General features: G+C 32.7%; 11 protein-coding genes and 1 long non-coding RNA gene across 20 annotated transcripts; 5 read left to right on the top strand and 7 right to left on the bottom strand.

Moving 5' to 3' along the window:
• The first annotated feature begins 269,059 nt into the window (after positions 1 to 269,059).
• Positions 269,060 to 791,271, top strand: LOC126886036 ((11Z)-hexadec-11-enoyl-CoA conjugase-like). Of its 2 annotated transcripts, XM_050652874.1 has the most exons (6): positions 269,060 to 269,070; positions 749,855 to 749,944; positions 763,650 to 763,869; positions 777,347 to 777,683; positions 784,391 to 784,573; positions 790,800 to 791,271. In XM_050652874.1, the coding sequence occupies exons 3-6, from the start codon at positions 763,656 to 763,658 to the stop codon at positions 791,176 to 791,178; spliced, it is 1,113 nt and encodes a 370-aa protein (XP_050508831.1). In that variant the 5' UTR covers positions 269,060 to 269,070; positions 749,855 to 749,944; positions 763,650 to 763,655; the 3' UTR covers positions 791,179 to 791,271. The 2 variants fall into 2 exon arrangements, with proteins under 2 accessions (XP_050508831.1, XP_050508836.1); XM_050652879.1 differs by lacking the exon at positions 784,391 to 784,573.
• On the bottom strand, positions 549,484 to 550,645 carry LOC126886052 (uncharacterized). Its single transcript, XM_050652894.1, has 2 exons — positions 550,206 to 550,645; positions 549,484 to 550,025 (listed from the first exon to the last, which is right to left on the bottom strand). The coding sequence occupies exon 2, from the start codon at positions 550,017 to 550,019 to the stop codon at positions 549,522 to 549,524; it is 498 nt and encodes a 165-aa protein (XP_050508851.1). The 5' UTR covers positions 550,020 to 550,025; positions 550,206 to 550,645; the 3' UTR covers positions 549,484 to 549,521.
• Positions 634,651 to 678,654, top strand: LOC126886043 (cytochrome b5 reductase 4; the record flags this gene model as incomplete). Its single annotated transcript, XM_050652885.1, has 7 exons — positions 634,651 to 634,815; positions 655,460 to 655,621; positions 662,316 to 662,746; positions 664,926 to 665,227; positions 671,743 to 672,043; positions 674,044 to 674,133; positions 678,265 to 678,654. Coding segments are annotated over 7 exons (1,686 nt in total), but the record flags the coding sequence as incomplete, so codon positions are not given.
• LOC126886059 (threonine-rich protein-like) lies at positions 685,095 to 692,688 on the top strand. Its single transcript, XM_050652904.1, has 3 exons — positions 685,095 to 685,256; positions 690,992 to 691,117; positions 692,424 to 692,688. Exons 1-3 carry the CDS (start codon positions 685,199 to 685,201, stop codon positions 692,639 to 692,641), a joined length of 402 nt encoding a protein of 133 aa, XP_050508861.1. The 5' UTR covers positions 685,095 to 685,198; the 3' UTR covers positions 692,642 to 692,688.
• LOC126886020 (nucleolar pre-ribosomal-associated protein 1) lies at positions 693,221 to 737,600 on the bottom strand. Its single transcript, XM_050652860.1, has 9 exons — positions 737,363 to 737,600; positions 722,173 to 722,900; positions 719,584 to 719,747; positions 717,771 to 717,984; positions 703,954 to 706,778; positions 700,504 to 700,835; positions 700,288 to 700,446; positions 696,241 to 697,076; positions 693,221 to 693,252 (listed from the first exon to the last, which is right to left on the bottom strand). Exons 1-9 carry the CDS (start codon positions 737,475 to 737,477, stop codon positions 693,229 to 693,231), a joined length of 5,397 nt encoding a protein of 1,798 aa, XP_050508817.1. The 5' UTR covers positions 737,478 to 737,600; the 3' UTR covers positions 693,221 to 693,228.
• On the top strand, positions 733,045 to 735,291 carry LOC114332685 (uncharacterized). Its single transcript, XM_050652867.1, has 3 exons — positions 733,045 to 733,385; positions 733,618 to 734,121; positions 734,187 to 735,291. The coding sequence occupies exons 1-3, from the start codon at positions 733,286 to 733,288 to the stop codon at positions 735,239 to 735,241; spliced, it is 1,659 nt and encodes a 552-aa protein (XP_050508824.1). The 5' UTR covers positions 733,045 to 733,285; the 3' UTR covers positions 735,242 to 735,291.
• LOC126886066 (uncharacterized) lies at positions 752,534 to 753,540 on the bottom strand. Its single transcript, XR_007698562.1, has 2 exons — positions 753,112 to 753,540; positions 752,534 to 753,024 (listed from the first exon to the last, which is right to left on the bottom strand). It is a non-coding gene; the product is annotated as an uncharacterized LOC126886066 (long non-coding RNA).
• A 1,923-nt stretch (positions 791,272 to 793,194) lies between the features above and the next one.
• LOC126878578 (60S ribosomal protein L29-like) lies at positions 793,195 to 793,411 on the bottom strand. The gene has a single exon (XM_050641379.1). It carries the CDS (start codon positions 793,348 to 793,350, stop codon positions 793,195 to 793,197), a length of 156 nt encoding a protein of 51 aa, XP_050497336.1. The 5' UTR covers positions 793,351 to 793,411.
• A 389-nt stretch (positions 793,412 to 793,800) lies between these two features.
• On the top strand, positions 793,801 to 944,135 carry LOC126886001 (acyl-CoA Delta(11) desaturase-like). 4 transcript variants are annotated; one of them, XM_050652851.1, is made up of 6 exons: positions 793,801 to 793,959; positions 799,016 to 799,241; positions 804,769 to 805,105; positions 815,746 to 815,928; positions 819,770 to 819,993; positions 942,803 to 944,135. In XM_050652851.1, the coding sequence occupies exons 2-6, from the start codon at positions 799,022 to 799,024 to the stop codon at positions 942,943 to 942,945; spliced, it is 1,107 nt and encodes a 368-aa protein (XP_050508808.1). In that variant the 5' UTR covers positions 793,801 to 793,959; positions 799,016 to 799,021; the 3' UTR covers positions 942,946 to 944,135. The 4 variants fall into 4 exon arrangements, with proteins under 4 accessions (XP_050508808.1, XP_050508801.1, XP_050508794.1 ...); XM_050652837.1 differs by lacking the exons at positions 793,801 to 793,959; positions 799,016 to 799,241; positions 804,769 to 805,105; positions 815,746 to 815,928; positions 819,770 to 819,993 and adding exons at positions 840,393 to 840,560; positions 907,405 to 907,633; positions 914,341 to 914,677; positions 936,430 to 936,612 and having other exon boundaries at positions 942,579 to 943,331; XM_050652840.1 differs by lacking the exons at positions 793,801 to 793,959; positions 799,016 to 799,241; positions 804,769 to 805,105; ... (1 more) ...; positions 819,770 to 819,993; positions 942,803 to 944,135 and adding exons at positions 840,407 to 840,560; positions 850,561 to 850,786; positions 854,267 to 854,603; positions 871,748 to 871,930; positions 877,660 to 879,436.
• A 20,269-nt stretch (positions 944,136 to 964,404) lies between these two features.
• LOC126885993 ((11Z)-hexadec-11-enoyl-CoA conjugase-like) lies at positions 964,405 to 1,006,997 on the bottom strand. 2 transcript variants are annotated; one of them, XM_050652836.1, is made up of 5 exons: positions 1,006,903 to 1,006,997; positions 999,969 to 1,000,191; positions 978,851 to 979,187; positions 975,016 to 975,198; positions 964,405 to 965,047 (listed from the first exon to the last, which is right to left on the bottom strand). In XM_050652836.1, exons 2-5 carry the CDS (start codon positions 1,000,183 to 1,000,185, stop codon positions 964,672 to 964,674), a joined length of 1,113 nt encoding a protein of 370 aa, XP_050508793.1. In that variant the 5' UTR covers positions 1,000,186 to 1,000,191; positions 1,006,903 to 1,006,997; the 3' UTR covers positions 964,405 to 964,671. The 2 variants fall into 2 exon arrangements, with proteins under 2 accessions (XP_050508793.1, XP_050508789.1); XM_050652832.1 differs by having other exon boundaries at positions 999,969 to 1,000,197; positions 1,006,903 to 1,006,996.
• A 30,855-nt stretch (positions 1,006,998 to 1,037,852) lies between these two features.
• Positions 1,037,853 to 1,108,689, bottom strand: LOC126885982 (acyl-CoA Delta-9 desaturase-like). 4 transcript variants are annotated; one of them, XM_050652819.1, is made up of 5 exons: positions 1,108,624 to 1,108,689; positions 1,058,722 to 1,058,947; positions 1,053,546 to 1,053,882; positions 1,044,932 to 1,045,114; positions 1,037,853 to 1,038,356 (listed from the first exon to the last, which is right to left on the bottom strand). In XM_050652819.1, exons 2-5 carry the CDS (start codon positions 1,058,939 to 1,058,941, stop codon positions 1,037,969 to 1,037,971), a joined length of 1,128 nt encoding a protein of 375 aa, XP_050508776.1. In that variant the 5' UTR covers positions 1,058,942 to 1,058,947; positions 1,108,624 to 1,108,689; the 3' UTR covers positions 1,037,853 to 1,037,968. The 4 variants fall into 4 exon arrangements, with proteins under 4 accessions (XP_050508776.1, XP_050508778.1, XP_050508784.1 ...); XM_050652821.1 differs by lacking the exon at positions 1,108,624 to 1,108,689 and adding an exon at positions 1,071,337 to 1,071,386; XM_050652827.1 differs by lacking the exon at positions 1,108,624 to 1,108,689 and adding an exon at positions 1,062,488 to 1,062,509.
• Positions 1,071,913 to 1,108,757, bottom strand: LOC126885976 (acyl-CoA Delta-9 desaturase-like). Its single transcript, XM_050652814.1, has 5 exons — positions 1,108,624 to 1,108,757; positions 1,105,252 to 1,105,477; positions 1,092,513 to 1,092,849; positions 1,089,639 to 1,089,821; positions 1,071,913 to 1,072,423 (listed from the first exon to the last, which is right to left on the bottom strand). The coding sequence occupies exons 2-5, from the start codon at positions 1,105,469 to 1,105,471 to the stop codon at positions 1,072,036 to 1,072,038; spliced, it is 1,128 nt and encodes a 375-aa protein (XP_050508771.1). The 5' UTR covers positions 1,105,472 to 1,105,477; positions 1,108,624 to 1,108,757; the 3' UTR covers positions 1,071,913 to 1,072,035.
• Between the last annotated feature and the right edge of the window lie 44,676 nt (positions 1,108,758 to 1,153,433).

Here is a 1,153,433-nt window from a genome sequence, read left to right as displayed (position 1 = left end):
CCATAACTCGGAAAATATCGACATCACGAAAAAAATTATAATACACGAAATTATAGAAAATCGCATTTTCAATAATTTCAATTTTTACACTTTTTGTCAAAAAGTTGAAAATGGCGGAAAGATTGAGCAAAAACAGTTCTCGTTTAAAATCAAGATGGCGGCTAACGCAACGGTCAAATTCAGTCGAGGTTTTAAATTTATACTACTATTGCCTCCCCCTAAAGATTAGAAAAATAAAATTTGGGGCAGCTCGTAATGCAAGGTCAAATGCTATCCCGACTGGGCTATTATCTACACATTTTAAAAGCTTTTAAATGTATGTTTAAATCTTGTCGTTTTTGCGTCTAAAACTTGTTTTTAGCCATTATGAATGTTTTTACCTCATCTCCCGTAAGCCTAAATACATCCATTAGAGCTTAACAAGCTTTCCTTCGAAAATACGTTATCCCACATCCTTTCTAATCCCATTGTTGTGTTGCCCTTGTTTGGACTTTTCAATATTCATATTCATAAGCTTTTGGCACAGTTACTTTAGTCTGGGTAAGTTACCGAAAAAGGCCATTCTTGGGAAAAGTTTTTTAGCAGTTATAGGGGTATAGGGGAGTATATTTAGCAATTAGAACGAAAACATGCATTGTTTCGGAAAAATTCAAACAAGCTTATATTTTTCTAAAACTTTTTTTGTTAGTTTATATACTTGTTAAAGTAAAAAGTTCTACTCGCGGATTTGGCCGCTAATTGTTTATTAATTGTTTAAACAATAACAATTGTTTTGTATTAATAATTTTAAAAATATCGTTAAATTCATCATTTTACTTTGATCAAATATGTTTCTATTTTGTTTTTGATTATACTGAATCCGAAAAGGCATTGCAATTTGAAAATTCTTATACAGAAACTCTTATACAGTATGTCTGCGTAGCTAGGAACCACATGGAACACTTTTTTAATATCAATTTTACGAAAAAAAGTTATTCTTCATAAAATGCTCTGGATAGTCAAAAATCTAAAACTCAACCATCAGATATCAAATTTTATCAGTTTTATACGAGTTATGTCAAAAATATGAATTTCGTTAAAAAGTAAAGTACCTTTATATTTCAGAATATCAAAAAATGCTATTATGAAAAGTTGTTTGAAATTAAAACTATGTTTAAATATACAATTACATTATTCTAATCGAATTATGATAACTATTTTATTATCACTTTTACGAAAAAAAGTTATTCTTCATAAAATGCTCTTCCTGGTCTAAAATCTAAGATACAACCATCAGATATTAAACTTTTTTTAATTTTATGCGAGGTATGTAAAAAATATGAATTTTTCTTAAGAGTTGAGTGCCTTTATTATTCACAATATTTTAATTAGAAGGATGTAATTGAACACTAAAACAAATTTTTTAATTCCAAACAACTTTTCTTAATAACAATTTTCGATATTGTGAAATTTAACGATACTTTACTCTTGAGTGAAATTCATATTTTTTTACATACCTCGTATAAAATTCATTAAATTTGATATTTTATGATTGCATCTTAGATTATATACGATGCAGAGTATTTTATAAAGAATAACTTTTTTTCGTAAAACTGATAATAAAAAAGGTATCAATAGGTTCCAAGTTACGCAGACATACTTTATAGAGCTAAAAAAGAATGTGTGTGTACTTTGTACGCACGTAAGAAGTTATACTTCTATGATTTAAACAAAATTAATATACTTTTTATTTATATTTTGTTTAAATATTAAACTAATTTATACTTACTACTTCTCAAACATTTTTATTAGAACAGTGCCAAAAATTAAAATAATAAAAGAATAAAACACACACAAACAAGCCACAAATGATGTCTGAACATTAATTGTCGAAAATTTTTTTAACTAAATACGTATTTTCTGAAAATACAATTATACAGGGTGGTGAATCGGAAAACGGGCCATAGGAAACTCAATGTAGAATTTTAAACTGTTGAATTCCTGCTTCCCTAATTATGTTACATCAAAAGTCATGAGAAGTTATTTGTAGAGGATTGAAATCTGTATTAAAAACAGAAGTTACAATTGTTGTACGATTTAAACACATTCCAAAATTTTGAAAAATATAATGTAATTACCGCAGTAGGTATGTGTGGGCATGTTAGGCCACACGTTACTATTTAACTGACAGTGAGCACACTATTGACTAAAGAAAATATCTTTATTATTAATACTTTCTCCTTAACTGAGGGTATCTGATCAACTTTATTGTGTTTTAAAGAATAAATGATAAAATAAATAAAGAAATTGACAGTTCAAATTGTTAATATAATAAATTCATTGTCACCGAATGCAATCTTATACACATTATTGCACTGTGTGTGGCGTAACTTTGGCGTATTTCTCTGAAAATTGTATTATATTTTTACAAAATTTTGAATAATTATTGTTTGTAGAACAATATTAACAGTCGTTTTCAATACAGATTTCAATCCTCTACAAATAGTTTCTAATGTCTTTTGATGTAAAATAATTAGGGAAGCAGGAATTCAACAGTTTAGAATTTTACATTGAGTTTCCTATGGCCCGTGTTCCAATTCACCACCCGGTATAATAAATATACTTACAATCATAAAATGTATTAAAAAAACAAAAAAGAAAGTTTCTATTGGGACTCGAACCAGCGCTGATAAGAGCGGTTGGTATTGGAATTCATTCGCCTTCTCCGCTTAGCCACGGACACTATGTGTCATTATTTACGAAGATCGACTAACTAAACGGATTAAACTTGTGATATTTTGATATTTTGAAAATTGATCAAATTATTTTAATTTTGAATTGAAATGATTTAGAATTGAAAAAATACAACAAAACATAGAGTAAAAAAACAATATATTAGGTGAATATTGATAGAAATTTTGATGGTAATCAAATTATATAAATAAAAGTATTACATACTATGTATTTTGGCAGATCAAATAGGTAGGTTTATACCCATGATACATTAACAATTATTACGTACCTGTTGCTTTTAAAAACTATTTAAAAGTCACTACAATATTATAAACTTTTTTGTTTCTGTCCTCACAACAATAAAACTAATATATTATACATTTGTTTACCTTTACCTTTACCTCCAGACCACAGCTGCTATATCGGATAATTTTTGACATGTCATTTGAACATCCAATCAGAACAAAGTTATAATGCGCATGCGCCGGGCTGATAGGTTTTAACATATAAAAAAATCACCCTCTATCGCCGGTAAAGAAGTATAACTTCAAAACAATTTTTTTGCTGAACATTTATTATTGTTGAAGTTTATTATTAAATGTATTTTAGGTAAGTTTTACAGAAAAAAGTTTTGATCACTTTATATAAACATTTTTTTAGCTGGTAATTTTCGGTTTTTGTATTACATTTTTGTTATCTTTCTTAATTTTCTCAAAAAGAAATAGTCTATTTCATTTATAAAGTAAAATAATTTAGTGCATTTTAAATATTACATCCTAAGCTTTAAAAAAGCACTTATAAAACTGTAATAGATCTGTTCAAACTTGAGTAATACCGTCTTAAAGTGGTGGTAATTCTATAACACTACGAAGATTTTAAAAATTACATTTTTTACGACGTCATATCATTTGAATTAAATTTTTGAGATTGTTTTTGAATGAAACATCATTTAGTACGATGCTTGAAAGATAAGTTGTGCAAAATTGAGGGTTTTATAAGAAAAATTGTATTAGTTACAGATTTTTAAATCATTTTTAAACAAAATTCATGTAAGGCTCACTTTCCGCCCCCACCGTACTTATGCCCATACATTTTATTTCTTCTTATTATAACCATAGGATAGCTGAATTATTCTTTTTTTAGGTTCAATTTGTAAAATTTCATGTGATCCATTAGTTAAAGAATTACATTAAAATAACTTAACCGTGCACTTCGCCGTACGCTAGTTTACAGTGCGCCAATATTTGTAAGAAGGATGACTTTAGCGTTATAAATAAAAAATTATAGAAGATACAGATTTAATTTTAGAGAATTCTTTATATAAGGTTTTTTAGTAAAATTTTCTGAATTTTTCAATGGTCAAGTCACTTTTGTTCTAAAATTTATATTTTCGGAGTTATTTAAAAAACATCAAACTTCGTAATTCATTTGTTTAATAAAAAATGAAGCACAAACTTCTCGAGTAGAACTTTTTGATATGTTGTTTATTAAACACTTCTTAATGAACTTACAAAAAGTTCTATCTTGTTTGATTTTTTCCGAAGTGAAAATCTATATGCACTCCCCTATTATTTAGTGCCGGAATCTAATTTTAATATTGTATAAATACAGAGTGGGTCAAAGAAAACAGTCCACCTCGATATTTGGAAATGAAGAAACAGGTCGATTTTTGATCTAAAGGGAACACATTTTTACGGTACACACATCTGTCATTTGCCAACCCCCTCCCTTCCACTTCCCCCACCCCTTATTTTTAAATAGGTAAAATGGGTCCCCTTATTTGAAAGATAATTCAATTCTCTATTTAGTAATATAAACATTAACATAATTATTTATACAGGGTGCCCCAGAAAAAATTTTTTAATTAAAATAATTGACACAAAAAGAAGAATGTATGTAATTTATTTATTTCAAAATACATTCTACTGCTGTCACAGAACAGAAAAAAATGTTTTTTGATAAATAAACATTGCTTTTCGCTTAATTTGAATGTTCAAGCTGCCTCTTAAGGTTTAATACTGAATTTAAGCAACAAACAATGTTTATTTATCAAATAAACATTTTTTCTGTTTTCTGTCAGCAGTAGAATGTATTTTGAGTTAAATAAATTACATACATTCTTCTTTTTGTGTCAATTAATTTAATTCAAAATAATTGTTCTTCGACATCCTGTATAAATAATTATGTCAATAATAATATTACTGGATAGAGAATTGAATAACCTTTCAAATGAGCCAGCACACGATCCCTATTCCCTATTTAAAAATAAGGGGGTGAGAGTTGGAAGGGAGGGTGTTGAAAAATGACCGATGTATGTACCGTAAAAATGTGTCCCCCTTTGATCAAAAATCGACCTGTTCCGTCATTTCCTTAAAATCTAATAAATACTGCAAAATATCGAGGTGAACTGTTTTCTTTGGCCCACTCTGTATATATTATACACTAAGCATCAAAATTAACGCAACACCTTAAAAATGGGACATTTTCGATGTCTCGTATTTCCTAAACCTGTTGTCCGATTTTAGTGATTTTTTTAATGTGTTATAGCTTTATTCTTCAAGAAGATTGGTGTAATAACATTGTTGCTAAACAGGTAAGTGTCATTGTATACCGGGTGTAACAATGATAGTGTATTTTTTCCCCAAAGTTTGGAACACGCTGTGGAATATTCTAGCGTATATAAAATATCGAAATTAAAACTCAACCGTAGCCTTAGCCTTTCTTAACATTTTGCTTTTTGATTCATTCGCTTATATTGGATAATAAAAAAGTTAGGTACTTACTTTAACAACTAGCAACGTTCTTCATCAATACAGGGTGTTTCTAAATAAGTGCGACAAACTTTAAGTGGTAATTCTGCATGAAAAATAATGACCGTTCGCTTTATAAACATATGCCCGCAAATGCTTCGTTTCCGACATACGGGATGTTAAATTTTTTCTTAAAAACTGACGATTTATTTATTGCTCTAAAACCGGTTGAGATATGCAAATTAAATTTTGTAGGTTTTAAGAGGTAGTTCTTGCGAATTTTTTTACATACAATTAAGAATTTTATATTCACCATTGGCGTGCATACGGGTCATATTACCCGCTCATATTGCCCGTATGCACGCCAATGGCGAATATAAAATTCTTATTTGTATGCCAAAATATGCGCAATAACTACCTCTTAAAACCTACCAAATTTCATTTGCATATCTCAAGCGGTTTTAGAGCAATAAATATATCGTCAGTTTGTAAGAAAAAATTCAACATCCCGTATCTCGGAAACAAAGCATTTGCGGACATACGTTTGTAAAGCAAATGGTCATTATTTTTTCATGCAGAATTACCACTTAAAGTTTGTCGCACTTATTTAGAAACACCCTGTATTGAAGAAAAACTTTTTTTTAACTAAGTTAATGGCACTGGCATAACCAGTCATGTTTTCTTATAGTTTTATCAACCATTGCTTACTTACATTTATATATGTGGTACATTGAGTAACAATAATTTGTATACAATACGATAATAGTGTGTTAGTAAATGCCTAAGGATTTTGTTTACGTATTTTTATTTTTTTATGTATTTTTTTTTCTTTTTTTAAATTTTTTTATTTCTCTTCGTTTTATTAGGATTTATGTATATTTTTTGTTTGTTTTGTTTTTATTATTATTATTATTATTATTTTATTTTTTAGTACATATTTTTTATGTTGTTTTTTATTAATTTTTTAATTATTTTTTCGTTCTAGGCTTACAATAAAATTTTTTTGTCTGCCGCAGTACTGCTTACAAAGTAATGTTAGTAGATTTCACATACTGATATGTAATATTATAAATACTATTATCCTCTAATGTCAATAGATTTGACACATTTATTGGAAATTTCATGTTGTAAGATATTAAATTTTGATAAAGCTTGTCAATTTCTAATTTTTTAAAGGACATTCTAAAAGAATATGTTGTAAATCGGCAATTTCATCACACAGGCATTTATTATTATCTAACAAACCTATTCTACATTTATACACTGGAAATAAGGCATGGTTACAGCACATTCGACTTATAATCCAAATAATTGAACGATTACATAAATTCTCAAACCATGGTTTGTCCCTTATTTTTGGTTGTATATTTTTAAGAAACTGTCCCTTCTCTCCTAATTCATATTTTAGCTGCCAATTTTCCTTTAGTTCCTTTCGAAAAATTGAAGAAGAACGTTGCTAGTTGTTAAAGTACCTAACTTTTTTATTATCCAACATAAGCGAATGAGTCAAAAAGCAAAATGTTAAAAACGCATTAGGCTACAGTTGAGTTTTAATTTCAATATTTTATATACGCTAGAATATTTCACATGGTATTCCAAACTTTGAGGAAAAAACACACTATCATTTTTACACCCGGTCTACAATGACACTTATCTCTTTAGCAACAATATTATTATATGGATAGTTTTGAAGAATAAAGCTATAACATTTAAAAAAATCACTAAAATCGGACAACAGGTTTAGGAAATACGAGACATAAAAAATGTCCCATTTTTAATGTGGTGCGTTAATTTTGATTCTTAGTGTAGAATGCGTCCCTTTTAATTCCATTGTTGTGTTGCCCCTCTTTGGATTTTTCAATATTCATAAGTTTTGGCACGGTTATTTTCGGAGGAACGTGAGGCTCTAAATTTATTTTTCATTCATGAAAATGCATTTTTAAAAAGGTCACATACGCTTTCTAATGCTCGCTGCCAGCGAGCTGAGAGAGGTACAGACGTCGTCGTCGAGAATTATTCAGGAGTAGGATAATAAGTCGAAGTGAAGTTATTAAAAAGTCACGACGTAGAGGTGAGGTACGTTGAACTGGAATTGCTGAGTCATTTGTTGAATTTGGATTCTGTTAAATGATGTTTTTATAATTTAAATAAATATATTTTTTCTACAACCGTGTTAAAAATGCAATTTTTAGCACTCCATACGAGCGTTAAAAATGCTACTTTAAGGCACTAGTGCTTTAAAAAATTTTTAATGCACTGCAGTTCGTATTGACCGTATATGCAATTTTGATGTAATGTCAAAAAAATATAAAATTGGAATCTCAGTCAAGTTGAAGTAAAAGTTTTTGTAGATATTGTCCTGTAATTACGTTTGTGGAAAAAATATTGTATGATATGCGTGTTAAAAAGTACATTTTTAAGGCACTCATGTGAATTGCAGAACTCGCTTTCGCTCATCCTGCAAACTTTCACATGCGTGCCTTAAACGTGTACTTTTAACACTTACATCATAAATAACTATTAAAGTGTTGATTAATAATTTAACATAACGTGGTGTTAATAAAAACTTATCTTTTCATCAAAAGTACGTACTAATACATAATACAACTGTATGTTGCGATAACAATACATCCAAATACACTGGAAATACATTTATTTCGTTTTATATATTTATCATTTTTTTTATATTTGCTCTATTAAATCTTTAATAAGTTATTCCTCCTTTTCCTGTTCTTCTTCTCTGTGCTTATATCTCGAGATCCTGACCACGGTGTGGTGAATGGCTATAATTTTTGTCACACTTTATGATTTTGATATCAAAAATCGTTTTTTTGCTCTGCTTAAGAATTTTGCATTTGGCGGTTGCGTCATTCTTCTTCTGAAGCGGCGAATTTGTCCTCAAACAACTTCTTGGGCCTTTTCTATAAATGCTTAGAGTTATAAGTTTTATAGCGGGAAGAAAGGTCAAAAACAGATTACTAATAGCATAGGAATGTTAAAATCATTATAAATTGTATGAATAAAAAATATATATAGATAGAAAAGTAAGCCTAACTTTTGTTTTTATTGTATCCCTATGAGCATTCGAAAATCTGGTCAAGTTTGGAGCGCTGTAAAACCTATATAAATAAATAGAATTGAACAAATTTATAGTGGAAATTGTTCGCTGAAAAACCCTCTACAAAATTGCTATAATATTATTTTATTTTAAAATGAACTGAAAAAAAGTTATAATATCCAAAAGGAAACTTGTTAAAAAAATTTACGTATTTTTGGTTATATCTTTTTTGTTGGTCACTTGACGATAAAAAGTAATAGAAACAAAATTGTGGAAAATTTCATTTGCTACATTTTATGTTTGAATAGATTTTCCGTAGGGTTGGTAGTTTACGAGATATAGCGCAAAACCCCTTTGCACCCCGTTTCCAAGATGGCGACCGGGGGACAAGGATGGCGACCCCAAAAACTTGAACTTAAGCTTCTACTGATCCCCTCTACACATTAAAGAAATAAAATTGACTCCTCTAAGAAATGCAAGGTACGGCCTAAAAAATGTAACATTTTAATGGACTATTAATGTTATTCTTTTTTGGTACTCCGCTCCAGTGCATTCATGCACTATGCACTCGTTGCTCCCGTTTCTTTTTAACTGTCCAAAATTCAGTTCCAAACATCATATATCGCGGATCTATAGAATGTCCCCTTCAGGTTCATTGAAATCTTTCTGTTATACAACTCGCTTCCTTCCACTTCATCCATCCTACCCTAATTTAACCTACCCAATTTCACCCTAGTTATTTAAAAATATTAGATTTCACAATAATTTTACCATCCAAATATATAATTTTATTTTGAATTCAATCTTTAAACAAACGTTACAAATACTCTGTTTTTTATTTTCTTCCTGTATTTGTCCATCAGCTACCTTATAATGAAAATTGAATCTTTTGTTGACCTGCCTTGCATAAAACGAAAGTAATTATCGAATATTTCTGTTTCTTCACGTATCCGTCTGTCCTTTTCCTGTCATATTCTTCCTTTCTACCATTTTCTGTTCTCTCCCTGTAAATATAAAATATCAGCGTAGATACTTCTCTGAAACTTATATACAGTATGTCCCTGTAAGTTGTATCCATATGGAAAACTTTTTTATTATTAATTTTACGAAAAAAAGTTATTCTTCATAAAAGCTCTGCTTGGTCCAAAACCTAAAATTTAACCATCAACTATCAAATTTTTTGAATATTATACGAGGTATGTCAAAAAGTTTGAATTTCACTCAAGAGTAAAGTAGAATTATTTTTCACAATATTGAAAATTGCTATTATGAAAAGTTGTTTGGACTTATAAACTATATTCTAGTATGCAATTACATCCTTCTAATAGAAAAAAAAATTTTGAAAATTTTTGGATAACTAACATTATTTTCAGTTATTTTAATTCAGATAACTCTTTTATTATTAATTTTACGAAAAAAAGTGATTCTAATAAAAAGTTCTGCCCGGTCTAAAACCTTAAATACAACCATCTTATGTTAACATTAATAATAAAAGAGTTATCAGAATTGAAATAACTGAAAATAATGTTGTTATCCATAATTTAAAAAAAAAATTTTTCAATTAGAAGGATGTAATTGCATATTAGAATATAGTTTTTAATTCCAAACAACTTTTCTTAATAGCAATTTTCAATATTGTGAAAAATAAAGCTACTTTACTCTTGAGTGAAATTTAAACTTTTTGACATACCTCGTAAAATATTCAAAAAAATTTATATTTGATGGTTAAATCGTAAGTTTTGGACCATGCAGAGCTTTTTATGAAGAATAACTTTTTTCTGTAAAATTAATAATAAAAAAGTTTTCCATATGGATACAACTTACAGGGACATACTGTATAATATATTTCACATCGAATATGTTTTACTTCTTCTTCAGAAGTTTTAGGAGAAGCCAAACTTCTTCGGCCTTTGCCTTTCTTCCCAACTCAACAATTTCTCCCACTTACAAGTAATTAACGTTTCATAATAACATTTTTAATCCTTTTGGATAAGCTAAAGTTTATTAAACTAGGGTACATACCCAACCACTGGTATTTTCACTAGTAATACCACTAGAGGTCAAATTATTTCCGGAAATTTTTTTGAGATCATGAATATTTTGAAAATTTCCCGAGTCGCAGACGAGGGAAATTTTCTAAAAATATTCATGATCAAAAAAAAATTTCCGGATATTAATTTGACTTCGCGTGGTATTCGGTCAGAAAATTCCACACCAAATTTGCATTTGAAAATCCAAAGCTGCATGAACAGATTAATAGCGCGCCATAGCTTTGTCAGCAATTATTTAGGCTTTCAAATTCGTAATTTCTACTCATTGTAGTTGCATGGGAATACCATTTCAAGATAGAAAATAGTATATTCTTCAATTTTACATAAGTTTTGAGTAACTACAAGTGATAGAAAATTATTTTTTGGCGTTTTTAAAACTAAACTACGCAAAATTGAAAGTACTGAATGGGAAAAAGGTAAATAAATTAGTGTCTAAATATTATATATATTTTATTAGACATAGAAACTTAATTGAAAACATTCAAAGTCCTGAATTTTCGCCATTAAGAAGAGAGGAGATGTCCGAAGAATATAGAAAACATCTTAGCTTTGTAACTAAAATGAATCAAAACTAAATTATGTAAACAAATAAAAACCAGTCTGTCAAAAATGTTCTGTTATTGTAAACGTCAAAAAATTTCCACTATAATTCGCTGTTGGGTACCCCACGAGCATAAAATTTCCGATAAAATACCTCCGTTGCCATGGTGATCTGTCAAAATAACGTATTTTGATTGGTTCAAAATTACAGGTGTGGAATTTTCCTTTTTATTTATGTATATTGTCATTCATTCAGAACTAACTCACTGATTCAACTCACGAACCTGTCCCAAAATATTTAAACGTCTAAGAGAGACCGCTCTCTCTAATACGAAACATGCCAAAAGGAGCTCTTTTGACCTTAATGACTTCTCATAAATCTATAGAAGTTTTTTTTAAATTTGGTGTGAACCGTCGACATGAGATACGTTATATATCCGTGTAAGCCGTAAAAAACTTTATATGAATTTGTGTGAAACGTGCTGTAGCAATAAAACTAAGGTGTATTGTCGAGACAGTTCCTATTACTCAAGTTAAATGTGCGTGGGAGTTTACGGCACTCGCTGTAGGTTTCTCGATAGCCTTTATTTTTTATAGACCATTCCAGGATGACGTCATTTGACAGCGCGGCAATACTGTCTGAAGGACAAACATCACTTGTAAACAAAGTTAGGTACGTTTAGTGCAGAAAACCATTGTTTAATTTAAGAATATCATTAAATGGGACCGTGCAAGTTCGGAAAAGCGACACCTATTTCTACGCTCTGTACTTTTATTCGCACTTTTGATTATATTGGCCAATCATATGGTCCTGGTTACTGGATAATTGTCAAGGCCATAGTCCAAAAAAATAATAAGAAGAAAAAATAAGATTTAGGTTATGTTATTTAAACGTAAACAATTGTATGTAGAAAATAAAATTAGTTATTAAAATGCAGTACTGCAAGCAAAATACAATTAATTAAATTTACCTTTATAATAATTGCATATCATATTTAATATTGTGGAGCAATATATAATTTTTCTTCTTAAATGACAATAGGTATGAAATGTACGCCAATTTGACAATTTCAATTGACAATATGAATTATTTAAGAAAGTTGCAATATTTCGCCGCTATTCGCGCACGATCGTTTCGCGTATCCCTTCCAAGTACTTGCACACCGCCAGTCAATGGGAGCAATAATAGGATATTACCTCCGAATTCTATCCTACTGCATGGATTTTAATGAAATTTTGGGCCTAGCCTCTAGTTATCTCCTAATTCAAAGTCTACCTTATGCCGATGTGTGCTTTTATCTTGGGGGTGGTTCCCACCCCTTCTTAGGGGTGGAAAATTTTTTGGTTAAAATTACCACGGAATTCGCTAGAGAACCTAATTCTAAGCAAAAACTGTTCTATATTTTTTTTTTGAAAACTCAATACTTTTTGAGATATTTGTAGTTGAAAATTGGTCATTTTTATTGAACGGTTTTTTGCGAATACCTTAAAAACTATGCATCTAATTAAAAAAACTATATTAAACATTTTTGTAGGTTATAAAAACAAAGAGACACTTGCGTTCATAAATCTTCTAGTTATAATACAAAAAGAGATATGGTAGGTGAAAATAGTTTGTTTTTTGGTACATTCTCAAATTGGTGTATTCAACTTGAAATAACAGAGAAACGGTCGATTTTAGATGTATAATGCTATTAACACCTTTTGTAGTGCTTGATAATACCTTTAAAATGAGTCCAATACATTAAAACTAAGCGAGATATGCTGCAAACAAAATTGATAACTAATGTATTTTAAGAAAAAATGAGAAGTAATTTTAACCTCCATCCACCAAAATGTAAATGCATGGTTTTCCTTCTACAATACCTTTTATTATAGTGTTATTTCTACGTTCAAAAAGTTCAAAAGGGACGGGTTTAAAATGAATGGTTTTTGAAAAAAAAGATCAAATTATAGAGCGCATTTTTAAATTTTCTTAAAAATCTTCCTTTTTCTCCATGTAACTTGAAAATGATAAGAGATACAGTAATGAAAAATAAAAAGGAAATTTTTATCTGAAAAAGCCCTACATTTTTGTGTGGTATCTTTTTTTCGTATCCTTTATCTTTATCGAGTTACATGGAGGAAAAGGAAGATTTTTAAGAAAATTTAAAAATGCGCTCTATAATTTGATCTTTTTTTTTTCAAAAACCATTCCTCTTAATCCAGTCCAACTTTTTGAAAATAGAAATAACACTATAATAAAAAGTATTGTAGAAGGAAAACGATGTATTTAAATTCTGATGGATGAGGGGTTAAATATACTTCTCATTTCTTCTTAAAATACATTAGTCATTAACTTTTTTGCAGAATATCTCGCTTAGTTTGCATGTAATCTACAATTAGTATTGCTCATTTTAAAGGTCTTTTCATGCACTACAAGAGTTATTAGTATCATTATACACCTAAAATCGACAGTTTCTCTGTTATTTCAAGTTGAATACACCGGTTTGACCATGCAGCAAAAAAACAAACTCTTCTTACCTACCATATCCCTCTTTGTAGTGTAACTAAAATATTTATGAAGTTACGAATCTCTTTGTTTTTTTAAATCCTATGGAAATATTTTATATAGTTTTTTTGTTAGATGCATAGTTTTTAAGGTATTCGCAAAAATCCGTCCGAAAAGATGTCATTTTTCAATGAAAATGGCCAATTTTCAACCACGAATAACTCAAAAAGTATTGAGTTTTCAAAAAAATAATCATAGAGCAGTTTTTGCCATTCCGTGGCTATTTTAACCAAAACATTTTTCACCCCAGAGAAGGGGTGGGAACCACCCCCAAGATAAAAGCGCACATCGGAATAGGGTAGACTTTGTTTCTTGAGCTATTCCCTACTTACTGTGAAAATATCAAGTAAATCGATGTAGTAGGATGGAATTCGGAGCCAATTACCCTCATTGACTGCCCTATTATTGCTGTAAAGTGTTCCAGTAGAGGTGAAAAAGATAAAGTGAGTTTTTTTAGAATACCTGCCGCATTTAAAGATCGAGAAGATATTTTAAATGCACTGATGCACTAAAAATCATGATATCGTGAATCATGATTTAATAGGCAAGAAAAATGTCAGAGACGAATACAGAAGACAGAGAAATATAGTTAAAGAACTAGTAAAGTATGCGAAGAAGAGCTGGAAGGAATTCTGTGAAGAATTGAACGAAGGTTTTTGGAATAACAATAAACAATTTTGGAATAAAATAACAAGCATGAAAGGAACAAAAAGGAAACAAATAAGAGGAATTACAAATGAGCGAAATGAATTGAAAACAAACACAAGACAAACTAACCATATGGAATAAGCACTATAAAGAAACATTCGAGGCAAGCAACCGACAAAATGACGAGAGAGGACAGCAGGAAAGAGAAGAGGATAGGGACAATCGAGTAGACGAAATTCATATCAAAGATATTGAAGAAGGATTGGCAAGAATAAAGATTGGAAAAGCGGGAGGTGCCGGTGACATAGATCCGGAGATGATGAAGTACGTGGGAGAACGAGGCAAACTTTGGCTACTGGAAATAATGAGGGAATCATGGAGAACAGAAACGATACCGAAAGACTGGGAAGAAAATGTATTGATACCAATACACAAGAAAGGAGATGAAGCGGAATGTGATAACTATAGGGCTATATGCTTATCATCAGCGGCATATAAGGTCTCTTCTTCTTCACGTGCCATATCCGAATTATCCGACGTTGGCGATCACCATTGCGAAGGCTTCTCGATCTTCTGCAATATGGAATAATTGTCCAGCATTTGGTATCTGAGTCCATTCACGAATGTTTTGGTTCCTTTAAGGATCAGTTGTAATATTTTATATCGACTTCCCCTCACTATATGTCCCAGATAAGACATTTTTCGATGTTTAACATATAAGGTCTACACCGGGATAATAGAACGGAAGCTCAGGAAAGAACTGGAAGGAAAACTAGAAGAAGAACAGCGGCTTTTAGGAAGGAAAGAGGAACAACAGATAATATATTATTGTGTTTTCAATTTATCAATCAAAGGCAAAATGAAAATTAAATTAATTTTTTTTTAAATAACGAGGGCACATAAATTTAATACACCCTGTATATTGATCTGTAAATATTTATTAGAATTTAGTTTGGATGTAAGTGGATTTCTTTTTTAATGAGCTTTCCGATGAACCATTAAAGACTTTTGTGAATAATTAAAGTGAAAAGGACGATGTATTTAGATTTAAAATGGAAAAAGATTGTTTATTACGGGAACTATAGAATCCACAGGTAGAGGTAATTATTATTTTCTAGAAAAATGGTTTAAAAGAAAGTTTGGAATTTTAATATCTTTGTTTCAACCCGAGTAAATATTGTAGGGTTCCCCGAAAGTAATTAGGATGGTCGGAATAATTTTGAAAATGACTGTTTGTTTGTCGAATGGAAAAGAGAAATGTTTATGATTCTTGGCAAGTTGGAAGGGGAAAAGTGGTTTGAATGTTGAGTGAGTTTGAAAAAGAAGTTATTATGTTTTTGGCATCGCTGAGGAGCAGTTCGACGTTTTCGTGGATAAGTAGTTAGCAAGTACCAGTGGTTGTTTGATAGTGGAGAATAGTGCTGAAAAGTGGAACGAGAGACAGATCAAATTGAGACGAAATACCTCTTTGGTTCTGTATTATTGTGAGAAGGAGAGCAGAGAATTTTTGGAGTTTGTGTAAATCGAGTACTGGTCAAAAGAGGCTTTGGCTCGTTGGAGAATTGGTGCTAATATGCTGATAGTTTTGAAGCTGGAGAACGGAGAGGGCTTTGATGAGTAGCCTTTAACATAGTCAACGAGGGAGAGCTGTTTTTGGGTCACGAGAAGACATCAGAGTGAGTGAAGCAAAAGGTCAGTCAATTTATGTGAAAGATATTTTTATGTTCGGAAACTAAAAGTTTGAGTAAAAAGCATATGAATTAAAATTCCAATATTTCAAAAAGTAAATAGGAAGTATAGGTAATTTTGCAAATACATAATTTGGTTTTGTTTATTTTGTTGTACCAAAGTCATCGGGAACAAACCGATAAATTTTTTTTTAACTAGAATAAATTTAAGTGGTAAAAATTTCATTCGGACATCTGTGTCCACAGGTTTTAGATTTGATAGATTTTTAGAGTATTGATTTTGATAAATAAAAGACAATTCTGTATGTTTATTTTATATTTTTCCTTTATTTCTTTTTCCTATTTTATCCCGATTAAGATCAACTAAGAGATACTGAAACCACGAGAGAAGATAAGTATAACGTAAGATAATTTAGACATTTTTTAATATTATAAAAAGGCACCCTGAGATTTTTTTATTCATTTTTTATGTATGATTTGCGACAATTAAATAATTAATCAAATAAATAATAATTAATATAAAATTAATAAGAAGCGGATCATAACAATATACATACTGAGAAATATAATTGAAAGGAAAACGAAATAGGAATTGGCTTATATATTACGTTTAAATATATGAAAGCTGCTTTTGATTCTATAAATAGAGAAGTAATATGGTCAGTAATGGAAGACCTGCAAATGCCGCAAAAGATAGTAAGCGTGGTAAAACGTACATATCGATGGTGAAAATTCCCAACCTCCTATGTCAATTTTTGGCTATTTTATTTTGTTACCCTAAATTAAAGAAAAATATGTATTTTTACTATATACATCTTCTATGTCGTTATTTCATAATTGGCTTATATATGGCCATATATGAAATAACGACATAGGAGCTTGTAAACAGTAAAAATATATGTATTTATCTTTAATTTAGGGTAACAAAACAAAATATCCAAAAATTGACATAGGAGGTTGGGAACTTTCACCATCGAATACAAACGTACTCGCTAAAGTACAAATAAACGGAAACAGATCGCCAATAATTAACCTAAGGAGAGGAATAAAACAAGGGGACAGTCTCAGCTCAGTTTTATTTATATTAGTAATGGATAGAGTAATGAAGAGCGCTAAAAGAAGGTCAAGGCAATTGCAGTCAACAATAGAGTATAGCAATTTAGTACCAGTGAGAATGGAGGGATTACTATATGCAGATGGCCTAGTAATAATAGCAGACGATAAAGAGAAAATGCAAACATTAATCGATATCGGGGTGGAAAGAAATAGAAAATTTGAAAATGGAGGTAAATGTTAAGAAAACGAATACCATGATAGTAACCCAAAAGAAAAGGGAAGAAATAAACCAAACGATATTTAGATGCAAAAACGAAATAACAAAAACAGTCTCGACGTTTGAATATCTGGGAGTAATAATATCAGAGGATGGAAAGCTAGATCAAGAAATCTCATTGCAAGAAGAAAGCAAATAAGATGCACTAAATAAAACAATATTTGGAAAGGAGGATATAGATAAAGAAAGAAAACTGAAGGTATACAATGCAATATCTGTAACAACTTTAATATATGCAAGTGAGACATGGGTAAACAATGCACAACTAGACAGTACAATAAACGCAGCGGAGATGAAGCAGCTGAGAAAAATAGCAGCAAAAACGAAATTGGACAGAATAAGAAATGAAGATATTAGAAAATGACTGAAATAGAAATCGATAATAACCAAGATCCAAAAAAGAAAATTAAAATGGTATGGACACATTAAAAGAATGGACCAGGGAAGACTACCAAAGCAAGTGATGGAATTAAAGAGATATGGTAAAAGAAGGAAAGGGAGGCCAAGGAAAAGATGGATCGATCAGATTATAGAAATTGGACAGGAAAAAGTAAAAACACATCAACAAATGAAAGAGTTAGCAAAGGACCGCAAGAAATGGAAAATATGGATAGATGAATAAAATTTCCGACGCCCCTGAGGGGCATAACGAGAAGAAGAAGAAGAAGAAGAAACATGTCATTATCCAGTCTCTTGTATTTTGTGAAACTTAACTTGGAAGTACCATCACTGCAATTGTCTGATGATGCATATAAGGGAAAAAGTACTCACAATCTTTGAGCTGGAAAGCAGATTAACTGGAGTTAGCCTCCTGTGTAGCCACTTCCTGGATACACGTGGAATTCCATGTTCAGCAGGGGAGAACTCTATATATAATCAAGGCATAACCTGAGACTAACTGGGATTACTTGAATTTACGTTCCACACTGGATTGGCCGTGATTCAACATGTGGAATAATCTTCAGATCACGGCGGACTAAATGTTCTACCAATATTGGACTCCAATTAAATGAGAAAAAGGCAAATATATGGAATACCAAACGATGAGAAATATACAGAAGGTATCAAAAAATATCTTACCCTTTACAAGGGTCTTTAACCAAAGAAGACTAGTCGAACTCCAACTAAATAGTTGAACTACTAAGTGGAAAATAAATTTAGATCGTGAAGATATTTCTTTATATAGAAACGGAAAAATACAGTTATTCTGTGCATGTGGTATGTCTTTGGGAACATTTAAAAACATGATAAAACTGAAGTTGACCAAATAAAGGGAAAATAAAGGATTAAAACAGACCGACGACAGTCTAATTGCAAACAAAGAATCCACGACAACTTTAGTCAAAATAACGTAGTTTAAGTTAGCTGAAGGACCACAAAAATAAAAAGGTTCAAATGAAACCTTCGATGCATAAAGTATTAGAGCATTATTTTGAAAAGGCTTTTATTACAGTTGAACTTAACGGTTGTTTTATTTGGAAGAATTTCAGCATACAATTATTTCATGAGAAAATATTTATAAGGATTAAAATTTATGTGCAGGATGAAATAGGATTTCGTTATTTTATAAAAAAATAATCACAACCGGCAACAGTGTTGTCGTTACAACTCAATTATCATTTCTCAGAATTTAGTGTCTAGAATTTTGGTATTATATTATACCAAATTTTTTTTCTGTTTTCGTAATCTCGTGCAAAAATCTGAATTTCAAATAGAAAGTATAGACACATTCTCTCACCTTCCGCATACATTTTTCTTAGGCTTACACCCGATTTATCAATGTTATCGCATACGTTTCGGCGGTATTCATGTAATCTTCCGTTATTTACATACGCTTCGTCAGGGGGTGATTTTGCCCTTGAATTATCCCCTTAATTAGAATAACGAACAGAAACCATAATGTAGGGCCCTCCTGTGGGTCATCTAGCTCGGAGGCAATTTACAAATCCTTTGAAATTTCGTCGTCGAATAGCTTTATACAGTTTCCCGATTCTACAGGAAGGGTAAAGTTTTTTGAGTTTAAACTCAAAGTTTCTAATTCTACATTCAAAGTTCTACAGATTTGTTCGTGCATTGTATTAACTGTTTTATTGGGAACTAACTAGAAATTTAATATTGCAGATACTTTATTTTTGTTTTTCATTCTCCAAATCTGTAGTCGTTTTAATAATACCAGTGTTGTTTCGTATTTAAGGGGATCGGTACAAAATTTCGGCCCCAATGCTATTTAAATGGGATTCAATTTTTTCGAATCCTGAGAAAACTAATAAGTATTTTTGAAGAATTTAAACGCAGCATGAAAGATTACGTTCTTACCGAGGGAACTTTTATAATGTTTATTTTAATAAGTTACAGGGGTGAAAAACTAAGAGAAAATGTAGTGTGATTCTTAATTTCAAATATCTCATTCAAAAGAAACTTTTTATTTATTCTCGGGATTTTCGGACCTCGATAATAATTTAGTCTTTCATTCTGCGTTTAAATTTTTTAAAAATATTGATTAGTTTTTCAGGATTCGAAAAAAATTGTGATATTTTACAAATCGAATAGAATATGATGACAAAAAAGTGACAATTTTATATATTTGACATGACATCGAGAATATTTTGAGTTGTTGATTAAATAATATTGATAGTATATTTGATAAATAATGGATTTAAGACTGAACTTAATAAAAAGTTATTTATTGTTTCTTATTTATGGAAGATCCAAGTAGAGAATACACCAGGATAATATATTCTGTGATCCAAGTATTTTGTTGTTAAAGATGTTCAAAATTGTAAGCGTTCCATAGTAACAATATATTATTAAAAAATTACTTTATCACTTTTCCTCTTATCTCGATTGAGTATTAGTTTTTGTTGTACAGTATATAAATTATTACAATCACTGAATACATAGTTAGTGAAAAAAATTATATTAATGAACTGAATTATATGAATTATACAAGGAACAGTTATCCAGGATCATTCAAAAGCCATCACTTTAAAGTTAATGATGACATTGTCAAGTAATGTTTACATATCCATACCAGTGAGAATTTTACTACACGTAATTTGCCGTGCAAAGACAGAAACAGTAGGGATAGCCGTAAAATATTTGCGCCTACACTCTTATAACTTTTAAACATAGAAAAAGAGAAATTATTTATTGTTCTCTTCATCTTTTTTTTATCTTTTGACACTTCTAATATATGGACAAGTGCCTAGAGGTAAAAAAGGCCTTTTGTCAAATCTTGAGTTCCTATTTCTGACACTTATTAGGTAGATGTTTAGTTCCCTAACTAGAGTTGCACAAGTTTGACTTGAATGTTTGAACTTGACTTAATTTCAAGTCAAACTCAAGTCAATCCTTCTGAAAAATATTTTAAGTCAAGTCAAACTGGTCAATTGTACAGATTTGAAAATTCAAACTGTTTGTCAAACTAGTTTGAAAGAGTTTGAAAAATAATTTATTTAGTAGATATATACTTTTTTGTCGAGATAGACATGTTAGCTGCCAATTAAGATAAGAAAATTAATAATACAATGAGTGCCACATAAAAGTCAAATTTTTCAATGTGTTTTAATTGAAAACTTTTAAATGTAGATATTTATTTTTTTCGAATCCTGTGAAAACTAATAAGTATTTTTGAAAAATTTAAACGCAGAATGAAAGGTTGCGTTATTACCGAGGGCCGAAAGTCTCTTAGAATAAATAAAAAGTTTCATTTGAATGAAATATTTGCAATTAATAATAACACTAAATTTTCCTTTTTATGTTCACCCCCGTAACTTATTAAAATAAACATTATAGAAGTTTTCAGGGATGTTCTTCCCTCAGAAATAATGTAATCTTTCATGCTGCGTTTAATTTTTTTTAATTCTTATTAATTTTCTCAGGATTTGAAAAAAATTAATACATTTAAAAAACATTGAACATTTTGATAAGCGACATGTTACGCCTATGCCCTTATGGATTACAATAATATAAGACTATTTGGTTTTTCAATGGACAGCTCAAAATAAAATGATTTGGAATTTTTATGACTTTCTTTTATTAAAAAAGGCATTTATTTATCTTAGGGCCAGTTCGAAAAAACATGTGGTACCAAGCTGCTAGTTCACTCGAAAATATGTACCACAATACAAAAGTTAGTATTGCTGTATATTCCTTGGCATTTCTTTAAAATTCAAAACTAACCATAGGGTTATTACACCTGGATCCCGCGTACCAAAAAAAGTTGATTAATAGCAAGCTGAAAATTTGTTAATAGCTTAACGGTGTCTAGTCGGACAAACTTTGATGTACGGGAACACTGGAACAGGGGAAGTTTTATTTGTAGAACAGTTTAAAAATTTGGAACGTCAGATCACGAAAACGTCCCATGTATTTTGTCAGTCATAACATTAAATTGATTTGTTACCCTTTCATTAAACTCTCATGCAAAAATCAGACTGCTATTACTAACCAACATGATTCCTGTCATTTGACATGTTCTTCGTGTTCCACTCATTAAAATGCCCAGTTGGTGATAAACACCAGTCTGATTTTTGCATGAGAGTTTAATGAAATGGTAACAAATTAATTGGAAGTTCTGCCCGACAAAATACATGGAACGTTTACGTAGTCTGACGTTCCAAATTTTTAACCTTTTTCACAATTAAAACTTCTTCTGTTCCAGTGTTCCCATAGTTACATCAAAGTTTGTCTGACTTTTTTTGGTACAAGGGATCCAGGTCTATATGGTTTTATATCTACAATTTAAATTTTTTTCGGATACAGGCTAAAAATGTTGGGTTTAAATTAAAAAAAAAATAATGTATAAAATGTGCATTAAGCTTTCTTAATAATTATCCTAACTGGCGTGTTTATTGGGTTTTATTTGTCTGTCTGCGGTTTAAATATCGTATCAGCCAATACATTTCTAAGTTTATTGAAATTTGTCAAAGAAAATTTTTTTTGACCTTGTTGGGAGAGGGGGTGGGAATTTCCCCTACCCCACCCCCTCCCCCCGTTGATCCGCCACTGAACAAATAAAGGCGTAGGCGGTCTCATTTAAAATTGAAAATAAACACGTTGCGTAATATTCAAACTTTTCAAACTGTTTGAAGATGTTTGAATTCAAGTCAAACATAAAGATATCGAAATCAAGTCAAGTCAAACTTTTTTATACAAAAAGTTTGATTTTCAAGTCAAGTCAAGTTTGTTGAGTAAAATCAAACTAGTTTGACTTTATGCATCTCTAGTCACGTTTATTCCTTCAAGGTATCCGTTCTAGGACAGTTCCTTTAGAGCTCTCTTTTGTAACTGGTTTTTTTCTCTGCGAAATGCTGCATTCCTCATTTTTCAGAGCTATTGTAATTTTCTTTTTCTCGTCATTGGTGGCGGCCTTCGTCTTAACTTTACCTTTAACTCCTTTTGCCAACTTTGCTTGTGCATTTTTATTACCTCTAATTATTATTTTCTTCAGTTTTAGCTGTAACTTTCTTGTCCACGTCCACAAAGGAGGTAGAAATAGAGCTTTTTTTAGCAATCTTTTTTCTTGGATATCTTCTAATAATTCTTCTTCCTGTATCGCTACGTGTATTTTGTATCTTTTATAATTGGTTGCATTTTGGCTTGTATGTATTCTTTCCACAGTTTTCTCTTTTCTTTTATTTCGATTTTTACCTCTTGCTTCCACCATTGTGTCCGTTCCTGTTTTTGCTGCGTTTATCGTTGCGTTTATAAGTTTTTCCCATTAATCTTCTACTATTTCTGTCATTTTTACTTCATTGTCCATTTCCTTTTTTAACTCTTCTTTGTATCTCATTTTCGTTATTTCTTCCTTTAATTTGTCTATTTTAATTATTTCCTTGTATTTTTATTCTTGTCCTCGGTACTTTTTAGTTCCATTTTTTGCTGTTAAAAGTAGTTCCAGTAGGTAGTCTGGTAGGTTTCCACTATCTATTCCATAGCCTCTTGTCACTCTTACGTTTCTTGTCCCGTATATTATCTAACGAATAGTAAATAGTACAATATAGAAACTATTTAAAAAGTAATAGAGAAGAATGAAAGCTAAAAATTATTGAGAAGAAATCTAGCTAAAGGAACAGTAGACGTTTATAAACTTCATTACTCAGAAGGAGCAATAATATCAGAAAAAGGAAAAATGACGTATCAAATATTTCAAACACCTTGAAATCAGAACTCTGAAATTTACTGGAAAATTACTATTGACTTACCAATGTTATAACGAGCAAACTAAGCCATTCTACCCCCGTCACAAAACGCTCAAAAATTACCAGAATGAACCTTAGATTTTGGCGGAGGTGCCAGTGTTAGTTCTTATGGTCGCATTCGCCAAATCTAAGTGCAGGTCCGGTATCAGTGTTACCTGACCACCGAGGTACGCTTAAAAATCCCGTATATGAACAATATGTGAGTCGTATTGTAACATCCTGATCATAACAAGACCAGGGCATTAAGCAACACCACACTGCTGGGAGAAACGAGGGGAGGAATTCCTCGAACATCCCTTAGGATATTCAAAAGAAAAACGTCCACCGTTCCATCTATCAGAACGGTGTTCTGCCCGACTGCTCAGCCCTGGGTTCGTTTCCTGTTCATTCTTCCTTCACACCCATCCCAGAAAGGTACAGGAAATAAAAAGTCTACCTAATCATTTTAAATACACTATTTCTTCAGATATAAAAAAAAACTTACAAAAATCATTTTATTGTATACAGACAACCAAGTTAATTTTCTGAGCCTGTGACCGAGACCCTGCTGGTAACCGGTATAAAAGTTATAAAGATAAAAAATGTACTCAGCTTTAAGTCTTCCCGTCACAGTTCCTAAAGGAGGTCCCCAATCCCTGCAGAATTTGTCGTCGCCGGCAGTTATGGGAAGTCTAGGGCTACCTTGTTGGGCTGTCTTGTCTCTGTAGGGCTGTCTTGTCTAATTCATTCTACTGATGCATCAGGATACGTTTGTAAGCCAGTTCCGCTCTCCAAGGTAGTGTGTTTTCTTTTCCAGGTAGTGCTTGACTAAAGTCTTCTTCCCGAGGTAGGGGCTAGAAAAATTCAAACAAGGATCAGTTTTCTCCCAAAAGAAAAGCCCGATCAGAAATAAAGCTGAGTATTGAAAGAAACACGATCTCAGCAAAATCTCTGACCACGGCGTGGTATTATTAAAAATAAAAAGAAACTAAAAGAATGTACAGGAACTATGAACAGGAAAGAAAGTAATATACTATAATATATCAGAGAAAAAGAAATAAAATTAGAAAAGTTTTTAAAGCTTATTTTAAGGAAGAAAGTAGGTATCTGCTGCGCAAAAGAAATTAGTAAAAAAAACTGTGGCTAAAACTAGATAATCAAACTTACCCATTGTTTAACGGCCTACACACAAACACGATAATGTATGCCAATATTGTGCCTGATTTACGTGGCAATGGCAAAAGAGCAAGTACAAATTTGTATCGGATTAAATACCTTCGAAGAGATGTACTAATTGACTTGACGATAGTAGGGTCGCTTGTAGAAATATATAGTCCAAGGAACAAATACCAAGCGGAGCTTGGTGTAGCGTTCAATCGGCTGATTGAAACGTTACAGTATTTAACAGGATTTTACAAGCAAAACACAAGCGAAATCCCTATGGAACATCATATCTCAGTATGTACTATACATAAAAAGACTAGGCAGACAGTACTATACATCACAAGAACAAGTAGGATTTCGTAGGAGTCGATTCACTATTGACCAGATTTTCTCTTTAACCCAGATAATAGAAAAAAAAGATGGCACGGAATCAAGATATTCGTATGTTTTCCGTCGATCTACGTAATGCCTACTAAAGCCGTCAAAGTACTATACAATCAGCACATAAAAAAATTAAACAAGAACACAAATAACAACAGAATTTGTAACATCAAAAGGATTAAATCAAGGATGTTGCCTGTCCCCCATTTTATTTAAAATATACCTCGAAAGTGCTTTAAAAAGATGGAAACAAAAATGTGAAACAATGGGGATACCACTCACCAACACTATGGTATATACCCTCAACTTTGCAGACGATCAAGTAACAACGGGTCAAGAGTATAATGACTTAAACTATATGGCCCGAAAATTAATTTGAGAGTAAGATATATGGGGTCTAGAAGTGGATAAACCGAATACTTGTGCATTGGAGGAAAACAAAAAGATCTCATATCGATGGGTTTTTGACAAAACATCTTAACCGACAAAACGCACATTTTACAGGAGACGACTTTTTCTTCTACCGACTTTTTGGTTAATATAATTAAAACTTTGAAACTATGATAAATTAGTACATAAAAAAATATTAATTTAAGAAAAAAACTGTAATATAACCTTTTTTTTCTTAAATTATGTCTTTAAAATACGATACTTTGTTAGACCTTGTCTGTGTAAATTTTAGATGAAGCTTGCCGCTTAAGATAAACATACGATAGTAGCCCAGTAAATGAACGGGAAATTCGGCGATACCGTGTAATTTTCAGGGGCAACTCCGAATTGCATGAAAATTTGGATTTAGGTTCTACTTACCCTCCACTTCAAAGTTGAAATTGTTCCACTGATTGCTTTTAATTGGGGGGTGACAGTCACCCCTTCTCGGGGGTGAAAAAACATACGTTCAAGAAAAGACCGGAAATGGATAAACTGACTGATTTTAAGCAACTTTTGTTCTATAGAGTTTTTACTTAAGTCAATACTTTTCGAGTTACATTGAAAATGTTGATTTTTCGACAAAAAAACTACGTTTTCAGACGGTTTTTCGCAAATAACTCAAAAAGTAAATATTTTATCGAAAAAATATCCCAAGCAAAAGTGTAGCTCATAGAAAACCCAAAAAAATGGTATATCAGTAAAGTCTATCAATTAAATAAAAACAAAGTTGTAGCTCATGAAAAATACGTTCTTATTCGTCTAATTCCTAATCGAATATTTCAAGGTGAAATCACAGAAAAATTAAGCACTTTTCGGGAAAAACCCATTTAAACTTTTTTAAAGTGTTTATAAAAAGCTTTGTTTTAATTGTTAACAAAAGTTTTATCATTAAAAATAAGCTAGTTACGCTCAAAATAAAGTTGGCCCTCTTTTTTTTTGTAAAAAATCATGAAAATCTCGCCGTGTTTAGCTCTCCAAATGAAATTAATCGCTACCGCTTTATAAACAATTTACTTACCTATCTATTTTTTATATGATCTGTCAGTCTCACTGGTTTAAAGTGTTTATTTTTGAAAGGGTTATAGTTGAGAAAGCTTGAATGGGTCACTAATCACGAGTGTATGCAAATTTTGAACAGCCATATCGTAACCAATTTTTGTCTTACGGAGAAACAAAATGAAACTAGTATATTTATAATAGAAAAACCTACATTTTTTTACTCTTTAAGATTTTTCTTATCACTAATACTTTTTAAGTTATTTTGAAAAAATGAAATTTTTCAAAAATTTTTAGAAAATTTTTTTTTACTATAAAACCAAATGTTTTCAAAAATAAGCACTTTAAACCAATCAAACTTACAGATCATATAAACAATACACATACAGTTAAAATAGATGGTAAAGCCAAACGATTAATTTCATTTAGGGTGCTAAATAGAGGGAGGTTTTCACGATTTTTTTTAACAAAAAAAAAGGGGCCAACTTATTTTTTTCAGTGTAACTCGTTTATTTTTGATGCTGTAAATTTTTGTAAAAAAACAAATAATAAGCTTTTTTTTGATACTTTAGAAATGTTTATAAGGTTTTCCCGAAAAACGCTTCTTTCTTCAGTGATTTCGCGTTGAATTATTCGATTTGGAATTAGACGAATAAGAACGTATTTTTCATGAGCTACAACTTTGCTTCTACTCAATTTGTAGACTTTACTGGTACACCATTTTTTTCGTTTTTTTATAGGCTACACTTTTGTTGAACATATTTTTTTCGATAAAATATTTACTTTTTGAGTTATTTGGAAAAAACGGTCTGAAAACGTAGTTTTTTTGTCGAAAAATCAACATTTTAAATCTCGAATAACTCGAAAAGTATTGACCTACGTAAAAAACTTTATAGAACAAAAGGTGCTTAAAATAAGTCAATTTATCCATTTCCGGCCTTATTTTAAACACGCGTTTTTCACCCCCCGAGAAGGGGTAAATATCACCCCCAACTAAAAGCAACCAACGGCACAATTTCAACTTTGAAGTGGAGGGTAAGTAGAACCTGAATCCAAATTTTCATGCAATTCAGAGTTGCCCCTGGAAATTACACTCCAAAACGGTCATTTATTGGGCTATAGTTCCAAGGTATCAATCTATAGATGAATATTCATAATTAACGTAATTATCTTTACAGAAGAAATATTTTTAATAATAAAATCGAGAAAAAAAATAAAATTTAATACGTATATTAATCTGTGACACTCTGTGACATTGTACTGAATGATGTTCTATTCAAAAAAATCTCAAAAATTTAATTCAAATAATACGACGTCCCAAAAAATGTAATTTTTGAAAACTTCTTCGTTTTACAGAATTACTACCACTTTAAGAGGGTATTACTCAAGTTTGAACAGATACAACTTCTTTTTGAGAAAATTAAAAAAGATAAAAAAATGCAATACAATAACCCAAAAATATCAGTTAAAAAAAATGTTTGTACAAAGTCATAAAACCTTTTTCTATACATCTTACCTAAAATATATTTAATAACAACCTTAAAAAATTATAAATGTAATTTTTTAAACTCTTATACAGTATGTCTGCGTAACTTGGAACCTACTGATAAAATTTTATTATCACTAGTAATACCACTAGAGGTCAAATTATTTCCGGAAATTTTCTAAAAATATTCATGATCAAAAAAAAATTTCCGGATATTAATTTGACTTCGCGTGGTATTCGGTAAGAAAATTCCACACCAAATTTGCATTTGAAAATCCAAAGCTGCATGAACAGATTAATAGCGCGCCATAGCTTTGTCAGCAATTATTTAGGCTTTCAAATTCGTAATTTCTACTCATTGTAGTTGCATGGGAATACCATTTCAAGATAGAAAATAGTATATTCTTCAATTTTACATAAGTTTTGAGTAGCTACAAGTGATAGAAAATTATTTTTTGGCGTTTTATTTTAAATTATGTAAACAAATAAAAACCAGTCTGTCAAAAATGTTCTGTTATTGTAAACGTCAAAAAATTTCCACTATAATTCGCTGTTGGGTACCCCACGAGCAAAAAATTTCCGATAAAATACCTCCGTTGCCATGGTGATCTGTCAAAATAACGTATTTTGATTGGTTCAAAATTACAGGTGTGGAATTTTCAGTTTAAAAAAACTGTCAGATATTAAATTTTATTAATTTTATACGAGGTACATATGTCAAAAAATATGAATCTTGTTCAAGAGTAAAGTAGCTTTATATTTCACAATATCGAAAATTGTTAATAAAAAAAGTTGTTTGGAATCAAAAACTATGTTTCAATATTCGTTCTATATTGACTCCCCTACATTTGTTTCGGGTTTCAGTGAACTTACTACAAGTTGATATATTTTTGTTGCAAATATAATATTTATGATATTTGCACAAGAACGACTAAAAACCATAGGTTGTCATTTCCAAATTAGTAAATTAGACTTAAAATGATATTAAAAAGACAATAAAACATAAAAACAAGTATTAAAAACTTACCGCATCTATTGAATAAGAGGTTTTATCAAAACTACCACTATTTTCGTTTTAAATTGTTCTAATGAAATAAAATTTGCACTGAGTTCTAACACATTTAAGATAACACTGAGTAATCCTAACGATCATTTTGTTCATTTAATCTTATCGTAAGCGGCAAAATATGCAAACGTAACCGACAAGATTTATGGCGTTTACTATCATCTGTCGGTACTACCTTGCCGTTTACGATACCAAAGGCACAAAATGAGGTTGAAATGGGGTGGTTACGATAAAAATTAAATTAAATTTTAGACACTTAGGATGTTATTATAGGAAAAATAATTTTGAATCAGCTGTAAACTATCGTAAGGAACCATTTAAGATAAAAATCCCATTTTCGGAAAATTGATGCTTACGATGTTTTGTCAAAAACCCGTCGACATTAGACGACATGACCACGATAAAGCACTGCTTCGACTACTAATCTCTACGTATCAATATCTCGCAGTATGAAACATTAGATAAAGCTATAAAAGAAAGAAATAGGTTAGGTAGAGCAGCCATCACAATGTTAAACAGTATTTTATGATTTTATGAGACCAACCTATCAGCAAAAAAATAAAAAGAGGATATATCGTCAGCTTACTGCCAAAACCAACCAACTCCATTTTTAAAAGTTTTGAGAAACCTACATTTAAACTTTAATTTGAAATGAAAAATCGTCTGAATTTAAATAATGATTTAATAATTGAAAAGTATGACAAAACTATTTTTCAGTTATTAAATAATTTTTTTAAATTCAGTCGATTTTCAATTTCAAATTAAAGTTTAAAAGGTAGATTCCCAAAACTTTTAAAATGGAGTTGGTTGGTTTTGGCAGTAAGCCGACGATATGAGACTATAGTGAAAAGTAGCACTCTATATAGCTGTGAGGTATGGTCACTGAAAGAAAGAACACTGACAACGCTGAAAGCAACGGAAATAGATTGTTGGAGAAGAGCAGCAGGAAGATCTAGAAGAGAAAGGATTACCAACGAACGCAATAGAGAAATAATGGCAATCGAACGAACACTCACGGACGACTTAGGCTGGTCGTCCATTGGAAGCGTAGTCGCGCGACTCGTAGGTAGCGCGTATTCGCGGTGTGCAAGTACTTGGAAGGGAAACGAGAAACGACCGTGCGCGAGTCGCGGAGAAATATTGCAACTATCTTAAATAATTCATATTGTCAAATTGTCGTATATTCAATGAACTGTCAATACGGATGGAATAGGCACAAAGACAACTAGTGCAGCCACGATACAAGAGAGAGGTTCTAGAGAGAGACAGACAAGGTGGTGGAAACTTTGACAGGCCGTGTAATTTGAGTTGCCTATATCAACTTAAATTGGGGAAATATAAAAGTAAAATTCTAAATATAAAAGTAACATAAAAACATAATCAAGGACTTCTTCACTTTATATAAAACAGTCACTAATTTAGTATTTAAATAGTTTTAAAATTATTTAACTCCCAAATACTTTAGGAAAGTAGGTATTTGTTTTGATAAATACAAATAACAATTCTGAAAAGTATTTAAACTGATTTAAACACCAAGTATGTTACTCTGTAAATACAAAACATATTTAAATTTTGAAATATGTACTGCCAATCAGCCCTGAAAGTTAAAATATGAGGTCCATTCAACGAACTGTCAATACTGATTCAATCGGGTCCATTTATGTAGGCAACTCAAATTACACGGCCTGTCAAATTCTCCAACACCTTGTCTGTCTCTTTCTAGGACCTCTCTCTTGTATGTTGGTGTCAATCTTGCTTCACTATTTGAATGGCACATGGCCATTCCATCCGTATTGACAGTTCATTGCGTATATTTCATAGCTTCTGTCATTGAAACAGAAAAATTATATATTGCTCCACAATATCGATATGATATGCAATTATTATATAAAGGTAAATTTAATTAATTGTATTTTGCTTGCAGTACTGCATTTTAATAACTAATTTTATTTACTACATACAATTGTTTACGTTTGCTTAACATAACCTGCATCTTATTTTTTCTTCTTATTATTTGTTTGGACTATGGCCTTGACAATTATCCAGTAACCAGGACTAATATAATTGGCCAATATAATTAAAAGCGCGAATAAAAGTACAGAGCGTAGAAATAGGGGTCGCTTTGCCGAACTTGCACGGTCCCATGCGAGCATGCGACTGAGCGACTGGTATCATCCACTGCAGGCGACTGTATACTACTTAGTTCGCGACTGTCAAATACTGTCATCATCAAAAGAAAGTGTATTTTGTGAATAGTGTGTAAAATATACATAGAAAGCATAGTTTGCAAAGGAATAATTTATTACACAAATACGTATGTTATTTATTATTAACTTTAAAAAGGTTGGTACCTTTGTACAATGGCCTCCCCTTTAATGGGAATCGACTCTTCCATAATATATTGTTAGCGATTCACATTTACACGAAATATTTACTATACTTTATCAGTATTTAATTACATTTTTTGCCAAATTGAAAAAAAAAAAACATTAAGTAATTTGTTAATAAAAATAATTTAAAGATTTATGTAATTTTATATTTACTTGGTTTAGATGTCAGACGTTTATTATTGTAAAATGTCAAATAAAAATTCTTTCGAAAATTTGTTAATCCTAAAGCTATAAGAAGTACTTATTCACTTCTGTCAGCACTTTGCAAGTGCCACGCTCTATTTTTTTTATTTTTCGTTTACATTTTAATTATATGTTATAAAATAATAATATTGAAAAACTCTTTTCGCTAGCACCTACTTCTTCTGCAACTTTCGACCACAATTTCCCTTGAACATCACGTAAATGATATCTCTTGTCTTTCATGTTCCACAACGGATACTTTTTATAAACGGCATTAATCAGTTTTTCGTTATCAATTTCCATATCGAAAATAACACAATTATCGAAAATTAATACAATATTAAAAATACCTGCACAGATATTTATTGAAAAACCAGTGTAGCATCAACGTGCGATTACCAGCGACTAATCCCATTCTAGATCGGTCGTCAGTCGCTTGTGGTCGGCCGAGCCCAGTCGCTCAAAGTCGTTTGCAGTGGACGTTGTTTAGTCACATTTTATTTGTTAGGATTAGCCGCTTCTATACGAGCGTAAAACAATTTATCTGGTTCGGAAATATACAAAGAATGGATGGACAGCAAATACCAAAGGAAATACTAAAATGGCAACCAGAAAGATATTTATTGAAAAACCAGTGTAGCATCAACGTGCGATTACCAGCGACTAATCCCATTCTAGATGGGTCGTCAGTCGCTTGTGGTCGGCCGAGCCTAGTCGCTCAAAGTCGTTTGCAGTGGATGTTGTTTAGTCACATTTTATTTGTTAGGATTAGCCGCTGCTATACGAGCGTAAAACAATTTATCTGGTTCGGAAATATACAAAGAATGGATGAACAGCAAATACCAAAGGAAATACTAAAATGGCAACCAGAAAGATATTTATTGAAAAACCAGTGTAGCATCAACGTGCGATTACCAGCGACTAATCCCATTCTAGATGGGTCGTCAGTCGCTTGTGGTCGGCCGAGCCTAGTCGCTCAAAGTCGTTTGCAGTGGATGTTGTTTAGTCACATTTTATTTGTTAGGATTAGCCGCTGCTATACGAGCGTAAAACAATTTATCTGGTTCGGAAATATACAAAGAATGGATGGACAGCAAATACCAAAGGAAATACTAAAATGGCAACCAGAAAGATATTGATTGAAAAACCAGTGTAGCATCAACGTGCGATTACCAGCGACTAATCCCATTCTAGATCGGTCGTCAGTCGCTTGTGGTCGGCCGAGCCCAGTCGCTCAAAGTCGTTTGCAGTGGACGTTGTTTAGTCACATTTTATTTGTTAGGATTAGCCGCTGCTATACGAGCGTAAAACAATTTATCTGGTTCGGAAATATACAAAGAATGGATGAACAGCGAATACCAAAGGAAATACTAAAATAGTCCATTCTTTCACGGTTTTTGCTCTAAATTTTAAAGAACCGCTTGGATTGACATGAAATTTTACATACGCATAGCTTACATGTCAAAGAAAAAAAGTGATATTGTGCCGATGTGTGCTTTTGCCCTGGGGGTGACTTTCACCCCTCTTGGGAGTGAAAAAATATATGTCCAAAATAAGTCCGGAAATGGGTAAACTGACTAATTTTAAGTAACTTTTGTTATATAGAGCTTTTTCGCCAAGTCAACACTTTTCGAGTTATTTTCGAGTGAATATGTTCATTTTTCAACAAAATAACCACATTTTTAGAGGTTTTTCGCAAATAACTCAAAAAGTAAGTATTTTGTCGAAAAAAACGTTCGTAGCAAAAATATAGCCTATAAAAAAATAAAAAAATGGTGTACGCGTTAGGTCTCTGGATCTCGCAGAACCAGAGTTATAGCCAATGAGAAATAGAGTCATATTCACCAAATTTCAAATAGAATATTTCTACGCGAAATTTCCAAAAAATTAAGCACTTTTTGGGGAAAACCCGTTATAACTTTTTTAAAGTGTTTAAAATATTATTTCTGTTTTTACAAAAAGTTTCTAGCATTAAATTTAAGCAAGTTACGCTCAAAATAAAGTTGGTCCCTTTTGTTTTTGCAAAAAAAAAATCGGGTAGACCACCCCCTAATTTGCAACTTAAATGAAATTAATCGTTGCCGCTCCACCAATTTTTTTACTTATGTTGTATTTATATGATCTGTAAGTATCATCAATTCAAAGTGCTTATTTTTGAAAAAATTTGGTTTCAAAGTAAAATTTTTAAAAATTTAAATTTTGAAAAATATCCTTTTTTTTCAAAATAACTTGAAAATTGTTAGAGATACCAAAAATCTCGAAAAACAAAAAAAAATTGGATTTGCTTTTCTGAATATCATGTATTTTTTTGTTTTTCTGTTAGACAAAAATTGATCAAGATTTGGTGTTTCTAAATTTGCATACATTCGTGATCAGTGACTCGTTCAACCCCTTTTATCTACAGCCCTTTCAATAATAAGGACTTTGAACCGATGAAACTTACAGATCATATAAACAATATATACACGAGTCAAGAAACTTATGAAGTCGTAACGATTAAGTTCATTTATGACACTAATTAGGGGGTGATTTACTCGATTTTTTTACCAAAACCAAAAGGGACTAACTTTATTTTGAGCGTAACTTGTTTAGTTTTGATGCTAGAAATTTTTTTATAAAACAAAATTGAAGTTTTTTTTAAAACACTTTAAATAAGTTGTAATGAGTTTTCCCCGGAAATGTGCTTCATTTTTGGTTATTTCACGTTAAAGTATTCCATTTGGAATTTGACGAATATGAACCTATTTTTCATTAGCTATAACTCTGCTTCTACTAGGTGTAGAGACGTGATATGTACACCATTTTTTTTAAATTTTTTATAGGCTATATTTTTGCTCACAATATTTTTTCGACAGAATACTTACTATTTGAGTTATTTGCAAAAAACCGTCTAAAAGCGTGGTTATTTTGTTGAAAAAGGAACATATTCACTGCCAAATAACTCGAAAAGTATTGACTTAGTGAAAAAACTCTATAAAACAAAAGTTACTTAAAATTAGCCAGTTTACCCATTTCCTGACTTTCTTTGGACGAATATTTTTTCACCCCCAAGAGGGGGTGAAAACCACCCCCAGGGCAAAAGCACATATCGGCACAATATCACTTTTTTTCTTTGACTTGTTAGCTATGTGTATGCCAAATTTCATGTCAATACAAGCGGTTATTTAAAATTTAGAGATTTTGCAATATTTTACCGTTAAAGAACGGACTAAAATGGCAACCAGAAAGAAAGAGAAAAGCAGCTAGACCGAAGAAAAGTTGGAGCGAAGGAATAGACAAAGAGCTGAGAGAAATAAACATACAAGAGAACCTAGAACAACCGGACGAAGTCATAAACCGACATATAGTAGTATTTAAAAGAACTTAGTAAAATATATAATTATTTATTTGTTTAATTAAAATTATAGTATTGCTTGGACCATCCTGTCAGCTTGCACGGAAATGAAGCAAAACAGCCTTGGATAATCATGTTTGTCCTTGAAAAACATTTGTGGAAACCGCTTTGTGTTTCCAGGCAACACCAACTATGTACCTTAATAATTGTGTTTACACAGACAACAATATTAATTTTCTAAGCAGCTGCGAATTTATCGAGTAATCATCGAGTGTATCAGTACAAAAAAAGCTCCAGGGTATGACCTGATCAACGGGAAAGTACTGCAGCAATTGACATGCAAAGTTCTGAAAATGATAACGCAAGTATTTAATGCAATATTTTGGCTAGGTTACTACCCAGAACAATGGAAAGTTGCTCAAATTATTCTCATACCTAAGCCAGGGAAAAATAAAACTCAGGTGACTTCATACAGACCAATAAGCCTGCTACCTGTTCTATCAAAAATTTTGGAAAAACTTCTCCTTAAACAATTATCCCCAGTTATAGAAGAAAGGAAGCTAATTCCCCAACACCAATTTGGGTTCAGAACACAACACGGAACGATAGAACAGGTACATAGACTGGTAAAACACATCAGGAGTGATCTAGAAAATAAAAGGTATTGTTCTGCTGCGTTCCTGGACATTGGTCAGGCCTTCGACAAGGTATGGCATGCTGGTATGCTCTTTAAACTAAAGAAAAACCTTCCCCATCCTTTTTATCAAATCCTAAAAAGCTATATTTCCAACCGACATTTCCTAGTCAAGCAGGATAATGAATACACAAGCCTAAGACCAATAAAAGCCGGAGTACCACAAGGAAGTGTCTTGGGACCGATATTGTACTTGCTCTACACTGCTGACCTACCCACAAGTAACAAAACAACGTGTGCAACTTTTGCTGATGACACTGCTGTACTAGCCTCTCACCATGATCCAAATACAGCATCCAGAATCCTTCAGAAAGACCTTAATAATATACAAATATGGCTTAAAAAATGGAAGATAAAGGCGAATGAGAGTAAATCCATCCATGTAACCTTTACCATGAGAAGACAAACATGTCCATCTGTAACACTAAATGAAACGCAACTCCCACAAACTGATACTGTCAAGTACCTAGGAATCCATCTTGATAGGAGATTAACTTGGCAAAAACACATTTTTACAAAAAGAAAACAACTAGGAATAAAATTTCGAGAAATGTACTGGATCATCGGTCGTAAATCTCAACTATCACCTGAAAACAAACTGCTGATATATAAAACTATATTAAAACCAGTGTGGACCTATGGTATCCAACTTTGGGGGACAGCCAGTCAAACTAACCTAGAAATATTGCAGAGATTCCAAAACAAAGTCCTTAGAACAATGCTGAATGCCCCTTGGTACGTGCCAAACTATGTGATAGAGCAAGACCTCAATGTGCCATCCATAAAAACAGTAATAACGGAATATTACAAAAATATTCCAAGAGACTAGAATCTCATCCAAACGAGTTAGGCAGCAACCTCACTGATGACCACAATGATGTACGACGCCTGAAGAGATTCAAAGTAGTGGACCTAGCAAGAAGATTCGAATAATCTGTGATAACTAAACTTATTTTAATTTGTTTTAATTTAATTTATGTAAAGAGGGTGATCACTGGATCTCCCTGTACAGGTCAAATTTTCAATTTTTGTCAAATAATTTACCTATTGTTCTTAGTTGAGGACAGATTGTAAATATTACAACATTAAAAAAAAATAAAATTATAGTATTGCTTGGACCATCCTGTCGGCTTGCACGGAAATGAAGCAAAACAGCCTTGGATAATCATGTTTGTCCTTGAAAAACATTTGTGGAGACCGCTTTGTGTTTCCAGGCAACACCAACTATGTACCTTAATAATTGTGTTTACACAGACAACAATATTAATTTTCTAAAAGGTTTTTACTAGAAGGCAGCTGCGAATTTATCGAGTGAGTCGAAATTTTAGCGAAGTGTTCATTCGAGTACCAACTTCGAGACAAAAACAGGATTAAGTTTCAGTGAAATAATGCTTTCTAAGAGACTTTTGGTGTTGCAGTGTTTGGGCTGAAATATGGTAATGGTTTCGTTTTTGTGTCGGCTGTTTTAATCGATTATTGTGGCGACGAGAGTTAATATATCGTTGATGGAGTCGACTGACTCTTGATAAAAACTCATTTTATAAATGAAAAATTGAAAGCTCTCCATAATGATGTAGGGTGAAGTACAAAATGAAGTAAATACTCAACAAAACATATATGCTGGAATAATTTTTTTGATCCTGCTTTCGCTGCGTTTTGAGCCTACAATTCAAGCAGCGCTCAAAAACACATTAAGTAACAGTTTGAGGACAAAACATTTTAAGATTTTTTAAACATATTCATTGTAATGTAATTCAATGTACAAGAGCGGGAATAACGATTTTCTTCGATGACCCTAGGATGATGGAAAACGACAAATAGAGCAATGTTTATTTTAAACTGACGATGACTGAAAATAATTCAAAAATAGATGAATTAATCTTGGAGCCTTAGTAGTAGTTATAAAAAATATATTGGAAGTGATTTTATTTATAGTACTTGAGAACAACAAACAAACTCGTCGTATTGGACGTTAATGGACGGAAAGGGCCTACTCTCGAACTCAGGAAAAAACACTGATTCTACACTATCTTTTATTTTTGAATATACACGTACATGATCGTAGGGCTTACTGAGGTGTCGCTTTACATTATGCCGTTCAGATAGCCATTTCGAACAATAATAATTATAATAGTCCCCTTCTTAAAATACAGTGAAACCTCTATACTCTGGGTATAGAGATTTTGAAGAGAAGAATGACGAAATATGGGGAAAATAGGAGCGAAGAGATTTAAGACAAAAAGAAGAGGGGCTTAGCTCAGAAGGGAAAAATCAAAAGGGCAGAGAGACACTAAATCTCAAGTGAGTATTCGGGCTAGCTTCAATACACCGAATATTGGCTTTGGAGATATGAAAAAAATTTGATAATGAAATGATAGTAACTAGGAAGAAAATGAGACCTGTTAATACAAAAAGTTAATACAACTAGGTAAGACCACTGGAGAGAGATCGAGATAAAAGGGACGATAAAGAGAGAAGAAAATGGGCGCCAACTCGGACAGCTCAACTTCTGGGCTACAATATTTGAAAGCTTACTCTACTTAAATGTAGCGAAAAAGAAAAAACTAAGTTTTGGGCCCAGAATTTGAACAGCTCGAGATTTTTGAAGTAACGAACAACAGGAACTAAATGACACTGGTTACGACCACCTGAAATACAAAATACTAAATACTAATCTTGTCTTGCTATGTTATATACGGGTAATACAGACTGAAATAAAACATCAACCTTAATACATACAAATATATTAATAATAAATATGTTATATATATTACAAGTTACATATAACTCCCTAAACACAACAACAGTGGTAGTGGTGGTGTAACGGTCAAACAGGACCCAAAAAGCCACTAACATGCAATTAACCACTACACACTGCGCTAAGTAAAGGTATTAATAGAAAATCAAAATCAAAAGAACGTTGGAATAGCACAAAGTCCTTACAACTAAAAAGTTAGTAATTATTCCCTAAATTGAACTAACCTAGAGTGAAATACACACGACTAGAATGCTACGGTTACCAAAAATTAAGTATTTCACCTAGCAAAATATTAATAATTATATAATGAGTTATATAAATGAGTTGGTCAGTGACTCTTTATATCATATTTATACAAACAAACCTACCAGATATATTCCCTATTTAAAAACCTCGACAAAATTTTAACAACCCCTTCCCTATCAAATTTTTAAGATACAATTATTTATAATGATTATTGAACAAGACCTAATTTTATTTATTTGAAACTACTACTTATATTGCATCAAGGAAAAAAAACAACGACCTAATACCCTATCTATCAAGAAATATGTACCTAGTTTACCCGATTGTATGCATACAATAAATTTACACTGCAAGCAACTATAGAGTACCCAAAATATGTAAATAATAAAAGTAAACAACTTATCTTAACCACAGTTCCTATTTAAAAAAGTGTTGTCCAGATAAAAAAAGTCCAGATAGGAATGAATTTCCTATCCCATACCCGAGTTGCTAACAGTTACTGGCACACAATTAAATGATGTAGTTTTTCCCCATACAGAGTGACTAAGTGTCTATGTGACTAAGTGACGGAATCTAAAATAAAGTTTATTTAAATTAATTATTATGTATTTCAACAAGGGCAGCAGTACAGATTGAACAGGCCCAAACAAAACATTAAATATTAGGTTAGGTATCTTATGTCATGTCAAAACTTTCTGAATCTACCTTCAATAAAGTCATGACAGACTTGCGCGAAGAATGAAAATGCTCAGAAGACAGAAGGCTGTATAGTATTTGTAAAAACTTTCCATAAATCACATATAAAAAAAACTTACTGAAAAAGCCTAATGATAAAGTATAAAATGTATTGGAATTTAGGTTTGACACTAGAAAAAAACGACCTTCAATGTTCTTGGCAAATATTTAAAGGATATTATGCTCTAATTTGGAATTTATGTGGTTCCTTTAACCAAAATTAATTCCTAAAGAAATAACTACAATGATGAATTGGATTTCACAACGAAGGAATGAGAGATATCTAAATGTATTATGTACTTACTGAAACGCAGACACGTCCCGGCCAATCCTCTTCTGTTATGTGGAGAATTCCAAAGGATAAATTTAGTTCTGATAGAATAACAGTTAAAAAAATTACTTGGCTATTGTTCCTTGCTCTGGGTTATATATGTTTCGTTCTTATACCATATTTTATGTTTCAAATTCCGTCACTTACAATGAGAATAAATTCTCAGACGTGTCCGCGGTGAGTTCACTGACCTAACTACCGGTATTTCGCTCGATATCGGAAATCGAACGTGGCACGCAAGCCCTCTGATGGTAAAAATACTTTCTAATTTTATCTCTGGCGGCACGAAAAGAAATTTCTGGAGGGATAGTACTTGTTAATTTTATTTATTAATTTTAATTGAATTAATCGAAAATCAGTGTAATTAATTTTAAATGGTCCGTAGCATAACTGCTACAACAGTCGTCTTTTATGTTTTCTTCATATCGAATGCTTTCTACTGCAAGGTCGTGTATACAAATAAATGGTACACCAATTTAAAATAACCACCAGAAAATTTAACATGTTAATTGTACAAAAAGATAAAATGAATAGCTATAACAGCAAATCAAATGAGAGGTAAATTGGAGCTGGAGGGTCAAATAACAGGAAAAGTGATGGAGTTTAAATATCTACAGAGCACACTATCTAGCTACGGAAAGCTCGAAACAGAAGTGGAAGATCAAGTGAATAGAGCAAACAGAGCCGCAGGTTGCCAGAGTGACACAATATGGAGAAATAAAAATATCGGAAAAGAAATGAAACGCAGAATTTACAAAACAGTCATCAGACTAATAATAACATACGTGGCAGAAACACGACTTGGGACAGACAGGACAAAAATATTGCTGGAGACAGCGGAGATGAAAACCGTTCGAAACATCGATGGTAAGACAATATGGGACAAAGCTAGAAGTACAGATATACGACGGAGATGCAAGGTGGAGAACATTAATAACTGGTTAAGAGACAGAAGAGTAGAATGGAATAATCACATGATAACAAATAGAGTAGTAAGGACGGCGAGAGACGGTTCCCCAATAGGAAGACCATCAGTGGGAAGACCACGAAAACGATGGAACGACAACTTACTAGAGGCACATTGAAAAAATAGACAGAGTCATGTGTATACAAAAAGAAGAAGAGGAAGAATATGTCAAAATTTCGTCCAAAGAACCTCGTGCCCAGTAACAATTTAAAAATTTAGAAAGAGTAGAAATTAGAGCATGATTAAAAATACATATACCTTGGGCGAATTGAGACCAAGAACAGATAAACGCAACAGAGGAATACCACCTATATGATAACAAAATGATCTCTGACAGATGATGAAAAATTGGATCCATACTGCACAAGATCGTGCACTCTGGGGAGGGCTATGTCCTACAGTGGACTAAAAAAGGGCTGATGAAGCTGATGATGATTTTATTTATAACATGTAAGGAAGACAACCACATGATGCTCAACTGAGGCAGGCTCGAATTACCATCGCATTCTCCTATATACTCTTATGCTCTGTATTTCTCTCTTTTTATGAGATTGATCAGCAAATTCTTATTTTGATTAATTGCTTAATTATTTTAATTATTACTTATGTAAAACAAAACCAAAATTAAATTGAATTTTCTAATAAATTTTATTCTCAGGGCTATTTTAAATTTAATGCATTACCTTATGTTTGTGGCTTCTAGTATTTCTAGTTGCTTACTTCATCCAGGGACAAAATAGGGAAATTAAACATACTCGATGTCATATAAACGTTATAAATATTTTTTATTTATCCAATATACCATAAATATAAGATCTAAAAATTATACTAAAATTCAATTCTGTTGCAACTTTTTCTCATCTAATAAATTAAACTTTAATTCTGATATTTCCTTTGTTTTAACAAAAATTTTATTTAAATAATTCGTTAGACTATTCTTACAAAAAATACTAAAATTTACTTTTTTCCTTTTGAATTGATTACTTATCTCTTCTTTAAATTTTGGAATGACTAAATTATGCTATAGAAATGTTCAATACAAAAATAAACAAATATGGTGTGGATATAAACAAACTCTCTCCGTTTCACAAAAATTTTGACTAACCTTTTTGTTTCTTCTTTACTTCTTCTTCCTGAATTGCGCAGTCCTCGATTCTCCCACACTTGCTCCTAGGATGTAGCGAAAGGTCCTTCTCGTCCAAATTGCTTCACCAACAGACAAACAACGGGACTCGCTAATCTCTATTTAGTCGAGGAAATGAAGCTGAAAAAATGGCAAAACCTCGCAATTTTTTCGTCCAGCATCGATTTGTACAAAAATTTGGGATTAGGCTCATTACGCCCTCTAGTTCATTTTCTATATTGAGCCGTTGTACGCTTTTGATTTTTTAAGGGTGAAAACTACCCCTAATTGTAAAAAATTATAAAATAACATTTTAAACTTTAATATTGTCAACATTTGGTTCTTATTAGTTACATAATGATTGTTTTATGCTTTAAGATATACTGTCATAATATTTCAACCCTTAAAACCACCCTTGTTGGAGCTATATATAAAAAATTTACTTATCCTAAAAGAATAATTTCAGCTTGCATCGATTTACATAAAAATTTGGGATTAGGATCATCTCACACTGTACTTCATATTCTATATCATGCTTAAGGGCGTTGATTATTTTTAGGGGTGTAAACTACCCCTTATTGTCAAAAATTATATAAAAATATTGTAAACTTTAATATGGGTAAAATTTGGTTTTGATTGGTTAAATAATTATTGTTTTATACTTTAGGATATAATATTATAATATTTCAATCCTTAAAAACCACTCTTAATAACATTACAGTTTTTAGAAGTAGATATTTTAATAGATCTATACAGAAAAAAGTAGAATTAAAGAATTACAAAAACATTTATTTACACAAAAATACGAATTTACAAATATGTACAAATACAAATACAAATAGTTTTTTAGTCATCTTCCAGTATACGAACCGGTTCTGTGGTATTATACATACATTGAAAATTATTCATAAGCGGACTATCCGAATTTTTCGAAAAATAAAATTGTTTTATAAACATAGCTCCTTCATTTTTGGCGATAAAAAGTTTTTTCAAAAATGACTTTGTAGGATTTTTGAAGAGTTATAAGACTGTGTAAACTAAATTCCGTAAGATCCCTTAGTTTTTATTTAGGGTGGGTTTAAAGGGCTCGAATAAGGGGGTGTTTGCTCACTAACTATTCACTATAATGAAAATCTGTGCAAAAGAGAATTTTAACTATTAAAAAGGCTACAATTTAGTAGTCAATCATTTTTTTCGTATCTCCAGTATTTTCGGAGATATTTTGAAGTAAAAGGTAAAAAATGGGAAATTCCAAAAAATTAATTTTTCTTTAAACTCCAATTTTTCTAAAATTAGTCATTTTAAATAGGTCAAACTTCTCGGGTGTATTGATAATACAAATAGAAAAGGTATGACAGAAAGGTGAAGACCAATTTTTAATTAGGATGGTAGTTAGGGGGTTGTTTTCACTGATTTTTTCATAGAGAAAAGCAGGTACCGACCTTTTTTGATCATAAGTTGCTTAACTTTTAGGCTAGAAACTTTTTATTATTATTTTTGAAAGGGCTAACTATATACTTAAAAAAAGACTTTATAAGTTTTCCTCGAAAAATGCAAAGTTTTTCCGTTATTTTACTTTGAATATTTCAAATTATGCATTTGACGAGAAGAGCTAACTTTAACATGCCGTATCTCGGTTTGTATTGGTCTTAAAGATATTACAGAAAAAGAATTTGATTTGCGTTACTAAAAGATACAATTTTGGTATCTACAGTTTTTTTGATTCAATGCATATTTTTCGAGGTATTCTCAAAAAACCCTCTAAAAAAGTCGATTTTCATCGAAAAACTGTTACTTTCAAGCGCGAATAACTTGAAAAATATTAATTTTACGAAGAAAATGTAATAAACATTTTTTTCCTAGAATTACTTTTTACATCGATTTACATGGTTAAAATGTAATAAAAAATTCCCGCCCCCGAGATGGGGTAACAACCACCCCCAAGGTTTTAGCGTACAGCGGCATGATATAGAAAATGATCCTTGGACTATTCCCTACCTTCTGTGAAAATTTCAAATAAATCCATGGTGGACGAAAAAATTGCGAGCCAAAATGCTTCATTTCCTCGACTAATTCAGTTTTCTCTCTGCTCGATATCTTGTGCAAATTGATACCTCGGTCTCATGAATTAACCTTCCTGAATTAACTTCTCAACTCGGTCAACGATTTCGTTTCACCACGATTCTGCTCGCAAAGGCCACTTTCACCACATTACACCGACTTATCACTTTTTAAAAACTGGACTGTACTCTCCAGATATTCATTACACAGTGACCATTTTTTCTCTCAAAACCAGACCCAACACTCTTATCCCCACCATCTATCTTTCTCCGCCAATCACAAACATCCTGTCTACCCACTACATCCATATTTTCATTTCTTAAGAACCAATTTATTTTGTATACAACTTTTCCATTTTGTTAAATTCTAGGAGACACCAAATTACTTTCGTTGTTTCAAAATGCTAAACAAAAAACCTTATATTCTAAACTCAATGAATTTGGTTACTGCCTATCCTTCTAAGAAACATTTATAAAACGTCATTGTTCATTCCACAGCGAAATAAATGTACTTTCTAATTTTTACCGCATAATTGTATGTCCGTTCAAAGAAAACATTAACAAATCACTTAACGATTTCGCTTTCCGCGAAAACACTGTCTACTAACTAAATTATAATATTTACAACTTTTGGTCATATACAGGGCGATGAAAATCTATGATCTCGTGGTCTCTGATATAAATTTATTTTCTAAATTTTTCCCAAAAAGAATTATACAACAATACCTACAAAAACTTTATCAGACCTATTGTCGAATACAGTGTGAGACTACCCTAAATTAAACAAAAACCATATGAACAACTCAATAGCAACATAGAGGCAAATCCTGAAGAGAACCGCTTAAAAGGCGTAATAAATTATATAATATTTAATCTTTAAAACTGCAACTCAAGCGTTTTTTTGGTAAATACTTTTGTGGTATATATTTTTGCGTTTTAATAAATTTTGTGGTGTGACACAGACATGTGAATAATTCATAAACAAGTGGTTCTCAAATTTGATGAAAACAATATGAATATAGCTAATTTTCGATAACAATAAATTAAATAAGGTCATATTTTGTTAATAACATTAAGAATAATAAAAATAAAATATTTAAGTAATACTAAATACTTTTCCAAACCAGCACTTATATATTTTTTTTTCTACAACCACTACTCAAAGTGCACTTTTCTGCACGGTTTTATGTTAGCAAACTTGATATTTTCTCACAGTATAAGATATTTGACATTAGTGTGCAGAAAAGTGACGTTTCTGTGCCGCAAAGTGACGTTTCTGTGCCGCAAAGTTCTTTTCTGCACAGTTGACTACCTCATTCTGAGTAACGTTATATTCTGTTTACATCCGTGGACTACCGCATTCTGAGTAACGTTATATTCTGTTTACATCCGTGGTTAAACTTTAGGCAAATATATAACCTATAAGACAATTATTATATTTAACTATAGCATAGAAACTAAATTATGGATGTTACAACTGTTTTATTTTACAATTTTATTCTTATTAAACATTTTATAATTATCAAATAACCAATAAGGATTTAGCAACCTGTGCAAGAGACGTCGAATGAAGTAGGTTTTGTGTATATCCGTGACTGCATAAATATGATGTCAATAATGTGTAATAATTGTTTAAATTTAAACAAATTAAGGCAGTGCATTAATTTTTTAACTGATTTCTGTGCAATTTATTTAGGTATAAGGAATTTAAATTGATTAGTAGGTATTAATTAAATACAGTTTAAAATTTATCACATAGGTACCTATTATAATTAATCGTCGTTTGGAAATTGTGATTTTTATTTTTAGGAAAAACTGTACTTGTAGAAAAAGTATAGTGTGAAACACGTGCAGAAAGGTAATTTCTCACTCGTTTGAATTGCGGCACTCGCTTGCGCTCGTACCGCAACTTTTCAAACTCGTGAGAAATTAGTACCTTTCTGCACTTGTTGCACAATATACTATTATTTCGTACAATAGTACTGTTCGGGAATCCTTATTTCTTTATTTTATGTTGACTATCATTTTATATTTATTTATTTCGGGTAGAATAAGTTTTGATAATTTAATAATTATATTTAGTTACTTTTGTCTGCCCCCTGTAAAGATGATGCAGAATAACCTTGTGTGTCTTCTAATTTAAATAAATGCTTCATATCAATTTACATTATCCACAAGCACAAAAATCGCTATGCGCATATACCTATACAGTTGGACATGGTCCGTTAAGTACCTTTAGGAAAAAAAGGTACGACTCTACGACTTCGCTTAAAACCTTCAACGGTGAAAGTACTCCCGAATTCCGAACTTTTCGTGATGTTTGACGGTACCGTCGGCTTGGCACGTGCATCGGGAGTTTCATGGAAGAAGTCCATTAATCGTCACCCTTGGGTCTGCAAGCATAACCAAATCTTAAAGAAAACCAATTTTGAGGTAAGCGATTTGTGCAAAACTTGTGGAACCGTATTATTTTAAAATCGACTTTTTTTCAACTTAGTTTTCATATTTTCTGCAGTTTTCATACAAGTACATTCTTTCACGGTTTTTGCTTTTTGGTAAATTTTAAAGAACCGCTTGGATTGACATGCAATTTGGTATAGGCATAGCTAACATGTCAAAGAAAAAAAGTGATACGGTGCCGATGTGTGCTTTTGACCTGGGGGTGAATTTCACCTCATGTCGGGGGTGATAAAATATATGTCCAAGATAAGTCCGGAAATGGATAAACTGACTAATTCTAAGCAACTTTTGTTCTATAGAGTTTTTCACGAAATCAATACTTTTCGAGTTATTTGCAAGTGAATATGTTTTCGCAAGTAACTCAAAACGTTAGCATTTTGTCGAAAAAAATATTCTTAGCAAACCTATAGCCTATAAAAAGTGAAAAAAATGGTGTATATATTAGGTCTCTATACCTAGCAAAAGCAGAGTTATAGATAATGAAAAATAGGTTCATATTCGAAAAATTCCAAATAGAATAATTCAATCTGAAATATCCAAATAATGAAGCATTCTTGGGGAAAACACATTACAACTTTCTTAAAGTCTTTAAAACAAGCTTTATTTTTGTTAAAAAAAAATCTAGCATGAAATGTAATCAAGTTACGCTCAAAATAAAGTTGGTCCCTTTTGTTTTGGCAAAAAAAATCAGGAAGATCACCCCCACAATTAGTAATTTAAATGAAATTAATCGTTACCGCTTCACAAGTTACTTTACTTATGTTGTTTTTATATGATCTGTAAGTTTCATCGATTCAAAGTGCTTATTTTTGAAAAAATATGGTTTTAAAGTAAAATTTTTAAAAATTTTAATTTTGAAAAAAATTATTTATTTTTTTCAAAATAACTTAAAAATTGTTAGGGATACCAAAAATCTTGAACAATAAAAAAAGTCGGCTTTACTTTTCTGAATACTTTCTATTTTTTTGTTTTTCTGTAAGACAAAGATTGGTTAAGATTCGGTGTTTCTAAATTTGCATACACTCGTGATAAGTGACTCGTTCAAGCTCTTTTAACTACAGCTCTTTCAAAAATAAGGACTTTGAACCGATGAAACTTACACATCATATGATCAATACATACGCGAGTAAAAAACTTGTGAAGTGGTAACAATTAAGTTCATTTGAAATGCTAATTAGGGGGTGATTTTCCCGATTTCTTACCAAAAAAAAGGACCAACTTTATTTTGAGCGTAACTTGTTTACTTTTTAGGCTAAAAATTGTTTTTAAAAAACAAACATAAGCATTTTTTAAACACTTTAAAAAAGTTAAAATGAGTTTTCCCCAAAAAAGTGCTTCGTTTTTTGGTTATGGCACGTTAAAATATACGATTTGGAATTTGACAAATATGAACCTATTTTTCATTAGCTATAACTCTGCTTCTACTAGGTGTAGTGACCTAATATATATGTTATAGTCAAAGCCCGAATTTCAGGCACTCCTAGGTTTGACTAGGCAATCCTCAGGTCTGACTGACGGTCTTAGTCAAAGCTCGAAATAAATTACAGTTCCGGCCTTTGACTAGTCAAACCTAGGAGAGACTAAGTTGATCAGGCAAAGGTCGAAATTTAATTTTATTAAATCGGGGTTTGACTAGTCAAACCCCGATCAACTATTAAAATGTCGTAATTTGTTAGATTAGGTTTAATAAAACGTATTTTTTTAATTTTAATGTTTATGATTTTTATATTGTCGTAATTAAAATAAAAAAATTAGTGTTTATTCTCACATGTTGAGGCATTATAGCATTTAGAGTTGCACAATACGTTAGTTAGACTATATAAACTTACGTAATTTCAAAGAGCATTTCGTATTGCAGTAGCAGTTTATAAATACTTGTCCCCCAAATTTAGAATCTTTTGTACTAATTTCTCTTAGAGACAGAGACAACTTAACCTCTGGAACATCTTCAAAATTAGGAAATTTCTTTTTGCATTCTCTATATAAACCGTCCAACTCTATATAAACCGTCAATTATTTTGTCTTGTATGCTACTCAAAATATTTCGAGCATCCTCTTTGGCTCTATCAAAGCTGGGGATTGGTATTGTTAAAGTTTTTCCGATCGAAATTGGAGGAATTTTTTTTTCACTTAATTGCTTCATAGCATTAGCCTGGGCATGAAGACCTTCAATCGCATTTCCTTTATTTATTTTAATCATTTCTGTCTGTGCACAACGCATGCTCGAACGAGTGCCAAGGAGATGCTCGAAATATTTTGGGTAGCATACAAGATAAAACAATAATTGACGGTTTATATAGAGTTGGTACGAAATACGGAACAATAAACACACTTTTTTCAAGAAATCAAATAAGAGAATGCAAAGAGAATTTTCCTAATTTATTTCGAAGATGTTCCAGACGTTAAGCTGTCTCTAAGAGAAATTAGTACAAAAGATTCTAAATTTGGAGGACAAGGATTTATAAAATACCACTGCAATAATGCGTGCTCTTCAAAATCATGTAAGTGTAAAAGGTCTAATGTATTGTGCAACCCTAAATGCCATAATGCCTCAACATGCGAGAATAAACACTATTTTTTTATTTTAATTACGACAATATAAAAATAATAAACATTATAATTAAAAAATGACGTTCTATTAAACGTAATCTAACAAAATACGACATTTTAATAGCTGATCGGGGTTTGACTAGTCAAACCCCGATTTCATAAAATTAAATTTCGACCTTTGCCTGACCAACTTAGTCTCTCCTAGGTTTGACTAGTCAAAGGCCGAAACTCTAATTTATTTCGGGCTTTGACTAAGACCGTCAGTCAGACCTGAGGATTGCCTAGTCAAACCTAGGAGTGCCTGAAATTCGGGCTTTGACTATAACATATACACCATGTTTTTCACTTTTTTACGTGCTATATTTTTGATAAGATTTTTTTTCGACCAAATACTTACTTTTTGGGTTATTTGCGAAAAACCGCCTGAAAACGTGGTTATTTTGTAGAAAAATTAACATATTAATTTGCAAATAACTCGAAAATTATTACCTTGGTGAAAAAACTTTATAGAACAAAAGTTGCTTAGAATTAGTCATTTTATCAATTTCCGGACTTATTTCGAACCTATATTTTTCACCCCCAAAAGGGGGTCAAACTCACCTCTAGGGCAAAAGTACACATCGGCACAGTATCACTTTTTTCTTTGACTTGTTGGCTATGTCTGTGCCAAATTTCATATTAGTCCAAGCGGTTCTTTAAAATTTAGAGGTTTTGCAATATTTTACCTTTAAAGAACGTACTACAAGTAAAAAGGAACCATGGCATGCTTTTTGCTTACATATTATACAGTTTTTGAATATTTGGAAACATCATTAATCACTTACTTGAATATTGTTATTTTCTCACTTTTTTATCACTCCTAAAAAACCGCAAAAGGATTTTACTTCAGATTTGTGGCTTTTTACCTCTTGTAAAGACGAACTTGTGGGTAGAAAAATACTTTTGCAGCATATCCAAAGCTAATAAAATACCGGATCTTGCAGTGCTTAGTTTCTGAAGGATTATAAATTTCTAATCTACGGTTCTCAAATATCTTTAATCCTAGAGAAGTCCCACTAAAAATCCGTCATTTGTCATATAAATCAATATCCTCAGCACACATAACCTTTAAAGAGAAGAGAAACCCATTTCTCGGGGATTTATTCGAGTTCCGAAGTACTTTTGTTTGAATAGGCGGCCCTAAAATTCAACTAGATTATAAACTTCGCGAATTCACATAAGTATTATCATAAAGATTCTTCAAATATTGGCATCGATCCCCCATAGAGACGTTTTTCGGGGAAACCGGAGTTAGTGACAGGTATTTTTTGTCGGTTGCGAAAGCAGAGCGTGTTCAAAAACTTTAGATTGATTTTTAAATTGTCGATTTTGTGATTTAACTTTTCTTTTTCGTGCTAGTTTACTTCTGTTTTCTGATACTTTTTGGGTATTTTGTATACGAGGCTTGAAACAGGCACAGAACTTATAAATACCCATTTTAAAGGAACAAAAAATAAAGATTTAGGTTTTAATAATTTAATTTTAATTCAAACTAGACACAGATTGGTAATTTGTATTGGAGAAATTACAAACACTCATTAGCATCAAACTAAAAGTCTTGACAGATCAAAATTACGACGATCCGCGAAAGTTCAGTTTAAACTTGCTAGAATCAGGGATGAAACATAGTACATTCTTTCACGGTTTTTGCTGTAAATTTTAAAGAACCGCTTGGATTGACATGAAATTTGGCACACGCATAGCTAACATGTCAAAGAAAAAAAGTGGTATGGTGCCGATGTGTGCTTTTGCCCTGGGGGTGAGTTTCACCCCATCTCGGGGGTGAAAATATATATGTCCAAGGCAAGTCCCGAAATGGATAAACTAACTAATTTTAAGCAACTTTTGTTCTATAGAGTTTTTTCACCAAATCAATACTATTCGAGTTATTTGCAAGTGAATAAATATGTTCTTTTTTCATCAAAATAACCACGTTTTTAGACGGTTTTTCCCAAATAACTCAAAACGTAAGCATTTTGTCAAAAAAAAAATATTCCTAGCAAAACTATAGCCTATAAAAAAATGAAAAAACGGTGTATATATTAGGTCTCTATACCTAGCAAAAGCAGAGTTATAGCTAATGAAAAATAGGTTCATATTCGAAAAATTCCAAATAGAATAAATTCAATGTGAAATATCCAAATAATGAAGCATTCTTGGGGAAAACACATTACAACTTTTTTATAGCGTTTAAAAAAAGATTTATTTCTGTTTTTTTTTTTAATTCTAGCATCAAATGTAAGCAAGTTACGCTCAAAATAAAGTTTGTCCCTTTTGTTTTGGCAAAAAAGAATCACGAACATCACCCCCAATTAGGAACTTAATAGTTATTTATGATATAAGTGTTAAAAGTACACGTTTAAGGCACGCATGTGAAAGTTTGCAGAATGAGCGACGCTATTCTGCAATTCACACGAGTGCCTTAAAAATGTACTTTTTAACACGCATGTCATACAATATTTTTTCTACAAACGTAATTAGAGGACAATATCTGCAAAAACTTTTACTTGAACTTGACTGACATTCCATTTTTATATTTTTTTGACATTACATCAAAATTGTCTATACGATCAATACGAACTGCAGTGCCTTAAAATTTTTAAAGCACTAGTGCCTTAAAGTAGCATTTTTAACGCTCGTATGGAGTGCTAAAAATTGCATTTTTAACACGGTTGTAGAAAAATCAAATTAATCGTTACCGCTTTACAAGTTACTTTACTTATTATGTGTTTATATGATCTGTAAGTTTCATCGATTCAAAGTGCTTATTTTTGAAAAAATGTGGTTTTAAAGTAAAATTTTTTAAAAATTTTAATTTTGAAAAAAATGCTTTTTTTCAAAATCACTTAAAAATTGTTAGAGATACCAAAAATCTTAAACAATAAAAATAGTCGGCTTGGCTTTTCTGAATACTTTGTATTTTTTTGTTTTTCTGTAAGAAAAAAATTGGTTAAGATTCGGTGTTTCGAAATTTTCATACACTCGTGATAAGTGACTCGTGCAAGCGCTTTTAACTACAGCTCTTTCAAAAATAAGGACTTTGAACCGATGAAATTTACAGATCATATGATTAATACATACGCGAGAAAAAAACTTGTAAGTGGTAACAATTTCTTACTAAAAAAAAGGGATCAACTTTATTTTGAGCGTAACTCCTTTGCTTTTGATGCTAAAAATTTTTTTTAAAAAACAAAAATAAGCATTTTTTTAAACACTTTAAAAAAGTAAAAATGAGTTTTCCCCAAAAGAGTGCTTCCTTTTTTGGTTATGGCACGATAAAATATTCGAATTGGAATTTGACGAATATGAACCTATTTTTCATTAGCTATAACTCTGTTTCTGCTAGGTATAGTGACCTAATAAATACACCATGTTTTTCACTTTTTTACGTGTTATATTCTTGATAAGAATTTTTTTTCGACCAAATACTTACTTTTTGAGTTATTTGCGAAAAACCGTCTGAAAACGTGGTTATTTTGTAGAAAAATTAACATATTAACTCGCAAATAATTCGAAAATTATTAATTTGGTGAAAAAACTTTTAGAACAAAAGTTGCTTGGAATTAGTCATTTTATACATTTCCCGACTTATTTCGAACATACATTTTTCACCCCCAAATAGGGGCCAAACTCACCCCTAGGGAAAAGTACACATCGGCACAATATCACTTTTTTTCTTTGACTTATTAGCTATGTGTATGCCAAATTTCTTGTCAATTTAAGCGGTTCTTTAAAATTTAGAGGTTTTGCAATATTTCACCTTTAAAGAACGTACTAATATGGCTTGTTGGAATTGTAAAGGATTTGTGTTAATGGAACAAAATAAACGACGAACTAAATCTTATAACTAAACAACTAACATATTCGCTCTTTCGAAATCTCTCGAATATGTCAGGTTGGAACCGTTATTTGCGATCGGTCGAAATTAACTCTTTCGTTACAGTATAGTACTATCTACGCTCCAATTTTTACCTAGAAGTTTTTCCCTTTCAACGTTTCTCTTGCGACATTTGAGGAATTGGAATTCCCAGCACTCTGACACACCCTGTGTATTAAAAATTGCACGTAGCTATAAGACAGGAGATAAAGTATTAAGCTATTTCATTCGACCAAGGGTGTCTGTTACCGTCAGGTTAAAGGGTCTCTTCATATTTCATTCTACTTCGTGTTTATGTGCCTAATGTTTATTTTAGAACACACGTTTTCTAGCTTGTACGTACTTATTAAAATTCCCAAAGACTTGCTAGTTCCCTTTGACCAAACACGAATCCTTCTAAGTAATTCGGGACGTGTTCCTTTATAACTGTCACTCCATAACGCAACGTGACAGAAATTCGACTGAAACATCACGTTTTTCCTTACGGTTTCACCTTTTTTCATATCATGACACCTTTTGAAAAAGTGGAGGTAAATTTGGGTCCTTAAATAGGTTACAGAAATCCGAAGGATATTGAGTTAGAATCCAGCAGGTAATACACCTTCACGGTTCGGCCTAGTTATACCCTTTTAATGGAGCCCTACGAGGGACGAAAGATATTTAAATTCATGAAAAAATATATTAAGGAAAACCGTTGACCAGAAAAAAGAAAGTTATAGATCTAAAGTTTGTGCTTGCGGTGTTTTAAATTCGAAGAATATTACATACAGTATGTCCCTGTAAGTTGGAACCATATGAAAAACTTTTTTTCAACGAAAACATTTCGTTTATAAATTCGCAAAAGTGTGTGTGTTATTGCGTTGCCGCTCCTGCAATACTCAGATCAGATTTATCGATGGATTCTTATGTAGTTTTTTTTCTGAATCCAAATCTGAAAACGGCATTTCGATATTTCTTACCGTCTTCGAGATAATCGACCTCAAAGTCTAAAATGTGACGTCACAATCGTTTTATTTTCTTCCGACACACTACACGTCCAGCTGAAATCGTTGCTATTAAGTAGGCTAGTTTTTTAATCTCGATTTGTTATGCAAAGCATAGGTTATTTACATTTGAGTTTGACACTTCGTGAATGTCAAACTAAATTTTAAATTAAGTATTAATAAAACATCATTGACATTTTATAGTGAATTTAATTATTATATAAAATAAATAAAATGTTCAAAAATACAATTTGAGTATATTTTAAAAGCAATAATTTATTAACAGCTTTAAAAAGGTTTATACGAGTATTCGGCCTCCCCTTTATGATAAATGGACTGTTCCATTTGCTATGAAATTAAAGTATAGTCGGTTCGCTAAATTCGACACAACTGGCTAGTGATTTTAGTAGGTAATTTTTTTGTTTTTGCGAATTTTGCCAAAATTGACAAAATTACTAATTATTTAGTAATTCAAATGATGAAAGGGTTGCCAATGCGAGTCCATTATACAATTGGATATAGTAATTGAATCAATACTCGCAATCTTTAGTTTGTATTTTTATTAGTTGTTATATAATCATGGGGCAACCGGTTTCGAGTCTTACAATATATGACTCATCATCAGGCCCAGTACAAAAAGTCTTCTCAATACAAACTACAAGCTAAAAACACAAAACGAATCTGTTTTTTTGTCTTGGTTTCAATCACACACAACAAAGCCAAGCAACTGTATAGTATTGAACTCAACAGTCTATAGCATGTAAAAATGAGACACTTAGTCATTGGGAGCGACCAATCTGATGAAAAGTGCTTGGTGTATAATTTGATATATATATACTACCATCAATCCTTAACTTGTCAAGGGTTGATGGAGTCCTGATAAGATAGTATGCGATTAAAAGACATAATACAAAGTTTTTAGTGATCGGTATGTACTTACATAATAGCCATAGAAACTGTTCCGCAGCTAAAGATGTACCTAGGAGTCACCAGCCCCATCAGAAGAGATGACCAATCAAACAGCCCTTAGTCTCTTAAATTGTTATTTATGTTCAATTTGGAAACTGGCAAAAAACTTTTTTGTTTCTGTGTTCCCAGTGGTGTATGTTGTTTATCATCAACAGTTGTTTTTGTCTGATTTAGCAGTTGTTTTTGTATGTTTTATTTTGCAAAAGTGTAAAAACATTTAATAATTAAATAATGGGACATCACTCACAAAATTTTCACATGCACAAATTTTAAAATTGTTTTTTGGTTGCCAGAGACTTTTTGTTATTTTTTATGTCATATATGAGGTTGTGCTGTCAGATTTCCCAGAAAAATTTTTAAGATTGACATGTCTTCTACTTTCTTTGAGGAGCTGGTCACTACCGGTCTTATATATTTTAGGTTGTACAGTCAACTATTTCCTTACTGATACAACGTAATGAAACGTTAATGAAAATGATACAACGCGGATTTTTAGCTCGCCAACCCCCTTACCCCTCCCCCACAGTCAAAAACGTAGATTTTTAGATTTTATTTTATTTAGTTGGGTTGCAATTGATTTAAAAATTTCAAAAAATTCACACGTGTAGCTGAGGCTTTTACAAAACATGTCCATTTTTTATGGACCCTTAGGTCGAGTGTACATAACCTCAAATTTTTTTTTAACTTTTTTAAAACCTATAACTTTTGTTTGGAGGGGGCTGCAGGTCCAATTTTTTGGATTTTGTGTATTTTATCAAAAGCTATCTCTCTGATTTTTTTCAGATTTTTCCGTCAGGTGTGCCATCTTGAAAAATTCGGAAAACTGTTTTTTAGGGGGTTTTGGGGATTTTCTCCATTTTATAGACTGCAACATAGATCAACTCAAGGTTTTGTTAATAGATTATGTATAATTTGAAATAACTGAGTATATTAGGATATTCAAAAATTGGGCGAAACACTTTTAAACCCCGCAAAAACCATGTTTGTTTAAAGTTTTGTAAGGGTTTTTGCGGGCTGATATTTTTGATGATCGATACAGCCTGAATTTTTTTTTCATTTTTTTACGTTATATGTGAATAAAAAATAACGACTAATCGCATTTTTAGCACACCACCCCCTCCCCCTGCCCCCACAAAAACGTCAATTTTTTTATTTTTTTTTTTGTTTAAAGTTGCAATTAATTAAAAATTTTTATGAGGCTTCTACAAAACATATCTATTTTTTATAGACCCATGTAGGTCGAGTGTACAATACAATGTATTATGTATTGTACACTCGACCTACACGGGTCTATAAAAAATAGATATGTTTTGTAAAAGCCTCATAAAAATTTTATGTCATATAACCGCAAAATTCCTTTTTTATTTTTTTAAAACGTATTTTTGACTTCCAATCGATATTTTTTTAAAACGTCAAATGAATATTGTACATCTCTCTCTCTCTCTCTCTCTCTCTCTCTCTCTCTCTCGCGGACGCGGTCGCGGCCGCTTCAATACATGCTTAGCGCTCATTTTTAATTATTAAAAACTTTGAGTTGGGGGGGGGGGGGCTTTAAACTTTGAGTTGGTCACTTTATGTCTTTCATAATAATAATTTTTAATCGAGTTATTAAGCCTTGAAAATGGCCATTTTCACGTTTTTCAAATTTGAAATTGCATGTAACTCGACAACAGTCAATTTTATAGAAAAATCACAAGATACCTTTTTTGCTCAGCTTGATCCAGAAAATCTAAAACAAATTTGTCCGAAGTGAAAAAATAGATTTTTTGAATTCGTTTAAAAAAATGTTAAAAAACAATTTTTCGACCGCGGTACTGCCTGGCACCTTGTGGATTTGTTATAAGGACCTGTTTTTGAGTAAGTTTGTGCAAAAAATTAATCGGAATAATTTACCTAACGGGACAAGCATACAGCGTGGACTATTTGCATTAGGAGCCAAACGTAGATGGTTTGTAAATTACACAAAACACAAAAAAATTAGCAGCCATCGCCAAAAAAAGTTATACGTACCTATTAAAAAACAAAAAAAAAATGAGGTTATAATATCTCGACCTTCGGGTCCATAAAAATAGACGTTGTGTAAAAGTCTCAGCTGTGCGTGTGAATTTTTTGTAATTTATAATTTAAGAATTACTAACTATTCTAAATGCGACATAAGCCACAATTTGACTAAAAAATGATTTTATTAACGTTTCGACGTCCACCACGGACGTCGTTGTCAAAATACAAAATATTAATAAATTAAACAAAAATGTTGTTTGATAAAAAAATCTTCTAATAATTAATTTAATCTGACTTATTTATATAGATCGTCCCAAACCATTTTTTCAGTGCGTCACAGATTATCGAATTCTCTCTATCGCATTACAGATGGAAAATAAAATCATTTTTCAGTTAAATTGGGGCTTATTTCCCATTTAGAATAGTTAATTACAAAAATGCCACAAAGAAATAGCTTCAGAACAACATTTATAATCTAATTGCAAACCAACTTAAAAAAAAATAAAATTGAAAAATTGACATTTTTGGTTGTGGGGAAGAGGGAATAGGGGAAGTGGGCTAAAATTGCGGTGAGTCCTAATTTTTTAAAATCATATAGAACGTAAAGAAATAAAAAAAATATTCAGGCTGTATCGACCTCAAAAAATATAATTAGACCCGAAAAAATCCTTACAAAACTTTAAACAAACATGGTTTTTGCGGGGTTTAAAAGTGTTTTGCCCAATTTTTGAATATCCTAATATACTCAGTTATTTCAAATTATACATAATCTATTAACAAAACCTTGAGTTGATCTATGTTGCAGTCTATAAAATGGAGAAAACCCACAAAACCCCCCTAAAAAACAGTTTTCCGAATTTTTCAAGATGGCGCACCTGACGGAAAAATCTGAAAAAAAAACAGTGAGATAGCTTTTGATAAAATACACAAAATGCAAAAAAAATTGGACCTGCAGCCAGCTTCAAAAATAAGTTATAGGTTTTAAAAGGTTAAAAAAAATTGAGGTTATGGACACTCGACCTAAGGGTCCATAAAAATGGACATGTTTTGTAAAAGCCTCAGCTACACGTCTGAATTTTTTGAAATTTTTAAATCAATTGCAACCCAACTAAAAAAAATTAAATCTAAAAATCTACGTTTTTGGCTGTGGGGGGAGGGGTAAGGGGGTGGCGAGCTAAAAATCCGCGTTATCTCATTTTTTAATTGCACAGAACGTAAAAAAATTAAAAAGATTGAATTCTGAGAGTGAGGGCATTTTGCCTATCTTAAAGGGGGGTACCCTTTATTATAAATTAGTTAAATCCAAAATTAGGTTATTCTGCAAATTAAAAAAAAATAAGAGTGTCCTGTAGAGAAAACAAATACCTTTCAAATGATGTGCCACTCGACTACACTTGCTATTTAAAAAAACTGTGGGCTGATGCGGCGCAGGGAAAGGGGGACGAATTTAGCATGAAAATTCGTCTCTTTCTTAATCTAAATTGACATGTTTTTTTTTATTCAGAAAAAACTCTTGGTTTCTGAGTTACTGGGATGGGGGTCAAATTTTCGTTGGAACACTCTGTACATATATTTTTATATTCTTTAAATATTGCAATGTCATTTTCGTCAAAAAATTAAAAATGAGTGGATCCTCCTTGGTGTTCTATATATATTCTGGCATTTTATGGGGCATTGATCCAATTAAGTGGTCTTTATCATATTGCAATATAATTATCCAGATTTTTCTTATGGCATACAACATGTCTTCTAAGTTTGCTGGAGGACGTGGAGATCAATTAATGTTTCGATTTACTATATCCCACACATGTTCGATGGGTGACAAATTAGCTGATCTTGATGGCCACTCCAAAGTCTATACCAGATTCTTGTATGAACTCCATAAAAAGTAATGCCAAAAGCATCTTATCAAATCCACCTAAACAAAACCTAGATTCGTCACAGAGGCAGACAATTTTGTCATTAAAAAACATTCTTAAAAAAAGAATGTGTGTGTACTTTGTACGCACGTAAGAAGTTATACTTCTATTATAATATAATCTAACTTCGTATTATGCTTTCAACGAAATCAGTATATCTACTTTAAACAGTTTTTTTGTATTGTATTTAAATATTAAACTAATTTTAGAAACAACTAAAAGAATACCAAAAATTAAACAAAAAAAATATGACTTTGTCCGGATTTGAACGGGGACCTCTCGCTCCGTAGGCGAATGCTCTACGGATGAGCTACCACCGTTGTGTATACAATTAATTATCTCATTAATCAAACAAATCAAACATAAATAAATTGTAAATCTCAGGGCTAAATTATGCTATCAATACTTACTTTCGTGGCTTCAAAATATTTCTCAGTGGCTTCCTAATAGGGATAGATAAAAGAGAATAAAATAATACACATATGAAGGGCACAGGCGAAAAACCCCGTTAGTCAATTTTTTCATGAAATGGGCTCATGACGCTATCGAGTGGCTTCAAACGAATAGTTTTTAAACATTTATTAGCTTTTGTGCAAAACACCGTCAATCTACTAAAAATCCACGTTAGAAAATATGAGGTACTGGGGAAAAACCCCGTCAGTCATGGCGCGTGTATGGAAGAACCCCATGAGTCAAATAATATTGTAGTAATCCCTTACCGGCATTTTGTGTTGTACACTTTTGTCAGTCTGTTAGTTCTTGTTCAGCAACAAAGCTGTTTCTTTGTATTGTTTATTTTTACTGCAACAATATTAACAAAATTGTCAAATAAATAATTAAATTTTTTTCTATACGTTTATTGTTTATTTTTGACGAGAATTGACTTCAGACCGTTTTTTTAATAATTTTAGGTTTTACTCTGGTTTTATACTGCAAAAATATTAACAAAATTGTCAATAAATTAATTAAAACGTTTTCTATACGTTTATTGTTTATTTTTTTAGCCTCCAGAATTGAAAAAATTTAAATGGCTGTTTTCTCGAAATTTACTTTTTTTGACTGACGGGGTTTTTCCCCTGTGCCCTTCATATGAATTTCAATTAGAAATTATAAAAGTCGTTTATTTTATCAAACGGAAATAAATGTTTAATATTGCAAATTTTATTTATTCTTCATTATCTAACAATTATGAAAATAGGAATCTTATTTCTTTTTGTCTCCAAATTTGTTTTTTTTTTTAATAATTAACTATGATTCTCTCTACCTCTGCTATACAGGATGTTCTACCTGTTCTAATTTTTTTGATATAAAAATTTTATTTTATCAATATTATTGTATATAAAAAAAATCAACTATAATGTGTAGTTCAATATGCACTGTGGTATTTAATACGCAAAACCATACATTCATGTCTCAACAAACAAAATAAAACTGACCTTTGCTGATGATTCGACAATGTCTTCACACAAAACATGTTTCCTTTTTTACTGATGTTGCGATTAAAAGAACTCGTCCACGTTTTCCTATAATGTCCCTGCTCCTCTGCAAACTCGTTCTCCCTTTCCTCACTATGCCTCGTACAGTACTCGTTCCGGCTTTCTCCTGATGCAGTATTCCAACTTTTTGAAATACTGAAACAAACACTGGATACTTTAGACTCAAGGAGTTAAATAATCTCTTGACTTGGCCTATTACTAGTTCCACGATATGATGCTTGTCACTTTTCCAAAAACCAACCGGCGTTTTACTTTTTTTTACACTACCCTCAAAAACTGGACTCTTCCTTTCGATCCAACAAAACAGACTGACTCTCTCTCCTCATTCATTCTCATCCTTCCAAATCGTTCCCCTCCAGAATTAATTTCCCAACGAATCAAAACAACTTTCAATCATGTCGTATTTACCAAAAAACTCTTTTCTTTTTCTAAACATGTCTTTATGGATTTCCAGGAAAAAATAATATTCCGACTATTTTAATTCTATTTTCTACATTAATCATATTTTTATCTATGTTTAAAAATCTTAATACACAGGTATATTTTAACTATCTATTATGTACCATGCGGCTAATGAATTACCTACCCGCCTATCTTGAAGAACTTGATGACCTCTATTCTTTTGTTTAATAAAATATATTGTCCGTGGTTTTGATAAACAACTCAAAGAACACTTTCTTAAACCAGCACCCTAATTGCTTACTGAAAATTCATTGTTCATGGGGCTAGTAAACAATTCTGCGAAAACACTTTCTTAAAAACAAGCTATAACTATTTTTACAAAATTTGTCTTATACAGGATGTTCAAAATTAATATGCTCATGGTTGAGAAATATGAAAATTTTTATTTTAATTTGAATTTTAAATATAAATATAGTCTTTTATTTCTCATGTCAAATAGGAATATAACAATACATACAATCATTTCTCGGACATAATTACAATCACGGTGACAGATAGATTAATTGAAAATAAAAATTTTCAATAAAACTTATTACGAGGAAGACAAATCCACAGACACAAAAATTATATTAAATATATTTACTAAAAACACTAATAATATATTCTTTTCACGCACACCTTATTTGCGCTACATAACTTAAAAGATGTAGCGACTAATACCATACTGTCGGTGTGCGCATGCGCCCAGAAAAATATAAATTCACCCTCGTTCCTAAAGAAGTATAACTTTAAAAACTGTCTTCCGTACTATAAAAAATAGTTTGCAGACTTGGGATCTGTATAGACGTTTCTGTGATTATAGCTACATCTACTGCTAATCGACAAAAAATTCAGATAACATTTGTTTTATCTGAATCACGTAGAATTTAATCTCTAATGAAAAATGGGTGGTTGATATTTAAGATTTTAAAGTTACCCCCTTACTTTACCTCCAAGGGGTGGAGTGTGGAGTCGTCTTTGGTGTCATTCGATAGATTTTTGAAAAATATTAAACATGTATTTTTCAGATTTTCGATCCGATGTTCATTTCGCGAACTATTCGACCGTCTCGCTACTTTTGAAACACCCTGTATAGGTTATTTATTTAGGAACAGCTGTTAGTTCTGTTCTGCAGGGTGAGTCATGAGGAACTGTACATACTTCTCTTATGTACAGTACTTCTCGTATGTACATACTTCTCTATACGAGGCCCCATAGGGGCCTCTATACGAGGCCCCTATAAAAATAAATATGCCATTTTAATTGCCTATTTGTCTAATTTGTCAAATTCATATTAGAGTTTTCAAAAAGCGTATACAGGGTGAAATTTTTTCTAAGCCCAAAACGAACTAATTTTTTAAATCCGGGGCTGATTTTTTTCTAGTTTGAATAGGGTGGTAACATAAATTAAATATTTGTCAAAAAAAAATTATTTTTTGTAATAAAAGTTAATTTTTTTAAATCTATGGTTCACTTTACCAAACTTTTAATTATTCATAGTCAAATTTGTTTATATAAAAATTATATAAAAATTAATTGCCTATTTGTCTAATTTTTAAAATTCATATTAGAGTTTTCAAAAAGCGTATACAGGGTGAAATTTGTTTTAAGACCCAAACGAACTAATTTTTTAAAGCCGGACCTGATTTTTTCTAGTTTGAATAAATCAGTTGATTAGGTGGTAATAGTGTAACGATTGACCAAAATAAGAGACACATCATAAACATTTTGGTCAACTGATTTATTCGAACTAGAAAAAATCAGGTCCGGCTTTAAAAAATTAGTTCGTTTGGGTCTTAGAAAAAATTTCACCCTGTATATGCTTTTCGAAAACTCTAATATGAATTTTACAAATTAGACAAATAGACAATTAAAATGGTATATTTATTTTTTCCCCACACGATTACTTAATTTTTTATTAAAAAATCAAATTTGTCAAAATCGCAATTTTACCATAAAAATAAAAAAAATTAAACAACGTTATTCTTACAATTAAAAGTTTCACAATTTTTTTTCTATAACATTTCTAGATCTAAAACTCCCCACAACACTTCTCTTTGAACTCTATAGTTTAAGATATACGTGATCAAATAGATAAATTATAAATTTTTTCACTTAATCTTTGCGATTTAACTTTGCAATTCACGAATCTGCAGCTTTTATTTTTTTAAATTTATAACTTTTACTAGAAGAAGACTGAAAGTCTACAACAATTTTTATAGTCTTCACAATGGTAATTATATGTACTGTAAAAATTTCAGAAAAAAAAATATTAAAATGGAACAGAGTTATAGCGAGTTAAACCGTGATTTCATTTTTTTTTTCATTTTTAGGTTAAAATTCCGATTTTGACAGATTTGATTTTTTAATAAAAAATTAAGTAATCGTGTGGGGAAAAAATGAATATGCCATTTTAATTGCCTATTTGTCTAATTTGTAAAATTCATATTAGAGTTTTCAAAAAGCGTATACAGGGTGAAATTTTTTCTAAGACCAAAACGAACTAATTTTTTAAATCCGGGGCTGTTTTTTTTTGTAGTTTGAATAAATCAGTTGATTAGGTAAGAGACACATCGACCTGACCGTTCAAAAATTATGACAAATACAAATTTCTGTCAAAATGCGAAACTCGCCCTGTATATTATTAAACAATGAGAGCAGACACTTTTTAATGGTCATTTAATGGTTATTCCCCATAGGAGCCTCTATACGAGGTAGGAGTATGTACAGTTCCTCATGACTCACCCTGTATTATTTATAATATATTTAGCAATAAATTGTTATGGATATGATGAAGAGATGTAAAAATTAGTGAACAAAATTTTGGTCGTGTCATCCGATTATGCAAATAAAATTCAAAAACCACGCCAAACAAGCAATAAAGTAAAGAGATATATTACTCATTAAAATGTTAGCCAAGTTTGCATCAAAATATGATAATAGCAACTGGATAGCACTAATAACTTCTAAATTGCAATTACTTCTTGAAGTTATGTCTATTATCGCCATTAATCGGTACCCATCCTTAAAATGAGACACTTTTAGTTAAGATTCGATCGCTAGCGAGAAGGTATTGGGGTGAAAATTACGGAAGAATTATTTACCGACGCTTCAGGGGATAATTCAATGATCGAGATTTTGTGTCGTAGAGTAGGAGTAGGAAAAAAGTTGCAGTTCGGGAGTTCTCCGTTTTACCTAACGACCGTTAATTTAATCGCTAATAGAAAATCGAAATTGGGTAATGAATTTTATGTCAATTACTGGGTTTATTTTGGTAATTACGATGAAAATGTGTCCTAAAAAAGGAAAAAATTGTCGATTCGATCGATATCTAATGATAATTAGCCTAATAAAATAAAAAAAGTCAATATGTACATTCGTACAGGTTAAAACAAATTTTATATCAAAGTTTAGGTTGGTACAAAAGATATTTTCAAGAAAGTATCCAAATCAGACAAGGGGATCATTGTTTAAATAATTAAAAAGGGGTCATTTTTGTAAAAAAATTACTTTTTTAACTGCTGAGGTCATTCAATTACTAATGAAGGTCTGTGGTATTTTTTCCGCAAAGTTAAAGGGTAAATATTTTACATAAGACCTACTAAATTAAATTCGACCCCCTATTTATTTAAATAATTATACATAAAGCTTTAAAAACAGATTTGCAAAAAAATATTTTTAGCGTTTTAAATAAGCACTATAAAATATATTATTTTACAGACTAAGTTGGACCATGTTACCAGTATTAAGCAAAAAAAATTGGTCAAAAATATTTAACATTTTTTGAGATATTGAATTTTTTTATTAAATGTTACTCTATTTTCAATGGCAAAAGCGCGGTTGTTGCCAAAGAAATTTTCAGCTGTATTAAATCTTATTATTTTTATTTTTATGTATGTTTTCGATAAATGTATTGATAAATTCAAATTTTAATTAAACTTCCCCCTAAAATGGCATTTGAAAATTAATCAAATTTGTTTATAATTTGTTTTTTTAATAACGTCGCGGGGATTTAGTATTTTGAAATGCCGTTTCGATAATTGGGTTCCTGGGAATTTTTTACTAATTAACAAAATTTTTTTGTCGTTTTTTCCTCTTCTTTTTTTTCGTGGAGTTATATTACTACGGGCCCTTTTAGGCTTAAATTTTATTAAGAATATCGAATCTCTGAGTTGTAGATTCTAGACATAAAAATATTAAGATTTAACTAAAATCTCTTAAATAAAATGTAGCTATTTACTGAGTTAAAGGGCGTTTTATTTAAAAATTTAAAAATTATTGTTACCAAGTACTTTAAAACTATTTGACGTATCCTTATCATACTTGGCAGAAAGTGTGCCTATTATACATCCTACTAAATTGTGAATAACAAACGTTTCTAGCTAGTGCCAGAGGCGTACGACAGGGGATAGTGAATGATTGACCCTTCCCAAATTCTACGCCACTGAGTGAATTACTATTGTAGAGAAATTTTTCGATTCTCCAATACTTTGTATGTAAATAACTTTATTGGCTTCGATAAAGTCATTAGTTTGAGAGATATTGGAAGTTTAAAATGAATGAATGAATGTATCAAAATAACTATGCCGTTTCATTTTTAACGTCCAATATCTCGAAAACTAATGACTTAATCGTTACCAGTAAAAAGTATATTATTTAAATAGAAAGTATTGGAGAATCGAAAAATTTCGCTAAAATAGTAATTCCCTCAGTGGCGTAGAATTTGGGAAGGGTCTACCATTAACTGACCCCTGTCGTACGCCTCTGGTGGTAGCTAGAAACTTTTATTTATCACAATTTAGTAGACTGTATAGTACCCACACTTTGTGCCAAGTATGATAAGGATACGTCAAATAGTTTGAAAGTATTTGGTAAAAATAATTTTTAAATTTTTAAATAAAACACCCTGTAACTCAGTAAGTAGCCACATTTTATTTAAGTGATTTTAGACCAATCTCAATATTTTTAGGTCTAGAATCTACAACTTAGAGATTCGACATTCTTAATGAAACTTAATCCAAAAGGGCCCGTAGTAATATAATGCCAAGAAAAAAAAAAGAAGAGAAAAAAGACAAAAAAATTTGTTAATTAGTGAAAAATTCCCAGTAACCCAATTATCGAAACGGCATTTCAAAATATATAATCCCCGCGACGTTATTAAAAAAAAAGAAATTATAATCAAATTTGAATTATTTTCAAATTCCATTTTAGGGGGAAGTTTAATTGAAATTTGAGTTTATCAATACATTTATCGAAAATATACATAAAAATAAAAATAATAAGATTTAATACAGCTGAATATTTCTTTGGCAAGAACCGCGTTTTTGCAATTGAAAATAGAGTAACATTTAATAAAAAAATTCAATATCTCAAAAAATATTAAATATTTTTGGACCAATTTTTTTTATGAATACTGATAACATAGCGTAACTTAGTCTGTAAAATAAGATATTTTATAGTGCTTATTTAAAACGTTAAAAATAATTTTTTGCAAATTTGTTTTTAAAGTTTTATGTATAATTATTTAAATAAATAGGGGGTCAAATTTAATTTAGTAAGTCTTATGTGAAATATTTACCCTTCAACTTTACAGAAAACAATCCTATAGACCTTCATTAGTAATTGAATGACCTCAGCAGTTAAAAAGTATTTTTTTGCAAAAATGACCCCTTTTTAATTATTTAAAGAATGATCCCCTTGTATGATTTGGATACTTTCTTGAAAATATCTTTTGTACCCACCTAAACTTTAATATAAAATTTGTTTCAACTTGTACGAATTTACATTTTGATTTACATGTAGTGTAATTTTATTTTACTAGACTAAATTCATGTTATAAACAAATCAGTGAACATTGCTTCAGATTAATTATTATACAGTGGAGGACGGGGACTATGATTTTTTGGAATATATATCATACTAGTAACGTATGAAGATACGCCTTGCAGTGGCTTCTCTATTTCAAGACACCTAAAGGCTAGATAGCTCATTGTCTGGAGAAACTATAAACCTACGAGTATGACATTCGCCACCGAGCGGGAAGAAGTCATCAAAATACCGACGGCCTCTCGAAAAAAACATGCAAAGAGAGGAACTGCCGATTCTGCGAGTACCAAGAAGAACGAGAGGGCCAGATTCTACAGTTAACCCAAGAGCAGTCGCTCCGTGAGAAAAAATCTCACATCTGATCCTTTTCCATGATAACTTAATAGACCAGGCAGTATAGTCACCCCCGCTAGCAAAATTATTCCGACTCGATTTTTGTGCACAAACTTACCCAAAAAGAGGTCCTTATAACATATCCACAGGGTGCCGGGCGGTGCTGTGGTCGAAAAATTGTTTAAACAATTTTCTTTAAACAAATTCACGAAAATAATTTTTTCATTTCGCACAATTTTTTTTAGATAATTTGGGTCATTCTGAGCAAAAAAGGGTTCTTGTCATTTTTCTCTAAAATTGATTGTTGTCGAGTTATATGCGATTAAAAATTTGAAAAATGCGAAAATAGTCATTTTCATGGCTTAATAACTCGATTAAAAATTATTATTATAAAATTCAATAAGTAACCAAATCAAGTTTCAACCCCCTTCTTTAAGGTCCTAAAGAGATTTTTGTCATTATTTTATCACAAAGCTGTTATTTTTAATTATTAAGAATTAGCGCTATAGTCCAGGATGTATCGTCGCCCCCGTTAGTGAAATTTTTCCGATTCGATTTTTTTGCACAAACTTTCTCAAAAGGAGGTTCTTACAACATATTCACAGGGTGCCAGGCGGTGCCGTGGTCGAAAAATTGTTTAAACAATTTGAGATATTTGGGACCTTCTGAGCAAAAAAGGTCTCTTGCGATTTTTCTCTAAAATTGATTGTTGTCGAGTTATACGCGATTTAAAATTTGAAAAATGCGAAAATGGCCATATATCTCGACAACAATCAATTTTAGAAAAAAATCACAAGATACCTTTTTTGCTCAGAATAATCCAAATTATGTAAAAAAATCGTTCGCAAGGAAAAAATTATTTTTGTGAATTTGCTTCAAAAAAATTTTTAAATAATTTTTCGACCACGACACCGCCCGGCACCCTGTGGATACCTCTTTTTCAGTAAGTTGGTGCAAAAAAATCTAATCAAAATAGTTTCGCTAACGGGGGCGACGATACAGTTGGACTATAGCGCTAATTGTTAATAGTTAAAAATAGCAGCTTTGTAATAAAATAATGACAAAAATCTCTTCAGGACCTTGAAGAAGGGGTTTGAAACTAGATTTGGTCACATTTTGAATTTCATAATAATAATTTTAATCGAGTTATTAAGACTTAAAAATGGCCATTTTCGCATTTTCCAAATTTTTAATCGCATATAACTCGACAACAATCAATTTTAGAGAAAAATGTCAGGAGACCTTTTTTGCTCAGAATGACCCAAGTTATCTGAAAAAATATTGATCGAAATGAAAAAATTATTTTTGTGAATTTGTTTAAAAAAATTGTTTAAACAATTTTTCGACCGGCACCCTGTGGATATGTTATAAGGACCTCTTTTTGAGTAAGTTTGTGCAAAAAAATCGAATCGGAATAATTTCGCTAGCGAGAGCGACGATACTGCTCGGTCTATAATGAACAATTTTTCAACATTGCTTTCCACTCGTAAGTGCCTCGAGAAAGTAATATGCGTGCCTCGTAGTAATGCGTAAAAATTTTTTTTAATTTTTTTTTAATTTTTTAATTTTTTTTGTGAAATTTATAGCTTTGGTGGGAACTAATTAGCTTTAAAATTGTTGTAAATATACATTTTTAACATAATAAGTAAATACAAATATTATAAAATATAATTTTGATTTAAATTCGCATTTAAATTAGTATTCTGAAATTTTTTCTCTACGCGCGACTACTTACATTACAGAAGTGAGCGCGACTGCTCCCGGGTTAAAAATTATACAGGACGGAAGTGACGAAGAAGCTCCAACTGAAGAAAACCTCCAGGCTGAACAAAAGAAAGGTCCAGATCTAAAGATAATGGGTGATTGGCTGGACACTACAGCTAGGCCACAGTGGAAAGAGATTGGCAAGTATTGACAAGTAGTGAAGGATTATTGGTTTTAGTGGGATTCCTTGTACCTGCGAGATAACGTGATCACTCGTAAATGGGTGTCCAGATGGAAAAAAGCATGTCCCAAGTTATTCTTCCAAGGACATGTGCAAAGGATGTGCTTGCAGAACTCCACGATAGCCACTCCGGGGGACATTTTGGAATCAATAGTGTAGCAGATGGATTTCTACTACAATGTTTTATAAAAAATATCCATTAATTTTATATCCTATCCCAAGAAAAATATTTATTTTTCTATTTTATTTTGTGAGTTTAAATATCTTTAAAATTTCTAAACCGTCCCTGCTTATGCGTAATACCGTTTGTTTCACAACATAGTAAAATCATAGGAAATTTCCTGTTTACTTGTATAAACATTTATTGTTCTGGAAGGATCCGTTAAAAAATCCCAGTATATTTCCCTCAAGTTTTGAGCGCTAAAAACCCTATGATATTATTGGTCTGAATTTTGAAAGATCCTTGAGTTGTAGTTGACGATTGGTCAATAGTTTTGGTCGAAAGATCGAGAAGAAATGCATCCGTTGGACGCGACAGAGACGTGACGATGCAAGGCAGTTCTAAAAGTACAGTAGTTCCAAAAACATGTTCGAAGATTAAACATCTTTTTGTGTGGAACTCAACTAACAGACTCACAAAGAAACGCACTTTGCCGGCTTTTGAAATGGTTTTCTTTTTATGGTAAAAGAAGTGAAGGACTGGCAGTTTGTCCAGTAAATGTCAAGGAATATTATTACAATAGTTTCACAACATTTTACATGGATATATTCTTGTGAAACACTATTATTGTTATGCAGTTTGGTTTGCCGGCGGTAAAAAGAGAAAGTGCGTGGTTTCCTGGTTTCCTGTTTTTATGATGTTATGGTAACATTCCTGTATTGAAGTACCCCGATTATATTTGATTTGGTATCAATTTTATCCTGTATCCTGTTTGGTTCAAAATTGAATGTCTTCCCTCCCAGCCCCGCTTAGAATGGAAAATTTTGGATAAGTTTTCGACGTGTGACATGGATTTTTGTTTTAAGGTATGATAATGTTTATTTTAATTAAATTCCAAGTGGATTAATTTGGTAAAGGTTTTACATATTTTAATAATTTGTTTTCAACATGGAAAATTTTATTGTAAAGTAAATAAAAAATGGCAGTGACTTTTGACAGCCATGTCAAATTTTTGTTTTGGTACACTGCTAAAAATAAGGTTAAGAATTGTAAAATCATGTATTTGTTTTTATTATTCATTTCTTTTTTGAGAATATGTTTATTCTCAAAGTAAGGTTTAAATAAACATTATAAAATGTACACATCTTTATTTCTGTAACCTCTTTCTTCAAAAAAATTATTAACCAGATAACTAATACAAGCAAATTAAGTTTTAGAATAGAAGAAAATGATATGGCATAGAAGCCATATGATGATAATAGATAGCCCAGTTTAACCCCAACGAGGAATCTACGATGAATGTCCCCCAGTTGGTTTCCAGTAAGTACTCAATATGAGAATTTGAGGATTTTTCAAACGGCGTCCCAATTTGTTTAAATAGTAGGAAAGTCCTCAAGTCTGTGTAAGTATCCTTTGCTTATTTGGTTATGTAGTTAGTCTTCTTTAAACCCTCCTACCCCTCCCAACGAATCTACGACCCGCCACCGCACAAAAAATGAGCTGTCGTTCGCATGAAGGTTTGCGTGTCTGTTCCTTCTACTAGCCCCATTTCGACTCCTCAGTATCTTAGTAGATAGTCTTTCCTTGATCCCATTAGAGCAGACATTTTAAATGCATCAATAGAACTCTAGCAGAGTTCGTGAGAAGTCATCATCATCATCATCATTCAACCCGGATCTATCCACTGCTGGATATAGGTCTCCCTCGGTCTTTTTCATTCCTGTATTCCTGTTTTGTACTGTTTGCATCCAATTTTTGTCGATTAGACAGAGTATTATTCGCTGTATCCATCTGTTATTCGACATTCTAGCTATGTGCCGCGCCCAGTTCCACTTAAGGGTCATAATTCTTTCTATGGCATCTGCCAGTCCTTCTCTCCGTTTTATTTCCTTGTTCGTAATCCGATCCCTACGAGAAATGCCTAACATCGAACGTTCCATGGCTCTTTGTGTAACATAAATTTTATTTCTGATTAAACGCTTTTCTTTACTTCAATAGTTGGCATCAAATCTTTAGACGTTAATTTGACTGACTTTTCTTCAATGCAAATGAATGAAAATTTATAGACATATGCATTCGCATGAACAATACACGAATAGTCAATAAAAAAATTATTAAATTATTGTTTAAATTATTGTTTAAATTATTGTTTAAATAAAAAAAAAAACGATTTTAATGAAAAATGCTTAAATTCTATTGTTTTTTACAATGTAGAAACATGAAACTTTTACGGATTGTAGCTAATGATATGAACTATACATAATTTCACTTTTTACGTTAATTGTTTATGTTATACTTCATAAATAAACAATAAAGTTTCAAATTTTGAACGCTCATATATTTGTTTATACAGGGTGTCCCGAAAAGAATGGTCATAAATTATACCACACATTCTGGGGTCCAAAATAGTTCGGTTGAACCTAACTTACCTTAGTACAAATGTGCTCATAAAAAAAGTTACAGCCCTCCGAAGTTACAAAATGAAAATCGATTTTTTTCAATATATCGAAAACTCTCAGAGATTTTTTATTGAAAACGGGCATGTATCATTCTTATGGCAGGACCACCTTAAAACAAAATTATAGTGAAATTTGTCCACCCCATAAAAAATTTATGGGGATTTTGTTCCCTTAAACCCCCCCAAACTTTTGTGTACGTTCCAATTAATTCATTATTGTGGTACCATTAGTTGAACACAACGTTTCTAAAACTTTTTTGCCTCTTAGTATTTTTTCAATAATCCAGTTTTTATCGAGATGGGGCTTCTTTTTTACTATATTTACATACAAAATTTATGGGGGTTTTGATCCTTTAAACCCCCCAAATGTTTGTGTACGTTCCAATTAAGCTATTATTGTGGTACCATTAGTTAAACACAGTGTTTATCTAATGGTATCTAAACTTTTATCGAGATATGGCTTCTTTTTCAAAATATACCAAAAAATTTAAGTTATAAATAAATTTTCAGATTATTAACAGGTGTCTATAATCATACTTAACCATATACAAATATGTGGTGGATACGACAAATATTCAAAATATCTCGATAAACACTGGCTTATCAAAAAAGTACTAAGAGGCAAGAAAATTTTAAAAATATTGTGTTTAACTAATGGTGCCACAATAATAATTTAATTGGAACGTACATTAAAGTTTGGGGGGTTTAAGGGAACAAAACCCCCATAAATTTTTTATAGGGTGCACAAATTTCACTATAATTTTTTTTTAAGATGTTGCTGCGACAAAAATTCCTTATGTCCATTTTCAATAAAAGACCTCTAGGAGTTTTCGATATATGAAAAAAAATCGATTTCCATTTTGTAACTTCAAAGGGCTGTAACTTTTTTTGTGTGCACTATTGTATATAGGTAAGTGAGGTTCAATCAACCTATTTTTGACCCCAGAATCTGTGTTATAATTTATGACCAATCTTTTCGGGACACCCTGTATATAAATCGGCGTTTATTCGTGTCAAATTTCAAAACGATACGAAACAACTTCAACCAAAACTCGAACTCAAAAAATGCGTGTTTTTATCGTAGTCTTAGAAAAACCACCGGTAGAGACGATTTGTGCTACAATTAACATTAGAATTCGTTTTGTCGTATTAATTAATTAAACTCTTTTCTTTAGTTCAATCGTTTGGGTCAAATCTTTGGACGTTAATTTGACTGCCTTTTCTTCAATGCAAATGACTAAAAATTTGCAGACATATGCATTCACGGGAACAATACACGAATAGTTAATAAAACATTTTTTTGTTTATTAATTGTTTAAATAAAAAAACGATTTTAACAGAAAATGCTTCAATTCTCTTGTTTTTTACAATGAAGAAACTTGAAACTTTTACAGATTGTAGCTAATTATATAAACTATACACAATTTCACTTTTTACGTTAATTGTTTACGTTATGCTTCATAAATAAACAATAAAGTTTTAAATTTTTTGCTGATTTCGACTACTTTTCATGTTTGTACATCATATGTTTTATGCATATTTTAATAAACATGACGTTATATTTTAATGTTTGAAAAGTGTAAGACTAAAAAGTAAAAAATAAAAAAATTTGAAAAAAATATTTTTAAGAAACGCTTTTCTTTAGTTACAAGTGACTAAAATTAAACATATTACAAAAAAATCAACTGAGAAGCAAAAAATAAAAAAAATTGAAAAAATCTAACACATTCGTTAAAGAAAAGCGTGGTGCGAAAACCGTTTATTTGATGAAGACGCGTCACGCTTTTCTTTGACAAATGGGTTAGATTTTTTCAATTTTTTTTAATGTTTTGCTTTTTGGTTGATTTTTTATAATATGTTTAATTTTAGTCACTCGTAACTAAAGAAAAGCGTTTCTTAAAAATATTTTTTTCATATTTTTTTATTTTCTTGGTTACTGTTAAAATTTCTGCACCATATGTAAGTAATGGCAACACACACTGATTAAAGACTTTTTTTTGAGACACATAGGCAGTCCTAACTTAAAGACATAGCTCAGCTTGCCGAATGCCACCCAAGTGAGTCCTATGCGGCGGCTTAGTTCCCACGTTTGATTAACTTTTCCTATGAGTATCTCATGCTCTAAGTACTTATAAGATATGGTTTCTTTAATATGCATGCCATTTTTCTGCCGCAAAAAGTTTTACTGGATTAATTGTCGTCAAGACGTGGAAGAATGATGCAAGCGATGTGACCTGCGTGCACCCATTAACGGATCTAAAACTCCAGAGGCTAAAAAATAGACAAAGGAATTATTGACACCATAAAGAATAAAAAATTGGCTTACTTCGGCCACACTATTCGTAATAATAAATATCAACTTCTACAGTTGATTATCAAGGCAAAACTAAGGACAAGAAAGGCTCTAGATGCAAACGTTTATCCTGGTTAGCTAATTTTAGGAAATGGACCGGTCTGAGGTCAACTGATCTATTTCGAGCTGCTCTGAATAAATACGTTGGATCAATATGGTCGCCAACATCACTAGAAGACAGGCATCTTTAGAAGAAGAATATCTCGTAGTTTTCAATATAGTTCTTGCAGATGTTCTCAGATTGACAGGCAATGACATCTATCAAATTTCTTAAAATTCGTTAACATTTGAAATCAGTCTGTAAAGTATTTCATAAATTTATGAACAAAATGATTAATCCACTCTTATAACTACTTAATTTGTTTATGTTAAGAAATAAATTTCATGGACATCATGATGCTCGTATTCTATTCTGCTCGCCGCTTTGCGGCTCGTGTCTTATCCGTCATAATCGCATCATAATGACCATCATTAAATGCTCATTACATACTAATGTATTGGATGTAATACAAGTCCTTGCTTGACATACTTTTTTTTTGTTAAATACTTTGTAAAAATCATTATCGGGATTATTAAAAAAAATAGCAACCAAAAAAACACAAAAATCTATACAGATCAATTAACTCTCATGTATCTGAAATATAATGATTATATCGTTCATATCAATATTTACTCAGTATTCCGAAAAGCTTGTTAAAACTTTTCAAACGTGCCTATTAACAAAACAGAACTTTCGTTCGTGCAGTTTTGTGGAAAATTAGTAAACTTTTAAATTATGTGAAATATTTTTAAAAAAGCTCATTGGCACTCGATGCGATGGTTTTTGACATATCTCTAACGATGTTGTTTATTGAATTCGATTGGTTTTTAAGTAGATTTCACAAAATTTTTAACAAAATAGTCTGGTAGACGATTGATGATAATTATTTAATAATAATAATGCACTATTAGTCGTCTTAGTTCTTCCAATGAAGCAGGAATGACATTATAAATCTTGCTTTTTAAATAAACTCATAGGAAGTTCAGGAGAGTTAAATCGGGGGATCTTGCTGGCTATTCAATAAAACCTTTTTGTCCAATCCATTGCCTAAGTAACCGTTGGTTTCCATGCATAAATGTTTAATGCATTTATGCTATAATGCAGAGGGGTACTGTCTGTAAAAACATATCATCTAAGTATCTGTTTTAATTTTCGATTATATTTGTCAAAATCGGTTCAACTGTGTTCTCTAATAAGTCTGGGTATGCTTCTCCGTTGAAATTTTGCTGCTCAAAGAATGTCTCAACAATACGATCGCCATAAAATCCTGACCATACACTTAATTTCAATAGCTTTTGGGTATGTGTTTCGTGAAAAACTCAAGGATTTTCATCAGCTCAATAACGAAAGTTGTGTTGATTTATAGTACCGTTTAAAAAATATAACATTCGTCCGAAAAACAAATATTAAATATAAAGTTTTCACTACTATTTATTCTCTCAATAATTATCTCACAAAACTGTAGTTGCTTGTCTGGATCATCTTCATTTATTTTCTGTACCAAGTGTATTATTTTTTAGGGATAACAGAGATACAAATCCCAATAAATATCGCCAAATATCGGGGTTGGACTCCCTTGAGTCGCCAACCATGTATTGAGAAATGTTAAGAAATACCGGTAGTATATAGCATCATAAATCATAAAGTGGAAAATAATGGGATGTTCCCTCATGTGGCCACCTGATCACAGGTTTAGAGTTTCAGTGCCTTCTTATCAACTGATTGATAGTGTAATTCGTTTAAATTCTGTAGAGGAAGCAATTGGACATACTTGTTTTTATTGTATATTGTAATATTTATACCGGACGACATTTTTTTGGTGTCCTCTATATATATGACAACATTCGACAAATATTGTGAGAGAGAAGCATCGGACCCCATAATTTGATCTGCCCCTTCCTTATTACAGGCCTTAGGCATTTATTTCCTCTTCCCGTATCTTTCAAATCTTCCAACACTTCTTCCTTTCCGTTTCTTCTTCTTAAGGTACTCTCTCCTCATAGTCTAAGAGCTATAGCCGAAAAATCATCGTCATAAGTAATATGGAGTTTGGCATGTGAAATGTGTCTACTGTCCCTTTCAGGCTGACACCTCAGTGAATACAGGAAGTAGCAATAAGGGATGGAAGGGGAAAGTTAGTGTAGTCTTTAAAGGTTTTCACCTCCTATGTTGTTAAACCTCCATCGATTTGCGTGAAAATTGAAGCAAAAAAGGTCTGTTGTGATTTTTCTCTAAAATTGATTGTTGTCGAGTTATATGCGATTCAAAATTTGGAAAATGCGAAAATGGCCATATAACTCGACAACAATTAATTTTAGAGAAAAATCACAAGAGACCTTTTTTGCTCAGAATGTCCCAAATGATGTAAAAAAATGTGTACGAAGTGAAAAAATTATTTTTGTGAATGTGTCTAAAAAAAATTGTTTAAACAATTTTTCGACCACGGCACCACCCGGCACCCTGTGGATATGTTATAAGGACCTCTTTTTGAGTAAGTTTATGCAAAAAATCTAATCGAAATAGTTTCGGTAACGGGGGCGACGATGTAGTTAAACTATAGCGCTAATTGTTAATAATTAAAAATAGCAGCTTTGTAATAAAATTATGACAAAAATCTCTTCAGGACCTTGAAGAAGGGGTTTGAAACTTGATTTGGTCACTTTTTGAATTTCATAATATAATTTTTAATCGAGTTATTAAGCCTTGAAAACTGCCATTTTCGCATTTTTAAAATTATTAATCGCATATAACTCGACAACAATCAATTTAAAAGAAAAATGACAAGTGACCTTTTTTGATCAGACTGACCCAAATTATCTAAAAAAATATTGTTCGAAATGAAAAAAATGTTTTTGTGAATTTGTTTAAGAAAAATAACGACCATGGCATCTCCCGGCACCCTGTGGATATGTTATAAGGACCTCTTTTTGAGTAAGTTTGTGCAAAAAAATCGAATCGGAATAATTTCGCTAGCGGGGGCGACGATACAGCCCGGTCTATTTGGGCCAGAACTAGTAAACTGAAGAGGGCTTCACTCGTTCCCATTCCAGCTCTGAATCCAAACTGATCTTTTCCGATGATTGTTTCTCACATTTTATAGATTCGGTTTTGTACGACTTTTAATAGGACTTACTGCATGACTCAAGGATTATTAGGCCGCACCTATATTGGATCCGTTTTTCTCCGATCAGATCAGATCAGATCCGATCCGATCCGATAGGCGGCACCTACATTGGATCTGTATTTCTCCGATCAGATCAGATCCGATATAGATCGATTTTCCGGCGAGGGTGCCTACATTGGTTCCGTTAACTTCCGACCACCGACCACCGACAATGAGTTCCGATGAAGATGTGTTGGCTGTTGTTGGATTACGTTCTTAAAAGACGTAGAAAAAAACGTAGATGGATGCATAAATTTAATAAAGACAGATCTTCAGGAGAATTTAATATAAACAAATATCTAGGTAACTATCCTGATAAATTTAAGATCCTATTTTTTCGTCACAAGAATGTAAAATAATTAATGAGAAAAGAAAAAATACATTGATTTATTACAAACTAGCCTTGTGTTGGCACGTATTAAAAAAGAATGTGTGTGTATTTTGTACCCACGTAAGAAGTTATACTTCTATTATTATGATTTCAACGAAATTAATATACTTAACAGGTTATTTGTATTGTATTTAAATATTAAACTAACTTTCTTTACCTACCACTTTTTTTATTTTTTTATTAAAACGATACCAAAAATATATATAAAAAAATAATATGAATCGTCCGGGATTTAAACCCGGGACCTCCTGATCTCCGGTCACACGCTCTACCACTGAGCTATATCCCTTTTGCTTTGACAGGTTACAAGATTTCTCATACATACTGACAAATTTAATAGACCAAGTGGTATACAAAAATACTTTAAATATACGTACTATCATTATAAAATATCTTATTCCCGAGGAAGACAAATCCTAAGGCACAAAAATTATAATAAATAATACATTTACTAAGAACATTAATATATCCTTTTATATGATATAATATGACTTATTTGCGCTGACAGCGCTGATACATACATAATATCTTGAAAGATTAGCAACGAAATAAATACGGTCTGTGTGCGCATGCGCCCGACATTATAAAATTTCACTCTCGATCGTAAAGAAGTATAACTTCAAAAATATATAAAAAGATATAGTAACACATAATAGGTAGTATAATAATTATACTTCCGGTTTTATCACAAATTGAGCAGTAATAAACTTCGGTTCTCTTTGTAAGGTTTTATCCAATGAAATTTTGGCAATTTCAAAGACACGTAGTACCCGTTAGAATTTTATAACCAAAGTTAAATTGACCATCCCAATAAAACTATTTACCTAGAGGGACAGAATAGGAAACAATAATTGTTTCCTATTCAGAATAGACAGAATAGGAAACAATAATAGTTGTGTGCTAGAGGTATTAATAGTCCGTTCTTTAACGGTAAAATATTGCAAAACCTCTAAATTTTAAAGAACCGCTTGGATTGACATGAAATTTGGCATACATATAGCTAACAAGTCAAAGAAAAAAGTGATATTGTGCCGATATGTGCTTTTGCCCCGGGGGTGGTTTTCACCCCCTCTTGGGGGTGAAAAATATTCGTCCAAAGAAAGTCAGGAAATGGATAAACTGGTTAATTTCAAGTAACTTTTGTTCCATAGAGTTTGTTCACTAAGTCAATACTTTTCGAGTTATTTGGCAGTGAATATGTTCATTTTTTCAACAAAATAACCACGCTTTTAGACGGTTTTTCGCAAATAACTCAAATAGTTAGTATTTTGTCGAAAAAACATTCGTATCAAAAATATAGCCTGTAAAAAATTTTAAAAAATGGTGTATATATCACTTCTCTACTCCTAGTAGAAGCAGCGTTATAGCTAATGAAAAATAGGTTCATATTCGTCAAATTCCAAATGGAATACTTTAACGTGAAATAACCAAAAATGAAGCACATTTCGGGGAAAACTCATTTCAACTTATTTAAAGTGTTTAAAAAAAGCTTAATTTTTGTTGTATAAAAAAAATTTCTAGCATCAAAATTAAACAAGTTACGCTCAAAATAAAGTTAGTCCCTTTTGGTTTTGGTAAAAAAATCGAGAAATTCACCCCCTAATTAGTATCTTAAATGAACTTAATCGTTACGACTTCACAAGTTTCTTGACTCGTGTATATATTGTTTATATGATCTGTAAGTTTCATCGGTTCAAAGTCCTTATTTTTAAAAGGGCTGTAGTTAAAAGGGGTTGAACGAGTCACTGATCACGAATGTATGCAAATTTAGAAACACCAAATCTTAATCAATTTTTGTCTAAGAGAAGAACAAAAAAATACATAATATTCAGAAAAGCAAATCTGACTTTTTTTGTGTTTCGAGATTTTTGGTATCTCTAACAATTTTTAAGTTATTTTGAAAAAAAGCATATTTTTCAAAATTTAAATTTTTAAAAATTTTACTTTGAAACCAAATTTTTTCAAAAATAAGCACTTTGAATCGATGAAACTTACAGATCATATAAACACAACATAAGTAAAATGATTTGTGGAGCGGTAACGATTAATTTCATTTAAGTTGCTAATTAAGGGGTGGTCTTCCCGATTTTTTTTTGCAAAAAAAAGGGACCAACTTTATTTTGAGCGTAACTTGCTTAAATTTTATGCTAGAAACTTTTTGTAAAAAGAAAAATAAATCTTTTTTTCGACACTTTAAAAAAGTTATAAAGGGTTTTCCCCAAAAAGTGCTTAATTTTTTGGATATTTCACGTCGAAATATTCTATTTGAAATTTGGTGAATATGAATCTATTTTTCATTGGCTATAACTTTGGTTCTACGAGATCCAGAGACCTAACGGTTATACCATTTTTTTACATTTTTATAGGCTATATTTTTGCTAAGAACGTTTTTTCGACAAAATACTTGCTTTCTGAGTTATTTGCGAAAAACCGTCTAAAAATGTGGTTATTTTGTTGAAAAATGAACATATTCATTCGCAAATAACTCGAAAAGTGTTGACTTGGCGAAAAAGCTCTATAGAACAAAAGTTACTTAAAACTAATCAGTTTACCCATTTCCGGACTTATTTTGGACATATATTTTTTCACCCCCAAGAGGGGGTGAAAGTCACCCCCAGGGCAAAAGCACACATCGGCACAATATCACTTTTTTTCTTTGACATGTAAGCTATAAGTATGCCAAATTTCATGTCAATCCAAACGGTTCTTTAAAATTTAGAGCACAAACCGTGAAAGAATGGACTATAAATTGTATACCTACAAATAAAGAGATTCTGTAAACCTTATATTCAAGACAACATTATAAAATATCTATCTTGTAGATACACATATTACAAAATTAAATATTAAGATTTGGAAGCTATTTATTGTTGATTCATTTCATGAAATATTAAAACAAAAAATTAAATTACTTATAAATATGCAAAAACCGGAATGAAACCAAATACTTCTCGATGAAAATAGGAGAAGCTACTCCCGACGTCGGCCGATATCGGATCTGATCTGATCTGATCGGATCGGAGAAAAACGGATCCAATGTAGGTGCGGCCTTAGACTGAACTCATTGCAGTATTGTGGGTTTGGCTTTTTTGGTAGTGGGATGGATATTGATTCTAGCCAGTGTTAGGGTATTTTTCATGTATCATAAATGCGATTGTATACAAGGACCAATATTTCGATGTTTCCTTCGCTGATTAATTTTAAAGTTTCTTTTAACGAGATTTAATATAAACTACATAAAAAACTTAATTATTGTTGACCATAAATGGGAACCATTATTGTACATGAATAATTAAAAAACTCGTAAGTAAGAAATGTGTTTTCAGAATTTATTAGTTTACAACATTTTTTCTTTTTGTTTTTTAACGTAGTCTTGACTCGACGTTTATTTATTCCGCTTATGAAAATAATGTTATTTCCTCTTTTAAATTCAAAACTTGAAAAGGAATGGGAAGGAAATTAACATTTTAGTTGAAATTCAACTTATTTCCGACTTTATTTCAATTTACTTTATGAAGTAATCAGGACAGTTTCAATATACATATTTGGTTTTATCTCGAGTCTAACCTCATTTAAAATAATATAAATATTTCAATTTGTTTTTTCGCATTAGTTTTAAAGTATCATTAATTTCGAATTAGTGTTGAAGTAAGTAATATAGACCAGTAGACGTGGAATTACTTTTAGTATTTTTCAAGTTTTCTAAATTTTCACAATCTTTAATTGTTTATTTGGAAAATATGGTGGACAATTGTAACGATTTAAAAGTAACTTTTCAATTTTGTTTTAATCCCGTCTTATTCAGAAGCAGTCACTTTTTTAATTTCGTTTAAAAATTTTTGTGGCACTCAGTATACATAGTATCAAACATCAATGTTATTCCGGAACAGCTTCAAACACTTAGTTGTTATGAGATCGAAAGATTTTTTTTTATTTATTTTTATTTAATGTCGTCCGAACCACTGGTAGTGGAGTCACTGAAGGTTTTCACCTCCGATTTCGTTGAACCTTCCTCGATTTTCATGAAAATTGGTGAGTGGTTAGAAGATCCTTCAAGGAACAAAGGTGACATGATGCCAACTTGCGCTTTTACCCCGGGGGTGGATGCCACCACTTCTCGGGGGTTAAATTTTTTTTATTAAAAATAATACGAGAAATCGATAGAGGTTCAACTTCTAAGCAAAATTTGTTACATAAAGTTATTAACATAAATCAATACTTTTTGAGTTATTAAATATCAAAGATTTTATTTATTCTTAAAAAAATGCATGTTTTAAAGCTGATTTTCACGTATTACTCAAAAACTATAAGCTTTTGTAAATAAGCTATTATTACCAAAATTAAAGATAATAAAACATTTAATGCACTCCCCACTTAAAGAACTAAACTAATGTTATTTCAAAGTAAGTTATGGGTAATTGAATGTATATTTTTTTCGACGAGTACTCAAATCTAAGTATTCAAGCTTGCATAACGGGAAAAAGATGCATTTTATAGAATATACTTATTGAGCACTTGTCAAAGTACTTCGGAATCCTTATCAAATGAGCTCCAGTAGAAGTTAATAGAATCAAAATTAAGCAAGTTATGATGAAAATAAGAGAACACTTTCGATTTTTTTAGGAAAAAGTGAAAAATAAAACATACGCCATTTCCACAAAAATTAAAATTTGTAGTAATCCTCACAAGAATTTCTTTAGGTTAACATAGTTAATGATTTCAACAATTTTGACCGGTTTAGAATGCATATTTAAAAAAAAAAATAATTTAAAAAAAATCAGAATTATTAAAATTATCGTACTTTTCATTTTCTTTTGATAATAACTCCAAAAATACTCAATATACGTAAAAAAGGATATATAACTAAATTTTAGCTTTTCTGTTCCAAATACTTTATACCCATTTTACTATTTCCGTAGAGTAAAAAATAACCGAGATAGAAACGTTTAAAATTTCAATTTTGCTGCGAGAACCATGTAACAGGGACCATTTAACCTTTTATTATAAACATAGTAAGAGGTTTAAAAGACTAATTTCGACGTTTTTTAATAGCTCTTGGAATCAACTTTTAATTAGTTTTTAGGTTAACCTGATATCTTAAAAATTAACGGAGTTATTTACAAAAAAACAATAACATTTTTTGGAAAATTTTTTAAAAGATACATTTTGAAACATTTTTGGTGCATAAATTTTAATGCTATCAACTTGTTCGAGGGCTTATTTGATAGATATTTCTATGAACTTTGACAAATGTTTAATAAGTTTATGTTATAAAATCATCATTTTCCCGGTATCTAAGCTTGAATACTTAGATTTGGGTACTCGACGGAAGAAATATACATTCAATTACCTATAACTCACTTTTAGTTAACATTGAAAGGTTTTTCTAGTAAGGGGTTTATTTGGTTTTTTATTAGCCTCAATTTTGATAATTATAACTTTTTTGTAAAAACTTATAGTTTTTGAGTTATTTATGAAAAATCGGTTAAAAACATGCATTTTTCTCACGAAAAATTAAAATCTTTAATCTTTAATAACTCAAAAAGTTTTGATTTGTTTTAATAACTCTATATAACAAATTTTGCTTATAATTTGTCCCTCTATCGAATTGTGGGGCTATTTTTAATGAAATAATTTTCACCCCCGAGGAGGGGTGGCCTCCACCCCCAGGGTAAAAGCGCAAGTTGGCACCATGTCACCTTTGTTCCTTGAGGTATTCTCTAACCACTCACCAATTTTCATGCAAATCGATGGAGGTTCAACGAAATCGGAGGTAATAGCTCATATCCACCTTCAGTGACTGCACTATGGGGTTATAAACGACAACAATCGAAAATACATTTTTAAAAATAAACAGTGATTACAATATTAAGTATATACATAATATGAACTAACAAAAAGGAGACCTGTAAAATTTGTGGTACAATTAAATGTCTTTTACTCCTATATCCGTTAAAAACTTTATGATATTGTTGATATTTTTATCGTCTCCAAGAAGCTCAGATATAGGCTATTGATTATATTCAAAATAAGATAGCTAAAAGGAACTACAACGTTAACGGGGTTTTATTATTTCATATGGTCAATGGAAATCTATGTATGAAAAAACCGCGGAGTGCTACCATTTAAAGCGGTGAGTTTTTGAGAAATGGCTGAATTAGTCCCTGGGCACAGGTTACATTAGGGTGAGTTCCATGCACTTTTGGTACAAACATACCTACATAAAAATTGTTCCTGGATAAATTTCTTATCTAAATATCACTTTTTAAAGTCAATGATACTTTTTTTTACAAAAATATATTCAAAAGAAAAAGCACAAAGAAACCCAAAAGAAAGAAATTTTGTTTTTTGTCCCATAACTTTTGTCCACGAGGATATAGGTATATACATTGCTTTACAGAACAAAAACCTACATATTTCTTCTTGTAAATGTTGTTTAGTAGAGGTAATTAGAATTTATAGTTTTCGAAATATGATTTTTCAAATTTCGTCACTCACAGCAATTTTGGGCAATTTTTCTTGTTATTTCGCAAATATTGTGCTGTAACTTTTTAAACGCTTTTATTTAGTTCAATAGTTTGCGTCAAATCTTTAGACGTTAATTTGACTGCCTTTTCTTCAATGCAAATGAATGAAAATTTGCAAACATATGCATTCACGGGAAGAATACACGAATAGTCAATAAAAAAAATTTCATGTTTATTAATTATTTAAATAAAAAAAAAAACGATTTTAATGGAAAACGCTTAAATTCTCTTGTTTTTTACAATGTAAAAACTTGAAACTTTTACGGATTGTATAGCTAATGATATGAACAATAAATAATTTCACTTTTTACGTTAATTGTTTACGTTATGCTTCATTAATAAACAATAAAGTTTCAAATTTTTTGCCGATTCCGACTACTTACTTTTCATCACATAGTACATCATATTATGTTTTATACATATTTTAATAAACATGACGATATATTTTAATGTTTGAAAAGTGTAACACTAAAAAGTAAAAAATAAAAAAATATGAAAAAAAATTTTTTAAGAAACGCTTTTCTTTAGTTACGAGTGTCTAAAATTAAAAATATTATAAAAAAATCAACAAAAGCAAAAAATAAAAAAAAATTGAAAAAATCTAGCACATTCGTTAAAGAAAAGCGTGGGGCGAAAACCGTTTATTCGATGAACACGCGCCACGCTTTTCTTTGACGGATGTGTTAGATTTTTTCAATTTTTTTTTATTTTTTGCTTTTTAGTTGATTTTTTTATAATATTTTTAATTTTAGTCACTGGTAACTAAAGAAAAGCGTTTCTTAAAAATTTTTTTTTCATATTTTTTTATTTCTATGTAACTTTAGGTATATGAAAAGAATTATACGAAAGAGTGAACTTTGAAAAATCATATTTCGAAAACTGTAAATCCTAATGACCTCTACCAAACATCAATTTAAAGTGAAAATATGTAAGTTTTTTTTCTGTGAAGCAATGTCTATACCTACATCCCCGTGGACAAAAGTTATAGGACAAAAAACAAAATTTCTTTCTTTTTGGTTTCTTTGTGCTTTTTCTTTTGAATATATTTTTGTAAAAAAAAGTATCTTTGACTTTAAAAAGTTATATTTAGATAGGAAATTTAACCAGGAACAATTTTTATGTAGACGTATTTGTACCAAAAGTGCATAGAACTCACCCTAATGTAACCTGTGCCCAGGGACTAATTCACCCATTTCTCAAAAACGCACCCCTTTAAATGGTAGCACTCCGCGTTTTTTTCATATATAGAGATTCATTGACCATATCAAATAATAAAACCCCGTTAACGTTGTAGTTCCTTTCTATAGTACATAATCAATAGCCTAATATGTTCTCGTTTGCTTGTATTTTTGACAGTCGGATAATATATATGTTTAATTGTTACATTTGTTTGACACTGCTGGCAGAATGGAGGATTGTCTCTAGTTATTTTGTAGAGATGTGTATGACGGGTGTGACCAAGTCGGAGCCGAGTGAAGATAACTTGTTTTTTTCTAGGTAAAGAAAAGGTCTGTTTTTGTACAGCGTTGCCTTTAATTTGTTTTAGTTTTTCGGAACACTACGACCACTTGTTGTGCCACGCACAACTAACTACGTTTTTAAGACACAATTTCACATCACTTGGCACAATTTTATTTAGATGAACCTGATCACTTGTTGCTGCTTCGTGAGCTAGGCGGTCACAACCTCGTTACCGTGTACTCCAATATGGGATGGAACTCAGATTAATAATACCACGTGTTTGTTTTCCTTTGCAGCATGCTGAAGTTCTGGATAAACGTCTTTATGAATAGGGTTGCAGGAAAATATGTTTTGAATGTCACAAAAAGCGTTTATTGAGTCCGTTATGATTATGTAATTTCCCTGGTTCAATTGGTTAATGAATTTTAAAGATTCAAGGATTGCATACAGCTCTGCATTGGAAATAGTCCAGTTGTTATGCAGCTTAAATTTAGCATTATGGGTATTGGAGAAAATTGCTGCCCCCACTCCATCCGCTGTTTTTGACGCATCTGTGTATATCTGTTGGTAGTTGCTAAATCTATCCATAATCTCTTTGAAATGATTTAATATTATGGTTGGATGGGAATAATGTTTATTAAATCTTGACAGATCAGTAATAATTCGTGGTTTATTTACAGTCCATGGAGGAGGAGGGTTATCGGTAGGATGGTATATGGTCGGGAAGCATTGAAAGTTCTGTTTGTTTAAAATATAGCCCGTAATGCTTCTGAGATTTGCCGATCACAATTTAGAAGGAGTAACGATATAGCATGATGGGTTTTTTTGTGATTGGCGGAAGAAATCTTTCGATGACAGAAGTGTATTGTCGTGTCCTAATTCGATTGGCTGGTAAAAAATTATTCGACGTTTGCTTGCTAGGCAAGTTATTGAAGAATACATTGCTTGAATAATATTGTTTGAAATAAACTGCAACAACGAGAAGCTGAACTACCTGACTTGACAATGTAAAGTGCGACCTTTGCCTAAACGTTGTAAAAATATTGGTTTTTTTAAAAACCTAAGGTATTCAATACGGAGTCAAAACTGAATTATATATCTATATACCTAAATATATATTTACATTATGTATATAAAAATATAAAAGTCAGTCTATAATTTATGAGATATATTCGTAACAATTCGACATTGCAATTTCCTCTATAAACCCATAAATCATTTACAATAAAACAAACAAAAGAGCCGTTCATTTTCATTATATCAAAGTCAAAAAATGTTTCAGTAAAAACAGTAAACATAACATATAATACAGATGATAATAAATAACAATGCAATAAATTGTTCAGCGACAGTCAGCACACAATAAATACATTGCCGTAGAAAACAGTAAACCCAAAAACTCAAAATCTACGTATACAAGCATGGAGAAAAATATAGAATATTTATGTTATGGTGCAATAATTTAAAATAATTACAAATTAAATAATTACAAATTATCTGGCTAAACTTATTATTTGCCGATAGTATTCACTGTGTCTAATGTGTGACCAATCTAACAACCCAATCCAATAGCCCGGATTTAATTTAGATAGAGCATTTGTCTTCTTCTTTTTGTGCCACTCCTATCGGAGATTCGAAATCATCAAGGCTATCCTGCCTTGTTTACAGCTGACCTGAAGAGTTCATTAGTGGTGCAGCCAAACCACTCTCTCAAATTACGCAACCATGAAATTCTTCTACGGCCTGTATTCCGTTTTCCTTCTATTTTTACTTGTATTATATTTTAAAGTAATGCGTATTTATGTCCTCTCATCAGGTAACCCAAATATTAGAGTTTTCTTCGTTGTATCATTAACAAAATTTCTGGGTATTTTCCTATCCTTCGTATTACTTCAGGGCTTGTGACTCTTTCATCCCAACTTATCTCAGCATTCGAGGGCAGCACCACATCTCGAAACTTTCAATATTTTTTATGTTGGTCTGTTTGAGAATCCAGGCCTATACACCGTATAATAGCGTGTTAAATACGTAGCTTCTTAACATTCTTAATCGTAGAGGGATGCTTATATCTCTGTTGCAGAAGAATTTTCTCATCTTTATGAAGGTGGTCTGGGCAGTTTCGATACGTCTTTTTATTTAATTGATTTGGTCTCCAGTTTCGTTTATTAAAGTTCCCATTTGTAGCTTACCCCCCTCTGTGGCTCAGTGGTAAGAGCGCCTACCGTTGGATCGAAAGGTCCGAATGGTCGTGAGTTCGAATCTCACCAGGGTCAGAAATTTTTTAAATTTTAAAAGTTATTCTTTTAAAATAATGAATATTTGCTAATTGCCAATACACGCCTCATACATTTTTTCAACAATGACGACTTTATTTACATTCAGAGTCTACCGAATAAATCACTAATTTAACAGACGTAAATATTTTTTTTCTACAACCGTGTTAAAAATGCAATTTTTAGCACTCCATGCGTGCGTTAAAAATGCTACTTTAAGGCACTAGTGCTTTAAAATATTTTTAAGGCACTGCAGTTCGTATTGACCGTATAGACAATTTGGATGTAATGTCAAAAAAATATAAAAATGGAATGTCAGTCAAGTTCAAGTAAAAGTTTTTGTAGATATTGTCCTGTAATTACGTTTTTAGAAAAAATATTGTATGATATGCGTGTTAAAAAGTACATTTTTAAGGCACTCATGTAAATTGCAGAATTCGCTATCGCTCATTCTGCAAACTTTCACATGCGTGCCTTAAACGTGTACTTTTAACACTTATATCATATAGACTAGTAAGGATCTGTTTTTAGGTGGATGTGAGAGGTGGCATTCAGATTTTTGCGGATAAAGTTAGGTGATAACTTCGTTAATAATAATTGATTTATGCTCCTTCTCAAATATGCCCGGAACATTGATAAAAAAAATAAAATATTTAAAAATTTCAAAAAATTTCGTTTTTTTTTCTACTTTTTTTGCTTATAACTTTAAAACGATTCATTGTGGAATAAAGTCGTATAGGAATAAAACAAAGATAATTAAATTTTCTATCAGATGCGACTGGTTAAAAATTTCTTAATTTATCACCCTTGCTGCAAAATAGCAATAAATATAAAATAAGGGGGCAAAACAAGCCTGTCCTTATTCAATGATTTTCCATCACTTAGGTTACACTTAAAAACCTTCCTAATTCGCTTAGAAAATTTTTGTAATGTGCTAAAACCGTACACCAAGTTTGATTAAAATTGACTTACTAGATTTTGAATAATAATTTTGCAATCTAAATTTTTTTTAAAAATTAAAATTTACCCAAGACTTACCCAAGATTTTTATGTATTTTTTTGACCCGTAGAACACGATTTTTTTGGGTAACAGTTGATACGGATGTCGATAAGATTGTTATAAACAAAGAACTTGAAGAATTACATAACATCGATTTTTCGCAAAATAAAATATTTTTTTGTACTTCTTGGGTAATTATAAGCAAAAAATGTTCTTATAAGTTTTTTCGTAGGATGCATTGTCGAGATAAACGCAGTGGAACTTTCAAAATTCGAAAAATTGCAGTTTTTGAACACGAATAACTTTTGATTAAAAAATAAAATAGCAATTCTGCTGACAGCATTTGAAAGTTTAAGTCAAATTATACCGGTTTTAATTATTTTCATTGCTAAAAATTAATTTTTTTATTATTAAACAAAGCTATTTTTTTATAAGCCAAAAAATTGTTTATAAGTTTAAAACATTGCTGAGGCCCCTTAAATAATCCGATTTTAATTCTGTAAAGTGTATTAGATAGGTAGAGCACCTCTTTATATGTAAAAAAAGTAGACAACTTCTAAATGGTCTACTTTTTGTTCAGAAAGATTTTAAAAAAATTGAACTTTTTTAAAAACATTTAGATTGCAAATTTATTATGCAAAATCTATTAAGTCGATTTTAATGAAATTTGGTACACGGTTTAAGTATGTTACAAATAATTTCCTAAGCGAATTACTAAGGTTCTAAGTGCCACCAAACAACAGGCGTATTTTGCCCCCTTATTTTCTATTTATTGCTATATTGCAGAAAAGGTAATACGTTAAGACATTTTTGCCCAGTCGTATATCATACAAAATTCAATTATCTTTATTTTATTTCTGTACGACTTTGTTCCAAAACGAATCGTTTTAAAGTTATAAGCACAGAAAGCAGAAAAAAATCGACGTTTTTCGAAATTTTTAAATATTTTAATTTTTTTATTAATGTTCCGGGCATATTTGAGAAGGAGCATAAGTCAATTATTATTACTGAAGGTGTCACCTAACTTTATCTGCAAAAATCCGAATGCCACCTCTCACATCCAAAAATAGACGTTTTTTCACAGATCCTTACTGGTCTAATAAATTACTATTAAAAATTGCGTTAAAAGTGACAAAATTATATTTCTGAGAATAATACACGACCATAATCTCATATATTCTAAGAAAAGCGCACTTAAATGCATTTCTTCCAGATTCCTCCGCGCGTTCCGCTCTATCCAGCCAGTTTCCATAAATTACCTGTAATTACTATCGCTGTACTCTGCCTCCACTTCCTCCATCTCACCAACAACGACCTCCTGACAACGACTACGACCCAGATATTGCTCCTAATTAATAAAGGTGTTGAGTATTAGACCTCGGCCGATCACAGATAAAGGGCCGTAATTTCGCAGCAGGAACTGGCAAAGTAGCGTAAATAATTACGAATTCCTCTAAATTACATTCAGGCAAGTAACAATCAAATTTACAAGCCGTCGAGGAACAAAGAAACCAATAGCTTCGGTTATAATTGGAATATTGATTCCGGATTTTTTCCGATGTTCTCTAACGCGGTTCGTCATTTGCGTTACATACGCTGTTTGAAGCTATTCGTGTGAGTTATAATTGATTTGGGCGTACTTGTGACGGCTTTGGAAATTCTATAAAATTTAGAGTAGGTACGGGAACGTAAATTACAATTTTATTGTCTTAACACCGTTGATTGTATACTATTAATATCCTAACAAAAATTAATAAACTACAGTAGGGATTAAATAATTGCTCCTTTTTTATATTAATTAAAAAATCAACGACAATTCTAAACTTATAGCATTTTTATTTTTCTTAAATTTAAAATTTTGGAATGCTTTTCAATTACTAGTTGAAACTATAAGTAGTCAAATATCCATGATTTCATTTGATTTCATAGTTTACTGTCACCATGTCTGCTGATGTTAATATAAGTTTTTGTAGTGAAAACTCCACGCTGTGGTAAGTCTTGAATTATTTTTTAACAGTTTATTTTAATTCATTTACACAATTTAAAGCGTAAAATCATTAGAATTTCGTCGGCACCCTACCTGTTTCTACTGTTCTACCCCCTAAAACTGTTTATACCTGTTCGTCTGCTTAAAATACCGAGAGGTTAGTGGCTTGATATGTGTTTTTCGTCGAGTTCGTCAACTGTTAATTTATTGAGGTCTTTAGTAGTTCATGACCCATTAATATTACTCTGGGCTAATTAGCAAAATACAAGGAATCGAATCTTGTCATTGTATAAATTAATAATATAGGTATGCAAAGTCCACAGATAGTGTGCTACTTTTTTTATAAACAAAATGACGCCCGAAAATCGCGTTTTTTTTCAATTTTTGCTCTATTACTCCAAAGATTTTAACTTTACACCAAAAACACCAAAATAAAAATTTACCGTAATTAAATTCTGCATAGAGACGTGTTTGTCCCGATTTACTTCGACGAAAATTTTCCCCGGGAAATGCCGGTTTTTCCAACAAAATCTTTAATTTTCAACTAAAATTGTAGATAAGTAATTGTTTATCAATAATTAAATAAATATCTCGGTAATATAAAGGCTCTTTTCGTATAGATTATAATTCCAGATGCCGATGGAAATTGAATGAACAGTTTAGCAACAATTCAGTTGTTAACTAAAAGTTTATGGTCGCTATAATAACCACAATAATTACGACACATAAGAATAACTATGATTTTTGTATAAAAAGACACCGTACCTATCTAATGTACGTTACAGAATTGAAATTGGACTATTTAAGCGGCCACAGGAATATTTTAAAATTATAAACAATTTTTTGGCATATAAACAAATAGAACATGTCGGGAAATATTAAATTAAATAATGAAAACGATATTGGAAAAAAAGAGTGGTTCCTGAGATACAACCGGTCAAAGTTAACCGGCATTTACGGCAAAGATATAAACAATAGGATCATAATTTTCTAACCATCACCTTTTTATTGTTGTTCTGAAGCTATTTCCTTGTGGCCTTTTTATAATAAACTATTTTTAATAGGAAATAAGCTACAATTTTATATATAAACGTTAATAAAATCATTTTTTTGGTAAAATTGTGGCTTATTTCCCATTAAAAATAGTTTATTACCTTTTTATTTTTGTCCTCTTTCTCCACACCAATTTTCATATCTCTAAAACACTCATAACATGTATGATTATAATAAAAACTATCGATATTGCGAGTGAAAATTGCAAAAAATAGCAAAATTCCAATCACAAAGTAGGTTGGAGAAAATGCAATCTCAAAGTTCAAAATCGGTATAGGTACGTTATAAAAATGCATTTTCTCGGTTTCCCATGGAGAAATTTTCTTCATTCTTCTTTTTTTTTTCAAGTAACTCGAGTAGAACCATCTAACTAACGCATTATTAAATGTCAAAGTTGCTTCTATTTTGTTATAATAGATTAATGTATTTATAAGAAGAGAAAACTACATATTTTTTAAAGTTGTAGACTTTTTTTACATAAACTTACTACAAGTGTACCCTTTAAGGTTAAAAACACAAATATTCTCATTTGAAAGCTGTATAATTATTTAAACAATCTTTATTTAAACAAATTAAAAAATTTTGTTATAATAAATAAATTAATTTATTATAACAAAACAAAAGCTACTTTGACATTTAATAATGCGTTAGTTAGATGGCACTACTCGAGTTACTTGGGAACAAAAAAAGAATGAAGAAAATTGCTCCATGGGAAGCCGACAAAATGCATTTTTTTAACGTATACCGATTTTGAACTTTGAGATTACATTTTCTCCGACCTAATTTTTGATTGGAATTTTGCTATTTTTGGCAATTTTCACTCGTAATATCGATAGCTTTTATTATAATACTATATGTTACGAGTATATTAAAGATATGAAAATTAATGTGGAGAAAGAGGACAGAAATAAAAAGGTGATGGTTCAAAAATTATGATCCTATTGTTTATATCTTTGCCGTAAATGCCGGTCAACTTTGACCGGTTGTATCTCAGGAACCACTCATCACAATTAAACGTTTTTTCTTTTAAAAGAAGCGTCCTGCCGCTTTTTTTCCAATATCGTTTTCATTATTTAATTTAATTTAATATTTCCCGGGATGTTCTATTTGTTTATAAGCCAAAAAATTGTTTATAATTTTAAAATATTCCTGTGGCCGCTTAAATAGCCCAATTTCAATTCTGTAACGTACATTAGATTGATACAGTGTCTTTTGATGCAAAAATCATAGTTATTCCTGTGTATCATAATTATTGTGGTTATTAAAGCGACCGTAAATTTTTAATTAACAATTCAATTGTTGCTAAATTGTTCATTTAATTTCCATCGGATTCTGGAATTATAATCTATACGAAAAGAGCTTCCATATTACCAAGTTATTAAATTATTGATAAACAATTATTACATATCTAAAATTTTAGTTGAAAATTAAAGATTTTGTTGGAAAAACCCGCATTTTCCGGGGAAAATTTTTGTCGAAGTAAATCGGGAAAGACACATCTCTATGCAGAATTTAATTACGGTGAATTTTTATTTGGGTGTTTTTGGTGCAAAGTTAAAATCTTTGCAGTCATAGAGCAAACATTGAAAAAAACACGATTTTCGGGCGCCATTTTGTTTATAAAAAAAGTAGCACACCATCTGCGGACTTTGCATACCTATATTATTAATATATAGAATCATAAGATTCGATTCCAGCAATAAAATTGCTGGTAAATAACTTTTTATAATAACTTAATATATAACTGAGATGATAGAAATTATTTATATGATTAAATAAAGAAAATTTTAATGACGTCGTTGCATTAGAGACCAATAATAAGCAGGAACGTTATTATACCCCCCAATAAAGCTTCTGACTCTGAGAAACGAGGCCTTAATATCTTCTTGGTATACGATCGGATTGCTACCAACTGAATTCACTCCTTGGTTCAAGTAAGGGAAATTATTGTTCTTATCTTTTCTTTTTGGCCCTTATGACTTTTCTGCCCTCCGATCGCTATAAACCTATTAAAGTTTTTGATCAGAATAACACTCAGTTATAAAGTAATCTATTTATTTGATGGTTTTGGAATCTTAAATAGGCCAGAACCGATAATTTTTAAGGAAGAAAACATAACAAAAACTAAAGAAAATATTATTTAAGGGCGATCTGTGGTCGAACTGAAATGGGGTGACTTTTTAAGGGTGAAAACGGTTTTTTAGGGTGAAAAATTTCCGACGGAAAAAAATTAAAAGGCAAAGATGTTGGCAATAAAAAGATCTGCTTTTTTATTTACATTTTTTTCACATAACCTTAAAATTTATGCAAAAAATGATAATAACCAAATGTTTAGTTTTTTGTTTTTAGTCATGAATACAACTGTATTTAGAAATAATTCTTCGTCTAATTCTAATATCTTTATCTAAATATTTTCTAAACTGTGCTGTTCACTTTGACAAGTTGAAAAATGTGTGTCACATTAATTGGGATCAATGTCACTGAATAATCCTTTTATACAAAGACTGGAATTTTATATGTAAGTAATAAAAAATAACCTTACGAATATCACACGACATTAAAATAAGAAAATAATGCTCCACTTTTTCTTAAACTGGTTCTTCTTCTTCATGTACCATGTCCTTTCAGAACGTTGGTTACCATCATAGCTATCTTAATTGTATTCACTGCTACCCTAAATAGCATGCTTGTATCAACACCAACACCGCAAGTTCTTCAACCATGACGTTCTTCTTCGTCCTGGGCTGCGTTTGCCTGCTATTTTTCCTTGTATGATATTTTGTAGCAACCTATATTTGGGACCTCTCATTACATGTCCGAAATACTCCAGCTTTCTCTGCTTGATGCTTTTTATGATCTCAGTAGTCTTGCTGAGACGTTCTAGTATTGTGGAGTTTCGAATCTTCTCCATCCTGGAAACTTTTAAAATTCTTCTATAAAACCACATTTCGAAAGCGTCAAGGCGATTTAGATCGATTTTATTAACAGTCCAGGACTCGACACCGTAAAGTAAGACCGAGAACACGTAGCAGCGAAGTAGGCGGATCCTCAATGCCAATTTTAGGTCTTTGTTACATAACACCTTGGACATCCTTCTAAAAGCGGCTCTAGCCTGCTCTATCCTAGATCCAATTTCGCCGTGACTTTCTGCGTTACAATTTAATTGCTATCCAAGGTAAACGATTTTATCAACTTGCTCAAGTTTGGTATTATTTACAGATATAGACGGTTTTATATGCTGTTGTTTACTTATTACGAGTATTTTGGTTTTCCGTATGTTCAGATCCTGACCTGCCTCCCTACAGCTCTCAACGACACTATCAAGTAGTGTTTGCAGATCTTCTTGAGTAGAAGCTAGGAGTACTGTATCGTCCGCATATCGCAAATTATTGATGACTTCACCATTCACAAGTATTCCTTCTTGTTTTTCAGAAAGTGCTTTTCTGTGACAAGAGGCATCCCTGCCGTACTCCTCTTTTAATATTAAGAGCCTGTGATTCCACAAGATCTACTAAAACTGATGTTGTTTGATTCCAATATAAATTTGCAATTATTTGAACATCTCTGCCGTCCAAGCCAATGTCTTTTAGAGCTTCGATCAATATAGAATGCTTAACACGATCAAATGCCTTTTGGAAGTCAATAAAACAACAGTATATGTCTACATATATATCTCGACATCTTTGAGCAAGTACCTACGTTCATTCCAAACAGTACCTCTCTCGTTCCAAACCCGTTACGGAAACCAAACTATGTGTCATCCAGGTATTCCTCGCATTTATTGTAGATACGACCATGTATTATCTTCAGAAAAATTTTCAATAAATGGTTTAATAAACTGATGGTTCTATAATCAGCACAGGTTTTTGCTGTTGTCTTCTTAGGTAGAGCTATAAACAGTGAATTAGACCAACCATTAGGTAGTTGTCCGCTGATATAAATGGTATTGAAAAACGAAGTTATAGCCTCTAAAACCTTCTTATCATTTATAAGCTTGTATATTTCAGTTGGAATTTCATCAGGACCAGTCGCTCTGCCATATTTTGATGATTGTATGGCTTTTATTACCTCAGAGCGTGTTATTAGGGGTCCGTCGCAGTTAGTAATATCGGGAGGTGAACTACTCCTATCGTCTTCGAATAGTAGTCCATTCTTTCAAAGTTTTTGCTCTAAATTTTAAAGAACCGCTTGGATTGACATGAAATTTAGCATACGTATAGCTTACATGTCAAGGAAAAAAAGTGATATTGTGCCGATGTGTGCTTTTGCCCTAGGGGTGACCTTCACCCCCTCTTGGGGGTGAAAAAATATATGTCCAAAATAAGTCCGGAAATGGGTAAACTGACTAATTTTAAGTAACTTTTGTTCTATAAAGCTTTTTCGCCAAGTCAACCCTTTTCGAGTTATTTGCGAGTGAATATGTTCATTTTTCAACAAAATAACCACATTTTTAGACGGTTTTTCGCAAATAACTCAAAAAGTAAGTATTTTGTCGAAAAAACGTTCTTAGCAAAAATATAGCTTATAAAAAAGTAAATAAAATGGTGTACGGGTTAGGACTCTGGATCTCGTAGAACCAGAGTTATAGCCACTGAAAAATAGATTCATATTCACCAAATTTCGAATAGAATATTTCGACGTGAAATATCCAAAAAATTAACCACTTTTTGGGGAAAACCCATTTGAACTTTTTTAAAGTGTTTAAAAAAAGCTTTATTTCTGTTTTTACAAAAAGTTTCTAGCATTAAATTTAAGCAAGTTACGCTCAAAATAAAGTTGGCCCCTTTTGTTTTTGCAAAAAAAAATCGGGAAGACCATCCCCTAATTAGCAACTTAAATGAAATTAATCGTTACCGCTCCACAAATTATATTACTTATGTTGTGTTTATATGATCTGTAAGTTTTATCGATTCAAAGTGCTTATTTTTGAAAAAATTTGGTTTCAAAGTAAACTTTTTAAAAATTTAAATTTTGAAAAATATGCTTTTTTTTTCAAAATAACTTAAAAATTGTTAGAGATACCAAAAATCTAGAAAAACAAAAAAAGTCAGATTTGATTTTCTGAATATCATGTATTTTTTGTTTTTCTGTTAGACAAAAATTGATTAAGATTTGGTGTTTCTAAATTTGCATACATTCGTGGTCAGTGACTCGTTCAACCCCTTTTAACTACAGCCCTTTCAATAATAATTACTTTTAACCGATGAAACTTACAGATCATATAAACAATATATACACGAGTCAAGAAACTTAGTGAAGTCGTAACGATTAAGTTCATTTAAGATACTAATTAGCGTGTGATTTTCTCGATTTTTTTACCAAAACCAAAAGGGCCTAACTTTATTTTGAGCGTAACTTGTTTAATTTTGATAATATAAATTTTTTTATAAAACAATAATGAAGCATTTTTAAACACTTTAAATAAGTTCTAATGAGTTTTCCCCGAAATGTGCTTCATTTTTGGTTATTTCACGTTAAAGTATTCCATTTGGAATTTGACGAATATGAACCTATTTTTCATTGGCTTTAACTCTGCTTCTACTAGGTGTAGAGACGTGATATATACACCATTTTTTAAAATTTTTTACAGGCTATATTTTTGCTAAGTTCGACAAAATACTTACTGTTTAAATTATTAGCGAAAAACCGTCTAAAAGCGTCGTTATTTTGTTGAAAAATGAACATATTCACTGCAAAATAACTCGAAAAGTATTGACTTAGTGAAAAAACTCTATAGAACAAAAGTTACTTAAAATTAGCCAGTTTATTCATTTCCTGACTTTCTTTGGACGAATATTTTTTCACCCCCAAGAGGGGGTGAAAACCACCCCCAGGGCAAAAGCACATATCGGCACAATATCACTTTTTTTCTTTGACTTGTTAGCTATGTGTATGCCAAATTTCATGTCAATCCAAGCGGTTCTTTAAAATTTAGAGATTTTGCAAATATTTTACCGTTAAAGAACGGACTATAGGTTCGTAACGTAATTCTCCCATTCTTTAAGTTTGTCCTCTACTTCGAATATTACTTTACCATGTTCATCCTGTAGCAATGCAGTTTGTTTCTTATTGAAGATACCAGCCGCTTCTTTCACTTGTTTATACATGTTAAACGTGTCGTATCTGTTTTCAAGTTCTTCAATGTCATGACACTGTTTGGCTAGATGTTGACTCTTTGCTTCTCGTATTTTACGTCGAATTTCTTTTTGTATGCTGTTATAAAGTATTTCGTTGTTTTTCGCTAGTCGCCGTTGTTCCATCAAATCCAATATGTCTTCTGTCATCCAAGCCTGTTTTTTAGCTTTGACCTGCCGTGTTTTCTTTTACTGTTGTTACGATTTTATTTAAGCCCTCGTCGACATTCTCACCGATATTTTCCCAAATTAAATTTTCGTTCAGTTGTCTTTGAACTGATTCCTTAACTTTCTCGTCTTGTAATTGGGCTGTATCAATAATTTTGTGAGGCTTCTTTTTGATCACCCATTTTAATTTTAATTGGGTTACAGCTACTATGGGATTGTGATCAGACCCAATGTCAGCACCTGGATAAGTTTTAACTGATTTGATGCAGTTTCTAAATCGATTTTTTATTAGAATGAAGTCGAATTGGTTCCCAATAATTTTCTTTAAACTGGTTGCCATTGGGAAATAGCCACTCAATTGCCAGACAGGTTTTCGAAAAATTGTCGCATTATTGTCAATTTATTCTCACTCTCTTGTGATATTAACGCCGATAATTCCTGGTAGCCTCAGAGCTAATAGTTTGTGTCGCTGAAAGCAAAATTATTACACTAATTCAGCCGTTGTCGATTGCACACTATAATACCCTTCGATGCGTTAATCACGAACAGGTGGATTATTACAGGCTCTACGGATCCATTAAGCAAGAGGTGGTTCGGCAGGCCAATGCGTCTGATGTACTTGGTCTTGAATTAATGCTACCCGAAGATGATAATCCCAATTAAAGCAATACATGTCTCCTTATACATAATGTATTTATGACTACATAATTCTAAATTGACACAAATTGGAATGTATAACTTGACACTTAACGGCAAACCTCCTACAGTTTGTAACGAGTAGCTCTGTTAGACACCATCAGTAAAACACAAGTTTAATTTAAAATAAAAATGTATTTTTAATAAATAATTAACAAAATTAAAATTTTCTCTTTTTTGTACAATAAGAAATAAAAAGTAACATTCAATCCTGGTGAAAGTATCCATGACGCAATGATCCCCGTTTGATACCTATGAACAATCACCCTCTCTCTCTCTCTCTCTTGTTGTTTCCCCATTACTGAGGATCGTGATTTCTTCCAATATTCTCAACAATGTTTCTCCATTGGTCTCTATCTTCAGCTGCTCTAAGAGCTTCGCAGAATGAGTTTCCAGCTGAATGATTTATTTGGTCAGACCATCTAGTTGGTGATCGTCCTCTTGATCTTCTCCCCGGAACGTTTCCAGAAACAATTAATCTCTCCAAACTGTCGTCACCTCTGCGAACCACGTGATCAAAGAATTGCAGAATTCGTTGCAGACATATTGTGGACAGCCTTTTATTAATATTGAGTTAGTTTAGAATGTAAACGTTTGTCCTATGAGCTGTCCAAGGTATGCGCAGCATTCTTCTCCAGCACCACATCTCAAGGCATCAATTTTTTGGCGCTCGCATGTGCGAAGAGTCCAAGTCTTTGCTCCATATAGAAATATTGAGAATACAAGGGCATTCACCCATCTACTGTGAACAATAAATACAGTTAATTGAAACCAAAAGCGTTAGTTGGTATACCCACACATCAAGAAGAGAGAACGATCGGAGCTTGTTCTGGACTAGAGTTGAATGGGTCGATCAATACTAAATCCCATAAGGAACGGGAAGGCGACCAGTCAATACTTGGTCGCCGCACCATTACGGTTTGACCTTAAATCAACAAACCGATGCTAAATCAATAATTTAGCAGAGGATATTGGCTTTCAGTCAATACCCTTTGAGCCAATGTAGTTGTTACCAGTTCAACGTTCTGTGTGGGAAGTTCTCAAAGGTGGGAGTGTGTGTATACGTAGCGCTGGAAGCCAGTGCGCGAATTTGGTGGCATACAAGCGTTACAAGTTCCTCCTTTCTTTCGATTTGTAATTCCCATTTGCTTCCATTTTGTTATGCATTGTTTAATTTATTTATTGTTCAATTCAATATTTAGTTCTTTTCTTAGGATTTTGTGTGTATTGTGGGTATTTCTGTTGAAGGCAATGCCTTCAACAGACAACAGTAAAGAGGGCCATTGAGCAATTTTCGTTGAGTGATAACCAAATGATGATTGCTTTCAATGTTAATTATGTTGTAAAATCTATGAGAGGCAAATGCTTTACACTTTAACTTCTTCTAATTTTATTAATCAACACCTCCCTTAGCTTTATTTTATACTCATACAGCTCAAAAGGAAAATCTTTGACCAGTATGTGTTACCTGCACTCATTGATTTAGCGAAAACGTTAATACTCACAAGAAAGGTAGTAAACAATATTCGCGTGACACATAGGACTATGGAGCGTCAGATTTTGGGTGTCTCTCTGAGGGACCGAATCCCAAACGAAGAAATACGTCGTAGAACAAAAACAGCAGGCGCGTTGCCAGATTATCAGGCAATTGATGGACAAAATGTGAAGTGGAACCCAAGGTAAGAAGCACTGCGGAGCAGAGAACGCCCAATAAACAGATGGACTATCAACCTGAAGCGTGTTAGCAGTAACTGGACGCAACCTGCGTAAGACAGAGACGGACAAAATGAGCTGAGAGAGACCCAAGTCCATCAGTGGACGAATACAGTTTTATGATGATGATGATGGATATTGATCTCAGGTTTTTTCTTAGTGCCTTAGTTTATTCACTGATTTAGTATAAACTATTTATTGTAGGGGAGCCCAAGCGGGGATTTTTGCAGTTACTCGAGCGCGTCATATTATCACATGGGGAGAAACCTTGTAATTTAAACCTTGCAAATGTACTTCTAACATATATTAGCTCTTAATACAGGGGAAAAATATATCCTTAGAAAAGGTCGAAATCGTAAGATTAAGATAAGGTAAGTTAAGTACTGAGAGAAAACTGAGAAAACTGAGTCATTTAAGATATGCTGACGACATTGTAATATTCGCTACAAGTTTCGAAGAATTACAGACCATGATGACGCAACTATTTCAAGCTTCGGAAAAAGTAGGTCTTAAGATGAACTTGGAAAAAACAAAAGTAATGACGAATACACCGAACATTACAAAAATAACGTTGAATGACATAGATTTAGAAACAGTAAGCGAATACATCTACCTGGGACAGATAATGAAAGTTAACAAAGAAAATAAAACTGAGTTGGATCTTGAAAAACACTAAAATAGAACAATATTTGAGAACCAGAGTTTATGATCAGTGTATCCTCCCTATACTTACGTATGGTTCACAGACGTGGACACTCACCAAGGCCAATATGGATAAAATAGTAAAGGCACAGAGAGCGATGGAAAGATCAATGTTCGGGGTGAGGCTCATAGACAAAAAAACAAATACATGGATTAGAAGCAAAACCAAAGTAAAAGACGCAGGAGAACATGCTGCCAAATTAAAATGGAGCTTCGCAGGACACAATGCCCGAATGAAGGATAAAAGATGGAATCACGAAATACAACAATGGAGACCGTGGTTAGGAAGAAGAAGTAGAGGAAGGCCACAAATGAAATGGGCCGATGACATAAAGAAATTTGTAGGACACAACTGGAAACAGGTGGCGCAAAATAGACAACACTGGATTGAATTGGGGGAGGCATATGTCCAAAGTTGGATTACTGAAGGCTGAAGAAGAAGAAGAAGAAGTTAAGTACATGTAAAAACAGTGTACAGTCGAACCCGCTTATTAGAATCCCTGTTATAGGAATATCCCGGTTTATGGAATATAAATTCAAGTTCCCGAAACATTTCCATTTACTCCTTAATAAATTTATCTGTTTATTGGAATAGGATCTAACTAGATAATACCGCTTATTAGCATATTTTGCAGGTCAAAGAATATTTTTTTTTTACAATTTAGTAAAAATTTAAATTATGTTTGGTATTATGGTTTGTCGTCAACTGCCTGTAGTACTGGATTAGATATTATTAGGGTAATAAATATTTATTACTTTGTTACGAATACCAATTCGATCTTTAGCATGGCCGACAAATGCATGGGTCATAAAATAATTTTTATTTGTCTACACAAAGGCACTGTTACCTGTTATAAAATTGTTAGAAGCAGTTTATTTAGAATTCACTCAGAGAGTAGGCTACTTGTTTACAAGATGCGAATTATGGCTTTGTTAAATTCGAAAAGAAGGGAAAAGAACAAGAATGTAACAATCCATTTCTTGACGCCAATAAAACTTCTATTCAACCAATGGATTAAGGATTAAGGATAACCACACGGATTAACAACGAAAAAGCTATAATTACCAATAATTTCTCAAGAAAAAAAAAGTAATTTTGTTATATATGCATTTTAATAAGAAAATATGTATTTACATATCTACATGTTGCATACATTTCATATTAATTACCTAATGTATTCATTCACATACATGTAATGTAATTTGGTATTTAACACATACATAGATAAGTACTAGTTACACTACTGTATTATTGACGTAAAAAGACCTAAAACAATTTACATACACTGATTATGTACGTACATATATGATATACATATTGGCATAGTATGTAATAAAACTACATATTGGCATAGTATGTAAAACTACACATTGGCATAGTATGTAAATAATATTATTACGTATATTCGGTAACACTTATTTCAACTAGCCACCAATGATCGGTTATTAGAATATCCCGGTTATAAGAATATTTTTGCCTTGCACAAAGGCTATTCCAATAAGCGGGTTCGACTGTATATGTATTTCAAAAACCTAACGATTTGAGCGGGGCGTAAAGAAATGGGTGAGTCACAAAGTTTCACAAAATAAAAGCGAATGTTTCGCGAAATGAACGTCAGATCGAAAAACTAAAAAATACGTGCTCAATATTATTCAAGAATCTATCAAATGATACCAAACACGACACCACACGGAGAGGGGTGGGAAGTAAATTTAAAATTTTAAATACGAACCCCGCGATATTTCGCGAAATGAACATCAGATCGAAAAACTGCAAAAAGCACGTATTCAATATTTTGAATACGTAATAGTCCAAGTAATGAAGCTTGAAATAGGACAAAACCTCGCAATTTTTAGAGAATGGATCGATTTGCTTGAAAATTTGAGAATAAGTAGTGGATAGTCCAAGGATCAAAATCTATATGATGCCGAAAGGCGCTTTTACCATGGGGGCGGTTGTCACCCCATCACGGGGGTGGAAATTTTTTATTATATTTTGACCGCCAAAGTTAGTAAAAATATTCATTCTAAGCAAAAAACGTTCTATACAATTTTATGATAAAATTAATAGTTTTCGATTTATTCGCTATCGAAAGTGTTAGTTTTATATCGAAAAAATCAATGTTGTTAATAAGTTTTCGGCTAATAACTCCTAAAGTTTTCGTTTTATCAAAACAACTTTACTTAACAAAAATGTACCTCTTGAAACAATAAACAAAACCGTTTCTTTTAGTTTTTTAAGACCAATAGTAATCCAGCTATACATTATTAAATGTTAGCTCTTCTTCGTCAAATGCTAAATACTGTAGTTTCAAAGTCAAAAGACGGGAAAAGTATGCATTTTTCGAGGATAACTTGTCCAAACTAATTTAAAGCATTTTAAAATGTCTATCTCCAGAAATAAAAACAAAGTCTTTAGCTCAAAAATTAAGTGACGTATATTGAAAAGAATGTTAGTCCCTACTTTTTTCAGCGAAAAAGTGATCCGAAGCAACCTCCTAATCACCACTCTAATAGCCACTTTACACCATGCAACTAATTGCGCAATTAATTGCACAATTTCTTGCAGCAATAGAAATTGCATCGTGTCATACGCGAATTGCACAGAAAAGCTGCAACTCCTTGCTGCAAGAATAAGTTGCAGCTAAATAGAACATGTCCTATTTTTCATGCAATTTTTTCTGCAATTTGGTTATATTTTTAGTAACTTTTAAGGCTACAGTGTTTGTTTTGACTTTTCTGCTGTCAACAAATAAAAGATTTTGATGACATTGAACTTCTGTCATCTTAAATTTCAAACCAAACAATTTATTAACAAAACTAGAGGAACTTTTTACCAATTTCACGCTTCACAGATAATATTATTCAGGTGAATAACTTTAATTATGCAACATAGGGATTAAAAAAAACTATTTTATTTCTTACAACTTGTTTCCTTTTGTAAATGAATAATATGTATTACATACTTGGATTAGGTATTAATTGATTTTGTTATACTTAATACATAATATTATAATTTTCTCAAATTATAATCTAACATCTTTAATCTAATATCTGATGATTCTACTCAAAAAATTACATTTAATTTGTAAAAACAAACATAACCTAAAATTTATGCTATTTTGTCAAAGTTTCTGTCTATTTCATGTCAGTTTATGTTTGCACCGTGTAATCACTTTATTGCAGAAAGTTAGTTGCAACTTATTGCACAAGTTCTTGCGCAAGAAATTGTGCAATTAATTGCGCAATTACTTGCATCGTGTAAAGTGGCTATAATTAAAATTAGTCATTAGCCTTATTTGGTCTTCTTTATTTTTATATTATTAATAGGTTCTAGAAGTTTGACCGGCTTAGAATGATTAGTTTAAAAAAAAATGGCATTAGAAGCGAATAACAAATTTTTGTGGTTTGGAAAAAAATGGCCTTTTCTTCAGAATAGAACGATTAGCATCAGAGATACGAAAAAATGTTTAAATATGAAATTGTAGCTAATTTAATTCTCAAGAAACTGGTTTACAAAAAATTTTACTACAGCAAAAATTGAGTGAGCTATTGATAATTAAAACTTGTAATAACATGCAAAAACCACCTTTACCAACCCTTTCAAAGTCACCTCTTTTTGCGACTGAGGATTTTAAAAAGAATTAATATTAATAGGCTTATAGACCTTATAACAACCTACAAAATTCTTTTTTGCCAAACTTTCTAAGATAAAAAATAGAAAAGTTGCGGTTAAAAAATCAATATATTTTTTTGAAAAAAAAAAGGAGAAATCCAATTGAAAGCATAATAATGTAAGTTAGCGATGTTTTTAGTCATTGGCCGTATTCATTCTTCTTTATTTATGTATTATTAATAGATTCTAGAAGTTTGACTGGCTTAGAAAGATTAGTTTTTAAAAAACTGGATTTTAAAGCGACTAACGAATTTTTGTAGTTTGGTAAAAATGTCGATTTCTTCAGAATAGAAAGATTACCATTAGAGATACGAAAAAATGTTTAAATATGAAATTGTAGGTTATTTAATTCCCAAGAAATTGGTTTGAGAAAATTTTTTCTACGGCAAAAATTGAGTGAATCGTAAATTAGTATATTATTGAAAAACACTTATTTTTTCGATATAAAACTAACACTTTCAATAGGGAATAAATCGGAAACTATTCATTTTATTAAAAAAATGTATGGAACATTTTTTGCTTAGAATGAATGTTTTTATAAATTTTTGCGGTCAAAATATAATATAAAATTTCCACCCCCGGGATGGGGTGGCAACCACCCCCATAGTAAAAGCGCCTTTCGGCATCATATAGATTTTAATCCTTGGACTATCCACTACTGGTTCTCAAATTTTCAAGCAAATCGATCCATTCTGTAAAAATTGCGAGGTGAAAAACTTCAACTTGTTATGTTAAAAATATCTATTTCTAACAATTTTAAAGCTAATTGGTTTTCACCAAAACCATAAATTCCACAAAAAAATAAAAAAATAAAAAAAAATTCACACGAATTACTACAATCTTCCTCGAGGCACTTACGAGAGGAAAGTTATGTTGCAAAATTTTTCATCAAGTTATCACGGAAAAGGATAAAATATTAGATTTTTTCTAAGGGCGCGACTACCCCCGGGTTAAAATCTTAAATAGGAGCCCCCATTTTTTATTGCAAATTTGGATTATTTACGTAAAAATAAGTAACTTTTATTCTAGACATTTTTTCAAATTATCGATAGATGGCGCTATAAGCGGAAAAAGCGGTTGTTGGAAATGCAAATTAAATTAAAAAAATGGAAAGTCGCCTACTTTGTGGAAAACTTAATTTTTTTGGTCTAAGGACCTAATCTTTACAATCCATTAGGTCCCCATAACGCTCGAGTAACTGCAAATTTAGCAAACTTTCCTCCCCTACTATTATTTTAATTATCTTTAATACTCATGTTTCTCTTTCGGTTACCACTAACATTATCCTGTTTATCTTTACAGATATGTAAATAAAATGTTTTGGTAATTTTCAGAAATACACGAACATTTTTAATACTACATATTTACATATTGGCACACTTTCTATATTCATGAAAGAATTTTTTAATTACTTTTTCACGGTTCAAAAATTCAATCTACAGAAAAGGTGAACCTTTTCAATAAACAGTAGAGTGTTTCAAAAATCCAATTTGCAACTTAATGAAAATTTTCAAGTCGTTCCTGAAAATGTGACGCGTTTCTACATTTCGATAAACCGGTTATGCGCTTACAGAGGAAAATGGCACTCATTAACAGAATTGAAAAAGTAAAATAGTAACATTTGAATCGTATGCGACGGAGAATAATTAAATAGTAAATGAACTGCTGGAACAGCAGTTCATTTTTCAATTTTTACAACAAACATTAACGAATAAAAAAACTTTTCTGCCTGTCATTGAGAAAATATAGCTACTTGATGACTACTCAGTCATTGCAGAATTGAATAATTGGACAAAAATGAATGCATTTAAAAAGCGTTGTAGTCGAAATTTTGGGCCTACCCCCTTAATAACTAGCAAAAATTGTGTATATTTTTACTTATATTTATTTGTCACCAGAAATCTACCCATTTTTTTTCTCGAGACGCCCTATGATTAATTTTTAATAACTGGAATCAATTATATGTGTAACATGAGTCGACATATTTCTTCCGAAAATTTAATTAAGTTAATATTTATTTACAAAAAAAAAACAGAACTTTTAAAGCTTTATGATTAACTTTATTTTTTCTTTTTCAGGTAAAATATTCCTACTAATATAGTCCGCACCTAACAGTTTATTTTTATGAAGAAAAAAACATACAGGTAAGTCAGTACACGTAAGATAGATAATAACACTAATTTAGTCTACTTTGAAACTATATTTTGATTATCATTTTTAATATTTTGAACTTATGGCGAAAGCGCCGTGTCTCCGCCAATTTTTTTGAAATTATGGCGCAGGGGATACTCCACCACTATTTTCTATGATCGCGAACTCCCATGTTCAGAAATCATAATAAGCCAAAATACGAAACAAAATAACAAAGATAAAAATTAATAAGGAAACACCTATCATTATCACTTTCTTTGCCTTATTCCTTCTCGGGGTCGTCTTCCACAATTTCATTTTTCCATAGTTTCTATCTTGGGTCATACCAATATCAACCACCTTTACCGACATGCCCAGCCTAAGTATGTCCCCCAGGTCTTCTTTGGTCTTCCTCTTCTACTCCTCTCAGGAACCCGCAGATTAGCAATTCTTCGTATTTAACGATTAGAACTTCTTGACTTTGAACATGACCAAACCATCTGATCCTATGCTGTCTGATTTGTTCATCAATAATTAGTCATGCTTCTTATACAGTCGAACCCGCTTACTAGAGTACCGGTTATAGGAATATCCCGGTTTAAGGAATAGAAATTTGAGGTCCCGGAACGTTTCCATTTACTCCTTAATAAATTTATCCGCTTATAGGAATACGTTTTAATGAATTGATATCGATTAATAAAATATTATTCAAGTGGAAGAATACCTTTTTATTTATATATTCCAAAAAAATTTAAATTATGTCTGGTATATTATTATTTTTCAGATAATAAATACTTTATTACGCACCAGTTGGACCCTTTTACGAAATACAACAGGCCATTAAATACCTACTTTTACTTATCTCACAAAACTTGTAAACATTTCTATTGCGACCCACCTCGTTGCAGTCATAAATTTTATTGGTTAATGGTTTATTGACTTCGACAATACAATGGCAGACAAGAATAGAAATGTTCTCTTAGTTATTGATAACCGCCATGTCCATAAACCTGACATGAGTTTGAATATTTTAACAATCCGTTTTTTGCCTGCCAATTCATCAAAACGCAGAATTCGACAAAATAAAGAACGAATATTTTTAAGAGTTGTTTCTTTTAACGATAATTTATCGGTTTTCGAAGATACTGAACATTCAGAACAAAACATTTTTTTCGATTTTTTCGATTTTGTGGATATTTCATCCAATTTGGCAAGTCCTAACCGTTTGTAATATTATAAAAAGATTTCTGGAGGGCAAATTCAATGTAATTTTTTTTAATTTGTATAACTTCAAGATAATTGTAATATTTTTCAAAAAAAAATGAGAAGTAATTTTGGCGTATGCATTTTAAATAAGATAATATATAAATGTCTACATATTGCACACATTTCATGCTTATTAATGGATTTATGCACAGAAAATGTAATTTGGTTTTTTAGTAAAATGAGTTACACTGCTGTATCATTGACATAAAAGGACCTAAAACCATATAAATATAATGTAAATGTAGGTACATACATAGTATGTACTATTATTATGTAGGTCTATTCAGTAGGTACACTTATTTCTACCAGCCATCAATGATCGGTTATTAGAATATCCCGGTTATAGGAATATTTTTGCTTGGCACGAAGGCTATTCCAATAAGCGGGTTCGAGTGTAATAAACTGATTCTTATTTATCCCTTTTTGTCACTCCACTCATATATCTAAGCATTCTCATTTTCGTCACATGCATTCGTTGGTCCTCTTTTTTTTCTAACTACCCAAAATTCAGTTCCCTCGATCACAGCTGGTCTTATGGCTGTTTGCTAGAATTTTCCCTTCAAGATCATTGGAATTTTTCTGTAACACATCACTAGCATCCTTTCAGTTCATGCATCCAACCCTAATTCTACTGATTGATTTTACCCCATTACTCTGTGATATCGATCTTAGGTACTCAAAACTTACCTTTTCACAATTATTTCACAATTTTAATAGATAAAAGTTTTACGCATAGGTTTTAAACCTTTTTCCGAAAGAGATTGTCATTAATGTTTCTAGTTTTTGTTCAAAATTGCTGTCATTATTTCCTACTAATATTACATCCTCAACATACATTATGCACTAGGTCATAATTGATAATGACGGGGTAATAACACAGGTAAAATCGTTCAAGGGTCTAAAAGCACTTTTAGTGAAGAAAAAAGAAAACGAAGATTAGGATTGGAAAAATATTTGTAGATCTAGCAACGTATGAAAATAAAGTGTAGACTTTAAATGCTAAAGCAAATAAAAAGTATGTATTTGAGATAGACTACCTTCGAAGGAGCGCCAGAATATGAAGACGCAAGAGAATTACGAGTGAAACCATTACAGATAGATTAAATACCACAGAGACGTTAACTGATAGAATAAAAAGAAAGAGAGTATTAAATGGCTTTTATATCTGCGGCGGACGGAAGAAATTAGATGATCTAGTAGAGTAGGTGGCGTCCGCCAGCAAGACATGGGAAGGGCAAGACAGGCCAGTAGTGGAAATATGAGAATGGCATTGGAGCACAGGAATTTGGAGGAAGGGGACGCTCCAGACTGGCCAGCATGGCGAATAGGGTTGGGAATGCGACGTTAACTGTTTAAATCCCCTAATATACAGTAACTGTCACTCTACTAGACACACGGGTACATTGAGGTAATACATTTCTGGGCCCTTCACTTGTTGCACTGTTTACTTTTATGTCTACTAAAGAAAAAGTCAGAAAATGTATAGAAACCAATATAAATATAGAAAGATGACAGTTAATAGATAGAACAGTTGTATTTGAAATTTTTAGTTGTCATTCTACTAATGGTCCAAGAGCTGTGAGACATTTTTGAGTAGGTATTTTTAGGCAATCTGAATATTTTTCAGGTGACTCTACCATGATAGCCTAACACAAAAATGCCGGTCTAGCTGGAGGGTAGCGGTTATTTTCCCCAAAAATCCCCCCAAAGTTAAAAAAAGGATAAAAATTGTTATTACAAAAAATATCATTGACGTGCCTTTAAAGTAAATTTAAATATCCAAATATAAAGAAAATAAACAGGCCAGGCGATTTGAGGGCAATTTTAACTCTGAAATATACTTGCATGGGCAAGTATCTTTTCTTGAGCGAACGCCAGCTACAACAGAGGACGCAAACAGCTATCGGTATACGCTCTTTCTCACACTGCTGCTTACCTATAGAGATTTTCATTTATATGCACGCGTAATTTGTTTGATCATCTGGCAGTTAAAAAATTTCACCAAAAAAAACCTATCTTGTTTAGAATATTTATTTTTAATATTAAAAAATACCCTGTCAAAATAACAATTGCACCTCCCTGTCCGGAAGGAATGTACATAGCTATGCATGCATAGTTGTATATTTTATATTCGTTAATAGTATGTACAGATTCAGATGCAATCTTCTGAAGTTCAGATGCATCCCCTGAAAATAATCCTGGGGCGCCCATGCAAGTATCTTTCAGTGTTAAAATCGCCCTCAAATTGCCTGGCCTGTTTATTTTCTTTATATTTGAATATTTAAATTTACTTTAAAGTCACGTCAATGATATTTTTTGTAATAACAATGTTTACCCTTTTTCTAACTTTGGGGGGGATTTTTGGGGAAAATAACCGCTACCCTCCTGCCAGACCGGCATTTTTGTATTAGGCTATCATGGAAGAGTCACCTGAAACATTTTCAGGTTGCCTAAAATACCTATTCAAAAATGTCTCACAGCTCTCATGCTATAACGTTGTAAAAGTTATGAAGTATTGTAATATTGTAAGTGTTTGAATAAAGTGTTTTTAAAGCAGAGTAACAATATGTAGTATTAATTAATCTATTTTGCGTTTACTGTATATGCAAACGAAAAATCAGAAACAGAAATTAAGTCAAATAAACCGCTTTAAAAATAAACTATATCTACAGCATATAGGTTAAAATAAACCAAATACCTCGCAGTATTCGTTTAATTGAAAGCCTAAAACATTCACATGGATAATCACAAAAGCTTCTTGATGAAAATTTTATTAAGCAACATTCGAATGCAAACAAGCTTCAAGCGGTTCTTTGAAGTTGTATAGCTCTATCTATATACAGGAAATTAATTATGTTAGCGACGGTAACGGAACTGCCTCCGGTCTGTAAACGGTTTATATGCAGCTTTAAAATGTTGACGTAAAATTTCCGGTTGTAAATTACAAATACGTTGTCAACAGTTTGATTTGTATAGATATTGCTGTTTAGTATTCACTGAGAGTCTAAAAGATACTTTTAAACTGTAACGATATACGATACAAATTACGTGAGAGTTAGTGGTGTTGCATAAACTAGCATGTATTAGTTTTAGGTTTAGAATTTATGAGTGCATTTACGAGTTTGTATTTTTACTAAGAGGTCTATTCATTTTCTATAGTGAAATTACAGTACAGTGGAACCTCGATAACTTGGATTAATCGGGATCACGGCCGATCCGGGTTATCGAAAATCCGGGTTAGCCGGAGAATATGGCAAAAATGAATAAAATACTGTACCACCCACAATACGGTCACAATCGGAACGATGTTATGTTATTTAAGAATAGTGGATACCAAGACCATTATTTAAAAAAGAAATTTTTAAATAGTTAAACTTTTTTAAACAATGCTAAGACAGTTTGAAATAAATAAAGGAATAACAGGTGCCTGTTGTTTCCGATAATACTAGCTAATGAACGTCGCTCTGCCGCCGTGTGCCATGAGTCATTTTTATTATCGTATAGTTCAAATTACACAAATACTCATTATATCTCCAATATTATTAACTATTTTCTATGGGAAATAAGCCACAATTTTACTAAAAAAATGAATTTATTAACGTTTCAAAGCCCAAATCGGGTTTCGTTGTCAAAATACAAAATACTTCTAAAATAAACAAAAATGTTGTTGCTAAGTAAAAATTATTCTTCTAATAATTTATTTAATCTGACTCATTTATATTGGCAATTCAGACGTATATTATACATTTTAAAGTAGAAGACTTTAAAATGATATCGCCAATATTTATGAGTTGCGTTCCTGGGACGACTTTACTAAAAGATAGTTCATTCGATTACATGAAATCAATCCCAACTCAAGAATATCCGTCGCAAAAAAGTCATAGCATGTGATCTGTCTTTAAAAGACAACCAAATGCAACGATGACAGTAAAATTCTTGCGTTAGAGATTTCATAGTAAATCACGAGGGAAAACCAGGAAAAAACCTCGTGATACTATCCCGACATCGTAAGTATTTGGTCTTACATTTAATTTACCTTCAAAAAACTAATATCAAATTCTGACTTTATATATTTAAATTATAAATAATATTAATAATACATAGATATACAATAAGTAATACTAAAATATAAAATTTGTGCTAACTCGATATGTTATTGACTTACTAATCGTGGTATTTTCTTTCTATTGACTTCCTGGGTAACGACATCCTACTGCATTCTACCGAGGAAATTGCGACACAATTGGTTTCATTTAGCATAATTAGAGCCAATATTATATTACATACATTTTTATTGTTGAAATGTTTTTCTGATAAAAATCGGGGTTCCACGTACCTATTTTAAACATATATATTCTTTCTTTAAATTCGGTTGTTTAAATACAATTTTTAATAAGTAAGTTGGGTTCATCGAATATGAAATAAAAGTGTTTTACACCTAACTAAATAGAGCACAGAAATAACAAAAACAATAAAAATTCGAAAGCTACAATATTTCGGTCATGTAATGACACATACAGCGAAGTATAATCTGCTACACCTTATAAAACAGGGCAAGATCGCCGGAAGAAGAGGCCCAGGCCAAAGAAATGTATCATTGCTCTGAAATCTCTGAGAGTGGTATCAACAGACCACTGCTAATCTGTTTCGAGCTACCATATACAAAGTTATTATAGCCAATATGATCGCCCACTTTCGATAATCGAACAGGGTAATGAAATAAGAAGAAAATAACCAAATGATAAAAGCTTTCCCGCGTGCTTATCCGATTTACACTGTAACTTCCACTTACACTGGTTTACACTTCAAGCATTTATTTCTCTTACATTTTAAAATTGCTTGTTTTCGTATATGAATCGTTAGACCATAAAAACAATACCTACAAGACTTCCTTTACTATGACAACAAACATGTAAGTCCTTTTAGTCAAAACATGTTGTTTTCTGTGTGCGTATATACTTCCACATTTCCAAGTCTTCCAATCATGCTAATACCTGGCATAATCTCTATATATCTACAGAAATCGCAACAGAGAATCGAAAACATGACCCGGTTTCCAACGGTCCTTTTCCCAAGTGTTTACTTTTTACGATTCTGATCAGGATTTGGAAGTACGGTTGACAATGCGAATCATACAAATTCGGTTGGAGAATCCCGCAGGAGTAGTAGTGAGGTAGGGTAGGATCCTGTGGCCGAGTGTTGTGAGTAAATCAGGAAAGAAAAGCACTGGACAGTTCGATAAGAGTGTGTGCGAAAGAGTAAAGTAGTCGATGGTGTTTATAGTCGAAGCAATAAAGGATTGAACCTCCGGAAAAAAAAAACGACAAGACGGATCTTAATAATTCTTTTTGCATTCGATTCGGGAATGCGCCAGGAATCTTTGTGACCCATAGCCATAAGATAATATTGAAAAACTGCATTTGTATATACAAAAAATGCATTTTTAAAGCGCATTTCAAACAGACAATAAAACAATTCAGAACTCGTCAATTATCGGCGGAAATGAGTTCCGAATTTCCTTTAAGAATGCGTTTTTTGTATGCACAATTGCAGTTTTTCAATATTATCTCATGGCTATGTGTCACAAAGTTTCCGGGAGCATTCACAAATTGAATGCAAAAATAATTATTAAGATCCGTCTTGTCGTTTTTTCTTTCGGGGGTAAGGCCGATTTTAGTGCTTTATTGCCTCGCCTATTAAAATAATTGTGTACTCGATTAAAACAAGTGCAAGTATAGTTATTGTTACAAAATGGCTTATATTAAGTAACAATTTTGTCTCCTATGTCAACAAGGACATAGTATGTTATGGTTCTTCTTAAATAATTTACCTAATGGTGACCAATAATTATGATCCATTTCAAATAATACAATCAATAGTGGAGTTCAGCAAAACACTACACATGTGACTTCAACTACCCATTATTCAGCTTTACCATATTTTAGTCAAGTTACTGAAAAACTGTTAATATTGCTATAAAAAATTCTGAAACAGTTCAACAAAGCTGTTCTCTAGAAATAAAAGACCTCTGGAACAAATGAATGGTGTTTATCATGCACCTTGTGCTGATTGTAACTCATGTTATATAGGTCAGACTGGGTGCTCACTTAAAGGTAGACTAAACTCTCACCGGAGTGACATTAATTTATTAAAGCATTCTTGGGCCCTCCCTCAACATGCAATTAATTTTAAACATAAGGTGGACTTTGATGAATTTAAGATTCTTTGAAACAAACGCTACTATACTAAAAGCAGTTTTTAGAAATGTGTTACATACTTAAACACCCTAATGCATTGAATAAGGGAACTGACATCTGTAGCCTGAGTCAAACCTACCATGCCTTGATTTCTCATAATTAGGTTGTATTTTGTATTCATTTAATATGCTGTTAATTTTTTCAGTAATTTCCATAAGTCAATACCACTGATTTTTGATTAAATATTTTAATAACGAAATATTTTAAATAAATAATAAATAAATTTTACAAATAACATTTTTTTAATATTTCTTACATAGTTCTTAATTTGATTGGTGTAGTGAACCTCATATTAACTCGACGGATATTGAATTGTTTTTCAAATAGCTGGTTATCTGTATGAAAGCCATAACCTAGTTGATTTTTAAATAAGCTTATTTACTTCAATTTAAAAATCTTTTAGTAATATTTTTAATATTTTCAATATTATTAATTTTGCTATTAGGATTGGAAACTAACTTTATCTTTCAATTGCCAGATGACGCTAGTCACCTAATACCTTCACTTCGGTTGCAATGGGTGGGAAAAACTTTCGACGCTAGTCAATTGGGGTATGGAGAACGGTGCCTACGTTGTTTCCGATGAGGCTCCAATAAGAGCCGAAAATCGCGATTCAGAGGACTGGACTGCTCTCCGTATTCTAATTGAAAAGTAAGATTGTTTTGCCTTCACATTGCAACTGAATAAAAATGGTATACATTTTTATCTTATTTACTTACTTCGTAAGTATTTGTTTCTTATATTGATTTCGCTTACTTTAACTGGAGTACATTGGTATACTAACACTTCTTCGAAATTAATTACATAATTAATTCAACACAATTCTTAATTACATAGCGGACTCAGATATCATCTTTCATTCCTGCTAACTTGAAGGCCACTAACTGACAGGAGTGGGTTTGCGTTGTACATCCGCTTTCTTTGGCTTCATTTTACCTTCTGCCTTGACCTGCAGCTTACGGCCGGTTTCACAAAGTAAAGTTAACTTGTGGTTAAGAGATAACCAGAGGTTCCCCCATTATAATATATTGGGGTGACCTCTGGTTATCTCTTAACTTGACTTTGTGAAACCGGCCGTTAGTGAAATAATAACAAAGATTTTTCTTTTAATATTGCCTACCATACCAACTAATTATAATAATAATTGTAAAATATCATTGAAGTGTCGATTCTGGTCTGTGCTCTTTTTTACATTCATTTTTTGTGCCATACACCATTTTTGTTACCACGTGTCTCTGCTGTTCATTTTTTAAATGTTAGCTATACTTAGTTTTACCAACTTAATGTGTTACATCTTTTTACAACTTTTAAATGGTGCATTTAATAAGCTACTCTTTACATACCAAATGCTCTTTTAGTTCTCTATAGATATTTGTTCTTATAATACTCATTTGTAGATGAACTGAGGTTGTTAACTGATTACTAAAACAACGTCTTCAATTAATAGATGACGTAGCCGAAGTCCGGCTAACCCGGACCGATTTTCATCAAACATTTCAACAATAAAAATGTATGTAATATAATATTTGAGAGATAATGTGTATTTGTGTAATTTGAACTATACGATCGTAAAAAAAATACTCATGGCACACGGAGGCAGAGCGACGTTCATTTTCTCGGATTATCGGAAACAACAGGCACCTGTATTTCTTTATTTATTTCAAACTGTCTTAGCATTGTTCAAAAAAGACTAAAAGACTATTTAAAAAAATCTTTTTTAAACAATGGTCTTAGTCTCCACTGTTCTTAAGTAACATAACATTGTTCCGATTGTGACCGTGTTGTGTGTAGTACAGTCGTATTTTTCGCTTCCGGTCTGTAATCGTGATTCAGATAGGTTTGTGTTTGCGTGTTTTTTGTCTACGTATGAGTTTTTTACCAAGAAATAAACAATACAATCTATGCTCTATAAGTAATTTAGATGTGTACTGTTCATATATATTTCCTGTTATTTCAATTATAATGGAGTTTGTCTGTAAGTATACCGTGTTTTCGTGATTTCTACCATATTCTCCGGCTAACCCGGATCTTCGATAACCCGGATCGGCCGCGGTTCCGATTAATCCGAGTTATAGAGGTTCCACTGTATTATAATATTAGTGTATCCAGTGCTAGTCAAAAGTCCGTACCCCTCTCGTATGAATGGTTATACCTATAATAGTCAAATTTAAAGGGAGGAAATAAACGGACGTAGGCTTCTTAACTAGTCATGTCAGGTGACGTAATAGTGACAGATGACTTTACAGCGCCACTGTGACAGATAATTTTAAATGGGACCTTATGGTAAGTGATACCTCGTTTGAAAGGTATTGAAAATACCTATTCAGTCATACTAATTTTGTTTGAGTTTAAGTTAATTTTGATGAATAAATGAAATAAATAGAAAATTGTAGTTTCGCATTTAATTAGTAAAAATTCAAAATTCCGCCTATGACTACTTGTCAAAAAGTTTGAAGTTGACGTAAAAACTATAGAGAATTGAAAAACGTCAACTTTTTTAACAAAAAAACCATAGGCGGACATTTGAATTTTTATTAATTAAATGCGAAACTAGAATATTATATTTATTTACTTTATTCACCAAAATCAAAATCAACTTAAACTCAAAAAAATTAGTATGACTGAATAGGTATTTTGAATACTTTTCAAACGAGGTATCACTTGCCATAAGGTCACATTTAAAATTATCGGTCACAGTGGCTCTGTAACGTCATCTGTCACTATTACGTCACCTGTCATGACTAGTTAAGAAGCTTACGTCCGTTTATTTCCTCCCTCCTAATTTCACTGTTATAGGTATAACCGTTCAAAAGATACGAGGAGGGTACGGACTTTTGGCTAGCACTGTATATAATATTAATAGAATGAAAATGACAAAGCCATTTAAAAAAACTGTATCTATAAAAAAATTCGGTAGAAATGAAGACCTAAGACCTCTGCCTATATAGCTCTCGTTATTTTAATGAAAACTCCGAATTTTCCGGCCCTCTTAACTTGTGCCGTAACAGTCGCTTTTAAAAATATTTGACTTTAAACAAAAACCTCTTGGAAAGCTCACTGCAAAACTCACAACTCAGTTGGTAGCATTATATTATTCAAAAGTTTTTGCTTTGTGAGTCTACATAACGACGGCAATTCGACGAGTTTTTCCTAAAGTTCACGAGTCTGGGGATAAATATGAGAAAGTTTGTTATTAAGCCAATATTATATCGGACTATGGATTAAATTCTTCTTGAATTTGGGCCTGTTTATTTAGAGGGTGGAAGTTAATCTGAAAGTTTTCGCAATAAAAACATTATCGAGGAATGTTACCAGTTTTTGTATCGCAAGTTTTCGGCTGTTTTATGGAAAAAGTATGCTGAACTTATTCTATAAATATGAGTCGAAATTATGTATATGATATCTACTCATGAAAAGCTCTGGTTACTATTTTTTTGTCACAAAAACCAGTTATCTGTGCAATATTTTTTTAATTTATTATTATTTCCAGATTTAGCCATACGGCTCGCACTCCCTCTAAGGGAAAAATTTACTCATCCCGGATACCTACGGTATCAAAAGGATTGAGCTCTTTCCATGTTATCGAGCCCTAGGTGACTTGATATGCAGGTGTATCTCCCAAAAATTTTCGTACACTTCTGGCCGTCGCGATTAGTACAGCTGTCTGCATGGTCTTATAAAGATTTTCATTGAGACCCAGCTTTTTATGCTTTCGAGGAGGGTCTTCGGAATGACTCCAGTAGTAGACATAATAATCGGTATTGTCTGGGTACTTTCCATTCTCCATTGTCTCCGTATTTGAATTTCCAGATCTCTGTACTTGGCGATCTTTTCAGTAAATTTACTACGTAGATTATTGTTGTTATTTATCACCACATCAATTAGTGTTATTATTTATTATTATTATTATGATTTTTAATAAAAAACATCTGGAACATTTACAGAGACAGATTAAATCAAACAAACCACGGAAATTAGAAAAGATCCTTTATTATAACAAAAATTTTTAATTTGTTTAAATAAATATTGTTTAAATAATTATACAGCTTTCAAATGAGAATACATATTTGTGTTTTTAACGTTAACTTGTACTAAGTTTATCTAAAAAAAGTCTGCAGCTGGAAAAATATGTGGTTTTCTTTTCTTATAAATAAATTAATCTATTATAACAAAACAAAAGCAAGTTTGACATTTAATAATGCGTTAGTTAGATAGCTCTATTATAGTTACTTGGGAACAAAAAGAATGAAGATAATTATAATTGCTCCATGGGAATCCGAGAAAATGCATTTTTTTAACGTATACCGATTTTGAACTTTGAGATTACATTTTCTCCAACCTAATTTTTGATTGTAATTTTGCTATTTTTGGCAATTTTCACTCGTAATATCGATAGTTTTTATTATAATAATATATGTTATGAGTATTTTAAAGATATGAAAATTGGTGTGGAGAAAGAGGACAAAAATAAAAAGATGATGGATTGAAAATTTTGATCCTATTGTTTATATCTTTGCCGTAAATGCCGGTCAACTTTGACCGGTTGTATCTCAGGAACCACTCATCACTATTAAACGTTTTTTCTTTTAAAAGAAGCGTCCTGCCGTTTTTTTTTCAATACCGTTTTCATGATTTAATTTAATTTATTATTTCCTGAGATATTCTTTGTTTATAAGCCAAAAAATTGATTATAATTTTAAAATATTCCTGAGGCCGCTTAAATAGTCCAATTTTAATTCTGTAAAGTACATTAGATAGGTAGAGTGTCTTTTTATACAAAACTCATAGTTATTCTTATGTATCGTAATTATTGTGGTTATTATAGCGACCGTAAATTTTTAATTAACAATTCAATTGTTACTAAACTATTCATTCAATTTCCATCGGCTGCTGCAATTATAATCTATACAAAAGGATTTTTTACATTACCAAGTTATTTAATTATTTTAGTTAAAAATTAAAGATTTTGTTAGAAAAACCCGCATTTTCCGGGGAAAATTTTCGTCTTAGTAAATCGGGAAAAACACGTCTCTATGCAGAATTTACTTATGGTGAATTTTTATTTGGGTGTTTTTGGTGTAATCTTAAAACTTTTGGAGTTATCGGGCAAAAATTGAAAAAAACACGATTTTCGGGCGCCATTTTGTTTATAAAAATGTAGCCTACTATCTGCGGACTTTGCATACCTATATTATTAATATATACAATCATAAGATTCGATTCCAGCAATAAAATTGCTGGTAAATAATTTTTCCTTGTATTTTGCTAATTCTTCTTCTTCTTCTTAGCCTTCTATCGTCCACGTTTGGACATAGGCCTCTCCCAACTCCTTCCATCGGTCTCTATCCTGAGCAACATATTTCCAATTCGTTCCGGCTACTCTTTTCATATCATCAACCCATCTCATCTGTGGTCTTCCTCTCGGTCGTTTACTTTGGTAAGGTCTCCAATGTTGTATCGTGGCATTCCAACGTTGGTCTTTTTGTCTAACAGTGTGGCCTGCAAAGCTCCATTTAAGTTTGGCAACTTTTGTTGTTATGTCCTCGACTTTTGTTTTTGATCTTACCCAGTCGCTCCTCTTTTTATCTGACAGTCGTATACCTAACATTGCTCTTTCCATAGCTCTTTCTGTTGTAGCTAGTTTATTCATATTTGCCTTGGTTAGGGTCCAGGTTTGACACCCATATGTCATGATAGGAAGGATTCACTGGTTGAACACTTTGGTCCTCAAATATTGAGGTATTTTGCGGTTCTTAAGTATCCAACCAAGTTTTCCAAATCCTGCCCATGCTAGTCTTGCTCTCCTATTAATTTCCGCACTTTGGTTTTCTTTGCCAAGTTTCAGAATTTGGCCTAGGTAGATATATTCCTGGACTTTTTCTATCTCACTGCCATTTATAGTTATGCGTCTGGGGTCATCTGTGTTTGTCATTATTTTTGTTTTCTTCATGTTCATTTTTAGACCGACATATTGGGAGCTGCCTGCGAGTTCCTCTATCATAATTTGCAGTTCCTCGAATGAGCTCGCTATAATCACAATGTCGTCAGCGAATCTGAGGTGATTTAGCTTCTTGCCATTAACGTTAATGCCATAGGTTGACCAATTTGTCGTTTTGAAGACGTCTTCTAGTGCTAGGTTGAAAAGCTTTGGCGATATTACGTCTCCTTGTCTCACGCCTCTCTTAATAGGGATGGGATTTGTATTTTCGTCTAGTTGTACTATCATAGTTGCATTTTCATATATATTATGTATTAGTTGTCTATATCTCGAATCTATTCTACAATTATTAATAGCTTGTTCTATGGCCCACATCTCGATACTATCAAACGCTTTTCATAGTCTACGAAGGCAAGAAATACGGGTAGTTGGTATTCATTTGCCTTCTCTATCAATGTTCTCATTGTCAGCAGATGGTCCGATGTACTATATCCTTTGCGGAAGCCAGCCTGTTCCACTGGTTGGTAATTGTCCATTTTGTAGGTCAACCGGTTGTTAATAATTCTCATGAATAGTTTGTATACTTGACTGAGCAACGATATCGGTCTATAATTCTGTAGGTCACATTTGTCCCCTTTTTTGTGTAAAAGTATTACTAGACTTTCGTTCCAGTCTTTAGGGATCTTGCTATTATGGAGACATTTATTAAATAGCTCTGTTAGTATAGGGATTGTTACTGTCTTGCTTGTTTTCAAGAGCTCGGCAATTATACCGTCCTGTCCTGGAGCTTTATTATTTTTTAGTTCTTTTAAAGCTCTTTCTATTTCGAATCCCTTTATATTTGGTAGTACTTCTGATCCCACGTTTTTTATTTTTCTTTTGACGTTCTCCTTTGTTGATTCATTAGGCTGGCTTTGCGAGCTGTACAAGCTTTTGTAGAAGTCTTCGACTATTTTTGTTATTTTATATTTGTCCTTCTCTTCCTTACTATTGGCGTTTTTAATATTAATGATTTTTTGAACACCCAATGCGGGTCTTAGACATTTAAGCCTCTGTTGTTTTCAATGACTCGCTCTATTAAGTTCTCGTTCCATTTTTGTAAGTCGCGTTTTAGTTCTTTTCTAATTGTTTTATTAAGTTCTATGTATTCTTGAGTATGGCGTTTGTTTTGCGTTAGTAGTTGTCGTCTTTCCGTCATTAGTTGTTTAGTTTCGTTGCTTACTTTGTCTTCTTTAGTACTTGTTTTCTTTGCGACCTGTAGTCCGGCTTCGAGAAGGTTCTTATTGATGTTTTTGTTAATTTCGTCAATTTCATCTTGATTATGTGAAGGATCATATTTGAACTTATCCGCTAAGACCTCTCGGAATTGCTCTTCATTTGTTTTTACTTTAAAGGCATCTATTCGCGTTGTTTTTTTAAATATTCTTTTCCTCTCTTCTTTCATGTTAATATTTATTTTTGCTCTAACTATACGATGGTCACTACCCGTTGTTACGTTGTTTATTGTTGTTACGTCTTCGAATATTCTTTTGTTGTTTGAGAGAAAATAGTCTATTTCATTTTTGGTGGTTCCGTTAGGTGCAACCCATGTCCACTTTCTGTTAGGTTTCTTTTTGTAGAAGGTATTCATAATATACATGTTTTCTTGCTAATTAGCCCAGAGTAAAAGTCAAAAGTCGATAAACTAAAAAAACTCGACGTCGGTCGTTACCTTGAAAAACTCATAAGCTAATAAAATATGTTTAATTTTTTTACCATGATCCAATGATGAGTTCTCATGTCCATCGCAAAATTCATTATACATATTTTGAGGTGTCTTCAAAAATTTGCCACCGTTGCCTTATTTTCCAATATTTTTCCTAGAATTTTTTCTTGAATAATCTATGAATTATACTGAATATGCCTGTTTAGTTTGAAAGTAAAATAATTCTACCATACTTTCAAAAAATGTGCTTGAAATGTTGATTTCAACCCCTACGGCCTTAGGAAGCTATGACACGATTTTGATAGGCAACAAATGCTAGAAATATTTGTCTACGTATGAAATTTAAGAGAAAACAAGCTGAAAATGCGAGCATTGTCATAACGAAAACTTTGTATATTTACGTATTTTAATTCATAATATGGAAAATTTCTATTATGAAAAGTAGTTTAGAATTAATAATTATGTTTTAATGTGCAATTATATCATTCTAATTTAAATGTTATGAACTATAAAGGTAGTTTACTCTTGATCGAAATTCATATTTTTTATATACCTCGTATAAAATTAATAAAATTTTATACAAGGTGTCCCAAAAGTAGTGAAACGGTCGAATATTTCGCGAACTGAACATCGGATCGAAAAACTGAAAAATACGTGTTCAATCATTTTCAAAAATCTATCCAATGACACCAAACACCAACCTCCACTACACCCCCTTGAGGTGGGGTGGGGGGTAACTTTAAAATCTCAAATGGAAACCCCTAGATTTTCTTGCAGATTTGGATTCGTTACGTAAAAGTAAGCAACTTTTATTCAAGACATTTTTTCGAACTGTGGATAGATGGCGCTATAATTGGGAAAAACGATTTATCCTGATACCATGGGTAAATTATAGAAACGGTCTAATATCTCGAGAAATACACTTCCAAATGAGAAACCAAACAAATTTTTTTAATACTTTTCGAAAACCTATCGAATAACACTAAACATGACCCTCCAACCCACCCGCCTGGAGGTGGGGTGGGGGGTAACTTTAAAATATTAAATAGCAACCCCCACTTTTTATTACAGATTCGGATTTGTCATGAAAAGCTATGCAACATTTATTCGAAACATTTTTTAGAATTGTTGATAGATGGCGCTTGAATTGGAAAAATACGGTTTATTAGCGCCATCTATCAGCATTTTTAAAAAATGTTTCGAATAAATGTTGCTTAATTTTTCATGACGAATTCGAATCTGCAATAAAAAGTGGGGGTCTATTTAAGATTTTAAAGTTACCCCCCACCCCACCTCCAGAGGGTGGGTTGGAGGGTCATGTTTAGTGTTTATCGATAGGTTTTCGAAAAATATTAAAAACCTGTTTTTTGGTTTCTTATTTGGAAATGTATTTCTCGAGATATTAGACCGTTTCTATAATTTACCTATGGTATCATGATAAACAGTTTTTCCCAATTATTGCGCCATCTATCCACAGTTCGAAAAATTGTCTTGCATAAAAGTTGCTTACTTTTACGTAACGAATGCAAATCTGCAAGAAAACTAAGGGTTTCCATTTAAGATTTTAAAGTTACCCCCCACCCCACCTCCAGGGGGTGTAGTGGGAGTTGGTGTTTGGTGTTATTGGATAGATTTTTGAAAATGATTGAACACGTATTTTTCAGTTTTTCCATCCGATGTTTAGTTCGCGAAATATTCGATCGTTCCCCTACTTTTGGGACACGGTTGCATCATAAATCTTAGAACAAGAAGAGCTTTTTATGAAGAATAACTTTTATTTGTCAAATTAAAAATAAAAGAGTTATAAATGAAAATGTTCTTGGTATCCATAATTTGAGAAAAATCTTCAAATATTTTTTTCCATTAGAAGGATGTACACAGACACAATACTGGCTAGTGATTTTAGTCAATAATTTTGCCAATTCGACAAAAAAATAATTTCTAAATAGTTAATAATTATTACTAAATAATTAGTAATTTTGACAATTTCGGCAAAATTCTCAAAAAACAAAAAAATTACCTTCTACAATCACCAGCCAGTTGTGTCGAGTATAGGGAACGACTAGGTATACATAATATTTTAATTTTATAGCAAATGGAACAGTCCATTTATCATATAGGGGAGGCCGTATTTATACCGGTATAAACCTTTTTAAAACTGTTAATAAATTATTGCTTTTAAAATATTTATACTCAAATTGTATTTTCGAACATCTTATTTATTTTATATAATAATTAAATTCACTGTCAAATGTCATTGATGTTTTATTAATACTTAATTTAAAATTTAGTTTGACATTCACGAAGTGTCAAACTCAAATGTAAATAACCTATGCTTGGCAAATCGAGATTTAAAAAAAAGTAGCCTACTTCCTAATCAACCATTTGAGCTGACGTTTAGTGCGTCTGTAGGAGATAACCGGATTGTGACGTCACATTTTAGACTTTGAGGTCGATTATCTCGAAGACGGTTAGAAATATCGAAATGCCGTTTTCAGATTTGGATTTAGAAGAAAAAACTACATAAGAATCCATCGATAAATCTGATCTGAGTATTGCAGGAGCGGCAACGCAATAACACACAGACTTTTGCAAATTTATAAACGAAAAAAAAAAAAATTTTCGTTGAAAATGTTTAGTCAGGAAAGCAGATGGGTATAGATCGACCTATATTGGGATCTTAGACTATTCTATTAGCTTGAGCAATACTGGTTTCGGCAATACTTTTCAACCAATTCGTTGCTATTTCTCGCAACTTTTATTCCCATAAGTTGCATGCCCTTTAAATTGTCTGTTAATATTATGCTTCTTTCGATGCGCCCCCTTACTTCGACTGACTATTAAACGACCATCAGATCTGGGCATTTTTTTTCGATTTTCAAAACAATAATTTTCGATAAATTTCAATAATAATAAAACACGTGTTCCCTCTGTAAATTTTAAAATCCAATCGACTGCAGCTGCACAGGTCCGTCTTTGCACGCGTTGTTGTATATAAACGAGTTTTACCTCAGGTAGGTATCGTTATAAATACAGCTATAACTTCGTTTCTGTTTTGAATTTTTAACAAAATTTTAAGAAAGTATTTCTATGATAGGTAAAAAATGTTATTACGTAAAAAAACAAACATTTATTTTTAAAATTTAGAAAGTGAAATTCCATTGAAAACTTTCCATTTTTTGAAAGCTTTTTTAAAATTACAAAGATTATACGAAAATTATTAAAGGAATATAATGGTAGGGGAGCAAAGTATGCTAAATGTGCAGTTACTCGAGCGCTGTGGGGACCTAATGGGTTGTGATTATTAGGTTGTAAAACCAAAAAAAGTTAAGTAAAATTTTCCATTTTAGTGGGGACTTGCCATTTTTTAATTTGATTTTCCATTTCCAACAATCTTTTTTCCGATTATAGCGCCATCTATCCATAATTAGAAAAAATATTTCGAATAAAAGTTGTTTATTTTTACGCAAAGAATCCAAATCTGTAATAAAAATTTGGGGCTCCTACTTAAGATTTTAAAGTAACCCCCCGTGTTTGGTACCATTCGATAGATTTTTCAAAAATATATAATAAGTGTATTTTGCAGTTTTTCGATTTGACGTTCATTTCACGAAATATTTGCTTTTTTTGTGAAACTTTTAGACTCACCCATTTCGTTACGCCCCGCTCAAATCGTCAGATTTTTGAAATGTACACTCTTAATGTCCCCCTTAACGAACTTCCCTGTGTTAAGAGCCAATATATGGTAGAGGTACATCTGCAGGGTACCAGGTTTCTTCCCATATGATAATCTGACGCGCTCGAGAGTAACTGTAAAAAGCCCCGCTTGGGCTCCACTACCATAATTAAGGTTGTTCTAATGAAAAAATATTAACAAATGACAAGCTTTATAATGTACGTAACGAAGGCAAAAGAAAATAATTTACTTGCTTTTTAAATAAACATCAGTCTCCGCTTTAAATCCAAATTATCTTAAAAAAACACTTTCAGCGACAGCTTGAATTTAGTTGGCACTGCTCGAGTAACGTATTCGCCGGAGACTCTAAAAACATGGAAACGAACGTGGAGAGTAGCTGCAGTTTAGGAAAATCGAGTTATCTGGCGAATCGACCGATAATTACGCTCTACAGCAAGAATATCAATTTTCCAAATATTCAGCGGCCAATCAGCGATCCATTAATTAGTTGGGAGGATAGGATAGATCGATGCACTATAAAGCTAGGGCGCGCTACTGGGCATTTTCCAATGTCATTATTTAATTCTAGTCTTTTTAGACTCATCATCATCATTATCATTTCTCAATCTCTTGCTTCCACCAGAGCCGTGCTGTACATCTTAATATGATGCAAGTCTTCGAAATGCCGCCCCTTATAGAGGGTGTTTCTAAATAAGTAACATAATTACATGTAATTATAGCCACAACTTTGTTGATGTTTGTTATTACTGTTGAAAATTTTTAGAAAATCTTTTATTACAATTAGTTGGCTGTGGTAATACGTCTACGTCACGTTGTCGGTTTGTCTTTTGACACCTTTCAGAAACATCGCTCATTTTGCATTTAGTTGCCATTAAGTCATTGGAATGTAAACAACTCAATTTGGATCCCACGTGTTGGGAAATTTCAATACATTACCTTAGGGCATTATCCAAGTTGCCATGTGACCATCATAAGGCATTTTATTAGAGTATGCACTTTTAACGCATCTATTTTATATTTAAAGGGTTTTTACCCAAATATTTTTCTTTGGTGGCTCAGCTAGGATCCAGTTTGTAAGTATAACCAACTTGCTCTAACCTTAGTCAAAATTGAAATACCAACTTTACATTCATTAAATCGGTTATACTTATTTTTAGATCTGACACTGATGATGAATTTTTATAAAAATCGAAAACGTTTTGTTGTGATGTAGCCCTTTAAAGGGATTTTAATAAAATTGTATACCTTTTACAAAGGATTTTTTCCAATTTTTGTGATTGATGGTATACAGTCAACTACAGGAAAAACATTTTCTTTTCCTTGTGGATTTTATCCATTTGCTTTTTTAACATTAGATTTGTTTTTACTTTTTCTAGTATGCAGGTAAAATACAGTCTTTGTCTGTTTATATAAGATATGCCCACGATACGGTATTAATTTCCGGAAGCGAACAAGGGCTACAAAATCTGCTTAGTGGTATCTATCCAAAACCACCCCCTGGTTACGCCTATGATACTTGCACAATACAAAAAGAATGTGTGTGTACTTTGTACGCACGTAAGAAGTTATACTTCTATTATATGATTTAAACGAAATTAATATACTTTTATTTATATTTTATTTAAATATTAAACTAATTTATACTTACTACTTCTCAAACATTTTAATTAAAACAGTGCCAAAAATTAAAATAATAAAAGAATAAAACACACACAAACACATTAAAAAATTCCACAAATGATTTCTGAACAATAATTGTCGGAAATTTTTTTAACTACATACGTATTTTCTCAAAATAAAATTATATAATAAATATACTTACAATTATAAAATGTATAAAAAAAAATAAATAAATAAAAGTTTCTATTGGGGTTCGAACCCGCTTATCAGCACGGTTGGTATTTTGATTCGTTCGCCTTAAACGCTTCGCCACGGAGACAATGCGTCATTATGTGCGAAGATCGACTAACTAAACGGATTAAACTTTTGACAGTTTTGAATTAAATCAAATTATTTTGATTTTGAATTGAAATGATTTAAAATGATTTTGATTGAAAAAATACAACAAAACATAGAGTAAGAAAACAATATATTAGGTGAATATTGACAGAAATTTTGATGGTAATCAAATTATGTAAATAAAAGTATTACATAGTATGTATTTTGGTAGGTTCAAATAGGTAGGTACCTATGAAATTTTTTATTAGTATACTGAAATATTTACAATTATTACGTACCTGTTGCTTTTAAAAACTATTTAAAAAGTCACTACAATTATAAACTTTTTTGTTTCTTTCCTCACAAGAATAAAACTAATATATTATACAATATTTGTTTACCTCCATATTGTCAATCAGAGCCCGTAGAACGACTAATACCATACTGTCGGTGTGCGCACGCGCGCATATTAATAATAAATAATCACCCTCAATCTCAATCGCGCCTAAAGAAGTATAACTTCAAAAACTTCTAACATTTGGCATGTGTTCACCGTTCCATTTCTAGAGCTTTTCATCTATTATAAATTACCTTATTTTGACCTCTTTGTGCCTCTCCTCTTAAATTTACACGATTCTCTTTACATACCACACTTCGCCGCTTAGTTTTTCTTTGCTTATTCTTACCTTTCACATTGCATATTACAAAAATTTATACCATGTGGCATGTGTTTACCGTTCATTTCTAGAGCTTTCCATCTATTATAATTTACTTCATTTTCGACCTCTTTAAGCCTCTCCTCTTAAATTTACAGTATTTTCTTTACAGGCCACACTTCACTGCTATACAGCAACGCTGGCCTCTCCTCGGTCTTCAATATCTTTCCTTTCAACCCTTCTCCAATTATCACAGAGTAGCCTGCTGTTAAATAACCAGTAGGGTGGGCCGAAAAAACTAAAATTATTTTTTTCAAGTCGTAATACCGCAAAAAAGTTGCGAATGTATGAGGCTAAAAAGGGGTAAGAATTTAAAAAATATCGGTTTATATCTTCCGTTCGCGCATGAGCCATAAACTTTGCCGAAATTGCTAAAAAACTGATTTTTTGCGATAATTTTTAACAGATTAAATTTAGCGTGGATACGTTTGTAATAGCTCATTTTCTTATTATTAATAACCATACTAACTAAATTTAACCGTGTTATTAAAATCTCTTAACATTTTCCGTTCGCGCATAAGGCATCAAAATAGCCAAAATGTGACAAAATTGCATATTTCATACACGTTTAATTTTTTGTAATTAAGAGTTTAGTTGAATGAAAATAATACTCACATATACATTTTGTTGAACTTCTGTTGAGAACACTTAAAATAAACATACTTTAAACACATCATTTTCAGAACTTTAGTAGACTATTATTTAAAAATATTGTTTGTGAATATAGAAAAAACCAAATTTTTTTACGAGATGCAAGTTTTCAATTCGAGAATATGGTCCAATGTCCACCAGGTCCAGTCCATCTTGTATTATTTTAACACCTTTTTGCTATTACATAGTAGAAGGCCCTTTGAACTGTGATTTCTGTGTAAAGTCCGGCATTGCAGACCTTGATAACAATGTTGTTCTTATGAAGCAGTCGCGATTCTCAGCTCCGCAAACTTTTCCAGCGGCTTCTGTTATAAGTTTTACACATCGTTCTACTGCCTGTGTATGAACAGGAAATGACTTTAATATTACATCCCAGTTAGGGGCTGAATCACTCTGAATAAATAATGTTATTTCGGGTTGTTGTTAATGTTATTTCGTCAACAGAACATAAACATTAGAATATTCAAACTGCCAAAACTAAATTTTGAATATCGAGACTATTCAGAAATAATTCATTGGTTAGACTGTGAGTTATCTTCTCCTCCATTATTAAAAGATATAAATGATGATGAAATAACATTAATTATTCAGAGTGATTCAGCCCCTAACTGGGATGTAATATTAAAGTCATTTCCTGTTCACACACAGGCAGTAGAACGATGTGTAAAACTTGTAACAGAAGCCGCTGGAAAAGTTTGCGGAGCTGAGAATCGCGACTGCTTCATAAGAACAACATTGTTATCAAGGTCTGCAATGCCGGACTTTACACAGAAATCACAGTTCAAAGTGCCTTCTACTATGTAATAGCAAAACGGTGTTAAAATTATACAAGATGGACTGGACGGACAATGGACTGGTGGACATTGGACCATATTGTCGAATTGAAAACTTGCATCTCGTAAAAAAATTTGGTTTTTTCTATATTCACAAACAATATTTTTAAATAATAGCCTACTAATGTTCCGAAAATGATGTATTTAAAGTGTATTTATTTTAACTGTTCTCAATATAAGTTCAACAAAATGTAAATGTGAGTATTATATTCATTCAACTAAACTCTTAATTATGAAAAATTAAACGTGTATGAAATATGCAATTTTGTCACATTTTGGCTATTTTTATGCCTTATGCGCGAACGGAAAATGTTAAGAGATTTTAATAACACGGTTAAATTTAGTTAGTATGATTATTAGGAATGAGAAAATGAGTTATTACAAACGTATCCACGCTAAATTTAATCTGTTAAAAATTATCGCAAAAAATCAGTTTTTTACCAATTTCGGCAAACTTTATGGCTCATGCGCGAACGGAAGATATAAACCGATATTTTTTAAATTCTTACCCCTTTTTAGTCTCATACATTCGCAACTTTTCCGCGGTATTACGACTTGACAAAAATAATTTTAGTTTTTTCGGCCCACCCTAATAACCAGCCAGCCTGTATCGTTGTGTTGGCAGTGTCTCGATCTAATCTTCCATTTTCCATTATGTAGGAACTAAAGTATTTAAAACGTATAGACCCCCCTTTATTGGTCCTTCTCCAACCCTGTATATATCTGTATAAATCTGAAAGTAGGTAGTGATTCAAAATAAACAGCTTAGTAAATGACATACTAATTGAATAAGTTGAAAAGTTCAATTATATGATTAGATATACCATGATAAAATGCTATATTTATATACAGGGTGGGGCATTAGTGTGACAAAGTCCAATTACTCGTTTGTCGTAAGAGATACGAAAAAAAGTTATTTAGGTAAAAGTTGGGGCACACATAGTACCATAATCTAAAAATATTTACAAATATACAAGGGCGTTCGTGTTGACAGGGTAACACAAACTTAGTTTTTTTTTTAATGGAACACCCTGTATATTTTTACATTTTTGATTCTCCTCAATGTTTCCTTTCTTAAAATGTATGGTTTTGTAATATTATACGAGGTAGTTTAAAAGTTAATTACGTTTTTTTGTTGATTTCGTAGCAACATCTACACCCTGTAGAATTGTAGTGATTTGACATCAAATTTTCTATTTATATTCAAACAATTTTTAACACAGTCTACTACTGTTAATCATTAACAGTATAGCGAAATGTTTAATTTTAGTATACAGGGTGGGTCGAAACTCGGAGTATTTTCTGAGTTTTCTTAAATGGAACACCCTGTATTTTAGTATTGTAATGAAATGATATTTTATGGTACTTTTTTATTTCTTAAGCATTCCCTATACCTAAGTGCTTTAATTTGTAAGTTATTCGTGATTCTTTAAGCCAAACATTAATTGCAACAAAAATTACGTGAAATTTTATTAGGAAGCCGTGAAATTATCCAATCAAAAATAATTTTTCGAAAAAAAAATACATAATAATCTAGTCTGATCCTTAATTTATTACTGTTGGATGAGATATCCAAATACATTCGTAGTTAAGGTTGTTGGTGCTTAAAATATTAATCAGACATACAAAATTCTCCCTACTTGCCAGTTGGCTATGACACAAAATTTGCTTAAACATTTGACATTATACTTAGTTTCAGTTGATTTGTTACCATTACTAATATTAATTTTTCTAATGAGGAACTGATTAAAATGGCTTTGTGCTAGGAGAGTATAACAAAAATGAGCTACTTGCAATAAAAATTTATCATCAGCAATTCCCTTATAGACGACAACCAAAAAGAAAATCTTTTGAAAGTATACTAAAACGGTTTCAACAGACTAGATTACTAGATACTTAGATTGTAAGAACGGTTGTACGTACTAATATGCAGATCCTCAGTGACACTAAGGATTACATTTAATTCCTGTTTTCTTCACTTACAATAGTTTTTGTTCGATCAGATTTATCATAATCTAAGTGTCCAGTCCGTTGAAACCGTTCTAGTATATTTTTAGCGTTTCTTTTCTTAGTTGTCGTCTATCAGGGAATTTCTGATGAAAAATTCTTATTGCTAGTAGCACATTTTTGTTATACTCCACTAGCACAAAAATCTTATTAATCAGTTCCTCGTTAGAAAAATTCATATTAGTAATGGTAACAAAGCAACTGGAACTATAAAAATAGTATATCAAATTTTTAAGGAAATTTAGTGTCATAGGCGACTAGGTAGAATATGTATGTTTTTATTAATATTTTGCGCACCAACAATCTTAACTACGAATTTATTTGGATATCTCATCCAATATTAATAAATTAAGAATCAGGCCAGATTATGATGTATTTTTTTTTCGAAAAATTATTTTTATTGAATATTTTCACGGCCACCTAATAAAATTTCACGTAATTTTTCTTGCAATTAATGTTTGGCTTAAAGAATCACGAATAACTTACAAATTAAAGCACTTAGGTATAGGGAATGCTTAAGAAATAAAAAAGTACCATAAAATATCATTTCATTACAATACTAAAATACAGGGTGTTCCATTTAAGAAAACTAAGAAAATACTCATTCCGAGTTTCGACCAACCCTGTATACTAAAATTTAACATTTCGCTACACTGTTAATGTTTAACAATAGTAGACTATATTAAAAATTGTTTGAACGTAAAATAAAAATTTGATGTCCAATCACTACAATTCTACCGGGTGTAAATGTTGCTACGAAATTAACAAAAAAACGTAATTATCTTTTAAACTACCTCGTATAATATTACAAAACCATATATTTTAAGAATGGAAACGTTGAGGAGAATCCAAAAATGTAAAAATATACAGGGTGTTCCATTTAAAAAAACATAAGTTTGTGTCACCCTGTCAATACGCACGCCCCTGTATATTTGAAAATATTTTTAAATTATGGTCCTATCAGTGCCTCAACTTTTACCTAAATAACTTTTTTTCGTATCTCTTACGACAAACGAGTAATTGGACTTTGTCATACTAATGCCCCACCCTGTAGAGTTCCCTACCACATGAAAGCCTGAAAATTGACAATTAGCTTGTCACGACATCGACACCTGGAAAACTTTGAGGATGTAGGTAGACACTTTGTGGCATATTAAAAATAATTCTGATTGACAATATTAGAAATCACGATGTTCTAAGACATATGAATTGAAATTATGAACATGTAGAATGTATTAAAAAACAGAAAACACTTTATCTTGGACATATGTACGACGCACGAGATATTCAGACACGAGAGATACTTCCTTCAACCAATAATAAAAGGAAAAATAGAAAGAGAACGCAGTCTTGGCAGATGGCTGCGTAACATCAAGGTATGGATAGGAGTAGACCTCCAAACCTTGATAAGAAATCCCAAAATAGTTATGAATGTGCAGAAGTGTTTGCTAATCTCCATTATGATTCAATCAAATTGTGTTTTGACTAGGAAAGTTTTGGGGTAGTTCTGATTGCTTTCATTATATCTGGATTTTGGGCTGCTGAATCCGAATATGAGGTTTGCGGACAAAATTTCTTGCCGAAACATTGAAAAAACCGCGAAAAAAGCGAAAAATTTCAATTTTTTTCCGTTTTTTTTTTCTCAAATCTCGAAACTATTAACTTTTAGTAAATAGTCTGGTAACAGAAATTAAAGTACTTAAAATTATCTACAAATATCAGTATTTACTTTTTTTTCAGACGAACCGTTCGGTCTAAAGTACAAGTTGAAAATTGCCAATTTTTATTAGAATGCTGTCATTTGATAAATTTCTCTTAGTTTTCTGTACCAATAATAAATGTTAGTTCATAGGTATGGTATGTCTCTTGTTACAGCTTCCATGAGTCCATTCCGTCCTAAGAGGCCGGGAATGTCCCTGCTTTTCCCTTAGAAGATCAGGCACAGATGGAGTCACAGTTTCAGTTGGTGTTAACATTTCCTTCGGATCTGTTATCTTAATTTCTGATAAACCTTGAGGTTTTGTCCTTTTAAAATGAATTAGTTGAACAGCTCCCTGACTTCCATAAACCTCAGGCGCGGGTTTCTTTTTTATCCGAGAAATGGATTGCTTAGGAGCTACTGCATGTTTTGGTGCAATACAAGAAAAGCCACATATGACGTGAAAAGTGTGGTATTCGTCGATTGTATGTACCGGGTGTCCCAATAAGAATGGCTCTCGGCCATATTTCAGGAACCGTTTATAGTAGAGCTTTGAAATAAAAAATTTTATAACAAAAGTTGCCTCAGGAAAAGCCTGGAAATTATTTTCATAATTGTGGGTCCACCGCTAGAGGGCGTAATTGAATATCAAAAATAAAAAAATCTAAATTTTACAAAATTTTCCTAATAAAGGGGCACTGGAAATCCGATTATTGTATTCTTCATCAAATTCTGCGCATATTTGATTTAACAAGTTTAACTCTACCTTTGCAAATAAGAGGTGGGGGTGAGTGGGAACCTTGTTATGAAAAAATGGCTGTAAGTCCGGTTCTGCTAAATCAAATTTTGAAAACTGGGTCTTGTTGAAGACAGATCTTTTTCTTCAATGTAAGCGTGATAATTTTGAACCATCCTAATAAGTAATAAGCCAGCTGGGAGACGTTATTTAATTTTTTTCAGAAATCTAGTTTTCTTTGTAAAATATTAAATACAAGTATGCATTTTTAATCATACTTTATAAAATTAGATTAAATTAGCAATAGAATAGCGAAAACCGCATGTCGGTACCTTTTTTCTATCTCAAGATATCTCGAGAAACGTGTAAATTTTATACATAACTGTTACTATCACCGGTAAACTAAGTTAATGAAAAGTAGTGTGCCGTGGAAAAAAACAAAATAACATTTTCCAGATGTCAACGTATAAAAATATAATTAATTAAAACAACAATATAAAGAGAAGCAATACTATTAAAATTAAATATAACACAGAACAAAAAGAACTACTTAGTGACGACCTAAATATTCAAATTGTTGCCCATCATACACTACTCTAGAATACATTATCCAGAGAATACTAAACGCCATTCAAAGCATATCGAGAGCAGAAATTGAGACTGCTGTTCAATCTACTCTTGAAAGAGTAAATGTTTGCAACGAAAATGATGGGCAAAAATTTGAATGTTTATGTCCTCACTAAATAGTTGTTTTTATTTCTTTGTAATAGGGCTTTTCAACGCTTCTCATTTGTTTCGAGCCTCTGTCATATGCCGTATAATCCGTGTATAATATTAATATACGAGATATGAACGAGGCTCGAAACAAATGAGAAGCGTTGAAAAGACCTAATATACGTTGAGAGCTGGAAAATGTTTCTTTGTTGTTTCCATAGCACACTACTTTTAATGAATTATTTCGTTTACCGGTGACAGTAACAGTTATGTTTTTAAATTTACACGTTTTGTAAGATATCTCGAGATAGAAAAAAGGTATTAACATGCGGTTTTCGCTATTCTGTTGCTAATTTTGTCTAATTTTGTAATATGGTATTAAAAATGCATGTTTGTATTTAATATTTTCCAAGGAACACTAGATTTCTGAAAAAAATTAAATAACGCCTTCTAGCTGGCATATTACTCAGTAAGTTGATTCGAAATCATAACTTTTACATTGATGAAAAAGATCTATCTTCAACAAGACCAAGTTTGCAAAATTTGATTAAGCAGAACCGGACTCACAGCCAGTTTTTCATAACAAGGTTCCCACTCACCCCTACCTCTTATTTCCAAAGGTAGACCTAAACTTGTCAAATCAAGTATGCGTAGAATTTTATGAAGAATACGACGATCGGATTTCCAGTGCCCCTTCATTGGGAAAATTTTGTAAAATTTAGATTTTTTAATTTTTGATATTCAATTACGCCCTCTAGCGGTGGTCCCACAATTATGAAAATAATTTCCAGGCTTTTCCTGAGGCAACTTTTGTTATAAAATTTTTTATTTCAAAGCTCCACTATAAACGGTTCCTGAGATATAGCCGAGAGCCATTCTTATTGGGACACCCGGTACATTAAAATCAGCGTTATCGTAGACCTGCACGGCAGGTCAATTTTCTGCGGATCGCCTGCGAAAAGTTAATAGTTTTCGAGATTTGAGCAAAAAAGCGGAAAAAATCTGAAATTTTTCGATTTTCTCGCGATTTTTTCAATGTTTCGTCACGAAATTTTGTCCGCAAACCTCATATTCGGATTCAGCAGCCCAAAATCCATATATAATGAAAGAAATCAGAACTACCCCAAAACTTTCCCACTAGGGGGCTCGTAGAGTACAAATTGACTGAATCATTAGAGAAGAAGTTCAGAACAGGAACCCGAAGCAAAATATATTAAATGCTTAAATAAACAAATCCTAACTAAAAGGTCTACATAACGATATTAATAGATAGATTTAGTACTTATATATTAATTTAGTTAATGCTCTACAGGTCGTATTTGTTTTAATATGCGAAATAGCATAACTGTAAGCGCAATATCCTCCAATGCAGATAATAAATAAAGTTAAAACATGAAATACAACACGAATAGTAACACCAAAATTTACCGGCCATTATGTACGTACAAATTGTGAAAAATGTCGTAAATAGCCATTTCTATCGTTGCCATAACTTCTGATTTCTTACAGTTGCAGGTCCTTTAAATTGTAGAAAACTGCTGCCATTAATTTCCATGAAATGCTTGCGTTTCGTTTGTAAACTTTTCTTGCTATTCCAAACAGTCGTCTCGTTAAATACAGAAATTGGCTTTACCAACAACTAAAAAGCTAGTTCTTGTTTATTTCCTACATGGATAGTAGCTACTGAATGAATATTAAACACCAAATAGTAGAAAGTTAGTAAAAAGTTTTAGATTTTTAAGCGAACAGTTATTTTTTACTTGTTTTAAGTTATTCAGTTGGTTTCAGAGACTGGCTCCCTTTGCTGACTGGTTTTCCTTACAACGGGAAGAGGAATAGTTTTAAGCAAGTTCTTTGTCATTAAAAATAATTTTTTTTCTAGTACCGACTCCACTAATAAAGATTGGCAATAACAATTGCAAATTTGTCTTTATCTTCTGCTTTTCTGCACTCAATGAAAAAGGTACGTAATACAGTGGAACTTGGATATTACGGCCTCGGTAGTTACGTCATCTCGGTTGTAACGTCAATTTTTAATATGTCCTGTCAAACACTATTAGAAAGATAGGAAAAAAAAGATAGGAAGTAAGATTGAAGACTCTGAAAGCAACATTGGAAATTTTGGATTCGGCACAAGAAACACAAGGGGAGAAAAACTTATGGAATTTCTGGAACAAGAAAACATGTATATTATGAATACCTTCTACAAAAAGAAACCTAACAGAAAGTGGACATGGGTTGCACCTAACGGAACCACCAAAAATAAAATAGACTATTTTCTCTCAAACAACAAAAGAATATTCGAAGACGTAACAACAATAAACAACGTAACAACGGGTAGTGACCATCGTATAGTTAGAGCAAAAATAAATATTAACATGAAAGAAGAGAGGAAAAGAATATTTAAAAAAACAACGCGAATAGATGCCTTTAAAGTAAAAACAAATGAAGAGCAATTCCGAGAGGTCTTAGCGGATAAGTTCAAATATGATCCTTCACATAATCAAGATGAAATTGACGAAATTAACAAAAACATCAATAAGAACCTTCTCGAAGCCGGACTACAGGTCGCAAAGAAAACAAGTACTAAAGAAGACAAAGTAAGCAACGAAACTAAACAACTAATGACGGAAAGACGACAACTACTAACGCAAAACAAACGCCATACTCAAGAATACATAGAACTTAATAAAACAATTAGAAAAGAACTAAAACGCGACTTACAAAAATGGAACGAGAACTTAATAGAGCGAGTCATTGAAAACAACAGAGGCTTAAAATGTCTAAGACCCGCATTGGGTGTTCAAAAAATCATTAAAATTAAAGACGCCAATAGTAAGAAAGAGAAGGACAAATATAAAATAACAAAAATAGTCGAAGACTTCTACAAAAGCTTGTACAGCTCGCAAAGCCACCCTAATGAATCAACAAAGGAGAACGTCAAAAGAAAAATAAAAAACGTGGGATCAGAAGTACTACCAAATATAAAGGGATTCGAAATAGAAAGAGCTTTAAAAGAACTAAAAAATAATAAAGCTCCAGAACAGGACGGTATAATTGCCGAGCTCTTGAAAACAAGCAAGACAGTAACAATCCCTATACTAACAGAGCTATTTAATAAATGTCTCCATAATAGCAAGATCCCTAAAGACTGGAACGAAAGTCTAGTAATACTTTTACACAAAAAAGGGGACAAATGTGACCTACAGAATTACAGACCGATATCGTTGCTCAGTCAAGTATACAAACTATTCATGAGAATTATTAACAACCGGTTGACCTACAAAATGGACAATTACCAACCAGTGGAACAGGCTGGCTTCCGCAAAGGATATAGTACATCAGACCATCTGCTGACAATGAGAACATTGATAGAGAAGGCAAATGAATACCAACTACCCGTATTTCTTGCCTTCGTAGACTATGAAAAGGCGTTTGATAGTATCGAGATGTGGGCCATAGAACAAGCTATTAATAATTGTAGAATAGATTCGAGATATAGACAACTAATACATAATATATATGAAAATGCAACTATGATAGTACAACTAGACGAAAATACAAATCCCATCCCTATTAAGAGAGGCGTGAGACAAGGAGACGTAATGTCGCCAAAGCTTTTCAACCCAGCACTAGAAGACGTCTTCAAAATGACAAATTGGTCAACCTATGGCATTAACGTTAATGGCAAGAAGCTAAATCACCTCAGATTCGCTGACGACATTGTGATTATAGCGAGCTCATTCGAGGAACTGCAAATTATGATAGAGGAACTCGCAGGCAGCTCCCAATACGTCGGTCTAAAAATGAACATGAAGAAAACAAAAATAATGACAAACACAGATGACCCCAGACGCATAACTATAAATGGCAGTGAGATAGAAAAAGTCCAGGAATATATCTACCTAGGCCAAATCCTGAAACTTGACAAAGAAAACCAAAGTGCGGAAATTAATAGGAGAGCAAGACTAGCATGGGCAGGATTTGGAAAACTTGGTTGGATACTTAAGAACCGCAAAATACCTCAATATTTGAGGACCAAAGTGTTCAACCAGTGCATCCTTCCTATCATGACATATGGGTGTCAAACCTGGACCCTAACCAAGGCAAATATGAATAAACTAGCTACAACAGAAATAGCTATGGAAAGAGCAATGTTAGGTATACGACTGTCAGATAAAAAGAGGAGCGACTGGGTAAGATCAAAAACAAAAGTCGAGGACATAACAACAAAAGTTGCCAAAGTTAAATGGAGCTTTGCAGGCCACACGGTTAGACAAAAAGACCAACGTTGGAATGCCACGATACAACATTGGAGATCTTACCAAAGTAAACGACCGAGAGAAAGACCACAGATGAGATGGGTTGATGATATTAAAAGAGTAGCCGGAACGAATTGGAAATATGTTGCTCAGGATAGAGACCGATGGAAGGAGTTGGGAGAGGCCTATGTCCAAACGTGGACGATAGAAGGCTAAGAAGAAGAAGAAGTCAAACACTATTCGATAACATTATTAAAAACCCGGTTTTATCGGCTAAAAATAAAGTAACCCTCGTCTATAGCGTCATAAAATTTTAGAGTAGGCTGACTTTTATTTTATGAAGAATAAATAGCAATGCGTTTCCGGATTTGCGACATTGTTTCTTCTAAGAATGTGAGAAAGATTATCCCGTCTTTGTACAGTTGTGACGATGACAGTTCTATGATTTTTCATTTATCAGTGCCATCCTAACAGTCAACTTTTCTGTTTAAGAACAGTCTGCTTAAATTTTCGCTACCGTGAAATTGTGTTCGGCTCGTTTTGTTTTTAATTAGCTTTTTATTTTTTAATATGGAAAAACTGTAGTACTAGAAGGAAGTACTACTTTCATTTTTCGCTACCTCTTTTATAACGTCACTCTGATATAGCGTCATTTTTTTACTGGACCCTTCAATAACGCTATAGCCAAGTTCCACTGTATTAATAAAAATGTTTTCAGACAACATCAAATTTTCAGACAACAAAAGCAATACTTAAAATTGGTCTAATTCTTGGTTTTATTGGAACAACAAAGCGATGTTCATCAATTCATTATGTTTGTTAGTTTATCCAATGTATTACGTTTATTGAATGGATGAACATCCATTTATTAATATTACGAACACTGTTCACTGAGCCAACGAACACTATTCATTGAAACAACAACGTCGTTAATTGACCGACGAAGACTATTCGTTGTGTTAATAACAGTGTTATTTTTATCTTTTTCACCCCTTTGACTTATTAAAATAATCATTATAGAAGTTCTCAGGGACTTCAGACCCTCGATAATACTGTAATATTTTATTCTGCGTTTAAATTTTTCAAAAATACTAATTAATTTTCTCAGGATTCGAAAAAAATGAATACGATAATAGACACACGAAAACTTCTTTCCAGTACGGACTACAGTTGGAAACGAAATGAAATTATTCGGCGCTTCGGCAGAGGTAACAGCATTGTTTAACAAAGAACGATAAGGAAAATCTGTTACATTTCAAATGGTCAAGCAAAACATTTATTGTTTCAACAACTTCGTTTATTGTTACCATTTACGCATTAATTGTGGTTATTAAACGCAGTAGTAGATTGATTAATGCATTCGTTGTCACACAATCAGTTTACATCTATGGAATAATCAAATATTACTCTTTATTAACAACATTTGTACATTGTTTTAATGAAATATGTACGTTGTCACGATAAACCAAGGTAATTACTTATCATCTACGAAATCAAGACAGTGCTTTGCTGCCAGAATTACCATTATTTATTAAATATACGAAACTAAATTATTGTCCGAATAAATTTAGTGTTATTGATTAATGTACTCTAGTTATTTTCACAATTATTATTCAATAATTTTGACAATAACCAAATATATTGATCAATGTCTAAAAGTGCGTTGAAACAAAAAATTAAATTGTTGTTTTTTTGAGTGTGACAAGCGTCTTTATGTTTAACCCGATCCAGTCGTGAATGTTTTTCAGCCAGGATATTTGTCGTCTTCCAGGACCCCTTCTTCCTTCGATTTTACCATTCATAATCAGCTGTAATAACTCTTATTTATCATTTCTAAGTATGTGCCCCAAATATGCTGTTTTTCTCCTTTTAATGGTGGTCAAAAGTTCTCTCTGTCTCTTCCCATTCTGTGCAACACCATTTCGTTCGTAATATGATCGGTCCACGGAATTTTCAAAATTCTCATAAAAAGCCACATCTCAAAATCTTCCAGCTTTCTCATTAAGTCAACATTCATAGTCCAAGCTTGCAGGTCACTTTACGAGTATTAGCCAATAATTTTGCTTATTTATATTTATACTCGATTATTCAACATCATATTATTTAATAATGTTATGGCTTTTCATTTCCTCAGGTAGCCTTACCTCCTTAGTCCAGATAATAAGGATTTTCTCGGGACACTCAAAGATCCAGGTAGCTGACTATTTTTTTAGTTATTGTACACCTATAGGAAGAAAACCTACCTGTTTCCTGCTTAGAGTTCGTGTCCGTTTTTTAATTATGTATTAACCATTAAGTGCAAATATCGCGATTTTTTCGATTTTTTGCAGTCCATTCAAATGCTAAATAGTTGACATAAAATTACAAAATTCAGTTTTTTAGAACATTGAAAAACCTTCAAAATGCCGATTTTTGAAAGTTAAAAAGTTAATTTGTTGCTATGCAAACTGCAAAATAAGTGAAAATCGTTATTTATTAATAACTTTTACTAAAACTACCTTAGAACTTTAGTGTTCCACCCAAAGTTGGGTATTGGCGTACTTGACAAACCTTCAAAATTTAAGACCGATTCATTAATTAGTTTAAGAGTTATTCTATTTGTTTATCCCAGAGACCTTTATTTTGCAATAAGATAAGACAGAAAATAATAAAGACAGGGCAATTCTGAGTATGCCAAATGAAAGTAGAAAAGTGATAGTATCAAAATGTATTAAAAAAGATAAAAAATAATTAATATAGTCAAAAATCCTAATGCCAAATTTTTGAAATTTTGCAGTTTATAAACAACTAGAATAACTTTAAGAATGTTGTCCGTAGAAACGATCTTTTTATATATTCGAAAAGATATTATTTTAACACGAATTTTCAAATAAAAAAATTTAGCCTGGGTTGTGAAAGAATGGGATTTGTGTTTTTTTTTTAATTTGCACAAACATTGTACCTTTACAGCACCCTCTACGATTTTTCAAAAATGTAGTTCAAACGATTACTGGGGGGAACCTACAAATCCACCTAGTTAAAATACCGAAAAAGCAATTTCAAACGAATATAATTTTCTGTATCTCCGGATCAACTGAATGGATTTTGATCTTTCTTTTTTTAATTTGTATGTAATTTCTACGTACGTTACAAATATGCAATTTGGTTATAAATTTATTAATTAATACACAGTCTAATATGTTTAAACAATTCTTGAAAAAATATTTTTTTTACAAAAATCTAATTTTTTTAATCATAGTATCATTAATGATCATAGAAAAAGTTAAAGTACACTTTAATAAATAAATGATTTTTATTAGATAATTATTTATTGAAGATAATTTATTTAATAAAGTATACCTTAACTTTTTCTATGATTAATAACGATAGTATGATTAAAATCATGGATTTTTGGGAAAAAATTATTGTTCAAAAATGGTTTAAACAAATTAGACTGTTTATTAATTAATAAATGTATAGACAAATTGCATATTTGTAATGTACAGAAAAATTACATACAAATTAAAAAAAGAACGATCAAAATATATTCAGTAGATCCGGAGAAAATGATAGTTTTAAGTTGCCCTTTTTAGTTTTTGAACTCGTGCATTTGTCGGCTCCCCCTTCACTTACCCCGACTAGTCACCAATTGAACTACATTATTAAAAATTCGTGTAAAATGCCAGATTTTCTAATATGTAAAATGATTTTTTCTACGGACAATATTTTTAAAGTTATTCTAAATGTTTACAAACTATAAAATTTCACAAATTTGGCATTAGGATTTTTGACTATATTAGATAATTTATTATCTTTTTTTAGTACATTTTGATATAGTATAGCATCAGTTTTCTACTTTTATTTGGCATACCCAGAATTGCCATATATTCATTATTTTCTGTCTTATGTTATTACAAAATAAAGGTCTCTGGGATAAACAATTAGAATAACTCTTAAACTAATTAATGGATCGGTCTCAAACTTTGAGGGTTTGTTAAGTATCCCAATAGCCAACTTTGGGTGAAACACTAGAGTTCTAAGGTAGTTTTAGTAAAAGTTATTAACAAATAACGATTTTCACATATTTTGCAGTTAGCGTAGCAACAAATTAACTTTTTAACTTTCAAAAATCGGCATTTTGAAGGGTTTTTAATGTTCTAAAAATTCAGTTTTGTAATTTTATGTCAACTATTTAGTTTTTGAATGGGGTGCAAACAATTGTTAAATTGTTAATAATTAAAAAAACGGACGCGAATTCTAGGCAGGAAACAGGTAGGTTTTCTTCCTATAGGTCTACAATAACTAATAAAGTAGTCAGCTACCTGGATTTCTGAGTGTCCCGAACATGGTCTATTTCTAGCTTATTAACCTGGAGTACCTTGGCAGTGTTAGTTGTAGCCTTGCTTTATGCGGGTCATCTAACAATATGACCAAAAATGGTAACATTGCTCCTGTAGTGATCCTTTTACAAGTTAACATACAACTTTTTTAACTTGCTACACTATACTGAATAAAGAAGAATTAGAATGGGTATCTAGAACATTTTACCATCTGATATCTTTATACACGGTGAAACTATAAAAACTTAGGAAGTTAAGATTAATGTGAGATTACAAATTAATGGACTAATTTGTGATTGAACAGATCGAATAAGCCTGCTAATAGACATCCTTAAATTTTTCTATATCTTTATTGATGAAAGCAACATAATAATTACTTACAAGCTTTAGGCAAAAAACGCTCAGCAATTTACTTTACACTAAAATAAAAAAGAGATAACAATAACGTTAATTAACGAAAGGTAATAATAACATGCCATTTATTAATTGGTTTTTTTCGTAGCCGTCCTGCATTTTTATTTAAAATTCCTGCTGTGCTGAATCTTAATTAAAAGAAGATTAACCTTAATGATTACAAACTGAGGTTGGGAAAACATAGGGATTTTTATTTTAAGGCAACATGACCTTTTAAAATTACATGAAATTTTAATCTGGCTGCCATGTTTTATAAATGAGATATTACTTTAATTAGTCGGTTAGACGAAGAATTAATTTTGTCTTCTTTGAGTGTTGTATCTATTCAAGTATTAAGAGGAAACAGTAGCGATCAACAGGTAACGAAAACGCGTTCCAAGATTGCGGCTGTATTTTTAAATATTTTTTCGAGATATTTGGCACACATATTCGTAATATAATAAAGAATAGCGGTACAGAGCCCAATTTGAAAAATATATTAATATGTGGAAATTACTCTGTAATTAAATACAATATTAAAAAAACGAGCCTGTACCGCCATTAAGAAGAACAAAAAAATACACTTTCTTCAAATAAACTTTTTTATCCGATGCCTAGATTTTGTGTCATTTTAGAACTACTAATGAAATAAAAAAATTTAGTAGTTCCAAAATTACACAAAATCTAGGCATCGGATAAAAAAGTTTACTTGAAGAAAGTGTATTTTTTTGTTCTTCTTAATGGCGGTACTGGGCTCGTTTTTTTATTGTATTTAATTACAGAGTAATTTCCACATATTAATACATTTTTCAAATTGGGCTCTGTACCGCCATTCTTTATTATATTACGAATACGTGTGCCAAATATCTCGAAAAAATATTCAAAATTACAGCCGCAATCTTGGAACGCGTTTTTGCTACTTGTTGATCGCTACTGTATTACCTTAAGGACTCGCTTAGAATTGCTTGAAATAATGTCGTTGTTTGTACGCTGTCTGTACGATAACTCCTTAACGAAAGTTCTAAAGTCTTGAAACTTGGTACATATTTTGGCGTCTTTGGCGATACCCTTTGGCGTCTGTATATCAAAATTCACCAAAGTACTTTAGGACATAAATACGTGGTGTGTCAAATTTGTAACAGATGAAAGTCATAGATCATGATTCTATTGTGTCCTTGACACTCGTTTGTATTTATTTATTGTATTGGCGATCACCATGTGATTGATTGCTGCTCGGGAGAAGTTATTTGTGGACCCTCTTTCTTATTATTTTTAAATTTTTTTCTTAAATTATAGACGAAACAATAATATGTACTTTTTTGATTGCCTTGATTGCAAAAAATGCCCTAGAGTGGAATCCCCAAGGAAAGAGAAAAAGAGGTCGCCCAGCACAAACTTGGAGAAGATCCATCATGGACGAGATAAGAAGTCAAGGAAAGTCTTGGAATGAGGTGAAGGCCCTAGCGCAAAATAGAACCCGATGGCGCGTTTTCACTGAAGCTCTATGCTCCACTTAGGAGTTCAAGAACATTATATATATATTTTGATTGCCTTATACAAAAAATATATGTTAACAATTGTTTACTGTCTCCTTACCGAAATTGCCAAAGTTTTAAAGCTTAGTACATCAATAATTATTCTTGTGGTCTTTATTTATCGCCATCATTCTCTTCACCTTTATCTCTATGCGGGGCCTGTTTCCCTAATTATATTTCTCCACAGCTTTTTATCTTAGATCATATTAATATCAATCTCCTTTATCGACATATCCTGAATGAGCGTCTTTCCTCAGATTTCCTTTGGCCTTTCTCTCCTACTCCTTCCAGGAATCCGCTGATCAGCGCTTCGTGTTAGGGGATTAACGTCTTGACGTTGAACATGACCAAACCATCTTGACTTAGGCTCTCATTTTGGCATCAATTGGTACCGTATTTTATACAGGGTGTTAGTAAATAAGTATTTAAAATTTTAAGGGCTAATCCCATATGAAAAATTAATACCAGTTTGCTCTATAAACATATGTCCGCAAATGCTTAGTTTCGGAGATACGGGGTGTTGAAATTTTTATTTTAAACTGCAAATTTATTTATTGCTCTAAGACCAGTTGAGCTATGAAAATGAAATTTGGTGAGTTCTAGGAGGTAGTTATTACGAATTTTTTGACATACAATTTAGAATTTTGTATTCATCATTGGCGCGCCTACGGGCAATGGTCTAAATTTTTTTAAAGAAAAAAATAGTACACCACTGAGATATTTCGAATTAAAAATATTTTTAAATTTCACGTCTAATTTATGATAAAAAACCTTTCTTGCCTTTTTTTCATATGATGCACCGTTTTTATGCAGAAAAATAAAATATCTTGGCGCGTATTTTTCATTTCTTAATATATCATATATAATACATCATCAAGAACTATCCAATATAATAATACTAAACTAGAACAATAACAGAAAATATTACTAATAAGATTTCAACTAGGTGCAAAGCTGCAAAAACTGTTTAAAATGATCTCCTTTACAGATAACAGAAGAATTTTATATTCATCATTGGCGCGCGTACGGGTAATGGTCTGAATTTTTTGAAGAAAAAAATAGTACGCCACTGAGATATGTCAAACTAAAAATCATTTTTGAATTCGTCGTTTAATTTACGACAAAAAATCTTTCTTTCCTTTTTTTCATACGAGGCGCCGTTTTTATACAAAAAAAAAACATCTTAACTCTTATCAAGTATTTGAGGTAGTTTCCATATGCATAGAAACTTCATAGTTCAAATACTTTGTAAACTTTAAGATGTTTAATTTTTTTGCATAAAAACGGCGCCGCATATGAAAAAAAGGCAAGAAAGATTTTTTGTCGTCAATTGAACGCGGAATTAAAAAATGATTTTTAGTTTGACATATTTCAGTGGCGTACTATTTTTTTCTTCAAAAAATTCAGACCATTACCCGTACGCGCGCCAATGATGAATATAAAATTCTTCTGTTACCTGTAAAGGAGATCATTTTAAACATTTCTTGCAGCTTTGCACCTAGTTGAAATGGTATTAGTAATATTTTCTGTTATTGTTCTAGTTTAGTATTATTATATTGGATAGTTCTTGATGATGTATTAAGAAATGAAAAATATGCGCCAAGATGTTTTATTTTTCTGCATAAAAACGGTGCATCATATGAAAAAAAGGCAAGAAAGGTTTTTTATCATAAATTAGACGTGGAATTTAAAAATAATTTTTAATTCGAAATATCTCAGTAGCGTACTATTTTTTTCTTTAAAATATTTCACACCATTGCCCGTAGGCGCGCCAATGATGAATACAAAATTCTTAATTGTATGTCATAAAACTCGTAATAACTACCTCCTAATACTCACCAAATTTCATTTTCATAGCTCAACTGGTCTTAGAAAAATAAATAAATTGGCAGTTTGAAATAAAAATTTCAACACCCCGTATCTCCGAAACTAAGCATTTGCGGACATATGTTTATAGAGCAAACTGGCATTAATTTTTCATGTAGAATTAGCCCTTAAAATTTTTCACACTTATTTACTAACACCCTGTATATCTTTGTTTCTCCTTCCCTGGTATGAAGTTGATCGTGCGTGTGTCAGCCAAATGGAATAAATTCAATAGTTCAAATACTAATTGTTTTTTTTTTTGAAAAATGCTCAGATCTGTCGATGAGTATTTTAAATCTAAATTTTTTACGTACAATAATAATGTATACAGGGTGTCCCAATTTAGAAATTTGATGTTATTTTTTATTAGCTTGTAAATGGTAAGGAATAAAAATTTGATATTTTATAGTTATGTATAACTTTACACACCCTATCAAAATAGCTATCAAAATGACAGTGTTGCCATTTAAGAAAATCCAATGATGACGTTATATCTCTAAATTGGAACACCCTGTATACATTATTATTGTACGAAAAAAGTTTCCATTTGAAATACTAATCGACAGATCTAATCATTTTTCAAAAAAACAATTAGTATTTGAACTATTGAATTTATTCCAAATTACAGACATGACTTTGTTATTTTTTATTATCTTGTAAATGGTAAGGAATAAAAATTTGATATTTTGCAGTTATGTATCACTTTACACACGCTATCAAAATAGCTATAAAAATGATAGTGTTGCCATTTAAGAAAATCAATGATGACGTCATATCTCTAAATTGGGACACCCTGTATACATTATTATTGTATAAAAAATTCCACTTGAAATACTAATCGATAGGCTTAAGCATTTTTCTAAAAAAACAATTAGTATTTGAACTATTGAATTTATTCCATTTGGCTGACACACAGTGTATATATTTGTATAAGCTTCTGGTTTAACTTTCAAAGATGATTAGTTATTTTATTTTCAATCAGAAAAGAAGAATTACATTAATCAACATGTTAGCTGATGGATAGTCTGAAATAAAATGACCGTTGTGGCACTGTTTTTGCGCTTTCACACTTTGTGTTATTTCGTCTAGAAACAGCTATGTTATGTATAGGAATTGTTAAGCCAAAGCTACTTCTAAAAGTAAATATAGAGCGCAGACCAAACACAATAAATTTTTAGATATTGGACTAAAATCCTCTTGTTTATTGAGTACACTTCTCCGTGCTGTTTCTCAGTTTATTGTGTTTACATCCCTACGCTACCGTAAATTTAGCACCCCGAATGCAACGCCTCACGTATTCGACAAGTTTGTTCTGTAAATTGGAAGACTACATACTCAATGTCTCTTAATGTTCCAGACTTAGAGCTCGAGATGAATTGTGGTGTGTTTGTCTTTTTGTTGTGCCGTGAAATAGATGAGAAGTGTCGCTTTATTGAGACCTAACCTAAATTCGTGTGGTTGAAAGAGCTAATAAAACTTAAAGTACCGAAAGAAACGAATTTTGTAGAGATATTACATTGTATACGGGACAATAACGAATTGGATTGAGAGATGTTTATAAATAGTACAGTCACTCAAACATTTAGCCACTGATTGACGTGAAATTTGTTCGAAGAAACAAAAGTTATATAGTAAATATGTGTACTTTTACCCTAGAGGTTGGGGTTACCCTTCCTGGGAGTTGGAAATATTTTTATAAAAAATAACCTCACTATTCGATAGTAGGATAATTTTAAGCAAACAATTTTCTATAAGAATTTTTTGAACAGTCTATACTTTTGAGATATTGGCGCCTAACAAATGGTCGTTTTAGCCCAACACATGCATGTTTTTCAGCGAATTCTTAGCCAAAACTAACAACCAGCTAGCCAAAAGCTATGCCATCCACCAACCAATTGTAAAAAGCAATACAGGTGAAGGTGAAGATATAACATCGGCACAGGAACAAGTCAAAAGGTGGCATGATTATTTCTGTCAGTCTCTAAGTGCATTCCCAACACTACCAGAAGACGCACAAAATATAAATCCCAATATTAACAAACTAAGAATTAACACCAATAAACCAATAACGCAAGAAATAGAAATGGTCTTCAAAAAATTGAAAGCGCACAAAGCAGCCGGCCCCAACAATATTCTACCTGAGTTTGTAAAAGCTTACCTAAGCACAGCAACAGAGCTAATCAAACCACTGTTGCAAACTGCCTGGAGAGAGGAAAAGTTTTCCAAAGAATTGAAAACGAGACTTATAATAAAGATACAAATAATGGTGACAAAAGGTATTGCGAAAACTGGAAAGGAACCACACTCCTGAATACCATAAATAAATTAACAGAAATAATCAACCGATGGATAAACCAACGTTAAGGAAGGAACAAGCCGGCTTCAGTCCAAAACGGTCTTGCAAATTATTAAATTAACGAACTTCGAGTAATAGTAGAACAGTCGCCTAAATTCAACTCTCATCTCTCACTCATATAGCCATATAGAAGGCACTACAGCAAACAGGAATACCAGAAAAAATAATACATCTCATCAAAAAACTCTACAATGATTTAGAAAGTAAAATCCTACACAATGGCACAACATCTGACCTACTAGTTGTGTTAAATGGAGCAAACCAGGGCTATGTTTTATCTCCCCTACTATTTACCATTGTACTGGACTCTGTACGAACAAGAGAAAACTCTAATAGAGGAATTTACTAGGGATTAACAAACAGACGTGAAGGCCTAGATTACGCTGATGATAGATGCCTCTTGGCACATACCAAACATGCAACTCCAAGTAAACAGACAGACTGTTAAACCTTACCACGAACATACCTCTTATCTTCCCTTTATTCTCTTACCGGTACTAGCCTATCCTGCTATCAAAAATCTACCCTATACGATCTAGAGTCCCTCACGGTACTGTTCTGGGTCCTATATTATATTTGATACTTACACACGACATACCAACAATTGAGAATGTAACGAGTACACCATTCGCAGATGATACTCATATGTTACTCGAAGATGATAATCCCGCAACATCTACCTAATCTTTTCAAATACCTATTAGGGACATTGAAAAGTGGAGAAAGAAATTGCGAATAAAGATCAATGGATCTAAGTCACAACATATCATATTTACAGAATGTCGCAAAATATCGCCTAATATAGAAATAAATACCAAAGCAATTCCACAAGCTGAAAGCGTTAAATATCTTGGAATGCACCTGGACAAAACTTTGAATAGAGAACCCATATATGGAAAAAGCGCCAACAGTTTAACTTAAAATGTCGTAAACATTAGTGGGTATATGGGCAGAATATCGAAATTGTATATTTGTAACAAACTGCTGGTATAAAGTACAATACTCAAACCGGTCTGGACCTATGGGGTCCACCTATGGGGAACAGCAGTAAAATCCAACTTATCTATAATAGGGCAGTCAATGAGGGTATTTGGCTCCGAATTCCATCCTACTACATCGATTTACTTGATATTTTCACAGTAAGTAGGGAATAGCTCAAGAAACAAAGTCAACCCTATGCCGATGTGCGCTTTTATCTTGAGGGTGGTTCCCACCCCTTTCAAGAGGTGAATAATTTTTTGGTTAAAATTACCAAGGAATTCGCTAGATCACCTAATTCTAAACAAAAACTGTTCTATAATTATTTTTTGAAAACTCAATACTTTTCGAGTTATTCGTGGTTGAAAATTGGCCATTTTCATTGAAAAATGACACCTTTTCGGACAGATTTTTGCGAATACCTTAGAAACTATGCACCTAACAAAAAAACTATATAAAATATTTGTGTAAGTTATAAAAAAACAAAGAGATTCGTTCCTTCACAAATCTTCTAGTTAAAATACAAAGAGGGATATGGTAGGTAAGAAGAGTTTGTTTTTTTGCTGCATGCTCAAATCGGTGCATTCAACTTGAAATAACAGAGAAACGGTCAATTTTAGGTGTATAACGATACTAATAACTTTTGTAGTGCTTGAAAAGACCTTTAAAATGAGCAACACTAGATGTCGATTATATTCAAACTAAGCAAGATATTCTGCAAAAAAGTTGATGATTAATGTATTTTAAGAAGAAATGAGAAGTATATTTAACCCCTGATCCATCATAATTTAAATACATCGTTTTCCTTCTACAATACTTTTTATTATAGCGTTATTTCTATGTTCAAAAAGTTGGACTGGTTTAAAATGAATGGTTTTTGAAAAAAATAGGATGAAATTGTAGAGCGCAGAAAATGATAAGAGATACGAAAAAAAAAGAGACCACACAAAAATGTAGGGATTCTTCAGATAAAAATTTTCTTTTTATTTTTTTTTTTTTTTTTTTTTTTTTTTTTTTTTATTTATTTACGCTGTAACCACAGGGGTTATTAGCGATCTAAAAAATATAACAAAAGTAAAGTTAATAAAAATTACAATAGGTGATACAGTCCAGAGTCTTTAAGATAATTTATTGTGTTTTTAACATTCATGTTTACTCCTAAGGCTTCCTTTATATTCATTGGGATGGTATACTTGTTTCTTATTGTTTCATATGTTTTGCACTCAGTTAATATATTAATACAGGCAAATTAAACCGTAAATCATAAAATAAACAAAAAATTGCGAAGTGGCTGTAACTTTCTACACTCATAAACAAACACATTCTTTTGAAAAATCCGATGAGTCCCGAGCATTAAATGTTGTGCTCGACCCGAAATCCAGGTATAAAGACCCCGGTGCTCCCCTCCACAATAATCATCGTTTGATTTGAAAAGTATATGCTTTTTTGTACGGAAAAAATAGATGAAGCTTTAAAAAAAACAGAAAAAATTACCGGTAAGCAGAAGAATGTCAATCACTACTGTCGACAATGTAAGTACCCAAAATAGTATTATAAAACACGCTAATGAGAGAAATGACAAATGGGGAAGAGATGTCAAGGGGCGTATAAGTAACGCAATAGATTTGGTCCCAGAAAAAGCTGTATACCACGATAAATGCTACCGAGAATTCTTTCGAGTAAAACGAGAGAAAAGTATCAAGTGCCCCTTGTCAGAAGACGTAACATCTGCTATGGAAACGATTTATAATTATTTAGAAAATAGCGACGATTGTTAATTCTCATTACACGAGTTAATAAATCAAATCGAAGGTTATGTACCACATGAAACAACTATAAAATATAAATTGAAAGAAAAATATGGAGATGACATAATTATAACAGTGAACCGTAAACAAACTCCCACTGTCTGCTTCCGAAATATTGGACATGCTATTTTCAGTGACCATTGGTATGATTCACGAAAAGTCGATGAAGTTGAAGAAAAACTCTGAATTGTTAAAAAAAAGCAGCTGAAATCATAAAATCTGACATCGTTGATTGTATTTATGAGAAAAAATCTTATCCTCAGAGCACCGAATTTTTGATTAACATTGAAGACAACGTTCCTGATTCCCTAATGTTTTTTTTTTGGAAAAAGCCATCATGGATAAACGAAAATCTAAATCGCAGTTACTAAAAAAAATGTGTTACGATAGGACATTCTATAATATCTGCAGTTAAGCCCCGTTCTTTTAATTCTCCTTTACAACTAAGTATTGCGTCATTTATTTATAAAAAGATGGGTTCCAAAAATTTAGTGCAAATGCCGTCCAAGCTGGGCTTTTGCTCCAGTTATAATGACGTGCAAATCCTCGAAGCATCACTAATAATGGCTCCACCAGAAGTAATTGAGCCTAGAGCATTCTGCCAATTTGTTTTTGATAACTGCGATTTCAACGTTAATTCAATTGATGGTTACAATACGTTCAATAACATGGCTGGTATTCAATGCATAACCCCGGCTACCTCGATAGCATACTCTTCAGATGTAATTGAGCGAAGCAAAAAGTTAAAGAAGTCTGCAATGGTCGATAAAAAAGGTATTGTTGAACTTCGTGTGTTTGAAAAAAAAAAAGACGGAATGGGATTGAAGAACCCTCTTTTTGAGAATTTAGATGATCTGTTTCCTTCTAAAAAATACGATGAAGTTCCAAGTGTGTATGATGTATTGTGGATGTGCGGAAAATGGAAAACATTCGAAAATATTGCTGGATGTCAAGGATATATGGAAACAATCACGTCTACTGAATCTTTTGACCAGACAAAAATACAATGATTGCCGTTTATAATAGCTCCACCAAGTGATTACAACACCGTTTACACGTCCCTAATGATAGCTGTTGAAAAATCCATGGAACTGCAAATTCAGACCACGTTTGTCACGTTTATTACACATTATGTCACATTATTACCACCAACATCAGAGGCAGCTGCACAACATTCATCACGAGTTTTCTACCAAATTCAGTTATGGCTTGGCAATAACAAAAATCCGGAACAGTGGGGATGGAAGAAAATCAACGGTTCGTTGCAACCTATTACAACACTTTTTCAGCCAGCACCTGAATCGATACTACAACTTATTTCCTGCAACTGTACATCTGATTGTTACTCGAGATGTGGGTGCAGAAAAGCAGGGTTAAGATGCTCGGAAATTTGTAGACACTGTCAAGGAACGCAGTGCCTCAATGCATAAAGTATCAAAAGTAATCGAAACAGACCTCGAAAACCCCAGAGTACGAAATTTCAATTTATAACTTTTTATATTTTTTGAAAAATTAAATTCATTTAAATATTTTTCAATTTTGTTTGTTTATTTCAACAATATTATTAACAGAAACAAAATTATGGTACTGTATCTTTACTTACTACTTTAGATCTTAGGATGCTAAATTTACCAAACTTGTCAATATTGATAGTGATTTACTTAAAAAAAATCACAAAATTATATTACTTCTTATTATTTTAGATCTTAGGATGCTAAATTTACCAAACTTGTCGATATTCATAGTGATTTGCATAAAAAAATCAAAAAAGTATACTATTTACTTGTGGGTCTCTGAGAGACCCGTTGTACTGCAAAAGGTTAAGCGTGGTCTTAAATGGTCCAGCACACCCTTTATGGCTAGGGACTCCTTGGTTTCTTGAAATATATACATTTTCAAAGGTCTATACCAAGTTACAGCCACTTCGCAATTTTTTTGTTTATTTTGGACAATTTTATTGGACTATATGTTTCACGGAGAGTGTTGTTTCACAGTTTTCACACATAGGCGGCACAGTTCGCGTAAAGAGATGTTTGTGTGTTAGGTTGCTGTGTCCCAGCCGTAAACGTGTTATTTTCACTTGGTCGGGTCTGTTCGCTATTATTTGCGGCCACGGTTTCACTGATTGTTTGATTTCCTTGAGTTTATTTTGCGACGCACTCCATTTATTTTGCCACGCACTAAACACTTTATATTTTATTTCTGACTTCAGGTCATCGGAAGAAACCTCGTTAATAAGGATGGAGTCCTGGCTGAGGGATGCTGAACGGGCTAGTAGATCTACTTCCTCATTTCCTTGTATACCTGAGTGTGATGGGACAAACATAAAGTCGACAGTGATCTTATTTTTATTTAGGATCGCTATTTCTGATTGGATATGTAAGGCAATTGGATTATTGGTGTAAAGACGTTTGATAATGTTAAGTGAGCTGAGTGAATCGGTTATTATGAGAGACGGGGATTGTTTCGACTCTTTTATGTGGATCAGTGCTTGTAATATTGCATACAACTCTGCAGTGAAAGACGACGTAATAGGCTTGAATTTAAATTTTAATGATGTATTGGGTGTGAGGATGGCTGCACCAACACCGTCTGATGATTTGGATGCGTCAGTGTATATCTTGTAGTGATTTTTAAAGGTTTCCATTTCTTTTAAGAATGATTGTTTGATTAGGTCTGTTATGGTCTCACTTTTTTTGTATATACTAAGGTTAGTATTAATTTTGGGAATTGGTATTAACCAGGGTGGAGAAGTTGGGAAATTTGTTGGGATAATTTCAGGAAATTGAAGATGTAGGTCATGAAGGTTTCTCCTAATTCTTTCGTAAAATGGTGGATCTAATCTTATTGCAGAGAAAGTGCCTTGAAATCGATCTGTGAATGTATTGGTATAAGTAGAGTGTTCTTTATTACTGGCTATTTTAGAAGCATATGAGAGAGAAAGATATTTGCATCGTAAACTTAGGGGTGGTTCTCCTGTTAAGCATTGTAAACTTTCAACTGGTGTCGTTCGAAACGCACCTGTAGCTATTCGTAGAGCCGCGTTTTGAACAGTTTCTAAGGTTTTCAATACTGACATTTTGCTTGATGAATAAACTATCGTACTATAGTCGAGTTTGGATCTGACTAAAGATTTATATACGTGTAATAGTGTATTTTGATCTGCTCCCCAGTTTTTGCTGGAAATAGTTTTCATAACATTTAATCCTGCTTGGCATGATTTTTTAAGTTCTTCTGTATGTTTTTTCCATGATAACTTTTGATCGAAAACCATACCTAAAAATCGGACATTATTTGTGAAACTAAGGGTTTGGTTATATAGCTTCAGATGCGGAGTTCGAGTGTTATGTTTTCTTGTGAATAGAATACATTTAGTTTTTGTCGGTGAGAATTGTAATCCGATAGACCTAGACCATGTTTCTAACTGATTGATTGTTTGTTGTAAATGTTTTTGTATAGATGTAGAGTTTTTTCCTTTGGCAAATAAAACTAAGTCATCAGCGTATAGTCTTCCTTTGACAATTGGTGAGCATTGTTGAAGTATATCGTTTATGGCTATTAGGAAAAGGGTTGAGCTTATAACTGATCCTTGTGGTACTCCGTTCTTTTGAACTTTTTTATCTGAGTTAACGTTGTCTGATCGAACTATGAAGCTGCGAGATTGAAGAAAATTTGATATAAATTTTAACATGTTTCCTCTGATATTCCAATTATGCAATTTCGTTATGATATTGAATCGCCACACAGTATCGTAAGCTTTATTAATATCAAAGAAGACTGCGATACAATCTTGCTTATTTGCAAATGCTTCATGTATGCCTGACTCTAAGTCTATTAAGTTGTCTACAGTGGATCGATTTTGCCTAAATCCGCTTTGCTGTGGGATAAGAAGTTTTTGTTGTTCTAAATACCATCTCAGTCTTTTATTTATCATTTTCTCTAGCACTTTACATATAATATTGGTTAAAGATATTGGTCGATATGATTCTGGTGATGTCCGGGATTTATCAGGTTTGAGAAGAGGTAGTATTATTGCTTCGGACCAGGTTGAAGGGAAAACCTGGTTACTCCAGATTGAATTATAAAGGTCTAATAATAAATAGTTCCCATTGTCTGGAAGATGTAGTAGAAATGCTAGGGGAATACCGTCTGGTCCCGGGCTTGCATCTTTCGAAGAGTTTAAGGCTTCGGCAAGTTCTATTAAGGAAAAAGGAACGTTAAGGTTGTGAATCTCATGTTCGTCAAATCCCAGTATGTTTTTTTCTACGTTGTTTTTATGCATTTTGAAATCGTCAGTATAATTTTCATCACTGGAATTTAACTCGTATTGGTCTGCTAACATATCTACGATTTCTTTTCTATCTCTAATTATTTTGTTATTTTTTGCTAGAAAAGGAATTTTATATGGTTGGCTTTTACCAGAGATTTTTCTTAAGTTTCTCCAAACTGTACTTATTGTTGAAGAGGTATTTAGAGATGAGATGAATTTTTTCCAGGATTCTTTTCTATTCTTTTTTAGAATGTATCTTGCCTCAGCTCGTCGTTTTTTGTATTCCGTTGTGTTTTCGTCTGTTTTGTGACGCTTTAGTTTATTGAAAGCTTTCTTATACTCTCTCGTAGCTTGGCTGCATTCAGGTGTCCACCATGGAAGAGGCTTATGTTTCTTTAATATTTTTGTTTTTCCTACATATGTCATGGCGGCATTAGTGATCATTTGTAAAAATGTACTTAAAAATTTGTCTATGTCGTTTGATGATGTGAAGTTGGTTTGGTTAATGTCCTGTTCAATTTGTTTGGTAAAGTTAGTCCAATCAGCGTTTTTAATATTCCACTTTATGATAGATGACTCAATATTTATTGTGCTCTGATGTGTTAAAGAAATTATAATGGGGTAGTGGTCACTACCGTATAAATAGGGTAGTACGTCCCATGTTAATGTGGTGGACAAAATTGGGTCACACAGAGAAATATCAATTGCCGATGTTGTGCCATTTTGGATGTTGAATCTGGTTGGTCTTCCGTCGTTAAGTAGATTCAGATTTTGGGATGTTATTATATCTTCTATAATACGACCTTTCGAGTTGAGTTTTATGGAGCCCCACATCGGATTGTGGCCGTTAAGATCTCCGACGATAATTCTAGGTGAAGGAATTTGTTCCATAATAGCTATTAAATCTTCTTGGGATATGGATTGATTTGGTGGGATATACATATTACATATATAAATCTTTTGAGGTATATTTATTGAGATAGCTATTAATTCAATATTATTTGAAGTCACTGTTAACTGTGTGCTCATGAATTTTTCATCTACGTAAATTGCTACTCCTCCACTGGCAATATTTTGGTTTAATCTGTTTTTGTAGAAACATGAATAATTACGAAAGTTATATACGTGGCTTGAATTTTTGAACTTTGTTTCCTGTAGGCAGATAATAGATGGGTGGGTTTCAGAGATAATATGTTTAAGTTTTTCGAAATGGGTATAGAACCCATTTAAGTTCCATTGAAGTAGAGAAGTGAATTTAATTATTCTTTAGAAGAGCTTATAGACGAGTCGGAGTCTTCTCCCGAGAATGAAGTTTTTAAACCAATGTATTTGCCAAGTTTTTTCCTTAATCTGGTGCTTTTGTTTTTCATTCTTTTGTCGGTATAATATGGATGTAATTCTGTTAGAAACTTTATAAGTGCCTGAGAGTCATCTGAGTATAATTTTGTTATGCTGATTATGTCTTTTGCTCCTTGTATATTTTCAAATAAATCCACTACTTGATCAAAGTTTAACAATTGTGTTTCGCTTTTTTCTAGATATTCTCGAACTGGTTCTAAAAACGTTTTAAGATTTGTTATCTCATCTGTTAAGTTTTTGTCGTCAGTTTTGGTTTTTTTCATTAATTGAAGTTTAGGTTTTTCGAATTCGTCTTCGGCGGGTGGCGATGTTGCATCTTCTAAGGTTCTTTTTCCTGTTGTTTTATCCGAAGTTATCTGGGGTTCGTGAGTATTCATCTGTGTATTTTTGTTTAGAGGTAAGTTTTGACTTGCTTCGGGTGAGGTTGATTTTTGTTTTTGGATATTAGAGGATGACTCAGACGATGTAGGTGTTGCGATTGTAGTGTTGACTGAAGACGTGGTTAAATGTATGGATGTATTTTGTAGTGGTGGTTGTTGGGTTGTGTTTATTGATAAATGCGGGATGGCTTCTGTTTGCGATGTGGTTTGAGAAGACATGGTAGGTGTGGAGGGAATGGTATTTGAAATTGTGGGAGTATTTTGCGGATTATCTTGTTGAGTATGATTTATTGGTAAAGTTTGTTTCATCTCTGTTTGCACTGCATTATCATTGTAAGGATGGCTATGAGATGAAATATTTGGACAATTAGCTGCCTGGTGTCCAGTTAATTTGCATTTGAAACATGTATCGTTTTGGGCTATAAATATGCGGTATGATGTTTGTTCTAACTCGACAAAAAAAGATTCAGGTAATACAAAGTTGTCTGGCAGAGGTGAAATGAAAATTTGTCGTCGGAAGCTTAGAATGTGACTGAAAGCAGGATTGGTTGCTCCTATTCTTAGGTATGATATGTCTGATAGAGGATTTAGACCTAGTTTTATTAATTCGTCTTTAATTAAGTTCGAAGGTATACTTGGACATACACCGGACAGAATTAAGCGGACTGATGGAGTTACTAATCTTCTTGCTTCTAGTATATTTCCATTTACTTTTATCTTCTTTGTTTCTGTTAGGAATTTGTCTACTAAGTTTTTAGATGATAGATATATGCATATTCTACCGTTTGATATACGGGATGCGAAAATTATATTTCTTGGTTCTATATGCTGACTCAATCCTTCAAGATAGTCATTGATTGTACAATTCTCTAGAGTGTTAAATACAATGGCTTGATCTCTGTCTGGAGTTAATATATTGCGTGGTTGGCTAACTGCTTTTGAATATGATGCAATTTGTTGTGGTTGACTGGAAGATGACATCTTTTAAATTTATTTAAAATCCAACTCCGGTGCTGTCTCACAGCTTTCGCTGTGACACCCGTTCATGGAATTGGATAATGTAGAGATAATTGTCGTGATTTATTGAAATATTCAATCCAAATAGACACAAATAATAAATTTCATCTACTTACAATTAAAATATTCCGTATACAAATCACTTTCACTAGTACTTTTATATTATAGTACTTTTTATTTTAATTACTTTTAAATATGTTTCAGTAATTACTATTTAACTAGCTCGATAACCAAAAACACTTGTTCATCGGTAGCTGTCTAAACATCGAATCCTTTTTATTTTTTGTTACTGTATCTTTTATCATTTTCAAGTTACCAGAAAAAGGAAGATTTTTAAGAAAATTTAAAAATGCGCTCTATAATTTGATCTTTTTTTTTCAAAAACCATTCATTTTAAATCCGTCCACCTTTTCTAACATACAAAAAACACTATAATAAAAGGTATTGTAGAAGAAAAACGATGCATGTACAGTTTGGTGGGTGGGGGTTAAAATTACTTCTCTCATTTTTTCTTAAAATACATTAGTTATCATATTTGTTTGCAGCATATCTCGCTTAGTTTTAATGTAATGGACCTTTAATATAGCTTATTTTAAAGGTATTTTCAATCACTACAAAAGATATTAGTGGCATTGTACACCTAAAATCGACCGTTTCTCTGTTATTTCAAGTTGAATAGACAATTTTGAGAATGTACCAAAAAACAAACTATTTTCACCTACCATATCTCTTTTTGTATTATAACTAGAGGATTTATGAAGGCAAGTGTCTCTTTGTTTTTTTATAACCTTCAAAAATTTTTGATATAGTTTTTTAGTTAGACGCATAGTTTTTAAGGTATTCGCAAAAAGCCATTCGAAAAGGTGTAATTTTTCACTGAAAATAGCCAATTTTCAACCACGAATAACTCAAAAAGTATTGAGTTTTCAAAAAATAATTATAGAACAGTTTTTGCTTAGAATTAAGATATCTAGCGAATTCCGTGGTAATTTTAACCAAAAAATTTTTCACCCCTTGAAAGGGGTGGGAACCACCCCCAAGATAAAAACACACATCGGCATAGGGTAGACTTTGAATTAGGAGATAAGTAGAGGCTAGGCCCAAAATTTCATTAAAATCCATGCAGTAGGATAGAATTCGGAGGTAATATCCTATGCTTGCTCCCATTGACTGGCGTATAATGGAATGAATACAATCCAAAGTTTTGTATTCAGACAATATAGTTATTTTCCTAACAAGTGCAGAAAGTCATTCTTTTCCGCACGCGACTGCAGTTTGCCGAACGACGCGAAGCGGGACTTCGGCAAGCAGTCGAGTGCAAAAAAAGAGACTTTCTGCAAGAGTTAGGAACAATATTTTTTCTAAGGGTCTTTAAAAAATTAAGAAATCTTAATCAATTAATTTAATTAATATGATTATTTCATTCATAGGAGATTCTGACCAATAGAAAGCTACAGAAATCTGAATTAAATCGATAATTTTTGATAATCTTCCGTCGTTAAGTATGCACTCGACCTCTGAAATTAATATAGAATTTTTGCTCTCGTGACACTTTGACATAATTGCACTCGGGAAAAATTCAATAATTTCAAAGCTATTGTGCAATTACTACTGAAAATACATACACAAATTAATTCTTTGACAAGGTTGTCAAAACCAAACTTTCAATATAATTAGTTAGCACGACGACGATCTTGGTTTCCATGACGATGGTTCATAACGACTATTATTGTCTACCGATTTGACTTTCGAATATTATGTCAAAATAATTTTATTTCATCGAATTGTCGCGTTAATTTCATTAAAACAGGAACACAATAAGATATATTTGAAATAACTTAGTAAATAATATCTAAATATTAGTTTATTGCATGTATTATAATTACTTTAAGGCCATATTAACATATCTAAATTAACACGTGTGCGGAAAAGTAAAAACCGCGTGCGGAAAAGTAACACGCATGCGGAAAAGTAAAAAACGTCTGCGGAAAAGTAACACGCGTGCGGAAAAGTGAAACTTCTTAAACTAAAATGCGTGCGCGAAAGTAGACATTTTTGCACGCTCGTAGAAAAAATAAATTTTCGCTTTGTAAGAAAAGTTTCATCGCCCCGTATCTTGGAAATGACACATTGGCGGACATTTATAGAGCAAAATGTAATTTTTTCATACAGAATTACCCCTTAAAGTTTTCTGTACTTATTTAAAAACATCCTGTGTAGAATAAAGACTAATTTACTAATAGATCAGCTCCGAAAAAACTTATCCTGGCTCTTGCATTTCACTTAAACGAAAACAATTATAAATCATATAATCTTTTTACAGTTTGCCGAGCTGGGCTACATAAAATATATGGTAGGTCCCATGAGACATATTTATGACTGTTTATCGTTGCTGAGTATGCCACATCACAATCTCGACTTCCCGTATCAGAAATTTAGGTCATATCTCGGAAGTGCTGAGCTCGTTAAGTTTGACCAAACGAGCAATCAGGTTAAGATTATAATCTTAAATTGTTCAAGATATGTACGTTGTTTACCAAACTGCTGGTTTATTAATTAGGTCTTGTTAAACTCTTGAGCTAACTTAATGCAAACTTTAAGGTTAATTGTTGCTAAGTGCCGACATTTGACGGAGGAATATGCGAAAATTACGGCTTTATTGACAAGCAGCTCATGTACTAATTAAGTATACAGCATAAATCTTTTTCAAATTGAACAAAACAAAATTTAAACAGACCAATGATATGGCAGATGTAAAAATTAATGTGCAACAACTAGTTTTATTATAAAGATGAGAATGTATAAAACCTTAATTCGGCCAATAGCATGCTATGGCGAAGCATGGGTCCTGAAAGAAACATCCAAAAACAAACTCGACACATTCGAAAAGAAAGTACTGAGGAGAATACTAGGACCTGTGAGGGAAAACGGAATCTTCAGAAGTCGATACAACAACGAGCTTTATCAACTTTATAAGGAAACACCCCTGTTAGACTTCATTAGAATACAAAGATTGCAATGGGCCGGACATGTGATAAGAATAGGAGAGGATAGGCTAAAAAAAGAGCACTGAATGCTAGAATGCAGTGAAAGAGACCGGTTGGAAAGCCAAGAAAACGCTGGGAAGAGACAGTAAACAGCGACGCACAAGCCCTCTTAGTAGTATGTGTATGGAAAAGAGCAGCCACAGATAAGCAAGGGTGGAGGCAAAAAATAAAGGAGGCCAAGGCTCAATTTGGTCTTTAGTGCCGTAGAAGCAGAAGAACTAGTTTAATCATGATACTAATAGGGACTTATAATTTGGTACAAATTCAAAAATATCAATTGAATAACTGCACTTTTAGTACATAAATATTTATTGTGTATTTATTCTTATGTAAGTAATTATACAAAGTTTCCTGTTTTTCTATATACCAGGTAGAGATAGTTAATTTTCTTACACTAGGGGCCGGTTGTTCGAACGCTAATCAACAATGATCACTATCAGATATTTAATTACTGTCACCAACTGTCAATATCAACTTTGATTGGGTTGCTGAAAACGTAATTGATTATAATTATGAGATTAGTTAATCAATTAACATAACAATTATTAATATAATTGATTAACTAATTTCATAATTGTAGTCCATAATTATGTTTTCAGCAACCCAAACAAAGTTCACATTGACAGTTGGTGACAGTAATTAAATATTTGATAATGATCATTTTTGATTAGCGTTCGAACAACCGGCCCTAAGTCTTTGAGCTTGGCAATTTTGCTGAGTCACTTACTAGACCAGGACTAATCTTTAAAAAACGTGTATTTTTGGATGTGAGAGGTGGCATTCGGATTTTTGCAGATAAAGTTAGGTGACACCTTCAGTAATAATAATTGACTTATGCTCCTTCTCAAATATGTCCGGAACATTAATAAAAAAATTAAAATATTTAAAAATTTCAAAAAACATCGATTTTTTTCTGCTTTCTTTTAGTCCTGTCGCCAGGGGGGGTACAACGGCCTCGTTAATTCAGATGGACTTACCCAAGTTTTTTTTATGTATTTTGACCCGTAGAACACGAATTTTTTGGGTAACAGTTGATCCGGATGTCGATAAGATTGTTATAGACCAAGAACTTGAGGAATCAAATAACAGCGATTTTTGGCAAAACAAAACAATATTTTGTATTTTTTGGGTCATTTTAAGCAAAAAATATTTCTACAAGTTTTTTAGTAGGATGCACAGTTTTCGAGATAAACGCGGTTGAACTTTCAAAAAATCGAAAAACTGCAATTTTTAAACCCGAATAACTTTTGATTAAAAAATAAAATAGCAATTCTGCTTAGCGCCTTTGAAAGTTCAAGTCAAATTATGTCGGTTTTGATTATTTGCATTGCTAAAAATTTATTGTGTTATTGTTAAACAAAGCTACAAACCACTAGTGCGTGAGTGATGTTTCTATGATTTCTCATTTAAAATCGAACGAGTAGGTAGAATAGGTACTAGTGCAATCAAGACTATTTCTACGTTACATGCGTTAAAACGCATGTAAAAGCACGGGAAACCCTACGTGTTTATAGCTTTGTTAAACAATAAAAAAATAAATTTTTACCAATGCAAATAATCAAAACCGATATAATTTGACTTAAACTTTCAAATGCGGTAAGCAGACTTGCTATTTTATTTTTTAATCAAAAGTTATTCGGGTTCAAAAATTGCAATTTTTCGATTTTTTTAAAGTTCAACCGCGTTTATCTCGAAAACTGTGCATCCTACGAAAAAACTTGTAGAAATATTTTTTACTTAAAATGGCCCAAAAAATACAAAATATTGTTTTGTTTTGCCAAAAATCGCTGTTATTTGATTCCTCAAGTTCTTGGTCTATAACAATCTTATCGACATCCGGATCAACTGTTACCCAAAAAATTCGTGTTCTACGGGTCAAAATACATAAAAAAAACTTGAGTAAGTCCATCTGAATTAACGAGGCCGTTGTACCCCCCCCTGGCGACAGGACTATTTGCTTATAACTTTAAAACGGTTCGTTTTGGAACAAAGTCGTAAAAAAATAAAATAAAGATAATTGAATTTTGTATGATATACGGCTGGTCAAAAATGTTTTAAGGTATTACGTTTTCTGCAATATAGCAATAAATACATAATAATGGGGCAAAATAGGCCTGTTGTTATTCAATGTTTCTTAACAACTTTGGTGGCAATTAGAACCTTAGTAATTCGCTTAGAAAATTCTTATAACTTACTTAAATGGTCTACCAAATTTCGTTAAAACCGACCTAATAGATTTTGCATAATAAATTTGCAATATAAATGTTTTTAAAAAAGTTCAAATTTTTTAAAAGCTTTCTGAACAAAAAGTAGACCATTTAGAAGTTGGCTAATTTTTTTACATATAAAGAGGTGCTCTACCTATCTAATACACTTTACAGAATTAAAATCGGATTATTTAAGGGGCCTCAGTAATGTTTAAAAATTATAAACAATTTTTTGGCTTATAAACAAATAGCTTTGTTTAATAATTAAAAAATTAATTTTTAGCAATGCAAATAATTAAAACCGGTATAATTTGACTTAAACTTTCAAATGCTGTCAGCAGAATTGCTATTTTATTCTTTAATCAAAAGTTATTCTCGTTCAAAAATTGCAATTTTTCGATTTTTTGAATGTTCCACCGCGTTTATCTCGAAAACTATGCATCCTACGAAAAAACTTGTAAGAACATTTTTTGCTTAGAATTACGCAAGAAATACAAAAACATGTTGTATTTTTCTGCGAAAAATCGATGTTATGCAATTCCTCAAGTTCTTTGTTTATAACAATCTTATCGGCATCCGTATCAACTGTTACCCAAAAATTCGTGTTCTACGGGTCAAAATACATAAAAAACGTAAGTAAGTCCATCTAAATAAAGGAGCCCGTAGCACCCCCTCCTGGACACAGCACTAATTTGTTTATAAGCCAAAAAATTGTTTATAACTTTAAAACATTGATGAGGCTGCTTAAATAATCCGATTTCAATTCTGTAAAGTGCATTAGATATGTGGAGTGCTTCTTTATAATATGTAAAAAAATTGACAAATCTTTGTACGTTCTAGTTTTTGTTGTGCAAGATTTTAAAAAATTTTAATTTTTTAAAAAAAGTTTAGATTGCAAAATTTGTATGCAAAATCCAGTCAATTTTAATGAAATTTGGTGGACGGTTTTAGCACATTATAAAAATTTTCTAAGCGAATTAGGAAGGTTCCAAGTGTAACCAAGTGATGGAAAAACATTGAATAAGGACAGGCTTGTTTTGCCCACTAATTTTATATTTATTGCTATTTTGCAGCAAGAGTATTAAATTAAGACATTTTTAGCCAATCGTATCTGATAGAAAATTTAATTATCTTTGTTTTATTCCTATACGACTTTGTTCCAAAATGAATCGTTTTAAAGTTATAAGCAAAGAAAGTAGAAAAAAAACGAATTTTTTTAAATTTTAAAATTTTTTTTTAATAATATTCCGGGCATATTTGAGAAGGAGCATAAGTCAATTATTATTAACGAAGTTATCACCTAACTTTATCCGCAAAAATCCGAATGCCACCTCTCACATCCACCTAAAAACAGATCCTTCCTGGTCTATACGGGCAGCTAACTTATGAATACTATACATGAGAACAAAGATGAGGTAATTGCACATATGGCTCATGGGCTGCAATAGCGACACATCTCAAAAAATTATGTTTTAAGATAAATGGGTTTTAAACTTTTCAGTGCTAAGGAAACATAGGTCCCATTTAAAATTATCGGTCAAAGTGGCTCTGTATCGTCATCTGTTACTATTACTTCACCTGTTATGACTATTTGAGAAGCTTACGTTCGCTTATTTCCTCCCTCCAAATTTCACTATACACTGTATATTATACAGGGTGATTGATTAGTGGGGTATAGCCCAATAGATCCCCTATAGTAATAGATAGCAATAAAAGTTAATAACAAAATTGTAGCCAACTTTGATCTTCACATTACAAAATTAGTTAGAATGTTACAGGTTGTTTGTTCGATAACACAGTGGCAGACCAAACTTATGTTTTTTTTAAATGGAACACCCTATATTTTATTTTATATTCGAAATCCTCAGTTCAACTCCCTGTATAAATAATAATAATCAAAACAGCAATGGTTTATTAATGCCATATTTTTAACGTATTGTCAAAATTTTCAAGAATGATTGATATTGCTAATTTTCTTTATATCAAATACAGGGTGACTCAAAACGCAAGTACATTATTTTCTCAGTAATTTTAAATGGAACACCCTGTATTTTATATCACTATTGAAAAGTACCATTACCGTACTTTAATTTCTATATAACATTCCCTATGTCTAAATTTATTAGTTTTCGAGATATTTTCATTTTTCAATGGACCAGTAGCGTGGCCACCCAAATCACCAGAATTTAATAAATTGAACTGATTTTTTGGAGTTACGTTAATAATGAAGTTTATAAAATACATCCAACAACAAGGGATGAGATTAAAAATAGAATACAAAGTGTATTTCGATGTGTTAATTTACAAATGCTTCGTAGAGTAAGTAGCTCATCCAATGATCGTTTTTAGGCGTGCATAAATGTGTTGGAGGTGATTTTGAACACCTTATGTAAATAAATATTAAAAATATTTTATTAAAAGTAGCTTCTAATTTTTTCAAACATGTCTTTTTTTGCACAATGTATTACTGATAAATTATTTTTCGTTCTTTATTTGTTACATTGTTACATTTACCTACAAAAGTAGTGTAATTGTCTTCACAAAATGTAGTATTTTGTGTTTGTGTGTTTTTTGTAAAATTTATTACTAATTTTCTTTCTTTATTTCTTACATTTACCTAAAAAAGTAGTTTTTAATTGTTTCAAAAATGTTGCATGTTGTGGTTGTGTTTTTTTTTTGTAAAATGTATTACTAATAAATGATTTTTATTTCTTTATTTGCTACATTTTTACATTGATTACCGGATTGATAATCAGTAATCGTCAATTGTCAATTCAGTCATGGCTTACTTAAAATTTAGATAAATTTAGACTCCTAAAATAATTTGCTCTGAAAAATGAAAATATCTCGAAAACTAATAAATTTTGACATAGGGAATGTTATATAAAAATTAAAGTACGGTAATGCTACTTTTCAATAATGATATAAAATACAGGGTGTTCCATTTAACATTACTGAGAAAATAATGTACTTGCGTTTTGACTCACCTTGTATTTGATATAAAGAAAATTAGCAATGTCAATAATTCTTGAAAATTTTGACAATAAATAAAACAATATGGCATTAATAAACCATTGCTGTTGTGCTTATTTTTATTTATGCAGGGAGTTGAACTTGGTACGATTTTCATACAAAATTGGTTATAACTTTGTAAATACCCTGTATAACATAACAAACCTTTATATTTTTGTAATGGAGAAATTAACAGGATTTCGAATATAAAATAAAGTATAGGGTGTTCCATTAAAAAAACATAAGTTAGGTCTGCCACCGTGTTATCGAACACCCTGTAACATTCTAACTAATTTTGTAATGTGAAGCTCAAAGGTGGCTAAAATTTTTGTTATCAACTTTTGTTGCTATCTATTATTTATAGCGGATCTGTTGAGCTTTACCCCACTAATCAATCACCCTGTATGGCTCATGGGCTGTAATAGCGACACATCTCAAAAAATCATGTTTTGAGATAAATGGGTTTTAAAGTATTCATTGCTAAGGAAAAATAGTTCCCGTTTAAAATTATCGGTCAAAGTGGCTCTGTAACGTCATCTGTTACTATTACGTCACCTGTTATGACTATTTGAGAAGCTTACGTCCGCTTATTTCCTCCCTCCAAATTTCACTATACACTGTATATTATATAGGGTGTCCCAAAAGTAGTGGAACGGTCGAATATTTCGCGAACTAAACATCGGATCGAAAAACTGAAAAATGTGTTTAATTATTTTCAAAAATCTATCCAATGACACCAAACACCAACCCCCACTACACCCCCTAAAGGTGGGGTGGGGGGTAACTTTAAAATCTCAAATGGAAACCCCTAGTTTTTCTTGCAGATTTGGATTCGTTACGTAAAAGTAAGCAACTTTTATTCAAGACATTTTTTCGAACTGTGGATAGATGGCGCTTCAATTGGAAAAAACGATTTTTCCTGATACCATAGGTAAATTATAGAAACGGTCTAATATCTCGAGAAATATACTTCAAAATGAGAAACCAAAAAAGAGGTTTTTAATAGTTTTCGAAAACCTATCGATAAACACCAAACATGACCCTCTAACCCACCCCCTGGAGATGGGGTGGGGGTAAATTTAAAATCTTAAATAGCAACCCCCACTTTTTATTGCAGATTCAAATTCGCCATGAAAAATTAAACAACATTTATTCGAAACATTTTTTAAAATTGCTGATAGATGGCGCTGATAAATCGTATTTTTCCAATTAAAGCGCCATCTATCAACAATTCTAAAAAATGTTTCGAATAAATGTTGCTTAATTTTTCATTACGAATCCGAAGCTGTAATAAAAAGTGGGGGTTGCTATTTAAGATTTTAAAGTTACCCCCCACCCCACCTCCAGGGGGTGGGTTTGAGGGTCATGTTTAGTGTTATTCGATAGGTTTTCGAAAAGTATTAAAAACTCTTTTTTTTGGTTTCTGGGACCGTTTGTATAATTTACCTATGGTATCAGGATAAATCGTTTTTCCCAATTATAGCGCCATCTATCCACAGTTCGAAAAAATGCCACCTCCAGGGGGTGTAGTGGGGGTTGGTGTTTGGTGTCATTGGATAGATTTTTGAAAATAATTGAACACGTATTTTTCAGTTTTTCGATCCGATGTTTAGTTCGCGAAATATTCGACCGTTCCACTACTTTTGGGACACTCTGTATAAACTTTCACCTCATTGTCATTGTTAAAACAGCGATGCTTTGTACACATTATTAGTTTTACGAAACTCGAGAAAATACCAAACTATATAATAAAATACAAAGAGGAACTCTTCAGAAGTTACGACATCATTAAAACTAAGTTTTAAAATGAATTTATGAAGTGAATATTATATAACAGCTGTTAAAGCTTTGTCGATGTCATCTTTGTTTTTTGATTCAATGAAGGACTTCGGTGAACCGAATGGCTTTTTAAATGAAATTAGAGATGAGGTTTGTTTGACACTGGAAGTTCTAATTTAATTTACTTTATGATTTTGTTTTGATGTCGTAAAGTTGGATATATGGAGCACTTCCCGTATTACAAAGTTTATAGCATGAAAAATTGTTAGAAGGAAGGCTTGAACGATTATTTTTATAGTGGGGTCTTAAGGATATATTTATAATGCAATAATATACAATTTCTATTTTATATACTTTTTTATCTTTTAGTTCCATGACCGTTATAGATCCTTGGATCATTTTCATTATCATATCCGCTATCGTGACTTTATTGAAGTTATACTTCTTTACGATCGAGAGTGAAATTTTATAATGCCGGGCGCATGCGCACACAGACAGTATGTATTTCGTTGCTAATCTTTCAAGATATGTATTGTTGTAATCTTATTTATTTATATGTGATGATATTCTTATATGTAATTTAATTTAATTAATGCATTAATGATAATCTAATTAATCAACCAGATCACATATCAATATGTTTTCAATCTCAGGGCGAATTATAAAATTACTTACTTACTTTCGTGACTTCTAAGTATTTCTCAGTGGTTCCTAATCGGGATAGGAAAAAAGAATAAAATAATACACACATATGGATTACAATTATAAATAAAAATTTTGTTTATTTTATATAAATGGCAATTACTGCTTAATATTTGTTAGATCTTATATTTATTTAATACAAACATTTAAAAATGGGAATCTTATTTCCTTTTGGTTTCCAATTTAAAATTTTTATTAATAATGAACTATTAGGCTTTATTAGCAACAAATTGATTTAAGTTTGATGAAAATCTTCTGATATTAGCGATTATGTTCTTCAATTTTTAATGTGGTATTTAATACAAAAAACCCATACATTCATGTCCTGACAAATGAGACTGACCTTTATCTGGTGAACTGCGAATGTCCTCACACAAGACCCGTTTCCTCCTACCCTTGGTTGCGATGAAAAACTCGTCTTGGCCTCCAGTAATGTTCTCCTTTGAAAACTACCTCGTATCGCTCTCGTTCCTGCTTTTCTCGTGATGCCGTGTTCTAACTTTTTCTAACCACTTCAATCAGCTACCGGGACACTCTTTGCTCAAGGAGATTCTTTTCTCTCGACTCGGCCTACCTCTCGTTCCGATGGGTACTCAACACTCACGGAACTATACCGGCTTTTTCACTCTTCGTACACTACCGTCTACCACTGGACTTCACCTCTCTACCGCTCAAAATATTCTGATCTCTCATCCTCATTCATTTCCCTACTTTCTAAATATCCCTTCCAGATTCAAAAATCAACATTCCACCACAAATTTTAATTCGCCGTATTCCTCAATACCAACTTTTAATCTTTCTAAATATGTTTAATGGATTTCAAGAAAAAATAATCATTTCCCAATTTAAACTTACTTTCTACTTTTTACAAAACTTAATGACCTATTATCTATTTCACTGAGTCTTATTTAGCGTAGGCTAATGATCGAATCTTCCGCGAACACTATAATGGTCCGCGTCACTCAAACTTGTTTATCTTAGGCGCATTGTTACCGAGTTTCGTACGCTTCTTCGAATCACTTTCTTAAAAACTAAATATAATAATTTGTTGTATACAGGTTGTTCTAAATTTACATGCCCGTGGTTGAGAAAATTGAAGATCTTTTATATTAATTTGAATTTTGCTTATAATTATAAATTTTTAATTCTCCTATCAAATAGGAATATAACAGTATGTTTCAGCGCTGTCAGCGCAAATAAGTCATATTATATCATATAAAAGGATTTATTAGTGTTCTTAGTAAATGTATTATTTATTATAATTTTTGTGTCTTTGGATTTGTCTTCCTCAAGAATAGGATATTTTATAATAATAGTAAGTATATTTAAAGTATTTTTGTATACTTCACTTGGTCTATTAAATTTGTCAGTATGTATGAGAAATCTTGTAACTTGTAACCTGTCAAAGCAAAGGGAATATAGCTTAGTGGTAGAGCGTGTGACCGGAGATCAAGAGGTCCCGCGTTCAAAACCTTTTTTTTTATATATATATTTTTGGTATTGTTTTAATAAAATTTTTTTAAAAGTTGTAGGTAAAGAAAGTTAGTTTAATATTTAAATAAAATACAAATAACCTGTTAAGTATATTAATTTCGTTGAAATCATAATAATAGAAGTACAACTTCTTACGTGCGTACACGGTACACACACATTCTTTTTTGACATCAGCTGTTAATTAGCTAAGACCTCGTTTCTCAGAGTCGGGAGTTTTATTAGGGGGGCGGGGTAATAATGTGACTAATAAAATAACAGACGGATATCAGGTAGATCACAATTAGGTAACAGTTTGACACAAGAAAACACTAAATTCTAGGAACTGCAAAATCATAGGGCGCCAATAAGTCTTGAAAATGTATAAAGGACTCAAAATCGTCAGAAAACATATCAAAGAATTACATAAGCAAAACTACTAAATAATTCAAATAGACATCAATATCTTATAACTAAATAGATTGCGGTCCTTAATAAAATCGAACTAAATTATGATTCAAAATTAATTATTGAAGCATCGTGATCATAAACCTATCTTTGATTCAAATATATCGTTATCTAACTGTAATTCAATTATATACAAAAACTTCTATCTTAAATGTCTTTTCGCACGTATCGGAGCAAATTATCGAAATTGCAGGTTAATGATCCAAGACGTCCGTTTAACCTTATGGCATGTAGTTCTAAGCAAAAAAGGGCAGTAACCCTCAGGTCGAATCCCCTTCTTTTCTTACCTCGTCGGCAAAACGTTGATAGTGACACCAGTAAGTGACTGCCAGTCTTTATGTTGTAACGGGAGTGACAAAGAATTTCTGCTTACTACTTTAAATACGAGTTCCCGATGACACAAGATTCTATAAATTTACGTCAACAGACATCGCGAGAGTAAACTATAAGATGAACTAAAATCGGGAGTTGGCTTCTACTAGAAAAGAAAGTGGGTATCGGTCATAAGTATTATACATTTTTCCAACTAGATTAAGCACACGCAAGTTAATGATATAAAAACTCAACATATAATGTGGCTGAGTACAGTAGCCAAAACAAGTGTTATTATTTATTAACCAAAACAAGGGCTAAAATGATTGCCAATTTTGATATCAGTAGTCTATTGCACGAAATATTTCTTGAACAGTAACATCTGCCAAACAAGAGTGTCTTCTCCCCATTTCACCATTTATTAATTCTCAAAAAAAAGTGATTCGTGAGTATAAACGAGCTTCGGCTATGAAATTGTTTCTTAAAAGGCACAGCAGGCGGTGTTCCAATTCATTAAAAGGTAATTGAAAGTAAAACATCGCCCATTTGGGAAATCTAATTAAAATTCGGGTAGATTTATTATTTCTATTGACATATTTCGTAGGCGGCGTGCTCCCCAACGAGCTGGTAATTGGTCGATGAAAATATACTGCTTCATATAATTAAGGGAGCGGATAGAGTTCCTTAAACAACAGTACACCGAACTGGCTAAGAAATATTACACCTAATTTATTCAAATGTAGCAGTGAGAAACTGTGTACTGTACAGGGTAGGAACTATTTAGTACATTCTTTCACGGTTTTTGCTCTAAATTTTAAAGAATCGCTTGGATTTACATGAAATTACATGTCAAAGAAAAAAAGTGATATTGTGCCGATGTGTGCTTTTGCCCTAGGGGATGACTTTCACCCCCTCTTGGGGGTGAAAAAATATATGTCCAAAATAACTCCGGAAATGGGTAAACTGACTAATTTTAAGTAACTTTTGTTCTATAAAGCTTTCTCGCCAAGTCAACACTTTTCGAGTTATTTGCGAGTGAATATGTTCATTTTTCAACAAAATAACCACATTTTTAGACGGTTTTTCGCAAATAACTCAAAAAGTAAGTAATTTGCCGAAAAAAACGTTCTTAGCAAAAATATAGCCTATAAAAAAGTAAAAAAAAGGTGTTTGCGTTAGGTCTCTGGATCTCGTAGAACCAGAGTTATAGCCAATGAAAAATAGATTCGTATTCACCAAATTTCAAATAGAATATTTCGACTGAAATATCCAAAAATTAAGCACTTTTTGGGGAAACCCCATTATAACTGTTTTAAAGTGTTTAAAAAAATCTTTATTTCTGTTTTTACAAAAAGTTTCTAGCGTTAAATTTAAGCAAGTTACGCTCAAAATAAAGTTGGTCCCTTTTGTTTTAGCAAAAAGAATCGGGAAGACCACCCCCTAATTAGCAACTTAAATGAAATTAATCGTTACCGCTCCACAAATTATTTTACTTATGTTGTGTTTATATGATTTGTAAGTTTCATTGATTTAAAGTGCTTATTTTTGAAAAAATTTGGTTTCAAAGTAAAATTTTAAAAAATTTTAATTTTGAAAAATATGCTTTTTTTCAAAATAACTTAAAAATTGTTTGAGATACCAAAAATCTCGAAAAACAAAAAGTCAGCATTGCTTTTCTGAATATCATGTATTTTTTTGTTTTTCTGTTAGACAAAAATTGATTAAGATTTGGTGTTTCTAAATTTGCACACATTCGTGATCAGTGACTCGTTCAACCCCTTTTAACTACAGCCTTTTCAATAATAAGGACTTTGAACCGATGAAACTTACAGATCATATAAACAATACATACACGAGTCAAGAACCTTGTGAAGTCGTAACGATCAAGTTCATTTAAGATAATAATTAGGGGTGATTTTCCCGATTTTTTACTAAAACAAAAAGGGGCCAACTTTATTTTGAGTGTAACTTGTTTACTTTTGACGCTAGAATTTTTTTTTATAAAACAAAAATGAAGCTTTTTTTAAACACTTTAAATAAGTTGTAATGAGTTTTCCCCGAAATGTGCTTCATTTTTGGTTATTTCACGTTAAAGTATTCCATTTGGAATTTGACGAATATGAACCTATTTTTCATTAGCTATAACTCTGCTTCTACTAGGTATAGAGACGTAATATATACACAATTTTTTTAAATTTTTTACAGACTATATTTTTGCTAAGAATGTTTTTTCGACAAAATACTTACTATTTGAGTTATTTGCGAAAAACCGTCTAAAAGCGTGGGTATTTTGTTGAAAAAATGAACATATTCACTGGCAAATAACTCGAAAAGTATTGACTTAGTGAAAAAACTCTATAGAACAAAAGTTACTTAAAATTAGTCAGTTTATCCATGTTACTTTGGACGAATATTTTTTCATTCCCAAAAGGGGGTGAAAACCACCCCCAGGGCAAAAGCACATATCGGCACAATATCACTTTTTTTCTTTGACTTGTTAGCTATGTGTATGCCAAATTTTATGTCAATCCAAGAGGTTCTTTAAAATTCAGAGGTTTTGCAGTATTTTACCGTTAAAGACGAACTAATTAAAAATGGATATGCAAGAGATCTATCTTGTTACGCCTACTAGCCCGATCACGGAACACAAAATTTTACGAAAACCTCCCAAGAAATAAAGGAAGGATGAACATTTGGGAATAGGTAGTTGAAATTGTCTATTATTATATAAGAAAAAGTTTACAATTCTACACACTCTCCATTTTACAAAAATTGGGAAATACGGGGTGAAAAATATTTTCTCGGGGTGAAAAAATATACGTTCAAAATAAGTCAAAAATTTAATAAAATGACTAATTCTAAGTAACTTTTGTTCTATAGATTTTTTTCACTAAGTTGATACTTTTATTTGCGAGTGAATATGTTCATTTTTAACAAAAAAAAACATGTTTTGGACGGTTTTTCGCAGATAACTCAAAAAAAAGTATTTTATCGAAAAAAATATTCTTGGCAAAAATATAGCTTATAAAAAACTGAAAAAATGGTATATGCATGAGGTCTGTAGGCCCAGTAGAAGCAGAGTTGTAGCTAATGAAAAGTAGGTTATTCTTCGTCAAATTCCAAATCGAATATTTCAATTTGAAATAACCCAAAAACGGAGAACTTTTCGGGGAAAATTCATTTCAACTTTTTTAAAGTTTAAAAGTTTAAAAAAAAGGGTTATTTTTTTAGTACAAATATCTTCTAGATTATGGAAAAAGCTTTAAAATGACGTATTACAAAGTTTGATATACTCATTTATTGTTAAAACTTATGTTATTGCAAAAAAATGCTCTCTGGGATAAACAATTTGAATAAAATTTAAACAATTAAATGAATCGCTTCGAAATTTTTATCACATATTAAGCACCAAAGAACCCTCATTTGACAAAAATTTCAAGGCTGTACACTAATTTTTACAACAGTTATTGAAAAATTATTTTTTTTTGCAATTCCGACCTTTTTTCGCAATTATATTAACAATAAATGAGTATATCAAACTTTGTAATACGTCATTTTTAAAGCTTTTTCCATAATCTTGAAGATATTTGTACTAAAAAAATCATAAGTTTCACTGTTTTCCGTTGATTTGAAAAAACAGGGGAAATGACATTTTTTGACAGTTAATTGTTTATAAATAAAAATAGCCGCCAGATCCTACGCAGGAAATAGTTATAATTTGTTCCTATACATATACCTGTCGAAAAAACGTTTCAGTACCCTGGCTGCTAAAGTGTCACGAACAGGGTATATTTTTGTCTTATTACCCTGGCCTAATCGTATTTGCCGGGTCAACGTAATAATGACATATGTTTTTACGTTTTTCACCTCTAAGAAAGATCCCGCCAATAATCTACCCTGACTGAGTAACGGAACTTTCGAGCTTTTTATGTACCGGTGTTCTAAGATTAATGCTTCTTAATCTAGATCACCTTAGCATGGTACACTAAATTGGCGCCCACCGTGGTGTTACACTAAGTTAGCGGTTACACTAAATTGGCTTCCAGAGCGTGAGATCTTGTCTTGTTTATGGTTTCTTCATTTTATATATTTTCTTTAGCAATTTTACTTTTGTTTTATGATTTATCTTCCGTCTTAAACTGTAGGCCCATTATACTTTAACCTTCCGATGACCAACCTTTTTTTGTTACACAGATGACCAACGGGGTTAAAAAATGACCCCAGGTCAAAAATGACCTGGAATGAATGTTTTCAGCATTTAAATCTTCATCTAACAATACATCCTCGTTTTCTGATACTATTTCATCTTCTATATCATCATAAAAATCGCTACCAGTAACAATTTCCTGTAACTCAGCCTAAGTGAGATATTTGCGGGCCATATCTTATATGTACACAAAATACTAAGATACTATAATCATATACGCCAGGAAATAATAATAATGACTAACTGTAGCAGACAGGAATGTCTTGATTCGTACATAACATGCACCACAGTCTAAAGATAGATTTTGATAACGCGCAGTGTAAAACTACTTGGAATTCCACATAATAGACGGTATTTTACTAAACATCAACTTCAGAATATATTTTTTATTCGTAAAATATAGGGAATTTTTTTATTTCAAAATATGAGGATATCTAGAATGATATTAAAGTCAAATAAAAAATAATGAGTTAAAAATTGAAAATACTTTTTAATTTATTAAAGAAAAACATACGCTGGGGTCCACATTTACCTTCCTTGGTCATCCAAAGGTTAAAGAACTTAGATGGTTCTAGTTCTGGAAACTGGCACATGAAGGATGTGAAACCCTTCTATTCATATGAGGTTCAGATCAATAGTCTTCAGACTCTGACTAAATGGTGCTTTGATGATGCGTATAAGAAGCAGATTTTGAACTATATGAACCACTGGAAATTAGACATTGTTATGCAGAAGAATAACACCATCAATAAGCTTTTGGGTAAGCTTCATTCTTGATTCTTATAGGTCTTAATGCTTATACTTTGATTTATCCTATAACACTTAAGCGAATAATTGTCATCAAAACAAAAAAACCCCAAGTTACATAAACTTTTACCTAAAATGTTATTCCATATCCTGATTCAGCAGAAACACAAAAACCCAACATCTGTTTGTGCCTGTGCTTAGTATTTGTGCTTTCCTTTAGACCCTCCCCCTATTCAAATTCTAATTTAAATCCCGAATACCCGGACAAACACAATATGAGGAGCATCCATCCTGTTTCATACAGTTGCACAAAGATCTATTGTTTTATTGAAAATTCAGGCTGTCGAGTAAGATAAGGGTATCGGATTTGCCGGGTCAACGTAATAATGACATCTGCAGGTTCGGTCATAACGTTCCCGACTCACAGAATGCTCCAGCAACACGGCGATTGTTATACGATAGCTCGTCAAACCGGGAACTGATCGATTACCGGGATGATTACAAATTGAGAATATAGCGTACAGGAAATAATGGGATAAAATATGTGGTTAATAGCCCGCATCAACGTGTAGTCGATGGAGAAACGAATACCAGGTGTGGAAATTAGTCAAACACGGATCTATAAATATTTTAGCTTTTTATTACGCAGTGCAGCACTAAAACCTTTTCAAGGAGTGTAGTCTTTTACAGCCGGTGCTTTTAATGCTACATTGTATTCGTGTATACAGGGTGCGCCAAACCTCTGGTTTTCTTTGATTACGGCTAAATTATGGGATATATAAAAAATGTTTTTAACAAAATTAATGTATATCGAAGCTTTCTATAATTTTAAATTATTTTAGATTATACAGGGTGAGTCAGAACGACAGTAGGAACCAAAGTTGTGTTTTTTAAATGGAACACCCTATATATTAAATCATTTTTGAATCTATTTTTTTTAAATATTAAGAATTTGTATAAGCTATTATAGGCCTAAAGTTAACAATTTTCGAAATATTTACACTTTTATTGAGAATAATGGTAATATTCAAAGGGCTGTGAATTAGTCTTTCAAGGTAATAAAAATTTTAATGTCGTGTCAAAGTATTTTTAGTATACTGATATGTTTAAATAAATTAACACATTTGACATAATATATCCTGTATATTAGTATTGCCGTTTGTAGTAAATATTACAACCTTTCTTTTGGTATAAGGTTGTATGCACCTAGCATGTTTCGTTTTGTAGATATTTAAAAAAAAACTATAGATTTTACGTTTTTGCGGAAAATTTTTTTGCAAAAAAATAATTATAATCTGGTTTTAGAAACATACATTAAAATATCAAATATGAAAATAATAACGTAATTAAAGATTAAAATAAATCGTATACTAGTACAATTAAATTGAATTTAGTAACTTAAAATTATTTTACAAAAAAAATTTTACCGTACTAATGAATGTATAAATTAGTAACTAAATTAAATAAACAACCAAATTTTTGATTATCTAACCTAGTAATTTTTCTATCACCGCAACTTTCTTGTACCAAATTAATTGTTATTGTATTTACGAGTAAGATCAGTTAAACTTTTAATTTACCTTTTAAATTTACTTACATCTTGAGAACATAATTATAAAGTATGCTTTGAAACAAATGAATGCTAAATGTATCAACCAAATTATTTATTAATATAAATAGTATTTACTGATGTCACAAAAGCTGGTAATACTTTTGTAGTTGAAATTTTTCTAACAATTTTTTATATTTTAAATTTTAATTTTTCAACCGAACAATTGGTGGATATGCCATTTGTTTTGGGCGAAACCATTAGAAATTATTACCAGCTTTTGTGACACGACTACATAGATACTATTTACTTCATAATATTATACTTCTATAACGTTCCTTTGTTTCAAAGCATACTGTATACGTTCTCAAGATGTAGGTAATTTAAAAAGTTATTAACTGATCTTACTCGTAAATACAATTTAACTACCAAAATTGGGCAGAATAAAGTTACTAGGGTAGAAAAATATCTAGGGTAGATTTTAAAATTGGTTGTTTAATTTAATAATTAATTTATCCATATTAATTACTTATTAGTATGGTAAAATATTGTTTGTAACATAATTTTAAAGTTATCAAATTCAATTAAGTTGCACTTGCATACGTTTTATTTTAACCTTTAATTACGTTTTTATTTTCATCTTTGATATTTTAGTGTATGTTTCGGAAATTAGATTATAATTTTTTTTTCAAAAAATTTAATTAAAATTATCGCGGATATAAAATATCCGCGAAACTTAAAATCTATAGTTCTTTTTAAATATTTACAAAACCAAACACGCTATGTACATACACCCTTATATCAAAAGAACTGTAATATTTACTACAAAATGCAATACTAATATACAGGGTGTTCCATTTAAAAAAAAATGAGAAAATTTTTTATTGGCAAATAGTGATCACACTGTATATTTTATGGCTATAAGTAAAAGATATTAAATTATTTAAAAATGATACTATATTATAAAAACTTTGACCTACCACTTAAATTTTTATTACCTTGGAAACATAATCCACATCCCTACAAATATTACCATTTTTCCCAATAAAAATGTAAATATTTCGAAAATTATTAACTTTAGGCCTATAGGACCTTATACAAATTTTTTATATTTTTAAAAAATATATTCAAAAATCATTTAATATATAGGGTGTTCTATTTAAAAAAATAAAACTTTGGTTCATACCGTCGTTCTGACTCACCCTGTATAATCAAAAATAATTTTAAATTATAGACGGTTCTGATATACATTAGTTTTGTTAAAAACATTTTTTTGTGTATCCTATAGTTTAGCCGTAGTCAAAGAAAACCAGAGGTTTGGCGCATCTTTTATACATGGAGTTGATTGGATATTATTATTAGATATTATTAGATATTATTAGTGTTTTTCTGGCTTTTAATATGAAACTGCGAAAGACGTTATTAACAATTCCAATCACCGCTCTCAATAAAAAGAAGGGGCATAAAAGACATTTGAAAAGAACCGCTATACTCCAAGGAACGTCAAGCTACCTATACGTGTGTAGTGTTGCAGTGTTCGTCTTCACACTAGATCTCGACAGGGCTTAGATTCAATATCTTCTCCCAAGAAAACACAGGTATAACTTCTTGCTTTTTGGGGTCACTGAGCACGAACACGACCTCAGAACCGACCACCGGAGTACCTGGTTCCCAGGGCCACTGCTAAGGCACGTTATCTTTTGGAGTTTCAGTTACAAATTGAGAATATAGCGTACAGGAAGTAATGGGATAAAATATTGGTTAATAGCCCGCATCAATGTGTAGACGATGGAGAAACGGATACCAGGTGTGGAAATGAGTCAAACACGGACACAGCCAATAAATATTTTAGTTTTTTATTACGCAGTGCAGCACTAAAACCTTTTCAAGGAGTGTAGTATTTTGCAGCCGGTGCTTTTTAATGGTACATTGTATTCGTGGTATATACTGAGTATTGTTGCCCAAAATCGGTCTTGGTCTTGCAGTCTTGGTCTTGTTCTTGCGTTTTAGCAAGACCAAGACCAAGACCGCCTTATTTTAGCAAGACCAAGACCAAGACTGACCGTGCAAGACTTGAGCAAGAACAAGACCAAGCCTGCGAGACTCTTGCGTCTTGCAGTTTGAGTGTCGTTTTATGGAATAATACAGGGTTTAACAAAAATACAGGTCATAAATTTAATCACATATTTTGGGACCAAAAATAGTTCGATTGAACCTAACTTACCTTAGTACAAATGTGCACATAAAAAAATTACAGCCCTTTAAAATTACAAAATGAAAATCGATTTTTTCCAATATATCGAAAACTATTGGAGATTTTTTATTGAAAATGAACATGTGGCATTCTTAAGGCAGTAGTATCTTAAGAAAAAATTATAGTGAAATTTAGACACCCCATAAAAATTTTATGGGGGTTTGGTTCCTTTAAACCCCCCCAAACTTTTGTGTACGTTCCAATTTGATTATAATTGTAGTACCATCAGTTAAACACAATGCTTTAAAAACTTCTTTGCCTCTTGGTACTTTTTCGAAAAGTCAGTATTTGTCGAAATATTTTGCATATTATTTGTCAAATCCACCACATATTTGTATATGGCCACATATAATATGTTCTGTTCATCTGTGATATGGCTAAGTACGATTATGGAGACTTGATAATAATAGGAAAATTTATTTATGATTTACATATTTAGGTATATTTTAAACCATATTAAAAAAGAAGTCACATCTCGATAAAATGTGCCTTATCGAAAAAATACACAGAAGCAAAAAAGTTTTAAAAACACTGTGTTTAACTAATGTTATCGCAGTAATAGTTTAATTGGAACGTACACAACCATTTGGGAGGTTTAAAGGAACAAAACCCCCATAAAATCTCTACGTAAACATATTAGAAATAAAGCCGCAACTCGATAAAAATTGCCTTGTCGAAAAAATACTAAGAACCAAAAAAGTTTTAAAAATATTGAATTTAACTAATAGTATCACAATAATAATTTAATTGGAACATACACAAAAGTTTGGGTGGGTTTAAGGGAATAAAACCCCCATAACATTTTTATGGGGTGCACAAATTTCACTATAATTTTTCTTTAAGATATTCCTGCCATAAAAATGCCACATGTCCATTTTCAACAAAAAAATCTCTAATAGTTTTCGATATATTGGAAAAAATCGATTTTCATTTTGTAACTTCAAAGGGCTGTAACTTTTTTTATATGCATATTTGTACTAAGGTAAGTTCGGTTCATTAGAACTATTTTTGGTCCTAGAATAGGTGATTTAATTTATGACCTGTATTTTTGTTACACCCTGTATATTAGTTCGGGTATATGCTTAGAGACTATGAGATACAAAAAAATATGTAACAAAAATTTGGAAAAATGGATTTATCCGCATTATGAACAATACGATGAACATACATACCGAATTAAAAATATGAACACTTATTTATTGCATACGTACTCAGGGGTCATAATAAATTATTATACAATGTAAAAATAAAATATTTCATTCTTTCCTAATATCAGACGACGCCTTCGCTCCGAAATTAATTACAATTGAGCAATTGTCTAGATTTTGAGAATAGCAACCTTTCATAAAATAATCTTCTTGTGTTGTGTGTATAACAATATCGCATTGAAACTTTTAAAGAAATATGTCGCCTATAAGGTGATAAAAATATAATACGAATACCATATTCACTGTTACGGACAACCACTCAATTGTTTTTCCTTATCCATATCGTAAAGACTAAACATCCTACTTTTTGCAGGGTGTGCAATTAGATATTAGATCAATCGGCCAAACAAATTTTTTTGCTGAAAAAGAACTAGATAAGATAATGCCTGGCTACCATGTATAGTCCATTCGCGCACGGTAAAATGTTACAAAACCTTCAAATTTCAAAAAAAGAGATATTTATTATTATATAAAAAGAGATATTGGCCGATGTGTGATTTTGCCATTCTTTTTTTTTTATTGTTAATGAAGAACTTATGAGAGAAGAACTTAAAAACTAAAAAACAATGTTTTTTAAAATGAAATAAACTAATTACTTATCGACAACTGATAAATAAAGTTTAAACTTCAGTTTAGGCACTTCGAGATTTCGAAAATAATATTTTTTTCCACCTACCTCTACCGAAAGTATACTTTTCCGGACCTGATTGTAGGGAGCAAAGTTGTACTTTTCCTCCCTAGGGAAGAAAAGTAAAAGTAACGTCATGGTATGTCATTCATGAAATATAACTTATTGACGCCCATTTATAATATCTATTTTCTATTACGTAAGTATCTATACATTTTAACATTTATTTATAAAACACTCTGTATTTTGCAGAATGGTAAAAAACAGTAAATTGTTATTTTGATTTAACAATGTTTGCATTAATAATTTGACTTATATTTGACAGTTGACAGTTATATTGTACCTACTTGTTAGATTTAGTTCTAATAAATTTTGTTGGTTAGTTACATAAAATAAATTAAGTAAAATTGAAAAAATGACTTGTTATTTGAGGAAGGTGGAAAAACCATATGTATAACATGGGAGTAAAGTGCCTTTTCCTCCCTTCAATGATTACTGCCCTCCGCTACGCGTCGGGCAGTAAACCTCATTCTCGGGAGGAAAATAGCACTTTCCTCCCTTGTTATACAAATAGCTATTACTTGTGTTTGTGAGCCTTGAAGATCGTCATTTTTCGATTTTTTTCAGTTTTAAATTGTTTATAACTCGGAAACGAATAACTTTAGACAAATACTACAAAATACCTTTTTTGTTCCATATGATTCAAAGAACATAAAATAAGTCTGCCAGGGCTGAAACAATGAATTTTTATAATTTTTTTTTTAAATAAATATAGAAATAACTCAGAAATTACGGCATTTCGCTATAGGAAATATGACATGAAAATTAATTAGTAGTTATTATGGTTCAAAATGCAAAAATATACAGGGTGTTCTATTCGAAATACTAAAGTTCATTATATTTTCAAAAAAAACGCAAGATCTGGTAACAATCTGTAATTACCACTATAATATCGGCCGCATTAGAAGACCTTTACTCACCAAATTCTATAAAAATCGTTCAAGTCGTTTCCGAGATATTTGAGGCGTTCTATACATAAAACTCACTCTGTATAAATGTTATTTAATTAAACTGCGTGTATTACTTTGTATTAATTCTTATTAAAAAAAGTCAATCTTAAAATTTTCAACTAATAGCAAACAAAAATTATCAACTAATAATAGTGTCAAAGCTATTGCGTACTGTGCTGTAATTTAATTTGTATTTTTTTATTTTTTATTTGAATAAATGGCAAATTGTAGAACTCTTTTATTCCATTTCATTTCATATACCTAATGTGAGAGTCCATCAATCCCTTTCTAGACAGATAATGTTCTTTAAAATACAGTCTAGATAAGTTTATGTCATTTGTTTGTTTTTTTTTTGTGTTTTCACCATGTTTTAGCACATGTCAGGTTATTAAATGCAAACGTTTATTAAGAAACAGACTGACTCCCGTGGGACATGGTAGATAGCCCAGTTAGTTAGAGTATAGGCAGGGATAGTTTAGATCGTGGGTTCAAACCCACCTAATGTGAGTTGTTTATTAATAAATAGCAATATGCTAGTGGGTAACTGCGAGACTTGCAAGACTCTTGCTGCAAGACCAAGACCAAGACCAAGACTGGGAGTGCAATACCAAGACCAAGACCAAGACCAAGACAAGGTGTACTGGTGCAAGACCAAGACCAAGACTGTCCAAGTCTCGTCTTGGTCTTGCATTTGGGCAACACTAATACTGATTTGTCTACAGTTGTCTTAGACTGGCAAAATTGAAAGGGTTGGCGATTAGGAATGGAAAGGCGTATTATGCGAAAAACCATCTTAATGATAAAAATTTTCGAAAGGAAAATTGCTAATAGTTCTCGCTAATTAGTTAGTAGTTATGAAATGTAATTATTTTGTACACAACTTTATAAAAATTGTACTTTGATTTTGCCAGTGGGTAAAATCTTTCTTGTCCTTAGTCAATGTAATTACTTTTGTTTATTGTTAACACTCAACAGATTGCAAAATACTTTTAAATAAAAAAAAGGAAAATTTTCATCTAGTTATAAAGGGTACTTTTAGAGAGTTCATTTAGAGGTATTTTTTTCGAAAAGAAAAAACAATCAAAAAATTTAGTTTTATTTGAAAATCTTTATTGTCGTACAAAATATCCATTCTTTACAATTACTTCTTAAAGATCATTTCTATCAAATGTTGACCGTGACTGAGGTTAAGGTGGTCCATTCCAAAGTTCCAATTCTTGATGAGTTCGAGCATTTCGATTGGTATTGGACCAATAACTCAAGTATTATAATAACATTGGCCTCCAATGCTTCAATTGTAGCCGGTCTATTCATGTAGACTTTGGACTTTAGGTAGCCTCAAAGAAAAGCGTCTAGAGGTGCGATGTCACAGGATATAGGCGGCCAATTCACTGGTCCGAAGCGTGAAATGAATTGCTCACCGAATCGTTGTCGCAGTATATCCATGCTTTCACGGGCTGTATGGCAATTGGCGCCATATTTTTGGAACCAAATGTCATTGAAACTACGAGCTTCAATTTCTGGCACCAAATAATCCGTTGTCATGGCGCGATAACGGTCTCCATTCACAGTAACATTCTGGTGGGCCTGTTTTAAAGACATATTATGCTGACGACTCCACCGGCCCATAAACCACACCAAACAGTTGTTATTTCTGAATATAATGGCAATTTTTAAACCTCTTCGGGTTGCTCATTAACCCAAATACGGGCATTTTGTTTATTCACGTCCCCATTAAGCCAAAAATGGGCCTCATCGGAAAACAGTGGATTTGTTTTCGAACCCCACTTTTTTTTTCGAAAACAGTGCATTTTCTGCAAGCTTATCAAGAACACTTCGACTAAAACGGTGACGACTTGAAAGGTCGATCGGCCTCAGATCTTGCACTAATTGAATTTTGTAGGCTTTTAAATCAAGGTCCTTACGTAATATATGCCAAATTGTTGCATACAACAAGCCAAGCTGTTGGGAACAGCGATGAATGGATTCTTCGTTATTTTCGCGTACACCATCCGCTACCGTCGCTATGTTTTCTTCAGTAAGTGCTGAATGTATTTGGTTATTTGTTATCCAGTAATGGAAACTGGGTTTCAAACTTACTGATGGAATAACGATTTGCTCTAAGCGCGCGAGATACATTCCTCATCGAATGCCTATTTTCGTAATACAGCTAAATAATTTCTAGACGTTGTGCTGAGCTAAGTCTTTTCAGGATGAAATGTCAAACAATACTGAATAAAAAAAGCAACGTCAGGTGATACGATTCATGCACGGTCGCACATCAAATCTACATCATCATCATTCTCTTTGCCTTATCCCTATGCGGGGTCGGCTTCCCTAATTGCATTTCTCCACACAATTCTATCTTGGGTCATATCAATGTCAATCCCCTTTACCAACATATTCTGCTTAATCGTCTCCCCAGGTCTTCTTTGGTCTTCCTCTCCTACTCCTTCCAGGAATCTGCACTTCAGCTATTCTTCGTATTGGGTGATTAACGTCTCGACGTTGAACATGACCAAACCATCTTAACCTATGCTCTCTCATTTTGGCATCAATTGGTGCCACACCTAGACTTCCCCTAATATACTCATTTCTAATTTTATCCTTCTTTGTCACTCCACTCATCCATCTAAGCATTCTCATTTCCGCCACATGCATTCGTTGTTCCTCTTTCTTCTTCACTGCCCAACAATCAGTTCCGTACATCATAGCCGGTCTTATGGCTGTTTTATAAAATTTTCCCTTCAGCTTCATTGGAATTTTTCTGTCACACAACACACCACTCGCTTCTTTCCACTTCATCCATCCAGCCCTAATTCTACTGCATGCATCTCCATCTATTTCTCCATTACTCTGTAATACCGATCCCAGGTACCTAAACCTGAAACGGTATATATTGCTTTTTACAATCAGTTCACCATCCAAAGATACCATTTTATTGGTAGTAACTCCATCTTTAAATGAACATTCCAAATACTCTGTTTTTGTCCTACTAAGTTTTAAACCTTTTTCCTCCAGAGCTTGCCTCCACTGTTCCAGTTTTTGTTCTAAGTATTTTTCACTATTTCCTACTAACACGACATCATCAGCATACATTAAGCACCATGGAATGTTACCCTGTAGTTTCGCTGTTATCTGGTCCAAAACTAATGAGAATAAATGCGGACTAAGCACAGAGCCTTGGTGCAATCCTACTTTCACATGGAATTCAATCTCTCCCACACCTGTCCTAACACTAGTCGTTACTCCCTCATACATATCCCTCACAATCTTTACATATTCGCCAGGGACTCCTTTCTGATTGAGTGCCCACCACAAAATCTCTCGAGGAACTCTATCATATGCTTTCTCAAGATCAATGAATACCATATGAGCGTTGGTCTCTTTATTCCTGTATTTTTCCATCAACTGCCTTATAATAAAAATTGCATCTGTTGTTGATCTGCCCTGCATAAGTCAAAATTGATTCTTGGATATTTCGCTCTCTTCGCACGTATCCTCTATCAATTACTCTTTCCCATATTTTCATGGTGTGGCTAAGCAGTTTTATAGCCCTGTAGTTTGTACATTGTTGTATATCTCCCTTGTTTTTGTAAACAGGCACCAGTATACTGCTTCTCTATTCGTCTGGCATTTGTCCAACTTCCATAATTCTATTAAATAGACCTGCTAGCCACCTTGTTCCTGTCTCTCCCAATGCTCTCCATACTTCCCCAGGAATATCATCTGGTCCTACCGCTTTTCCTTTCTTTATTTTTTGAAGCGCTTGAGCCACTTCTTCGTTTGTTATTTTGGTGACCATTGCTGCTACTGTCTCCGTTGACTCTACAGGCTGTCTGTCAAATTCTTTATTTAATAAGCTGTCAAAGTACTTTCTCCATCTCTTTTTGACATCCCTTTCGTGAACTAGTATTTTATTATTTTCATCTCGGATACATCTAATCTGATTAAAATCTTTTGCTTTCTTTGCTCTCTGTTTGGCTATTTTATATATCTTCGTTTCGCCTTCCCTGGTATCAAGTTGATTGTATAGGTTTGAATACGCTTCTGTTTTGGCTTTTGCTACGGCTACTTTGGCTTCCTTTCTCGCCACCATATAGTTTTGAAGATCTGTGTCGGATCTGGTTTCTTGCCACTTTTTATATAATTTTCCCTTCTCTTTTATTTTTCCTTGCACATCAAATTTACATATGCAACAGAAATCGAAGCATTCTTAGTTCTAATATGCAGAAACGCGACTTTTCACTCTTTCAGCTCCGGTGACGCATACGCGCGTCCAATATAAACATAATGCAAAAAGTTGCAAGTTTCTAGATGCTGTATTTAAAAATCGATTTATTTTGTGCTAAAAGCCCTTGTCTAATAATAAATTTTGACAATCTAGCAAAAAATCTTAATGCTGTGGTATACATACACACTCGACGACAGCCAATTCATATAAATCATAACGAATATTATCTTTTGCGGTGTACAAACTCTTACGGAAGATGATTGATGTGTTCAGGATGGTGTATCTTTCCCAGAAGTAATGTAGAGAAATGGCCCGGGGGAACTTAAACTCCTAGATCGAAACTTTTTCGGCGAACGATGTAGAAGTATGTAAACAAGCTAGAGTTCTGCCAAAAAGTAAAATATGGCTATATAAACACGACAGGGGATTTATTTTAATAAGATTTAGTAGAGTGTACACTAAAAAGTTATATAGTTTTGGGTTGTGAGCTTAATATGTTTAATATAGATATACATCGTCAAGAAACTTTAATGGAAGTTATACCGGATTAACAGTAATTTTCCAACTAGATCAAGAACTCGAAAAGTCTTATTAAACAAAGATTATGATGAATCAAAAGTAATACAAAATGAGTAAGAGTTAAAAAGTATAAAAAAAAAATAAATTGAAAATGAGAGACATCCTATTAGGCGAGGGGCAGCAACCCCTACAATTACGTTATACCGACCACGAAAATCAACTTTGAGGTGAATGACCAATTTTAGTCATTCTTTATGTTCTCGAGGTCGCTGAATCCGACTATGAAGTTTATTTTTATCTAGAATTGGTGACGCATGTTCAAAAATCAAATTTTATGCAAAAATGCGAAAAATCAATTTTGATGATTTTTCAACTTTACCTCGCTGTATCTCTGGCCGCTGTAAATATTTCCTTTTGAAAGTTTTACTGTGTCATCTTTGAAGTATTTACATAACAATGAAATTTGTCCAAAATGTTTAAACAGATCAAAAGGGGAGTTGTTTATTTTTAAACATTTTGTCGTCAGATTTCGTTAGTTTCATGTTTACTTAAAAAAGTTGAGAGACAAACTTTTTAGTTTGTAATTTTAATGAACACAGTAATAAAACAAAACATAATTCATGAAGAAGTTTGCTGGAAAACTTTTCAAGTCAAAATAGGCAATAGAAAAAAAGTTATGTGGCTTTATAGACGAGCGACACATCCCAAAATACGCTTATTTCTCTAGATACTAACCACGGGGTAGAGAAAGGCTAATTTTGGTCATATTTTATGTTTTTGATGGTGCTGAAAACGAAAATTAGGTTTATTTTGAATTTCACTTGGGGGAACATTGTCAAAATCGCAATTTTACCCTAAAAATAAAAAAAAATGAAATCACAGTTTTTTGCGTTTAACTCGCTACAACTCTGTTCCATTTTAGTACTCTTTTCTGAAATTTTTATAGTATATATTCCTCACTTTTTTGGACACAATGGGGCATGTTTCAATCTTTGGTAAAATTGGTAAAAATAAAAGGTGCAGATTCCTGAATTGCAAAGTTTAATCGCAAACGTTGAGTGACAAGATTTGAAATTTGGCTTTTTAATCAAGTTTATGTTAAAATATAGAGTACAAAGAACAAAACGTTTTATAGAAAAAAAAACATGGTGCATCTTTTAATTTTAAGAAAAACGTGATCTCATTTTTTATTTTTAGGGTAAAATTGCGATTTTGACAATGTTCCCCCATCTAAAAATCAAAATAAACCTCATTTTATTTTTCAGTACCATCAAAAACATAAAGTAAGTACAAAATTAGCCATTCACCACACCGTGGTTAGTATCTCGAGAAATAAGCGTTTTTTTGGGGGGAGTGTCACTCGTCTATAAAGTCACATAACTTTTTTCCTATTGCATATTTTGACTTGAAAGGACCAGGCAACACTCCTTATGGAAAAGTGGTCCCGGTCAAATTTGATGAAAGTTTGGTCAATGATACTTCTTGATGTGTAGATAAAAAAAGTCCATGGCACCTGGGTCTGAATAACTACTATTCTTGAGTTACAGCCTTCTGAAGTTATTGGATTCGAGTGCTCGGTTTACGTTAAGTGCACTAATTTACGGTCAAGTGAACGAAAATATTTATTATTAGAAGAAGAGAAACTCATGTTCTTCGTACATACTTGCGTGTTGTATATGAATTCGTGGTCAAAAATAGTTGGATCGTATTTTAGTCTTCAGAAAACCTCCGAAAAGTCTTCAAAAAACTAAAGAAGTGCGGTATAAAAGGTGCTGCTAGATCGATATAAGCATTATCATGATTTTATGAATGCTTCAGTTATGGAATACCAGCAAAACTACAGTTCCGCCTTATCTTTAGAAAACTACTGAACAGTGGCGGATCTAGGGGGTACGGGGGTAATTCCACTCGTAACATGTTCCAGAATAATTAAAGAAAATATTGTTGAAACATAAAAAAATACATTAGTTGACATGAAACTTGTGCCGCATATCAGATATAAGACAGGTAGAGAACATGGATTTGATTTCAATACAAAAAAAAATAAATTAAATGGTAGTTTGTAAATGCTAAATATTAATTACAATTGTCTATGGAAAAATCGGGTTTAAATCATCTTCGACTATTCGTATGTTAACATTTTGCTGATATCGGTTAGATGCATCATACGTCGTGTTAACTAATGATCTATCAGGATACTTAACGTTGGGTTGATATCTTGCAAAGCCTAAAAACCATAACGCACTGGTGATATGAGCACAAGTACCTACAGTTCTCGCACCAGATTGACAGGTACAGTAGTACCCGTTAATCGGTTCTTCTACAGGCTCATCTTCATCATTATCTTCATCAACCGTATAGGAAATGAATACTTGGTGTTTTGTTGCTTGCCGAAACCTAGAAAATATTCTAACTCTTATGAATCCCGGTTCATCCATATTCTCATCAATTTGAAACTCTTCGTCATTTTCTCTTATTATTTTATCTTGTATGTAAGATGGTGCCAGTTTAATTTGATATATCCCAATCGTAAGGTCTTTTAGGTAGTCTAAGTCGAAAACAGGAAAGTTAGTAAAATCATGATTATGAAGCCTTCTCCATTGACCATTTCTTCTATATGATTATACCTAAGTATGAATATTATAGTTGTTATAAAAATAACCCTACAAAATTATTCTCCATAATATTTTGTATTAAAAAGCTCATCTTCATTGGCTGTAGAAGCCGTTCGAGAATCAGCTTCCATTCCATTCTATCCTTCGCCTTGGTTTTCCAATTTCGTACTCTTAACACCCGTAACTCATCTTCGCTGGTCCTTAAATCGTACTCTGGGCCATGGGCAGAGGGGGGGGGGCGTGACCTCCCTGGCTTTTCGGGTGCTTTGAATTATATATGGTTATTCAAAGTATACAAAATATAATCTGCAACATCTTCACGTTTGCCACCCCCCTAAAAATTTTTATATGGGCGTCCGTGTTCTGGGCTTACGTCTTTTCGTCACACTATCCGCTCTTTGGTTATAAATGTGTTTTGATGGCTCCATCTCGTTCATTTTCGTTAAATAAAGTTATTTTATGAATTCTGAAACATGTTACCGGTGGAATTACCCCTATCACCCCTAGATCCGCCACTGTTCAGTAGTTTTATAAAGATAAAGCCGAACTGCAGTTTTACTGGTATTGCATAACTGAGAAGCATTCATGAAAACATGATAATGCTTATATCGATCTAGCAGCACATTTTATACCGCACTTCTTTAGTTTTCTGAAGACTTTTCGGAGGTTTTCTGAAGACTAAAATACGATCCAACTATTTTTGACCACAAATTCATATACAACACGCAAGTATGTATGAAGAACATGGGTTTCTCTTCTTCTAATAATAAATATTTTCGTTCACTTGACCGTAAATTAGTGCACCTAACGTAAACCGAGCAGCCGAATCCAATAACTTCAGAAGGCTGTAACTCGAGAATAGTAGTTATTCAGACCCATGTGCCATGGACTTTTTTAATCTACACATCAAGAAGTATCATTGACCAAACTTTCATCAAATTTGACCGGGACTACTTTTCCATAAGGAGTGTTGCCTGGTCCTTTTCCAGAAAACTTCTTCATGACTTATGTTTTAATGCTGTGTTGATTAAAATTATAACCTAAAAAGTTTGTCACACAATTTTTTTAAGTAAACATGAAACTAACGAAATCTGACGACAAAATGTGTAAAAATTAACAACTGTTCTTTTAATTTGTTTAAACATCTCGAACAAATTTCGTTGTTATCTAAATTCTTCAAGGATGACACAGTAAAATTTTCAAAAGGAAATATTTACAGCGACCAAAGATACAGCGAGGTAAATATGAAAAATCGTCAAAATTGATTTTTCTCATTTTTGCGTAAAATTTGATTTTTGAACATGTTCCACCACTTCCAGATAAAAAATAAACTTCATATTCGGATTCAGCGACCTCGAAAACATAAAGAATGACCAACATTTGCCATTCACCTATCATGTTCCCTTTTTAGGTTTTGTAAGCCTTAAAAATGGGGTGTGCCGCTCGCCTATATATTTCAATTCGTTCAGAGAGGACCATAAACCCCTTACGTATATTTCACCCTTATTTTGATTCATCGTTCCAAATACGATCAGGGAATACAAAATTTACGAAAACCTCCAAAAAAATAAAGGAAAAATGAAAATTTGGGGATAGGTAGTTGAAATTGTCTATTATTATATAAGAAAAAGTTTACAATTCTACATCCCCTCCATTTTACAAAAATTGGCAAATACGGGGTGAAAAATATTTTCTCAGAAGTGAAATATAGGCCCGGAATTGGATAAAGTGATTAATTCTAAGCAACTTTTGTTTTATAGAGCTTTTTCACTAAGTCAATAGTTTTCGAGTTATTTGCGAGTGAATATGTTCATTTTTAACAAAAAAAAAACATGTTTTTGGACGGTTTTTCGCAGATAACTCAAAAAGTAAGTATTCTAGCGAAAAAATATTCTGAGTAAAAATATAGCTTATAAATAACTGAAAAAAATGGTGTACGCGTGAGGTCTGCAGACCCAGTAGAAGCAGAGTTGTAGCTAATGAAAAGTAGATTCTTCTTCGTCAAATTCCAAATCGAATATTTCAATGTGAAATAACCAAAAAACAGAGCATTTTTCGGGGAAAATTCATTACAACTTTTTTAGTGTTTAAAAAAGGTTAATTTTTGTTTTTTAAAATGAACTTCTAACAATAAAAATAAGTGAGTTACGCTCAAAAAATTGTTGGTCTCTTTTATTTTTTGGTACAAAAATCGCGAAAATCACCCCCTAATTAGCTTCCCAAATAAAATTAATCGTTACCGCTTCACAAGTTACTTTACTTATCTATTGTTTATATTATCTATAAGTATCATTGGTTCAAAGTGCTCACTTAAAAAAAATGAATGTGTGTACATTGTACGCACGTAAGAAGTTATACTTCTATTATATGATTTTTTAAAAGTAAATATACTTTAAGCAGTTTGTTTTAATTTTTTTTAAACACCAAACTAATTTTGTGCTTACCGTTTTCAAAAAAATTAAAAAAAAAAGTATAGGATTGCACTGGATTCGAACTCAAGACCTCGCGCCAAACACGCTACGACGACTCTGTCTGTATCGGTTCGGACATACCTAATGACAATTCACGGTAACAAACAGACAAGGTGTGAAGTATAATAAATATACAATAAAATGTTTTAATAATAGTCATCTTACTCCTGAGGAAGACAAATCCAAAGACACAAACATTATAATAAATATATTTACTAAAATATTCTTTTTTTACACTAGCTTTTTTACACTAAATATTTACACTAATATATTCTTTTCACACCTTTTCTTGCACTGATATATTTATACATAACTTGAAAGATTTAGCAACTAAACGCCATACTGTCTGTGTGCGCATGCACGCAGTGTTATGAAATTTTACTCTCAATCGCGCCTAAAGAAGTATAACTTCAAAAAATTGGGTTTAAAATAAAACATTTTTTTTAATTTGAAAGAAAATGGAACTGTTCATGGAATTAACTTAAAAATTATAATACCAAAAATCTTAAAGAGTAATAAAATGTACGTTTTGCTTTTCTGGATATTTTTGCTGTTTTGTTTTATTGTTAGACAAAAATTGGTTATGCTATGGTTGTTCAAAATTTGCCTAAACTCGTGATTAGTTACTCGTGGCTTGACCATTTTAACTAGAGTTTTTTCAAAAATAAGCACTTTGAACCGATGAAACTTACAGATCATATAAATAATACATAAGTAAAGTAACTTTTGAAGTGGTAATGATAAAATTTATTTGTGATGCTAATTAGGAAGTGATTTTCGCGATTTTTTTTACCAAAAAATAAAAGGGTCCAACAATATTTTGAGCGTAACTCACTTACATTTAATGTTACAAGTTTTTAAAAAAACAAAAATAAACCTTTTTTAAACACTTTAAAAAAGTTGAAATGAATTTTCCCCGAAAAGTGCTTCGTTTTTGGGTTATTTCACAGCGAAATATTCGATTTGAAATTTGATGAAGAAGAACCTACTTTTCATTAGCTACAACTCTGCTTCTACTGGTCGACATACCTCAAGAATACACCATTTTTTCAGTTTTTTATAAGCTATATTTTGCTAAGAATATTTTTTTCGCTGAAATACTTACTTTTTGAGTTATCTCCGAAAAACTGTCCAAAACATGTTTTTTTTCTGTTAAAAATGAACATATTCACTTGCAAATAACTCGAAAAGTATTGACTTTAGGAATAAACTCTATAGAACAAAAGTTGCTTAGGATTAGTCATTTTATCCACTTCCGGACTTATTTTGAATGTATATTTTTCACCTTCGAGAGGGGGGTTTTCCCCTCCATTTTTGTAAAATGGAGGGGATGTAGAATTTTAAAATTACCTATTACCTATTAAATTACCTATTCCCAAATTTTCATCCTTCCTTATTTTTTTTGGGGTCAGTTTGTTCTTTGATCGGGCTAATTAGAAACCACGAATATATGCGTAACCAGAGTATGGTCTCAAGAGAATTGTTTTTTCTCTGGTTATTTTTTTATGATTTTAACTTCCAATCGTGTAGTAAGATTTTTCATCACGTGTTTAATTCTGTCCAATCAGATTACTATTATGTTGTTCTGAAGCTATTTTCTTGTGGCATTTTTGTAATTTACTAATTTTGATGGAAAGTAAGCCACACTTTTACTAAAAAAATGATTTTATTAACGTTTCGACGTCCAAATTGGATGCCGTTGTCAAAATAGAAGAAATATTATATTAATATTAATATAATAATAATATTGGGAATATGTTTAGGTAGATTGTTTCTGTTTAATTACAACGGAGTTCCTAGCTTTGACAACTGTCACATTTAAGAAAATGAATCATAATTAACTTTTAATTTTGCATCTAATGTCAAATTGTCACGAGGACAACACAAATCGGCAATTGTAAGCGCTCGTGTGTACTTCGGTAAGATTATTTCATGAACAAAACTGTATGAATAAATAATTTTAACTAATATTTTATTGATATCTTCATCTGAATATTTGCTAAACTGTTCTGTTCACTTTGACCAGTTGAAAAATGTGTGTCACATTAATTGGGATAAACGTCATTGATTGTTCTATGTAAGTATTAAAAAATAACCTGTCGAATATCACACGATAATAATAATAAATAAGAAAATAATGTTCCAATTTTTTTCTCAAACTTGTTTCCATTCGGCAATAGTCACTCAACCTCTCCGGGCGCTCGTGTCTATTGCCAGGTAACAACTTTTCGAACAATTGTCACGTTATTATTAATTTATTTTCACTCTCTTGTGATATTAATGTTGGAAATAAAATTTCGAATTGTATAAAAAATAAATCTTTATTTTTTCTCAACAACTCTGAACTTCCTATGAGCTAGGGGCGAAGTGATAAGGTATGTCATTGCCTTCAACCTCAGCCTTCCTCTTATTCTTGTATGACATGGTTTTTGTGATGTTGATGTGAAGCTGTCTTACCACCTGTTGGGGGAGTCTTCCTAGTAGTCTTTTTATATTGAGTTTATGTCTTTTTGCCCATATAGCGATACTTCCTGAGTCCATTCGGTCGTCTTGCGGCGTCGTACTTGTGTCCATCTCACTACATCCTAAGCTCCAGTTTCTCTTAATTTATCCTCATTCTATCTCTGAGATAAATTCCTCGTTAGAGACAAATGAAGAAACAGATTATCGGATATTTCGCTTTCTTTAATTATCTGTCTATCAAATACTCTCTCCCATATTTTTATGGTGTTACTAAGTGGTTTAATGTTCTGTAGTTTGTACATTGTTTTATGCCTCCCTTGTTTTTGTAAACAGTTACTAATATACTGCTGCAGTATACTGCAGCCTTGAAGATCTATGTCTGACCTATTGTTAAGTATCACACTGTATAAAGGAAATATTTATTATGAACAGGTTATAGTTCATTTATTATGCACAGGTTAACTTATTAAACACAACATTAAAATTAACAACAAAAGTGATAACAAACAAGTTAAATGAAATTATAACATTAGCAGAAGAACAACAAGGTTTTAGGTCGGGAAGGTCATGCACTGACGCTATATTTATAATGAGGCAAGTTCAAGAGAAATCGTTGAAATACAACAAACCGGCATATTTATGTTTCGTGGACCTTAAGAAAGTATTTGACAGGGTCACATTAAAGGACGTTATCCACTTGTTATACTCGAGAGAGGTACCTCTGGGAATAATGAAAACGATAGAAAACATCTACCTTTTTCTTCAGGTGCCATCTCCGCTACGGAGGTTGGCAATCATCATAGCTATTTTAATTTTTGAGGCAGTAGCTCTAAATAGTTGTTTCAAGCTGCATCCAAACCACTCTCTCAGGTTCTTCAACCATGAAATTCGTCTTCTTCCGATGCTTCTTCTGCCATCTATCTTTCCCTGCATTATGAGTCGCAGGATACCATACTTCTCGCCCCGCATCACATGTCCGAGATACTGTAGCTTCTTTTCTTTAATTGTAAGTTCAACTTCCTTTTCTTTACCTATTCTTCTCAGTAACATCTACCAGAACAACACAATAAAAGTAAAAGTGTAAGAACTAAAAAAGGATACCAAATGGGAGAAAAACAACTTAAAATAATCTACTATGCGGACGATGCAATATTAATCTCTCAAAGTGAAGATAATTTACAACGTATGCTGCACCAATTCAACATAATCCCCAGAAAATTTAATATGTTAATTTCCTCAAAAAAGACAAAATGCATGGTTATAACAGCAGATCCAATAAGATGTAAATTGGAGCTGGAAGGTCAGATAATAGAACAAGTGATGGAGTTTAAATACCTAGGTATCACACTATCTAGCTACGGAAGGCTCGAAACAGAAGTGGAAGATCAAGTGAATAGAGCAAACAGAGCCGCAGGTTGCCTGAATGACACATTACGTAGAAAAAAAAATATTGGAAAAGAAATGAAAGGCAGAATTTACAAAACAGTCATCCGACTAATAATGACATACGCGGCAGAAACACGACCCGACACAGAGAGGACAAAAATATGGCTCGAAACAGCGGAGATGAAAACCCTTCAAAAAATCGATGGTAAGACTCTATGGGACAGAGCTAGAAGTACAGATATACGACAGAGATGGAAGGTGGATAACATTAATAACTGGGTAAGAAACAGAAGAATAGAATGGAATGACCACATAAGCCGAATGACAACAAATAGGATAGTCAGGACAGCGAGAGACGGTTCCCCAATAGGAAGACGATCATTGGGAAGACCACGAAAACGATGGAACGACAACTTACTAGAGGCACATTGAAAAAACAGAGTCATGCCTAGACAATAAGAAGAAGAAGAAGAAGAGGTTATAGTTCAATTATTTCCCGAATGGTGAACGAACTAACAAATCCACGACCTCTCTAGGAATGTAAATCATTCTTCTTCTTCTTCTTCAGGTGCCGTCCTCGTTCCGAAGTTTGGCTATCATCAAGGCTATGCGTATTTTTGATACCGTAGATCTAAATAATTGGCAGCTGCTGCACTTGTACCAATCTCTTAAATTCTTCAACCATGAATGTTTTCTTCTGCCAATGGATCTTTTACCTATTATTTTTCCCTGAATAATTAATTGTAGTAGCTGGTACTTTTGTCCCCTCATTATATGTCCTAAGTATTGCAGTTTGCGCTTTTTAATAGTAAGCGCAAGTTCTTTTTCTTTCTGCATCCTTCGCAACACTTCCATGTTTGTCACTCTCTCTGTCCACGATATTCTCAGTATCCTGCGGTACATCCACATCTCGAATGCTTCTATTTTCCTTGTATCGATCTTTTTCAGTGTCCAAGCTTCCATTCCATAGAAAAGAACTGACAGCACGTAACATCTCATCAGGCGAATTTTAAGATTTAAACTTAGCTCGTTGCCGTTGCGAGTTGTCGTTTTCATTAATCACAGTTCCCAGGTAATTATATTTTCTAACACGCTCAATTCTTTGATCATGTACGGTTATGTCAGAAAAATTTTGTGGAGATTTCGACACCATCATTATTTTTGTTTTTTTGATGTTAAGTGATAAACCGAACTTTTCGCTGCACTCTACTATTCTGTTTATCTGTGTTTGGAGATCTTCCGGGGTTTCTGCTATTAATACTGTGTCATCAGCGTATCTCAAATTGTTTATTAAAGTGCCATTTATTTTAACTCCTATATCGTGGTCAGCAACAAATCTAACAAATCCAAAGGAACTAACAAGTCCACGACCTCTCTAGGAATGTAAATCATTGCCCTTCTTCTAATGGATTCCAGAGGTATAAAAGATTACGTTAAAAAACGATTAATGTCTCGTTCGAAATACACGGCCCTCACTCTCATTTATCAGGTCGCAAACAGATCGGCAGATGGAATCTGCAGGTCAGCAAAAAGGGGGAAACACAAACCGAAAGCGGGCGGATTTTGCATTAGCTAGACACTCCTAACATGGACGATGGGTAATGATGGAAGTGTCTTTAATGACCCTCTTGATTTTGGTGTATTGTCCGCATGCGAAATGTGGGTCGAATGTTCGCATTTGTTAGAGGAGGAACATTTCTGGTTCAGTGATTCTCAAACAGACGTTAAGGGTTAAATGATTAAATGATTGCATAACAATAATATAAACTTTCCACATTAACTTCACGATTAATTACAAGTCCTAGACACTAAAGTTGTCAGTGGCTATAAGGGGTCATTAATCAGATCAAAAAAGTTTTTAACATTTGAATAAATAATTGACAATTACAATTTTTATGCCCCTTTAAATCTCAAACAGCTTACAATAGAAATTACAGTAAGACATTACAAGAATAAAAAACCGCTAAACGCCGTAAAAATGAGTGGCGCATACAATATTCCAGTTACAAAAGATCTGATATGAATATTACGTGGCGCGAAAATGTATTTTCATTTTGATGCTAAACAAAATTCTAGTTTTATTTTAAAAGATTTTTCCATAATATTTGCTCAATTTGAAGTAAACGCGCCACAAAAGAGTAACTTTGATACAGTTTGAATTTTGAAACTCTTTTGTGGCGCGTTTACTTCAAATTTAGCAAATATTATGGAAAAATCTTTTAAAATAAAACTAGAATTTTGTTTTGCATCAAAATGAAAATACATTTTCGCGCCACGTAATATTCATATCAGATCTTTTGTAGCTGGAATATTGTATGCGCCACTCATTTTTACGGCGTTTGGCGGTTTTTTATTCTTGTATCAGGAGTTTTTAAAAGTTATTTATAAATTAAATGTATGAAGTTGAATGCAATGTTCCTCTATTACACGTTAAGCTTTATAAATGGTCACCTTTGTTGCATTATCTCCTAAATGATCTAGTGTCCATCGAATGTACACTAGATTTTTTTCTATTCGAAATAGATTGAAAAAAATATTGAGATGGCCGGTAAATGAAGTCGGATTGCCCGCTGCCAGATCAAATTTAACGTCGTAACCACTACAACTACATAAACCATTTCGGGAATAATCGTTAATTGGATTATACTTTTGTAGCTTAATAACTTGTAAACGGCTTAATCGATTTTGATCAGTAAACATGAGTTTGAAACGTATCGGCCAGTAGTATCTGATGGTTCTAGGTCAAGTATGATAACTGAAGCTATTACAGGAATTATTAAGCTTGAGAAACCGTTTTTCCCATAGGAAATAGATTTGATCATACTTATGAAGCCCATAACTTAAAAATTCGAATTTTTCCGGATATGAGGTATACACCGTTAGATTCGTCTAGAGTCCTTCTACAAACGCTCAGTTATTGGCGCAATTCGTAGGTTGAAATTTTGAGTAATTGTCGAAAAACCAAAATTTTCAAAGTTTAGTTTTTCAGTTTTTCGGCTATACTGAGCCGTGTGTATGTCTGATCCTGACGGCTTAGACACCATTTGAAAGCTTTTGATTTGATGTATTTGCGGTTCTCCTGTCTCTTCTTAATCCGAAGATATATACCCCCAAAAAATATGCCGTTTTGTACCTACCAAGTCCTATAGCTGGCTTATGGGTGGTCAAAAGTCACAAACTACACCGGTTCTGAATCGGCCCTGACCCCCTCTTCAAACACAGAAAAAAATTCAACTCGGTTTAACTTTTCCACACACATACATACATACTCACAAACATTTTCCCTTTTTTAAATAAAAATTGAGTCATATTTCTGAGCTCAGTAACTTTCGAATGGTATAACCGATTTTCAAAATTAAACATGCGTTGGAAAGGTAATGATCAGTACTATCAGAAGCCGCAAAGGCCGGACTTAAATTATTGAAGTTTTTGGGAGTTTTGGGGACGAGAACGAAAAACAGACCCTAAATAGGAAGGGCCGTAAAATCCACACCCTTGGACCAAAATGGATGGTTAACATATGAATGGGTGAGTCTTTTCCTGAACTTTAAGATGGGAGTTGGCCCAATTTTCAATTCAGTCAGATTTAGAAAATCGAAAATTTCGTGTACATATAGTGTCGCATGTAGGGGGGTTTGGGTGTGCGCCACTGGCGAGAACTGCCGTTCTCTGGTAATGAGGATGTAACTCCTTCCTTCATTAGAAAATTTAATGGCCTTTCAAAAATTAAAATTGACATATTTTATATTTGGTTTTAAAGTCGTCTGTTTCTGTTTGTCTGCCTGTTTGAAATAATGAATGTATTCTATAGATTTGCTTCATACTGTATATCTACTTTGATTTCTATTGCAAAATATGTATGCTGTTCAATTTTTCACAGGTAAAAAATATTTTAATTTTTTACTATATAAAACCCGTAATTACAATCTTTAGTTTTAAATGATTCTTAAGCCAACCCTGACTAACAGTTAGTATCTAGTTTTCATCCCTACCTAGTTTTATACCGACCCAATACAGACAATTTGTTGAGACATTTTGTGAATTGCAAACGAACTCTCTCCACTATTGACCAGCGAAGGCAACACAAATGCAAATATATCTCTCCTGTGTTAGCTTTCATTGGCAACACATCTATCCGGCCTCTAAGTACGCGGACCTTCCTCTGGGTTCAAATATTATCACGAACTTTTCTCTGGGTTCAATTATCGCTGAACAAACGCTTTTTCTCTCTGCGCAATAATATAAGACGCTAATCCGATATAGACAAACCGCTAATCCGCTAAAAACAATTACACCTTGTACGAGAAGTAACCGCATGTGAAACTGGCATATGTGTTTGATCGAGACGCGGGTGAACAGTGACTTGGGTAAGCTTTTTTATAAACTTATAATATTGTCTGTCGTATTTCCTTTCTGATCTACCTTAAACCAACAACCTAAAAACATGCAGTCCGCGTAACTCTGAAAATATATTATTACAAACTGACTTGACTCTTCTATGATCTTTTAGGCACTAATGTTTAAATTTAGGTTACTTTATTTATTTTTAATAACTTACTTCTAAACAAATGAAAAACACTGAATCTATATCCTTGATTTTACAAACTACGATATCTATTCTAATAATATTTATTACACCAAATCTACTAATTTATCCAATTACAAATTCAAAAATTATACCGCGCCCGTTACATATCAAAGTACACGGATGGTCTCAAATTTACAACTGACTTACTAATTCCAAAAACCCCTATTTATACATTATTACAATGTTCCAGAATAAGAAAGATTATTACGGAAGAATTTATCTTATTCTACAATAACAATCGAAGGGTTATTTACATAAATATCAAATAAGCATTTTCTAGAATGGAAAAGAAATATCGAGGTGCGTACCTGTTAAAAAGGTCCCCCTTTTAAAAGCATTCACAAACAAATAGGGTCTGTTAAATTATAATAAATAGACCAGGAGCTTAAAACAGTCGGGTGACATAATTATGTCACAATATTAATAATTTCATATATGTACAGCTGGTTCCTAAAAAATTTGATACGACTCTTAAAGCGCATTTTGTAGAAAATTGAGCAGTGTATTTTGAAGGATAAAATTTGTTATTTACATACTGTCATGTCACTGCCAAATCTTAAAATTTGTCAGATAACTTATTCTATTCAACCTCAAAAAAATGGCTCCACATGCTAGCAAAGAACTAAAAGCAAGAGTTATTAGAAGGTGTTAGAAATTAGAATATGTTTGGTCACTATCTGCCATAGCGAATCATTTTAACAGAACAACAGTTTTTTAGCAGAACAGAATTTTAGCAGAACAAGTTTTAAAACAATTCTTACTTTAATATATTGTTGAGTTAAGTCGTTTGTTTTATTCCTTAATTATATTAGAATAATAATAACAACCCTATTTTATGTAAAAACTATCATTTATAGACTCTTTATAAAATGCAGGAATTTAAAATATGTAATATCAAAATTTAGACCTTAATAATGATTACAATTTATGAATTAACATATTATGTAATCAGCTGTTTGTTGTTTGTTTGTTTATTTTATTATTTGTTTGTCATAATAAATATAATATAATGTCAGACCAATCAAAATTTGATTGGTCGGTATTTAATACACTGCTCAAAATGATCAAATCTTACTAAAAGTCGTATCAGTTTTTTTAGGAACCAGCTGTACATGCCTTGTACATATGAAATATGTAAAAATGTCTTTTTCACTCTCCACAGTGAAAACAATGACGTGATACACTTGTACTTTTTGCCAAATCTCAATTATCCGCCGTAACAAGTGTCATATTGATTCTTCGAGAAAAGAAACATTTCGCTGTAGTTAAAATCTCCCGCCTGCAGAAAGCCGATTACGGTTTGAGCTAAAATTGGAAACAAAATGAATTCCTAGGATAAAGGACATGTTGTTTCCCGAGGATTAATGTCATATTAGAGATACAGTCTCTCCCAGAATCAGTTAAAGTTACAACAAAAGAGAAAGAGTCTATTTTACCAGCGGAGCTTTTATTCATTTTAATCTAGGGACAATAGGAATAAAGTAAATGGGAGGATATATTAGGTTTTTAAAAAACGGTTTATTTTGAAACTGTCTTATTTCATTTTATAAAGGGCCGGGTTAACTAGTATTAAATACACTGCACATAATACGTTCATAATTCTAGACTAACATGTTGTTTTTCAAAATACTTAAAAACAAATAATATGTACAGTTTATCCGCTGGCAGCGTTAACTATAATCATAGGACACGTGATACACTCTGACGTCGCAGGGGACGATCTTATGTTATATATGCTATACAAAAACAAGAGATTATTTAAAATGTTACTATTAATTTTGTGCTATGGGCCATTCCATGAACATACGCCTCTTTTGGATTACTTCGACAACGAATATTTTAGTGTACAACATAAGAAGTACGAAAGTAAATGGCGCTAATAATTATTCCAATAAACAAGAATGTAATTTGCAATCTACTTTCGTTCTTCTTATTTTGCACAGTAAAATATTCGTTATCGAAGTAATCCAGAACAGTCGTATGTTCGTGGAATAGGGTATAATGTATCAATACATGATTACTTTGCTATAAATACTCTATATGATAGAAAATGTCTGATGTAATACATAAATATAATTTAAATATAGATAAATATGAAGAGATTTTAAGACTAACAGCCGAAGTGTGACGTCACGACTATCATATTGTTATTTGTAAACAAAGGTTGAAAAGCCAGGATTAGGCCAATCTTAAGCATTTTTAATTCCTATAAATTTGATATTTTGCTTCATCTGCTGCTTCTTCTGCTTAAATATAGTGTTTTTAAGATAATACCACCATAATTCTGTCTTAAATTTCTATGAAATATAGTTTTTTAGTGATATTCACCAAGCAAAGGTTAGGAACTTTTGTGAACCATTGTATTTTGTGTAATAAAAATGGTAATGTGATTTGCCCCGGGTTGTAAACGCTATAGTGAAATAGGGATATGTAGTTTATTTGTATTTCCAAAGGATCTGATTGAAAAGAAGAGGTGGATTTCTTGGTGGTGAAGTTAATAAAATATAGTGATGAAAAGAACCGAATTTATCGCCCGTGGGGAACGGCTTACAAATTATGCCTATGATAACCATAGCTAGGTGTTTTGAACATGTCGATAATTATCGCATACTTTTCTTGACAAATCTGACAGTTTCTACAGTTGTATTCAGCCAAATGTAAAAAGGTTACAACTTTACTAACTACATCGCAGCTCAAATCATCATAGCATTGCAGCTCAAAGCTGCTATTTGGCGTAACCTAGAAACTTCCTTTTATGTGGTTTTCTTGCAAAGGATTTAAAAGAACGGTCCCTTTGAAGACTCTAGCAGTAATCGACAATCATGTGACTGTCTTATTTCCCCTGATACCCACATATGTTCCATCGTTTTGATATCTTGGTGGAATCGTTTTTCTCTTTCCTCACTAAGGTCACCAACATTTTCTGGGAAACGATCTAAGTAACTGTGAAGGTAATGAACTTTGATGCTCGTATATATGACAGTATTTCTCAATAGTTATTTTCCTAACAAGTGCAAAAAGTCATTCTTTTCCGCACGCGACTGCAGTTTGCCGAACGACGTGAAGCGGGAGTTCGGCAAGCAGTCGAGTGCGGAAAAGAGACTTTCTGCAAGAGTTAGGAACAATATTTTTTCTAAGAGTATTTAAAAAATTACCAAATCTTAATCAATTAATTTAATTAATATGAAAATACATACACAAATTAATTCTTTGACAAGGTTGTCAAAACCAAACTTTCAATATAATTAGTTAGCATGACGACGATCTTGGTTTCCTTGACGATGATTCAAATCGACTGTTATTGTCTACTGATTTGACTTTCGAATATTATGTCAAAATACTTTTATTTCATCGAATTATCGCGTTAATTTCATTAAAACAGGAACACAATAAGACATATTTGAAATAAATTAGTAAATAATATCTAAATATTAGTTTATTTCATGTATTATAATTACTTGGAGGCCATATTAACATATCTAAATAAACACGCGTGCGGAAAAGTAAAAACCGCGTGCGGAAAAGTAACAGGCGTGCGGAAAAGTGAAACTTTCTAAACTAAAATGCGTGCGCGAAAGTAGACATTTTTGCACGCTCGTAGAAAAAATTTAGAAGATTTATTGTTTACAAAAAAAATGCTGCGCAACTTGTAAGACAATAACACCATGCACTTAGACTCAATTTCAGTCATTGATTCTATTTAACAATTAACAATATTAATTAACAAAATCATAAAACACAATAAAATACCGGAAGAATGGAGAACGAGAGAACTAATTCTACTATTCAAAAAAGGAGATAAAAGCAGCCAGAAAACTACAGAGGTATCAACTTGTTAAATACTACCCTAAAACTTACAACTAAAAAGACGTAATGAATCAGAGGATAAGTTTAGCAGATGAACAACAGGGTTTTCGTACTGGAAGATCGTGTACAGATGCAATAAAGCAAATTACTGATAAATCACTAGAGTATAATAGACCAGCATTTCTATGTCTGATTGACTTAAAGAAAGGATTTGACAGAGTAAGACTCAAAGATGTAATCCATCTTCTGTATAATAGAGAAGTCCCTCTAGATATCATAAAAACTATTGAGAACATTTACCAAAACAACAAAATGGAAGTCAGAATAGATGGACAACTTACAGAACCTATAGATATAGGCAGCGGAATAAGACAGGGAGACTCAATGAGTCCTATGCTTTTCAATTTAATCATGGATGAAATCATCAAAAACGTCAACAAAGGAAGAGGATATAGAATGGGAAACAAAGGAGTAAAAATACTCTGCTACTCAGATGACGCAATATTGATAGCCCAAGATGAAGATAGTCTGCAAAGATTAGTCCACAGATTTAACATAAGAGCAAAGAATTCAATATGACAATTTCATCTCAGAAATCCAAAACAATAGTAATCAATAAAGAACCAATCAGATGCAAAATAGAAATTGATGGTATCAGTATTGAACAAGTAATGGAAGTAAAATACCTTGGAATTACATTGTCAAGTTACGGAGACCTAGACAAAGAAGTAAGAAATCAAGTACAAAAAGCAAATATATTGGCAGGATGCCTTAATAACACTATATGGCGAAACCGACATATTAACACGGAGATACAGTCAAGAATTTATAAAGCCAGTGTAAGACCAATAATGGCATATGCATCAGAAACCAGACCTGATACAGTCACAACACAAAGACTACTGGAAACGGCAGAGATGAGAGTACTGAGAAGAATTACAGGTAATACACTGAGAGATCAAAAGAGGAGCGAAGATATTAGAAGACAATGTAACGTACAGTGTATAAACGAATGGACACTAAATAGAAAAAAAAAGAATGGAACAACCACATAACCAGAATGGGGGAGACACGTGTGGTAAAAATAGCACGAGATAAATCACCAATCAGTAGAAGTATCGGCCGACCGCGCAAAAGATGGAGTGACAACCTTCCATAGAGGTATCAATCCGCCAATGAACAAGCAGAATTGCTTATAAACAGGAAGAAGAAGAAGAAGAAGATTCTATTTAAATCATTGAATCATTGATATATATTTATAATTTGTTTTATCTGAGTCCCATCAAATATTCCGGCTTACAATTTGTCTGTACTAGGGAATTTGCTGAACGAGTATTCAAGACAAGGAACATTCTTCTCTAAGGCCTTTACAAATTGTTTCATGAGCCGTAGTTTAATATGCGACGGAGGTTATATTATTTTCTCTCGTTCGGTCATTGATTCATTAATTATGTTAGCTTGCTATTGAACTAAAGTATCTCTAGTATTTTGTTTAACTCCAGTGGTGGTCCTTAGCCCTGCTACACAAAAGACAAAAGAAACGTGGATATTTTGTATAGCTACCTTATTATCATAGAAGAAAGTTTACCATCTTGAAATAAATACAGGTCACCTACTGATGTTGGCTATAGTTGATGTTTTTTAGCATCAGCGATATTGTTTTATATTCTTTTATTTTTGTAGAATGCCCAATTGGTGTACTTTTTGATACAGTACATTCTTCTTAGAATTTGTTAAGACTTTCGATAAACATATTGCAATTATAATACAGAAATATAAGAATATTTTTTTAAATATTTCATGAGTATGTTATAGTATCGCGAAAACTAGAGCTGATACAGACAAAAGCATAGTGTTTTTGGAATCAGCACAGTTAATTGATTAAAAATCAATTGCTTTATTTTCGGCAGCAGGACAACTTTTTTTGGTTTTGTAATGTATATAGATAATTAATATTTAGCTTATATCGCAAATTTCCCTACATTTTTCTTAAAAAAAGTTGCCGCTTAAAACGGCATCTACAATCTAAGCAGGAAATACTTAAATTTTTGCTCCTTCGAAAATATTTCATGAAAATGTTTAACAAAAAGGGTTTATTTAAAATATTTCCATCTTTTATATCCCAAATTATCATATTTTACCCTTTTGAAATAGTAATCTTTAGTATCTGTCAGCGGGTGAGTAGAATAAAAAAGCGTGTTTGCCTCTCAAAGAATGAAAGAATGTCCCTTATTATTCTCAAGACCTTAATTAAAATGCTAGCAAGAAGGGCAGGAGAATTTTTGGCACGCATTTTTGCGCCGTTCATTTAAAAATATTAGTTCAGCAGTTCCCAAACCCTCATTTATTTGAAATTGAAAATGTTTCGATGGTGCCTTAAGATTTCTGTGTAGCTATTTGAAGTAGAGAACAAAATAAGTGTTAGCAAGGTTATGAAACTTTTTTCTTGTGGCATGTTTAATTTAGTATGATAATGTATGTTTAGATTTATAAAAAGAAAGGAAAAGGACAATCAAGATTAGGCGAATATATACTAATCTACAGTGGAGTAGCAAAAGAAAACAGGGCCAAAGAAGGTGTGGCATTACTAATACATACATCAAAAATACCAAAATCACATCAAAGAGTGTCAATATATATCGTAAAGAATTGTCACAGCAAAAATTAGAATGGAAAAGGAAGACCTGAACATCATCGGAGTATACGGCCCAGAAAATAACAAGCCTCAAACAACAAGGGAAATCTTTTATGACGAAGTACAAGTAGTAGATCAAGTTAGAGGGAAGATGATAATACTGGGGGATTTTAACGCTTGAATAGGTAACCAAGTAATACCCGAAATTAAGCAAAAATACAATGAAAATGTTAAAAACGAAAATGGAGAACTGATAATAAACTTCTGCACAAATAACGAACTTAGAATAAACAACACATTTTTTGACCACAAAGACTAACACAAATATACATTCAATAACACCCGTGGACAAAGATCTATGATAGATTATGTTGTAACCAACAGAGATATACATCCATCAAAAATAATCGACGTAAGATGCTTCAACTCAGCAGATGTAGGTAGCGACCATAGCCTAGTATTATGTAAAATAGGAATCATTATGAAATATTTCACACCTTAGAGGGCAACACCAACACAAACAAAAATCAAAGTCGAAGGACTACATACGGAATCCACGGAATACTTATACAGGAAACGAATATCAGAGAAGATTGCTGAGAATGGAATATTAGAAAAAGATAACATCGAGGAAAGCTGGCAAAAACTCAAAACTAACATAATCGACGCTGCAACAGAATCACTTGGAGAGAGAAAAGTAACGAATACTCACATATTAAAGAAAAACCCCGTGGTTTAGAGAGGAAGTTAAGGTAAAATGTGAAGAAAAGAAGAAAGTCTTTTTACAATACAGAACGAAACAAACACAACAGGCATACAAACACTACAAACGAATTAGAAACGAAACGAATACTTTAGTGAGGGAAATAAAAAGGGAGCACTGGCAGAGTTTGTCAAAACAGATGGAACACGACTTCTACGGAACACAAAAACAAGTATGGAGAATGATCAGAGGGCAAAGAAAGTTGATGAACGAATTAACAAAAGCAAAACACATTCAGAAGGAAGCATGTGCAGACTACTTCCGATCTCTATTTGCTAAAGGCGACGATAATGAACCACCAACATCTGAAGTTACAACCAACGAAGAAATAAACATCGAGGAGGGAGAGGTAAAGGAAGCATTAAGATTAAAAATAGAAAATCTCCAGGAGAGGACAGAATATCGAACGAACTCATAAAGTACGGAAGACAAGATCTAACTAAACAACTATTAAAACTAATACAAAAAATAATAGAACAAAACAGAATACCACAAGAATGGAGATCAAGCATCCTAATACCTCTCTTCAAAATAAGAGACTAATCTGACCTGGAGAATTACAGAGGAATTAACTTATTAAACACAACAATAAAATTAACAACCAAAGTGATAACAAACAAATTAAATGAAATTATAACATTAGCAGAAGAACAACAAGGTTTTAGGTCGGGAAGGTCATCCACTGACGCTATATTTATAATGAAGCAAGTTCAAGAGAAATCATTGGAATACAACAAACCGGCATATTTATGTTTCGTGGACCTTAAGAAAGCATTTGACAGGGTCACATTAAAGGACGTTATCCATTTGTTATAGTCGAGAGAGGTACCTCTAGGAATAATTAAAACGATCGAAAACATCTACTAGAACAACACAATAAAAGTAAAAGTGGACGATAAATTAACTGACCCAATTGAAGCCGGCAATGGGATAAGACAGGGGGATTCCTTAAGTCCTTTATTGTTCAACCTGATCATGGACGAAATAAAAAAAAAGTAATAACTAAAAAAGGATACCAAATGGGAGAAAAACAACTTAAAATAATCTGCTATGCGGACGATGCAGTACTAATCTCTCAAAGTGAAGATGATTTACAACGTATGCTGCACCAATGCAACATAATCGCCAGAAAATTTAGCATGTTCATTTCCTCACAAAAGACAAAATGTATGGTTATAAGAGCAGATCCAATAAGATGTAAATTGGAGCTGGAAGGTTAGATAATAGAACAAGTGATGGAGTTTAAATACCTAGGCATCACACTATCTAGCTACGGAAGGCTCGAAACAGAAGTGGAAGATCAAGTAAATAGTGCAAACTAAGCCGCAGGTTGGCAGAATGACACAATATGGAGAAATAAAAATATCGGAAAAGAAATGAAAGGCAGAATTTACAAAACAGTCATCAGACCAATAATGACATACGCGGCAGAAACACGACCCGACACAGAGAGGACAAAAAGATGGCTCGAAACAGCGGAGATGAAAACCCTTCGAAAAATCAATGGGGCAGAGCTAGAAGTACAGATATACGACGGAGATGCAAGGTGTATAACATTAACAACTGGGTAAGAAACAGAAGAATAGAATGGAATGACCACATAAGCCGAATGACAACAAATAGGATAGTCATGACAACGAGAGACGGTTCCCCAATAGGAAGACGATCGGTGGGAAGACCACGAAAACGATGGAGCGGCAACTTACTAGAGGCACATTGAAAAAACAGACAGTCATGTCTATACAAAAAGAAGAAGAAGAAGAAGAAGAAGATTATGAAGGGTAAAATCAAAGGAAAAGAGGTCCTGGTAGATTATAAATATCCAGGCTGAAAAACATTCGCTACTGGACCGGGTAAAACACACAGATGATTTTAAGAAAAGCAGAAGATAGAGACGAATGTGCAATGGTTATAGCCTACCTTCATTAGTGCAGTCGGCACTAGAAGAAGAACATACAAAAAGGAGCGAAACAAGGAGATAGCTTGAGCATTCTACTATTTATAATGTTCATGAATAGATTCATAAACAATATGAGATCTAGAACGAGGTAAAGTATGGAGGAAAATAATATACAATACCAGGAAAGGCAGGAACAGAAATGATCAAATCAGAAAATAACTAGATCAAGAATCCATAATAAGTAAAATAACCAGAAAACAATTGGAATAAGTGAAATTAAAATAGTAAATAAACTTAACAGGAGGGTCAAGAAATGGCTGCATAAATAAAATTATAAAAGCAGGCAAAGTCAGAGAGATAAACTACAAGGAAATGAAAATGATATCGGGAAACAACAGGGAATTGAAACAGAGAATAGACCCCAACACAACAAAAAATCTGACACCATAGTGGGTAAAAACAGTTTAAAGAAGGAGAATAAGAAGAAGAGGAGGAAGAAGAAGAAGGTCTCATGAATTCTTTATTCAAAAAATAATATTAGTTTAAATTTGCTAATCCTAGTTTTCGTTTTACTAGCAGCAACCTGTATATGTTTTTTCAATTTCAATTTTGTCCTAAATAATATTATTGTCAAACACGCCATTTTAAATAAGAACTTCCATCAAAAGTTAAAAACGACATTATTTGCTTGATTTGTCTCAACGTTGGAGAATTCAATTTCTCGGAAACACTTTTCTGTTTAGACATGATGATCATGACATTCAACAAATATTCTTATCTACAGAAACAGAACGTCATCGTCTTTGATGTACGTGTCTCACGCGATCGCTCAAAGGAAAACGAAATATCGCTCCTCAAAAAAATGGATAAAAAGAAGTGGGTATACTCATCCTAATAACCAGGGGAAGGCGCCCGCGTTTTTTTCAAGGAGTTGGGAATAAAATGAGGATGTTACTGGGTTAATTTAGATAGTAAGACTCTTCTGAAATAAATTCATGTATTGAGGACGTAAAACTGGCTAAAATAAATGACATGTATATATACCGAGTTGTGAATCTTCAAACAGGCCGTATGTAACTCAGTGGCAAATTCTTCTTCTTATTCTGCTTCTTCTTCATCCTCGTAAGCAATTTTACTTGTTTATTGACGGATTGATACCTCTCCATCTTTTGCGCAGTCGACCACTACCTCTGTGATTTATCTCTTGCTATTTTGACCACACGTGGCTCTTCCATTCTGCTTATGTGGTTATTCCATTCGTTTTTCTATTAACTGTCCATTCGTTTATACACTGTACGTTACATTTTCTTCTGTGTTCACTTCTCTTTCGATCTCTCAGTACAGCCAAATACCATGTAATTCTTCTCAGTACTCTCATCTCCACTGTTTCCAGTAGTCTTTCTTTTGTGCCTGTATCGGGTCTTGTTTCTGATGCATATGTCAGTACTGGCTTTCAAATTCTTGACTTCTTCTGTGTTAATACAGTGGAACCTCGATAACTCGGATTAATCGGGACCGCGGCCGATCCGGGTTATCGAAAATCCGGGTTAACCGGAGAGCATGGTAAAAATTAATAAAATACGGTATACTTATAGATAAAGTCCGTTATAATTGAAATAACATGAAATATATATGCACAGTACACATCTAACTTACCTATAGTTCTATTATTGTTCGTTTCTAGGTAAAAAAACTCAGTCAGTTTCGTCTGCAATCGAATCGATGTTATGTTATTTAACGACGTTCTACACCTTCGTTGCGGGGTATGGTCTCAGAGGAAAGGGGGAAACTTATATGCAAGCGAAAGTTCGTAACAATGCATTTATAGCAGAATACTCAAATCATATGTTTCAGTATTGAATACTTTATAAAAATAAATTATAATAAATTACGGAAATTACGGAATAAATTACGGAATTGATTATAATAAATAAATTAAAAATAAATGGTACGGTAAACAATCCTCATTTTTTAATATGTTATTCCTTACAAAAAAACCTTTAATTTAAGCACAAATAATTAAAAATCGTAAATTTGGGTCAAAAGTTATTAACTTTTTAAAAATTACCATAAGAGCCCATGTTAAAACTTAACTTTGGCCCTTAATAGTAATTAAACGGCATGATAAAACAATTTTTAAAAAATCAAGTCTTAGTTTTTTGAAGTAAACTATAACATACTAAAATTTCATGCAAATCCTTAATTCTTTGCCGAAGGTGTAGAACGTCGTTAACAACAGTGGCTCTTTCATTGTTTAAAAGACCATTGTTTAAAAAACAATTTTTTAAATATTCTATTAGTCTTTTTTTAAACAATGCTAAGACAGTTGGAAATAAATAAAGGAATAACAGATGTCTGTTGTTTCGGATAGCCCGAGATAATGAGCGTCGCTCTGCCGCCGCCGTGTGCCATGAGTCATTTTTACTATCGTATAGTTCAAATTACACAAATACCCATTATCTCTGAAATATTATATTATGGTCGAAGCGAAGATTGGTGGGATATGCGCATTTTATCAATGAAATTCGATATTTTTAAGACATTCCAGAAGCGGCTACAGATAAAATGTTTTAACATAATACATACGTTTTTATTGTTGAAATGTTTGTCTGATGAAAATCGGTCCGGGTTAGCCGGACTTCCGGGTTATCGGGGGCCGACTTAACGGGGTTCCACTGTATGTGTGTTCCACCATATGGTGTTATTAAGGTATACTGCTAGTCTTTTTTGTATTTAGACATAGAAAGGAAAACGAAATATCGCTCCTCAAAAAATGGATAAAAAGAAGTGGGTATACTCTCGTAATAACCAGGGGAAGGCGCCCGAGTTTTTTTCAAGGAGTTGGGAATAAAATGAGGATTTTACTGAGTTAATTTAGATAGTAAGACTCTTTTTAAATTAAATTCATATATGGAGGATGTAAAGCTGGATGAAATATATGACATTTATTATGGTATATAATGATACCGGGTATGGTCAAACGTCATTCGATAGTTCTAAAAAAATATGGAACAACAATTAATAAAAACAAACAAAAGTTATGGTGATAGGAGAGAATGAAGAAGAAGAAAACATAAATATAAAAATAAAAGAAGTAAATATCGAACAAGCACGATACTTCCAATACTTGCAAGTAGAATTAGAAGACGAGATACAGGAAACGGATATTAATAATAGAATTCAAAAAAGATGAACCTATACCATGCAATTAATAATAAATTCGTAAACAAAAATTAAATATAAGAAAAATAAAAATTAATGTTAGTATGGTATAGTTAGACCCAAACCCAGACATCCAAAGTGAAAGTTATCCTCCAACACCAAATTGTTCTATATGGTCCACATAATGTTCAGAAAAAAGTCACACCATTTTGAGCGTCGGGTTTGGGGGGAGAGGGGGGAGAAATCTGCAAATTCGTAGTTTTTTACGTTTTTCGTCAATATTTCTAAAACTAAGCGGTTTAGCATGAACAAACCTCTACACAAAATTGTTCTACATTAAATTTGAAATAAAAAAGGCCCTGTGAATAACCCTTCTAAAATGAACGGTTCCAAAGTTACGGAGGTAGTATAGTATAATTGGTCCAAAAAAAAAGGCCTAACCCAGACATCCAAAGTAAAAATTTTCCTTCAACACCAAGTTGTTCTGTATGGTCCACATATTGCTCAGCAAAAAGTTACACCATTTTGAGCGTCCGGTTTAGGGGGGAGATGTGGGAGAAGTCGGTAAATTAGTAGGTTTTTTACGTTTTTCGTCAATATTTCTAAAACTATGCTTTAGCGTAAGGAATGTTCTATAGAAAAATGTTCTATATAAAATTTAAAACAAAAAAGGTTCTATACATAATTGTTATAAAATCAACGGTTCCAGAGTACGGAGGGTAAAAAGTGGAGGTTTTCGATACATACTTTTTATATTTACCGATTTCTCCCCCTCTCCCCCCCAAACCCGACGCTCACAATGGTGTGACTTTTTTCTGAACATTATGTGGACCATATAGAACAATTTGGTATTGGAGGATAACTTTCACTTTGGATGTCTGGGTTTTTGGTATAGTTATATCATAAATATTGCCCAAAAAATATAAAAAGTATCGAAAAAATCGACTTTTCACCCTCGGTAACTCTGGAACCGTTGATTTTATAACAATTATGTACAGAACATTTTTTGTTTTAAATTTCATGTAGAACATTTTTGTATATAACATTGTTTACGCTAAAGCATAGTTTTAGAAATATTGACGAAAAACGTAAAAAACTACTAATTTACCGGCTTCTCTCCCATCTCCCCCCCAAACCGGACGCTCAAAATGGTGTAACTTTTTACTGAACAAAATGTGGACCATATAGGATATTTTCGTGTTGGAGGAAAACTTTTACTTTGGATGTTTGGGTTAGGCCTTTTTTTGGACCAGTTATACTATACTACCTCCGTAACTTTGGAACCATTCATTTTAGAAAGATTATGCATAGGGCCTTTTTTATTTCAAATTTAATGTAGAACAATTTTGTATAGAGGGTTGTTCATGCTAAACCGCATAGTTTTAGAAATATTGGCGAAAAACTTAAAAAACTACGAATTTACCGATTTTTTCTCCTCCCCCCCCCCCCCCGCAAACCCGACGCTCAAAATGGTGTGACTTTTTTCTGGACATTGTATGGACCATATAGAACAAGGATATATATTGAAGGATAACTTTCACTTTGGATGTCTGGGTTATGCCATCTTTTGGATCAACTATACTATACGATGTGTTCAAGTCAATATATTAGGATTGTGTTAACCTTTGGTTGCGAATCGTGGGTTCTAACAGAACGACAAAAGAGTAAAACACAAGCAGTAGAAATGAAATATCTGAGACGGGTTCAAGAAGTTACCAAAAGAGATAGATATTGTTCTGAAGCTATTTCTTTGTGGCATTTATGTAATATACTATTCTAACTCAGAAATAAGCCACAATTTATCTTGAAAAATATTTGTACTGAAATTTCCACTTCCACTTCGGACGTTGTTATCAAAAAATTGAAGAAAAAAATTTTCTGTGTAAATGGTATATTTATTTGATTATTTCATTTATAGGAGATTCTGACCAATAGAAAGCTACAGATATCTAAATTAAATTGATAATTTTTGATAATTTCCCGTCGTCAAGTATATTACGTCAGATGCCCTTCGGTGCTACGAAAAAATACATTCAGTGACATTAATGACAATTAATGTTTTAAAAATTATAAAAGTGATGACTTTCAACCGTAAAATATTTATAACAACTGTGTGTTTAATTGTACTAATTTGTACTTACATAAATAAATTACAATAAAATTTTAGTTTTGAACAGTTTTATTCATGAAATAATCGCAACAAATTGCACTCGAAATTAATATAGAATTTTTTCCCTCGTGACACTTTTGACATAATTTCACTCGCCTTCGGCTCGTGAAATTAAAACTGTCAAAGTGTCACTCGGGAAAAATTCAATAATTTTAGAGCTCTTGTGCAATTACTACTGAAAACCCCAATAAGGGGCTACATTAAAAACAGAACGTTTTCGCTCTAAAGAGAGCATCATCAGTGTTCTTAGCCTAAAATAAGCATAACTATAATTAGTGAAGACAAAAGTAAAAAATTTAAAGGTTGACAAAGATAAAAAATTAGGTTATACTCACAAGCTCTACATGCTAAGCCACCACAAGTACATGGGTTAAAACCCTTAAAATGTCGACTAAAAGTCTTACATTGACATGTTGTATACTAAATTCTGGCGATGGATGAAATTTAGAGAGATATCTCAAAGCACTATATGACTATTCCACGAAGCATGTGGGTGGTTGAGTCGATTTCTCTGTCTTCACAAAGAGAAAGGTGAAAGCCAACTGATTACAGGTGACAGGTGTGAAAGCGTTTCTGACTAATGACAGTACGAGACAGACAGTGTAACTTGAAATTTTGTGAATTGATATGTACTATATTACCTTGAGTTTACAGTTTGTGTAGTTGAACTTATTGTAGTGGTTACAAATCTGCTTTTTTTAATTCTTAGCTAAAAAGTGTTCTTTAGGTTGACTGGAACATTTCCTGGAGTTTTCACTTTACAAAATTTAGGGAAAACATTGTTGTTTATGCATTGGAAGATGAACCATACATCAAATTTAAGAGTGCATCTTTTAGTGGCTAAGCGCATATATTGTTGAGCCAGGTTGACCATACCGTCAATATTAAAATCCATAATGATTTATGGATTCTTATCAGAATACAAAATAATAAAAATAAATTAAACAAAAATGTCGTTGCTTAGTAAAAAAATTCTTTTAATAATTTATTTAATCTGACTCATTTATATCAGCAATTCAGACATATATTATACATTTTAAAGTAGCAGACTTTAAAATGATATTGCTACTATTTATGAGTTGCATTCCTGGGACAACTTTATTGAAAGATAGTTCATTCGATTACATAATTCTACTTCGATAACTGAACTAATGTCCAAGCCATTTTGAAGAGGAACGAATTCCATCCATATATCATACTATTCCTGGAGAAACTTAATGGGGATTATTATGACCACCGCGTCGTTTACAGTTTTGTGAAATAATCAGTGAGCGAGCAGTGTTCGATACACAGTTTCGCTTTATTATTTTTTCTCAATGGATTCATTTTATTTTCATTAATGGTTCTGTAAATTGTCAGATGGCGTTATTGGTCTGATTAAAACCCTAGGATATTCCACGAGATCCATACAGAGCAACTGCAAATATTAAATTTATGGGAGGATATTTTTGGTAATCGACTGGTGGGACCACTATTTTACCTGACATTTTGACTGGCGCAATTCTGTCTTGACTGATGGTTTTGAAAATGCTGAACAATATCTATTATGAAGATCCTTGGATTATTTAACACGACAGTACTCCTCCACAGTACTCCAAAGGATTACATATTATTCATTCTATCTGTGTCGCTGTTTGGAATTCAGGAAAATGGCCATCTGATTGGTGTACCTCAATTTATATCCCACTACACAAAAAAGGAACTACTACCAGATGTGAAAACTGCCGCACACTGTCACTTATAACACATGCTAGTAAAATCTTGTTGCATATCATCAAAAACAGATTAAAAACCTATCTACATTACCAAATACCTCAGCAACAAGCGGGGTTTGTAAAGGGTAAAGGTACAAGGGAACAAATCCTGAACCTGAGACAACTCATTGAAAAGTCTAGAGAATTTCAAGTACCTATGATTATATGCTTCGTTGACTACCAAAAGGCATTTGATTGTGTAAGATGGATAAATCTGTGGTAAATTTTAATAGAAATGGGCGCACCAATGCACCTGGTGACACTTATTAAAAATCTGTACCAGTCTAATATAACGACAGTACGACTAGATCAGAAGTTCTCCAACCAATTTAAGACCGAGAGAGGTTTTAGACAAGGATGCGTGTTGTCACCTGACTTATTTAACATTCATGGTGAACATGTCATGAGGATGGTTTTAGAAGGATGGGCCGGTGGAGTAACAGTAGCTGGTAGGAAAATCTCCAATTTAAGATTTGCTGATGACACTACACTTATAGCAGTAAATGAGCAAGAAATGTTTGATCTTCTGCGAACAGTTGAGTACGAAAGCAGTAAAGTTGGTCTGAAAATCAATAAAGCTAAGACAAAAATAATGGTGGTCGACAGATTCGACACTATTAAACTGACTAACATGTTACAGGAATACCAGATAGTAAACACCTTTGTCTATATCGGGTCTAGTATAACTAGCGATGGTAACTGTGAAGCAGAAGTTCGGAGACGTACTGGTATGGAAAAAAATGCGATGAGTCGCCTAACTAAAGTTTGGCAAGACATATCTATCTCTCAAAATATCAAGATGAGACTGATGAATTCCCTTGTATTCTCAATATTTCTATACGGGGAAGAGACTTGGACTCTTCGCGCATGCGAGCGCCAAATAATTGATGCCTTTGAGATGTGGTGCTGGAGAAGAATGCTGCGCATACCTTGGACAGCTCATAGGACAAACGTTTCCATTCGAAACCAACTCAATATTAAAAAAAGGCTGTCTACAATATGTCTGCAACGAATTCTGCAATTCTTTGGTCACGTGGTTCGCAGAAGTGACGACAGTTTGGAGAGATTAATTGTTTCTGGAAACGTTCCGGGGAGAAGATCAAGAGGACGATCATCAACTAGATGATCTGACCAAATAAAGCAGTGGTTCCCAACCTTTTATGTCTAGCGACCCACCTTCTGATGTTTTTTCGTATTCACGACCCATCCCTCACCCATGATGATACATAATGTACGCTTTTCAGCTACTGTGAGGGTCACGCCGCAACCCACCTGAAATCTGCCGGCAACCCACTAGTGGGTCGCGACCCACCGGTTGGAAAACGCTGAAATGAAGCATTCAGCTGGAAACTCATTCTGCGAAGCTCTTAGAGCAGCTTAAGATAGAGACCAATGGAGAAACATTGTTAGGAATATTGGAAGAAATCACGATCCTCAGTAACGGGGAAACGACAAGAGAGAGAGAGACTCCTCCACGTTCTGCTTAAATTTTCCACGGCGTTGGATAGGAAGGAGAGGCAGCATTGAATGGCTTCCCCAGTCACCAGATCTATCTCCCATTGATTTTTTTTCTGGGGACCCCTAAAAAGTAAAATTTATAGAACATCACCCGACGTCATCATCCAGCCCTTTGCGTTCACTGCTGGACATAGGCCTCCCTCATTTTTGTCCATTGTGCTATATTTTAAGCACTTTGCATCCAATTTCTAGATATTTTCTTGAGATCGTCAGTCCAACTAGTAGGTGGTCTTCCTCTACTTCTTTTGTCTAATCTCGGCCTCCACTCTTCGTCCATCTTCCATCACTGATTCGGGCGACGTGTCCGGTCCAGTTCCATTTCAGGGTGGCAATTGGGTGGTAAGGAAATGGGTGAGTCAAAAAGTTTCACAAAAAAGGGGAATATTTCGCGAAAGGAACGTCAGATCAAAAAACTAAAAAATACGTCTTCAATATTTTTCAAAAATCTATCGAATGGTACTAACCAGGACCCCCACGGAGAGGGTGGGGAGTAAATTTAAAATTTTAAATACAAACCCCGCGATATTTCACAAAATGAACACCAGATCGAAAAACTGCAAAATACACTTTCAAAATGTTTTTGAAAAATCTATCGAATGGTACCAAACACGACCCCCCACGAAGGTGGGGTGGGGGGTTACTTTAAAATCTAATGGGACCCCCAAATTTTTATTGCAGATTTGGATTCTTTACATAAAAATAAGCAACTTCTATTCGAGACATTTTTTCGAATTATGGATAGATGGCGCTATAATCGGAAATAACGATTGTTGGAAATGGAAAATTAAATTAAAAAAATGGAAAGTAACCACTAAAATGGAAAACTTTACTTAACTTTTTTTGCTTTTAGGACCTAATAATCACAACCCAATAGGTCCCCATAACGCTCGAGTGACTGCAAATTTAGCATACTTTGCTCCCTACCATTATAATTGTAAAGTAAAATAATCTAAAATACCAGAAATTAATCAAAAATCTGTCAAAAAGCAATCTATCTGACGCTGGGTTTTAAAAAAATTTGTCTTAGTGTCTGATAATTACTCTGTTTCGTTTCCATCCAGCCACCCTATATATAGTATCGATAGTATTTACTTCTAGCAGAGATATGAGCTCTGCTTATTCTAAATCTTTCTTCTGAAAATCATAAATTTAGCAGAAAGGAAAATTTCAAAAATATCTCGAACTGTATTTTATTCCCTGAAGTTCACATTCTTCGCAACGACATCAAATATTCATGAAAATACAATTTAATATCGGTTGTATTGCGCCATTTGTGTCTCGAACGGAATATTTAAATAACCTCTCAAAGTTTTCGGTACCTTGGAAAATTTATCTAGAAAATTTTATACAAAATAACTTTTCCGGACACGACGCGAAATATAATTATACAGTTCCGGGTTGTTTTTGTCTGTTTTTATTAATTCGGAAATGTCGTAAAAATGAAGTAAATTTTATCCGAAATCTAGTTTAGCCATAAAGAAAAATAATAAAAAGTATTTTGTGGTTACAATTTACTATTCATAAGGATTCGATTCTACTTAAATTTATTTATTTGAACCTAAATAAACAAATGTTAATGTAGACCAGGACTAATCTGTAAAAAAACGTGTATTTTTGGATGTGAGACGTGGCATTCGGATTTTTGCTGATAAAGTTAGGTGACACCTTCAGTAATAATAATTGACTCTTGCTTCTTCTCAAATATGCCCGGAACATTAATAAAAAAATTAAAATATTTAAAAGTCTCGAAAAACATCGATCTTTTTCTGCTTTCTTTGCTTATAACTTTAAAACGATTCGTTTTAGAACAAGGTCGTAGAGAAATAAAATAAAGATAATTAAATTTTGTATGATATACGACTGGTCAAAAATGTCTTAAGGTATTACCTTTTCTGCAATATAACAATAAATACAAAATAAGGGGGCAAAATACGCCTGTTGTTACTCAATGTTTCTTAACCACTTTGGTGGCACTTAGAACCTTAGTAATTCGCTTAGAAAATTCGTATAACTTACTTAAACGGTCTACCAAATTTCATTAAAATCGACCTAATAGATTTTGCATAATAAATTTGCAATGTAAATATTTTTAAAAAAGTTCAAATTTTTTAAAATCTTTCTGAACAAAAAGTAGGCCATTTAGAAGTTGGCTAATTTTCTTACATATAAAGAGGTGCTCTACCTATCTAATACACTTTACAGAATTAAAATCGGATTATTTAAGGGGTTTCAGCAATGTTTTAAAATTATAAACAATTTCTTGGCTTATAAACAAATAGCTTTGTTTAATAATAAAAAAATTAATTTTTAGCAATGCAAATAATTAAAACCGGTATAATTTGACTTAAACTTTCAAATGCTGTCAGCAGAATTGCTATTTTATTTTTTAATCAAAAGTTATTCTCTTTCAAAAATTGCAATTTTTCGATTTTTTTAAAGTTCCACCGCGTTTATCTCGAAAACTATGCATCCTACGAAAAAAATTGTAAGAACATTTTTTGCTTAGAATTACCCAAGAAATACAAAAAAATGCGTTTCATTTTGCGACAAATCGATGTTATGTAATTCCTCAAGTTCTTTGTTCATTACAATCTTATCGACATCCGGATCAACTGTTACCCAAAAAACTCGTGTTCTACGGGTCAAAATACATAAAAGAACTTGGGTAAGTCCATTTAAATAAAGGAGCCCGTAGCACCCCCTCCTGGACACAGCACTAATTTGTTTATAAGCCAAAAAACTGTTTATAACTTTAAAACATTGCTGAGGCTGCTTAAATAATCCGATTTCAATTCTCTAAAGTGCATTAGATAGCTGGAGTGCTTCTTTATATGTAAAAAAATTGATAAATTTTTGTATGTTATAGTTTTTGTTGTGCAAGATTTTAAAAAATTTTAATTTTTTAAAAAAGTTTGGATTGCAAAATTAGTATGCAAAATCTAGTAAGTCAATTTTAATGAAATTTGGTGGACGGTTTTAGCACATTACAAAAATTTTCTAAGCGAATTAGGAAGGTTCCAAGTGTAACCTTAGTGATGGAAAAACATTGAATAAGGACAGGCTTGTTCTGCTCCCTTATTTTATATTTATTGCTATTTTGCAGCAAGGGTGTTAAATTAGGACATTTTTAACTAATCGTATCTCATAGAAAATTTAATTATCTTTGTGTTATTTCTGTACGACTTTGTTCCAAAATGAATCGTTTTAAAGTTATAAGCAAAGAAAGTAGAAAAAAAAAGAAATTTTTTGAAATTTTTAAGTATTTTATTTTTTTTATTAATGTTCCGGGCATATTTGAGAAGGAGCATAAGTCAATTATTATTAACGAAGTTATCACCTAACTTTATCCGCAAAAATCCGAATGCCACCTCTCACAACCACCTAAAAACAGATCCTTCCTGGTCTAATGAGCTACAAAACAAAGGCCAGCCAAAGAGTGTATACTACAGTCGTCAGAGATATGTTATAAAATCCAGATAAACCAGTTAAATTTTGCCGCTGATGTAATAATAAAGTTAATCTATCTACTTCAGCACTTACTACTATTACTAGACTATAAAAACTATGGAATCGTTTTCCAAAGAGATTAAAACGTTTGACATAAATCATTTCAAAAGACCGAACTCTCTCGACAGTCCATTAAAACTTCTCTACGTAATATTAATTCAGAAAACGGTTAATTCTTTTAACTAGCTACCTCTTCAGATACATGGTAATGAGGTTTCCAGTTAAGCTATGCTAACTAGAAGTTTTTTAAAATGGTTTATTTCTGTTAAACTAATAATTAAATGGAGAAATTGTGAATGCTTGTTCTTCGTATATTTCCGTGTCATTAGCTAGTGGACTAAAATTTAAAAAATTCTTAAAACTGTATCCTAGTATTTATTATAGCCAAAAACCTTTTTGAAGTTACTTCAACTTCTTTAGGCGCGATTGTGAAACATGTTGAGAGTGAATCTTTATAAAAACGACTGTCTGAACTACGTGCGCAGAGATAGCATGAAGTTAGTTGCTAAATGTTTCAAGTTACGTATGTATCAGTTCAAATAAAGTGTGAAAATAATATATTGGTGTTTTTAGTAAATACAGTAAGGTCTCGCTTCTACAGAAATGCGCATATAAAAACATCGCATAAAAAAATACTTTACTTGCATTGAAAAAGTAGGGATACGTTCTAGACAAGGCGAAAACGGCGGGTTCTTTGGAGAAAATATTCCCATGAGATTTTTTTGCATAATCAGATTCGTGAGACATTCTAGAATAAGATTCAAGAAGTCGCCCATGCGAAAAGTGGTCCAAATTTTTTTTAACAATTTTTTTAATCAATTTGCAAAAATCAATATTTTTGGCCAGGATAATTTTTTAAGTTTTTTTGGACCATTCTGGATAAAAAAGGTCTCTTATAATTTTTCTCTAAAGTTGATTGTTTTCGAGGTAAAAGCATTGTAAAACTGAAAAAAAAACGAACAATGGCGATTTTCAAGGCTTAATAACTCGGTTAAAAGTTATTACTATGAAAGTCAGAAAGCGACTAAATCAAATTTTAAATCTCCCCCTACAAGATCCTTAAGAAATTTTTGTCATTATTTGATTAATAAGTTGATATTTTTAAGTTATAAAAATGAGCGCCATGCACGTATTAGGCGGCCGTCCATGATGAGTGCGAAAGAGATGCCTTTCAGGCAGTCCAATGGCGAATCACACTCGCACTCACATTTACAGCCGCGTCAATACGATCTTATCGCTCATTATTAATAATTAAAAATAACAGCTTAGTAATAAATTAATGACACAAATTTCTTCAGGATCATGTAGGGGGGGGGGGGCTTTAAATTTGATTTAGTCACTTTCTGACTTTCTAAATAATAATTTTTAACCGAGTGATTAAGTCTCAAAAATGGCCATTTTCGCGTTATCCAAATTTTAAATTGCTTATAACTTGAACACAATCGACTTTAGAGAAAAATTACAAGAGACCCTTTTTGTCCTGAATGGTCCATAAAATCTAAAAAAAATTGTCCGGGCCGAAAATATTGATTTTTGCAATTTGAATAAAAAAAATTGTTAAAAAAAATTTGGACCACTTTTCGCGTGGGCGACTTCTTGAACCTTATTCTGGGGTGTCTCACGAATGTGATTATACAAAAAAATCTCATGGGAATATTTTTTTCAACGAACCCGCCGTTTTCGCCTTGTCTATTCCGTAGTTTTCTAAAATCACATAAAATGGTGGACGTTTGTCCACCAAAAGTTGTATGTGTTTGATGTTTTTTTTTTCTCCATTAGGCCAAATAAAATCTTAAAGAAGGAATTAAAAACGCAGACTAACGATATTGAAATTGCAAAACCTCTTTTAATGAAACATAAAACTTGACAATTAATTAAACGTTTCAATACAGAAATCAAAATGTGTTGTTTATTATATACTGCAACTTGAAATCAGCAACATTTAAACTCTTAAATACTTAAACATTTAAATTTAATTTCAAAAGTATTACAGGTTATACCTTTCAATGCGAAACTCAGATTAATGTAATAGCTACATGCTACATCCTGTAACAAGGGGAATACCCGAATTGCAAACCCTCAGATTAATGACATCTGGATGGGAATAGTTAATATTAATTAGTATACTAGTTATTAATAATAGACATTTTTGGATGACATACAAACCGCATAACTTCAAAATCGCATTAAAATAATTCGCATAAAAAGAGACCTGACTGTATATTTATTATAATTTATGTGTCTTTGGATTTGTCTTCCAATAAGTATTAAAATATGACGAAAATAAGATTAAAAAGCAGTGTTAATATTATTTGTACATTCTGTCAGAATAATTCATATTGGTATCGATTTTACGGCCATAGTACACTTACGTACACGGTTGCCGCCGATAACCGTAATCAAGCCGTGTTTACTGCGGTTATGTTTAATGCTTTAAGAACACCTCATGTTGTTGCCTTGCTTTACATTTTTTTTTTAATTTTTCGTATTGTTTTAATAAAATTGTTTGGAAGGTAGTAAGTATTAGTAAGTTAGTTAAATATTTAAATAAAATACAAATAAACTATCTAAAATAAACTTATTTGGATGGATACAATTCTTACAGATATGGATTTTGGCACAGTATGACTCCCCACAAGGCACGGGGGTTGCTTATCTAAAGGATATGTCGTTACATTACGGACGGTGGGTAGCAACTACCCTAGGTTCATAGTACCCTCGGTTCGTGTTAAGGGTATATCTCTCAGACAAGCAACCCACATGCCTTTTGGGGAGTCATACGATGCCAAAGGCAATATCTATAAGACTTTTATCCATCTCTTGGATTTATCAATAATAATGTAATTTATTGTGAGCTGAATGTAGGATGAGCATGTGATTAGCCTGTATCAGCACTGGTGACGATCTTTTTAGATCGAAAACGTTGTGTGATTTAGATGTAGCTACAGCTTTCAGGGTTTTTAATAAATACATACCTATACGCCAGTCAATGGGAGCATGGATAGGATAGTACCTCCGAATTCTATCCTACTGCATGGATTTTAATGAAATTTTGGGCCTAGCCTCTACTTATCTCCTAATTCAAAGTCTACCCTATGCCGATGTGTGCTTTTATCTTGGGGGTGGTTCCCATCCCTTCTTAGGGATGGAAAATTTTTTTGGTTAAAATTACCACGAAATTCGCTAGAGACTAATTCTAAGCAAAAGTTATTCTGTATTTTGTTTTTGAAAACTCAATACTTTTTGAGATATTCGTGGTTGAAAATTGGCCATTTTTATTGAATCATAATACCTTTTCGATTTCGGTTTTTTGCGAATACTTTAAAAACTATGCATCTAACTAAAAAAATTATATTAAACATTTTTGTAGGTAATAAAAAGACAAAGAGACACTTGACTTCATAAATCTTCTAGATATAATACAAAAAGAGATATGGTAGGTGAAAATAGTTTGTTTTTTGGTACATTCTCAAATTGGTGTATTCAACTTAAATAACAGAGAAACGGTCGATTTTAGGTGTACTAATACCTTTTGTAGTGCTTGAAAAGACCTTTAAAATGAGCTATATTAAAGGTCCATTACATTAAAACTAATGTATTTTAAGAAAAAATGAGAAGTAATTTTAACCCCCATCCACCAAAATTTAAACGCATCGTTTTCCTTTCACAATACCTTATATAGTGTTATTTCTATGTTCAAAAAGTTGGACGGGTTTAAAATGAATGGTTTTTGAAAAAAAGATCAAATCATATAGAGCATTTTTAAATTTTCAAAAATCTTTCTTTTTCTTCAGGTAACTTGAAAATGATAAGAGATACAGTAATGAAAAATAAAAATGACATTTTTATCTGAAAAAGCCCTACATTTTTGTGTGGTATCTTTTTTTTTTCGTATCTGTTATATTTCTCGAGTTACATGATCTTATTTCTTTCAAAAACCATTCATTTTAATCCAGTCCAACTTTTTGAACATAGAAACAACACTATGATAAAAAGTATTGTAGGAAGGAAAACGGTGTATTTAAATTTTGATGGATAAGGAGTTAAATATACTTCTCATTTCTTCATAAAATACATTAGTCATCAACTTTTTTGCAGAATATCTCGCTTAGTTTGAATGTAATCGACATTTAGTATTGGACATTTTAAAGGTCTTTTCAAGCACAACAAAAGTTACTAGTATCATTATACACCTAAAATCGACAGTTTCTCTGTTATTTCAAGTTGAATACACCGATTTGAGCATGCAGCAAAAAACAAACTCTTCTTACCTACCATATCCCTCTTTGTATTTTAACTAGAAGATTTATGAAGGAACGAATCTCTTTTTTATAACCTAACACGTTTTTTTATAACCTACAGAAATATTTTACAGTAGAAACCCGATAAGTCGGCCCCCGATGACCCGGAAGTCCGGCTAACCCGGACCGATTTTTATCAGACAAACATTTCAACAATAAAAATGTATGTAATATAATATTTGAGAGATAATGGGTATTTGTGTAATTTGAACTACATATACGAGAGTATATAAAAATGTAAGTAAATGTAAGTCTGACTTTTATTTCTACAACCCATATAAAAAAAAGTCGTAACAATACGGTGTTACCTACGACGCTCTTCTCTTCATCAGTTCTCATTTCCATCCTCCTCGTTACTTTGATTAAACATCCTACACAAGAAAACTAATCAATTTACTCCAAATCCCCTCCAACTGTCAAATCAAATTCCCTTTTAAAGTTCCAGTGTATAAATTTAATGGTATTTTCTTGTTTAAATGAGACAAGACACTTAAAGTTTATCGAATAAGTTTTGTGGGCGTCCTGACTGAAAATAATATATGATGCAGTTGTTCAGGTGTTACTAAAGTTAAACAAAAAGCGACAGCACAACAAAGTTGTGAGAAAGAAGAAGTGAGAACGAGTATATCAGACGTAGCTCCAAGACGACACTGTTTAATGAAACAATATATTACTGCAAAATACTTTGTAATTTTCAGGAATTTCTTTATTTGTTCGAAATTGTATTTCAGACGCAAACGAAATAAACTGCTCGTCAAAAGTTAGGGATATAGAAAATTATGCTGATTTTTTCGAGAACAGATGGATTCCGCTATTTTTTTTATTTTAGATTTTTCTTTAGTATTTACACAATTGAGAAAAGGTTTACTCAAACTTATTTTTTGTACTTATACCGGGTGGAAGAAAAGAAATGTTTTTGTTATGTTTGAGACACCCTGTAGGGAGAAAAAGAAAAAAAAACGATGAAAAAAAGGAAGAATGGACTAACTATATAAAAGAGCTCTTCCTGGATACGAGGCCACCACTTAACACCACAAAGTATACGAATACTGGTCCTAGCATTTTAAAAGCGGAAGTAGAGAAAGCCATCAAACAGAGCAAAAATGGGAAATCTCCAGGCCCTGACCAAGTACCATCAGATTGGCTCAAACTTCTGGATGACGACAATGTCTCACAACTAACAAACATTTATAACCATATATACGAGACTGGAATGATGCCACAGATATGGTTAGAGTCTACATTTATTCCACTCCCAAAAAAACCTAATACATCATCATGTAAAGACTTTAGACTAATTAGTCTCATGAGCCACTCTCTCAAGCTACTTCTTAAGATAATTCTTAATAGAATCAAGCAGAAATGTGAAGAGACAATGGGAAACAAACAATTCGGTTTTAGAGAAGGATTGGGAACAAGGGAAGCTTTGTTCTCAATGTTAACATTACTTCAACGATCATGGGAAGTACAGAAACCAATTTACGTCTGCTTTATAGATTTTGAGAAGGCGTTTGATAGAGTTCAACATGATAGGTTGTTTCAATATCTAGAAATGATTGGAATAGATGATAAAGATCTGAGACTTTTACAACATCTATATTGGAATCAAGAAGCTTCTATTCTGGTAGACGGCAAAGAAACAGACAAAATTTGCATTCAAAGAGGTGTCAGACAGGGTTGTGTGTTATCCCCAACTTTGTTTAACGTATACTCAGAAATAATTTTTAATGAAGCCTTGGAAGGACAATGTGGAGTTCGAATCGGGGGTGAAACTATTAACAACATCAGATATGCAGACGACACCGCGATCATGGCTGAAAACATCGAAGATCTTCAATTCCTTATAGATCGAGTCACTAGAGAATGCTCCAATAACGGACTTAACATAAATGCAACAAAGACAAAGTTACTTGTGGTTAGTAAACAAGACGTCGGCCCTATGCAACTAATTGTCAGTGATGAATCAATAACAAAAGTTAACCATTTTAAATACCTAGGATGTTAGATAAACGAGACACTAAATCCGGATGAAGAAATTAAAACTCGTATAGAAATTGCAAGAGGAGCATTTATGAAACTTAGATTTATTCTGAGCAACTCTCAGCTGAACTTACAACCAAGAATCAAGTTCCTAAAATGTTATGTGTATCCTGTATTACTATATGGATGTGAAACCTGGATCATGAAGGTTAACATGATGAACAAATTAGAAGCCTATGAGATGTGGTCATATCGTAGAATGCTCAGAATATCTTGGGTTCAACGCAACAGAGAAGTCTTAAACAGAGTAGGACAAGGCGAAGGTGACTTAATGAAGATGATAAAAAAGAGAAAACTTGAATATCTGGGCCATATAATGAGAGGTAGCAGATACAGGATGCTGCAGTTAATACTCAATGGAAAGATCGACGGAAAAAGAGGAATTGGTCGAAAGAAATATTCATGGCTCCGAAACCTTCGTCAATGGACTGGCTTATCGGCAGATCAATTGTTACATGCCGCACAAGATCGAGAACGATATCGGCAAATTGATATGGAAGCTACCCACGCCTAAAAATTTGGGCACGGTACTTAAAGAAGAAGGAGTAGGGAGAACGAGGTACAAATGTGAGTATACATCAGAATCGTATTGTAGTCTTATGTTTTGTGAACATGCTGTTGATTGAATGTCCCTGATATCTTTAGAAAAAAAAAATAGACGGTTTTGTAATTTAACATGTGTTTTAAACGAAACAAAAGTTTGAGACACTTTGTAGGGAGAGAAAGGCACAAATGTGAGTATACCTCGATATTATATTGTAGTCTCGTATTTTGTGAATATTTTATTTTTTTAATTTCTCTGATATCTTTAATAACAAGGAAACTAGACGGTATTACTCTTTAATATGTGTTTCTATGTTTCACATGTGTGATGTGATGCATGTCGTCAGTTAAAACACATATTCAAGAGTAATACCGTCTAGTTGCTTTGTTATTAAAGATATTAGAGAAATTAAAAAAATAAAATATTCACAAAATATGAGACTACAACATAATATCGAGGTATACTCACCTTTTTGCCTTTTTCTCCCTACAAGGTGTCTCAAACTTTTGTTTCGGTTAAAACACATGTTAAATTACAAAACCGTCTATTTTTTTGTTTCTAAAGATATCAGGGACATTCAAAAAACAAAATGTGCACAAAACATAAGACTACAAGACGATTTCGATGTATACTCACATTTGTACCTACAGGGCGTTTCAAACTTAACATAAGAAAAACATTCCTTTTCTTCCACCCGGTATAAGTACAAAAAAAAGTTTGAGTAAACCTTTGCATAACTGTGTAGATACTAAAGAAAAATCTAAAATAATAAAAAAAAATACGGAATCAGTTAATCTGTTCACGAAAAAATCTACTATGAAAATTCAGCAGAATTTTCTATATCCCTAACTTTTGACGAGCAGTTTATTTTCCAACAAATAGAAAATATGAAAAATTAGGTCCAATCTACACAATAATTGTACAGCTGGTTCCTGAATACTGATACGACTCTTAGTAAGATTTGATTATTTTGAGCAGTGTATTTGATTGGTCTGACATTATATTATATTTATTATGACAGACTGTCAAAGTCAGTTAAAATAAGCAAACAACTGATTACATAGTTATACAGGGTGTAACAAAAATACAGGTCATAAATTTAATCACATATTCTGGGACCAAAAATAATTCGATTGAACCTAATTTACCTTAGCACAAATATGCACATAAAAAAAGTTACAGCCCTTTGAAGTTACAAAATGAAAATCGATTTTTTCCAATATATCGAAAACTATTAGAGATCTTTTATTGAAAATAAGCTTGTGGTATTCCTATGGTAGTAGTATCTTAAGAAAAAAATATAGTGAAATTTGGACACCCTATAAAAATTTTTTGGGGATTTTGTTCCTTTAGACCCCCCAAACTATTGTGTACGTTCCAATTTAACTATTATTGTAGTACCATTAGTTAAACACAATGTTTTAAAAACTTTTTTACCTCTTAGTACTTTTTCGAAAAATCAGCTTTTATCGAGATATTTTGAATATTTGTCAAATCCACCACATATTTGTATATGGCTAAGTACGATTATTATGAAAATTTATTTATGATTTACATTTTTAGGTATATTTTGAACCATATTAAAAAAGAAACCACATCTCGATAAAAGGTGCCTTATCGAAAAAATACAAAGAGGCAAAAAAGTTTTAAAAACAATGTTTTTAACTAATGGTACCGCAGTAACAGTTTAATTGGAACGTACACAAACATTTGGGAGGTTTAAAGGAACAAAACCCCCATAAAATTTTTATGTTAACATATTAAAAAAGAAGCCGCAACTCGATAAAAACTGCCTTATCGAAAAAATACTAGGAGGCAAAAAAGTTTTAAAAATATTGAATGTAACTAATGGTACCACAATAATAATTTAATTGGAACGTACACAAAAGTGTGGGGGGTTTAAAGGAACAAAACCCCTATACAATTTTTATAAGGTGCACAAATTTCACTATAATTCTTTTTTAAAATGTTCCTGCCATAAGAATGTCCCATGTCCATTTTCAATAAAAAATCTCTAATAGTTTTCGATATATTCAAAAAAATCGATTTTCATTTTATAACTTCAAAGGGCTGTAACTTTTTTTATGTGCATATTTGTACTAAGGTAAGTTAGGTTCATCCGAACTATTTTTGGTCCCATAATATGTGATTTAATTATTTATGACCTGCATTTTCGTTACACCCTGTATATTATGTTAATTCATAAATTATTGTAATAATTATTAAGGTCTAAATTTTTATATTATTTTTAATTTCTGCCTTTGGTAAAGAGTATATAAATGATAGTTTTTACATAAAATAGGGTTGTTGTTATTATTTTTATTATTATTAAGGAATAAAACAAACGACTTAACTCAACAATATGTCAAATTAAAAGATACCTGGGCACTACCAGAGGCAGCAAAACATTTTTACATAAGCAGAACCACAGTTTTTCTATTAATAAAAATGGAGGGAACAAGAAACTCTTGAAAGAAAGCGAGGGTCTAGAGTCTAGAAGACCAAAACTATACTAAATTTAGGTATGCAAAAATAAAATTATTATTTTGTAATATCTCCATCAGCAGTGATAACAGCTTGTAGTCTTCGGTCCATCTGCGTGAAAGGAATAAGGAACTATGAAATTGTCCTCTTCAGAGAGCTCTTCCCAAACCTTGCTTTCTTTCGAGAGTTTCTTGTTCGTCCATCTTTTATTGTGACCAACCATCTTCTAATTTCGTTACAATTCTTGATTTTATTTCTTTGCCAGCATGTGGAGCCATTTTTTGAGGTTGAACAGAATAAGTTATCTGACAAATTTTAAGATTTGGCAGTGACAGTGACAGTATGTAAATAAAAAGTATTTATCTTTCAAAATACACTGCTCAATTTTTTACAAAATATGCTTTAGGAGTCGTATCAGTTTTTTTTTTGGAACCAGATGTACGTAAATTCATATAATATATGGTTAAAAAAGTTCCTCGTAAGGAAGCTTTTCTTCCTTAATATTCGTTATATTTTGTCTTCGACAAAATTCTCAAGTAAATGGGAATAAAGAAAATAAAAACATATCTTTAACAGTAGAATTGATTTCCGTCTTGGGCATCATCTGTATTTAAAGTTTTTTGGTGCTTTTACATTTCTATTACTTTTCTGATTACACTTTTGGTCATATTTTCAATATTTACTAGCGTCGTTGTTTCACATCCTGTTTATTACATCCATACCAGCCACGGTTCTTGTACATTTACTACGGTTGCCTATTTCGTCTAACCAATGAACATTAAGACTGCGATTACGTCACGAGAGTACAGTAATTTGAATCGTAATGTGATTAATCGGTATTTTTATGTCTTTGATGTATGTAAAATAGTAAAGATAGTTGTGAAATAAAGATGTTTAGTGGCTTATAATACCTACACTCTAATTTACTTACCGTTGCACGTCATTATCTACGTTAGAGATCTAAGTTGACATTGTTGCCCAATTACAAAAAATTCTTGAATTCATTTTAAATCAAATACATCATACAATTTTTGCGGAAGTGGATTATACAGCAAAACAAATTAATATTCAATGTAAATAAATAAAAACTTTAGAAATAGAAAACAAGAATTAAGTTATAATCTTACGTTAAAGTACATAATAAAAACAGTAAATATAATTAAACAAATACTTATAGTAAAGAATATAAACAAATATGAAGTGTCATCACCGCAACTCTCAAATAAATGTTACCAATCTATGCCAAAATATCACCTTCGTTCGATTATAGCTACAGTGTATTCCGAACAAATGTGCTTCATAAAAACGCTTTATAGTCCATTTATACAAATTAAATGAAACATATTATTGTGTATTTCTTTAAGTCAACATTAATAGAAATCTTTAAATATTATTTCTACGCGTATATAATAAAATATGTCTAGTGGCTGTAATGCCAGTGTACTCGGCCAAGTGATTCTAAAAAAGAACATACCTACCGCCTAAATATTTCGTGTTGGTATCATGTGACTTCACGGGCTATGACACGGAGTCAAATTAGATGGAGTATATGTAATTATGGAAAACTAATTATGGAAAAACATATTTGGGTGGTTTGGTACTTAAAATTAATCAGTACCGCTTGTTCACGTTTATCCAACGGTTAATGTAAGATTTACAGAAATCTAGGACTTTAGTCTCCATTCTACACTGAAAATTTTTCGTTTGTACTGAATTTCCATCAATATTGGATTAACTATTAAATACGTACCGTCCTTAGAGGTAAGCTAGGATTATGTGAATTAAAATTACTTGTATCATTTATTGTAAGAATTTAAATAATAGGTAATAAATTTGGCCACACTACAGCCTGTACCTGGCATTATAAAATTTCATCAACATTATTATTACGTTAATAAATAATTAAATTTTAAATATTGAATGGGTTGCATATGTGAGTCCATATTAAATGAAGTAAAGAAACACAGACTTACTCTTAAATGATTGTGAGTAAGTCTGTGTTTCTATACTTCATTTAATTAAATTTTAAGTCAAGTCTCCCCAGCACAGTCGTAGTAGGCAACCGTAGTAAATGTCTAAGAACCGTGCCAGCACTGTTGTGCTGGGGATGACGTCTTTTGTTTTTTTTCTTTTGGCTGGCATTTCGATGTTCTTCTCGTCTAACTGTATTCTTGGATTGGTCTGTCCGTTGTAGGATTTGTCGTAGTCCTCACAAGGGATCTTGTATACTCCTTGATTTTTCAATGCATTTTTTGCTTGTGTGGTGTGTACGGTTGAGATTTACCTATTGGTGTTAAATATAGTCTCTATTTTGTAGTAATAATAATAACAATAGTCTCCCGTTTAAAATCTTCAGCAAAAAGTACGAACACACCTCACAAAAGCACAAAAACACCACCCTAAAAGTGATGTAGAACGAACGACATTACCGAGGTATTTAGGAGGAAGAGGACTTATGGATATAGGTGAGCAATTAGATAAACAGATTGCTAATTTAAGGACTTATTTTCAGATGCAGGCTGAGACATCTACTCTACACCGCGCTATTTGCGCAGTAGATGACACAACACCGATTATACTGAGGGAACCAGAAATGCGCACAAACCACCTTACCAAGGACGAAAAAATGCACACCTGGATGGGCAAACCTCTGCACGGGCGACATCCGAATGAGGTCAACCAAGACTATGTCGACAATACGGCATCGAACTATTTGTTGACATCAGGAAAGATGTTCCCTGAAACAGAAGGTTCATTATTGGACATTCAGGATCAGGTTATACCAACTAAAAATTACCTGAAATATATCATCAAAGACCCTCAGATCCAGAACGATAAATGCCGACATGGATGCCGAACCCAAGAAACCATCCAACATCTTACAGGGGGCTGCCAGGCATTTGCTGCAACTGAATACAAGGAACGGCATGACGCAGTGGGAAAAATCCTTCATTAAGAGATAGTTTTCAAGCTGGGACTTCTCCAAACGGACCATTTCCCATATTATCAATACGTCCCTGAGAGTATGCTTGAAGATGGTAACTACAAGCTATACTGGGACCGTACTGTGCTCACAGACCAAACAGTGGCACATAATAGACCAGATCTCGTACTAGTTAAGAAATTAACAAGACAAACAACACTAATTGATGTGGTGATACCTAACAACAATAATCTACATAGTAAATTTGCTGAAAAGATCGCCAAGTACAGAGATCTGCAAATTCAAATAAGAAGACAATGGAGAATGCAAAGTACTTAGACGATACCTATTATTATATCTACTACTGGAGTCATTCCGAAGAACCTCCTCGAAAACATAAAAAAGATGGGTCTAAACGAACACCTTTATAAGACCATGTAGAAAGCTGTACTACACGCGATGGCCAGATGTGTACGAAAATTTCTGGGAGATACTCCCGCATGCCAAGTCACCTAGGGCTCGATAACGCGGAAAGAGTCCCACCGGAGCTCAATCCTTTTGAGGATACAGTAGGTATCTGGGATGAGTCAATTTTCCCCTTAGAGGGAGTGTGAGCCGTATGGCTAAATCTGGACACTTTGAGAGACCAAAAGAGCAGTACCTTCAAATTACCCTTGATTAGGTCTCTGGGTCTCCCGTTTTATACCACTTACGCGGCTTTGGGATTATAGCAGGTTAGTCTGCTATCTCTAGGGCCTACCGTATACAAGGAACGTAACAGGGCCACTACTACGCTTCCATCGCCTATTATTAACCCTAGTTTTACCCAAGTTACTCATTTCAAAAATGTCTAGATTTTATTGCCGGCGCTGGGATTCGTTCCCAGGCCTACTTGCGTTTCTATTTTGTTTGTTTTTACAATAGTACGTTCTTTAAAGGTAAAATATTGCAAAACCTCTAAATTTTAAAGAACCGCTTGGATTGACATGAAATTTGGCATACACATAACTAATAAGTCAAAGAAAAAAGTGATATTGTGCCGATGTGTGCTTTTGCCCTATGGGTGCGTTTCACCCCTTTTGGGAGTGAAAAATATATGTTCGAAATAAGTCCGGAAATGGATAAAATGACTAATTCTAAGCAACTTTTGTTCTATAAAGTTTTTTCATCAAAATAATACTTTTCGAGTTATTTGCGAGTGAATATGTTAATTTTTCTACAAAATAACCACGTTTCTAGACGGTTTTTCGCAAACAACTCGAAAAGTAAGTATTTGGTCGAGAAAAAAATTCTTATCAAAAATATAGCACGTAAAAGTGAAAAACATGGTGTATACATATATTAGGTCACTATATCTAGTAAAAGCAGAGCTATAGCTAATTAAAAATAGGTTCATATTTGTTTAATTCCAAATCGAATATTTTAACGTGCATTAACCAAAAACGAAACACTTTTTTGGGTAAAGCTCATTTTAACTTTTTTAAAGTGTTTAAAAAATTCTAATTTTTGTTTAAAAAAAAATTTTTTTGCATCAAAAGTAAACAAGTTATGCTCAAAATAAAGTTGGTCCCTTTTTTTGGTAAGAAATCGGGAAAATCACCCCCTAATTAGCATTTCAGATGAACTTAATTGTTACCACTTCAGAAGTTTTTTACTCGCTTACGTATTGATCATATGATCTGTAACTTTCATCGGTTCAAAGTCCTTATTTTTGAAAGAGCTGTAGTTAAAAGGGCTTGAAAGAGTCACTTATCACGAGTGTATGCAAATTTAGAAACACCGAATCTTAACCAATTTTTGTCTTACAGAAAAACAAAAAAATACAAAATATTCAGAAAAGTAAAGCCTACTTGTTTTATTGTTTAAGATTTTTGGTATCTCTAACAATTTTTAAGTTATTTTGAAAAAAAGCATATTTTACAAAATTAAATTTTTTTAAAATTTTTCTTTAAAACCAAATTTTTTCAAAATAGTTTAATCACTTTGAATAGATGAAACTTACAGATCATATAAACACAACAAGCGCAAGTAAAGTAACTTATGAAGCGGTAACGATTAATTTAATTTAAGTTAGTTGCTCATTGGGGGGTGATCTTCCTAATTTTTTTTGCCAAAACAAAAGGGACCAACTTTATTTTGAGCGTAACTGGCTTAAATTTGGAGCTAGATTTTTTTTTCAAAAACAGAAATAAAGCTTTTTTAAACACTTTAAAAAAGTTGTAATGTGTCTTCCCCAAGAATGCTTCATTATTTTACTATTTCACATTAAATTATTCTATTTATAATATGAACCTATTTATTATAACTCTGCTTTTGCTAGGTATAGAGACCTAATATATACACCGTTTTTTTCACTTTTTGATAGGCTATAGTTTTGCTAAGAATATTTTTTTCGACAAAATGCTTACGTTTTGAGTTATTTGAGAAAAACTGTTTAAAAACGTGGTTATTTTGTTGAAAAATGAACATATTCACTTGCAAATAACTCGAAAAGTATTGATTTGGTGAAAAAACTCTATAGAACAAAAGTTGCTTAAAATTAGTCAGTTTAACCATTTCGGGATTTATCTTGGACATATATTTTTTCACCCCCGAGATGGGGTGAAACTCACACCCAGGGCAAAAGCACACATCGGCACCATATCACATTTTTTCTTTCACACGTTAGCTATGCGTATGCCAAATTTCCTGTCAATCCAAGCGGTTCTTTAAAATTTACAGCAAAAACCGTGAAAGAATGTACTACAACCCTGTTGAATTTATTCAAGCACTAATTCAGAGGTGTGCAAATACTTTTAAGCGCGGGCCAAAATGAAGTTTTCAAAATGTTTCCCGGGCCGGAGGACTATATATCACGTACGTAGTCTGCGCTGTGTACACGCGAATGTTTTTGGTGGAATTTTTCTCTGCCAAGAAATTTTTTTGACAACAATTATTCTTCTTCGTCTCTTTGTATACACAGGACTCCTCCGTTTTTTCAATGTGTCTCCAGTAAGTTGTCGTTCCATTGTTTTCATTGTCTTCCCACTGATCGTCTTCCTATTAGGGAACCGTCTGTCGCTGTCCTCTATTTGTTGTCATTCGGCTTATGTGGTCATTCCATTCTACTCTTCTGTTTCTTATCCAGTTATTAATGTTCTCCACCTTGCATCCCCGTCCTATTTCTGTACTTCTAGCTCCATCCCATAGTGTCTTACTATCGATATTCGAAGGGTTTTCATCTCCGCAGTTTCGAGCAATCTTTTTGTCCTCTCTGTGTCATGTGTTTTTACCGCGTATGTCATTATTGGTCTGATGAATGCTTTGTAAATTCTGCCCTTCATTTCTTTCCGATATTTTTATTTCTCCATATTGTGTCATTCAGGCAACCTGCGGCTCTGTTTGCTCTATTTGCCCAATTTACCTCTTATTTGATTTGCTGTCATAACCATGCATTTAGTCTTTTTTGGTGAAATTAACATGTTAAATTTTCTGGCGGTTATATTAAATTGGTGCAGCATATGTTGTAAAGCATCTTCACTCTGAGAGATTAGTATTGCATCATCCGCATAGCAGATTATTTTAAGTTGTTTTTCTCCCATTTGGTATCCTTTTTAGCTTTTTACTTTTTTTATTATTTCGTCCATGATCAGGTTGAACAATAAAGGACTCAAGGAATCCCCCTGTCTTATCCCATTGCCGGCTTCAATTGGGTCAGTTAGTTTGTCTTCCACTTTTACTTTTATTGTGTTGTTCTGGTAGATGTTTTCTATAGTTTTAATTATTCCCAGAAGTACCTATCTCGAGCATAACAAGTGGATAACGTCCTTTAATGTGACTCTGTCAAATGCTTTCTTAAGGTCCACGAAACATAAATATGCCGGTTTGTTGTATTCCAACGATTTCTCTTGAACTTGTCTCATTATAAATATAGCGTCAGTGCATGACCCTCCCGACCTAAAACCTTGTTGTTCTTCTGCTAATGTTATAATTTCATCCAATTGGTTTGTTATCACTTTTGTTGTTAATTTTTAATGTTGTGTTTAATAAGTTAATCCCTCTGTAATTCTCCGGGTTTGATTTGTCTCCTTTTTTGAAGAGAGGTATTAGGATGCTTGATCTCCATTCTTGTGGTATTCTGTGGTATTCTTGTGGTATTCTTGTTCTATTATTTTTTGTATTAGTTTTAATAGTTGTTTAGTTAGATCTTGTCCTCCGTACTTTAGGAGTTTGTTCGATATTCTGTCCTCTCCTGGAGATTTTCTATTTTTTAATTTTCTTTACCTCATCGATGTTTATTTCTTCGTTTGTCGTAACTTCAGGTGTTGGTGGTTCATTATCGTCGCCTTTAGCAAATAGAGATCGGAAGTAGTCTGCCCATGTTTCCTTCTGAATGTGTTTCGCTTTTATTAATTCGTTCATCTCCTTTCTTTGCCCTCTGATCATTCTCCATACTTCTTTTTGTGTTCCGTAGAAGTCGTGTTCCATCTGTTTTGAGAAACTCTGCCAGTGCTCCCTTTTTATCTGCCTCACTAAAGTATTCGTTTCGTTTCCGATTCGTTTGTAGTGGTTGTATGCCTGTTGTGTTTGTTTTGTTGTGTATTGTAAAAAGTCTTTCTTCTTTTCTTCGCATTTTATCTTAACTTGCTTTCTAAACCGAGGGGTTTTCTTCTTTAATATGTGAGTATTCGTTACTTTGCTCTCTCCAAGTGATTCTGTTGCAGCGTCGATTATGTTATCTTTGAGTTTTTGCCAGCTTTCATCGATGTTATCGTTTTCTAATATTCCATTCTCAGCAATCTTCTCTGATATTTTTTTCCTGTATAAGTATTCCGTGGATTCCGTATGTAGTCCTTCGACTTTGATTTTTGTTTGTGTTGGTGCTGCCCTCTGAGGTGTGGAATATTTCATAATGATTCCTATTTTACATAATACTAGGCTATGGTCGCTACCTACATCTGCTGAGTTGAGGCATCTTACGTCCATTATTTTTGATGGATGTATATCTCTGTTGGTTACAACATAATCTATCATAGATCTTTGTCCACGGGTGTTATTGAATGTATATTTGTGTTGGTCTTTGTGGTCAAAAAATGTGTTGTTTATTCTAAGTTCGTTATTTGTGCAGAAGTTTATCATCAGTTCTCCATTTTCGTTTTGAACATTTTCATTGTGTTTTTGCTTAATTCCGGGTATTACTTGGTAACCTATTCGAGCGTTAAAATCCCCCAGTATTATCATCTTCCCTCTAACTTGATCTACTACTTGTTGTAATTCGTCATAAAAGATTTCCCTTGTTGTTGGAGGCTTGTTATTTTCTGGGCCGTATACTCCGATGATGTTCAGGTCTTCCTTTTCCATTCTATATACTCTGTATTAGAGTACAAAATGACCACGTTTCATATAAGTAATCTGCGACGCATTATTGGAATGTTCTCCTAACTGTGTACCTCGGTTAACAGATTACTTGATTCGTGGTCGAAATTATATTTCACTCATTTTTACTTCTTTAAACGTTTCTCTATCTTTTGCAACGTGAAATATCTGTTCAACACTGAGATTAGTCAAAATCTCTCGATATTCCTTAGCCAAGATTTCTTCTTTCTTCCCAAGCTTCTTCTTCTCTCTACTCTTCCTTGCATCATGACGTGTAGCAGAGAGTATTTATCGTTTCGAAGTACCTATGTGGCCCAGACACGATGTTTTTCTTATTTTAATTGTATTCGTAAGCTTTCATTACTTTGATGAGAATACCGCTGATAGGTAAATTTGTTTAAAAACAATCGGCTTCCTCCTACTGAAAATTTAGAATTAATGAAACCACAGAAAAACAAATTTTACTCCGGGGTTTCGAAATTTTGTTTGGTTGCCAACAAAAAAAACATAACTCTATACAAAAATGTACGTCGAGAGCTTTTGAAATACTCACTTTGTGTTCCAATTTGTGTTAACCCTCTTTGTTAGAGTTATGAATTTGCTGCGAAATTTCAGTATGTACTTATCGGACAACCCCGCATTCTTCGGCTATTTCATGGGTTGCTCCGGTTTATATTTAAACGAAGAATTTTAAAAAAGGACAACATTAAATATTCATGAGCTTAGAACTTTGTATCACTGCTGTTGCATTTTCCAGACGAATTTAGTTTTCTTATAAAGAATATTTAACTGGAGCTTAGTAGTCACTGCAATACTGATTACCTAATAAATCTAGGGTTTTAATAGTTTTGTATTTTCTTGATCTCGAGAAGGGGACAGGGAGTATTATTAAACTAATAGTACAGTCACTCTAGCATAATATGGTTACCATTTTTTTCGGATGAGATGGATTAGTTTGAAATTTGAATTGTAGCTAGGAAGTAGTTCAAGAAAGAAAAGTTTTGTTATGTCTATGTTTGCTGCTAATTGTAGAGTGGTTGAAAACTCTTCTGAGTGTTGGAAATATTTGAATACAGGAACAAATTCTAAACAAAACATGTTATTTAAGAATATCGCTCATTTACCAGAATAACGTGATATTATCACAAAAGGTACAATTTTACAGGAGAACACTTTTTATGTTTCAAAAAATCAAACTGGCAATGACTAAATTAATTGGCTTGAAATTGTAATCGGAGTATAGATTAACTATTAGCTTTGAATAAAATTAGTCATTTTACATAGATTTTATCATTATACTTATACAAGGTGTCCCAAAAGTAGTGGAACGGTCGAATACTTCGCGAACTATACATCGGATCGAAAAACTGAAAAATACATGTTCAATCATTTTCAAAAATCTATCCAATGACACTAAACAACAACCCTCACTACACCCCCTGGAGTTGGGGTGGTGGGTAACTTTAAAATCTCAAATAGAAACTCCTAATTTTTCTTGCAGATTTACATTCGTTACGTAAAAGTAAGCAACTTTTATTCAAGACATTTTTTCGAACTGTGGATAGATGGCGCCATAATTGGGAAAAACGATTTATCCTGATACCATAGGTAAATTATAGAAACGGTCTAATATCTCCAGAAATACACTTCCAAATGAGAAACCAAAAAAAAAGGTTTTTAATACTTTTTGAAAACCTATCGAATAACACTAAACATGACCCTCCAACTCACCCCCTGGAGGTGGGGTGGGGGGTAACTTTAAAATCTTAAACAGCAACCCCCACTTTTTATAACAGCTTCAGATTCGTCATGAAAAAATAAGCAACATTTATTCGAAACATTTTTTAGAATTGTTGATAGATGTCGCTTTAATTGGAAAATACGATTTATTTGCGCCATCTATCAACAGTTTTAAAAAATATTTCGAATAAATGTTGCCTAATTTTTCATGACGAATTCGAATCTGCAATAAAAAGTGGGGATTGCTATTTAGAATTTTAAAGTTACCCCCCACCCCACCTCCAGGGGTGGGTTGGTGGGTCATGTTTGATGTTTGTCGATAGGTTTTAGAAAAATATTAAAAACCTGTTTTTTGGTTTCTCATTTGGAAGTGTATTTCTCGAGATATTAGACCGTTTCTATAATTTACCTATGGTATCAGGATAAATCGTTTTTCCCAATTACAGCGCCATCTATCCACAGTTTGAACAAATGTCTTGAATAAAAATTGCTTACTTTTACGTAACGAATCCAAATCTGCAAGAAAAACTAGGGGTTTCCATTTGAGTTTTTAAAGTTACCCCCCACCACATCTCCAGGGGGTGTAGTGGGGGTTGGTGTTTAGTGTCATTGGATAGATTTTTGAAAATGATTAAACACGTATTTTTCAGTTTTTCGATTCGATGTTTAGTTCGCGAAATATTTGACCGTTCCACTACTTTTGGGACACCCTATATAATTAAGACATGCAAAAAAAATGAACATTCACATTCTGAAAATATAGAAAGAAAGTAATGCAATAAATTAACTTGTAACATTGTAGATGACAAAATTTTCTGGCTTGAGGTAACTTAAATAAATAAAACACATGGTTCTTATTCATATGTTTATTGAAAGTTTTTTAAAATATTTTAAAATAAATTGTAATAACGATCATTCATGAATATTCTTTGAACACCAGAAGTAAAAAAATGCTGTAAATGAACAATTAAGTAGATAATAGTATTATGAGTATTAAGTAATTAAATCAACTTTCAGTATTGCTTTTATGTACTCTCTAACTCCATTCTTTATGTTTTTATCTAACTTTAAATATTAGTATTTTTATTCTTTTTTTCTAAAGCTGTTTCGATTGGACCGTTGTTAATACTGAATATGTTTTTAAAAAAGGTTTTATCTTACAATAAAACACTGAAAACGTTTGTTTTCTATACTTCCACAAAATTTATTACAACCATGTGACTGACTACAGCTGTTTCGGCAGAGTGTCTTTCTCAAGGGATTTAGTTTACTATATGTTTGCCTTTTTAAAGTCTTTAACTGAAGAGGTTGAGCGTTGGTCTCTTTATTCCTGTATTTTTCCATCAGTTGCCTTACAATGAAAATTGCATGTGTTGTTGATCTGCCCTGAATAAACCCAAATTTATTATCGAATATTTCGGTTTCTTCACGTATCTGTCTATCAATTACTCTCTCCCATATTTTCATGGTGTGGCTAAGTAGTTTTATAGCCCTGTAGTTTGTACATTGTTGTATTGTTGTATGTCTCCCTTGTTTTTGTAGACAGGTACTAATATACTGCTTCTCCATTCGTCTCGAATTTGTCCATCTTCCATAATTCTATTAAATAGACCTGCTAGCCAACTTATTCCTGTCTCTCCCAATGCTCTCCATACTTCCCCAGGAATATCATCTGGTCCGACTGCTTTTCCTTTCTTTATTTTTTGAAGCACTGGATCACCTTCCTCGTTTGTTATTCTGGTAACCATTGCTGTTACTGTCTCCGTTAACTCCACAGGCTGTCTGTCAAATTCTTCATTTAATAAACTGTCAAAATACTTTCTCCATCTCTTCTTGACATCCTTTTCATGAATTAGTATTTTATTAAGACTAAGTTTTCACTCTAATGGCATATAAAACAACATAATGCTATTCTACACCCCACCAGAATGAAAACAATGGGAACCTTCCCTGGTTACACCTCCGAGGCTTCTACAATTTGCAAGCCATATCTACATTTGTAACCAGAGAAGGTTCCCATTGTTTTCATTCTGGTGGGGTGTAGAATAGCATTATGTTGTTTTATATGCCATTAGAGTGAAAACTTAGTCTTTTTGCTAGCAGTTGCCGCTAGGGCATCTATGCCATTTCGTTCGTTGCAATCCGGGACTGCACGCTGGGGTTTGTTTTGTTTGGATCGGGGAGAGCAGCATATGTGCCTCCTGATGAGAGACTAATAAGTTTCGAAACCGTTAGGGGTGCTTGCAGCACTCTCTGATTGGACTAGAATATGGTTCGGCTGTGTTTTCGTTTTGCAACGAAATTGAAAATGGTTAATCATTTTTAGTATTTTATTATTTTCATCTTGGATACATCTAATCTGATTAAAATCTTTTGCTTTCTTTGCTCTCTGTTTGGCTATTCTATATATCTTTGCTTAGCCTTCCCTGGTATCAAGTTGATCGTATAGATTTGAATACGCTTCTGCTTTAGATTTGCTACTGCTACTTTCGCTTCCTTTTTGGCGACCATATAGTTTTGAAGATCTATGTCCGATCTGGTTTTTTGCCACTTTATATAATTTTCCCTTCTATTTTATTTTTCCTTATACTTCATTTGACCCCCACCAAGTCTCTTTATCCTCAAACTTCTTTCCTGACATTTTCCCAAGTATTTCAATAGCCGTCTCTCTAATAATATTGGCCATTTTTCTCCAAATTGTGTTAGGGCTTCCTTTCATGTTGCAACATATTTTTTCTACTATTCTTTGCCTGAATAGACCTTCTTTCTCATCTTTTAGCATCCACCACTTGATTTTTTGTGGTCCTCTCCGACATTTTTGTTTAGTTTCGCTTTTTACTTCGATGTCCAGAACAAGCAGCTTATGTTGTTGGCTTACTGTCTCACTAACTATTACCTTGCAGTCCTTGCATTCACGTATGTCTTCTTTCCTTATCATGAAGTAGTCTATTTGGGATTGATGTTGTCCACTTTTGTAGGTAATAAGTTGAGTTTCTCTCTTTTTAAAGAATGTGTTAACAATCGCCATATCCATAGCTGTTGCTAATTCAAGCATGTCATCTTCAGCTTCATTAGTTCCAAAGCCTAATCCCCCATGTATTGTTTCATATCCTGTCTTGGCTTGGCCCACATGTGCACTGAAATCACCTCCTATTATAACTTTCTCCCCTGCTGGAATATCACTCAGTACGTCTTCTAATTGGTCATAGAAAGCTCTTCTTTCATTCTCACCCAGACCTGTTTGAGGAGCATACACACACACAACATTCAATACCTCTTTATCAATTACAAATTTCACTGACATCATTCTATCACTCGTTATTACAACTTCTACTACGTTATCTTTCATTTCACTATCAGCAATTATACCAACTCTATTTCTAGTGTTACTACTCCCTACATACCACAATTTGTATCCTTCACCTAGTTCTTTCGCCCTTTGTCCTTTCCACCTAGTTTCTTGAATACAAGCAATTTTAACTCTTCTTCGTTTGAGCGCATCCACTAACTCCAGACTCTTACCTGTAAGACTACCAAGATTCCAAGACCCTATCCTGATTTTTCTAACCTGTAATGGTGTTCTCCTGAGATAGTCCTTACCCGGAGATCCGAACGGAGGCTCATTTTACTTCCGGAATATTTTACCTCATGAGATGCCATCATTTCAGTATAAGTTTTTATTGCGTTGGAGAAGGTCTTTTCATTATTATGGCCTGAAAAGATTTTTTGGATATTTGATGCCTGAATGCCTTTTCTATCAGCACCATACCCTGCCCTGCCCTGCACGTTTAGCCAATACACTACCAATGCAACGAAAGTGCACTATTACCCCACACCCGCCTGCATTTTTCTGTATAGGCCAGGATCCCTACTGTAAGGACTGCCCTATAAGCCAATGTATTGTTTCCCGTATGCCGCCACTAGGAGGCACGTACTTTATTCGGGATACTAAAAAATTCCTCTAAATTGCTCCTTTTGGTAAATTTCATGATTTTGGAGTTCTGGGGCTTATGGTTAAGTCCGACATTTGAAGTTCATTATGTAAATACAGTCAGATTCTGTTGCATTCTATCTTCTTCTTTAAATGCCATCTAAGTGACGGAGATCGGCAATCATCATCCGCTATTCGGACTTTAGAGACGGCTGCTCTGAAAAGCTCATTTGATGTACATCTGTACCATTGTCTCAGATTGTTTAGCCACGATATTCTACGTCTCTCTATGCTTCTTTTTCCCGGAATCTTACTCTGCATAATCAATTGGCGCAAGTTGTTTCTTTTTCCACATGCAATATCTCCGTGATATTGCAATTTTCTGGTTTTGATGGTATTTAAGATTTCCATTTCTTTATTCATCTTTCTCAGAACCTCTTTGTTTGTGACGTGTTCTGTCCACGATATTTTCAGAATTCTTCTGTACACCCACAGCTCGAATGATTCAAGTTTTTTCATGGATGCCGCACTCATGGTCCAAGCTTCCATTCCATAAAACAAAGTCGACAACGTAGCACCTAGCCAACCTAACTCTTAGCTCCAACTTTAAATCTCTGATGCAGGGCACTTTTCTCATTTTGTTAAAATTGGCTCTTTTCTTTGCTATTCTGATTTTGATTTCCTGGAAGTAATCATTTGTGGAGTTGATCATTGTTCTAAAATATGCATATTGGTCTACTGGTTTGACATTGGTTCCGTTCTGAATGCCTTATACATTATTGCATTATATACATTTCAGTTATTTTGCTAGATCAACTATTTGTGAGACCACCAGTACATAAATGATGAAAGGTACAAGTTGTATTGATGAAAAAAAAAAAAAGAATGTGTGTGTACTTTGTACGCACGTAAGAAGTTATACTTCTATTATTATATGATTTAAACGAAATTAATATACTTTTTATTTATATTTTATTTAAATATTAAACTAATTTATACTTACTACTTCTCAAACATTTTTATTAAAACATTGCCAAAAATTAAAATAATAAAAGAATAAAACACACACAAACACATTAAAAATGCCACAAATGATTTCTGAACATTAATTGTCGGAAAATTTTTTAACTAAATACGTATTTCCTGAAAATAAAATTATATAATAAATAGACTTACAATCATAAAATGTATAAAATAAAAAAATAAAAGTTTTTATTGGAATTCGAACCAGCTATCAGCGCGGTTGGTATATTGGGGTTCATTCGCCTTAAACGCTTCGCCACGGAGGCAATGTGGCATTATGTGCGAAGTTCGACTAACTAAACGGATTAAGCTTTTGACATTTTTGAATTAAATTAAATTATTTTGATTTTGAATTGAAATGATTTAGAATTGAAAAAATACAACAAAACATAGAGTAATAAAACAATATATTAGATGAACATTGATAGAAATTTTGATGGTAATCAAATTATGTAAATAAAAGTATTACATACTATGTATTTTGGTAGGTTCAAATAGGTAGGTACCTATGATATATTTACAATTATTACGTACCTGTTGCTTTTAAAAACTATTTAAATGTCACTACAATTATAAACTTTTTTGTTTCTGTCCTCACAACAATAAAACTAATATAATATTATACATTTGTTTACCTTCATATTGAACAATTATTTATTATTGACAGATCACTTCAACACCCAATCAGAGCTCGTATAACGACTAATACCATACTGTCGGTGTGCGCATGCGCGCAGATCAATATAAATTCACCCTCAATCTCAATCGCGCCTAAAGAAGTATAACTTCAAAAATTCAGTTATTTTATTTAACTTATATTATGTTATTTAAGTAACAAGAGTACTTTTTGTTTCAGGTAAGAAGTTCCTACCAACTATAATTTTTAACTAACAACACAAACCTATTGGTAAGCTTTTATCAAAAATACTTTACAAAAACAAAACTAAGTTCTCAAACCAGTAGTAAAGAAAACGACAATAAATATCGTTCTCATACCACTAGATTGACAACAGATGGAAACTCTCTAGTTACTACCTCCGCGACTTTCAAAAATTATAAAGCATACGGGTGCCGAGACGAACAGTAAGATGAGGGAATTTTAAATAATTCACGTCCCATCTGCTCAGCGTGGTAAAGTTCCAACGAGAAGATTTCCTAAGTACTCCTTAAGTACTTTTTTTTTCTTTTTCTTAGCATATGTCGCTACCATATCCGTGACCTCTCTTTCTTTGCAATCAGGGAAGGCACAGATCGAGGTACCTGGTTGAATTGGAGAAAAGAGGATATGAGACTACCGATGAGGGGAAAAATCCCCGAAACCGGTATAGACTCTTCCTGTACTCTCCGATTTAACTAGAGTATAATGCTGCTGCATTTTCAGGTTGCAAAGAAATTGAAAATTTTTATACATTTCTAAAAATACTTATCCTAAATAGCTTGTCGAAATTTTGGCGGGAGCGACATCGAAATTTTGGCGTGCGAGCATTGCGCTCCCGCCAGATTTTTGGTCTCCTGTGATAAAAAATGTGACAAGAAAACGACGTTGTTTCTAGTATGGCCGGCCATATAAAAATAATGAACAGATAAATTGGTACTAGAAGCAGTCGAAGATTAATCCCTGAACTGGTATGGTATGTCAACGTTGACCCAACAAAATTTAGTTTGACAACTTTACCAATATTGCAATCGGCGCACGGAACTGTCCAGCTATGAATTCTCCTGTTTTCTACAGTATTCTCAATTGACCTACGACCATTGTACGTGAGGGGGACTGTTTTTTTGAAAACTTAAGTTTTCAATTAACTATTTTTAATGGGAAATATTTTTTTTGTATTTTGACAACGTGATCCGATTTGGACGTCGAAACGTTAATAAAATCATTTTTTTAGTAAAATTGTGGCTTATTTCCCATTAAAAATAGTTAATTGTAAAAATTCCACAAGAAAATAGCTTCAGAACAACATTAAGTTTTCAAATAATTTGAAAGTACAAAACACCCTAGACTTTTTGACATTTTGACTAAAATTCTTAATTTTTTATTTCTTTTTTTACAGGACGAACATAAATAAGTTGGAAAAAAAGTATTTAATCAAAGTGGCGTTTTTAAATATTTCTATTATTATTTTGTTAACCATAGTTTTTGTGTCAATGTGCATAAAAATGCAATGTTTATGTTTAGTTCATAATAATAAGGATTATAATCCCTGTATACATTTATTTTCTTGTTTACATTTTTCCTAAACGTTTAATTAATAAAATAATCTTACAACATTACATATTTCACACATATCTAAACACGTGCAGGATTTATAGCGTCGTGTTACATATTTAGCACATATGTAAAAACGCACATTACCTATTTCGCACATATGTAAAAATGGTACATTTTACAATATAACGTTACGTATTTCGCACATATGTAAAAACGTTACATACTATTTCACATTTCATTATAACATTTTGTGCAGTCATTGAAGCGTAAAATAGGTTTTTACCTCCGAAATTTTTTACTATAAACCGATTTACATGAGATTTTGGAATTAGACTTATTTTACCCTTAACTTCAAAAGTGATATTGATCCGAATTCCTTTTTTTATTTTTAAGGGGTGAAAACAACCCCTTAATGGAAAAATTGACATTGAGCCATTTTATCGCCAGAAAACGTGTTTATTAATAAAGAGTGACATTGTGAAGTGTTTTCTAACACAATAACCTCATGTTAAACTCATTTTCATCCCCCTGAAAACTGTACAACCCTTGCAAACAACCCCTAAATCGAAAAAAATTTACAAAAAATTAATTTAGTGTGACATAAAAAGATTTAAATATAGAGTAAATGATATTTTACGTTCTCTATCTTAATTATTATATTGTTTACCTCCTTTCAACCCTTAAAAACAACCCCTAAATAGAAAAAAATTACATAAAAATCATTTGGATTGACAAAAAGGCTTACGTATAGAGCAAGTAATATTTTACGTTCTCTATCTTAATTATTTAATTGTTAACCCCTTTCAACCCTTAAAATCAACCCCTGGATTAAAAATTGTATAAAAAATTTCTTTTGATAAACTAAAAAGATTTAAATCTCGTTCCACGTTCTCGAAAAAGCTATGATGGAAAATCATATGCTCAAGTCCTTTAACCCTTAAAACTACCCCTAAATTAAAACATTGAATATGTATGATTATACATTTCAAAATAATTCAATTATAGAGTAAAAAATTACCATTTATTATGTTTAGTTTACTAAGGGTCGGTATTTCCAACCTCACTTAAGCCAAAGCTTACTTTAAGCCTTTGCTTAAGCTTAGATGCCTGTATTTCCACTTCAGTTTGAGGCTTAAGCCTAGGCTTAAACCAAATAATTTTAAGCTCGCGCGGAGTTGGTTTAAGCCTTTGCTTAAAATTTGTTTTCTGTTTTTTGAGGTTATTTCTATAGAATATTAATTATAGAGTTGTTTTGAAAACCAACTTTTAAGTAATAACGTTATTATTGGAGTATTAAATAATAATCTATTAATTTATTAATCGTAATAACGATTATTAAAATTCTTACTACTTTTGGAAGGTGTAGGCACATGAAAATTGTTTATTTCTACAATGCTTGGTAGATATATTTATTTTACAAAAATAAACTTACATTCCAATTTGATATTTTAAGGAATATATCCAATAAACAAAAGGACGGATCTATTGCTTATGCAAAATAACAATAAAAATATTTTTTTTTGTTTTGTTTTGATTCTGGCCTTGGTTTAGAACATTTAGCCACGTAACTACATAATAAAAATATAACCAGAGAAAATATAGACAGTAAACTAAAAACACATGTACCATGTACACAAAATTAAGTGAAGTAAAAATAACATTGATACAGATGACAAGATAAAATTAAATGTCAACAGTAGTGGTTTTTACCTCAGAACAGTTAGCTCTGGCACTTTGACGTATTCAGAGGTACCAAACCAATTAACTTTACAGCTGAGCATCAGTTTAGTTAAGAGAATGATGGAAATACGGCACCCAGCTTAAGCTTCTCCTTAAATTTTGACACAGGCTTAGCTAAGCAAAAGCTTAAGTAGCTATTGAAATACCGGCCCTAAGTAGAATACGATTAGTTTTTGGGCCATAACTACTTCAATTTTGAAGCTAACACAACTTATGACAGGGGTGGCCAAGCTCCTTAATAGTCCGAGCCACTTTTCACAAGTTGAAGTTTTTCGCGAGCCGCAATTAAATACGTATTCAAAAAGTATGTAAAAAGGTATTTACAATTTTTTTAACAGAACTTTTACCTACTGAAAACCGAAATAAAATTACGAAATATTAAAACTTAATTACATTTTTGTTACAATTTACTCTTTTGATAATTCTTTACAATTTGGTGATTAATATGTGGCAGTACTTCTCTTTTAGATGCTGGTTAGTTAATACTGATAGGTGTTAGGATTTCACGAATTATAAAATGGAACAAAATGGTCCACACAAGTACGTGTTCCTAATATGGAAATAATTCGACAAGCATCCTTTTTTATGGTACCTACTTGGATTCTGGTACAAATTTACAAAATTCGGTATTCAGCAATGTCGGCGTCGATTTATAGTTTTATCTTCGAGCTTGATCTTCTTGCGCCTCTAGGAATTTTAATTCTCCAGATGTTGTTTGGGTCATATGTATATTGGTAATAATAAAAAATTCACCTTATGAACTATGTTCATTTCAAATGAATTTAGAAAAAAATGAAGAGACGATTTAACATATTTTAAGTCTTCAAATCTATTTTTGAGTTCGGTCAATATTCCTTCCGGCTTTTTATATACCTACTCGTTAATATTTTCTAGTTTAATATTGTAAAAATTTTTTTAAGTCGAGCAAAATGACTATATGTAATGTAAAATGTGTACCTAATCCAAATTACAAATTACATCCGTAGCAAGAGTTATGCAAATATCGGTCTGGATTCGGTTGATTACTAACTTTTACATTGCGCCACTCTTATGTAATGTTCGTTAGCGCAGTTTTCGATGTGTCCATATCATTATTATCTTGGATGGAAATGGAATTTGTTACAAAGTCTTTCATGTTTGTTGTCAGTAATTTAAAAGACATTTTGAAACACATATGGAACGATAATAATTTTTTAAAATCATATCTAATACAAAATTGAAAAATAGCTCGGGTACAATTGAGAGCCACAAGTAATCCTTCAAAGAGCCGCATGTGGCTCGCGAGCCGCAGTTTGGCCACCTCTGACTTATGATAAACCGTTTTGAAGGTAAAAGAGCTACAACTTTTTTCATTATAATATGTAGTGAAAAACCTTTTATTTTGAAACGGTGAAGGGTTAAAGGGCTTGAGAGAGACTGTGGTTGCGCTACCGCGCGCTCTTTAATCAATCATATCTTCGTCAATTTTTGTGTAATAGGAAAAACAATCAAACCAAAATGTTTGTTAAAAAAACCTATTTTTTTTATTATTACACTTTTTTACGCATCTTTCATTATTCTTGAGATATTATGAAAAGAAGGTGGCTTTTTAAAAATTCGAAAATTTTTTTTCTTAAAATCGTGATTTTTTCAAAAAATATGTTTTTCAAAGCAGCGAAACTGCTAGAATCCATCAAACTCTTTATGCTAACGTTGATTCCTGACGGAATACGATTAATTTTAATTTTGGTGGAAATGGCACTTACGAAATCCATTGATTTAAAAAAAAACATTAGATGATCCTCTTTTTTTCATTACAGCTAACTCATTTTATGTACAGAAGACTTTTAACAGTGCTCATTTTAAAGCTGATTTTAAGCACTATAAAATCCTTTCTTATTATCATGCATAAAATTTATTCACTCTCCGCTAGATGGCATTGAATACATCGATTAAATTTCACACAAAATAAAAAACGGCTTTGATCTTCAATATCTCGCTTAGGGCGATGCCACATTATGCGTTTTGACCGGATGCCTTTCCACCGCATCCAGTCAAAACGCATAGTATGACAGGTGGTCCGGTTGCGTTGGAAACAGATGCGTTTTGAGACATCGTTACGCGCTTACAAACTGCATCAGACAATGCATAGTGTGACAGGTCGGTCCGGTTGCATTGGAAACGCATGCGTTTCCACCGCATCCGGTCAAAACGCATAATGTGACATCGCACTTAATATTGCACTTAAAACAGTCTTTACAAAACCGATTTGTTTATTTTTTTTACCTGCTACAATTTTGTTCATTATAATATTATCGTTAAAATGCATATTTTTGGAGATATTTGCCAAAAACTGTTGAAAATCGTGAGAACATTTTCAATCGCGAATAACTTGAAAAGTATTGGGTTTTTGAAAAAACTTTATACATTTTCTGCTTAAAATTAGGTCTTATATCGATATCTGAGGTTATTTTGAAAAAAAAAAAATCGACCACCGAAAAGGGGTGGCAATCACCCCCAGGGTGAAAACGGAGTTCGGGTCAATATCACTTTTGAAGTTAAGGGTAGGTAGATAAGCCTAATTCCAAAATTTCATGTAAATCTGTTCATAGTAAAAAATTTCTGAGTTAAAAAGCTTCAAGGACTGTACTATTACGTATTTCGCACATATGTAAAAACGTTACATATTTTATATTTCATTATAACATTACGTATTTCGCACATATGTAAAAACGTTACATATTTCATATTTCATTATAACATTACGTATTTCGCACGTATGTAAAAACGTTACATATTTCATATTTCATTATAACATTACGTATTTCGCACGTATGTAAAAACGTTACATATTTCATATTTCATTATAACATTACGTATTTCGCACGTATGTAAAAACGTTACATATTTCATATTTCATTATAACATTACGTATTTCGCACATATGTAAAATCGTTACATATTTCATTATAACATTACATATTTCGCACATAATATGTAAAAACGTGCAGGATTTATAGTCGCGGGTCACCATTGACCCAACATACCTTAGATAGTTAACTAAATCACCATACCAGTTAAGGGTTAATGGATTAACCCAGTAACCATAGCAAGACTGTTAAGAGGTGAAGAAAAACGAACCATAGATGTAAGAAATTAAACAATAATCAGCATAAAAACCGAATTAAAAATATAAATATAAATAAATACACAAAAAGACACAAGAATAAATATCCGGCCGATATTTATTGTAATACTTTTATTTTTCAAATTAACAACATGCTGTTTATTTCCGTACAGTTAACCTTAATGCCCTAGTTGCTTAATTTCACCTGCACCGTTTATTTACTAGTTTTACGGTCTCTACCTCCTTCCTTGACTACTACTTTATGTGCCACTTTGATCAGCTTCCTCCCAACGCCAACGACGCTAACTTTACGGGGGTTAGTTACTCGCTCGACGAATCTTTCACGTCGCTAAAACTCTTTGACCGAAGATAAATCGCGCTTCGTCTACCAAGATTTTTTGTTCGGAAAAACCGACGGATATTTTCTTTGACACTGTCAAATTGAAAGTTCATAGTCGCAATTTTGTTCGACTAATGGAGGACGGTTTTTCAGCGTAAGGTTTTTGTTGCTTGCTTGATAGTTTAGAAAATTACAGTACAATGAGATTTTCAAGTAGAGTAATGGTATCGAAATAAAAAGCTGAAAACTTTGTTCAACAATACGTACAGTTTTCACTTATACTCTGGGCTAATTAGCAAAATACAAGGAAACGTTATTTACCAGCAATTTTATTGCTGGAATCGAATCTTATTATTGTATGTATTAATAATATAGGTATGCAAAATCCGCAGATAGTTTGCTACTTTTTTTATAAACAAAATGGCGCCCGAAAATCGTGTTTTTTTCAATTTTTGCTCTATAACTCCAAAGATTTTACTTTACACCAAAAACACTCAAATAAAAATTCACCGCAATTAAATTCTTCATAGAGACGTGTTTTTCCCGATTCACTTCTACGAAAACTTTTCCCGGAAAAAGCGGGTTTTTCCAACAAAATCTTTAATTTTCAACTAAAATTTTAGATAAGTAATTGTTAATCAATAATTAAATAACTTGGTAGTGTAAAAGACCTTTTCGTATAGATTATAATTCCAGAAGTTGATGGAAACTGAATGAACAGTTTAGCAACAATTGAATTTTTAATTAATAATTTACGGTTTCTATAATAACAACAATAATTATGATGCATAAGAATAGCTATGATTTTTTCATAAAAAGACACTAAACCTATCTAATGTACTTTACAGAATTGAAATTGGACTATTTAAGGGGCCTCAGGAATATTTTAAAATTATAAACAATTTTTTGGCTTATAAACAAATAGAATATCTCGGGAAATATTAAACTAAATTAAATTGTGAAAACGGTATTCGAAAAACAGCGGCAGGACGCTTCTTTTAAAAGAAAAAACGTTTAATTACGACGAGTGGTTCCTGAAATACAACCGGTGAAAGTTGACCGGAATTTACGGCAAAGATATAAACAATAGGATCATCATTTTCAAACCATCACCTTTTTATTTTTGTCCTCTTTCTCCACACCAATTTTCATATCCTTAAAATACTCATAACATATATTATTATAATAAAAACTATTGGTCCAAGAGCTGTGAGACATTTTTGAGTAGGTATTTTAGGCAACCTGAAAATTTTTCAGGTGACTCTTCCATGATAGCCTAATACAAAAATGCCGGTCTGGCTGGAGGGTAGCGGTTATTTTCCCCAAAAATCCCCCCCAAAGTTAAAAAAAGGGCAAAAATTGTTATTACAAAAAATATCATTGACGTGACTTTAAAGTACATTTAAGTATTCAAATATAAAGAAAATAAACAAGCCAGGCGATTTGAGGGCGATTTTAACTCTGCAAGATACTTGCATGGGCGTCCCAGGATTATTTTCAGGGGATGCATCTGAACTTCAGGAGATTTCATCTGAATCTGTACATACTACTAACGAGTATAAAATATACAAATATACATACATAGCTATGTATATTCTATCCGGACAGGGCGATGCAATTGTTATTTTGACAGGGTATTTTTTAATATTAAAAATAAATATTCTAAAGACAGGTTTTTTGGTGAAATTTTCCAACTGCCATGTCATCAAACAAATTACGCGTGCATATAAATGAAAAGCGCTATAGGTAAGCAGCAGTGTGAGAAAGGGCGTATACCGATAGCTGTTTGTGTCCTCTGTTCTAGCGGAGCGAGTCGGTTCGCTCGAGAAAAATCACGTGACCTGGCGATACCCATGTTGTTGTGCCTCGAAACGTTAGAGTAATTATTATATATTATAGTTTTTTAAGTAACTTTTTGTTAATTAAAGGAAAATAATACGTACTATACCTACAATAGATTTTGCAAATATGATAGAAAAAGACAAATTTATTATTATAAATATATAGGTAGAAAAGTATAAAAGGATAAGCTAAATAAATTCGGTGTCCGAATCTTGTACATCTTCTTCAAACCCCTCATCTGAGCTTAAATATTCATTCTCTTCTTCTTTGTCAGACTCGTCAGTCGAAGCCTGCACAATCACGGGCGCATCTGAAGAAAGACTTGCCATTGGTGAGATGTGGTGTTATCGAATAATGTAAAAAATATCATGGACACAACACATAGCAAACACGGAAACATTAAGAAAGATGAAGAAGGAAAAAGAAATACTCAACACTATGAAGGAAAAAAATGGGCTACTTTGGTCTTATACTAAGAAATAAAAAACCTGATGTGATTGGTTATATAAGGAAAAGTATTAAGTATTGGTTATATAAGTAAGAATACGTAGCAACTCAATTAATTAATCACTAATTAATTAACTCTAAATACATATTACAACTATTTACAGATCAGGTAGAAGAGGAATCTGAGTCTCGAGTGGAGTCTGACAAAGAAAAAGAGAATGAATATTTAAGCTCAGATGAGGAGTTTGAAAAAGAAGTACAAGATTCGGACACAGAATTAATTTAGTTTATAGTTTTATACTTTTCTACCTATATATTTATAATAATAAATTTGTCTTTTTCTATCATATTTGCAAAATTTATTGTATAGTCCGTATTATTTTCCTTTAATAAAAAAAAGTTACTTACAACAACATGGGTATCGCCAGGTCACGTGATTTTTCTCGAGCGAACGGACTCGCTCAGTTACAACAGAGGACCCAAACAGCTATCGGTATACGATCTTTCTCACACTGGTGCTTAACTATAGCGCTTTTCATTTATATGCACGCGTGATTTGTTTGATCACATGGCAGTTGGAAAATTTCACCAAAAAAACTGTCTTTTTTAGAATATTTATTTTTAATATTAAAAAATACCCTGTCAAAATAACAATTGCACCTCCCTGTCCGGAAGGAATGTACATAGCTATGCATGTATAGTTGTATATTTTATACTCGTTAATAGTATGTACAGATTCAGATGAAATCTTCTGAAGTTCAGATGCATCCCATGAAAATAATGCTGGGACGCCCATGCAAGTATCTTGCAGAGTTAAAATCGCCCTCAAATCGCCTCGCCTGTTTATTTTCTTTATATTTGAATATTTAAATTTACTTTAAAGTCACGTCAATGATATTTTTTGTAATAACAATTCTTACCCTTTTTTAACTTTGGGGGGGATTTTTGGGGAAAATAACCGCTACCCTCCAGCCAGACCGGCATTTTTGTATTAGGCTATCATGGAAAAGTCACCTGAAAAATTTTCAGGTTGCCTAAAATACCTACTCCAAAATGTCTCACAGCTCTTATACTATATCGATAATACGTGTGAAAATTGCCAAAAATAGCAAAATTCCAATCAAAAATTAGGTGGAGAAAATGTAACCCTCAAAGTTCAAAATCGGTATACGTTAAAAAAATGCATTTTCTCGGCTTCCCATGGAGAAATTTCCTTCATTCTTTTTTGTTCCCTAATAACTCGAGTAGAGCCATCGAATTAACTCATCATTAAAAGTCAAACTTGCTTTTGTTTTGTTATAATAGATTAATTTATTTATAAGAACAGAAAACTACATATTTTTTCCAGTTGTAGGCTTTTTTTAGATAAACTTACTACAAGTGTACCTTTTAAAGTTAAAAACATAAATATTCTCATTTGAAAGCTGTATAATTATTTAAACAATTTTTATTTAAACAAATTAAAATTTTGCGTTATAATAAATTAATTAATTTATTATAACAAAAAAAAAGCAAGTCTGACATTTAATAATGCCTTAGTTCAATGGCTCTACTCGAGCTACTTGGGAACAAAAAAAGAATGAAGGAAATTGCTCCATGGGAAGCCGAGAAAATGCATTTTTTTAACGTATACCGATTTTGAACTTTGAGGGTTACATTTTCTCCAACCTAATTTTTGATTGGAATTTTGCTATTTTTGGCAATTTTCACACGTATTATCGATAGTTTTTATTATAATAATATATGTTATGAGTATTTTAAGGATATGAAAATTGGTGTGGAGAATGAGGACAAAAATAAAAAGGTGATGGTTTGAAAATTATGATCCTATTGTTTATATCTTTGCCGTAAGTTCCGGTCAACTTTCACCGGTTGTATCTCAGGAACCACTCGTCGTAATTAAACGTTTTTTCTTTTAAAAGAAGCGTCCTGCCGCTGTTTTTCGAATACCGTTTTCACAATTTAATTTAGTTTAATATTTCCCGAGATACTCTATTTGTTTATAAGCCAAAAAATTGTTTATAATTTTAAAATATTCCTGAGGCCGCTTAAATAATCCAATTTCAATTCTGTAAAGTACATTAGATAGGTATAGTATCTTTTTATGAAAAAATCATAATTATTCTTATGCATCATAATTATTGTCGTTATTATAGCGACCGTAAATTTTTAATCAACAATTCAATTGTTGCTAAACTGTTCATTGAATTTACATCGGCTTCTGGAATTATAATCTGTACAAAAAGGGCTTTTACATTACCAAGTTATTTAATTATTTATTAACAATTACTTATCTAAAAGTTTAGTTGAAAATTAAAGATTTTGTTGGAAAAACCGCTTTTTCCGGGGAAAGTTTTCTTCGAAGTAAATCGGAAAAAACACGTCTCTATGCAGAATTTAATTGCGGTGAATTTTTATTTGAGTGTTTTTGGTGTAAAGTTAAAATCTTTGGAGTTATAGAGCAAAAATTGAAAAAAACACGATTTTCGGGCGCCATTTTGTTTATAAAAAAGTAACACACTATCTGCGGACTTTGCATACCTATATTATTAATATATACAATCATAAGATTCGATTCCAGCAATAAAATTGCTGGTAAATAACTTTTCCCAAAAATGGCCCATTCTCCGAAAATCAGCCCAGACTATTATCAATTCTTGATATACTTGGATTGATAAACTGCAAATTTGTTTATTACACTGAGCAACAAAAAATATACTTTTCTATATAAATACAGTGGAACCTCGTTAACTCGGATTAATCGGGACCGCGGCCGATCCGGGTTATCGAAAATCCGGGTTAACCGGAGAAAATGGTAAAAATTAATAAAATATGGTATACTTTCAGATAGTTGGCGTATTCCATGACGTTTTTTCCATCTATCCAGCCAGCCTTAACTCGCAGTGAAATTTGGTTCACAATCAGGCTGATTGTGAACCAAAACATTTTGGTTCACATTTTATTCAGCTTGAGTGCTGATTCTTGAATAATTGGTCCAGAAACTGGTAAACCACGTTCGCGTTCCGCACAAAACCACACATACAAAGCGTCGTCGAGAGTCTCATTTTTATCTTTATTAGCTTTGCACCGATTGTCCAAACTGTCTGTTGTTATCATTTTGAAACAAAATTCTTCGATTTTAGTTATATTTTTCTTCCAATCCGATACTGTAGATGTACCGAAACCATATGATGCTGCAATTGTTTTTAAATATTCGCCTTTATCAATTCTATCTAATGCTTCTAGTTTCTTTCCATTGTCGCTACAACATTTTTACGTTTTGTTACCATTACGTAGACAAAAAACACGCAAACACAAAATCTGAATAGATTTACGAACGATTACAGAACGGAAGCGAACAATACGACTGTACTACACACAATACGGTCTCAATTGCAACGATGTTATGTTATTTAATAACAGTGAAGACTAAGATCATTGTTTAAAAAATAATTTTTTTAATAGTCTTTTAGTCTTTTTTAAGCAATGCTAAGACAGTTTGAAATAAATACAGGATACTACAGGTGCCTGTTATTTCCGATAGCACGAAAATGAACGTCGTGTGCCACGAGTCATTTTTACTATCCTTTATGTAGTTCAAATTACATAAATACCCATTATCTCTCAAATATTATATTACATACATTTTTATTGTTGAAATGTTTGTCTGATAAAAATCGATCCGGGTTATCGGGGGCAGACTTACCGGGGTTCTCTAAGGAAATGTTGAAGGGTTGGTACACAATTAACCCTTATAGTCCTTATTTAAATAATTACTAGTTCGAAGTGTATTATAAACAATAATATTATATCAGCCAAACCATGTCGCAATTCTATGTACAATAATATAAATCGTTCTCCCGTGTTTTGTCGTCTATTTTATATTTTATTCTTAACTCAAAACAACACGTCTTATGGGTTCACCTGCGGTCCTTGTCACTCCACTAATACATATCTTATAAGGTTATTTAAAATTAACTTAAAACATATTATTCTATACAGATTGTCCTAAAGATATTACATCTCCCTGTTTTAAAATGAGATATATTCCTCATCGCCTTTTAGGAGATACCTTATATCACTTTATAGTTAAGGTCCTATATCGGCCGCTATAAGACACTTAACAAAAATCCTATTATACACAAAAGTTCATCTTTTCCCTATACTCTGGTATTTTATAAAAACTAAAAATAATTGTTTATAAGTAATTGTCACTAAATCATGTACTATTCCTTCGTATCTTTTAGTATTTTTTTTGTTTACTACTTCACTTTCGTAAAACAATGAATAAATCTTATCCTAATTTTTAACCTAGTCTTTAGTCTTTTTAGTGTGCTACACAAATTTACGTCGTATAAGCAGTGAATAAGGTATTTTGAATCTACCTAATAATATTTCCCAATTTAACTAAACTTAATGTTACCTAAACTTCTTAGTAAAAATTTAAAGTTACTTTATTAATTCCTATTTCAGTCTTTTGATTAATTACTATTCGTCCCTTCTTTTATAATACTTAATAATAAAAAAATTAATGTCTGTTGCTAGAATAAATATTAATAAATGTCTCTCATCATATCAAGTTTAAAGAAAATTTTTTTTAGGGTTCTTTTTTTCTAATACTAAGGTATATAACACTGTAAGATATTGTCTATCCTTAAGGGGAAACAGTAGCGATCAACAGGTAGCAAAAACGCGTTCCAAGATTGCGGCTGTAATCTTGAATATTTTTTCGAGATATTTGGCACACGTAATCGAAATATAATAAAGAATGGCGGTACAGAGCCCAATTTGAAAAATATATTAATATGTGGAAATTACTCTGTAAATAAATACAATATTAAAAAAACGAGCCTGTACCGCCATTAAGAAGAACAAAAAATACACTTTCTTCAAATAAACTTTTTTATCCGATGCCTAGATTTTGTGTCATTTTGGAACTACTAATGAAATAAAAAATTTTAGTAGTTCCAATATGACACAAAATCTAGGCATCGGATAAAAAAGTTTATTTGAAGAAAGTGTATTTTTTGTTCTTCTTAATGGCGGTACAGGCTCGTTTTTTTAATATTGTATTTAATTACAGAGTAATTTCCACATATTAATATATTTTTCAAATTGGGCTCTGTACCGCCATTCTTTATTATATTACGAATACGTGTGCCAAATATCTCGAAACAATATTCAAAATTACAGCCGCAATCTTGGAACGCGTTTTCGCTACCTGTTGATCGCTACTGTTTCACCTTAATTCAAACACTTCCATTATTTTCCGCGAAAATTTAACCTGAATTCATTATCTACATTTAAAATTTACTTTATCTTATAGAAAAAAATTACAACTTTAATTCTTAAACATAACTCAATGATTAACTACTTTTCTGATTAGTATATTCTTAATTTTGCTTGTTTTATGACAATTTTTATGTATCTTCTTCCATTTTTCCCACATATTTACTAACAATTCTCTTTTTTTTCTCTTTTTCTTCTTGTCTGGTACTACAACTATATTTGTTCATTTTTCTTCATATAATAACACTTCTACAGTGTACATATAACATTCATCTTCATATAACAATAATTTGTCATTTAATCATCAATATATCATTCCATAATATAACATCATAATAATCACTTCCTTTACCTATCCCTCAATGCCTACGTTCGACTAATCAAAGTGGCTTCACTCGAGAGGACAGTTCCAATTCTTCTACATATTCCATATAAGAATCATAATACTCAATACTAGCCACGAAACCTCTGCATTTTACCTAAATAAAAGCGGGTATACCTTCGTTGCATAGATAAAATTCTTCTACATATTTCATGACCTCAATCTCTTGCTTTAAATCCATTGTTTAATCACATAAATAATTGTGAATAAAATAGGTACCCTTCAAAACACAGAGTGGGTCTGTAATGAGCTTTCAAGCTTCTATAAATCACTTAGTACCTTCTTAATTTGACAAGAGCAGTGAGTTTCTTATTGTCTCAAATTTCCTCATAATATTCAACTTATAATATTGTTAGTTCTTCTTCTAATCTATATAATTCTTCTTCAAATTCCTTATCTCGACTCATCAGGTCGGTTCGTTAAAAATATATCTCTTGCTTATAGCAATGTTTGTCTTAAAACTCTTATATCAACGTATGTCATCACTAATCATTATTTATTAAAAAAATCATTTATATATCATTTATCACAAAAAAAATATTAATTCAGGTTCATATCATACAAAATTTAACACAAAATCGATGAAAATATATCTAAAAGATCAATAATAAAAACAGCTGGCTAATAAAAATTGCAAAAGTTAAATAAAAATATTCAAAATCAGTTCATATTTTAAAATTCGATAAATATTCTTAAAAAAATTCAAAAATAACCATACCAAAAAATCAAAATCGAATAGAAATTTTTCAAATTCAATAAAATTCAAAATTCAATAAAACTTTTGCTATCGAGTTCCAATGTTCAAATATTCAATGTTCAATAATAATATATAAAAAACGAGGGAAGCATTTTTAATAAAGATAGACTAAATTTCTTACTTACATTTTAACACTTGTGTCTTTTTCACTGGGTTCCTGTTCGGTTCCTGGGTCCTGGTCCATTTTCCGCCGCTTTTTCCAATTTGTTGTTACCATCTTACTGCTCACAAAAGCCTATTTCGCAAAGGTTGCCATGTAAGGAAATGTTGAAGGGTTGGTACACAATTAACCCTTATAGTCCTTATTTAAATAATTACTACTTCATCTGCTATAACATACTTTATTTGTAAGTCTTCGAAGTGTATTATAAACAATAATATTATGTCAGCCAAACCATGTCGCAATTCTACGTACAATAATATAAATCATTCTCCCGTGTTTTGTCGTCTATTTTATATTTTATTCTTAACTCAAAACAACATGTCTTATGGGTTCACCTGCGGTCATTGTCACTCCACTAATACATATCTTATAAGGTTATTTAAAATTAACTTAAAAAATATTATTCTATACAGATTGTCCTAATGATATTACACACTGTACAATTAGAGGGAACTTGCACGTTTTTGTGTTATTGCATAATAATGTTCATTTTAGTTTAAAAAGTCATATTCTAAAAATAACTTTTAAGTATGTTTTATCGTATTTATTAATTTATATACTTTTAAGATGTATGTGTAACTTTGACTTGTCTCATACATGTACTTTGTATAATGTCGCATGTGATCAATAAATTTGACTTGACTTGACTTAACTATTGAAATTTCTCCAACACGTGGGATCCAAATGGAGTTGTTTACATTCCAATGACTTAATGGCAACTAAGCTTAGTTTTTGTGATTTGGATTTGGATTTTGTGTTGGGAAATTTCAATACAATACCTTAGGGCATTATCCTAGTTGCCATGTGAAGATCATAAGGCATTTTATTAAAGTATGCACTTTTAACGCATCTATGTTATATTTAAAGGGTTTTTACCCGGATATTTTTCTTTGGTGGCTCAGCTAGCATCCAGTTTATCTAACACTGATAATGATTTTTTATAAAAATCGAAAACATTTTGTTGTGATTTAGCCCTTTAAAGGGATTTTAATAAAATTTTATACCTTTTACAAAGGATTTTTTCCAATTTTGTGATTGATGGTATACAGCCAACTACAGGAAAAACATTTTCTTTTCCTTGTGGATTTTGCATTTAATAAAGTGGTTACATGCATGCTGAAAGGACATTAAAGACATTTTAGTTCATTCTAAAAGTCTTCATGTATGTGGAGCTAATTTTAATGTAAGTGTTTAATATCTGTTTTCTGCTTAATAGTTTTTTTGTAAATCGAACTAGAAGTATATTTTGATAGATGTACATTACATATTGAATGATATTTACCTATGCAATATTTTTCTGGAACTGTTTTTACTATAATATTTAAAAAACTAATTATACCTAACATAAAAGTTTTATGTTCATAATGTAAAAACAAAATATTTGGATCACTGAATATATCCTGGTCTATTATCTGCTTTGGATCTTCCATAAATAATAAACATTTAAGGTCCTTTAGAAAAACCCTCTTAGGTCATTTAAAAAAACTGGCTTAACAAAAACACTCATATATTATGAAATATATAGTTCACAACAACTATCTAAAGATTTATAATACGCCTGTCAATGGGAGCAAGAATAGGATATTACCTCCGAATTCTATCCTACTGCATGGATTTTAATGAAATTTTGGAAATAGCCTCTACTTATCTCCTAATTCAAAGTCTACCCTATGCCGGTGTGTGCTTTTATCTTGGGGGTGGAAAATTCTTTGGTTAAAATTACCACGGAATTCGCTAGAGAACCTAATTGTAAGCAAAAACTGTTCTATAATTTTTTTTTTGAAAACTCAATACTTTTTGAGATATTCGTGGTTGAAAATTGGCCATTTTCATTGAAACATAATACCTTTTCGAACGGTTTCTTGCGAATACCTTAAAAACTATGCATCTAACTAAAAAAACTATATTTAACATTTTTGTAGGTTATAAAAAAACAAAGAGACACTTGCCTTCATAAATCTTCTAGTTATAATACAAACCGAGATATGGTAGGTGAAAATATATTTTGTTTTTTGGTACATTCTCAAATTGGTGTATTCAACTTAAAATAACAGAGAAACGGTCGATTTTAGGTGTATCATGCTTCTAATACCTTTTGTAGTGCTTGAAAAGACCTTTAAAATATATAGAGCTATACAGGGTGTAACGAAAATACAGGTCATAAATTTAATCGCATATTCTGAGACCAAAAGTAGTTCGAATGAACCTAATTTACCTTAGTACAAATATGCACATAAAGAAAGTTACAGCCCTTTGAAGTTACAAAATGAAAATCGATTTTTTCGAATATATCGAAAACTATTAGATATTTTTTATTGAAAATGGACACGTATAATTCTTATGCCAGGAACATCTTAAAACAGAATTATAGTGAAATTTGTGCACCCCATAAATATTCTATGGGGGTTTGGTTCCCTTAAACCCCCCCCCCCCCCAAACTTTTGTGTACGTTCCAATTAAATTATTATTGTGGTACCATTAGTTAAATTCAATATTTATAAAACTTTTTTGTCTCTTAGTATTTTTTAGATAAGGCAGTTTTTATCGAGTTGCGGCTTCTTTTTTAATATGTTTACATAAAATTTTTATGGGGGTTTTGTTCCTTTAAACCCCCCAAATGTTTGTGTATGTTCCAATTAAACTTTTACTGTTGTACCATTAGTTAAACACAGTGTTTTTAAAACTTTTTTGCCTCTTTGTATTTTTTCGAGAAGGCACTTTTTATCGAGATATTACTTCTTTTTTAATATGGTTCAAAATATACCTAAAAATGTAAATCATAAATAAATTTTCATATTATTACCAAGTCTCCATAATCTTACTTTGCCATATACAAATATGTGGTGGATTTGACAAATATTCAAAATATCTCGATAAATACTGACTTTTCGATAAAGTACTAAGAGGCAAAAAAGTTTTTAAAATATTGTGTTTAACTAATGGTACTACAATAATAATTAAATTGGAACGTACACAAAAGTTTGGGGGGGTTTAAAGGAACAAAACCCCCATAAAATTTTTATGGGGTGTCCAAATTTCACTATAATTTTTTCTTAAGATACTACTACCATAAGAATGTCACATGTCTATTTTCAATAAAAGATCTCGAATAGTTTTCGATATATTGGAAAAAATCAATTTTCATTTTGTATCTTCAAAGGGCTGTAACTTTTTTTATGTGCACATTTGTACTAAGGTAAGTTAGGTTCAATCGAACTATTTTTGGTCCCAGAATATGTGACTAAATTTATGACCTGTATTTTTGTTACACCCTGTATTAAAGGTCCATTACATTAAAACTAAGCGAGATATGCTGCAAACAAAATTGATGTATGCAAACTAAGTAACGTATTTTAAGAAAAAATGAGAAGTAATTTTAACCCCCATCCACCAAAATGTAAATGCATGGTTTTCCGTCTACAATACCTTTTATTATAGTGTCATTTCTATATTCAAAAAGTTAAACGGGTTTAAAATGAATGGTTTTTGAAAAAAAAAGATCAAATTATAGAGCACATTTTTTCTTAAAAATCATCATTTTTCTCCATGTAACCTGGAAATTTATAGGAGATACAGTAATGAAAAATAAAAAGGGAATTTTTATCTGAAAAGGCCGTACATTTTTGAGTGGTATCTTTTTTCGTATCTCTTATCTTTTTCGAGTTACATGGAGGAAAAGGAAGATTTAAAAAAAATCAAAATGCGCTCTATAATTTGATCTTATTTTTTTCAAAAACCATTCATTTTAATCCAGCCCAACTTTTTGAACATAGAAATAACACTATAATAAAAAGTATTGTAGAAGGAAAACGATGTATTTAAATTCTGATGGATGAGGGGTTAAATATACTGCTCATTTCTTCTTAAAATACATTAGTCATTAACTTTTTTGCAGAATATCTCACTTAGTTTGCATGTGATCGACAATTAGTATTGCTTGTTTTAAAGGTTTTTTCAATCACTACAAAAGTTGTTAGTATCATTATACACCTAAAATCGACAGTTTATCCGTTATTTCAAGTTTAATACACCGATTTGAGCATGCATCAAAAAAACAAACTCTTCTTACCTACCATATCCCTCTTTGTATTTTAACTAGAAGATTTATGAAGGAACGAATCTCTTTGTTTTTTTATAACCTACAGAAATATTTTATGTAGTTTTTTTGTTACATGCATAGTTTTTAAGGTATGTATTCGCAAAAATCCGTCCGAAAAGGTGTTATTTTTCAATGAAAATTGCTAATTTGCAACCAGGAGTAACTCAAAAAGTATTGAGTTTTCAAAAAATAATCATAGAACAGTTTTTGCTTTAAATTAGGTTCTCTAGCCTTTTCCGTGGCTATTTTAACCAAAACATTTTTCACCCCCGAGGAACCCCTTGGGAACCACCCCCAAGATAAAACGCACATCGGCATAGGGTAGACTTTGTTTCTTGAGCTAATCCCTACTTACTGTGAAAATATCAAGTAAATCGATGTAGTAGGATGGAATTCGGAGCCAAATACCCTCATTGACTGCCCTATAAAACTGAGATACACCATAAAATGACTACAACAAGTAAACGAACATCAAAAGTAAGGAATTAATGACGCGGGCCGTGAACATTTTTAACTTTATGACGTCACGGCCAATGAGGGCGCGTTTTGTATCGATTGCTATAATTTGAATTTTCTCTAGATTTTATCATTTTAGGGGCTTAACAAAAGACAAAAACAACTTTTTTCTTTGATATATATTTTAAATTATGTTCTGTGTTGTGATTTATAGCATGTTTTTCGAATTTAAAATTTTATGCAAGTTCCCCATTTGTCATGTTAGTGTCATCTCCATAATCGAAGTAATAGTACATTGTTTACCGGGTAGGAAAAGCTTAACATTCCTGGACGACTGTGAAGATTGCTAAGTCGAGGCGCAAGCCGAGACTTAGCAACACAGAGTCCAGGAATGTGGCTTTTCCTACGAGGTAAACATACTATTTTTCCGCAAATCGTTTAAAATTCGACAGATATTGATTGATTTAAAAAAAACGCGATAATTTTATTCCCAAATAAATGGTGCTTTGAAATTCCTATTAAAATTACTTGGGTTACTATGGAAACGTATTGAGGTTGAATTGTCAAACTTGACGCTTATAAATTTAATTGCTGGTGTTCTCGAAAGTAAAATGATAAGTGATGATGAAATTTCCATTCCTGGGACTCCTCCAGAGCTGGTTGAGGCAGTGAATACTGCTTCATTAGAATTATTGCCAAAGAAATCAAGAGAAAAGTACGAAAATGCATACAGACGTTTTATGGATTATCGCATGAGTAAAAATACGAGTTCTTTCTCAGAAAATGTTGTAATGGCATACTTCCTAGACCTTTGTTTAAAGATGAAATCTTCAACATTATGGGCCAATTATTCAATGCTGAAGTCAACCCTTGCACTTAAACACAATGTAGATATATCTACATACTCAAAACTTCGTTCTTTATTGAAACGGCAAGCTCAGGGTTATAGGGCAAAGAAATCTAAGAGTTTAACGAAGGAAGAAATTGAAAAATTTATCCAGGAAGCTCCAGATAAAGAAAATTTAATGATTAAGGTAATTTACAAGGTTTTAATAGCAATGTGTTTCCTATCATTTATGTAGAACACTAACAACTGTACGGAAATATCATTTCCTTACAGTAAGGAAATGACATTTCCTTACAGTAAGGAAGTCCTGACTTTTTCTTCAAGAAATTTTGACAGTAATGTCAAAATTTCCTGGCGATTTGCGGAAAATGTTATTTGTTTACAACGTGTTAGTGTAAAGCTTACAACAACTAATACCATGAACAACACGGCGATGCCGAAATATGTTAGATAACATCATCCAAACAATATCACAACTAGTTTATTACAGGATGTCTAAATACAAGTTCTGGAAACGTCAATTAAACTTCATTCTAATTAATAATTCTATAAACGAAATTTTTATGGCCATTCCTGCCAGATTAGTTTCCTTATTCCGCAAGTTTCTAATCTTTATATTTTATTATCGGCAGCGATGAAATCTTTTATTCATGCTCTGAACTGCTCTGAGATTTATCTGGCCATAAAGTTTATGGTGTGGCCCGAGATGGCTGCGGCAATTAGAACGAAGATCATAAATGTATTAGACGGAAACTTTTATCCCGAATCAAGACTTCTCATACAGTTCCTTTCAGGGCCGCGCCGTCCACGTGTGCAATGTGTGCGGTGCACACAGGCGCCAGCAAGTAAGGGGCGCCACTAGAGTTTTCAAGAATTTTCAAAAAATTTAGGCTGGTCAAAATAAGACTTACCCATTTTTTCTCAGATTCTACCAAACGTTGGGATATCATAAAACAACACTTTGCAAGTCTGGCTTTAAAGCATTTATCTAATACACACTGGTCCAGCTGAATTGATGTTTTAAAGCCATTATACCAAATTTTGGAAGAAATTTATTATGCTTTAGAAATACAACAATTATTGCTCGAATTTCGGACAGATAGCAAATTAAATGATATTATTACTGCAGCAAATGAAAATGCAGATAAACTGGATGTGGAATCCAGTTATCAACCAACCACACAGTTACGGCTTCGAAAAAAAGCTGACAGTTCGATTACGAACATAAAGACGAACCGATTTTGGATCCTAAAATGTCATATAAAGTTGGACGGAAAATCATGTTAATGGTTTCATATTTTTACATAATTTGAATGACATTACAGAAAACTCACAATAAAACTTTTGTGTAGAAATTTGGAAAAAACTGAGATTTAATGATCATCTAGGTATAAAGGGAGACGATTAGTTTGAAGAAATATATGAATTATACAGATTCAGCCTTGTTAAAAAAATTAAATAATGATGACACGCATGTTTTTCACGTATTCGGTGTGTTCTCCTTTAACTCTGTGGTTTGCAGTCTGATTCCAGTAAATGTTCTAAATTATTTTCAGATCTTGGTTGTTAATTCCTGTTTCTTTTAATATTAACATTACTTTGGCATGCTGTACCCGATCAAATACTATCTCGTAATCAACCGACATGCGTATATGTCGTAATTGACATGAAGGGCACTAAATACAGATTACTGTAGGTAATCCTTCAAGAAAATTTAGTCGGAAAGCGAGGAATTGGGAGAAGAAGGATGTCATGGTTAAAGAACCTGCGGAAAATGGTTCTCCACAACAGCAACTAATTTATTTAAAGCATCAATTAATAAAATAGTTATAGTCAGAATGATCGCCAATATTCTAAACGAATAGGAACCAAAAGAAGAAGAAGATATCTATAGAATAGAGTCGTCAATATTAGATGATATTCACCATGTTATAAAAAGATTTTCTAAACAGAAGGCGCGAAAAGTGATTTTTTTCTGAAATAGATATTTATTTTCATGTTTACCTGTATCTTTAATTTTTTTTATGTTGATACGCCAAAGATTTATTTTTACTTAATTATTTTAACTTAGTTAATTTTTAATTAGTTTATTTTCCTGTTGCATACTTATATAAAAATTTTTAGATATTTTTAATTTTTGTTTATTTTTGTTTGATTATAATAAATAATTAACGAGACGATTTTAACAAAAATGCATATTTTTGGGCGCCATTAAATGTTTTGCACACAGGCGCTAACACGTGCTGGCGCGGCACTGGTTCCTTTGGAAATATTCCTGCATTCATATGTTTTCAAGACAATAATTATTAAAATTAATTCATGTACTCAGCTTGTTCAATTTTTTACATGTAATAAATAATATAATCTTATATTTTTTACTGTACTAAATCCATAATAATTACAGAGCCAACCCTGTCCAATTAATAGTACCATTTCATATCTCTTACTTCTTACCCTCACCTCTACCAAAACAAATAATTTTCGTGGACAGTTTGGGAACAAAAAATATATTCGCTCTTTTTTGTGCCCATATCTATCACCCATAGCGTACGGATCGGTTGTGTTACCACCGTGCGTCACATAAATAATAAAGTATAGCTCGATTACTATTGGTCTTAAAGAAAATAAAAAAAAATGAATAACCATTTTCAATGCACGCTGGGGTTTGTTTTGGTTGGATCGGGGAGAGCAGCATATGTGCCTCCTGATGAGAGACTAATAAGTTTCGAAACCGGTAGAGGTGCTTGCAGCACTCTCTGATTGGACTAGAATATGGTTCGGCTGTATTTTCGTTTTGCAACGAAATTGAAAATGATTATTCATTTTTGATTTACATTTACTCTTTGTGGAGTATGAAGGGAACCATTCTCGTTAGAACTTTACCGCGCTGAGCAGATGGGACGTGAATTGTAAATTGTAGAATTCCCTCATCTTCCTTAGTCTCAGCATCCGTATGGCTTGCAAATTGTAGAAGCCTCGTAGATGTAACCAGAGAAGGTTCCCATTGTTTTCATTCTGGTGGGATGTAGAATAGCATTATGTTGTTTTATATGCCATTAGAGTGAAAACTTAGTCTTTTTGCTAGCAGTTGCCGCTAGGGCATCTATGCCATTTCGTTCGTTGCAATCCGGGACTGCACGCTGGGGTTTGTTTTGGTTGGATCGGGGAGAGCAGCATATGTGCCTCCTGATGAGAGACTAATAAGTTTCGAAACCGGTAGAGGTGCTTGCAGCCTCTGATTGGACTAGAATATGGTTCGGCTGTATTTTCGTTTTGCAACGAAATTGAAAATGGTTATTCATTTTTGATTTACATTTACTCTCTGTGGAGTATGAAGGGAACCATTCTCGTTGGAACTTTACCGCGCTGAGCAGATGGGACGTGAATTGTAAATTGTAGAATTCCCTCATCTTCCTTAGTCTCAGCATCCGTATGGCTTGCAAATTGTAGAAGCCTCGGAGGTGTAACCAGAGAAGGTTCCCATTGTTTTCATTCTGGTGGGATGTAGAATAGCATTATGTTGTTTTATATGCCATTAGAGTGAAAACTTAGTCTTTAAAAAAAAAGTTTTTGTTTATTTTTTAAAAGGTACATTTTTGTTAAGTAAAGTTGTTTTGATAAAACGAAAACTTTTGGAGTTATTAACAGAAAACTTGTTAAAAATATTGATTTTTTCGATATACAACTAACACTTTCGATAGCGAATAAATCGAAAACTATTAATTTTATCAAAAAAATGTATATAACGTTTTTTGCTTAGAATGAATGTTTTTAAAAATTTTTGCGGATATAGCCGCCATATTTCCACCCCCGAGATGGGGTGGCAACCAGCCCCATGGTAAAAGCGCCTTTCGGCATCATATAGATTTTGATCCTTGGACTATCCACTACTTATTCTCGAATTTTTAAGCAAATCGGTAAAAATTGCGAGGTTTTCTCCTATTTCAAGCTTCATTACCTAGACTAAAAAGTATACGGTTTGGTATAAGATGAAGAAGAAACATGGAAAATCAGGAAAAACGACAAGATTAATGGATTCAATGAAGGGCACGCTATTGTAAGATTCGTTAAGAGTCAGAAATTGTCATGGCTGGGACATATCCGGAGACAAGCAGATACAAAATCAACAAATAAAGGAAATGCAAACCCAGAACGAGATGATAGGATATCGTAGAATATGAGAGATGATGAAGGCGACCTGAAAAGTATGAATGTATGACAGTCAGTGACAGTTTAAGGCATCATGGGGCCCTAGGCGGTCATAAGAAGTAGGTTATAGACAAATTTACAGATATTTATGTTGTTTTGGGAAGTAGTTACTCCAAATATAATTTACGACAATGTAAAAAAGATCATTTTTCTTTTTTTTTACATTTCGCAACAACTTTTCATTAATAGTGCACATCTAATATGCAAAAGAAAAAAAGGGATAATGTGTCGATTAGTGATTTTGCTCTGGGTATGACTGCCACCCCTTCGGGGTTGAAAAAACATACATTCGAAATAAGTGCGGAAATGTATAAACTGATTAATTCTAAGTAAATTTTGTTCTATCGAGTTTTTTCACGAAATCAATACTTTTTGAGTTATTTGCGAGTGAATATGTTCATTTTTAAACAAAAAAGAAACACGTTTCTAGACGGTTTTTCGCAAATAACTCCAAAATTAAGTATTTTATCGAAAAAATATTATTAGAAAAAATATAGCGTATACAAAATTTAAAAAATGGTGTATGTATGAAGTATGTAGACCCAGTATAAGCAGAACTGGAGCTAATGAAAAGTAGATTCTTATTCGACAAATTCCAAATCAAATATTTCAACGTAAATAACCAAAAAATGAAGCACAAGTTTCGAGTATCAAAATTAAGCAAGTAAAGCTTAAAATAATATCGGATTCCTTTTTCGGCAAAAAAATCTTGAAAATTTATGAAAATGTTGAAAAAACTTATAAGTATATTATTTATTATGATCTGTAAGTGTCACTGGTTCACAGTGCTTATATTTCAAAACATTGGGATTTAAAGTAAAACAAATTTTTGAAATTTTGAAAAAAAAAATGTATTTTTTTTTTCAAAATAACTTAAAAGTTATTAGTGTTACCAAAAGTCTTAAACAGTAAAAAAAGTAGGTTTTTGCTTTTCTGAATATTTCAAATTTTTGCTTTTTTGGAAGATAAAAATTGGTTAGAATGTGACTTTTCAAAATTTGCATACCTTGGGTAGAGGGTTTTTCATTTATTAAAAATTAATAAATGAAAATAGTTTCTATCCTTGTGGGATCGGTACTCACCGGAGGGACCGCAGACCTTCGGATACAATTAGCGTCTCTTTGCAAAAACAATGACGACTTTGCTAAGTAACAAGACATTTACTTAACACACACACTACCCATTACACTAGGTACCTGATTGTAAAAATCCACTGTACCATGCCAATGGCCATTAGTTGTCGAGGCATTAAGCCAAATAAAAAAATTGCATACACTCGTGATTAGTGACTTGTTCAAGCCCTTTCTACTACACCCCTTTTATAAATAAGCACTTTATACCGATAAAACTCACAGAGCATATAAACAATACATAAGTAAACTAGCTTGTAAAGCGGTAAGGATTAATTTCATTTGGGATGCTAATTAGGGGGTTATGTTCACCAGTTTTTTTTTACCCAAAAAATGGGATCAACTTTATTCTGAGGGTATTATTCTTACTTTTTATGTTAGAATTTTTTTTAAAAACAAGAATACTGCTTTTTTAAACATTTAAACAAGTTATGATGAGTTTTCCATGAGAAGTGCTTCATTTTTTGATTATTTTACGCTGAAATATTCAATTTGCAATTTGACGAATAAGAATCTACTTTTTATTAGCTACAACGCTGCTTCTACTGGGTCTACAGACTGCACACATATACCATTTTTTCAATTTTTTAAAAGCTATATTTATGCTAAGAATATTTTTTCGATAAAATACTAACTTTTTCGGTAGCAACAGCATCGGATATGGCGATTGTTAACACATTCTTTAAAAAGAGAGAAACTCAACTTATTACCTACAAAAGTGGACAACATCAATCCCAAATAGACTACTTCATGATAAGGAAAGAAGACATACGTGAATGCAAGGACTGCAAGGTAATAGTTAGTGAGACAGTAAGCCAACAACATAAGCTGCTTGTTCTGGACATCGAAGTAAAAAGCGAAACTAAACAAAAATATCGGAGAGGACCACAAAAAATCAAGTGGTGGATGCTAAAAGATGAGAAGGAAGGTCTATTCAGGGAAAGAATAGTAGAAAAAATATGTTGGAACATGAAAGGAAGCCCTAACACAATTTGGAGAAAAATGGCCAATATTATTAGAGAGACGGCTATTGAAATACTTGGGAAAACGTCAGGAAAGAAGTTTGAAGATAAAGAGACTTGGTGGTGGTCAAATGAAGTACAAGGAAAAATAAAAGAGAAGAGAAAATTATATAAAAAGTGGCAAGAAACCAGATCGGACATAGATCTTCAAAACTATATGGTCGCCAAAAAGGAAGCGAAAGTAGCAGTAGCAAAAGCTAAAGCAGAAGCGTATTCAAACCTATACGATCAACTTGATACCAGGGAAGGCGAAACGAAGATATATAAAATAGCCAAACAGAGAGCAAAGAAAGCAAAAGATTTTAATCAGATTAGATGTATCCGAGATGAAAATAATAAAATACTAGTTCACGAAAGGGATGTCAAAAAGAGATGGAGAAAGTACTTTGACAGCTTATTAAATGAAGAATTTGACAGACAGCCTGTAGAGTCAACGGAGACAGTAGCAGCAATGGTCACCAAAATAACCAATGAGGAAGTGGCTCAAGCGCTTCAAAAAATAAAGAAAGGAAAAGCGGTAGGACCAGATGATATTCCTGGGGAAGTATGGAGAGCATTGGGAGAGACAGGAACAAGGTGGCTAGCAGGTCTATTTAATAGAATTATGGAAGTTGGACAAATGCCAGACGAATGGAGAAGCAGTATACTGGTACCTGTTTACAAAAACAAGGGAGATATACAACAATGTACAAACTACAGGGCTATAAAACTGCTTAGCCACACCATGAAAATATGGGAAAGAGTAATTGATAGACGGATACGTGAAGAGACCGAAATATCCGAGAATCAATTTGGCTTTATGCAGGGTAGATCAACAACAGATGCAATTTTCACTATAAGGCAGTTGATGGAAAAATACAGGAGTAAAGAAACAAACGCACATATGGTATTCATTGATCTTGAGAAAGCATATGATAGAGTTCCTCGAGAGATTCTGTGGTGGGCACTCAATAAGAAAGGAGTCCCTGGTGAATATGTAAAGATTGTGAGGGATATGTATGAGGGAGTAACGACTAGTGTTAGGACAGGTGTGGGAGAGACTGATAAATTTCATGTGAAAGTAGGATTGCATCAAGGTTCTGTGCTTAGTCCGTATTTATTCTCATTAGTTTTGGACCAGATAACAGCGAAAATACAGGGTAACATTCCATGGTGCTTAATGTATGCTGATGATGTCGTGTTAGTAGGAAATAGTGAAAGAGACTTAGAACAAAAACTGGAACAGTGGAGACAAGCTCTGGAGGAAAAAGGTTTAAAACTTAGTAGGACAAAAACAGAGTATTTGGAATGTTCATTTAAAGATGGAGCTACTACAAATAAAATGGTATCTTTGGATGGTGAAATGATTGTAAAAAGCAATAGTTTTAAGTACCTAGGATCGGTATTACAGAGTAATGGAGAAATAGATGGAGATGCATGCAGTAGAATTAGGGCTGGATGGATGAAGTGGAAAGAAGCGAGTGGTGTGTTGTGTGACAGAAAAATTCCAATGAAGCTGAAGGGAAAATTCTATAAAACAGCCATAAGACCAGCTATGATGTACGGAACTGAATGTTGGGCAGTGAAAAAGAAAGAGGAACAGCGAATGCATGTGGCGGAAATGAGAATGCTTAGATGGATGAGTGGAGTGACAAAGAAGGATAAAATTAGAAATGAGTATATTAGGGGAAGTCTAGGTGTGGCACCAATTGATGCCAAAATGAGAGAGCATAGGTTAAGATGGTTTGGTCATGTTCAACGTCGAGACGTTAACCACCCAATACGAAGAATAGCTGAAGTGCAGATTCCTGGAAGGAGTAGGAGAGGAAGACCAAAGAAGACCTGGGGGGAGACGATAAGGCAGGACATGTTGGTAAAGGGGATTAACATTGATATGGCCCAAGATAGAATTGTGTGGAGAAATGCAATTAGGGAAGCCGACCCCGCATAGGGATAAGGCAAAGAGAATGATGATGACTAACTTTTTCGGTTATTTGCGAAAAACCGTCTAAAAACGTGTGATTTTTTGTTGAAAAATGAAGATATTCACTTGCAAATAACTCCAAATGTATTGACTTGATGAAAAAACTCTATTGAAAAAAAGTTGCTTAGAATTAGTCAGTTTATCCACTCCTGAACGTATTTTGACGGTATATTTTTTCACCCCCGAGAAGGGGTGAACTCAACCGTAGAGCAAAAACACACATTGGCACAATATCACTTTTTTCTTTGACATGTTAGCTGTGCTTATACCAAATTTCATGCGAATCCAAGATCTTGTTTCAAATTCAAAGGTTCTTTAAAATCTGGAGGTTTGCAATATTTTACCGTGAGTGAACGGACTATAAGGACCATCGGTGGGTAAAAATTGACCTTCTAAGCAAAATTTGCTTGCAAAATTGATTACCAAATTGAGGGAATGATTAGAACATGGAATATAAAAATGCCTTTGAAGATAACTGCTTAATTTGTCTTGAAGTCGGTTGTATTTTCCTGATATTTGACAGAAGACAAAACAAAAAACTGAGTTTGATTGGAAATCATAAATTAACCATTCTCTTTTTTTGTCTCAGTTAGCCCTATTTGATTTTTTTAACATTTTAATTTTTTTTAAATTACTGCTTAAATAATTCAATATTACTTAATGCATTAATGTGGGATGCGGGCCCCATCAAGTGCCCGGGCCCTAGGCGGCCGCCTAGTCCGCCTAATGGTTAATCCGGCACTGATGACAGTTGAGGAGAGGTGTACAAGAGAGGTCGGAATTGAAGGACATAGCCAGAGAGACAAAGACCCATCCAGGATTATCATGACAAAAGAAGAAGAAGGAAATTGAAACGGAATACATCCATATACTGTAATAGTATAATAAAACGAGTTTATGTGTATTATTTTTCATTATTTTAATAATAAACTGCCTTAAACCGGTTTAAAATTTAATGTTTTATTATATACTTACATGAGTTTCACTGTAAGTGCTTTAAGTGTGAAACAGTTTGCATGTGTTAAAATTAGCTGACCTTTTTACGACAACGATAATAAACCTGATGCATGTTATCTACAACTCCAAGGTTATTACCTAAGTTAGTCATAAAGTTATTCTATTAATTGGTCGTTTCTTTGCAGCTATCGGCAGTTGCGTGTGCTAATGGCTAAATGACAACGGTGCATTCATATTTTATATAACATTAATTGTGTAGGAAACTGCTAGAACAGTGCACTTGACAGACAGTTTGATTACCAATTGACATGTACTCAGTGCCGGATTTACCACTAGGCCGACTAGGCCGCGGCCTAGGGCCGCAAGCAATAGGGGGCCGCAGCGTTTTGTAAAAAAAAATGTTTGTTAAAAAAAATGTGTAAAAAAAGCCGTGTCCGAATATGGACAAATATGGACACGGCTTTGCTCATTCTACTATGCATGATGACATCTAATGCATCTGCAGAAAGATCATTCAGCGTGTTGAAAAGAATCAAAAATTGACGAAAATTCTAGATTATCTAGTTTGGTTAGTTTTATTTCAAATGCAAATTTTTTCAAGCCTTATGACTTTAACGATTTGATTAAAGATTTTGCAGCAAAAAAGGTAGAAAAGTAAGTGTTTAGAGTTTAGATATGAGATTTATTATGAGTATGGAGTGGAGTGAGTGTCAATTTTAATCACTAATCCAACTTTATCCAAATTAAGAACATGACATTGACGTTTTTCAGTATAAGAGAATAATGTGACAATTTAACGATCTAAAAGTTTATTTGTGGTATTCTTAATATTTTTATTTTTCAGTACCGTACCCTATTACTGTTACAGTTCATATTATTTTGCTTGTTCTTTTACTTATAATGTCTTTTCAACTCTGCCTTTTTTAGTCTTTTGTTGTCATCTGTATTTACTTTTCCCCCGGATGAAACAAATGCTATTTAATTTTAACAATTAAGGACACAGGCGCAAAATATCGCGTGTCAAAATATTCAATGTGATTTAAATGTATTATTTTTTTTCGAATCCTGAAAAAACTAATGGTAGGGGAGCCCAAGCGGGGATTTTTGCAGTTACTCGAGCGCGTCAGATTATCATATGGGGAGAAACCTGGTACACTGCAGATGTACCTCTATCATATATTGGCTCTTAACACAGGGGAGTTCGTTAAGGGGGGCCCGAAAAAAAAATCTATCCTTAAAAAAACTCGAAATTGTCAGATTAAGATAAGGTAAGTTAAGTACATGCAAAGGAGTGTATATTTCAAAAATCTGACTATTTGAGCCGGGTGTAAGGAAATGGGCGAATCCCAAAGTTTCATAAGGATAAAGCGAATGTTTCGCGAAATGAATGACAGATGAAAAACTAAAAAATACGTGCCCAATATTTTTTAAAAATATATCGAATAATACCAAACACGACTTCGAACGGAGAGGGGTGGGGGGTAAATTTAATATTTTAAATACGAATCCCGCGATATTTTGCGAAATGAACATCAGATAGAAAAACTGTAAAATACACTTATTCAATATTTTTGAAAAATCTATCGAATGGTACCAAACTCGACCCCCCATGGATGTAGGGTGAGGGGTTACTTTAAAATCTTAAATGGAAGCCCTCATTTTTTATTGCAGATTTAGATTCATTACGTAAAAATGAGTAACTTTTATTCGAAACATTTTTTCGAATTATGGATAGATGGCGTTATAATCGGAAAAAACGATTGTTGGAAATGGAAAATTGGATTAAAAAATGGCAAGCGCCCACTAAAATGGAAAACTTTACTTAGCTTTTTTTGGTTTTAGGACCTACTCTTCACAACCCAATAGGTCCCCAAAGCGCTGCAGTTACTGCACATTTAGCATACTTTGCTCCCCTACCATAATAAGTGATTTTGAAAAATTTAAACGCAGAATGAAAGATTACGTTATTACCGAGGGCCGAAAGTCCCTGAAAACTTCTACAATGTTTATTTTAATAAGTTACAAAGATAAAAAAAAAGAAAACATTTAGTGTGACTTTTAATTTCAAATATCTCATTTAAAAGAAACTTTTTTAACAATCTTTCATTCTTTCAATTTTTCATTCTGCGTTTAAATATTTAAAAAATACTTACATATTAGTTTTCTCAGGATTCGAAAAAAATAAATACATTATTTAAAACACACTAAACATTTTGACAGGCGACATTTTGCGCCTATGCCCTTAACTGCAATACTAATTTATAATCATCAAGTTATCGTGGGCCGCTCGGGGTAATTTGGCCTAGAGCCGTAAGTACCCTAAATCCGGCACTGCATGTACTACTATATCTCATATTATGTATAAATTTTTAGTTTGTGAAAACTGTCATTATAGATAGCAGTACGTAAAGGGTTTAAAGTGTGCGTGAGGCAACACTGTATTTTAAATGAGATTTACTTTTTCGCACTGTTTTTGGCACACTTTCATATAATCAAATATGCTTAATTTTCGCGTTGTCATGGTGATTAAATGTGAGCAATAAATTACAACAAAAGTGTTGACAGTTTTATGGTTTGAAATAAGTTTTAATTTTTAAATGTCAAAGTTCTAAAAATTGTAGAATAGAAATGTATTTCAGTGACGAAGAGTTGCAGTTTTTTTATTTATTTATCGTATATAAAATATTGCATGAAACTGTGCGTGAAGTACTTTTTGCGCACTTACGCGATATGCGTGCGTGCTCAAAAAGCATACTTCACGAACTGTTTCATAAATAACTATTTCCCGTAAATTCAAAAAAATAATTTGTATAGTCCACGGACATGATGTGACAACGGATTTGACGAAGTATTTTTATTTCTGATGTCTATGTACGTAGGGTACATAAAATATAATGCGCATTATTTAATTTTATATTTATTTAGCAATAAACTAAGTTAAACCTTTCATTTTTTATTTTGTTTTAATCAAATCTAATGTTATTTGTAAAATAAATCACGTCCGTGGATATTCTCCTACGCCCCTGGAAAACAAAAATCCACGGACGTGACGAAAAACACGTTACTAACATCATATTTTTGAGGTTAGAAAATGTTTTGACTGTGGAATATAATCAGCTTTGTATATTTTAGTTACAGTGTGCTCCAGTTTAAAAAAAAATATAATGTTACTTGTAAAATAATTTATGTTTTTCCATCTTCTCATCTGTTTTCCTCTCTTCTCTCTTGCCGTCAACTTACAGCAGCTCTCTCCTTCATCCCTCATAATTTTCATTCCTACTTATAACGTAACCAAACCATTGCAGTCTTTGTTGTTGAATCTTTTTTGAGACTCTAGTCATCCCAGTTCTTTCCCTAATTATGTCGTTTTTGATTCTTTCTCTTTTAAATTTACCCAGCATCCACATTAACACTTCGATTTCAGCTACCTGATGGTTGTGATGTACTTTGTGATGTACTTTGATTCCAACTTGGATCTTTTTTAGAAAAACTTTTTAATAAAATTAATACAGAAGAAGATTAAGAAGTAAACATAAAAACATTCAAATATAATAGTAAAATGACATTTAGAGAAGAAAACCTAATTATACCAGACGGTAACTGCGTTGTTTTAAACCTATTGTAAGTATATATCTGCTTTCAGCACTGTTTCATTTAATTTGCATACAAAAGAATGTTACAGCTTTTGTGAGCTGCAAACAATGCACAGTTATAGTTTAAATTCCGTTAAAACTAATTCCATTTTAAATACAGTTTTTGTGCCAATTGAAACAACAATGATAAAGGTGCATATTATGAGTATTTATTATTTAAAATATATTTCTGTTCGGTCTGGTGAACACTAACCAATGTGACCTGAATAATAAATTTTAATACATTATAATAGATATTTAAAACTCTCTCATAATTTTATAAAAGCATGCAATTATTAGTGATTTAACAGCGGCGTGTAAGCAATAAAAATATGTAGTCCATTCTTTGACGGTTTTTGCTTTAAGTTTTAAAGAACCGTTTAGATTGACTTGAAATTTGGCGTACATATAGATAATATGTCAAAGAAAAAAAGTGATATTGTGCCGATGTGTGCTTTTACTCGGGGGGTGGGTACCACCCCTTCTCGGGGTGGAAATATTTAACCTCAAAATAACCTCAAAATAACCTCGGAAATTGATAGATATTTCAATTCTGAGTAAAAAATCTTATATACGACTTTTTCGGTAAATTGATATTTAGCAAGTTATTCACGATCGAAATTGATGATTTCCTACATGAAAAATGCATGTTTTTGAGTGGATTTTCAAAAATATCTCTAAAATTATGCATTTTTAGAAAAAAGTCATTATAATCAAAAAGAAACCTATTAAATTAGTGAATGGAGTGGTGTTCTTTAAATTATTATAGCAATAACAAAACCTAAGTTACAGCCTACTTAAATCGGGGTTTTTTCAAATTAACTTTTAATCAAACATTTTATCATTAAATAACGCAAGAAATAGAGATTTTTAGAAAAAAATTATGGAGACATATTTTAAATATTTTACTGATACCTATAAAAGGTGCTATGATAAAAGTGATTTGGATAAAAAACGGCCGAGTTATTATAAAAACAAAACGATTATGTCGTTGAAAAATCAAAAGAATAATTACTTAAATTGGTGAATTTTCCACAAAAATAAAAATTAACATTATTTCAACCACAATTAGGTTTATTTATAGCCTGTCTACGCGTTCTAAACTTTAAACCAGTTTAAAGTGCTTAGGTTTGAAAAAAATTTCAATTTAGTATTAAATTATTTTTTGATATTTTATAAATGTTTTCCATTTTTCCAAAATTACTTGAAAACTAAAAGAAATCTGAAAAATATATGTCAATACTAAAATGTAGTATTTTTCATACTAAAACTTATTCAGTTTTTTTCAATGGCTCTGTGGTAAAAACTGAGTGAGATATTTATATTTTAAGTTTGCACGTAAGTGTGAGAAGCAGTTTTTTAAGCCCTTTGAATCGCATGCTTTAAAAGTCAAAGACCTCCAGAAAGTCCCACTTCTGAATACTTTTAGCACTTACAATTCCCCACAAAATAAGCTTTGGATCAATGAAATATTTTGAAAATTACAGAAGTTATCGTTAAAAAAACACATTGAAACTTATGTCGAATACTTTTTAAGCGTTGATATAAGTATTTTATTCTTTTTTTTTTTTTTTCATGAAAAAGGCGCATCGTATGAAAAGAAAAAAACGGAAGATATATTTTCTGTCATAAATTAAATAAGTAACTCAAAAATGCTTTTTAATTTGAAATACCTCAGTGGCGTACTATTTTTTTTTTAATTCAGACAAGTACCTGTATACGCGCCAATGGTGAATATAAAATTCTTAATAGTAAGTCTGTCAATAAATGCGTAATAACTACCTCTTAAAACCAACCAAATTTCATTTGCATATCTCAACCGGTTTTAGAGCAATCAATAAATTTTCACTTTGTAAGAGAAATCTCAACACCCCGTATCTTGGAACTTCATTAGCTGCTACGACTCTTGTTCTACTAGGTCTCCAAACTTCATACATACACAGATTTTTTCAGTTTTTCATAATTATATTTCTGCTCGGAATATTTTTTCGATAAAATACTCAGTTTTTGAGTTATTTGCGAAAAACCGTCTAACAACGTGTTTCTTTTGTTGAAAAATGAACATATTCACTAGCAAATAACTCGAAAAGTATTGACTTAGTGAAAAAACGTTATAGAACAGAAGTTGCTTAGAATTAGTCACTTTATTCATTTCCGGACTTATTTTGGACCTATATTTTTTCACCCCCGAGAAGGGGTGAAACTCACCCCCAGGGCAAAAGTACACATCGGCACTATATCACTTTTTTCCTTCACTTATTAACTATGTGAATGCCAAGTTTCATGTCAACCTAAGTGGTTGTTTAAAATTAACAGGTTTTGCAATATTTTAGCGTGAGTGAATGATCTAATAAATCTATTTGTAGGGGTAATTTATAAGGGTTGAACATATTAAATACTTAATACACTAAATTGCAAACATAAAATAAAGTTTAGATCACTACAAAATACATCATTACCTAATTTAAAGTTACAAAATATTTTTTATACAAATTCTTATTTACAGGGTAGTTTTTAAGGGTTTAAAAATAGTTATCAACTATAAAATACATTTCAATATGATAAACAATCAAATTCCTATATTTAACATACTATTTAACTTACCTACACATAATTTAGATTTAAATAATGCTTATATCAGCTGTTTTTAATTTTTGGTTAAAAAGGGTAGTTTTCACCCCTTAAAAATAAAAAGCACACATTGTAGTCATATCACTTTTAAAAAGAAGGATAAGATGAGCTTATTTGAAAAATTTCTTCTAAATCGGAGCGGTTCTTTAGAATTTAGAGGTCTTGCAATATTTTACCGTTAACGAACGTACTAATGACACTTTAGTTCAGAGAAATAAGGAAAAAAAATATCGTGTTGGTAACACATCCCCCTCCAGGCTGAAACCAAATTTTTCGAGTAATATGGTCATCTATAATAATAACCTATATGTTTCCTGCAGCCGATTTTGATGATATACATAGTTATAAACAAATGAAGATCAAAAAACGGTAAATTTTCGATTTTTTCGTCTCTTACTAAAAAATTGGGCATTTTAAACAAATTTGAGAGTAATAAACTCATAAACCGTATAAAAAACTTCAATATGGCGTTCGCTGAATATGTCTATCCGTATTGGTTACTTAGAAAATTGACAAATAAATCATAAATTTTGAGTTTTTATAAATACTCATAACTTATGTAAAAATTAACTTAGAACCTTCTTATTACATGGAATGCTGAGACTTATGGTGCTTAAATTACACCCTAAATTCCAAAGCAATTGGTCAAATAGTTTAAAAGTTATTTAATTTGTTTATCCAAAATTATTTTTTTTTGCAACACTGTAAGTCAGAAAATGATGAAGTTACAGTAATATTTTGGATAGTTTATGAAAGAAGAAAATTTACAGTATTAATTTAATTAAAAAAAATGACAAAAAATAATTATAGATATTGCAAAATAATTTTGCAAAAACATGTGAATTAAAAAAATGGGGGGGCTAACTTTGTCCCTAAATGTTCTAGAACAGTTGTTTTTCTTTCTAAATGTGTATAAAAATTCAGTCTTTCTAAATATGAAAAAATAATTTTTCTACGGGTAACGGTTAAAAAGTTATTCTAATTATTTATAAGTAAGCAAAAAATGGACATGTTTTTGCAAAATAATTTTACACTGTTTAAAATTATTTTTTGTCATTTATTTTTAATTAAGGTAATAGTATAAATGTTCTTCTTTCATAAACTCTCCGAAGTATTATTGTAACCTCATAATTTTCTGACTTATAGTGTTTTCAAAAAAAATGAATTTGGGAAAAATAAATTAAATAACTTTTAAACTATTTGACCAATTGGTTTGGAATTTAAAATATAATTTAAGTACAAGAAGTCTCGGCATTCCGCGTAATAAGAAGATTCTAAGTTAATTTTTACCTAAGTTACGAATATTTATAAAAACTCAATATTTATGATTTATTTTGCAATTTTCTAAGCAACCAATAATAGGCCTTGGGCCCGCATATAAAATTATTATTTATGACCACACCGTTGAAACTTTTTGTACTTGTTATTTGGATGGAGTCGGACAAATTTTGAGCTTGGCGCATTATGGTAGTGGGGCGTTTGTCTGTCAAGCGGTGACGAAGTTGTCAATTTTATGCAAGAAAAAAATTTATTACCACATTGGTCATTCTATTTTAATCAATGGATTTTATCATATAAACAACGAAAACAATTTTGTCGGACAAAAATATTGGGGCATATGACGCGTCGGACACGCTAAATATGTCAAATTTATGAAAATAATAAATTTATTACCACATCGATAATTTTAACGGTATCTATCATAAAACCTTTTTACAATAATGTGGTAACCTTGTCGGACAATTTTCACGGGGCATATGCGCAGTCGGACGCGCCGAAGATGTCAATTTCCTGAAATTTTTTTATTTACAACCATTTTTCCGACAACATTAGTAGGTTATAAGTAATTATATTCTTAATCAAAAAATCAAAGCGTCGGACAAAAATATTGGGGCAACTCGACAGTCGGACAAAAAATTTAATTTTTATTAGTAAAGTATACTTTCAAATTATGCTGGGTTCGTGCATCCCTTATCTTTACAACCATTTTTCCGACAAAAGTAGTAGGTTACAAGTAATTATATTCTTAAACAAAAAATGTAATTGTCTGACAAAAATGTTGGGGCAAACGAACAGAAAACTTAATTCTTTTAGGCTATCGACGAGGAGGTATTATCAAAAAAAAAATTTAAAACAGTGTTTCTCGGTTACTTTTGAATCGATTTAGCTGAAAATTGGTACACACACTAAGTAAAGCATTTAAAAGGGTATGACGTAGATCGGAACCCAAAATTTTCTTAAAAAATTTTCCGACAAGAGGGAAGATTTTAGAAAAATTGTGATCTGATAATTTGTGTACATACTCCTTGAACAACGACAAACATCGTTCTGTAGTTTTTTTTTCTCGAAATAAAAAAAAATTTCCGACACAAGTATCAGGTTATAAGTAGTTATATTCCAAATCAAAAAATCTAAGTGTCCGACAAAAATATTGGGTCAAATCCAAAGTCGGACAAAAAATTTAATTTTTATTAATAAACAGTCTTTTAAACCTTACTGGGTTCGTGCAACCCTTAACTTTAAAACCATTTTTCCGACAACATTAGTAGGTTATAAGTAATTATATTCTTAATCAAAAAATCAAAGTGTCGGACAAAAATATTGGGGCAACTCGACAGTCGGACAAAAAATTTATTTTTATTAGTAAAGTATACTTTCAAATTATGCTGGCTTCGTGCATCCCTTATCTTTACAACCATTTTTCCGACAAAAGTAGCAGGTTACAAGTAATTATATTCTTAAACAAAAAATATAATTGTCTGACAAAAATGTTGGGGCAAACGAACAGAAAACTTAATTCTTTTAGGCTATCGACGAGGAGGTATTATCAAAAAAAAATTTTAAAACAGTGTTTCTCGGTTACTTTTGAATCGATTTAGCTGAAAATTGGTACACACACTAAGTAAAGCATTTAAAAGGGTATGACGTAGATCGGAACCCAAAATTTTCTTAAAAAATTTTCCGACAAGAGGGAAAATTTTAGAAAAATTGTGATCTGATAATTTGTGTACATACTCCTTGAACAACGACAAACATCGTTCTGTAGTTTTTTTTCTCGAAATAAAAAAAAATTTCCGACACAAGTATCAGGTTATAAGTAGTTATATTCCAAATCAAAAAATCTAAGTGTCCGACAAAAATATTGGTCGGACCAAAGTCCGACAAAATCCAAAGTCGGACAAAAAATTTAATTTTTATTATTAAACTGTCTTTTAAACCTTACTGGGTTCGTGCAACCCTTACCTTTAAAACCATTTTTCCGACAACATTAGTAGGTTATAAGTAATTATATTCTTAATCAAAAAATCAAAGTGTCGGACAAAAATATTGGGGCAACTCGACAGTCGGACAAAAAATTTATTTTTATTAGTAAAGTATACTTTCAAATTATGCTGGGTTCGTGCATCCCTTATCTTTACAACCATTTTTCCGACAAAAGTAGTAGGTTACAAGTAATTATATTCTTAAACAAAAAATGTAATTGTCTGACAAAAATGTTGGGGCAAACGAACAGAAAACTTAATTCTTTTAGGCTATCGACGAGGAGGTATTATCAAAAAAAAAATTTAAAACAGTGTTTCTCGGTTACTTTTGAATCGATTTAGCTGAAAATTGGTACACACACTAAGTAAAGCATTTAAAAGGGTATGACGTAGATCGGAACCCAAAATTTTCTTAAAAAATTTTCCGACAAGAGGGAAGATTTTAGAAAAATTGTGATCTGATAATTTGTGTACATACTCCTTGAACAACGACAAACATCGTTCTGTAGTTTTTTTTTCTCGAAATAAAAAAAAATTTCCGACACAAGTATCAGGTTATAAGTAGTTATATTCCAAATCAAAAAATCTAAGTGTCCGACAAAAATATTGGGTCAAATCCAAAGTCGGACAAAAAATTTAATTTTTATTAATAAACAGTCTTTTAAACCTTACTGGGTTCGTGCAACCCTTAACTTTAAAACCATTTTTCCGACAACATTAGTAGGTTATAAGTAATTATATTCTTAATCAAAAAATCAAAGTGTCGGACAAAAATATTGGGGCAACTCGACAGTCGGACAAAAAATTTATTTTTATTAGTAAAGTATACTTTCAAATTATGCTGGCTTCGTGCATCCCTTATCTTTACAACCATTTTTCCGACAAAAGTAGCAGGTTACAAGTAATTATATTCTTAAACAAAAAATATAATTGTCTGACAAAAATGTTGGGGCAAACGAACAGAAAACTTAATTCTTTTAGGCTATCGACGAGGAGGTATTATCAAAAAAAAATTTTAAAACAGTGTTTCTCGGTTACTTTTGAATCGATTTAGCTGAAAATTGGTACACACACTAAGTAAAGCATTTAAAAGGGTATGACGTAGATCGGAACCCAAAATTTTCTTAAAAAATTTTCCGACAAGAGGGAAAATTTTAGAAAAATTGTGATCTGATAATTTGTGTACATACTCCTTGAACAACGACAAACATCGTTCTGTAGTTTTTTTTCTCGAAATAAAAAAAAATTTCCGACACAAGTATCAGGTTATAAGTAGTTATATTCCAAATCAAAAAATCTAAGTGTCCGACAAAAATATTGGGTCAAATCCAAAGTCGGACAAAAAATTTAATTTTTATTATTAAACTGTCTTTTAAACCTTACTGGGTTCGTGCAACCCTTACCTTTAAAACCATTTTTCCGACAACATTAGTAGGTTATAAGTAATTATATTCTTAATCAAAAAATCAAAGTGTCGGACAAAAATATTGGGGCAACTCGACAGTCGGACAAAAAATTTATTTTTATTAGTAAAGTATACTTTCAAATTATGCTGGGTTCGTGCATCCCTTATCTTTACAATCATTTTTCCGACAAAAGTAGTAGGTTACAAGTAATTATATTCTTAAACAAAAAATATAATTGTCTGACAAAAATGTTTTGGCAAACGAACAGAAAACTTAATTCTTTTAGGCTATCGACGAGGAGGTATTATCAAAAAAAAATTTTAAAACAGTGTTTCTCGGTTACTTTTGAATCGATTTAGCTGAAAATTGGTACACACACTAAGTAAAGCATTTAAAAGGGTATGACGTAGATCGGAACCCAAAATTTTCTTAAAAAATTTTCCGACAAGAGGGAAAATTTTAGAAAAATTGTGATCTGATAATTTGTGTACATACTCCTTGAACAACGACAAACATCGTTCTGTAGTTTTTTTTCTCGAAATAAAAAAAAATTTCCGACACAAGTATCAGGTTATAAGTAGTTATATTCCAAATCAAAAAATCTAAGTGTCCGACAAAAATATTGGGTCAAATCCAAAGTCGGACAAAAAATTTAATTTTTATTATTAAACTGTCTTTTAAACCTTACTGGGTTCGTGCAACCCTTACCTTTAAAACCATTTTTCCGACAACATTAGTAGGTTATAAGTAATTATATTCTTAATCAAAAAATCAAAGTGTCGGACAAAAATATTGGGGCAACTCGACAGTCGGACAAAAAATTTATTTTTATTAGTAAAGTATACTTTCAAATTATGCTGGGTTCGTGCATCCCTTATCTTTACAACCATTTTTCCGACAAAAGTAGTAGGTTACAAGTAATTATATTCTTAAACAAAAAATATAATTGTCTGACAAAAATGTTGGGGCAAACTAACAGAAATCTTAATTCTTTTAGGCTATCGACGAAGAGGTATTATCAAAAAAAAAATTTAAAACAGTGTTTCTCGGTCAGTTTTGAATCGATTTAGCTAAAAATTGGTACACACGCTAAGTACTACACTTAAAAGGGCATGACAAAGAATTGTACACAAAATTTTCCAAAAAGATTTTCCGACAAGAGGGAAAATTTCGGAAATTTTTTTTTAAATTTTAGAATGTTCTCTACAAGGCGGAACCCGACATCCGACGCCCTGAAGGGCACTAAGGATTATGAGAAAGAAGAAGAAGAAGGAATGTTCTCTACGTTACGTTCTTATAAATATTATAAGGTGTATTTCTACAAATTTTCAGTTTGATCTATGTAGATCTAACCGAGAAAAATTGTTTATAGTTCGCTTTGGTCTCCTTGATGCTTATTATTTTTTTATATCCCAGAGAACGGCTGTTCCCGTACATGCGACACTATATTATACAAGAAATTTTCGATTTTCTAAATGTGACTGAATTGAAAAAATTGGGCCAAATCCAATCTTAAAATATAGGAAAAGAGATATATGTCAACCATCCATTTTGGTCCAAGGGTGTGGATTTTACGTCCCATTTAGAGTCTGTTTTTCGTTCTCGTCCCCAAAACTCCCAAAAATTTAGAAAATTTAAGTCCGACTTTACAGCTTCCTTTAGTACTGAACATTACCTTTCCAAAGCATGTTTAATTTTGAAAATTCTTCTCTTCTTCTTCTTCTTCTTCTTCCTTTTATATAGACATTACTCTGTCTGTTTTTCAATGTGCCTCCAGTAAGTTGTCATTCCACCTTTTTCGTGGTCTTCCCACTGATCGTCTTCCTATTGGGGAACCTTCTCTGACCGTCCTTACTACTCTATTTGTTGTCATTCGGCTTATGTGGTCGTTCCATTCTACTCTTCTGCTTTTCACCCCATAGGCGTAACCAGGGGGTGGTTTTGGGGGTTATAACCCCCCTTTTGGGTGTACTTTGAGCTCTATACGCTTAACACAATTATTATTCCATACCCCCAGAGACCTTCAAGTAGACGTAACTCCCCCTTAGGATCATCCTGATTACACCTCTGTTTCACCCAGTTATTAATGTTGTCCACCTTGCATCTCCTTCATATATCTGCACTTCTAGCTCTATCCCACAGCGTCTTACCATCGATTTTTCGCAATGTTTTCATCTCTGCTGTTTCTATAGCATTCTTTTTGTCCTTTCTGTATCAGGTTGTGTTTCTGCCGCGTATGTCATTATTGGTCTGATGACTCTTTTGTAAATTCTGCCTTTCACTTCTTTTCTGATGTTTTTATTTCTCTATATTGTTTCATTCAGGCAACCTGCGGCTCTGTTTGCTTTATTCACCTGATCTTCCAGTTTTGTTTCGAGCTTTCCGTAGCTGCATAGTGTGATGCCTAGATATTTAAACTCCACGACTTGTTCTATTATTTGACCCTCCAGCTCTAATTTACACCTTATTAGATCTGCTGTTATAACCATGCATTTAGTCTTTTTTAGGGAAATTTACATGTTAAATTTTCTAGCGGTTATATTAAATTCGTGCAGCATACGTTGTAAATCATCTTCACTTTGAGAGATTAGTATTGCGTCGTCTGCATAGCAGATTATTTTAAGTGGTTTTTGTCCCATTTGGTATTCTTTTTTTGTTCCTACTTTTTTAATTATTTCGTCCATGATCAGGTTGAACAACAGAGGACTCAGAGAATCTCCCTGTCTTATCCCATTGTAATTTTGAAAATTGTATATACCATTCAAAAGTTACCGATCTCAGAAATTTTATTCAATTTCTATTTAAAAAGGGAAAAATGTTTTTTCTCAAAGTTCGCATCACCCCGTGGAATATTCTAGCATCTATAAAATACTAAAATTAAAACCTAACTATAGCCTCATTCCTTCTCAACATTCAGTTTTTTCATTCATTCGTTTATGTTGGATAATAAAAAAGTTAAGGACTTTAATAACTAGCCATGTTTTTCATAGACAAAGTGTGTTTTTAAATGGCAAACTTTAAGGAGTAATTGTGCATGACAAAATAAAGTCAGTTTGCTTTACGAGAAAAACGTATGTCCACAAATGCATCGTTTCCGAGATAGGGGGTGTTGAAGTTTTTCTGACAAACTGACGATTTATTTATTGCTTTAAAACCAGTTGACCAGTTGGTGGGTTTTAAGAGGTAGTTATTGCACATTTTTTAACTACAGTTAAGAATTTAATATTCACCATTGGCGCGCATACGGGTAATATGAGCCGAAAAATACGTAATTTAATATGAAGTCAAAAATGTATAAAAATTAATTTTTTTTAAATTGTACCAAAACGCCCCATTATTTTTGTCCGACAAGTGATCCAATATGCATTACACATGTAAAAAAACAGTACAAAATAAAAATAACATCTGTGGTAATAAATAAAAAAATTTCAGGAAATTGACATTTTCGGCGGGTCCGACTGCGCATATGCCCCGTGAAAACTGTCCGACAAGGTTACCACATTATTGTAAAAAGGTTTTATGGTAGATACCGTTAAAATTATCCATGTGGTAATAAATTTATTATTTTCATAAATTTTAAGTTATTTTTCGGGTGTAACTTCAATGATATTATGCTAAAAATGATGGTGTATCGCATATTTAAAATGCGTTTATCTCGAAAACGGTTGAGTTTAGGAAGATGAAAGAAGTATACCTTTATTAAGTAAAACTAATAGAAAAATAAAAATTTTAATGTCAAAATTATACAGAGTGAGGGATAAAAAAAATTGAACGTAATAAATGAGTGCTGAAAGTCATATGTGGCGCCCTCTGGGCAATGCATAATTTTTGGTAAGGAATTTAGATTTCTCGACCCAAGAAACCCCCAAATATAAAATTTCATGTTGTTATCTCATACCTATCAGGAAATATTAAATAATAAATAAAAAAAAAGTTTAACTTTGACACCCTGTATCTCGGCTCTTATAAACTTTGTACTAAGGTAAGTTAGCTTAAATCGGCCTATTTTAACCTCAGGAACCTGAGGTTAAGCTATGGCCCATTCTTTACCAAACACCCTGTATGCATAAAAATTACTTCTTCTTTTAATTGTACCAAAACGCCCCATTATTTTTGTCCGACAAGTGATCCAATATGCATTACACATGTAAAAGAACAGTACAAAATAAAAATGACATCTGTGGTAATAAATAAAAAATTTTCAGGAAATTGACATCTTCGGCGCGTCCGACTGCGCATATGCCCCGTGAAAATTGTCCGACAAGGTTACCACATTATTGTAAAAAGGTTTTATGATAGATACCGTTAAAATTACCGATGTGGTAATAAATTTATTATTTTCATAAATTTGACATATTTAGCGTGTCCGACGCGTCATATGCCCCAATATTTTTGTCCGACAAAATTGTTTTCGTTGTTTATATGATAAAATCCATTGATTAAAATAGAATGACCAATGTGGTAATAAATTTTTTTCTTGCATAAAATTGACAACTTCGTCACCGCTTGACAGACAAACGCCCCACTACCATAATGCGCCAAGCTCAAAATTTGTCCGACTCCACCCAAATAACAAGTACAAAAAGTTTCAACGGTGTGGTCATAAATAATAATTGTATATGCGGGCCCAAGGCCTATAAGGTTGGACATATTCAGCGACGCCATATTGAAGTTTTTTATACGATTTATGAGTTTCTTACTCTCAAATTTGTTTAAAGTGCTTAACTTTTTGGTAATAGACGAAAAAAGCGATAATTTACCGTTTTTTGATCTTCATTTGTTTATAACTATGTATATCATCAAAATCGGCTGCAGGAAACATATAGGTTAATAATATAGATGTCCATACTACTCAAAAAATTTGGTTTCGGCCTGGAGGGAGATGTGTCACGAGAAAAACCTTATTTCTCTGGACTACTTTTAAAAGGATTAATTACGGCGAATACGGCAGATACGGCGAAAACATAAAGACTGTTGGAAACAGCAGAAATGAAAGTCTTACGAAAAATAACAAACCAAACTCTAAAAGACAGCGTAAGAAGTGAGGAAATACGAGCGAGATGTGGTATGGAAGAAATAAACATGTGGACTAAAAGAAGAAATATAGAATGGAATCAACACATAGAAAGAATGACAGAAAATGGAATAGTACGAATAGTAAGAGACAAATCGTCAAATGGAAGATCATTGGGACGACCGAGGAAAAGATGGCCAGACAATGTCAACTAAGGCTAAAAATCGAAGTAAAACAGGTATTGAGCCTATTTATAAAGTAGGAAGAAGAAGAAGAATTTTTATTTATTTACATATCACTGCCCATTAGGGTGCATCGAAAAAATAAAAGTTGGAAATGTTACATCTAATAGCGTGAAAAAGTTGCTAGTGTTATTTTTCAGCATATTAGTATTTTAATGTTTTTTCTAAGCGAATTTTCTGCCCCCCCCCCCCCCCCCAACGACCTTGAATTTTATTAAATATCTTATTTTTATGGAAATTTCAATTTATATTATTTGGAATAAAATATGTGCTAACTCGATCTAAGATAAATTAAAGAAAACTTAAAATGTTGTCAATTACAAATTTAAACGATATTTAAAGTTTTATTTGTTTTTTCAGTCTCCCCAACCCCTTTGAAATGTCCCGCTTCGTGAGTCTGTGCGTGTAATTTTCACTTATGTTTGGTGCGATGCCTTACTTTGTTATTATTGTTGTTTATAAATTAAAGATTTTTAAAATAGATAAACCAGGACCATTGGGAATAAAATCAAGATGTGCTGTCGAGCGCCCCATTTTTGGGCAACCACCAAATATACCCGAAAATGTTTTACCGAAATACAAACAAGCGATAAAGTTTTGTGGTTGCAAGAGGATAAACAACTCAGCAAGAAAGAGCCAGAATTTTCTGGTATTGCCGAACAGGTTGCAATTAAATTGGAGGAAATATGGAAAAAGGCTTTAATTCCAATAATTTAACATACAAGAATTATTAAGCTTTTAAAAGCCTATCACGACAAATATATGAAACTTATGAAACCATTTAAGAACAGGCAAAACAGTGAATTTTACAAAAATAAAATTCAATGCTTTAAGAACAACAGTAAAACTACACGTTTCGATCTTGCAGCATCCAAATGTGACACTCTGATTAATTGTCTTTGTAGCAAATCTCAAAAAGTGCCTCTGGATGAGCGCGAATTTCTATTAAATCAAAGAGGTCCCAGAAAAATGGTGATAAGCTCGTTTGATAGGAAAAACAAACACAAATATAATCAGAGAGAACAACGGTAAAAGAAGAAAGTTGCCGACGCCAAGACAAAACTTTAGCTCAAGTAAAAAACAGTACCAAGTTTTATGGTTAATCGATCTTGGAGGAACACATAACACTTGTGCATGAGCCAGGGTGCAAATATTTCGAATATGGGTATCCGCTGTCTGGTACATTATCAGAAAGTATCAAATCAAGCTATTGCATGTGACGAAACAGTCGTAAATACTGACCTTAAGGGTGATGTAATACGGCTGTTAGAAGAACATTTAAAAAAACCGCTTTAGTGGTTTGTATGTCTGCGACATTCAAATGATGTACCCCTTGGACATCAAAAGAAGTTTGCCAGTGACCAAATAAAAAACGCGAGGGTCTTCAAACTTTCTCCTATAAAAATTTTGATTCAAACGACTACTTTGAGTTAATTAACTAACAAGAATATCACCTTACAGAACCACCTATATTCTCTAGATTTTCGAGTGACAATCTACGAGATTTTTTATTAAGAATCCTAACGTAGACCCTTTTAACATTGAGATTGAGAAATATCACTGCCAGAAAAAATGTGTAGAACGATGTGTCAAGTTTGTGACACAAGCTTCTCTAGCAGTTTGTGAAGCGTATTCGAGGGATGGACTTATAAAAACTCGACTTGATTCCAGAAAAACTATGCCTCACTTTAATGCTAAATCGGAAGACATCTTCGAATATAGTGCTTTTACCATATTTTTTTGTAATATTTATATACCTAATTTTGTACTTTACTTTATATTTATTTTAGTATTAAAAAACTTGGGTGACGTCAGGGAGACGGATAAGTTAGGCCATACAAGGTAGACGCGAACAAGTACTTAAGGAGTGTTCCTGACTTAAAAACTGTAGCTTGTTCATTTTTCTTAGTGCAGCATCTTCTTTTTTTTTTAATTTAAGATTTTGCTAGACTTGTACACGTCTGGCTAGTCGTTGCATTTTATCCTTCTACCACTTCCTTCTTCAAGTAATAATAGGGGGTAAGATCAACATAACATGGGTAGGGAAGGTAGACGCGAACAAGGACTTAAGGAGTGCTTCTGGCTTAAAAACTGTAGCGTGTTCATTTTTCTCAGTGTAGCATCTTCTTTTTTTTTAATATAACGCACACCTAGTTCAATAGTGTCACAAGTGCAAAACACAATATTCTCGAGAAATGAGCAAAATGTTCTGTAGTAAACGCGTTTTGCCCTGTAAATAATTTATTTTGAGAATGACTTGCTTCAAAATTACAATGTAGGTAGCAAATTATACACTTATTGGCTGGATCTTATTACAATTTATTAAAAATAAAACGTTATTATTATTTTGATAGTTATGGCGATATTGCATTGTGAAGAAAGTCATTTATAAAACGATACCTAGGAGATACGGTGGCAATATAATGAAAAAATCAATTGATTTTTGCAGTTGTGGCCGTATTGAATTATATCGGTTGTATTGTGGCAGTGTATATTATCGCCACATCTCTCTTGATTTTTGCAGTTGTGGCCGTATTGAACGTATTGAATTACATCGGTTGTATTGTGGCAGTGTATATTATCGCCACATCTCCCAGTTATGGCCATATTGCATTTTCAAAACCTTCAAAAACCCTACAGTGAAATACCGAAGTACTGTTCTTACGATGTCAGTTGGACCAGTATAAAAACAAAATTCGACACCGATTGTCGGCGCCGTTTGTAAAACATAGGCGGCGCAATAGAAATTAATGAGTAAACTTTTATTTTTAAATTATGGTTCAATATTTGTTAACAGTAATAATGTTGTTAATTGTTCACATTTCTTTATGAAATTGACACCAAAGATAATTAAAAATACATAATACAAATGAAATTTAACGTGCTTATTAATTTGAGAACTAAAGAAATAAGACTACACTTTGAATATACACATAAAATACTTACATGAAAACGAAGAATTCGTCTTCCAGTCGAATTGTCTTAATTCATGACTAATGGAGAGATCACTTTTACTACTGTACATGGGACATATTTTTGACAAGTTGAAATATATCACTATCCGTGTGTTCAGAACTTGATTCGACACTTGTTGTGTTTATAACTACCACACCAATATTGGAAAAGAAGTGAAAGGCGCAATTTACATAACAGTTATCAGACCAATAATGACATAAATACGCGGCAGAAACACGACTTGATACAGAAAGGACAGAAAGAATGCTAGAAACAGCAGAGATGAAAATACTTTGAAAAATCGATGGGATATGGGAAGAGCTAGAAGTGCAGATATACGACAGATATGCAAGGTGGACAACATTAATAACTGGGTAAAAAGCAGAAGAGTATAATGGAACAACTACATGAGCCAAATGACAAAAAACAAAATAGTAAGGACGGCGAGAGACGGTTCCCCAATAGGAAGACGATCAGTTAGGTCTGTATCCCGCGTATGAAAAAAAAGTTGATTAATAGTAAGCTGAAAACTTGTTAATAGCTTAAACGGTGTCTAATCGGATAAACTGTGATATATGAGAACACTGTAACAGGGGCAGTTTTAATTGTGGAACAGGTTAAAAATTTGGAACGGTCAGACTTAAACTCTCCGAACAAAGATTAAACTCTCATGCAAAAATCAGACTGCTACTTATCACCTGTCATAATTCCTGTCAATTGACATATTCTACATGTTCCACTCATTAAAACGCCCATTTGGTGATAAATAGTAGGCTGATTTTTGCATGAGAGTTTAATCTCTGTTCGGAGAGTTTAAGTCTGTTCTGTCGGACAAAATACATGTGCCGTTTTCGTGGTCTGGCCGTTCCAAATTTTTAACCTGTTCCACAATTAAAACTTCCCCTGTTCCAGTGTTCCCATATATCAAAGTTTCTCCAACTAGACACCCTTAAGCTATTAAAAAATTTTCAGCTTGCTATTAATCAACTTTTTTTCATACGCGGGATCCAAACCTAAGTGGGAAGACCACGAAAACGATGGAATGACAACTTACTGGAGGCACATTGAAAAACAGACAGAGTCATGTCTACACAAGAAGAAGAAGAAGGAAAAGAAGAAGAAGACATTAATATTGGTGACAAAGCAAGATAATATTTTTATTTTACTTGAACATGAGCTACACAATTTTTCCAAATGTCACTTTTGACTTGTAAGTATATATATTGTATTAAAACAGAAAATAGTGAAGAATTACAAAGAATGATGGAAGCACTAGATAGTGAATCGACAAAGATGGGACTGAACATCGCTTACAGTAAAACAAAAGCCATGACCAATCAACAAGGAGAACCAATAATTACAGTGGCACAAACAAGAATAAAGCAAGTAAAAGAGATATTCTAGGACAAATCACTAAATTAAATAAAAAAAAATCAGACCGAAGAAATAAAAAAAAAATAATAAGATTGGCCTGGGCATCACTCGGAAAACTGTCTTTAATTCTAAAGAAAAAAAATACCCCCAATACCTAAAATCAAGAGTCTTCAATCAATGTACACTCCCTCTCCTCATATATGGCTCTTAGACATGGACACATACAAAGGAAAATATGGAAAAAATAAAAATATGAAACATGAAAAATTCCATTAATTACATTATCCAATCAGCGGACTGAGCAAATTGACGTTATTAAATCTCGCATAATATATGGGACATCGTGTATAAACAATACAGTTATTAAAATTTAAAATTGATCATTAAAAGTATATAATACTTACAAATGCAATTTAATGTGCTTATTCATTTTTTAAGTACTAAAGAAATGAGACAAAAAATGTATTATAAAAATAAAATTATTGTAAGTTATGGCGACGACACTGTTTATATAGTGTTTATATTGCTTGCCGCCTTTGAAACATGAGAAGGTATTTTGACCAGATAACGATATGATTTGAGCCTAAGCACTTCCGAACAATTTGACCAATTACTTTTCAGTATTGCCCAATAAGATACGTTAGAAAGTAATAAGCCACACCCGCGTCCATGTGGACTAATACAAGGAGTGATCAATTTTGAGGCAAGCAAATGTTTATATGGTTTATCATTATTTCTATGCTCTTCGTAGAATTACTGACCGGACCCCAAAAACGCTTCTGGTCCAACTGACATCGTAAGAACAGTAACTTACTTTATACTTATCCAAAACAATATTTTAGTTCAGGCTGTATTGCATTAGATGGGCCATTATATAGGCAATATTTTACAGCCTTAACCCAAAATTCGAATTTTTTGCAGTTGTGGCACAATTGAACTAGGTGTGCGAAGATTTTGCTAGACCTGTACACGACATCTGGCTAGTCGTTGCATTTTATCATTTAGTCTAGTGGAAAGAATGGTACACTTATTCCAATACCTATTTCTTTTTAAGTGTGCAGACAGCTTCTTCTTTCATCATCTTCTTTTTTTTTAGTATTAAATAAATATATTTTATTTAAAAAAAATTTGCGTCGTATTATTCTAGGCACTGAAGATGTTCTGAATTAGAACTAAAACGTTTTGCAATTCATTTGGATGACTTTTTAGATAGTTTTTAAATAAACGATTTTATACCAGAATATAAGTTGAAGTTTTTACTTCTGTATGAGTATTTTATTTAAAGTTTATGCTGGCTTTATAATGATTTGGTTTATTGAAAATGTAAATTTTAGCAGTGTTGCTGGCTTAATCTTCTGATATGTTTTCTTTCAAGATTTGATCCCTTTATAAGATTCTTCTATATATATCGTTAAGATTTATCGGCATCTTTGTAACGATGTGATGCTACGACAAGCGATGAGCTGTTTTACCAGAGACGACCGATAGAGCATCCGTGTTGGCGCATAGAGCCGCTGGGGGAACTCGAAGGAGTAGTGGCAGCAAGAGCATATTTAAGGCGAGCCAGGAGAATGATAAAATCAGTCGTGGCTAGCGAATTGAACTAACCATGGCTCAACAGCTGCTGCTAGCGTATTGAACTAGCATTAGCTGGCTTGGTAAAAGATGCACCGTATGTGAGGTGGGACTATGCCTAGGCGGACGCCACAGTAGTGACGTGGGTCTTGCCATAATCGTTATCGAAGTAGGCGGTAGTAGCGAGGAATGATCTCCGGATTGGAATATAGGGCTATGTTGATTTAACGTAGCGAGATTGTTATTGTATATAAATATACTGTTTATCGTATTATTTTTATGTTGCTATTATGATCGGATAACTGTAATAAAGTTTAATATTGTTTTTCCTTTGCAGAAGACGGAATTATATTTTATTTTATTTGTTTTAAACTGTATATAATTATCTTTAATATATTTACTTTATTTTTAACTTGTGTTTTACTGAGTCTGTCGTCTGGAAAGAACTACCCGTTACATCCTATCATTCTTCAGTCCCTAGAATTCAGCACTTCATGTTTTCTTTGTGTCAAATTGTCAAACTATTAGATACTTGTTATCGTTCTGCCAATTATCAACCTGCTCTCTATTAGCTCTATCCATACCCCCACTAGAGCTCCAGACTCTTGAGCAACAACGAAGTTTTCGTATCTTCTTGGTATGAGATCGGATTATTACCATCTTAAGTCAAGCCTTGAACCCCCCTCCCACCCCGATCGTTATAATACATACGGGATTACTTCAGCTCAAACGATTTGCTGGGAAATACCTAAGACATAGGAAATTTTATCAAAATTGTTGTCGAAGAGGCACTCGAAGAAGAAGAACTCTGTTGGATATTTTTTTTACATACATAAAATATACCTACTATAAAAAGAGGTTCTTTACGTACTTTTTATTTTTTTATTAGTTCGGCTTTAGGCCATATTTGCCTAGGAATTTCATAGGAGTATTTTAGTTCTACAGCCAAAATATATACCTGATAAATAAATAATATACATTACATGTATATTTTTCGTGTACCTACCTACTAAATATGTTTTTTCATTGCATATACTTAAAAATGTACAATAATAGCAAACCATGTATTATGGGACATTTTATCAATGCTTTTGTGTACAATGCTCGGCGACAAGTCATTAACATAACAGAAGACTATTAGTCAATAACAATACCTTAAATGTTTCGTTTTTAGTTAGAATAATATAATAATATTATCATGGATAGGTAGCTTGTTTATCGTTGAATTCAAATGCCCTCTTAAATATAATTCAAATGCCCTTTCAAATAGACTTATAGCCGGGATAGGTAAAATTTGCTAATCATTTTAGGCAGTGTAAGAGTCTATTACTTAAATAAAAGGACCTAAAAGAAAACGTATGAGCACTACGCCGTCACTTTTCAATGGCACATGCGTCAACAGTGGAAAATCAAACTTTCCACTTATGATCGGGATAAATAAATGAAAGGGTACCCCCTATTAAGACAGGCAAATTGCCCTCAGTCCCAGAATTTAACTTTTTTACATTCTATTCTATGATTTTAAAAAATAAGACTCACCAATTTTAACCACCGCCCCTTTTCTCCTACCCCTCCATCAAAAACGTAATTTTTAATTTATATTTTTTTAGGTGGGATGCAATCAATTTTAAAATTTCAAAAAATTCCCACGCATAATTGAGGCTTTTACACAACATGCCTATTTTTTGTAGACCCGTAGATGTACATAACCTTAAAACAATTTTTTTTTTTTTTGAAAAAAGCGTATTACTTTTTTGAATACTTTATCAAACACTATATTTCTAATTTTTTTCAGATTTTTTCGTAAGGTTTGCCACCTTCAAAAATGGAAAAAACTGTTTTTTAGGGGGTTTTTGAGAGTTTGAACTTGTTCTCCCATTTTTGAATGTTCTAAGGGACTCAGTTACTCCAATTTATACAGAGTTGGCATAAAGTAGTAAGTAGGATAAAGTTGGGACCAAGCAAATATCTTTGAAATGAAAAGAACAATATAACTTTGCCTGCAAGTATAGTGACGCAAAGGGCATCTGATGCCATATTTTTTGTTACTACTCCACTTCCGGTTTCACCGGAAATACCCTTAACTTATTTACTTTAAATGGGACACCCTTTATATTTTGGCAGATTTTAAAAGAAGTTGTTATTTTTAATTCATGCATACCAAGTTTGGAGGAAAAAACTATTAAAACAAGAAATAAATCTCTTTAACAGTTAAAAAATAGGTTAATGTATTTACATTAGACCAATGATAATAGAAATAAAAATATCACTTCAAATGTTGAAAATTCCCGCCCTACACCTCCTGACAACGTGCAAGCCTATAAATAAATTTGTGAGTCACTCTTCTTTGCAAGATTTCTTCACATATTAGTTCACATTCCTCAGTCCACATTCCTCAATTATTCTTTGTCTCAAATCCTGCAAGCATGTTGGCCGTATAACGTAAACACGTGATTTTAGATAACCCCAAAGAAAAAAATCTAACGGGTTGAGGTCCGGAGAACGAGCGGGCCACTTTATGAATCCTCTAGATCCAATTTATCGATTTAGAAAATTCACCTTAAAAAAAATTGGAAAAATTCTTAACCCGTCGATCATAGTGGGGGGGGGGGGAGACGCTCCATCTTGTTGACCAAACCAAAAATTTTCTGGTAACTGGCCATTCTGTTGAAGTGCATAAATAATTTGGTTATTTAGTAAATTTGAATACTAGTCACCCTTCAAATTTCCGTCTAAAAAAATGAGAATTTGATAAAATTCTCCTGTCACAAACGTCTAAAGGTGGGAAAGTATGTAATGTAATGTAAATTTATACACTCAGATGCAAAAAAAACGCAACGGAGAAAATTTTGGTCAAATTCAAAGTATTTCAGTTTTTTTATTTTTATCCCTATTTTGATGATTTTTTTAGCACGCTGTGTAAAAATTTATAGATTTTAATTTGGTATAGTGAGCTTTTTAATAAAATTTTGTATTTGAATTATTATACGGGGTTAATCGAAAGGTGGTTTTTTATCCTAACTTTGAAACATCCTGTGGAATAATTCCGTTTGCGAATTTTTGTAAAACCTTATTTTTCGGTTGCAACCATGTCTCCAAAGCATTGTTTTTTTTTTGTTTCATGTCAAAATATGCCTTGGTTCATTTTTTAGAGGCAAATGAATTTGTCACCCACAATTTAGGACTTTTTAATTATGATTATGTTGGAGTTATTTTGTAATACGACGAGGTGGCTTTGGTGACTGTTATCATTAGGTTATATTGACACTTACATTTTGTTATGGTTCTTAGGTTCTTATCGTTCTTCGACACTAAGAAATGGTTCTTAGTGTAGAAGGTTGTGCGAAAGCCGTTGCTCTGGTTGAAGATGGGCGAAATTATAAATATTTGGCTAGAGTACTACACACTCATCGCTCTACCATCCAAAGGGTAGTGAAACATTTTATACGAACTGGAACAAACAAGCTTAAGGCTACACACCGGTATATTGAGGGGTGTCGCGAAAAAAGGTCGCCAACAATTGGTCGAGCGAAAAAATGTCGCGCACATTTGAGCGCGTATCAAAAGGTCGCCGGCGAAAAAACAGCGCCGACGAAATAAGGTCGCGTGCAATTGATCGCGCGAAAAAAGATCGCGTCATGTTTTACATTATTAAAACCATTCAATTGGTTTTCAAAAAGGTTCTAAAGAAATTCTATTTGCATACTTTAACTTTATGCATTATGAGCCGATTAGTCTTGGAATTTTTAATGTATTTTGGATGTATAAGAAGATGGGAAAAATAACGTATATCTAAATACTTTTTAATGTATTTTGGATGTGTAGGAAGATGGGAAATATAGGAGAATGGGAAATTATTTCATATGGTATTTTCAGGTTATTCAAGTGAATATACTTGAAAATTGAACAATTTTTAACATGAAGAAAGTATTTTTTTTGTTCTACGTGAATAATTTTAATATATGGATCTAAATTCAGAAAGGTACTTTCCTTCACACTTTTTACAGGCTTAGGACTGTCAGCAAAAAACTGGCGTGTTTAAAAGTGTTTGCTCTTCCTAATCGGATATCGTTAAAAATGTACAGTAATAATAGTTCTATTTACAGTATATATTACATACAAACGAATACCAGGTACCAGTTTACCTATTTTTGGTATTTTCAGAGACCGGTAATTAGCATAATTGGTTCTTAGTAGAAAGTCGTTATGCAGATTAGTGAAGAATAAGTAGTTTAGATAAGGGCACCTTATTGTGTAGGTATTTATTAGGAATTCCATGAAGTCATTACGATAAGACATTATTGGAAATGCTAAAATAAATATTGTACAAAAGTTCTTTGTCTAATTGTGCGTTATTCACTAATGTGGTAATTATTATTCCATATTCGTGAAACGTACTTTTATTACTTTTTAATGTATTTTGGATGTATAAGAAGATGGGAAAAATATCGTATATCTCATTATTCATTAGCTTGTCGATTTGTCAAGATGGTCTTAACTTACGTAAAGAGTCAAAAAGGTGCCAATATGTTGGTGTATAATGGATATATCCATAGAAAGGAAAAAACGATTGATCAAAAGACAATTTGGAAGTGCGCTCAGTACAATAAGCATAAATGTACCGGGAGAGTTCACACAGTGGGAGATGAAGTAGTGAAAAGTACAAGTCACAACCACGTTGCCGATGCGTCAATATTAGAAGCAAAAAAGGCTTGTAACAGAATGAAAGAACTGGCTCATCAAGTTGAACTAACAACACAAGGAATCATAGCTACCGTTTCACAAGAAGTGTCTGTGGGTGCAACTGGGCAGCTACCTTCTATTTCATCCCTAAAGCGAACTATTCAGAACACACGCCAAAGAGTGGAAGCTATTCCGGCAAATCCAAGAAGCTTAACAGAGCTTATTATTCCGGAAGAATACACCAGAAACAATAACGGCGAACCGTTTCTTTTATTTGACAGTGGTCCAAACGAACAGAGAATTTTAATATTTTCCACTGAAAGAAATTTAACTTTGATGGCGAGCTGTGAACACTGGTATGCCGATGGAACATTCACATGTACTCCTCTATTGTTTGGTCAGCTGTATACAATACATGGCGTACAGTATAGCAACGTTATTCCAACTGTTTTTGCTCTACTTCCTAATAAAACTCAGGCAACATACACTCGACTCTTCCATGAATTAAAAACGTTACGACCAGGTTTACGTCCTACAACAATAATGGTGGATTATGAAAAAGCAGCAATTAATGCTTTACAACAAGAGTTTCCTGAAGTCAGAATCCGTGGATGTTTCTTTCATTTCACACAATGTTTGTGGAGAAACATGCAAGGTACAGGACTGCAACAAGTTTATACAGAAGACGCGAATTTTGCTCTACATCTGCGACAATTGGCAGCCCTAGCCTTCGTACCTGAAGTAGATGTTGTTGCAACATTCGGAGAGCTACTGGACAGCGAGTTTTACACTCAAAATGAAAATTTACTAACACCTTTAATAAACTACTTTGAGGATGTATGGATAGGCAGATTGGATCGACGACAACAAAGAAGACCGCCAATGTTTCCAAGGAATCTTTGGAATTGCTTCGAATTTATAGAGGAAGATCTACCGCGTACTAATAATGCTGTCGAAGGTTGGCACAACAGCTTCTCCTCGATATTAAATGCAGCACACCCAAATCTATGGAAGTTTATTACGGGGCTAAAGAAAGAAGAGAGTTTAAATCGATTAAAAGTGGAGCAATACATAGCTGGAAACCAACAACCTCAAAAAAAAATTTATAAAGATACAGCGCGGCGAATAAAAACGATTTGTTTGCAATACGGGAACCGGCCAAATCTAGAATATTTAAGAGGAATTGCCCAAAATTTTCAACTGCAAGTATAAAAAACTAAAAAACAATTAAAAAAAAATTTAAAAAAAACAAAAAAAATAAAAATTAAAAAAACACAAAAAAATAAAAATAAAAAAAAAATAAAAATCAGAAAAAAATAAAAAAATTAAAATTAAAAAAACTTTTAAACACGCCAGTTACTAACTGCCAGTCCTAAGCCTGGATAAAGTGTGAAGGAAAGTTAAAGTATGCAAATCTGTTATTAATATAAATGTATTCTTTAACTATGATATCTTCAATAAGTACTCACCAGTGACAATGTATTAATGAAATTGTGCCTGTTATATAATTTTTAACCACAATATCATTATTTTATTTGGGAAATTTTATTTTAATAAAGATGGTAGCCCTTAACCTACCCTATCTATATGTAGTATATACCCTGTAAAATATATTAAGCTTATATTAAAACTTACTCTTAAATAACCAAGGGTAAATTTTGCGACACTGCCAAGTCGTGAAATAATACCTCTAGGTACTTTCCCTACAACATTTACAGTTAAAATTACCTTAATTCGACCATTAAATTGGTCGAACATTTTACATGATCAATTTCAAATAGGATTATTTACTTCCAATTATTTTCCTATTATTTAAAGTGGAAAATAAAACTAAAGTCATTTAGAAGTCAATATTGGGTTGACGAAATATTTTTTACCAATAGGTTAAAATGACTAATAAGAAAATATTTAACTGTTTGGGTCATTATTTAACAGCAATCCTTTAGTTCTATTGCATCATCTAAATCTGACCTAAGCCTGGATTAAGTGTGAAGGAAAGTTAAAGTATGCAAATGAAAACATATTTTCTGACGCGATCTTTTTTCGCGCGATCAATTGCACGCGACCTTATTTCGTCGGCGCTGTTTTTTCGCCGGCGACCTTTTGATACGCGCTCAAATGTGCGCGACATTTTTTCGCTCGACCAATTGTTGGCGACCTTTTTTCGTAGATCCCTCTACGGGACCAGTATGGTCCGACCGATTTTATCAAAAATAATTTTCTTATTTTTTTTTTATTTACATAGGCTATTCCTGCTTTTTTGTATGTTATCACCGTCAATAATTTCTTCTTTTTCTACTTCTGTAGGTATCCCAGAGAACGGCAGTTCTCGCCAGTAGCGCACAACCCCCGTACATGCGACACTATATATACACGAAATTTTCGATTTTCCAAGTCTGACTGAATTGAAAATTGAGTCAAGTCCCATCTTAAAGTATAGGAAAAGACTCGCCCATCCATATATCAACCATCCATTTTGGTCCAAGAGTGTCCATTTTACATCCCTTCCCATTTAGGGTCTGTTTTTTCTTCTCGTCCCCAAAACTCCCAAAAATTTCGAAAATATAAGTTCAACCTGTACGGCCTCTGATAGTACTGATCATTACCTTTCTAACCCATGTTTAATTTTGAAAATCGGTTATACCATTTAAAAGTTACGGAGCTCAGAAATTCAATTCAATTTATATTTAAAAAGGTGAAAATGTTTGTATGTGGGTATGTGTGTATGTGTGTGGAAAAGTTGCACCGATCTGAATATTTTTTCTGTGTTTCAAGAGGGGGTCAAGGCCGATTCAAAACCTGTGTAGTTTGTGACTTTCGACCACCCATAAGCCAGCTATAGGACTTGTAACGACCCCGTTGTGTCGTAACATGACAATTGTTGTTTTGACTTCTGGTCTAGCGGTTTAGAAAGAGGAAGAAAATAATATAAATAACAAATGACAACTACAATTTACTAAAATTAGATAAATCGTCAATACACATACAGTATATAAGATATTAAACCAAAGACAAAAGCAATTAATTGCAAAATTTATATAAATTGCAAATTTAACATACCTACTTACAACAAATAAAATACAACATTAGGAATTGACAGTTTAAGCTACTGCGTGTGAAACCCAATTTTCTTAGTTATTCATTAAGAAATTCTTCTATTGAATAATATGATCTTTTAGATAGATAGGCTTTTGTCATTTTACGGAACTTTGGGAAAGATGTTGCAGATTTAAGTTATAAAGGGAGATGGTGGTAAAGTTTTTTTGCAGAATATGATATAGATTTCTTTACTAACTCAGTGGATGGGATCGGTAAATAAATATCAAAGATTGAATTTCTGGTGGAGTAAAGATGATTGGGCCTTGCTCGAAAGACATGAAGGTGTTTACGAATTAAACAAACCGTTTCTAGAATATATAAAGATGGAAGTGTTAAAATTCCGTGATCTCTGGAGTAACTTCTGCAATGTGTAGATCTTCTGAGGCCAAACAGATATCTTATTGCTCCTTTTTGTAATTTAAAAATAACATCAAATTGAGCAGCTGTACTAGAACCCCAAAAAGGAAGACCATATCGAAGATGAGACTCGAACAACCAAAAATATGTTATTTTAGAAGATGCTAAATTGAGTTCCCTTGAGACAGATCTTATTGCATAGCAAGCTGAGGCGAGTTTCTTACTTAACGAATCGATATGAAGGGACAATTTAGGTTGCTGTCTAAAAAAAAGAAATTTTACAGAATCAACGGTTCTGATCTGGCTGTTATTAAGAGGCAAAGGTTGAAGATCTCCTTTATAGGATAGTGCTACTGTTTTATCTACATTAAAAGAGAGTAAATTAGAGTCAGACCAGGTCTTTATCGGCAGTAGATCCAAAAATTACAGTTTCATGAAGAGATACAATAGTTGAGTTGCTCCAAGTGATACTGGTATCAGCAAAAAGAAAAATTTTTCCATTAATTGTTAAATTAGTGATGTCATTTATAAAGATAAGGAACAGAAGAGGAGCCAAAACTGAACCTTGTGGTACTCCACATACAATTTTTTCGAGACTAGAGATAGTATCATTTGCTCTAACTAGTTGTTTCCTATTATTCAAGTAGGATTGGAACCAATTTAAAGAAATACCTCTAATTCCATAGAAATTTGGTTTTTTAATCAAGATGTCGTGATTTACACAATCAAAAGCTTTGGCATAGTCACAGAAAACAGTGGCAGTATAAAGATTATTGTTTAGTGCTTGATAAACCTCATGTAGTACAGAAAACATGGCATCAGTGGTACATTTATTAGTTAATTCGACCATTAAATTGGTCGAACATTTTACATGATCAATTTCAAATAGGATTATTTACTTCCAATTATTTTCCTATTATTTAAAGTGGAAAATAAAACTAAAGTCATTTAGAAGTCAATATTGGGTTGACGAAATATTTTTTACCAATAGGTTAAAATGACTAATAAGAAAATATTTAACTGTTTGGGTCATTATTTAACAGCAATCCTTTAGTTCTATTGCATCATCTAAATCTGACCTAAGCCTGGATTAAGTGTGAAGGAAAGTTAAAGTATGCAAATGAAAACATATTTTCTGACGCGATCTTTTTTCGCGCGATCAATTGCACGCGACCTTATTTCGTCGGCGCTGTTTTTTCGCCGGCGACCTTTTGATACGCGCTCAAATGTGCGCGACATTTTTTCGCTCGACCAATTGTTGGCGACCTTTTTTCGTAGATCCATATTGAGGAAATTTTAGCGAATCACGTAGTACCCTTTTCTCAATATATCGGCGATAATTTTCTATTAATGCAATATAATGCGCGACCCCACTCTGCAGTGTGTGTCACGCAATATTTAGAGGAAGTTGGTATTAATAAAATGAACTGGCCAGCGTGTTCGCCAGATCTGAACCCAATAGAGCACGTTTGTGACATGCTTGGTAGAAATATTTGAGGTCGCGAAGTCGCACCAGCCTCAATTAGCGAACTTCGCTTGGCTCTAGAAGAGAAATGACAAAACACCCACCAAGATAATATTCGCAACCTCATAGACAGCACGAGCCGACGGCAGTACAGGCAGTTATAGAGGCCAGGGGAGGCAATACAAAGTACCAAGTTATTTTTTAGTAGTTTTTCTTTGTTATTTGCGTACTTAAGTTAAGTTACATTTAAGTAGGTTTTTATGTTTTGTTATTGTTATCATTGTTCATTAAAACCAGGATCATTTGGTGGCTTTTAATCATTATTTAAATACAGTGCTTCTGGGATGTCGATATGACATTCCTTCGATATCAGTCACCAAAGCCGCCATCGTCGTATTACAAATTAATACAAAAGATAATGGTACTAATAGGTGGCAAAGTCATTTCGCTCCTAAAAATGAGCCAATCCATATTTTCACATAAAACAAAAAACATAATATTTAGAAGACATGGTTGCAACCGAAAAATAAGGTTTTACGAAAATCCGCTAACGGAATTATTCCACAGGATGTTTCAAAGTTAGGATAAAAAACCACCTTTCGATTAACCCCGTATAATAAGTAATATACAAAATTTTATTAAAAAACTCACTACACCAAATTAAAATTTATAAATTTTTACACAATGTGCTAGAAAAATGATCAAAATAGGGCTAAAAATAAAAAAACTGAAATACTTTGAATTTGACCAAAATTTTCTCCGTTGCGTTTTTTTTGCATCTGAGTGTACGTTTCTATCGACAATTTTACACCTCTACTGGTTTCATCTCGTTTTATTTCGCAACGCATTATGTTTTCCTTCTTTTGCGTTATTTGGCCGGTTACTAGCACGCTCATCGCTGTAGATTGTGTAGATGGAACTCGTTTATTTCCTACTACGTTGTATTAATACAAAAAATTATCTACAGACACTTTTTAACAAATCTTTTTTTCCAAATTTGGTATGTATGAGTTAAAAATAACAAGTTCATTTAAAATCTGCAAAAATCTACAGGGTGTCCCATTTAAAATAAATAAGTTAAGAGTATTTCCGGTGAAACCGGAAGTGGAGTAGTAACAAAAAATATGGCATCAGACGCCTTTTCCGTCACTGTACTTGCATGCAAAATTTCATAAATATTGTGCTTTTCGTTTCAAAGATATTCGCTTGGTTCCATACTTTATCCCAACCCAGTATAATAACCTATAAAAATCCTTAAATATTGGTCTCTTTTGAAGTGTATAAAATAGGAAAAATCCGCAAAAACCCCCTTAAAAAAAGATTTTCGGAGTTTTGAAGGTGGCAAACGTTACGGAAAATCTGAAAAAAAATATCAGAAATTTAGTGTTTGATAAAGTACACAAAATAAAAAACATTGACCTGCAGCCATATTTAAAAAAATTATACGCTTTTAAAAAAAATTGTTTTTAAGGTTGTATACGCTGAACCTACGGGTCTATAAAAATAGAAATGTTGAGTAAAAGCCTCAACTATGTGTGTGAATTTTTTGAAATTTTAAAATTGATTGCATCCCACCTAAAAAAAAAATAAAAACGAGAAATAACGTTTTTAATGGTGGGGGAAGGGTAGGAGGAAGGGGATGGTGACATAAAATTGCAGTAAGTAAAATGATAAGCATGTTTTATCTATCCCGACTCTTAGTCTACACACAACCAAACTTATATGGAATCATATAATATTTCTTATTATTTCGTGCGAATTAAAAAAAAACGAAAACACGAAGTCAAACATAATTTATTTTTTCTACAACCGTGTAAATGCAATTTTTAGCACTCCATAGGAGCGCTGAAGATGCTACTTTAAAGCACTAGTGCTTTAAGAATTTTAAGGCACTGCAGTTAAAAATGAATTAAATTTAAATTAAAATTAAATAAAGTTAAATTGTCAAATTGTGAAACGTCAAAATATTTAAATTTCATTTATTAACATTATAGACCTGGATCCCGCGTAAGAAAAAAAAGTTGATTAATAGCAAGCTGAAAATTTGTTAATAGCTTAACGGTGTCTAGTCGGACAAACATTGATGCACGGGAACACTGAAACAGGGGAAGTTTTAACGGTGGAGCATGATAAACGTGTCGTCCTGACAAGTTTATGATGGTGAAAAATAGCAAGTTGTTTTTAAGTTTATTGAATAGCCAACGTTATATAATATATGAAAAAATGTTTGTCCGCCAAAAAGGTTGGGCATTTTAACGAGTCCGACACGTAGAACATGTCACATCACAGGAACTATGTTGGTGATGAATAGCAGTCTGATTTTTGCATGAGAGTTTAATGAAAGGTTAAAAAAGCAATTGGAAGTTCTGTCGGACAAAATGAATGGGAAATTTTCCTAGTCGGACATTCTAAACATGTAAGATGTAGACAAAAATGTTGGTGATAAATAGCAAGCTAATTTTGATTTGTTTATGTACAAATTATATTTTGTAACGCAAAAAGTTATATGTCGGACAAAAAGTTTGGGCAAATCGAAGGAAATAAATAAAAAACATTTTTCCAGAATGACTTAGTCACATATTGATAAAGCTATTTTAGTTGTATATTATTATTTATATTCACATATTTGCATGTGCATATACATATATACATGCACACTCCAAAAACAGTGAGGTAAGTATCAATGCATGTATATATTGCAAAACAATTATTTTTTTGGGTGGAGTTTATTCTAGATATTCTCAAAATGACAATAAAAGATGTTAAAGAACATGTGAAAGCAATCTCTTAGGGTTTTCTAATTAGGCGCATCATAAAGTACGGAAAATTTTCTACAAAAAACGTTGTATACATTTTTTTCCATACTCAAATCTTAACCCTGTAAACGACACTGAAAAATGTGAAGAGTCTAAAACTTCGGTGCTTATAAGAATAGACGTAAATATGACACATTATGCTTGGAAGTATGTATTAGAAGGCTGCATTTGTCAGTGTGACACTTTGTGCAAGTACACGGTCTCTGAGTTTCTGTTTGCCACGTGTGTGTTGGAAATTAAAATTTATATTAACTATGGAGTGTTTTTGTGTCTATTTTTGAGTGTCAACAGTTTAAATTTTAAGTCGCCAAATCAAAAGTGAAACCATTCAACGGAACATTTTTGAGTAATTTTCGAACATTTTACAAAGTTAATAAAATACTTGGTCATCAATTCAATGAGGATCCGTTGCCAGATAATTGTGAAAGTTCTATTGAATATCATTCTTCGTGCTATAATGCTTTGCTTGATTGAAAAGGGGTACCTAAATAAACTATTACTAAAATTGTATAACGTAATTTTTCTCAACTTTCTACAAATGAAATAATAATGTAATTAATATGTCACATGGCAAGAAATAATTTGCTGCCAAAATAAATCGATTAGTTTAAATTTGAAGTTACGATTGCAATTTATTATGAATTATTGTCAAAAGTGACAGTTTTTCTTAAATGGAAATGTATTCATAGACATAAGGGTAGACAGGGAATACAGTGCAAAAAGCCGATAGGTGATCTATCTATCTCTTTTAACCAAGCGATCCCGCGCATGTGGCAGACAAAGATAGCTAGACCACTCAATCCATAATATAATTTGCCTGATCTACTATAAATGTATTACAGTGAGGTATCTACATGATGTTGACATAAATCGAAAGATATCGATTGTAATTGATTGCAGGTACTTTTGACATAGAATAATCACCCCTTATTGAAATTTCAAAAATTATTTTTTTAAATTGTCCGACTACAAAATCTACCCCTTATTTTTTTCCGACAACAGTCATTCTTGGTAAGGAATAACTTACTTAATTAAATTTCGTCTTTGTCGGAAAGCTATTTATCACCAGCATTTTTGTCTATATCTTACATGTTTAGAATGTCCGACTACGAAAACTTCCCATTAATTTTGTCGGACAGAACTTCCAATTGCTTTTTTAACCTTTCATTAAACTCTCATGCAAAAATCAGACTGCTATTCATCACCAACATAATTCCTGTGATGTAACATGTTCTACGTGTCGGACTCGTTAAAATGCCCAACATTTTTGTCGGACAAACATTTTCGCATATATTACATAACGTTGGCTATCGAATAAACTTAAAAACAACTTGCTATTTTTCACAATCATAAACTTGTCAGGACGACACCTTTATCATGCTCCACAGTTAAAACTTCCCCTGTTCCAGTGTTCCCGTGCATCAAAGTTTGTCCGACTAGACACCGTTAAGCTATTAACAAATTTTCAGCTTGCTATTAATCAACTTTTCTTTCTTACGCGGGATCCAGGTCTATTAATATACATAGTACCACTTGCGCAATTTGAAAAAGGTGGTTTAAAAGGTTTTTTAAAATTTAATTTAAACTGTATTATTGCATTTTTAACACGTTTGTAGAAAAAATTAAAATTTGTTAGACTATACAACAATAAAAGTAGATGTTATTCTATAGTTGTTATGATTTACGTATTGACAGTATAGGCAGTTTTGATGTAATGTCAAGAAAAATATAAAAATGGAATGACGGTCAAGTTCAAGTAAAAATTTTTGTAGGTATTTGTCTTGTAATTGAGACTGAATAACTTATAATTGTTGATATATAAGACGTTTGTAGAAAAAAATATTGTATGATATACGTGTCAAAAAGTACATTTTTAAGGCACTCATGTGAATTGCAGAATTCGCTTCGCTCATTCTGCAAACTTTCACATGCGTGCCTTAACCTTTAACTACACGCGCTGGCGTATTTTGTACGCCAGATATAAGAATTCTACTGTAAATATATTTAAAAATTTAATTTTTGACCTTGTTTATCTCTCTAACCTATCACTGGAATGTGCTTTACAATTTGGTTTTAGTTTCGTTATAATCGGCGTTCTGGGACGATCGTAATTTACATTTTATTATTTGTTCTTTCCGGTGGTGGACAATATACACCACGATTATATTAATATAATTAGTAATATAAGTACATATTTCAATTGTTTTTTAGTCATTATGGCACAAAATATATTTTTCTTTATAAACAATACTTTTTCTTCCGTAAAAAATCACATTTCAAACATTTTTTATTAGTAGTTTTATTTATCATGGAATCCAGTTATTCCATGATTTCAATTATAAATCCCAATTGGCTTACTGAGAATTAACTCAAAGTATTCACTGATGCCGAATAAGGTTTATAACAAACAACTAAAGTTATACTATAATAACTATTAAAGCAATTTAGTAACAAATACGTAACAAGTAAATAAAACAATAAAGTATTTTTTTTTTTTTTTTTTTTGTAAGCATTTATTAGCAATCAGAATTACATATTCTATAAGCTAATTTGATAACAAGTACAATAACATATATCAATGTATTATTGTACACTAAAATGGCGTTATGAGGTACATCACCCAGCGGTTTCACCTCAGTTTCAGCGAAGATCTATGGGCCATAATCTTCGCAATCTTCTGTTGTTTAGTGGCTGCAGTAATGGTAATATTAATTGGTTGGGGTGGTCTTCCAATTTCTCGTGATGTCTGTTGGCTCTTTCTTGAATTACTGTGCTGACTAAATATAAAGTATTTAACAAACAAATTGAGAAACTAGTTGTTTTAAAGTAAATAGAATAAAAAATATCAATGAAAAATAGTGGAGTCACTGAAGGTTTTCACCTCCGATTTCGTTGAACCTTCATCGATTTTCATGGAAATTGGTGAGAAGTTAGAAGATACTTCAAGGAACAAAGGTGACATGATGCCAACTTGCGCTTTTACCCTGGGGGTGGATGCCACCCCTTCTCATGGGTGAATTTTTTTTTAATAAAAAAATACTAGAAATCGATAGAGGGGCAACTTCTAAGCAAAACTTGTTATATAAAGTTATTAACATAAATCAATACTTTTTGAGTTATTAAATATTAAAAATTTTATTTTTTCTTAAAAAAAATGCATGTTTTAAAGCTGTTTTCACGTATTACTCAAAAACTGTAAGCTTTCTTAAAAAACCTACTATTACCAAAATTAAAGATAATACAAAATTGAATACACTACCCACTTAAAGAACTAAACTAATGTAAGTTCAAAGTGAGTTATGGGTAATTGAATGTATATTTTTTTCGACAAGTACTCAAATCTAAGTATTCAAGCTTACATAACGGGAAAACGATGCATTTTATAGAACATACTTGTTAAATACTTGTCAAAGTACTTCGGTGTACCTATCAAATGAGCTCCAGTAGAAGTTAATAGCATCAAAATTAAGCAAGTTATGATGAAAATAAGAGAACCCTTTCGATTTTTTTTTAGGAAAAATTGAAAAATAAAACATACGCCATTTCCACAAAAATTAAAATTTGTAGTAATCCTCACAAAAATTTCTTTAGGTTAACATAGTTAATGATTTCAACAATTTTCACCGGTTAAAAATGCATATTTTTTAAAAAAAGATACAATTTAAGAAAATCAGAATTTTTAAAATTATCGTACTTTTCATTTTGTTTTGATAATACCTCCAAAAATACTCAATAAACGTAAAAAATGACATATAACTAAATTTTAGTTTTTTCTGTTCCAAATACTTTACCCATTTTATTGTTTCCGTAGAGTAAAAAATAACCGAGATAGAAACGTTTAAAATTTCAATTTAGCTGCGAGAACCACGTAACCGGGGCCATTTAACCTTTTATTGTTAAAAAAGTGAGAGGTTTAAAACACTAATTTCAACATTTTTTAATAGCTCTTGAAATCAACTTTAACTAATTTTTAGGTAAACCTGATACCTTAAAAATTAACGGAGTTATTTACAAATACAAAATAACATTTTTTGGAAAAAATTTTAAAAGATACATTTTGAAACATTTTTGGTGCATAAATTTTAATGCTATCAACTTGTTAGGAGGCTTATTTGATAGATATTTCTATGAACTTTGACAAATGTTTAATAAGTTTATGTTATAAAATGCATTATTTTGCCGCTATTTAAGCTTGAATACTTAGATTTGGGTACTCGACGAAAGAAATATACATTCAATTACCTATAACATACTTTTAGTTAACATAGAAAGGTTTTTGTAATAAGGAGTTTATTTGATTTTTTATTAGCCTCAATTTTGATAATAATAACTTTTTTGTAAAAACTTATAGTTTTTGAGTTATTTATGAAAAATTAAAATTTTTGATCTTTAATAACTCAAAAACTTTTGATTTATTTTAATAACTTTATATAACAAATTTTGCTTATAATTTGTCCCTCTATCGAATTGTGGGGTTATTTTTAATAAAATAATTTTCACCCCCGAGGAGGGGTGGCATCCACCCCCACGGTAAAAGCGCAAGTTGGCTCCATGTCACCTTTGTTCATTGAGATATCCTCTAACCACTCACCAATTTTCATGCAAATCGATGGAGGTTCAACGAAATCGGAGGTAATAGCTCATATACACCTTCAGTGACTGCACTAAAACTAATACTGTTTAAATTGTTTTATTTTTTATTTATTTTTTTGGTAGTCAGTGTTATCACCTCTAATCCTATACAAGCTTCAGTTTGCATGGGCACGCTCCCAATCAAATTTTAACATTTTGTTGTGGTAGGTTGCTTCATTCTTCAAGTTCAGTTTGTACTAGCCGTGCGGTGTTTTGCGGATTATCCCGGCGAGCTCTAATTTTTCTTTTAAGCATATCCCACAAATACTCTATAGGGTTAAGCTTGGGTGAGCAAGCAGTTCACTTCAAACAAGGGATACCTTCTGCTTCAATGACGTCTCTAGTCACTCTAATGGTATGTGGAGGTCCATTATCATGCATGAAAATTAAATTTTCTCCCGTTGCATCTCTCCAGAGCCTAACTACAGGTTATCAACATACCTGTGAGCAGTTAAAGTTGATTTGATGAAAATTAAAGGAGTTTTTTACGGATCACAATTCCTCTCCAGAATATTATACTTGTATATTTGTGAACATATCTGACAGTTTTCGTTTTTGCTTGTCTTCTTCGACTTTTTCTGAAAATAGCACATTTTGTCAATTCCCAATGTTCCAGTTTTGGTTTTGAAGACACCAATTTAGGCGATCAATCTTGTGCTGCCTGGATAATTCGGGAACTCATAACTGTCTCCTACTGTATACTTCTTTTCACAAACTCTTCTTCTTATCGTTTCAACTGAAAAAGTTACACCTTTAGCTTCCAAAAGCTGCCTTAGGAGCTGCAGGTGAGAAATGGTTGGGTGTTTTCCAGCTGACTGGACAATTAAACGGTCGTAGCGAACGTTGTTACTTCTTTGCAACTTTCCCTTGCTTTATTTTTAAGCTTTCCTAGTTCCTATCACTTAGCATAGGTTTTGGACATTATCTGTCCTATGCCCTGTGTTACGCATAGCTCTGCAGCTATGTTCCTCTGAGAACATTACTTTCTCCACAATACCAATATCTCTCCCCGTTGTAAGTTCTATAACCCCACATGAGGCATATTTTCGTTTTTGGACGCAAAAGTTAGTTTATTCATTTTCGTTCAATTTGCCACTCAAGCAAATAACTTATACCGTACATACTATCTGATCGTCTTATCGATTTGCTTATCTTCAATAAAGACCCTTATTCTTCTCAACAGTAACAAGTTTTTTCAAAAGAAATAAATATTGCTTTAAAATACATGGTGATTCCATACAGGGTGTTTCATTAATAATTGTCCATATGATAACTGGAGAAACCTTAGTACAAAATATAAAGAATTAACCTAAAACACTTAAATAAAATGTGGTTCCTTACTGAGTTACAGGGTGTTTTATGTAAAAATTTAAAAACAATTTTTGCCCAGCATTTTTAAACTATTCGACGTATCTTTTTCATACTTGGCAGAAAGTGCGACTACTATACATCCTACTAAATTATGATAAACAAACGTTTCTAGCTACTACCAGAGGCGTACGACAGGGATAGTAAATGATTGACCCTTCTCAAATTCTACGCCACTGGAGGAATTACTATTTTAGTGCCATTTTTAGATTCTCCAATACTTTCTACATAAATAATGGGTCTAGGACGTTTCATCGCCGCCGTTTCGATGCCGCCAGTTCGATGCCGATGCCGGCCGATTCATCGCCAGTCAATTAATCGCTATCTGATATATTTCCGAATTTTCGACAGTTACAATTATTAGTTATTTTTAGTATTAATAAGGAATTCTAGGAAATGCGAGATATGACGGCGATGAAATGGACTGGCGATGAACCGGCGGCATCGAAACGTCCCATTCCGATAAATAATATACTTCTCAATGGTAACGATAAAGTCATTAGTTTTCGAGATATTTGAAGTTAAATAGGAAACGACACAGTTATTTTGATTAATTTATGGTATGATTCATATGATTAAAATTTAAAAATTATTTGTACCCAGTACTTTAAAACTATTTGGCATATCCTTATTATACTTGGCAGAAAGTGTAGGTACTGTACACCCTACTAATTTAAGATAAATAGACGTTTCTAGCTACTACCAGAGGCGTACGGCAGGGGATAGTGGCAGGTTTACCCTTCCCAAATTCTACGCCACTGACTAAATTGCTATTTTAGTGTAATTTTTTTATTTTTTAATACTTTTTATGTAAATAATCTACTCTTCATTCGTAACTATAAAATGATTAGTTTTCGAGATATTTGAAATTAAAAATGAAGCGATACAATACATTAATCGAAATAACCGTGTCGTTTCATTTTTAACTTCAAAGATCTCGAAAACTAATGACTTTATCGTTACGAATGAAGAGTATATTATTTTCATAGAAAGTATTGTAGAATCCAAAAATTGAACTAAAATAGCAATTCCGCCAGTGGCGTAGAATTTGGAAAGGGTCAACCATTCACTTTCCCCCGTCGTACGCCTCTGGTAATAGACAGAAACGTCTGTTTAACATAATTTAGTAGTTTGTACAGCACCTATACTTCCTACCAAGTATGAAATGGATATTTTGAATAGTTTTAAAATGCTGAGCAAAAATAGTTTTTAAATATTTAGATAAAACATCCTGCAACTCAGTAAGGAACCACATTTTATTTAAGTGTTTTAGATTAAATCTTCGTATTTTGTGCTAAGGTTTCTCCAGTTACTATATGGACAATTATTAATGAAACACCCTGTATAAGTTTGGGTGTGTGTATTTATTGCTTATACCATATAGTTGAATTATAGGTCAACATAATACTAGAAGACGAACAAGAACAAGACTGCGATGAACATGATATGTATATTTTACTCTCAAAATAGCAAAAAGGTCTTTTCAACTAAAATATTGCTATCGTCTATTAAACTAATTTTCAGAGAATCTAGAACAAAGTTCCTGCTGTTTTATTTATATAAAACGATACAGCAGGAAGGAAATTACGTTATAAGTTTCAAACTCCGTTTTAATTTTCCCTCTGCATATTATATCAAAGCTTGTTATTCTCATTCGAGTACAAATTAATTAAGTAAAAACGAACTGCGATAATTGCCAGTACATTGCAATACAAAGTGCATATTCCCCTCCCCCAGTTAACCCCGCTCTAATTTGCACCTTCAAAGTCGCTCAACGCGCCTTCAATTTTATAGCAGATAAAGAAGTTGCACTTTCATTAAATGGCGTTTACTCCAACAGGATCAGTTAATTTGACTTTGACAGTGACAGTAATTCACTGGAATGGGACGTTTCATCGCCGCCGGTTCATCGCCGCCGTTTCGATGCCGCCGGTTCATCGCCGTCATATCTCGAATTTCCTAGAATTCCTAATTAATACTAAAAATAAATAATAATTGTAACTGTCGAACATTCGGAAATATATCAGATAGCGATTAATTGACTGGCGATGAATCGGCCGGCATCAGCGGCGATGAAACGGCGTCGATGAAACGTCCTAGACCCGTAATTCGCAATAGAATAGATAAGAAATTAGACGAAGGCGTAAGTAACAGTATAAGATCCGAATAGGAGGTCAAAATGTACGCATCTGCTTGCAGGATGTAGTCCATTCTTTAACGGTAAAATATTGCAAAACCTCTAAGTTGTAAAGAACCGCTTGGATTGACATGAAATTTGGCATACACACAGCTAACAAGTCAAAGAAAAAAAGTGATATTGTGCCGACATGTGCTTTTGCCCTGGGGGTGGTTTCACCCCCTCTTTGGGGTTAAAAAATATTCGTCCAAAGAAAGTCAGGAAATGGATATACTGGCTAATTTTAAGTAACTTTTGTTCCATAGAGTTTTTTCACTAAGTCAATACTTTTCGAGTTATTTGGCAGTGAATATGTTCATTTTTTCAACAAAATACCCACGCTTTTAGACGGTTTTTCGCAAATAACTCAAATAGTAAGTATTTTGTCGAAAAAGCATTCTTAGCAAAAATATAGCCTATAAAAAATTAAAAAAAAAATGGTGTATATATCACGCCTTTTTATTTAGTAGAAGCAGAGTTATAGCTAATGAAAAATAGGTTCATATTCGTCAAATTCCAAATGGAATACTTTAACGTGAAATAACCAAAAATGAAGCACATTTCGGGGAAAACTCATTACAACTTGTTTAAAGTGTTTTAAAAAAGGCTTAATTTTTGTTTTATAAAAAAAATTTCTAGCATCAAAATTAAACAAGTTACACTCAAAATAAAGTTAGTCCCTTTTGGTTTTGGTAAAAAAATCGAGAAAATCACCCCCTAATTAGTATCTTAAATGAACTTAATTGTAACGACTTCACAAGTTTCTTGACTCGTGTATATATTGTTTATATGATCTGTAAGTTTCATCGGTTCAAAGTCCTTATTATTGAAAGGGCTGTAGTTAAAAGGGGTTGAACAAGTCACTGATCACGAATGTATGCAAATTTAGAAACACCAAATCTTGATCAATTTTTGTCTAACAGAAAAACAAAAAAATACATGATATTCAGAAAAGCAAATCTGACTTTTTTGTTTTTCGAGATTTTTGGTATCTCTAACAATTTTTAAGTTATTTTGAAAAAAAGCATATTTTTCAAAATTTAAATTTTTAAAAATTTTACTTTGAAACCAAATTTTTTCAAAAATAAGCACTTTGAATCGATGAAACTTACAGATCATATAAACACAATATAAGTAAAATAATTTGTGGAGCGGCAACGATTAATTTCATTTAAGTTGCTACTTAGGGGGTGGTCTTCCCGATTTTTTTTTGCAAAAACAAAAGGGACCAACTTTATTTTGAGCGTAACTTGCTTAAATTTAATGCTAGAAACTTTTTGTAAAAACTCAAATAAAGCTTTTTTTAAACACTTTAAAAAAGTTATAATGGGTTTTCCCCAAAAAGTGCTTAATTTTTTGGATATTTCACGTCGAAATATTCTATTTGAAATTTGGTGAATATGAATCTATTTTTCGTTGGCTATAACTCTGGTTCTACGAGATCCAGAGACCTAACGCGTACACCAATTTTTTTACTTTTTTATATGCTATATTTTTGCTAAGAACATTTTTTTCGACAAAATACTTACTTTTTGAGTTATTTGCGAAAAACCGTCTAAAAATTTGGTTATTTTGTTGAAAAATGAACATATTCACTCGCAAATAACTCGAAAAGTGTTGACTTGGCGAAAAAGCCCTATAGAACAAAAGTTACTTACAATTAGTCAGTTTACCAATTTCCGGACTTGTTTTGGACATATATTTTTTCACCCCCGAGAGGGGGTGAAAGTCACCCCCAGGGCAAAAGCACACATCGGCATAATATCACTTTTTTTCTTTGACATGTAAGCTATGCGTATGCCAAATTTCATGTCAATCCAAGCGGTTCTTTAAAATTTAGAGCAAAAACCGTGAAAGAATGGACTAATGAAACATTTTTTTTATTAAATTTCATACATAGACAACTATTTATAGCATGGGTTGCCTATCAAAATCTTGTCATAGCTATCCTTAAGGGGGGCCGAAGGGGTTGAAATCAATATTCCAAACACATTTTTTTTAAAGTATGTTAGAATTATTTTATTTTTAAATTAAATAGGCATATTCAGTACAATTCATAGACTACTCAAGAAAAAAATTCAAGGAAAGTTACTAAAAAATAAACCAACAGTGGCAAATTTTTAAAAGACACCTCAAAATATAATGAATTTTGCGGTGGACATCATAACTCATCATTGAATCATGGTAAACAAAAAATTCAAAAAGATTTTATTAGCTTATGAATTTCTCGAGGTAACGTTGTCGAGTTTTTTCAGTTTTATCTAATTTTGACCTTTTGATACCACTCAGAAGTCAAAACAACGATTTTTTTTTGTAAAAAGGGTGAAAATTACCATATTTATTGTTGTTAAACAAAAAATAAACATACAACAAAAAATATCTCTACATCTTCACCTCAAGGAATGTCTAAAGAAAATATATACAAAATCCAATATCCAGGTGGGTCGGTCAAGTAGTTTTTTTAGCTACAATGTCTACAGCCTTTGAAAAAAAAGTTTTGAGGAAAACGAGTTTAAAGTATTGTCAACTTTTATTTTCAATTTCTTTTTTGTCTTTCAAATCGTAAAATGATGCTCACCGTAATATCTTTTTGAATCGCGGAGTAATTTACAAAAGAAAATAAAACAGCTGTTGACCGTTGTTCACTACGTTCAAGCGTGCTGGCACGAACCTGCTGCAAATCGAATCGAAGCTAGGGATATTCAACACTATCTCCCTACCTCCCTACCTTCGATTCGTTTTATAGCAACTTCGTGCCAACGTGCTTGAGCGTAGTGAGAAACGGTCAGCAGCTGTTCTTATTTTCTTTTGTAAATTACTCCGCTATTTAAAAACATATTTCGGTGTGCATCACTTTACCATTTGACAGACAAAAAGAAATTGAAAATAAAAGTTGACAATACTTTAAACACGTTTTTCTCAAAACTGCTTTTTTCAGGCTGTAGACATTGTAACTCAAAAACTGCTTGACCAACTCACCTGGAATTTTGTATATATATTCTTTAGACGTTCCTTGGGGTAACGCTGTCAAGATATTTTTGTTTTATGCTTATTTTTTGTTTAACAATAATAAATATGTTGATTTTCACCCGTTTTTGCAAAAGAAAATTCGTTGTTTTGACTTATGGTTGGTATCAAAAAGTCAAATTTAGATAAAACTAAAAAAACTTGTCAGCGTTACCTCCAGTAACTCATAAGCTACATAATAAAATCTTTTTGAATTTTTTGTTTACAATGATTCAAAGATGAGTTCTGATGTCCACCGCAAAATTCATTATATTTTGAGGTGTCCTTTAAAAATTTGCCACCGTTGGCTTATTTTTCAGTATTTTTCCTTGAATTTTTTCTTGAGTAATCTATGAATTATACTGAATATGCCTCTTTAGTTTAAAAATAAAATAATTTTACCATACTTTCAAAAAAATTGTGTTTGGAATATTGATTTCAACCCCTTCGGGCCCCCCTTAAGGATAGCTATGACACGATTTTGATAGGCAACCCATGCTAGAAATGTTTGTCTATGTATGAAATTTAATAAAAAATGTTTCATCCGGCAAGCAGATTGGTACATTTTGACCTCCTATTCGGATCTCGTATGCTTTTTCTCATGAGCATCTTTCAGTGCGTCACAGTTTTTCGATTTCATTCTAACGCATTAAATTGTATGTGACAGAAAAAAACGCACGTCGGTGATTACATTTCATCGGTGGCATTTATAACATTTATTCTAGCTGTCAATAGTTGGCGCTATAATCGAAATAAAAATTATTTACGAATTATATAATATATCTACGAATATAATCTATACAATTTATAAGACTATACAAATCAAAGAGAATACCATTTTGTAAATGCAATAAACACAATTGATTTGTTTTTATGCCAAATTGCAAATAAAATGTGACAACTGTCAGATTTAACTAACATGTCATGTCACTAAAATGTATATTATCACGGACTTACCTTTTTTTCTATCATTTGTGACGCACTGAAAAATGCTCATGAAAAGAAGCTTACTATAATACACAAATGGGATTTAAAGAAGGTCTGGAAACATCTGATGTACTGTTCGCAGAAATGCCTAGATATGAATAAGGAAGGATATGCAACTTTCTTTCATTTTGAGAAGGCATTTGACAGAGTGCAGCATATTCGTATTAAAAAAATTTTGTTAAATAAAAACATAGACAATAGAGACATTAGAATTATAGAGTAAGCTCTATTGGAATCAAACAGCGAAAGTTAAAGTTGAAAATTAACTGCTTGCTTTATAAATTTCAATTCAAACTCTATTTTAATTTTCTCTCTGCTGCATATTATATCAAAGTATGTTATTCTCATTCGAGTACAAATTAATTAAGTAAAAACGAACTGCGATAATTGCCAGTACATTGCAATACAAAGTGCATGTTCTCCTCCCACAGTTAACCCCTCTCTAATTTTCACCTTCAAAGTCCCTCAACGCGCCTTCATTTTTAGAGCACATAAAGAAGTTGCACTTTCATTAGAAATGGCGTAGCGAGCTCCCAGTGGAGAGTTAACTCCACTAGGATCAGTTTACTTGGCATGTTAAAGAATTCATACTAATTGTCGCCTCCGGATAACGCACGCGACGCATTACGAGTAATGGAAAACTTTACGACAAAATTATTGCCAAGTTCCGTGTCAACATCGTAACATAACAGCTTAACTTGAAGTTGATATCTTTATGTGTTATTTATAGGCCTGGATCCCGCATACCAAAAGAAGTGTATTAATAATAATCTGAAAATTTGTTAATAGCTTGACGGTGTCTAGTCGGACAAACATTGATTTATGGGAACACTGAAATAAGGGAAGTTTTAATTGTGGAACAGGTTACATGTTTGGAACGTCAGACTACGAAAATGTCCCATGTATTTTGTCACACAGAACTTCCGGTTGATTTGTTACCCTTTCATTCAACTCTCATGCCAAAATCACTGATATTGGTAGAGATTCACGTTTCAGAATTTGGCTAGGTAGAGATATTTCTGGACTTGTTCTATCTCACTGCCATTTATAGTTATTGGTCTGGAATCGTCTATGTGTTGTGAAAACAACAGTTAAAGTAATTCGCATTTTTGTAAATCTCTCTTGTAAATCTGTTGGGACAATCTGTATTGTGTTTAAAAGATTTAATTCTCTGAAAACTTGAGTGTTAGCGTTGTGTGTTTTATAAAATAGACATATGGTTGCATTTTTATTGTCTTCGGGGTAGGCAGGTCGCTTTGCCAAAGAAGAGTAACATGTGTGTGGCCCTTTTCAGGCAGAATAGTGTAAACTAAGATAATAATGCAATGATTTGAATAGAATTTCAACAGTCCCTTCTCAGCGTTCAAGGCGACTAGTTCATGTTTTGCTCTCTTGTTCTCCCGCTCATAATAATTACTCCTCTCGCTAATTGTCTCGCGGAAATTTGTATAATAGACTCTTTTCTCTCTCTTTCGCTACTAAGACAATTTATCGTTAAGACGCTTATTTGTTAAACTCGTTATTGTTAATAAATGTTTTTGTCGCTTATCACTTTTATTTTTCGTGGGTACAACCCCTTCATATCGTGTTAATTAGTAACTATAAAACCAGACCAAATTAAATTCTTAGAGCCAGTTCTCCTACAAGTTCACTAGTTTGTTTATATCGAAGGACGGGACATACGGGTGTGGTCCTAAAATATTCACCTATGTCCAATTAGGCAAAAGGTAATAATTAAACCCTTTTTGCCACGGTGGGGTGAGGTTCAATAAAAACTCACATCACTGTGTTTGTAATTGTTTTTGTTTTTTTTTATTAATTTCTAGGCCGACGTATTGGGAGCTGCCTGCTAGTTCCTTCACAATAATTTGAAGTTCCTCAAATGTGCTTACTATAATCACGATGTCGTCGGCGAATCTGAGATGGTTTAAATTGTTGCCATTAACGTTAGTGCCATATGTTTGACCAATTTGCAGTTTTGAAGACATCTTATAGGGTTGAAAAAAGGTCTCCTTGTCTGACTCCTCTCTTAATGGAGATGGAATTTGTATTTTGGGCGTACAGTATGAATTAGCAATGTTTCAAATATTTTATGTCGCGAAATTGCAACAGCTTTTGTCTAGTGCTCCACACCGTGTTTTCCGACAGTTTCCAATTATAAATTTAATCAATAATTAGCTTTAACACGTTCAACAAAAATACTTTGTCGCCATTATGTTTGTTTGAATCACTATCTACTAAATACCAACATTAAAGGCAGTTTTAATACACAATTAATTGGTTTTACGTATAATTCTCCGATACATATTATTTCTTCTTCTTTCATTCATATTTCTCAGATCTTTTGCCCTGTACCTTACCTGCCACTATGATTTGGAGTTATTCATGTCCTTCACATCTCAATACATGAACCCATCCAGGGCGTACAATCTTCTTCTTCGCCTTAGAGTTCTATCGTCCATGTTTGGACATAGATCTCTCCCAAATCCTTCCATCGATCTGTATCTTGAGCAACCTACTTCCAATTTGGTATCCATATGTCATGATAAGAAGGATGCACTGGTTGAACACTTTGCTCCTCAAGTATTGGGGTATTTTGCAGTTCTTAAGTTTATTGAATAAAAGGAAATTTAGAAAGAGATTCTCTTTTTTCTAAAGAGGGATTTCTTTTTTTTTCTATTTCTTATAAAAATTAGAGGGAAAACAATAAAAAGAAAAATGGAAACAAGATATTTAGGGATTATAATAGACGAACAAAAATTATTTACAAAACACATGAATTGTGTCTGTGAAAAGGCAACAAAGATCATGCATAGCATTGCTAGTCTAGCACAGAAGGAATATAGAATTTCGTTCCGACAGATGAGAATATACCTAAGTACAATACTTGCATCAATTGTAGGGTACGGTTCAAGTGTATGGGCACATAGATTAATAAATAAAAAAAAATGCAGAAAAATTAAATATAGCTCAGAGAGGATTTCTTGTAAGAATGACGGGAGCATTTGGAACAACTGCAACACAGGCACTCACAGTTTTAACTGGAGTAATGCCAATGCATTTAGAAACACAAAAAAGAGCATGTAATTATTGGCTAAAAAAAGAAAAATATGAAAAAATAATACAAATAATAGGATTAGATATAAGAATTAAAAGAGAATTAAAAGAAATAGTAAATAGAAAAAGACAAAATGAATGGGAAAATTCAACAAAATCTAGACGTTTATACAATTTTATACCAATATTAGAAAACATTCCAAATTATTTTAATCCAAAACAAGGTTTAATACACTTTTTAACAGGACATGGACCGTACCCAACATATTTGGAAAGATTTAACTTAAAAGATGATGCATATTGTGAATGTGGAGAACTAGGTACACCAGAACATATAGTGTTACATTGTGAAAATACTATAGAAAATGAAGAACATAGAGAAATGAGAAGAAGATTAGAAAGAGTTGAAATAAGAGATATATTACAAAATGAAGAATATTTTGAAATATTAAACAATCTCACACAAGTAATATCTAAAAAACAACAAGAAATCTATAATAATAGAAGAAGACAACCAATAATCCAACCCTGATGCAGTTGAGTAAGATAAAGTTAAAATAAATAAAATAAAATATAAATTCAAAAATAGATATTTACAATTATAATAATAATAATAATTCAATACATAATTCATAAAATTAAAAAAAAAAAAAAAACTACCAACTCTCTTCTGAAAATAGAGGGACTGTCTTTATAACTTAGAAGGGAGTTGATAGTACCAAAAATATTTTAAATTGTTTATTTAAATTTGTTTGTTAAACGTAATTAATAGATTATGGCAAATTGTTAATTGTAAAAATAGATTTAATAGTTGAGTAAAACATGTAGAAATATAAAAAAAAATATCTGTAATCCCACCAGGAAAAAACGACCTGGATTAGTCACTAGAGGCCAGGTCATATGTATAAATAATAAATAAATAAAAAAAATAAATAAATAAAGAAAGTTCTTAAGTGTCCAACTAATTTTTTCAAGTGTCAACCATGGTAGTATTGCTCTTGTAGTGATTTCCGCACTTTGGTTCCCTTTGCCAAGTTTCAGAATTTGGCAAGATAGAGATATTTCTGGACTTGTTCTATCTCACTGCCATTTATAGTTATTGGTCTGGGATCGTCTGTGTTTGTTATTGTTTTCGTTTTTTTCTTATTAATTTCTAGGCCGACGTATTGGGAGCTGCCTGAGAGTTCCTCCTCAATAATTTGAAGTTCCTCAAATGTGCTTACTATAATCACGATGTCGTCGACGAATCTGAGATGGTTTAAATTGTTGCCATTAACGTTAGTGCCATATGTTGACCAATTTGCAGTTTTGAAGACATCTTATAGGGTTGAGAAAAGGTCTCCTTGTCTGACTCCTCTCTTAATGGAGATGGAATTTGGATTTTGGGCGTACAGTCCAAATTAGCAATATTTCAAATATTTTATGTTGATAAATGGCAACAGCTTTTGTGTAGGGCTCCACACCGTGTTTTCCGACAGTTTCCAATTATAAATTTAATCATTAATTAGCTTTAACACATTCAACAAAAATAGTTTGTCACCATTATGTTTGTTTGAATCACTATCTACTAAATACCAACGCTAATGGCAGTTTTAATACACAATTAATTGGTTTTCCGTATAATTCTCCGATGCATATTATTTCGAGTGCTGTGCGTTAATCAGCGGAGGTTTTGACAGTATAATTAGTTTTGTATTTAAAAATGCAGTTTGGATAATTATACTAAACATTTGGGTATTTATTGATATGTTTCATGATTATCTATCGATATAGTCAGGGACATTTCACTAGTAACTGTAAGTGACTTTTTATCCCTGTCATTCTAAATATTCTACTCAATAGAAAACTTTTAGAAGTTGCTGAGTCCAGAAATGCTACGCGATCAGAAATGATACAAAAGCTATAACTTGAATTTTTATCTGAAAATTAATCTACATCATACAAAAAGCCATATAAGTACTTCATAACATAGTATGGCTACGAATTTACTGATTTATATTTTTGGACACATATATTTATTAAAATAGAAACACTTACTTTTATATTCTTTTATTTACAAACACTCTAATTAATAATAAACACTTAATACCTATATAATTCATTAAAAACATACAACGTCTATATTATATATACATACATATTTATGAATTATTTAGAAGCAACCTACCTTGCTTGTTGCAATTATTTCCTGCTTGTTTGACGTCCTAGGCCTTGGCTCGGTCTAATAAATACCAGGCTCCATTTAGTGCCCTCAAAGCAGAGGGACAGATAGGATCCTTATCTAAACAAGCAAGGTAGGTTGCTTTTAAATAATTGAGAGTGCACCAGTCTGTGAATGACTGCATGGCTCTATAGCGGCCTCGGATATAGGGAAAGAATATTATATGCCTTCGTCTGTTCGGCAAAGCTTGACTGACGAGCCACAAATGGCGAAAGTGCTCTCAAGATGGCGGTATAGACGAAGGTGTGAATATTCCTTTTCGTATATTATTTTACGTATATATTTATCTATATGTCAAAATGTAAATTCAAAAATTATAATGAATGAAATTATAATGATTAAATTATAACTGGACTCTCCATTTAAAATTGTCCGCTATTTATACAATATACAGTTAACCAAGTAATTTCTTGATCGAATCGAATAAATTAAATATGGGTAAACAGGTTTTTTGCCTCGCCATTGAAAATTCTCAAACACTTGCTCTCGGCTGTTTCGGAATCATCCAGAATGACAGGACCCACTTGCGTGACGGTGGGAGCATCACAGTATACTGCAAAGAAAAATTGCAAATAGTCGAAAATATATGTTTCTTGATGGTGAAGTTGGAGATAGTCGTACTGAAAAACTACCTATCAAACGTGGTGTGCGACAGGGTTGTGTTTTGTCACCCAGTCTCTTTAATCTGTACTCTGAAGAAATATTTAGGTGGGCTTTGTACCACAGACAAGAGGGAGTAAGACTTTGCGAAGAAGTAATCAACAAAATCAGATATGCTGACGACACATTTTCTTGCAGAAAATTTAGAAGATCTCCAGACATTAGTAAATCTAGTCAGTGAAGCAAGTTATCGGAGATGCCTAAAAATCAATATTTCAAAGACAAAGCTGTGGCAGTTGGAAAGATAAATGTAGATCAAGGCGTGCTTTCTCTTGATGAAGAGGAGATAGAACGAGTTAACCATTTTAAATACCTTGGCAGTTGATTAAATGTACATTGCGATTGTGACGAAGAGATAATAACCAGGATTGAAATATCACGTAAGGCTTTTATGAACTGGAAACCAGTTTTATGTAACCGAAACCTGTCGATGAAGATTCGCAAGAAGGTCCTAAAATGTTACGTGTGGTCTATATTATTGTATGGTTGTGAGACATGGACGTTAAAAACCACAATGCTAAGTAAATTAGAAGCATTCGAATTGTGGTGCTATTGACGAATCCTAAAGATATCGTGGGTTTCGCACATTTCCAATGAAAATGTTCTCCAAATGATGAATTCAGAACGTCTGCTCATCATAAAGAGGAAAAATAGAATACTTCGGCCATATAATTAGAGGGCCTAAATACCATCTACTTCGCCTTATAATACAAGGAAAAGTCGAGGGAAAAAGATGGATTGGTCGAAAGAAACTTTCATGGTTGCGTAATATTAGACAATGGTGTGGTTCCACGGTAGAAGAATTGTTTCGCGCAGCAGAAGAGATTTAGCGGCGTACCTAAAACAGCACAGAATGAAAGAATCAATTAGTAGTTACATTTTGATCCTTTTCGGTAGAAGTAGACGAAACTACTGATAGAGGTAACATGCCATTTACAATAATTATCAATTGTTCTTCGATACGCGTTACGTCTAATATTTATGAGAGGATTTTAGGTCTTCAGACGTAAGTAGAAGCCATAAAACAGAATATATTTTTGGTGTTTTAAAGGACAGATTAAAATTTTTTGATATCAAGAATAAATTGGTAAGGCAAACTTATGACGGCGCTGCCTTGATGTCTGGTGAATTGTATGGTTTCCAGGCAAAAGTTAAAACTATTACACCCACGCTTTATTTACTCACTGTTATAAGTCATTTACCTCTTTGATGATTCAAAATTTAAAAGTTACGCCAAATAATTTTCAACATACCTACTAGACAAGTTCATTAAAAATTATCCATCATTCTTTAATCAAATTAAATAAGAAAATGAAATTTAATATGCTAATTCAAATATTTTCGGAAGGTGGGATAAGTTACAGAGTATGTATAATTTTATATACTGCAATTCATTAGGTACAACAAACTGTTCCCGAAATTTATAAATTATTGTTCTCAAATGTGGGCAAATTCTGCCTCAAATGAACGGGATTTCTCTTGTCACGAAAGAGTAAAAACGTATTGTAGAAACACCATGAAACAAGAGAGAATGTCAAGCTTGTCTCAAACGTCAATAGAAAAAAACTTTTAAAACCTCTCCAAAACGATAATAAATTTTACAATGACCTTATAACCCATTTTGCTACTTCGAAACAACATAGACTAAAGTTAATTTATAAACAGGTTTAGGTCCTAAATTTATAGAAAAAAACAAAAAAAAAACAAAAAAAAATAAAAAAATAAATATAAACAACAACCAAAAATCTGCTATGAAATTGAAGCCTTTTAATTAGATGACATCTATCTGAGGAGACAAATCCTTGCCGACACTGTCCCTAAAGCCACGAGCCGCCACTGGAAATATTATTCTTGTATGTTACGAAGCATTCTGCATTCCAACCTAAAACAGAATTTTCTCTTTTTTCTTTTATCGTATTTATATTTATTTAGAATGGTCCAATTGTATTGTCCTATATGAGGGTGTTTTCATCCTTGGCATGTACTAGTAAATTCCGATGATGGGTGCTCGTGGTCGTTTAAGAGAATGGTCTGTATAAACAGATATAAAAACGGTGATTTCCATTTCTAATGACGGGGAATTCAGAATCGGTCGTTAATCGCAGCTGGTCACATTTTAGAAATGGTCGCTTACAGAGATTTTACTATGTTATTTTACATTTTTTTATCATGTACCTAAGTTGTTCCAGAGACTGTATATATCTATTTTATATCTAGAATCCTAAAATACTAAATATTGAAAGCCTTCCTATCTTTGTCAGTAACAATAAATTCTATTGGATTCGTAACTTACAGGACAAGGAAATTCATTGAAGAAAGCTTAGCTTCAATTGTAATGTAAATGTTTATCGACACTTATTATAATATTTTGTAAGCATCTCTCTCAAAACCTAAAGGTAAAACAAAGTACATAAATACGTAGTTGAATGGGTTGCATAAGTGAGTTAAGGCTATGGGTACATAATTCGCAAATATTTTACGTGTATCCCTACTTTTTCTGTCTTTACACGGCAAATTACGTGTAGTAAAATTCACACTGGTGTGGATATGTAAACATTACTAGAATGTCATTCTACTTGAAAATGTCGATAATTAATTTAAAGAGATGGCTTTTGAATGTTCTTGGATAACTGTTATTTTTATAATTGCAAATTATTAATTCAGTTAATAAATGTGATAATTTTTTCACTAACTATGTTTTCAGTGATTGTAATAATTTATTTGTACAACAAAAACTAATAATCAATCGAGAAAAGAGGAAAAGTGTTAAAGTGATTTTTTAATAATATGTTGTTATTTTGGAACGCTTACAATTTTGAACATCTCTAACAACAAAATACTTGGATCACAGGATATATCTGATGTATTCTCTGCTTGGATCTTTCACAAATAATACACAATAAATAACTTTTTATTAAGTTCACGTCTTAAATCAATTATTTATCAAATACACTATATATCAATAATATTTAATCAATTTCTCAAAATATTCCCGATGCAATGTCAAATATTTAAAATTGTCACTGATTGTCAGTGTCTGACTGACAATATATGCTGACAATATTATATTCGGTTGAGTGCGTTGTAAGACAAAGACAGATTTGGAAAATATTACCACGGCATTGTGTTCATTTTTTTCAAATCCTGAAAAAACCAATAAATATTTTTGAAAAATTTAAACGCAGAATGAAAGACTAAATTATTACCGAGGGCCGAAAGTCCCTTAGAATAAATAAAAAGTTTATTTTGAATGAGATATTTGAATTTAAAAATCACACTAAATTTTCTCTTAGTTTTTTCACCCCTGTAACTTATTAAAATAAACATTGTAGAAGTTCTCAGGGACTTTCGGCCCTCGCTAATAACGTAATCTTTCATTCTGCGTTTAAATTTTTCCAAAATACTTATTAGTTTTCTCAGGATTTGAAAAAAATGAATCCCCATTTGAATAGCATTGCAGCCGAAAATACGTTCCGATCCTCTTAATAATGATTGAATAATTTGCACAGAATCATCAGATCCCGGTATCAGCACACTAAATGCTACAAATTACAAAAACCAGAATTAGAACGTTGTCTGGCAATTATCAAAGACAATATGATCAAGCCAATATTAAAAAATATAAAATTACATATATACACATACATGCGTATATAGAAGTATACACTCATATTACTGTCATAAATAAATAAAGGCAGAAAGGAAGAAGAAGAAAATCTAACTATCTAATTGTATAATAATTTGTATGCATAAATTTTGTAAATTTGTATTACGATAAAATAGTTCTTTTTTAAAATATTTATTTTTTTCATTCAACATGTAAAATAGGTACCGATTGTAATTACCCAGTATTTTATTAAGTTTCTCTTTTAACAGTGGTAAAATAATTCTATGATTTTTGACAAATGTTTATAATCTTATCAGTGCGGCTAAATTTGATAGAAAGTGCGTCTAAGAACATTCGCGGGTGAAAGCGAGTATACGAAAGACGTTTTTGTTATCGGAGTTACAAGAGATATTTGGAAGAAGTCGGGATTTTCGATTTCCTGGAAAATGTTAAAAGTACTGACGACTAGAAATTTGGAGACGTTGAAATATGAAGAAAGAGGGATATTTGTTTTGACCAATAGAACTGAAGGTATGTCATTGATGGAAGGGGATGTTGAGCCAAGCAGTTTTTGGCAAAGAGAAAAAAGGCAGTGTATTCCCGATAGCTGAAAGGAGCAGTTTGTGTTGTTAAAAAATAAAAAGTGTCGGTCTTCTTTAATCAAAGCCTTATAGGCACCCGTAAACAAAAAGAACTAAGTAAATTTTTAAAGTTAAAATTAAATTCAGTGACAAGTGCTAGCAGTTGTACAAAGGTATTAAGATCTATATTTTTCTCTATCAATATTCTCCGTTTCGAGGATTTTGGTTTTCTTTGGCTTCATCGACGTCTACATACAGACCGGAGTGTAATTTGACATAAACTTTTACATAAACAATTTCGTAATTTTCAACGAAAACTTTTCGTTTATAAATTTGCAAAAGTCTGTGTGTTATCCTGCAATACTTAGAGCAGATGTATCGATGGAGTCCTATGTAGTTTTGTCTTCTGAATCCAAATCTGAAAACGGCATTTCGATATCTCTAACCGTCTTCGAGATAATCGACCTCAAAATCTAAAATGTGACGTCACAATCCGGTTATTTCCTACCACAAACTAAACGTCAGCTGAAATCTTTGATTAGGATACTTTTTTAATCTGAATTTGTTAAGCAAAGCAAATGTTAATTTGTTTGTTAAGCAAATGTAAATTTTAAATTATTTAGCTATTAATAAAATATAAATGACATTTTATAGTGAATTTAATTATTATATAAAATAATATGTGTAATAAATGTATAAAAATACAATTTGAGTATATTTTGAAAGCAATAATGTATTAATAACTTTCAAAAGGTTTGTACGAGTAAGTATACGGCCTCCCCTTTAATGATAAATAGACTGGATACCGGATACTGGATACTCAAATTATGGATACCAACATCATTTTCATTTATAAATCTTGTATTTTTAATTTGACGAAGAAAAGTTATTCTTCATAAAAAGCTCTTCTTGGTCTAAGATTTATGATGCAACTATCACGAATCAAATTTTATTAATTTTATACGAGGTATATAAAAAATATGAATTTCGAGTAAAGTATATACACTGCGCGTCATACAAAACGGGCCCCCAAAAAATGGGTCATGTTTGATGTCAAGTGTCTCCTAAACCTGTCGTCCGATTTAAGTAATTTTTTCAATATCTTATAGCTTTATTCTTTAACAATATCGCTGTAATATTGTTGCTAAACACGTAAATTTTGATTGTATACCGGGTGTACGAATCAAACTGTGTTTTTTCCTCAAAGTTTGCAACACACTGTGGCATTTTCTAGCATTTATAAAATACTAAAATTAAAATAAAACTATAGCCTCAGGTTCTCTTAACATTCCGTTTATTGATACATTCGCTTATATTGGATAATACAAAAGTTAGATACTTTAACAACAATCCATGTTCTTCATCAGTACAGGGTGTTTCTAAATAAGTACGACAAACTTTAAGGGGTAATTCTGCATGAAAAAATAATGACCATTTGGTTTATATACATATGTCCGCCAGTGTTTCGCCTCTGAGATACAGGATGTTGAATTTTGTCTTACAAACTGACTATTTATTTATTGCATTAAAACCGGTTGAGATATGCAAATGAAATTTGGTGGATTTTAAGAAATAGTTATTGCGCATTTTTTGACATGCAATTAAGAATTTTATATTCACGTATGCACGCCAATGGTGGATATAAAATTTTTAATTGTATGTCAAAAAATGTGCAATAACTACGTCATGAAACCCACCAAATTTTATTTGCATATCTCAACCAATTTTTAAGCAATAAATAAATCGTCAGTTTATAAGAAAAAAATCAACATCCCGTATCTCGGCAACGAAGCATTTGCGGGCATACGATTGTAGAGCAAACTGCCATTATTTTTTATTGCAGAATTACCCCTTAAAGTTTGTCGCACTGGTTCTCGCATTTCGAAACACCCTGTACTGATAAAGACCATGTCTAATTATTAAAGTACCTAATAACTTTTGTACTATCCAACATAAGCGAATGAATCATGAAACAGAATGTTAAGAAAACCTGAGGCTATTGTAGGGCTTTAATTTCAGTGTTTTATAAATACTAGAATATTTCACAGGGTGTTGCAAACTTTAAGGAAAAAACACAGTTTGATTGGTACACCCGGTAGGTATACAATGAAAATTTACCTGTTTAGCAACAACATCATCAGTGGCGGCTCGTCAGAGGAGGCAAGGGAGGCTCAGCCTCCCCATAAATTTTTTACACACTCTACACTGTTTTGTTTATCATGAATCGCGAAAATAACAAGCACTCTCACTATTATACAACGTGTAAATTCCATATTATCACTAATTATCCATACGTACGGAGCATTAGCATTAGAATGCATGATCGCGTCTCAGTTTTATTACATATTATTGTAGGCAGGACCCTGGGTTATCCCGAGATGCATGAACGGAGCACGGAGCCGAGAAGACCAGCAGTCTCCGTTGCTAATGCTCCGTGCAGCGCAGCAGGCCTTTAAGGAGACCCGGTCTCCTAACAGTGGCATCTACGGTGCCATCACACGCTGCCCGGAGATATACCAAGGGAGGCAGAATAGCTTCTCGGCTCCGTTGCGTGGTTGCGTGCGTCTCAGGACAACGAATTTTAGGGTCCTGACTAAAAATAATGAAAAATCTAAAAGTGCGAATTTTGTTATGAAATTTGGTATGTGGGGTTATAATAATATTTGGAACAACTTGCTCAAATAACTTTTTCCGATATCTCTAACTCAAAGCAAAATATCGGTAATTTATGGTGTTTTTGAATTCGCAGTAGGCCGCGTTTAGAATTAAAAAATTCAGTTGAGTATCGTAAAAAATTTGAAGCTTCATTATGTATGGACTGCAAAACTTCAAATCTGTATTTATTTTGATATGCGAGGTATCTATTTACAAATAGATGGAATTGTTAGCAAATAAACGACACAAACTTTGGTATTAAACTTTTACAATTAGACTAACTATTTTTAAAATGATATGATATCATGAAATTATGAATTAGGATGATATTATGAAATGTAAATAAAAAATGCTCAAAAAATGGGGCCTTAAATTACATTTTTTGGCGCATTTTTTTGCTAGTGCAAATTTGTCTAGATATTTTACAGTTAGGTATAGCCTCCCCTATTGTAAAAATCACGAGCCGCCACTGAACATCATTACTATATACAGCGATATTGTTAAAGAATAAAGCTATAAGATATTGAAAAAATTACTTAAAGCGGACCACAGGTTTACGAGATACGAGACATGAAAAATGACCCATTTTTTGGGGTGCCCGTTTTCTATGACGCGCAGTGTAGTTCACAACATTTAAATTAGAATGATATATTTGCACATTAAAACATAATTTTTATGTCTAAACAACTTTTCGTAATAGCAATTTTCCATATTATGAATTTAAATACGTATATAAACAAAGTTTTCGTTATGATAATGCTCGCATTTTCGGCTTGTTTTAAATTAATTTTTGTTTACCAGCTATAATTCATTATTGTACCTATACTGGGTAACTTTCTATTTTAAATTAATTTGCGGTATTTTTCATATTCCTTAACATTTATTTACATAATCGTTTCAGATTGTTTGTTTTACAATTTATTCTATTATTAAAATTTGTGTTTAATTCTTTGGTATAAACAATTTTTTTTAATATACGGTTATATTTTACTTTTGACCTTTATTTTTCCATGAGCTTCCTCTGAGTATTGGCTTTGAATTTCTGTGATTGGATGACGTAAAACCCTGAGATAATTTATTAATTTGAGCTTGCCCAATAAAAGTTTGGTTACATTAATAATTAAAAATAAATATAAGTATAATTTTTAAATGATTATATAAAGAAAATAAGTAGAATCAAAACAATACACATACATACGTATCTATTTGTAGTGGTATCTGATTATGGCATGAATAAGTAATGTACTTAAATGCCGATACAAGTAATGCTCTCTAAAGTCTGCATTACCATACCTACTTGCTCAATTTTTGCTAATAGAGAACTGATGGAAAATATGGACTATGCTGTATAGATTAGATTGCCCAAAGATTTGCTAATCTATGCAGCATAGTCCATCATTTCCATCAGTTCCCTATTAGCAAAAATTGATCAAGAATGTATGATAGTGCAGACTTTAGATATCATTCCTTATATCGGCATGTAAGTACACTAGACACGTGTGTACTTCAATAAATGATTGTGAGTACGTTTCTCTTTTATTTTCATTAAATACGTAATTTTTATTTTTTATTTATCTTTTTTTTTTCTCGTTTATTACTGAATAGTCTATGTAAACGTTTCTTAAATAAAACCTCATATTTGTCAAGCAGAATGGAACCGCTGAGACCTCCATAATTTTATTTTGTGTGACAAACGGGCATGCTTATTGTTATGTTTTCCATATTCGGCATGTCCTGGCTAAGAGCCAGTCTCGGAACTACACAGAAAGGAGGGAGTAATGCTCCGATGTAGTGGAGCTGACAGATTTATTTTTATGGTTATGTTTATGAAAGTTTATTTGAATCGTATATTGTCGAAACTAGCGAGTTTGACTAGGTAAACGGTAAATTATGTTCTACTTGTTTTCAAAAGTTTTTGCTATAGCGTTTTTTTGGTGGATTAAAATTATTCATTGATTTTTACTAGTTTCTTAAAAATTAACGTAAATAAGCAATTAGATAAAAAGGAAAGATTAGAATAAAAATAATAACAAAAAGTAGTAGGTATGTAAAATCAATTGGTTATAAATGCAGTATTCTTCTTCAGTCCAGGTTTTAGGTATTTTTTTTTATAATTTTTGATCCATTTTGTTTAGGTACATGTTTTTTTCAACATTTATATTTTGTCAGTTCTGCATGAAAGTTAAATGTAGTGTTCACCTGTGCAACTTCTAAAGGCGAAGCTAAATGTATTCTCACATCCCACCAAAAAGGGGATAAGGCAAAGTCCAATATATGGAGAAAAAACTAAAGATTATAGTGAACAAAAGAAATATGTTTGTGAACCAAAATTCTACTTTAAATAGACAAGAGATTTATTTATTTTGTTACGTTTTTTCCATTTTGTTCTGTATTATTTTAGTTTTTGTGCTGTACATGTAAAATATATGTTATAATTGCCATATACTTATGGCAAGTATAACATATATTTTGCCACTGCTGGATGGGAGTTAAATGTAGTTTTCACCTATGCTACTTCTAAAGGAGAGGCTAAATGTATTCTCACATCCCATCAATAAGGGGGACAAGACAAAGTTCAATATATGGAGAAAAAACCAAAGAAACTGAACAAAAGAAATAGGTTTGTGAACCAAAACTCTACTTTAAATAGACAAGAGATAAAAAAAACTCGAAACGTTGGGTAGAAATTGATTTCGAGTAGACAAGCCCTGTCGAGATCACATTTCGACATCGTAATTGGTCTTGACGCTTGCGCATTGGCAATATTATTGTTGTTTTGACGTTTATTTGTTAAACTAATTAGATATTTTAGTCTGTGTTGTTATTTATTTAGATAATTGTTTTTATTTAATTTTATATACCAATAATTATACAGCATCAAGTTTAATAGAAATCATTAAATATTTTAAGAATTGCTACTCTAATTCATTTACTGGTAAAATGTGTAGATTTGAACATACAGTAAAACATCCGTTAACCGAAATAATTGGGAGGGGGGGAGACAGTTTCGGATAACAAGAACTTCGGTTAAAAATAACATTGTTACTTGTATTCTTCTTGTATCAAATTACATAGTACATATTGGAGAGATATAGCTGCAAAACATCATTGTCAAAGGAAAATACAACAAAAAATAGAAGATTTCCAAGGCCATGGGTACATAATTCGCAAATATTTTACGGTTATCCCTACTATTTCTGTCTTTACTCGACAATTTACGTGTGGTAAAATTCACACTGGTATGGATATGTAAACATTACTAGAATGTCATTCTACTTGACAATGTCATAATTAACTTAGAGATTGCTTTTGAATGTTCTTGGATAACTGTTATTTGTATATGTAATTGCAAATTATTAATTTAGTTAATAAATGTGATTATTTTATTCATAGGAGATTCTGACCAATAGAAAGCTACAGAAATCTAAATTAGACTGATAATTTTTGATAATTTCCCGTCGTCAAGTATATTACGTCAGATGCCCTTCGTTGCTATGAAAAAATACATTCAGTGACATTAATGGCAATTAATGTTTTAAAAATTATAAAAGTGATGACTTTCAACCGTAAAATATTTATAACAACTGTGTGTTTACTTGTACTAATTTGTACTTACATAACTTGGTTTTGAACAGTCTTATTCATGAAATAATCGCAACAAATTGCACTTGATCCCTAAAATTAATATATAATTTTTTCTCTCGTGACACTTTGACATAATTTCACGAGCCGAAGGCTCGTGAAATTAAAACTGTCAAAGTGTCACTCGGGAAAAATTCAATAATTTTAGAGCTCTTGTGCAATTACTACTGATATTTTTTTCACTAACTATGTATTCAGTGATTGTAATAATTTATATGTATGTACAACAAAAACTAATACTCAATCGAGAAAAGAGAAAAAGTGTTAAAAGTGATTTTTTAATAATATATTGTTACTATGGAACGCTTACAATTTTGAACATCTTTAACAACAAAATACTTGGATCACAGAATATATCTTTGATGTATTCTCTACTCTACTCTCTATTCTCTATTTTCTTCTCTACTCTACTCTGCTCTAAATAATACAAAATAAATAACTTTTTATAAAGTTGACGTCTTAAATTAATTATTTATCCAATACACTATATATCAATATTATTTAGTCAACAACTCAAAATATTCCCAATGCCATGTCAAATATTTAAAATTGTCACTGATTGTCACTGTCTGACTGACAATATGCTGACAATATTCTATTCGACTGAGTGCGTTGTATGACAAAGATAGATTTGGAAAATATTACCACGGACATTGTGTTCATTTTTTTCGAATCCTGACAAAACCAATTAATATTTTTGAAAAATTTAAACGCAGTATGAAAGACTAAATTATTACCGAGGGCCGAAAGTTCCTTAAAGTAAATAAAAGGTTTAGTTTGAATGAGATATTTGAAATTAAAAATCACACTAAATTTTCTCTTAGTTTTTCACCCCTGTAACTTATTAAAATAAACATTATAGAAGTTCTCAGGGACTTTCGGCCATCGCTAATAACGTAATCTTTCATTCTGCGTTTAAATTTTTTAAAAATACTTATTAGTTTTCTCAGGATTCGAAAAAAATGAATCCCCATTTGAATAGCATTGCAGCCGAAAATACGTACCCATCCTCTTAAAAAAAAAACACTCGTAAACATGTTCATTTTCCTTAATGTTATTGCTTTGTTTTAACTTTTTATTGACGAAATTATTGAAACTCTCAGCCATTTCGGTTAAACGATGTTTCGGTTAAAATGGTTTCAGTTAACGGAGGTTTAAATGTATCTAGTGTGTTTCAATAATATTTTATGTTCAGAGATAAAGTCTACTATGCAATTTAAATGCTCAGAAGTTGTTTGTTTCTTTGGTGTTCGTGTTCCCAATCGGTATTCCACTTGCCATTTTTTTTATTCTTGTGGTGTTGAATTTGCCAAACTTAACCAAAACCATCCAAAACAAACCAAAATTTCTTTTTTTTTTTGGTAAATTCTTCGCACACAACACTTATTTCACTTTGCAGTGCGGTGATGCCACCTCCTCCTGAGGGCGTCAAATAGAAGTTGGCGTTTTCGTTTTTGACTAATTATGATGTGAGTTACAGAATTCCAATCAAAACACGAAAACGTGAATTACGATTCGACTTGTTCATTTCTAGTCGATTTGTTAAAAGTTACAGAATAGCGCTGATTACAAAACCAAAACCATCTGAAAAGTACGTAAAAAGACATAGTAAATTGATATATTTATTACGTGGCATGGTTGCTAGATAAAATAGGAAATTCGGCTAGATATTCTTGTACAAAATACTCATCCAATCGCTTTCAACCCCAACTATTAACCTTATTTTTTCTCTCTTTTTCGCAATTTTCGTCATACTTAAATAAATGTTTCTGACTATATACCTATTTCATCGGTGTTTCAGTTCCAACAGAGTTAAAACAATCATTAACTAAGAACAGGTGGCAGCATTCATGCCATTTTTTCTACGAACTTTTTCAAACTTCTTGTAATCTATTAGTATCCGGCTTGAAAATAAAAATGGAGAAGTTTCGGAAAGGAGAAAGGCCCACTTAATGTTCGTGTCGGCAGAGTACCGCGGAAATTACAACAGTTAAAAAAGAGTAATGGCCCGTTCATGATTTTTTCGCAGCCGGACGTAACTCACCGAAGGAGACAGACCTGAAATTGCTCCTAAGGAATTTATAGGCCTGTATATAAAAGTATCTTAGCAGAAGAAAAACGAATTTTTGAGTTAAATATATTTTTGTAATATCTACTATAGTATAAAATGCTTACGACCAAATTTAGGGAAACCACTACTCATTTCAATAAAGGATGAAACAGGACGGGAAGAGAGGAGAAAAGATAAGATATCAGAAGAAGTAGAAAGGTTTTATAAAGAACTATACACCTCAAAGAAAGACGCAAACTTCAACACTCAGGAATATATCAAGAAAACAATCACGAATGTAAACTCAGAAACACTACCAAAAATAGAAAATTATGAAATAGAAGCACCACTATCACAATTAAAGAACAACAAAGCACCAGGACCAGATGGAATCCTTGCTGAAATGTTGAAAGAAGGGAAAGAAGAAATCTTACAAACATTAAGAAATCTGTTTAATCAGTGTCTACATAAAGGAGAAATACCCGACGAATGGAACGAAAGTCTTACAATCCTGCTATTTAAGAAAGGCGACAGAAAGGACATAAAAAATTACAGACCCATCTCACTGCTGTCGCAAACGTATAAACTATTCATGAGGATTATCAACAACAGACTAACACACAAATTGGACTTGTATCAACCCGTAGAGCAGGCAGGATTCCGAAAGGGATATAGCACCACTGACCATCTTCTAACAATTAGGACACTAATAGAAAAAGCTAACGAATACCATATAGATCTGCACTTAGCGTTCGTTGACTACGAAAAAGCATTTGACAGCGTGGAAATGTGGGCAATAGAAAAAGCTATAAACAACTGTCGAATAGATTCCAGATACAGAATGCTAATACATAATATATATATATAAGAAAGCAACAATGACAGTACAATTGGAAGAAACCACAAAACCCATACCAATTAACAGAGGAGTGCGACAGGGAGATGTTATTTCTCCTAAACTATTTACATTAGCACTGGAAGATGTTTTCAAAACAATGGAATGGACAAACATGGGAATAAACATAAATGGAAAGAAACTAAACCACCTAAGATATGCAGACGATGTAGTAGTCATAGCATCAAGTTTTGAAGAACTACAAACCATGCTAACCGAACTAGCAAATGAATCCGAACAAATAGGTCTAAAAATGAATTTTGCCAAAACAAAAACAATGACAAACACACAAGACAATAGAAACGACACCACAATAGAAGCGGTTAATGATTATATATATTTGGGACAGATTATAAAAATAAATAAGGAAAACCAAACAGCGGAGGTAAAAAGAAGGGTCAGATTAGCCTGGGCAGGATTTGGAAAATTAAAATGGGCCTGAAGAATAAAAAAATACAACAATACTTAAAAACAAGAGTGTTTGACCAGTGCATACTCCCAATTCTCACATACGCATGCCAAACATGGACCTTGACCAAGGCAAACATGGATAAAATAATAAAGACACAAAGAGCCATGGAGAGAGCAATGTTACGAGTAAAATTTACAGAAAAAAAGCAAAACAACTGGGTCAGAAATAGAACAAAAGTCAAAGACGCAGGTCAACATATAACCAGGCTAAAATGGAGCTTCGCAGGTCATAACGCTAGACAAACGGACAATAGGTGGAATAGCACGATACAACAATGGAGACCATGGACAGGAAAGAGAGCAAGAGGACGACCCCAGATGAGATGGGGAGACGACATTAAAAAGATAGGAGGAACGCACTGGAAACAGAAAGCACTAAACAGAAGCGAATGGAGGAAACTGGGGGAAGCCTATGTTCAGAATTGGACGAATTAAAGGGCAAAAGAAGAAGATAGTAGAAGACCAGGCAGGGTTCACCAAAAAATGGCCAAAAACAGATCCGTTCATCTTTTGTAGATCTTAAGAAGGCTATGACTCGAAATGTAGAGAAATACAAATATCTTGGTCGCTGGTTCAACAATAAACTTGATTATAAACAAAAAGTACGAGCGAGATTAGAAGTAACCCGACAACTCGTTATCAAAATGAAAAGCTTATTTTGTAACAGTAGCATTAATAACAGGCTTAGATGTTGTTTTCTGCATTGCTATGTATGGTCAATACTATTGTATGGAACGGAGGCTTGGATGTTCGACATACCGCTGATGATCAAGTTAAAAGACTTTATAGAAGGATCTTGAAAATACCTTGGAAAACTCACACCACCAACGAAAATGTCCTAAGGAGAATATATATATACAGATTGATAGGGAGCTGTTAAAGATCATCAAATATAGAAAAGTTGGCTACGTAGAACACGTAATGAGAAACTCAAAGTATTTCCTCGCGTAAAAATTTCATGTAAAACATAATAAAATTAAAATAAAGAACTGTTGAACATTACTTAATCTAGTTTATTGTAAAACTAACAAAACAAATACATACTTTTTCCTGAATATCAAATGAATCACATCGTTAATTGTAATTCAACACTTAAATAAGGCCATAAATACTTTAATTATCCTCTTAACTGAACGATTAGCTGTCTATTTTACGCCCCAACACGAACTCCACCCTGTCTACCAAGCTTAGCGCTCAAAACAAAGAGAAATCCCCGTTTATCATGATCAGTAAAAAAAAATTATATTGTACATCGACGTCGATAAATAATTTTCAACATCTGTGATGTAATAGCTGAAAATACAATGCTCAATATAACTAGAAAATCATTTTTGTTTCTCCTGTCCTTGGTTAACATTTTCGTTTTATTAGCTGACACCCGATTATTGTTTTAACAGAAAAAGAAATAATGAAGTGTTCGAAGCAGTACTTTAAAGAGCAACAGAATGAAAAAAGCATTCACAGGAAATAAAAGAGAAAGGGTGATCGAAAATAGAGACCTAATCCAACAAATAACACTAGGCGAAATTACAGAAGCCGAAGCAGAAGCAGAAGTAAATGAAAATTATAAAAATCTTCAGGACATGACAAAATCACAGCTGAAATATTAAAATATATGAGTGTAAAGTTAGAAGAAAAGTTCCCAGAAGGGCTAAATAAAATTACTATCTTCTTCTTTAGGTGCCGTGTCTGTATTCAGACGTTGGCCGTCATTATGTTTACAATTTCCTGAAACCTCTCTCTATGCGAAATAATTCTTCTACTGTGCAGCCACACCATTGTCTAATATTACGCAGCCATGAAAGTTTCTTTCGACCAATCCATCTCTTTCCCTCCACTTTTCCTTGTATTATAAGGCGAAGCAGATGGTATTTAGGTCCTCGAATTATATGGCCGAAGTATTCTGTTTTTCTCCTCTTTATAATGCTTATGAGCAGAGGTTCTGAATTCATCATTTGAAGAACATCTTCATTGGAAGTGTGCGAAACCCACGATATCTTTAGGATTCGTCGATAGCACCACAATTCGAATGCTTCTAATTTGTTTAGCATTGTGGTTTTTAACGTCCATCTCTCACAACCAGACAATAGGATAGACCACACATAAGATTTTAGGACCTTCTTTCAAATATTCATCAAAAGACTTTTGTTACATAAAACTAGTTTCAAGGTCATAAAAGCATTCCGTGATGTTTCTATCCTAGTTATTATCTCTTCATCAGAGTCACAATTTACATTTAACCAAGTGCCAAGGTACTTGAAATGATTTACCCGTTCTATCTCCTCTCCATCAAGAGAAAGCAGACATTGACCTATAATAATCTTTCCAACTACCATCCACTTTGTCTTTGAAATGTTGATTTTAAGGCCTCTCCGATAACTTGCTTCACTGACTAGATTTAGTAGTGTCTGAAGATCTTATAAATTTTCTGCAAGAATGGCTGTATCGTCAGCGTATCTAATATTGCTGATTATTTCTCCGCCTAGCCTTACTCCCTCTTGTCTGGTATACAAAGCCTCCCTAAAGATTTCTTCAGAGTACAGATTAAAAAGGGTGGGTGATAAAACACAACCTTGTCGTACTCCACGTTTTATCGGTAGTTTTTCAGTACGACTGTCTCCAATTTGCAAAGAGGCGACTTGATTGTAATATAAGTATTTCAGCAGTCTTATATCATAGTGGTCAAGTCCTGCTGCCTGCAGGCAATCGAAAAGTGTATCATGTTGGACTCGGTCGAATGCTTTCTCGAAATCGATGAAACAAACATAAATGTTCTTTCGGAACTCACAACCTCAGTGCCTCTCTAGTTCCTAGACCATTTCTAAATCCAAATTGCTTATTACCCATTCTAGTTTCGCACAGAAGGAATACTCGATTTTGTATAATGCGTAAAAGTATCTAAAGTGTGTGACTCATCAAACTGATTAGTCTAAAATCGCTGCATTTGGTGGGCCAGTTTTTCTTTGGTAATGTTATGAATAGTGACTCCAACCAATCATCTGGTATTTTTCCTTCGTTGTAAATTTTGTTACAGAAAGTGGTCAAATAGGTAATGTTTTCCTCATCCAAAAGTTTAAGTAGCTCAGCAGGGATTTGATCTGGTCCAGGTGCTTTATTGTTTTTGGCTTGTTGTATTGCTTTTATGACTTCCGACTTTAGTATACTGGGACCTCTGTCTAATTAGTTGTCACAGGTAGTATTTGGAGCATTTTCTCGAAAAACATCGTCAAAAAAGTGACTGATGTGTCTCTCCCATTCCAAATAACTACCACAAAAGAAATAACACCGGATTGGGAAAACAGATCTAATAGTACCATTTTTTAAGAAGGAAGGTTTAAGGGAATTACGAAATCTATAGAGAAATTGACGATAAAGTACTGGTAGCTGATTCGAAAGAAAAACTGCAACAAATAATAAATATTTATTTAAAAGAACTAAGACAATACTTATTCAAATATGATCCTTGATAATATATAAGTATTGGATAAAAGAAAGAAATATGATCATTATGAGTACGTACTTCCAACACAATAGAATATACCAAGGAACATGGAGATTGCCAGATCACCTGGTAACCTCTTCTTATTTTCATAAGTACATATAGAGGACCAGATGCAGACACATATCACTATGTATATAGTCGGAATACAAATGCAACAGCTTATACCAGTTCTTAGAAACCGGCGAAAGAAAAAGTACAAAGCAACTAAACCTGTTAGACTACTGTCAGAAGAAGAACGAAGTAAATATGAAAGACTATTGATTAATTGAATATTGAATAACCATGGATGCAAAGAACTAGATGAACGAAATATGTTAAGACTCAAAATAATTCAAGTAAAAACACTAGAGATATGGAAAAAAATACAACGAACAAAGAAAACGAGCCCGAAGAATCATACCTAAGATCGTAGAAATGCATAGAAATACTGAACAGATGGAAAGGATATTTCGAAGAGTTTCTAAATGAAATACCCAGTATATGAATGAAATAGCAGTATATGAATAGCAGATTAAGAAGAAACAGGAAAGACCGCCTAATGAAAAATAAATAATAGAGAAACTGAAGAAAAATAAGAACCCAGGAAAGGATGAAGTAACAGCTGAAATGTTCAAATATAGAGGACCAGTACTAATTAAGCATTTGGAAAAGTTGCTAAAAGAAATACGGAAACAAGAATACATACCGAAAGAATGGACTCAAGCCACACTGTGGCCAATTCACAAAAAAAAGCGGCAAAAGTTTAATTACATGGAAATAACACTACTAAATGTTGCATAAAAAGACTTACAGTACATATAAAAGACAATATAATACAAGAGATAGATAATTACATAGGAGAATATCAATGTGGATTCAGAAGAGGACGCAGTACAGTGGATCAAATTTTCATGCTGCGTGAAATACTAGCGAAAAGCTGCGAATACGGGACATCTACAGTGGCCCTATTCATTGACTTTAAACAAGCTTTTGATAGCTTTGGCATTTTTTGAGTAAAATGAAAAGAATTATACAGGGTACTATGTGAATAGCCAGAAGTAAACAAGAATTATAAGAAACACTAAAAAGACGAGAAGTGATAGCGAGAAAGAATTATTTATCTGAAGCAATTGATATTTTCGGCAAAACAGGTCAACTGGACTTTATTCTGTAGAACTAAAAAACAACGATTTGTTCTATAGTCTCTTGTCAGTATCAATTATTTCGGTATCGCTTATTTATATTCGCGAGCAGTGTATTTCTGGATGTAATGGAATAATCGCTCGGGATTGATCATCATAAATTTGCAATAATTTCCGTAATTCGCTACAAACCCGACGCAATTTACGACACACTGTAGAATTTAACTACGTACAAGGGTTGTTCGCGAAACTTGTTGGGTACCAATTCTCTTTGGAAGGATAATAATCGGCGTTTATAATTATTAAATGAGGTTTTAGTTTAAAAAGCACAAAACTAAAAGAACAGCTTGCCATTTAATTTGCCCTTCATTATTTGTGTATGTGCAGCGCTATGAGCCTTAGATAAATTTCTTTAAGAAAAAAGTGTTGCTACGTCTCTTCAAAAGGGATTTTGCCTGCCGAAAAGTTGTCCCGTGAACACCCCATAGGCGAAGCAGTGATAATTTGAATGCAGTTAGTATGCATTGAGTTAGTATCGCGTTTATTAGTTTTAGAGTTACAACTCTCGCATATATGTGTTATAAGTATAAATTTAGATTCCATCTAGTGTGAACGTCGCTTTTATTTAGTTTCAGTACCGTCTCTCGCTTATTTGTGAAGTCATAGCTTAGGTATGTTAGTTAAAAGAATTAGTTTAGTCACCGCAGAATATGTACAAATTTAGTTGATTCAAATTTAGTTGCACAAATTTAGTTGATAAAAAGTAAGCTGATTAGTACTAAAAGAAATTATCCTTAGTTCATGTCGTAGTTAATGACCTTTAATCTATAAAAAAAGCTATTGTGTTGGCCATTGCAAAATTGGACAGTGAATTCAGCGATTGAAACATAAGAACTTTACGAAAGAACTTTGACCAGATCTTATTTAGTAATAATCACACAGTTAGGCATTAAATTGCATATTTGTTAATACTTTCATTCCTTTATTTCCACTTTAGTGGGTAGTCCTTCGGTCGTCGACTTCATTCTTCCATGATATTCTTGGTCGTCCTCTTCTTCTTGTTCCTCTTGGGCTCAATTCTGCAACTTTTTTTTTATTTTTATACATATTTTCTGCTTTGCGCACGTACGGCAGTACTATTTTAGTCTTCTCTCATCTCTATTCGCAGGGCATCCTTTTCCACTGTCATTATTCTCCTCATCTCTTCATTTGGTATTCTGTCTGTTCTGAACTTATGCTTCGTACTATTGTTTAGTATTTCATTTTTTTTTGTTTTCTCTTTGATATTTTTATTCCAGACTAGCTGACCCGGCAGACTTCGTACTGCCTCAATAGATAAAAACAAACTGCTGTATACAATAAACTTATAATAAACAAAAGGAATTCGTAATTAATAAACCAAAAATGGTCGATGTGAATGAGGCAACTCCTGAGTTGCCTGCCACCTCTCATAACAGAATGACCTAGTTACCTTTTGACCCACTTACAACGTGTGGGAGTCATATGTTGCCATAGGGCCTTATCCTTAGGAATTTTATCCATCCTTTGGATTTTGCGATGTTATCTTTTATATAAGACTTTTGTCTGTTTTTTGAAAGGCTTTGACCTTTGTATTTTTTGGTTGGCTCACCATGTTCTTGTAACACTGATGATGCTCTTGTTACAGAGCGAAAACGTTTTGTTCATATGTTTGTAGCTTTCAGCTTCAGCTATTAGCTTCTTTAGGGCTTTTTAAACTAATATACCTTTTACCAAGAAGAACATTTTTCATTAAATTTCACTTGTAATAAAGTTTAGTTAGAAGTGTCAAAATAAAGTTTGTAGTGCAACAATTTAAATTTTAAATTTGTTTATCTTATAATGAATATTTTATCTACATTCAAAACAACCCTGTATTGATAATTGGGTTCGGGGTTGTCCAACTAAATAGGTGTTGATTAATCAAAATAAAATTAAATTAAAATTAAATATCATTAAATAAAAATAATAAATAAATTAAAAAAAAAATAAATAAAATTAAACAAAATAAAATAAACGAAAATAAATAAAATACTTAAATTAAATAAAATTAAACAAAATTAATTAAAATTAAATAAAATGTTATAATTTGCTGCTTGTTCTTATCGTGTGCTCAGAACTTTTCTCCTGCTTGCCGTTCGTCTCAAAAGTTCGGTTTCGAGATATTTTTTGAAAATTTCGAAAAATTAAAAAATTCATATTTTGCCCAATTTAAGTCCAAAAGTTAAACAGTTGCACTTTTCTTAAATGAAATTTGTTGCTCGTTCTTCCTCTGTCCTCAGAACATTTCTACGGCTTAACATATTGTAATTCGGACACCGATTGCGCTAGAGAAAAAATGTTAGTACGGTCCTGCTCGGAATTCAGCAAGGAGTCCGCCTACTTAATTTCGTATTTTTCACGTGATTATTGTGAGAGTTATGGCGTCATGGGTAACCCTCTTATGACGTACGGGTATGAAATATAGATAACAACCTATTCCCAGTCCGGTCCAATATATCTACCAAATTTTATAAAAATCGGTCAAGTCGTTTATGTCCATGTAAAAATAAGATTTTTCTCGTGACACATCCCCCTCCAGGGCGAAACCAGATTTTTTGAGTGGTATGGACAAATATATTAATAACCTATATGTTTCCTGCAGTGCCGATTTTGATGATATACATAGTTATAAACAAATGAAGATCAAAAAACGGTAAATTTTCGCTTTTTTCGTCTATTTCTAAAAAGTGAAGCATTCTAAACAAATTTGAGAATAAGAAACTTATAAATTATATAAAAAACTTCAATATGGAGTTCACTGAATATGTCTATCCTTATTTGTTGCTTAGAAAATTGCAAAATAAGTCATAAATTTTGAGATTTTATAAATGTTCATAACTTATGTAAAATTAAGTTAAAACCTTCTTATTACACGGAATGCTGAGACTTCTTGTGCTTAAATTATATTTTAAATTTCAAAGCAATGGGTCAAATAGTTTAAAAGTTATTTAATTTGTTTATCCCAAATTCATTTTTTTGCAACACTATATCCAAGTCAAAAAATTATGAGGTTACAGTAATACTTCGGACAGTTTATGAAAGAACATTTATAGTATTAACTTAATTAAAAAAATGACACAAAATAAATTTAAACAGTGTAAAATTATTATGCAAAAACATGTCGATTTTTTGCTTACTTATAAACAATTAGAATAACATTTTAACCGTTACCCGTAGAAAAATTATTTTTCATATTTTTAGGGCCGAAATTAGCCCCCCCCCCCCCACTTTTAAATTGACATGTTATTGCAAAATAATTTTGCAATATTTAAAATTATTTTTATCATTTTTTTAAATTAAATTAATAGTATAAATCTTCTTCTTTCATAAACTTTCCAAACTATTACTGTAACTTCATCATTTTCTGACTTATAAGTGTTGCAAAAAAAAATTAATTTGGGATAAACAAATTAAATAACTCTTAAACTATTTGATCGATTGCTTTGAAATTTAGGGTATGATTTAAGCACCGGAAGTCTCAGCATTCCGTTTAATAAGAAGGTTTCAAGTTAATTTTTACATAAGTTACGAATATTTATAAATACTCAAAATTTATTATTTATTTTGCAATTTTCTAAGCAACCAATAAGGATAGACATATTCAGCGAACGCCATACTGATGTTTTTTATACGATTTATGAGTTTCTTACTCTCAAATTTGTTTAAAATGCTTAACTTTTTGGTAATAGACTAAAAAAGCGAAAATTTACCGTTTTTTGATCTTCATTTGTTTATAACTATGTATATCATCAAAATCAGCTGCAGGAATCATATAGGCTATTATTACACTGGTTAACACAATACTTGTTTCCTTAAATTTTTTTTCTCTTCTTGGGTATTTCTATGGGCCTGACTATGAAAAAAATTCTTTAAGATTTCTAACAGCTTTACTTTTTGATATATACAGTTTTATAATTTTGACAAAATAAATGCAAAAAATTAATATATAAGTCAACAAAATCTTTATTGAACACTATCAAATGATCTTTTATATGATTTTCTTGAATGAACAACTTCAGGTAGATCTCGTTTCAAATTCCAGCAGTAGTCTGCCATCATATGTGAGTCCCACCTTCCCTGATATCGCTCTTCCATTGTCCGAAGATCCTGATGAAATCTTTCACCCTGCTCCTCACTAAAATCACCCAGATTTTTTGGAAATCGGTCCAAATGTGAGTGTAGGAAGTGGAGTTTTATGCTCATGTTGCACTTTAGCTCTTGCAAGTTCGATAGCATACACTCGACAAGCTCGACATAGTCGTCGGATTTCTTATTGCCTAAGAAATTACTCATAACCGAAACGAATGAATTCCAAGCTTTGGATTCGACTTCAGTCATTGATTCGACAAAATTAGGATCTTTCACGAGTTGTCTAATCTGTGGCCCATCAAAAATACCAGCTTTCAATTTTTCTGTACTTAATCCTGGAAACTTGGGTTAATTCCATTTATTTTCACAACGCAGAAGTAGCAGTCGTCATGATGGTTTCGAGGTTCTCGCCAAATCATGGGTGTTACGAACATTATTGCATCTCTTTTTCCATTGGACCACAACCGTAGACATACCACACATTTTTGGCACACAATATGAGGAGCCCATGGCTTGTCTTGATTACACAATTTTGTATTAAAATATTGATGGTACGCAGTTTTCACAAAGTCCGATATAGGTTTTCGATATTGTTTAAATATATATTCACCACAAATATAGCAAAAACAGTCTGGATTAAACAGACAACATCTTCTAGAGGAAGCCATATTGTTGAAGTTTGCCGGTTACGGTAGTCGGAAAAACAAACACATGCACGACAAGACTATTACAAAATTAACAACAATAATGACTCCGGACTCTACGCACACTTTTTTGATACTAATAGTAACTAACAGTGTTGCCAATCCACGCTGTGCTGGTGACAAAAACGGTTGTGCGCATAGGCAACCCAAATAACATTTAAAATCTTAAACGAATATCTAAAACGACGACAAAATTTGTTTTAGTGACCAATAAATAACAAAAATCTAAGTAAAAATAATTAATAAGGGGAGTTAGCTATAACTTAAAAACAAAAGCTGTTAGAGAAAAATAATTGCCGTATTTAAAAAATCTGCGCCAATTTGAGATAGAAACATAAAAAAATCACAGGAAACAAACAATTTTTTTTCTTTTGTTGACCAGTGTTATAGATGTCCATACTACTCAAAAAATTTGGTTTCGTCCTGGAGGGGGTTGTGTCACTAACAGTATATTTTTTTCCTTATTTCTCTGAACTAAGACGTGTGGGAAACTTAGTAATGTAATATTAATTTATACGTTTATATCGATAATTTCCACCTCTGCTAGATTCATCTCTTTTATTTCACAATATATTATGTTTTCCGTCTTTTGCGTTATTTTGCCGGTTATTAGCGCGCTCATCACTGTATATAGATTTGCTTATGTTTTCTTTAATTTGACGAACATTTTACTGGCTGTAAAATACCTACCTAGTTTTTTAGCTTTTTTGGTCACAGGCCGGGCTAAAGTGCACCCGAGAGATTCAAACTTCGTACATTTCTTCGAAAAATATTTAATTATAAACACTTTGTGTAGAATCTCTCCCGTGACCCCTCACTTTGTTTGAACGCTGCTTCAAGTTACTGAGGATTTCAAGTTTTTAGCCGAAAACAATGTAGTTGCAACTTTCTTGCTATTTGCAGTAAAAACTTTGTTGTTATTAATTATCCCAAACATTTCAGTGGAGCAAAGTTTGCCGAGCCCGAGACTTAAATTTCCGCTTTAGTTTTGTTGGGTTAGTACGAAAAGAACGGCTATAAAGAAAGTCTCCTGCAAATGAGTAAAGAACACAAGAAAATACGAGTGTTGGATGCCAAGAAAAATAACAAAGTAAACTTTCTTAAATAATATATACCGCACAGAAGAAAAAGAACTGAATTTAGTTAAAGCAGTCTTTAACAGAAGCATTGGCAGAGTTAATGCAACACTCAGCACTTGTGAAAGCTCAAGTCCTTTTCACTTCAGCATCATTTTTACAATACAACAAAATAGGCAAGCGCCTCAGCGGATAGAAAGAGGAAGATTTATGAACTAGACTAGAACACTCCTATCCAATTTTGAGCTTTGTTGCCAGATCTAGTCCGACATTTGCATTTGAAAGTGAATTCTACAGTGTAGTACGTGTTACGTTCGTTCGAGGTAGCTTGATCTGTTTATTTATGTGCAAATACACACACCCAAACTTATGTGGAATCACCATGTATTTCAAAGTAATATTTATTTTTTTTGAAAAAACTTTTTGTTGTTGCGAAGAATAAAGATTTTTATTGAAAATAAACAAATATATCAGACAATCGGATAGTATAGCTCGGTACGGTATAGGTTATTTGCTTGAGTTGCAAATTGAACGAAAATAAATAAACTAACTTTTGCGTCCAAAAACGAAACTATGCTTGATGTGGGGTTATAGAACTTACAACGAGGAAAGATTATTGGTCTTATTATTGGAGAAAGTAATGTTCTCAGAGGGACATAGCTGTAGAGCTAGGCGTAATACAGGGCGTTCTGTCCAAAACCTATGCTAGGTAACAGGAACTAGGAAAGCCTAAAAATAAAGCAAGGAAGAGTCGCCCAAAGTAATATCGGCTTTCCAAGATCGTTTAATTGTCCAATCAGCTGGAAGACATCCAACCATTTCTCACCTGCAGCTCCAAAGGCAGCTTTTAGAAGCTACAGGTATAACTGTTTCAGTTGAAACTATAAGAAGAAGAGTTCGTACCAAGAAGTATACAGCAGGAGACAGTTATGGGTTCCCGAGTTATCCAGGCAGCACAATATTGATCGCCTAAATTGGTGTCTTTACCACCAAAACTGGAACATTGGGAATTGACAAAATGTGCTATTTTCAAAAAAAGTCAGGATTTGGGTAAAATCAGATGACCCATGAAATCGTGTACTTAGAGGTCGAGGAAGACAAGCAAGAACGAAAACTGTCAGATCTGTTCACAAATATACAAAGGGAAGTGTAATGTGCTGGAGAGGAATTGTGATCCGTAAAAAAACTCCTTTAATTTTTATTCAATCAACTTTAACTGCCCACAGGTATGTTGATAACCTGTAGTCAGGCTCTGGAGAGGTGCAACAGGAGAAAATTCTAATTTTATTGCATGATAATGGACCTCTACATACCATTAGAGTGACTACAGACATCATTGAAGTAGAAGGTATCCCTTGTTTGGAGTGGAATGCTTGCTCATCCGACCTTAATCCTATAGGATATTTGTGGGATATGTTTAAAAGAAAAATTAGAGCTCGCCGGGATAATTCACAGAACATCGCACGGCTAGTACAAGCTGCTTTTAAAGGATGGAGCAACCTACCACAACAAAATGTTGATAATTTGATTAGGAGCCTGCCCACGCAAACTGAAGCTTGCATAAGGACTAGAGGTGATAACACTGACTACAAAAAAAAAGAATGTGTGTGTACTTTGCACGCACGTAAGAAGATATTGTTCTATTATATAATAGGTAATTTAAACGAAGTAAATATACATAAAAGGTTATTTGTACTTATTTTATTTCAAAATCAAACTAACTTTCTTATCTACCACTTTCAAAAAAAGAAAAATATCTTCAAAAATTATATAATAATATACTTACAATCATAAAATCTATAAAAAAAATAAAAAAATAATAACTTGCTTGCGGCTTGAACCCACTTCACGTCTACCTCGCCGTACGAAAGTTGACGCCATTTCAAACTGCACCAAACTCTCGTATACATCATGTGGGAATATACACAAACTAAACGTTTACACCATAAATTTATATGAATTTAATAAAATTATTAGTTTGATTTTTGTCGAAATAAAATACAACAAAATATAGAGTAAGAAAACGATATATGAGATGAAGATTTGTAGAAAGTTTGTTCGTAATCAGATTATGTAAATTAAAGCATTGCCTACTAATAGGTAACTACATTATTTTGTTTACATTTTCCAAATAGATAGGTATTGAAACTATTAGGTATTTCCAACTGAAACATTTAGAATTACGTACCTGCGGCTTTTCAAAACTATTTAAAAAGTCACTATAATTATAAATTTGATTTTATTTCTGTCCACACATCAATAAAAACTAATATTATACAATATTTTTGTTTACCGATAACCTCCATATTGAACAATTATTGACAGATCATTTCAAAATTTCAACACCCAATCAGAGCCCGTATAACAACTAATACCATACTGTCGGTGTGCGCATGCGTGCGGATCAATCAAATTTTACCCTCAATCGATTCGCCGCGAAAGAAGAATATCTTCAAAAACAAAAAAATAAATAAAAACAATTTAAACATTATTCGTTTTACATTGAAATTTTGTATGCTATTGACTTTAAAACAACTACTTTCAATTTGTTCGTTAAATAATTTATTGTTTTATTTAATTGTTATGTGTTTGTTATTAAATTGCTTTAAAATAAATATTGTTTGACTTCGTGTGTTTGTTTTTTTAAATAAATTCGCACGAAATAGTAAGCAATATCAGATGATTCCATATAAGTTTGGGTGTGTGTATAATTAAAAATCATCTATGCCAGTGGTTCCCAACCTTTTATGTCTGGCGACCCACCTTTTGATGTTTTTTCATATTCGCGACCCATCCCTCGCCCATGATGATACGCTATTCTGTACTCTGTACGTCAATCAGCTACTGTAAGAGCCACGCCGCGACCCACCTGAAATCTGCCCGCGACCCACTAGTGGGTCGCGACCCACCGGTTGGGAAACGCTGATCTATGCTGTTGTTGAATATTTAATATTTTAGGCCTGGATCCCGCGTACCAAAAAAAGTTTATTAACGGCAAGCTGAAAATTTGTTAATACTTAACGGTGTCTAGTCAGACGAACTTTGATATATGGGAACACTGGAACAGGGGAAGTTTTAATTGTGGAACGTGATTTTAATTGTGGAACGTGTCATCCTGATAAGTTTGTGATTGTGAAAACTAGCACGTTGTTTTTAAGAGTATTTAATAGCAAACTTTATATAATATATGAAAAAATGTTTGTCCGACAAATATGTTCGGTATTTTAATAAGTCCGACACGTAAAACATGTCAAATGACAGAAATTATGTTGGTGGTAAATAGCAGTCTGATTTTTGCATGAGAGTTTAATGAAAGGGTAATAAATCAAAGTTCTGTCCGACTAGACACTGTTAAGTTACTAACAAATATTCAGCTTGCTAATAATAAACTTTTTTTGGTACGCGTGATCCAGGCCTATTTGTGTTAATTATTTCTTTCTTATTATTCTTATTATTCTGTTTTGAAACTATTTCTGAAGGAATTTTAATAATATTTGTTATCTTTTGGTACTACACAAAAATTATTCTAATTAATTAATGTTATCAACAGCACCAAAACATTGAACTGGACTCACGCATGAATTATAAAAAAAAACTGTGTCCTTTGTATCTGTATTTGTATTCTCATGTTTCTACAACCTCTATTTTATTTGTTTAGCACAATCTCCAGATGCGATATGATTTATTAAATAAATATCTAGACCAGGGGCATGTTTCATAAAAGTGACAAGTTTACAAGTTACAAGTGTTGGCTGACAAGTATTTAAAAATTTTGTTTCATAAAATGATTGTTGACACTAGTCAAAAAATATTTTTGACCTTTGTTTTCGACAATGTAATAATTATTTAACATCAAACTTACGTCAAAACTATATCAAAACGTCATGCCTCGTGAGTTAGGAAAAGTAGAGTTATTGCGTGAGATTAGAGCGAGGAAAGATATTTTATTTGGAAAATTTATTCCCACTTTAATAAAGACGTTGAAAAATGAACATTGGGGTAAAGTAAGAAAAATAGCACTTACAATGTGTCTCATCAATGAAACCAAGCAATATTCCTATTAGCCCAGTAAATGAACGGGAAATTCGGCGATACCGAATATACTTAAGAAACTTAAGTCAATATTTTTCGAGTTATTTGCCATTGAAAATGTTGATTTTTCGAGAAAAAAAAACTACGTTTTTAGACGGTTTTTCGCAAATAACGCAAAAAGTAAATATTTTCTCGAAAAAAATATCCTTAGCAAAAGTGTAGCTTATAAAAAACCCAAAAAAATGGTGTATCAGTAAAGTCTATCAATCAATTAAAAACAAAGTTGTAGCTCATGAAAAATACGTTTTTATTCGTCTAATTCCAAATCGAATATTTCAAGGTGAAATCACCGAAAAATTAAGCACTTTTCGGGAAAAATCCATTTAAACTTTTTTAAAGTTTTTATAAAAAGCTTTGTTTTAATTGTTAACAAAAGTTTTAGCATTCAAAATAAGAGAGTTACGCTGAAATTAAAGTGGGCTCTCTTTTTTTTTTTGTAAAAAATCATGAAAATCTCGCCGTGTTCAGCTCTGCAAATGAAATTAATCGCTACCGCTTTACAAACAATTGACTTACCTATCTATTTTTTATATGATCTGTCAGTCTCACCGGTTTAAAGTGTTTATTTTTGAAAGGGTTATAATTGAGAAAGTTTGAATGGGTCACTAATCACGAGTGTATGAAAATTTTGAACAGCCATATCTTAACCAATTTTTGTCTTACGGAGAAACAAAATGAAACTAGCCTATTCATAATAGCAAAACCTACAATTTTTTACTCTTTAAGATTTTTCTTATCAGTAATACTTTTAAAGTTATTTTGAAAAAATTAAATTTTTCAAAAATTTTTAGAAAATTTTTTTTTACTATAAAACCAAATGTTTTCAAAAATAAGCACTTCAAACCAATCAAACTTACAGATCACATAGATAGACAATACACATACAGTTAAAATAGATGGTAAAGCCAAACGATTAATTTCATTTAGGGTGCTAAATAGAGGGAGGTTTTCACGTTTTTTTTATCAAAAAAAAGGGCCAACTTTTTTTTCAGTGTAACTCGTGTATTTTTGATGCTGTTAACTTTTGTAGAAAACAAATAATAAGCTTTTTTTCGATACTTTAAAAATCTTAATAAGGTTTTCCCGAAAAACGCTTCCTTCTTCGGTGATTTCGCGTTGAATTATTCGATTTGGAATTAGACGAATAAGAACGTATTTTTCATGAGCTACAACTTTGCGTCTACTCAATCTGTAGACTTTACTAGTACACCATTTTTTTAGTTTTCTTTTAGGCTAAGCTTTTGCTAAAAACATTTTTTTCGATAAGATATTTACTTTTTGAGTTATTTGGGAAAACGGTCTGAAAACGTAGTTTTTTTGTCGAAAAATCATGATTTTAAATCGCGAATAACTCGAAAAGTATTGACTTACGTAAAAAACTTTATAGAACAAAAGATGCTTAAAATAAGTCAATTTATCCATTCCCGGCCTTATTTTAAACACGCGTTTTTCACCCCCCTAGAAGGGGTAAATGTCACCCCCCAAGTAAAAGCAACCAACGGCTCAAATTCAACTTTGAAGTGGAGGGTAAGTAGAACCTAAATCCAAATTTTCATGCAATTCGGAGTTGCCCCTGGAAATTACACTCCAAAACGGTCATTTATTGGGCTATATTGCCGTGATGAACTTTGGCAAAATTTACGGAAGCGTGCAGTGGAGAAGCTGGAAAATGACAGAAAAACAGGCACAGGAAGAGGCGCGATTGCCAAAAAAAAACGGAGATAGATCTGTTAGTGTACGATATTTTGGGAAAAGATTCACCGGTTTTGAATGGAATTCAAGAAACAACGGCAGACACGGAACCAATTGCAAAATATTTTGATAATGTGTCCACCAATAGCCCGGAGCGAAACGAAAATCTACACATAATTTTTAATAATGGAGTGTTACGCGATTGACTCTACTATTTTATTTATTTATATCTTTAGGCACTAAGTTTAATTTAAATAAAGGAAGACTTACTTATATTATTTTATTTACATCACTTATTTATTTTAATAATTACAAATAACACCAACTAACACATCTAATTTATTTACAACTCAAATTTATGATTTAATTAACTAAACATAATAACTTCGATAACTAATATATACATTTCTTTAAATCCGATTTCGAATACCATTATATCACGCGTCGCGGCTCGTTCATTGACTGACTGGCCTGTGATCGGATTCCTGTTCTTAAATACTCTGGCAGCGGTCGCCTCGAATCGCCGTGGAAGATCTGGCCTTTACTCGTAACGCGGAGAAATATCGAGAAGAATTAGGCCGGGTTGTGAGGCGTCACATTGCCCCCTCCTTAAAAGATGGTTCCTCCTGGAACCTTGTCGGGACTGGAACTGGATGCTGGTATCTGCAACTGGACCCTCTTTTACAACTCCCAGTTGTATAAAAGTGACAGGGGACGGTCTTCTCTCCGCACCAGTAACTATGCGGATTGCAACAGACTAACACCTGGACCTCGGTGTCTTTAAAAATTTCTTCTACCATATTTCGGATAACTCTCCAGTCTAATTGGCGGCATTCTAACTTTGGCATGGCTAACTTTTGCACGTCGGACTCCAACACGTGCTCTCTCAATTGAATTAATGCATCCCATACATCTTGGTAGGTAGGTTGGCCACGGACAGTGTCTTTTGTTACCAGATAGAATAGGTAACGTGATGCATCTTGGAGTTTCAATGCTTTGCCAGGAGCTGGCAGTTGGCATTGAAGTTCTGCAACTCGACCAAACTTCATTCGGAAGGCGGATGCCAACCCTCGTGCGTCTTTGATACTGGCCGGGATGGTATGGACCAGTGAATAGTCATCGGGAAGTGCGAGAAGATCTCGCTTTTCTTCAGTGGTAACACCATGTCTTGCTTTACCGGTACCTCCGTAGGCACCCATGAACTCTTCAAAGGTAAGGTCAGGTATTTCTCGAACTTGGTTGACTTCCACTTCTTCATCTACGTCGTGGTCTCCCTCGTACGGCGCCAACCGGTTATGGTGGACTATCATCGGCTTTCCCCTAGGAATCTTGCTTATTCGGTAGATAACGTCATTGATTTTCTTGACAATGAGGTACGGACCTTCCCAGAACTGCTGCAACTTGGGAGAACAACCTGTTCGCTTCTTTGGATTATAAAGCCAGACTTTGTCGTTCTCCTTGAAACATCCCTTCTCAGCTTGGGTATCGTATCGTTTCTTCATTCGGTCGCTAGCGATCTGAAGATTAGAACGGACCAACTCATGTATATCGTCCATTCTTCTTCGTAATTCATTCACGTAATCCTCACCAGCAACATCTTCTCCAGGTCGACATCCAAACTCTAGATCACAGGGTAGACGCATCTCACGTCCAAATAGGACTTTTGCTGGTGTTTGGCCAGTTGATTCATTAACAGCAGATCTATAGGCCATTGCGAAGAACGGAAGGTACTGGTCCCAGTCTCGTTGATGATTGGACACCATCTTTGTCAAATACTTGCCGACTGTCCTATTCATACGCTCCACCATTCCATCCGATTGCGGGTGATAGGCCGTGGTTCTTGTCTTCTTCATGCCTAGTTTATCACAGATTCCTTGAAATAGATCGCTCTCAAAGTTCCTTCCTTGGTCACTATGGATCTCCAGAGGTACTCCAAATCGGCTGATGCAGTCTTTGATTAACACATCTGCAATAGTGGCGGCCTTCTGGTCTGGAATTGCGTAGATCTCCACCCACTTCGTGAAGTAATCCATTACCACCAACATGTATTTGCATCCATTGTCACTTTCTGGAAATGGCCCGGCAATATCCAAAGCTATTCTTTCAAACGGACTTCCAACATTGTACTGTCTCATAGGAGCCTTTCTTTTCCGGTAGGGTCCGTTACTTGTAGCACAGGTAGTACATTTCTTACACCAGTCCTTCACATCGTCGGAACTATTCATCCAATAAAATCGTTCCCGAATTCTCTGAAAGGTCTTCTTTACACCAAAATGCCCTCCTGATGGACTGTCGTGTAACTGACGAAGTACTTCGGCTACTCTGCTCTTTGGAATCACCGACTGTGTTCTCCTCACTGAACCATCATCATTTTCTATTACTCGTTTAAGCAAGCTGTCTTCCAAGATAAATGAGTCCCACTGGGCCCAATACGTCTTAACTACTGAGCCTAGGCTTGATATTTCTTGCCAAGATGGTCGACGATTTTCTTCTTTCCATTTTCGAATCTTCTGTAAAACTGGATCTTTTTCTTGTTCTTCCTTGATCTTGGTAGGCGTCCACTCGTCGTTGACCACTGTTGTTCTTAGTACTGCTGCTTCCTTTGACTCTGTTTTGTTGCAATGGGAACATTCTGCTGGACACGGTCTTCTAGATAGAGAATCAGCGTTCCTGTGGCTAACTCCGGCCCGATGCTCGATCTTGAAATCATATTCTTGAAGTCGTTCAATCCATCTGGCTATCTGACCCTCTGGATTCTTAAACTGCATTAACCATTTAAGGGCGGCATGGTCGGTTCGGATTAGAAACTTCCTTCCGTAGAGGTATTGATAGAAGTGTTCCACTGATTTTACTACTGCTAGAAGTTCTCTTCTCGTGACGCAATAATTTCGTTCAGGTTTTGAAAGCACTTTACTAAAATATCCAAGGACTCGTTCCTGTCCTCCTTGGATCTGCGACAGCACTCCTCCAATTCCCACATTGCTTGCATCCGTATCTAAGATGAACTCTCCTTCTGGCAGTGGATACCCTAATATTGGCGCTGTAATTAAATGCCTCTTCAAAGTTTCAAAGGCCGTTGGCAGTCTCCATCCCAGCAATAATCCCTTGCTTCCTCTGTAAGTCGCGTTAATGGCTTAGCGATATCTGCAAACTTCTTAATGAATCTCCGGTAGTAAGTACATAGTCCCAGAAAACTTCTTACTTGATGTTTATCAGTTGGTTCCGGCCATTCCTTAATGGAATCGATTTTTCCTTTGTCCACGGCCACTCCTTCTTTGCTGACTATATGGCCTAGATAATTGACTTTACTTTGAAATAGCTGGCATTTCTTGGGGTTTAACATTAACTGGGCAGCTTTAAGTCGATTAAAAACGTCTTCTAAATTCTTCAGGTGGTCTTCAAACGTCTCCCCCAAAACGATTATGTCGTCTAAATACACCAGGCACGTCTTCCAAGATAACCCTCTCAACACATTTTCCATAAGCCTCTCAAATGTCGCAGGAGCATTACAGAGTCCAAACGGCATAACGTTGAATTCCCATAATCCAGATCCTGTCGTAAATGCAGTCTTCTCTTTGTCCACTGGATCCATTTCTACCTGCCAATATCCAGACTTTAAGTCCAACGTAGAAAACAATTTACTTCCAGCCAATGTGTCCAACGTGTCGTCGATCCGAGGCAGAGGATAACTATCTTTCTTGGTAACATTGTTCAACAAACGGTAGTCCACACAGAACCTCGTAGTTCCATCTTTCTTCTTGACCAGGACCACCGGAGAGACCCATGGGCTCGTAGAAGTTTCTATCACCCCGTCTTTCTTCATTTCTTGAACAATCCTTTCAGCTTCCTCTCTCTTCGCCTGTGGTAATCGTCGAGCTGTTTGACGAATTGGTCTAGCGGTACCAGTGTCAATTTTGTGTTTGACAACTGTCGTTCTTCCTGTCTTTCCTCCTTTCGGTACGAATATGTCACGATATTGCCGAAGAAATTCCCTTAATTTCCTTTTTTCCATTTGATTTAGAGATTGTCCTGCAACTGCAACCATTTGGTCGAACTTGTCGTTGGAATTATCTGATGTTGTCGTCTGACGGATTATGGACGTCACGGGTACACAAGTTCCTACTTTTGTTTCCTTCTTGATGGTCACTGGGTAGTCATTGACATTAATCAATCTCACGGGAATTTCTTTAGCAGAAGTAACCAATTCCTTTCCAATTATGATCCCTCGGCCAACCTCCTCGTCGTGGTTCCATGGCTCCATCATAACAGGTGTTCCTTCTTCTACAATTCCCTGTAGCCGCGCTACGATGATCGTTTCACTCCTCGCAGGCACAACTGTATCTTCTCTAATAGCTGCTAGCATAGTGCTGTCATCATGTGGATGAAGAAATACCTCCTCGTTGCCAACTTTGATTACCCTATTCTTAAAATCCAATTGAAATCCATGCAAATTCATTACGTCCATTCCTAATATAACATCTTCTTCGATGTCTGCAACTATGACAGTATGGACGAACTTTTCTGCTCCAATCCCTAATTGTATCTGGATTTCTCCATGGGTGTTGGCGTTTTCACCTGTGGCAGTCCGCAGTCGCAACCTCGTTGGTAAGAGTTTCTTACGGCTGTTTATAACTGACGGTCGTATAATGGTCCTGGTCGCTCCGGTATCCACCAACAATGTATACTTTTTACCATTTATTTCTCCATCTACATATACACTATCCTCACGACAGTTCAAAGAAGCTATTAGTATTAGATGGTCTTTAGAGAAGTTCTGAGTCGACGCTGCCCCCCTAGGGTCTGTCCGTTCTCTTATTTCCTGTTGGCGAGTTTCTTGATTTGCGTTCTTACTTAAACTCCGTGCGTGCCCATTTTCGCCACAACTGCAGCAATTCATGGTCTTCGTTTTCTTCGATGTAATGTCTTTCACCATATTTACCAGCTGGTCAAGTTTGTCTTCATCCTCTTCCTCTTTCACGGTCCTAACTTTACTGTACCCGCCAGAGGCCTGGGTAGCTGATTCGTATTCGAGGGCGGCAGACAAGACATCGACCAGCGTCTTGTGACGAGCTAATCGCAGTGTTCTTTGCATTTCATGATCACGAAGGCCATCAATGAATGTTTGAACAGCCAACTTTTCCATCATGTCTTCGGGAGCTGTTGGATATGCATATCGCACCAACCTGGCAATATCGACCTCGTATTCTTGAAGAGCTTCATCTTTCTTTTGTCTTCGATTTTTAAACTGCGACTGATAGACATGCTCTAAATGTTCGTGCCCGTATCGCATATTGAGTCTCTTTTTCAGCTGCTCGAAGTCATCTGTCTCCTCTACGGCTATGGTCTGGAGGACATCCAAAGCGTCGCCTCGAAGAGCAATAGTGAGGTTTACAGCTTTTTCTTTTTCGGACCATCCGTTCGCTCTGGCCGCCGATTCGAACTGTTTCATGTAGTTGTTCCATGATGATTTTCCGTCGAAATTTGGCACCTTAACACGAGCATGCCCTACACTCCCTTCAACCATCGACCGTGGCTCCAATTTGTATTTGGTTTCATCATCTTTAATGTCTGTTAAGATGGGTTCCATCCCTTTGTCTACTTTTTCCGTTTCCTCCATTTTCTTTTCTATTTCCTTGATCTTTTCTTCAAAAGTAGATTTTAGGGATGATATCTTGTCATCAAAATCGGAGGTAACTTTAGAGATGCTAGCAGAGATCTCGTGAGTCATCTTGCTTTCAAGGGATGAAATATCACCCGAAACTTTCGAAATGTCACTAGAAACTTTTTTTTCTAATGATGTAATGTCTCCGGAAACTTTGTTCTCTAACGATGCAATGTCTGTCGAAACTTGGGAGATTTCACTAGAGACTTTGTTCTCTAACAATGTAATGTCTGTCGAAACTTGGGAGATTTCACTACAGACTTTGTTCTCTAACAATGTAATGTCTGTCGAAACTTGGGAAACATCGGAGGAAACTTTCGAAATCGACGAGATCACAGCAGCATGCTTGTCTTCAAACAAATAGGTTTCTGGATCTTGACCTTTATCCTGAAGAGCGTTCTTTAGACGTTCGACCAGATCAGCCTTTTTCCCAGTAGAACTCAGATCCCTTTCTTCCAATTCAAGTCTCAGGTCTGCAATTTTTAGCTTACACAAGGTAGACATGATCACACACTTTATTTATTACGATTTATATTTTATTTATTTTTAAAGGTTCCACACTGTATTTAAACCGAAAATTTACGTTGATATTTATTTCAAGTATCCTCACTTCTGCATCATTTTGTTACGCGATTGACTCTACTATTTTATTTATTTATATCTTTAGGCACTAAGTTTAATTTAAATAAAGGAAGACTTACTTATATTATTTTATTTACATCACTTATTTATTTTAATAATTACAAATAACACCAACTAACACATCTAATTTATTTACAACTCAAATTTATGATTTAATTAACTAAACATAATAACTTCGATAACTAATATATACATTTCTTTAAGTCCGATTTCGAATACCATTATATCACGCGTCGCGGCTCGTTCATTGACTGACTGGCCTGTGATCGGATTCCTGTTCTTAAATACTCTGGCAGCGGTCGCCTCGAATCGCCGTGGAAGATCTGGCCTTTACTCGTAACGCGGAGAAATATCGAGAAGAATTAGGCCGGGTTGTGAGGCGTCACAGGAGCTTCAACCCGCCAAGGCACAATTGCTGTTATTATTTCCTCCATTTTTATAGAATTCATTCGAAATCTTTCATTAAACTCCATCAATGCATTAAAAGTAAACTTTATACTCTTTGACGAAATACTCGTTTTCGTCGTCGATACCGTACTACCACGTCGACTTCGTCCTCACTGTCGCTGGACCACATTTTGTATGAGAAAATAGGACGGTGACAGGATATTAAGTTCCTGTCACTTTAAACTAATAAATGCTAGAAAAAAATGACAACTTTTCATTGATTCATTTTTTATGAAACAAAAACCTACTTACAATTATAAAACAAACTTGTAAAAATAAGACTTATTACTTGTCACTGATAATCTACTCTTGTCACTTTATGAAACAAAAACTTGTCAAAAGTCTTGTTTGGCACTTGTCCGACAGGAATTGTCACTTTTATGAAACAGGCCCCAGGACTAATCTGTAAAAAAACGTGTATTTTTGGATGTGAGAGGTGGCATTCGAATTTTTGCAGATAAAGTTAGGTGACACCTTCAGTAATAATAATTAACTTATGCTCCTTCTCAAATATGCCCGGAACATTAATAAAAAAATTAAAATATTTAATAATTTCGAAAAACGTCGATTTTTTTCTGCTTTCTTTGCTTATAACTTTAAAACGGTTCGTTTTGGAACAAAGCCGTACAGAAGTAAAATAAAGATAATTGAATTTTGTATGATATACGACTGGTTAAAAATGACTTCTGGTATTACCTTTTCTGCAATATAGCAATAAATACAAAATAAGGGGGCAAAATACGCCTGTTGTTATTCAATGTTTCTTAACCACTTTGGTGGCACTTAGAACCCTAGTAATTCGCTTAGAAAATTCTTATAACTTATTTAAACGGTCTACCAAATTTCATTAATATCGACCCAATAGATTTTGCATAATAAATTTGCAATGTAAATGTTTTTAAAAAAGTTCAAATTTTTTAAAATCTTTCTCAACAAAAAGTAGACTATTTAGAAGTTGGCTAATTTTTTTTACATATAAAGAGGTGCTCTACCTATCTACCTATCTATCTATTATTTAAGGGGCCTCAGCAATGTTTTAAAATTATGAATAATTTTTTGGCTTAATAACAAATAGCTTTGTTTAATAATAAAAAAATTAATTTTTAGCAATGCAAATAATTAAAACCGGTATAATTTGACTTAAACTTTCAAATGCTGTCAGCAGAATTGCTATTTTATTTTTTAATCAAAAGTTATTCTCGTTCAAAAATTGCAATTTTTCGATTTTTTGAATGTTACACCGCGTTTTTCTGGAAAACTATGCATCCTACGAAAAAACTTGTAAGAACATTTTTTGCTTAGAATTACCCAAGAAATACAAAAAAATGTTTTATTTTGCGAAAACTCGATGTTAAGTAATTCCTCAAGTTCTTTGTTTATAACAATCTTATCGACATCCGGATCAACTGTTACCCAAAAAATTCGGGTTCTACGAGTCAAAATACATAAAAAAACTTGGGTAAGTCCATTTAAATAAAGGAGCCCGTAGCACCCCCTCCTGGACACAGCACTAATTTGTTTATAAGCCAAAAAATTGTTTATAACTTTAAAACATTCCTGAGGCTGCTTAAATAATCCGATTTTATTTCTGTAAAGTGCATTAGATAGGTGAAGTGCTTCTTTATATGTAAAAAAATTGGCAAATGTTTGTATGTTCTAGTTTTTGTTGTGCAAGATTTTAAAAAAATTTAATTTTTTAAAAAAAGTTTAGATTGCAAAATTATTATGCAAAATCTAGTAAGTCAATTTTAATGAAATTTGGTGGACGGTTTTAGCACATTACAAAAATTTTCTAAGCGAATTAGGAAGGTTCCAAGCGTAACCTAAATGATGGAAAAACATTGAATAAGGAAAGGCTTGTTTTGCCCCCTTATTTTATATTTATTGCTATTTTGCAGCAAGGGTGTTAAATTAAGATATTTTTAACCAATAGTATCTGATAGAAAATTTAATTATCTTTCTTTTATTACTATACGACTTTGTTCCAAAATGAATCGTTTTAAAGTTATAAGCAAAGAAAGTAGAAAAAAAAAACGAAATTTTTTGAAATTTTTAAATATTTTATTTTTTTTATTAATGTTCCGGGCATATTTGAGAAGGAGCATAAGTCAATTATTATTAAAGAAGTTATCACCTAACTTTATCCGTAAAAATCCGAATGCCGCCTCTCACATCCACCTAAAAACATATCATTCCTGGTCTAAACGTTTTTACATTTTAAATCAAGCTTTTTCAATGCAAAAAATTTACTTAAATATTATTAGAAAGGTACCTATTTTATAAAACTTGTTCTAGATAAAGAGATCCGTACGCCACTGTCTCCTTTCTACCTCGCCAGTTTCATCGACCATTAGACAACACTCTCGCCAAGTGATGCTTTGTTCAAATCTGATAATTTTTATATAAATCACTCCGGTGCAAGATTTCCCTTATCCTTCTGACCTCCTTCCTGACGTCGCCATCGTGTCGTCCCGATAAAATTCCCCAACGAAAACCTGGAAGACCTGGATCAAGCGGTGATATACGGTCCGGGATAAAAATAAATGGTAAACTTGTATTACGGGCAAACCCTTAGGAAATACATTTGTACCTATAACTCCCTTGGGATATTTCACAGATGGTTCTGGAGTTTAATTTATTTTGTTTGCATTTTGGCTTTGTGTAAGGTATGTTGATGCTCGGAGTTTGTTTGTACTCCTGTTATAAGGATACTTTGGACTTTGAGCAGGGCTGGCCTTGTATAAAATGATAAGTATACAATAGAGATGATCGAAGTGTGGTAATAAATATTGACTTGTTATCCAAGTCTTAAATAGTTTTTCTCAAACTCTCGAAAATTTTAAGTTAGAGATAATTCAAATTACTATGCTTTGTTTTTCAACCAGGAGGAGTAAACTATAAAAAGACAGATTCACACCTAAGAAAGTCACTAGAAAAATCACCAAATACATCTTCCTTTTTGGTTTATGATGTGGGCCTTCGACGGTAATCCATAAATATAATACGTCGCTAAAGAGTTCTAAAAACAACTGTTTATTTTATAAATGCAGACTAAAAATGTAAAAATTAAAAGAATAACGAACGAATAAAGAGTAAGAACTTTTTGCCCAATTAATTTAATTCAAAAAAATTTGTTTGGACACTCTGTATAAATAATTATGTTACTGTTTATATTATTGAATAGAAAATTGACAAATGGGCTATCACACGACCCCTATTCTCATTTAAAAACTTATCGATTGCGTTATCACGCCCAGATGGATGACGTTACTAGTATGGTATATATACCAAAAAATCGTAATTTAAAAATAAAAATCGACCTGTTTCGGGATTTATTCCTAAAATAGCCCATTCATAAAAAAATGAATTTATTCCAACCTTTACATGCTCACTGTATATACCAAAAATTTTCTTTATTAAGTGGTTTTTTTATTTATAACATCAAAAACTGGTACATTTGCCGATATTTTTTATCACTATTGGTTTCTTATTCCAGTTTGTAAATACTGCTGTTCGCTTGCTTTTAGTTTACTCTTTCGTTTACTAATTACTTTTCGTTACGAACCGCAATTTTCAAGAATTCTACAGACGAAAAACAAACCGATTCGTAAGACACAATATATTTTTTCTACAACCGTGTTAAAAATGCAATTTTTAGCACTCCATACGAGCGTTAAAAATGCTACTTTAAGGCACTAGTGCTTTAAAATTTTTATGGCACTGCAATTCGTATTGACCGTATAGACAATTTTGATGTAATGTCAAAAAAATATAAAAATGGAATGTCAGTCAAGTTCAAGTAAAAGTTTTTGTATTTTGTATTTGTGTCAAATTCCAAATGGAAAATTTTAACGTGAAATAACCAAAAATGAAGCCCATTTCGGGGAAAACTCATTACAACTTATTTAAAGTGTTTAAAAAAAGCTTCATTTTTGTTTTATAAAAAAAATTTCTAGCATCAAAATTAAACAAGTTACGCTCAAAATAAAGTTAGTCCTTTTTGGTTTTGGTAAAAAAAATCGAGAAAATCACCCCGTAATTAGTATCTTAAATGAACTTAATCGTTACGACTTCGCAAGTTTCTTGACTCGTGTATATATTGTTTATATGATCTGTAAGTTTCATCGGTTCAAAGTCCTTATTATTGAAAGGGCTGTAGTTAAAAGGGGTTGAACGAGTCACTGATCACGAATGTATGCAAATTTAGAAACACCAAATCTTAATCAATTTTTGTCTAACAGAATACATGATATTCAGAAAACCAAATCTGACTTTTTTGTTTTTCGAGATTTTTGGTATCTCTAACAATTTTTAAGTTATTTTGAAAAAAAGCATATTTTTCAAAATTTAAATTCTTAAAAATTTTGCTTTGAAACGAATTTTTTTCAAAAATAAGCACTTTAAACCGATGAAACTTACAGATCATATAAACACAACATAAGTAAAAGAATTTGTGGAGCGGTAACGATTAATTTCATTTAAGTTGCTAATTAGGGGGTGGTCTTCCCGATTTTTTTTTTGCAAAAACAAAAGGGACTAACTTTATTTTGAGCGTAACTTGCTTAAATTTAATGCTAGAAACTTTTTGTAAAAACACAAATAAAGCTTTTTTAAACACTTTAAAAAAGTATAATGGGTTTTCCCCAAAAAGTGCTTAATTTTTTGGGATATTTCACGTCGAAATATTCTATTTGAAATTTGGTGAATATGAATCTATTTTTCATTGGCTATAACTCTGGTTCTACGAGATCCAGAGAGCTAACGCGTACACCATTTTTTTTTTACTTTTTTATAGGCTATATTTTTGCTAAGAACGTTTTTTTTTCGACAAAATACTTACTTTTTGAGTTAGGTACTTGCGAAAAAACGTCTAAAATGTGGTTATTTTGTTGAAAAATGAACATATTCACTCGCAAATAACTCGAAAAGTGTTGACTTAGCGAAAAAGCTCTATAGAACAAAAGTTACTTAAAATTAGTCAGTTTACCCATTTCATGATTTATTTTGGATATATATTTTTTCACCAACAAGGGGGGGTGAAAGTCAACTCCAGGGCAAAAGCACACATCGGCACAATATCACTTTTTTTCTTTGACATGTATGCTATACGTATGCCAAATTTCATGTCAATCCAAGCGGTTCTTTAAAATTTAGAGCAAAAACCGTGAAAGAATGGACTAATATAGTTTTTGGGTATTGTAAATCTTTTTATCCTAAATGATTTGTGTGAATACTGGCAAAATCATTATTTCTTGGGAAAAATTTTATTTAAAATATTTTTTGTCTAGCTTAAGCTCTCATTCTTCCTGCAAACTTATTAGTTTTTAGTCATCTGTATTACTACTTTTTAGAGCCCCCAATTCATTAAAATCTCTGAAAAAACACCCCGTCCGGCGTTCTTTAGAATAGTTTAATCAGTTCGACTCTTGAACTCATTAGAGATTATCTTCCAAATTAGTTGGAGCAGTGGGAAGAAGAAAGCGGAGAAAAGGCTTCGGAAATTGGCGAAGAATTCCAGCTTTCGAGGCGGCGACGTCGTTGGCAGAGCTTTTGTCGAAAAGGCACAAGCTGCAGGATCGCAGCCGGGATATATCGAGTTGGATTTAGTTTTATCTCAATTGGAACCGAAGCGGAAAACTGGGTCACTAGAAGGAATCGGACGTGTTTCACCTTTTAAGAGAATTCGACATTTTTTCCGAAAACAATGAAAGACTTTTATGAAATATGTCGCACTTTGTAACAGGTTTATTTTTAATACATTGGTTAACACAAGTATAAAACACTACAATGTGTTTTTCAACAATAATTTTTAAGTAGAGGAAAAATCTGTTAGATTTTTATAATCTAATCTAATGAATATAAAAATTTAAACGAAAAGAAAACAGAACAATGAATGTTGTTCTGAAGCTATTTTCTTGTGGCATTTTTACAATTTTAACTGTTTAGAATGGGAAATAAGCCACAATATTATTAAAAAATGATTTTTATTAACGTTTCGACTCCCAAATCGGGTGCCGTTGTCAAAATACAAAATACTATTAATATAAACAAAAATGTTGTTGCTTAGTAAAAAAATTCTTCTAATAATTTATTTAATTTGACTCATTTATATCGGTAATTCAGATACATATGATACATTTTAAAGTAGAAGACTTTAAAATGATATTGCCAATATTTATGAGTTGCGTTCCTGGGACGACTTTACTGAAAGATAGTTCATTCGATTACATGAAATCAACCCCAACTCAAGAATATCCGTCACAAAAAAAAATCATAGCATGTGATCTGTCTTTAAAAAGACAACCACATGCAACGGTGACATTAAAATTCTCGCGTTAGAGATCTCATAGTAAATCACGAGGGCAAACCAGGAAAAACCTCGTGATACTATCCCGACATCGTAAGTATTTGGTCTTACATTTAATTTACTCTCAAAATTAATACCAAATTCTGAATTTACTATAATTTTGTTTAAATTATAAATAATATCAATAATACATGGGTATATAAGTAATACTAAAATATAAAATATGTACTAACTCGACTATTGACTTACTAATTGTGGTATTTTCTTTCTATTGACTTCCTCTTTCAGTATGGGTATCCACATCCTACTGCATTCCACCGAGGAATTAGCGACACAATTGGTTTCGTTTAGCATAATTAGAGCCAATGAATAATTTTAGCATAATGAACAAGAAAGGACAAAGAATTATATTTATAAAATACCTTGTGAATGCGAACAGTTTTATATAGGTGAAACATTAAGACCATTAAACGTTGGAATAAGTGAACATCAATCTTATATTAAAAATAGAGAATTTGATAGATCTCAAATATGTCAACACGCATGGGATAATGAACATAGAGTTCAGTGGAGAGATTCAAGTATAGTCCTGAAAGAAACAGATAGTAAAAAGAGAAAAATCAAAGAAGCGGCTCTAATTATGCTAAACGAAACCAATTGTGTCGCAAATTCCTCGGTGGAATGCAGTAGGATGTGGATACCCATACTGAAAGAGGAAGTCAATAGAAAAAAAATACCACAATTAGTAAGTCAATAGTCGAGTTAGTACATATTTTATATTTTAGTATTACTTATATACCCATGTATTATTGATATTATTTATAATTTAAACAAAATTATAGTAAAGTCAGAATTTGGTATTAATTTTGAGAGTAAATTAAATGTAAGACCAAATACTTACGATGTCGGGATAGTATCACGAGGTTTTTCCTGGTTTTCCCTCGTGATTTACTATGAGATCTCTAACGCGAGAATTTTAATGTCAATATTAGTATAAATTTAAAATCTCGACTGAATTCCACCGTTGCGTTAGCCGCCATCTTGCTTTTAAACGAGAACCGTTTTTGCTCAATATCTCCGCCATTTTCAATTTTTTAACAAAAAGTGTAGAAACTGAAATGTTGAAAATACGATTTTCTATAATTTCATTTATTATAATTTTTTTCGTGCGGTCGATATTTTCCGAGTTATGAGGGGAAAATAGTGACAGTTGGAGCATAATTATTGAATTATTGAATTATCTCGTTTATTATTAGCTTTACAACAAATATGTACCTGCACAAAAATGAAGAGAATTAAATTTTGTACAATTTTAATCTCTTTCATTTTTTTGCTAAAATTAATATTTAAGGTAGTACGTATGCGGTAATGGCGCGAGCGTAAGACCGAATTGATTTTATAGCAATTGTTTTTGTTCAATATCTACGCCCTTTTCAACTAAAATTGTTCAAAATATAATTTCCTACAATTTCTTTTTAACAATTTTTTTCATGCGGTTGATATTTTCCGAGTTACATGGGAAAATAGTAAAAAGTGGTGGGGGCAGCATAATTATTGATTTGAATTTTGTATCCGAGCTGCCCCAAATTTTATAATTGTATCCTTTAGGAGAGATCAATAGTAGTCTAAATTTAAAATCTCGACTGAATTCCGCGGTTGCATTAGCCGCCATATTGATTTTAAATGAGAACTGTTGTTGCTTAATATCTCCGCCATTTTCAACTTTTCGACATAAGTGGTGGGAAAGAAAATTGTTGGAAATGCAATTTCTCCGATTTAAGGGGGAAAATAATGGAAGCGGAGGGGAAGCATAATTATTGAATTGTCTCATTTATTATTAACTTTACGACATAATTGTACATAAACAAAAATAAAGAGAATTATTATTTATACAATTTTTGAAACTTCCAATGAAACATCAGCCAAACTAAGTATATAAAAGACATAAAAAGACATTATATACATTAAGTTCGCTTAATTTTATTAACTAGCGGGTTTTATTGGTTGAATTTGTCTGTCGATATTTTAAGTTTTATGTCATCTAATATATCGTGATGTTCCAACAATTTTTTTTTCAATTTTGGGCCCTGTTGGGGGGAATTTTCCCATTCACCCCCTTGTAGACCCGCCACTGGTTCTCTCGAAAAATTGTAGTAAATCGTAATTGCAACAATTTCAGTTCTTACACTTTTTGTCGAAAAGTTGAGAATTGCGGAGATATTGAACAAAAACAATTGCTACAAAATCAATCAGGTCTTACGCTCGCACATTTACCACATACGGACTACCTTAAATATTAATTTTATCAAAAAAATGAACGGCATCAAAATTGTACAAAATTTAATTCTCTTCATTTTTGTATAGGTAAATATTTGTTGTAAAACTAATAATAAACGAGATAATTCAATAATTCAATAATTAGACTACAACTGTCACTATTTTCCCCTCATAACTAGGAAAATATCGACCGCACGAAAAAAATTATAATAAATGAAAATATATAAAATCGCATTTTCAACAATTTCAGTTTTTACACTTTTTGTCAAAAAATTGAAAATGGCGGAGATATTGAGCAAAAACGGTTCTCGTTTAAAATCAAGATGGCGGCTAACTCAACGGTGGAATTCAGTCGAGATTTTAAATTTATACTAATATTGACCCTCCCTAAAGATTAGAAAAATAAAATTTGGGCCAGCTCCTAATGCAAGGTCAAATGCTATCCCGACTGGGCTAAAATCCTTTTTGTTTTTATAATACTTTTTTATATTGTGCCCTAAAAATAATAAAACGTGGTATTACAATAAGTTTTTTTTTAATTGTAATTATTTTTATGATTAATATTCCTGGTCTTTATTCATTTTATCTATACCAACATAATATAGCAAAAGTTAAGCTAGGCAAGGAAATCTCGTCAGGATTTGAAGTGAATAAGGGTCTTAAACAGGGCTGCTGTCTATCGCCGACACTATTTAAAATATATTTAGAGCAAGTTTTGAAATCCTGGAAAAGGAAATGTAAGAATATGGGTATACCGCTAAATGATGATAACATGCTATACACTCTATGTTTTGCGGATGATCAGATTCTTATGGCCCAGGATTATCACGATATTGAATATATGACCCGAAAAATCATAGAAGAGTACCGGAACTGGGGTTTAGAAGTGAATACCAAGAAAACGGAATATATGTGCGTTGGAGGTATACAGCAGGATCTAGCGTTGGAAAATGAAATAACTATTAATCACTGTCAGGAATATAAATACTTGGGTCTTACAATTACACAAGATGGAACGTTGGACAAGAATATCCAAGAAAGGTGCACACAAGGAAGGAAAGCTATCGCATTATTGAACAAAATCCTATGGGACCAAAGTATCTCCAAAGAAAATAAACGTAACATCTATAACAGCATTGTTAAGAGCATTATAACATACAGCAGCGAAGTTTGGCCACTTAAAGAAAAATCCGAAAATATGATCAGAACAACTGAAATGGACTTCTGGAGAAGATCTGCTGGTATATCAAGAATACAAAAAATCAGAAATACAAGAATATTGGAGATAATGGATGTAAAGCATACAATAATGGACGATATAAAAACAAAGCAACTAAGATGGTTTGGCCACGTACAACGTATGGAAGAAGACAGATTACCCAAGCAAGTGCTACGATGGGCACCAAAAGGACGGCGGAAGAGAGGAAGACCTAGGAAAAGCTGGATAGAAGGAATCCATAGGGAAATCGGAGAAAGAGGCTTGAACGAAGACATGTGCTACGATCGAGAGCAATGGCGATTGGGAATCGGAAGACGTCGTAGAACGTTATAAACCGATTATATATATATATATATATATATATATATATATATATATATATATATATATATATATATTCATTTTATGCCCCGGTTTTGTGCCAGCTGACACATCATTGATTACTAAGCTTTGCAACAACTGACTATATAAAAAAACAGTAATGCCAAAAAGCTCCGGTCAAGTTTAACGCTACCTCCCGGACTATTATGTATATTATACATTGATGAACGTGCTTATAACTGGAACAATAACGCAAAAGATGGAAAACATAATACGTTGTGAAATAGAACGAGATGAAACTAGTAGAAGTGTAAAATTATCGATAGTAACCTATAAATTTATATTATATTACAAAGTTTCCCCTTCTGTGGCAGGAAAACTATGTAATTTAATGTAAATTTATAGGTTCCTATCGATAATTTTATGCCTCCACTACTTACGTCTCTTTTTATTTCACAATGAATTATGTTTTCCATCTTTTACGTTATTTTGCCTGCTATTAGCACGCTCATCACTGTATACAGTATAAATATCATAATTTAGAATATACACATAATAATATATTTAAGTTATTATTTTAATTTAATTTAAATCGTGAAGGCCGCATTTGAATTTAATTAATATGCGACATAACGAAAATTATAATTAGAAATAAAGACCAATAATTTGGTAGGATAATATATCTACCTCAAGTCGTTCGTCAAGTTCGAAGTTTGATCTCGAGTGGTACATCCGTTAGTCTTAAAACGTCTTGTGCTCGATTAGGATTTAATGTCGATTTAATCGCATGTGGTTCCTGTATTCGCGAACATCCAAATGCCTCTTTGTGTTGCTGCTCCGTCTTGTAGCGAAGCCCTTAAAGGCGGAGCAGAACTAAATACTAGAATTTTAAGCAGTAATCGAATGATTAAATAGTATTGATTCGGCTGTGGTATTTACATAGGGGTTGGGATACTGAATGATTAATAAATTGAATATACTGAACTCCAAACAATGGCTTAAAGTTCAAGGACAAAATAGTTACATACAGCTTTGTGAAAATCAAACTGGAATGTACTTGATAAATTAAAATTATCAACAACAATGTGCAAGACGAGTGGACTTCATATACAGGGTGTTTGGTAAATAATGGGCCATACCTTAGATTCCTAAGCTTAAAATAGGTCGATTTAAGCTAACTTACCTTAGTACGAAAGTTGATAATAACCGAAATACAGGGTGTCAAATTTTATTTATTCTTGAATATTTCCCAACAAGTATGGGATACACGAAATTTAGTAAGCGGGGGTTTTTTGGGACAAAAAATCTAAATTCGCCACCAAAAATTATGTATTATCCAGAGGGCGCCACATACGCCTTTCAGCGCTCATTTAATAGGTTCAATTTTTTTTATTACTCACTCTATATACTTTTTGAATTAAAACTTTTATTCTCTTAATATTTTTGCTTAAAAAAGGTATACTAGATTCATCTCGCTAAATTCCACCGTTTTCGAGATAAACGCATTTTAAGTCTGCGAGGCAACATAATTTTTTGCATATTATCATTGTAGTTACACCCGAAAAATAACTTAAAACCACAAAAATTTTCAAAAATGCCAGAACTGGCATAATTTTTAAGGTTTTATTATGTTGTATCAAAGATTTTTTATTATGTTGTAAAAAATTATGTTGTATCATTTAAAATGCGTTTATCTCGAAAACAGTTGAGTTTAGCGAGATGAATGTAGTATACCTTTTTTAAGTAAAAATATAAAGAGAATAACAGTTTTGATTTAAAAAGTATGTAGAGTGGGGGATAAAAAGAATTAAACGTATTAAATGAGCGCTGAAATATGTATGTGGCGCCGTCTGGGTAATACATCATTTTGATAGCGAATTTAGATTTCTCATCCCAAGAAACCCCCGCTTACCAAATTTCGTGTTGTTATCCGATGCCTGTCAGGAAATATTCAAGAATAAATAAAATAAAAGTTTAACTTTGACACCCTGTATTTCGGTTATTATCAACTTTTGTACTAAGGTAAGTTAGCTTAAATCTAAGTATTTTAAGCTCAGGAATATATGGCCCATTAGCCCCAAGTTTAAGCTATGGCCCATTCTTTATCAAACACTCTGTATGTTCTATAAGAGAAATGTATGTCCTGCCATAGATATTGATACAATGTATTTAAATAAAAGAAATTAAGTTACTAGTTTGATTTAACAAAGTTTTGCACACTTTATCGCTGAAATAATAAACTATAAACTACAACACATTTATTCAAAATGGCGACAATTTTTGTCTGTCTGAATACAGTACCGAAGTCTGGTAGACCATTCATCGGTCGTAGTGTGGATTGCATCCCTAGGAAAGTTATCTGCAACTTCTATCTGCTCCTGCTTCAATGACTCCATATTATGGTGGAACCGTGTACAGACCGTGCCCTCTAAAACTCACCAAAATTTCTAGTCAAGTGGATTAAGGTCTGGACTGGCTGGAGGCCAATGATCACTACTAATATATTCGGCTACAATATTTTTAAGTCACTATTAAAAAGTTTTGGCCCTACGAGCTGGTGCAGAGTCCTTTTGAAATACCCATGGTCTATTTTGAAGTTCATGGTCAAGGTTTGAGTATCATCCATAGTCTGGTTTATGAGTTCGACTAAGTTTGTTTAAATCTCCTGTTGATAATTGAAATAGGTATAAATAATAATTGAAGCTGAATGGTGGAAGCTGGATTTTGGGTCGAAACGGAGGGTATTTTATTTTGGCTGGGGAGTGGTCTGCATGATGGAGGTAGCCGTATGTCGTAATCTGTTTTGTTGGTACTATTATAGTCCTGGATCCCGCGTACCAAAAAAAGGTTGATTAATATCAAGCTAAAAATTTGTTAATAACTTAACGGTATCTAGTCGGACAAAATTTGATGTACGGAACACTGGAACAGGGGAAGTGTTAATGGTGGAACAGTTTAAAAATTTGGAACATCAGATTACGAAAACGTCCCGTGTATTTTGTCGGACAGAACATCCAATTGATTTGTTACCCTTTCATTAAACCCTCATGCAAAGATCAGACTGCTATTGCTAACCAACATGATTCCTGTCATTTGACATGTTCTTCGTGTTCCACCCATTAAAATGCCCAGATGATGATAAACACCAGTCTGATTTTTACATGAGAGTTTAATGAAATGGTAACAAATCAATTGGATGTTCTGTCCGACAAAATAAATGGAACGATTTCGTAGTCTGACGTTCCAAATTTTTAATCTGTTCCACAATTTAAACTTCACCTGTTCCAGTGTTCTAATACATCAAAGTTTGTCCGACTAGACACCGTTAAGCTATTAACAAATTTTCAGCTTGCTATTAATCAACTTTTTTTGGTACGCGGGATCCAGGTCTATTAGGGCGTTTTACGATTTTAAAGAATTCTGAGACATTTAGTTTATAGTTTAGTTAACAGTTAGGTTATAGAAACAAGTGAGGGTTATAGTTTTAAATCTTCAAAACCATTTTTGAGAAATATATGGAAGTTATGTTTAACTAGGGCAGACATTCAGTTGAAATTGAGAATGGAATGTCCTTACAGTCTGTTTTTTTTTAATCATCTAACTAGTTTGACCTAGGTAAGATCTTGCAGAGTCTAAGCAAGGAATTTAATAAACTCCGTAAAGAGTTTAACCAACCCTAATTTATAAGCTCACAAAGGAAACGAGAATTCATCAAATTTGCCATTGGCTTGTACATCGTAACTATTAGTAACTTTGTACCTTGACCCTTACACAAATATAATTGGAACTAGTATATTATTGCAACAGAATTTAGCAATTGATCCAATTCTACCGGAAGGCAAGTAACTTCGTAATTAGTGTATAAATATATATTACTATTACATACGTAAAATATTATGTATGTGTATGATCTGTTAAGATTAATGTGAGATTACAAATTAACGATGTAATTTGCGATTGAACACTATAGATTATTTTACAAAATATTTATTGTGGCTTTTTGTTCCAGGTATGAACTTTCTACTAAAATAAGTCAACAAAGAGCCGGTAAGTAACTTTCAACACACCCATCTCTCGAAAATGAAGCATTTGCGGATATACAATTATTATATAACAAACTATCAATTCACCTCAAAATCAACTTACACATTAAAGTGTTATAACTTAGATCTCGAGTCGGTAATAGTTATTTATGAAACATTTCGTGAAGTATGTTTTTTGCGAACGCACGCGATGTTTAGAGCACGAGCGACAACAGAGCGAGTGCTATACATCGTGTAAGTTCGCAAAAAGTACTTCACGCACAGCTTCATACAATATTTTATCTACGATAAACAAATAAAAAAACTGTAACTCTTCGTCACTGGAATTCATTTCTATTTTACAATTTTTAGAACTTTGACATTTAAAAATTTTAACTTCTTTCAAACCATAAAACTGTCAAAACTTTTGTTGTAATTTATTGCTCACATGTCATCACCATGACCACGCGAAAGTTAAGGATATTTGATTATATGAAAGTGTGCCAAAAAACAGTGCGAAAAAGTAAATCCCATTTAAACTACATTGTTACTTCACGCACACTTTAGATCCTTCACGCACTGCTATCTATAATGACAGTTTTCACAAACTAAAAACTTATATCTATTTTATCTACTCTATCTCATATTATACATAATATGATATAGAGTAGATAATAGTTATTTATGAAACAGTTCGTGAAGTATGCTTTTTGCGAACGCACGCGATATTTAGAGCACGAGCGACAACGGAGCGAGTGCTATACATCGCGTAAGTTCGCAAAAAGTACTTCACGCACAGTTTCATACAATATTTTATCTACTCTACCATAAACAAATAAACAAACTAAAAACTGTAACTCTTCGTCACTGGAATTTATTTCGATTCTACAATTTTTAGAACTTTGACATTTAAAAATTCTAATTTCTTTCAAACCACAAAACTGTCAAAACTTTTGTCGTAATTTATTGCTCATTATGTCATCACCATGACAACGCCAAAGTTAAGGATATTTGATTATATGAAAGTGTGTTAAAAACAGTGCGAAAAAGTAAGTCCCATTTAAAATACATTGTTACTTCGCGCACACTTTAAACACTTCACACACTGCTATCTATAATGACAGCTTTCACAAACTAAAAACTTACACACGACATAGAGTAGATCATAGTTATTTATGTACCAAGTCAGTAAAGTGACTCTTTATCGAACGAGTCTGCTATTATGAGCCGAGCGAGCGTAGCGAGCAAGGCGAATAACAGACGAGTTCGATAAAGAGTATTTACTGACGTGGTGCATACAAAATTTTATCGCCAATCATAAAAAACATTAACACTTACTTACACTTACTTAACACTTACTTAATTACATCCTTTTAATGAAAAAAGAGTGTGTGTACTTTATACGCGCGAAAGGAGTTATATATCATGATTTCAATGAAATAAATATGTTTTAAACAGTTTTATCGTATCTATATTTAAATAATATACTAATTTTAATACTTAAAGTAAAATACCAAAAATTAAAAATACCGTTAATAGTTACGTCATTGTTTATGAAATGTAGCTTCCCGCAGCGAAGTTGCTTTTCCCGTGATGAATAGTAGAAAATCTAATATATTTGCTAACAAATTATCAGTACCTACATATTTATCACCGTCCTATATACAGTATGTCCCTGTAAGTTGTATCCATGTGAAAAAGTTTTTTATTATTAATTTTACGAAAAAAAGTTATTCTTCGTAAAAAGCTCTGCTTGCTCCAAAACCTAAGATTTAACCATCAAATATCAAATTTTTTGAATATTATACGAGGTATGACAAAAAGTTTGAATTTCACTCAAGAGTAAAGTAGCTTTATTTTTCACAATATTGAAAATTGCTATTATGAAAAGTTGTTTGGAATTAAAAACTATATTCTAGTATCCAATTACATCCTTCTAATTGAAAAAAAAAATATTTGAAAAGTTTTGGATAACTAACATTATTTTCAGTTATTTCAATTCAGATAACTCTTTTATTATTAATTTTACGAAAAAAAAGTGATTCTTAATTAAAAGTTCTGCCTGGTCTAAAACCTAAAATACAACCAGCTTATGTCAAATTTTATCAATTTTATACGAGGTATGTCAAAAAATATGAATTTCGCTCAAGAGTAATAGTATATTACTTTATGAGGCGGAGAAGCATGACTTTTCTTGACGCGACCGATATTACGCGCCGAACGAAGTGAGGCGCGTAATAGAGGGCAAGTCAAGAAAAGTCGCTTCTTTGCCGAATAAAGTATACTATTTTTTCTTCAAACGTAGCAATTTTCAACCATAAATAGTACAATTTATACGCTATTTTTACTCGCAATTAACTGTGACAACTATCAAAGTCGTCTAGATGTTAGAAATTAAAATAATTAAGTCGTCGGTGGGATTTGCGTCTCCCTGGTTACAGTTGTTTGACAGTTGTTTGCAATTATTAAAGACAGCTTATTGTTGTTGCAACCGCAAGCGCAAATTTAGTGCGAAAATGGAAAACCTAAACGAAATTGAGTCCGCGGCTAATGATGCAGTAGCACGTTTGGGGCCCTCCAAGTCCGGAATAAAGTGTCGGTTAGCGTACAAGCACTTCCAAGAGTGGTGCGATACAAGAGGAGTACGGCAAGTTACCGAAGACGTTTTACTGGCATATTTTAATATAATGGAAAATGAAAATAAATGGAAATCTTCTACAATGTGGTCACGATACTCTATGATAAAATCCGAGTTAGTTATTAGAAAAAATGTGGATATAGTATTTTTACTACAAAAGCGATATTACGTAGGTCAAAATTTTTGACGTAAGAGAACTGTCAAAACATTAGAATATGACTTTTCATTATTGCCATGTTTATTATAAACAAAAATTTTGACCTACGTAATATCGCTTTTGTAGTAAAAATACTATATAAGCAAATTTTTAAAGTTACGTGCCTTTCTGAAAAAGACAAGCGAAGGATATACTGCAAAGAAGTCTAAAGTTTTCACTAAAGACGAGTTTGATAAATTTTTGTTTGAAGCGCCAGATAAGTTGTATTTAGGATTAAAGGTAAAAAAATTATATTGCAAAGCATGTAGTATACTCTACTAAATTATAAAAATATTTCAGATTGTTTTGTTAATTGGGGTTACCGGCGCCCAGTGCCGGTTTAACACAGTCTGCCGCCCGGTGCTGATACGGATGCCGCGCCCAGGCTCAAAAATATTTCTTAACTTTATTTCAATTAATAATTAAAACCGGTATAATTTGACTTAAACTTTCAATTGCTGTCAGCAGAATTGCTATTTTATTTTTTAATCAAACGTTATTCGCGTTCAAAAGTTGCAATTTCTCGATTTTTTGAAAGTTCCACCGCGTTTATCTCGAAAACTATGCATCCTACGAAAAAACTTGTAAGAACATTTTTGCTTAGAATTACCCAAGAAATACAAAAAAAATGTTTTATTTTGCGAAAAATCGATTTTATGTAATTCCTCAAGTTATTTGTTTATAACAATCTTATCGACATCCGGATCAACTGTTACCCAAAAAATTCGTGTTCTACGGGTCAAAATACATAAAAAAACTTGGGTAAGTCCATCTAAATAAAGGAGCCCGTAGCACCCCCTCCTGGACACAGCACTAATTTGTTTATAAGCCAAAAAATTGTTTATAACTTTAAAACATTGCTGAGGCTGCTTCAATAATCCTATTTCAATTCTGTAAAGTGCATTAGATAGGTGGAGTACTTCTTTATATGTAAAAAAATTGACAAATCTTTGTATGTTCTAGTTTTTGTTGTGCAATATTTTAAAAAATTTTAATTTTTTAAAAAAAGTTTAGATTGCAAAATTATTATGCAAAATCTAGTAAGTTAATTTTAATGAAATTTGGTGTACGGTTTTAGCACATTAAAAAATTTTTTTAAGTGAATTAGGAAGGTTCCAAGTGTAACCTAAGTGATGGAAAATAATTGAATAAGGACAGGCTTGTTTTGCCCCCTTATTTTATATTTATTGCTATTTTGAAGCAAGGGTGATAAATTAAGACATTTTTAACAAATCGCATCTGATAGAAAATTTAATTATCTTCGTTTTATTCCTTTAGGACTTTGTTCTAAAATGAATAGTTTTTAAGTTATAAGCAAAAAAAGTAGAAAAAAAACGAAATATTTTGAAATTTTTAAATATTTTATCTTTTTATTAATGTTCGGGGCATACTTGAGAAGGAGCATAAATTAATTATTATTAACGAAGTTATCACCTAACTTTATCCGCAAAAATCTGAATGCCACCTCTCACATCCACCTAAAAACAGATTCTTACTTGTCTAATTATATTCTTAAACGCTGTAGAATGATATAATTTTCCGGCGCGCGGCATGTTTGTACGTTATCTGACATTTAGATAACATAAACTGAACACAGTGCATAAACCATATAGGTACGTCGACGTTAATAATAATAATTTATTTATAAATTATTGTTAAGTTTTCAAGTTAATGATAAAACAGAAAAATTTTTATTATTATATCATGTGGATTTGTATGCAAATTTTATTTTACCATAATCATATAATTTCGGAACAGCACGCGCTTCGCGCGTACCGCCCTAGAACCTTCAACCGCCCGGTGCTACAGCACCCAAAAGACCCCTGGTTAAACCGGCGCTGCCGGCGCCTGTCGATGCGACGAAATGGTAAAAATGAAGACTGTGGACATTGAGGATAAAAAAAATGTAATAATTATCAAAATCCCAGACAGTAAAACACGACAAATTAGATCTTTTACGATAATTGGTCAAAACTACATTAAACTGTATAAAAAGTATGCATCACTGCGGCCTGAAAATTTCACAGAAAACCGATTTTTTATCAAGTACCAAAATGGAAAGTGTTACCGAAGCGTCATGGGAATACATTCGATCAGCGCAGTAGCCCAAAAAGTAGCTAGTTATTTAAATTTAAACGATGCAAGCGCATACACGGGTCACTCTTTACGACGAACTTCAGCAACACTTTTAATTGATGGAGGCGGAAATCTAGAATGCCTCAAACGACATGGGGGCTGGAAATCAAGCACGGTTGCCGAAGGATATATAGAGGATTCATTAAGAAATAAGAACGATAATGCTCAAAAAATTTTAAACCCTCATGATTCGCCAACATCGGGAATGATTGCTGAAAGTTGTGCTCGACCATCAGTATCATCAACAATTACCAATGCGTATCAAGAGTCGGGAACATTTTTGCACGGTTTCAATTTTGAAAATGCCTCATTAACTAATTGTACTTTTAATATTACTATAAATAAAAATGATGTTTAATTGTTGTTAATGACATTTGTATTGTTGCTTTGTGACATGTTTCATATTGTTGCCATGACAACATTTTTCCCTCCGCCGTAAAGAAATGTGAAAAAAACTGCTGCCGGCGGAGACATCAAACTTTGACAGGATCAAGTTAGATAAGTAATGTCATCATTATTTGACGTTTGAAGAAAAAATACGTTTATTTTTCACAATATCGAAAATTGTTATTATGAAAAGTTATTTAGAATTAAAAACTACATATGTTTCAGTATGTAATTACATCCTTTTAATTGAAATATTCTGAACTATAAAGGTGCATACTTTACTTTTGATCTACATTTATCTTTTTTGACATACCTCGTATAAAATTGATAAAATTGGATATAAGATAGTTGTATTTTAGGTTTTAGACCATCTAGAACTTTTTATTAAGAATCACTTTTTTTCGTAAAATTAATAAAAAAATAATTTAGTTATCCATAATTTGTAAAATTTTTTTTTTCAATTAGAAGGATGTAATTGCATATTAGAATATAGTTTTTAATTCCAAACAAGTTTTCATAATACCGATTTTCAATATTGTGAAAAATAAAGCTACTTTACTCTTGAGTGAAATTCAAACTTTTTGACATACCTCGTATAATATTCAAAAAAATTGATATTTGATGGTTAAATCTTAGGTTTTGGACCATGCAGAGCTTTTTTATGAAGAATAACTTTTTTCCCTAAAATTAATAATAAAAAAGTTTTCCATATGGATACAATTTACAGGGACATACTGTATAATCGATTTAACAAAAACACCATTTCATACTATATATATTTGCATTAATACGAAACTTAAACGATTTAAGAATTCTTTTACTTTTACACGAAATAAACATTTCGTATGACAGTGACAGTAATGACAGAAGGCATTACTGCATTAGGCATTCTTGCATGATGGCTGATTTCGATGTTTAATCGATAGTTGTCAGGTATCAATATTGAATACCTAATTACTAAATCTGCAAAGTTTTGATTTATGTTTTGTAAATATAATTGCAAAATACTACAGAATTTCATTTTCCGACATAAATTTAATTAATAATAACGTAAATTTTGTACAATATTTTTAATAATCGATTACTGCCATCGACCACTTACATTCAATATCAGTTAATTTGATTAATCGCGGCAGGTAAAGTAAAATTCTTCTTTCAGTACAATAAAGTGTTACTTTACTGCCGCAAATGAGGGCAAATGAGTACAATAATGAATGACTTTAGTGACGGTTGGCGATAAAATATTTTATCTGCTCTATGTCATATTATGTATAAGTTTTTAGTTTGTGAAAACTGTCATTATAGATAGAAGTGCGTGGAGAGTTTAAAGCGTGCGTGAAGTAACAATGTATTTTAAATGGGATTTACTTTTTCGCACTGTTTTAACGTTCGCGTTGTCATGGTGACAATCCTTAACTTTCGCGTTGTCATGGTGATGACAATATGAACAATGAATTACAACAAAAGTTTTGACAGTTTTGTGGTTTGAAAGTAGTTAGAATTTTTAAATGTCAAAGTTCTAAAAATGGTAGAATAGAAATGAATTCCAGTGACGAAGAGTTACATCTTTGTTTATTTGTTTATCGTAGATAAAAAATTGTATGAAACTGTGCGTGAAGTACTTTTTGCGAACTTACGCGATTTATAGCACTCGCTCCGTTTTCGCTCGTGCTCTAAACATCGCGTGCGTTCGCAGAAAGCATACTTCACGAACTGTTTCATAAATAACTATTTTGAAACGTATCGAGATGTGAGCGTTAGGGTGAATAGACCCTACGTTTTCTATTTTTCGCACATAACATCACCCTAACAAGATTGACTTATTGATGGTAAATTTAATTTTTAGCGGTAGACCCCCAACCGCAATAAATCTCAGGTTTGATATCGCCTTAAAGTGTTATACAACATATTTCATGCAGGGTTACCAGACCTAGGGAATTTTCCCTATACCTAGGGAATTTTGAGCCAGCTTAGGGAAAAAGGGAATTTTATTCAATTATATGACAAATCTAGGGAATTCTTAATATTCGTAAGACAATTTTAAAAAAATTGTTGGATTCTATAAACTTTACAAAATTGCATATATATGGAAATCGTATTATTCGGAAATTCGGGGAATCACAGCGATACGTCAAAGTTTAGAAGTGAAGAGAATATTACAGATATCGATTAAGATCGATTTTTACCATAATTGCGATTCGGGAATTCGGGGAATCACAGCGATGCATCAAAGTTTAGAAGTGGAGAGAATATGACAGATTGATATTGATTTAGATCGATTTTTACGATTATTCCCCATTTGTTATTAAAGGAAAACAAACATCAATAAGGTTATGTTGTAAATCCATAATTTATCAGGGTTTCTCGTCTCTGGGTTGTAGGATTAAATTATTGTCCAGATATAAAATCCACGAAGAAATTTATCTGGGATTGGGTTCTACGGGTTCTACCATTAGTATGGTATAAACAATGATGTTCGCGTAAAACTTCGAGATGCTTGGACTATTATTTATAATTTAATTGGACACAACACTTTATCACATTGTTGAGTCGAAAAAGAACAACTCTAATAAATAAATAGAAAATATAAAAATATTAGATAACCATAAATGTTCGATTTTTGATTTGGTGTGTCGCTTGTCAATAATAATCGATTCGAATCGACCAGCGTTTCGATCATTTTTAATTTTGACCATTTCGATTATTGTACAGTTTGGAAGTACAATGCTAGAAGTGTAAATACAATATTTTCTGTACAATGCCATGATTGCCCAATGTCGGGGTTTGCTCGTAACACATATACAAAAATACTGGGTCTATTCGCAGAGCACATCCTGAACTTACCCAGAGGGAGCACGCCTGCGCATTTGCTGTTCACAGGGAAAAGTTCGACCTATCCAACGCCCAGTTTTGTAATGCGCATGCGCAGGATGTGCTCCGCGAATAGACCTATTGAAAATAAATAGGGAATTCTAGGGTAAAAATGGTCGTCAAGTTGTTAGGGAAATATAGGGAAATTTTGGCAAAAATTCTAGGGAATTAAAAAAATATCATCTGGCAACCCTGATTTCATGTCGTCTTCGAGCTCCATTCATATCGCAGATTTCGCAACAGTGTATTCACTTCAATCCCGAACTTGATGAACGACGACTCGTATCTCCGATTGGCCATATAAAAAGTTTTATGTGATTCGGGAATATCTGAGCAGATGAATGGCGCTCGATCTGAATACTTGGATACTGCAGTCATTCCTTTTGAGGCACTCGGAATCCTTTTGTTGCGACTTGCTTACAAATTCAAATGAGCTTTTAAATTGGCTAGATGAGCTTGAAATTATGAGGGGTATTCGTGGGGAACGTAGAGGAGATATAAATTAAAGGATTGCTGGAAATAGTCTAAGAAAACTGTGTATCTTTGGAGAAAGGCAGGCAAATGCTCGTTAAAATACCAAAATTAAAACGAGATTCGTTTATTCTTTCTCTTTTAAAGCTATTCCTGGTGTTGCAGTTGAATTAATGAAGGGTTTCACTGTGTAATTTTAACTAGTTTGTGTTATTTTGTATCTACATAATTTATTTACATTAAATATTTTATAAGGTAACGCTTACCGGAGGTTTTGTAATATGGCGTGCAATTTTGTACGTAATTGATGAAACACATGGAAGATATATGTATGCTCAGGATTACATCCACGATGTTCTAGAGCCAATTGCTACAACTGGAATCTGCAAGATTATATCAGATATCAATTCCAGCAAGATTATATCAGACTTCAACAAGAATATACCAACATTAATACTCCAGTCAATGAAAGCAAAAATGGGATATTACCTCCGATTTCTATTGGTCCTGTCGCCAGGGGGGTACAACGGCCTCCTTTATTCAGATGGACTTACCCAAGTTTTTTTTATATATTTTGATCCGTAGAACACGAATTTTTTGGGTAACAGTTGATCCGGATGTCGATAAGATTGTTATAAACATAGAACTTGAGGAATTTCATAACAGCGATTTTTCGCAAAACAAAACTTTTTTTTGTATTTTTTTGGTCATTCTAAGCAAAAAATGTTGTTACATTTTTTTCGCAGGATGCATAGTTTTCGGGATAAACGCGGTTGAACTTTCAATAAATCGAAAAATTGCAATTTTTGAACCCGAATAACTTTTGATTAAAAAATAAAATAGCAAGTCTGCTTACCGGTTTTGATTTTTTGCATTGCTAAAAATTAATTTTTTTTATTGTCAAACAAAGCTATAAACAAATAGTGTTTCCCGTACCCAATTCATGCGTTTTAATGCATGCCACATAGAAATATCCTGTTTATAAGCGCGCCTATAGATTTTAAATAATAGATGCATTGAAAACATAACTCAAGCACTATGTGTTTATAGTTGTGTTTAACAATATAAAAATTAATTTTTAGCAATACAAATATTCAAAACGGATAGAATTTGACTTGAACTTTCATTTTTTATTTTTTAATCAAAAGTTATTCGAGTTCAAAAATTGCAATTTTCGATTTTTTGAAAGTTCATCCGCGTTTATCTCGAAAACTATACATTCTACCTAAAAACTTGTAAGAATATTTTTTACTTAGAATGACCCAAAAAATACAAAAAAATGTTTTGTTTTGCGATAGATCGCTGCTATGTAAAAGTTCTTTGTTTATAACAAACTTATCGACATCCGGATCAACTGTTAACCAAAAAATTCGTGTTCTACTGGTCAAAATACAAAAAAACACTTGGATAAGTCCATTTGAATAAAGGAGGCCGTTGTGCCCCCCCCCCTGGTGACAGGACTATATCCTAATGCATCGATTTTGATGAAATTTTGGGAATAAGTTTTTCTTTTGTCATTCGCAATAAAAAATATCTTTTTGTAGTTTTACGAGTAGTTTTAGATCCATTAAAGGTATCTCTCATGATAGAAAATACACAAGAAGAGAAAAAATTATCTTTTCAGAAAAAAAATTATGCAAAAGATTTATAGAAAATTATGTAAAACACTTTTTAAAAACAGTCATGTCACTAACTTATTCTAATGTACAACACTCTCCCTACTGTAATTCGTTCCTGTTTTATCACTACTATAACCTAACTTAAAGTAGTTTTTTTTTTCAACAAACATGGTACATTATTGTACGGAATCAATTTTTCGTATCTCTTATCCTTTTCGAGGTACACGGAGAAAATGGCACATTTTTAAGGCCATTTAAATATGCGCACTATACAGGGTGTTTGGTAAAGAATGGGCCATAGCTTAACCTTATTTTCCTGAGCTTAAAATAGACCTATTTAAGCTAACTTACCTTAGTACAAAAGTTGATAATAACCGAAATAGAGGGTGTCAAAGTTAAATTTTTATTTTATTTATTTTTGAATATTTCCTGACAGGCATGGGACAACAACACGAAATTTGGTAAGTGGTGCTGGTATTGTACAATCTGATAAATTATGTTAAAGAAACGTTTCTGGCTGACCAGAGACGTACAACGGGGGAACGTGAATGGCTGACCCTTCCCAAATTCTACGCCGCTGATGGAATTGCTATTTTAGTGCAATTTTTTGATTCTCCAATACTTTCTATGTAAAAAATAACTCTTCATTCGTAACGATAAAGCCATTAGTTTTATATAAGTGTGCCTTTTTATTTTTAACTTCAAATATCTCGAAAACTAATGACTTTATCGTTACGAATAAAGAGTATATTATTTGCAAAGAAAGTATTAGAGAATCTAAAAATTATGCTAAAATAGCAGTTTCATCAGTGGCGTAGAATTTGGGAAGGGTCAACCATTCACTTTTCCCTATCGTACGCCTCTGGTAGTAGTCAGAAACGATTTTAATATAATTTAGTAAGGCGTACAGTGCCTACACTTTCTGCCAAGTTGAATGCACCGATTCGTAAAATAGTCTCCTTTCACCTACTATATCTCGCTTTGTATTGCAACTAGAAGATTTCTGAAAAAAACTACTCTCTTGTTTTTTCATAAACTACAAAAATATTTCGTACAGTTGTGTGCGTAAGTTGTACAGGTTTTAAGTTATTCGTAAAAAGACATCCGAAAAGGTGTTATTTTTTAATTAAAATGGCAAATTTTAATCACGAATAACTCAAAAAGTAATGAGTTTAAAAAATATTGATCAAATATATTTCTCCCCCGAGACGAGGTGGGAGCTACTCCCGAGATAAGAGCATATTTTAGCATAGGGTAGACTTTGTTTCTTGAGTTATTTTCTACTTGTGAAAATATCAAGTAAATTTTGTAAAGAAAACAGTTTCAGAACCTAAAACTATAGTTATATGTACCTATGTAAATACGTATTTTAGTCCATTAAAATGTTACATTTTTTAGGCCGTACCTTGCATTTCTTAGAGGAGTCAATTTTATTTCTTTAATGTGTAGGGGGATCAGTAGAAGCTTAAGTTCAAGTTTTTGGGGTCGCCATCCTTGTCCCCCGGTCGCCATCTTGGAAATGGGGTGCAAAGGGGTTTCGCGCTATATCTCGTAAACTACCAACCCTACGGAAAATCTAATTAAATATACAATGTAGCAAATTAAATTTTCCACAATTTTGTTTCTATTAGTTTTTATCGTCAAGTGACCAACAAAAAAGATATAACCAAAAATATGTAAATTTTTTTTAACAAGTTTCCTTTTGGATGTTATAACTTTTTTTCAGTTGATTTTAAAATAAAATAACATTATAGCAATTTTGTAGAGGGTTTTTCAGCGAACAATTTCCACTATAAATTTGTTTAATTCTATTTATTTATAAAGGTGTTACAGCGCTCCAAACTTGACCAGATTCTCGAATGCTCATAGGGATATAATAAAAACAAAAGTTAGGCTTACTTTTCTATCTATATATATTTTTTATTCATACAATTTATTATGATTTTAACATTCCTATGCTATTATTAATCTGTTTTTGACCTTTCTCCCCACTATAAAACTTATAACCCGAAGCATATATAGAAACGGTCCAAGAAGTTGTTTGAGGAAAAATTCGCCGGTTCAGAAGAAGAATGACGCAACCGCATATTGCAAAATTCTTAAGAAGAGCAAAAAACGAATTTTTGTTATCAAAATCATAAAGTATGATCAAAATTAGCCATTCACCACACCGTGGTCAGGATCTCGAGATATAAGCGTTTTTTGGGGTGTGCCGCTTGTTTATGAAGTAACATAACTTTTTTCCTATTATATATTTTGACTTAAAATTTTCCAAAAAACTTATTCATGAATTATATTTTATTGTTTTGTTGGTTAAAATTATAAACTAAAAAGTTTGTCACTCAACTTTTTTAAGTAAACATGAAACTAACGAAATATGATGACAAAATGTTAATAAATTAACAACTCCTTTTTTAATGTGTTTAAACATTTTGTACAAATTTCATTGTTATCTACGTGCTTCAAAGATAACACAGTAAAATTTTTAAAAGGAAATATTTACAGCGACCAAAGATACAGCGAGGTAAATTTGAAAAATCATCAAAATTGATTATTGGCATTTTTGTATAAAATTTATTTTTTTAACATGTTCCACCAACTCTAGATAAAAATAAACTTCATATTCGGATTCAGCGACCTCTAAAACATAAAAATAGACCAAAATTGATCATTCACCTAAAATTTGATTTTCGTGGTTGGCATAACGGTTAATGCCGCTCGTCTAATAGAAAAGCATTATTTTTCTACGAGAATTCGAGAATCTGGTCAAGTTTGGAGCGCTGTAAAACCTAGATAATAAATAAAATTAAACAACTTTATAGTGAAAATTGTTTATTGAAAAATCCTCTACAAAATCGCTATGATTTTATTTTATTGTGAAATGAACGTAAAAAAAGTTATAACCTCCAAAAAGAAATTTCTTACACAATTTTCTCTTATTTTTGTTTATAACTTTTTTGTTGGTAACTTTACGATAAAAAGTAATAGATATAAAATTGTATAAAATTTAATTTGCTTCATTTTATGTGAAATTAAATTTTCTGTAGGGTAGCTAGTTTACGAGATACAGCGCGAAAGCCCTTTGCACCTCTTTTTCCAAGATGGCGACCGGGAGACAAGGGCCTCAACCCCAAAAACTTGAACTTAAGCTTCTATTGAACCCCCCTACACATTAAAAAAATAAAATTGACTCCTCTAAGAAATGCACACTAAATGTAACATTTCAATGGACTAATTATTAATATTTAAGTATGTACATATTTAATTTATCAATTCTTCGATATAGTGAATATATTCATCTCTCGTGCTAGTTTGTGAAGACCATTCGTTGTTACGTCGTTAATTTTGTTTTGTTATTCTGTTCTGTTTTTTATTATATTATGTTATGTTATTCTGTTTATTATTATATTATTTATTTCTGTTAACAATTTTATACATTACGATTGTAAAATAAGTAAAAAGAAAGAACTGCCATCCTCTATTTGAAAACAACAATAGCATCGAATACAACAAAGACTTCCTTACACTGTCTTCATCTTTTAAATCTTATACACAAACACTAACAATACTAGCATGAAATATAAATTGTGTGTCTTTGTTACATACCTCTCCGTATTCTTTAGATTACCTTCGTCTACGTGTTCCACAATGACGTTGAAAAGTAAACATGGAAGCGTATTGTGTTGTCAGAGACTTCATTTCGGGCCAGATATATTATTTAATATTTATTTGTACCGATACCACAACAGCGTGGAATATACGGATAAACGTATTACGTAAACACACATTTTGTACACGGTTTCCTGAGAAACCGAGTTTCCTTATATTATGTCTAATATTTATCTAACATCGCTATATCCTTCGCATGGGTATTCCATACAGAGTCAAAGGTACAAATATATTAAGTCGTTATCGTCTTTTTGAGCTTAAATTAAAGACATATTAGAGAGTTATTGCCACCAGCAAATAAAGGATCCTTTATTACAGGATACTTTAATAAAAGACAAATACAGGACGGGTCTAAAAGAGTGGTATTGCAAACGCAGTTAAGGAATCTTTTATTTTGACAATTGACATGATATATTTTTGTAAATATAAAAATAACCTATAAAATTTCATTTGATGATAAGATAAAAGTTAAAATAAGATAATTGAAAAGAGTAAAACGTTAAATTTAATTATTTTGTCATTTAAAGATGTTTAGACAACAACTTATATTCCATAATACTCATCATTCAATAATATGGAAGTGCAATTGGAAATACCTACTATTTTAGGAGTTTTTAAATACTTTTGGATTATGGGTATATAAAATTGGGAATTTCTGCAGAATATATTATTAGGGAATAGTGGATATCCAGTCCTCAACTACAACTACCTATGACACCATTGCAGAACATTCAGACAGAAGTTGTGTTTTATAATTCACAAACCTCTTCAAGAATTGTTATTGAAAGAACATTTGGTATTTTGAAGAGATTTCCCATTTTAACATATGTAATGAGATGCAAGTTACCTTTTGTTCAAAGAATAATATCAGCTTGTTCAGTTTTACATAATATTGCAGTAGATAATAGAGAAAACGTTGAAATACTGGCAAATGAGTGTGCTATTGATATTGATATAGAAGCTGTGGCAGTACATTTTCAACCAGGAGCTAATCTAATGCAACTAAATTGTGTGTGTGTTTGTTTAAAAATATTGTTGGACATTTAAAGCTAGCTTCAACTAATTTTATTTTTATTGGACTGCAGTTTGTTAATAAACTTATAAATAAATATAAATATTATATTGGTGACTGATTTTAAGTATTTTATGATCATTAGCAGGTTTTAAATAATAAATTTATAAATATATACTGCTATTGGCGTTTGATCTTTTATCGTTTAAAATATGTTCATTGTTCATTAAGATTCATTATGGCCCTCTCTTTTCACCTCTGGATAACTAGTTATCAGGAAGTTTATCTGACAAGATACTAATAGATATCTGGCAGAGAAAAACTTCCCGTTAACTAGTTATCCGGAGCTGAAAAGACAGATACTAAGGATACTGTTATAGTCGGTTCGCTAAACTCAGACGCAACTGGCTAGATATTTTAGTCGATATTTTTTTTTGTTTTTTATTACTAAATATTTAGTCATTATTAACTATTTAAAAATTATTTTTTGCCAATTTTGCTAAATTTGGCAAAATTACTGACTAAAATATCTAGAAAGTTGCGTCTGAGTTTAGTGAACAGACTATATATAAACTTCCCAATAATTAGTTATCTGTAAATGATAGTACCTCTAATATCTAATCTGTCAAATAAACTTCCCCATAGACAAAAATATAATAGAAGAATTAAGCTTTATGGTGGTTTTTTATTAATTTTTTTGGCAGTGTTTAAATAAAAAAACACTGATGGCATGAAATGGATCACGAATCACGAATAAGGAGGTTCTAGGAGGAATGAAGAAAGAATTGGAGATTGTGTTTACCATTAAACGCATAAAACTGCAGTATCTGGGACACATATGAGAAATCAGCACCGTTACTCCCAGCTGCAGTACATATTGCAAGGCATAGTCAAAGGTAAGAGAAGACCCAGTAGATGGAGAATATCAATGGAACTGTTTCGAATTGCAGCTAGCAAGGTTATGATTGCTAATATGATTTCCAACATTCGAAACGGATAGGAACCAAAAGAAGATGGCATGAAAATGAAAGTGTATTAATACTTTTGATTAAAAACTTTATAGATTCTAATCTATAAAAGACTAAATTTTCAAAAATAAATAAGTACTTAAACCTTTGTTTTATTTTGTTAACCTAACCTGTTATATACCTGTTGAATTGAACTCTATTTTGAATCTAGAATTTTAACAAATCCTAACCTTTAAAATTTATTGAAATTACCTCTTATATCTATAATAAATATTTATTTCTATACAAAAATGTAAAATATATTGAGTTTAAATGAGTTAATGATAATCTATGTCTGATCATTGTAATTAATAACACTTTAAATTTATTTACATAATATTCCTTTTTACAACTTTTTGTAGTCACTCAAGCTTCAATAAAATGTTCTTTTTTATATTCCTTTGGGTCAAAACATCAATAATCTATATCTGAGAATATTACTTAGAGTTATTTTTAATAAATAAAACCCAACATACAACTTTAATGATGAAAGTTAATCAAATATCAATCCCACAATAAAATTATCAATCAAAAGAAACGACAAGATAAATTCAAAATACAAGTGAAGTTAGACTTTTCTTCACATTTTTGACACGTTATGTCAAAATAAAGGAACTTTTATTAAAAGAAGGGCGTCCTCTAATTTTCCTTAAATACAGGCGGCCTGTATTTTATTAAAGGACAAAAATAAAAGACGCAATACTGCGCATGCTTATATGTCAAAATAAAGGATCTTTTATTACGGGCCGACTTAAAAGACGTTGGCAATAACTCTCTATTATGTAACACGCTTTCTGGGATGTTTTATGCATTCCTCGACAATTCTTACGACTTTTTTGGGTTTAACATTAATGTCTCATTAACGAGGGATGATAAAAATTCACTATTTGCTAAATTGTGTAACGGGTAGTTCGTTTCGGACAGCAGACTCAACAGTGTAAAACTCAGGTTCAAAATAAATAAATGTGTTAAGGATATTTATATACAGAGTGAAATTAAAATAGTAAAATAAAATAATATTCTGTCTTCGCTCCGCCACCGAAGAATGTCTTCTTGGTGGACGTCTGTAAAAGAAAACTAAATTGTATTTACTATTACCAAAAATGTAATAACAATATTCGTAAAATACAGTAAACAATCATGCTATACGGTAACATTCTAACCAATAAATCTACATAATTACACACAGAATCGCAGCCCATTACCTTCAATCCAGTGTAATCACAATCAAAACATCGACACACAGCTACCCAATCAATATCTTTGGATCGGAGATAGCAGCTACGGCGGTTACAGTTCCGGCGAAGAATCTCTTTAATACAGACTACCTTCGCCCTGGCAGAGTTCCGACTCAATCCGACGCATAAGTGCCGCGTTGAGTTCATTTTTAGTTCAGTAAACTTTTAAAGTGGAACTGATTTCATTGTCCTTGGCTCTCTTCTTAAATACCATTTCGGCGTCCCTCACCTGGCGTCCATCGGTAGTGGAGGGAGTCTAGTCGGAGTGCGTTGGAATTGTTAATTATTTTAATTGCTACTCATGAAAACAAAACCAAAATTTAATAAAACTTTTCATTAAAAAATATTCTCAGGGCTAATTGATTGGATGTATTACCTTTATTTTGTGGCTTCTAGTATTTCTCGTTGCTTACTTTATCCAGGACAAAATAGGGAAAATAAATATACTGAAAATCATATAAATTTTATAACTACTATTTATTTATATACTATACCATAAATATAAAAGGTTAAAAATTTATGCTAACTTTATTTAGCCTAATAAAATAAAAAAAAAGTCAAAATGTAAATTCGTACAGGTTAAAACAAATTTTATATCAAAGTTTAGGTGGGTACAAAAGATATTTTCAAGAAAGTATCCAAATCATACAAGGGAATCATTGTTTAAATAATTAAAAAGGGGTCATTTTTGCAAAAAAAAATACTTTTTTTAACTGCTGAGGTAAGTCACTTATTAGTGAAGGTATATGGGGCTTTTTCTGCAAATCTGAAGAGTAAATCTTTCACATAAGACGTACTAAATTAAATTTGACCCCCTATTTATTTAAATAATTGTATATAAAACTTTAAAAGCAAATTTGCAAAAACATATTTTTAGCGTTTTAAATAAGCACTATAAAATATCTTATTTTACAGATTAAGTTGCTATATACCAGTATTAAGCAAAAAAAATTGGTCGAAAAATATTTAATATTTTTTGAGATATTGAATTTGTTTATTAAATGTTACTATATTTTCAATTGCAAAACGCGGTTGTTGCCAAAGAAATATTCGCCTGCTTAAGATCTCATTATTTTTATTTTTATGTATATTTTCGATAAATGTATTGATAAATTCAAATTTAAATTAAACTCCCCCCTAAAATGACATTTGAAAATTATTCAAATTTGTTTATAATTTATTTCTTTAATAACGTCGCGGGGATTAAGTATTTTGAAATGCCGTTTCAATATGGATTCCTGGGAATTTTTTACTAATTAACAAAATTTTTCTGTCGTTTTTTCTTCTTCTTTTTTTTTTCTTGGAGTTATATTTTAGGGTTAATAACTTTTAGGGTTAAATTTTATTAAGAATGTCGAATCTGAGTTGTAGATTCAAGACCTAAAAATATTAAGATTTAACTAAAATCTCTTAAATACAATGTGGCTACCTACTGAGTTACAGGGTGTTTTATTTAAAAATTTAAAAATTATATTACTTTAAAACTATTTGACGTATCCTTATCGTACTTGGCAGAAAGTGTGGCTATTATACACCCTACTAAATTGTGATTAATAAACGGTTCTAGCTAGTGCCAGAGGCGTACGACAGGGGATAGTGAATGATTGACCCTTCCCAAATTCTACGCCACTGAGTGAATTACTATTTTAGCGAAATTTTTCGATTCTCCAATACTTTGTATGTAAATTACCTTATTGGTATCGATAAAGTCATCAGTTTGAGAGATATTGGAAGTTTAAAATGAATGAATGAATGAATCAAAATAACTATGCCGTTTCATTTTTAACGTCCAATATCTCGAAAACTAATGACTTAATCGTTACCAGTAAAGAGTATATTATTTACATAGAAAGTATTGGAGAATCGAAATATTTCGCTAAAATAGTAATTCCCTCAGTGGCGTAGAATTTGGGAAGGGTCAACCATTGACTATCCCCTGTCGTACGCCTCTGATAGTAGCTAGAAACTTTTATTTATCACAATTTAGTAGACTGTATAGTACCCACACTTTCTGCCAAGTAGGATAAGGATACGTCACATAGTTTAAAAGTACTGGGTAATAATAATTTTTAAATTTTTAAATAAAACACCCTGTAACTCAGTAAGTAGCCACATTTTATATAAGTGATTTTAGACCAAACTTAATATTTTTAGGTCTATAATCTACAACTTAGAGATTTGACATTCTTAATGAAACTTAACCCTAAAAGGGCCCGTAGTAATATAACTTTAGGAAAAAAAAAGAAGAGGAAAAAAAGACAAAAAAGTTTGTTAAATAGTGAAAAATTCCCAGAAATCCAATTATCGAAACGGTATTTCAAAATATTTAATCCCCGCGACGTTATAAAAAAAACAAATTTTAAACAAATTTGAATAATTTTCAAATGCCATTTTAGGGGGAAGTTTAATTGAAATTTGAATTTATCAATACATTTATCGAAAATATACATAAAAATAAAAATAATGAGATCTTAAGCAGGCGAATATTTCTTTGGCAACAACCGCGTTTTTGCAATTGAAAATAGAGTAACATTTAATAAACAAATTCAATATCTCAAAAAATATTAAATATTTTTGGACCAATTTTTTTTTTATTAATACTGATAACATAGCGCAAGTTCTCCTGTAAAACAAGATATTTTATAGTGCTTATTAAAACGCTAAAAATAATTTTTTTGCAAATTTGTTTTTAAAGTTTTATGTTTAATTATTTAAATAAATAGGGGGTCAAATTTAATTTTGATTTAATTTTGTAAGTCTTATGTGAAAGACTTACCCTTCAGCTTTGCAGAAAACAATCCTATACACCTTCATAGTAACTGAATGACCTCAGCAGTTAAAAAAGTAATTTTTTTGCAAAAATGACCCCTTTTTAATTGTTTAAACAATGATCCCCTTGTATGATTTGGATACTTTCTTGAAAATATCTTTTGTACCCACCTAAACTTTGATATAAAATTTGTTTCAACCTGTACGAATTTACATTTTGATTTACATGTAGTGTAATTTTATTTTACTAGACTAATTCTGTTGTAAAAAATTTTCTTATCTACTCAAAATAAATCTCAATTCTACTATCTCCTTTTTGAACCAAAATTCATTAAAATGAATCGGTAGACTGTTATTATTATAAAAACAAAAACAAAATTAAATGTTCACTTTTTAAATACATAGATTACTTATATCTTCTATGAATTTATGAATAAATACTTTATGCTGTGGAACTGTTAAGTTGACAAAAATCAAATATGGTATGTAATACCAAACAACTCTCTCTTTCACAAACAATCTGACTAACCTTTTCTATCGTCCTTATTTCTTCTCCTGGATTGTGTTGTCCTCAGTTCTCTCACAACGTACTCCTCGGATGCTGCAACTGTCCTTCTCCTTTAAACGGTTTCAAAAAAACAGCACTCGCTCAAATTCTCTCCTTAATTAAATCTCTGACTCGATAAAAACAAAATCAATTTTTAGAATTCCAAGATTTTTCTCTCAGCTCGGTATCTGTGCAAACTGTATATAAAACGGCTACTCGTTCCAGGCAGAAACTGAAATCTATTCGGACACAAGGAGTTTGTACTTCTCGACTTTATCACGATTTCGACTCAACACGAATCCTCTTCCACGGCCAGCAAATTAACACACTTTAAACAAAAATACTACTTTTAAAACTGGACTGCCTGCTCTCGATGTTAATTACACAGTGAATTCTTTTTCCCTCATCAATCCGAAACTCAACCACTCTATTCTCCCTCCAGCGGTCTCCTCGCCATTCACAAGCATTCTCCACACATCATATCCCTACTTTCATTTTTTTTAGAACAAATAGTATTGTATACAAAAATTCGTTCTTGTCAATTATTTCCAGGAGATATTAAAACTAATTTTACTCACAATCTAGAAAACCATCCTAACTAAACAAAATTGTTTACGATCCGTTTCTTTCTGCGAAAACATTTAGAAACATTGTCCATTGTTCACTCCAACCTCAGATACATTAACTTTCTAAAAACAACCCTTTTTACTTCATTGTGTTGAAATGTATAAATAGTTCGTAGAAACTTTACCACTAAATTTTTACTCTTCCGCGAAACACTGCTTACGGCTAAATTATTTTATTTACAAATTGACTATATACAGGGCCATAAAAATTTACGATCTCGTGGTCTTTGAAATATAATTAATTCTCTAAATTCTCCCCATAAAAATTATTTAACAATATACATATAACCATTTGCTAAAGAGTGGCATATTATACACCTTCTTTCTGTGCCATCATTACTGAAGGTTGATTGACGTTATTTGCTTTGTGCTATTCTTTTTAGGTGATATTGGGCCATTCCTTTTTTTATTAGAATTATGATAAAAATTAATGAAAATATTAACAAAGCTCACACTAATCATATTGCCTCTCAATCGGCAATCAGACGAAATGGTCGATAGACATCCTTGAACATTATCAGTAGTAATTGCACAAGAGCTCTAAAATTCTATATTAATTTTAGAGATCGAGTGCAATTTGTTGCGATTATTTCATAAATAAAATTGTTAAAAACCAAAATTTTATTTTAATTTATTTATGTAAGTACAAATTAGTACAATTAAACACACAGTTGTTATAAATATTTTACGGTTGAAAGTCATCAATTTTATAATTTTTAAAACATTAATTATCATTAATGTCACTGAATGTATTTTTTCATAGCAACGAAGGGCATCTGACGTAATATACTTAACGACGGGAGATTATCAAAAATTATCAATTTAATTTAGATTTATGTAGCTTTCTATTGGTCAGAATCTCCCATGAATGAAATAATCATAACAATTTTTTAAAAAATATCAAATATTTTTTTATATTTATCTAACTTTGCCAAAAACTTTTTCATACTTTACTAAGTATTTATGCTTATTAGTAATAATATTTTTTGCACCACCACACTGGAACATATTCGTTATTCATAAATCAGCAAAAAAAGATGCCCTTGAATCTGAGCCACCTCTTTGCCGACTCAGAAAATATGTTCGTAACTGAACAAAAGTTTGACGGTCTTTTTTCAAGTTCGAGACAAACTCGGATTTGTGTCGAGTTTAAAAGTTTTATCGTGTAGACGGCATAAAAATCGATACGGAGTTGGATAGGACGCAGAGAGAAATCCTACCTATCTGTCATTCTTACTAATACCCTAAAAATAAAAGGAATTGTTCAAGTGAATAACCCAAGGAGAATTATACTTTAGCTAATGGGTTCAAAGAAATATCGTAAAGCCGTAAATAAACGACTTAATCATGTAATAAATTGGAATGTCTATCCAAACTTTAAAAACAAAAATATTTTAACGATAGAAGTTAGACTGAGATAATTCATGTGCACTGGCGAAGCGTCCATGTAACCACTGTTACCATTGGTAACAGTTAAAAATCTTGCAAATAAATATTTTATGATGATGAATAATTCCATTTATCTATATTTTTACCAATAGAAATATATTATTATATTATGTGTTAATAGTACCTAATTCAGTAAATAGCCAACTACTCGTAGACACACGAAAATATTGGCGAGTTTATGTTACTCAGTTGCACTTTGCACTTTATTATATTCTGTTACCAGTCTCATTTGTGGTTACAATTAATGGATATCTCGCTGTCGCTCGGGCGGCTCGGGACCGGCTAGTGTCTGAAAATTTTGAAGGAGCGACGGGCGTAAGCGCGCTGTGTATATCAGTAGGGCTGTTACCAGATTTAAATTTGGTTACAGTACCTATAAAAAGTGTGCGTGCATTTCACCATGGATGAGTGTCGCTGCGTAATCGATCAACTACTTGAAAAGTAATTCTGATTTAAAAAAAAATGAGATTATTGAAAATGAAAGACCTATTTTAAACAATTTAAAAAAGGAATCAAAAAAAGTAGTTCGATATTTTAAATTTAGTTGGTACAGTGAAAATCCTTGGTTATGTGGTTGCAGGAAAAATATACTGTATTGTTGGCCATGTCTTCTGGTTTCTACAGAAAAATGGGTGGACCAGGTTCACACGATTTAAATAGTTTTATGTCCAGTTGCACCAACAAAAAACGATTGATTTCGATTGCCCGTTTATTGTAAAATATAATTGTCAAAAAACTGTTAAATTAAACAGAGAAATTTTACCGATTCTCCAAAAAAATATTAAATTTTAACCTTTTTCGAAAGAAAAGAAAAGTGTTCTGTTATTATATTTGATGGTACAAAATTTAATATTTTTCGGAAGAATCGTTAAAATTTCTGTTTTTAATTGACAGTTTTTTTGACACTTATTATATTTTAAAATAAACGGGCAATCCAAATAAAAAAATCATTCGTTTATTTGTTGGTGCAACTGGACATTAGAATTTTATAAAAGAGGCATGAAATATCTCTGTTACACATGTAAGATGTATACCCAATTTGATTCAGTTTGGCAAAACAAGAATCGAAAGTTCTCTTAACCAAGCTTTTAAAGCAAATATTGCCAAACATAATGCGAGTGTTAAAAAAATAGATAGGTATATCCTTAGCACACTCCGTATGTTTTTTTGCCAAACAAGAATTAGCGTTTCGTGGTCATTTTGAGGGCGACGGCTCTGATATTAGAGGCAATTACAGGGAATTATTAACAATAATTGCCAAAAAAGATCAAAAATTTTGCCAACATCTAGAAACATCAACTGCTTTTTCGAGAGTTTCAAGTGATATACAAAATGATATTATTGAAGCTATATATACATTTAGCCATATCTTCATTTTTTAAATAAGATTTTTTGCATCTGGTTTTGGTAACACTTTAGAAAAAGTCACGCGTCGCCACTGTTCATGTGCATTATTATTATTGGTGTATATTTAAATATTTAAATATGTATGAAGCCATGGATGAACTCCACATCCCCGATAAGCCTATAAGATTGGTTAAGGCTACAATGCGTAAAGTTGTTTGCAAAGTCCAAATACAGGGCAAACAATCACAGGCGTTTGAAACGCTTGTTGGGCTGCGACAGGGAGATGCGCTGGCGTGTCTTCTTTTCAACATATCCCTGGAAAAGGCAGTCAGAGATGCTCGAATAGACAACAGAGGAAATGTTTTTAATAAATCATCCCAAATTTTGGCATATGCAGATGATGTGGACCTAGTTGCCCGCACAACACGCAAGCTAGAAAAAATGTATACCACCTTCTCAAATGCCTCAAAAAATATGGGCCTGTAAGTAAATGAGGTGAAAACTAAAATGATGGCATTAACATCCAACAATAGAGCCAGAAACATCGGTCACCAATTCACGGTTGATAATTCTACCTTTGAAGTGGTGGACAAATTTACATACTTAGGCTCCCTAATCACCTAGGACCTCGATTTTTGACCCTTCGCTTCCTTATCGAACGTATTCGCTTCGTATCTGTTTAGTGTACAGATAGCGAATGATCGATAACGAAGCGAAGGGTCAAAAATCGAGGTCCTGGAGAACGTCATGACAGAAGCAATCAAGCGAAGGATAATCCTAGCAAACAAATGCTATTTTGGACTATGTAGATATATGAGGACCAGAAACTTAAGCCAAAAAACAAAAACAACCATATAGACGAAGCAACGAAGCATTAAACCTAGGAATTTTGTGCAGTAAGATGAATCGTCATGCAACTTTTTGCATTCGATTAGGGAGAGTGTCAGGCAACTTTGTGAACTAAATTCATCTAGGGCAAAAATTTTTGTGCATAAGAAAATGCATTTAAAAAGTGCATCTCGAAGAGGTGAAAATGAGAAATTTAGAACTCGGGCAATATTGATGGAAATGAGTTGAATTTTTATAATTGGGGGTTTTGGAGATCGCTAAGCACGAATTTCATATCGGCGATGGTCTCCAAGGTACCTGGTGCCCATCGTGGAACTCGTCGCCTAGAGTTTTACATTAAAATCATTAAAAATCAGTCAATATCCATTACTCGGGGGGTTTTTGGGGTCGCCGGCCTCGAATTTAGTGTTGGCGATGGTCTCCAAGATACCTGGTGCCCGGGGCGGAACTCGTCGGCTGGAGTTTTATGTTATAATCATTCAAAATCAGTCAATAACCATTACTCTGAGGGTTTTGGGGGACGCTGAACAAGAGTTTCATGTGGTCGATGGTCTCCAAGATACCTGGTGCCCAGGGTGGAGCTCGTCAACTGGAGTATTATGTTATAATTATTCCAAATCATTTAAAACCATTACGCGGGGGTTTTGGGGGTCGCTGAGCACGAATTTCATGACGGCGATGGTCTCATGTGTACCTGGTGTCCAGAGTGGAACTCGTCGCCTGAAGTTTTATGTTATAATTATTCAAAATCAGTCAATAACCATTACTCTGAGGATTTTGTGGTCGCTGAACAATAATTTCATGTGTTCGATGGTCTCCAAGGTACCTGGTGCCCAAAGTGGAACTCGTCGTCTGGAGTTTTATGTTTTAATTATTACAAATCATTTAAAACCATTACTCGGGGAGTTTTGGGGGTCGCTGAGCATGAATTTCATGACGGTGATGGTCTCCAAGGTACCTGGTGCCCAGGGTGGAACTCTTCGCCTGGAGTTTTATGGTATAATCATACAAAATCAGTCAATAACCATTATTATGAAGGTTTTAGGGGTCGCTGGGCACCAATTTCATGATGGCGATGGTCTTCAAGGTAGGTATACAATAATCTAAAAATACGTGTTAAATTAAATGTTAGTGCACGTATTCATAATCAATTTATTTGTATAATATAATGAAAAAATTAATAAAAAAGTCAAATAAAATAAAAAATATATTTACTTACTTGAAGTTACACAAATTTCTCTCTTCCGCAATTTCGAAAACCAAAATTATAAAACAGCGCAGCTATAGACTCTAGATAATGAAAATTCCTTTAATACCAATCTTAAACGGCTTGGTATTATAATATTATTATTTGTTCTGTAATTAACAAAACTAATAAATATAAAATATATGACTTTTTCAAAACACCAATATTAAAAACTTACTTTGCTTTAAATACGGTATCACTTTTTAGATGTTTTTTTATAATTAATTAAAATTTTTTAAAAGAACAGAACTACATAAAAGTGTAGCTTGGAGGTATTCACATATATACTATGCTTTGTTTTTAAACCAGGAGCAGTAAAATAAAAAGACAGATTCACACCCAAGAAAGTCAATAGAAAAATCACCATATACATCTTCTTTTTTGGTTGATCATATCGGCCTTCGACGGTAATCCATCAACATTATATTATACTAATACGTCGCTAAAGAGTTATAAAAACAACTGTTTTTTATATAAACGCAGACTAGAAATCTAAAAATTTAAATAATACCGCAGAAAACACAAAAAATCGTTGATATAATTTAATTACCCTTGAAATGTCAATTATGTTAAAATTTCATAAATGTCATTAGTGTCAAAATTTAACGACAACTGCTTTAAAAGCGACAAAATTTTAAAATAATTTTTAAATAGGTAATTCTGTAGGATATAATATAAAAGTGTTTTAAGAAACATTATTGATGAAAAATATATTTAGCGACCCCCAAAACACCGAAGTAATGGATATGGACTGATTTTGAATGAATATAACATAAAACTGCAGGCGACGAGTTCCACCCTAGGCACCAGATACTTTGGAGACCATCGCCGACATGAAATTCGTACTCAGAGACCCCAAAAACCCCCCGAGTAATGGTTATTGACTGGTTTTGAATGGTTACAACATAAAACTCCAGGCGACGAGTTTCACCCTGGGCACCAGGTAACTTAGAGACCATCGCCGACATGAAATTCGTACTAAGCGAACCACTAAAACCCCCAGGTTAATGGTTTTTCACTGATTTTGAATAATAATGACATAAAACTCCAGGCGACGAGATGCACCCTGGGAACCAGGTACCTTGGAGACCACCGCCAACATTAAATTGTGCTTAGCGACTCCAAAAACCCCCAGTAATGGTTATTGACTGATTTTGAATGGTTATAACATAAAACACTAGGCAACGAGTTCCAACACTTGGCACCAGGTACATTGGGCACCATCGCCGACATGAAATTCGTACTCATGGACCCTCAAAACCACCAGGGTAATAGTTTTTGACTAATTTTGAATAATTATAACTAAAAACTCCTGGCGACGAGTTCCACTTTAGGCACCAGGTATCTTGGAGACCATCGCCGACATTAAATTCGTAGTCAGCGACCCCAAAAACCACCGTGTAATGGATATTGACTGATTTTTAATTATTACAGCATAAAACTCCAGGCGACGAGTTCCACACTGGGCACCAGGTACCTTGGAGACCATCACCGTCATGAAATTCATGCTCAGCGACCACCAAAACTCCCCGAGTAATGGTTTTTGGCTGATTTTGGATAATTATAACTAAAAACTCTAGGTGACGTGTTCCACCCTGGGCACCAGGTATCTTGGATGCCATCGCCAACATTAAATTCGTGGCCGGCGACCCCAAAAACCCTCCGACTAATGGATATTGACTGATTTTTAATGATTATAACATAAAACTCTAGGCGACGAGTTCCACCGTAAGCACCAGGTACCTTGGAGACCATCGCCGATATGAAATTCGTGCTCAGCGATTCCCAAAACCCCCGAATATAAAAATTCAACTCATTTCCATCAATATTTCCCAAGTTCTAAATTTTTCATTTTCACCTCTTCGACATGCACTTTTAAAATGCATTTTCTTATGCACAAAAATTTTTGCCCTAGATGAATTTAGTTCACAAAGTTGCCTGACACTCTCTCTAATCGAATGCAAAAAGTTCCATGACGATTCATCTTACTGCACAAAATTCCTAGGTTTTGGGCTTTTAAGTGCTTCGTTGCTTCGTCTAATATACAAAACTCTTATACAACCAGTGTTGAGATATGGATCGAAGACATGGACCATCTCCAAGGCAGATGAAAACCTTCTGCTTATATTTGAATGAAGCATACTGAGAGGAATATTCGGTGGCATCTGTGAAAATGGTGTTGGGAGGAGGAGGTACAACTACGAGATGTACCTCAGATATAAACAGATATTGGGTGGCAAAGACGTAGTATCTCTTATAAAAATAGAAAGACTAAGATTGGCAGGACATCTAGCAAGATTACAGCAGAACAACCCTCCTAGAAGAATCCTATGTCACAACCTGTGGGAAGTAGAAATAGGGGTAGGCCAAAACTCGGATGGAAGGATGGTGTAGATGAGGATGGTAGAAAAAGAGGCGCAGCAAACTGGCAACAGTTGGCAATGGATAGAGTGACTGGCGTAATAGACTTGGGAAAGTCGAGGCTCTTTTATGGGGATGTAGCACCATTGATGATGATGATATTTAAATAACATAAGAAGTTAAAATCACAATAATTTAAACATTTTATAATTTGATCGCATTTTTATTGACTAAAATTATTTTAACTAACTACAAATCCGGCTCGAAGGACCAATATGTAAAAGGTTGTTAACTAAAGAGTTACATTTATTGATAATATTTATTTAGGTACTGGTTGTTATATTTTAGGACGAAATAAGTTCAAGTGTAAGTTTTCAATTGATTGAATTGTGCGTATATGTAAAATTAGATGTTACGCTATCTTTAAGATGTGGGCTTCTTCATATTGCTCCAGTGCACTGGATTCTGGAATTGGGCTGCACTGCGGAATAATATTTTTACACTAGGATGGTGGTTTATAAAGCTGTGTGTCACTTGTGTGAATACAGTAACTGACTTGTGGCTATGTAAGCAGAATCGTGGTCCATATAAGCGTCCCTAAGTATGTTAGGACAGTACTACATAAATAATAATAAAATATGCATGGAGGGACAAAACACGTGTAGGCGGCATAAAAATCGATATGGAGTTGGTTAGGAAGCAGAGAGAATGATTCAAGTGAATAACCCAAAGAGCATGAAACTTTAGCTAATAGGTTTAAAGAAATTCGTAAATAAACCACGAAGTGGGCGCTCACAAAAAAAGTATCTCACCAAATATAGAACATAAATCCAGTTTATATTATTTGATCAAACATTTGCGCCCAACGTGGGGCACCCATGTGTAACAATATAATAATCAATGTATTACAGTGGGCTCACCAGCTATATATAATTGAGTGTCAATTGTTTTTGTTTTGTTTTTCAACCAAAAACTGCTGCTAAGTTGCAGCGGTTTTGTTGATTTTAAGGTACTTCTTGGCTGTAGATGAAGTTGCAGTAGTTTTGATATTTTTATGTAGATGTTTGATTTATCGTGGTATCAGTTATGGTATTTAATTGTAGCTTGCTACATGTATTGCAACACGTGGATGGGATGTCCCACCAAAAAGGAGACAAGATGGAATTAAATATAGCACATCAACTTATTTAATATTCTTCACTCAAACAGGGAAACATGTGAATGGATGTGAAACAGTCAAGTTTTTGTTTCTTTTTGCGTATTTAAATCCATGACAAAGAGGACTTAGCTTAGCTGACTTGATTGATATTTGATATATTATTACTTTGTTGGTTACTCTATTTTATTATTTTATTTTAATACTTTATGATACTTGTGACATTTTATACTTTAAATATATTTTAATATAGTGAATTTTATCATCATCAACCCGTACTCGTCCACTGCTGGACATAGGTCTCCCTCAGCTCTTTCCATCTTTCTATGTTTTGTGCGGCTTGCATCCAGTTGCCGACAATACGCTTCAGATCGTCAGCCCATCTGGTTGGTGGTCGTCCTCTGCTCCGTAGTGCTTCTTCTCGTGGCCTCCACTCGACAATACGTTTTGTCCATCGGTTGTCTGACAATCTGGCGACGTGTCCTGCCCAATTTCACTTGATCGACGCGATTCTTTCGACGGCGTCCGTTGTTTTTGTTCTCCGACGTATTTCTTCGTTTGGGATTCGGTCCCTCAGGGAGACACCCAACATCTAGCGCTCCATAACCCTCTGAGTTATGCGAATCTTGTTCACTATCTTTTTTGTGAGTGTTATAATGTTTCAGCTCCATAAGTGAGTACAGGCAATATACACTGGTCAAAGATTTTCCTTTTAAGGCATATGGGTAAGTCCGATTTAAGCATATAGTTCAGTTTACCAAACGCTGCCCAGGCTAATCTGATGCGACGTGGGAGCTCGCACGTCTGGTTATCTCTTCTCAACCGAATTTCATGTTCCGAGTACTTATAAGATGCAGTCTGCTCAATATCCATTTCATCAACAACAATATTACGATTTAGCACCAGATTAGTTATTATTTGCGTCTTATTGATGTTAATCTTTAGTCCGACCTCTAAGGAAGCGTGATATAACTTGTTCAATATTATTATTGCATCATTCATACGATCGGCTATAAGGACGATGTCATCTGCGAATCTCAAATGACTGAGCTTGTCTCCATTTATATTGATACCATATTCGTTCAGATCTGCCTTTTTAAAAGTGTGTCCTAAAAGGGTTGTGAACAGCTTTGGTGAGATGGTGTCTCCTTGCCGTACTCCTCGCTGCATACAGAATTTATTAGTCTGTTGATCAGAGAGTCTTACGCTAGCCGTTGCATTGTGATAGATATATTTTATCATGTTAGTGTAGCGATGGTCTATTCGGCATTCTGTCAATGCTTTTAACATTTTCTGTTGGTTTATGGTATCTGGTAAATGGTATATAGTATGGTATCATATTTTATTTTAATAATACTTTAAAAATAATTTTATTTTAATAAATTGCATTTTTCTCTTAGTTTTGTGAATAACCCACTTCTGTCCTTTTGGGATTCAACCGTTTAAAAACAGTAATTTTTTGTAGAGTCCTTCTTTTTCCTGTATTGTTTTGTTTAGATTTTTTCTTGTGTATGAAAGCCCCTTCCATAATTTACCAGGACTGTGAAACTGGGCCTTCGATCGTAGTGTATCATAAAGACAATAACGCGCCAATGAACAGGCAAAGTTGCTTATATAAAGGAAGAGGAAGAAGTATCTAAAGACGACAATACGAAAGAAAAGATATACACTGCGCTGCAAAAAAATCAATCCACTAAAAATTTGGTCATTTTTGATGTTTCGAATTTCCTAAACCTGTTGTCCGATTTAAGTGATTTTTTACCACCTTACAGCCTTATTCATTGACAATATCGCTGTAATAATATTGTTGCTAGACAGTCAAACTGTCATTGTATACCGGGTGTAGGAATCAAACTGTGTTTTTTCTCAAAGTTCGCATCACCCTGTGGATTATTCTAGCATTTATAAAATACTGAAATTAAAACCCAGCTATAGCCTCATGTTTTCCTAACATTTTGCAATTCGATTCATTCGCTTATATTGGATAATAAAAAAGTTAGGTACTTTAACAACTGGCCATGTTCGTCATCAGTACAGGGTGTTTCTAAATAAGTGCGACAAACTTTAAGGGGTAATTTTATATGAGAAAATAATGACAAATTGCTTTATAATCATATGTCCGCAAACGCTTTGCTTCCGAGATACGGAATGTTCAATTTTTTTACAAGCTGACGATTTATTTATTGCTTTAAAACCAGTTGAGATATGCAAATCAAATTTGGTGAGTTTTAAGACGTAGTTATTGCACATTTTTTGACATACAATTAAGAATTTAATATTCACCATTGGCGCGCAAACGGGTATTATGACCGATAATATTACCCGTACGCACGCCAATGGTGAATATACAATTTTTAATTGTATGTTAAATAATGTGCAATAACTACGTCTTAAAACCCACCAAATTTCATTTTGCATATCTTAACTGGTTTTAAAGCAATAAATAAATCGTCAATTTTTAAAGAAAAATTGAACATCCCGTATCTCGGAAACGAAGCGTTTGCGGACATATGATTATAAAGAAATTGTCATTATTTTCTCATGTAAAATTACCCCTTAAAGTTTGTCGCAGTTATTTAGAAAACTCCCTGTACTGATAACGAACATGGCCAGTTGTTAAAGTACCTAACTTTTTATTATCCAACGTAAGCGAATGAATCGAAAGAAAAAATGTTAAAAAAACCTTAGGCTATAGTTGGGTTTTAATTTCAGTATTTTATAAATGATACAATAATCCACAGAGTACATTCGTATACAATGAAAGTTTGACTGTCTAGCAACAATATTATTACAGCGATATTGTCAACGAATAAGGCTGTAACGTGGTAAAAAATCGCTTAAATCGGACAACAGATTTAGGAAATTCGAAACATCAAAAATGACCAAATTTTTAGTGGATCGATTTTTTTGCACCGCAGTGTAGATAAAATATGTGGAGAATTAAAAATTTCTGTATTTTAGAATATATCAATCAGGTTGCCATCTGTAATGTAATAAAATGTGATATCTGTAATAAAAAACTACCCCTACAGATAAAATATCTCATCCACGTCACTCCAAATCCGATTGAGGAATGTGTGTAATAAACTGAAAATGAGAATGATAGATTTCTTACATCTTACACCTGCAAATTCCTGATTTGACTTTCAAAACAAGACGCCTTCTTTTCTTTGCAAGCTCGGTACCTACAAGCAATATATTATATGGAGAAAGAAAATATCCTCCGAGTCCGGAATATATATTCGAGAGAGGAAAATGTCATGGACGAATAAAAAGGACTGTTTTCCACACGAACGCACTAGTTGAATTGATCGGTGTGTGAAATTTTGATATCGGGGCATATTTCGGTTTATGGGATAATTGGATCCCACAAAGATACATTTTTATTCAATTGCACAGACTTTTCGAAGCTCTCTAGCATAATAAACAGCAAACAAAATAAGATCAATATTTATTAAGATATGACGTTCATAAGGGTAGCGTAACATTTAATTTTATATACACACACAATTCAATCAATTGATACATTTTCATTTTAAATAATTTCCTATTAAAATATAACAACAGTACCAATTGAATAAATATTATGAAAATATGTAACTCCTTAATTAATAACATTTAGTGGCTGGTCCTTCGAGCCGGATGTGTATAATAAACTGAAAATGAGAATGATAGAGTTGTCTGCAAATTCCTGATTTGACTTTCAAAACAAGACGCCTTATTTTCTTTGCAAGTTCGGTACCTACAAGCAATATATTATATGGAGAAAGAAAATATCCTCCGAGTCCGGAATATATATTCGAGAGAGGAAAATGTCATGGACGAATAAAAAGGACTGTTTTCCACACGAACGTACTAGTTGAATTGGTCGGTGTGTGAAATTTTGATATCGGGGCATATTTCGGTTTATGGGATAATTGGATTGGAGAAAAGATACATTTTTATTCAATTGTACAGACTTTTCGAAGCTCTCTAGCATAATAAACAGCAAACAAAATAAAATCAATATTTATTAAGATATGACGTTCATAAGGGTGGCGTAACATTTAATTTTATATACACACACAATTCAATCAATTGATACATTTTCATTTTAAATAATTTCCTATTAAAATATAACAACAGTACCAATTGAATAAATATTATCAAAATATGTAACTCCTTAATTAATAACATTTAGTGGCTGGTCCTTCGAGCCGGATGTGTATAATAAACTGAAAATGAGAATGATAGAGTTGTCTGCCAATTCCTGATTTGACTTTCAAAACAAGACGCCTTATTTTCTTTGCAAGTTCGGTACCTACAAGCAATATATTATATGGAGAAAGAAAATATCCTCCGAGTCCGGAATATATATTCGAAATAGGAAAATGTCATGGACGAATAAGAAGGACTGTTTTCCGCACGAACGTACTAGTTGAATTGGTCGGTGTGTGAAATTTTGATATCGGGGCATATTTCGGTTTATGGGATAATTGGATTGGAGGAAAGATACATTTTTATTCAATTGCACAGACTTTTCGAAGCTCTCTAGCATAATAAACAGCAAACAAAATAAAATCAATATTTATTAAGATATGACGTTCATAAGGGTGGCGTAACATTTAATTTTATATACACATACAATTCAATCAATTGATACATTTTCATTTTAAATAATTTCCTATTAAAATTTAACAATAGTACCAATTGAATAAATATTATCAAAATATGTAACTCCTTAATTAATAACATTTAGTGGCTGGTCCTTCGAGCCGGATGTGTATAATAAACTGAAAATGAGAGTGATAGAGTTGTCTGCAAATTCCTGATTTGACTTTCAAAACAAGACGCCTTATTTTCTTTGCAAGTTCGGTACCTACAAGCAATATATTATATGGAGAAAGAAAATATCCTCCGAGTCCGGAATATATATTCGAGAGAGGAAAATGTCATGGACGAATAAAAAGGACTGTTTTCCGCACGAACGTACTAGTTGAGTTGGTCGGTGTGTGAAATTTTGATATCGGGGCATATTTCGGTTTATGGGATAATTGGATCCCACAAAGATACATTTTTATTCAATTGCATAGACTTTCCGAAGCTCTTTAGCATAATAAACAGCAAACAAAAATAATATCAACATTTATTAAAATATGACGTTGATAAGGGTAGCGTAACATTTAATTTTATATACACACAATTCAATCAATTGATAGATTTTCATTTTAAATAATTTCGTCTTAAAATATAACAACAGTACCAATTAAATAAATGTTATCAACAAATGTAACTCCTTAATTAATAACATTTAGTGGTTGCTCCTTCGAGCCGGATGTGTATAATAAACTGAAAATAAGAATGATAGAGTTGTCTGCAAATTCCTGATGTGACTTTCAAAACAAGACGCCTTCTTTTCTTTGCAAGTTCGATACCTACAAGCAATATATTATATGGAGAAAGAAAATATCCTCTGAGTCCGGAATATATATTCGAGAGAGGAAAAGTGTCATGGACGAATAAAAAGGACTGTTTTCCGCACCAACGCACTAGTTGAATTGATCGGTGTGTGAAATTTTGATATCGGGGCATATTTCGGTTTATGGGATAATTGGATCCCACAAAGATACATTTTTATTCAATTGCATAGACTTTCCGAAGCTCTTTAGCATAATAAACAGCAAACAAAAATAATATCAACATTTATTAAAATATGACGTTGATAAGGGTAGCGTAACATTTAATTTTATATACACACAATTCAATCAATTGATAGATTTTCATTTTAAATAATTTCGTCTTAAAATATAACAACAGTACCAATTAAATAAATGTTATCAACAAATGTAACTCCTTAATTAATAACATTTAGTGGTTGCTCCTTCGAGCCGGATGTGTATAATAAACTGAAAATAAGAATGATAGAGTTGTCTGCAAATTCCTGATGTGACTTTCAAAACAAGACGCCTTCTTTTCTTTGCAAGTTCGATACCTACAAGCAATATATTATATGGAGAAAGAAAATATCCTCTGAGTCCGGAATATATATTCGAGAGAGGAAAAGTGTCATGGACGAATAAAAAGGACTGTTTTCCGCACCAACGCACTAGTTGAATTGATCGGTGTGTGAAATTTTGATATCGGGGCATATTTCGGTTTATGGGATAATTGGATCCCACAAAGATACATTTTTATTCAATTGCATAGACTTTCCGAAGCTCTCTAGTATAATAAACAGCAAACAAAAATAATATCAACATTTATTAAAATATGACGTTCGTGAGGGTAGCGTAACATTTAATTTTATATACACACAATTCAATCAATTGATAGATTTTCATTTTAAATCATTTCGTCTTAAAATATAACAACAGTACCAATTAATAAATATTATCAACAAATGTAACTCCTTAATTAAAAACATTTAGTGGTTGGTCCTTCGAGCCGGATCTGTATAATAAACTGAAAATGAGAATGATAGAGTTGTCTGCACATTCCTGATTTGGCTTTCACAACAAGACGCCTTCTTTTCTTTGCAAGTTCGGTACCTACAAGCAATATATTATATGGTGAAAGAAAATATCCTCCAAGTCCGGAATATATATTCGAGAGAGGAAAATGTCAGGGGCGAATAAAAAGGACTGTTTTCCGCACGAACGCACTAGTTGAATTGATCGGTGTGTGAAATTTTGATATCGGGCCATATTTCGGTTTATGCGATAATTGGATCCCACAAAGATACATTTTTATTCAATTGCACAGACTTTTTGAAGCTCTCTTGAGTAATATACAGCAAAAAAAAATAAAATCAATGTTTATTTAAATATCTTGTTCATTGTCTTCTTCTTTTTCTGCTTCTTCTTCTTCTTCTTTTTCGTGTGACTAGGATTACTCCTGTTTATCTGCCACTTATTCTGTTTCAGTTATTGTCGACTATACATTGTCTTTCCACCTTTTCCGCAGCCTTCCAACGGGTCTTCTGCTATACAGCTTGTTCTTTTTACGGATGTTCGCTAATCTATCTGGTCCCATTCGGTTTGCATGTTTGTTCCAGTTTTTTTGTTTTTATCCACCTGTTACTATTTTAAATTTTTTATTGTTCGCGTATACTTCTGTTGCTTTGTCTCTCTTTTAATGATATGCCTGCTATTGATCTTAATACTTTCATTTCGATATTGTTGATTTGTTGCTTTGTCTTTCTTGTATTGGTCCTTGCCTCCGCTGGATATGTTAGGATTGGTCTTACTTTTGTTTTTATACTTTAATTTTGCTTTTGTGCGGTCTTCTTCTTCTTTTTATTGTGCCGTCTTCTAAAGAAGGTTGGCAATCACTTCTTTAAACGCTTCTCTATCTTTTGTAACGTGAAATATCTGTTTAACACTGAAGTTAGTCCAATCTCTGATATTCTATGATATTCTGTGGTCAGACATTTGCTTCTCCATATAGTTTCTCGTAGGCAACCACTTACTCTTGCTGCTTTTGCTGCTTGCCTTGTTGTCTCCGTTCTTATATTCCTGTCGCTAGTGATCTCTACTCCTAGGTAATTGATTTTCATTACTTGTTCTACAATTTTGCCGCCTATTTCTAGTTTGCATCTACGCTGCTCTTTCCTGATCGCTATGCATTTAGTTTTTTCTACTGATTTAAGTTTGTTTGCAGCGAAAAGACATAGATAATAAAGATCTGGGAATAATTCTCAATTTATATTGGAATCAGAAAGCTAACATCAAAATAGAAAATGAGACAGCACAAGCAATAGAAATACGTAGAGGAGTACGACAGGGATGCATTTTGTCACCACTGCTATTTAATGTATCTAGTGTTTAGTGATCTAGTATTTAATAGTGAAAGCATCTGCCAGGAAGCCCTTTTGCAAGCAAACGAAGGATTCGTAATCAATGAAGAGGTTGTAAATAATATTCAATACGCGGACGACACTGTAATAGTTGCAAGAACAGTAGAAGAATTACAACGATTACGTACAAACATAAATATTGCTTACAACTATTCGTTAATACGTCTCAAATTCAAAAATCCTTTATGGACGGTACGTTAGTCAACTTTTTTTCTCAGTTTTTTGTTAAATTCTCAAAGTAAATATAATAAAGCATAACATATAAAAAAATCGTGATGGAGGTATTTTCCAAAACAAGCGAAAAAAATTCTGAAACTTAGATGTATTGCGCGCTATTCGTTAATACGTCTCAAATTCAAAAATCCTTTATGGATGGTACGTTAGTCAACTTTTTTTCTCAGTTTTTTGTTAAATTCTCAAAGTAAATATAATAAAGCATAACATATAAAAAAACGTGTTGGAGGTATTTTCCAAAACAAGAGAAAAAAATTCTGAAACTTAGATGTATTGCGCGCTATTCGTTAATACGTCTCAAATTCAAAAATCCTTTATGGATGGTACGTTAGTCAACTTTTTTTCTCAGTTTTTTGTTAAATTCTCAAAGTTAATATAATAAAGATTACACATAAAAAAATCGTGATGGAGGTATTTTCCAAAACAAGCGAAAAAAATTCTGAAACTTAGATGTATTGCGCCCTATTCGTTAATACGTCTCAAATTCAAAAATCCTTTATGGATGGTACGTTAGTCAACTTTTTTTCTTATTTTTTTGTTAAATTCTCAAAGTAAATATAATAAAGCATAACATATAAAAAAATCGTGATGGAGGTATTTTCCAAAACAAGCGAAAAAAATTCTTAAACTTAGATGTATTGCGCGCTATTCGTTAATACGTCTCAAATTCAAAAATCCTTTATGGATGGTACGTTAGTCAACTTTTTTTCTCAGTTTTTTGTTAAATTCTCAAAGTAAATATAATAAAGCATAACATATAAAAAAATCGTGTTACGTATTAATCGATTATTCGTATCGAAAAATCGTATTAACGAATACCGCGCAATACATCTAAGTTTCAGAATTTTTTTCGCTTGTTTTGGAAAATACCTCCATCACGATTTTTTTATATGTTATGCTTTATTATATTTACTTTGAGAATTTAACAAGAAACTGAGAAAAAAAGTTGACTAACGATCCATCCATAAAGGATTTTTGAATTTGAGACGTATTACCGAATAGCCCGCAATACATCTAAGTTTCAGAATTTTTTTCTCTTGTTTTGGAAAATACCTCCATCACGTTTTTTTTATATGTTATGCTTTATTATATTTACTTTGAGAATTTAACAAAAAACTGAGAAAAAAAGTTGACTAACGTACCATCCATAAAGGATTTTTGAATTTGAGACGTATTAACGAATAGCGCGCAATACATCTAAGTTTCAGAATTTTTTTCGCTTGTTTTGGAAAATACCTCCATCACGATTTTTTTATATGTTATGCTTTATTATATTTACTTTGAGAATTTAACAAAAAACTGAGAAAAAAAGTTGACTAACGTACCATCCATAAAGGATTTTTGAATTTGAGTGGCATTATCTACTCACCGTCAATACATCGCCCGTTTAAATTTTTTTTTCCAAACATATATAACATATATAACATTTTTCTTGTCAATATTATCTGTTTTATTCATTTTTGATAAATTTATACCAAATTTTTGTGAAAATATGAAAAAAAAATTTATGAATGAAATTTATGGCTAAGGTAACACCGGTTAAGAGGCTACGTATTTAACACTCTATTATACGGTATAGAGGCCTGGACTCTCAAACAGAACAACATAAAAAATATTGAAAGTTTCAAGATGTGGTGCTACCCTCGAATGCTGAAGATAAGTTGGGTTGAAAGAGTCACAAACCTTAAAGTAATACGGATACAAAAAACCCAGAAATTTTATTAACGATAAAACGAAGAAAACTCGAATATCTGGGTCACCTGATGAGAGGACATAAATACGCAACACTTGAAAATATAATGCAAGGAAAAATAGAATGAAAACGGAATCCAAGCCGTGGAATAATGTCATGGTTGGGGAATTTGAGAGAGTGGTTTGGCTGCACCACTAATGAACTTTTTAGGTCAGCTGTAAACAAGGCCAAGATAGCCTTGATGATTGCGAATCTCCGATAGGATTGGCACAAGAAGAAGAAGATTAACCCCATGTGAATATAACTTTTGAAAATTTAAATAATAAGCTATTTTAACTGACTTAACTGACTTTGATGACTTTTCCACTAATCCTTATGATTTATTTCTTTCAGTTCATACAGAAAAACGTATTTACTTGCTAAACGAAAGAACAAACAACAAAGCCGAATTAAATCGATTACCAAACCCACCCGAAGCCTCCACTTAGCTTCTTTCCGTGTGTATCTCTAAATAAATTAGCCCGTTCTCTTGACGTGTTTTGTTTTTATACAATTAGAGAGACTCGGTTTGTTAAAAGGAAAAGGTCGGAAGGAAACACTCTTAGAACTTAGAACTGAGGTAGCGCTGAAAGCAAAAGTGTTTTTATCTGTAATGGTATATACCGCGTATATGAATCCAGGTTTTATGCTTTATCCAAACGCCATATGTGTATTTTAAAAGCTTTTTAAAAGCGTTTTTTAAATTTTTGGTTTATTTTCAACCACGTCTTTGATAACGAGACGGACACTTCATTCTTCTGAAATGAAACAGGACAAAAATACAGTCACAACTGCCTTGTATCACTTTTACATCTTTATTTGGAAAGTTTTAGGCAATATTTCCTAAGAAATCCTAAGAAACAAAAATATCGATAGTCTCGACATTAACATCATATCCAGGTTGTACTGGGGACAAACAGCAAAAATCAAAGTTGATAATGAGTTAAACGAAGAAATTGAGATTCGTCGAGGTGTGCGTCAGGGTTGTCTGCTTTCTCCACTACTATTCAATATATATATATATATATATATATATATATATATATATATATATATTTATATATATATATAGCGAAACAATATGTCAAGAAGCGCTCCTAGAGCAAAACATTGGTATGAACATTAACGGAGAGTTAATTAACAATATATGATACGCTGATGGCACGCTAATAGTAACAGATAACCTAGCACATTTACAGTATTTGCTGGAAAACATAAATACTCATACCAACAGGTATGGTCTAAAATTAAACATCAAAAAGACTAAATTTATGATTGTAACGAAGAATCCGTAAATATGGTCAATTTAACCATAAATAATAAGCAAGTGGAAAGAGTTACGTCCTACAAATATTTATGGGTTTGGTTCACTGATACTAATGACCAAACAAAAGAAATTAAGAGGCGAATAGAAATAGCGACACAATCATTTATCAAAATGAAAAAGTTCCTATGCTACCGGGACATAAATTTGAAATTAAGAAGGAGAATGTTAAGGTGCTATGTTTTCTCCGTACTGTTGTACGGCATGGAAGCTTAAACACTGAAAAATATTAACATTTATTTATTTATTTATTTATTTATTTATTTATTTTATTTTTTTTTATTTATTTTATTTTTTTTATTTATTTTTTTATTTATCTACATAAAATACTGTTTATAAACATAAAAAACATTGAGGCATTCGAGATGTGGTGCTACAGGAGTATGTGGAAAATACCATGGAGAGATAGAGTGACAAATCAAGATGTTTTGCTGAAGATGGGGAAGGAATGTGAAGTCGTAAAAACAATACAAACGAGAAAACTGGAATATCTAGGCCACACAATGAGAAGCGAAACGTACTCCCTGCTAAGGCTCATAATCCAAGGAAAAATCTCGGGAAAAAGAAATGTAAGACGTAGAAGGATTTCCTGGTTGAGAAAGTTGAGGAAGTGGTACGGGTGCAGTTCAATACAATTGTTCAGAGCGACAGCCAACAAAGTTAAAATTGCTGTGATGGTAGCCAACCTCCGATAGGAGACGGTACTGCAAGAAGAAGAAGGCAATATTTGTTTTTATTAATATTAAAATTGATTCCTTTATATATAATGAAGATGATTAGTTAATATAATATTTTATTTATCCCTGCCATTTCTCTTTGTTTAGATTTATATTTAAAATAAGACGTAGCTACACCAGAGAGACAAAGCTAATCGAAGCCTTAACAATTGAACCCAATGTTATAGCTAAAGACTCCACTGTTTGTTATACATACTGTTACACATTCTGACCCGTCAAAATAGCCCGGTCAAAACAGCCCCGTCAAAAAAGGCCCGTCAAAATAGCCCGAACACAAAATAGCCTCGACAAAATAGCCCGCAAACAAAATAGCCCCGACAAAATAGATCGCACACAAAATAGCCCCGGTCAAAACAGCCCCGGCTAAAATAGCCCCGGCTAAAACATCCTCTTATAAACAATTACATAATTATTTATACAAGGTGTCCAAAAACTTTTTTTTTAATTTAAATTATTTGACAAAAAGGAAGAATGTATTTAATTTATTTAATTTAAAATGCATTTAACTGTTGCGTTGCCCGAAAACAGAAAAAAATGTTTATATCATAAATAAACGTTGATTTTCGCTTAACTTAAATGTTCAAACTTCCAAGAGGCAGGGAAGACAGGACTCGAGTTCTCTGAAAAGACCATTTTTATTTAATGTGGTTAAGATAAACATCTGAATTGAGGATAATCACCATTTCCGAAAAAATGTATTTTTAAGGAATGATTTCATGATGAATTCTGAAGGGAGATATTTTGTCGGGACTATTTTGTCGGCGGGCTATTATTCCGCGGCTATTTTGTCGTGGCTATTTTGTGTGCGGGATATTATGTCGGCGCTATTTTGTCGGAGCTTTTTTGACGGGGCTATTTTGACGGGTTACCGTTACACATTGCCGCTCCACGTTGGGCGCCAATGTTTGAACGAATAATATCAAATGCATTTGTTCTATATTTGAATCTATCTTGTCCCCGTTTTTGGTGTGACACCCAAACCACGTGGTGCAACACCTGTAGCAAGCCAAATTAAATACCATAGCAGCTACCATGATAAGGTCAATATCTATGTAAAAACATTTAAACTACAACTTCATTTACAGCCAAGAAGTACATAAAAACATCAAAACTACTATAAGTTCGGATACAGCAAAGAAGTACATAAAATTGTCAAAAATGCTACAACTGTTACGGTTTTTTTAAACCTTCACAATTCATTTATATAATATGTTAAACTGAAAGATATTTAATAAAGACTAAGTTTTCACTCTAATGGCATATAAAACAACATAATGTTGCTCTACATCCCACCAGACTGAAAGCAATGGAAACTTTTTCTGGTTACACCTCCGAGGCTTCTACAATTTGCAAGCCATACGGATGCTGAGACTAAGGAAGATGGGGGAATTTTACAATTTATAGTTCACGTCCCATCTGCTCAGCGCGGTAAAGTTCCAACGAGAATGGTTCCCTTCGTACTCCAATCAGAGTAAACATAAATCAAAAATGAATAACCATTTTCAATAAAATATGTAATACTTTAGATGTAAGATATTTAATACTTTAAACCCCCCGGGTTACGCCTATGGTAGTTCCTTTAAAACAGTTTGTTCGTTCGCAAAAAGGTTCTGTTCTGTTGATTTGTTTAGGAATGGTTTGAGAGTCTAAAAATATGCTGTCTTTCTCTCGTTCACAGGTTGTGCATAGGTTCTTGTCACGTAACTGAATCAATCAGTGGTACCGTGCTTGAATGGTTCGTCTGAGTTGGAACTCAGATCGAATGACATTAAGCAAAGACGGATGACATCAGGTCTGTCTTCGATTGTTCTGGAACGAGGTCGGATTGCAAGGGGTGAAACTTTACTAATCCCTTTCCATCGGAGAAAATAATACAGCCCAAGTTTATGGAAACTTATCGTCTCGAGGAGCTTGTGCCAGTGACGGATTTGGGGCTGTACAGTTTGTTGTGCCGATGGATATTTGTTTTGTTACGGGACATAACTCCTTGTGACTGTGAGGAAAGACATCGTGACAATTCTCTTGTGGCCACCTAACACCAACAGGTAAATATTTTGAAAGCTATTACTAAGCTTATAGCCTCTAGTATTTCTACTGTCCCGTATAGTCCTTACTGACAGTGTACTCTCTCCTTGGTAGGCCAACTTCTTGGGGACACACCTTGGGGACTAGTGGCTGTCCAACACTTCTAGTACCTAGTAGCTAGTAACCAGTATTTAGTTGTAACCAGAGTCACCACCACAGGAACACCAACCACGATACCGTAAGCAAGAACAGAGATAAGTCGGTAACAGTAGCAACATAACCATTTTTATATATACCATATTTATATCTTATAGTGTGTCTATACCTACCATTTTTTGTCCAAATCTAAGTCCTTTCTCTACCCTCATTGTACACCTGGATATAGCTATAACAGAGTACATAATTACAGGGTATATAATTTCACAGGTAGACTTACAGAAGTAGGTATTTGATACTCCATGGTATAAATTATTCACTTTATATCTGGTACTAGTAATATTATTATAGTATGGTTACGGTATATATCTGATTCTTGCTGAACGTGGGTACATTTCATTCATCAGGTTGTATTGTATGTAATAAGTTAGGGTTTTTAAGTCTTACAGTTTTTTATAATTTTTTGCACACGATTGATCATTTTTGACTGTTTACCGTGACAGATTTTACGTCAGTAGGTGAAATTTACTAGCAACTCGACGGTAAGTAATCCAACTCGACGGTAAGTACTCCAACTCGACGGTAAGTAATTCACTTACCGTCGAGTTAAAAATCTCTTAATTTTAATTTATTTTTTGAAAGAATAAAGAAAACTGACGAATTATTTATTAATATTGAAACTTATGGTACAATTTGTTAAATTATTTAATGAAATCCCACTTGTTTGGGCTGTGGTTTCACTTTTAACAGAAACTCCTGCAGAATCGCATACATTAGTAGTATTACTAGTATTGCACAATATTTTTTCGGCAAAATCTATTTTATTTTGGAGAGAATCTTCTACATAGCTTTCTGCCACTGTCGATGAACGCCAACCTCCATGACGCTTTAATCCGAGGACATCAACATTCCCAAGCCCGTTCAATTTCTTCAAATTCACTTTCGCTCATATTTTAATTTATAATAATCAAAATTGTACTTAAAATTATTGACAACTAAATAAAAACTCAATTCTCCATTGTTGTTATGCACCCTAGTTACTACCTAACAACCAAAGTATCTATCTTGATAAAATGAATGAAACTAGTCAATATGACGAAAATGTTTAATTTTATAATTTATAATGGTATCAATCGTGCAAAAAACGTTATAAGCATGTCGAACGTTAAGGGTAACCGATGTCAGACAATAATTTGCGTCGTCGCTCCGCTCCTCCTCCAAACAATTGTCTTCGATCGGTATAAAACCCTTACCGTTCTCCATACTTAATATACTATAATAGTCTGAATAGTTCAATAGTCACTACATTGTTCTAATATTTTCTTCATTTTCTGTTTTTCCTTTTATGTTCAATAAATATTTGTAGTTATAGGTTGTTTTAATGCTCAGAAATAACGGGGCCACCTTCTACTAACCCATAATAAATCCCTGAGATGAGATAGAGAGATTGACTGAATTTTGTATTATATATTGTGGAATATATTGATATTCACTTTATTTATTCAGTAACATCTCTCGATTTTTATTTTCTTGTAACACAACTTTACTCATATATGTGTTACTTTAGAATTGTTCTAGACCAAGCTATTTCATTACATTCCACTGTAACTAAAACCACCCTGTGTATTAGTACATCACCCCTAATTTCCTAATAAATGCCTTTCCAAAAATTCAAAACTTCACCGAGTCTTATGTTACCCAAAGAAATATTATATAATATTCCGCCCATTAACAAATGCGCTAAGGGTTCTGTTGCTTTCAAAAAGAAACCTGATATACCTTCTCAAGTTCTATCATAATAATATTATTTCGCTCGTTATTTTAATCTTTATGTATAATAAATTTGCTGGAAATGTTTAAATTGATGCAAAAAATAGTGAATAAAATTTATACATTAAGTTAAAATTATTAAGGGCGTAGGCGCAAAATCTCGGTTCCAATGCTTTTTTCCTACGCCTACTTCTAATCCCGGGAAAACTAAAAATATAAATGCAGAATATAGAGTACATTATTACCGAGGGTCGAAAGTCCCTTAGAAACAACAAAAAGTTTCTTTTGAATAAGTTATTTGAAATTAAAAATCACATTAAATTTTCTCTTTTTTTGCCACTCCTGTAACTTAATAAATCAATCGGTCCAATAAATCGATTTATTGAACACTACAATATTACAATTCATAAAACTCAATGACAACTATCAACTTTAAATACTCAATTACAACTGTTACCTAAAATGTCGAACATGTTTATATAGATTTTCTGACGTTCTAGATATTTCTGGGTTATTTCGTGACATCTAGAACATTCTCGTACGTGACTACTTCTTCTTTCACGTCAAGAGACTTTTCTATGTAGGATCAATCTACAGAAATGTCGTCACCATATATTATCGAAATGATACAGCGAAAAATGTAATATAATTTTTATATGTGAAAAATTGAACACTTTCTATGTAACTTTTTTTATGGGAGTAGTAGTTTTACCGGAATTCATGATAATCCATTTTTTACCCTTATAAACTAACCTGCTTCCACTTCCCGACCTCAGATCCTGCGTAAATAATTTTTCCTTTAATTTGTTATATTTTCTTTGAAATGATGAAATATAGGCCTTAATATGAATTACAGCAAGACCAAAATCATAACAAATACAGATAAGAAATCACAATGAGGATCGAACAAGATGAAATAGAACAAGCTCACGATTATATATATCTGGGTCAAATAATAAAACTTGACAAGGAAAACCAAACAGCAGATATGAAAAGACGAGTTAGACTGGCATGGGCGGCATTTGGAAATCTAAGCTACATCCTTAAAAACAAAAGATATCCACAACATTTTAAGACCAAAGTGTACAATCAATGCGTACTCCCTGTTCTCACTTACGGTTCCCAAACGTGGACGTTTACGAAAGCAAACATGGACAAGATCATAACAACACAAAGAGCAATGGAAAGGCAAATGTTGCACATAAGACTAATGGATAAAAAGAGAAACGAGTGCATAAGAGAGAAAACCAAAGATAGGGATGTTAGACAAGAAGTTGCAAAGTTGAAATGGAGATTTGCCGGACACACTGTAAGACAAAAAGAAGACCGATGGAACAAGATTCTCATAAATTGGAGACCGTGTGAATATAAACGAAGCAGAGGAAGGCCACAAATGAGATGGGCAGATGATGTCAAGAAGCATGTGGGCTCTAGGTGGATAACCCTAGCGACTACAGACAGAGAAGAATGGAAGGATAGGGGAGGCCTATGTCCAAAGATGGACCGAAGAAGGCTAGATAGATAGATAGATATTTTCTTTCTTTTGCAATTAGTTCTATCCTGTTACTATTTTTTTTTTGTCTCAAAAATTATATTATCGGTCCTGGCTATTTAATTTTTTATATGCAAAAATAATATTATATTTTTTACTGTCATAAATCCTAAATTCTTAACCTCAATATTCCTTGATCCCACCCTTTTTTACCCCAGGCTGTGGGTGAAAAAACGTGATATAATTCAGGAATTTTTGAAACCTATCAGGTGTTGTAAAGGACGATGCCAGGAATAACTTATACTAGAATGTGACCAAAAATATTGTGAGCTTTTTTTTAATTGCGATTTTCATTTGTTAAATTTGCAATTTTTAAAGATTTTTAATTTTGCAGCTTAGGATATTGATTTTAGAGAAAAACTTTTTGATAGAAAGTTGTAGTAAATTAAAAAACCTACAATATGAGCTATGGTAAGTTTAATTTCGTTTATTGGTTATTGCAAAACAGCCTGCGAAAGGTCCAAAATGGCCGTTTTTTACAATTGCGTTATTTATTGTACAAATAATTTTTTTTATATTTTTTAAAGCATTAAAATGAAGATCTTTCAATTCCAAACATAAAAAAAATTGTAAGGCCGGATTAACGAATTTGTTGCTTAGATATTATAAATTGTTTATCCCAAGAGGTCAAATGTCGTTATAAATTTCGTTATAAACATTTAGAGCTGAAGCGGCACTGTACATCCTATGAGTTTCTAACTTACAGATTATTGTTGCTGAATACGAAGCGAAGATTTATAAAAAAATTAAAAAATTTTACAACCAACTGAAGCCGAGATAATTGTTTATTTTTTCTTAAATCGTAGTGCCTTTATTTATAACAATTAAGAAATTATTTTACAGTCATTGACTAAAGAGACGCTTATATTATCTTAAAATAAAAATTATTATAACTTAAATGACATTTAATTATTAAAAATTATTTTTAAAATCGGTGCTTTCGCGAGCGGCCGAATTTTGCAAATCGCCCGGTTCGCTTCAAATCCGCGCGCTCGGAAAATTTTTACTTAACTTACCGAAAACAATTTAATAATATTACCATTATAATATACAGTATATTTACCACTGTATTTGTTTTTCTTGATAAACTTTTATATGTGAAATCTCATTTCTGAAGAAATAATATTACAAAAATGATACATATATATGAAATATAAAACTATATTTTTAATTTTTTCATTGTTATATAAATATAATAATAATAATGTTACTTTTTATTGTACAATATAAAACTTTTTCTTCTTGTAGTGACTATCCGTTTTGGATGTTGGCGACCATCATGGCAATTTGGCAAACCCCATTTGGAAACTGAGAACCAGGAAGGCGAAGGATTACAAAATTCGGCCGCTCGCGAAAGCACCGATTTTAAAAATAATTTTTAATAATTAAATGTAACTATATTTTATAATAATTTTTAATTTAAGATGATATAAGTCTTTCTTTAGTCAATGACCGTAAAATAGTTTCTTAATTGTTATAAATAAAGGCACTACGATTTAAGAAAAAAGAAACAATTATCTCGGCTTCAGTTGATCGTAGAAAATTTTTATTTTTTTACAAATCTTCGTTTTGTCTTCAGCAACAATATTCTGTAAGTTATAGGATGTACAGGGTCGCTTCAGCTCTAAATGTTTATAACAAAATTTGCCCCCCTTATTTTCAAGCCCAACATTTAGCTCGGCTTCAGTTGGTCGTAGAAATTTTTTATTTTTTTTAAATCTTCGTTTCGTCTTTAGCAACAATAATCTGTAAGTTAAAAACTCATAGGATATACAGGGCCGCTTCAGCTGTAAATGTTTATAACGAAATTTGCCCCCTTATTTTCAAACCCAAAAATTAGAAGTTTAAAAATGTTTTACCCATTTATTTACATCAGAATATGAAAATATAATAGGTCTGGATCCCGCGTATGAAAAAAAAGTTGATTAATAGCAAGCTGAAAATTTGTTAATAGCTTAAGGGTGTCTAGTCGAATAAACTTTGATATGTGTGAACACTGGAACAGGGGTAGTTTTAATTGTGGAACAGGTTAAAAATTTGGAACGGTCACAGCACGAAAACGGCACATTTATTTTGTCCGACAGAACAGACTTAAACTCTTCGAACAGAGATTAAACTCTCATGCAAAAATCAGACTGCTATTTATCACCAAATGGGCGTTTTAATGAGTGGAACATGTAGAATATGTCAAATGACAGGAATTATGACAGGTAATAAATAGCAGTCTGATTTTTTCATGAGAGTTTAATCTCTGTTCGGAGAGTTTAAGTCTGTTCTGTCGGACAAAATAAATGTGCCGTTTTCGTGCTGTAACCGTTCCAAATTTTTAACCTGTTCCACAATTAAAACTACCCCTGTTTCAGTGTTCCCATATATCAAAGTTTATTCGACTAGACACCCTTAAGCTATTAACAAATTTTCAGCTTGCTATTAATCAACTTTTTTTTCATACGCCGGATCCAGACCTATAACTCTTTAGAAGGAGATTGGATGTTTCACCAAGTCTCTACGATTTTTTTTCAAAAAGTTATAGCCTTCGAAATTTGACCTCTTGGGATAAACAATTTATAATATCTAAGCAACAAATTCGTTAATCCGGCCTTACAATTATGTTTTATGTTTGGAATTGATAGATCTTCATTTTAGAGCTTTAAAAAATAAAAAAAAAATTATTTGTACAATAAATAGCGCAATTGTAAAAATCGGCCATTTTGGACCTTTCGCAGGCTGTTTTGCAATAACCAATAAGCGAAATTAAACTTACCATAGCTCAAATTGTAGGTTTTTTAATTGTTGTTACTACAACTTTTTATTAAAAAGTTTTTTCCCTAGAATCAATATCCTAAGCTGCAAAATTAAAAATCTTTAAAAATTGCAAATTTAACAAATGAAAATCGCAATAACAAAAAAAGCTCACAATATTTTTGGTCACATTTTAGTAGAAGTTATTCCTGGCATCGTCCTTTACAACACCTGATAGGTTTAAAAAATTCCTGAATTATATCCTGAAATCGACCTATTTTTCACCCACAGCCTGGAGTATTTAGTAATTCCTACTATTGACTCCACCTCATGCCTTTATAAAATTACAATCATTCTTAGATATTGCAACGGGAGATATTGCAACCGAAGAGAACACACGGTTCTCACTCTCTCAGTGATAAACACTAGTTACGGTGTGGTGAAAAGTACCGCGAATCTCTCTCTGCACTGTTGATCCCCAAAGGCAATAAATATGCAAAGTGTCGTATATAGTACATGCATGCCTTACCCTCAAAACAGACGGACCACGCTGCAGCGCTACCCTGTGGATCCATAAAAGTAGTTTCCGATTATTTACCGTGGTTTCATAAGTGAAGTGGATGGTGCATCACAGACGAGCGACTGTGGCCGGCCACAGTCGCTCGTCTGTGGCCGGCCTTAATTGTACACTTAGTCCATTAAAATGTTACATTTAGGTTGCATTTCTTAGAGGAGTCAATTTTATTTTTTTAATGTGTAGGGGGGTTCAGTAGAAGCTTAAGTTCAAGTTGTGCAAAGGGCTTTCGCGCTGTATCTTCTAAACTAGCAATCCTACGGAAAATTTCATTATAAATAAAATGTAGCAAATTAAATTTTCTACAATTTTATATCTATTACTTTTTATCGTTAAGTGACCAACAAAAAGGTTATACACAAAAATATGAGAAAATTTTGTAAGAGGTTTCCTTTTGGAGGTTATAACTTTTTTTTCGTTCATTTCACAATAAAATATCATCATATCGATTTGTAGAGGATGTTTCAATGAATAATTTTCACTATAAAGTTGTTTAATTTTATTTATTATCTAGGTTTTACAGCGCTCCAATCTTGACCAGATTCTCGAATTTTCATAGGAATACAATATTAATCGAGCGGCAGCAATCGTTATTCCAACCGCGAAAATCAAATTTAAGGTGAATGACCAATTTTGGTCTATTTTTATGTTTTCGAGGTCGCTGAATCCAAATATGAAGTTTATTTTTATCTAGATTTGGTGGAACATGTTTAAAAATAAAATTTTATACAAAAATGCCGAAAATCAGTTTTGATGATTTTTCAAATTTACCTTGCTGTATCCCTGGTCGCTGTAAATATTTCATCTTGAAAATTTTACTGTGTCATCTTTAAAGTATGTAAAAATGGAATTTGTCCAAAATGTTTAAACACATTAAAAAAAGAGTTGTTAGTTTTTAAACATTTTGTCACATATTTCGTTAGTTTCATGTTTACTTAAAAAAGTTGCGTGACAAATTTTTGGTTTATAATTTTAACCAACACAACAATAAAATATAATTCATGAAGAAATTTTTGGGCAAATTTTAAGTCAAAATATACAATAGGAAAAAAGTTATGTTACTTCATAGACAAGCGGCACACCCCAAAAACGCTTGTATTTCGAGATCCTGACCACGGTGTGGTGAATGGCTAATTTTGATCATACTTTATGATTTTGATATCAAAAATTCGTTTTTTGCTCTTCTTAAGAATTTTGCATTTTGCGGTTGCGTCATTCTTCTTCTGAACCGACAAACAACTTCTTGGGCCTTTTCTATATATTGTTATGATTTACTTTTTATTACTTTAATATCAATTAATCTTTATTTGATTACTCCAATTAATTATTTAATCAATTATCCAATTGTCGCAAATCATACAAAAAAAATTAAGAAAAAAATCTGAGGGTGCCTTTTTTTAATACAAAAAAAAATATCTAAATTATCTTATGTTATACTTATCTTCTCTCGTGGTTTCAGTATCTCTTAGTTGGTTCCAATCGGGAAAAAATATTAGGAAAGGGAATTAAATAGAAATATAAAATAAGCATACAGAATTGTCTTTTGTTATAAAAATCAATACTCTAAAAATCGATCAAATTTAAAACCTGTGGACACAGCTGTCCGAATGAAATTTTTACCACTTAAATTTATTCTAGTTAAAAAACAATTTATCGGTTTGTTCCCGATGACTTTGATAAAACAAGCTAAACAAACAAATTTAGGTATTCGCAAAATTACCTATACTTCTTATTTACTTTTTGAAATATTGGAATCTTAATTTATATGCTTTTACTCAAAATTTTAGTTTCCGAACATAAAAATACCTTTCACATAAATTGACTGACCTTTTCCTTCACTCACTCTGACGTCTTCTCTTGACCCAAAACAGCTCTCCCTTGTTGACTATGTTAGGCTACCCATCAAAGCCCTCTCCGTTCTCAAGTTTCAATCTAGCAGCACACCAGCACCAATTCTCCAACAAAAACAACGAGCCCGGCCTCTTTTAACCAGCACTCGATTCAAAGAGCTCCAAAAATTCTCTCCTCTTCTTCTCACAATAATACAGAATCAAAGAGGTATTTCGTCTCAATTTGATCTGTCTCTCGTTCCACTTTTCAGCTCTATTCTCCACTATCAAACAACCACTGGTACTTGCTATTTAACTATCCATGAAAACGTTGACTTCTCTTCAGCGATGCCAATAACATAATGAACCTTTTCTTTCTCAAACTGTCTCAACTTTCCAGCTTCTCTTTCCCCATTTAAAAGTGCCTAGCCAATCAGAAACATTTATGTCCCCACCTTCATCTCTTTTCATTCGAAAACAAACAGTCATTCTTTCAAAAATATTCCTACTCAATTTCGGAAATTATCTAAATATTCCTATCATTAAACAAACATATTTAAAATTCCAAACTTTCTTTACCTTAATTTTTTAAGAACTAATTACTGTGGCTTTTGGCCTCGTGCATAACAAAACACCGTTATAATCTATAAATACCCTGAACAATTATTATCTATTCATATCACTTTCTTTACTAATGTGTTTTAATTTTCAGGGAAAAAACTTACTAACGATAAATCACTTCTTAAAAACTACTTATATTAAATAGTTACAAATCAATATACAGGGTGGATCAAATTTATGTGCCCGTGTAAACAAACAAATTTAGGTGTTCGCAAAATTACCTATACTTCCTATTTACTTTTTGAAAAATTGGAATCTTAATTCATATGCTTTTACTCAAAATTTTAGTTTCCGAACATAAAAATACCTTTCACATAAATTGACTGACCTTTTGCTTCACTCACTCTGACGTCTTCTCTTGACCCAAAACAGCTCTCTCTTGTTGACTATGTTAGGCTACCCATCAAAGCCCTCTCCGTTCTCAAGTTTCATTCTAGCAGCACACCAGCACCAATTCTCCAACAAAAACTACGAGCCCGGCCTCTTTTAACCAGCACTCGATTCAAAGAGCTCCAAAAATTCTCTCCTCTTCTTCTCACTATAATACAGAATCAAAGAGGTATTTCGTCTCAATTTGATCTGTCTCTCGTTCCACTTTTCAGCTCTATTCTCCACTATCAAACAACCACTGGTACTTGCTATCTAACTATCCACGAAAACGTTGACTTCTCTTCAGCGATGCCAATAACATAATGAACCTTTTCTTTCTCAAACTGTCTCAACTTTCCAGCTTCTCTTTCCCCATTCCAAAGTGCCTAGCCAATCAGAAACATTTATCTCCCCACCTTCCTCTCTTTTCATTCGAAAACAAACAGTCATTCTTTCAAAAATATTCCTACTCAAACTTATGACTTTTCGGAAATTATCTAAATATTTCTATCATTAAACAAACATATTTAAAATTCCAAACTTTCTTTACCTTAATTTTCTAAGAACTAATTACTGTGGCTTTTGGCCTCGTGCATAACAAAACACCGTTATAATCTCCAAATACCCTGAACAATTATTATCTTTTCATATCACTTTCTTTCCTAATGTGTTTTAATTTTCAGGGAAAAAACTTACTAACGATAAATCACTTCTTAAAAACTACTTATAATAAATAGTTACAAATCAATATACAGGGTGGATCAAATTTATGTGCCCGTGTTATATAAAAAAATAAATTTTTTATTCTATCTTTGATTGATAATTTGAAACACAATAATATGCTTAGGGTTATAAGATTTATAATGGGGAGAAAGGTCAAAAACAGATTAATAATAGCATAGGAATGTTAAAATCATAATAAATTGTATGAATAAAAAATATGTATACATGGAAAAGTAAGCCTAACTTTTTTTTATTGTATCCCTATGAGCATTCGAGAATCTGGTCAAGTTTGGAGCGCTGTAAAACCTATATAAATAAATAGAATTAAACAACTTTATAGTGGAAATTGTTAGCTGAAAAACCCTCTACAAAATTGCTATAATGTTATTTTATTTTAAAATAAACTGAAAAAAAGTTATAACCTCCACCCCAAAAACTTTAACTTAAGCTTCTGCTGATCCCCCCAACACATTAAAGAAATAAAATTGACTCTTCTAACAAATGCAAGGTATGGCATAAAAAATGTAACATTTTAATGGAGTAACTGGCCTAATAATAAACGTTTATTTTTTATCTAGTGCTTTTTATCTCATTAATTATTTAGTAGTATTACTGGTAATGAAACAGCAGATCATTTTGCCAAAGAAGCTACCAACCACAATACTGGAATAACCACAATTCAACTAGCTAGCGATCTCATACTCGCTTCCAAAAAGTCAAAACAGAGTAAAACAACTCTACATGAACTCCAACCATATATTGGTCATTTCTCCTTGGACTTTCTAACTAGAAGAGAAGCATCGATTATTAGAAGACTCCGAATTAACCACACCAAACTTACTCATGGTTTCTTGATGTCCTCAAAAACTCGTTCAACTTGTCTCCATTGCAATGTTTTCCTGACTGTGAAACACATCCTCACCGACTGTAACTCATTCACCAACCTGTATACATCACTTGATATGAAACCTACTGTTAAAGAAATGCTCAGCAACCCTACAGAGATCATGAAAACTATATCGTTTTTAAAAACCGCTCGGCTGTACAAAAAGATTTAATATAGACATTGGTTAAAGTTATATTTATTTTTTCGTTATTTAATTATGTATCTAATGTTAGTGTTCTTGTACCAATGGCCATAGTTGTCGGAGTACTTTATGTAATTAAAAAAATTTTTTTAGTAGTGTACAGTTCCTCATTTTCTTTTTTGTTTTTGAAGTTATACTTCTTTACCGGCGATAGAGGGTAAATTTTTATATGGGAAAACCTAGCGACCGGGCGCATGCGCATTATAACTTTGTTCTGATTGGATTGTTCAAACGACATGTCAAAAATTATTCAATATGGCGGCTGTGGCACAGCTGTAGTTAGACTATTTATGGTTGTTGCGTTTTAAAATTTGTGTGAAAAGAAACAACAAACAAAAGTTAGTTATTAGTTATACTGTCTTTTTAAATAGTTTTCATATACCTATATTTTTGGACTTTTGGACTATTTTGGACAAGGAAAACTCATTCTAATTTGGTAAGTAGTTTTTATTATAATCATATTGTAATTATATATTTGGACTAGGTTGAAATACATACATTTATTTTCTCAAGAATACGGATTTTAGAGAGAAATCCCAAATTAGGTTCGATTTTTATTTTTAAATTATGATTTTTTGGGTAGATTTATTTATCTAGTAGGTATGTAAGGCTTTGATTTACATACTTAATTTGATTACCAACAAAAGTTCTACCAATCTTCATCTAATATATTGTTTTCTTACTGTTTTGTTATATTTTTATATTTTCTTCCACAAAATTTAAACTACATAAAACAACTGTCAAACAGTAAAACGTTCAGTTACCGTATTTTTCCACATGATAAATAATGTGGGATTGGACGAGTGAGTCTACGCTTCGATTACGATTCAAAGCGGCACGAAATTCACGGGTTCAATTCCCGATAAAAGTTTTATTTTTTTATTTTTTTATGAATGTTATGATTGTAAGTATATTTGTTATATAATTTTTTTTTCAGAAAATGCGTATTTAAAATTTTTGCCAACAATTATTATCGTTCAGAAATCATTTTTTCTTTGTGGCATTTTTCAATGTGTTTGTGTGCGTTTTATTCTTTTATTTTTTTAAATTTTTGGTACTGTCTTAAAAATCACATAATATGTATAGAAGTATAACTTCTTACGTGCGTACAAAGTACACACACATTCTTGTTTTACCAATAAAACATTTATACATATTAATAAAACAATTATACTTCGCGCTAAATGCTGTTTATAACTTTTATCACTGCGACTCGTGACATATTACGACCAACTTATATACTTAGCAGTAATTAAATCGTCAGACATCAACTATAAAAGAAAAACGAGAACGTTTAAGGGCAAGTCACGCGATATGGGACAATTAAATAAAAGATGATTTATTACGGATCGTGTATGCCTCGTTGGGGTTAACTGCGAGGCGTCCCTTTTCTTCTGACTTTGACGAAGTGAATCAACGCCTCAGAAAGATCATTACTATTTGTAAACAGAAGGGCGGTTTCGCAATATTTATAGGGTGATCCTAATTTTCTGAACTCTAAGAGGTTGTAATTTGGACAAATGATGGGATTATGGATGTTGACCATTGTTTTTAATTGTACGCAGTGTTAGTAGGGTAATTCGAGGATAGATGGCGCAGGTTTTTAAATTTGATGCTAACGTTTGTAAATGTTCAAGTAGAATCAGTGTAAATTTTTTTGCCGAATCTTTATTTAGTTTAGAAACATGTAATAAGTAATAAAATTCATTAAAAAATAAAACTCATAAGTCACAAATAAAATAAAAATAGTTAGCAAAAACCATCTCCCCACAGTGTCGAGGTGAGATGGCCCACAGTGTTGAGGTGAGATGGCGCAACAAAAAAAGTGTTTTAGCCAAAATGTCACTTTGTTTTGCATATAACAACGCCACAGTCGTGGCAAAAGTTCACAAACTTGGAGCAGGAATCGTGAAACCATTTGGAACAATGCATGCAATTAAACCAGTCGTCAGATTTTGTGGTTTGGGAATATATTTCGCCACAACCGGTGCAAGCCTGGTCATCGTCATCCATAGCATCTGAAGAGTCATCCAATGTAGGTGCCTCTATATCTTCGTCTGAGGATGATTCGCCTTTGAAAGCTCTCTTAGTTTTTTTTTTGTCACTTTTGGCTTCTTCAACACTGGTTTTAATTTAATGGTTTCTTTCTCCCTTTTCTTAAACACTTTGTTCTTTTTTTCGCCAATGGTTGTCTCTGCAGTTAACATTTTCGCTAACTGCTTGTATTTATCCTTTTTCGAAACTAACTAACGCCGGCGGAAACAATTGGAACAGGTGAGATTATCTAGCATTTTTCTAGGGGTAATTTTAACGGGAGTATTTGCGTTAGTTTCTGCACTTGATTCATTTTGATCTTCTGGTACAGAATCATCTTGAGTTTGCCAACTGCAGCAAGGTTGTTGATCATCATCAGATTATACAGGTTTTTTGACAATTTGAGAACTGCTTTCTGGGATTTGTTCATTTTTACCTGCATCAGGAACGACAGGAACCTCAAGTACAATACTATTTTCAGTCAAATAGGTGTCATCTGGGATAGCAGAAGGATTAAATGGCACAATTCCAGTAGCCTTGAATGCCGAAGTTCCATTACTTACAGTTGCTGACTTGTTCCATCTTTCAGCAAGTAACTCTCCAAATTGCAGTCTAGTGAGATTTAGTCCTGGATTATTTTTAATGTATAAATTGCAAGCTGAGTAGTAGTTTAACTATAACGATCTGAAAAAACACCTATCTAGCGGTTGTAAGAATTGTGTCGTATGACTTGGTAAACAAAGCAGTATGATGTTGTGTTCAACACGTTATTCTAGCATCTGAACGTTACTGCAGTGTGAAGCATGACCATCAAGCAGTAACAAAACTACTCCCGTCGGCTTTCTGGGGACGAACTGATCTTTCAGCCACTGAAAAAATATGTCACTGTTGACATATGCTGATCTTTCCGATATGTAGACCAAGGATCCCGGAGGCATCCTATCCTCGAACTCTTGCTTTTTATTTTTCCCTTTCATTACGCAGGTTGGCGGAAGAAAAACGCCTTCCGCGTTACAACAGGCTATAACGGTGATGGTTCCTCCCTTTTCACCAGAGCTGATACTTGCGATGTTTTTAGATCCTTTCTTAACAACATGTCCTGGCATATTATTCAGTTGTAAACCGGTCTCATCTGTATTGTAGATGTGTCCAGGTTTATTCAAAAGATCGTTCTCGGTTAGAGTATTTTCTAGCAGATGAAAGTAAGTCTCAACGTCTTTTTTGTTCATACCCAAGGATCTATTAATGACAGCCTTGGGTTTCTCTGCGAAAATAACTGCAGCCATGAAAAACCAGCTAATCTATACTCATTACTAAACTAATACCCAGTTGTTCGGCCAATTGGAAAGCCATACTTCGTACATCGGTTGTAGAGTTTAGAAATTAGGGGGAAGATAAAAGCTTGGAAAATTTAGATACTGCTTAAATACAAAAGGGTCGAGAAAACTAGGGGATATTTCTAAAAACTACTTTGCTACGGCGGCTCGTGTTTTGGTTGGAGAGCTAAGGTTGTGAGTTCGTTAAGAAGAAGTTAGGGATTAGGGAATATTTACTACTATCAAAAATTTAAACAAGGGTACTTACAGATATCCTGGGGTGTTAAATATAAATCCTGGCTATATTTTGTTAGGGCGCCTTACCAGGAGTTTTACTTTCTATGATCATCCAACATCTTAAAATTTGACTCTAAAAAGCTTTTTAAGTTTGTGGTTAAAATTTTGCCAATAGGTTAGCGGTAAATAAACAGGACAAAATACACAGTTATGGCATTTATTGAAAAATTATTCCTTTAGATAACAAAACTTTCAGATTACATAAAAGATTACCTGTAAAAAAATACATCTACTTTTCTGAACATAGGTTATGGTGCACCAAAAGATAAACAATAAATTTATTGCATTGAGGATTTGATATCTGACTTAATTATGACTTGTATAACTGACTGACTAACCTAATTATGACATATATTATAGCATTTGCATTAAAACAAAAATTTATATTCATTCAGGGAACAATGTCTACATTAAAGAATTACTGACTACTCCTCGTAGTACTTAATTATTGGAAATAACTTAACTATGTCACCTGTCAAATATCATTCCATAAATCTTTTATTTTTAACTATTTCAGAAGGTTTCAAAAAGGATTTTAACATTAACTTACAATTATGTCTTTACAATAATATTTTAATGATGGAAGCAAAATTATTCTTTGTTCTGTTCAACAATTTACTTTTTCATTTTTGTATTTTAAGTTCCAAAAAGATTTATTTTTTTATGTTGAAAGAAATTAACGTTATTAGTTTGAGAATTTTATAATTATTAAAAGTCACTATACCTTAAAATTCAAAACATTCACCATTGTGAAACTTGACATGACACTTGACAGCACGTACGTAGTTCATACGTCACTCGAAGGGGAAAATGTCAATGGAAAATTTCTGATTGCACCATATACCATTATACCATGAAAATACCATAAAACAAAAGAAATTTGCTTATTTACCTCGGGAAATAGGTTTTCTAATCCAGGAGACGGGAGGCTTGGGTTTAATTCATCACTACGATATTAGTACTATGCCGGCTTTCATAAATACATACGCAGTATTTTTACAAAGCGTATATTACACTTTTACCATCAAAAAAGGAACTGCTACACCATCAAACTGATGGTACACCTACTTAACAACAACACAGAAGAACTTTGATAGATCCCATTTACTTGGAAATTCTTTTTGCGTCGCAAAAAAGCCGGTTACTGACTATCGATGTTTACTGATTCACTACCATTGTAAGAATGCCTGCTTTCTTCTCCGTCTCCTGCCAAAATTCCTTGATCCTGTCACTACGCAATTTCCGGCTTCCGTTCTTCAGAGCCAATTACGAGCTTCGATCTTTGTACCAAATTCAAACAAACCAATCAAATTGATTTTCAACATTTCTTCTAGAAAGTTCATCTACGCATTAGAACTGTACTTTTGTCAGCACTTCTTACAAATTCTGTTTTTGCGTCTCAAATAAACAGGAATCTTGTAACACATTGAAATGTTGCGCAATACTTCGTAGATGTATACAGGTGCGGTTTTAGAAAATTCCTTGCAATCTGAATTTAAGTAAAAAACTGAATAAAAAAATTTGGACTTCTTAGAGAGGGATTGTAAAATCTATACAAATCTAAAGATCATATTTTCACTGGTTTTTTAAACGCTACACGGTTCGAGTAGGAGAAAATCTGTTTTTTTGAAGTTTTAGGATATGTTCGACCATCGTTTTTCACCAATTTCGCCTAACGTGGAGGAGGGTTCAATAGGGCCTTTCTTTGTATTGTCACTCAATTTTCTTCTTCGTAGAGTGGTTGTCGGTACCCCAAAATTTCGAGCAGCCTCATTAACACCCATTCTATTTTCATTGACAGCTTGAATGGCTTCGGCTAATTGTTGTTCTGTCCAACTCGTTCTGTCCACCGCTAACTTACATTATTATGCTTCCAATGGGATTTCTCCTTGTTTTTTTAACCGTAACTTTTTTATTTTTATGTGAGAAAGTTTGATAAAATAGTTATTTATGAAACAGTTCGTGAAGTATGCTTTTTGCGAACTCACGCGATGTTTAGAGCACGAGCGATAATGAAGCGAGTGCTATACATCGCGTAAGTTCGCAAAAAGTACTTCACGCACAGTTTCATACAATATTTTATCTACGATAAACAAATAAAAAAACTGTAACTCTTCGTCACTGGAATTCATTTTTATTCTACAATTTTTAGAACTTTGACATTTAAAAATTCTAATTTTTTTCAAACCACAAAACTGTCAAAATTTTTGTTGTAATTTATTGCTCATTATGTCTTCACCATGACAACGCGAAAGTTAAGGATATTTGATTATAGGAAAGTGTGTCAAAAACAGTGCGAAAAAGTAAATCCCATGTAAAATACATTGTTACTTCACGTACGCTTTAAACCCTTCACGCACTGCTATCTATAATGACAGTTTTCACAAACTAAAAACTTATGTATAATATGACATAGAGTAGATAAAAGAATTTTGTAGGTTTTTACAAGATCTATAAGGCTCTTAATAAGCAATCCTTTTAAAATCCTCAGTTGCAAAGAGAGGTGACTTGAAAGTGTTGGTAAAGGTGGTTTTTGCATGTTATTACAAGTTTTAATTGTCAATAGCTCACTCAATATTTGCCAAAGAAATAATTTTTGTAAACCAATTTCTTGGTAATTAAATAAATTACAATTTTATATAATAATAAAAATAAAAATGTATACCATTTTTATTCATTCAGTTGCGGTGCGAAACCAAAACTGTCTTAATTTTTACTCAGATCAGAGAGTGCAGCCAGCACTCTTATCGACGATTTCACCTCTTTTTAGAGGTTCATCAGAGACTGCATAGGCTGCTTTTCTCTGGCCCAGGTAAAAATCTTCGACATATCCTTCTCCCACCGCAACTGACGAGATTGACATTTCCGCTGGAACTTTACCACGCTGCAGACGGGGGTTGTGAATTGCATAGTGTAGAATTCCTTCCCCTTAGTCTTCACTGCAGCATCCATGTGCTTGCATATTGTAGAAGCCTTGGAGGTTGTCACCAGGAAATGGGCCAATAAAGTTTTTCAATTAAAAATCTTTTAAAAATATTTAATTTACAAATATTTTTATTAGGTTGAAAAACTTAGTCTTTTACAATTTTATATTTAAACATTTTTTCGAATCTCTGATGCTAATCTTTCTATTCGGAAGAAAAGGGTATTTTTTACCAAATTCCAAAAATTCGTTATTCGCTTTTAACTTCATTTTTTTAAACTAATTATTCTAAGCCTGTTAAACTTCTAGAAGCTATTAATAATACATAAATGAAGAAGATCAAATAAGGCCAATGACTAATTTTAATTAGGGTGGTGATTAGGGGTTCTTTCCAATCATTTTTTCGCTGAAAAAAAAATAGGGAGTGACATTCTTTTCATTATAAGTCACCTAATTTTTGAGCTAGAGACTTTTTTTTATTTCTGGAGATACACATTTTTAAATACTTTAAATTAGTTCCAATAAGTTATCCTCGAAAAATGCATAGTTTTCTCGTCTTTTGACTTCGAATCTACAATATTTAGCATTTGACGAAGAAGAGCTAACATATAATAAAGTATAGCTCGATTACCATTGGTCTTAAAGAAAATTTAAAAAAACGGTTTTATTTTTTTAAAGGTACATTTTTGTTAGGTAAAATTGTTTTAATAAAACGAGAACTTTTTGAGTTATTAGCAGAAAACTGATTAAATACATTGATTTTTTCGATATAAAACTAACACTTTTGATAGCGAATAAATCGAAAACAATTAATTTTATCGAAAAATTGTATAGAACAATTTTTGCCTAGAATTAATGTTTTTACCATTTTTTGTGGTCAAACTATCATAAAAAATTTCCACCCCCGAGGTGGGGTGGCAACCACCCCCATGGTAAAAGCGGCTTTCGGCATCATATAGATTTTGATCCTTAGACTATTCACTACTTACTCTCAAATTTTCAAGCAAATCGATCCATTCTGTAAAATTGCGAGGTTTTGTCCTATTTTAAGCTTCATTACTTGGACTAGTAGTATTGGCAGCAAATCTAATTAAAAATAGAAAACAGTATAACAAATTTGTAACAGTCAAGTCACTAGAAAATCTTTAAAAATAACAGGAGATTTCGAAGTTATTAATTGCAATAAAACGACCAAAACAAATCCTTGATGATAAAATAAATAATGCAATGAATCATTATCGCAAGTTAAAAAGTCATTTGTACCATTTTTTAAACAGTCTTCATTTATTCTTTACCTTCTGTTTTACTAAAAATAAATTCTATATACCAAATAATCACTTTCTTAAACTTTTAAACTTTCCATTCTCGCCGACTCTGTCACACTTTTTTCTTTTCCAGAAAAGATTTCCGCATGTTTCCCCGTATTTGGAATTGCAAACGGTACGTTGAGAAACCTACTTTTCTACCGATACCTACTTTTTTTTTATTTTCTTGGTTACCTTGCACTTTACTTAAGAGCTCTCTTACAAGATCTGACCCGGTTCTAGTTCGACATTCGTAAATCTATTTGCTCGAGACGTAACTCGAAGGTAATGTGCTCTAGAAGGTCGTAAATTTTGTTAGTTTATTGGAAATGTAACTTCTTAGGTATAGTATAAAGAACAAGACAGACTTTTTCTAGTTTAAACTTGCAAATGGACCTAATTTTTATTACTGAGTTTGCAAAAAAGCATCGAAGCCAATTTTAATAAAAGAAAGTCACTTTGGAATGATAGGTATTAGACGACATTGAACTATAGTGAATAAGATATTAAAAGAGATAATAAAGTTTTTGAAACAAAATAAAAAAGTGGAGACCATAAGTCTAAAACTTTTCATACTCTGGGCTAATTAGCAAAATTCATGGAAAAGTTATTTACCAGCAATTTTATTGCTGGAATCGAATTATAAGATCCTATATATTAATAATATATGTATGCAAAGTCCGCAGATAGCGTGCTACTTTTTTAATAAACAAAATGGCGCCGAAAAATCGTATTTTTTTCAATTATTGCTCTATAACTCCGAAGATTTTAACTTTACAACTAAAACACCTTAATAAAAATTCACCGCAATTAAATTCTGCATAGAGATATGTTTTTCACGATTTGCTCCGACGAAAATTTTCCTCGGAAAATGCGGGTTTTCCTAACAAAAACTCTAATTTTCAAATAAAGTTTTAGGTAAGTAATTATTAATCAATAATTAAATAACTTAGTGACATCAAAGCTTTCTTCGTATAGATTGTAATTCCAGAAGCCGGTGAAAATTAAACGAATATTTTAGCAACAATTCAATTGTTGATTAACAAACTACGATCGCAATAATAACCAAAATAATCATGATAGATTGATCAAACTTATAAAGCTTATAAAGATGAGATGCTTATTTAATATTTTATCGACAAAATAAAAATTTTTCTTTTTTTTGCATAATCTTTAAATTTTGAAAAAAAAAATAGTTATAATACGCTGGTCTAATTAGTAAAGTACAAAGAAAGGTCATTTACCAGCAATTTTATTGCTGGAATCGAATTATAAGATCGTATATATTATTAATATAAGTATGCAAAGTCCGCATATAGTGTGCTACTTTTTTTATAAACAAAATGGCGCCGACAAATCGTATTTTTTTCAATTATTGCTCTATAACTCCGAAGATTTTAACTTTACACCAAAAACACTCAAATACAAATTCACCCCAATTTAATTCTGCATAGAGGCATGTTTTTCCCGATTTGCTCCGACGAAAATTTTCCTCGGAAAATGTGGGTTTTCCCAACAAAATCTCGAATTTTCAAATAAATTTTTTGGGCCAGTAATTATTTATCAATAATTATATAGCTTGGTGAAATAAAAGCTTTCTTGTTATAGATTATAAATTCAGAAGCCGGTAAAAATGAAACGAATATTTTAGCAACAATTCAATTGTTAATTAACAATTTACAGTCGCAATAACAACCAAAATAATCATGAGACATTGATCAAACTTTGAAAGATTATAAAGGTGTGATGCCTATTTAATATTTTGTCGACAAAATATAAATTTTTCATTTTTTTGCATAATCTTTAAATGTTTAAAAAAATTGTTATAAACAAATTAACATTTCTCAGAAATTGTTTATTATATTCTAATTTAAAAAAAATACTTAAAATGCGAATTTCATAGGTCTTGAAAATGAATGCTTTAAAAAAAATTTTCAACCATTTGCAAAAAAGTTATGAAGCAGCAAAGTAAATATACGAAATCTCCGTTGGTTATAATTTGTTTTAATTGTTTCAAAGCTTAAAAGTGAGTCTATGGTACAACCTAATTACTCACAAAGAATATCAAAAATTAGTGCAATGGTTATATTTTAATCAAAGATTATAAATACTTTTTTTTGTAATTTTTAGCGCAACCATAGGCCTGATACAGAGTCGGAGCTAAAATGTTCACTCGAAGCGACTGAACGCAGCATGCATTATTTATTAAAAGTGTACATCACGCGGCTGGTCGTCGCTCAGAGTGAAAATTTTAGCTACAGTACTGTGTTACTCTACTTTCGCGCGTGTAAATTACAAAAAAATATATTTATAATCTTTAATTAATATATAACCATTAAACTGAGAATCGATATTTTTTTGTAAATAATTAGCTTGTACTTTAAACTCACTTCTACGCTTTGAAAGAATTAAAAAAATACATAAACACAGTAGTAATCGTATGTTAACTTTGCTGTTTCATAACTTCTTTACAAATGGTTGCAAAAAAGTTTTAAAGCATTCATTTTAAAGATATTTAAAATGCGCATTTTAGCTATTTTTTAAAATTATAATATATTAAAAACTTTCTGAGAAACGTTAATTTGTTTATAACTATTTTTTTAAAACATTTAAAGATTATGCAAAAAAATAAAAAATTCATATTTTGTGGACAAAATATTAAATAGACATCTCATCTTTATAAGATTTCAAAGCTTGATCAGTGTATCATAATTATTTTGGTTATTATTGCGACCGAAAATTATTAATTAACAATTGAATTGTTGCTAAAATATTCGTTTAATTTTCATCAGCTTCTGGATCTATAATCTAAACCAAAAAGTCTTTTAAGTCACCAAATTATTTAATTATTGGTAGATAATTACTTATCTAAAACTTTATTTGAAAATTAAAGATTTTGTTGGGAAAACCCGCATTTTCCGAGGAAAATTTTCGTCGGAGCAGATCAGAAAAAACGCGCCTCTATGCAGAATTTAATCACGGTGATTTTTTTTTTTGGTATTTTTGTTGTAAAGTTAAAATCTTCGGAGTTATAGAGCAATAATTGAAAAAAACACGATTTTCGTGCGCCATTTTGTTTATAAAAAAAGTAGCACACTATCTGAGGACTTTGCATACCTATATTATTAATATATAGGGTCTTATAATTCGATTCCAGCAATAAAATTGCTGGTAAATAACTTTTCCCAAAAATGGCCTATTCTCCGGTAATCAGCCCAGACTATCAGTGATGTTTATTCGACTGGTGATATCCCTGAAGATTGGTTAAAGTCCGAATTCATAACCCTATCAAAAAACAACGTCCGAAAAACTGTAGCGATTATAGAATGATAAGCCTTATGAGCCACACTTTGAAAATCTTTCTACGTATCATCCACAGTAGAATCAGAGATAAATGTGAAGAAGACCAGGATGAAAAATAATTTGGCTTCAGAAATGGACTGGGAACCGGGGACGCACTCTGCACTAAATGTATTATTGCAGAAATGCCGAGATCAAAGGAAAGACGTTTTTGCTGTATTTATTGACTATGAGAAGGCATTTGATCGAGTGCAACATCACACATTAAATAAAATATTAATAGCCCAATAAATGACCGTTTTGGAGTGTAATTTCCAGGGGCAACTCCGAATTGCATGAAAATTTGGATTTAGGTTCTACTTACCCTCCACTTCAAAGTTGAATTTGTGCCGTTGGTTGCTTTTACTTGGGGGGTGACATTTACCCCTTCTCGGGGGGTGAAAAACGCGTGTTTAAAATAAAGCCGGAAATGGATAAATTGACTTATTTTAAGCACCTTTTGTTCTATAAAGTTTTTTACGTAAGTCAATACTTTTCGAGTTATTCGCGATTAAAAATGTTGATTTTTCGACAAAAAAACTACGTTTTCAGACCGTTTTTCCCCGATAACTCAAAAAGTAAATATTTTATCGAAAAAAATATTCTTAGCAAAATTGTAGCCTATAAAAAAACGAAAAAAATGTTGTGCCAGTAAAATCAACAAATTGAGTAGAAGCAAAGTTGTAGCTCATGAAAAATACGTTCTTATTCGTCTAATTCCAAATCGAATAATTCAACGCGAAATCACCGAAGAAAGAAACGTTTTTCGGGAAAACCTTATTAACATTTTTAAAGTATCTTACTATTTGTTTTGTTACAAAAGTTTACAGCATCAAAAATAAACGAGTTACACTGAAAAAAAAGTTGGCCCCTTTTTTTTTTGGGAAAAAAAATCGTGAAAGCCTCCCTATATTTAGCACCCGAAATGAAATTAATCGTTTGGCTTTACCATCTATTTTAACTGTATGTATATTGTTTATATGATCTGTAAGTTTGATTGGTTTGAAGTGCTTATTTTTAAAAACATTTGGTTTTATAGTAAAAAAAATTTTCTAAAAATTTTTGAAAAATTTTAGTTTTTCAAAATAACTTAAAAAGTATTAGTGATTAGAAAAATCTTCAAGAGTAAAAAAATGTAGGTTTTGCTATTATAAATATGATAGTTTTATTTTGTTTCTCCGTAAGACAAAAATTGGCTAAGATATGACTGTTCAAAATTGGCATACACTCGTGATCAGTGACCCATTCAAGCTTTCTCAATTATAACCCTTTCAAAAATAAACACTTTAAACCGGTGAGACTGACAGATCATATAAAAATAGATAGGTAAGTAAATTGTTTGTAAAGCGGTAGCGATTAATTTCATTTGGGGAGCTAAACACGGCGAAATTTTCATGAATTTTTACAAAAAAAAAGAGAGCCAACTTTATTTTGAGCGTAACTCGCTTATTTTTAATTCTAAAGCTTTTGTTAATAATTAAAACAAAAACAATTTAAAAAAGTTTAAATGGATTTTTCCCGAAAAGTGCTTAATTTTTCGGTGATTTCACCTTGAAATATTCGATTTGGAATTAGACGAATAAGAACGTATTTTTCATGAGCTACACCTTTGTTTTTATTTGATTGATAGACTTTACTGATACACCATTTTTTTGGGTTTTTTATAGGCTACACTTTTAATAGGGATATTTTTTTCGATAAAATATTTACTTTTTGAGTTATTTGCGCAAAACCGTCTGAAAACGTAGTTTTTTTGTCGAAAAATCAACATTTTCAATGGCAAATAACTCGAAAAGTATTACCTTAGGTAAAAAACTCTATAGAACAAAAGTTGCTTAAAATCAGTCAATTTATCCATTTTCGGTCTATCTTGAGCGTATCTTTTTTCACCCCCGAGAAGGGGTGACTGTCAACCCCCAAGTAAAAGCAACCAACGGCACAATTTCAACTTTGAAGTAGAGGGTAAGTAGAACCTAAATCCAAATTTTCATGCAATTCGGAGTTGCCCCTGAAAATTACACGGTATCGCCGAATTTCCTGTTCATTTACTGGGCTATAAAGAATAAAGGAGTTGATACTCAAGATGTACGAATCATAGAAAAATTATACTGGCGTCAAACAGCGACAGCTTGCATAAATGGAAAATCAACAGAAATATGCAAAATACAAAGAGGTGTCAGACAGGGTTGTATACTGTCCCCACTGATATTCAATTTATATTCAAATAGAATATATAAGGAAGCGCTGCATAATTTGGAATGGGGTGTGAAAGTTAATGGAATTACAACACCTCTTAAATGCCATTGACGCAGTGGGAAGAGAATTTGGCCTAAACATAAATTGTTCAAAAACAAAATACATGGTATTTAGCCATTTGGCCCATCAAGATTCACGGTTATATGTTGATGGTCATATAATTCAAAGGGTACCCAGTTTTAAATATCTTGGTTTCCATATTACTGAACAACTAGATCCAGATAAAGAGATAAAATCGTCCCTTAGCTTACAACACCGCATAAGTCATTTTTACCAACTTTACAGGAAAAGAAAAAACTACATTTTGAAACATCGCCTAAGTTACAAAAAATACCGTTAGTAAACACCGCTTAAAGGCAAGCGTCCACAGACCCGCATCGTACGCATCGGACGCATCGTACGCAACGGATTTTAGTTTGCCTTGTACAGAAACTTATGTAACCGCGTCCACTGATCCGCATCGTACGGATCGCATTATCGATTGTCAAACTAAAATCCGTTGCGTACGATGCGTACGATGCGGGTCTGTGGACGCTTGACTTAAGTAAATAAAGATCGTTTCTTTCTATATTAATACGCGTAAATGAATAAACATTACTTTATTATATAGCTTACCTCTTAATCTTCTATAAAAACTTCTTGGATACTAGACTTTTCAGCAGTAAAACTTGTCACAGAGCAAAAATCACAGAGCGACTTGTGCGGTGTTGACCATGATACAGGTGTTGACGACTTGCGCGGTGTCACTATTTTTTGAATTACGGCATCTAATTGACTGAAATCTAAATCATGTGACAAATGGTTAGATGCGCAATGAGCAGACCTATCCAACGGTATGTCTATGTCAAAACCGTCAATTTTCGACTTGAGCGGTGTTGTAAGCTAAGGGGCGAAATGTAGAATCGAGATAACCCGCACGACATTTTTAAAAATGAGGTTATTCTTCTGTAATGATAAATTGCAACTTCAACTTCGAAAGCGCATGATTAAATGTTACATTTGGTCAGTCCTCTTGTATGGTGTCGAAGCATGGACATTACAAAAAATTCCCCCATTAATCGTTTGGAGGTCTCTGAAATGTGGCTGCACAGACGTATACTGGAAATACCATGGACGGCTATGCTGACCAATGTGGCAGTCCTTAAGAGCTGCCCGCGAGCTGCTTGATAACATCAAATATAGAAAGATGGCCTATTTTGGACACGTAGTAAGGGGAGACCGGTATAATATTCTTCAACTTAATATGATGAGTAAAATCGAAGGACGCAGAGGAATTGGTAGAAAGCAGGCCTCTTGGTTGAAGAATATCCGGGAGTGGACAGGAATAAAGAAAGCAGAACACCTATTTAGAATAGCTCGAGACAGAGACAGTTTCGCCATGTTAATCGCCAACGTCAAGGGGACTTGATAGGGCACGTTAAAAAGAAGGAGACCATAAGATGAAAAGTTTAGATGATGAAATTTATAAAAATTGAGATTTTGAAATCTGAATCCAATTTGTAGTCACTCGTTTTATGTTAATCGGTCCATATCGACAGGGCCTATGTTTTTATTATTTTATATTGTGTGTTTCCAGTCCATAATCCTTTTCGTACACCGCTCACCAACTGCTCGTGCTACATAAACTGACCAGTTTAATTCTAGTTGTTATTCTTTCAATAACGTCTAATGTGGTAGTGTGGAACTCTTGTGGTATTATCTGCGTCTGTTCAAAGCTCTTCATAATGAGAACGATATCACCTGCAAAATTTTATATTATTAAAAAATTTTTGATATACATTGATGCCCATCTCCAGTCTATTGTTTTAAAGGGGTCTACCCCAAAATCCCGACAGCCAAAATCCCGACAGCCACAATCCCGACGGCTAAAATCCCGACACGTTAGAATCCCGACAGGCCAAAATCCCGACAGGCCAGAATCCCGACAGGTTTGATAAGTTGGTTTTTAATATATAATTACATTTAATTCTTGTTTTTTGTTTATGGCCATCTGTTTTTTATATTCTGAAAAGGAAACAATAAATATTCAAAATGTAGTTGTCGGGATTTTTGCTTATGCGAGGATTGTTGCATGTCAGAATTCTGGCCTGTCGGAATTCTGGCGTGTCGGTGTTTTGGCCGTCGGGATTTTGGCTGTCGGGATTTTGGGCGGCACCGGTTTTTAAGACGTCTTCTAGCAAAGTCGTAATTTAGGAGACATCTTGTCTCTTTATCGAACGCCTCTTTCAATTCGAAAGGTCCCAGTATCCTCATCAAGTCGTACACAACATGTAGTATGTTCATAGATGTATGACACCACTATGGCCCAGGTGTAGAGAAATACCTAGAAGAAGATGGCTGAATGATGGAGAAGAAGACATAAGAACAATGAATGTTAAATACTGGAAAGTTCAGTGCAAGGACAGGAAGAAATGGAAAGTTATCACGAGAGCAGCAAAGGCACACAGCAAGCTATAAATGACAGAAGAGTAAGGTTCAAAACAAACGAACCACGCTGCAGCGCTACGATGTGGATCCACAAAGTAGTTTCCGATGATTGGCCGTGGGCGAAAGGCCGTAGCTTAAAGGCATGATCACTGGCCTCATACGCCAGAGCACGCGGGTTTGAGCCCTGCCAACGACAATCAATTTTTCATTTCTAAAAATGATACGAGCCGTTTCACCGTGCCTCGGAGAGCACGTTAAGCCGTTGGTCCCCCTGGGCTAGTGTACATCGACACTAGTTCCTTGAAACAGGGTTAAAGATGTAAAGGACGCCGGAATAATCCGAAAGGATATACCCGGCAAAAATGCCATACGATATTATTATTATTATTATGTGGAGTGGACGTTCCATCCCAGACGAGCGACTGTAGCTGGCCATTGTGGCTCGTCTGGGATGTTACGTTTGATTTGCATGGGAATTTACGGACTAATCATCGGAAGCTACTTTGTGGATCCACAGCGTAGCGCTGCTGAACCCAATCCACCTCACCCAAGAATAGGATTTTGAACGCCATGGCGTTAGTTATATTATAATCACTAGAATTTGTAATGCTTAATGAATGAATTAATGGAAATTGATTCTCTAAAGTAATGATTTCGCCATAGAACACTCATGACATCGGTAAAGTAGTCAGTGTCTTATTTTAGTTCGTTTTTCGGGATTTCCATATGCTTTAGAACTTTTGAAAATACTTAAAATAGATCATATGCATGGACAAATGTTCTTGGATAAATGTTCAATCAAGATTGATAAATCCTGTTTTGGTAATAATTTACATGTTTCTAAATATAACTTCAATCTCCAAAGAGATAGTAGGATTCTATATAGTATACCCAATAACAACTATACAAAAATTAATCTATTAGAAGACCTAGAAATCAGCAGGGAATTGAAAAGAACCCTCAAAATTTTGTTAACACCTAGATTAAATTAAATTGTAACTTTGATCCAACTTTAAGAAGCTTCTTGAATAATTTTTAGTATTCAGCATACCCACAATTGCTAAAGTTTTTTGAACATTACTTTTTAATATACTTGAATTTTCTTCGACTACAAATAAGTAAATATTTTAGATTTGGCTTAATTTAATAATAATATTGTTTTTTGAAGAAACAGCTTTCGAACTCTGAACTTGTCAAACGGGACTTCTTCTTGGTTTGTTTTCATCTGTCTCACTTCTATATTTATTCGGGAATTAACGGTTTTGTCTTTAAAAATACTTTGATAATTTTACCATTTAACTTTTCACTTTAAACTTAACAATTGTAATGTAAAAAATGTAACTTCAATAATTTTATATTAACCTCACTTGTCTTCATTTAACCTACATGTGACAACTTAGTCATTTTCAAATTTTTTGATTAATTTTTAATAATATAGAGGTCGCTTCGGACTTTGCTCCCGTTCTTCATCATTTCAAAATTGTCAGTTAGAGCCGTTCAATGTAAAATGGTAGACAGTGTTTAGTACTCACATTAATGTGACTATTTCACTCATCTTAAAATTTTCACATAATCTGACCAATCACAAACCAAAGACAGCTTGTGTTATCGCGAAAATTCCACACCTGTAATTTTGAACCAATCAAAATTCGTTATTTTGACAGATCACCATGGCAACGGAGGTATTTTATCGGAAATTTTTTGCTCGTGGGGTACCCAACAGCGAATTATAGTGGAAGTTTTTTGACGTTTACAATAACAGAACATTTTTGACAGACTGGTTTTTATTTGTTTACATAATTTAGTTTTGATTCATTTTCTATCACTTGTAGTTACTCAAAACTTATGTAAAATTGAAGAATATACTATTTTCTATCTTGAAATGGTATTCCCATGCAACTACAATGAGTAGAAATTACGAATTTGAAAGCCTAAATAATTGCTGACAAAGCTATGGCGCGCTATTAATCTGTTCATGCAGCTTTGGATTTTCAAATGCAAATTTGGTGTGGAATTTTCTTACCGAATACCACGCGAAGTCAAATTAATATCCGGAAATTTTTTTGAGATCATGAATATTTTGAAAATTTCCCTCGTCTGCGACTCGGGAAATTTTCAAAATATTCATGATCTCCAAAAAATTTCCGGAAATAATTTGACCTCTAGTGGTATTACTAGTGAAAACACCAACTGTCTTTCAATTCTGATTGGTCTATCAGCTTCGTGTTTTCAACGACGTAACCATGGATACCGATCGCAAAGCAAAGTTTGACGTTTGCCAAAAAAATTATTGTAGCTGTATACGTCAAAATGAGTCGTTTCCAATGAACTGTCAATACGGATGGAATAGGCAGGAAGACAATTAATGCAGCCACGATACAAGAGAGAGGTCCTAGAGAGAGACAGGCAAGGTGCTGGAGACTTTGACAGCCCGTGTAATTTGAGTTGCCTATATCAACTTAAACGGGGAAATATAAAAGTAAAATTCTAAATATAAAAAAAAGTAACATAAAAACATAATCAAGGACTTCTTCACTTTATATAAAACAGTCAGTAATTTAGTATTTAAATAGTTTTAAAATTATTTAACTCCCAAATACTTTAGGAAAGTAGGTATTTGTTTTGATAAATACAAATAACAATTCTGAAAAGTATTTAAACTGATTTAAACACCAAATATGGTAATCTGTACTCTATTTACTCTGTAAATACAAAAAGTATTTAAATTTTGAAATATGTACTGCCAATCAGCCCTGAAAATTAAAATATGAGGTCCATTCAACGAAATGTCAATACTGATTTAATCGGGTCCATTTATATAGGCAACTCAAATTACACGGCCTGTCAAATTCTCCAGCACCTTGTCCGTTTCTCTCTAGAACCTCTTTCTTGTATGTTGGTGGTAATCTCGCTTCACTATTTGAATGGGACAGGGCCATTCCATCCGTATTGACAGTTCATTGGTCGTTTCGGTGGTACTTCAAACGAAGTTATAAACCAAAACATTGAAGAAAATATACTGAGTAACACAAGAAAATCTAAATCTTATATATGGAGACAATTTATGATGTTCTGTGTGGATCGCAACTACAAATTAGATGCAGAAAATAACAACGAAAGACTAGCATTCATTCTAAAAGACTGGGCCTTCAACTATTTATTGTTATAGGTAAAAAATAATTATAACAAATTATTTATAGTTATAATAAATATTTCATGATTATGACTAATTGTGAATTATTCAAAAAATGGGTAGATTTGGGTTACCTAGATCAAATGTATTATTATTAAATTCCTTCCTCTCATTCTACTGAATTTTTGACCTATCACTTTGTTCGTGAAATAGTCTAATAAAATACCACTCGTGATTTAATTTATCTTATAAGTCTGTCTTTTATTTCTAAACTCAACTGAGTTGCTTAAAGAAAACACCACTCGTCCTACGGACTCTTGGTGTTTTCAAGCAACTCATTCGTTTAGAAGTAAATCGACAGACTTATCGCGAAAATTGAATCACTAGTGGTATTACTATTGATAATTTATATATTTTAAAGGGTTTTTACCCATGACCAGAGGCTTAGCCCTGGGTCAATTTTAAATTTTGTAATGTGTTGTTCAACGATTACTCTTAATTCGAGGTATTTATACCTATGAGACGTAAGTTTTTTACACCGTTGTATTTTTATATGAATAAGTCACTTAGTCACTAAGTCATAACTTAGTCTTTTTGTAGGAAAGCTCTAATGATGGCATTTTGATATGCTGAAAGTACTTAGCTGATATTTAATAAAGTTTTTACACACTATCAGTTTTTTGAAAACATACACTAGTTGCCTTTTTGATTTATATAGAAGTGTGTACAAGTCATACAGTCTTTTTCTATTTATTTAACTTAAGGGGGACTATTTAGACTATTTATAGACTATTTAGACTATCTATATTTAGACTACTTAGCCAAATCCAGTATAACATCAGGCAATTTATTGTCATATTCTTTATGTGTATCAGATGTTATTACTATTTTTAAAAGAAACCAACTATCGATATGGAAAGATCAATGGAATCTTTACTGCTTAACAAACCCCACAAGATACACCACTTTACAACCAGTGATTCCACAAAATACAGGGTTTAAGAGTTTTAAAGCTCCACGTAAATATATAACAACTATAAATCGATTACGTTTTGGGCATGCTTGCTATCCAAGTCATTTATATAAAATAAATGTGATTGAAGACAATAATTGCAAACATTGCGGAAAGCAGGGTGATCTTGATCATATCTTTTTTGAATGTACTAAGTTTCAACAGCATTCAAACTCTCTCTATAAAAATTTAATTCAACTTGATATGCATGCACCATTCAATATACAGTCTTTGCTGGCTACAGGCTCACAACAAATATACAATATCATTATAGATTTCTTGTCAGATACACGCACAGTCCTATAAGATTTGTACGCGGGCATGAGATTTTTTATGATTTAAGTTCAGATTTGCATCTTTTTTTTTTGTCATAAATGTTTTATCACTTTATCAGAGTTCCATTATTGTTTTTATTGTATTATTATTGTATTGTATTATTTATTGTGTTACTATATTGTTTCTGTTTATTTTGTATTAGGATTAGGATTGTATTTTGTTTATTGCAACTGGCTGAATGACTAATGTCTATGCCATTAAATAAAAAAAAAACTTAAGGGGGATGTATGGTTTGAAATCAACAAATCAAGCACATTTTTGTGAATTTTTTTCGAAGCTATGGTACAATTATTTTATTTTTAAATTAAATAAGCATATTAAGTATAATTCAAAGAATATTTAGAAAAAAATTCAATCCAAAATATTGAAAAATATGCCATTGGTGACAAATTTTGACAGGCAGCTCACAATAAAATGGATTTTGCGGTGGACATCAGAACTCGACACTCGATCATACGAAACAAAAAGTTCAGAAAGATTTAATTAGCTTATGAGTTTCACGAGGTCACAACGTCGAGTTTTTTTATTTTTAATGATTTTTGAATTTTTGGTATCACTCAGAAGTCAAAAAAATGAAATTTTTGGTAAAATTTTTGTGAAAATCAACAGATTTATTATTGTTGAACAAAAAATAAGCAAAAAAAGAAAAATATCTCGACGTTGTTACCTCATGAAATGTCTAAAGAAAATTTGTGCAAAATATCAGGTAGATCGGCCGAGTAGTTTTTCAGTTACAATGTCCACCGCATTTGAAAAAGCAGTTTTGAGAAAAATGCGTTTAAAGTTTTGACAACTGCATCTTCATCTTCTTATTTGTCTGCCAAATCGTAAAGTGATGCACATTGGAATATGTTTTTTGAATCAAGGAGTAATCTACAAAAGAGAAGGCGAACAGTTGTTTAACGTTTCTCACTACGCTCAAGCGTGCTGGCGCGAAGTCGCGGCAAAGCGAGTCGAGGGTAGGGATATTCAACACGCTGTATCTCTGGTAATTTTACTCCGATTATTTTGAAATTTTCGAAGAGTATTCTTGAAAATATGCACTTTTATTTAAAATAATAAAAAAATTAAATATTTCAAACCATACCCCCCCCCATGACTTGATTACGAATTCTCTTACAACTCTTATTTTTGTAAATTCCCCCAAAATAGGGACGGTTTTGCCTGCTATTTTTCCTATGGCAAATTACGTTGCACATGTTTACAAATACTCATTTTTGGGAGGATACCATTTATAGAACATAATATCTTTCTAATTAAATGCCGTAAATAATCTTCTATTTTTAGAAATTTCTAAATTTCAAAATTTATTTTGTACTTAAGGAACTTCAAGAGCTTCGTGGTAGTTAACGAAACGAAATCCATCGTCTAAAATAAACTTAGGGCTTCCTTTCATTACGTTCCGTTTCAAATGGCTTAAATCTACTTCCCGATCAAATGCAATTTCAAGTCGGAAGTCTTCAAAATTTAATAAATATTGATAGATGGCTTTAGCGAATCTAATACAAATTAAGAAGAGGCGGTGAATTTCCCTTGCTCCGTCTTTAATTTTTAAGGTAATGTTATTAAATATTACATACACGCAACCAAACTTATATGGAATCACCATGTATTTCAAAGTAATATTCATTTCTTTTGAAAAAACTTGTTATTGTTGCGAAGAATAAAGGTTTTTATTGAAAATACAGGAAAAGCCCAGTACCTGACATGCTTCCTATCGACCTTTTAAAAATTATAGATGAGCAGCATGTTGATATTTTAGTGGTACTATTGAACAAAAGTCATAGCTCAGGCACATTACCCAAAGAATGGTTGACGTCGATCTTTATTTGCCTCCCTAAAAAGAAAAACGCAAGAGAATGCGGCGACTACCACACCATTAGTTTGATGTCCCATGTGCTAAAGTTGCTACTGAAAGTCATCCATAAACGAATATATCATAAACTGGACATACATAGATATTAATGATACGCAGTTTGGGTTTCGCAAAGGTTTGGGAACTCGTGAAGACCTTTTTTCACTTAACATACTTATACAAAGGTGCCTGGACGTGAATCAAGATATATATGCGTGTTTTATTGACTATAATAAAACATTCGCCAAAGTACGACATGAACAATTAATGCATGTCCTGAAATCAAAGAAGTTGGACTACAATGACCTCAGGATTTTATCGAATTTATACTATAAACAACGAGCAAAAGTACGTGTTAACGACTAGCTGTCAGAGAAAATTGAAATCAGACGTGTAGTGAGACAGGGATGCGTGTTGTCGCCAATTATTTTTAATGTCTACTCGAAAGAGATCTTGAGAAAAGCTCTTTAGGGTGAAACAGCTGAAATAAAGGTAAATGGAGTTCCCATTAACAACATTAGATATGTGGATGACACTGTCATCTTAGCTGAAAATATTGGGGGTCTTCAGAGGCTGGTGACCAGAATAGCAGAGTTTGAACAAGAATCTTCTTCTTCTTCTTCAGGTGCCATCTCCGCTACGGAGGTTGGCAATCATCATAGCTATTTTAATTTTTGAGGCAGTAGCTCTAAATAGTTGTTTCGAGCTGCATCCAAACCACTCTCTCAGGTTCTTCAACCATGAAATTCGTCTTCTTCCGATGCTTCTTCTGCCATCTATCTTTCCCTGCATTATGAGTCGTAGGATGCCATATTTCTCGCCCCGCATCACATGTCCGAGATACTGTAGCTTCTTTTCTTTAATTGTAAGTTCAACTTCCTTTTCTTTACCTATTCTTCTCAGTACTTCATTGTTTGTAACTCTATCTACCCAGGAAACCCTCATAATTTTTCTATAGGTCCACATTTCAAAGGCGTTAAGTCGTCTCATTGTCTCTACATTTAACGTCCATGATTCCACTCCATAGTAAAGAACACTGTAGACGTAACATTTTGTTAGGCGTACTTTAAGAGCTAATGTTAAATCTTTGCTACATAGGACCTTTTTCATTTTTATAAAATTAGAACGTGCTTTTTCGATTCTGACTTTTATTTCTGCAGTGTAGTCGTTATTTTCTGTTATAAGTGTTCCTAGGTAAGTGTACTGTTTTACTCTTTCGATCTGCTGGTCCTCTACTATCAAGATTTCGTTAGTATTATGGTTGTTTTTACTAATTTTCATAAACTTCGTCTTTTTGATATTGAGAGAGAGTCCGTACTCCCTACTACACCTTACTATTTTACTATTTTACTCATGAGTCTTTGCAGGTGTTGTAAACTATCGGCTATTATTACTGTATCATCTGCATATCTGATGTTGTTAACTAAGACTCCATTTACTCTTATGCCGACTGTTTCATCTTCCAGAGTTTCTCGCATTACCTCTTCAGAATAAGCGTTAAATAATAGAGGTGATAGTATGCAGCCTTGCCTGACTCCTCTCTTTATTTCCATTTCTTCAGATGTTTCTTTTTCCATTCTTACTATTGCTCGCTGATTGTAATAGAGGTGTGTTATTAGTCTTAAATCTCTTTCATCTAGATTTTTATTTTTTAGGATTTCCATGAGTCGATCATGTTTTACTTTATCAAACGCCTTATTGTAGTCTATAAAACAGACGTAAAGAGGATGGTTAACATCCAAACATCTCTGTGTCAGCACGTTGAAGGAGAATAATGCCTCTCTGGACAAGAATACAAGCTAACAATGAATGTCAAGGAGACAAAGTTTATGAGAATATCGAAAACTCAAAGAAATAACGAAAATTTCTTCATAAACGGATCCAATATCGAACGAGTTGACTAATATGAATACCTTGGAACAATGGTCAACTCTACAGGAGATTACTTACAGGAAATAAAAATCAGAATAGAAAAGGCTAGAGCAAATTTTAACAAAATGAGAAAAGTGCTCTGCACAAGAGATTTGAAGTTGGAGCTAAGAGTTAGGTTGGCTAGGTGCTGCGTTTTCTCGACTTTGTTTTATCGAATGGAAGCTTGGACCTTGAATGCTGCATCAATGAAAAAACTAGAATCATTCGAGCTGTGGGTGTACAAAAGAATTCTGAAAATATCGTGGACAGAACACGTCACAAACAAAGAGGTTCTGTGAAAGATGAATAAAGAAATGGAAATCCTAAAGACCATCAAAACAAGAAAATTGGAATATCTCGGCCATATTACACGTGGAGAGAGATACAGCTTCCTCCAATTGATTATGCAGGGAAAGATTCAAGGAACGAGAAGCATAGGGAGACGCAGAATATCGTGGCTGCGCAACCTGAGAGAGTGGTACGGCTGTACATCAAATGAACTTTTTAGAGCAGCCGGCTCTAAAATACGAATACCTATGATGATTGCCGACCTCCGCCACGGAGATGGCACTTAAAGAAGAAGATTGAAAATAAACAAATGTATAAGACAGATCTATAATCTATAATCTATAATCAGTACAGCTCGGTACGATATTGGTTATTTGTTTGAGTTGCAAATTAATGAAAATAAATAAACTAACTTTTGCGTCCAAAAAAGAAAATATGCCTCATGTGGGGTTATAGAACTTACAACGGGGAAAGATTATTGGTCTTGTGGAGCAAGTAATGTTCTCAGAGGAACATAGCTGTAGAGGTAGGCGTAATACAGGGCGTTCTGTCCAAAACCTGTGCTAGGTAACAGGAACCAGGAAAGCTTAAAAATAAAGCAAGGGAAAGTCGGCAAAAAGTAATAGCGGCTCGCCACGATCGTTTAATTGTCCAATCAGCTGGAAGGCACCCGACCATTTCTCACCTGCAGCTCCAAAGGCAGCTTTTGGAAGCTACAGGTTTAACTGTTTCAGTTGAAACGATAAGAAGAAGAGTTCGTGCCAAGAAGTATACAGCAGGAGACAGTTGTGAGTTCCCGAGTTATCCAGTCAGCACAAGATTGATCGCCTACATTGGTGTCTTCACCACCAAAACTAGAACATTGGAAATTGACAAATTGTGCTATTTTCAGAAAAAGTCAGGATTTGTGTAAAATCAGATGACCCACGAAATCCTGTACTTAGAGGTCGAGGAAGACAAGCAAGAACGAAAGCTGTCAGATCTGTTCACAAATATACAAGGAGAAGTGTAATGTTCTGGAGAGGAATTGTGATCGGTAAAAAAACTCCTTTAATTTTAATCCAATCAACTTAACTGCTTACCGGTATGTTGCTAACCTGTAGTTAGGCTCTGAAGAGGTGCAACAGGAGAAAATTTAATTTTATTGCATGATAATGGACCTCCACATACCATTAGAGTGACTATAGACATCATTGAAGCAGAAGGTATCCGTTGTTTGGAGTGGCCTGCTTGCTCATCCGAGCTTAACCCTGTGGAGTATTTGTGGGGTATGCTTAAAAGAAAAATTAAAGCTCGCCGGAATAATCCACAAAACACCGCACGGCTAGTACAAGCTGATCTTTAAGGATGGAGCAACCTACCACAACAAAATGTTGATAATTTGATTAGGAGCGTGCCCAAGCAAACTGAAGCTTGCATAAGGACTAGAGGTGATAACACTGACTACCAAGAAAAACAAAAAAAAAACAATTTAAACATTATTCGTTTTACACTGAACCTTTTTATGCTATTGACAGTAAAACAACTAGATTCAATTTGTTTGTTAAATACTTTTTCTTGCTGACGATCATAAACTTTCTCTTCTTTACATTTATATTGAGTCAATATTGTTGACTGTAATACGTGATTTTGTTCATGAGAACTTGTAGGTCTTCTAGGTTGTCCGCAAATATTATGGTGTCATCTTCATACCTGCAAAAAATCGCGTTACATTTTTTGGCAGATGAATGTAGACCACAGCATATGGGTAAAAAATGTTAAAGTAGAGAAATCTCATGTTTCCGGACAGTTATCCAGGTTCCTTGGCTTCAAGTGTCGTATTATTTTTATAAAATAATGTAAATTTCATATTAAATCCAACCACTGTTTGGTTTTGGGGCTATTTAGCAAGTAAAATGAGTTCACTGAGGATGGACTGATAAATCCGAAAACGTTCTGAACGACTGATGTAATCTATTTGGATTTTTTATAATTTTAATTCTTGATTAAACTATTCCAATTATAAAATAGGAGTTTTCAGTTCATGTGAAAATTATTATACAGAGTGTCCCAAAAGTAGTGGAACGGTCGAATATTTCGCGAACTAAACATCGGATCGAAAAACTGAAAAATACGTGTTCAATCATTTTCAAAAATCTATCCAATGACGCCAAACACCAACCCCCACTACACCCCCTGGAGGTGGGGTGGAGGGTAACTTTAAAATCTCAAATGGAAACCCCTAGTTTTTCTTGCAGATTTGGATTCGTTACGTAAAAGTAAGCAACTTTTATTTAAGACATTTTTTCGAACTGTGGATAGATGGCGCTATAATTGAGAAAAACGATTTCTTCTGATACCATAGGTAAATTATAGAAACGGTCTAATATCTCGAGGAATACACTTCCACATGAGAAACCAAAAAAAGGTTTTTAATACTTTTCGAAAACCTATCAATAACACTAAACATGACCCTCCAACCCACCCACTGGAGGTGGGGTGGGGGCTAACTTTAAAATCTTAAATAGCAACCCCCACTTTTTATTACAGATTCGGATTCGTCATGAAAAATTAAGCAACATTTATTCGAAACATTTTTTAGAATTGTTGATAGATGGCGCTTTAATTGGAAAAATACGATTTATTAGCGCCATCTATCAGCAATTTTAAAAAATGTTTCGCATAAATGTTGCTTAGTTTTTCATGACGAATTCGAATCTGCAATAAAAAGTGGGGGTTGCTATTTAAGATTGTAAATGTACCCCCCACCCCGTCTCCAGGGGGTGGGTTGGAGGGTCAGTTTTGGTGTTTATCGATAGGTTTTCGAAAAATATTAAAAACCTGTTTTTTGGTTTCTCATTTGGAAGTGTATTTCTCAAGATATTAGACCGTTTCTATAATTTACCTATGGTATCAGGATAAATCGTTTTTCCCAATTCTAGCGCCATCTATCCACAGTTTGAAAGAATGTCTTGAATAAAAGTTGCTTACTTTTACGTAACGAATCCAAATCTGCAAGAAAAACTAGGGGTTTCCATTTGAGATTTTAAAGTTACCCCCCACCCCACCTCCAGGGGGTGTAGGGGGGGTTGGTGTTTGGTTTCATTGGATAGATTTTTGAAAATGATTGAAAACGTATTTTTCAGTTTTTCAATCCGATGTTTAGTTCGCGAAATATTCGACCGTTCCACTACTTTTGGGACACCCTATATATTAAGTTAAAAGTGTAATTAGTAATTGACCAGTAAGCCGCTAAAATAAGAAGCCAAACGAAAATTTCATTAAACAGACAATACATAGACGAACGAAACTGAACTAGTTGGCTCTCGCAAGCAGGAAGAACTATAACGATAGCGACTTTGACTTTTAATGAAGGGTATTCAAATGGAGCAGAGCACAAACTTCAGGAACAACATTAATGTACGCTTGTAGAACTTACTCGGTCTTCCGTCCGCGTCCCCAAACTTCGTACACTCCGAATTGCTAGTCGTTTAAAAGTTATAACGATAATCAGTTTACAAATCAGGTCCTACGAGTATTCTATATTTAGTTTTCGACGATATTCGAAGTGACGTCTAATTTGCAGAAAATGTAAATATGATTGCATAGCATAGTTACATTAATGAACGGTTGCACCAACAGATCTTAAGCTTAAGTCGAGAATATCATAAGAATTAATATAATATAATTATAATATATAACAATAAGAATACCATAATATAATAATAGATATAATTGATAATAAGGTAAGGATCTAAAATTATGATGCAACGTAAGTAATACTCAAGGAGGCCCTATCTATAAGTAGAGCTTAGCTAAGCTGGAGCTTAAGATCTGTTGGTGCAACTAGACATAAGTTATTATTACGTTTTACCTTATATCAGATTTAGCCATGGGGCTCACACTCCCTCTAAGGGTAAAATTGACTCATCCCAGATACCTAGGGTATCAAAAGGATTGAGCTCTGGTGGGACTCTTTCCATGTTATCGAGCCCTAGGTGACTTGGAATGCAGGTGTGTCTCCCAAAAATTTTCGTACACTTCTGGCCGTCGCGAGTAGTACATCTTTCTACATGGTCTTGTGAAGATGTTCATTTAGACCCAGCTTTTTGATGTTTTCTATGAGGTTCTTCGGAATGACTCCAGTGGTAGAAAGAACAATAGGTATTGTCTGGGTACTTTCGATTCTCCATTGTCTCCTTATTTGTATTTTGAAATCTCTATACTTGTCGATTTTTTCGTTGTGCTTACCAAGCAGATTATTTTTGTTAGGTATCGTTACATCTATTAATGTTGTTTGCCTAGTAAGTTTATTAACTAGTATGAGATCCGGTCTATTATGTGCCACTCGTTGGTCTGTGAGCACAGTCTGATCCCAGTATAGCTTGTAGTTGTCGTTTTCTAACATTCTATCAGGGACGTATTGATAATAAGGGAGATGGTCGGTCTGGAGAAGTCCAAATTTTCTAGCTAGTTGCTGGTGAAGAATCTTTCCTACCGAGTCATGGCGTTCTTGAAGCGTTTTACCTGTCTGCTCTAATGGGATCAAGGAAAGACTATCTACTAAGATACTGGGGGGTCGAAATGGGGCTAGTAGAAGGAACAGACACATAAAACTTCATGCATACGGCAGCTCATTTTTTGTGCGTTGGCAGGTCGTAGGTTCGTTGGGAGGGGTAGGAGGGTTTAAAGAAGACAAAGTTGATGCATTTTTCCAACCACTACCTCTATTTTTAAGAGGGTTTAATGAAGTAATGAAATAACCAAATAAGCAAAGGACACTTACACAGACTTGAGGACCTTCCTACTATTTAAAGAAATTTGGACGCCGTTTGAAAAATCCTCAAATTCACATATCGAGTACTTACTGGACATATTCCATACTTTTGGGAACCAAATTGGGGGAAATTCATCTTAGATTCCTCATTGGGTCAAACTGGGCTATTATTTACCATTATTGGCTTCTATGCCATATCATTTTCTTTTATTCTAAAACTTAATTCGCTTGTATTAGACATCTGGTTAATAATTTTCCAAAACATAGGTTACAGAAATAAAAATGTGTACATTTTATAATGTTTATTTAAACCTTTTTACCTTATTATTTTTACTTTGAGAATAAACATATTCTCAAACAAGAAATGAATAATAAAAACAAATATATGATTTTACAATTCTTAACCTTATTTTTAGCAGTGTACCAAAACAAAAATTTGACTTATGGCTGTCAAAAGTCACTGCCATTCCATTTACTTTACAATAAAGTCCATGTTGAAAACAAACTATTTAAATATGTAAAACCTTTACCAAATTAATATCCACTTGTGAATTTATTTAAAATAAACATTATTCATACCTTCATTTTTAAAACAAAAATCCATTCGTCACTTCGCACATAACCAAAGTTTTTCATTCTAGACGGAGCTGGGAGGGAAGACATTAAATTTTGACCAAACAGGAAACAGTTAATACCAAATAATATCATCTGGGCGTACTTCAATAAAGAATTCTTACAGGAAACATGAACAAATCCATATATCATCATAAAAAACTGGAGAAGCTTGGAACCATAGAATCGCACACTACTTTACCGGCATAGGCATAACTACGACACAATAATACTGTTTCACAAGAATATATCGGTTAGGAATATATCGGTAGAAGTTACGGAGACCTAGACAAAGAAGTGAGAAATCAAGTACAAAAAGCAAATAGATTGGCAGGATGCCTTAATAACACTATATGGCGAAACCGACATATTAACACTGAGATGAAGTCAAGAATTTATAAAGCCAGTGTAAGACCAATAATGATATATGCATCAGAAACAAGACCCAAGCCACAACACAAAGACTACTGGAAACGGCAGAGATGAGAGTACTGAGAAGAATTACAGGAAATACACTGAGAGATCGAAAGAGGAACGAAGATATTAGAAGACAATGTAACGTACAGTGTATAAACGAATGGACACTAAATAGAAAAAAATAATGGAACAACCATATAACCAGAATGGGGGAGACACGTGTGGTCAAAATAGCACGAGATAAATCACCAATCGGCAGAAGAAGTATCGGCCGACCGCGCAAAAGATGGAGCGACAACCTTCCATAGAGGTATCAATCCGCCAATGAACAAGCAGAATTGCTTATAAAGAGGAAGAAGAAGAAGAAGAAGAAGAATATATCCACGTAAAATGCTGTGAAACTATTGTAATAATATTCCTTGATAAGTTACAAATCCTTTAGTTCTTCTACCATAAGAAGAAAACCATTTTAAAGCCGGCAAAGTGCGTTTCTTTGTGTGAGTTCTAACAAAAAAGATTCCTTCAAACGTGCTTTCAGAACTAAACTTTTCATGGTCACGTATCTCTCGCGTCAAACCGATGATTCTCTCTCGGCTGATCATTGCCAATCGGTGGAGAGAAACTACAGGATATTTAAAATCTAAACCAATAATATCATAGGGTTTTTAGCGCTCAAAACCAAGGGAAATATACTGGGACCTCTCAACGAATCCTTCTAGAATAATAAATGTTTATACAAGTAAACAGGAAATTTCCTATGATTTTACTATGTTGTGAAATAAACGGTATTACTCAAAAGCAGGGACGGCTTAGAATTTTTAATGATATATTAACTCACCAAATATTTTAGAAAAATAGATATTATTCTTGGGATAGGATTAAAATTAACGAATACAATTAACCAAACATTGTAGCAGAAATTTGTAATGCTACATTCTTCATACTCATTTCCGACAAACGCCTGGCAGCCCCCGGTAAGATGTTGGATGGATTCTTGGGCTTGACATCCATATCTGCATTTGTCGTTTTGGACTTGAGGATCTTTGACAATATACTTCAGGTAATTTCTAATTGAAATCACCTGATCCTGAATGGCAAGTATGAAACCTTCCGTCTCGGGAAACATCTTTCCTGACGTTAACCAATAGTTCGACGCTGAATAGTCGACATGTTCTTGGCTAATCTCATTCAGATGTCGCCCATCCAAAGGCTTACCCATCCAGGTGCGCATTTTTAAAATCTTTTTATATACTTGGCGTGGTTGGTGTCACGGACTCCGCAAATTTTGTAATCCATTTTAAAAATAGTTCTAGGCTACCTAGACACCTGAAATTTTCAGGATAGCTTAGAACTAGCTAACAATGCAATATTTAACTGCTATTATACAGGGTGATTAATTATTAGTGGGGTGAAGCTCCGTAGATCCGTTAGAGTAATAGATAGCGATAAAACTTAATAACAAAAATTGTAGCGAACTTTGAGCTTCACATTACAAAATTAGCTAGAATGTTACAGGTTGTTCGATAAAATAGTGGCAGACCAAACTTGTTTTTTTAAATAGAACACCCTGTATTTTATTTTATATTCGAAATCTTCGTAACTTTTCGATTACAAAAATATAAAGGTTTGGTATGTTATACGGGGTATTTACAAAGTTATAACCAATTTTATATGAAAATCGTAACAAGTTTAACTACCTGTATAAATAAAAGCAAGCACAAGGTCAATGGTTTATTGACGTCATATTTTTTTATTTATTGTCAAAATTTTCGTAAATGTTTGTTTTGCTAATTTTGTTTATATTGAATACAGGCTGAGTCAAAACGCAAGTACATTATTTTCTCAGTAATTTTAAATGGAACACCCTGTATTTTATATCATTATCGAAAAGTACCATTACTATACTATAATTTTTGTATAACATTCCCTATGTGTAAATTTATTATTATTAGTTTTCGAGATATTTTCATTTTTCAGAGCAAATATATTAATAATTACGGGTCTATATCTTTCCAAATTTTAAGTAAGCCATGACTGAATAATTGTCTAAAACTTACAATTTACGATTATTGATTATCAATATGTAATCAAAGTTGGCTACAATTTTTGTTATTAACTTTTATTACTATCTATTACTTATAACGGATCTACAAAGCTTTACTGACCAATCACGCTGTATGGATAAATCATTTTTTTTAATTTCAAACAATTTTAAAAATGTGACTAATAAAATGATATTTTAAAGTACGTTAATAAATCGATATCTACAAATTGATGGTGCCTAAGTGGCATTAGACTGCAGATCGAGAGGTCCCCAGTTGGAACCCGGCTGTTGCGTATCTTTTTTTACTTGTTTTAATAAATAATTAAAAATTTATATACTTTAAATTATATATACCGTTTTAAACAACAGTGGTATTTAGTATTTTAAAAAATACTATTTTATACTAGTGTAATTTTTGGAATCATAATTATAAATAACAGTTAATACATCTACTAAAAATTCATATTTTATATGTTAATTATTCTTTTCAAATATGTTGTGCCCGACATAAATATGTACATGTACAATAACAAAACCGTGATATTATAAAAAGTACTTTTTCTACTCTATGTCATATTATGTATAAGTTTTTAGTTTGTGAAAACTGTCATTATAGATAGCAGTGCGTGAAGGATTTAAAGTGTGCGTGAAGTAACAATGTATTTTAAATGGGATTTACTTTTTCGCACTGTTTTTAACTTTCGCGTTGTCATGGTAGCAATCAATCCTTATCTTTCGCGTTGTCATGGTGATGACAGTATGACCAATGAATTACAACAAAAGTTTTGACAGTTTTGTGGTTTGAAAGTAGTGAGAATTTTTAAATGTCAAAGTTCTAAAAATTGTAGAATAGAAATGAATTCCAGTGACGAAGAGTTACAGTTTTTATATTTGTTTATCGTAGATAAAATATTGTATGAAACTGTACGTGAAGTACTTTTTGCGAACTTACGCGATTTATAGCACTCACTCCGTTGTCGCTCGTACTGTAAATATCGCGTGCGTTCGCAAAAAGCATACTTAATGAACTGTTTCATAAAATAACTATTTTTATTAGAATATAATTTTTGAAATTTTAAGCATTTTATCGTTAAATTGTTTATCGTTAAATAATTTTATGTTCTTTCCTGTAAATAATAAAAAGGTTTTATTATAAAAAAGTTCTTTTTTATAAAAGTGTAATTATTTTCTTCATTAGATTGGTGGTTTATGCGCATTTCTTGTTCGCTCAGTTTAAGCGGTGTTGTGTCATCTACTGCGCAAATTGCGCGATGTAAAGTAGATGTCAGCCTGCGCCTGTAAATAAGTTCTTAGATTAGTAACTTGTTTATCCAGTTGCTCACCCATGTCCATGAGTCCTCTTCCTCCTAGGTATCTCGGTAATGTTGTTCTCTCTTCTGCACTGCGTGGATGATGTTTTTGTGCCTTTGTTAGAAGTGTTCTTGCTTTTCGCTGAAGACTCTCAATATCCGTTTTTGACCACTTTATAATACCAAATGAGTAGTTAAGTGCGGAAAAGGCGTACGTATTCAATGCCTTAATACAGTGATTCTCAACCTGTGGGGCGCGCCCCACTAGGGGGGCGAGCTTTTAGCAATGGGGGGGCGTGAAAATATAAAAAAAAAACACCTAAAACATTAACTAATTTACTAAAATCAAAGCAAAACAAAATTCTGACAATAGTTATGAGCACTGAATACTAAATGAACAACTTTAATGTAAATTAGTGACTTCCTTGGGCCTGTTTTGCAGAGCAAAGCTTATCGAAACAGGGTGTAATATTAGAATTGACGCTTTCAGTTCTTTCTCTATATTTAGCTGCGATCTATATTTGGTCATTAAAGCAGCAATCGCGGAAAATCCTGTTTCGCAAAGGTAGGATGGTGAAAACGGTAATAGTATACGGAACGCTCTGATTTTCAGTGCAGAAAACTCATCATTTACCCCTGCCCAAAATTCAAAGAGGGCTCTAATATTAAACTGTTTCTTGATTTGGGCATTTGCTGTGAAGTCTATGAAGGTTTCTTTTTCTGTAGTAGAGAGCTCTTCGGGTGTAATTTGAAACGGATTCCCGACCCACTCATAACTATTAGGTACGTATTAATTGGTCGTCGGCAAAAAAATATCTTTTAAAATTTTTTGTCAGCATTGCTAATTGATTTTCAATGGTTACAAAAACAACTTTCACGTGTTGTTCTTCAGCCTGGTAAGTTTTAAAACATTCATCCACATTTTCAAATATTTCTAGGTTTTTTGCTTTAAATTTCTGCTCCACAATTTCAATTTTCTACAGAAAGCGGTAACTTTATCATTCGTATCAAATATATGTGTATTGGCCCCTTGAAGTTGTAAGTTCAAAATATTTAGTTTCTCGAATATATCAACCAAGTAACTCAATTTCATCAAAAATAAACCATTGTAAAACATATAGGCTTGCGGCCTCTTTTCTTCTTCTAGAAAAATGGCGATTTCATGTCTTAATTCAAAACACGTTGTAAAAATTTCCCACGTAATAACCAGCTTGCCTCACAATAAAATAATAATGCTGAATGTACTGCATCCATGTCTTTGCAAAGTACAGAAAAGATTCTAGTTTTCAAAGGTCTCATTTTTATGTAGATATTTAACTATTGTTACAACCGTAGTTAGCACAATATTCAAGCCAGAGCTTCTCTGTTGATCATACAGTGTCTCTATTTTTGCTTCATTTATATAATCATTTAACATAGCAAATAATTGAAGCGACTTTGCTATCAATTCTATTGGTTTGCAGAAAAGTAGTTCTACTATTGATCTGCCATCACAAAATCGAACGTAGGCAATAAAATGAGCATATTTATTGCTACTGTTGCCTCATCAAGCTGAATCGAAAACAGCTTTTCACGCAACTTCCTGATTAGCTGATCCTGTACATATTCAGCTATATCACCAATTCGGCGGGCAACAGTATCATTTGATGAAGGTGTACACCCCAATTTTTTAGCAAAATTATCTCCAAACACAGTTTCTACAATTTTGATTGCAGTTGGTAATATAAGATCTTCACCAATAGTGTTAGACTTTTTAGATCTAGCTATTTAATATCAGACTTTATAAGAGGCAAGTAAAGCTATTTCATTCACAGTCAAAGTTTTTATTAAAACTAATTTTTGCTTTTCACACCATTTTAATTTTAACTCGAAGAATTCTCGGGGTTTGTTAATGTACTCACTACTAAGCGTTTCCCAATGTCTTTTTAGTTTATTAGGTTTCATGCTGCTCAAGATATATTATTATTGCATAGATATATTGTTATTGAACGAGGGGGGGTTCGCGGTGAAAATAATTATGGAAAATTGGGGCGCAAATGGTAAAACGTTGAGAAACGCTGCCTTAATAGTCTAGTAAAATAAAATTACACTACATGTAAATCACAAAGTAAATTCCTACAGGTTGAAACTAATTTTATATCAAATTTTAGGTGGGTACAAGAGATATTTTCAAGAAAGTATCCAAATCATACAAATGATCATTGTTTAAATAATTAAAAAGGGGTCATTTTTGCAAAAAAATTACTTTTTTAACTGCTGCGGTCATTCAATTGCTAATGAAAATCTCTATGATTTTTTTCTGCCAAGTTGAAGGGTAAATCTTTCACATAAGACTTACTAAATTAAATTTGACCTCCTATTTATTTAAATAATTATATATGAAACTTTAAAAACAAATTTGCAAAAAATTATTTTTAGCGTTTTAAATAAGGACTATAAAATATCTTATTTTACAGAAGAAGTTGTGCTATGTTATCAGTATTAATAAGAAAAAAATTGGTCTAAAAATATTAAATATTTTTTTAGATATTAAATTTGTTTATTAAATGTTCCTCTATTTTCAATTGCAAAAACGCGGTTGTTGCCAAAGAAATATTCACCTGTATTAGATCTCATTATTTTTATTTTTATGTATATTTTCGATAAATGTATTGATAAGTTCAAATTTCAATTAAACTTCCCCCTAAAATGGCATTTGAAAATTATTCAAATTTGTTTATAATTTGTTTTTTTAATAACATCGCATAGATTAAGTATTTTAAAATGCCGTTTCGATAATTGGGTTCCTAGGAATTTTTCACTAATTATCAAATTTTTTTGACTTTTTTTCTTCTTTTTTTTCTTTGATTTATATGGATTAAGGGCCCTTTGAGGGTTAAGTTTCATTAAGAATGTCGAATCTCTAAGTTATAGATTCTAGACCTAAAAATATTAAGATTGGTCTAAAATCACTTAAATAACATGTGGCTACTTACTGAGTTATAGGGTGTTTTATTTAAAAATTTAAAAATTATTTTTACCAAGTACTTTCAAACTATTTGGCGTATCCTTATCATACTTGGCAGAAAGTGTGGCTACTATACAGTCTACTAAATTGTGATAAACAAAAGTTTCTATCAACTACCAGAGGCGTACGACAGGGGATAGTGAATGTTTGACCCTTCCCAAATTCTACGCCACTAAGGGTATTACTATTTTAGCGAAATTTTTCGATTCTCCAATACTTTCTCTGTAAATAATATACTCTTTATTTGTAACGATTAAGTCATTAGTTTTCGAGATATTGGACGTTCAAAATGAAACGGCATAGTTATTTTGATTCATTCATTCATTCATTCATTTTAAACTTCCAATATCTCGCAAACTGATGACTTTATCGATACCAATAAAGATATTTACATACAAAGTATTGGAGAATGGAAAAAATTCGCTAAAATAGTAATTCACTCCGTGGCGTAGAATTTGGGAAGGGTCAATCATCCAATATCCCCTGTCGTACGCCTCTGGCAGTAGCTAGAAACGTTTATTAATCACAATTTAGTAGGGTGTATAATAGCCACACTTTCTAGCAAGTATGATAAGGATACGTCAAATAGTTTTAAAGTACTTGGTAACAATAATATTTAAATTTTCAAATAAAACACCCTGTAACTCAGTAAGTAGCCACATTTTATTTATGAGATTTTAGTTAAATCTTAATATTTTTAGGTCTAGAATTTACAACCCAGAGATTCGACATTCTTAATAAAATTTAACCCTAAAAGGGCCCGTAGTAATATAACTCCAAGAAAAAAAAGAAGAAGAAAAAAACGACAAAAAAATTTGTTAATTAGTAAAAAATTCCCAGGAACCCAATTATCGAAACGGCATTTCAAAATACTTAATCCTCGCGACGTTATTAAAAAAACAAATTATAAACAAATTTGAATAATTTTCAAATTCCATTTTAGGGGGGAGTTTAATTAAAATTTGAATTCATCAATACATTTACCGCAAATATACATAAATATAAAAATAATTGGATCTTACGCAGGTAAATATTTCTTTGGCAACAACCGCGTTTTTTCAATTGAAAATATAGTAACATTTAAAAAACAAATTCAATATCTCAAAAAATATTAAATATTTTTCGACTACTTTTTTTGCTTATTTAAATTATATATAAAGTGCTTATATTTTACAGTGCTTATTTAAAACGCTAAAAATAATTTTTTGCAAATTTGTTTTTAAAGTTTTATATACAATTATTGAAATAAATAGGGGGTCAAATTTAATTTAGAAAGTTTTATGTGAAAGATTTACCCCTTAACTTTGCAGAAAAAAATCCTTTAGACCTTCGTTAATAAGTGAATTACCTCAGCAGTTAAAAATGTGTTTTTTTTTTGCAAAAATGACCCCTTTTTAATTATTTAAACAATGATCCCCTTGTATGATTTGGATACTTTCTTGAAAATATCTTTTGTACCCACCTAAACTTTGATATAAAATTTGTTTCAACCTGTACGAATTAACATTTTGACTTTTTTTTATTTTATTAGGCTATAAACAAATGTTTACTATTAAGATATGACCGATTGCGCTGTCTCACTCTCCGTACTTTAGCTATCTATATTATTAAAACGATTATTATTACTTACGATTTAGAAAAGACTTTGGTACTAGAGAGGCAATATTTACTATACAAACACTCATAGAATGGTATCGAGATGTTAACTGTGACGTATTCATATGTCTGGTTAACTTTGAGAAAGCCTTCGACAAAATACAACACAGAAGGCTTGCAAACATACTACGGAAAACTGAAGTCGATGATCAGGATGTGAGAATCATTACAAAGGGCCTAGCCGGGTAAGATGGTGAAAAGTGCCCCCAACCCAATCTAAATTCCATATAGGCCACTTTTTAGCACATATAGAGGAACTCACTTTCTGAAATTTTTAGCCCCCTAGGTGGTCACGTGACCCCCCTAGAGCCTAATTAGGCTTTTTATGTTTTTATTTTTTATCTCAGCCGCATTAAGAGCTAGCCAAAAACTTTATTTAAAAAAGTAAATTTTTTTTTTATTTTTTTGGCGGGAAATTCGAATTTTTAGAACAATTTTAAACTTTTAAATAAATCTGAAAAAAAAACTAAGACACTCGTTTTTACGAATATTAATTATAATGTGTATTTTTGCACAATCTTTCACCCTGAATTTTTTCAGATTTTTATAATTGGTGAAACGTACCTTTAAAAATAAAAAACCGCATTTTTTCGGTTTTTTTTTCGTTTTTTTGATACAATTTTATACATATTTTTCAAAAAATTTAACACCGTCACTAGAATAGGTAAAAAACTGAAAAATAATTGGGATTTGCTTCATAAAAATTTTTTGTAACGCCATCCATTTTCAAGATACAGGGCGTTGAAGAAAACAAAATTTTACATATTTTTTACGATTTTGCCGAAACTACTGGCAACATTGTAATAAAACTTGTAATAGTACATTGCAAACTTGCAATAGTAATTGTAATAATACAACTAAGGATTTAATATTCATCATTGGCGCGCATAGGGGTAATGGTTTGAACTTTTCAAAGAAAAAAAAGATAGTACGCCACTGACATATTTCAAATTAACAATCATTTTTGAATTCCTCGTTCAATTTGCAATAAAAAATCTATCTTCTCATTTTTTCATACGACGCGCTGTTTTGCTGCAAAAAATAAAATATCTTAACGCTTCCAAAGTATTCGAATTAATTTTGATAATGGATGTATGAGTTTATTATGTATGTAGATGTAGAAACTACTAAAGTTCGAATACTTTGTAAGGGTTAAGATCTTTTATTTTTTGAACAAAAATGGCGCGTCGTATGAAAAAATAAGAAGATACATTTTTTGTCACAAATTGAACGAGAAATTAAAAAACGATTGTTAATTTGAAATATGTCAGTGGTGTACTATCTTTATTCTTTAAAAAGTTCAGACCATTACCCCTATGCGAGCCAATGATGAATATCAAATCATTAATTGTATGTCAAAATATGCACAATAACCAGCTCTTAAATCCCGCCAAGTTTTATTACCATGTTGCCAGTAGTTTCAGCAAAATCGTAAAAAATGTGTAAAATTTTGTTTTCTTCAACGCCCTGTATTTTGAAAATGGATGGCTTTACAAAAAATTTTTATTAAGCAAACCCCAATTATTTTTCAGTTTTTTACCTATTCTAGTGACAGTGTTACCTTTTTTGAAAAATATGTATAAAATTGTTTCAAAATACGAAAAAAAAAAACTGAAAAAATGCGGTTTTTTATTTTTAAAGGTACGTTTCACCAATTTTAAAAGTCTGAAAAAATTCAGGGTGAATGATTGTGCAAAAATACACATTATAATTAATTTTCGTAAAAACGAGTGTCTTAGTTTTTTTTTTCAGAGTCATTTAAAACATTCAAACTATTCTAAAAATTCGAATTTCCCGCCAAAAAATAAAAAAAAAATTTTTCTTATAGATCTTTTTGGAACTTACAACTTTTTTAATAAAGTTTTTGGCTAGCTCTTGATGCGTCTGAGATAAAAAATAAAAACATAAAAAGCCTAATTAGGCTCTAGGGGGGTCACGTGACCACCTAGGGGGCTAAAAATTTCAGAAAGTGAGTTCCTCTATATGTGCTAAAAATTGGCCTATATGGAATTTAAATCGAGCTGGGGGCACTTTTCACCATCTTACCCGGCTAGGCCCTTTAAACCAGAAAGCCATAATTCGAGTAGACCATCAAAAATCTAAAGAGATTCCAATAAGATAAGGGGTATGACAAGAATGTGTACTATCCGTTCTACTTTTATGAGCTCAGAAAATGTTTAAAGAGATTCTAGAAGACATCAATAAAAGCATATCAATACTAGTGAATAATCTCAGATACGCAGACGATACAATACTCTTTTCGGACAGCAGAGAATTTTGCTTGATCTGACTATGCAGTACTGCGAGAGGTATGGAATGGCTCTGAACACAAAAAAAAAAAACAAAAATCATGATCGTCAGTAAGAACAAGATTAAAGACGAAACAATCTACGTTTAGTAAAAGCTTTAGAGAAAGTACTCTGATACGATTATTTGGGATGTGAGCTAAATATGGTATCTTGGTACTGGGGGTTATTACCCCCGATGATGGGGTTGATTTAGTTGAAACACTATTTAGCAAAATATATTTATTTATAACACTAAATAAGACAGTAACTAGTTGGTGGACAACGTATCTGATCTAACCACGTCGCTGTCTGAATAATGAATAATCTCTCTTCTTTACTTTCTCTGTATCTATAAATAAATCTTAATTGTTTTGTTATGATTGATTACACCTGAATGTGACCATGAAAATACTAATAGTAACATAATTGCTGACTCCGTTGTTTTCAAAACGAGTGGCCTACATTGCAGAAGCAATGTCACCCATTTACGTAATGTAAACAGTACATGTAAATAATATTTGTTTGAGACTTTAAATCGATATGGATTACTCTTATTTTTTGGATGCTAATATAAATCCTGTACAGTGTGGCCCAAATTGGTATGTTTTGCAGTGTATACCGAAAACTAGAGGAGATAGAAAAAAAGTAGTTAAGATGTCATGACTTCTTTTTTCGTTAAAGTAACGATTGCCCAATCAAATCATGAATAGCTCCTCACATTATCGAGATACTGGGCGATTATTGAAAAATGTCGAAAACGACAGGGTTACAGATCTTCTTTATTAAGAAAAATTTTAAAAAACTTTATAGGAACTTTTGATAGATATATTATGGACGGATTCATTGGCGTACAAAAAACTTTTTTAGGGGGTCTCGCTAAGGAAATATAAACCATAATTATGTTTTTTTTAAATGGGACACCCTGTATATTTTGACATTTTTCGTTTACCTTTTTAATTCTCTTTCATCTGATATGACATATCATATATCTATTTTCAGTTGTTGGAGCTACTGTGCAAATAAATTGTTTATAGTTGACGTCAGGTTAAAGGCACTTAAAAATAAAACACTCGGTAACGTATTTTAACATTTTAATATTAGGGTACCAATTCTTGACAGTTTTATTAAATTTATTTATTAAAATAAAATCAGTACCTACCTAACTTGAAAATAAAGTAAATACTTAACTGCTTATTATTGGTTCAAAGTGAATTTTTATTTTTAAATTGTTGATTCCATATTTTATAAATAAAATTATCGCGAAATAGAATACACTGAATTTTATTACCTTTTTCGTTTCCATTTATAATTTTTTGACCCAATACATATATTATTATTGTCTTTTATACTTTTTGTCTAAAATGACATATTGTTACATCTTGTAAGAATGTTCATTTCATCGAGTAGGCTTTGGTAATGTTGGCATGGAAAATAAAACAAAACATGTGTCATCTGGGTTATCTGTCAGAATTAATATTGTCACTAAAGTATTGTTAACAAAAACATGAATTTTGAAAATTATGAAAAATACGATATGCATTTGGCATATATTGAATGTCAAAAGAATGTTATTGCTGCATCTGAATTATATTTTCAACGATATCCAGAAAGAAGGCAACCAGACAAGAGAATTTTTAAAAAGCTTGATTCAAATTTATTACAGTATGGATGTTTCGTAAAACCACGGCGTCAGTATGAAAAAAATAATGAAGTTTTAAATACGTTGGGTTATATACACGCATACCATAAAACTTCTTTACGTCAAATTGAGAAGGAAATAGGTATTCCAAAGACAAGTGCTGGGAGAATTTTAAAGAAACATAAATTTAGGCCTTATCGTACATCTGTCCGACAAAAATTATATCCTAACGATTATTTGAGAAGGATACAGTTTGCTGAATGGTATATAGAAAAATGTAATGAAAATCCAAATTTTTATTCAAAGGTAATATTTAGCGATGAAGCTCGCATATCCAGTTCAGGAATCTTTAACCGACACAATGAACTATATTGGAATGACTCAAATTCCCACTTAGTTCAAGGGATCAGGAGGCAAGGCAGATTCGGTTTTAACGTTAGTTGTTTTGTCAAGCATAATAAATTAGTTTATCACGTATTTGACGATAAACTAACTGCTGCCGGATATGTAGATATCCCAGAAACGAATTTAAATGACATTTTTGATGAGGAATATTTGGCTGATCGGAATACATTTTGGTTCCAACAAGATGGAGCACCTGCCCATAACGCAGAATTCGTTGGAGATTATTTAAATGAAAAATTTCCTAATCAGTGGATTGGAACTTATGGTCCTGTTAGGTGGCCCCCCGTTCACCAGAACTAAATCCTCCTGATTTTTTTATTTGGGGATTTTTAAAAAACAATATTTATAAAACTGAATTTAACACCAAGGAAGAATTATTACAAAGCATTCATCAAGCATTTAGAAAAATAAAACCAGTGCATATACTCAATTGTGTAAGATCTGTAAGAAAAAGGTGTCAATTATTATTACAACAAAACGGGGAGTATTTTGAACATTTATTATAATTTTCATATTTTTGTAAAATTAATTATAGTTGTTACGTTGTTTATTATTGTTGTTTGTTGGTTTATGTTAATGTTATTATTTTTGTAAAATTAATTATTGTAGTTAAGTAGTTTTTTGTTGTTGGTAAATTTGTTATTCCTATTTTTTAAGTTGATTGATTTTATTTTTGCTAAATAAAAATGTCAAGGATTGGTACCCTAATATTAAAATGTTAAAATACGTTACCGAGTGTTTTATTTTTAAGTGCCTTTAACCTGACGTCAACTATAAACAACTTATTTGCACATTAGCTCCAACAACTGAAAATAGATATACGATATGTCATATCAGATGAAAGAGAATTAAAAAGGTAAACGAAAAATGTCAAAATATACAGGGTGTCCCATTTAAAAAAACATAAGTATGGTTTATATTTCCTTAGCGAGACCCCCTAAAAAAGTTTTTTGTACGCCACTGAATCCGTCCATAATATATCTATCAAAAGTTCCTATAAAGTTTTTTAAAATTTTTTTTAATAAAGAAGATCTGTAACCCTGTCGTTTTCGACATTTTTCAATAATCGCCCAGTATCTCGATAATGTGAGGATCTATTGATGATTTGATTGGGCAATCGTTACTTTAACGAAAAAAGAAGTCATGACATCTTAACTACTTTTTTTCTATCTCCTCTAGTTTTCGGTATATACTGCAAAACATACCAATTTGGGACACCCTGTACAATGGGTCTTGAAATAGAACGACGCATTGAGATGGCCAAAAACGCTGTCAACAACAACAAAATGAAATCAGTGTTAAGAATCGTTCCTAAAAAATGTTGACTTTACTAACAGAGAAAATAGTGCGTAATTATTAAACTGCGTAGAACGTCAAGATCATAGTTATTGTATTCATTCTGTTTTAGAACGTCGCGAAGAACAGTCAATTATAAAACAGGTCGCTGGGACTTTTCTGTTGGTTTATGTTGTAATTGTTAGTTTTATTACAACAATAAAAATTGAAAAGTATATTGGCTTTAATTACATTCATTGTGCAATCAATAGCGGGACCAAGTCCCCAACATAAGTGGTTCTTCGAAGCCGAATGGTAATAAGTGGTCCAAACGAAGTCGGATGGTAATAAAATTTTAATGGTTTATGGTTTTATGGATTTCAAATGCTGATGAAGTTATCGATTTTTTACAACTGTTTTGTGCAAAGCTGGTTAAAATTGGAGATTGGTGAGTCGTTAACATTTCCTTATATTTTTATTATTTCCTGTTACATAAACATATTCCCAATATATTTGAACTAGTTGGTTTTGGTTTAATAATTATAATACTACAGGGTTTACTCTTTTTAAAGTTTAATAATTATAATAGTACAGGGTTTACTCTTTTTAAAGTTTAAACTATAATTCTATTATTAATAAGATGACGGAAGGTTTAGTAAGAAAGAGAGGGACTATTAAGGGAAAATTAACTATTTTTACAAAATTTGTAGATAGTAGTAATATTGTTGAGGGGAAAATTAATGACGAACAATTTCTTATTGAATTTGAAAGTAGATTATCCAGAGCGGAGAGACTGTTGGATGAATTTGAAGAAATTGAACAAGAAATGTTGGTTTTAGATGACAAATATAATGGAGAGTCTGAATTAATAAATTTTGAAAACTTATTTTATAAAATTATTTCGAAAGCTAGAAAGATTGTGAATGACAGTAGATATCCTGGTAATGCTAATGATAATCAAAGTTTGGTCAGTGACGTATATGGTGGGGGGGCTAAGATTAAGTTACCTCCAATTCCGATAGCAAATTTTGACGGTTCTGTAGAAAATTGGTTAGAGTTCAAAGATTGCTTTGAAAGTCTTATCCACAATGATAAAAGTATTCCTGATATTCAAAAATTTCATTTTTTAAAGCGAGCGTTACAGGGTGATGCCGCTAAAGTTCTTCAGAAGCGCCAAACGTCAGCAGTTAGTTATAATATTGTCTGGAAACTTTTGTGTGACAGGTATGACGATACTCCCATGTTGGTTGATTATCATTTAGATGCGTTGTTGTTGTTTCCAAATATGGTAAAGGAGTCAGCTGATCATTTGAGAAATATGTTGGATACTATGACAGAAACCCTGTTAACGTTGGAAAAGCTTGACATTTCAGTGGAAAATTGGGATCCAATAGTTATACACTGCCTAACAAAAAAATTTGACGACATTACATTTAGATGTTGGGAGGAAAAGCGGCCAAAGGGAAAAGTGGCTACTTTGGATGAATTCAAAACGTTTTTAAATGAAAGGGTAGATACTTTAAAGAATATTGAGAGGAATTCAAAAAAGGTTAAGGAAAATAAGGAACATAGCGCTGGTAGCCACAATAACAGAGGACATAATAAATGGCAACGACATAAATCATTTGTGAACACAGTGTCAAACTTAACAGAGACTAATACATTCAGTGTAACAAGTCAAGATCCGTTTTGTCATTATTGCAAAAATAAACATTACATTAATAACTGCGTGGAATTTGGGAAATTAAGAACTTTTGTGAGGTACGAACAAGCAAAAAAGTTGGGCCTTTGTCTAAATTGTTTAAAAAAGGCAAATCATACAAGTAAATACTGTAAAGCAGGTAACTGTAGGAAATGTGGACAAAAACACAACACGATGTTACATTATGATGTAAAACCAAATACAGCTACGGAAGTTGGTCGACCTGGTGGTAACAAAGAATATGATGGAGCGAAAGCTGGAGAAGCTGGTAATAGTGGTGGTTTGCAAGTTGGAACGTCTTCTTCACAGGCGTTAGAGGTTACACAGCATGTTGGGTCGGTTGTTTTGGATAATGGGATAGAGGTACCAGGAGAAATACTATTAGCAACCGCATTAGTACAGGTGATGGCAAAGGATGGCTCATGGCAAACATGTCGTGTTTTATTGGATTCTGGGAGTCAGCCAAACCTGATTACTTCTGAGTTAGCTGGTAAGTTGGAACTTCAACAAGATACAGTCACAATCAGAATTTTTGGTATCAATCAAAAGTCTTCTGGTGTTAGTGGCAGATGTATGGTGTCTTTTAAGTCATTGCATAATAATTTTCAGAAAACAATTTCATGTTTGGTTGTGGCAAAGATCTGTGGTTTGATACCTAGTCAAAATCTAAATATATCTCAATTAGATATACCCCCTCATTTACCGCTAGCTGATGCTGGATTTGGATTTTCTGGTAAAGTGGACATGTTACTAGGTGCCGAGATGTTTTATAGTCTTCTTTGTGTGGGACAGATTAAATTATCTGAGTTTCAACCCGTGTTGCAGAAGACATTGCTGGGGTGGATACTGGCTGGACCGATGCAGAATCCACAGACGTATAACTCAACTATATGTAATTTAAATGTAGTTGACATTCAAAATCAGTTGGAGAAATTTTGGGCCGTGGAAGAAATTCCTCAAGAGAGGCAGTCATTGTCTGTTGGTGAATTAGAGTGTGAGAGTATATTTGTGGAAAATACCAAGAGAGAAAAAGATGGTAAATTTATCGTTAGAATTCCATTTAAAGGAGAGTTGGAGCATTTGGGGGATTCTAAACTTGAAGCTAAGAACAGATTTTTAGCGTTGGAAAGAAGGTTAGAGAAAAATGTCGTTCTGAAGGATATGTATGGCTCCTTTATGAATGAATATATATCACTGGGTCACATGTCAGTGTCAGAACCTTCAGAAAGTGAAATAGCTTATTACCTTCCTCATCATGGAGTGTTGAATGAAAATTCAAGCACTACTAAGTTGCGAGTTGTCTTCAATGGTTCAATGAAAACAAATACGGGCATGTCTCTTAATGATATTCAGCATGTTGGACCAAAGCTTCAGGAAGATCTTTTGTTGATTTTGTTGAGATTTAGGCAACATCCTAAGGTGGTGTGTGCAGACGTAGCAAAAATGTACCGAATGATTTGGGTATCACATAATCAACGGTGTTTGCAGAAGATATTTTGGAGAACTTCACCTAGTCAACAGCTGGAAGAATATACCTTGAACACGGTAACGTATGGAACGAGGTCAGCTCCATATCTTGCAATCAGGTGTTTGCGACAGTTAGGTATGGATGGTCAAAGGGAGTATCCTAAGGCAGCGGAAGTAATTTTAAGAGACTTTTATGTTGATGACGTGTTAACAGGAGCAGAGACAACAGAGGAATTATTGGAATTATGTACCCAGATGGTGTCAATACTAAAAGCTGGAGGTATGGAATTACGGAAGTGGGTATCAAATGATGAAGAAGTGCAACGGAAGTTAGACAGTTCAGTCTTGGTTGATCAGGTACATTTTGGAGAGAAAGAACAAAACAAAACGTTGGGACTCTATTGGAAATTTAAGCAAGATGAATTGTTGTTTGAAATTAAGTTTTCAGTTGAAGATGGAAGGCACACAAAAAGAAATATTCTGTCGGATGTATCGAAAATATTTGACCCGTTGGGGCTGGTCGCACCTAGTGTGGTTCTAGCCAAAATTATTTTGCAAAAACTGTGGAAGTTGGATTTGAAGTGGGATGAGTCATTACCTTGTGAGTTGGATGGTGAATGGTCTAGATTAAAATCGGATTTCATTGTATTAAATAAGTTAGCAATTCCTAGGCAGGTAGTATGTTCTGGTGTATCAGTGGTTGATATTCATGGCTTTTGTGACGCTTCTATAAATGCTTATGGTTGTTGTGTTTATTTGAGAAGTGTAAATAAATGTGGAGATACTTCAGTACATTTGTTGTGTGCAAAGGTAAGGGTGGCACCATTAAAAACATTAACTATTCCTAGACTGGAACTATGTGGAGCCCTGTTATTAGGTAAGCTGGTAGCTAAGGCAAAACAAGCAATGACTATAAACTTTAGAAAAACAGTCTTTTGGTGTGATTCTACTGTGGTGTTGAGTTGGTTGAAAATGTCACCTAGTGATGTTCAGGTATTTGTGGGAAATCGTGTAAGCCAAATTCAGGAATTAACGGACCCAAAAGAGTGGAGACATGTTAGGACGGATCAAAACCCTGCAGATATCATATCTCGAGGTATTTTTCCATCAAAACTGATGGAGTGTCAAAGATGGTGGTATGGCCCAGATTGGTTAATGTTGGATGAGCAAAAATGGCCTATGTCCGTTCCTGAACCAATTAGTGATATGCCCGAGACTAGAGTGCATGTTGGAACCTGTCAAGATGCTAAGGACATATATAAGTTTCCATTTCATATATTCGGTCACATAATTAGATTAAAAAGGTCTTTGGCTTATTGTTTAAGATATTTTACAAAACTTTCACATAAAGAGACAGTATTGGGTGTTTTAACCCCTGCAGAGTTAACACATGCTATGAATATTTTGGTTAAGTTGGCGCAAAAGGAATCATTTTCGCAAGAGATTAAAGAATTGTCTAGTAAAGGGCAATTGTTGTCTAATAATACCCTACACAAGTTAAGTCCATTTCTTGATGCGAATGGTATCCTCAGGGTGGGGGGTCGACTACAGTTGTCGAGTTTGGAGTATGCGAAGAAGCATCCAGCTCTATTAAGCTCTAAGCATACATTAACAAAGTTGTTGGTTGAATGGGAACATGAACGTCTGTTACATGCTGGTCCTCAGGCGGTTTTGAGTTCAATCCGTGAACAGTTCTGGATAATTGGTGGTAGGAATCTGGTACGATATGCCATTCATAGGTGTGTGCAGTGCTTCAAGGCCCGGCCAGTTCCACTGTCTCAGATAATGGCTCCTTTACCTAAAGATCGGGTAACGCCATCACCTCCATTTTATGTAACGGGGATGGACTATGCTGGTCCATTCCAAATTAAAAATAAGTATGGGAGAAAGTCTATACTTTCAAAATGTTATGTATGTCTGTTTGTATGCTGCTCTACTAAAGCAGTTCATATTGAGTTGGTGTCGGACTTGACAAAAGAGGCGTTTATCGCGTGCTTTCGTAGATTTGTTGCACGTAGGGGTAAACCATTAAAGGTCTTGTCCGACAATGGTACCCAGTTCGTTGGGGCAAATAACGAATTAAAACTATTGGGAGATTTTTTATTGTCTTATTCACAGTCTTTAACAAATTCAGTCAGTAGTGAAGGTATTAACTGGAACTTCATTCCAGCCAAGTCTCCAAACTTTGGTGGTCTATGGGAGGCGGGGGTAAAGTCCTGTAAAAAACACTTAAAAAGAATTTTGGGCAATGGTAATCTTACATTTGAGGAGTTTTATACCATTCTAGTTCAAATAGAAGCTGTCCTAAACTCAAGACCTTTATGTCCTTTGTCCTCAAGTCCTGATGATTTTGAGTCCCTTACCCCCTCTCATTTCCTTATTGGACGACGACTCACCTCATTACCGGATCCTGATGTACGAGAAATACCTATAAATCGATTATCTAGGTATCAACATATGCAAATGCTTCAACAGCACTTCTGGACGAGGTGGTCTTTGGACTATATTACCGAAATGCAGCAGAAGGTTAAGTGGTTTACTGAAAAACCAAATTTAGAAGTTGGACAATTGGTGGTGCTGAAGGAAGACAATCTTCCTCCTTGTCAATGGAAGATGGGACGTGTACAGGAAGTGTATGTCGGCCCTGATAACAAAGTGCGGGTTGCGCGTATTCAAACTGTAAATGGCGAATATAAGCGATCAATTTCAAAGTTATGTCCCTTACCAATTGACAATGTTTAAGAAAATATACTCTTTTTTTATGTATTCTTTTTTATGTATTAATTTTTATGTATTCATTTTTATGTACTCATTTATATGTAATCATTGTTATGTATTCATTTTTGTTTGTCCAATTGGGGATTTACTTGTCTTATAAATTGTTTAACTTTATGTTTATTGAAATAATATTTCAAGGTGGGGGAATATGTTAAGAATCGTTCCTAAAAAATGTTGACTTTACTAACAGAGAAAATAGTGCGTAATTATTAAACTGCGTAGAACGTCAAGATCATAGTTATTGTATTCATTCTGTTTTAGAACGTCGCGAAGAACAGTCAATTATAAAACAGGTCGCTGGGACTTTTCTGTTGGTTTATGTTGTAATTGTTAGTTTTATTACAACAATAAAAATTGAAAAGTATATTGGCTTTAATTACATTCATTGTGCAATCAATAGCGGGACCAAGTCCCCAACAATCAGTATTATGCAATGGAAAACTGGGAATAGAAATTACAACTAGAATATTGAAAAATTACGTATTCTCTGTCCTTTTATACGCAGATGAATATTTAATGGAGTCCAATAGCATATTTTCGGTGACCATCACTTCCGGAAATGACTATGTCCTTCAAATCGCTCGTGTAGAATGTCCAATTTGGTATTGGACATGTGGTTGTGAAGCTGCCTGACACGTAGTGTAACAATTCATTGAGGGCTTTATCCCTTATACTATTAGAGTTAACTCACAAAATACAAATATTATATTACTCAGGCGCCTTTTTGGCATGACGCCATGTTTATTTATACAGGGTGTCCAGAAACTCTACTGACAAACGAAGACAGTACATTCCTCAGATAATTTTAAGATAATTTAACCCAATTCACCTATTCCGAAAATGCTTCCTAAGGGAGCTAGAGCTCTTTGAAGATGGCGTCATGTAGTTAGTTTTTCTTAAATACCTCCAGAATGCTTATATTTAGAAAAACGAAAATTAGTACGCGTATTATATCGTCCAGAGATAAATCGATTTCATCCATTGTGAATTTCTAGTACCGGTCAGAGGCAACAGTAGGGTATTTTGGGTAGGGCAACGGTTATTTTATCCCATAACTTTTTTGTCTTTAACTTTTAAGAATTTTTGACACTGGATTATTAAATTATGAGGTTTTCTAGTACTAAAAGGTACTTTTGCTTTAAGCCGGTAGAACACACCGTTTTCTAGAAAAATCAATTTCAAAATTTTTCGTTTTTTGAATATCAAAAAAAAAATTTAAAAAAACTGTTTAGAAAGACGAAAACTCGTACATTTATTTATATTCCATAGGTGAATTGATTTCATTAATTGCGAATTTCTAGTACCGGTCATAGGCGTCCGTTTTGGGTAGGTCAACAGTTATTTTAAAGCACAACTTCTTTGTCTTTAACTTTTAAGCATTTTCGACACTAGATTATTAAATTATGAGGTATTCGAGTACTAAAAGTTACTCTTGCTTTAAGTTTGTAAAATACATCGTTTTTTTTTTAATTTTTTTTCAACATTTTTTTCAAATACCAAAAACGAAAAACTTTCAAATCGATTTTTCTAGAAAACGACATATCCAACTGACTTAAAGCAAGTGTACCTTTTAGTACTAGAATACCTCACAATTTAGTAATACAGTGTCGGAAATGCTTAAAAGTGAAAGACAAAAAAGTTATGCGATAAAATAACCGTTGCCCTACCCAAAATGCACGCCTATGACCGGTACTAGAAATTAGTAATGGATGAAATCGATTCATCTCTGGAAAGTAAATAAGCATACAAATTTTCGTTTTTCTAAATAAAAGCGTTCTGGAGGTATTTAAGAAAAACTAATTACAAGACCCCATCTTCAAAGAGCTCTAGCTCCCTTAGGAAGCATTTTCGGACTAGGTGAATTGGGTTAAATTATCTTAAAATTATCTGAGGAATCTCCTCTCTTCGTTTGTCGGTAGAGTTTCTGGACACCCTGTATATCATTATTTTCTATTCATTAATACCTCGCACATGACATTCGTATTAACAGCAATTAGTTTAGTCATTGTCTCCATCATTATATTCAGCATTGTCCCACATCAGACATCACAATCCAAGGAACAGTTTAGGAGCTGAACCTCCTCCAAGATGTGAGTTAAAAATTTCAGAATCAACCTTTACTTTTTTTCGACGTTCTCACACAAGCAAATACATTGGACGTGTTTTTAAAAAACCTTGTTATTTTTTAAACAATTCAAGTTTCTACTCTTATTGTCCACCGTGGATAGGATTGTTGTTACAGGATCGTGTGGGTGTTAGGTCCTTAGTTAGCGAATGAATTGACAATATAATACATTTTTGTCAGTATTTATTAACTTATTTATAGTATGAATGAAAACGAATATAAGTGTAGGTCCAGATTACTACGTTATTATATAATCACACCAAGAGGTGCAAAATGAAACTGTAAATTGCTAACAATGTCTTATCGTTAGCAATTCTGCAAATAATTCCATTTTATAACACAAAACCAAAAATTGCACACATTAGTTTTTACCAAATTAATAATTTAAAATTAATAATTTTACCAAACTGTATTAATATAATATATTAATATAATTTATAAATATAATCGTGAAGAATGATTGTTTTTATTAGAAAAATATGTATTTGTGTTTATATATCGCACCTTGAAAACAAAAGTGGCACTATACTGAAAACATCAATTTTTAGTTATAGCGACATTTGCATTACTTTTGACTAAACGCTCCTATTGCAGAGACTTCTGTTCTAATAGCTCACATAGTTTCTCCTACAAGTCGCTAGTGTCACTTTTGACTTTTAGGTGTTTTGTTAAAGTGGTAATTTAAAAAGTGGCACTCTATCACTTTTCGGCGGATTGTTGAGGGAAAAGTATGTCGTGGTAAGTAAAAAAGTGACATTTTTTCTTTAGTGCCGGTTTTCACGTAAATTATGTACAGTTATTCTGCCTAGTTAATGAATGGAAAACTGACATTTTAAGTATAGTGTCGGTTTTTGAATAACCTAAATAACTAAGTTCTTATATCAACGAATTAAATAATAGCATTTTTCGTTAAGTGCCATTTTTTCTAAGAAGTGGAATGCGATTATACTGTTTTTTGTAACTCAATAAATATGTCAAATTTAATTTAATGTCAGTCTTGTAGTAAAAATGATAGGATAATCATGCTGTATTTTAATAAATAAAAGACATTTGCAGTTTCTCGTGTGTAGTAGTTTTATACCTAATAATGTAACATAAAAATAACTGTGATTATTTCTTGAAAAAGTACATAATTTTAATGTTATATACATCATCAAAATATTGCTAACTGCATAGACTTTTTTTGTTTAAGGGGTTATAATCATGGACAATTCACACAGTAGAAGTAGAAGAATATTACAAATAGTAGCTCAAAATCGGGGTAGTCAAAATCCAGTACCTGAAAAAATGGAAGGAAAATGCCGAAGTTTAGTTTTTACAGAAACTAAATCCAACCATTTACAAACATCCAGTACGACCTCTGTTCTATTAACAACGAAAACTTATCCAGTGATGACAGTGGTGACTTTTACACCAGACAGAACCTACGCACCCCAAAAAAAAGATGCCGCAAATCTAACACTTCATCTAGGTACTTCCAGATCTTCATCTTCTTCCAGCTCGTCCTCCTGTTCTACAAGATCTTCTACATGTTCTTCAAGTTCTTCCTCACATTGTTTCACTAAATGTGTAGCTTACGTAGATGAAAAAAAATCAGAACTTTCTAATGAGAACGAAATAATCATACATGAAGAAGTAGTAAGCAAAAATAGTGGTGATTTGACGACAATTATAAATGAAAATAATTCAAATTCTTTTAACGAGGATTTTAATGAACATGTTATAGCTAACGACATTGGTGATGAGTTGCTAACTATAACAGATTATAATGAAAATGTTCGGATTGCAAATAATAATGTCGTGGAGGATATTCCATCCGCTGTTGGAAATAGGATTGACAAACCTTGGAAACAAAAAAAAATGAACGATATGCCAAAACTGCTAAGTCTTTAAAAGACTCTGGACAAGAATATGTTTCGAGTTCTAGATCAAAAAAAGTGTCCCCAGCTAAAACTATAAAAAGTTCTTGTGGATTAAGTTGTCGCCTGAAATGCCCAGAAAAAAACCGCAAAAAAAGGGACACCTTTCGCTGTAAATGAAATGAGCTATGGCGATTTCTTGGAGATAAAACAATTACCGGTTCCGAGGCTGAATAAGAGCGTAGATGGCCAAGTTGTAAAACTGTTTGGTTTAAAAGTCAGCAAAGTTGAGAAAAACGTACATGAAGAGATAAAAATAAGCTACAAAACATCTTACTTTGATGATTTTAAAGAGCTTGACTTAAATAAAAGAACCAATAGAAATAGTCGTCCTTCAGAAATCAAACCTCTGTATCAGCGTAAATTGGATATATCACAGAGAAAGAAAGATGATGTAAGAAGTCTTATTGATGCTGGCTTAATTCCCAATTATTACAAATCCTATTATCAAAGTATGTTTGGATAATATTAAGTTTTTTAATTATAAGTTTGAAAAAATGTTAAATTTCATTAAGTATTATTAATAGTTTGTTTACTTTTACCAAATAAACGATTTTTCTTTTTAATATGACACAATTTCGTTTTATTTTTCTCTTTTTTTATCATAAGGTAAATATTAACTTGACTTTTTATTCTAATAATCAGAACTTTTGTGTAAAACAAAAGTGGCACTATACGGAATTTTTTTTAAAGATTTTTTTCTAAATTAGTAGTTACATTATTAACTTGCCTTCTTCGGTAGAAACCGACTGTACTTTAATCAAACTATTAAATAACATTAATTATAGTATTTAATTCGGTTATTTTAGTTCAACATCCATTACAGAACTGTTCGACAAACTTTAAACGGTCATACTGAAATATCTAGATTTTGGGATAATGTCACTTTTGTTTTCAAGGTGCGATATGTGTATGTATGTATGTGTTTATACATGTATACGTATGTGTGTGCATATATATTTAGGAGTAATATATTTTTATTATGTTAGTTAAATATATGTAAATGTTTTATACTTGTATCATATACCTATTCTAGATAAGTAATATAATACTTAGATGTAAAAATTGTCTGGCTAATTGGTCTTTACCAAAGCCATCAAATTAAATAAAAAAAAAGATTACTACGTTAATAATAATAATTCTATTGACCGAATGAACTACATTATGTCAACTCATATCATAACAAATACAATAATTGATTCGAATATGTGACTGCACCGGTGTATGTCGTAACGAAACAGTAATAATACGTCGTATTTTGCAACTATGTACAGTAAAACCTGTCAGTAACGGCCACTAAAAATGAAAGAACTATTGGCCGATATAGAAAGGTGGCCGCTATTGCCAGTTTTTGTAGTCTACATATAATTGGTTTGGGAAATTTTTAAACTGGCCGTTAGGACAGGTGGCCGATGTTGGCGGGTGGCCGTTAACACAGGTTTTACTGTATATTTATATAAGTAAATATTAAAATAGGTGTGTTTTCTAAGAAGTCAACGTGTGTGTTTATTAAACGTTGCTCGACGTGTGTTTAATTTCATGCGGAGGTCAAAGCCAATGCCCACTCAGTTCTTTTTCTTCTTCTATCTTCTTCTTCACGTGCCATTCGCAAAATTAAATTCCAACAGAGGGCGCTCAAAATTTCAAAGATGGACGACAACGCTAGGAAAACAATTAATTTTGTCATTTGAATTCACAGTTCTAAATCGTTAAATTAAAATCATTTACAGGAGTGTTTTGCCAAAGTAACTAAGTTTTGCAACTAAGACATCTTATAACTTAAAGACGACTCAAAATTATGTTTAATCTGTATGCATTCATTAAAATTTGATGCTAACTACTGATTTGTTTTTACCTTTTTTTCATAAAAAAATCTGGCCCCCGATAATCACACAGCGTTCTAAAAATTATTAATCTATCTTAGGATTTCTAATTTTGTTTTTAATTTAATTAATGGGTGCACTACAGCTTATTTTACACCGACAGATAACAATTTTTAATTAAATAAAAACTGGAAACTTGGAAACTAAGTAGGTGAATTTATTTTATAATAATTGTGTTCTGGAAATTACGAAGTGGTCGGGATATTTTTCATAACAATGTACATTCTATGTACAGAATATATACTACATTTTATTCATTTATTTAATTTTGCAGTCGCTTAAACATTAAAAAATACTACGTTTAATACAAACGTTAAATTAACAAAATGTGTGATTTGACATTGGTTAATTTAGGTCATTACGTAGAGTATAATAGGAATGAATACTGAGGAACACTGCAATAGCTTTTTTTAAGTCGAAATTATTGTTAATTACAACATAAACTGACCGCAAATATGTACACAAGTTAATGGCAAAGTCAATGTTTTCCTTGAGTTGATGCTTTTCAAATTTGCCACCAGGCGTCGCCCACTTTGCGGTTCCTCGCCAATATCAGAATTATCCCACGTTGGCGATCACCGTCTTCTGCAATATGGAATAATTGTGCAGCATTTGGTATCTTTTTCTACAGGGTGTTTAAGACTAATTTAGCCACGCTATATCTCTTAAACGAATAGAGATTTTCGAATGGGACAAAAAGTGACATATTCTACTTATAATACACTTTAATATGGCTTACAAAAAAAATCATCCCCTAAATATTCATCCTTTAGTTACAACCCCTAACTTTAATTTTTTTAATAGCACCCTGTATATTTTTTATAGTTTTGGATGTGGTCTTTCATCGTCTATTCAACACATTTTTTAAAAATAAAATCGGTTCCTAAATAACCAAGAAACTATCAGTTTATTTTTGTTAATTGTGTGTCCCAGACTAATTTATCCAGGCTATATTTCTTAAATGAATAGAGATTTTCGAATGGGACAAAAACTGATCTATTCCATTTGTAATAAACTTTCATATGGCGTAGAAAAAATTCATCCCTAACTTACAGGGTGCTATTTAAAAAAAAAATAAAGTTAGGGGTTGTAACTAAGGGATGAATATTTAGAGGATAATTTTTTTTCTACGTCATATTAAAGTGTATTACAATTATGTAATAGATCAGTTTTTGTCCCATTCGAAAATCTCTATTCGTTTAAGAAATATAGCCTGGATAAATTAGTCTGGGACACATAATTAACAAAACTAAACTGATATGTTCTTGGTTATTTACGAACCGATTTTATTTTCAAAAAATGTGTTGAATAGACGATAGAAGGCCACATCCAAAACTATAAAAAATATACAGGGTGCTATTAAAAAAATTAAAGTTAAGGGTTGTAGCTAAGGGTTGAATATTTAGGGGATGATTTTTTCTATGTCATATTAAAGTGTATTATAAGTAGAATAGACCACTTTTTATCCCATTCGAAAATCTCTATTCGTTTAAGAGATATAGCGTGGCTAAATTAGTCTGGGACACCCTGTATATCTTCTTCTTCTTCGATACTTCGTCTAATATACTTACCTCTGCACGTCATCCGCGTCATAGCCCTTGACGTCACATGATACCAACACGAAATATTTAGGCGGTAGGTGTGTTCTTTTTTAGAATCATTTTGCCGATTACGCTGGAATTACAGCCACTAGACATATTTTATTATATACGCGTATATACGCCGTAGAGCGGCCGTGGAGTAACGGCATATTCGCTGGCCTCATACGCCAGTGCACGTGAGTTCGAGCCCTGCCAAAGACAAACCATTTTCATTTCCAATACTGACACGAGCCGTCTCACCGTGCCTCGGAGAGCACGTAAAGCCGTCGGTCCCCCTGGGCTAGTGTACATCGGCACTAGTTACTTGAAACAGGATTAAAGATGTAAATGGCTCAGGAACTGTCCGAAAGGATCTCCCCGGCAAAAATGACATACGATATTATTATTATTATTATATTCGCGTAGAAATAATATTTGAAGATTTCTATTAATGTTAACTTAACGAAATATACAATAATATGTTTCATTTAATTTGTATAAATGGATTATCAAGCGTTTTTATGAAGCACATTTGTTCGGAACACACTGTAACTGTAATCGAACGAAGGTGACATTTTAGCATAAATTGGCAACATTTATTTGACAGTTGCGGGATTTACACTTCAGATTTGTTTTTATTCTTTACTATAAATATTTGTTTTATTATATTTATTGTTTTTATTATTTAGTTTAACGTAAGATTATAACTTAATTCTTGTGTTCTGTCTCTAATGTTTTTATTTATTTACATTGAATATTAATTTGCTTTGTTGTATAATCCACTTCGCAAAGATTATGTGATATATTTAATTTAAAATTAATTCAAGAATTTTTTGTAATTGGGCAACAATGTCAACTTAGATCTCTGACGTAGATAATGACGTGCAACGGTAAGTATATTGGACGGACTATAGTTCCATAGTGTATTACCGATCGTTGGATATCATGTTGGCTACCATATTCGCTATCGTAACTTTATTGACAGCAGCTCTGAATAACGATGTAGTCGATTTTCCATACCATGCCTTAAATTTTTCAGCCATGATGTTCTTCTTCTACCAGGACTACGTTTACCTTAACACCGTTTACCTTAAACGAGGACCTAACTACACTAAGTAACTATTTTAAGAACTGGCGCTTACGTCCTAACATAAGCAAAACTGAAACCTGTCTCTTTCACCTGTCGAATCAACTTGGGGCGATACTCTCAATGTAACTCTAAATGATGCAGCTATCAAACATAACAACAACCCCAAATATCTAGACGTCACACTTGATAGAACACTCACCTTCAGAAGCCATCTTACAAACGCAGCCGGTAAACTGAGAACAAGAAACAATATAATAACAAAACTTGCTGGAACAACTTGGGGTGCTTCTGCAGATACTCTTCGGACCTCTCCATTAGCTTTGTTTTTTTCAGTGGCAGAATATTGTGCACCAGTATGGCTAAATAGTGCACATACAAACAAAATCTATGTCCAACTTAATCAAACCATGAGAATAATCACTGGAACAATAAAATCAAACCCAGTGAGATGGATGCCTACTTTGAGCAATATTGCTCCACCGGATCTACGCCGTACCGCAGCATTAGTGAGAGAGTACCAGAATATTGTAGCCAACGTACAATTACCAATCCATCAAGACATACCAGACATCTCAAAAGAGCACCAGCGACTGCGAGGTCTAGAAATTCTCCAATCAGATCTGCCCGAACAATTGGTGATTCCTATGATATACAAAAGCAATGGTCCACAAGATGGGTGCCAACAATAGCAGCAGACTATATTCAGATATCCACCCCAACCCAGGTTTTCATCGGATCGGGTCTGCCCCGGTCCACTTGGGCGAGGCTTAATCGCATACGTACCGGACATGGTAAATGTTCTGATTCTCTGTTCAAATGGTGCCGTACGGAAAGCCCACAGTGCGATTGCGGATCACCTAGAGAGACCATAAGTCATTGTGTCCCAGATTGCCTAAATCGTGCCTACCGTGGAAACCTCTCCAGAAGCAATTGAATGGCTATGTAAATTGGACATTAATATTTAGGTTCATTCATTATATTTTAGTGTTCGAATAATATATTATATATTTGTGTATTTATCGTACTGTGAAAGTCCATACGTTAAATAAAATAAACGTTTACCTTAGATCTTTCCTAAATGATCAGATGTAAAAAGATCATATTTTTCAGGGTGTCTCATGTGACCAAAGTATTTCAGCTTGCGTCTCTTTATTATATTGACCAGTTTTGCTGTTTGGTTCAGCCGTCTAGGGAACTCCTTGTTTCTAATTCTGTCGATCCAGCTTAGTTTAGTAGTCTTCTGTATACCCACGTCTCAAAGAATCCACGCTTCTATCCATACAGTAGTTCACCTGAAATTATTATTATCTACGAATATATTTAAAATTATATATTATAAGACTTTTAGATAATAATTTAGAGTAATAATTAATTTCATCACACAATTGTAGATAAGGGAGGTCGTTTGGCCTACTATTACCTTTCCACACCGTGGCCTAAAGATCTTTTGTTTATGCCCTAGATCTATATTTGTGGTTTTCGGATAGACCTTAGCATCTACTTTCAGCCCCTTTAGAAAGGGGACTTGGTTAACAGGTATTTACACTTGCTGAGCGTTATCCTTAATTATTACATTCCCCTCTGAATGTTGCCTGATACCCGGAATGGAAGCTTTATCTTTCATTGTGCCTTGCTCATCCCACATAATTAACCACGATAAAAATATGTAAATTAGTATTTATTTTTAGTGTGTTTTTAATAATAGGTAAGTTGTGAAAAACTTTTTAATAATTTTTTGTCCTATATGTCACATGTAAACCAAACATTAATTTACAAATTAAACCGTACCCAATTATATTATTAACTATACCAATATTTTTCTAAAATTGTATAATAGTTAAGCAATGACTTAATGAGCAGCATTCTTTGAAGATGTTTTGCAATGGAAAAGATATTAAAAGCTCGGTGCTCAGTTCTTGTGATATGAATGCTTCCATGTTTTCTGTTATGGTCTAAGAGCTAGTAACGTTTTCGAGAAACTATTTTAAGACAGCTGATCCTTTCATATAGTGTTTCCTATGCTTCCTCGAACACCGTACCGGCCATCTGGCTGCTGATACAGGTTGCGTTCATTACTGCGCAGCACACCTGTACAGGTAAATACAAAATCAGGGTGATTGATTAGTGTGATAAAGCTTAGTAGATCCGCTGTAGTAATAGATAGCAATAAAAGTTAATAACAAAACTTGTAGCTAACTTTGAGCTTCACATTACAAAATTAGTTAGAATGTTACAGGGTGGTCGATATCATAGTGGCAGACCAAACTTTTATTTTTTTTTAATGGAACAGCCTATAAAGACAGCCTTTGAAAACACTTTACAAAAATATAATAAATATAATTTGAATTTATCTAGTTTTTATAAAAAATTATTTCTGTCAAGTGGAAGTGTTCCACATTTCTATATTTGAAAATGTTTATTTTTTTTCAAAAATACAATGAAAGATTTATGTGTTATATCCAATATGAAAACCACTTATCATTTTATTTTATTCGCAGCCCCCATTATACTCAAAAAACGATACGAAATACCAAACAGAAGACCCTCCACTCACAAATCCTAATGAAAAAGCCTCTAATCTTTTGTTATTTTACAACAATCACCATTTTATCGAATTCATTCAAACAGATAAAACTTCAAGGACCTAATATTATCTCAGTCGAGGGCCGACCCTCCACATGTTTCCTTCCACCATCCCTCTCGTATTTCGCTCCTGATATAAATCTGACCAAAAGGAAGTTTTCCTTTTAACACATTTCCCCTTTGGGGGCTTTGGTTACACAATCTGAATTTATATGGACTCGAGGTGATTAGTTCTAAAAAGAATCGAGTACACCGAGGAAATATAAGAAGTTTGTAAATGGAAAATACGTGTTTTACGAAGACAGTGGAGAATGCTTTGAGGGAATTGTCTTACAATTGATTTTAAAATATCACTCAGCTTTTCATATTCCTCATATTGCAAAATCTTCTCCAAGTATGCTGAAACTTTTTCCAACTATTATACTCTGGGCTAATTAGCAAAATACAAGGAAAAGTTATTTACCAGCAATTTTATTGCTGGAATCGAATCTTATTATTGTATGTATTAATAATACAGGTATGCAAAGTCCGCAGATAGTGTGCTACTTTTTTTATAAACAAAATGGCGCCCGAAAATCGTGTTTTTTTCCATTTTTGCTCTATAACTCCAAAGATTTTAACGTTACACCAAAAACACTCAAATAAAAATTCACCGCAATTAAATTCTATATAGAGACGTGTTTTTCCCGATTCACTTCGACGAAAACTTTCCCCGGAAAAAGCGAGATTTTCCAACAAAATCTTTAATTTTCAACTAAAATTTTAGATAAGTAATTGTTAATCAATAATTAAATAACTTAGTAATGTAAAAGCCCTTTTTGTATAGATTATAATTCCAGAAGCCGATGAAAATTGATTGAACAGTTTAGCAACAATTGAATTGTTAATTAAAAATTTACGGTCGCTATAATAACGACAATAATTATGATGCATAAGAATAACTATGATTTTTTCATTAAAAGACACTATACCTATCTAATGTACTTTACGGAATTGAAATTGGACTATTTAAGCGGCCTCAGGAATATTTTAACATTATAAACAATTTTTTGGCTTATAAACAAATAGAATATCTCGGGAAATATTAAACTAAATTAAATTGTGAAAGCGGTATTCGAAAAACAGCGGCAGGACGCTTCTTTTAAAAGAAAAAACGTTTAATTACGACGAGTGGTTCCTGAGATACAACCGGTGAAAGTTGACCGGAATTTACGGCGAAAATATAAACAGTAGGGTCATAATTTTCAAACCATCACCTTTTTATTTTTGTCCTCTTTCTCCACAAAAATTTTCATATCTTTAAAGTACTCATAAGATATATTATTATAATAAAAACTATCGATATACGTGTGAAAATTGCCAAAAATAGCAAAATTCCAATCAAAAATTAGGTTGGAGAAAATGTAACCCTCAAAGTTCAAAATCGGTATATGTTAAAAAAATGCATTTCTCGGCTTCCCATGGAGCAATTTCCTTCATTCTTTTTTTGTTCCCTAATATCTCGAGTAGAGCCATCGAACTAACTCATTATTAAATGTCAAACTTGCTTTTTTTTTGTTATAATAGATTAATTTATTTATTGTCCTTGTGGGATCGGTACTCACCGGAGGGACCGCAGACGTTCGGAAACAATTAGCGTCTCTTTGCAAAGACAATGACGTCGACTTTGCAAAGTAACAAGACACTTACTCAACACACACACTACACATTACTCCCCTGACTTAGTGATAAGTTATACAATTACGTGGCTAAAGGTTCTAGTTCTAAACCAAAGCCAGAATCAGAGAAAAAAAAAATATATTTATAAGAACAGAAAACTACATATTTTTTCCAGTTGTAGACTTTTTTTTAGATAAACTTACTACAAGTGTACCTTTTAAAGTTAAAATCATAAATATTCTCATTTGAAAGCTGTATAATTATTTAAACAATTTTTATTTAAACAAATTAAAATTTTGTGTTATAATAAATAAATTAATTTATTATAACAAAACAAAAGCAAGTCTGACATTTAGTAATGCATTAGTTCGATTGCTCTCCTCGAGTTATTTGGGAACAAAAAAAGAATGAAGAAAATTGCTCCATGGGAAGCCGAGAAAATGCATTTTTTTAACGTATACCGATTTTGAACTTTAAGGGTTACATTTTCTCCAACCTAATTTTTGATTGGAATTTTGCTATTTTTGACAATTTTCACACGTATTATCGATAGTTTTTATGATAATATATGTTATGAGTATTTTAAGGATATGAAAATTGGTGTCGAGAAAGAGGACAAAAATAAAAAGGTGATAGTTTGAAAATTATGATCCTATTGTTTATATCTTTGCCGTAAATTCCGGTCAAATTTCACCGGTTGTATCTCAGGAACCACTCGTCGTAATTAAACGTTTTTTATTTTTAAGAGAAGCGTCCTGCCGTTGTTTTTCGAATACCGTTTTCATAATTTAATTTAGTTTAATATTTCCCGCGATATTCTATTTGTTTATAAGCCAAAAAATTGTTTATAATTTTAAAATATTCTTGAGGCCGCTTAAATAGTCCAATTTCAATTCTGTAAAGTACACTAGATAGGTATAGTGTCTTTTTATGAAAAAATCATAATTATTCTTATGCATCATAATTATTGTCGTTATTATAGTGACCGAAAATTTTTAATTAACAATTCAATTGTTGCTAAACTGTTCATTGAATTTCCATCGGCTTCTGGAATTATAATCTATACAAAAAGTGCTTTTACATTACCAAGTTATTTAATTATTGATTAACAATAACTTACCTAAAAGTTTAGTTAAAAATTAAAGATATTGTTGGAAATACCCGCTTTTTCCGGGGAAAATTTTGGTCAAAGTAAATCGGAAAAAACACGTCTCTATGCAGAATTTAATTGCGGTGAATTTTTATTTGAGTGTTTTTGGTGTAAAGTTAAAATCTTTGGAGTTATAGAGCAAAAATTGAAGAAAACACGATTTTCGGGCGCCATTTTGTTTATAAAAAAAGTAGCACACTATCTGCGGACTTTGCATACCTATATTATTAATATATAGGATCTGATAATTCGATTCCAGCAATAAAATTGCTGGTAAATAACTTTTCCCAAAAATGGCCTATTCTCCGATATAATCAGCCCAGACTATTTATTATACGATATTAGAAGAATCCGTATCGTTATTTCGGTTATGTTTTGTAATTTGTAAATTAACGTTTGGATTAGACATGAAATACTATGAAAGATAACCTCATTTAAAATAAAAAACATGTTTTTCCAGAAAATTCTTATTTTATTAGATATAAAAGGTGATTCATTTAAAGGTATTTTTTTTTGTCAAAAAGAAATAACAATGAAAAAATGAGTTTTATTTGACAATCTTTATTATAATACAAAAGAAACATTCTTTACAATTACTTCTTGTAGATAATTTTTTTCGAATATTGACTGTGACTGCGGTTAAGATGGTCCATTCTAAAGTGCCAAATCTTGATGACGTGTTCCGAGCATTTCGATTGATATTTGACCAATGACTCGAGTAATATTGTCCTCCAATTCATAGGCGTAACCAGGGGGGGTTTGGGGGGTTGTAACCGCCCCCCCCCCATTGGGATGTACTTTGAGCTCTATACGCTTAACACCATAGCCCTCAGAGACCTTCCAGTAGTTGTAACCCCCCCTTTCAGGTAGTTATAACCCCCCCTTAGGATCATCCTGGTTACGCCTATGCTCCAATTCCTGAGCCGTAGCTGGTTTATTCATGTAGACTTTGGACTTTAAACGAGCTTCAATTTCAGGTACCAAATAGACCATTAGTATGGTGCGATAACGGTCTCCATTGGAGAAATATTGACCGACGATTCCACCAGCCCATAAACCACACCAAACAGTTATTTTTCCTGGATGTAATGGCAACTATTGAACTTCTCCGGGTTGCTCATTACTCCAAATACGGGATTTTTGTTTATTCACGCCCCAATTAAGCCAAAAACACAGCCCTACAGTGTTTTTGGCGCCAAAGTGTTTAGAGCTGATTTTAGGTATATTTGTGGTGCTGATTCCGAATATGGCTTTAGTTTTGCCCTACCAGCTCTAGTTTTCAAGATAACGTAGGTCGTGTCAGCTTTTATGCATTAAAATACGAATATGCTGATATGGATATAATAAATTAGAATAAAAAATACACAATTAAAAAAAAGTATATTTTAAGGTATTTAACTACAATAAAACCCTTTGTACAATGAAGCAGATATACAATTAGTTTTGAGAAAAAAATTAACAAAATAGAAAAAAACTTTATTTGACGTAACGAAAGTTTCTCTAGCGCGATTTCCTGGAATGGACTTTTAAACAGTCTCTCTTCAGACTCCAGCAAAAACCTGCCATCATACGGGTGTCCCACCTTCCTTGGTACCGGACCTCCATGGTTTTTATGTCTTAGTGAAATCTTTCACCTTCCTCCTAACTTGTGTCACCTAAGTTTTCAGGGAAACGGTCCAGGTGGCTGTGAAGATAGTGGACTTTGATGCTTATACTACATCCGTAATTGGAAATTATTCAGCAAACGGTTTTCACTTTTGTTATTTCCCAGAAAATTTTCCATAATGTCCACAAGAAAACCAAGTTTTTTTCTCTACCTCATTCATTGACCCCACAAAAGCCGTATCCTTTGTAAGAAGTCTGATCTGTGGTCCATCAAAGATACCAGCTTTAAGTTTTTCCGTACTTATCTGCGGCAGCTTCATTCCTATTTAGCGAAGCATGGTCCATTAGAATCAAGTGCCTTAACGAATTGCTTTATTTTTTGTGGTTCGACTAAAGACTGGGCAATAATGTTCTTTCTTGCATAAATAAGGCATAATACGTTGAGAACAACAAATATACCGAGGAAGAAGTTTAATTAACAATGTATATTCCTTTGAATAACATATTCTTCATTATCTCACATATTAAAACTACTAATTTCGGAATGTGCCATATCCATAAAACTAGAGCTGATACAAAAAAACGGAATCCTTATCTCGATTTATTGCCCCTAATATAGTAAAAATCAGCTTAAAGATTCACGGCACCAAAACAAAAATTTTTTCTGTAGGCCTGTGAAATAGGCCCAATAGAAAAACAATTTTTTTTCGAAAACAGTGGATCTTCTGCAAGATTATCAAGAGCACATCGACTGAAACGGTGACGACTTCAGATCTTGCACTAATTGAATTGTGTATGTTTTTAAACCAAGTTCGTTACGTAAAATACGCCAAGTTGTTGCATACGACAAGCCAAGCTGTTGGGAATGGCGACGAATCGATTCTTTATTAGCTTCGCGTACATCATCTGCTACCCCCGCTATATTTTCTTCAGTACGTGCTGACTGTGGTCTACTTGGTCGCGTGTCATCCAATAATGAAAATTATTTTATGTGTTATTAGATTGAAAACTTAGTCTTTTGCTAGCAGTTGCCGCTAGGGCATCCCTGCCATTTCGTTCGTTGCAATCCGTGACTGCACGTCGGGGTTTGTCCTGGTTGGGTCAGAGAGAGCAGCATATTGTGCCTCCTGATGAGAGACTAATAAGTTCCGAAACCGGTAGAGGTGCTTGCTGCACTCTCTGATTGAACTAGAATATGGTGCGGCTGTAGTTTCGTGTTGCAACGAAATTGAAAATGGATATTCATTTTTGAAACTATTTATAGTTCAAACTAAACCCTTCTTTTTGTGCGTAATAGTTTACCGAATTCTGTCTAAGGCATAAATTGGAAGTGATATAAAAAAGCTATTAGTATGGTATAGTTAGACCCAAACCCAGACATCCAAAGTGAAAATTATCCTCCAACACCAAATTGTTCTATATGGTCCACATAATGTTCAGAAAAAAGTCACACCATTTCGAGCGTTGGGTTTGGGGGGGGAGGGGGAGAAATCTGCAAATTCGTAGTTTTTTACGTTTTTCGTCAATATTTCTAAAACTAAGCGGTTTAGCATGAACAACCTTCTACACAAAATTGTTCTACATTAAATTTTAAATAAAAAAGGCCCTATGCATAACCCTTCTAAAATGAACGGTTCCAAAGTTACGGAGGTAGTATAGTATAATTGGTCCAAAAAAGGCCTAACCCAGACATCCAAAGTAAAAGTTTTCCTTCAACACCAAATTGTTCTATATGGTCCACATATTGTTCAGTAAAAAGTTACACCATTTTAAGCGTCCGGTTTGGGAGGGAGATGGGGGAGAAATCGGTAAATTAGTAGTTTTTTTACGTTTTTCGTCAATATTTCTAAAACCATGCTTTAGCGTAAGGAATGTTCTATAGAAAAATGTTCTACATAAAATTTAAAACAAAAAATGTTCTCTACATAGTTGTTATAAAATCAACGGTTCCAGAGTTACGGAGGGTGAAAAGTGGAGGTTTTCGATACTTTTTATACTTACCGATTTCTCCCCCCTCTCCCCACCAAACCCGACGCTCAAAATGGTGTGACTTTTTTCTGAACATTATGTGGACCATATAGAACAATTTGGTGTTGGAGGATAATTTTACTTTGGATGTCTGGGTTTTTGGTATAGTTATATCATAAATATTGCCCAAAAAATATAACAAGTATCGAAAACCTCGACATTTCACCCTCCGTAACTCTGGAACCGTTGATTTTGTAACAATTATTTATAGAACATTTTTTGTTTTAAATTTCATGTAGAACATTTTTGTATATAACATTGTTTATCCTAAAACATATTTTTAGAAATATTGACGAAAAACCTAAAAAACTACTAATTTACCGACTTCTCCCCATCTCCCCCCCAAACCAGACGCTTAAAATAGTGTAACTTTTTACTGAACATTATGTGGACCATATAGAACATTTTGGTGTAGGAGGAAAGTTTTTACTTTGGATGTTTGGGTTAGGCCTTTTTTGGACCAGTTATACTATACTACCTCCGTAACTTTGGAACCATTCATTTTAGAAAGATTATGGATAGGGCCTTTTTTATTTCAAATTTAATGTAGTACAATTTGGTATAGAGGGTTGTTTATGCTAAACTGCATAGTTTTAGAAATATTGGGAGAAAGATTTCTCCCCCCTCTCCCCCCTCTCCCCCCAAACCCGACGCTCAATATGGTGTGACTTTTTTCTGGACATTGTGTGGACCATATAGAACAATTTGGTGTTGAAGGATAACTTTCACTTTGGATGTCTGGGTTATGCCATCTTTTGGATCAACTATACTATACTATATAGCAGGGGTGGCCAAGCTTCTTAATAGTCCGAGCCACTTTTCACAAGTTGAAGTTTTTCGCGAGCCGCAATAAAATACTTATTCAAAAAGTATCTATGTATAGAAGGTATTTACAATTTTTTTAACAGAACCTTTACTTACTGAAAACCGAAATACAATTACGAAATATTTAAACTTAATTACATTTTTGTATTCCTTCTTTTGATAATTCTTTAGAATTTGGTGATTAATATGTGACTTCTCAGTAATTCTTTTAGATGCTGGTTAGGTAATATTGATCGGTGTTAGGATTTCACGAATTATAAAATGCAATAAAATGGTCCACACAAGTACGTTGTTCCTAATATGGAAATAATTCGACAAGCATTCTTTTTTAGGGTACCTTCTTGGATTCTGGTACAAATTTCCAAAATTCGGTATTCGGCGTCGACTTATAGTTTTATTTTCGAGCTTGATCTTCTTGCGTCTCTATTAATTTTAATTTTCCAGATGTTGTTTGGGTCATATATTGGTAATAATAAAAAATTCACCTTATGAACTATGTTCATTTCAAATGAATTCGGAAAAAAATGAAGAGACGATTTAACATATTTTAAGTATTCAAATCTATTTTGAAGTTCGGTCAATATTCCTTCCGGCTTTTTTATATACCTACTCGTTAAGTTTTTCTAGTATAATATGGTAAAAATTTTTTTCTAAGTCGAGTAAAATGACTTAAATACAAAATGTGTACCTAATACAAATTACAAATTACATCTGTAGCAAGAGTTATACAAAAATCGGTCTGGATTCGGTTGATTACTGACTTTTACATTGCGCCACTCTTATGTAATGTTCGTTAGCACAGTTTTTGATGTGTCATATCATTCTTATCTTTAATGGAAATGGAATTTGTTACAAAGTCTTTCATGTTTGTTGTCAGTAAATTAAAAGACATTTTGAAACACATATTATGGAACGAAAATAATTTTTTTAAATCATATCTAATACAAAATTGAAAAATAACAAACTCAAAAATTAAAGAATACCCATGAACGATCACACCAATCACTTATTTTGTATTTGCTGTCTTTTTCTATAACAAACGTTTGTTATTTATTATAGAAAAAGACAGCAAATACAAAATAAGTGATTGGTGTGATCGTTCATGGTTATTCTTTCATTTTTTCGACTGTAGTAGATGTTTCTTCTTCTTCTTCTTTAGGTGCCGTGTCTGTATTCAGACGTGGGCCGTCATCATGTTTATAATTTCCTGAAATCTCTCTCTATCGGCTTCTGTGCGAAATAATTCTTCTACTGTGCAGCCACACCATTGTCTAATATTACGCAGCCATGAAAGTTTCTTTCGACCAATTTATCTCTTTCCTTCCACTTTTCCTTGTATTATAAGGCGAAGCAGATGGTATTTAGGTCCTCTAATTATATGGCCGAAGTATTCTGTTTTTCTCCTCTTTATGATGCTTATGAGCAGACGTTACGAAATCATCATTTGAAGAACATCTTCATTGGAAGTGTGCGAAACCCACGATATCTTTAGGATTCGTCGATAGCACCACAATTCGAATGCTTCTATTTTGTTTAGCATTGTGGTTTTTAACGTCCATGTCTCACAACCATACAATAGGATTACACATAACATTTCAGCACCTTCTTTCGAATATTCATCGACAGGTTTCTATTACATAAAACTGGTTTCCAGGTCATAACAGCCTTCCGTGATATTTCGATCCTAGTTATTATCTCTTCATCAGAGTCACAATTTACATTTAACCAGCTGCCAAGGTACTTGAAATGATTTACCCGTTCTAACTCCTCTCCATCAGGAGAAAGCTGACCTTGATCTATATTAATCTTTCCAACTGCCATCCACTTTGTTTTTGAAATGTTGATTTTAAGGCCTCTCCGATAGCTTGCTTCACTGACTAGATTTAGTAGTGTCTGAAGATCTTGTAAATTTTCAGCAAGAATGGCTGTATCGTCAGCGTATCTAATATTGTTGATTACTTCTCCGCCTAGCCTTACTCCCTCTTGTCTGTCATCCAAAGCCTCCCTAAAGATTTCTTAGAGTACAGATTAAAAAGGGTGGGTGATAAAACACAACCTTGTCGTACTCCACGTTTTATCGGCAGTTTTTCACTACGACTGTCTCCAATTTGGATAGAGGCTACTTGATTGTAATATAAGTATTTCAGCAGTCTTATATCGTAGTGGTCAAGTCCTGCTGCCTGCAGGCAATCGAAAAGTGTATCATGTTGTACTCGGTCGAATGCCTTCTCGAAGTCGATGAAACAAACATAAACGTTCTTTCGGAATTCACAACTTTTTTGTAATAGAACGCGCATACAAAATAGTGCTTCTCTAGTTCCTAGACCATTTCTAAATCCAAATTGCTTATTACCCATTCTAGTTTCGCACAGAAGGAATACTCGGTTTTGTATAATACGTAAAAGTATCTTCAGTGTGTGACTCATCAAACTGATTAGTCTAAAATCGCTGCATTTGGTGGGCCTGCTTTTCTTTGGTAATGTTATAAACAGTGACTCCAACCAATCATCTGGTATTTTTCCTTCGTTGTAAATTTTGTTAAAGAAAGTAGTCAAGTAGGTAATGTTTTCCTCATCCAAAAGTTTAAGTAGCTCAACAGGGATTTGATCTGGTCCAGGTGCTTTATTGTTTTTGGCTTGTTGTATTGCTTTTATGACTTCTGACTTCAGTATACTGGGACCTCTGTCTAATTGGTTGTCACAGGTAGTATTTGGAGCATTTTCTCGAGAAGCATCGTCAAAAAGGTCACTGATGTGTCTCTCCCATTCTTTGCACTGTTGTTCGTGATCACAAATTTTTCCGTCTGCGGTTTTAAGTACGTGAGTATTTTTCTGTTTTCTAATTCCGGAGGTATATTTAAGTTTCTTGTGGAGGTTGAAACTGTCATGCTTTTTTTGGAGGTCTACTATTTCTTTACATGAATTCTCGAGTAAATGTTTAGAATACGCTAAATATATTATTAATAAATTATGCGAATTATGATCATTTCACGCAATAGTACTCGATCGGGACAATACTTTCACAATGTCAACGAGTAAAAGGACAATAAAATGTCATTCTAGGTTAGTATCTTCCGGCACTGTATAGTGAAAATTTTTACTTAATATTTATTTATTTTTTCAATAAAATATTTTAAATATTAATCTGGCAAATATTTATATAAATATAAATATTCTGGAAAATATCAGATTTAAGTAAAATGTCATGCAATGATTCGCGACATTCTTAAAATCCTATTAGACGTCAAAATTAATGACGCACCGAAACATGGGTTTGGCTTGAACTTTAGAACAACTGTAAACAAAGTTCTAAAATCCTTGATGATCTTCAATCTCCAATAGGAGAAGTAGAAATTTTGATTTGTAGTGTTAATAGTTATTTATGACATAAGTGTTAAAAGTACAATTCTAAGGCAGGCATGTGAAAGTTTCGAGTAGAATGATCGAAGCGAATTCTGCAATTCACATGGGTGCCTTAAAAATGTACTTTTTAACACGTATAATATCATACAATTTTTTTTCTACAAACGTCTTATATATCAACAATTATAATTTATTCATTCTCAATTACAGGACAATATCTACAAAAACTTTTACTTGAACTTGACTGACATTCCATTTTTATATTTTTCTTGACATTACATCAAAACTGCCTATACTGTCAATACGTAAATCATAACAACTATAGAGTAACATCTTACTTTTATTGTTGTATATTCTAAAAAAATTTAATAGTTTTTTTTCTACAAACGTGTTAAACGTGTTAAAAATGCAATAATACAGTTTAAATTAAATTTTAAAAAACCTTTTAAACCACCTTTTTCAAATTGCGCAAGTTGTACTATTAATGTTCTATTATAGTATAGTATAGTTGATCCAAAAGATGGCATAACCCAGACATCCAAAGTGAATGTTATCCTTCAACACCAAATTGTTCTATATGGTCCACACAATGTCCAGAAAAAAGTCACACCATTTTGAGCGTCGGGTTTAGGGGGGAGAGGGGGGAGAAATCGGTAAATTCGTAGTTTTTTAAGTTTTTCGCCAATATTTCTAAAACTATGCGGTTTAGCATGAACAACCCTCTATACAAAGTTGTTCTACATTAAATTTGAAATAAAATAGGCCCTATGCCTAATCTTTCTAAAATGAATGGTTCCAAACTTACGAAGATAGTATATTATCTGGTACTAGTCCAAAAAAAGGCCTAACCCAAACATCCAAAGTAAAAGTTTTCCTCTAACACCAAAATGTTCTATATGGTCCACATATTGTTCAGTAATAAGTTACACCATTTTGAGCGTCCGGTTTGGGAGGGAGATGGGAGAGAAGCCGGTAAATTAGTAGTTTTTTTACGTTTTTCGTCAATATTTCTAAAACTATGCTTTAGCGTAAACAATGTTATATACAAAAATGTTCTATATGAAATTTAAAACAAAAAATGTTCTATACATAATTGTTATAAAATCAACGGTTCCAGAGGTACGGAGGGTGAAAATCAAGGTTTTCGATACTTTTTATATTTTTTGGGCAATATTTATGATATAACTATACCAGAAACCCAGACATCCAAAGTGAAAGTTATCCTCCAACACCAAATTGTTCTATATGGTCCACATAATGTTCAGAAAAAAGTCACAGCATTTTGTGCGTCGGGTTTGGGGGGGAGAGGGGGGAGAAATCGGTAGATATAAAAAACCTCCAATTTTCACCCTCCGTAACTCTGGAACCGTTGATTTTATAACAATTATGTATAGAACATTTTTTTTTAAATATTATATTTTTCTATAGAACATTCCTTATAGGTCTGGATCCCGCGTATGAAAAAAAAAGTTGATTAATAGCAAGCTGAAAATTTGGTAATAGCTTAAGGGTGTCTAGTCGGACAAATTTTGATATATGGGAACACTGGAACAGGGGAAGTTTTAATTGTGGAACAGGTTAAAAATTTGGAACGGTCAGACCACGAAAACGGCACATGTATTTTGTCCGACAGAACAGACTTAAACTCTCCGAACAGAGATTAAACTTTCATGCAAAAATCAGACTGCTATTTATCACCAAATGGACGTTTTAATGAGTGGAACATGTAGAATATGTCAAATGACAGGAATTATGACAGGTGATAAATAGCAGTCCGATTTTTGCATGAGAGTTTAATATCTGTTCGGAGAGTTTAAGTCTGTTCTGTCGGACAAAATAAATGTGCCGTTTTCGTGGTCTGACCGTTCCAAATTTTTAACCTGTTCCACAATTAAAACTGCCCCTGTTACAGTGTTCCCATATATCAAAGTTTATCCGACTAGACACCCTTAAGCTATTAACAAATTTTCAGCTTGCTATTAATCAACTTTTTTTTCATACGCGGGATCCAGACCTATTACGTTAAAGCATAGTTTTAGAAATATTGACGAAAAACGTAAAAAAACTACTAATTTACTGGAGTAACTTTTTACTGAACAATATGTGGACCATATAGAACAATTTGATGCTGAAGGAAAACTTTTACTTTGGATGTCTGGGTTAGGCCTTTTTTGGACCAATTATACTATACTATCTCCGTAACTTTGGAACCGTTCATTTTAGAAGGGTTATGCATAGGGCCTTTTTTATTTCAAATTTAATGTAGAATAATTTTGTGTAGAGGGTTGTTCATGCTAAACCGCTTAGTTTTAGAAATATTGACTGAAAAGTTAAAAAAACTACGAATTTGCAGATTTCTCCCCCCTCTCCCCCCCCCCCCCAAACCCGACGCACAAAATGGTGTGACTTTTTTCTGAACATTATGTGGACCATATAGAACAATTTGGTGTAGGAGGTTAACTTTCACTTTGGATGTCTGGGTTTGGGTCTAACTATACCATACTATTAATGTTAATAAATGAAATATAAATATTTTCACGTTTCACAATTTGACAATTCATTTTTAACTGCAGTGTCTTAAAAATTTTAAAGCACTAGTGCTTTAAAATTGCATTTTTAACACGGTTGTAGAAAAATATTTTTTATATTACACGCGCAAGACTAATCCTTTATTTTTGTTTGGTGAAAATAAGTCTCATGTTTTATAAGCCAAAGAATATAAAACTAAATCCAGTTTATTTGTCAACTTTTAGATACCTTACTAAAGAACCCAAAGAAAAGATTAATAGAAAAAAGTACAAAGCTCCGAATTCTGCAGAGACCCTCAGTAAATAAACCTTCTTTATTTGAAGTCGAGCTACTTGCGGTCTAAGCCACATATACACATTGGCCTTTCCCAATGAATGTAGATATAAAGCATACAATAAGAAAATTCCTTCTGAAAGCAAATAAAGTCACTTTTCGTTTCCACAAACTATAACTTTATTATATCTCCGTGAAAGGCTAAAATCGAGGAAAAAATCTAATATAACTTCTGGTGCTGGTGTGCATTATGTTCTCGATTAGGCCTGTTCTTGAAGAAAAAGGAAAAGGAAATGTCATAAAAATATAAATATATCATAATTATATTGTTCAATAAGTTTTGCCGTTTCATAAGAAAAACACAATTTTGTACCTAGTTTGAAATACACCCAAAGAGATTCCAATTTATGAATTCCATATCTGAAGTGAGAATCTATGAGGTCTACAAAATACGCTTCCTCGGCTATTTTGGTCTCATCATTTAATGAAAAACGCTTTCTGGGCATGAATTTTGATTGTATTAAAATAGGTGGAAGTCGCTTGGGATCAAATCTGGTGAACACGGATGCTCCAACAATTTGAACTGTAATTTATGGACCATCAAGTTAGCAGAACAAAGTCAGCAGAAGACAGTTATTCTTATACCATAATTAAGTGTAAATTAAATGCAAATTTAATGTTCCAAGAAAAAATTTATTGCTCTTTTCTTGTAAAAGTTATTGCATGTTCTGCTAACTTGATAATCAAGCTAGCAGAACAATAGTTCAAAAATTGATAAATCATTTATAATTGAATGCCAAAGTATTATCTGAATTAAATGCAAATTTTATGATCCAAAAAAAATTTATTGCTCTTCTTCTTTAAAAGTTATCGCATGTTCTGTTAACTTGAGCTAAATTTTTGAGCTGCTGTTCTGCTAGCTTGATTAATCAAGCTAGCAGAACATCAGCTCAAAAATTTGCTAAATCATTTATAATTGAATGCTAAAGTATTCTCTGAATTAAATGCAAATCTAATGTTCCAAGAAAAATTATATTTTTCTTTTTTTTTTGAGTTGTCGCATGTTCTGCTACCTTGATTATCAAGTTAGCAGAACATGCGATAACTTTTAAAGACGAAGAGCAATAAATTTTTTCTTGGAACATTAAGTTTGCATTTAATGCAGAGAATACTTTGGCATTCAATTATAAATGATTTAGCAAATTTTTGAGCTGCTGTTCTGCTAACTTGATTATCAAGTTAGCAGAACATGCGATTACTTTTAAAGAAGAAGATCAATAAATTTTTTCTTGGAACATTCAATTTTCATTTAATTGAGATAATACTTTGGCGTTCAATTATAAATGGTTTATCAATTTTTGAACTACTGTTCTGCTAGCTTGATTATTAAGTTAGCAGAACATCCGATAACTTTTAAAAGAAAAAAAAACAATAAATTTTTTCTTGGAACATTAAATTTGCATTTAATTCAGAGAATACTTTGGCATTCAATTATAAATGATTTATCAAATTTTTTAACTACTGCCCTGCTAGCTTGATTATCAAGTTAGCAGAACATGCGATAAATTAAAAAAAAGAGGAGTACATTTTTTCTTTGAACATTAAATTTGTATTTAATTCAGATAAAACTTTGGCATTAAATTATAAATGATTTATCAATTTTTGAACTACTGTTCTGCTAGCTTGATCATCAAGTTAGCAGAACATGCGATAACTTTTAAAAGAAAAGAGCAATAAATTTTTTCTTGGAACATTAAATTTGCATTTAATTTACACTTAATTATGGTATCAGAATAACTGTGTTCTGCTGACTTTGTTCTGTTAACTTGATGGACGTAATTTATGGATGTTAGCCATTGTCAAAATGTTCATATGACATGGTCTTGCATCTTTTTCACGAATTTTTTATCTTCAACTGTTTTAAAAGGTTGCAATAATATTCAGAATGTAACTAGTTTGCAAGTACTTCACAAACAAAATTTCGTTCGCGTCCCAAAAAACTGTTCCTAACCTCTTGGCGGATTTCTGGACACCAACTCGCTTAGCCTCTTGTTTTGATTTAGGATCATGGATTTTTATTCGTGATTATTATTAATATTTAATTATTTTTATTATATAATTTGTATCTTTGTTTATTTTTATTATTATTTTTTTCTAGGTTAGTATCTTCTTTTACTTCGTAACGTGATTTTTGGCAGTACAAAGTAAGTTTTTCAACTAGTTACACCAATATTAACGTTTTTTTTATTTATTGATTTTCTAACAATAATAGCACATTTTTATGACAGCTGATTTTCATTTGATGTTGTATTTTTTCAAGTTTATTGCATTTATTTAGTCACTCATTTGTAATCTCGTAGCCACTTAATTCAAGTCTGAAAACAAAATTTTCCAAAAAGTTGTTTATACAAATATACATGTTCTTGTCTGTGCTAACTTGCTGGTTATCTCTTGCTTAGTGGTTCCATTCTTTGAGATTATGAATTCTAAATATTTGAAAGTACCTTTAATTTCCCTACCATCGTCCACTATTAAGTTTTTAACTGGTTCATGTTCAGGATTGTTATTCCCATACCTTCACATTTACTTTTCCTTTGGATTTAATATTTGTTCTAGGAATATCTTCAACATCATCGGAGGTGTGGAGCATCTCTACAGTAATCCTTTTATGGTCTTCGTTCGGGTATGTATTGCCAGTTTTAACTCTTATCCTCTTGTTAATGTTGTATAGGTTTTTTACGGCTTATATTAACCTCTGCGTTATCCCGATTTTATTCATCGTTTTCCATAGTTGTTTTCTGGGAACCGTATCATACGCCTTTTGTAAATCGATAAATGCTATATGTATCTGTTTATTTTTTGCCATTCGTTTCTCAGTTAATTGTTATATACAAGTAACTCCTGCCTGATCTTTTTTCTTTCAGTATTTTCCCACACAACTTGTCCATACATACTATCACACTAATCACAAATGCCCCGGTAGTTTTCGCATTTATTATTATCATACTTTTTATGATGAAGAAGATTTATGAAGAAGAGGGCCAGGTCGAAGAAGAACGTCATGGCTTAAAAACCTGAGAGAATGGTATAACAGATCTTCTGCATCTCTTTTCCGAGCTGCCGTTAACAAAATTGCTATAGCCAATTTGATAGCCAACGTTCGATAATCGAGCACGGCACATGAAGAGGAAGATACTTTTTATGTATCGAAGTAATATGTGCTTTAGATCATTCATCTGGTATCTGTAAAAATTTTTGTTACTTGTTGAAATTTTTACTTGTTGAAAAAATAAAGAAACTATTATTGTTAGTTACTTTTTGCTCAATGTGACCTTGGTTTCTTTAAATTCAATGTTCCAGTTTGCGAAAACTATTAAGTAGGTATTCATCAAATATTTGTACACTACTTTGATGGTACTGTTACATTTTCACTATTTAGTTTTAGTTCTTGGAACTTGGTTCAATCGGTTCCATTTTTAACTTATCATGTATTTATAGTATTTAACATTTACGTCATTGATTAACGTTTCTTTGATGTCTGTCTGTAACTATGGTGTTTCTTTATATTTTGTTTAACAGATGGATTTGTAGAGCATACACATGAAAGATTCAACACCTTTTTATCAAGTGCAAAATAATTCAATGTCATTATTCTCTCACTCTGCCACCCTTTGTGTTCCTAGAACCTCTGCTACATTATGCTTTATTTCAATTGTTTATTTAAAATTAATTTGCATAATACTGTAGTTTTTTTAATTATTACTTTCATACTAAAACTAACTGTAGAATATTACTGGTTCTGTCTTTCTCTGATCGTACGTAAGTGTTGTCTTTTTCAACAAATACCGCTCAACGACGGGATTACAACAGCTATACTCATCTTCAATCTCCACACTTTCGCCAGACCCTACCTCCTTCAACTTTTATATAAATTTAGTGATGTAGCAAAAGCTCGAATGGATATTGACGGTATACAGACACACACATACTACACACCTAATAAATATTGATCTCACGTAGTGCTTCTAGAAAAAATTGCCCTGGTGCTTGGCATTATAACCCAGTCAAAGTAGAATTGTATTTGGTTGGTAGAATTGAGTGGTAGTTGATGATTTCGAATAAAAAGGTAAAAATTTTGTTTTTTAAAATTTTCATAATATTAATAAATTCGCAAGGTGGTTTATACGATAAAGTAGCTTATAAAGTGAACTCTTCTAATGGCCTGTATAGGGCTTTTCATCGATTGTCATTTGTTTCGAGCTTCTGTCATATGTTGTATAATCTGTGTATAATATTAATGTACACGGATTATACGACAATGATGTCAGTGAAATTTGTAATTGATAAAGAGGTATTGAATGTTGTGTGTGTATGCTCCCCAAACAGGTCTGGGTGAGAATGAAAGAAGAGCTTTCTATGATCAATTAGGAGACGTACTGAGTGATATTCCAGCAGAGGAGAAAGTTATAATAGGAGGTGATTTCAATGCACATGTGGGCCAAACCAAGACAGGATATGAAACAATACATGGGGGATTAGGCTTTGGAACTAGAAATGAAGCCGGATATGACATGCTTGAATTAGCAACAGCATTGGATATGGCGATTGTTAACACATTCTTTAAAAAGAGAGAAACTCAACTTATTACCTACAAAAGTGGACAACATCAATCCCAAATAGACTACTTCATGATAAGGAAAGAAGACATACGTGAATGCAAGGACTGCAAGGTAATAGTTAGTGAGACAGTAAGCCAACAACATAAGCTGCTTGTTCTGGACATCGAAGTAAAAAGCGAAACTAAACAAAAATATCGGAGAGTACCACAAAAAAATCAAGTGGTGGCTGCTGAAAGATGAGAAAGAAGGTCGGAGACCGTAGCAGCAATGGTCACCAAAATAACAAACGAGGAAGTGGCTCAAGCGCTTCAAAAAATAAAGAAAGGAAAAGCGGTAGGACCAGATGATATTCCTGGGGAAGTATGGAGAGCATTGGGAGAGACAGGAACAAGGTGGCTAGCGGTCTATTTAATAGAATTATGGAAGTCGGACAAATGCCAGACGAATGGAGAAGCAGTATACTGGTACCTGTTTACAAAAACAAGGAAGATATACAACAGTGTACAAACTACAGGGCTATAAAACTGCTTAGCCACACCATGAAAATATGGGAAAGAGTAATTGATAGACGGATATGTGAAGAGACCGAAATATCCGAGAATCAATTTGGCTTTATGCAGGGTAGATCAACAACAGATGCAATTTTCGTTATAAGGCAGTTGATGGAAAAATACAGGAGTAAAGAAACAAACGCTCATATGGTATTCATTGATCTTGAGAAAGCATATGATAGAGTTCCTCGAGAGATTCTGTGGTGGGCACTCAATAAGAAAGGAGTCCCTGGTGAATATGTAAAGATTGTGAGGGACATGTATGAGGGAGTAACGACTAGTGTTAGGACAGGTGTGGGAGTGACTGATAAATTTCATGTGAAAGTAGGATTGCACCAAGGCTCTGTGCTTAGTCCGTATTTATTCTCATTAGTTTTGGACCAGATAACAGCGAAACTACAGGGTAACATTCCGTGGTGCTTAATGTATGCTGATGATGTCGTGTTAGTAGGAAATAGTGAAAGAGCCTTAGAACAAAAACTGAAACAGTGGAGACAAGCTCTGGAGGAAAAAGGTTTAAAACTTAGTAGGACAAAAACAGAGTATTTGGAATGTTCATTTAAAGATGAAGCTACTACAAATAAAATTGTATCTTTGGATGGTGAAATGATTGTGAAAAGCAATAGTTTTAAGTACCTAGGATCGGTATTATAGAGTAATGGAGAAATAGATGGAGATTCATGCAGTAGAATTAGGACTGGATGGATGAAGTGGAAAGAGGCGAGTGGTGTGTTGTGTGACAGGAAAATTCCAATGAAGCTGAAGGGAAAATTCTATAAAACAGCCATAAGACCGGCTATGATGTACGGAACTGAATGTTGGGCAGTGAAAAAGAAAGAGGAACAACGAATTCATGTGGCGGAAATGAGAATGCTTAGATGGATGAGTGGAGTGACAAAGAAGGATAAAATTCGAAATGAGTATATTAGGGGAAGTCTAGGTGTGGCACCAATTGATGTCAAAATGAGAGAGCATAGGTTAAGATGGTTTGGTCATGTTCAACGTCGAGACGTTAATCACCCAATACGAAGAATAGCTGAAGTGCAGATTCCTGGAAGGAGTAGGAGAGGAAGACCAAAGAAGACCTGGGGGAAACGATAAGGCAGGATATGTTGGTAAAGGGGATTAACATTGATATGACCCAAGATAGAATTGTGTGGAGAATAGTATATTGTGCAACAAGTGCAGAAAGGTACTAATTTCTCACGAGTTTGAAAAGTTGCGGTACGAGCGCAAGCGAGTGCCGCAATTCAAACGAGTGAGAAATTACCTTTCTGCACGTGTTTCACACTATACTTTTTCTACAAGCACAGTTTTTCCTAAAAATAAAAATCACAATTTCCAAACGACGATTAATTATAATAGGTACCTATGTGATAAATTTTAAACTGTATTTAATTAATACCTACTAATCAATTTAAATTCCTTATACCTAAATAAATTACACAGAAATCAGTTAAAAAATTAATGCACTGCCGTAATTTGTTTAAAAAACAATTATTACAAATTATTGACATTATATTTATGCAGTCACGGATTTACACAAAACCTACTTCATTCGACGTCTCTTGCACAGGTTGCTAAATCCTTATTGGTTATTTGATAATTCATCATCATCAACCCGTACGCGTCCACTGCTGGACATAGGTCTCCCTCAGCTCTTTCCATTCATCTCTATTTTGTGCGGCTTGCATCCAGTTACCGACAACATGTTTCAAATCATCGGCCCATCTGGTTAGTGGGCGTCCTCTGCTCCGTAGTGCTTCTTCTCGCGGCCTCCACTCGACAATACGTTTTGTCCATCGGTTGTCTGGCAATCTGGCGACGTGTCCTGCCCAATTCCACTTAAGCGACGCGATTTTTTCGACAGCGTCTGTTGTTTTTGTTCTACGGCGTATTTCTTCGTTTGGGATTCGGTCTCTCAGGGAGACACCCAACATCTGGCGCTCCATAGCCCTCTGAGTTACGCGAATCTTGTTCACTACCTTTTTTGTTAGTGTTAATGTTTCGGCTCCATAAGTGAGTACAGGCAACACACATTGGTCAAAGATTTTCCTTTTGAGGCATATGGGCAAGTCCGATTTAAATACATAGTTAAGTTTACCAAACGCTGCCCAGGCTAATCCTATGCGACGTGGGAGTTCGCACGTCTGGTTATCTCGTCCCAACCGAATTTCATGTCCTAAGTACTTATAAGATGCAGTCTGCTCAATATCCATTCCATCAACAACAATATTACGATTTAGCACCAGATTAGTCATTATTTGCGTCTTGTTGATATTAATCTTTAGTCCGACCTCTAAGGAAGCGTAATATAATTTGTTCAACATTATTATTGCATCATCCATACGATCGGCTATAAGGACAATGTCATCTGCGAATCTCAAATGACTGAGCTTCTCTCCATTTATATTGATACCATATTCGTTTAGATCTGCCTTCTTAAATGTGTGTTCTAAAAGGGTTGTGAACAGCTTTGGTGAGATGGTGTCTCCCTGCCGTACTCCTCGCTGTATACAGAATGTATTTGTTTGTTGTTCAGACAGTCTTACGCTAGCCGTTGCCGTTTGGTAGATATATTTGATCATGTTAATGTAGCGATGGTCTATTCGGCATTCTGTCAATGCTTTTAACATTTTCTGCTGGCTTATGGTATCAAATGCTTTCTCGTAGTCCACGAATATCAGTGCCAATGGTTTGTTGTATTCCGCAGACTTCTCTATTAGATTTTTTATTACCAGTAAGTGGTCGTTAGTGCTATATCCAGATCTAAATCCAGCTTGTTCTCTAGGTTGATAGAAGTCTAACTTAGCCTCCAGTCTTTTTTTGATAATTTTTGTGAAAAGTTTATATATGTGTGATAGCAAACTGATAGGACGGTAGTTTTTCAGATCTGTTATGTCACCCTTTTTGTGTAATAAAACAATGACTGCATTGTTCCATTGAGAAGGAGTTTTTCCTTGGTAAATGCATTGGGTGAAAAGTTTGGCCAAAGCCTGGATAATTTTATTTCCACCTTGTTTGATTGCTTCGATTACTATTCCGTCATCGCCAGGGGATATTTGATAATTATAAAATGTTTAATAAGAATAAAATTGTAAAATAAAACAGTTGTAACATCCATAATTTAGTTTCTATGCCATAGTTAAATATAATAATTGTCTTATAGGTTATATATTTGTCTAAAGTTTAACCACGGATGTAAACAGAATATAACGTTACTCAGAATGCGGTAGTCCACGGATGTAAACAGAATATAACGTTACTCAGAATGAGGTAGTCAACTGTGCAGAAAAGAACTTTGCGGCACAGAAACGTCACTTTGCGGCACAGAAACGTCACTTTTCTGCACACTAATGTCAAATATCTTATACTGTGAGAAAATATCAAGTTTGCTAACATAAAACCGTGCAGAAAAGTGCACTTTGAATAGTGGTTGTAGAAAAATGCAATTAGGGAAACCGACCCCGCATATAGATAACGCACATAGAATGATGATGATGACGGATTATACGACATATGACAGAAGTTCGAAACAAATGACTGTGAATGAAAAGCCCTGTTGCTTATTGGTTGCTACTAGTTTCGGCTGCTAATTCCTTGAACTTGGCAGGGCGTTGTGACACTCTAAATATGGTTAACTTACGATCTCCATTGCCTGTGATACGTATTGTTCGCTTGCTGGCTCTATTGGCTGCGATTCTCTACCAGATGGAAGGCTTTATTTAGACATTTTCCCACCAGAGTCTTCATTAGGTATTCCCATCATGTTGGAGATCTTCTTCTTGGTCTTCAGCCTTCTACTTTTCCTTCTAACATCAATAGTTCCCTAGTCTTCGTTATTATTGCTATGTGGTCGAAGCAATTTAGGTTTAATTTTTTTTATAACCTGTCTGTTATATGAAGCTCTTCTAAAATGTCTTTATTTTGTACAGAATATGTACACGTACAATTCTTCTTCAGATCCACATCAAATCCTTTGGTCTTGCTTTTATCGATTTGTTTGAGAGTCCATGTCAATTTTCTCTTATCTCCATATTCTGTTTATGAACTCATATATTGACCCATATCTTGGTTATAGATATGAACCCATATCTATAACCTTTCCGTTATTTCCGTTCCTTCCGACTTGAACAGTTCTATGGGTATTCCATCACATCCTTGTTATTTTTTTGTATTTTGATTTCCCTTTCAACTTCTATCGTTGGCGGTTTTGTTGTTCCATTCTCTTTATTTTCTGCTTTTTCCAATAGTACGTATTCTGTGTGTTCTAGATCATTATGGAGAGACTTTTCGGTCAGCATTTTTTTAAGATAAGATTTCCAAGGTTCTTTAATTATTTTAGTGTTCCGATTTACTACTTATAACTACTCCAAATTAATTACTATATACTATACTATAACTACTATTCGTTTTTGGTTTATATCCTTATTTTATGTGTTTGATAAATTTATATTATGCATTTTGTGTTTTACTTTAAGTTTATTTCCATGTCTACAGGGTGCGCCAAACCTCTGGTCTTCTTTGATTACGGCTAAACTATGAGATATACAAAAAAATGTTTATAACAAAACTAATGTGTATCAAAGAGGTCTATAATTTAAAATTATTTTCAATTATACAGGGTGAGTCAGAACGACGGTATGAACCAAAGTTGTATTTTTTTAAATGGAACACCCTGTATATTAAATCATTTTTGAATATATTATTTAAAAATATGAAAAATTTGTATAAGGTCTTATAGGCCTAAAGTTAATAATTTTCGAAATATTTACATTTTTATTGAGAAAAATGGTAATATTTATAGGATTAATTATTTATATGGGAAATAAGCCACAATTAAAATGAAAAAAATAATTTTATTAACGTTTTTTATTTTCAGTAAGTCGTCCCAGGAACGCAACTCATAAATATTGGCAATATCATTTTAAAGTCTTCTACTTTAAAATGTATAATATATGTCTGAATTGCCAATATAAATGAGTGAGATTAAATAAATTATTAGAAGAATTTTTTTGCTTAGCAACAACACTTTAGTTTATTTTAGTAATATTTTGTATTTTGACAACGGCACCCGATTTGGGCGTCGAAACGTTAATAAAATTATTTTTTTTTCATTTTAATTGTGGCTTATTTCCCATATAAATAATTAATCATAAAAATGCCACAAGGAAATAGCTTCAGAACAATATTTATAGGGTTGTGGATTATGTTTCCAAGGAAATAAAAATTTAGGTGATAGGTCAAAGTTTTTAAAATATAGTGTTATTTTTAAATAATTTAATATTTTTTACTTTTAGCCATAAAATATACAGTGTGATCACTATTTGCAAATACAAAATTTTCTCATTTTTTTTTAAATGGGACACCCTGTATATTAGTTTTGCGTTTTGTAGTAAATATTACAACCTTTCTTTTGGTATAAGGTTGTATGTACCTAGCATGTTTCGTTTTGTAGATATTTTAAAAAAACTATAGATTGTACGTGTTTGCGGATTTTTTATTTAAATTTTTTTTTTGCAAAAAAAATAATTATAATCTGGTTTTAGAAACATACACTAAAATATAAAATATGAAAATAAACACGTAATTAAAGATTAAAATAAATCGTATGCTAGTACAACTCAATTGAATTTAATAACTTTAAATTATTTTACAAAAAATATTTTACCATATTAATGAATGCATAAAATAGTTACTAAATTAAATAAACAACCAAATTTTAAATCAACCATAGTAATTTTTCTACTACAGCAACTTTCCTGTACCAAATTAATTGTTAGTTAAATTGTATTTAGTTAAACTTTTAAATTTACTTACATACATCTTGAGAATATAAAAATTATTATAAAGTATGCTTTGAAACAAATGAATGTTAAATGTATCATCCAAATTATTTATTAATATAAATAGTATTTACTGGTGTCACAAAAACTGGTAATACTTTTGTAGTTGAAATTTTTGTAACAATTTTTTATATTTTAAATTTTAATTTTTTAACCGAAAAATGTTTGGATATGACATTTGTTTTGGGCGAAACCATTAGAAATTATTACCAGCTTTTGTGACACGAGTAGGTACATAGATACTATTTACTTCTTAATATACTTCCATAACGTTCATTTGTTTCAAAGCATACTTTATACGTTCTCAAGATGTAGGTAAATTAAAAAGTTATTAACTGATCTTACTCGTAAATACAATATAACTAACAATTAATTTGGTACAGGAAAGTTGCTGCGGTAGAAGAATTACTACGATTGATTTAAAATTTGGTTGTTTATTTAATTTAGTAACTAATTTATGTATTCATTAATAAGGTAAAATATTTTTTGTAAAATAATTTAAAGTTATTAAATTCAATTGAATTGTACTAGCATACGATTTATTTTAATCTTTAATTACGTTTTTATTTTCATATTTTATATTTTAGTGTATATTTCTAAAACCAGATTATAATTATTTTTTTTTTGCAAAAAAATTTTTAAATAAAAAATCCGCAAAAACGTAAAATCTATAGTTTTTTTAAAATATCTACAAAACGAAACATGCTAGGTACATACAACCTGATACCAAAAGAAAGGTTGTAATATTTACTACCAAACGCAAAACTAATATACAGGGTGTCCCATTTAAAAAAAATGAGAAAATTTTGTATTTGCAAATAGTGATCACACTGTATATTTTATGGCTAAAAGTAAAAAATATTAAATTATTTAAAAATAACACTATATTTTAAAAACTTTGACCTATCACCTAAATTTTTATTTCCTTGGAAACATAATCCACAACCCTATAAATATTACCATTTTTCTCAATGAAAATGTAAATATTTTGAAAATTATTAACTTTAGGCCTATAAGACCTTATACAAATTTTTCATATTTTTAAATAATATATTCAAAAATGATTTAATATACAGGGTGTTCCATTTAAAAAAATACAACTTTGGTTCATACCGTCGTTCTGACTCACCCTGTATAATTAAAAATAATTTTAAATTATAGACCTCTTTGATACACATTAGTTTTGTTATAAACATTTTTTTGTATATCTCATAGTTTAGCCGTAATCAAAGAAGACCAGAGGTTTGGCGCACCCTGTATTATTTATTTGTTGATGTGTTTTCTCATTTTTGTCTACAGAGTTTATCAGCTATTCATATTTTGTTTTTAAATGTCATTTTTCTTTCTCTAGTTCTTCTAGTCAAGTATATTCCATGTGCTTCGTTTTGTTCTTCAATTGCTGCTTTACAGAGATATCATCAAACCATCGCTTATCTTTCCTTTCTTTAGTTCCTAGCATTGATTTTCGTGAAGTTAATCTGGTTCTGCTTATTAGTTTCCGCTAGTCTTTTAGTATCTTCTTATCTTTTCTCCATAGTTAGTCAGCTTATTCTTTAAATTTCTTTTGAGTTTCGGGTTTTTTCAGTTTTTCCAGATCTAGAATTTCTTTTCTTGGTTAGTTCTCCTTTGGCTATCGGCTGACATCTGAAGTGTAGCTGAACTAATAGGTGGTGCTATGAATATTTTGATGTCGTTTTTTTGGTGTTGGGTCATATGATGGTTCTAATCATTGGTAAAAAGCTATTTTGGTGTCCACATCTTGTTCATGCGGTGGGCAGAAAGTTTATTATTGATAATTTGAAGAAGTAAGTCTCAATTGACATTCCACAAATTCGTTTATTAATTGCTTGAAAATTTGTTATAAAGTATTTCAGTTTTTTATCAACTACAAATGCCAAATCGCTTATTTCGTGTATTTAAACCACTTGACAAGATGGTGTGTGTTTTTGTGTTCTGGAATACTTTTCCCTAGTGACCTGGTTTCGTGAATTGCTGCCAAAACAAACTTAGTATGATAGAATTGATTCAAAAAATGACATAACCCAGACATCCAAAGTGAAAGTTATCCTCCAACACCAAATTGTTCTATTTGGTCCATATAATGTTCAGAAAAAAGTCACACCTTTTTTAGCGTCGCGTTTGGGGGAAGAGGGGGGAGAAGTCGGTAAATTCGTAGTTTTTTACGTTTTTCATCAATATTTCTAAATTTATGAGGTTTAGCATGAACAACCTTTTATACAAAACTGTTCTACTTTAAATTTGAAATAAAAAAGGTTGGATACATAATCCTTCTAAAATGAACGGTTCCAAAGTTACGGAGGTAGTATAGTATAATTGGTCCAAAAAAAGGCGTAACCCAGACATCCAAAGTAGAAGTTTTCCTCCAACACCAAATTGTTCTATATGGTCCACATATTGTTCAGTAAAAAGTGACACCATTTTGAGCGTCCGGTTTGGGGGGGGGGAGATGGGGGAGTAGTCGGTAAATTAGTAGTTTCTTTACGTTTTTCGTCAATATTTCTAAAACTATGTTTAAGCGTAAACAATGTTCTATACAAATACGTTCTACATAAAATTTAAAACAAAAATGGTCATATCCATAATTGTTATAAAATCATCGGTTCCAGAGTTACGGAGGGTGAAATGTGGAGGTTTTCGATACTTTTTATATTTTACGGGCAATTGATGATGATTTTGGGTGGTGAGGTTGACGTTTCTTTAAGGTCTTATCACTAACATACCATCGGCCACTGAAATAGCAAATCCTGCTAAATAAAATTTCTTTCAACCAGTAAAAATATTATAAATTGCCTAAATAATATAAAAAGTATCGAAAACCTCCACTTTTCACCCTCCGTAACTCTGGAATCGTTGATTTTAGAACAATTAGATATAGGACCTTTTTGTTTTAAATTTGATGTAGAACATTTTTGTATAGAACATTGTTTACGCTAAAGCATATTTTTAGAAATATTGACGAAAAACATAAAAAACTACTAATTTACCGATTTCTCCCCCATCTCCTCCCCAAACCGGACGCTCAAAATGGTGTAACTTTTTACTGAACAATATCTGGACCATATAGAACAATTTGGTGTTGGAGGAAAACTTTTACTTTTAATCTCTGGGTTAGGCTTTTTTTGGACCAATTATACTATACTACCTCCGTAACTTTGGAACCGTTCATTTTAGAAGGATTATGCATAGGGCCTTTTTTTGTTTCAAATTTAATGTAGAACATTTTTGTATAGAAGGTTGTACATTCTAAACGGCATAGTTTTAGAAATATTAACGAAAAACTTAAAAAGCTACTAATTTACCGATTTCTCCCCCCTCTCCCCCCAAACCCGACGCTCAAAATGGTGTTACTTTTTTCTGAACATTATGTGGACCATATAGAACAATTTTGTGTTGGAGGATAACTTTCACTTTGGATGTCTGGGTTTGGACCTAGTTACACCATACTAACTTTTCTGTATATTTACAGTTCTAAACTGTATCTTTTCAAATGGTGAAAGGGTAGCTGGTGTGAGTACATGTATGTTAGAGAAATACGTCCTCTACTCATAATCCTTTTAAACGCTGTTTGCAAATCCGTAAATTTGCAAACAGCGAAACTGGTCGCCCAATCTTTCTTTCAATTTAATAAAAACCAATTAAATGGATTGTGAGTAGACCTATTTCCCTAACCTACAATTTCAATTTCAATTAATTGAGCAAGGCGCTCAAAGCTCTGGGTCTATTCAAAGTTCTAACGTTCCAACTGGCAGAAGAGAAATTATTCATGTTCCTTTGCCAATATCGTTGCCTTAATATCCACACTTTCCGAGGCTTCTTTGCGGTTTTCGAAGTAATGTTTTTTTTTCGGAGATAGGTTACTATCCTGTCGTCGAACCCTCCCCTTTATCTGGGTTGGGACCGGAACTGGTAGTTACTAAGCTACTCAATCCACAAGAACTTCCCAGAGTCGGATAAAACTATATATCACTCCAAATTTTAAACGGTAGAACTTCAGTTACAAAGATCATCGACAATTATCAAGTTTTACAATAAATTTGACTGCACTACCAAAGGAATCCTGAAAAAGTTTTATGACAATGGGTGTCTGTATATACCGCAGGTAACTTATTTATAAAATAATATACTGTTATGAGTATGAGGCTGTTATCTTAACTTTGAGACTCTTGAGGCAAAGAGGAAATAAATTACAGACTTTTAATAAATTCAGATGACGTACTGGAACTTCGTGAGGTCGTATGGGCGAATTTATCCTTTATGTCTTTTTGGGCTCGTTCTGAATATAGCGTATTTCGTTATTTAATGAGCTAACTTTTAATTAATGGAAATATAGTAAAGTTAATCCATTAGATTCGCGTCAAAACAAAGCAACGCAAATGTTAATTAATGTAATAAAAACTCACTAAAAACTTTTTTATTTTGCTATTTTAAGCGGAACTCTAATACGCAAAATTAGGAAATAGTTATTTATGATATAAGTGTTAAAAGTACACGTTTAAGGCACGCATGAGTGCAATTCACATGAGTGCCTTAAAAATGTACTGTTTAACACGCATATCATACAATATTTTTTCTACTAACGTAATTACAGGACAATATCTACAAAAACTTTTACTTGAACTTGACTGACATTCCAATTTTATATTTTTTTGATATTACATCAAAATTGCATATACGGTCAATACGAACTGCAGTGCCTTAAAATTTTTTTAAAGCATTAGTGCCTTAAAGTAGCCTTTTTAACGCTCGTATGGAGTGCTAAAAATTGCATTTTTAACACGGTTGTAGAAAAAATAAATTGTGTAATTAAAGACTATAAACATTTTTGATAAATATTCCAGATTCTTTCTCTGAGTAACTAGAACAAATTACGAACAAATTTATTAAAATATTCAAAAACTTACCCGTTAAAATAGCTCTAAAAAACACCAAAACCGTTGAAAAATTATTTTCCAAGTCCAAAACTCGACTGACCCCTTTAGAACACACCAATGTGGTACATCATATACCCTGTGCAGAGTGAAACTCTTGCTACATTGGCCAGACCAGCCGTTCGCTTGTACCTCGCACAAAAGTGACATTAGACTTTCCATACCTTCTTGTGCCTTACACAACACGCCATTTCCACCAAACATCAGATCGACTTCACAAAAGTCAAAATACTGGCCAAACAACAAAATCGTCACAAAATATATTTCCTTGAAATGTGCCATATCCTCAAACATCCATCTACCCTTAATAAAATAACTGACATCAACAGTTTGAGCCAGGTTTACCACTCTCTCATTATACATAATAAATAATACCACATTCTGTCCCATATTCTCAGATAAATAAAATCACATATTTCTGCCATATAAATCTTCCGTCCGACTAATTATTCAAAGACTCCTGTAGAAGTTTAATATCATTCTCTCAAGCTGGACCACCCAACTGATGCAAATAACTCATGTTCCGAGAAAGATTGGAAATTGTAATTGGAAGGCATCCAGTGACTGTTCTCATTTTGTTACATAAACATCCAAATGATGCCAACCGTCAAAATCAAATTGCCGGTATCGAATATATTATGAAGATTAGTGCACGGTTCTCATTACTATTTCTTTAAGTTTGTTTCTATATGTTGAGTAATTCTACAGTTATATATTAGAACACCTAATAATAAACTACATATTGTTCTTGTCAGTATATTGTCTGTGACCTACGTGGGTAGAACGATGCGACCTTTGGATACTCGTATCAAAGAGCATATGTCAAAGATCGATAAATCTAGCTTTGGTCATCATTTACATGCATCGAAACATAGCTTTAGTCCACAAAGAGATAGTAGGATCTTACACAGCATACCTAATAATAACTATACCAAAATGAATCTACTAGAAGATCTAGAAATAAGTAGAGAAATTAAAATAAACCCTCAAAACTGTGTTAACACCCAGATTCAATTAAATTGTAAATTTGATCCTATTTTTAAGAAATTTCTTTAGTAATTTTGGTTTAGTATACAGTATACCCAACAATTTATGAAAGTTTTTTGAACATTACTTTTAGGTATTCTTGAGTTTTCGTTCATTGTTTACATATTTGTAAACAAGTAAATATTTGTTATTTGTCTGAATTAATCAATAAGATTTTTAATTTTTAATAACAGCTTTCGAACTCTGAGCTTGTCAAATGATATTTCTCCTAGGTATGATTTCATCTAACTTCTTCTACACTTGGTCAAACTATAACAGTTTTGTTTTTGGAAGAATTTTGATAACTTTTAATACACACGTTAACATTTCACTTCAACAGTAATAATAGAAATTTTTTGAAAATTTAACTTTAAAATTTAGTATCTTAACTTTAAATTCATTTAACCTATACATGGCTTTTTAGTCATTTTCAATTTTTAATTAATATTTATGAACATAGAGGTCGCATAAGATTGTAGTTCCTTCTTTATCATTTTAATAAATGACAGTCTTCCTCAGCTGATCTGCTGTTCACGTGGGCTCAAAATGGTTTGACTCAGCCATGTTGTCTTATTAATTAATAAAAGAATTTAGATGTGATTTTATTCACTTTAAAGGGTTTAATACCCTATATCTGTGGCTTTTGCCCAGTATCCATGTTTTTTATTGTGTCGTTTAGCAATTGCTCTTCTATGAAGGTTTTATAAGAGGACGTAAGTTTTTCACTCATTTTTTATATAAAAAAAAAATCTTATCTTAAATATGTCCTTTTAGGAAGCTCTGATGATGGCACGTTATGTGTCGAAAGTACTTAGCTGATAATAAAATATTTTTTACACACTATCAAAAGTTTTTTGAAAACATACACCTGTTTGCCGTTCTGACCCAAGTATATTATGTGTGTATTACAACAGATTAGATGTTTATAAACTTGGTCATCTTTTTTATTCTAGTGAACTGATGATGCTTTAAAATGATACATATTCAATAAATCAACGAAATAGCTGATTTCTATATTTTTTTTGTGCCAACCTAAATGACCAATTAAACCTCTGTATTCACCAGTTGAATACTTTTTAAATTTAAATTGACGGCCGTATTCTTTACATATACATACTTTATACAGGGTGTAACAAAATACAGGTCATAAATTAAATCACATGTTCTGGGACCAAAAATAGTTCGATTGAACCTAACTTACCTTAGTACAAATGTGCGCATAAAAAAAGTTATAGCCCCTTGAAGTTACAAAATGAAAATCGATTTTTTCCAATATATTGAAAACTGTTCGAGATTTTTTATTGAAAATGGACATGTGGCATTCTTATTCTTAAAATAAAAAAATATGAAAAATTTTTTTAAGAAACGCTTTTCTTTAGTTACGAGTGACTAAAATTAAAAATATTATAAAAAAATCAACCAAAAAGCAGAAACTAAAAAAAAAAAATGAAAAAATCTAACACATTCGTCAAAGAAAAGCGTGGCGCGTTTTCATCGAATAAACGGTTTTCGTCCCACGCTTTTCTTTAACGAATGTGTTAGATTTTTTCAATTTTTTTTTTAGTTTTTGGTTTTTAGTTGATTTTTTTATAATATTTTTAATTTTAGTCACTCGTAACTAAAGACAAACGTTTCTTAAAAAAAATTTTCATATTTTTTTATTTTTTACTTTTTAGTCTTACACTTTTTAAACATTAAAATATATCGTCATGTTTCTTAAAATATGTATAAAACATATGATGTACTAACATGAAAAGTAGTCGGAATCGGCAAAAACTTTGAAACTTTATTGTTTATTTATAAAGCATAACGTAAACAATTAACGTAAAAAGTGAAATTTGTATAGTTCATATCATTAGCTACAATCCGTAAAAGTTTCAAGTTTTTACATTGTAAAAAACAAGAGAATTTAAGCATTTTCCATTAAAATCGTTTTTTTTTATTTAAACAATTAATAAACATAAAAAAAATTATTGATTATTCGTGTATTGTTCCCGCGAATGCATATGTCTGCAAATTTTCATTCATTTGCATTGGAGAAAAGGCACTCAAATTAACGTCTAAAGATTTGACGCAAACTATTGAACTAAATAAAAGCGTTTAAAAAGATAAAAGTGAAATTTGTGCACCCCATAAAAATTTTATGGGGGTTTTGTTCCCTTAAAACCCCCAAATATTTGTGTACGTTCCAAAGATTATTATTGTGGCACCATTATTTAATCAAAAGGTTTTTAAAACTTTTTTGTCTCTTTGTAATTTTTCGATAAGCCAGTTTTTATTGAGATATTATGAACATTTGTAAAATCTAACACAAATGTTTACATTATAATATTATAGAGACCTGGTAAATAATGTGAATTTACATTTTTTAGGTATATTTTGAAACATATTACGATAACAATTCATATTACGATAACATATATCTCGATAACAAATCGTTTATCAAAAAAACACTAAGAGGCAAAAAAGTTTTATAAACATTGTGTTTTACTAATGGTACCATAATAATAATTTAATTAAAACGTTCATAAACATTTGGGGCGTTTAAGGGAACAAAACCCCCAATAATTTTTTATGGAAACATATTAAAAAAGAAGCCGCATCTCGATAAAAACTGGCTTATCGCAAAATACCAAGAGACAAAAAAGTTTTAAAAAACATTGTATTTAACTAATGGTACTGCAGTAATAATTTAATTGGAACGTACACAAAAGTTTGGGGGGTTTAAGGAAACAAAATCCCCATAAAATTTGTATGGGGTGTACAAATTTCACTATTTTGATTTTTTTGAGATGTCCCTACCTAAAGAATACCTCATGTCCATTTTCAGTACAAAATTTGTAATAGTTTTCGATATATTGGAAAAAATTGATTATCATTTTGTAACTTCAAAGGGCTGTAACTTTTTTTATGTGCATATTTGTACTAAGCCAAGTTAGGTTCAATCGAACTATTTTTGGTCCCAGAATATGTGATTTAATTTATGATCTACATTTTTGTTACACCCTGTATATACATACATTATATTTGGGACCATTTAGAAAACAAGCTTGTTAGGACCTTTTCCTAAGCCATTCATGTATATAATATAATACCCACTGTTATCTCATTCATGTCCAGCTGGAATTATTACAGGGACAACAACGCTGAGATACTGTATCACGTGGATAACGCAAATTCCAGCCGTTTTAATTACCACGTGTCATACACAAGACCATAAAGCTTTCTCAGTGTCCTAACTACCAGGTCAACAACTAAACCAGCTTGTGTACGTTTCTCCAGATACGGTATAATTTGATAATAATTTTCAAAGGTATTACAATACAGTAGGCCTGGATCCCGCGTACCAAAAAAAAAGTTGATTAATAGCCAGGTGAAAATTTGTTAATAGCTTAACGGTGTCTAGTCGGACAAACTTTGATGTATGGGAACACTGGAACAGGGGACATTTTAATTGTGGAACAGTTTAAAAATTTGGAACGTCAGATTACGAAAACGTCCCATGTATTTTGTCGGACAGAACATCCAATTGATTTGTTACCCTTTCATTAAACTCTCATGCAAAAATTAGACTGGTATTGTTCCCTTAAAGTACAATCGTTTACCGTGACCTCGCGTCACATCAATTTTAAAATTCTCGCCTATTTTGTTGTTTTATGGTGTATGCTTTCTTATATACCATCTGGTGCATCGTTAAACGGGCTATAGAAAACTCAATACAAAATAATAAACTGTTGAATTTCTGCTTTCCTAATTATTTGACATTAAAAGTCATGAGAGGACTGACCTCCCTATTGAAAACAAATGTTAAAATTGTTCTAGGAATATAAACATATTCCAAAATATTGCAACATTACAGCGTATTGTTGTAAAAGTTAGGCCACACGTAGTGCAGAATGTATAGAAGGAGTTGCGTTCGGTCACAATGAAGTTACATATTAAAAATATTTGAATGGCCAATATTTTTATTTTATGATTTATTGTTTAAAAAGGAATAAAGTTAATAAAATGTACTTAGTTTATGAAAAAATGTGCAATAATGTTTTATTCAGGCAATAGTGCGAGCACTGTCAGATCTTTATTTACCGTAAGATAGTCTAGACCAATTCCAAGTTATGCAACAATTCAATCGATTTTAAAAAAATTGCAAATAAAAGAGCATATTCAGGGACATTTCTTCAAAAAAAGAGGCTGTCTGTCACATCTCGGAATATTTAGATACTTAAAAACTATACAAATAACTAATACTAATAACTAATACAAATACATTATACAAAGGACAAACAGTTAAAATAATTATTCGGGGGCTATATTATGGGCAACGTTAGAAGATAGAATGGTTCCTGTTCTTGTTCTACCATTCTAGCTCCTGACATTGCCCTTAACGCAGCCCCCGAATAATTATTTTAAATTGTTTTTCTAGTGTAAAAAATGACTATTGATGCAAAATAATTAGGAAAGCAGTAATTCAACAGTTTAGAATTTCCCGTTGAGTTTCCTATTGCCCGTCTGACGATTCACTAACCGGTAAATATACAGTGATGAGTGCGCTAATAACCGGCAAAATAGCGCAAAGGATGGAAAACATAATAGTCCATTTTTTCACGTTTTTTTTTCTCTAAATTTTAAAGAACCGCTTGGATTGACATGAAATTTGGCATACGTATAGCTTACATGTCAAAGAAAAAAAGTGATATTGTGCCTATGTGTGCTTTTGCCCTGGGGGTGACTTTCCTCCCCTCCTGGGGGTGAAAAAATATATGTCCAAAATAAGTCCGGAAATGGGTAAACTGACCAATTTTAAGTAACTTTTGTTCTATAGAGCTTTTTCGCCAAGTCAACACTTTTCGAGTTATTTGCGAGTGAATATGTTCATTTTTCACCAAAATAACCACATTTTAGACGGTTTTTCGCAAATAACTCAAAAAGTAAGTATTTTGTCGAAAAAACGGTCTTAGCAAAAATATAGCTTATAAAAAAGTAAAAAAATGGTGTACGCGTTAGGTTTCTGGATCTCGTAGAACCAGAGTTATAGCCAATGAAAAATAGATTCATATTCACCAAATTTCAAATAGAATATTTCGACGTGAAATATCCAAAAAATTAAGCACTTTTTGGGGAAAACTCATTATAACTTTTTTAAAGTGTTTAAAAAAGCTTTATTTCTGTTTTTACAAAAAGTTTCTAGCATTAAATTTAAGCAAGTTACGCTCAAAATAAAGTTGGTCCCTTTTGTTTTTGCAAAATAAATCGGGAAGACCACCCCAAAAATTTTAATTTTGAAAAACGTGCTTTTTTTCAAAATAACTTAAAAATTGTTAGAGATACCAAAAATCTCGAAAAAAAAAAAGAATGTGTGTACTTTGTACGCACGTAAGAAGTTATACTTCTATTATATGATTTCAACGAAATCAATATACTTTAAACAGTTTCACTACTACTTTCCAAAAATTTTTATTAAAACAATACCAAAAATTAAAAGAATAAAACACACACAAACACATTGACAAATGCCACAAATGATTTCTGAACAATAATTGTTACCAAAAATTTTAATTAAATACGTATTTTCTGAAAAAAATTATATAATAATATACTTACAATCATAAAATCTATAAGAAAAAATACAAAAATGATATAACTTGCATTGGGCTTGAACCTACTTCCCGTGTATCCCGCCGTACGAGAGTCAAGCGATTTCAAACTGCACCACCTTCGCGGATACGTCATGTGGGAATATACACAAACTGAACAACTTTTTGACATTTTGTTTATATGAATTTTTATTAGTTTGATTTTTGTCGAATTAAAATACAACAATACATAGAGTAAGAAAACGATACATTAGATGAAAATTTGTAGAAAGTTTGTTCGTAATCACATTATGTAAATTAAAGCATTGCCTACTAGGGGTATTTATAGCATAGCAAGTACTAGGTAAGTACATTATTTTTTTTACATTTTCCAAATAGGTATGAAGATAATTTTTTATTAGAATACAACTGAAACATTTAGAATTACGTACCTGTGGCTTTTCAAAACTATTTAAAAAGTCAATATAATTATAAATTTGATTTTATTTCTGTCCTCACAACAATAAAAACTAATATATTATACAACATTTTTGTTTACCGATAAGCTCCATATTGAACAATTATTGACAGATCATTTCAACACCCAATCAGAGCCCGTATAAAGACTAATACCAAACTGTCGGTGTGCGCATGCGCGCAGATCAATATAAATTCACCCTCAATCTCAATCGCGCCTAAAGAAGTATAACTTCAAAAAAGTCTGATTTGCTTTTCTGGATATCATGTATTTTTTTGTTTTTCTGTTAGTTAGACAAACATTGATTAAGATTTGGTGTTTCTAAATTTGCATACATTCGTGATCAGTGACTCGTTCAACCCCTTTTAAATACAGCCCTTTTAATAATAAGGACTTTGAACCGATGAAACTTACATATCATATAAACAATATATACACGATTCAAGAAACTTGTGAAGTCGTAACGATTAAGTTCATTTAAGATACTAAGTAGGGGGTGATTTTCTCGATTTTTTTACCAAAACCAAAAGGGACTAACTTTATTTTGAGCGTAACTTGTTTACTTTTGATGCTAGAAATTTTTTTTATAAAACAAGAATGAAGCTTTGAATTGAAGTTGTAATGAGTTTTCCCCGAAATGTGCTTCATTTTTGGTTATTTCACGTTAAAGTATTCCATTTGGAATTTGACGAATATGAACCTATTTTTCATTAGCTATAACTCTTCTTCTACTAGGTGTAGAGACGTGCTATATACACCATTTTTTAAAATTTTTACAGGCTATATTTTTTTATGAATGTTTTTTCGACAAAATACTTACTATTTGAGTTATTTGCGAAAAACCGTCTAAAAGCGTGGTTGTTTTGTTGAAAAAATGAACATATTCACTGCCAAATAACTCGAAAAGTATTGACTTAGTGAAAAACTCTATAGAACAAAAGTTACTTAAAATTAGCCAGTTTATACATTTCCTGACTTTCTTTGGACGAATATTTTTTCACCCCCAAGAGGGGGTGAAAACCACCCCCAGGGCAAAATCACATATCGGCACAATATCACTTTTTTCTTTGACTTGTTAGCTATGTGTATGCCAAATTTCATGTCAATCCAATCGGTTCTTTAAAATTTAGAGATTTTGCAATATTTTACCGTTAAAGAACGGACTATAACACATTGCGAAACAAAAAGAGTTAAAACTAGTGGAGGTGGAAATGATCGTTATAAATGTATAAATTAACATTACATTACACACTTTTCAACCTTTAGACGACTGTGACAGTAGCATTTTATAAAATTCTACTGTCACAGTGACAGTTGTTATACTCCTCTGATACGTCTAAAGGTGGGAAACAATGTAATGTATTGTTAATTTATACGTTTATAACGATTATTTCCATCTCCACTAGTTTCATCTCATTTTGTTTCGCAATTTATTATGTTTTCCATCTTTTGCGCTATTTTGCCGGTTATTAGCGCACTCATCACTGTATATGTATAATTATTTACCAGTTTAAATACAAAATTACAAATTAAGATCAAAGATAATTCTCAGAACCTATCCTAGACAGAATAAAATAGCAATAACTGAAAATTATCAAGATAAGGATCAGCAAAGACGCCGAGTCTCCATCTCAGTCCTCGGATTCAACTAATTGTGTACAGGAGATAATAATAACAGAGAGCGGGATACCAGGTAATGGGATTATATTATATTAGTCAAGCAGTCAACGTGGGGGATTTTCCTGCTGGAAGTTAGTTCGATAGAGAACAAACAGAACTGGAAGATGTATTTAGATAGCTCGAGAAACTGTTCTAAGACTATTAATTGATTCTGGGTTGGCTCGAAACGAATAAATGCGGCTTGGGGCACAATTACTTTTGCAAATGTCGTTTGTTAAAGATTTCATGAAATTGTGTTCTGTTGGTTTTAAACGAGAAAACAAAGGAAAGCGGTGAGCAGAATGATATTAAACGTACCAAGAGCTTATACCCCAAAGAAAATTAGTTCTGGTTTGTAACTCGAATATTAGGTTTGAGTAAGAATTTACTTCTTTTGTTAACTGTTCAGTAGATAACATTAGAACGAGAGAGACAGCACCAGATTAAGAAAGTATATATTTTTTCGTTAATTAACCAATCAGGGTTTACAATGAATTAAAAAAATGAAATAATACAATACTACTAACATATGTTTCAAAAGCTTTATTCAAATATTTGAAAATTTTAATATTTTAAGTGAATGTGAACGATACAGTTGGTATTGTTTGAAATATTTATACTTCCGTTTTTTAAATCAGAGGAAATGCTGTTCAAGTTAATACTACCGACATTCTCTGAAGCCAATGAAGTTGTGCTTCCATTAATGGCGCTCCCAATAATGTTTTTTCATTCTTCTTATTGGTAATACTCTCTTCAACGTAACCAGTCGCCACAGCTGCCGATATACATCCTATTCCAACAAGTTAAGGGAACTAAGTTTATAGATAATTTAGTAACTTTAAAATATGGTGATGACTAGGCTGAAATAATGGCAGATTTTGCACTTTATCAGTCTAAGGAAGGATTTTTTGGAAAACCACACGTTGTTAAACCCATTGAAAAACTAGACCCAATTATATGGTAGAAAGGTACATGTTTCGGAACATGTGAACAAAATTAACTAAAATAGCAGTTGATAATTATTAAGCATGCCCTCATTCAGTGCAGCGACTGAAAGAAGTTTCAGTACTAATGGTTTTTTTATCCACTCTTCTAAAAGAAACCGGCTCACTGCTGAACGGGCTGGTAAGGTAACTTTTATTGCTCACAATTTAAAATTGTTAGACGTAGACCAATCCACGGCTGAGCTGGAGAATCGTGAAAAACAAAATCCCACAGTTTCTCATCAGTAAATACATTAAAATGCAGAATGTAGATGACCAGGATGAGCTAATGATAGAAATAGATTCCGAATCTGAGGCCTCATCTTTTTCAGATTAGATCACCACTTTTTTAGATTAGAAGAAAATTTAATTTTTTTTTCATCAAATAAGTTTTGTGTTTTCTGTTGTATGTATTTGTAATTTTTTATCTATAAAGAACACTGTTGTTTCGTCTCATAATTTTGTATATAATTTTATGATTTTTAATACCCTATTTCATCTTTAACAATATGCCTAAGCACGTCATAGGGTTCATTCTCAGAAAATTCTCCATATCGAGAATATTCTCGGGAATATTCTCGAGAATATTCTCCGATTTTTCATTCTCAAGAATTTTCCAACACTAGTAACAATTAATCTTATGTGGAGGATTGCAAATTATTTTTGTTTTTCTCATTTCAATAACAACGAAAGGTATACTGATGTACATTACAAATTCAACCATTTTACATTATTAGCTCATATTTGAATTTTTTGTAGTAATAATACATTATTTCAAAGAGTACCAATAAAGAAATTAGCGTAAAGTATTTGTGGATAACTATAACTGGTTTTTAAAACACTTGCTCTATTTCGGCACGACGCGACGTCGCTTGTATTTTAAGGACCTCAATATCTACTTATACTTTAATATAACATTTTAGTTTCATCTAGAATTAGAGTAAAACTATATGACTTTTCTTTTTATTGTTTTCTGAAATTAGTATCTGAAGGTAGGAAGATAAAAATCGAAAGTCAAATGTTTACTTTTACCGTTTAGTTTCTAGCGTTTTAACAGAGTCTACTTTTCAATTAACTCCAATTATATATTTTTAATGTAGTATTTTATCTCCCCTTTAAATCTTTTTTAACAAGAAATCATTTTCCTATTTTTAATAATTTTCCCTCGAACGTCCTCGAGTGTACACGCTTGAAGAATCTTGCCTGTGAAAAGTTTAATATAAATACACAATACCCTTGTATCGCAGATGCGAAATATGTCTTCAGTTCGGTATTAAAATGTTCCGCATGGCGTCCGTCATATTATACTAAACGGTGCCATTTTATGTCTAAAACATGACGATGTTACAACCATTTCACATGGCGTTTTTTCAAAGTGAGATTACTTTTATATATACTTCACTAAAACGGAAAGAGGATAAATCTGGGGACAGGAAAGAAAGAAGTTGTTTGACTTAGAAACAGGGTCAACCGTTTTATTGAAATATTTCGCATAGTAACTTCTAGGGAGGGAGGGATTCTAATGTACCGCAGACACATCGTGTTTACCAAGTTTAGCATTATAATAATTTCTTGTGCTTTAAGTGTTTAATAGCTATTTGTATAACAAGGGAGGAAAGTGTAACTTTTCCTCCCGAGAATGAAGTTTACTGCCCGACGCGTAGCGGAGGGCAGTAATCATTCAAGGGAGGAAAAGGCACTTTACTCCCATGTTATACATATGGGTTTTCCACCTTCCTCAAATAACAAGTAATTTTTTCATTTTTACTTAATTTATTTATGTAACTAACCAACAAAATTTATTAGAACTAAAACAACAAGTAGGTACACTATAACTGTCAACTGTCAAATATAAGTCAAATTATTAATGTAAACATTGTTAAATCAAAATAACAATTTACTGTTTTTTACCAATCTGCAAAATACAGGATGTTTTATACATAAACGTTAAAATGTATAGATACTTCGTAATAGAAAATAGATATTATACAGGGCGTCAATAAGTTATATTTCATGAATGAAATACCATGACGTCACTTTTACTTTTCCTCCCTAGGGAGGAAAAATATTTTCCTCCCTAGGGAGGAAAAGTACAACTTTGCTCCCTACAATCAGGTCCGAAAAAGTATACTTTCGGTAGAGGTAGGTGGAAAAATATTTTTCCGCCTACCTCTACCGAAAGTATATTTTTCTTGACCTGATTGTAGGGAGCAAAGTCGTACTTTTCCTCCCTAGGGAGTAAAAGTACTTTTCCTCCCTAGGGAAGAAAAGTAAAAGTGACGTCATGGTATGTCATTGACGAAATACCTTATTTACGTCCTATACAATATTCTATTATCTATTACGTAAGTATCTATACATTTTAACGTTTATTTGTAGAACATGGGGCTTATGTCGCCAAAGCAATGAAATAAAATCTGAAACGAAAGAAATTAAGGACATTAGAGCATCCACCTTTTTCTCTCGATTTATCTCCTTGCGATTTTCACATCTTTTGACATGACGTTAAAAGGTAATCGTTCTCAGTCGTACGAAGAAGTACAGAATGCCGTGAAATAATCGGATAATAATAACAGGCCTGGATCCCGCGTACCAAAAAAAAGTTTATTAATATCAAGCTGAAAATTTGTTAATAGCTTAACGGTGTCTAGTCGGACAAACTTTGATGTACGGGAACACTGTAACAGGGAAGTTTTAATTGTGGAACAGGTTAAAAATTTGGAACGTCAGACTACGTAAACGTCTCATGTATTTTGTCGGACAGAACTTCCAATTGATTTGTTACCATTTCATTAAACTCTCATGCAAGAATCAGACTGCTATTTATCACCTGTCATAATTCCTGTCATTTGACATGTTTTACGTGTCGGACTTATTAAAACGCCCAGTTGGTGATAAATAGAGTCCGGATTTCTAAGCATAATGCTTATGGTAAATAATACAAGCAGGACTATTTTCTTTTTAAATATGAACGAAATATGCAAAAATAAGTCATTTTGACACCACTTTTTTTATGCTTTTTTGCTTTTTTTAAATTATTATGCTTTTTTGAATGTCTGTGCTTATTTGATGCTTTTTTATATACTACATATTATCATTTTTGCATTTGCGAACAGCAGAAATTTAATTTTGATCTATGTAGTGCAATTGTGGACTCTGATCTCCCATTAAATAAATTGCAAAATGAAAGTTTTAAATCATTTTTGGAAAAGTACCTACTATCGAAGACATGTGCCGGATGAAAGTACTCTGCGAAAAAATATGTTAATTGCATTTACAATAAAACCAGAAAAAAGTAAAAACACTAGTGGAAAACAATTAAACCTGGTTTGCTGTGGACGAGACTACGTATATTTGTGGAAGATACGTCGCTAATTTAATCATAGGCGTACTTCACGAAGAAATATTGAAAGGGTTATTTAGTGTGCTCAAAAGAACTAGAAGCAACAAATAACAATACAGATCCAAGATTCGTAAATGACGCTTTAACAAATTTTTATCTTCCCGAGGCTATGCCCACCAACAAAATGGTATGCTTTTCGGCGCTGCACCATATATGATCAAAACAGTATCAAATCTTAAAGTGTTTTATCCTAATCTAATTCACTGTACGTGTCTAGCACACGGCCTGAATCGTGTTGCTGAGACTATACGGCTGCAATTTCCACTTGGTAATGAGTTGATAAAAAATGGAAAAAATCCATTAAAGCTCCTTTAAGGGTGCAACTTTTTAGAGACAGATTCCCTAACACACTCCATTACCATCGGAACCAGTGTTAACTCGGTGGGGTAGATGGTTAGATGTAGTTTATACTACGCCGAATATTTCGAAAATTTTAAAAGCTTCGTATTGGAACTTAAAGAGACTGCTAGCAAATCGATAAAATATTGTCAGGATGTTTTAGGTGAAACATAATTACAAAACAATTTTGCTTTTATCAAAAGCCACTTTTGTTCTGTGAGTGAAACAATAAAATATTTGGAGAAACAGCAAATGTCATTAGTTGAGTCGATCCAAAAAATAAACAGTTTTGAAAAAAGATGGAAGGTATACCTGGAAAAATTGGTCAGATAACAAAATTCAAAGATGTATTAACAAAAAACGAAGGATTTCAAAAGATGAAGAAAATATTTTCAGTTTTAAATTGAGAACACGTTGAAGATTTAAATATGGATCCGGTAATAGTGGCAAAGTATAAGTATGCAACGATAACCAATGTGGACGTTGAAAGAAGCTTTTAGATACACAAAAATGTTTTGAGTGATAGGTGCCGAAACTTTACGATGGAACATTTAAATGAGTAATTAGTTATTTCATGCTTTAAACAAAAATGATATATTTTCCTTCATCTAAAGCGTGTCGATAAAAATTAGGTTATAGCATTTTTGTTTCAGTTATCTATTTTTTTTTGTTTTTTTTTTTCTATTTTTATTATTAAATTTATAATAAGTCTTTACTAGTTCTTAAGCTAAGCCTAGAGATAATTATATATATTTTCTTAAAAAAAATGGTTTCTCAAAATTTATATGCTTATTTTCATGCTTTTTTTGTATAATAAAATGCTTTTTTTCGTAAAATTGTTATGCTTTTTAAGCGCTTTTTTTGCGATTTTTTATGCTTTTAAATCCGAACTCTAGTGATAAAATACCAGTCTGATTTTTGCATGAGAGTTTATACACGAGCGGGACACCCTCAAAAAAGCGCTTAGTTTTCGAGATACTGACCACGAAGGGGTGAATGGCTAATTTTATTCATACTTTATATTTTCGAGGGTGCTGAAAACGAAAATGAAGTTTATTTTGAATTTTATGTGGGGGAACATTGTCAAAATCGAAATTTTAACCTAAAAATAAAAAAATAAAATCACGTTTTTTTGCGTTTAGCTCGTTACAACTCTGGTCCGTTTTAATATTGTTTTCTAAACTTTGTACACTATATATCGCTCACATTTCTGAAGACAATGGTTTCTGCTTTAAGCTTTTAGTCTTATTCTAGTAAAAGTTATGAATATTTTAAAGTACAAGGTGCATATTCGTGAATTGCAAAGTTTAATTGCAAAATTTGACTGACAAAATTTGAAATATAGATTTTAAATCAAATTCAAAAATAAAACATGAGTACAAAGAAGTTTTCTGGAAAGTTTTGGATCAAAATTTTTTATAGAAAACAAATGGTGCAGCGTTTTACATTTACGTTATATATCCCCAAAATAACGAAAATTTTTCGAGATACTGATCATTGGTGGTGAATGGCTAATTTTGGTCTTAGTTTATGTTTTTGATGGTGCTGAAAACGAAAATCAAGTTTATTTTGAATTTTAGGTGGGAGAACATTGTCAAAATCGCAATTTTGCTCTAAAAATAAAAAAAGTTAAACCACGTTTTTCTTAAAATTAAAAGTTGCACCATATTTTGTCTATAACACATCTAGACCTAAAACTCCCCATAAAACTTCTTTGAACTCTATGGTTTAACTTGAACGAAATCAAATAGATAAATTTTTAATTCTGTCACTTAATTTTTGTTATTTAACTCTGCAATTTACGAATCTGTACCTTTTATTTTTAAAAATTCATCTTTTATAAAAAAAAAAGAATATGTGTGTACTTTGTACGCACGTAAGAAGTTATACTTCTACTACATATTATGTGACTTTTAAGACAATACCAAAAATTTAAAAAAATAAAAGAATAAAACGCACACAAACACATTGAAAAATGCCACAAAGAAAAAATGATTTCTGAACGATAATAATTGTTGACAAAAATTTTAAATACGCATTTTCTGAAAAAATAAATTATATAACAAATATACTTACAATCATAAAATGCATCAAAAAATAAAAAAATAAAAACTTGCATCGGGAATCGAACCCGTGAATTTCGGGGTGCTTTGCTTCGTAATCGAAGCCTAGACTCACTCGTCCAATTCCACATTATTTGTAATATGGAAAAATAGGGTAACTGACCGTTTTACTGTTTGACAGTTGTTTTGAATATAATTAAATTATGTAGTTTAAATTTTGTGGAAGAAAATATTAAAATATAACAAAACAGTAAGAAAACAATATATTAGATGAAGATTGGTAGAACTTTTGTTGGTAATCAAATTAAGTATGTAAATCAAAGCATTACATACCTACTAGATAAATAAATCTACGCCAAAAAATCATAATTTAAAAATTAAAATCGGACCTAATTTGGGATTTCTCTCTAAAATCCCCATTCTTGAGAAAATAAATGTACAGTAGAGCGTCGATTATCCAAACGTCGATCAACCGAACGACCGCTTATTCGAACTATCGACTCCCGCGTCCCGCACTCGAATACCGAGCAAGCGTTAGTAATTGACGCATAAAATATCTTCAATTTTCTTCAATATTGTATCCAAAAATAATTATGTTGTTGCAAAGACTGCACTTTTTTGTTTAGTTGCTAGTTGTCATTATCAAGATATAAATAAATATGTAGGTATATAAATATGGCTTTTATTCAATTGTGGGTAAATATGTATGACTATAAATATGTATCAATATATTGTAGTTCGATTATCCGAACAAATCGGTTTTCCGAACACCTATGTCCCCCAATTAGTTCGGATAATCGACGCTCTACTGTATTTCAACCTAATCCAAATGTATAATTACAATATGATTATAATAAAAACTACTTACCGAATTAGAATGAGTTTTCCTTGGCCAAAATAGTTCAAAAGTCCAAAAGTATAGGTATATGAAAACTATTTAAAAAGGCAGTATAACTATTAACTTACTTTTGTTTGTTGTTTCTTTTCACACAAATTTTAAAACGCAACAACCATAAATAATCTAACTACAGCTGTGCCACAGCTGCCATATTGAATAATTTTTGACACGTCATTTGAACATCCAATCAGAACAAAGTTATAATGCGCATGCGCCGGGATCATAGGTTTTAACATATAAAAATTCACCCTCATATCGCCGGTAAAGAAGTATAACTTCAAAATGACTGAAAGACTACAGTTACTTTCATAGTCTTTACAAAGGTAAGAAATATATGCTGTAGAAATTTTAGAAAAATATATTAAAATGGAACAGAGTTGTAGTGAGTTAAACGTAAAAATTCGTGACTTCACTTTTTTTTTCATTTTTAGGTTAAAATTGCGATTTTGACAATGTTTCCTCACATAAAATTCAAAATAAACCACTTTTTCATTGTCAGCACCATCGAAAACATAAAATAAGAGCAAAGTTAGCCATTCACCTCCCATTGTCAGTATCTCGAAAAATAAGTGTTATTTTGGGAATGTATAACGTCCATATTAAAAGTTACGCCATTTTTTTTCTAATAAACATTTGTAGCCAAAACCTTCCAGAAAACTTCTTTGTACTCTATGTTTTAACATAAACGTGATTAATAAGATAAATTTTTAATTTTGCCTCTCAAGTTTTGCGATGAGACTTTGCAATTCACGAATCTGCACCTTGTACTTTAAAAAATTTATAACTTTTACTAGAATAAGACTAAAATCTTAAAACGGATACCGTTGTCTTCAAAAAAGTGAGCAACATATAGTGTACAAAGCTTAGAAAAAAATATTAAAATCGACGCGAGTTGTAGCGAGTTAAACGCAAAAAATTGTGATTTCACTTTTTTCTATTTTTATGCTAAAATTACGATTTTGACAATATTCCCCCACCTAAAATTTAAAATAAATTTCATTTTCGTTTTCAGCGCCGTCAGAAACATAATCTAAGACCAAAATTAGCCATTCACCACCCATGGTCAGTATCTCGAAAAATAACCGTTATATTGGGGATTTCTAATGCCGATAATAAAAGTTGCACTATTTTTTGTTCTCTAAAACATTTTGATCCAAATCTTTCCAAAAAACTTCTTTGTACTTTATACTTTAACATACACGTGATTAAAAAGCTAAATTTCAAACTTCGTCGCTTAACTTTTGTGATTAAACTTTGCAATTCAGAAATCTGCACCTTTCACTTTAAAAAAATCATAACTTTTATTAGAATAAGACTGAAAGCTTGAAGTAAGTACCATTTTCTTAAGAAAGGTGAGAAATATATACTGTAAAAATTTCAGAAAAAAATATGAAAAGGGAACAGAGTTGTAGCGAGGTAAGCCCAAGAAAACGCGATTTCTTTTTTTTATTTTTAGGTTAAAATTGCGATTTTGACAATGTTCCCCCACATAAAATTCAAAATAAACCTCATTTTCGTTTTCAGTACCTTCAAAAATATAAAGTATGAATAAAATTAGCCGTGCACCTCTCCGTGGTCAGTACCTGGTTATTTTAGGGGTATCTCCCGCTTGCCTATTAATGAAAGGGTAACAAATCAATTGAAAATTCTGTCCGACGAAATTCATGAGACGTTTTCGTAGTCTGACGTTCTAAAGTTTTAACCTGTTCCACAATTAAAACTTCCTCTGTTCCAGTGTTTTCATTAATAAAAGTTTGTCCTAAGAGACACCGTTAAACTATTAACCAATTTTCAGCTTGCAAACCTTTTTTGGTACGCGGGATTCAGGCCTGTAATAATCTCCCGTTTTACACCGCTAACGTGGCTTTGGGATTATAACAGGGTAGTCTGCTATATCTAGGGCCTACAGTATACAAGTAAGGTATCAGGGCCAGTGCTACGCTTCAACCGCCTATCATTACCCCTGGTTTTACCCAAGGTACTCATTTTATTCAGGCTGAGTCAACCTGGGGCCTATAGACATTTATGGGCACCCAGAGTCCCATTTAACGACAATGTTAACATTAGAGAGTTATTGCCAACGTCTTTTAAGTCGGCCCGTAATAAAAGATCCTTTATTTTGACATATAAGCATGCGCAGTATTGCGTCTTTTATTTTTGTCCTTTAATAAAATACAGGCCGCCTGTATTTAAGGAAAATTCGAGGACACCCTTCTTTTAATAAAAGTTCCTTTATTTTGACATAACGTGTCAAAAATGTGAAGAAAAGTCTAACTTCACTTGTATTTTGAATTTATCTTGTCGTTTCTTTTGATTGATAATTTTATTGTGGGATTGATATTTGATTACCTTTCATCATTAAAGTTGTATGTTGGGTTTTATTTATTAAAAATAACTCTAAGTAATATTCTCAGATATAGATTATTGATGTTTTGACCCAAAGGAATATAAAAAAGAACATTTTATTGAAGCTTGAGTGATTACAAAAAGTTGTAAAAAGGAATATTATGTAAATAAATTTAAAGTGTTATTAATAACAATGATCAGACATAGATTATCATTAACTCATTTAAACTCAATATATTTTACATTTTTGTATAGAAATAAATATTTATTATAGATATAAGAGGTAATTTCAATAAATTTTAAAGAAGGTTAGGATTTGTTAAAATTCTAGATTCAAAATAGAGTTCAATTCAACAGGTATATAACAGGTTAGGTTAACAAAATAAAACAAAGGTTTAAGTACTTATTTATTTTTTCATGCCACTTTCATTTTCATGCCATCTTCTTTTGGTTCCTATCCGTTTCGAATGTTGGAAATCATATTAGCAATCATAACCTTGCTAGCTGCAATTCGAAACAGTTCCATTGATATTCTCCATCTACTGGGTCTTGTCTTACCTTTGACTGTACCTTGCAATATGTACTGCAGCAGGGAGTGATGGTGCTGATTTCTCATATGTGTCCCAGATACTGCAGTTGTATGCGTTTAATGGTAAACACAATCTCCAATTCTTTCTTCATTCCTCCTAGATCCTCCTTATTCGTGATTCGTGATCCATTTCATGCCATCAGTGTTTGTTTATTTAAACACTGCCAAAAAAATTAATAAAAAACCACCATAAAGCTTATTTCTTCTATTATATTTTTGTCTATGGGGAAGTTTATTTGACAGATTAGATATTAGAGGTACTATCATTTACAGATAACTAATTATTGGGAAGTTTATATAACAGTATCCTTAGTATCTGTCTTTTGAGCTCCGGATAACTAGTTAACGGGAAGTTTTTCTCTGCCAGATATCTATTAGTATCTTGTCAGATAAACTTCCTCATAACTAGTTATCCAGAGGTGAAAAGAGAGGGCCATAATGAATCTTAATGAACAATGAACATATTTTAAACGATAAAAGATCAAACGCCAATAGCATGTATATATTTATAAATTTATTATTTAAAACCTGCTAATGATCATAAAATACTTAAAATCAGTCACCAATATAATATTTATATTTATTTATAAGTTTATTAACAAACTGAAGTCCAATAAAAATAAAATTAGTTTAAGCTAGCTTTAAATGTCCAACAATATTTTTAAACAAACACACACACAATTTAGTTGCATTAGATTAGCTCCTGGTTGAAAATGTACTGCCACAGCTTCTATATCAATATCAATAGCACACTCATTTGCCAGTATTTCAACGTTTTCTCTATTATCTACTGCAATATTATGTAAAACTGAACAAGCTGATATTATTCTTTGAACAAAAGGTAACTTGCATCTCATTACATATATTAAAATGGGAAATCTCTTCAAAATACCAAATGTTCTTTCAATAACAATTCTTGAAGGGATTTGTGATTGATTATAAAACACAACTTCTGTCTGAATGTTCTGCAATGGTGTCATAGGTAGTTGTAGTTGAGGACTGGATATCCACTATTCCCTAATAATATATTCTGCAGAAATTCCCCATTTTATATACCCATAATCCAAAAGTATTTAAAAACTCCTAAAATAGTAGGTATTTCCAATTGCACTTCCATATTATTGAACGATGAGTATTATGGAATATAAGTTGTTGTCTAAACATCTTTAAACGACAAAATAATTAAATTTAACGTTTTACTCTTTTCAATTATCTTATTTTAACTTTTATCATCAAATAGAATTTTATAGGTTATTTTTATATTTACAAAAATATATCATGTCATTTGTCAAAATAAAAGATTCCTTAACTGCGTTTGCAATACCACTCTTTTAGACCCGTCCTGTATTTGTCTTTTATTAAAGTGTCCTGTAATAAAGGATCCTTTATTTGCCGGTGGCAATAACTCTCTATTATGTCACATATTATTATCTCTGTAACCAAAGCACTTAGATACCTATTTTTTTTTTATTTTGAAACTACATATATTTTTTAGTGCGGCGTAGATTTTCGTAACGATGGAGTGAAAGAAACATTTATTTTAAAAAATTTTAAAATACTCTTACAAAAAAAACACAAAAAAGTTTAAATTTTATTTTTTATTTTACTTGTTTTTGTACATTTTTCAATAAAACTTTACGCGGCACTTGATATTATCTATCTACAACTATACTGTAAAAATTTGGACCTGCTATCATCTAAGGATCCAGAGATATTTGACATCAAAAGTTAAAAACCTAGTATTCGGGAAATCGCAAAAACATAAAACACTCTAATAGACAAGGCGAAATCGGCGGGTTCGAAGGGAAAAATATTCCCATGAGATTTTTTTGCATAATCACATTCGTGAGATATCCCAGAATAAGGTTCAAGAAGTCGCCCACGTGAAAAGTGGGCCAATTTTTTTTTAACAATTTTTTTTTAATCAAGTTGCAAGAATTAATATTTTTTGCCCGAACAATTTTTTCTTTAATTTTTTGGACCATTCTGGACAAAAAAGGTATCTTATAATTTTTCTCTAAAGTTGATCGTTTTCGACTTATAAGCAACTAGCTATAATACCCGGCTTCGCCCGGGAGTTGATATGAGATTACGCGGTAGTTGCAATAAAAAAATAAACTATGACGTAATAGTAAAAAAATTTATTGAAAACATTCGCTCACACTATTTGCTTATAAACAACGTTTTTCATTTTATTGTCTGGAGTATATATATATATATATATATATATATATATAGATTTTTCGGATTTCCTACCCTTGAGCAAGCTACATATAGCTGACCGTGAGAGAAGCAGGGTTCTTTGAGGTTAATCTTATATTTTGAAGAAAGTGTTTTGATTCTTGTGTTTCCCCGGTCATGTAATGTAGAAATTCCTGTGGAGGTGCTTCCAGTGGTGGTAGTCGAATTTTTCCATTCATGCAACAGAGACCTGCTGTTTCTTTACTGAATTTTTTCGCGTGGCAAAATTGGCAAATGTTATCCATTTTTCCGATCACAACATGTTTATGATTGTAATATTTTTTCGTCGGTTCGTAGTGGAATGCTTCCTTTGTTAAATTATCTTTTAAAATTCTCGATTCTTCTATACTTTCGTTCTCTTTTCTTTCTTCATTTTTTGTGCTTCTCAGAGTTCTCATCCTAGTTCGTTGATTTTGTAAACGTGCTTCGCGCTCTTCTTCCGTTTCATTTCTTCTATGTTCTTTTTTTTTCCGCCGTTTCGCTGCAGAACTGGCAAGATCTCCTCCTTTTTTACGTCTAGGCATTGTATTCTGTAAAATATAAATTAAATAAACATTTTATAGACAAACAATTAAAAGAAAAAGAAAAACAACCATTAGAATTAATTAAAGACACTATTAATTATCTTTTCAAAAATAATTATTTTTTCAAAAATAATTAATAATCAAACTGAGAACTTCCTTTTTCTGAAGTCGGTTAAAAATACTTACATTTGATATTTCACAATAAAGGCTCACAGACGACTTTTTTCTTCTCGGCTTCAAAATCGAGAATTAATTAAACACACTATTAAAAATACTGACACGTGATACTTCAAAATAAATGCTCACAGATAACTTCTTTCAGTTCCTTTCGCAATCGCTTTTCAAATCGAACTAACTCTGGCGGGTGATACCGGGCCCTTATATATTCAGAGAGCTAGGCTCTAGCATATTCGGAAAAGTTCGAGAGTATTTTCTTTTACACATTCTAGAATGTACTCGACATTATCGTCCGCCGTAACAATAAGTTCTGCAGCTATAGCATAAGTAGTAAAGGCGCGAAATTTGAAAACTTAAATTTTTAAATATTTTCAGAATTAATAATTAATAATTTGAATAACTAAACTTATCTCGCTTCAACTCCAAAATATATATATTTATTATATACAGGGTGTCCCGAAAAGATTGGTCATAAATTATACCACACATTCTGCGGTCAAAAATAGTTCGATTGAACCTAACTTACCTTAGTACAAATGTGCTCATAAAAAAAGTTACAGCCCTTTGAAGTTACAAAATGAAAATCGATTTTTTTCAATATATCGAAAACTATTAGAGATTTTTTATTGAAAATTGACATGTATCATTCTTATGGCAGTAACATCTTAAAACAAAATTATAGTGAAGTTTGTTCACCCCATAAAAATTTTATGGGGGTTTGGTTCCCTTAAACCCCCCCATACTTTTGTATACGTTCCAATTAATTCATTATTGTGGTATCATTAGTTAAACACAACGTTTTTAAAACTTTTTTGACTCTTAGTATTTTTTCAATAAGCCAGTTTTTATCGAGATGCGGTTTCTTTTTTAATATATTTACATAAAAATTTTATGGGGGTTTTGTTCCTTTAAACCCCCCAAATGTTTGTGTACGTTCCAATTACACTATTATTGTGGTACCATTAGTTAAACACAGTGTTTTTAAAACTTTTTTGACTCTTAGTCTTTTTTTGAGAAATCACCTTTTATCGAGATATGGCTTCTTTTTCAAAATATACCTAAAAATGTAAATTATAAATACATTTTCAGATTATTAACAGGTCTCTATAATCGTATTTAACCATATACAAATATGTGGTGGATTCGACAAATATTCAAAATAGGTCGATAAACACTGACTTATCAAAAAAGTAATAAGAGGCAAAAAAGTTTTAAAAACATTTTGTTTAACTAATGGTGTCACAATATTAATTTAATTGGAACGTACACAAAAGTTTGGGGGGGGTTTAAAGGAACAAAACCCCCTTAAAATTTTTATGGGGTGCACAAATTTCACTTTATTTTTTTTTAAGATGTTGCTGCTATAATAATGCCACATGTCCATTTTCAATGAAAAATCTCGAAGGGTTTTCGATATATGAAAAAAAATCGATTTTCATTTTGTAATTTCAAAGGGCTGTAACTTTTTTTGTGTGCACTATTGTATATAGGTAAGTGAGGTTCAATCAACATATTTTTGACCCCAGAATCTGTGGTATAATTTATGACCATTCTTTTCGGGACACCCTGTATAATGATGATAATGATGTTAATACCGGAATATTTAAAAGTTTGGCGAAGGGGCAAAATTGGGAATATTTAAAAATTTGGTGGAGGAGCCAGGTCTAGTGCTAGCCAAGCTTGCTAGGAAAAGCCCTTATATCTTTAAAAATACGCTCTTTAAGTTAAAACGGGAACTTACTTGTTCGAGCGGGGATAAAGGGCTATTGCACTATATAAGTCCCTTTATCGTATCGGGAATCCTTTTTAAGTTTTATCGGCACACACATTTTATCAACTTAGTTTTATTATATATAATGATTTAAAATTGAAAAAAACGAATAATGGCGATTTTCAAGGCTTAATAACTCGGTTAAAATTTATTATTATGAAAGTCAATATATGACTAAATAAAAGTTTAAAGCCCCCCCCCCCCCCCTACAAGATCCTGAAGAAATTTTTGTCATTATTTTATTACTAAGCTGTTATTTTTAAGTAATAATAATAAGCACCATGCACGTGTGCGGCCGCTGTAAATTCTGAGTGCGAGAGAGAAGCCATTCCAGCAGTCCAATTGTGCATCTTACTCGCACTCACATTTACAGCGGAGTCAATACGATCTAACAGCTCATTGTTATTAATTAAAAATAACAGGTTAGTAGTAAATTAATGACACAGATTTCTTCAGGATCATGTAGCGGCGACTTTAAACTTTGATTTAGTCACTTTCTGACTTTGATAATAATAATTTTTAACCGAGTTATTAAGTCTTAAAAATGGCCATTTTCGCGTTTTTCAAATTTTAAATTGCTTATAACTCGAAAGATATCAACTTTAGAGAAAAATTATAAGAAAGCTTTTTTGTCCAGAATGGTCCAAAAAACCTAAAAAAAAATAGTCCGGGCCAAAAATATCGATTTTTGCAATTTGATTAAAAAAAAATTGTTAAAAAAAAATTGGCCCACTTTTCACGTGGGCGACTTCTTGAACCTTATTGTGGGATGTCTCACGAATGTGATTATGCAAAAATATCTCATGGGAATATTTTTCCCAACGAACCCGCCGTTTCCGCCTTGTCTATAATAGGTTATAAAGCCACCGGTACACGGTAAGTTGAGTGCAGACGTTCAGAAAACAAATAGTCTTGTAACCATGGATATTTTATACTATAATATGTTATACAGGGTGTCCAGAAACTCTACCGACAAACGAATACAGGAGATTCCTCAGATAATTTTAAAACAATTTAACCCAATTCACTTAATCCGAAAATGCTTCCTAAGGGAGCTAGAGCTATTTGAAGATGGCGTCTGGTAATTAGTTTTTCTTAAATACCTCTAGAACGCTTCTATTTAGAAAAACAAAAATTGGTATGCTTATTTATCTTCCAGCGATAAATTGATTCCATCCATTGCAAATTTCTAGTACCGGTCATAGGCGTCCGTTTTGGGTAGAGCAACGGTTACTTTATCGCATAACTTTTTTGTCTTTAACTTTTAAGCATTTTTGACTCTGGATTATTAAATTGTGAGGTATTCTGGTACTAAAAGGTACTTTTGTTTTAAGTCGATAGAATATACCGTTTTCTAGGAAAATTGATTTGAAAATTTTTGGTTTTTTAAATTAAAAAAAAAAACTTCAAAAAAAACTATTTAGAAAAACGAAAACTTGTACGTTCAATTATATTCCAGAGATGAATCGATTTCATTAATTGCGAATATCTAGCATCGGTCATATGCGTCTGTTTTGGGTAGGTCAACGGTTATTTTAGCGCATAACTTTTTTGTCTTTAATTTTTAATCATTTTTGACACTAGATGATTAAATTATGAGGTATTCTCTTGCTTCAAGTTGGTAAGATACACCGTTTTTTTTTTCAAAAATTTTTTCAATTTTTTTTCAAATTCAAGAGACGAAAAATTTTCAAATCGATTTTTCTAGAAAACGGTGTGTCCTACCGACTTACATCAAGAGTACCTTTTAGTACTAGCATACCTCACAATTTAATAATCCAAAGTGAAAGATGCTGAAAATGTAAAGATAAAAAAGTTATGCGATAAAATAACCGTTACCCTACCCAAAACGGACGCCATTGACCGGTACTATAAATTCGCAATGGATGGAATCGATTTATCTCTGGAAGATAAATATGCGTACCAATTTTTGTTTTTCTAAATAGAAGCGTTCTGGAGGTATTTAAGAAAAACTAATTACAAGACGCCATCTTCAAAGAGCTCTAGCTCCCTTAGGAAGCATTTTCGGACTAAGTGAATTTGGTTAAATTGTCTTAAAATTACCTGAGGAATCTCCTGTCTTCGTTTGTCGGTAGAGTTTCTGGACACCCTGTATATCGTAGGAAAGAGAAGATTTCAGAGAATAATTTTCAATCATAACCCTAAAAAGTTAAAAAATTTATAAAAAAGATCAAGGCAGGTTTTGTTTATATTTGATTCAGAGTTGGACCACCATCTCCATATAGCTATTTCAGCATCCTTATGCCTCATCGGATTAATGCCTCAATATAAAAAATTTAATTTTCGGATTTTGGGTGCCCTTAAAAATGTCTATATCTTCTCTCTGGCGCTGGGCTTCGAACCCCGGCCTACCTACCTGCGTTAGACATACTACCGCCTGAGCTATCCGGGCCCTAAATAATGGGATACGAGCCTTAATTATAGTGTAATTTGTCGATATATTTGCCAATAAAGTTCTGTACCAAAGATGTGTTTCAATTGAACAAGTGTTTAAACCCTAGCTTAGCTTTAAAAACGTTGTCCAGTGCGACACTTAGCAACGAGAGTTGATTAAAAGTTGTAAGAAGATACAGACGTATTTTTTTATTGCTCTGCGAAAGTATTACTCCAATTATTCATTTTACAATCGAAAGTTAACAAAAAGTCTAAATATAAATCATAATCAACAAGCATGTATTAAAAATTGTTAAAAAAGTCTGATCTTTCATTTTGTGGCCCAAAAGTTTAAAGACCGTAACTTTAATTAACATTATTTTGAATCATTTAATAAAGTTTACTTAAGGTTAAATTTGCTTAAAATTTGTTGAGTCAACTTTTCAAAACTCACTAGCTTAAAAGACATAAAATTTCAAAACACCCTTAACTGCGACCCGGAAAACTCTTGTAAAGAAAACATGGAACATTCAATGTCTCTTCCAGCACAATACACTCCACCTAGAGCTCCTTTTTAATGCATTATTAAACTTTTGGAGTAAAGCGACCGCGGATCATTGCCGAGTGTAAGTTTTCAAGTCACGAAAGCTGTTGATATAGGTTGTGATTGGGAAAAGTTCGCCTTGTATATCTAACAATAGTATAAACAATAGTTCCATCAAGTAACGGTCGAATTCATAAATTAGCAGTAGATATATGTATTTGCCAATAAAGTTTTCTTGGGCCAAAGATATACAGTGGTGTTAAAAAGTCCGGCATCACCTATAGTCCGTTCTTTAACGGTAAAATATTGCAAAACCTCTAAATTTTAAAGAACCGCTTGGATTGACATGAAATTTGGCATACGCATAGCTAACAAGTCAAAGAAAAAAAGTGATATTGTGCCGATATGTGCTTTTGCCCTGGGGGTGGTTTTCACCCCCTCTTGGGGGTGAAAAAATATTCGTCCAAAGAAAGTCAGGAAATCGATAACCTGGCTAATTTTAAGTAACTTTTTTTTCTATAGAGTTTTTTCACTAAGTCAATACTTTTCGAGTTATTTGGCAGTGAATATGTTCATTTTTTCAACAAAATAACCACGCTTTTAGACGGTTTTTCGCAAATAACTCAAATAGTAAGTATTTTGTCGAATAAACATTCTTAGCAAAAATATAGCCTGTAAAAATTTTTAAAAAATTCTGTATATATCACGTCTCTACACCTAGTAGAAGCAGAGTTGTAGCTAATGAAAAATAGGTTTATATTCGTCAAATTCCAAATAGAATACTTTAACGTGAAATAACCAAAAATGAAGCACATTTCGGGGAAAACTCATTACAACTTATTTAAAGTGTTTAAAAGAAGCTTCATTTTTGTTTTATAAAAAAAAATTCTAGCATCAAAATTAACCAAGTTACGCTCAAAATAAAGTTAGTCCCTTTTGGTTTTGGTAAAAAAATCGAGAAAATCACCCCCTAATTAGTATCTTAAATGAACTTAATCGTTACGACTTCACAAGTTTCTTGACTCATGTATATGTTATAGTCAAAGCCCGAATTTCAGGCACTCATAGGTTTGACTAGACAATTCTCAGGTCTGACTGACGGTCTTAGTCAAAGCCCGAAATAAATTACAATTTCGGCCTTTGACTAGTCAAACCTAGGAGAGACTAAGTTGGTCAGGCAAAGGTCGAAATTTAATTTTATGAAATCGGGGTTTGACTAGTGAAACCACGATCAGCTATTAAAATGTCGTAATATGTTAGATTAGGTTTAATAAAACGTCATTTTTTAATTTTAATGTTTATTATTTTTATATTGTCGTAATTAAAATAAAAAAATAGTGTTTATTCTTACATGTTGAGACATTATACAAGCCTTGTAATCCAAATTTAGAATCTTTTGTACTAATTTCTCTTAAGAGACAGCTTAACGTCTGAAACATCTTGGAAATTAAGAAAATTCTCTTATTTAATTTCCTGAAAAAAGTGTGTTTATTGTTCCGTATTTCTTACCACCTCTATATACATCGTCAATTATTGTTTTATCTTGTATGATATTTCGAGCATCTCCTTTGGCTGTATCAAAGCTAGTGGTCGGTATTGGTAACTTCCGATCGAAATTGGAGGAATTTTTTTTCACTTAATTGTTCCATAGCATTAGCCTGGGTATAAAGACCTTCAATCGCCTTTCTATCAGCTAGTCCATAAATCCCTAACGGCCCAAAATTTTAGCATTAAATTTTGAAATCGATTTTGCCACCATTTTGTCAAATGTTAGTTACCGCCTTTGGGCCTAGCACGGCAGTTCTTCCGACCGAAATTGGAGGAATTTTTTTTTCACTTAATTGTTCCATAGCATTAGCCTGGGCATAAAGACCTTCAATCGCCTTTCCTTTATTTATTTTAATTTTTTCTGTGTGTACACAAAGCATGCATGTAACTTTTCTTTCAAAACCTTCATAGTATGCACCAAGTGTGATGTCAGCGTATACAACATGTACCACCAGACTACAAATTATGCACGTATGTGCTCAGAGCTTTATTTTTGACAAATACAACAAACCACATCTGAAGAAATAATCTGAATTGTTTGACAATTTTCTTTCTCTCCTAGTGACGACGGTCCAGGGGCTTCGTTAGTATTATGGTGATACTTAGTTTTTTCTCCGATTGCAATATTTTCTTTCACAGTTGACGATAAAACAATTAACGGTTTATATAGAGTTGGTACAAAATAAGGAAAAATAAACACACTTTTTTCAAGAAATCAAATAAGAGAATGCAAAGAGAATTTACTTAATTTCGAAGATGTTCTCGACGTTAAGCTGTCTCTAAGAGAAATTAGTACAAAAGATTCTAAATTTGGAGGACAAGGCTTTATAAAATGCTACTGCGATAAGAAATACTCTTCAAAATTATGTAAGTGTAAAAGGTCTAACGTATTGTGCAAATCTAAATGCCATAATGCCTCAACATGTGAGAATAAGCACTAATTTTTTTATTTTAATTACGACCATATAAAAATAATAACCATTAAAATTAAAAAATTACGTTTTATTAAACCTAATATAACAAATTACGACATTTTAATAGCTGATCGGGGTTTGACTAGTCAAACCCCGATTTCATAAAATTGAATTTCGACCTTTGCCTGACCAACTTCGTCTCTCCTAGGTTTGACTAGTCAAAGGACGAAACTGTAATTTATTTCGGGCTTTGACTAAGACGGTTAGTCAGACCTGAGGATTGCCTAGTCAAACCTAGGAGTGCCTGAAATTCGGGCTTTGACTATAACATATATATTGTTTATATGATCTGTAAGTTTCATCGCTTCAAAGTCCTTATTATTGAAAGGGCTGTAGTTAAAAGGGGTTGAACGAGTCACTGATCACGAATGTATGCAAATTTAGAAACACCAAATCTCAATCAATTTTTGTCAACAGAAAAACAAAAAAATACATGATATTCAGAAAAGCAAATCTGACTTTTTTTGTTTTTAGAGATTTTTGGTATCTCTAACAATTTTAAAGTTATTTTGAAAAATATGCTTTTTTTCAAAATAACTTAAAAAGACTGTAACTTTAAAATGTTAGGGTATAGAAAGTCACAATCTTATTGAAGGTTTTTATTTAACAGTTTGCGGGCGACCGGTTTCGGCGTTTACATTTTATACGCCATCATCAGGCCCTTCAGAAACTGAACAAGATATCAGTACAAGAAAAATACAGTGTACAATGTGATATTTGATTGTTACATTGGGCCCAAGTGTCTTCCTTGATTTAAAACTCGCATGAAAATCCAAATATGTGACTTTGTTGCCTAGGTGTTCAGATTTTACTCTCACAAATCGAAAGTGTGGGTGAAATAAGTCAAAAGTAGCTTATTTTAGTGCAATGCGATAAAAAACACAAAACATATATGACAAAAACAAAGTTGGTTATTAACTGCACAGACGAAAAGAGACTAACAAAACATATATCACTATGTTATTAACTACATCTGTAGTGCCAATTGTGTGTGATTAAAGGGCAAATCCTTTTAATCAGATCTAAGAAAAATTATTAAAATTATTCAGTCAAATAATTTTATATAAAAGACAATTGGCATTTACATTTACAGAATGTGCTCATATTATCAGCAACTTGTTCATCAACTGTAACTTTAATTAACATTTTGAATCATTTAATAAAGTTTAAGGTTACATTTGCTTAAAATTTTGTTAGTTCAACTTTTCAAAACTCACTAGCTTAAAAGACATAACATTTCAGAACACCCTTAACTTCGACCCGGAAAACTCTTGTAAAGAAAACGCGGAACATTCAATGTCTCTTCCAGCACAATACACTCCACCTAAAGCTCCTTTTTAATGCATTATTAAACTTTTGGAGTAAAGCGACCGCGGATCGTTGCCGAGTGTAAGTTTTCAAGTCACGAAAACTGTTGATATAGGTTGTGATTGGGAAAAGTTCGCCTTGTATATAAACAGGATACCGAGCACGAATAATATCGTATTAAGTGGGGAAAAGGGCTTTATTGAATTTCTGATGAAGCGGAGAATAGACTGGAAAAGATTATTTGTATTCTTTCGACGGAAGAAATGGAGTAGCGGCGAAGCTTAAGGGAAAGGTTTATGGACGGGAGAAAACTACCTTCTTCGGGAATAAATGCTGAGAGGTAGGAAAGTAAATTGGATGTTTGAATTGTAAAACAAGGACGACCAGTAACCTGAAGAATTTAGAATGCGTAGTTAACATAAAAGGGGAAAGCAGGAATTTTGAAATTGATCAACGAGGGAAAATAATTTTAATCAGTATTTTCCCTAAGGCTGTTTGAAGTATACAATAATGAGTGCGCTAATAACAGGCAAAATAACGCAATTAATTTACATTATATTGATAGTTTCCCACCTTTAGACGTATCACTACCAGCGTTTCACTACGAGACAAGATCCCAAACCGCCAGCTACGACAAAGATCAGGAGTGGCTGATGCAGTAGAGAGAATGGCAACACTGATATGGAACTGGGCAGATCACGTGGCTCGAATGACAGACAAAAGGATGGACAAAGCGAATACTAGATCAGGCTTGCCATGTCTAGGGATTTTCCCCGAATCTAGGGATTTTTGGAGATTTCGTGAAGAAAGGAATTTTTCTTGATTTCTCTTTGAAATCAAGGGATTTTTAAAGTTTGGCATAATTTTTATATTAATTGCTGGCGCCACCTAGCACAAAGTGATTATAGATGCAGAATTTAAATTTACCGATACAGTTTTCTTCCTTTTATAGGTACATCACTAGGTAAATTCTCAAGAACAGTCCAAAAAAATAATAAGAAGACGATATAGGTTATTTGACAGCTGACAAATGACAACTTTTTCTTTTTCCTGAGTTATCTGGGTAAATGGTCAAGGACATTGCTCAAAAAAGAAGAATGACGTCATATAATATTAAATTGACAGCTGACAAATGACAATTTCTTCTTTTTTGTTCTATCACACACGGAATATCAAACAATTTTTTGTCCTGTGCTTGGGAACTGAGCTAGGGATTTCTAGGGGAATTTGAAGCTCGCGCCTAGGGAGATCCAGAAATTTCATCTGGCAACCACACGTTGGACTGATGATCTGAAACGTTGTCATAGGAATTGGATGCAAGAGGCACAAGATTGAAATAGATGGAAAATTACGAGGTAGATCTATGTCCAGCAATGGACAAGCGAAAATTAAATGATCTAGGAGACACTTAAAAATCTAAACTTCATATTTAAATTATTGAAGATTTTCTAATACTAACAGTGTAAATTGAACGAAAGCTATAGTCCGTTCTTTAACGGTAAAATATTGCAAAACCTCTAAATTTTAAAGAACCGCTTGGATTGACATGAAATTTGGCATACACGTAGCTAACAAGTCAAAGAAAAAAAATAATGTTGTGCCGATATGTGCTTTTGCCCTGGGGGTGATTTTCACCCCCTCCTGGGGGTGAAAAAATATTCGTCCAAAGAAAGTCAGAAAATAGATAAACTGGCTAATTTTAAGTAACTTTTGCTCTATAGAGTTTTTTCACTAGGTCAATACTTTTCGAGTTATTTGGCAGTGAATATGTTCATTTTTTCAACAAAATAACCACGCTTTTAGATGGTTTTTCGCAAATAACTCAAATAGTAAGTATTTTGTCGAAAAAACATTCTCAGCAAAAATATAGCCTGTAAAAAATTAAAAAAATGGTGTATACATCACGTCTCTACACCTAGTAGAAGCAGAGAAATAGCTAATGAAAAATAGGTTAATATTTGTCAAATTCCAAATGGAATACTTTAACGTGAAATAACCAAAAATGAAGCACATTTCGGGGACAACTCATTACAACTTATTTAAAGTGTTTAAAAAAAGCTTCATTTTTGTTTTATAAAAAAAATTTCTAGCATCAAAATTAAACAAGTTACGCTCAAAATAAAGTTAGTCCCTTTTGGTTTTGGTGAAAAAATCGAGAAAATCACCCCTAATTAGTATATTAAATGAACTTAATCGTTACGACTTCGCAAGTTTCTTGACTCGTGTATATATTGTTTATATGATCTGTAAGTTTCATCGGTTCAAAGTCCTTATTATTGAAAGGGCTGTAGTTAAAAGTGGTTGAACGAGTCACTGATCACTAATGTATGCAAATTTAGAAACACCAAATCTTAATCAATTTTTGTCTAACAGAAAAACAAAAAAATACATGGTATTCAGAAAAGCAACTCTGACTTTTTTTGTTTTTCGAGATTTTTGGTATCTCTAACAATTTTTAAGTTATTTTGAAAAAAAAGCATATTTTTCAAAATTTAAATTTTTAAAAATTTTACTTTGAAACCAAATTTTTTCAAAAATAAGCACTTTGAATCGATGAAACTTACAGATCATATAAACACAACATAAGTAAAATAATTTGTGGAGCGGTAACGATTAATTTCATTTAAGTTGCTAATTAGGGGTTGGTCTTCCCGATTTTTTTTTTGCAAAAACAGAAGGGACCAACTTTATTTGGAGCCTAACTTGCTTAAATTTAATGCTAGAAACTTTTTGTAAAAACAGAAATAAAGCTTTTTTTAAACACTTTAAAAAAGTTATAATAGATTTTCCCCAAAAGGGCTTAATTTTTTGGATATTTCACGTCGAAATATTCTATTTGAAAATTGGTGAATATGAATCTATTTTTCATTGGCTATAACTCTGGTTCTACGAGATCCAGAGACCTAACGCGTACAACATTTTTTTACTTTTTTATAAGCTATATTTTTGCTAAGAACGTTTTTTTCGACAAAATACTTACTTTTTGAGTTATTTGCGAAAAATCTTCTAAAAATGTGGTTATTTTGTTGAAAAATTAACATATTCACTCGCAAATAACTCGAAAAGTGTTGACTTGGCGAAAAAGCTCTATGGAACAAAAGTTACTTAAAATTAGTCAGTTTACCCATTTCCGGACTTATTTTGGACATATATTTTTTCACCCCCAATAGGGGGTGAAAGTCACCCTCAGGGCAAAAGCACACATCGGCACAATATTACTTTTTTTCTTTGATATGTAAGCTATACGCATGCCAAATTTCATGTCAATCCATACGGTTCTTTAAAATTTAGAGCAAAAACCGTGAAAGAATGGACTATAACAGAGAATTAAACCCAAAATAACAGTGCGTTATACAACCCTTTGTGTACATAACAAACAGTACTATTGTATAAACTAGATTAATAATGTGAGAATCCCAAAAAAGTCCACGTGACTAATTAAAACTGAAATAAAAGTCCACCAAGCCTTTCATTGCGCTAGGAACCGTGTTATCTAACACCCTTTAAAAAAAGGTAAATCCTTCATATACCTCCCTTTATACTTGTTTATCAAGCCCACGCTGGCGTTGGTATTTAAAAATAACGATGATTCCAACTGAACGAAAATCCCGGCCCCATCAAACCGTGTTAAATTTTCAACGATATGTGACAAAAAATTGTTGATGCATTTTATATTGCGCAAACTGAAATTCAGTGTTGTCACTGCCGATCAATCTTAATGTTAATCTCTAATGCCGTCTATGCGGCAGAGCATATTTTTTTCGTATTTGAAGCGGGGATTATTGGGAGTGGAATAACGAACGCAGCAAAAAAATAAGCTTTAATGTGTTGTGTCTTCGCTCACATACAGAACGTATTCAGAGAATGGATTCATGACACTAAGACTAAATCAACAAATGGCAATATAGTGCGGCAGATTAGTGCACATATTATAAGAATTGTGCATTTAATGATGAAACCACGGTAAACAGATTTGATTTGATTTCTGCAGTGTAGTCATTATTTTCTGTTATAAGTGTTCCTAGGTAAGTGTACTGTTTTATTCTTTCGATCTGCTGGCCCTCTACTATCAAGGTTTCGTTAGTATTATGGTTGTTTTTACTAATTTTCATAAACTTCGTCTTTTTGATACTACTCCCTACTCCTTACTACACCTTACTATTTTACTCATGAGTCCTTGCAGGTCTTGTAAATTATCGGCTATTATTACTGTATCATCTGCATATATGATGTTGTTAACTAAGCCTCCATTTACTCTTATGCCGACTGTTTCATCTTCCAGAGTTTCTCCATTACCTCTTCAGAATAAGCGTTAAATAATAGAGGTGATAGTATGCAGCCTTGCCGGACTCCTCTCTTTATTTCGATTTCTTCGGATGTTTCTTTTTCAATTCTTACTATTGCTCGCTGATTGTAATAGAGGTGTGTTATTAGTCTTAAATCTCTTTCATCTAGGTTTTAGTTTTCAGAGTTTCCATGAGTCGATCATCTTTTACTTTATCAAACGCTTTATTGTAGTCTATAAAACAGACGTAAAGAGGACGGTTAACATCCAGTCATCTCTGTGTCAGCACGTTGAAGGAGAATAATGCCTCTCTGGTACCCATACCATTGCGGAACCCATATTGAGTGTCACTAATATCCAGCTTCAGTTTAGAGTGTATTCTGGCGTGGATAATTATTTTCAGCAGAATTTTCAAGGTATGTGACATTAAGCTTATGGTTCGGTAGTCACTGCATTCTTTGGCATTCACTTTCTTTGGCAATCACACAAATGCTGATGTCAAGATTTCTCTAGGGATGATTCCCGTAGTATAGATAGCGTTGAACAGTTCTACTATTATGTAATTCATCTGGACCAGCAGATTTATTGGTTTTTCATAGAGTCTATTGCCTGACTAACCTCTGATTTGGTTATCTCTGGGCTCGCATCTCCGGTTTGGCTATCTACGGATATACTAGCTTCTCTCTGGTCATGAAATAGTTCCTCGATGTACTCTTTCCATCGTCGTAGTTTTCATTCTGTCTCCATTATAATATTTCAGTTTTTGTCGAGCAATATATTTGAGGTTCTTCTATTTCCTATTCCGGCTAGTTCTTTGACTTTTTTATGTAGGTTGAAGTTGTCATATCTGTTTTGCATATTTTCTATTTCTTTACATTTTTCAGAGAAGTAGGTTTCTTTAGCCTCCCTAATTTTTCCTCTTATTTGGGTTTGAAGATGTTTATAGCGGGTCTTATTGATGGTTTTGTTTTTTTCTTCTTTCATTCATCAACTCTAGAATTTCCTGCGTTATCCATTCTTCTTTCTTACATTTGGTTGTTGTAAGTACTTTCTTACTTGGCTCTAATATAGAGGTTTTGAAGAATTGCCACTGCTGTTCTACGTTCAATTATTTCCTGGGTTTCTGTCTAGAGTTGTGTTGATTTCGTGTTTCAGATTTTCTTTTGTTTCTTCTGACTTTAGTTTCTGTATGTTAGGTTTATTGTTGTTGCAGCTTTTTTGCGTCTTTTTTAGTTGAAGTTGAAACCTAGCAATAAGAATACTGAATACTGATCAGAAGATACGTCAGCTCCTGGATATGCCTTTACCGCCTGAATTGAGTTTCGATAGGAAACGAATTGAGGAACGACTGGATGAGATCAAAAACAAAAGTCGAGGATATAACAACAAAAATTGCCAACTCAAATGGAGCTTCTCAGGCCACACTGCTAGACAAAAAGACCAACGTTGAAACGCCACAATACAACATTGAAGACCTTACGAAGGTAAACGACCAAGAGAAAGCTCACAGTTGACACAGGTAGATGATATAAAAAGAATAGCCGGAACAAATTCGAAGTACATATATGTTGCTCAGGATAGAAATGGATCAAAGGAGTGGGAAGAGGCTTATGTCCAAGCATGGACGTTAAAAGGACAAGAAGAAGGATAAGAAAACGTGATCATTTATCAAAGACCGGGATATATTGGTACTTTATCAACCATTGAAATTTGGGTTTGGAAGTTGCAATTTTGTTTTGCTTAATCTATAGTGTTTGACTGGTGTTAGGGTGATTTCAAGTATAGATCCTGAATTTTAAGTTATTGACTGGGTTTGAGGTCGCTTCAGCTCTCTAAGGGTGATTTGTTCAACTTTCTCAAAAAATATAGTGCGGCACATGTTTTTATACTAAAACTAAATATAGATTCCGAATTTTCTATCCATGACTGACTTCGGGATGATTGCCACCCGTTGGGGTTGATTTTTTTAGTTTTTTCAAAAAGAATATGGTAAATCTATAGATTCCAAATTTTCCACCCCTACGGGGTGGTTTTAACCCTATAGATTTGTTTATCTAGATTAGAAAACCAAATATATATTCCGAATTTTCTGTTTTGATTGGCTTCGGAGTAGTTTAAAAAGGTAAACTACCTCGTATGACATTACAAAACCTTATATAAGAAATAAAAACATTGAGTAGAATCTAAAAATGTAAAAATATACAGGGTGTTCCATTAAACAAACATGTTCGTGTCACCCTGTCAATACGGGTGGCCTTGTATATATGAAAATATTTTTAACTTATGGTCCTATCTATGCCCCAATTTTTATCTAAATAATTTTTTTCTCATATCTTACGACAAACGAGTGATCGCACTAATTCCTCACCCTGTATGTTGCGACACTGAACTACCATTACCTTATAAATAGATGAAAAAGGATAGTAATGACACAAATTTTATTTTATTTTTAATATATTCAATTCTTTTTGCTGCATAAAATGCTTTTCTTACACCGACGATCATCTTTCGAAACCGAGCTAACGGTCGAATTGTACCCGTCCTAGCGAGAAATACGGCATTAAATCTCTTTCCTAGAAACTTCTTTTCAAAACGGAATTCATCATAGTTGACCTAGATCAGCAGTGACATTTGAAACGACGAGCGTCTATCTGAAAAAAACTCAGAGCAAAAAGCCAGAATGGGAATGTGATGAATGTACTCTAAAGTCAATGACGGACGGCAGAAGCTGTGAGGATTAGGGGAAACATATGACTTGTTTTTAATTATGAGATACACTGACAAGACAAACTAAAATACTGTTTTGAGAATTTTTAGAGCAATTTATTTTGAACGATATAATGAAAGAACTCTACCGTGAAATAATTGTATGTACATAATAATTTTTTGTGTATATAGTCGTTTCAAAGATCACCATCATTAATTTAACTGATATTTTTCTTGTCATTATTGTACGGGAGATGCTTAGATGTAGAGGTCAATAATTGACACAATTATTGACCGACAAAAAAATACTGAAAATTGTGTCAAGCCCTCATACTTTTGTCTTATACAGTGCATTCGTAAAGTGTGAAAACGGTCTATTATCTCATGGCTTAATTATTTTCAGAGTTAAAGCTTTGAAATGTCGATTTTTATTTTTAAATTATGATTTTTTGACGTATAGTACATAATAGTGACGTCATCGATTTGGGCGTAATGACGTCATCGATGATTTTTTTAAATGGGAATTTTGGTCGTGTGGTAGCTCGACTACATGGACTACAGGGAATCACGTTTGAGAAAAATGTCAAGAAACTTATTTTATTTAGAATGTCCCAAAGAATCTAGAAAAAATATTTTTCGGAGGAAAATAAAAGATTTTTGAAAATAGTGCGCGCCGCACCGGCAAAAAACCCGATGGACACGCATAATTAACAATTAAAAAACTACGGTCTAAATTAAACTTAGACCCGATCACTCTTCGGAATCTTGAAAAGGAATGATTAAACTTTAATCCAAGTTACCCTTAACCCTTAAAAATGTTAATTTAAATATGAGTTTTTAAGCCTCGAAAATGCGTATCTTCGCATTTTTTAGATTTTAAGTCGCCTATAACTCGAAAACTGTCAATTTTTGAGAAAAATCGTAAGATACCTTTCTTGTTTAGAATGACCCAAAAAACCTAAAAATATATTTTTTGGAGCAATATAAGGTGATCTTATGTATTTGTTTAAAAAATTGTTTAAAAAATTTCTGCCCAAAAATTTCGTCCGGCACCCTTCAGATTTGTTTAAAGGGGAGGGACATTTTTGAATATGAATCCGCAGAGAAACCGAATTAGAAATGTTTTTCAGACTGGAGCGGTCTCACCACATGGACTACAGGGACTTTCGGCCCTCGCTAATAACGCAATCTTTCATTCTGCGTTTAAATTTTTCAAAAATACTTATTAGTTTTCCCAGGATTCGAAAAAAATGAATCCCCATTTGAATACCATTGCAGCCGAAAATACGTACCAATTCCCTTAAAGTACTAGGTACAAATAATTTTTAAATCAATTTTCTTGGTTTAAATATTAAGTATTTATATCCAGTACTTTATTAAAAGTATTTGGCATATCATTATTATATTTGCTAAAAATTGTAAGCACTATACACCCTACTAAATTATATTAAATAAACGTTTCTGGCTACTACCAGAGGCGTACGACAGTGAAAAGTGAAAGGTCGACACTTCCCACATTCTGCGCCACTGACGAAATTGCCATTTTAGCATAATTTTTCGATTCTCCAACACCTTTCATGTAAATAATACACTCTTCATTCGTAACAATAAAATCATTAGTTTTCGAGATATTTGAAGTTAAAAATGAAGGGGCACAATACATTAATCAAAATAGCTGTGACGTTTCATTTTCAACTTTAAATATCTCGAAAACTAATGACTTTATCGTTACGAACAAAGAGCCTATAATTTATATAAAACTTATTGGAAAATCGAAATATTGCACTAAAATATCAATTCTGCCAGTGTCGTAGAATTCGGGGAGGGTCAACCGTTGTCTGCCACCTGTAGTACGCCTCTGGTAGTAGCCAGAAACGTTTGTTTATCATAATTTAGTTTAGTGTACAGTACCTACACCTTCTGCCAAGTATGACAAGGATAAGTCAAATAGTTTTAGAGTACTGGATAAAAATAGTTTTTTTTTTAAATAAAACACCCTTTAACTCAGTAACGAGCCACATTTTATTTAACCCGGCATCTGCCACGTGGGATGCTACCAGCACCCCATAACAAATTTTCATCAAATATTTGGTATTTCCAGTTTGGTAACCGTGCTGTGCGTCATAGTAGCTTTCTATAATATTATATAGCATATATCTGTTTGGGATTGAAGTGGTTACTTAGTGTCATTCTGATTTTGTAGCTCTAAAGTTGAATTGACATCATCTGACAGTTTAAGTTTTAATTTTTTTTTTGTTTTTGACTAAAAGGTCAAATTTACATTTTTTTATTGCAATAATTGATTTAAATTATTAATATAGACCCTATGGCCTATACTCAATAAATCTTAATTTTTTTAGATATTTTAATTCACTTCATTTATTATGGCTTGGTACTTGCTAATTTGCTTATAACACCTTTTTAATTTTATTTTTTATACTTTTATAATATATTAGTAGCTAATAAGTTAACAAAACATGTTTTTTATATTCTTGTGCTACATTATGTGCACATTATTTTGTTCATAAACAAGAAGCTCACAGAAAATTTTTAAGGGGTGCTGTGAGCACCCCACGATTGGTTAAATCTTATTATTTTGAGGTTTGGAATCTACAACTCAGAGATTGGACATTCTTAATGAATCACCCTGTATATTTTAACTTTCAATTATTTTGATCCTAATACCCTGAATCTCTCCTTTACAAACACCAGCGAAGCGAAAGGGAATTTCTATTGTAAACGTCGATGATAGCAACTTGGCAGTTAGCGTCTTGACGTCTCAAAAAGGGGTGGCGAACTGTATAGTGGTTTTGCCTTGAGACAGGCCGTGACTGTTTCGATTGTAGTTTTAATCCGTCTCAAATTCAAGACTGTCTGGTCGCAATATCTGCTTTAAGGTCGATGAAGTGTAAAGTATCAACGTGTTTCGAAGAGTAGCGAAAGTGCTTTTTTGGTTGTTTATTCTCATATTTTGTCGAATGGGAATTCGATATAGCAGTCGTATTAAAGGTAACGTCATAGTAAATCTTAAGGTGAAAAAAAATTAACCAACTGCACATCTAATGTTATTCCACCATTCACCATTTATTAATACTCCCTTCGCACAACCGTCTAAGCTTCCTTAAATACCCATTCAGAGTAAATATTGAATAGTAGTGGAGATAAAATACAGTCCTGTCGTACTCCTCGTTCTATTGCAATTTTATCAGTCAACTGGTCTTCTATTTTGATTTTGGCCGTTTGATTGTAATAAATGTTTCTGATAATTCTCAGATCTTTGTTGTCAATTCCAATTTCTTGCATTAGAGTTATTAATTTGTCATGTTTTTCTCCGTCAAATGCTTTCTGGTAATGTATAAACCATACGTATATATCGCAATTTACATCCCTGCATCTCTGAAATAGCACTTGTACAGCAAAAAGGGCTTCCCGTGTTCCCAGAGCATCACGAAACCCGAATTGTGTTCCTGTTAGTTGTTCCTCGCACTTTGTATAATATATTCTTTTGTGAATGACCTTCAGAAATGTTTTAAATAAAAGGCTCATAAGGCTTATAATGCCACAATTGTTGCTCTCTCTAATTCCTTTCCAAGCTTAATCGTACACATTCCAACATAGTATGTTTCACATTGTCTACCAAACCGCAATAAGACAGTAGCACAGTAGTTCGACGCTGCTTTCTTGAACCTGAAGAGGTATGAGAGAAAGTACCTCTAGGCCTTGAGCACCTGCGACAGGAAATAATCCAGATGCCGGTACCCATATTCGAGCCATGTCTTCAGATCAGCTATAATGGTTTTAGATATGATCATCAGCTTCACTTTGAGAGATTAGCATTGCATCGTCTGTATAACATATTATTTTAAGGTGTTGTTATCCCATTTGGTATCTTTTTTAGTTCTTACTTTTTGAAGTTATACTTCTTTAGGCGCGTTGGGAGTAAATTTATATGTGCGCGAATTCATCAAAAGTATTGGTACTGAGCGCAGCTCAAACGTTATACGGGCTCTGATTGGATAATTACAATGACCTGTCAATAATTGTGCAATATGTCGGTTATGGGTAAACTAATGTTGTGTATATTAGCTTTTATTGTTGTGAGGGCAGAGATAAAAGCAAGATTATAATTGTAGTGATTTTTTAAATAGTTTTTAAAAGCAACAGATAAGTACGTAATTGTAAATTTTTCAATATCGTAATAAAAAATTACATAGGTACCTACCTATTTGGAAAATATAAAATAAATCTACCTAGTATGTAATGTTTTGCTTTACATAATTTGATTACCAACAAAATTTCTACCAATATTCATCTAATATTGTTTTCTTACTCTATGTTTTGTTGTATTTTAATATTTCAATTGCACAAAAACCAAACTAATTTGGTTTAAATTCAGAACTGTCGAAAGTTTAAAACGTTCAGTTGGTATATCTTCCAACATGATGCATATGTCTCCGTAGCCAAAATCTAAAGATGCTTGAATTTCAAAACTAACCGCGCCAATGTATGCGGGTTCAATCCCCAATACAAACTTTTATTTTTTATACATTTTATGATTGTAAGTACATTATTATATAATTTCTTTTCAGAACAAATTTTCCAACAAATATTGTTCAGAAATCATTTTTGTGGCATTTTTCAATGTGTTTGTGTGTGTTTTATTCTTTAAATTTTTGGTATTGTTTTAATAAAAAATTTTGAAAAGTAGTGAGTATTAAAATTATTTTAATATTTAAATAAAATATAAATAAACTGTTTAAAGTATATTAATTTCGTTGAAATCATAACCATTTTAAAGATGGAGCTACTACAAATAAAATGGTATCTTTGGATGGTGAAATGATTGTGAAAAGCAATAGTTTTAAGTACCTAGGATCGGTATTACAGAGTAATGGAGAAATAGATGGAGATGCATGCAGTAGAATTAGGGCTGGATGGATGAAGTGGAAAGAAGCGAGTGGTGTGTTGTGTGACAGAAAAATTCCAATGAAGCTGAAGGGAAAATTCTATAAAACAGCCATAAGACCGGCTATGATGTACGGAACTGAATGTTGGGCAGTGAAAAAGAAAGAGGAACAACGAATGCATGTGGCGGAAATGAGAATGCTTAGATGGATGAGTGGAGTGACAAAGAAGGATAAAATTAGAAATGAGTATATTAGGGGAAGGCTAGGTGTGGCACCAATTGATGCCAAAATGAGAGAGCATAGGTTAAGATGGTTCGGTCATGTTCAACGTCGAGACGTTAATCACCCAATACGAAGAATAGCTGAAGTGCAGATTCCTGGAAGGAGTAGGAGAGGAAGACCAAAGAAGACCTGGGGGGAGGCGATAAGGCAGGACATGTTGGTAAAGGGGATTAACATTGATATGACCCAAGACAGAATTGTGTGGAGAAATGCAATTAGGGAAGCCGACCCCGCATAGGGATAAGGCAAAGAGAATGAATTTCGTTGAAATCATAATAATAGAAGTATAAGTTCTTACGTCCGTTCAAAGTAGACACACATTCTTTTTTAATATTCCATCCTAGACCAGATTGAACAATAGAGGACTCAGGTAATCCCATTGCCATCAATTGGATCAGTAAGTTCTTCTTCAACTTTTACTTTTAATAAAAAAAAAATAAATACCTTATCTTATAAAAGATATATTTAAAATCCCTAAAAAGGGTTATTTTTTCCTAATTTCCAAAATCCCAACAAAACGTTTTCGGAATCAATATTCCATCATCAATGTTATCACAGGTTTACATGATTTAAGCGGCCAAAATATACGGGTAAATACCATTGAGTTGTTTTAAAAAGTTGAGGTTATATTATGTTGTCAGATTTTTAAAGGATATTAAAAATATTTCCAGATTAACTCCTGGCATCACATGACATCTACCTTACATGGACCTTACATGGCAGAGTTTAGATAACAACTAAGATGTAGGTTTTTTTGCCTTTATTTTGTTGATACGATGTCTGGTGGATATTTTTGATCGCTTTAATTATTCCTAGAGATACCTCTCTTGCGTTCAATAAACGGATAACATCCTTTAATTTGACCCTGTCAAATACCTTTTTAAGGCTCACGAAACATAAATATGTCAGATTGTTGTATTCTAATGATTTCTCTTGAACCAGTCTCATTATAAATATAGCGTCGGTGCATGATTTTCCCGACTTGAAACCCTGTTGTTCTTCTGCTAATGTTATAATTTCATTCAGTTTGTTTGTTATCAATTTGGTTGCTTATTGCAATTTTTATAAATTGTCAATTATAAATTTATTTTAATAAATTAATTCCTATGTAACTCTCTGGGTCCGATTTGTCTCATTTTTTGAAGAAACCTATTAGAATGCTTCATCTTCATTCTTGTGGTATTCTGGTTTGTTCTATTATTTTTTGAATTAGTTTTAATAGTTGTTTGGTCAGATCTTGTCCTCCGTACTTTAGGAGTTCATTCGATAAACTGTCTTCTACTGGTTATTTGTAATTTTTTAATTTCCTTAACCCTTAAACGCCCAAGAGTGGATAAAAAATGTCCACCTAATGTGTATAGCCTTGTAACATATTACGTGTTCCAAAATTTTCCAAAAATTATTTATTGTTAAAAATGTTGTACGGAACTGAATGTTCTTCTTCTTCTTATGGTGCCTATCCGTTACGGATGTTGGACACTAACATGGCTATTCTGACGTTGTTGACTGCTGCCCTGAAAAGTCCGGTAGTGGTTAAGTTAAACCATTTTCGCAGGTTATGCAGCCAGGATATTCTTCTTCGTCCTGGACCTCTTTTCCCATGCACTTTACCTTGAAGTATGGTCCGAAGTAGGTCATATCGTTGTTCATTGCGCATTACATGGCCCAGGTATTCCAGTTTGCGACGTTTTATGGTTACGACTAGTTCGCGCTCTTTACCCATTCTATGTAGAACTTCTTCGTTGGTAACTCTGTCTATCCAGGAAATCCTCAAAATGCGTCTATAGCACCACATCTCAAATGCTTCGAGTCTCTTCAGTGATGCTTCAGTTAAGGTCCATGACTCCACGCCATATAAAAGTATAGGTGTGGCACCAATTGAGGCCAACATTAAGATGATTTTCAACTTCGAGACGTTAATTACCCAAAACGAAGTATTGCTGAAGATTCATAGAAGGAGTAGGAGAGGAATACCAAAGAAGACCTGGGGGAGACGATTAGACAGGACATGTTGGTAAAGGGGATTGATATTTATATTATCTAAGATAGAATTACGTGGAGAAATGCAATTGGGGAAGCCGACCCCGCATAGGGATAAAGCAAAGAGAATGATGATGAGTAAAATTAATTAATATAAACATTGTAATATAATAATACTTAAAAATTAAAAACATTTTGCTTCAATATATCAAATGATAACCGCAATCCTTATGACTATGTGAACGCATCTAAAGCGAGCGCGAGCACGCAAAAAACCTGGAAATAAAAATTCCTCATCATATATTCGTCGAGACTCCAGCGGAGATTTAGATCCGGTCAGCGATTTTCTGGATTGATTTATGAAATGAAGCAGAATCCCGCGGCAAATTAGTTTGGGCAGGCATGCATTAATAATATCGTTATAACGTGTACAGGTACTGTTCAAATATAAGATATTTATAGGGTGGAAACTTTATGACAGATATGAACTTCTTGTTTCATCTTGATGACCAAAGGATTAGTTGGGTAGACATATTGGATTGACTGTACGGAACTTAGAGAGTCTGTGAGTATGATATATTTGGCATTATTGGATGCATTGACAGCAATGGTGACCTGGTACAAAGCGTATAGTTCAGCAGAATAAATAGAGTGCTCTGAAGGGAGTGTGTATTTATTTGTCGATGTTAGGGTTATGACTGCAACACCAGTACCTTCATTTGATTTAGATGCATCTGTGTATGTGTGTATAATCTTTGTAGTTGTGAAGGCGGATTTGATTAAATGTGGGTTTGTTGAATATTTGTCGAAAGAAATGAGGCGTGTTAGGCACTGAGGGTTCTTTATTTGCCACGGAGGAATTGAGGACGATTGGGAAGGAAAGTATTCTGGGAACATATAGTTTAATTGATTTTAGTAGCTTCTAATCCTTGCGTACAAGGGTTTGGCCGTTCTTGGCTTATTTATGAAGAGATTTGGGAACTTTTTTTGTAAAACAATTTTGTATAGTAGGGTATTTCGCTCTAGGTCTTATTGACAGACAAAAAGCAACACAACTGGGTCAGAAATAGAACAAAAGTCAAAGACGCAGGCCAACATATAACCAGGCTAAAGTGGAGCTGCGCAGGTCATAACGCTAGACAAACGGACAATAGGTGGAATAGCACAATACAACAATGGAGACCATGGACAGGAAAGAGAGCAAGAGGACGACCCCAGATGAGATGGGGAGACGACATTAAAAAGATAGGAGGAACGCACTGGAAACAGAAAGCACTAAACAGAAGCGAATGGAGGAAACTGGGGGAAGCCTATGTTCAGAATTGGACGAATTAAAGGGCAAAAGAAGAGTATTTCGAGTTAGACCTGATTTTTGGGGCGTATGCTACACTTTTATAAAGTCTTCTGTCTTCTAGCGACGGTTCACCAACTTCACAATAAAGACTTTCGGTTGGTGTTGTGCGAAAAGCTCTTTCTTCGAAAAGATCAAAAAATCTTTTGGTTTAATATATGTACTTTTCAGAAGTTTTTGAAGTTATACTTCTTTACCGGCGATAGAGGGTGATTTTTTTATATGTTAAAACCTATCAGCCCGGCGCATGCGCATTATAACTTTGTTCTGATTGGATGTTCAAATGACATGTCAAAAATTATCCGATATGGCAGCTGTGGTTTGGAGGTAAAGGTAAAGGTAAACAAATGTATAATATTAGTTTTATTGTTGTGAGGACAGAAACAAAAAAGTTTATAATATTGTAGTGACTTTTAAATAGTTTTTAAAAGCAACAGGTACGTAATAATTGTTAATGTATCATGGGTATAAACCTACCTATTTGATCTGCCAAAATACATAGCATGTAATACTTTTATTTATATAATTTGATTACCATCAAAATTTCTATCAATATTCACCTAATATATTGTTTTTTTACTCTATGTTTTGTTGTATTTTTTTAATTCTAAATCATTTCAATTCAAAATTACAATAATTTGATCAATTTTCAAAATATCATAAGTTTAATCCGTTTAATTAGTCGATCTTCGTAAATAATGACACATAGTGTCCGTGGCTAAGCGGAGAAGGCGAATGAATTCCAAAACCAACCGCTCTTATCAGCGCTGGTTCCAGTCCCAATAAAAACTTTCTTTTTTGTTTTTTTTAATACATTTTATGATTGTAAGTATATTTATTATATAATTGTATTTTCAGAAAATACGTATTTAGTTAAAAAAATTTTCGACAATTAATGTTCAGATATCATTTGTGGCTTGTTTAATGTGTTTGTGTGTGTTTTATTCTTTTATTATTTTAATTTTTGGCACTGTTCTAATAAAAATGTTTGAGAAGTAGTAAGTATAAATTAGTTTAATATTTAAACAAAATATAAATAAAAAGTATATTAATTTCGTTTAAATCATATAATAGAAGTATAACTTCTTACGTGCGTACAAAGTACACACACATTCTTTTTTTTTTCGAGTAGGGACCTTGTGTTCCCGGAAAGTTCTCCGCTTTCATCGGCTATAAATTGTTTAATTTTTACAATTTTATAATGTAACTAATAATTTAAATCCAACCACTGTGTGGTTCTGGGGCTATTTAGCAAGTACAAAGTTCACTGAAGATGGACCGATAAGACCGAAAACTGAACATTAATTCAGTTCGTTCTGAGCATACCTACAATACTGCACTAACAAAACACCAAACAATTAACAACAATACAGAGATACAAGAAATTACATCAATTCTAATATAAGAAATATAACAAGAGAATATTGGACATGGACACGCTTTACCAAAGAAATAGAACACGATTTGTATCGGGCGCAAAGAAAAGTTTGGAAAATACTAAAAATTAGGAAAAACCCATTAACGAATATAGAAGTTTAAATAAAATAGAAGCAAAACAATGGACCGCCTATATAGACGAACTATATAAGGAAGATACTATAATACCTGAAGAAGAGGAAGAAACAGGAAATGAAGACGAATCCAACATAGACACAGAACTAAAAATCACAAAAGAAGAAATAAGGAATAACATACGTAAATTAAAAAACAGAAAAGCCCCAGGACTCGATGGGATACCAAATGAACTGATAAAATAATGAGGAGAAACCTTAATCGAAAACATAGAGATCCTCTGTCAAGAAATAATATGTAGCTAGCGTGTACCAGACCAGTGAAAGACGAGTATAACAATACCTATACACAAGAGAGGAAACAGCAAAGACCCTAGCAACTATGGTACCATCACCTTGCTGAGCACAACTCTTAAACTTTTAACAAAAATTCTTGCCAATCAGTGGCCTGGCTAGTCCCACAGGGGCCCCATATCAAAGTTTGTCGCAGGGCCCTTTTCCACCACTGATATGGCATAATGCTAAAAAAATGTTCAACAAAAGAAGCAAAAACGCTTGTATAGAATAGAATAGAAAATTTTCAGTGACAATAAAGCATATTTAATATGCTTTATTGTCACCCAAAATTTTACCATTTTATGGTAAAAGCTTACAAAGAGTAGGAAAAGAAACTATAACAAATATAGTTTACTGAAATTACATAAATCGTCAATATTATTACAAAATAAAAGATAATGAAATAAAACAAAACAATACAGTGTGTTTCATTAATAATTGGAAATATTTTACTGTAGATTAAGTTTTGTATAGCATGTATAGGTGTGTGTAGCTCAAAATATTAAGATTTAACTCAAATCACCTACTCCGAAAATGCTTCCCAAGGGAGCTGGAGTTCTTTGAAGATGGTGTCTTTTAATTAGTTTTTTGTAAATACCTCTAGAACACTTCTATTTAGAAAAACGAAAACTGGTACGTCTATTTATCGTCTAGAGATAAATCGATTTCATAAATTGCGAATTTCTAGTACCGGTCATATGCGTCCACTTTGGGTAGGACAACGGTTATTTTATCGCATAACTTTAAAGCATTTTTGCCACTGGATTATTAAATTGTGAGGTATTCTAGTGCTAAAAGTTACTCTAAGTCAGTAGGATACACCGTTTTCTAGAAAAATCGATTTGAAACTTTTTCTTTTTTGAATTTGAATAAAATTTGAAAAAATTAAAAAAAATGTATTTTACCGACCTGAAGCATGAGTGACTTTTATTACTAGAATACCTCATAATTTACTAATATAGTGTCAAATATGCTTCAAAATTAAAGACACAAAGAATAATGCGATAAAATAACCGTTGACCTACCCAAAACGGAAGTATATGACCGGTACTATAATGCGCAATTGATGAAACCTATTCATCTCCGAAATAAACGTTGATTAGGATGCCCACGTGCAACCTTGTGTTCCCAATGAATAAAACTGCTGACTAAGTGGACTGTATATATTTTTATTACTAAGACATGTGTGAACTCTTTGAAGACAACAAACAGACTAATGAAAAAAAATGAACTTGTCGCTATTAAGCCATATATGCACGCAGGCAGGGCCGTCTCAGGACATTTCATTAAATATTGCAGCGAACATGCCGCCCCTCCTTGAAAGCACAGTCTTTCAAGATAACTAAAACTAAAGTTCCTATTATACCAACAAAATAATGCAACAATATAACCTAAAACCAAAAATGATGTCCTAAAATAAACGAAAGTTTCTCTTTCCCCTATGTCTAATTATCCATCGGTAACACGCAAATTTTTGCCACCGCACGTTTAATACAGTGTCCATTACTCGTTTTGAGCGTCACTACCCGCACAATGCTGTCCTTTCCAGGATGCACCTCCATTACCCTTGCCAAAGGCCATTTCATGGGTGGTACCCCACTCTCCTCCAAAATTACTATTTGTCCGGGTTTAATCTGGCCAGCTGAAGAACGCCATTTATTTCTTTCTTGCAAATTTGCCAGATAACCCTTGGACCATTTACTCCAAAAATTTTGCATAATCTGCGTTACCAATTGGAACCTTTGAATACGACCCGGATTCAGATGTAGAATGTTTTCTTGCGGTAACGACACCAATGGACAGCCAATTAGAAAATGCCCAGGAGTGAGAACATTAAAATCAGTAGGATCCTCAGAAAGAGGGGTCAAAGGACGGGAATTTAAGCAGGCTTCAGTCTGCGCAATTACCGTATTCAAATCATCATAGGTGAGACTAGTGTCCCCAACAACCATTTTTAAATGATATTTTGCCGATTTTACAGCTTCCTCCCATAAACCACCGAAATGTGGAGAATAGCTTGGTATAAAATGCCAGTTAATAGACAATTCAGATAAGTATCCAGCAAAAGTGCATTGATTTACCCTATCCCGTAAAAAATTAAATAAATCCTGAAGGTGGTTGTTAGCCCCTACAAAGTTACTTCCATTATCCGAATATATATCCCGTGGTAAACCCCTTCTGGATGTAAATCTTTTAAAACAAATCAAAAATCCCTGAGTAGTTAAGTCACTCACCAACTGCAAATGACCCTTTGTCACCAAACAAACAAAAATACAGAAATACCCCTTAATAATTTTTTGCCCTTTAAGCTTATGAGCCCTTATATGAAATGGACCTTCATAATCAATGCCACACCGTTCAAAAGATTTAATACTAGGAGTTATGCGACTAGCCGGTAAATTTCCCATTTTTTGTTTAAGATGCAATGGCTTTGCCCGAAAACAGGTTATGCACTTACGTAATATATCCCGAACCACGCTCCTACCCGATATAGGCCAATAGGTTAATCTCACAATATTTAATAACGTTTGCGCACCCGCATGCAAATTTCGATAGTTTTCGTTTTGTATTATGAGTCTAGTTAACTTACATGATTTCGAAAGTATAATCGGATGCCTTTGGTCGTACGCTATCTCAGCATTCTGTATTCTTCCTCTTACCCTTATTATACCCGAATCATCAAAGAATGGATTTAAACATATTATTTTACTTGAATTTAAAACCCCTTTTGATTTTTTCAGAGCTTGCCAGTCTTCATAAAAACTCTGTTTCTGCGATAATATTATTAGTCGTCTCAAAGCTGTTTCTTGTTCGTCATTTGAGAGAACTTTACTTAAAACCCTTTGTTTCCTTTTTAATTTAGAATTTTTGTAGAATCTAAATATCCAACCTCTTACATTTTTTAACCGTTTAAGACTAGAATATTTACCGAATATGTCCTGTACCACAATTGGAGAAAATACCAATTTTGGCTTTCTAATTTCTGGCAGCTCCTCTACTTTAACACCTGATTCTGTTTTAGACCACATTTCTTCGTGAAGTCTTAAAAAATTAGGACCATCCCACCACAATCCAAAATCCTTGAATTGCTCTGGTTCTATTCCTCTTGATAAAACATCCGCAGGATTTATCTCTGACCTAACATGTTCCCAAGAATTTTTATCCGTTAACCGTTGAATCTCCCCTACTCTATTTGCTATAAAAGTTTTCCATTGGCACGGTTCTCCCAGTATCCATGCCAATGCTATCGTGGAATCTGTCCAAAGTCTTACCTTGGTAAACCTAATATTTAAAGATTTAATCACCTCTTTAGTCAATTTTGCTCCTAAAAGAGCAGCATATAGCTCCAGTCTTGGCAAGGATACGGACTTCAAAGGAGACACCCTAGATTTCGAACAAACAAAATTTACATTATCCATACCGTTAACATTCGTTGATTTTTTCCAATAAAATTTTCGATTTATTTTTAATTCTTCCAGAGCCGTTATTTTATCCCTGAGCCTGCTACAGGACGAGTAAAGTTCTTGAGATAATGATTCATCCCATCCCAATTTCATCTGCCATAATGTTTGTATTATTAATTTTACCCTTATCATCACTGGACTAACTAGGCCAAGTAAATCGAGTACTTGAGCTACGACCGATAGAATGCCTCTCTTGCTCACCTTATCTTTTCTTGTATCAATCCTAATACTAAAATATAAAACATCTTCCTTTGAATTCCATAATAATACAAGTGTTTTATTAATCCCATCTTCCGCTAGATAATATTCTATATCTCCTGCCGAATTAAACTCATCCATAAGAACCTCTGGATGATTTGACTTCCATTTTCTTAATGGAAGACATCCTGAATCCAAAATACTAATTATTTCCCCTTTTAAACCTCTATCTTCTTCAACCGTGTTTGTACCCTTTATTAAATCATCCATATAAAAATCACGAAGTATAACTTCACTTGCCCTTTGATATTTATCCCTTTTTTCCCTAGCTAACTCTAATAAACATCGAACCGCTAAAACACTATATGGAGCTAACCCGTAGGTGACCGTGTTCAACCTATAAACTCCTACTTCATTTTTCGTTGAAAATTCCCTTAAAATTCCTTGAAATTCCCCGTTTGAATCATAAATCAAAATTTGCCGGTACATCTTAGCTATATAAGCTAAAATGACTATAACATGTTCCCTAAACCGTAACAAGATATTAAATAAATTATCCTGTAACTTAGGGCCCGTCATTAAATTATCGTTTAGCGCGATTCCCGAATCGCTAACCGCAGACCCATCAAAAACAACCCTACATTTTGTAGTGATAGAAGAATCATTGAACACCCCGTGGTGACAACGATAATAAGCAGCTCCTGAGAATTGATTCTCATCCTCAATCTTGGACATGTTTCCTAACTGAATATATTCCTTCATAAAATCATGATATTGCTGCTTCATGTCGGCGTTCCGTTCTAATTTCCCTTCCAATTGACTAAATCTTTTTAACGCCGTGTCATAAGATTGGCCCAACTTATCCACATTATCCTTAAATAGATATTTCACAATAAACCTGCCTTCCCAGTTTCTTTCCCTAGAATTTTCAAATAATTCCTCACATCTTCGTTCTTCCATTGTATGAGGTGTAGCTTCCTCACATTCATCCAAGCTCCAAAACCGTTCTAATTGTGCTTCAATATTTTTATTTTCCGTAAAATTGCAACTTTGTTTTTTGTGCTGGTCATTAACCCCTGGTATTAGCCCCGATACCATAAAACCCAATTTGGTTTTTTGAATAAAAGGTCCCTCTTTATTCACCTTGAACCGCCCTATACAAAGTAAGTACCAAAATACAGTTGCTCCAAGTAGCAAACCTATTTTATTTGTTTTCCAAAACTCAGTATCCGCTAGAGTAATATTTTCCGAAATTTTAAAAGTATTTACTAAATCCATGCTACGTGACGGTAGAACGTCAGAAATTTTATCAATGGCTAAGAAACAACCATCCATTTGAAAACTATTACATTTAGACCACACCGTTAAGTTAACCGAATCCCTTATGTTTGTGCAATTGTACTCTATCCCTTTTACCGGTATATTTACTTTAAAGGACTTTAGTCCTGTCTTTTCCCATAATTCTTTAGTCATAAAGTTTGATTTTGAAGCACCGTCTAATAATGCTTTACAGTCACTTAATTTTCCCGATTTTTCCATTATTTGTAACTGTTCCGTAGATAATAAAATCTCCCCTGAATCCGTATTTTCCGATATCCTCACCGATTTGTAACTGTGAACAATATCCTGTTCACAAGTCCGCGTACCTTCTGTATTCCCTTGAGCCTTCGAATTTCCATTATAATTATTTCCCGAATTATCCGCTATGTTAACAGTGCTTTCCCTATTATTGTTATTACCCGAATTAATCCGATTTGCCGTATTATTTGCCGTGTTGTTATTATTAACCTGATTTCCCGTATTATGTGCCGTTTTAGCAGTGTCTTCCCTATCATTATTATTACCCGAGTTAATCCGATTTACCGTATTATTTGCCGTATTATTATTATTAACCCGGGTTCCCGTATCCACATTTCCCGTAACCGCATTTCCTGCAGTCGTATGTTCCGTAACCTCATTTTCCGTAACCGTATTTTCCGTAACCGTAATTTCCGTAACCGTATTTCCCGTAAACCGTATTTCGTAACCTGTTCTCGAAAAAACAGGCACCGTATTATTATCCGTTTGTGGTGTCCCGCGACTAGCCACATTTGTATTTACCGAATCCGAAATATTTCTACCGAAATTCCCTGAAATATGTAACAGAACATTATGTTTCCGACCACAAGCACTGCAACCTGGCATAGTACAGCCTTCTACCCTATGATTCCGCCTTTCCGTTTGAGCCCGATTATCCGTATTTTTTACCAATGCTCCTCTTTCCGTTGGAGCCCGATTATCCGTATTTTTTACTAATGCTCCTCTTTCCGGTGGAGTCCGATTTTCCGTGTTTTTGCTAATACCCGCATTTTTAGAACCATCGTATGAATTTTGTAATTTACCCTCAGCCAACGCAATAATCCTAATATAATTATCTTCGAAACTAACCCTTTCATCTAATTGTTTCCCTGAACTGTCTAATATTTCAATTTTTGACTGAATGTCTGCAAATGTATCCCAATTTTCTTCACATTTCGATTTCCGAAGACGTAATTCTATGAATTGCAATTCATTACCCCTTATATTATTTATAAATGTTTCAAACCGGCTTAATTGACCTTTAATTACACCCCTTCTAGCAACTAACTCTGCTAGATCATCCATTATAAACCAAAAATAATTTATTAAAACCAATAATTATTAAATCAACCAAATGTATTATCAAATTAAATTCTTCAATTTTAAACTCCGGAAATAAAAGTAATTAAATCAAAATTTACTACCTATGACAAATGAATAACATGCAATAAACACAGACCAAATTATGCTGTTTTTTATCTAATGTAATTAAGGAAAATATAAATAGGATATATTAGCTCACCCACTTTCAATTTTATTATCGTCGTAAAACTATGCGGCTATTATATGTAGCTGAAACCTGATCCGCTGATTCCAATTCCCTTCTTTATGTTCTTTGTTTTCCGTTGAACTTGCAAAGCAAAAACACTTAACCGTCTTGAGACCCACTTGTTGACTTCACCCAATTTGAACCAAAACTATTCACTTATTACGTCACCGTCACCACGTTGACGATGTATGTCTTAGTGTAATCTATCTTCTAATTAAAAACTTAACTGCTCCCTTGACCAATTTACATCGGCACCGGCACTATAGTGAAACTTGATCCGTCTCGAATGGACCAATGTTAGGGTGCCCACGTGCAACCTTGTGTTCCCAATGAATAAAACTGCTGACTAAGTGGACTGTATATATTTTTATTACTAAGACATGTGTGAACTCTTTGAAGACAACAAACAGACTAATGAAAAAAAATGAACTTGTCGCTATTAAGCCATATATGCACGCAGGCAGGGCCGTCTCAGGACATTTCATTAAATATTGCAGCGAACAAACGTACCAGTTTTCGTTTTTGTTTTCATAGTTTTTTTTGAAAAATTTTCTCAAATTTAAAAAAACAAAAATTTTTAAATCGATATTTCTAGAAAACGGTGTGTTAAAGCAAGAGTACCTTTTATTACTAGAATACCTCACAATGTAATCATCCATTGTCAAAAAGGCTTAACAGTTAAAGACAAAAATTGTATAAAATTGTTAAAGACTGTATATTACAAATTTTACATAAATTGCAAATTGCATAATACAATCTTGGGAACTAGTAAGTTTTTCGTATAACACCCAAATATAGATACTAATAATAAACCTAATAAACTCTAATAAACCAAAGTCGAAAAATACATTTTAATTATTGAGACCCATTGTTTTAAAACAGATTCAGTTTTTCAAGCCAAGAGTGAATGGACATTAAAAATGACAAAATGAGCGTAAACAAAGAAGCTCTGTTCTTTAACGGTGAGCAACCGGCAAATAGATATACCTAAAGACAATTTATCGATAAAGAACTTATTACACGAAAATGTACGCAAACAATACACAGTGTTTCAATGTTTCATACATTATACAATGTATCACACACAGCCAACGGTGAATAGACAATAAAAAGTAGCTTGAAAACAAAAAAGCTCTGTTATTATAGAACGACGAGAGGCAGAAAATAGATAAGTACCTGAACATAAATATAGTTTATATATAGATAAAAAATCAATTACACGAAACTGTATCCCAACAATATACACTGTTTCAGAGTATTTTAATAGTGAAATAATTGTAGAATATTTTGTTCAATTTTTTGAATGGAATTTTGTTTCGACATGCCGAGCTGGGGCCCCTGAAAGTCGGGGCCCCGTATAATTGATACGGCTGATACGGCGGTAGGTACGCCTTTGTTGCCAATAAAATAAATGAGGAATACATAATTACTGAGGAACAACAAGGTTTTCGGAAAAATAGGTCCACAATAGACGCCATATTCATAGCCAGACAAATTGCTGTAGCCCAGTCGGCATACCATTTGACCTTGCATTAGGAGCTGCCCCAAATTCCCCAGGGATTCGAAGCCATCAGGCAAGCGACCAATAGGAAGGCCCTTTAAAAGGTGGCGAGATAGCTGGCAGTCAACATCACAGCTACGAATACAAGCTCAAACTCGGTTAAGAACAGGAAAAAAAGGCCTAATATAAGAAGAAGACGAAGAAGAATGAGAAGTTCTGAACATTTGTTTAATCCATTTGGATTTTAAATTTTAATTTTTAATTAAAATATACCAATTACAACAGGAGTTTTTATCTCGATGTCAAAGTTTTTTTAACTATATTTGACTTTCGAGCAGTACTAAAATTTGCGTGAATTTTACTGATTTGTAGTGATTTTTTCTGATTTTTTCTTCTATTTATTTATTTAACCTTTTCAACTTTTCCCTTTATTAGAACCACCACTGGCCAATTTTCATCAATCATATAAATTTCGTGGAAACTTTAATTATAATCCCAACTTTAAAACACAACGAAAAACAACTACATTTCATTTTCCAAAGAATTTCTCGTCTAATATTTTCTGCCCCCGAATAACTCCTCTGTCTTCCACCAAGACCGCACCGGAATCAGCTTTCTTGTCTTCCTGCTGCAGAGCAGAGGTAAATTTTATCTGGAGAATGCAGGAAATTGCTGTCTTATTACAGCTATTACCCACTGCAATTTCTACATACTGATTACTCGCCTCATTGCTGCGCTATTTCATATTCAATAGCCGTGACATTTTGTGGTATTTTCTTTTCAACCGACACCATTGGCGGAGAAGGTTCTTTTTCAGAAGGTTTTATATTTTTGTAAGTGAGAACAGACAATTATTAGAGAGGCAAAATAGAGACACAGTTATTTATTTGCTTTAATGAAAACGGTTTTTTTATCATTTTTAATTTGAAAATAAAAATTTTGTAAAGTAAAGAAAAAAAATAGAAAAATAAACAAAGGCGAGAAAAATACATAAAACTTAATCATAGAAATATACCAATACTATACAGGGTGAGGCAGATAAAGGGCCTATTAGAAATATCTCGAGAATTAAAGGTAAGAGGATCATAAAAATTTGAATACAGGGGTTTTGAGAGATGAACTATTTAATGAAAATATTTTGGTCTCTTTGCTACTTCCGGTTATACCGGAAGTTGGTTGTAACTTCGTTTTTTTAAATGGGACACCCTGTAAATTTTTAGATTTTTGGATTATGCTCGATGTCTTCTTTCTTAAAATGTGAGGTTTTGTAATATTATACAGGGTAGTTTAAAAGATAATTACTTTTTCTTATAATTTTTGTAGCAAACTTCACACCCTGTAGAATTGTAATGATTTGATATCAAAAACTCCATTTATGTTCATGTGATTTTTAATATAGTCTATTATTATTAAAAATTAATAATATAGTGAAATGTTTAATTTTAGTACACAGGGTTGGTTGAAACTCGGAATGAGTTTTCTTAAATGGCACACCCTGTATTTTTGTATTGTAATGAAATGATATTTTATAGTACCTACTTATTTCTTAAGCATTTCCTATACCTAACTGCTTTAATTTGTAAGTTATTCGTAGTTCTTTAAGCCAAACCTTAATTGCAATTGCAACAAAAATTACGTGAAATTTTATAAGGTTCGACGTGAAAATATTCAATCATAAATAATTTTTCGAAAATAAACACATATTAATCTCGACTGACCCTTAATTTAGTTATTAATACTGGTTGATATATCAAAATACCTACGTAGCTAAGATTGGTGGTGTGTTTAATATTAATAAAAACATACAATATTCTATCTCGTTGGCTATGACTTTGACACTAAATATGCTTAAACATTTGCTTTGCTTAAACATTCTACTATTTTTAAAGTTCCAGTTGCTTTGCGACCATTACTAATATGAATTTTTCTAATGATGTTTTTCAATGTCTTAATGATTCAGATGTTTTTTTGTTCTAGGAGAGTATAACAAATAAAAATGTGCTACTGGCAATAAGAATTTATCATCAGCAATTCCATGATAGATGACAACCAAAAAGAAAAACTTTTCAAAATTTACTAGAGCGGATTTAACGAACTGGACATTTAGATTACGAGAAATCTGATCGAACAAAAACTATTGTAAATGATTAAAATGAATTAAATGTTATAGACAAGGCGAAAACGGCGGGTTCGTTGGAAAAAATATTCCCATGAGATTTTTTTGCATAATCACATTCGTGAGACACCCCAGAATAAGGTTCAAGAAGTCGCCCACGCGAAAAGTGGTCCAATTTTTTTTAACAATTTTTTTTAATCAAATTGCAAAAGTCAATATTTTCGGCCCGTAGAAATTTTTTTTAGATTTTTCGGACCATTCCAGACAGAAAAGGTCTCTTATAATTTTTCTCTTAAGTTGATCGTGTTCGAGTTATAAGCAATTTAAAATTTGAAAAACACGAAAATGGCCATTTTTAAGACTTAATAACTCGGTTAAAAATGATTATTGTGAAAGTCAGAAAGTGCCTAAATCAAATTTAAAGCCCCCCCTTCATCGTGGTAAGATCGTATTGACGCGGCTGTAAATGTGAGTGCGAGTGAGATGCGCCATTGGACTGCCTAAACGGCATCTCTTTCGCACTCATCATGGACGGCCGCCTAATACATGAATGTCGCTCATTATTTTTACTTAAAAAATAACAGCTTAGTAATCAAATAATGACAAAAATTTCTTCAGGATCTTGTAGAGGGGGCTTTATTGATTTAGTTATTTTCTGACTTTCATAGTAATAACTTTTAACCGAGTTATTAAGCCTTGAAAATCGCCATTTTTCGTTTTTTCAATTTTAAAATGCTTTGACCTCGAAAACGATTAAGTTTAGGGAAAAATTATAAGAGACCTTTTTTATCGAGAATGGTCCAAAGAATCTAAAAAAAAATTGTTTCGGCCAAAAATATTGATTTTTAAAATTTGATTAAAAAAATTGTTTCAAAAAATTTGGCCCACTTTTCGTGTGGGCGACTTCTTGAGTCTTATTCTTATAAAAAAATATCATGGGAATATTTTCTCCAAAGAACCCGCCGTTTTCGACTTGTCTATTAGCCCGTAATCTAAGTGTCTAGTGCGTCGAAACTATTTTAGTAAACTTTGAGAAGTTTCTCTTCTTGGTTGTCGTCTATCAGGGAGTTGCAGATGATAAATTCTTATTGCTAGTAGTACATTTTTGTTATACTCTCCTAGAACAAAAACTTTACTAATCGGTTCCCCATTACAAAAATTTATATTAGTAATGGTAACAAAGCAACTGGAACTATAAAAATAATATACAGTTCTAAAAATGAAAGAATACCCATGAACGATCACATCAATCACTTATTTTGTATTTGCTGTCTTTTTCTATGAATAACAAACGTTTGTTATAGAAAATGACAGCAAATACAAAATAAGTGATTGATGTGATTGTTCATGGGTATTCTTTCATTTTTCCGACTGTAATGTCTAATGTTTAATCAAGTTTAGTGCCAAAGCCATAGCCAACTAGGTAGAATATGGTTTGTTTTTATTAATATTTTATGCACCAACAATCTTAACAACGTAGACTACGTAAATTAAGAATCATTCTAGATTAACGTGTATTTATTTTCAAAAAATTATTTATGATTGAATATTTTCACGGCAAACCTAATAAAATTTTACGTAATTTTTGTTGCAATTAATGTTTGGCTTAAAAAACTACGAATAACTTACAAATTAAAGCAGTTAAGTATGGGGAATGCTTAAGAAATAAAAAAGTAACTATAAAATATCATTTCATTACAGTACTAAAATACAAGGGGTTCCATTTAAGAAAACTTAGAAAATACTCATTCCGAGTTTCGACCAACCCTATATACTAAAATTAAACATTTCGCTATATTAATAATTTTTAATAATAAAAGACTATATTAAAAATTACTTGAACATAAATGGAGTTTTTGATATCAAATCGGTACAATTCTACAGGGTGTGAAGTTTGCTACAAAATTTATAAAAAACCGTAATTATCTTTTAAACCATAACAAATCTCAAAAAATCATCCCAAAAACCAACGAACAAAAATACGAATTGTTGCAAGATCCAACCTATCAGCCGCTGCTCTCACATCTCAAAAAATTATATACAGGGTGATCAACTTCTGTGACAAAGTCCAATATATCTGTTATTATACAATATATGAAAAAACGTTGTTAATAGAAGTTATAGACACCTTTAATGTACACATTTTAAAATTAGTGAGAAATATACAGGGTCCTCCATAACACGGTGCCAAACCAAAGTTATGTTTTTTTAAATGAAACACCCTGTATTTTATTCAAAATCTGGTTTCTCTACATTTTTCTGATTCTAGAAATATAACACTTGTCTAGGATTATACTGAGTGTTTCAAAGTTACGAGCACTTTTATTAAAAAATCATACTGATTTGATCGCCCTGTATGTTTCTAACGGTGTAATATAAACTTATTTTTTTAATGCTTTTGACTGTCAATATTAAAGTAGTTTTGCAACAATGTACAATTTTTTTATAACTACACAAATTGTATACAGGGTAAGTCAAAATTTAAATACAAGATTTTCTTCATAATTTTAAATGGAACACCCTGTATTTTATATTATTATCGAAAAGTTCTATCACTATACTTACATATCTTTTAAATATTCCCTATACCTAAAGTTATTAGTTTTTGAGATATTTTAGTTTTATTGTTGATAGCAACATGTATTACTTAGTTATTAATAACAATACTTTAATTTATCAAAATTTATTAAAAAAAACTAAATTAAATAAAGAAAAATGTTCATCGTACCTCTTATGTTATAAAAGGTGTTCAAAATGACCTCCCATAACGTCTACACAAGCCTGGAGACGAGTTTAAAAAGACCTACAGATGTTTGTAAGCATTTGTTGTGTGACACTTTGAAAGGCGTTTTGAAACCTTACTCTCATATCATCAACTATTGTTGGAGGTGCCCTATAGACTACGTCTTTAATATAACCCCAAAAAAAGAAGTCACCTTCGTTTAATTCTGGTGATCTGGGTGGCCAGTGAACTGGCCCATCTCTTCCTATCCATCTTTCAGGAAATAGTTCATCGTTGAGAAGTGCGTTGTGGTGAGCAGGGGCTCATATGTTGGCGGATGTTTAATGGTACATTTTCAAGTATATAGGTAAATGATTCACTAGAAAATTTAAATAAACCTCACCATTTACCGATTCCTCATAGAGAGAAGGACCTATAACGTAATTGCCTCTGATTCCACCCCAAACATTTAAGGACCATGTTGTTTGACTATGTGTCTGAGCACAGTACGGATTGGTTGTGGAATAATAATGAAAATTGTGTCTGTTTACACTACCATTTTTGTGGAATGTTGCCTCGTCTCCAAAAAAAGGACAAACTCAAAAAAATCTCTCAGTATAACTCATTTGTTTTTGTGACCATTGACAAAATTGTACTCTTTTGTATATGATATGGGTGCTTGTTGTTTTTCTTGACTATGTTCTGGATAGATCCATAACTTATATCTTGCTCTCTTGTAATATTTTGAATACTTGTATGAGGATTTTCTGTAACAGGCAGTAAAACATTTAATTAATTTTCATTCGTAATAATGAATTTTGTTTTTTCCTTTGCTTCATAAACAGAGCCAGTACAATTAAACCTGTCTAATAAGTTGTCAAATGCTATTTTATTTGGTTGCTGACGCTGTGGACACCATTCCTTATAAATTCTTGTGGCAACTAATGAGTTTTTGAAACACTCTCCTAAAAACCATATCATGTCTGTCATTTCTTCATGACTAAAATTCATTGTTGGGTAACAATTATAACAATATGGCAAACAATTATAATCAATAACAAAAGTAAAAACGTACAGATATTTAAAATCTTACATCTGACAGTTCTTGTGTCAATTATTTCAAAGCCACCTTAAACAAAATCTTGCAGCAATTTATAGTTTCCATTTCTTCGCGGAAAATTAATATCATTTTGTCAGTAAATATAAAATTGTCGTTATTGTATATAATTTACCATAAAATTGGAGAAAAAATGAAATGCAGTCTAATTTTAATTATCATTAACAAACTCATTGGAGGTTTCTCATATTATGGGTAATTAATTTACTGTAATAAACGTATCTATGAGTTATCGACAATAAAACTAAAATATCTCGAAAACTAATAACTTTAGGTATAGGGAATATTTAAAAGATATGCAAGTATAATGAAAGAACTTTTCGATGGTAATATAAAATACAGGGTGTTCCATTTAAAAATATGAAGAAAATATTTTATTTGCATTTTGACTTACCCTGTATACAATTTGTGTAGTGATAAAAAAATTGCACGTTGTTGCAAAACTACTTTAATATTGACAGTCAACAGCAGTAAAAAAATAAGTTTATATTACACTGTTAGAGTCATACAGGGCGATCAAATCAGTATGATTTTTTGATAAAAGTGCTCATAACTTTGAAACACTCAGTATAACCCTAGACAAGTGTTATATCTTTTTAATCAGAAAAATGTAGAGAAACCAGATTTTGAATAAAATACAGGGTGTTCCATTTAAAAAAACATAACTTTAGTTTGGCACCGTGTTATGGAGGACCCTGTATATTTCTCACTAATTTTAAAATGTGTACATTAAAGGTATCTATAACTTTTATTAACAACTTTTTTTCATATATTTTATAATAACAGATATATTGGACTTTGTCACAGAAGTTGATCACCCTGTATAGGAGACCATTTTTATCGAAGTAAGATGTAGTAGTAGTGGTAAAAGCGTATTTTGACAGTTTTCTGGATTTTGAGTTCAGAAATGAAAACCATAAGTTGAACAGTACAATATATTCTACACGATACAAACCTACATTTCGTATCAAACCAAAAAAAAACAAAATTTACTGTAATTAATACAAATACGTATTGATTACAACCCTCTCTGTTTGTACGTCAGTTAAAACAATTAACTGACGTTTATCCCCCCGTCTTTTAAAAAACATCCGACCCTTTACAGCAAAGCAATATGCAGCTCCAAAACATACCAACCCTTTGACTTCTACCAAAAATATTTAAATTAGACTCTATAGTGCCATGTGTTTCTCGTTAACTGGAATGTTATATCTCGAAGCGAGCCCGATCGGCCTAGTCTGTTCAATTCGATGTTTACAATTGCGTTCACGTTAATTTGTTTTCCTCTGAATCGGAGAATTCGGTAGATACGTTACCGTGCAATATATGCAAATATTGACCATTGGCCGAAGTGGTTTACTATCAGTTAACTTTAATGTGGAAAATGGTAATATTTGTTAATGCTTAGTGAGAAAAGTAGAGGACACAAAACTCAACCACAGCATAACTTCCTCATTTGAAGAAAAAGTTGAAGGCATTCAAATTTCATTTTTTAGTTTGGGAACAAATTGAAGTCGGATATAATCAGATCTGGCTAGTAGACTGGACGTTTCAGGCGTCCGTATTTTAATTGTACGAATATCAAATACTACTACTACTATCGGTTTACAGCGTTCTCTGACACCTTCCGACTCCTAACCGCCATTCTTCTCTGTTTAACCATAGACGTGGAGGGATTTCTATTTCCTCTAGTTCTTTTTCAATTCCCTCCTTCCAGATTCTTCTCGGCCTTCCCCTTTTTCTTCTCTCTGTTGGTGTCAGGTTACTCAATCCATGCCCTCTGCATATTCCAGGAGCTTTTTGACCTGGGAAGCTAGCACCTGCTAAAGGTTCCTTGTCCAGGGTCACGGATGAAGTCTCGGTCTTTTGTTACGACGAAGGTTGTTGTAAGGCGGAGTTGGCAACCCTTGATTTAGGGATAGTAGTTTAGAGACTGGACCCTAGATTAGTTAGATATCAGGGTAGGTGGGACTCTCTAACTGTAGTGGAAGCAACTCGCATAGAAGAAGGATACTCAGATGTAAAATCCCTACACGTACAATGTTAAAAAGCCTAACAAATATCAAATACAAACAAATAAATTCAAAGTTGTCTGAACGCAAGAAAGTATTTTTAAACAAATTAAATGAGAATCATAAGAAGAATAACTGGAAAAATACTGCTGGATAGAACAAGCAGTAATGAAATTAGAGACATAATATGCAGAATAAACAACGTAACTAGTAAATAGGTGTAGGAAAAAAAGAGAATGGAACGGCCATTATTTGAATGTGAGAGAACAGAGTAGTTAGAATAGCTCGGAATAAGTCGCCAATTGTAGAAGAAGCGTATTCTTGTTTTTATCTTCTTCTGAGCTTCATAATTTCTTTTAGGATCTCTTTAGTTGAGATCTCCTCATCCGCGTTGCTCTTCTGGTTGCTACATATCTTAAGACTGGTCTCGTTTTTTTTCTGTTTCGTTGGTCTGTCGTCGCTATGATTGTCTGTTTCACATTTGCTTTCACTAGTGAGTAACTTGAAGTGGATGTCGAAAAATTGATCTCTTAAAGTCGAAGAATGAAAGTAAAATACGTCCGTAGAAAACGATACTAACTTAGGAGCTCATGGACGACCATTAAGGATATTAAGATTTTTAAGATTAGAATGTTACGAACATGTTCGCGATAAGCGTATGTAAATATATTTTACATTAACAGTGTTTCTTTTTTTTAAGTTTTACATTATTTACAGTAATTAACTAGTTTTGGTGGACAATAAGCCACAATTTTACTAAAACAATTATTTTATTAACGTTTCGACGTCCAAATCGGATGCCGTTGTTAAAATACAAAAAATATTAATGAAAAAAAAATTAAAATCTAATTATGCTAAATGAAACCAATTGTGTCGCAAATTCCTCGGTAGAATTCAGTAAGATGTGGTTACACATACTAAAAGAGGAGGGCAATAGAAAGAAAATACCACGATTAGTAAGTCAATAACATATCGAGCTAGTACAGATTTTATATTGTGGTATTATTTATATATCTATGTATTATTAATATTATTTATAATTTAAAATAACATATGTACATATTAAGGTCAGAATTTGGTAGTAGTATTGAGAGTAAAAAAAGTAAGACCTAATACTCACGATGTCGGGATAGTATCACGAGGTTTTTTCTGGTTTTCCCTCGTGATTTACTATGGAATCTCTAACGGAGAATTTTACTGTCACCGTTACATGTGGTTGTCTTTTTAAAGACAGATCACATGTTATGATTTTTTTGTGACAGATATTCTTGAGTTGGGGTTGATTTCATGTAATCGAATGAACTATCTTTCAGGAAAGTCGTCCCAGGAAAGCAGCTCATAAATATTGGCAATATCATTTTAAAGTCTTCTACTTTAAAATGTATAATATAATATGTCTGAATTGCCGATATAAATGAATCAGATTAAATAAATTATTAGAAGAAATTTTTACTAAGCAACAACATTTTGTTTAATTCATTAATATTTTTTGTATTTTGACAACGGCATCCGATTTTGACGTTGAAACGTTAATAAAATCATTTTATTAGTAAAATTGTGTCTTATTTCCCATCAAAACAAGTTAATTACAAAAATGCCACAAGAAAATAGCTTCAGAACAACATTATTTACAGTATCATTTATTAATTTCTGAGTGTGTTGTATCGAATTTCTGTAATCAAGTTGTAACGATAACGTTTTCGTAGCTTGCTAACAAATGGCTCTCTATTTATGTGCCCGCACTCCTACCAACAACCGACCATTACCATCGATACGCGCTGGAACTCTAACACTCAGCCGAAAGTATAAAATATTATACTGAGCGACGAGAATTAAGTTATATTATAAGATTATACACTGAGTTTGGTGTGACGAAGTAAATTTCTACATTACATGTTAACTTTTACAATTAATCTGAAAACACGTAATGCGTCCGAAAGAGTTAACGATATGTGTAGGATCATCATCATTCAGCCCGGATCTGTCCACTACTGTATATGGGTCTCCCTCAGTCTTTTGCATGTATTCCTATTTTGTGCTGTTTTCATCCAATGTTTGTCGATCCGTTTGATGTCATCAGACCATCTTATTGGCGGACGACCCCTGCTCCGATATACTTATTGTCTTGCTCTCTAGTGTAATATTCGCTGTGTCCATCTGTTATCAGACATTCTAGCTATGTATCCCGCCGAGGTCCGCTTAAGGATCATAATTCTTTCTGAATGGTCATATTTATTTCTAATTCATCTGTCACTCATGTTCCATTGCACTTTGTGTAACACAAATTTTATTTCTTATTTTCTTGGTTACTGTTAAAGTTTCTGCACCATGTACTGGCAACACGCTTGATCGAAGACTTTTCTTTTGAGACACATAGGCAGTTCTTACTTAAGTTATGTCCTTAAGTAAGCTTGTCCATATGACCCAAGTGAGTCCTATGCAGCGGCTTAATTCACACTTTGATTATCTCTTCCTATGCGTATCTCATGCCCTAAGTAGTTATAAGAGGTGGTTTCTTCAATATTCATGCCATTTACTGAAATCTTTTCGCTTAACACAAGATTTGTCATGATTTGTGTTTTTGTATGGTTGATTTTTAATCCAACTTATAGGGAAGCCAGGTATAGTTTCTCCAACTGCGATACTGCATCATCGATGCTGTCAGTAAAAAGAACAATATCGTCAGCGAACCTCAAAAAAATGACTGAGTATTTCTCCGTTGACATTAATTCCTTTTTCACTCAGATTTGCGTCCTTAAACATATTCTCTAATAATGTTGTAAACAATTTTGGCGAAATTGTGCCTCCCTGTCGCACTCCCCGTTTTATTTTAAATGCGTTGGTCTTTTTATCTGCCAGTTTCACGCTTGCTGTCGCATTTTGATAGATATATTTGATCATGTTTATATAGCGATGATCTATACAGCACTCTGTGAAGACTTTTGACATTTTTTGATGACTAGTTGTGTCGAAAGCTTTTTGTTATAATGGCATGTTATATTCAACACTCTTTTCTATTAAGTTCTTGATTACTTGTAAATGATCATTCGTGCCATATCCTGCTCTAAAACCTGCTTGCTCTCTTGGCTGATAGAAATCCAATCCTGTGTGGGATATTGTACACGAAATATGTCAAGAATATTCTGACGAATTCAAAAATTTAATGATATAGAGGATAGTGTATTTAATACAAGATCGGCTACTATTACATGATACCCCTTGTCCAAAAGTTTTTATTAAAAACAAGCTGAAAATAACATAACGAAAACTTTGTTTATTTGCATATTTTAATTCATAATATGGAAAATTGATATTATAAAAAGTTGTTTAGAATTAAAAATTATGTTTTATTGTGCAACTATATCATTCTAATTTAAATATTTTGAACTATAAAGGTACTTGGGGGGTATAGATGGGTAAAAGGTACTCTTGATCGAAATTCATATTTTTTATTTACCTCGTATAAAATTAATAAAATTTGATATATGATGGTTGCATCATAAATCTTAGACCATGAAGAGCTTTTCATGAAGAATAACTTTTCTTCGTCAAATTAAAAACAAAAGAGTTGTAAATGAAAATGTTGTTGGTATCCATAATTTGAGAAAAATTTTCAAATATTTTTTTCTATTAGAAGAATGCACATATCAGACCATAATTTTTTATTCCAAACAACATTTCCTATGGTCGGTTCGCTAACCTCAGACACAACTGACTAGTGATTTTAGTCAGTAATTTTGCGAATTTGGCAACAAAAAATTACTAAATAGTTAATAATTACTAAATAATTAGTAAATTTTGCCAATTTTGGCAAAAAACAAAACATTACCTACTAAAATCACTAGCCAGTTGTGTCTGAGTGTAGCGAACCGACTATAATAACAATTTTCATTTCATAATAAATGGAACAGTCCATTTATCATTAAAGGGGAGGCCGTATACTCGTATAAACCTTTTTAAAGTTTATAAACATACTCAAATTGTATTTTTGAATATCTTATTAATTTTATATTAGAATAATTAAATTCACTATCCACTGTCATTGATATTTTATTAATACTTCATTTAAAATATTTAGTTTGACATTCACGAAGTGTCAAACTCAAATGTAAATAACCTATGCTTTGCTTGAGAAATTCAGATTAAAAAACTACCCTACTTACTAGCAACGATTTCAGCTGACGGTTAGTGTGTCAGCAGAAAATAAAATGATTGTGACGTCACATTTTAGACTTTGAGGTCGATTATCTCGAAAACGGTTAGAGATATCGAAATGCCGTTTTCAGATTTGGATTCAGAAGACAAAACTACATAAGAAACCATCGATAAATCTGCTCTAAGTATTGCAGGAGCGGCAACGTAATAACACACACTTTGCGAATTTTTAAACGAAACACCTCCATATTTATTTGTAATCAAATTTATTCCATTTGAGTGTAACACACTGTTTATAAAAACAATGTTAATATTAATATTTCTTCACAGTCTGCATTCTAAAAACTCATTACACAGTAACCTACTTTTTTCTCATTTATGCGACATAAAATCGAACTCCAACAAAGGCCCGAAAAATCAAAAAACTCATCTCTATTTATGCCAAAATATTTTAATTCTGAAGCTCATTCAATTAACCGCGATCAATCGGCCTCGTCGATTTCTCGAAAACGAAGAGAACAAATCGCTGCAGCGACGAGAAAAAGGAAAAGCTTCGCCTCGTTGTCGAGAACTCGGGTAAAAACTGCGAAAAAATACTTCCTGTTGAAGAGAGTGACCATTTTCAGTGCTAAATTGAGACCGAAATCGATAGAGAATGCTTTATTGCGAAATGCCACAAATTTTTTATTCACGTACTACAGTGGCGTCCTTCTTTTGTTTTTCTAGAAAACAAGCTGATATATTTTGGATCTGTTTTATTTAAACGTCGATAAAGTTTACGAAAAACACGTTACTACTAGTAATTAGGCAACATGGATTGCCTAAAAAACTTCAATTTGGTGGATGTCCACATAAAAATTAACATAATTGCCTCCACCAAAATATAAGATTTATTCTGGTCATTTTTGACGCTTTTTGAGGTAGAGTTAAGGGTAATATGATAGAAAAGAAGGTAGCTCAAGAAGTAAATGATGTAGTAGAAGTAGTGATGTAGTGACGAAGTAATTTAGAAAAGCATTATATCGTCTTAACGTACAGATCAAATCATCAAAGAAAAACACCTTAAAAATATTAGTCTTACTACTACATGTCGGTTTATAACCCTAATAACACCAAACATTCCATGTATGTTCCTAGAATGTACACAGAGGACATTGAAAACATTCCTAGAATGTCCTCAAAAGCACAAGAACATCCCCTAAATGTCCCAGGAAAGTCCTCTGTCAGCATTTTAAACATTCCCTGAATGTCTTATTGGAACATTCCATGAATGTCTACGAATGTTCTTTGGACATTCACAGTATATTTTTTAGACATTCCCTGGATGTAGTCGCTGATGTGACATAATACCTCCGATTTGTTTTTTCATGAGTTTTGTAAGAGAGACTAAAAACTTTTTTTACAGTCACCTCCTGTTTTCATATGATATTTTTTGACATGTTTTGAAGTAAATCCAACTATCTATTTACTACAAAACATGTCAAAATTTACATGTGAAAACAGGAGATGACCCTAAAAATGGTTTTTCGTCTCCTACAAAATTCATGAAAAAGCAGATAGGAGGTATTGTCACATCACCGACGATATACCAGAAGTATATGTGGCCATACCAAATAATACATCCTTGATAAATATAAACATTTTTATTACACAAAATCTTATCATATATAAATTTTTCCATAAACATCACTACGATGATGATTCATTGTATTGAATTGTACATTACAATTGCAATTTGGTCATAACTGACCAATGAGCAATGAAATTTTAATTTAATCTAAATTACTACTGTTCCTTAAAATGAAGAGCTTACCCCATAGCGTCTCTTATCTAATCTAACAAGATCGTTCACTATCCTAACATACACAGGCACACAAGCACTATGCTCTGCTTTTCACTATCACCTATCACTCAAACTAGTTCAAAAGGATTTGTCCTCTTCAATCTTCTAGTTTGCCCAGTAGTCTCGAGGAGCTGGATTTCCTCAATATTCTCGTAATTATGAAGTTGTTGCTCGTGACTTCCTGCAGTCTTCTTGCTGATTATATCTAGGTTCCATTCCTAGGTCCTTATGGAGATCACTGTTTATCACATACCAAGGAGCATCTACAATATTTCTCAGTATTTTGTTCTGGAATCTTTGTATAATTTTTATATTACTTGGTCTAGTACACCCTATAGTGGGCATCTATAAATCCATACAGGTCTTAATATTTGTTTATAAAGTAATAACTTATTATGTATCGACAATGTGGAGTTTCTTCCAATTAGCCAATACACTTTTTATACATATCCTTCTTTTGCCTTTAAAGGCCACAAGGCTATACGTTTCCTTCCTGGTTTTTTTTTGTAGACGACTTTCAGCTGATTCTAAAAAAAAATTAAAATGAATGGTAATTTTTCTATTCTTAACAATTAAAAATTAAAAGAAATAGGTACTATTTACAGGTAATAATATGCATAAATAATTCGTTTCATAAATAATAAAGAAAATTGAAAAAGGATTTTATAATACTTACATAATTGTTTAAACAAAAGAGATCCAGCCAGAGCAAAAATAACAGACAGAACATCAAAAAAAGGCACTAATTTCCATTTTCCCAATATTCTTTATCTATGCATTTTCTAATGAGAAATTTTTAGGTTATCCTGAAATGTGATATGTGATGGCCACTGACCACGCGACCTTACATAGATCCACGCGCGGCAAATTTGAAAATGAACGCAAATTGAATAGTAAATGGCCTCTCTTAAAATATAGGACATTGGTAATATGTTCATAGAATGTCTTGTGGTAACATTCCACCAATAATTTAATCAGATGTTCACCGAATGTTCCTTGAATGTCCAGGACATTCAAACATTAATAGAACTTTGATAGTAGGAAGACATGTGCTACGATCGAGAGCAATAGCGATTGGGAATCGGAAGACGTCGTAGAACGTTATGAACCGATTATATATATATATATATATATATATATATATATATATATATATATATATATATATATATATATATATATATATATATATATATATATATATATATATATAAATAAATAAGCAAAATCATTGGCTAATACTCGTAAAGTGAATGCGAATTTAGTTGGAAATATATAAAATGATGAAGTATCATATATAGTATATATATATACATATATATATATATATATATATATATATATATATATATATATATATATATATATATATATATACTATCATATATATATATATATATATATATATATATATATATATATATATATATATAAAATCAAACAGATGAAATAGAGAATGTGGAAAAATCTCCTTACGAACAATTCACACATCCACCATTTCGGGTTGGGAAAAATTTTTTGAATAGAATCAAAGATCCAAACACCAGTTCTTAGAAATGTGTTTCGCCCTCTTCATATATATATATATATATATATATATATATATATATATATATATATATATATATGATAGTACATTCCTGGAATGTTTTGTGTTGTTAGGGAACGTTCTCCGTCTTTTTCAGGCTTTCAATCGCCAATTTTTCCGATTATTCCATAAGTCCTCTTTTATGTTTCTTGTTCCCAACTCTTTGTCTACTCATTCGCTCCAATTTTTCTTGGTATACCTTGTTTTCTCTTTCCTTCTGGTTGTCATTTTAGTTTTTTCTTTTATATTCGTTGTTCATCCATTCTTTGTATATGTCCGAACCAAATAAGTTGTTGTGTTGATAAGTCATATGTGATTGTTCGTTTAATTGCCATTATTTCGTTAATGTCTTCGTTGGTAATTTTCCCTCTTCTATCTTCTTGCTGATCTTCTCCAAAAATTCATTTCCGTTGCTGTCAGCGTTGCTAGTCGCCATACCTCGTAGCTGTATAGAGTGATAATTTTCAAAGTAAGTTATCAATCGAAGTAGCACAGAAAACGACAATAAATATCGTCTCCATACCACCAGATTGACAACAGGTGGAATACTTCCTTTGGTTACAACCTCCAGAGATTTTCAAAAATTATAAATCATACAGGATGCCGAGGAAATTAAGATGAGAGAATTTTAAATAATTCACAACTCATCTGCTCAGCGTGGTAAAAGCTCAAACAAGAAAGATTCCCTTAAACTCTCAACCTTTTTTAGGTTCCATGTACGCCCAAGGGTGGGTAAAAAATGTCCACCCCGAAAATAGCTAATATATTTATTGAGAGTTGTTGAAAATGGATTAAACTTAAGAATCTTATGCTTAATAAACAAAGCATCTTCTAAAATATTAATATAAACAATTTACAAACCTTACAACAAAATTACAATGTACATCAAAATTAACATACCAGTAATTCAGATTTGTCGATTTTCTCCATATTCTTTCTTTCAGCCTCCTCATTGGCGGATAATTATGTAGATTATGTAATTATACATCGATAATTATATGGATTATCTTCCTACCAACGAGAAATTATGTAGAAACCTTTAGTAACAAGTTTTGCCAAGGGTGTACTTTTTATGCCCATCCATATTTAACTCAAGATGCTGCTTTTATTTTCAAAAATATTGGTAGAACCAAATTAACATTCAATAATGGGCTGTCTTTTTAACAATAAATAATTTAAAAAAAAATAAACACGTAATAAATATGTTACAAGGGAATACGCATTAGGTGGACATTTTTACCCACCCTTGGGCGTTTAAGGGTTAATACTCAAACAAAAGAGCAAATGAATTAAAAAGTATTGAGAATATGAATTGAGAATGTTTATACAGTGGAACCCCGTTAACTTGGATTAATCGGGACCGCGGCCGATCCGGGTTATCGAAAATCCGGGTTAGCCGGAGAAAATGGTAAAAATTAATAAAATATGGTATGCTTACAGATAAACTCCGTTATAATTGTCACACAGACACTGGTAAACCACGTTCGCATTCCACACAAAACCACACATACAAAGCGTCGTCAAGAGTCTCATTCTTATCTTTATTAGCTTTGCACCGATTGTCCAAACTGTCTTTTGTTATCATTTTGAAAAAAAATTCTTCGACTTTAGTTCTATTTTTCTTCCAATCCGATACTGTAGATGTACCGACACCATATGCTGCAAGATTCGCCTTTATTAATTCTACTTAATGCTTCTAGTTTCTTTTCCATTGTCACTACAACATTTTTACGTTTTGTTGCCCTTGTAGACAAAAAACACGCAAACACAAAATCTGAATAGATTTACGAACGATTACAGAACGGAAGCGAACAATACGACTTTACTACACACAATACCGTCTCTGATGTTATGTTATTTAATAACAATGATGACTAAGACCATTGTTAAAAAAAGAATTTTAATAGTCTTTTCTAAACAATGCTAAGACAGTTTCAAATAAATAAAGGATACTACAGGTGCCTGTTGTTTTCGATAACACGACAATGAATGTGGTGTGCCATGAGTCATTTTTACTATGGTATATGTCGTTCAAATTACACAAATACCCATTATGTCTCAAATATTATATTACATACATTTTTAATTGATGGATTCGACCGTTACTTGATGGAAGTTCATTTTATCTCACAATAAAACACTGAAAAACGTTTGTTTTTCTATACTTCCACAAAATTTATTACAACTATGTTATTACTACAGCTGTTTCGGCAAAGTGCCTTTCTCAAGTGATATATTTTACAATGTGTTTGCCTTTTTAAGTCTTTAACTGAAGAGGTTGAGGAGTGGGGAGCTGTTTGTCTCGAGTTGGTCATTCAGAATTATATCTGTATTTTTCAATTTATTAATTTCCATTGATTCTAAAAGTGATAGCTTAAGGCCTTTATTTTGAATATGTAGAATTTGAAACTCTTCATTGAAAGAATGATTATGATCTAGAAGGTGAAGTGCGTATGTAGAAGTGTCTGTTTTTCTATTGTTGAAAGCCCTTTTGTGTTCTGCTATCCGTTTGTCAAAAGTTCTGCCAGTTTGACCGATGTAAGTTGTCGGACAGTCACCACAAGTTAGTTTGTACACACCACTCTGTAGTTGCTTTCTTTTTCAGCTTTCAGAACTAACAACAACTTAAGCAAACATATTAAAAACAATAAAAGCCGAAAGAGAAAGCAACTACAGAGTGGTGTGTACAAACTAACTTGTGGTGACTGTCCGAAAACTTACATCGGTCAAACTGGCAGAACTTTTGACAAACGGATAGCAGAACACAAAAGGGCTTTCAACAATAGAAAAACAGACACTTCTACATACGCACTTCACCTTCTAGATCATAATCATTCTTTCAATGAAGAGTTTCAAATTCTACATATTCAAAATAAAAGCCATAAGCTATCACTTTTAGAATCAATGGAAATTAATAAATTGAAAAATACAGATATAATTCTGAATGACCAACTCGAGACAAACAGCTCCCCACTCCTCAACCTCTTCAGTTAAAGACTTAAAAAGGCAAACACATTGTAAAATATATCACTTGAGAAAGGCACTTTGCCGAAACAGCTGTAGTAATAACATAGTTGTAATAAATTTTGTGGAAGTATAGAAAAACAAACGTTTTTCAGTGTTTTATTGTGAGACATACATTTTTATTGTTGAAATGTTTGTCTGATAAAAATCGGTCCGGGTTAGCCGGAGTTCCGGGTTATCGGGGGCCGACTTATCAGGGTTCCACTGTACATTGATAATTTTCACTTTAGTCTCTTATATCTTCGTTTTATTTTTTTTTGCTGATGAATTTTAGTCCCATGAAATACTGGTTAATATTGTGATGGCTTTTCTACCTGTTGTGTTTTTTCTCTTGTGGCTTCGTTTGTGCCAATGTTTATGTCGTATTTGCCAAGCTTTTTTTCTGTCGTATGTGCCAAGAACTATTGGTCAATATTGATATCTAGATATTTGTAGTCTTAGCAGTGCTTAATCGTAGTTATGTCGTCTAATATGAGATCTTTTTATTGTCCTCCAATGCACAAGTATTCGGTTTTCTTTTATTGATTTCTATACCCCATATTTCATACTCTTCAATTTATTTTCAGGCCATCTAGTTTCAATCATCATAATCTTGAGCCATTATTACTTGATTTTCTGCAAAGTTGAGCGTATATACCTTATTGTTAGTGAGTGGTATCCCCATTGTTCTACATTTTTGTTTCCATCTTTGTAAAGCGCTTTCGTGGTATATTTTAAGTACACACACCCAAACTTATATGGAATCATCTGATATTTCTTACTATTTCGTGCGAATTTAAAGAAACGAACACACGAAGTCAAACAACATTTGTTTTAAAGCAATTTAATATCAAATACATAACAATTAAATAAAACAATAAATTATTTAACAATCAAATTGAAAGTAGTTGTTTTAAAGTCAATAGCATACAAAATTTTAATGTAAAACGAATAATGTTTAAATTGTTTTTATTTTTTTTTGTATTTTGTGGTAGTCAGTGTTATCACCCCTAGTCCTTATGCAAGCTGCAGTTTGCGTGGGCACGCTCCTAATCAAATTATCAACATTTTGTTGTGGTAGGTTGCTCCATCCTTTAAGAGCAGCTTGTACTAGCCGTGCGGTGTTTTGTGGATTATCCCGGCGAGCTCTAATTTTTTAAGCATATCCCACAAATACTCTACAGGATTAAGCTCGGGTGAGCAAGCAGGCCACTCCTAACAAGGGACACCTTCTGCTTCAATGATGGCTGTAGTCACTCTAAAGGTATGTAGTGCAGAGGTCCATTACCATGCAATAAAATACAATTTTCTCCTGTTGCACCTCTCTAGAGCCTGACTACAGGTTATCAACATACCTGTGAGCAGTTAAAGTTGATTGGATGAAAATTAAAGGAGTTTTTTTACGGATCACAATTCCTCTCCAGAACATTACACTTCCCCTTGTATATTTGTGAACAGATCTGACAGTTTTCATTCTTGCTTGTCTTCCTCGACCTCTAAGTACACGATTTCGTGAGTCATCTGATTTTACACAAATCCTGACTTTTTTTGAAAATAGCAAATTTTGTCAATTCCCGATGTTCCAGTTTTGGTGGTGAAGACACCAATTTAGGCGATCAGTCTTGTGCTGCCTGGATAACTCGGGAACCTATAACTGTCTCCTGCTGTATACTTCTTGATACGAACTTTTCTTCTTATCGTTTCAACTGAAACAGTTACACCTGTAGCTTCCAAAAGCTGCCTTTGGAGCTGTATGTGAGAAATGGTTGGGCGTCTTCCAGCTAATTGGACAATTAAACGATCGTGGAAATCCGTTATTACTTTTGGCGACTTTCCCTTGCTTTATTTTTGAGCTTTCCTAGTTCCTGTTACCTAGCATAGGTTTTGGACAGAACGCCTTGTATTACGCCTAGCTCTACAGCTATGTTCCTCTGAGAACATTACTTTCTCCACAAGACCAATAATCTTTCCTCGTTGTAAGTTCTATAACCCCACATAAGGCATATTTTCGTTTTTGGACGCAAAAGTTAGTTATTTATTTTCATTCAATTTGCAACTCAAGCAAATAACCTATACCATACCGAGCTGTACTATCCGATTGTCTTATATATTTATTTATTTTCAATAAAAACCTTTATTCTTCGCAACAATAACAAGTTTTTTCAAATCAGATAAATATTACTTTGAAATACATGGTGATTCCATATAAGTTTGGGTGTGTGTAAATAAAATATTAATTTTAACTATTTATAATGGGAAATAAGCCACAATATTATTAAAAAATGATTTTTATTAACGTTTCGACGCCCAAATCGGGTGCCGTTGTCAAAATACAAAATACTACTAACAGAAACAAAAATGTTGTTGCTTAGTAAAAAAAATTCTTCTAATAATTTATTTAATTTGACTCATTTATATCGGCAATTCAGATACTATTGATACATTTTAAAGTAGAAGACTTTAAAATGATATTGCCAATATTTATGAGTTGCGTTCCTGGGACGACTTTACTGAAAGATAGTTCATTCGATTACATGAAATCAACCCCAACTCAAGAATATCCTTAAGGGAATCATTAAATCCTTATATGATAGAGCCAAAATTACTTGTTCTAACGAAAATTCATTTTTAGGAGAAAAACAAGTCTTAACATCTGTTTTATTAAAAAATGATTATCCTTTATCGTTTATAAATAAGGAATTGTCAAGATTGGATCGAATGGAGCAGAACAACATAGAACGGGATCCTACAACATTCACAAGAAATAATACGAGGAAAATATCAATACCATACATAAAAGGACTATCCGAGAAACTTAAAACAATAGGAAATAAATTCAACATTTCAACAACATTCAAAACAACCAACACATTGAGATCTATTCTATCTAAAACTAAACCTAACAATGAACAAGAAAAGACAAAGAATTGTATTTATACAATACCTTGTGAATGCGAACAGTTTTATATAGGTGAAACATCAAGACCATTAAACGTTAGAATAAGTGAACATCAATCTTATATTAAAAATAGAGAATTTGATAGATCTCAAATATGTCAACACGCATGGGATAATGAACATAGAGTTCAGTGGAGAGATTCAAGTATAGTCCTGAAAGAAAAAGATAGTAAAAAGAGAAAAATCAAAGAAGCGGCTCTAATTATGCTAAACGAATCCAATTGTGTCGCAAATTCCTCGGTGGAATGCAGTAGGATGTGGATACCCATACTGAAAGAGGAAGTCAATAGAAAGAAAATACCACAATTAGTAAGTCAATAGTCGAGTTAGTACATATTTTATATTTTAGTATTACTTATATATCCATGTATTATTGACATTATTTATAATTTAAACAAAATTATAGTAAAGTCAGAATTTGGTATTAATTTTTGAGAGTAAATTAAATATAAGACCAAATACTTACGATGTCGGGATAGTATCACGAGGTTTTTCCTGGTTTTCCCTCGTGATTTACTATGAGATCTCTAACGCGAGAATTTTAATGTCACCGTTGCATGTGGTTGTCTTTTTAAAGACAGATCACATGCTATGATTTTTTTGTGACGGATATTCTTGAGTTGGGGTTGATTTCATGTAATCGAATGAACTATCTTTCAGTAAAGTCGTCCCAGGAATGCAACTCATAAATATTGGCAATATCATCTTAAAGTCTTCTACTTTAAAATATATCAATAGTATCTGAATTGCCGATATAAATGAGTCAAATTAAATAAATTATTAGAAGAATTTTTTTTACTAAGCAACAACATTTTTGTTTCTGTTAGTAGTATTTTGTATTTTGACAACGGCACCCGATTTGGGCGTCGAAACGTTAATAAAAATCATTTTTTAATAATACTGTGGCTTATTTTCCATTATAAATAGTTAAAATTGTAAAAATGCCACAAGAAAATAGCTTCAGAACAACATTAAAATATTAATAATATAGTGTCAAAATATGTTACTTTAAAATGTGTCTGGACATGTCTGAACATATCTGAAAGTCTGAAATATACTCAAAATAAACTGTTTAATTATTTAGAAACTTATATTTTAAAAACTGCTTCCGACCTGAAAGCTTTTATGTCAAATAAAGGGTTCATAAAAATACTGTGAACGTAGTCAAATTATGGATGTTAATCTTTTTACCTTTATCTGAATAATTTAATAGTTGAACCGTGGCCGTTTGTTCTAGCTGCAATTTATTTAATCATCCCATTCATTACGTAGCTCCTAGTTCCACTTCAGGAACGAAAACTCAGCTTCAGCTCTAGACCGTTATGAATTGTTCTCAATTAGAAGCATTCGTTATTACCTAGTTAGTTTTAGAATTATTTCGAAATTACGGCAGATATCTCAGCCAAGGCCGTTTAGAACAAAAGAGAATAATTGGAAAGGGCGAAGGGCTGTTTTCCACTCGTTTATGTTTAATCTGTTTCGTACCTGTTGGAAATCTCAAGTGTCTTGGTTAAATGTCTACAATACGGTTAATTTTATGACGTTTTAACGTCACGTTTAAACGTGATGTTGGTGTTTCGTGAAGATGTTGGTGTTTCATGAAGCATCACTTTTTAGTTTAAGTTTCGAGAAACATTAATTGTTGCTGTCAACTAATACAAAAATCTGTATATATGTATAATACTGAACAACGAATAAATGTGTTTTATACAATTTAATATTTTATTTGGAAATAAGCCACAATTTAATTCTTCTTTTTCTTCTTTTTGTATAGACATGACTCTGTCTGTTTTTTCAATGTGTCTCTAGTAAGTTGTCGTTCCATCGTTTTCGTGGTCTTCCCACTGATCGTCTTCCTATTGGGGAGCCGTCTCTCGCTGTCCTGACTACCTTATTTATATATATTATGTGGTCATTCCATTCTATTCTTCTGTTTCTTACCCAGTTATTAATGTTATCCACCTTGCATCTCCGTCTTATATCTGTACTTCGAGCTCTGTCCCATAGAGTCTTACCATCGATTTTTCGAAGGGTTTTCATCTCCGCTGTTTCGAGCAATCTTTTTGTCCTCTCTGTGTCGGGTCGTGTTTCTGCCGCATATGTCATTATTGGTCTGATGACTGTTTTGTAAATTCTGCCTTTCATTTCTTTTCCGATATTTTTATTTCTCCATATTGTGTCATTCAGGCAACCTGCGGCTCTGTTTGCTCTATTCACTTGATCTTCCACTTCTGTTTCGAGCCTTCCGTAGCTAGATAGTGTGATGCCTAGATATTTAAACTCCATCACTTGTTCTATTATCTGACCTTCAAGCTCCAATTTACATCTTATTGGATCTGCTGTTATAACCATGCATTTTGTCTTTTTTGAGGAAATTAACATGTTAAATTTTCTGGCGATTATGTTGAATTGGTGCAGCATACGTTGTAAATCATCTTCACTTTGAGAGATTAGTATTGCATCGTCCGCATAGCAGATTATTTTAAGTTGTTTTTCTCCCATTTGGTATCCTTTTTTAGTTCTTACCGTTCTTAGTTCTTACATTGCCGGCTTCAATTGGGTCAGTTAGTTCATCTTCCACTTTTACTTTTATTGTGTTGTTCTGGTAGATGTTTTCTATCGTTTTAATTATTCCCAGGTAATTTAATTTAAAAATGAAATTTATTTAGAATAAAAAATATTTACTATTTACTCACATATTGCACATAATGCTATTGGTAGGGGAGCCCAAGAGGGGATTTTTGTAGTTACTCGAGCGCGTCAGAAAATCACATGGGGAGAAACCTTGTACGCTGTAAATGTACCTCTACCATATATTGGCTCTTAATACAGGGGAGTTCGTTAAGGGGGACCCGAAAAAAAAATCTATCCTTAGAAAAACTCGAAAGCGTCAGATTAAGATAAGGTAAGTTAAGTATAAGTACATGCAGAACAGTGTATATTTAAAAAATCTGACGATTTAAACGGGGTGTAAGGGAATGGGCGAGTCACAAAGTTTCAAAACAATAAAACAAATATTTCGCGAAATGAACGTCAGATCGAAAAACTAAAAACTACGTGTTCAATGTTTTTCAAAAATCTATCAAATGATACCAAACACGAACCACCACGCAGATGGGGGGGGGGGGGTAAATTTAAAATTTTACATAAAAACCCCGCGATATTTCGCAAAATGAACATCAGATCGAAAAACTGCAAAATACACGTATTCAATATTTTTGAAAAATCTATGACCCCCACGGAGTTGGGGTGAGGGGTTACTTTAAAATCTTAAATAAAAGTCCCCATTTTTTATTGCAGATTTGGATTCCTTGCGTAAAAATAAGTAACTTTTATTCGAGACATTTTTTATGGATAGATGTTGCTATAATCGGAAAACCGATTGTTGGAAATGGAAAATTAAATGAAAAAATCGAAAGTCCCCACTAAAATGGAAAACTATACTGAACTTTTTTTTGGTTTTAGGACCTAATCTTTACAACCCAATAGGTCCTCATAATGCTCTAGTAGCTGCACAGTTAGCATACTTTCCTCCCCTACTATATTTAATTTATTCACATGAGATATTGTTATTTTTAAGAAACTTTTAAGTTATTGTATCTTAATATACAGATCATCCCAAACCCTTTTTCAGTGCGTCACAGATTATCGAATTCTCTCTAACGCATTAAAGCTGGAAGTGGCAGAAAAAAACGCACCTCTGTGATTATTCATTGAACTTAGAAAGTTATGTATTCCTTGACGGGTATTTGCATATTAAAACGACTTACAGTAGGAAAAATGTAAGAATACCCATGAACGAACATATAAAACACGCTGTATTTTCCTGTCACCGTGTCACACAAAAAATTAGCCAGCGCAAGTATATGTAATAATTATGGTTACATGTACTTGCACTGGACAATTTTCTTTGTGACACGATGGCAGGAAAATACAGCGTGTTTTATATGCTCGTTCATGGGTATTCTTTCATTTTTCCTACTGTATACTTGGTTGGTTGGCGATTACAATACTCTAAATAGATAACCAATTAATGATGCGAATAAAGATAATTTGACACAAAAGTAATCGATACTGACAGTATTTCCACAATATCATATGGGAAAATGACAATTGTAATTTCTATATAGGTTAGTATTTTTCAACGACGTAAATATAAATATTTTATGTCATTGGTATAATTTGGACATTGTAGATATAGTAAAATTTGATTTTATATGCTTTTGTTACATTCGACACTTTTTTGGAAATTTTCCGCATCTCAGTTTAATTTCACTGTATTTCGTTTTTTTTATTATTAATGGCTTTGACATAGCCAATTAGCCAGACTATTTGTTTTTTTTTGTATGATATTACAATAACAATTTTAAGTTAATATCTAAGCCTACTTATTATCTAAATTTACAGGGTGTTATAATATATTAATGGATACATTTTTCAATTTTGTGTGATATTTTTACATGTGATATTTTTTAAATTTTTATCTAAGCCTATTTAAAATTTAAATTTACAGGACGTTACATATTCGTAAAGACATTGTAACTGTATTTCGTTATATCAAATCATTACATTATTAATATTTAAAAAAATATATTATAAAGCATTTTTTTTCAAACGTTCTGTTCTGTTTAGTAGTACGTACATCAAAGGCTGTTTTATACATTTTGTATATTCATATTTTCCGACCCTTTGATGTTCGACAGGCTTGTCAGATCTCTTGTGATTAAACATACATAAATATGACGCCACGTCATCAGCAGCAAAAAGATACGCAAATACCTCACCTCTATCTCCCGAGTTATCAATCTTTTCATGCGCATCGACTCCTTTTGATTGTGTTTTCAATATTATACACTTTATAATTTAGTGATGGAAATCTAAGTATTGGAACTATTTAAAAATATACATTTTGGCGCAAAATTTCGTTTCAATGCTTTTTATATGCATTCATTTTTATCGGACCCTAAGAAAACTAATACGTATTTTTGAAAAATTTGCACTCAGAATGAAAGATTACGTTATTACCGAGGGCAGAAAGTCCGTGAAAACTTCTAGAATTTTTATTTTAACCAGTTACAGGGGTGAAAAAAAAACGAGAAAATTGAGTGTGATTTTTAATTTCAAACACTCATTCAAAAGAAACTTCTTGTTTATTCCAAGGGACTTTCTACCATCGGTAATAATGTAATCTTTCATTCGGCGATTATATTTTTCAAAAATATTTATTAGTTTTTCCTGGAGTCGAAAAAGTGAACACCATGTCGTGGTCATCATCATAGTCATTAACATCTTAGTAGATGTGTTGTGGTTCATAATTGGGCTTCAGCAGCTCGGACAGTTTGATTGATAATATTTCTCCACTGGTCGCGGTCATCAGTTACATGTATTGCCTCAGTATACTGTTTGTTGACAAGCTTTTTAGTAATGTCCGCCCATCGCTGTGGAGATCTTCCGCGTTGGCGTTGAGTCTGAGGCCTTCCTTGGACCACCAACCGCTCCATTTTGTGATCACTCCGATGGATATGACCAAAGAACTTTAAAATTCTAGAGTAAACGGTACTGGAGAGACGCTGATCCGGTTTAATTTCATCCAGAACCGAGACATTTGTACGGCGAGCCGTCCATGGAATTCGAAGCAGGCGTCTCCATGTCCACATTTCAAAGGCGTCTATACGTCGTCTATCTGATTCTTTGACTGTCCATGTCTCGCATGCATAGTAAAATATGGAAAAGACCAGAGTTGAAACGAGTCTCTTTTTGTTTGTCATAGTAATGTGACGATCACGCCAGACCCCGTTTAGTTCACTCATTGCTGCTCTTGCTAGTTGAATGCGTCTTCTAATTTCGGGTTCACAACTGCCTGTGTTGTTAACTAGAGCTCCAAGATATATCATAGATGAGACTACCTCGCATCCCGCAATAGTTTGGGTTTCAGGAAACTGTTGTTGGCGATCAATAACCATGATTTTGGTTTTGTTGTAGTTAACCATGAGTCCAAATTTAGCACTTTCTTCCTCGAGTTTTTTTAATAATTCAATAATTTCTTCTGGAGTAGAGGCTAGAAGTGTAGTGTCGTCTGCGAAACGCAAGTTAGATATCTTAACACCACCTAGGTTTACTCCTCCCTCCCAACCATCCAAGACTCTGCGCATTATGAACTCCGAATAGTTGTTAAATAATAAGGGAGATAAAACGCATCCTTGGCGTACTCCCTTCTCCAAAGTGCATTTGTCAGACAGGTATCCGTCCATTCGAATATATGCCAGGTTATCTTGGTACAGTTTGCTAATAAGGTGAGTCAAGTGTTTAGGTATACCCATTGTCGTCAATATGTTCCATAGTTTGTCCCATCTAACATTATCAAAGGCCTTTGTATAATCGACGAAACATATAAATATCGGGATCTGGTATTCTCTGGCTTTTTCTATGATGTTTCTTACATTAAGGATTTGTTCTCTAGTACCTCTGCCCTTTACAAATCCAGCCTGCTCAGGTGCTATTTGCCAACTTATGAAGTTTTCTAGACGCCCTTGCAGTATGTAGAGGATCACCTTACTGGCGTGTGATATTAGAGCTAATAGCCTGTAGTTGTTACAGTTATTTGTTGAACCTTTCTTATGAAGAGGTATGATTATGGTCTTTCTCCAATCCTCAGGCCAAACGCCTGTGTGCCATATTTCATTACACAATCGATGTAATATTTTCACTCCACATTCCGGAAGATGCTTCAAGACGTCTGCAGTAATGAGATCATATCCTGCTGCTTTGTTTAACTTAAGTCTTTTTAAAGCGAATTCCACCTCGGAAAAAAGTATGTCAGGTTCAGATTCAAAACTAGTGAGGTGTATCTCTGTTGAAAGAGAATGGAAAGTAGAGGTCTGGCAGTCAGGTACAAACGGGGTGTCCGCCGGCATCTGGTCCGTATTGGCGTATAAAGACTTACAATACGCCCTCCAAACATCAATAACCTTGTCCAAATCCGTCTGTACATTACCTTCATCATCTTTGATAGACCAAGATTTCTGTTTGAATTTACGTGTGAGTAGTCTGACTTTATCAAAGAGTTCTTTGGTGTTATTTGTGTCGGCATGTAGTTGAATTTCTCTGCAGATTTTCTCTATATGCTTGTTTTTGTCTCGTCTACAAGCAGCCTGAATAGCTCTAGATAGCTGTCGGTACTGGGAATTCCTGAGAAGGTTCTCGATTCCAGCAATTTTAAGTTTTCTACGTTCTTCAACGAGGTCAAAAGTATCTGCAGACATCCACACTTTTTTGGTCCGGTTGAGACGGCATTAGACTGTGCCTCGCAGTCAGCCAAGGTCTGTATCAAGGTATTTTTAAAAGATAACCAAATCTTTTCGGAATCATGAGTGGCGATAGTTGGTAAAATATTTTCGAATCTTTCATTACATTGGCTTTTAAATTGTTGTGTATCTTTTATTTTTGATATCCTCTTGTTTCGGATCCTAGCACATGCCTTGAATTTTTGCTTTAGCGTTGCAAAAAGAAGTTGGTGGTCAGAGCCGCAGTCAGCGCTAGGTCGTGTTTTACATTGGCTAATAGATGTTTTCCAGCGATGTTTAATCATTATGTAATCGATTTGATTTCGGTGTCGTCCGCCAGGTGAGATCCAAGTGTACAATCTTCTGGGGTGGTGCTTATACATAAAGTTCATTATTGTCAAGTCATTGTCAACGCAGAACTGGATAAGGCGGTCTCCCCTTGAATTACGTTCACCTATTCCATATCTACCCACAATATTTCGTATATGTTCGTCATCCATAGTAACACCGATTTTTGAGTTTAAATCACCCATGATGATAGCGATTTCTTTATTTGGGATATTTTGCAGATATGATTCCAGTTCGTTGAAAAAAGATTCAGTTGTATCATCATCAGCAGTTGAGGTAGGCGCATATACCTGAATCAAATGGACGATAGAGGGAGATCCATTTAGTTTTAAGGAAATTATACGATCACTGATAGCTTGATATCCCAGTATATAAGGAGAAAGAGATTTTGAAACCCAAAAGCCAACACCATTGATACTTTTGTTAGTGTTGCCTGAAAAGCACATGAAATGTCCCAAATTAGTTATGTAGTGCCCCTCGTTACGGAAGTGATGTCGTGGTAATATTTTCTAAATCGAACATTCGCTATCTTTGCATACAATGCACTAAGTTGAACATAGTGTGATGACAAGAAAGTAAGAAATAAGGCTACTAAATCTTTGACACGGCTTAAGGAATATTTTGAGCTGTTTATCAAATAATATTTATATTTGATAAATAATTGATTTAAGACGTGAAATTAATAAAAAGTTATTTATTGTTTATTCTTTATGGAAGATTCAAGCACATAATACACCAGCGTATATTTTATGATCCAAATATGTTGTTGTTAAAGATGTTCATAATTTATTTAAGCGTTCTATAGTAACAATATATTATTAAAATCACTTCATCACTTTTTCTCTTTTCTCGATTATTAGTTTTTATTGTATGTTATATAAATTATTGTAATCACTGAATACATAGTTAGTCAAAACATATATTAATTAACTGAGTTAATAATTTAAGCGATTATACAAGTAACGGTTATCCAAGAACATTCAAAAACTGAACGAAATAGCCATCTCTATATTAATGATAACAATGTCATTGTCAACTAATGTTTACATCCATCCATCTCCATTTATTGTGTCGTTTTCTGATTTCTTTATATTGTTTCACTTCAGCCGCAGGTATCCTGCGGCTCTTTGGGTTCTAGACAGTGTACCTAAATATTTAAATTCCATCACTTGTTTTGTTATCTGTACATACAGCTCCAATTTACATCTGAGTAGATTTGCTGTTAGCTATGCATTTTGGCTTTGTATTCACACCTGGAACTAAGTTATACAGCTGATATCCCAACAGTCAATTACAGTAAACACTAATACATCTCTATCCAAGAACCCAATTAGATGTAAATTAGTAGTGGACGACCATATAGTCGAACAGGTAATGGATTGTAGATACTTGGGTATGGAAATATCTAGCGATAAACAAAACAGCAGGCAACGAAAGCAACGAGAATACCTGGTTTCCTGAGGGATATAATCTGGCGGAATAAAATATATGAGCACCGAAAGCAAAGTCCGCATTTATAAGACATGTGTTAGACCCGTAGTGACATACGCAGCTGAGACAAAGGCCAATACAGCAAATACCAAACAAATAATGAGAATATCAGAGATGAATTCCCTAAGATCAATAAGAGGTATCACACTCACACAGAGATAGAATACGAAACGAAGGCATACTGAGAGAGCTAGGCGTTCAAGACGTAGTAAGATGGACAAGAGCACGACGACGCACGTGGAGAGACCACGTAGATCGGATGGACCCTGAACGTATGGCGAAATGTGCGAAGGCACATAAATATTTCTTGTAGGAGACTACTAACTCAGCGAGCATTATAAGTGGACTGTTTTTACCATAGCGTGAATTTAAAATAAAAAAATAACAGTAAAGAAAACGGACCTTAAAGTAACTTGTAATAGAAAGATTTCCTACCTTAGTCTGGGCTGATTATACGGAGAATAGGCCATTTTTGGGAAAAGTTATTTACCAGCAATTTTATTGCTGGAATCGAATTATAAGATCCTATATATTAATAATATAGGTATGCAAAGTCCTCAGATAGTGTGCTACTTTTTTTATAAACAAAATGGCGCACGAAAATCGTGTTTTTTTCAATTATTGCTCTATAACTCCGAAGATTTTAGCTTTACAACAAAAACACCCAAATAAAAATTCACCGTGATTAAATTCTGCATAGAGACGCGTTTTTTCCGATCTGCTTCGACGAAAATTTTCCTCGGAAAATGCGGGTTTTCCCAACAAAATCTTTAATTTTCAAATAAAGTTTTAGATAAGTAATTATCTACCAATAATTAAATAATTTGGTGACTTAAAGGCCTTTTTGGTTTAGATTATAGTTCCAGAAGCTGATGAAAATTAAACGAATATTTTAGCAACAATTCAATTGTAAATTAATAATTTACGGTCGCAATAATAACCAAAATAATTATGATACACTGATCAAGCTTTGAAATCTTATAAAGATGAGATGCCTATTTAATATTTTGTCGACAACATATGAATTTTTTATTTTTTTTCATAATCTTTAAATGTTTAAAAAAAAAATAGTTATAAACAAATTAACGTTTCTCAGAAAGTTTTTATTATATTATAATTTAAAAAAAAAATAGCTAAAATGGGCATTTTAAATATCTTTAAAATGAATGCTTTAAAACTTTTTTGCAACCATTTGTAAAAAAGTTATGAAACAGCAAAGTAATCATACGAATACTACTGTGTTTATACTTTTTTTAATTCTTTCAAAGCGTAGAAGTGAGTTTAAAGTACAAGCTAATTATTTACAAAAAAATATCGATTATCAGTTTAATAGTTGTATTTTAATTAAAGATTATAAATATATTTTTTTGTAATTTACACGCGCGAAAGTAGAGTAACACAGTACTGTAGCTAACATTTTCACTCGGAGCGACGACCGGCCGCGTGATGTACACTTTTAATAAATAATGCATGCTGCGTGTCAGTCGCTTCGAGTGAACATTTTAGCTCCGACTCTGTATCAGGCCTACGTTTGCGCTAAAAATTACAAAAAAAGTGTTTTTAATCTTTGATTAAAATATAACCATTGCAGTAATTTTTGACATTCTTTGTGAGTAATTAGGTTGTACCATAGACTCACTTTTAAGCTTTGAAACAATTAAAACTAATTATAAACAACGGAGCTTTCGTATATTTACTTTGCTGTTTCATAACTTTTTTGCAAATGGTTGGAAAATTTTTTAAAGCATTCATTTTCAAGACTTATGAAATACGCATTTTAAGTATTTTTTTAAATTAGAATATAATGAACAATTTCTGAGAAATGTTAATTTGTTTATAAAATTTTTTTTAAACATTTAAAGATTATGCAAAAAAATGAAAAATTTATATTTTGTCGACAAAATATTTAATAGGCATCACACCTTTATAATCTTTCTAAGTTTGATCAATGTCTCATGATTATTTTGATTGTTATTGCGACTGTAAATTGTTAATTAACAATTGAATTGTTGCTAAAATATTCATTTCATTTTCACCGGCTTCTGAATTTATAATCTATAACAAGAAAGCCTTTATTTCACCAAGCTATATAATTATTGATAAATAATTACTGGCCCAAAAAATTTATTTAAAAATTCGAGATTTTGTTGGGAAAACCCACATTTTCCGAGGAAAATTTTCGTCCGAGCAAATCGGGAAAAACATGTCTCTATGCAGAATTAAATTGGGGTGAATTTTTATTTGAGTGTTTTTGGTGTAAAGTTAAAATCTTCGGATTTATAGAGCAATAATTGAAAAAAATAAGATTTGTCGGCGCCATTTTGTTTATAAAAAAAGTAGCACACTATATGCGGACTTTGCATACCTATATTAATAATATATAGGATCTTATAATTCGATTCCAGCAATAAAATTGCTGGTAAATAACCTTTCTTTGTACTTTACTCATTAGACCAGCGTATTATAACTATTTTTTTTTCAAAATTTAAAGATTATGCAAAAAAAAAGAAAAATTTATATTTTGTCGATAAAATATTAAATAAGCATCTCATCTTTATAATCTTTATAAGTTTGATCAATGTATCATGATTATTTTGTTTATTAATGCGATCGTAATTTGTTAATTAACAATTGAATTGTTGCTAAAATATTCGTTTAATTCTCACCGGCTTCTGGAATTACAATCTATACCAAAAAAGCTTTGATGTCACTAAGTTATTTAATTATTGATTAATAATTACTTACCTAAAACTTTATTTGAAAATTAGAGTTTTTGTTAGGAAAACCCGCATTTTCCGAGGAAAATTTTCGTCGGAGCAAATCGTGAAAAACATATCTCTATGCAGAATTTAATTGCGGTGAATTTTAATTTGGGTGTTTTTGTTGTAATGTTAAAATCTTTGGAGTTATAGAGCAATAATTGAAAAAAATACGATTTGTCGGCGCCATTTTGTTTATAAAAAAAGTAGCACACTATCTGAGGACTTTGCATACCTATATTATTAATATATAGGATCTTATAATTCGATTCCAGCAATAAAATTGCTGGTAAATAACTTTTCCATGACTTTTGCTAATTAGCCCAGAGTACCTTGTCAATTCTCGGTGAACAACCTTGAGCAGGCCTGCTATGTCTTCGTACGGCTATTGCTGAGATAAAGAAGTCACTCGCGAGGACTATATTTTTTCTACACACTTTTCGGAGTTGAAAGTGTTTGTTTACTAAGAGAGTTTGCTGGCGAATGTGTCTTTTCAAATAATACGAGTAGGTACGCAATTATAAAACAAAAAACTTTAAGGTCTTTTCTTGAAAATAGATAAAAATGAATAGTTTAACTTACTGAAATATTTGTCTACTCGTATATACGGAGTGTCCCAAAAACTGATAAATAATTATAATATTGAAAAATAAATTCAAATATTCTCTACAAAAATAAGAAAAAATAAAAATTGTTATTCATAATAGCCCTGGAGGTAGTGTCAAATTTGGCCGGAGCATTTTAGCATGGCTGGTTTCTTTTTATTTAGGTAGGTGTTCCAAAGCTTATTAACAAATGATGTGTCGGCTAGCCCAAAACCGGGGATTTTAGACAAGAAAAGGTAAAATATGAAAGTTGATGGACAAACGCTACAACTTAAATGTCAAATATTTAGATACGTTATTCAATACATTTGATAGCTTTGCTTACTTGGCTCCTACCTTTCACTTAAGAGATCCAGGTTCAAATCCTGACGCGGAAAGTTCTTTTTGTTTTTTAAATTGTCATTTTATTTTGAAAAATAATTATTTTTATAATACCACGTTTTTATTATTTATACGAGACAATATAAAAAATCTGTTTGTCTTTTATAGAATCGCAAACTATGCATTTTTGGTCATAATATTATGATTGATCTTAATAAGCAAATTTGTTGTACATGAACTTCTGAAGGTTCCTGAGTTGGTAAGACCAACAATCTAAGTGGAAAGGGAGACATTATTTGTTATTTTTTTGGACAAACTGTTTTTTCTTAATTTTATATGTTGTAGAACCGAAAGATACAACCCTAAATTTTCACTTTTCTCTCACCAACCCCCATTTTTTAATAGCAATCTAAATATTTCCCTATTCTCTATAATACATAAAAATGAATGTTTGTCTGTACCTATGTCCCTTATGGAATCGTAAACTATGCATTTGGTAGAATAAAGTATAGGTACGCAATATTTTTTAGTATTTTTTGGCTTTCTGGTAATTTTTAGGTATTAAACTTTCAAACATTATTTAGTTTTAAGGCGGTACGAAGTTTGCCGGGTCAGCTAGTTAATAATAAAAAAATATTCTTGGACTAGTGTGGCAAAGATTAAAAAGTATAAATCAATAATTTATGAATTTTAGATTGTAATAAAAAAGCGTCAGCTACATCATGTACGTTGCAAAAAATGTTAGTTGGCCAAGTGGACATGCCATGGTATTATAAAAATAACTATTTTTCAAAATAAAATGTCAATTTAAAAAACAAAAGGAATTTTCCGCGCCAGGATTTGAACCCGGATCTCCTGAGTGAAAGGTAGGAGCCAAGTAAGCAAGTCTATTAAATGTTCTGAGTAACGTATATAAATATTTGACATTTAAGTTGTAGCGTTTGTTCATCAACTTTCACATTTTACCTTTTCTTGTCTAAAATCCCCGGTTTTGGGCCAGCTGACACATCATTTGTTAATAAGCTTTGGAACACCTACCTATATAAAAAGAAAACAGCCATGCTAAAATGCTCCGGTCAAATTTGACACTACCTCCCTGGCTATAATAGTGTGGACGAACCAACACAGAAGCCCAACACCAAGCGACTCGTATTAAGACCCAAAAAACGATAGTACGAGAGCTAGAGCTCCGGATCGCAGCAGAGACTGTAACAGAAGAAACAGGACATAGTCTTATTAAAAGAAGAGGAAGAAGACTAAAAATCTCAGAAAACTAAAACAATAATAATCACTAAAGATCCAATCAGATGTCAAATAGAAATATATGGCATCAATATTGAACAAGTAATGTAAATCAAATAACTTGGCACTACACTGTCCAGCTACGGAGACCTGAACAAAGAAGTGAGAAATAGTACAAACAAGTACAAAAAGCAAATAGACTAACAGGCTGCCTTAATAACACTATATGGCAAAACCGACGTATTAACACTGAGATAAAGTCAAGAATTTATAAAGCCAGTGTAAGACCAATAATGAAATGTGCATCAAAAATATGCGATACACCTATGGTGGTACGGGGGTTGCAACCCCCGATGATGGAGTTGATTAAGTTGAAACACTAATTACCGGAATATATTTATTTAAGTCACTATGTATGACAGTATCTAGTTGGTGTAAGGGAACAACGTCTATACTCTAACCACGTCGGTTTCTGAATAATAATTAATCTCTTTCTTTACTTTCTACGTATCTATAAATAAATCGCAATTGTTTGTTATGATTGACCATACTTGAATGTGACCGTGAATTACTAATACGAGTATAATTGCTGACTTCGGTGTTTTCAAAATGCGTGGCCTAGCTTACAAAACCAATGTCACCGACTTACGAAATCCAAACAATGCCTGTAAATAATATTTGCTTAAGACTTTTAAAAATTAAATCGATATGGATTAACTCTTATTTTTTGGATGCTAATATCCCCACAACACAAAAAGTACTGTGTAGAAACGACAGAAATTAGAGTAGGTACTGAGAAGAATTACAGGAAATACGCTAAGAAATCGAAAAAAGAGTGAAGACAGAAGAAAATGTTACGTAGAGTACATTAACGAATTGGCATTAAATAGGAAAAAATAATGGGATAACCACATAAGCAGAATGGAGGAGACACGTGTGGTCAAAATAGCAAGAGGTAAATCACCAACTGGTAGAAGAAGTATCGGCCGACCGCGCAAAAGATGGACAGACAACCTTCCATAGAGGTACCAATCCACCAATTAACAAGCAGAATTGCATATAAAAAGGAAGAAAAGGAATATATCCCAACATATACCCTTCGTTGATGATATTGCCAGAATATATAGGACGAAGATTCGTTAACACTTTAACTGCCAGGTAAATTCAGAGTAAATTTTGTACCGGGTCTTCTGGGCCAAAATATTTTTTTCATGTTAATTACTCTATTTGTGTTTGTTTTTAGCAAAAATCATAAAATCAGATTTGTTTTTTGGGTATTTTCGTAAAAATTGCTGTATCCTCATTTGGTGCACGCGGCCTGCGATTGTGAAATTGTTCCTAATGTCTAGTTGCAGGCCATGAGTACCATAGATGGACACTTAAGGTCAAGTAGTCCGTTATCTTAGGGAAGGTCCTAAAAGAAAATCTGCATCCAATGTCGAGTACAATAACGCAAAAACATTTGTGAACATGTCAGATCAAAAGACAGCTTACTCAAACTGCTTACGAAAGTCTGTCAAATGGTACAGAAAAGTGCCATTTGAGATGATTACTGGTACTTCACTGGTGAATACTCTAATTATTTTCAATAACATCAACCAAAGCAAAATGTCAGTTACAAAATTCAAAGAAAATGTGTGAATGCAACTTCTTCAAAGTAGTAATCTACTTCTTCCTGTACAAGTTCAAGCCAAACATGAACTTACTCAAAATGCTTTGAACAAAAGAGGCAGATGCACGATTTGTTACAAAAAAAACTCTGAACTCCATGGTCGAAATTATGCTATAAAAAACAAAAAATGAATAACACGGGTATGCAATGGATGTGAAGACAGCCCTTTTATGTGCTTAGAGTGTTTCTTTGCCAACCATGTTTTCACAAAAAAATAACTAAATCATGTAGGTACAATAAAATTGACTCTCAGTACCTAATTTTCTGGTAAAAGGATACTACATTATTTACTTTTTATTATAATATGCTGTACTGTCATAAAAATAAAAAAAAGTTAATGTATAGTTAATTTTCATTTTATTATCCCTTATACCTTTAAAAATTAAAAAAATCCCAGGATATTTTTAAACGTTATAGTTCTACGCCAGACTCAATAATATTCCCATTTAAATACACGGTAAATGTATACCAACCACGGATACATGGCTGAAACGATGATAAAACCTGTGTCCAATATATTTACCGGGTGTCCCAATAAGAATGGCTCACGGTCATATCTCAGGAACCGTTTATACTACAGCTTTGGGAAAAAAAATTTTAACAAAAGTTGCCCCGAGAAAAGCCAGGAAATTATTTTCATAATTGTAAGTCCACCGCTAGAGGGCGTAATTGAATATCAAAAATTAAAAAATCGAAATTTTACAAAATTTGCCTAATGAAAGGGCACTGGAAATCCAATTATAGTATTCTTCATACAATTATGTGCATATTTTATTTACAAGTTTAAGTCTACCTGTGCAAATAAGAGGTGGGGGTGAGTGGGAACCTTGTTATGAAAAAATTGCTGTGAGTCCGGTTCTGCTTAATCGATTTTTACAAACTTGGTCTTGTTGAAAACAGCTGTTTTTAGTCAATGTAATAGTTATAATTTGGCAACAGCATATTACGTAATATGCCGGCTAGAAGGCGCTATTTTTTTTTTTTTAGAAATCTTGTTTTCTTTGGAAAATATTAAATACAAGTATGTATTTTTTTCCTGTATTACAAAATTAGACCAAATTAGCAACAGAATACCGAAAACCGCATGTCGATACCTTTTTTCTATCTCGAGATATGTTAAGAAACGTGTAAATTTTAAACATAACTGTTGCTGTGATACAAGTGTAAATATATAGAAGCACCTAGTGTGCTATGAAAAAAAAACAAAGGAACATTGTCCAGATGTCACCGTATATAATGAATCAAAACAACAGTAAGACAAATAACACTATAAAATATATATATATAAAAAAAGAGTGTGTGTACTTTGTACGCGAATAAGAAGTTATAATTCTATTATTATGATTTTAACGAAATAAATATATTTTAAACAGTTTAATTTTATTTTTATTTAAATATTACGCTAATTTTAATACTTAAAATAATACCAAAAAAATAGCGTTAATATGTAAATTTTTATGAATTGTTGCCTCCGCACATTTGCTTTTCTCTCTATGAATCGTAGAAAATGTAAAAACGTCAGATTTTCTACACAAATTTTTAATTTTTATTTCATTATATTTTAATATCAATTATCCTATTCCCAACTAAGATAAATACATAACTGTTATTGTCACCGGTAAACTAAGTTAAGGAAGTCAAAGTGGAAACAAGTAGTGTGCTATGAAAAAAATAGAACTATTAGAAGTATTAACTTCAAGAAGTGATCATGTTTCAAATTATGTGTCAAATCAGTAAAACATAAAAATTTGTGCATTGATGATTTGCTGCGGTTTGTTTCTATTAAATTTTATATAAAATTTGTACAGAGTGAAATTCACGATGATTCTTACAAACTAAGAAGCATTTGACATGATAGCCACATTCTTTGAATGCATAAGAAATGCAACTGTTGCGGCTAGAATATATGCAATGAAATATCCCCAAAGACGTCACCCCAGTAGTAGAATTTTTCATATTTTGTTTTGATTTATTATATACGGTGACATCTGGAAAATGTTTCTTTGTTTTTTTTTCCATAGGACACTGCTTGCTTCTTTATATTTCCACTTATGTGACAGCAACAGTTATGTTTAAAATTTACACGTCTCATAAGATATCTCGAGATAGAAAAAAAGTATAGACATGCGATTTTCGGTATTCTGTTGCTAATTTGGTCTAATTTTGTAATACAGGAAAAAAAATACATACTTGTATTTAATATTTTCCAAAGAAAACTAGATGTTTAAAAAGAAAATAAATAGCGCCTCCTAGCCGGCATATTACGTAATAGGCTGTTTTCAAATTATAACTTTTCCATTGACGAAAAAGAGCTGTTTTCAACAAGACCAAGTTTGCAAAAATCGATTAAGCAGAACCGGACTTACAGCGATTTTTCCATAACAAGGTTCCCACTCACCCCCGCCTCTTATTTGCACAGGTAGACTTAAACTTGTGAAACAAATATGCGCAGAATTTTATAAAGAATACGATAATCGGATTTCCAGTGCACTTTCATTAGGCAAATTTTGTAAAATTTCGATTTTTTAATTTTTGATATTCAATTACGCCCTCTAGCGGTGGACTTACAATTATGAAAATAATTTCCAGGCTTTTCTCGAGGCAACTTTTCTTATAAATTTTTTTTTCCCAAAGCTGTACTATAAACGGTTCCTGAGATATGGCCGAGCGCCATTCTTATTGGGACACCCGGTACACATGGCAGAGAACTAAAATTGCCTGTGTCCATATATGGTACATATGGCAGTTAAAGTGTTAAAAGCAACAGGAAAACGCCAGAATTATCTTATTTTGCGTCAAGATTGGCTTCACAAGTGGAATATTAAGTAAACAGTAAGAAATCTGTACAGATAACTTTTACAACTAGGCATCGGTCTTATAACTTATAAATTTTCAACAAATGAAGATTTATAAGGGGGAATATTTTAATTACTTTACCATTATTTTTAAGAGGCTGTTGGGATAATGAAGGCATTATATTTGTGAACGTTCTTTATGTTACGCAAAATCGACTCATTTCATCCAAATCGACAACTCATCTCAAAAATGGTTGTATAATTTAAGACTATTTTTTGTGATACCCTGTATTACAAATTCTTTTACTATAACTTTTATTTCGTTAGATTTTGCTTTTCATAAGAGCAAAAATTTATTTAGGAATTTAATTAGAAACCTTGTAAAGTGAAAAAGAAACAGTAATAAATACTATCTATACAGCAGAAGTCAGCAGGAAGCTGCTAAGAAAATACTTCGCATTTTTGTGGGAACACTGCTGATTTTTAGCCCAGTAAATGAACGGGAAATTCGGCGATACCGTGTAATTTTCAGGGGCAACTAATAAAAATAAAAATAGATAAAAATTTGGATTTAGGTTCTACTTACCCTCCACTTCAAAGTTGAAATTGTGCCGTTGGTTGCTTTTACTTAAGGGGTGACAGTCACCCCTTCTCGGGGGTGAAAAAGCATATGTTCAAGATAAGACCGGAAATACATAAATTGACTAACTTCAAGCAACTTTGGCTCTATAGAGTTTTTTACGTAAGTCAATACTTTTCGAGTTATTTGCCATTGAAAATGTTGATTTTTCGACAAAAAAACTACGTTTTCAGACGGTTTTTCGCAAATAACTCAAAAAGTAAATATTTTATCGAAAAAAATATTCTTAGCAAAAGTGTAGCTTATAAAAAACCCAAAAAATGGTGTATCAGTAAAGTCTATAAATCAAATAAAAACAAAGTTGTAGCTCATGAAAAATACGTTCTTATTCGTCTAATTCCAAATCGAATATTTCAAGGTAAAATGACCGAAAAATTAAGCACTTTTCGGGAAAAACCCATTTAAACTTTTTTAAAGTGTTCATAAAAAGCTTTGTTTTAATTGTTAACAAAAGTTTTAGCATTAAAAATAAGCGAATTACGCTCAAAATAAAGTTGGCCCTCTTTTTTTGTAAAAAATCATGAAAGTCTCGCCGTGTTTAGCTCCCCAAATAAAATTAATCGCTACCGCTTTACAAACAATTTACTTACCTATCTACTTTTTATATGATCTGTCAGTCTCACAGGTGTATAGTGTTTATTTTTGAAAGGGCTATAATATTGAGAAAGCTTGAACGGGTCACTAATCATGAGTGTATGCAAATTTTGAACAGCCATATATTAACCAATTTTTTTCTTACGGAGAAACAAAATAAACTAGCGTATTTACAATAGCAAAACCTACAATTTTTTACTCTTTAAGATTTTTCTTATCACTAATACTTTTTAAGTTATTTTGAAAAAATGAAATTTTTCAAAAATTTTTAGAATTTTTTTTTTACTATAAAACCAAATGTTTTCAAAAATAACCACTTCAAACCAATCAAACTTACAGATCATATAAACAATACACATACAGTTAAAATAGATGGTAAAGCCAAACGATAAGGGATTTAGGGTGCTAAATAGAGGGAGGTTTTCACGATTTTTTACCAAAAAAAAAGGTGCCAACTTTTTTTTTTCAGTGTAACTCGTTTATTTTTGATGCTGTAAACTTTTGTAAAAAACAAATAATAAGCTTTTTTTCGATATTTTAAAAATGTTAATAAGGTTTTCCCGAAAAACGCTTCTTTCTTCGGGAGAACATACATCATTTTTTCGTTTTTTTATAGGCTACACTTTTGTTAAAAATATTTTTTTCGATAAAATATTTACTTTTTCAGTTATTTGGGAAAAACGGTCTGAAAACGTAGTTTTTTGTCGAAAAATCAACATTTTAAATCGCGAATAACTCGAAAAGTATTGACTTACGTGAAAAATTTTATAGAACAAAAGGTGCTTAAAATAAGTCAATTTATCCATTTCCGGCCTCATTTTAAACACGCGTTTTTCACCCCCCGAGAAGGGGTAAATGTCACCCCCCAAGTGAAAGCAACCAACGGCACAAATTCAACTTTGAAGTGGAGGGTAAGTAGAACCTAAATCCAAATTTTCATGCAATTCGGAGTTGCCCCTGGAAATTACACTCCAAAACGGTCATTTATTGGGCTATTTGTAGAGTTAATTAGATTATCCTTTGCCCGAAAAGATTATCTGTACTTTTACAAGAAAGAAAGAGCCGGATGCTGGGGTTTTTTAAGTAGTTTATTTTTGCAAAATTTTCCTTTTTTTTTTCATGCGATTAGTTTAGTCCTAAGAAATAAGATTTTTCTTGTGACACTGACCCGGTCAGGCAAACGACAATTATTGTTTTGAGCACTAAGTAAGGACGTCTATTACAAAAACCTATCTTTACTCCAGTCGATTTTTTGGACTTAGTTATTTATTAAATGAAGTTCTAATAAAAACGGTTAATTTTCGCTTCTTTTGTCTATCAACAAAAAGTGAAGCATTTAAAACAAATTTGTGTTTCTATTAATGATTAATTGTATTATTCGCAGCAACTATTTGCATGCTCGAAGTAAATTGTGCGGAAATAAGTGTATTATTAGTGAGGACGTGTTCGTCGTATAAATCGGACGCAAGAATTTTCGACGCACACAACGCATACGCTCCATAGGTTGTCGGTTTTCGAGCAGAAGATCAAAAGATTTGAGCACCGCATCCTCACTGGTAAAAATTTGCGACGCAAATTTTTGCCACCAACCATTAGTTCAATACGTACGAAGAATTTACCAATGCGGACGCGGCATAACATTTTGAAATGTTTGTATTCTCATTTGTTTCATTTGTTTGATCATTAGAAAATTGAAAATAAGTCAGAGCTTTTTTAAAAATGAACTGAGAATTTTCGTATTACACAGGATCTTAAGTCTTGTGGTGTTTAAAATATGGTCAAAATTTCAAAGCGATCGGTCAAATATTTTAAAAATCCACAAGGAAGAATTTCCTGTGGCTGGCTCTATACCATTAATTACAAGTAAATTTAATGAACAATTTCTCTTAGTAAAGGGTATATTTATTTAAAAAATCCTTAAAAGGGACACAAATACCACAACAGAACGTTTGCGCTCTCTAAAAACAAGTTAAGCTTAACATGCTGAGCTACCCAAAAATACAAATGTTAAAATCCTTTTAAAGTTGACTAAATGTCTTACATAGTTAAATAAATTAGGGAATCCAAAGATGGATACAATCCCTATGTATAAGGCCATGGGGTAACATATGACTTCCACAAGGTAAGTAGGTCGATAGGTTATAATTAAAGTCCGTTTTATAATTATGACAGAAAGGTCAAAATAAGCACTTATATAAGCAAAAAATGTCGCAAAAATAAGCAAAGTTTTTATGAAATAAGCAAGGTTCAAGAAAAAAAACCCATATGGCCATTAGCATAAAACAATTAACAATAATATATTTTTCAAAATTTTCTTGTAAAAATCTATGTCTTCTATCTGTAGACATATTTATTATTTATACTTAGAACAAGTTGTTTTAACATCTGCAGATGTGATTGGTGCGGATTTTTTAGAAAAATGTACCGATACTATCTAAAAGTATTTTAAAACAATATAATAAATTTGGGCTGTCTGCACATAAATATTAGTTTATTACATAGATAGGTATGACGATGGGTTTTCCCGTTTGTCTCCTAAGCCTAAGAGATTAAAATTCTTATGGTTTATTGAATTATTATTGTTTTATAGCTCTGTATACTTATAGAAGTTTGCTCAAGACAGGAAGTAATACATGAAATTTAACTATAGTTTATAATAAGAAGTAAAATAAACAAAGATAAGCAACATATCTTTAAAATTAGCATTTTTACTAGAAATCCTAATTATAAGCAAAAAAAAAGCAAAATGCTTATAATCCGGACCTTAGTTATAATAGGGAACTTGCATAAATTTTTTAAATTCGAAAAAAATGTTATAAATCACAACAAAACATAATTTAAAACACGTATCAAAGATAAAAAAGTTTTTTTTGTCTTTCGTTAGGCCCCTAAAGACGATTAAAAATTCAAATTAAAACAGGTGGTCCAAAACGCGTCGTGACGTCACTGGGTTGTACATTTACATTTTTCCAATAAAGTAAACAGAATTTTATATTAGACGTTATAAACGTCAGTAGAAAATACATTTATGTGACGTTACAAGTGTTTTTGATCGTTTGAACTATTCATAGAAAATTTGTACTTTTACAAAATGGTTTTATTTTCAATAGTAAACCTTCGTTCCTTTCCTTCAAAAACAGTATAAAACTCCAATTTTAACAAACTGGTATATATTATTACAATGACATACGATAAATGTCATTAGAATATAAATATTTTTGACTTATTCCACGACGATGAGCTGGCCAAATACCCAAGTAGGTGGAGGCCAATAAACTAAAGAAGGAGAAGAAGAATATACCTAAATGTAAGGTTGTGTCTAGGTATACGCTAACGTGTACGCAAATAAAAAAGTTAGAGTGTCAGTGATTTCTTATTTTTTATTTGTTTAGTGTTTGTTTTTAAATTAACTATGGAGTGTGGACAATTATTTAGTTCTTTTAACGAGTTTAAGAACATTTTAAAACAGTACGAAAAGGATAAGAGACTATAAATTAATATATATTTTTTTAGTTATAAATGAAATAGTATTACCGTCCAAGATTAAAATAAAAGGAAGACCTAAAGCTTTCACAATAATCATTAACTTGTTCTGAAGCTATTATCCTTGTGGCATTTTTGTAATCAACTATTTTAAATGAGAACTAAGCCACAATTTAACTAAAAAATTGATTTTATTAACGTTTCGACGTCTAAACCGGATGTCGTTGTCAAAATACAAAATATTATTAAATTAAACAAAAATGTTGTTGCTTAGTAAAAAATTTTTTCTAATACTTTATTTAATCGGACTAATTTTTGTATTTTGACAATGACATCCGATTTGGACGTCGAAACGTTAATAAAATAATTTTTTTAGTTAAATTGTGGCTTATTTTGCATTTAGAATAGTTGATTATAATAATTCACTTATGTATAAAAATTATTTTAACAATATTTTGTACCTACATGTCATGTCAACTAAATACATATAATTATTTTGCTAACCTAAATATATACTTTATATATATATATATATATATATATATATATATATATATATATATATATATATATATATACATTGATTTATTACAATTAAGTTTAAAACATCTGAATAGTTCTGCTTCCCTTTCCTTAACAAATATTTTTCTATCAAACAAACACTAAACATATCAAAATAGCATGTACCAAAATGTATAGTCACTGCGCAAGCTAAATAATGACGTCACTGGCTTGATGAAGTTTAATTCGCGTCTACCTAACTTTTTTATTTGCGTACACGTTAGCGTGTACCTAGACACAGCGAAATATAACCATAATCAAAACTAATGCAAAACTATGTGACGTCACGGGCCGTTTGAACTATTTTATACCGCAGAAGACTTTAAATATGTATTTCTAAGTTATTACGAGTTTTTGAAGCGTGAAATTTTGGAAATTTCATTTTTAAACAAAACTGAACATTATTATCTAATAAAAAAAATGTGCAAGTTCCCTATTCAGTCTTCACATTAAGCGAGGTGAAAGGCTTTCATTTCTTTCAGATATTCCTTGAAACTTGAGTTGCCTTTTACCTCCACCTCCAAACTAATGAGTCCAAAACATCGACTGCAGAAATCATATAGGTTCTTGTTATCTAGGTCCATACTACTCAAAAGAACTATCGTTTGCTATAGGTTTCAGTAGTGTCATGAAAATACCTTATTTTCCTGAACTAATAATAAATTTAACAGCTATAAACAAGTTACAATAATCTCGAAGTAACAAGCCTCATTAAAATTCCCATTTATCTCTATTTTAGCTTAAAAAATCGTGGCACCTCCAGAAGGCAAAAAATCAGTGCTTTCGCAAAATTATAAAGTCTTGTGAATTCTGCTTATTACTTGAGGACTAATTTATTTGCCAGACATCCAGATTAGGGGAACCTTATTAAATTAATTACATTCAAAAAGGTAGAAGTTAAGTTGATAAGACAGGTACAGGTCGCCTTACTTTTTTATGAAATTACATTGAAGCTAGAGACGCATCTTTGACTGTTACTTTAAAAATTAGTTTTAGCTCTATCTTATGCGCTTTCTGTAAAATAGAGATCAGAAATTTCTTTCCATCTTAACATTTTGGTGTTGGAGAAGTAAGAACTGAATTTAAATATTTTTGATTACCTGTCTTATTATTTTTAAGAAAATTTTGTAATACTTCAACAAACGAACACTGATAAAGTAGGAAATGAAGTAGTTAGATAGTAGATAATGATAGTTGTTCATGAAAGAAATTAAGAGTATGGCAGATTAAATGAAGATTGACATACTGGGATTTTACACAGTACAATGACCTGAATCAGGAAAATGTGAGAGTGAAACTAAAGACTGTAAAACTCCAAGAAAATCGTGAATATCAGACGGCTTATCAAGACAACATATAATATGCGGAAACGAATTTAAAATAAACGAGAACTTAAGAAAAATCAAAGAAGGTAGTACGAAAACTGTAACTATTGACCGTCATTGTGGAAAAATTTAACATGCCTTTGTGTTAGTTTAAAAAGAAACCCTCAAACCACTTGGAGAAAAGAGAGAATCGTGGATGACAGTGGAAATTCTTGAACTTGTTGAAGAATGAAGAAAACATAAAGTAAAAGACCTGAACAAATTCAGAAGAAATATTAGAAAAAATTGAGAGGCAAAAAAGAGATGGCTCTCCAGTCAGACGCAGACGCAAAGAAATAGAAAATTTGTATAAAAAAGTATGATAGGTTCTAGAAATAAAGTAACAAGGATAGGTACTATTAAAACAAGGATGTGAAAGAAGGAGAGATTATGTCACCTGGCTAATTAAATTCAACAATTTAATAATGAAAGAGAAGAACCATCATTGGAAACTGCAGAAGATACTGGACCACAATATTACGAGAAGAAGTCATAAGTGCCATCAAAGCACAAAATATGGCAAAACTACTTCCTCCTTTTAATTCTATGCATTCTGTTTCTCCTGTTGACATTATAACTCTGGTCTTGTAGTAATTGAAACCAAAATGGCTAATCATATCAGAGAAATGGTAAATATGGCAACATTTGACAAAGAATTGGAAATTTTGGTGATTGTATACTGTAGTGTAAAAAATCTAAACTAGATAACGCAGAATCTGGTCTAAACCAGAAAATTAGGTAGATTTGACTGTATTCGTATTAAAATTGGTAGTTGTAATATGGTGACAACAAGACGGTATTTGTATTTTATAAAGTGGGCTCTACAGTAAACTTATTAAACAACCATTATTAAACACTTCTTGTGATAATACTATAACATCATTTACCTGGTAACCTTAAACATTCAGAAAAGTTAGCTTAAGAAGAGATTACTCTCGTGTGTGAGATAAATAACTCGTAGACAACCACTCGTCTCTCCTTTGATTCGCTTAAGTCCTCCCCAAAGGATAGTCGTACCGATTTCTCTCTCTTAAAACTAAATTACCTTTTTATCGGCGACTGCCATCGTTAATCTCTCGTTTTTCCACTTTGTTCCAGGCAATCCCCGTAACAAATGCTCCCTTCAACCTGGACATTCCCTCATGGACTGGATCCGCCTCGGGGCCTCCGGAAAGGACCTCACCGGTCTGGGAGCCAAAGCCGGTTATCTTTACTGCACAAAAAAATCGAGTTTCGTTAACTACGTTTACTCCAAAAATCAACAAAACCTGTCTTATACACATTCTTTATAATCAACCACCTAGAATTTTGGTTGACATCTTATGTGGAGAACAAGAGACATCCACAAAGTAAACTCCTGGTGGAGCGTTCTGCACAAGTAGGTAAACCAAAAAAAAATGCATAGCTTCACTGAGGATGCATGGATGCTGAAATAGCTATATGGAGATGGTGGTCCAACTCTGAATCAAATGAAAACAAAAACTGCCTTTATCTTTTTCATCTTTACTCACATTTGAGTACCTGAAATTGTCTTTCGGTCCTTTTCCTAGACGAAAAGAAGATAAATACGTGGCCTAAGTGTCCTTAATTTGCTTTCTTCTATATTCGTCGTCTCTTGTGCTTATATATTGTAAAAGCCGGAGATACGAGATGCAGCCAGAAAGCAGTTTCTTAACGAAAAGTCTTGGATTTAAATTATTGTAAATTATTTTTATTTCAATTATTTTAATTGTATAAAAGTAGTAACCTTTGCATCTGGGGATTTTCGTCTTCCTTGTATTACGAGAGATGTCGCTGTTTTGCGTCTCAACAGGTGGATTCATTGCATCGCGATGTTTTCCCTTAAATAGGCAGGATTTGTTGATTTTGTGATTGCATAGCTTCACTGAGGATGCATAGATGCTAAAATAGCTATATGGAGATGGTGGTCCAACTCTGAATGAAATGAAAACAAAAACTGCCTTTATCTTTTTCAAAAAAAAAAATTGTTTAGTTTTTAGTATCGATCTACAAGATAATTATACGGCGATTCTGATATAAAATGCTTATACAGTGAGATACAGTGAGTGGTACGGGTTATAGGAGATGACTTGGAAATTTTGCTGATTACCTGTATATTTTAATGTAAAAACTCTAAAAATCATAATATTAATCAGTAGATACAGCATGACAACAATATGTTATTTGTATTTTATAAAATAAAATCTTCTAACAATGTATTTTATAAAATAAAATCTTCTAACAATTCTAACGAATCTAAAAACTTCTAACACTAACCCCATAACCGTATTGATCGTTAAACCTTAAATATTTAGAATAGTTAGCTTAAGAAGACATTACTCTCTTGTGTGAGATAAATAACCCGTAGACAACCACTCGTCTCTCCTTTGATTCCCTTAAATCCTCCCCAAAGGATCGTCGTGCCGATTTCTCTCTCTTAAAACTAAATTACCTTTTTATCGGCGACTGCCATCGTTAATCTCTCGTTTTTCCACTTTGTTCCAGGCAATCCCCGTAACAAATGCTCCCTTCAACCTGGATATTCCCTCTTGGACTGGATCCGCCTCGGGGCCTCCGGAAAGGACCTCACCGGTCTGGGAGCCAAAGCCGGTTATCTTTACTGCACAAAAAAATCGAGTTTCGTTAACTACGTTTACTCCAAAAATCAACAAAAGCTGTCTTATACATATTCTTTATAATCAACCACCTAGAATTTTGGTTGACATCTTATGTGGAGAACAAGAGACATCCACAAAGTAAACTCCTGGTGGAGCGTTCTGCACAAGTAGGTAAACCAAAAAAAAATTCATAGCTTCACTGAGGATGCATGGATGCTGAAATAGCTATACGGAGATGGTGGTCCAACTCTGAATCAAATGAAAACAAAAACTGCCTTTATCTTTTTCATCTTTACTCACATTTGAGTACCTGAAACTGTCTTTCGGTCCTTTTCCTAGACGAAAAGAAGGTAAATATGTGGCCTAAGTGTCCTTAATTTGCTTTCTTCTATATTGGTCGTCTCTTGTGCTTATATATTGTAAAAGCCGGAGATACGAGATTCAGCCAGAAAGCAGTTTCTTAACGAAAAGTCTTGGATTTAAATTATTGTAAATTATTTTTATTTCAATTATTTTAATTGTATAAAAGTAGTAACCTTTGCATCTGGGGATTTTCGTCTTCCTTGTATTACGAGAGATGTCGCTGCTTTGCATCTCAACAGGTGGATTCATTGCATCGCGATGTTTTCCCTTAAATAGGCAGGGTTTGTTGATTTTGTTTTAGAATTGTGACTGCATAGCTTCACTGAGGATGCATAGATGCTAAAATAGCTATATGGAGATGGTGGTCCAACTCTGAATCAAATGAAAACAAAAACTGCCTTTATCTTTTTCAAAAAAAAAATTGTTTAGTTTTTAGTATCGATCTACAAGATAATTATACGGCGATTCTGATATAAAATGCTTATACAGTGAGATACAGTGAGTGGTACGGGTTATAGGAGATGACTTGGAAATTTTGCTGATTACCTGTATATTTTAATGTAAAAACTCTAAAAATCATAATATTAATCAGTAGATACAGCATGACAACAATATGTTATTTGTATTTTATAAAATAAAATCTTTCTAACGAATCTAAAAACTTCTAACACTAACCCCATAACCGTATTGATCGTTAAACCTTAAATATTTAGAATAGTTAGCTTAAGAAGACATTACTCTCTTGTGTGAGATAAATAACCCGTAGACAACCACTCGTCTCTCCTTTGATTCCCTTAAATCCTCCCCAAAGGATCGTCGTGCCGATTTCTCTCTCTTAAAACTAAATTACCTTTTTATCGGCGACTGCCATCGTTAATCTCTCGTTTTTCCACTTTGTTCCAGGCAATCCCCGTAACAAATGCTCCCTTCAACCTGGACATTCCCTCATGGACTGGATCCGCCTCGGGGCCTCCGGAAAGGACCTCACCGGTCTGGGAGCCAAAGCCGGTTATCTCTCGGTAAGTAGACTGACTTTCTGTATTAAAAGGGTTCACGGGCGTTGTGGCGTGCGTGTCTGGCTAACAGGCCTGTCAAAACTATTTAATTATCAAGGGTGGTGCCTCGGGCAGCTTGCGGAGATGATCATATCTTTGTTGAAGTTTTGGAGAAAAGCAAACTTCGATTAGTTAGGTTGTTCGTGTGTAATAACTAATGAAATGAAAATATCCATATTATACACTCTGGACCAAAATTAACAGCCGACCTTAAAAATTGATCATTTTTGATGTCTGCAATTTCCTAAACCTGTTGTCCCATTTAAGTGATTTTTTTAATAAGTTATAGCCTTATTCTTTAACAATATCGCTGTAATAATATTGTTGTTAAACAGGTAAACTTTCATTGTATACCGGGTGTACGAATCAAACTGTGTTTTTTGCTCAAATTTCGCATCACCCTGTGGAATATTCTAGCAATTGTAAAATACTGAAATTAAAACCCAACTAGAACTTCACGTTTTCTCAACATTCTGTTTTTTTATTCATTCGCTTATGTTGAATAATAAAAAAGTTAGGTACTTTAACAACTAGCCATGTTTTTCATCAAAACAGAGTGTTTTTAAATAAGTATGGCAAACTTTAAGGGGTAATTCTGCATGAAAAATAATGACAGTTTGCTTTACAAACAAACATCTGCAAATTCTTCGTTTCCGATATATAGGGTGTTGAAATTTTTTTTGCAAACTGACTATATATTTATTGCTTTAAAACCGGTTGAGATATAAAAGTAAAATTTGGCATGTTTTAAGAGGTAGTTATTCCACATTTTTTGATATACAATAAGGAATTTAATATTCACCATTGGTGCGCATACGGGTTTTATGAGCCGTCACATTTCCCGGATGCGCGCCAATGGTGAATATTAAATTCTTAATTGGATGTCAAACAATGTGCAATAACTACGTCTTAAAACCCACCAAATTTCCTTTGCATATATCTCAACGGGTTTCAAAGCAATAAATAAATCGTCAGTTTGTAAGAAAAATTTCAACACCCCCTATCTTGGAAACGAAGCATTTGCGGACTTACGTTTATAAAGTAAACTGTCATCATTTTTCATGCAGAAACGTTTGACTTAAAGTAAAGGATGAAAAACATGGCTAGTTGTTAAAGTACCTAACTTTTTTATTATCCAACATAAGCGAGTGAATCAAAAAACAGAATGTTGAGAAAACATGACGCTATAGTTAGGTTTTAATTTCAGTATTGTACAATTGCTAGAATATTAAACAGGGTGATGCGAAATTTGAGAAAAAAACACAGTTTGATTCGTACAACCGGTATACAATGAAAATTTAATTGTTTAGCAACAATATTATTACAGCGATATTGCTATAGAATAAGGCTATAACCTGTTAAAAAATCACTTAAATCGGACCACAGATTTAGGAAATTCGGGACATCAAAAATGATCATTTTTATTTTTAAGGTGGGCGGTTAATTTTGGCCAAAGTGTATTATATAAATGAACAAATAAAATATAATTCAAGTTTTAACATTATTCATCGAACCTAAACCCAAAAAATACTAAATTATATTAAATATAGTATGGTTTAAGAAACTCTAAGAGTTTACTAAGAGTAAAAGAATATATACAGTATGTCCCTGTAAGTTAGAACCATATGGAAAACTTTTTTATTATTAATTTTACGAAAAAAAGTTATTCTTCATAAAAATCTCTGCATGGTCTAAAACCTAAGATTCAACTATCAAATATCAAATTTTATGAATATTATACGAGGTACGTCGAAAGCTATGAATTTCGCTCAAGAGTGAACTAGCTTTATTTTTCAGAATATTGAAAATTGTTATCATGAAAAGTTGTTTGGAATTAAGAACTATATTCTAATATGTAATTACACTCTTGTAATTGAAAAAAATTAAAATTTTTCTTAAATATTGTGGATAATTTTACGAAAAAAAATTATTCTTTACAACCATCTTATATGTAAAATACAACCATCTTATATCAAATTTTATACGAGGTATGTCAAAAAGATGAATTTCGATCAAGAGTAAAGTAGCTTTATAGTTCAGAATATTTCAATTAGAAGGATGTAATTACATATTGGAACAAAGATTTTAATTCTAAACAACTTTTTATAACCATAATTTTCGATATTGTGAAAAATAAATGTTAATTTATTTACTCTTGAGCGAAATTCATATTTTTTGACATACCTCCTATAAAATTGATAAAATTTGATATAATAATATGCTTGTATTTTAGGTTTTAGACCATGCATAACATTTTATGAAGAATAACTTTTTTTCGTAAAGTGAATAATAAAAGAGTTATCATAATTGAAATAACTGAAAATCATGTTGGTTATCCATAATAGGGAACTTGCATAAATTTTTAATTATTAAAATGATATTAAAAAACATAAGGTAACATGATCTTAAAACGCTTGCATGCGAAAAAAACAAATATTTTTAACCCGTACGCTAATTACGACGCTTTGAAAATGCTATAAAATTCAAATATCTTAGGAGGCTCTTGAACGTCCTTCTATTGGTTCGACGTCACGGGCCACGGTCGGTCAACCGGGCTAGCTAGTCGGAAACAACGCGATTAGGGTAGGTATCACGGGTATATTACATTTTAATCGTCTTTAATCGAAAATTTCTAGGTATTATTTATGTTCATCTTATATATTGTAATAAGTAGTTCCCCAATCAGCTTAGTTTTAAACTTAAATTGATAAAGTTGAGTGCTACTTTGTAAAGACTTTAAAACGCATAATATGACGGACGAGGGTTTTTCAAAAGGTCAATCTGACTAACTTACCTACCGTTGATGTCTTCATCGTGACAACTTTTATAAAAAGTAGTGAAAGCTATTCTATTGGAGAAATGCGAAGTGTCAAGGCAAATAAGTAAAAGTTATTAATAAGCATGTTTAAACCGTTTATAACAATAGTTTGGCATCATTATATTATAGTATACGGTTTACCCCGTGGGTTTGATCTACCTACCTCTAATCGAAGGATTTCGTATATCCTGGAAAAGATTACGGTGTAATTTGTATTATAATAAAGATTATATTTTATTGTAATGTTTATTAGTACCTATTGGAGCCCTTCATTATTGTGTTCAAAGCCTTCTGAGAAAAGATTATGGTGATTAGCAGACATACCGATAGAACGTGTACATAGCCAACAAAATCCTTCTTAACAAAGTTAATAATACGCATAAATAAGAAGAATCATTATTGTAACTTTACAAGTTAATATCTTTATCATCTCAGCTTATACTTACACCGCATCCCTCGGTAGACCGCAAGCTATAGTAGAAACCCGACTGTAGACCGCATACTATAGTAGCAACAATACTTTTTAGTTACTCTTACTTTTATTACTAAAAGTTTTGTTTATTTTTAAGTCACTTGTTTCTTCTTTGTTCTTCAACACAAGAAACGACAAAAGTAATTTCATAAAAAGAACTTTTTGATACATGTCAACAGAGATAAAATGTTAATATGTTGCCTGTCACAGAAAAAATCATTTTTTCCACAGAGTAAAACAAGATATTTCAACTATATTATTTATCTATGGGCAAACTGCATTAAATACAATAGCCCACCCCGAACGGGCAAACAATGCGATTGGCCTGTGACGTCAGACCCCAGGTCTCGCTTTTGAAGTTGTTTAAAACGGAAGTTTTAGGCGCGGAACTTTGATTAGATGTTGTACGTACACTATTCATTGTTAAGACGTAATATTTTGAATATAACATTTTAAAACATAAATTAACAATTTTATGCAAAAAAATTTTTTAGTGCAAGTTCCCTATTTAAGGAAAAATTTCAATATTTTTGAAGTTATACTTCTTTAGACGCGATTGGGAGTGTATTTTCATTATTCTGCGCGCATGCGCACACAGACAGTATGGCATTTAGTTGCTAAATCCTTCAAGTTATGTATAAATATATAGATATATCAGTGCAAAAAAAAGTTTGAAAAGAATATATTAGTGTTTTTAGTAAATACATTTATTATAGTTTTTGTGTCTTTGGATTTGTCTTCCTCAGGAGTAATATAAGTATTATTAAAACATTTATATGTATGTATTATACTTCACTTCGTCTGTTTGTTACCGTGAATTGTCGTTATTTTCGAGACGATATAAACACAGACCTCGTATCATGATTGGTATAGCATTCTGCTAGATATCGAGAGGTCTTGAGTTCAAATCCGGGCCATTCTTATTATTTTTTTTTTATTTTTGGAAAGTGGTAAGCATTAAAATTAATTTAGTATTTAAATAAAATTAAAATAAACTGTTTAAAGTACGTTTATCTCGTTGAAATAATATAATAGAAGTATAACTTCTTACGTGCGTACAAAGTACACACACATTCTTTTTAATTTCAAACAACTTTTCATTATAACAATTTTGAATCTTTTCAAAAAGATTGCTAGTTTACTCTTTAGCTAAATTCATATTTTTCGACATACCTCGTATAATAATCATAAAATTTGATATTTGATGGTTGAATCTTAGGTCTTAGACCTTTTTATGAAGAATAACTTGTTTTCGTAAAATTAATAATAAAAAAGATTTCCATATGGTTCCAACTTACAGGCACATACTGTATATGTTCGGAAAGATTTCCGCGGTCAGGTGAATGAAAGTTATTAGGTTCTCAGGAAGAACCGCGTTAAGAATTTAAAACTCGTACCCATCTTGATCCATTATTAAGAGGGATATAGTTCCGTTCAAGTTCGGGGTCTCAATCTGCCTACTCCCCTCACTCGTGACGTACCAGTAGTGTCTTTTTCTCTAGGAGAACGGTCAAATGGCACTGAGGTCTCAATCTGCCTACTCCTCAGTGTCGAGTGACGACCTGTCTTCGCCTGTGTAGCTCCGTTTATACTCACAATACAGTTGAGTCCGCGAGTCTTTACCCGTGCTTCATTAATACCTGGTGAGATAAAACACATACTTTTTGTCTAGCATCATTCTCTTCCACGCATGAAACTAATGACAAACCAGCTGCACCTGTTATTAAGTAAAAACACATGTTATTTTTATGAACGATCTAGACTCAGTGCATTGAAAAGAGATAGGTACAAAGAAAGACGATTGGGAATGTTTTCACATATTTTAAGTACAATTTCTGACGTTTTGGTTTATTTACATTTGTGGCTGTCAGTTTGTTGAATTTTTTGCTGTTATTTTGTCAAATTTTTGCATTTTGTACTTTTTTATAGTATACAAACAGTTGTTTTCACAACTAATTTTATATTGGAGTTAGAAATTTTATGATGAGTTTATGTTATTTTACGATAAATTTTGACAACGTACAAATAACCTCATTGTTGACACATTTAAGGAATGCTTGTGTTTAATGTTCCGCCAAAGTGAATAAAATAACAATATGAAAATATGTTTTTATAAATTGTTTATTTATTTATTAATCAATGATAATAAAAGAATTTATTAAGCTACTTCAAATGTAGCTGTAATTATGCACCAAAATTTTAAAGCAAAACTTAAATTTGACATTATATTTATTTGATAACGTCAAATTTTATACTATAACTCGTGATCGGAATAATACCCACTTTCTGTCACTTACTGTTGCGTTTAGTAAATTTCCGACTTATTTCGTATGCTTTAAATGATGACGTACGGGTAAAGACTCGGGGACTCAACTGTATGCGCGGGAACTGTATGCGCGGGAGGGTTGAGCGGGATAGGTTGGCGCGGGGATCGCTGAAGCAGCGGTCGCCATGTTACTGGCAGTCTTGTAGCGTCATCGGGTGTGTTTAAGCTGTCAGGGCGGTTTTCAATTTCGATGGCTTCAGGGATAATTCTCGATTTTAAGGAGCGGACAGGAACGATGGTTTTTGCTTTCTCGAAATCTATTTTGTGACCTGTCTGAGTATGATGTTGGGCTGAGGCTGAGGTAGTGTCGGAATGTTTTACAGATATAGAATGTTCGTGAATAGGTTTTGGATTCCTCGGTTTGTATGTCCATGGGCATGTCCCATAAACATTAGGGTGGTGCGAAAAAAGTCAAGTTGATAATCCAGTATCGCTATAGTGCGGAAAAGTTGCGATTGGTAATTACAAGAAAAACAAAAATTATTCAAATCGGACTTTATCTTCCCATCCCGCAACGGGCCTAAAGATTATGAAAAAATGAAATTTTTTAAATTTTTTTTCGGAAATTTTTATTTATTCTCCATTTACATTTTATTTATCGCTATAGTAAAATTTATTTACAGTTTGCATGGTTGAGTAATAAAAACAATAGTTTTACCTACCGAATATCTTCCGATCCCGCAAGGTCAATCAAAATCTATAAAAATTCGAAATTGTTGATGATTTTGATAAATTAAAATACATTAATTATCTCATTTTTCTGTTACATTGTGAAGCTCGTCGCTTGTTTAGATATTGTATATTAATATTAAACGACCCAGAACTCACAATAAGAACGTGGTTGCACTTTTTACTCCACCCACACCCTTCTCTCCATACAACCAATGAGTGTGTGTTTTTTACATTATTTACATAGTACATTTTTTTTTCATTTGTTTGTGTCCAGCTTTTAAACGTCAACTTTGAATTTTGATTTGGTGGTAAAATCTGGCAGCATTGACCTTAATTTAAATGTTGCCTTGATGAATCCATCTCTTGATTGGGTCCCACATACATTAGACGATACTTCTGTGACCAACTCTACGTACCGCTAGACAGCTTGCGTATGACAGAGATGGTTTTGTACATTGCCTGATATAATGTAGGAACTTATATCTTCATTTGAAACGCTTTGAAGAACTGGTGGAGAAGATAGTTTTGCAACATTCCAATCTAATATTACAGTGTAGTCCTGTGCTTCAAAATTTAAAGTAGGAGGGATGAAATTCCTAATACGTTTGCCCTTGGCTTTAGTCTTTCCGGCTTTTAACACTCTCCTTAGCCCTAGCTCTCTAATGTGTTTCCTTTCTCCCTAGTACTTGAAATTTTGAAACACGGGACTAAACTGAAATAATAGACAATGTTGCAACACTATTGCATACTGTTGCAAAACTATCTTCTCCATCACTTCTTCGAAGTGTCAAATGAAGATATAAGTTCTTGCATTACATCGGGCGACATACCAGACTGGAATGTACAAAAGTATACCTGACACACGCAAGCTGACGAGAGGTGCCTAAAGTTGGTCACGGAAGCATCGTCTAATGCAGTGGAGGCAAACCCGTCGATCGTGACCCCTAGGTCAGTCGCTCGATGGCAAGAAAAAATTATCTACCTACCTACCTATTCCCGTCCTAAATATTACGAAAATTCTTAGTCGGTAGATCGCAGAGAATTAGAAAGGCAGTCAGTAGATCTCGAGTCCGAGACACTCGAGTTCGAGAAAGGGCAACGCTTAAATCAAGGTCCATGCTGCCAGATTCTACAACCAAATCACAATTCAAAGTTGACGTTTAAAAGCTGGATACAAACATGAAAAGAAATTTACTATGTAAAGAGTGTAAAAAATCACACTCATTGGTTGGTTGGAGAGAAGGGTGTGTGTGGAGCTAGAAGTGCAACCACCTCCTCGTTGTGAGTTCTGGGTTGTTTAAGTATTGTCATACAATATATAAACAAGCGAAAAACTTCACAATTTAGGAAAAAAATGAGATAACTAAATGTTTTTTAATTCATCAAAATCATCGAAAATTTCAAATTTTTATAGATTTTGATTGACCTTGCGGGATCGGAAGATATTCGTTAGATGCGTAAAACTGTTGTTTTTATGACTCAACCATGCAAACTGTAAATACATTTTACTATAGCGATAAATAAAACGTATATGGAGAATAAATAAAAATTTCCGAAAAAACGGTAAAATTTCATTTTTTTTTTTTCATAATCTTTAGGCCCGTTGCGGGATCGGAAGATAAAGTCCGATTTTAATAATGTTTGTTTTGTTTTTCTTGTAATTACCAATTGCAACTTTTCCGCACTATAGCGATACGGGATTATCAACTTGACTTTTTTCGCACCACCCTAATAAACATCCCCTGGTGTTTTTTTTGTTGCGACCCTTAGGTATTCCAGAAGCATACGTCACTATCGGTAACGTATTGTAGATCCTTAGTTTTGCTCTTTGAGATATATTTTTGCATCATAATATCCCATTTATAGCATATCTAGCGTGATTTCCCGACATAATTATTCTCTGTATTTCTTTTTCATGGTTAGGTTCTCTTGTGAAGACAGTTCATAAGTACTTAAATCTTTTTCGAATTTATACTGTATTGTCTTTGATATTGTCATTGTTATATATTGCTCCCGAACGAATTCTTCCCATTCTTCTTTTTGTGTCAATTAATTAAATTTAAAGTAATTTTTCTTGGACACCCTGTATAAATGTTTATGTCAATGTTGATATTACTGAATAGAGCAGGGGTGGCCAAGCTTCTTAATAGTCCGAGCCACTTTTCACAAGTTGAAGTTTTTCGCGAGCCGCAATAAAATACTTATTCAAAAAGTATCTATGTATAGAAGGTATTTACAATTTTTTTAACAGAACTTTTACTTACTGAAAACCGAAATACAATTACGAAATATTTAAACTTAACTACATTTTTGTTTTCCTTCTTTTGATAATTCTTTAGAATTTGGTGATTAATATGTGACTTCTCAGTAATTCTTTTAGATGCTGGTTAGGTAATATTGATCGGTATTAGGATTTCACGAATTATAAAATGGAATAAAATGGTCCACACAAGTACGTTGTTAATGTGGAAATAATTCGACAAGCATTCTTCTTTAGGGTACCTTCTTGGATTCTGGTACAAATTTCCAAAATTCGGTATTCGGCGTCGACTTTAGTTTTATTTTCGAGCTTGATCTTCTTGCGTCTCTATTAATTTTAATTCTCCAGATGTTGTTTGGGTCATATATTGGTAATAATAAAAAATTCACCTTATGAAAATAGTCTTCAAATCTATTTTGGAGTTCGGTCAATATTCCTTCTGGCTTTTTTATATACCTACTCGTTAAGTTTTTCTAGTATAATATGGTAAAAAATTTTTTCTAAGTCGAGTAAAATGACTTAAATGCAAAATGTGTACCTAATACAAATTACAAATTACATCTGTAGCAAGAGTTATACAAAAATCGGTCTGGATTCGGTTGATTACTGACTTTTACATTGCGCCACTCTTATGTAATGTTCGTTAGCGCAGTTTTCGATGTGTCATATATCATTCTTATCTTGGATGGAAATGGAATTTGTTACAAAGTATTTCATGTTTGTTGTCAGTAAATTAAAAGACATTTTGAAACACATATTATGGAACGATAATAATTTTTTTAAATCATATCTAATACAAAATTGAAAAATAACTCGGGTACAATCGAGAGCCACAAGTAATCCTTCAAAGAGCCGCATGTGGCTCGCGAGCCGCAGTTTGGCCACCCCTGGAATAGAGCATTGAATACCCTTTCAAATGAGCTATCACACGACTCCTATTCCCTATTTAAAAATACAGGGTAGGGGAACTGGAAGGGAGGGAGTTGACAAATGACAGATGTTTGTACCATTAAAAATGTATCCCCCTTGGATCAAAAATTGACCTGTTTTTTATTTTCTTAAAATCTAATAAATACTGCCAAATATCGAGGTGGATACTTTTGTTTGGCCCACCCTGTATAGACGAAGCAACGAAGCATTAAACCTAGGAATTTTGTGCAGTAAGATGAATCGTCATGCAACTTTTTGCATTCGATTCGAGAGAGTATCAGGCAATTTTGTGAACTAAATTGATCTCCGGCAAAAATTTGTGTGCATGAGAAAATGCATTTTCAAAGAGCATCTCGAAGAGATTGAAAATGAAAAATTTAGAACTTAGAAAATATTGACGGAAATGAGTTCAATTTTTAAAATTGTGAGTCTTGGAGGTTACTGAACACGAATTTCATGACGTCTATGGTGTCCAAGGTACCTGGTGCCCAGGGTGGAACTCGTCGCTTGGGACGATCGAATAATTGGCGGGACGATCGAATAATTCGTGAAATGAAGATTGGATCGAATAACTGAAAAATAAGTCAAAAATGAATAACCATTTTCATGAAAATGGTTATTCATTTTTGATTTACATTTACTCTGTGTGGAGTATGAAGGGAAACATTCTCGTTGGAACTTTACCGCGCTGAGCAGATGGGACGTGAATTGTAAATTGTAGAATTCCCTCATCTTCCTTAGTCTCAGTATCCGTATGGCTTGCAAATTGTAGAAGCCTCGGAGGTGTAACCAGAGAAGGTTCCCATTGTTTTCATTCCGGTGGGATGTAGAATAGCATTATGTTGTTTTATATGCCATTAGAGTGAAAACTTAGTCTTTTTGAAAAAAAGTGTTCAATATTTTTCAAAAATCTATCGAATGACACTAAGCACGACTCCGTTACTCCAACCCCTGGAGGTTGGGTAGGGGTAACCTTAAATTATTAAATGGAAACCCCTACTTTTTATTGCAGAGTTGTATTGCTTACGTAAAAATAAGCAACTTTTATTTGAGACATTTTTTCGAATTGTGGATAGATGGGGCTATAATCGGAAAAAACTATTTATCGTGATACCATACGTAAATTATAGAAACGGTCTAATATCTCAAGAAATACACTTCCAAATAAAAAACCAAAAAATACGTGTTTAATATTTTTCAAGAACCTATCGAATAACATCAAATACGACCCTCCACTTCACCCCCTGGATGTGGGGTGGGGGTAACTTTAAAATGAAATAGGAATCCCCATGTTTTATTGCAGATTTGGATTCGTCATGAAAAAATAAATAACATTTATTCGAAACATTTTTTAGAATTGTTGACAGATGGCGCTAGTAAATAGTGTTTTTCGAATTATAGCGCCATAATTCTCATAATTCGAAAAAATGTCTCGAATAAACGTTACTTATTTTTAAACGCTTTTATTTAGTTCAATAGTTTGCGTCAAATCCTTAGACGTTAATTTGACTGCCTTTTCTTCAATGCAAATGAATGAAAATTTGCAGACGTATGCATTCGCGGGAACAATACACGAATAGTCAATAAAAATTTTTTTTCATGTTTATTAATTGTTTAAATAAAAAAAAACGATTTTAATGGAAAACGCTTAAATTCTCCTGTTTTTTACAATGTAAAAACTTGAAACTTTTACGGATTGCATAGCTAATGATATTATGAACAATACATAATTTCACTTTTTACGTTAATTGTTTACGTTATGCTTCATTAATAAACAATAAAGTTTCAAATTTTTTGCCGATTCCGACTAATTTTCATGTTAGTACATCATATGTTTTATACATATTTTAATAAATATGATATATTTTATTGTTTGAAAAGTGTAAGACTACATAGTAAAAAATAAAAAAAAAATATGAAAAAAAAATTTTTAAGAAACGCTTTTCTTTAGTTACGAGTGACTAAAATTAAAAATATTATAAAAAAATCAACTAAAAAGCAAAAAATAAAAAAAAAATTGAAAAAATCTAACACATTCGTTAAAGAAAAGCGTGGGGCGAAAACCGTTTATTCGATGTGTTAGATTTTTTCAATTTTTTTTATTTTTTGCTTTTTAGTTGATTTTTTTATTACTCATGGAATCCAAATCGGCAATAGAAATGGGGGCTCACATTTAATATTTTAAAGTAACCCCTCACCACACCCCCAGGGGTGGAGCTGAGAGTCGTGTTTGATGTTATTCGATAGGGTCTTAAAAAATATTAAACAAGTATTTTTTGGTTTTTTATTTGGAAGTGTATGTCTCGAGATATTAGACCGTTTCTATAATTTACCTACGGTATCACGATAAATCGTTTTTTTCCGATTGTGGTGCCATCTATTAACAATTCGAAAAACTGTCTCGAATAAAAGTTGCTTATTTTTACGTAAGCAATCCAAATTTGCAATAACAAATGGGGGTTTCCATTTAAGGTTTTAATGTTACCCCCAACCCACCTCCAGGGGGCGGAGTGGGGGAGTCGTGTTTAGTGTCATTCAATAAATTTTTGAAAAAAATTGAACAAATATTTTTCAGTTTTTCGATCCAATCTGTATTTCGCGAATTATTCGATCGTCCCAGGGGACGAGTTCCACCCTGGGCACCAGGTACCTCGGAGACCATCTCCGTCATGAAATTCGTGTTAGGTGACCTCCAAAACCCTCAAGTATAAAAATTGAACTCATTTCCGTCAATATTTCCTAAGTTTTAAATTTTTCATTTTCCATCTCTTCGAGATGCACTTTGAAAATGAATTTTCTTATACACAAAAATTTTTGCCGGAGATCAATTTTTGTTCAACCATTTCAAATCTGGCGTAAGCTTTGAGACCCTTAATATATTTATATACAATCAGATCAGGATACGCCCCGAAACCAATACGATGCTTTCACAATCTCACAAAACAACATTTTCCTGGAAAACATCTCGCGAACGATTAAGCAATTCCGACGATGTCTGCTAAACTAAATACAAACAAATCGAATCTATACTCGAAGACGAAAACAAATTGCGACAGACAAAAGTCAGAATGACTTGTTTTGGATGTTGTCGAATACAGCAGATATCCGCACAAATCGAAAAAGAAAACAATAAGAAACGGCGAAAGGAATTAGAGGATATCTGGAGGCTGTTTATGAGTTTTTACGAGGACAGCAATTGACTTTTTATGATGGAAAAACTGCCGTTTGTCGCGGAATTGCTGGTTTTAGAGGAGGACTTCAGTATTTATTCGCAGTCACTTTTTATTACGGAGGAAATAAAAAACGTTTACATTAGTAATTGCTTGAAAATTATTAACGAGAAAAGAAATACAATGAAAAAAAAAAGTATATTTGTATTCAAGAAAAATTAATTATGAGAAACTTTTTCTTCGTCAAGGTTGTGGTGAGGAAGCTGGTTGTTGGTCCGTTGAGATGATTTTAAAGCGTTAGGCAAATGGATTCACAAATATGTTTAAATCACTAAAGTAGTTTTATTCAGTGCGGTTATTTAGTCCTGTCGCCAGGGGGGTTACAACGGCCTCCTTTATTCAGATGGACTTACCCAAGTATTTTCATGTATTTTTGAATATGTGGCGAAAAAGAAAGCCAAAGTAGCAGTAGCAAAAGTTAAAGCAGAAGCGTATTCAAACCTATACGATCAACTTGATACCAGGGAAGGCGAAACGAAGATATATAAAATAGCCAAACAGAGAGCAAAGAAAGCAAAAGATTTTAATCAGATTAGATGTATCCGAGATGAAAATAATAAAATACTAGTTCACGAAAAGGATGTCAAAAAGAGATGGAGAAAGTACTTTGACAGCTTATTAAATGAAGAATTTGACAGACAGCCTGTAGAGTCAACGGAGACAGTAGCAGCAATGGTCACCAAAATAACAAACGAGGAAGTGACTCAAGCGCTTCAAAAAATAAAGAAAGGAAAAGCGGTAGGACCAAATGATATTCCTGGGGAAGTATGGAGAGCATTGGGAGAGACAGGAATAAGGTGGCTAGCAGGTTTATTTAATAGAATTATGGAAGTTGGATAAATTCCAGACGAACAGGGAGATATACAACAATGTACAAACTACAGGGCTATAAAATTGCTTAGCCACACCATGAAAATATGGGAAAGAGTAATTGATAGACGGATACGTGAAGAGACCGAAATATCCGAGAATCAATTTGGCTTTATGCAAGGCAGATCAACAAGAAATGCAATTTTCATTATAAGGCAGTTGATGGAAAAATACAGGAGTAAAGAAACAAACGCTCATATGGTATTCATTGATCTTGAGAAAGCATATGATAGAGTTCCTCGAGAGATTCTGTGGTGGGCACTCAACAAGAAAGGAGTCCCTGGTGAATATGTAAAGATTGTGAGAGATATGTATGAGGGAGTAACGACTAGTGTTAGGACAGGTGTGGGAGAGACTGATAAATTTCAAGTGAAAGTAGGATTGCACCATGGCTCGGTGCTTAGTCCGTATTTATTCTCATTAATTTTGGACCAGATAACAGCGAAACTACAGGTTAACATTCCATGGTGCTTAATGTATGCTGATGATGTCGTGTTAGTAGGAAATCGTAAAAGAGACTTATAACAAAAACTGAAACAGTGGAGACAAGCTCTGGAGGAAAAAGGTTTAAAACTTAGTAGGACAAAGACAGAGTATTTTCAATGTTTATTGAAAGATTAAATTACTACAAATAAAATGGTATCTTTGGATGATGAACTGATTGTAAAAAGCAATAATTTTAAGTACCTGGGATCGGTATTACAGACACTCAACGAAAAAGGTACGTAATATCAATAAAAATGTTAATTCAGACAACAAACGCAATTCTTAAAATTTGTCCAATTCTTGGTTTTATTGGCACAACAAAGCGATGTTCATCAATTCATTATTTTCGTTAGTTGAGCCAATGTATTACGTTTATTGAATGGACGAACATTCATTATGTATACCATAATCTCACTTTATTGATATTACGAACTCTGTTCATTGAGTCAACGAACACTATTTATTGAAACAACAACGTCGTTAATTGACCGACGAAGACCATTCGTTGTGCCAATAACAGTGTTATTTCTCCTAACGTATTTCGTTTATTTCTACAATTATTTCCGTTTATTGTTACAATTAATTCCGTTCATTGGCACAATAAATACGGTAGTTCTTACAAGCAATTCTATTCATTCTTACAATCAGTTTCGTTCGATCCTACTATGAACGTATTTTATATTAATAATTACTGAATGCATTAGCCCAATGTATCATATTAATTGATTAATAATAATTTTTTAAATCCCCTTTTTTGTCCTTAACCTTTAGGACTTTACACTGTGTGATTTCTCATAATTATTATATCGCTTATACAGTGCACTGGAATAAGTGTTACACTCCCCCCCCCCCTATTAACTTATTTATTTTTAGCACATAAGCAAAACGCTCGGACAGGTCGACTTTTAAAATTATCAAAGTATATTATAACATCAATGTTTCGAACTTTACACGATCCCTCTTCAGGTGACAGGCGTAACTTTGATTTTTTTTAATGGGAAAGTACATCATGTGACAGCTCATTTAAAAGTGTTTGAAATAGTGATTTCAAAAATGTATAACACTTTAATCATTTTTGAGAGCGCAGGGGCAAAATTTCGATCGAATTATTTTTAAACGCATTCATTTTTTTGGAATCCTGAGAAAACTAATAAGTATTTTTGAAAAATTTAACCGCAGAATAAAAGACTACATTATTACTGAGGGCTGAAAGTCCCTTAGAATAAACAAAAAGTTTCTTTTGAATAGTATATTTGAAATAAAAAATCATACTAATTTTTCTCTTTTTCACCCCTGTGACTTATTAAAATAATCATTATAGAAGTTCTCAGGGACTTCAGACCCTCGATAATACTGTAATATTTTATTCTGCGTTTAAATTTTCAAAAATACTAATTATTTTTTTCATTCAGGATTCGAAAAAAATTAATACATTTAAAAAGAATTCGACCAAAATTTTACGCTTACGCTCTCAAAAAGGATTAGAGTATTATACATTTTTACCTTATTTCACGATAAGAGACACACGAAATCTTCCTTCTACTACGGACTACACTTGGAAACAAAATGCAATTATTATTCGGCACTTCGGTAGAGCTAACAGCATTGTTTAACAAAGAACTCCTTTTTAAACAATGGTAACACAGAGAAGCTAGGGGTATCACGATAAGGAAAAGCCGTTACATTTCAAATGGTCAAGCAAAACATTTATTGTCTCAACAACCACGATTATTGTCACAATTAACGCATTTATTGTGGGAATTAAAGGCAGTAGTAGATTGATTAATGCATTCGTTGTCACAATAATCAGTGTACATCTATTCAATAATCATATATTACTCTATATTAACAACATTTGTACATTGTCTTAATGAAATCTGTACGTTGTCACGATAAACCAAGGTAATTGCTTGTCATCTACGAAATCAAGAACGTGAGTTGTTGCCACAATTACAGTATTTATTAAATATACGAAACTAAGTTATTGGCTGAATAAATTGAGTGTTATTGATTAATGTACTCTAGTTATTCTCACAATTATTATTCAATCATTGTGACAATAACCAAGTACATTCGTCAATGTCTAAAAGTTCGTTGAAACAACAAATTAAATTGTTGTGACAACGAAATACTATTCAATAATCACTGTTAATCAATATTACGAACTAAATTTTTTTGAGTGGAGTAATGGAGAAATAGATGGAGATGCATGAAGTAGAATTAGGGCTGGATGGATGAAGTGGAAGGAAGCGAGTGGTGTGCTGTGTGACAGGAGAATTCCAATGAAGTTGAAGGGAAAATTCTATGAAACAGCTATAAGACCGGCTATGATGTACGGAACTGAATGTGTTGGGCAGTGAAAAAGAAAGAGGAACAACGAATGCATGTGGCGGAAATGAGAATGCTTAGATGGATGAGTGGAGTGACAAAAAAGGATAAAATTAAAAATGATATATTAGGGGAAGTCTAGTAGATGTGGCACCAATTGATGCCAAAATGAGAGAGCATAGGTTGAGATAGTTTGGTCATGTTCAACGTCGAGACGCTAATCACCCAATACGAAGAATTGCAGAAGTGCAGATTTCTGGAAGGAGTGGGAGAGGAAGACCAAAGAAGACGTGGGAGGAAATGATTAGGCAGGACATGTTGGTAAAGGGGATTAACATTGATATGACCCAATATATAATTGTATGGAGAAATGCAATTAGGGAAGCCGACCCCGTAAAGGGATAAGGCAAAGAGAATGATGTTGACATCGGGTATACATCGGTTGTTAAAACAATGGGATATGTGCCTTAATTAAGTGTTAATTATTTGTAGATATATTTGCCAATAACTTTTGTCAGGACTCTGCACCAAAGATAGGTTTCAATTGCACAAGCTTCGTATATAATGAGCACTTAAGTTATCTTACTTAAAAGCAGAGCATAGTGTTGTATTGTGTGTTAGTTTTAGTTTTAAAATTTCATACTTGTTAAAAAAAAATAAGAGGACACCATAGGGTTAAGATCTTAGATTATGTATCATTTAGTAATATAAGTTAAAGAAGAACTGATAATTGGTCAACTGATGACCAGATTTCAGTAGTCTAAACACAGCTTGTGTTTAATAAAAAAAAAAAAAAAGTTATCTTACTTCAGATACAAATTCTATGGAAAATACTTATTTCGGAAAAGACTTCGAGAAACAAAACTATACCTTGGCTTCAGAACATGATTTAATTTTTGTTTATTAGTCAAGAGAAATAAGATTTTTCTCGTGACACATCCCCCTTCAGGCCGAAACCAAATTTTTTGAGTAGTATGGACATCTATAATAATAACCTATATGTTTCCTGCAGCCGAATTTGATGATACAGTACGTAAATCGTTCTACTGGACATAGGGAATATACATTGAGATCATTGTGGCAACTGCGCTAACCTGTTTTAGTTAAAACTTCTGTTCGAATACGAGTTTCTGGTGCAATAGAGCTGTTACAACGAATAGAATGAATGATTTTGAATGCAAGGCAGTCCATAAATAAATCAAAAACAAAGATTATGACTCATGAATTAATAATTTTACTTTAATTTTTAAAATATCTTTTATTTAAAAACTAATTTCCAAATTAAACAGACACAGTTTTCTCAAAAATAGTTCTACTACAATGTCATGTTTTGACGTTTATTTGTGTCAGCCGAAATTATTTGTCAATTTTGAGGTTAATGCATCTTAATTCTAACAAACTATATTTTCATTGAAACAGCGGAGTTGCCACAATTATCTTAATTTAATGCAATGTACGTATTTATGTATCTAAATATATACGATGTATGTTCCCTATGTCCAGCTGAACGATTTACGCACTGTATACATAGTTATAAACAAATAAAGATCAAAAAACGCTAAATTTTCGCTTTTTTCGTCTATTACTAAAAAGTGAAGCATTCTAAATAAATTTGAAAATAAGAAGCTCATAAATCATATAAAAAACTTCAATATGGCGTTCGCTGAATATGTCTATCCTTATTTTGAGATTTTATAAATGTTCATAACTTATGTAAAAATTAAGTTAGAACTTTCTTATTACACGGAATGCTGAGACTTCTTGTGCTTACATTATATTTTAAATTTCAGAGCAATTGGTCAAATAGTTTAAAAGTTATTTAATTTGTTTATCCCAAATTCATTTTATGCAACACTATACCCGAGTCAGAAAATTATGAGGTTACAGTAATACTTCGGACAGTTTATGAAAGAAGAACATTTATTAACTAATTTAAAAAAATGACAAAAAGTAATTTTAAACAGTGTAAAATTATTTTGCAAGAACATGTCGATTTTTTGCTTACTTATAAATAATTAGAATAACTTTTTAACCGTTACCCGTAGAAAAATTATTTTTTCATATTTAGAATGACTGAATTCTTATACACATTTAGAAAGAAAAACAATTGTCGTAGGACAATTAGGGACGAAGTTAGCCCCCCCCTTTTTTTAATTCACATGTTCTTCTTCTTCCATAAACTATCCAAAGTATTACTGTAACTTCATCATTTTCTGACTTATAGTGTTGTAAAAAAAATTAATTTGGGATAAACAAATTAAATAACTTTTAAACTATTCAACCGATTGCTTTGAAATTTAGGGTATGATTTAAGCACCAGATGTCTCAGCATTCCGTGTAATAAGAAGGTTCTAAGTTAGTTTTTACATACATTATGAATATTTATATAAACTCAAAATTTATGATTTATTTTGCAATTTTCTAAGCAACCAATAAGGAAAGACATATTCAGCGAACGCCATATTGAAGTTTTTTATACGATTTATGAGTTTCTTACTCTCAAATTTGTTTAAAATGCTTAACTTTTTGGTAATAGACGAAAAAGCGAAAATTTACCGTTTTTTGATTTCATTCTGTTGTTCTGAAGCTATTTCCTTGTGGCATTTTTATGATTAATTATTTATATGGGAAATAAGCCACAATTAAAATGAAAAAAATAATTTTATTAACGTTTCGACGCCCAAATCGGGTGCCGTTGTCAAAATACAAAATATTACTAAAATAAACTAAAGTGTTGTTGCTAAGCAAAAAAATTCTTCTAATAATTTATTTAATCTCACTCATTTATATTGGCAATTCAGACATATATTATACATTTTAAAGTAGAAGACTTTAAAATGATATTGCCAATATTTATGAGTTGCGTTCCTGGGACGACTTACTGAAAGATAGTTCATTCGATTACATGAAATTAACCCCAACTCAAGAATATCCGACATAAAAAATTATAGCATGTGATATGTCTTTAAAAAGACAACCAAATGCAACGACAGTAAAATTCTCGCGTTAGAGACTTCATAGTAAATCACAAGGGAAAACCAGGAAAAACCCTGTGATACTATCCCGACATCGTAAGTATTTGGTCTTACATTAATTTACTCTCAAAAAATAATACCAAATTCTGACTTGTAACATGTTTAAATTATAAATAATATTAATAATACTATATATTTATATAAGTAATACTAAAATATAAATTATGTACTAGCTCGATATTATTGACTTACTAATCTTGGTATTTTCTTTCTATTGACTTGTGTCGCAAATTCCTCGGTAGAATGCAGTAGGATGTGGTTACCCATACTGAAAGAGGAAGTCAATAGAAAGAAAATACCAAGATTAGTAAGTCAATAATATCGAGCTAGTACATAATTTATATTTTAGTATTACTTATATAAATATATAGTATTATTAATATTATTTATAATTTAAACATGTTACAAGTCAGAATTTGGTATTATTTTTTGAGAGTAAATTAATGTAAGACCAAATACTTACGATGTCGGGATAGTATCACAGGGTTTTTCCTGGTTTTCCCTTGTGATTTACTATGAAGTCTCTAACGCGAGAATTTTACTGTCGTTGCATTTGGTTGTCTTTTTAAAGACATATCACATGCTATAATTTTTTATGACGGATATTCTTGAGTTGGGGTTAATTTCATGTAATCGAATGAACTATCTTTCAGTAAGTCGTCCCAGGAACGCAACTCATAAATATTGGCAATATCATTTTAAAGTCTTCTACTTTAAAATGTATAATATATGTCTGAATTGCCAATATAAATGAGTGAGATTAAATAAATTATTAGAAGAATTTTTTTGCTTAGCAACAACACTTTAGTTTATTTTAGTAATATTTTGTATTTTGACAACGGCACCCGATTTGGGCGTCGAAACGTTAATAAAATTATTTTTTTCATTTTAATTGTGGCTTATTTCCCATATAAATAATTAATTGATTTCATTCGTTTATAACTATGTATATCATCAAAATCGGCTGCAGGAAACATAATATAGGTTATTATTATAGATGTCCATACTACTCAAAAACTTTGGTTTCGGCCTGGAGGGGGTTGTGTCACCAACAGGATATTTTTTTTTACTTATTTCTCTGAACTATATCTCCTTAAAGCAGTAGTATTAAAAATGTTCATGTCAAATTTTTTCCTCTTTTATGAAATATTTAAAGTAGTAAATTTATGATGCTTTTTTAGGTGACCAAGCAGGAGTTAGCGAAACATAATAGAATGGACGACATTTGGTTGGCTATTCGAGGTAGAGTCTATAATGTGACTGCTTACGTACCATTCCATCCAGGAGGCCCTGACGAATTAATGAGGGCTGCAGGAATAGATGCAACTAGTCTCTTTGATCAGGTACGAAATGAAACAACAATAGGTAATTATTATCGGAGAAATGTAGTTTTTTAACCTACAAGCTAATTTTGAAACTGCCTTCTTCTCCTTTGAATACTCTGTCCAAATTTTAGCCGTGGGTAGTTTCCATGACAATTTGCCGATATCGTTCTCGATCTTGCGCGGCATGTAACAATTCATCTGCTAATAGGCCAGTCCATTGACGAAGGTTTGATTGGATTAACCATGGATACTTCTTCCTACATTGGTTTTTGACCCAATTCGAACTCCACATTGCCCTTCCAATTTTATTTCCGAGTACACATAAGTTGGAGATCACCTAATCTTGTCTGACACCTCTTTGAATAACAAGTTTGTCTGTGTCTGTTTCTTTGAAGTCTACCAGAATAGAAGCATCTTGATTCCAATATAGATAACTCTTTTCTCACTTAACTTCGTATCTTATTTAATGTTGATATATTTCTCTGCATCGAGTCTTGCCTTTATTTTTACACTTCCTTCTTTATATTGTTCTGAAGCTATTTCCTTGTGGCATTTTTTTTAATTAACTATTTTAATTGGAAAATAAGATAGGTAGATAAATATTTATTTGAAGTAGGGAAAACCTAATATACATAAGTTAAAACAAACATTACAATATGAACTTATGCTATACATACAAAGTTATTTAAAAAGTTATTTGTCACAAAAATCCACAAGGAGAAAACTTCCTGTAGTTGGCTGTATACCATTAATTACAAGTGAAATTTAATAAAAAATTTTCTTCTTGGTAAAAGGTACATTAGTTTAAAAAGCCCTAAAGGGCTACAAACATATGAACAAAACGTTTTCGCTCTGTAACAAGAGCAGCATCAGTGTTACAAGAACATGGTGAGCCAACCAAAAAATACAAAGGTCAAAGCCTTTCAAAAAACAGACAAAAGTCTTATATAAAAGATAACATCGTAAAATCCAAAGGATGGATAAAATTCCTAAGGATATAGCCCTATGGAAACATATGACTCCCACACGTTATAAGTGGGTCAAAAGGTAACTAGGTCATTCTGTTATGAGAGGTGGCAGGCAACTCAGTTTTCATTAAATTTCACTTATTTGTCACAGGTAATCACAATGTTCAAGTACATCTGACATAAAATCATAGGTTATACTGACATATAATAAAATAAAAAATATATAAAACATAAAACCATCAAATAGGTACATCATATAAAAAACACACATACATTGAAAAAAGACAACTCCAAAATTTTCAATGCTAAAGCTATTTTGCAGCTATAGTTTCAAAAATCTTTTTTATATTTCCTCAATTCACTTTCAAATCTTAAAAATGACTTACAATCTTTCAAATGCATGGGCAGTTCATTATATTCTTGAAAACTCTTAAATAATAAAGATGACATTGAGTTAGTTATATTAACTCTATTTACATAAATGTAAATACAGTAAGGTCTCTTTTTATGCGGCTTATTTTAATGCGATTTTGAAGTTGTGCGGAACTAATAGGAATTAATATTGACTATTCCCATCCAATGTCAGTAATCTTAGGGTTTGCAATTTGGGTATTCCCCTTGTGACATGATGTAGCATGTAGCTATTACATCAATCTGAGTTTCGCATTGAAAAGTATAATCTGTAATTGTTTTGAAATTAAATTTAAATTTAAAATGTTTAAGTATTTAAGAGTTTAATGCCTGGTTGCACCAACAGATCTTAAGCTCCAGCTTAGCTAAGCTCTACTTATAGATAGGGCCTCCTTGAGTATCACTTACGTTGCACCATAATTTTAGATTCTTACCTTATTATCAATTATATCTATTATTATATTATGGTATTCTTATTGTGATATTATATTATAATTATATTATATTAATTCTTATGATATTCTCGACTTAAGCTTAAGATCTGTTGGTGCAACCGGGCATTAATGTTGCTGATTTCAAGTTGCAGTATAATAAACAGCTGGATTGAAACATTTAATTAAGTGTCGTAAAGTTTTATGTTCAATTAGAAGAGATTTTTGCAATCTCAATATCGTTATTCTGCGTTTTTAATTTCTTCTGTAAGATTTTATTTGGCCCAATGGAAACAAAAAATATCAAAGACATATAATTTTTGGTGGACAAACGTCCACCATTTTATGTGACTTTAGAAATTTACGGAACGTATCCCTACCTTTTCAATGCAAGTAAAGTCTTTTTTAATGCGATTTTTTTATATGCGCTTTTCTGTAGAACGTATCCACCGCATAAAACGAGACCTTACTGTATAATAAATAAGCCACTCTGTTTGCAATAAATACACCACATATAAATTGAAAAAATCATTTTATTAACGTTTCGAATACGTCGTTGTGAAAATACAAAATATTACATAACTAAATTAAATAAAAATGCTGTTGCTTAGTAAAAAATTCTTCTAATAATTTATTTAATCTGACTCATTTATATCGGCAATTCAGACATATAATAAATTTTAAAGTAGAAGACTTTAAAATGATATAACGTTGAGTAACGTCTAGTATATTATCGGTCATCCAATCCTTTTTTTACTAGCCCTTTTTCTGATTTCAAAACTTCGTTTGCTATGGTGACTACTACGGAATTTATTATATCTATTGTTGTGATCTGCTTTCTATTAATTTTATATTAATTAGTATTTATTTGATTCATTATTTAATTAACGCAAATCATACAAAAAAAAATTAAGAAAAAATCTCAGGGTGACTTTTGTCATAAAAAATTTAATTAAATTCTCTTAGGTTATACTTATCCTTTCTCGTGGCTTCAGTATCTCTTAGTTGATCCTTATCGGGATAAAATAGGAAAAGGAAATAAATAGAAAAATCATAAATAAGCACATACAATTACCTTTATTATCAAAAGCAATGTTCTGTAAATTTATCAATTAAATTCTGTGGGCATAACTGTCCAAAAGAAACTTTTACCATATAAATTAATCTAATTCAAACAAATATTTATTGCTTTGTTCTTGAAACCATTAATAAAACCAGCTAAACAAACAAATTTGGTATTCGCAAAATTACTTATACTTCCTACTAAATTTTTGAAATGTTGGAATCTTAAATTCATAATTCATATGCTTTTACGTAAAAAAAATTAACTTCTGATTATAAAAAAAATCTATCACATAGGTTATTGACTGACCTTTTTGATTCACACACAATGATGTCTCCCCTTGACCCAAACAGCTCCTCCTTGTTGATTATGTTAGGCTACCAATCAAAGCCCTCTCCGTTCTGAGCAAACAATCCAGCAGGATACCAGCAACTATTTCTCCAAAAACACAAGCCAGGTCTCTTTTTTTGCCAGTACTCGTTCAATAAATTCCAAAACTCTCTCCTCTCTTTCTCTCAACAATAATCAACAATAATCTCCTGAGACCCTTTTTTACTTGGTGTCACAAATAATTTTAATAATGATAATTCTTGTAACTTACTCTCTTGGACTTTACAGAATCAAAGAGGTATTTCTTCTCGATTTGATTTGTCTCTCGTTCCACTTTTCAGCTACTCTCCCTATCAACACAACCACTAGTACTTGCTTCTGAACTACTCACGAAAACTTTTGACTGCTCCTCTCGGCTGCCGGTAACACAATAATCTCCTGAGACCCAAACCAAAGAATACTCCATCCAATAAGAAGCGAAAGCATCGACTATATCACGAACCAAATTTGTTTGCGCATGTACGATCCGCCATGTTTCATGTATTATTTCTTATTTCTCAACCTAACCCCTAACAACTGTTTGTTGAATCTAACAAATAATGTGAATGTATTTGTAAAATTATTGTGTTGTTTGGTCTTTTCTAATTGTAGAAAAAAGTATAATACTATTAAAAATATCTATTGTTACAATAAACTCTCATTGTGATGGCTCCACGCAAAGGTTGATTTTCTTGTGTGGTTACTACTGGGATGCCCCACTAGATCGTGAACAAATAATTCTCTTTTCACTTTTCAGTACCGAGAAATCGTAGCAGGTAAACGATCGTAGGACAATGAGAGAAGTTCCTTTTAAACACTTTTATGTGATTCATTTTCATTCATTTTCAAACATTTATGTAATTCCATATACGTACGTCTATTAAAATTATTTCTTCCCAGATTTTTAATAAAGAATCAAAACAATTTAAACATAGCTATTTAGTGTTTTATTTAATTTGCAATAGTATTTTTTTTATTTCCAGTAAACAAACATTTGCTTAACTTTGTTACGATCATTAAGTATTTGTCCTAGCACCCTATTCAAAATATGTTTTCGTTATCGTACATTTGAAATCTAACAAAATTTAGTGTACGGTTCTAGAAATAAAAGTCATTTTGAATTTATGCAAGGCAGGCCACAACGTCAATTTTTTTTTATGACAGCTGAGGGAAAACTTATAAGTGGAAGAGAAAGACTTGCACATTGCACATAGTGTTTATTAATCTTGAGAAGGTATATAGCAAAGTTACCAGAAACCTATTGGTACTAAGTAGGAAAGGAGCGCCGGCTGAATATGTGAGAGTGGTACAAGAGATGTATCAGACGGTAACAATTAGAGAGAGCGAATGCAGCTGAAACTGGAAAATTTTGTGTGAAAGCAGAGCTTCATTAGGGTTAGGTTAAGTTCCGTATTAAACCCGTAGTTATTAACAACTAGAACTAGCGAATAACTATAAAAGATAATGTTAGGAATGAGCATATACGAATAAATTGATTGTGGATCCTATTGGAAACAAAATAAGAAACAGGTTAAGGTGGCTAGATGCTAGATCTGATGTCTTATTTCTTTTATATAGGCAGTACTGCCTGTTTTTCTTCAACGGTGCATTTCATTCTTTCCCTAACTTGTCATTGCAGCTTTTCCTTGGGCGTCCTATACTTCTTCTGCCTAACGGTGACTTGTCCCTGGCTATTCTTACTATACTTAATTCAAACATCCTGCTTATATATTAATTCCACTCTTCTTTTATGTTCTTTACCCAGGTATTTACTTTGTCTACCCCACATATGCGTCTCATTTCCTCACGTCTTACTCTGTCCTGTATTTCTTTTCCAGCAATCCTTCTTAAGATCTTCATTTCGTTGGTCTCCAGATGTTTTTATGTTTTTCTTGTATCTGGTCTTGTTTCGGCCATATAAGTCATAACTGGCCTAATAACAGACTTATATATTCGGGCCTTTGTTTGCACTCTTACGTGTTTGTTTTTCCAAATTGTGTCGTTTAGGCATCCGGCCGTTCTACTGGCTTTAATTATTGGTTCTTTTACCTCTTCTTCGATATTGTTGTCAGCTGATAGATTAATTCCTAGGTATTAGATGCTAGATGTGATGGGATAATTGTTATATATCCAGGCGAATTGAATTTGGTACAGTACAACCAGAGTTTCCAGAAACCTCAGATGCACAGAAAGAAATCGAAGGTGAATAAAGTCATTCTAGCCTCAGCCGCAGAGTTTCCTCGTGCAGCGAGAATATGATGGTGTTGGAGGTCAATAGACATTCAAAGAAATTTCTCAAAAGGAAACAAAAAAATATATATTTTGACAAGTTGTTTAGTACGAAAAAAAAACTAATTGAAATCGATAGAAATTTTCTAATTTTGAAATTAACTATTAAACAACTAAGCATTAAAAAACCATCACGTTTACATAAGTTTACAAAACTTAGTCAAAATCGATATTTTTAACTTAAAACCTTTTTACTTATGATTACAAAATTGATATATGGGTGTTATATTAAATTTTACAGAAAAAAATAAAATTCATATTAAATAGATCAACTTAAAAACACTATAGTTTTAATTATTACTTTGTTTCTCAGTATAACTCAAATTTCCTACTGTTTTGAACGAATTCTTCATTACTTTTCTTAGTGTAGTGTGAAGTATTACCCCTACCATTCTCCGACCGATATTTCTGTCCCCTGAACATCACAGGAGCCGACAGGTGCTTTCGCTTCTTGTTGGATGGAGTATTCTTTGCCCAAACTGTCTGAAAATTCAACCTTCTCTCCTTCCCATTCCAAATTGCCAAACCAATCAGAGACATTTCTTCTTCCCCACTCTTTTTTTCATTCGAAAAAATCACTCATACTTTCAAAAATATTCCTACCATCATAATAATTACTTTCGGGAAATTCTACAAATTTTACTCGGGGTTAAACAAAAAGAGATTAACATTCCAAACTTTCTTTATCTTAATTTTCTAAGAACTAATTACCTATGGCTTCTACCATTCCCGTAATAAACAATCGGTTTAAAATAATAATCCTAAATAACTTTCACTTCACTTTTTATTTACAAAAATGTTTTTAATTCTTCATGGAAAACTTCATTAAGGAGAAATTACCTTGCGCGAAAGCCAACTTCTAATAAATATTTACAAATCAAATATACAGGGTGTATCAAATTTATGTGCCCGCGTTATATTAAAAAAATTAAATTTTTATTCTATCTTTGATTGCCAAATTGATACACAATACTATATTTTGGCCAATAATTCCTTGTCAGATCTTTCTAGCTAGTTTTTAATTTCAAGCTGTGGTTGATTAAAATTAGCCACCATAATTTTTCTCAGATTGCTTCTAGCAATCCGCTAGCACCTCCATATTGAAATCTATTTTACATTTATTACTATATTATAACTTTATTACAGCCAGTTTAAAAACAAACATTTTGTGTAATTTTTAGATCCATCCATGGGTCAACTACGAACAAATTCTTCAAAAGTGTATAGTTGGCAAACTAGTAGCAATCGATCCACAGATAGACACAGAGAAACTATTTTTCGGCAAAGCAATCGACAACAACATCACCACCGAAGAGCAACTGCAAGAAACGGACAGCACCAAAGTAGAATACGGACCAGAAACAGCACCCGTTCCACAGCAGAGCTCTAAGGAAGAGGAACCACTCAAAGTACAAGACATAGAAGACGAGGAGGTCGAGAAGGCGTCCGTGTCGACACCCGAACCTCCGAGGTTCGACTGGATACAGAAACTAGATTATATTACTATTATATTTTATACTGGTACATTTTCTAATCCATCCGTGGATGTGCACTCTACAAAAGATGATAAGGAACTAGATATATGTATAACTTATAATAATATTCTTCATAGGTAAGTTGAGCTACGTCTATGTGCTAAATAAAAATAATATCTCTCCCTTGTCGTTTCCCCATTACTGATGATCGTCATTTCTTCCAATATTCCTAACAATGTTTCTCCATTGGTCTCTATCTTCAGCTGCTCTAAGAGCTTCGCAGAATGAGTTTCCTATTTTATTTGGTCGGACCATCTAGTTGGTGATCGTCCTCTTGATCTTCTCCCCGGAACGTTTCCAGAAACAATTAACCTCTCCAAACTGTCGTCACCTCTGCGAACAACGTGACCAAAGAAATGCAGTATTCTATGCAGACATATTGTGGACAGCCTTTTTTTTTTATCTTGAGTTGGATTAGAATGGAAACGTTTGTCCTATGAGCTGTCCAAGGTATGCGCAGCATTCTTCTCCAGCACCACATCTCAAAGGCATCAATTTTTTGGTGCTCGCATGCGCAAAGAGTCCAAGTCTCTGCTCCGTATAGAAATATTGAGAATACAAGGGCATTCACCAGTCTCATCTTGATATTTTGAGAGATAGATATGTCTTTCCAAACTTTAGTTAGGTGACTCATCGCATTTTTGCCATACCAATACGTCTCTGAACTTCTGGTCTTCTTTCTTTAGGTATATTCTTCTTCTCCTTCTTTAGTTTATTGGCCTCCACCTACTTGGGTATTTGGCCAGCTTATCGTCGCGAAATAAGGGAAAAATATTTATATTCTAATGACATTTATCGTATGTCATTGTAATAATATATACCAGTTTGTTGAGATTGGAGTTTGGTATAGTTATTGAAGGAAAGGAAAGAAGGTTCACTATGGAAAATAAAACCACTTTGTAAAAGTACAAGTTTTCTACAGTCGGAAAAATGAAAGAATACCCATGAACGATCACATCAATCACTTATTTTGTATTTGCTATCTTTTTCTATAAATAACAAACGTTTGTTATAAATGCATGCCTAAGCTATAAATTTGGTTCGAGAGTGTAACTAAAAGATCAACTATGATTTTTATTTATTATTATTATACAGGGTGTAACAAAAATACAGGTCATTAATTAAATCACATATTCTGAGACCCAAAATAGTTCGAATGAACCTAACTTACCATAGTACAAATATGCACAGAAAAAAAGTTATAGCCCTTTGAAGTTACAAAATAAAAATCGATTTTTTCGAATATATCGAAAACTATTAGAGATTTTTTATCGAAAATAGATATGTGGCATTTTTATGACAGGATAATCTTAAAGAAAAATTATAGTTCAATTTGTGCTCCCCATAAAAATTTTATGGGGGTTTTGTTCCCTTAAACCCCCCCAAACTTTTCTGTACGTTTCAATTTAATTATTATTGTGATACCATTAGTTAAATTCAATATTTTTAAAACTTTTTTGGCTCTTCGTATTTTTACGATAAGGCAGTTTTTATCGAGTTGCAGCTTCTTTTTTAATATGTTTACATAAAAATTGTATGGGGGTTTTGTTCCTTTAAACCCCCCAAATGTTTGTGTACGCTCCAATTAAACTATTACTGCGATACCATTAGTTAAACAAAATGTTTTTAAAACTTTTTTGCCTCTGTATTTTTTCGAGATGGCACCTTTTATCGAGATATGGCTTCTTTTTTAATACGGTTCAAAATATACCTAAAAATGTAAATCATACAATAATTTTTCATATTATTACCAAGTATCCATAATCGTACTTAACCATATACAAATATGTGGTGGATTTGACAAATATTCAAAATATCTCGATAAAAACTGACTTTTCGAAAAAGTATTAAGAGCCAAAAAAGTTTTAGAAATATTGTGTGTAAATAATGGTACTACAATAATAATTTAATTGGAACGTACACAAAAGCTTGGGGGGTTTAAAGGAACTAAACCCCCATAAAATTTTTATAGGGTGTCCAAATTTCCCTATAATTTTTTCTTGAGATACTACTGTCATAAGAATGTTATATGTCCATTTTCAATAAAAAAACTTTAATAGTTTTTGATATATTGAAAAAAATCGATTTTCATTTTGTAACTTCAAAGGGTTGTAACTTTTTTTATATGCACATTTGTACTAAGGTAAGTTAGGTTCAATCAAACTATTTTTGGTCCCAGAATATGTGGTTAAATTTATGACCTGTATTTTCGTTACACCCTGTATATGTATAGTTAAATTATTTAAATGATTTTAGGAATCAACTGGTGTTTCGAGAAGAAGTCGAATGGCCTTCTAACATAAGAATCACGTGGGAAACGGGTAAAATTGAATTGACGTTCAAGAAGAAAGCGAGAGGTGTATGGGACAACTACGGAACATTGAACCAATCCACTGAGAACTTGCTAGCAGGAACGATTAGTGAGAGAAATAATTTTGTAGTTAAAGAAAAAGTCCAAGTAACGCATAATATTTTTCTTATGCGGTTCGCAAGAGTCGATGGTTGTAGAAGTGTGGTGCCAATTGGGAAGCATATTAGGGTTTTTATCAATGTAGATGGTAAGTTTCATTGTATTCTTTTTCTTCTGTTTCTACGGGATTTTTAGGTTTTAAACTTATCTTCATTCAACGCCCATCGCTTTTTTTAATATATCATTTAAAATCATGATCATCATCATCATATCACTGAGGAACATAGGCATCCCCTGTTTGTACCGAGTGCACGGTCTTTAGTGGAGTCAATGAAGGTGGATATGAGTTATTACCTTAGATTTCGTTGAACCTCCATCGATTTTTATAAAAATTGGTGAGTGATTAAAGGATACCTCAAGGAACAAAGGTGACATAGTGCCAACTTGCGCTTTTTGCATTTTAGGGGTGAAATACACCCCTTTTTTAAAAATTATTTTTTAGATTCCTGAAAGTGCAGTCACTTTAAGTTTTCACTTCCTATTTTGTTAAATCTTTATTGATTTTCATGAAAATCGGTAAGTAGTTAGAGGATACCTCAAGTAATAAAAGATATATAGCATCAACTTGCGCTTTTGCATTTTAGGGATGTAATACACCCCTACTTTTTAAATTGTAAAAAATGCAGATTTCCGCATTATGGCGCAAGTAATCTCGTTTAATTAAGAAAAATAAATATTTTTTTATATATATGTGCATGAATTACACTTTTTTTTAATTTTTCAAACCTTATAGCAACCAAAAATCCGAAAATTAACAAGTCGAAAATCACGAAAACCTTATTCTTCTATATTTCTGAAAGTGTAGTCACTGAATGTTTTCACCCACGATTTCTTTGAACCTTCATCGATTATCATGAAATTTGTTGATTAGTTAGAGCAGAGGTTCTCAATCTTTTTGAGTCAGGTACCACCAAATACTTTTTATTATTTTTGGTACCACCTAACTAAAATACCTGTCTAGCTAGGTGATCTAATTAACTATAATTGTGCCAATGGTGGTGTTGATTTTGGCTGTTTTGAGTTTTGCGTACCACCTCAAATAATGAAATGTACCACCAGTGGTACATGTACCAGAGATTGAGAACCGCTGAGTTAGAGGATACTTCAAAAAACAAAAGTGATATGGCACCAAGTTGCGCTTTCTGCATTTTAGGGGTGAAATCCACCTTTTTTTTTAATGATAAAAATGCAGATTTCAGCATTCTGGCTCAAGCAATCTTGTTTAATTAAGTAAAATAAATATTTTTTTACATTTATGTGCATGATTTATAATTTTTATTAATTTTTTAAACCTTATAGCAACCAAAAATCAGAAAATTAACAAATCGACAATCACGAAAAAAATTAATCTTTTATATTTCCAAAAAGGCAGTCACTGAAGGTTTTCACCCCTGATTTCGTTGAACCTCCATCAATTTTCATGAAAATTGGTAAGTAGTTAGAGGATACCTCAAGAAACAAAAATTATGTGGTACCAACTTGCGCTTTTATCCTGGGGGTGGATGTTACCCCTTCTCATTGGTGAACACTATTTTATTACAAATAACCCCATAATTAGATAGAGGAGTACATTCTAAGCAAACTTTCTTTTATCAAGTTTATAAATTTTTTATTTAAATAATATTTCATAATTTAATAAAATATTATTGGTACAGTAAAACCTGACAATAACGGCCACTAAAAATAGAAAACAATTGGCCGTTATAGAAATGTGGCCGCTAATGCTAGGTTTCCTTTTCCACAAATACATAAAATATAAATTTACATATAAATTTATTTATTTTAGTAATTAAAGCAAATCTAATTAAATATAATTCTACAAACAAACGGAACATACTAAAACTAAATTCAATTTACTACAATATAAAACAATATCTATACGAAAAAACAACTACAAGAAAAACAGAATTTTTGTTTGTTTTACATTTTTTTAGATAAACGAAACATACTAAAACTAATTTAATATAGGTAATACATAATATAAAACAACATACTATAGCTACTACGAAAAATACGCTTATCACTAAAGTATCGTCGTGCTTCCATGCTATATTTAACAAAACCAACTTGGTAGGGCCTTTAATTAGATATCGCAAATCACTTTGGCTGATTTTGTCTGCATATATATTATGTTTGAGGAATCCCTTTTTTTTGTGAGACTGGATATAGGACATTTCTCAAGTATGAATTCACATTCATGGTATATCGTTGCTATACAGGGATAATAATCTGTGCAATGTTATGGTACAGGCTACGTTAAATATGAAGTAAATGTGGAAGATATACACTGGTTATTCATTTCAATTTAATTTGATTGTTTTTTAATCGTTTACAATATTTAAAATAATTAATAATTAAATAAAGTTAGGGATTTCAAAAATAAATTCAGTTCTCACTGGCAGGGTGGGAAATAATAAAGTGCCATACAATAGCATTTCATTACAATGCTCATTACAGGCATTACAGGCTGCTCCGTTTGAGAAAACTCATACTCTCAAACTTTGAGAAAACACTCATTCAGTTTCGACCAACCCTGTATTAGCTAAAATTAAACGTTTTGCTAGATTAATAATTTTTAACAATAATAGATTATATTAAAAATCACTTGAACATAAATTGATTTTCTGATGTCAAAAGATAATTTTGTTTCACCCTGTCAATATGGGTGGCCCTGTATATTTGGAAATGTATTTAAATTCTGATATTATCTATGCCCCAATCTCACCTAAATAAACTTCTTTCGTATCTCCTACACAACAAACGACTAATTGGACTTCCCACAACCTGTATACATACAAAATCTCCGCTATAAAATTTTTTCAAAGAAAATGTTATTGGTTTTTTTTAAATAACTCCGTTAAATTTTGAAATATGAGATTTATCCAAAAACCATTACAAATCTAAGTAAAAGTTCTATAACACTGTATTAAACATAATTTTCTAAATCCTTTATTTTTTTTTTTAAATACAAGGTGAAAGGGCCCCGGTTACATGGTTCTCGCGGTAAAATTTAGGTTTTAAATGTTTTTATCTCGGTTATTTTTTGTCGTAAAAAAATATTAAAGAAAGAAAAAGCTTAAATAAAGTTAAAACTAAAATTTTGTTCTCTACCATTTTTTAAGTATATCGAGAATTTTTGTAGTTATTATCAAATTAAAATGAAATTCACGAAAATTTGAAAAATTCTAATTTTTTTTAATCGTATTTTTTTTCAAAAATATGCGTTCTAAACCAGTCAAAATTTTTGAAGTTATTACTCATGTTAAAATAAATAAAGTTTTAAATGGGTTACTATAAATTTTAATTTTTGTGGAAATGACGTATGTTTCATTTTTCATTCTTCCCTAAAAAATCTGAAAGGGTCCTCTTATTTCCATCATAACTTGCTTAATTTTGATGCTATCGACTACTTATATAGCTTTTTGATTGTTACCTTTAAGTAGTTTATTAAAATGTTTAATATCTATATTTAACAAAGTGCATCGTTTTCCTGTTATTTAAGCTTGAATACTAAGATTTGAGTACTCGCGGAAAAAAATATACATTCAATTGCATATAACTCACTTTTTATATGTAATAAAGGATTTTTCGAATAAGGAGCTTATTTATTTTTATATTATCTTCGATTTTGGTAATAACAACTTTTTTGAAGAAACTTATGGTTTTTGAGTTATTTATGAAAAACTGCTTTAGAACATGGATTTTTTTCAGGAAAAATCAAAACTTTTGATCTTTAATAACACAAAAACTATTGATTTATTGAAATAACTTTATATAACAAATTTTACTTATAATTTATCCCTCTATCGATTAGTGGTATTATTTTTAATAAAATAATTTCCACCCCCGAGAAGGGGTGGCATCCCTCCCCAGGGTAAAAGCGCAAGTTGGCACCATGTCACCTTTGTTTCTTGAGGTATCCTCTACATACTTACCAATTTTCATGAAAATCGATAGAGGTTCAACGAAATCGGAGGTGAAAACCTTCATTGACTCCACTACTTGTACAGTATGGATCCAGTTTTTCGTCAGCTTTCGCAAATAATCATGCGATCGTGTAGGTGGCGTTCCTGTTTCGCTTTTCTGTTCTTATTCTCCATCCAGTTAACTGCGTTCTATCCTTTATCCTTGCCACGTGGCTAGCCCATCTCCATTTCAATCTGCAAGCTTTCTCCACAACATGAGTAACTCTGGTTCTGTTTTGTAGGTATTCATATGTGATCTTGTCTTTTATTGTTACTCCTCTCATTGAAAGCTCAATCCATCTTTGTAGTCCAGGAACCAAAGCTTTTCACCTCGCAATTTTTACAGAATGGATCAATTTGTTTGAAAATTTGAGAATAAGTAGTGGATAGTCCAAGGATCAAAATCTATATCATGCCGACAGTCGCTTTTACCATGGGGCTGGTTGCCACCCCATCGCTGGAGTGGACATTTTTTATTATATTTTGACCGCAAAAGTTATTAAAAACATTCATTCTAAGCAAAAAATGTTCTATACATTTTTTTGATAAAATTAATAGTTTTTGATTTATTCGCTATCGAAAATGTTAGTTTTATATGGAAAAAAGCAATGTTTTTAATAGTTCTGCTTTCAGTCCTATTTTAAGCTTCATTACTTGGACTATTGTGCTATTCTTAGTTTTGAAGAACTGTTTTTTGTTTAGAGAGTGTTTTCGTACCGTAGGTCATTACTGGCACAATACACTGATCGAAGACTTTCAGCTTCAGATTTATCGGAATGTTGCTGTCTTTAAATGCGTTTTAAGAGCTCCATGTACTGTCCATCCATTTGCTATTATTTTTGATACTTCACCTGTTTCGTCGTTTCTGCCTTGTGTACAAGGTATAGTTTCTTTGTAACAACAAGTTCTTTGTTTTTCTGAATTTTGAAATTGGTACTGGGTATATTTATTGTTAAACCGGTTTTTCTGCAGGCTCTTTTCAGTTCTTCTGACATGGTGTTGTTTTCGCCTACAGTCGGAAAAATGAATGAATACCCATGAACGATCACATCAATCACATACAATCACGTATTTTGTATTTGCTGTTCTTTTTCTATAATTAACAAACGAGGGAGATAGATTAATAATAATCTGAATAATATGTGATTGATGTGATCGTTCATGGGTATTCTTTCATTTTTCCGACTGTAGGTCATGTCCTATCATAACTCATGTGGTGCAGTATTTCGTCGTCGACATTTACCCCTTTATGATCTCAATCATGTTTTACAAACACTTTCTAGAGCAGTTATAAACAGCTATGGTGATAGTGTGTCACCCTGTCTGATACTCTTTGAATTTTTAATTCGTAACTGATCTCATGTAACTTTATTACGTTTGTCGCATTTCTATAAATATTGTATAGAAATTTGGCATAATGACTATGAATATGGCTTTCATTTAATACTTCATTACACTATCTAGGTCTGCTGAGTCAAATGTTTTGTGGGAATCTATAAACACTAATATCAGAGGTCTGTTGTATTCCATGGATTTTTCAATGAGTTGTTTTATCGTTTGCAGTTGATCGTTGGTGTTAAACTTTGATCGAAATTTCGCTGGTTCTCTAGTTTGGTACAGGTCTAGCTTTGTGTACTTCTTTATTCCTCTTCCTTATTTCTTCTTTATTCTCTGTTTCATTAGGGGTTTGTTGAGTTTCTCTTTGTTCTTGATTTGCAGACAATGCTTCTTTTGGCTTTCTCGGATGCCTTGTCTAATGCATTCATTGAGAACATTTATAACGTGTGATCCAAAATTATTGTCACCATAGGTGGCTCTGAACGACAGAGATAGCTATACAGTGCATGTTTATTCTTAATTCAGATATACTTTTCAGCTTACGTCAACTTTGATGTACGTATGTCAACTTAACAAGAAAAGTAAGGTAGAGATGTTGGTGGTGAACATATACAGCATCTTGTTTGATTTTATTTATTATTGTTACTTATAATTTTATTAATTCTTTTTACTTTTGATAAGTTCTGTGTTAAAGGTTTGACTGATTTTTTATGTTTTATAATGTTAATCAAAATTAATTGATAAACCAATGATATAAATTCAGATTAAAACAAGACATACGTACTTTTCGCACCGCTAGCTTTGATCCCAATAATTGTGGATCGCTCGTTATCTTCAGTAGTAGGCCTCCTTGCAGTCTCAATGTCTTGTTGGTTTATTTTGACATCACTGGCTTGTGTTCATGTAGGTATTTTATTAATTTTTTCATCGATTTCAATAATCGATGCTTTCCTCATCTAGATATATTTTCACTTTAACACGTAACATTCGATGATCACTACCTGTATAGAATTTGTTGAGGACAGTCATATCTTGGACGATTTTTTTGTTACTAATTATATAGTTTATTTCCGTTTTTGGTTTTGTTATCCAGGCTTTCCCAAGTCCATATTCTTTATTGTTTTTTTTTTGTGGAAGAAGCTGTTCATTTGGACTAAGTTAATCTGAAGCAGAAAACCAACCAGGGTTTTCCCTCTTTAATTGCGTTGGTCTGACCTGAATTTGCCTATAGACGTTTCTTCAGCAAATGTTCTGCTGCATAATTTAAAAATACTTTGGTTAAAAACAATTATTTTTCTAGGTACGGAATCGTCAAGAAGTTACACACCCGTCCCGTTGAGTCTCTTCAACTCACTGAACTTAAACGACGATACTACTGACGAAATCTGCCTTATGGTCAAAAGATACGAGAACGGAGCTGTCAGCAAATCGATAACAGATCGAGAAGTCAATGACATTTTGTCTATGACCAGACCTTTAGGGGATTTCGATCTTAAAAGACTGGAGAAAAAGGTAGCGTTTTTGATACTTGCTGCTGGGACTGGTATTACGCCAATGCTGCCATTAATGCTGTTCTTATTGGAGAGGAGAGTGAAGAAGTGGTAGGTGACTTTTAATAAATATGTTTTTGAGTCTTTATCTGCAGCTTTTTGTGATGATCTTCCAATTTCTTTGCGGAAATCTGAATTTTTCTTCTACCTTTTAGTCTGTAGAATTTATTCCCCTATTCTATTCCGTTTAAGACAGCTGTTTTTTTACTTAATCACATTCGGCAAAATTATCTTTGGCGATATTTGTCTGTATTGCGTTTTGGTCTGCAATGAGTTTTTATCTAAGCATTCTACAATCGTATTATATTACATATATATAAAAATAGAAATAAGAAAATAGAAATAAATAGAGAAACAGTTATGAACAAATAAAGAAACATCTAAGACTGTTAGCAATCTCTTCGTCCACTGTAATTAGTCCTTCCATGAATGTAGATCTCTACTAATAATTTCCATATTTCTCTGTACTGCATAAATATCATCTCACAATAAAACACTGAAAAACGTTTGTTTTTCTATACTTCCACAAAATTTATTACAACTATGTTATTACTACAGCTGTTTCGGCAAATTGCCTTTCTCAAGTGATATATTTTACAATGTGTTTGCCTTTTCAAGTCTTTAACTGAAGAGGTTGAGGAGTGGGGAGCTGTTTGTCTCAAGTTGGTCATTCAGAATTATATCTGTATTTTTCAATTTATTAATTTCCATTGATTCTAAAAGTGATAGCTTAAGGCCTTTATTTTGAATATGTAGAATTTGAAACTCTTCATTGAAAGAATGATTATGATCTAGAAGGTGAAGTGCGTATGTAGAAGTGTCTGTTTTTCTATTGTTGAAAGCCCTTTTGTGTTCTGCTATCCGTTTGTCAAAAGTTCTGCCAGTTTGACCGATGTAAGTTTTCGGACAGTCACCACAAGTTAGTTTGTACACACCACTCTGTAGTTGCTTTCTCTTTCGGCTTTTATTCTTTTTAATATGTTTGCTTAAGTTGTTGTTAGTTCTGAAAGCTGGTGTTATTCCTTTCTTTTTTATGTATCTGGCTGTTTTTGTTGTTATTTTGCCAGTATATGTGAGAGAGCAGAAGGTACTGGGTTCTTTCTGTGGTGGTGGATACACTAATTTCAAGGCTTTCTTATGGAGTTTTTGGTTTACATTCAAACTTCCCTTTCCCCATTCTAAATTGCCAAGCCAATCAGAAGCATTTCTCTTTCCACATTCCTCTCTTTTCATTCGAAAAACCAGGCATTCTTTCAAACAATACTTCTACTCATCCTAATCACTTTCCGGAAATTATACAAATACTCTTGTGCTTAAAACAAACAAACGAAAGAGAAAGCAACTACAGAGTGGTGTGTACAAACTAACTTGTGGTGACTGTCCGAAAACTTACATCGGTCAAACTGGCAGAACTTTTGACAAACGGATAGCAGAACACAAAAGGGCTTTCAACAATAGAAAAAACAGACACTTCTACATACGCACTTCACCTTCTAGATCATAATCATTCTTTCAATGAAAAGTTTCAAATTCTACATATTCAAAATAAAGGCCTTAAGCTATCACTTTTAGATTCAATGGAAATTAATAAATTGAAAAATACAGATATAATTCTGAATGACCTCGAGACAAACAGCTCCCCACTCCTCAACCTCTTCAGTTGAAGACTTAAAAAGGCAAACACATTGTAAAATATATCACTTGAGAAAGGCACTTTGCCGAAACAGCTGTAGTAATAACATAGTTGTAATAAATTTTGTGGAAGTATAGAAAAACAAACGTTTTTCAGTGTTTTATTGTGAGATAAAATGAACTTCCATCAAGTAACGGTCGAATCCATCAATTATTTGCATAAATATCATTTGTTGTTGGACAAACACATCCGCTGTTTGTCCAACACTGCTCTTATGTCATCTACAAATTTCTTTTGACGGCTGTATGTGTTTTTTCTTCTTTATGATAGCACAAATATTGGTGGAATTTTTGCGTATATATTCAGGTTAAAGTATTTGCGAAGCAGAAATATAAATAATGTATTTTTTCACTTTTAGTCAGTTTGTGAGGTTTCTTTTCTTCAATAGAACGGAAGAAGATATTCCATTTAGGAGTCAACTTGCAGCAATACAAGAAATGGATAGTCGGTAAGCAAAACAATTACAAAATTTAGAAAATTGCGCATTTTTTCACTAAGCTAAGAATGTAGAAAAATGTAACAAATATATATTTGTATAGCATATTCTTAATTTAACATAGAGCCACATTAACATCTAATCGTACGACTTCTTCTTTAAGTGCCGTTTTCTAATCAGACGTTGGATATCATCATAACTATCTTTACTCAATGTATCGCTGCTCTGAAGCATGCGATAGAACTGCATTTACACCAGTCCCTTAAAATTTTGAACCATGGCACTCTCCTCCTTCTCGTACTTCTTCCTCCTCTTATTATTCCTTGTCTGTATTATCAATTCTAGCATTTCATATCGCTGTCCCTTCATTATGTATCCCAGACATTGTAACTTTCTTATTTTTATTGTGGTTATTATTTCGTGTACTTTGCGAATGTCTCGCAATATTTCGGTGTTTATTTTCTTTTGTGTCCATGCTATTTATTGGCATTTTGCAGCATTTTGTAATCATCCTTCTGTAACACCACATTTCAAATGGCTGTAGCTAATTTATGTGTGCTCGCTTCAGTGTCCAGCTTTCAAGGCCATATTGTAATATCGAAAATACCTTCTCAGAGCTCTTACTTTCAGTTTTAATCTAATCTAATTTCAAGGAATTGTTTTAAGGTTTACAAACGTATTTTTTGCTAGCCCTTATATTTATTGTTTGATCATTATTTTCAGAAATCCTAGTTCTCATTTGTATTTTCAGCCCTTTCTATCGGTATATCTCCAAAATCATAGGACTTAATAGTTAATAATTCCAAACATAGAAGTATAACCAACAAGTTAGTGTACAAACACGTATAGTTGTATTTACTTTCATAAGCAGTGGCGGATCTACGGAGGGGGGCCCAACAAGGTTCAAAAATTAGCTGACATGAAACTTAAAAAACCATATTTATTTGTTTAGCACATGACACAGTTTTTGTATATAAATATAAATAATACATTGTAAATAATACTAATTAATTTTTACAAATAAAAATTTAGTTGATAAATATATTCAAGTGACTTCTTCGTGGCCACTAAGAAATCAAACGGATTGCCATTGTAGGGTTTAATCGGGTATTCCTCCACTGAATGTTCAACCGTTTATCTTTATTCATCTGAAAAGTGAATCGGAGCACCTACCAGTTTGTTCTTATTCTATTCAGTGTCGCCCAGATTCGTTTTGGTTGGTTGAAACCCTCTGGCTTGTTTGTAATACATGGCATATTCCGGGTGTCAGTACCAGTGTATTCTTCTACCAATTTTTCTACCAAATTTCTTTCATTTAGTATTTTTTTAGAATCTAGGGCTTTTGTCGTAGAACGAAAACTACTTAAACCATAGGCAGACATATTCAAGCCAATAAACCCGCTATTTAGAATAGTGCGATAGATTCGTGCAAATATTATAAGAATTGTGCATTTATTGATAGAAGCATATAATTTGGACAGCATATACTACACATATAAAGGTTCAAAATTAGATATGAAAGCATCTCAGATTTTACATTTTACAAAAATGGCGGACATTCAAAATGGCGATGATACATATGTGACTAATAACTCGATAACTTTTAAACGAAAAAGTCCGACTTCAACCAAATTTGGTATATGGGTTCTTTTTTTGATGTATAAGATCGAGCTCCCGAACCGGAAGAATCGGTTTACCAGAAGTTGTGTTTTTCCTGATTTTTTTGTAAAAATTTGTTGTTTATTTTTTCAATTCTTTCACTCTGTATATATTAATTTTGCAAAAAGTATTTTTAACTCTTTAGTTGTATTAATTACCATTTAATAAATGCATTACGTACCTTCACATGTAGACATCTCTGTGCGACAGATTCGTTTAAATAATAATATGGGAATTATTGTGCATTTAATGGTAGAAGCATATAATTTGGACCACACATACTACACATACAAAGGTTCAAATTTAGATATGAGGCCATCTCAGATTTTGTCTTTTACAAAAATGGCGGGCATTCAAAATGAATCTGCAGCCCATAGGTACATGTGAACATACGATATGCATTTATTAAATGGTAATTGATATACAGTGAAACCTCGATTATCCGTCAGGGCACCGGACCAAGGGTATGACGGATAATAGAAAAGACGGTTAACAGAACATTAAAAAAAATTGAAAATTGATAGTACAACTCTCAAATTTTATTTACATTATGTTTTGTTTTACAAGATAAGAGGAATTTTTGTTCGTAGAATCGAATCAATTTGGTTTAAAATATTCTGAAATCTTTGTTTGTTTTACTGATGCTTCACATTTTTCTTAATCCTCGTAAGATCATGCAATCTACTTTATTGGTTCTTCTTGTCAATTGTTGCATGTGCGATGCAGCTTCTCTAGCTTCTTTACGCAAATCTTTGTCAGTTGCAATAACATCATCGACATTTTCAGCTTCTGAAACTGTTTTGTCCGCCTCTTTTGCCATTTCAATGATTTCATCATCTGTCAGCAATCGATAGCTGTTTGCGTCCTTATCACAAATTAACAATTCGTTTATGTCATCTTTAGCCAATAAAAACAAAACAGCCATTCAGCCATAACTTCATTTGTTACCACACTGTTCATTTCAGCGAATTTCGTTTTGCTTATCGCAATGCTCAAACAAAATGAATTGATGACCCAATTTTTGCTTATGTAGTCAATACAACTTATGTACGGACCCTGACGGTTAACAGAGGTGACGGTTAATGGAGAGACGGATAATCGAGGTTCCACTGTAACTAAAAAATTCAAAATATTTCTTAAAAGATATTTTTACACTCTTTTCAATGGTGGTATTACCTTCTTGAAAAAATTGTATATACAGGGTGAAACAATTGAAAAACAAACAACATATTTTTACATAAAAAACAGTAAAAACACAACTTCTGGTAAACCGATTCTTCCGGTTCAAGACCTCGATATTATTCATAAAAAAATAACCTATATACCAAATTTGGTTGAAATCTGACGTCTCGTTCAAAATTTATCGTGCTATTTGTCACATATGTTTAGTCGCCATTTTGAATGCCCGCCATTTTTGTAAAAGGGACAAAATTTGAGATGGCCCCATATCTAAATTTGAACCTTTACTATATATATTTATTATGGTCCAAATTATGTACTTCTATCATTAAATGCACAATTGTTTCACATATCGGCTGCACTGCACTGGAACAATTAAGGGAATTTAATTCAGATAAGTTATCATCTATGTCTTTTACGTAGTTTGAGATTTTTTTTTTATGTCTTTTGGTTGATGTTTCATTGAAAGTTCCCCCTCGCCCCCCCCCCCAAGGAAATGTCTAGATGCGCCACTGTTCTTAAGCGACTAATTACTTCAGTTTGTTTTGCTGTTTGCATTTAAACAATCGCATAATGTATTATTGTGTAACGTTGTCTCCTTCTAAATTTTGCACTAATTATTTGTGAAGGATTATTATGTAACTTCCATTAAAAATCCCCATAGACTTATTTCAATATGATAAAATAAAAGATATGAAAAACGGTGCTACTATAGTATGCTGTCTACCCTGAGGATGGGGGTATATTTGTGCATATAGCTCTATTATAGTGTGCGGCGTACCGATCGCAATCTGAAAGTTCCTGAAGGATTTGCGCAAAACTTGCAAACTCTTGTATAAAAAAATATTTATTCACAAGTAATAAACATTCGGAATTTTGAAAACAAATGTAAAATAAAAGGTCACTAATTATTTACAAAAACATGCACCCCAACTCTTTATAAAACAAATTATATGTAACCTAATTATTTACAAAATTATACAGCCTAATTTTTATTAAAAAGTCATACAGGCGCTCTAACCAAGAAGATTATGGTGTTATTTAACTAATAGTAGAATATTCCTGAAAATGTTTATTACTATTTAGCAATAAATATTTTGCCTACAAACAATTCGCTGCCTTTAATTATTCTGTGCAAATCTTTCTGAGAAAAGATTATGGTGTTGTTTAGCCGCACAGGTAGACTGTATGCTATACCAGAAACGCGCCGGTAGACCGCATGCTATAGTGGGACCGAAAAATCATAAGATTAAGTAACTTTTATCTTAGCTAAAATTACTAATTACATGATTTTTTTTCTTTTAGTCTAACCATAAACCACGTACTTTCCGAGCCATCAGCTTCCTGGACAGGACTGTCAGGTCACGTGAGCAACGAAATGATCAACAACGCCATCCAGGAGCACATCAAAGACACCGGTTATACGATAAGCGACATCTTCGCCTTCATCTGCGGACCAAACCAGTTCCTGGAACTGTCCCTTGACCGACTACGTAGTTTAGATATAACCGATGAACAAATACACACGTTCAGCGGATAGCACAGAGCACACTTTGACCGGCCTTCATTCTTCTGCGATACTCAGCCATTTTCCAGAGATCTATCTCTTGTTAGAAACATTGTTTATAATTTTGTTCTTAATATTTTTAATTTTATTGGGCAAAGGAGCCGTTAGGAATAAAGTTGTTTTATTTATTGGTAGTTTTCCTTTTTTTACACGCTAGGGAAGCATATAAATTCCCGAAACAACTCTGAGAAATATATAAACCACGCACTAATCATTTTAGAAATAGTGAAAAGGACAAATTATTTATCAGTGACGACGCAGCACTAAAAGTAGGATGGAAACACGATTTCGAGGGTCTGCTAACAGAGCAAGTACAAACAAACACAGTACCTGATTTCGAGATAACAGAAGATCAAAACCAAAATAATGAATTTACATACGTAACCACAAGACATAAAATAATGGATGCCATTAATGCACTGAAGAATAATAAAGCCCCAGGGATTGGCAACATGCCAGCTGAAACTTAAAATTGGAGGACACACACTGATAGATAGATTCCATAAGCTAATAACAGACGTGTGGAATACATAGGAAATTCCAGAAGACTGGAAAAAATAAACTATATGCCCAATGCACAAATAGGGGAGAAACTCAGCTACAAAAACTATAGAGGCATATCCTTACTATGTGTGAATTATAAGGTGTTTAAGTCGATCATAAATCGAAGATACAATTTTACATAATACAAATGAACATATATACTAATGTCTTATACAGAGTGTCCCAAAAGTAGTGGAACGGTCGAATATTTCGCGAACTAAACATCGGATCGAAAAACTGAAAAATACGTTTTCAATCATTTTCAAAAATCTATCCAATGACACCAAACACCAACCCCCACTACACCCCCTGGAGGTGGGGTGGGGGGTAACTTTAAAATCTCAAATAGAAACCCCTAGTTTTTCTTGCAGATTTGGATTCGTTACGTAAAAGTAAGCAACTTTTATTCAAGACATTTTTTCGAACTGTGGATAGATAATTGGGAAAAACGATTTATCCTGATACCATAGGTAAATTATAGAAACGGTCTAATATCTCGAGAAATACACTTCCAAATGAGAAACCGAAAAAAAAGGTTTTTAATACTTTTCGAAAACCTATCGAATAACACTAAACATGACCCTCCAATCCACCCCCTGGAGGTGGGGTGGGGGGTAACTTTAAAATCTTAAATAGCAACCCCCACTTTTTATTACAGATTCGGATTCGTCATGAAAAATTAAGCAACACTTATTCGAAACATTTTTTAGAATTGTTGATAGATGGCGCTTTAATTGGAAAAATACGATTTATTAGCGCCATCTATCAGCAATTTAAAAAAATGTTTCGAATAAATGTTGTTTAATTTTTCATGACGAATTCGAATCTGCAATAAAAAGTGGTGGTTGCTATTTAGAATTTTAAATTTACCTCCCACCCCATCTCCACGGGGTGGGTTAGAGGGTCATGTTTGGTGTTTGTCGATAGGTTTTCGAAAAATATTAAAAACCTGTTTTTTGGTTTCTCATTTGGAAGTGTATTTCTCGAGATATTAGACCCTTTCTATAATTTACCTATGGTATCAGGATAAATCGTTTTTTCCAATTGTAGCGCCATCTGTCCACAGTTCGAAAAAATGTCTTGGATAAAAGTTGCCTACTTTTACGTAACGAATCCAAATCTGCAAGAAAAACTAGGAGTTTCCATTTGAGATTTTAAAGTTACCCCCCACCCCACCTCCAGGGGGTGTAGTGGGGGTTGGTGTTTAGTGTCATTGGATAGATTTTTGAAAATTATTGTACACGTATTTTTCAGTTTTTCGATCCGAAGTTTAGTTCGCGAGATATTCGACCGTTCCACTACTTTTGGGACACCCTATATATTGTTATGATCTGCTTTCTATTACTTTTATTTTAATTAGTATTTATTTAATTAATTATTGAATTGACGCAAATCATACAAAATAAATTAATAAAAAATCTCAGGGTGCCTTTTTGTCATAAAAAAATAACTAAATTATCTTAGGTTATACTTATCCTTTCTCGTGGCTTCAGTCTCTCTTAGTTGATCCTTATCGGGATAAAATAGGAAAAGGAAATAAATAGAACAACCATAAATAAGCACATACAAATACCTTTATTATCAAAAGGAATGCTCTGAAAATCTATCAATTAAATCCTGTGGGCATAAATGTCCAAATGAAACTTTTAGCATATAATTAATCTAATTTAAACAATTATTTATCGCTTTGTTCCTGATACCATTTATAATATAAGCTAAACAAACAAATTTAGGTATTTGCAAAACTACTTATACTTCCTATTAAATTTTTAATATTTTAACTTCTGATTATAATGAACATCTATCACATAAGTTATTGACTGACCTTTTTGATTCACACACAATGATGTCCCCTCTTGACCCAAACAGCTCTTCCTTGTTGATTATGTTAGGCTACCGATCAAAGCCTTCTCCGTTCTCAGCATCAATCCAGCAGCATACCAGCAACTATTTCTCCAAAACACAAGCCAGGCCGCTTTTGACCAGTACTCGTTCAATAAACTCCAAAACTCTCGCCTCTCTTTCTCTCAATAATAATCTCCTGAGACCAAGTATCTTTTTTACTTGGTGTTACAAATAATTTTAATAACTATAGTTCTTGTAACTTACTCTCTTGGACTTTACAGAATCAAAGAGGTTTTTCTTCTCAATTTGATTTGTCTCTCGTTCCACTTTTCAGCTACTCTGCACTATCAAACAACCACTAGTACTTGCTTCTGAACTGTATGCGAAAACTTTCGACTGCCCTTCTCGGATGCCGGCCACACAATAATCTTTCTTTTCCAAACTGTCTCAACATTCAAACTTCCCTTTCCCCATTCCAAATTGCCAAGCCAATCAGAAATATTTCTCTTTCCACATTTCTCTTTTTCATTCGAAAAACCCTGGCATTCTTTCAAACAATACTTCTACTCATCTTAATCACTTTCCGGAAATTATACAAATATTCTTGTGCTAAAACAAACAGACTGAAAATTCCAAATCTCTCTACCTTTATTTTCCTTAAAACTAATAATTACGGCTACCTGTGGATCTTACCTTTCCCGTAACAAACAATCTTTTTAAATTATAATCCGAAATAAATTGTATTTTCACTTCACTTTATTTACAAATGTCTTTAAGTCTTCAGGGAAAAACTCATTAAGGATAGACCCACTGCGTAAAAGCTACCTTCTACTAAATAGTTATAAATCAATATACAGGGTGTATCAAATTTATGTGCCCGCGTTATATTAAAAAAAATGAAATTTTTATTCTATCTTTGATTGATAAATTGATACACAATAATATATTATATAATTTGATTTAATGTCTATGTAAAAATTGCTGCACTATTTTTCTCCACTGTATCCTATTTTTTGCTTTCTCTTTCCAGTCTGTAATTTCCATCGATCCTATATCTTCTGGAAACTTTTCGTGACATCTTTTTCTTGGTCTACCTCGTCTCCTTGTCCCAACTAGTCTTCTTAACAGTACCTTCTTTGGCATTCTTGACCTATCCATCCTCTCGACATGACCTGCCCACCTGATTCTTTGTGCCTTTGTGTATCTTGTTATAGTTGGTTCCTTGTAAAGCATCCTTAATTCTTGATTAGTTCTTCTTTGCCAACCGTCTGCCGTATTTTCCCCCCCGAAAATAGTCCTCAGTACCTTGCGTTGCCACCTCTCTATCATTTCTTCTTCTGTTTTGTTTAGTACCCATCTCTCACATCGTAGGTTACTGTTGTTCTTATTACAGTTTGGTATATTCTGATTTTAGTCTTTCTTGATACATAATTTGATTTTAATAATTTTTTTAAACTGCCGACCTTTCGGTTACCTTTAGCTATCCTGTGCTTTAGTTCATCTTGCTCGTGTCCTTTTTCATCTATTATGGCACCTAGATATGTAAAGTGCTTTACTCGTTTAAATTTATATTCTTTTCCATCGAACGCTGTTAACTTTAGCATATCTTTTCTTCATTTATTTCTAGGCCAAATTTTTTTGCCTCTCTGACTAATCTTCTCATGACTTTCTGTAATTCGGTATTAGTTTTTGCTAGCAGTGTAAGGTCGTCGGCGTAGGCCATGCATTGATGCTCGTTACGGTAGATTGTTTCTTGTGTTTCTATTCTGCTGTTCCTTACAATTATTGTTTCCCAAACCAGATTAAATAACACAGTTGATAGAGGGTCACCTTGTCCGAGTCCTTTTTTGACTACAAACTCTTCAGATTTGTGACTGTTCCACACTATTTCGTTAGATGTCATATTTAAGGTAACTCTTATTAGCTTGATTAGTTTTTCTGGTATTTTCATTTTCCGTAAGGCTTCATACATTTTTTTCTGTTAATTTTGTCATAGGCCTATTTAAAGTCTATGAAGAGCATATAAAACCATTTTATGTTCGTAGCAGGTTGTTTGGATTTCTTTTATGTTAACTATTTGCTCTGTCGTTGATCTATTGTTTCTAAAGCCTGCTTGGTATTCTCCTATTAGTTTCTCTGCGTATACCTCTAATCTTTCTTTCACAATCCTAGCAAATATCTTATAGCACACGTCCAGCAGAGCAATACCCCTGTAATTTTGCACCATCGTTGCATCCCCTTTTTTATGTAATGGGATTATCCAGGCTTTGGCCCACTTACTTACTTACTTACTAGCCAACGCCCACCCTTGGCATGTAAACCATTTGGTGGCGCGCTGACCAGTATAGACGAGCCGTTTCTCGTAGGCGATCTTCATCCTCCTCGGGTGGGGCCCACTCTTCAGGCATCTTTTCTTCTTTCCATATAAGTTCTATCAGTTCATACACTTTTTCCAGTAGTTTTCTTCCGCCTGCTTTCAGCATTTCTGCACTTATTTCATTTTGACCTGGACTTTTATTGTTTTTCAATTTGCTTACAACTCTTTGCACTTCGTCTTTGGTTGGTTCGGCTATTATTATATCTGGTTCCTCTGTTCTGTCTTCGTCTTCTCCCTGATCTTCATCGTCACTGTTTAGTGAAGTTTCAAAATACATTTTCCATTCTTTCATAACTTTTTTCGGCTCACTTACGAGCTCTCCTTCTATGGTCTTTATGTAGCTTGTTTTGCTTTGGTAACCATTTTCTACTTTTTTTACCTCTTGATAAAATGATCTTATTTCATTGTTTTTAAATTTTTCTTCCATCTCCTGCAACTTTTTTTCATTGAATTCTCGCTTTTTCTTCCTGCAACTTTTGCAAGGTTTGGTCAATATACGTATAACTTTTCTTCTCTTCTGACAGCTCTACACACTCCCTATCAAACCACTCCTTAGTTCTTGTCTGTTTTCTAATTCTGGGTATCAATTTTCTGCCTACTTCTTTGGTAATGTGCTTTATTTGTTCACATCTTTCTTCTACACCTGTGGCTTCATTATCTGTTTCCAAAAACAATTTTTCTATTTCTTCTTGATATTTTGCCTGGTTGTTTCTTTTTTCAGTTCAGTTACTTCGTATGATTTTGTTCTTTTTGCATCATTCTTCACAACTAATTTTTCTTCTATGTACTTCACTTTTACATTCAATTTTTACTAAAAAATGGTCTAAACTGCAGTCTGCTCCTCTTATACTTCTGATATTTGTAATAAATTCAGCATGTCGTTTTTCTATCATTACATGATCAATTTGATTAACGGTTTTTCCGTCCGGAGATGTCCACGTACCCTTATGTACCTCTTTCCGCTGTAGATGTGTACTTCTTACCACAATCTTTTTTCCATTGCAAAACTTATCAGTATCTGTCCGTTGTCATTTGACTCGTCGTGTTTGCTATGCTTTTCTACTGTATTTCTGTAGATTGCCTCTTTCCCCACTTTTGCATTTACATCTCCCATTATAATTTTGACGTCATGTTTCGGTATCCTTTCATATTCCATCTCCATTTTTTCATAAAATATGTCTTTTATCTCTTCATCTTTTTCTTCGGTAGGGGCGTGTACATTTAAAATGCTTATATATCTTTTTTTCCCTTATAGTCCAGCTATATAACGTAAAACAAATATTAGCTAAAGCCTGTGAGCACGACATATATATCTACCAAATCTTTGTAGATTTTTGACAATCCTATGATAACATAAACAGGGATAAAATATGATAATTTAATTATGCAAGAATTTGGTATACCAAAGCATCTTTTTCGAGTACAATCTTCGACGCGGAAATATGCAGACAGGAGGTAATTCTTCGATTTTAGTTTTTTTACGCAACTTTTTACAGGAGGCCATGTTTAGCAGTGGACTCAAAACTGATATGGTGATACTAAGTCCAAGTACACAATACAGTATCTTCTAAGTTTCAAACGTTTATTTATTAAATTTTTTTATTCTGAGAGTTTAGAACCTATTCAATGATCATCATTGTATACAAATTTGACGAAAAAGTAAACAGTTTATTGTAATTTGCCTATATGCTTTTCAACTTCTTGTATTAACCATGTTCTGTTTACTTAACTTCCGATTTGAAACCGGATGAATGGATATGTAAAAATATTTGCTTTTTCAAATATAAATAGCTCTGTGTTTATTGTTTCAATGAAAACTCAGGAAATATTTATATACCAGACTACGGAAAACGCCAGATAATAGTTTCGTTCACGAATTTATACGGGAACCAAATAGTCCCTTAATAATGAAGAGAAGTGTATTAGTGTTTACCTTGTTGATATTTACCTTTAGTTTTATTGCTGGTGAGTACCTACGTTAATTACAAATAAATAAATAAACAACTATGAGTCATTCATTGGAAGTATTCATTTTCCTTTCTTGTGATCATCTTACTTAAAAATCATAATGTAGAGGGAACTGATCGCGTTTTATTTTAATTCTACTATAACTATATTCTAATTGTGTTCCATTCATATTTAGACCTTCCTTTAGATATATAATAATTTTCAGTTTTATAATTTTTTGTCAGTTTACTTATTCATCTAAGAATTATCTCATATAATATAATACCAAGCTCTAAGGCTTGGGGCGCCCCCAAGTCCATAAGTAGTCCAGTACCTACTTTTGGCCGAAAGCAGTGAACTTTAATTTTTACTTAAACCTGTCAATAATCCGGACAGTTTATTTCAGAAAATTTATTTGTATGTTCAAAACTTGAATATATGGTAACAAAATAAAAACTCTCCGACTCTAGCCCCTGGATTCCCAATCTCTCTGGTTCTGAATTCAAAAAGGAGAAGGAGTTTTATTAGTCATCCCTCATAATATTTTACATCAAAACAAACCTACTTACTGCATTCAACCCATTTCTATTTATAATATTAGAAAACTTTTACTTTTTTTTTTTGGGTAGGCATGATTCTGTCTGTTTTTTAATGAGCCTATCGTCGTCTTTAATACCCTATTTTTTGTAATTCGGCTTATATGGTCGTTTTATTCTACTCTTCGATTTCTTACTCACTCCTTGATGTTCTCTACCTTCTAGCTCTGTCCCATAGAGTCTTACCATCGGTTTTTCGAAGGGTTTTCATCTCTGCTATTTAATTTTTCTATTATTTTTGTCCTCTTTGTGTCAGATCGTATTTCTGCCGCGTATGTCATTATTGGTCTGATGACGGTTTTGTAAAATCTTCCTTTTATTTCTTTTCCGATATTTTTCTTTCTCCGTAATGTTTCAATTAGGTATCAGGTATCGGTCAGGTATTGTTTCATTCAGACAACCTGCAGCTCTGTTTGCTTTATTCACTTGATCTTCCATTTCTGATACCTTGATATTTAAACTGAATCAGTTGCTCGATTATATGACCCTTCAGTTCTAATTTACATATTAGTAGACTTGTTAAATTACCTTAGATTAGTAGTAGAAATTAACATGTTAAATTTTCTAGCGAATTATTAAATTGGTGCATCATATGTTGTAAATCATCTTCACTTTAAGAGATTAGGATTGTGTCGTCTGCATAGAAATTATTTTAAGTTGTTTTTCTTCCATAGGTATTTTTACTCTTACTTTTTTATTATTTCATCCATGATCAGGTTGAAAAATAGAGGACTTAGGAAATAACCCTGTCTTATACCATTGCCAACTTCAATTGAGTCAGTTAGTTCTTCTTCTGCTGTTTTTCTGTAGGTATTTTGTATTGTTTTGGTAGATATTTTAGATCGTTTTGATTATTTCTAGAGGTACCTATCTCTCTTGCATGCAATAAGTGGATAACATCCTTTAATTTGACCCTGTCAAATGTTTTCTGAAAGTCCATGAAAAATATATGCCGGTTTGTTGTATTCTACTGATTTCTCTTGCACTTGTCTCATAAATATAGCGTCGGTACCTGTTCACCCCAACCTAAAACCTTTACCAAATTGGCAAAATTACTTACTACTAAAATCACTAGCCAGTTGTGTCTGAGTTTAGCGAACCGACTATATCATTATATATATATAGATTCGGGTTAGAACATCCTGCGACGTTGTCCAATGCCCAATTGCCATCGCGTCCTATCATTACAATCGTCCTCTGTCAATCCTCGTTCGCTCATTGATCTTCGAACTTCTTCCATCCACGATTTCTTTGGTCTTCCTCGTTTCCTGTGTTCCAGTGGTATCCATTTTGCTACTTTCTTTGGTAGTCTTTCTTCTGGCATTTTTTTAACATACCCATACCATATAAGCTGTTTTCTATCTATGCAGTCGGTCACAGTTTGTTTTAGACCCATTTCTTTCTTAATTGTGTTGTTTCGAACCCTATTAAGTTTCGTATCTGTAATGATTATGTCATTGTGGTTGTTAATTTTAGTTAATTCCTCTGTAGTTCTTTGGCTCTGATTTGTCTCCCTTTTGAAGAGAGGTGTTAGCATAATGCAAGGAAAAATAGAAGGAAAACGCAATCCAGGCCGAAGAAGAATGTCATGATTGCGTAATTTGAGAGAGTGGTTTGGCTGCACCACTAATGAACTTTTTAGGTGATTGATTGAGAGCCTTGATGATTTCCAATCTCCGATAGGAGTGGCACAGGAAGAAGAAGATTAGCATGCTTGATCTCATTAGAAAACTTGATCGCTTTAATGCCTTAACAATTTACAATGATGACCCCAAATTAACTGCCGGTGTAGTCGTAGTCTGTAACGTTTACATAACAAACAGTGGGGATTATAATGTTATGAGAATCCCAATACTGTTGCGTTTCTGACTATAGTAAAAAGGGGCCGTGCTTTCAGTGAAAAGAATTATTTCAGGGTATCTTAGTTCAATGAATCAAAACTTTTTATATTTTGTTTAAAAAAATATTGGTAGTTTTACGTTATACTTTTAACACCCTGTATCTCAATAGGTGCATTACTAGATATTTGGTATCTAATTATTAAACAAAAAATTAATATTTCTAGCTATAATACCTTTAGGTAAAATAATGTTACCGTATAATATTCCGTTAAGCATAACGTTAGTTGCCAAAAATTCTTAACAAAGTTTTTAGTGACGCACAACTTTTTGATGTGTTTATTCATAAATTTCCATCATTCTGGTCATTGACGTATTAAAGTGTCAGATTAGTTGGCCAACATTTAGAAATTATGACTAATTTTATGCTCAGTCAGAGTTGTTGGAATCCCTGATGTTTATCATCAACTACATTTAGATTTATGGATGCATTCCCAGCTGTTAACACCCAATGTTGATGCTATGAATCAGTTTAAATTGTTTAGTATACAGAATGGAATAAAATGTGACAAATAAAAAGAGTAAACTTTTCTTACAAACCAAGAAAAATATAATAGAAAAAGACGAATAATAAAATATTTGATGTTTAACAATATAGTATATTTTATTCTTCTTATTATAATATAAGGACTATCTATAGCAATTTGGCTTATTCTTCTTCTTCAGGTGCCATCTCCGCTACGGAGGTTAGCAATCATCATAGCTATTTTAATTTTTGAGGCAGTAGCTCTAAATAGTTGTTTTGAGCTGCATCCAAACCATTCTCGCAGGTTCTTCAACCATGAAATTCGTCTTCTTCCGATGCTTCTTCTGGCATCTATCTTCCCTTGCATTATGAGTCGCAGGATGCGATACTTCTCGCCCCGCATCACATGTCCGATATATTGTAGTTTTCTTTCTTTAATTGTAAGTTCAACTTCCTTCTCTTTACCTATTCTTCTTAGTACTTCGGTGTTCGTAACTCTATCTACCCAGGAAAGCCTCATTATTCTTCTATAGGTCCACATTTCAAAGGCGTTGTCGTCTCATTGTCTCTACATTTAACGTCCATGATTCTACTCCATAGTATAGTACACTGTATACTGTTTTATAAATTTTTTGGGAAAAATTTAGAAAATAAGTTTATATCAGAGACTACGAAATTGTAGATTTTCATCGCCCTGTATATGACCAAAAATTGTACCAGGATAATTTAATTAGTAAGCAGTGTTTTCGCGGAAGGTGAATTCGTTAGGTGTTTTGTTAATGGGTTTTGAACGGAATTAAAACAATGGTGCGGTCAGATTATAAAGTATCTTTTATTTCGCTTCGCAATGGACAATAAGACTTTTATTAGTTTTTCTTAGAAGGATAGCCGGTAAACAAATTTATTGAGTTTAGAATGTAAGGTTTTTTTGTTTAGCATTTTGAAACAACGAAAAGTAATTTGGTATCTCTGAGAATTTAACAAATTGGAAAGTTGGATACAAAATTAAATTGGTTCTTAAGAAAGGATAATACCTATGGGGTAGTGGGTAAAAAGGATGTTTTGTGATTGGTGGAAAATGATGGATGGAAGGGATGCGAATGTTAAATCTGATTTTGAGGATAGAAAAAAATGGTCACTGTGTAATGAACATTTGGAGAGAGCAGTCCAGTTTTTGAAAAGTGAGAAGTCAGTGTAAAATGGTGAAGTTGGCCTTTGCGAGCAAAATCAAGTGGAAACGAAATCGTTGACCGAGTTGAGAAGTTAATTTTCCTGGGACCGAGGACGATTCCTGTTTCTGTCTAGAACGAGTAGCCGATTGGTATCTATTTGCATAAGATATCGAGCAGAAAGAAAACTGAGTCGAGAATTCGAGCGAGTCCTGTTTGTTTGTTTGTGAAGCAGTTTGGACGAGAGGGATCTTTCGCAACATCCTAAGTGTACGTGTAGGAGAATCGAGGACGACGCAATCCGGGAAAATAAGTAGAGAAGAAACAAAAAGGTTAGTCAAATCATTTGTGAAACGGAGAGAGTTTGTTTATATCCACACCGTATTTGCTTATTTTTGTATTAAACAGTTCTATAACATAATTAGTCATTCCAAATTTCAAAGAAGAAATAAGTAATCAATTCAAAAGGAGAAAAGTAAATTTTATTAAATTTTGTAAGAATAAATACCGATTTATTTAAATAAAATTTTTTGTTAAAACAGAGGAGATATCACAATTAAAGGTTAATTTAGTAGATGAGAAATAGTTGCAACAAATTTAGATTTTAGCATATTTTTTAAATCCTATGTTCATGGTATATTGGATAAATAAATAATATTTTTTTAACATTTAAATGACATTGAGTGTGTTTAATTTCCCTGTTTTATCCTGGATGGAGTAAGCAACTAGAGCAGAAGCCACAAACCAAAGGTAAAGCATCAAAAATAAAATAGCCCTGAGAATAAAGTTTATTAGAAAATTTAATTTAAATTTGGTTTTGTTTTACATAAGCAGCAATTAAAATAATTGAGTAATTAATTAAATTAAGAATTTGCTCATCAATCTCATAAAAGAGAGAAATACAGAGCATAACAATACGTAACATTTTGTTAGGTGTACTTTAAGAGCTAATGTTAAATCTTTGCTACATTGCTTTGACTTATTAATTGGTGCATTTATTAGTGCCGTGGAAGGTTGTCATGAATAAAATACAGTTATTTATGACCATAGACATATAATACCTAGACAACGCACTGCCATCTAAAACTTAAAACTAAGTGACGATTGCGACAGAGAAAACTGAGGCTATTAGGTCGGAAATCTGTTCCTAATCGACGGAGTTTATCCAATGACGTTGGGTTTATCGATCACGTCCCTTTCTGACTGTCGCCGATTTGATTAACTCCACCGATTAGAAAAAAATTTCCCACCTAATAGCCTCAGTTTTCTCTGTCGCAATCGTCACTCAGTTTTAGATGGCAGCGCGCAATCTAGGTATTATATGTCTATGTTTATGACAAACTATTACTTTAATAAAAGGCTAGGACGACACGTCAAGCGAAAACGCAGTTTGTCCAGGATGACAACTACTAGCGCCACCTAGGAAAAAAATCTGAACTACCAACTGACATGTAGGTAATATAAATAGGTATCTACATACTTTTTACAAAATGAAACCAAACAAAACTCGATCTTCACAAACAAAACTCGAGCTGTCCCAACAAATGACTTAACCAAACTCGAGCTACGCTGGTTTTGGTATGTAGATCGATTTCATAAGATTTTATTTTATGTTATCTTTCAGGCGAACCTCTGACTTGTTATAAATGTAGAGACGCTCTGAAAGGGCCTTGCATAGATGGAGATAAAAACCAAATGAAAACAATAGAATGCCATGAAGATGAAGTTTGTGTAACTATTCAGTCCAAAAGTAAGTATAATATTGATCTATTGTCAATTTTAAAGTTTTAACTTAATAAATTAAACCATTTATACGAAACTTAGTAGACAGTTAAGAATCTCGCAAGGTAGCCTGTATATTTTTGAGTAACGGTTTCCTGAAGTATACCCACTACACCCTCCAGTGAGACCGCGCTGCTTGGTCGGGGACTCCTTATTCAATATATTCTCAGCGAACCTTCATAACTGAAGGCTGTCCATTATCCTCCACCTGCAATCGACCCCGCTGGTAACCTGCCGCTCAGTTTTAGCTGAGAACATGACTTATCGTGGAGAAGTAGATACGATAATAAGAAGTGGACACCGAGAAACCAGCTGAAAGTGTTACAGTGTGGTTGGTGAATTTAAAGCAAAGTACGTAAAAAAACTATAACACATACAAAGAAAAAAAATCTTCTTACCGATATAACGTAACATCCCCCAGTCGATTGCAATATTGGTAAAAATACATGAAAGACTACGAACTATTGCCAGACCTCAAAAGAATACAGACAGGGAAAGGTATATTTGGATCACATGAGCAGAGTATAGTAGACACTGTGGCCAAAAACAAATTATGTTGCAAAGAAAGCGTCTTACTGTAAGAGAAGCATTATAATTAATGTATTTCCCAAGAAGTGGACTGAGTATCTTGATGACTATGATCGAATTTTGCCGAAAAACTGTAGTTTGATTAGTTACGTAATGCCAGGGACTTAGTGACTGAACTAAATAACTAAGTTTCACTCGATTCGAATCTATTATTCGTGTTATAAAGTTTTTGATTATTTATTTGTCTGTTTATAAAATTTCTTGGGAGTACTCGCGCCGTGAAAAAATCTTACATTTTATCCTTTTCCGTGAAAAATTTTTCAACATTGCTTTCCACTCGTAAGTGCCTCGAGGAACATCGCAGTAATACGTAGAATTTTTTTTTAATTTTTTTTTGTAGAAGTTATGGCTTTGGTGAGAAATAATTAGCTTTAAAATTGTTAGAAATAGATATTTTTAACATAACAAGTAAATAAAAGTATTATAAAATAGGAATTTGATTTAAATTCGTATTTAAATCTATATTGTGAGATTTTTTCTCTACGCGTGACTACTTACGGTACAGAAGTGAGCGCGGCTGCTCCCGGGTTAATAGGGCTTTTCATTCTCAGTCATTTGTTTCGAGCTTCTGTCATGTGTTACATAATAATAATATATCTACGGCATACGTTATTGGTATACACCAATGATACAAATCACATGACAATCGATGAAAAGCCCTATAAAAGTTTGTTTTGATGTTTTAGCAACCCAAGGTTCCAACTACTACATTACAGCGACTCGTGGATGCGATGCTAGCGATATCTGTGAAGACGAGACTATAAATCTAATGAAAAATACCAAGACAATACTCTGTTTAACTTGCAATACAACTTTATGTAATTCTGGATCATCCGTCAAATCTTCAATTCTTACTGTGGTGTTTTTCAATATCTTTTTTTATTTAGCAACTACTATTAGATAGCTTTTGAACAAGCTTTTATAATAAATACTATTACTTCTTGACTAAAAGTATCATTTTATACCCTCACCATCCCTCACTATATGAATATGTATCAATGTAGGAAGTTTTAAACGATGTTTACAAGTATAAATCCAAATTAAATTCCAATTACACTGACAATGTTTCTAAACAATAATTTTGAATCGAATGTAGAAAATTAAATGTTACATTAATGAAATCCAGAAGATTTCAATTAATATAAGAAAACTGCTTTAATTAACAAGAATATAGTAGGGGACTGATGAAGAATATAGGAAACATACTTGTACACAATGAAATACGATAAGAAGAAAGGATGTAAGAGAGTCGATTAAAAAATTTAAAAATTTTTTTCAATTTTTGACATGTATTTATCCACTTTTATATTAATTATTCACTCGGTATCTCTGATTTATTATTTTCTGGCAATTTTTACATTTCCCCTTCCTCTATTTTGCTCCTGGAGACAAATATAAACGGTTAGAAGGTTTCACATAAAATCTACAAATGGTTATGTGGAGAGGAATTTTGAAGAGAGAAGAATGAAAAAAAATACGGACATAAAAAAATTAGTTAACTATATTTTCATAAACCTCTTTACATTTTCTAAAACTTACAAAAAACTTTCTTATAAAATAATGTTTGTCTTCAACATTCAATTCCTCAATGTCAAAGAAATCTCAGCTGTATACATATTCTAACATAATTACATAAAAGATCATCCACAACCTTTTCCAACGCATTATAAAACTTTTTGGTAAACATGCTAGGATATCTGCTGAATAAGACATCAACAATTTCAAAGAAAACATCTTCGCTGCTTTCAATCCAGTAAACAGCGTTATTTCTGCTCCAAAAGAAGTTGTCCAAGGGATTGTAGATCATGAAACGGGCATGACGATCTTTAGCAACCCTCAGGATTCTTAAAACAATATCTAGGTTCTTTCTAAATAATACTTAATTACTTGAGCCCTTAAGTGAAGAAATCAGACGTCTCCATGCCTTTCGGTCAGTAGCTAGCCTCTCTGCCTTTCTCCACCCCATATTTCTTTTTGCGAAAGCATAGGCGTAACCAGGGGTGGTTTTGGGGGTTGTAACCCCCCCCCATTGGGATATACTTTGAGCTCTATACGCTTAACACCATAGCCCTCAGAGACCTTCCAGTAGTTGTAACCCCCCCTTTTAGGTAGTTGTAACCGCCCCCCCCCCTTAGGATCATCCTGGTTACGCCTATGTGCGAAAGTCTTCGCAATATCTGCATTCCATGTTCTTGCTGGCCCGCCTCTTCGTCGTTTTTTATCTGATGCAGCTTTCCATACAGCTCTACCTTCACTCGTTCTCGCCATATTGCCGAACCACAATAACTGTTTCAAGTCTTTCTAAGGTCATTCCGATACCGCACCTATCACACGTCTGGTCACCCTACTTACCGCTCGCAAATATCGCATGCCTGATTTTTACGACGAATTTTTTCGTTGACTGTGCAAGTTTCACTACCGTAGATTAGCACTGGCTGGTGTACAGATCTAAATATTTTCATTTTTGTTTTCAAGCTTGCTTCTTCATAATAAAACTCTTATTTAATAAATAGTATAATTTTGTTGCACTCATTACCCTGCTATTTATTTCTGGTTGTATATTTCCTTGTCCATTCATTGTTAATCCTAGATACTGGTAGTCCTCTACTTTTGTAATGTTCTCATTATTTAGCTTTACATTTATAGTTTCTTAAGTTTTCGATATTACTACAGCTTCTGTTTTTTCAATATTTATTTACATCTCGAATTTCTTAAAAGGTATATTCCAAATATTCACTTGACTTGCAAGGTATTTTTCTGATTTTGCCACAATTACCAGGCCATCGGCATATATAGCAACTCTGACACGTATACTTGTTGAAGTTTATACACCCACACCCAACTCTAGTTCTGTATACCTTACCCCTACATTCTTTTGCAATTTCGTCCATTAGAGTCATGAATAATAAAGGACTTACGACACCACCTTGTCTTGCGCCTGCCCTTGTCAAGAATTCTAGAGATGAGCGGTTATTCGTCCTTATATTATTACGTGTAGGTACATTTATATATTCTACTCTTTATTAGTTGGATTAGCTTCGGTTTAATATTTACCAGATCTTGTTATGTGGAGCACGATCAAAGGCTTTTTCCAAATTCACAAAACAGAGAATCAACTTACTGTTATGCTCTAGGGCTTTTTCTGATAGCTGTTTCACCATGAATATTCTTCTTCTTAGGGTGCCTGTCCGTTCCGAACGTTGGCGATCATTCTGGCTATGATGACTTTGTTAGTTGCTATACGGAATAGTTGTGTTGAGGTCTTTCTATACCATGTTCCCAGGTTAGCAAGCCAGGATATTCTTCTTCGTCCTGGGGCCCTTTTTCTTTCAATTTTACCTTGTAAAATGCACTGGAGTAGCTCGTATCTGCCTTGATTTCTCATTATATGCCCTAAGTACTGCAGCTTATGGCCCTTCACGATGTTGACTAAATCTGCGGTTGTGTTCATCCTCCGTAGTACTTCTTCATTGGTGACTTTGTCTGTCCATGGTATCTTCAGGATCCTTCTGTACAACCATAGCTCAAAAGCTTGAAGTTTCGATAAAGTTTCCGCCTTCAAGGTCCACGTTTCTACTCCGTATAAAAGCACTGAGTACACGTAACATTTAAGGAGCCTTATTTTTGTTTTTAGAGTGATGTCATGGCTCTTGAACACAGAGCTCATAGTCAAGAATGCACTTTTTGCCTTTCCGATGCGACATTTAATCTCTTGAGTATTGTCCCACGACTAATTAATTATAGTGCCGAAATAGTTGTATTGTGAGACACGTTTAATTCTCATTTGGTTCACATACAGATTTACTCCATGAATATACTCAAGATTTTACCATGAATATGAAGTCAGTTATACCTCGCCTAGGACTAAAGCCGCATTGGCTGTCATCCAGTGTGGCCTCGATATTTGCTCTCAGATTTTTCTCTAGTACTATTTGGTAGATTTTAGTAGCAACCTTGATGATATTCCCCTGCAGCTTGAACACTTACCTATTGTTTTTCTCATAGGCATCTTTCAGTGCGTCACAGTTTTTCGATTTCTTTCTAACGCATTAAATTGTATGTGACAGAAAAAAGGCACGTCTGTGATTACAGACATTTATAACAGTTATTCTAGTTGTCGACAGATGGCGCTATAATCGAAAAAAAATATTTACGAATTATATAATATATCTACGAATATAATCTGTACATTTTATAAGACCATACAAATCAAAGAAAATACCATTTTAAAAATGCAATAAACAAAATTGATTTGTTTTTATGCCAAATTGCAAATAAAATGTGACAACTGTCAGATTTAACTAAAATGTCATGTTAGAATAAAGGTTATAAATGTATATTATCACGGACTTACCTTTTTTTCTATCATTTGTGACGCACTGAAAAATGCTCATGAAAAAAAGCATATCACCTTTTTGTGTACAGTGAGAATTGCCGCGTCTAATCTATAGGAATGAAAAAAATACGCACTTAAAAAAATTAGTTAATTATATTTTCATAAACCTCTTTAGATTTTCTAAAACTTACAAAAAACTTTCTTATAAAATAATGTTTGTCTTCAACATTCAATTCCTCAATGTCGAAGAAATCACAGTTGTATATTCTAACATAATTACATACAGGATCATCCACAACCTTCTCCAACGCATTATAAAACCTTTTGGTAAACATACTAGGATATTTGCTGAATAAGATATCAACAATTTCAAAGAAAACTTCTTCGCTACCTTCAATCCAGTAAACAGCGTTATTTGTGCTTGAAAAGAAGTTTTCCAAGGCGTTATAGATCATGAAATGGGCGTGACGGTCTTTAGCAACTCTCAGTATTCTTAAAACAATATCTAGGTTCTTTCTAAATAATAAATTATTTATTTTTTCCTTAGTGCTTGTCAGTATTTTATTCAGGTCATTGGAAAACTGAGTTAGAAACGAGTAATTCTCACAAACAACCTTAACCCCTAAAGAAATTCCACATATTGATTTTATGGCATCCAAAATCAACACTCGTGTATCATAATCAGCTACTACACTGGAGTACAACTCAGAAATGAGTTTAAAAGCCATGGACCTCATAAAATCGGCAAAGTCTTTCTCAGTTCTCAGTCCATCCCGGATCAATTCCAAAGTAAAGCTTCTGTGCTCTTTATAATTGACATCAGAGCTGTGAAGGAAGGTGTACAACTCAGGAATGGTGCTGAAGTCTAGAGAAGATTTCGCTGTCAGATGTTGGGATAGAGGCAAGTACATCACGTGATTGGGCTGCGTTAAAATTAGTGCCATTCTTGCTAAATAGATGGCGGCGAAGTTGTTGAGCTTTAGATCAGGTAACAGTGCTACTCCTGAAAAAATTAAATTGGTAAATACGAGGAAAGTTTATTTTTGATGTACTAAAAGTTACGGCATAAATTATAGGGTACTACAAATAATTATAATACATGCAAAACTAATATAGTTACATGATGATACAACGAACCATCGAAAGAGACAACAAAATAAAAGTAGGTCTTGCTATAAATCTCCTTCCTTTCGAATGGTAACTCAAAAAAATCGAAATTTAAAATAAATATAACTATTAATCATAAATAGCCATCAACAGACACATTTTGAAGATTTTCCTATGAGTAATACATAGCAGAATATACAAGATATTAGAGGAGATAATTAGCAATACTAAATTCGAATTTAGGAGGGGCTTGGGTAAGAGAGACGAGAGAAGCCTCATTCAGTATCCAAGTACTAATACCGACATGCAGAGATATAAATCAAAATGTCTACATCTAAGAAATCGATTTTAAAACGGCTTTTAACAAGGTCTAACATAAAAAAATGCTAGAAATATTGAAAACAGCTGGATTGGTCGATATAGATTTACGAATATTTACAAATCTATACTTGCATCAAGTGGCAAGAATAAAAATGGAATAAGAACTGTCGGATGAAATAAATATGAAAAGAAGAGTGAGACAAGCCTGTATACTATCAACTTCACTCTTTAACTTGTATTCCAAGGAAATATTTAAGGAAGCCTTAAAGGAGACAACAGAAGGTATTATTGTGAATTGAGTATCCGCGAACAATATTAGATATTATGCAGATGATACCTTAGCGAAGGTTTCAGACAAGACACATCTTGCATATGCCAAGTGCTGGACCTAATAGAGTACAAAGAGGAGGAATTTGTACATGGAGGAGGAAAATCTATACTTTGCTTGACTACATCTAGTAGAGATCATTAGATCATTGCTATATAGACGCTTCTACCCCAAGGAAGGGTACAGGGGTCCTATTTTCGAATTCATTCGAGCATATTTCGCATACGAAATTAGAAGAATTTCGCTCGAAATCCAGTTTCTTGTATTTTCGAATACTTCGTATACGAATTTTTCCGTATACGATGACTCGAATGGGTATAAACCATTCAAATTTCGATGCTCGTATACGAATTGTTTTGTTGTTGTCATTTCAGTTGTCATTGATAGTTTTAATCGTTGTTGTATACAATATTTTTACATTGAACTTTCTTTTCAATGGCTGGTTTAAAATATTTTTTTATAGACAGAAAAGGCATACTGTACGATAATGCATTGAATATTATAACCTAACTTTATTTACGTATTCTATGGTTTGTTTTTTAACCAACAGGAGTGATTCAAATTTACCGCGCTGTATTGCTTGTTTGTAATTTTGGTCCAAGCTCAGGTAAGTTTACTCCACTGTTATAAAATTTTGACACTAATGACATTTATCAAATTTTGACACTAGTGACATTTCATAGGTTAATTAAGTTATACCGGCCATTTTTGTATTTTCTATTTTATTCCTTTAATTTTTACATTGTTAGTCTGCTTTTATATTAAAAGCAGTTGGTTTTGGAACTCTTTAGCGACGTATTAATTTAATATAATATTTATGGATAAATACCGTTGAGGGCCGACTAGATCAACCAAAAACGAAGATGTATTTGGCTATTATTCTAGTGACTTTCTTGGGTGTGAATCTGTCTTTTTAGTTTATTCCTCCTGGTTAAAAAATAAACATTAGCATTGGATCTAAGCTCTAAGCTTGACATATGACACCGTTGCCATATCCTCAATTTTTTCATATTAACCAATTATATAAAGTTATTTAAAAAATAGTTTTGAAACACCCAAAAAAGTAAAGTTTTGAAAGATAAATAGTAAAATATCAGTGTAAATTCTCAATTTTTTCATAAACGTGAATTTAAAAAATCGTCTTGAAACACCAAAATACTAGTACAATATCAGTGTCAATACTGGATACAAAAATAATAATAAACAGAATAGTGGACTTCGCAAACCGGTATTACTAATATTATGCAAGCTTAAGATTCGATTCCAGCTAATATTTTAGCTATTTTTTTAATAATGTGATTATACCATTGATCGAAATTATACAAGAAATAAACAAAAAAAGTATGACAACACTGTGACTCTTAAGATGAAGGTTAAGCCCAATGTTGTTCAAATTTGCAGTGTTGCCGGTGTAAATTCTTCTCGTATACGTATAACATTTCGAAGGACGTTCAAAAATACAGACTTAGATTCGTATACGAAATTTTTCGTTCGAGTTAACTCGTATGCGAACAAATTCGATTGAATTCCAAAATACGACCCCTGGCGTCGTCCCTTTTTAACATCTACACGAATGATCAGCCAATGCATCCTCAAGCTCAGAGCTTCTTTATGCTGACGATATTGGTATGGCTATAAAAGGGAAAACCTTCGCACAGATAGAGTCGACAATGAAAGAGGCTTTAAACATGATGTCAACCTATTAGAAACAAAACTCACTAAAACCAATCCCTGTTAAAACCCAAATGTGTGCACTCCATTTCAACACCCATCAAAGCTGAACAAATCTGCAGGTCTTAAACTCAATAACCGAGGCTGTTCAAATAACGCTTCACCTTATACAAATAATGTTCGTTACACAAACCAATCCTAGATCTCAGGAGTGACCTAACCGGTGCCTAAAAATTTACCGCGTTTTCTAGCCTCAACAGTCAGTTCGCTACCAGTCCTCAGGTAGAACAGTCGCTTAATATCGCAATCTTCATGCCACTAAAAATAACGCAGAAGCAATGTTGCTGCCTGTATTACTCGTAGCCTAGAACATTCCTGTACGCAGCAAACCTTATCGTTGTAGTACTTATACAGTGAAGTGAAGTGACAGTTCAACGTCCGTGTTTACGTACATTACCATCCTAGCTTTTTTCGTCATTTGTCATACAATAAAAATTGTTGCTTGTAAACCGCTTTTCTTTCCAGTCCATGGCTGGTGGTCCTTCGATCTATTCTTAACTACGCCCTTTCTCAACCAGAGGCCTTGTGTCTCTCACAAGGAGAGTATGCCTGTCCCATGTGGAGTAGATCTAGGCACGATCAACCAGACAATACTGAATTAAACGAGACATGTACGACCCCTCTACTCTACAGTGTCTTAAAAATGTGCTTTTTGACTTAGTCCATTAACCACAGATCGTCTTACAAGAGTTTAAAAATAAAAGAAAAAAAGTTAAAAAAGTGATACCTTTGCAGACTGCTTCGATGTACCTCAGCCACAGCAAGTTGTCTTTCCCAGATTGCCTGGCATCAACGTGGTAATGAAGTCTTGCTAAAACGTGACATGCCGCTTTCCTTATTTCTGTGTCAGCGCTACTCAAGCCAATTATGGTCAAACTTAAAGCACCTAAAACAATACATAATCTGATACGCTGTACAATTATTTGCTTCATTATTTTCTTACCTGATCTAGTAAACTTATAAGTCTGTATATGTTGTTCAGGAGCCAACAGTTGACTAAACAACGGTAACAAAAACGTCAAATCGTAACTTTTGGTATCATCAACGTCTAACATGCCACTATCTTCAGACCGTAGAGGGCATTTTAGAGGATAATTCGTAATGGTAGAGTGAACCAAGTGTTCCTGTAAGATATCGAGGACGTCGCTGGTTTTGGGTTGCCTCCACAGGGCGTTTTCAATCTGTTGTCTGACTGAATAGTGAGTGGCTGCAGCTTTATCCCAGAGAAAAGGTTTGAAGTCGTAGAAATGGGTCTGGTCTGGCTTGGATGCGTACCTACAAAGTATAAAAAATATATAACAAGATATCAATAGCGCATCTAACTACGTTCAAGAATATAATTAAGTTTTAGATTCTCGAATTAACGCATTGAAGTGTAATGGCTTGTAACGGTCAGAAAGTCATTATTATTTTTGCTCCACCCTGTATACTCAGACCGTTAATCATGTTTGTGTTTCAGTGTATTACGTAATTCGTTTCTCACAATGTTGGATTGATTTGGTGTTTTCATGGATATTGATATCTCTTTTATCCGAGGGACCTCGATATGTTTCGTACCGCCAAAAGAATCGAGACTCGTAAATCTTTTACTAATGTATTTTTGGCGATTGTGAAACTGGAATGTTATTGAAGCTGATTTGTTTATGTTGTGAATTCCTTTGCAGAGATAAGGGCTCCGAGTGTGTTTATGTAATGCAACAAGTTTACACGTACAATATTGCGAACGTTGCGAAAGAGCCTGGGAGAATATTGAGCTGAGATATGGCTATCAGAATTTCGTTTGGTTTGGTCCTATTTGCGAGAGAAAGAGTTATTGCCTTTGAGGGCGTGGTTGAAATTTGCTTAAATCTTTTCTATTCGTTTTGAAATGAAGAGTGGAAATTGACTAATTTTTTGATTGGTAAAACCGGACGTGGTTGAGTAGGATGGAAAAATGGGGAGATGGAATGAGTTTTGGGTTGTGGTGGAGTTCGAAGTGTATTCGAGATCAGTTCGGAGTAGTCTAGAAGAGAGCAGTTCTCGTAGTCTAGAGTAAGGAGCTGGTGCCTTCCCGTCAGCAGGTTCTTTGCCTTGCTGATGGAAAAAATTGTTGATAATAGTTCAATGGAGATAGTTGTTTGTATTTAGTTCAGTTCAGTTTTTGTTCCAGACCCGAAGTAGGCTTAAGTGGCTGCTGTGGTCGTAGAGTGTAAATTCTCGATCGTATTTTGTGTTTCTAGTGATGGATTAAACTGATCCATTGGTTTTCTTTAGTCGAAAAGTTTTCCGTTTTTTTTGTAAGTTTAGATAATAATAATAGTATCCAAGTGTTGCATACAATAAACGAACAACGGAATTTCATCTCTAATATAATTAATAGCTGTACTTTATCTGTCAAAATGAGTGTCGTTATGTGCCGTGACATCAGGACAATGTTTAACACTTTAACTGCCGCATGGATGGACTATGGATCACCCACGGATAAAGAACACAACAAGGTACTTGCGCTATTTTTAATTGTTGAACTCTTACGTTTTCTCGGCATTTAGTAAAATGATTAGACTCTTTTTTTAACAACTTTGCTAAATTTTTATTTGTTTCAATAAAATAAGAATTGTGTTTAATTATTTGATTTTCTTTACCAATCTCTATCCTTCTTATAAAGTAATCACGAATGAAAGTAGCCTACGGTAAGTACAGATATTTCAAGTAACCGGCATTCTTAGTTTTATATTTTTTTTAAAGTAAGCATATATTATATTTTCTTTTTTTAATTATGGCGTCCCCCGAGCAATTGAGTTTCAATTTTATTTAACATCTATTAAGAATCCACAATCCACACCCCTAGATCTCTGAAGACTTAAAGCTACCGAGGTACATCAAAAAGTTAAGTAGCACCAAGTATATTTTTATATTTTGTTAAATTTTGGCATGTTACATATTATTTTTTTTTGTCTTTGTTATCCATAGGCGTGCTACATAAAAATGGCACCCAACGTGTCGAGCTCTTCTTCTTTCGAATCCTTTAATGCTATATAAATGTCGCCTACAGTGTTTGGGGTATACATAGTGCTACAGGCTAACACATTCTTTAGAGTCGTTAGCTACGCTGACGATGCTGTCCTTATCGCCGATTCTGAAGATAATCTCTAAAGGCTACTGCATGCGTTTAATACTAAAGCTAAAGAACTAAATATGCTCATCAACACCGAGAACACTAAATGTCTAGTAATTTCCAAAGGACCCATAAGATGAAAATTAGAAATTGACTCCAAAACTATGGAACAGGTGAATGACTATGGAACAAATATCTTGGAGCGGAAATAACAAGGCTATCAAAATCTCTCAAAAGAGTCAGAGAACAAACAATGAAAGCAGCTAGAATCTCGGGATGCCTGAATGAAATCGTATGGAAGAACAAATATCTAAATTCTGAAAGCAAAGTCAAAATATATATAACATCAATAAGACCTATTATAACATATGCGGCAGAAACAAGACCAGACACAAATAGAACGTTACAAATGATGAGAACAGTTGAAATGAGAAGACTTTTTTTTAGGAGGTGGGAATTTTCGCAAGACCGTCTGGGAAGGTGTCCCAGGTGTGTCGGATTCGGTCCGTCCTATCTGTATCACGGGCCGCCTACCAACTCAACCCACCCTGTCTTTTCTCCAGCCGACGGCTCTGGGACCGCTCTTAGCGAGCATATCTGACCCGTCGACCTTACTCATAGCTCCCCTCCGGCACTCCTAACGTGCATTCCACGGATTAGTTGGCCCCGAGTCGACCCCCCGCCCACGCCCCGCACCAGGCCGGTCAGTCAAGCGACCGTCTGGCGCAACCCGTGCGCAGGTAGGGCGACCAGGATGCCCCAAACCCGGATGGAAACAACCAGAAGATGTCAGTTGGCAGTTACGAGCAACTCCAGTCGTTCATACTTTCATCAATGCACTCTTTCTCGTCCGCCCTGTCATACTTTCTCTCATTCAACTCCACTCGCTCATACTTTCATCTATGCACGCTTACCCATCCACCCATTCAATTCGAAAATTAAAATGGGACAGTTTGTGTAGGTCGGATGTAAAAGGTCCTTCCCCACTAAAATGAGAAGACTAGAAGTATACAAGGCAAAACTCTACGTGACAGAATAAGAAGTGAAGACATCAGACAAAACTGTGGAATACAGGACATAGGAAGGTAGGTCAGACAGAGACGAAAATATTGGAACAAACATATAAAAAGAATGACCACCACAACGATGGCCAGAATGATGGACCTCATCGTCCTGGGAAGACTTGATGGCAATAAACAGGCAGTAGCCTACTAATCGATCATGCTAGAAAGAAGAAGTGTAATAAAGTAGCACATTGATTTGCTTCAAGACTTTATAAAATATTTTAAAAATACTTACATCTTAAGAAGCAAGAGCACAATCCTGTCACATTTATTGACTAAACCTCTATAACTAGCCAACAAGAGAGGTACATAGTGTCTTTCCATAAATTCCGGCCACTTCCTACACAATTCCAAGTATAAAGACAATATTTCCGTTTTAGTATCACAATACTCTCCTAACACAGTTTCCAAAAACTCCGAATGTGACGTTAACATGTCTAAGATAAGCCTGCCGTCCTCCACTTCCAAATGTTTACTTAAAAGCTGTATCAAAAGCTGCAGAGCTTGCAAAAATACCGGCTGTTTGGAGACACCATATTTTAAACAAAACTTAAAGTATAATTTAACTGTTTCGTTGTTTGCAGTGCTTTTAAAATCGACATCTGTACATTTTTCTTTAACTTTTTTCAGTACCTGTACAAAAACTTTCGTAACCTCTACTGCTTTATCAATTTCTACCTCAGACTTGACATTTTTCTTGAACAAATATATCTGTAAGTGTACAAAAGTCACTATGATATTATTTACTAACTTATCAGCCACCGAGTCTTCTAAAACTTTTGTTACTATAGCGTCCAATAGATGCACGTGGAATATTTCAGTAGAGTCAAATTTCTGGACTTTTTCCCACAACTGTTGGCAGTTCTCAACAGGCATAGCTACTTTTATCAAAGCGACCAGGCCCTGGTAATGCTCATGGAAGTGCTGGCCAACCTTTTGAGGCTTTTGTAAGGTTTTGTTTAAAGACGGCAGAATGAGATCGTAGACTTTTTTGAAGAATTTCTTGTTTGCTGCTTGTTTAGAAAGAACTGCTAGTAAAGGAAGAAGCAACGCTTTTTTGTCACACACTGATTGGAGTTGTTCTTTGACATGTTCTATGTTTGAAGACTGTTTTTCTAGCAGGAAACTCAATAATTTGGTATTATCTTTGTGTACGTCCTCCAATTGTAGCAGTGCTTTAAACAATCCATTATCAACATTATTTAACAAATGATGGAATTTTTTGAAAACTTCTAAAAATACCGAAGACAGAGGTGCAACATTTTGTTGACTATTAGCTAGATTTGTGAAATACACTGTTAGATTTAGGATGATTTCTGTAGTCTCACCGATGGATTCTAGAGTGCACAGTTCTGCAAATCTGTTCAAAGTATAGCACAAAATGCCTACCACCAAACTATGTTGCGTATATGTAGCAAAACCTTTGGATATTGTTCTTAATATGACAAAACAATCGTTGCATCCCAAACCAAACCTAGGAAGAAGATTTTTTAACTCCAAAGACATATTTTCGTACTTTCCAGGTTTCTTAAGAACCTTCAAAATGGAGTTCGACAATTGTTCTCTATAAAATTTCAAGTACTCTTCTACTTCACACTTTTCGTCTATCAAATACGTAATAATGTTGACCAAAACCTTAGTGATATAACTGCCGGACTGTTCTCCTTCCATATTTAAGAAGTTAACAGAATTTGCCAAAGTAGGATGGCTCAAAATCCTCTTAAGCACCTGTGGATCTGATAGATTCTGCTTAATAATACTTTTACAGAATTTCTCGAACCTTTCAGCAAACTCTAATGTCAAGATTTCATTATTTAGAAGATTTGATGTATAAAAAATACCAGCGTCCAACACATTTAGCTTTAGGTCGCTGTACATGTTCGAATCAATATGTTGAATGAATGTTTCTATGTCTCCGGTTAAAAACTGTTCACTAAACTCTTTAATAACTTCTATTCGTCCTTTAGCCTTATTTAAACATGTGATTTCCTTACAGTCTAACCAGTTTGTAGCATATTCTTTAAAAGAAGACGACAAGGCATCGCATTTATTAATAAAACTAACTATTGGACCAATTTGTGTTTGCTGATGCAGCAAATTCGTCATTACAAAAGCGACATATGTCTTAAATGCTTTAGATGGTTCATTTTTGTCCAAAAAGGTCAACAACCCAAGCACTGTGGGACTTAAGTATCGGTGTTTTATGGAATTTGTATGAATGTCTGAAGAAACTTCTTCTTTGAGCATTAGATTTTGGAATATATCTTCGTAATGTTTTTCTCTACTATTTTCTGATTGCATTTTTGATAGCTCCTCGACAAACTTGTTTAAATTTTCATTGGTTATTTCCAGAATGTCGACGACATTCTCAGCCACGCTTTTGTCAAAATGTTTTAGATTTAGTACTCCGTTAATCCATATATTTATTTCATCAAAGCATCCTTCAAATATTGACGTGTTTCTGAGCAGCTTAAACAAGACACTTTGGGTAGCAGCATCGGAGCTATTGTAATATATCCTCAACAACAACGGTACTGTACAACGAAACATCTTTGAACTCACAGTGAATGTGGATTGATTTAAATCAACAAAAACGCTAATAATTTTCACTTGTAGCTTCTCTAACGATTCCTCAGCTTCACTCAACTGGTCGCTCTTTGCAAGAAGATCTGACAGTTCAGTATCACTGCTACCGAGAGATTCCAACAGTTCAGAAGATAACGATTTGTAGTGACTGAAGATGTCGAAGATGATCTCCAGCAATTGAATAGTGCTGAAAGGTGAGTCGTCGTTCAAAATTTCCCAGTCTTTTAGTACAGTTACAGCATTGGGGAAATTTTTTGCTAAATGTTTATTTAAAAACAGCTGAAAGTTATTGTGTTTCTCCAAAGTTAGGTACCTTTTTGAAGCTGTCGAGTATTCCTGCAAAGCTCTGAGCATTTCGAGAAGTAAAGAGAGAACATATTGTTTTACAGCAGCACTTTCGAAAGTGTTGTTTTCAGGAAGTAATGTCTTTAATATTGGTAGAGGTAGGACAAGACATTGTACCACCTGGAAAAGCTAGAAATAAAAAAAATATTATTATAAATTACAATTAAACTATGAAGGAATAACATCGCAAATTCAAAATGGAAATAGGCAATAGGCCATCACAGGGATTTTTTGCCAATAAAGGTCTACGTCAAAGATGCAGTATTTCTCCAACCTTGTTTAATACACGGTATTGGGCAAAACAAACAGTACTGAAATTCGTATGCCTCAAATTTGTATGTGTCAGGTGCCGAAACGTACTGAGTGGTTTCCGAACGTCTTTATAACGTATGTAAAGGGTTCAGAATGGTTCTCAGTTTTGCAGAAACAATTTTTATGGCAAAGTACTATTTTCGATCATACGGAAAAGGTTAAATTCAACAATGGTTTCAGCAAGAAGGGACAACCTGTCACACTGCCAGGGAGTCTCTTCGAATACTGCGCGATCATTTTGGGAGTTGCCACTCACCAGAACTAACGCCACCAGATGCGTACATGTGAGGAATGCTGAAGGAGTCAGACAGATCCACCGTCTGCCATTTCGGAATTGCGGACTAGAATTAAAGATTTTTTCGTGCCAGAGGCAGTGGCGTATCTAGAAATTTGCCTTGGGAGGGAAAATTTGCCTTAGGGGAGAACTTGCCAACTAAAAGACATAAAAAAGGTAAACTCAGATTACATAAAAGACATAAATAATAACTTATAGGCATTAAGTTTCCTTAATTTTCCTAACTAGCGTGTTTATTGGGTTGAGGTTATCTTTCTGTGGTTTGGGTTTCATGTCAGCTAATACATTTTTATGTTTGAACAATTTTTTTTCTTTAATTTTGGACCTTGTAAGGGTGGGGGGGGGGCTAAATTCCCTCATTTTCCCTCCCTGTAGATCCGCCACTGACCAGAGGGCATCTTTAACACTGGAACGTGCGTCGTCGTAAATAATGTTTGCAAGGCTATAATAAACTTACGTGCATAGAAATCGGCCCACCTAAAAATTTGGTCATTTTTGAAGTCTCGTATTTCCTAAACCTGTAGGACGATTTAAGTGATTTTTTTAATATGTTATAGCCTTATTCTTCAATAATATCGCTGTAATAATATTATTGTTAAACAGGTAAGTGTTATTTTATACCGGGTGTAACAATGATAGTGTGTTTTTTCCTCAAAGTTCGAAACACCCTGTGGAATATTCTAGCGTATATAAAATATTGAAATTAAAACTCTGCTGTAGGCTTAGGCTTTCTTAACGTTCTGCTTTTTGATTCATTCGCTTATGTTGGATAATGAAAAAGTTAGGTAGTTTAACAACTAGCAACGTTCTTCATCAATACAGGGTGTTTTTAAATAAGTGCGACAAACTTTAAGGGCTAATTCTGCATGAAAAACTAATCACCGTTAGGTTTATAATCACATGTTCGCAAATGCTTCGTTTCAGAAATACGGGATGTTGAATTTGTTCGTACAATTTGACGATTTATTTATTGCTCTAAAACCACATGAGATATACAAATGAAATTGGGTAGGTTTTAAGAGGTAATTATTGCGCATTTTTTGGCATACAGTTAAGAATTTTATATTCACCATTGGCGTGCATACGGGTAATATGACCGGGTAATATGACCCGTATGCACGCCAATGGTGAATATAAAATTCTTAACTGTATGCCAAAAAATGCGCAATAATTACCTCTTAAAACCTACCCAATTTCATTTGTATATCTCCTGTGGTTTTAGAGCAGTAAATAAATTGACTGTTTGTAAAAAAAATTCAACATCCCGTATCTCGAAAACGAAACATTTATACATATGTTTATAAATGAAACGGTCATTATTTTTCATGCAGAATTTCCCCTGAAAGTTTGTTGCACTTATTTAGAAACACCCTGTATTGACGAAGAACGTTGCCAGTTGTTAAAATACCTAACTTTTTTATTATCCAACATAAGCGAATGAATCAAAAAGCAAAATGTTAAGAAAGCCTAAGGCTACAGTTGAGTTTTAATTTCAATATTTTAAATACGCTAGAATATTCCACAGGGTGTTCCGAACTTTGAGGAAAAAACACACTATCATTGTTACACCCGGTATAAAATAACACTTACCTGTTTAGCAATTATATTATAACAGCGATATTGTTGAAGAATAAGACTATAACATATTAAAAAAATCACTTAAATCGACCAACAGGTTTAGGAAATACGAGACTTCAAAAATGACCATATTTTTTGGTGGGCCGATTTCTATGCACGTAAGTTTATATCATGTATACTAGATATATAAATAATTAAAAACATTTCCATATTCATTTCAGTACTGTTTATTTTGACGCATACTGTATATGTTGAAGCCATTGCAACAACGGAAACACAAATGTTGATTTATGGGTGTAGACCTTGGAGAGATGTATTTATATACCTTGCAGTTGCTGAGGACCAAGTCATCATAGTTAATGGTGCGGATATATCCAAAGAATGGAAAATACAAGACTCCCGAAAAAGATTACAGAATGAGTTCCACCAAAATACCAGTAAGAACTCAAAAACTCTAAAGGGAAGGAATAACTAATGCAATGAGCCCAAGAGACCTTAGAGAGGGACAATGGAGTAAACGAATAGCATGCATGGAAATTAGGCATCAGACAATGACACAAAGAAATCTTCAAACAGATATTTTAAAACTTAATAAAACCGAAATTTTGAAACCATAATATTCCACTGGAAGGATATACTTCTATATTTCAGTTTGTTCAGAGAACGTGATAAACATCCTTACTAGTTTCACTCTCATTAAACATAAGTAAAAGATGGTTTTGCTTGTTTTTGATTCAGAGGGATGCACAATTACTGGACAGCTGTTTCCACCATTTCAGCCTTCCTCAACAGCGCTAGCCTGCAGTCCTCTGAATCGAAAAACAGCTCGACCATCTATTTAAGGGGAATTTCAAAGATCATTGAAATATGAAAAATATCCCAGGTACTCGGCTGTTTCTCTATGCAGACGACACGACTCTGCTCACAACAACCTCTCGATACAACCCAAGACTCCTCTTCAGAAGAGCCCAGGCTCTGTTGGACGGGGTCGGCGAATGGTGTTGTAAGTGGAGAGTCACGCTGAACGCGAACAAAACAACAACAATTGTGTTTCGCGCCCCTTCTGTGTCATATAGAATCATAATTAATGAAGACGACCAATATCCACTGAGACTGTTGGGAGAAAGGCTTGTTTTTAGCCCGACTGCGAACTATTTGGGAGTACTGTTCACCAGGACTCTCAACTGGGACGCAGATCTAAAGGCAACTTTAGATAGGGTAAGGAACAGGGCCAAACTTCTCAACCCTCTCTCGGGAAAAATTGGCAAGACACACAAGAAGACTCTCATTCACACTTACAAGACCTTTATTCGACCCGTCATGGAGTACAAATCATGCATCTACTCTCTTTGTGCTAGATCAAAACAAGAGAGGTTGTTGGGGGCAGAACGTAGAATCTTGCGTAGATGCAACTATGAGCACTGGCGATACCCCTCAAACGAAATCCATAACATCTCAAACATCCCCAAAATCACCGAGAGAATAAACTCTCTGAACAGGAACTTCACAATCAAAGTAATCAACGGCCCCCCCCTCCGACACACAAGAATCTCTCAAATGTTCCTGTTCATCTTCCGGCCACGTACTCTGCCGAACGCCCAAACACAAAAAGATTAATTTACCGTCTGCTCTAATGCAAACATGCATTGACGAACTCCCGGCAGAGTACGAAAACATCCTTGAGGCTACTCCGTTAGCCTTCCGTACCCACCTATAACATATCCTCTTCCCTACCCCGAACAGGGAGAAGTTGGTTTTTTGCGGTTTTCCAACTTCATTGCACAATTATACCTGTTCGTCCCAAGAAAATAGCCGCAACTATTTTCTCCACTCGAACGCTCACTGTCCACGCTACGCTCAAAAGCCACCTCCTGACCGCCCACGAGGGACGCAGGTTCGCCTGTCGTTGTACAATGGTTTCTAGGGAGACTGGTCGAGAGCAAAGCACGGACAGTACACGTAAATGTCTATGGAACCAACAACAATCCATCAAAACTTTCTTCTCTGTTGACTTTTAGCCTTCTGGACACCACCGTCCGGCATAACCAAGGAAAAACACCAGGATACGACACTTGCCCCAGTGTGTTTTTCGGACTGTTTGCTTTTACTGCCACACAATACATTCACGACAAACCCTGAAGAGGACAAAATCCTAAACGGGGACGCACATTGAACGCATTTCTTCTTAGCAATTATCTAGACAAGCAAATCAAACAATGTTGGACTGGATCATTGAAATTCCCATTGGGACGCGATCCAGCGACATCTCTTAAACAAATTGAAAAGTCTCAGATGCAGAATTCACCACTATAATAAAATTAAAATGGTAAATAGTTATTTAAATCTGAAACTTTTCGTGTTGAAAGTTCTTTCTGGTACATCATGAATCTGCGACTTTTACAATTTATAAGACTAGGAAAAGGACAGAAAGAAACTTTCTAGTACTCAAATATGAGTAAAGATAGAAAAGTAAAAGACGGTTTTGCTTGTTTTCGATTCAGAGGGTTGCATAATCGCTGGACAGCTGTTTCCACCATTTCAGGCTTCCTTAACAGCGCTAGCGTGCGGTCCTCTGAATCGAAAAACAGCTCGACCATCTATTTAAGAACTTTCAACACGAACAGTTTCAGATTTAAATAACTATTTACCATTTTAATTTTATTATAGTGGTGAATTCCGCATCTGAGACTTTTCAATTTGTCTCATTAAAGATCTTCAAAGGGTGTATATATGACTATCTCTGAACGAACTGAAATAAATCAAGCATCCTAGTACCGAATCACAACAAAATAACTCGATATGGATGCCGTAGCGACATCTGCTCAAAACAATTCAAAGTTTTATTTCCGGAGAAATAAAACCTCTAATGAGACCAAGTTTCTGAATATGCCTTCATTAGGGTGGCCCAAAAATTTCAAAATTGTAGAACATCCCTAGGCACCCTCTCATTTTTTTACTTTGCCTAATAGAAGTAAATCCCTAAAGTTTCAATGTCATAGGTGGAGTGGAAAGCAGTGCTCAAAGTCTTCAAAGTTTTGAAAATTTCGCAATTTCGTCGAATTTTCAAAAATTAATATCTTACATTATTTTTTTGTTTCAGATGCTGAAATTGTGAAAATTGTGCATTTAAAGACAAGTAATTGATATATATATATGTAAAAAAACTGATAATATTTGTCTTAAAAGACTATTTTGTTACTAGTAGAAAATACGAGTCAAGTGCAAAAAGTGAACAAAAGTAAGAACTGTGATTTGTGCATGTGCGTAGTCATGGCTTCGCCCTCCACTTCAACGCGTAAAGCAGACAATATTTTTTTAATTGGAATAAGAGAATTAGAACCCATATCTCAGTTGAACCAACTACCTTCTGTAAGGCAAGTTCTTCTCAGATTTCATTTTTTCCTAAACGAGAAAAAATCCATAAGGAATGCTAGCCACTTAACCTTGGAAGAAGTGATGTCAGTATGGCAAAAGGCTGCGATTCCTACCAGATTAAAAAAACATTGTATTGAAAAAGTTGAGAAAATACACAATGAATGGCTTATGCTAAAGAAAAATAAAGGAAGAAACTCCGATGCCCAGAACAAAAAACAAAATCTGTTTGTAGAGCAGCTCGATCAGCTTTTTGATATTGCTCACAGTGAAGCCCTGGTTATGTGTAAAGTAGATGAGGACAGACAGTTTCTAATAGATCAAAGAACTGACAGAAAAATGATCATAACATCAGAAGACAAGGAATATAAAAAAACAGGAGAGAATCCTTGAAAGAAAGTTAAAAGAACAAAAAAGACTTCAAAAAGCTCAAGAGGGAACCGCTTCGCCTCTGGTGACTCCGACTGCTTCCTGCCAAAGTTCAGAGGATGATTCATCAGATGAGTGTACTCCAGTAAAACACAGCTCATCAGAAGAAGAGCTGTATAAACCATCATCATCATCTTCGGCATCCCAAAGAAACAAAAGAGATTCACACACAGACTTGTCATCTCCACCAATCGCAAAGAGAAGTTTGTTTTCCACACATGTTGTTAGTGCATTGGATCGCAACAAAGTTTCTGATAGGGAAGCTTTAAGATTAATGGCTCCTATCGCAGCAGCTCTCGGTCATGATCCCAGTGAATTGCCGCTCTCAAGAAGCACTATTCAACGGGAAAGGAAGGAAGCACGAAAAACTATATTTCAAACTATTAAAGAATCTACCTCTTTTGATAATCCCGTCATTGTACACTGGGATGGAAAAATTCTTCCTGATATTTTGGGAAGTGACAAGGTAGACCGTTTGCCTGTCATAGTATATTGTCCTGCTGACAATACAGATAAATTACTTGGTGTACCAAAATTAGTTGGTGGTACTGGTGAAAATTCAGCTAATGCTGTTTATAAAAAGCTTACTGAATGGGGTTTGGGTAAAAAGGTAGTGGGTATGTGTTTTGACACAACATCTGTAAACACAGGGTTGAAAAATGGAGCTTGTGTTCTGACTGAACACCTAGTTGAAGGAGAATTGTTATGGCTAGCATGCAGACACCATGTTTTAGAGATTGTACTCAGTAAAGTATTTACTTTCTGTTTTGGTCCCTCCAGTTCACCTGATATACCTATATTCAAAAGATTCAAAGCAGCATGGCAATATATCAGACAAGATAGTTATCAGTCTTTGGGAAACATTCCTGGCAGTGAAGATTTCAAACAATCTGCAGTTGATGTTCTCCAAGTTGCCTTAAAAGGCAAAAATCAGCCTCGGGATGACTATATGGAGTTGATTGAGCTGGCTTTAATTGCTTTAGGCCACACTCCAGCCAAAATTCATTGGAGAGCTCCTGGTGCGGTACACCACGCCCGTTGGATGGCTAAGTTGTTATATGGCATCAAAATCTATTTGTTTCGTGATGACAGTGGTTTCGTGACAACGCAAAGGGAGAAAGCTCAGCTTGAACGCTTTGTGAAATTTGGAGTTCTTGTCTACGTCAAGTACTGGGTAGAAGCTACTTTAGCTTCAAATGCTCCATGGTCAGATCTCTCACTGTGGAATGATATGACAAAGTACCATGATATTGATCCTGAAGTAACTGAAATTGTCAAAAAGGCTTTCAAATCTCATCTTTGGTATCTTTCGGATGAGTTGGTTGGTTTGAGTCTGTTCTCAAAAAAAGTATCTGTTGATGATAAGGTGGAAATCGTTGAAAAAATGAAATGTGAGCCTGCTGAACGGAAAGTGAGAGGCAATTCAGCACTCCTAACTGAGAAAGCGCGTTTGGCTGATTTTGCTTCAAAAAGATCACTGCAGTTACTTGAGAAATTGGAAATCAATACCAATTTTTTCACCAAAAACCCAGATGAATGGACCGATGACCAAGAGTATATCAAAGGTCAAAACATCATCAGAAATCTGAAAGTTGTTAATGACTTGGCTGAAAGAGGAGTAAAGTTGTTTGAAGAGTTTAACAAGCTGTTAACAAATGATGAAGATGAAAAGCAGGTGCTTCTCCAGGTCATAGAAGCTAACAGAAAGATGGTGCCTACAAAGACTACAAAACAAGCGATCGTCGATAGTTTGAAAATATCAACAAAGGATTGATCGCCCACAGCAAATTCTTTTCATGAATATCATTGCATTGTTTTATTGTACCTTTATACTGTAAATAAAATACATTTAGTTTACTTACTTTGAGCTGTTTTTTCTTGATTTTTAATTCCCTCAAATATTCCGATTTTCTAAAATTATGCCTAACATAAAATGTCTTTGAGCACTCCTTTCCAAATGGAATATCATCTTGAAATTTTGCATAAATACTATTAATATTATAAGTAAAAAAGTTAGAGGGTGCCCAGGTGTCTAATATAACTTTGAAAAATTAACATTATAATGTGGGCCACCCTAGCCTTCATGGTTTCTATTACTTGTTAACCAAGCGAATGCTGAATAAGAAAAGATACAGGGAGGTCTAAAATTTGCACCTCGCTTGCTGCCTATTCAGTGTGGCAAAATTCCAAGGAAAACTTGGTAAGAGAAATTAAATTAAATCACTGAATATGCTAACAATACTGTGTTGTTAATAGACATTATAGAAAGTACATGAGAATCAATAAACGAACAAAAAAAGATCTACACATTAGACAGGCTTACATTACTTTTATTGGAAGCCTTCCAAAGTTTTATCTGTGGATCCATTATTGCATAACACCAATTATTGAAATATGGTCGTCTAAAAATTGCAATTTGGTTCTTTACTCTATTAACATGTACATATTAATAAACTTGATAAAACCATCCAGAAATTTGTAACTGGCTTCTTACCCATCTCGGATAGAGTTATGATGGTAACACTCAAAACAGCCCAGTCTAGAGTCAATATAATTCAAGTATATGCTCCCACAGCAGATAAATCGGATGAAGAACTCGAACAGTTTTATAACGAATTACAACAAGCTTTAGAAGTAACCAAGTCTAGAGACGTTACAATAGTAATGGGAGATCTAAATGGAAAAATCGGTAGAGGAAGTCAAGGTGATTTTATTGGAAACTTTGGACTGGGCACTCGTAACGAGAGAGGAGAAAGATTGGCTCAATTCTGCCAAGAAACCGATTTTATTGTCACGAATACTTATTATGATCTGCCGACTAGGAGACTCTATACATGGAAATCACCAGCAGACAACCAACATAACGTCATCAGAAACCAAATTGACTACCTTCTCATCTGCAAACGATACCGAAATTCCATAAAATCAGTAAAATCATACCCTGGAGCTGATGTGAGATCAGATCACAACCCAGTTGTAGGAAGGTTTAGAATTAATCTAAAGAAGCCTGTGGTTAAAACTAAAGTAGAGACGATACAAGTATCTCGTTTGAGAGATCCATCAACAAAAGAGCAAGCCACACTAAAAATTAAAGAAGAGTTCACCAAAATAGAAATTATTCCTACTGAAGATACGAACAGGAAATGGCACATGTTAAAAGATGCTCTTATCCGCACATGTGAGACAACACTAACACCTAAACTAATTAAGAATAAAAATGAATGGATGACCGAGGATATTCTAGATCTCATGGAAGCAAGGCGATCTTATAAAACCAAAGACAAAACCATGTATAATATTATACACACAGAAATAAGGAGAAATATCAGAGAGGCAAAGGAAAGATGGTATAGTGACAGATGCGCAGAGATTGAACAGTTGGTAGAGAAACATGATAACTTAAACCTTCATAAGAAAATTAGAGAAATAACAGGCACAAATATTAAGAAAAAATCAAACATACTGCTGGATAAAAACGGCAAAATAATTATAGATGTCGGTGAAAGGCTTAAAAGATGGCAGGAATATATTCAAGAGCTATTTAAAGACGAACGGACTGAGATAGTACTAGAGCAGGAAAAGTTCGACAACGCCCAGACATAACAGAAGATGAGGTATTAGAGGTGATAAAGCGAACAAAGAACAACAAGGCAACAGGTCCTGACCAAATACCTGTAGACATAATACGGTTAATAGAAGAACAGCAAATTGGAATATTGGTCGACTTATTTAATACAATATACAGTACAGGAATCATTCCCAGAGATTGGCTGCTGTCAACGTTCATAACACTGCCAAAAAAACCAAATGCAAAAGAATGCCAAGACCACCGGATAATAAGTTTAATGAGTCATACACTCAAAATATTTTTAAAAATTATACACCGGAGAATACATAACAAACTTGAGCAGGACATAAGCGACACGCAATTTGGATTTAGAAATGCAATGGGAACGAGGGAAGCCCTGTTCGCTGTAAATGTACTTGTGCAAAGGTGCATGGATGTTAATCAGCCAGTATATATGTGTTTCTTGGATTACAACAAAGCCTTCGATAAGGTCAGACATAACCGCCTTATCTAATTACTTGAAAAGCAAAACTTAGATATGAGGGACATCAGGATCATTAGTGCTATCTATTATAATCAGATCGCTGTGGTAAAAGAGAACAACGCCTTTTCAAATGAAATCCAGATCGAAAGGGGCGTCAGATAGGGCTGTGTCCTGTCTCCTACATTGTTCAATTTGTATTCAGAGGAAATAATCCAGGAAGCACTAGAAGACCTAACCACGGGAATAAAAGTAAATGGCCGACCAATCAATAATATACGGTTTGCCGACGACACTATTTTATTAGCCGAATGTCTTGAAGATTTACAACAAATGGTTGACAGAGTGGTAGAAGTCAGCCAAGAAAACGGATTGTCCCTAAACACAAAAAAGACACAATTTATGGTAATCACAAAAGCTCAGCAGCGCCAAGAAAGCATAACAATACATGGAAAACAAATTAAAAAGGTTGAAAAATATAAATATTTGGGTACAATAATTAATGAAACTAATGAGTACACAGAAGAGATTAAAGCAAGAATAGGACAGGCAAGAAATGCTTTCAACAAACTGAAAAAAGTACTCTGTAGCAGGGAGATTACAATTTCTTTAAAGATAAGACTTCTGAGATGCTACGTGTTCTCCGTATTATTCTATGGGTTGGAGGCTTGGACATTAAAGAAGGATGTTTCGGACAGATTAGAAGCCTTCGAGTTATGGGCCTACAGAAGAATATTAAGAATAAGTTGGGTGGATAGAGTCACGAACATCGAGGTGTTGAGAAGAATAGGAAAAGATAAAGAGGTTTTAAATACAGTTAAAGTCAGAAAACTACAATATCTGGGACATGTTATGAGGGGCGAGCGTTATAACTTGTTACAATTAATAATGCAAGGAAGAATACAGGGTAGAAGGAGTCGCGGAAGAAGACGCATCTCCTGGTTAAACAATTTGAGAGCTTGGTTTAATTGCACTTCTGCTGATCTCTTTAGAGCAGCGGTATCGAAAGTGCAAATTGCCGTGATGGTTGCCAACCTTCTTAGAGGAGATGGTACATGAAGAAGAAGATTAATAAACTTGCCTTACCTGTATATCACTTAAATCCTTTATGCAGTATTCAAGACAATTGGGTTGTAGCTCTTTAACCAAATTTACAGCAAATTTCATGGCATTGACCCACTTCTGGGATAATCTGGGCTCCAAATATGATTTTAAATTAGTCCATAGAGTCTTAGCGAGATCTGGACACGCTCCACATATTTTTGTGACTAGTTCGGAAGCATATGAATGTTCCCAAGGCCTAAACATAAAAAAGGATTATTTCATTTAGATTTGGACTTGAAAAACAAGGATGATAACAAACATCTTAGCAAAGTAATTTAATCCATTTGACTCGATTAAGATTTTAATTCTTGCAAAATTCATTCTTAGAAGAACTGGATTACCATGTAGCCATAAGCAACAGATTCCAATTGATAGGAGAGGAAGATCATAATGTAGACTTGGAACAAGCGTGGCAGCAAGTGACGTCAATTATAGAACAAGCAGCGAAGTAAACCAATGAAAGAAGAGGACTCGCTAAACATGGAAATGGTTTAACAAACAATGTGAGGAAATGCTGGAAATAAACTCACAGAAGACTGAAGAAAATGCTACAAAACCCTACAGATGAGAACAATGCAGATTTTCACAGACAAGGCCACTACTCAGAACTAAAAAGAGAAGTTACATAGAACAGCAAATAAGAGAAATTGACATAAGTGGCGAGAGGAATCAAATAAGGCAATTATTTAGGGAGTCAAGACATTCAGATACGGTGGGACTGTTGGAATAACACAAGCTAAGAGAAATAAAGCAGGTGAACGAATGATGATGGGAACACAAATCGTCGAACAAGGTAAGGAATACTTTCGGAATCTACCAAATATTGAAAGTAAGATGGAGAAAGTAGATATTACATTCTATTCTGCAGATGTGGAAATACCAGCACCAACACTTTAAGGAGTAAGAATGACATAGCATCTCGTAAAGATCACAAAGCGCGAGAAAATGATGGTATAAATGGAGAATGATAAAAAAGGAGGAAACGTTCCACATCAAAAATGGTATTACATTGTTCTGAGAGTGTGGTAACAACAGAAAATGCCTAGGGAATGGAACGGAAGCGTCATAATACCCATTCATAAGAAAGGAGGTAAAGAAAAATTTCGAAAATATGGAGGTATATCGCTTATTAGTACAGCATATAAAGTTCTATCAATTATCTTGCTAAAGAGGCTCACTCCATATTCGGAGGATATTCTAGACCAGTGTTTTCCAACCTTTTATATCTGGCGACCCATCTTATGTTTTTTCATATTCGCGACCCATCCCTCACCCATGATGATATATATGTACGATATTCAGCTACTGTAAGAGCTACGCTGCGACCCACCTGAAATCAGCCCGCGTCCCACCGGTTGGAAAACGCTGTTCTAGGCGACTACCAATGCGGCTGTCGTGCTGGACGGTCAACAATAGATCAAATATTTACAATCCGAGAAGTATTAGAAAAAAACTGGGAAGTCAACCGAGATGTACACCAACTTTTCGTAGATTTCCAGTAAGGATATGATTCGATAAAAAGGAGCAGAGAAATGGGAATACCAAGACAATTAGTAGATCTAACTTAAATGTGCTTGACATACTCACATGCACAGGTAAAACTAGGGAACGGAACATCGATATCAATTAGTATAATATCAGGACTTAGACAAGGAGACCCCTTATCACTGTTGCTATTCAATTTGGCCTTAGAATAAAGTTGCAATAAATAAAATATCACTAGCTTAACTGGCAGTTAAGAAGAAGAACGTTCATTCCTATGTAAGATGTAAATGGACATAACAACACTACTTACCTATCTAAACTTTCTAGCACAGTGTACATCAAAGCATTTTGGTTTTTCTTTCCTAAACCTACTAGAGGGTCTTTAAAAATTATTCCATACTTGTGGTTTGTACAAAGTATCAATAGAAATTCATGGACGCTCTCATTAACTTTGGATTTTTCAACTTCATTTACCTACAAATTGAAGAAAGTGGTACATTGATAATGATATAAGTGTTATAATGAATATTAATGTAATTAACATTCATTAAGACCTGCAAAAAAATCTTTACATTGGCAAATAAATCACTAAATTCGAAGAAAAAATTGCATGTGTTCTGTCTGAACCTGTTTAGTGTTTGAGAGGAGAGGTGATGACATACTTGCGTCGGCAGGTGCCTGTAGTTTACTGAACGCTTATTTTCTTTAGTCTATTCTGTGAGTTTGTACTGAATATATGGTTGGCTTTATACAAGTAGTCAATGTGAAACTTCTAGAATCTAGAAGAATTGATGTACAGACTATGGGGCGAACGAAACTCACAAATGAAGAGAACGTTTATGTTTCAACTTAACTTGAGAAAGGGGACTCTGTAATTACCATAGCACATGATATTGGTGTTTCAAGAGATTAAATTTATCAATTGAAATGGTAGGATGCGTCGTAGCCTCCTGGGACTGTCCCGGAAAGAAAACCTGGTTCTGGAGCTCCTAAAAAACATCACTAAGACTGACACCATCATCAGGAGTGTAATAATTTTGAACATTCCATAATTATCACAGAACTCAAAATTAAATATGCTTAGGAAGTATTAATTTGTAAAATTAAAATAATAATTATCCTGATTTATGAGTTCTATTGATTTCGTAAAGATTTTTTTGTCTGCACTCTAGATACAGGGTGGGGCATTAGTGTGACAAAGTCCAATTACTCGTTTGTTGTAAGAGATACAAAAAAAGTTGTTTAGGTAAAAGTTGGGGCACACATAGTACCATAATTTAAAAACATTTTCAAATATACAAGGGCGTCCGTATTGACAGGGTGACACAAACTTATGTTTTTTTTTTAATAGAACACCCTGTATATTTTTACATTTTTGAATTCTCCTCAGTTTCCTTTCTTAAAATATATGGTTTTGTAATATTATATGAGTTAGTTTAAAAGTTAGTTACGTTTTTTTGATAATTTCGTAGCAACATCTACACCCTGTAGACTTGTAGTGATTTGACATCAAATTTTCTATTTATCTTCAAACGATTTTTAATATAGTCTACTACTGTTAATCATTAACAGTATTGCGAAATGTTTAATTTTAGTATACAGAGTGGGTTGAAACTCGGAATGAGTATTTTCTGAGTTTTCTTAAATAAAACACCCTGTATTTTAGTATTGTAATAAAATTATATTTTATGGTAGTTTTTTTTTATTTCTTAAACATTCCCTATACCTAAGTGCTTTAATTTGTAAGTTATTCGTGATTCTTTAAGCCAAACATTAATTGCAACAAAAATTACGTGAAATTTTATTAGGTGGCCGTGAAAATATCCAATCAAAAATAATTTTTCGAAAAATAAATACATAATAATCTAGCCTGATCCTTAATTTATCAATATTTTATGAGATATCCAAATACATTCGTAGTTAAGGTTGTTGGTGCTTAAAATATTAATCAAACATACAAAATTCTCCCTAGTTGGCCATGACACAAAATTTGCTTAAACGTTTGACATTATACTATTTATGTAGTTCTAGTTGATTACTAATATTAATTTTTCTAATGAGGAACTGATTAAAATGGTTTTGTGCTAGGAGAGTATAACAAAAATAAGCTACTTGCAATAAAAATTTATCATCGGCAATTCCCTGATAGACGACAACCAAAAAGAGAAACTTTTGAAAGTATACTAAAACGGTTTCAACAAACTAGATACTTGATTGTAAGAACAGTTGTACTAATATGCAAATCCTCAGTGACACTAAGGATTACATTTAATTCATGTTTTCTTCACTTACAATAGTTTTTGTTCGATCAGATTTCATAATCTAAGTGTTCAGTTCCTTGAAACCGGTCTAGTATATTTTTAAACGTTTCTCTTCTTAGTTGTCCTCATATTGGTATCATCATATTATATCATATGATATCTTTTAAACTACCTCGTATAATATTACAAAAACATATATTTTAAGAATGGAAACATTGAGGAAAATCCAAAAATGTAAAAATATAATGTTCCATTTAAAAAAACATAAGTTTGTGTCACCCTGTTAATACGCACGCCCCTGTATATTTGAAAATATTTTTAAATTATGGTACTATGTGTGCCTCAACTTTTACCTAAATAACTTTTTTTCGTATCTCTTACGACAAATGAGTAATAGGACTTTGTCACACTAATGCCCAACTTTGTATATATATTTTCATGATTCTAAAACGTTTGAGCGTTGGAATGCATTAGAAGTAAAACATTTGCAGCAAAAACCAAAATGTTTACTATATAATTAAGATATAATTTACAGTGAAATTGGTGATTAGTGATTCACAAAAAAAAAATGTTGTAGTGAGCGAGCAGATAAAACTTTATTTGTGCAGTTTAAAAGTTTTTCTATGATAACAACTTACTGTAATAGCAGAATTCTTTTTCTTCTCGGCTCTAAATCCTCCAGGTCCTTTCCAATTGTACAAATTAACAATATCCCTAACTACGACAGTGTTAAATGTCTTCATCTTGGCTGTTTTCGAAACTGATGGATTTTCCAGAATAAATGTTTTCATAGCAGTAACCACCAAACACAAAGTATCAGCTGAATCAAATTTCAACCCACTGACAATACTGGTGAAAAACCCTTTTTTCTCAAGTAAAACTGACAGAGCTGGATAATGCCCATCTACTAGATAAGCTGTCAAAAATTTTATGAAATTATCTCTAGTACTATCTTTTTCTCCAGTATGTTTGGTAAGCAGTTCTACATTGGAAGAATGAAAGTTAATATGGATCAAAATATCTTTAGCCAAAACTGGAGAAAATGCGACCATGGCCGTTAGTAACTTCAAACACGATTTTCTCTCTGGTGTAGTTGAACTAAAGTTTATCATTTTATTAAGAACTGTTACATAATTGTTGAGTATGTATCTGCATGACTCGTAAGCAGAGCTATGGTATTGTGGATATAAAGTGTTGATTCTGAGCAGTATATTAGTTATTAAATCAAACACATGGAGTGGTGCAATTGCAGAATCAACTTCTAAAGAATGAAGAAGTTCCAAACAGTTTCCCCCACATTCCAGGTATTCGAAAATATAATCGTATTCTTCTGATTCTTTTATTGCTTTGGAAAATTGTTGTAAACCTATAAACAAAAAAAATGTAACAATAAAACACTGACAACGTTTGTTTTCTATACTTCTACAAAGTTTATTATAACTATGTAACTACAGCTGTTTCGGCACAGCGCCTTTCTCGAATGATTTAGTTTACTATGTGTTTGCATTTTTAAAGTCTTTAACTGAAGAGGTTGAGGAGTGGGGAGTTGTTTGTCTCGAGTTGGTCATTCAGAATTATATCTGTATTTTTCAATTTATTAATTTCCATAGATTCTAATAAAGATAGCTTAAGGCCTTTATTTTGAATATGCAGAATTTGAAACTCTTCATTAAAAGAATGATTATGATCTAGAAGGTGAAGTGCATATGTAGAAGTGTCTGTTTTTCTATTGTTGAAAGCCCTTTTGTGTTCTGCTATCTGTTTGTCAAAAGTTCTGCCAGTTTGACTGATGTAAGTTTTCGGACAGTCACCAGAAGTTAGTTTGTAGACACCACTCTGTAGTTGCTTTCTCTTTCGGCTCTTATTGTTCTTAATATATTTGCTTAAGTTGTTGTTAGTTCTGAAAGCTGGTGTTATTCCTTTCTTTTTTACGTATCTTTTTATTTTTATGTATAACAAAAGTATTGATGTGTTGCCAGTGGCGGCTCGTGGTAATTTAAGGAGGGTGTTCAATTAAAGAATGTAATTATACGAACGGTAAATACGCGCTGCAGGCGAAAAATTTTTGAGGCTTCGCCAAAAGATGTTCTGTAAAATGAAACCTATCTTTGACGCGATTAGTCAGGATGTCACACACTTTTTTTGTTTTGTGCAGAATATGATACCTACTGAATGATGGCGCTTCTTCGGTGGTGAAGGTGGAGGCAGAAGTTACGAATAATGAAATGGCTTTGTCAAAACTGTTTAAAAATCCGTTTATTTTAACGGCATCCAAAGACCGAGATTGAAATTATAGTTTTATTCTTTGAAAAGACTAAACATGGAAAACAAAATAAAGCATGTAGTTTATCACACCCACGTAATCACTAAGTTTTTCTATATTGTTCAACTTTAAAACAATGTTTAAACTTTTTATTTCTTATTGCACATTCTTGTACCAAGTTTATCTCCGGCCAAGTTAGTCCATTCTTTTTATAAGAAGTCGATTTTCAAAACTATTTGCATTTTCTTTTATAAACTTCACTGAATAAGGCTCCACCATCCTAAAAATCTACCTACCAATATTGTATTTAATAAAATCCCACAACAGAAAATGCCAAACTGTGAATCGAAACGCTTCGCCCCGGTCTCTGTGTGCAGTGCACAAAATGTCAATGTTTTAGGATACGAGAATCCCTGGTTCACGGATTTAAGAGCTCTCGTTCTTCTATAGGTTTACTGTATAGTCGCTGGGTTCAATTTGAATTCTGCACTTACCACGTGCATCTAGCGTAGCGGTGTTGTGCAAACAAATTATGTGATTAATAAATACAGTTATATTTTAATGATATTATGATATTTATGAGATTTAAGAAAAAATATTTTAATGATATTTGAGATTTTTGAAAATATGTATTTTAATGAAATTTGATTGGGTGTTCACTGCACAAGTGAACCAATGGAGAAACCGCCCCTGTGTGTTGCCTTGGTTAGCACAATCCTCCAACCTGAATCCCATCGATCATGTATGGGATATGCTTCAACGAAGAATTATTCGACATATGGGTAACATAATATATACACTCTGTTTTGTTTCCGAGTACATCTCATAGAAAAATGCGCAAACGTACCTTAACAGGGTATCAACAATCTCATTTTGTGTATGAACGACAGATGTAGAGCCTTAATAAAGCAGGGTGGACATAATACTTTCTATTCATTCTGTTTTTTTCTTATTACGATCATATTTTGTGATGACATTTCAACAACTTTGGTTGTACATTAAATACTACTAAACACTACAAATGGATTAATATTTATTCCAAACAATTATAGAAGAAATTATGTCTCTTTTAAAAACATCCCTAGCTTTTTCCGATGTGTGTATATACATATCGCCGCTTCGCAAGAACGTAGGTTTAAGTCAAAATTTGACGAAATTGACTTATTAATGCAGATCTACGAAAAATAAAAGTATCTATCGCATGAATAAAGACCTATGATGTTAATAATAATAGTCACTAAGAGATGGCAACAAGTGGATGGCCAGTGCTTGATCTAAACTTTTAAATATGTCATGCACAAAATGTTTGTTGGATGTCAGTGGTGGTGAATGTTGGGTTTGTGATGGTTGCGATCAAAATATTCATCATCAATGTGCCAATCTGACAGCATCAGAAATCAGGGTGTTGGAGTTGAAGGGTAGAAGAGTCCTTAAACTTTTTTGCGAATCCTGTGAGGATGGAATTAAAATGATTCCTATGATGAAGAAACAAATAAGTTCTCTTGAACAAAAGGTGGAACAACTTATTAATAATCAGGCCATGGACATGATTGAACAAATAAAGTCTTTTAGAAGTGAGTTGGACTCTTTGAATGGCTCTTTTCAGGTAAGCTTTAATGAACTTAAATCTGAAATTCGATCTGAAATATCCAGTTTGAAAGATATAAGAGTTACTCAAACAACTGAACCTACTGAACAAATCACAACAGACCAATCAGTGTTAAGTGAAATGATCGAGAGACAGAAAAGATCCAACAACATTATGATTTTTAATATGCCTGAGTATGGTGAGGATGACGATTTAAACAAAGCCACATACCTCTTGTCTGGATTAATGAACTCAGCCATTGATATTGCTGAGGCCGTACGAATTGGAAAAAAGAACAAAAATGGATACCGTTCATACAGAATTGTCCTTCGTAATCATAAAGACTATCTGGCAATACTCAGAAACAGAAGAAATATTGATAGGTCACTAAAGATTTTTATCGATTCAGATCTCACCCCACACCAGAGAACTGCATTAAACACTGTCAAGAGTGAACTTAAGGAAAGAGAGAGAAAGGGCGAACAAAACTTATTTATCAAGTACTTAAATGGCACTCCTAGAATAATGTCAAAAAACTAACACAGTCTTTCTCTGGACTGTGGGTTTATTTCCAAAATGTAGGAGGTCTCAGAACTAAGCTTGACCATTTGTTTATGAATGTTTCCTATTCTCACTACAGTATCATCATATTCAACGAGACCTGGTTGACATGTAACTATGCCGATGAAGAACTGCAGTTGTTTGACCTCAACGTATATAGAACTGATCGCTCCAGTGAAACAAGTTCATTCTCAAGAGGTGGTGGAGTCCTTATTGCAGTTCACAAGGGCTTAAGCAGTAGATCTTTAAAAGTTAACGGGACAATCGAACAGCTTTTTGTCTTGGTGACCGAAGGTGCAAATCAGTTTATTATAGGAACAGCATATTTTCCACCTAAGTCTACATTGGACAAATATTCCATATTTTGTGAAACCCTGGAAAAAATAGCCGAAGATTATCCATCTGCACACTATTATCTGGCTGCTGACTTCAATTTACCAAACTGCGAATGGTTTTCAAATGATATGTGCTCTTCAACAATTCCTCTGCCAGGTGCCACAGCTTCTGAAGTTGAAGCCCTGCAGGTTGTGACTGGTATGTGTGCATACCACAATTTGTTTCAGTCCAATACTATTGTGAATGCAACTGGTAATATTCTGGACTTGGTGTTGGTCGATGATGCTGATGTAACTGTGTCCAGAGCTAATAAAGCTCTTTTGAGGGAGGGTATGCATCACCCACCCCTGGAATTTGAGATAAAGATGACCAAAAGGCGCCCCAATGATGGTGGTTTGGTTAGTGACGGTTTTTATAGGGACTTCAAGTCGGCTGACTATGTGAAAATAACTGATTTTTTGTCACAGTTCTGTTGGGATAATTTATTTTTAGGAAAAACTCTGAATCAAATTGTAAATATTTTCTATGATATAGTTTACTTAGCTATAGAATTATTCATCCCCCTAAAAAGGTATTCAAAACGTAGATTCCCTCCTTGGTTTTCTTTAGAGTTAAAGAACCGGATAGTTGAGAAAAAGAAAGCTCACAAAAAATATCTTTTATCTAAATCAGTTCTGGATTATCAGACTTTTTCACAGCTGAGGGCTAATTGTAAATTGTTAAAAGCTGAAAGCTACAGAAATCATATTTACTTAACAGAATTATCAATACGAAATAATTTGAAGGGATTTTGGTCGTTTGTGAATTCATGGAGAGGAAAGCCCTCTATGCCCGCTGTGTTGAGGTATGGTGGTGTTGAATCCGGTCATGGACCAGATATTGTAAATCTTTTTGCAGAATATTTTTCTACAGTATATTCCACTCAAATATGTGTCATACCCAGTGACTCACCTACATTTGGTCTTACTAATCTGACTGGTTTCAACATAACTATATCTGATATTTATCTAAAATTATCAGAACTGGATGCGAATAAGGGTCCTGGTCCTGATGGATTGCCTCCTAGCTTTCTCAAGAACTGTTGTTTTATATTATCCAGACCTCTTTTTCACATCTTTAATCTATCCTTAAATACGGGTGAATTTCCAGAATGTTGGAAAAATAGTTTTTTAACACCCATTTATAAAGCGGGAGATAATTCATTGGTGAATAATTACAGGCCCATTAGTATAATTAGTGTAATACCAAAGATATTTGAATGTTTTGTATGTGACTATCTTAAAGCTTCACTTGAAAAACAACTAGTAGACCAACAATTTGGATTTCGGAATAACAGATCAACCGAATGTAACACACTAGTATTTGTGGACTTCCTGAGGAAGGCATTGGAGAGGGGTTGTAGGGTACATGCACTATACACCGATTTCTCCAAGGCCTTTGATCGGGTCAACCATAATATTTTAATATTTAAACTTAAACAAATGGGTGTTAATGGTCCACTTCTTGAGTGGCTGAGAACATACTTGATTGACTGAGTTCAGATGGTGCGTATCAGGGATTTTGTTTCCAGTGAGATTAAGGTTCATTCAGGAGTACCTCAGGGTTCACATTTGGGGCCCCTGTTATTTAACATATTCATCAATGATATACACCACTGCTTCCGACACAGTTCACCTCTGCTTTTTGTAGATGATCTAAAGTTCTATACAATTATCAACAATACAGAAGACTGTATTAATCTTCAACATGATCTTGATCGGTTGAGTGAGTGGTGCATGTTGAATGCCATGGCCCTGAATGAATCTAAGTGTCATGCTATTTCTTTTGGACGATCGAGAGACCCAATAGAATATAATTATAATATACAGAATATTCCTGTTGACTGGGTTACTGAAATTCGTGATTTGGGAATTAATTTAGACTGTAAACTTTTATTTGAATCACATTATACATCAAAAATTTCCAAATCTTTACAAATGCTTGGTTTTATAAAAAGATGCACTAGAGACTTTCAGAATATTGATGCAATTAAATTACTATATTGTTCTTTAGTTAGACCTCATCTAGAGTATTGTTCTTGTGTTTGGTCTGCATCTTACAACATTTACATAACAAAAATCGAGACAGTCCAACACGAGTTCTTAAGGTACATAGCATATAAACTGGGTATACCTTTTGAGTTAAATCAGTTAAATTATTATCAAATTGAAACCCAATTGGGTATTCTCTCATTGCGTGACCGACGAGTAATTAAGGATGCAAGGATGCTCTATGGCATAATTAATTCAACAGTTTTGTGTCCTCAGCTACTTGAGCAGGTTGGTCTCCATGTACCTCTCCGCAGAACTCGATTAAATCAAACATTCTATGTTCCTATCCATAGAACCAACTATGCACATAACAACTTTTTATCTTGAGCACTAAGATGGGCAAATACTTAACCTGATCTAGATTTCTTTGCACCGAAGTCTGAATTCATCTCTGGCCTCAGACGTTTGTTTGTTTGAGTAGTTGTTGGATATTCATTATTGTGATATATGAATCTGATTTATGTGATTAAGTTTGTGATATTTATATTTTATTGTATTATTGTTTTATTATTACTATTTTATTGTAGTTTTATTATTATTGACACATGTATTATGTATATTGGACTTATAAACTTGTAATCTTATTGGGCAGTGTCCCGTTGAAAATAAATAAATAAATAAATAAAGTGTCTATATTTGTTTAGAGCAAAATTAGTTAAATACTTAACATTTTCGTATGAATACAGACCAAAGTTAGTTAGGCCGCAGAATAGCGCAGAATGTGAAGCAATTTGTGTGTTTATTTCTCGTCAAGGACGACCGATCTAATACTTACGATTAGTTTTTGTGAAAATTCTTTCTAAAATAAGGACCCTTTTTTAGTTAGGTCAGGGTTTTAACAAAGTTGAAGTAAATGTATCTAGATAAGGACACACCATTAAACTTGATAAAAATAATAAACTTAAATATAAAACCCATAACTAAATTAAAATTCATGGTGACGTTTCAATTATTACTTTAATCATCGTCAGAATAATTAGTTTGTTGAGCGGATGCTTTAAAATTTTAAAGGAACAAACAATAATTAATGAAAACGTAAAAAATGACATTGACAATCATTGGGTTAAGTCCGAGGGGTAAACCACTATTAGAAATCATTGTACATTTTTTGGGTAATCACCTGGCAATACATGGGAATCAACTTGGGAATCCATAGGAATCACATGGAAATCATGGGAATCACATAGAAATCCATGGGAATCACATAGAAATCCATGGGAATCACATAGAAATCCATGGGAATCACTTGGAAATCCATGGAAATCAATGTGGAAATCCATAGAAATAACCTCACTTTTTAATATCACTTGTGTTCACACATGTTTTAGCTGCCTTGTTTTTGTTTAGATTTTGTGGGTTTTTGAGTGTTTTTAGTGCTAAAAAATTACAAAACTGGTAAGTAATACTAATTCTTGAGTATGGAATTTAAAAAATATGTGATTGTACCGACATTATCAGCATCTTTAGCTAATAATCTAGTTGAATTGTTTAGATTTGTTTGATTTGCATCTATGTAAATTTAAAGGGTCAATATTGCATTCACTGTATTTAAATTTATTAATTTGTATTTATTATTAACAAACCCAGCAAACATTCTGGCTTCTTTGATTTCCAACCAGGCCCTATAAATTTTACATTTTTAATGATAACTAATTTATACCTTTCTTGTTAGGACTAGCTGAACTAACATTACATAATAATTAAAATAAAATAAAATTATTATGAACAGTGTAAAAGTTAGAGAGTATGGCTTAAGTACGTCGTTGCAATCAAACTGTGCTCGAATCTGACAGCACTGTTATAATGTATCTAATAAGAATAGGTACTATATATACTCCGAGATATACTCGTAAAAAGGCATTGCTTTATTTAAGAGTTAGATTTGTTATTATTTTCAGGTTACTTACGATGGAATATATTAATGGTTTGTTAAAAAGTTTTGAAGCTGAAGTTCCCGCTTATCTCAAATCACTTCTTATATACAACGGATTTGATAATTTATATTCCCTTTCACAGTTTAATATTGATGAAGACATTGAGAGAATGGAGTGTTATGCAAGGGACGTCCTTTCAAAGGTATTGAAAGGAGAAGAAAAAAAAGCAATGTTTGGAATTGTCAGCGAAGAATGCTCTCTATTTAAAATTCCGGAAGGCCATAAAAAGCTTTTGCGCTTTGTAAAGGAAGAATCAGAAAAAAAAATTAAACTGCTAAAACGTCCACTTCTTTGTGAAAGGTCTGAAGGCTGTCCAGCTGAAAAAACTTTCCCCAAAAAGAGAAGAACAGTGACAAATAAAAGTACATCTCGATCTGAGAGTGGTAATCTTCATTCTTCATACCTGTCCTGTTCACCAGTCCTGAGTTCTTCCCTGGTTCTGGATCGCCATATGACAGCCCTGGGCACTAAGGCTATCTTCTCCCGGTGAGGGTGGTTATCCCTTATCCGAGGGGTGGAATAATTGATACGCTTACTTGTTGAGTTGGTTTATTTACACTCGCATTAGTATAAGCTGGTAGCACCTCACCCAAAGAACATCTCGTGTAGAAAGAGACACTATCTTTAATGTGGAAATATTACGTCTGATCACCAAAATAGAATGACGAATGTCTCCTATAATAATAAAGAATTCCCTTGTTATAGTTTAACTGTTTATATATTTAGAAATGCCTATTCAGCATCGACCATGAAAAGTGTTTATAATTGACTCTGCAATTATTAGTGAATCGTGATCTTGGCTAACAATATTTATATAATCGAATGAAGGCTGTAATGTTGTTTTGATGACATAAATAACTGAAAGTAATTATCGTAGATAATTACAGGGTGTTTTTAAGATATATCTACTGAGTACAGATGAATTCTTGTACAAAGGCGATGGTTTTTGTACTCCAAATGATGGTTGTGTTTCTCAAGATGAAGAGCAAGTTAATTATGCGATGCAGCATGTTTTAAATATTAGTCGAAGCTATATCGATAAATTTTCACGAAATGAATTCGACAAAGGCAAAATTAGTGAAGAACGATTACAAGATGTTTTAAATAATTCCAAAAACCTTAAAGTCAAAATGGATGGTGAATTTACTGCAAAAATATCTTGCCCTTTATGTACATTTATTTCTTCAGCCTATTCAGTGAAGAACTCCAAAACCGGAAGAAAATGGGTGATTTCAAACTTCCTGAGACATTATAAAATACATTTTAAAGATGATGGAACCAACTTAACTAAAAAATTACCGATTAAACCGCAGAAACCCGAAATTCAGACCACTATACTTAACTTTATAAAAAAAGATGCTAATAAAAATGTGACTTAAACCAAGATTTTGAAGATCCAAGAGGAAATCTCTTTGACCTAACCGATCCCAATACAGATTTAAATTATGGAGCTTCGACATCATCTGGATTGCACTTGGAATTGACTACTGAATTGAGTCAAAATGATTCGTTCATTGACCAAAATTACGAAATTCATGATGAGGCACAGCAAAATAATCCTAATGGGGTTTTTTTACACTATAACACAGACCTCGACACAGACTCTCCAACAGATAATCAATCGTCGAGTCAACTAAGAACAATTGTTGTTAATGATTTTTCTACTGAGGAACATCAAGGAGCCAGCCAAGTTGTAAATGATATCCCAGTATCTGAATTAGAGTATAATCCAGACAATTCATCTCCATTGGAAGATTTTTTCTTTCTTGACAATGTAGCGGAAATCAATCAAAGCAATGGTTCTGAAAAAGTAAAGTCTCCCAAAGCTAAATCTTTATTTGATGATAGCAATTCCAGAAGAGAAAGAAGCTTGCGCATATTAAATGAGTTACCATATCATCAAACACAAATAACAACTTTTCTAAATACCATAAATCATGCCATAGACACTAACCCAGAAGTTACAAACACCCTAAGTATCCTTACCGAAAATCAAGGCATTAATAAATTTAATTATGGCACCAAAGGCCTACTAAAATATCTATTAGACTCAGCAATAAGAAACTCTAAAAATAAATCAGGACACACAAATAAATTTGATGATGGAAAAACGATTCTGGCTTTATATATTCATTAGCGCAGGAAGGATGAGTTATGAAATATTGCACTCAAATTTAAAAAATATACTGCCTTCTGTCACAACTATTCACAGACAACTAGAAGAAATGAATAATATATTAGAGGGTGAAGTGAGAATTGAAGACTTAAAACTTTATTTACAAAAGAGAAATTATCCACCCATAATTTTTATATCCGAAGATCAAACTGCACTCATCAAAAAAGTCCAATATGATTCAGCTTCAAATCAAATGGTTGGCTTTGTAGCACCTTTACAGGAACAGACGAGATTTCCTCGCATTAACAAATTCCCAGTTGATTCAGTTAGCGACATTGAAAATGCTTTTAAGAATAAAACATTAGCAATAAATGCATATATTTTTATGGCTCAGCCATTAGTAGATGGATCACCCGCATTTTGTATATCAATATTTGGCAGTGATAATAGATTTACCTCAGAAGATGTTTATAAACGATGGCAATATCTCATAAAGGAAGCAGGAAAACATGGAATTACAATTTTGGGCTTTTCAAGCGATGGTGACACTCGGTGCTTAAAAAGTATGAAAATTATATCGAAATTGTCATTTACTTCATTGAACCCTTACTCTCCATATTTTCAGGTTAGTTATATAGTACTGTGATATTCTAAATTCATAATTTTATAAAACCTCAAAAATTTTTATTTTTTTTCTCACTATAAAACAATCTCGAAAACAATACATATTTTGCTCTACTATTCTATACTTAATTTGTAATTATTTTTAGGCGAATTACAATTTAGAAAATCCAGCAGTTTTTCAAGACACTATACATATATCAACGAAGCTTAAGACTCGTTTATTAAATGAAAATATTTCTATGAATATGGGAGGAAAACGAGTATCTATTGACAATATCCGGTACATAATTGAAAACTATCCTAGAGATAAACACTTATTATGCAAGAGCTTCCTTGAATGTAAGTATACTAGAATAAATTTGCTACTTACTTTTCTAATCAAGAATCTTCCAGAAAAACGTAAAAATATATCAATTTGTCAGCTTTATTCAAATTAAAGTCCCAACTAGATATATATGTATGTATGTATGTAGCTATGGTAGGACTATTATGCATTTGGCTGTATTACATAGATAATAATTTTCGGTCCACAAAACATTTTTGAGCTATGCACTGACACTTTTCTTTTTAGCTTCCGACAAAATGAACTTCAATGCAATAGACAAGTTAAGTTCTGAACATGTCACAAATATGCTTAAGGAAGTTCCCAACGCCGAAGCTACAAGGCAATATTTAATACTGACTCGCAACATATTGGATGCATTCTTGTTAAAAGAAATTAGTGTTGAAAGACGAGTATACCTAATTTGGTATTCAACTTTTTTCATGCGTATTTGGAAAGCCTGGCTAAAAAAAAATGGTGAAAATATCCAAAAGAATTTTATCACCACAAATGCCTATACATGCATAGAAATAAACGCTCATGGAATTATTTTAGTCATTGAAAAACTTCGGCAAAATGGAATTTCAGAAGCTTTTCTTCCATGGCTGTATAGCAGTCAGCCATGTGAAAAAGTATTTAGAGAAACTCGGTCCATGAGTAGCACATTTTCAACTATGATAAATTATACACTGCTGGATGTTTTAAGAAGATTAAAACGTATACAAGCTATGCATGAGATAAGCACAGACTTAGGTAAATAACATATTGGCTGCTAAAGTTATTTTAATTCTCGATTTGATCAATCCTTTATTTTCCAGGTCCCAATTTTAGATTCCCCAGGCAAGAAAACAAACGACTTGGAAATAATTCAAGTGTCTTTAAAGTAACTGAGTTTCCATCAACTGATGAAATGATTAACATAATTAAAAAGGCCCAAGAAGACGCACTATCTGACGCTAAAAAAATTGGGATGGAAATGAACAGGGATTGTTGTATAGAAATTAATTTACCGACTTGTGACAATCCGGAAGAGCAAGAAGAGGTGCAGGGAAGTATAATTATCACTGATACCATTTCAAAGGAACATGAGCCAGACCTCGAGCCAGACTTTTCTAATGAAGACCGGGAGTTTCTTGAATATACCTCTACATTTAATAATTATGACTCTTTACATTTGAGAGACTATACGGGTCAAAAGAAAGCACAAAAATCGTGTCTGTCAGTGACACTTAAAGACAAAAAAACACGAATTATAAAAAAATCTACTCTAATTTGGTTTTTTCAGGAAAAACAGGGTCGTTTATCAACCGACAGACTGCTCCGGGTAAAGGGAATGACAGTTAAAAATACGCATAAGGGGTTATCAAAAAAAAAACAGTTCAGGAAAAAGCCAGGCCAAGGACTTCAACCAGCAGGCAATATCAAAAAAAGAAAAATGTTTCGTCAACCTCATGAACGAGCTCATAAAGATAGTACATCTGAATCTCGATCTGAATCAGATGAGATTAGCTTAGAAAGTGAAACTTTGAGTGAAGATTTCTCTGACTTAGAAGATTGCCATAACGAAAGTACAAAAATGCCAGTAATTCAGCTAGAATCTTATTATGCTGTGTTTTATGATACACAATGGTATCTAGGGCGTGTCATCAACAGCTACAGCTCAGAAAAGTTTAAAGTGACATTTTTACAACAAGACCTGGATACTTTTAAGTGGCCCAAAAAAGATGATATCCAAGATGTTCACAAAGAGTTTATATTTTATGGACCAGTTAGTCTAAGCGGAACTGAACCATTTTCTTTAAAAAGAAATGATTTGATTGCTATTAAACAGAAATACAAAACAATCAAATCCATCAAATCATTAAAAAATTAAACATATTTTTTTATGTTATTTATTATGTTAATAAAGCTACTTTGCTTAATTATTGGTTTTTAATTATTTTTATTATCGGTTTTAAATTTAAATCCTATAAAATAATAAAAACTGAAATGGGAATCATATGGAAATCCTTTGAAACCACATGGAAATCATATGGAAATCCTTGCAAATCATATGGAAATCCTTGGAAATCATATGGAAATACCTAGGAATCATATTGCAAAACCTAGAAATCCTTAGGAATCATCAGAAATAGTTGGGAATCATTAAGCAATGATTGCCAAATTTGGAAATCATTGTACAATTTTGAGGCTAGTGGTTTACCCCTCGGTTAAGTCAATAATTTCAAACACGCCATGTCTTGTTGCGTGTTTATATTATATTAATTATATAACAATATATATTATGTAATTATATACCAATTCAAATGTAGTAGCTGTGCAGCTACGTACGTTGGGAAGACTCGACGTCACTTTAATGTCAGATGTTGCGAACACTTAGGTGTCACTCCTCACTTGGGAAGACGATCAAAAACAGTTCCAAATTCAGCGGTATGCCAACATATGACTGATTCTGACCACCCTATTAGTCGTGAGGACTTCTCAATCATTGGTCATGCAAGTTCTCCAACGGAACTCAGCATCAAGGAGGCATTATCCATATTTGTTTTGAAGCCATCCTTAAACACGCAACAAGACATGGCGTGTTTGAAATTATTGACTTAACCCAATGATTGTCAATGTCATTTTTTACGTTTTCATTAATTATTGTTTGTTCCTTTAAAATTTTAAAGCATCCGCTCAACAAACTAATTATTCTGACGATGATTAAAGTAATAATTGAAATGTCACCATGAATTTTAATTTAGTTATGGGTTTTATATTTAAATGTATCTGAGGAAAAAAGACTCAAATGTAATAGGGGTTAACAAAAACACATTATAAATTTATCTATTTATCACAGTTTGTATTTAGATATATTTCTAACAAAATTGTATGGGTAATTTCTTTAAAGTGACAACTTATTAGGAGTTTAGGACAACTCATTAGGAGTTTAGTTTTAAAGTGACAACTTATTAGGAGTTCTAGCGAAGCGGCGATATATGTGTAGGTATAAACTCAAATTTAGGGTCTAAATAACTTATTATAAAAAAGGGAGACAGGAAACATTAAAATATGGAAGGAACATTCAAGACATAATTGCAGAAATGTTCAATGTTACTGTATTCAAAATATTTTGTAACATAACTAATAATTACATGAAAATATAATGGAGCTTCAAAAATGGGAGTACATACATTAGGCCTGGATCCCACATACCAAAAAAAGTTTATTGATAGCAAGCTGAAAATTTGTTAATAGCTTAACGGTGTCTAGTCGGGCAAACTTTGATGTACGGGAACACTGGAACAGGGAAAGTTTAATTGTGGAACAATTTAAAAATTTGGAATGCCAGATTACAAAAACATCCCATCTATTTTGACAGACAGCAGACAGAACATCCAATTGATTTATTACCCTTTCATTAAACTCTCAGGCAAAAATCAGACTGCTATTACTAAACCAACATGATTCCTGTCATTTGACGTGTTCTTCGTGTTCCACTTGAAAATGCCCAGTTGGTGATAAACACCAGTCTGATTTTTGCATGAGAGTTTAATGAAATGGTAACACATCAATTGGAAGTTCTGTCCGACAAAATACATAGAACGTTTTCGTAGTCTCACAATCCAAATTTTTAACCTCTTCCACAATTAAACCTTCCCTGTTCCAGTGTTCCCATACATCAAAGTTTGGCCGACTAGACACCGTTAAGCTATTAACAAATTTTCAGCTTGCAACAAATCAACTTTTTTTGGTACGCGGTATCTAGGTCTCTATGAGAAATTAACTATTTTGTCAATCAAATAGTTTATTATTAAAAAATATAATTCATATAAAATTATTGAATATTTTAAGGAATCCCTTAATGAGACAAAAAGTCCAAATCAAGAAGATCCTGAATATATAGGTTGGATGAGAAGGATGATACATATTAGGAAATAATTTGAGCTTTAGACTTTAACTCTTTATAAAGGTACTTAGAGCTAAATATTTTCTTAACTAAAATACCTACTTGCTAGAGTATTTGTATTAAGTTCCTTTCTGAATTCCTTGGCAGAAAATACTCTGGTTTTCTTGGCAGGTTTATCTGATTCTTCTGTAGGATTCTGGTTTTTCTTTTTACCCATTTTTATTTACCGAAAAATGATTTTTAATCTTCAATGCTTATGTTAAACAGATAATAAACCAACATTAAATTAACCAAAATCGTAAAATCGATGTAAACATAACCTAACTAAACCACGTTGCCGAACATAATGTCAGATTCTTCTTCATTTTTTAAAAATGTAAAGTTTTTGTTAGTAATAGGTGCTTAGCAATTAGTTAATGTTTAAAAATTTTTAATTTAACTGCATTTTTTAAAAATATGCTCGAAGTACAGATTCGCATACTTAAATGGTATTATAACTTGGTAGTAAAAGGATTGAAGCATATTTCGCTCTACAGTCGTCATTACATTTAACTTAATCAAAACAATTGCATTTTGCATTGGTAGTAAACGGGTTTAAGTGCGCTTGAACCGTTTTACCACAAAACTATTTTAAGTATTCTGTAAAAACCTCATATTAATACAGGATTAATTTCAAGTAAATAAATATTAGATCTGTACCGAATTTTTAAGACTAATGAAGTATTTTGCAACGTGCTAGTTGTAGTTACACTGTGGATAACAGCTGGGATAAAACTGATTAGTATAATAGTTAATATTTGCACTTGAACCATGTACGGATTCAAGTACATTTTTTTAATAATTGAAAAAAAGGAAGGATATAGTAAGAGTATAATAATATACAGCGTGTCTACTTAAGTTGGAAACATGGGAAACTTCTTTGTTATTCATTTTACGAAAAAAACTTATTCTTTATAAAAAGTTCTGCATGCTCTAAAACCTAAGATTCAATCATCAGATATCAAATTTTGTCAACATTATACGAGGTATGTCAAAAAATATGAACTTCGTTCAAGAGTAAAGTACCTTTATTTCTCTCAATATCGAAAATTCCTATTATAAAAAGTTGTTTAGAAATAAAAACTAAGATCAAATATGCAATTACATGCTTCTAATTGGAAAAAAATATTTTCCAAATTTTTCTCAAATTTATTGATACTAACTTCGTTTTTATTTATTACACATACGATAACTCTTTTATTATTACCTTTACGAAAAAAGGTATTCTCTATAAAAAGCTCTGTATATCCTAAGACCGAAGATGCAATCATCAGATATCACATTTTATTAATTTTATACGAGGTATGTCAAAAAATATGAATTTCACTCAAGAGTAAAGTACCTTTATTTTTCACAATATTGAAAACGGTTATTAAAAAGGTTGTTTAGAATTAAAAACTATGTTTCAATATGCAATTACATCCTTCTAATTGAAATGTTGTGAAATATAAAGGTACTATAATCTTGAGCGAATTTCATATTTTTTGACACACCTCGTATAAAATTAATCAAAGTTGATATATCATGATTGTGTCTTAGATTTTAGACCATGCAAAGCTTTTTATGAAGAATAACTTTTTTTCGTAAAATGAATAATAAACGAGTTATCATATTTGTAATAATTAAAAACGTTGTTGGGTATCCATAAATTTGAGAAACTTTTTTTTTCAATTAAAAGCATGTAATTGCATATTTGATCTTAGTTTTTAATTCCAAACAACTTTTTATCATAAGAATTTTCGATATTGAGAGAAATAAAGGTACTTTACCCTTGACCGAAATTCATATTTTTTGACATACCTCGTATAATATTGAGAAAATTTGATATCTGATGATTGAATCTTAGGTTTTGGGGCATGCAGAACTTTTTATACAGAATAACTTTTTTTCGTAAAATTAATAATAAAAAAGTTCCCCATATGTTTCCAACTTAAGTAGACACGCTGTATATACCCTTATATTTTGATCATTTTATAGAACATTGTACATTAGATATATTTTAGTTTAATAACTCCTAGAATTTATAAAACTCAAACAACTTTGAAGCTGATTTTCTCAGAACTATCAAAACTGCACTTAAACCCTTTTACGTCTGACCTGACCCACTCAATTTATAGATTGTGTACCTACTCATGTTTTTAAAAATACTATTTTACTAAAAAAACAAAACAATATTTTGTTTTGGCATATGTAATCCTCATATATCTCATACCTCTAGCATTTCATAAAACCTGCTAAAACTATATTGCAATAGTTAAACATGCTTAAAATAAGATAACATATTGAAAATATAAATGAATATGTCAAAAATTATTAAATATGACAGAAAAGTATTGTAACACCAATTTTTTGGAGTAAGTACTTAGCTTTGAGAAACCCGCAGTAAGTAGAGTCCAATGAAATATGTATAAAAACATACATTTAGCTAAGATTCACCAAAAAAAGGGATGTGATCAATATGATAGAATATATAATATTATTCAGTGATGAGAGCACTATTATAATAACCGGCAAAATAACGCAAAAGATGGAAAATAACATAACACGTTGTGAAATAAAAAAGATGAAACTAGTAAAGGTGGGAAAACATCGGTACACAGCTATAATTTAATTTAAATTACATTACCACTATCGAGAGTTTGCACCTTAGACGTTCGCTTTAATAGCTAGTTGACTTCAGTCATAATTGTACGCATGACGTTCTTCCTAACTTAAGTTTGATTAGGTTATGAATGTATTCTCCTTCTTCTTTGGTTTGTTTTCTCCACTTACTTGGGTATTTGGCCAGCTCATTGTCTCGGAATAAAGGAAAAATCCCTAAAGCTTGTCACGCACGCTGAGCTAAACTACATCTAATATAATATGCATTATAGTTTAGCTCCCCGTGCGTGACAAGCTTTATTCACCTACAATTTGGAGTTGATATGGGACAAATACAACAAGGTAAAAACTTTTCTCATGGAGGGGCAACTGCCAACCATTACACAATCTGCTCTAATAAGCCACAATTTTAGTTTGAAATTAAGTTTATTTTAAGTTTGTATTTCGATTTCACGTTTCTTTGTGTCAGCCGAAACGAATAACATTTAATTATACAGGGTGTTTGGTAATGAATGGGCCATAGCTTAACCTTAGATTCCTGAGGTTAAAATATATAGGTCGATTTAAGCTAACTTACCTTAGTACAAAAGTTGATAATAACCGATATACAGGGTGTCAAAGTTAAACTTTTATTTCATTTATTTTTAAATATTTCCTGACAGGCATGGGACAACAACACGAAATTTAGTATGTGATGCTGGTACTGTTCACCCTAACTAAATTATGTTAAACAAACGTTTCTGGCTACTACCAGAGGCGTACGACGGGGGAACGGGAATGGTTAACCCTTCCCAAATTCTACACCACTGGCGCAATTGCTATTTTAGTGCAATTCTTTGATTCTCCAATAATTTCTATGTAAAAAACATGCTTTTCATTTGTAACGATAAAGCCATTAGTTTTCGAGATATTTGAAGCTAAAAACGAAGGAGCATAATACATTAATCAAAATAAGTGTGCCTTTTCATTTTTAAGAGGAAACAGTAGCGATCAACAGGTAGCAAAAACGCGTTCCAAAATTGCGGCTGTAATTTTGAATATTTTTTCGAGATATTTGGCACACGTATTCGTAATATAATAAAGAATGGCGGTACAGAGCCCAATTTGAAAAATATATTAATATGTGGAAATTACTCTGTAATTCAATACAATATTAAAAAATGAGCCTGTACCGCCATTAAGAAGAACAAAAAAATACACTTTCTTCAAATAAACGTTTTTATCCGATGCCTAGATTTTATGTCATTTTGCAATTACTAAAATTTTTTATTTCATTAGTAGTTCCAAAATGACACAAAATCTAGGCATCGGATAAAAAAGTTTATTTGAAGAAAGTTTATTTTTTTGTTCTTCTTAATGGCGATACGGGCTCGTTTTTTTAATATTGTTTTTAATTACAGAGTAATTTCCACAAATTAATATATTTTTCAAATTGGGCTCTGTACCGCGATTCTTTATTATATTACGAATACGTGTGCCAAATATCTCGAAAAAATATTCAAAATTACAGCCGCAATCTTGGAACGCGTTTTCGCTACCTGTTGATCGCTATACTGTTTCACCTTAACTTCAAATATCTCGAATCTAATAACTATCGTTACGAATGAAGAGTACATTATTTGCACAGAAAGTATTGGAGAATCTAAAAATTATGCTAAAATAGCAGTTTCATCAGTGGCGTACAGTTTGGGAAGAGCTAACCATTCACTTTCCACTGTCGTACGCCTCTGCATGGTATTAACCACAAACGATTATATATTATATAGACATAATTTAGTAGGGTGTACAGTACCTACACTTTCTGCCAAGTACCATAAAGGTATGTCAAATAGTTTTATAGTACCGGGCACACATAGTTCTTAAAGTTTTAAATAAAGAATAAATGATTAAAAAAAAAAAGAATACTTTAAAATAATTTCAGATATCCGTGCGATACTTGGCAGAAAGTGTAGGCACTGTACACCTTACTAAATTATGTTAATAAATAATCGTTTCTGGCTACTACCAGAGGCGTACAACAGGGGAAAGTGAATGGCTGATCCTTCCCAAATTCTACGCCACCGATGAAACTGATATTTTAGCATAATTTTTAGATTCTCCAATACTTTCTATGCAAATAATATACTCCTTATTCGTAACGATAAAGTTACTAGTTTTCGAGATATTTGAAGTTAAAAATTAAAAGGCATACTTATTTTGATTAATGTATTATGCTCCTTCGTTTTTAGCTTCAAATATCTTGAAAACTAATGGCTTTATCATTACAAATGAAGAGTATGTTTTTTACATAAAAAGTATTGAAGAATAAAAAAATTGCAGTAAAATAGCAATTGCGCCAGTGGCGTAGAATTTGGGAATGGCCAACCATTCACGTTCCCCCGTCGTACGCCTCTGGTAGTGGCCAGAAACGTTTGTTTAACATAATTTAGTAGATTGTACAATGCCAGCACCACTTACCAAATTTCGTGTTGTTCTCCCATGCCTGTCAGGAAATATTCAAAAATAAATTAATTAAAAGTTTAAATTTGACACCCTGTATTTAGGTTATTATCAACTTTTGTACTAAGGTAAGTTAGCCTAAATCGACTTATTTTAACCTCAGGAATCTAAGGTTAAGTTATGGCCCATTCTTTACCAAACACCCTGTATATATAATGTATAATTATGACTTGAGTCAACTAGACACGTACAAGAACTTGCTTCATCTCACAACTTATAATGTTTTTCTACGGCCGTGCTAAAAGAGCCACTTTCACGCACGCATTTCGTTTCCGAAAGTTGCACTTTCCCGCATGGCGTGCATGAAAGTAAAGCACCTTTTAATATGGCATTATAATATATTATAATGCCATATTACAACTACAATTACATATTAAACTAATGTTTAAATATTATTTACTAATTTATTTCAAATTTATCTTATTGTGTTCATGATTTAATGAAACTAGCGCGAAAATTCGATGAAATAAAATTATTTTGACATAGGTAATATTTAAAAGTCAGATCAGGAGACAATTACAATGGTTTTGAATCGTCGTCATGGAAACCAATATCGTCGTCGTAGTAACCCATTATATTGAAAATTTGGTTTTGCCAACCTTGTCAAAGAATTAGGCAATTTGTGTATTTTCACTTCTAAATAAAAATTGATATAACTATATTTTTTGTGGCTTTTTTCCAAACGTACGGCCCTAGAAAAAATATTATTCCGAACTCAACGGCAGTCTCGTGTGTGAAAGTATCACTTTCCGCACTAGTTAGTAAAATAACTATTTTCTACGAGCGTGCAAAATAGTCTACTTTTCCGCACGCGTTTTAGTTTGAATAGTTTTACTTTTCCGCATTTCTTTTCCGCATTACTTTTCCGCACTGAATTTAATTAATTAATTGATTTTTCCGGTAACAGATCAAGATTATCGACAACGTCGAGAATAGATGGGGGTAGTTCTTCGTCACTTAATGCCATCTAAATCACTGAATTATTTTATAATTCGTAATTAAAGATACGTGGAAATTTTAAAGTGTGTGACGTGATTTTTTACAATAATTGCTTTGTTTCACGTCGTTGCTATGACTTTAAAATATTAAAACCTGTATTGATATACACCATTCATTACTGCATAACAGATATTTAGGCACCGCATTGACTCTAATTCGGGATTATTATAACTTATTAGCGTTATTATTACTACTACTATCGGTTTACAGCATTCTCCGACTCCTTCCGACTCCTAACCGCCATTCTTCTGTGTTTAACCATAGACCTGGAAGGATTTCTCTTTCCTCTAGTTCTTTTTCAATTCCCTCCCTCCATCTTCTTCTCGGCCTTCCTCTTTTTCTCCTCCCTTGTGGTGTCCATGCTAAAATCTGTTTAGAGATCCTGTCATCTGGCATTCTCTATACATGGCCGTACCATACCAGTTGTTTTGTTTTTATATCATCAATTATTGTATGTGTTACTCCCATTATTTCTCGCATTCTCTCGTTCGGTATCCGATCTCTTCTTGATTTGCCTGCATCTCTTCTCCAGAAGTCAATTTCTGTTACTAGTAACATTTTCTGCGCTATTTGTTTCAGTGGCCAAACTTCACTGCCATATGTGATTATACTTTTAAGTATGCTATTGTATATGAGCTGTTTGTTCGCTTTAGATATTGTCTGGCCCACAGAATGCCGTTCATCATGGATATGGCTTTTCTACCCTGCATGTTTCTGTCTTTTATAGCATCATCGAGTGTTCCATCTTGAGTTATCTTCATGCCCAGGTACTTGTATTCATCGTAGTGTTTAATTTTTACCCCATCGTCTAATGTAATGAACTGCTTTGTTTCTCCAATACACATGGCTTCAGTTTTCTTAATGTTGACTTCGAGACCCCATTTGTTATATTCTTCTATTAGCTTCCGCGTCATGTAACTCAAGTCGTCATGATCTTGAGCAATCAGAATTTGATCATCAGCGAAACATAAAGTGTATAGTGTTGTGTCGTCATTGAGAGGGATTCCCATGCCATTACATTATTTTCTTTTCCACAGCTTGAGTGCTTGTTCCAGATAAATTTTAAAAAGGGTAGGCGAAATACAACAACCCTGCTTCAATCCTCTCGTGACCTTAAATCCCTCAGACATCCTTGATCCAGTTTTAATTTTTGCAGTCGTTCCATTATACAGACTTTGGACTGCTTTGATAAGACCATGTTTAATGTTGGTTTGATGTAGGGTTGACCATAGTTTGCTGAGGGGCATACTGTCATATGCTTTTTGTAAGTCTACATATACCAGGTGAACTTCTTTATTGACGGCTGTTTTTTTCTCAATAACTTGCGTAATAGAGTACAGGTGGTCTACTGTGGACCGCCCAGCTCTAAAGCCAGCTTGCTCCTCTGCTTCGTAATCTCTATAGTCATTTTCTATTTTGTTCTTAATAAGTTTCCCATACATCCTACTTATTGTGCTGTTTACCGCAATTCCTCTGTAATTTTCACATTGACCCTTGCTGCCCTTTTTGTGGATTGTTGACATGATAGATAATTTCCATTCTTTTGGTAATTCGGCACCATTTAAGCAATCTTGGAAGAGTTTTCTTAGCTGTTCTTGGAGTTTGTCTGTGCCGGCTTTCACTAATTCTGCAGGGATGTCACCAGGACCAGGGGATTTTCCATTTTTTCAGGGATTTGGTTATTTCTTCCATCTCTGATTTACTTATTTGTAATGGGATGCATTTACATGTATACCTATCGTGTTGTCTTCTATGTTAACAAATTCTGGTCTTTGTTCTGTTAGTAATTTTTTGAAATATTCTTCCCATTTTTTCGTTGTTATTGGTGATATAACGTCTTTTTTCTTATTAGTTCTCATATTTTTAATTAATCTCCAACTCTCTGTGCTTCTTCTACCTCCTATGTAAGTGTTAATTTTTTGGCAGTTTTTTTCCGACGATTCGTTCTTTTTTTGAGTTATCTTCTTTCTTACTTTGGTTTGGCTTCTTTGTAAATTATTTTATCGTTGTCTCTTTTTGTTGATAGGAACGTTTGGTATTTCCGACGTTTATCTGTAATTTCCTTTTCTACTTCTTCATCTCACCAGTACGGATTTATTCCTTTATGGTTTTCGTCACATTTCCCCAGTGCTTCTTCTGCTGAAAAATGAATGGACTTTTTAGCGTTATTTTTCAATTCAATTAATTGATTAAGATTTGGTCATTTTTAAACGCTCGTAGAAAAAATATTGTTCCTAACTCTTGCGGAAAGTCTCTTTTCCGAACTCGAATGCTTCGAGTGCGGAAAAGTATGACTTTCCGCACTAGTAGTTAGAAAAATAACTATTTCCATCTTTTGCGTTATTTCGCCGGTTATTAGGGCACTCATTACTGTATATTATAGTATAGCCACCTAGGGCTCCCCCTGCGTAACAAGCTCTAAGTTTTGTATAAATAAAAAGGTACAATAGCATACTTCATGCATTTTAATTCGTGTAAATAAATATGTGCAATAATTCATGTACATGTACCTACTCATTTAACAATGACAATTATAATATTTAAATTATGTAAAAACATAGAAAATCGCTACAACTAAATATAAATGGTTACGGGTACGTCAAGGAAATCACAAAAATAGATTTTCTTCCGGGAATATTCTAAATTATGTAAATATTCATTATATATTCAATGTACATATACAAATACGACTCTTACTACTTTAAGTCGAATAGGTACGAGAGAAATACAATTTCATTGAAAGTTGGCAACAAACTCGCCGAAGTACAGTGGAACCTCGATAACTCGGATTAATCGGGACCGCGGCCGATCCGGGTTATCGAAAATCCGGGTTAGCCGGAGAGCATGGTAAAAATTAATAAAATACGGTATACTTATAGATAAAGTCCGTTATCATTAAAATAACATGAAATATACAGGGTGAGGCAGATAAAGGGCCTATTAGAAATATCTCGAGAACTAAAGGTAATAAAATCATAAAAATTGTTATACAAGGATTTTGAGGTGTGAACTATTTAATGAAAATATTTTGGTCTGTTTGCTACTTCCGGTTATACCGGAAGTTGATTGTAACTTCGTTTTTTTAAATGGGACACCCTGTATATTTTTACATTTTTGGATTCTCCTCGATTTCTTCTTTCTTTAAATATAAGGTTTTGTAATATTATACAGGGTGGTTAAAAGATAATTACGTTTTCTTATTAATTTCGTAGCAATATTCACACCCTGTAGGCTTGTAGTAGTTTGACATAATAAATTCTATTTATGTTCAAATGATTTTTAATATACTCTTCTCTTGTTAACAATTATTAGTATAGCTAAATTTTTCGTTTTAGTTTACAGGGTTGGTCGAAACACGGAATGAGTATTTTCTGAGTTTTCTTAAATGGAACACTCTGTATTTTAGTATTGTAATGAAATGTTGTTTTATGGTACATTTTAATTACTTAAGCACTCCCTATACCTTACTGCTTTAATTTGTGAGTTATTGGTGATTCAAGCAAAACATTAATTGCAACACAAAATATGTAAAATTGTATTAGGTTGGCCGTGAAAATATTCAATCACAAATAATTTTTTGGAAATAAATACATAATAATCTAGACTGATACTTAAAATTGCCAATAATGGTTGAACTGTCAAAATACCATCGAAGTTAAGATTGTTGGTGCGATTAACAATTAAGCACAAATTAAAGCAGTTAGGTATAGGGAATGCTTAAGAAATATAAAAGTACCATAAAATATCATTTCATTACAATACTAAAATATAGGGTGTTCCATTTAAGAAAACTCAGAAAATACTCATTCCGAGTTTAGACCCAGCCTGTATACTATTATTAAAAATTTAGCTATACTAATAATTGCTAACAATAGTAGACTATATTAAGAATCATTTGAATGCAAATAAAGTTTATTATGTCAAACTACTACAATCCTACAGGGTGTGAATAAAGCTATGAAATTAATAAGAAAACGTAAATATCTTTTAACCTACCCTGTTTAATGTTACAAAACATTATATTTTAGGAAAGAAGAAATCGAGGAGAATCCAAAAATGTCAAAATATACAGGGTGTCCTATTTAAAAAAACGAAGTTATAAGCAACTTCCGGTATAACCGGAAGTACCAAGTAGATGAAAATATTTTCATTAAATAGATCATCTTCAAAACCTCATTATTCCAATTTTCATAATTCAGTTACCTTTAGTTCTCAAGATATTTCTAATAGGCCCTTTATCTGCCTCACCCTATATATGTACAGTACACATCTAACTTATCTATAGTTGTAAAGAGTATAGTATAGACAGTATAGTATAGAGTATAGAGTATAGAGTATTGTTCATTTCTAGTTAAAAAAGTCAGTCAGTTTCGGTTGTGTCAATTTCGTCTGCCATCGGAACAATGTTATGTTATTTAAGAACAGTGGCTCTTTCATTGTTTAAAAGCCCATTGTTTAAAAAATAATTTTTTAAAAGACAGTTGGAAATACATAAAGGAATAACAGATGCCTGTTGTTTGCGATAGACCCAGATAATTAACATCGCTCTGCCGCCGCGCCGCCGCCGTGTGCCATGAGTCATTTTTACTATCGTATAGGTCAAATTACACAAATACCCATTATCTTTCAAATATTATATTAAATGTTCGAAGCGAAGTTTTATCAATGAAACTCGATATTTTTAAGACATTCCAGAAGAGGCTACAGATAAAATGTTTTAACATAATACATTCATTTTTATTGTTGAAATGTTTGTCTGATGAAAATCGGTCCGGGTTAGCCGGACTTCCGGGTTATCGGGGGCCGACGTATTGAGGTTCCATTGTAATACCAAACCAGTCCAGTCTCGTGTGTTTAAGCCATTATAAGGCAATATGTTCGTCATTCGGTATACCGAAAAAAAAAAAAAGAATATGTGTGTACTTTGTACGCACAAGAAAACACATGCATTAACTAGTATAAAGGTTTACTGTAAAATCCATAAAATATTTTTTTAAACAAGCAAGAAGAATAGCAAACGTAGAAATAATCCAAAAAATACATTTATCTACTCTATGCCATATTATGAATAAGTTTTTAGTTTGTGAAAACTGTCATTATAGATAGCAGTGCGTGAAGTTTTTAAAGTGTGCGTGAAGTAACAATGTATTTTAAATGGGATTTACTTTTTCGCACACTTTTAATGGGTTTTTTGGCACACTTTCATATAATCAAATATCCCTAAATTTCGCGTTGTCATGGTGATGACAATATGAGGAATGACTTACAACAAAATTTTTACAGTTTTGTGGTTTGAAAGTAGTTAGGATTTTTAAATGTCAAAGTTCAAAAATTGTAGAATAGAAATGAATTCCAGTGACGAAGAGTTACAGTTTTTTTATTTGTTTATCGTAGATAAAATATTGTATGAAACTGTGCGTGAAGTACTTTTTGCGAACTTACGCGATGTATAGCACTCGCTCCGTTGTCGCTCGTGCTCTAAAAATCGCGTGCGTTCGCAAAAAGCATACTTCACGAACTGTTTCATAAATAACTATTAAAAACATAAATAAAAAACAGAAAGTTCCACAAAACAACACATGAGAAGCAAAAAAAACATATTCTAAAAAATACATAAAGACAAAAATTAGATTACTTTTTTGTTGACTTGGCATTCGCAAACTGCCATATAGTATTATCACAATTCAGTTTCTCCAGTTCTTAATTCTCTGTATACAATAGTGATAATGCGTCTAGGTTTTCTTGACCAAAATTTGACCTTAAATATGTTTTTATTCTTTTTAAAGCCGAAAAATACCGCTCGCCTGACGCATTAGAAATTGGTCTCGTCAAATAAATTTGCAGTAAAATTAAAATATTGGGAAAAGTTGCCTTTACATCCTGGATGATATCAAATTTTTCATAAATTGTATGTTTATTAAAATTTTGGCATAACGTTACAAAATGGGTAATTTCATTATGCAAGTTCTCTTTGGTTTCATCAACATCGTTTTTATGTTTCTCGCATAAAGTATTAATTGACGTCTGGAGTTTTTCTTTATCTCTAGAGTAAAAAAACATCTAAAAGCTGATGTTACATCCTTGTAGCATTTAATTCACGATTCTGAAAACAGCGACTAATTTTCTAGACTCTAGATTTTCTGCGACAGTGATTTTTTGTCGCTGCGACTACAAATCGCAAGTGAAGTGCTAGCCTTAGAGGCCACTGTATAATGTAAAATTGCAATTTTTGTAATCGCTTTCGCTACAACTTTTCCAAAAATTTTCTTTTTTTTTTGTAAGCTAAGTACTTATCGGACTGCCCACGTATCTATCTATGTTCTTTATTTTATTAACACCACGGGGAGGAATAAATTTTGAAAAACTATGTACTCAATTCGAGCGAAAACTATGAAAAACCCTCTTTTTTGTAATTTGTTCAGTTGTATTTATACGTTTGTAGGTCTTCGCTAGTTCATAGATCGATTTTCGCCAGTCCATCAATGCTCTATAGTCACAGTTACATCATTTTCTAGAATCGACAGATTTTTGTTACTGGCCCATAAGGTAATATCGTTTCTATTTATATTATTCTGAAGCTATTTTGTTATGACCTCTTAAGAGGGTAGGCGCAAAATCTTGGTCCAATGCTATTTAAATGCATTCATTTTTTTTGTATCCTGAGTAAACTAATAAGTATTTAAAATAGAATTATTTTTGAAAAATTTAAACGCAGATTACATTATTACCGAGGGCCAAGAGTCCCTGAAAACTTCTATAGGTAATGTTTATTTTAAGTTAACAGGGGTAAAAAATGAGAAGTGTGATTTTTAATTTCAAATATGTCATCTTCAAAAGAAACTTTTAATTAATTATAAGGGAATTTCTGCAGTCGGTATAGTACAGTCATTGAAGCTTTTTAGCTTAAAATTTTTTAACTATGACCCGATTTACATGAAATTTTGGAATTAGGCTTATCCTACTCTTTACTTCAAAAGTGATATTTTCCCGAACTCCGTTTTCACCCTGAGGGTGGTTGCCACCCCTTTTCGGTGGTGGAAATTTTTTTTTCAAAATAACCTCAGATATCGGTAGAAGACCTAATTTGAAGCAAAAAATGTTGTATAAAGTTTTTTCAAAAACTTAATACTTTTCAAGTTATTGGCAATTGAAAATTCGGAATTTTCTCACGATTTTCAAATTTTTTGCAAATATCTCCAAAAATATGTATTTTAACGATAATATCATAAGGAACAAAATTGTAGCAGGTAAAAAAAAATGAAAAAACTGGTTTTCTAAAGAGTGTTCTAAGTGCAATATTATGCTAGGTATTGAAGATCAAATCCGTTTTTTATTTTGTGTGAAATTTAATCGATGTATTCCATGCCATCTAGCCGAGAGCAAATAAATTTTATGCATGTTCACGAGAAAGTATTTTATAGTGCTTAAAATAAGCTTTAAAATGAGCACTGTTAAAAGTCTTTTGTATGTGAAACGAGTGAGCTGTAATGAAAAAAAGAGGAACATCTAATGTTTTTTAATCAATGGATTTCATAAGAGCCATTTCCACCAAAATCAAAATTAATCGTATTCCGTATAGAATCAACTTTACTATAAAGAGTTTGATGGATCCTAGCAGTTTCGCTGCTTTGGAAAACATATTTTTTGAAAAAATCACGATTTTAAGAAAAAAAAAATTCGAATTAAAAAAACCACCTTCATTTCATAATATCTCAAAAATAATGAAAGAAATTTAAAAAGTGTAATAATAAGAAAATAGGTTTTCTTTAGACAAGAATTTTGGTTTGCTTGTTTTTCCTATCACACAAAAATTAACGAAGATATGATTGATTAAAATGCGTGCGGTAACGCAACCACAGCCTCTCTCGAGCCTTTTGACCCTTCACCGTTTCAAAATAAAAGGCTCTTCACTACATATTATAATGAAAAAAGTTATAGCTCCTTTAATTTCCTTCAAAAGGGTTTTTTATAAGTTGTGATAGCTTCAAAATTGAAGTAGTTATGGCCCAAAAACTAATCGTATTTTTAATTTAGGAGTAGTTTTAAGGGTTTAAGAGCTTGAGCGTATGATTTTCCATCATAGCTTTTTCGAGAACGTGGAACGATATTTAAATTTTTTTTAGTTTATCAAAAGAAATTTTTTAAACAATTTTTAATCGTGGGGTTGATTTTAAGGTTTGAAAGGGGTTAACAATTAAATAACTAAGATAGAAAACGTAATATATTATTTACTCTATATTTAAGTCTTCTTCTCAAACCAAATTAATTTTTTGTAAATTTTTTCTATTTAGGGGTTGTTTTTAAGGGTTGAAAGGGGGTTAACAATATGATAATTAAGATAGAGAACGTAAAATATCATTTACTCTATATTTAAATCTTTTTATGTCACACTAAATTAATTTTTTGTAAATTTTTTCGATTTAGGGGTTGTTTGCAAGGGTTGTACGGTTTTCAAGGGGATGAAAATGAGTTTAATATGAGGTTATTGTGTTATAAAACACTTCACAATGTCACTCTTTATTATTAAATACGTTTTCTGGCAATAAAATGGCTCAATTTCAATTTTTCCATTAAGGGGTTGTTTCCACCCCTCATAAATAAAAAACGGAGTTCGGGTCAATATCGCTTTTGAAGTTAAGGGTAAGCTAAGCCTAATTCCAAAATCTCATGTAAATCGGTTCATAGTAAAAAATTTCGGAGGTAAAAACCTATTTTACGCTTCAATGACTGCACTAGTAATAATGCAATCTTTCATTCTGCGTTTTAAAATTTTCAAAAATATTTGTTATTTTTCTCAGGAGTCGAAAAAAAAATGAATGCCTTTAAATATAATTGGATCAAGATTTTGCACCTGCCCCTTTAATGTAGTTTAAGATTAAAAAAAAAACAAGTAGAATCCTTTATAAAATGTATTTATTAAAATTCCCTAAAAAGACCTACATCACAAAACTAGTTTTTGATCTGATAACAGATAATTGAATAGATGGGGTGAAGTTGGTCATTTCAATTTGCCATTACCATAACATATCACTTGAATACATACCACAGCTATTTCTCAGTCGGAATTATTTTTATATTATTAGTTGGTTTGATTTAGATGAGCATGAGACATGACAGTTCAAATAAAACACTAGATAACTATAGAGAATATAATGTCAACAAAATTTTAAGTCCCTTTTTACATACAAATATTAATTTTGATTTCAATAGTTTATAAGAACAAAAGTAAGTAATTAATTAAAAAAATAAACCAGAACCAGCTGTTTCCTTCACATAAATATAAAAATCATTGTATTTTAGTCCCTTTTTTAGACCCCTTAACCCAATCTAAATTGTACCTTGTTCTTTCTTGTTTTCTCCCATAAAATAAAATAAAATCTATTACCGTCCTTATTTCCTTCAATAAAAAAAATCATTTGCCTGGATAAACACACTGCAATCTTCCTTAAATTTTGTCAAAATGTCAAAAGGTTAATCGTCAAATATCGAACTTCTAAATAAATCTGCCAAATGTATTATTTCCAATATACTGAATAAATGTAAATCTGGTAAATAAATGTACTTCTATTACTTCTTTAAAGCCTCAGGATCGATAAATACATACAATTACTGAATACCGGAACACCCTAGCAAAAGAAAAAGAAAATAAAAATAACTGAACTAACTTCTTAAAACTGAGAACCATAAACTGAACAAAAATGACCTCAGCTTACCTTTAACATACAAAAGGGTCTATTACACGACTCTCAGCCTGGCCATTAATAAACATCGAATTAATCTCTAGAGGATTTTCCAAGACAAATCTTTACGTGCCCCAAATTTCCAGCACACCAACGGATACCCCAATAAGAGAATTCCCAGTACATCCCACCAAAGGATTGAAAAAGTACCATTTCAATTAAAAAAACTGGGAATCCAAATCGCCGACCAGGCTTCAAGTGCTTTCTCAAAAATGTTTATTGAAAAGAATGAACGTTGTTGATTTGCTAACAAGGCGTTCAAAACAAAAAACTCTACAACAAAAATCTTCTCTCACTGACTCACACAAAAAGCATATACATCCAAACATACAAATTATACATCCTCCAAGGACAAAATAATCGGTTATAAACAACCAAAACTCAACAAACGTTACTACTAAATTTTCAACCGTAATAAACACTCATTCATACTAAAACCAAATCAATAAGTTTTATTGTTTCTTTCTGGGGCCCGTTCATGCTCCATTCTCATTAATTATCTCATATACACCTTCTATTTCATCCTCTCCTTTCCCTACCGTTAGCTATATTTTATGAGGATTTGGTTTCAAACCCTTGGGGTTCCGGGTAGCCTGCGGGGTCTTTAAGAATTAGTCGCCTAAATCTGAGCTTGTTTTTAATGATATATCATCCCTGGATTAATTTAAGTATTTTTATACTTCTATCACCCCTACTGTGGGTTTTTCTTGCATTTACATAAATTCCAATAACTACCAACTATGTATTTAAATAAATTTAATAACTGAGAAATTTAAATCAACACAAAATGCGTTTCCAAATCCTAGGTGTGACCACAAAAGGACTTATTATCATAGTGTGACCACAAAAGGATTTCATTTGTAATTTTGTTTGCCTACTTCCATCATGGACAAACACCACCTGACTGCATTTTAATACAGCTACTCCAAACATATAACTAAAAAACATATAACATCAAGTTTAATTTTTCTTTAATTCATTATTTATCACAGTGGAGTGATGGTCGTTACTGTTTTCAATTTTTACAAGCTTTACACCAGTGTCTACATAACTAATAAGTAGAGAGCGGAATATATGCAACACAACATTACCAAAATATGCGCATATATATGCATTACTTTTACTACAAATATGCAGGTATTTTTTCTAAATTTGTCTAAATATGCAAATACACATTAAAAATACTCAAAAATAAAACAATATATTAAGTCGTAAGATCTTCAGAAAAGTTGCCTTCAAAAATACGTACAACGTTCCTCAAACATTCGAAGCCCTCATTTTTTTTCTAAAACATTTTTTAATTTATTTCTAATTGTAATACCTGTATTTCCGGGAATTTTTTGACAATGAGCAGAAAAAGTGTTAACAAGATTAACCGAATCACTTAATTGTAAATTCCTTTGTTCTAATGACTTTATTAGATCTGGTAAAAAACTAAAATTAACTTGTATGAACATAAGTTCTTTAGCAATTTGTACGTTACTTAAAGAACAAAGTACGTTACTTAAGCTGAAGAACAAAAGCGGAATTGTCTACAATTTGATGGATTTTTGTATTTTGATGCTTCTCTCTATGTCCGTCTTTATAGAAGTAAAAGAGAATTTGTCGAATAAAAACACTCTTTCCAGAAAAATTTCTTGTGTGGGACATGATGCTTTTGTTTGTCAGTTCCTCGTTTAAAAAATGAAATGTGAAAATGAATGTAACTTACGATTTTGGAACAGGCCTTGCAAAATACTCTGTCTCCACTTAGCTTTAACTCGGGAAAACACTTTATCCAAGCACTTTTTTGAATGGTAGATATATTTAAATTTAATATATACCAATCACTTCAAAAACACTAAATACGATACAACGTTTACTTTAAACAAATGTTGGCCGGAAACTGACAAAATAATTATTAGACCCTTAAAAGCAGGTAGGTACCTACGACTTGCTACGCTAATAAAATAATATTTTTCTGGGAACACCCATAATTGTTAAATTCAGGTAGTAATGGGAAAGTCCAGATGAGCGATAGATAGATAAATAACGAGCTCGTTCATATCGAAGTTATAAAATTCCAACTAAGAGAGGAAAATTTTAAACTTTTATATAATTTATTTTTAAAATATGCAAAATAAATCGTGTTTAGCTTAAATATGCAATGTTGTGTTTGTTGTCTGAAAATATGCAATATATGTATCTATATGCACTTTGCATATATTCCGCTCTCTACTAGTAAGTAAATACTTCAACTTCCTGTGGAACTGTCATTTCTGTCATGTCATCATTCAGGATTTACGTTATCAGTCGCCAGTTGCCACCATCTAGTCAACATGTGAACAACTCAATTTGGGCTCAAATGGTACCCTGAGAAGAATACATGTGATATTTTGTGCATACATGTTCAATCTCACAATTATGATCAATCTTTCAATGAAAGATCAAGTTTAAAGGGTTTTTACTTGAATATTTTTGTATTTTGGTGGTTAGCATGACAGCATCTTGCGAGTATAACCTATAACTTGTTTAAAACCGTAGTCAAAATTTCAAAAATTAGGCTTTAACTTATCAGGTTATACTTATTTTAGGTCAGCACTGATGACGATCTGTTATCAGATCGAAAACTAGTTCTGTGATGTAGCCCTTTTTAGGGAATTTTAATAAATAAAACTTTTTTAAATGAATTAAATGTAAGACCAAATACTTACGATGTCGGGATAGTATCACGAGGTTTTTTCCTGGTTTTCCCTCGTGATTTACTGTGGAATCTCTAAGGCGAGAATTTACTGTCATCGTTGCATTTGGTCTTTTTAAAGACAGATCACATGCTATGATTTTTTTGTGACGGATATTCTTGAGTTGTGATTGATTACATGTAATCGAATGAACTATCTTTTAGTAAAGTCGTCCCAGGAACGCAACTCAAAAATATTGGCGATATCATTTTAAAGTCTTCTACTTTAAAATGTATAATATACGTCTGAATTGCCAATATAAATGAGTCAGATTAAACAAATTATTAGAAGAATTTTTTTACTTAGCAACAACATTTTTGTTTATTTTAGTAGTATTTTGTATTTTGACAACGAAACCCGATTTGAACTTCGAAACGTTAATAAAATTATTTTTTCAATTTAATTGTGGCTTATTTCCCATCTAAATAGTTACTCATAAAAATGCCACAAGGAAATAGCTCCAGAACAACATTTTATAAAGGATTTTTTCTACGAGCGTACAAAAATGTCTACTTTCGCGCACGCATTTTAGTTTAGAAAGTTTTACTTTTCCGCACGCGTATTACTTTTCCGCACGCGTGTTAATTTAGATATGTTAATATGGCCTTAAAGTAATTATAATACATGCAATAAACTAATATTTAAATATTATTTACTAATTTATTTCAAATATATCTTATTGTGTTCCTGTTTTAATGAAATTAATGCGACAATTCGATGAAATAAAATTATTTTGACATAATATTCGAAAGTCAAATCGGTAGACAATAACAGTCGTTTTGAATCATCGTCATGGAAACCAAGATGGTCGTCATGCTAACTAATTATATTGAAAGTTTGCTTTTGACAACCTTGTCAAAGAATTAATTTGTGTATGTATTTTCATATTAATTAAATTAATTGATTAAGATTTGGTAATTTTTTAAAGACTCTTAGAAAAAATATTGTTCCTAACTCTTGCAGAAAGTCTCTTTTCCGCACTCGACTGCTTGCCGAACTCCCGCTTCGCGTCGTTCGGCAAACTGCAGTCGCGTGCGGAAAATAATGACTTTCTGCACTTGTTAGGAAAATAACTATTACTTGTTTTTTGTAATTTAAATATGGTATACAGCCAACTACAGGAATAGCTATTTGTATAACAAGGGAGGAAAGTGCTACTTTTCCTCCCGAGAATGAAGTTTACTGCCCGACGCGTAGCGGAGGGCAGTAATCATTCAAGGGAGGAAAAGTCACTTTACTCCCATGTTATACATATGGTTTTTCCACCTTCCTCAAATAACAAGTAATTTTTTCATTTTTACTTAATTTATTTATGTAACTAACCAACAAAATTTATTGGAACTAAAACTAACAAATAGGTACAATATAACTGTCAACTGTCAAATATAAGTCAAATTATTAATGTAAACATTGTTAAATCAGAATAACAATTTACTGTTTTTTTACCATTCTGCAAAATACAGAGTGTTTTTAAATAAACGTTAAAATGTATAGATACTTACGTAATAGAAAATAGGTATTGTACAGGGCGTCAATAAGTTATATTTCATGAATGAAATACCATGACGTCACTTTTACTTTTCCTCCCTAGGGAGGAAAAATATTTTCCTCCCTAGGGAGGAAAAGTATAACTTTGCTCCCTACAATCAGGTCCGGAAAAGTATACTTTCGGTAGAGGTAGGTGGAAAAACTTTTTTCCTTGTGGATTTTTATTGTGAATTAGCCTCTTACTTTAAAATAAGTTTATTTGACGCATCAATTTCCGAAGTGGAACCCGAAACTTCAAATAAACTTATTTTAAAGTAAAATTGTAGCTTCTTGCCAATAAAAATAATAAATCTTTTTTATTTTTTTAAAATTATTGTTTGTATGTAATTTTCTTAAGCCTTTAGTTTACCTTCTATCCTACTTTCTGAGAAAAAAGATATAAATATTTTAAAAGGGAAGTTCCCTAGGTTGGCTGTATACCATATAGTTAAAAAACTCTAACAAGAAGTAAAACCACTTCTATGTAAATTGGTATATTTATTAAAACTTAAAAATCCCAATGGATTGAATAAAATATGTCCAATTCAGAACGTTTTCAGACCTATCGGTCCATCATCAGTGAACTTTATAGTCAAAGTTGGCCTAAGATGGTTGATTGAGGTTTTGGTAGGGTTTCACCATGTTCCCATAGGCAATATCCTGTAACATCGGCGTTTAGCCTGTTGAATATTATTTTTAAATAATGTAAATCGAATTTTAAATTCAACCATTGTTTGGTTCTGGGGCTATTTAGCAAGTATGCACATTCACTGATGATGGACCGATAGGTCTGAAAACGTTCTGAATTGGACATATTTTATTCAATCCATTGGGATTTTTAAGTTTTAATAAATATACCAATTTACATAGAAGTGGTTTTACTTCTTGTTAGAGTTTTTTATATAAATATTTCTTGCGAATAATAAATTCATAATTTTTACTTAATTCTGTAAAACGTTGATTTTGTTTAGTAGTAGTAGTTCACTACTTGCTGATCCATAGAATGGTACTTAGAACATCATGTTCTAAAATATCTAGGCATATTTTGAATGGATGCATAAGGTTGTTTTTACTCTTCTTCTTCGGGTGCTATACCCGTTTATCGAACGTTAGCGATCATGTTGACTATCATAACTTTATTCGCAGCAGATCTGAAGGGCGATTCCGAAGTGTGACCAAGCCATTGCCTCAAATTTCTTAACCAAGATGTTCTTCTTCTTCCTCGACTTCTTCTGCCTAATATTTTACCCTGCATAATTAGATGTAGATTGCTATATTTTTCCGAATGTCTACAAACATGCGCAAAATACTCGAGTTTTCTAGACTTTAACATTTTTACCAGTTCTCTGCCTTTCTTCATCCTGCTCAGAATAATATCATTACGCACCCTGTCCATCCAGCTTACTTTCAGCATTCTTCGATAGCACCATAATTCAAAGGATTCAACAATCTTAAGCATTCTTCCTGCTAAGGTCCATGACTCAACTCCGTAGAGAAGAACGGAAAACACGTAACACTTCTTAACACGTAATTCTTGTCCTAAGACTCAAATTTATGTCATGACCGCATAGAATTTTCTTGTAACGGAAAAATGCTGATTTGGCTTGAGAAATTCTGCAACGTATTTCGGTGGATGGATCCCAATTATCAGTGATTCTGCTTCCCAAGTATGTTATAGCTTCAACTCTCTTAAGTTGTACATCCACCTTGTGTAGTACTGAGTGCCTCTTCAAACATCTTTTCTGAATAAATGTTAAAAAATAATGGTGAAAGAATACATCCCTGTCTTACTCCACGTTGAATTTGAATCTCTTCTGTGTGATCACCGTCTACTCTAACTGTGGCTTTTTGATTCCAGTGCAAGTTAGCAATGATTTTTAGATCTTTATCGTCAATATTAGTAGACCTTAGAACATCTAACATCTTAGTATGTGATACTTTGTCAAATGCTTTTTCGAAATCAAGAAAACATAGGTACACATCGGCATTTACATCTCTACTCCTTTGTACTAATACCTGCAACCCAAACAGGGCCTCTCGTGTACCTAGTCCATTTCTAAAGCCAAAGTGAGTTTCGCCCAAATGTTCTTCGATTCTTTTATATATTCTCGCATGGATCACCCGCAGAAAGACCTTAAGTACGCGGCTCATTAGGCTAATGGTTCGATGATCATGACATTCTTTTGCCTTCGCTTTCTTGGGAATTGGTATAAAAGTAGATTTCAGCCAATCATGTGGTAAGTAACCATGATTATATATAGCAGGGGTCACCAATTAATTTCCCTGAGGGTCCGTTTCGAAAACTTATGACACTTCCGGGGTCCGGATATATGCTGCCTGTGTCTGACTGTTCTGATTCGGTTTCTTTGTGGATTCTTGTTCAAAAATATCCCCTATAAACAAATCAGAAGGGTGCCGAGCGAAATTTTTGGACAGAAATTGTTTAATATTTTTTTTAACAAATTCAAAACATCACCTTTTTTGCCCGCGAAAATATGTTTTTAGCATTTTTGGGTCATCTTAAATAAAAAAGATCTGTCATTTTATTAAAACTTATGAGTTTTCAAGCATCGCAAATGCATACATATTTTAGCATTTTTCAGATTTTAAATCGCTTATAACTCAAAAACTATCAACTTTTCAGAAATATGACAGGAGACCTTTATTGTTTATAATGACCCAAGAAACCTAAAAATATATTTTTCGAGGCAAAAAAGTAATTTTGAATTTTCTTAAAAAATTGTTTCACCCGGCACCCTTCTGATTTGTTTAAAGGGGACACTTTTGAACAGGAATCCGCAAAGAAATCGAGTCAGAAACATTTTTCATACGAAAGTGGCCTCACATATCGACTAATATGGAAAGGAAAACTAATAATATCTGATTGTTTTTTGGTTACTGTATACTTTTCTGTAAGTTTTCCTGGTACAATAAATAAAATATAAATTCATTGTGTATTGTTTTGATGTTATGATCAGTACATTTTGAAAACAGCAGTATTAGTCCATGTAATGAAGCTTAAAATAGGTCAAAACCTCGCAATTTTTGCAGAATGGATCGATTTGCTTGCAAATTTAAGATTAAGTAGTGGATAGTCCAAGGATCAAAATCTATATCATGCTGAAAGGCGCTTTTACCATGGGGGTGGTTGTCACCCTATCTCGGGGGTGGAAATTTTTTATTATATTTTGACCGCAAAAGTTAGTAAAAAAATTCATTCTAAGCAAAAAACGTTCTATACATTTTTTTTGATAAAATTAATAGTTTTCGATTTATTCGCTATCGAAAATGTTAGTTTAATATCGAAAAAATCAATGTTGTTAATAAGTTTTCGGCTAATAACTCCAAAAGTTTTCTATCAAAACAACTTTACTTAACAAAAATGTACCTTTTCAAACAATAAACAAAATCGTTTCTTTTAATTTTTTTTATGACCAATAGTAATCGAGCTATACATTATTAAATGTTAGCTTTTTTTCGTCAAATGCTAAATACTGTAGTTTCAAAGTCAAAAGACGGGAAAACTATGCATTTTTCGAGGATAACTTGTTCAGACTAATTTAAAGCATTTTAAAATATCTATTTCCAGAAATAAAAACAAAGTCCTTAGCTCAAAAATTAAGTGACGTATATTGAAAAGAATGTTAGTCCCTACTTTATTTAGCGAAAAAGTGATCCGAAGCAACCTCCTAATCACCACCCTATCTAAATTTAGTCATTAACCTTATTTGGTCTTCTTTATTTTTATACTATTGGGTTCTAGAAGTTTGACCGGTTTAGAATGATTAGTTTTAAAAAAAATGGAGTTAGAAGCGAATAACGAATTTTTGTAGTTTGGAAAAAATGGCTTTTCTTCAGAATAGAAAGATTAGCATCAGAGATACGAAAAAATGTTTAAATATTAACTTGTAGCTTATTCATTTTCAAGAAACCGGTTTGCAAAAATTTTTACTAGATCAAAAATTGAATGAGTTATCGATAATTAAACCTTGTAATAACATGCAAAAACCACCTTTACCAACCCTTTCAAAGTCACCTCTTTTTGCGACTGAGGATTTTAAAAAGAATTAATATTAATAGGCTTATATACCTTATAAAAATCAACAAAATTCTTTTTTGCCAAATTTTCTAAGATAAAAAATAGATAAGTTACGGTAAAAAATCAATATATTTTTTTGAAAAAAAAGGAGAAATCCAATTGGGAGCATAATAATGTAAGTTAGCAGTGTTTTTAGTCATTGGCCTTATTCATTCTTCTTTTTTTATGTATTATTAATAGATTCTAGAAGTTTGACTGGCTTAGAACGATTAGTTTTAAAAAAACCGGAGTTAAAAGCGAATAACGAATTTTTGTAGTTTGGTAAAAATGTCGATTTCTTCAGAATAGAAAGATTAGCATCAGAGATACGAAAAAATTTTTAAATATGAAATTGTAGGTTATTTAATTCCCAAGAAATTGGTTTGAGAAAATTTTTTCTACGGCAAAAATTGAGTGAATCGTAACTTAGTATATTATTGAAAAACACTTATTTTTTCGATATAAAACTAACACTTTCGATAGCGAATAAATCGAAAACTATTCATTTTATCAAAAAAAGGGATAGAACATTTTTTGCTTAGAATGAATATTTTTATCAACTTTTGCGGTCAAAATATAATAAAAAATTTCCACCCCCGGGATGGGGTGGCAACCACCCCCATGGTAAAAGCGCCTTTCGGCATCATATAGATTTTAATCCTTGGACTATCCACTACTTGTTCTCAAATTTTCAAGCAAATCGATCCATTCTGTAAAAATTGCGAGGTGAAAAGCTTCAGTTCCTGGACTATATTGTAAATTGTTACTGAGAATATTTTAAAAATTAGGAATTTATATTTTGTTTGCTAATGAAGTTTTTAGACATCTTCAATTTTGTAGAACGGAAACTGAGGAATTTATAATAAATAATCATAGTACAAAAACTTATTAAATCTGAAAATTATTTTAATTATATGCACATCTGAAAAGTACTGCTACTGAACATATAGTAGAGAGGAAATGAATATAAAAAATGCATATGACAATTTTTTATTTCAGCTTACTTAATTTCAAAATTAATGATTAGTAAGTATGTATAACAATAAGGGGGAAAACTCTTTGTAAAATTAAATTATCAGAGAGAAAAATGACATTTTTTATGTACAACCTGTCTGAAGTTTGGAGTTTAGTGCAACTGAGTCTCATTAGGGAATTGAGATATTCATCTGTTAACTGAGATCTCTACCGACTTTTAATAAAGTTCATTCTTGATAAAGCGGCTTCGCACACATAAGTTGAGCCAAACATAGTACACAATTTCATGGCCAAATATTTTCAAAATTGCCAAACACTAGGTATATTCTGAATTAATTGACGGTCCGCAAAAAACTAGCTCACGGTCCGGATGCGGACCGCGGTCCGCTAATTGGTGACCCCTGATATATAGCATTAAACAAGTCAACCAATACTTTACTTCCACAATCTCCTAGTAGTTTTAGAACCTCTGTGGGTATTTCATCCGGTCCCATGGCCTTCTTTGATTTTGACAAGCGTATAGCATCTTCCACTTCGCTTTTAGTTATAGGTGGTCCACTATTCGCGTCCGTTATGTTATGTTGTATTGGTCGATCATCCTGAAAAAGATCCTCAATGTATTTCCTCCATCGGTGCAGTTTTTGTTTGGTGTCAAACAATAGATTTCCATTTGAATCAGCTATCGCACGACTACTTATATTTCCACACTTTGCTAATTCTTTTACCTTCTTATGCATGTTGAAAGAATCATATTTTCTTTCATACTCCTCGATTTCGCTACATTCTTGGGAGAACCATTGCGCTTTAGTACTCCTTATTTTCCTTCTTATTTCAGTGTACAATAACTTATACTGGTCTTCATTGCGATTTCTGTGTAGTCTTCTTCTTTCTATCAAATCGAGAATTTCCTGCGTCATCCATCTTTGTTTTGGTTCAGCTTTCACCGTCTCCAATTTCCCTTTTATATGAGTCTGAATGGTATCTTTTATATTTGTCCATATTTTTTCGATTCGATCTTCCGGTGATACTTCAGTGATACTTTCGATGTTTTCCATTTCTCTTTCCAAGTCTGTTACAAATATATGCTTAACGTTTGGCTCTCTAAGCGCTTCTAGATTCATTTTAGGTTTTGGCTTTTTCCTAAATATGTGTTTTAATAGTAGATACAAAGACTAGATTTTTTCATGTATATATAAATTTTTTAATTCTAGGTAAAGATGACATCATTACATAATAACGTAGCTGTTCGACAAACAAACAACAGTTTTGCGAGCAAACAGAAATCAAAAGAACAAATCAAAAGAAATGGATATTTTGAGCAAGATTTAGTATGGACAAATATTATTATATATGTAGTTGCTCATTGTTTAGCACTTTGGGGATATTGGAGAATGTTTACTGGTAGAATGACATGGAAAATATATGCATATAGTAAGTTAAATTTTAAGTTAAAACTCACATGTACAGGGTAGCGAAAAAGTATGGAAACAGGGTAATTTCTCAGAAACAGCTAGAACGATTTTTATAGATTTTGGTGGGTAAGGGTCTTCTAATGCGGACAATATTATAGTGGTAACTTCATTGTTTTCCGTTTTGCTGGAAATTTAATGAGCTTGCGTATTTTAAATGGAACACCCTGTATATTTTTTTCGTTTTAAGTCCTTAATAAATACTAATTATTATTTCTCATATTATATTCCCCATAACTAAATTCCATAATTTCGGAGTTATTGCTACATTAAATTAATAAATTTTATTAAAATTTTTTTTTACACATATAAAAACACATAAATGTACGAGCAAACTTAAGAAAGACATTAAAGATAGGCACCTGGAATACACGCAGCTTATTTGAAGCCGGGAAGCTGGCTAACCTAACTCAAGAAATGTGCAGAATCGATCTAGATATCCTGGGGATCTCAGAAACCTGGTGGCCTGGATCCGGTAAATGCACCACAGAGAGCGGAACATTCTTTTACTCAGACAATGACGACCGCGATCATAGAAAAGGCGTCGGGATTATGATAAGTAAAAAATTGATGAGAGCTGTCACAGAGTTTGTACCATATTCCGACCGCACAGTATTGGTAAAACTTGAAGCGAAGCCAAATAATCTCAACATCATACAGGTCTGCAGATGCAGCAGATGAAGAGGTGGAAAACTTTTATAGTGAAATCAAAGAATTGCTTAAATTGAAAAAGAAACATGATGTTAACATAATTATGGGAGATTTTCATTCCAAAATAGGGAAAGGCAGCTTTGAAGACGTAGTTGGACCTTATGGTCTTGAAACAAGGAACGAAAGGAGTGACCGACTTGTACAATTTTGTCAGGAAGAAAACATGAGAGTTACCAACACATGGTTCCAACTCCACCCCCGTCGGCTTTATACTTGGAAATCTGCAGCCGATAGAGCTCAGAACATAATAAGAAATCAGATAGACTTCATTCTCATCAACGGTAGATTCAACACAACTGTCAAAAGAGCGTGCACATATCCCGGAGCAGATGTGCCTTCTGACCATGTACTATTAGTGGCCGTCATAAAGATCGCTCTTTCATGCAAAAACAAGCCTGAAACTCAACAACAGATCGCATTGGATAAACTGAAAGATCCAATGATACAAGCAGAAATAAGTAATGAAATAAACACACAAATTCAAATATTGACGACAAACATTACCGAAGATCTAACACCAACATGGAATACGATTACAAGTGCTGTAACAGACATCATGAAAAGCAACTTGGGGTACAAACCAAATAACAAGAAGCAAAAATGGATGACAGAAGAAATACTATTACTAATGGATGAACGACGACGACACAAGAATGACCCAGATGGCAGCAATATGTATAAAAACATTAACAGGCAAATAAAAGAAAAGATAAGAATAGCAAAAAATGAATGGCTTAAGCAACAATGTATCGACCTAGAACATTTACAACGACAGCACGACGATCGGAATTTACATAAAAAGCTTAAGGAGACTGCTGGTATATACAGAAAACGAAGACCAACTATTATAGTTAATCAGGATAACCAGGTAGTGCTAGGTGAAAAAGAGAAAATTCATATATGGGAAAACTATATCCAGGAGCTCTTTCATGACGAAAGACCCATGAGTGAAGTTTATACAGACGACCAGCAGACTGGCCCTTCAATCACTAAAGAGGAAATAGAAAAGGCAATATTATATTCAAAAAACAATAAGGCACCTGGACCTGATGAAATCCCTTCAGAAATACTCAAACTACTAGATGAAAGGGGAATTTCAGCACTACATAAAATATTTAATTTTATTTATGAAACTGGTTGCTATCCTCAGCAGTGGTTGCTCTCTACATTTATTCCCCTACCCAAAAAAGTCAATGCAAAAAGATGTGAGGTTCTCAGACTCATTAGCCTGATGAGTCACACTTTAAAAATATTCTTAAAAATACTACATCAAAGATTATACAAAAAATGTGAATAGGACCTCAGTGATTCTAAGTTTGGGTTTAGGCAAGGTTTATGAACAAGAGAAGCAATAGTAGCAACACAGGTGTTGGTCCAAAATTGTTACGATCAGAGGAAGGACGTATTCCTGTGCTTTTTAGACTACAAGAAAGCGTTTGATCGTGTCCAACATCACAAGTTAATGCAGATCCTCAAGAAGCTTGATATAGACCAAAAAGACATAAGATGCATTGAAAACTTGTACTGGTATCAGGCAGTACAATTAAAAATAGACAATTCTATATCCAAATCCATACATATAAGAAGGGGTGTACGGCGGGGATGTGTGCTTTCCCCTCTTTTATTTAACATTTATTCGGAAGCCATATTTCAAGAGTCTTTGGAAGATGCAGAGATGGGAATCAAAGTGAATGGAGTATTGATCAACAACATACGATATGCTGATGATGCTGTCTTAATTTGCGACAACATAGCAGATCTTCAACAACTTGTCACTATAATCGGAGAATACAGTAAGCGAATGGGATTAGAGATTAATACCAAAAAGACCAAATTCATGATCATCTTCAGAAACTTGGATGCATTTGAAAACTCCACCATAACACTGAATACTAAGTCCATTGAGAGAGTGAGCAAATTCAAATACCTAGTAACGTGGCCTTTTGAAGACTGGGCATCGGACAGGGAAGTAAAATGTCGCATTGAGCAAGCTCGACAAGCTTTCGTAAAATTCAGGAAGGTACTGACCTGCTCAGAGTTCGAACTTACGCTGAGACTAAGGTTTACTAAATTCTACGTGTGGTCGGTGCTGCTATATGGCATAGAGGGCTGGACACTCAAAACGAGGGATATAAACAGATTAGAAGCCTTCGAAATGTGGCTTTATCGCCGTATCCTAAAGATACCATGGACGGCGAAAGTCACAAATGTGGATGTACTTAAAAGAATCAACCAAGAACGTCAGCTTTTCGAAAACATCAAGAAAAGAAAAACGGCGTATTTGGGTCACATCATGCGAAACGAAAAATACCAGTTCCTTCAACTTATAATCCAGGGTAAAATTGAAGGCAAGAGAGGAATAGGATGCAAGAAAATGTCCTGGCTCCGAAACATAAGGCAATGGACAGGGATTAACGACATACAATCTCTGATACACATTGCAAGAAACAGAGAGTTAACGGAAAATGTGATCGCCAACATCCATTAGTGGATTTGCGTTTTAAGAAGAAGATTATAAAAATCAATTTTTTCGGCCCTGGTAGACATTATTTTAGATTCAAATAGACACAAGTCCGGTTTTATTTTTTTTCTGGTATATCAAGGGGTGCTTATTATAAGACTAACCTTTTCTTAAACAATTTCATCCCGGAACCCCCTTTTCCATCCTTTTAAAGGGGGTAATTTGTGGTTTTTGAGAAACGTAGTCCTTCCTGTATGTTTTGCAAAAAAATTACTTAATAGTAAAATGAAGAGGACTACATTTCCTACTATTTATTTTCTGTCAGCGTAATATGTCTATCACCCACCGTTTAGCGGGGGTGGCGCCCCAAAGTTTTAACAAGGATGTTTTAAAAAAAAATTTTTCCTAACTGTCATGAAAATTAAGAAGAAACCCTGGGGAGATTAATCACAAATAAGTGGCTGATTTTTTGGTTTTGGTTTCCTTTACGAGTAATTGCCCATTTTTTAATTACAGGGTGTTAAATCTTAAAAAACCCCTTTTTATACCGTCTGAACCGCCTATTCTAGAGTAAAAAAACTTTCAGCGATTATCCATGTACTGGAATTATTTACAAATTGCTATAATGCACCCCCATTTTTTTCCGGAACTACCCCAAAAAAAGGAGAATTAATAAAGAGATTTTCTTGAAATCCTTCACGCACCATGCCCTATATTAAAATGTTTCATATATCATTTTGTGCACGTTCTTATTACCCATGCATGGACACCAAAAGCGATTTCGTAATGCAACCCCTGTAGCCAAAAAAAAATAAATAAAGGGGGGTTGAAATTTTTTTTTTTGCATTTTGACCCATATTGACATATGCTCCATCAATAGGGTTTTTTTTATAAATATATATAAATATTGCAACATCCCCGCGGAAACTACCCCTATCCTTGAAAATAAACTGCAGAAACTACCCCTATCCCTTGGAAAGCATGTTTTGCCGATTTTGCGATGCATTCTTTTAAAACAAAACTTATACAAAATTAAAGACCACTATTTTCTCTACAAATAAGGTCCTATGCATTTTTTTCGTATAAGCAACCGTTACGGCACAGTGGCGCCGTAAACCTCAGAAATGCTTTGGCGGGCTCCAGTTTTTGTTTTTTTTTCATCTATATATAAAATTTCGCTGACTTATAACTAACGAACTAGCAAAAATAACAGACCATTATTTAAACAATGAACAATAAGTTTCGTTCTTAGAAAATATGCAATTTTTTCGGTATTTATGACATCCACAAAAGTCGCATCCCGCTTAATAGCAAAATAGATTATGGTACCCTTTATGTAAGCTATCTGTTACCAAGAAATTTAAACTCATATTTTTTTAATCAATCGCCAAACAGATAATGCACACAATAATAATTTTCAGTTTCAACAATACAATACAGTGTGTCCCGAAAAGATTGATCATAAAGTATACCACACATTCTGGAGTCAAATATAGTTCGATTGAACCTAACTTACCTTAGTACAAATGTGCTCATAAAAAAAGTTACAGCCCTTTAAAGTTACAAAATGAAAATCGATTTTTTTCAATATATCGAAAACTATTAAAGATTTTTTATTGAAAATGGACATGTATCATTCTTATAGCAGGATCATCTTAAAACAAAATTATAGTGAGATTTTTCCACCCCATAAAAATTTTATGGGGGTTTTGATCCCTTAAATCCCTTAAACTTTTGTGTACGTTCCAATTAATTCATTATTGTGGTATTATTAGTTAAACGGAACGTTTTTAAAACTTTTTTACCTCTTAGTATTTTTTCGATAAGCAAGTTTTTATCGAGATGCGGCTTCTTTTTTAATATATTTACATAAAAATGTTACTGGAGTTTTGTTCCTTTAAACACCCCAAATGTTTGTGTACGTTCCAATTAAACTATTATTGTGGTACCATTAGTTAAACACAGTGTTTTTAAAATTTTTTTTACACAAATGTTTCGGGGGGTTTAAGGGAAAAAATCCCCCATAAAATTTTTATGGGGTACACAAATTTCACTGTAGTTTTTATTTAAGATATTGTTGCCATAATAATGCCACATGTCCATTTTCAATGAAAAATCTCTAAGAGTTTTCGATAAATGAAAAGAAAATTATTTTCATTTTGTAACTTCATAGGGCTGTAACTTTTTGTGTGTGCACTATTGTATATAGGTAAGTGAGGTTTAATCAACCTATTTTTGACCCCAGAATCTGTGGTATAATTTATGACCAATATTTTCGGGACACCCTATATAACACACAAGTCTCCTGCTTAATCACAAAATAGAACTCTTTAGGTAAGCTATCTGCTACAATGAAATAAATTAGACTAATTTGTTTAATCAGTCGTCGAATAGATAATGCACACTAATAATACACAGTTGTGTTTACTAATGTATTGTTTGAAAGATCCCTAAGTACCGATTCGGTACTCCAGATTGTAAGGAAAAATTCACTAAGTGCAATACTAAGTTTTAATGAGTTTTACCCTGAAACCGAAATTCACAATAATTCACTTAGTGAATTGTACCATATTATGTACTTATTAAGTTATCTCAGCAATTAGAAGGGTTAGAGCCCCAGCAGGTGACTTCGCCAGGGCTGGGCAGTACCGTATTGAGTTTAAATTGATGAAAATGCCACACTCTCAAAAAAGTGCACTTAGTGAGTTTTACCTCTAATAGGACGAAATTTGTTTAAACATTTTTTTAATCAATGTAGCAATAACTCCGAAATTATTGCATTTAGGTATAGGGAATATAACATGAAAAATAATCAGTATTTCTTAAGATCTTCATAACGCAAAAGATATACAGGGTGTTTCATTTAAAATAAGAAAGTTCATTAGATTTCCAGAAAAATGGAAGATTTGACAACAATGTAATTACCACTATAATATCGGTCGCATTAGAAGACCTTTACTCACCAAAATCTATAAAAATCATTCTAGCAGAAATTACCGTGTTGCCATTCTTTTGCGCTGTCCTGTATATTATGTATATTGATATTTAGTACATTTACTAAAAAATGAATATTCCTCTTCTTCAAGTGCTTCATCCTTAAAGGACATTGGTTATAATCAGTTTTCCCACTCCACGGTTTTACATTTTTCAATAGTATTAGATGCCAAGATTTGATTTAATTTTTTCCCAGCTTTCTACGACTCGGTAAAACCGTCTACACACGCCCTGACAAAAGTATCTGACAAAACGTAAAATTATTATCTCATTTACATTTTGTCCAAACATAATGTGTATAAGCCGTATTTTTTAATTTCTAACGTCATAATTGGGACTACAAAAAGTGCAACGTTTTAAATACAGCTCCGAGTAAATTCTCATAGTTAACACGCCATTTGTGTATAAATGGATCATTATAGTCCAGAGAAATAAGATTTTTCTCATAACACATCTCCCTCCAGGCCGAAACCAAATTTTTTGAGTAGTGTGGACATCTATATTATTCATAATAACCTATATGTTTCCTGCAGCCGATTTTGATGATATACATAGTTATAAACAAATGAAGATCAAAAAACGGTAAATTTTCGCCTTTTTTGTCTATAACCAAAAAGTTAAGCATTTCAAACAAATTTGAGAGTAAGAAACTCATAAATCGTCTAAAAAATTTCAATATGGCGTTGCTGAATATGTATATCCTTATTGGTTACTTAGAAAATTGCAAAATAAATCATAAATTTTGAGTTTTTATAAATATTCATAACTTATGTAAAAATTAACTTAGAACCTTCTTATTACACGAATTGCTGAGACTTCAGGTGCTTAAATTATGTTTTAAATTTCAAAGCAATTGGTCAAATAGTTTAAAAGTTATTTAATTTGTTTATCCCAAATTCATTTTTTTTGCAACACTATAAGTCAGAAAATTATGAGGTTACAGTAAGACTTCTGACAGTTTATGGAAGAACATTTATACTATTGACTTAATTAAAAAAAAATGACAAAAAGTAATTTTAAACAGTGTAAAATTATTTTGCAAAACACGTCGATTTTTTGTTTACATAAAACCAATTAAAATAACTTTTTATTCACATTTAGAAAGAAAAACAATTGTCCTAGGACAATTAGGGACGAAGTTAGCCCCCTTTTTTTAATTCACATGTTTTTGTAAAATAATTTTGCAGTATTTAGATTTTTTTGAAATTTTTTAAATTAAATTAATAGAATAAATCTTCTTCTTTCATAAACTAACCAAAGTATTAGTGTAACTTCATCATTTTCTGACTTATAACGTTGCAAAAAAAATTAATTTGGGATAAACAAATTAAATACCTTTTAAACTATTTGACCAACTGCTTTGAAATTTAGGGTATGATTTAAGCACCAGAAGTCTCAGCATTCCGTGTAATAAGAACGTTCTAAGTTAATTTTTACATAAGTTATGAATATTTATAAAAACTCAAAATCTATGATTTATTTTGCAATTTTCTAAGCAACCAATAAGGATAGACATATTCAGTGAACGCCATATTGAAGTTTTTTATACGATTTATGAGTTTCTCACTGTCAAATTTGTTTAAAATACTTAACTTTTTGGTTATAGACGAAAAAAGCGAGAATTTACCGTTTTTTGATTTTCATTTGTTTATAACTATGTATATCATCAAAATCGGCTGCAGGAAACACATAGGTTATTAATATAGATGTCCATACTACTCAAAAAATTTAGTTTCGGCCTGGAGGAGGTTGTGTCACGATATTTTTTTCCTTATTTCTCTGAACTATTAACGAATACGGAAAGAACGAAATAAACAACTTATTACGAATATGGTAAATGGTATATGTAAAATTATCAGTAGTAATTGCACAAGAGCTCTAAAATTATTGAATTTTTCGTACTTCCGGGCCTAAAGTGACAACTTCACTCCCTTGTGACAGGTACTAAAGTGTCACATTTAATCCCTCCGGGATTAAATATTGACGAAACTCCCGGAACGATTAAATCACAAACAAACGAATTTAACCTGCTCAGACGTGAGAATTCTTGACTTCTTTGGCTTAAATCCCTCATTTCTTCTCTTCAAAAAAGCTAATAATTTTGGAAATTTACTTATATCAATATCTTCTCTAATGTTAATAACCGATTTCAGCATTGAGTAATTCAGAGAGTTGAGGCACAAACCGCTTTTGATTTATCATCGAAGTAGACTAACAGCGCATTTTCAGTAGGTTGTCTCACATTTTTTAAGCGGCACCACTTTTTAAAAGCATCGTACTGCTGCTCGTATAGTTTTCTAGATTTCGGTGGTAACAATTCTTCACCTACTTCGGCTGCTCTTTTATCAATATCAGATACACCTTCTTCACTCATGATACCAATAATTATCAATAACAATGTTTCTTTACAATGACACTAGTAATGACAATGTTTCTAAATTATAACTGTCACAACGCAATGTTACTATGGTAACTTATTTTAAAGACAGTTTATTAAATGAGTTGAAGAGAGAAAAAACTGATTGAAATTATTGAAATAATTAATAAAATCATACCGGAAGTACGAAAAGTATCGTATATACCTTGCGACTGAAGTACATTTAATCCTTCAGGTAAATTATGGCCCTCCCTGCGGTCGGGCCATAAACTTTACCTTCAGGATTAAATGTACTACTTCAGTCCCGCGGTATATAATGTACTATTTCCCGAGTGACACTTTGACAGTTTTAATTTCACGACCCGAAGGGGAGTGAAATTATGTCAAAGTGTCACGAGGGCAAAAATTCGATAATAATTTTAGAGATCGAGTGCAATTTTTTGCGATTATTTCTTGAATAAATCTGTTAGAAACCAAAATTTTATTGTAATTTATTTATGTAAGTACAAATCAGTACAATTAAACACACCGTTGTTATAAATATTTGACGGTTGAATGTCATCACTTTTATAATTTTTAAAACATGAATTGTCGTTAATGTCACTGAATGTATTTTTTCGTAGCAACGAAGGGCATCTGACTTTGATTATAACATGTTTTTTGATTATGACTTTAAAAGTATTCATTTCCGAGAAAAGTTGCACTAACATAAAAGTTGCTTAACTAAGTTTTCTACAATAAAGGATTCGTTAAAAATTTTAAAAATTGTCACCCTTATTGCAGAATAGCAATAATTGCGAAAAAACCATAAAAAAAAACTATTTGCATTTTACGTTTTCAACCATTTATACTACACCTAGGACCTTATACCAGAAAAACTGTATGATAAAATAAAACAATACTGTTAGTTTCATTAAGATCGGTTTAAAATATTTTGCAAAATAAATTTTGCAATACAGCTTTCACAAAAAAATTCATTTTTTCAAAATGTCGCAGGACTGAAAATAAAGCAGAGAGTAAGTTGATTTTTTTACGTATAGAAGAATACTGTACCTTTCATTTGCAAATTAAAATCGGTTAACTACCACCGCGCCAGGAATTTTTTTTTAAATAAACATTAATTTTTGGTGCTACGCGCCGTGACCCGTCAAAATAGCCCGGTCAAAATAGCCCCGTCAAAAAAGCCCCGTCAAAATAGCCCGAACACAAAATAGCCTCGACAAAATAGCCCGCAAACAAAATAGCCCCGACAAAATAGATCGCACACAAAATAGCCCCGGTCAAAACAGCCCCGGCTAAATAGCCCCGGCTAAAATAGCCTCGGCTAAAACAGCCTCTCATATAAACAATTACATAATTATTTATACAAGGTGTCCAAAAACTTTTTTTAATTTAAATTATTTGACAAAAAGGAAGAATTTATTTAATTTATTTAATTTAAAATGCATTTTACTGTTGCCCGAAAACAGAAAAAAAATGTTTATATCATAAATTAACAAGTTCAAACTTCCAAGAGGCAGGAAAGACAGGACTCGAGTTCTCTGAAAAGACAATTTTTATTTAATGTGGTTAAGATAAACATCTGAATAGAGGATAATTACCATTTCCGAAGAAATGTATTTTTAAGGAATTATTTAATGATTAATTCTGAAGGGAGCTTTTTTTCGGGGCTATTTTGTCGGGGCTATTTTGTCGGGGCTATTTTGTCGGCGGACTATTATTATTTTGTCTGAAGGCTATTTTGTCGGAGCTATTTTGTGTGCGGGATATTATGTCGGGGCTATTTTGTCGGAGCTTTTTTGACGGGGCTATTTTGACGGGGTACCGCTACGCGCAGGACAGCAGATATGTTTGCTCTGTTGGGCATTGAAATCACCTTTGATAATAATTGATAAATTTTAATTTTTAGTATATTTCGATATAAATAAATAAATTTGTTTATTAGTGTTTGGTAGCACCAAAAATTAATGTTTATTTAAAAAAAATTCCTGACGCCGTGGTATTTAACCGATTTTAATTTTGCAAATTGCATATGAAAGGTACAATATTATTCTATACGTAAAAAACTTGCTATCTGCTTTATTTCCAGTCCTGCAACATTTTGAAAAAATGAATTTTTTTTGGAAAGCTGGATTGAAAAATTTATTTTGCAAAATCTATTCAACCGATCTTAACGAAATTTAAACTATTGTTTTACTATATCATAAAGTTGGTCTGTGTAAAACATAAAAGTCCTATGTGTAGCATAAATGGTTTAAAAACGTAAAATGTCAATACTTGTTTTTTAATGGTATTTTCGCAATTATTGCTATTTTGCAAAAAGGGTGACAATTTTTAAAATTTTTAACCAATCCTCTATTGTAGGAAATTTAATTCGCAACTTTTATGTTAGTACAACTTTTCTCAGAAGTTAATACTTTTAAAGTTGTAATCAAAAAACGAAGAAAAGAATCGAATTTTTCCTTCATTTTTGACATTTTGATTATTTAAACAATGTTCTGGACCTTTTTGAGTGGGAGGATAACTCAATTATTATTACATGAGTTAATTCCAAGCAATTTCTGCAAAAAAATCTCAACGTCTATCTCAAAACAGATACGCATTGGACTACATTTTTGTCGTGAGACAAGCCTACACACTACACACGCTCCAACAGTCAGACCCAACGTTGTCGCCCCGACAGTCAGGTGCTTTTTTCAGAGCTTGTGTGGACGGTTTAACTTTATTGTTTACCCCATTAGAGGAGTGCATATAGATTTTCACTTCGGAAAAAATCAAACAAGATAGAACTTTTTGTAATTTCATTAAGAAATGTTTAATAAACAACATATCAAAAAGTTCTACTCGAGAAGTGGGTGCTTCATTTTTTATTAAACAAATGAACTACGAAATTGGATGTTTTTTTTTAAATAACTCCGAAAATATAAATTTTAGAAAAAAACTGACTTGACCATTGAAAAATTCAGAAAATTTTACAAAAAGAATCTTATAATAAGAATTTTCTAAAATTAAATCTGCATATTCTATAGTTTTTTATATATTATAACGCTTAAGTCACCCTTCTCACAAACATTGGCGCACTGTAAACTAGCGTACGCCGAAGTGAACGGTTGAGTTATTTTAATGTAATTCTTTAAATAATGGATCAAATGAAATTTTACAAATTGAACATGAAAGAAGAATAATTACGCTATCTTATGGTTATAATAAAAATAAATGAAATGTATGGGCATAAGTACGGTGGGGGCGGAAAGTGAGCCTTACATGAATTTTGTTTAAAAAGGATTTAAACATGTGTAACTACTACAATTTTTCTTATAAAACCCTAAATTTTGAACAACTTACCTTTCAAGAATCTTACTAAATGATGTTTCATTCAAAAAAAATTTCAAGAATTTAATTCAAATGATATGACGTTTCAAAAAATGGTAATTTTTGAAATCTTCGTAGTTTTATAGAAATACCACCACTTTAAGACGGTATTACTCAAGTTTGAACAGATCTATTACAGTTTTATAAGTACTTTTTAAAGCTTAGGATGTATTCTTTAAAATGCACTAAATTATTTCACTTTAGAAATGAAATAGACTATTTCTTTTTGAGAAAATTAAGAAAGGTAACAAAAATGTAATAAAAAAACTGAAAATTACCAGCTAAAAAAATATTTATACAAAGCGATCAAAACTTTTTTCTGTAAAACTTACCTAAAATACATTTAATAATAAGCTTCAACAATAATAAATGTTCAGTAAAAAATTTTTTTTTAGCTCTTATATAGTATGTCTGCTTAACTTGAAACCTATTGATAACTTTTTCATTATCAGTTTTACGAAAAAAAGTTATTCTTTATAAAATACTCTGCATCGTATATAATCTAAGATGCAATTATCAAGTATCAAATTTAATTAATTTTATACGATGTATGTCAAAAAATATGAATTTCACTCAAAAGTAAAGTACCGTTACATTTCACAATATCGAAAATTGTTATTAAGAAAAGTTGTTTGGAATTAAAAAATTTGTTTTAGTGTTCAATTACATCCTTCTAATTAAAATATTGTGAATAATACAGGCACTTGACTCTTAAGAAAAATTCATATTTTTACGTACCTCGTATAAAATTAAAAAAGTTTGATATCTGATGGTTGTATTTTAGATTTCAAACCAGGGAGAGCATTTTATGAAGAATAACTTTTTTTTCGTAAAAGTGATAATAAAATAGTTATCATAATTGTAATAAAACGATGATGAGTATCCGTAATTTGAGAAAAAATTGAATTTTTTTTTGATTAGAATGATGTAATTGTATATTTTAACATAGTTTTTAATATCAAACAACTTTTCATAATAGCATTTTTTGATATTCTGGAATATAAAGGTACTTTACTCTTTAACGAAATTCATATTTTTGACATAACTCGTATAAAATTGATAAAATTTGATATCTGATGGTTTAGTTTTAGATTTTTCACTATCCAGAGCATTTCATGAAGAATAAGTTTTTTTCGTAAAATTTATAATAAAAAAGTTTTCCATGTGGTTCCTAGCTACGCGGACATACTGTATAAGAGCTTCTGTATAAGAATTTTCAAATTGCAATGCCATATTCGGATTCAGCATAATCAAAAACAAAATATAAATATATTTGATCAAAGTAAAATGATGATTATAACGATATTTTTAAAATTATTTATACAAAACAATTTATTGTTATTGTTTAAACAATTAATAAACAATTAGCGGCCAAATCTTCGAATAGAACTTTTTACTTTAGCATGTATATAAACTAACAAAAAAAGTTTTAGAAAAATATAAGCTTGTTTGAATTTTTTCGAAACAATGCATGTTTTCGTTCTAATTGTTCTCCCCTATATGTACCATATTGTTTACTTTCAGTGCATATTTTCGGCTACTTAGCTGCCTTCGGAATCACATGTGGAGTTCATCGTCTTTGGTCCCATAAAGCTTATAAAGCAAAACTGCCTTTAAGAATATTTCTAATGTTGATGCAAACATCTACCCTACAGAATAATATCTACATTTGGGCCAGAGACCACAGACTACACCACAAATATACCGACACTGATGCTGATCCCCACAACTCAAACAGAGGATTCTTTTTCTCCCATGTGGGATGGTTGTTAATGAAAAAGCATCCAGAAGTTAAACATAAAGGGAAGACCATTGACATGAGCGATGTTGCAGCCGATCCCGTAGTAAAATTTCAGAAAAAGTAAGAAAAGACATATTTTGTTTGAATTCAATATCGGTACCATTGTAAACTAGAAGTCAAACAATAAGGAATTCATGTAATTTTCCCCTTGTTGCCATATTCTAAATTTGAAAAAATGCATAGGGAATAATCAGATTTTTTTGACAAGCCATTCCTATTACAGCGAGCATTTTTTTATTAGCTAGAAGTAGTGAGTTAGTGACGATTATAAACTTACGTGCATAGAAATCGGCCCACTTAAAAATTTTGTCATTTTTGATGTCTCATATTTCCTAAACCTATGGGCCGATTTAAGTGATTTTTTGAACATGTTATAGCCTGATTCCTTAAAAATACCACTGTAATAATATTGTTGCTAAATAGGTAAATTTTCATTGTATACCGGGTGTACCAATTAAACTGTGTTCTTTTTCTCAAAGTTCGCATCACCCTGTGGAATATTCTAGCATTTATAAAATACTAAAATTAAAACCCGACTGTAGCCTCAGGTTTTCCTAACATTTTGTTTTTTGATTCATTGAATAAAAAAGTTAGGTACTTTAACAACTAGACATGTTCTTCATCAATACACGGTGTTCCTAAATAAGTGCGACAAATTTTAAATGGTAATTCTGCATGAAAAAATAATGACAGTTGGCTTTATAAACGTATTTCCCCAAATGTTTCGTTTCCGAGATACGGGATGTTGAATTTTTCTTACAAACTGACGATTTATTTATTGCTTTAAACCGGTTGAGATATGCCAATGAAATTTGGTGGGCTTTAAGACGTAGATATTGCACATTTTTTGACATACAATTAAGAATTTAATATTCACCATTAGCGCGAATATGTGCAATATGACCGATCATATTACCCGTATGCACGCTAATAGTGAATATAAAATTCTTAATTTCATGTTGAAAAATCCGCAATACCTGTCTCTTAAAACTTACCAAATTTCATTTGGATATTTCAACTGGTTTTAAAGCAATAAATAAATCGTCAGTTTATAAGAAAAAATTCAACATCCCGTTTCTCGGAAACGAAATATTTGCGGACATACGTTTGTAAAGCCAACTGTCATTATTTTTTCATGCAGAATTACCCCTTAAAGTTTGTCGCACTTATTTAAAGACACCGTGTATCGATGAAGAACATGTCTAGTTGTTGAAGTACCTAACTTTTTTATTATCCAACATAACCGAATGAATCACAGAATATTAAGAAAACCTGAGGCTATAATTCGGTTTTAATTTGAGTATTTTATAAATGCTAGAATATTCCACAGGGTGATGCGAATTTTGAAAAAAAAAAACACAGTTTGATTGGTATACCCAGTATACAATGAAAATTTACCTGCTTAGCAACAATATTATTACAGTGGTATTGTTAAAGAATCAAGCTATAACATGTCAAAAAAAAAACATTTAAATCGGCCAACAGGTTTAGGAAATATTAGACATCAAAAATGATCAAATTTTTAAGTGGGCCGATTTCTATGCATGTAAGTTTATACAGTATGTCCCTGTAAGTTGTATCCATATGGAAAACTTTTTTATTATTAATTTTACGAAAAAAGTTATTCTTGATAAAAAGCTCTGCATGGTCCAAAACCTAAGATTTAACCATCAAATATCAAATTTTTTGAATATTGTATGAGGTATGTCAAAAAGTTTGAATTTCACTCAAGAGTAAAGTAGCTTTATTTTTCACAATATTGAAAATTTCTATTATGAAAAGTTGTTTGGAATTAAAAACTATATTATAGTATGCAATTACATCGTTCTAATTGAAACATTTTTTTTTAAATTATGGATAATTAACATTATTTTCTGTTATTTCAATTCAGATAATTCTTTTATTATTAATTTTACAAAAAAAAGCTATTCTTAATAAAAAGTTCTGCATGGCCTAAAACCTAAAAATGTCAAATTTTATGAATTTTATACGAGGTATGTCAAAAAATATAAATTTCTAAAATACGTTTATTTTTCACAATATCCAAAATTGTTATTATGAAATGTTATTTAGAATTAAAAACTATGTTTCAGTATGTAATTACATCCTTCTAATTGAAATATTCCGAACTATAAAGGTACTTTACTTTTGATCAAAATTTATTTTTTTTGACATACCTCGTATAAAATTGATAAAATTTAATATAAGATAGTTGTATTTTGCGTTTTAGACCATCCAAAACTTTTATTAAAAATCACTTTTTTTCGTAAAACGAATAATAAAAGAGTTATCAGAATTGAAATAACTGAAAATAATGTTAAATATCCATAATTTTCCAAAAAAAATTTTTCAATTAGAAGGATGTAATTGCATGTTAGAATATAGTTTTTAATTCCAAACAACTTTTCATAATAGCAATTTTTAATATTGTGAAAAACAAAACTACTTTACTCTTGAGTGAAATTCAAACTTTTTGACATACCTCGTATAACATTCATAAAATTTGATATCTGATAGTTGAATCTTGGGTTTTGGACCATGCAGAACATTTTATAAAGAATAACTTTTTTTCTTAAAATTAATAATAAAAAAGTTTTCCATATGGATATAACTTACAGGGACATACTGTATATATATAAATATCCACAAGGAAAATTTCCAGTAGCTGGCTGTATACCATTAATTACAAGTAAAATTTAATAAAAAAATTTTGTCCTGGTGAAAGGTATATTAGTTTAAAAAGCCACTATAGGGCTAAAAACATAGAAACAAAACGATTTCGCTCCGTAACAAGAGCATCATCAGTGTTACAAGAACATGGTGAGTCACCAAAAAATACAAAGGTTGAAACCTTTTAAAAGTAGACAAAAAGTCTCATATAAATATAAACATCATAAAATCCAAAGGATGGATAAAATTCCTATGGATGTGGCTTTAGGGCAACATATGATTCCCACACGTGGTAAATGGGGTAATTAATTAGGTCATTGTGTTATAAGAGGTGACAGGCAACTGAGCAAGTTGGCAGCAACAGGCACTAGTAATTCACTAGTAATTCCAGTAAAAAATAATTTGAACTATGATATGATAAATTTTTTTTTATATATTTTATTCTGGCCTTGGTTCAGAACCTTTAGCCACGCAACTACATATAAAATTATTATTCTTCGTTCATAAGTATAAAATTGTCCAGTATACACTTAAAAATAATAAATAAAAAAAATAAAGCTTACAAATAACAATGCCTACGTACTATGTTAATAAATACAACTATATGCAACTATATGCAACTATATACAACTATATTACTACGTACTATGTTAATAAATACAAGAATTGCTGAAAGCAGGTTTAAGTACTAATTTTTAAACTAATTATGACATTTCTTCAAAAAATTAAATTAAAAGTGTGAATGTAAAACTAATCGTTTGAATGAATAGGTATTTCTTTTGTATTATGTAATGTAAGAATGAGATATTTACTGTAATTAATTATATTATTTTGTAACCTATGTATGTTTTAGTTCTTACCGTAGTGAAAAAAAATATATGATAAAATTGATCCAAATAATGGCATAACCCAGACATCCAAAGTGAAAGTTATCTTCCAACACCAAATTGTTCTATATGGTCCACAAAATGTTCAGAAAAAAGTTACACCATTTTGAGCGTCGGGTTTGGTGGAGGGGGGGGGGGGGTTGGAGAAATCGGTAAATTCGTAATTTTTAAGTTTTTCGTCAATATTTTTAAAACTATGCGGTTTAGCATGAACCACCTTTTATACAAGAATGTTCTACACTAAATTTGAAATAAAAAGAGTCCTACGCATAATCCTTCTAAAATGAACGGTTCTAAAGTTACGGAGGTAGTATAGTGTAATTGGTCCAAAAAACGCCTAACCCAGACATCAAAAGTAAAAGTTTTCTTCCAAAAAAAATTGTTCTATAATATGGTCCACAAATTGTTCAGTAAAAATCATTTTGAGCGTCCGGGTTGGGGGGAGATGGGAGAGAAGTCGGTAAATTAGTAGTTTTTTTAAAGTTTTTCGTCAATAGTTTTAAAACTATGCTTTAGCGTAAATAATGTTTTATACAAAAATGTTCTACATAAAATTTAAAACAAATAGGTCCTATACATAATTGTTATAAAATCAACGGTTCCAGACTTACGGAGGGTGAAAAGTGGAGGTTTTCGATACGTTTTATATTATCTGGACAACAATTGATGATGATTTTGGGTGGTGAGGTTGACGTTTCTTCAAGGGCTTATCACTAACATACCATCGGCCACTGAAATAGCAAATTTTATTTACAAAAAACTTTCTTGCATCAGTAATAATATTATAAATTGCCCAATAAATATAAAAAGTATCGAAAACCTCCACTTTTCACCCTCCGTACTTCTGGAACCGTTGATTTTATAACAATTATGTATTGGACCTTTTTTGTTTTAAATTTGATGTAGAAAATTTAAGTATAGAATATAATTTACGCTAAAGCATAGTTTTAGAAATATGGACGAAAAACGCAAAACAACTACTATTTTACCGACTCCTTCCCCATCTCCCCCCCCCCAAATCGGACGCTCAAATTAGTGTAACTTTTTACTGAACAATATGTGGACCATACAGAATAATTTTGTGTTGGAGAAAAACTTTTACTTTGGATGTCTGGGTTAGGCCTTTTTTGGACCAATTATATACTATCTCCGTAACTTTGGAAACGTTCATTTTAGAAGGATTATTGATAGGGCCTTTTTATTTCAAATTTTATGTAGAATATTTTTGTATAGAAGGTTGTTTATGCTAAACTGCATAGTTTTAGAAATATTGACAAAAAACGTAAAAAACTACGAATTTACCGATTTCTCTCCCCTCTCCCCCCCCCAAAACCCGACGCTCAAAATGGTGTAACATTTTACTGAACAATATATAGAACAATTTATTGCTGGAGGATAACTTTCATTTTGGATGTCTGGGTTTGGGTCTAGTTATACCATACTACTAGTATAAACTACTCTAAATGAAATTTGTTCGGGATTTCTAGTTTTAACTGAATTTAACAGTCAAATTTAGTTTTGACTAGTTAAAACTAGAATTGTCTAAAGCGCAGAGTTACTACTGGTTTTTCCTAGTAAATTTGGGTTTTAATTGAAATCGGATTTTAACGGTAACATACACACATGTCCAAAAGTTTGGAATACGTACAAATAATATATCTACGCCTATGGTGGTTTCAAAACTGTTGTTGATATTCATTCTAGAGAGTTTTTAAATGAAAATGGCAAAAAATTTCAATCATATTTGTATCATCTTGGTCACATTCAACTGATTAGCTTACATATTTACACATTATTTCAGTCTTTGTTTAAAGTTGAATTGAGCCGTTTAAAAATCCCTAGAAACATGATATCTCTTTTTGACAGATCTAGGGTAATTGCTTTGTTACAACAGGGCTTTAGTCAAAGTGATATCGCGAATATTGTTGATGTTACTCGGAGTGTTGTATCGAAAATTAAAAAACAATTCCAAGATACAAATGACGTCAAGGATCGTCCCAGAAGTGGTAGAAGTCGATGTACAACAGCAGCTCAAGACCGGCACATACCATTGATAGCTCGTAAAAATCGTCTGGAATCTACAAGAGTGGTATATCCAGAGAAATTTCTTGACTTCAAGGACTGAATAGCCGTGGCTATTTCACGGCAAACATTAACACGCAGACTAAATGCGGTAAATTTGTATCGTAGAAGACCCCTACATGTTCCTAAACTAACCTACCAACACAAAATAGTAAGATTGTAATGGGCTAGAGAAATGGTGCATGATGGCCCTAACTGGAATAACGTGATGTTCTCTAATAGTCTCTAGAGTCAAAAATTGGATTGGTATCTGATTCGCGAAGAACACTGATTTGGAGGGCCCCAGGATGACAAGCCCGTCTAGAAACAGCTCAACTGCGTGTCCAATTTGAAGGTGGCAGTATTATGGTTTGGGGTGGTATTATGAGTGGTACACGGACGCCAATGCTGGTTCTGGAGAGAAGAGTAACTGGTGCTGTGTATTTCGAGGAAGTTTTAAATCCTGTCATACGTCTATTCTGAGGGGCAGTAGGTGATGAATTTGTGTTTATGCATGACGACGCATCTCCTCATCGAACAACAGCAGTAAAAAATTTTCTGGAAGAAGAAGGAATATCTACATTACAGTGGCCCTCAAATTCCTACGACATGAACGTTATTGAACATGCTTGGGAAATTCTGAAAACACGCATCAAGAAGCGAAACAATCCTCCTATTACACTTCGAGAACTAAAAGATGCTGCTCGTGAAGAATGGGAGAGAATTCCGCAAGCCCAGCTCGACCAGTTAATCGGAGCATGCCAAATCGCCTACAGACATGCATACAGGCCAATGGAGGAAATACTAATCATTAGTTTTATTAAAAATTATTTTTTTCTATACTAATTTATTTTTAAATGTAAGTTGCACATTGTAAATTTTTCACTCTAAGAGAATAAATCATTTTTTTTCATATCGTTTATCTGGTTCTGAAATTTATTTAGTATTGTTGAGAATTTAAACAAAATGATGCTTAACTATTCAGAAGAGTTTACATATAAAAATCAATAAAAAGATGAAATATTCGAATATTTCAAACTTTTGGACATATGTGTATACAATTATAAGATTAGATCCCAGCATTAAAATTGCTGGTAAATAACTTCTCCTTGTTTTTTTCGAATTTGTTCAGAGTAATATTTTTTGTAGGTATTATTTGCCCCTGGCCCTATTTTTAGGATTGATTGTTCCAACAGTATTTTCGAGGTATATCCTCGGCGAATCGTTGATTGACTCCTGTTTAAATACACTTATGAAAAATATATTTTTATTAAATGCGACTTGGTCTGTCAACAGTGTTGCTCATATCTGGGGATGGAAGCCCTATGACAGGTTAGTATATCTATATTTATTTATATAGCTTATTTTTCTTCTTCTTTCTAGAATGATCGATCATGCTAGTAGGCTACTACCTGTTCATTGCCATCAAGTCTTCCGCGGACGATGATGTCCAGCACTCTCGCCATCGTTTTTGTTGTCTACCCTGTGGTCTTTTACCTACTGGGTTATTCGTTTTTGCGCTTTTTACGAATCTGCTATCCTCCATTATCTTTATATGTTTGTTCCAACATCTTCGTCTCTGTCTGATCCACCTTCCTATGTCCTGTATTCCACAGTTTTTTTTGATGTCTATTTAAAAATGAATTTATTTTATAATATTAATTTATTTTACTATCGTACATTTTTTTTTCAAAACACCTTTTTACCACATAGTGGTGTAAGGCGACAATACATTACATTATGTTACATTACAATACAAAAACAACTTAATCTTAAATTTAACTAATAACTGCTATACATTTATATTATGTACAAATTTGACCCATTCCTTCTTATTTCTAGCCAGCGTCCTTGCTTCTATCCACGTTGTTCCCCTTTTCTCGATTATTTTGCCTAGTGTTCTATCCCATGTTTGTCGTGGTCTACCTTTCTTTTTTCTTCTTTGCGTTTTTGCCTGCCAAATTTCTTTCACCGGTTTTGTCTGATCCATTCTCTGAAGATGACTCCACCAACTGAGTTGCATTCTCTCTATAAATTCTAACGTTGACTCGATTTCCAAATCTCTTCTTATTTGAGTGTTTCGTAGTCTATCTCTTTTGGAAACTCCTGGAACTCGTCTAAGGTATTTCATTTCTACTGCCTGTATTTTACTCTTTTGTCGTTCTGTTAGTACTCATGACTCGCAAGCAAGGTTAATACAGGTCTATACATTGACTTGAACACATTAATTTTTGTTTTTCGTGTTATTTCTTTTTTATTTTATGAACTTATTGCTCATTGCATGGTATAGGTTCATTGTTTTTTGAATTCTGTTATTAATTTCTGTTTCCTGTCTTTCGTTGTCTTCTAATTCTACTCCTAAGTATTGGAATGTTCGTGCTTGTTCTATATTTACTTCTTCTACTTTTATTTTAACTATTTAGAATGGGAAATAAGCCACAATATTATTAAAAAATGATTTTTATTAACGTTTCGACGCCCAAATCGGGTGCCGTTGTCAAAATACAAAATACTATTAATATAAACAAAAATGTTGTTGCTTAGTAAAAAAAAAATTCTTCTAATAATTTATTTAATTTGACTCATTTATATCGGCAATTCAGATACATATGATACATTTTAAAGTAGAAGACTTTAAAATGATATTGCCAATATTTATGAGTTGCGTTCCTGGGACGACTTTACTGAAAGATAGTTCATTCGATTACATGAAATCAACCCCAACTCAAGAATATCCGTCACAAAAAAATCATAGCATGTGATCTGTCTTTAAAAAGACAACCACATGCAACGGTGACATTAAAATTCTCACGTTAGAGATCTCATAGTAAATCACGAGGGAAAACCAGGAAAAACCTCGTGATACTATCCCGACATCGTAAGTATTTGGTCTTACATTTAATTTACTCTCAAAATTAATACCAAATTCTGACTTTACTATAATTTTGTTTAAATTATAAATAATATCAATAATACATGGGTATATAAGTAATACTAAAATATAAAATATGTACTAACTCGACTATTGATTTACTAATTGTGGTATTTTCTTTCTATTGACTTCCTCTTTCAGTATGGGTATCCACATCCTACTGCATTCCACCGAGGAATTTGCGACACAATTGGTTTCGTTTAGCATAATTAGAGCCGCTTCTTTGATTTTTCTCTTTTTACTATCTGTTTATTTCAGGACTATACTTGAATCTCTCCACTGAACTCTATGTTCATTATCCCATGCGTGTTGACATATTTGAGATCTATCAAATTCTCTATTTTTAATATAAGATTGATGTTCACTTATTCTAACGTTTAATGGTCTTGATGTTTCACCTATATAAAACTGTTCGCATTCACAAGGTATTTTATAAATACAATTCTTTGTCCTTTCTTGTTCATTGTTAGGTTTAGTTTTAGATAGAATAGGTCTCAATGTGTTGGTTGTTTTGAATGTTTTTGAAATGTTGAATTTATTTCCTATTGTTTTAAGTTTCTCGGATAGTCCTTTTACGTATGGTATTGATATTTTCCTCGTATTATTTCTTGTGAATGTTGTAGGATCCCGTTCTATGTTGTTCTGTTCCATTCGATCCAATCTTGACAATTCCTTATTTATAAACGATAAAGGATAATCATTTTTTAATAAAACAGATGTTAAGAATTGTTTTTCTTCTAAAAAGGAATTTTCGTTAGAACAAGTAATTTTGGCTCTATCATATAAGGATTTTATGATTCCCTTTTTAACGTTGATGTTGTGATTTGATTTGTAATTGAGATATCTGTTGGTATGTGTTGGTTTTCTATACACTTGAGTCTCATATCCAGTATCCTTCTTTAAGACTAAAACATCTAGGAAAGGCAGGGTGTTATTATATTCCTTTTCCATTGTAAATTTTATTGTCTCTTCTTGATCGTTTATAATATTCAGGAATGTATCCAACAATTCTGATCTATGAGGCCATATTGAAAACACATCATCTACATATCTCCACCATACAGTGGGTTTTAAATTTTGTTTAGAAATGATATTAGTTTCGAAATCCTCCATAAATATATTAGCCAATAATGGAGATAAAGAGGAGCCCATTGCTAGACCAAAATTTTGTTTATAAAATTCATTATTTAGTTGAAAATAGGTATTATTAGTACATAATGTCAATAACTCCATTATAGCTGATACATTTAGTTTTGTCCTAGTTGTCAATGTATCATCATTCTCTAATTTCGTTTTGATTATGTTTAAAGTTTTATCTAATGGCACATTTGTAAATAAACTGTTTATGTCAAAACTTACTAAAATATTAGTTGATAATTTGTTTACAAAATGTTTTGTATTTTTTATAAATGTGTCATCATTATTAGCAATTGGTTTTATAATGTTTAATAAAAATTTTGATAGTTCACTACAAGGAGAACTGATGGTACTACAAATGGGTCTAAGTGGTATGTTCGCTTTATGAATTTTCGGTACTCCATAAAAATGTGGTGACTTACTGTAATGAGGTGTAATTAATTTTCTTTGATAGTATGTTAGATCATTTTTAAATTTGAATAAAGTTCTATAGATTTTGTTTTCCAGTGTTTTCGTTGGATCCTTCGTTAATTTGGTATAAGGTCCATTTGTAATTAGATCTGTAATTTTGTCCTCGTATTGTATTTTATCCATTATTACAGTTGCATTTCCTTTATCCGCTGGTAGGATCGTTATGGAGTCATCATTTTTTAAAGTTTTTAAAGCTTTAATTTCCTCTTTACAGATGTTCTGTTCAATTTGATTTGTCTTTTCCAATTCAAGTTTACATAGTACCCTATACTGTTCTTTTTCATGAGTTGGTAAACACTGTGATATTTTTTCCACTGAACTAATTATGTCTAATTTTGGAATAGATGGATGAGTAACAGCATAGTATAAACCCTTTGACAATACCAAATTCTCCGTTGCATTTAACTGTCTATTTGATAGATTGACAACTGTCGCTAATATGTCATTATTTATATTTAGGTTATCAAAAGTATGTATACTATTTTGTTCTAAAAGAATATTAAATTTATTTAAATGTATATTTCTTTGTTTCTGATATGAATTTTGATAAATTATGTGTAAACTAAAAATAATTCGATCAAAATCAGAATTTGATATCATTCCGAAAAGCAAATCTTTAATACTTACGATGTCTTGTTCAATAAAAAATAAATTTGACCTGTGAAATTGTAACCTTTCCCGAATCATTGACAAACTGGCTCTATGTAGAATATTTTGGAGTCTTCTGCTTGAGTATGCTGGCCGTAACCTCAAGCCCTTCGGTATTAAGTTGTTATTTCTACATCGTTTTAAGAATTTGATAGAATTTTGACAGTGTGCCAGTTTCTCGTAGAAGGTTTCTTTTATGTTTATTTTTTCTTCTTCTTCTTTTTCCCCCATGACCATAACTTTTGTTTTATTTTTATTTAGTGTCATTCCATATTTTTTTAGTGTTTCATTTCATATTTCTATATTTCTTTGTAGTTGTTTCTCATTTTCGGCCAATATGACGACGTTATCGGCGAATGCTCCTTCTGAAATGTCTACTCTTCTTAAATTTCTATAACCCACATGCATTTTTTTCACTTTTACTTTACATTCTTTAATTATCTCATCCATGTAAATTATAAATAGTGTTGAACTTAATCCTCCTCCTTGTCTCAGTCCCTCGTTCGTAGTAAATGGTTTTGATGTTCTGTTTTGGCTGATGATATAATTCAGATTGTTGTTGTAAATGTTCTTAATTACCCTTATCATTTTGTTACTTGTGCCTCTCTTCTCTAATATTTCCCAAAATTTTTGCCTTGGTACCGTGTCAAAAGCCTTTTCAAGATCTATGTAAGCCATACATATTTTTTTCTCCTGTTGCTGATATTTTTCTATTATTTGCTTGATTGTAAATATATGATTCTGGGTGCTTCTGCCTTTTCTGAAACCGCTTTGTGATTCCTCTAGTGTGCTGTCAATTTTTCCGATTATTGTTTTGTTCAGTATTTTTTCGTATATTTTCATGGCTGTGCTTAAATTATCGTACATAATTATCTTAATAATTTTGACATAAAAAAATCTGTGGCAAATGGACTTGCATCCAAGTCAAAAACAAGCACACACACACACGCGCGCGCGCACACACACACACGCACACACACACACATACACACACAAACACACACACACATCTCTTTTCTTTGTCCTCTGATCATTCTCCATATTTCCTTTTGTGTTCCGAAGAAGTCGTGTTCCATCTGTTTTGAGAAGCTCTCCCAGTGTTCCCTTTTTATTTGTCTGACTTAAGTGTTTGTGTAAAGAATAAAATTATGTACATTAATTAGATATAAATAAAAAATACATTTTAAATGATTTTTGGCACTAATTTAAAAAAATAAATTAATATAAATTTATAAAAATATGACTATTAACTACTGAGTTATCCTACTGTATGGATTTTAATGAACTTTTGGGAATAGCCTCTACTTATCTCCTAATTCAAAGTCTTCCCTATGTGGATTTGCACTTTTTTCTTGGGGTGGTTCCCATCCCTTCTCGGGGGTGGAAAATTTTTTGGCCAAAATAACCACGGAAGTGGCTAGAGAATCTAATTCTAAGCAAAAACTCCTCTATAATTTTTTTTAAAACTCAACATTTTTTAGTTCTTCATGGTTGGAAGTTTACCATTTTCATTAAAAAATGTCACCCTTTCCGACGGTTTTTTGAGAATACCTTAAAAATTATGCAACTAACGAAAAAAACTTTATAAAAAAAAATGTGTGTGTACTTTGTACGCACGTAAGAAGTTATACTTCTATTATATAATTTCAAAGAAATAAATATACTTAACAGGTTATTTGTATTTTACTTAAATATTAAATTAACTTTCTTACCTACCACATTAAAAAATTTTTACTAAAACGATACCAAAAATTAAAAAAAAGAATATGAATCGTCCGGGATTTGAACCCGGGACCTCTCGATCTCCGGTCACACGCTCTCCCACTGAGCTATATTCCCATCGCTTTGACAGATTACAAGATTTCTCATACATACTGACAAATTTAATAGACCAAGTGAAGTATACAAAAATACTTTAAATATACTTACTATTATTATAAAATATTCTATTCCCGAGGAAGACAAATCCAAAGACACAAAAATTATAATAAATAATACATTTACTAAAAACACTAATATATCCTTTTAATGACTTATTTGCGCTGACAGCGCTGATACATACATATCTTGAAAGATTACCAACGAACTACATACTGTCTGTGTGCGCATGCGCCCGGTATTAAAAAATTTCAGTCTCGATCGTAAAGAAATATAACTTCAAAAATTTTGTAGCTTATGAGCGACAAGATAAAAGCTCACATCGGTATAGGATAGACTATGAATTATTAGGAGATAAGTATAGGCTATTCTCAGAATTTCAATAAAATTTATGCAGTAGGATGGAATTCGGAGTCAAATACTCTCACTGACTGCACTACAGGTATTTTCTGAAGTTCGGAGCTATATACCTATTCTATATTTTTCTTACAGAACTATCAAACCAGCCGAAAATCCAACCGTTTCCATCCTTACATGGGGGGAAGGCTGGCATAACTATCACCATACTTTCCCATGGGACTACAAAGCCGCAGAACTTGGTAACTACCGTATGAACCCAAGTACCGGATTTTTGGATCTCATGGCGTATTTAGGACAAGCATATGATCTTAAAACAGCGTCGCCGGAGATGGTTAGGAAAAGAATTGCCAGAACAGGAGATGGATTATACAACCATGGTAAAGTTCCTTTGGAAAATGGTAATGCAAAAGTACAAGAAACCTTTCATGAGGATTGTGTATGGGGTTGGGATGACAAAGATATGAATGATGAGGACTTAAAAAATACTACCATAATGTTTAAAGGTCACTAGGAGAAAACGTGTATATATTTTTGTATAGTCAAAACGTAATTGAATACGTAAAACGAAATTTTAAACTTCAAATAATAAAAAAAATTAATTGTTTATTGATTTGTTCATTTTCAATCATCAGTGATAAGACTACACTTAGAAAGGACTTGGTATAAAAGAGAACAGCTCAAGAAACCAAATATATATAGTAATAAATAAGAAAACTTCTGTTGGAAAAGGAAGTTGTGTAAAGGAAATGTAAATAGGAAGTGAGCTAAAGATAAACTCCAACAGAAGTAGGAAAATAAATATACCTATTGTAGCTAAAATGACAAAAATGAAAATAAAAAATATAAGGTCGTTTGTAAAATGTATATTTAAAATACCCCAATAAGGGTTACATCAAAAAACAAAACGTTTTCGGATTAATAGGCAATCCATCATCAGTGTTAAGCCCTAAAATAGTAAGTATAACCTAACTAATTTTAGACAATGTTATAAAAATTTACTAAGGTTAAGCATTGACAGGGGCCATACTAACAATAGCCTGCATGAGTGAGCCACCAAAAAGTTATGGGTGAAAACCCTTTAAAAGTTTCAAGATATTAAATGATACTACATATTATTATTATTACAGAATCTGTACAGATTCTGTAATCTGTAGTATCATTTGTAGTATCTGTAGTATGGGCCATTCCACGAACATATGCCTGTTTTGGATTACTTCGACAACGAATATTTTACTGTGCAACATAAGAAGTACGAAAGTAAATGGCGCTAATAATTATTCCAATAAACAACAATGTAATTTGCAATTTACTTTCGTTCTTCTTATTTTGCACAGTAAAATATAAACACCGTAAAAAAGTAGAAAATTGGCTTACTTCGCTACGTTATGAGTAATAATAAATACCAACTTCTACATTTGATTCTACAAGACAAGATTGAGGGCAAGAGAGGCCCTGGACGTAGACGTATATCCTGACTGGCCAATCTTGGGAAGTAGACTGGTCTAACGTCAACTGATCTATTTCGAGCTGCTGTAAATATAATAAGATGGTCTCTCGCATGGGGACAAGTATGCAACACCCACAAAAAGAAGATACAAGCGGTCCACAACAGCAGCTTAAGAGAAGCAGCCAGAGCCCAAGATACGTCGCAGAAAGATTCCTATTTAGAGAACTTCAACAGGTGAGAGTCACCGAAATGATGACAGATAAGGCAAGGGTAAAATTCGCGGAGCTGGAGCACCACCCAAGTTACATACTGCGAGAGATGCTAGGGTATGACGCGTTCCATCGATGGAAGCACAAACGTCCTAAACAGCAAATAGTGGAATAAAGAGAATCGAATACAGCAAACAAAGAGTGACAAAGTGAAAGAAAAAGTGAAAGTAGTAGTCAGTTCGTAGCTCGAAACACTAAGTGCCGAAGAAACACACAACCCAAGTGTAGGTCCAACATCACGACCAGGTAATAAAACAGGAAAAGGCGCAAGCCAAATAAAAAAACACAAAAAAACAAAAAAGCCATAAGCCACCAAAAAAAAACATAAAAAACAAAAAATCATAAAATTTTTGAGCACCAAGTCATTGGACCGAGCTCAGTGGGGCTTGGTACAATGACTTGGGGCCCAAGCAAGCAATTTTAGTACGGCCGATAAGTAAATAGAAGATAAAGGCATAGAGCCCTTCACGCTGTCCTAGTTTTGTAATTCGATTAGGGCACCACATTAGAATCTTATTACCCAGGATTCCATTCTGAAGAGCATTTGGCTACGATAGTTGTGCCCCCATCGCTCATCAGCGTGCTATGGGGGAAAGGGATTGCCTGGGGCATTGGAGCGAGGTGGGGTGATCCCTGTTTTAAACTCGGGTCAAAACACCTCGCCCCAATGAATTGTGACACCCGAATGTACTTTTTCGATAGGGTGGACATCTCCCACGGGTTGGGTTGAATCAAATTGCTTGCTTGCTTGCTTATAATAAGATGGGTCAACTTGGTCGCCAACATCTCTAGAAGATATTGCAATCAAACCTTAAGTTATGTGCCTCTTAGAGAACCTTTGGTTTTTTAAGAATTTGGCATCCATCCCTAAGGTTGATTCATGGCGAAACTGTTTTGGTTTTTTTATTCCATTACGGTGAGCTTTGCGATTTTGGTTATGATTTGTGTGATTCTTTGACTTGGCCATTGCTGGATAGGTAGAACCTCCTCAGTTTTACTTTAACTGTCCATCAACCTTAGGGATGGATGCCAAATTCTTAAAAAACCAAAGGTTCTCTAAGAGGCACAATCTTAGCGCCAAGCAACAACTTAAGCGTGCAAATGAAAGGAAAACCTTAAGTTACTTTAGATCATAATATCCATGTTTCATGTGACAAGGTAAAAAAAAATCTAAAAATACAACTACCAAAAAACGACAAGGATTTAATATATTGAAAAGCAACTGCAGTCACATCTGAATCGTATTTGATTAGTATATAATTATAAACATGTATTGTAGGGTAATATTTTTGAAATAACACAGTGTGATGCACTGATGAAACAATGGCGCATCTATTCTATTGTCTTCTAATTACCGGATTTACCGGATATTAACTGATTTTATTCATTAAATTTTGGCGAAAAGTATTTAATTAATGAGCAAAATATCGTAAACAATTTTTGTGAATTGTCGCGTTCATTGGAAATGGTCACTGATTTATTAATACTCCACTCATTCAGAAAGTTCTTGTGTAGAAACTGACTTGTCTTAGTTGGGCACCGTTTCCGAAATAGCAGCTGCTGATAGAACTATCAGGTATGATAATTTTTAATTATTGTAAATTTTTTAAGAATTAACCAGAAATTCAGTTATTTTGATGTGTATGCACAAATAGTACATTATGTGACGGTTTTTGCTGTAAATTTTAAAGAACCGCTTGGATTGACATAAAATTTGGCATACGCATAGCCAACATGTCAAAGAAAAAAAGTAATATTGTGCCGATGTGTGCTTTTGCCCTGGGGGTGCGTTTCAACCCTTGTCGGGGGTAAAAAATATACGTTCAAAATAAGTCCGAAATTCGATAAACTGACTAATTCTAAGCAACTTTTATTCTATACAGTTTTTCACTAAGTCAACACTTTCCGAGTTATTTGCGAGTGAATATGTTCATTTTTCAACAAAACAAAAAAGGTTTTTAGAAAATTTTTCCCAAATAATTCAAAAAGTAAGTGTTTTATCGAAAAAACCATTTTTAGCAAAAGTATAGCTTGTAAAAATTAAAAAACAAATGGTGTATACATTAAGTCTCTAGACCTAGTAGAAGCAGATTTATAGCTAAAGAAAAATAGGTTCATATTCGCCAAACTTCAAATAAATATATTTCAACGTGAAATAACCAAAAAATGAAGCACTTTTTGAAAAAACTCATTATAACTTTTCTTAAAGAGTAAAAGCTTTATTTCTATTTGTATAAAAAAATATTCTAGCATCAAATGTAAGCAAGTTATGCTCAAAATACAGGTGGTTCCTTTTGATTTGGCATAAAAAGTCGGGAAAACCACCCCTTAATTAACAACTTAAATAGAATTAATCGTTATCGCTTCACAAATTGCTTTATTTATGTTGTGTTTATATGATCTGTATGTTATGTAAAATAACTTAAAAATTATTATTAAAATTGTTAAATTATTACCTAAATTGCTTTATTTATGTTGTGTTTATATGATCTGTATGTTATGTAAAATAACTTAAAAATTATTATTAATACCAAAAATCTTAAAGAGTAATAAAATGTACGTTTTGCTTTTCTGAATATTTTGGACTTTTTGTTTTCCTCTTAGACAAACAATTGGTTATGCTATGGCTGTTCAAAGTTTGCATACACTCGGGATTAGTGACTCGTTCAAGCCATTTTAACTGCAGCCTTTTTAAAATTAAGCACTTTGAACCGCTGAGACTTACAGATCGTATGAAGAATAAAAATAAGCAAAGTAACTTGTGAAGCGGTAACGATTAATTTTATTTGATATGCTAATTAGGGGTTGTTTTCGCGATTCATTTTACCAAAAAATAAAAGGTACCAACAATATTTTGAGCATAACTCACTTACTTTTAATGTTAGAAGTTTTTTTAAAAAACATAAATAAACTTTTTTTAAACACTTTAAAGAAATTGTAATGAGTGTTCCCCGAAAAGTGTTCCGTTTTTTGTTTATTTCTCGATGAAATATTCGATTTGGAATTTGACGAATAAGAACCTACTTTTTCTTAGCTACAACTTTGCTTCTACTGGGTCTACAGACTTAATATATGCACTATTTTTTTCACTTTTTTATAAACTATATTTTCATTAAGAATATTTTTGTCGCCAAAATACATGCTTTTTGAGATATTTGCGAAAAACGGTCTAAAAACGTGGTTATTTTGTTGAAAAATGAACAAATTCACTCTCAAATAACTCGAAAAGTATTGACTTAGTGAAAAAAATCGATAGAACAAAAGTTGCTTAGAATTAGTCAGTTTATCGAATTCCCAACTTATTTTGGACATATATTTTTCCACCCCCGAGAAGAGGTGAAACTCACTCCCAGGGCAAAAGCACACATTGGCACAATACCACTTTTTTTCTTTGACTTATTAGCTATGTGTATGCCAAATTTGATGTCAATCCAAGCAGTTCTTTAAAATTTAGAGGTTTTGCAATATTTTACCGTTAAAGAACGTACTAAAACTTTAGGAAAGCATTTTATTTCTCATTCATTCATTCATTCCTATATTCTTCTTCGTTTAGTGCCGTCTCCACTAATGAAATTTAGCTATAACCATTGCAAATTCCTCTCTAGGTATCTTCTGAATTTCTGAAAAGCATCTGTGTATGTATTTGACTTGGTCTAGTCGCGAAGGTTTTCAGCCAGGATATTATTTATCGTCTGCCAGGAACCCCTTTTCCTTCGATTTTACCCTTCATAATCAGCTATAACAACTCGTACTTATCATTTCTAAGTATGTGCCCCAAATATGCTGTTGTTTTTAATAGTGGTCAAATAGTTTCTGTCTCTTCTCATTCTGCGCAACACCATATATAATATGATCTTCTTCTTCTTAAAGTTCCCTCTCCTATCGGAGGTTGAATATCATAATGGCTATTGTCACTTTGTTGGCTGCCGCTCTGAACAGTTGTAATGAACTACAGTTAAACCAAAAACAGCAAATCCTGTATAAAAGGTATATTTAAAATCCCTAAAAAGGGCTACATCAAAAATACATAACTAGTTTTCGACTGGTTTACCAGTCATCATCAGTGCTTACGTAAAGTTGATACATCCTAACCACCAAAATATAGTTTTACAAAATATGAGGGTCAGAGCCCTATAAACATGGTCCGTTAAGGAAACCTCAGTTTAAAATGCCAAATAAAGCATGGATGTTTTAAATATTATCAAAATGCCCCAGGTAACATCTGAGCTGTAGTGTGACTTGATTACATGGTGACTTGATTATATCCACCATGTAATCAAGTCACATTACAGCTCAGATGTTACCTGGGGCATTTTGAGAATATTTAAAGCATCCATGCTTTATTTGGCATTTTAAACTAATGTTTCCTTAACGGACCATGTTTATAGGCCTCTGACCCTCATATTTTGTAAAACTATATTTTGGTGGTTAGGATGTATCAAATTTACGTAAGCACTGATGATGACTGGTAAACCAGTCGAAAACTATTTATGTATTTGTGATGTAGTCCTTTTTAGGGATTTTAAATATACCTTTTATACAGGATTTGTTGTTTTTGTATTACATGGTATACAGTTTTCCTTGTGGATTTTTACAGTTAAACCATTCTCTAAGGTTCCTCAGCCAGGAGATGCGTCTTCTTCCTATGCTTCTTCTTCCTTGGATCCTTCCTTGGAACTCATATTTTTCTCCTCTGGTAATGTGACCCAAATATTCCAGTTTTCTAGATTTTATACTCTTCATAATTTCTAACTCCTTATTTAAACGTCGTAGCACTTCAATATTGGTAATCCTTTGAACCCACTAAATTTTCAATATTCTTCTGTAACACCATATTTCGAACGCTTCTATTCTTCTTATGTGTTGTCTCTTCAATGTCCAAACTTCCAGTCCCTATAGCAATATAGAAAATATGTAGCATCTTAGAGCCCTCAATCTGAGAGGCAACTGAAGGTCTTTGTTTATAAGCAGTGTCTTCATTTTTATAAATGCTTGCCTTGCAGTTTCAATTCGGAGTTTTAATTTCTTTGCTTTGGTCATTTTTGTCATCAACTCAGGTTCCCAGATATTTGTATGTCTTTGTTTTTTCTATTTGGGTTTGCTCTATCATTAACCTTTCATTTCCATGTTCTGTTTTTGAGACAATCATAAATTTAGTTTTTTCCTTGATTATTTTTAGTCCCTATCGAATGCAATAATCGTTAATTCTATTTAGCAATTCTTGTAGCGATTCCAGAGTGTCTACCATTATAACGGTGTCATCAGCGAATCTTCTGTTATTTACTATTCTTCCGTTTATAGAGATTCCATCACTTAGCTCCGCTATCGCTTCCTGAAATATGGCTTCACTGTACAGGTTAAACAGTAGCGGCAACAAAACACAGCCCTGTCTTACTCCTCTCGTTATATAAATATTCTTGGATTCTTGTGAAACATTTTTTTCAAAATTAAAATTTTTAAAAATTTTACTTTAAAACCAAATTTTTTCAAAAATAAGCACTTTGAATCGATGAAACTTACAGATCATATAAACACAACATAAATAAAGTAACTTGTGAAGCGGTAACGATTAATTTCTTTTAAGTTGCTAATTAACACCTTTTTTCTGGTATTCTGGAGCTAATCCCAGTGCTTGAACCTTCCTATACCATGCCTGAACCAAATGAAAACGACATCCATGAAGATCGGCTTCAGGAAATGCCATACGAATATTTACCATTATGAATGGAAATTTCAAAGTCTGAAGTTATTACTTTAGGGGATACGGATACAGGACAATTAATTTTAAACATTCTTCCATGATATAGTTAAAAGCGAGATAATATGAAGATGACCTTTTATCTTGAAGTAAACAAAAGACAAGAGGAATATAATGTCCAAGAGGATTATAATGGCCAAAAGACAAGAGGACAGTATTCAAAAGTTCCGTCAAAATATCAACTGGAAACAGTCGAAAGAAAACATAGATTTGAAAAACATGTTAATATAAAAATATGATTATCTTTGTCATTTTTAATTATAAAATTTTCATTTCTATTTGTAATAATAGAAGATGCATCAAGAGCTTTATGAAAATTAGATATATTTTTGGGAAGTTTAATTAAAGAATTAGTGGTTCCAGCATAATATAAATTTTCTCTCACCCTATTGATATCATTGATAGTAAATGTCTCTATATTTGTCTTCTTAAGTTCTTTACAGATGAGCTTCATTGGTTTTTCGCTGAGATCTTCCACAGCTGCTCTTTTTATTGAATTATTTACGGCTTTTCTATTGTAAACTTCGGTAGACAACTTCTCGTGGATATTATCTAATATTGATTCAATTATCGTATTTTCACATCTCTGAGTTTTCACAAATGCTTTGCAGGTTTTTTTAGTAAATGTCTACCGTTTTACTGTATCTTTGGCCAACATTTTTTAAAAACCGAATGTAAAACCATCAATTGTATGAAAATATTTACCTGAAAAAGTGGGAGATATTTCGATAACGCCGCTTTCTAAAATTTCTAAAAGCGGCTTTGTTCTGCTCAATTCTGGATCTAATTTCACCGCGACTTCCCAACTTCACGGACAAACTGTACGACATGTCGTCCTAGCCTTTTATAAAATTAGATTATTTTTTTATTTTAGGTAACAATGCCACCTTTACATGATGATCCAGTCCTTCAGCAACCAGAAAGTCCAACCAACAATGTATTTGAACAATATTCAGAGAAGCCAATAAAACGAAAGAGTTACTTTGAACAAGATATGGTATTGGGAAATGTTATTATCTACATTATTCTGCACTTCTTAACAATTGTAGGATGTTGGAAATTGGTTACTGGTAACATACTGTTGTCATCATTTGCATTCAGTAAGTTTGGACAGAAAAATACCTTACGTTTAAACGACATTGTGATATTTTTAAGTTCAGTGACTGAAGGTAAAAATTACCTATTATCTCCGATTTCGGTTAACCTCCATCGATTTTCATGAAAATTAGTGAGTAGATAGAAAATACCTCAATAAATAAAACTGACAGTGCCAACTTGTGATTTTACCCTGGGGGTGGATGCCACCCTTTTTCGCGAGTGAAAATAATTTTGTTAAAAATAACCCCATAAATCGAGATAGGGATAAATTCTAGGCTTCTGTTCAGTTCTATGAGTATTGATTGTTTTTACAGTAGGTAACCTTGCTCACCAACCGCCTTTGCGGAGAACCATTTATCCCTTCCTTATCAGCCTTGACCTCGCCTTCCACTAGGGTTGGTTACCCAATCTCTAGCAAGGTTGCTCAGGTTTTCCAGAGTTCACCAGTGCAGCTCAAGCCGCACTTCGTGGAGGTGAGGATAGGGATTCGTAGAGGCTAGAGAATGCTAACTGGAAACGGCATCTCATATTGCGCTTCACTACCCCCTTTGAACTCCAGAATCGAAGCACAATAGACGCAATTTTTATTATCAGACAAATAATAGAAAAGTCTATTTAATTAGGAAAACCAGCATACAAGTGCTTTGTAGATTTAAAAAGTAATTTTGTCAGGGTGAGGCGAGATGATATCTTACAAGTTACAATTGTATCTTACAAGTTTAACAAATAGACCATCAGATAATAAGAATAATTAATGAAATTAACAAAAACAACAAGAACAGACTTATCATGTCAACAGGAGAAACAGAATGCCTAGTTTCCAAAAGGAAGAAGCCGCCAAGGAGACTCGCTCAGCCCATTGTTTTTCAATATGATGCTGAATCCACGAAGTAGGAAAACGCCATGAATAACACATGGAAGCGCATAAAATCAAGATAGTATTCTATTCCGATGATGCAGTTCTAATTGCTGATAACGATTGCACACCTTCAATATCACGGCAAACAAACTTAATATGAGAATATCAGTAGAAACAACTAAATGTATAGTGATCCATAAAGAGCCAAACTAGAAATAGACGGCAAAATTGTAGAACAAGTAATGATACGACTAGAGATCACTAGTGACAGGGATATAAGAACAGAGACCACAAGGCAAGCAGGTTAAGCAGCAAGAGTAAGTGGTTGCCTCCAAGAAACCATATCCGAGAAACAAATATCTGACCACGGAAAGCAAAATGAAAGTATACATGACAACAGTAAGACCAATCCTAACATATATAGCCCGATCAAGGAACACAAAACTTTACAAAAATCTCAAAAAATTAAAGGAAGGATGAAAATTTGGGAATAGGTAGTTGAGATTGTCTATTATTATATAAGAAAAAGTTTACAATTCTAAACCGCTTCCATTTTACAAAAATAGGGAAATAAGGGTTGGTTTTTCATTAAAAGCGCTGTATTTTAAAAATAATGAAATAATAAAAAATGTAACAGTGAAAAATAAAATAGTCATCAGAGTGATTTAACCTTAAAGATTGGTCTTAAAATTGTTTTTAGATGTCGATTATTTTATGAGATATTATAGCCTATTTTTAATAGGGGTTGAAAAGCAAAAATTTTTAAAACGGTCTTATTCGGTTAGTTTTGTATCAATTAATCTGAAAATTGGTGAACACACTCTTTACAGATCTGTTAAGGGCTTGAGGTTAAGATTTTCCAAAATTTTTCAAAAAAAATTTACGGCCAGTGGAAAAATCTTGGAATTTTTTTTTTAATTTTGAAAAAATAACTGAAAACTTTGGTTTTCCTTGTAAATATGTACTTACATGAATGAATTACATGCGCGTGCATGTATCCTATATTATTTTCTTTTTGAATTAAGTTAATAATTTGAAAAACTATAATTTTAAAGTACTTGTATTTTTAAGTTAATTATATCAATATAAACAAATAAAATGAAAATCAAAATTTCTCAAAAAAATATTTTTTTACTAAATATTTATAAGGTTTTCTAAAGTTCAGTTAAAAATTAAATTACCTTAATTAAAAATAAATGTACTCTATTAAGAGGCTACATCAGCGCGTCATCAATATTTTTTTTAATAGTTCTCCGAACTTTCAACAGTGTGTCGGCAGTACTACAGTGTCAGTGACACTATACACTATACGACTATACTATCAGAAACAAAGGCACAGTATTGTGATAACAATAATTATTATACTCATAGGCGCGCTAAATGTTGCCATGTCAGTCAAGTTCGATTTCTTGTTATAGATAATCGTTTTTTAGTAATTCCATTGTGACACAAACTCTAGACATGGGACAAAAAAGTTTATTTGAAGAAATTGTATTTTTTTGTTCTTCTTAAAGGCGGCACAGACTCGTTTTATATATTTAATTTTAGAGTAATTTCTACATACTAACATGTTTCTTAAATTGGGCTCTGTACCACAATTCCTTACTATATTGCGAATATGTGTGCCAGATATCTCGACAAAATATTCAAAATTAAAGTTGCATCTTGGAACGCGTTTTTCGCGCGCTGATGTTGCCTCCTAAGTTATAAAGGATCAAATGAGCATGAGGTAGTAAAATGATAAAAGGTGCAATGAAAAATCGTTTATTGTATATCGAAATGGATCGTCACTGTTTACATTTAATTATTCAATCTAAATTATTCAAAGTTCATTTTCATCTTCGTCTGATGAAAAATTTGTGTCTGAATCAACTTCATTTATAATATAATCAACTGTAAAATCATAATTTTGAGTCTCTTGTCAGCTTCTGAAAACTTTTCTACTCTTTTTAATACATATTTTTGTCTACATCCTTTATGCACTTTAATTTCATCACAATCCAAAAGCATTTTGTGTCTATCATTTTTTCTTCCTAAACTTACACTTTTTAATGTTTCAATTCCACGTTTGACAATTACAACTTCTTCGTTATCACATTCTAAATGTTTTTCACAAATAAAACAAGAATTATTATTAATTGTTTTACTGTTCGCACTCATTGTAAATATTTACACAATTATTTTCCAACAAACAGATCACTTTTATTGATAATAAGTTATAAATTCAAAAACTTTGACAGCCGAAGACAAAACATTGCAGCGTGAACATAGCTCTAATTTTTAGGTTATATTTGTCTACTGTGTTAGGAAGTTATTGTTTTAGGAAGCGCGCCGTTTTCTCTTTTAAGCAACTTTTTCACCTGTTTTTACGTGCCCCATATATTTTTACCTTTGCAATAGACGCGTTGTGTATATATGTAATATGTTATTCAAGCCTTTTTTAATAAGTTCCCATATTTTCATTTAAAAAAAGGCTTTCAGAAAAGAATGGCATCGATTTTATTAAAACATGACATATTTTTGTAGTTGTTTATAACACGTGAGCTTTATTTAAAAAGTATTCTATGCATAAGAAAAATAGATACCGCTTTCGAAAGAGTACATTTCCAAGTACGTATAAGCGTATTTTTAAAGTTTTTTATGAATTTTCAACAAAGATATTATTGATTGAAATCTTAAAAATTGACTTAAAATAAAAATCAAAAAAATATATAATTTTTTTATGCCATACAAATTTTATCCTTTAAAGTAGCGTTGTACAGTTTTAAATCTAAATGTTAATTAGCCATCTTAAAACGTAAATCTAAAAGGAATTTTAATTTAAATGATTATATATATTTTTGTGACAAAAAATAAATGTTGCTCTCAAAACTTGTATTAATACAGTCGAACCCGTTTATTAGAATACCAGTTATAGGAATATCCCGCTTTAAGGACTAGAAATTTGAGGTCCCGATACGTTTCTACTTGCCAGTAATGATCTGTTATTAGAATATCCAGGTTATAGGAATACTTCTGCTTGGCAAGAAGGCTATTCCAATAAGCGGGTTCGACTGTATATTTTAAAACATATTTTTCTAAATTAAATAATTTGTAATTCACAATGAAAATATATTCACGTTAAAATTGATATTTTTCTAAAGATATTTTGTTTCTTTCGTACATTTTAATGTTTGATAAATGCCCCAAATTATTGATTTAAAAATTAGTTAATTTAAAAATGTGACATTTTTGTTGCGCGCGCAATTCAAATAAGCGCTCCTGTTAAGTACTTTAAAAAGGGTTATAGATTAGAAACGAATCAAGATGCAAACAAAGTTTTTAGTCAAAATGTTAGGATAAAAGTACCCTGATAATTTTGAAATAAAATTTTTTGAAGATATTCTTCTTTAGCGACGAATCGATTGAGGGTAAAATTGTACATTTACCGCGCGCCTGCGCACACTGACAGTATGTAGTTCATTGCTAATCTTTCAAGATAGGTATGTATGTATCTGTAACCGTGCAAATAAGTCATTAAAAGAATATATTAGTGGTTTTAGGAAATGTATTATTTATTATAATTCTTGTGTTTTCGGATTAAAAAAATATTATATAAGCTTAACATTTTTACACTATATGTCGCCGTGTTGTGTAATTATATCCGAAACTTACAAGTCTATCTCTAGTGCCTCGATGGAGTAGTTAGAAATGCGTTAGCACTGAGATTGGAAGGTTGCGGGTTCAATTCCCGGGCAATCCATATTTTTTTTATTTTTGGTTGTTTTAATAAAAATTTTTTGAAAGTGGTAGATAAGAAAGTTAGTTTGATTTTTAAATAAAATACAAATAACCTTTTAAGTATATTTACTTCGTTTAAATTACCTATTATATAATAGAAGAATATCTTCTTACGTGCGTACATAGTACACACACATTCTTTTTTTTTATTATTGCCTTATTTTCCGAAATAGAGCACTTTTAATAAAAAACCATCCCTTATTTCCCTATTTTTGTAAAATGGAGGCGGTGTAGAATTGTAAACTTTTTTTTTATAAAATAATAGACAATTTCAACTACCTGTTCCCAAATGTTCATCCTTCCTTTATTTTTTTTGAGGTCAGATTGTTCTTTGATCGGGCTAATACAGCGGAGACAAGGACCGATATTAGAAAGACGAAACAACAAATAACTCTTTAATATTAAAAGATTTTTTAACTGAGGAATTTATTCGACTTTTTTATAAGCTTCAATTTGGGCAAGGCTAACTTTCTTGTAAAATCTTTAGTTTTTGAATTATTTTTGAAAAACCGCTTTAAACATGCATTTTTACAGTAAACGTAAACAAACGTAAACATTTTGCGTTTACGAAACAGTAAAATCTTTGATCTTTAATTACTCAAAAAGAGGGGTGGCATCTACCCCCAGGGTAAAAGCACAAGTTGACACCACGTCACTTTTGTTTCTTGAGATCTTCTCTAACCACTAACCAATTTTCATGAAAATCGATGGAGGTTCACCGAAATCGGAGATAATAGTTGATTGTTACCTTCATACACTATATTTATGTACTAATAGATCTATGGTGTTTATAATTTTCTACCTCACTCATTTTGCTTAAAATATCTAGTTTAATGATAATTCTGATAGTTGTTATATTATTGTTTAATCTTTCTTTGTTTCATTTTCAGGTTATGTTCTGGGCTATTCGGGAATATTAGGCGTCACAGCTGGAAGCCATCGTCTTTGGGCTCATAGAGCTTACAAAGCCAAACTGCCATTACGAATCTTTTTAATGTTGTTGCAGACAGTTGCCCTTCAGAACGATATTTACATTTGGGTTAGGGACCACAGAATGCACCATAAATATACAGACACCAATGCTGATCCGCACAATTCGAACAGAGGATTCTTCTTTTGTCATGTTGGATGGCTATTAATGAAAAAGCACCCGGACGTTAAAACTAAGGGGAAAAATATTGACATGAGCGATGTTGCGGCTGACCCTGTAGTGAAATTTCAGAGAAAGTAAGTAGAAAATACAGGTGTTTTTGTAAATTTCGACGTTGAGTTTTCTTCATGGTACAATAAAGTTTCATGGTACAATTTTGCGCATGACATTTGACAGCTGAGGTCAAGCGTGTGACGGAGCAAAGATCCCTGTGAGCCATTATTTATAATGGTAGCTACTATTAGGTGGATTATTTTGCAAAATTCTTATAACTAGCTCGTTTTTAGCGATTTTTTTGAGATTTTTGGATAGTATACAGGGTGTCCAGAAACTCTACCGACAAACGAAGACAAGTGATTCTTCAGATAATTTAAAGATAATTTAACCCAATTCACTTAGTCCGAAAATGCTTCCCAAGGGAGCTAGAGCTCTTTGAAGATGGCGTCTTGTAATTAGATTTTCTTAAATACCTCCAGAACGCTGCTATTTAGAAAAACAAAAATTGGTACACGTATTTATCTTCAAGATATAAATCTAATCCATCCATTGCAAATTTATAGTACCGATAATAGGCGTCCGTTTTGGGTAGGGCAACGGTTATTTTATCGCATAACTTTCTTATCTTTAACTTTTGTGCATTTATGACACTGGATTATTAAATTGTCAAGTATTCTAGTACTAAAAGGTACTCTTGTTTTAAATCGGTAGGACACACCGTTTTCTAGAAAAATCGATTTAAATATTTTTCGCTTTTTGAATTTAAAAAAAACTTAAAAAAAATTAAAAAAAAAACTGTTTAGAAAGACGAAAACAGGTACATTTATTTATATTCCAGAGATAAATCGATTTCATTAATTGCGAATTTCTAGTAATGGTCATAGGCGTCCGTTTTGGGTAGGTCAACAGTTATTTTATAGCATAACTTTTTTGTTTTGAATTTTTGAGCATTTTTGACATTAGATTATTAAATTATGAGGTATTCGAGTACTAAAAGTTACTCTTACTTTATGTTGGTAAAATAATGGTTTTTTGTTGAAAAGTTCTTTCAATTTTTTTTCAAATTTCAAAAACGAAAAACTTTCAAATCGATATTTCTAGAAATCGGTGTGTCCTACCGACTTCAAGCAAGAGTACCTTTTAGTACTAGAATACCTCACAATTTAATAATTCGGTGTCAAAAATGCATAAAAGTTAAGGATAAAAAAGTTATGCGATAAAATACCCGTTGCTCTACCCAAAACGCCTATGACCGGTACTAGAAATTTGCAATGGATGGAATCGATTCATCTCTGAAAAGTAAATATTCATACCAATTTTCGTTTTTCTAAATAGAAGCGTTCTGTTGGTATTTAAGAAAAACTAATTTCATGACGCCCTCTTCAAAGAGCTCTAGCTTCCTTAAGAAGCATTTTCGGACTAGGTGAATTGGGTTAAATTGTCTTAAAATTATATGAGGAATCTCCTGTCTTCGTTTGTCGGTAGAGTTTCTGGACACCCTGTATATGTGTTATAGTTTGTCTAGACTAATTTAAGAACATTTAGTCGTTAGTGTCTATATAGTTTTATTTGCTTTCGTATTCGTGTATTTGTTTGTTTTTGTGTTTGGTGTTTGTACTCAAGTCTTTACTCAAGTGTCGCTACAAATTTTGAGTACCTAAATTACAAAGTGATCATCAACAAATTAAGAAGTGGGATACCCTGTATATTTGAAAATAATTTTAAAATTTGAAGCGACCCATTTTTATGTGGATATTACTTTTTTTGTATTTTTAAACAACTGAAATATCGAACTCTGGAGTACCACTTGATCAACCTGTATGTATAATAAACAAATAATAATTAAAAAATGCTTTATAATGGATATCTGTGTTAGCAAAAAAGTTTCTAAAATATCAGTTTCAAAACCTCGCTAAAATAACTACCCGAAAATCAACAAAAATAAATTAGCTACAAAATATTTTTCATTATTAAATATTATAATAACACAACTTTATCATTTCTTTATAATTACTATAATTAAATGAGCCAAATTATATTAAAAATTTAAAATTAAAAAGTCCTTCCTATAAAACTACATGCAAATATTGCGTGAAGAAGGATCTTTACTACGTCATGCACGAAAGCGACCGATTTTGGAACATTACGTGCCATACCTGGGAAATTTATTGTACCACGAGTTTTCTTTTAGTGTACTTTATTTTTGGTCGTATTCGCTCCGTGCGCGACCATGGTAGGGGTTCATGAAACGATGCCAGCGTGACTAGCAGCGCAATATGGCAATTTTGGCGATTCTTTATAATATCATTGCCCAAGGTTGGTAGATATTAGGTAGGTTGTCTCGTAACTATAGGCCAATTAAAAGCTCGCCTTTTAAAGGCGGGAATACGTCACCTATACGACAATTTTAAAATTGTCATAGGTTGCAATGCTAATAAAAGGTTCAAAAACTAATAAAAGGTATTGAACTAATTTAATTTTTCTCTTAAAGATTAATAATCTGCTGACAAAACACTAGAATCGATTTGAAAAAAATTTAACACTTATTATGTGTGTTTTAAATGGAGAAAACAGTTTAATTCTCAAAAGAAGTAGAAGAAAAAGCTTAAAAGCCAAAATACTAATATGTAGGTACTTACTTATTATGTTTTTAGTGGAATGTGCAGCATTTTTATCATTTCTAGTGATATGCAACAACAAAAAAAACTAATAATATAAATAATTTATTATTAGGTTAACATACAAAAAACACATAACATAATATTAACATAATCAGACACGAGGAAGTGTTTGCTACATATTTGCTTATGTTTAGAGGCCCATTCTTATGAAAACATTTTATTACCCATTGTTTAATAATGTTAAGGTATTTGGGAAATGTAAAAACACGCTTTTATTTCCATTTGGTTCAGCAATTTAGGCTACAAATGTTACCTCCCAGTGGCGCACTTAGAATTTTCCTCTAAGAGGGATTGGCTTGGGCGGGGTTCGGTCAAATAAAATAACCCCTGACAAAAAAACCCCACAAATTATCCCTGGACCAAAATCCACAGAAAAAAATCACCGGACAAATAATCCCCACAAAAAATCCCGGACAAATAATCCCCACAAATTTTTTTCGACAAAATATCCCCACAAAAAATGTAATATTTGCTACTGAATAGTTCTCTAAAGTTTTCCCGTGGACGCAATCGACTTTGTTTTTCAGCATCAGTGCATAAGAGATATAGAAATGGCCATGAAATCGCTTTTCTATTATATAAAATAATGATTAGTAATTAAAATTAAGCATGAATTATTGTAATTTCGAATTCCAATTACATGCCGAAAACGTCAAGTTTTACATGACAAATGAGTGTGAGTTTTTTCAAAAATGGTAGAAGATATGGGGAATGAGCTAAGGCTGTGGGAATCATCTTGTAATTATTCGCTTAAATCTTTTCCTCACTCTGCCTTGAATAACTAAGTTCAAAACATTGCCTATTACCTGTGTGAATCCATGAAAAATTTTTGCGCTATTAAGAATGTTTAGCTTTGTTATGAAAACGCAGAACACAGGTTTTTGACATAACTTTTGAAAGTTTTAAAGCAGGTTTCTGAAATGTTGTTTGCAGTGAATTGAAACTGATGACTAAATATTTTTCGTTATGTATTACTAAGAAGGTTAGTACCATACGCCGAAGAAGTAGTTGCTGACTACCAGTGTGATTTTAGGCCCGGAAGATCGATTGTTGATCAAATATTTACTATTAGACAAATGCTTGAAAGGATTGGGGGTATAATCAACACGTGCATCAGATCTTTATAGATTTCAAACAGGCTTACGATTAAATGAATCATCCTACACTATGGAATAGAGCTTTTCATTCACAGTCATTTGTTTCGAGCTTCTGTCTTGTGTCGTATAATCCGTGTATATTAATATTATACACAGATTATACAACATATGACAGAAGCTCCAAACAAATGACAATCGATGAAAAGCCCTATACAATGGTCGAGCTGGGCGTACCCAAAAAACTAACTGCGGTAACGCAAATAATGTGTGTAAGTAACTTCTTTGCAAACGTATTAGAAGAGGTGGGGAAATATCAAATGATTTCTGCGTAAATTCTGGACTGAGACAGGGAGATCCGTTGTCCCCATTGTTGTGTAACCTGGCATTAGAATATGCCTTGCTAAAAATTTATCCAAAAATCAAACCAGACATAGCTGCTCGGGGAGTGGCCAGGTGGGAGAAAGTCTGTAGGACGGCCTAGAAAAAGGTGCAGTCAGAGAAGATCTGGAGAAAATGGGAGTGAGACAATGGGAAGTAGTGGCACAGGACCGACACATGGAAGCCAATAGTAAACCACTCGCAAGGACACTCGAAGAGTTATAACCCATATTGATGATGATAATAACTAAATATTTTTGACGTTAAATTTACAAAAAGTAACAGGTTTTTTGCATTACAATCAAGATTATCGTTTTCAGGAGCAGCAGTTCTCATCACGAATAGGTAATATTTTGAACATAGTTATTCAAAGCAGAGTAAGTAAAAGATTTAAGCGAATAATTACAACATGGTTTCCACAGCCTTAGCGCATTCCCATATCCTTCACGATTTTTGAAAAAACTCACACTCGTTTGTCATGTAAAATTTGAAGTTTTCGGCATGGAATTGAAATTCAAAATTTGGTAATCGAAATTACAATTCATGTTTAACCTGAATTGCTAATCATTATTTTCGTGCCGCTAAAGCGGTTTCATGGCGATTGCTATAGCTCTCACGCACTGAGGCTAAAAAACATTCGAGTCGATTGCATTCACGGGAAAATTTTTAGAGAACTATTTGGCAGCAAATATCTCTTGGGGATTTTTTGTCCAGGATTTTTTTGTGGGGATATTTTGTCCTTAACCTGCAAAACCCCCCCTGGGTGCGTCACTGTTACCGCCACTCATCTAAAAAATAATATTTCATTATTATAACATAAAACACTACATTAAATATATTATAATTGTTAAACTAACCTTTATATCACGGCTACGAAAACACATTTCGCAAGTCATTATTGTGTTTGTATATTACCCAAATAAGTATTTATACAGTTGAGTCCAGAAATCTTTACCCGTGCGTCATCATTTAAAGCATACGAAATAAGTCGATGATAAGTCGGAAATTGAAATTTACTAAACGCAACAGCAAGTGACAGTAAGTAGCTATGGTTCTTTTCATGAGCATTTTTCAGTGCGTCACAGTTTTTCGATTTCTCTCTAACGCATTAAATTGTATGTGACAGAAAGAAACGCAAGTCGCTGATTACATTTTGCCGGTGATATTTATAACATTTAATCTAGTTGTCAATAGATGGCGCTAATTGTATATAAAAAAAATTAATCTGTACAATTTATAAGACTATACAAATCAAAGAAAATATAATTTTATAAATGCAATAAACACAATTGATTTGTTTTTATACCAAATTTCAAATAAAATGTGACAACTGTCAGATTTAACTAAAATGTCATGTTAGAATAAATGTCATAAATGTGTATTTATCACGGACTAACCTTTTTTCTATCATTTGTGACGCACTGAAAAATGCTCATGAAAAGAACCATAATGCTCCTATCACGGGCTAAAATGAGTTATCAAATATATGTTTTATCTCGCCAAGTATTAATGACGCACGGGTAAAGATTCCTGGACCCAGCTGTAGTAATAGCCCTTATATACTTAAAAATTTAATAAACATTAACAAATAAACGATATTATAAGAAAATTCCACAAAAATATACGGAAATACAACCACAAACAACTTTCAAATTTGACTTTGTCGTAGGAGTGACGTAGGCATCCCGCCCTCCCTCGCTTCCGCCCACATAATTACGAGGAAACATATCCCTATCCATGAACCTTGATCATTGTCATTGTATGTATAAATTGCGTATTTATAGTCTAAGAGCTAGTGAACCCTCCGACTAACGGTCGTCCTGTAAGGCTAGAAATTTGTCTAGTGATAACTCATAGCACACCAAGGCTAAAATCCATGACCTGGCAGGCATCAGCCGTGCACGTGTATTTACCAGGTGAATCGAAAAGTGCAAATTTAGGGGGTAAAATAAACTTTCTCCTGTAAAGTTTAAATTTAAGTATCTGTTCGAGTAAGTCATTTAGAAGAAATGTGTACAATGACAGGCGATTCTGAAGAGCATACGACCTTGCCAGGCGAGAGGAAAGGTTAGGGGTTTTTCCTAAAATTATCTTTTTTGCATTGAACAAAGTTTTTTTTAGGTTTTTTGAATCATTCCAAACAGAAAAGGTATTTGATGATTTTTCTCTTAAGTTAATAGTTTTTGTTATATAAGCGATTAAAAATTTTTGAAAATTGCGAAATCGGCCATTTTTAACTCTAAATCGGACATTTAACTAAAAATTTCAATGTTATTTGGTTCGAATCCTGAAAAAACTAATAAATATTTTTGAAAAATTTAAACTCAGAATGAAAGACTGCATTATTACCGAGGGCGAAAAGTTTTTGCAAACTTCTAGAATGTTTATTTTAATAAGTTACAGGGGTGAAAAAAAGAGGAAATTTAGTGTGATTTTTAATTTCAGATATCTCATTCAAAAGAAGCTTTTTATTTATTCTGAGGGACTTTCGGATAGATACACTTATACGTTCCCGGTGTAAGTCAGATCTATTTCAGGGACGCGACACTGCTCACGCAAGCCATGACTATCCCCCAAATCCAAATAGGGGAGGTCATGTCCCGATCCAAGTTTCCTACCAAATATCCAAAAATCCTTTCCGATTATCCAACCCACAGGAGTAAACCTAATGCGCCAGAAAAATCATTGGGGAAGGCAACGGGAAACCACTCCAATTATTTCTCCCGAGTAAAGTTAACATGGCACAATCCAAACATAATCAGAGTATTACTGATCATGGATCTCGGAAACCAAGATCCGGCAGAGAAGGGCGCGCACCAGACTGTAGAGCCTTCCCGGTCGTCACCACACGAAACCCCTACAATTTAAAAAGTACGACAACTTTAAAAATGTCTAGCAGTACAATCAGATTAGGCACATGGAATGTTAAAAGTTATTATGCAGCAGGCAAGCTCAGTAACTTAGTTCAAGAGGTTAAACGCTTAAAAATTGATATAATGGGCGTCAGTGAGCTCCGCTGGCCTGGAGCGGGAACATGTGAACAAGATGAAGGAACACTATACTATTCTGGAAGTGTAGAAGATGACGTACATCATAGGAATGGAGTTGGCATATTTATAACATCTAAATTCAAGAAATATGTGAAAACTGTTGTACCTGTGAACGACAGACTAGCGATACCCAATTAAATAGTAAACCATTTAATGTCAATGTTATCCAGATATATGCCCCTACTTCAGAAAAGAAATATGACAATGATGTGGAATTATTCTATAGTCAATTAAAACAGACACTTAACAATCTAAAAAGGAACGAAATCACATATATTATTGGAGATTTTAACGCGAAAATTGGTCAAGGACGAAGATCTGACCTGGTAGGTGAATATGGACTAGGGGAGACCAATGAAAGAGGCGATAGATTATACCAGTTCTGTCAAGAACATGACATGATAATCGCAAATACATGGTTCAAATTACACAAAAGAAGATTATACACATGAAAGGGACCAGGAGATAACTCACTTCATAAAATTAGAAATCAGATAGATTATATTCTAGTGAACAAGAGATTTAAGAATGGTGTCAGGAGATGAACGACATATCCTGGTGCAGATATCGGTTCAGACCATAACCCTGTAATAGCTGACATCCAAGTGAAGCTCAAAAAAGTCGAAGAGAGCCCCAAAACACCAAAATTACATATCTCAGCATCCAACACAACGCTAATAGAAAATGACCTGAATAATCAGCTAAAGAATTCAACAAATGAAAACAATACAGAAATATGGAACACGTTTAAAGACCTTACCTCGAAAGTAATGGAAAAATATACAAACGATTCAGAGGCACAAAAAACAACAATGGATGACTGATGAAATCCTGGAATTGATGGAGCAGAGAAGAAAACTGAAAGATAACAAGACAGAATTCAAAGAAAAACAGAAACTAATTAAACAAAAAATAAAGGTAGCTAAAGAAAAATGGATGGAGGATAAATGCAAGGAATTAGAAAAGTTGAATGAAAAACATGATACGTTTAATATGTTTGAAAAAGTTAGAGAAGTAGCTGGTCTTTATCATAAGAAAACTCCACATACTATAACGGATTAGTCGGGAAAAATGATAATAGACGAACACGAAATTCGAACTACCTGGTATAATTATATAAATGAACTTTATAATCATGATAAACCCGAAGAACTACTGGAGACTTTAGATGAAGGTGAAGGACCAGAAATACTAAAATCAGAAATACTACATGCTATAAAATTGGCAAAAAACAAGAAAGCCGTTTGTCCTGACAACATACCTACAGAAATGTTAAAGCTCATAAATGAGGAAAACATTGGAATACTAGTCAAACTTTTCAATGATGTTTATTCGACTGGTGATATCCCTGAAGATTGGTTAAAGTCCGAATTCATAACCCTACCAAAAAACAACGTCCGAAAAACTGTAGCGATTATAGAATGATAAGTCTTATGAGCCACACTTTGAAAATCTTTCTACGTATCATCCACAGTAGAATCAGAGATAAATGTGAAGAAGATCAGGATGAAACACAATTTGTCTTCAGAAATGGCCTGGGAACCCGAGACGCACTCTTTGCACTAAATGTATTATTGCAGGAATGCCGAGATCAAAAGAAAGACGTCTTTGCTGTATTTATTGACTATGAGAAGGCCTTTGATCGAGTACAACATCACAAATTCATTAAAATATTAAAGGATAAAGGAGTTGATAGTCAAGATGTACGAATCATAGAAAAATTATACTGGCGTCAAACATCGACAGCTTGCATAAATGGAAAATCAACAGAAATATGCAAAATACAAAGAGGTGTCAGACAGGGTTGTATACTGTCCCCACTGTTATTCAATTTATATTCAGATAGAATATTTAAGGAAGCGCTGCATAATTTGGAATGGGGTGTGAAAGTTAATGGAATTCTGATGAATACAATCAGATATGTAGACGATACAGTTATTTTAAGTGATGATATGAATGGATTAAAACACCTTTTACATGCTATTGACACAGTGGGAAGAGAGTTTGCCCTAAACATAAACTGTTCAAAAACAAAATACATGGTATTTAGCAGTTTGGCCCATCAAGATTCACGGTTATATGTTGATGGTCATATAATTCAAAGAGTACCCACTTTTAAATATCTTGGTTGCCATATTACTGAACAACTAGATCCAGATAAAGAGATAAAATGTAGAATCGACATATCCCGCACGACATTTCTAAAACTGAGGTCATTCTTCTGTAATGATAACTTGCAACTTCAACTTCGAAAGCGCATGATTAAATGTTACATTTGGTCAGTCCTATTGTATGGTGTCGAAGCATGGACATTAAAAATAACCACCATTAATCGTTTGGAGGCCTTTGAAATGTGGCTGCACAGACGTACACTGAAAATACCATGGACGGCGGTTTACTGTAAAGAGACCGAAATCATTAGACCAAAAGCAGTAGACCGAACTCATTAGATCGAAAACCTCACTAGACCAAACAGCAGAAGACCGAAAAGCAGTTATTTTTACTTTTCGCAGTAAAAGAGATAAGACTAATGTAATTACAACTAAATGTTATTTGGATGGTTATTATAAACAGTTAAAATGGTGTTAACGTCACTCTACCCTTAATTTATTTTTACCGTCACTAATTTGTTTAACGGATGAAAATTATTTCATATCAGACTGTACAGAGTAACAATTTACACAGTCTATGTATAAAATACTAAAAAAAATACAATAAACAAAAAGACAGATATACAAAATCTTAGCATACTTTACTGCAAACATTTTAAATTTATTTACCATTTCGGTCTAATGCTGTTCGGTCTAGTGAGGTTTCGGTAAAGTGCCTTTCGGTCTAATGAGTTCGGTCTACTGCTTTCGGTCTAATGATTTCGGTCTAATTGTCGTGTACCATGGACGGCTATGCTGACAAATGTGGCAGTCCTTAAGAGAGCAAATGCTGCCCGCGAGCTGCTTAATAACATCAAATATAGAAAGATGGCCTATTTTGGACACGTAGTAACGGGAGACCGGTATAATATTCTTCAACTTATTATGATGGGTAAAATCGAAGGACGCAGAGGAATTGGTAGAAAGCAAGCCTCTTGGCTGAAGAATATCCTGAGTGGACAGGAATAAATAAAGCAGAACAACTATTTAGAATAGCTCGAGAGAGACACAGTTTCGCCATGTTAATCGCCAACGTCAAGGGGACTTGATAGAGCACGTTAAGAAAAAGAAGGGATTTTCGGCCCTCGGTAACAATTTAGTATTTCATTCTGAGTTTAAATGTTTCAAAGACGAAAGTTTGCGCCTATCACCTTATGCTAGTAACAAATTTTCAGCTTGCTATTAATAAACTTTTTTTAGTACGCGGGATCCAGGCCTAGAACAATTTCTTAGTAAATCGAACACTAATAAAGTGTTTTAAAATGTTTTAATGGAGCATCGTCTTGCATATTTGTATTTTATTATCAATTTTATATCGTACTCGTATTTAAGTAATTTTGTATTAAAGTTTTTATTTTTTGTAGATATTACTTACTTTTGGGATTTTCTTTGACGTTGATTTTACCATCATTTGTTATGGTCCATTTTTTCCACGAAACGGTTTTAAATGCAATCATAATATGTGTTACCAAATACATATTAACTCTAAATGGAACTTGGTGCGTCAACAGTTTTGCACATATGTTTGGGTGGAAGCCATATGACAGGTTAGTATGACAATGTAAAGGGTAAAAAACTACCTGCGGTCATTACACGTATCTAATCCTATGTATTAACCACATTTTCTCTTACTGTAGAATTTAAATATGACTGAAATTGTTCACATAGCTGTACAGATAGCATATTTTAACAAATACTCTAACTCTTATTTGGGGTCTTGTAATTATTTCGGTTAGGATTTCATATTAGGAAATATGATAACTTTTTCTAAAAAAATTACGATGCGCTTTTTATAAAAAAGCTGTTTTTGTCAATTGTTTTAAAATTACACAGATTATTTTTTAATGATTTAATTTCCATTCGTGTACATAGTAAGATTTTTCATCACGTATTTAATTCTGTCCAATCAGATTATTATACTGGGAATAATCTACTTACATTATTATACCGGGAATAAATTTGAAGTATTTTGTTTCTGTTTACTTAAAACCTAGTTTACTAGTTTTGACAACTAGCACATTTAAACTTTTATTTCTGCATCTAATGTTAAATTGTCACGAGGACAATTATTACTGCCCAGCTAAGGAAAAGTGCCGTAACAATTATAGATGTATAAATCTACTGAACACAGCACCTAAGCTAACCACAAAAGTCCTAACCAACAAAATCAATAAACTAACAACTTTATCATGTGAACAATAAGGATTCAGATCCGGAAGATCTGAAACCATATTTGTACTAAGACAAATCACAGAAAAAGCCATCGAGTACAATAAACCAGTATATCTATGTTTTATAGACTTGGCAAAGGCTTTCGATCTCATCCAAGTCGAAGACGTCTTACATCCACTGTATGCAAGAAACATACCAATCAATATTATACAAACCATCGAAAACATCTACTTCCATAATCGAATACAGGCAAAGATAAATGGAAAACTAACACAGTTTATACCAGTAGAAAGCGGAGTAAGACAAGGTGACTCGTTAAGCCCACTGTTGTTTAATATAATAATGGACGAAATAATAGAAGCAGTACGTAAAGGTCATGGTTACAGAATGGGGAGCAGCCCTTAACATTTTTTCATCTACATTTATCTATATAAATAAAAATGAATGTTTGTATGTATGTATGTTCCGTATAGACTCGCAAACTATGCATTTGATCGTATGATGACCTTAATCAAAGTTGTTGTGCATGAACCCGGGATGGTTTCTGAAGTGGTACGGTCTACCTAAGTGAAAAGGGGGCTTGCCCCCCGAAATTATTTTAAATTTTTTTGGCCAAATTTTTTTTTCTTAATTTTATACGATATAGAACCAAAATATACATAAAATCCTCAATTTTCACTTTTTTATCTCCAACCGTTAATTTTTAATAGCCATCTAAATATTACCTCTTCTATATAAAAAAAAATGAATGTTTGTATGTATGTATGTTCCGTATAGACTCGCAAACTATGCATTTGATCGTATGACGACCTTAATCAAAGTTGTTGTGCATGAACCCGGGATGGTTTCTGAAGTGGTACGGTCTACCTAAGTGAAAAGGGGGCTTGCCCCCCCGAAATTTTTTAAATTTTTTTGGCCAAATTTTTTTTTTAATTTTATACGATCTAGAACCAAAATATACATACAATCCTAAATTTTCACTTTTTTATCTCCAACCGTTAATTTTTAATAGCCATCTAAATATTACCTCTTCTATATAAATAAAAATGAATGTTTGTATGTATGTATGTTCCGTATAGACTCTCAAACTATGCATTTGATCGTATGATGACCTTAATCAAAGTTGTTGTGCATGAACCCGGGATGGTTTTTGAAGTGGTACGGTCTACCTAAGTGAAAAGGGGGCTTGCCCCCCCGAAATTATTTAAAATTTTTTTGGCCAAATTTTTTTTCTTAATTTTATACGGTGTACAACCAAAATATACATACAATCCTAAATTTTCACTTTTTATCTTCAACCGTTATTTTTTAATAGCCATTTAAATATTTAACATATATATATATATAAAATTCTTTCTCAGTATTTGTTGCCATACTCCTCCGAAACTACTTGACCGATTTTGATGAAATTTGGCAGTTATACTCCCTGATGAGTTCGCTATCCAACGGTATATAAATCGTCTATCTAGCTCAATTAGTTTCCGAGATAACAAAACGAGCCCGTAGGACAACACGAGAGCACGAGAGACGACATTAAGCACACGAGAAGAACGGGCGAAAATTGTACTAACATCCGTGAAATTATGAAGTTTTTAATTTTTCGATTACTATTTTTAATGTACAAAAAATATTTCAAAATTTTGCCGAAGGACCATGTCTCTGGTATAATAATCAAAATTTTGGCAGATACTTTTGATAGAGACGCATCTCTGGTATAATAATCAAAATTTTGGCGAAGGCGTGTATCTCTGCTACAATAATAATTTTTTCCCCAAAAAACTAGCGCAAGAACACTTCGCTCTCTGCCTCAATAGGTCCGTCCGTCAGTTTACTCTTTTTAATGCTTTTAAAATTTTACCAAAATACAGAAGCATAAAATCAAAGGCTATTGTTGATCAAAAAATTTTTCTATAAAATATTTTGTAGAACACCTACGTTTTTTAGAGTTTATACAATTATTACAGAGAAAAGCAACTGCCGAAAGGCCACATTTACTCAAAGTTAATTGCTCGAATGAAAAAGAAAATTGTATATCTAAAATATTTATTCACAATAGTACAAAATATAGACATAAGAAAGATAGTATAATAGAACAAATTATATGATATTCCACATATATAATCGTATATTAATTTATGCTGAAAACATCTTTATTATAAATCTTAAATATGTTTGAGCTTTGGAAATATAAGAAAAATAACGGTAGAAATTTATTTCCGCTCTAGAACAAGAACAAAGTTTAAATGAACTAAAAATTGAACAGTGTGGTCCTTCTCAGAAGCATTTTTCAGTATGTCACAAGTAACCGCAAAAAAGGTAAGTCCGTGGTAATACACATTTATAACATTTATTCTAATCTGACATTTAAGTTAATTGTGACAGTTGTCAGAATCGTAATCAGCCAAATATGAAAAGGGTATTGCAGTTTAACCCTTTAATATGCAATTTGGTATAAAAACAAATCAATTGTGTTTATTCCATTTATAAAATGGTATTTTCTTTGATTTGTATAGTCTTATAAATTGTACAGATTATAGTCGTATATATAATTCCTAAATCATTTTTTGTTCGATTATAGCGCCATCTATCAACAATTAGAATAAATGTTATAACAAACTGTGATCACGGACGTACCATTTTTTCTGTCACTTCCAACTTAATGCGTTAGAAAGAAATCGAAAAACTGTGATGCACTGAAAGATGCCTCTGAGAACGAGTATCCATAAGTGGCAAACAACCTCAAAATGATTATAGAAGATATAGAGATAGTGTTGATAGGTTATTGCGTTTAATAAACAATTACATATTATGAACCACAAATTAATATCTGTGATTATATACGTGGAATATTACATAATTTGTCCTATTAAATGTACCTCTCTTATATACCTACAAATTTTGCATTATTGTGAATAAATATTTGGACATATAATTTTCTTTTTTATTCGAGCAATTTTTATTTCGATCAATTTTTATATCGAGCAATTCATTTTCGAGCAGTTTATTTTGAGTTATTGATCTCTAGCAATTGCGTTCGACCAATTGATCTAGAATTAAAATTATGACACATTATCTAATTATGACACATTATCTAAGGTGCAACGAAGTTCACCGGGTCAGCTAGTATTTTTAATAAAATATGTATTTTTTTTCCACATAATTTAAATTATCTACAACCAGCATCCAGAAATATCGGCTAATTTTTATCATTTTTAGCTCCATTAATCCAGCTGAAAACGCCACTGTTTCAATAGTAGGCTTAGGCGAAGGCTGGCATAACTACCACCATACCTTCCCATGGGACTACAAAGCTGCCGAACTTGGAAATTACCGAGCTAACTTAACAACTGGCTTCTTGGATCTCATGGCTTATTTAGGGCAAGCATACGATCTTAAGACAGTATCGCCAGAGATGATCAAAAAACGAGCTGCAAGAACAGGTGATGGATCATACAATTTCGATAAAGTTCCCTTAGAAAATGGTAACTCAAAAGACCACCACAACTTCCAGGAGGACTGTGTGTGGGGTTGGGATGACAAAGATATGAAAGAAGAGTTTAGAAATGCTACGATTAAGTTAAAAAGTCACTAGCGGAAGAGAAGACGATATTATGTTTGTACATTAAAATCTCTGTATATATACTTTAGAGAAAAAGTTGTATGTATTGTACTTATAAATGCATAAACAGAAATATATTGCCCTCTTTTACTTGATATTTTATATGAATAAAGTTCGTTAGTTACTTGATGTGTATTTTATTTTTAAACTGCTAAGCTGAAGATAAACTACTAATATCCTTTCTCTCTTTCGTTTTTTTCTCACCCTTTTCCCCTATCAGGGTGTCACTATTTTAGTCACTAGGGCTCACTATTTTAATTTCCTTTCACCGATTTCTTTCATTCATTTCCATATTCTGCTCTTATTTTCAATTCCTCGAGTGATTTTTCTTTAAATATTCCCGCCTCTACTACTTGCTGTCTCTCTATTTTTTTCTTGGTCTGCCTCTTTTTAATTTTACGTTGTTCTTTGGTACGTAAACTTTTCTTGTAATTCTGTTGGGTTGCATCCTCATCGAATGCCGAAACTCTCTTTGCTAGTTTATTCATTATTGGTTCTTGGTTGGCCATTCTCCTAATAGTCTCGTTGTTTAATCTACCCCATTTTGTCTTTCCAACTGCTCTTGTTAAATGTCTCATCTCCATTGTATTTATCCTGTTCTGGACCAAGAGCTAGCAACGTCGGAAAAAAATTATTTTAAGACAACTGGTTCTTTAATATATTATTCCCTATCCTTCCTCGAACACCGTACCTGCCATCTGGCTGCTGATACAGGTTGCGTTTATTACTGCGCAGCACATTTGTACAGATAAACATATCGAGTTTAAAAATATTGTAAGACGAAAAATTATTTTGTCATTACTTTTTAAACATTATCAGAAATATGAACTAGAATTGCAAGACATTTTTGTGGTTTAAAAAGTAATGATAAAAAAATGTTTCGTCCTAAAATAATTAAAACTCAATATACAGGGTGATTGATGAGTGTGGTAAAGCTCAGTAGATCCGCTATAGTAACAGATAGCAATAAAATTTGATAACAAAAATTGTAGCCAACTTTCAGCTTTATATTACGAAATTAGTTAGAATGTTACAGGGTGTTCGATAACATAGTGGCAAACCAAACTTATGTGTTTTTTTTTAAATTGAACACCCTACGTTTTATTTTATATTCGGAATTCTCTTAACTTTCCCATCACAAAAATATAAAGGTTTGTTCTGTTATGTAGGACTTTTACAAAGTTATAACCCATTTTTTATGAAACACGTAACAAGTTCAGCTCCCTGTATAAATAAAAATAAGCACAACAGCAATGGTTTATTGGAGCTATATTTTTTGTTGATTGTCAAAATTTATAAAAATGGTTGATGTTGCTAATTTTCCTTATATCGAATACAGGGTGAGTCAAAACGCAAGTACCTACATTCTTTTCTCAGAAATTTTAAAAGGAACACCCTGTATTTTATATCACCATCGAAAAGTATCATTACCGTACTTTAATTTTTGTATAATATTCTCTATGCCTAAATTTGTTAGTTTTCGGGATATTTTCATTTTTCCGAGCAAGTTATTAATTAAGGTGTTCTATTTAAAATTACTGAGAAAATAATGTACTTGCGTTTTGACTCGTCCTGTATTCGATATAAAGAAAATTAGCAATATCAACCATTTTTATAAATTTTGACAATCAACAAAAAAATATGGCACCAATAAACCATTGCTGTTGTGCTTATTTTTATTTATACAGGGAGCTGAACTTATTACGATTTTCGTAGAACATTGGTTATAACTTTGTAAATACCCTGTATAAAATAACAAACCTTCATATTTTTGTGATGGAGAAGTTAACAGCATCTCGAATATAAAATAAAATATAGGGTATTCTATTTAAAAAAACAAAAGTTTGGTCTGCCACTATAATATCGAACACCCTGTAACATTCTAACTAATTTTGTAATGTGAAGCTCAAAGTTGGCTACAAGTTTTGTTAATAACTTTTATTGCTATCTATTATTATAGCGGATATACTAAGCTTTATCACACTAATCAATCACCATGATTTTGTATTTACCTGTTACAGGTGTGCTACGTAGCAATGAACGCAACCTGTATCAGCAGCCTGATGGCTGGTACGGTGTTCGAGGAAGCATAGGGAACCATATATGAAAAAATCAGCTGTCTCAAAATAGTTTCTCGAAAACGTTGCTAGCTCTTAGACCCTTCGTATGTTTTTCCAGAATTGTCCAGTTTTCACTTGTATAGAGTTCAGTCGGTATCACTATCGTGTTATATATTTTTAATTGATGGATTCGACCGTTACTTGATAAAAGTTCATTTTATCTAACAATAAAACACTGAAAACGTTTGTTTTCTATACTTCCACAAAATTTAATGTAACTATGTGACTACAGCTGTTTCAGCAGAGTGCCTTTCTCAAGTGATCACTTCCCTATTCTACTATTCTACTACTGTTCTACTAAAGAATTCCCTATTCTACTTTGAAAAATACATAAATATAGTGTCACAACACGTACACTTTTGGCTCAATGTCCGTCAACGTGTTAATTGCACGATGTCACATGATAACATTCAGAGCACATAGGTCACAGAAACACACTTGTTTATAAATGACCGTTGAATATGTTTAAGGGTTCGTAACAAACTTTGAATTAATACGCCAAAAATAATTCTAATATTAATTGTAGCACGAAACGTCTCTACCGGTGGTTTTTCTAACACTACGATAAAAACACGAATTTTTTTAATTCGAGTTTTGGTTGAAGTTTTGTTTCGTATCGGATTGAAATTTGACATGAATAAGCGCAAGATGTTTATATAAACAAAGATATGAGCGTTCTAAATCGTTGCCGCTTAGGATGTTTATAAACATGTACAAACATAAAAAGTAGTCGGAATCGGCAAAAAATTTAAAACTTTATTGTTTATTTATGAAGCATAACGTAAACTATTAACGTAAAAAACAAAATTATGTATAGTTCATACAACTAGCTACAATCTGTAAAAGTTTCAATTTCTACATTGTAAAAAACTAGAGAATTTAAACATTTCCCATTAAAATAGTTTTTTTTATTTAAACAATTAGTAAACATAAAATTTTTTTATTGACTATTCGTGTATTGTTCCCGCAAATGCATATGTTTGCAAAGTTTCATTCATTTGCATTAAAGAAAAGGCAGTCAAATTAGCGTCTAAAGATTTGACCCAAACGATTGAACTAAAGAAAAGCGTTTAAAAAATATCAAAGATGCAAAACATTGCAAGGCAACTGCAATAACGTTTGACTTTAATGTGACTAGTATACTCAATTAATAAAACACAGCTATTGTACTGTAATATTCTAAAATACTATTGTTAAATAAGTAGTACCTAATTAAACTTAAATTCTATTGTTTTCTACTTACCGAATATATAATGCTTTTTTCGATTAAATTTTGGCGAAAAGTATTTAAATTGCAGTGTGTAAAATATCGTAAATCGTTTTGTAAGTTGTGTATGATTGGAAGTGTTCAAGGTGATTTAGTGTTTCATTTATTTAGAAAGTACCCTGTGTAGAACCTAACTTGTCTATACCGTGGACTGTATCTATAGCATCTGATATAAATAATATCAGGTATCAAAGTTTTTAACATTAAAATTTTTTTTGAGAATTTACCAGAAATTCAGTTATTTTTATGTGACTGTGCAAAATTATAATAGTTATTTATGTACCAACTCAGTAAAGTTACTCTTTATCGAACGAGTCTGATATTATGAGCAGAGCGAGCGTTAGCGAGCGAGGCGAATAACAGACGAGTTCGATAAAGAGTCTTTACTGACGTGGTGCATACAAAATTTTATCGCATTTGATATTGGTTTTAACACTTACTTATAATTTACAGTGTTGTTCTGAAGCTATTTTCTTGTGGCATTTTTATAATCAAGTATATTCAAATGGAAAATAAGCCACAATTTTACCTAAAAATGATTTTATTAACGTTTCGACGCCCAAGTCGGGTGTCGTTGTCAAAATACAAAATAATACTAAATAAACAAAAATGTTGTTGCTTAGTAAAAAATTCTTCTAATAATTTATTTAATCTGACTCATTTATATCGGCAATTCAGACACGCATTATACATTTTAAAGTAGACGACTTTAAAATGATATTGCCAATATTGATGAGTTGCGTTCCTGGGACGACTTTACTAAAAGATAGTTCATTCGATTACATGAAATCAGTCCCAACTCAAGAATATCAAGTCAGAATTTGGTATTAGTTTTGAGAGTAAACTAAATGTAAACCCAAATACTTACGATGTCGGGATAGTATAACGAGGTTTTTCCTGGTTTTCCCTCGTGATTTACTATGAAATCTCTAACGCGAGAATTTCAGTGCCACCGTTGCATTTGGTTGTCTTTTTAAAGACAGATCATATGCTATGATTTTTTGTGGCGCATATTCTTGAGTTGGGATTGATTTCATGTAATCGAATGAACTATCTTTTAGTAAAGTCGTCCCAGGAACGCAACTCATCAATATTGGCAATATCATTTTAAAATCGTCTACTTTAAAATGTATAATACGTGTCTGAATTGCCGATATAAATGAGTCAGATTAAATAAATTATTAGAAGAATTTTTTACTAAGCAACAACATTTTTGTTTATTTAGTATTATTTTGTATTTTGACAACGACACCCGACTTAGGCGTCGAAACGTTAATAAAATCATTTTCAGGTAAAATTGTGGCTTATTTCCCATTTGAATACACTTGATTATAATTTACAATTTAAGAAATTTTTAAATTTTAAACGTCATAATAATTTCATGATAATGATGACAGATAACTTTTGCAAGATGGCTGCTTTCGATTTTTAATCGATAGTTATCAATATTGAATAATTACTAAATCGGTAGAGTTTTAATTTATTTTATATGAATATAATTGCAAAATACTACATAATTTTACTTTTTGACATAAATTTAATTTATAATATCGCAAATTGTGTACAATATTTTTAAATAACTAAAGTAAATAAAAATTGTAAGTTACTCAAATAAATAATCGATTACTGCCATCGACCACTTAATTCAATCTCGATTAATCGCGGCAGGTAAAGTAAAATTCTTCTTTAAGTAAAATTCTTCTTTCATTACAATAAAGTGTTACTTTACTGCCGCAAATGAGGGCAAATGAGTACAATAATGAATGACTTTAGTGTCGGTAGGCGATAAAAATTATTACAAAGAAAAATAAATTTATATTATTATTTTCTAAAAATATATTTTATATAATTTTTCTTTCTAAAAAAATAGTGCAGTCACATTTTCAAACTACATATATTGTTTAAGTGGTAGTAGTGTTTATAATATCATTATTTATTAAATTGTTGTTTAATCTTTGTTTTTACTTTCAGGTGTTATTATTTCCTACTGGGGAATATTAGGCGTTACAGCTGGAGCCATGGGCGCCCATACTCATGGGCAGCTTTTCGGGTGCTGTAAACTATACATATATATGGTTATCCAAAGTATACAGAATATAATGTGCAACATCTTCACATCTGCCCCCCTGAAAATTTTTGTATGGGCGCCGGTGGCTGGAGCCCATCGTCTTTGGGCTCATAGAACTTACAAAGTGACTTTGCCATTAAGAATATTTTTAATGTTGTTGCAGGCATCTGTTATTTAAAATGATATTTACATTTGTGTTAGGGATCACATAATGCACCATAAATATACAGACACCGATGCTGATCGGCACAATTCGAACAGAGGATTCTTCTTTTGTCATGGTGGATGGCTATTAATGAAAAAGCACCCGGACGTTATTAATAAAGGAAATAATATTGATATGAGTGATGTTGCAGACGACCCTGTAGTGAAATTTCAGAGAAAGTAAGTAAATAAGTAAATAATATGAAACTAAACGGTTTCGTTTTGATTCATATCGGGTCTCTTCTCATCCCTCAACACGTGTTTCTAGGTCTACACGTTATCAAGAGAGTTTTGCAAGAAGACCGATTTAAATCAAAACATCTGTTCTGCTCGGTATAAATAATGAAATATTTATACCGGAGCATCGTTAGTTAGAATCGACCACTCGTTTTGGCTTCTGTAGATTTTAATAAAGCCTTTGACACGGTAGAATTTGACATAATTCTGGAAGCACTACAAGCATGCCGCATTGACTACCGATACACAAGATTAATTTACAATACATACAAGAACGCAACTATGTCGGTGAAACTACATAAAAACACGGACCATATCCCAATCGGCAGAGGAGTCCGACAGGGCGATACCTTATCGCCTAAACTGTTTAAGTACTAGAATCTGCTTGTAAAAAACTTAACTGGGAAGAGCGAGGCCTGAATATTGACGGTAGAAGATTAACAAATTTGAAATTCGCAGACGACATAGTTTTATTCTCTGACAACCTTAAGGGAGATATGTACAATGCTACATGAACTTCAGTTAGTGTGTGCCAGTGTAGGTCTTAAAATATAAACATCTCCAAAACAAAATTCATGACAAACCTAGTACCTAGCGGAAATATCAATATTGGAGACAACGAAGTAAAGCTAGTGGAAAAATACATATACCTTGGACACGAAATAAAGATTACAAGAGACAACCAAACATGCGAACTACGAAGAAGAATAAAGGGGCAGCCTATGAAAAACTCAAAGACATCTTTAAAAGCGATATACCAAGTTCTTTAAAACGTAAAACATTTGACCAATGTGTGTTGCCTGTGATGACTTATGGTGCCGAAACTTTGACATTGACAGCTACAACTTCTAAAATGCTGCAAATAGCCCAGAGGCAAATGGAAAGGTCAATGTTGAGTATATCGCTTCGTGACCGAGTTAGAAATGAAGATTTAAGACGAAGAATAGGAGTTACCGATGTAATTTCACGAATTGCCACCCTGAAATGGAACTGGGTCGGACACGTCGTCCGAATCAGTGATGGGAGATGGACGAAGAGATTACTTGAGTGGAGGCCGAGATTAAACAAAAGAAGTAAAAGAAGACCACCTACTCGTTGGACTGACGATCTCAAGAAAATGTCTAGAAATTGGATGCAAAGTGCTCAAAATAGAGCACAATGGACAAAAATGACGGAGACCTATGTCCAGCAGTGGACGCAAAGAGCTGGACGATGATGATGGTTAGAACGACCTCTAACGGGGAACGATAAAATTAGTGAAATGAATGTCGACAAAGAATCAAGTAATCTCTTAACCCAGGTACTAAAACACCAACGGGAGACGCTAGGAAAATATTCCAACAATTCATCTCAGATTACCCATGTGAAACGTTATCATTTTGATGATAGCGATGACAGAACGGACGTTTTGATTCAGATCGGTCTTTTGGCAAAGCTCTCTTGATGACGGTAGACCTAGAAACACGTGTCGAGGGAAGGCAAGAGACCCAATTTGAATCAAAACGAAACCTTTTAAGACTAAGTTTTCAATCTAATAGCACATAAAATAACATTAAAATTATTACTCCACATCCCACCAGATTAAAAACAATTGAACCTTCTCTGGTGACACCACCGAGGCTTCTAAAATTTGCAAGCCATAACGGATGCTGTGACTAAAGAAGATGAGGGAATTTTACAATTTATAATTCACGTCCCATCTGCTCAGCGCAGTCAAGTTCCAACGAGAATGGTTCCCTTAGTACTTCAATCAGAGTAAACATGTAAATCAAAAATTAATAACCATTTTCAATTTCGTTGCAACACGGATCTACAGCTGCATCATATTCTAGTTCAATCAGAGAGTGCAGCAAGCACCTCTACCGGTTTCGAAAGTTATTAGTCTCTCATCAGGAGGCACATATCCTGCTCTCTCTGACCCAACCAGGACAAAACCCGGCGTGCAGTTAGGCATTGCAACGAACGAAATGGCAGGGATGCCCTAGCGAGAACTGCTAGCAAAAGACTAAGTTTTCAATCTAATAGCACATAAAATAACATTAAAAATATTACTCCACATCCCACCAGATTGAAAACAATGGGAACCCTCTCTGGTTACACCTCCAAGGCTTCTAAAATTTGCAAGCCATAACTTAGTCTTTTGTATTTCGTTCGTTGCAATGCGTAACTGCACGCCGATTTTTGTACTAGCTGGGTCAGAGAGAGCAGCATGTGTGCCTCCTGATGAGAGACTAATAAGTTTCGAAACCGGTAGAGGTGCTTTCTGCAGCCTCTGATTGAACTAGAATATGACGCGGCTGTAGTTTCCTGTTGCAACAAAATTGAAAATGGTTATTTATTTTTGAAACCGTTTATTTTCATTTTGTCTTATACCATACTCTGTATTTATTAGGGTACAAAAATGATAACGTACAAAACAGAAGCAAAGGGGCCAGTAGACAAAGCAAAGGGGCTGAAAAATCTGAGACAGTGAACGGGAAAACATCCTTAGACTTAGCCAGATTTGGCCCCGTGCGACTTGTTTTTGTAAAAGACACTTCTGGCCTTCTAACCCCATTTTTTCCATATCTTTTTCAACCTCTTGCTTCCATCTATTTTTCGGTCTTCCTTTTCTCTTTTTTGAGGCTATGGTGTAGTTTAGTACACTTTTTGGAGTCCTCGCGTTCGGCATCCTTTCTATGTGACCTCGCCATCTAAGTCTCTGTGCCTTTATCACTCCTATTATATTAGGTTGATTGTATAATTACTTTAACTCATCATTTGATCTTCTTAATCATAAACCGTCCCTTATTATTCCTCCATATATCTTCCTCAGGATTTTCCTTTCCCAGATCTCCAGTAAACTTTGTTCATTTTTTGTCATTGTCCATGTCTCACTGCAGTATGTTACTATTGGTTGTATAGTTGTTTTGTATAACTGTATATTTGCGTTTCTTGATAAAAACTTGCTTTTCAACATTCCATTAAGCGCATGTACACTTCTTTTGCCTGCCATTATTCGAGCTTGTATTTCTTCTTTAATGTTCGGTTTACGTGATATTATTGCTCCCAGGTATGTAAATCTTTCTACGATTTCGAATTCGTATGATGTTCCTTCTTCTATTTCTACTTTAAGCTTTTGTCTATTCCTGAACTGACCATCTGTCCATTCCATATATTTTGTTTTAGTTTCATTTATGTGGAGTCCCATTTTCTTCGCTGCTTTTACTATTCTCTGTACTATTTCCTGTAGCTCTTTTGTTGCTCTTGCAAGCTGGGCAGAAAAGTCACTTGCTGGGCAGAAATTTAAGTCAAATGAGGAGGTACTTACCGCCGCAGAAGATTACTTTTCAGACCAAGAGTAAATGTATTTTTCAGACGGGTTAAAGAAGTTGGAGCATCGCTGGGTGAAGTGTATCGAGCCAAAAGGAGACTATGTTGAGAAATAATCGACACTTTTCCAAAATTTTCGTTTTTCTTTTGTAGACAACGTATTTATCAAACCGTACTAGTACGCTTTTTGTTATGTTTTTGTAGTGTAACAAGCTCAACCAAATTTTAAGATTCTTATTCTTCTTTTTCTTTTACATATTATTGTGTATCATTTTGTCAATCAAAGATAGAATAAAATTTTTATTTTTTTTAATATAACGTGGGCACATAAATTTGATACACTCTGTATATTGATTTGTAACTATTTATTATAAGTTACTTTTTAAGCAGTGGTTTATCCTTAATGAGTTTTTCCCTGAAGAATTAAAGACATTAGTAAATAAAGTGATGTATATAGACAAATTGTTTCAGGATTATAATTTTAAAACGGTTGCTTTATTACGAGCGAAGCCAAAAGCCACAGGTAATTATTATACCGGGTGTCCACTTATATTTTCCCCCATTTTAACTGCCTATAACTTCTAAATGGTTCAAAATAAAAATATGCGGTTTTCGCTGAAATGTTTTATTTTAGTAAAAGTCTTGTCTGAATGGATTGAATTTTTTATATCGCTTTCAAATACGAAATAAAAAATGGCGGATTTTTGAAAAAAACTTTGTTGACTTTTTTTAATGGAACACCCAGTATATTTTTTTGCAAATTGAAAGAAAGGTCATTCACCTATCCAGCGATATAAAATTCAAAATAGGTTGTCAAATCACTGAGTAATTAATTTTTAAAATGAGGGATGCAACGTGGATATCACATACCTAAATAACATAACTGAGCAAAATGATATTATGTTATGTGATTTCCACATTGCATCTCTCATTTTAAAAATTAATTGCTCAGTCATTTGGCAACCGATTTTAAAAAATTTTATATCGCTAGATAGGTAAATGACCGTTTTTTCAAGACACAAAAAAATATACTGGGTGTTTTAATAAAAAAAGTCAACAACGTTTTTTTTTTAAAAAATCCGCCATTTTTTATTTAAAAGCGATATAAAAAATGGTCGTTTACCTAAAAACTTGAAAAACGGTCATTTATCTATCAAGCGATATAAAATTTTTTAAAATCGGTTATGACCGAGCAATTAATTTTTAAAATGAGAGATGCATTCTTAGCAAAAATATAGCCTGTAAATATTTAAAAAAAATTAAGTATATATCACGTCTCTACACCTAGTACAAGCAGAGTTATAGCTAATGAAAAATAGGTTCATATTCGTCAAATTCCAAATGGAATACTTTAACGTGAAATAACCAAAAATTGATGCACATTCCGGGGAAAACTCATTACAACTTATTTAAAGTGTTTAAAAAAAGCTTCACTTTTGTTTTATAAAAAAAATTTCTACCATCAAAATTAAACAAGTCACGCTCAAAATAAAGTTAGTTCCTTTTGGTTTTGGTAAAAAAATCGAGAAAATCACCCCCTAATAGTATCTTAAATGAACTTAATCGTTACGACTTCACAAGTTTCTTGACTCGTGTATATATTGTTTATATGATCTGTAAATTTCATCGTTTTAAAGTCCTTATTATTGAAAGGGCTGTAGTTAAAAGGGGTTGAACGAGTCACTGATCACGAATGTATGCAAATTTAGAAACACCAAATCTTAATCAATTTTTGTCTAACAGAAAAACAAAAAAATACATGATATTCAGAAAAGCAAATCTGACTTTTTTTGTTTTTCGAGATTTTTGGTATCTCTAACAATTTTTAAGTTATTTTGAAAAAAAGCATATTTTTCCAAATTTACATTTTTAGTAATTTTACTTTGAAACCAAATTTTTTCAAAAATAAGCACTTTAAATCGATTAAACTTGAATCTCGGAAAATTGTTCGAATGTAATTTGTTCGAAGAAATTTATTCGACGGAAATTTGTTCGAATGTTATTTGTTCGAAAAGAAATTTGTTAGAATATAAATTTGTTCGAACAAATTTAATTCGAATAAAATTCCGGATACCGTTTTTAAGGGTTGAAATGTTTGGGCGCACTTGAACTGCAGAAATTTTAATAGCTATAATTAAAGTGGGTACTCGAATTGCAAAAATACCTATATATTTTCAAAATTATTATTATTTACATATGTTATTACATCCTGTTATTACATATATTAAAATATACAATCGTACTTACAACGAAATACATTTGCTCAAATAATAATGGTACCGTTTTGAACGTGCCATCAGCGTACCAATGCTCGCAATTTACTAGGAGTTGTAAATTTCGTCGTGTTGTAAACAATAAAATTCTCAAGTCAATGTTCACCAGTTTCTTTCACTTCTTCTGGTCGTCTTTGAATTGCTCGACTTTTACAAGAGAACTTCTTAAAATTTGCACACTTCCAGTAAACTTTGGTATCACAACTTTTGTCCTGTACGTATAAATATCCGTGAAAACTAAGCATATCTTTGCCTTTCGAACTTTTAAAAAATTTCGCAGCCATTTTAAATCACAAATGTCATTAATCTTAAATGTCATTAATAAAATAAAATTCCTACCTGTCTAATTGCAATAGGGATATTAGAGATTACCTAAGTCATTAAGTATTAATCACGTAGACCATTCCCTAGATACGAATTCCTCGAATAATTTATTTTCGAACCAATTTCCTTTCGAACTACTTTCTTTCGAACAACTTTCTGTTCGAACAATATATATTCGAATAAATTTCCGTCAAATAAATTTCTTTGAACAAATTTGATTCGAACAAAATTCCGGATCTGATTAAACTTACAGATCATATAAACACAACATAAGTAAAATAATTTGTGGAGCGGTAACGATTAATTTCATTTAAGTTGCAGATTAGGGGGTGGTCTTCCCTATTTTTTTTTTGCAAAAACAAAAGGTACCAACTTTATTTTGAGCGTAACTTGCTTAAATTTAATGCTAGAAACTTTTTGTAAAAACAAAAATAAAGATTTTTTAAAACACTTTAAAAAAGTTATAATGGGTTTTCCCCCAACAGTGCTTAATTTTTTGGATATTACACGTCGAAATATTCTATTTGAAATTTGGTGAATATGAATCTACTTTTCATTGGCTATAACTCTGGTTCTACGAGATCCAGAGACCTAACGCGTACACCATTTTTTTTACTTTTTTGTAAGCTATAATTTTGATAAGAACATTTTTTCGACAAAATACTTACTTTTTGAGGGTTTTGCGAAAAACCGTCTAAAAATGTGGTTATTTTGTTGAAAAATGAACATATTCACTCGCAAATAACTCGAAAATGTTTACTTGGCGAAAAAGCTCTATAGAACAAAAGTTACTTAAAATTAGTCAGTTTACCCATTTCCGGACTTATTTTGGACATATATTTTTTCACCCCCAATAGGGGGTGAAAATCACCCCCAGGGCAAAAGCACACAATGTGTTAATGTGTTAATGTCATCGGCACCATATCACTTTTTTTCTTTGACATGTAAGCTATACGTATGCCAAATTTAATATCAATCCTAGCGGTTCTTTAAAATTTAGAGTAAAAACCGTGAAAGAATGGACTATCAGTCAATTTGTACCCTACGAGCTTCCTAGTGGGAAAGTTTTGGGGTAGTTCTGATTTCTTTCATTATATATGGATTTTGGGCTGCTGAATCCGAATATGAGGTTTGCGGACAAAATTTCTTGCCGGAACATTAAAAAAAACGCGAAAAAAGCGAAAAATTTCAGCTTTTTCCGCTTTTTTGCTCAAATCTCGAAAACGATAAACTTTAAGTAAATGGTGTGTTAACAGAAATTAAAGTACTTAACATTATCTACAAATATCACTATTTACTTTTTTTTCAGACGAACCGTTCGGTCTAAAGTGCAAGTTGAAAATTGCCAATTTTTAACGGTCTCGGCAAAACCCACTTTTTACATTCCAAAACTTTAGTTTTTATTAGAATGCTGTCATTTGATAAATTTCTTCTGGTTTTCTCTACAAATAATAAATGTTAGTTCATAATATGAATATGGTATGTCTCTTCTCACAGCTTCCATGAATTCATTCCTTCCTAAAATACCGAGAATGTCTCTGCTTTTTCCTTAGAGCCACAGAAGATCAGGCACAGATGGAGTCACAGTTTCAGTTGGTGTGAACATTCCCCTCGTATCTTGATTTCTGATGAACCTTGATGTTTTGTCCTTTCAAAATGTATTAGTTGAACAGCTCTCTGACTTCCATAAACCTCAGGTGCGGGTTTAGGTTTTAGCCGAGGAATGGATTGGTTAGGATCTATTGCATGTTTTGGTGCAATAGGTACAAGAAATGCCACCCATGACGTAAAAAGTGTGGTATCCATATATTGTATGTACGTTAACCCTTTCTGTCCCAACGCTGCATATATATGTTTTTGAAAAGTGGGTTTGTATTCCCAGTCGCCGTATATATACGTTCAAGGTGTTATGGTCTCAATTTACCAAAGCCGAAAATATGCGTTACTTATAAAATTTTAGACTCATTGGTGTCCCAATGCCGTAGAAATATGTCCGAAAATGTTAGATTATTGTTCCCAAATCCTCAAAATGTTGGCACCTAAGACAGGTCATGCGGATCCATTGCCGTATATATTTGTTCACATATTTTAGATGTATGCTATATTGTAGCACTGGTGGCAACGCTTATAGGTAGCTGCTAGAAGGTGAAGCATTTGTAGCCACAGAAAAGACCAGAAAAAAAAAAGAAGCGAATCGAGATAAATGTGTGCAAGATGCGGAGTCGGTCTTTGCGTAGTGTCATGTTTTGAGGAGTACCACACAAAAGAAAACTTTTAATGTTAATTTACATTCCATTATTTTTTTAAGTTAGTTACATTTTGTCAAGTTGGTTTTGCTCTCTGATGAGTACTTTTGAAAAGAAAACGTTTAAGTTGGTTAAAAAAAACACATTAAAAAACATGTTTTGGTCATTTATTTGTTTATTTATATGTGACGTATATATAAGGCAATGGGACTCTAAACATGAGAAAACCTTTGGGATTGAGGGACCAACATGTAAATTAAGGCCTGGCATAGAAAGGGTTAAAATCAGCGTTTTCGTACACCTGTTGTGTAAAGCACGACTGGTCAATTTTCTGCGGATTGCCTGCGATTGCTGACACTTCCAGATAAGCAACGCGCTTGCTCAAAGTCTTGTAGCGGCAGTAAGGCCCAGATAGTTGGTCTCACCATTCCTTGCAGGGTTGGCCGTTTTCTCTACAAAAAGTACGGCTCAAGAAAATATACGGCCTCTATGGGGTTTTATTCATCTTATACAGAAGCTGTTCGCCTGGAAGTGTCAGCATTCGCAGGCGATCCGCAGAAAATTGACCTGCCGTGCTTTATACAGCAGGTGCACGATAACGCTGATTTTAACGTACATACAATCGACGAATACCACACTTTTCACGTCATATGTGGCATTTCTTGTATTGCACCAAAACATTCAGTAGCTCCTAAGCAATCCATTCCTTGAATAAAAAAGAAACCCGCGCCTGAGGTTTATGGAAGTCGGGGTGATTTTCAACTAATTCATTTTAAAAGGAAAAAACCTCAAGGTTTATCAGAAATCAAGATAACAGATCCGAAGGAAATGTTCACACCAACTGAAACTGTGACTCCATCTGTGCCTGATCTTCTGTGGTTCTAAAGGAAAAGCAGAGACATTCCATAGGACGGATTGGACTCATGGAAGCTGTCGCAAGAGAAATTCCATACATATCAACTAATATTTATTATTTTTATAGAAAACTAGGAGAAATTTATCAAATGACAGCAGTCTAATAAAAAATAAAGTTTTGGAATGTAAAAAGTGGGTTTTGCCGAGACCGTTAAAAATTGGCAATTTTCAACTTGTATTTTAGACCGAACGGTTCGTCTGAAAAACAAAGTAAATAGTGATATAAATAGTAAATATTTGTAGATAATTTTAAGTACTTTAATTTCTGTTAACAGACTATTTACTAAAAGTTAATAGTTTTTGAGATTTGAGCAAAAAAGCGCAAAAAGCTGAAATTTTCCCTTTTTCGCGATTTTTTCAATGTTCTGGCAAGAAATTTTGTCCGTAAACCTCATATAGTCCTGTCGCCAGGGGGGGTACAACGGCCTCCTTAATTCAGATGGACTTACCCAAGTTTTTTTTATATATTTTGACCCGCAGAATACGAATTTTTTGGGTAACAGTTGATCCGGATGTCGATAAGATTGTTATAGACAAAGAACTTGAGGAATTACATAACAGCGATTTCTCGCAAAACGAAATATATTTTTGTATTTTTTGGGTCATTTTAAGCAAAAAATATTCCTACAAGTTTTTTCGTAGAATGTATAGTTTTCGAGATAACCGCGGTTGAACTTTCAAAAAATCGAAAAATTGTAATTTTTGAACCCGAATAACTTTTGATTAAAAAATAAAGTAGCAATCCTGCTTACCGCATTTGAAAGTTTAAGTCAAATTATATCGGTTTTGATTATTTGCATTGCTAAAAATTTATTATTTTATTGTTAAACAAAGTTATAAACACCTAGTATGTGAGTGATGTTTTCAATGATTTCTCATTTAAAATCGAACGAGTAGGTAGAGTAGCTACAAGTGCAAGCGAGGCAATTTCTACGTAGCATGCGTTAAAACGCATGTATTAGGTACGGGAAACACTATGTGTTTATAGATTTCTTTAACAATAAAAAAATTAATTTTTAGCAATTCAACTAATCAAAACCGATATAATTTGACTTAAACTTTCAAATGCGGTAAGCAGAATTGCTACTTCATTTTTTAATCAAAAGTTATTCGGGTTCAAAAATTGCAATTTTTCGATTTTTTGAAAGTTCAACCGCAGTTATCTCGAAAACTATGCATTCTACGAAAAAACTTGTAGGAATATTTTTTGCTTAAAATGACCCAAAAAATACAAAAAGATGTTTTGTTTTGCGAGAAATCGCTGTTATGTAATTCCTCAAGTTCTTTGTCTATAACAATCTTATCGACATCCGGATCAACTGTTACCCAAAAAATTCGTATTCTACGGGTCAAAATATATAAAAAAAACTTGGGTAAGTCCATCTGAATTAAGGAGGCCGTTGTACCCCCCCCTGGCAACAGGACTAATATTCGGATTCAGCAGCCCAAAATCTATATATAATGAAAGAAATCAGTACTACCCCAAAACTTTCCTAGTCAAAACACTATTTTATTGAATCATATACGGAATGTTAAATATTCGTAGACGGAAAAAGATAACTTTTTATTAGTCAGTTAAAAGGAGATTGATTTTAAAATACTTGTTAATGTACCTATTATTAAATAAAAATAAAACAATTACATATAGTATTTGGAATGTCATTCGGTGCGAAATTCATATACGGAATATTAAATACTCGTAGATGGAAAAAGATAACTATTTATTAGTCAGTTAAAGGGAGATTGATTTTAAATTACTTCTTAATGTATTATTAAATAAAAATAAAGATTCCACGTGTGGCCTTCTTACGAGGAGGTTGTCTTGTTGTTCGAGAGCTCATTAACGTTTTTTTTTCTCTATAGTAAGTGATAAGTTTTTGTGAAACAACTAGGTATGTGCCTTTTCAATATATTTGATACTTGAAAGAAACACAACAATAGGCTAGGCGTTGAGCCCAGTTTTTATTAAATATTTTAGCATTCAGAATATTTAAACATCTCTCTACAACCTACTGCTCCAAGATTCGCAGCTGTTACCAAATCAAACACAAGAAAACCTACACCGGCACCCATATCATATCCTAGCAGATCTTAAGCCATTGTATTAAATGCTCTTCCGGACACAGCTCTCTTCGATTACTTTTAGCGTATTACCCATGCTTCTCGTATATCTAACCAACGCGTTTGCATCTTTCTTGCCTCTACTTCTGATGTCGATAACCTTAAAAACAATCCTACGGTTTCACTTAAAAATGAAACCGTTCACATTCGCAGACTTATTACCCCATCTAAAAGGTTGTTAATATCTAACGTGTGTCCATCGATTCCAAACCAAGTTATCGAGCAGGCATTAAAAAACGAACTTGACCTTAGGCTAGCCTCACCTGTATCTCAGATTCATTCTGGCTCACCCGACGATGATTATGCTCAAATATTAAGTTTTCGACGGTCCATTTACGTAATACCAGATAAAGAAAACTTCGAAATACAAACCTCCGTATTAATACATTTTGAGAACATGTACTCCCGAATCTTTATTACATCAGACAGACTCGAATGTTTCCTTTGCCAACAAGCTAAACACACGGCTGAAACCTGCCAAAACCCTCCGGATACCACAACCCACCCCCAATTCGCTCAAGTACCCAATGAATCCACCAATAATAGCCATACTGCACCTCCCGGAATCTTTTCAACTTCTGTCCCAAATTCTCCTTCCGATAATTTACATTATTACAATGTTCCAGAATAAGAAAGATTAATTCATCTTATTCTAGAATAACAATCGAAGGGTTATTTACATAAATATCAAATAAGCATTTTCTAGAAAGAAATATCGAGGTTAATTTACCTGTTAAAAAGGTTCCCCTTTTAAATGCATTCATAAATCAAATCAATAGTCAGGGAGCTGAAAACAGTCGGGTGACAAAATCACGTCACACAACTTTAAAGAGTAGGTACTTAAATAAAAACAAATATTTTATGCCATGTTTCGTCGCAGGAACTATGATTTATTAAATATTAGATTAGTTTTTGTACTTGATGAGTTTTTCCATAAACACAATAAATGGATATTGTAAAATTAATGAATGTGATAACTACAAGTTGAAAGACATAACTAACAGACCTGGATACCGCGTATCAAAAAAAAGTTGATTAATATCAAGCTAAAAGTTTATTAATAGCTTAGCGGTGTCTAGTCGGAGAAACTTTGATGTATGGGAACACTAGAACAGGGAAAGTTTTAATTGTGGAACAAATTAAAAATTTGGAACGTCAGACTACTGAAACGTTCCATGTATTTTGTAGGACAGAACTTCCAATTGATTTGTTATCATTTCATTAAACTCTCATGTAAAAATCACACTGGGCTGGGTACAACGAAAGATATCAGGATGGAACATGGAATAAAGCAATTGGCCGCTGCAGACCATATACTGCAAAAATGAGATGAAAAATGACATTGAACAAAGCGCAGGTCCAATGTGGAGAAGGCAAACAGAAGACAGAGGCAAATGGAGACAAATGGAAGAGGCCTATATTCAGCACATGGATAGATTTTGGGCAGTAGATAGATAGATAGATAGATCTATGTTGGTCAAAAATATTAACGCTCTACTCAAGTATTTGATCAAAAAAGGTATTCTTAAAAAAATGTACCATAAAAAACGAAAAAAATGGTGTACGTATGAAGTCTGTAAACCCAGTAGCAGAAGAGTTTTAGCTCATGGAAAGTAGGTTCTTATTCGTCAAATTACAAATCTAATATTTCAACGTGAAATAAAAAAAAATTAAGCACATTTTTTGTGGGGAAAACTAATCGAAACTGTTTTAAAGTGCTTGAGAAAGCTTTATTTTTGTTTTTTATAAAAGTTTCTAGCATCAAGAATAAGTAAGTTACGCTCAAAATAAAGTTTGTCCCTTTTTGTTTGATAAAAAAAATCGTGAAAATCACCCCCTAATTACCATTTGAAATGAAATTAATCGTTACCGTTTTACAATTTACTTTACTTATGTATTGTTTATAAATATGATCTGTAAGTTTCACCAGTTCAAAGTGCTTATTTTTGAAAGGGTTCTAGTTGAAAGGGCTTGAACGAGTCACTAATCACAAGGTTATGCAAACTTTGAACAGTTATATCGTAATGAATTTTTTTCTTACCGAAAAAAAATCCAAAATATTCAGCCAAACGAAACTATTTACGAAAATTTAACACCAATCACTAATTTAACTAAAAAACTAAAATTTTAGCACATTCTATTAACATCTGTCAAGTATTCACATTTCAAAAAAAAAATTTCACCATTTTTAACTTTATTGTGTAGCACGATTACTAAGTAATTGTCATTTAACCCATTTAGCAGTTGCGTATCACTTTGAAGATGCCTTTAAGATGCTTGAAATTAAAAAACTGATATTTCTATGGTGAGTCTAATAAATTGAGCGAGGAATGTATATTGTATCTCCATCGCATTCGCGGGCGTCCTAAGAATCTTCTTCCTGTAGGGCCCAGATTAACTTGGCAAGGCGGTTTTTAGGAAGTCTACGTACATGGCCAGCCCATCTTAGACGTTGTGATTTCATTTATTGGAGTAAAAACTCTCCACTGTTTCAAAGTTATATGGGTCTATTTAATTGTAATATTTTGCCATATTCTGTCTCGTCTCCTTTGTAGGTTGATGCTCATTTATTTGGTTTTCTCTTCATTTACCCTTAAACCAGTTTTCTTTGCCTCTACCTCCAAATTATTGAAACTCTCCACATTGGTGAGTGTGTTTCCTACAATGTCAATGTCATCCGCCTATGCTAGTAGTAATTTTGGTCCATTTACTGTCAGTAATTCTGTTCTAATTTGTGCTGTTCTTACTAGTTTCTCCAGGATTATATTAAAAAGGAAAGGTGACAGCGCATCTCTTTGTTTCAGGCCATTGCTTCTTTCGAACCAAAAATTATGCTCATTTTAATTTTGATTTTGAGTTGATTTTCTCGCGAACGGATTAACGGATTCCGTTAATTTTTTTTTGATTTTAGATTTTTTTTGGGGTATTTATACTCTTGGGCAAAGGTTTACTCAAATTTTACATCTGCATTATATTTGACTATTATATGATTAAAACAGCCATTGTAGGCTAATGTTCTTAAACTATCATTTGAATACTGATTGTGATGAAACGATGATGTATCTATTCCATTGTTTTCTAATTACCGAATATTTAATGATTTTGTTCCAATAAATTTCGGCAAAAAGTATTTATATTGGATTGGGCAAAGTAATGGTAACTCAGTTTTTGTGAGTTCTCTGTGTGTTTAAGTGTTCAGAGTGATATACAGTCTGCTCCATTTATTCAGAAACTACATTGTGAAACCTGACTAGTCTTAGTTGGGCACTTTTGCTCATATAGCAGCTCACAGAAGTATCAGGTATGAAAGTTTTAATTATTCTAATCTATACAGGGTGATTGATTAGTGTGATAAAGCTCAGTAAATACCTTATAGTAATAGATAGCAATAAAAGTTAATAGCAAACATTGTAGCCAACTTTGAGTTTCACAGTACAAAAAATTAGTTAGAATCTCACAGGGTGTTCCATAACATAGTGGTAGACTAAGCTTATGTTTTTTTAACTGAACATGTATGTCATTTTATATTCGAAATCTTCCCCCATCACAAAAATATAAATGTTTGTTATTATTTATTATTATTATTTATTATTATATAGGGTATTTATGAAGTTATAACCAATTTTATATGAAATGGTAACAGGTTTACCTACCTGTATAATAATTAAACAGAAGTACAATAACAATGTTTTACTGCTGCCAAGGCAAGTACTTTATTTTCTCAGTAATTTTAAATGGAAGACTGTATTTTATGTCACTATAGAAAAGTGCCATTACCATACTTTAATTTTTATATAGTATTCCCTATGTTTAATTTATTAGTTTTTGAGATATTTCTATTTTTAAGAGCAAATTATTAATAAGGTATCTAAATTTTTCCAAATTGTAATTAAACCATGTACTAAATCCCTGTTGTTTATCTGCTAAACTTATCCTCTGCTTCATTAGTTCGTGTAAAATTTTAGTGTTAGGCCCCGTTCTCATGACAGGCGCTTAAGGCTATGGGTACATAATTCGCAAATATTTTACGTGTATCCCTACTTTTTCTGTCTTTACACGGCAAATTACGTGTAGTAAAATTCACACCGGTATGGATATGTAAACATTACTAGAATGTCATTCTACTTGAAAATGTCATCATTAATTTAAAGAGATGGGTTTTGAATATTCTTGGATAACTGTTATTTTTATACTTGGAAATTATTAATACAGTTAATAAATGTGATAATTTTTTCACTAACTATGTATTCAGTGATTGTAATAATTTATTTGTACAACAAAGACTAATACTCAATCGAAAAAAGAGAAAAAGTGTTAAAGTGATATTTTAATAATATATTGTTATGGAACGCTTACAATTTTGAACATCTTTAACAACAAAATACTTGGATTACAGAATATATTATCCTGATGTATTCTCTGCTTGGATCTTCCACAAATAATACACAATAAATAAATTTTTATTAAGAGTAAACAGTAGCGATCAACAGGTAGCAATAAAATATAACTTCGGGAGATAGTATCATAAACTTTGGCAACATTGGTAATCTTTGACATTATGTAAGATTAATATTATTGACAATTTAACTCATAGGCGCGCTAAATGGAAGTAACCGAAAACAATTTTGTTATTAGTAAATAAATATTTATAAAAATAAACCCAAATGGGTGAAAATTTTATGTTAACATAGGTATTTGTACGAAAAAATAATAATAATAATTTCATTGTGAAGCGAAACGAGAGCAGTCTTATTTTATTTAGTTCATAGAGCGCCAAAGGCACTCTAGAACACCCTTTAACCCTTCTTAGGGTCCCATCAGAGGTACATATTTCATTCTCTTTGAACTACTAAAATTCGGGCTACCGTTATCGGTTCACAACGAAATGATGGCATGAATGCCGTGGCGGTATCTGCTAAAGACGAACGAAAGTTTTACTTCTAATATTAACAATATCAAAAATAAAATAAAACTTAGAACTAGTCTTCTGGTTAAACCAATCGTGGCTTGTGGCTTCTAAAATTTGCAAGCCAACGAATTGCCGGAGCTAAGAAGGCCGAGGGAAATCTACCAGGTTAAGTCGTACTTCATGGAATGATTATTTATTATTTTAATTAGTTCTACTCGTAATCTGAGTATTCGGAACTAAGCTTTGTTGGAATTTTACCGTGCTGGACAGGCGGGAAGTGAGATGCAGCCTGATAGATCTTCCTCGGCATTGTTAGCTCCTGCACTTTTTATAAAAATACACTTTCTTCAATTTTTTTATCCGATGCCTAGATTTTGTGTCATTTTGGAACTACTAATGAAATAAAAAATTTTAGTAGTTCCAAAATTACACAAAATCTAGGCATCGGATAAAAAAGTTTATTTGAAGAAATTGTATTTTTTTGTTCTTCTTAATGGCGGTACAGGCTCGTTTTTTTAATATTGTATTTAATTACAGAGTAATTTCCACATATTAATATATTTTTCAAATTGGGCCCTGTACCGCCATTCTTTATTTTATTACGAATACGTGTGCCAAATATCTCGAAAAAATATTCAAAATTACAGCCGCAATCTTGGAACGCGTTTTTGCTACCTGTTGATCGCTACTGTCTCACCTTTAGCAAAAATAAATTTTTTCGGGTTCAAAAATTGCAATTTTTCGATTTTAGGTTCAACCGCGTTTATCTCGAAAACTATGCATCCTACGAAAAAACTTGTCAGAACAGTTTTTGCTTAGAATGACCCAAAAAATACAAAAAAAATGTTTTGTTTTGCGAGAAATCGCTGTTATGTAATTCCTCAAGTTCTTTGTTTATAACAATCTTATCGACATCCGGATCAACTGTTACCCAACAAATTCGTGTTCTACGGGTCAAGATACATAAAAAAATCTTGGGTAAGACCATCTGAATAAAGGAGGCCGTTGTACCCCCTTGGCGACAGGACTATGAATATCTACCTAAAAAAAATTGGCATTTGTACTGTAGTCAGGATTTCTGTACCTAAACATAGATTTATTACGAATTTCATTTTCATGGGAAACAACTTTTCACACTTTTTTTATGTATGACAACAGTAGATTACTTCTCATAGGTACTTACATTGTTAAAATTTGTGGTGGCTCCAATTTCGATGTTCTCATAATTTTGGCACGGCTTTTAATGGACTTTTTCTTGGAATTATTCGCTTTATTTGTCGTTTGATTAACTTTTCCCATTTCGTTAAACTATTGATAATATGTTAAAAATAAAATATCCTCCTAAATGTTTATACTCCCATTAGAATTCGAAATGTTTTTACGTAAAATATACTTACCTACCTACATAGAACTGAACTAAAACACAATTAACAACAATCTATTATTTCAAACAGGCCAACAACTAATACAACAACAAAAATATAATAAATAACTATCAATAAACACTATTTTCCTATGAAACAACTATAACGAATTCTTAAATTAACACACTACTGCACTGGACTGATATCAATAAAGATGACAGAACAAATTAGAGAAAATCTGACGCAGGTTTGTCAAAATGACACTGATAATTTCTCTATGTTGCCTAATTAGTTATTTAGTTATAATATGTTCGATTTCTTGTTAGAAATAAAAAATTTTAGTAGTTCCAAGATTACACAAAATCTAGGCATGCGATAAAAAAGTTTATTTAAAGAAAGTTTATTATTTTTTTCTTCTTAATGGCGGTACAGGCTCCTTTTTTCAATATTTTATTTAGTTATAGAGTAATTTCCACGTACTAACATATTTCTAAAATTGGGCTCTGTACCGCCATTCTTTATTATATTACGAATATGTGTGCCAAATATCTCGACAAAATATTCAAAATTAGAGCCGCAATATTGGAACGCGTTTGCTGCTACCTGTTGCTCGCTACTGTAGCCTCTTAAGTTCACGTCTTAAATCAATTATTTATCAAATACATTATATATCAATAATATTTAATCAATAACTCAACATATTCCCGATGCAATGTCAAATATTTAAAATTCTCACTGATTGTCAGTGTCTGACTGACAATATATGCTGACAATATTATATTCGGCTGAGTGCGTTGTAAGACAAAGATAGATTTGGAAAATATTACCACGGCATTGTGTTTATTTTTTTCGAATCCTGAAAAAACCAATAAATATTTTTGAAAAATTTAAACGCAGAATGAAAGACTAAATTATTACCGAGGGCCGAAAGTCCCTTAGAATAAATAAAAAGTTTATTTTAAATGATATATTTGAAATTAAAAATCACACTAAATTTTCTCTTAGTTTTTCACCCCTGTAACTTATTAAAATAAACATTATAGAAGTTCTCAGGGACTTTCGGCCTCGCTAATAACGTGATCTTTCATTCTGCGTTTACATTTTTCAAAAATACTTATTAGTTTTCTCAGGATTTGAAAAAAATGAATCCCCATTTGAATAGCATTGCAGCCGAAAATACGTACCGATCCTCTTAACGCGCTTTTTGATAATGCGTGATTACAACTACATACATTTTACTTGAGACCGTTCACATTCCAACGCGCGTTTTAATTACCTAAAACGGACCTAGAAATGGTCTTTTTTTTCTTAACGTGCTCTATCAAGTCCCCTTGACGTCGGCGATTAACATGGCGAAAGTATTTCTGTCTTAAACTAAAAGGGAGGTTCCCTAGGTTGGCTGTATACCATATAGTTAAAAAACTCTAACAAGAAGTAAAACCACTTCTATGTAAATTGGTATATTTATTAAAACTTAAAAATCCCAATGGATTGAATAAAAATGTCCAATTCAGAACGTTTTCAGACCTATCGGTCCATCATCAGTGAATGTGCATACTTGCTAAATAGCCCCAGAACCAAACAATGGTTGAATTTAAAATTCAATTTACATTATTTAAAAATAATATTAAACAGGCTAAACGCCGATGTTACAGGATATTGCCTATGGGAACATGGTGAAACCCTACCAAAACCTCAATCAACCATCTTAGGCCAACTTTGACTATAAAGTGAAACGTAAAAGTAAAGTATTCACTTTATAGTCAAAGTTGGCCTAAGATGGTTGATTGAGGTTTTGGTAGGGTTTCACCATGTTCCCATAGGCAATATCCTGTAACATCGGCGTTTAGCCTGTTTAATATTATTTTTAAATAATGTAAATTGAATTTTAAATTCAACCATTGTTTGGTTCTGGGGCTATTTAGCAAGTATGCACATTCACTGATGATGGACCGATAGGTCTGAAAACGTTCTGAATTGGACATTTTTATTCAATCCATTGGGATTTTTAAGTTTTAATAAATATACCAATTTACATAGAAGTGGTTTTACTTCTTGTTAGAGTTTTTTATTTCTGTCTTCTAAATAGTTGCTCTGCTTTCTTTATTCCTGTCCACTCCCTGATATTCTTTAACTAAGAGGCCTATTTTCTACCAATTCCGCTGCGTCCTTCGATTTTACCCATTATAATAAGTTAAAGAATATTGGACATCTTGGATTATTAAGGCACCCTAATATATGTCTGTGTAGATATTGGCATTGAATCCGACCCGGGCCGACCGTCACATGTAACACCGTTGCCGTATCCTCTATTTTTTCATACTATCACGTTACAATTTTTTGTGATATTATATTTGTGTGTGAAATGGATAATTTTTGTGTATTTTAGGTATGTTCTAATATGTTATGTATATATAGGTTTTTACTTGATTATTTTAAATCATTGTGACGTTTAACTTGCTAGAAACCTTGTAATATTGTGTACCTAATGTGTTAAAAGTAAGTAGTTTTGAAACACCAATTAAGTAAAGTTTATTATGTTGTTGTTTTCACCAATTTTGAAAAAATGTGAAAACATTGAATTGTCCATGTCCGTCTGTCCGTCCGTCCGTCTTGTCTGTCTGTTTGCAAACTCAACTCCTTCGTCATTATACCAGGTAGAATGACAAATGAGGTGTCAAATGAAAGCTTATCCAAGGATGGTACTAAAGGTGAGAAATTTAACCTAGGCCGTCTGTCCGTCTGTCTGTCCGCCCACGTATATGATTCCTTCGTCACTGTACCAGGTAGAATGACAAATGAGGTGTCAAATGAAAGCTTATAATCCAAGGATGGTACTAAAGATAAGAAGTTTGACATAGGCTGTCTGTCCGCCTGTCCGTCCGACCTGGTATAGTGACGGAGGAGTTATATTCGCGGACAGACAGACAGACGGACAGACAACCTAGGTCTAATTTCTCACCTTTACTAATATCCTTGGATTATAAACTTTCAGTTGACACCTCATTTGTCATTCTACCTGGTATAGTGACGGATGAGTTATACTCGCGGTCGGACGGACAGACGGACAGACAGCCTATGTCAAACTTCTCATCTTTAGTACCATCCTTTTATTATAAGCTTTCATTTGACACCTCATTTGTCATTCTACCTGCTATAGTGACGGATGAGTTATATTCGTGGTTGGACGGACAGGCGGACACACAGCCTATGTCAAATTTCTCACCTTTAGTACCATCCTTGTATTATAAGCTTTCATTTGACACCTCATTTGTCATTCTACCTGGTATAGTGACGAAGGAGTTCTATTCGCGGTCGGACGGACAGATAGCCTATGTCAAATTTCTCACCTTTAGTACGATCCTTGGATTATAAGCTTTAATTTGATACCTCATTTATCATTATACCTAGTATAATGACGGAGAAGTAAATGTTATTATTCTATTATTCTTGTAGGTATGTTTAACATTGATTGAAATTATGAAAGAAATATATAGAAAATAGCATGGCAACACTGTAATGCACAAACATAAAAATGCAGCCACATTCAGCTGTGCCAGCTGTGCGTTACATAGGGTGCTTTAAAATCCAAGATGTCCAGAATATTATACCGGTCTTCCCTTACTACGTGTCCAAAATAGGCCATCTTTCTACATTTGATAATATTAAGCAACTCGCTAGCAGCATTGGCTATCTTAAGGACAGCCACATTTGTCAGCATAGCCTTCCGTGGTATTTTTAGTGTACGTCTGTGCAGCCACATTTCAAAGGCCTAAAAACGATTATTAGTGGATATTTTTAATAAAAAAAAAAAACAGTAAAATCCTGTATAAAAAGTATATTTAAAAATTCTCAAAAGGGTCACATCAAAATCACATAACTAGTTTTCGACTGGTTTACCAGTCATCATCAGTGCTTACGTGCAATACACATGCTAACCACCAAGATAGTATTTAACAAAAATATTAGGGTCAAAGCCCAGTAAAAGAAGTCCGTCAAGGAAACATTGGTTTAAAAAGCTACATAAAGTATGGATGTTTAAAATATTTAGATAATCTGCCCCAGGTAACATCTGAGATGTGGATTTGACTTGTTTACATGTTGAATGTATGACGGCAAGTATGACTTGTTTAAAATATTTAGATAATCTGCCCCAGGTAACATCTGAGATGTGGATTTGATTTGTTTACATGTTGAATGTATGACGGCAAGTATGACTTGTTTAAAATATTTAGATAATCTGCCCCAGGTAACATCTGAGATGTGGATTTGACTTGTTTACATGTTGAATGTATGACGGCAAGTATGACTTGTTTAAAATATTTAGATAATCTGCCCCAGGTAACATCTGAGATGTGGATTTGATTTGTTTACATGTTGAATGTATGACTTGCCGTCATACATTCATCATGTAAACATCATACATGTAAACATCATACATGTAAACATTATACATGTAAACATCATACATGTAAACAAGTCAAATCCACATCTCAGATGTTAACTGGGGCAGATTAGCTAAATATTTTAAACATCTATACTTTATGTAGGTTTTTAAACCAATGTTTCCTTGACGGACTTCTTTTACTGGGCTTTGACCCTAATATTTTTGTTAGATACTATCTTGGTGGTTAGCACGTACATTGCACGTAAGCACTGATGATGACTGGTAAACCAGTCGAAAACTAGTTATGTGATTTTGATTTGGCCCTTTTGAGGGTTTTTAAGTATACCTTTTATACAGAATTTTACTGTTTTTTTTTGTATTACATTGTATACAGCCAACCACAGGAAAACTTTTTCCTTGTGAATTTTTGATATTTTCAATCTCCAGGGTTAGACACCGTATAAGAGGACTGACCAAATGTAACATTTAATCACACACTTTTGAAGTTGAAATTGCAAGTTATCATTACAGAAGAATGACCTCATTTTCAAAAATGTTGTGCGGGATTTCTCGATTCTACATTTTAACTTTTATCTGGATCTAGTTGTTCAGTAATATGGCATCCAAGATATTTAGCACTGGGCACTTTTTGAATTATATGACCAACGGCTAATCACCATGCATTTTGTTTTGAACAGTTTATATTTAGGCCAAACTCTCTTCCCACTGTGTCTATGGCGTTTAAAAGGCATTGTAATCCATTCATGTCATCACTTAAATAGCTTTATCGTCTGCATATCTGATTGTATTTATCATAATTCCAGTAACTTTCATACCCCATTCCAAATTATGCAACGATTCTTTAAATATTCTATCTGAATATAAATTGAACAACAATGGTGACAGTATACAACCCTGTCTGATGCCTCTTTGTATTTTATATAGGAAACGGTCTACAGTTTCAAAACTATACTATAGATGATTATGAAGTAAATAATTGAAATTTTAGAATTTGCCTAGTAATTCATGTATACAGGTTGTAACAAAAATACAGGTCATAAATTAAATCACATATTCTGGGACCAGAAATAGTTCGATTGAACCTAACTTACCTTAGTACAAGTGTGCACATAAAAAAAGTTATAGCCTAAAAAGTTAAGTTACAAATGAAAATCGATTTTTTCCAATATATCGAAAACTATTATAGATTTTTTATTGGAAATGGACATCAGGCATTCTTATGACAGGAACTTCTTAAAAAAATTATAGTGAAATTTGTATGTATGTATATATCGGTTTTAGAACGTCTTTCGACGTTGTCCGATGCCTAACTTCCACGTCCTTCTATTATCCCATTGGCCATCTCTAAGATCCCTTGTACTCATTGCTTTGGTTACCCCTTTTTTCCATGTCTTTTTGAGTCTTCCTCGTTTTTTGCGGTTTGGTGGTACCCAGTGCATGATCTTTTTGGGCAATCTTGTGTCTTCCATTCTTTGAACATGACCATACCAAATCAACTGTTTCCTCTCAATGTCTGTTGTTAAGTAACCATCTATTCCAGTTCATCGTCTTACTTCCTCATTTCGAACTATTTCCTTACGGGATATACCTAACGATCTTCTAAACACATCCATTTCTACAGCTTCTAATTTTTTCCTGTTGTTCTCGGTTATTCTCCAAGTTTCTGCTCCGTAAAGTAGGCTGCTTTTAATAAGTGTTTCATAGATATTGTATTTTCGCTGTATTCCTATTTCGGAGCTCCAAAGTATTCCATTTAGGTAGCCAATTGTTCTTCTAGCTTGAAATTTTTTTATTGTGAAATTTGTGCACTCCATAAATATTTTATGGGAGTTTTGTTCCCTTAAACCCCCTTACCCCAAACTTTTGTGTACGTTTCAATTCAATTATTATTGTGGGACCATTAGTTAAACACAATGTTTTTAAAACTTTTTTATCTCTTAGTACTTTTTCGATAAGCCAGTGTTCATACAAATATTTTGAATATTTGTCAAATCCACCACATATCTGTATATTATGTTAAGTATGATTATAGGGACCTGTTAGTTAATGATCTGAAAATTTATTTATAATTTACATTTAAATTAACCATAATAATAATTTAATTGGAACGTACGCAAACATTTGGGGGGTTTAAAGGAACAATCTCCCATAAAATTTTTATGTAAATATATTAAAAAAGACGCCGCATCTCGATAAAAACTGGCTTATCGAAAAAATATTGAGAGGCCAAAAAGTTTTAAAAACATTGTGTTTAACTAATGGTATCACAAGAATAATTTAATCGGAACGTACACAAAAGTTTGTTGGGGTTTAAGAGAGCAAAACCCCATAAAATTTTTATGGGGTGTACAAATTTCACTGTAATTTTATTTTAAGATGCTCCTGCCATAAGAATGCCGCATGTCCATTTTCAATAAAAAAATCTCTAATAGTTTTCGATATATTGAAAAAAATCGATTTTCATTTTGTACCTTCAAAGGGCTGTAACTTTTTTATGTGCACATTTTTGTACTAAGGTAAGTTAGGTTCAATCGAACTATTTTTGGTCCTACAATGTATGATTTAATTTATGACCTTTATTTTTGTTACACCCTGTATAATAGATTTTACTTTATTTTAGGTAACAATGCCACCATTACGAGATGACCCAGTCCTTCATCACCGAGAAATACCAACCAACAATGTGTCTGCGCAATTACCAGAAAAACAGAAAAAAAGAAATGGTTACTTTGAACAAGATTTAGTACTACCAAATGTTAGTGTATATATTATTCTGCACGCATTAACAATTTATGGATTTTATAGAATAACTACTACTGAAGTTAAGGGGTCAGCCATATTATTCAGTAAGTTTGAGCAGCAAAATACCTTATTTAAGGTTATTAAATAAATAATCTTAATAGTCCAATCAACAGCCATTTTCTCATGGAATTTTGAGAATCAAGGTCGATTTCCTTGAAAATTTGGATTTAGGTACTAATTATAACTTTAAAATCTACCCTACGCCGAATCGGGCTTTTGTCCTGGGGTGAAAACAACCCATATAGTGGATGAAAATATTTTTCAATCAAAATAACTAAGGAAGTCCATAGATTGACCAATTCTGGGTAAATTTTATTCTTTAGAATTTTTTTGCAAAGTTGATACTTTCCAAGTTATTAGCGATTGAAACTATGCATTTTTCATTGAAACAACTCACGTTTTATAACTGTTTTTCATGAATAACTTAAAAAATTCTAATTTTATGAAATAAATTATTAAACACAAAATTGTAGCTAATAAAAAAATAAAGAGATTCGCGTCCGAAAGACCGATGTAAACCCAATAACGAATAAGTTATTGCTCATTAAATGAAGGTTATTTTCGAAGAAAATCGAAATGGAACCTTCAATCTCAAATAACTCGAATGTGGTGCAATTTTTTGGGATAAATTTTAAAGTTCGGTAAAAAAATTTCAAGTAAGCTCTGATAAAAGTATATTGCATGAGAACTCACACAAAAAGAAAGTAGCTCTTTTTCAAATGTAATAATCAAATCCTCGTCATTACAATCCTAATAGAAATTAATAGTTTCCCACTTGAAATTAAATTTATTTAGGTATAATTGAAACGATCCATGCAATATGACCGGTTTGGAAAGCTTAGTTTAGAAAAAATAGTTGATTAAATCGAAAATGACATCTTTATAATGAAAAAAGTGTATTTTTCATAAATAAACCTAAAAGTATTCAAAAGATGAAAAAATGTTTCAAATGTTAATTGTAGGATTTCTTTTACTGAAAAATTTGATTTTTTTGTTTTTGGATCATCAATACTTTATTTAAAAAATGCACTTTTTTAAATTATAAATATGTCATTTTCGATTTAATCAACTATTTTTTCTTAACAACTCATTCCATACCGGTCAAATCACATGAATCGTATCAATTTTATCTAAATAAAGTTAATTTCAAATGGGAAGCTATTCATATCTATTAGGATTGTATAGGGCTTTTCATTCACAGTCATTTGTTTCGAGCTTCTGTCATGTGTCACATAATATTAATATATCTACGTCATACGTTATTGGTATATACCAATGATACAAACCAAAGACGTATGACGTAGATATAGTAATAATATATGACACATGACAGAAGCTCGAAACAAACGACAATCGATGAAAAGCCCTATTGACGAGGGTTTAATTGTTACATTTCAAAAAGGAAAAAGCAGAGAGCGACTTTATTTTCGTCATAAGTCAGTCAGTTCTTATGCAAATATCTTTTGTTAAAGCTTATTTGAAAGGATTTTCCTAAGTTTTCTCAAAAAACTGCACCACATTCGAGTTATTTGAGATTAAAAGTTCTCCATTTCGAGGTTATTCGAAAATAACCATCCTTTAAAGAGCAATAGCTCAGTCGTTATTAGATTTACAAAGGTCTTTCCGACGCAAATCTCTTTGTTTTTTTATTAGCCACAATTTTGATTTTGGCGATTTTTTCTATAAAATAAAATTTTTTAAGTTATTCATGAAACACGGTTATAAAACGTGCGTTTTTTCAATGAAAAATGCAAAGTTTCAGTCGCTAATAACTTGGAAAATATCAATTTTCCAAAAATAAAATATAGAACAAAATTTACTCAGAATTGGTAACTCTATCGATTTTTGTAGTTACTTTGGTTGAAAAAAATTTTCATTCCCTAGGTGGGGTTGTTTTCAACCCAGGGCAAAAGCCCGGTACCATTTGATTTCGCATGTCATCTTCAGAGTCCCAGTAAAAATCTCGATAAGGTAATTCGACCTATCCCGATAAAATGAGAATAGCAATGCAACATTTCATTTCATCCAGCGTGATGGTAGGATCAACGCAGCAGAGGACGACCACCAACACGCTGGATGGACGACATTAAACGAATATCCAAGAAATGGCAACAAGAAGCACAGAACCGTGAAGAGTGGCGAAGAATGGGAGAGACCTATGTCCAGCAGTGGACAGAAGAGGTTGTATGATGATGATGATGATGATGGTAGGATTTGAGTCGGTCAAGAACATTGCATTTATTTGATTCATCAAAAATGGACTGAATTATATCACCATCCAAAAATTTTTCAAAAACTTCAACAGGTAATAAGCTTTTGAATCGTGCTTCATTTTGTTTTGGAAATTGTCTTGCACGAAGAACTAAATCTCCATTTATCCAAGTTACCTTGGTTCTGCCTGGTTGTTCAGGTATCTCGTCTCCTTCAAACTGCTCTTGTTCTGTATGAAATCGTACTTCAACAGGGGCTGTTAGCTGTTGCCTGTTAAGATTGTCAACAATATCTCCATTATCCTCTTCACCTGAGTCTTCATCCGTGAGAATATTTGATTCGGGATGCTCTATAAAAATATCTTGAATATTAATCTCATCATCATAAACAATATTCAAGGCCTATCCTAACGTAAACCCTCGCCTGGAGCAAATAAACAGTAAATTAACATTAGCACCCATAACTGACTAGCGTTACCATAAGGTAACGCTCTACAAAATAGTGTTAATTACGAAGATGGTAATTTTAACATCAAAATAATCTAAAATAGATCGAAATTGATCTATTGGTTATGATATATTACCAATATTTTGACAATTATGATTAAAATAAAATATTTCTAACAGTTACTCTAGACGGCGGTCCACTGGTTGAGAGTCCATTTTATACCACAAACTTCAACACACTAAGGTCCGCTTTCTTATTCGGAGTTCAACTCCAGTTCAGCGCGATAACCGAGTTCAAGGCGTGAAGTGCTGTTGTACGTTGGACGCACTTCATGCCTTAAACTCGGTGATGGCGCTGAACTTCTGTGAACTCCGAACGAGCAAGCGGACCTAATTCAACTAATATTTAGTAATTTAATTTTGAAGAATCCAGTTAAACCACCACTTGCACTAAATATTCGACAGTAAAATACCACAACCGTTATAGTGAATTTCCAGCAAGCCTCAATAATAGGTTTGTTCTAGCATCAGCTTCCAACGGTTTGAAACCATCAGCGAATAGTCGACCAGCGCGAGTAGAGGGGATAGCACTGGTGACTGTATTATGTTCTCTCACTGACCAACTCTTTGCAGACGATTTCTGACTAGTTTGACTGTTTGCTAGAACAAACCTAATATGAACGTATTTAGAGATGGGAGCAACTGTTACCATATGGTAACGCTAGCCGTTCATGGGTTAAAAACCTCCAAGAAGCTAGTTCAGCCGAAATCCATGAGAGGTCGTCATTGTGACTTAACATCGCGAATGCCTTTATAATTTTAATAGTTATTCAATTGTTATTTAATCTATGTTTTTCTGTTTTTCAGGTACTTTTATTGGCATGTTGGCAATATTAGGGGTCACAGCTGGAGCCCATCGTCTTTGGGCTCATAGAACTTACAAAGCAAAACTGCCATTACGAGTATTTTTAATGTTGTTGCAGACAGCGGCCCTTCAGAATGATCTTTTCATTTGGGTTAGAGATCACAGAATGCACCACAAATATACAGACACCAATGCTGATCCTCACAACTCGAACAGAGGATTCTTCTTTTGTCATGTTGGATGGCTATTAATGAAAAAACACCCGGACGTCATAAACAAAGGAAAGAATATTGACATGAGCGATGTTGCAAATGACCCTGTAGTGAAATTTCAGAGAAAGTATGTAAGGAATGCAATTGTGAAAAAGTTTAATTTTTACTTACAAATTTCGATATTGGGTTGTTGAATGGTTTAGATTGGGTTCGTATTTAGCCCACATACGGCCCACATTCTCTCTAAGGGGAAAATTTACTCATCCCAGATACCTAGGGTATCAAAATGATTGAGCTCTGGTGGGACTCTTTGCGTGTTATCGAGCCCTAGGTGACTTGATATGCCAGAGTATCTCACAAAAATTTTCGTACGCATTTGGACGTCGAGAGTAGCACAGCTTTCTGCATAGTCCTGTAGAGATGTTTGTTTAGACCCAGTTTTTTATGTTTTCTATGAGTTTCTTCGGAATGACTCCAGTAGTAGTAAGAACAATAGGTATTGTTTGGGTACTTTCCATTGTCCATTGTCTCCTTATTTGTATTTCGAGATCTCCATACTTGGTCTTCTATCTTTTCGTTGTGCTTAACAGGCAGATTATTGTTGTTAGGTATCGCTAAATCTATTATAGTCTGGGCTGATTATCGGAGAATAGGCCATTTTTGGGAAAAGTTATTTACCAGCAATTTTATTGCTTGAATCGAATTATAAAATCCTATATATTAATAATATAGGTATGCAAAGTCCTCAGATAGTGTGCTACTTTTTTTATAAACAAAATGGCGCACGAAAATCGTGTTTTTTTTTCAATTATTGCTCTATAACTCCGAAGATTTTAACTTTACAACAAAAACACCAAAATAAAAATTCACCGTGATTAAATTCTACATAGAGACGTGTTTCTCCCGATCTGCTCCGACGAAAATTTTCCTCGGAATATGCGAGTTTTCCCAACAAAATCTTTAATTTTCAAATAAAGTTTTAGATAAGTAATTATCTACCAATAATTAAATAATTTGGTGACTTAAAAGCCTTTTAGGTTTAGATTATAGTTGCAGAAGCTGACGAAAATTAAACGAATATTTTAGCAACAATTCAATTGTTAATTAATAATTTACGGTAGCAATAATAACCAAAATAATTATGATACACTGATCAAGCTTTGAAATCTTATAAAGATGAGATGCCTATTTAATATTTTGTCGACAAAATATGAATTTTTTATTTTTTTGCATAATCTTTAAATGTTAAAAAAAATAGTTATAAATAAATTAACGTTTCTCAGAAAGTTTTTATTATATTATAATTTAAAAAAATAGCTAAAATGCGCATTTTAAATATCTTTAAAATAAATGCTTTAAAACTTTTTTGCAACCATTTGTAAAAAAGTTATGAAACAGCAAAATAAACATACGATTACTACTGTGTTTATAATATTTTTAATTCTTTCAAAGCGTAGAAGTGAGTTTAAGGTACAAGCTAATTATTTACAAAAAATATCGATTATCAGTTTAATAGTTATATTTTAATTAAAGATTATAAATATATTTTTTTGTAATTTACACGCGCGAAAGTAGAGTAACACAGTACTGTAGCTAAAATTTTCACTCGGAGCGACGACCGGCCGCGTGATGTACACTTTTAATAAATAATGCATGCTGCGTGTCAGTCGCTTCGAGTGAACATTTTAGCAGCTCCGACTCTGTATCAGGCCTACGTTTGCGCTAAAAATTACAAAAAAAGTATTTTTAATATTTGATTAAAATATAACCATTGCACTAATTTTCGACATTCTTTGTGAGTAATTAGGTTGTACCATAGACTAACTTTTAAGCTTTGAAACAATTAAAACAAATTATAAACAACGGAGAATTCGTATATTTATTTTGCTGTTTCATAACTTTTTTGCAAATGGTTGGAAAATTTTTTTAAAGCATTCATTTTCAAGACCTATGAAATACGCATTTTAAGTATTTCTTAAAATTAGACTATAATAAACAATTTCTGAGAACTGTTAATTTGTTTATAACAAATTTTTTTAAACATTTAAAGATTATGCAAAAAAACGAAAAATTTATATTTTTCGACAAAATATTAAATAGTCATCACACCTTTATAATCTTTCTAAGTTTAATCAATGTCTCAGAATTATTGTGGTTGTTATTGCGACTGTAAATTGTTAATTAACAATTGAATTGTTGCTAAAATATTCGTTTCATTTTCACCGGCTTCTGAATTTATAATCTATAATAAGAAAGCTTTTATTTCACCAAGCTATATAATTATTGATAAATAATTACTGGCCCAAAAAATGTATTTGAAAATTCGAGATTTTGTTGGGAAAATCCACATTTTCCGAAGAAAATTTTGGTCGGAGCGAATCGGGAAAAACATGCCTCTATGCAGAATTAAATTGGGGTGAATTTTTATTTCAGTGTTTTTGGTGTAAAGTTAAAATCTTCGGAGTTATAGAGCAATAATTGAAAAAAATACGATTTGTCGGCTTCATTTTGTTTATAAAAAAAGTAGCACACTATATGCGGACTTTACATACCTATATTAATAATATATAGGATCTTATAATTCGATTCCAGCAATAAAATTGCTGGTAAATAACCTTTCTTTGTACTTTACTAATTAGACCAGCGTATTATAACTATTTTTTGTTTCAAAATTTAAAGATTATGCAAAAAAAAGAAAAATTTATATTTTGTCGATAAAATATTAAATAAGCATCTGTCCAATATCAAATATTCAGTATTCATATCCGAAATTGGACAGTATCATTTTATCACCCAGTAGATCGAATGCATTTATTTGTTATTAAACACACACACGTAATTAATTAAATTACATACACATTTGGTCAATTATCAATAATATAATTTGGACATCAGCCAAAAGTTGCTGACATAAGATAAACAATTTACCTTAATTAGATACACAAAATCACGCGGGGCCCGTGTTTACATTGACCCAATTTAAACTTATATAAAACTAAGATCTCTTGTCTAGAAATTCAATTATTATTAATTCATTAACGCGAGTGATTGTCTTCAACGATCATCATTTAAGTCTCTACTCAAAGTACCCCGGGTCAACATCCATAGTGTAAGTCTCTACAATAAACTCTGCTACTATTATTTGGTGTTTCCATCACAACTTAAAGACCATCTACACTGAGCCAACGAAGGGGATATTGTTCATGGTCCTATCGAGAAAAAGAATACTTCAAGGAAGTTTGAGAAAGCCTATACAGTCCACACCAGCAACACCCCCAGAGAGAGACCACTAGACCCGGGAGAACGTGAGCCGATTGCAGAGCTAAGAGCAGTACCAAAGCCGAGAGCCGATTGCAGAGCAAAGAGCAGTACCATAGCCGAGAGCCGATTGCAGAGCTAAGAGCAGTACCAAAGCCGAGAGCCGATTGCAGAGCAAAGAGCAGCACCAAAGCCGAGAGCCGATTGCAGAGCTAAGAGCAGTACCATAGCCGAGAGCCGATTACAGAGCTAAGAGCAGTACCATAGCCGAGAGCCGATTGCAGAGCTAAGAGCAGCACCAAAGCCGAGAGCCGATTGCAGAGCTAAGAGCAGTACCAAAGCCGAGAGCCGATTGCAGAGCTAAGAGCAGTACCATAGCCGAGAGCCGATTGCAGAGCTAAGAGCAGTACCAAAGCCGAGAGCCGATTGCAGAGCTAAGAGCAGTACCAAAGCCGAGAGCCGATTGCAGAGCTAAGAGCAGTACCAAAGCCGAGAGCCGATTGCAGAGCTAAGAGCAGTACCATAGCCGAGAGCCGATTGCAGAGCTAAGAGCAGTACCAAAGCCGAGAGCCGATTGCAGAGCTAAGAGCAGTACCAAAGCCGAGAGCCGATTGCAGAGCTAAGAGCAGTACCATAGCCGAGAGCCGATTGCAGAGCCTACCAGAAGCAAGGGACCCTAGACGTCTAAGAAAACAAAAAAAAAAAACCGTAAGCTTTTGAATAATTACAAAATCTTCCAACTATTACAATCGTACAATTTAACAAGTTTGTATTTTTATTATAATTCAACAATCTCCACTCTATCAATAGTAAAATAATGTACTTTAGAATGTATACCATATAAATAATACAGAGACAAAAATATATTTGAAAAATAATTTGAAAAAAAGAAACGTTCATAAACATATAGCTTGCTTTAATTTCAATTAAATACTTTATTTCGAAAAAATTAAAATACTACGTAACTTATAGAACGATAAAAGTCCACTCTATGTAATAATTTCAGTTAAATTTTCACTATTTTAGAAAATGAAAATATTTTACCTATTTGTGTAAAAATTAATCACATAGATATCTAATTGCCAAATTTGAATAAGAGTCCAGTATTAATATTACATATATCATTTACAGATCTTTTATAAATACAAAGGTTCATTAAATTATCCAACCAAAGAATTTCAATTTAGCGATAGTGAAATCGTAATACTATTCAGTTTATTTACAAACAGAAATCACTTAGTCAGGCAAGCGACCTACGGTAACGTTGAAAAATTGCAAACTTGACAAGGGCATACAATTACATTTTTATTTATATACATTCTGGCTTACGAGAGAGCGTGATAGTACAGGTATAGTAAATAAATATAATTGTTAATAAGCAGATATTTTTTTATTGTGTGAATTTGATGGCCTTGGACTAGCCAATTAGCCAGACATTATAGGCATATTTAAGTACATTGCTTAATAAATAAAATACAAAAAACTCTAACAAGAAGTAAAACCACTTCTATGTAAATTGGTATATTTATTAAAACTTAAAAATCCCAATGGATTGAATAAAATATGTCCAATTCAGAACGTTTTCAGACCTATCGGTCCATCATCAGTGAATGTGCATACTTGCTAAATAGCCCCAGAACCAAACAATGGTTGAATTTAAAATTCGATTTACATTATTTAAAAATAATATTCAACAGGCTAAACGCCGATGTTACAGGATATTGCCTATGGGAACATGGTGAAACCCTACCAAAACCTCAATCAACCATCTTAGGCCTAGGTTGATTGAGGTTTTGGTAGGGTTTCACCATGTTCCCATAGGCAATATCCTGTAACATCGGCGTTTAGCCTGTTGAATATTATTTTTAAATAATGTAAATCGAATTTTAAATTCAACCATTGTTTGGTTCTGGGGCTATTTAGCAAGTATGCACATTCACTGATGATGGACCGATAGGTCTGAAAACGTTCTGAATTGGACATATTTTATTCAATCCATTGGGATTTTTAAGTTTTAATAAATATACCAATTTACATAGAAGTGGTTTTACTTCTTGTTAAGAGTTTTTTAACTATATGGTATACAGCCAACCTAGGGAACTTCCCTTTTAGTAAATAAAATACAGTTCATATTGTTTAATATATTTACCGCTGAATTTAAAATTTTATAAAAATAACCATGGAAAGTGTATACGTTAAGCAAGCGGAGATAGGAGCAGAATTAGCGAAACTAGTTTCAAATACTAAAAAGGATTCTCAATCTCGGAGGACTCAACAATACATCCGGGATAGGCAGGAAAAATTAGAAGAATATTGGGCAAAATTTCTGAATAACCACGAAAAGCTGCTAGAAGGAGGTATAACGAAAGAAAAATATTTTGAAACAAAATACCATGATCAGGTATTTAAGACATATATTGAGGGGAAAACCCTGTTGGAAGAATATGGAAGGGTGCTGAAAAGAGGAAAAGCACCGAAAGTAAAGGAGATACAGATAAGGAAGCAAAGAATCGAGGAATTATTACGGCCAGAAAATGAACAAGATTTGCAGGAGGATGAAGAGCTGCAGTCAGAGTTAAGAGAATACGTGGAAAAGGTGAATACACTAATAATTGAAGCAGCAGTAAATGAGGAACTAGACGCTATAGATAATGGAGAAGTAGAGAGAATAAATCAACTAAAGAGGAGAGTCAGGGAAACCTTGAAGAAAATAAGGCCAGGAATGCAACGGCCAGAAAGCACACAGAGGAGGGACGGTGTGACATTACCGCAGGTAAAAATCCCTGTGTATGAAGGCAGGTATGAAACGTGGAGAACTTTCCACGATCTGTTTACAAAAGTAATACATGAAAACGACCAGTTATCAAACGCAGAAAAAATGCAGTACCTAAAAACTCAACTAAGAGGGGAACCCAACAGAATGATACAACACTTAAACATATCCGAGGCCAACTACGAAGTGGCCTGGAACATGCTAAAAGATAGATATGAGAATCCAAGGATGATATTGTTTAAATTGATAGACAGGATGCTACTAGCACAGGAAGTAAAGGAATCTTCTGCTAGAGCATTGAAATCACTACATGACACCTTCCACGAAAGTCTGGAAGCCATAGGAGGGTTAGGAACAGACACGGAAGCGTGGAGCCCATTGGTAGCCCGAATTATCATAACGAAATGGGACAATGAAACCAGGAGGCTGTACGAAAACCACGTTGGAGACAGTAGAGAGATACCGACGTACAAATCGACACAAACATTCTTACAGCGAAGATTCCAGACACTGGAACTGCTGGAGTCAGAAAAAAGACAAGAGAAGCAAGGAGGATCTGGGAGGAAACCAAGAACACGTTGCGTGATATGCAACGGAGATCACGGAGTACCGAACTGCAGAGAATTTCAGGAACTCAATGTAAGAGACCGAAACAGGATGATAAAAGAAAAAGGATTGTGTGCAAACTGCCTAGCACATAAAAAAGAAAAACAATGTTATGTACAATATAGATGCAGACACTGTGGCGGAGACCATCACCATATGTTGCATTATGAGAAAGGAAACACAGGCAACAAAAGAAACTCCAATGAAACGAAAGGAGAACAAACACAAGAAAGAAATGGAAGAGATTCGAATAATAGAAGAAACGGGTATCAAGCTAATAGGTACAGAGGAGGAAATAATAATCCATACAACGCCAGAGAACAAAATAACGGAAGGCGAGAAAATACACAAGATACCAATGGGCATAGGAATATCAACGACCACCAAAGAGGGCAGAATTCAGTAAACTGCGCAAGCCATAAGGAAGGTGAAGCATTACTAGCGACAGCTGTTGTACGCATAAGAGATGCGAAAGGAGATTCACACATAATGAGAGCATTAATCGACCAAGGGTCACAATGCGCATTTATAACGGAACAAGCTGCGACGACGCTAGGAACAACAAGGAAGCCCATACAGGCGACCATATCCGGGATAGGCTCGTCAGGAGAAAAAACAGCCAATTGGAGTATGAAACTTTTAATCGAAACTCATTACGAAAGTGACTTCGAGATGGAAATAGAAGCACTAGTATTACCGAAGATAACAAGGAATTTACCGGAACAGGATATAACTCTACCAGACTATAACGAGAAAAATGCAATACTGGCAGATCCAAGATATTACAAGGTAGGGAAAATAGACTTACTACTAGGAGTAAAAGAATACAGTTACATATTGACAGAAGGGATGCACAGAATAAGTAATGGACTCCTGAGTCAAAACACCAAACTATGATGGATAGTTTCGGGGATAGCACGAGAGAAGGAGACTACAAAAGCAGAAGTATGCTGTATGATATCCAGACAAGAGATGGACATACAAATAAAGAAATTCTGGGAATTAGAAGAAGTAAATCAGGAAACAAGTTTATCAGTAGAAGAACAAGAATGTGAAGAAATGTATCGACAGACAGTAAAAAGAGATGAAGAAGGGAGATACGAAGTGAGAATTCCGTTTAAGGAAGACGTAACAAAGCTAGGAGAATCTAAGCAGCAGGCATTCGCCAGATTGATGCAACTAGAAACGAAGTTTGCAAAAGACAAACAGTTAGAAGCGAATTACAGACAATTCGTGGAAGATTATGAAAACCAAGGTCATATGGTAATAGCAGAAAACCAGGGAGATGGGTACTACCTACCTCATCATCCAGTGAGAAAAGGGGACAGTACTACAACGAAAATAAGAGCCGTGTTTGATGCATCAAGTAAAAGCTCATCGGCAGTAAGCCTGAATGATATTATGCACACAGGGCCGAAATTACAACAAGATTTGACAAATATACTATTACGATGGAGATCCAATAAGATAGCAAACTCAGCGGATTTGGAAAAAATGTTTAGACAAATCAGAATGGCAGAAGAAGACCAAAAATATCAAAAAATTTTGTGGAGAAAGGATACAAAGGACCCAATACAAGAATATAACTTAACGACGGTGACATACGGCACGGCCGCAGCACCATTTTTAGCGTTGAGAACAATACAGCAATTACAAGAAGACGAAGGAGCGAGGTTCCCGTTGGCATCGAAAATTGTAAAAGAAAACATGTATGTAGACGATATACTAGGAGGAGCGGAGACAGTACAGGAAGCAGAAATAGCCCAAAAGGAATTAATACAACTGTTCAGAAAAGGAGGTTTCATTCTCAGAAAATGGTTGAGCAACGAAGAAAAAATAATGGAGAACGTACCGGAGGAAATGAGGAACGTAGACTCCAAGGCATTCAAACAAGAAGAAGTACGGAAAACGTTAAGAATACACTGGTCCCCTAAAGAAGATATAATCACATTCAAAATAGGGATAACGACAGCAAAGAAAATAACGAAAAGACACGTACTGTCAGAAGTAGCAAAACTATACGACCCACTAGGGTGGATAGCACCTGTAGTAATTCAGGCGAAAATGTTCATACAGGAATTATGGGAGCAAAAAACCAGTTGGGATAAAGAATTAACTAGCAACCAACAAAGCAGGTGGAATACATACCAGGCGCAATTAGTAAATCTGGAAAAAATAACATTGCCCAGGTGGAACAACTTAAGCAAGACAAACAGAGTAGAACTACATGGATTTGCAGATGCATCTATGAAAGGATATGGAGCGGTAATCTACTCAAGGGTGTTAGGCCCAGAAATCAAAACGAATCTAATGATAGCAAAATCGAAAGTCGCACCATTGAAAGGAAAAACGACATTACCGAGGCTCGAGTTGTGTGCCGCGGTGCTATTAGCAAATTTAATGAAGAAAACCCTACAAGCATTGAATAGGGAAAACATGGAGGTATATGCATGGTCAGAATCAATGATAACCCTGGCTTGGATAAGGGGATCATCAAAAAGGTGGAAAATATTCGTCGCCAACAGAGTAGAGGAAATAAGAGGCGTTATAGGACCGAAAAATTGGCATAAGGTAGATACGAAGGAAAACCCAGCGGACATCCTCTCACGCGGAAGTACCGCATCAGAATTATTAGAAGCAGAGCTATGGTGGAAGGGACCAACTTGGCTGACTAGTAACAAAACTTTAACGCAGGAATCAGAAGAAATACCAGAGACAAATGAGGAGGAAGTCAAAACGAAAATAACGGTGCACACGACAACGATAAAGGAGGACATATGCGAGAGATTCTCAAATTTAGAAAGAATGAGAAGAGTACTTGCATACTGTAGGAGATTTGCAGACAAATGCAGAAAAAAGAAGGACAGTGGACAAAGTCAGCTGACAGTCCAAGAATTAGAGGAAACGCTATTAAAGGTGATAAAGCACACACAGCAAGCCTACTTCAAACAAGAAATAAAGAAGCTGGAGAAGAAACAGCAGTTAGACAAGAAAAATAAATTAGCGTCATTGGTACCATTCCTGGATAGACAAGGAATTCTAAGATTCACCGGAAGACTGAGACACACGAATCTAAAGTACGGAGAAAAACATCCGATAATTTTGCCAAAGGATAGTGCATTAACAAAGTTACTTATAGCAGATAGTCACGCAAAAAATCTACATAGCGGATTACAACAAACACTACAGTATATAAAAAGGAAATACTGGATAATCAACGGCAGAAGAACCGTGAAAGATCATCTAGCAAAATGTTTAAGGTGCAGGAGGTATAAAAGCCAAGCAGCACAACAATTAATGGGAGATCTACCGAAAGACAGAGTGAACCCGAGTCATCCCTTTACTAACACAGGGATAGATTATGCCGGGCCAATAAAAATAAGTACCACGAGAGGCAGAGGACAGAGGAGCTATAAGGGCTACATCTCAGTATTTGTGTGTCTGTCAACGAAGGCAGTACACCTCGAAGTAGTAAGCGATATGTCTACGGATGCATTCATCGCGGCGTTCAAGAGATTTACGGCACGCAGAGGACAATGCAACAACGTATACAGCGATAACGGAACCACATTCGTAGGAACAGCAAATTTGTTGAAAAAAGAAAATCAAAAAATAGATGACGAGATAAAACAAGGATTACTGGCACTAGGTACCCAATGGCATGTCATACCTGCATATGTACCACATTTCGGAGGACTATGGGAGAGCGCAGTGCGGATAATGAAATATCACTTGAAAAGAATCATCGGGGAAACAGTTCTAACATATGAAGAATTGAGTACGGTGCTGACACAAATAGAAGCATGTATGAACTCGAGACCATTATGTGGGTCATCAGAAGACCCTGAAGGGAAAATAGCCCTGACACCAGCTCACTTCCTTATAGGGAGAGAAATTATATCACCAAATCGGGAAGAAGAGCTTACGACTTATTTGAAGATGCCGACGAGGTGGAGATTATTGGAGAAAATAAAAAGAGACTTCTAGAAAATTTGGAAACAGGAATACCTGCACCAATTACAACAGAGAAATAGATGGCATAAGGCGCACTCTAACATAAAAGAAGAAGAAATAGTTATAATAAAAGAAGAAGATACACCTCCAGGCAGATGGCCATTAGCGAGGGTAACAGAAACACACCCTGGAGCGGAGGGACTAACCAGAGTCGTAACAGTGAGAAAGGCGAACGGGAAACTGACAAAAAGACCCATACATAAACTAATACGACTGGAAGAAGAGAAACAGGAAAAGCCGAAGAAGGCAGCAGCACTAAGATGGAAGAAAATACTAGTAGCTATAATGTTTTTAACGATGTTAAAACCCATAAAGGCAGAACCGTATAAAATATATAATCCGGAACCAGGATTTTTCACAGAAGATCTTGGAGAGGTCGTTATAGACCGGGGAACATTTCGAATAAAGGTGTTACTAGAAAAGGGAAGAATTCGAACAGAGCACCAACTAATAGGAAATATGATACAAGGAGTACGAGAACTGTGTCAGGATATAAAAATCGTGAATTGTAAGGATATAATAGGGAAGTTAGAGGAAGGACAAAGAAAGGCGGAATCAGTAAGCGAGGAGTTGACAGTAGAAATAAAAGCAAGGGAAAGAAGAGGAATATTAGGAACAATAGTAACCTCAGTATTTGGAGTCAATGACGAAGCCTACAGTAACATTGAAGCATTAGACAATAACCAAAAGGAGCTAATAAAGGGATCACAGCATCAAGCGAAGATAATGTTAGAAACAATAACATCAATCAATCACACAGAGAACAGGATAAACGAGCAAATAAACAAGTTTAATAAAGCACTAATCACAGGCCTACAAGAAATATCTAAAGGACCTAACGAAGTAGAAGACAAAGCACAGAGACTAGAAACCGAATATAGCACGTTGCGAATACAAACGATAGCGTTGCAAGTTATGGAATTCATAAACGAATATACTCAATTTTACGAGGGAATATTAAACCTTCACTATAACCACGGACACTTCATTGATATAGTGAAACCGGGTGAGATAACCAAATTGATAGAGAAAGCAGGGCAGATACTGCCACAAGGGGTCGAAATACGACGACAGCCCATTATAGAAACAGAAGTCAGTCATGACGACAGATATATAACAGTCATCGGCTATTTCATAGTGACAGGGAAAATTAAGTACAGCATGCTGAAAGTCACGGCCATACCACTTAACGTTGAGGGGTCGGTGTTGCGCACATTTGTCGCCCCAAGGAATCTACTGGTCGTAGATTATAACACACTGCACTACTTCGAATTGACCGCAGAAGATAGGGAAAGATGTTTACTGTTGACAAAGACGCAGATAGCGTGCTCACCAACGGATATAAGGAACATGGATACCCAACCAAACTGCATACTTGAAGAAATTTATGAGCGATCTAAGAATAGCACATGTCCAGTGGTAGCCAGGACAATACAGACAGCTCAATGGAGTAAGATGGGTACCCCCAACCTCTGGCTCGTTATCACGCCAGTCACGATATATATATCCATTATTTGCGATGGAAATCGGAGCGAAAGAGTACTGGAACGAGTCACATTCCTGAAACTTTCACCCAAATGTATCGCCCAAACGAAAAATATTACATTACTCCCCACTAGCAGTGGGACGGAGAGAGCGGTAACAAGCTACCTGAAGGCGCCAATCACTCCCGTGGCCCAATTGGTGGCGAGGACACCCCGCAGGTTTAACATGCCTCTAAACACCTACCTGGACATACCAGGAGGAGAGCTACGTCACGCGTTACTTGAGGAGGAAAGTCTAGAACAAGAAATGACGCATACGCAGTGGCAATCGATTCCAGAATCTAATTGGCATTATTTTGTAGCCACCGGTACCATTACTATAATGGTAATAATTGGGATACTCACGTTATGGAAATACCGTCTTGTTGTACGACTATGTCGTTCAGGGAATCCACATACTCAGACTAACGAACAAAAAGTACCTGTATTAAGTAGTAATCGGCATAACAATGTACCGTCGACTTCAAAGGCCGACATCCCACTCTCCACATTTTCATCCAATTGCCCTAATTTTAATCTAGAGATAGAGTCGGACATTGATAGCTAGAGTACGGTTGGAAGATTGTTGATTATTCTTAAACTATTTATTTATTAACATGTTTAAATTTGACTATTTTATGTAATACTTATATGTAAACTTTGAGTATTGACACTTGGGCCAGTTTTTGCCCGATTCCGCAGTATGTCCAATATCAAATATTCAGTATTCATATCCGAAATTGGACAGTATCATTTTATCACCCAGTAGATCGAATGCATTTATTTGTTATTAAACACACACACGTAATTAATTAAATTACATACACATTTGGTCAATTATCAATAATATAATTTGGACATCAGCCAAAAGTTGCTGACATAAGATAAACAATTTACCTTAATTAGATACATAAAATCACGCGGGGCCCGTGTTTACATTGACCCAATTTAAACTTATATAAAACTAAGATCTCTTGTCTAGAAATTCAATTATTATTAATTCATTAACGCGAGTGATTGTCTTCAACGATCATCATTTAAGTCTCTGCTCAAAGTACCCCGGGTCAACATCCATAGTGTAAGTCTCATCAATAAACTCTGCTACTATTATTTGGTGTTTCCATCACAACTTAAAGACCATCTACACTGAGCCAACGAAGGGATATTGTTCAGCATCTCAACTTTATAATCTTTATAAGTTTGATCAATGTATCATGATTATTTTGGTTATTATTGCGATCGTAATTTGTTAATTAACAATTGAATTGTTGCTAAAATATTCGTTTAATTTTCACCGGCTTCTGGAATTACAATCTATACCAAGAAAGTTTTGATGTCACTAAGTCATTTAATTATTGATTAATAATTACTTACCTAAAACTTTATTTGAAAATTAGAGTTTTTGTTAGGAAAACCCGCAGTTTCCGAGGAAAGTTTTCGTCGGAGCTAATCGTGAAAAACCTATCTCTATGCAGAATTTAATTGCGGTGAATTTTTATTTGAGTATTTTTGTTGTAAAGTTAAAATCTTCGGAGTTATAGAGCAATAATTGAAAAAATACGATTTGTCGGCGCCATTTTGTTTATAAAAAAAGTAGCACACTATCTGCGGACTTTGCATACCTATATTATTAATATATAGGATCTTATAATTCGATTCCAGCAATAAAATTGCTGGTAAATAACTTTTCCATGAATTTTGCTAATTAGCCCAGAGTATATGTTCATGAGTCCCTTTCCCCCTAGATATCGCGGTAACGTTCTCTCTACTACACTGTTTGCTCATCCACTGCGTGGATGAGGTTTTTGTGCCTTTGTTAGAAGTGTTATTGCTTTTCGCTGATAGCTCTTTACATCCTTTTTTGATCACTTTATAATACCAAATGAGCGTATGTATTCAATGTCTTAAACAAATTTTTACTATTAATATATAACAGATTTAGCTGTCTCACTCTTCTATTCGTACAAACTCGGAAGTTAGTTTGGTTTTCATGTATTTATGATCAATTTTCCGCGCTTGCTTTACTCGGAGATATTTATATACCCATTTTCACCCATGGCCTCGATGTTTTGGCCATCTTGCATATCGATACCTTTGGGCTAAACCTTTCCCCTGACTATATTTAGAATACGGAACTACTTGTCTAATCCAAAGTGCATACTGATATCATTTTTGAAAAAGTTTCTATAGTCTTTAGCATCTGATCTAGGTGGTTTCGACTGGAAGCCATTAATTTCAAATCATCCATATACAACAGATGACTACGCTTCGCCACACCACTATTGTCATTTGTGATACTAAAATCTGAATCAGAGTAGTTCAGTAGCTGAGATAGTGGCTTCATAGCAAGGCAGAACCAAAGTTTACTCAACGACTCCCTCTTGAAAAGCCCACGGTTAATTGGGATATCTTCAGTTTCAATATTTTTTTTACCAGATATTTGAAGATGAATTTTAGTCTTCCACTCCGACATAATATGCTTTGAAAAGGTCACTACTGTTATAATATACTTTATATATTTTCAGTATATCTATAAGCCATTAATGCGGTACTGAATCAAACGCTTTCTTTTAATCGATGAAAGCAATGAAGAGATTTCGTTTTTTGATATATATGCTTGGTAAAAATGGTTATGGATTCTATTATTAATATTTTTTTTGTGTGAGTTTTATATTTTAATTTTTTAGTGACAGGTAGCAGGCGGTTCACTAATCCTAGCTCCACTGAATCATGTTTATTAAAGATGAATGTCTTCTTCTTCTTCCTTCCTCTATGTAGGCTTTAAAGCCTGATTCTCCTTCAATATTAGCCTCCTAAATTGTTTAAATTATCGCACCATCTTTTTATTGGTCTGCCAATACTTCTTCGTCCATTTGGTGACTTATCTCGTGCTATTCGTACTATCCCATCCTCTGACATTCTACTTATATGTTCGTTCCATAGTCCAGGAACCGAAGCTTTTCACCTCGCAATTTTTACAGAATGGATCGATTTGCTTGAAAATTTGAGAATAAGTAGTGGATAGTCCAAGGATCAAAATCTATATGATACCGAAAGGCGCTTTTACCATGGGGGTGGTTGCCACCCCATTTCGGGGGTGGAAATTTATAATTATATTTTGATCACAAAAGTTGGTAAAAACATTCATTCTAAGTAAAAAACGTTCTATACATTTTTTTGATAAAATTAATAGTTTTCGATTTATTCGCTATCGAAAGTGTTAGTGTTATATCGAAAAAATCAATGCTTTTAATTGTTTTTCTGCTAATAACTCCAAAAGTTTTCGTTTTATCAAAACAACTTTACTTAATAAAAATGTACCTTTTGAAAAAATACATAAAACCGTTTTTAAAACCGAAAAAATAATTTTTCTTAGACACCCTGTGTAAATAATTATGTCAATGTTAATATTTCTGAATAGAGAATTGAACAGCCTTTCAAATGAGCTAGCACACGACCCATATTCCCTATTTAAAAATAGGGGTGGAAAAAGTGGAAGGGAGGGGGTTGACAGATGACAGTTGTATGTACCGTATAACAGTGTCCCACTTAGATCAAAAATTGACCTGTTTCGTCATTTCCTTAAAATCTAATCAATACTGCCAAATATCGAGGTGGACTGTTTTCTTTGGCCCACACTGTATAATAATAAATAATATTATTTTGTCTAGAAATTGTCCGTGGATTAGGCCTACTGGGGATACCACATAAAACGCTCATCCAGACTATACGTCATAGGTGGCGAGGAAAATGGACAAAAATAGGCTAATAACAGCATAGGAATGTTAAGATCATAATAAATTGCATTCATGAAAAAATATAGATAGAAAAGTAAGCCTAACGTTTTGTTTTTATTGTATTCCCATGAGCATTCGAGAATCCCGTCAAGTTTGAAGCGCTGTAAAACCTAGATAAATAAATAAAATAAAATAACTTTATAGTGGAAATTGTTCGTTGAAAAATTCTCAGTAGTAATTGCACAAGAGCTCTAAAATTATTGAATTTTTCCCGAGTGACACTTTGACAGTTTTAATTTCACGAGCCGAAAGCGAGTGAAATTATGTCAAAGTGTCACGAGGGCAAAAATTATATATTAATTTTAGAGATCGAGTGCAATTTGTTGCGATTATTTCATAAATAAAACTGTTCAAAACCAAAATTTTGTTGTAATTTATTTATGTAAGTACAAATTAGTACTGTTAAACACACAGTTGATATAAAATTTTTTACGGTTGAAAGTCATCACTTTTATATTTTTTAAAACATTAATTGTCATTAATGTCGCTGAATGTATTTTTTGGTAGCAACGAAGAACATCTGACGTAATATACTTGAAGAAGGGATATTATCAAAAATTATCACCTTAATTTGCATTTCTGTAGCTTTCTAATGGTCAGACTCTCCTATGAATGAAATAATCTATAAAATTGCTATAATGTCATTTTATTGTAAAATGAACTGAAAAATTTGTAACCTCTAAAAAGAAACCTGTTTTTACACATGGGACACACGAAACCTGTTTTTACACAAACCTAAAGGAAAAACTTTTTTGTTGGTCCCTTGAAGATAAAAAGTAATAAAAATTAAATTGTAGAAAATTTAATTTGCTAAATTTGATGTTTAGTTAAATTTTCTGTTAGGTTGCTAGTTTATGAGATACAGCACGAAAACCCTATGCACCCCTTTTTCCAAGATGGCGGCCGGTAGACAAGGTTGGCGACCCCAAAAACTTGAACTTAAGCTTCTACTCACCCCCCTACATATTAAAAAATAAAATTGACTCCTCTAACAAATGCAACCTTAAATGTAACATTTCAATGGACTAATAATATAAGTATTAGTAAAGTATTAGTAAAATCGCTGACGCAGTTCTCAATGTGTATAATAGTTTTTGAAGTAATTTTAGACATATTATGGAGATTATTTTAGTTTATTGTTACACCGAGATCGAGACGAGACAAATAATATTTGGTCTCACGAAACGAGACTGAGACCGAGACGATTCTGCTAATTTTATTTGCCTTCGAGACTGTTACGAGACTCATGAAAGTCTCGTCTCAGTCTCGTCTCGTCCTTATTTGCTTTTTATTTTTGTAGATATTACACACTTCTGATATTAGCTTTGACGTTCATTTTACCTACAATAGCCATGGTCCATTTCTTTCATGAAACGACTGTAAATGCTCTCTTAATTTGTATTGGAAAATTAGTCCTCACTCTAAATGGAACTTGGTGCGTCAACAGTTTTGCACATATGTATGGATGGAGGCCCTTTGACAGGTTAGTAATAGTTAGTATGATAATATAAATTTAAGGGAAAGTGGGGGAATAGTGCCCGTCAGGTAATCGTGCGCTGCATTATATTTCAAATTCCTTGGAAGATTTTATGAATCCAACCAGTCCTACACCTTTCGGCCGATCTCGTGAAGAGTTGGCGCCATTATATTCAGTCAATCGTTGCACGTGGACTAAGTGAAAACCGATTTTATTAAAAGTTGCAATCACTCTTCTAGTTTTTCAGCTTCAAAAATTAAGACGGTAAGTTCGTATGTTTTATACAGTTGGTTTTAATTTACTATTGATTTAAATCATGTGGTTTTCCGTACATTTTTGTGCATCTGTTGGTTTATATGATTCAGCAGTTTTACGTTTGCGATGACGTTTGCTGTTTCAGGCATAAACGGGTAATAGTGCGCAGGAGTGTGCACGATTCCTTTACAAACAATGAAATGGTAAATATTAACATTACCATTTTAGCCGTTTAGCCGTCAGGAAATTATATTCGCCTATGTTGATCTATCCTCTTAAAACAATTGAACACAAAATTGGAGGAAGTTCAGGAAAAAAAGAAGATTAAGGGACAATAATCTCAAGAGAAAGGAGGACCAGAAAGCTGCAAGAAAGGTTTTCCAAATATTAATTGAGAGCGCATTTGCGAATCCGTGCGCATGATTACCCTCAGGGATATGGAATCTTTAAAACTTATTTTAAGTATTCAAAATAGAATAATTAGAGCTTACTTTAACGTACTGGCCATTATGATAGATTTAAAGAATGTATAGCAGAAGCGATTACTGCTTAAGTGCGCACCATTCCCCCACTTCCGTTAAATGTTACAATTTATAGGATTAGCCACAGTTTGGTTGTAATAAAAATTACTTAATGCTACTCGCGAGTATCACAGTGTCATCAGCATACCTTGTGTTATTAATTATTTCTCCATTTATCTTTACGGCTTCTGTGATTCCTCTAGCGCTGTTTTAAATACTTCTTCCGAGTATATATTAAAGAGAATAGGAGACAAGATAGTCCTGCTGTACCCCTTTCTTGATCTAAATTTTATTGGTCAATGTAGATCCTACTTTCACTTTAGCTGTTTGACCCTAATATAGACTCACTATTGTTCGAATGTCTCTGTAGTCCATTTCGATCTTGTGGAGTACTTAAATTATATTTTCGTGCTTCACATTATCGAACGCTTTTGCGTAGTCTATAAAGCATATGTACACGCCTTTGTTCATATCTCTGGGTGTTCTTGTCATAAGCTATGTGTCATTGGAATATAGATTGTAAAATAGTTATGTCTGAAACAGTTGGTGAAGTATGCTTTTTGCGAACGCACGCGATGTTTAGAGCACGAGCGACAGTGGAGCGAGTGCTATACATTGCGTTAGTTCGCAAAAAGTACTTCACGCACAGTTTCATACAATATTTTATCTACGATAAACAAATAAAAAACTGTAACTCTTCGTCACTGGAATTCATTTCCATTCTACAATTTTTAGAACTTTGACATTTAAAAATCCTAACTACTTTCAAACCGCAAAACTGTCAAAATTTTTGTTGTAAGTCATTGCTCATATTGTCATCACCATGACAAGGCGAAAGTTAAGGATATTTGATTATATGAAAGTGTGCTCTGCTATCTATAATGACAGTTTTCACAAACTAAAAACTTATACATAATATGAGATAGAGTAGATAAAATAGTTTTCTGTGTTGTGTGTTGCACATGTAGAATATCTGATAAAGACTTGTGTTTCACATTTTGCAATCCTCTACTCGTGGTGTGTTCTTGTTGTTCAGTATCTCTTTAAGTATTAGCAACCAAAGCTTGCTGCATTCTGACGATGGATTTGCTAAACATTTTCCTTCATTTAGTATAATCAGGGCTGCTTGTTCGATTTTTCTTTTTTTCATTTCTGCTTCTTCACGATAATTGATGCATCTTTCCATTGTAGTCTATGTTAATTGTTCCAGGCATGTTTGTATATACAGTGAGCGCCACCGTACTAGACACATGGGTACATGGGTAGGTACCTAATTGCTATGCTTATGGGCTAATCCGGTCCGTTCTCAGTAAAACTTTTAGAACTTTAACAAAATGACAACTCTAAATGTCAAAATTAGATCAGCTGATCTATTATCTGTCAACTTTCTATATTAATATTCAGTTTGTATACATTTTCTGACGTTCTGAACGTCACTAGACAAAAAAAATTAACATTACAACAAGTGAAGGCGCCAGGACTGTAATAGCTCAATGTTCCTATGTATCTAGTACGATGGCGTTTACTGTATGTGATGTGTCGAAATCCATTTAATGTATGTTTCATGCTTGTTTATTCTTACACTTAGTGGTCTTCAAGTTCCACCCACGTAGAAATTGCTGCATGCATTTTTTGACCTCTTCTATGTGTTATCGGGTTTTGTTTTGGTCAGGACAGATCTGGAGCATGTTGGATGTTTTAAACTTTGTGATGTTATACTTATCCTATCCTCTTAATTTTTCTGAAAAGTCCTTTACATAAATAGTATTTTCATCCTTGAGTCATTTTTGGATTATTTGTATTGTTTTGTTGTTTTATTTCTTCTATCTTGTGGAATTCCTAGCTTATAAACACAATGCGTAGTCAGTAGGATAACAATAACAATGGCTAATCCCATAAAACATAACATTTAACTTAGACATGCCACAGGATAACAGTTTTAGGATAATTAAAGTTCCAAACCTATCTGCGGTTATCACGCATTTCTAATTCAGTGCATTTTCATTTTAGTCCAGGTTTTACAACTGCTCCTGTAAGAAAAATGTTCTTATTCGATTTCTTTCACAAATTCCCGTCGAAAAATGATTACCAATTAATTCCGTTATCAAGCAAAATTTTTTGACAAAATTTGTTTAAAAAAATTTTCAAACAAATTCAAAAAATCACTTTTTTGCTCGGGAAAACTGCTAATAGATAACACGTAGGTAATAAAAAAAAAGAATGTGTGTGTACTTTGTACGCACGTAAGAAGTTATACTTCTACTACATATTATGTGATTTTTAAGACAATACCAAAAATTAAAAAAAATAAAAAAAAAACGCACACAAACACATTGAAAAATGCCACAAAGAAAAAATGATTTCTGAACGATAATAATTGTTGGCAAAAATTTTAAATACGCATTTTCTGAAAAAAAAAATATATAACAAACATAATTACAATCATAAAATGCATAAAAAAATAAAAAAATTAAAACTTGCATCGGTAATCGAACCCGTGAATTTTGTGGCGCTTTGATTCGTAATCGAAGCCTAGACTCACTCGTCCAATTTCACATTATTTGTCATGTGGAAAAATAGGGTAACTGAACGTTTTACTGTTTGACAGTGGCTTTGAATATAATTAAATTATGTAGTTTAAATTTTGTGGAAGAAAATATAAAAATATAAAAAAACAGTAAGAAAACAATATATTAGATGAAGATAGGTAGAACTTTTGTTGGTAATCAAATTAAGTATGTAAATCAAAGCATTACATACCTACTAGATAAATAAATCTACGCCAAAAAATCATAATTTAAAAATAAAAATCGGACCTAATTTGGGATTTCTCTCTAAAATCCCCATTCTTGAGAAAATAAATGTACAGTAGAGCGTCGATTATCCGAACGTCGATCAACCGAACGACCTCTTATTCGAACTATCGACTCCCGTGTCCCGCACTCGAATACCGAGCAAGCGTTAGTAATTGACGCTTAAAATATCTTCAATTTTCTTCAATATTGTATCCAAAAATAATTATGTTGTTGCAAAGACTGCACTTTTTTGTTTAGTTGCTAGTTGTCATTATCAAGATATAAATAAATATGTAGGTATATAAATATGGCTTTTATTCACTTGTGGATAAATATGTATGACTATAAATATGTATCAATATATTGTAGTTCGATTATCCGAACAAATCGGTTTCCGAACACCTATGTCCCCCAATTAGTTCGGATAATCGACCCTCTACTGTATTTCAACCTAATCCAAATGTATAATTACAATATGATTATAATAAAAACTACTTACCAAATTAGAATGAGTTTTCCTTGTCCAAAATAGTCCAAAAGTCCAAAAATATAGGTATATGAAAACAATTTAAAAAGGCAGTATAACTATTAATTAACTTTTGTTTGTTGTTTCTTTCACACAAATTTTGAAGCGCAACAACCATAAATAATCTAACCACAGCTGTGCCACAGCCGCCATATTGAATAATTTTTGACATGTCATTTGAACATCCAATCAGAACAAAGTTATAATGCGCATGCGCCGGGATCATAGGTTTTAACATATAAAAATTCACCCTCATATCGCCGGTAAAGAAGTATAACTTCAAAAATCAAATATTTAAAAGATAAAATTAAAAAAACTTGCGTAAAAATAATTTCAAATATGATCATAAAATGAATTATGTTCTTTGAGGGGGTAGGCGCACAATCTTGATCCAATGCTATTTAAATGCATTTATTTTTTTCGAATCCTGACAAAACTAATAAATATTTTTGAAAATTTTAAATGCAGTATGAAAAATTGCATTATTACCGAGGGCCTAAAGTCCCTTAGAATAAACAAAAAATTTCTTTTGAATGAAATATTTTAAATTAAAAATCACACCATTTTTTTTTACTCCCGTAACTTATTAAAATAAACATTATAGAAGTTTTCAGGGACTTCCGTCCTTAGGTAATAATGCAATCATGGAAATCTGCGTTTAAATTTTTCAAAAATATTTATTTGATTTCTCAGAATTTAATAAAAATGAATGCATTTAAAGAGCATTTTACAATGATTTTGCGCCTACCCCCTTAAAAACATGATTCATTTTATAATCACATGTGTAATTATTTTTACGCAAGTTTTTTTAATTTTACGACTAGGTTATGTGTTATTTCTATTGAACCAAAAAGCTTTTTGTCAGTTTACAGGATTGTGGTCCAAATCCTTTATTTATCAATTTTTATGAAGTTTTAGCAGTAATTAATTTTGAATAATGACTTTATTAAGGGCCGCAATCTACTTAGCCATAACAATTTTGATTGAGTAATTACAATTTTTTTGATGATTGAATTTTTTTGCTTATATAAATTTTTTTACAGCATATAGGTAAACATGTCAACCTTAGCAGTGGAGCTCGGTTAATCTTCCTTTATTTATTATATTCTTTAAATGACTATTTATAGTCTATTTATTAGTCTCAAGACAAGATTTATCGGCGCCCTATGATTCTGTAGTTCCCAGAATTCAGTATTTCATGGTTCTCTTTTGGCAAACTGTTAGCCAATTGTTATCTACCTACCTGATATCTATCTGTTATTTCTCTGTTAGTCATATACATACCTCCCTAATATATCTTCCTGGTATACGATTGGATTATTTCAACTTGAAGTCACCTCTTGGTCCACATAAGGATAATTACCATCCTCATCTTCCCTTTTTAGCCCTGTTAACTTTAACTAACTTTTTTTAATAACTTTTCTGGCCTCCGATCGCTAGACTTTTGAGATCTCTTTTGAGCTTCCAAAATTAACATTCTCAGCAAATTCGTCTCTAACGTCTGGGTTATATTTGCAACAAAAATAGTAAATTGCATTAAGATGCCACACGAAGATAGTTTTAGAACAATATATAATTTTTTTTTCATATTTAAGACACTAAACCGTATATACGTTTATTGGTTATTTTTTATCACAGCTCCATCAATCCAGTTGAAAATCTTACTGTTTCAATAGTAGGCTTAGGAGAAGGCTGGCACAACTATCATCATACCTTCCCATGGGATTACAAAGCTGCCGAACTTGGAAATTACCGAGCTAACTTAACAACTGGCTTCTTGGATCTCATGGCTTATTTAGGACAAGCATACGATCTCAAAACAGTATCGCCGGAGATGATCAAGAAACGAGCTGCACGAACAGGGGATGGATCATACAATTTCGATAAAGTGCCCTTAGAGAATGGTAATGCAAAAGAACACCACAACTTCCATGAGGACTGTGTATGGGGTTGGGATGACAAAGATATGAAAGAAGAGTTTAAAAAAGCTACTATTCAATATTAAGTAAAAAGTCTAGCGTAAGAGACGACTATTTTCGTAAGAGAATAAAATTATTTCTGTCCTTGTTTTAAAAAATTATAAAAAACACTGAGAACCGTCTATTTTTATGTATAAATGTGCGCTTTTTAAACATAAATTTAAATGTACAGGGTTATTCACGCAAGTCTAGCATAGTCCATAACCTTTATTTTTAATGGAACACCCTATAAAGTTTTATATTTTTAAAAGCTGATGAACAACCTGATTTCAATTAACTATATCATGTATAATGTATTATGAATAATACAGGGTAAAATTTTGAAATTATTATAAGTATTGAAACCACTTATGGAATACAATTTTTGTGTCTTTATTAAAAAAAAATATATATATAAAAGACGCTAGGATACGTCAATATTTAAATTCAAACGGGCGCTTTATAAACATCAATTTACATATACAAGGTGATTCACGCAAGGCTAACATAGTCCATGATCTTTAATTTTAATGAAATACCCTGTGTAGTTTTGTGTTTTTAGAAGCTCATCTCAGTGTATTATGTAGGGTCTATTATGGATAATACGAGGTGAAATTTTGCAATTATATATAAGTTTCGTCAAAACGTTCAAAACAAAATTTTGAAATTAATAATTTATCACACTTTAAATAAGGGTATTATTTTTTTTTAAATAAGCTAAACAACTATATTAAATTTCTAACCCAAGTATCAGTATATCGGTGGTTTCTATTTAATATCTTGACGAAATTTATTAATAATTTCAAAATAGTACCTTGTATATTCATAATACAGTTTGTTAAGATCCGGTTATTAAGGAGGTTTTAAAAAGATAACAACAGGGTGTTTCATCAAAAATAAAGAGAATGGACCATGTAAGACTTGCGTGAATCACCCTGTACATTTATATTTATGTTTAAAAAGAGCACATTTAAATTTAAACGTTGACAAGTACCAGTGTTTTTTTATTATTTTTTAAAATAACAGACAAAAAGTTTTATTCCATAAATAGTTTTCACACTTTATAATTTTCATTCGGTATTATTCATAATACACCGTAAATGATATTAGTTCATTGAAATCAGGTTGTTCAGCAGCTTTTAAAAATTTCTAAGATATATAGGGTGTTCCATTAAAAATAAAGCTTATGCACTATACTATGCTTGCGTGAATTACCCTGTACATTCAAATTTTTGTTTAAAAGCGCACATTTATATATAAATTCAATGGGTTTTGTGTTTTTTTAAAATTTTTAAAACAAGGACAGAAATAAATTTTATTCCGTAAGTGCCTTTTACATGCACTGTACATAATAATATATTTATGTTTGTACATTAAAAACTTTGTTGTATATATTTATATTCTTGTAAAATTGTATAATGTATTTATAAAAATGTATAAATAGAAAATATATTGCATTCTTTCTTTCCACTTTTAGAAGATGAATCTATAATATTAAAACTTTAAATTCTGATTTAAGGGGGTAGGCTCAAAATTTCGGCTCCAATGTTTTTCAGATGTGTTAATTTTTTTGAATCATGAGAACACTAATAATTATTTTTAAAAATTTTAGAAATGAAAATAACGTTATTAACGAAGGCCTAAAGTCACTGAACACTTCTATAATGTTAAATAATTTAATAAGTTAGAGTGGTAAAAAAAGAGAAAATTTAGTGTGATTCTTAATTTCAAATATCTCATTCAAAATCGAATACAATGATTTTTTTGTGAAGGATATTCTTGAGTTGGGGTTGATTTCATGTAATTGAATGAACTATCTTTCAGTAAAGCCGTTCCAGAAACGCAACTCATAAATATTGGTAATATCATTTTAAAGTCTTCTACTTTAAAATGTATAATACTTATATGTCTGAGTTGCCGATATAAATGAGTCATATTAAATAAATTATTAGAAGAATTTTTTACTAAGCAACAACATTTTTGTTTGATTTATTTGTATTTTGAAAACGGCATGCGATTTGGACGCCGAAACGTTAATAAAATCATATTTTTAGCAAAATTGTGGCTTGATTTCCATTTAAAATAGTTTATTCCAAAGAAAGTTTTTGTTTATTTTAAGGGACTTCGGTCCATTCGGAACCTCGGTAATAATGTAATCTTCCATTCTGCGTTTAAATTTTTCAATAATATTTATTAGTTTTCTCAGAAATGCATTTAAAATTTAAATGAATGCATTTAAAAAGCATTGGAGTCAAAATGTTGGTCCTATGCCCTTAACTATATACAGAAGAAAAGCGAACAGCTATAAGAGCATTTGAAAAACATATAATAGGCCTACATAAACCAAGAGATCAAACATTTCTACGAAGAAGTTAATAACTCCAGAGAAATTCAAAAGAACAATACAAAGTATTACAGAAACAAAGAAGGTGTACTTCTGGAAGGAAAGTATGTGTTACAGGTTCTTAAAGACACAAAGGTTACCCCTCTTTAAGGTAGGCAAAATGCACTCACTCACAAAATTAGATTTTTCATTTGTTTATGTTCAATGTAATTAGAAAATAAGACTAAGCGCAACTTAAACCCTCTACCCTCTTTCCACTCCCTTCCTGTCTGTGTTACAGGTTGTTAAAGATACAAAGGTTACCCCCCGTTAAGGTAGGCAATATGCACTCACTCCCAAGATTATATAACAGCTCTACAGGCCTTAGAGGCCCTTGGCACTCCCAAGATTAGATTTTTCATTTATTTATGTTCTATGTGATTAAAAAATAGTCGGCGCAACTTGAAAACCCTCCACCCTCTTTCCACTCCCCTCACAAAAAACGTAATTTTTTCGATTTTATTTTTTTTGGGGTGGGATGCAATCAATTTAAAATTTTTTAAAAATATTCTAAAAAACATAAATATTTTTATGTCATACCGGTTTAATATTGTGTATTTATTATTTAGTTACGAACCACATAATGGTATATTTTATGCCGGCGCGGGCATAATGTCTCCAAAGTATGCCAGTAGTACGGTCTCATTTACGCATTCAGTATTATTTTCTGCCATCCATTGTTGAAATTTAGCGTATTCCTTGTCGTAAGTTTGTTTGGATTTTTTCGACAACAGATTCTCAGTCGCTTTTTTGGCTTTTTTATCTATTTCTTCAGAAATATCGAATTCTTCTTGCATTCTCACTTTTTTTGATAATGTCACATAGAAAAACTTTGTTTACGTTAATATCAAATTGCAAACCAACATCACTTTCCTAGCAACGGTACTAAATACCTGCTGCGATACAATATTACTTCTAATTAATATAAAATAAAATTAAAACTTTAATAATTGGTGCAATGAACCGGTATGACATACATTTTTGTATGCACCACGTACATTATTAGATGTAGATGCGGAGAACCTCGAGTTTATAAGCTTGTTGCCCTTAGGGTATAAACATCTAATTAATCCCCTTGATTCATAAATAACTATTATAGACTCATAGGTTGAGTGTAAATAACCTCAAACTGCAATTTGATTTATTTTTTTGGGGGAAAAAGCTTATAACTTTTTTGGGAGATGGCTACACGGCTATTTTGATTTTGTATATTTAATCAAAAACTATATTTCCAATATTTTTCGGATTTTTCCGTAAGGTGCGCCACCTTCAAAAATCCGATAAACTGTTTTTTTAGGGGGTTTATGGGGATTTTCCCCATTTTATAGACTTTAAATAGATCAAATCAAGGTTTTTATAGGTATAAATTATTTGAAGTAACTGATTCCTTTAGGAAATTCAAAAATGGGAGAAATATCCCACATAACAATGATGTTCGCATCATATTCAAAGCATATACTACCAACATTCGTCGGAGTATATTCTTTTTAGTATATGCGTAGTACAAGAATAGCATGTACCTTAAAAAACTCTAAACTTCATGTTCTTTGCATATACTTCAAAGAATATTCTCGTACCGAATAAACTGACCACATTCGTGTACGTAGTATCTCGGAATATTGGTAAAAGTTTATTCTTAGAATATACCTTTATCGAAAATTCTTAACACATACTTATAAGTACAATCTTAACACATACTTATAAGTAGATACTTTTAAAATATATTAAAAATAATATGTATGTATAGAAAGTATAATATTAGCCTTATAGATTATAGATTATCAACTTCGTTATTTTTTAGAATAATAAAATTATTAATATTTTTGTATGTAGATATAGTATTGGACGAATTTCATTTCAAAATTGTTGTATGGTAAAAAAGGTTAAACATTAATTGTTTAACGTTTATTATTAAAAATTCGTTTTTATAATTGAAATGACTTTACCATTTTGATGAGTATATCATGAGTATTTTTACATCGTTTGAATTTGAATTTAGGTATATTCAATTCAATATGGGCCATTCCAGCACCAAACGTGCCAAAACCCACAACCAAACGCTTTGGTGTTTCCAACCGTCGAGTAAGCTTTTTCCGCCAACTTACCTTAAAAATTCCCACTATTATAAAAAAAATTCCCTCCTGTTTACAAAATCTGAGAAGATATGTTTAATTATTTTCAAATATTTTGATTTTTTTTTAAATATTTACAATTTCGACTGGGGAAAAATTCCCTTTTAAGTTAACTTTTTCCTTTTATCACCTTTTATGTTGAAAATTCCCGCAAAAAGGGAAATTTCCCTCCGTTTGGTAACACTAACCACCGATGCACCGTTGTTTTGTCCGGTGACCAAACAAACTGCAAACGGCCACACGTCCAGTCTTTTCCTACCTGAATAAGGATTAGGGATAGGAAACCATGAAACGAAGGTAAAATATGAAGACGAAACCAGGCATTATTTGTATCTGTATCCATAGATAAGAGGGTGTCTGTATCTATGCAGTGTTAAGGATGAAGACGAATGATAAAGTACTATTAGGACTAAAGAACATACATAATTTTTTTATTTTGTTTGCGGTGTTTCAAAATATAATTTATTTTGGTAACTCAATATTACTTAAATAGTAGGTATCTAGGTAAGTACATATGTATAAGTATATAAATTTTAAAGATAAATGCAGATTTTTGTTTATATTCGGTTCAGATTTGGACCACCATCTCCATATAGCCATTTCAGCATCCTCATGCCTCATCAGTGAAGCTATGCAGTCACAATTCCTCTTAATATAAATTTTAGTTACTTATACATAGTTTAGTTTAGCTAAACATTATATAATAATTTATATAAATAACTAAAATTTATAAATATATAGGTACTTACTTTTTAAGTAAAATTGTAGAATGTAGGAAGTAACTACATTCTCATATGCAATTAGAATATGTAAATATAATAGGTATTTGGTAGAACCAGTAGAACCTAGGACGAGATTAGGTGATGCTGAAAACATACTTTTGAGCAATTTAGCACTTTCTTAGAATATTCTTAAAAATATATATTCTTCCCATACAAAGATATGCGGTAGTACGTTCTAAGTATATAAATAGAAGGTTTATAGCACTTCCTTGGAATGTTCTAAAAAGTACATTCTTGGTATATACTGAAAAAAAGTGCGGTAGTACATTCTAAGTATATACATAGAACGTTTAAGTACTGTAATGTAGTATATACTCAGTATCTGCTCTGCACATTCGCAATGGTAATTACGCATATTCTCAGTATATACTTTTTCTGAAAAGTATGTTCTATGAATCTACTAGTGAAATGTGGGATGTTAAAACCCCCCAAATAGACCCACAAAAAGCCCACAGGTTTTTGGGTGTTTCTACCATTCTGAATGTCCTAAAGGACTATGTTACTTCAAATTATATAATATATAACTTATAAAAAAACCTTGATTTGATCAACTTTGAAGTCTATAAAATAGGGAAAATCCCCATAAACCTCCTAAAAATCAGTTTTTCGATTTTTTGAATGTAAATAATTATGCATTGAGCTGGCGATGTATGAGAGATGTATCGTTGGAATTTGATATAATATATAAAATAGGCTCAGTTATCTATGTAGAAAGAATACAGGAGGGCACACAAGTCAAGAATATTGGCTGTAGAGCACCTGAGGGCAAAAAAAGAGAGAAAAGCCAAAAAGGAAATGGAGAGATGCAGTATTGGAAGACGTGAGTGAGTTGGAATTCAGAGATTGGAAGCTGAGAGCCAAGAACAGAAATCGATGGAAATTGTCCATCCAGTAATGGTCCTAAAAGGCCTGTTAACGCTATATGTACACAATGTACAGTACATACATAAAAATAATGTAGGCAGGTGGTTCTAACAAAATTAAACAAGCCAAAGGATCCTGGCTCAAGAATTCATGTAAAGAAATAGAAGGCTTAAAAAACATGACAGTTTCAACCTCCACAAGAAACTTAAATATACTTCCGGATGTAGAAAACAAAAAAATGTTCATCTACTTAAAAATGTTCATCTACTTAAAAATGCAGACGGAAAATTTGTGATCACGAACAACAATGCAAAGAATAAGAGGGATACATAAGTGTACATCAGTGGGAGGGATCAGTGACCTTTTTGACGATACTTCTCGAGAAATTGCTCCACATACTACCTGTGCAATTCTGCTTGCTCATTTGAGGTATGACTCCTCTATGGAAGGTTGTCACTCCATCTTTTGCGCGGTCGGCCGATACTTCTACCGATTCGTGATTTATCTCTTGCGATTTATCTATGATTATCTTTGATTTATACAAAGTACCCAAATTCAAACTAAAACCTTATCTATTTAGTCCAAGTATATATATATATATATATAATATATATATAATCTTTAGACCTTCTACCCTCTCGGGTGTAGGTATTAACGTGTGCTCTGTTAACAGTGCAGAAATCTCTTCCATTGTTTCCTGTCCTGTGCCATCGCCTTTGCTTCGTTCCATGCTATTCCTTTTTTGTCCAGAATCCTTGCCATCACTTCGTTCCATGTCTCTCTCGGTCTTCCTCTACTTCTTTTTCCCTGCACCTTCGTTTCCCATATCTTTTTAACTGGTACTTCTTTCTGTAGTCGTTGTGGATACCCCCACCAACTTAATTGTCTTTTTTCAACATACTCCATCATTGTCTCGATTTTCAGTTCTTCTCTTATGTAGTTATTTCTTACCCTATCCCTTCTAGTGACTCCTTGAACTCTGCGTAGATACCTCATTTCTGCTGCCTGTATCTTACTTTTCTGTTGTCTATTTAGTACCCAGGATTCACATCCGTATGTAAGTACTGGTCTGTATATAGCCTTAAATACCTTGATTTTCGTATGTTTCGATACTTCTTTCTTGTTAATAATTGTTTTTCGTATTGCGTGGTACAGTCTATTCACTTTATCAATTCTTTTGTTGATCTCAGCTCCCTGTCTACCTGTTTCTTCAATGGTTACTCCCAAGTACTCGAATGATTGTACCTGTCTAATCTCTGTATCATCTACCTGGACATGCACATCCTCTCTTTCTTTAGCTATTACCATTACGTTCGATTTCTCTTTGTTCATAGTCATACCATACTTTTTTAAAACTGTGTTCCATGTTTTTACGCTTCTTTGTAGCTCGTCTTCAGTCGCTGCTAAAATTACTACATCGTCGGCAAATGTACAATCTGCTATCTCCGTGCTTTTCAGATTTCTATACCCTATGTGTAATGGTCTGACTTTTGTTTTTGTTTGTTTTATTATTTCGTCCATAAAAGTAATAAATAGTAACGGGCTCAAGCTTCCCCCTTGTCTTACACCTTCAGTTGTTCTGAACTGGTCAGATATCATATTTTTACTTATCACACGGTTTCTAGTGTCTCTGTATATTGATTTAGTTACCCGTATAAGTTTCTCTGGTATGTTTCTGTTCTTCAGACTTTTCCATACTTTTGATCTAGGTACTTTGTCGAATGCTTTTTCCATATCGAGGAAACTGAGGTACGTTTTTTTCTTCCTAGATAATCTTTTATTTATTATGTCGTTTAACGTAAAAATGTGATCTTTTGTACATCTACCAGGTCTAAAACCACTTTGCGATTCTTCTAAAGTTGGTTCTATTATTTTTCTCAGTCTACTCTCTACTATTAGCTCATAAACTTTCATCACTGTACTTAGCAGAGTTATTCCTCTATAGTTGTTGCAATTCTTGTTGTCTCCCTTTTTATGTATACGTACAATCAGACCAATCTCCCAGTCTATAGGTATTTGTTCGTCTCTCCAAATCATTTGAAATAGTTCTAATAACTTTTGTAGTCCCATATCACCCATGTTTTTGATCATTTCTGCCGTAATTTGGTCATGACCTGGTGCCTTTCCATTTTTTATCTTCCTAATCGCGTCAGTTAATTCATCCATTGTAATGTTTGGTATAGATTCAACTTCTTGTTCGCCAGTTCTTTCTTCATCTTCTTCATTTGTGTTGTGAGGTTCGTGTTGTAGTAATTTCTGAAAATATTCTTTCCACCTTTCCATAATGCTAACTTCATCAGTCAGTAGATCTCCATTCTGATCTTTTATTGATGTTACTTTATGTTTATTACCTCTTATTCCTTTTATGACCTTATAAAATAATTTCTGATTGCTTCTACTATCGCGTTCTAATTTGTCTCCAAACTCTTTCCAGGACTTTTGTTTTGCTGCTACTACTATATTTTTAACTCTTTTCCGCTGCTCTCTATACTGTTTATAATTTTCTTCTGTTAGGTTACCTAGATATTTTCTCCTCATCTCCTTTTTCTTGCGCGTGTGTCTTCTGATTTCCTCTGTCCACCATGCTGTTAATTTCTGTTTACTGTTGCTTTTGTGTATTCCACAAACTCTCTCTGCTGTTTTAATAATTGTGTCTTTGAATGTGTGCCACATTTGTTCCACTTGTAAGTTTGCCCAATTTTTCCTTCCTAATTCTTCGTTCAAAACATTTACATATTTGTTCGCTAAAGTTTTGTGTCTTAATCTGTATGACTTGATTGTTCTAAATTCTTTTGTTACTGCTCTTTGGTTGTGATCCTCTGTTACTTCGTCTTTTATTGTTGCCATGAGTAAATAATGATCACTACCTATCTCTGGACCGCGTCTTACTCTTACATCAGTGATTTTCCTTCTGTTTTCTTTTTCTATGAGCACATAGTCTATTATGGATTTTTCACCTCTGCTCGGTTCTTCCCTTGTATACTTATGAATATCTTTGTGTTCATAGAAGGTATTTGTGACGATTAAATTGTGTATATGACAGTAGTCGAGTAGTCTCTTGCCATTATTATTTTTCTTTTTTTCCCCATGTATTCCAATTACTGCTTTGTACTCATGATCTCTCTGTCCTACTCTCCCATTAAAATCTCCCGTTACTAATATGGATCCTTCACTTCATTCGGTCGTCATTGATAGTTCTTCCCAGAAAACATCTTTTCGTTCTGCTCTTTCGTCTTCATTCGGCCCATACGCCACTATTATACTTTTGTTTTGTTCATTGCATTTAAATTCAATTACCATTATTCTGTCGGATATGGCCTCCCACTTTTTTACGAACTTTCTGTTTCTGGAGTGTATTATACATCCTACTCCTGATGCAGCTCTTTCAATTGTGTCGACCCCACTGCATAATAACAAATGTCCATTTTCTAGCTCTATTTCTCCTTTACCTTTCTTCTTAGTTTCTGTCAATGCAAGAAAATCTAAATTTGCCTTTTCAAATTCCATTTCTAGTTCCTTCTCTTTGTTATACAAAGTTTTGATGTTCCAGGTTCCTAGTTTAATAGCTTTTGTCACTCTTGTCTTGTTCTTCTCTCTATAATTTTCCTTGTTATTGGTTGACCTCTTTATTTGTTCCTTCGTAGTATTGGATGTTCCATGTCCTTGCTTGGTCGTCATCAACGTCTCTCCGTCCGATTTGCCAGTTAGTTTTTTGTATGGATTGTTCTTGGGTATTTGTTGCGTATCTCAGGAGACATTTCCGTTTTTCCCATCTCAGGAGACCTTTCGCTGTATGTTCTTCCTGCTTTTGATCTTGCATTATACTCCTTATCGCCATCTGTTACGACTTGTTGCTCCTCTTGCTCACAACCTAAGCTCTCTGTTGTATAAATTTCATCATTTATGTACAATTTGTTATATACTATATTTGCCTTATAACCTTTTTCTCTCGCTTCTTTCATCTGCTTTCGTAATATTCCTCTCTGAATCTGAATTTCTTTGGGGTAGTCTTCATCTATGAATATGTTAGTTCCCTTTAATTTATGAGTTGCCTTGATTATCTCCCTTTTTTTATTCCAATCTGTTAGCTCTATTAGCATCGGTCTTGTTTTATTTGCCGTTTTCTTTCCAATTCTTCTAATTTCACTTATATCCTTTTTTTCATCAAATTCGATATCCAGTTTTTCAATAACTTTCTGGCTTTCATTTTTCATAATGGATGTATCCTCATTTTCTGTTTCCCCAATCCCGAAGATTACTATTTTCTTTTTTCTTATTTCTCTTTCTAGGTCATTTATCCTGCTTTCTTGCATTTTCAGTTCTTTCTTTAGTTCTCTATTTTCTTCTTTGATTACCCGGTATTCTTTCTTAACTAATTTTTTCTTTTTTTCTTTCTTAAAAAAAAAAAAAACTTTAAGGTTAGTCCAAGTAATGAAGCTTACAATAGGACAAAACCTCGCAATTTTTACAGAATGGATCGATTTGCTTGAAAATTTGAGAATAAGCAGTGGATAGTCCAAGGATCCAAATCTATATGAGACCGAAAGGCGCTTTTACCATAGGGGTGGTTGCCAACCCATGTCGTGTGTGGAAATTTTTTATTTTATTTTGAAAGCAAAAGTTGGTAAAAACGTTCATTCTAAGCAAAAAACGTTCTATATATTTTTTTGATAAAATTAATAGTTTTCGATTTATTCGCTATCGAAAGTGTTAATTTTATATCGAAAAAATCAGTGTTCTTAATCATTTTTCTGCTAATAACTCAAAAAGTTTTCGTTTTATCAAAACAACTTTACTTAACAAAAATGTACCTATTGAAAAAATAATCAAACCTGTTTTTTTTTAAATTTCTTTAAGACCAATAGTAATCGAGCCATACTTTATTATATGTAAGCTCTTCTTCATCAAATGCTAAATATTGTAGTTTCAAAGTCAAAAGACGGGAAAACTCTGAATTTTTCGAGGATCGTATTTAAAGTATTTAAAAAGGTATATCTCCAGAAATAAAAAAATAGTCTCTAGCTCAAAAATTAAGTGACTTATAATAAAAATAATGTCAGCCCTATTTTTTTTCAGCGAAAAAGTGCTCGGAAACTTCCCCCTACTCACCACCCTAATTAAAATTAGTCATTGATATTGTTTGGTCTTCTTTATTTATGTATTATTAATAGGTTATAGATGTTTAACCGGCTTAGAATGATTAATTTTTAGAAAAATGGAGGCAAATAACGAATTTTTGTATTTTGGTAAAAAATAAAATTTCTTCAGAATAGAAAGATTAGCATCAGAAATACGAAAAAATGTTTAAATATAAAATTGTAGCTTATTTAATTCCCAAGAACGTGGTTTGCAAAAAATTTTTCTACGGCACAAATAGAGTGAGCTATTGACAATTAAAACTTGTAATAATATGCAAAAACCACCTTTACCAGCCTTTTCAAAGTCAACTCTTTTTGCGACTGAGGATTTTAAAAGGATTAATATTAACAGCCTTATGGAGCATGTCAAAACCTACAAAATTCTTTTTTACCAAACTTTGTACGATAAAAAATAAAAGAAAAAGAATGTGTGTGTACTTTGTACACACGTAAGAAGTTATAATTCTATTATATGATTTCAACAAAGTAAATGTTCTTAAAAGTTTATTTATATTTTATTAAATTATTAAACTAATTTTGATATTACCACTTTTAAATTTTTTTTATTAAAACAACACCAAAAATTAAAAAAAAAGGATAACAATCGTCCGTGTCAGGATTTGAACCCGGGACCTTCGCGTTTTTTAGTTGAATGCTCTGCCAATAACCCATCAGGGATTTGTTTTACGGCTTCTGGGACGTAATTACAAACGACGGTGACAAATAGATCAAGTGAAGTATTAAATACCAAAATGTTTAAAATACTTATTATCTTACTCCCATGGAAGACAAATCCAAAGACACAAAAATTATAATTAATATATTTACTAGAAACACTAATATCTTATTTTCAAACCTTATTTGCGCTGATACATACATAAATTGGATGATTTAGCAACTAACAACATACTGTAGGTGTGCGCATGCGCCAGGGAATGTAAAAATTCACACTCGTGCCTAAAGAAGAATAACTTCGAAAAGTTACGGTTAAAAAATCAATATATTTTTTTGAAAAAAAAAAGGAGAAATCCAATCGGAAGCATAATAATGTAAGTTGGCGGTGTTTTTAGTCATTGGCCTTATTTATTCTTCTCTATTTATATATTATTAATAGGTTCCAGAAGTTTGACTGACTTAAAATGATTAGGTTTTAAAAAACTGGAGTTAAAATCGAATAATAGAAAGAATTTTCTCTACGGCAAAAATTGCGTGAATCGTAAATGAGTATAATATCGAAAAACCTTGATTTTTTCGATATAAAACTAACACTTTCGATAGCGAATAAAACGAAAACTATTAATTTTATCAAAAATCTGTATAGGACATTTTTTGCTTAAAATGAATGCTTTTATCTAATGAAGAAGTTATACTTCTTTACGATCGAGAGTGAAATTTTGTAATGCCGGGCGCATGCGCACACAGACAGTATGTAGTTTGTTGCTAATCTTTTAAGATATGTATTTATCAGTGCTGTCAGCGCAAATAAGTCATTAAAAGGATATATTAGTGTTTTTAGTAAATGTATTATTTATTATAATTTTTGTGTCTTTGGATTTGTCTTCCTCGGGAATAAGATATTTTATAATACAATAGTAAGTATATTTAAAGTGTTTTTGTATACTTCACTTGGTCTATTAAATTTGTCAGTATGTATGAAAAATCTTGTAACCTGTCAAAGCAAAGGAAATATAGCTCAGTGGTCAAGCGGGTGACCGGAGATCGAGCGGTCCCGGGTTCAAATCCCGGACGATTCATATTTTTTTTTAATTTTTGGTATCGTTTTAATAAAATTTTTTTAAAAGTGGTAGTTAAGAAAGTTAGTTTAATATTTAAATAAAATACAAATAACCTGTTAAGTATATTTATTTCTTTGAAATTATACAAGGTGTCCCAAAAGTAGTGGAACGGTCAAATATTTCGCGAACTAAACATCGGATGGAAAAACTGAAAAATACGTGTTCAATCATTTTCAAAAATCTATCCAATGACACCAAACACCAACCCCCACTACACCCCCTGGAGGTGGGGTGGGGGTAACTTTAAAATCTCAAATGGAAACCCCCAGTTTTTCTTGCAGATTTTAATTCGTTACGTAAAAGTAAGCAACTTTTATTCAAGACATTTTTTCGAACTGTGGATAGATGGCGCTATAATTGGGAAAAACGATTTATCCTGATATAATAGGTAAATTATAGAAACAGTCTAATATCTTGAAATACACTTCCAAATAAGAAACTAAAAAACATATTTTTAATATTTTTCGAAAACCTTTCGAATAACACCAAACGTGACCCTCCAACCCACCCCCTGGAGGTGGGGTTGGGGGTAACTTTAAAATCTTAAATAGCAGCCCCCACTTTTTATTACAGATTGGGATCCGCCATGAAAAATTAAGCAACATTTATTTGAAACATTTTTTAGAATAATGCAACAAATAAGAAATTTCTCTAATAATTAAACTAAAGCGATGGGGTAAAAGTAAATTAATATCACTTATAAGACACAAAAGACACCTATGACGAAAAAACACTTAATCACAAAAGTTTTGCACAATCAAAAATTATTTTCTTCTTCTTCTCGTCGCACTACAAACAGGGGTGGGTCTTGGCTGACTGCACAACTCGCTTTCATCTCGAAGAATCGTCCATGATAGTTGGGTCAGTGGGTAACCCCATTGTTCTTAACCTTTAACTACCCGCGCATCAAGTTATAACATAACTATACGCGTGGCGTACTTTGTACGCCACAAGAAAATACACTTATAAACAGCGGATTTGTTTAATTTTTTTTGAAAAAATACACCTAAAATACACTAACTTAAAAATACCAGAACGCCGATTATAACAAAACTAAAACCAAATTGTAAAGCACATTCCAGTGATAGGTTAGAAAAATAAGCACGGTCAAAAATTAAATTTTTAAATATAATTGCAGTAGAATTCTTATATTTGGCGTACAAAGTACGCCAGCGCGTGTAGTTAAAGGTTAAATATGACCATATACATATTGTCTCTCTATCGTATTCCTGGGCGTTCTTCCTGTGGGGCTCAGATTAACTTGGAAAGGCGGTTAGTAGGGAGTCTATGAAGATGTTTAGACGTTGGGATTTATTTTCTTGGAGTACGTCGCTCGCTCTATACATCTGCTTGACCTCAGCATTTTGTTCTCATTCGGTATTGGTTGTCGTCAGGGTCGTGATAAGGTCCAAAAATTTTTCTGATCATTTTTCTCTCAAAAAATCTAAGTTTTTTTCAATTGCTTTAGTCAGAAACCACGTCTGACACCCCTACATGAGCATCGGTCTAAATACTGTTTTATATATTCTGATATTTGATGTTCGTCTTAGGATTTCAGATTTAATAGTGTTGTGGAGACTAAACATACATCTTTTTGCTGCCTGAATTATCCCTTTTATCTCTTTCGTGATATCGATATTTGTGATAAAATTCTCCACTCGTTCAAAGTTATATGGATCTATTATAAAATTCTGCCATATTCTATCTCGTCTCTTTTGTCTGTTGGTGCACATGTATTTGGTTTTCTCTTCATTTACCATTAAACCAGTTTTCTTTGCCTCTACCTCCAATTTATTAAACTTCTCGTTCACATTGGTGACTGTATTTCCCACAATTTCAATGTCATCCGCGTATGCTAGTGTAATTTTGGTTCATTGCTGTCAGTAATTCTGTTCCTAATTTGTGCTTTTCTTATTATTTTTTCCAGGATTATATTAAAAAGAAGAGGTGACAGCGCATCTCCTTGTTTCAGGCCACTGCTTATTTCGAACCAAAAATTATGTTAATTTTAATAGTTGATTTTCTCGTGAACGGATTAACGAATTCCGCTAATTTTTTTATTTTAGATTTTTTTTGGGGTATCTATACTGTTGGACAAAATGTTTACTCAAATTTCACATCTGAATTGTATTTGACTAGTATATAATTAAATACAGCTATTGTAGGCTAATATTCTTAAACTATCATTTTTGAATAATGACTTTTACGAAACGACGATGTATCTGTTCCATTGTTTTCTAATTACCGAATATTTAATGATATTTTTCAAATAAATTTTGGCGAAAAGTATTTAAATTGGATGGGTGAAGTACCGTAACTAATTTTTGTGAGTTCTCTGTGTGTTTAAGTGTTTAGAGTGATTTACAGCGTGCTCCATTTATTCAGAAAGTACATTGTGTTGTGAAACCTGATTATTAGAGAGCGGAATATATGCAAAGTGCATATAGATGCATATATTGCATATTTTCAGACAACAAACACAACATTGCATATTTAAGCTAAACACGATTTATTTTGCATATTTTAAAAATAAATTATATAAAAGTATAAAATTTTCCTCTCTTAGTTGGAATTTTATAACTTCGATATAAACGAGCTCGTTATTTATCTATCTATCGCTCATCTGGACTTTCCCATTACTACCTGAATTTAACAAGTATGGGTGTTCCCAGAAAAATATTATTTTATTAGCGTAGCAAGTCGTAGGTGCCTACCTGCTTTTAAGGGTCTAATAATTATTTTGTCAGTTTCCGGCCAACATTTGTTTAAAGTAACCGTTGTATCGTATTTAGTGTTTTTGAAGTGATTGGTATATATTAAATTTAAATATGTCTAGCATTCAAAAAAGTGCTTGGATAAAGTGTTTTCCCGAGTTTAAGCTAAGTGGAGACAAAGTATTTTGCAAGGCCTGTTCCAAAATCGTAAGTTACATTCATTTTCACATTTATTTTTTAAATGAGGAACTGACAAACAAAAGCATCATGTCCCACATCAGAAATTTTTCTGGAAAGAGTGTTTTTATTCGACAAATTCGCTTTTACTTCTATAAAGACGGACATAGAGAGAAGCATCAAAATACAAAAATCCATCAAATTGTAGACAATTCTGCTTTTGTTCTTCAGCTTAAGTAACGTACTTTGTTCTTTAAGTAACGTACAAATTGCTAAAGAACTTATGTTCATAAAAGTTAATTTTAGTTTTTTACCAGATCTAATAAAGTCATTAGAACAAAGGAATTTACAATTAAGTGATTCGGTTAATCTTGTTAACACTTTTTTTGCTCACTGTCAAAAAATTTCCGGAAATACAGGGATTACAATTAGAAATAAATTAAAAAATGTTTTAATTAAAAAAAGTAGAGTATTTTTAATATGCATTTGCATATTTAGACAAATTTAGAAAAAATACCTGCATATTTGTAGTAAAAGTAATGCATATATATGCGCATATTTTGGTAATGTTGTGTTGCATATATTCCGCTCTCTACTGATTATACTTAGATAGATAGCAATAAAAGTTAATAACAAAAATTTAGCCACCTTTGAGCTTTACATTACAAAATTAGTTAGAATGTTACAGGGTGTTCGATAACACAGTGGCAGACCAAACTAATGTATTTTTTTAAATGGAACACCCTATATTTTATTTTAAATTCGAAATCCAGTTAACTTCTCCAAGATTTAATCAATTTTATATAAAAATCGTAACAAGTTCAAGTCCCTGTATAAATAAAAATAAGCAAAACAGCAATGGTTTATTAACTCCATATTTTTTACATATTGTCAAAATTTTCAAGAATTTTTGATATTGCTAATTTTCTTTATATCAAATACAGGGTGAGTCAACACGCAAGTCCATTATTTTCTCAGTAATTATATCACTTTTGAAAAGTACCATTACCGTACTTTAATTTTTAGATAACATTCACTATGTCTAAATTTATTAGTTTTCGAGATATTTTCATTTTTCAATGGACCAGTAGCGTGGCCATCCAAAACACCAGAATTTAATAAACTGGACTGATTTTTTTGGGGTTACGTTAATAATGAAGTTTATAAAATACCTCCAACAACAAGGGATGAGATGAAAAATAGAATAAAAGTGTATTTCGATGTGTTAATTTACAAATCCTTCGTAAAGTAGCTCATCCAATGTAGTTCAGAGAAATAACGAAAAAAATATCCTGTTAGGGAAACAACCCCCTACAGGCCAAAATCAAATTTTTTGAGTAGTATGGACATCTGTAATAATAACCTATATGTTTTCTGCAGCCGATGTTAATGATATACATAATTATAAACAAATGAAGGTCAAAAAACGGTAAATTTTCGCTTTTTTCGTCTATTGCCAAAAAGTTAAGCATTTAGAGAGCAAGTTAGAGAGTAAGAAGCTCATAAATCGTGTAAAAAACTTCAATATGGTGTTCGCTGAATATGTCTATCCCTATTGGTTGCTTAGAAAATTGAAAAATAAATCATACATTTTGGGTTTTTATAAATATTCATAACTTATGTTAAAATTAACTTAGGACCTTTCTTCTTCTTCAAATGCAAATCCACTAATGGATGTTGGCGATCACATTTTCCATTAACTCTCTTTTTCTTGCAATGTGTATCAGAGATTGTATGTCGTTAATCCCTGTCCATTGCCTTATGTTTCGGAGCCAGGACATTTTCTTGCGTCCTATTCCTCTCTTGTCGTCAATTTTACCCTGAATTATAAGTTGAAGGAACTGGTATTTTTCGTTTCGCATGATGTGACCCAAATACGCCTTTTTCTTTTCTTGATGTTTTCGAAAAGCTGACGTTCTTGGTTGATTCTTTTAAGGACATCCACATTTGTGATTTTCGCCGTCCATGGTATCTTTAGGATACGGCGATAAAGCCACATTTCGAAGGCTTCTAATCTGTTTATATCCCTCGTATTGAGTGTCCAGCCCTCTATGCCATATAGCAGCACCGACCACACGTAGCATTTAGTAAAACTTAGTCTTAGTGTAAGGTCGAACTCTGAGCAGGTCAGTACCTTCCTGAATTTTACGAAAGCTTGTCGAGCTTGCTCAATGCGACATTTTACTTCCCTGTCCGATGCCCAGTCTTCAAAAAGCCACGTTCCTAGGTATTTGAATTTGCTCACTCTCTCAATGAACTTAGTATTCAGTGTTATGGTGGAGTTTTCAAATGCATCCAAGTTTCTGGAGATGATCCTGAATTTGGTCTTTTTGGTATTAATCTCTAATCCCATTCGCTTACTGTATTCTCCGATTATAGTGACAAGTTGTTGAAGATATGCTATGTTGTCGCAAATTAAGACAGCATCATCAGCATATCGTATGTTGTTGATCAATACTGCATTCGCTTTGATTCCCATCTCTGCATCTTACAAAGACTCTTGAAATATGGCTTCCGAATAAATGTTAAATAAAAGAGGGGAAAGCACACATCCCTGCCGAACACCCCTTCTTATATGTATGGATTTGGATATAGAATTGTCCATTTTTAATTGTGCTGCCTGATACCAGTACAAGTTTTCAATGCATCTCATGTCTTTCTGGTCTATATCAAGCTTTTTGAGGATCTGCATTAACTTGTGATGTTGGACACGATCAAACGCTTTCTCGTAGTCTAAAAAGCACAGGAATACGTCCTTCCTCTGATCATAACAATTTTGGACCAAGACCTGTGTTGCTACTATTGCTTCTCTTGTTCCCAAACCTTGCCTAAACCCAAACTGAGAATCACTGATGTCCCATTCACATTTTTTTGTATAATCTTTGATGTAGTATTTTTAAGAATATTTTTAAAGTGTGACTCATCAGGCTAATGAGTAGGGAGCGGATTTTTTGCTAAATGCATATTGCATGCATATTTCGCATATTTAAGAACTTTACTAAATTTTGCATATTTTAAAAAAAACATGCATATGTTGTGCCTATTAAAAATATTTAGGGCCAAAAAAAAAAATTAATTCGACACAAAATATTTCTTCGCACAGGCGTTCTATTAATTCGAGAACTACCTGAAGAGAGGCGGCTCATTCACTGCCTTTTCATTTTTTCTTAGAAAATACCCGATCTTTACACAAAGTACTTATTTATAGTACGCCGTCATAAAATGATTGTAGGATGTTAAAATGATGAAGGATGGTTTACCGGGAAATCCGAATTTTATTTACTTTGATTATATTTAGCAGGTACCTACAATTCTGGTGATTCTTTTAAATCCCCTATTGTTAAGAGAATTACACATTTATTTAAACCATAGTCCCTCTTTATTATACTGTGACCATAGTTTTACGATTTTCTAACGGGAATTGAAATATTCATCCCGTCTTTAAACGGCTTTAAAACTTTGGAGGACATATTTATGCGAAATCTTTAATGGAAATTTTGAAATTGATTTTGGTGCAGAATATTCGGCTTTAACAAGTTATTTTAAATACGCCCCAATTACTTCTATTGATGTTGAAAGGAGTTTTCCAAGTTATAAAAATATCAAAGAAAATGTTTCCTCGTAAAAAATTTGGAAAAACACATTGTAGTGAATTATAATCGAAGATATATTATAGTGATATTGTTGTTTTATTTTAAATAGGTAACTATTGGTATCAGTTTTTGTAAAAAATGTGAATAAATTGCAGATATTTAAAATAATGATTTTATTTGAAAGATAATAAATAAGATTGCCGGCCCCCCTATAAAAGAACCCGCTAGAATAGAATAGAACAGAAAATTTGTGGTTTCTCGAAATGCGCATATTTGAAAATTTTGTGCATATCTTGCGCATATTTCGTAATTTTTTACTGCATATATATGCGCATATTTCATCAAAATTGATCGCATATAAATCCGCTTCCTACTAATGAGTCTGTGATCCTCACATCTTTTTGCATTGACTTTTTTGGGTAGGGGAATAAATGTAGAGAGCAACCACTGCTGAGGATAGCAACCAGTTTCATAAATAAAATTAAATATTATATGTAGTGCTGAGATTCTCCTTTCATCTAAAAGTTTGAGTATTTCTGAAGGGATTTCATCAGGTCCAGATGCCTTATTGTTTTTTGAATATAATATTGCCTTTTCTATTTCCTCTTTAGTGATTGAAGGGCCAGTCAGCTGATCGTCTGTATAAACTTCACTCATGGGTCTTTCGTCATGAAAGAGCTCCTGGATATAGTTTTCCCATATATGAATTTTCTCTTTTTCACCTAGTACGACCTGGTTATCCTGATTAACTATAATAGGTGGTCTTCATTTCCTGTATATTCCAGCAGTCTCCTTAAGCTTTTTATGTAAATCCCGATCGTCGTGTTGTCGTTGTAAATGTTCTAGATCGATACATTGTTGCTTAAGCCATTCATTTTTTGCTATTCTTATCGTTGCTTTTATTTGCCTGTTAATGTTTTTATACATATTGCTGCCATCTGGGTAATTCTTGTGTCGTCGTCGTTCATCCATTAGTAATAGTATTTCTTCTGTCATCCATTTTTGCTTCTTGTTCTTTGGTTTGTACCCCAAGTTGCTTTTCATGATGTCTGTTGAGCACTTGTAGTCGTATTCCATGTTGGTGTTAGATCTTCGGTAATGTTTGTCGTCAATATTTGAATTTGTGTGTTTATTTCATTACTTATTTCTACTTGTATCATTGGATCTTTCAGTTTATCCAATGCTATCTGTTGTTGAGTTTCAGGCTTGTTTTTGCATGAAAGAGCGATCTTTATGACGGCCACTAATAGTACATGGTCAGAAGGCACATCTGTTCAAGGATATGTGCAAGCTCTTTTGACAGTTGTGCTGAATCTACCGTTGATGAGAATGAAGTCTATCTGATTTCTTATTATGTTTTGAGCTCTATCGGCTGGAGATTTCCAAGTATAAAGGCGACGGGGGTGGAGTTGGAACCATGTGTTGGTAACTCTCATGTTTCCTTCCTGACAAAATTGTACAAGCCGGTCACCCCTTTCGTTCCTTGTTCCAAGACCATAAGGTCCAACTACGTCTTCAAAGCTGCCTTTCCCTATTTTGGAATTAAAATCTCCCATAATTATGTTAACATCATGTTTCTTTGTCAATTTAAGCAATTCTTTGATTTCACTATAAAAGTTTTCCATCTCTTCATCTGCTGCATCTGCAGTTGGTGCATAGACCTGTATGATGTTGAGATTATTTGGCTTCGCTTCAAGTTTTACCAAGGCTATGCGGTCGGAATATGGCACAAACTCTGTGACAGCTCTCATCAATTTTTTACTTATCATAATACCGACGCCTTTTCTATGATCGCGGTCGTCATTGCCTGAGTAAAAGAATGTTCCGCTCTCTGTGGTGCATTTACCGGATCCAGGCCACCAGGTTTCTGAGATCCCCAGGATATCTAGATCGATTCTGCACATTTCTTGAGTTAGGTTAGCCAGCTTCCCGGCTTCAAATAAGCTGCGTGTACTCCAGGTGCCTATTTTTAATGTCTTTCTTAAGTTTGCTCGTACATTTCTAACATTCAAGACCGTTCCTCCCGGAGATCCGATTCTGGAACCATTTATACCTCCAGATATTTTTGAGTTGAATGTATTCATGTGATTCTCTTGGGAAAAAATAATGAAGGTGGTATCCCGTTGCCTTCCTTCATGCCACTTCCAGGCTTAGTTTTCAGCCGCCCACTATGGAACAGACGCCGTTTGCAACCGCCCATTCTGGGTACAGACGTTGCTATTTTCACCATAGCTGGCTACCCTCAGAACCCTTAGAACCCTTAGAACCTTTAATATTGCAAAATTATTTTGCAAGAACATGTGAATTAAAAAAGGGGGTTAACTTCGTCCCTAATTGTCTTAGGACAATTGTTTTTCTTTCTAAATGTGTATAAAAATTCAGTCTTTCTAAATATGAAAAAATAATTTTTCTACGGGTAACGGTTAAAAAGTTATTCTAATTGTTTATAAGTAAGCAAAAAATCGACGTTTTTGCAAAATAATTTTGCATTGTTAAAAATTACTTTTTGTCATTTTTTTTTTAAATTAAGTTAATAGTATAAAAATACCAAGTTTTTTGTAAAAGGTATATATTAAAATACCCTAAATAAGGATCACGATACCACAGTCACAGTTGGCCACTGAAATCCAATATGTGAGGTTTTCTCCAAAAAAATTCCAACCACGTGGGAAGAGTCCTGTGTTGCCCTGGGTAACATCCTGGCATATCTTTAACATCAGATGATCTTTATATAAATATGTAAAACAGCCATATCATTTACATTTAAAGGGTTTTTACCCAATATATTTTGGTGGCTCAGGCATGCAATTTTTGGCTTTTAAACACTGATGATGGATTCCTTAATCCGAAAACGTTTTGTATTGTGACCCTTATTTAGGGTATTTAATATATACCTTTTACAAAAAACTTGGTATTTTTGTCATTAATGGTATACAGCCAGCTACAGCAAGTTTATTTTTCTCGTGGATTTAATAGTATAAATGTTCTTCTTTCATAAACTGTCCGAAGTATTACTATAACCTCATAATTTTCTGACTTATGTTGTTGCAAAAAAAATGAATTTGGGATAAACAAATTAAATAACTTTTAACCCATTTTACCAATTGCTTTGAAATTTAGGGTATGATTTAAGCATTAAGAAGTCTCAGCGTTCCGTGTAATAAGAAGGTTCTTGGTTAATTTGTACATAAATTATGAATATTTATAAAAACTAAAAATTTATGTTCTATCTTGCAATTTTCTGAGCAACCAATAGGGAAAGACATCTTCAACGAACGCCATATTGAAGTTTTTTATATGATTTATGAGTTTCTTACTCTCAAATTTGTTTAAAATGCTTAACTTTTTGGTAATAGACGAAAAAAGTGAAAATTTACCGTTTTTTGATCTTCATTTAATTATGACTATGTATATCATCAAAATCGGCTGCAGGAATCATATAGGTTATTATCATAGATATCCATACTACTCAAATAATTTAGTTTCGGCCTGGAGGGGGATGAGTCACGAGAAAAATCTTATTTCTCTGGACTAATGATCGTTTTTAGGCGCGCATAAATGTGTTAGGAGGTAATTTTGAACACCTTATGTAATTAAATTTTAAATGTATTTGATTAAAAGTAGCTTCTAATTTTTTCAAACATGTTTTTTTTTGCAAAATGTATTACTGATAAATTATTTTTCGTTCTTTATTTGTTACATTGTTACATCTACATTCAAAAGTAGTGTTTCATTGTCTTCACCACAAAATGTTGTATTTTGTGTTTGTGTGTTTTTTTTTTGTAAAATGTAATACTAGGGAGCGGATTTATATGCGATCATTTTTGATGAAATATGCGCATATATATGCAGTAAAAAATTACGAAATATGCGCAAGATATGCACAAAAATTCAAAAAATGCGCATTTCGAGAAACCTTTCTCGTTTTCTGTTCTATTCTATTCTAGGGGGTTCTTTTATAGGGAGGGGGCGGCAATCTTATTTATTATCTTTCAAATAAAATCATTATTTTTTATATATGCAATTTATTCACATTTTTTACAAAAACTGATATCAATATGTACCTATTTAAAATAAAACAACAATATCACTATATATTATCTTCGATTGTAAATCACTACATTGTGTTTTTCCAAATTTTTTAACTAGGAAACATTTTCTTTGATCAGATAAAATATTTTTATAACTTGAAAAACTCCTTTCAACATCAACAGAAGTAATTCTGGCATATTTAAAATAACTTGTTAAAGCCGAAAATTCTGCACAAATCAATTTCAAAATTTCCATTAAAAATTTCGCATATGTCCTCCATAGTTTTAAAGCCGTTTAAAGACGGGATCTGACCTAAAGCATGAATATTTCAATTTCCGTTAGAAAATCGTAAAACTATGGTTAAAGGTGTAAATTCTCTTAACAATAGGGGATTTAAAAGAATCACCAGAATTATAGGTACCTACTAAATTGGGATACAAATTGTTTTAAATATAATAAAAGTAAATAAAATTCGGATTTCCGGGTAAACCATCCTTCATCATTTTAACATCCTAAAATCATTTTATAAATAACGGCGTACTATAAGCACTATAAGTACTTTGTGTAAAGATCAGGTATTTTCTAAGAAAAAGTGAAAAGGCAGTGAATGAGCCGTCTCTCTTCAGGTAGTTCTCAAATTAACAGATACGACAGCCTGTGCGGGGAAATATTTTGTGTCGAATTAAATTTTTTTTTGAACTTAAATGTTTTTAGATAGGCACAAAATATGCATGTTTCTTTAAAAATATGCAAAATTAAGTAAAGTTCTCAAATATGCGAAATATACATGCAATATGCATTTAGCACAAAATCCGCTCCCTATGTATTACTAATTTTCTTTATTTGTTACATTTACATAAAAAAGTAGCTTTTAATTGTTTCAAAAATGTTGAATGTTGTGATTGTGTCTTTTTTTGTATAATGTATTACTTATAAATTATTTTGATTTCTTTATTTGCTACATTGTTACTTTGATTACCGGAATGATAATCACTAATCGTCAATTTTCAATTCAGTCATGACTTACTTAAAATTTAGATAAATTTAGACACCTAAAATAATTTGCTCTGAAAAATGAAAATATCTCGAAAACTAATAAATTTGGACATAGAGAATGTTATATAAAAATTAAATTACGGTAATGTTACTTTTCAATTACAGGATGTTTCATTTAACATTACTAACAAAATAAAGTAATTGCGATTTGACTCACCCTGTATTTGATATAAAAAAACTTAGCAATGTCAATAGTTCTTGAAAATTTTGACAATAAATAAAAAAAATATGGCATTAATAAACCATTGCTGTTGTGCTTATTTTTATTTATACAGGGAGTTGAACTTGTTACGATTTTCATACAAACTTGGTTATAACATTTTAAATACCCTGTATAACATATAGAATAAAATATAGGGTGTTCCATTTAACAAAACATAAGTTTGGTCTGCGACTGTGTTATCGAACACCCTGTAACATTCTAACTGATTTTGTAATGTGAAGATCAATTTTAAGCAATTTTTGTCATATAGATTTTTTCTGAAGGTCAATAATTTTTACCTTATTCTCATGTGAAAATGTCAATTTTATAACAAAAAAACCACTTCAAACGACACTTTCAAACGGTTCTTTCCGAATTACTCAAAAAGTATAATATTATGTAGCTAATAAAAAAAATCAAAAATTATATTATATAAGGAAATATTTAAAAAAATACTTTCTTTCAATTTAATCGAAATCTACCTATAGAACTTACATGTAAAAATGCAAAACCTACAGTGGTTTTAGTTATTTGAAAAAAAAAGGGAATCTTTTTAAATATAAAAATCTTCCTCTCATTTCATTTTTTTTTCAAAACTAAGCAGCCAAACTTATAGTAGTACTCGAGCGTTAGGGGACCTATTGGGTTGTGAAGATTAGGTCCTTAAACCAAAAAGAGTTAAGTTATTCATTTTAGTGGGGACTTTTCATTTTTAATTTAATTTTTCAGCTCCAATAATCGTTTTTTCGCATTATTTGTCGGACAAACATTTTTTCGTATACATATTATATAAAGTTTGCTATTAAATAAACTTAGAAACAACCTGCTAATTTTCACACTCATGAACTTGTCAAGATGACACGTTCCACAATTAAAATCACGTTCCACAATTAAAATCACGTTCCACAATTAAAAGTTTCTCTGTTTCAGTGTTCCCATTCATCAAAGTTTGTCCGACTTAATAGACACTGTTAGCTATACCCGATTCCACGACTATTTTGGATTACCTCGACAACGTATATTTCACTGTGCAAAATAAGAAGAACGAAAGTAAATTTCAGTTTACATTGTTGTTTATTCTAATTAGTACATTCTTTCACGGTTTTTGCTGTAAATTTTAAAGAACCGCTTGGATTGACATGAAATTTGGCGTACGCATAGCTAACATGTCAATGAAAAGAAGTAATATGGTGCCGATGTGTGCTTTTGCCCTGGGGATGAGTTTCACCCCATCTCGGGGGTGAAAAAATATATGTCCAAGATAAGTCCTGAAATGGATAAACTGACTAGTTTTAAGCACCTTTTGTTCTATAGAGTTTTTTCACCAAATCAATACTTTTCGAGTTATTTGCAAGTGAATATGTTCATTTTTGAACAGAATAACCACATTTTTAGAGGGTTTTTGGAAAATAACTCAAAACGTAAGCAATTTGTAGAAAAAAATATTCTTAACAAAACTATTGCCTATAAAAAATGGAAAAAAAAGTTTATACATTAGGTCTCTATACCTAGAAAAAGCAGAGTTATAGCTAATGAGAAATAGGTTCATATTTGAAAAATTCCAAATACACTCACCGCCAGAGAAAACGGGCAGCCCAAAAAATGGGTCATTTTTAATGTCTTGTATTTCCTAAACCTGATGTCCGATTTAAGTAATTTTTTTAATATGTTATAGCCTTATTCTTTATCAATATCGCTGTAATAATATTGTTGCTAGACAGGTACATTGTCATTGTATACAGGGTGTACGAATCAAACTGTGTTTTTTTCTCAAATTTTGGAACACCCTGTGGAATGTTCTAGCTTTTATAAAATATTAAAATTAAAACCCAACTATAGCCACAGATTTTCTTAACATTTTGTTTTTTATTCATTCGCTTATGTTGGATAATAAAAAAGTTAGGCACTTTAAAAACTACCCCGGTTTTTCGTCAATACAGGGTGTTTTTCAATAAGTACGGCAAGCTTTAAGGGGTAATTCTGCATGATAAAATAATGACAGTTTGCTTTATAAACTTATGCCCGCAAATACTTCGTTTCTGAGATAGGGGATGATGAAATTGTTCTTACAAACTGACGATTTATTTATTGCTCTAAAACGGTTTGTGATATGCAAATGAAATTTAGTAGATTTTAAGAGCTAGTTATTGCGCATTTTTTGGTATACAATTGAGAGTTTTATATTCACCATTGGCGTGCATACGGGATATATCTAAAATATTTATACCCGTATGCACGCCAATGGTGAATATAAAATTCTTAGTTGTATGCCAAAAAATGAGCAATAACTTTCTCTTAAAATCTACCAAATTTCATTTGCATATCACAAACCGTTTTAGAGAAATAAATAAATCGTCAGTTTGTAAGAACAATTTCAACACCCCCTATCTCGGAAACGAAGCATTTGCGGGCATACGTTTATAAAGCAAACTGTCATTATCTTATAATGCAGAATTACCCCTTAAAGTTTGCCGTACTTATTTAAAAACACCCTGTATTAACGAAAAACAGGGGTAGTGGTTAAAGTGCTTAATTTTTTTATTATCCAACATAAGCGAATGAATCAAAAAACATAATGTTAAGAAAACCTGAGGCTATAGTTTTGTTATAATTTCAGTATTTTATAAAAGCTAGAACATTCCAAAGGGTGTTCCAAACTTTGAGAAAAAAACACAATTTGATTCGTACACCCTGTATACAATGACAATGTACCTGTCTAGCAATAATATTATTACAGCGATATTGATAAAGAATAAGGCTATAACATATTAAAAAAATTACTTAAATCGGACATCAGGTTTAGGAAATACAAGACATTAAATATGACCCATTTTTTGGGGTGCCCGTTTTCTCTGCCGGTGAGTGTAGAATAACTCAATGTGAAATATCCAAATAATGAAGCATTCTTGGGGAAAAACATTTACACTTTTTTAAAGTGTTTAAAAAAAGCTTTATTTCTGTTTTTATAAAAAAAATTTCAAGCATCAAATGTAAGCAAGTTACGCTCAAAATAAAGTTGGTCCCTTTTGTTTTGGCAAAAAAAAGTCAAGAAGATCACCCCTCAATTAGCAACTTAAATGAAATTAATCGTTACCGCTTCACAAGTTACTTTGTTTATGTTGTTTATATGATCTGCAAGTTTTATCGATTCAAAGTGCTTATTTTTAAAAAAATTTGGTTTTAAACTAAAATTTTTAAAAATTTTAATTTTGAAAAAAATGCTTCTATTCAAAATAACTTAAAAATTGTCAGAGATGCCAAAATTTTAATTAATAAAAAAAGTCAGCTTTACTTTTCTGACTATTTTGTTTTCTTTTGATTTTCTGTAAGACAAAAATTGATTAAGATTCGGTGTTTCTAAATTTGCATACACTCGTGATAAGTGAGTCGTTCAAGCCCTTTTAACTACAGCTCTTTCAAAAATAAGCGTTTTGAACCGATGAACCTTACAGATCATATGATCAATACATACACGAGTAAAAAACTTAAACTGGTAACAATTAAGTTCATTTGATATGCTAATTAGGGGGTGATTTTCGCGATTTCTTACCAAAAAAAGGGACTAACTTTATTTTGAGCATAACTTGTTTTACTTTTGATGCTAAAATTTTTTTTAAATAACAAAAATAACCATTTTTTTAAACACTTTAAAAGAGTTAAAATGAGTTTTCCCCAAATAAGTGCTTAGTTGTTTGGTTATGGCAGGTTAAAATATTCTACTTGAAATTTGACGAATATGAACCTATTTTTCATTAGCTATAACTCTGCTTCTACTATGTATAGTGACCTAATATATACACCATGTTTTTCACTTTTTTACGTTCTATATTTTTGATTAGAATTTTTTTCGACCAAATACTTACTTTTTGAGTTATTTGCGAAAAACCGTCTGAAAACTTGGTTATTTTGTAGAAAAATTAACATATTCACTCGCAAATATCTCGAAAAGTATTAACTTGGTGAAAAAACTTTATAGAACAAAAGTTGCATAGAATTAGTCATTTTATCTATTTCCGGACTTATTTGGAACATATATTTTCCACCCCCAAAAGGGGGTAAAACTTACCCCTAGGGCAAAAGCACACCACAATATTAATTTTTTTCTTTGACTTGTTAGCTATGTGTATGCCAAATTTCATGCCAATCTAAGCGGTTCTTTAAAATTTAGAGGTTTTGCAAATATTTTACCTTTAAAGAACGTATCTACTAAATAGTTATTAGAGACATTTACTTTGGTACTTCTTATGTTGCACACTAAAATATTCGTTGTCGCGATAAACCAAAACAGTTGTATATAGAATGGCCTATAATAACACATTTTCAGCTTGCAGTTAATAAACTTTTTTTTTTCAAACATTGGTTTCAATGTTTTTTTCACCAAGTGATGCAAAATTTGCACTTACAATGAGGTTATTTTGTTAAATAATTTTATATTTACGTAAGATAGGATAAAAGTCTTTAGACCAAAATGAAGTTGGAGTTACTATGTTATTCCTATCAGGTGTCGAAATTTGCCTAGTAATTCATGTTTATAAATAGATTTTACTTTATTTAAGGTAACAATGCCACCATTACGAGATGACCCAGTCCTTCATCAACGAGAAAGACCAACCAACAATGTGTCTGCGCAATTACCAGAAAAACAGAAAAAAAGAAATAATGGTTACTTTGAACAAGATTTAGTAATACCAAATATTATTGTATATATTATTATGCACTCAATAACAATTTATGGAATTTGCAGACTATTTTGTGCAGATTTTAAGTTGTCAGGAATATTATTCAGTAAGTGTAATAAGTAATATTACTCTGGGCTAATTAGCAAAATACAAGGAAAAGTTATTTACCAGCAATTTTATTGCTGGAATCAAATCTTATGATTGTATATATTAATAACATAGGTATGCAAAATCCGCAGATAGTGTGCTACTTCTTTTATCAACAAAATGGCGCCCGAAAATCGTGTTCTTTTCAATTTTTGCTCTATAACTTTAAATATTTTAACTTTATACCAAAAATATTTAAATAAAAATTCACCGTAATTAAATTCTGCATAGAGATGTGTTTTTTCTAATTTACTTCGACGAAAATTTTCCCCGGAAAATGAAGGTTTTTCCAACAAGATGTTTAATTTTCAGCTAAAATTTTAGATAAGTAATTGTTTATCAATAATTAAATAACTTGGCAGCATAAAAGGTCTTTTCGTATAGATTATAATTCCATAAGCCGATGAAAATTGAATGAACAGTTTAGCAACAATTGATTTGTGAATTAAAAATTTACGGTCGCTATAATAACCACAATAATTATGACACATAAGAATAACTATGATTTTTGTATAAAAAGACACTGTACATGTCTAATGTACTTTACAGAATTAAAATTGGACTGTTTAAGCGGCCTCAGGAATATTTTAAACAATAGGATCATAATTTTTGAACCATCACTTTTTTATTTTTATCCTCTTTCCTCACACCAATTTTTTTATTTTATTTATTTATTAAGTGCAACAGGCCTTGTAGGCCTGGGGCTAAAATGTTTGCATTTATGATTACATAAATAATATAATAAATAACTTCATATAATTTACATAACTTATAAAACTTATACATTTTATTTAATTACACTATGGTCCACTCTTCTGGCATTTTTTCTACTTTCTATAATTGTTTAATTTGAGATTTTAGTGTTTAATTATTATTTGTGACTTAAAAGAATGCCACTCATTGCAACTGATGCAACTAGAGCAGTGATTTTGGCTCATGCTAGGTACAGCAACGCCATATCGCTCGTACACTCGATGTACCCAGGACTAAGGTACGGGATGCTATCAGACGATTTCGGGAGACAGGTTCATACACCCTCAGTTCAGGTCAATGTTAGTGTGAGTGAAAATATGAGTAGAAGAAGACTGTCAGAAAGAAATTTGAGGTCTTTCCGTCCAGCTCGCGCACGACAATTGCTCTCACAACACCGTAGAGCTAGACTTGATTTTGCGCGAGAATATGCTAACTCAACTGTGGCGAAATGGAAGAAAATGCTATTCTCAGGACCCTCAATACTATACATGGACGTCAGCGTGTCTACAGGCGTCAAAATGAAAGGTTAGCTCCATGCCCTATATACGAAACAGTAGCTTATCGAGGGGGTAAATAACGATTTGGGGAGGTACATTTTACGGATCTCGTACTGATCTTGTTTTGTTCGATAGAGGCAGTGTGAATGACCAAACATACGTGGAAGACTTCTTTAAGACCATGTCATGCAACGCTTCGCACCGTGCATTGGTGAAAACTTTAGACTAATGCATGCCAATAAACGTTACCATACCGGAAGATTCACCCTTATGTACCTTACTGAGGTCGGGATTCAAGTTTTGCCATGGCCAGCACACAGTCCCGATCTGAACCCAATTGAGGATATTTGGGACAACCTCAAAAAACGGGTAACAGCAAGAGCACCAGCCCCTACATACTTTGGAGAGCTCAAAACTCAAGAGAAGTGGCAAAATATCCCCCAATCGGATATCCAGAATATCATGAATGGATTACCAAACCGGCTCCAAGAAGTCCTAGGGCTAGAGACGGCAACATCCATTATTGATACCCAATTTTTTTTAAGTATACTATGATTTTCATAGTTATGTTTGTTTGGATTTCCTTCGAAGACTTTTATTCATTGGATATTTGCTATAATAAACGACTTTTTTTTTTAATTAATTTTATTGTTTTCTTTTCTTCAGAGGTAGTTTTCACCGCTTCTTTCATAAAATCAAGGGCGGACCATGGCCCCCTCCGAGAGTTTAAAAAAATATAAATTTAAATATTGGCAGTTCAAATATTCTTAGTTTCAAACACATAATATAGTACGTATAAAACACGGGATAAATATGTTTTCTGGACTAGAATTGAACAAAAGCAGTACAGAAGCTTCAAGAATGGCATAGGATGTTTTATAAATCAAAATATAGATAAGTGCCAATTGTTAGAACGATCTTGGCAGCCATCAAAATCCTATCAATTTCCATATTCTATACACACAAAGAATAAAAAAGAAATGAAGCGTTACTTGGATCACCAGAACTTACAACAAAGGAGTTGGTTGGTATTTTCGAGCAGTCAAAATGATTGTTTTACAAGTATTGAATTTTATTTTTCTTATGAAAAGTATGGTCATAATAAAGGAATGACAGCCGAAAGCCCTGTCATCAAACCTTTAACATCTTTCACCAAACTCATGGGCAAAGACGGAGCCACACAAATCCATGAAAAAACATCATATCACAAGGAGTGCGTTGAGGTTTAGGTGGATTTTCTACAAAGTTATCACAACCCGCAAAAGTCAGTCAAACCAGAAAGACTCTCAAAGGTCTAAACAGATACAAGAAAATAAAGAAAGACTACGACCAATAGTAGAGTCTATAGTGTTATTAGGTCGACAAAATATTACTCTAAGAGGCTGTCGTGGTGATGCTGCTTCTGGACGAAGATGCTGGACCTAGCAATGAGGGGAATTGTTAAGATTTAAAATCTCATCAGCAGATAAGACTATTCAACGACACCTATCCGCAGCAATATACATTAGTAACACCAGTCAAAATCAATAATAATTAATAACATGTTGTGGTGAAGAAATAATTGAACAAAACATGAATCGGGTTCAAAGTCATACTCTGCCATATTTGATGAAATAACCGACGTATCCCACGTAGAACAGCTTTAACTAAATTTGAAATACGTACACAATAACAACATTCGTGCGAACTTTGTCAAGTTAATTGACGCGTATGAGAACATAAAAACAATTCTTAGTGAAAATCAAGAAAGAGGGGAGGAACAATGCCTGACAGAGTGACAGGAGAAGCATTGGAAAAAATAGCATTAAACTTGTTGAAATAACTGCACTTGGATCCGAAGAAACTCAAAAATGTGTAAAAAGTGCCTTCAAACTCACCATTTTAACCGTAATTTTTAAAAATCACCCCCTGGCTCCCCGGTACACCTCCCCAAAAAAAGTTCATGGCCCCTCCCGAAAATCGGTCCTGGATCCGCCCTTGCATAAAATGTGGTCCAAGGTTGACAATTTTCGCAAATTGAAGGAAATACAAGGTGGGCGGTTAATTTTGCCGGTGAGTGTACATACTTTTTTCACATTATCAAAAAAAAATTGACACTTCAGAAACGCATTTCACAGCGTCACTTAAAATTAAATTTATACAGTGAGGACTTTTGTGCTGGAATAAATTTATTTTCTCGAGAATGGGTGACTCTGGAGATAAATTCCGGAACAGGTGGACTTTTACTTTTAAATTATAATTTTTTGGCATATATTGTTATGCTCTGTATTTCTCTCTTTTATGAGATTGATGAGCAAATTTTTAATTTAATTAATTACTCAATTTACTCAATTACTCAATTACTCAATTACTCTTATTTTTATTACTGCTTATGTAAAACAAAACCAAATTTAAATTAAATTTTCTAATAAACTTTATTCTCAGGGCTATTTTATTTTTGATGCTTCACCTTTGGTTTGTGCCTTTTGGTATCTCTAGTTGCTTACTCCATCCAGGAACACAACAAGGAAATTAAACACACTCAATATCATATAAATGTTAAAAATATTATTTATTTATCCAATATACCATAAACATAGGATTTAAAAAATACGCTAAAATCTAAATTTGCTGCAACTAATTCTCATCTACTAAATTAAGCTTTAATTCTGATATCTCCTCTGTTTTAACAAAAAAAAAATTATTTAAATAATTCGTTATTTATTCTTACAAAATTTAATAAAATTTACTTTTCTCTTTTTGAATTGATTACTTATTTCTTCTTTAAATTTTGGACTGACTAATTATGTTATAGAACTGTTCAGTACAGAAATTAAGCAAATATGGTGTGGATATAAACAAATTCTCTCCGTTTCACAAATGATTTGACTAACCTTTTTGTTTCTTCCCTACTTTTTCCCGGATTGTGTCGTCCTCGATTCTCCCACACGTACTCTTAGGATGTTGAGAAAGGTCCCTCTCGTCCAAACTGCTTCACAAAGAAACAAACAGGACTCGCTCGAATTCTTGAATCAGTTTTCTCTCTGCTCGATATCTTGTGCAAATAGATACCAATCGGCTACTTGTTCTATACAGAAACAGGAATCTTCCTCGGACACAGGAGAATTAACTTCTCAAACCGGTCAACGATTTCGTCTCAACTTGATTCTGCTCGCAAAGCCAATTTCACCAATTTACAGTGACTTCTCACTTTTCAAAAACTGGACTGCTGTCTCCAGATATTTTTTACACAGTGCCTATTTTTTTCTCTCGTTAAAATCAGACCTAACACTCTCATCCCTTCCATCCATCATTTTTTCACCAATCACAAAACATCCTTTCTACCCACTACCCATATTATCATTTCTCAAGAACCAATTTAATTTGTATACAATTCTCCATTTTGTTAAATTCTCGGAGACATCAAATTACTTTCGTTGTTTCAAACTGCTAAACAAAAAACCTTACATTCTAAACTCAATAAATTTGTTTACCCCTTAACTTTCTTCGAATTTTTTATAAAATGTCTTATTGTCCATTACAAAGCGAAATAAACGGTATTGTCTAATCTGACCGCACCATTTTTTAATTCCGTTCAAAAACCCATTAAGAAAACCACCTTCTTAACGATTTCACTTTTCCGCGAAAACACTGATTACCAACTAAATTATCCTATTACAATTTTTGGTCATATACAGGGCGATGAAAATCTATAATTTCGTGGTCTCTGATATAAATTTATTTACTAAATTTTTCCCAAAAAAATTATACAACAATATCATACTAGTGACATCATTCATCTGGGCGTGATGACGTAATCAATGATTTTTTTAAATAAAAATAGGGGTCGTGGGATAGCTCATTCGAAATGTTATTCAATGCTCTATTCATTATTAAAAACATTAATATAACTATTTATACAGGGTACCCAAAATTTTTTTTTAATTAAATTAATTGAGACAAAAAGAATAATGTATTCTCCTTTTCATGAACATTTTTCAGTGCGTCACAAATTATAGAAAAAAAGGTAAGTCCGTGATAATACACATTTATGACATTTATTCTAACGTGACATTTTAGTTAAATCTGACAGTTGTCAAATTTTATTTTCAATTTGGAATAAAACCAAATCAATTGTGTCTATTGCATTTATAAAATGATATTTTCTTTCATTTGTATAGTCTTATAAATTGTACAGATTATATTGATAATATTATTATTTTATTTAATAAATAATTCTTTTTTGATTATGGCGCCATCTATCGACAACTAGAATAATCACCGAACTAGAATAATTACCGAAGTATTCCCAGACGTGCCTTTTTTTCTGTCACATACAATTTAATGCGTTAGAGAGAAATCGAAAAACTGTGACGCACTGAAAGATGATCATGAGAAAAAGAATATATAATTTATTTAATTCGAAATACATTTTACTGTTGTCCGAAAACAGGAAAAATGTTTTGATAAAGTAATACTGTTTTTCGCTTAAATTCAATATTAAAGCTGTCACCCACCTGCTAGTTAGCAGTTTGAACATTTAATTTAAGCGAAAAGCAATGTTTATTTTTCAAATTAACATTTTTTTCTGTTTTATGACAGCAGTAAAATGTATTTTGCATGAAATAAATTACATACATTCTTCTTTTGTCTCAATTAATTTAATTAAAAAAAATTTTTAGGGCACCCTGTATAAATAGTTATGTTAATGTTTATATTAGTAAATAAAAAATTAAATAACCTTTCGAGTGAGCTATCAGACATCGATTACGTCATCACGTCCAGATGTATGACGTCACTAGTATGATATACATGCCAAAAAGTTATAATTTAAAAATAAAATTGACCTGTTTCGGGATTTATCTCCAGAGTCGCTCATTCTCGAGAAAATGAATTTATTCCAACTCAAACGTCCTCACTGTAAGATAATGCTGGGGGAATATGTTGCTGTGCGTTTTGATGATCAGATGTACGTGGCGTTAAATTGCTTCTAAGTAATGGTGGTCCAATAATATTGAAATGCATTAATATAATCACTTTATCCCTGTGTCTCTTTTCTTGATTATTATTTTTTATTGTATAGTATATAAATTATTATAATCACTAAATACATAAATAGTGAAAAAATAATCCTATTAATTAAATTAATGGATAATTTATCCGATTCTACAAGTAACTGTTATCCAAAAACGTTCAAAACCTGAATCAAATAGCCATCTCCTTCCTTGCTGACGACGACATCGCTGTCAACTAATGTTTACATCTAGTAGGCTTATGCGAATAAACTGTATCTATCTATTTAAAACACAACTTTCGTTTTCTAATTCTAAGTTTACTTAAGACTGAAACTTCATTTTAAATAACATAGAGGTCAATAGCTTTTATAATAATTTTAGTAGTTACTTAATTATTGTTTAATCTTTGTTTTTCTTTTCAGGTACTGTTTATGGCATGATGGGGTCATTAGGGGTCACAGCTGGAGCCCATCGTCTTTGGGCTCATAGAACCTACAAAGCAAAGCTGCCACTACGAATAGTTTTAATGTTGTTGCAGACACTTGCCCTTCAGAATGATCTTTACATTTGGGTTAGGGATCACAGATTGCACCACAAATATACAGACACCACTGCTGATCCGCACAATTCGAACAGAGGATTCTTCTTTTCTCATGTTGGATGGCTATTAATGAGAAAACACCCGGACGTTATAAAAAAAGGAAAGACTATTGACGTGAGCGATGTTGCAGATGACCCTGTAGTGAAATTTCAGAGAAAGTAAGTAAGAAATAAAACTTTGAAAAAGTTAAAGTAAAAAAAATTAAATAAACAATTATTGCGCGTTTATTGTAGAATTGCAAACTATTGTAGAATAGAGGATTGAATAACCTTTCAAATGAGCTAGCACACGACCCCTATTCTCTATTTAAAAATAAGGAGTGGGGGAAGTGGAAGGGAGGGGGTTGACAAATGACAGATGCATGTACGGTAAAAATGTGTCCCTTAGATCAAACATCGACCTGTTTCTTCATTTCCTTAAATTCTAATAAATACTGCCAAATATCGAGGTGGACTGTCCTCTTTGACCCACACTGTATTTTTTGTAAGGAAAAACCATAGGGTACTTGCACATTTTTTTTATTACATAATAATTTTCAGTTTTCTTCAAAAATGAGATCTCCAAAATTTCACGCTTCAAAAACTCGTAATGACTTAGAAATACCTATTTAAAGTCTTCTGCGGTATAAAATAGTTCAAACGACCCGTGACTTCACATAGTTTTACATTAGATATTCTTATGGTTATATTTCTTTTGGTTATAAAAAAGTTAGGTACACACGAATTAAACTTCATCAAGCCAGTGACGTCATTATTTAGCGTGCGCAGTGACTGTATATTTTGGTACATGCTATTTTGACATGTTTAGTGTTTGTTTGATAGAAAAATATTTGTTAAGGGAAGGGAAGCAGAACTACTCCGATATTTCAAACTTAATTGTAATAAATCAATGTATATATAAAAGTATATATTTAGGTTAGCAAAATAAATATACAGGGTAGCGAGAAAGTATGGAAACACGGTAATTTCTCGGAAATCGCTTAAACGATTGTTATACATTTTGGTGGGTAAGGGTACTCTAATACGGCCGACATTATAGTGGTAATTACATTGTTGTTAAATCTTCCGTTTTTCTGGAAATCTAATGAACTTTATTATTTTAAATGGAACACCCTGTATATTTTTTATGTTTTGAAGTCCTTAAGAAATACTGATTATTTTTTATGTTATGTTCCCTATACCTAAATGCCATAATTTCGGAGTTAATGCTACATTTATTAAAAAAATTTTTTTTAACAAATTATACAAATTTATTTTTTTGCACCGGGTAGATATTATTTTAGGTTCTTTGGGTCATTGGGAACAAAAAAGGTCTTTTGTAATTTTCCTCAAAAGTTAATCGTTTCCGAGTTATAAACATATTAAAACTGAAAAAAATCGAAAAATGACGATTTTCTGGATTCAAAAACATAAGTAAAAAATATTATTTTTGAAACTATGAAGTACCTAAATTCAAGTTCAAATCTTATTTTATCAGACGCCGATAAGTGATTTGGTCTTATTTCATTCTAAAATATTATTTTTTAGTTGTTAATGCAGCCCGATAGCCCGTCCTAGCATATGAGCTTTATTAACATTTAAAAAAAAAAACAATAATTTAGAATAAAACAGGCCAAAAATTCTTATAGACATCTGATAGAAAAAGATTTGAGATTGAATTTAGGTACTTCGTAATTTTTAAAATGATTTTTTTACTTGTGTTTTTGAACCTTGAAAAACCAAAGAACCTAAAATATAGTCTACCTGGGCCGAAAAAATTGATTTTTATAAACTATTGTTAAATTTTTTTTTTATTAAATGTAGCAATAACCCCGAAATTATGGCCATTAGGTATAGGGAACATAGCATGAAAAATAATGAGTATTTCTTAAGAACTTCAAAACGCACAAAATATACAGGATGTTCTATTTAAAATAAGAAAGTTCATTAGATTTCCAGAAAAACGGAGGATTTGATAACAATGTAATTACCATTATAATATCGGCCGCATCAGGAATCCCCTACTCACCAAAATTTATAAAAATCGTTCGAGCGGTTTCCGAGAAATCACCGTGTTTCCATACTTTCTCGCTACCCTGTATGTATTTAGTTGACATGACACGTACAAAATATTGTTAAAATAATTTTTATACGGAAGTTAATTATTATAATCAACTATTCCGAATGGGAAATAAGCCACAATTTAACTAAAAAAATGATTTTCTTAACGTTTCGACGCCCAAATCGGATGTCATTTTCAAAATAAAAAATTATTCAGATTAAATAAATTATTAGAAAAAATATTTTACTAAGCAACAACATTTTTGTTTAATTTAATAATATTTTGTATTTTGACAACGACGTCCGATTTAGACGTCGAAACGTTAATAAAATCATTTTTTTGTTAAATTGTGGCTTAGTTCCCATTTAGAAGAGTTGATTACAAAAATACCACAAGGAAATAGCTTCAGAACAAGTTAATTATTATTGTGAAAGCTTTAGGTCTTCCTTTTATTTTAATTTTGGACGGTAATACTATTTCACTTATAACTAAAAAAATATAATATATTAATTTATAGTCTCTTAACTTTTTCATACTGTTTTAAAATGTTGTTAAACTCATTAAAGCCCGGTCTTTTCACCTCCGAATATAAGTTATTTGGAGGTTTATTTCACAGATTTACATGTAATCTGCCGGATAAACTTCCTAATAAATAGTTATTCGGAGGTGAAAAGACCGGGCCTTAAACAACTAAATAATTGTCCACACTGCATAATTAATTTAAAAACAAACACTAAACAAAATATAAAGGAAAAGATTCCTCTTATGGGCTCTATACCATAATAAAAAACTTACTAAGGAAGTAAAACTTCCTTCTTTACCTTAAATTGCATTTCATAACAGTCAAACTCCAGATTTATTCACTAATTCTTTTACTTTATATTTATCATTTAATAACCCAGGCAACCAAGTGACGTCAAGAACGTCGAGGAAACGTCAGTTTTTGGTGGAATATATACACGTGGTTGAACATTACGTCATATTGACGTCTTTTGTAGGTGATTTTAAATATGTAAGATTAATGACGTTAAAATACGTTTAAAAGACGTTTTCATTTCAGACAGCTTAGTCTGACGGGTCTGACGTCACGAAATTGGGAGGAGCTTAAAAGTTACAAAACGAAGAAGGAAGGTTATGTTTGTAGCGTCCTTTCATTTCATTGTTTGTCTTGTCCTATTTTGCCAATTTTGGATTCATTTAGATTTTGTTGGCTGTTTTTTTGTGTATTTCTTAAAACTTTTGTTTGTCTTTTGTGAATTTTATAAATTTACCACAATGCAAAATGTTTATTTAAGGAAATTATTATTGGAAACTCCGCAGATGTTCGAGAAAGGTAAGCCAAACAATGTTTTTTTACTATTCATTTTTCCCTGATATTTATCAATAATGATGAATTTTGCAAGCAATAACATTATTTCTTTTATTGTTTTAGATATTCATTGAAGCTGAAAATAATTGGAGGTTTAGATCCATATACAATTCAGTCATCAGAATTGGATTTTAAAGTAAAGTTATCCCACCAATCACTATTGGTGGAGTCTCACAGTTACTACTCTAAGTAGCAGATGAAAGCATATAAAAGCATATAAAAGCCTTCAGGCACATAAAAACCTTCACAACTGGATTTGTTTTGGAGGTTGGAGTAAAAATTGTTAATGATTTCTATATTATTGTTGGAAAGGTAAGCCTTTATTTTATTTATTCGCCATTAAGAAATATATGGATAACAGTATTCGTGTCTTTTGGATAGATTGGTTTTAAATATTTGATTTATTTAAGTTTATATATCTGTATGAAACCAGACATATTGTCGTCCTAATTTGTAAACTCTGTAACTCTATATTTCTGTGAAAATAAGTTATTACTGCCATTTACTTGAAAGAATCCCTACTCGTTTAAAAAAGGATGCACATGCATATTTTTATCAGAAGAGTAAATAGTGACATCTTCGTATACACTGTATCTCCCTTGTGGCAAATTTAGTACGAAAAATTTGTAACTTCAAAGTTTGTCATACCAAACGACTGACCTCACTGTTTAGAAAGTGATATTTTCAAGAAAAGTTGATGGTAAATAATATTAAATACACTCATTATACAATATAGCTACAAATGTTAGTGATATGTGTACCTATCTATAAAATATTCCATTTCAGCATCCTATCTTTTAAAATGGGAGATACGTAGTATTCACATTAGTCATATTTAGAGAAATAATTTTTTGTGCCTCTGTAAATTTGGATAAATGGAGTTACGCAGTTTACAGATTAGGTAGACGACATGTAAGTAATTGCTATGATAGAAAAGAGAATAATAAACAGTCATGATTGTTTGTTCTAAAATTATATTATATGAATGTCTGATTTTAAAATATTCTCAATCATTGTAAAGAACGCAAACACTCTAATAAAAATAAATTTTTGTAGTTCAAGCATTCCCACAAAGATAAAATATTTTTTTTAGGTGAAGCATTCGCAAAAAGCTAATGCTAAACCACTAGATGCTTGGGTGATAACCAGTTCCAATGGCATAGCAAATGCACATTGTATGTGTATGGCCGGTAATAGTGAAGTTTGCAGCCATATTGCAGCAATTTTATTTGCAGCTGAGTATGCCCACAGCAAAACAGAAGAAGAAGAACCCAATGCATGTACAGATGTTACAGCTATGTACATTCTCTGATGAAAAACTAATGAGTTTTGAAATTGTTCGGTCAGAGTGCTTGTTGTGCTCTCTAAACGAACTGAAATGTAAGACGGCTTTGGCTTCATGTTGCAGAGATATGAAAATGGTTAGTCATTTTTAATTATAATGGACTTCTTCATCATGAGTATTTATGTATAGGGCTTTTCATTCACAGTCATTTGTTTCGAGCTTCTGTCATGTGTCACATAATATTAATATATCTACGTCATACGTTATTGATATATACCAATGATACAAACCACAGACGTATGGCGTAGATATATTAATATTATGTGACACATGACAGAAGCTCGGAACAAATGACAGTCGATGAAAAGCCCTATTAGTCTTTTAAGTGTGTATTATCAGATATCACGTGTAAATTGTTTTTATCATTTTAATTTGGTCATTACAGTCCCTTAATCAAAAAATATATTTTTCAGATGTCTGTAGATCTTTCTGTATGCAAAAATTTGTAATAATTATGTGAAATCAATTTGAGGATTATAAGAGTATGGAAATATATGTGAGAACACAGACTATTATAGTTTTGTCCTATTTCTTATCATTCAATCGTCTTGGGCCTTATTTGTATGTATTCATTCCTGACTAAAGGTACGATTCCGAAAACGACTGCAGACAGAAACTGCAAACTTCAGTTGCATTTCTCTGCGTTATGGACGTTATTACTTTGCACTATGTATCTGTGTGAGACTGATTCCGACATCTGACTGCAACTGCTGTCCGGCAGAACGTCAGTTCAAGGGCGCCCATATAAAAATTTTTAGGGGGGGGCCAAACGTGAAGATGTTGCACATTACATTTTGTATATTTCGGATGACAATATATACAGTAGACTCTCTCTATAACGAACACGGATATAACGAGGTTTCGCTTATAACGAGGTACATTAGGTGTCCCATGAAATCCCTATTGAACTATAACGCTCTATAACGAGGCATATTTGGTTATAGCGAGGAAAATTTAAATCGAAGAATACTTGTCTTTACCTGTTTTTAGCGTTGTAATGGTCATAAATAAATAAATGCCTTAACTACTTGTACATAGAAATGCCCAACGTCTGTCTTATTATCGAGGCCAGTGCTATAATAAACTCGGCCACCTGTAATAAACATCTGCCTGTTTATCGACCGATATTGAATACTATAGGAAATTTACAATCTATGGCGGCGAAGTCTCATTGTTCACTGTTCAGGTTGACCATCGACACATAATAAACTACGTAAGAGGCATCAAAAAATTTCATTATTATTATTGTTTGATATAACGAGATCCGCTTATAACGAGATAATTAATTCACCATTTCAGTTACCGTTATAGAGGGAGTCTACTGTAGTTTAAACTACCTAAAAAACCTAGTTTGAACCCTGTTGTGAGGAATTATTCATACATTTAAACACTAGACCAAGTTTTTAAATGGAAATGTCATGGGTACCACAAAAGTTGGGCCTCTCTTTAAAACCCGTTTGAAAAGAATACAATGCTTGCAAAGCCTTCCCTTCAACTTTGGCGAGCAGACTAACCATGAGTATGTGTCGAACCAAGTTTTTACTTTAAAATCTTAAAAAGGAGCCCCCTTTATTTTTGCAGATATAGAATCCTTATGAAAAATAAGGCACACATATTCCAAACATTTTTAGAATTGTTGATAGATGGCGCAAATAAATCGCATTTTCCGAATATGGCGCCATCCGTCAAGTCAACAATTCTAAAAAAGTTCGAATAAATGTTACTTATTTTTTGAGGAGGAAACTCAATCTGCAAGAAAAAACGGGGGTTCCTATTTAAGATTTTAAAGTTAACTTTCACCCCACCTCCGGAGTGTGGAATGAAAAATCCTGTTTGGTGTCATTCTATAGATTTTTGAAAAATATTAAACACGTGTTTTTTAGGTTTTATTTGGAAGTATATTTCTCGAGATATTAGACCGTTTCTATAATTTTGCTGTGGTATCACGATATACCGTTTTTTCCGATTATAGCGCTATCTATCCACAATTCGCAAAATGGCTCGAATAAAATTGGCTTATTTTTACAAGGAAAATCCAAGTCTGCAACAAAAATTAGGGGTTCCATTTAAGATTTTAAAGTTACCACTCGCTCCACACCCATGGGTTGAAGTGGTGGACTTGTTTAGTGTCATCGCATAGATTTTTGAAAATTATTGAACATGTATTTTTCAGTTTTTCAATCCGATGTTCATTTCGCGAATTATTCGGCCTTTCCGTTACTTTTGGGACACCCAGTATATAACACTCATTCATCATGAAAGATCGCCTGTTTTTCATTTAAATAAAATTGTTCTGTTCATCATAATGAACACTTTAAAAATAATCTACTTACTAAAAAAATACTTTTGCAAACTAAAATTTGACTATGCTCAATAAATTTTAAAAATTATTTTTCAGTATGAATTTTTTCAAAATATAAAATATAATTACTATTTTATACCAGTTGTTAAAGACAAATGGCTCATTAGTGATTATCGATCAGAGATCGGATTTCTTGCTGATATGGTTTTTTTGCAGTATTATAAATGATTCATTTAATTTGTAATTTTGGGTGTCAATTACAGTGTATATGTTTCCCACGCCTCTAATCTCTGTCAATGTTTTCGTTAGTAGCATACCGTGATTGTGGGAAATGTGTATTATGCACATTCCATACAGACCACTGTCGCAGACACAAAGATTTTCTGTTAAACTATTAATAACTACCCAATATGTGAATTTTTTTTATTAATAAATATGTTATTTCCAATTTATCTCTCAAAATTATCCAATATTGTTTTGACAAAAATACGTTTATGTAATATAAATTTAATTTTTTTCTTTCCCGAAAAGCTAGGAGGGGCGACGGCCCCCCCCTGCCCGTGTGTATGGGCGCCTATGCGTCAGTTGCTAATAATTATGCAAGTTAATAGTACAAAATAATGACGTCTGTCATGGTGATAACTGTAACTGCCGTCTGCAGTCGTTGTCGGAATCGTACCTTTAAAGTGTGTGGTATAATTATAATAATTATATATATTATATTACTTAAATGGTTTAAACTTAAGTTTGTTATTAATTGTGACTTAAATGTTTAATTTGTTAATAAATGATTTATTAGTTTCTATGTTGTTTCACTTTTGACACAGTAAATAGTTATAATATTGAAAATTAATTAATAGTGAAAATTCTATGTATGTTATATATGTTGCATTGAGGATATTGTAATTCTATGCATTTTAACGAGCCTTCCATTTGGTTTTACTTCAATGGAAAAATTGGAATACTAATAATGCCCATATAAATAATTGAATGGGTCTGCCGAATAACTTTGTAAGCGCCTTTGTTTTTGAGAAGTCAAAGAAAAAGTTTTAATATTGTGATAATGGTGAGTTTATACATTTTAAGGGTTAGTAATACAGTTTTTAAATACAAAATACAAACTGTATTACTCACCTTTAAAATGTATAAACTCACCATTATCACAATGTAAAACTTTTTCTTTGACTTCTCAAAAACAAACCATGTGGCAAACCCATTCAATTTTTGTGTATTTCTAAAACCATAAAATGAAAAATAAATCTAAAAAACGACGCAAAATCGACGTAAAAACTACGTTTTTCATATCACGTATTTAAAACGTGATAAAAATGACGTGAATTATGGTGGGACATATTCACGTGATTTTCGACGTCGAAAAAACGTAATAAACTGACGTCGTTTGGTGATAATTATGACGTTTTTTCAACGTTTTGTAAACGTTATTTGGTTGCCTGGGAAATTTCCTTTTATTTTTCTTTAGTTTATTTCTCTTTATTCTGTTCTTCTTTTCGAAAAAGTGACGTCATTACCTTGTTGGCAAAATTTTCGCTTTCAATCGTCATAAAATTATCATAAATAATTTTATGTTATTATTAATTCAAATTGTTTATTCTCACTCATTTATTTAATAGCTAATTAAATTCATTTATTTAAGTAAAAAATATTTTTTGCATTTCTAAAACATAAAATAACTGCATACAAATAAAATTCCCTACTTAGAAGGTCTTGTCAATGTTCGTTCAATGTCATATTTCAGTCTGTCAGTTTGAAGCCAAGATGAAGACCACACTATGGTACCACTACATTTCTAAATTCTTTAAACATCGACTTATAGTCGACATTGTTGTAGCCGAAATGGCCTAGTTATTGTAATATCAAGGTCTTTTGACCTAACTATGTAGCTAGTTCCAAATACTTTGGATCTAAATAAGTAACCACATGTTTTAATTTTTCCTAACTTTCTAACAGTCAAAATTTCATCGTGGCTTTTTTAATACAGTGGTTTGCTTATTTTAGGTTTCTACCTGATGATGGACTGATTGGTCCGAAAACGTTTGTGTGTTTTTTGTACTATAGATGTACCCACTTCAATCCAATTTGGATCAATTTAGATCAAAATTTTAATAAATTTATATACCATCTACCTACAAGTGAAGTTTTACTTCCTTAGTAAACACTAAACAAATAAAAAATAAGAAATCTACTAATCAATGTTAAAATTAAAGTGTAAACACAACGCGATTAAACACATTCCAACACTCTGACACTCTAACTTTTTTATTTGCGTACACGTTAGCGTGTACCTAGACACAGCGTTATATTTAGGTATATTCTTCTTCTCCTTCTTTAGTTTATTGGCCTCCACCTGCTTGGGTATTTGGCCAGCTCGTCGTCCGGGAATAAAGGAAAATTATTTATATTCTAATGTATACTAATTTGTTGAGATTGGAGTTTGATACAGTTTTTGAAGGAAAGGAAAGAAGGTTTACTATTGAAAATAAAACCATTTTGTAAAAGTACAAATTTTCTATGAATAGTTCAAACGATCAAAAACACTTTTAACGTCACATAACTGTATTTTTTACTGACCTTTATAATGTCTAATTTAAAATTATATATTATACAATTGGTGTAGAATGTAAACATACAACGGCGTGACGTCACGACGCGTTTTGGGGTGGCTGGTATAAGTTGAATTTTTAATCGTCTTTAGGGGCCAAACGAAAAACAAACAAAACTTTTTTATCTTTGATACAGGTTCTAAATTATGTTCTCTTGTGATTTATAACATTTTTTTCGAATTTAAAATTTTATGCAAGTTCCCTATTATTTTGAAGTTTCTTGACAGTAACATGACAGGGATGAAAGTCACATCAGAGAACGGACCGGATTAGCCCCTAAGCAAAGCAATTAAGTACCTACCAATGTATCTAGTAGGGTGGCACTTACTTTATACAATGTTAAGATTCGATTCCAGCAATAAAATAACTGCTAAATATATTTTCCTTGTTTTTCCGAATTTGCCCAGAGTAGGTACATAATATTAAGTATAGTTAAAATATAGAGTTATAGAGGCAAGTAATTCGTTTCAGGGGGTTTATCCCTTAAGGCAAGCGTCCACAGACCCGCATCGTACGCATCGGACGCATCGTACGCAACGGATTTTAGTTTGCCTTGTACAAAAACTTATGTACCTGCGTCCACTGACCCGCATCGTACGGATCGCACCATCGGGAATGCCGAAGGGTTGCTTCGGGAGGCAACTTTTGCGATGCGTGTCGATGAATCATTCGGAATGCCGATCAGTGGACGCACCCCACGGAATTTCGCTTGGGCCAGTGGGAGCTAATATACGGCTATTTGCATTTTGACGATCGTCTTGTCCGTAATGAAACAAGTAAACTCAGTTTTAACTGTTATTTTATATATAGGTATATTCAGAAAAAAATATTACAGGCCATGATAAGTTGATTATGGGGATTAAAATATCATCAATTACTCACTTTTCATGTTTATTAGTATTTTTCAAGATATATTGAGTATCTAACTATGAAAATTATTCTCGTTAAAAAGAAACAAACACATTTTTCTATCACAGCAATGAACTTTTTAAAAAATATTAGACTTGCTAATGATGTTTCTGAGAGAAGTGTAAAACTGATGCGAGACATTTTATTATCCCTCACAAAAGATGAAAAAGCAACCAAAGTGTGTTACAAGTAGTTGAAAACCAAAAAAAGTATTTAAGAGTACACAGTAACGATCAACAGGTAGCAACAAACGCGGTCCAAGATTGCGAAATTTCTGCGAACTTTCAAAAGTGAGGCAACAGTGCGTATGTAATTTGACACTGACAGTGACGTTTATACTATCAAAAACAATCATTTTTATACACATAGGCGCGAAATGTTGCCAAGTCAGTGACGTTCGATTTCTTGTTATAAAAAAATTGATATTTAGTAGTTCCAATGTGACCCAAAATCTAGTCACGGGATAAAAAAGTATATTTGAAGAAAGTGTATTTTTGTCTTTCTTAATGGCGGTACAGGCTCCTTTTTCAATATTCTATTTAGTTATAGAGTAATTTCCACATACTAACATATTTCTGAAATTGGGCTCTGTACCGCCATTCTTTATTATATTACGAATATGTGTGCCAAATATCTCGACAAAATATTCAAAATTAGAGCCGCAACCTTGGAACGCGTTTGTTGCTACCTGTTGATCGCTACTGTTTGCTCTTAACCGATTTCAGAAAGGCAACTTTAATTAATCTTTAAAGAAACTTTTACTGATATAGTTACTATTTTCCATTTAAATCAAATTGTAACAGCTTTGTGTATTCCTTTATATTTAAATGTATAATTACTTAGAAAAATGGGTGCTATTATGCGGTCTATCATCGTGTTTCTGCTATAGCTTGTGGTCTACCGAGAGAATTGGGGTGTAAGCTGTAATATTACTATGCCGATAAAAAAAATGTTTACAGATATTTAAAATTTTTGAATCTATTATATAAATTATATAAATTTTTTAATTAAATTATTTATTTGAATCTATTATATAAATTTTTGAATCTATTTTTTAAAAACATGTAGAGTTTGTGTAGGGTTTTATAGGTCCAAAGTTAATAATTTTCGAAATATTTAAAATGATATATGAGAGTTTTACCAGTATAGTGTCATTTTTAAATCATTTATTATCTTTGACATAGGTATATGGTATATCAATATAAAATACAATGTGATCACTATTTGCAAATACATTTTTTTTCATTTTTTTTAAGTGGTACACCTGTATATTGTATATTAGTATTGCATTTTGTAGTAAATATTACAGGCTGTCTTTTAATATCAGGTTGTATGTACCTAGCATGTTTCGTTTTGTAGATATTTAAAAAAGAACTATACATTTTACCTTTTTGTGGATTTTTTATTATTAAACAGATACATTAAAATATCATACGAATAAATGTAGTTAATATGCATAAATTAATTATTAAATTAAATAAACAACCAACTAATAAACAAACCAATAAATAAATAAACAACCAATTTTAAAGTCTACCTTAGTAATTTTTCTACCCTAGCAGGTAGTGGCATCGGCAATCCGATCGCTGCCGATACAGTGGACAGAGTATGAAAAATTGATCCGATGCGTACGATGCGTCCGATGCGTACGATGTGGACCTGTGGACGCCTGCCTTTAGTCTCCCATCACCTTTAGATTTTTTTGACTGTTACTTTCCGATGGTACTTTTAAGTCCGCCTTATTTTGTAGGTCATTGTAAAATAAGTTAAAAGCATAGATTCTTTCCAACGATCTTTTAGAGTTCCTATAAATCGTATTGTGTATTTAACTCGAAATCGATTGGATGACAGGACAAAAAATGTACCTAAACTTGAGGGCATTATGGTGTTTGAATGGTGTGCAAAAAATGGCCTAGATCTGTTGAATAGTTTTTGCAAAATTTAATTTGTTTATAAAATTTTTTGAAAAACGAGCTAAGTTCTGAGGCTGGTCCAGTTAATATGGCTGAATGTATCTTAATAATCAGGGACTCATTTCCTTCGTTAAGATGTATACTAATACCCTATGAAAAAAAAAGTAAAGAAAATTACATGTACGTACACAAAATTATTTGTTTAAGAAGTATAAATAGAAGTTTTTAAGCTTATAAACAATTACAATAATTTCGTAGAAATTAGATCAAATTAAATAGCAATAAAAAATACTGAAAGATGGTTAAAATACACAACTTCTCAAAAAAATTTTTAGGTCCTACGACCCTTGGGGTCTGAGATAGCCCCTTTTTTTTGAAAAAATCACTGTTACGTTAATTAACAACACTAAGATCTGAAATTAACCAATCTTTTATAAGAAAAGTCAAAGTTTTTAACAAAGTTTTTTGTAAGAAAAAATGTAAAAAATTGTTTAAACAGTATTGTTATAAAGAAAGAGTATTTTGCGTTCCGATTAAAGTAAAAAAAATGATGAGCGCAGCCGAATGAGAATAAATTCGCGGACTAGCATTCGCTAGCGCTAGACCGTTGCAGCCCATTTTTAACATTGACAGTATACCAGATTTGAAGCTTAATATTATATTTATATATTTTGGTAAGAACTTGAATTTTATGAATATTATTATGTTGTACATTTATTTAGTAAAATTATATTTTAAATAAATAGATTTAAAAAATAACAATAAAAAGGCCACAAAGTCAAAATATGCAACAGAAAAAAAGTTACGCGACCTTATAGACGAGTGGTACTCCCCCCAAAAAAACGCTCACTTCTCGAGATATCAACCACGGTGTGGTGAAAGGCTAATTTTGGTCTTACTTTATACTTTTGATGGTGCTGAAAACGAAAATGAGTTTTATTTTGAATTTTAGATGGGGAAACATTGTCAAAATCGCAATTTTACCCTAAAAATAAAAAAAATGAAATCACGTTTTTCTTAAAATTAAAAGTTACACCACTTTTTTCTATAAAACATTTTGTTCTCTGTACTCTAGATTTTAACTTAAAATTAATTAAACAGCTAAATTTCAAATTTTGTTACTCAACTTTTGCGATTAAACTTTGCAATTCAAGAATCTGCACCTTTTACTTCAAACAATTTATAACTTTCTTTATGGCAAGACAGAAATATTGAAGCAGGTCCCATTGTCTTCAGAAAGGTGAGAAATATATACTATAAAAATATCAGAAAAAAATATTATAATGGAACAGAGTTGTAGCAAATTAAACTCAAAAAAACGTGATTTTTTTTTATTTTTAGGTTAAAGTTGCGATTTTGATAATGTTTCCCCACGTAAAATTCAAAACAACCCTAATTTTAGTTTTCAGCACCATAAAAAATATAAAGTATGACCAAAATTAGTATCAGTATCTCGAGAAATAAGATTTTTTTGGGGTGTGCCGCTCGTCTATAAAGTCACATAACATTTTTCCTATTGCATATTTTAAATTAATTTTTTTTGGAAAACTTCTTCATGAATTATTTTATTTCTGTGTTAATTAAAGTTATAAACTAAAAAGTTTGTCACTCAACTTTTTTAAGTAAACATGAAACTAACGAAATCCGACGACAAAATGTTTAAAAATTAACAACTTCTCTTTAAACGTGTTGAGTCATTTTGGACAAATCTCATTGTTGTTAAATGCTTCAAAGATAACACAGTGAAATTTTCAAAAGGAAATATTTACAGCGACCAAAAATACAGTGCGTTAAAATTGAAAAATCATCAAAATTTATTTTTCGCATTTTTGCATAAAATTTGATTTTTGAACATGTTCCATTAATTCTAGAAAAAAATTAACTCCATATTCGGATTCAGAGACCTCGAAAACATAAGGAATGACGAAAATTTGTCATTCACCTTAAAGTGGATTTTTGTGGTCGGGATAACGTAATTTTAATAGTTATTGCCGCATGCCGGTCACCAACCGCGCCCACTATTCAGTCAGTCGACTACGCCCGCTATTTTTTACTTTAGTCGCAACGCAAAATACTCTGTGTTTATAACACTCCTATTTAAACAATTTTTAACATTTTTTCTTACTAAAAACTTTGTTAGAACTTGACTTTTCTTATAAAAGATTGATTAATTTCAGCTCTTAGTGTTGTTACTTAACGTAACAGTGATTTTTTCAAAAAAAGGGATTATCTCAGACCCCAAGGGTCGTAGTACCTAAAATTTTTTTTTGAAAGTTGTGTATTCTAATTAGCTTTCCGTATTTTTTATTGACATTTAATTTGATCTAATTTCTACGAAATTATTGTAATTGTTTATAAGCTTAAAAACTGCTATTTATTAACAAATAATTTTGTGTACGTATATGTAATCTTTTTTTACTTTTTTTTTCATAAGCTGTTAGTATATATCTTAATGAAGGAAATGAGCCCCGGATTATTGAGATACATTCAGCCATATTAACTGGACCAGCCTCAGAAATTAGCTCGTTTTTCAAAAAATTTTATAAACAAATTCAATTTTACGAAAACTATTTAACAGATCTGGACCATTTTTTGCACACCATTCAAACACCATAGTGCCCTCAATTTTGGGTATATTAAAACGTATTTTAACAAACAATAAAATTGTTATTAACTATATTCAAAAACAGTGATTTTGTCATCCGTTTTGCAATAACTTTTTTGTTTATTAACCGATTTTTATTTAGCGTATCTCATTCGATGTATCTTTTTTTTCTGAGTAAGTTACCTGTGGACATCAAATTTCTAAATAAACAAGTTTTTAAGTTATGAGTAAAAAACTAAGTTTGGCGTTTTGATTGTTTATTTAAAAAATGTTCCACTAAAAAATTGATGAATACAAAGGTTGTAGACTTTTTGTAATATCTCATACTACACATTTCAACTGCCAAACCTCGTCTTTTCCGTTATGTCTAGTAAAAACCTAACTTGATTGGCCTAGTGAGCAAACTGAATCGACTAATGTGCGGAGAACAATCGCTTGTGCCGCAGGGTTCGTACAAGACGAGCAAGACGCGCGAACTCCGAGACGTGTCTTCGATCGACTCATGTGCGGACGGCCTAACCCTTTCGCTGTGGAGAACGTGCATATGCGGCCAAGCAAAGTCGAGCCATATGCGGAAGACACGCATCGGCGGACTAGGTACACTTAAATTATAATAGTCTTTTCTGAAAGTAGCATAGGATGTAAGCGTACAGAATTTTATCTTCATATTGCTAGATATTCAGCCTATTAATAGGCAATTTTCGTTTTTTGTTTTAAATTGTCCCATTTAGATGACGACGTCCCGTTTTAGGTATATTTAAAAAAATGATGGTTCAATGGCTTTTTTTTGTACATCATAAGCTTACTTGTCGCTTGAAAAAGATGTTACATACTCTGGTATATAAATATTTTATACTTAAATGGCAAATTTAAGTAAATCTAGACCTTTCAATATAAAAAGCGTAAAGTTGTACAAGTGGGAAATCCTAAAAAATTAACAGTGGAACTTCATACTTTTGAAATTTATTTTTGTTATTTTTATTTTTAAGTTGTAAATAAACATTAAACTTTCCCTAAACAAAATGTTTTTAATCATTTCGTGATGGCTCAAATGTGTGCCTTCCGCATATTTCAATGAAATCATTCAAATATGCGGAAAAAATTTTTACGCAAACCTACAAATAAGGTGTAATACAGTTCTAATAACATAAAATTAAACTTGTGTATGTAAATATTTTTATATGAATGAAGTAAAGAATCACAGACGTACTCACAATCTTTTAATTACTTCGACGACCGGTTTCGATCTCTACATTATTCAGATCATCTTCAGGTCGGCGTTACAAGTGATTAAATGCTACAATTAAAGAAAGCCAGAGTTAGAACAATGTCTGGTTGTATGAAAAGGGATAGAAAGCCCAAAACTTTGAAAAGTATGTAAATGCTGATATTTCAGAGCAACAAACAAATACATACGTATGCATGCACATGAGCAAACACATGCTCATAAGCACGCACACGCACACAGTTGCTTGTAGTTTATGACTATTTGTTAAATTACATTAAACTTTAAAAATTTTTAAAAAATTTTAAATTTTTTGAATTTTTGATCTATTTACTTAAATTAATTTATTTATTATTTTAAATTTCTCAATGTAAGTGCCTACACCCTGTAATTATTAATTCATTGTTTTCTGAATAGACATCATCATACAAAAGCTTAAACAAACCCCAAACCTCCAACCCCTTTCTCAGAGCAACTTTAATAATCACCGTTTTTTAACCAATATTCTAACTTTCTGTATCATTCTGTACCAAATTAATCAAATTTCCTATATTTCTCTACATTTAAAGTTTCTAGTGTTAGGCACCTACATTGATAGAATATTTCACAAAATGGCGCCTGATATGCAACTTAAATAAAACCGAGGTAAGCTGTTTTCACCTCAATAACAAACAGGCAAACCAAAAATTAGAGGTCAAAATGAGAAATATAGCACTACTCTACCAACCTTACCCAAAATATCTGGGGGTTACCTTGGACAGGACTCTCTCGTTTAAAAAACATCTACAAATAACTGCACAAAAAATAAGTAGTAGAAATAACCTTATCCAGAATCTTTGTGGTACTAACTGGGGCGCATCTGCGGATACACTAGGAACATCTGTGCTAAGTTTGGTCTACTCTGTGGCAGAGTATTGTGAACCGGTCTGGCTAAATAGTCGTCATGTGAAGATAGTTGATACGCAGCTTAATATAGCAAAGAGAACGATTAGTGGCTGTATCAAGACTACTCCACTATATTGGCTTCCCATCCTTAGCCATATACCTCCGCCTATTCTACCAAGACAAAAGGCCTTGATAACGGAGTATTCGAAAGTAAATAGCAACTTGCAACTACCAATCCACGAAGACATCCCGAGTTTAGCAGAAAACCGACTCCCATCCAGAAAACCACCCATAAGAACAGCCCAACAGCTAACAGCAGATGATTTCAATGTTACCTCCAGATGGCGTACGCTGTGGACTGAGGAAGCCTCACCTGAAGTATCCAACCTTATTGACCCAGTCCAAAAGCCTGATGGCTTTGACCAGCCACGAAACATATGGAAGAGCCTAAACCGAATTAGAACGGGACATGCAGTATGCGCACACAACCTACATAAATGGGGAAAACATCCTACCTCCAGCTGCGATTGTGGTGCTCCAGATAAAACCATCCAACACATAGTGGAGACATGTGAATTGAGGGCATACCGAGGAGACCCAAAAGACTTTTTCAAAATTACGCCTGCAGGCCTTGAATGGATAGCTCAACTTGACTTAAATATATCTGTTTGTATTATCTTATATTTTATCTGTATTTTGTCTATGTTCGTTTTTATATAAGCTTATGTTTGTATTTTTGAATTATGTACGTACGTTTTTTTTACAATTATTATTGTATTTATTCCATGTATTGAGCCATACGCTAAATAATAATATTGATAGAAACGAACTGACACCCCTCAGTACTTCGACTGAGAATAATAAAATCTTGCAACTGATTCCTATTTGTCAATCTCCTTACTTCGACCTTTGCCCATAGCTCAAAAAATCTAAGAGCAAAGACCTTTACAATCGTACAAGTGCATACACACAGTCAATCTGCACTTTAGCTGCATTTACGAACTTTCCATCCAAGCTTTGTCTTTCTCATAGCTAACACATCTATCTCTGTTTCACATAACATATTTGCCTTAAGGATCCATTCCAATTCACTGTGTTTTGACCTACAAAGCATGTCCGTCTACCCAGTCCTTCACCTAGCTAACCTACTAGCATAATCTGGACGTTTAAATATGTTATTGATGAACTTACAACTCATCCCTTGTAACGGAATGTAAGTAGATCAAAAATTCAAAAAATTTAAAATTTAAAATTTAATGTAATTTAAGAGGATCGGTACGTATTTTCGGCTGCAATGCTATTCAAATGGGGATTCATTTTTTTCGAATCCTGAGAAAACTAATAAGTATTTTCGAAAAATTTAAACGCAGAATGAAAGATCACGTTATTAGCGAGGGCCGAAAGTCCCTGAGAACTTCTATAATGTTTATTTTAATAAGTTACAGGGGTGAAAAACTAAGAGAAAATTTAGTGTGATTTTTAATTTCAAATATATCATTCAAAATAAACTTTTTATTTATTCTAAGGGACTTTCGGCCCTCGGTAATAATTTAGTCTTTCATTCTGCGTTTAAATTTTTCAAAAATATTTATTGGTTTTTTCAGGATTCGAAAAAAATAAACACAATGCCGTGGTAATATTTTCCAAATCTATCTTTGTCTTACAACGCATTCAGCCGAATATAATATTGTCAGAATATATTGTCAGTCAGACACTGACAATCAGTGACAATTTTAAATATTTGACATTGCATAGGGAATATGTTGAGTTATTGATTAAATATTATTGAAATATAGTGTATTTGATAAATAATTGATTTAAGACGTGAATTTAATAAAAAGTTATTTATTGTGTATTATTTGTGGAAGATCCAAGCAGAGAATACATCAGGATAATATATTCTGTGATCCAAGTATTTTGTTGTTAAAGATGTTCAAAATTGTAAGCGTTCCATAACAATATATTATTAAAAAATCACTTTAACACTTTTCCTCTTTTCTCGATTGAGTATTAGTCTTTGTTGTACAAATAAATTATTACAATCACTGAATACATAGTTAGTGAAAAAATTATCACATTTATTAACTGAATTAATAATTTCCAATTATAAAAATAACAGTTATCCAAGAACATTCAAAACCCATCTCTTTAAATTAATGATGACATTTTCAAGTAGAATGACATTCTAGTAATGTTTACATATCCATACCAGTGTGAATTTTACTACACGTAATTTGCCGTGTAAAGACAGAAAAAGTAGGGATACACGTAAAATATTAGCGAATTATGTACCCATAGCCTTAACAAATAGTCATAAACCACAAGCAACTGTGTGCGTGTGCGTGCTTATGAGTATCTGTTTCCTCATGTGCATTAGGGTGGAGCGAAAAAATCGATTTTCAAATAATAATTTGCCTATATACGGAAAAGTGGTCTAGGATTGAATCTTAGCTTATGTTAAAATCTTTGCTCAATCGAATGTTATTTAGTGGTGCCCCCACCCACATTTGTGAATAGACGCTTTCTCTTGCTAAGTAAAAAATTCTGCTATAATTTATTTAATCTGACTCATTTATATCGGCAATTCAGAGATATATTTTACATTTTTAAGTAGAAGACTTAAAATGATATTGTCAATATTTATGAGTTGCGTTCCTGGGACGACTTTACTGATATATAGTTCATCGATTACATGAAATCAACCCAATTCAAGAATATCCGTCGAAAAAAATCATAGCATGTGAGCTATCTTTAAAAAGACAACCAAATGCAACGGTGACAATAAAATTCTCATGAATTAAAATTAAAATCATTTTTTTAGTTTAATTGTGGCATATTTCCCATTTAGAATAGTTGATTACCGAAGAACATATTGTGTTAGTTTCAGAACCAAACTCTGAGCATTTTGGACATCCTACTTTACAATCTGGTTCAGCAAAAAATACTGCAGACAATTTATTCAATTTCTTAAAATCGAAATGTGACTTTTCTATTTTGGTTGCAATTAGATGCGATGGAACAGCGGTAAATACTGGTATTCACAATGGTGCAATTCGCAAATTAGAACTTCAAATTAAGAAACCACTACAGTGGTTCTGTTTGTTTTTTACATGGAAACGAGCTAACATTACGACATTAGATTTATATGGAGAAACGGCAGGACCTACTGGATTTTTTGGTGAAATAAGAAAGATTTTAGAGACTTGTGAAACCCTACCCGTTTTTGAATTCGAAAAATTAAAACTGAACTTCCTGAAGTAGATATTGATACATTAAGTACAGACCAAAAATATTTGTACGAAATAAGCAAAGCTGTAAGTAATGGTAGAGAGCTTAAAATATCGAAAACCGGTAAAGATGGCACATTCAAGATGGATTACAACAGCAAACAGACTGTATGTAGGAACTTTAATTCCGACTACCTATTGAAATATCTTGGCAACTTCTCTGCAAAATGTGTATGTTCCAACTTGGTTTTCAATCAAAGTAAAGCCAGAAGTTAAATAAGGGCCAATTCATTTATTTAATATGATTCAATGCTCGCAATATTTATCACTAAAACTAAAGAAAATAGTGAACAAAGTCATTCAAGGTAATGGATATTTTGCACATCCAGACAATATTCTCGTAACCCACATTGGGTGATAAACGATCCCATATCCGAGAGCTAGATGTGAGGCGCATATTAAAGTCTAAGAATGGGCAAGAAACCAAGGAAATTCGCCAGTTCCAACTATACATTTTGGAGCCAAAGAGTATTTTGACTTGATTAATTGGCAAACTAGTGTAATATCAGAACCACCAATAACAAAACAATTGTCAACAGATGAACTTAGAAAAATGATTGAAGACACGACTTCAAATAAATTTTAAATTCCTAAATTTCCTTGTCATTCGCAAGCAGTGGAAAGATGTGTCAAACTAGAGACAGACATTATTGGTTTGTGGAGCTGAAGCAAGAGATGGATTCATAAGAAATCGAGTTTTGTCAAGACAAGTATTACCTAAGTTTGAAACAAAATCCGATTTTTTTCAAACTTTACAGTAAATAATTAAATAAACTATGTTGTAGTAAGTTCTGAGTTGTAAACAAGCAAACACAACATTAATATAAAATAAAAAAAGTTATGTTTTTTTTTCAATAATTTTTTTTTTTAATTTTTAAATTTTTAAAGTTCTGGGGGCACCGGAAGATATCGTTCTATAAATCCCAAATTTTGGATAACGTTTTGCAATAATATCTAACCACTTTTCCGCATATAGGACATATCAACTTGTAAAAAAAAATTTTTCTTTATTTTCGCCCCACCCTAATGTGCATGCATACGTATGTATTTGTTTGTTGCTCTGAAATATCAACATTTACATACTTTTCAAAGTTTTGGGCTTTCTATCACTTTTCATACTACCGGACATTGTTCTAACTCTGGCTTTCTTTAATTGTAGCATTTAATCACTTGTAACGCCGACCTGAAGATGATCTGAATAATGTAGAGATCGAGACCGGTCGTCGAAGTAATTAAAAGATTGTGAGTACGTCTGTAATTCTTTACTTCATTCTTTAAAATGAACTCACATACAATCCATTCAACATTTAAATATTTTTATGTTTAAGAGAAAAAAGTGAGCCGCATACACCGTACCTACTAGTAATTTCTGTGGCAATGAAAGGGCTGTAAACTTTTTATTTTTGTAGATACTACGTACCTTTGGGATTAACTTTGACGTTCATTTTACCATCAATAGCTATAGTCTATTTGTTTAATGAAACTGCTGTAAATGCCGTCTTACTGTCTATTGGGAAATACGTACTAACTCTAAATGGAACTTGGTGCGTCAACAGTTTTGCACATATCTATGGATGGAAGCCCTTTGACAGGTTAGTATGACAATATAATGTTAAATGTTATGTTTTGTGGGATCAAGTAGCAGCTAGAAGCAGAACTACCTGACTTGATAATGGCAAGTGTGATCTTGCCGAAACGTCGTCAAAATAATTGTTTTTCTAAAAACCAAAATGGTTTGTTTAACGCGGAGTCAAACCTGGAAAACCACAGAAAGCATTTACATAAAGTATGTTGAATAAGCGACTACAACTATAAATATAGAAAAAGAAAATCATTGGCAAAAAACTCGCAAAGTGAATACAAAACTACAGTATATAAAAAAGATGGAATTCAACCATAGACACGTATTTCTGACTCATTAGTCGTCATCAGTATTATATAGCCAAGTTGTAAAAAGGAGCAATTTAGTGTAGTGATCCGTTCCCCAGTTAATTGCTCCTTTTTCTAACTTGGCTATACCATACTGATGGCGACTAATCAGTCAGAAATACGTGTATGTGGTTGCATTCCATCTTTTTTATATATGGTAGTTTTGTATTCATATTGCGAGCTTTTTGCTTTTGCAATGATTCTCTTTTTCTATATAATATATATGTTACAGTTCAAGTTGATTCTCAGTTAGAGTCGACTCCAACTAGTTGGAGTCAACTCCAACTGAAACGAGCAGTAAAAGTTGATTTTAAAAATTTAAATCAACTTGTACTAGTTGGAGTTGACTCTTCCTGGATCGATTCAGTAAATGTTGATTATAGGAGAATCTCAAGTGCATTTTTGATCATTTTGATGAGTGTGCGTTTCTTTGTCTTGTCCGTTTTAACTACTTATTAGTAGAGTCTGTAACGTTATCCCCGTTAGCTTAATTATTCTGATTCGATTTTTTGCACAAACTTACTCAAAGAAATACATCCGTATAACAATCCTTATAACAAATACACAGGGTGTCACGCGGTACCGCGGTCGAAAAATTGTTTAACCAATTTTTGTTAAATTCACAAAAATAATTTCTACTTTATCTCATATTATGTAAGTAAAGGTTTTATTGTGTGAAAATTGTAAATATAGATAGCAGTACATGAAGGGCTTAAAGTGTGTCTGAAGTAACAATGTATTTTAAATGGCTTTTAATTTTTCGCACTGTTTTTTAGCACACTTTCATATAATTAAACATCCTTAACTTTCGCCTTCGGGAGGAAATCAGACTCGCCCTTGCAACGGCAACTGAGATGCTCACAAAACAGCGACCACGGAAGCAAAGATGGATGACAGAGGAAATATTGGATTTAATGGACAAAAGAAGAAAATTCAAACAGCACAAAGCAATGTACAAAGCATTAAATATAACCATTAAACAAAAAATAAAAATTGCAAAAGAAAAATGGATAACAGAACAATGTGAAGAAATCGAAAACTTATATAAAAAAACATGATGACTTCCATCTGTATAAGAAACTCAAGAATTCACAGGCACGACATATTCACAAGGACTAAATAATCTAATCAACGCAGAAGGCAAACTGATTTCAAGCCCTGAAGAACAAATAAACATGTGGGAAGACTAACGACGAAGTCCAATACTGAAGTCCGAACTGGAATATGCTCTACGTCAACTAAAAAACAACAAATCTGTAGGATAAGATGAAAAACCAGCTGAGCTGTTGAAGTTAATCAACGAGAAAACTTAGACCTTCTTCTTGGACGATTTAATAATGTTTACAATACAGGGACTATCCCTAAAATATGGCTTGAATCAGTCTTCATGCCACTACCTAAAAAGAAGAATGCCAAATTATGCCAGGACTTCCGCCTTATAAGTCTATTAAATAACATTCTAAAGCTTTTCTTGCGTATCATACAGAACAGAATATACAGTAGAGTATCGGTTATCCGCCCTTCATTTATCCGCCGTTCCGTTTTATCCGCCGCTCCATTTAAGTAATAATTTTTTTTTCAAATTTATATAACTTTGAAAATATTAAAGAATGAGTAAAAATTTTTTAAGATGAGATAAAATAAGCCGAGCATTCCAAGCAACAAGAAGAAAGAGCTGTCGATATTATGATGCTACAAGATGGCGAGTATTGGCAGCAACAAAACGAGATACATCAGCAAGGCAGATGAAAATCGCTAGTTTTTTTCGTTCATCCTAAATCATTCTATCTACAATGTCCAATGTCAGTCAAAATTAAACTGATTCTCTTCTTCTTCTTCTTGTGCCACTCCTATCGGAGACTGGAAATCATCAAGGGCTCAACTTGTGTTTCATTTAACGCTCCCTATTATCCGCCATTTTTGCTTATTCGCCCTTCCGTCGGCCTGTTTATGGCGGATAACCGAGATTCTACTGTATTATAAAAAATGTGATGAGGTCACCGGTCAAGAACAATTTGGCTTCAGGAAAGGTATGGGGACACGAGAAGCAATATTCTGTCTTCAAACTCTGGCACAAAGATAACCAAGCAGACCTTTTTATTTGTTTCATAGATTTTGAAAAAGCGTTCGATAGGGTGACGCACAAGACCTTGATAGAAAGATTGAACAACATCGGAGTCGACAAAAAAGATTCTAAAATTATAGAGGCTATTTATTGGAATCAGGCAGCAATCGTAAAGACCAATGGTAATACGTCAAGGCCAATTGAAATACAACGAGGTGTTAGACAGGGTTGTGTGCTATCACCCATACTTTTAACGTCTACTCTTAGGTAATATTTGAGAACTCTTTATCGCACTCTTCAGAAGGAATCAGGATAAACGGTCAGAGAGTAAATAACATCCGCTATGCAGATGACACAGTATTAATGACTGATTCGGACCATAGTCTGCAGATACTGTTGGATAGGGATACTGAGAGTTGTGAAAAAATGGGAATGAAGATCAATACTGCGAAAACCAAAGTTATAAAAATATCAAGGAACAAAAATTTACCTCTTCCAATAAATATGTGAAACACCAACAGCTTGAATACGTAAGCCAGTACAAATATCTTGGTTCCTGGTTCAACAATCAACTTGATTATAAACAAGAAGTGAAGAGCGAAAATACAGGTAGCCCGACAGGGGTTTATCATAATGAAAAGCTTATTTTGTAACAGTAGCATTAATATCAGCCTTAGATGTCGTTTTCTGCATTGCTATGTGTGGTCAATACTTTTGTATGGAACGGAGGCCTGGACACAATACAATACTGATGAACAAGTTGGACGCCTTTGAACTCTGGCTTTATAGAAGTGACTTGAAAATACCTTGGACAACCCACACCACCAACGAATATGTTCTGAGGAGAATAGGTACAGGTAGGGACCTGCTAAAAATCATTAAAGTCAGAAAAGTTAGCTACCTGGGACACATAATGAGAAACGAAAAGTACCGCCTCACGCAACTGATCATCCAGGGTAGGATTGAAGGAAAACGGGGTCCCGGTAGGCGCCAGATTTCATGGGTTAGAAATATCAGAGACTGGACCGGCCTTCATTCAACATCTTTGTTTAGAGCCGCATTGGACAGAGACAGATTTGCCAGTGTAGTCGCTAACCTCCAATAAAGGAGAAAGCACCACAAGAAGAAGAACTTTCGCCTTGTCATGGTGATGACATGTGAGCAATAAATTACAAAAAAAGTGTTTTTGTGGTTTGACAGAAGTTTGAATTTTTAAATGTCAAAATGGTGCAATGGTGCATCTCACTCGCACTCACATTGATAGCTGCGTCAATACGCTCCTAGCGCTCATTGTTAATAATTAAAAATAACCGCTTAGTAATAAAATAATAACAAAAATTTCTTCAGTATCTTGTAGGGGGGTCGTTAAAATTTTATTTGGTGACTTTCGGACTTTCTCGTGACTTTCGGTGACTTTCTCGTCACTTTCGGTGACTAATATAATTTTTAACTGAGTTATTAAGCCTTGAAAATGGTCATTTTCGTATTTTGAATTAAATATAACAATAAACAAGTATGAACAATAAATTTTACAGAAAAATCACAAAAGACCTCTTTTGACCTTGCTCCGAATGACCCAAATGATGTAAAGAAAATTGTCCTAAATGAATTTTTTTTGTGAGTTTGTTTAAAAAAGTTGTTTAAACAATTTTTCGACCACAGTACCATCTGACATCCTGTGGATTCGTTATAAGGACCCCTTTTTGAGTAAATTTGTGCAAAAAAATCGAACTGGAATAATTTACCTATCGGAGGCGACGATACAGCCTAGAATATAAATATCACAATTTGAACATAATTATTTCCAGTAACATTTAATTTCTAGAATGATGACGTCATCTACGTTTTTTTAAATGAGAATAGGGATCATGTGATAGCTCATTTGAAAGGTAATTCAATTCTCTATTCAGTAATATAAACATTAACATTATTATTTATACAGGGTGTCCAAAGAATATTTTTTTGAAATAAATTTTTTGACAAAAAGAAGAATGTGTGTAATTTATTTAACTCATAATACATTTTACTTCTATCAGAAAACAGGAAATAATGTGTATTTGACAAATAAAAATATTGTTTTTTGCTTAAATTCAGTATTAAAGCAGCCACCCACCTTCCTCTTGACAGTTTGAACATTTAATTTAGCCAAAAAAGCAATGATTATTTTTTAAATAAACATTTTATTCTGTTTTATGAGAGCAGTAAAATGTATTTTGAATTAAATAAAGTACTTGCATTCTTCTTTTTATGTCAGTAAATTTAATCAAAAAAATAAAAAAATTTGGGCACCCTGTATAAAAAATTATGTTATTAGTTATATTATTGAATAGAGAATTGAATTACCTTTCAAATGAGCTATCACAAGACCCCTATTCCCATTTAAAAAAATCATCGATGACTTCATCACGCCCAGATGGGTGACGTCACTACCATGGTATATATGCCAAAAAGTCGTAATTTAAAAATAAAAATTGACCTGTTTCGGGATTTCTTTCTAAAATCGTCCATTCTCGAGAAAATGAATTTATTCCAACCTTTACGTGCTCACTGTATATTATGAAAGTCAGAAACTAAAAAAAATCAAAGATTAAAGCACAATACATCTATAAGATCCTGAAGAAATTTTTGTCATTACATATTTCATTAATAAAATATTATTTCTAATTATCAACAATGAGCGCTAAGCGCGTATTGAGGCGGCCGTCAATGTGAGTGCGAGTGAGATTCACCATTAGACGGCCCAAATGGTGCATCTCTTTAGCACTCACCATTGACGGCCGCCTAATACGCACTTAGCGCTCATTGTTAATAATTAAAGATAAAGCTTAGTAATAAAATAGTGACAAAAATTTCTGCTGGATCTTGTACAGGGGGCTATAAACTTTGATTTGGTCACTTTCTGACTTTCATAATAATGGATTTTAACCGAGTTATCAAGCCTTGAAAATGGCTATTTTTGCATTTTTCAAATTTTAAATCGGGTATAACTCGATAACAATCAATTTTAGAGAAAAATCACAAAATACCTTTTTTTGCTCAGAATAACTCAAATGATCTAAAAAAAAATTGTTCGAAGTGAAAAAATTATTTTTGTGAATTTGTCTAAAAAAAATTGTTTAAACAATTTATCGATCAAGGTACTGCCTGGCACCCAGTAGATTTGTTATAAGGACCTCTTTTTGAGTAAGTTTGTGCAAAAAATTCGAATCGGAGTAATTTCACTAACGGGGACGACGATACAGCCTAGACTAATTTGAACATATTCAGTAACATTAATTTAATTTCTAGAATCGGCTGTTTCTGTGAATCAGAATCAACTTTTACTAAATGGCATTGGGAAGAGTATACTTTTCCTAGTTGGAGTCTACTTTTACTAGTAAATGTTGAATATAAATCTTCATTTTATATTTATAATCAACTTTTACTGAAACCAGCCGTTAGAGTCGACTCCAACTAGTTGGAGTCAACTCCAACTGGATAATCAACTTGAACTGTAACATATATATTTTTTTCATATTTAGGATTAAACCGTATGCATGTTTTATTGATTATTTTTTACTACAGTTCCATCAATCCAGTCGAAAATGTTACTGTTTCAATAATAGGCTTAGGAGAAGGCTGGCACAACTACCACCATACCTTCCCATGGGATTACAAAGCTGCCGAACTCGGAAATTACCGAGCTAACTTAACAACTGGCTTCTTGGATCTCATGGCTTATCTAGGGCAAGCATACGATCTCAAAACAGTATCGCCAGAGATGATCAGAAAACGAGCTGCAAGAACAGGAGATGGATCATACAATTTCGATAAAGTTCCCTTAGAAAATGATAATTCAAAAGACCACCACAACTTCCAGGAGGACTGTGTGTGGGGTTGGGATGACAAAGATATGAAAGAAGAGTTGAGAAAAGCGACTATTAAATATTAAATTCAAAGTCATTAGTGTAAGAGAAATAACGGTATATACGTTTATACATTAGAAGCTTTGTATAAATTTCTTTAGCCCAGAGTTGGGCTAAAGAATGGAACGAAGCAAATATCTTTGAAACGAAAAGAACAATATTTTTGAAACTTTGCATGCAAGTACAGTGACGCAAAACGCATCTGTTGCTATATACTCCAGGCTGTGGGTGAAAAATAGGTCGATTTCAGGATATAATTCAGGAATTTTTGAAACCTATCAGGTGTTGTAAAGTACGATGCCAGGAATAACTTCTACTAAAATGTGACCAAAAATATTGTGACTTTTTTTTATTGCGATTTTCATTTGTTAAATTTGCAATTTTTAAAGATTTTTAATTTTTCAGCTCAGGATATTGATTCTAAAGAAAAACTTTTTAACAGAAAGTTGTAGTAAATTATAAAACCTACAATTTGAGCTATGGTAAGTTTAATTTCGTTTATTGGTTATTGCAAAACAGCCTGCGAAATGTCCAAAATGGCCGTTTTTTACAATTGCGTTATTTATTGTACAAATAATTTTTTTTATTTTTTAAAGCTTTAAAATGAAAATCTTTCAATTCCAAACATAAAAAAAATTGTAAGGCCTGATTAACGAATTTGTTGCTTAGATATTAAAATTGTTTATCCCAAGAGGTCAAATGTCGAAGGCTATAACTTGTTGAAAAAAAATCGTAGAGAGTTGGTGAAACATCCAATCTCCTTCTAAGGAGTTATGTTTTCATATTCTGATGTAAATAAATGCGTAAAACATTTTTAAACCTCTAATTTTTGGGTTTGAAAATAAGGGGGCAAATTTCGTTATAAACATTTAGAGCTGAAGCGGCCCTGTACATCCTATGAGTTTTTAACTTACAGATTATTGTTGCTGAAGACGAAACGAAGATTTATAAAAAAATAAAACATTTCTACGACCAACTGAAACCCAGCTAAATGTTGGGTTTGAAAATAAGGGGGCAATTTCGTTATAATCATTTAGAGCTGAAGCGGCCCTGTACATCTTATGAGTTTCTAACTTACGGATTATTGTTGCTGAAGACGAAACGAAGATTTATAAAAGAATAAAAAAAATTTACAACCAACTGAAGCCGAGATAATTGTTTCTTTTTTCTTAAAACGTAGTGTCTTTATTTATAACAATTAAGAAATTATTTTACAGTCATTGACTAAAGAAAGACTTACAGTATCTTAAAATAAAAATTATTATAAAATACAATTATATTTAATTATTAAAAATTATTTTTAAAATGGGTGCTTTTGCAAGCGGCCGAATTTTTCAAATCGCCCGGCTCGCTTCAAATCCGCGCGCTCGGAAAATTTTTACGTAACTTGTATTCAATTTTGACCGAAAACAATTTAATAATATTACCATTATAATGTACAGTCTATTTACCACTGTATTTGTTTTTCTCGATAAACTGTTTTACGTGAAATCTCATTTCTGAAGAAATAATATTACAAAAATGATACATATTATAATATATGAAATATATAACTATATTTTTAATTTTTTCATTGTTATATAAATATAATAATAATAATTTTACTTCTTATTATACAATATAAAACTTTTTCTTCTTGTAGTGAATATCCGTTTTGTATGTTGGCGACCATCATGGCAATCTGTACTTGCACACTAAATCGGTACTGCTGCTCTAAAAACATTTGTAGTTGTTCTGTTGAACGACGCACGTAAATTTTCTAGCACGGTCCTTCGCCTTCCAGGTTCTCAGTTTCCAAATGGGGTTTGCCAAATTGCCATGATGGTCGCCAACATCCAAAACGAATAGCCACTACAAGAAGAAAAAGTTTTATATTGTATAATAAGAAGTAACATTATTATTATTATATTTATATAACAATGAAAAAATTAAAAATATAGTTATATATATTTAATATATATATATATGTATCATTTTTGTAATATTATTTCTTCAGAAATGAGATTTCACATATAAAAGTTTATCAAGAAAAACAAATACAGTGGTAAATAGACTGTATATTATAATGGTAATATTACTAAATTGTTTTCGGTCAAAATTTAATACAAGTTAAGTAAAAATTTTCCGAGCGCGCCGGATTTGAAGCGAGCCGGGCGATTTGCAAAATTCGGCCGCTCGCAAAAGCACCCATTTTAAAAATAATTTTTAATAATTAAATGTAAATATATTTTATAATAATTTTTATTTTAAGATAATATGAGTCTTTCTTTAGTCAATGACTGTAAAATAATTTCTTAATTGTTATAAATAAAGGCACTACGATTTACGAAAAAAGAAACAATTATCTCGGCTTCAGTTGGTTGTAATTTTTTTTTTTTTTTATAAATCTTCGTTTCGTCTTCAACAACAATAATCTGTAAGTTAGAAACTCATAGGATGTACAGGGGCGCTTCAGCTCTAAATGTTTATAAGGAAATTTGCCCCCTTATTTTCAAACCCAACATTTAGCTCGGCTTCAGTTGGTCGTAGAATTTTTTTATTTTTTCATAAATCTTCGTTTCATCTTCAGCAACAATAATATGCAAGTTAAAAACTCATAGGATGTACAGGGCCGCTTCAGCTCTAAATGATTATAACGAGATTTGCCCCCTTATTTTCAAACCCAAAAATTAGAGGTTTAAAAATATTTCACGCATTTATTTACATCAGAATATGAAAATATAACTCTTTAGAAGGAGATTGGATGTTTCACCAACTCTCTACGATTTTTTTTTCAAAAAGTTATATCCTTCGACATTTGACCTCTTAGGATAAACAATTTATAATATCTAAGCAACAAATTCGTTAATCCGGCCAATTTTTTTTATGTTTGGAATTAAAAGATCTTCATTTTAAAGCTTTAAAAAATAAAAAAAAATTATTTGTACAATAAATAACGCAATTGTAAAAAACGGCCATTTTGGACTTTTCGCAGGCTGTTTTGCAATAACCAATAAACGAAATTAAACTTACCATAGCTCAAATTGTAGGTTTTTAAATTTACTACAAGTTTCTATTAAACAGTTTTTCTCTAGAATCAATATCCTAAGCTGCAAAATTAAAAATCTTTAAAAATTGCAAATTTAACAAATAAAAATCGCAATTAAAAAAAAGCTCACAATATTTTTGGTCACATTTTAGTAGAAGTTATTCTTGGCATCGCCCTTTACAAGACCTGATAGGTTTCAAAAATTCCTGAATTATATCACGATTTTTCACCCACAGCCTGGAGTAATACTTTTTGTTTCTAGTTCACTTCTGGTTTTACCGGAAATACCCTTAACTTATTTACTTTAAATGGGACACCCTGTATATTTTTGCAGATTTTAAAAGAACTTTTTATTTGTAATTCATAAATACCAAGTTTGGAAGAAAAAACTATTAAAACAAGGAATAAATCTCTTTAAAGTTAAAAAATAGGTTAATTTATTTACGTTAGACCAATGATAATAAAAATAAAAAAAAATCATTTCAAATGTTGAAAAGGCCCGCCATTCACCTCTTGACAACATGCAAGCCTATAAATAAATTCTTGAGTCACTCTTTCCAGAATTTCTCCACGTATTAGATCACATTCATCAATTATTCTCTGTCTCAAATCCTGCAAGCATGTTGGTCTATTAACGTAAACCCGTGATTTTAGATAACCCCAAAGAAAAAAATCTAACGGGTTGAGGTCGGGAGAACGAGCTGGCTACTCTAGGAATCCTCTACCTCCAATCCATTGATTTGGAAAATTCATATTCAAAAAATCCCTATCCCGTCGATCATAGTGGGACGGCGCTCCATCTTGTTGAAACCAAAAATTTTGTGGTAACTGGCCATTCTGTTGAAGTGCAGGAATAATTTGGTTATTTAGTAAATTTAAATACTTGTCACCATTCAAATTTCCTTCTATGAAAAAAGGGCCTATTAGTCTATTTTGAACAATTCCCATCCAAACATTTAACTTTTGTGGATGTTGGGTATGTTATTCAATAATCCAACGAGGATTCTCATTCGACCAATACCTACAGTTATGGCGGTTAACGGTTCCATTTAAGCAAAAAGTTGCCTCATCGGAAAACACTACATTACTTGCAAAATGTTCGTCATTGTTACAAATGTCCATCATTCGTTCGCAAAACACTAGCCGTCGGTCAAAATCATCATCTGACAATTCTTGAACCAATTGTATCTTATACGGATGATATTTTTCCATTTTCAATATTCTCCTTACAGAACGTTGACTTATTCCATGGTTTAGTGCCAAATTTGTTGTGGAAGTTTGAGGTGATTCCTCTAAATCAGTTGCAATATTTTGTTTAATAACTTCGTTCGTTGCAGTCCGTGGTCTTCCAGTTTTTGGCAAATTTTTGACTATCCCAGCTGCAATAAAACGTTTCAATGTTTTAGTAACCGTTGAACGTGATATAGGATTTCTTTCAGGATGCAATTCATTAAAAATATTACACACCTCGTCATGAGTTCTAACACGATCACCATGACCGATTATCATTAATATTTCAATGCGATCTCTTTCACTTAAATGAACCATTTTGAATAAAACTTATTTCTGTCAATAAGTTCAGTAACAGTTACCTACTATGCTAAATTCAAATAAATACAACAATAGTTTTAGTCAATAGTATGGATGTAGTACTCGTCTATTTTTAATACAAAAAATTATCTACAGACACTTTTTAACTATTTTTTTCTTCCAAATTTGGTATGTATGAATTAAAAATAATAAGTTCTTTCAAAATCTGCAAAAATATACAGGGTGTCCCATTTAAAATAAATAAGTTAAGGGTATTTCCGGTGAAACCGGAAGTGAACTAGTAACAAAAAGTATAGCAACAGATGCGTTTTACGTCACTATACTTGCATGCAAAGTTTCAAAAAGATTGTTCTTTCCGTTTCAAAGATATTTGCTTGGTTCCATTCTTTAGCCCAACCCAGTATACTTTAGGAAAAATGTGTAATATTAGTATTATACTTCTTGTCAGTGTATCAACAGAAAATATATTGCACTCTATTACTTTATATTTTATACTATTAAAGTTTGTTAATTACTTGTTACGTATTTCATTTTTAACCTGCTGTTTTGAGAAGTAATTTTCCACTTTCAGATAAAACATTTTTTGCAAATAATAATAATTGTTACTTAATAAAAATCAAAGAATATGTTGTTTACTAAACTTAAATCCTAGGACTAGAACTCAAGATATTTTAAATAGCATGAGCCTTACAAATTCTCTTATTAAAAAAACCTATAGAGAAGTAAAAACTTCAAATTGTATTTTGGTATAAAATCGTTTATTTAAAAACTATCTAAAAGTCATCCACATGGATTGCAAAACGTTTTCGTTCTGAACAGAACATCTTCAGTGCCTGGAATGAAGTATTTCCACGTTAGATTAAGGCAAAAAGGTTAAAATTGTGACTGTTAATGAGAAAAATATGTGGAGAATACTTACATTCCGCAAAGTAGTTGTAACTAGCACACCAATGAAGGTGGTACCTTCATAATATATGGCTTACATTATAAATTTTAATAAAATATTGTGTCTTCTAGTCGATGTTAAAAGATTAAATTATGTATGTGCCTAAAGAGCTTTATCTTTTAACATCTTTTAACATCGACTAGAAGTCACAATATTTTATTAAAATTTATAATGTAAGCCATATATTATGAAGTTACCACCTTCATTGGTGTGCTAGTTACAACTACTTTGCGGAATGTAAGTATTCTCCACATATTTTTCTCATTAACAGTCACAATTTTAACCTTTTTGCCTTAATCTAACGTGGAAATACTTCATTCCAGGCACTGAAGATGTTCTGTTCAGAACGAAAACGTTTTGCAATCCATGTGGATGACTTTTAGATAGTTTTTAAATCAACGATTATATACCAAAATACAATTTGAAGTTTTTACTTCTGTATAGGTTTTTTTAAACTATGGTATACAGCCAACTATTGGGATTTTCCCATTGATTTTTTTTCTCTTATTAAAGCTTAATTCATAGACTTTCAAACAAAGTAAATTACTTTACCTTTATCAACGAAAATGTTGGTTTCGTTTTTAAATTCGCAAAGTCTCTTCGTTTGTGCGTTGCCGCTCCTGCAATACTTAGAGCCGATCTACCGATGTACTCCTGTGTAGTTTTGTCTCCTGAATCCAAATCTGAAAACTGTATTATGATATCTCAAACCATCTTCGAGATAACCGAACTCAAAATCAACTTGCATCTCGGAACAGCAGTTTAAGGTCTTTTAGAAATTTTAGTTAGCGAGGGAATCCTACAATAGAGACTGTTAGAAACGCATTAAACGTAATGTACGGAAAAATGAAAATGAAAATGTCATATTATTTCAAACTATAGCGCGCGACTTCGACTGACATCGGCTATAAACGCTTGTGATCAGGATCCTAAATTGCTGTGCCGAGATGCAAGTCTTTGTTTTGTCGGACACATAAACGTCAAGTTGAAATGTCAGATAAATATATTTTATTTATTAAGAGGCAACAGTAACGATCAACAGGTAGCAACAAACGCGGTCCAAGATTACGGCTTTAATTTTGAATATTTTCTCGAGATATTTGGCACACATATTCGTAATATAGTATAGAATGGCGGTACAGAGCCCAATTTGAGAAATATATTAGTATGTGGAAATTAGTCTGTAATTAAATACAATATAAAAAAAGAATCTGTACCGCCATTAAGAAAAACAAAAAAATAAACTTTCTTCAAATAACCTTTTCTATCCCATGCCTAGATTTTGTGTCATTTTGGATCTAATAAAATTTTTTATTTCTAACAAGAAATCGAACATATTATAAATAATAACTGATTAGGCAACATCGAGAAATAGTCACTGTCATTTTGACACAAACGTGCGCCAGATTTCTAAGTGTAATTATTCTAGTTAATTTGGTCACGAAAAAGGAAGCGAAAGAAGCAGTAGCAAAAGCTAAAGCAGAAGCGTATTCAAATCTATACGATCAACTTGATACCAGGGAAGGCGAAACGAAGATATATAAAATAGCCAAACAGAGAGCAAAGAAAGCAAAAGATTTTAATCAGATTAGATGTATCCGAGATGAAAATAATAAAATACTAGTTTACGAAAAGGATGTCAAAAAGAGATGGAGAAAGTACTTTGACAGCTTATAAATGAAGAATTTGACAGACAGCCTGTGGAGCCAACGGAGACAGGAGCAGCAATGGTCACCAAAATAACAAACGAGGAAGTAGCTCAAGCGCTTCAAAAATAAAGAAAGGAAAAGCGGTAGGACCAGATGATATTCCTGGGGAAGTATGGAAAGCATTGGGAGAGACAGGACAAGGTGGCTAGTAGGTTTATTTAATAGAATTATGGAAGTTGGACAAATGCCAAACGAATGGAGAAGCAGTATACTAGTACCTGTCTACAAAAACAAGGGAGATATACAGCAGTGTACAAACTACAGGGCTATAAAACTGCTTAGCCACACCATGAAAATATGGGAGAGAGTAATTCATAGACAGATACGTGAAGAGACCGACATATCCGAGAATCAATTTGGCTTTATGCAGGGCAGATCAACAACAGACGCAATTTTCATTATAAGGCAATTGATGGAAAAATACAGGAGTAAAGAAACAAACGCTCAAATGGTATTCATTGATCTTGAGAAAGCATATGATCGAGTTCCTCGAGAGATTATGTGGTGGGCACTCAATAAGAAAGGAGTCCCTGGTGCATATGTAAAAATTGTGAGGGATATGTAGGAGGGAGTAACGACTAGTGTTAGGACAGGTGTTGGAGAGACTGATAAATTTCATGTGAAAGTAGGATTGCACCAAGGCTCGGTGCTTAGTCCGTATTTATTCTCATTAGTTTTGGTCCAGATAATAGCGAAACTACAGGGTAACATTCCATGGTGCATAATGTATGCTGATGATGGCGTGTTAGTGGGAAATAGTGAAAGAGAATTATAACAAAAACTGGAATAGTGGACACGAGCTCTGGAGGAAAAAGGTTTAAAACTTAGTAGGACAAAGACAGAGTATTTGGAATGTTCATTTAAAGATGGAGTTTATACAAATAAAATGGTATCTTTGGATGGTGAAGTGATTGTAAAAAGCAATAGTTTTAAGTACCTGGGATCGGTATTACAGAGTAATAGAGAAATAGATGGAGATACATGCAGTAGAATTAGGGTCGGATGGATGAAGTAGAAGGAAGCAAGTGGTGTGTTGTGTGACAAAAAAGTTCCAATGAAGCTGAAAGAAAAATTCTATAAAACAGCCATAAGACCGGCTATGATGTACGGAACTGAATGTTGGGCAGTGAAAAAAAGAGGAACAACGAGTGCATGTGGCGGAGATGAGAATGCTTAGATGGATGAGTGGAGTGACAAGAAAGGATACAATTAAAAATGAGTATATTAGAGGAAGTCTAGGTGTGGCACCAATTGATGCCAAAATGAGAGAGCATAGGTTGAGATGGTTTGGTCAAGTTCAACGTCGAGACGTTAATCATCCAATACGAAGAGTAGCTGAAGTGCAGATTCCTGGAAGGAGTAGGAGAGGAAGACCAAAGAAGACGTGGGGGGAGAGGATTAGGCAGGACATGTTGGTAAAGGAGATTAACCTGGCACCTGCCACGTGGCCTTGCAAGGCGTCAACTGCCACGTGGGGTGCTCACAGCACCCTTTAAAAATTTTCTGTGATCTACTTGTTTAAAAAAACAAAATAATGTGTTGAGTAACACAAGAATATAAAAAAAACATGTTTTATTAACTTATTAGCCACTAATATGTTATACAAGCTAAAAAATAAAATTAAAAAGGTGTTTCAAGCAAATTAGCAAGTACCAAGCCATAGTAAATGAAATGAAGTAAAATATCTAAAAAAATTAAGATTTGGTGAGTATAAAGTCTATATTAATAATTTAAATCAGGTATTTCAATAAAAAATGTAAGTTTGACCTGTTTATCAAGAATACAAAAAAAAAAAATTTAAAACTTAAAGTGCCAGATGATGACACCCCATTTCGACTTTAGAGCTACAAGTTCAGAGTGACAATAAATAACCACTTCAAACGCTAACACATTGATGCTATATAATATTATAGAAAGCTACTATGACGCACAGCATAGTAACCAAACTTGAAATACCAAATATTTGATAAAAATGTGTTATGGGGTGCTGGTAGCACCCCACGTGGCAGGTGCCGGGTTAATATTCATATGACCCAGGATAGAATTGTGTGGAGAAATGCAATTAGGGAAGCCGACCCCGCGTAGGGATAAGGCAAAGATAATGATGATGATGATGATGATGATGAATTATTCTAGTTAATTCTTTTAGTTAGAGCGCCTATGAGTATAATTGTCAAAATATTAACGCAAATTTGTTAAAATGAAAGTGACAAATTCTCTATATCACCTAAAATTAGTTATTAGTTATAATATGTTCTATTTCTTGTTAGATATAAAAATTTTTACTAATTAGGTCCAAAATGACACAAAATCTAGGCATGGGATAAAAAAGTTTATTTGAAGAAAGTTTATTTTTTTGTTCTTCTTAATGGCGGTACGGGCTCGTTTTTTTAATATTGTATTTAATTGCAGAGTAATTTCCTCATATTAATATCTCAAATTGGGCTCTGTACCGCCAGTCTTTACTATATTACGAATATGTGTGCCAAATATCTCGACAAAATATTCAAAATTAAAGCCGTAATCTTGGACCGCGCTTGTTGCTACCTGTTGATCGCTAATGCGATGTAGGTAATGTTTAGTGGCAGCTTACTATATTTTTATTTGAGCTGTCTATCCAATATGTATTAATATTATATAATAATATATAAAGATGCTACTCGTCAAAGAGCTAAACTAAAATGGAAATTCGCCGGTCATACGATTAGACAAAAACGAAAGATGGAAAAAAATTATTACAGAGTGGAGACCATGGACATATAAACGAAAGAGAGGAAGACCACAGATGAGATGGGTAGATGACCTAAAACACCAAGCAGGCTCAAAATGGATGCACATGGCTCAGGATAGAGAAAGATGGAGGAGCTAAGGGGAGGGCTATGTCCAATATTGGATGTCGCAAGGCTAATAGAAAATAGAATATGCAATTACATCCTTCCAATGAAAAAAATATTTGAAAATTTTTCTTTGAATCATTTTCATTTATAACTCTTTTATTATTGATTTGACGAAGAAAAGTTATTCTTCCTAAAAAGCGCTTCATGGTTTAAAACCTGAGATACAACAATCATATATCAAATTTTATCAATTTTATACGAGGTATGTCAAAAAATATGAATTTCGCTCAAGAGTAACTCAAACTCCTCATCTGAGCTTAAATGTTCATTCTGTTCTTCTTCGTCAGACTCCCCTCGAGACTCATATTCCTCTTATACATGATCTGTAAATAGTTGTAATATGTATTTAGAATTAATTAAAAATAGTGATTAATTAATTGAGTTGCTACGTATTCTTTGCCCTTTTATACGGAGTCGAAGCCTGGACAATCACTGGCGCATCTAAAGAAAGACTTACCATTGTTGAGATGTGGTGTTATCGAATACAACACTTAACAAACACGGAAACATTAAGAAAGATGAAAAAGGCAAAAGAAATACTCAACACTCTGAAGGAAATAAAAATGAGCTAAAATAAATATTCATTCTCTTCTCCTTCGTCAGACTCCCCTCGAGACTCAGATTCTTCTACCTAATCTGTAAATAGTTGTAATATGTATTTAGAATTAACGAAAAATTACCAATTCTTAATACTTTTCCTTATATAACCAATCACATCACGTTTTTTAATTATAAGTGTAGGTATGACCAAAGTAGCTGGTAAAAGATGTTTCTTTCCTTCATAGTGTTGAGTATTTATTTTGCCTTTTTAATCTTTATTAAAGTTTCCGTGTTTGTTACGTGTGTCCATGATATATTTAACATTATTCGATAACTCCACATCTCAACAACGGCAAGTTTTTCTTTAGATGCGCCCGCGATTGTCCAGGCTTCGACTCCGTATAAAAGTACGGAGAATACGTTGCAACTCAACTAGTTAATCACTAATTAATTCTAAATACATATTACAACTATTTACAGATCATGTAGAAGAGAAATCTGAGTCTCGAGGGGAGTCTGACGAGGAAGAAGAGAATGAATATTTAAGCTCAGCTGAGGAGTTTGAAGAAGAAGTACAAGACTCGGAAACATAATTAATTTAGTTTATAGTTTTATACTTGTCTACCTATATATTTATAATAATAAATTTGTCTTTTTCTATCATATTTGCAAAATTTATTGTATAGTATGTATCATTTTTCTTTAATTAAGGAAAAGTTACTTAAAAAACTATAATATATTATAATAAATACTCTAACGTTTCGAGGAACAACAACATGGATATCGCCAGGTCACGTGATTTTTCTCGAGCGAACGGACTCTCTCAGCTACAACAGAGGACGCAAACAGCTATCGGTATACGCTCTTTCTCACACTGCTGCTTACTTATAGCGCTTTTCATTTATATGCACGCGTAATTTGTTTGATCACCTAGCAGTTGGAAAATTTCACCAAAAAAAACTGTCTTTTTTAGAATGTTTATTTTTAATATTAAAAAATACTCTGGCAAAATAACAATTTCACCTTCCTGTCCGGAAGGAGTGTACATAGTTATGCATGTATAGTTGTGTATTTTATACTCGTTAATAGTTTATACAGATTCAGATGAAATCTTCTGAAGTTCAGATGCATCCCCTGAAAAGAATCCTGGGGCGCCCATACAAGTATCTTGCAGAGTTAAAATCGCCCTCAAATCGCCTGGCCTGTTTATTTTTTTTATATTTGAATATTTAAATTTACTTTAAAGTCACGTCAATGATATTTTTTGTAATAACAATTTTTATCATTCTGTTTAACTTTGGGGGGGATTCTTGGGGAAAATAACCGCTGCCCTCCAGCCAGACCGTCATTTTTGTATTAGGCTATCATGGAAGAGTCACCTGAAAAATTTTCAGGTTGCCTAAAATACCTACTCAAAAATGTCTCACAGCTCTTGGACCAGAATGAGCGGGCCCCGGTAAGAAGTGAAAAGCGGGCCCCAGGAAAGAAGTGAAGAGCGAAAATTATTTTTTAATTTTTATAGAAATAAAATTATCAATAATAATAAAAGACATTTCAAATATACATTTTATTAAGTTCTGATTATATTTATAATAGTGGAAATATTTATAATATATAAGTGCTTTTCGAGTTTTCTAATTGACAAAGATGTCTACAATTTTCGAAAAATGGCAGATTTTACAAAATAATTCTCGGCCTTGCTAGTTTACCAAATCATCTTCTTTGTAGATCTCATAGCATTTTTTATTCGAGAAAGACAACAAAAGCATTTTTTTGTTTCTGAGACTGTCACGGCTAATGTGTAAAATATTCTTTTAACGCAATAACGACGTCGACGCTTAGGAAATAATGAATCCAATTTGAGATGTTCAATTTTATTAAGTAAATCTATTGGAAAAATTTGAGGGTCACCAATATTATCCTTGTATATCGCTCTCAAATGAAAAATTTCATCTATCAATTCTTCACTGATGTCTTCTTTATAAAACTCGCTCAATTTATCAATTTTTTTCATAATATTGTCGTCTTTATCTCGAAATGTCCATAAAATCTTAAATAGCGAATAAATTTCGTTACTGCATTAAATCTTCTGGTAAAATTTCTTATTAAACAATCAATGAAAATGTCAAATATTTCACAGCTAACTATTGCGTCGGGCTCAAAATTATTAGTCACTACCCAAGCCCACTGCCCAAGCAAATCATCAAAAAATCTCACAGGCATGTCGTTTTCCTTTATTTCATGTAAATTCTGGATTTATTCCAAAAATGCTGGCAACTAATTTAGATTGTTCAACAATGGAAGCACATGAATTTTTGATTTTACGAAAAAAGTACGTCTTTGGTCTGGTCAACTCCGGGCTCCCTACATCGCCGGGCCCGCTAAAATGTACCCGCTGTACCGGTACCGCCCCCCCCCTTTCGGTTGGCCCGCGAACGACAGATTCCCTTTGATGCTTCTCCGAACAACCTACAATTCACGGGTTGTAGGCCATCATAGACAATGTATTTCACTTCTTATATATAGCTTTTCTCTTCATTTTGTTTCTTTGATATTTGAGTTAATTTTCGTTCCGAGCCTTTTCTTTTTAGTTTACATTTCACTCTGTAGTTTTTTCTTTCAAATTAAGTTCCCATTCGCTATTGAAAAATTAAGTTCAGCACTTCAATAATTGTTCTAGCCCCTGTCATATTACTTAAACGTGCTTCAAATAATAATTTTCTAAAACCCGAAATAGAGCGGGCTGTATCGTCGCCCCCGTTAGTGAAATTATTTCGATTCGATTTTTTTGCACAAACTTACTCAAAAATAGTCCTTTTAACAAATCCACAGGGTGCCGGGAGGTGCCGAGGTCGGAAAATTGTTTAAACAATTTTTTTTTAAAACAAATTCCAAAAATCAATATTTTCATTTCTAATAAAATTTTTTCAGATAATTATCAAATAATTTTTAGATAATTATCAATTGTCATCAAATACATTCGTCAGTACTAGTTTTTCTTCCATACGTTAACTTAAAAACGAGTGCCTTCGTGTAATTTGTTCTCTTCCGAAATAAACTTCAAACAATGAAAACCGATGAAATTATAATTCAACAAGAAGTTTTTTCTAACTTATTTGTGGTGAGTATTTTCTTAATTCTAATTTACCTTGTGCTTTTCGGTTAATATTTTTAGTGAGCGATCATTAGAAACGCTTGAGATTTTTATCTTTAATTTTTTACGCTTATCGCTATCAATAATTTCGATTCAGTTTTCAACTACAATTTTTACCTTTGTGTATCTTCGTTGGGCAAGGAAATTCTGTTCAGTGTTATTAGTTGCGACCGTTTGACTTTAGTAAGACGGTCTACTATACGCGAACTGGGTCTCCTTGCCAAACGTGGATCTCATGTGCTCGTATGCCCATAGTAATCCGCACTGTTTTTTTTTCTTAGTCGCTGGGGAGAGCCTTCTAACAAATGTAGTCCTATTCCTATACCGATCTAGCTGCACCGTTCCGCACCGGTGCCGACGATATTGCAATAAAGGCCTGCATCTGAACACACCTCCAACCAGTAGAGGCTACGTGGAGCCGAAGTCCCTCCAAGACGTGAGGACGGCAACGGAGATCCCTCGACGGAGCCAACGCAGATAAGAAGCCCTCTTGCAGTTCAACATCAGCAAACTTCTTCTTCTTCTTCTTCTTCTTCTTCTTCTTCTTCTTCTTCTTCTTCTTCTTCTTCGTCTAGCCATTTACGTCCACATCTGAACATAATCCTCTTCAAGTCTTCCTTTCCATTGTTTTTGTTGTACGCTACTTGTAGCGAATTTTTCCCGGCAGTTCGTTTCAGATCATCTGTCCATTTCATAGGAGGTCTGCCTCTGGGTCTTTTGTGTTGGTATGGTCTCCAGGTTAGAATTGTTCTGTGCCATTTGTTTAGATCGCTCCTAGCTACATGTCCAGCGTATTTCCATTTTAATTTTAATGATTTTTGTACCACATCGGTGACTTTGGTTTTCTGTCTTATCCATGTGTTTGTTTTCCTGTCCTTAAGTCCTATGCTAAGCATTTCTCTTTCCATCGCGTGTTGAGTGACTCAGTTGATCAGCAAACTATAACTGAACAATTAGTTTCTTTGACGATAAATTTCATTTATTAATAACTTTTTAAGTTTTTCTTTTAAAATAGCAATAAATACGTATGTGATTTATTTTACCTGTGTTAATAAACGAATATGTGAAGTTATTTTTGAATTTTATTTATAACCTCCCTTAGATCCTTGAACAAGTGATTTATTTTGACACAGCACAGGACCTACGCCAGGCTGAGCTAGCCAATAACCTTTGTAAGGGCTACAAAGTATAGCCGAGTATTTCTTCGACACAGTCGTGCTGGTTGTCTAATCGCCGGTTTAGTCTAGGTTTCTTATGGATTTTTGGCTGCTGATTACGAATTTCGAGGGTGTATTTCGATCCGACTTGTCAAACAATTGTTATAAACAATTTAATTGTTTATAAGGCTCTGGTTCATAAATGAAAAGAGATCAAAAAAATGTTTCAAATAAAATGTGTTCCTTAGTAAAAAACGAAGAAAAAAACGTTTACTAAACTTAAATCCAACAATTACACCTCAAGATATTGTAAAATTAGTGCACAATGCAAATTGCAAATTATAAAATAAGTATTTTTCGAAGCTTTATCGATCGTAACTCGGCTTCTACGCCTACAAATAAGCCTTAGAAGGTCTCATTTTAAAGCTTAATAATTAATAGGCTTCCAAAGAAAATAGTTAGAAAAAAGAAGTTAAGTGTTAAATTACTTTATCTTTATTTGCTTTAAAGTTATACTCGTTTGAAGTTATACCTTTCTTAAAAAAAATGTACACTACTTTGTTTATAAGGGTTTGAAGCAAATTTAAGCTATATAAAGATATATACTTTATTAAAAACACTGATAGAAGAACTCAAAAGGAACAATTCGAGCTTATGAAAATGTTCATAAATATGTTCATTTTGGCCAAGATATCGACATTTTGGCTACGAATTTCGTCGTTTACTTGACTGTGAGCCGATAGCGCGCCATTAAAATATTGATATCTTGGTCAAAAATAAACTTAGGAATATTTTTTTCAGCTAAAATTGTTCCTCTTGAGTTCTTCTTTCATTTTTGTTAATTAAAGTATAAATTGTAGTAAAGAAAAGAGAAACGTTCTCACAAACAATTTATTTTACAAAACTAGTATAAATGTATATGTATGTTGAAGTATAAATATTTATAAGCTCAAATTTGCTTAAAAAAACCCTTATAAACAAATTAATGTACATTTTTTTTAAGACAAATATAATTTCAAACGGGTATAACTTTAAAACTAATGAATATAAAGTAATTTAACAAAATTTCTTGGTAGCCTATTAATTAAGCTTTAAAATGAGACCTTCTAAGGCTCATCTGCATGCGTAGAAGCCGAGTTACAATCGATAGTTTCGAAAAATACTTATTTTGCAATTTGCAATTTGTATTGTGCACTAATTTTACAATATCTTGAGTTCTAATTGTTAGATTTAAGTTTAGTAAACGATTATTTCTTCGTTTTTTATTAAGGAACAATTTTTATTTGAAACATTTTTTTTATCTCTTTTAGTTTATGAACCAGAGCCTTATAAACAATTAAATTGTTTATAACAATTTTTTGACCACTAGGATCGAAATCCACCCTCGAAAGTCGTAATCAGCAGCCAAAAATCCATAAGAAACCGTTGAGTTTGTCCATCAGAATTAAAAAGGACACGGTGACCTCTATTTGGCGCCTATACTAGTTAGGAGCCCACATGTTGGAGCAGTACCGTAAAAGATAACGGGTTGCGGCTTAGTTATACTCCTCCATAAATCACTACCAAAAGAGCCTGACGACACCTGGATCTATTTAAAGGCCAAATAAAAGGGTTTTAAATTTAAAGGTTACTATTAGAATAGGGATTCGCTATTTTTTCGATGAAAAAAAAACCTTATCTTGTAAAAGGTATATTTAAAATCCCTAAAAAGGGTTATATCACAACAGAACGTTTTCGAAATAAATATTCGCTCATCAGTGTTATCACTGATCACATTACATGTTTTAAGCCACCAAGATATACAGGTAAAACCCTTAAGTTGTTTTAAAATTGTGGAGTTTACATTATATTATAAATTTTTAAGGGATGTTAAAAATATTCGCAACAACTTAAGGGTTTTTACCCGTATATCTTGGTGGCTTAAAACATGTAATGTGACTTGTGATAAGACTGATAATGGAATATTGATTCCGAAAACATTTTGTTGTGATATAACATATAACCCTTTTTAGGGATTTTAAATATACCTTTTACGAGATAAGGTTTTTATTTTTTGTGATTTAAGGTATACAGCCAGTTACAGGTATTTTTTCCTTGTGATATTTTTTCAATGATTTTCCCATTGTTGTTTATTTAATATTAAGCAATTTATTGTCTTTTTTACATAAATATACAACACTATAGACTAAGAGCAGCTATAGGTGAAATTTCTTAATCATTTTAGGCACGATAAGAACCTATAACTTAAATAGTAGAACCTAAAAGAAAACGTTAGAATACTGTGCAGTCACTTTTCAGTGGCACATGCGTCGACAGTGGCGCATCAAACTTTCCACTTATGGACGGGATAAATAAATTAAAAGTTACCCTCCCTCACTACTAGAATTAAATTTTTTTCATTTTTTTAAGTTTTATGTGATTAACACATAAGATTCAGTGTAATTTTAACCCACCACCCCCTTCTCGCTGCCCCACCATTAAAAACTACATTTTTCGTTTTTATTTTTTTCTTGTAGTTATACTTCTTTTTCCAAAACAGAGAAACCTATCGTTTGATGGTCGCCAACCTTCGGTAGAAGACGGCACATAAAGAAGAAGATACTTCTTTAGGCGCGATTGAGAGTAAAATTTCGTAATACTGCGCGCATGCGCACACAGACAGTATGGCGTTTAGTTGCTAAATCTTTCAAGTTATGTATAAATATATCAGTGCAAGAAAAGGTGTGAAAAGAATATATTAGTATTACGAGGAAAACAACGAAAAGCCCCAGATACAAAGTTTACTACTTTTTAAACAATTAGAATAATTGAAATAAAAATATAATAAACAATATTTTAAATCTAAGACTTTTCGTTAATAAACTGCTTTCTGGCTGCATCCCATATCTCCGGATTTTACAGTATATAATCACGTAGAGACGACGAAAATAGGAGAAAGCAAATAGAGGACACTTAGGCCACGCATTTACCTTCTCTTCGTCTAGGAAAAGGACCGAAAGACAGTTTCTAAATACTCAAAAACTGATTAAAATGAAAAAGATTAAAAAGGGTTCAAGGCAGGTTTTGTTTATATTCGATTCAGAGTTGGACTACCATCTCCATATAGCAACTATTTCAGCATCCTTATGCATCATCAGTGAAGATTATGCAGTCACAACTCTGAAGGGAATATAAACATTCTGCCTCTTTTAAGGCAAAACATCGCGATGCAATGAACCCACCTTTTGAGACGCAAATTAGCGACATCTCTCGTATTACGAGGAAAACAACGAGAGATGTCGCTAATTTGCGTCTCAAAAGGTGGGTTCATTGCATCGCGATGTTTTGCCTTAAAAGAGGCAGAATGTTTATATTCCCTTCAGAGTTGTGACTGCATAATCTTCACTGATGATGCATAAGGATGCTGAAATAGTTGCTATATGGAGATGGTAGTCCAACTCTGAATCGAATATAAACAAAACCTGCCTTGAACCCTTTTTAATCTTTTTCATTTTACTCAGTTTTTGAGTATTTAGAAACTGTCTTTCGGTCCTTTTCCTAGACGAAGAGAAGGTAAATGCGTGGCCTAAGTGTCCTCTATTTGCTTACTCCTATTTTCGTCGTCTCTACGTGATTATATATTGTAAAATCCGGAGATATGGGATGCAGCCAGAAAGCAGTTTATGAACGAAAAGTCTTAGATTTAAAATATTGTTTATTATATTTTTATTTCCATTATTCTAATTGTTTAAAAAGTAGTAAACTTTGTATCTGGGGCTTTTCGTTGTTTTCCTCGTAATACGAGAGATGTCGCTAATTTGCGTCTCAAAAGGTGGGTTCATTGCATCGCGATGTTTTGCCTTAAAAGAGGCAGAATGTTTATATTCCCTTCAGAGTTGTGACTGCATAATCTTCACTGATGATGCATAAGGATGCTGAAATAGTTGCTATATGGAGATGGTAGTCCAACTTTGAATCGAATATAAACAAAACCTGCCTTGAACCCTTTTTAATATATTAGTGTTTTTAGTAAATATATTTATTATAATTTTTGTGTCTTTGGTTTTGCCTTCCTCAGGAATAAGATGAGTATTATTAAAACATTTTATTGTATATTTATTATACTTCACACCTTGTCTGTTTGTTACCGTTAGGTACGTCCCACATTAGGTACGTCCGAACCGATACAGACACGGTCGTCGTGTTTGGTATAGCATTCGGCCAGAGATTGAGAGGTCTTAAGTTCGAATCCAGTGCAATCCTATGCTTTTTTTTTATTTTTTTGATAGCGGTAAGCACAAAATTAGTTTGGTGTTTAAAAAAAAGTTAAAACAAACTGTTTAAAATATATTTATTTTTAAGAAATCATATAATAGATGTATAACTTCTTACGTGCGTACAAAGTACACACACATTCTTTTTTCGTAAAATGCTTACTTTAAGCGAAAAATGTAAATAAAAATTATTCTGAACTTATTTTCTTGTGACATCTGAATGCAATAAGTTACTATTTTAGTTGTGGATAAATCACAATTTTACTTTGAAATTAAGTGTATTTGACGTTTCGATTTAATAGTTATCAAACTTAGTATTTTGATAGCAATAGCTGAACTAAAGGCAGGACCGCGCCAAGGCTTTCAAGCGCCCCGGGGCAAGTAATTTTAGGCGCCCCTTTCCTCCTTCCTTTGTAAGTAGTTTTTGCAGCTTAGTGAATCGTTATACGGTATACCTACAAACTATTTTTTATGTGTTAGGAAAGTATCATCATCATTATAATCTAACCGTTATCTTCCACTGCTGAACATAGACCTCCTCTAAGTTTCTCCATGTCCCTATCTTGCGGTACCAGCTATCCAGTTCCCGGCAGTTCTCTTTACATCGTCACTCCAGAGCAATGGTAGTCGATCTCTGCTTCGTTTATCCCATTGTCCGCCCGCGGTCGCTATTCCAATAATCTTCTAATCTAGCTGTTGTTCGGTGTTCTTGCCATATGACCTGCACATCTCTGTTATTTTTTGAAGTTATACTTCTTTTGGTGCGATTGGGAGTGAATTTTTATTATTTTGCGCACATGCGCACACAGGCATGTTTTTAGTAAATATATTTATTATAAATTTGTGCCTTTAAATTTGATTTCCTCTGGAGTAAGATAAGTAATATTAAAATATTTATATTTATTATACGTAGGTACTTCACTTCTTCTGTTTGTTATCGGGAATTGTCACTATGTCCGAGACTAGATTATGTAATAGAGCTCGTAGCGTTATTGTTATAGCATTCGGCTAGAGATCGAGAGGTCTTGGGTACAAATCCGGACCATTCCTATTTTTTTTTGGAAAGTGGTAAGCATTAAAATTAGTTTAACATCTAAATAAAATAAAAATAAAATGTCTACAGTATATTTATTTCGTTAAAATCATTTAATAGAAGTATAACTTCTTACGTGCGTACAAAGTACACACACATTCTTTTTGGTGGGATGCAATCAATTTTAAAATTTCAAAAATTCACACGCATAGTTGAGGCCTTTATAAAACATGTTTACTTTTTATAGACCCATAGGTTCAGTGTACATAACCTCAAAAAAATTTTTTTTTCGAAAAAAGCGTTTAATTTTTTTTTGGGGGATAGCTGCAGATCTAATTTCTTCTTAGTCTTATGTATTTTATCAAACACTATTCTAATTTTTTTCAGATTTTTCCATAACGCTGGTTACCTTAAAAATCCAAAAAACTGTTTTTTAAGGGGGTTTGAACGGGATTTTTAAATATTCTAAAGGACTCAGTTACTTCAATTTATACAGAACCTATAAAAAAGAAATTGATCTATTATGAAGTATATAAAATAGGGAAAATCCCCAAAAACCCCCTAAAAAACAATTTTTTGGATTTTTGAAGGTGGCGAGCCTTACGAAAAAATCTGGAAAAAATTAGAAATATAGTGTTTGATAAAATACACACGATTAAGAAAAAATTAGACCTGCAGCTGTCCCCAAAAAAGTTAAAGCTTTTTCCAAAAAAAAACTTTTTTTTAATTTTTGAGGTTATGTACACTCAACCTACGGGTCTATAAAAATAGACATGTTTTATAAAAGCCTCAAATATGTGTGTGAATTTTTTGAAATTTTAAAATTGATTAAATCCCACCAAAAAAAAAATAAAAACGAAAAATGAAGTTTTTGATGGTGGGGGCAGGGGGAAGGGGTGGTGGGTTAAAATTACACTGAATCTTATGTGTTAATTGCATAGAACTTAAAAAAAATTAAATTCTCGTAGTGAGGAAGGGTAACTTTTAATTTATTTATCCCGTCCATAAGTGGAAAGTTTGATGCGCCACTGTCGGCGCATGTGCCACTGAAAAGTGATGGCACCGTGTTCAAACGTTTTTTAGGTTCTACTATTTAAGTTATAGGCTCTTATCGTGTCTAAAATGATTAAGAAATTTCACCTATAGCGGCTCTTAGTCTACTATAGTAATGATACTTTTTCATTAGCTGCTCCTGGATTTTAATACAAATAATCATAAACAAGAATAAAATCTATATTTGTTACAAAAAATGAAGATACATACAAACATATCCTTTAATCACTTTATTTGGCATGTGATGGGTTACCAGTATTTTTAAATAACAAAAATAAGCTTTTCTATAATTCACCTCAGGTCTACACTACAGTGCCATTAAAAAAATCCAAACAGCTAAACTGTGACACCACCTTATTTTTGTATGTATTCCTAAGGATGAAAAATATTCGTGGTCGGATTTGACTAGTATGTGACTGTATTGTTCTATTCTAATGGCTTTTTGATATATCTTCCTTATCCTCTTCTTTCATATCTTTGTCACCCCAGCCCCAAACGCACTCTTCATAAAAGTTTTGGCTGGTCATTTCATTAGGACTATTCAAAATCTCTTTGCCTTTTACATCTTTCCATGTTCCGTCTCCTGTTCTTGCAGCTCGCTTTCTAATCATGTCTTCGGATGTCGTCTTTTGGTCATATACTTGTCCAAACAAAGCCCAAAAATCCAGAAAGGTAGTAGTTAAGTTTAAAAAGTGGTTTTGAAATTCGGCAGCTCTGTAATCCCATGGAAAGGTATGGTGGTAGTTGTGCCAACCTTCTCCAACAGCGATGGCTTTTAAAACATTACTCTCTGTTGGATTTATGGTGCTAAAATACAAAAATAATATATCATTATAAATATCATACACACGACGTATGTTTGTTAATTTAATTTACAAATTTGTTATAGTGTAGGAAACAGAGGTTGAACTTCGCAAAATGGACACAAGTCCGGTTTTATTTTTTTCTGGTATATCAAGGGGTGCTTATTATGAGACTAACATTTTCTTAGAAAATTTCGCCCCGGAACCCCTCTTTTCATCCCTTTAAAGCGGGTAATTTGTGTTTTTGCGAAACGTAGCCCTTCCTGTACGCTTTGCAAAAAATTTATTTAATATTAAAATAAAGAGAACTATATTTCCTACTATTTATTTCCCGACAGCATATGTCTATCACCCCCCGTTTAGCGGGGGCGACGCCCCAAAATTGACAAATTTTTAAAAAAGATGTTTTAAAAAAAAATTTTTTTTCCCTAACTGTAATGAAAGTTAAGAAGAAACCCTGCGACAATTAATCACAAATAAGTGGATGCTTTTTTGATATAGGTTTTATTTAAGGGCAATTGCAAATTTTTTAATTACATGGTGTTATATTTTAAAAAACCCCTTTTTATACCATCTGAACCGCTTATGCTAGAGTAAAAAAACTTTCAGCGATTATCCACGTACTGTACTGGTGTTATTTACAAATTTGTATAACACACCCCCATATTTTCCCTGGAAATACCCCAAAAAAAGGAGAAAAAAAAAAATCAAACATTGATTTTGGGTCATCACTGTGGCTTTAGGGATCAAAGAAAATAAAATATGCATAGGTCATAATATGTAGCAGACAGTGTGTTCTTTTATTTTCCATAAGTATGTTATCAATAAAATGAATAGGTGACGAAAAAAAAAACAAAATCTGTAGCCCGCCAATGCATTTCTGAGGTTTACGGCGCCACTGTGCCGTAACGGTTGCTTATAAGAAAAAAATGCATATTACCTTATTTGTAGAGAAAATAGTGGTCTTTAATTTTGTAAAAGTTTTGTTTTAAAACAATGCATAGGTAATGAAAAAATCGTAAAAACATGCTCTTTAAGGGATTGGGGTAATTTCTGCAGTATATTTTCAAGGATAGGTTTACTTTCCGCAGGGATGTTGCAATAATCATATATATATTTATGAAAAGCCCTATTGATGGAGCATATATCCATATGGGCCAAAAAGCAAAAAAAAAAATTTCAACCTCCCCTTATTTTTTTTTTGGCTACAGGGGTTGCATCAAGAAATCGCTTTTGGTGTCCATGTACGGGTAATAAGAACGTGCATAAAATAATATATGAAGAGTTTTAATAAAGGGCATGGTGTGTGAATGATTCCAAGAAAATCACTTTCTTTATTAATTCTCCATTTTTTTTGGGCTGGTTCCGGAAAAAAATGGGGGTGCATTATACAAATTTGTAAATAACGCTAGTACATGGATAATCGCTGAAAGTTTTTTACTCTAGCATAGGTGGTTCAGTTGGTATAAAAAGATGTTTTTTAAAATGTATCACCCTGTAATTAAAAAAATTGCAATTATCCTTAAATGAAACTATACCAAAAAATCGGCCATTTATTTGAGATTAATTCCCGTAGGGTTTCTTATTAATTTTCATTACAGTTAGGGAAATATAATTTTTTTTTAAAAATATCTTTTTTAAAAATTTGTCAACTTTGGTGCGTCACATTGATCTGGACGGTAACGAAACTGCTGATCACCATGCTAAAGAAGCAGTTAATTCATCAATTATCCAGACAACTCAAACATCGATCCAACTAAGGTAAGTTTAAAAAGTCAATCCTAGAATCTCGGCAAACTCGTTGGAATAACTGTGATACAGCCTTACACAGAATTCAACTTATAAATACTCGGTCAAGCCTTAATATCATCATCATCATCATCATCATCATCATCATCATCATCATCATCATCCTCCAGCTTCTTTTCTAGTCCACTACAGGACATAAGCCTCCTTAGCACCTCTCCAAGAAATTCGATCTTGTGCTAATTGCATCCATCTACCATCTACCATCTATTCTTTTTATGTCGTCTGTCCAGCGTGTTGGTGGTCTGCCTCTGCTTCTCTTGTTCATGCGAGGTCTCCATTCTAACAGTCTTTTTGTCCACCTGTCATCCCTCAGTCTCGATATATGTCCGTGAAACTCCATTTTAATCTGGTAATTCTTTCTAAGATATCCTGCACACCCGTTCTTGGCCTTATTTTTAAATTTCTCCTTATTTCTTATTCCTAGTATGGATCTTTACATTTTCCGCTTAGCTGTGCTATTCTAAGCTATGACTTGCTTTGGTTAATGTTAGTGTTTCAGCTCCGTACGTAATGACTGGTAGAACACATTGATTGTATACTTAATAACCTCACCCGCAACGAATCATGAATAAAAGTAGACTATGAATCGGACTCGGACATACAAGACTGACACATCAAAAGTGCAATATCATTTATTAACCATATTAACAGACTGCCAACTAACAGTGCACCAGCTATAACCGGAAACATAACATGAAGACATCACTTGAATATATCCTAAACGATCCAAACGAATGGACCAAATTGCTAAAGTTCCTGAAAGACATTATTCTCTTTAATAAAAATTAATAGCTATTTTGTAATCTCTTAATATTTTTTTTGTAATCTGTTTAATAATTTTATAAATGAAGTGTACCATGCCAATGGCCTTAGTTTTCGAGGCGTTTAAGCTAAGTAAAAAATATTGGATTAAATTTAGTAAACATTTTTTTACTTCTTTTAGTGTACGTGTTAGCCTAACGTCTTATAAACAATTTATAAACAACTAAATTGTTTTTAACAATTTTTTTACCACCCGGATTGAAATTCACCCTCGAAATTCGTAATCAGCAGCCAAAAATACATTTGGGTGGACCTATCAGAATTGAATAGCCCATGGTGACCCCTATTTGGCGTCTAGACTACATTATATTAATGTTAATATTGGCACTTGGTGTTAATAAAATCGATATGACTTGATAAAATACTTTCTGAATTACCATATTCATTTCTTTTATTGTTCCCTATAATAGTATAATCCTGTATTGAAATTCATAAATTCTACTTTTAGGCAATGATTACATAATCAATCCTTGTATTAAAATTTGTTTCGTTGTTTTACTAAAAATTGGTTTATTTACTAGGAAACTTAAGAACGTTCTAACTTTTTTCTGCCAAACATGGTATTTTTTCGCCATTCTTATAGAATTTCTACGCATATATCGCCTGGTGAGAACAATAGTGACGAAACTTCAAAATTAATATTTAGAGATAATCGTATTTGAAGTTTTGATGAAACTGCTAAACAGTATAAATGACTAATAGGTAATCATTTTGCAGAATTTTTCTAATAATATGCTTCTAGATATGTAAAACAATTAGTAGAAGTAATTTTATTTGAAGAAAAGATGGATATTGTATTTATTTTTGATTTTTTTTTCTGCGTTACGCCATTATTGCATTATCGAGGATGTTTAATTTGTTTTTTCACCACTATACTTTACTACTACTATACTACAACAGTTTGGTTTCTGTTTTAAATAATTAAAAAATTTACTTTTAAAAATAAATTAAACGCATCAAATAAAATATTTTATTGTACACACCAGTTATTCGCAAAATAAAACTAAAGTACAATAGAAAAATAACAAAATAAGATCTTAAGTAATAATTATGAAAACGATAAACATGATAAAAGATAAAAAGCAAGCAAAAGAACTATGAATAGTAAAATTAAATTCATCATTTCACTCACTTCGTATTTCAAACTACTAAAGAAATTATTGTGGCTAGAAGGAATTGATTTTTGTAAGACTTCTTTTTAGAAATGAATATTGGTTTTCGATAGTGTGGAATTAAACAATACTGATCCAAAGTGGATAGACGCTTTCTTGATTTGCTATTTCTAAGTACCTAAGAACGATTGAAACTGAGTTTCTCTGTAAGAAGTTTTATAAAAAAAAACACAAAAGCAAAAACGACCACACAGACAAAAGTGCTCATTCGCCACTATTGCACATTGTACTACTATCTTTAATAAAATATCTAATATTTCAAATACATGCAGGCACGGCGTAATTACAGATTCGCCAGTGTTGATATAAAGTTTGGTGTGCTTTCGTCGTTAAGGCATCAAAATATTTGACAAATTCACAATACCATAAAGACTTGTAGGCGCCCTCTAGTAATAAGGAAATTAAATAATTGTTAGCCGATATTGCACACAAAGGAGGGCATATTTAGATGTCGATTGATGGACTTAACTCAAAAACGTTGATTTTCGTGTGTCGCCACTATTGTTCTCACTAGGCATATGTATTATAGTTGAGTATAAATAGTGTTATACGCAGTAACGACAATCGCCTTATAAACAATGTGTCCTGGGAAAGGCCAGATGGAAGAAGGTCTGTAGGACGGCCTAGAAAAAGGTGGAAACATGCAGTCAAAGAAGATGTAGAGAAAATGTGAGTGCGACAATGGGAAATAGTGGCACAGGACCGACAAACATGGAAGGCAATAGTAAACGCGGCAAAGACTCACGAAGAGTTGTAGCGCCATTGATGATGATGATGATGATAAATAGTGTGACCAACTCAAGTTCAGTCGAATTCGGGACAAGGCTGAAGAAAATACCTAAAATCCGGGACTTTTTAATGAAAATCGGACCATTATTTTTTTAAATATAGAACTTTAATATCATTATTTTATTGACTATTTAGCATTTTTATGTTGACAAAATTTTTTTTGGTGGGATGAGTTGTAATGATTTTTTCATTCATAGGAGATTCTGACCAATAGAAAGCTACAGAAATCTAAATTAAATCGGTAATTTTTGATAATTTACCGTCGTCACGTATATTACGTCAAATGCCCTTCGTTGCTACGAAAAAATACATTCAGTGACATTAATGACAATTAATGTTTTAAAAATTATAAAAGTGATGACTTTCAACCGTCAAATTAATATTTATAACAACTGTTTGTTTAATTGTACTAATTTGTACTTACATAAATAAATTACAATAAAATTTTGGTTTTGAACAGTTTTATTCATGAAATGATTGCAACAAATTGCACTCGATCTGTAAAATTAATATAGAATTTTAGAGCTCTTGTGCAATTACTACTGATAATCACATTTTTGTTAGTTTTTGACGTTTCGACTTCCAATCCGGAAATCGTTCTCAAAAAAGGAAAAATTAGAAAATCAACTGATATTGGACTTCCATGTAAATAGAACCTTAAAAAATATACTTATTATTATTTACGTTTTTAAGTCGTCTTTTCAGAAGATGATAATTAAAATACAGAAACGGGAAAAAGTCCAGAGTTTGAGTTTTCCTAGGACTATAATATGTTGGTACCACGATGTAAAATGAATATTAGTATTACACTCTAGAAATTGTCGACTTTTTTTCGTCCCACCAATTCAATTGGATGTGAATTTTTAAAAGAATAACATATTCAAAATTTGAAAATACAATTTAACCAAAACGTTGAAAATTCGGAAGGAATCAGGCTGCAAATCTCAGAGAAGAAGATAACACATCGAATAAGTGAAAATCATGCCTGGATTGAGGTAAAGCTGTACTTTGTTTCCTCTATTCTTTAATGTCTATTCTGAAAGAATATTTATCAAAGCTTTGCAGGAAACTGAAAAATGTATTCTACTAAACGCGTATCAGCTAAACAACATCAGATATGCAGATAACACCATAGTATTTGCGAACAACCTAGAAGGTTATGAACATCAACAACGATAAGAGATGGTCAACTGTATGTCAATCAAACCCCTGTAGAAAGTGGCGCACTAAAATTACCTTGCCACTATATAAAAAATAGACCAACAATCAAGAGATAAGAGCGCACATGGGAAAAGCTAGTTCCACATTCAACCAGACGGGACCTTCTTCAAGAGTCACAACCTCTGTATTTGTATAAAAGTAAGAATGCTGCGATGCTACATCTCCTGTGTCCTTTATTATGGTGTTGAATCGTGGACATAGAACAAAGATGTATAAAGAAAATTGGAAACATTTGAGATGTGGATATATGTATATGGGAGAATACTTAAAATCCCGAGGACCAACCGAGCTACAAATGAAGAGATACTCAGAAGAACGAAGAAGAATCGAGAGGTACTCACTACCATCAAATCTCGAAAGTTACAGTACTTCGGACACATTATGCGAAATGTCCCAGGATATTGTCCTACAAGTCACCCTGCAAGGAAAAATATTTAGAAAGCGAAGCGAGGTCCAGAGAGCAGAACATCCTGGTTACGGAACCTCGGAACCTGGTTGAACACAACATCTGTGCAGCTTTTGCTTTTATCTAGCAGGCTGCCTTGATGATCGACAACATTCGTCACGGATAGGCACATTAAAAACAAGTACATAACTATGTTAAAATAGTTTCTGCCTAGCATGCCGAAACCTCATACTCCCGTCTTCTGTTTTGCGATGAACCGTATTCACGGCTGTATTCGCTGTTATGAAAACCGGGCTATTAAATTATTTTTTTTACAAATACTATTCAAAATGCACTTTTTTCTATGGGTGCTATACAATGTGCAACTTCTCTCACTACTTACATACATTCAAAACGAACAATTCCTCACGCAGTGAGAAAAGTCGGCCATTGCAGTGAGAAATATTTTTTCTCACGGGTTCTCGTAGGGTTTTCCATATATGATCGCCGTTTCCATGGTAACATGCACAATTCAAACACAGTAATTAATGTTTTCAAATAAAATGTGTTGGAGCAAAACTTACCAGGAATTTCCTTTCAAAACTGTTCGAAAATAACTGTAAATTAGAATTTTAAATAAATAACGTAAGTATATAAATTTTAAGAATATAAAATACCTACATGTATATGTATTTTATTTCAATTTATGTATACAATATACATAAAAGCACCTATATTATTTATTTTGAACTCTTAACAAAACGCATCCATAGAAAAAGTACAGTGTACAACATATGAGAAAATGACATATTTTTTCCTCGCTTGATTTGCCTCGTGCCTCGGCTCGTGCCAACAGACTTCTGCGCTCGTGAGAAATATGTCTTTTTTCTCCCTATTCTGCACAGTATCATTACATTCCACAAAAAATATAATTATAACATGTTTTGATGAAATTGTTTTATTTGAGATATGAGATTTGATAATTCTTTTCAAAAAAGAACCGATTTAACTACATCTCATGTCAGAGAAATCTGTAAAATTCGCTAATTTAACACATTATTTTTGAACTTTAAATTTAGTATTCTACAAATGACTACATCATTCTGAGTAACTTTATATCTTCTGTTTACATCTGTGGTTAAAGTGTAGACAAATATATAACCTGTAAGAGAGTTATTACACTTAATTATCGCATAAAAATTAAATTATGAATGTTACAACTGTTTTATTTTACAATTTTATTCTTAATAAACATTTTATAATTATCAATGAACCAATAAGGATTGAGCAACCTCAGCAGGATACGTCGAATGAAGTAGGTTTGGTGGAAATCTGTGTCTGCATAAATATAACGTCAAATGTGACATTATGGTAGGGGAGCCCAAGCGGGGATTTTTGCAGTTACTCGAGCGCGTCAGATTATCATATGGGGAGAAACGTGGTACCCTGCAGATGTACCTCTGCCATATATTGGCTCTTAACACAGGGGAGTTCGTTTAGGGGGGCCCGAAAAAAAAATCCATCCTTAAAAATACTCGAAATTGTCAGATTAAGATAAGGTAAGTTAAGTACATGCAAAACAGTGTATATTTAAAAAATCTGACGATTTGAGCGGGGCTTAAGGGAATTGGTGAGTCACAAAGTTTCACAAGAAAAAGGCGAATATTTCGCGAAATGAAAGTCAGATCGAAAAACTAAAAACTACACGTTCAATATTTTTCAAAAATCTATCGATAGATACCAAACACGACCCCTCGCAGAGAGGGGTGGGGGGTAAATTTTAAATTTTAAATACAAATCCCGCGATATTTAGTAAAATAAACATCAGATCGAAAAACTGCAAAATACACTTATTTAATATTTTTGAAAAATATATCGAATGGTACCAAACGCGACCCCCCACGGAGGTGGGGTGGGGGGTTACTTTAAAATCTTTGAATTGATCTTTGAAATCTCAGATTTGAATTCTCTGCATAAAAATAAGCAACTTTTATTCGAAACATTTTTTCGAATTATGGATAGATGGCGCTATATTCGGAAAAAACGATTAATGTAAATGGAAAATTAAATTAAAAAATGGCAAGCGCCCGCTAAAATGGAAAATTTTACTTAACTTTTTTTGGTTTTAGGACCTAATAATCACAACCCAATAGGTCCCCAAAGCGCTCGAGTGACTGCACATTTAGCATACTTTGCTCCCCTACCATTATTTTATAATTACTAGCTGAACCGGCAGACTTCGTACTGCCTCAATAGATAAAAACAAACTTTTGTATACAATAAACTTAAAATAATCAAAAGGAATTCGTAATTAATAAACAAAAAATGCTCGATGTGGATGAGGTTTTATTATTATTTTTAATTAATTACACATGGTGTTTGAAGTAATAAAGTTTAGATAAAAGTAACAAAATAAAGTTTGTAGTGCAGCAGTTACAATCATAAATTTGTTTATCTTATAATGAATATAACAGCTTTATTTTATCTACATTCAAAACAATCCTGTATTTATGATTGTATTCGGGGTGGTTGCAACTTTATAGGTGTCGATTAAATAAAATAAAATGAAATTAAAATTAAATAACATTAAATAAAATGAAATAAAATTAAATACAATTAAATAAAATTTCATAACTTTAAATAAAACTAAACAGAATTAAATAAAAAATAAATGAAGTAAATTAAAAGTAAATGAAATTGAATAAAAGTTAATAAAAATAAATAAAACTGAATAAAATTAAATAAAATAAATGACATTAGATAAAAATAAATAAAATTAAATAGAAATAAATACAATAATATTAATTTAAATACAATTAAATAAAGCTAAAAAAAATTAAATAAAAATAATAAATAAATAAAAAATAATAAAATTAAATAAAAGTAAATAAAATCTAATAAAAATAAATAAAATTTAATAAAATGAAATAAAATAAATAAAAAAAAAATGGAATTAAAAAATGAAATAAAATAAAATAAACGAAAATAAATAAAATACTTAAATTAAATAAAATTAAACAAAATTATTTAAAATTAAATAAAATTTTTTTCTTGCTTACGGTTCGTCAGAAAAGTTCCGTTTAAAGATATGTAATTTTTGAGAATTTCGCAAAATTAAAAAATTCATATTTTGCCCAATTTGAGTCCCAAAGTTAAACTGTTCAGCTTCTCTTCTTTAGACCTGCCCAATACACGTGTAAAATTTCATAAAGATCGGCCAAACCGTTTCGGAGAAGTATGGCAACAAATACTGTGAAAAGAGCATTTTATACATATATATGTAAAAATTTTGGTGGCTACCAAAATGACTATATAAAACCTTATGAACCTTACCTGAACCTTACACATAATTCAACATCAAAATTAGCCAAATCGCTCCAGCCATTCTCGAGTTTTAGCGAGACACAATGAACAGCAATTGATTTTTATATATAAGATTTAAAATAGTTTAAATTCAAACAAATTAAGGCAGTGCATTAATTTTTTAACCGATTTCTGTGTAAGTTGTTTAGGTATAAGGAATTTAAATTGATTAGTATTAATTAAATACAATTTAAAATTTATAACTTATTATTATAATAAATCTTTGTTTGGAAATTGTGATTTTTATTTTTAGCAAAAACTGTGGTTCTAGAAAAATTATAGTGTGTAACACGTGCAGAAAGGTAATTTCTCACTCGTTTGAATTGCGTTTGAATTAAACTTTTCAAACTCGTGAGAAATTAGTACCTTTCGGCACTTTTTGCACAATATACTATTTGTTATTGTACTTACCGATCATATGGTTTGGTTCCATAAAGATGTGCAAAACTGTTAATAGAAAATGTTGCATGTAAGCTAAGCAATAATCGGACCACGGTCACTAAGAAAGAAACCGATAATGTTTCTCCCCAGAAGTAATATGGAATCAAAGTGGGTAAAACCAATCCCAAGATAGGTGCAATTTTAAAGAAGTATCTGAAAAAAAAAAACAAATTATTAATTAGGCAATTTAACAATCAGAATATAGTTCATCTTGATTCTACAACAGTTTAAAATTTGTTTCTTTGCCGGCGATTCTTTCTCTCAGTTTGTCTTGGGTTCTAAGGCTGCCTGATAAATTCTCAACAAAGACGAAACTATTCATGTCTTAGTGTAAACAAAGACAGATTTACAGAGAAAAACAGGAATTCGTGCTTCTTAGGGCATATTATACCGCCCTCTACATTTGCCTCCTTTGATTCCGAATGATAGAGGAATGTTGATCTATATGTAGTAATTTTATTCTTCTTCTTCTTCCTCTTTATAAGCAATTCTGCTTGTTCCTTAGCGGATTGATACTTCTGTGGAAGGTTGTCACTTTGTCCTTTGCGCGGTAGACCGATAATTCTTCTGCTGATTGGTGATTTATCTCTTGCTATTTTGACCTCACGGATCTCCCCATCCTGCTTATGTATGTTTTTCTATTCAGTGTCCATTAGTTTATACACTGTACTTTCCGTTTTCTTATAAGATCATATGTAACTCTGTTTTCAATCTCTCAGCGCATTTCCTTAATTCTTTTCAGTACTCTCATCTCTGCCATTTCCAATAGTCTTTGTATTGTGGCTGTGTGGGGTCTTCTTTCTGATACATATGTTATTATTGGTCTTACACTGGCTTTATCAATTCTTGAATTCATCTATGTTAAAATGTTGTTTTTCCCATATAGTGTTATTACTGCATCCTGCCCGTGTATTTGCTTTTTGTACTTGATTTCTCACTGCTTTGTCCAGGTCTCCTTAGCTGGAGGTATTATAAGGTATTTAATTTCCATTACTAGTTCAATACTGGACGGCTATGCTGACAAATGTGGCAGTCCTTAAGAGAGCAAATGCTACCCGCGAGCTGCTTGATAACATCAAATATAGAAAGATGGCCTATTTTGGACACGTAGTAAGGGGAGACCGGTATAATATTCTTCAACTTATTATGATGGGTAAAATGGAAGGACGCAGAGGAATTGGTAGAAAGCAGGCATCTTTGTTGAAAAATATCCGGGAGTGGACAGGAATAAAGAAAGCAGAACACCTATTTAGAATAGCTCGAGACAGAGACAGTTTCGCCATGTTAATCGCCAACGCCAAGGGGACTTGATAGGGCACGTTAAGAAGAAGTTCAATACTGATTTCATCAATTACTATTTAAAATCTGATTGGCTCTGTACTGATTACTATTGCTTTAGTTTTCTGAGGTGAGATCGTTATATTAAATTATGCTTTTATGTTAAATCTGCGGACTAGTCTTTGCATCTTCATCTTGGGCTATCAGTACTGCGTTGACTGCAAGTATTCTTACTTGTTTGTTTCCCATTCTGTATCTTCTGTATATTCTTAAGTTAAAGAGTATAGGGCTCAATGAGTCGTATTCCGTCACAACAGCAGAATACACCACAAAGATAAAAGTCAAAATCTTACAGGATGGCTCCACAATATACCTATTAGTATCTTAGCCTCAGCCAAGGAAGTTCTTGGTAAAATAAAAATATAAATAAAAACAATTCGTTCCCAGGGCGAAGAACTCAAAGGTTTTGTAAACAAGTGAAGGGAAAATGTAAACTATGAAAAAAGATTACCTGAAATGCATGTCATTAATATAAAGGCACAAAACACATGCACAAGAAGAATTAAAAATTATCACTGTTAACGTTTTTCGAAAGACAAGAAACTTTGAGGTCTGCAAAAAGAAATATGGCGCTTTATAATAGATCATAAAACGGAAGTAAAGGAACTAATAAAACCAAAAAAAGGAGATAACACACAGCCAGGAAGCATTAGAGAATCAGATTCTCGAATTCTCATAGGAATATAATAAAAACAAAACATTAGGCTTACTTTTCTATTAATATATTTTCCGATTCATACAATTTATTATAGGTAATCATAACATTCCTATGCTATTATTAAACTATTTTTACCCTTTTTCCACCACCTATGAGGTACAGTCTGAGGCGCGATTTTTTTGTGTGATATCCCCAGTAGGCCTAATCCTCGGACAATTTCTAGACAAAATAATCTTATTTATTATTATAATATACTGAAAAATGTCTATCATAGTTATTATTTTTTCATTCTCTTCGATGGTCCAGGCTGTGAGTCAAGATCTGAATCAGTATCCAAGGTGAATTTTTGTGGTATACTGGAAATTAGCGTTGGCTTCATTGTCGGTAATTCATCTTCTATTTCATTTTCTTTACTTAATGTTGATATGTCCACGATGTTGCTGAAGCATTCATCGCCACAATGGAGGCACACTGCTGAATATTTGAAGCCAGCTTATCGGCAACCGTACGCACTTTCAGTTTCCTTTGCATCTGAAAAAGATGAATTAATTTAGCCCGGGGGGTACTGGAGGCTTAAACGTTTGGATTGGTGTCCAAAATTTTCCATGCTTTTTCCAACCCCAATCTTCTGGATCACAAAGTTTACCGAGCCATGCCTGAATTTGGTGATACACTCGGAGACTGTGGAAACCCGCTGCATCTCGTCAGCGAATCGTTTGTACCTCAGGGTTTCCAGAGAATCGTCTTTATTTCTGCCATATAAAGAGACGAAAAAACGTTCGCCAACAACACTGTTATCAACACAACAAATAATGTTCTCCAGAGGATTCTTACAAAAAGACAATCACTTATAATGCAAGTTTAAAAAAAGTCAAAATGCTTATCACAAAAATATAAATTTTTCCCACAAGACTCTCAATAGTATTATCGATAATACTTTTCACAATTTTTAATATGACTGCATGTGGCAAAATATGTGGCACAACTGTAAGAATAAATAGAGGGGAACCGGCTGCTGTGCCACCTATGATAAATTATAATAATAACAGTAATAATAGCAGGCAGATCTTCATTTGTCCTCAAACAACTACGTGTGCCTTTTCTACCTGCTTAGGGTTCTAAGTTTTGCAGTGGGGAGAAGGGTCCCACATAGTTTAATAATAGCATACTAATTTTAAGATCATAACAAATTATATCAATAAAATATATAGATAGAAAAGTAAGCCTAACGTTTTGTTTTTAATATATCCCTATGAGCATTCGATAATCTGGTCAAGTTTGGAGCGTTGTAAAGCATAGATTAATAAATAAATCAAATAACTTTTTAGTGGATATTTTTCATTGAAAAACCCCTCTACAAAATTGCTGTGATGTCTATTTTTGTAAAACAAACTGAAAAAAGTTATATCCTCCAAAAGGAAACTTGTTACAAAATTTTCACTTATTTTTGTTTATAACGTTTTTGTTTTTCACTTAACGATAACAAGTAATAATAAAATTGTAGGAAGTTTTAATTTGTTATATTTTATGTTTAATTAAATTTTCTGTAGGGTTTCTAGTTTACGAGATACAGCGCGAAAACCCTTTGCACCATTTTTTTCAAGATGGCGCCCGGGGGACAAGTGTGGCGACCCCACAATCTTCAACTTAAGTTTCTACTGACCCCCCTACATATTAAAAAAATAAAATTTCCTCTAAAAAACGCAACCCTAAATGTAAGATTTCAATAGACTAAATACCTACCTTATTTTTCGCATATTTTTTATTGATAAATAAAACGATTGTAGGTACTATAGGATGATTTCTTACTTGTTCTGTAACATAATGAGACGATCTCCTTTAATATCACTCAAATCGATGGTCTTTCCTTTACTTATAACATCCGGATGTTTTTTCACCATCAACCATCCAATGTGACAGAAGAAGAATCCTCTTCTTGAGTTATGGGGATCGGCATCTGTATCGGTATATTTGTGATGTAACCTATGATCTCTCGCCCAATTGTGGATGCTATCTTGGTAGGCGGCAGTGCATATAAACATCATGAGCAGTTTCATTGGAAGCGTAACTTTATAAGCTCTGTGAGACCACAGACGATGGGCACCACCTGTCACTCCAATAAGGGCGAAGAAGTAGAATATAGTATCTGAAAATAAAACCCTTAGTTAACACAGCAATATTTAACAGGATAAAGGGCCTAGCCGGGTAAGATGATGAAAAGTGCCCCCAACTCGATTCGAATTCCATATAGGTCACCGTTTAGCATATATAGTGAAACTAACTTTCTGAAATTTTTAGCCCCCTAGGCGGTCTTGTGACCCACCTAGAGCCTAATTAGGGTTTTTATGTTTTTATTTTTTATCTCAGCCGCATTGAGAACTAGCGAAAAACTTTAAATAAAAAAATTGTAAGCTTTAAAAAGTTCGAAAATTTTTTTTTTAATTTTTGGCAGGAAATTTAAATTTTAGAACGATTTTAAAATTTTAACTGAGTATAAAAAAAATAACTAAGACATTCGTTTTGGCGAAAAAAATATATAACGTGTATTTTTGCATATTGTTTCACTCTGAATTTTTTCAAATTTATAAAATTGGTGAAACGTACCTTTAAAAATAAAAAACCGCATTTTTTCGGGTTTTTTTTTCGTTTTTTGATATAATTTTATACATGTTTTTCAAAAAAGGTAACACCGTCACTAGAATAGGTAAAACACTGAAAAATAATTGGGGTTTGCTTAATAAAAATTTTTTGTAACGCCATCCATTTTCAAGATACAGGGCGTTTAAAAAAACAAAATTTTACAAATTTTTTACGATTTTGCCGAAACTACTGGCAACATTGTAATAAAACTTGGCGGGTTTTAAGAGGTAGTTATTGTGCATGCTTTGACATACAATTAAGGATTTGATATTCATCATTGGCGGGCATAGGGGTAATGGTCTGAATTTTCAAAGAAAAAAAGATAATACGCCACTGACATATTTCAAATTAACAATCAGTTTTGGATTCCCCGTTCAATTTGCGATAAAAAAACTATCTTCTCATTTTTTCATACGACGCGCCGTTTTGCTGCAAAAAATAAAATATCTTAACGCTTCCAAAGTATTCGAATTAGTTTTTAGAATGGATGTACGACGAGTTTATTAGATGTAGAAACTACTAGAAGTTCGAATACTTTGTAAGGGTAAGATGTTTTACTTTTTGAATAAAAATGGCTCGTCGTATGAAAACATAGGAAGACAGATTTTTTGTCACAAATTGAACGAGGAATTCAAAAACGATTGTTAATTTGCAATATGTCAGTGGCGTACTATCTTTTTTCTTTAAAAAGTTCAGACCATTACCCCTATGCGCCATAATGATAAATATAAAATTTTTAATTGCATGTCAAAAAATGCACAACAACTATCTCTTAAAACTCGCCAAATTTTATTACAATGTTGCCAGCAGTTTCGGAAAAATCGTAAAAAATGTGTAAAATTTTGTTTTCTTCAACGCCCTGTCTCTTGAAAATGGATGGCATTACAAAAAAATTTTATGAAGCAAACCCCAAATATTTTTCAATTTTTTACCTATTCTAGGGACTGTAATGTATGCTACCTGTAACAGTTATGTTACTTCCCACCTCTACAAATCTATCTATGACCAACTTCACAGATAACCTACAATATGTAATTCAGATATTAGCATATGTTCATTTAGTATAATGAATAAAGGTTTTCATGCCGTCTAAATTGTTTAATATTCTTAGATGTGGACACCACATAATATGGCGACGAGGATAAATAAGCAGTAGACAATTTTACAAGCAAGGCGCTTGAATAAACGTTTTATTTAGTATTTGCAAGGTGCAAAATGGAAGGTGCAGTATTTCCTTCAACTCAAGTGAGTGTTCTAAGGGGCGCAATAGGCAGCTTACAAGAGTACCGGATAGGTACTGATTGGAATATATACCAGGAGAGGTTAGAGCAATATTTTATTGCAAATTATGTAGAGAATGATAGAATCACAAACCACACATACTCATAGACGTTTCACGTAAATTGTCAAGGTCAAGACAGCAAATTAGTTACCATTCCAATCCAGAGATGTCGCTGTCAGTCAATTCTCTTGTCATATTTAACAACTGACAGTTGACAATTAAATTAATTTGTTATTTACTTTTTATTTTACAGTTTGTGGCTTATTTATTTTATTATAGTAGTGTTACGTTTTTAATTAGATTTTTTCACAATTTTAATCAATTTTATTAACCTCTTCTCTGTTTTTATGAGTAGAATTTTTAGTTTACATTGATCATCCCGTGTTGTGTTTTTCCACGTTTAAAAAAAACAATATAAATAGATCCTGAAACAGTTTATTTGACAAGTGTGTCATCAACATTTCGGGCCTATATATTTTTTTGGAAGTGTATAAAAGATTATAAGGTAATATGTATCTAAACAATCATCAAAAAAGATTCTTTCAAAAATTTTCATTCAACTCAATATTACACATCAGTGCTTTCACGTGACACATGGCAGTGGTGTTTAGCTTTAGCATTTTGAAAACAAATTGGAATATTTGAAGTTTTCAGTAAAATATTGAATAAAACATTGAATTGTCTTTCTGTTGTTTTAATTTCCTGCGAAATTTCATCAAAAATCCCGAAAAATTTATAATTTGAAATTCCCACGTAACTAAAATTTGTCAATTTAGTTCCCATTCCAATCAAGAGATGGCGTTAATTCGATCCGAAAGATTAACATGGCCGTGAACCGTCTATGAGTATGTATGGTTTGTGGATAGAATGGTTCCAGTATTATTGACAATAATTGGTGATAAGGCCTATGAAATATTAAAAGGATTGTGTGACCCAGTTTTACCTAAGAATAAGACTTTCGATGAACTATGTATCCTTCTACAAAAGCAATTCACTAAAAAAGTTTCTGTTTTTAAGGAACGAATAGAATTTTATTCTTTGAGACAAGCTGAAAAGGAGTCCGTGGCAGACTTTTACGTAAGAATTAAAAAATAAAGCAATAGATTGCAAGTTTGGGACTACATTAAACAATGTTTTAAAAGACAAATTCGTTTGTGGTGTGAGAAAGGGACCAGTCCTGGATCGCTTATGTGAGGAGGATCATAAAACAACCTTAGAACATCTATATGAATTGGCGTTGAGAAAAGAAGCTGCAGCTGTAGAAGCCAACACTTCAGTTCCAGTAAATAAGATATCAAGCACCAGTGTTAACCAAGGCAGAAATAGAGAAGCACGAGAAGGAGGTTCAGGAGGTTTGTATGGAGAGTCAAAGTGTAATGCGTGTGGAGGAATAAAACATGACTTTAGAAATTGTAAGTACCGAAAATATAGTTGTAAGATCTGTCGGAAGGTTGGCCATCTGGCTAAAATGTGTAATAAAAACAAAGGAAAAAGTACTCATTATGTAGAACCTGTAGAGACTGAAAATTCTGATTCAGAAAATGTACAAGATTTTGATTTTGTAAACATGTACCATACCTCTTTTGATAATGTTAATAATGGTTTTATAAAACCACACAAGGCAAATATGTTAATTAATGATTGTACTATTTTAATGGAACTGGATTCAGGCGCAGGTATCTCTGTCCTTCCTGAAAATATTTATATCAGATATTTCAAAACCAGTGCATTACTTCCAACTAAAGTTAGACTCAGATCATTTGATGGAAGTATTATTACACCTTTAGGTGAGATTTTCGTAACTATTCAATATAATAATGTTAGGGTAGATAACTGTAGGTTAATTATAATAAAAAATGGAACAACAGCCTTAATTGGTAGAGATTTAATGAAGACATTTAATTTCGAGATTAAATTACCGGGAGTTCCTAACATTAATATAAATAAAATAGATCAGGATGCAGAGATAGCCAGGTTAGTAAAAAAATATAGTTCTCTCTTTAGTAATGAATTAGGGCATTATAGGTTTGAAACAGTTGACTTGAAAATGGAACCAAATGCAAAACCTATATTTTGCAAACCAAGGCCATTACCTTTTGCTTTTAAAAGGGATGTTAATGCAGAATTAGATGAACTTGAAAGTAAGGGTGTCATTACCTTGATACCTTTTTTGATACCTTGATACCTTGATACCTTGATACCTTGATACCTTGATACCTTTTTTGGTGTTACCTTTTTTGAAAAATATGTAAAAAATTTTATCAAAAAACGAAAAAAAAACCGAAAAGTGCGGTTTTTTATTTTTAAAGGTGCGTTTCACCAATTTTAAAAATTTTAAAAAATTGAGGGTGAAACATTATGCAAAAATACACGTATATATTTTTTTCGTGAAAACTAATGTCTTAGTTATTTTTTTATACTCATTCAAAATTTTAAAATCGTTCGAAAATTTAAATTTCCCGCCAAAAATAAAAAAAAAAATTTCGGACAGAACTTTTTAAAGCTTACAACTTTTTTATTTAAAGTTTTTCGCTAGTTCTCGATGCGGCTGAGATAAAAAATAAAATCCTAAAAACCCTAATTAGGCTCTAGGTGGGTCACATGACCACTTAGGGGGCTAAAAATTTCAGAAAGTGAGTTTCACTGTATATGCTAAACGGCAACCTATATGGAATTCGAATCGAGTTGGGGGCACTTTTCATCATCTTACCCGGCTAGGCCCTTTCTTCAAGAATGATCCGCAAATCTATTCTTAAAGTGATTAAGTTTTATGTAAAAATTTTACGAAAAATACGACCTAATAATAAGAATTTGTGAAGAAGAAAGAATGCCCGAAGAATGGAAAACTGGATGGATATTTCCGATTCTAAAGAAAGGGCAGACCACAAAGACAATACCTATAGAGGAGTAAAACTTTTAAATAGCTGCTAAAAAATATTGACATCATTAATCAGACAGACTCTCAAAATACATTGAAACTATAATAGGAGACTACCGTCACGGATTTAGAGAGGAAAGGTCAACAATATACGCAGTACACATAGTCACACAATCAATTGAGAAATGTTACGAACATGATATCGACTTACACATCCTTTTCATAGATTGCAAGCAAGCCTTTGACAGCTTAACAGGAACCGACCTAAAAGAAGACCTAAGTTATCCCAATGAAACTTATAAAGCTTACGAAAATGACAATGGAAGGATTGACTGCAGCAATAATAACAGATAACGGAATCACCAAAAATATAGAAATAGCAGCTGGTGTACGACAAGGCGACTGTCTATCAACATCATTATTTAATGTCGCTATAGAAGGAACAATAAGAGCTACAGAAATAAAAGGTACAATTATAACATCGAGGTCGCAACTTGTGGCGTATGCTGACGACATAGCATTAATTAGCAGAAACAAACAATTTAAAGGAAGAATTTACGAAGTTATGTAAGTAAGCATCCAAAAGGGGCTAAGCAATAAATCAAAACAAAACAAAATACCTACTATGCGCAAGAAAGAATCCAATTAATATGACAAGTTTAAATATTGGTGAATATGAATTTGAAAACACTTTAAATATCTTGGGGTGTCAGTTAATGGAACTAATAATATAAGCATAGAATCAATGAAATAATCCAGACAGGAAACAGAACCTATGGGAAATACAACAACTTCCACAAAGATAAGAAACTTACTCAGAATACTAAACTGAATGTGTCTGACACAGAAAGAGGAAGAAATATTGAGGATCCTAGAGAGGACAATAATTCGGAGGACAGCAGGCCCACTAAACTTATAGACTAAGAGCCGCTATAGGTGAAATTTCTTAATCATTTTAGGCACGATGGGACCCTATAACTTAAATAGTAGAACCTAAAAGAAAACGTTTGAACACTGTGCCGTCACTTTTCAGTGGCACATGCGTCGACAGTGGCGCATCAAACTTTCCACTTATGGACGGGATAAATAAATTAAAAGTTAACAGAACTTACTAACAGAATTAATTTTTTTTATTTTTTTAAGTTCTATGTGATTAACACATAGGATTCATCGTGATTTTAACCCACCACCCCCCTTCCCCCTGCTTCCACCATCAAAAACTTCATTTTTCGTTTTTATTTTTTTTTGGTGGGATGCAATCAATTTTAAAATTTAAAAAAATTCACACGCATAGTTGAGGCTTTTATAAAACATGCCTATTTTTTATAGACCCATTGGTAGAGTGTACATAACCTCAAAAAATTAAAAGAAATTTTTTTTTTCAAAAAAGCCTTTAACTTTTTTTGAGGAATAGCTGCCGGTCTAATTTTTTCTTAATCTTGTGTGTTTTATCAAACACTATATTTTAAATTTTTTTCAGATTTTTCCGTAAGTCTCCCCACCTTCAAAAATCCGAAAAACATTTTTTGGGGGGTTTTGGGGGATTTTCCCTATTTTATAGACTTCATAATATATCAACTCAATTTTGTTTTTATAGGTTATATGTAACTTGAAGTAACTGAGTTCTTTAAAATATTTAAAAATCAGAAAAACACGTTCAAACCCCCCAAAACCCCCTTAAAAAACAGTTTTTCGGATATTTGAAGGTGACCAACGTTACATAAAAATCTGAAAAAAAATAGAAATTGATAAAATACACAAGACTAAGAAAAAATTAGATCTGCAGCTATCCCCAAAAAAAAGTTATATACTTTTTTTCAAAAACAAAAAATTTAAAATTTTTTTGAGGTTATGTACACTCAACCTACAGGTCTATAAAAAATAGGCGTGTTTTATAAAACCCTTAACTATGCGTGTAAATTTTTTGAAATTTTAAAATTGATTGCATCCCAACAAAAAAAAAATAAAATCGAAAAATAAAGTTTTTGATGGTGGGGACAGGGAGAAGGGGGTGGTGGGTTAAAATTACGATGAATCTTATGTCTTAATCACATAAAACTTAAAAAAATGAAAAAAATTAAATTCTGGTAATTAGGGAGGGTATTTTTTAATTTATATATCCCGTCCATAAGTGGAAAGTTTGATGCGCCACTGTAGACGCATGTGCCACTGAAAAGTGACGGCACAGTGTTCAAACGTTTTCTTTTAGGTTCTACTATTTAAGTTATAGGGTCCCGTCGTGCCTAAAATGATTAAGAATTTTCACCTATAGCGGCTCTTAGTCTATTAGGTAATAATCTTCTTCTTCTTCTTATACTTGTAGATTTGTCGATCTGTTAATTCCGATGTTGAAGTATTTCTGGAGGGATAGACTGCCAGCTATCTCTCCATCTTTTTGGTGGTCTCTCCGCTGGACGCTTGGCTGCTGGTTTTCCTTCTAGAGCAATTCTTGGTAGTCTGTGCTCCTCCATTCTTGTTACATGACATTGCACGCCACATTGTTCCCTGATGATGTTGTTTCGTATTCTATCTCCTCTTGTCTTCCCTGCTATTGCTCTTAGTGTCTTCATTCCGGCTGTTAGCAGCATGCTTTTGGTTTTATTGGTGTCTTTTTTGATTAAATTCCATAGGTCATAACAGGTCTTATGCAAGTTTTATAAATTCTAACTTTGCTGTACATTCTCATATATGGGTTATTCCAGACCACATCTCTCAAACATCCGGACAACACAGCGGCCTTGTTAATTTGACCTTTTAGGTCCCTGACTGGGCCATGATAACTTGATAACTCTAAACCTAGATATTTGAACTGGTTTAGCGGTTCTATGGGTTTCCCCTCTACCACTAGTTTGAATCTAATTGGGTCTTTCGCAATGGTAATGCATTTTGTTTTCTGTGTGGATATGTTCATGTTGAGTCGTCGACATGCTTGATAGAATAAAAAATAATCATAAAATTTAAGAATTATTATTTTATTCAATTTATCTCCAAAAGTTAAAATGTATTACTTTCTTTCCATGAAATTTGCCGTTCGTTCTACCCGTGTACTCAGAATTTTTGTAAGGCTTATGATTCGTGAGTAAAAATTCCGTTTGTAGATACCAATTTTTTGAATATTTTTTATAATTAAAAAATTTCTTTTTTGTCAATCTAAGTAGAAAAGTTAAATTGTTGCACTTTTCGTACATAAAATTTGCCGCTCGTTATTTTCTTGTGCTCAGATTTTCTCTACGGCTTACGGATTGTGAGAAAAGTCCCGTTTGGAGGTATTTTCGCAAAATTAAAAAAGTCATATTTTGTCCAATTCAAATTTAAAAGTTAAATAGTTACACTTTTCTTTTATGCAATTTGCCAGTCGTTCTACCCGTGTGCTTAGAATGATTATAAGGCTTATGATTCGTCAGTAAAAATTCCGTTTGTAGATAGCAATTTTTTGAAAATTTCGTAAACTTAAAAAATTCATATTTTGTCCAATCTGACTCGAAAAGTTAAAGTGTTGCACTTTTCGTACACGAAATTTGCCGCTCGTTTTTTTCGTGTGCTCAAAATTTTTCTACTGCTTATGACTCGTAAAAAAAGAGATATTTTTGAAAAATTTCGCAAAATTATAAAATTCATATTTTGCCAATCTGACTCGAAAAGTTAAAATGTTGTACTTTTTGTACTTAAAATTTGCTGATGTTTTTTTTTCGTGTACTCAAAATTTTTCTACTACTTATGACTCGTGAAAAAAGAGATATTTTTGAAAAATTTCGAAAAATTAAAAAATTTATATTTATTTGTCGAATTTGAGTCCAAAGGTTAAACTGTTGCACTTTTCTGTTAGGAAATTTGCCGCTCGTTCTTTTTTTGTGCTGAAAATTTTTCTATGGCGTCGGTTCGCTATTTTGGAAACGGATTGCGATAGAGAAAGAAATTGGTACGGTATGGTCCTTTCCGAAATCCAGCTGGGAGTATACCTGCTTAATTTCGTATTTTTCACTTCATTATTATGAGAGTTACGTCGTCATGGGCAAACCCTCTTATGACGTACGTATATGAAATATAGATAATAACCTACTCCGATTCCAGTCGAATATACCTCCCAAATTTCATAAAAATCGGTCGAGTCGTTTCGGAGGAGTATGGTAACAAACACTGCGACCGGAGAATTTTATATATACAGAGTATTTGGTAAAGAATGGGCCACAGCTTATATGAGCTTAAAATGGGTCGATTTAAGCTAACTTACCTTAGTACCAAAGTTGATAATAACCGAAATATAGAGTGTCAAAGTTAAACTTTTATTTTATTTATTCTTGAATATTTCCTGACAGGCATGTGCTAACAATACGAAATTTGGTAAGCTGGGGCTATTTGGCACCAGAAATCTAAATTCGCTACCAAAAATTACGTATTACTCATAGGGCGCCACATACGTATTTCAGCGTTAATTTAATACGTTCAATTTTTTTTATTCCCCACTCTACATATTTTTGAATCAAAATTTTTATTCGCTTAATATTGTTACGTAAAAAAGATACTACATTCATATCGCTAAATTAACCGTTTTCGAAATAAACGAATTTTAATTCTGCGATGCACCATAATTTTTGCATAATTATACTTTATTTATACTTACTGCTATTATATTTCTGAATAAAAAATTTTATTCCCTTAATATTTTTACATAAAAAAGATATACTACATTCATCTCGCTAAACTTAACCATTTTGTTTTCAAAATATCATTGTACTTCCACCCGAAAAATAAACTTAAAACCATAATAATTGTGCAAGTTCTCATATTTATGTTATTGCATCGCAAATTCCATTAGAACAAATTTACAAATACATTTTTGGAATGTATTATGGCTTTAAGGTGATACAGTAGCGATCAACAGGTAGCCAAAACGCGTTCCAAGATTGCGGCTATAATTTTGAATATTTTTTCGAGATATTTGGCACACGTATTCGTAATATAATAAAGAATGGCGGTACAGAGCCCAATTTGAAAAATATATTAATATGTGGAAATTACTCTGTAATTAAATACAATATTAAAAAAACGAGCCTGTACCGCCATTAAGAAGAACAAAAAAATACACTTTCTTCAAATAAACTTTTTTATCCGATGCCTAGATTTTGTGTCATTTTGGAACTACTAATGAAATAAAAAATTTTAGTAATTCCAAAATGACACAAAATCTAGGCATCGGATAAAAAAGTTTATTTGAAGAATTTGTATTTTTTTGTTCTTATTAATAGCGGTACAGGCTCGTTTTTTTAATATTGTATTTAATTACAGAGTAATTTCCACATATTAATATATTTTTCAAATTGGGCTCTGTACCGCCATTCTTTATTATATTACGAATACGTGTGCCAAATATCTCGAAAAAATATTCAAAATTACAGCCGCAATCTTGGAGCGCGTTTTCGCTACCTGTTGATCGCTACTGTTTCTTCTTAAGTTTATTTTTCGGGTTTAACTACAATGATATTATGCAAACAAAATGGTTAAAACAAAATCAATGGGAAAATCCCAGTAGCTGGCCGTATACCATATTAAAAAAATCATACAGAAGTAAAAACTTCGTTTGTACAATGGTATAAAAAAGTTTTCTTAAAAAACATTAAAAGTCATCCAAAAGGATTTGCAAAACGTTTTCAATCTGGATCAGATCATCTTCAGTGCGTTCTGCGTAATATATTAAACTAGCAACTTTTTGAAAATAGTTACATCGAGAATTATGGTTTACATAATAATTGCATGATATTTATAGCGACTCCAAGTCGATGTTAGAAGATTAAATGTGTAAGGAGTGATCAAAGGGCAACATGGTTCCCTGCTCGATAAGAACTTGTGGTTCTTGCCAGTTCAATGGACACAGACCAACCAACCAAAATGGTTAAGTTTAGCGGTATGAATGTAGTATATCTTTTTTATGTAAAAATATTAAGAGAATAAAAATTTTTATTCAAAAAGTATGTAGAGTGGGGCATAAAAAAATTAACGTGTTAAATGAGCATTGAAAGACGTATGTGGCGCTCTCTGATTAATGCATAATTTTTGGTGGCGAATTTAAATTTCTCCTCCCAAAAAACCCCTTCTTCTCCTTCTTCAAATGCAAATCCACTAATGGATGTTGGCGATCACATTTTCCATTAACTCTCTGTTTCTTGCAATGTGTATCAGAAATTGTATGTCGTTAATCCCTGTCCATTGCCTTATGTTTCGGAGCCAGGACATTTTCTTGCGTCCTATTCATCTCCTGCCTTCAATTTTACCCTGGATTATAAGTTGAAGGAACTGGTATTTTTCGTTTCGCATGATGTAACCCAAATACGCCGTTTTTCTCTTCTTGATGTTTTCGAAAAGCTGACGTTCTTGGTTGATTCTATTAAGGATATCCACATTTGTGACTTTCGCTGTCCATGGTATCTTTAGGATACGGCGATAAAGCCACATTTCGAAGGCTTCTAATCTGTTTTTATCCCTCGTTTTGAGTGTCCAGCCCTCTATGCCATATAGCAGCACCGACCACACGTAGCATTTAGTAAACCTTAGTCTCAGTGTAAGGTCGAACTCTGAGCAGCTCAGTACCTTCCTGAATTTTACGAAAGCTTGTCGAGCTTGCTCAATGCGACATTTTACTTCTCTATCCGATGCCCAGTCTTCAAAAAGCCACGTTCCTAGGTATTTCAATTTGCACACTCTCTCAATGGACTTAGTATTCAGTGTTATGGTGGAGTTTTCAAATGCATCCAAGTTTCTGGAGATGATCATGAATTTGGTCTTTTTAGTATTAATCTCTAGTCCCATTCGCTTACTGTATTCTCCGATTATAGTGACAAGTTGTTGAAGATCTGCTATGTTGTCGCAAATTAAGACAGCATCATCAGCATATCGTATGTTGTTGATCAATACTCCATTCACGTTGATTCTCATCTCTGCATCTTCCAAAGACTCCTGAAATATGGCTTCCGAATAAATGTTAAATAAAAGAGGGGAAAGCACACATCCCTGCCGAACACCCCTTCTTATATGTATGGATTTGGATATAGAATTGTCTATTTTTAATTGTGCTGCCTGATACCAGTACAAGTTTTCAATGCATCTTATGTCTTTTTGGTCTATATCAAGCTTCTTGAGGGTCTGCACTAACTTGTGATGTTGGACACGATCAAACGCTTTCTCGTAGTCTAAAAAGCACAGGAATATGTCCTTCCTCTGATCGTAACAATTTTGAACCAACACCTGTGTTGCTACTATTGCTTCTCTTGTTCCCAAACATTGCCTAAACCCAAACTGAGAATCACTGATGTCCCATTCACATTTTTTGTATAATCTTTGATGTAGTATTTTAAAGAATATTTTTAAAGTGTGACTCATTAGGCTAATGAGTCTGTGATCCTCACATCTTTTTGCATTGGCTTTTTTGGGTAGGGGAATAAATGTAGGGAGCAACCACTGCTGAGGATAGCAACCAATTTTATAAATTAAATTAAATATTTTATGTAGTGCTGAAATTCCCCTTTCATCTAGTAGTTTGAGTATTTCTGAAGGGATTTCATCAGGTCCAGGTGCCTTATTGTTTTTTGAATATAATATTGCCTTTTCTATTTCCTCTTAAGTGATTGAAGGGCCAGTCAGCTGGTCGTCTGTATAAACTTCACTCATGGGTCTTTCGTCATGAAAGAGCTCCTGGATATAGTTTTCCCATATATGAATTTTCTCTTTTTCGCCTAGCACTACCTGGTTATCCTGATTAACTATAATAGTTGGTCTTCGTTTTCTGTATATTCCAGCAGTCTCCTTAAGCTTTTTATGTAAATTCCGATCGTCGTGTTGTCGTTGTAAATGTTCTAGATCGATACATTGTTGCTTAAGCCATTCATTTTTTGCTATTCTTATCTTTGCTTTTATTTGCCTGTTAATGTTTTTATACATATTGCTGCCATCTGGGTCATTCTTGTGTCGTCGTCGTCGTCAAAAAACCCCCACGTACCAAATTTCGTGTTGTTAGCTCATGCCTGTCAGGTATTTCGGTTATTATCAACTTTCGTACAAAGGTAAGTTAGCTTAAATCGACCTATTTTATGCTCAGAAATCTACGGTTAAGCTATGGCCAATTCTTTACCAAACACCCTGTATAGAAGTGCTACTTGTTTCCGTCCAAAAAACCTAACTCTGTCATTTTCGATACTTTAATCTATTCATAATAATTAGCATTGCGGTAAAAAGCCTAGACTGCCCAACCCATCAGACCTTGAATTCTTATCAGTGACAAAAACTTTATGATAAAGCTTTTGTTCCACTATTAGTAATTTTAAAAGATAATTTTAATAAATAGGTTTGAATTTAACAATTTTAAATTTTAAATGATTGTTTATAGGCGAGGCAACGAAGCATTAAACCAAGGAATTTTGTGCAGTAAGATGAATCGTCATGCAACTTTTGCATTCGATTCGATAGAGTGTCAGGCAATTTTGTGAACTAAATTGATCTTGGGCAAAAAATTTTGTGCATGGGAAAATGCATTTTCAATGTGCATCTCGAAGAGATGGAAAATGAAAAATTTAGAACTCAGGAAATATTGACGGAAATGAGTTCAATTTTTATACTTGGGGGTTTTGGAAGTCACTGAACACGAATTTCATGACGGCGATGGTCTCCGTGGTACCTGTGTCCAGGGTGGAACTCGTCGCCTGGGACGATCGAATAATTCGCGGGATGATCGAATAATTCGCGAAATGAAGATTGGATCGAAAAACTGTTTAGTTAATGGTTATACTGCCTTTTTAAATAGTTTTCATATTATATTTTTGGACTTATTAACAAAGAAGAGATGATTGTTGCATGCCAATATGAAAGCCCATCAAACTGTGACTAGTATGAGTGCCGCAAAATTACTGATAAAAAACCTATTAGCTCGAAGGCGTAGTGAACTGTGGATAACAACAATCAACCGGGACGATCTACGATCTCGCTTATTCAAAGCTAAAGAATTTTACACTGGTAAGTGTTTTAAAAATAGTTGATCAAATTTTGTTATGATATTTGAACATAGCCACTTTGCACGATGCAAGTGAAATTTATTAGTCGCTATACGGGCTCTGATTGGGTGTTGAAATGATCTGTCAATAATAAATAATTGTTCAATATGAAGGTAAACAAATGTATAATATATTAGTTTTATTGTTGTGAGGACTGAGTAATAGTATATTTATTATATAATTTTATTTTCAGAAAATACGTATTTAGTTAAAAAATTTTCCAACAATTAATGTTCAGAAATCATTTGTGGCATTTTTAATGTGTTTGTGTATGTTTTGTTCTTTTATTATTTTAATTTTTGGCACTGTTTTAATAAAAATATTTGAGAAGTAGTAAGTATAAATTAGTTTAATATTTAAATAAAATATAAATAAAAAGTATATTAATTTCGTTTATAATCATATAATCATATACTAGAAGTATAACTTCTTACGTGCGTACAAAGTACACACACATTCTTTTTCTAATTGTGGATAGATGGCGCTATAATCGGAAAAATGATTTATCCTGATACCATAAGTAAATTATAGAAACAAACGGTCTAATATCTCGAGAAATACACATCAAAATTAAAAACCAAAAAATACATGTTTAATAATTTTCAAGAACCTATCGAATAACATCAAACACGACCCTCTACTCCCCCTTGGAGGTGGGGTGGGGGGTTACTTTAAAATCAAATAGGAATCCCCGTGTTTTATTGCAGATTTGGATTCCTCATGAAAAAAACAAGTACCATTTATTTAAAACATTTTTTAGAATTGCTGATAGATGGCGCTAATAAACAGTGTTTTCCCGATTATAGCGCCATCTATCCATAATTCGAAAAAATGTCTTGAATAAAAGTTACTTATTATTACGTAGGAAATGCAAATCTGCAATAAAAAATGGGGGCTCTTATTTAAGATTTTAAAGTTACCCCCACCACAACTCCAGGGGTGGGGTGGAGAGTCGTGTTTTGATGTTATTCGATAGGTTCTGGCAAAAATATTAAAAAATTATTTTTTGGTTTTTTATTTGGAACCGTATTTCTCGAAATATTAGACCGTTTATATAATTTACCTATGGTATCACGATAAATTGTTTCTTCCGATTATAGCGCCATTTATCCATAATTTGAAAAAATGTCTCAAATAAAACTGGCTTATTTTTGCGTAAGCAATCCAAATCTGTAATAACTAATGGGAGTTTATATTTAAGATTTTAAAGTTACCCCCACTCCATCTCCAGGGGGTGGAGTGGGAGGTGGTATTTAGTGTCATTTGACAGATCTTTGAAAAATATGGAATACATATTTTTCGATCCAATATTAATTTCGAGAATTATTCGATCGTCCCAGGCGACGAGTTCCACCCTGGGCACCAGGTACCTCGGAGACCATCGCCGTAGTGAAATTCGTGTTCAGTGAGCTCCAAAACCCCCATGTATAAAAATTGAACTTATTTCCGTCAATAATTCCTGAGTTCTAAATTTTTCATTTTTCATCTCTTTGAGATGCACTTTGAAAATGCATTTTTTTATGCATAAAAATTTTTGCCGGAGATCAATTTAGTTCAAAAAAATCGCCTGACACTCTCTCGAATCGAATGCAAAAAGTTGCATGACGATTCAACTTACTGCACAAAATTCCTAGGTTTTGGGCTTTTTAGTGCTTCGTTGCTTTGGCTATTAACACTGTTCAGTTAATATGAATTCTTTTAGTCCAGGAAATGAAGCTGAAAAAATGGCAAAACCTCGCAATTTTTTCGTCCAGCATCGATTTGTACAAAAATTTGGAATCAGGCTCATTTCACCCTCTAGTTCATTTTCTATATTGAGCCGTTGTACGCTTTTGTTTTTTAAGGGTGAAAACCACCCCTAATTGTAAAAAATTATGAAATACCATTTTAAACTTTAATATTGTCAACATTTGCTTCTTATTAGTTACATAATGATTGTTCTGTGCTTTAAGATTTAGTATCACAATATTTCAACCCTTAGAATAACCCTTGTTGGAGCTATATATGAAAAGTTTACTTATCATAAAAGAATAATTTCGGCTTGCATCAATTTACATAAAAATTTGGGGTTAGGATCATCTTACCCTGTACTTCATATTCTATATCATGCTCAAGGGCGTTGATTATTCTTAGGGGTGTAAACTACCCTTATTGTCAAAAATTATATAAAAACATTGTAAACTTTAATATAGGTAAAATTCGGTTTTGACTGGTTAAATAATGATTGTTTTATGCTTTAGGACTTAGGATATAATATCATAATCTTTCAACCCTTAAAAACCACCCTTAATAACATTGCACTTTTTATAAGTAGACAATTTAATAGATCTATACAGAAAAAAAAGTAGAATTAAAGAATTACAAAAACATTTATCTACACAAAAATACGAATTTACAAATATATAAAAATACAGATACAAATAGTTTTTTAGTCATCCAGTATAAGAACCGGCTCTGTGGTATTATATAGGTACATTAAAAATGCTCTATAAGGGGACTATTCGAAAACAAAAATTAGTTTTATAAACATAGCTCCTTCATTTTTGGCGATAAAAAGTTTTTTCAATAATAGTTTTGTAGAATTTTGAAAGGGTAATAAGACTGTGTAAATTAAATTCCGTAAGATCCCTTAATTTTTTATTGAGGTGGGTTTAAAAGGCTCGAATAAGGGGATGTTTGCTCGTAAATATATGTTTTAAACAGCTATATCTCGTAAACTGTTCACTGTAATAGAAATCTATGCACAGAAAAATGTTAGCCATTAAAAAAGCTACAATTTAGTACAGTGGAACCTCGATAACTCGGATTAATCGGGACCGCGGCCGATCCGGGTTATCGAAAATCCGGGTTAGCCGGAAAATATAGTAAAAATTAATAAATAACCTCCATTACAATTACAAAAACATGAAACACATATGCACAGTACACATCTAAATTACGTATAGTTGTATAGAGTGTAGAGTTTTGTTCATTTCTTGGTAAAAAACTCAGTCATACTGTAGAGATGTACCGACACCATAATATGGTAGGTCTGGATCCTGCGTACAAAAAAAAATTGATAAATAGCAAGCTGAAAATTTGTTATTAGCTTAAGGGTGTCTAGTCGGACAAACATTAATATATGGGAACACTGGAACAGGGGAAGTTTTAACTGTGGAACAGGTTAAAAATTTGGAACGGTCAGACCACGAAAACGGCACATGTATTTTTTCCGACAGAACAGACTTAAACTCTCCGAACAGAGATTAAACTCTCATGCAAAAATCAGACTGCTATTTATCACCAAATTGGCGTTTTAATGAGTGGAATATGTAGAATATGTCAAATGACAGGAATTATGACAGGTGATAAATAGCAGTCTGATTTTTGCATGAGAGTTTAATCTCTGTTCGGAGAGTTTATGTCTGTTCTGTCGGACAAAACAAATGTGCCATTTTCGTGTTCTGACCGTTCCAAATTTTTGACCTGTTCCACAATTAAAACTGCCCCTGTTCCAGTGTTCTCATATATCAAAGTTTATCCGACTAGACACCCTTAAGCTATTAATAAATTTTTAGCTTGCTATTAATCAACTTTTTTTTCATACGCGGGATCCAGACCTATGGTAGCATAATATCATATTATGATGCTGCAATAAATTTATTTTAAAGATTCGTCTTTATCAATCCTACCTAATGTTTCTAGGTTCTTTTCCATTGTCACTGCAACATTTTTACGTTTTGTTATCATTACGTAGACAAAGCAAACACAATCTGAAGCACGATTACATTACAGAACGGAAGTGATTAATAGGCTGTACTACACACAATACAAGAATTTTTAAATAGTCACGTCTTTTTTAAACAGACAGGTGTCTGTTCTTTCTGATAAGCTGAGACGGTCGCTCTGGCTGCCGTCGTGTGCATGAATCATTTTTACTATTGTACTTATGTGTTCAAATTACACAAATACACATTATCTCTGAAATATTATTTGGCCTACATACATTTTTATTTGATAAAATTGTTAAATTGTTTATTTGTTAAATTTTTGTCTGATGAAAATCGGTCCGGGTTAGCCGGACTTCCGGGTTATCGGGGGCCGACTTATCGGGGTTCCACTGTAATTATCATTTTCTTCGTATCTCCAGTTTTTTCGGAGATATTTTGCAGAAAATGATAAAAAATACAAAATTGAAAAAAATCAAGTTTTCTTTAAACTCCAATTTTTCTAAAAGGCCTTTTAAATAGGTCAAACTTCTTGGGTGTATTGATAATGTATATATAAAAGGAATTACAGAAAGGTGAAGACCAATTTTCAGTTACAAGGGTAGTTAGGGGGTCGTTTTCACTGTTTTTTCGTAGAGAAAAACAGGTACCGATTTTTTTTTATCATAAGTTGCTCAATTTTTTTGCTAAAAACTTTTTGTTATTATTTTTTGAAAGATCTTATTGTATGCTTGAAAAAACATCATGTAAGTTTTCCTGAAAAAATGCAGTTTTTCCGTTATTTGGCTTTGATTATTTCAAATTATGCATTTGACGAAAAAAGCTAAATTTTAACATGCCGTATCTCGGTTTGTATTGGTCGTAAAAATATTATAGGAAAACAGTTTCGTTTGTGTTACTAAAAGATACAATTTTGGTATTTACAGTTTTTTTGATTAAATGCATATTTTTCGAGATATTCTCAAAAAACCCTCTAAAAAAGTCGATTTTTCCGTCGAAAAACTGTTACTTTCAACCACGAATAACTCGAAAAATATTAGTTCTGCGAAGAAAATGTAAAAAACATTGTTTTCTTAAAATTATTTTTACATCGATTAATATGGTTAAAATGTAATAAAAAATTCCCACCCCCGAGATGGGGTGACAACTACCCCCAAGGTTTTAGCGTACAGCAGCATGATATAGAAAATGATCCTTGGACTATTTCCTACCTTCTGTGAAAATTTCAAGTAAATCCATGCTGGACGAAAAAATTGCGAGCCAAAAGGCTTAATTTGCTCGGCTAATAATATTTACACTTACACTATAGAAAAAAATCTAATAAGCTATAAGCTAGAATCAAACAAATTAAAAATCATTAGCCGATCCAGAAATTTAACTTGGGAGGGAAAATTTGTCTTAGGGAAACTTCCAATAAAACACCAACCAAAAGACATTAAAAAGGTAAACCCAAACTACATAAAAGACATAAATAATAACTGATTATGCATTAAGTCCCTTATATTATTTTTCCTAACTAGCGTGTTTCAGGCTCATGGGTTGAATTTGTCTGTGAAACAACAGAAGAATAGAATGGAACAATTACATAAGCCGAATGACAACAAATAGAGTAAGAACGGCGAGAGACGGTTCCCCAATAGGGCTTTTCATCGATTGTCATTTGTTTCGAGCTTCTGTCATGTGTCACATAATATTAATATATCTACGTCATACGTCTTTGGTTTGTATCATGGGTATATATCAATAACGTACGACGTAGATATATTAATATTATGTGACACATGACAGAAGCTCGAAACAAATGACTGTGAATGAAAAGCCCTATAGGAAGTAGATCAGTGAATCAGTGGCGGCTCGTGGCTTTAGAGACAGGGTCGGCAAGAATTTTTTTGTTTCCTCAGATAGGTATTCCTAATTAAAAGACTTCAGTCCTCATAGGAGATTTTTGTTTTTTTGTTCTTTTTACAACTTGAAAAGAAAATAATAATATCAAAGACGACGTAAAACTACTAATTTCATAATTTCATCCCGCGCGCACTGGCAAGGTATTGTACCTTCGGAGATCGCTGGGAAAATTTCCACTCAAAATAACAAAATTCAGTTTGGCAACACTGTGTGAATGTTGATAGTAACATATCCTTTTTAAGATAAACACAACTGTAGTTTAGTCCAAACAAATTAATATATTTTTTTTGCCAACAAAAATGAGATTTTTCAACCAAATAATGTTTCAAATATGATGTGCAAAATAATTTTTAAATGGGTTCTGCTAATGGGCTTGCTCTTTTCGTCATTAAAGTAAAAAAAACTTTAAAAAAAACTTAAAAGTTTCACTCATTAATAAAATGCGCATATTCATTGATAAAATGCGCATATTCCACCGATCTTCGCTTCGGCTTTACCTACATACATAGCTATTTTACGTACCTTGCTGCTCTGCTGCCGTCTGCTGATCATCACCGATCGGCAGATTGAAATTTGGCGGACTTGCCATTCAAGTGAATACGGGTGAAATGTATAATTGGTTGCCTATCGACTATTTCGTAGATTATTGTCATGTAAATCGTCAATCTGGGGTCGGCTTGCCGAAACGGATCTTATAATAAGAATTCACACAATCCCAAACGAATGCATGGCTGCTGGGATCATTTGAAAATTGTCTTTTTACGTGCATGGATCACTTCACACTCGGATTGGTCGAATTATTTTTAAAACCATGAATAAAATTTAGTCCGTATTATCTCACAAATATTTTTGTTTAGTTCACAGAAACCAATATCATCAACTCTGATTAAATTAAATATTAAAAAAAATTCTATAATGTATATATAAATGTGTGGGTCGGCAGTGCCGACCCTGACGAGCAGCCACTGAGTGAAATGGAAGTGAAACATTTGAGAAAAATGTGCGGGGAAACAAAATGGGGCAGGATAGGGCATAAGCATATCAGTAAAATGATAAAGCAAAAACCTATTACTGGGTACATGAAACGGAATCAAATGTTCGGACATATGAATGAAACCAGAAATAATTACAATGAAACTACTAGAATTAATTCTAGAATTAATTTTGCTTAATACTAGAATTAAAGAGGGAAAAGGAGAACAGGCGAAGAAGAACAACCAGACGTAAATTGCTAGATAAGATCGAAGAAATAGGCAGGAATAAAGAAAAAAGAAAGGTATTAAAGAATTAAAGACGATGCCCAAAAATAGAAATGCATGGAAAAATTGGTAAAGGAAGAAGCGGAATCCCAATTGGACGCAACGCGGCCTGAGAGGGCAAAAGCATATGAGAAGAAAAAAAAGAAGATGAAGAAGAAGAAGAAAAATGGGTTGACTACTGATTAATTCAGATAAAATTAGTAAAGAAACGAACTTACTAAACAGGAGAGTTTGCCACATGGATTGTAAAGTAACAATTTTCCAAATACCATAAACTGCTAGTGTGTGGTAAAATATAACTTTAAATATGTTTAACCAAACTAGGTCTTGCTTGACTCGTCCTTTTCCATCTGAATAAATTGCTTTTGGATGTTCTCGTAGGAACTGCCTTGGTAGAGGTGTTGTTTGCACAGAATCATCGGGTAAAGGAGCCATCTCAAACTGAAACTAATAAAAAATAAGTTAGGTATACTAATAATACCGGGTATCCACTTATATTTTCCCCTACTTTAACTGCCTATAAGTTCTAAACGGTTTAAGATAGTAAAATGCGGTTTTCGCTGAAATGTTTTATTTTAATGAGAGTTTTGTCTGAATGTATTGAATTTTTTATATCACTTTCAAATACGAAAAAAAAAGTGGCGGATTTTGGGAACAAACGTTGTTGACTTTTTTTTTAATGGAACACCCAGTATATTTTTTGTAAGTTCAAAGAAAGGTCATTCACCTATCCAGCGATATAAAGCTTTTCAAAATCGGTTGCCAAATTACTGAGTAATTAATTTTTAAAATTAGCGGTGCAACGTGGATATCACATAACTAAATAACGTAACTAAGCAAAATGATATTGTTATGTGATTTCCACATTGCATCTCTCATTTTAAAAATTATTTACTCAGTAATTTGACAACCAATTTTAAAAAAATTTATATCGCTAGATAGGTAAATGACCGTTTTTTCAAGCTACAAAAAATATACTGGGCGTTTCAATAAAAAAGTCAATAACGTTTTTTTTTTCAAAAATCCGCCATTTTTTATTTAAAAGCAATATAAAAAAATGGTCATTTACCTAAAAACTTGAAAAAACGGTAATTTACCTATCCAACGATATCATTTTTTTTTTAAAATCAGTTGTTAAATGACTGAGAAATTAATTTTTAAAATGAGAGATGCAATATGTGATATCCACGTTGCACCTCTCATTTTAAAAATTAATTACTCAGTGATTTGACAACCGATTTTGAAAAACTTTATATCGATGGATAGGTGAATGACCTTTATTTAATAAAAAAAATATACTGGGTGTTCCATTAAAAAAAAAGTTAACAACGTTTTTTTCAAAAATCCGCCATTTTTTATCTAAAAGCGATATAAAAAATGGTCATTTATGACTGATCAATTAATTTTTAAAATGAGAGATGCAATGTGGAAATCACATAACATAGTATCAATTTGCTTAATTATGTTATTTAGGTATGTGATATCCACGTTGCACCTCTCATTTTAAAAATTAATTACTCAGTGATTTGACAACCGATTTTGAAAAACTTTATATCGCTGGATAGGTGAATGATCTTTCTTTAAATTAAAAAAATATACTGGGTGTTCCATTAAAAAAAGTCAACAACGTTTTACAACAAATAAAAAGGATACAATAAAAGGCAATAAAGAACTGAATGTTGGTCAAAAAGAAAGAAGCTGAAAGTATGTGGTAGTAATGAAAATGCTTAGATGGAAGAGAAGAACATCAGTAAAACTTTAGATGGGATATGTTTATGTTGTCATTAATTTTATTGGATCAGATGAAAAGGCGATGCTGAATATCAAATCCAAATCGGAGAATTGCCGAGTGTAAGTTCCTGGAAATAATAATACAGAGAAGACCAAATCATAGCTGATCAAGAGAATGTCTGTGAAAGCGATTATTATTGGTATGAGCCAACAGCAAACTTTTTCAGAAATATAAATGGGAAAGTTGACTGCATATTTATTATAGAGACGTATTATAGAGACTGCAAAGTGAATGATTATGACGATACTAAGAAAACTAAATACAAAAATAGACTACCTACCTATTCTTAAACTAAATATTTATACTAAATTCTTATTTGCTGTGAGCCGGTGAGTAGAAGGGATTTGACAGTTTTTGGCAGTTTTGTGCATAGAATTTGAACAATTTTATAAGAAAAGTACAAGTTTCAAACCGCTAGAGAGCGCTACGGACGAAACTCACAGCCAATAAAAACAGAGGTAACCTCTAAATTACACATAAACTTCTTTTTTTTCTCAATGGACTCTTGCGTAAGCAGTCATCCAATCGCACGAATTTATATATTAAATATTAAAATTATAAGGAATAAAATAAAAAACATAATTACTTTTACTATTAATTCTGTGTATTCGTTCTAGTCCAGAAAGCCACTGCGCATCTGCTAGGAAAAATATTCGAATTCGGATTTTTTGCACAATCTTACTCAAAAAGAACTCTTTTTAACAAATTTGCATGTTGCCACGACCAAAAGGTGGTCGAAAATTTTTTAAACGTTTTTTTTTTTGTTTTTTTTTCCTAAACTTATTTTTTTTGCATGGAAAAAAGTTTTTTTAGGTTTTTTGGATCATTCCAAACAGAAAAGGTCTTTAGTGACTTTTCTCTAAAAATGATAGTTTTTGACATATAAGCGATTAAAAATTGAAAAATTGCGAAATCGGACATTTTTAACCCTGGAAAACTATGTCAAAAACTGAAAATTTTAATGTTGCCAAGGTAGGTAGATATTCTTTAAACATCGATTGATGAAATCCCGAAGAGTTTTTTGCAATACAATATTCAAAACACCTTTGTTTTTTAATTGCTAATCAAGCGTGCGCGACACTATTTTCCACCGACAGTATGGTGCAAATGAAAGGAATAAATTCGTTATTTCGTAAACCGGCGACTTTAAGGAAAAATCCCGAAATAGGTCGATTTTTATTTTTAAGTTATAATATTGTGGCATATATGGTATACTAGTGACGTCATCCGTCTGGGCGTGATGACGTAATCGATGATTTTTTTAAATGAGAATAGGGGTCGTGTGGTAGCTCATCTGAAAGGTTCTTCAATTCTCTATTCAGTAATGTAAACATTTACATAATTATTTATACAGTCACTAAAGTCACTAAAAAAAGTCACTAAAGACCTTTTCTGTTTGGAATGATCCAGAAAACCTAAAAAAACTTTTTTCCATGCAAAAAAAAATAATTTTAAGAAAAAAACAAAAAAAAACGTTTAAAAAATTTTTGACCATCTTTTGGTCCTGGCAACATGCAAATTTGTTAAAAGGAGTCCTTTATGAGTAAGATTGTGCAAAATATCCGAATTAGAATATTTTTCCTAGCGGATGCGCAGTGGCTTTCTGGACTATTCAGTAATCAGGTTACAATAATATTTCAGTTCATAATTTTTGTTCTTTTAGATAAATATCTATTTTTCTCGATTTGTATATTTCACATACACCAATTTTATTGGAAAAGTACAAGTTTCAAACCGCGAGAGAGCGCTACCGTCGAAACTCAAAGCCAATACCAACCGGTCTAACTGTCCAATACTAAACGGTGACTAAACTTTACCAGAGTTTGTTAGCTCTATGTGTTTTTACCCTTGTATCACATTGTCCCCGATTATGGACATCCTGTTCCGTCCAATGACTACTTGTCATGCCATCTAACTGCTTTTAAACGAAATATTTAATTTGTTGAAATATAGGTTTCTATAGTTACAACGGGTGTGAACATCCCCAATTCATTTGAGTGTCTGTCGGTATTCGCTCCATGTGTGACCTGGTGGGGGTACATGAAACTATGCCAGCGCGAGTATCGGCTGAATATGACAATTTTGGCGATTCTTTTGTAATGTCAGTGTTATTGGTCGTAAAAAATTTTTTATCAAAAATAGTAAACAAATGTTTCGTTTTGGCTAATAAATAGCCAAAAAAAGTAAGTGTAGTTTTAAAAAAATCTCCAATAATGGCATATATATTGAAGAAAAGATTTAAACTAGAAGGAATAAACTCAAAAGAGAGATTTACACCAAATAATGTCACTATAAAAATCACCAGATTTATCTTCGTTTTTGGTTGACCATGTCAGCCTTCGACGGTGTAATCCAGTCATCAGTATCGGAATAACTTATAAGACTAATAAAAATTCGCTAACTAAAGAGTTCTAAAAACAACAGTTTTTCTATATAAATGCAGACTAAAAATCAATAAAGAAATAACATAGAAAACACAAACAATCGCCGATATAATTAATTGTGCTAAGAAATTTAAAAGTCAATAGTGTCAAAATTTCATAAATTTCATAATTTAGTGCAGTAAACTAGCCTGCGCTTGGAATAATATACAGCGGGGCCAATTTTAATTACTCCTTCTAGCTTAAAAAGCGAAGATATGTAGATTTTTTGGGGTTGAAAAAATAAATTGTGATGAATTTTTAGAAACCCAGTTCATAATACTACATCCATTTCATACATAAATTGGACAAGCATCGTTAAAAAATTAATTACTAATAATTTGCAATTTCACAATATGTAATTATCATACATTTAACTTCAAATTATTGTGGTGGCCAAAAATACGAATAAATGTGAACATATGGTAATGAGTGTATCGCATGGTATTGCTAAATAGAAAAATTTGTTAAAAAACTATAGTCCGTTCTTTAACGGTAAAATATTGCAAAACCTCTAAATTTCAAAGAACAGCTTGGATTGACATGAAATTTGGCATACACATAGCTAACAAGTCAAAGAAAAAAAGTGATATTGTGCCGATATGTGCTTTTGCCCTGGGGGTGGTTTTCACCCCCTCTTGGGGGTGAAAAAATATTCTTCCAAAGTAAGTCAGGAAATGTATAAACTGGCTAATTTTAAGTAACTTTTGTTCTATAGAGTTTTTTCATTAAGTCAATACTTTCCGAGTTATTTGGCAGTGAATATTTTCATTTTTTCAACAAAATAACTACGCTTTTAGACGGTTTTTCGCAAATAACTCAAATAGTAAGTATTTTGTCGAAAAAGCATTTTTAACAAAAATATAGCCTGGAAATTTTTTTAAAAAATGGTGTGTATATCACGTCTCTATACCTAGTAGAAGCAGAGTTATAGCTAATGAAAAATATGTTCATATTCGTCAAATTCCAAATGGAATATTTTAACGTGAAATAACCAAAAATGAAGCACATTTCGGGGAAAACTCATTACAACTTATTTAAAGTGTTTAAAAAAAGCTTCATTTTTGTTTTATAAAAAAAATTTCTAGAATCAAAAGTAAACAAGTTATGCTCAAAATAAAGTTAGTCCCTTTTGTTTTGGTAAAAAAATCGAGAAAATCACCCCCCTAATTATTATCTTAAATGAACTTAATCGTTACGACTTCACAAGTTTCTTGACTCGTGTATGTATTGTTTATATGATCTGTAAGTTTCATCGGTTCAAAGTCCTTATTATTGAAAGGGCTGTAGTTAAAAGGGGTTGAACGAGTCACTGATCACGAATGTATGCAAATTTAGAAACACCAAATCTTAATAAATTTTTGTCTAACAGAAAAACAAAAAAATACATGATATTCAAAATAGCAATGCTGACTTTTTTGTTTTTCGAGATTTTTGGTATCTTTAACAATTTTTAAGTTATTTTGAAAAAAACATATTTTTCAAAATTAAAATTTTTAAAAATTTTAATCTGAAACTAAATTTTTTCAAAAATAAGCACTTTGAATCGATGAAACTTACAGATCATATAAACACAAGATAAGTAAAATAATTTGTGGAGCGGTAACGATTAATTTTATTTAAGTTGCTAATTAGGGGGTGGTCTTCCCGATTTTTTTTTTGCCAAAACAAAAGGAACCAACTTTATTTTGAGCGTAACTTGCTTAAATTTAATGCTAGAAACTTTTTGTAAAAACAGAAATAAAATTTTTTAAACACTTTAAACAAGTTATTATGGGTTTTCTCCAAAAAGTGCTTAAATTTTTGGATATTTCACGTCGAAATATTCTATTTGAAATTTGGTGAATATGAATCTATTTTTCATTGGCTATAACTCTGGTTCTAGAAGATCCAGAGACCTAACACTTACACCATTCTTTTTACTTTTTTATAGGCTATATTTTTACTAGGAAGATTTTTTTCGACAAAATACTTACTTTTTGAGTTATTTGCGAAAAACCGTCTAAAAATAAGGTTATTTTCTTGAAAAATGAACATATTCACTCGGAAATAACTCGAAAAGTGTTGACTTATCGAAAAAGCTTTATAGAACAAAAGTTATTTAAAATTAGTCAGTTTACCCATTTTCGGACATATTTTGGACATATATTTTTTCACCCACAAGAGGGGGTGAAAGTCACCCCCAGGGCAAAAGCACACATCGGCACAATATCACTTTTTTTCTTTGACATGTAAGCTATACGTATGCCAAATTTCATGTCGATCCAAGGTCCAAGCGGTTCTTAAATTTTAGAGTAAAAACCGTGAAAGAATGTACTACTATTGTTAATAGCCGTTTTGTTTAAATTTCGCTACCACTGATTTTCTAAAAATTGCATTGTACGCGTTTGTGGACGTTGTCAACCAGAGGAAATTAATTTTTAGGTAAATATAACAAATCACGAATGACTTGCGACAAATGCAATGTTCGTATCTGTGTAAGTAACGAAAAAAATTGTTTTGTAAGATACCATACATTACTTATTGAATAAAACACTTTAGATTTCGTTTTTTGTGGTATTTAAAAAAATATCTAATATTTTTACCACATTGGCTCACGACGTCCTCAACTGTGGACATCTTGTAGTGACCAAACTGTGCATATTAAAAATGTAAAATTAATATTAAACATTTGCAAAACGTCATTGTCGCTATGTTGCTAAGGGTTAAGCTGATGGCATTGTTCAATTTTCCAGGAGCTAGGAAAAAATTTATCACAGTAGCAGTTTACGGAGAAAGTAGAACAAAACCATCTAAAACTACGCGTTTTAACACAAAATTCTGTATTTTTCTATGTACTTGTATTAAAAACATATATTCATATACATATATTCTTGACGAAGCTGTAGTAAATATACAACTAACATACCAACAGTAGTCTAGAGAAATTTTAAGGCTTACCCTCAGTATGATCCACTACTTTCCGCGCTTATTAGATTATACGCAATTCAAGATGGCAATTGAGAAAACGAAAAATTTGTTGGGTGTAAATGTGAATCTATTACCAAATATATTTATACTCATTAAAACTGCCGTAGTCCAGTCAAACGGTGTAAAAAAATTATGGTAGGTATATAGTTTTGTATTATCTGGAATAGTTTTGATATTTAAAATTATTGAAGGTCTTTTGTTATCAAATTAAATAAATCTATAATATCAAAAATCCATAAGAGTCACATAATTTAGATATGCTTAAAATTTGTAGTTAGTTCTGTAGATCCAGAAAATGTTGAGTATACGATACTATAAAAGACGTACAGATAAACATTCATTTATATTTCTTCTTTTTAGCCTTGTATCGTCCAATGTTGGACATAAGCCTCTCCCAACTAATTATATCGACTCTATCCTGAGCAACATATTGGCTGGTGTATGTGAAAAGGGACATAAGTCAAAAAAGTATAATTTTGGGAAAATGGGTTTTTGTGATTTTTGTGACGTAAATGCAATACAATATTATTTTTCAGTAAAATGTGTATTATCTTCTGTGTATGACTTAATTATGTCGCATGAATACATTTTTTGTAGTAAATATGGAGTATATTGAATATTAAAAAAAAATAGAACATAATATACCTCTTTTCACAAATTTTTTTTATTAAAACCTAGGTACAAACAAAACATATCTAATCTAAAAACGTCTAAGCAATAATAAATTACTAGTAATAATTATTATTTCTAGTAATTTATTATTGTTAATTACCCTCTGTTAGTTTTCCTCGTTGTTAGATGTAGGGATGGCGCTTGTTGACAAAACACCGGTTTTCGGTTATACCGGTTTTTTTTACCTACGGTTTAACCTGGCGGTTATAACCGGTCAAATTTACCGGTTATTCCAAAAACCGGTGTTCGGTTCTTTTAGTCATAGCCAATATCCAATAGGTTACATTGCGTTTTAGTTTGCGACACTTCATTCGAATCCATATCAGTATAGAAATCAGTTATCAGTGTTGTGAAATTGGTTTCAGTCAGCTTAAAATTTCTCATTTAGGCGCGGGGGTGAAAAATTTTTCCATTTTTTTCTCTAAATTCAGTATTTTTTCCGCTTATCCGGTTTTTCACCGGTTATTATTTTATAAAGACAAAACTGGTTATAACCGGGACAAAAAAACAACCGGAAAAACCGATTATTGCAGAGGAAAAAACCGGTTTTAGGTTAAAACCGGTAGGTTTTTCCCATCCCTAGTCAGATGCATCTGGAAAAATATCCCATACACTATCTATAGTAGGCAAATTTTTGTAGAAGTCATGAAAGGTTTGATTTATAAAGGGTGTCCCCGAAAATAGTGCGTTCCTTAAAGGTATAGGTAGAAGGCACAATGTAAAGCAAAAAAGTCATAACATTTTTTTCTAAATTGATCCGTTTGACCAAAAAACGATAATACATTTTGATATGCAAATTGAAGTCTGACAACAACGCGCAACTCAAAAATCTACACCGACAGAACAATTTCTTTTCTCCTAAAACACCGATTTCTTTGAGCAATATTTCTTAAAAGTTAACATATCCTATTAACTTAAACATACCGGTTCACATATGAAGAAACGAGTTTTTTAAACACAACTCAATAATTTCTTACAGATAATTTCTTCAATTCTAAGAAATGCATTAATGGTTACATTTAATTTTCTTATCCTAAAGTTTTTATTTCTTAAATTGAAAACTACAAATATTTTGTAGTATAAGGAATATAATGTTAAGTTAATCCATATTTATATTTGTGAACAAGAAATTTTCTTGCAGCCAAATAAATATTTTAAAGCACAAGAAATAATTCTTCAGAAATACCCTCTGTAGTAACTGTGGTTATAAAATAAAAACTTTGTCATTAATGCCGAAATGTTACTTGCAAAGAGATTTTCTTCCACAAAAGAATTGCGCAGATTAACTATTTATGATTTAGTCCTCAGTGTTTGTCAAGATGGCGTGATATGTTCATGTTCATATAGATGGATTTTTGATTTATTGGTGTTCTTTAAAAATTAACGGATATTTTGAAGGTACGTACTGTTATGATCTGCTTCTTATTAATTTTATATGAATTATTATTTATTTGATTAATTATTTAATTGTCGCAAATCATACATAAAAAAATGAATAAAAAATCTCAGGGTGCCTTTTTATACTCTTAAAAAAATGTCTAAATAATCTTACGTTATACTTATCTTCTCTCGTGGGTTCAGTATCTCTTAGTTGATCCTAATCGGGGTAAAATAGGGAAAAGAAATAAAGCCAAATGTAAAATAAACATACAGAATGGTCTTTTATTTATCAAAATCGATACTCTAAAATCTATCAAATCTAAAACCTGTGGACACAGATGTCCGAATGAAATTTTTATCACTTAAATTTATTATAGTTAAAAAAAAACAATTTATCGGTTTGTTCCCGATGACTTTGGTAAAACAAACTAAACAAAACAAATTTATCTATTCGCCAGATTAGCTATACTTCCTATTTACTTTAAGAAATATTGGAATTTTAATTCATATGCTTTTTACTCAAAATTTTAGTTTCCGAACTTAAAAATATCTTTCACATAAGTTGACTGACCTTTTTCTTCACTCACTCTGATGTCTTCTCGTGACCCAAAAACAGCTCTCCCTCGTTGACTATGTTAAAGGCTACTCATCAAAGCCCTCTCCGTTCTCCAGCTTCAAAACTATCAGCATACCAGCACCAATTTTCCAACAAGCCGGGCCTCTTTTGACACGTACTCGATTCAAACAAAACTCCAAAAATTTTCTGCTCTCCTTCTCACAATAATACAGAATCAAAGAGGTATTTCGTCTCAATTTGATCTGTCTCTCGTTCCACTTTTCAACACTATTCTCCACTATCAAACAGCCACTGGTACTTGCTAACTATCTATCCACGAAAACGTCGAACTGCTCTTCAGCGATGCCAAAAACATAATGACTTCTTTTTCAAACTCTCTCAATCATTCAAACCACTTTTCCTCTTCCAAACTTGCCAAGAATCAGGAACAATCTTTTCCATTCGACAAACAAACAGTCATTTTCAAAATTATTCCGACCATCCTTATTTACTTTCGGGGAAACTCTACAACATTTACTCGGGTTGAAACAAATATTAAAATTCCAAACTTTCTTTTAAACCACCTATTCTAGAAAGTGATAATTACATCTACCTGTGGATTCTATAGTTCTCGTAATAAACAATCTATTTCCATTTTAAATCTAAATACATCGTCCTTTTCACTTTAATTATTCACAAAAGTCTTTAATGGTTCATCGGAAAGCTCAGTAAAAGAGAAATCCACTTACATCCAAACTAAATTTTAATAAATATTTACAGCTCAATATACAGGGTGTATCAAATTTATGTGCCCGCGTTATTTAAAAAAAAATTTAATTTAAATTTCATTTTGCTTTTGATTGATAAATTGAAAACACAATAGTACATATATAGGTATTAAATAAAAGTAAATTGAGTAATTTAAGATGTAATAATAATATTGTTGCGTATCCGAATGGTTAAAAAAAGAAACATAATAGTATCTTTATATGTTTTTTAGGTATAATGATTGACGACTCTGAAATAAAGGAGCTTATTATTCTAACTGGGAAATATGCCACAATTTAAAGCTGGGACAGAATGATATAATATACAGCTTCAGAACAATATTAAGAAAGGAGTTATTAACCAACTGCGGGGCCTTCCAAAAATGGTAGAACTTCATACATGTAAGTACCTTTTTAAAAATGTGTATACTTATGTATCAACTATAATAGGTTTCTTGAATGTATCGTCTTCTATAAAAATATACAATACAACGCTATATTAAACATGGCGGGTGCAACGCTGAGGATGTTTTCTGTTCATTTATTTGAGATAAAGAAATCAGTTAGTCTAAAAGAAATATATGTTTATGGTTAAGAAATGTTATTGCCGAAAACCGTGAATTAGTTAATATGTATTAAATGACTTAGATGTAAACTAATAATACTTTCCCGTAATAAAATTTCTTAATGATTAGGTATGCTGTCTCTTTTAGATTATAAAAATTAAGAAAATTAGATATTATTATGTCTGCTTCAATGTTTTACATTGTTTGTATTTTCCCTCTTGTTTTAGCTAAACAATGTTTATTGTGTGACTTAATATTATACAGATAAATAATTAATACTTCATTAACAAAAAGAAAAAATAAACAAAGGTGTGTAGGTTAAATAATGCCATGTTTGAACTAAATATGATTGATTATTATTAGTATTAATAGTTCTTATGTGGGGCCGTGTATTTGTTTTTTTTTATTTCCTAAATTTGTTAAAATAAATATCTATGTCTTTATAAAAAAAAATTATTAAAGTAAGTTTACTCTTTCTACATAACGATTTTGTTTTAGTGAATTGCTGATATACAAAGTGCTATTAACAAAAGAAGGAAAATTTGAGGAAGTTGGATTTGCCTCTCCATCCTTTTATTGTTGTGTAGAAGCCATTGGTTTAAGAGTGGAGAAAATATTTGTATGTAATAATAACGTTTTATATCTTGTTTTATTAATAAATAATTATTTTACCTTAAAACAATGATTTATTTTACCGTATGTAATATCACTTTATTTTCAAGAAATATTAACTTAACTCTAAATATACGTTTATCTTTGCGAAATATATTTCTTAACATTAAATACATTAATTATTAATAGTAAAATAATAATATTCCTTACTAAGAAATATTATTGCTCAGAAAGAATTGTTTTGTTATGTGTAGAAAATATATTTTTCGTACTTCCGGGCCTAAAGTGACAACTTCACTCCCTTGTGACAGGTACTAAAGTGTCACATTTAATCCCTCCGGGATTAAATATTGACGAAACTCCCGGAACGATTAAATCACAAACAAACGAATTTAAGGGATATTTTATTGAAAAATATAATTAATTAGAATGGTAATTAACGTTAATATTCAAATTAATATTGTGACAGTTCGTCATATTGACCAGTCTTTCCTGGGTTAATGCAGCAGGTAACTGACGAGTAACAGATAGGTCCTTTTCATATTGAACTGGTGTTTGTTTCGAAGATCCTGCGGAAACAGGAAGCGAGAATGAGGACTGTGGCATAACTATAGTGGACGAATCGGCGACTTGACCAAATATTTTATCTGAAATTTTTTGTTTATTTTTAATAGACGATTCAATATATCCCTCGGCCACGTTGGAGGATTTCCATCCTCCATGTCTCTTCAGCACGTCTATTGTTGCTCCCGAATCAGCTAACAAAGACGCAGATGTGCGTCTAAAACAATGTCCCGTATAAGACGTCGCATTTTCTAATTTCAAGAAAGCTGCTATTTGCCGTGGAATTGTACCAAACATGTTTTTTCCTACTACTCGCGTAGTACATTCTTTGTTGATGTATTGAACAAAAAATTTTGAATGAGTTGTCCCTGTCTTTCGCAATGCCACATATTTCCGAAATATCGCCACAAAACTGATGGCACTGTTTTCTGAATTTTTGATCACAAAATTTCGGTCAATTTTATTTTTGGTGTTTCTAATCGCAATTAGGAAGGAATCGCCCAAATCTCTCACATCGTCGATTTCTAAATCAACCAACTCTTTTCCACGACAAGCTCCCGCAACGCCCAAAATAAGTGCAACCTACAAAAAAATTGATTTCTTAAAATTTCTGAATATAAACAAATTTCCAAATTTACCTTAAGCATTAAATATTTATCATCCGGAGCCTCCCGTAAGAACTGATCTACCTGCTCAGACGTGAGAATTCTTGACTTCTTTGGCTTAAATCCCTCATTTCTTCTCTTCAAAAAAGCTAATAATTTTGGAAATTTACTTATATCAATATCTTCTCTAATGTTAATAACCGATTTCAGCATTGAGTAATGTGCCCAGAGAGTTGAGGCACAAACCGCTTTTGATTTATCATCGAAGTAGACTAACAGCGCATTTTCAGTAGGTTGTCTCACATTTTTTAAGCGGCACCACTTTTTAAAAGCATCGTACTGCTGCTCGTATAGTTTTCTAGATTTCGGTGGTAACAATTCTTCACCTACTTCGGCTGCTCTTTTATCAATATCAGATACACCTTCTTCACTCATGATACCAATAATTATCAATAACAATGTTTCTTTACAATGACACTAGTAATGACAATGTTTCTAAATTATAACTGTCACAACGCAATGTTACTATGGTAACTTATTTTAAAGACAGTTTATTAAATGAGTTGAAGAGAGAAAAAACTGATTGAAATTATTGAAATAATTAATAAAATCATACCGGAAGTACGACAAGTATCGTATATACCTTGCGACTGAAGTACATTTAATCCTTCAGGTAAATTATGGCCCTCCCTGCGGTCGGGCCATAAACTTTACCTTCAGGATTAAATGTACTACTTCAGTCCCGCGGTATATAATGTACTATTTATGACTAATAAAATTAATCAACATCAAGTCTAATTTCTTTCTGATAAATGGGTTTGAAGTTTGCCAGAAAGTGATAGTTCAATCATGTTTAAGATATATTTCTTTGGCTATAGTAGAATTTATTTGAAATATTTTAGAAAATTATATCTTACATACAAAGATATATTTCTTAGGCAATATGCCAAGTCGATCTTTCTTAAATATTAATAAACTTTCTTTATGTCAAGAATTTTTTCTCTCGGTGTAAAGATTAAAAAAGTAGGTTTGTAGGTCAGTTGCATCTGGTAGGTAAAATAATGTAAATATCAACCAAAACCATATCCATTATTTTGCAGGTAGGTACCTACGATGTCAACAACCCCAAAAATCACACCTCAAAGTAAACAAACAAGGGGTTATTAGGTTAAATTTCCACAGTCACAGCAAGTTCTTCTAGGCTACGTTGCCATGTCATTCAAATTTATTAAAAATAAAAATTCATTTATAATATAACTCTTCACTTATTTTATATTATATATTCACTTATTATATATATTATGGAGAACAATGTAATTTTTTTCTTGGAAACAGTTAACTTTAGAAAAAAATGTTATAGGACTTTTTTGTTCTAAATTGTGTATTATATCTATACCTTGGAGGGGGTATGGTTTGAAATCAACATATCAAGCATATTTTTGTGAATTTTTTTCGAAACTATGGTAGAATTATTTTATTTTTAAATTAAATAAACACATTAAGTACAATTGGGCCATGTTAAACAAAAAGCAACCAACCCCCAATTTGTAAATTAAGAGGAAATTAACTTTTTATGTTTTTCTAAATATTTAATTTTCCGTCGTATTTTTTTAAACGATAACTTCACTAATCAATAGTTTAATTTTAGGGCAATTTTATCATAGTAGTATCAAAATTATCCTAATAAATTTTTACAAAAAAAATAGCCATATTGAGGGTTGGTTTCTTTTTGCTGTTGGAAATATATCTAATAAAATGCAATCTGCAAAATCCAACCAACCCACAAAATCTATGAATAAAACCGAATAATTTCAGTCAACTCAGTAATACCATACAGTAGAATTTCTACTATTAAACATAATATCAATACAAATAAAAAATATGCGATAATCAGTCAAAACAACAAACCATAATATTTAAAAAGTAAGATAAACATAGCCTTAATCCTAAAATTTACCATTTTCTGCAATTTCGCGAGTCGCTTTAATTATTTTAACAGTTCTTGATTTAAACATATTTTTCGCATTAAAGATTCAAAGATTTCTTCATAATATAATAGATATAGCACAACAAATATTTTAATATTTAAGCACGAACTAATATTGGTCAGTACCTACACGTAAAAACAAAAAGATGCAATATTCCAGGAACCGTAATCGGCATAACAATATCAACCCACTTGGCTGGTACTTTTCGACAGTGCAATGTAATAATATGTTCAGTCCAGTGATACACACAAACAATCCAAGTGGGTTGGTTGTCTTATGCGAAATCTTAAGTGAACTATTATTAAACAGAAATAATTTGGAGTAGTATTTTTCATGGTTTAATATTTAGAATGGCTTGGTTGCTTTTTACACAATGTAGAATACACATTTTTAAATCGATATGTGACATTATCTTGTTTTCCTCAAAAATGTGGGTTGGTTGCTTTTTGCATAACAAGGCCCAATTCAAAGAATATTTAAGAAAAAATTAAATCCAAAATATTGATAAATAAGCCATTGGCGACATATTTTGGCAGGCAGCTCAAAAAAAATTGGATTTTGCGGTGGACATCAGAACTCATCACTGGATTATACGAAACAAAAAATTCAAAAAGATTTTATTAGCTTATGAGTTTCACGAGGTAACAACGTCGAGTTTTTTATTTTTAATGATTTTTGAATTTTTGGTATCACCAAAAAGTAAAAAATATGAAATTTTTGATAAAAATTTTGTGAAAACCAACAGATTTAATATTTTTGAACAAAAAATAAGCACAAAACGAAAAATATCTCGACGTTGTTACCTCACGAAATGTCTAAAGAAAATCTGTGCAAAATATCAGGTAGATCGGCCGAGTAGTTTTTCAGTTACAATGTCCACCGCATTTGAAAAAGCAGTTTTGAGAAAAATGCGTTTAAAGTTTTGACAACTGCATCTTCATCTTCTTATTTGTCTGCCAAATCGTAAAGTGATGAACATTGGAATATGTTTTTTAAATTGGGGAGTAATCTACAAAAGAGAAGGCGAACAGTTGTTTAACGTTTCTCACTACGCTCCGGCGTGCTGGCGCGAAGCCGCGGCAAAGCGAGTCGAAGGTAGGGATATTCAACACCCTGTATCTCTGGTAATTTTACACCGATTATTTTGAAATTTTCAGAGAGTATTCTTGAAAGTATGCACTTTTATTTGAAATAATAAAAAAAATTAAATATTTCAAACCATACCCCCTCCTTAAAGGAACGCACTATTTTACATAACGCACATATACAGGACACCCTGTATATGGCAACAACTCAATTAGGTTCTTTTTTTTCTCTTTACTTATCGGATTGGCATTTTTGTAAGACCACTCTTTTTCTTTTCTTAAATATTTTAAAGATTGAAATGGCTCTTCTTCTCTTAGGGATGTTTTGCATAACATTTGGCCAGGAACATTGGTATATCGTAACCATTTAATGTCCTTCAAAATAACTTTCCGCTCATCTTCATGTATTTTTCTTTGCTGGAAAACTGATTTGAAAAGAGCAGAGTATTCAAAAAAGTCGGAAATGTGCATTTCAGTTACGTCAAAGGGTTTCTTAACACCACAAAGCCTTACGAAATTCATCCAATCTCTTGGATGTTCAATGGGACAAGGATATCGTTTTTTCTTTTTTTTCGATAATCGAGTGGTCGCTGTCACACTCCATATGAGTGTGACCAGGAGTTAAGAATATATGGTCAATGTGTTCAAGACTGAAATATTCTTTTAACGCAAGCATGAACATGATAGATACATAACAAGTTTTGTCCAGCACATGTATCTGAATAAAATGTAATTGTTTTTGTCGTGAATGGAAGCTATTTAATGTTTTTGCTTAGACACGATGCTATTTGATTGGCGCCTCTTGCGGTAATGGCTTCGTGCCACATATAACAGAAAGCTTGTTAATCTTTGCATCTGTGGAGGGTAAGGTTAAATGTCCACAGTTGCCTTTTGTAAAAAGCAACCGATACCTGTAGATCGGAGTTGGAAGGCACTGCTGAAGGTTAAAGCTATATACTAACTTTGAAGGGTCTTGACGTGAGTTTTCTTTGTCTGCTTTTTTGCATTATAAGCCATTTCAGCTTGTTGCTGGTGTTCATTATTCTTTTTTTAGATTTTGTAAGTTTTTGTCTGCCTCAGAAGCTCTAATTAACATATTATATCGATCACATGTGGCACATGTGTATTTTTTGGGCATTTGAAGTTTAACGAATGAAAGACGCGTTCGTAAATAAATCGTGAAACAGTTTGTTTATCAACAGGAATCCATTTTTTATATTCCTGATAAATTCCAGAAAGCGTATAAGTTGAAGAAAGATATCTCATCTTTTCTACAGTAGTGACTTTCATAAGAAGGTATTGACTTAAAATGCTCTACCAAATTGCTATCCGAATCTGAAATTTTGCTTGATGTTGCCAAGCCTCTTTTATCATCATGACAAACACTTCAACTATTCCGTTTAATATTTATTTACAATTATTGATACCAGCAAACTGCTTAAAACCCATAAAATGTAAAAAATAGATGTTAACAACACACGATACGTGCAAAAGTATTCAATTTGTAACAATTTATCAACCGGTTAAAAATAATGTGTAAACAAGCATAAGTGTGCATAAGCTGTCGCTAAGATTGCTAAAATTTTGCTTTTACCAAATTTTGTAACCATAATTTTTTACACCGTTTCACTGAACTATGATAGTTTTAGGTAACAAAAAGATATTTGGTAATAGATTTACATTTATAAACAATAGTGGTTTCGTTTTTTGTTCATTGTCATTTTCAATTGTCTTTAATCTAATAAGAATTGAAATTTAGAATATTGATGGTAAGCTTTAAAATTTCTCTAATAGACTAGTGTTGGTATGTTATAGTCGATTCGCTAATCTGAGACACAAGACACAAATGTCTACATAGTCCAGTTGAGTTAGACGAATAACAGGCCTAACCTTGCATTAGGAGCTTCCCCAAATTTTATTTTTGTAATCTTTAGGAGGGTCAATAGTAGTGTAAATTTAAAATCTCGACTGAATTCCGCCGTTGCGGTAGCCGCCATTGGTTTTAAACGAGAACCGTTTTTGCTCAATATCTCCGCCATTTTCAACTATTCAACAAAAAGTATATGAACCAAAATTATTGAAAATGTGATTTTCTATAATTTCTATTAGTACTTACAATTTTTTCGTGCGGTCGATATTTTCCTAATTTTGGTGGAAAATAGTGACAGTTAGAGCATAATTATTTAATTATCTCGTTTATTATTAGTTTTACGACTAAAATGAACCTATACAAAAATAGAGAGAATTAAATTCTACACAATTTTAATTTCTTTAATTTTTTTGCTAAAATTAATATTTAAGGTAGTACGTATGCGGTAATAGCACGAGCGAAAGACCTGATTGATTTTGTTCAATATCTACGCCATTTTCAACTAAAATTACTCCAAATATGATTTCCTACAATTTCTTAACAATATTTTTCATGCGGTTGATATTTTCCGAATTACGTAGGAAAATAGTAAAACGTGATGGGGGGAGCATAATTATTATTGAATTGAATCTTATTTCCGAGCTGCCCCAAATTTTATAATTCTATCCTTTAGGGGAGATTAATAGTAGTGTAAATTTAAAATCGAGACTGAATTCCGCCGTTGCATTAGCCGCCATATTGATTTTAAAGGAGAACCGTTGTTGCTTTATATCTCAGCCATTTTCAACTTTTCGACAAAAACGGTAGGAACTAAAATTGTTGGAAACGCAATTTCCTACAATTTCTTTTGCTCAATTTTATTATGCGATCAATATTTTCCGAGTTAAGGGGGAAAATAGTGGAAGCGGAGGAGAAGCATAATTATTGAATTGTCTCATTTATTATTAACTTTATGACATAATAATTGTACCTAAAAAAAGTAAAGAGAATTATGTTTTATACAATTTCTGAAACTTCCAATGAAACAACAACCAAACTAAGTACATAAAAGACAGAAATAATAAATTATTATATGCATTAAGTTCACTTAATTTTATTAACTAGCGGATTTTATTGGTTGAATTTGTCTGTCGATATTTAAAGTTTCATGTCAGCTAATAGGGGAGTGCAATTAGAACGAAAAGATACAATGTTTCGGAAAAAATCAAACAAGGTTATATTTTTCTAAAACTTTTTTTGTTAGTTTATAAATATGTTAAAGTAAAAAGTTCTACTCAAAAATTTTGCCGCTAATTGTTCATTAATTGTGTAAACAATAACAATTGTTTTGTATAAATAATGTTAAGAATATGGGTGAATTCAACATTTAATTTTTATAAAAAATGTTTTTATTTTAGTTTTGATTATGCTGAACCCGAATCTGACATTAGAATTAGCAAATTCAAAATGGCGGATTCAAAATGGCGGATTTTTTCCTAAAAATCCTTAAAAAGTAGTTGTAAAATCCGAATTTTTTTTTATAAAACGTGTTTGTTTACATATATGTGGATATTTTTGAGAGGTTGCTGAATCTGAATCAAATTTTGATAATTTAAATTATAAAATGGCACATCCAAAATGGCGGATAACTTAAAAAAAATAGTTGTAAAATCATAATTTCTTTAAAAAATGTATTTATTTCTACATAATATATTTATTTTTGAAAGCTTTGATAAACCTAACTTAAATGTTAACATTATAAACTATAAAATGGCGGATCCAAAACACGGATTTTCTAAAAAGAACATAAAAGAACATTTTTCTAAAATATTTATTGTCTTTATTTTTAACAGGTTGTTGAATCTGAATTAAAGATTAAAAGTTAAATTTCAAAATGGCGGATCCAAAATGGCGGATATTTAAATGAAAAACAAGTAGAATCCAATCAAACAAATATCGAATTTTATTCTTAAAAAAAAGATAAACAAATAATTTTCACAATAATATTAAAAATTAAAATGTATTAGAAAGAATATTTACAAAAAAAAAACAAATTTTCGATTAGAAGGATATAATTACATATTGGAACATAGTTTTTAATTCCAAACAACTTTTCTTTATAAACATTTTCGATATTGAGAAATATAAAGGTACTTTACTCTTAAGTGAAATTCATATTTTTGGACATACCTCGTACAAAATTAACAAAATTTGATATTTGATGATAGCATCTTATTTTATATACGATGCGGAGAATTTTATAAAGAATAACTTTTTTTCGTAAAACTGATATTAAAAAAGTCATCAATAGGTTCCAAGTTACGCAGACATACTGTATAAGAGCTAAAAAAAATTTTTTGTTGAACATTTATTATTGTTGAAGCTTGTTAGTAAATGTATTTTAGGTAAGTTTTACAGAAAAAAGTTTTGATCACTCTGTATCAGCGTTGCCAGACGTCCCGCTTTTCGCGGGACGTCCCGATTTTTAACTCAAAATTAAATGTCCCGCGCGGGACAGGCTCAATCCCGCTTTTTGGGAATAATTCGACCCTGCGTGCAGCGTACTGAGAACGCGCAGCGGTTGGCACAAACAAGTGTGGACCGGCCGCCTGTCCAGCGCATAATGAATATAAGCGCGGGCGAGAGAGAGGGTGCCTCTGTGCCTCACGCAATCGGTGCGTGCGACTGCTAACATCTTCTCTTTCTCTTCTGCTCTTTTCTTGTTCTTATTTGAATCGTAAGCGAGTAGCTGTGATTACTTACGAAAGAAAAACGAATACCATTTGTTTTCGAGCTTGAAATCAGTGAGGTAGTGAGTTGCGTTAGGTGCGAAATTTAGTGTAATTGCAATAAGAAAACAAAAGTTCCAGTTTTTTTACGAAAGATGAATGAAACTTATGAAACCGATAGTGATGTTTCGGATTGCTCGAAACCGGAAGACATTACACCCAAGAAGAAAATCAAACTAGGAAAACATCGCCTCACCAAATACAGTTCAAATTGGCAGAATGATCACAATTGGTTGCGTTCTGTGGCGTCGGGTGAGTATAAAGCTTACTGTACACTGTGTAAAAAAGAGTTTACTATTTCACATGGCGGATTAAACGACGTAGTGAAGCATTCCAAAACAAATAGTCACTTGAAGATCACTAGTTCTCGTGCTGCAAGAAACTTAACTAGCTATTTCCAGGCACCGGGTACTTCAACATCTGATCGTGATCGCGATGATATTATATACAAAACGTCAGCTGCAGAAATTACTTCTGTATATCACACCGTTAAACATTCGTTTAGCTACAATAGTCTGGATTGTTTTCAAAAGTTATTACCTCTCATGTACGCCGATTCTAAGATAGCTAAGAATGTTAAATGTGGTAGGACAAAGAGCGAAGCAATAGTTTGTGAAGTATTGGCAAAAGAAGCTTTGAAGGACGTAGTTCAAAATTTAAAAGAAGATTTATTTTTTTCGATTTCTACGGATGCCAGCAATAAAGGAAACCGGAAAATGTTTCTAATATGTGTGCGATATTTCAGTTTTGACAAAGGAATACAAAACAAATTAATAGATTTTGTGGAGAGTAATGACGAAACTGCCGACCAAATAACAAAGGTACTTTGTGAAACACTGGATAAACATAACTTAAAATTATCGCAAGTAACATCATATGGTGCAGACAATGCAAATGTAAACTTTGGTTCAAATCATTCTGTTTTCACTAATCTTCATTCCAAAAACGAAAAAATATTAAAAGCTAACTGTTCAGTTCACATCTTGCATAACATGAGCAAATTTGCATGTGATAGATTAGACATCGATGTAGAAGCTATCATCTTAAAAATATATGGCCATTTCTCACATTCAGCTAAACGTCGTGCGGAATTGATGGAGATATTTGAAACTACGGAAATGGAGTGGGTCGAGTTATTACGTCACGTAAATACAAGATTTTTGTCGCTCTGTCCTGCTGTTGAGAGAATAATCAAGGTTTGGCCTGCTTTGAAAAGCTACTTTGATAAAAAAGAATCATGTGCGAAAGCCATTGAAAAAATTTTTGGTTCTGAAGCAGAGGAAACAAAAACTCTAGCCTACTTGAATTTTGTTTATAATGTGATGAGTGCTTTTGGTACATTAATAAAAGAGTCTCAGGGAAATGACATTGCCATAACCGAAATGCATGAGTCATTATGCCTCTTCCGTTCAAGACTGATTCAAAGACAGAAGGATGGGTTTTTCAGATGAGAATATTTTTGCTAGACTTAAATTCCTAAATCTGGAAACTGAAATTAGTTTCGACATGATTGAAAATGCTATCGCTTTATTGAAATTGACAGACAATATTTCGGTAGATCACCTATATGAAGAATTTAACTTGTTGAAATCATCTTTGGACGTATTAGTGGGAAATTCCAAAGACACCACTGCCACCACCGCACAGAAATGGCAACAGCTCTTTCAACAGTTTCCAAAAAAAGATACCAGGAATATGTTTAAACTCGTATCTTTTATATTAAGTACTCCAACGTCAAACTGCTTTCCGGAACGAGTTTTTTCGCAGATGAATTTGAAATGGTCAGATGCGAGAAATAAATGTTCCGTAAAGTTAATTAAAGCAGAATTACTCGTCCAGTTTAATCTACAGCTATCCTGTGAAGAGTTCTTTAAATTTACTAAAGAGAAAAGGGATATTTTGAAAGAAGTTAAATCCTCACAAAAATATGAATAAGTAATTCTTATAAATAATTAAAATATTCTCTTATTGTTCTTATTTTGTTATTCTTATATCTTTTATAACTTTTATTCTTATAAATATATAAAATTATTCTCTTATAATTTGTAACTCTAACTTCTATGACTTTTGTTTGAAACGCCACATTTTTCTAACGAATAAAACGTTTTTGATTCTGATATCTGATTTGTTTTTTATTTTTTTATTCAGAAGACGAATAAGACTCAATATTTTAATGATAAGGTAAATGTGATTTAAAATACCATATTTTTATTAAAATTTATTTTCTATTGATATTTTCACTAGGTGACTACCTTAATGTCTCGTAAACGTAATTTGAACTAAAATAAAAAGATAAATATTCAAATATTTTTGATTATATACCTTTTTTCACTATGTCCCGCTTTCGACGAAACAATCCCGCTTTTTTCACTCAAAAAGTTCCTAAATCCCGACTTGGCAAAAAAAAATCTGGCAACGCTGCTCTGTATATACATTTTTTCAACTGGTAATTTTCGGTTTTTGTATTCCATTTTTGTTATCTTTCTTAGTTTTCTCAAAAAGAAACTATTTATTTCATTTTTAAACTAAAACAATTAAGTAATTTTTAAAGATTACATCCCAAGCTTTAAAAAAATAGCAAAAAAATTTTATTAGATTTATTAAAACTTGAGTAATACCGTCTTAAAATGGTGGGAATTCTGTAAAACTACGAAGTTTTCAAAAATTACATTTTTTGAGACATCGTATTAGGTACTTGAATTAAATTTTTGAGATTTTTTTTGAATGGAACATCGTTTAGTAAGATAATTTAGAGGTAAGTTGTGCAAACTTGAGAGTTTTATAAGTAAAATTTTATTAGTTACACAGTTTTAAATCAGTTTTAAACAAAATTCATGTAAGGCTTACTTTCCGCCCACACCGTACTTATGTCCATACATTTTATTTCTTTATATTACAACCGTAACATAGCTTGTTTCATCTTCTTTCATGTCCAATTTGTAAAATTTCTTTTGATCCATTAGTTAAAGAATTACATTAAAAAACTCAACAGTGCAATTCTTCCAACGCTAGTTTACAGTGCGCCAATGTGTGTGAGAAGGGTGACTTTAGTATAAATAAAAAATTACAGAAGCTAGAGATTTAATTTTAGAAAAATCTTTATACAAGTTTTTTTTTGTAAAGTTTTCTGAATTTTTCAATGGTCAAGTCAGTTTTTTCTAAAAATTATATTTTCGGAGTTATTTAAAAAAAAATCTAACTTCGCTGTTCATTTGTTTAACAAAAAATGAAGCACCCACTTCTCGACTAGAACTTTTTGATATGTTTTTTATTAAACATTTCTTAATGAAGTTACAAAAAGTTTTATCTTGTTTGATTTTTTCCGAAGTGAAAATCTAAATGTACTCCCCTATAATATATTTTTATATTTCAACAATTTTTTTAAATTTTGGACCCAGTTGGGGGGAATTTTCCCATCCCCCCTCGTAGCCCCGCCACTGCTTCTATCGAAAAATTGTAGTAAATCGTACTTGCAACAATTTCAGTTTTTTCACTTCTTGTCGAAAAGTTGAAAATGGCGGAGATATAGAACAAAAACAATTGCTATAAAATCAATCAGGTCTTATGCTCGCACCTTTACCGCATAGGTACTGCCAAATTTTTCAACCATGACACTCTTCTTCTACCTATACTCGTTAAATCTTTCTCTGATTATCAGTCTTACCATTTTATATCGCTGCCTCTCCTCACCTATCCCAGATGTTGTAATTTTTTTATTTTTATTTTGTTTATTCTTTGGCCATTTCTCGAGATACTTCTGTGTTCGTTTTCTTCTGTGTTCAAGCTATTCTTAGCATCCTTCTCTAACACTAAATTTCAAATAACTGTATCTTGTTTATGAGTTATTTCTTCAACATCCAGCTTTTAAGTCTATATTGTAGCATTGAAAACACTTAACATCTCTTAATCTAAGTTTCTAATCTAAGATCTTTATTGCAGAGAATTGTTTTCATTTTTACCAACGCATTTTTGCTGTTTCTATCCTGCCTCTTATTTCTATTGTTTGATCATTATTGTCTGATATCCAGGTTCCTAGTTATTTGTATTTATCAACCCTTTCTATAGATATATTTCCTAAATGTATATTTGTTTTATATTTGTTTTTTTTTTAGTTATTTTCATAATATCTTAGTCTTTTATATATTCATTTTTAGTACATATTTTTCACAAAAACTCTTTGGTTTGTTTAGTAGTAGTTGGAGTTGCAGTGGCGGCTCTTGGCTTTAGGGACAGGGTCGACAAGGTTTTGTTTCCAAAGGCTTCAATTTCATAGGAGATCTTTGGTTTTTGTTTTTTTTATTTTTTTTTGTTTTTGTTTATTTTTTTTTTGTTTTTGTTTATTTCTTTGTCTTTTTTTGTTTTTTTCCTATAAATTTAGAAACTATACCTGTTTATAAATTAACTCTAGTCTATGTTGTTTCGAAGTAGCAAAATGGGTTATAATGTATGTAATTGTAAAATTTATTACTGTTTTGGAGGGATTTTAAAAGTTTTTTTCTATCGACATTTGAGACAAGTTTGACATTCTCTCCTGTTTCATGGTGTTTCGACAATACGTTTTGACTCTTTTGAGACAAGAGAAATCATGTTCATTTGAGACAGAATTTGCCCACATTTGAGCACAATAATTTATTAATTTCGGGAACAGTTTGTTGTACCTAATGAATTGCAGTATATAAAATTATTCATAGTCTGTAACTTATCTCACCTTCCGAAAATATTTGGATCAGAATATAAAACTGTTAATTCATTTTCTTATTTTATTTGATTAAAAAATGATGGATAATTTTTAATGAACTTGTCTAATAGATATTTTGAAAATTCTTTGACGTAACTTTTAAATTTTGAATAGTCAAAGAGGTCAATGACTTATAACAGTGAGTAAATAATAGTTTTGCCTGGTGCAATTGTTTTAACTTTTGTCCGGAGACCATACAATTCACTGGACATCAAGACAGCCCCGTCATAAATTTGCCTTACCAATTTATTTTTGATATCAAAAAAATTAATCTATCCTTTAAATTAAAACACCAATAATATATTCTGTCTTATGGCTTCTACTCACTAGTCCTGTCGCCAGGGGGGGTACAACGGCCTCCTTAATTCAGATGGACTTACCCAAGTTTTTTTTATATAATTTGATCCGCAGACTACGAATTTTTTGGGTAACAGTTGATCCGGATGTCGATAAGATTGTTATAGACAAAGAACTTGAGGAATTACATAACAGCGATTTCGCGCAAAACAAAACATGTTTTTGTATTTTTTGGGTCATTTTAAGCAAAAAATATTCCTACAAGTTTTTTCGTAGAATGCATAGTTTTCGAGATAACCGCGGTTGAACTTTCAAAAAATCGAAAAATTGTAAATTTTAAACCCGAATAACTTTTGATTAAAAAATAAAGTAGCAATTCTGCTTACCGCATTTGAAAGTTTAAGTCAAATTATATCGGTTTTGATTATTTGCATTGCTAAAAATTTATTATTTTATTGTTAAACAAAGCTGTAAACTGTAGTAAACACCTAGTATGTGAGTGATGTTTTCTATGATTTCTCATTTAAAATCGAACGAGTAGGTAGAGAAGCTACAAGTGCAAGCGAGGCAATTTCTACGTAGCATGCGTTAAAACGCATGTATTAGGCACGGGAAACCTATGTGTTTATAGATTAGTTTAACAATAAAAAAATTAATTTTTAGCAATGCAAATAATCAAAACCGATATAATTTGACTTAAACTTTCAAATGCGGTAAGCAGAATTGCTACTTTATTTTTTAATCAAAAGTTATTCGGGTTCAAAAATTGCAATTTTTCGATTTTTTGAAAGTTCAACCGCGGTTATCTCGAAAACTATGCATTCTACGAAAAAACTTGTAGGAATATTTTTTGCTTAAAATTACCCAAAAAATACAAAAATATGTTTTGTTTTGCGAGAAATCACTGTTATGTAATTCCTCAAGTTCTTTGTCTATAACAATCTTATCGACATCCGGATCAACTGTTACCCAAAAAATTCGTATTCTACGGGTCAAAATATATAAAAAAAACTTGGGTAAGTCCATCTGAATTAAGGAGGCCGTTGTACCCCCCCTGGCGACAGGACTACACGTCTGAAAACCTAACAACCTCTCATAAATTTAGACGTAACGCGTATCGAAGAACAATTATTGATACTTGTGAATGACATGTTACCTCTATCAGTAGTTTCGTCTACTTCTACCGAAAATGATCAAAATGTAACTACTAATTGATTCTTTCATTCTGTGCTGTTTTAGGTACGCCGGTATATTCTTCGAGTCAGAAAATAAATTAGAAAATTCCAGATCGTATTTGTTAAACAATTTTATTTGTTCTCTATAATTAACTTGATTTAACGAATGCTTTGATACATCCTGTCCCCTAAGTGGTAATTCCTAACAACTTAAAAGAATTAGAATATCAATAATAATATTAATAATTAAACGACGTAAAACTACTTAGGTACCTATTTCATAATTTTCCCGGGCGCGCTAGCAAGGCAATATGTGGCTACGTACGTGCCTTTCTGCCGTTTGCAGATCACCGCTCGGCCTCGGCAGAGGTACCCGCTGCCGTACTTGCCATTCAAATAAGTACGGAGAATGTATAATTGGTTGCCTATCGGCTAATATTCCATAGCTTCTTATTATATAGCAAATCCTCGATCTGGGGACGGCATGCCGTGCCGGGCTTTATAATAAGAATTCACACAATCGCAATCGGGTGCGGGTGCATGGCTATAGGATCATTAATTTGAAAAGTCTCTTACGCACAGCGCACAGTGATCACTTAACTAACGTATCGGGATCAAAGTCTTTTAAAAACAATGAATAAAATTTAGTCTGTATTATCTCACAGATATATTTTTTATTTCACCGAAACGAATATCATCAACTCCGACTAAATTAAATATTTAAAAAATCTATAATGTGTCCATAAATGTGTGGGTCGGCACTGCCGACCCTGCCGACCCTGACGAGCCGCCACTGTGGAGTTGTTCAGCAGAGACACCATAATCACGGTGTCAACTGCATATATGGGCCATTCCACGAACATACGCCTGTTTTGGATTACTTCGACAACGAATATTTTACTGTGCAACATAAGAAGTACGAAAGTAAATGGCGCTAATAATTATTCCAATAAACAACAATGTAATTTGCAATTTACTTTTCTAATATTGTTAATAGTTCTTCCCTTAATTATTATTCCTTCTCATTCAGATATTAATGTTCATTCAAAAATGAGTTTATTATTATACAACCAAAGAGAAATCTAAAGGACCGAAGTACTATTATAGATAGGTCGGAAAACAAAATTTTTGGTAACAACCTTTAATCTTAGCCACCTCTTGGAAGAATTACTGGCCGTAAGGATGGCCGCTCTTGCCAGGTTTTGTAGTGCGCAAATTCATAAAAGATAGACTAAGTTTCCAATCTAATAGCACATAAAACAATACCAAAAATATTACTCTACATCCCACCAGATTGAAAACAATGGGAACCTTCTCTGGTTACACCTCCGAGGCTTCTAAAATTTGCAAGCCATAACAGATGCTGAGACTAAAGAAGATGCGAAAATTTCACAATTTATAATTCACGTCCCATCTGCTCAGCGCGGTAAAGTTCCAACGAGAATGGTTCCCTTCTTACTCCAATCAGAGTAAACATGTAAATCAAAAATGAATAACCATTTTCAATTTCGTTGCAACACGAAACTACATCCGCATAAAAGATAATTGGAACTTTGTTTATTTTATTAATTAAAGCAAAATACATAAACGAAAACTACTAAAACTACTTTAACATACGAATATATGTAAACCAAACTACATACTATACTACGAAAAAACAATAGATGTTAAGCTTGTTTAAAATAATGTGTGAACTTTTGTTTGCTTTAAATTTTTTTTAGATTCGATTTAATAACTACAAATTAACATTAATTAAAATTCGAGACACATCCGCAACAAATTCACCATCATTATTTTTGCACAATAATTAATTTTCTGCGCCCCACAACTTTGAACAAACTTCGACCATATTAGATAACTTTGGTTCTGGATGATGATGATACTGATGTAAATTATTTCATTGAAATGAATAAATGACTAGACAAAACTTTACTATATACTGTTTTTATTACTTATTATAATTAGCATACAATATGAACTGTTTATGTGAATGTATAAATTGTCGTATTATCTAGGAATGTTATTATTGTACGAATGTTCAATTATAAACTTTTTTTATTAAAAAAGTCATAAATTTGTTTACAAGGTTTTTTATTTTTCACTTGCTTTTTTTTATTTTACCTTGCATGTGGTTGCCATAAACATACTTTTTATATCCTAGGGCATAATAAACAGGCGTTATGTTCCAGCGCTAATAAAATGTTATAGATCCTGCAATTCCTGGTTCTGTATCCTGATCCTGATCTGTGTCATCTGATTCATAGTCGAAGTAATGAAGCTTAAACCTCGCAATTTTTACAGAATGGATAGATTGGCTTGAAAATTTGAGAATAAGTAGTGGATAGTCCAAGGATCAAAATCTATATGATTTTACCATGGGGGTGGTTGCCACCCCATCTCGGGAGTGGAAATTTTTATTTTATTTTGACCGGAAAAGTTGGTAAAAACATTCATTCTAAGCAAAACACTTTCTATACATGTTTTTGATAAAATTAACAGTTTTCGATTTATTCGCTATCGAAAGTGTTAGTTTTATATCGAAAAAATCAACTCAAAAAGTTTTCGTTTTATCAAAACAACTTTGCTTAGCAAAAATGTACCTTTTGAAAAAATAAACAAAACCGTTTTTATTTTTCTTTAAGACCAATATTAATCGAGCTATACTTTATTATATGTTAGCTCTTCTTCGTCAAATGCTAAATATTGTAGTTTTAAAGTCATTAGACGTGAAAACTTTGCATTTTTTGAGGATAACTTGTTCAAACTAATTTTTAAAGTATTTAAAAATATCTATCTCCAGAAATAAAAAAAAATATTCTCTAGCTAAAAAATTAAGTGACTTATAATAAAAAGAATGTCGGTCCCTATTTTTTTCAGCGAAAAAGTGATTGGAATCTTCCCCCTACTTACCACCCTAATTAAAATTAGTCATTGACCTTATTTGGTCTTCTTTTTTATGCATTATTAATAGGTTTTAGAGCAGCGGTTCTCAATCTGTGGTACATGTACCACTGGTGGTACATATCATTATTTGCGGTGGTACACAAAACGCAAAACTGTCAAAATCACCACTATTACAGTTAATTAGATTACCTATCTAGATAGGTAGTTATTTCAGTTAGGTGGTACCAAAAATATTAAAAAGTATTTTGTGGTACATAACTCAAAAAGATTGAGAACCACTGTTCTAGAGGTTTGACCGTATTAGAATGAATAATTAAAAAAAAAATGGAGTTAAATGCGAATAACAAATTTTTGTAGTTTGGTAAAAAATGCCTTTTTCTTCAGAATAGAAAGATTAGCATCGGAGATACGAAATAATATTTAAACATAAAATTGTAGCTTATTTAATTCCCAAGAATTTAGTTTGCAAAAATTTTTTTAATAGCAAAAATTGAGTGAGCTATTAACAATTAAAAATTATAATAACATGCAAAAACCACCTTTAGCAACCCTTTCAAAGTCACCTCTTTTTGCGACTGAGGATTTTAAAAGGATTTGTTATTAACAGCCTTATAGATCTTGTAAAAACCTACAAAATTCTTTTTTAAAAAACTTTCTAGGATAAAAAATAAAAAAGTTACGGTTAAAAAATCCCTATATTTTTTTGAAAAAAAAAAGGAGAAATTCAATTGGAATCATAATAATGTAAGTTAGCGGTGTTTTTAGTCATTGGCCTTATTCATTCTTCTTCATTTATGTATTATTAACAGATTCTAGAAGTTTGACTGGCTTAGAATGATTAGTAAAAAACTAGAGTTAAAAGCAAATAATCAATTTTTGTAGTTTGGTAAAAAATATCATTTTCTTCAGAATAGAAAGATTATCATCAGAAATACGAAATAATGTTTAAATATGAAATTGTAGGTCATTTAATTCCCAAGAATTTGGTTTGAAAAAATTTTTTCTACGGCAAACATTGAGTGAATCGTAAATGAGTATAATATCGAAAACATTGATATTTTTTTAGATATAAAACTAACACTTTCGATAGCGAATAAATAGAAAACTGTTAATTTTATCAAAAAAATGTATGGATTATTTTTTGCTTAAAATTAATGTTTTTATTAACTTTTGCTGTCAAAATATAATAAAAAATTTCCACCCCCGAGATGGGGTGGCAACCACCCCCATGGTAAAAGCGCCTTTTGGCATCATATAGATTTTGATCCTTGGACTATCCACTACTTATTCTTAAATATTCAAGCAAATCGATCTATTCTGTAAAAATTGCGAGGTGAAAAGCTTCGGTTTCTGGACTATCAAGATGACACTATCATATTAGCCGAAAATATTGAAGATCTTCAGTAACTGGTGAACAGAATATAGCCAAGAATACGGTCTAAAAATGAACATCAAGAAGACAAAATTTATGAGAATATCTAAACCGCAAAGAAATAACGAGAATCTCCTCATAAAAGAACCAATGTCGAACGAGAAGATCAATATGCATATCTTGGAACAATGATCAACTTCACAAATTAGAAGTGATCAAGAAGAAAGAAGAGGTGGAAAGACAGCTATACCGATGACAAAAATAAGAGGGAAATTTATTGTAAATAGAAGGTAGAGGGAATACGTTTTGATAAGAGGCAAGTTAGTGAATTAGATTATGTGAGACAGACTATGGGGAATGAGATATTAAAAAAACCCAAATTTTGGGACCAAAAAAAAGGGGAAAGAAGGAAAAGAAAAGGGCCTCCTTAGTGACTGCCTGTGGATGAATGAATGTAGAGTGCTTCGGAAGCGATTTTTTGTGAGAAGAACCCCGTTTCAGATAGCACAGGGAAGATCCTAGTCGCATATAAAACGGCATAGGACATATAGTCGAGGAATGAAAGCTTTTCACTTTGCAATTTTTACAGAATAGGTCGATTTGCTTGAAAATTTGAGATAAGGTAGTTAATTAGACTTAGGCAAATATGCAAATAAAAACGTAGGTATAAAATATCGTCAGATTAAAATATCGTCAGATTAAAAATATAAAATATAAATATAAAATATCGTCAGATTAAAAACTCGACACGGGAAATATGAGGCACATCTGCATAAATTAGGAATAATTAATTCATCAGTATGTTTTTGTGATAATGTTTCGATTAGAGATTTAAACCATATTTTCTTGGAATGCAAAATTAACGAGAGATATATAAATCAATTATATTACAATTTACGACAAACACAAGTTCATTTTCCAATTAGTATAGAATATCTACTAAGTTGTCATAAAATGGAAATATTTAAATTACTCATAAACTACTTGAAAGAAACAAATACAATCATTTAAGTGAAATACGTATAAATATAACAAAACTAATAAATTGAGGTAAAAATAAAATAAAAATCTGTGGCTAACGGACTCGCATCCAAGCCATTTTTTCACACACACACACACACATAGGTATAAAATATGCGCACAAATATGCAATAGTTTACCCAAAAATATGCACGTTTGTCTAGAAAATATGCATGTAATTAAAAAAAAATTTTACATTTTTTTTATTTACAAACATGGTGTATTAATTAACATGTATATATTTTACTAACTAAGTTAAATAATTAAATATTTAAGTATTTAAGTTTTTTAACAAATAAATAATTGATAATATTTCGAATTGAGGTAACATTAATTATCAAATCATAGAAAAACTTCTTTGGATATTAACTGATGTAATTGGGGCATTGTTCAAATTTACGATAATAGTTGGTTCTAAATTAAGTGCTTCAAAAAATGTCCCAGCTAGTACTAGACCACTTGAGAAAGAATCTGGTAATAACCACTGTTTTTTTCAATGGTGGCTTTAAATTTTTTAAAAATTTCCTATCCAATATGTATTACTTTTGACGTTTTGAAACGATGATTCAAATTATTTTATTTAAAATGTACTGTCTAACAATGATAATTATTTGGAGGATTCTAATTGAGTAATAGTTTTCTGAACAAAATTATAGTTTGATTTTATGAATGACACCACGACCCTGAACTGTCTATTTGCGGCATTTTCAAAGAACAATAATTATTCACAATTACGAAGACACGTGTTCACGGCTTAATTTACAACAAAAGCGAAATGGGCCGTCAAAATAAAAATTTTTTCCACCTACCTCTACGGAAAGTATACTTTTCCGGACCTGATTGTAGGGAGCAAAGTTGTACTTTTCCTCCCTAGGGAGGAAAATATTTTTCCTCCCTAGGGAGGAAAAGTGAAAGTGGCGTTATATGGTATTTCATTCATGAAATATAACTTATTGGCGCCCTGTACAATATCTATTTTCTATTACGTAAGTATCTATACATTTTAACGTTTATTTAAAAACACACTGTATTTTGCAGAATGGTAAAAAATAGTAAATTGTTATTCTGATTTAACAATGTTTACATTAATGATTTGACTTATATTTGACAGTTGACAGTTATATTGTACCTACTTGTTAATTTTAGTTCTAATAAATTTTGTTGGTTAGTTACATAAATAAATTAAGTAAAAATGAAAAACGCTGGACGGAAGGGCCGCCCGAGAACTTTATCGTACCGATCTATTATCGTTATCGTACTAGATACTGGCATTCTATAAAAATAACAAAGTTACTCGTTATTTTGATATTTTAGAAACACCTTGTATACTTGAGAATATTTTATGGTTCTACGCATCATTAATTCCCACATTTGAGAAAATGTTCGGGGACACACTATAGATTATTGCATAAATCAATAGAATATTAGTCATACTTTCATTTCAAATTAGTTCATTTTTCATAGAAAAATTAATAGTTTACATTATTTGCATTTTACTGCATGGATTGTAATGAAATTTTGGGAGTAGCCCAAAGCCCAATCTCCTAATTCAAAGTCTATCCTATATACTATATACTATGGCGCTTTCATCATGGGGGCGGTTCCCACCACTTCTCGGGGATAGAACATTTTTATTTTCGAATTGTATGGAACAAAAGAAAGAATTTTAAGAAAATTTAAAAAAGCGCTCTATAATTTGATCTTATTTTTTTCACCCGTCCAACTTTTTGAAAGTAGAAATAACACTATATTAAGAGGTATTGAAAAAGAAAAACAATGCATTTAAATTCTGGTGAATGAGGGGTTAAATGCATGTACTTCTCATTTTTCCTTAAAGTACATTAGTCATATCTTTTTTTGCACCATATCTCGCTTAGTTTGAATGTAACCGACATTTAACGGTGCTCGTTTTAAAGGCCTTTTCAAACACTACAAAAGCATGAGCACTTTGAGCATGCATTAAATAACACTGTAGTAAAATGTATTGTAGAAGAAAACGATGCATTTAAATTCTTGTGGAAGAGGGGTTAAATATTCTTCTCAATTTTTTTCTTAAAATTCGTTAGTCATCAATTTTTTGCAGCATATCTCGCTTAGTTTGAATGTAATAGACATTTAATAGCGCTTATTTGAAAGGACTTTTCAAGCACAATAAAAGGTATTGGTAGCATTATACACCTAAAATCGACCGATTCTCTGTTATTTCAAGTTGAATACACTGATTTGAGCACGCACCAAAAAAAAAAACAAACTCTTTTTACCTACCATATCTCTTTTTGTATTATAAATAGAAAATTTACGAAGGAACGAATCTCTTTTTTATTTATAGTCTTCATAACTCCCCTCCTATGAGGAGTTAAGAAATCTGTCTAATGTTATTCAGTTTATCGATAGGATATCAAAAATATATCAAAAAATAAACAAATTCCTTGGAGTCATTTTTGAGAAAATCTAGTTCAAACTTATGTCAAATTTTGACCCCTTAAATATAGGCAACCCATAACTTTTTCTGAAAAACGATAATATTCTTGTTATAGCCCCATCTTTAGGCTATATAAATGTTTTTTCAAATTAAATTTATCTTAAACAAGTTTTTAGATTGGTAGGGATATGTATCGGGTGGGCGGTCGGCCATGCTGGCCGCCATTTTGGATTTGGAAATGTCAAATTCCGTATTTCTATTTACCTGTCGATGAGCTAACTTTAAGTTAAATTTCATTCGTTTCGGTCAAAATTTGCAAAAATGGGCCACAAATAACCCCCCTATTTCGGCCCCCCTTTGAGAGGTTTTTTTCAAAAGCTTAGTTTTTCGACAAAATTATTTTAAACTTACTCATGCCGAATTTCATCGAAATCGGTCCAGTAGTTTTTGCTGGGCGGTGGCGACATACGTACGTACGTATGTACGTACGTACATACTTCCGACATGTTTTTTTTATTTGCTTTTTAGACTCAGGGGGAGTCAAATCGTCGAAAAAAAGTGAAATCTGAAAAAAATTTTTTGCACGATCCTATAACTTTATCTATTATACTCATACTGCGTATGTAGTACGATAAAGTAAAAAGGACTTGTTATTTGAGGAAGGTGGAAAATCCATATGTATAACATGGGAGTAAAGTGTCTTTTCCTCCCTTGAATGATTACTGCCCTCCGCTACGCGTCGGGCAGTAAACTTCATTCTCGGGAGGAAAGTAACACTTTCCTCCCTTGTTATACAAATAGCTATTACCTAGAGATATAAACTGGCTGATTTTGGAACCATTGTAACCAAAACGTGACAAAACTGTGTACATATATAATAAGCCGCTCTTTTATTAGTTACTACATTCAGGTACCCAAAATTTTACGGCGTTATCGAAATGCCTCCCACTTTTTCAGGTAAATATTTTTATACATGAAATGCCTCCCAGGTACAATCGAAATGCCTCCGTTTCGTTAATCATTTAGGCTGATATTTTGTCTATTTAATCTCTGTATAATGACAGAATGTTGCCAAATCATAATTTAAATAGGTAGTATCTATTTATTTTGATTTTTCTAATTCTTATTGCAGTGTACCTACATAAAAGGACATCGCACACAGCTTATGGAAAATATAATGTCACTCAAATTCAATAAAATTTATACGAATAGATTCGTTTTAAATTAACGGTCAAATCTTATCATTGCGCCAACTCCATATTTTCAATAATAAGAGCAGAAATTGATATAAATTAATCTGAAATCAAATGGATACGTACATAAGTTAGAGAGAGAAAAAATATTTTATAATACCCAAATTGTCGGTACTTCATAAATCAGCGGATTAGTTTTACTAATCCGCTTAGGCCCAGCGGGGTTTAAGCTCTTTTGAATAGCACCCAGAGCAATAGTGATTGTAACTGACACTTTTACTGACTAAAAAATTTGATTTCGATAAACTTTAATTGCAATTTGCGCCGTAATTAATCATAATTAAGAGTTGGCGCAATGATAAGATTTGACCGTTAATTTAAAATGAATCTATTCGTATAAATTTTATTGAATTTGAGTGACATTATATTTTCCATAAGATGTGTGCGATGTCCTTTGTTTCACATAAATATTTCACAGTACGACATACACATTTCTTTTTAGAAAAGAAAGTTGTTACCCGATAATCTAATATCCAGCTTTTCTGGATAATTCCAATTTCGATTCTAATCTCTTCCATATTTATAATTCCATTTTATAATTCCATAAATAGGTACTTTTACCTTAATCTTTTTGTTTGTTTATATTCTCTGGGTATTTTCTGGGTAATTCCCATTGCGATTTTAAATCTCTTCTTAACAATTCCATGAATAGGTACTTTTACTCTTTTACCTTAATCTTTTTAAATGTTGGCCAAAGATACAGTAAAACGGTGGACATGTACTAAAAAAACCTGCAAAGCATTTTTGTGAAAACACAGGGATGTGAAAATATGATAATTGAATCAATATTAGATCATAACCAAGAGAAGTTGTCTGCCGAAGTTTACAATAGAAAAGCCGTAAGCAATTCAATAAAAGATCTCAGCGAAAAACCAATGAAGCTCATCTGTAAAGAACTTAAGAAGACAAATATAGAGACATTTACTATCAATGATGTCAATAGGGTGAGACAAAATTTATATTATGCTAGAAGCACAAATTCTTTAATTAAACTTCCCAAAAATATATCTGAATTTCATAAAGCTCTTGATTCATCTTCTATTATTACAAATAGAAATGAAAATTTTATAATTAAAAATGACAAAGATAATCATATTGTTATATTAACATGTTTTTCAAATCTTCGTTTTCTTTCGACTGTTTCCAATTGATATGTTGACGGAACTTTTGAATACTGTCCTCGTTTTTTCACTCAATTGTTTAGTATACATGGCTTGAAAAATGGACATTATATTCCTCTTGTCTTTTGTTTACTTCAAGATAAAAAGTCATCTTCATATTATCTCGCTTTTAAATATATCATAGAAGAATGTTTTAAAATTAATTGTCCTGTATCCCCTAAAGTGCCTAAAGTAATAACTTCAGACTTTGAAATTTCCATTCATAATGGTATTCGTATGGGACATCCTGAAGCAGATCTTGATATTTGTTTAATAATATTCAGGTTTATTTCGAAGTTCTAACTTGATACTCCTAATATATTTGCTTAAGTTGTTATTAGTTCTGAAAGCTGGTGTTATTCCTTTCTTTTTTATGTATCTGGCTATTTTTGTTGTTATCTTGCCAGTATATTTGATCTAGCAGAAGGTACTGAGTTCTTTCTGTGGTGCTGGATCGACTAATTTCAGGGCTTTCTTATGGAGATTTTGGTTTAAAATTTTGTTATTTGTTTGCTCGTTTTAGCCATTGTTTACTGCTATTTCCTTAATGATGTTCAGGTTTATTTTGAAGTTCTATCTTGATATTAAGAACAATAAGAGCCGAAAGAGAAAACAACTACAGAGTGATGTGTACAAACTAACTTGTGGTGACTGTCCGAAAACTTACATTGGTCAAACTGGCAGAACCTTTGACAAACGGATAGCAGAACACAAAAGGGATTTCAACAATAGAAAAACAGACACTTCTACATACGCACTTCACCTTCTAGATCATAATCATTCTTTTCAAGAACAGTTTCAGATTCTTCATATTCAAAATAAAGGCCTTAATCTATCTTTATTAGAATCTATGGAAATTAATAAATTGAAAAATACAGATATAATTCTGAATGTCCAACTCGAGACAATCAGCTCCCCACTCCTCAATCTCTTCAGTTAAAACTTTAAAAATGCAAACCCATAGTAATCTAAATCACTTGAGAAAGGCACTCTGCCGAAACAGCTGTAGTCACATAGTTGTAATAAATTTTGTGGAAGTATAGAAAACAAACTTTTTTCTGCGTTTTATTACGTAACCTCCATCAAGTAACGGTCGAATCCATCAATTATTTAAATTTTTTATTGATATCGAGTAAAACTATCGAGTAAAAAGACATGCCTTTTTATTAATTTACTTATAAATTAATATACAGTCGGTATTCGTTTTTGAAAGATCTAATACAAAGTTTTTAATGTAAAATAATGGTAGTGTTTTTATTTTGCTAGCTACTCTTGAATGTTAAGGTAGCGTCTTTAATATCCTCAACTTTCATATCTTTGTCATCCCAGCCCCAAACGAAACCTTCATCGATTGTCGTAGTATCGTGGTGATCTTTCGCATTACTATTCTGCAAAGGAACTTTACCATGTTTATATGATCCATCTCCTGTTCTGGCCACTCGTTTCCTAACCATCTCCGGGGACACTGTTTTGAGGTCGTACGCTTGGCCAAGATAAGCCATTAGATCCAAAAATGCAGTGGTTCCGTTCAAAGCATAGTTACCAAGTTCAGCAGCTTTGTAGTCCCATGGGAAGGTATGGTGATAATTATGCCAGCCTTCGCCTAAGGTAATAAGCGCAACAGATGGATTTTCTACGGGATTGATAGAGCTGTAATACCAAAAAAATAAAATAAATATAACAGCTAACAATACACTCAGATGCAAAAAATCGATCCATTCCTTATTTCTTATTTATTTGAAATTGTATAATTTTAGAGACATTAAATTACGTATTTAACTTTATATATGTACTCTCGTATATGAGAAATAAAATAATATATTTAATATTTTTTTTTTTTTATTAAGAAAAAGTCGCATCCACCTAATGGTTATTAGCGACGGAACAATACATAGGTTAAACAAAAATGTGGTACAATATAAGTATAGTACAATGGTAAGCTTACATGCATTATCTACAAAAACTTGTTATATTTTATTGAATACACCAACTGTTTTTAAAAAGTCAATTAAATTTTTGGTTCTTTATTATTGGCACCCAGAACAGACATATTTGATACGATATTAAAATCAATACGTTCTTGTGTATATTTTTGGCCTTCAATGTTTGACAGTTATATATTTAATATTGTTTTATATTTTTTAAAACAATTTTCGGGTATATCAGGATTTTTTCAAAAATTGTCTGTGATAGTAAGTAGATATTTATTGAGTTGGTTTTAGATCAACAATCATACTAATAGGGGAGTGCAATTAGAACGAAAATATGCATTGTTTCGGAAAAATTCAAACAAGCTTATATTTTCTAAAACGTTTTTTGTTAGGTTATATACATGCTAAAGTAAAAAGTTCTACTCGCACATTTGGCCGCTAATTGTTTATTAATTTTTTAAACAATAACAATTGTTTTGTATAAATAATTTTAAAAATATCATTGAATTCACCATTTTACTTTGATCAAATATGTTTCTATTTTGATTTTGATTCTGCTGAATCCGAATATGGCATTTCAATTTAAAAATTCTTATACAGAAGCTCTTGTACAGTGTGTCTGCGTAGCTAGGAACCACATGCAATAGTTATTTTCCTAACTAGTGCAGAAAGTGATACTTTCACTTTCGAGTGCGGGGAAGACAAGGCTCTACAATGTGCGTGGTGTAGCGATGGATCGCCTCCACGTGGTGTACCCTGGTGGGTAACGCCAAATGATCCATCCTCCCAATCCTAAGGTGTAACACCATCGTGCCAACGGGATGCATGGTACAGGGAGTAAAGTGTATCTGAAGCGATATCCTAGAGAGATGGCGAACTCTAGGGGAATATAGGCTTGGTGCGGTAAGGGCGCAGTGCCGTACTCGACATTTATTTCGACCCTACTCGTGGGAACAATCGTGGAACCAAAGAGAAACATTAAACAAGCGGAGAGGGACTCAGAAATCGGCGACCTCTCCAAAGAAACAAGAATGGAAGCTGCGGGAGCAGCAGACCATATAGAACACACGGACCAGAGAGCTGTGGAAACAGCAGTCCATGCCGAAGAGAGAGGTATGAAAGCTGACCAGCTAGAGACAAGCCTCGAGAAACTAAGTTTTGTGACAAAAAAGCTATCTGCGGCTCAAAAACGAAGGCTTAAGAAAGCCAAAAAATAGCTGCTGGGAAGTGGGTTAAAGAAAACCCGAGCTGAAAACTCGACCCCAACAAAAATCCCCGAGGTCGAAAGACTTAAGGGAATTAAGAAACAAGCAGCTAACAACGCGACCAGGAGCGGTAATACGCAGACTGGCACAGTTGCTAGCGCTGAAGAGGTAAGGGGTGGTAAAACGCAGACTGGCACTAACGGCGAAGTGACAGACAAACTGAGGATGGCGGTGATAGACAGACGTCATCCTGAGGTTAAACTGAAAAAGGAACAAGCAAACCTGGTTGGAACAAAACTGGAAGAGGCAGTGGATAAGGCACCCGGTGGTAGTCAGAATCCACTGCAGTTCCTAAGAACTACATTCAGCGCGGGGATTCTGTGGATCCACTGCGCGAATGAGCCTACCAAATCTTGGCTGGAGGGGACAGGGGACGGTACGAGAGCTTCGGAATCTCTGGCAGTCGGCGGATTTGAAGTTGCTCGAATCCAAGGACTTGAGAAGACCGATTGTTCTTGTGCACGTGTCTGAGACCAGCATAAGCGAAAAACTGTTCAGGAGTCGCTTGGGCAAGCAGAATGCAGGGCTTAATACGACAGACTGGACACTGAAAAGCTAGAAGGTCGAGGGGCAAGGAGAAATCCTTGCGTACTCGATCGACAAGGTCTCCCTTAGGGCTTTGAAGCAGACCCAACTCAAGGCCTTTTACAGGATGGAAAGGGTAGCATTTAAGATCGTGCGGGAGACAGATGGAGATGGCAAAGGTGAGAGTGATCCAAGCCAACCCTCAACACAGTAAGGCAGCTTCGGCAGAACTTGCTGTGGCGATGAAAAGGTTTGATGTTGCTCTCATCCAAGAACCCTGGATAAACCAGGGTAAACTAAAAGGTCTCTCAGGGATAAGTGGAGAACTGATTTACAGTAGATCCGCTGAAGTACCCAGAAAATGCATAATAGCTAAAGCAACGTTTAAGTAGTGCCGTTCACTAATTTCTGTTAGAGGGATCCAACAGCAGTAAAACTAAAAGTTAAAGAGGGAGGTATAATGAAGGAGATAATACTCGGATCAGCCTACCTGCCCTATGATGATCCTAACCCACCACCATCAAGGGAATTGGAGGAGCTGATGAGAGACTGCAGATTTAAAGGATCACAGATAATCATCGGTTGTGACTCCAACTCGCATCACATCAGCTGGAGGAGCACCAAAAACAACGAAAGAGGTGAGTACTTACTACAATTTATTATGGAATATAATTTAGACATACTAAATATAGGCAACAAACCTACCTTTGTGACTACAAATAGAAAGGAGGTTATCGATATAACCATGGCGACTGCATTTGGAAGCAGCATCGTTAGGAACTGGCATGTGTCTGATGAGGCGAATTTCTCAGACCACAGACACATATACTTTAAAACAACGGGCTACGAGCACGAAACAGAGACTTATCGAAACCCCAGGAAAACTGATTGGAAAGCGTATCAAGAAGACCTGACATATAGTTTTCGTGGGGCTATAAAGAGGATAAGGGACACAATAGAGCTAGATACGGATACTGAACAATTTTATCATATAGTCATAGAAGCATATAAAGATAACTGTCCTGTAACAACGACGAGCTCTAACAGGAAAGTGCCCTGGTGGAATAATGAACTTGCTAAAAGAAGGAGAGATGCGAGAAAAGAATTCAATTCTGCAAAGAGATCAGGCGAGTGGAGCGAATATCGCAAAGCTCTGACTGAATATAACAAGGCTCTAAGGAAAGCCAAAAGAGAATAATGGAGAAAGCACTGCGAGGAGATAGAACAAACTGCAGAAGTGGCTAGACTCCAAAAGGTTCTCTCGAAAGAACCTAAGAGCAATATCGCCACGCTCTAGATGGAGTCTCACTCCACACACAAACCAGTGAAGAGACGCAGAGGGAACTCTTCAATGTTCACTTCCCTGGGTCAGTAACCAGAATGATGACACCAGAAATTCTACAGCAAGAAAGACCAGTTACCATGAAATATGGAAATAAGGGAAGCTGGAGAGCTACAAAAGAGATGGTGACACCAGACAAAATAAAATGTGCAGTAAGTTCATTTAAACCATATAAATCACCGGGAACGGACGGGATTTATCCTGTACTTTTGCAAAAAGGTACAGAAGTAATGTATAAGCAAATGTGTACAATACTACGTGCAAGTATTGCGCTAGGGTATGTACCAGTTGCTTGGAGGTCGACAAGGGTAGCATTCATACCTAAGACTGGTAAGGGTGGACACATGACTGCAAAGTCCCTTAGACCAATAAGTCTGATGTCCTTTGTACTAGAAATATTGGAAAAACTGATAGATAGACATATTAGGGATGGAATATTGGTTGAAAGACCAATAGAACAAGACCAATATGCATATAGGCCAAGTGTATCAACAGAAACAGCACTGCACCATCTAGTACGGAGGCTGGAGTATGTTCTGGAAAACAAAGAGGTGATGTTGGGAGCCTTTCTCGACATAGAGGGAGCCTTCAACAACACCTCATTCGATGCTATCACAAAGGCCATCTGGCTAAAAGGAGTGGATGAAATAAGCTGCAGGTGGATAGAATGCATGCTTAAAAGCCGCGTGGTATATTCGACAGTGATGGGCGAGACCATGTCAGCACGGGTTGCCAGAGGATGCCCACAGTGAGGTGTATTATCTCCGTTAGTGTGTAATCTGGTTATGGACGGACTGATTGGAACGCTTAACAGGAAAAGATTTAATGTCCTGGGCTATGCAAATGATTTTGTCATTCTGGCACAAGGTAAATTCAATACAACTGTCAGGCATAACATGCAACAGGCCCTGAACGTAGTATCAAAATGGACAAATATGGTAGGATTGTCCGTAAGCCCTCACAAATCCAAAATAGTAGCCTTCACCAGAAGGACAAAATTAGAGGGAATAGGACCTGTGAATCTCATGGGGGTTTCCCTAAAGGTGGAGAGGGAGGTAAAATATCTCGAAGTCATAATAGACTCAAGGCTTACCTGGAATGAACACCTGGAACGAATAACCAAAAGAGCGATGGCCACTTTAATGGTGACCAGATGCACACATGGCAGAATATGGGGACTTAAACCGGATATGATGTATTGGATATACAACATGATGGTAAAGCCCACAATAACGTATGCAGCATTGGTCGGGTGGCCAAAGGTGCAGCAGAGAAATGCTATAGAGAAGTTAGGCAAGATACAAAGGCTTGCCTGTCGCAGCATAACAGGAGCAATAAGAGGCACACCAACTACAGCAATGGAAACCTTACTAGACCTTCCTCTCTTACACATCACAGTGAAGGGCGAGGCAATGATGGGGTTACATAGACTGCAGCGAAATCAAAGTAAAATTGCAGTGGACAAAGGACACTGCAGCATCAAAGATATATACGGGGATCCGATATGGGAGATGATAACAGGCCATTCTATCCCCAAATATAAAATGGAAAAACCTTTCCAGGTGGAAATACACTCCAGAGAGGTATAAGAAGATCCTGGCAGACATCTGAAGTATGAGGGCCACACCTGGTATACAGATGGGTCCAAGACAGAAGATGGTTCGGGATCAGGAGTATATAGTGAGGATAGGAACTATAACGGTTCCATCCCACTAGAAGAATATACCGCTGTATTTCAGGCGAAGGTATATGCGATCCTGCACTGTGCACGGATAAACAGTTTGAGGACTTTTACTAATAAGAGAATCAATATCTGTTCAGATAGCGAAGCGGCCTTGAGGGCTTTAAAGAACCCAAGGATGACCTCAAGGCTTGTATGGTAATGCCGCGAAGAACTTGACACCCTGGCGGAACATAATGAGGTAAAACTCATTTTGGTGCCTGGACATCAAGGGATCGCTTTTAATGAAAAAGCTGACGAACTTGCTAGACGAGGATCAGCAACAAGATACTTCGGTCCAGAACCGGCACTGGGAGTGCCCAAAAGCACAATCAGAGACCGATTAAGAGGCTGGATACGAAGACAACACAAAGAATACTGTGAAGAAATTCCCACGCAAAAGCATGCGAAGAGATTTATACCTCAGACATGCGCAAAAAGAGCTGCAGAACTGTTCAAAATGAACAGGAATCAGCTCAAAATCACTACATGTTTCTTAACTGGACACTTTCCAGTAAAAGGACACCTACCCACGATAGGACTATATAACGGAGATCTCAGCTGCAGACTATGCAATAGAGAGACCGAGACAGTCAGACATTTATTGTGCGATTGCGAGGCGCTGGATCGTAAGAGACAAGCAATATATGGAGACTGCAAACCAAGTCCGACAGTGTGTGGCACTAACCCAATGGACCTTTACAGGCTAATGAAGGACACTGCTATATTTGATTGGATGTCATGAGATCAAATGGAAGAACGCACAATAAGCTGAAAAGCTGCAGTGCCATCGGGGGTGCATGCACGAACGGCTTCCAGGAAAAAAAAGGGGGTCAAAAGAGGTAATATAGCTGGCCTTCTTGCGTTTAACTCATGTTCGTGAAGCCGATTACGTACAGTGTGAGTATTTACTCTTATACACGTCGATCGACGATCTCTGACGGTCCATAGTTGTAAAAGTCGATTTCTCTAACTGTAGTCGCCCTTACCCAATAAGTATGAAGTTGTCTTGTAATAACTTCATACATTTTTTGTCTGCTCCAGACTCTATTTATCGCAGCACGACATTACTACTCTACGGCTTCTTCAGTAACCTTGAATTAAAATTATTGCACTAGCAATTATTAGAACCTCTGTGAGATACACTTTGCACTTTCTGGACCTTCCAAGCACATCAAAATATATCATTAATTCTTAAAAACAAAATTCCAAAATATTATTAAGTTTTTTTATTGAATACATACAAGAAAAACTAGGATAAGAAACTTATTTTTTTCGTTCATTTATAAAAACTATATGTCTACTAGGAGACGTACATGTTGAAGTTCCTACCTAATATAATAATTAAACAATTTACATTCAATTAAATTAGTGGCTCCTTTTTCGACTTGATCAGTGTACAATCATTACATTGGTAGTTATATTTTTATAGTTATACTAACCTATCATAGGGTTTCCATCCCCAAATATGAGCCGCACTGTTAACGGACCAAGTCATATTTAAACCGACTAAATGTCTCATATTGCAGATTAATAAAGAGTTTGCGAACGTCTCGCCAAGAAGGTACATGGTACATATTGCTGGTAAAATATAGGCCATAAATAAGGCTAATCTTCCATAATACCTACAAAAAATACCCCTATATAGAAAATAAATAATAAACAATATCATATTTATTATAATAAGTAAGTAAAATCCTTAAATCCACAAGGAAAAGTTTTCCTGTAGTTGGCTGTATACCATATAATACAAAAAAAAAACGAATAAAATTCTTTATAAAAGGTATACAGTGCTAGTCAAAAGTCCGTACCCCCCTCTTATCTTTTGAACGGTTCAACCTATAATAGTGAAATTTGGATGGAGGAAATTAACTGACGTAATCTTCTTAACTAGTTATGACAGGTGACGTAATAGTGACAGATGACGTTACAGAGCCACTGTGACCGATAATTTTAAATGGGACCTTATGGCAAGTGATACCTCGTTTGAAAGGTATTCAAAATACCTACTCAGCCATACTAATTTTTTTGTGTTTTAGTTGATTTTGATTTTGGTGAATAAATTAAATAAATATAATATTGTAGCTTCGCATTTAATTAATAAAAATTCAAATGTACGCCTATGGTTTTTTTGTCAAAAAAGTTGACGTTTTTCGATTCTCTAGTAGTTTCTACGTCAACGTCAACCTTTTTGACAAGTAATCATAGGCGGAATTTTGAATTTTGAATTAATTAAATGAAACTACAATTTTATATTTATTTCATTAATTCGTCAAAATTAGCTTAAACTTAAACAATATTAGTATGACTGAATAGGTATTTTCAATACCTTTCAAACGAGGTGTCACTTGCCATAAGGTCCCATTTAAAATTATCTGTCACAGTGGCGCTGTAAAGTCATCTGTCACTATTACGTCACCTGTCATGACTAGTTAAGAAGCTTACGTCCGTTTATTTCCTATCTCCAAATTTCACTATTATAGGTATAACCGTTCAAAAGATACGAGGGGGGGTACGGACTTTTGACTAGCACTGTATAGGGACACTTAGCCCAGTAAATGAACGGGAAATTCGGCGCTACCGTGTAATTTTCAGGGGCAACTCCGAATTGCATGAAAATTTGGATTTAGGTTCTACTTACCCTCCATTTCAAAGTTGAAATTGTACCGTTTGTTGCTGTTACTTGGGGGTGACAGTCACCCCATCTCGGGGGTGAAAAAACATACGTTCAAGATAAGACCGGAAATAGATAAACTGAGTGGTTTTAAGCAACTTTTGTTCTATAGAGTTTTTTATTTAAGTCAATACTTTTCGAGTTATTTACCATTGAAAATGTTGATTTTTCGACAAAAAACTACGTTTTCAGACGGTTTTTCGCAAATAACTCAAAAAGTAAATATTTTATCGAAAAAAATATTCTTAGCAAATGTGTAACTTATAAAAAACCTAAAAAAAATTATGTATCAGTAAAGTCTATCAATCAAATAAAAACAAAGTTGTAGCTCATGAAAAATACGTTATTATTCGTCTAATTCCAAATCGAATATTTCAAGGTGAAATCACCGAAAAATTCAGCACTCTTCGTGAAAAACCCGTTTAAACTTTTTTAAAGTGTTTATAAAAAGCTTTGTTTTAATTGTTAACAAAAGTTTTAGCATTAAAAATAAGCGAGTTACGCTCATAATAAAGTTGGCCCTCTTTTTTTTTGTAAATAATCATGAAAATCTCGCCGTGTTTAGCTCCCCAAATGAAATTAATCGCTACCGCTTTACAAACAATTTACTTACCTATCTATTTTTTATATGATCTGTCACTCTCACCGGTTTAAAGAGTTTATTTTTGAAAGGGTTATAATTGAGAAATCTTGAATGGGTCACTAATCACGTGGGTATGCAAATTTTGAACAGCCATATTTTAACTAATTTTTGTCTTACGGAGAAACAAAATAAAACTAGCATATTTATAATAGCAAAACCTACATTTCTTTACTCTTTAAGATTTTTCTTATCACTAATACTTTTTAAGTAATTTTGAAAAAATAAAATTTTTCAAAAATTTTTAGAAAAATTTTTTTTAATATAAAACCAAATATTTTCAAAAATAAGCACTTCAAACCAATCAAACTTACAGACCATATAAACAATACACATACAGTTAAAATAGATGGCCAAACGATTAATTTCATTTAGGGTGCTAAATAGAGGGAGGTTTTCACGATTTTTTTTTACCAAAAAAAAGGGGCCAAATTTTTTTCAGTGTAACTCGTTTATTTTTGATGCTGTAAACTTTTGTAAAAAAACAAATAATAAGCTTTTTTTCGATACTTTAAAAATGTTAATAAGGTTTTCCCCAAAAACGCTTCTTTCTTCGGTGATTTCGCGTTGAATTATTCGATTTGGAATTAGACGAATAAGAACGTATTTTTCATGAGCTACAACTTTGCTTCTACTCAATTTGTAGACTTTACTGGTACACCATTTTTTTATAGGCTACACTTTTGCTAAAAATATTTTTTTTCGATAAAATATTCACTTTTTGAGTTATTTGGGAAAAACGGTCTGAAAACGTAGTTTTTTTTGTCGAAAAATCAACATTTTAAATCGCGAATAAGTCTAAAAGTGTTGACTTACGTAAAAAACTTTATAGAACAAAAGGTGCTTAAAATAAGTGAATTTATCCATTTCCGGCCTTATTTTAAACACGCGTTTTTCACCCCCCGAGAAGGGGTAAATGTCACCCCCCAAGTAAAAGCAACCAACGGCACAAATTCAACTTTGAAGTGGAGGGTAAGTAGAACCTAAATCCAAATATTCATGCAATTCGGAGTTGCCCCTGGAAATTACACTCCAAAACGGTCATTTATTGGGCTAACTGCAAAAAAATCGATCCACTAAAAATTTGGTCATTTTTGATGTTTCGAATTTCCTAAACCTGTTGTCCGATTTAAGCGATTTTTTACCACGTTATAGCCTTATTCATTGACAATATCGCTGTAATAATATTGTTGCTTTCGTTGTATACCGGGTGTACGAATCAAACTGTGCTTTTTTCTCAAAGTTCGCATCACCCTGTGGATTATTCTATCATTTATAAAATACTGAAATTAAAACCCAACTATAGCCTCAGGTTTTCTTAACTTTCTATTCATTCGCTTATGTTGGATAATAAAAAAGTTAGGTACTTTAACAACTGGACATGTTCGTCATCAGTACAGGGTGATTTCTAAATAAGTGCGACAAACTTTAAGGGGTAATTTTACATGGGAAAATAATGACAATTTGCTTTATAATCATATGTCCGCAAACGCTTCGTTTCCGTGATACGAGATGGGATGTTCAATTTTTCTTTACAAACTGACGATTTATTTATTGCTTTAAAACCAATTAAGATATGCAAATGAAATTTGGTGCGTTTTAAGACGTAGTTATTGCACATTTTTTAACATACAAGTAAAAATCGTATATTCACCATTGGCGTGCGTACGGGTAATATTATTGGTCATAATACCCTTTGCCCGCCAATGGTGAATATTAAATTCTTAATTGTATGCCAAAAAATGTGCAATAACTACGTCTTAAAACCCACCAAATTTGATTTGCTTATCTTAACTGGTTTTAAAGCAATAAATAAATCGTCAGTTTACAAAAAAATTGAACATCCCGTATCTCGGAAACGAACCGTTTGAGGACATATGATCATAAAGCAAATTGTCATTACTTTCTCATGTAAAATTAACCCTTAAAGTTTGTCGCACTTATTTAGAAACATCCTGTACTGATGACGAACATGGTCAGTTGTTAAAGTACCTAACTTTTTTAGTATCCAATATAAGCGAATGGATCGAAAGACAAAATGTTAAGAAAACCTGAGGCTATAGTTGGGTTTTAATTTCAGTATTTTATAAGTGCCAGAATAATCCACAGTGTGATGCGAACTTTGAGAAAAAAACACAGTTTGATTCGTACACCCGGTATACAATGACAGTATGACTGTCTAGCAACAATATTATTACAGCGATATTGCCAATGAATAAGGCTATAACGTGGTAAAACATCACTAAAATGGGACAACATGTTTAGCAAATTCGAAACATCAAAAATTACCAAATTTTTAGTGGATCGATTTGTTTGCACCGCAGTGTATTTAAAAATTCCTAAAAAGGGCTACATCACAGAACTAGTTTTCGATTGGTTGACCAATCATCATCAGCGCTTACCTAAAATGAATATACATAGCCTGATAAAATAATGCAAAGGTTTTTAAAAATTTTGACTACGGTTAAGAAAAGTTGTAGGTTATACTCACGTGGTCTAAGATGATAACCACCAAAATATAATAAGTACATATTATAAAAATATGTGGGTAAAAACCCTTTAAAAGTAATCCGTCAAGGGAACACAGATCAAATATGCGAACTAAAGCATGGATGTTCAAAATATTCCATGTAATATTGGTACTCTAGGTACCATTTGAGCTCTAAGTCGACTTGTTCACATGATGACAGTATGGTAGCAAGTGACGATGACATGGGGACTCCTGAACGATGACATGACAGAAGTGATAGTTCCACAGGAAGTTGAAAATTTAACCTGCCATATTTGACGACTATGGTATACAGCTTGTTAAATTAAGAAATGTAACAACAATCACTCTACTGTGATGAATAAACAATTAAAATAAACTAAACTGGATGTTGTAATTATAAAAATGTATTTACGTATATTGTCAATGGAGGTGGTAGGCAAACCACATTACACAAATTTTTATTCGAAAACTAAAATCAGTAATATCAAAGCCTATTGTCAAAGACCCAGGATTTAGAAAAGCAATTTTGTTTTGATTTAAAGTTATCGAATTTATTTAACTTATTGGTAGCTGTTGGAATTTGTGCAAGTTTAAAAAGAGGTCACAGTAGGGGTGATTGAAGTGTAAAAATTTCTTAAATAATCTAGGGCAGTGGTTCTCAATCTTTTTGAGTCATGTACCACAAAATACTTTTTATTATTTTTGGTACCACCCAACTGAAATATATCTATAGCTAGGTAATGTAATCAACTATATTAGTGGTGCTAATTTTGGCTGTTTTTACGTTTTGTGTACCACCGCAAATAATAATATGTACCACCAGTGGTACATGTACCACAGTTTGAGAACTGCTGATCTAGGGGATATATCATTAAAAAACAAGCTCAGACTTAGGCAACTAATTCCTAGGGACCCCGTAGGCTGCTCGGATCCCTAAGGGTTTAAACCAAACCGTCATAAGGTGAAGTTGACAGTAGGGGAATGAGAGGATGGGTACGAGATGTCTATGAAGAAATTAATGAGAATGGAATATAAACGGGACCCAGAAAGAAAATAAAACTTTTGATTTGGTGGTAATATGTATAGATGAGTGTTATATGTTGGTAATGGCAGATTGAATCTCTCTCCTGTCGTTTCCCCATTACTGACGATCGTGATTTCTTCCAATATTCCTAACAATGTTTCTGAATAGATGGGGTAAAACTAGTCATATGTAGAAATATGGGGATGGGTTGTATATAGATGAAAATTTAGATAATGTGCCCCGAACAGGGAGAAGTTGGTTTTTTGCGGTTTTCCAACTTCATTGCACAATTATACCTGTTCGCCCCAAGAAAATAGCCGCAACTATTTTCTAACATTCGAACGCTCACTGTCCGTGCGCTGTCCAAAAACCACCTCCTGACCGCTGACGAGGGCCGCTGGCTTGCCAGTTGGCGTACAATGGTTTCTAGGGAGACTGGTCGAGGATAAAGCATGGACAGTACACACATATGTCCATAAGAACCACCACCAACGGTCAAAGCTCTTTCTCTGACTTCTGATAGCTGGCTGAACCACACATTGCCATAGAGATTTTTTCGGACTGTTTGCTTTTGCGGCTCACAAGAAACATCCAACACGAACCCTGAAGAGGACTAACGTCCTAAACGGGGACCTTTGTAAATGTAAATCTTTACGAAATAAACAATCCTTACCCTATCCCAAATATTACATTGATGTATGTATGTAGATAATGTGGATGTGTGTGGATGATGATATCAGTAATTTGTATGTATGTTATGGATAGATGAAAATGGTTTGGTGGGTGAAGATGAAAAGAAGATTATTGTGGATTGTATCAAATCAATTATAAGTGTGAATGTGAACATGTGAACGAAGCAGTAAAAGGGGGTGGAAAGTGATATTGTAATTGTGTTAAGAAAACAGTTGTCGATGGAGTGGCTGGAAGTCCCGATTGAACGAAACATGGCGGTTGACAGAGTTCGGACTTTTTTGTTTCTCTTTGATTATTTCTAGGTCCTCGCACAAGTACAATTTTAAGAAGTCTTTATGTGGGATGTTTTGAAGTAGAGAGACATCATCTGGGATATTCAAAGTCTTATTTTTTATGTTTAAGGTGTTGAGAAAAGGTAGAGGTGTTCTCACTTTTGGTGTATCCAAGAGAGCGAGAAGCAAGGGATCTACAAGTTCTTCCTATGTAAGTAGCATCACTGGCAGAACATTGCAGTCTATAAACACCACTACGATTCATGTAGTTGATACTGCCTTTGGAATTGGATATACAGGGTGTCCCAAAAGTAGTGGAACCGTCGAATATTTCGCGAACTAAACATCGGATCGAAAAACTGAAAAATACGTGTTCAATCATTTTCAAAAATCTATCCAATGACACCAAACACCAACCCCCACTACACCCCCTGGAGGTGGGGTGGAGGGTAACTTTAAAATCTCAAATAGAAACCCCTAGTTTTTCTTTCAGATTTGGATTCGTTACGTAAAAGTAAGCAACTTTTATTCAAGACAGTTTTTTGAATTGTGGATAGATGGCGCTATAATTGAGAAAAACGATTTATCCTGATACCATAGGTAAATTATAGAAACGGTCTAATATCTCGAAAAATACACTTCCAAATGATAAACTAAAAAAAAGGTTTTTCATACTTTTCGAAAACCTATCGAATAACACTAAACATGACCCTCCAACCCACTCCCTGGAGGTGGGGTGGGGGTAACTTTAAAATCTTAAATAGCAACCCCCACTTTTTATTACAGATTCGGATTCGTCATGAAAAATTAAGCAACATTTATTCGAAACATTTTTCAGAATTGTTGATAGATGGCGCTTTAATTGAAAAAAATACGATTTATTAGCGCCATCTATCAGCAATTTTAAAAAATGTTTCGAATAAATGTTGCTTAGTTTTTCATGCCGAATTCGAATCTGCAATAAAAAGAGGGGGTTGCTATTTAAGATTTTAAATTTACCCCCCACCCCGTCTCCAGGGGGTGGGTTGGAGGGTAATTTTTGGTGTTTATCGATAGGTTTTCGAAAAATATTAAAAACATGTTTTTTGGTTTCTCATTTGGAAGTGTATTTCTCGAGATATTAGACCGTTTCTATAATTTACCTATGGTATCAGGATAAATCGTTTATCCCAATTATAGCGCCATCTATCCACAGTTCGAAAAAATGTCTTGAATAAAAGTTGCTTACTTTTACGTGACGAATCCAAATCTGCAAGAAAAACTAGGGGTTTCCTTTTGAGATTTTAAAGTTACCCCCCACCCCACCTCCAGGGGGTGTAGTGGGGGTTGGTGTTTGGTGTCATTGGATAGATTTTTGAAAATGATTGAGCACCTATTTTTCGGTTTTTCGGTCCGATGTTTAGTTCGCGAAATATTCGACCGTTCCACTACTTTTGGGACACCCTATATATATCGTTTTCATAATTTAATTTAGTTTAATTGTTACCGAGATACTTTATTTGTTTATAAGCCAAACAATTATTTATAATTTTAAAATATTCCTGAGGCCGTCTAAATAGTCCAACTTTAATTCTGTAAAGTAAATTAGATAGGTATAGTGCTTTTTATACAAAAGTCATATAGTTATTCCTACGTATCATAATTATTATGGTGATTATAGCGACCGTAAATTGTTAATTAACAATTTGATTGTTGCTAAACTGTTCATTCAATTTCCATCAGCTTCTGGAAATATAATCTACGCCAAAAGGGCTTTTATGTCACCAAGTTATTTAATTATTCATAAATAATTACCTACCTAAAATTTTAGTTGAAAATTAAAGATTTTGTTAAAAAAAACCCGCATTTTCCGAGGAAAATTTTCGTCGAAGTAAATCTCTATGCAGAATTTAATTACGGTGAATTTTTAGTTGGGTGTTTTTGGTGTAAAGTTAAAATCTTTGGAGTTATAGAGCAAAAATTGAAAAAAACACGATTTTCGAACGCGATTTTGTTTATAAAAAAAGTAGCACACTATCTGCGGACTTTGCATACCTATACCTGTTATTAATATATAGAATTATAAGATAAGATTTCAGCAGTAAATAACTTTTCTTTGTATTTTGCTATCTTGCCCAGGATACAATAGGTTAGTTAAAACACACTGGTTTATAAGTTATTGTAACCTTAATAATAATTATATTTTATATTTTATGTCACTAATAACTCCTGAGGCTGCAGCGCAAAGTAAATAAAAAACAGAATCTTTAGATTTTGTCTTACTTGATTTGAAATTGAACCACAGGGTCAGCTGCTACATCGCTCATATCAATATTCTTTCCTTTGTTTTTAACTTCAGGGTTCTTCTTCATTAATAGCCATCCAACGTGAGAGAAGAAGAATCCTCTATTCGAGTTGTGAGGATCAGCTGCAGTGTCCGTGTATTTGTGATGTAGTCTATGGTCTCTGGCCCAAACGTAAATATTATTCTGGATGGTCGTTGTTTGCATTAACATTAAAAATATTCGCAATGGCAGTTTTGCTTTGTAGGTTCTATGAGCCCAGAGACGATGATTTCCAGCTGTGACACCAGCGATAGAAGCCCCACCGTAAATACAATCTGGAAATAAGAAATATGGTCACGAGAAGCAACTAGCCTGGGATGCTAAAGATTAGATCCTAAAACCAAAAAAAGTTATTGTCAAGTTTGCCATTTTAGCGAGAGGTGAGCCTGTACAAAGTGCCTAGCCGAGTAAGGGCCAGTTTTTCAGGGCTGGGTTAACCTATTTATTTTTCGGTCACCGAAATATTCATGGTAAATCGGTTTTTCAGTACTTGGTTAGAGTTTAAACTCGTTTAAGTTAACCAAGATTTTAACCGATCCTCGTTAGATAGTTTAACTCCGAATTTTGCGGTTACGCTTGCGCATCATGGATGCAGTGAACGCATCAGATGTTTATTTTGAGTACCTGTCGGGGAGAAGAGATTAGTTGGGTTATGTTATTTTGTTTTCATCGCGGGAAGCCTCGTTATTATTATAAGGAAATTATAATATATTATTATCTATCAACTATTTTCAATGGAAAATAAGCCACAACTTTTCCAAAAAAATGATTTTATTAACGTTTCGAAGCCCAAATCGGGTTTTGTTGTCAAAATACAAAATACTACTAAAAGAAACAAAAATGTTGTTACTAAGTAAAAAAATTCTTCTAATAATTTATTTAATCTGACTCAATTATATTGGCAATTCAGACGTTTATTATACATTTTAAAGCAGAAGACTTTAAAATGATATCGCCAATATTTATGAGTTGCGTTCCTGGGACAACTTTACTAAAAATATTTCATTCGATTACATGAAATCAATCCCAACTGAAGAATATCCGTCACAAAAAAATCATAGCATGTGATCTGTCTTTAAAGAGGCAACCAAATGCAACGATGACAGTAAAATTCTCGCGTTAGAGATTCCATAGTAAATCACGAGGGAAAACCAGGAAAAAACCTCGTGATACTATCCCGACATCATAAGTATTTGGTCTTACATTTAATTTACCTTCAAAAAATACATCGTTGTCCTTCTACAATACTTTTTATTATAATGTTTTTTCTATGTTTAAAAAGTTGGACTGGATTAAAATGAATGGTTTTTGAAAAAAATAGGATCAAATTATAGAGCGCATTTTTAAATTTTCTTAAAATTCTTCTTTTTCCTTCATGTAACTCGAAAAAGATAAGAGATACGAAAAAAAGATACCACATAAAAATGTAGGGCTTTTTCAGATAAATTTTCTTTTTATTTGTCATTACTGTATCTCTTATCATTTTCAAGTTACATGGAGAAAAGAAGATTTTTAAGAAAATTTAAAAATGCTCTCTATAATTTGATCTTTTAATTCAAAAGCCATTCATTTTAAACCCGTCCAACTTTTTGAACATAGAAATAACACTATAATAAAAGGTATTGTGGAAGGAACACGATGCATTTACATTTTGGTGGATGGGGGTTAAAATTACTTCTCATTTTTTCTTAAATTACATTAGTTATCAATTTTGTTTGCAGCATATCTCGCTTATTTTTAATGTAATGGACAATATAGCTCATTTTAAAGGTCGTTACAAGCACTACAAAAGGTATTAGTAGCATTATACACCTAAAATTGACCGTTTGTCTGTTATTTTCACTTGAATACACCAATTTGAGAAGGTACCAAAAAACAAACTATTTTCACCTAACATATCTCTTTTTGTATTATAACTAGGAGATTTGTGAAGGCAAGTGTCTCTTTGTTTTTTAAAGCCTAAAAAAATGATATAGTTTTTGAGTTAGATGCACAGTTTTTAAGGTATTTGAAAAAAACCGTTCGAAAAGTATTATGTTTCAATAAAAATGGCCAATTTTCAACCACAAATATCTCAAAAAGTATGAGTTTAAAAAAAAAAGAATGTGTGTGTACTATGTACGCACGTAAGAAGATATTCTTCTATTATATAATAGGTAATTTAAACGAAGTAAATATACTTAAAAGGTTATTTGTATTTTATTTAAAAATCAAACTAACTTTCTTATCTACCACTTTCAAAAAATTTTTATTAAAACAACCAAAAATAAAAAAAATATGAATCGCCCGGAAATTGAACCCGCAACCTTCCAATCTCAGTGCCAACGCATTTCTAACTACTCCATCGAGGCACTAGAAATAGACAAGTAAGTTTCGGATATAATTACACAACACGGCACACGACATATTATACATACTGTAAAACTGTTATGCTTACATAATATTTTATTAATCCAAAAACACAAGAATTATAATAAATAATACATTTCCTAAAACCACTAATATATTCTTTTAATGACTTAGTTGCACGATTACAGATACATACATACCTATCTTGAAAGATTAGCAATGAACTACATACTTTCAGAACTACATACTGTCAGTGTGCGCAGGCGCGCGGTAAATGTACAATTTTACCCTCGATCGATTCGCCGCTAAAGAAGAATATCTTCAAAAATTATAGAACAGTTTTTGCTTAGAATTAGGTTCTCTAGCGAATTTCTTGGTAATTTTAACCAAAAAATTTTGGTGGGACCACCCCCCAAGATAAAAGCACACATCGGCATAGGGCAGATTTTGAATTAGGAGATAAGTAGAGGCTAGGCCCAAAATTTCATTAAAATCCATGCAGTAGGATAGAATTCGGAGGTAATATCCTATTATTGCTCCCATTGACTGGCGAATATGTTTTAAAAATATATCGAATGGCATCATACATGACCGCCTACGGAAAAATAAGTAACTAAAAATGGAAAACTTAACTTAACTTTTTTTGTTTCAGGACCTAATCTTCACAACCAAATAAGTTCCCACAACGCTCGAGTAACTGCAAATTTAGCATACTTGTCTCCCCTACTATAATGTTTTGCATTTTGCGAACGATTTCCAAAGTGAAAATTGAAACGTCAGAATAAACTTATGTTAAAGTAAAATTTTGGTTACAAAAATAATACATTGTATTAAGACGCCACAAGAAAATTGCCTCAGAACAATGTTAAATATATTTAATTAACGTTTGGGATATGGTCCATTCATTAACGGTAAAATATTGCAAAACCTTTAAATTTTAAAGAACCGCTTGTATTGACATAAAATTTGGCATACACATAGCTAACAAGTCAAAGAAAAAAAGTGATATTGTGCCGATAAGTGCTTTTGCCCTGGGGGTGGTTTTCACCCCCTCTTGGCGGTTAAAAAATATTCGCCCAAACAAAGTCAGGAAATGGGTAAACTGGCTAATTTAAAGTAACTTTTGTTCTATAGCGTTTTTTCACTAAGTCAATACTTTTCGAGTTATTTGGCAGTGAATATGTTAATTTTTTCAACAAAATAACCACGCTTTTAGACGGTTTTTCGCAAATAACTCAAATTGTAAGTATTTTGTCGAAAAAGCATTCTTAGCAAAAATATAGCCTATAAAAAATTTAAAAAATAGTGAATATATCACGTTTTTTTTTAGTTAGTAGAAGCAGAGTTATAGCTAATGAAATATAGGTTCATATTCGTCAAATTCCAAGTGGAATACTTTAACGTGAAATAACCAAAAATAAAGCATATTTCGGGGAAAACTCATTTAAACTTATTTAAAGTGTTTAAAAAAAGATTTATTTTTATTTTATAAAAAAATTTCTAGCATCAAAATTAAACAAGTTACGCTCAAAATAAAGATAATCCCTTTTGGTTTTGGTAAAAAAATCGAGAAATTCACCCCCTAATTAGTATCTTAAATGAACTTAATCGTAACGACTTCACAAGTTTCTTGACTCGTGTATATATTGTTTATATGATCTGTAAGTTTCATCGGTTCAAAGTCCTTATTATTGAAACGGCTGTAGTTAAAAGGGGTTGAACGAGTCACTGATCACGAATGTATGCAAATTTAGAAACACCAAATCTTGATCAATTTTTGTTTAACAGAAAAACAAAAAAATACATGATATTCAGAAAAGCAAATCTGACTTTTTTTGTATTTCGAGACTTTTGGTATCTCTAACAATTTTTAAGTTATTTTGAAAAAAAGCATATTTTTCAAAATTTACATTTTTAAAAATTTTACTTTGAAACCAAATTTTTTCAAAAATAATCACTTTGAATCGATGAAACTTACAGATCATACAATATAAGTAAAATAATTTATGGAGCGGCAACGATTAATTTCATTTAAGTTGCTAATTAGGGGGTAGTCTTCCCGATTTTTTTTTTGCAAAAACAAAAGGGACCAACTTTATTTTGAGCGTAACTTGCTTAAATTAAATTGAATGCTAGAAACTTTTCGTGAAAACAGAAATAAAGCTTTTTTTAAACACTTTAAAAAAGTTAAAATGGGTTTTCCACAAAAAGTGCTTAATTTTTTGGATATTTCACGTCGAAATATTCTATTTGAAATTTGGTGAATATGAATCTACATTTCATTGGCTATAACTCTGGTTCTGCGAGATCCAGAGACCTAACGCGTACACCATTTTTTTTACTTTTTTGTAGGCTATATTTTTGCTAAGAACGGTTTTTTAGACAAAATACTTACTTTTTGAGTTATTTGCGAAAAACCGTCTAAAAATGTGGTTATTTTGTTGAAAAATGAACATATTCACTCGCAAATAACTCGAAAAATGTTGACTTGGCGAAAAAGCTCTATAGAACAAAAGTTACATAAAATTAGTCAGTTTACCCATTTCCGGAGTTGTTTTGGACATATATTTTTTCACCCCCAAGAGGGGTGCAAGTCACCCCCAGGGCAAAAGCACACGTCGGCACAATATCACTTTTTTTCTTTGACATGTAAGCTATGCGTATGCCAAATTTCATGTCAATCCAAGAGGTTCTTTAAAATTTAGAGCAAAAACCGTGAAAGAATGGACTAATATAAACAAATCTATGTAGTAGTTCAAACTTACGAAAAAGAAAAGTTACAATCTTCATTTGACCAGTCAAAAGTCTCCATATTGCAAAAATTAGCAAATAATGGAGTACTATATATACAATTACATTTCTCCATACCAAATCTTGCTCGAAATAACCATTTTTTTTTATTTGGTCTTTTGAATTTTGTTCACCTAAGTTGTTGCTTGACTGCAGTCTTTGAGGAAGAGTTGTTTCCTCCGGTGAAGATGACATTTTGATCTAAAATTATAAAAATATATATATTGTCAAAATAAAATACAGAGCAAAAGGAAGAGGGAATATAATTTCGAGAGAGTGGACCATTTTACATATCTCGGGGATATTACAGATGAGAAAAGTCAGGAAGATTGGGAACTGAATGCAAGATTGGCAAAGGGAAATAATAAGATGGAAAACCTAAGAACACTGATGAAATCCATATACAGGGTGATTGATTAGTGGGGTAAAGCTCAATAGATCCGCTATAGTAATAGATAGCAATAAAAGTTAATAACAAAAATTGTAGTTAACTTTGAGCTTCACATTACAAAATTAGTTAGAACGTTACAGGGTGTTCGATAACACAGTGGCAGACCAAACTTATGTTTTTTAAAATGGAACACCCTTTATTTAATATTCGAAATCCTGTTAACTTCTCCATCACAAAAGTACAAAGGTTTGTTTTGTTATACAGGGTATTTACAAACTTATAACCAATTTTGTATGAAAATCATAACAAGTTCAACTCCCTGTATAAATAAAAGTAAGCACAAGAGCAGTAGTTTATTAATGCCATATTTTTGTATTAATTGTTAAAATTTTCAAGAATTATTGACATTGCTAATTTTCTTTATATCAAATACAGAGTGAGTCAAAACGCAAGTACATTATTTTCTCAGTAATATTAAATGGAACACCCTGTATTAAAGCAACATTACCGTACTTTAATTTTTCTATAACATTCCCTATGTCCAAATTTATTAGTTTTCGAGATATATACATTTTTCAGAGCAAATTATTTTAAGTGTCTAAATTTACCTAAATTTTAAGTAAGCCATGACTGAGTTGGCAATTGACGATTACTTATGATCACTCCGGTAATCAATGTAACAATGAAGCAAATAAAGAAATAATAATAATTTATTAGTAATACATTTTACAAAAATAAACACAACCATAACATGCAACATTTTTGAAACAATTAAAAACTACTTTTTTATGTAAATGTAACAAATAAAGAAAGAAAATTAGTAATAAATTTTGCAAAAAAAAACACACAAACACAAAATACAACATTTTGTGAAGACAATTAAACGCTACTTTTGTGTGTAAATGTAACAATGTAACAAATAAAGAACGAAAAATAATTGACCAATAATACATTTTGCAAAAAAAAAAATTTTTGAAAAAATTAGAAGCTACTGTTAAAAAAATATTTTTCTAATCTCTAAAATTATTACCGAATTTTTGCCCTTGTGACATTTTGACATGACTTCATTCCCCTTCGGGTCGTGAAATTAAAGCTGTCAAAGTGTCACTCGGGAAAAATTCGATAATATTAGAGCTCTTGTGCAATTACTACTGATTATTTCATTCATAGGAGATTTTGACCAATAGAAATCTACAGAAATAAAAATTAAACTGATTATTTTTTAATGATTTCAGCTTCCAATCGTATAGTAAGGTATTTGATCACGTGTTTAATTCTGTCCAATCAGATTAAAATTATACTGAGAATTATCTACTGTAGAACATTACCGATAGAATTTTTTTAAGTAGATCGTTTCTGTTTAAAGAACAGAAACAAACATTCTCCCCTTCGGGTCGTGAAATTAAAACTGTCAAAGTGTCACACGGAAAAAATTCAATAATTTTAGAGCTCTTGTGCAATTACTACTGATTTTTTCATTCATAGGAGATTCTGATCAATAGAAAGCAAGAGAAATCTGAATTAAATCGATAATTTTTGATAATCTCCCGTCGTTAAGTATATTACGTCAGATGCCCTTCGTTGCTACGAAAAAATATATTCAGTGACATTAATGACAATTTTAATGTTTTAAAAATTATAAAAGTGATGACTTTCAATCGTCAAATATTTATAAAAACTGTGTGTTTAATGGTACTTACATAAATAAATTACAATAAAATTTTGGTTTTGAACAGTTTTATTCATGAAATAATCGCGACAAATTGCATTCGACCTCTGAAATTAATATAGAATTTTTGCTCTCGTGATACTTTGACATAATTTTACTCGCCTTCGGCTCGTGAAATTAAAACTGTCAAAGTGTCACTCGGGAAAAATTCAATAATTTCAGAGCTCTTGTGCAATTATTACTGATTATTTCATTCATAGGAGATTCTGACCAATAGAAATCTACAGAAATCTGAATTAAATCGATAATTTTTGATAATCTCCCGTCGTTAAGTATATTACGTCAGATGCCCTTCGTTGCTACGAAAAAATACATTCAGTGACATTAATGACAATTAATGTTTTAAAAATTATAAAAGTGATGACTTTCAATCGTCAAGTATTTATAAAAACTGTGTGTTTAATGGTACTTACATAAATAAATTACAATAGAATTTTGGTTTTGAACAGTTTTATTCATGAAATAATCGTAACAAATTGCACTCGATCTTTGAAATTAATATAGAATTTTTGCTCTCGTGACACTTTGACATAATTAAAACTGTCAAAGTGTCACTCGGGAAAAATTCAATAATTTCAGAACTCTTGTGCAATTACTACTGATAATTTCTCAATAATTATTAGTTAATTATATTCTGGACAATATTATATCGAGCACAAAATTAACATACTAAATTGTATATCAAACAATTTTTATTAAACATATCGGTGAAGGTCGTTCATATACCGGACCTTGGACTAAATGTATTTAATTGTATTTTAGTCCTAAGCCTTCAACGCCTGTTTGGAAATAACTAATTCTGTAAAAAACTCGTAAGTAGCGGTCGAAGTAAAACAACTTCTATGTAATAGGTATAACATAATAAAATCCTAAAAAGTCCCAATGGATTGTATAAAATGTGTTCAGAACTAATGTTTTCGGACCTATCAGTCCATCACCAGTGAACTCATATACTTGCTAACTAGCCCCAGAACCAAACAATGGTTGTAATTATAATTCAATCTACATTCTAATCTCTTAAAATTGAGAATGCTTAACGTCGATGTTAGAAGATAACCTCTGGGAACATGGTGAAACCCTAAGCGAAAACTTTAACAGCCATATTGGGCCACGAATGTCTGCCAAGTAATCGAAGAAGGCTAATTAGATAGATAGATCAGAAAGCCATAGTACGAGTAGACCAACAAAAATCTAACGAGATACCTATAAGAAGAGCAGTACTACAAGGATGCTTAAAAAGACTAGAGGGCATCAATAAAAGCATATCATTTAATGTAACACTAGTGAATAATCTAAGATGTTCAAACGATACAATACTCCCTGCGAACAGCAGAGAAAAGCTGCAAATTTTTGGTTTAATACCACAAGAGGTATGGAATGGCTTTGAACACAAAAACAAACAAAAATCATGATTGTCAAGTCAAGTCAAGTCAAATTTATTCATCACATGCGTCATTATACAAAGTTGTACATGTAAGAGACAAGTCAAAGTTACAGACATATAATGTACATCTTAAAAGTATATAAATTAATAAATACAACAAAACATACTTAAAAGTTATTTTTAGAATATGGCTCACAAATCTAATTATCTAGCTCACAAATATATTGATGTACACACCTCCGAAAGTTTGGCTAATGTAAATTCATTGGTATATCTATTGGCAATTTGTTAAAGAAGCTTATGGCTGCATAATGTGTGCTACCTTCCAACAAAACAGAACGATGTTGTGGAAGCATAAAGTGATTGTCTCTGAATCTTGTTGAATAAACATGATTAAATTGAAATTTATTGAATTCATAAATTTTGCAATGTAAATACATTATACACGAAAATATATATAGACCAGGAATTGTAAGAATATTATTTTGTCTAAAGATGCCTCTACAAGAATCTCTAAATTTCATTTTATATATTATCCTAATAGCTCTTTTCTGAAATACGAATATCTGCTCTAATTCAGAAGTACAACCCTAGACTTCAATGCCGTATTTGGCTATTGAGTAAAAATGGGCAAAGTATACTGTTTCTAATATTGATGTATTAAACAGACGTGAAAGAATTCTCAATGGATAACATGCGCCACTTAATCTGGATTTCAAATTAGAAATATGGTTTGACCATTTACAATTACTGTCTAACAGGACCCCCAGCAACTTCGTGCAGTCTGTTTTATCTATTGCTGCTTGTATAGTGGCTTGATGGTTTAATAAATTATTTGACGTGAAAATCATATACTTTGATTTCTCTTCATTTAAAACTAGTTTGTTGGATAAGAAGTAACTGTTGATGGTGGATAGTATCTGTGTAGTATTATTTTGCAAATTTTAATCGGATGTTGCTGTGACTAGAGTGTTGGTATCATCCGCATAACTGATGATGTTAACTCCACTCAGTGAATTAGTTATCAAAGCTATATCATTAATATATACTATAAAAAGTAGAGGACCCAATACACTACCCTGAAGGACACCATAATGGATATCCAATGTGTTTGATTCGTTTACAAGTCCATTAGATTTTATCTTTACTTTTTGTCTTCTATTTTCTAGGTAGGAAGTAAATCATTTTAGAACTACACCACGAATACCAATCCCCTTAAGTTTTATTAGCAACAAATTATGATCCAAATATCAAAAGACTTGGACAAATCGAGAAATAAACCACATGCCTTCTCTCGTCTGTCCAAAGCATCCAACACTAAGCTGACGAAGTTTGCAAGAGCTGTAGTTGTAGACTTAGAAGATGTAAAACCATGTTGAAAATTATGCAAGACACTATGTTTTTTAGGAATGCGTTTATTCTAGTATAAACCAGAGTTTCAATTATCTTTGAAAACACAGATAAGAGACTTATGGGACGGTAGTGGCTGAGGTCATCTTTATCACCACTTTTGAATAAAGGGATTACAATAGATAGTTTAAACATACTAGGAAATATTCCTTGTTGAAAAGAGGCATTACAAATATCCGTCAGTGGATCTGCGAAAGCGTGAAAGCATTGTTTTAATAACTTAGGGGAAATCTGATCAAAACCACAACTGTGTTTGGATTTAAAACTTCCGACTACACTAGTTATTTCCTGTGGGTTAGTTGGATATAAAAACATAGAACAACTATTACGGTTTTTTGATGTTGATGTAAACCCACCTATTTTAGTAGGATCCAAAGCAGCAAGTAACTTTGGAGCCATTTCAACAAAACGGTGGTTAAATTTGTCTGCTAAATTATTATTATTATCACTAGGTACTTTTGAGTTGTTTTGTTTCCCGACTGTTAAGTTTACTAAATGCCAAATACATTTCATTTTATTTGATGATTCATTTAACTGTTTCATGAAGTGACTACTTTTAGCTGCTTTTAATTTAATTGAATATTCTGTCTTTGCCAAATGAAGGACTGGCCTAAGATTACTATTTTGCTGACAGATCGTTTCTAAAATAGCTGATCCCTTAAATGGTACAGTTCCTGCGTAAACCAATTTGAACGTTTACATTTTTTAGGTTTACATTTAAGTAGTGGAAAATGGGACCGAAAGTAATTTTGGATAGTATTTAAAAAATCTAATGATTTATCCTCAGCAGAAATTGTATTAAATACCTCTGACCAATTTGTTGACTCAAGGATTTGAACAAAACGATTTATGCTCCTTTCACTATATGAACGGATGAATATATAGGCATCATTGTCTGTGTTAATGCTACATTGGAACAATTGCGCAGGATGATTAGAGATAAAACCTTCCACAACCATTGTTTTCTGTTGGTGATTTATGTTTGTAGCAATATAATCAATTTGAGTTTTACTAGTTGCAGGTACTCTTGTATAATCATTTACAGCTACGGTTAAGCCATAAGAATCTAAAACATTTACCAAGTTCTGCTTACTTAGTGAATTTGATTTGAAATATGTATTAAAATCACCTGTTAATATTATAGCCTTACCTTCGGAGACTAGCAGATCAAGTATTAGATCCAGTTTTGACATAAAAACATCAATAGAGCCACGTTCAGGCAGATAAATACAAAACACAACACAATTAAAAAGGCAATAGTCTATTTCAACAGCACTCACTTCAAAATTATATTTCTCAGATTGAGAACATATATTAGAACGTTCCTTCCAAACCACACCCTCTTTCACATAGATTGAAGACCCTCCATGTTCCCCTTGGTCACAGCAGAAAGATGAAGCCAGAGAAAATCCATTTATATGGTGTAGTCCTAGTTGTTCTTTAGATTTCCAGTGCTCAGTTAAACAGACACATACATTATGTAGACCTTCGCACTGCAGGAAGAACTCTAGTTTTTCAATGCTTGTTGATACACATTGTATATTTTGATGAAGTAAGCCAAAACTTTTTTGATTGATAGTTGAAGCATTTTTACCAAATGTGTCAAAATTAGGAGAATTGAATACTTCTAACTTATCCAATTTAAAACCAGTCTTCTGACTAACATTTGGGATATTTAATAATGTAATATCTGGATCAAAAACTAAGCTTCTTCTGTCTGTTTTTTTCTTGTGGTAAAAAAACGGCTTACAACAGCTCTGTGAGGCCAAACTTCGGGATTCATGGCCTTGTTGAAGTTCCCTGAACATATATTTACTTTGAACGATGAGTAAATTGTTGGATGTTTCGATTGAATCATTTCACATGTTGCTTCAGGAAAATTCACTTTAATTAACTCGGTTAGAGAGTCAGTTGTAGTTCCTTTATTGATTCTTGTAACATGTAGAGTTGAAATTTTTGGAACACCCTTAACCTCATAACGCTATTTCTATTGCTACCTACTATAATTTTTCTTCGTCCGTTAAACTGATGTCGTCTACGCCTAATAGTTTTCCATTCTTGATCATTTTCTGCTTCATTTGTAGGTATTGCATCGTTAGTAGGTTCTTCGTCCTCTACTAAATTAATGAATTGTCAGTAAGAACAATATTGAACACGAAACAATCTACGTTAGTAGAAAAGCTTTATAGTCCAGGGTAATAAGGATTTTCTCGGGACACTCAAAGATCCAGGTAGCTGACTACTTTTTTAGTTATTGTGGACCTATAGGAAGAAAACCTACTTGTTTCCTACCTATACCCCGTCTATGGAAGGGACGGAGCAATCACGTGAATAAATCAAGATATTTCTTCAAAATACCTTAACCCACGCCCTTTTACACAATACCGATAACAAGGTATTCGGTATTGCTGTTATCGGTATTGTGTACAAAGGCGTGGGTTAAGGTATTTTGAAGGAATATTGTGATTTATTCACGTGCTTATTCCGTCTATTGGATAGACGGAGTATAGAGTTCGCGTCCGTTTTTTAATTATTAACAATTTAGTGCAAAAATCGCGATTTTTTCGATTTTTTGCACTCCATTCAAAAACTAAATAGTTGACATAAAAATACAAAATTCGGTTTTTTAGAACATTGAAAAACCTTCAAAATGCCGATTTTTTAATGCTAAAAAGTTAATTTGTTGCTACGCAAACTGCAAAGTAAGTGAAAATCGTTATTTGTTAATAACTTTTACTAAAACTACCTTAGAACTTTAGTGTTTCACCTAAAGTTGGATATTGGGGTACTTAAGAAACCCTCAAAATTTGAGACTGATCCGTTAATTAGTTTAAGAGTTATTCTATTTGTTTATCCCAAAGAGACCTTTATTTTGCAATAAGATAAGACAGGAAATAATGAAGATATAGCAAATCTGAGTAAGCCAAATGAAAGTAGAAGAGTGATAGTAACAAAATGTATTAAAAAAAGATAAGTAATTACACTTTTATAAAAAAGAACTTTTTTAGAATAAAACGTTTTTATTACTTATAGGAGAGAATATAAAATAATTTGACGATATAAAATGCTTAAAATTCCAAAAATTACACTATAATAAAAAAGTACTTTTTATAATACCACGGTTGTTTAAAATGGTATAATATATAATATTTATATATAATAGTTAACTTCTAAAATATGAATTTTAAGTATATCAACTTTAAATTAATTATTAAAAAAATTAAAAAAAGATACGCAACATGCGTGTTCGAACTAGGGAACTCTCGATCTGCAGTCTAATGCAACTGACCCACCATCAATTTGGAGATATCGATTTATTCCCGTACTTTAAAATATCATTGCATTAGTCACATTTTTAAAATAGTTTGAAATAAAAAAATCGATTTATCCATACAGGGTGATCGATTAGTGGGGTAAAGCTCCGTAGATCCGTTATAGTAATAGCAATAAAAGTTAATAAGAAAAATCGTAAATACCTTTGATTACAGATTGATAATCGGTAATCGTAAATTGTCAGTTTTAGACAATTCAGTTAGTTAGTTAGTTATCTTTATTCCACAAAATCACAAATTTACAATAAATATAATTTTAACAAAAATATTTGTACAAGAACAATATGTGATTTTAGCCTAAGCGTTGGAACCGTCTAGATCATTAAAATTTATTAAAAAGAATTCATCCAGACTATAAAACATATTGACCTAACAATTTTTAAATTTTTTTTTAAACTTACATATTGAAATTAATCCCAGTGGGCAAATGGTTGTATACTTTAATACCGAGGTACAATGGACCATTTCGAGTACGTCTATAATTATAATTGGGAAGAATTATATCTTGCCTGCGTGTATTGTGACTGTGTATATCAGAAGGTTTTAACAATTCATGTCGTTTTCTATGTATAAGTAGAGACATCTTATAAATATAAATATTAATGAGCGTCATTATTCCATGATCTTTGATTTCAGTCATGGCTTACCTAAAATTTGGATAGATTTAGACCCGTAATTAATAATTTAATCTGAAAAATGAAAAAATTGCGAAAACCAATAAATTTAGACATAGGGAATGTTATATAAAAATTAAATTACCGTAGTAGTACTTTTCGATAGTAATATAAAAAAACATGGTGTTTCATTTAAAATTACTGAGAAAATAATGTACTTGCGTTTTGACTCACCCTGTATTCAATATAATGAAAAATAGCAATACCGATCATTTAGGAAAATTTTGAGAATAAATAAAAAAATATGGCATTAATAAACCATTGCCGTTGTTCTTATTTTTATTTATACAGGGTGTTAAACTTGTTACGATTTTCATATAAAATTAGTTATAACTTTGTCAATACCCTGTATAACATACTAAACCTTTATATTTTTGTAATGGAGAAGTTAAGAAGATTTCGAACATAAAATAAAATACAGGGTGTTCTATTAAAAAAACATAATTTTTATCTGCCACTATGTAGTTGAACACCCTGTAACATTCTAACTAATTTTATAATGTGAAGTTCAAAGTTGGCTACAACTTTTTTCTTAACTTTTATCGCTATCCATTAATGTAACGGATCTACGGAGCTTTACACCACTAATCAATCACCCTGTATAATACAGTCGAACCCGCTTATTAGAATACCGGTTATAGGAATATCCCAGTTTAAGGAATACGAATTTGAGGTACCGAAACAGTTTTACTAGACACTAATGATCGGTTATTAGAATATCTCGGTTATAGGAATACTTTTGCTTGACACGAAGGCTATTCCAATAAGCGGATTTTACTGTAGCAGTTAAATATTGCATTGTTAGCTAGTTATAAGCTATTCTGAAAATTTCAGGTACATAGGTAGCCTAGAAGTATTTTTAAAATGGATTACAAAATTTGCGGAGACCGTGAAAACAACCAAGCCAAGTATATAAAAACGTTTTAAAAAAATAATTAACAAAGTCAAAAATCCTAACGCCAAATTTTTAAAATTTTGTAGTTTATAAACATTTAGAATAACTTTAAAAATGTTGTCCGTGGAAACAGTCTTTTTATGTATTCGAAAAGATAATATTTTAACACGAATTTTCAAATAAAAAAATTTAGCCTGGGCTCATTTGGGACAAAGTAAGCCATATGTTTTTTTTAATTCACAGCTAATTTGTTTATAATAATTAAGGAGTCTCATTAATGCCATTTTGAAGAAGGGAATTTGTATTTTTTCTTAAAAAATTTGCACTAACATTATTCTTTCACAGCACTCTCAACGATTTTTCAAAAATTTGGTGCAAACGATTACTAGGGGGAACTTACAAATCCAGCGAGTTAAAATACCGAAAAAGCAATTTCAAATGAATATAATTTGCTGTATCTCCGGATCAACTCAATGGATTTTGATCTTTCTTTTTTTAATTGGTATGTAATTTTTACGTATATTACAAATATGCAATTTGTTTATAAATTTATTAATTAATAAACAGTCTAATTTGTTTAAACATTTCCTGAAAAAATAATTTTTTTTACAAAAATCTATTTTTTTAATCATGGTATCATTAATGATCACAGAAAAAGTTAAAGTACACTTTAATAAATAAATGATTTTTATTAGATAATTATTTATTGAAGATAATTTATTTATTAAAGTATACCTTAACTTTCTCTATGATTAATAGGGATAGTATAATTAAAATCATGGATTTTTGGGAAAAAATTATTTTTTCAAAAATTGTTTAAACAAATTAGACTGTAATTAAGTATTTTCTATGGGAAATAAGCCACAATTTTACTAAAAAAATGAATTTATTAACGTTTCGAAGCCCAAAGTAGAATGCAGTAGGATGTGGTTACCCACACTGAAAGAGGAAGTCAATAGAAAGAAAATACCACGATTAGTAAGTCAATAATATATCGAGTTAGTACAAATTTTATATTTCAGTATTACTTATTGTATATCTATGTATTATTAATATTATTTATAATTTAAACATATTAAAGTCAGAATTTGGTATTAGTTTTTTGAAGGTAAATTAAACGTAAGACCAAATACTTACGATGTCGGGATAGTATCACGAGGTTTTTTCCTGGTTTTTCCCTCGTGATTTACTATGGAATCTCTAACGCGAGAATTTTACTGTCATCGTTGCATTTGGTTGTCTTTTTAAAGACAGATCACATGCTATGATTTTTTTGCGAGGGATATTCTTGAGTTGGGATTGATTTCATGTAATCGAATGAACTATCTTTTAGTTAAGTCGTCCCAGGAACGCAACTCATAAATATTGGCGATATCATTTTAAAGTCTTCTACTTTAAAATGTATAATATACGTCTGAATTGCTAATATAAATGAGTGAGATTAAATAAATTATTAGAAGAATTTTTTACTTAACAACAACATTTTTGTTTATTTTAATAGTAATTTGTATTTTGACAACGAAACCCGATTTGGGCTTCGAAACTTAATAAATTCATTTTTTAGTAAAATTGTGGCTTATTTCCCATAGAAAATACTTAATTATAAAAATGCCACAAGAAAATAGCTTCAGAACAAAATTAGACTGTTTATTAATTAATAAATGTCTAGACAAATTATATATTTGTAATGTACAGAAAAATTACATACAAATTAAAAAAAGAACGATCAAAATATATTTAGTAGATCCCGAGATATAGAAAATAACAGTAGTTTTAGATTGCTTTTATTAGTTTTTGATCTCGTGCATTTGTCGGCTCCCAGCTCCCCCTTCACTTACCACGACTAGTTACCAGTTAAACTACATTTTTTAAAATTCGTGTAAAATACCAACTTTTCTAATATGTAAAATGACTTTTTCTACGGACAATATTTTTAAAGTTATTCTAAATGTTTTTAAACTACAAAATTTCACAAATTTGGCATTAGGGTTTTTGACTATATTAGATAATTTTTTATCGTTTTTTAGTATATTTTGATAGTATCAGTTTTCTACTTTGATTTGGAATATCATTCAGAGTTGCCCTATATTCATTATTTTCTGTGGTATGTTATTGCAAAATAAAGGTCTCTGGGATAAACAATTAGAAAACTCTTAAACTAATTAATGGATGGGTCTCAAATTTTGAAGGTTTGTTAAGTACACCAATTCCCAACTTTGGGTGAAACACTAAAGTTCTGAGGTAGTTTTAGTAAAAGTTATTAACAAATAAAGATTTTCACTTATTTTACAGTTTGCGTAGCAACAAATTAACTTTTTAATTTTCAAAAATCGGCCTTTTGAAGGTTGTTTATGTTCTAAAAAATTTAATTTTGTAATTTTATGTTAACTATTTAGCTTTTGAAAGGGGTGCAAAAATCTAAAAAATAGCAATTTTTGCACTAAATTGTTAATAATTCAAAAACGGACGCGAACTCTAGGCAGGAAACGGGTAGGTTTTCTTCCTATAGGTCTACAATAACTAAAAAAGTAGTCAGTTACCTGGATCTTTGAGTGTCCCTAACATGGTCTATTTCTAGTTTATTACCCTGATCTAAAAAGAGAACCGAGGAGAGGATGCTTGTCCTGGTTACAAAATTAAAACAGTGGAGTGGAGAACAACAATAGACCTCCTCAGGACCGCTACAGACAAAGTGTAAAATGGGCTGTGATAAACGCTAATGTACTTAAAGAACGAGGCACACGAAGAAGAAAAAAAGTAAATTATTTACTTTACCTTAATAAAACGCCAGTGAGCGCTGTGACTTTTTTCACAAGACTAAAACGGAACCTATAGAAGTTACCAAATCGCTTAAAAAAGCTATTTTATCTCAATAGCCAAAAAATCCATTATTATAAAACAATGGAAAATAAACTAAGTTTACTTAATTCCATGTTAATTTAATCCATTTACTTACAATAGTTTTTAGGAATATTAAAAAAATTTGACAATTGTGCACTTTATTTGCGTCATTATCTCGTCATTTGCGGAATATAGTTGGACATTTAAATACTTCTTACTCGTGAACTCCTTAATGCCCTGAAACTTCTGAAAAAAGACTTCATCATTCTGAACGCTGATCTCGATTTATCTATCTTCTTCTTCTTTAAGTGCCATCTCCGCGGCGGGGGTTGGCATTCATCATAGCTATTCGTATTTTAGAGACGGCTGCTCTAAAAAGTTCATTTGATGTACATCCGTAAATAATAAATGATCTGTGCGATTACGTCTGTTTTTTACTTCATTCAAATTGAAAATAAATTAGCACAATCATTTTAAATTTTTTTATTGATATCAAGTAAAACTATCGAGTAAAAAGACATGTCTTTTTATTTATTTACCTATAAATTAATATACAGTCGGTATTCGTTTCTGAAAGATCTAATACAAAGTTTTTAATGTACAATAATATTATATGGTAGTGTTTTTATTTTGCTAGCTACTTTTGAATGTTATGGTAGCGTCTTTAATATCCTCAACTTTCATATCTTTGTCATCCCAGCCCCAAACGAAACCTTCATCTTTTGTCGTAGTATCTTGGTGATCTTTCGCATTACCATTTTGCAAAGGAACTTTACCATGTTTATATGATCCATCTCCTGTTCTGGCCACTCGTTTCCTAACCATCTCCGGGGACACTGTCTTGAGGTCGTACGCTTGGCCAAGATAAGCCATTAGATCCAAAAATGCAGTGGTTCCGTTCAAAGCATAGTTACCAAGTTCAGCAGCTTTGTAGTCCCATGGGAAGGTATGGTGATAATTATGCCAGCCTTCTCCTAAGGTAATGAGCGCAACAGATGGATTTTCTACGGGATTGATAGAGCTGTAATACCAAAAAAAAAATAAAATAAATATAAAAACTAACAATACACTCAGTTGCAAAAAAATCGATTCATTCCTTATTTCTTGTTTATTTGAATTTGTATAATTGTAGAGACATTAAATTACGTATGTAAATTTAGACGTACGAGAAATAAAATAATATATTTAATATTTAGTGCAGTCACTGAGGGTTTTCACTTCCGATTTCGTTGAACCTTTTTTGAACATCGATTTTCATAAAAATTGGTGAGTAATTAGAGGATACCTCAAGGAACAAAGTTGACATGATGCCAACTTGGCTTTTACCCTGGGGTGGATGCCACCCCTTCTGGGGGGTGAAAATTATTTCATTAAAAATAATACCACAAATCGATAGAGGGACAAATTCTAAGCAAAATTTGTTATATAAACTTATTAATATAAATCAATTCTTTTTGAGTTTTTAAAGATCAAAATTTTATTTTTTCGTAAAAAAATGCACGCTTTAAAGCTGTTATTCACGTATAACTCAAAAACTATAAGCTTTTACAAACAAGTTATTATTACCAAAATTAAAGATAATAAAAAATTGAATACAATCCTCATTTAAAGAACTACACTAATGTTAATTCAAAATGAGTTATGGGTAATTGAAGGTATATTTTTTTCGACGAGTACGCAAATCTAAGTATTCAGGCTTAAATAATGGGGAAAACGATGCATTTTATAAAATATACCTACTAAAAACATCAAAGTACTTCGGAGTACCTATCAAACGAGCTTCAGAAGAAATTCATACCATCAAAATTAAGCAAATTATGATGAAAATAACAGAACCCATTCGATTTTTTTTTGGAAAAACTGAAAAATAAAGCATACGCCATTTCCACAAATATTAAAATATATAGAAATCCTTACCAGAATTTCTTTATATTACCATAAGTAATGATTTCAAGAATTTTGACCGGTTTAGAATGCATATTTATGAAAAAAAGATATAATTCTAAAAAATTAAAATTTTTCAAATTATCGTAATTTTCATTTTCAACGAAAACTTTTCGTTTATAAATTTGCAAAAGTTTGTGTATTATTGCGTTGCCGCCCCTGCAATACTTAGAGCAGGTGTATCGATGGATTCTTATGTAGTTTTACCTTCTGAATCCAAATCTGAAAACGGCATTTCGATATCTCTAACCGTCTTCGAGATAATCGACCTCAAAGTCTAGAATGTGACGTCACAATCCGGTTATTTCTTACCGACGCACTAAACGTCAGCTCAAATGGTTGATTAGGAAGTAGGCTACTTTTTTTTAATCTCAATTTGTTCAGCAAAGCATAGTTTATTTACATTTGAGTTTGACACTTCGTGAATGTCAAACTAAATTTTAAATTAAATATTAATAGAACATCAATGACATTTGATAGTGAATTTAATTATTATATAAAATAAATTAGATGTTCAAAAATACAATTTGAGTATATTTTAAAAGCAATAATTTATTAAGTAGGTATATATTTACGAGTATACGGCCTACTCTTTATAATAAATGGACTGTTCCATTTGTTATGAAATTAAAATACAGGGTGTTCAGAAACTCTACCGACAAACGGAGGTTCCTCAGATAATTTTAAGACAATTTAACCCAATTCATCTAGTCCGAAAATGCTTCCTAAAGAAGCTAGAGCTATTTGAAGATGGCGTCTGGTAATTAGTTTATCTTAAATATCTCCAGAACGCTTCTATTTAGAAGAACGAAAATTGGTACACATATTTATCTTCCAGGGATAAATCGATTTCATTGTTTGCAAATTTCTAGCACCGGTCATAGGCGTTCGTTTGGGCAGGGCATCAGTTATGTTATCGCATAACTTTTTTGTTTTCAATTTTTAAGCACTTTTGAGTCTGGATTATTAAAATGTAAGGTATTATAGTACTAAAATGTAGTCTTACTTTAAGTCGATAGGATACACCGTTTTCTAGAAAAATCGATTTGAAAATTTTTCGTTTGAATATCAAAAAAAAATTTAAATAAAAAAAATATTTAGAAAAACCAAAATTGGTACATTTATTTATATTCCAGAGATAAATCGATTTTATTAATTGTGAATTTCTAGTACCGGTCATATGCGTCCGTTTTGGGTAGATCAACGGTTATTTAATCGCATACCTTTTTTGTCTTTAATTTTTAAGGAGTTTTGACACTAGATTATTAAATTATGAGGTATTCTAGTATTTAAATATACTCTTGCTAGAAGTTGGTAAAATACACCGTTTTTTTTTAATTTTCAGAAAATTTTTCAAATTCAGGAAACGAAAAATTTTCAAATGGATTTTGTAAAAAACGGTGTGTCCTACCGACTTAAAGCAAGAGTACCTTTTAGTACTAGAATACCTCACAATTTAATAATCCAGTATCAAAAGTGCTTAAAAGTTAAAGACAAAAAAGTTATGCGATAAAATAACCGTTGCCCCACCCAAAACCACCACCCAAAGTCACCATAGATGGAATCGATTTATCTCTGGAAGATAAATATGTGTACCAATTTTCGTTTTTTCTAACTAAAAGCGTTAGGTATTTAAGAAAAACTAATTACAAGACGCCATCTTGAAAGAGCTCTAACTCCCTTAGGAAGCATTTTCGGACTAGGTGAATGTGGTTAAATTCTCTTAAAATTATCTGAGGAATCTCCTGTCATCGTTTGTCGGTAGAGTTTCTGGACACCCTGTATAGTCGGTTCGCTAAACTCGACACAACTGGCTAGTGATTTTAGTAGGTAATTTTTTTGTTTTTTGCGAATTTTGCCAAAATTGACAAAATTACTAATTATTTAGTAATTATTAACTAATTAATAATTATTTTTTTTGCCAAATTGGCAAAATTATTAACTTAAATCACAGTACTGTATCATCGGCGTACCTGATGTTGTTCACAATTTTTCCATTGACTTTTATGCCTTCTTGTGCTTCATCTAGAGCTCGTGCAAAAATTTCCTCTGAGTACAAGTTGAATAATGATGGTAATAATATACAACCTTGTCTAACTCCTCTTTGGATGCTTAAGATTTCATTATCACCCACTTCGGTTCTAACAGAGGCGTTTTGATTCCAGTAGAGTTCACGTATTGTATTAATGTCGTTTGGATCCAGGTTCTTTTTTTGCAAGCATCCCATTAGCTGATTATATTTGACTTTGTCAAAAGCCTTTTCATAGTCTATAAAGCACAAGTAGACATCTTTTTGTTGATCCCGACACTTTTGCATGAGAACAATGAAACTGAACAAAGCCTCTCGAGTGCCCATACCGTTTCGAAAGCCAAATTGTTCCGGACCCATATCTTCTTCGCATTTTTTGTAAATTCTGTTATGGATAATTTTTAGAAATAGTTTCAGAATATGGGGATGAGACTTATTAATCGAAAGTCGTTACATTTTTTTTGGTAGTTTGATTTAGGTACAGGTACAAACGTAGACGTTAACCATTCTTGTGGAATTGTACCAGTCTTGTATATACTATTGAAGAGTCTTGACAATAGTTCTAAATTGTTTTCTTCCAAAAGTTGTATAATTTCACTATGGACGTAGTCAGGTCCAGAGGCTTTTCCGGTTTTCATATTTTTTAAGGCGTATTTTATTTCTGATGTTAAGATTGGCAAGTCGTTATTTTCTATGTTTGTTTGTCTATCACTATTTATTGTTCTATTGTCTGAGAATAGGTTTTGTATGTTTGTTCGCCATTCAACGCTTATTTCTTCTATTGTGGTCAGGACTATATCATCCGTGCTTGTTATTGTGCCGCCGCAGCCTGCCGAGCGTTTCTGATCCCACACATTTCTTTAATTTTCTTATGGAGAAGTCTATCATCATGTTTATTCTGTAGGTCTTCTATCTCTTCGCAAGTTTCTGCAAGCCACTTTTCTGTTGCTTCCACTATCATTTTTCTTATTAATCTTTGTATTTCTTTATATTTATTCCAGTCTTTTTTCTTGTGTTGTCGTCTCACATTCATCATTTCTAATATTTCATTAGTTATCCTTGGTTTCTTGCCTCTTTGATTTGTGGGTTTAAGGTGGTCTTTAGCTTTTAGAAATACAGTCTTAAGTTCTCTCCATATTTGGTTTAAGTCGTCGGATTCTTCTGATAAATCAGTTTTCTTTTGTCTGTTTTTAAGTTCTCGACATTTGTGGTTAAGTTCTTGTGATATCTTCTCTTTTGTTTCTACGTTCTTGAGTAAGCTCATGTCTGATGTCTGTTCTATCTTCTTCCTTTTGATGCTTTTTAATGCATTTTTAAATTTAGCGACAAGCAAGGTATGGTCGGAAGGGACATCTGCACCGGGGTAAGTTTTTGCGCTTTGTATGCTATTTCGGTATCTCTGGTTGAACATGATGTATCTAATATATTTGGTTTCTGACGCAATTTTTATCATTGTCTTGCGGCGATTTTCATGTGTACAGTCTGCGCGCAGGTAATTTGAACCATGTATTCATAATAGTAATATTCTGTTCTTGACAAAATTGAAACAGCCTATCGCCTCTTTCATTTCGCTGACCTAATCCATGTTCCCAATGATATTCTCAGATCTACCTTTTCCCACTTTCGCATTGAGGTCTCCCATTATTATAGTTATTTCGTGCTTTTTTGTAAGCTGCATCAATCCTTGTAGGTCTCCGTAGAACTCTTCTATTTCAGTGTCGGGTTTATCAATTGTTGAAGCATATACCTGTATGATATTGATGTCGATTAGACTTCCATGTAATTGTAGAAGTAGCATACGATCCGAGTGGTAGATCACATTTTTAATGCATTTTCCTATACCTTTGCTTACTATGATACCAACGCCATTCCAGTGCTGTCTTTGATGGTTACCTGAGTAGTATATTGTCTTGTTGTGTCAATTTTCATTGTTCCTTAATTAGGCCACCTCATCTCACTGATGCCAAGAATACTAATGTCAAGTGTATTAATTTCTTGGATGATGTTGTGGATTTTGCCGGCTTCAAACATACTGTTGACATTCCAGGTTCCAATTTATGTTGTTAGTCTATTTTTAACTCTTTTCACTTTCGGGTGGGTCCTAGCTTTCTTCGCGGGGATTCTTAGCTCCCCGACCATCTAAGTTCTGCCACGGACTGGGGGCCAATTGTACGGTTGTTCTTTGCATGGTCATTATTCTAGGGAAATCTGACGATCTTTAATGTAGTGGTTTCCCGTTGCCTTCTACATCTTTATGCCGTTGACCATATATAGGTTCATCCGCCTTTGGCCGATTTCTCAACCCCAGGACAAAAAGGGCCCTACAACTTACTAACTCATCCGCCCGAAGCTCTTGGTCAGTTAGTGGGGGATTGCTTATACCGGCAATCATTCGGTAAGTGAGAATGTAGTAGAGAGGAATATAGTGACCCGTCTGCCCTCGGAAACCTAATAGCCATTTGGGGTCGTAAGAACAAGAGTTAGCCAAGAGAGGCTGATAGGAAGGAATAAAGACATTTCACTTAAGGCAAGTTGAAAAAGAGTGAAATGTGAAGGCCCTTATGACGCGCCAGGTGCGCTTCATAAGCGTATGAGTATTAATACACTTTGTGTTCCCGCTCATACTTCGGGGTGTTGACTACAGACTGTATGGCTCTTCCAGCATGACATAGCATGAAGGGTAGGGTGCATGTCATTTTTTTTACAATGTAAACACCCCAACTCCATGGCCTGACCAATGATATTTAACCAAATTTTGGTTTTTCAAATCAAATATTTTACCTTTTTTACTATTTCTGTAGGGTACAAAATAACCAAGATAGAAACGTTTAAATCTTAATTTTGCTGCGAGAACCATGTAGCCGGGGCCATTTAACGTTTTATTTTTAAAAAAGTAAGGGGTTTCAAAAATTAAATTCAACGTGGTTTAAAATCCCGTAGTAATAGCTTTCAAATGGTTTTTAGGTGAATCTGATATCTCAAAATTAACGGAGTTATTAAAAAAAATAACATTTTTTGGAAAAATTTTTAAAATATGTTTTTTGAAAAATTTTTGGAGCATAAATTTTTATGCTATCAACTTGTTTCGGGGACTTATTTGATAGATATTTTTAAAAACTTTGACAAATTATGTTTAAATAAGTTTATGTTATAAAATGCATCATTTCCCGTTATTTACGCTTGAATACTTAGATTTGAGTAGTCGCCGAAAGCAATATACATACAATTACATATAACTCACTTAACATTAAAAGGTTTTTCTGATAAGGAATTTGTTTAATTTTTTATTCGCTTCAATTTTGGTAATAACTTTTTTGTAAAAACTTATAGTATTTCAGTTATTTATAAAAAAGCGGATAAAAATATGCATTTTTCTCACGAAAAATTAAAATCTTTAATCTTTAATAACTCAAAAAGTGTTGATTTATTTCAATAACTTTATATAACAAATTTTGCTTAGAGTTAGTCACTCTATCGAATTTTAGGGTTATTTTTAATAAAATAATTGTCTCCCTCGAGTAGGGGTGGCATCCGCCCCCAGGGTAAAAGCGCAAGATGGCACCATGTCACCTTTGTTCCTTGACATATCGTCTAACAACTCACCAATTTTCATGCAAATCGATGGAGGTTCAAAGAAGTCGGAGGTAATAGTTCATATCCACCTTCAGTGACTGCACTAATTGTTTTTATATTTTTTAAAACAATTTTCAGGTAATTCAGGTTTTTTCAAATTTTTTTTTGTGACAGTAAGTAGATATTTATTGAGTGTTGTTTTTAGATTAACAATCATACTAGTATAATGATTTTATTTTCAAAACGTGTTATATTTTTAGTTAATTATTGTCCTTTCTACATGTCTCTAACTCTACATGTCTCTAATACTGCAAGAGCGGTGACTTTAATTCAAGATAGTCGTAGCCAATAGCCAATATTATGCAGCTGAGATGTTAGGTGTTAGTAGATCTGCGGTTCAAAGAGCAGTTCGGCGGGCAACTTCCGAACAAGATGATCGATTTCTAGTCTCATCATGTTTGCGAAATCGGCATCTAACTGGAGTTGAACTAGAAAATCGTCTGAGCGAAGTAAAAAATGTGGATGTAAATGGACAGTAGGAAAAGGGCGAAAAAAAAATTTTTTTGCGATGGAAAAGACAATTGACAAAACTTTTGAAAAATTGTTAACAGAAGAAAAAATTTTTTATTTCGAAACGAAAATGTAATATGTAGCTCACAAAAGTTGCCTAACACAATATTTAGTATTTTAGTAAAATTGCGTTGGAATAAAAATATTTTCTGCCCCCCCAAGGCAACTATAAATTAGAAAAAATACATTAATATGCGAATTTCCTTTGTAAGGAAATGTAATACCTTATAGAACTTGAATAAATAAATTCGGTTTAAATTGGAAAATATTTTGTTTTTACAAGGTAATTAAGAATTTTACTTAAGAAAAGTATGATAAAACATTAAAACACGAAAAAATGAACACAATGTCGTTGGTAATATTTTCCAAATCTATCTTTGTCATACAACGCACTCAGTATAATAGAATATTGTCAGCATATTGTCAGTCAGACAGTGACAATTATAAATATTTGACATGGCATGGGAATATTTTGAGTTGTTCATTAAATAATATTAGTGTATTTGATAAATAATAATTGATTTAAGACATGAACTTAATAAAAAGTTATTTATTCTTTATTATTTATGGAAGATCAAAGCAGAGAATACACCAGGATATATTCCGTGATCGAAGTATTTTGTTGTTGTTTTGTTGTTTTGTTGTTCAAAGATGTTCAAAATTGTAAGCGTTTCATAGTAACAATATATTATTAAAAAATCACTTTAGCACTTTTTCTCTTTTCTCGATTAATTATTAGTTTTTGTTGTACAGTAGATAAATTATTACAATCACTGAATGCATAGTTAGTGAAAAAATTATCATATTAATTAATTGAATTAATGATTAAGGCAATTAATTATACAAGTAACAGTTATCCAAGAACATTCAAAAGCCATCTTTAAAGTTAATAATGACATTGCCGATCTAAAGTTTACATATCCATACCAGTGAGAATTTTACTACACGCAATTTTCCGTGTCGACAGAAAAAGTAGGGATAGCAGTAAAATATTTGCGAATTATGTACCGATGGCCTTTAAATAATGAATAATAGAAGAAATCTCATCAAAACGAAAAAGGCATCACTTATAAAGATTTTCGTAGTTCTCAACTAATTCTTTTGATGATTATATTTTATTTTTATTTAGTTACATCTAATACCGCGTCCTCAGTGGTAATTTTTTCGTGTGTATTGAACTGATGGTTCGTCGTAAGAACTAGCGTCGCAAATTTTTACCAGTTAGGACGCGGTGCTGAAATCATTTGATCTTCGCTCGAAAACCGACAACCGGTGGAGCGTGTGCGTTGTGTGCGTCGAAAATTCCTGCGTTCGATTTATACGACGAACACGTCCACATTAGCAAAATTTACCTCGAGCACGCAAATATTTGAGACGAACAGCTGGTTTCGAGGACGCGGCATAAGACTTTTCTTTATTAAAATTATTTTAAAACAAAACTAATAGCATGCACTCGCCGAAATTTTACACATTGTCCAGATATGCTTTCAATCACATTTTGAATAGTTTCTTGATCTAATTGTTCCCATTCTTCCACGAGAACTTCCTGGACATATTGTAGGTTTCTTAGTGGCTTCCCGAGTGTATCCCAAATGTGTTCAATGGGAATTCTCTGGGCTCCTCGCAGGCCATTCCATAACCTGAATATTGTTGGTAGTCAAATAATTTTGTTCACTCCTGGACACGTGCGGTCTAGTAATACCTTGCTGAATGATAAATTCTGGACCCATATTTTCAGCAAATGGGACAACATGGGGTTTAATAACTTCGTTAATGTACCGCTTTGCTGCCTCTCCCCGATTAACTACTAGGTCAGAGCGGCCAATTAAAGTTGTTCCATCTCAAACCATAATAATTGTACCTCCGACAAAAGTCTGGGTTTCTTGAATTGTGGACTCCAAAAAGCGCTCGTCTGGTCTTTTCCAGACTCTAAGACGTCCATCAATATGATTTAAAAGAAATCTGGAATCGTCAGTAAACATTACGTTACTCCATTGTGCCATGTGTTCCTCAATGGTACAATTCATATGTTCTTCAGTAACATAATATATAAAGAAAATAACCCTTCGCTAACTAATAAGTACACCGACTGGATAAGCTTCAGACAAATTCTAGAAGAAACAATTAATTTAAACGTTTCTCTTAGAACCGTAAAAGACATTGAAAAAGAAGTTGACCAATTCAATAAAGACACCCAAAGAATATCTTGGGAATGTACTCCAGACATCAAAAGACGCCTAAAATTATGCAACTACCCGGCAGAAATTAGAACGCTGGTATACGAAAAACAGAAAGCAAGACGAAAATGGTTCCAAAATACAGCTCCTTAAGATAAAACATTTTTAAAAATGGCACCCAACAACTAAAAAGAGAGATAAAAGAATTTAAAGAACAATCCATTAGGACCTACTTAAACAACCTAACGAATGAAAGATCTACATAATACTCACTATGGAAGGCAACCAAAGTATTAAAAAGACCAATGATGCAAATACCACACATAAAAAAGAAGACGACACTTGGACTAGAAGCAGAGAACAAAAATCAGAATGCTTTGCTAACCATCTAGAAAAAATATTTCAACCGCATCAACAACAACAAAAAGAAGAAGCATTACAGAGCAATCATTTGCCAGGAGAAGAGAACATAATGCTAGTAACTGTAGAAGAAGTCTTCTTCTTCTTCTTCTTCGCGCGACTAGGATTACTCCTGTTTGTCTGCCTCTTATTCTGTTTCAGTTGTTGTTGACTGTACATTGTCTTTCCACCTTTTCGGCGGCCTTCCAACGGGTCTTCTGCTATACGGCTTGTTTTTTTACAGATGTTCACCAATCTATCTGCCTCCATTCGGTTTACATGTTCGTTCCAGTTTTTCTTTCTTGTTTTTATCCACCTGTTAATATTTTGAATTTTGCATCCTTCTCGTATACTCCTGTTGCTTTGTCTGTCTCTTAATGATATATTAAATTGGAAAAGACTGCATGACTTGTACACACTTCTAAATAGGTCAAAACGGCAAACAGGTGTATGTTTTCAAAAAACTTTTGATAGTGTGTAAAAAATATATTTTATATCAGCTAAAAATCAGCTGATATAAAATATATTTTTTACACACTATCAAAAGTTTTTTGAAAACACACCTGTTTGCCGTTTTGACCTCTTAATGATATGCCCGCTATTGATCTTAATACTTTCATTTCGATATTGTTGATTTGTTGTTTCGTCTTTCTTGTATCGGTCCTTGTCTCCGCTGCATATGTTAGGATAGGTCTTACTGTTGTCTTGTATACTTTTATTTTGCTTTCCGTGGTCATATATTTGTTTCTCCATATGGTTTCTCGGAGACAACCACTTACTCTTGCCGCTTTTGTTGTTTGTGTTGTGGTCTCTGTTCTTATATTCCTGTCACTAGTGATCTCTACTCCTAGGTAATTGAATTTCATTACTTGCTCTACAATTTTGCCGTTTATTTCTAACTTGCATCTACGCGGCTCTTTACTTATCACTATACATTTAGTTTTTTCTACTGATATTCTCATATTAAGTTTATTTGCTGTGATATTGAAAGTGTGGAGCTGCCTTTGTAGGTCATCGTCGTTATCAGCAATTAGTACTGCATCATCGGCATAGCATAGTATCGTGATTTTATGCGCTCCCATGTGGTATCCATGTCGTTTTCTTACTTCGTGAATTATTTGATTCATCACCATATTGAATAACAATGGACTGAGCGAGTCTCCTTGGCGGATTCCTCCTTTCAGTTCTACGCGTTCTGTTTCTCCTGTTGACAGTATAACTCTGGTCTTGTTGTTCTTGTTAATTTCATTAATTAACCTTATTATCTGATGGTCTATTTATTCATCTTGTAATAAATTTAAGATATCATTTCGCCTCACCCAGTCAAAAGCACTCTTTGAATCTACAAAGCACATGTATGCTGGTTTTCCATATTCAATATACTTTTCTACTATTTGCCTGATAATAAAAATTGCATCTATTTTGTGCTGCGGTTCTTCCGAAAGCCTTCTTGTTCATCTGCCGTATTCGATTTTTCCTCGATTTTATCTTTTATGACTGCCGTCAACAATTTTAATGTGCTGTTCATCAGACTAATGCCTCTATAATTTTCAGGATTTTTCGAGTCTCCCTTTTTGAGTATCGGTAGCAGGAGACTTTCCTTCCACTCCGCTGGTACTACTCCGATATTTATTATATCGACAAATAATTTTAGGAGCCATTTGAGTAGTGTTCCTCCTCCATATTTTAGTAGTTCATTATTTATCTTATCAGGACCAGGTGCTTTTCTATTTTTTAATTTTTTTATTCGTTCTTGTAGCTCTTCTTCTGATATTAGTAATCTATCGTGGGTTTCATTAATGTTTATTTCTCTGTTCTCTTCTTCTCCTTCTCGATATAATTTCGTGAAATGCTCAGTCCATTGTGTCTCCGTAATGTTATCTATCCGTACAAATTCATTCATTTCTGTTTTTTGTCTCCTTATCATCTTCCACACCTTTTTCTGGGATCCATAGAGGTCGTATTCCATATATTTGGTAAATTTCTCCCAGTGTTCTTTTTTGATGTTATCTATTTCTTGGTTTACTCTATTCCTGATTGTCACGTAGTCGTCTCATGCCTCCGGTGTCTACACTCTTTTATATGTTACGAAAGCTTGTTTCTTTTGATTTGCTAGTGCTTTCACCCTTTCGTCGTATCATGGAGTTTTGTATTCCCGTTTATTTCTGTTGACTTTTCTTTTACCTACAGCTTCTTCTGCTGCTTGTAGGATACTTTTTCTAATAATTTTCCAGGTTTCTTCTGTATCTTTTTTAGTCTCTAGGTTATGGCTGTTTAGCTTTTCTGTTAGTCTGTTTTTATACAAGTTTTGTGTCCCTTCGTCTTCTAAGCTTTCTATGTTTAACTTTTCTTCGACTTTTGTATTTCGCTTGCGTTGTGTGTTGATTTCTATATTTATTTTCCCTAGTATCAGGCCATGGTCGGATCCTACATTGGCGGACGATAGAGTGCGCACATATATTATATCCCTGGGGTGTATTTGTCTGTTTGTTATAATGTAGTCAATGATAGAGTTACGTCCTCTTGTATCTGACCAGGTGATCTTATGCTCTATTGGATGGTCAAAGTATGTGTTGTTAATTCGGAGATTATTCAATAAACAAAGTTCTAGGAGTCTTTCTCCGTTGTCGTTGAGCGTTTCTTCGGTAAATCTTTGTATAACTCCAGCCACAGGTATGTTGCCGACTCTGGCGTTTAAGCCGCCGAGAATTATTGTTTTACTACCGGCTATTGTAGTGTCCAGTAGATCTTGGAGCTGTCCATAAAAAGCATCTTTTTCTTCCTTGTTTTTGTTGTTATCTGGGGCATATATATGGATAATATTAAGTGTCCTGTGGTGAAGTTTAAGGCAAATCAGCATCATGTGTTCGTTGATGTATCTTATTTCTTGAATGCCGCTGCTATATTTATTGTGCATTAAGAGGCCTACTCCTGCCTGTGCTCGTTTGTTTTTATCTACTCCGCTGTAAAGAAACATACATTTGTTCTTATTGACATTTCCTTTCCCTTTTTTTTTGTTCCATTCACGGCACATATATCAATGTTCTGGAGCTCCATGAAAAAGAATGAAGGAAATTGCTCCATGGGAAGAAGAGAAAATGTATTTTTTTAACGTATACCGATTTTGAACTTTGAGGGTTACATTTTCTCCAACCTAATTTTTGATTGGAATTTTGCTATTTTTGGCAATTTTAACACGTATTATCGATAGTTTTTATTACAATAATATATGTTATGAGTATTTGAAAGATATGAAAATTGGTGTAAACAAAGAGGACAAAAACAAGAAGGTGATGGTTTAAAAATTATGATCCTTTTGTTTATATCTTTGCCGTAAATTCCAGTCAAATTTGACCGGTTGTATCTCAGGAACCACTTGCCATAATTAAACGTTTCTTCTTTTAAAAGAAGCGTCCTGTCCCGATTTTTCGAATACCGTTTTTAGAATTTAATTTAGTTTAATACTTCCCGAGATATTTTATTTGTTTATAAGCCAAAAAATTGTTTATAATTTTAAAAAATCCCTGAGGCCGCTTAGATAGTCCAATTTCAATTCTGTAAAGTACATTAGAGAGGTATAGTGTCTTTTTATGAAAAAATCATAGTTATTCTTATGTGTCATAATTATTGTCGCTATTATAGTGACCGTAAATTTTAAATTTACAATTCAATTGTTGCTAAACTGTTCATTCAATTTCAATCGGCTTCTGTAATTATAATATCTACAAAAAGGGCTTTTACATTTCCAACTTAGTTAATTATTGATTAACAATTACTTATCTAAAATTTTAGTTGAAAATTAAAGATTTTGTTGGAAAAACCCGCTTTTTCCGGGGAAAGTTTTTGTCGACGTGAATCGAGAAAAACACGTTTCTATGCAGAATTTAATTGCGGTGAATTTTTATTTGAGTGTTTTTGGTATAAAGTTAAAATCTTTGGAGTTATAGAGCAAAAATTGAAAAAGACACGATTTTTGGGCGCCATTTTGTTTATAAAAAAGTAGCACACTATTTGCGGACTTTGCATACCTATATTATTAATACATACAATAATTAGATTCAATTCCAGCAATAAAATTGCTGGTAAGTAACTTTTTCTTGTATTTTGCTAATTAGCCCAGAGTATCAATTATAGACCAACTCTACAGAGTCACCGATATTATAGAAAATACACTAGAGGAAAGAAAAGTTTGTTCAGCTTTATTCTTAGATGTTGCCCAGGCATTTGATAGAGTTTGGCATGAAGGACTATTTCATAAATTAGAGACTATTCTTCCAAAATCATACAGACATAATTAAATCGTAATGAACTGATAGATATTTCAGAATCAAGCAAGATGATGCTTATTCTGAACTTAAAGAAATAAAAGCCGGAGTCCCCCAGGGTAGCGTATTGGGCCCGGTCCTATATCTCCTTTATACATGTGATCTACCAGAATTGTATACCTACTGTTTACCTACCTTTACCGACGACACCGCCATATTAGCAGTAGGTAAAGATAACGTATAAACAGCCAATAAACTACAAAATGCGATGAGCAAATTCCAAAAATGGACTAAGACGTGGAAGATTACATTGAATGAAAGCAAATCAGTACATGTTTGAATGACAAGGCATTCCTTATGCCAACACAGCCAAATACCTGGGCTTAACTCTAGACAAGAAGCTTCGCTGGAAAGTCCATGTAAAGAAAAAGAAGGAATAATTAAATATCAAATATAAAAAATTGTACTGGCTACTGGGAAGATACTCAGGGTTGTCAACGTATAACAAGATGCTAATCTACAAACAAGTTATAAAACAAGTATGGACGTATGGTATCCAACTATGGGGATGTACAAAAAAGACAAACTTGAAAATAATACAAACTTTTCAAAACAAAGTATTAAGGGGCATAGTTAACGCACCCTGGTACATCCGTAATGCCGACCTCCACAAGGATCTACGAATGCAGCTCGTAGACAAAGAAATCCGAAAACACGCAGAAAGTCATGAAAAAAGACTTCTCCACGAAAATATTGAGGCCATCCAGCTCCGGACAACTCAAACCAGAAAAGAAGACTGAAGAGGACCAAACCAAACGAGTTGGTGTAGTGTGCGACAAAGCTAATAGCGGAGCATTGCGCGACTAGTGTGCAAGCAACGTGTTGGTGTAATGCGTGATAAAGTGAAAAGCAGCGCTTTATGTGATAGTGCGCAAGCAAAAAGTGCGCCAGTAATAATAAACACAACGAAGAAGACATCAAAGGGTGACTCTTAGATATTAAGTAGTTAGTAAGATAGGATAGATAAAAAGTTACTCATTGGTCAAAGACCAGATTGTAGCACTTAGCAAATAAAACAAAATGTTCTTCAGCAAATAAGCGTCTGAGTCTACGATGTGCAGGGGTCAAAGGAGGTACTCTAGCTGGCCTTCTTGCATTCAACTCATATTCGTGAAGCCGATTACGTACAGTTCGAGTGTTTACTCTTATACTCGTAGCTTCTATAAACTCATTTTGTAGCGTTCGCGCGCCCAGTGCTTCGACGATATCTGACGGCCCATAGTTGTAAAAGTCGATCCTCTCTAACTGTAGTCGCCATTTAATCCGGTCAACTTAGACATCAAAATAGTTGGCAAGTAACAAAAATTGCAGGATAGCCAAATTTCGGTAGAGAGCTAGGGTTTACCATAACAAATAAAGTTTTAAATATCCCCATCGATCCCATGTGTGCAACAAAAGTTATTCGGGGTCAAGGATCAAAATTTGAGATTTTTTGGATTTTTCTCGAAAACAGTAAGTTTTCTCAAAGAAAACCTCAAACCAAAGTTGTAAATCTTAACATTCTCTACAAAATAGTCCTTTCGATTTTTTTCCTAAGAGTTACCATTCCTGAGATATCGCGATTTTAAGAGTTACATTATACATGATATGCACATATTATAAGCAACGTATATACATATCAGGCACTTAAGACAAGTATAAATGCCTATTTGTTTCTCTTTTATATAATATATTATACTATTCTGAAAATATTTCTTCAAAAGATAATCAGTCCCAAACTGAATTTCCTCTATCCACATGGCCTTGAAAACATTTGGCTATACCATTGTTAAAAAAAAGAACAGATTGTCTATTCTAAACAATGGCTACAGTATTTTCTGTAGGTCTTTTTCATATACATACCTGTTTCTTTTAGTGCTAAAGGTTCAGTTTAAATGAATATAAGTACTTATTACAAGCGTCTACTTTGGAACATCCAGCAAGAAGAAGAGGAAGAAGAAGACATCGAAGACGACTTGACTGTTGAAGTAGACTTTCAAAAATATTAATCTGATTAAAATATCTAAAGAAATAAAAATAATGGTTAATCCAATATAATCAATAGCATTATCAATAATCAATATCAATAATAAGGTAATATCTAGAATTTGACCCGTATTTTTTCTTTAAATTATCCTAAAATTCTCAAAACACTTAGGCCCGGTACTTTATGTCTCCGTTAACAGCCGGTTAGTTAACCGGGGTTTAATCGGGACCTCTTTAGGGTCTCTTGCGTTGTAATAAATGCAATTATAATTATTATTATACTTATTTATAATAATACTTGTAATTGCATTTATTACAACGCAAGAGACCCTAAAGAGGTCCCGATTAAACCCCCGCCCCGTTAACTAACCGGCTGTTAACGGAGACATAAAGTACCGGGCCTTATTGGAGTAGGCCTACACCTACAGGAGAAACCACGGTAAAAAAACGCGCCGAGTACGCTTAATACCTCACAGGTGGTGTGGAAAAGTGTGCATATCATATATAATATGACTGTTAGAATCGCTATATCTCAGGAGTGGCAACTCCTAGGAAAAAAATCGAAGGAACTATTTTTGTAGAGAATATTAAGATCTACAACTTTGGTTTGAAGTTTTTTTTGATAAAACTTACCATTTTCGAGAAAATTGAAAAAATCCCAAATTTTGACTTTTGACCCCGAATAACTTTTGTTGCACACATGGGATCGATGGGGACTTTTAAAACTTTATTTGTTATGGTAAACCCAAGCTCTCCACCAAAATTTGACTTTCGGGCAATTTTTGTTATTTCAAATGTCTGTATAGACCGGGTTATTTATACAATACGTATGAGGTTGTCTTGTAATAACTTCATACATTTCATGTCTGCTCCAGTTAACCCTAACTTTGAATTAAAGTTATTGCACTAGAAATTATTTGAACCTGTGTGAGATACACTGCGCCTTCGGGGCCTTCCAAACACATCAAAATATATCATTATTTCTTAAAAACAAAATTCTAAAATATAATTAAGTTTTGCTTTTTTATTGAATACATACAGGAAAACGAGGATAAGAAACTAATTTTTTTCTTTCATTTATAAAAACTATATGTCTACTGGGTGAATGTACATATTTAAGATCCTACCTAATGAAATAAACAATTTACATTCAATTAAGTTAGTGGCTCCTTTTTCGTTCTGATCAGTGTATAATCAAATGCATTCAATACGATGTTATTGCATTTGTAGTTATATTTTTATAGTTATACTAACCTATCATAGGGTCTCCATCCCCAGAGATGAGCCGCACTGTTAACGGACCAAGTGAAATTTAAACCGAGTAAATGTCTTATATTGGAGACTAATAAAGAGTTTGCGAACGTCTCGCCAAAAAGGTACATGGTACATATTGCTGGTAAAATATAGGCCATAAGTAAAGCTAATCTTCCATAATACCTACAAAAAATACCCCTACATAGAAAATAAATAATAAACAATATATTTATTATAAAAAAATAAGTAAAATCCTTTACAAAAATCCACAAGGAAAAAGTTTTCCTGTAGTTGGCTGTATACCATATAATACAAAAGAAAACGTATAAAATCCTTTATAAAAGGTATATATTTAAAATTCCCTAAAAAGAGCTACATCACAGAACTAGTTTTCGATTGGTTGACCAATAATCATCAGCTCTTACCTAAAATGAATATAACCTGATAAAATAATGCAAAGGTTTTTAAAAATTTTGACTACGGTTAAGAAAAGTTGTAGGTTATACTCACGTGATTTAACATGCTAACCACCAAAGTACAATAAGTACATATTATAAAAATATGTGGGTAAAAACCCTTTAAAAGTAGTCCGTCAACGAAACATAGATGAAATATACGAACTAAAGCATGGATGTTCAAAATATTCCATGTACTATGCTCTAGGTACCATTTGAGCTCTAAGCTGACTTGTTCACATGATGACAGTATCGTAGCAAGAGACGACGACATGGAGACTCCTGAACGATGACATGACAGAAGTGATAGTTCCACAGAAAGTTAAAAATTTAACCTGTCATATTTGAAGACTATGGTGTACAGCTTGTTAAATTAAGAAATATAACAACAATCACTTCACTGTGATGAATAAACAATTAAAATAAACTAAACTAGATGTTGTAGTTATAAGAATGTATTCACGTATATTGTCAATGGAGGTGGTAGGCAAACCACATTACATAAATTCTTATTCGAAATCTAAAATCAGTAATATCAAAGCCTATTGTCAAAAGACCCAGGATTTAGAAAAGCAGTTTTGTGTTGGTTTAAAGTTATCGAATTTATTTAACTTATTGGTAGCTGTTGGAATTTGTGTAAGTTTAAAAAGAGGTCACAGTAGGGTTGATTGAAGTGTAAAAATGTCTTAAATAATCTAGGGGAATATATCATTAAAAAACAAGCTCAGACTTAGGCGACTAATTCCTAGGGACCCCGTAGGCTGCCCGGGTTCCTAATGGTTTAAAACCAAACCGTCATAAGATGAAGTTGACAGTAGGGGGAGGAGAGGATGAGTATGATATGTCTATGAGGAAATTAATGAGAATGGAATATGAACGGAACCCAGAAAGAAAATAAGACTTTTTGATTTGGTGTTAATATAGATGAGTGTTATGTATATGTTGGTAATTGCAGATTGAATGTTGGGGTGAAACTAGTCATATTATGTAGAATTATGGGGATGGGTTGTATATAGATGAAAATTTAGATAATGTGGATGTGTGTGGATGATGATATCAGTAATTTATATGTATGTTATGGATAGATGAAAATGGTTTGGTGGGTGAAGATGAAAAGAAGATTATTATGGATTGTATCAAATCAATTAGGAGTGTGAATGTAAACATGTGAACGAAGCAGTAAAAGGGGTTGGAAAGTGATATTGTAAATGTGTTAAGAAAACAGTTGTCGAGGAAGTGATTGGAAGTCCCGATTGAACGAAACATGGCAGTTGACACTGTTCGGACTTTTTTGTTTTTCTTTGATTATTTCTAGGTCCTCGTACAAGTACAATTTTAAGAAGTCTTTCTGTGGGATGTTGTGAAGTAGAGAGACATCATCTGGGATATTCAAAGCATGATTTTTTATGTTTAAGATGTTGAGAAAAGCTAGAGGTGTTCTCTCTTTTAATTCAAGAGAGCGAGAAGCAAGTGATTTATAAGTTCTTTCTATGTAAGTAGCATCAGAGTCAGAACAGTGTAGTCTATAAACACCACTACGATTCATATAGTTGATACTACCTTTGGAATTGGATATCTATCTCGTTTTCATAATTTAATTTAGTTTAATTGTTGCTAAGATACTCTATTTGTTTATAAGCCAAAAAATTATTTAAAATTTTAAAATATTCCTGAGTCCGTCTAAATAGTCAAATTTCAATTGTGTAAAGTAAATTAGATAGATGTAGTGCCTTTTTATACAAAAGTCATATCTATTCCTATGTATCATAATTATTATGGCTATTATAGCGACCGTAAGTTGTTCATTAACAATTTGATTGTTACTAAACTGTTCATTCAATTTCCATCGGCTTCTGGAAATATAATCTATGCCAAAAGGGCTTTTATGTCACCAAGTTATTTAATTATTAATAAAAAATCGCCTACCTAAAATTTTAGTTGAAAAATTAAAGACATTGTTGAAAAAACCCGCATTTTCCGAGGAAAATTTTCGTCGAAGTAAATCGGGAAAAACCTATCTCTATGCAGAATTTAATTGCGGTGAATTTTTATTGGGTGTTTTTGGTGTAAAGTTAAAATCTTTGGAGTTATAGAGCAAAAATTGAAAAGAAACACGATTTTCGGGCGCCATTTTGTTTATAAAAAAAAGTAGCACACTATCTGAGGACTTTGCATACTTATACCTATTATTAATATATAGAATTATAAGATTCGATTTCAGCACTAAAATTGCTGGTAAATAACTTTTCTTTGTATTTTGCTATCTTGCCCAAGATACAATAGGTTATTTAAAAGACACTGGTTTATATAAGTTATTGTAACATTAATAATAATTGTATTTTATATTTTATGTCGCTAATAACTCCTGTGGCTGCAGCGAACAATAAATAAAAAACAGAATCTTTAGATTTTGTCTTACTTGATCTGAAATTGAACCACAGGGTCAGCTGCTACATCGCTCATATCAATATTCTTTCCTTTGTTTTTAACTTCAGGGTTCTTCTTCATTAATAGCCATCCAACGTGAGAGAAGAAGAATCCTCTATTCGAGTTGTGAGGATCAGCTGCAGTGTCCGTGTATTTGTGATGTAGTCTATGGTCTCTGGCCCAAACGTAAATATTATTCTGGATGGTCGTTGTTTGCATTAACATTAAAAATATTCGCAATGGCAGTTTTGCTTTGTAGGTTCTATGAGCCCAGAGACGATGATTTCCAGCTGTGATACCAAGGACAGAAGCCGTAGCGTAAATACAATCTGGAAATAAGAAATATGATCACGAGAAGCAACTAGCCTGGGATGTTAAAGATTAGATCCTAAAACCAAAAAAAGTTATTGTCAAGTTTGCCATTTTAGCGGGAGGTGAGCATGTACAAAGTGCCTAGCCGAGTAAGATGATGAAAAATGATGAAAAATAACTCGATTCGAATTCTACACTCACCGGCACAAAATTCCGCCACTAAAAATTTTTGACTTTATTATTTTTGCTTCGATTTTCAAGATTCCTGCATCAGTTTGTTGTATTGTATATGTATATGTATATATGCATTGATGTTGTTTATTATTATTGTGGTAACAAAAAATATTTTTTTATTTTTATTTATCGTACGGCATAGATACAATAAGAACACATAATTTAAAAAAAGTATATAAAACATTACATGAAGTATCATAAACGAACATCTAATGTATTAATATAATGTAAAACATTTTCGGTCGCATTCAGGAACTCATCGAAAACTCCAGGGTACCGCCTTCGGGGGCATTTCTCAATAATGTGACCGACGGTCTGCCGTTGCGCACCACAGTCACACTCAGGAGTAAGGGCCTTTCCCCATCTATGCAAGCTGTCAGCACATCTACCGGTACCTATTCTTATTCTGTTCAGCGCCGTCCATGTATTGCGGGGCAGTCCAAAGCCTGGCGGTTTCTGATCGATACAGGCCATTTGGTGTGATTCCTGTGGTGAGTCGCTCTCCCATTGTCTTCTCCAAGCGTTGGTGAGGTCGAAATGTTCCTGATGTAGGGAGGTGGCCCTTAACAATGGGGGATATCTGGAGCGTAGTCTGTTCATTTCGATATCAAGCTTATCACGGTGGATGGGTAATTGATGGTTAGACTCGATTTTTTGATATTCTCTGAGAAGAGAATGACTTCTTCTTAGTTTAGGCGGTGGAATGTGACTCAGAATGGGAAGCTAATAGTTCTGTGTTGGTCGAATTGTACCTGAGATCATTGGCATTGTCTGGTTTAATTGGGTGTCAATGATCTTCGTGTGTTTGCTATTAAGCCCTACCGGCGAAGCATATTCAGCCGCCGAGTATACGAGTCCGAGAGCGGATGATCTGAGTACGGAGGCTGAGGACCCCCATGTGGTGCCACATAGCTTTTGGATTATATTATTTCGCGTCTTCAGTTTTTCTGCCGTTCTTTGTAGGTGTTCCTTAAAACTTAAAGTTCTGTCAAGAGTCACTCCAAGATATTTTGGTGTTGAGTTATGAGTGAGTAGTCTGGTTTCAAAGTGAACGGAGAGTTTTTTGTTGGCTTGGGCATTATTCAGATGGAAACAGCACACTTCAGTTTTCGTTGCATTGGGCCGTAGCCTCCATTTGCGAAAATTTCACCCATAACAGCAAGGTCATCCGTCAGTATTGTTTCTGTAACATTCATGTTATTATGTCTTGCTGCAATGTCCCAATCGTCAGCGGAGCCAAATTTCTGCGAAGTTGTCCTAGGTAGGTCCGCGATGTATAAATTAAAGAGTAAGGGTGCCAAAACAGATCCCTGTGGCAGTCCATTTCTGAGCTTCATTTGGACACTTCTTAAGTTGCCCATTGTGACGTGAAAAGGTCTGTCGGTGAGCATGCTATCAATGAGTTTGGTTACCTTTTGGCATGGGATGGCACGGATCGGTTTGCAGTCCTTGTCTCCAGACGGTGTCGTATGCAGCTGATAGGTCAATGAAAGCAACGGATGTTTTTTGCTTTTTTTGAAAACCTGCTTTAATATGTATTGTTAGGAATAGGATCTGATCTGTGCAGCTGCGGTTAGGTCTTAACCCTGCTTGCTCAATAAGTTTCATCCCAAATATGTTGTTACTAATTATCTTGTGGATTAACCGTTCCAACAGTTTATAGACACAGCTCAGCAGTGCAATCGGTCGGTAGTTTTGGGGTTGATCATTTGCTTTTCCTGGTTTCAATATGGCTTTAATGGAGGCCTTTTTAAGGGAATGGGGGATTTCTCCTGATTTTAATATATATGTGTAGAAATCAGCTAGCCATTTCTTAGCATATTTGCCACAATGGAGTAAAAATTCTGGCTGTATTTTATCGGAGCCGGGTGCCTTTCCAGACTTAATTTCTGATATTGCTGAGGTAATTTCTTCTGGAGTAAACTCGTCAGAGTATTCAGATGTAGGCGGGCATGCAGACTTTAGTATTTTTAGTTCTTGTTTTACTTTGGTGGTGTGGTCACGATCTCTAGGTGCCCTTGAGTTTGCTACAATATGGGAGGCCACTCTGTTGGGAACTATTGATACTTTGTCTCTAGTTGAATGTCTGCTACTACCAAGTTTTCTAAGTAAGGACCACCTTTTCTGCTTGATTTACTAAAGTCTAGTTTTTCCACAGTTTCCATCTATTTTTGCCATCTGGCTGCATCCAAACTGTGCAGCAGTTCGTCCGCAATTTCTCGGTCTTGGCTTTCGTTGTATTCTTGATAAAATTTTTGGCATTTTTCATGCCATCCTGGGACATAAACTCTACGATATCCTCTGGGTATAGTTTTCTTCGCTGTAGATATAACGCGCCAACAAATCTCATATAGTTTGTACGTGTTGGGGTTATCCATCCGAGACATTTGTTCAATCTCGCAGTAAAAGTCGCCCAATCTGCTTTTTTAAAGTTCCACCTAGGTCGAGGGAAAGATGATATTATTGGTATTTTGATGCCAACTTCTATTACAACTGGTCTATGTTGGCTATGTGGAAAATCTGGGAGCACTGTACTTGAAGCTGCCAGGGGTTAATTGTTTTCGTTTGTGGAGACAAAGCATAGGTCTGGGTTGTATTCTCATCTCCAGGCTGCAGATCGAAAAGTTCCCCTATCTTTAGCTTCAAAGACTAAATACGTGCCAGCCACTTCGCTACAGTTTATCGCTTTAATATTTGCTTAGATAACATGATACGGGGCTAAATGGAAGCATTGTGTTTTCTACTAACTTTAAAAAATTTTTTGGAAAAATTGAAGAGCTGATTTTATTTCATAGTCCTTCCGTATTATACCGGAGGTATCACGAAAATTTTGTTTTTGGAATTATTCGATTATTCCCTTTCTATATAAGAGCTGCAATTGTGTGTAAATAAAAACACTTTTATTGACTTATAAACACAATTATCTTAAATAGAGGTTGGATTAATAAGATCAGAATGGCCCGCATGCAGCCCAGATCTCAATCCTATCGAGCATTTATGAGATGAATTGAGAATAGCTATTCACCGTCAACCTAGGCCTCCAGAAAATTTGGTACAGTTATAGCCCTTGTAGAAGAGTATCTTATTTATTCGAGGTCAAACAGATTACGAGAAGTCGTTGCTGCGAGAGGTGGACATATCTGCTATTTAATTGTTTTTTTTTGTGGTTAAGTTTGTTTTGTGTTGTTAATTTTAATGCGTTTGATATTTTTAATTAAATATACCTCCAAGCAGAGTTTTTATTTACAGCTCTTATAAGAAAAGAGATATTCGGATAATTAAAAAAACAAAAATCTTAGGGATGCTTCCGAGATAATACGAAAAGAGTATGAAACAAAATCAGGCCTTCAACTTTCCACAGAATTTTTTAAAGTTAGGAGAAGATACAACGCTTCCATTCATCCCGGTATAATGCCATCTAAGCCAATATTTTTTATTGCCGGAATACATGTATAATATAATACATTAAACAATACCAATACATATATGGCCCTTTTCATGAGCATTTTTCAGTGCGTAACAAATGATAGGAAAAAGGGTAAGTCCGTGATAATACACATTTATAACATTTATTCTAACATGACATTTTAGTTTAATCTGACAGTTTATTTTCAATTTGGAATAAAAACAAATCAAATGTGTTTCTTGCATTTATAAAATGGTATTTTCTTTGATTTGTATATTCTTATAAATTATACAGATTATATTTGTAATATTATTATCTAATTAAAAAAAATATATTTTTTTTATTATGGCGCCATCTGTCGACAACTAGAATAACTAGAATAAATGTTGTAAATGTCTGTAATCACGGACGTGCCTTTTTTTCTGTCACATACAATTTAATGCGTTAGAAAGAAATCGAAAATCTGTGACGCACTGAAAGATGATAATGAGAAAAAGAATACCTACAAACTGATGCAAGGATCTTGAAAATCGGAGTACAAATAATAAAGTTATAAATTATCAATCTTATTCAAAAATTTTTAGTGACGGAATTTTGTGTCGGTGAGTTTATATAGGCCACTTTTTAGAATATATAGAGAAACTCACTTTCTGAAATTTTTAGCTCCCTAGGTGGTCACGTGACCCATTATGCCCATGGCCTAATTAGATTAGATTTATGTAATCCATTTTGATTTTTTAAATTTCAATTTTCAATTAAGACTATATCTATGACTATGTAGCTTTTTAATTCAACGCTAAGAGTTATAAAGGGTGATTGATTAGTAGGTTAAAGCTCAATAGCTCCGCTATAGTAATAGATAGCAATAAAAGTTAATAACAAAAATTTTAGCCACCTTTAAGCTTCACATTACAAAATTAGTTAGAAAGTTACAGGGTGTTCGATAACACAGTGGCAGACCTAACTTATGTTTTTTTTTTAAATGGAACACCCTATATTTTATTTTATATTCAAAATCCTGTTAACTTCTCCATTACACAAATATGAAGGTTTGTAATGTTATACAGGGTATTTACAAAGTTATAACCAATTTTGTATGAAAATCGTAACAAGTTCAACTCCCTGTATAAATAAAAATAAGCACAACAGCAATGGTTTATTAATGCCATATTTTTTTATTTATTGTGAAAATTTTTAAGAATTATTGATATTGCTAATTTTCTTTATAACAAATACAGGGTGAGTCAGAACGCAAGTACATTATTTTCTCAGTAATGTTAAATGGAACACCCTGTATTTTATATCATTATTTAAAAGTAACATTAACGTACTTTAATTTTTATATAACATTCCCTATGCCCAAATTTATTAGTTTTCGAGTTATTTTTATTTTTCAGAGCAAATTATTTTTTTATCTAAATGTTTAGGTGTAGGTGTTTTTTATCTAAATTTTAAGTAAGTCATGACTGAATTGACAATTGAAGATTACCGATTATCAATCCGGTAATCAATGTAACACTGTAGCAAATAAAGAAATAAAAATAATTTATTAGTAATACATTTTACAAACAAAAACACAACCACTACATGCAACATTTTTGAAACAATTAAAAACTATCTTTTTATGTAAATGCAACAAATAAACAAAGAAAATTAGTAATAAATTTTACAAAAAAACACACAAACACAAAATACAATATTGTGTGAAGACAATTAAACACTACTTTTGTATGTAAATGTAACAATGTAAAAAATAAAGAACGAAACATAATTTATCAATAATACATTTTGCAAAAAACATGTTTGAAAAAATTAGAAGCTACTTTTAATAAAATATTTTTAATATTGAATTACATAAGGTGCTCAAAATTATCTCGCTGACACATTTATGTACGCCTGAAAACGATCATTGAATGGGCTACTTACTCTACGGAGCATTTGTAAATTAACACATCGAAATACACTTTGTATTCTATTTTTCATCTCATCCCTTGTTGTTGGAGGTATTTTATAAACTTGGTTATTAACGTAACCCCAAAAAAATCAGTCCAGTTTATTAAATTCTGGTGATTTGAGTGGCCACGCTACTGGTCCATTGAAAAATGAAAATATCTCGAAAACTAATAAATTTAGACATAGGGAATGTTATCTAAAAATTAAAGTACGGAAATGTTACTTTTCTATTGTGATATAAAATACAGGGTGTTTCTTTTAAAAATACTGAGAAAATAATGTACTTGCGTTTTGACTCAACCTGTATTTGATATAAAGAACATTAGCAATATCGACCATTCTTGAAAATTTTGACAATACGTTAAAAAATATGGCATTAATAAACCATTGTTGTTTTGCTTATTTTTATTTATACAGGGAGTTGACCTTGTTACGATTTTCATATAAAATTGGTTATAACTTTGTAAATACCCTGTATAACATAACAAACCTTTATATTTTTGTGATGTAGAAGTTAACGGGATTTCGAATTTAAAATAAAATATAGGATGTTCCATTTAAAAAAACAAAAGTTTGGTCTGCCACTGCGTTATCGAACACCCTGTAACATTCTAACTAATTTTGTAATGTGAAGCTCAAAGGTGGCTAAAATTTTTTTTTATTAACTTTGATTGCTATCTATTACTATAGCGAAGCTATTGAGCTTTACCCTACTAATCAATAACCCTGTATATCATTTTATTTCACTAAAATATTTCATTTTGAAATCATCTTAATTAAAATAGGGGAGTGCAATTAGAACGAAAATATGCATTGTTTCGGAAAAATTCAAACAAGCTTATATTTTTCTAAAGCTTTTTTTGGTAGTTTATAATAATATACTTGTTAAAGTAAAAAGTTCTACTTTTTTGATTATGCTGAATCCGAATATGGCATTGCAATTTGAAAATTCTTATACAGAAGCTCTTAGCCCGACCGCACATCAAAGAAACATGAAACGTAAATTACGTTTCATGGAAATAAACCACTGCTAAACAAATATACGTCCGGCCATTTATGAAACTCTCCGAAAATAAAAATGTGTCATGAGCATGAATCACACTCGTTTCATTGGTAGGCGGACTTTGAGATTTGTTTAGCAGTGTTTTAGTTTCATGAAACATGTTTTTCGTTTCATGTTTCATGTTTTTCTTTTCATGTTTCTTTGGTGTGCAGCTTGGCTTACAGAGTATGTATGCGTAGCTAGGAACCACATGGAAAATTTTTTATTATCAATTTTACGAAAAAAAGTTATTCTTCATAAAATGCTCTGGATAGTCAAAAATCTAAAACTTAACCATCAGATATCAAATTTTATCAATTTTATACGAGTTATGTCAAAAATATGAATTACGTTAAAGAGTAAAGTACCTTTATATTCCAGAATATCAAAAAATGATATTATAAAAAGTTCTTTGAAATTAAAAACTATGTTTAAATATACAACTACATCATTCTAATTAAAAAAAAAATTAAATTTTTTCTCAAATTACGGATAATTATCATCATTTTATTACAATTATGATAACTATTTTATTATCACGTTTACGAAAAAAGTTATTCTTCATAAAATGCTCTCCCTGGTCTAAAATCTAAGATACAATAATCAGATATCAAACTTTTTTAATTTTATACCAGGTATGCAAAAAATATGAATTTTAATTAAGAGTTAAGTGCCTTTATTATTCACAATATTTTAATTAGAAGGATGTAATTGAACACTTAAACATTTTTTTTTAATCCCAAACAACTTTTCTTAATACATAACACTTTTCGATATTGTGAAATGTAAAGGTACTTTACTCTTGAGTAAAATTCATATTTTTTGACATACCTCGTATACAATTAATTAAATTTGATATTTTATGATTGCATATTAGAATATATACGATGCAGAGTATTTTAAAAAGAATAACTTTTTTTCGTAAAACTGATAATAAAATAGTTATCAATAGGTTCCAATTTACGCTGACATACTGTATAAGAACACAAAAAAATTTTTTTACTGAAAATTTATTATTGTTTAAGCTTATTATTAAATGTGTTTTAGGTAAGTTTTACGGAAAAAATTTTTGATCACTTTGTATAAACATTTTTTTATCTGGTAATTTTCGGTTTTTGTATTACATTTTGGTTATCTTTCTTAATTTTCTCAAAAAGAAATAGTCTATTTCATTTTTAAGGTAAAAAATTTAGTACATTTTAAAGAATGCATCCTAAACTTTAAAAAAGTACTTATAAAACTGTAATACAGTAAAATCTATGAGTAAGGACCACTAAAAATGAAAAAGCTAATGGCCGATATAGAAAGGTGGCCGGTATTGCCAGTTTTTGTAGTCCAGATGTAATTCGTTTGGGGAATTTTTAAAGTGGCCGTAGTACACGTGGCCGATTTTGGCAGGTGGCCGGTAACACAGGTTTTACTGTAGATAATATGTTCAAACTTGAGTAATACCGTCTTAAAGTGGTGGTAACTCTATAAAACTACGAAGATTTCAAAAATTACATTATTCGAGACGTCAAATCATTTGAATTAAATTTTTGAGATTTTTTTGAATCAAACATCATTTAGTAAGATGCTTGAAAGTAAGTTGTGCAAAATTGAGAGTTTTATGAGAAAAATTGTATTAGTTACACATTTTTATATCATTTTTAAACAAAATTCATGTAAGGCTCATTTTCCGACCACACCGTACTTATGACCATACATTTTATTTCTTTCTATTATAAAATTATAACCATAAGATAGGTTAATTATTCTTCTTTCATTTTCAATTTGTAAAATTTCATTTGATCCATTAATTAAAGAATTACATTAAAATAACTCAACCATGCACTTCGCCGTACGCTAGTTTACAGTGCGCCAATGTTTGTGAGAAGGGTGACTTTAGCGGTATAAATAAAAAATTATTGAAGATACAGATTTAATTTTAGAAAATTCTTTATATAAGGTTTTTTTTTGTAAAATTTTCTGAATTTTTCAATGGTCAAGTCAATTTTTTTCTAAAATACATATTTTCGGAATTATTTAAAAAAAACATCTAATTTCGTGGTTCATTTGTTTAATAAAAAATGAAGCACCCACTTCTCGAGTAGAACTTTTTGATATGTTGTTTATTAAACATTTCTTAATGAAAGTACAAAAAGTTCTATCTTGTTTGATTTTTTCCGAAGTGAAAATCTATATGCACTCCCCTAAAATATATAATATATGTCTGATTTGTCAATATGAACGAGTTAGAAAATATTACACTATTAAAAAAATTTTTTTACCAAGCAACAAAAACAAAATTTGTTGAACTGTTGAATGGGTTGCATATGAGAGTTCATTTTGAATGAAGTAAAATACAGACGTACTCTCAATCATAGAGTACGTCTGTCTTTTACATTATTCAAAATTTGTTTAATATATTAATGGTAGGGTTGCCCAAGCGGGGATTTTTGAAGTTACTTGAACGCGTCAGAAAATCACATGGGGAGAAACCTTGCACCTTGTAAATGTACCCTACTATATATGGACTCTTAATTCAGGGGAGTACGTTAAGGGGGGTCCAAAAAAAATCTATTCCTAGGAAAAACTAGAAATCGTCAGACTAAGATAAGGTAAGTTAAGTACATGCAGAACAGTGTATATTTAAAAAATCTGACGATTTGAGGGGGCGTAAGGAAATGGGCGAGTCACAAAGTTTCACAAAAAAGTTAATATTTCGCGAAATGAACATCAGATCAAAAAACAGAAAAATATGTAAACAAAAAGCAAAACCATTCTCAATTTTTTTGCAACACGAAAAAGCAGCTGCATAATACTCTGGTTAAATCGGAGAGTGCAGGAAGAGTCTGTACCGGTTTCGGAGGTCTTTTCCCCCTCATCAGTAGTCCCATATCCTCCTCTCTCCGATTTCTCCACGTATCACACTTTGTCCTTTCCGAATTGCAAAGAAAGATATGTCACGGATGAACTAGAGCCATCTACCGAAAATCAAAGTAAGTTATCAATCGAAGTAGCACAGAAAACAACAATAAATATCGTTTTCATACCACCAGATTGACAACAGGTGGAATACTTTCGTTGGTTACACCTCCTGAGATTTTTCAAAATTTATAAATCAAACAGGATACCGAGGAAATTAAGATAAGAGAATTTTAAATAATTCACAACTTACCTGCTCAGCGTGGTAAAAGTTCCAACAAGGAAGATTCCTTAATACTCCTACAAAAGAGTAAATGAATTAAAAAAGTATAAACATTCTCAGTTTTTTTGCAACACGAAAATGCAGCAGCTTCATAATACTCTGGTTAAATCGGAGTGAAAAGTGGAAAAAACCTTCGAAACCGGTATAGACTTTTCCTGCACTCTCCGATTTAACCAGAGTATTATGCAGCTGCTGCATTTTCGTTTTGCAAAGAAATTGAGATTGTTTATAGTTTTTTAATTCATTTACTCTTTTGTAGGAGTATTAAGAGGATCGGTACGTATTTTCGGCTGCAATGCTATTCAAATAGGGATTCATTTTTTTCGAATCCTGAGAAAACTAATAAGTATTTTTGAAAAATTTAAACGCAGAATGAAAGATTACGTTATTAGCGAGGGCCGAAAGTCCCTGAGAACTTCTATAATGTTTATTTTAATAAGATACAGGGGTGAAAAGCTAAGAGAAAATTTAGTGTGATTTTTAATTTCAAATATATCATTCAAAATTAACTTTTTATTTATTCTAAGGGACTTTCGGCCCTCGGTAATAATTTAGTCTTTCATTCTGCGTTTAAATTTTTCAAAAATATTTATTCGTTTTTTCAGGATTCGAAAAAAATGAACACAATGCCGTGGTAATATTTCCCAAATCTATCTTTGTCTTACAACGCACTCAGCCGAATATAATATTGTCAGCATATATTGTCAGTCAGACACTGACAATCAGTGACAATTTTAAATATTTGACATTGCATCGGGAATATGTTGAGTTATCTATTAAATATTATTAATATATAGTGTATTTGATAAATAATTGATTTAAGACGTGAACTAAATAAAAAGTTATTTATTGTGTATTATTTGTGGAAGATCCAAGCAGATAATACATCAGGATAATATATTCTGTGATCCAAGTATTTTGTTGTTAAAGATGTTCAAAATTGTAAGCGTTCCATAACAATATATTATTAAAAAATCACTTTGACACTTTTCCTCTTTTCTCGATTGAGTATTAGTCTTTGTTATACAAATAAATTATTACAATCACTGAATACATAGTTAGTGGAAAAATTATCACATTTATTTACTGAATTAATAATTTGCAATTATAAAAATAACAGTTATCCAAGAACATTCAAAACCCATCTCTTTAAATTAATGATGACATTTTCAAGTAGAATGACATTCTAGTAATGTTTACATATCCATACCAGTGTAAATTTTAGTACACGTATTGCCGTGTAAAGACAGAAAAAGTAGGGATACACGTAAAATATTTTCCAATTATGTACCCATAGCCTTAAGGAATCTTTCTTGTTGGAACTTTTACCACACTGAGCAGATCATTTGTGAATTGAGGAGCTGAGTATCAAAGACGAACTTCTCAATTTTGTACTTTCTCAGGAAAGCTGAAAAACTGCAGCGCGTTATGTTCTCTACATCCAATTGTGATTTTTTTTATGAATATACTTCTAGTGTCTCTTAATACGTTTGAATAACGAAAATGTAAATATATTTATGTTTTCTTCACTAATATCAATAAAGAAAATGTAGTTGGCCGATATTTCAACCAAGTTCTAGAGCTGTCCGATTTTGAACCCAATGTCGACCATTTTTGTCGACTAATCTCTTCCTGGCTTCATTTTTAGGTGCTTCAACTACGTTTACTTGCATTTTTCGGAGAAATGACGCAAGTAATATTAAAAAAACACGAAAACGGTTGAAGTAACGTCGAAAACTGTTGCAAATTTAAAACGCAATTTCCACTCAGTAGGTTTGTTCTAGTGCGCATGGCAACTTGACGGAACTACTACCTTTCGATTGGCTGTAATGGAGTAGTCCGATTCTGCTACAAAATCAAGTTGGAGCTGTCCGTTTCTGAAACTTATGCTCGTTTTGAAATGCAATTCCTTGCATGTTCTAGCCGCTTTTGAAACTAAAGCAATTCAGATTTGAATTATTTGTGAAAAATCCTATAAGACTGTACCATTAACTCAATTTTGAAAAATGGAGCTGTCCGTCTTTGATACTAAGCTTCTCAATTATTTAAAATTCTCTCATCCTAATTTCCTCGGCATCCTGTTTGATTTATAAATTTTGAAAATCTCAGGAAGTGTAACCAAAGAAAATAGTCCACCTGTTGTGAATCTGGTGGTATGGAGACGATATTTATTGTCGTTTTCTGTGCCACTTCGATTGATAACTTACTTTGTTTAGAAAAATATGTGTTCAATATGTTTTAAAAATCTATCGAATGACATCATACACGACCACCCACGAAAAAATAAGTAAATAAAAATGGAAAACTTAACTTTTTTTTGGTTTTAGGACCTACTTTTCACAACCAAATAGGTCCCCTCAACACTCGAGTAACTGCAAATTTAGCATACTTGCCTCCCCTACTATATTGTTTGAATTTTGCGAACGATTTCCAAAGTGAAAATTGAAACGTCACAATAAACTTATGTTAAAATAAAATTTGGGTTACAAAAATAATACATTGTATTAAGACGCCAAAAGAAAATAGCCTCAGAACAATATTAAATATATTAACGTTTGGGATATAAACAAATCTATATAGTAGTTCAAACTTACGAAAAATAAAAGTTCCAAGCTTCATTTGACCGGTCAAAAGTCTCCATATTGCAAAAATTAACAGATAATGGAGTACTATATATATAATTACATTCCTCCATACCAAATCTTGCTCGAAATAACCATTTTTTTTTATTTGGTCTTTTGAATTTTGTTCACCTAAGTTGTTGCTTGACTGCAGTCTTTGAGGAAAAGTTGTTTCCTCCGGTGAAGATGGCATTTTGATCTAAAATTATAAAAATATATATATTGTCAAAATAAAATACAGAGCAAAAAGAAGAGGGACAGTTTACTTTCACATCAATCAAGGGAATATAATTTCGAGAGAGTGGTCCATTTTACATATCTCGGGAATATTACAGAAGAGAAAGGTCAGGAAGATTGGGAACTGAATGCAAGATTGGCAAAGGGAAATAATAAGATGGAAAACTTAAGCACACTGATGAAATCCATATATGTATCGAGAAAAACAAAGTTAAGGATATATAAAACTCTAGCAAGTCCCACGGTATCATATGGAAGAGAAGTATGGACATATGGATCACGATAAAAGCAAATACGGAGAAATTGGAAAGATGGAAAAGGAAAATTATGAGAGGTATATATGGAGGCAAAAACACGGTGAAAAGTAGGGTGCGACGAACAAACAAGGAGTTAGATGAACTGTATAACAAACCAAGCATCATATCCAGATCAGGGAACACACAATTTTACGAAAACCTCAAAAAAAAAATAAAGTAAGGATGAAAATTTGGACATAGGTAGTTGAAATTGTTTATTATTATATAAGAAAATTTTTACAATTCTACATCACCTCCATTTTACAAAAATTGGGAAATAAGGGGTGAAAAATATTTTCTCAGAGGTGAAAAAATATACGTTTAAAATAAGTCCGAAATTGTATTAAATGACTAATTCTAAGTAACCTTTGTTCTATAGAGTTTTTTCACTAAATTAATACTTTTCTAGTTATTTGCGAGTGAATATGTTCATTTTTAACAAAAAAAAATATTTTTGGACGGTTTTTCGCAGATAACTCAAAAAGTAAGTATTTTAGCGAAAAAAATATTCTTAGCAAAAATATAGACTATAAAAACTGAAAAACATGGTGTATGTATGAGGTCTGTAGACCCAGTAGAAGCAGAGTCGAAGCTAATGAAAAGTAGGTTCTTCTTCGTCAAATTACAAATCGAATATTTCAATTTGAAATAACCCAAAAACAGAGCTCTTTACGGGGAAAATTCATTACAACTTTTTTAAAGTATTTAAAAAATGTTTATTTTTGCTTTCTAAAAAAACTTCTAACATTTAAAGTAAGTGAGTTACTTTCAAAATATTGCTGGCCTTTTTTATTTTTTGCTAAAAATCGCAAAAATTGCCCCCTAATTAGCTTCCCAAATAAAATTAATCGTTACCTCTTCACAAGTTACTTGACTTATGTATTGTTTATATTATCTATAAGTTTCATTGTTTCAAAGTGCTTATTTTTGAAAAAAATTGTGTTTAAAATAAAACATTTTTTTAATTTTGATATAATGAAATTTTTTATGGAATTAACTTAAAATTATTAGTAATACCAAAAATCTCAAAGAGTAATAAACTGGTTGTTTTGATTTTCTGAATACTTTTGATTTCTTGTTTTCTTGTTAGACAAAAATTGGTTATGCTATGGCTGTTTAAAATTTGCCCAAACTCGTGATTAGTTACTCGTTCAAGCCATTTTAAGGTGTCACCTCGTAAGGTGTCACCTCGACACCTTACGGTATAAGAGGATAATCGATTATGTATGTATGTATGTCAAGCCATTTTAAATACAGCTTTTTCAAAAATAAGCACTTTGAACAAATGAAACTTACAAATCATACAAATAATACATAAGTAAAGTAACTTGTCAAGTGGTAATGATAAAATTTATTTATTATGCTAATTAGGGGGTAATTTTCGCGATTTTTTTTTTACCAAAACAATAAAAGGGACCAACAATATTTTAAGCAACATTTTTTACAATGTTAGAAGTTTTTTTTAAACAAAAATAAACTTTTTTTAAACACTTTATCGAAAAGTGCTTCGTTTTTGGGTTATTTCACAATGAAATATTCGAATTGGAATTTGACGAAGAAGAACCGACTTTTCATTATCTGCAACTCTGCTTCTACTGGGCCTACATACCTCATGCATACATCGTTATTGCTAAGAATATTTTTTTAATAAAATACTTACTTTTTGAGCTATCTCCAAAAAACGGTCCAAAAAAATGCTTTTTTTTGTTGTTAAAAATGAACATATTCACTCGCAAATAACTCGAAAACTATTGACTTAGCGAAAAAACAAACGTTGTTTAGAATTATTCAATTCCGGTGTTATTTTGAATGTATATTTTTCACCTTCGAGAGGGGGTATTCCCCTCCATTTTTGTAAAATGAAGGGGATGTAGAATTGTAAACTTTTTCTTATATAATAATAGACAATTTCAACTACCTATTCCGAAATTTTCATCCTTCCTTTATTTTTTTTGGGGCCAGATTATTCTTTGACCGGGCTATCAGTAGCTTGATGAAAGCACAATAAGTGAGATGGATGAGGCACGTGATGATATTGGAAAGGAAGATGATGCCAAAGATGATCCTAAAACAGCGCCTAATCGCGATAAAAAGAAAAGGACGACCCAAACAAAGATGGTTTGATAGCGTACAGAAAGAAAAGTTAAAAAAATAAAAAACAAAGGATGCCCGATAAAATTTTGTCCAGACTATAACTATTAATTAATTAAAAACTAACTTTTTTGTAAATTCTTCTAAATTTTTTTCAGCCCGGGCAGGAATTGATCGTTTTCGAGTCATAAAACCTATTTTCTTAATAATTGTTAATGAGGAAGGTTTCTTATGGCAAGACGGACGAGCTTTAACAACTAAAAGACAATATTATAAAATGAAATAAACCCAAAATACTTATCAAGAGCTAATAGGATAAACGTGAGTGACAAAACGGAAACAGAAGTGGAACGAACACATTAGTAGAATGGTAGAGGATAGGATAGTAAAAATAGCACGAGATAAGTCACCAAATGGACGAAGAAGTATTATTGGGAGACCAAGAAAAAAGTGGTGCGATAACTTAAACAATTTAGGAGGCTAATATTGAATAAGAAACAGGCTTTAAAGCCTACATACAAGAAGGAAGAAGAAGAAGAACATGGTTATATACGGGAAAGTGGAAGGAGAAGGAAAATTTAAAGCAGTGGAATGGAATAACAACAATATACCTCTTCAGGACCGCTGCAGACAAAGTGTAAAATGGGCTGTGATAATCGCTAATGTACTTAAAGGACGAAGCAGGCGAAGAAGGAGAAAAAGAGCAAATTATTTACTTTACCTTAATAAAACGCCAGTGAGCGCTGTGACTTTTTTCACAAGACTAAAACGGACCTTTAGAAATTACCAAATCGCTTAAAAAAACTATTTCATCTCAATAGCTAAAAATACCATCATTATAAAACAATGGAAAACACACTACGTTTACTTAATTCCATGTTAATTTAATCGTTCACTTACAATAGTTTTTAGGAATATTAAAAAATTTGTATCGCAATTTTTGTTTGGAAATTTAGATTTGTTTTTTAAATTCGGTCCATCGTTATTTTTATATTGACATTTTTGGACTTTATTTGTGTCATTATCTGGTCATTTGCGGAATATAGTTGAAAATAAAGCTAGGACAAAAATAATCCCCGGACAAAAGATCCCCACAAATTATCCCTGGACAAAAAATCCCGGACAAAAATTCCCCGGACAAAAATCCCCGGACAAATAATCCCCGGACAAAAAATCCTCACAAAAAATCCCTCACAAGTAATTCCCACAAATGTTTTGGACAAAATATCTCCACAAAATATCCCGGACAAAAAATCACATAGAAATATTTGCTGCCGAATAGTTCTCTAAAAGTTTTCCCCAAATTTTACGAAATTTAGAATTCCAATTCTATGCTGAACTTCAAATTTTACATGGCAGAAGGGTGTGAATTTTTTCGAAAACCGTGAAAGATATGGGGAATGAGCTAAGGCCCCGTTCTTATAACAGTCGCATATCGCACGTTTTTATAACGCGCGATTACAACTACATACATACATTTTACTTGAGACCGTTCACATACACATAGTTTCAAAAGTTATGCATCACCCCTCGTAATCACGATATTTATTTATTTATCGTATGGCATAGATACAACAAGAACACATAATTTTAAAAAAAGTATATAAAACATTACATGAAGTATCACAAACGAACATCTAATGTACTAATATACTGTAAAACATTTTCGGTCGCATTCAGGAACTCATCGAAAACTCCAGGGTACCGCCTTCGGGGGCATTCCTCAATAATGTGGCGGACGGTCTGCCGTTGCGCACCACAATCACACTCAGGAGTAAGAGCCTTTCCCCCTCTATGCATGCTGTCAGTACATCTACCGGTCCCTGTTCTTATTCTGTTCAGCGCCGTCCATGTATTGCGGCGCAGTTCAAAGCCTGACGGTTTCTGATCGATACAGGCCATTTGGTGTGATTCCTGTGGTGAGTCGCTCTCCCATTGTCTTCTCCAAGCGATGGTGAGGTTGAAATGTTCCTGATGTAAGGAGGTGGCCCTTAACAATGGGGGATATCTGGAGCGCAGTCTGTTCATTTCGATATCAAGCTTATCATGGTGGATGGGTAGTTGATGGTTAACCTCGATTTTTCGATATTCTCTGAGAAGAGAATGACTTCTTCTTAGTTTAGGCGGTGGAATGTGTCTCAGAATGGGAAACCAATAGTTCGGTGTTGGTCGAATTGTACCTGAGATCATTCGCATTTTCTGGTTTAATTGGGTGTCAATGATCTTCGTGTGTTTGCTATTGAGCCATACCGGCGAAGCATATTCAGCCGCCGAGTATACGAGTCCGAGAGCGGATGATCTGAGTACGGAGGCTGAGGACCCCCATGTGGTGCCACATAGCTTTTGGATTATATTATTTCGCGTCTTCAGTTTTTCTGCCGTTCTTTGTAGGTGTTCCTTAAAACTTAAGGTTCTGTCAAGAGTCACTCCAAGATATTTTGATGTTGAATTATGAGCGAGTAGTCTGTTTTCAAAGTGAACGGAGAGTTTTTTGTTGGCTTGGGCATTATTCAGATGGAAACAGCACACTTCAGTTTTCGTTGCATTGGGCCGTAGACTCCATTTGCGAAAATATTCACCCATAACAGCAAGGTCATCCGTCAGTATTGTTTCTGTAACATTCATGTTATTATGTCTTGCTGCAATGGCCCAATCGTCAGCGTACCCAAATTTCTGCGAAGTTGTCCTAGGTAGGTCCGCGATGTATAAATTAAAGAGTAAGGGTGCCAAAACAGATCCCTGTGGCAGTCCATTGCTGAGCTCCATTTGGACACTTCTTAAGTTGCCCATTGTGACGTGAAAAGGTCTGTCGGTGAGCATGCTATCAATGGGTTTGGTTACCTTTTGGCACGGGATGGCACGGATCAGTTTGCAGATTAGTCCTTGTTTTCAGACGGTGTCATATGCAGCTGATAGGTCAATGAAAGCAACGGATGTTTTTTGCTTTCTTTGAAAACCTGCTTCGATATGTGTTGTTAGGGATAGGATCTGATCTGTGCAGCTGCGGTTAGGTCTGAACCCTGCTTGCTCAATAGGTATCACCCCCAATATGGTGTTACTAATTCTGTTGTGGATTAAACGTTCCAACAGTTTATAGACACAGCTCAGCAGTGCAATCGGTCGGTAGTTTTGGGGTTGATCATTTGCTTTTCCTGGTTTCAATATGGCTATAATGGAGGCCTTTTTAAGGAAATGGGCCGGCCAGTCATTTCCTAGCATATTTGCCACAATGGAGTAAAAATTCTGGATGTATTTTATCGGAGCCGGGTGCCTTTCCAGATTTAATTTCTGATATTGCTGAGGTAATTTCTTCTGGAGTAAACTCGTCAGAGTATTCAGATGTAGGCGGGCATGCAGACTTTAGTATTTTTAGGTCTTCTTTTGGCACGGGATGGCACGGATCAGTTTGCAGTTTAGTCCTTGTTTTCAGACGGTGTCATATGCAGCTGATAGGTCAATGAAAGCAACGGATGTTTTTTGCTTTCTTTGAAAACCTGCTTCGATATGTGTTGTTAGGGATAGGATCTGATCTGTGCAGCTGCGGTTAGGTCTGAACCCTGCATGGTCAATAGGTATCACCCCCAATATGGTGTTACTAATTCTGTTGTGGATTAAACGTTCCAACAGTTTATAGACACAGCTCAGCAGTGCAATCGGTCGGTAGTTTTGGGGTTGATCATTTGCTTTTCCTGGTTTCAATATGGCTATAATGGAGGCCTTTTTAAGGAAATGGGCCGGCCAGCCATTTCTTAGCATATTTGCCACAATGGAGTAAAAATTCTGGATGTATTTTATCGGAGCCGGGTGCCTTTCCAGATTTAATTTCTGATATTGCTGAGGTAATTTCTTCTGGAGTAAACTCGTCAGAGTATTCAGATGTAGGCGGGCATGCAGACTTTAGTATTTTTAGGTCTTCTTTTGGCACGGGATGGCACGGATCAGTTTGCAGTTTAGTCCTTGTTTTCAGACGGTGTCATATGCAGCTGATAGGTCAATGAAAGCAACGGATGTTTTTTGCTTTCTTTGAAAACCTGCTTCGATATGTGTTGTTAGGGATAGGATCTGATCTGTGCAACTGCGGTTAGGTCTGAACCCTGCTTGCTCAATAGGTATCACCCCCAATATGGTGTTACTAATTCTGTTGTGGATTAAACGTTCCAACAGTTTATAGACACAGCTCAGCAGTGCAATCGGTCGGTAGTTTTGGGGTTGATCATTTGCTTTTCCTGGTTTCAATATGGCTATAATGGAGGCCTTTTTAAGGAAATGGGCCGGCCAGCCATTTCCTAGCATATTTGCCACAATGGAGTAAAAATTCTGGATGTATTTTATCGGAGCCCGGTGCCTTTCCAGATTTAATTTCTGATATTGCTGAGGTAATTTCTTCTGGAGTACACTCGTCAGAGTATTCAGATGTAGGCGGGCATGCAGACTTTAGTATTTTTAGGTCTTGTTTTACTTTGGTGGTGTGGTCACTATCTCTAGGTGCCCTTGAGTTTGCTACAATGTGGGAGGCCACTCTGTTGGGAACTATTGGTACTTTGTCTCTAGTTGAGTGTCTTCTACTACCAAGTTTTCTAAGTAAGGACCACGCTTTTCTGCTTGATTTACTAAAGTCTACGCTTTCTTAATCACGATGTTTACGCTTTTATAAATCTGTATCTTTATCACATATTTAATGGGCCTTTTTTTATAAAAAATAGTCCATTTTTGGTCTTTTATTTTATTGGATTACCCATTTAATTGACCTGGTTTTGCTAAGGTGTAAACATTTGAAAAATTTATTCTGGTGAAATTTTTGAAAACGTGATTAAAAATGAATAGTACTTTAATTTCTGAGTTGGACCGTATAACAATTATCGATTTAGTTGAAGAAGGTCATTCACAGCGGATCGTGGAGGAAAGAGTGGGTGTTTCTCAGAGTGATGTCTCACGGATATGAAATAGGTTCCTGGAGACAAACTTGATACGGAATAGAGCTCGGTCTAGTAGATGCCGAGTTACCAATGATCGACAGAATAGATATATCAGAATTTCCATCCGTAGAAATTCTTCGATGTCTGTACCAGCCCTCCAAAGGGAATTCAGGCATGCTACAGGTGTCAGGGTATCGTTGTCTACAAAAAGAAGAAGAATTTTAGACTCAGGTTTGAGGAGTCGTCGACCAATAAGGGTTCCTCAGCTACAACATAGACATGTTTTGGATTGCTTCCAGTGGGCTCAAGAATACATAGAGCTCCCCCAACTGTTTTAGAATTTTGTCCATTTTTCAGACGATACCAGAATCTGTTTAAATAGTGATAACCGGCGAATTTGTTTGTGGCGAGAGCCAACAAGGACTGCACAACTAGCCACAAACGAATTCGCTGGTTATCACTATTTAAACAGATTCTGGTCTCGTCTAAAAAAAGCTCAAAATTACAAAATTGTTGGGGGAGCTGTATGTGTTCTTGAGCCCACTGGAGGCGGTCCAAAACATGTCTAGGTTGTAGCTAAGGAACTCTTATTGGTCGACGAATCCTCAAACCTGAGTCTAAATTTCTTCTTTTTATTGTAGCCAACGATACTCTGACTCCTGTAGCATGCCTGAATTCTCTTTGGAGGGCTGGTACAGACACAGAAGAATTTCTACAGATGGAAATTCTGATATATCTTTTCTGTCGATCGTTGGTAACTCGGGGTCTACCAGACCGAGCTCTATTCCGTATCGAGTTTGTCTCCAGGAACCTACTCCATATCCTTGAGACATCACTCTGAGAAACACCCACATTTTCCGCCACGAACCGCTGTGAATGGCCTTCTTCAACTAAATCGATAATTCTTATAAGGTGCAACTCAGAAATTAAAGTACAATTCATTTTTAATCACGTTTTCAAAAATTTCACCAGAATAAATTTTTCAAATGTTTACACCTTATCAAAACCAGGTCAATTAAATGGGTAATCCAATAAAATAAAAAACCAAAAATGGTCTATTTTTTATAAAAAAAGGTCCATTAAAGATGTGATAAAGATACGGATTTATAAAAGCGTAAACATTGTGACTTCGAGGGGTGATGCATAACTTTTGAAACTATGTGTACCAACGCGAGTTTTATGCCTGGTTGCACCAACAGATCTTAAGCTCCAGATTAGCTAAGCTCTGCTTATAGATATGACCACCGGAAGTATCACTTACGTTGCACCATAATTTTGGATTCTTACCTTGTTATCAAGTATATCTATTATTATATTATGATATTCCTATTATATTTTATTGTAATTATATTACATTAATTCTTATGATATTCTCGGCTTAAGTCCAAGATCTGTTGGTGCAACCAAGCATTAATGACCTAAGACGAGCGTTAGCATGTGAACGGTCTTCAGTAAAATGTATGTAGTTGTAATCGCGCGTTACCAAAACGCGCGTTAAGCGCCTGTCATGAGAACGGGGCCTTAGCTCATTCCCCATATCTTCCACGATTTTTGAAAAAACTCACTCTTTTATCATGTAAAATTTGAAGTTTTCAGCATGGACTTGGAATTCGAAATTTGGAAAAATTTCGGGAAAACTTTTAGAGATTTATTCGGCAGCAAATATTTCTTGGGGATTTTTTTTGGCCTAGATATTTTGTGGGGTATTTTGTCAAAAAATTTGTGGGAATTATTTGTCCGGGATTTTTTGTGGGGATTTTTTGTCCGGGAATTATTTGTCCGGGGATTTTTTGTCCAGGGATAATTTGTTTGGATTTTTGTCCGGGATTATTTGTCCGGGGATTATTTGTCCGGACCCCGTGTAGAAGTTCACACTGTCAATTGGTTGTTGATTAACTAAAAACTGTGTATTTAATATTTCGAACTTACTGACTACTCTATGTACTTTGTTTTACTATGTACTTTATTGAGATCGTAGACTATCTGCAAAAAACTACTGCCCCGAAGGCATATCTAATGTTGTTTAGACGCACACTGTTGACTAATACGCCTTCCTGTAGTTCTCCCAGTGCTTGCTCGAAGATATATTCTGCTGAGTAAATATATATTAAATAACACCGGGGACAGAATGCATCCTTGTCTCACTCCTCTATCTATGGAGACTGCCTCAGTCAATTAGTCGTCCACTTTAATATTGGAAGTTTGGTTGTATTATCAATTACATATGATTCTCAAGTATCTATCATCTAATCCCGCTGCTTTCAATATTGCTATGAGTTTATCAGGTTTTACTCTATCAAATGAATTTTTTATCGATAAAACAAATGTACACGTCACAGCTAACATCCATGTATCTCTGGAAAAGCATTTGGTAGAGCGTCTCGGGGGCTTAAGGCATCGCAGAATCAAAGCCTGTGTCCATGCTACCAATTCTTCGCATTTTTTGTATATTCTGCCATGTATCACTTTCACTCAGACCGAAAGACTCAAGATGGACCAGAAAACTAATTGACTGGCTCCCAAAAGAAGACAAACGCAGCAGAGGACGACCGCCAATACGCTGGATAGACGACATTAAACAAATGTCCAAGAAATGGCAACAAGACGCACAGAACCGTGGAGAGTGGCGAAAAATGGGAGAGACTTATGTCCAGCAGTGCACAGAAGAAGCTGCATGATGATGATGGTGATGATTACTTTCAATTGGTCTAATTTCGACCAATGGTAGGACAGCAATGGTGGTCGATTTTCGACCAATGCTTGCTATCGGTGATTACCTATGGTGCAGAAACATTACCGCTCACAAAGGAAAACGCACAAAAACTAAGAGTAGAGCAAAGAAGAATGGAGCGATCAATAATAGGGGCCACTCTACGAGACAGGATTAGAAACGAAGATCTACGAGCTAAGACCAAAGTCATAAACGTCATTGAAAGAAGCTGTAACTTAAAATGGAAATGGGCTGGACACGTTGCCAGAATGAAGGACGGAAGCTTGTTACGGTTTTTTTCCTCCACAATTTATTCATGTACGTTAAACTGAAAGAAGTTTAAATGCTTCAAAACCCCCCTGGTTACGCCTATGGTAGTTACTATAAAATGGTTGGTTTGTTTGCAAAATGGGTCTGTTGAGTTGTTTTAGGAATGTCTGAGAACACAGAACTGTGTGTGTCTTTTTCTGGCTCACGGTCTTTGTGTAGGTTCTTGTCGTATAACTGAGACAACCATGGTGTACTTCGATATTCGTTTGGGGATCGAATGACATTGAGGTAAGACGGATCACATCCGGTCTGTCCATCTTGGCCAATTTGGTTCTTGTCTTGACAGTGCTGGGCTATTGTAAGTGTTAGAATTTTTACAATATCCCCTTTTCATCCGCCATAAAATCGCACGGTTTTACGACAAACCATCGCCGAAAGGCATGTGCTAATGACGGATTTGTGAGGCGATGTTATATTTGTGAGCGGATGAAAAGTTTTAGCGACATAACCTCAGCTTGGTACACGCTTTCCCACCATTGTCAGCATTTGATGAAAGACATCGTACCAAACTTCTCTTGTGGCCACATACCATCACAGGTAAATCTATTTAAAGCTATTACTAAGCTTATAGCCTCTAGTATTTCTACTGTCCCGTATAGTCCCTACTGACAGTGTATTTTCTCTCCGTGTTAGGCTAACTTCTTGATTACACACCTTGGGGACTAGTGGCTGTCCAATACTCCTAGTACCTAGTATCTAGTAACCAGCATTTAGTGTAACCAGAATCACCACCACTGGAACACCCACCTACAAGACCCGTAAGCAAGAAGAGGAAGTCAGTATTAACCGTATCACCTCTATTTTTATATATTCCATATACCCTATACTGTGTCTATACCTACCATTTTGTTCAGATCTAAGTCCTTCCTGTTACCCTCATTGTACGCCTGAATTTAGCGCTATACGAGGGTATTAACTTTAACAGAGTAATTACAGGGTCACAGTATATAGAGGTTTCACAGTAAAACCACTCACTCCTCTGTCGGCGCTTTGATCTCAAGAAGTAATACCGGCAGTAAGCAATTGGTAATTCACCAGAGGTGGATGAGGGTTTTCCCTGTTAAAATCCATACGTTTCTATACGACTAGCAATGCGAGAGTGGGGCAAAAGCGACTAAGAACATTGCACGGTCGCCATGCGCGACTACAGATTTTACTTCCAATTTTTCGGAGAGTGGTTCTACTGTCCCTCTTTATACTGTGACAGGGTAGTATATAAATATTTATTGTACTTGTTAATTCCACAGGTAGACTTGCATGTATTTGACCCTTCATGGTGTTAATTATTAACAATATCTGATAATAATACTAATATAGTATATTTACTGTACATATCTGATTCTTGCTTAACGTAGGTACGTTTTATACATCAGGGTGTAGTGAATATTATACAAGAATAAAAAACCGCTAAACGCCGTAAAAATGAGTGGCGCATAAAATATTCCAGCTACAAAAGATCTGATATGAATATTACGTGGCGCGAAAATGGATTTTCATTTGATGCAAAACAATATTCTAGTTTTATTTTAAAAGATTTTTCCATAATATTTGCTAAATTTGAAGTAAACGCGCCACAAAAGAGTAACTTTTATACAGTTTGAATTTTGAAACTCTTTTGTGGCGCGTTTACTTCAAATTTAGCAAATATTATGGAAAAATCTTTTAAAATAAAACTAGAATTTTGTTTTGCATCAAATGAAAATCCATTTTCGCGCCACGTAATATTCATATCAGATCTTTTGTAGCTGGAATATTTTATGCGCCACTCATTTTTACGGCGTTTAGCGGTTTTTTATTCTTGTATCAGGAGTTTTTCAAAGTTATTTATAAATTAAATGTATGAAGTTGAATACAATGTTCCTCTATTACACGTCAAGCTTTATAAATGGTCACCTTTGTTGCATTATCTCCCAAATGATCTAGTGTCCATCGAATGTACACTAGATTTTTTTTATTCGAAATAGATTGAAAAAAAAATATTGAGATGGCCGGTAAATGAAGTCGGACTGCCCGTTGCCAGATCAAATTTAGCGTCGTAACCACTACAACTACATAAACCATTTCGGGAATAATCGTTAATTGGATTATACTTTTGTAGCTTAATAACTTCTAAACGGCTTAACCGATTTTGATTAGTAAACATGAGTTTGAAACGTATTGACCAGTAATATCTGATGGATCTAAGGTCAAGTATGATAACTGAAGCTATTACAGGAATTATTGAGCTTGAGAAACCATTTTTCCCACAGGAAATAGATTTTATCATACTTATGAAGCCTATAACCTAAAAATTTCAAATTTTCCGGGATATGACGTATACACCGTTAAATTCGTCTTGAGTCCTTCTACAAACGCTAAGTTATTGGCGCAATTCGTAGGTTGAAATGTTGAGTAATTGTCGAAAAACCAAAATTTTCAAAGTTTAGTTTTTCAGTTTTTCAGCTATACTGAGCCGTGTGTATGTCTGATCCTGACGGCTTAAACACCATTTGAAAGCTTAAGTCAACACTATTAATTTGATGTATTTGCGGTTCTCCTGGCTCTTCTTGATCCGAATATATATACCCCCAAAACATATGCCGTTTTGTACCTACTAAGTCCTATAGCTGGCTTATGGGTGGTCAAAAGTCACAAACTACACCGGTTCTAAATCGGCCCTGACCCCCTCTTCAAACACAGAGGAAAAATATCAAATCGGTTTAACTTTCAAACACACATACATATATATCCACAAACATTTTCCCTTTTTTAAATAAAAATTAAGTCACATTTCTAAGCTCTATAACTTTTGAATGGTATAACCGATTTTCAAAATTAGACATGCGTTGGAAAGGTAATGATCAGTTTTATTAGAAGCCGCAAAGGCTCTGGTAATGTTCAAAATTAGACATGCGTTGGAAAGGTAATGATCAGTACTGTTAGAAGCCGCAAAGGTCGGACTTAAATTTTCGAAGTTTTTGGGAGTTTTGGGGACCAGAACGAAAAACAGACCCTAAATAGGAAGGGCCGTAAAATCGACACCGTTGGACCAAAATGGATGGTTGACATATGAATAGGTGAGTCTTTTTCTGAACTTGAAGATGGGAGTTGGCACAATTTTCAATTCAGTCAGATTTAGAAAATTGAAAATTTCGTGTATATAATAGTGTCGCGTGTAGGGGGATGTATTTCTGCGCCACTGGCGAGAACTGCCGTTCTCTGGTAATTTTTCCGATATAAAACTAACAGCTTCGATAACCAATAAATCGAAAACTATTAATTTTATCAAAAAAGTGTATAATGAACATTTTTTGCTTATAATTAATATTTTTACCAGCATTTGAGGTCAAAATATAAAAAAAAATTTCCACCCTCGAGATGAGGTGGCAACCACCCCATGGTAAAAGCGTCTTTCGGCATCATATAGATTTTGATCCTTGGACTATCCACTACTTGTTGTCAAATTTTCAAGCAAATCTATCCATTCTGTAAAAATTGCGAAGTGAAAAATTTCAGTTCCTGGACTAATTATACTTTTGGAGCTCTATAACTTCGGAACGGTTTACCTGATGTTGATCACTAAACATGAATTTTAAACGTATTGACAAGTAGTATCTGACGCATCCAAGATCGAGTATGATAACTGAACGTATTATAGGAATTATTGAGCTTGAAAAACCGTTTTTCCCATAAGAAATAGATTTGATTATACTTATGAAGCCTATAACTTAAAAATTCGAATTTTCCCAGATATGAGGTATACACCGTTAGACGCGTCCTGAGTTCTTCTATGAACGCTCAGTTATTGGCGCAATTCATAGGTTGAAATTTTGAGTAATTGTCGAAAAGCCAAAATTTTCAAAGTTTAATTTTTCAGTTTTTTGGCTCTGGTGAGCAGTGTGTATGTCTCAGCTTGATCGATTAGGCGCCATTTGAAAGCTTAACTCAACCCTATTGATTTGGTGTATTTGCGGTTTTCCTGTCTTTCCTTGAACCTAAGATATATACGCCCAAAAAATATGCTATTTTGTATCTACCTAGTCCTCTAGCTGGCTTACGGGTAGTCAGAAGTCAAAAATTAGACCGGTTCTGAATCGGCCCTCACACCTTCTTGAAACACAGAAAAAAATTCAGATCGGTTTAACTTTTCCACACACATACATACATACATACATACATATCCACAAACATTTTCCATTTTTTAAATAAAAATTAAGTCATATTTCTGAGCTCGATAACTTTTGAATGGATTAACCGATTTTCAAAATTAAACATGCGTTGGAAAGGAAATGATCTGTGCTATCAGAAGCCGCAAAGATCGGGCTTAAATTTTTGAAATTTTTGGGAGTTTTGGGGACGAGAACGAAAAACAGGCTTTAAATGGGAAGGGCCGTAAAATCCACACCCTTGGACCAAAATGGAGATGTAACATATGGATGGACGAGTCTTTTCCTAAACTTTAAGATGGGATTTGGCCCAATTTTCAATTCAGTCAGGTTTAGAAAATCGAAACTTTCGTGTATATATAGTGTCGCTTGTAGGGGTGTTGTGCGCCACTGGTGAGAACTGTCGTTCTCTGTGGATGAAATTTTTGGGAGTTTTGGGGACGAGAACGAAAAACAGGCTTTAAATGGGAAGGGCCGTAAAATCCACACCCTTGGACCAAAATGGAGATGTAATATATGGATGGACGAGTCTTTTCCTAAACTTTAAGATGGGATTTGGCCCAATTTTCAATTCAGTCAGGTTTAGAAAATCGAAACTTTCGTGTATATATAGTGTCGCTTGTAGGGGTGTTGTGCGCCACTGGTGAGAAATGTCGTTCTCTGTGGATTTTCCATATTTTAAAGGTATTAAGTTGTGTATGTATGTGATAAGTTAGGGCCTTTTTAAGTCATAGAAATATTTTATAGATAATAGTTCCTTATATTCTGATACAATTCCCCCTATTTTGTTTCATTTTCTGTTTTCCATTTTATGTTCAATAAATAATTGTAGTTACAGGTTTTTTTAATGCTCAGAAATAACCAGATCACCTTCTACTAACCCATAATAAATCCCTGAGATGAGATAGAGAGATTGACTGAATATTTTGCATTTTATTTTCATTATATTTATTCAGTATCATCTCTCGATCTTTATTTTTCTGTAACAAGATGGACTAAACTAGTTAAATGAAGACCAAGGGCCGATAAACGTAGCAGAGGAAGACCACCAATACGATGGCAAGACGACTTACGAAAGACAACAAAAAACTGGATACAGAAAGCACAAGATAGAACACTTTAGAGACAAACAGGGGAGGCTTATCTCCAGCAGTGGATCAAGAGAAGCTGATGATGATAATGATCACTTTCAAAAGGAGCTTAACTAGCATGGATCATAAGTAACGTATTTTCCATTCCTTTGGTATTTTTTCCACAATTAAGCATTTGTAAAATATTTGTTTTAATTCCTGTACTAAGGCTGAATGGGGATGTTTTAGCAATGCTGCAGGCATCTAGGGCTAGTTGCTTTATTATCTTTCATTCTTTTTAGAGCAGTTTGTATTTCGTTTTCAGATACTTCAAATACTACACATCTGCAACTTGTGTTTGTCTATCTCTTATCTCGTATGCTAGGGAAGTATATATGACATATTTTTTCTTGTAATAACCTCTGCTAGCTTTACTCTTTCATGGGTATCCTGTCTGAAGTTTCTCAACATTTTGCATGCTTGAATTGCTTTTGAGCTTTCCATTATGCTATCAGTATTACATTTTTTTGCCAAAGTGTGTTTTTTTTCTCTCTTTATTTCTTTCTTTGTTTCATTAGTCTATCTTCTGTATTCTTTTTTGTCTTCTTGGTCTTCTGTTAATGTTCTTGGTCTATTATGTTTATAATTTATCTCGTCATTTTCCATTCAAAATGCTTCTTCTGCTGCTTGGTATATTTGGGCTTTTATGTTTTCAGATCGTTCTTTATTATTATCCCCTGTATATTGTTTATATATCTCTCGTTTTTGTGCTAGTCAATTTATAAAGAAAAGATATTGACTCGTCATTTAGTTTATCTGTAGTGTACGTTTTGATTTTACGATTCACGTACATTTTATTTTTAATAAACTATTGTGATCGTTATTACTTAAGTTTATTCTTGATCTCATCAAATAGTGGTCTGATCACTGGTGGCGCCTCTATATACTCCTATCTCTTCGAACTTAATCATTGACTTTTGTCTAACAATTATAATAATATAGTCTGTTATTGATTTTAACCCTACTCATTTCTCAACCAGGCTTGGGGTTGGCTAAATAGTTATCTTTTGATGCTCCTTGTGATATAAGATACTGACAATAAATAAAAACAAGATCGTGGTATTTATTTAATTTGTTATAATAAAAAGTAAATATTCCATAAATCATAAACATCTAGGATATTTGTTCACCCTGTAACAATTATCAATAAAACATGTTAACAAATTTTCATTAAAACGCAATTTAATTTTTGGCTTATTTAAATTTCAACTTCTTTCCAACATTTATTCTCCAAACTTGCCTTATGCTACGTTTTTACTAAGATACTATTGAACTTTGGTATCATTAACATAAAATTTTGACCATTTGAACTATTAACTTGTGTTTCTACGAAATTAGGTATATTTTGATCAAACGTATGTTTTAAAGTAAACCGAATTTTATTGCGAGTTTTCTTCGGTAATAGATATATCGATATAATCTCAAACTTAGATTGAAGCGTATATTCTGCAAATAAAAAGTTAAAAGAATAAGTAAGAGGCATTTTAAATGTGAGTGTAACGGAGAAATTTAAAAATTTCTTGGACTGTACGAAAAAAAAAAATGAAGATATGTTGATCATTAAGGAAAAAAGAAAGAGGTCTGGATCCCGCATAAGAAAAAAAAGTTGATTAAGAGCAAGCTAAAAATTTGTTAATGGATTAACAGTGTCTAGTCGGACAAACATTAATATATGGGAACACTGGAACAGGGGAAGTTTTAATGGTGGAGCAGGTTAAAAATTTGGAACGTCAGACTATGAAAACGTCAGATGTATTTTGTCGGACAGAACTTCCAATTGATTTGTTGACCTTTCATTAAACTCTCAGGCAAAAATCAGACTGGTGTTTATCACCAACTGGGCACTTTAATGAGTGGAACACGAAGAACATGTCAAAAGACAGGAATCATGTTGGTTGGTATAAATCAGACTGGTGTTTATCACCAACTGGGCACTTTAATGAGTGGAACACGAAGAACATGTCAAAAGACAGGAATCATGTTGGTTGGTATGTAATAGCAGTCTGATTTTTGCATGAGAGTTTAATGAAAGGGTAACAAATCAATTGGAAGTTCTCTCCGACAAAATACATCTGACGTTTTCATAGTCTGACGTTCCAAATTTTTAACCTGTTCCACAATTAAAACTTCCCCTGTTGCAGTGTTCCCATATATCAAAGTTTGTCGGACTAGACACTTTTAAGCTATTAACAAATTTTCAGATTGCTATTAATCAACTTTTTTTGGTATGCTGGATCCAGACCTATCAGGTATTGGAAGAACAAATTCGTTCTGGCTACATAATATTAGAAACTGGACAGGACTAAGATTTTTTTTCCTGGAAGCCGTATACTATGAACCGGTTGTACTGCAGCCACTTTGCTTATTGTACATCTTCCATTCCTTTATGAAAGCCATTCCACAATTCTGGAACTCTGTATTAGCTTAATTATACAGGTCTAGTATGTGGGTGCCACATATATGTAGTCACTTCGTTGACTCCAAAAAGTGTTTGTTGACTGTTTCAGGTTCTGTGCCACAGAGTCTGTAGCTCAAGTCTCCACGAAACGGCCCCATTGTATTCAGATGCCCCTTAAGTGACCCATATCAATGACACTGTTATGTTGCGCCAGCTTATCCAGTTCGTGTCGAGATTCCCCACTAGTCTAGAGTTTACATTAGGGCTTATAAGAGCCCAACTGTCTGCTTGGGATGCGGGGTCGGCTTCCCTAATTGCATTTCTCCACAGAAATATATCTTTGGTCTTATCAATATTAATCCCATTTACCAATATGTCCTGCCTAGTCGTCTCCCCGCAGGTCTTCTTTGGTCTTCCTCTCCTACTCCTTCCAGGAATCTGCACTTCAGCTATTCTTCGCATTGGGTGATTAACGTCTCGACGTTGAACATGACCACACCATCTTACCTATGCTATCTCGTTTTGGCTTCAATTGGTGCCACACCTAGTCTTCCCCTAATATACTCATTTTTAATTTTATCCTTTTTTGCCACTCCACCCATCCATCTAAGCTACGCCTAAGCCGTCCACTATGAACAGGTTGTACTGCAGCCACTTGGCTTATTGTACATCTTCCATTCCTTTATGGAAGAAATTCCAGAATTCTGGAACTCTGTATTAGCTTAATTATACAGGTCTAGTGGGTGGATGCCATGTATATAGTCACTTCGTTGACTCCAAAAGGTGTTTGTCGACAGAGAGGAATTCGATCGCAGTCGGCCTCGCAGTCATGCAAGATATTGTTGACTGTTTCAGGTTCTGTGCTACAGAGTCTGTAGCTAAAGTCTCCAAGAAACGGCCCCATTGTATTCAGGTGCCCCTTAACTGACCCATACCAGTGACACTGTTATGTTGCGCCAGCTTATCCAGTTCGTGTCGAGATTCCCCACTAGCCTAGAGTTTACATTAGGGCTTATAAGAGCCCAACTGTCGGCTTGGCTATCTATGTTATTTTCTCTTGCACACTGCGAGATTGCAAACATCATCTTCATTATCTCTACCTTATCCCTATGTGGGGTCGACTTCCCTAATTGCATTTCTCCGCCGAACTCTATCTTGGGTCATATCAATATTAATCCCCTTTACCAATATGTTCTGCCTAATCGTCTCCCCGCAGGTCTCCTTTGGTCTTACTCACCTACTCCTTCCAGGAATCTTCACTTAAGTAATTCTTCGCATTGGGTAATTTACGTCTCGGCGTTGAACATGACCAAACCATCCTAATTGTCATCAATTGGTGCCACACCTAGACTTTCCCTATTATACTCATTTTTAATTTTATCCCTTTTTGTCACTCCACTCATCCATCTAAGCATTCTCATTTCCGCCACATGCATTCGTTATTCCTATTTCTTTTTCACTGACTAACATTCAGTTCCGTACATCAGAGCCGGACTTATGGCTGTTTTATAGAATTTTTCCTTCAGCTTCATTGGAATTTTTCTGTCACACAACACACCACTCGCTTCCTTTCACTTCATCCATCCAGCCCTAATTCTACTACAAGCATCTTCATCTATTTTTCCATTACTCTGTAATACCGAACATAGTTATTTAAAACTTCATCTTTAAACGAACATTCCACATACTCTGTTTTTGTCCTACTAAGTTTTTTCTTTAACCTTTTTCCTCCAGAGCTTCTCTCCACTGTTCCAGTTTTTGCTTTAAGTCTCTTTCAACATTTCCTAGTAACACTGCATCGTCAGCATACATTACGCACCATTGAATGTTACCCTGTAGTTTCGCTGTTATCTGGTCCAAAACTAATGAGAATAAATTGGAACTAAGCACCGAGCCTTGGTGCAATCTCACTTTCACATGAAACCTTATGGAAATTAGGTCCCTGTGGATTTATTTTATACTTTGGGAAAATACTCTTTAAAGCATTGTGATGAAAAGTTTCCATGGGCACAACACGATCGTATGGAGGATTTTCAAGATATAGAGGCACACACTCGGAAAATTATAAGATTTACTGTGTATTCCAATTCCCTGAGTAACTGGTTATCTGGCAACATGTAGAAGTTTGGATCAAAGAAAAGTACCAGTAGTCTTATATTTTTTCCTGGCTATCCAATGGCGACCTTCACTTTGACCTTGACCTTCAACGGACGTCACCTTATAGAGTTTCGTAGGTTTCGGCATTAAATTGATATAAACAGATTACTCATGATTTTTGGGATCGCTAAACACGAGTATGCCATCAGAATTGACCTCCGGAGCACGTGGTGGTCAGGGCCACTGCAAGGGACGTCATCTTCTAGAGTTTTGATGGTGTTCGGCATTTAATTAATGCAAATGAATTACTGGGTTTTTTGAGGTCGCTAAACACGAATATGACACCAGAACCGACTACCGGGGCACCTGGTTTCCAATGTCAATGAAAGGGGCTCCTAATGTTTCGAGGTTATAGGTTGTTGGGGTTGCTGAACACGAATATGTGATCAGCACAGACACAGGAGCACCTGGTGCCTAAGACAGGTTATCTTCTGGAGTTTTGGAGGAATCAAATTGGGGAATCAAATGGATTAGTCTTAGGTTTTTGGGGTTGCTGAACATGCATACACTATCAGATACGACACACGAATCACATTGTGCCTACGACACGTCATCTTCTGGAGTTTCGAGGGTTTTCGGCATTAAATTGATAAAAACGGATTACTCATGGCTCTTTGGGGTAGCTGAACGCTAATACGTCATCAGATCGGACCCAAGGAGCACTTGGTGCCTAAGGTTATTTATCTTCTCCAGTTTCGAGAGTTTTCGGCATTAAATTGATATGAATCGATACTTATGGCTTTTTGGAATTTCTGAATACGAATATACCATCAGAACAGACACCGGAGCACCTATCACCTAAGGCACGTCACCTTCAGGAGTTTCGGAGTTTTCGGTACTAACTTGATGCAAAAGGATTGGTACACACCGAGTACTCGCAGGTTTTCTGAGTTGCTGTTCAATGAAAACGTACAAATTAGTGAAACGTTTTTTTTGCTATTTGTAGATTTTTATTAAAATAATTATGTTGTGCTATTCAATTGTTTTAATTATTTATAAATATAAACTCAATTCATATCTGAAATTGTTTATCTTTCATTTATTTTAAGATCGATTTACTATATTCTATTTTGGTAGTGTTATTCATCGTGGTCACTAGGTACTTCAGAGTCTTTTATCTAAGTCACATTCGTGTTCAGCAACCCCAAAAACACAAGAGTATTCCACTTGCATCAAGTTAGTACCGAAAGCTCTAGAAACCCCAGAAGATGACGTGCCTTAGGCACCAGGTACCCCGGTGTCTGTTTTGATGGCCTATTTGTGTTCAGCAGCCTCAAAAACCCATGAGCAGTACCCATCTGTATTAATTTAATGCCGAAACCTGTCGAAACTCCAGAACAAGACCTGACTTAGGCACCAGGTGCTCCAAGGGTCGGATATGATGGCGTATTCACGTTCAGCAGCCCCAGAAACCTGTTAGTAATCATTTTACATTAATTTAGTACCGAAAGCTCTCGAATCTCCAAAGGTATTCGTGTAAGGGGTCTCCGGTCTTCGTTTGTTAGAAAAGATTCTAGACACCCTGTATAATTGTCGTGTTTGTCAGCATATCACGTTTGCTGTAAGATTATATTTCAACGGTAAGGAATCTAATTGCGTTGAATGATAAATAAGCCTTTATAAATTGCTACAAAGTATCATTTTAACAAAATCCATATTATTATTTTGTCTATCATGATTAATTCAAGAATTAAACAAAACACATTGATCTAAAATTTAGATTCGATAGAAACTACGATAAATTACTTTACACAATTTAAAATTTTAAATTTGGATTTACAGGATTATTCATAAATCGATTGTATCACAAAAATGTACATCAATAATGCTTATATTAGTTATTTTTTTTACAGAGCCACTTATTCTGATATCCAGAGACCTGTCAAGCGTCGTCGATGACACGGGGCTAGTTTAAAAGCTAGCCAGTAAGAGAATTATACCCCAGGCTGTGGGTGAAAAAACGTGATATAATTCAGGAATTTTTGAAACTTATCAGGTTTTGTAAAGGACGATACCAGAAATAACTTCTACTAAAATGTAACCAAAAATATTGTGCGCTTTTTTTTATTGCGATTTTTAATACTCTCAAGACCAGCAAAAATAAGAATATATAAGACAATAATTCGTCCCACAATAACATATGGAAGCGAAACATGGACTCTGAATCAGCGGGAAACGACAAAATTACTGGTACTTGAAAGAAATATACTGCGGACTATCTATGGGCCTTGCAGAGACGAGACAACAGGAGAATGGAGAAGAAGACACAATGATGAACTCCAGACAATATATGGAGATGAAAACATAGTACGCTACATTAAAGCAAACAGAATACGATGGGCGGGTCACGTGCTAAAATCAAGTGACGAAAGACTTCTGAACGCCACATTCTGGGAAAGGCCCGATGGAAAAAGGTCAGTTGGTCGCCCAAGAAAGAGATGGAAGGACGCTGTAGCCAGTGATCTACGCAAAATGGGAGTACAGCAATGGGAAATAGCTGCTCAGGACCGACAACAATGGAGGGAAATAGTAAACGCGGCCAAGACTCACATAGAGTTGTAGAGCCAAATGATGATGATGATGATGATGATTTTCATTTGTTAAATTTGCAATTTTTAATGATTTTTAATTTTGCAGCTTAGGATATTGATTTTAGAGAAAAACTTTTTAAAAGAAAGATTTAGTAAATTAAAAAACCTACATTTTGAGGTATGGTAAGTTTAATTTCGTTAATTGGTTATTGCAAAACAGCCTGCGAAAAGTCCAAAATGGCCGTTTTTTACAATTGCATTATTTATTGTACAAATAATTTTTTTTTATTTTTTTAAAGCTTTAAAATGAAGATCTTTCAATTTCAAACATAAAAAAAAATTGTAAAGCCAGATTAACGAATTTGTTGCTTAGATATTATAAATTGTTTATCCCAAGAGGTCAAATGTCGAAGGCTATAACTTTTTGAAAAAAAATCGTAGAGAGTTAGTGAAACATCCAATTTCCTTCTAAAGAGTTATATTTTTATATTCTGATGTAAATAAATGCGTAAAATATTTTCAAACCTCTAATTTTTGGGTTTGAAAATAAGGGGGCAAATTTTGTTATAAACATTCAGTGCTGAAGCAGCCCTGTACATCCTATGAGTTTTTAACTTAATTATTGTTGCTGAAGATGAAACGAAGATTTATAAAAAAATAAAAAATTTCTACGACCAACTGAAGCCGAGATCATTTTTGGGTTTGAAAATAAGGGGGCAAATTTCGTTAAAAACATTTAGAGCTGAAGCGGCCCTGTACATGCTATGAGTTTCTAACTTACAGATTATTGTTGCTAAAGACGAAACGAAGATTTATAAAAAAAATAAAAATTTTCTACAACCAACTGAAACCGAGATAATTGTTTTTTTTTCTTAAATCGTAGTGCCTTTATTTATAACAATTAAGAAATTATTTTACAGTCATTGACTAAAGAAAGACTATAATATTATCTTAAAATAAAAATTATTATAAAATATAATAACATTTAATTATTAAAAATTATTTTTAAAATCGGTGCTTTTGCAAGCGGCCGAATTTTGCAAATCGCCCTGCTCGCTTTAAATCCGCGCGCTCGGAAACTTTTTACGCATTAAATTTTGACAGAAAACAATTTAATAATATTACCATTATAATATAGTCTATTTACCACTGTATTTATTTTTCTTGATAAACATTTATATGTGAAATCCAAAACAAATAGTCACTTCTTCTTATGGTGCCTATCCGTTACGGATGTTGGACACTAACATGGCTATTCTGACTTTGTTGACTGCTGCCCTGAAAAGTCCGGTAGTGGTTAAGTTAAACCATTGTCGCAGGTTATGCAGCCAGGATATTCTTCTTCGTCCTGGACCTCTTTTCCCATGCACTTTACCTTGAAGTATGGTCCGAAGTAGGTCATATCGTTGTTCATTGCGCATTATATGGGCCAGGTATTCCAGTTTGCGACGTTTTATGGTTACGACTAGTTCGCGCTCTTTACCCATTCTATGTAGAACTTCTTCGTTGGTAACTCTGTCTATCCAGGAAATCCTCAACATGCGTCTATAGCACCACATCTCAAATGCTTCGAGTCTCTTCAGTGATGCTTCAGTTAAGGTCCATGACTCCACGCCATATAAAAGAAAGGAGAATACGTAGCATTTTAGTAAACGAACTTTTATTTCCAATTTTATATCGTGGCTGTTAAAGATTTTTTTCATTTTGACGAAAGCTGATCTTGCCTTCTCGATCCTTATCTTAATTTCCGTCGATTGGTCCCAGTGTTCATTTAAGTTTGCACCCAAATAACAAAAGTTGGTGATTTGTGTTATAGGTTGTTGGTTAACTAGTAATTGACCAGGTGGTATCCTATTTTTGCTTATAACCATGTATTTGGTTTTTTTGATGTTAAAATCAAGCCCAAACCTGCTACTTACTTCTGCCACCCTGGAGACAAGTGTCTGCAGACCTTCAAGACTGTCTGCAAAAATGACAGTATCATCAGCGTATCTTATGTTGTTCAATCGTTCTCCGTTTATAAGTATTCCCTCGTCTATGTCCGTTAGCGCTAGCTTCACAATGTGCTCTGAATATGTATTAAACAATAATGGGGACAATATACATCCCTGTCGCACACCTCTTTTTATCTTTATGTCGTCTGTTAACTGATCCCCTACTCTAACAGCTGCAGTATGTTCTTAATAGATATTGTTTATTATACGGCGATCTCTGCTGTCTAGACCAATTGAATTTAATATTTTCATCAGTTCGTCACTACAAGAAGAAAATATTTTATATTGTATATTATAGTAAGAATTAGCATTATTATTATTATATTTATGTAACAATGAAAAAATTTAAAATGTAGTTATATATTTCATATACAGTGTGTCCACGGTTAGGGTGCCCAAGAGAAAAAACTTTTTTATTTTCAATTTTAGCGAAAAATGTCATTCTTGATAAAAAGTTTTGCTTGTTCTAAAACCCCATAAAACGAAATAAAATTCTAGTTTTTCAAATCCTGCTTAATTTTGTAGCCAATTTTATGTAAATCCCTATAAATGTTTGCACTAAGTTCGAAATCGTAACAATAATCTAGTGTTGCCAAGCCACAATGTAGCTTAGTAACTGTCAACTCCGATAAATAATTTGCGAATTGTCAATTTTTTCGACAATGTTAAGCGTTAAAGAATTTATCGTGCGATAAATTTCATTATTAAAATTATTGGATTATTAATTACTTAATTAATAAATAATTTGATAATTCAAGGAGAACGACAAAGTCTGGCTTCATAATCCAGAGAAGCGAAAGGGTTGTTCTCCCAAGTTATTATTGTTACAATTTCGAACTTAGTGCAAAAATTTATAGAGATTTACATAAAATTGGCTATAAAAATAAGCAGGATTTGAAAAACTTGAATTTTAGTTCATTTTATGGGGTTTTAGAACAAGCAAAACTTTTTATCAAGAATGACATTTTTCGCTAAAATTGAAAATAAAAAAGTTTTTCCTCTTGTGCACCCCATCCGTGGACACACTGTATATGTATTATTTTTGTAATATTATTTCTTCATAAATGAAATTTCACATAATATAAAAGATTATCAAGAAAAACAAATACGGTGGTAAATAGACTGTATACTGTATATTATAATGGTAATATTAAATTGTTTTCTGACAAAATTTAATACAAGTTACGTAAAAATTTTCCGAGCGCGCGGATTTGAAGCTGGCCGGGCGATTTGCAAAATTGCCCGCTCACAAAAGCACCGATTTTAAAAATAATTTTTAATAATTAAATGTAATTATATTTTATAATAATTTTTATTTTAAGATAATATAAGTCTTTCTTTGGTCAATGACTGTAAAATAATTTCTTAATTTTTATAAATAAAGGCACTACGATTTAAGAAAAAAAAAACAATTATCTCTGCTTCAGTTGGTTGTAGAAAATTTTTATTTTATTATAAATCTTTGTTTTATCTTCAGCAACAATAATCTGTAAGTTAGAAACTCATAGGATGTTTAGGGCCGCTTCAGCTCTAAATGTTTATAACGAAATTTGCCCCCTTATTTTCAAACCCAAAAATTAGAGGTTGAAAAATGTTTTACGCATTTATTTGCATCAGAATATGAAAATATAACTCTTTAGAAAGAGATTGGATATTTCACCAACTCTCTACAATTTTTTTCAAAAAGTTATAGCCTTCGACATTTGACCTATTGGGATAAACAATTTATAATATCTAAGCAACAAATTCGTTAATCTGGCTTTACAATTTTTTTTTATATTTGGAATTGACAGATCTTCATTTTAAAGCTTTAAAAAAAGTTATTTGTACAATAAATAATGCAAATGTAAAAAACGGCCATTTTGGACATTTCGCAGGCTGTTTTGCAATAACCAGTTAACAAAATTAAACTCACCATACCTCAAATTGTAGGCTTTTCAATTTACTACAACTTTCTATTAAAAAGTTTTTCTCTAAAATCAATATCCTAAGCTGCAAAATTAAAAATCATTAAAAATTGCAAATTTAACAAATGAAAATCGCAATAAAAAAAAAGCGCACAATATTTTTGGTTACATTTTAGTAGAAGTTATTCCTGGCATCGTCCTTTACAACACCTGATAGGTTTCAAAAATTCCTGAATTATATCCTGAAATCGACCTATTTTTCACCCACAACCTGGCCAGACTAGACATTCCTATCCTAGGTATATGCGAGACGAAATGGCTAGGGTCAAACATATTTGAGAGTAATGGATACATTGTATACCACGCGGAAAAGGCAGAAGGGCCCAGACGTAACGGAGTCGCAATCATTGTCAAAGAAGAAATTCGTAACTGTATCCGAAATTTCGTCCCTTTCAATGATCGTATCATGATGATTCAGCTGCAAAATAAACTACTGAATATTAATATAATACAAGTCTATGCGCCAACAGCTGACAAACCAGATGAAGAAATTGAGCAATTCTACAGCCAAATTAAACAAATTCTCCGGAGCACAAAAAAACATGAAGCTACAATTATTATGGGAGACTTCAACTCAAATGTTGGTGCCGAAATCACACAAGATATAACCGGAAAGTATGGACTTGGAGAAAGGAACGAAAGAGGGCAAAGACTAATACAGTTCTGCCAAGAAGAGAAATGCATTATAGCAAATACTTTGTTTCAGCAACCTAAAAGACGACTATATACCTGGAAATCTCCAGCTGATCAAGAGGGAAAGATAGTCAGAAATCAAATTGACTACATTATCATTAATAGAAGGTTTAGAAACAGTATTGCATCTGCAAAAACATACCCAAGTGCAGACGCAGCAACTAACCATAATCTGCTCTGTGCTGGATTCAAACTAAAACTAAAAAGAATAAAAGCCCCCACAACGCAGAAGAAACCTAATACTCGACTCCTAAGAAATGCCGTAATATCAGATGAGTTCGGAAATAAGATAAATCGTGAGATTAAAAAACAGTTAGAAAGATCTGAACAAGAAATTATCGGTCAAAATCTAGATCTCATGAATTCCGCCATGGTCACCATAGCAAACAAAGTTTTGAAACCAGAAAAAGACCCAATAAAGAAAAAGGATTGGATGACCGATAAAATACTAGACCTTATTCAACAAAGAAGAAATTGGAAAAACAAAGACGAGATTCGGTATAGAGAGATATATCGACAAGTAAGATACGAGGTTAAGCGAGCAAAAGAGGACTGGATGGAACAAAGATGTCGTGAAATGGAAGAACTACAAAGAAAACATGACGAGTTTAATATACATAAAAAGCTTAAAGAAATTACCTACACTCAGAGAAAAAGAACTCCTCACTTTATGAGAAACTCCAAAGGTAAAATAATTCTCGACTTGGATGAAAAAAAGGAAGAATGGACTAACTATATAAAAGAGCTCTTCCTGGATACGAGGCCACCACTTAACACCACAAAGTATACGAATACTGGTCCTAGTATTTTAAAAGCGGAAGTAGAGAAAGCCATCAAACAGAGCAAAAATGAGAAATCTCCAGGCCCTGACCAAATACAATCAGACTGGCTCAAACTTTTGGATGACGACAATGTCTCAAAACTAACAAACATTTATAACCATATATACGAGACTGGCATGATGCCACAGATATGGTTAGAGTCTACATTTATTCCACTCCCAAAAAAGCCTAATACATCATCATGTAAAGACTTTAGACTAATTAGTCTCATGAGCCACTCTCTCAAGCTACTTCTTAAGATAATTCTTAATAGAATCAAGCAGAAATGTGAAGAGACAATGGGAAACAAACAATTCGGTTTCAGAGAAGGATTGGGAACAAGGGAAGCTTTGTTCTCAATGTTAACATTACTTCAACGATCATGGGAAGTACAGAAACCAATTTACGTCTGCTTTATAGATTTTGAGAAGGCGTTTGATAGAGTTCAACATGATAGGTTGTTTGAATATCTAGAAATGATTGGAATAGATGATAAAGATCTGAGACTTTTACAACATCTATATTGGAATCAAGAAGCTTCTATTCTGGTAGACGGCAAAGAAACAGACAAAATTTGTATTCAAAGAGGTGTTAGACAGGGTTGTGTGTTATCCCCAACTTTATTTAACGTATACTCAGAAATAATTTTTAATGAAGCCTTGGAAGGACAATGTGGAGTTCGAATCGGGGGAGAAACTATTAACAACATCAGATATGCAGACGACACCGCGATCATGGCTGAAAATATCGAAGATCTTCAATTCCTTATAGATCGAGTAACTAGAGAATGTTCCAATAACGGACTTAACATAAATGCAACAAAGACAAAGTTACTTGTGGTTAGTAAACAAGACGTCGGCCCTATGCAACTAATTGTCAATGATGAATCAGTAACAAAAGTTAACCATTTTAAATACCTAGGATGTTGGATAAACGAGACACTAAATCCGGATGAAGAAATTAAAACTCGTATAGAAATTGCAAGAGGAGCATTTATGAAACTTAGATCTATTCTGAGCAACTCTCAGCTGAACTTACAACTAAGAATCAAGTTCCTAAAATGTTACGTGTATCCTGTATTACTATATGGATGTGAAACCTGGATCATGAAGGTTAACATGATGAACAAATTAGAAGCCTTTGAGATGTGGTCGTATCGTAGAATGCTCAGAATATCTTGGGTTCAACGCATTTCAAACAGAGAAGTCTTAAACAGAGTAGGTCAAGGCGAAGGTGATTTAATGAAGATGATAAAAAAGAGAAAACTTGAATATCTGGGGCATATAATGAGAGGTAGCAGATACAGGATGCTGCAGTTAATACTCAATGGAAAGATCGACGGAAAAAGAGGAATTGGTCGAAAGAAATATTCATGGCTCCGAAACCTTCGTCAATGGACTGGCTTATCAGCAGATCAATTATTACATGCCGCACAAGATCGAGAACGATATCGGCAAATTGTTATGGAAGCTACCCACGCCTAAAAAATTTGGGCACGGTACTTAAAGAAGAAGAACCTGGGGTATTAGGGAGGGAGAGTGTCAATGACAAACAAAACTTTACACTCGCTCATTAGCCAGCTAGCTAGCGACATGGATTCAAATCGTTAAATAGTGAACTATTTTTTATTCTACTTCGTCCTATATCTACGTCCTATTTATTTTTTTTTCTGAACTATATCTTCCTCCTTTAATTCTCTCAATAAACAGTAGGAAGCTATATATTTATCGCGATTTCCTATCCATGATTTTCATTTCTGCTTCAAGTTTTTCTTTAGTTTTCTTTGTAAATAATTCTTGATTGCGTTAGCTAAGATAACTATACCAGCGCGAACTAGTTCCGTTTTATGGTGGTATTATAGGTTTTTTTGGGTCGCTGAACCAACATTTGATGGTGGTAATATAGGTTTCTTGGGTCGCTGAATCCAATGGAAGTGGTCTGGAAGCCAAAATGTTGTGCGTTTAATTGTTATTAACAAATTATGGAAAAATTAGGTGTTTGTCAGGAATTATTAGAAGCCCTGTAAATAAATTAATAGTGTTAAGGTCTTCTCTGGTGTATTTTTGGTAGCTGAATCGAATGCGACTAGTCGTGATTACTCAAAATATGTTCTTATTTTGGTAATAACAAAATAATAGTTTATTCGCCAAAAGGCTCGAAATGCGCTATCTACAGCAAGTTTATAGTCTTTTTATAAACTATTATTTTGTTGTTAACAAAATAAGAACATATTTTGAGTAATCGGGACAAGTCGCATTCGATTCAGCCACCAATAATACACCAGAGAAGACCTTAACACTATCAATTTATATACAGGGCTTCTAATAATTCCTGAAAAACACCTAATAATTCTACCATAATTTGTTAATAACAATTAAACGCACCACATTTGGGTTTCCAGACCACTTCCATTGGATTCAGCGACCCAAAAAACCTATAATACCACCATCTAATCGCGGTGAACTAAAAGTGTCCACGGGACCCATATGTTCGGACTAGACTATAAAACTGTAGTTGGCTGTATACCTTCGTTAAAACAACGTAGAATGAAGTAAACACTTCTGTTGTATGTAGGTATATAATTTATTAAATTTCTTAAAATTTATCCACAAGGGAGTGGAAGTACATAACGTTTTCGGTCAAACTGACCATCATCAGTGTAAACCTGGAAATAAGTGAACCACTTAGATTGAAATGCAAAAGGGGTGAAATTTTGACAGTTAAAAATAGAAAATGTGGTTATATTTTGGTTTACAGGCTAATGGGCTGTAATATATTCATTAGTGGACCGAAATCAAAGGCAAAAATCTACTCAAATGCTGTGACATCATAGAATGTTTGTCAAGTGTAACTGAGTGAAAATAATTATATTTAGTTAAATAGAGTTGTGATGGATAAATATTACTGAAATTATCAAGAAATATTTAGAAATTTTTTTTTAAAACACCTGGTATTTTAATAGAACAACATCTGTAGAATTTGAAATAGTTGCAACTAAGGGAATGGTTGGTTGCATATGTTTTAGGGAACTAATGAATATAATAAGAAAATACCAATTTATAGTTATGTAATGTAAATTATGGGAGGTATTGAAGGAAAAGAACTGATATTAAATGAGGGAAGTGGAATTGAAAATTGTACCTACATATCTTAATCAAACAATTTTTTCAATCGAACAATCGGACAATTGGTGATGTCTGAATGTAAAAAGTTTGCTGCATATTGAACTATTGAAATTTTAAATTTTGAAAATTATTAGTATACAACTGACATTATTATCCATTTTCAATAATTTTCAAAATTTAAAATTTCATTAGTTCAATATGCAGCAAACTTTTTACATTCAGACATCACAAATTTATAAAAAAAATTGTTCGATTAAGATATGTACATTTTTCAATTCCACTTCCCTCATTTAATATCAGTTCTTTTCCTTCAATACCTCCCACAATTTTCATTACATAACTATAAATTGGTATTTTCTTATTATATTCAATTAGTTCCCTAAAACATATGCAACCAACCATTCCCTTAGTTGCAATTATTTCAAATTCTACAGATGTTACTCTATTAAAATACCATGTGTTTTTTAAAAAAGAATGTCTGTGTACTTTGTACTCACGTAAGAAGTTATACTTCTATTATATGATTTAAACGAAACTAATATACTTTTTATTTATATTTTATTTAAATAATAAACTAATTTATACTTACTACTTCTCAAACATTTTTATTAAAACAGTGTCAAAAATTAAAATAATAAAAGAATAAAACACACACAAACACATTAAAATGCCACAAATGATTTCTGAATATTAATTGTCGGAAATTTTTTTAACTAAATACGTATTTTCTGAAAATAAAATTATATAATAAATATACTTACAATCATAAAATGTATAAAAAAAATAAAAAAAATAAAGAAAAATAAAAGTTTTTATTGAGATTCGAACCAGCTATCAGCGCGGTTGGTATATTGGGGTTCATTCGCCTTAAACGCTTCGCCATGGAGGCAAGGTGTCATTATGTTCGAAGATCGACTAACTAAACGGATTAAGCTTTTGACATTTTTGAATTAAATTAAATTATTTTGATTTTGAATTGAAATGATTTAGAATTGAAAAAATACAACAAAACATAGAGTAAGAAAATAATATATTAGGTGAACATTGGTAGAAATTTTGATGGTAGTCAAATTATGTAAATAAAAGTATTACATACTATGTATTTTGGTAGGTTCAAATAGGTAGATACCTATGTTACATTTACAATTATTACGTACCTGTTGCTTATAGAAACTATTTAAATGTCACTACAATTATAAACTTTTTTGTTTCTGTCCTCACAACAATAAAACTAATATATTATACATTTTTTACCTTCATATTGAACAATTATTTATTATTGACAGATCATTTCAACACCCAATCAGAGCCCGTATAACGACTAATACCATACTGTCGGTGTGCGCATGCGCGCAGATCAATATAAATTCACCCTCAATCTCAATCGCGCCTAAAGAAGTATAACTTCAAAAAATTTTCTAAATATGTCTAGATAATTTCAGTAATATTTATCCATCACAACTCTACTTAACTAAATATAATTATTTTCACTCAGTTACATTTGAAAAATATTCTATGACGTCACAGCATTTGAGTAGATTTTTGCCTTTGATTTCGGTCAACTAATGAATATATTACAGCCCATTAACCTTTATTTACAAATTAGAATTCACAATAAACATTTTTAATAGCTACATATTTCCAATATAACAATTAAAGTTAAATATTAATTCTCTTTGTCAATAACTCTTCGGATGACATTTGAAAAATCCACCTATCTTCCTTTGACATCTTGTCATAAATTTTCAGGCACCAATCTGTCTAATCAGTTGGTTGTAAACCTCTCACTTGATCACAACAACCTTGTGCAATTTCCGAGCAAGGATGACATACATCCACATGTGATATTTATAATCTTAAGACATCGACTTAATGTCGACTACTATATAGCATATAATGTAGCAATAATGTTATTTAGAGGTTTTTACACCTATTGAAGTGGCTAGTTTCAATTACTTGTACACTGGACGTAAGTAACCACATTTTCTATTTTTAACTGTCAAAATTTCACCCCTTTTGCATTTCAATCTAAGTGGTTCACTTATTTACAGGTTTACACTGATGATGGTCAGTTTGACCGAAAACGTTCTGTACTTCCACTCCCTTGTGGATAATTTTAAGAATTTTAATAAATTATATACCTACATACAACAGAAGTGTTTACTTCATTCTACGTTGAAACAACATCTGTCAAGAATCTAGTAGGTATATCACGAGATTTGGCGAAATGCATGTTTGCAATTTGCCAGTCCTTTAACAGTTAACGGAAATGGATGGATACTAAATATGGGCAAATTCCATTTTAATTGGTTGGAGGGAGATTTTTTGCCGCAATCAGTTTATGATGCTATCCTTCATGAGACAACCAAATAGAATTTCGGCAATATTGCTGAAGGTAAACTTACATGTTCTTTTTATAACTGCAATCTTATTTTTTTTAATAATTCAATCATAGTTAGATTTCAAAAATAATCCTGTAAATGTCACATCGAATGTGTGTCTATGATCTATTAAGTGTATTTTGTTCCCTCTTGACTATTTTTATGTACAATTTCGTATTTATTTTTATATATCAATTTCAACAAAAAATATAAAACATCTTTAAAGCTTTTAGACTATTACAAATTTAAAATTATTTTGATAAGGAAAACTTGATTTGCCTATAACACTTGAGGTTGATTACTAACATTGATCATATTATTGATGAAGTTCTTCTATAATTCAATGCAATTATGAGATAATTATCCAAATTAAAAAAAAAAAGAAAAAATTAATCCTTTCTATCACATTGGACCATTGGACCATATAATATAAAACACAACAAAGAAGAAATTAAGACAAATGGTACTAACAAATAATGATGGCATGAACCAGGAGTAACAAAGGTCAAAGAATAATAATGAGAAGGATGTGTAGACAAAAGAAAAGAGAATATGACGTAAAAATAATACAGGAAAGATTTAAGAAACAAGAAATACAATCGTTTTATCAAGAAGTTGAAAAAACTGAAAGGAGAAACTAGAATTACAATTATTCATATATGAAAAAAGGAGATGGAATACTCAAGAATGAAAAAGAATTAGTGATGGGTATATGGGAGAGGCATTTTAATGAACTACTGAAAATTTAAAATACAGATAAGAATGAAAATTTATTTATAGAAGATGATGGCATAATAATAAAACTGCCTAGTGAAGGACAGATTAAAAGTATAATCAATGGGCTCAAAAATAACAAAAAACGGGACAAAATAGGGAGGTGGCGAAAGAACTACAAAAAAGGATGTATATCTCTATCAATAGGATATGGGAAGATGAAAATATGCCCAAAGATTATGCGCCATAATATACAAAAAAGGAATACATTGGCATGTGAAAATTACAGAGATGTTGCTGTGTTGGATACTTAGCCAGGATGCTAAGTGTAGAGACAGGCTCAACAAATTTGCTGAAGAAAAACTAGGTGAGTGTCAGTCCGGTTTTAGATTTAATATATCAGTAACAAGTCATATTTTTACATCAAGAGAAATCTAGACTACCTGCTATGAACATAAGGTAAGCCTTCATGCGTTGTTCATAGATTTTAAACAAGCTTATGATAGGATAAGAAGGAATAAAATGTATGACTCAGGAATAGCCGAATTAGAACGACCGCATCCGTTTTCAACAATAAACATCAATGTCTGGCCTTTGCTGATGATCTTACTATTCTAGCGAAAACCAGGAAAAAATTAAGAGATATTATAAAAAAGATTAGAAAAAGAGGCAACAGATTTTGATTTAGAAATAAACAAGTAAAAGTCTAAGTACTTGATACTCTAAAATACAAGGCAAAAAGGAGAGGGAAAGTTTACTTTCAAATCTAATGAATCAAGGTATATAATTTCGAGAGAGTGGCCTGTTTTGCGTATTTGCGGGTTATTACAGAAGAGACAGGTCAGGAAGGATAGGGACTGAATGCCAGATTGGCAAAGGGAAATAAAAATATGGGAAGCGTAATACCACTGATAAAATCGAAATATGTTTCGAGAAAAATAAAGTTGAGGATATGTGAACCGGTAATAACACCGGTAATAACACCAACAAAACCAGACAGCGTCACTGGCATTTATAGATTTGGAGAAGGCTTTTGATAAGGTGAAGAGGGATAAATTGTGGGAAATACCGAAGAAAAAAGGTGTGGAGGACAAAACATTAAATGTGATTAAGAGCTTTTATAAGAACAACAAGAATAGTGTCATTTGGAGAAACAACATCTCTGATATCTTTGTACCCAGTGAAGGACTGAAGCAAGGAGGAGGGCTGAGCCCACTATTATTAAATATATTTATGGACGAAATCATCAGAGCCTGTTCAAACAAAGCGAAGAAATTAAAAGTAGGGTACAAAAATTTACAAATAGTGAGGATTTCGGAAGGACATTCGCGGACGATGTGATAATAGTTGCAGAAAGTGAAGAAGACCTCCAAAGTAATATGGAAATCTGGAATGAAACACTTAAAAGATATGCAATGATTTTGAATAAAGAGAAAACCAAATAATGAGGATAGGAGACAATCAAAAAATGAGCATTTCAATTGAGGGAAGAAAATTAGAACAAGTCGACATGTTTGAGTATTTGGGCACTAAGATAGAGGATTCAGGATATGACGAAATGGAAATCAATTCAAGAATAGAAAAAGCTATGAAAACATAATATCTAATGAACAGGGGTTTAATAGAAAAAAGAGAAATTTCACGGAAAACAAGATGAATGTATACAAGACGATATTCCGGCCAATCCTCACTTTCGGTTGCGAATCGTGGGTATTAACAAATAGGCAGAAAAGTAAATTACAGGCTACCGAAACAAATTACTTGAGAAGAGTGAGAGGAGTCACGAGAAGAGACAAAATTAGAAATAATGTAATACGGGAAGAGCTAAACATCCAACCCTTGATCTCATTTATCGAACAGAAACAGCTAAGTTGGTGGGGACATCTGCAACGTATGGAAGACCAACGAAAGGCTAGAAGAGTATTGGAAGCCAAAACATAGAAGAAGGCAAAGAGAGGAATACCTAATAAAACCTGGGATAAAACAGTTGGGGAATTGCTGGTAAGAAGAGGAACCACTTGGAATGAAGCAAGACAAAATGGCAAGAAATAAAAAAGAATTTTGCCACACACCATTAGATGGTATAAGTGGTTCTTGATTATATATAATAACACCCACAGTACCATACGATAGCAAAGGATGTACAATGAAAAAAGCAAATAGGGAGAAATTGGAAAGATGGAATAGAAAAATACTCATAGCTATATATGGAGGCAAAAACACGGTGAATGGTTGGGTGCGATAAACAAACAGGGAGCTAGAGGAACTCTAGCTCCCTAGAGCTAGTAATAATGAACCAAGCATCAGTTGCTTCATAAAGGAATAGAGAGTGAGATGGATGGATGAGAATGGAAAGGAAGAGAATGCCAAAGATGATCCTTAACTGGGGCCCAATCATGAAGAGGAGAAAAGGACGATCCAGAAAATATTATGTGATAGCGTATAGGAAGATATCAGAAAAGAAGGAATTGATGGTTGGAAAGAAAGAGGAACAAACAGGAATTAATGGATGAGAATAGTAAGTGAATTTAATAGGCACGGAGCAAGTTTTGCAATATGTAAGTATTACATTAACAGTATTTTAGCCCTAGGCCTTCAAGGCCTGTTGAGGTTTTTAAATCCGAGATTGTTGTTATGTCCAAGGTATTTATGGCTGATGCAGCAATTATAATAGTCCAGAGTAATAAGGATTTTCTCGGAACACTCAAAGATCCAAGTAGCTGACTACTTTTTTAGTTATTGTAGACCTATAGGAAGAAAACCTACCTGTTTCCTGCCTAGAGTTCGAGTCCGTTTTATACTTATTAACAAATTAGTGCAAAAAATGCGATTTTTTCGATTTTTTTCACTCCATTCAAAAGATAAATAGTTGACATAAAATTACAAAATTCAGTTTTTTAGAACATTGAAAAACCTTCAAAATGCCGATTTTTGAAATTTAAAAAGTTAATTTTTTGCTACACAAACTGCAAAATAAGTGAAAATCGTTATTTGTTAATAACTTTTACTAAAACTACCTTAGACATTTAGTGTTTCACCCAAAGTTGGGTATTGGCGTACTTAACAAACCTTTAAAATTTGAGACCGGTCCATTAATTAGTTTAAGAGTTATTCATTTGTTTTTCCCAAAGACCTTTATTTTGCAATAAGATAAGACAGAAAATAATGAATATAAGGCAATTCTGAGTATGCCAAATGAAATTAGAAGAATGATAGTATCAAAATGTATTAAAAAAAGATAAAAAAAATAAATAATATAGTCAAAAATTCTAATGACAATTTTTTTGAATTTTGTAGTTTATAAGCATTTACAATAACTATAAAAATATAGTCCGTAGAAACAATATTTGTATATATTCGAAAAGATAGTATTTAAATACGAATTTTCGAATAAAAATATTTAGCCTGGGTTCATTTGGGACAAAAACATATGTTTTTTTAATTCACAGCTAATTTGTTCATAATAATTGAGAATGCCATTTTAAAGAATGGGATTTGTATTTTTTCTTAAAAAATTTGCACGAACATTGTACCTTCATAGCACCCTCAACCAGTGGCGTCGGAACAGTGTGGGCTGGGTGGGCTTGTGCCCACCCATGGATATTGATGGGTGGGCGCAGCCCACCCATTAAAATGCATGAGATTTTTCTTTTTACATTACATTTTCTATAGAATATTTGATATCAGTTAAGATGTTTCACTCATGTTTCACTCACTGTGTGTGCGTGACTCAGGGATACTCTCCCTTCTCTCTCTCTTGCTGCCCCTCATCAACAGTTTCTCTTCAACGCACATCGCATTGCTTCGTCTCTGTCGGGAACGTTCGAACCATAGACGAGGGGCAGCGGCGGCAAAGAGGGGAAGAGTATCCCTGAGTCCTCTGTGGCTATATGCACATCATATAACCTATAAATAAACTGTCGATTAAGTGATTGCCAAGCAACCTGAAGAGAGAGTGTTTTCAGTAAAATCTTTTCCTTGATGGAGATCGTCGCTACTTCAACTTCAAAGGTAAGAATGAGATAGTTATTATATTGTTACGTCAGATCTATCGTAAATTACGAATTATTCGTAATTCATGTAAATTTACGTAATGTAAATATATGCAGTTATATCGAGAATTTTTTTTATAAAAATTTTGCTTCTTCTACATATTCATTTTTATATTCATTTTCCACATATTTACTTTGTTTGTGACAGTACGTGGATGGCTCAAAAAATTATGTAAGTTCGAAACTTTGTTCTACTTGAATGCAACAATCGAAATATTCGGTCCGTGCGAAACCCTTGCTAGAGCGCTGCAATCTCCAAAACAAACAGCAGCTGGTGTGCTTCGATCAGTACAAATGTTAATTTCGCAACTGGAGGCCATGAGAACATCAAGCGCGTTTCAGAAGATTCATAAAGCCACAACAGACGAAAGAACAGCACTTGGTTTGAATTCCCCAACTACCACCAGAGCAAGAAAAGTACCCAAAAGATTGGAACACACGACAAATGCCGTCCCATCCACAGAACTCGACGCTGTAACAACTTTCAGAAAAAATTATTTCGAAGTTCTTGATTTGATGATCACCGAATTGAAAGACCGTTTCGATCAAGAAGGACTGAAGACCCTCATCCGACTTGAAAATCTACTTCTAGATGCTCTTCATGGAAAAGACATTCCGAGCTTGGATGATATCCAAGAGTTATTGAAACCTTTCTCAGACGACTTCGATGCAGATCTTCTCAGAACAGAGCTGAAGATGTTGTCAAGTCTTCAATTGGACCAACGCCCAGAATGTTGTCAAGATTTAGCTGAATTCCTTTCCAAAGAATCTAAAACTGTCAAATCGATGCTTCAGCAAGTCCTTCAACTGCTAATTATCGTGTTGACTGTTCCGGCATCAGCTGCTTCAGCGGAACGTTCGTTCAGCGCTTTGCGACGTTTGAAGACGTACCTTCGCAGTACTATGACCCAAAAACGTCTTAATCATGTGATGCTTTTACATGTACATGAAAACTTGGCAGGCCAACTCAAACTACAGGACATAATGCGTGAATTCGTTTCCAGAAATGACGAAAGAAAACGTGTTTTTGGTCGAGTGTAGACTTATATGTAAAAATTTTATATGCAAATAAAGCATTTTTGTTCGTTTCATACTATTTTAACATGTTTTATCTGAGCCCACCCATCAAAAATTACCTTCCGACGCCACTGCCCTCAACGATTTTTCAAAAATATAGTTCAAACGATTACTAGGGGGAACCTACAAATCCACCTAGATAAAATACCGAAAAATCAATTTCAAACGAATATAATTTTCTGTATCTCTGGATCAATTAAATGAATTTTGATCTTTCTTTTTTTAATTTGTATGTACTTTCTACGTACATTACAAATATGCAATTTGGTTATAAATTTATTAATTAATAAACAGTCTAATTTGTTTAAGCAATTCTTAAAAAAATATTTTTTTCACAAAAACCTATTTTTTTTATCATAGTATCATTAATAGTATCATAGAAAAAGTTAAAGTACACTTTAATAAATAAATGATTTTTAATAGATAATTATTTATTGAAGATAATTTATTTATTAAAGTATACCTTAACTTTTTCTACGATTAATAACGATAGTATGATTAAAATCATGAATTCTTGGGAACAAATTTTTTTTCAAAAATTGTTTAAACAAATTACACTATTTATTAATTAATAAATGTCTAGACAAATTGCATATTTGTAATGTACAGAAAAACTACATACAAATTAAAAAAAAAACGATTAAAATATATTCAGTAGATCCCGAGATATAGAAAATAATATTATGTAGTTGTAAGTTGCCTTTTTTAGTTTTTGAACTCGTGCATTTGTCGGCTCTCAGCTCCCCCATCACTTACCACGACACCAATTGAGCTACATTTTTAAAAATTCGTGTGAAATACCAGTTTTTCTAATATGTAAAATGATTTTTTGTACGGACAATATTTTTAAAGTTATTCTAAATGTTTATAAACTACAAAATTTCACAAATTTGGCATTAGGATTTTTGACTATATTAGATAAATTTTTCATCTCTTTTAGTACATTTCGATAGCATCAGGTTTCTACTTTCATTTGGCATACGCAGAATTGCCCTATCTTCATTATTTTCTGTCTTATGTTATTTCAAAATAAAGGTCTCTGGGATAAACAATTAGAATAACTCTTAAACTAATTAATGGATCGGTCTCAAATTTTAAGGGTTTGTTAAGTACCCCAATACCCAACTTTGGGTGAAACACTAAATTAATACGGTAGTTGTAGCAAAATTTATTAACAAATAACGATTTTCATTTATTTTGCAGTTTGCGTAACAACAAATTAACTTTTTAACTTTCAAAAATCGGCATTTTGAAGGTTTTTTAATGTTCTAAAAAATTTAATTTTGTATCTTTATGTGAACTATTTAGCTTCTGAATTGGGTGCAAAAAATAAAAAAAATCGCGATTTTTGCACTAAATTGTTAATAGTTAAAAACGAACGCGAACTCTAGGCAGGAAACAGGTAGGTTTTCTTCCTATATGTCTACAATAAATAAAAAAGTAGTCAGCTACCTGGATCTTTGAATGTCCCGAACATGGTCTATTTCTAGCTTATCACCCTGGAGTACTATGCTTAGAGTCAGAGTAAAGATATTGCATGAATAACAAATTATCTTGTAATTAAAAAAAAAGAAACAGTCCTTAAAATATTAAAATATACCTAATATTTATTTGTATTATACTTTCAATTTTCTTGACACAAGAATAATGACCACTGTCTGTATATTCCAACGGAATAACATCTTGTAAATGCTAATAAGTTATAGATAACTGTAATATAAATAAAAAAATGTAAATATAAACACGACATTTAAAAAGCTATAAATATATCTTATCTATAAAATAAATTCACAACCGTGGTAATATTGCTTCGACAAATAAAATATATAAAGTAAATAACAATACCAAGATCAGAAAACTGTTTAGGTCAACATTATAGGTAAGTAGAGATTTAGAGTGGATTAATTATTTATTATTTATTTATTTTTCTATTTATTTTTGATATTACTTATTTAGTAAAACTTGGTGTTGCGAAAGATAATAGAGCCTAACAAGAAAATTTATATACCAAGTAAAAGGATGGAGACATATTTCCAAACTTCATGAAACTTGAAAACATGTACGCCCGAAAAAAAAAATTCCTAAAAAAATTAATTATTTTAATTTCATACTAGTCTGGACAGATTATCGGAGAATAGGCCATTTTTGGGAAAAGTTATTTACTAGCAATAATTTTATTACTGGAATCGAATCTTGTGATTGTATATATTAATAATATAGGTACGCAAAATCCGCAGATAATGTGTTACTTTTTTTATAAACAAAATGGCATCCGAAAATCGTGTTTTTTCAATTTTTGCTCTATAACTCTATAACAAAAATTCACCGTAATTAAATTATGCATAGAAACCTGTTTTTCCCGATTTACTTCGATGAAAATTTTCCCCGGAAAATGCGGGGTTTTCCAACAAAATCTTTAATTTTCAACTAAAATTTTAAATAAGTAATTGTTTATCAATATTTATATAACTTGTTAATATAAAAGCTCTGTTTTTATAGATTTTAATTCCAAAAGTCGATGGAAATTGAACGAACAATTTAGCAACAATTAAATTGTTTTATTGTTTGTTGTAAATTAAATTGTTAATTAAAAATTTACGGTCACTATAATAACCACAATAATTATGATACATAAGAATAACTATGATTTTTTTATAAAAAGGCACTGTACGTATCTAATGTTTACATAATTAAAATTAAACTATTTAAGCCGCCTCCGGAATATTTTAAAATTATAAACAATTTTTTGGCTTAAAAACAAATATAATATCTCGGAAAATAATAAATTAAATTAAATCATGAAAACTGTATTCGAAAAAAGCGACAGGACGCTTCTTTTAAAAGAAAAAACGTTTAATTGTGATGAGTGGTTCCTGAGATATAACCGGTCAATATTGACCGGCATTTACGGCAAAGATATAAACAATAGGATCATAATTTTCAAACCATCACCCTTTTATTTTTGTCCTCTTTTTCTCTTTTGTCTAAAAAAATGCATTTTCTCGGCTTTCTATGGAGCAATTCTCTTCATTCTTTTTTTGTTCCCAAGTAACTCGAGTAGAGCCATCTAACTAACGCATTATTTAATGTCAAACTTGCTTTTGTTTTGCTATAATAAATTATTTTATTGGTTATAACAAAAATTTTTAATTAGTTTAAATAAAGATTGTTTAAATAATTATACAGCTTTCAAATGAAAATATTTGTGTTTTTAACGGTAAAAGGTACACTTGTAGTTAGTTTACCCAAAAAAGTCTACAACTGGAAAAAATATGTAGTTTTCTTTTCTTATAAATAAATTAATCGATTATAACAAAACAAAAGCAAGTTTGACATTTAATAATGCGTTAGTTAGAAGGCTCTACTCGAGTTACTTGAGACCAAAGAAAAAATGGAGAAAATTGCTCCATAGGAAGCCGAGAAAATGCATTTTTTTAACGTATACCGATTTTGAACTTTGAGATTACATTTTCTCCAACCTAATTTTTGATTGAAATTTTGCTATTTTTGGCAATTTTCACTCGTAATATTGATAGTTTCTATTATAATAATATATGTTATGAGTATCTTAAAGATATGAAAATTGGCGTGGAGAAAGAGGACAAAACTAAAAAGGTGACGGTTCGAAAATTATGACCCTATTGTTTATATCTTTGCCGTAAATTCCGGTCAACTTTTGCCGGTTGTATCTCAGGAACCACTTATCACAATTAAACGTTTTTTTCTTAAAAAAAAGAGTCCTGCCGCTTTTTTACAATACCGTTTTCATGATTTAAGTTAAATGAATATTTCTCGAGATATTCTAATTGTTTACAAGCCAAAAAATTGTTTATAATTTTAAAATATTTCTGAGGCCGCTTAAATAGTCCAATTTCAATTATATAAAGTATGTTAGATAGGTACAGTGTCTTTTTATACAAAAATCATAGTTATTCTTATGTATTTTAATTATTGTGGTTATTACAGCGACCGTAAATTTTTAATTAACAATTCAATTGTTGCTAAACTGTTTATTCGATTTTCATCGACTTCTGTAATTATTATCTTTACGAAAAGAGCTTTTATATTGCCGAGTTATTTAATTATAGATAAATAATTACTTATCTAAAATTTTAGTTGAAAATTAAAGATTTTGTTGGAAAAACCCGCATTTTCCGGGAAAACTTTTCGTCGAAGTAAATCAGAAAAAACACGTCTCTATGCAGAATTTAATCACGGTGAATTTTTATTTAAGTATTTTTGGTGTAAAATTAAAATCTTTGGATTTATAGAGCTAGAATTGAAAAAACACGATTTACGGGCGCCATTTTGTTTATAAAAAAAGTAGCATACTATCTGCGGACTTTGCATACCTATATTTTAAATATATACAATCATAAAATTCGATTCCAGCAATAAAATTGCTGGTAAATAACTTTTCCTTGTATTTTGCTAATTAGTCCAAAGTGAATTGCGTGATTTGCACATAAAATAGGAAAAACGCAGTAATAAAATTTTATGATTTCCTGTCTTCGTTGTTGAAAAAAAAATACACTCATTAATATTGTTAATGTAAAATATTTACGTTTACAGAAGTAGAAATTAAGAGGCGAGTTGGACAAGGATGTGTTCTGTCACCACTGCTATTTAACATTTACTCCGAGTTTCTATTTAAAGAGGCACTAGAGGATTCCAAGAGGGGATTCAAGGTGAATGGTGTAAATACCAACAGCATCAGATACGCCGATGATACAGTGTTGATTGCGGATTCCAACTTGGGTCTACAACGACTAGTCGACAGGACCAACTCGGTCTGTGAGCAATTTGGTATTAAAATAAACTTTAAGAAAACCCAAATGATGTCAATTTGGGGTTTTGAATCAAAATAAACGGGCACATGTTAGAGCAGGTTCTTCTAGAGCAGGTGCTTTCCAAATAAGACTCTAAATTCGACCACATTTATCAAAATGCTCCGTCTGGTCCACTCTTCTCTATGCAATTGAGATGTGGACCCTTAGAACATCAACAGTAAATAAATTGAAGGTCTTTGAAATGTGGATCTACCGAATTCCCAACATTTCATGGACAACGCATACTTTAATCCGAAAAGTGCTGCATAGAATAGGCAATAAACAAAAACTTTTCATTATAGTGAAAGTTAGAAAAACATCATAACTAGGCCACATTTTCACTTTGAGGGATTAGTATTGCATCGTCTGCATAGTAGATTATTCTAAGTTGTTTTTCATCCATTTGGTATCCTTTTTTGGTTCTTATTTTTGTATTATTTTATCCATGATCAGGTTGAACAATAAATGACTCAAGGAATCCACCTGTCTTATCCCATTGCTAGCTTCAATTGGGTCAGTTAGCTCAACTTCTACTTTTACTTTTATTGTGTTGTTATGGTAGATGTTTTCGATCGTTTTTATTATTCCTAGAGGTACCTCTCTTGAGTATAACAAATGGATAACGTCCGTTAATTTGACCTTGTCAAATGCTTTCTTAAGTTCCACGAAACATAAATATGACGGTTTATTGTATTCTAACGATTTCTCTTAAACTTGCCTCATTGTAAATAAAGCGTCAGTGCATGATCTTCACGACCTAAAACCTTGTTTTTCTTCTGCTAATGTTATAATTTCATTAAGTTACCTTTCATTTGAAAGGTTCTTCAATTCTTTATTCAGTAATGTAAACATTTACATAATTATTTCTACAGGGTGTCCTTCTACTTCTTTTTTTGTCAAATAATTTAATTTAATAAAAATTTTTTGGACACCCTGTACAAATAATTATGTAAATGTTTACATTACTGAATAGAGAATTGAAGAACCTTTCAAATGAGCTAGCACACGACCCCTATTCTTATTTAAAAAAATCATCGATTACGTCATCACGCCCAGATGGATGACGTCACTAGTATACCATATATGCCACAATATCATAACTTAAAAATAAAAATCGACTTGTTTCGGGATTTTTCCTTAAAGTCGCCGGTTTATGAAATAACGAATTTATTCCGTTCATTTGCACCATACTGTCGGTAGAAAATCGTGTCGCGCACGCTTGATTAGCAATTAAAAAACAAAGGAGTTTTGAATATTGTATTGAAAAAAACTCTTCAGGATTTCATCAATCGATGTTTAAATAATATCCACCTACCTTGGCAACATTGAAATTTTCAGTTTTTCACATAGTTTTTGAGGGTTAAAAATGGCCGATTTCGCAATTTTTCAATTTTTTAATCGCTTATATGTCAAAAATTATCATTTTTAGAGAAAAGTCACTAAAGACCTTTTCTGTTTGGAATGATCCAAGAAACCTAAAAAAACTTTTTTCCATGCAAAAAAAATAATTTTAGGAAAAAAACAAAAAAAAACGTTTAAAATATTTTTGACCACCTTTTGGTCCTGGCAACATGCGAATTTGATAAAAGGAGTCCTTTTTGAGTAAGATTGTGCAAAAAATCCGAATTAGAATATTTTTCCTAGCGGATGCGCAGTGGCTTTCTGGACTAATATACATTGAAAATTTCTTTTAAATAAATATATTGGAATACAACTATTGTAAACATTGTTAAACTTATTGGGCAGCAGCCCGTTGAAAATAAATAAATAAATAAAGAATATAAACATAATCTAACTTACATTTTTTAGTGTGTCACAATTAAAAACAACTGTTAGAAAAACAATAATACTCCATGTATGTAACTAATTCGACGCTGTCTTGCTGAGAATACAATGAAGATAATTAAATATTTTCGTCCAAATAATAAAGTCCAAAAATTCGATAATATAATGAGCTATTTTACATATATCTACCATTTCCGTGTCCTTTCGGCGTTAGTATGAAAATACAAAAAATAAATGAATTAAATTAAATGCACAGATTACAAAAAAATCTAATCCCTTGTTCTCAAGCTATTTCCTTGTGGCATCTTATGCAATGTTCTATTTTATTTGGGAAATAAGCCAAAATAAGTTTGAAAATATATAAATTTGACTTTTCGACTTCCACTTCGGAAATCGTTAAAAAATACTAAATATTAATAAATTAAACATTTTTTTGGTGCTTCGTAAATAGATTCTTCTAATAATTTAATTTTATCTCACTCATTCATATTGGCTGTTCAAACATATATTATACCTTTTGACAAATAAATATTGACAATAATAATTATTATGATTTGCGTTCCTGGACGACTTTATTGGAAGATTGTTCATTCGATTACATGAAATCAACTTTAACTTAAGAATATCTGTCAGGAAAATTATAGCATATGATTTGTCTATAAAAATACAACCACCTGCAAGGATGCCAGTAAAATTATCGTGTTAGTGATTCCACAGTAAATCACGAGAGAAAAACTTCATGATGCTATCCTAACATGGTAAGTATGTGGCCTTACATTCAGTTTACCCTCAAAATTAACACCAAACTTTGATGTTATATCTATGTATGTCATTTTAAAATATAAATGATGTTATAGTATTTAAAATAGCATAAATATAAGATCAGAGTTTGGTGTTGAATTAAGAGTAGGTTCACTGAATGCAAGACAAAATACTTAACATATCGGAGTAGCATCATAAGGTTTTCTTCCTAGTTTTTCCTCGTAATTTACTACGGAATCACTAACACGAGAGTTTTACTTTTATCATTGTAGGTGGTTATATTTTTAAAGAAAAATCACATGTTATGTTTTTTTCTGGCGGATATTCTTAAGTTAAAGGTGATTTCATGTAATCGAATGAACTATCTTTCAATAAAGTCGTCCCAGGAACGCCACTTATAAAATGTATTTAATATTGTCAATATTTACTAAGTCGTGTACTTTAAAATGTATAATATATGTCTGACTTTTCGATATGAACGGGTCAAATAAAATTAAATTGTTAGAAGAATATATTTTTTTACCAAGCATCAAAAACAAAATATGTTTAATTTATTAATATTTTCATAATAATTTCCGAAGTGGAAGTCGAAACGTCAAATACATTCAATTTCAAACTTAAATTGTGGCTTATTCCCAAATAAAAGAGTAAATATTAATACAGCTTTGAGTCACTGGACTGGTGCCTAATACAGTTTTCTGATTTTTTGGCAATATCTAAAATTTGGCACACATATTTGAATATCTTTAAACAGATAATCTAGATATATTATCTATCTACATACTTTCGCACTTTTTACAAACTCTTATTTAAAAATTTGACATTTTTAAAATGTTTAAACTAGTGACTAGAACTAATAGCACCTAATATTGAGGAATCAACTTAAACTTATTCTTTGCGTCAACATTTAATATTTATTTAAACACATCAGGTCAAAAAAATTAATAAAGCGATTTGAAATCTAGTCGCAATAGGATCGAGTTCTTGTTCTTTCGGCTGTAGTACTTGTTCTGA

This window comes from Diabrotica virgifera, chromosome 1 (genome assembly GCF_917563875.1).
Source record: "Diabrotica virgifera virgifera chromosome 1, PGI_DIABVI_V3a".
In the NCBI taxonomy this organism is placed as follows: Eukaryota; Metazoa; Arthropoda; class Insecta; order Coleoptera; family Chrysomelidae; genus Diabrotica; species Diabrotica virgifera.
This window is presented reverse-complemented; position numbering and strand designations above follow the sequence as displayed.

Bases quoted from the DNA above. Each gene is read 5' to 3' on its own strand.
- LOC126885993 (XM_050652836.1), bottom strand. From the start codon at position 1,000,185: ATGGCTCCTTTACCCGATGATTCTGTGCAAACAACACCTCTACCAAGG. The intron at 979,188-999,968 runs GTAAGTTCGTTT...TTTTATTTTCAG, and splicing joins GTGGCAAACTCTCCTGTTTA to ATACTATATTCTACTTCTTC. The intron at 965,048-975,015 runs GTAAGTACAATA...TTTGTATTTTAG, and splicing joins GGAACCAAACCATATGATCG to CACCATAAATCCAACAGAGA.
- LOC126886059 (XM_050652904.1), top strand. From the start codon at position 685,199: ATGAAGAGAAGTGTATTAGTGTTTACCTTGTTGATATTTACCTTTAGT. The intron at 685,257-690,991 runs GTGAGTACCTAC...GTTATCTTTCAG, and splicing joins TACCTTTAGTTTTATTGCTG to GCGAACCTCTGACTTGTTAT. The intron at 691,118-692,423 runs GTAAGTATAATA...TTGATGTTTTAG, and splicing joins TGTAACTATTCAGTCCAAAA to CAACCCAAGGTTCCAACTAC.
- LOC114332685 (XM_050652867.1), top strand. From the start codon at position 733,286: ATGAATATGGGAGGAAAACGAGTATCTATTGACAATATCCGGTACATA. The intron at 733,386-733,617 runs GTAAGTATACTA...TTTTCTTTTTAG, and splicing joins ATGCAAGAGCTTCCTTGAAT to CTTCCGACAAAATGAACTTC. The intron at 734,122-734,186 runs GTAAATAACATA...TTTATTTTCCAG, and splicing joins TGAGATAAGCACAGACTTAG to GTCCCAATTTTAGATTCCCC.
- LOC126885976 (XM_050652814.1), bottom strand. From the start codon at position 1,105,471: ATGCCATCTTCACCGGAGGAAACAACTTTTCCTCAAAGACTGCAGTCA. The intron at 1,092,850-1,105,251 runs GTAAGTTTGAAC...TCTTATTTCCAG, and splicing joins GCTTGGAACTTTTATTTTTC to ATTGTATTTACGCTACGGCT. The intron at 1,089,822-1,092,512 runs GTAAGACAAAAT...TATTTTTTGTAG, and splicing joins GTGGTTCAATTTCAGATCAA to GTATTATGGAAGATTAGCTT.
- LOC126885982 (XM_050652819.1), bottom strand. From the start codon at position 1,058,941: ATGTCATCTTCACCGGAGGAAACAACTCTTCCTCAAAGACTGCAGTCA. The intron at 1,045,115-1,053,545 runs GTAAGACAAAAT...TATTTTTTGTAG, and splicing joins GTGGTTCAATTTCAAATCAA to GTATTATGGAAGATTAGCCT. The intron at 1,038,357-1,044,931 runs GTTAGTATAACT...TTGGTATTACAG, and splicing joins GGATGGAAACCCTATGATAG to CTCTATCAATCCCGTAGAAA.
- LOC126878578 (XM_050641379.1), bottom strand. From the start codon at position 793,350: ATGGCCAAGTCAAAGAATCACACAAATCATAACCAAAATCGCAAAGCT.
- LOC126886001 (XM_050652837.1), top strand. From the start codon at position 907,411: ATGCCACCATTACGAGATGACCCAGTCCTTCATCAACGAGAAAGACCA. The intron at 914,678-936,429 runs GTAAGTAAGAAA...TTATTTTTGTAG, and splicing joins GTAGTGAAATTTCAGAGAAA to ATACTACGTACCTTTGGGAT. The intron at 936,613-942,578 runs GTTAGTATGACA...TTTTTACTACAG, and splicing joins GGATGGAAGCCCTTTGACAG to TTCCATCAATCCAGTCGAAA.
- LOC126886052 (XM_050652894.1), bottom strand. From the start codon at position 550,019: ATGCCTAGACGTAAAAAAGGAGGAGATCTTGCCAGTTCTGCAGCGAAA.
- LOC126886020 (XM_050652860.1), bottom strand. From the start codon at position 737,477: ATGGGTAAAAAGAAAAACCAGAATCCTACAGAAGAATCAGATAAACCT. The intron at 719,748-722,172 runs GTAAGTTGTTAT...TTCAATTTGTAG, and splicing joins AAAAGAATTCTGCTATTACA to GTAAATGAAGTTGAAAAATC. The intron at 697,077-700,287 runs GTATCACTTTTT...TAATTTTTTCAG, and splicing joins CATCGAAGCAGTCTGCAAAG to GAGTAGCACTGTTACCTGAT.
- LOC126886036 (XM_050652874.1), top strand. From the start codon at position 763,656: ATGACATCATTACATAATAACGTAGCTGTTCGACAAACAAACAACAGT. The intron at 777,684-784,390 runs GTAAGAAAAGAC...TATTTTTTGTAG, and splicing joins GTAGTAAAATTTCAGAAAAA to GTATTATTTGCCCCTGGCCC. The intron at 784,574-790,799 runs GTTAGTATATCT...TTTTTCTTACAG, and splicing joins GGATGGAAGCCCTATGACAG to AACTATCAAACCAGCCGAAA.